Genomic DNA, 996,884 nt, shown 5'->3' on the forward strand with positions numbered 1-996,884 from the left:
CCCTAGCCTGTTGGCTCAGTGGCAGAACATCAGCCTGGCGTGTGGATGTCCAGGATTCGATTCCTAGTCAGGGCCCACAGAAGAAGCAACAATCTGCTTCTCCATCCCTGCCCCTAACCTTCTCTCTTTCTTCCCCTTCTGTAGCCTTGTCTCAGTTGGTTAGAGCAAATAGGTCTTGGGCACTGAAGATGGCTCTATGGCCTGCATCTCAGGCACTAAAAAGGAAAAAAAAAAAAAAGCTGAGCAAAGGAATAGTAGCCTTAGTGGGCTTGCCGGGTAAATCCCGGTCATGGTGCATCCCTCCTTCCCTCCTCTCACAAAAAAAGAAAAAGAAAAATAACACTGGGGAAGTTTTTTTTTTTCATTTTCTGTTTCATGAGGTTTTAGAACTGTTTTTATATATTTCTGCATCACTGATTCCAAACCTGAAATCCATTTTTTGGTGCATGCTATAGTTTTTATGCAACTTTAATTTCTTTTTGTTACAGTTAATGGCATACATTGGTTTTTAAATTGGAGTTAAAGGGCAATGACTCTTGGATTGAGCATAACAAGGCAATTAATGTTTTACAAACATCACTTTTACATAATTGTAGTTTTTTGTTTTTGTTTTTTCAATAAAGCCCCTGCCCAAGATCATGCAGCCAGGTGTGTCTGACTCTAAAGCTTCTGTTCTTTTTTTTTTTTTTGTATTTTTCTGAAGCTGGAAACGGGGAGGCAGTCAGACAGACTCCCACATGCACCCAACTGGGATCCACCCAGCATGCCCACCAGGGGGCGATGCTCTGCCCATCTAGGGGCGTTGCTCTGCGGCAATCAGAGCCATTCTAGCGCCTGAGGCAGAGGCCACAGAGCCATCCTCAGCGCCCGGGCAAACTTTGCTCCAGTGGAGCCTTGGCTGCGGGAGGGGGCGAGAGAGACAGAGAGGAAGGAGAGGGGGAGGGGTGGAGAAGCAGATAGGCGTTTCTCCTGTGTTCCCTGGCCGGGAATCGAACCCGGGACTCTTGCACGCCAAGCCGATGCTATACCACTGAGCCAACTGGCCAGGGCCTGTAGTTGTTTTTAAATGTAAAAAATTACTATCTGATAAAAACACCCTCTTGTTTTAAGATTGAATCATGGCTTCTTTGAATAGGCATAAATGTAAGAATAGTCCTGACATCTTCTGTTATATATGTGGCTGTTACACACTTCACCATCAAAGGCGCAATATTTCATCATTTGTGACGTGCATATATTGCCTATTTTCAAGTTCCTCTTGGCAATCAAGACAAGAATTGGGCACCTCATATTATGTGTCATAATTGTGAGGAAATGCTTTGTGACTGGACAAAAGGAAAACGCAAAGGAATGCCTTTTGGTATTCCCATGGTTTGGCGTGAACCTAAGGACCACAGCAGCAACTGTTATTTTTGTCTGATCCATACAAAGGGCATCAGCAAGAAAAACGACATATGATCGCATATCCTAATATTCCTTCAGCAATACAACCTATCCCACACTCTTGAGACACTCCCGGTTCCAGTTTTCAATGGTTTTATTTCTTCTAAGGACGAAGAAAGTGAACATGGTGATCAAGTGTATTTTGATCAGATGCATGAGGAAATGGTTGTAGAATCTGAAGGGTCTTCTTCTGATGCCAAGAAATCATTAACCCCTCAGCAGTTTAGCCAACCCGAATTGAATGACTTAGTAAGAGATTTGGGCCTACCAAAGAAAGCAGCTGAGTTATTAGCCTCCAGGCTTCAATAAAAGAATGTACTTCACTGGTCAGCTAAAGTATCCCATTTCAGGAAGCGTGAACAAATTTTTGTGGACTTTTTTTCCAAAGACAAACACTTTGTTTACTGTCATGATATCAGTAGTCTTCTCAGCCAGCTAGGTGTTACTATATACTTACAGTCCAACAGAATGGCGGCTATTTCTTGACAGCTCTAAACGATGGCAGACTACTACCGGAGCATCAAATGAGATTGTCCTCAATACGTACACAAATGCAAGAGCTACAAACGCAAATTTTTGCCCGAATAGAATTTAAATAAGTTTTGTGCAAATTTTATGATTAAAATAAGTGTTTTAATATGTTCTATTTTGAAACTGTAGACAAATTCTGATGCAATCATATCTTTTAGTGTATTAGTGTATTTACTGCATTATATAAATTATTATATTTTCACAAAGATGATGCCCAAGAAGACATTCTACTTCATTATGTTAGACTACATGTTGAGAATTTTACAATAGGATGAAAACATAAAATCTTGAATTGCAAAAAAACTGTAGCTTACAGAGAAAAAATAATGTCAGATTTGAGATCAGCACACTTGAATTAGGCAAGAACAAGTGTTACTGTGGATGCAACAGAAATTTTGTTCCCCAGTGTATTGGGAGAATGAATGGATAAAGCTACAGATGATTAAACTGCTGATGCAGGAATAGCCAAAGAAATGACTTACTTTATAAGACCTTTATATGGATACTTAGAACACTCAGCTTGCACTTGAAGAGCTAATTCTCGAGTGGGTGTAAGGACTAACATGCCAGGTCCATTTCTTCCCTCTCTAGCTGTGACTCAGATATGTGGTACATTAATTTAGTGTTTTCAAAAGTTTGGCAGGGAGCGTCAGAGTCACATACATTCACCATAAAAGGTGGGAAACAGAAGGACAGCCAAACAAAAAAAATCATTTAACATGGCCAATGCTTTCCTGTGTCAAACATTCCCTCATACAACTGTACTGGACACAATAACTTAAACTGTTTCCATTGTTTTACTATTAAGACTTTTGACAGAGTCTGACTAGTGGTGATGCAGTGGATAGACCGTCCACCTGGGACGCTGAGGTCCCAGGTTCGAAACCTCAAGTTTGCCGGTTTGAGCGCAGGTTCATCCAGCTGGAGCGCAATCTTGCCGGCTTGACTGTGGGATCATCAACATGATCCCATGGTTGCTGGCTTGGCCCAGGGTCGCTGGCTGAAGCAAGGGGTCACTGGCTAGAATGGAGCAACCGCCACCGTCAAGCCATGTATGAAAAGCAATCAGTGAACAACTAAAGTGCCACAACTATGAGTTGATGTTTCTCATCTCTGTCCTTTCCTGTCTTCCTGTCTGTCCCTATCTCTCTCAAAATAAATAAATAAATAAGTCTCAAGACTTTTAGTAGATACTACCTATTGCTTCCCCAAAATGATTGTCAACTTATACTTTCACCAGCACAGTACAAGTGGATTTTCCCCGAGACTAGGCATTACCTTTGACCTGTGCAATATATCCAAGAAACTTGAAGTACAGCTTTGGTATCCATACCTATTAAACCCCTACAGACAACCCAGCTCTACAATTCTTACACTGGTTGAGAGTCAAGGTGAATAAATCCAGGCATTAAGTAGGACAGTGTCTTCCCTGTTCCAGTCTGGGCTACTCCTATAAGATCTGTTCCTTGTAGAATTATTGGCCATGCCTGGGACTGAAACAGAATGATAAATAATAAAATAACAAGTGCATTTCTTTGTGTTCAGTGGAAACACTTCCTTCCTCTCCCAGCCCCAAACTTCTTTCAACAAATACTTTCTGAGTGCCAAGAACTGGGGGTGCAGGAGGTACTGCTGAGGCTCAGAAGAGACAGTGGCTTCCTGGTGATCTACCTTCTAACAGATACTGTTTAGGGGGAAAACGGTCAGTGAAATATTAGATTAAAACAATTATTCAACGTACCTGAATGGGTGTTGGCTTTTGAAAGCCTGCCTTTTTAAGGTTTTCCATAACTTCGGGATAACATTTGAAGGCATCCTCAAATTGACAAGCAGGGTTGGGGATAGGCCGTTTCTCACCATCTCTCAAGTCATCGCACACGATATTATAATTTTCCTTCCTTTAAGGAAAAATGAAGCAAATACATTGTACTCACTAGCAAGAAATTTACTGGCGTTAGTTCAGGTCATATCTAGGAATTCAACTGCAACTGATTAAAACCAGACTGTTAGTAAAGTCACACTAAAATGTAATAACTAAAAAACAGAAGTGAGCATCTTTTTCTTATCAAACTAGTCGCAGAAAGAAGAAAAAAAAAGTACACTGGGCCCTGGCCGGTTGGCTCAGTGGTAGAGCGTTGGCCTGGCGTGCATAAGTCCCGGGTTCGATTCCCGGCCAGGGCACACAGGAGAGGTGCTCATCTGCTTCTCCACCCCTCCCCCTCTCCTTCCTCTCTGTCTCTCTCTTCCCCTCCCGCAGCGAGGCTCCATTGGAGCAAAGATGGCCCGGGCGCTGGGGATGGCTCCTTGGCCTCTGCCCCAGGCGCTGGAGTGGCTCTGGTCGTGACAGAGCGACGCCCCAGAGGGGCAGAGCGTCGCCCCCTGGTGGGCATGCCGGGTGGATCCCGGTCGGGCACATGCGGGAGTCTGTCCGACTGTCTATCCCCATTTCCAGCTTCAGGAAAAAAAAAAAAATTACACTGTGTGTGTGAATAGGCCAATGAAAGTTTCATGGAACGGTTATAAGAATAGAGTCTGAAAATTACCAGCTTTATGATTCAAATCAGATTTAGCAATCACTTGAGGGCTACAATGCTCCACACATAATTTCTTATTTTCAACTTCAACAATCCTGTGAAGTGGGAATTATTCTCATGTGGCAGGAGGGTAAGTTATCTGGGTCTGAGCCCTACCGCAATTCTAGAATAACTGTTCCTTCTGCCATACTACCTTAGTTTCATATCAGCCTGAATAGGAAAAAACTGTTGCCTTTAGGATCTTTAATTCCAGATAAGGTTTGAAGAGTAAGGAATTATTTTAATATTCAGACATAGACAAATTGCTTGTTTTCCATAATTTCAGAAATCTCTAAAACTATTTCATACAGCAGGCATTAACCACGTACCTATTAAAATTTTTAAATTAAATATCAGTTCCTCAGTTATACGAGTCATATTTTAAGTGTTCAATAGCTATATATGGAAAATGACTATTCTATCACTATCTATTTCCATCCTTCCAGAACATTTCATTGGGTAGCAATGCTCTAAAATATATCAACTAGGATGTATCTAAGTTTTCATTTGAATATTAAAGGTATAGACTTTAAATGCAATAATTTCAAATCTCTGCTTAATCACTTGATTTAAGAGTATAACGATATAAATACTAATTTAAAGAAGCAATTAAACAACCCACCTCCAAATGCCTATTTGTGCTTGTGATATTGAACTTCTTGTTCTTTTACTCAATGTAAATGTTTTTCTTAATTGAAGGTAAATCTGTGACAAAGATAAATATTCAAACTTTGATAAAGAACGAGATCTTGCATTTCACTGACACTTATTCAAAGTAACAGAAATCAACCAAAACATATGTGAAGTTCACTTGCATCCATACAGTTTTAGGCCGTCACACTTTGTCAGTCAGGCTTATGCCAGAATTTAGGACATCTCCCTTTTTGATTTGTCTTTCAATTACATTTTAAGTATAAAATTAAGTATAAAAGAAAGAAAACCATGCTTTATAACAGTGGTCCCCAACCTTTTTTGAGCCACAGACTGGTTTAATGTCAGAAAATATTTTCACAGACTGGCCTTTAGGGTGGGACGGATAAATGCACAAAATAAAATTATGAGACTGGTGTAAAAACTGTAGTATTTTTAAATATTTATATAATTGTCGAACTTACGAGACAAGCATCAAGAGTGAGTCTTAGATGGAACAAAAGGAATTTGGTCATTTTTAAAAAATAAAACATCGTTCAGACTTAAATATAAATAAAACGGAAATAATGTAAGTTATTTATTCTTTCTCTGCAGACCGGTACCAAATGGTCCATGGACCGGTACTGGTCTGTGGCTCGGGGGTTGGGGACCACTGCTTTACAAGACACAATTATCACAGTGGATGAATCTTCTCTCAAACATAGTAAACTAATTTTATCTTCTCTTTGAAGGTCTAACCCAGGGATAGTCAACCTTTTTATACCTACCGCCCACTTTTGTATCTGTTAGTAGTAAAATTTTCTAACCACCCACTGGTTCCATAGTAATGTTGATTTATAAAATAGGGAAGTAATTTTATAAAATTTATAAAGCAGTTACAACAAGTTATAATAATAATTACTTACCAAGTACTTTATGTCGGATTTTCGCTAAGTTTGGCAGAATAAATCTTTATAAAACAAAACTTACTATAGTTAAATCTTTTTATTTATACTTTGGTTGCTCCACTACCGCCCACCATGAAAGCTGGAACACCCACTAGTGGATGGTAGGGACCAGGTTGACTACCACTGGTCTACCCCATTACTGTATAGGAATAAAATATTTATCCTTATTCTACCCACAGAAGATACCTCATCTTTTTTTATAAGTGCCTATCATACTTCTTCAAACTTAAAGTCCTCTCTCTGCAAATCCATCGCAAGTCTCCGCAACATGTATATTGTCAAAATGGCACTGGAAACTGAATGTGCAAGCAGACTGACTGCCATTGTGGAATTATTGTTAATATTTGTTACACATTAATGCATTAGCTTTTTAATTTTATTTATTTTTATTTATTTATTTTTTGTATTTTTCTGAAGTTGGAAACGGGAGGCAGTCAGACAGACTCCCGCATGCGCCCAATCGGGATCCACCCGGCATGCCCACCAGGGGGCGATGCTCTGCCCATCTGGGGCGTTGCTCTGTTACAACAAGAGCCCTTCTAGCGCCTGAGGCAGAGGCCACAGAGCCATCCCAGCGCCTGGGCCAACTTTGCTCCAATGGAGCCCCGGCTGCGGGAGGGGAAGAGAGAGACAGAGAGGAAGGAGAGGGGGAGGAGGTGGAAAAGCAGATGGGCGCTTCTCCTGTGTGCCCTGGCTGGGAATCGAACCCGGGACTCCCGCACGCCAGGCCAATGCTCTACCACTGAGCCAACCGGCCAGGGCACTATTTTGTTTTTAATACCAGAGAATAATGCTTGCAATATAAAATTAAGGGTTTTAGTACTATAGTTTCATGACTATTTTGTTCATGGTTTTTTGTTTGCTTGTTGATTTTAAATTTTTATTTATTCATTCAATGAGAGAGGAATAGAGAGAGAGACAGGAACACTGAACTGTTCCTGTGCCCTGAAAATAAGGATCGAAACGGCAACCTCTGCATTTCGGGATGATGCTCTAACCAACTAAGCCATCCAGCCTAGTCTGGTTGTGATTTTGTCATCAGTTATCTACTTCAGATTTACGAAATGAAAAAAAAGAAAGAAAACTTATTGGAAAAGAGAAGGTAAAGTGCAGGAGAACCTAGGTTCTACTAATAAATCACACATATCATCTAATCTTTATAATAATTCTGTGAGACAGGTGTTACGCTAGGTTAACAGATGAAGAACCTGATTCTTTTTTTTTTTTTTTTTTTAATTTTTATTTTTTTTTTGTATTTTTCTGAAGCTGGAAATGGGGAGAGACAGTCAGACAGACTCCCGCATGCGCCCGACCGGGATCCACCCGGCACGCCCACCAGGGGGCGATGCTCTGCCCCTCCGGGGTGTCGCTCTGCCGCGACCAGAGCCACTCTAGCGCCTGGGGCAGAGGCCAAGGAGCCATCCCCAGCGCCCAGGCCATCTTTGCTCTAATGCGAGCCTTGGCTGCGGGAGGGGAAGAGAGAGACAGAGAGGAAGGAGGGGGTGGGGGTGGAGAAGCAAATGGGCGCTTCTCCTATGTGCCCTGGCCGGGAATCGAACCCGGGTCCCCCGCACGCCAGGCCGACGCTCTACCGCTGAGCCAACCGGCCAGGGCAAGAACCTGATTCTTAAAGGCTGATGACGGGTTCCCTCCCAAGAAACAGTAAAAGGCGATGCTGCCATGTGAACCCAAGGCTCTGTATTCTTTACTTTTTTGTTGCTTCTGGAAATAGTTCAATAATGGCATTTTCTCTCATCCAAGCAGATCTGAGATTTTTAAAATATCAAACAGCCAGTCATGTTCCAGGAAAGAGACCATAGAGACAGGAGGCCAAGATTAATTCTTGCTCTATCATTAATAAAAAGTATATTAAAAAGATCAGTTTAGTTTTGGGGTTTTTTTTCACTCATCTGTAGCTAAAAGTAAAACTGCTATGCTTAAACCAGGATATTTAAGCATTTTCATTTGGGATAAGGTATCCTGGAATTGCATAGAAAAAAAGTCTGGGCCCTGGCCTGTTGGCTCAGTGGTAGAGCAGTGGCCCAGTGTGTGGATGTCCTGGGTTTGATACCCAGTCAGGGCACACAGGAGAAGCAACCACCTGCTTCTGCACCATTCTTCCTCCCCTTTCTCTTTTTCTCTTTCTCTTTTCCTCCAGGCCATGGCTCGACTGATTTGAGTGAGTTGCCCTGGTTGCTGAGGATAATTCCATGGAGCCTTTTCCTCAGGCCCTGAAAATAGCTTGGTAACAAGCATCAGACCCAAATGGAGGTTGCTGGGTATATCTGAGTCAAAGGCATATGTGGAGTCTCTCTATCACCCCCTTCTTTCACTTGGGAAAGAAGAAAAAAAAGAAATACAATTCTATAACAAACAGATGTTATGATAGCAACCTCAAGCTTTATTATCAGGTAAAGCATGCTATATATCACAGCCTATAAATTTAAAAATTTCACTGAATTTTAATAAAATTTACAGTGCTTTAGTGGGCAAAAATAACTTACCAACTCTGAGTCGTGAACTGTAATTTTGTTGTTTTGTAACAAGATTATCACTGCTTTAGCTTTTGTCTGCATTGCCTTGCTACCAAAAATTTTGATTTCTGCTTCAGGACACCCTTTTATTATCTAGATACAAGGGAGGAAATTGGGATGATTGAAATCCCCTTGCCACTCACTCCTCCAACCATCATTCAACCTCAAGTGATATGAAACTATAAGTATAATATTGCTAATAACCAGGGAGATACGAATGGTTATATGTTTGAAAACGTCATGAAAACATATAATTTATGTTCTATTTTTCTTTTTTTTTGTGATGGAGAGAGAGACAGAGAGGGGCAGATAGGGATAGATAGATAAGAAGGGAAAGAAAAGCATCAATTCTTCGTCACGGCACCTTACTTGTTCATTGATTGCTTTCTCATATGTGCTCTGACCAGAGGTGAGGGGGCTACAACACAACAAGTGACTCCTGCTCAAGCCACTGACCTTTGGCTCAGGCCAGTGACCTTGGGCTTCAAGCCAGCGAGCTTTGGGCTCACACCAGCAATTATGTGTTATGGCTATGATCCAACGCTCAAGCCAGTGACCCTGCGCTCAAGCTGGTGAACCGCGCATAGTCCTGATGAGCCTGTGTTCAAGCCAGTGACGTTGGGCTTTCGATCCTGGATCCTCCGCGTCCCATTCCAACACCGTATCCACTGCACCACCACCTGGTCAGGCTGCGTTCTGTATTTTAAATTGGATTTATTGAGGTGACATTAGTCAAATTATATAGATTACATGTGTGCAATTCTATATCATCAGTACATTGCACTGTGTTCTCCACCCCAAATCATAATTTGTGTTTTAGAAAGACTGCTCTGGCCACAGTGGAGACTGGTTAGAGGATGACCACTGGAAGTAGGATGCTTCATTAGGGGAGAATACTTGAAATGATGTGATGTCCTTGAGAAATACAGGAATAGAAAGAACTCAACAACGATGGACAGGCAGTAGAATAATGAGAAGATAGTATTCTAAATTTCTAGCTTGCGAACTAGGTAAATAATGCAGCTGCATAGTAAGACTGGGAAACAGAAACAGCTCAAGGTCTGAGGAACAGTCAGGAAGGACATGACAGTCCCCAAAGATCTCTTTCATTTTTTCTTTTTGTATTTTTCTTAAGTGAGAAGTGGGGAGGCATAGAGACAGACTCCCACATGCACCTGAGCAGGACCAGCCCAGCAAGCCCAGTAGGGGGCAACACTTTGCCCATCTATTGGGCTGTTGCTCCATTGCACCCAGAGCCATTTTAGAACCTGAGGCGAGGCCATGGTGCCATCCTCAGCACCCCGGGCACCTTGCTCCAGTGGAGCCTTGGCTGCAGGAGGGGAAGAGAGAGATAGAAAGGAGAGGGGGAGGGGTGGAGAACATGGTCACTTCTCCTGTGTGCCCTGATTGAATATCGAACCTTGAACATCCACATGATGGGCCAACGATCTACCAACCAACCCAACCTCCCAGGGCCTGAGATCTCATTCTTCATGAATGTTATTTCTAAAGATTTTTACCTTCATAAGACAAAAAACCGAGACCTGAAATGGGCCAAAGGTTAGGTGAGTTCTTGAAAAGAATGGCAGTATGAAGAGCTTTGACATCTTATCTAAGTTACCACAGTTGGTTAATAACTGAGTAGAAATTTCAGTCAGGAATGAACTATGTGCTCTTTCAGGATTTATAAACACAGAACAATTACCTGTATTTTGGTGTTTGTTGTATTTTGGATGTCCTTTATTTTTGACCCACCATGACCTGTTTTTAAAAAGAAAGGATTTTCTTTTTTGTTATAGCAAGTTGAAACCAGTGAGGGAGGGGGATTTACATACTTTCCCCAGAGGAAAAAACCTTTTCTAGTTCTTTCTCAGCTCATCCAAACAAAGGCTCCTACTGTCCAATAATAACTTTCAGTTTGGAAAAAGCAAAGCAAGCATTTTCTACTCCTTGTAGAAAGAGGCTCCTTTTCTGGCGATAGATACTAAAGAGTCATTAGCAGCCCAAGCAAACTAATCAGATCCAAAGGGTTGGCAAGGATGTAGTGACACTGGAACGGTGGCACACAACTCAACCAAACAATCCAATTAGAAATAGTCAAAGGTCTTGAGTAGACATTTCCCTAAAGAAGATGTCTGTCCAACAGGCATATCTCATAAGATGCTGAAATCATCAAGGAAATACAAATCAAAACCACAATGAGAAATTACCTTGGCCTGACCTGTGGCGGCGCAGTGGATAAAGCATCGGCCTGGAACGCTGTGGTCGCTGGTTTGAAGCCCTGGGCTTGCCTGGTCAAGGCACATATGGGAGTTGATGCTTCCTGTTCCTCCTCCCCTTCTCTCTCTCTCCCCTCTCTAAAATGAAAAAATAAAATCTTTATAAAGAAGAAAAAAAGAAATTACCTTGTAACTGTTATGATGGACATTATCAGAAAGACAAGAGAGGCCTGACCTGTGGTGGCGCAGTGGGATAAAGCGTCGACCTGGAACACTGAGGTCGCTGGTTCAAAACCTTGGGCTTGCCTGGTCAAGGCACATATGGGAGTTGATGCTTCCTGCTCCTCACCCTTCTCTCTCTGTCTCTCTCTCTCACTCCTCTCTCTCTAAAAAAAAAATCAATAAATAAAATATTTAAAAAAAAAAAAAAAAAAGAAAGACAAGAGATAAACATTTGGGAGGATGTAGAGAAAATGGAACCCCTGTGCACTGTCAATGAGAATGTAAGTTGGTGTGGCCACAATGGAAAATAGTACAAAGATTCCTCAAAAATTAAAACCAGCCTGAACAGGCGGTGGCGCAGTGGAAAGAACGTCGGACTGAGATGTGGAAGACCCAGGTTTGAGACTCCGAGGTCACCACCTTGAGTGCGGGCTCATCGAGCTTCAGAAAAAACTCACCAGCTTGGACCCAAGGTCACTGGCTCGAGCAAGGGGTTACTCAGTCTGCTGAAGGCCCACGGTCAAGGCACATATGAGAAAGCAATCAATGAACAACTAAGGTGTAGCAACGAAAAACTGATAATTGATGCTTCTCATCTCTCTGTTCCTGTCTGTCTGTCCCTATCTATCCCTCTCTCTGACTCTCTTTCTGTCCCTGTAAAAAAAATAAAATAAAACTGGAATTATAGTATGATCCAGCAATACCACTTTCAGGTATTTATGCTAAAGAATTGAGTCAAGATCTCAAAATGCTATCTGCATTCCCATGGTCATTTCAGCATTATTCACAATAGCTAAGAGGTGAAAATAACCTAAATGTCCACAGATGACTGGATGAAGAAAATGTGGTATGTACATACAAAAGTTTCCAGCATAAAAAAAAAGAAAAAAGAAAAAGAAATCCTCCCATATATGACAACAGGAATTAACCTTGAGGATATAATGGATAGGTTCAGACATGCAAGATGAAAACATTCTAGAAATCTATTATACAATATCATCTTCATAATACTGTACCATACACTGTACACTTAAAATTGTTATGTGTAAATTAAAGTTGTATTTATTTAAAATATTGGATCCAGAATCGCCATAGAGTGCATGCTCTCTAGGATACTGCTGTGTTTCACAGGTGCTCAACAAGTGTTGAGAGCTGAAGTGATTTTTACTGCAAATCTAGTGGCTTTCGCTTATGGAGCATCTGTCTTCAGATCATTGAGCCTGAGCCATCTGAAGGATTTAAGGAGTCAATTAATCTCTATTTGGTCACACATTCACCCTCATGTTGCTGCATTTAATAGCAGCCTATAGAATTATTCAAATTTTTCTAAAAACAGGTTTAAAAAAGCGTAAAACACAGTATTAGCTCCCATAACTCATAGTCAAGTTTTAGAAGTCATCCTCATACTTAGGGCAACAGATGGGGCAAATCTAAATTCCAATCCTTTCTAAATGTTTTTCAAAAATGAATTTGAAACACTTAAGATGTACTAAGAAAAAAAGATCCTGTTTTTCAGCAGATAAGTCGCAGTTAAGTTAAACTACGTTCAAGATATGGCTAATGTTTTGAGCAGCCTACAGTAATATCTTCCACCTTCTAACCTTTGACTAAATAGCTCTACGATGCTCAGAGTGATTTCAGCACTGCTTTGTTATTTTGGGGCAAGCTGTCAAAGGCCTTTCTGCCCAAAGATTTCCTGTCTTCTAACAGCACTTTGCTCTTCCAAAACACAGTCTAAATAAATAGCAAAGGCGGGTTAAATGATATCATTCTAGTAGATACTAAAGATCCTAGTTGTATCACCGGCAGAGACCTGACTCTCATTAAGAGGCAGCCGAAGGGGGGCGTGGGAGGCGTGGCGACCGTGGCTGGGACGCCCTTGCCCAGGCTCAGCCCCCCGTCCACTGCGTCTCCTCTCTCGGTCCGGCAGCAGCGCACACCCGTCCTCTCGCGCTCACCGATCACCATGCCGACCCAATCATTCTTCAATCCAAAGCAGAGCGGCGGTTCCCGAGGACCATCGTCCACAGGCTGCTGGACGCCGGAAGGGTCCCTCCAGTGGCCGCCACTGCCGCCCCTACGGCCGCCCGGACCTCCACGATTCGTCTCCTCCTTCGGCCTCCGTTCCGAAGCCTGGGCCATTCCGAGTTTCGCCGGGAAGCAAAGACACAGGAGAAGGCGTTGCCGCCTGCCTCCTACCCAGACATAGTCCCGTAAAGAAGATCCGGCGCGGCCGACGTCGTTAACGTCCGGCTCTGCACCAACCGACCGCGCCGTCGTGCGACTAAACTGAAAGAGCATCCACGCAGCCGTTACTTCAGACTCCCGCGCGAGGCTTGCGCCGAACCTCGTGGCCTCACATCCATTGGTGGAAGAGACGTTGTGGGCGGGACCTCTACGGTTTGACCAATCCTCTTAGTAGGTAATCTTGATTCTGGGCGAATGACTGTGCCCAAAAGTATTCCTTCATGTGCCTGGACTGCGCTCAAGATCATTGCCTGCTTTCCCTACTGAGTTCCATCAACGTTTTTAACTGTCACTGAAACAGCCGTCGTTTTTACAAGGTAACCCAGTATATACATAAAATATTTGAAACGAAAGGTTGAGAAAACAGCTTTTTCCATTGCTGTGTGGACAGCACTGATATATTTAAGTCTGTATTCATTTTTAAAAAATAGGTGGTAATCCACAAATTTAATGACCCGCAGTTTAAAAATCCGGAGTCTAAGCAATATGGTTTCAACATGTGGCCTGAATGTCTGATGGTATGGTTTTAGAGCTAAAAAATGTTGATACAGTGTCTGACTATTCAACATTGCTTATTTAAGTAATATAAACTTAGAATAGTTATTTATGCTTATTGTTATAGACACAACAGCCAGCATTGCTAGAAACAGAGTCAATGATGTTTTTTGAAGTCTTAGTCTTAATTAAAACATTTTTTGCCTCCTGGGTAAGTTTATTTAATTGTCAAATTTCCCTTTTTTTTTTTAAATTTCCAACTTATGCCGAGGCTTCAATTTTCTGGAAGGTATCTACTAGTTCCGTATCTGTGGAAATAAGAGCAAATCCTCGCCCTACATTTTGTCTACATTGCTGCTGTAAATGAGAAAACTCTCTATTTAAAAAGTTCATCTTGTGTAATATTAATAAGAGGGTTAGTATTAGCATTTTGATTAGCTTGAATACAAACTTGATTTTCCTGTTATAAATTGTAACTCTCGGTTTTGAAAGAACAGTCCAAGCTAACATTTCTAAATTTTTTGAAATAAAACATTCAGAGTCTATGAAGGAGGATAGCAGTTCCTGCATATAAAGACAGTTAGTTTTGGCCCTGGCCGATTGGCTCAGTGGTAGAGCGACGGCCTGGCACGCGGGGGACCCGGGTTCGATTCCCGGCCAGGGCACATAGGAGAAGCGCCCATTTGCTTCTCCACCCTCCCCTCCTTCCTCTGTCTCTCTCTTCCCCTCCCGCAGCCAAGGCTCCATTGGAGCAAAGATGGCCCGGGCGCTGGGGATGGCTCCTTGGCCTCTGCCCCAGGCGCTAGAGTGGCTCTGGTTGTGGCAGAGCGATGCCTGGGAGGGGCAGAGCATCGCCCCTGGTGGGCGTGCCGGGTGGATCCCACTCGGGCACATGCGGGAGTCTGTCTGACTCTCCCCCCCCCCCCCCCCCCCCCCCCCGTTTCCAGCTTCAGAAAAAAAATAATAAATAAATAAAGACAGTTAGTTTTATACTGGGAGCAAGCCGATTTTAACTCTTTAAGAGCTTTGACAGAAATTTGGTCATAGTGAGTATAAAAAACACCTTGTCAGAAAGTTTAGACTGTAATTTAAAAAGTTGCTCTTTTAATTATTTATAAGATAAATGTTTTTCTTTATCAGAGGCCAAATGACTCTTGTTATTTTCCTATTGTAAAAGAAATTTTAGAGCTTTGTTAGGGACTTTTCCTAAGCCATGCAGCTTAGTGACTACTGCCTAAGTGGGCTAAAAAGAAAACTAATGTTGCTTAGTAATAAGAGATATATTAGCTTGTATATCTAAAAGTCTTTTGTATTGTTAAGTCTATTATAGGGCATCAGAGCAACTAAATTCCTGCTTTCCTCAGTGCCTCCTTTTTCAGGATGTGGCCTTACAAGCAGCCAACTGTCTGAAGCAGCTTGAGATAAATTCTTAAAATGACTTAATTTTGTTTAATTCCTTAGTTTTACAAATTTGAGCATATTTGACACACAAGACAATTTTCAACACAGAAACACAAGTATAACATATAACTTTAATTCTATCTAATACTTGAATTCTTATTTGATTTCAAACTTTGAATATGCCTTACAATGTATTAACCAAATTAGCAAGTCTTAAGGATCCATATTCCATTCAATTTAAATTTAAATGAACGCTCCTTATAATTTCTCATTTTAAAGCAAAAAATATATGGATGAAACTATTTTTTCAATATAAAAGCCGGCATTTTAAAATTTTGTATGTAAACAATTCAGGCCTTAAAAGTCACATTTTAGACAACATCAAACAAAAACTAAACAGAAATTAGAATCAGACAAACCAGACTAGACAAACCAAAGACAACCCGGGATTTCAGAGCACAGGCAGATTAGAAAGATGCCTGCCTGATTTTAATCAGGGCATTTTTTGACAGAGGGACTGACGATGGATGAGACTAAACAAAATTTCCCCAAGAAAATTCTCTTGGCAGCTGCTGGGATATTTTCTATAGTCAGATCCAACACATGTCCCCTGCCTCAGTTTCCAGGCAAAGAATAAGAAAGAAACAAAATGATAGCTCAGAGGATTGTAGCTAAAACACCAAAGAAAATTAGTATTTATTTATTTTATTATTACAAAGACTAGAGAATTCTAAGGATTTCATGATTCTTCTATATGTCCTAATTCTAATTGAATTTGTACCAACTGATATAAAGCTTTAAGCTTTTCTTCCTTGTCTGCAACTCCATGAATTTGCATCCAGGCTTTAAGACAAGCAATCTAATCTGAGCCATAACAGCATCGGTATAATCAGTTTGTTGTCCCACAGCTGCATAAGCACCAATGCCTATGAGCATTTCAAAAGTAACTCCGGGGGGGATTATTTCTGGCGTTCATGTGAGATATTCGAAAAGCCTCCTCTCTCCACCAAGATTTTAATTGTAAATATTGTCCTGGTTTCAAAACCGTACTAGCAAGATTCTAAATCATTATGACATATAAGCACCTGTTGCATTTCAGAGATTTCAGGGAATTGAAAAATCCTTCCCCTGCCAGTACCAGTTAATTTTTGACCTTGAATTGGAGGAGCCGTAGGCTCACATATATCTTGCTTTTGAACAGGATAAGCAGTATACGATTTCCATTCTCCTGTTGTTCCAGTGTAAATTGTAGTTTACTTAATAAATGTTTTAGACAGGCAACATCATCCATAGGGGCTCCCTCATTTTTTAACAAAGAGGGATGAAAGCCTGTGGATGGCTGAATTTCATTAACATTATCAGTAACTTCAGAAGCAGAGACAGTATTGTCCAAGTCATTATTCTGTTCATTCTGTGCTGAATCAAATTCTTCAGGCTCATTAAAAATAAGCTCACTCAAGTCTTTAACAGAATCTCCATCTGATTGCAAAGGTCCAAGGGCTATAGCAATAAGATTATAAGCAGCCCACATTTCAGCATCAAGTGGATCTCCATGCTGATGAACACAGCTTAAAGATTTTCCTACTTGTTGCCAAACATTCAAATTCAATTGATTACAGTGTTCAGGAGTATAACAATAACAATATTTCTGAATAGCACTTAAAAGACGTAACAAAACCTTGTCTTTTATTTGAATCCCAGACCCTTTTAAAAGGGATTTTAAAACTTGTACATAATTGTCCCATAATGAATGGGAATTTCCCATGACTTTGCTAGTTACCTGAAAGTATTGTGTACACAGCGCGTCCAACTTACCCTTTCGGGGTTCCATCTGTTCCCAATCTCTTCTTAAGGCCCCACGGTAGGTGCCAAATGTTGTTGTGAGTTGGGGGCGCGGAGAGAGAGATCAGCAGACGAAATCATCAAGGACTAGAAAAGGACCACCGCTGGCTCAGGCAAATGGCCCTGAGTTCACGCTGTGTCCTAATTTTATTCACAAGACTTCAAAAAGCTTGTTTACTGAGAAATTGGCATAACATCAAGAGTAACTTTTAAGCCCAGGCCGGTTGGCTCAGTGGTAGAGTGTCGGCCTGGCGTGCGGAAGTCCCAGATTCGATTTCCGGCCAGGGCACACAGGAGAAGCGCCCATCTGCTTCTCCACCCCTCCCCCTCTCCTTCCTCTCTGTCTCTCTCTTCCCCTCCTGCAGCCAAGGCTCCATTGGAGCAAAGATGGCCCGGCGCTGGGGATGGCTCCTTGGCCTCTGCCCCAGGCACTAGAGTGGCTCTGGTTGCAACAGAGTGATGCCCCGGATGGGCAGAGCATCGCCCCCTGGTGGGTGTGTCAGGTGGATCCCGTTCGGGCGCATATGGGAGTCTGTCTGACTGCCTCCCCGTTTCCAGCTTCAGAAAAATACAAAAAAGAAAAAAGAAAAAAAAAAAGAAAAGAGTAACTTTTACTTAAAGATACATGGAGTGCACCTGCAAGATAGCTTAGTAACAACATAATATCAGAAGGCATTAATTGCTATTGCTTCTATGGATCCCACAACATTCCTCTCCTTATCTTAAGGGATAACCTTGGAAAGTACAGAAATCTTATGAGAATGTTTTACTGAGAAAAGCCCAGCAACTGCCTTCAGTCACATAGACCTGTTTCAGTGACCCACCTTGAAGTCACAAAACAATTCTCTTAGCAAAACATTCTTTTCTTGTTGGCTGTGTTCCCATCCAAGGCCATGCAATGGATTATTCCACTACAAAAAAATAAACTGAATAAACGCCTGAGGCACTCCCATCATTTCAGCCTGGCTCTGTAGCTGGACATACTGTTCCAAGCAAGCAGGCCAGCTGGGAAGTGCCCCTGCTTTAAATTAGGATCTCCAAATTATCTGAACAAATCTCATGTCAATCACCCATCAAACATGTTAGACATCCATGGTGATACTAGGAATCGTGGTCTGTGCCTAGAATTGTAGGGGGTGGGGAAAGCACTACCCTGGTCCATCCCAGGTTGAATGGATTAACTGACACGGAATTAGTGATAGCTCTTCATGTGATCGTATCTGGACAAATAGGGTTACAAATAGGGCTATTGGAGCGCCCAGAAAATATATAAAAAGATATGTGTGTTATGCATTGAATCTCTATTTCTCTAATCTTTAATCTGAAATGGATATTATTCATGATATTTAGAAAGGAATGTTTTTGGATTAAATTTGCATCTGTGTTCACGAGACATAGTTTGTGTTATTTTTGTAATGGCTTCATCTGGTTTGGTATTAGGGCAACACTGGAATGTTAGAATGAATTAGAAAGTTTTCCCTCTGTTTCTGCTGCCTGGAAGATATTGTAGAAAATTGGTATAATTTTTTTCAGTGTTTAAATTTGCATTCCTGAAGCCTATGTTAAATGCTTTCAGTCTTTAAAAAGGGGAGGAAATGAACACAGCCCTTAGGAAAAGAATAACCCTCACCTCCAGGACAAGCGAAATAGGATATAAATAAATGTTAGTATTCAGCAGTGAACACATCTGGGCCTGGTTCCTTTTTTTTTTTTTTTTTGTTTTGTTTTGTTTTGTTTGGTTTGGTTTTTTTTTGTTTTTGTTTTTTTTCTTTTTGCATTTTTCTGAAGCTTGGAAACAGGGAGAGACAGTCAGACAGACTCCCGCATGCGCCCGACCGGGATCCACCCGGCACGCCCACCATGGGGCGATGCTCTGCCCACCAGGGGGCGATGCTCTGCCCATCCTGGGCGTCGCCATGTTGCGACCAGAGCCACTCTAGCACCTGAGGCAGAGGCCACAGAGCCATCCCCAGCGCCCGGGCCATCTTTGCTCCAATGGAGCCTTGGCTGCGGGAGGGGAAGAGAGAGACAGAGAGGAAAGCGCGGCGGAGGGGTGGAGAAGCAAATGGGTGCTTCTCCTGTGTGCCCTGGCCGGGAATCGAACCCGGGTCCTCTGCACGCTAGGCCGACGCTCTACCGCTGAGCCAACCGGCCAGGGCCCCTGGGCCTGGTTCTTTTTGAAGTGCTGTTATTAGCTTAACTTCTTTAACAGATCTAGGCATATTCAGTTTGTCTATTTGTTTTGGTGTTTGTTTTGGCAGATTATCTCTTTCAAGTAATTGGTGCATTTCACTTAAATTATCGAACTATAGCCATAGACTTTGGGCATAGTAGTTCTTTCTTATCAATTTTTTTTCTCTTTCTGTTGAATTTATTGCAGTGACAGTGCTTAACAAAATGATGCAAGTTTCAAGTGCACAGTTCCACAACACATCATCTTGTTTTTCTTTTTTGTTTCCCGTTTTGCTCAATCTCCCAACCTCATCCCAGCCCCCTAAGCCCCTCCACCAACATCACTCAGCCTGCTCTCCGAGTTTGTCTCTATTTTGCTTGTTAATTCATTTTGTTCATTAGTTCCACATATGAGTGAAATCATATGGTACTTGTCTTTCTCTGACTGGCTTATTACACTTAGCCTAATATTCTCCCAAGACCAGACATGCTGCTACAAAAGGTAAGATTTTCTTCTTTTTTACAGCTGAGTAGTATTCAAATGTGTAAATGTACCACAGCTTTATTATCCACTCAGCTACTAATAGACACTTGGGCTGCTTCCTAATCTTGGCTATTGCAAATAATGCGGCCATGGACACAAGGGTGCATATATTCTTTTAGATTACTGTTTCAGATTTGTTTGGATAAATTCCCAGAAGTAAAGTCACTGGGTCATAAGGTAGTTCCATTTTTAATTTTTAGGACTAACTCCGTACTTCTTTCCATAATAGCTGCTACAATCCGCATTCCCACCAATAGTGCACAAGGGTTCCCTTTTCTCCACACCCTCATCAACAGCTGATTTATTGATGATAGCCATTCTGACAGCTGTAAAGTACCTTTGTTATGATTTTTACCAGTATTTTATTTTAAGTGAAGCTGATACATTGTCCATTTCAAACCCATATCCCAAGCCAAAATGTACAAAGAAAATTAAAAAGTAACAGTGTACTGTTGTACAGAATTCTACACAAATAAGTTTATTAATTCTAATGAAAATTAGAAACTTTCTGTGATCTTGCTCTGGTGGTTGATAGGTGGTCTCGAAAATGCATTTTTGAAAAATTGTACAAGATCTTCTGTGTGGTTTTCACGTGGCAGGAGCACTGCCAGGTGAAGGTGTGCACCTGTGGGACTTTGACAAGGCCTGCACTTCGTTGTCCCAGAGAAGGGGACTTTCACCATCCTCTCTGGGCATCTGCTGGGACCTCTGCATTCCCCTGTTGTCCTCAGAGCTGTTTGCCACCAAACCAGACGCCTGCCAGTCTGATGGCGACAGGGCACTCTCGCCAGTGTCCACAGTGCGTGTTTCCCCACTGGGAGGTCGGCCATCACCTGAAACACACTGGCTGTGCAGCGCCTCTTATTGGAAGCACGTGTGCTTGCTCTCTGTCCCTTTAGAAAACACCGACTTCCAGGTTTCTGCACCGCAGGGATGTTAAACCTCTCTCTGGCCTTGGGTTGTGGCCTGAGGAATGCTTTCTAACTTGGGGTGTGTCTTTCCAGATTTTTGCATTTTTCTCGTGTTTGTTTTAGGCCCAGGAAGGGTCAGCAGTTGCCTGACTGACATCGGGCCCTGCAGTCACACTTAACACAGTGGTCTCTAGCCGTAGATGATACTCACACTTACTAAAAGAGCCTCCCTTCCCCCAACTGGCCTGTATTTCACCTACTATTTCCCTTTCAAATGACAAAAATGGATTTTCAGTTAAAAAAGAAAGTATGGGAGGCCCTGGCCGGTTGGCTCAGTGGTAGAGCGTCGGCCTGGCGTGCAGGAGTCCCGGGTTCGATTCCCGGCCAGAGCACACAGGAGAAGCACCCATCTGCTTCTCCACCCCTCCCCCTCTCCTTCCTCTCTGTCTCTCTCTTCCCCTCCCGCAGCCAAGGCTCCATTGGAGCAAAGATGGCTCGGGCGCTGAGGATGGCTCTGTGGCCTCTGCCTCAGGTGCTAGGATGGCTCTAGATGCCACAGAGCGATGCCCCAGAGGAGCAGAGCATCGGCCCCAGGTGGGCATGCCGGGTGGATCCCGGTCGGGAGCATGCGGGAGTCTGTCTGACTGCCTCCCCGTTTCCAGCTTCGGAAAAATGCAAAAAAACCCCAAAAAAACAAAAAACAAATAAAATTAAATTAATACCATGGGAAAAAAATAATATAACATTAAAAGAAAATAGAAGAAAACTATCAAAGAGAGGTGGTAAAACAAAGTCTTCTGGTTGAAGGGCAAGCAGCTCTCGAGCTGGCCCTGATGCGCTGTCCACAGGCAGCTCCCCTAGTCTGGCCACAACCAGGGCAGTCTGGGCAGAGGGTTCTTGAGGCAGCGCTGGTGGGGCCTCAGTGTGGTCAGGGGACGCTGCTCAGGCCGGGATCAGCTCCAGAGCTGCAGCTGGAGTGGCTGCTGGAGGAGGCACGGTGCTGGGGTCGGGCACCCCTCCAGGTCTGGCTGGACCTCCAGGTCTGCCCGTGCAGCCGGCTCCTCCAGATGTCCCACAGGCGCCGCAGGAGCCGGCTCTGCTCCGGGTCCCCTACCCCAAGCATCGCCTCAGACAAGAGCAGTGACATCACTACGTGGCAGCAGCAATGACCTCACCACACAGTGACCTCACTGCCTGCTGAGAGAGCCCACCAGAACTCGGAATCCTGGTTGCGAGGCAACCACAATCTAAAACAGCCACTTCCAGCTCACTCGGTCAGAGGCTTCGGCACAGTCGACATGTTCTCGTGTTGCTGCCCCTGTCCGGAGGGTGTGACAGTGAGAGAGAGCCGTGATGGTTTTTTCCATCACGGCCACTGCAGGGACCGGTCTCAGCCCAGATGTCTGTGGCTTTTTCTCAGCGCAACCCAGAAGTAACCCATGGAGGCTCAGAGGTGGTGCTTCCAGGCCAGGCCACCACTGTGATCTCACCTGAGCAGGTCTATGTCCCCTACGTGAGAGTGTGAGAGTGTGTGTACCTGTATGTGTAAGGGGTTTCACGGGGAAGAGCCTGCCCTCAGGAGGAACAGGCTGAGCAGGTGGGTGAGAAGCCTTGTGAACCAGGCACGTTCACACCCCAGGTAAAGGCTGGCTGGTTGGGGGGAAGTGTGGGCGGCACCCTCTGCCCCAGGTTTATCCTGAGCCCTGGAGGTGACACTCATGTCCCCTGGGAGGAGGTGCTGCAGACACATCTCGGGTCTGATTCGGGAGCAGAAGGTGCAGTGGGCAAAAGCAGCAGCGACCAGGGCCAGGCTGGGCTTGAGTCCACCCAGCCCCTGCGGGTCATGTCATTGCAGAGCTCAGTCAGAAACACGGAGGAGCAGCAGCACTGGATGGAAGGGGACCCCACACCGTCTCCACAACTGTGGGCCAGGTGCACCAGGCTACTCATATTCAATGCAGGACCGCAGTGAGTGAGGCCACCTGGGCGACTGGAAACTCAGGCCCCTTGGATGGCCTGAGTAGGATTCCTCCTGTGTCTCCACTCATGATCCAGATGTCTCCTTCCTGGGAGCCACCCAGGGTCCAGCAGCTGCTCCACCAAAGCCGCCCGGGCTCCTCGCACCCTGGCTCACAATGTCTGACCCCAGCCTGCAGCAGCAGAGGCCCCTGTGAATGGAACTGAGCCAAACAATCTGGAGCCCGAGGAGGCAGATCCGGAGGTGAGAAGGCAGTGGAGGAGGAGGTGGGGTGGGGGAGGGTTGGAAGAGCATGTGAGATTATTGGGAGAGATCAGTGTCAGACACACAGGGAGCACCCCTAGAGGCTGACCAGGAGCAAACACCGGCCTCAGACCACCCATGTGTGGACAGCAGGCAGGGAGGCATCCTGCGGGGGGCCTGCGGCTGTGGCTGTGCTCTGTGTTAGGAGTAAACACGGAAATGCAGGCACATGGGGGATCTTTTCTCCTCTAGCAACTCCAGCACCAGCCCAGGAGGCAGAGTCGGCTCCTGCTCCACCTGAGGGACCTCCCGAGGAGCCGGCAGCAAGGCCAGGCCTGGAGGTCATCCCAGACCTGGAGGGGTGTCCGACTCTAGCAGCTATTTAACCTTCTGAAGCCCCTCCAGATGCCGCTACGGAGCCAGGCCCGGCCCCCACAGCGCCTCCTAACCACCCAGATTCCGGAAAACCACTTCCTCAGAAAGCTTCCGAGGATCCCGCCCTGGCTCTGCCCAGACAGGAGGAGCTGCCCCTGCACAACACTCGGGGCCACTTGTCCAATCAGCTGTCCCTAGGACACCTGAAAAATTTACTTTCATACACCTTCGACCATTTTCTTTTATTTTCAATTATCACTATATTTGTATGTATGCCTTGGCTGTCATACACTGTTCTATTTCATTAATTTTATGTGGGATGGGGACACATGCACTGTTAACAGTGGCGAGAGAGCCCTGTCCCCAACAGACTGGAAGGCTTCTGGTGGTGGCAAGCACTCCCGGGGACAAAGTAAGGATGGAAAGACCCCAGCAGCTTCCTGGAGGGAAGTGGGACAGGCCCCTTGCCTGGGAAGACAGTCTGCAGGACCCATCATAGTTGCACAGGTGCTCAAAGATCTCTTTCGACACTACTTATGATAGCACTGATGAAATATCCAGGAATTGAGACAAATAATACGGCCCACAGACAGGGATGGGACCCCCCCCCAGTGCTGGTCCTCATGGACAAGGGAAGCTGATCAGCAGCGGCGGTGGATGCAGGGGTCTCCGCGTGTTGACAGAGAAAGAGTTCAGCGGTCCTCTCAAGTGAGACACATGGCCCAACCTCAGAATCCAGGATCCCACCTCGTAGATCCCAAGAGAACACACCTGGAAAGTTAATGAATATTCTATCGGGATCCTCCAGAGACCTCCAGATAAATACCCTCAAGACATAGGACCCAGGGTGGCTCTCTACATCAGTGGAAGTCAACCTGGTCCCTACTGCCCACTAGTGGGCGTTCCAGCTTTCATGGTGGGCGGTAGCGGAGCAACCAAAGTATAAATAAAAAGATAAATTTAACTATAGTAAGTTCTTTTATAAAGATTTATTCTGCCAAACTTAGCGAAAATCCGACATAAAGTACTTGGTAAGTAATTATTATATGCTTTAACTTGCTGTAACTCTGCTTTATAAATTTTACAAAGTAAAGTTACTTCCCTACTTTATAAATCACCATTACTGTGGAACTGGTGGGTCGTTAGAAAGTTTTACTAACAGAGATACAAAAGTGAGCGGTAGGTATAAAAAGATTGACTACCCCTGGTTTAAAATGAGTGTCTATGCTTGACCAGAGAAGTTCCTACAAGGAATTGGAGACCTGGTCTCTCAGCATTACAGAGAACTACCCCTGGTTTCTTGTGGGAGACTGCAAGTTGGCAAAGCCCTTGCAGTTTGAGGCTGAGCCAAAGGCTAAATTCTCCACCCCACCACCTCCATATTGGCTATGAAGCTGAGTATTTGCACTCATCCCATCCCCCCACTTCACTTGCTCGCTTAAGTTGTTAGAAGCAGTTTACATGCCCTTCCTTTCACCTTTTGTTTGTTCTGATGTTGGTTGATTTCAATTATGCAGGGTGGAGGGTTTCTGCACTTGGGAGACTTCTTGGATTGCCTTGGAGACTTCCTTATTTGCATATGGCTATATTGCAGAGGCCTCCAGATCCCATCCTATTTCTCTTTAGGCTTATTTTTTAAATGCCACGGACATTCCCACTCAGGACCTGGAATTACTAGCCACGTTGATCTACCACACTTTCCATTTTCTTTTTCAATTGCCCTTTAATTAGGGAGAAACGTGAAGTGTAACTAATAGAACAATCTGACTTCCTTTCCCTTCTGTCTTTTCTCCTGTACTTTGCATACTGAAGCAATCTACTCAACTCAAAAGGAGATACCAAAAAACTAACTCAACAGAAATAATTTAAATAAATCATACTTCATTTCCTCCAGCCATAGGAAAAAAGTTACCTAGGCAATAAACTGGTTCAGAGAGCCATATATTAATTCAGAATCTATCCCAATGCTTTTGCTGATTAGTCTAGGTTCTTCTCTGGTGAGAAGAGACTACTGTATATTGAATCTCAACACTGCATTATATAAACAGTACAGGAAGCGCAACACACAGCCTGGGCTTTGGGGTACACTGCTGGTGTTTTGTCCTGCACTGATTTCATTCAGAAAAGCAACTGCAAGCTTGATGAAGCACTCGCATCCCACAGTGACTACACTTACACTTAGCAGTAAAAAAAATGCCTTTTCCAAGCATTTACCTTTTCATTTCACTTTTTTTTTTTTTGTATTTTTCTGAAGCTGGAAACGGAGAGAGACAGTCAGACAGACTCCCGCATGCGCCCGACCGGGATCCACCCGGCACGCCCACCAGGGGCGATGCTCTGCCCCTCGGGGGCGTCGCTCTGCCGAGACCAGAGCCACTCTAGTGCCTGGGGCAGAGGCCAAGGAGCCATCCCCAGCGCCCAGGCCATCTTTGCTCCAATGGAGCCTTGGCTGCAGGAGGGGAAGAGAGAGACAGAGAGGAAGGAGGGGGGGGGGGTGGAGAAGCAAATGGGCGCTTCTCCTGTGTGCCCTGGCCGGGAATCGAACCCGGGTCCCCTGCACGCCAGGCTGACGCTCTACCGCTGAGCCAACCGGCCAGGGCCTCATTTCACATTTTTAAAGAATTGATTTGAAAGCAACACATACAAGAAATTCAGTAGGCGCTAAGTATTTTTGCAATCCATTAAGACAATATAATTTTTAAAATTTTCCTAACACTGAAATACAAGTCTTAACTGCAGAACACACTTGAGTGGAAACCCTCGTTTTAAACCAGTACTTAACCTTCACAGTCTAAAAAGGAAAAAGGTAAATACAACTGTCCCTTTTTTGTTAGTAATAATTATCTCCATTAAAACAACTATCTCCCACCATTATGAAAAGATTAAAACAGCTTAATCACTAGGCTCATTTCCAATGTTTTCACCAAAGTAATGACTTTGAGAGCCCTTCCAGTAACTATAACCTGGAGGTATTTTGGTTTTACAAAGAATTGAAAAGTTCATGTTGTGGTAGACATTCTGCAAGAAGGGACATATTCAAAATAGAATTATAAAAATGTTTATGACCCACACACAGAAGCTAGATGAGGGAATATGAAGAAGAAAATGATGAGTGATCTTTCAAATCCTGTATTGCTTTCAACCTGACTCTCTTAATCTGATTTAATGTTCTCTCCAGAGGTCTGGAAGTATACTTAGCACTTAACCCAACACATTAGGTGTAAACATATCATAACTTTTGAAATTACCAAAAAGAGTCGGGTGTAAAGCAGTATATGTACATTTCTGGTTTTCATTGAGACTCTTGCTTAAAAACCTCAAAATGGAACCGTACTAGTGATGATCGTTTGAAAGTATGAATATAGGAACCAACGCTGGATAAGACCGGATGTTTAATTAGGCATTTCCTATTTACTTGGGAGACGAGAGTAAGCTCCTTACACTGAATTACTGTCATCCAATTTGTACAAATAAATAAGCCTGGCTGCGAACTGCGAACGTTTGCAGGGTCGAGGGTGCAAGGAGAATGTGGGATCCGCAGGGAACAGCCCCATCCTGGAGACAGAAACTTTCTAACTAAGCAGCTGGCTTTTTTTTTTTTTTTTTTTCTTTTCTAAATAGAAGTAAAAATAATGCCTGCCAGCAGAGAGAAACTGACCGAAGAGTTACCCCAAACCCCTACTCCCGCGAGGCCCGGCGGCCAGCCGCTCCCGGCCGTTCCCTGAGACAGCCCCGCGGCCCGAAAATGAACTGACGCAAAAACTCCCGAAGTAAGGTCGAGAGGAGAAACCAGCCCTGGAGTCCACGCTCCCCAGAAATACTGGGCCCCATAGTGTTTTCTCGGGACCCCCGCATCACGCACTGCAGGTAGCGGACCTTCCCGGACCCTGTCCCGGGAGGGCACAGATCTGAAGGCCCGGCCGGCGAGCGACTCGAGTCCCGCAGACTTGGGCTGCGAAGTAGGGGGTGAGGGGAGAAGAGGTCACCCCGAGGTGCCACTTCCTTCTCTAACGACAGAAAGCTTTTACCACTGTGCTCTGGGAAGTGCGGGCTGCTGCCTGGACCGTCCACCACCGGGGTCCCTCTCGTCCACCGGCCTCTCCGACGGGCGCCCGCCCCGGACGGCGCCAGCGCCGCGGGAGAGCGCGCCGGCTGCGGCTCCGTCCGGCTGTTGGGTCGCTGGCGTGCAGGCTGAGCCGGAGAATCTCCATGCGCTGCGGGCCGTACAGGTCCCCGCCCGCCGTCCCCGCCGCCGCCGCTGCCCCTGGCGGGTCCCGGGCCCGAGGCGGAGCCGAGGCTCAGCTCCTGGGAGCGCAGCGGCTCCGCGGGGGCGGCGGCGGCGGCCAGAGGCGTGAACACCGGCAGCTGCGCCACGGGCAGGGCCGAGAGACCCGCCAGCGCGGCGGCGGCGGCGCGGGAGGAGGCGGAGGAGGAACAGGTGGAGGAGGAAGCCCGGGTGGAAGAGGAGGAGGCGGAGGAGAGCGAGGCGGGCCGCGGGCGCAGGCTGTCCGGCGGCGGCTGGAGAGGCTGAGACGCGCCCCGGGGCCTCGCGGCACCGCCGCCCTTGAGCGGGCCGCCGCCGCCGCCGTGCGGGAGGAGTGGCTGCCAGTGCTGCAGATAGGCTGTGTCCCCTGTGAGGAAGGACGAGCCGCCGGGGTCTCCGGGCTTCAGCATGGCCGACGCCTCACGCTGGGGGCAGAGGGCACAGAGGAGGTGCGCGTGAGCCGGGCCCGGTGCGAGAGGGGCCGGCAGGACGGCGGACGAAGCCCTGGAGCGGGAGCTAGAGCCCTGGGCTTTGCCGGCGGCAGCCCGGTTCAGCGGCTCCTTCCTCCCACTCCGCTGAGGCACAAACTTGACTCTGAAGCCGCCGCACAGCGCGGTTGGAGCTGTGTAAACGCTGCCTGTCCTCGCAGCCTGGGGCGCGCAGCTCCGGCCCTGCGAGGTGGAAGCTGGAGCGAAGGCGCTTCCGGCAGAATCGGCTGCAGGACGCAGCCCCGCCCTCGGCGGCGCCGGAGCCCACCCCAGCCGGAGGGGCGCCGCGCCCGAGTCGGGTGGGCCTCCGGCGCTGGGAGGCGGGTCAGACTCGCCCCCACTCCACCACCCGCTCCAAGCCCGGACCTCCCGGCTCCTATTCCTGGGGCTCAAGACACTCAGCCCCAGAGGAGCCTCGCTTTACCTAAAAACTAGGAGCCGCTGCCGGCGGGTGCGTGCGTGCGTGCATCTCGGGGAGCGTGCGGGAGCGGGTGCACTTCGAGTGTGCTACGTGCCCCTGGCAGCGCGGGAGGGAGACCTAGAGGTCCCGCGGCGGGCGCGAGAGCAGCGCTGCCGAGAGCGCAGGAGCGCGGGCAGACCCGGGCGCGGGACCGGGTCGCTGTGGGTTGTTGCTCTGGGCCGCCGCCGCGTCCCGGCTCTTCGGATCCACGCTCTGGCAGCCTCCCGGCTGGACATGTGGGTTTTACGACAGCACAAAATACGAGTGGAGTGTATGTGTGTGAGAGAGAGAGGGGGAGAGATAGATTTGTAGGGGGGAGAAGGGAAGTGGGAGGCCGGCCAGAAGGACGAAGGGGAGGTAAGAGGAAAGAAGGAAGTTCTAACTCCGCGGGATCCGCAAACTGCCCGTGCGCCTCTCCCGCACAAGCACCTCCTCAACCGCCCCACCCTCCAACTTTTGGGGGGACGTGACGCCTCCCGCGTGCCTGTTGTCTCTTTCTGCCGTGCTGTGTCTTTCCTAGGTGCCAGCGCACTGCCCTGATCCTGAAAGCAGTGGAAGCGCGGAGAGCGGAATGCATTTCCACACACGCTCGGCGGCCCGCCTCCGGGCTGGCGCGTGCGGCCCGGCGAGTGGGCCAAGTCCCGGGACCGGGTTTGAGCTTTTTCCATTATTGCTGGGTGCCAGAGCCGACTAGCCTGCCATGCAGCTTCTAGCAAAAATGGGGGGCGGGGGGATGAGAGAGAGGAGTTGGGGGCGGGGCGGATGCACGCTGAAATAAAACCATCAGTCCGCAGAGGAGAGGCAGACTTGGTTAAAATGGGAGACGTGAGATCGAGGATCTCTAAAGGGCGATAGGTCCTGGCAGGGCTAGAGCCTGGCCCTTTGGCTGGAAGGTGGTTGCCATGGAGGCCCACACCGCCTAGCGCTCAGCCCGCTTACTCTCGAGTTGTGTTCCTGGGGAACTCGCTCCTTCTTGTTGGCATCGGAGGCCAAGTATCTAGAGCTACGTCTAGTAGTACAACTGCTGCTGGACACGGGCGAGGCATGTTTGCCTCTGGCTGCCTGGGACCGCCCTGGGTGGTCACGTACAGGTTTCCTGCCCAAAACCTAGCATTCAAGGAGCAGGTGGGAGCGCAGCCCCACCCACCACCTTGCCCACTCCTGCGCCTTGAGCCACACTCACCCTTCCCTGTGCTGTCTCATCAGGCACTCGGTGGGGGAGAGCAGGAACAGAGTGTGTGTGAAACGGACCCACTTAGGCTCATTGACCTAGTTGGGAGTTCTGTCCACACCTCAAAGAAATAGCATTTGTCTTTGCCCAAACCAACTTATTAGCACACGCCACTCTGAACAATTACTAGCCACACTTTCCTGATTTTTGTTTGTTTCTGTTTGTGACAAAGTCATCAGTCATTCCTGGATAGATTGATAGTACCCAAGTGTAAGGCAGACACCAGGAGGGAAAATACACGGTACTGTGGACACTGACCGTAGCGAACCAGGCAAGCTCCTCGGGCTTGGAATAACTTCATCGGAAGTACAGGATGAAGTTCCAGGCCCGTTTCAGTTCATCTGCTCGCAGAACTGCCAGATAGTGGCTGTCGGGGTCACTACTCTCTCTCTCACACTCTCCAGGTTCAATGCTGAGCAGCGAAGAGACTTTTCTGTTCCAGAGAAAGATCTGAAGCACCGGATGGGAGCCCAGACGCTGTGGCAGTGGCCCCTGGCCTTGTTGTTTCTCTCCAACCCGACTGCTTACAAGTGCTGGGTCCACAGGACTGGCCGTCCCCAAAACACACTTGAAAATCTCGGAAATGTGAGACACTAGTGACAGCAACTACTGACGCCTCATGCTTCCCACGTGCTGGGAAGCCCTGGGGTCCTTCGTAATAAGATTAGCTGATCAGTTTGTGAGCGCTTTCCACATGCCAGGTGCGGGTAGGTGCTTCAAGTACATTTTGTATGCCCAGCAAATATGCGGAGAAGGCATTATTAACCCCAATACTACAGATGGGGCTACTGAAACTCAGAAAGCTTAGGGAGGTTACTTAAAGTCACGCCACTAATGAGTGATGGAGGCAAATTCAAACCCGGGCCAGTTCCTGACCAGGCGGTGGCGCAGTGGATACCGCGTCGGACTGGGATGTGGAGGACCCAGGTTCAAGTACCCGAGGTCGCCAGCTTGAGCGCGGGCTCATCTGGTTTGAGCAAAGCTCACCAGCTTGGACCCAAGGTCGCTGGCTCAAGCAAGGGGTTACTCGGTCTGCTGAAGGCCCGCGGTCAAGGCACATATGAGAAAGCAATTAATGAACAACTAAGGTGTCGCAACAGAAAAACTGATGATTGATGCTTCTCATCTCTCTCCATTCCTGTCTGGCTGTCCCTATCTATCCCTTTCTCTGACTCTCTCTCTGTCTGTTTTAAAAAAAAAGAAAGAAAAAAGACTTTTCAAACCCGGGCCAGTGAAGCCCCAAGTGCATTGTCCTGCTCACTTTAGCCAAACCTCTACTCATCGTCTGGACAGGCGCCAGAGAGATGTGGGGGCACCCTGAGGGAGGCTTGGCTCCCCTTGCTGCTGGGGCCAGAAGGAGAAACAGAAGCTAGTGGAGCCTCCTTTTCCCACTGCATGAAAGTGTGGTGTCCCGTGTCCCAGACCCGCCAGATTCGAGGACTCCCCAGAGGCCTCTGGCATAAGCGGGTCTCTAAGCGACCAGACCCTAGAGCCCAGAAGCCTTAGGGAACTTACGTGTAGGAGGCGGGGGAAAGTTCTGTGGGGAGCTCAGAAGGCTCAGGAGTCCAGGAGCACCCGAATAAGGTCTCGAGGGGAGTGTGTGTGTGTGTGTGTGTGGGGGGGGGGTGTCTGAGCTTCCCCAGCGCCTCTCCATTCCCCAGGTATGGGGGTCGCTGCTCCGACCATGACCTCCAAGAGGCCAGCCAGGCTTGGCGGGGACAGAGGTTGGTGCGGTCCACCTCCAACCCACCCCGCACTGCAGCGATCTGCAGCTTCCCACTCACCTAGCTGATCCTGGGCCCGCTTGGTCACCGCAGCCCTGGCATATCTCATTAATGTTCAACTGTTGGATTCCCCTAATTAGGCATCATGAATCTTTCACCAACTCCTTTCAAATCTATTCCTGTTCAGATTCTAATCACTATAAGCAAACAGAAGGTGAGGCGATAGTGTGCCAGAAAAATTCACAGAATCTGATAAAGTCAAGTGGTCAAAACCATTAGTTGTTGGTGCCCTCTGGGCAATCAGGGCTGCAACTGGCTGGAAAGGATAAAAAATAAAAATAAATGGTCTAGTGGGAAGCCTCCTCACTCCAGAGCCACAGGTATTCAGATGACATGCACAGACCATCATTCTTTTTTTAAACGTGTTTTTTTTTTTTTATTCATTTTAGAGAGGAGAGAAAGAGAGGGAGAGAGAAACAGAGAGAGAGAGAGAGACGGGGGAGGAGCTGGAAGCATCAACTCCCATGTGTGCCTTGACCAGGCAAGCCCAGGGTTTCGAACCGGCGACCTCAGCATTTCCAGGTCAATGCTTTTACCCACTGCACCACCACAGATCAGGCCACTGACCACCATTCTGACCCGCACCTCCAGGACCACCAGCGCCGCTGCGGGGTCACGCCAAACCGCCAATCAGCGGCGACGCTGGACGGAGACGTGCTACGCCGTGACATCTGAGCAAGGTGGCTGCGCCCTGACGGCTTACTCTCCGGCCCTAAGTTTGTGCGCCTCGCACGTGTCACGGTTACCGACAGATTGCCTCTCTCCATCCACGTTCTCCCTCCGAGGTTGCAGTCGCTCTATTGCGACTTCCCTCACCAAACAGCACCTTCCGTTGTCCCGGTTCAGCGGTGACAGCGCTGCGCCCCGGACCCCGCACTTCGACGTGGTAGTCATCGGCGGAGGACACGCCGGGACGGAGGCCGCCGCCGCTGCCGCGCGGTGCGGCTCTAGGACTCTGCTATTTACGCACCGTGTGGACACGATCGGTGAAAAGCACGAGTGGTGTGGAGCTCGGCGTAGGACGCAAGCCTCGAATAATCCCCTTCTCCCTCTCCCAGTGCCTGTTGTGCGCAACCTATTCTCTCTCCCAAGCCTAGTGAGAACCCTAGTGCCTGCGGTTTCAGTCTCATTTGTGTCCGAGTCACGCGGGCCGGGTCAGCACTCTGGATTAGCCCGCTCTGTGGACCACGGAGTTTGCTGCTGCTGCTGCTGCTGCTGCTGCTGCTGGCAAGAGTAGTTGCTGGTGGGATGAGCGGGCGGTGCCTTGAGAAAGGGAAAACTAAGAATACTATACTTGCTGATCGCTTATTTCGTCGTTGCCATTTAACCTTGACTAGCTTGTGACTTTGGATAAAGAGCGAATTAACATTATTAGCGATCGTTTATTCAACGACCGTTGTGTTTTTCTCGAGATTTTGAGAAGCCTTTTTGAAGAACGGTGCTACCTTATGTTGTATTTTATATTTCTGCTGGATATTTGTTCCCCAGTTTTGTGCTTAGGACTCGACAGTGCTTCTTTTGCCCTTCATGAGCAAAGGTTAGGACGGTTGTATTGTATTTGGCAGTAAGACCACGCTCTTGCATCATGGTAGATAATACCTAAACCAGTATCTTGTAAATTACGCATGCCCATGGATATCCTTCTGCATTTTGCTCAAGAGTGAACAGTAATTAAAATATTAACTGTTTTGTACTTTAAAAAATCGTGAATAAATCACGTCTTTGTGTACTGAAGTACTTTTAAAAAGTTGCCATCCAGATCATAAATGTGGAGAAATATACACTGTTAATTGTGATTCTTTTGGAGAGAGACTGTATGATTATCCAAAAGATTACACTTCGCTTATTATATAATACAATGTAGCTTTTTGTACTACCTTTCAATAACAAAAATCACTGATTGGCACTGACCTATGGTGGTGCAGTGGATCAAGTGTTGACCTGTTGACCTGGAATGCTGAGTTTGCTGGTTCAAAACCCTGGGCTTGCCTGGTGAAGGCACATACCTGCTCCTACCCCACTGTCTCTCTCTCTCTCTCTCTCTACAATTAATAAATAAAATCTTTAAGAAAACAAAAAATAAAAAAATGAAACACTGATTGGAAGAGTAGTGGGTACACAGTTAATTGCATTGCTTGGCTGGCTCTACTCTGGTGATTGGGGATTGAACTGGTTTTTGTTGAGGAACTCTCAAATGTCCATGTCTGTTATTTCTTAAGACTCAGTCTTCTGCCTTGAGGACCAATAGAGCTGCCGCCAGCATTCTAGGAAAAACAATGGTTAGAGGAGCTGTGCTGGAGAATCTTATTTAAAATACAGATCTGGACTTAACTTCCTTGTTGTAGAGTTAATTTTTATTATAGGTTTATTAACTTTTATGAATGAGAAATAAATATACAAGGTAAACAAATAAAGGAGACAAATAAAAGGTAGTCTCTCTCTCATCTTGTCCCCCAGACAATCAGTTTTCTTCTTTAGGAGCAGTTCTAGATTCTTGTATAGTCTTTCTATCTGTACATGTATATGTATCTTCATGCGTGTGTGTGTGTGTGTGTGTGTGTGTGTGTTTCACATGGCAGCATATTATGCACACTGTTTTGTACTTTCTTTTAACCACTTAGTGTTTGCTTTGCATTGGGAACTATGTGTTTTTTATTTGTTTGCTTTAAAAAAGCTTGTGTTTTTGTTCTGGTGATTACCTAACTAAGTATGATTTTATATAATGTGTTTCATCTTTCTTCTGCCAATGTTTACTGACTTCCTTCTACAAACAGTTACTACATTAGTTTTATTTTCATTTCCTTTTGTCCTGCCTCATCTCCTCTTCAGGTTTAATGATTTCACTGTTTTTATTAGCGTAGACCTTTATACCTTTAAATTATTTATCCTTTTGTTACTTAATTTCATATATTTAAATGCAATTTTTTTACCCTGTCCATATTTAATAGGCTCAATAATACAACTTCTTTGTATTAATATATACATAACATAGAATTTGCTATTTTAGCCATTTTATTTTTTTAATTGAGAGGAAGGGGAATAGTAAGACCGACTCCCACATGTAGCCCCATCAGAATCCACCCAGCAACCCCTGTCTGGGGTCGATGCTCGAACCAACTAAGCCATCATCAGTGCCTGGGGATGAAGCTTGGAACAACCAAACCACTGGCTGCAGGAGTTAAAGAGGGAGAGAAGGGGGAGAGGGAGAGGAAGAGAAGCAGATAGTTACTTCTCATGAGTGCACTGACTGGGGATCGAATCTAGGACATCTATCTGCACACTGGGCCAATGCTCTAACCACTGAGTCAACCAGCCAGGGCCCATATTTGCCATTTTTAAGTGTATAATTCAATTTTATTTAGTATATTCACAATATTGTACAACTGCCACCACTATCTATTTATAGAATTTTCTCATCATCCTCAATTGAAACTCTGTATCTACTTAACAGTAACTCTCCATTACTTGAAGAAGACTTCATCCAAGAAGCTCTTTCATGCCTTTGTTGGGAAACACAGCCAGCTTCCTTATACCCTAGAAGAGTGCAGGAGAGAATATCATGAGAGGTCTGACAAAGAGCAAACCTGGTCGGTAGACTCTGTGAAAAGTTACCTTGGAATGTGAGGCGGCTGTCAGCATTTTCAGGGCGCAGTGACAAACGGAACTCCGCTCGGCTGGTGAACATTTGCTATGGTTCATTGGTGCCCACTGTGGTGAGGTCATCAATCAAGATTCCTATGTAGCCTGACTAGGCGGTGGTGCAGTGGATAGAGCGTCAGACTGGGATGCAGAGGACCCAAGTTCGAGACCCTGAGGTCGCCAGCTTGAGCGTGGGCTCATCTGGTTTGAGCAGAGCTCACCAGCTTGGACCCAAGGTCGCTGGCTAAAGCAAGGGGTTACTCGGTCTGCTGAAGGCCCATGGTCAAGGCACATATGAGAAAGCAATCAATGAACAAGTAAGGTGTTGCAATGAAAAACTGACGATTGATGCTTCTCATCTTTCTCCATTCCTGTCTGTCTGTCCCTATCCCTCTCTCTGTCTCTGTGAAAAAAAGAAAAGACTCCTATGTAGCCTTCTGTTCGGCTGACGATGAAAGGAGGCTTGCGGCCCTGGCCGGTTGGCTCAGTGGTAGAGCGTCGGCCTGGCGTGCAGAAGTCCTGGGTTCAATTCCCGGCCAGGGCACACAGGAGAAGCGCCCATCTGCTTCTCCACCCCTCCCCCTCTCCTTCCTCTCTGTCTCTCTCTTCCCCTCCAGCAGCTGAGGCTCCATTGGAGCAAAGATGGCCCGGGCGCTGGGGATGGCTCCTTGGCCTCTGCCCCAGGCGCTAGAGTGGCTCTGGTCACGGCAGAGCGACGCCCCGGAGGGGCAGAGCATCGCCCCCTGGTGGGCGTGCCGGGTGGATCCCGGTTGGGTGCATGCGGGAGTCTGTCTGACTGTCTTTCCCGGTTTCCAGCTTCAGAAAAAAAAAAAAAAAAAAAAAAAAAAAAGAGGCTTGCATCGACCCGAAGACTTGCGTTGATTCCAGCTATCACACCCTACAAGAGGACTAAAATGTTTAAAAGGCCATCATGAAGTGAACAAAGAGCTCTGCTATTCAGAGCACTACCCGGAAAACTCATCATGAGGCAGGAAGAAAGCAGGCACTACCTGGAAAGAATAGAATAGAGGTATGCTCTAGCGTGCGGAGGACCCGGGTTCGATTCCCGGCCAGGGCATACAGGAGAAGCACCCATTTGCTTCTCCACCCCTCTGCCGCGCTTTCCTCTCTGTCTCTCTCTTCCCCTCCCGCAGCCAAGGCTCCATTGGAGCAAAGATGGCCCAGGCGCTGGGCATGGCTCTGTGGCCTCTGCCTCAGGCGCTAGAGTGCCTCTGGTCGCAACATGGCGACGCCCAGGATGGGCAGAGCATCGCCCCTTGGTGGGCAGAGCGTCGCCCCTGGTGGGCGTGCCGGGTGGATCCCGGTCGGGCGCATGCGGGAGTCTGTCTGACTGTCTCTCCCTGTTTCCAGCTTCCGAAAAATTAAAAAAAAAAAAAAAAAAAAAAAGAATAGAGGTATGCTATAATTCATTGTTTTTCAAATACAGTAAGTTCTTGAAAGGCCTAGAGAGAATCTTTTCTTAAACATCCACCTGTAAAACTTTTCTAGTTTTTCCCCCACTTACAAATACAAATAATATAACTTCCCACTTAAAAGGAATAATACATGATCATTTTTTCTTTCTTTCTTTCTTTCCTGCCCTCGTTCCTTCCTTCCTTTTTTTTTTTTAAGCTAGAAGGAGACAGAGACAGGGACATACAGGGACAGATACACAGGAAGGGAGAGAGATGAGAAGCATCAGCCCTTAATTACCTCATTTTAGTTGTTCATTGGTTGCTTTCTCATAGGTGCAAATCCAAGCCCACAGCCTACTGAGGGATGCTCCACCAAAGTTTGCACTGAGGCTCTGGCAGGTTGCTCAGTGGATAGAGCATCACCTCAGCACGCAAACGTCCCACGTTCGATCCCCAGGCAGGGCACACATGAGAAGTGACCATCTGCTTCTCTACCCCTCCGTCACCCTCTTCTCTCTCTCTCTTTTCTCTCAGTCAGTGGCTCAATTGGTTTGAGCATCGGATTCAGTTGCTCAGGACAGCTTGGTTGGTCCAAGTGTTGGCCTCAGGTGCTGAGAATAGCTTAGTTGATTTGAGCATCAGCCCTAGACAGGGGTTTCCTGGTGGATCCCGGTTGGGTCACATGTGGGAGTCTGTCTCTCATTTAAAAAAAGAAAATAAAATTACACCGAGAAAGAACACAATTTCCTTTTAATTTGCCAAAATTTTCAAATGAAAAGAACATGCAGTAAACTACCAGACAAAATGTTGTAGTTAATTTTAAGATACTCCCTGTTTTTATTTTGGCCTCAGTTTCCTCATCTGGGAAAGGGAACACTATCCCACCTAGCTCATGCTGTTGAGATAAGTGTTGAGTGAGATAATGTAGAAAAAGCTCTTTCTAAATTGTAAAAAGCTATCCAAATGTAAGTTGTTAAATATAACCTGAGTATCATAATTTTGTTCACCATCCACTTATGAATCAGCATTATTCTATCAACAAGAAGAAATAAAGAACATTCAGTGAGATGAAGCTCTCCAGCTGCCAAAAGACCTGGATTATTTGACTCTCAGGGATATGTCTTTGTCCTCTGAAGTTCGAGAGAAGCTACATTTCAGTCACCTGCAGACAGTAAGAAAATAGACAGTGCAGTGGATAGAAACAGGGTATAAATTAAGAGCCAGTGGTTTAATTTTTTAAACCTGGAATAAGCTTGGCCACATAACTAATATTTTATTTCATCATGAAGAACTTAACCTGTTCTTTTTAATATCTCTTTCTATGACAGGCATCAATATATTTTTATGAGATTAAAAAACTTAATCTAGCCTGACCAGGCAGTGGCACAGTGGATAGAGCATCAGACTGGGATGAGGAAGACCCAAGTTCGAGACCCCGAGGTTGCCAGTTTGAGCGTGGGCTCATCTGGCTTGAGCAAAAAAAAAAAAAGCTCACCAGCTTGGACCCAAGGTTGCTGGCTCGAGCAACCGTGCTGAAGGCCCACGGTCAAGGCACATATGAGAAAGCAATCAATGAACAACTAAGGTGTCGCAATGCACAACGAAAAACTAATAATTGATGCTTCTCATCTCTCCATTCCTGTCTGTCTGTCCCTGTCTATCCCTCACTCTGACTCTCTCTCTGTCTCTGTAAAAAACAAAAACAAAAACAAAACAAAACAAAACTTAATCTAAATAAATAACCAAAAGTCAAGAATTGGGTTGGTTATAATTCAGTGGTTTTCAAATTACTACTCAGATCCCTCTCTAAGGGCTTCATAGTGTGACCTTGGGAGCTACTGGGAGAAAGAGGGGAGCTGAAGAGGTCCCCTGCCCCATGCTTTAGCCTGAGTGTGTGTGTGTGCATGCACATTGTGTGTGTGCACCTGTAATGCGCACACACTCGCATACAATTGTAAATGACTCTATAAAACTTTATATTGTATAGTATTGAACTTCTACTAAATAGTTAAAGACTGACTGGCTGTATTGATTGATTCTAATATGTACATTTTCACATCTCTGAAACTGGGTGGTACCTTTAAAGTTGGTGATGTCTCATAGTTTAATGAGTAGGCGGGCTTTTTTTTTGTGGCTGTGGTTCATAAAATAAAGGAATATTTAACAAAATCTGTTCTGTACAAATTTTTAAATAATTTCAACTTTTTAATATTTAAGTAGAGGAGCGATTTCTTCAGTGTATATAACTTGTTGTTCTTAGCAGTGGTCATCATGGAAAATAGGCAAACAAGCCTTAAACTTTATAGCCCTATGTATACTATTTGTTTTCGGTTGTATTTTTTTTGTTTGTTTTTGGTTTTTTTTTTCATTTTTCCGAAGCTGAAAAGGGGGAGACAGTCAGACAGACTCCCGCATGCGCCCGACCGGGATCCACCCGGCAGGCCCACCAGGGGGCGATGCTTTGCCCCTCTGGGGCATCGCTCTGTTGCGTCCAGAGCCATTCTAGTGCCTGAGGCAGAGGCCAAGGAGCCATCCCCAGCGCCCGGGGCCATCTTTGCTCCAATGGAGCCTCGCTGCGGGAGGAGAAGAGAGAGACAGAGAGGAAGGACAGGGGGAGGGGTGGAGAAGCAAATGGGCGCCTCTCCTGTGTGCCCTGGCCGGGAATCGAAACCGGGACTCCTACACGCCAGGCCTACGCTCTACCGCTGAGCCAACCGGCCAGGGACTTTCGGTTGTATTTTTATGCATAGTTATAAACTGCACTGCCCGAAATATGGCCACTAGCCAAGTAGACGATTTGCATTAATTAAAATTAAATAAAATTTAAAATGAAATCCTTCAGTCATATTAACCACCTTTCAGGTGCTCATAGTCACATATGGCTAGTGGCTAACATGTTGGACAGTGCGTTGTTGCAGTGCAAACGTGACAGAAAATTTCTGGTATCACAGAAAGTTCAGTTGGACAGCACTGGTCATCAAATTCTCAACCTTTTATCCACAGTTCTCAGATACAAAAAGGTCCAGTGTTTGCTGTAGACTCATTTGATGTCAAAATTTACCTGAACTGGCATAAGATTCTTTAGTCCTTACACCACTTAGAGTTAATATTCATATATTTCACTGTAAAAAATACAATACAGAAATATTAAGATTAATTATAGGGTGCTGCCCAACACATCTAGGAATGCCGCATTAGTTTAATGAAAAGAAAAAGTAAGCACCCTAACATCTGTTAGTTATGTGATCTTGGATAAATCATTTTTTTTTTTTTTTTTACTTTATTTATTTATTTTTTAGAGAGGAGAGAGAGAAGCGGGGAGGAGCTGGAAGCATCAACTCCCATATGTGCCTTGACCAGACAAGCCCAGGGTTTCGAACCAGCGACCTCAGCATTTCCAGGTCGACGCTTTATCCACTGCGCCACCACAGGTCAGGCGGATAAATCATTTTTAATACACTTTATTTTTATTGATTTTAAAGAGAGAGGAAGGAGGGGAGAGAGAGAAAGAGAAACATCAATTTGTTGTCCCCTTTATTTATGCATTTATTGGTTGACTCTTGTATGTGCCCTTACCAGGGATCAAACCTGCAGTCTTGGCATATCAGGACAGAACTCTAACTAATTGAGCTACCCAGCCAGGGCTACATTGTATTTTCTAAAGGAAGGTATTTTGTGGTAACTGTTTAGTGCTAGAAAGGAAACCACCATTTTCAAACTTTTCTTAATTAAGTGCAACAGTAACTCAGTGAATGGAGTGCTTATTGAATAGAATATAACAAAATTTATTTTGAGGAAATAGAAAGTTCCTAAATGCTTTGAAATGTTCTTGACAGCTGTAATTTAGAGCTGGTAACACTAGACATATAAAGAAATGTAAGTTTTATAATTGAATTACATTATAATAGTAACCCTCACTGAAAAATGTTCAATGAAAAACATCTGTTTAGGATGTGCCATTTAGTTTAGGATGTGAATCTTCTTTAAATCTACAATTTAAAATAATGTGTTAACTTATACAGAATTACCTGACTTAAAAGACTTATTTTTAAAACAGCCTTCCTTCTGGTACTGCTAGCCAGAAGTGCTATAGACCAGGAGGCCCCAGGAAAACATCAGCTAAGACTGTAACCTTACTCAGTCCAGTTACTTCATAGAAACCCCCAATGATGACAATAGTCAGCCTCAACAGACATTGGCTGCACTTGTGATTTCCTCTACCGACCACAGACCGCATTGCTGAGTAGTTATAAAGGCTCGGTACTAAAGTTCATTTCAACAGAAATACCAAAATAAAAAGAGGAAACAGCTAGCAGGCACTCATCATTTTTCAAATTATTGGGGGAGGGAGGGAGGATGAAGATAGGGACCTATGCTAAATGCAACCATCATGGCCCTGAATTACAAAGTTACCTTAGAGCCAAGAGTTTGGATTTTATTACTAATTGTTTTTAAATATTTTGTCATTTTTGAGTTTCAGCCAAGATGAGAATAGCCATGACTTTTCCACTTCAGAAATAGCAACTCCAAGAAGAATGCCCCGTCAAAGAGAAGTGGTCTGAAATACCAGGAAAAGAGACTAGAGGCTCATTCAGAATTCAGAGCTGGCAGATCTGCTGATGCTGAAAGACACAGGTGAAGATGAACTGGTCCTTTTAGGCTCCTCGTCACAATACTTCTAGTGTTGCACTTAGTTCATTCCACCTAATGTGGGACTATGCCTAGTTGTTCAAACAAATGTGGCTGGAGCTTGTGAGATGTGTCAGTTTTCAGTTTATTGCTTCCTAGCTGCAGAAACACCTTTCAATATGTGTTTTCTTTTCTTTCTTTTCTTTTCTTTTTTCAAGAGAGAGAGATAGACAGCCAGGAAGGGAGAGTGATGAGAAGCATGAGTTCTTCGTTGAAGCAATTTAATTGTTCATTGATTGCTTTCTGATATGTGCCTTGAGTGAGGGGACTCCAGCTGAGCCAGTGACCCATTGCTCAAGCCAGCAACCTTTGGCTTCAAGCCAGTGACCTTTGGGCTCAAGCCAGCAACCAGGGGGTCATGTGTATGATGCCATGCTTAAGCTAGTGACCCCTCACTCAAGCTGGTGAGCCTGCGTTCAAGCCACTGACCTCAGGGTTTCAAACCTGGGTCCTCAGCACCCCAGGCTGATGCTCTACACTGCGCTACCGCCTCGTCAAGCATTATATGCTTTCTGATAAACTACAAAATTCTTTTAAACTTTTCTTTCTTTAAGTGCCTATTATGTTAAGCTTTCTCAGTAGGGGTTGCTGAAGGGACATTGCAGGAGGAAGAAGATGCCTGCAGTTTCCAGCATAGTGGAAGGAAAAGAAGGGAGTTGAGTGGCGGGAAGTATGTTCCTTTGGGTGTGAGAACATCTGAGCTTATCCCTAGATAAGTGATTCGCTGGGATCTTGCAACCTTAGCCTGGTCACAACCTGTCTACAGCTTGCACCTGAGGTTTGAAACTCTTCCAAGTTTATTCTTACTTGGGTACTCTCCCTCAGCACTGGAGTGCTACACAGAGATTCTTAGAGTTATTGTTCATTATAATTAATTATTCTTATATTAAATATCTCCTATTTAATCTGTCATTTCAATCACCTGACTGGACCCAGAATGCCAGAGAATTTGTGTTAGAAGTAGTCCCAGGAGATAGACCCCCTAACGATAGAATTGGGGGATTGGTTTGGTTGTGCTTTTGGGCTTGAGTGCAGTGCTAAGTAGGAGAAACATACAAAACAGATTGAGAAAGGGTATCCAGAAAAATAGGAGGAAAACTAGAATGGTGATGTCTTGGGAGGCAAAATATATCAAGAAATAGTTGTGAGGCTCTCGCCAGTTGGCTCAGCAGTAGAGCATCAGTTCAGCGTATGGACATCCCAGATTTTGTTTTTGTTTTTGTAGCAGAGACAGAGAGAGGGACAGATAAGGACAGACAGACAGGAAGGGAGAGAGATGAGAAACATCAATTCTTTGTTGCGGTTCCTTAGTTGTTCATTGATTGATTTCTCATATGTGCCTTGACTAGGTGGCTACAGCAGACTGAGTGACCCCTTGCTTGAGCCAGCAACCTTGGGCTCAAGCTGGTGAGCCTTGCTCAAACCAGATGAGTCTGCGCTCAAGCTGGCGACCTCAGGGTCTTGAACCTGGGTCCTCCATGTCCCAGTTCGATGCTCTGTCCACTGCGCCACTGCCTGGTCAGGCACATCCCAGGTTTGATTACTGGTCAGGGCACACAGGAGAAGAACCCATCTGCTTCTCCACCCTGCTTCCTTCTCTCTCTCTCTTTCTCACTTTCTCCTCTCTCTCTCTTCTCCTCCCATAGCCATGGCTCATACACTTTGAGCAAGTTGGCCCCAGGTACTGAAGAAGGCTCCATCACCTTGCCTCAGGCTCTAAAATACCATATTTCTCCGTGTAAGATGCTCCCATGTATAAGACGCACCTTGATTTTGGGGCCTGAAATTTGAAAAAAAAGTATTACATAAACTTACTGAACTAATGTTTTATTCATCATAAAATTCATACAACTCTTCCTCACTGTCAAAAGTCCCATCATTTAGATTGTCCTCATTTGTGTCTGATGATAAATCACTGTCTTCAACAGTGAGCTCAAAAGCAAATGCGAAAAAGAGGGAAATGCAAATTAAAAAATTTACAACCAGTGTATAATACACATCCAGTTTTTAGACCCCAAATCTTTTAGAAAAAGGTGCGTCTTATACATGGGGAAATATGGTAGGTAGCTCAGTTGCTGACCAAAGGAACAAAGGCCTGGCTTGTTTCATTTAGCCTAATATTCTCCAAGACTATCCATCCTGTCACAAAGCTTAAGATTATCTTCTTTTTTACGGATGAATAATATTCCACTGTGTAAATGTACCACAGGTTTATTATCCACTCATCTACTGAAGGACACCCGGGCTGCTTCCTAATCTTGGCTATTGTAAATAGTGCGGCCATGGACATAGGGTGCATATATTCTTTTGAATTAGTGTTTCAGTTTCTTTGGATAAATTCTCAGAAGTGAAGTCTCTGGCTCATAAGGCAGTTCCATTTTTAATTTTTAGGGATAATTCTATAATTCCTTCCACAGTGGATGCTCCAATCTGCATTCCCACCAACAGTGCACGAGGGTTCCCTTTTCTCCACATCCTCACCAACAACTGATACAGTGATGATAGCCATTCTGACAGGTGTAAAGTATCGTATTTCCCCATGTGTAAGAGGCTCCCATGAATAAGACATACCTTAATTTTGGGACCCAAAATTTAAAAAACAATGTATGACATAAAGTTATTGAATTCAACTTTTGTTCATTATAAAATTCATACAACTCCTCATCATTATCAAAATTCTCATTTATTAGCTTTCCTCATCTGTGTCTGATGACGAATCACTGTCTTCATATATTGCCTCGTCCTCAGTTTTAACCATTGCATTTGAAATGCCACACTTCTACAACCACTGTATAGGATGCAGCTAGTGCTTAGACCCCAAGTATTTCAAAAATAGGTGCGTCTTATACATAGGGAAATATCATACCTTTGTTAGATTTTTACTGAGATTTTGTTTATTATACTGAAGCTGATACAATGTCCATTTAAAACCCATATTCCAGGCCCTGGCCGGTTGGCTCAGCGGTAGAGCGTTGGCCTGGCGTGCGGGGGACCCGGGTTCGATTCCTGGCCAGGGCACATAGGAGAAGCGCCTATTTGCTTCTCCACCCCCCCCTTCCTCTCTGTCTCTCTCTTCCCCTCCCGCAGCCAAGGCTCCATTGGAACAGGGATGGCCTGGGCGCTGAGGATGGCTCCTTGGCCTCTGCCCCAGGCGCTGGAGTGGCTCTGGTCTCGGCGGAGCGACGCCCCGGAGGGGCAGAGCATCGCCCCCTGATGGGCAGAGCGTCGCCCCCTGGTGGGCATGCCAGGTGGATCCCGGTCGGGCGCATGCGGGAGTCTGTCTGACTGTCTCTCCCCGTTTCCAGCTTCAGAAAAATACAAAAATAAAAAATAAAAAAAAATTAAAACCCATATTCCAGGCCAAAATGTACAAAGATAATTTAAAAAGAATAGTGTTCTGTTATACACAATTCTGCACAAGTAAGCTAATTAACTCAGATGAAAATTAGAAACATTTTGGGATCTTGCCCTGGTGGTTGATAGGTGGTCTCGAAAATGCATCTTTGAAAAACTGTACAAGGACTTCTATGGGTCCCCTCCTGGCACGAGCACTGCCAGGTGAAGGTGTGCACCTGTGGGACTTCAACAGGGCCTGCACACTGTCCCAGAGAAGGGGACTTTCACCATCCTCTCCGGGGATCTGCTGGGACCTCTGCATTCCCCTATTGTCCGCAGGGCTGTTTGCCGCCAAACCAGAAGCCTGCCAGTCTGATGGCGACAGTGTATTCTCTCCAGTGTCCACAGTGCTTGTTTCCCACTGGGAGGTCGGCCATCACCTGAAACACACTGGCTGTGCAGCGCCTCTTATTGGAAGCACGTGTGTTTGCTCTCTGTCCCTTTAGAAAACACCGACTTTCAGGATGTTTCTGCACCGCAGGGATGTTAACCCTCTCTCTGGGCTTGGGTTGTGAGGAATGCTTTCTAACTTGGGGTGTGTCTTTCCAGATTTTTGCATTTTCCTCGTGTTTGTTTTAGGCCCAGGAAGGGCCAGCAGTTGCCTGACTGGCATCAGGCCCTGCACTCACTTAACACAGTGGTCTCTAGCCCTAGATGATGCTCACACTTAATAAAAGGGCTTCTTTCTTTCTTCTTCTTCTTTTTAATGTTGTCTCTATTTCATCTGTGATTTCCCTTTCAAATGAAAAAAATGGATTTTTAGAAAATGCATGGAACCACACCCAAAATATACCTTTTATAATATTTCATTGATTGGAAAAGTTCCGAATAAGTAAAAAAGCAGAGACAGAGAGCAGGTGAGGACTGGCCAGGGACGGAGGAGTGGGGAATATCGTTTTGGTGCAGGGTTTCCATTCGAGGTGATGGAACATTCTTCGAAGAGTTAGTGGTGGTGCTTGCACAGGATCGTGAAGGGACTTCACGTTCAGGAATGGCACTACTTAAAAAATAAAGAGTCACTTTTGTTTGTTACTTATAATGAATCATGCTATATAAAAAAAAACCAGAACAAGAACAAATAAAGTAAAAATAAAGAACAATTCCAAATAAAATTAAATTAGTAAAGATATGAATCACACCATGGGGCAATAAAACATAACATTAAAAGAAAAAAAAAAGGAAACTGTTAAAAGAGAGGTGGTAAAACAAGGTCTTCTGGTTGAAGGACAAGCAGCTCTTGAGCTGGCCCTGATGCGCTGTCCACAGGTTGTCTGGCCACAACCAGGGCAGTCTGGGCAGAGGGTTCTTGAGGCAGCGCTGGTGGGGCCTCAGTGTGGTCAGGGGACGCTGCTCAGGCCGGGATCAGCTCCAGAGCTGCAGCTGGAGCGGCTGCTGGAGGAGGCACGGCGCTGGGGTCGGGCGCCCCTCCAGGTCTGGCTGGACCTCCGGTTCTGCCCGTGCAGCCGGCTCCTCCAGATGTCCCACAGGTACTGCAGAGCCGGCTCTGCCTCCGGGTCCCCTACCCCAAGCATCGCCTCAGACAAGAGCAGTGACATCACTACGTGGCAGCAGCAATGACCTCACCACACAGTGACCTCACTGCCTGCTGAGAGAGCCCACCAGAACTCGGAACCCTGGTTGCAAGGCAACCACATTCTAAAACAGCCACTTCCAGCTCACTTGGTCAGAGGCTTCGGCAGAGGCTACATGTTCTCGTGTTGCTGCTCCTGTCCGGAGGATGTGACAGCGAGAGAGAGCCGTGATGGTTTTTTCTATTATGGCCTCTGCAGGGACCAGTCTCAGCCCAGACATCTGTGGCCTTTTATCGGCGCAACCCAGAAGTAACCCATGGAGGCTCAGAGGTGGTGCTTCCAGGCCAGGCCTGTGATCTCACCTGAGCAGGTCTATGTCCCCTACGTGAGAGTGTGACAGTGTAAGTGTGTGTACCTGTATGTGTAAGGGGTTTCACGGGGAAGAGCCTGCCCTCAGGAGGAACAGGCTGAGCAGGTGGGTGAGAAGCCTTGTGAACCAGGCATGTTCACACCCCAGGTAAAGGCTGGCTGGTTGGGCGGGAAGTGTGGGCGGTACCCTCTGCCCCAGGTTTATCCTGAGCCCTGGAGGTGACGCTCATGTCCCCTGGGAGGAGGTGCTGCAGACACATCTCGGGTCTGATTCGGGAGCAGAAGGTGCAGTGGGCAAAAGCAGCAGCGACCAGGGCCAGGCTGGGCTTGAGTCCACCCGACCCCTGTGGGTCATGTCATTGCAGAGCTCAGTCAGAAACACGGAGGAGCAGCACTGGATGGAAGGGGACCCCACACCGTCTCCATAACTGTGGGCCAGGTGCACCAGGCTACTCATATTCAATGCAGGACCGCAGTGAGTGAGGCCACCTGGGCGACTGGAAACTCAGGCCCCATCAATGGCCTAAGTAGGATTCATGATCCAGATGTCTCCTTCCTGGGAGCCACCTAGGGTCTGGCAGCTGCTCCACCAAAGCCGCCCAGGCTCCACACACCCTGGCTCACAATGTCTGACTCCAGCCTGCAGCAGCAGAGGGCCCTGTTAATGGAACTGAGCCAAACAACCTGGAGCCCGAGGAGGCAGATCCGAAGGTGAGAAGGTGGCGGAGGAGGAGGTGGGGTGGGGGAGGGTTGGAAGAGCATGTGAGATTATTGGGAGAGATCATTGTCAGACACACAGGGAGCACCCCTAGAGGCTGACCAGGAGCAAACACCGGCCTCAGACCACCCATCTGCTGGACAGCAGGCAGGGAGGCATCCTGTGGGGGGCCTGCGGCTGTGGCTGTGCTCTGTGTTAGGAGTAAACATGGAAATGCAAGCACATGGAGGATGTTTTCTCCTCTAGCAACTCCAGCACCAGCCCAGGAGGCAGAGTCGGCTCCTGCTCCACCTGAGGGACCTCCTGAGGAGCCGGCAGCACGGCCAGACCTGGAGGTCATCCCAGACCTGGAGGTCATCCCAGACCTGGAGGTCATCCCAGACCTGGAGGGGTGTCCGACTCTAGCAGCCATTTCACCTTCTGAAGCCCCTCCATGCAGCTATGGAGTCAGGCCCGGCCCCCACAGCGCCTCCTGACCACCCAGAGTCTGGAAAACCATTTCCTCAGGAAGCCTCCCAGGATCCCGCCCTGGCTCTGCCCAGACAGGAGGAGCTACCCCTGCACAACACTCGGGGCCACTTGTCCAATCAGCTGTGTCTAGCATATCAGAAAAATTTAGTTTTACACATCTTTACAATGGTTTTATTTTCTATGATCGTTATATTTTTATTTACGCCTTGGTGTCCTACAATGTTCTATTTCATTACTTTTATGTGGAATTGTTCTGTTTTCTTTTCTTTTGTTATTTTTCTTTTTCTAGTTGTATCTATTTCCTCATAGTGTGATTCGGTGTAGCTAAGAAATAAGTAATTGTTTAGGTTTTAAGTTGTGCCATTCATTCCTGAGCATTCAGTCCCTGCACGATGCTGTGCAAGCACCCGGCTATCTCCTTGAACATCTTCCATCACCTGGAATGGAAACCCTGCACTAAAAAGACTCACTCCCCACTCTTCCCGCCTCTGGTAGCCCTCCCGGCTTTGTGTCTCTGCTCCTTGACCCATTCTGGATGTTTCCTATCAATGCAACATTACCATATGTGCCTTTACCGGTGTGCTCACATACTTGTTTTGTTTTTATCTGCAATACTGTATTTGTCATTTGAAAGGGAAATCCCAGGTGGAATAGAGACCAGATTTAAAAAAATAAAAATAAAATCTGTTTTAGTAATTGTGTGTATCACCTAGGTGTAGAGACTGCTGTGCTAAGTGAGACACAGTGCCAGAAGCTAGTCTGGTGACAGCTGGCCCTTCCTGGGCTTTAAAGAAGAATAATGCAGGCATCTGGAAAGACAAACCACAAGCTGCACGGTGTTCCTTACATCCGAGGCCAGAGAGAGGTTTCACATCCCTGCAGTGTAGAAACCTTCTGGAAGTTGTTCTCTAAAGGGTCAGAGGACAAACACATGAGCTTCCAACCAGAGGCAGTGCACCCGCCCGTGCAAGTCAGATGTTGGCCGACCTCTCTGATGGGGACACATGCACTGTTAACTCTGGCAAGAGAGCCCTGTCCCCACCAGACTGGAAAGTTTCTGGTGGTGGCAACCAGCGCCAGGGGCAATGTGAGAATGGAGAGGCCCCAGCAGCTCCCTGGAGGGAAGTGGGACAGGCCCCTCTTCTGGAGGAACAGTGGGCAGGGCCCAACTAAGTTACACAGGTGCTCACCTCTACCTGGCAGTGCTCACCTTTACCTGGCAGTGCTCACCCAAGGGGTCACCCCACAGAAGTTCTTGCCCAACTTTTCAAAGACCTCTTTTCAGCAGTACCACATTTTCAAAACTAACAAATTCTTTTGATGAGAGGAGAGCAGGTTCCACAGCAGACGGCTCTAGAGCTGCCCTGATGTGCTGTCCAGAGGCAGGTGCTCTGTGGCAGGAACCGGGGCCGGTTGGGCAGCGGGTTTTTCAGGCAGCGATGGCGGGGCCTCAGGTAACTCAGTAAATGCTGCACAGACCAGCCCCGGCTCCAGAGCTGCCGCTGGAGTGACTGCTGGAGGTGGACACCCCTCCAGGTCTGGAGCGGCCTACAGGCCCGCCCCTGTGTCTGGCCCCTCGGGGGAAGAGGTGGGAGCAGCCGGCTCTGCCTCCTGGCGGCTCTGCCTCCTGGGCTGGTGCTGGAGCTGTGAGAAGAGAAAGACCACCCTTGTGCCTGCATTCCCACGTGCCCCCTAAAGACAGAGCACAGCCAGAGCCTTGCAGGGAAGCCACAGCCCAGGACCCACGACAGGATGTCCTACCGGCCCACAGCCCAGCAGATAGGTGGTGTGAGGCCCGACCTTGCTCCTGGCCAGCCTCTGGGGGTGCTCCCTGTGTGTCTGGCACCGAGCAGAACCCTTTGTATAAGTTCACATGCACCTCAACCTCCTTCCCACCCTCACTTCCCCATCTTTTCACCCATGGGTTCTGCATCCTTGGCCTCCACGTCTTCCTGGCCAGTTCCTTTATCTTGGGTAGGATGCTCCCAAAAACATGTCTGAATTTATGTGCTGAGTTGGGAGCCTGTGCGGCTTCTGGGGAGAAGTCCTTCTCTGGCCACCCAGGGGCCCTCGGTCCCCGGACCTCCAGGTGGCCACACTCACTTTGAGCCTTCTCTGGACCGTGGTGGTGTGGTCCACGTGCCCCTAACTGGTGGACCGGGTCAGGGTCTCTGCCAGCAGACTGCTGCTCTCCCATGATGTGGCTTGAGCTCTGCAATGATTGGCAGTCAGTCTGGAGACGTTAAGCCCTGCCCTGTTCTAGTCACTGCTGCGTCTGCCCACTGGACCTTCGGCTCCTGGATCAGGCCCAGGCCTGTGTCTGCACAGACCTCCCCCCAGGGGAAATGAGATTCCCCTCCAGGACTCAGGATGAACTTCAGGCAGAGGGTGTCAACCTGGCCAGTCCTGAACCTGGGTGTGAACATGAGAGACCCACCTTCTGATCCCTCCTCAGCCTGTTTCTGATCAGGGCCGACCCTCCTCACATGAACCTCTTACACACACTCACACAGACACACAGACAGACACACACACACAGAGGGGACATAGGGCTGCTCAGATGGGTACAGAGTGGTGGCCTCGCCTGAACAAAACCACCCTGGGCCCTTGTATTGCCTGTGGGTCCCACCCTGAAAAGGCCCACAGGTGTCTGGCCTGAGCCCGGTCCCATCAGTGGCCTCGGCAGAACATACTACGTCTTCTGTCTCTTTTAAGGCTGCGGCCTCTGGATGCTGACACACAGCAAGCAAACATCTCGTCTCTGCCTATCTCTCTGGCGAAGTGAGCTGGGCAGGGTCTGTTTCACTATGTGGCTGCCTGCTTCCTGGGCTCCAAGTTCTATTGGGCTCTATTGTCAGAAAATGAGGTCACTCCCTGGGTCCCCTACCCAGAGGATCCCCTCAGACAAGAGCAGTGAATTCACTTTCTGGCAAAAGCAGTGACCTCACTGCACCGAGAAGCGAAAGATATGTCAGAAAAAAAAATATTACTGATACAAATGTCCGACATTTTATTACCTATGTTCTCTTCTAGGAATTCATGGTTTTAAGCCTTCCATTCTGAGTTGATTCCTGTGTATGGTGTGACGAGGTGGCCTAGATTCCTTCTTTTGCATGTATCTTTCCAGTTTACTCAACACCATTTATTGAATACAAGGGCTTTAACCCTGTGTGTGTCCGAACCACCTTTGACAAATATTGTATTAATTGACCATAGAGACAGAAGAAGGTTTATTTCCGGGCTCTCTATTTTTTTTTTGGGGGGGGGCTGTCTATTTTGATCCATTGATATATATGTCTGTTTTTAGGTTATACCATGTCATTTTGATCACTACAGCCTTGTAATTTACTTTGATATCAGGTAGTGTTATACATTCAACTTTGTTTTTCTTGAGATTGCTCAGGCTATTTGGGGTCTTTGGTGATTCTTTACAAATTTGTGGTAAATTTGTTCTAGTTTGTTAAATACGCCATTCCTGTTTTGATAGAAATTGTATTGAATCTGTCTTTGGGGAGTATGAACAATTTAATAATGTTAATTATTTTTGTCCAGAAAATAGTATATTCTTTCCTTATTTCTACCTTTTCTAATTTCTTTTTCAGTATCTTACAATTTTTTAAATAACCTTCACATTGCTAGCCATCACAGTGGCAGAATATTCAAATGCACTGGTAGCTCCAAGTACACGATGAGCCAGGGTGTCCCAGAGGTCACAGGACAGACCAAATCAACAAGTTATTGAATCAATTTAAAACACTCAGTGAGAAAGAAATAAAACAAGAGATGGGGTAGGTTACCACACAGGTTAGGCTGCAAGCTGGATCAAAGGATCACACCCTATGAATCCTGTGTTATAGAATGTTCATATGTCCTGTCTCTGCTGCATCAGCCTTTGAAGTTTGAGGGAGGACAGGAGGGAACACATGCAGCTCAATTGGCGAGACCCAAAAGCAAGTACAAGGGGCGCTCCGGTTACAACAGTCCTAACATACCATGCTTCAAGTTTATGACGCTCACTCCCATAAAAGCTTAAAAAAGGTTGAGATGTGTTTGGGCTTATGCTGTTAGTGTTGTACTTACGGACTATGTGGGTTAACTAGTTTACTTGCAGATTACATGGGTTAACTAGTTTGGTTGCACATGGCAGAATATACCGTATTCTTTTCCTGTAGCTTAGTTACATTTTTATGTTCTAGATTATGATTTTACAACTGTGTTAAGATAGGTAAGTGACTTAGGCCGGGGAGCAGGGTGTGTTTTGACTTACACCACAATTCGGGTTATGTCAGTGTCGTAGGAACTGAACTGTGTCATACCTGAGGACACTATGTATAGCTAGCCACAGCCATCCCTTGTTAATGTGCTGAGCAGCTGTGAGTTTATCTTATGTCTCTGGGCAGAGGACACATCAGGCTAAGATGGGTATTACCAAAGATTAAAGGCATGAACATTTGGTGCCTCATGAATGTTGGGTGCTATTTATTTTCCTATAGCAAAACTGAATCTTAAGTAATACAACAAACATATGTTAGTTATATTCCATTTACTTCAATAAAAGCAAATTATTCCCTTCTGACCCTCATCTAGACAGAAGAAAATTTTGTTGCATTCAGTTGAGCCAAGCCACTGCCCCTTTCTATAGTAGATAGTAATTCAGTACAGGACTATGTTGAGGCTCAGAGGAGGAAACAGGTGAGAAATTGGGAGCCTAAATCAAAACAGGGATTAGAGAAAGGAGAATGAAATACTACATCACTCCTGATATTAAGGAAGACTAAAGTGAAAGACTAGGAAATTATATGCTATAAAAAGAAAAAAGGAGTGGGAAAAAGATTTTAAAAGATCAAAGTGAGCCTTCCCAGTGGTGGCAGAGTGGATAGAGCATCAACCTGGGAAGTTGGCGTCCCACCTGCAAAACCTCAATGTCACTAGCTTGAGCGTAGGCTCATCAAAATGATCCCATAGTTGCTGGCTTGAAGCCCAACGTTGCTGGCTTGAGCAAGGTGTCACTGGCTGGACTGGAGCCCCCACCTCCATCAAGGCATATATGAGAAGCAATCAAAATAAAAAAAGTGACACAACTATGAGTTGATGCTTGTCTCTCTCCCTTCTTGTCTCTCTCTCTCTCAAAAACAAAAACAAAACTCAAAAATGACCAAACTGAGCAAAAAACAATAAGACAATGTCTAAGTTATAGCTTAATAGTCTGGAAAAAAAATAAAGGGACATGATCAATACAAGTAAAAGATGTATTGTAAGCATGAATCAAAAGTAAGTGACACGAGGCCCTGGCTGGTTGGCACAGTGGATACACCGTCAGCCTGGTGTGTAGCTGTCCCAGGTTCAATCCTCAGTCAGGGCACACATGAGAAGTGACCATTTGCTTCTCTTCAGCTACCTCTTCCCCTTCTCTCTTTCTTCTGTCACAGCCAGTGGCTCAACTGGTTCCAGCGTCAGCCTCAGGCGCTGAGGAGCCCGCCTGGTCTGAGCATCAGCCCCAGAAAGGTGTTGCTGGGTGGACCCTGGATGCGCATGCAAGAGTCTGTCTCTCTATCTCCCCTTCTCTCACTAAAAAAAAAAAAAAAAAAAAAGAGAGAAAAGAGAAAAAAATAAGCAAGTGACATGAAATTCCAACCCAAAATATATCAAAGGTTTCCTGGAAAGAGAAGTTAATTAACTAAAAACAATCTATGAGGAAATTCCCACACCCTCACAACACAGAATGTAGAGACTGTCAGATAAAATGTCAAATTGGAAGATGAAAGCAAGATCCTATCATATTTCCTCTGATGTGGCAAAAGGATTTAGCTTCTCAAAATCCAAAATGGCTTCTTGCATCCTTAACTTGGAAAGATGGGAGGAAGAACTATGATACAGGAGAATCCACAATAGCCAATTTCCACTCCCAAAAGGCAGTGGAAGTGTGTTGAAGAATTACACCACTGTTTTCTCTTCCCAGGTCTAAAGGACTCTCAAGAGCCCCACTTCCAGCTAAATAAGAAACCTCATGAATCCTGTCCAAAGGCGGAGTTAGAAAAAGATGTAATTTCAAGGTGTGGAATAATAATTCTTGCTCTTTAAAGAGATGCGAGACTTTAGGAAAGTACCTTCAGTTCTCTCAACATCCTCTTTTCTGAAACACGTTAACCATTAGGTGCGTTCCACCCTCTGGTGCTTAGATTCTCCGTGTTGCTCAGGAATGTACAGGACATGTTTTGCAGGAAGCTTGATGAATTTTATGTGTTTCAATCTGCCATTTTGGAGGTCTTCCATGTTTAATATTTTTTATTTTCCCTCATATTTGAAGAATAGTTTGGGCATAGAATTAAAAGTTTAAATAATATTTGTTTTATTTTATATGTAAAGTGTAAACATAAGAATGTTTAAATGTATAAAGAATGTGAATTTAGCCTGACCTGTGGTGGCGCAGTGGATAAAGCGTCGACCTGGAAATGCTGAGGTCGCCGGTTCGAAACCCTGGGCTTGCCTGGTCAAGGCACATATGGGAGTTGATGCTTCCAGCTCCTCCCCCCCTTCTCCTTCTCTGTCTCTCCTCTCTCTCTCTCTCTGTCTCTCTCTCATCTCTAAAAAATGAATTAAAAAATTAAAAAAAAATGTGAATTTACTTGAGCCAAACTGACGACTGTTGCCAAGAAACAAAATTTCAATTGATTGAGAAAGGGCTCCAGAGAATAGATCAGGGAGCTGGGAGAAAGCAAAGTGAGGAAATCTTTGGGATTAGATAAAAAGTAAAAGAAATAGATACATAACTTCTAAGGTTTTGTGGGTATAGGATAGGTAGCAGTTTACAATTAGCATGATAACAATAACAATGAGGAGTTGCCTGACCAGGTGGTGGCGCAGTGGATAGAGCTTCGGACTGGGATGTGGAGAACCCAAGTTCGAGACCTTGAGGTCGCCAGCTTGAGCGCGGGCTCATCTGGCTTGAGCAAAAAGCTCACCAGCTTGTACCCAAGGTCGCTGGCTCGAGCAAGGGGTTACCGGTCTGCTGAAGGCCTGCGGTCAAGGCACATATGAGAAAGCAATCAATGAACAACTAAGGTGTCACAATGGCAACGAAAAACTGATGATTGATGCTTCTCATCTCTCTCCGTTCCTGTCTGTCTGTCCCTGTCTATCCCTCTCTCTGACTCTCTCTCTGTCCCTGTAAAAAAAAAACAAACAAAACAAAAAAAACTCAACAAAACAAATAAAAAAACAATGAGGAGTTTTGAGGGGTCTGGAAAAAAGGAAATTACCCTGATATTCCAAAGGTATGTTATGGTAGATGCATAAAAGACAATAAACAGGCTCAGTTAAAGATTGACCTTTGCCAGGAAAGATACCTGGCCAGGATACCACTGCCTGCCATGACTCGCCTTTAGCTAGAAAGTTCTTTTGTTTGTTTATTTTTAAGTGAGAAGAGGGGAGATCGAGACTCCAGCATGAGCCCCCACTGGGATCCACCCAGCAGCCCCATCTGGGGTTAATGCTTGGTGCAGGAATCAACTAAGCTATCCTCAGTGCTTGAGGCCTACGCTAGAACCAACCTAGGGCTGAAGCTTAAACCAATCCAGCCACTGGCTGAAGAGAAAGAGAAGTGGGAAAGGGAGGGGAGAGAAGCAGATGGTCTCTTCTCATGTGTGCCCTGACTGGTAATGGTACCGGGACATCCGAACGCTGGGCCTATGCTCTACCCACTGAAGCAACTGGCCAGGGCCCCACAAGAATTTTTAAAATATGTAGTATCTATTTAGTCAGGGATACAAGAGAGAAAAATGTAGATTTAACAAGCTTATCCTCAGCCTGATTTACTTACCTACCTACTTCTGGAAGGTAACATAGAAACTTTAATCCGCGCAGTGAAAGTGAATCCATTCAACAAAGTTGTCAATTCAAATCACACTGTGAGTCAGGTCTGGGTAGGAGCAGGAGCCTTATTTGGTGGAGATGACCAGGGGGCACCTCTGAGACCCAGCTGGAGCCAAATATATACTCATTCAAGGTCAACAGGGAAGTCCTGGCGATAGATGCAGAGCAGGGAGCGCCCACGCCTCCTCGGCCCGTGGCCCCGTGTTAGTTGCCGGAAGGGGCGGGGCTGGCGGGAAACCACAAAGGGGACACGGGCTGCTGAGTCTTATTGGACTTGAGCAGGAGCCATGCGGTCTCGCTCCTGGTCTGCTGGTCCTGGCATGGCCGACCAGCCAGGTGCCGGGGCCCAGGAATCTCAATGGCCGTCTGCCCCGTCCCCAGACCCGCAGCTGAGGATACCCCCACCCGCACCCCCGCGGCTCCGCACCCGGCCCTGGTGGTTTCCGGTGCAGGAACTGAGAGACCCGTGGGTGTTCACCCTGGAGGCGTGGCTGGCTGACTCCATCTTCGGTGAGCGGGCCGGGTGTGCGGGAGGCCCGGTGCCTCCCGCGTGAGGCCGGGCAGGGCAGCTCTCTGCAGCCTTTCCCAAATTCAGGGGCTGCATTTGATCCCATGATGTCAGCTTCCAGCTCTTCCCTTCCCGGGACCACGTTCCCTGCAAATCCAGCTCCTCCTGACCTTCGACCATGTGGCCCCTCTGAGTCTCTCTTTCCCTGTGTAGGCTCCGACCGAGCCACGATTCCGGACATAGAGTGGATGAACCAGGTCCTGCTGACGGTGGATATAATAAACTCTGGGAACTTAGTTGAAGTCACCGTCTTCGGACAGCCCCGTGTACAAAATCGGGTGAAGGGCGGGCTCCTGAGCCTGGCAGCGCGGCACCGGGAACAACGTGCTCGAGGTGGGGGTCTCTGAAATCTGCATGTGGAGGGAGCCACAGGTGAAGCACCTGGCTGTACCTGGCTTTCTTACAGCCTCGCTTACCTTCCCAGTTCTTTCTGCAGTTTTCCAACTCCAATATGCTGCATGCAGCCCTTGAGTATCCCTCAATGAGGAGTCCAAGTAGATGGGGGGTGTTAAGCTGAGATCTGACACATTCAGGCCCATCACTGCCCATGCCAACCTCACCACTCTTTCCACATCTGAAGTTCAGAACCTTCACCCTGAGAAATGATGTTGCCAGCACCGCCGCCCCCCCCCCCCCCCCACTATGTCAGAGTAATTAGAAACTGAGCATTTTTGCTTATCCAGATGAGAAGATGAAACAACTTGAGGAGTTCTTGAAGGCCCGTGCATCAGGTCTCCAGACTCTCCAGCCTCCTGTTGCGTGAATATTTTCAGGAGCGTTATGAGAACAGACCTTCTTCTGCTACTAAAGTTCAAAAGAAGCAAGTATCCTTAAGTTGCAGCATTCTTACTTCCTTTTCCTTGATGGATAGTGATTTGTTTTGATGTAAATGTGAGTGCTGTCATAGTAAAGAAATTAATTTCCTTTTTCTTCAATGGCATAAAGATCTTTGCTCACTTAAAATTAAACAGATTTACAAAATATTGACTGTTCATGCGTATCCTGATGTGCGGTGTAGGTAAAAGCCTGATAGGGGCCCTGGCCGGTTGGCTCAGTGGTAGAGCGTCGGCCTGGCGTGCAGAAGGCCCGGGTTCGATTTCCGGCCAGGGCACATAGGAGAAGCGCCCATCTGCTTCTCCACCCCTCCCCCTCTCCTTCCTCTCTGTCTCTTTCTTCCCCTCCCGCAGCCAAGGCTCCCTTAGAGCAAAGATGGCCCGGGCGCTGGGGATGGCTCTGTGGCCTCTGCCTCAGGCGCTAGAGTGGCTCTGGTCGCAACATAGCGACGCCCCGGATGGGCAGAGCATCGCCCCCTGGTGGGCAGAGCGTCGCCCCCTGGTGGGCGTGCCGGGTGGATCCCGGTCGGGTGCATGCGGGAGTCTGTCTATCTCTCCCCGTTTCCAGCTTCAGAAAAATACAAAAAAAAAAAAGCCTGATAGGTAGTAGTTTCTACCATTTTAAAACTACTAACCCTTTTATAATTTTTAAAAGATTTTTAAAAATTTATTCATTTTGGAAAGGGAAAAAAGAAAGAGAGAAGGGGGGAGGAACAGGAAGCATCAACTCCCATATGTGCCTTGACCAGGCAAGCCCCGGGCTTTGAACTGGTAACCTCAGTGTTCCAGGTCAATGTTTTATCTACTGCACCACCATAGGTTAGGCACTTTTTAATTTTATGGTCACAGTCAAGCACTCAGGCATAGGAAGCAAAGATGGGGTTTTGTTTTGCATCATTTGTTCTCAAGCTTCACGTGTGTAACAATCACTCTAAGAGCTTGCTAAAACAGTTTGACTCCTCAAGTGAATCTGATTCGGTACATTGGGTCCATTTGCATTTCTAAGAAGCTCTTAAGTAATGCCAATGATTCTTCTGTAAGGATCTCACTTTGAAACTGCTGTTTTGGACCAAGTAGCACAGAGTAGCCCCAATGTATGGTTTCTTCTTGGAGTGGAGCCTCCTTCTGTGCACATGTGCAGGTGTTCCAACAGGAAAGCTGAGGCCATCAGTATGCATTCTACTGGCACTGCGATTCACCAGAGAATAGCTGGGGTCCTGGGCAGCTTGGCTGACAGATGATGTTCTGTTCCCAGGATGCCTGTTTCCTTTTCCTCTGATTCCCCAGACATTTGTGCACTGGCTGCTTTGTCTTCCCATTACCGGTTACAATTCTATGAATAGTTTATGTAAATAGCCCCAAACACTTGCCATCTCCACTTTCAGAAAGCAGAATTCTTGTGGGGAGAGGTTGCTAAGAGCTCTGTGGTTTCAAACACAGTTTGAGTTGATTTAATTCATGAGATTTCTTTACCCCTTATCGGTAAAGGATTTTAGCTGTTTGGAAGGGTTTTTATGTGCCCAGGCATGAAACAGCTCTGGCCACCAACACGGGCATCAAGCTAGGATGAATTAAGGTTGTTTGCTAAAAACTAAGGGTTTTGAAACACACACGTCTTTTATTTATTTATTTATTTATGTACAAAGACAGGGATAGATAGAAACAGACAGACAGGAACGGAGAGAGATGAGAAGCATCAATCAGTTTTTTGTTGTGGTTCCTTAGTTCATTGATTGCCTTCTAATATGTGCCCTGACCAGGGGCCACAGCAGACCGAGTAACCCCTTGCTCGGGCCAGCAACCTTGGGTCCAAGCTGGTGAGCTTTGCTCTAACCAGATGAGTTCGCGCTTAAGCTGGCGAACTCAGGGTCTTGAACCTGGGTCCTCCGCATCCCAGTCGGACGCTCTATCCACTGCGCCACTGCCTGGTCAGGCCACACGCACACGTCTTTAAAAATATTTGCTTCTTTGATTATAAGTGATAATGCTCTTGTCCCTTGTAATGCTGGTGGTTGAGCCCAGGCAGGTTCACATTGAATTCAAGCAGACGGTAGAGGAACTGTGGAGTGGAAAAGCGTTGGGCCATTCCCATTTATTGGAGGCGAGCAAATAAACAACGAAAGGGAAAGAACTAATAAGCAAAGGGAAATCTGCTATTCACAGTAAGGGCAGGGGAGCAGGGAAAACCGCACCTCACGGTGGCAGGAGAGCGATCTGGGAGAATCGCTGCCCAGGGAAAGCACCAGCAGGCAGCCTTACGTAGACCACACACACACCTGGCGCTGCCGCGCACCCACGCACCCATCAGGAAAGTGCTTGCAGCCCGTAAACCGGTGAGCAAGCCCAACAGCCATTTTCCCCACATTCCTACTTTGCTTCACATTTATATAAAATGCTTTTACATTTTTCTTCATTTCTATCATCCTTTGAAATCTGAATATAAGTATTTTTATTACCTGTATAAGATTTTTTAACAAATAATGGTCCATTATTTCTACCTCTTCATTTATGAAAAATTGTTATTGTCTGTAGTTAATGCAATTATTATTTTCTCTGTGATTCCCCCCTCATCCTTATGCCTTATGTTTAGGCTTAGGACCTCCTGCTTTCTCTCATTCTTTAGTAATTTGATAAACATTTCTACAGGTTTTTCCTAGTGGGATTTCTACAAAACCATTGAACATTTTGGACTGTTATTTGGAGAAAGAGGGTTATGCTTAAAATTCATCCCACTTTCCCCCAATTATTCAAAATTAAATTGCTAAATGATCCTGCACTCCTTACCCCCATTATCTCAGAATATGAGTACATTTGGATATAGGACCTTTAAAGAGGTAATTAAGGTAACATGAGGTTGTGTGGGTGGGCCTTTACCAAGTGACTCGGTGTGTTTATAAGAAGAGGAAACATGGACACAGATAGGTGGAGCACAGAGGAAAGACCTTGTGAGGACACAGCGAGAAGGCAGCCATCTGCAAGCTGGCGAGAGAGGCCTGGGAAGAAACCAAACCTGTTAACATCCTGATCTTGAACTTGTAACCTCCAGAATTTTGAGAAAATATCTGTTTTCTAAGCCACCCAGTTTGTTATTTTGTTATGGCAGCTTTAGCAAACTAATACAACATCTGATATGGCATTTCTGTGTTCCCTTTCATCCATGTGATAATACAGTATTTTTACTACTTTCATAACCTTTTAATATTTAAAAAGTATAGTTGCTCTGTCATTCTACCTTTCTGAAATCAGGGTATGTTAGCTCTATGTTTATTTACTAGCACTTTTATCACATACCAGGCCCTCTGCCAAGTGCCTAAGCAGGATGTTTGGTGCTTAAATAAACTTGGTAACATCACAGAGCTAATATGTAGGGAGGCGTGAAATTTGGGCCAAAATATTGATTCTAGGATCCAAATTATTATTATTATTATTATTATTATTTTGTATTTTTCTGAAGTTGGAAACAGGCAGGCAGTCAGACAGACTCCCGCATGTGCCCGACCGGGATCCACCCGGCATGCCCACCAGAGGGCGATGCTCTGCCCATCTGGGATGTTGCTCTGTTGCAACCAGAGCCATTCTAGTGCCTGAGGCAGAGGCCACAGAGCCATCCTCAGCGCCCAGGCCAACTTTGCTCCAATGGAGCCTTGGCTGCGGGAGGGGAAGAGAGAGACAGAGGAAGGAGAGGGGGAGGGGTGGAAAAGCAGATGGGCACTTCTCCTGTATGCCCTGGCTGGGAATCAAACCCAGGACTCCTGCATGCCAGGCTAACGCTCTACCACTGAGCCAACCGGCCAGGGCTAAGATCCAAATTCTTACCTTTACACTATACTTTCCCACTTGCTTTTATTGTTCTGTGAAGCAAAATTTAGACTCATTTCTTATTTTGATTTCTTTTAAAGAGGAATTAGAATAAACCTTTTAATTTGTGAAGAATTCACAGTAATTTGAGGGACAATTACTTTAATCACGTTACTAAAATAAAATAATCTTTAGCACCACATTCAAAATAAAAGCATTATTGATTTTTCTGAAGATAAACATACATGTTAATTTTTTTTTTTCTGAAGTGAGAAGCAGGGAGGCAGAGACACAGACTTCCACATGTGCCCCACTGAGATCCACCTGGCATGCCCATCAGGAGGCGATGCTCTACCCATCTGGACCATTGCTCCGTTGCAACCAGAGCCATTCTAGCACCTGAGGCAGAGGCCAGGGAGCCATCCTGAACGCCTGGGCCAACTTTGCTCCAATGGAGCCTTGGCTGTGGGAAGAGGAGAGAGAGACGGAGAGAAAGGAGAGGGGGAAGGGTGGGGAAGCAGGTTCTCCTGTGTGCCCTGGCTGGGAATCGAACCCAGGATTTTCACATGCTGGGCCAATGCTCTACCACTGAGCCAACCTGCCAGGGCCATGTTAAACATTTTTAAAAATAAGGCAGAGCCCTGGCAGGGTCGTTCAGTTGATTAGAACATTATTCCAATATGCCATGGTTGTGGTGCCATTCCTAGGCAGGAAACATACAAGAACCAACTAACAAATGCCCAAGTAAGTGGAACAACAAATTGATGTTTCTCTCTCTAAAATCAATTTTAGAAAAGTTTTAGATAAAGCAATGTAAGTTCAGCCAATGAGTCTGCTTACCTGAATGTGGTTCTGTAGAAATTTACAGGAAGTTGGCAATAGTAAAGCTATATTACAGACCTTAAAGACATTGAAGTCAATAATGTACCTCAGAATGGCAATAAGAAAAAAAATAAAAAGCAGGTTGGGATACAGGTGCACGCACAGAGACATGACCATGTGAACACAGTGAAAAGGCAGCTGTCTGCAAGCCAAGGGGAGACCTCAGGAAAAACCGTACTTGTCAACACTTCGATCTTGGGCTTCCAGCCATTAGAACTGTAAGAAAATATATTTTTCGCCTGACTGGGCGGTGGCGCAGTGGATAGAGCATTGGACTGGGATGCGGAAGACCCAGGTTCGAGACCCCGAGGTCACCAGCTTGAGCGCAGGCTCATCTGGTTTGAGCAAAAGCCCACCAGCTTGAACCCAAGGTCGCTGGCTCCAGTGGGGGGTTGCTTGGTCTGCTGAAGGCCCATGGTCGAGGCACATATGAGAAAGCAACCAATGAACAACTAAGGTGTTGCAACATGCAACGAAAAACTAATGATTGATGCTTCTCATCTCTCTCGGTTCCTGTCTGTCTGTCCCTGTCTATCCCTCTCTCTGACTCACTCTCTGTCTCCGTAAAAAAAAAAAAAAAATTGGCCCTGGCTGGTTGGTAGAGCATCGGCCTGGCGTGCAGGAGTCCCAGGTTCGATTCCCGGCCAGGGCACACAGGAGAGGCGCCCATCTGCTTCTTCACTGCCCCCCTCCTTCCTCTCTGTCTCTCTCTTCCCCTCCCGCAGCCGAGGCTCCATTGGAGCAAAAAGATGGCCGGGGCTCTGGGGATGGCTCCTTGGCCTCTGCCCCAGGCGCTAGAGTGGCTCTGGTCACGACAGAGCGACGCCCCGGATGGGCAGAGCATCCCGGTTGGGTGCATGCAGGAGTCTGTCTGACTGCCTCCCGGTTTCCAGTTTCGGAAAAGTAAAAAATAATAATAATAATAAAAAAAATTTAAATTAAAAAAGGAAAAAAGAAAAAAAGAGAAACTAATGATTGATGCTTCTCATCTCTCCGTTCCTGTCTGTCTGTCCCTGTCTATCCCTCTCTCTGACTCTCTCTCTGTCTCTGTAAAAAAAAAAAAGAAAATATATTTTTCATTAAAAAAAAAAAGAGAATAAGGCAGCCTGACCTATGGTAGCACAGTGGATAAAGCATTGACCTGGAATGCTGAGGTTACTGGTTCAAAGTCCTGGGCTTGCCTGGTCAAGGTACATATGGGAGTTGATGCTTCCTGCTCCTCCCCCTTCTTTCCATCTCTTTCTCTCTCTCTCCTCTCTGTAAAAATGAATAAATAAAATCTAAAAAAAATTAAGGCAATGTATAAAGTATTAAAATAATTACCCAAAACGTCACTGCCTATATGTGCCTTTAAATACCTTACCACAACTTCAGATATTTTTTTCTATTTTAATGAGTGGTTTGTTGATGCATAGCATTCATACAAAAACAGGCACCTCCAAAGTGTGAAGATTCATCCAACAATAGAAAGGGAACACATTCACTTAGCCAACACCCAGAGAAGAGAAAACATTACCAGCACTCCAGAATCCCCCATTTGCACCTTCCCAAAGGGTAACTGCTATTCTGACTGAAATACAAACGGAATGGTAAGATTTAGTGTAGTTATAGTTCATTGTATGAATAAACTATACTTTAGTTTCCTATTCTGTTCATGTACATTTTGGTTGTTTCCTTTTGGGGCTTATAATGAATAGTGCTGCTATAAAAATTCCTGTACATGACTTGGTGCATACATATTGCATATGCATTTCTATTGAATATGTATGAAAGATCGGAATTGCTGTGTTATAGCATGTGCATAAATTCAAATTGCCAAGGTGATTGAACCAATTTACATTCTTTCTGGCAGTGTATCAGACTTCTAATTGTTCTATGTCCACAGTCAGAATTTTTTTTAAATTTTTTTATTTATTGACTTTCCTTTAGAGAGAAGAAGGGAAAGAGAAACATCAATTTGTTGTTACACTTGTTTATGCATTCATTATATGTGGTTGAATTATACACTTACTATGTGTGGTTGATTCTTTTTTTTTCTTTTTTCTTTTTTTCTTTATTCATTTTTAGAGAGGAGAGAGAGAGACAGAGAGAGAGAAGGGGGGAGGAGCTGGAAGCATCAACTCCCATATGTGCCTTGACCAGGCAAGCTCAGGGTTTCGAACCAGCGACCTCAGCATTTCCAGGTCGATGCATTATCCACTGCGCCACCACAGGTCAGGCCAAGGTTGATTCTTCTATGTGCCCTTTCCAGGGATCAAACTGAAAACCTCAGTGTACTGGGACAATACTAACCAACTGAGCTACCTGACCAGGGCCCAGAATTTTCATTTTAGAAACTTTGGGTATTAATGCTATTTCACTGCAATTTTAAACAATTTAATTGCTTAATTGGTTAAAATTTACATACTATAAAATTGTGCCACCACCACAAACCAGTTTTAGAATATATCCATCACTCTCAGAAGTTTTCTTTGTCTGTTGTAGTCAATCATCATTACTATCTTCAGCCTAGGCAATCTGTTTACTGTCTCTACAAAGTTAACTTTTTTGAATGTTTAATATAAATAGAATAATATAAAAGGTAGTCTTTGAAACTGTTTTAAACAATCTAATTGGGCCCTGGCCGGTTGGCTCGGTGGTGGAGCGTCGGCCTGGCGTGCAGGGGGTCCCGGGTTCGATTCCCGGCCAGGGCACACAGGAGAAGCGCCCATCTGCTTCTCCACCCCTCCACCTCTCCTTCCTCTCTGTCTCTCTCTTCCCCTCCTGCAGCAAGGCTCCATTGGAGCAAAGATGGCCCGGGCGCTGGGGATGGCTCCTCGGTCTCTGCCCCAGGCGCTGGAGTGGCTCTGGTCGCTACGGAGCGACGCCCCCTGGTGAGCAGAGCGTCGCCCCGTGGTGGGCGTGCCGGGTGGATCCCGGTGGGGCGCATGCGGGAGTCTGTCTGGCTGTCTCTCCCTGTTTCCAGCTTCAGAGAAATACAAAAAAAAAAAAAAAAAAAAGAAAAGAAAAGAAAAAAAAAGGAAAAAAAATCTAATTGGAATATCTCTGCTTTTTAATTTCTTTTTTTTTTTTTTATTAAGTGAGAGGTGAGGAGGCAGAGACAGACTCCTGCATGGCCTGACTGGGATCCACCCAGCAAACCCCTGCCAGGTGATATTCTGTGGCTGGGCCACAGCTCCATTGCTTGGCAACTGAGCTATTTTAGTGCCTGAGGCTGAGGGCATGGAGCCATCCTCAGCCCCAGGGCCCACTTTGCTCAACCATTTGAGCCATGGCTGTGGGAGGGGAAGAAAGAAAGAGTAATGGGAGGTGGGGAAGGATGGAGAAGCAGCCGTTTCTCCTCTGTGCTCTGATGGGGAATTGAACCCAAGACTTCCACAGATGGGCCAATGTTCTACAACTGAGCCAACCAGCCAGGGCCAGAACATCTCTGCTTTAAAAAATAATAATAATTTATTAATTTTAGAGAAAGAAGAAGGGGAGAGAGAGAGAAACATCAATCTATTTATGTGCCCTGACCAGGGATGGAACCCACAATCTGCATATAGGGATGACTCTAACCAACCTAGTACCCAGCCAGGACAGGAATATTTCTGCTTTTTGATTGGAAGATTTAGTCCATTCAAATTGTAATGTAATTGTCAATATAATTGGATTTGTGCCTGCCATTTGCTATTTCTTTCCTATCATCTTATTTTATTCTTTTCCTCCATGATTTTGTGTTAAATTTTCATGTACATTTTAATTACTGTTTAAGTGATTTTTTTTTATTTGCCTTAGGGATTATAAAAATCTTAACTCACTACATTCTATTTCATATTAATAAAATTTTATTTATGGTAAAATATAGAAACTTTATTTTTTTAATTGAAATATCGATGAATAAACATGAAAAGGACAAAAGAGGGAAGGAGAGAGGAAGGTAAAACAACTGAATAAATGGAGACACTACGTTCTTGGACAGCAAAGTTGAGAGTTGCCAGATGTGGTCAATTCTTCCCAGGTTAATCTAAAAACTCAATACAATTTCTATTATAATCACAACCACTTTTTACAGGGAGTGGTGATGCCCTGGCCAGATAGCCTGTTTGGTAAGCATCATCCTGACTTGCAGAGGTTGCTGGTTTGATCCCTGGTCAGGGCACAGAGAGGAGCAGATCAATGTTCCTGTCTCTTTTTCTCTCTACAATCAAACATTTTATAAAAGTACAAATAAAGGGGGGTGATGCTGTAGGGTCAATGTCCTTAAGACCAATTATACAGGTGCTTCAGAAGGACTCAGAAGGCTGTAAATAAAGTTTTCCTAGGTGTCTAGTGGAAAATTCTGATGAAGGTAAACAGTGCAGATGTCTGTTAACTAAATCTGTAGTATGAATAAAAGTACAGAGGCAGACATAACAGAGATAGCCTGTCACATGCTCCATAGCTATATTGAGATTTTCCAGACTCCATAAACAACTGAAATTGTATTCTTTAGTAAGCACAAAGACAGCATGCCCACACTAAACTGTGTTCTGTCAACCAGTTTACCCTGCCCTCAAAATGTATAAGCAGTACTCACTGTTCCCAGACTGTCTGCAGTTTTCTCTTTCTCTCATTTACAATCCTGCTTTTGTTTTTGATGTTTCCATATGGTTAGATCTAGGAGAGAGATATAGTTGCAAAAATACCAGATAAATCATATTGTGTCCTCGGTGAGGAGTCACATGATTTCTTCTGTTTTGTCCCACTCTGAGTCATATTTAAGAAGGCCTTGTTTTTGCCTGAGCAGGCGCTAGTGCAGTGGATAGAGCATCAGACCGGGATGCAGAGGATCCAGGTTCGAGACCCTGAGGTTGCCAGCTTGAGCGCGGGCTCACCTGGTTTGAGCAAAGCTCACCAGCTTGGACCCAAGGTCACTGGCTTGAGTAAGGGGTTACTCAGTCTGCTGATGGCCTGCGGTCAAGGCACATATGAGAAAGCAATCAATGAACAACTAAGATGTCGCAAGGAAAAACTGATGATTGATGCTTCTCATCTCTCTCCGTTCCTGTCTGTCTGTCCCTATCTACCCTATCTATCTCTCTGTCTCTGTAAAAAAATAAATACAAAGGCCTTGTTTTGATCAAAAGTGTGGAGTTGAGAAATTCCGATGAGGGGAAATAGTGTCAAGGTGGCTTAAAGTGGAGCTGGAGGAAAACCTTGAGACAGGCTGTCATGTGTGCTCCACAGCTAAACTCAGAAATTTTCTACAAATTCAGCCAACAATGAACTTTTTTCTTTGCTGCCTCTAGTCAGCCTCACCAAATACTTCAGACTAACTTCTTTACTAGTCATCAATCTTTTACCTGCAAATATGTACCAAAAAAAATATTACTGTTTCTAGACTCCTGTAGGTTTTTTTATTTTTTACAGGGACACAGAGAGAGTGATAGACAGGAACAGACAGACAGGAATGGAGAGAGATGAGAAGCATCAATCATCAGTTTTTTGTTGTGAAACCTTAGTTGTTCATTGATTGCTTTCTCATATGTGCAGGCCTTCAGCAGACCGAGTAACCCCTTGCTCGAGCCAGTGACCTTGGGTCCAAGCCGGTGAGCTTTTGCTCAAACCAGGTGAACCCGTGCTCAAGCTGGCGACTTTGGGGTCTCAAACCTGGGTCCTCTGCATCCCAGTTGACGCTCTATCCACTGTGCCACTGCCTGGTCAGGCGAGACTCCTGTAGGTTTTGCCCTTGTTCTTTGATGACCTTTCATTGACTGTCTTGGGCCTCAGTTACTGGAGTCTTCCCATCTAACTATCTTTTAACTGGTAAAACACACGCTTCTGTGCATATATAATGTACATGTTGTTTAAAGAATAAAATGAGCACTCTAGTGTACCTTACTAAAACCAATATTTTTGGAAGCCATCTATATATATTTTCCTCAATCATTTTTCTATGTTTTAACAAAGATCAAACTGCCAATTTGAACTGTGACAGGAGGCTTGTCCTTCTATAAATCTACATGGTTAAAATAGTGGGGTAAATATTGGGAAAAAAATTAACTGACATGTATGGACAAAACAGATTGGTAACATTGAGTTTGGGTGAGTATAGCAAAAATAGCTTTCATACCATGTAGTGGGAAATGGCCATTTTGGCAGCATAACAATTTTATTTTTAATTTTTTTTCTTTTTCAATAGAAAAAAGGAGTGGTAGAGAGACTCCCGTATGTGCCCCAGCTGCCAGGATCCACCTGGGTCTGGTCTGGGGCCAATGCTCTGTCCATCTGGGGCTATGCTTGTAGTCGAGCTATTTTTAGTGCTGGAGGCGAGGCTCCAGGGAGCCATCCTCAGTGCCTGGGACCAATGCACTGGAATTAATTGAGCCATGGCTGCTGGAGGGGAAGAAAGAAAGAAGCAGGGAGAGGGGAAGAAGCAGATGGTCGCTTCTCCTGTGTGTCCTGACTGGAATTGAACACGAGACATCCACATGCCAGGTGGATATTCTACCACTCAGTCAACCAGCCAGCGATGGCAGTATAATAATTTTAAAGGTGCTCGTTCTTTAACTCAGCAATTCCACTTCTAGGAAACACTCCCATAGAAACAGCATGGGGGCACCTGACCTGTGGTGGCGCAGTGGATAAAGCATTGACCTGGAACACTGAGGTCACAGGTTCGAAACCTCAGGCTTGCCTGGTCAAGGCACATATGGGAGTTGATGCTTCCAGCTCCTTTCCCTGTTTCTCTCTCTCTCTCTCTTTCTCTCTAATAAAAATGAATAAAATCTAAAAAAAAATTAAAAAAAGAAACAGCATGGAGGCAAAAGGAGGTTTACAGTTGTTTGTATGGAAAATAATACAAGGATGAACTGTTTTGTGTACTCACAACTGTAAAGCTACTTTTGCCCCATCCCATATTCCAACATGGACACAAAGATGTGAGTAGAAATTCAATGCAGTAAGTAGTTTGTAACTGAGAAATCTGGGAAACTAATCAACTAGCAGTACGGAAACGTTAAAGTGTACTTGTACTCCCACACTGAAGAAAATCAACTGCTGGAAGAAAAGCTATGAACAATTATGTAAAAGTAAAAGTTAAAATGTTAAAATTAATTTTGTGTAAGAGTACATTTGAGAGGGCAGATAGGTCTATAAGACAGGGACTTAAATCTGGGTGGAAACTCAGGTGGCACTGGTTTATGCCCTGCTTCAAGAAGACTAATAATACCTTTAAAATATATATATACATGCATAAAGAATTTTGTGTCATCACAACAAAATCTTTTAAAACTTTTAGTGATTTTAGAGAAACATTGACTTCTTGTTCCACTTATTTGTGCATTCTTTGGCTGATTCTTGTATGTGCCTTGAACAGGGATTGAACCCGCAACGTTGGTATACGGGGACCATGCTTTAGCTGAGCTACCCCACTAGGGCAGCACAACTAAATGCTTTTAGTTAAAGTTCAACCTCCCTTTTCTTGGCTCTTTCCAACGAAGGATGTTTAATGTACATTACCATTTTTTCTCCCACAAAATTATCTCAGACATGTCTGTCTGTTGTGTGTAAAGTATTTTTGTGAAAGTTTTGGAATAGTCACAGACTCCTGAATGTTCCCTGCCATTCTGCTCATGTGGGTACTACTTGAGGGCTAGAAAACAACACTGAGTCTTGTTACATACTCTGTAGCCTCAGTTGAAACTTTGAGTCTCCAAAAGGACCCAGGTTCGAGACCCTGAGGTCACCAGCTTGAGCGCAGGCTCATCTGGTTTGAGCAAGGCTTGAGCCCAAGGTCGCTGGCTTGAGCAAGGGGTTACTCAGTCTGCTGTAACACCCCCCCCCCCCCCCCCCCCCCCCCCCCCCCCCGTCAAGGCACCTATGAGAAGTCAATCAATGAACAACTAAGGAGCTGCAACAAAGAATTGATGTTTCTCATCTTTTCCCCTTCCTGTCTATCTGTCTCTGCCACACACACACACACACACACACACACACAAATTCCTTAAAAAAGAAACTTTGAGTCTCCATTGATTTTGAGTCTTGAATAAAAGTACTGAGGCTTTTCTTGTCTTTTCTAAAAATAATAACCTATTTATTATAAATTCAGCTTTGTATGTTTATTTTATAATAACAATGCTTATTTAAAATTGGAACGATCATCTCTCAGTGGTAACCGGAGGGTCTGTGATAGGCATACCCCTCCCCCGGTATTTAAAATTGGAACGATCATCTCTCAGTGGTAACCGGAGGGTCTGTGATAGGCATACCCCTCCCCCGGTATTTAAAATTGGAACGATCATCTATCGGTGGTAACCGGAGGGTCTGTGATAGGCATACCCCTCCCCCGGTATTTAAAATTGGAACGATCATCTATCGGTGGTAACCGGAGGGTCTGTGATAGGCATACCCCTCCCCCGGTATTTAAAATTGGAACGATCATCTATCGGTGGTAACCGGAGGGTCTGTGATAGGCATACCCCTCCCCCGGTATTTAAAATTGGAACGATCATCTATCGGTGGTAACCGGAGGGTCTGTGATAGGCATACCCCTCCCCCGGTATTTAAAATTGGAACGATCATCTCTCAGTGGTAACCGGAGGGTCTGTGATAGGCATACCCCTCCCCCGGTCTTGAAGGTTAGGAACACTTTCATTTTAAAAAGGTCAAGGGAACCTAACACTAAGATTGGGGCTTGCTATTGTTCTATCATCTCATCACCCAGCTGTTAACAGTTTGCCTCCTCCTAGCAAACACTGGTGTCCAAGCTGCCAGAATCCTGAAGCCAAATCCAATAGATAGGGGTGTTAATTATCGCTACAGTAGCATTCATATCATAATATATAAATGTATCAAATTAACATGTTAAATACCTTAAATGTACACTACATGTCAAACATCAATTTTTATTTATTTATTTATTTTGGTGAGAGGGGATAGTGAGATGGACTCTCCCACATGCACTTCTATGAGGATCCACCCATCAACTCCAGCTGGGGCAGATGCTGGGAGTACTGAGCTATTTTTAGCACCTGAAGCTAATGGCTCCAACTGAGTTATCCTCAACACCAGAGCCACTGGCTGTCGTGGGTGGGGAAGAATGAAGAGAAGAGGGGAGAGAAGCAGATGGTGGCTTCTTCTGTGTGCCCTGACCAGGAATCCAACAGGGAGTCCATATGTGGGGCCAACGTTCTATACACTGAACCACAGGCCAGGGCCCATATTTCAATTTTTAAAAAGTGAGCCTGACTTGTGGTGACACAGTGGATAGAGCTTCTACTTGGAATGCTGAGGTCGGGGGTTCGAAACCCTAGGCTTGCGGGGTTAAGGCACATATGAGAAGCATCTACAAAGTGATGCTTTCCGCCTCCTCCCCACACCTTTCTCAAATCAATAAAATCTTAAGGAAAAAAAGTGAGAAAGAGTGCCCTACCACATCTGGTTGCTTTGGTTACTATGACTCACCAGCACTGCTTGTCTCAGTCAAACCCCATTGAAGTCAGATGATCCAGGCTAGACTTGAGGACAACATCGGAGCAGCACTGGCTTTCTCCCAGTTTCCCCTCCCCTTACCCACGGGAGCAAGGAGTTTGTCTCGCGGTAGGACACACCCTGCTGCAGCCAGGACTGGGACCCAGTTTTTCTCATCCCATGTCACTTGGTAGAAACACCGAAAGTTTGGAGAGGTTTCTCGGTGAGGATTCTTACTCGGCCAAACCAGGTGTGTGCGGTTAGGGAACACGAGGGATGCACCCGTCAGTGCAGACTGCGGCTTCTGTCGGCTGGAAACCCAGCAGGTCTCACCTGCTCACAGTAAAAAGCACAGAGCAGATCCTGGCTGCTGGAGGAAGGTGCTCACCCCTGCCCTTCTACCTGCCAATTAACAGGCCATAGGGAACTTTGATTCTTTATTAGGGAAATTTGATTCTTTGTTACAACTTTTAGATTCGTGTCTGCAAACATTTAACGTGGGGGACGGGGATAAGGTGGGGGTGGGGAGCAGGGAAACCAAGAACAGCCCACACCATCTCTCTCCAGTTCTGCTGCAGAAGCGGGGCCTGGAAGGATAAGGCTACACAGATAGGAGTTTCCACTTGAGCCCGGCCGGGGTCTCGCTTCCGCAAGGTTTTCAGAATTTGGGAACCGACCCCTGAGTAGCGTCGGGGGACCGCCGGGTCGCCCCCTCCCGGGCTGCGTCGGGGGACCGCCGGGTCGCCGCCTCCCGGGCTGCGTCGGGGGACCGCCGGGTCGCCGCCTCCCGGGCTGCGTCGGGGGACCGCCGGGTCGCCGCCTCCGGGGCTGCGTCGGGGGACCGCTGGGTCGACGCCTCCCGAACTCCAGCCGGGGACCGCTGGGTCGCTGCCTCCCGAACTCCAGCCGGGGACCGCTGGGTCGCCGCCTCCCGGACGGCAGCGGGGGACCTCTGGATCGCGGTCTCCTGGGCAGCGCTCTTCTCTGAGCCTGGAAGAAGACCAGCGTAAGGAGGCCGCACCTGTGTCCCAATACCTTCTCCACGGCCGCGGGGGCGGGCCCGGGAATCTGAGAGCACGGGTTCAGTCTGGTGTTCCAGATCCCTTGCAAAGAGAAACCCCGCTCCTGGCGGACTCCCGGCTCCCGGGGCACACCCAGAGCGCACACCAGGAGCCCTCCCAAGGAGCCCGCCCAGACTCTCCCTCTCCATTCCGCCCGCGTACTTTGCGCTCGGAGTTGGCGGTGATAGTTAGCCAAGTTCATGATCAGCTTGGACACATCTTTTTGGTAAGAAGGTCGACCAAATATCAAAATCTCGGCCTCGCCTTCAGGTTCCCTCTGGGTAACGCGCAGCAGGGTTTGGGACACACACTCGACGTGCGGGATGTGCTCTCCGCCCGGGCCTGCGCAGGAGGGAAAGAGGCGGTGAAAAGAGGAGCGAGGGAAAGAGAGGCCACCCGAGGAAAAGGCAGCGGGGGTCGTGGATTGCGGCCGAGGCTACAGAAGAGGCTCGCTCTGAGGGACGGTCGGCCTGGGAGACGCGGCGGGTAGGAGCTGGGGAAGAGGGTCGCGTTGGCTTCCCCTGCGCGGCCGCTCACCAAAGATCGCTTCCACCAGCCACGCCTCGAGGTAAACTGCCTTCGGACTCTTCAGGTGCTCGGACTGGCACCAGTAGGGCTGCTTGGTGTTACTACCGAGCGCCTGGAACAGTGTCCCTTCCCGCTGCTCCAGCTGCACGAGCGTGGGAAAGCGCTTGGGGGCGGCCATACCGCGGCGGACCTCCCACGGGGCGGCGCTATAGCTGCCCGACGCCAGGGCGCAGCTGGGCCTTATATCGAGGGCTTGTTGCAAGCTCCTCCCAATCCCCGCCCTTCTCATTGGATTCCGGGCTTGCCTCCCAAACTCCGCAGCCCGGCTTCTTCCCGAGACCGCGCAGGTGCAGAGGCGCGCTCCTGGGCGGGCGGGTTCCGTCTGGACCCGCCTCTTTCCTCGCACTCTGGGAAGGAGAGCGGAGCTCCAGAGCCGTAGGGAAGCTCCAACAGCAGGACGATATCCTCGGAGAAGCAAACAGATCGTTTCGGTGACCGGGGTACTTTTCAGACCGTTCTAATGGGGCTATTTTAGCATTCCCGAGATGTTGGAATAACTTTTTAAATGGAAAACCTAATTAAACACCCACACACGGAGCAAAACTCAAGGAGTAAAAAAAGCACTCAAGGGCTAAGCCCCTTCCTTTCCCTCCTGAACCTTGACCAGTGAGTTCCCTCCCAAGAGGCCAACACATTTCCAACTTCTTCCTTAACCTGTCAAAGACAGCTGAGCACAAACAACAGCCTGTGGTCTGTGTGGTTTGCACATCAGAGGGGATAGTTCCTTAAATTTTTTGATGCCTTAATTCTCTAACACAATTATACTTCTATTTCTTGAGTTCTCTGTCCAACTTAAAGCATTGTTTATCAATGCTACTCAGAGAGATGAAGCTATATACTTTCCCATCAGTAGTTGGGATATCATGACCAGACCCCGCAGGCTGAGATCCCCAGAATTCAGTCAGGCTCATCCTTGTGCTCACGGGAGTTCTGTTGGCCAAAGAAGTGCATGAGAGCCTGCCCAGGCGGTCGCACAGTGGATATAGTGTCAGACTGGGACGCACAGGGCCCAGGTTCGAAACTCTGAGGTCTCCGGCTTGAGCATGGGCTCATAGACATAACCCCGTGGTCACTGGCTTGAACAAGCCCAATGTCACTGGCTTGAGCAAGGGGTCACTCACTCTGCTGTAGCCTAGAATGCTGAGGTCACTGATTCAAAACCCTGGGCTTGCCTGGTCAAGGCACATATGGAAGTTGATGCTTCCTGCTCCTCCCCACTTCTCTCTCTCTCTCTCTCTCTCTCTCTCTCTCTTTCTCTCAGTCTATCACCCTTCCTTCTCTAAAATGAATAAATAAAATCTAAAAAAAAAAAAGGAAGTGCATGAGAAGTTTGCAGGTCTCTGACAGGGTCTGCCATCTTGAGACCTAAACAGAATATGAATTAAAAGCCTAAGAAGGGCCTGACCAGGCGGTGGCGCAGTAGATAGAGCATCGGACTGGGATACAGAGGACCCAGGTTCGAGACCCCGAGGTTGCCAGCTTGAGCGCGGGCTCATCTGGCTTGAGCAAAAAAAAAAAAGCTCACCAGCTTGGACCCAAGGTTGCTGGCTCCAGCAAGGGGTTACTCAGTCTGCTGAAGGTCCGTGGTCAAGGCACATATGAAAAAGCAATCAATGAACAACTAAGGTGTCACAACGAAAAACTGATGATATATAACTGAAACCTAAGGATCTGGACTCTATAACTGTTTACCCAGGAATTTATGGGGTCACTAACGTAGCAAGTATAAATTGAAATTTGAGGTCCTGTCAGTGTTGCCAAGAACCCAATTTGAGAAGCACTTCCATAAAAATCTCTGTCTGAATCTGTTTCTCAAACTAAAATGACATAGAATGATATCATTGTTCTTTAGTTGATATAAGAAGATACTTGTAACTATGCATGTTATTGTCATGTGTGTGTGAGTGTGTGGAGATCTTTTACTTCCTTGAAGTTTCAGAATGGGGTATATAACTATTTAAGCTCTGGTAGAAAAGTTTGGTTGGTTAGAGCATGGTCCAGAAGCACAGAGGTTGCCAGTACCATCCTCTGTCAGGGCACATACAGGAACAGCTTAATGTTTCTCTTTCTTTCTCTCTCTCTCTTTCTATCCTGCAGAAATCTAAATTTAAAAATATATTTATTTAAGCAATCAATAGTTCAAATGCTATAGAAATGTTCACCTGAAATCTGTGTACTCTTATTGATCCCTGTCACCGCATTAAATTTAATTTCTAAATATGAAAATTAAAAAGAAATATTTAAGCCTGACCAGGTGGTGGCGCAGTGGATAGAGCGTCGGACTGGGATGCGGAAGGACCCAGGTTCGAGACCCCGAGGTCGCCAGCTTGAGCGTGGGCTCATCTGGCTTGAGCAAAGAGCTCACCAGCTTGGACCCAAGGTCGCTGGCTCCAGCAGGGGGTTACTCGGTCTGCTGAAGGCCCGCGGTCAAGGCACATGTGAGAAAACAATCAATGAACAACTAGGAAGTCGCAACGCGCAACGAGAAACTGATTATTGATGCTTCTCACCTCTCTCCGTTCCTGTCTGTCCCTGTCTATCTCTGCCTCTGTTAAAAAAAAAAGAAAGAAAAGAAAAATAAAACTTATAAAACAAAAAACAGGTCCTGGCCGGTTGGCTCAGCGGTAGAGCGTCGGCCTGGCGTATGGGGGACCCGGGTTCAATTCCCGGCCAGGGCACATAGGAGAAGCGCCCATTTGCTTCTCCACCCCCCCTCCTTCCTCTCTGTCTCTCTCTTCCCCTCCCGCAGCCAAGGCTCCATTGGAGCAAAGATGGCCCGGGCGCTGAGGATGGCTCTGTGGCCTCTGCCTCAGGCACTAGAATGGCTCTGGATACAACAGAGCGACGCCCTGGAGGGGCAGAGCATCGCCCCCTGGAGGGCAGAGCGTCGCCCCTGGTGGGCGTGCAGGGTGGATCCCGGTCGGGCGCATGCAAGAGTCTGTCTGACTGTCTCTCCCCGTTTCCAGCTTCAGAAAAATACAAAAAAAAAAAAATAAATAAATAAAAGAAATATTTTAAGAGAATTAAAACCATAATATTAGTAATTATGTTAATCTGTATACAATAAAGTCCTAGAATATGATTAGTATCTATAGTGATAGAAAAGTGAGAATGATTGTCTGGGGAAGGGATTGGAAAGAGATGCTAGGAAACACATAGGGATGATGGAAATGTGCATTATTTTCATTACAGTGAAGGTTCCTCTGGGTATGTCTATATGTTAAAGCTGGTCAAATTGTACCCTGTATTCTTTAGAGTGGTTGGAAAACAAGGAATCCAGATACATGGTACAGGTATTTTATTTTCCTGTAATATTTTAGATAATTTAACATATTAGAGAAAGGTTTTATAACTCCAATTTAAAATATATAATTAAGTAATGGATTTAGATATTGGGTTAAGATGAAATCTTAGTTTATGTGTAGTATTGGATTCCTGAAGAATAATTCAGGTTCAACACATTAGTAAGTTTCATTTATTTGATTTATAGGGATTATTTAGTAACTTGAAAGGTTTTATTTGAGACCTAAAGTAACTGGCAATGCCTTTGACATGTAGAGAATGTTTAGTTAATTAAATTTTTTAGTGGGACATTGTGTCATTCAGAGGCCATAAATGTAATTGTTAAAACTTTCTAGGCTGAGGGTTAAATGGTGATGAACAAAGGTTTGACTTGGGAGGTAAACACACAATATGGTCTACAAGGATGTGTTGTAGAATTGGGCACCTGAAACTTGTATAATTATGTTAACCAGTGTCACCCCAATAAAATCAATTTAAAAAACTTTCTAGGCTTTTGAATAGGATAATAAGGTTTGAAAGTGAAACTTGAAAGCTTAAGAAAAGACTAATGTTTGGTTTTTGTAATTATAAGAAATGAAATCTTAATTTCTCATAAACACAAGAATGAAAAAATTTAACACATTTGTGCCGAGACCTGCTGAATTTACTAAATCTTACTGTGAATGTATCTATATATATAAAAAGATAACTTTTTTTGTCATTTTAAAATTTTTTAACCTCTCTTTTTTACAAATTCTAAAAAGCATAACAAAAAATGTAACATAAAAAAAATTTTTTTTTTTTGTATTTTTTCTGAAGTTGGAAACAGGGAGGCAGTAAGACAGACTCCTGCATGCGCCCGACCGGGATCCACCTGGCATGCCCACCAGGGAGCGATGCTCTGCCCATCTGGGGCGTCGCTGTGTTGCAACCAGAGCCATTCTAGCGCCTGAGGCAGAGGCCATGGAGCCATCCTCAGGGCCCGGGCCAACTTTGCTCCAATGGAGCCTTGGCTGCAGGAGGGGAAGAGAGAGACAGAGAGGAAGGAGAGGGGGAGGGGTGGAGAAGCAGATGGGCACTTCTCCTGTGTGCCCTGGCCGGGAATCAAACCCAGGACTCCCACACGCCAGGCCGACGCTCTACCACTGAGCCAACTGGCCAGGGCTTTGTTCGTTTTTTTTACAGAGACAGAGAGAGAGTCAGATAGAGGGATAGATAGGGACAGACAGACAGGAACTGGAGAGATGAGAAGCATCAATTATTAGTTTTTTGTTGCGTGTTGCAACACCTTAGTTGTTCATTGATTGCTTTCTCATATGTGCCTTGACCGTGGGCCTTCAGCAGACTGAGTAACCCCTTGCTGGAGCCAGCGACCTTGAGTCCAAGCTGATGAGCTTTGCTCAAACCAGATGAGCCTGCGCTCAAGCTGGCAACCTCGAGGTCTTGAACCTGGGTCTTCTGCATCTCAGTCCGACTCTTATCCACTGCGCCACTGCCTGGCCAGGCTAAAAATGTTTTTTAATGTCAGAATAAATTTAATTTTGCCATATTTATTTCACTTAATTATCATAAAAGCACACTTGGACTTTATATTTTTTTCTTTAATATTTGACTTAATTATTATAACATATTTCTCAGAAATTTGTATATAGTACACCTACAATTATTTGTAGTATTTTAAATGCACCCCGACTTCAAAGAGTTTGAGAACCACTGACTTAAGGTATAGTCATGAAAGAGAAGAAGGACATAGAATGGGAGACCAAGAAAAGCATCAAGTTAGAGGAGTAAAGAAGGAGCAGAAGAAAATAAATCTAAGTGTCTGGCCTGTGGTGGAGCAGTGGATAGAGCATCAACATAGAATGCTGAGGTTGCCAGTTCCAACCCTGGGCTTGCTCAGTCAAGGCACAAGCAAGCAATGAACAACTAAAGTGAAGCAACTATGAGTCAATACTTCTTGCTCCACCTCTCTCCTCTCTCTGTAAGATCAATAGATAAAATCTTAAGAAAGAAAGAAAGGGGAAAAAGGAAAGGAAGAAAGAAAAAAGTCCAAGTGTACAAGCAGTATAAGCACATCTTAGTTCAGATAAGCTACATTTCAAGTCCTTAATAGCCACATGTGTCTAGTGGCTACTATATTGTACAGTGCAGGTCTTCAGAGTAAATTCTGTTGAAATGCAGAGGTAGGTGCCATAGAACAAAGTGTTTAGGAATAAGTGAGGTGTACAGGAGTAGGAGTAGGAGTTGCTTTTTCAAGCAGTTTGGATGACAGGAAAGATGGAGATTAGGCTGTAGCTGGACTGGGAGATGGATGTTGAAAGCTGACTGTTTTAGAATGAAACATGTTTCCAGGCAGAAGTAAGAAGTCAGGAGAAAAAGAAGGACTGTTAAAGTTGGTTCTGAAGAAGGAGCAGAAGACAAAAAGCAACTCTGGTAAGTGCCATAACTCACATTCCCCCAAAGGTAACATCTTGCAGAGCTACAATATATAGTGCCATGTCACAACCAGGTTATCAACATTGACGTGGTCAAGACACAGAATGTTTCCATCACCACAAGGATCCTTCATCTTGCCCTTTTATAGCCACACTCATTTTTTTCAGGTCCCCGTCACCTTTTTACTGTATGACTACCACTAATCTGTTCTGTTCTTCATTTCTGTAATTTTGTTATTTCAAGAAGGTTACATAAATGGAAACATATAGTGTGTAACTTTTAGCATTGCATGGTTTTTCCGCTCAGCATAATTCTCTGGAGATTTATCCAGTTGTTGCTTCTATCAATAGTTTGTTTACTTTCAATGCTAAGTAACATTCCATGGGATAAATGTATCACAGTTTAACCACTGAATTGCTTAAAGACATAGGTGTTCTTGCCACCTTTTGGCTAGTATAGGTATAGCTCCTATAAACATTCACATGCAGGTTTTTGTGTGGACATAAGGTTTTTAGTTTTTTGGATATATACTTAGGAGAGAAATTGCTGGGTCATATGGCAACTCTGTGTTTAATTATAGAACTGTCACATTGTCTCCAGATTTGCTGTACCATTTTACTTACCCACCAGCAACGTGTGAGTGATCTAATTTCTCTGAAGCCTCACCAGCTTTGAGATTGTCCCTATTTTTTATTTTAGTCATTCTGATAGTTGTGTAGTGATATCTCATTATGGTTTTAATTTATATTTCCTATATAAATTATTTTAATTTATATGGCAATGATGATGAATCTCTTCCTGTCCTTATTAACTATCTGTATATCCTTCTCAGTGAGATGTCTATTGCTTATTTTCTAATTGTATTGTTTGGTTTTTATTCTTGAGTTTTGAGAGTCATGTGTGTGTGTGTGTGTGTGTGTGTGTGTGTGTGTGTGTGTGTGTGTTGTGTGTGTGTGTAATTTTTCTTTTAGGCAAGAGGAAGGGAGATAACGAGGCAGACTCCCACATGTGCCCCGACCAGGATCCACCTGGCAACCCCATCTGGGGCAGATGCTGGGGAGTACAGAGCTATTTTTTGCACCTCATGCTGATGTGCTCCAAAGGAGCTATCCTCAGGACCTGGGGCCATGCTTGAACCAATCAAGCTACTGGCTGCAGGAGGGGAAGGGGAAGAGAAGGGGCAGAAGGAAGGGGGGGAGAAACAGATGGTCGTTTCTCCTGTGTGCCCTGACTGGGTATCGAACCTGGGACATCCGTATACCAGGTCCACACTCTATCCACTGAGCCACCAACCAGGGCTGAGAATTCTTTATATATTCTTGATTGTAGTCCTCTTTTGGATATGTGGTTTGAAAATATTTTCTCCCAGTGTGTAGTTTGCCTTTTCATCTATTTAACAGGGTGTTTCGCAAAACAAAAGTTTTTACTCTAGATGAGGTCCAATTAATCCATTTTTTTTCTGTTATCAATCAAGCTTTTGGTGGCAAGTCTAAGGGCTCTTAGCTTAGCCCTAGTTCCCAAAGATTTACTTCTGTGTTTTCCCCCAAAGTCTTTCTACCTATACATTTTACATCTAATCTGAAAATACCACACAGTCTTGATTACTATGATAGTAACTAAATTTAAGCAGACTGATCTTTTTCTTTTCAAAGTTGTTTTAGCTATTCTTTTTTCTTATCCTTTTCATATATAGTTTAAAATAATCTAGTCTATATCTATAAAAACATCTTGCTGGCATTTTGATAGTAATTGCATTAAGCCTGTATATCAACTTGGAGAGAACTGGTAGAGGACAAGATGGAGGCAAAGGGGGTAATGCACCTCTGAAGATAGAAAAGCAGCTGAGATGGAGAGAAAGTGGTGCAGGATTCAATTCGAGGCTTCACAACGCCCTTGGAAGCAGACTGTTTCCTGGAGGCTCAGCCAGTTCTTTGGAGCCTACTAACTGGTTCCTACAGGCCTAGTGATGCCCACAGGTGTGCATTGCTGTACCCATGCCATTTTTTCATCAACTTTTTGAATCAGGTGTCAATATTTTAAAAATGGGAGATTGCATATAAAAATCAGGATGTCTGGCAGTTCTGGGGCCCACATTCCTGCAAGGCAGTTGATCAGTGGTAATGAATAGTCCCCCTTTTATTTGGGGCCTGGGAAGAGGGACCTGTTAGGGTTAGGGGTAGGGCAGGCTGATTGAAGTATTTCCTCATATTGAAAACATACAGAGCCCGGGACGTTAGAACAGCACATGTTGTTACACAGATCTTGAGCGAGCACTCATTAGAAAACTTGCTAATTATCTCACATTTTTCTATGTTCTCAGTTTTCTGTGTATTGAGTTTTATCTTCTAGATGTGGTGTTAGGTAGGTAGTTGAGGTATCTATAACTTTGCTATTCAAAATTTGATCTATTAACTAGCAGCATCAGCATTGCCTGGGAAATTATAAAAAAAATCTTAGGCCTGTTGCAGACCTATTGAACTTGCATTTAATAAGATCCCAAGGGTGTAAAGTACAGCATACGAAATATAGTCAGTAATATTGTAGTAACTATGTGTGGTGCCAGATGGGTACTGGAAATGTCAGGGGAAACATTTTTTAAAAGTATGTGATTGCCCTGGCCGGTTGGCTCAGTGGTAGAGCGTTGGCCTGGCGTGCAGAAGTCCCGGGTTCGATTCCCGGCCAGGGCACACAGGAGAAGCACCCATCTGCTTCCTTACCCCTCCCCCTCTCCTTCCTCCCTGTCTCTCTCTTCCCCTCCTGCAGCCGAGGCTCCATTGGAGCAAAGATGGCCCGGGCGCTGAGGATGGCCCTGTGGCCTCTGCCTCAGGCGCTAGAATGGCTCTGGATACAACAGAGCGACGCCCCAGATGGGCAGAGCATCGCCCCCTGGTGGGCATGCCGGGTGGATCCCGGTTGGGCGCATGCGGGAGTCTGTCTGACTGCCTCCCCGTTTCCAGCTTCAGAAAAATGAAAAAAAAAAAAAAAAGTATGTGATTATCTAACCACTGTGGTGTACACCTGAAACAAATACAAAATAATATTGAACATAAACTGTGATTAAAAGATATTTTTTAAAATAAGAAAATTAAAAACAAAACCAACATCACCTTACCCGGGGTGGTGCAGTGATAGTGCATCGAACTGGAATGCTGAGGTCACCTGTTCCAAACCCTGGGCGTGCCTGGTCTAGGCAGATAGAGAAAACAGCTACTGCGAGTTAATGCTTCCCACTCCTCCCCCCTCTCTAAAAATCAATAAATAAAATATTTTTTAAAATAAAATTACTGCCTGACCAGGCGGTGGCACAGTGGATAGAGCGTCGGACTGGGATGCGGAGGACCCAGGTTCAAGACCCCGAGGTCACCAGCTTGAGTGCGGGCTCATCTGGTTTGAGCAAAGCTCATCAGCTTGGACCCAAAGTCGCTGGCTCGAGCAAGGGGTTACTTGGTCTGCTGAAGGCCCGTGGTCAAGGCACATATGAGAAAGCAATCAATGAACAACTAAGGTGTCTCAACGAAAAACTAATGATTGATGCTTCTCATCTCTCTCTGTTCCTGTCTGTCTATCCCTCTCTCTGACTCTCTCTGTCCCTGTAAAAATAAATAAATAAATAAATAAATAAAATAAAATTACTTATTAAAAGTGAATAAAACCAAGATCTCTAAGTGACTTTTGTACATTCAGGCTTGAGGAGCTCATGTCTTTAATGCTTCATGGCGTGTTATGTAAAAATCCATGAAACAAACAAACAAACAAAAATCCATGAAACAATGATTCTAGTTGGTTGGAGTATAAACTAAAACCAATTTATTTACTTATTTATTATTTATTTTTAAAGATTTTATTTATTCATTTTTTAGAGAGGAGAGAGAGAGAGAGAGAGAGAGAAGAGAGGAGGAGCAGAAGTATCAACTCCCACATGTGCCTTGATCTTGATTGACCCGGCAGGCCCGGGGTTTCAAACCAGCAAGCTCAGCATTTTAGGTCGACGCTTTATCCACTGCACCACCACAGGTAAGGCACCAATTTATTTTTAAATATAATGTTTTACAATAAAGTAACAACTGAAATCTAGGACAAAAATTGTTCCCAATTCTAGTATCCAATCAAGTGACCATCTTGCCCCCCGCCCCATGTTCAAGGGACATTGATGAAAAGCAACAGGTCAATAAATAGCTAGAATATTAAAAATTCGCCTGCCCTTTCATCTATAATTCTTAATTCTTTCTGTGGGCATCCATCTTATATAAATGAAATACTCCCAAATATGGCGAATGAGCCACATGGCCTTCTCATTTATGCAAGGCAGTGAGTGTATACACGGAAGCCAATAAAATCGATAGTAAACTTGGATTGAATCAGCAGTGGGATTCAGCCGGTTCACAGGGGTTTGGCATAGCTGATACCTAATTTTTTGTTAAGTCGGGAAGCCAGCTGTTAAAATGGCACTTGTAATCAGGGTTCTCTCTAAGGTGGGCACCTGGGCAGCCACCAAATGAAGAAATCACAAATTTACATTCTTTACTCTTAATGTTCATCTGTGCAACAGTGTATTCTAAGTGCCCGTAGTCATGTTCATTCCATCCATAGGTGAAAAACATTGCAAGTGAGGACACCATCCAAGAAGCAATGTGGAAATATCTTAAATAAGTTTTATTGTTTTTTGTCAGGTATTACTGTATTTAATATTTTTTGTTAATATTTTAAAACTTATAAACAATCTAGTTTTGTGTGCCTCTTTTATTCTTATTTAAGTATTAAATGCATGAAATAATAAACTACCTTTCAGTATATCGTTTGTTTATACTTAAAACGGTCATTAGGGCAGAGAACCGGTTGTTAAATTATTTGAATCCCACCACTGTATTGAATATGATAAAGCCTTAGTAGAAGCATTTTAAATAAGATGTAAATCGGCAGAGTACAATCTATTCTATTGGAAAAATCTCACTCTCTTGTTCTAACCAGGTCGTCCTTCCCCTCTCTCCCCAAGTTTCAAGTAGTAGACACACAGAGCCCCCTCCCCCAAGGGTTACAGTGGGTAAAAATCAGGATGTCCCTGACAGTCTTGTAAGGGCTAGAGAAGCAAAGGCAGGTCTGCAGTAGGGGTCCGTGAGTGATTGACTTTGCCCCGGGTCTTAAACTAGCCTTGAGGTTGGGCGTCTGGATAGGCGAGGTCTGCAGGAAGGGGCAGAGACCCACCAAAAATCTCGTCCTTTCTCTGAACACGGCCTGGGCATCGCCGAAACCCAGGCAGAACAAACTGAAATAGCAGCGGACTTAGAATGAAGGTGAGATGGTCCTCCCGGGTTCCTGCCGCCAAGGAACCTCCGCCAGAGCGGGCAGCGCACCGCCAGGTGTCGCTGCGGGGCCCGTCTTCCGAGAGAGTCCGTCCGCGTCCCGGGCGCTCCTCTGCAGGGGACCTCGCGTCTGCGCCCCTCGGCGCGGTCCTCCCTGCAGTCTCAGGCTGTGCGTAAAGCCGACTCTGCGGGCTCCATTCCGTCCGCTCGGACTCTGACATAACCTGAGGGCTACGGCCCCGCGCCCCCTGGTCTGCCCGCGGCTCTCCTTGGTTCTTCCCGAGGGGGCACGAGGTGCTTCTGGACTTGAAAGGGGCATGCCCACTCCGCGACGCGCAGATCACCGCCACCCGCGCCTGGGGCGCAGGAAGCGAGCCGAGGGCTGCTGCGGGTCACGGCCAGCCGGCACCTGGACAGCCGCTCCTAGCGGTCAGGGCATCTGGGCGCGGGCCATGGCCTGGCACCGTCCTCACGAGCCGAGGGCAGCTGCGGGTCACGGCCAGCCGGCACCTGGACAGCCGCTCCCAGCGGTCAGGGAACCCGGGCGCGGGCGATGGCCTTGGCACCGTCCTCACGAGCCAAGGACCTAGAGCCCGTAAGCGGGTCCAGACGCAGCAGCCTGGAGGGGTCGCGGGACCCTGCCTTGTGTCGGGTCCCCGTTCGCCACCCAGCGGGTGCGGGTTCCCTGCGGGTGACGGAGCCTGCGCGCGCTCCGGGGCTCTAGGCGACGAGGTGCCGGCTCCTGAGCCAGTCCTGAGAGCGCTGGGTGTGCGCCGGCCCCAGGAGAAGACTTCCTGCTGAACAAAGAGGCTGAGATGGACAGGCGGTGGGCTCTGCGTGGGCTGGAGACCGTGGGTCTTTCTAGCCGCCAGCGTGAACCTCACGCGGGTTGCATCCCGCTTCCGTGGCGCAACCCATGGAAAGACCCAAGATAACGGCTAGAACCTCGCACAGGGGACCGAGGGAGGAGGAGGGTGGACTGGTCAGGGATATCTAGGCTGCGGACATCACGCTGCTCTGGGCGTGTGGAACCATTTCCTCGAAAGTCCCCTAAAGTCCCGTGCCCCGGAGCCCGCGGAGGATGCCTGGCCCAGCCTTCGACAGCAGCCTGTTCCCGAGAAAGGCCAGGGGTGGGGGGATGAGTGCGAGCACCGCCCTTCCTGAGGCAGCGTCCCCATGTTCTGGAGCCTTGTCGCAGTTCGGGTCCTGAGGATCTTTCTGGATGTGGTTCAGTTCAGATGAAAGGCCGCTGTGTGTCCTCAGGTGAAAAGGAGTGACCCCCTTGCCTGACCAGGCGGTGGCGCAGTGGATGGAGCGTTGGACTGGGATGCGGAGGACCCAGGTTCGAGACCCCGAGGTCGCCAGCTTGAGCGCGGGCTCATCTGGTTTGAGCAAAGCTCATCAGCTTGGACCCAAGGTCACTGGCTCCAGCAGAGGGTCATACCGTCTGCTGCAGCCCCACAGTCAAGGCACATATGAGAAAGCAATCAATGAACAGCTAGGGTGTTGCAAGGAAAAACTAATGACTGATGCTTCTCATCTCTCTCCATTCCTGTCTGTCTGTCCCTCTCTCTGACTCTCTCTCTCTGTCTCTGTAAAAAAGTAAATAAATAAAAATTAAAAAAAGAAAAAAGAAAGGAGTGACCCTAGGGGACCCGGCCCAGCCATCTGTTCTGGAGTCTCCTCCAGCCGCACTGCCATGCCTGGAACAAAGCCGGATCGTGGTCCAGGTGTAGCTGACTAGGACGTGCCTTCAGTTTTCAGAAGTCAGGGGCGAGCCCTGGGTGCCTCCAACACCTCAGGTGTGTTGCACCTGGCACTTTTCCTTCTTCACCTCTGAGGCGGGTGGAGGAGGATATCCATGAGCTTCCGTGAACCTCCCGCTTAGGCTGCTGGGCGAGTCCAGTACTGGACTCGCCCAGCAGTCTCAGTAAAAAGGAAGGCTATGGCGGGTGTGATTGCGCCAGGGCCTCTGGATGGATTTCCTACCTACTTCAAGTGAAAAGCTGCAGGCAGGTAGTATTTGGGGTTGAAAGTGAATTTTCTGTGGCTTCATCTCCTATGAACTTACAACTATTGCTCACGGCCAGTGTTTGTCTGGAGATACAAACAATTTCTTTCTGGGAAATAACAAAATTAAGATAAGTATCCCCTGCCTGACCAGGCGGTGGCGCAGTGGATAGAGCGTCAGACTGGGATGCGAAAGACCCAGGTTTGAGATTCCGAGGTCGCCAGCTTGAGCAAAGGCTCATCTGGTTTGAGCAAAGCTCACCAGCTTGGACCCAAGGTCGCTGGCTTGAGCAAGGGGTTACTCGGTCTGCTGAAGGCCCACGGTCAAGGCACATATGAGAAAGCAATCAATGAACAACTAAGGTGATGCAACGAAAAACTGATGATTGATGCTTCTCATCTCTCTCCATTCCTGTCTGTCTATCCCTCTCTCTGACTCTCTCTCTGCCCTGGAAAAAAGAAAGAAAGAAGATAGTTATCCCCCAAGCAGGAAGGAGTTGATGGTGGCACCTTTTTGAAAAAAGGCTAGGGAGGAGGATCTAACTCCCCTTGTTAAATCTCAACACTCTCCAACCAGTCCCCCAAATAGCAATTTGTGAATCTGAGATTCTAGCTCAAAATGTGTAAATGAAAAAGCAAGAAGAGCCTGACCTGTGGTGGCGCAGTGGACAAAAGCGTCGACCTGGAACACTGAGGTCGCCGGTTCAAAACCCTAGGCTTGCCCGGTCAAGGCACATATGGGAGTTGAAGCTTCCTGCTCCTCCCCCCTTCTCTGTCTTTCTCTCTCTCTCCCTCTCCCCTCTAAAATAAATAAATAAAAATAATTAAAAAAAAAAAAAAAGCAAAAAGACATCCATAGGCACTTATCCCAGTGTCAAGGCAAACAATTGAAAAGCATTGCAGTGGGGAAATGGGCTCTTAAAATCTGATGATGTGATATACTGGTACCTGTGTTGTTGTCATTATAAATGAGCTCTTTAGAAGGGACATTAATTGTTACTATTGGAAAATTATTTTGATGGTCATACATTTTGAGCTCGCAACATGTCTACAGTTTTATAAGTTTAAAATAGTTTTGTGTAGTTTTGCAGGCTTGTCTCTAATACCCTTAAGATGGACACAATTACTGTACACTTTTATCTGCTTCCTTAAGAACTATATTAAATTTTCAGCCAAAAAAATGTGTGTGTGTGTGTGTGTGTGTGTGTGTGTGTGTGTGTATGATTTAGAAAGCCTAGTAAGGAGCATCCTCACTGGAGAGATGGGTTGCACTTTTTCTCCCATGAAAAGTTACTTTTTATTGGCTACCTGACACAATAGTATTTCATCTCTGTTTCATTAAAATTCAAAACTACAAAAAAGTAGAAAATTCTGTCTGTCCTTTATTAAGAACCAACTGTTGACATTTGTCACATTGGCTGTTTCTATATATACAGAAAATGATGGGGTTTCATTTTTTTAAGGGACTGAACTATTTGTAAGTAAATTGTAGATATCAACAATTCACATATTTCAGCATGTTTGTGAGAACAAGAATCTTCTCTTACATAGTAAAACATTTATTACACTCTAGTTCTGTGTTATAGAACATACAACCAAATACTACTGTCTTTGAGTCAGGATTTTATTCATGCATAGCACTTATTTATCTCTTTATGAATAAAAGTCTTCTGCTTTTGTTTTTATGACATTGACAACCCAGGAGTCCACTTGTCTCATTGGTGATGTTAATTTTGGTCTTTGGTTAAGGTGGCATCTGTCTTTCATTTATTATTATTTTTTTTTGTATTTTTCTGAAGCTAGAAACGGGGAGGCAGTCAGACAGACTCCCGCATGCGCCCGACCGGGATCAACCCGGCAGGCATCTGTCTTCCAAATCTCTACTGTAGAGGAACATTTTTCTCTTTTGTAATTAACAATTTGTGGGCTAGGACTTCTAGACCTTCTGAATATCCAGTTCCTTAATAACCTTTCATTTGAGAGTTTTAGCCATTTATCATGAATTGATTACACCAGTGGTTGCAAAAGAACCGATAGTTATTCATTGAATGTGATGAAATCTGCCCTAAAAAGTGGTCATAAAAAAAAATAAAAATAAAAAAAAAGTGGTCATAATAGCCAGCCGAGGGGGTATTAGATGTTACCAGAACACAACGTTGGGAAATGCCAGCTTCATCTCCATCCATGAAGTCCTAAAACATTGAAATCATACTAGTACACTGCTTCAAGCAATGTTGTTTGTTTTTTTGTGTTTTTAAATAAATAAACTAGTTTATTTGGAGCCAGAAATCCGGACCACACGGTTTGGTTCCAGGGGCCAGACAGGGCATAGGTGAGCTTCAAAATCGGAGTAGATTCAAAAGTTCCAGACCCCGAGGCTTCGGGGAACTCGAACCATTGCAGTCGTCTAGACTCCCCATCCTGTTCCTCGAAGATAATGAATTTTCGAATCTCATTTTCCTCTTTGTTAAATGGCAGGAATTACTCCCCAATTTCCCAGAAGTTGCAGGGGTCACCCGCGATGTGAAGCCTCGGGGTCCGACCCCGTTAGGCCGAGGGGAAATGGACCCTCCTTTGGTACTTGGGAGGCTGGAAATCGGTTTGGCAACTCCCGGGTGATCCTCGCGCCTTCAAATACGGACTTTTCCTTCCTGGGGTTCAGGCCCAACCACTTTTCCAGGGGAAAAGAGTCGCGGCTCCGTCCCAAGCATTCCCAAGGCCCAGGGGTTCTGGTGCGGAAGAAACGAGTCAACATAGGTGAAAGGAAGCCCTGGTAACTTCAGCGACACCTGGACCCACCAGGGCTGGGAAAGGGTAAAGGTCACCACTAGGCTGTAGCGCGGGCCAGCGGGCCAGCGGGCGGGCGAGCGGAGAGCTGAGAGTCCCGGATTGGCTGCCACGCCGAGGGCGGGGCCTTCCGGGGCGGGGCCTGGCCGTGGGCGGGGCTTGCCCAGGTGTTCAACTTTCGCGCGCGCTGCCGCCTCAGACGGCGACTCTGTCAGGCCTACCCTCAGTCTGAGTGTGCTTTTCGGTTCAAGGTCCTCGAGATGGGAACGCTGCCCAAACGGAAAGATATCCCGCCGTGGGTGAAAGTTCCTGAAGACCTGCGAGACCCCGAGGTGTTCCAGGTGCAGACGGGGCTGCTGGAAGCCATGTTTGGTGAGTGAGCCCAGTCCCGACCCGGTGCCTCGACCCGGGCGTCCTGGCCTCCAGGGGTCGTAGCTTTCATCTTCTTCCCCGAACAGGCCCAGGCGGATCTCGAATCCCATACATCGAGCAAGTGAGCAAAGCCATGCTCGAGCTGAAGGTTCTGGAATCCTCGAACCTCACCGAGGTCGTGGTTTACGGCAATTACCTGTACAAGCTCCGAACCAAGTGGATGCTGCAGTCCATGGCCGAGAGGCAGCGCCTGAGGCAGGAGCGAGGTGAGGGGCCCTGAGCGAGGTGCCGGGGCGGGGGAGGGGCTCGGCGTCGGCCCCTCTCCTTCGGCCTCCCCCACCCTCCCCTCCACCCTGGTACCCACCGCGCCCCGGGCATCGCCAGCGGGCCTGGCGTCCGGCCCGGACCCGAGGACCCGGCCCGGGGACCCTGTAGTAAGACTGTGATGCGCGGTGCCTCGGGGCTGGCCTCCTAGCGTGGTGTTATTGGAGATCTCGTCCCAGCCCTGCCCCTGCCCCTGCCCTGCCCCTGCCCCTGCCCCTGCCAGCTTCTTGAAGGGTGTCGGAATGGGCCCGGCGAGCCCACCTCCTCAGGTTCCGGAGAACCCCAGGCTCGGAGTGCCTGGCCAGGACTTGGAAAGAGGCCGAGGGTTGGCCGGGCCCTGGCCCTCGCCTCACTCACACCTCCTCTTGCTTCCTGCTGCAGGGATGCTCAGACTGGAGGAGGCCATGAACGCTCTCGAGCTGGACCCTTTGATGAAGTGAAGCCAGTTTGCGACCAACGCACCTGGAACCAGAACGGAACCAGAACGTGGACAGTAGGCTGCTGCCGGAGCTGGGATGGGTCTGGCCTGGTTTAAGTTCTGCCCCAGCTTGACAAGAAGAAACAGGTTGTTGTGGGTTTCTGCCTTTGCCTCATAAGTCCTGCTGTGACCTTTTCCGAAGGTTACTAATTAAATAATAAAATATTAAATAAATAGTTTCTTCGTATGTGCTTGAAGTATTGGAGATAACATCACAGCCAAGGTGGACCTTATACTTAACCCTTCATTGAAACCCGCAAAGCTAGGTGTAGCGATCTAAGAGCACACTTGGCTAAGGTAAAAAGTGGGGGGAGGGCCTGACCTGTGGTGGTGCCGTGGAAAAAGCATCGACCTGAAATGCTAAGGTCACCAGATCAAACTCCTGGGCTTGCCTGGTCAAGGCACATACAAGAAGCAAGTTGATGCTTCCTGCCCCCCACCATCCTCTCTCTCTCTCTCTCTCTCTCTCTCTCTTTCTCTCTTTCTCTCTGTCTTCTATGTATACATATTTTTAAAAAATCTTAAAAAAAAAAGTGGGGGGAGGGTCCAACCAAAAATTGGTCAATCTAGGGGAGATGTGATATTTTCTGGAATTGACCTATGTTTAAAAATAATAACTATAGCCTGACCAGGCGGTGGCGCAGTGGATAGAGCATCGGACTGGGATGCAGAAGACCCAGGTTCAAGACCCCGAGGTCACCAGCTTGAGCGCGGGCTCATCTGGTTTGAGCAAAAAAAGCCCACCAGCTTGAACCCAAGGTCACTGGCTCCAGCAAGGGGTTACTCGGTCTGCGAAAGGCCCGCGGTCAAGGCACATATGAGAAAGCAATCAATGAACAACTAAGGTGTTGCAGCGCGCAATGAAAAACTAATGATTGATGCTTCTCATCTCTCTCCATTCCTGTCTGTCTGTCCCTGTCTATCCCTCTCTCTGACTCACTCTCTGTCTCTGTAAAAAAAAAAAAACTATAATAGTTTAACATAACAGGTATAAAATGAAAAGCAAATATTTTTCAAAACGAATTCAGAACACCAGTATCTTCTCAGTGTAATAGTTTTATATCCTTGTAAACTTAATAGAAGACTGCTAGTCAAATTCTTATCTGTGTTCGGTCTCTTGCAGAGTGTTATTTAGGTTGGAGTTTGAAGAAAATCCAGTCTTACAGATAGGTGTGTGGGAAAGGAGAACTTAACAGACCCCTTGAAAAGGTTCTGGGGTTCTCCACCACACTTAACAATTGCTGTACTAGGCTCCCAAAGGGTATGTGAAATTGGGTGTAGATTAAGGCATTACTATAAGTGGGGCTCACCCTTGATTTGTTGAGGGGTCATCAGAATGGGGACTACAGTTTTCCTTAGAGACTAGGGTAGAGGGTAGAGCTTGGTAGTTCAAAATCAGAATGAGCCCTCACCTAAGGAACTTTCTAGCCTTATGACCTTAGCCAAGTTGTATCCTTTCAGTCCAAATTGAAGATAATAGGATCTGACCCCACATGAAGTTGTGAGGTTAAGCTATTACATATATAGGATACTTAAAACCGGCATCACACATACTAAGTATTGACTATTAATAGAGCTTGACTAATAATTGGAGAGAAAACTAACAATGAACTGTCTTCTGCAAGGGACAAATGTGACATGTCCATCAAGTGACTGTAGGCTAAATTCCCAGAGGGAGAATGCTGGTCCAAGGGGAAGAGCATGTATAATTTTGCAGGTATTACTAACTTGCCTTACAAAGGGGTTGAAATATTTTCATACCCAGCCAGCAATATGTATAAGATTGCCAGTTTTCCCACAACCTCACCTAAGACAATTGGCTAACATTTTTCTTGCTGATCTGTTAGGCGAAGAGTCTCCCTGTCTTCAGTACTTCTTGATGGAGTCTGCTTTATGGACCAACAATTGTGGAACCCTCCAATTACTCTCAGCTAATGCACCCTTTGAAGAGTCTGGGCAATGAGTGATTGTGTGTGGGACTATAAATGGGAGTGTTGTGAACTCTAATTTTGCAGAGTGAATGAAGCACATAAAAACTGCCCTTGCCTTTTAAAGTCTAGAAATTCTGTTTTAAGCACAGGGCTTCTAAATGAAAAGAGCTTTTGGTTAATCTGTGTCAAAGAAGCCAAATTTGGAAATGCCATAAATTGCATGCATGCCCTGGAGTGAAATCCAGAACAAAAAGGGTTTTTTGTTTGTTTTAATTTGAGAGTAAGTTTATTAAAGCTGGGGACAGTGAAACAAGGAAGGGTCCCCAACCCCCGGGGCCGCGGACCGGTACTGGTCCGCAGAGAAAGAATAAATAACTTACATTATTTCCGTTTTATTTATATTTAAGTCTGAACGATGTTTTATTTTTTAAAAATGACCAGATTCCCTGTTACATCCGTCTAAGACTCTTGCCGCTTGTCTCGGTCACGTGATACATTTATCCGTCCCACCCTAAAGGCCGGTCTGTGAAAATATTTTCTGACATTAAACCGGTCTGTGGCCCAAAAAAGGTTGGGGACCACTGGTTTGGGATGAAGGAAGCAACAGGAAAGCCTATGTGAGGCTGTTTTGGCTCTCTGGAAATGTGATAGGAAAGAAACGTGCCTAGGAGGGCCGCTCTGGCTGACTGGAGAGTTGGAGAAAAGGGGTCGTTGAGACGGTTCCGGTTCCCGGATTAGCCCAGGGTGAGCTGCCGCTGCCCGTTTAACCCTTGTTTGCAAGTCTTGCGAGGACCCTTAGAGTCTAGGAGATGCAGGCCTGGGGGTGGGGAGAAGAGGAGATAGGGGAACCCATACGGGCTTGCTCTCAGGAGAGACCACAACCAAAGCTTGAAGAAAATTCACAGGGAAATTTTTGTTTTTTTTAAAGACTTTATTCAATTTTCAGAGAGGAGAGAGAGGGAAAGGGAGAGAGAACAGGGAGGAGCAGGAAGCATCAACTAAAGATTATGGGAAGTAAAACAAGCTTTCATTGTCCTTAATCTCTGCAGCAATATTGAAAGTGCCAGGTTCTGCTAACCTGATTGCAGCCATCAGAATTTCAGCTGGACCTGATTTCATGGGCTTTTGCTTTGCTTTTTGTTTTTTCTCTTCATTTTCAATTCATTTTTTTTCTTTTTAACTTTAATAAAAAGCATGGCTGTTGTTGTACAGGGGATATATAAGATTTAACATTTATTAAACTTCCGAATTAAATAATATCCAGTTGTACTGCTAAAAAAGAAAGACAAGAAAATGTCCACCCCTCAAGGACTCAGCCTGAGCTTCTGTCACAGGCATGGGTCTTATAAGTTTTAGAGAGGGGAAAGAGAGAGAGGCAGGAGGAGCAGGAAGCATCAACTCCCATATGCGCCTTGACCAGGCAAGCCCAGGGTTTCAAACCAGCAACCTCAGCATTCCGGGCTGACACTTTACCCACTGTGCCACCACAGGTCAGGCCAGCATGGGACTTTAATGGGGGGTGAGTAGGGCAAAGAAATGGGAGCTAGAGTGGAGTGAACCAGGACTTTGGGTCTATGGAAAGGGAGGGAACTGAAAGGGTGAATAGATGGACCATTCCTCTTTTAGAGGTTTTGGTAAAGTTTGAGAAGGTTATAGTAAAGTTGGAGAGGATAATCAGTGCTGGGGTCAAGGGCCATCCCTGTGTCCAGGCTGGTTGTTTGGGGGTGGGACGGGCCAGCAGAGCAGGTGGGCATATGGGGAGAGAGGTGTGAGTTGCTTAGGAAGGCACTCCCCACCAGCCTCAGGATGGCTCCTCAGCCCCATAACCTGACTTTCCAAAAAGAGTGTTTACTTTGGATTACTTGACTTTTCCCTAGGTTCCTGTTTTAGAATACAAACAGTGATGCTTTTCCACACTGGGTGATATATTTTATAACACTGGAGCAAAGTTCTCTAGATAGATTTAATAAATCATTTTACTTCTATTCAGTAGGATTATACCACCATATAACACGAAAGATGAAAATTACATGTCAAAAATTATGTGTTGATATGAAAAGAAGTCCAGGATATTTTGAGGGAAGTTCAGTTGCAGAACACTAGAGAATGACCACATTTTCACATATAGTAAGAAGAAATATACACCATTACAAGTAAATTATGAAAAGGTTTCTAATAAGTGACTCACCATGTATTAAAAAGAAAAGGTAATTAATTCTCTACCTTCTATCTTGAAGCAAAATGAATATAGATTAATTAGAGGATAAAAATTGAAAAGGTTTTTTTCTTTAGATAAGTGAAAAATGGCTGGGGACCTGAAACCTGTATAATTATGTTAACCTGTGTCACGCCAATGAAATCAATTTAAAAAATGGCTGGGATAAGGGGGATATCAAGAATATCAGGACCAACAAGTGGCTAATAGGCAAATAGTTAAATAGTTCTCATAAATAATTCTCAGAGAACAAGCCACAAAGAACATTATATACAAATGAAGAAATACAAATAACCCACATCCTTATGAGAAAGTATTCAACTTCACTTTTACTTATAAATCCAAGTGGCATAATTAAATATGTTTCACCTGTGAAGTTGGCAAGCATAATTTTAAAAGATAATGCCATTTTAGGAAATGTTTTTCTGACATATCATGTGAACACTATTACTCAGGGTAACTTCTGGGAACTATCCAACAGAATTATTAACATATGCTATACAAGGATATTCTTTGCAGTATTATTTGGAATGGCTTTCGTACTTTGGTTTTGAACCTTTTTCCTGGAACTATGGCTAGGACTATATACATATGGCCAGATGGTTCTGCGGGGCCCCTTTCTGATTTGCTTGCATTTACTGTCCAGGTATTGGAATAGGATATGTCTTTAACACTGAGCCAGAGGAATAGTCAAACTTTGGGTAGCTGAAGGGAAGTCTCACCTACTAATCTTTATTTATAATAGTTATATACAGTGCAACTCCAGTGTATATGTATATGAAATGAAACCTTAATTTTGGCAGGACCCATAAGAAAGCTTATTATACTTGCAGATTGGAAGGGGGTCTAGAATAGGAAGGTATTCTCCCTTCTCTTCATTCCATTTGATATTGTGTGAGTCCCTTGTCATGCCCATGTATTTGAGTATGAACTACTATGGAAGATCAAAGAGTCAAACTACAACACTTGCTTTTTAAAAAACTGTTTTTTTTATTTTTATTATCATCAACATTTTCCATATAGCATTAGCATTCACTCTTTTTTTTTTAAATTTATTTTTTACAGAGACAGAGAGTGAGTCAGAGAGAGGGATAGACAGGTACAGACAGACAGGAACAGAGAGAGATGAGAAGCATCAATCATTAGTTTTTCATTGCACCTTGCAACACCTTAGTTGTTCATTGATTGCTTTATCATACATGCCTTGACTGTGGGCCTTCAGCAGACTGAGTAACCCCTTGCTGGAGCCAGCGACCTTGGGTTCAAGCTGGTGGGCTCTTGCTCAAACCAGATGAGCCCACGCTCAAGCTGGTGACCTCAGGGTCTCGAACCTGGGTCCTCTGCATCCCAGTCCAATGCTCTATCCACTGCACCATCGCCTGGTCAGGCACATTCACTCTTGAAGCCAAATGTGTAATAATAGTAATTGCTACCAATTTTTCCTTAATGCTAGACAATTTACAAAGCCCTTCCTCATCCTTCACTAATCCAAAGATTACTATTGTTATGCCCACTTTACCAATGAGGAAATCCAAGTTGAGGGAGATTAAAAGAATTCTAATACAGTCATTCTTAGAGTGGTACCTGGTCAGCATCACTTGATAATTTGTCAGAAATTTGAACTTGCAGATCCACCAGACCTAGTCAATCACAAATTACGTTGTGGGCCCAGCAACCTGTGGTTTAACAGGCCATCCACTAAAGCTTGAGAGCCTTTGGCTTAAATTAATTTGGTTAATTTGACTCTTAATTTTTAGTTCAGAAGTTGAGAGGAAACAAGTGATCTCAGTTCTTATCTATTTCAGGTCCTGGACCCTTGCGCACGTGTGTGTGTGTGTGTGTGTGTGTGTGTGTGTGTGTGTGGCTTCCCCACAAAACAAGCAGTTCTTAGCTACCAGAGTATATTTGAGAATTCACCTCAGTTCTGACACTATCTACCCAGAGATGGCATCAGATTCCACAGATTAAGGGTTTAGTTTTATAGAACTGCCCCACCAGAAACCATTTCAGATGCTAGTCATAAACGCAGGTATTTTGACTGAAGGGATACAGATTTTAGGTTTCATTGACCTTGGACTTCAGATGTCATTTGCAAGTCCACGTTGTTACCTGTGCTTCTGACTGCCTTTATTATTATTAGTTCTTATGACCCTCTACTCGAGTTTCTTTCATTTGCTAGAATCGCTCACAGAACTCAGGAAACCTGTTTACTCATTAGATCACAGGTTTATTATAAAAGGATTTAACTCAGCCAGATGGAAGAGATGCATAAGACAAGGTACTGGGAAAGTGCACAGAGCTTCCCTGCACCGCCTAGCACTCCACTCTCCTCAACTCTCCACCTGTTGCCCACCCCAGAAGCTCTCTTAACTGTCCTTTTGGATTTTTATGGAGGCTTTATTTCATAGGCATGATTGATTAGTTCATTGGCTGTAATTCATTCCGTCTCTAGCTCCTCCTTGAAGATCCAGGGTAGGACTAAGTCCAACCCTCTAGTTACATGGTTTGTTCCCTGGCAATCAGTCCCCACCCATAGGTGTGATCAAAAGTCCCCTTGTTAACATAACAAAAGACATTTAATCTCTAATTACAAGAAATCCCAAGGGTTTTGGGAGCAGTAAGCCAGGAACTTCAAATGTACCATATATGAGAACTGTATTTTGATTATCTAAATGAGCAAATACATATTTTTTAAAATAAATCACAGTATCACATTACCTTTCATCAGTATAGGTCTTATTTAAATGATTCAAGTAGCCTTAAAAATGAAAAGAATTGCCCTAAGTTTTTGTTGATGAGGCGGGAGAGATTTTTTTGCTCATTCTACCTACAAGGAAATGGTTGAATAGTATGAAGCAGTAGTACCTGCATGACCTTGGTTAAGTTATATATACTCTGCTATTAAAAAAAATTCAACTGAGTAAAATTTGGAGATACTAATTGGCTTTAAGCATTTCACAAGGGGTTGTGCAAAATGGAAGATTTTTGTAGGAAGAAGGGTGGGTCAAGAGACCTAATGACAAAAGAGAATATTATTTTGGGGCAGTGTTGGTCAAATAAGTTTGTAAATATGATATACATGTTTGCTCGCTTATAGTTTGCATTGGGTGTGTGAGACGGCTGTAAACCAGCAAAGTCATTATAGCCTAAGGCTTAATTTTAAGACTGAGCAGTTCCCACCCTTTTAATCCCCAAATCTTCTTAACACTAAATTTTTCCCCACACCCTTGGCTGTTGCATGATGTAGGGTGGTGCACTCTTATGAGGAATCCCATTTATGCCTCAGATAAGTAACTTTGTATCAGAGATTTCCTTATTTGTATATTGGTTTAAAGGTTTTGATTTCTACACTATAAAATGGGGCAGACCAGGAAGCTCTCTCACTCTGTTCCTGAAATTAGCATTGGAAAGAAAAGGTAGCCAAGATGGTGGAGTGCTGAAGGTGAAGCCAGTTTGTGCAGCAAGAAGGAGATGGGGAATAGAGGTGAATAAAGTTGATGAGGTAGAAACCTTTGATTCTAGGAAACTCGGATGAGTCAGTGGCTTTGGGAGCCCTGAATGGAAAGGGAAGTATTTTCCCACTGTGTGTATTTCTCACCCGCCAGATGCGAGCAAGGATTAAATATAATGGCCCACCAGTTCTTGGCTCCATTGTTTCATTGCTGTCTTGTCTGAATCAAATGCGAACCTGCACGGGCCAGGCGACTGTGATGGTGGCCATGGCTACTGGCTTTACAGGCAGGGACTTGTTTCAGGGAAGTAGAAGGGAAGATTTTTATTATGCAGATTGTCTCTTTTTTCTATAGGGATGGGAGAAGGCCCATGTGATATATTGCTTCACCGGTGCTTGACCAGAAAATTTCAAACTGCTTGACTAAGGTTATATTTCTAGAAGAGACTGAAATTGGAATTAGATTGCATATTAAATCTAGGTTAGGTATTATTAAGGTGAGTAACCTTTTTACAATGAAAAGGAGGACAAAAATAAATTGAAGAAAACAATATTGTAAATAAAAGAAACATTTTATTCATTGCAACAATACACTATAATATGATAAATGCATAATAAAAACATTTGTAACATTTTATATTGTAGTTATGCTTACAGGCCTATTAATTTTTAATAATAATTGTAAGAAAAAAGTACTCATTTAGATACAAATACATCACATGCAATGGACAACTCTGCAATGGATCGACTCTGCATCGATTGAATACGGACATTTACAGATTACTCTTCCAATATCAAAAAGGAGGACATGTAGGAGGACACTTTTTGAGGAAGGATGGAACTTACAAAAGAAGGACTGTTGTAAGGCCAGTAGCCACGGCCACCATCACAGCTGCCTGGCCTGTGCAGGTTCGCATTTGATTCAGACAGACGGTAATGAAACAACGGAGCCAAGAACTGGTGGGCCATTATATTTAATCATAGCTTGTACCTGGCGAGCGAGAAACACACACAGTAGGAAAACACTTCCCTTTCCATTCAGGGCTCCCAAAGCCACTGACTCATCCGAGTTTCCTAGAATCAAAGGTTTCTACCTCATCAACTTTATTCACCTCTGTTCCCCATCTCCTTCTCTCTGCACAAACTGGCTTCACCTTCAGCACTCCCTCATCTTGGCTACCTTTTCTTTCCAATGCTAATTTCCAGAACCGAATGAGAGAGCTCCTGGTCCGCCCCATTTTATAGTGTAGAAATCAAAACCTTTAAACCAATATACAAATAAGGAAATCTCTGATACAAAGTTACTTATCTGAGGCATAAATGGGATTCCTCATGAGAGTGTACCACCTCACATCATGCAACAGTCAAGGGTGTGGGGAAAGCTCAGTTTTGAAAAGATTCTAGTATTAAAAGCGAGGGAAAGTCTTAGTTTTAAAACTAAGCCTTAAGCTATAAGGATCCTGCCTGCTTACAGCCTGTCCCCCACACCCAATGCAAACTATAAGCAAGCAAACATATACATTATATTTGCTAACTTATTTGACTCACAACTGTCCTCCCTAAAAGAGGATGATTGGTCACCTTAGTATTATGGGTTTTTAGCACAAGTGTCAGGCACCATTTTGATTTTTTCTTTAATAGTGCTTAGGTTTCTCTATCTGAAAATGAGGGTAATAATTATAGTGTCTCATGAAGTTATGAGAATTAAATGAGTTATAGTTAAAGGCTTGGAAAAGTATAAGTAGGCCCTGGCCAGTTAGCTCAATGGTGAGCATAAACCATGTATGTGAAAGTCCCTGGTTTGATCCCTATCGGGGCACACAGGAGAAACGACCATATGTTCCTCCACCCATCCCCCTCCCCCTTCTCTTTCTCTCTCTTTTTTTTTTATTTTTATTTTTCTGAAGTTGGAAATGGGGAGGCAGCCAGACAGACTCCCGCATGCGCCCGACTGAGATCCACTTGGCATGCCCACCAGGGGTGACGCCCTGCCCATCTGGGGTGTAGCTCTGTTGCAACCAGAGCCATTCTAGTGCCTGAGGCAGAGGCCACAGAGCCATCCTCAGTGCCCAGGCCAACCCCGCTTCAATGGAGCCCCGGCTGCAGGAGGGGAAGAGAGAGACAGAGAGGAAGGAGAGGGCGAGGGGTAGAGAAGCAGACGGGCGCCTCTCCTGTGTGCCCGGCTGGGAATTGAACCCGGGACTCACGCACACCAGGCCGATGCTCCACCACTGAACCAACCGGCCAGGGCCTCTTTCTCTTTCTCTCTTCCCTTTCTGTTTTTTTTTTTTAATTTATTTTTTACAGAGACAGAGAGTGAGTCAGAGAGGGATAGACAGGGACAGACAGACAGGAACGGAGAGAGATGAGAAGCATCAATCATTAGTTTTTCATTGCGCATTGCAACAGCTTAGTTGTTCATTGATTGCTTTCTCATATGTGCCTTGACCGCGGGCTTTCAGCAGACCGAGTAACCCCTTGCTGGGGCCAGCGACCTTGGGTTCAAGCTGGTGGGCTTTTGCTCAGACCAGATGAGCTCAAGCTGGCGACCTCGGGGTCTTGAACTCTGGTCCTCTGCATCCCAGTCCGACGCTCTATCCACTGCGCCACTGCCTGGTCAGGCTCTCTTCCCTTTCTGCAGCCTTGGCTCAATTGGTTCGAACCCTAGGCACTGAGAATGGTTCTGTGGAGCTTTTGCCTCAGGTGATCAAAATAGCTTGATTGTAAGCACGGCCTCAGACAGGGATTGCCAGGTGGATCCCTGTCTGAATGCATACGAGAGTTTGTCTCTTTATCTCCCTTACTCTCATTTAATTTTCTTTTTTTAATTTAGTGAGATGAGGGAAGGCAGAGACAGATTCTGGCATGTGCCTTGACCAGGATCCACTGGGGAAGCCCACTAGAGGGCAATGCTCTGCCCGTCTGGGGTCCTTGCTCTGTTGCAACCCAAGCCTTTCTATTTTTTTAGTGCCTGAAGTGGAGGCCATGGAGCCATCCTGAGCGCTGGGAGCCAACTCACTCCATGGAGCCATGGATGCAGGAAAGGAGGAAAAGAGAGAGAGAGAGAGAGAGAGAGAGAGAGAGAGAGAGAGAAGCAAGAGAGGGAGGGGTGGAGAAGCAGATGGGCGCTTCTCCTGTGTGCCCTGGCCGGGAATCCAATCCGGGACTTCCACACGCTGGGCCAATCAATGCTCTACCACTGAGCCAACTGGCCACGGCCACTCTCATTTAAATTAAAAAAATACACAAAAAAGAAAAGTATAAGTGGAACAACAAATCAATGTTTCTTTCCTTCTCTAAAAGCAATCAATAAATACAAATTACAAAAAAAGTATCAAGCAGATTTAGTAAGCACTCAATAAATACTAGCTATATTTGTTGCTCTTATCCTTTTTCTCTATCTGCTTATTAAACATCCTTTTTTTTGTATCCAGTAGGTATGTGTAACCAGTATTTTACTGAGTTGCATTTGGCCCAATGAAAGCAAGAAGTAACTTTATTCTCTCTCACCAGTCCCCATTGTATTTACTCAAATTGCTCTTTCACACACCTTGAGTAATATCTCAAGCAGATTCCATAGCCTTTTCCCCCCTTTTTTGGTCTCTTTCAGATACTAAAATGTCCAGTCAAGTCTTATATCAGCCAGGGGCTAGAGGCAGTCATAAATGGCAAGTCAGAGAAGATTCATTGCAGATTGGCACATGCAGTTAAAAGGCCTCAATCTGAGGTGTGACATAAAAATTCCAAACCAGTAGCAATTTTTTTTTTTAACAGGGACAGAGAGAGAGAGAGAGTCAGAGAGAGGGATAGACAGGGACAGACAGACAGGAACAGAGAGAGATGAGAAGCATCAATCATTAGTTTTTCGTTGCGACACCTTAGTTGTTCATTGATTGCTTTCTCATATGTGCCTTGACCGTGGGCCTTCAGTAGACTGAGTAACCCCTTGCTGGAGCCAGCAACCTTGGGTCCAAGCTGGTGAGCTTTTGCTCAAACCAGATGAGCCCATGCTCAAGCTGGTGACCTCGGGGTCTTGAACCTGGGTCCTCCACATCCCAGTCCGATGCTCATCCACTGCGCCACTGCCTGGTCAGGCAGCAATTTCTTTTAAATCAGAAAAATGTTTTTTTCCCTTGATTTTAGAGAGAGGGTGGGGGGGGGGGGGAGAGGGAGAAAGAAGTATCAACTTGTTCTATTTAGTTGTGTATTCATTTTTTGCTTCTTGTATGTGCTGTGACTGGGAATTAAACCTGCGACCTGTATGCACTGGAGGACGCTCTAGCCACTGAGCTACCTGGGTAGGACAAGCAATTTTCAATAAAAAATTATTTGAACCAAACAAAGGAGATACCTGGAAAAAGATCTCAACAGACTGAGATAAATGCTTGTGGGAATAACAGTTTCTATTTATGCATTTGAGACTAAGGAGGGCATGTAAGGAAGATTACAAGGTAGTGGGAGAAAGCAAGACAGATTGGATTACAGGACAGTTAAGATTCTGTGCTCTGGGAGGGTGTTTAATACAGATGCATAAAAACAATGGACAGAACTTGCTTAAGGCAAAGATAAAATCTTTTTTATCTTTGTGTGACTACTCACCGTGACCTCCCCAGTTAGGAATTTATAATAGGATCACCTGGTAAGGTTACTTTCCATAGGAACCTCCCCTCCCTTTTTTTATCCACAGAGCTATGAGGAACCCACAAGTGGACTACGACAGTCTGGAAAGGACCCTCACCCTCCAGGGAGTTCTCTGGGGGTGCATATTTTTTTCCCCCCAGAATGATTCAAGGTGGCTTTTTTCTTTTAGGTCCACAGGAAATGTTCATGTCTGCCCTGCTGGAAGGGGAGCTGTAAGGCCAGGAGCCGCCATCGTGGCCATTCACATGCAGGTTCCCATTGGATTCAGGCAGACGATAAAGAAATGGCGGAGTCAGAGGACGGGGGGCCATCCTATTTATTGGTGTCTCACCAAGACAGGCAAACCACAAAAGAAGACAAGGGAAAAGCAGAAAACCAGCTCTTCCCATGAAGGGCAAGGGATCAGGGAAGCCCCTGCAATTGTGATAGCAGGAACTGTGTGCCAAGCTCCTGGTCTGCCCCACTTTATAGTGTAGAAAACCAAAATCCCTTAATCCAATATACAAACAAGGAAGTCTCTGATACAAAGTCACCCATCCAAGGCATAATTGGATTCCTCATGAGAGTGCACCACCCAGATAATACAATCATTCAAGGGTGTGGGGAAAAGCTTAGTCCCAAAACCAAACCCCAGGCTACAACGACCTGGCCTGCCTATAGCCTGTCCCCCACACCCAATATAAGTCACAAGCGAGCAAACATATATATCACATTTACAAACTTATTTGACCAACATTCCACCCCTTTTGCTCGCTTTACAATCTAAACCACAGGCATCTTCCATGATGGTCACTGTGCAAGGAGTAGGATACATTGCATAAACAGAAATAGTACCAACTACAGCAATAGGATTAACAGATCAAAAACTATGGGCGAAATGAGAGAGCTGTCAGTGGCACCAAGAGAGGCAAATCTTTTCCCTCTGGCAGAATACAGGCCAGAGTTTTGTCTGCAGACAGCACCGTAGCTGGCACCAGAGGCCGCCCTGAGCGGGCATACCAAACCTTATTGGCCAATACACCAGTATCTGCTGGTTCTATGTGTAGTAAAATAGGGGAACTCATTATTGGCCATAAAGAAATTACAAAGGTGCCCTTCAAAATGCTGTCCCCTTGAGCACTCAAGGGATAATACACTTCTACCTTAGGTGGCCAGGTGCTGGTTGCCCAAGGAGTTAACTGGAGGTCCACCTCTAACCCCTTTCCCCATGGTGCCAACAAGGCCACCCATCTCAGATGGGGGGCCTGTACAGTCCAGGGCCAAGTCCATTGAAGCCGTTGTCCTTTAAGAAGGGCTGTTGGAGCAGGCAAGAGCACGTTGCCCTGCTGTCCGAAACCTGGCTTGAGTAAAATGTCCTTGGTGCGTATCTGCAACTGAATAGGGGCAGCTGTCCGATGCAGGAGGGCCTCTACTGGAGCTGGGCTTCCCCGTCGAGGTCGCTCATTCAAAATCCGAAGTACTGTCCATAAGCGGCGTGTCCATCCAGTAAGAGAGCCGGTGCCCCCCTCCTGTCGCAGTCCCTGCTTTAAGAGTCCATTATAACGCTCAATGATACCAGCAGCCTGGGGGTGGTAGGGAACATGGTACTTCCAGTCCACCCCCAGCTTTTGAGCCCATTGCCTCACCGTTGAACCAGTGAAGTGGGTACCATTGTCACTTTCAAGGACCAGCGGTCGCCCGTATGCAGCACTCAGGCGGTCCAGAGCCTGTATGACTGCCCTCTGGTCAGGGTTACGAGCGGGGTAAGCAGCAAGCAGCCCGGTGGCAGTATCTACACAAGTAACTGCATACTGGTACCCTTCTGACTTTGGTAAGGGTCCAATGATGTCTATCTGCCATCGTGTCAGTGGGACATGACCCCTCTGGATCTGTCCAGGTGACACCAGTGGTCTCCGAGGGTGTTCCTTGGAACATACTGCACATTGCTCACAGGCTGCAAGTACCTCTGCATAGGACACAGGCAAGTTCCAAGCCTTAACCGTAGCCCACATAGTTTTCTGTCCTGCATGGAGCAGGCGCCGGTGGAGCCACTGTGCCACATCACCTGCAGGTGCAGTCTCCAACCATCGCACCCTTGCCAACGTATCTGCCTCATCATTCCCAGGATGGGCTAGAGGGGCATGCCCTGTCACATGATATACTGTCACCTGCTTCTGGTGTCCTATTTCCCATAAGTCCTGCCACATGGCCTGACCCCATAATGGACGGTGCATTACCATCCACTGGTTAATGTGCCAAGTAGCAATCCAAAGGGTCAGTCCACGATAGACAGCCCAACTGTCAGTACAGATCACCAGAGGTGAAGGTTCATTATGGGCAACTAGCCAAACAGCTCTTAATTCTGCCCATTGGCTGCTTTGGCCTGTACCCGTGTCCATCCAAATAGTCTCAGTGGCCGGATGGAAGGCGATAGCCGTCCATTTGGCAGGTTGGCCCCTGCTGGAACCATCAGTATACCAGGCATCTTCGGGGATGGGCACCCGCCCCTCCTGGTAGGGACTGATCTCAGGTTCTGCCTCCTGAGCCCCAGTTGCACCTGACTCTAAAGTCGCATAGGTGACTGGACCCAAGACTTCCTGCAGTTCTGCCCTCAATGGGCTGGTGCTAAGAGCACAGCGTTGTTGCAGATAGGCACCCCACTTGGCCAGGGTAGACATTTGGGCCATACCACTACGTGGTTTAGTTGCCCAATCTCTCACCCATCCAGCTATAGGGTATGTTGTTTTGACTGTAACTGGTGTTGTGGTTGTAATACTCTCAGTTGCCAGGAGGGCAGCATACACAGCTGCCAGCTGCTTCTCTACTAATGAGTAACGAACTTCAGCACCTTTCCACAATTGGGACCAAAATCCAATAGGTTGCCGTAGGCGCTCTGTCCGCTGCCACAAGCCCCACCCAAACCCCTCCGAGGTTACATGAACATCCAGCTCACAGGGCCTGGCAGGATCAAACACATTCAAGGCCTGTGCCACCTTGACAGCTCTCTTAGCAGCTGCAAATGAACCTTGCGCCTGCTCAGTCCAGTCCCAGCGAACCCCCTTTCGAATAAGGTTGTACAAGGGGCGTAGTAACTGAGCCAAATGCGGTATAAATGCTCGCCAATACCCCAACAAACCTAAGAATTCCTGTAACTGTTTTACCGTAGTGGGCACGGGGTAGGCTTGAATCTTATCTATAACTGCGTCAGGGATAACTTTTGTCTTACCCGACCAGACAACTCCCAAGAATTTAACAGATAACCCAGGTCCTTGTAATTTGTTCTCGTTAACTGCCCAGCCACATGCTTTCAAATGGGATAGCAGGGTAGGGACTGCTTGCTCCAATTCTGAAAGAGAATCACTAGTTAGCATAATATCATCAATATAATGGTACATGCGGACTACCTCTGGCTGTTTCCATTTAGCCAGGTCAGCAGCCACCAGCCCATGGCACAAGGTGGGGCTATGCAAATAGCCCTGGGGTAACACTGTAAAGGTCCATTGTCTCCCTTCCCAACTGAAGGCAAATTGGTCTTGACTCTCTGCGGCTATATCAATAGAGAAAAAAGCATTGGCCAAGTCTGCCACAAAGTGGTATGTCCCCAACTCATGGCTTAGCCGATCCATCATGTTAGCTATCGAAGGAACAGCAGCGTGCAAAGGGGGAACAACTTTATTAAGTTCCCTGTAATCTACTGTCATTCTCCAGGTTCCATCTGCTTTGCGCACAGGCCATACTGGGGAGTTGTAAGGACTGTGTGCTGGCCGGATGATCCCCACCTTTTCTAGTTCAAGGATTGTCCCTGTGACTTCTTCATAACCACCTGGCAGGCGGTACTGCTTGGTGTTAGTCACACGCCGAGGGACGGGTAATTGCAAAGGGGAATGTGATGCATGTCCCCGCAATAATGCCTTCACAACCCTGATCCGCAGCCGGAACTCCCCAGCTGTAGTTTCCAACCACAGTCCTTGCAAGACATCTACCCCCAAAATATATTCAGGAATAGGAGATACATACACCTTATATGGCTTAGGAGGCAGTCTCCCTATCCCCAATGGAATAGTTATTGGCTTCACTTGAACAGTTTGGCCCCCATAACCGTCAATGGCCACTGGGGTCCCAGCAAACCGCTCTGGGTTTCCATAGAGAAGGGAACATTCTGCACCTGTATCCACCAAGGCCAACACCTGTTGTACATTGGAAGGGGACCAGTGGATAGCCAGTTCCACATGTGGCCTCCGGTCCCCGCCCATCCCCGTTAGACGGGTCCCTCGGCCTTTTTCCTATTCAAACTGGTACAGTGGGTCTTGGGAGTTCCCCTCTCCCTCGGCCGTCTCTATCATATAATCTTGTAACCGAGCTGTGCGCGCACCAAACGTTTTATTGGTAGCTGCTGGGGCCTTTCGTCTCAGTGGCTGGAACTTCTGTTCTGGTTTAAGCTGCCGCCAAAGCTCCAAAAGAATTTTATTAGACTGGCCATCCAATTTCCCCTTATCTGCTCCAGCCGCAATCAAGTCTACCCACATCTGTGTTCGGGTAACCTTTACAGGCCCGTTTCCCTTGTTAGTTGGGGGGGAAACATAGGCAGCAGCCCTCACTGCTTTATGATCCCGAGCGGCCTCCAGCTCTCCCAAATCTGCTACCATCTGTGTAACTGCATTGATGGGCTGCCCCACATAGGGGCCCAAGATGGCCACCAGTGACCCAAAAAGGGCTGACGGGGCGCTAGCAAGGACAAATTCCCTCATTTTGGCCGTAAACACTTCCTCGTCTGGCCCACGAGACCCAGGGTTGAAAACAGCATTCTTCATACCTAGTTCTCGAAGGACCTTTACTAACTCACTGTAGCACTGCCACCGACTTGTTGCCCCCGGCAGTTCTCCAGCATTCTGCCAGACCATACGAATGGCAGCCAGCACCCATTCTAATAGGGTATGGTCTCCTGGGTTGCCATGGCAGTTCTGAAGACGCTGCCTCAAGGAAGAGTGTGTGGTAATGGTGGCCAATTTCTCCATCTCTGTTCCGGAGAGCATGATGCCATCCACCCCTATATCCCATAATCGTAGTAACCAGGCTACCAGGGATTCAGTAGGTTTCTGCCTAAATTGTGCCCCCAACTCCATCAGCTCTGCCTGGGTATAGGGCCGGACCACAGAGTGTTCCATTACCTGGGCTGGAGGCTGTGGCTGCCCCTGAGGGACTCTTTGTTGCTGGGTTTTTACCTTCTTGGCGACAACTGGTCGGGCTCTCAGTGTGCGTATGGCAGCTTCAGCCTGAGCCTTCTCATCCTCAGAAGAGGAGTCGCAAGCGCCTGCTCCCGCTGACTCAAAGCCAATCCACCGGCACGGATGCTGCTGCTCCTTTGGTGACCATTTAGGCTCCTGTGGCTGCTGGCTTTTGGCCAGAAGCTGAGACTCGAGCTCTTGAATCCGCAGTTGTTTCTCCAACAACTGCCGGTGAACACGTTCAACTTCCAGGGTAAACTGCAACTCGCGAACCCGTAATTCCTTCTCCAGTGCTCGCTCCAATTCCAGCCTTTTCTGCCGTTCTATTTTCAATTCATACTGAAGCTTTTGACCTCGGGCAGTTTCCTCTTGAGTAAAAAACATGTAGCCCATGGCCCCTAAAAGGACAGCCATGGGGAGCCAGAGCAGCAACCAGTACTCTATCCCACCCATCAAGGATGGTGGCTCCATACCAATCTCTGAATCCTGCCGACTACGCCAGTTGTAAGGCCAGGAGCCGCCATCGTGGCCATTCACATGCAGGTTCCCATTGGATTCAGGCAGACGATAAAGAAATGGCGGAGTCAGAGGACGGGGGGCCATCCTATTTATTGGTGTCTCACCAAGACAGGCAAACCACAAAAGAAGACAAGGGAAAAGCAGAAAACCAGCTCTTCCCATGAAGGGCAAGGGATCAGGGAAGCCCCTGCAATTGTGATAGCAGGAACTGTGTGCCAAGCTCCTGGTCTGCCCCACTTTATAGTGTAGAAAACCAAAATCCCTTAATCCAATATACAAACAAGGAAGTCTCTGATACAAAGTCACCCATCCAAGGCATAATTGGATTCCTCATGAGAGTGCACCACCCAGATAATACAATCATTCAAGGGTGTGGGGAAAAGCTTAGTCCCAAAACCAAACCCCAGGCTACAACGACCTGGCCTGCCTATAGCCTGTCCCCCACACCCAATATAAGTCACAAGCGAGCAAACATATATATCACATTTACAAACTTATTTGACCAACAGGAGCCCTCAGTGTTTCATTGGTTGTCCTCTCCTTGTTTTGCCTTCTGAGCAGCTGGCTGGCCCTTTGCCTTTAAACTTTTTCAGGTTTAAAGACTCATCTACCAGTCTCTGTGTTCCATCAGTTTCAGAGAACACTGAACAAAATCTCCTGGTGGTTCTCGAAGACACCTCTCTTGGTCTGGGAGGGGTTTGGGGAAGTAGCACTAGCCCTATCCCATAGGAATGAGCACAAGTTTTTCTAAAGAAACACTTTCTCAGAAATTTTAGCTTTCTTGACTGGCCTGTGGTGTTGCAGTGGATAGAGCGTGGACCTGGAACACTGAGGTCACCAGTTCAAAACCATGGGCTTGACTGGTCAAGGCACATATGACAATCAACTAATGAACAGCTAGAGTAAAGCATCTCACCCCCCCACACACACACACACCCTGCTCTCTGTAAAATCAATAAATAAAATCTTTTAAAAGGAAACTTTAGCTTTCTTTATATAGCCTAGAGTTGGGTGATGAGCCAATGCTGGTAGAGCTGGGTATTTGTGAGATCACCTACTTTGCCAGCCTTCTATAGACGCTCTAGCTCTCTCTTGTTCAATGTGGGAGTACTTAACACCTATTTTTCTCAGCTTTGGGGTCTCTGACTAAACTACTCAGATTAAGAGTTCAAAAAAACGAAGTGCCTGAGCTGTGGTGGTGCAGTGGTTAAAGGGTCAATCAAGCTGGAGTGCTAAGGTCACTGGTTCAAAGCTCTGGGCTTCCTGGCAATGAACTCAAGTGAAGCAGCTATGAATGAATACTTCTCACTCCCCCGCCCCTCTCTCTTTTTTCTCTGTAAAATCAATAAATAAAATCTTTAAATAAAAAAAGGAGGCCTGACCTGTGGTGGCGCAGTGGATAAAGCGTCGACCTGGTCGCCAGTTCGAAACCCTGGGCTTGACTGGTCAAGGCACATATGGGAGTTGATGCTTCCTGCTCCTCCCTTCTTCTCTCTCTCTCTCTCTCTCTCTCTCCTTTCTAAAATGAATAAAAAAAAAAAAAAGAGTTCATAAATACCCTGTTCTCCCTCTCCTCTCACCTTCCATCCCTTATCAGAGCCTCCCGTAGACTGAACCTAAACCAAAGGGAGAGCAAGAAGGCCACTGATGCATGCATGCAAGTCAGCCCTCCGTCACAGAGCAGGGTGAAGGGAGGAGAGGATACAAAGTGGCAAGATGATGACATCCAGCACAGAGCCAGAAGCTGAAAGGAGAGGCTTGAGGAACGAAATGGACTCAATACATATTGTTACCATTGTAGACAATTTGGTTTTGTAAGGAAGTAGCAGAGTAGCCTTAAAGGAAATGAAGCCCTGCTACACTGCCAAAGACTAACATTTGATCGTGCTTTTTTCACCTAGTGCCCTTTTAACTTAACATATGGACCCCAAGTCCCTTCTATTAAGAATGCTCACTCACATCTTCGCGAATTTGGCAAATTTTTTGTTTCAGGAGTTGGCCACTAGATAGAGCTAAAATCTTATTTATGCCCATTCTAATACTCCCCGTTTCTGGGTGTCTCAGTTAAGAGGTAAGTAAAGTGGCTTTTGTCTTGGAATTTTTAAGTACCTTTTCCAATGCACTCTTCATCTTAAAATTCCCCATAGATCATTAAGGGTTTAAAAGGTAAAACTTCCGCCTGACCAGGCGGTGGCGCAGTGGATAGAGCGTCAGACTAGGATGCAGAGGGCCCAGGTTAGAGACCCCGTGGTCACCAGCTTGAGTGCGGGCTTATCTGGTTTGAGCAAAAGCCCACCAGCTTGAACCCAAGGTCGCTGGCTCGAGCAAGGGGTTACTCAGTCTGCTGAAGGCCCGCGGTCAAGGCACATATGAGAAAGCAATCAATGAACAACTAAGGTGTTGCAACGCGCAATGAAAAACTAATGATTGATGCTTCTCATCTCTCTCCGTTCATGTCTGTCTGTCCCTGTCTATTCCTCTCTCTCACTCTCTGTCTCTGTAAAAAAAAAAAAAAAAGTAAAACTTCCAGGTTTTACTTACCTACCCATCACATTTCAGCATAGTAACTATCATTTACTTGAGGACAAGTCTCACAACTGTGCTCAGTCTCTGGGAGTTCTGTAGCCTCTTCCTGTAGTAAGTCTAAGATGGTTTAGGGGACTTTGTAGCCAGTGACCCTGAGCTCAAGCTGGTGAGCCTGCACTCAAGCTGGCTACCTTGGGGTTTTGAAGCTGGGTTCTCAGCATCCTATGCCAACTCTCTATCCACTGCACCACTGCCTGGTCAGGCTCTTTATGTTTTTGTTTTTTTTTTTTTTCTTTACAGAGACAGAGAGAGGGATAGACAGGGACAGACAGACAGGAACGGAGAGATGAGAAGCATCAATAATTAGGTTTTCATTGCGTGTTGCAACACCTTAGTTGTTCATTGATTGCTTTCTCATATGTGCCTTGACCGCGGGTCTTCAGCAGACCGAGTAACCCCTTGCTTGAGCCAGCGACCTTGGGCTCAAGCTGGTGAGCTTTTGCTCAGACCAGATGAGCCCGCACTCAAGCTGGCGACCTCAGGGTCTTGAACCTGGGTCTTCCGCATCCCAGTCTGACGTTTTATTTACTGTGCCACCGCCTGGTCAGGCTCTTTATGCTTTTATAGGAACATTATAAAGTGGTCAGTTGAATTGTGATATAGAGCAGGATAAAGATTATGAAGACCATTTGATTTTTTCATTTCCTCTGCCCTTTGTGTTGTAGGTTGTAAGTTATGTAAATTCTATTTTGGGAGAGAGGCTCCAGATTTGAGTGCCATGCTCTCTTAGTTGCTACTTATCAAATCATTTTTCTCACTTATAGGAAGGTTGGCCATGAGTCTCAGCCTGCTGTGTTTGACTATTTCAAGGGCTCTCTGGTACAGTAGCTGCTAGATCCTCGGCTCTGCAGAAGGGGAGCAGTTACCAGACAGTCTCTGCTATAGTTTCAGACAGAAGGAAACCAAGAAGCACAGTATCAGTTACCACCACCAACAAACAACACCCAAACTACCTGGCACTTTTATTATCCAGAGCAGCTCCGTTCTCTGTAAATGTACCTCTGTTGGGCTTTTCCAGTTATTAAAATTACTTCCAAGATTTTATTGCCACCTTTATGGATCCTAATTTATGAAACAATAAGCAAGGCTGGCAGATAGGAAGATTTATTTTCTCTTTGCATCTAAAACTGATGTACTTTATTTAAAACAAACATCTTCTGAGACAATATGTGATTGGGTTTATTTTAATTCAGTGCCTGAGTGTTCACACTGTTTTAGGTGCATGCTGGGTAAACCAGCTGCACTGCTAAAACACAAGGCAGGGAACCTGTGGGACTCCTGTCTGCTCATTACGAGGAAAGCTGTTTATTTTGTGTAAGGGGTTTAAAAAGACACCTTGAGTTTGGAGAAACAACTAAAATGTAGTCATTTGAATAGCCCTTTGAATAGACTTCTTTTTCTTTGTAGGAAGTATGCCAAGTTATCCAATTAATTAATGTATTTTTAAAATGTACATATAAATACATGAATTGGCAAAAGTAGGTTTATAGTTGCTCACGTGGAAAAAGATACACAGGTGATGATTGTTACAATAGCTTTTTTTTCTAGAGAGAGACAGAAAGGGAGAAAGATGAGAAGCATCAACTCGTAGTTGTAACACTTTAGTTGTTCATTGATTGCTTCTCATATGTGCCTTGATAGCGGTGGGGAACACTCCAGCCAAGCCAGTGACCCCCTTGTTCAAGTCAGTGATCTTGGGGTCAAGCCAGAGACCTTGGGCTTCAAGCCAGAGAACATGGGGTCATGTTGATGATCCCATGCTCAAGCCGGTGACCCCACATTAAAGCCAGTGAGCCTATGATCAAGCTGGATAAGCCCACGCTCAAGCTGGCAACCTCAGGGTTTGAACCTGGGATCTCAATGTCAATGCTCCATCCACTGTACCACCACCAGTCAGGCTACAATAGCTTTATTAACTCAAAACAATAAACTCTGTGTTTTATGTATTCACAACTAAATTTTCTTTTGCTCACCCCTGTATAAATAAACAGAAGGATATAAGAGGATAAGTATAATTTCCCTTTCTAATCCACTCTTCTTCATAATTTACTCTTAGACTTTTTCCCCCTCCCCTATCTGAGCATATAGATGTAACTCATCCTTTTTTCTTTTCTTTTAAATGTTTATTGTATTGATTTTAGAGAGAGAGGAAGGGAGAGGAGAGAGAGAGACAGGAACATTGATCTGCTCCTGTATGTGCCCTGACTGGGGATCGAACTGACAATCTCTGCACTTTGGGACAATGCTCTAACCAACTAAGCTATACAGCCAGGGCTCATCCTTTTTTCTTAATCCTTCTATTATAAAAAATGTCAAATATCAACAGAGAAAGAGAAAATAGTCTAATGAACCCAAGCTTTCTATTATTCACCTTCAACAATTACCAAAAATCTTGTTTTATCACATTCCCTATATCTAGATTGTTTTGAGACAAGTTCTAGATATATCATTTCATTTAGAAATATTTTCTATTTAATTTTATTAATAGATTTTTTTTAGAAATTTTAGATTTATAGAAAAATTGAGTAGTCAAGTTCTATATTATATGCCCCTAGTTTCTCCTATTAACATCTCCTACTATTAAGTGAATTACATACATTGTTAACAAATGTATATGTGTTACAATTAATGAACCAATTATTAAAGTTCATACTTTATTCAGATTTTCTTAATTTTTACTTACAGTCTTTTTTCTGTTCCAGGATTATATTACATTTAATTATCACTGTCTGCTTAGGCTCCTTTCGTCTGTGACATCTTTGTAGACTTTTAATGGTTTTGATGACTGTAACAGTTTTGAGAAATACTGGCCAGATGTAGTGTAGGCTGCCCCTCTACTGGAATTTGTGCGATGTTTTCCTCATGATTAAACAGGGGTTAGATCCTTTTTTGGTTCATAAGTGTGATGATTGGGCCTCCCTCAAAACTTGTTACGACGTTGGCACAGTACCCTTCTGACGTGAAAAAACAAACAAAAAAACAACAACAGGGGTTATGAGTTTTTGGGAGAAATATCACAGAGGTCAAGTGTCATTTTCTTCATATCATATCAAGGATGTATCCTATCAATAATACAATGACTGTTGGTGTTGACTTTGATCACCTGGCGAGAGTTGTGTTTTTCAGGATTGTCCACTGTACAGTTATTTTTCCTTATCTGTCCCCCTTCCCCTTTCCAGGCTGTTCTCTTTGGAACGAAGTGACTAGGCATAGCCTATACTTAAGGAGTGGGGAGTTATGCTTAAAGTTGAGTATCTACATAATTTATTTAAAATCCTTCTGTATAGGACATTTGTTTCTTCTTTATTAGTTTATGTAATCATTTATTTATATCAGTATGGACTCATGAGTATTTTTTTTATACTTTGGGTTATAATCCAAAACTTTATTTTTATTTTAATTATTATTAATTGTTTTGAGAGATAGAGGTCAGAGACAGGGACAGATAGGGACAGACAGGAAGGGAGAGAGATGAGAAGCATCAATTCTTTGTTGTGGTTCTTTAGTTGTTCATTGATTGCTTTCTCATATGTGCCTTGACCGGGGATCACAGCAAAGTGAGTGATCCCTTGTTCAAGCCAGTGATTTTAGCCTCAAGTCAGTGACCTTGGGCTTCAAGCCAGCAACCTTTGGGCTCAATCCAGTGACCATGGGGTCATGTCTAGGATCCCACGCTCAAGCTGGCAACCCTGCGCTCAAGCTGGTTAGCCTATGCTCAAGCCAGCAACCTCAGGGTTTTGAATGTGGGGCCTCAGAGTCCCAGGCCGACGCTCTATCCACTGCACCACTGCCTTGTCAGGCAGTATCAGAAATTCTTACCCATACCTCCATGGGAAATGACAGCTAAAGTATAGTACATATGTGCAGTTTCTTTTGCTTTCAGTTTTACAGATGCCATTCGTCTCCAAAGTTACTTCGGTCTGCACCTTCCCCCCTCACTCTCTTCCTGCTTTAGTAAGTTGTCTTATACATTTGTATTACAGTTAGATTCTCTTGTCACAGTCTGATTTCTTTTGTGAAATTCCCTTAACTTTCTAAATGCTTTGTTAAATAATAGTTTTTGAGCCAAATTGATGGCATATGCCAGGGAATAGGATCTTAAATGCTTCCTGGTTTTTAAATTTTTATACATTAAGATCAACTCTTTGTGTTGTGAAGTTCTATGGCTTGATAATTGCAAAATATAATGTAGCCGCCATTATTATATCATATAGAATAGTTTCACGACCCTACTAATACCCTGTTTTTCATCTATTCACCTCTTCCCCAAAACCTTTGCTACCACTGATCTTTTTACTTGTATAGTTTTGCCTTTTCCAAACTATCATGCATTTGGAATCATATGTATGTAGCCTCTTTAGACAGGCTTCTTTCACTTAGTAATATGCATTTAAGTTTCTTCCATAGCTTTTTGTGGTTTTTTTTTCTTTCTTTTTTTTTACAGTGACAGAGAGAGAGTCAGAGAGAGGGATAAATAGGGACAGACAGACAGGAACGGAGAGATGAGAAGCATCAATCATTAGTTTTTCGTTGCGACATCTTAGTTGTTCATTGATTGCTTTCTCATATGTGCCTTGACCGTGGGCCTTCAGCAGACCGAGTAACCCCTTGCTCGAGCCAGTGACCTTGGGTCCAAGCTGGTGAGCGTTGCTGAAACCAGATGAGCCCATGCTCAAGCTGGCAACCTCGGGGTCTCGAACCTGGGTCCTCTGCATCCCAGTCCGACACTCTATCCACTGTGCCACTGCCCAATCAGGTGCTTTTTGTGGTTTCATAGCTTATTTCTTTTTAAAATTATTTTATTTTGAGAGTACATTTATTAAAGCTGGGGACAATAAAACAAGAAAGGTCTTAGGGACAAGATGGCAATGGAGTAGACAGACGTACCAACTTCTACCTCCCAGAACCAAAGTGGATTAGAACTTAATTTTAAGAACCATCATCTGGAAAAACCAGCTTTGGACTAAACTAAGAGGACACTTCAACCAAGGAACACTGAAGAAGTCACACTAAGACTGGCAGGAAAAGCAGAAATGCAAAAGGGGCTGTCCAGCTCCCTGGAGTGACTGGCAGCTGGGAGTGACTCCTATGGCGGGAAGTGAGTTTAGCAGAGAGGGGAGGGTCCTGAGCCCCAGGAACAAAGCCCCAGCCTGCAGCCCCAGAACCTAGAAGAGGCATATGGACAGTTTAGCTACGAAACAAGTCAGGATGCTGTTTGTGAGAAAGACTGATTTCTCAGAACCCAAGATTCTTCTTTTTTTTTTTAATTCATTTTAGAGAGGAGAGAGAGAGGGAGAGAGAGAGAGAGGGAGAGAGAGAGAGAGAGAGAGAGAGAGAGAGACCGGGGCAGGGGGAGGAGCTGGAAGCATCAACTCCCATATGTGCCTTGACCAGGCAAGCCCAGAGTTTCGAACCGGCGACCTCAGCATTTCCAGGTCGACGCTTTATCCACTGCACCACCACAGGTCAGGTCCAAGATTCTTCTTAAAGTGACCGTGCAGAAAATCTCTCGCAACCACTCACCCAGGGCTATGGGGGATGGGGAGAGAGGAGAGGACCTGAGCAGTGGGAAGGGAGTGTAATCTAGGAGGCACAGGGAGAAACACTTTGAGGGTCAGCCACCCTAACCCTGGGACGAGACACTCCTAAAATCTGAAGTGAATACTTCCCCTGGAAACAGCAATACCGGCAAAGGGAAGCAGGACACCAGCCAAACAAGCTCTCCCATAGCACTCAGAGCAGAGTCGCTTAGAAGGGGGAGCCTTTAGGACTACAGTAGTGAGTGTTAGGGTCTGAGCTGCAGCGCCCCCACCCACACGGCTGAGGGCTCCCCGGAGTGCGGGGGCAGCGGGATGCGGAAGCGCGGTTCCATTGGCAAGGGCGGAAGAAGGGCGGAAGCCGGCTGGCCACCACTGAGGCCCAGGTGTGAGCTCAGTCTTGCCGGGCTGGGTGGAGCAGACGCGCAAAAGTGGTCAAGCCCAGCTGCCGGGGCCTGCAATCCAGCCAGTGGTGAAAGGCCAGGAGCCCCGGAAGGGGCGGAGACCCGCCCTTGAGCTGCGGCGCGGAGCACAGCCTCGGGAGGCATGCGGAACTGAGGCTTGTGGCCTGACAGGGAGCCAGCTCCTCCCTTGGGGGTGGAGCGAAAGCCCAGAACAGGCGGAGTCCCGGGACTGAGAGTGGGCACGCAGCCCCGCATGGTCCATTGAGCCAAGGCTAGCAGCCGCCCACGAGCCTGCTCCTCCTGCTGGAATGGAGTGAAAGCCCAGAATCAGGCGGAGACGGGCAGGTGAGCAAAGATGCTCACCCCTGCCCTCAGGGCCGAGGCTTGTGGCCCCCTGCACAGCACATATCCCACCCGCGAGGGCGGGGCGAAGGCTGAGGCCACCAAGGCTAGTACATCCAAGCATGTAATCACAGCCCCTCCCGTGAAGGAGAGGCTGAAACCCAGGCAACAGCCCCAGTGTGCTGGTACCAGCAACACCCATAACTGAACGCCCTAGGCAGCAGCAGCAGAAGGGGTGGCGGGCCTGCAGACAGACCACACCTAGGAAACACAGAGGCCACACCCAGTACATCCCAGTGGCAAAACCTTCTTTTACAAAGACAAAATGAAAAGACAAAGAAGAGCCCTGGCCGGTTGGCTCAGTGGTAGAGCGTCGGCCTGGCGTGCAGTAGTCTCAGGTTCGATTCCCAGCCAGGGCACACAGGAGAAGCGCCTATCTGCTTCTCCACCCCTCCCCCTCTCCTTCCTCTCTGTCTCTCTCTTCCCCTCCCGCAGCCGAGGCTCCATTGGAACAAAGATGGCCTCTGCCTCAGGCACTAGAATGGCTCTGGTTGCAACAGAGCAATGCCACAGATGGGCAGACATTGCCCCCTGGTGGGCAGAGCGTTGCCCCCTGGTGGGCATGCCGGGTGGATCCCAGTCCGGCGCATGCGGGAGTCTGTCTGCTCCCCGTTTACAACTTCAGAAAAATACAAAAAAAAAAAAAAAAAGAAAGAAAAGGCAAAAAAATGCAACACAAATGAATCAAGAGAAATCCCCAGAAAAGGACCTGAGTCAGATATAACCAAATTACACAATGCAGAGTTTAAAATAATAATTGTTAGGATGCTCAAAGATCTTGGAACAACAACAGATGGTCATTACGAACACCTAAGTAAAGAGATAGCAAATATAAAAAAGGGACATTGCAATAATTTAGAATCAGTCAGAAATGACAAATACAATATCAGAAATGAAGAACACAATGGAAGGAATTAAAAGCAGGACGGATGAAGCTGAGAATAGAATCAGCCAGTTAGAGGACAAGATAAATGAAGGCACAGAAGCAGAGCAGAAAAAAGAAAAGAGACTCAAAAAGTCTGAGGAAACTCTAACAGAGCTCTGTGAAAACATGAAGAGAATTAACATTCACATCATAGGGGTTCCTGAAGAAGAAGAGAAAGGACAAGGGATAGAGACTTTGTTCAATCATATCATAGCTGAAAACTTCCCTAAATTAAGGCAGAAAAACATCTCACAAGTTCAAGAAGCACAGAGAACTTCATTAAAGAGAAACCCAAAGAAATCTACACCAAGACACATCATAATTAAAATACCAAAGCTAAGTGATAAAGAGAAAATATTAAAAGCTACTAGAGGACAAAAAGGCTATCACCTACAAAGGAGACCCCATAAGGATGACTTCCGACTTCTCAACAGAAACACTTGAGGCCAGAAGGGAATGCAAAGAAATATTCAAAGAGCAGAACAAGAGCCTACAACTAAGCCTACTTTATCCAGCAAGGCTATCATTTAAAATTGAAGGAGAAATAAAAAGCTTTCCAGACAAAAAACAAAAAAACAAAAAAACTCAAGGAATTCACTACAACCAAACCAATGCTGCAAGAAATGCTAAGGGGCCTGTTGTAAACAGATCAAAGGGGAAAAAGAATATAGCAAAAAAGGAATACAGATTTAAAGAATAAAATGGCAATAAACATTACATATCAATAATAACCTTAAATGTAAATGAATTAAATCATCCAATCAAAAGACATAGGGTTGCTGCATGGATAAGGAATCAGGACCCTACATATGCTGTCTACAAGAGACACACCTTAAAACAAAAGACTGAAGGTAAAAGGATGGAAAAAAATATTTCATGTAAATGGAAATGAAAAAAAAAAGCTGGGGTAGCAATACTTATATCAGACAAAATGGACTTTAAAACAAAGGCTATAGTAAGAGATAAAGAAGGTCACTACATGTTGATAAAGGGAGCAATCCAACAGGAAGATATAACCGTTATAAATATCTATGTACTTAATATAGGAGCACCTAAATATATAAAGCAGACTTTGATGGATTTAAAGGGCGAGATCAACAGCAATACTATAATGGTAGGGGATTTTAATACCCCACTAACATCATTAGATAAATTCTCAAAAAAAAAATTAAGAAAGAAACAGCAGACTTAAAGGACACACTAGATCAACTCGATTTAACAGATATCTTCAGAACCTTTCACCCTAAAGCAGCAGAATATACATTCTTTTCAAGTGCCCATGGTACATTTTCTAGGATAGACCACATGTTAGGGCACAAAAGCGGTCTCAACAAATTTAAGAAGATTGAAATCATATCAAGCACTTTCTCTGATCATAATGGCATGAAACTAGGTATCAACCACAACAGAAAAACTAAAAAAACTCAAACACTTGGAAACTAAATAACGAATTAATAAGGAATGGGTTAACAATGAGATCAAAGAAGAAATTAAAAAATTCCTAGAAACAAACAATAATGACCATACATCAACTCAAAATTTATGGGACACAGCAAAAGCAGTCCCGAGAGGGAAGTTCATAGCATTACAGGGATACCTTAAGAAGCTACAAAAAGCTCAAATAAACAACTTGACCCTGCATCTAAAAGAACTAGAAAAAGAACAGCAAGTAAAGCCCAGAGCTAGTAGAAGGAAGGAAATAATAAAGATCAGAGCAGAAATAAATGACACAGAGGCTAAAGAAACAATACAGAGGATCAATGATACCAGGAGCTGGTTCTTTGAAAAGGTAAAAAAGATAGATGAACCTTTAAAAAAGACTCACCAAGAAAAAAAGAGAGAGGTCTCAAATAAATAAAATTAGAAATGAGAGTGGAGAAATAACAACTGACACAACAGAAATACAAAATAGTGTAAGAAAATACTATGAAGAACTGTATGCCATAAACTAGACAACCTAGATGAAATGGACAAATTCCTTGAAACATAATCTTCCAAAAATCAATCTGGAAGAATCAGAAAACCTAAACAGACCGATTATAACTAATGAGATCGAAACAGTTATCAAAAAACTCCCAACAAAGAAAAGTCCTGGGCCTGATGGCTTAACAAGTGAATTCTACCAAATATTCAAAGAAGAATTAACTCCTATCCTTCTCAAGCTATTTCAAAAACTTCAAGAGGAAGGAAGACTTTCAAGCTCCTTTTATGAGGTGAGCATAATTCTGATTCCAAAACCAGGCAAAGACAACACAAAGAAAAAAAATTATAGGCCAATATCCCTGATGAATTTAGATGCTAAAATCCTCAACAAAATATTAGCAAACCAGATCCAGCAATATATGAAAAAAATCATACACCATGATCAAGTGGGATATATTCTGGGGAGGCAAGGCTGGTACAATATTCACAAATCAATCAATGTGACTCATCACATAAACAAAAGGAAGGAGAAAAACCATATGATAATTTCAATAGATGCAGAAAAAGCATTTGATAACATCCAGCACCCATTCATGATCAAAATCTCAGCAAAGTGGGAATACTGGGAACATACCTCAACATGATAAAGGCTATCTATGACAGACTCACAGCCAACATCATACTCAATGGGCAAAAATTAAAAGCAATCCCCTTAAGATCAGGAACAAGGCAGGGGTGCCCCCTTTCACCACTTTTTTTTTTAATTTAATTTTATTTTTTACAGAGACAGGGAGTGAGTCAGAGAGAGGGCTAGACAGGGACAGACAGACAGGAACGGAGAGAGATGAGAAGCATCAATCATTAGTTTCCATTGTGCATTACAACACCTTAGTTGTTCATTGATTGCTTTCTCATATGTCCCTTGACCGCGGGCCTTCAGCAGACCGAGTAACCCCTTGCTGGAGCCAGTGACATTGGGTTCAAGCTGGTGGGCTTTTGCTCAAACCAGATGAGCCGCCTGACCTGTGGTGGCTCAGTGGATAAGGTGTCAACCTGGAAACACTGAGGTTGCCAGTTCAAAACCTTGGGCTTACCTGGTCAAGGCACAAATGGGAGTTGATGCTTCCAGCTCCTCCCCCCTTCTCTCTCTCTCTTCCTCTCTCTCCTCTCTAAAAATGAATAAAAAAAAAAACAAAAAAAACCCAGATGAGCCTGCGCTCAAGCTGGCGACCGCAGGGTCTCGAACCTGGGTCCTCTGCATCCCAGTCCAATGCTCTATCCACTGTGCCACCACCTGGTCAGGCTCACCACTTTTATTCAACATAGCTCTGGATGTCCTAGCCACAGCAATCAGACAAGAAGAAGAAATAAAAGGCATCCAAATTGGAAAAGAAGAAGTAAAACTATCATTATTTGCAGATGATATGATATTGTATATAGAAAACCCTAAAGTCTCAGTTAAAAAACTACTGGACCTGGGCCCTGGCCAGTTGGCTCAGTGGTAGAGCGTCAGCCTGGCGTGCAGAAGTCCCGGGTTCGATTCCCGGCCAGGACACACAGGAGAAGCGCCCATCTGCTTCTCCACCCCTCCCCCTCTCCTTCCTCTCTGTCTCTCTCTTCCCCTCCCGCAGCCGAGGCTCCATTGGAGCAAAGATGGCCCGGGCGCTGGGGATGGCTCCTTGGCCTCTGCCCCAGGCACTAGAGTGGCTCTGGTCGGAGCAGAGTGAAGCCCCGGAGGGGCAGAGCATCGCCCCCTGGTGGGCGTGCCGGGTGGATCCCGGTCGGGCGCATGCGGGAGTCTGTCTGACTGTCTCTCCCTGTTTCCAGCTTCAGAAAAATACAAACAAACAAACAAAAAACTACTGGTCCTGATAAATGAATTCAGCAAGGTGGCAGGATATAAAATTAATACTCAGAAATCAGAGGCATTTTTATATACTAACAATGAACTGTCAGAAAGAGATATTAAGGAAGCAATCCTCTTCACCATTGCAACCAAAATAATAAAGTACCTAGGAATAAATTTAACCAGGGAGATTAAAGACTTTTACTCGGAAAATTTTAAAAGATTGATAAAAGAAATCAGAGAAGATATAAACAAGTGGAAGCATATACCGTGCTCATGGTTAGGAAGGATAAACATCATTAAAATGTCTATATTACTCAAAGCAATTTATAAATTCAATGCAGTACCAATTAAAATACCAATGACATACCAAAGATATAGGACACATATTCCAAAAATTTATATGGAACCAAAAGAGAACACGAATAGACTCAGCAACGAGTTGATGCTTTCTATTCCTCCCACCACCTTTCTCTCTCTCTCTCCTCTCCCTAAAAGCAATATATAAGTTAAAAAAAGACAAGTAGAAAAGTGAAACTTCATGCACTGTTGGTGGGAATATGAATTGATGCAGCCATTATGCAAAAACAGTGTGGAGTTTCCTCAAAAAAATTTTTTTTAAATGCAATTTTTCACCTGACTAGGCAGTGGTACAGTTAATAAAGCATGGACCTGGGATGCTAAAGACCCAGGTTTGAAACCCCAAGGTCGCTAGCTTGAGCGCAACCTCATCCAGCTTGAGCGCAGGCTCACTAGCTTAAGCACGGGGTCACTGTCTTGAGGGTGGGATCATAGACATGACCCCATGGTCACTGGCGTAAAGCCCAAGGTCTCTGGGTTAAGCCAGGGGTCACTGGCTCAGCTGGAGCCTCCAGGTCAAGGCACATATGAGAAAGAAATCAATGAACAACTGAAGTGCTACAACTATGAGTTGATGCTTCTCATTTCTCTCCCTTCCTGTCTGTCTGTCTGTGTGAGTTTCTCTTTCTCTCACTAGGAAAAAAAATCAATTTCTCATCGCACTAGCCATATTTCAAGTGCTCAATAGCCACATTTGGCTAGTGGCTACCATAATGGACAACATAAATATATATTTCTATTATTGCAAAAAAGTGTATTGCAGCAGTTCTCAACCTGTGGGTTGCGACCCCAGCGGGGTTGCCTAAAGCCATCGGAAAATACATAATGCATATCAGGTATTTACATTCCGAATCATAACTGTAGCAAAATTACAGTTATGAAGTAGCCACCAAAATTATTTTTTGGTTTGGGGTCACCGCAACATGAGGAACTGTATTGCAGGGTCACGGCATTAGAAAGGTTGAGAACCACTGGGGTATTGGATAGTGCTGCCTCAGAGTATTTGTTCTGAGCTATTTATGCAAATTTGACAGACTTGTATAAAGTCCATTGATCTCAGGGTAAATCTCTTCCTGTAGTTAATATGCCCTACTTTATTTTGGAGTTAATGTCTGACCATGAAATAACTGAAAAGCATCATGAGTCCATAAAATTCTATGATTGTCCTGTATCTTGACCTTGGGTCCTAAACCCTCAGTCTATGTGATGTCAAGCAGCAATGGCAGAAGCACTAGTCTTTTAAAATACAATTCAGTGCTTTGGCTCTGGAGTGCTTTATCTTAAAAGCAGTCATTGTAAAAGCAAGGCATGAAGGCAGCTACATCAAGAGGACAGGATGCTTCTCTTCTCTCTCATTCACCAGTGGAGAAATGGATTGTGGAGGGAGGGGCCCTTTTTCCATGATACACTGACATATAAAAATAATACCGGCAATAGTTTATGCCTAGTAGGCCTTAAATACTTAAACTTTTTTTCTCTACTTCTTGCAAGGAAAAGATTATAGTAAGTCCTAACTTAGCATCTTCAATAAGTTCTTGGAAACTGTAACTTTAAGAAAAATGTCTGGCCCTGGCTGGTTGGCTCAGTGGTAGAGCGTTGACCTGGCGTGTGGAAGTCCCGGGTTCAATTCCCAGCCAGGGCACACAGGAAAAGCACCTATCTGCTTCTCCACCCTTTCCCCTCTCCTTCCTCTCTCTCTCTTCCCCTCCCGCAGCCAAGGCTCCATTGGAGCAAAGTTGGCCTGGGTGCTGAGGAAGGCTCCATGGCCTCCGCCTCAGGCTCTAGAATGGCTCTGCCTACAATGGAGCATTGCCCCAGACGGGCAGAGCATCATCCCCTGGTGGGATGCCAGTTGGATCCCAGTCAGGAGCATGCAGGAGTCTGTCTGAATGCCTTCCCACTTCTAACTTTGGAAAAATACAAACAAAACAAAACAAAAAAATGTCAATAAGAAGACCAATTTTTCCATAGGCTAATTGATACAAAAATGAGTTCCTTTGGCATATTTCTGGTTACAAAAACATCACTGAACTTCTAAATAAAGACCCAAAAATTTCTAATATTAAACATGAAATTAATGTGAGCTATACATACATTTAAGAAAAATTAGCCTGACCAGGCAGTGGCGCAGTGGCTAGAGATCAGCTTGGGATGCTGAGGATCTGGGTTCAAAACCCCAAGGTAGCAGGGTCACTGGCTTGAGTGTCGGATCATAGACATAACCCCATGGTCGCTGGCTTGAGCCCAAGGTCACTGGCTTGGCTGGAGCACCCCTATCAAGGCACATGTGAGAAAGCAATCAATGAACAACTAAGATGCCACAACTATGAGTTGATGCTTCTCATCTCTTTCCCTTCCTCTCTCTCTGAAAAAAAAAATTAATAAAAACAAGTAAGGTAATGATATTTTAACTCATTTATTTCTGGGTCTCAAGTGGTGGGACTCCCATCTTGGCTGCTCAGGGTAAAAGGCAGGACCTAATATTGGACAGTATGCCACTTCATTGCAGGGCACACTCTTGCACACCCACACTCACTGTGGGACAATTTAGATGCACCAAAAACATGCATATTGCCTGATCAGGCGGTGGCGCAGCGGATAGAGGGTTGGACTGGGATGTGGAGGGTCCAGGTTTGAGACCCTGAGGTCGCCTGTTTAAACGTGGACTCATCTGGTTTGAGCAAAGCTCATCAGCTTGGACCCAAGGTCGCTGGCTTGAGCAAGGGGTTACTCGGTCTGCTGAAGGCCCGTGGTCAAGGCATGTATGAGAAAGCAATCAATGAACAACTAAAGTGTCACAACGAAAAACTGATGATTGATTCTTCTCATCTCTCTCTATTTCTGTCTGTCTGTCCCTGTCTATCCCTCTCTGACTCTCTCTGTCTCTATAAAAACAAAAAAAAAACCTAAAAAAAAAATAAAAAACATGCATATCTTTGGGATGTGAGCGGAACCTGGAGTGCCTTCTGAAAACCAGTGCAGACATGGGGAAAATGTACAAACCACACAGACAGTGGTCCTGGCTGGGAACTGATTTTTTTTTCTTCACAACAACATTATAATAAAACTACATTGATTGAAATGAGTTATTCAAGGTCCTGTATTTCCTTTTCAGTTCAGAAAAGCCAAGCTTATATTAGTAAATTGTCTAAGATCACACAACCTGTAAATGACCAAATCAGGACTTTAAGATCAGTCGAGGACTATCCCTTATATAGACTATCTCCCCAATTTGTTCCCACTTCCTGCTCCTACCGGCTCTGGTGAACTGTGAAGGTTGTTTGGGCATGTCCAAGTAGGCCTCTTCTACACGTGTGTCTGGAGCTATCCAAATCCAGAGTTGCAGGTCAGGATCTGCAGTGTTGACCACTAAACGTAGCTCAGACATCTGGGCCACAACACTAATGGTCAAAGATAGTCCTGAAAATTATTGCAAGATAGCACATTAGAGACAAGGTAAGATGTTTCACCTGTGGTGACTGAGTGGATAAAGCATCAACCTGGACTGCGGTTGACAGTTTGAAATCCAGGGCTTGCCTGATCAAGGCACATTTGAGAAGCAACTACTATAAGTTGATGGCCCACCCTCGTCTCTCTTCTCTCTCTCTCTCTCAAATCAATTTAAAGAGAGAAAGAGCCTGACCAGGAGATGGCGCACTGGATAGAGCGTTGGACTGGGATGCGGAGGACCCAGGTTCGAGACCCCGAGGTCACCAGCTTGAGCATGAGCTCAACGAGTTTGAGCAAAGTTCACCAGCTTAGACCCAAGGTCATTGGCTCGAGCAAGGGGTTACTCGGTCTGCTGAAGGCCCATGGTCAAGGCACATATAGAAAGCAATCAATGGCCCTGGCCGGTTGGCTCAGCGGTAGAGCATCGGCCTGGCATGTGGGGGACCCGGGTTCGATTCCCGGCCAGGGCACATAGGAGAAGTGCCCATTTGCTTCTCCACCCCCACCCCCCTCCTTCCTCTCTGTCTCTCTCTTCCCCTCCCGCAGCAAAGGCTCCATTGGAGCAAAGATCGCCCCGGGCGCTGGGGATGGCTCCTTGGCCTCTGCCCCGGGCGCTGGAGTGGCTCTGGTCGCAACCGAGCGACACCCCGGAGGGGCAGAGCATCGCCCCCTGGTGGGCAGAGCTTTGCCCCTGGTGGGTGTGCTGGGTGGACCCCGGTCGGGCGCATGCAGGAGTCTGTCTGACTGTCTCTCCCCATTTCCAGCTTCAGAAAAATATACAAAAAAGATAGAGATAGAGAGAGAGAGAGAGAGAGAGAGAGAGAGAAAGTAAGGTGAAGACTCAAACAAAGGACTGAAGAAGTCTGCCAGTGACTTTAGAAGAGGCGCTTTGTCTAAAAGAGATCTTTTGCCTTGCAAAGCAGAGGAGAAAACCCAGCAATACTTATATTTATTTAAATGTTATAATGAAAATAATCTATGTTAAAAAGAGTACAACAGGTGTGAAAAGTCAAGGTCCAGGAAATTAGTACAGATCCTGAAAAAAATTTCAACACTTAGCCCCCCTCACCTAAATGGCGTCACTTAAGTGCGAATTCTATCGATTGTACCACCAAAGTACAAATGCCGCATACAAACGTTTCACAATTGAGAAAGTTTACTTAAACAGGCAAGGCTGGTGCAACAAAGAATTAAAACACTCTGGGCTGCGCACCAACCCCTTCGCCGCCCACTCCATCCTGCTGCGAGTCCCTCTGGTCCGATGGTGGCAGCAATCACCAGGGGTTACCCGACGCCCCGGGGATCGAGGAAGGGGGGGAGGTCGCACCTTGTTGGGTATCGGAGGTTGGGAGCGGCTGATGCCAGAACAGAGGCGGGGCTCATGGGGGTGCTGGGCGGGGAAAGCAGCGCTCCGCGAAGCCCATCGGCCTCGCCTGTTCCAGGGGACCGGCTGAGTCCTGCCATCTGCCCTCGGTTCACGCCACTAAGCGCGCAAGTTCGAGTCTGTAAACTAGAATGCCGTAAGGGGGATCTGCTCTCTGGGACCGCTCAGACCTTGGAGCCACAGAGCCTTGGATCCAACGACAAGCTGGCCTCTCTCCAAACAAGCTGTTTCACATCCCCAGAGCCCGTTTTCTTGCGGGAGGTTGCCATGAAGCCGACAGCCCGCCGAGGGCATTCAGCCCCCACTGCGTGGGGCGCCACGGCCAGGCTCACGTTCGGCTGCAGGGTCACCCAGGGAGGTCAGGTGCGGTTTCCGCGCTGCGGGAGACTGCGGGCCCGGAGGGAAGAGCCTTCTAGAAGGTGTGGAGGCTTCGAGGACGGTGGGATCCCCGGAGGCGGTGTAGGTTCCGTTCGGCCGCCACTCTTCACCCTCAACCCCTTTCCAGGTTCCCCGCTGGGCATCAAGGAGCCTGTCCCTCTGCTCACCCGCGCGGGCGGCCGGCGTGGGGCGCCTCCGGGGCCTTAGAGAGCAGAGAGGGACACAGAGGCAGAGGCGGCGACAGAGCCTCCCTGGGCCGGAAGCGCGTGCGCTCGCAGGACAGAAGACGAGGGGCCCACGCGCGCCGGCGGGCGGCTGCAGCGTCGCGGGGCCCCCGAGCGGCCGCGGCAGGGGCGGGGGGCGGGGCGCGGCGCGCGGAGCGCGGGCGCCCGGCCACCCCGCGCCCCCTAGCGGGTGCCGCTCCCTGCTCCCCGCCAGCGCAGAGGGCTTCGTCGCGTCCAAGTTCCGAGATCGCTTGTGGATGACCCCCTCCCTCAGTGGCCGTTTACCTCGAGCTGTGGATGCCGCCGCCGCTGTTGGGTGAGTGAGTCCGGAGCTCAGGCCCTCGGGGGCGCTGCCACTGGCACCCTGTCCCGGGCCTGCCGAAGGCACTCCTCTCGGGGGGTGGGGTCCTCAATCTAGTGCCCCCGAAAGTTTCTAGAGTCCTAAGGTCTAGATGGGCCCAGTCTAGGTGGACTCTGCCCCTTTCCTTGGTGACCGCAGCCAGGCCCATCCCGTCCTAGCTGCCCCTCCCTGCCGGCTGGCTCCGCGGAACGCGCGCGGCCCCTGCGCGTGGCGGAGCGGCCCTTTCCTTCCCAGCGGACAGTGGCGAAAGGGTGACGCAATACTGGAGATGGTTGGGGTTTTGCTCACGCGAATAGGATCTCACGGTGCGGAGTCCTGGTCTTCATGACCGGAGAGCCCTTTTGCCAGTACCTTGCGATGTCCCCAGTTATGACCATGACTTTCCAACTTCTCTAGGTGAGTGGCTTCAGGGGCCCTGGTAGTGCGCGTTGTTTGCTCAGGGGTCCGGAAAGGTGCGTTTCACTTCCTGCACCTTCCTGGCTCACTCTAGGTCTTTGGCCAGAGGGCCTGGGACCGTTCGGAAAACAACCACTGAGTCAAATCCCTGTGTGTGGGTCCTGGTTCGAGAGTGGGAAGAGCGAGATGCGGTGAGGGAGGCTGTGGCTAGACCCAAATGTGGAAAATGTAGTATATCTGGGCACTTCGGGGTGAGATGTCCTACGGGAGTCTTCAGGGAAGAAGTTTAGGACATTGTCTTCAGCAAAATCTCTTTTGTGGGCCCACACTGTTGCTTACATATACTAGAACTTCGGAATTCAAAGTGTAGTCCCCCAGCCAGCAAAATCAGCATCACCTGGGAATTTGCCTGACCAGGTGATGGCGCAGTGGATAGAGCGTCCGACTGGGATGTGGAAGGAACCAGGTTCGAGACTCCGAGGTTGCCAGCTTGAGCACAGACTCATCTGGCTTGAGCAAAGCTCCCCAGCTTGGACCCAAGGTCGCTGGCTCGAACAAGGGGTTACTGGGTCTGCTGAAGGCCCGCGGTCAAGGCACATATGAGAAAGCAATCAATGAACAACTAAGGTGTTGCAACGAAAAACTGATGATTGATGCTTCTCATCTCTCTCCATTCCTGTTTGTCTGTCCCTATCTATCCCTCTCTCTAACTCTCTCTCTGTCCCTGTAAAATAAATAAAAAAATAAAATTAAAATAAAACAACAACAACAACAAAAAAACCCAATCTTTCCAGGTGATTCTGATGCATGCCAATATTTTAAAACCACCATTCCAGAGCATTCTCCAGAAAGCATACACCCGACCAGCTGATATTTTTAGCCCGAGATCAGGCTTCAGAGTTCTGCATGGGCCTCGGGGAGCTCTGATTAAGGCTGAGGTCTTTCCTGAATCCCTTATTCAGACAGTGTGCTTGTGGCTGATTTCAGGACAGGATGGCATTACTTACGGAAGGAATGATGGCTTGGAGATCAGGAGGCTAAGGGCTCCATCAAAGTTTTGGGTTTGTGTCCTGAAAAGGGGGTTCAGGAAGGGTATGGGGCAACGGTTCTTAATTCTGTCCTGTTCACGTTATTAAGGGAAGTTTCACTAGTTTTATAATAAATGATTTTTATTGATTTTGCGTAAATCAGTGATCCTTCCAGGTTATGATGAGGAAAAGAAAAAATAATTTTCACAAAGTGTTTTCAGCTGTTCACAGTTTTGGGGGCCTGTATAAAATCAACCTTTTGCTGCTTTAGCCTCAAGCTCCCCATTTTTGCCTGGGTTCCTACCAGTAAGAGTAGAGAGTTTCAAAGAGAAAGTTGTGAAAAAGGCTGCCCAGCCTGACCTGTGGTGGCGCACTGGATAAAGTGTCGACCTGGAATGCTGAGGTCACCGGTTCAAAACCCTGGGCTTGCCTGGTCAAGGCACATATGGGAGTTGATGCTTCCTGCTCCTTCCCCCTTCTCTCTCTTCTCTCTCTCTAAAAATGATTAAAAAAAAAAAAAAAAAAAAAGGCTGCCCAGCAATCCTGTCAGGTGAGAGCAAAGACTTGCCCCTTGGTTTGTGTACCTACGACTCTGCTCATTTTTGCAGGAACAGTTCAGTTGTAGCTGTGAGGTTTGTTTTGTTTTTTGTTTTTTGTTTTTTGCTTTGTTTTTTAAATTATCGATTTTAGATAGGCTGGGAGAGAGAAACACACACATACAGAAACATCGATCTGTTCCTGTATGTGCCCTGACCTGGGGATTGAACCTACAACCTTTGCCTATTAGATAAAAATATCTGCCCTCCTGCTAAAAGCCACCTGGTCTGGGCCTTGGCTGCTCTTTTTTTGATTGAGTCCTGAACCTCAGGTGTTTCTGTTCTCCTATGGCAGTGGATGAAAACATTTTGAATCCCAACGAGGCCTCTGGCTTTCACATTTGACTTTCAGTTATGATAATTGCACTCAACCTTTCTTTCTCTCTCTCCCTCTCCCCTTCTCCTCCTCTTCCCCTCACCCCTCTCCCTCTCCCTCCCTCCCTTCCTTCCTTCCTTCCTTCCTTCCTTCCTTCCTTCCTTCCTTCCTTCCTTCCGTCCTTCCTTCCTTCCTTCCTTCCTTCCTTCCTTTTTTTTTATGAGAGAGAAAGAGAGAGAGATACAGATTGGGATGGACAGACAGGAAGAGAGAGAGATAAGAAGCAGCAACTTGCCTGACTAGGCTGTGGTGTAGTAAATAGAGTGTTGGACTGGGACACAGAGGACCCAGGTTCAAAACTCTAAGGTCCCTGGCTTGAGTGTGGGCTCATATGGTTTGAGCAAGGCTCACCAGCTTGAGACCAAGGTTGCTGGCTTGAGCAAGGGGTCACTTGGTCTGCTGTAGCCCCCCCCCCCCTCAAGGCACATATGAGAAAGCAGTCAGTGAACAACTAAGGTGCCGCAATGAAGAATTGATGCTTCTCATTTCTTTTCCTTTCTGTCTTTATTTGTCCCTCTCTTAGTTGTTCATTGATTGCTTTCTCACTCATGCCTTCACCAGGGGACTCCAGCTGAGCCAGTGACCCCTTGCTCAAGCTAGTGACCTTGGACTCAAGATAGTGACCTTAGGCTTCAAGCCAGCAACCATAGGGTCATGTCTATGATCCCATGCTCAAGCCAGTGACCCCACACTCAAGCTGGATGAGGCAGCACTCAAACTGGTGACCTTGGGGTTTTGAACCTTCGTCCTCAGCATCCCAGGTCAAGGTGCTATTCACTGTACTGTTGCCTGGTTCAGGCTGCACTCAACCTTTCACTGAAGTTTTCTAGAACAGTGTCTCTCAAAGTGTGTGCTGTAATAAACAGCATCAGCATCAGCTTCACCTGGAAACTTATTAGAAAAGCAAATTCTCAGAATCCACCACTGAATTAGAAACTCTGTTGGTAGGGTGCATCAATCTGTTTTAACAAGCACTCTAAGTGATTCAGATGCATTTTTTTTTTTTTTTTTTGTATTTTTCTGAAGGTGGAAATGGGGAGAGACAGTCAGACTCCTGCATGCGCCTGACCGGGATCCACCCGGCACGCCCACCAGGGGGCGACGCTCTGCCCCTCCGGGGCGTCGCTGTTGCTACCAGAGCCACTCTAGCGCCTGGGGCAGAGGCCAAGGAGCCATCCCCAGCGCCCAGGCCATCTTTGCTCCAATGGAGCCTCAGCTGCTGGAGGGGAAGAGAGAGACAGAGAGGAAGGAGAGGGAGAGGGGTGGAGAAGCAGATGGGCGCTTCTCCTGTGTGCCCTGGCCGGGAATCGAACCCGGGACTCCCGCACGCCAGGCCGACGCTCTACCACTGAGCCAACCAGCCAGGGCTCAGATGCATTTTTTATTTTAGATTTTTATTTATTGAGTTTTAGAGAGGCAGGAGAGACAGAGAGAAAAGGGGGAGAAGAGGGAAGCATCAACTCATAGTAGTTGCTTCCTGTGTGTGACCTGACAAGCCCAGGGTTTCAAACCAGTGATCTCAGCGTTCCAGGTCGATGTTTTATCTACTGTGCCACCACAGGTCAGGCCCAGATGCATTCTAAATTTTAGAATTGCTGTTATAGATTAGAGCATCAGTCAAGCTTAGGGTTAGTCACCTAATTTTATTTTTATTAGGTTTTTTTTTTTAGATGCTCATCTTTTTTTTATTTTTTATTTTTATTTATTCATTTTAGAGAGGAGAGAGAGAGGGGGGAGAGAGAGAGAGAGAGAGAGAGAGAGAGAGAGAGAGAGACGGGGGGAGGAGCAGGAAGCATCAACTCCCATATGTGCCTTGACCAGGCAAGCCCAGGGTTTCGAACCGGCGACCTCAGCATTTCCAGGTCGACGCTTTATCCACTGCACCACCACAGGTCAGGCCTAGTAGGTTTTGTTATATTGAGAAAACGGCTGTGTTAGGCATGCTCGCCTCTACTTTACTTGATTTGTGTGTGAGCGTGTGCCAGCACCACGTGTGCATAGTCTCTGTGAGGCTGTGGGTGCTTGCCCTCAGGGTGGGTTGCGAATTGCCTGCCCACCACTGTGAGGGGCTGTTTTGCTGTTCATTTCACCTACTGCCATGAGAAGCGGTTTTCCCTGCCTGTTTGCTTGTCTGCTGTTGCAAGAATCTGTTAAACAGGAACAACCCAATGCTTTCTGGCTCCACAGTTCCTCTGTCTGCCTGAATCCAATATGTACCTTCATGGCCTCCGGCATTACACCTTGATATTGTTCACTATCCAAATTGAGTAGTGATGAAAATTTAACAACTGGCTCATGACCTTGTGTCAGAAGCTGGCTGTGCTCCACCAACCAGCAGTGATAGCTGGTCTTTACTAGCAGTAGTGGTTCAGCTCCCAATCCCCATCTTATTGCCTCTTTTGGGGGACCACTCCTGACATAATTATCACAGGTTAAGTTTCCTGGGAAGCAGATTTTGAGATGGTAGTAGTGTGCAAGGATGTTCATCAGGGAGTGGTCTTGGGATCAAGATTTGTGGAGAGGAGAAGGAAGCAAGACTGGGCAGGGGGAAAAGTGGAGCTTAGATGCAGGCCAAGGAGTGGTATTACCTTTCTTGAACAAGGAGGATGCTTTGTAGTTATCCTGAGTTGTGTTGAAGATTCAGGGCCTTATCCCTCCACCTGGATCAGGCACTGCATTGGGTGCCTTGGGAAGGGGGCATGCCCTCCCTAAGGCAGCTTTCCTCAGTGGAGGCCAAGCTTTCTGCCTCAAGTTCTCCCTTAAGATGAGGTTGATGGATGTGAGGGCGATCTGGCTGCGACATCTGTCACCCCATTGATCGCCAGGGTTGACTTGGCTGATCTGGCTGGCTAGACGGGTGTCCCCTTCCTCCCTCGCCTTATCAAGAAACAAAGAGAGAAGATACAGATACAGTCTCGAACAAAGAGGGGTGAATAACAGGTACCACAGGGATTAAAAAACAATTACAGGCTTGACTTGTGGTGACACAGTGAATAAAGCGTCGACCTGGAAATACTGAAGTCGCCAGTTTGAAACCCTGGGCTTGCCTGGTCAAGGCACATATGGGAGTTGATGCTTCCAGCTCCTCCCACCCTTCTCTCTCTGTCTCTCCTCTCTCTCTCTCTCTTTCTCTGTCTCTCCCTCTCCTCTCTAAAAAAATAAATAAAAAAATTAAAAAACAAACAAACAAAAAACCAATTGCATCCCCTTCCACTGCAGCATGGGACCCTATGACAGCTGTGAGTCTCTACAAGGACCACAAAGTGACCAGGACAGTGGCACATCTGCTGGTGTTTCTCTTCAAGTTCCTGTGGGACATAATCTGGGAGGTGTGTGGCTGGTATGAACAGTGTGACATGGAAGGAACTGCTCAAGGTCTCCAAGGGCAGATGGGCTCTCAGCCGAACAATAGAAGGGTAGGGACACCCCTGTGTGCCAAGAGTAAGGGGGGGGCACAGTGCTGGCCACAGGAGGGAAGCAGCTGCCAGGGACTGAGTCTGCTACCCACCCTGTGCATAAAAGAACTTCTTTAGTAAAACAAACAAGCAATTAGACCATACAGAAATCTTAACAGCGATGACAGCCAGACCTCACTGTATAAGACTTTTCTTTTGGGTCTAGTACCCATATCGAAATTCCTTTAGCCCTGGCCAGGTGGCTCAGTTGGTTAGAGCGTTGTCCCAAAGCACTGAGGTTGCTGGTTCGATCCCTAGTCAGAGCACATGCAGGAACAGTCATTTTTACCTCTCCTTTCTTCTCTAAAAATCAATGAAATAAACACTAGAAAATTTTTAAATAATTTTCTTAAAGCAGTTAAGGGAGAGGTAAACAAACACTCTTTCTGAGTCTTCCGGCCCCTGATTATCTTCAGCTCAAAATAATCCACATGCCAAAGTGGTGTGTTTTGGGGTGGCATCTGATCCCTGGTCAGCACTAAGAAGCTGATCGGAAGCTCCGAGCTCTACCACAGAGTGGTCCCCTGTGGAGGAACTCTGACGTCAGTGTTCCGAACTGGTCAGATTCTCTGGAGAAGAATCCTGAAGCTTCTTGCCTGGATAGTAAAAGCTTGGCTCCAAAATTCTGGGACCAGTTAGGGGAAGAGCCTAGATACCTCAACTTTTAACAAACGGTAGGCATTTGATCACCCAACACTTCAGTTTATAAAATAGTATGTACCCATCCTAATTCTTCCTTTATTTTATTCTCCCCAGAGAATAAACCTAGTTTCCTGTCAGCAACTGCCCAGTGAAGTAGATAGTAGATTTGGGAGTAGAGATCCAGAGATTCTTTTTTTTTATTATTATTTATTTATTTATTTTTTGTATTTTTCTGAAGCTGGAAACGGGGAGAGACAGACAGACTCCCGCATGCGCCCGACCGGGATCCACCCGGCACGCTCACCATGGGGCAACGCTCTGCCCACCAGGGGGCGATGCTCTGCCCCTCTGGGGCATCGCTCTGTTGCGACCAGAGCCACTCTAGTGCCTGGGGCAGAGGCCGAGGAGCCATCCCCAGCGCCCGGGCCATCTTTGCTCCAATGGAGCCTCGGCTGCGGGAGGGGAAGAGAGAGACGGAGAGGAAGGAGAGGAGGAGGGGTGGAGAAGCAGATGGGCGCTTCTCCTGTGTGCCCTGGCTGGGAATCGAACCCGGGACCCCTGCACGCCAGGCCGATGCTCTACCACTGAGCCAACCAGCCAGGGCTTAATTTTTATTTTTTAAAGACTTTATTTATTCAATTTTCAGAGAGGAGAGAGAGAGAGAGAGAGAGAGAGAGAGAGAGGAGGAACAGGAAGCATCAACTTCCCATATATGCCTTGAACAGGCAAGCCCAGGGTTTCAAACCGGTGACCTCAGTGTTCCATATTGAGGCTTTATCTCACTGCGCCACCACAGGTCAGGCGAGATCCAGAGATTCTTATTTGGGAGTAGAGATCCAAAGATTCTCAAACATCTTTTCCCCAACCCTCTCTATCCTAAATATCCACATCCCCCAGCCACCAGTAACCTCCATGTCCTGAGTTACATTTGGGGAGTTCTGCAACATAAATTGTATTGGCTTAGCTACTGATCGAAAGATTAGGAGGAAAATTAACCCCAGGGACATGGGTATATAGATTCCCAAAAATTGATGATAAACTTGCCCATTAAGGCAAACTGCCTTCTAGGTCCCAGTTTAGAAAACATTCTTGGGATGTATGTAATAGGACACCATATAACAAATAGGGATGTAACAGTTCTAAAACTAATTTGTCTATAGCAAAATGACTGTAATGAGCCCTGGCCGGTTGGCTTGGTGGCAGAGCGTCGTCGGCCTGGTGTGCAGAGGTCCTGGGTTCGATTCCTGGCCAGGGCACACAGGAGAGGCACCCATCTGCTTCTCTGCCCCTCCCCCTCTCCTCCTTCTCTGTCTCTCTCTTCCCCTCCCTCAGCCGAGGCTCCATTGGAGCAAGGATGGCCCCGGGCGCAGGGGATGGCTCCTTGGCCTCTGCCCTAGGCACTAGAGTGGCTCTGGTCTCGGCAGAGCGATGCCCCGGAGGGGCAGAGCATCGCCCCCTGGTGGGCAGAGCATCGCCCCTGGTGGGCGTGCCGGGTGGATCCCGGTAGGGCGCATGCGGGAGTTTGTTTGACTGTCTCTCCCCGTTTCTAGCTTCAGAAAAATACAAAAAGAAAAAAAAAGTTAAAAAGAAAAAGGACTGTAATGAAATTGCCTGTTCTATCTAAAATAACAAATACACTTCAATACATCTTAAGGAAGGACATACTCAAATTAAGGGAAAAATTCAGGAACTCCAAAGAGAACAAATTATTGTGCCTACTGTTTTACAGTCTAATAACCCAATCTGGTCTGTTAAAAAGCCAGATGGATCATATAGATTTACAGTAGATTAGCCTGACCTGTGGTGGTGCAGTGGATAAAGTGTCAACCTGGAACACTGATGTCGCCGGTTTGAAACCCCAGGCTTGCCTGGTCTAGGCACATATGGGAAGCAACTACTATGAGTTGATGCTTCCTGCTCCCTCCCTCCTCTCCTCTCTCTACAATAATTGATAAATAAAATTTTAAAAAGAAAAAATTTTTACAGTGGATTATAGGAATTTAAATACTCTCCCCAAAGAGGGAGTACTTCCAGATACAGGCACTACCATAAACAATATCGCCACTGGATTGAAACTTTTACAGTGGTAGGCTTCTCCGACATGTCCTTTGCCATACCTGTTGATGAAGACAGCCAACCTGTGACTGCATCCACATGGGAAGGTAGGCAATATCAGTTACTAGGTTAAAAGGAGGATACTTTAATAACCCAGTGATAGTTCATAACCTAACACAAGACATTCAGGTCTTTTAGGAACACTCAACACACACACAAACCATTATTCCCTTTACCGATGACATCCTTATTTATGGTGATAGCTTATAAGAACAGAAGAGGGTCAAGATAATCTTAATTAAATTCCTTACACTCAGAAGATAGACAAGCAATCCAGCTAAAGTCTAAGTACCTCAAACTCAGTAACATTTCTTGGCATAATTTGGTTCTCTCAAGGTAGGAAAATACCAGACCCAGTGAAACAAAGTAGATTGCATACCAACTCCTACCACAAAGGTATTGTTTGAAACCAGTGCGTACTCCATACAGAGATAATATTAAAATTCATCTATGAAATAACAAGAAGAGTTAATTTAGATGGACAGAAACACACAGAGCATAATGTGGACTATTTTTTTTTTCTTTTTAAGTTTTTTTTCTTTTTTTAATTGAGAAAGGGAAACAGAAAGACAGATAGGGATAGACAGAAAGGGAGAGAGATGAAAAGCATCAATTCTTTGTTTTGGCAACTTAGTTGTTCATTGATTGCTTTTTCATATGTGCCTTGACTGGAGGGCTCCAGTGAGCCAGTGAGCCTTTGTTCAAGCCAGTGACCTTTGGGCTAAAGCCAGAGACCATAGGGTCATGTCTATGATCCTGTGCTCAAGCCAGCAACCTCAGAGTTTCGAACCTGATCCTCTGTGTCCTCAGTTGATGCTCTGTCTACTGCGCCACTGCTTGTTCAGGCTGTTTTTAAGTTTTTATTTATTGATTTTAGTGAGAGAGGAAGGGAGAGAGAGAGAGAGAAACAGGAAAATCAGTCTGTTTCTGTATGTGCCCTGACTGGGATCAAACCAGCAACCTCTGCACTTTGGGACTATGGTCTAACCAACTGAGCTATCTCACTAGGGCTGGACTCTTAAATACAAACTAGAGTGCCTATAAAACACCACAAAACCTCACATCTTACCCAATTGGATTTTGGACCCAATTGGATTTTGGTTTGAGACTAGATACCAAACAACTGAAAAGCTCATCTGAGCATTTTTTGAGGCTCTTCAAAATACAGTCACAAACAGAAAATAAGCCAGTTATACTTAAACTCCAACACCAAGTTTTGGAGTGGGAAAACGAACTCATGACAAACAAAGGCGAAGTACCCCTGACCATGAAGTTCTAACATGGAAGTGGTATGGCCACTGTTGGTCAAATAAGTTTGTGAATATAATGTATATGTTTGCTCGCTTATAGTTTGCATTGGATGTGGGGGACAGGCTGTAAACTGGCAAAGTCCTTATAGCCTAAGGCTTAGTTTTAAGACTAAGCCTTTCCCACCCTTCTAATACTAAGATTTTCTCAAAAATAGCTTTTCCCCAAACCCTTGACTGTTGCATGATGGCAGGAACCCCATTTATGCCTCAGATAAGTGGCTTTGTATTAGAGACTTTCTAATTTGTATATTGGCTTAAAGACTTTAATTTTCTATACTATAAAATAAAGCAGACCAGGGGCTTTTTTGCTCTGTTGATGCCATCAGCATTGCAGAGGAGAGGCAGCCAAGATGGCAGAGTGCGGAAGGAGAAGACAATTTGTGCAGAATTTGTGTAGAGAGAAGGAGAAGGGGAACAGAGGTGAATAAGGCTGATTAGGTACAAACCTTTGATTCTAGGAATACTTGGATGAGTCAGGGGCTTTGGGAGCCCTGAATGGAAAGGGAAGTGTTTTTCCACTGTGTGTATTTCTCACCTGCTGGGTGCAAGCTAGGATTCAAGGTAATGGCCCACCAGTTCTTGGCTCTGTTGTTTCATTACTGTCTGTCTAAATCATGCGAACCTGCGTGGGCCAGGTGGCTCTGATGGTGGCTGTGACTACTGGCCCTACAGCCATCCTGAAGGTGCGAGTATCTGCATTTCATAGCCTGCCACATATGCTGAGGACTGGACAGCTGTATCCTGTTGGGCTTGTACACAGGAATTTACCTGGGACTTGCAACTGATATCTCTCTGTATTTATGTCCCACTGTGCCAGCTCTCAAAGAAATTTGTCATGAGTTGTTACAGTTCATAAGGGGCCTTTGCCATCTCACTCTTATTGCCTCCCTGCCTGTACCGACAAAGGGCTTTTACTATCTTAGATCACTGTGCAGATGAACTTTTTAGAGCTTGTGAGAGCTATATCTTTTGCATTCTTTTGTCAATGCCTCTTGCTTCCTTGGTTATGCCATAAAATGCTTATGCTAAAAGCCCAGAATTCCAAACTCAGACTTAATATCTAACCTACTTGCAATTTCAGCTTCTTAGGAGTGGAATTTAAAACCAATCAGTCTGGAATTTCCTGATCCAGTCTAGTGAGGTAATCTGCCTTCCCCTAAGGGAAAGTGTCCTTGCTTGAAATAATCCACTATTAACTTTCTTTATTTTTTTTAATACAGTTTTTAAAAAATGTTTTTGCCTGACCAGGCCATGGTGTAGTGGATACAGCATCAGACTGGAATGCAGAGGACCCAAGTTCAAATCCCCAAGGTTGCTGGCTTGAGCGTGGGCTCATCTGGTTTGAAGCAAAGTTTACCAACTTGAGCCCAAGTTCGATGGCTTGAGCAAGGGGTCACTCGCTCTGCTGTAGCCCCCACCCCCTGGGTCAAGGCACATATATGAAAGCAATCAATGAAAATCTAAGGTGCAGCAACGAAGAATTGATGCTTCTCATCTCTCTCCCTTTCTGTCTGTCTATCCCTATCTATCCCTCTCTCTGTTTCTGTCACACACACACACACACACACACACACACACACACACTATGTTTATGACCTGGCTGGATGGCTTAGTTGGTTAGAGCAGTGGTTCCCAACCTTTTTTGGGCCATGGACCGGTTTAATGTCAGAAAATATTTTCACAGGGGTGGGACGGATAAATGTATCATGTGACCGAGACAAGTGTCAAGAGTGAGTCTTAGATAGATGTAACAGAGGGAATCTGGTCATTAAAAAAAAATAAAACAGCCTGACCAGGCGGTGGTGCAGTGGATAGAGCGTTGGACTGGTATGCGGAAGACCCAGGTTCAAGACCCCGAGGACACCAGCTTGAACCCAAGGTCGCTGGCTCCAGCAAGGGGTTACTTGGTCTGCTGAAGGCCTGCGGTCAAGGCACATATGAGAAAGCAATCAATGAACAACTAAGGTGTTGCAACGTGCAATGAAAAACTAATGATTGATGCTTCTCATCTCTCTGTTCCTGTCTGTCTGTCCCTGTCTATCCCTCTCTCTGACTCTCTGTCTCTGTAAAAAAAATAAAAAATTAAAAATAAAATAAAATAAAAAAAATAAAACAGCATTCAGACTTATATATAAATAAAACGGAAATAATGTAAGTTATTTATTCTTTCTCTGTGGACCGGTCCCAAATGGCCCATGGACCGGTACTGGTCCGCGGCCCCGGGGTTGGGGACCACTGGGTTAGAACATCGTCCTGAAGTGCAGAGGTTGTTGGTTTGATCCCTGGTCAGGGCTCATATAGGAATAGGTGATGTTCCTGTCTCTCTCTCTCTCTTCCCTGTTGTTGTGAGTCAGGGGCGCAGAGAGAGAGATCAGTAGATGAAATCATCGTGGACTAGCAAAGGACCACCGCTCGCTCAGGCAAATGGTGCCGAGTTTGCACTGTGTCCTATTTTTTTATTTTTTTAAATTATTTTTATTTATTCATTTTAAAGAAGAGAGAAACAGAGAGAGATAAGAGAGAGAGAGAGAGAAGGGGGGAGGAGCAGGAAGCATCAACTCCCATATGTGCCTTGACCAGGCAAGCCCAGGGTTTTGAACCAGTGACCTCAGCATTCCAGGTCAACACTTTATCCACTGTGCCACCACAGGTCAGGCTGTGTCCTATTTTTATTTACAAGATTTCAAAAAGCTTGTTTACTTAGAGATTGGCATAGCATCAAGCATAACCTTTACTTAAAGATACATAGAATACATCTGCATGATAGCTTAATAACAATACAATATCAAAAAGCATTAACTGTTATTGCTTCTATGGTTCCCATAACATTCCTCTCTTTATCTCAAGGAATAGCCTTGAAAGGAACAGAAATCTTATGAGAATGTTTTACTGAGAAGAAAGCCCAGCAACCGCTTTCACTCACATAGACTTGTTTCAGTGACCCACCTTCAAATCACAAAACAGTTCTCTTGGCAAACATTCTTTTCTTGTTGGCTGTGTTCCCATCCAAGGCCATGCAATGAATTATTCCACTACAGTTCCCCTTTTTTGTTTATGCTGAATGTTATGAAGCACCACAGAAAACACAGCCTTCTGTCGTTCATCCCTTATTTCTCTTGCTTTGATTCATGGACAGACTATATATAAAAGAAAACATAGAATTAATACTATTATAAAAAGTCCCACAGTGGATCCTAAAAATCCTTTAATATGTTCAGTAGGATTTAATTGCGATAAATTATCTATTAATCCCTTCAATATAGGTTGACCTGTTAGAATTTCTAATTTTCTTTGAAAAGCTTCATGAATATGTCTTTGTAATTTAATGATTTCTTTAGTTACATTATCATAATTTAACAAATGCCTTTTAACATTTTCCTAAGGGAAACAAGTATAATTTTAAGGGATAGGAGTAACACAAAAAGTAGTTACATTCTAATCACATTTTAGCTTAATTTGTCTTTGCAGGCTAACAATTCAATCTCTTAACATAATCATAGTTTGTTCTAAATCATTCACTTTAGTATTGTTACTATCTATATGTTATTGAGAAGTCCACAGTTGTTCAGAATCTTTTTTAAAATTAATTAATTAATTAATTAATTAGTTTTTTACAGGGATAGAGAGAGATTCAGATAGAGGGATAGATTGGGACAGACAGATAGGAATGGAGAGAGATGAGAAGCATCAATCATCAGTTTTTCGTTGCAACACCTTAGTTGTTCATTGATTGCTTTCTCATATGTGCCATGACTGCGGGCCTTCAGCAGACTGAGTAACCCCTTGCTCGAGCCAGTGACCTTGGGTCCAAGCTGGTGAGCTTTTTGCTCAAGCCAGCTGAACCCATACTCAAGCTGGCAACCTTGGGGTCTCGAACCTGGGTCCTTCCACATCCCAGTCCGACGCTCTATCCACTGTGCTACCACCTGGTCAGGCAGTTGTTCAGAATCTTCATGCTATTTTTTACAAAGTCCACAGTCTGTATACTTTGATGTAATGCAACTCCAGATACAGCAGCCACGGTGGTTACAGCTATTAGTCCTATAATGATGGCGATAATCAGTCTAACCAGTCTCTTGGTTCGCTTCAAGGACTTAATAAGATGTTGTAACAGCATCATGGAAGGGGAACCCTGCCACATCTGATGCATCTGTACTGGAATCCAGACTCCCATTCAGGTTCTTAAAATGTAAAGACTTTGACTATTTTCATTAAAAAGAATAGAAGAGTTAATACATGTATAAAAAGCATACTTATTGCAAGTTATTGAATAATTTTCAGCTGTTCACTTGGTTTCACCTATAATAAACATATAGGGCAATCTAACACAAGCAGATATGAAATGTGTTTCATTTTTCTTAAAGATTAACATAATATGATTAGAAGGATAATTTCTCCAGATTTTTCCTTTCTATGCTGACATATGTTTAAGTGCCATGGCTACTTTCCACAAATGATATTGTATAGGACCCAATTTTATATGAGGAGCTCAATCTCTCCTCCGTGTCATGATAGTATGATTACCTTGACCACCAGCTGTAATTAAACCATTGTTCTTATGCCACCTTAAACCAGTACCCTGCCCTTTAACTCAGCAGAACTATGAGGGCTTTAATCAATGATGTTTCATGTACAGATATATTACTTTTAAATCCATATCCTTGTAACAAATGTTTTTTTCTTTCTTCTTTACTGTTATTTTTGACAATAGAGAGCCAAGCTTGAGCTTCTATTTTTAAACAATGTGGCTCATGTCCTATACATATAGGTAATCCCTCATCTCCTATTGTATAATTTTCTAATTTCATGCCTTCTTCTGAAGGTGCTAAAGGACCTGTATCATTACAAGGTCCTGGAAAAGGCACTATTTTCCTAATGAATAGCTCTACTTAATGGAAGATTAGGGACATATGCCTAGTAACTAAAATTTTCAGCTCTACTTACTGGAATTGTTACCAAAGCAATCATTGCTAAAAACAGGTTAGTAGCATTTTCCTCTTTTCTAGTAGCTTGTAGCATCATTTTACTATTAAAGGTCAGCTTTTTAAGTTGACCTTAACTTGGTATTTTAGCCTTTTCAACATCAAGCAACAGCACCTTTAATGTTCTTCTTTCGAAATTCATTTCTTCTATCTCAGCAATGGGCAGATATGGAAAGAATCTATTGTTCTCATTCATGTTGTTAGTTTAATTCTGCGAGCAGGACTCCAAAGGACTTCACCGGATTCTGCAATGACACAAGCAAACCCTCTTCCCCAATGTTGCACTACACTACGTGCCTATTGATCCAACTCACTTTTATAATGCACAGGTTGATTAATCTTAGAACTGTTATTTTTTGTCCAATGTCTGTCTGCAGTAGTCAAATTATCTTCTCCTGTATTTAAGAAATTTAAAACAGTGGTAGAGCGTCGGCCTGGCGTGCAGGAGTCCTGGGTTCAATTCCCGGCCAGGGCACACAGGAGAAGTGCCCATCTGCTTCTCCACCCCTCCCCCTCTCTTTTCTCTCTCTCTCTTCCCCTCCCGCAGCCAAGGCTCTATTGGAGCAAAGTTGGCCCGGGCGCTGAGGATGGCTCCTTGGCCTCTGCCTCAGGCACTAGAATGGCTCTAGTTGCAACAGAGCGACGCCCCAGATGGGCAGAGCATCGCCCCCTGGTGGGCATGCCGGGTGGATCCCAGTTGGGCGCATGCGGGAGTCTGTCTGACTGCCTCCCTGTTTCCAACTTCAGAAAAATACAAAAAAAAAAAAAAGAAATTTAAAGTAAATAAAGCTTTATATAACATAATTCTAGGGGATAATCTTTCTTCTCTCTCCTTTTTGTTTAAGTAACATTTTTCAGAGTGCAATTATTGTGTTCAATAATCGCTTGTCCTTGTGGATTATATGGAATTCTAGTAGTATGTATAATATTCCAAAATGCTAAGAATTGTTGAAATTTAGCAGAAGTACAGGCCAGATTATTGTCAGTTTTAATTGCTTTAGGAATGCCTATAACATTAAAAACTTCAATAAGATGTTGAATGACACAATCAGCCTTTTCTCTAGGCAAAGGTGTAGCCTATCGAAAGGAAAAATACAGTGTTGTCCTCTAGGATTCATTCCTCTTGGTAATGGAGGACCATTTATAATACTATACTGAGGATAGTTTCTAACAATATTTCGAGCTTCTTGCCTGGTCATTTTAAATTTTTGTACTAAACCTTTTCTATTTGTATGAGTCTTTGTATGAAAATTAGTAGCTATTTCTATTGATCCAATGAGTAATTGATTAACTTTATTATTTGTAGTAGACATAGGTCCTGGTAAAGCTGTATAAGAACAAATGTGAGTTATATAGACAGGCGAATTTCGTTCCTACAATAAAAGTTGTAACTCTTGAAACAATTTATGGAATCTAGAACTATCATTTGAAATATAATCAGTTTTTATAAGTTTAACTGTATGTTCTACATATTGTGAATCAGTAACAATGTTAATAGGACAGGATGTTTGAATTTTGTCTTCAGCTATAATTAAATTATACTGATTTAAGGTTTCAGAAGCATTTTTAAGGATGACTGAAAGTTCAGCATTATTTTCACAAGCTATTAATATGTCATCTATATAATGGATTATTAAAGATTGAGGATATTTCTGACAAATTTTTTCTAAAGGTTGATTTATATAATGTTGATTCAGTGTCGGGCTATTCAACATTGCTTGTGGAAGTAATATAAACTTAGTAAGAATAGTTCTGCTTATTGCTATAGACATAATAGCTAGCATTGTTAGAAACAGAGTCAAAGATGCTTTTGAAGTTTTAGTCTTAATTAAAACATTTTTTACCTCTTGGGTAAGTTTATTTAATTGTCAAATCTCCCTTTCTTCTATTTCCAACTTAATGCTGAGGCTTCAATCTTCTGGAAGGTATCTACTAGTCTCCCGTATTTGTGGAGATAAGAGCTGTAGGTAGAGCGCAGAGTGCATTCCTAGCAGCTGTGGCTGATGCCATGCTGTGAGAACACTCCAGCACCTGAAACCCTCCTAGGCACACCCAGGAGGGAGCTTGCCCGCTATAAGGAAGTGACTCAGCACTAACCAGGCAGCTCCCTGACCTTTTTGGCCATTGGGTTTGAAGAACATGCTGTAACACCCTACAGGCTGAACCCATGTATATAAGCTGGCTTACTTCCTGGATAAAGTGGATCTGCGTCACTGAACCTGGTCCCAGAGTCAGATCTCTGCATCTCCATTGTCCTCACCCCTGGTGGGCCTTGTCCACAAAGAGCAAATCCTCACCCCTACATTTTGCCTACATTGCTGTTGTAAAAAGTTTATCTTGTGTAATATTAATGAGGGTTAGTATTAGCATTCCGATTAGCTTGAATACAAGCCTGATTTTCCTACTAAGTCATAAATTGTAACTCTTTTGCTTTTGAAAGAACAGTCTGAGCTAACATTTCTAAATTTTTGAGATAAAACATTCAGAGTCTATGAAGGAGGATAGCAGTTCCTGCATATGAGGACAGTTAGTTCTATACTGGGAGCAAGCCGTTTTTAACTCTTTAAGAGCTTTGACAGAAATTTGGCCATAGTGAGTATAAAAAACTCCTTGTCAGAAAATTTAGACTATAATTTAAAAAGTTGCTCTTTTAAATTATTTATAAGATAAATGTTTTTCTTTATCAGAGGCCAAATGACCCTTGTTATTTTCCTATTGTAAAAGAGATCTTAGAGATTTGTTAGGGACTTTTCCTAAGCCTTGCAGCTTAGTTACTACTGCCTAAGTGGGCTAAAAAGAAAACTAATGTTGCTTAGTAATAAGAGATGCATCAGCTTCTATATCTAAAAGTCTTTTGTATTGTTAAGTCTATTATAGGGCAGCAGAGCAACTAAATTCCCGCTTTCCTCAGTGCCTCCTTTTTCAGGATGTGGCCTTACAAGCAGCCAACTGCCTGAAGCAGCTTGAGATAAATTCTTAAAATGATGTAATTTTACTTAATTCCTTAGTTTTACAGATTTGAGCATATTTTTACACAATTTTCAACACAGAAACACAAGTATAACATATAACTTTAATAAGAATTCAAGTATTTAATCCTAATACTTGAATTCTTATTTGATTTCAAACTTTGAATACACCTTACAATGTATTAGCTAAATTAGCAAGTCTTAAGGATCCATATTCCATTCAATTTAAATTTAAATGAGCGCTCCTTATAATTTATAATTTTAAAGCAAAAATTGTATGGATGAAACTATTTTTTCAATATAAAAGCTGGCATTTTTTGGCCTGACCTGTGGTGGCGCAGTGGATAAAGCATCATCCTGGAAACGCTGAGGTTGCTGGTTCAAAACCCTGGGCTTGCCTGGTCAAGGCACATATGGGAGTTGATGCTTCCTGCTCCTCCCCCCTTCTCCCCTCTCTATAATGAATAAATAAAATCTTAAAAATAAAATAAAATAAAAGCTGGCATTTTTAATCTTTGCATGTAAACACTTAATTCAGGCCTTAAAAAATCACATTTCAGACAACATCAAACCAAAGAGAAACCCAGGATTTCAGAGCACAGTCAGACTAGAAAGATGCCTGCCTGATTCTATTTATTTATTTATTTATATTTATTGATTTTTAGAGAGGGGAGAGAGAGAGAGAGAGAGAGAGAGAGAGAGAGAAAGGGGAGGAGCAGGAAGCATCAACTTCCATATGTGCCTTGACCAGGCAAGCCCAAGGTTTCAAACCAGCAACCTCAGTGTTCCAGGTCGACGGTTTATCCCACTGCGCCACCACAGGTCAGGCGCCTGCCTGATTTTAATCAGGGCATTTTCTGACAAAGAGACTGACGATGGATGAGAATAAACAAAACTTCCCCAAGAAAATTCTCTTGGCAGCTGCTGGGATATTTTCTATAGTCAGATCCAACACCTTTCCCCCACCTCAGTTTCCAGACAAAGAATAAGAAAGAAACAAAATGATAGCTCAGAGGATTGTAGCTAAAACATGAAAGAAAATTAGTACTTATTTTTTTAATTATTTTACAAAGACTAGAGAATTCTAAGGACTTCATGATTCCTCTATATGTCCTAATTCTAATTAAATTTGTACCGATGTAAAGCTGCAAACTTTTCTTTTTCTTTTTTAAAAATTTTATTTATTTATTTATTCATTTTAGAGAGGAGAGGGAGAGACACAGAGAGAGAGAGGACAGACAGAGAGAGAGAGAAGGGGGGAGGAGCTGGAAGCATCAATTCCCATATGTGCCTTGACCAGGCAAGCTCAGGGTTTTGAACCGGCTTGTCTCCAACTCTAGTAATTTGTATCTAGGCTTTAAGACAAGTAGATCTAATCTGAGCCATAACAGCATCAGTATAACCAGTTTGTTGTCCCACAGCTGCATAAGCACCGATGCCAATGAGCATTTCAAAAGTAGCTGCTGGGGGATTATTCCTGGCGTTTATGCGGGATATTCAAAGAGCCTCCTCTCTCCACCAAGATTTGAATTGTAAATATTGCCCCATTCCAAAACCGTGCTAGCAAGTAATTCCCAATCCAAAGGAATCATTAAATGATCATTACAATAGGAAGAGATAAGGCCTTGAACATATGGGGACTGAGTTCCATACGTAGCAACAGATTGTTTGACTAGCTTTAAGAAAGTAAATTCAATTTGGTTGAATTGGACATTATGCCCTCCCCCAGGATGTTGAGCATTAGGAGGGAAATGCTGTCGAATAATTGAAAAAATAGATGCAGAAAAATTACTAGAATTAGATTCTAAATCATCATGACGCATAAGCACCTGTTGCATTTCAGAGATTTCAGGGAATTGAAAAATCCTTCCCCTGCCAGTACCAATTAATTCTTGACCTTGAATTGGAGGAGCTGTAGGCTCACATGTATTTTTTTTGTTTGTTTGTTTTGTTTTTTCTTTTTTTGAATTTTTCTGAAGCTGGAAACAGGGAGAGACAGTCAGACAGACTCCCGCATGCGCCCGACCGGGATCCACCCGGCACGCCCACCAGGGGTGACGCTCTTCCCACCAGGGGGCGATGCTCTGCCCCTCCGGGGCGTCGCTCTGCCACGACCAGAGCCACTCTAGCGCCTGGGGCAGAGGCCAAGGAGCCATCCCCAGCGCCTGGGCCATCTTTGCTCCAATGGAGCCTTGGCTGCGGGAGGGGAAGAGAGAGACAGAGAGGAAGGAGGGGGGGGGGTGGAGAAGAAAATGGGCGCTTCTCCTATGTGCCCTGGCCGGGAATCGAACCCGGGTCCCCCGCATGCCAGGCCGACCCTCTACCGCTGAGCCAACAGGCCAGGGCCTGTATCTTGTTTTTGAATAGAATAAGCAGAATACTGATTTCCAATCTCCTGTTGTTTTGGTGTAAGTTGTAATTTATTTAATAAATGTTTTAGACAGGCAACATCATCTATTGAGGCTTCCTCATTTTTTGGCAAAGAGGAATAAAATCCTGTGGACAGCTGAATTTCATTAACATTATCAGTAACTTCAGGAGCAGAGAGACAGTATTGTCCAAATCATTATTCTGTTCATTCTGTGCTGAATCAAATCCTTCAGGCTCATTATAAATAACCTCACTCAAGTCTTTAACAGAATCCCCATCTGATTGCAAAGTGCCAAGGGCTGTAGCAATAAGATTATAAGCAGCCCACATTTCAGCATCAAGCAGATCTGCATGCTGATGAGCATGGCATAAAGATTTCCCTACTTGTTGCCAAACGTTCAAATTCAATTGATTACAATGTTCAGAAGTATACCAATAACAGTGTTTCTGAATCCCATTTAAAAGATGTAACAAAATCTTGTCTTTTATTTATTTATTTATTTATTTATTTATTTATTTATTTATTTATTTATTACAGAGACAGAGAGAGAGTCAGAGAGAGGGATAGACAGGGACAGACAGAAAGGGAGAGAGATGAGAAACATCAATCATTAGTTTTTCGTTGCACCTTGCAACACCTTAGTTGTTCATTGATTGCTTTCTCATATGTGACTTGATCGTGGGCCTTCAGCAGACTGAGTAACCCCTTGCTTGAGCCAGTGACCTTGGGTCCAAGCTGGTGAGCTTTTGCTCAAGCCAGATGAGCTCATGCTCAAGCTGGTGACCTCAGGATCTCGAACCTGGGTCCTTCTGCATCCCAGTTCGATGCTCTATCCACTGCACCACCACCTGGTCAAGCAAAAATCTTGTCTTTTATCTGCATCCCTGATCCTCTTGAGAGGGATTTTAAAACTTGTACATAGTCATTTAATAATAAATGGGAATTCCCCATGACTTTGCTAGTTTTCCTGAAAGTGTCACGTACATAGTGTGTCCAACTTATCTTTTTGGGATTCCCCCCATTCCTAATCTCTTCTTAAGGCCCCACATTGGGCGCCAAATATTGTTGTGAGTCAGGGGTGCAGAGAGAGAGAGATCAGCAGATGAAATCATCATGGACTAGCAAAGGACCACCGCTCGCTCAGGCAAATGGCGCCAAGTTTGCACTGTGTCCTATTTTTATTCACAAGATTTCAAAAAGCTTGTTTACTTAGAAATTGGTATAGCATCAAGCATATCCTTTACTTAAAGATACATAGAATACATCTGCATGATAGCTTAATAACAATACAATATCAAAAAGCATTAACTGTTATTGCTTCTATGGTTCCCATAACATTCCTCTCTTTATCTCAAGGAATAGTCTTGAAAGGAACAGAAATCTTATGAGAATGTTTTACTGAGAAGAAAGCCCAGCAACTGCCTTCAGTCACATAGACCTGTTTCAGTGACCTGCCTTCAAGTCACAAAACAATTCTCTTGGCAAAACATTCTTTTCTTGTTGGCTGTGTTCTCATCCAAGGCCATGCAATGAATTATTCCACTACACTTCCCCTTACTCTCTCACTAAAATCTATTAAAAAAGGAAAAAAGTAAAAGTTTTATTTATTGATTTTAGAGAGAGAAACAGAAACATCAATCTGTTTCTGTATGTGCCCTGACCAGGAATCAAACCAGCAAACCTCTGTGCATTGGGTGGATGCTGTAACTTACCAAGCTATCCAGCCAGGGCCACTCAAAGTCTTAGTCCCACCTTCTTTCTGCCTTTAAAATCTCCATTTTCTACCACCCCTACAAATTAGAGGGCCCTTCTAGTTGCTAGATGAGATATTGCCCAATTCATGAATCACTGAATAAAGCCAATTAGATCTTCCAATTTACTTGGTTGAATTTTACTTTTTAACACTAAAAGGTATGATTTACCACAGTGCTCTAAGTCATAGGTAGCTTAAGAGAAAAAAAAAATCTTAAATCTGAAAGACAACCATTAAAAAACCAGCAATGTTCCAAATAATTCATAAAAATTATAGTCCTCATCAGTTTATTCTGTCCTATATAATTACTCTTGTTTATATATTTTTTGTGTTTGTGTTTATGTGTGTGTGACAGAGACAGAGTCAGAGAGAGGGACAGACAGACAGAAAGGGAGAGAGATGAGAAGCAGATAAAATATATTATGCTCACTGTTTGGCTAGTAGTATCCACGGCCATCATCACAGCCAACTGGCCCATGCAGGCTTGCATTAGATTCGAACAGATGGTAATGAAACAATGGAGCCAAGAACTGATGGGCCATTAACTTTAATCCTAGCTTACACCCGACGGGCAAGTAAAAACACACACTAGGCTCCAAAACCCACTCATTCAGTGCTCACAAAGCTACTGACTTATCCGAGTTTCCTAGAATCAAAGGTTTCTAGCTCACCAGCCTTATTCATCTCTGTTCCCCATCTCCTTCTTTCTCCCTGCACAAACTCTGAACAAACTGGCTTCTCCTTCAACACTCCACCATCTTGGCTGCTTCTCCTGGCCTCCTCCACGTGGCCTCTCTCTGTTCTCCTCTCTGCTCTCTCCTCTAATGCTAATCTCAGGAACCAAGAGAGCAAGCTCCCGGTCTGCCCCACTTTATAGTGCAGAAATCAAAACCTTTTAATCCAATATACAAAATAGGGAAGTCAGCCTGACCAGGTGGTGGCGCAGTGAATAGAGCGTCGTACTGGGATGCTGAAGGACCCAGGTTCGAGACCCCGAGGTCGCCAGCTTGAGCGCGGGCTCATCTGGCTTGAGCAAAGAGCTCACCAACTTGGACCCAAGGTCGCTGACTCCAGCAGGGGGTTACTCGGTCGGCTGAGGGCCTGCGGTCAAGGCACATGTGAGAAAGCAATCAATGAACAACTAAGAAGTCGCAACGCACAACGAGAAACTGATGATTGATGCTTCTCATCTCTCTCCGTTCCTGTCTGTCTGTCCCTGTCTATCTCTGCCTCTTTAAAAAAACAAAAAACAAAAAACAAAAAACAAATAAAATGAACTGATAAAAGAAAAAATAGGGAAGTCTCTAATACAAAGTCACTTATCTGAGGCATGATAGGATTGTACCACCCCACATCAAAAAGAGTGGGAAAGTCTTAGTACTAACACCAAGCCCCAGGCTACAAGGATCCTGCCTGCCCACAGCCAGCCCCCAACACACATTAATATCACCTGGGTGATGGCTTCCACATGGGCAGCACCATCTTTAACAAAGTGAGCAAAATATATTTTATCTGCCCAACACTGACAAAGTCATTATAGCCTAAGGCAGAGGTTGGGAACCTATGGCTCATGAGGCAGATGTGGCTCTTATTTTATTATTATTATTTTTTAATTTTAATTTTTTTTTACAGGGACAGAGAGAGAGAGTCAGAGAGAGGGATTGATAGACAGACAGGAACAAAGAGAGATGAAAAGCATCAATCATCAGGTTTTCATTGCGACACCTTAGTTGTTCATTGATTGCTTTCTCATATGTGCCTTGACCATGGGCCTTCAACAGACTGAGTAAACCCTTGCTCGAGCCAGCGACCTTGGGTCCAAGCTGGCGAGCTCAGGGTCCTGAACCTGGGTCCTTCAGCATCCCAGTCCAACGCTCCTTCCATTGTGCCACCGCCTGGTCAGGCCAGATGTGGCTCTTTTGACGGCTGCATCTGGCTCGCAGACAAATCTTTAATAAAAAAAAATTGTTAAAAATATAAAACATTCTCATGTATTACAATCTATTCATTTCCTACTGCTCATGTTCATGGTTGCGGGTGGCTGGAGCCAATCACGGCTGTCTTCCGGGACAAAACCAAATTTTTATTGGATAATTTTATAACGTACATGGGTTGTTGTAAGGTCAGGAAGTAAACTTCCTTCCTTTTAATCAAGTAGTCAGCTAGCTAATTGCAGAAAGCTTTTTTTTTTTTTTTTACAGAGGCAGAGATAGGGACAGACAGACAGGAATGGAGAGAGATGAGAAGCATCAATCATTAGTTTTTCATTGCATGTTGCAACTTCTTAGTTGTTCATTGATTGCTTTCTCATATGTGCCTTGACCGCGGGCCTTCAGCAGACTGAGTAACCCCTTGCTGGAGCCAGCGACCTTGGGTCCAAGCTGGTGAGCTTTTTTTTTTTGCTCAAGCCAGATGAGCCCGTGCTCAAGCTGGCGACCTTGGGGTCTCGAACCTGGGTCCTTCCGCATCCCAGTCCAACGCTCTATCCACTGCGCCACCACCTGGTCAGGCAGAAAGCCTTTTGACAAAGAAGATGGCTAAAAAGAAAAAAAGATGAGGAGTATTGTACTTTTCAGCAGGAATGGACAGAGGATTTCGCCTTTGTGGAGAGAGCAGGTTCTGAAGTGTGTCTAATATGCAATGATAAAATTGCATAAATGAAACGGTCAAATATAAAGCAGCACTTTGGCATACACCTTACTACATTTGCATCGAAATATCCACCGGGGACAGCAGGAAGAAAGCATGTCAAGAGCTACTGTGCAGAGTGCAAGCTAGTAAGCAGCAACTCTGTGTTTGGACCCAACAAAGTGACTGGAATTTGGCTAGCTTTGCTGGTGCTTTAGCAATTGTGAGAAATGGAAAGCCATTCACAGATGGGGAGTATGCCAAAACATTCATGCTTGATGTTGCCAATGAACTTTTCGACGACTTTTTGGATAAAGAGAAGAGAATCAAATAAATAAAAGACATGCCTCTGTCAGCAAGAACTGTTCATGATTGTATCATCATGATGGCAAATCAAACTGAGGCAACACAAGTGAAGGACATAAATGCAGCACCGTTCTTTGGATGAGTCAACAGATGTAAGCCATTTATCCCAGTTCAGCATGATTGCAAGGTATGCTGTTGGTGACAAACTATGTGAGGAAAGTCTTGCTGTTTTGCCTATGAAAGAGACAACAAGAGGGGAGGATTTATTCAAGTCTTTCACTGAGTTTGCTAAAGAAAAAAATTACCAATGGATAAACTTATTTTGGTGTGTACTGACGGTGCTCCGTGCATGGTGGGGAAAAACAGAGGTTTCGTAGCGCTTCTTCATGAACATGAATAGAGACCCATCCTAAGTTTTCTTTCTTTTTTTTACAGAGACAGAGAGAGTCAGAGAAAGGGATAGATAGGGACAGACAGACAGGAACGGAAAGAGATGAGAAGCATCAATCATCAGTTTTTCGTTGCGATACCTTAGTTGTTCATTGATTGCCTTCTCATATGTGACTTGACCATGGGCCTTCAGCAGACCGAGTAACCCCTTGCTTGAGCCAGTGACTTTGGGTCCACGCTAGTGAGCTTTTTCTCAAACAAGATGAGCCTGCGCTCAAACTGGCGACCTTGGGGTCTCGAACCTGTGTCTTTCCGCTTCCCCGTCTGACACTCTATCCACTGCGCCACCACCTGGTCAGGCCCCATCCTAAGTTTTCACTGCATCCTACATCAGGAGGTGCTTGGTGCTCAGATGTGTGGTGAGCAGATTGGTGAGGTGATGTTGGTGGTCATTTGGGTGGTCAACTTTATTGTTGCCCAAGCTTTAAATGGTTGCGAGTTTAAAACACTGCAGGATGAAGTTGGGAATAATTATCCTGGTCTGCTTCTGCACAGCAATGTGCGATGGTTGTCAAGAGGGAAGGTGCTTAGCCGTTTCACAGCTTGTCTGAGTGAAATTCGGACTTTTCTTGAAATGAAAAACATTGAGCATCCTGAGTTAGCTAACACTGAGTGGCTCCTGAAGTTCTACTATCTCGTGGACATGACTGAACATCTGAACCAGCTCAATGTGAAAATGCAAGGCATTGGAAATACAGTCTTATCCCTCAACAAGCAGTGTTTGCATTTGAAAACAAGCTGGAACTCTTCATTGCTGACATTGAAACAGGTTGTTTACTACACTTTGAAAAACTGGGAGAGTTTAAAGATGCATGCACAGCAAGTGACCCTGCTCAACATCTTGATCTCCAGCAGCTAGCGGGCTTCACATCTAATCTTCTGCAGTCATTCAAAGTGCGCTTTAAAGAATTTCATGAGCACACTCCTCTTTTTAAGTTCATCACCCATCCACACGAGTGTGCAGTGGACTGTGCCGACCTGAGTTACATCCCTGGTGTCTCCATCAGAGATTTTGAGCTACAAGCTGCTGACCTGAAGGCCTCAGACATGTGGATGAATAAGTTCAAGTTACTGAATGAAGATTTGGAAAGACTTGCATAACAGCAAGCAGAGTTGGCAAGCAAACACAAGTGGGGAAAAATGAACAAACTTCAGTCCACGGACCAGCTGATTGTCAAAACTTGGAACGCGCTTCCTGGCACATACCACACACTGCAGCGTGTGAGTATTGCTGTACTGACAATGTTTGGCTCTACATATGCATGTGAGCAGTCTTTCTCACATCTAAAGAATGTTAAGACCAACCTACGATCACGTTTAACGGATGGAAGTCTCAACGCCTGCATGCAGCTTAATCTTACCACATATCAACCAGACTACAAAGCCATCAGAAAAACCATGCAGCACCAGAAGTCACGTTAATGGTAAGAAGTACTTTATTCATCATTGGTTAGCAACAGCATAACAATGTTATTAAAAAGAATTCAGAGACTTATTGTACTTTAATAGTGTTGGTCTTACATAAAATGCACACATTTACTTGTATTTAGTGTTAAACATATTGTATGGCTCTCATGGAATTACATTTTAAAATGTGTGGCATTCATGGCTCTCTCAGCCAAAAAGGTTCCCGACCCCTGGCCTAAGGCTTAGTTTTAAGACTAAGCCTTTCTCACCCTTTTAATACTAAGATCTTTTCAACATCTTTCTAATACTAAGGTCTTCTCAAAACTAAGTGTTGGGCAGATAAAATGTATTATGCTCACTTTGTTAAAGAGGCCGTTGCCCAGGTGATATTAATGTGTGTTGGGGTGGGCTAAAGGCAGGCAGAATCCTTGTAGCCTGGGGCTTGGTTTTGGGATTAAGCCTTTCCTACCCTTTTTGGTGTAAGGTGGTACAATCCTATCATGCCTCAGAGAAGTGACTTTGTATTAAGAGACTTCCCTATTATGTATATTGGATTAAGGGTTTGGATTTCTACACTATAAAATGGGGGCAGAACGGGACTTGGCTCTTGGTTCCTGAGGTTAGCATGAGAGAGCAGAGAGAATAGAGCCAGCAGCGGGAGGAGGCCACGTGGAGAAGGCCAAGAAAAGCAGCCAAGATGGCGGAGTGCTGAGTGAGATGCCAGTTTGTACAGAGTTTGTATCTGGGATAAGGAAGGAGATGGGGAACTGAGGAGAAGAAGGCTGGTGAGCTAGAAACCTTTGATTCTAGGAAACTTGGATAAGTCAGTGGCTTTGTGAGCACTGAGTGTGACTGGGTTTTGGAGCCCAGTGTGTATTTTTACTTGCCCGCCGGGTGCAAGGTAGGATTAAAGGCTATGGCCCATCAGTTTTTGGCTCCGCTGTTTCTTTACCGACTGTCCGAATCCAATGCGAACCTGCATAGGCCAGAAGGCTGCTGTGATAGTGGCCCTGGCCCTGGCTGCTGGCTTTACACTAAGCTTTTCCCCACACCCTTGACTGTTGCATGATGTGGGGTGGTGCACTCTTATGAGGAATCCCAATTATGCCTCAGATAAGTGGCTTTGTATCAGAGACTTTGTTATTTGTATATTGGCTTAAAGGTTTTAATTTCTACACTATAAGGTAAGGCAGGCCAAGGGCTCTCTCTTGCTCAGATCCTGCCATCAGCATTGTAGAAAAGAGGCAGCCAAGAAGGTGGAGTGCTAAAGGAGAAGCCGATTTGTAGAGTTTGTGCAGAGAGAAGGAGATGGAGAACAGAGGTGAATAAGGCTGGTGAGGTAGAAACCTTTGATTCTAGGAATACTCGGATGAGTCAGTGGCTTTGGGAGCTCTGAATAGAAAGGGAAGTGTTTTTCCACTGTGGGTATTTTCTTGCCTGCTGGGTGCGAGCTAGGATTAAAGCTAATGGCCCACCAGTTCTTGGCTCCATTGTTTCATTACTGTCTGTCCAAATCAAATGTGAACCTGCATGGGCCAGGAGGCTGTGATGGTGGCCGTGGCTACTGGCTTTATATCTTGTTTGAGAGAAGGAAGTCAGTCAAGAGGCAAAGTATAGCAAGCAAAGCAAGGGTTTATTGGCTGTGCAGGAATACACTCAGGAAGGCCTGAGCAGGCAGCTCACTGTTCTTCTCATTTATCTGTCTTCATTGTATTGCTGTGTGGCTGATTCCATATCAGGGAACTGGAGGCCATCAGTCTGGGTGTGGTGAGGCAGATCCTGCATACCAGGAATGCATGGGGGGCACTTCATCCCTCCTCCTCCTTTGCCTGTCCCGGCTCATGTCTAACTAACTACCTAACCTAACAGAGTCAGAAGGATTGAGCATTTCACTCTGTTACAGTAGTGCTACATGAGGAGCCACTGAGCCATTTCACCCGCAGGTGTTGTAAAGTACCAAAGGCTACAGAATTAATATTAATATTTTAGGAGGTTTGGAGAACATTGTATTAATTTGGGTTAAGGTGTGCAGAGAAATTGTGAGAAATAGTCTCTGTGCTGTGTGATTGGCATAACCAGGATGGCCCTTGGCATTGTATTGTAAATGCAAGGGGAGGAAAACATGAATTTCAGACATTCCACCACACCCATGGGGAAAAGGGTGAGTGGCTAGCCAGGTACAGGGAGAGAAAAGCCAAAATAAACCTTTTCTTATAGCAATGAGTCATTTGAGGGCATTTGTCCCCACGGAAACTACCTCTCCTATGTAAATGTGTGTGTGACTCTGGACAGAGAGATAGCAGATAAACACTAGATAATATAGGAATGTCTTTAATATGTAAAGAGACATCTTTCTACCATTGTGTTGGCTTGTAAACTTTGTTTTCCCCGAAATGATGTATAGCTTGCAAATTGAACGTGGTCCTATCATGTTAAAGGACATATGAGTATAACCAATAGTGGTAAGGGGCTCCTAATTGCAATTTTTGCTTCTGTACTTCCCACTTACAAAACTATAAAAACTAAGTAGAACAAAGGGCCGGCGCGCTCTCCCTCAGATTTCTGTTGGAGCTGCCGCTGCTTGGCCAAGCTAAACAATAGAGCTTTGGTGTGTAAACTACGGACCTTATTTCTGTCTTTCATGTTTTGGGTCCCTCCGAATTTGGATTAACACTACACAAGTTTGTGCCCAATGGAGCTTTATAAAAACAGCTTTTACACGGAAGCCCATTGTCAAGGACACTTAACTGAGTGGTTTAAGAAACTTAATTTTTGGTCTTTTGGTGATTGCATATGGTATTTTGTTAAAGAGTTCTTTATAATCTTAGGTATATGGTTACCTAAACTGGTCATTAAACTATAAAATGACTGTGTCAAATGACTGTATGAAAGACTGTGTCAAAAGAAAATACTGCCCTGGCCAGGTAGCTCAGTTGGTTAGAACGTTGTCCTGATATGCCAAGATTGCAGGTTTGATTCCTGGCCAGGGCAAATATAAGAATCAACCAATAAGTAGAACAAGTTGATGTGTTCCTCTCCACCACCTTAGGCAGTGTATTAAGCTCTTAAACTAATCTAAACTTCCCCACAACTCTGAGAAGTGGATATACTAGTCATTCCTGTTTTACAAAGAGGGTAAGTGAGGTCTGGAGAGGTTAAGCATCTGGTGGAAGGTTACACAGTAAGTGTCTAAGAGTTTTGTTCCAACATTAGCAATCTGCCCTTAGAGTCTCTGCTTCTAACTAACAAACTCTATTTCCTCTGAAAGAGACAGTAAGACTTGAATCAATTGGATTTGAAATTTCTGATTGGGAATAAACAAGAGATTTTTAAAATGTCTTAATTCCATTTCTAGGCAGAGGATGGAGGGCTTGGGCTACGAGGTTTCAGAGGACACAAATACCATGAATAGCCTGACCAGGCGGTGGCGCAGTGGATAGAGCGTTGGACTGGGATGTGGAAGACCTAGGTTCGAGACTCTGAGGTCACCAGCTTGAGTGTGGGTTCATCTGGTCTGAGCAAAAGCTCACTAGCTTGGACCCAAGGTCGCTGGCTTGATCAAGGGGTTACTCGGTCTGCTGAAGGCCCGCGGTCAAGGCACATATGAGAAAGCAATCAATGAACAACTAAGGTGTCACAACGAAAAACTGATGATTGATACTTCTTATCTCTCTTTGTTCCTTTCTGTCTGTTCCTATCTATCCCTCTCTCTGACTCTCTCTTTGTCTCTGTAAAAAAAAAAGAAAAAGAAAAAAAGACTAAGCCTTTCCCACCCTTTTTGATGTAGGTGGTGCACTCTCATGAGGAATCCCAGTATGCCTCAGATAAGTGACTTTGTATCAGAGACTTTCTTGTTTGTATGTTGGATTAAGGGTTTTGATATCTATACTATAAAGTGAGGTGGACCAGGAGCTTTCTCTCTCTCAGTTCCTGAGATTAGCATTAGAGAGGAGAGCAGAGAAAGGCCATGTAGAGGAGGCCAGGAGATGCAGCCAAGATGGTGGAGTGCTGAGGGAGAAGCCAGTTTGTGCAGAATTTGTGCAGGGAGAAGGAAATGGGAAACAGGTGAATAAGGCTGGTGAGCTAGAAACCTTTGATTCTAGGAAACTCAGATAAGTCAGTGGCTTTGGCAGCTCTTAATGGAAAGGGAAGTGTTTTTCCACTGTGTGTATTTCTTTCCTGCCAGGTGCAAGCTAGGATTAAAGATGATGGCCCACCAGTTCTTGGCTCCATTGTTTCATTACCGTCTGTCTGAATCTAAGGCAAACCTGCATGGGCCAAGCTGCTGTGATGGTGGCTGCAGTTACTGGCTTTACACGACTAAATACAAAGATGCTTGACTGTAGTAGCTACTGCTGGCATGCAGGAGAAAACTACAGAGAGATGTCATTTCTCTCCCACTCTTTGGCCAAAATTAAAGATTGAAAATATCAACTTTAAGGTCAAGTGTATATTCCTTGAAGGACTATAAATCAGTATAGCTACTTGGGATATTTTGGCAGTATTAATTAAAATAAAAATACTAAAATTAGAGTAAAATTTTTTTAATTATAAAAAGTCTTTAAAATTATTGATTACACTTCAAAAGCATTGCTTTAGACATTCTAACTTCACTTTTTTTATATCACAGATAAACAGGTGTTCAAAAGGAGATATGCACAGTATTTAACTGGCAACTCTTTTGGATAATAGTTTAAAATTAAATTTTAACAGGGAACTAGATAAACTATGGTAATAATTTACTCATTCACTTTGGGGGAGAGAAAAAATTTCCCTCTTTTTCTCTTAGTTCTGTTGGCTAGTCTAATCAAATTGACATGAGATAGATTAATAAGAAATCACATTGGTCTCCCATATAATCACTACAGAAACAAAAACTTTATGTATATAGTTAGGTATGCTGCAATTTGAAGGTATAAAAGCACAACAGAGAGCTCTAAAACGGAAGAGGAAAGCTATAAAGGAGGGTTCCATGCCTACACTGACCATCAAGAAAAGCCCAAAGCAGATGCCCCCACTGCTTGTATGATTCACTTTCCACTGAATTGCAAAGAAACTAGCTTCTTAAATATGCTCCCAAAGATTTGTGCCCTACTCCCTGAACAGCTGTTTCTTTTAAAGGTTTCTTTTTCTTTTTTTATTTTAGAGAGAGGAAGGGAGACAGGAACAAAAACATTCCTAGGGAAGAATTTCATGATTGACAAAGTCTAAAGCATTTCCAACTCTATTCAAACTTTTTTTTTTACAGGGATAGAGAGAGAGTCAGAGAGAGGGATAGATAGGGACAGACAGACAGGAACAAAGAGAGATGAGAAGCATCAATCATTTGTTTTTTGTTGCGACAACTTAGTTGTTCATTGATTGCTTTCTCATATATGCTTTGACCACAGGCCTTCAGCAGACTGAGTAATCCCTTGCTCGAGCCAGCGACCTTGGGTCCAAGCTGGTGAGCTTTTTGTTCAAACCGGATGAGCTGGCACTCAAGCTGGCGATCTCGGAGTCTCGAACCTGGGTCCTCGGCATCCCAGTCCGATGCTCTATCCACTGCGCAACCACCTGGTCAGTTTCTATTCAAACTTCTGGCCAACTTTTCTAACTCTGTGCTAGCTGGCTAGCTTTTTTTTTTTTTTTTTAGATTTTTATTTATTTATTTTTAATTTTAATTTTTTAATTTTTATTTTTTTACAGAGACAGAGTTAGAGGGATAGACAGGGACAGACAGGAACGGAGAGATGAGAAGCATCAATCATTAGTTTTTCGTTGCATGTTGTGACACCTTAGTTGTTCATTGATTGCTTTCTCATATGTACCTTGACCATGGGGCTACAGCAGACCAAGTAACCCCTTGCTTGAACCAGCGACCTTGGGTCCAAGCTTGTGAGCTTGCTCAAACCAGATGAGCCCGTGCTCAAGCTGGTGACCTCGGGGTCTCGAACCTGGGTCCTCTGCATCCCAGTCCGACGCTCTATCCACTGCGCCACTGCCTGGTCAGGCTTTATTTATTGATCTAGAGAGAGGGTACAGAGAGAGAGAGAGAGACAGAGAGAGACAGAGAGAGAAAGGTGAGAAACATCAACTCATTGTGTCATATGTGCCTTGACTGAAAAAGCCCAAGGTTTTGAACCAGTGACCTCAGCATTCTAGGTTGACACCCTATCCACTGCGCCACCACAGCTCAGGCTGTGCTAGTGGTTTTATTTCCACAAATTAACAGAAAACACTTTTTCTCATTGAGTCTATATGTATGTAATTCTGATGGGGTTCTAAGAAGGTTACCCTCTAATGTGCCATTTTGTATTATTGACTATTTTGAATTGAAGTTACTTAAGAAGTGCTGATACCAGAGGTACACTTGGCCCTCTTCTATCCTCCCCCAAACGAGCACTGAACCTCCTGTGTGAAAGGTACACTTCCTATACTAGGAAGCAGAGACATACCCTTGTCATCAGAAATAGGGAAGACATGTCCAATAAGACTTCATAAACAAATGTGTTTTTTTTGTTTTTTTTTTCCTTTTACAGAGACAGAGAGAGAGAGAGTCAGAGAGAGGGATAGACAGGGACAGACAGACAGGAACGGAGAGAGATGAGAAGCATCAATCATTAGTTTTTCGTTGCGCGTTGCAACACCTTAGTTGTTCATTGATTGCTTTCTCATATGTGCCTTGACTGCAGGCCTTCAGCAGACTGAGTAACCCCTTGCTTGAGCCAAGGATTTTGGGCTCAAGCTGGTGAGCTTTTTGCTCAAACCAGATGAGCCCGCACTCAAGCTGGCGACCTCGGGGTCTTGAACCTGGGTCTTCCGCATCCCAGTCCAACACTTTACCCACTGCGCCACTGCCTGGTCAGGCCATAAACAAATGTTTTTACTTTACTAATTTGCTACTCCAAGCCCAAACCCCTTTGTCATGTATAAAAGCTGCCTATTTTAGTCACTTCATGGAATCTCATATTTATATGAGCTCCCCTATGTATAAATTAAAACATTTTATTTCCTATTGTTAATTTGTCTATGTCAATTTAATTATTAGACTAGCCAAAGAATCTAGGAAGGAAGAAGGAAAAAGTTTTTCAACTCTCTACCTTCCTGAAGTTTAAGGAATCTGCACTGTTATGACTTGCAACTAGAGTAAGTCCTCCCTTAATGTCAACTGATAGGTTCTAGGAACTGTGGTAAATGACATATAACAAAACCAAAAGTTTCACCATGGGTTAATTGATGTAAACAAGAATTAAGTTTCTACAGCAATTTTTTTTTCCCTTAAAGAAAATGTCTACTGAAAACTTGATATATTTTTCACCTGGAACTACTTTTTACTTAATTGATAATTTAATATTAGAGAGGTCATTATAATTTAAATTTAAAATTTTGGTATTGAATAGTTAATATTTTCATAGGGCTCAAATTTCAAAAAGTACTTTTAGTGAAAAAAAAATACCTTCTGAACTCTGTTCTTAACTCATAGTTTGATTTCCTGTAGAAAATCTAATTGCTTGTATAATTTTAGTTCCTAGGTAACTATGCATATATACACAATTTCTTCTTTTTTATACAAATAGCATTATGCAACACACTCTTGAGCACTTTGCTTCCCCCTTTTACTTAATAATATACTTGCAGGTGGTTTTATTTTATTTTTAATTTTTAAAATTTTTATTTATTAATTTTGAGAGATAGAGGAAGGGGGAGAGAGGGAGATAGACATATCAATTTGTTGTACTTATGCTATCATTGGTTATTTTTTATTATTATTATTATTTTTTTTTTTTTATTTTTATTTTTTTTAATTTTTCTGAAGCTGGAAACAGGGAGAGACAGTCAGACAGACTCCTGCATGCGCCCGACCGGGATCCACCCGGCACGCCCACCATGGGGCGAAGCTCTGCCCACCAGGGGGCGATGCTCTGCCCATCCTGGGCGTCGCCATTTTGCGACCAGAGCCACTCTAGTGCCTGAGGCAGAGGCCACAGAGCCATCCCCAGCGCCCGGGCCATTTTGCTCCAATGGAGCCTTGGCTGCGGGAGGGGAAGAGAGAGACAGAGAGGAAAGCGCGGCGGAGGGGTGGAGAAGCAAATGGGCGCTTCTCCTGTGTGCCCTGGCCAGGAATCGAACCCGGGTCCTCAGCATGCTAGGCCGACGCTCTACCGCTGAGCCAACCGGCCAGGGCTATTATTTTTTATTTTTTTTAAATTTTTATTTTATTTATTCATTTTTAAAGAGGAGAGAGAGAGGAGAGAGAGACAGAGAGAGAAAAGGGGGGAGGAACTGGAAGCATCAACTCCCGTATGTGCCTTGACCAGGCAAGCCCAGGGTTTCGAACCAGCAACCTCAGCATTTCCAGGTCGACACTTTATCCACTGCGCCACCACAGGTCAGGCAGGTTATTTTTTTTTAATAAATAAATTTTTATTAATTTTAATGGGGTGACATCAATAAATCAGGGTACATATATTCAAAGAAAACATGTCCAGGTTATCTTGTCATTCAATTATGTTCCATACCCATCACCCAAAGTCAGATTGTCCTCCGTCACCTTCTATCTAGTTTTCTTTGTGCCCCTCCCCCTCCTCCTCCCCCTCTCCCTCCTTCCCTCCCCCTGCCCCCCCGTAACCACCACACTCTTGTCCATGTCTCTTAGTCTCGTTTTTATGTCCCACCAATATGTGGAATCCTGCAGTTCTTGTTTTTTTCTGATTTATGTATTTCACTCCATATAATGTTATCAAGATCCCACCATTTTGTTGTAAGTGATCCGATGTCATCATTTCTTATGGCTGAATAGTATACCATGGTGTATATGTGCCACATCTTCTTTATCCAGTCTTCTATTTTTTTTTTATTACAATGATTAAAGCCTTTAAGCAAACTCTTGGCCAATACACCAAGAATCCATAAAAGAGTAGTGTCCTTAACAAGTTCACCAAGTCCAAGTTGGCCCCAACACCATGCCAAGTCCCTGATAAATGCAACCCAAGCCCAGTTCAGTCTGTTAGGAGCTGTCCCAAGGAGTAGAAGTCCAGGAGAAGTCTGCATGGCACTGGAATTGTTGTCACAATTCTATACTTGGTTAATTTTTTTTTAAACTTATTTTTAATTTATTGGGTTGACACGGTTTGCCAAACTATATTTGTTGATTCTTCTTTTTTTTTTTTTTCCTGAAGCTGGAAACGGGGAGAGACAGTCAGACAGACTCCCGCATGCGCCCCACCGGGATCCACCCGGCACGCCCACCAGGGGCGATGCTCTGCTCACCAGGGGGCGATGCTCTGCCCCTCCGGGGGTCGCTCTGCAGTGACCAGAGGCACTCTAGTACCTGGGGCAGAGGCCAAGGAGCCATCCCCAGCGCCCGGGCCATCCTCGCTCCAATGGAGCCTCGGCTGCAGGAGGGTAAGAGAGAGACAGAGAGGAAGGAGGGGGTGGGGGTGGAGAAGCAAATAGGCGCCTTTCCTATGTGCCCTGGCCGGGAATCGAACCCGGGTTCCCCGCACACCAGGCCGACGCTCTACCGCTGAGCCAACCGGCCAGGGCTTGTTGATTCTTCTTATATGTGCCCTGACTAGGTGTAAAGCCAGTAGCCATGGCCACCATCACAGCCGCCTGGCCTGTGCAGATTTGCATTTGATTCGGACAGATGATAATGAAACAATGGAGCCAGGAACTGGTGGGCCATTAGCTTTAATCCTAGCTTGCATCCGGCAGGCAAGAAATACACATGTGGAAAAACACTTCCCTTTCCATTCGGGGCTTCCAAAGCCACTGACTTATCCGAGTTTCCTAGAATCAAAAGTTTCTACCTCACTAGCCTTATTCATCTCTGTTCCCCATCTCCTTCTCTCTGCACAAACTCTGCACAAACTGGCTTCTCTTTCAGCACTTCACCATCTTGGCTGCTTCTCCTCTCCTCCACATGGCCTTTTTCTGGTCTCCTCTCTAATGCTCATCTTAGAAACTGAGAGAGAGCAAGCTCCCAGTCTGCCCCATTTTTTTTTTTTTTTTTTTTTGTATTTTTCTGAAGCTGGAAACGGGGAGGCAGTCAGACAGACTCCCGCATGCGCCCAACCGGGATCCACCTGGCACGCCCACCAGGGGGCGATGCTCTGCCCATCCAGGGCATTGCTTCTGTTGCGACCAGAGCCAGTCTAGCGCCTGAGGCAGAGGCCACGGAGCCACCCCCAGTGCCTGGGCCATCTTTGCTCCAATGGAGCCTTGGCTGCGGGAGGGGAAGAGAGAGACATAGAGGAAGGAGAGGAGGAGGGGTGGAGAAGCAGATGGGCGCTTCTCCTGTGTGCCCTGGCCGGGAATCGAACCCGGGACTTCTGCAAGCCAGCCCGACGCTTTACCACTGAGCAAACCGGCCAGGGCCCAGTCTGCCACCTTTTATAGTGCAGAAATCAAAACCTTTAAGCCAATCTACAAATAAGAAAGTCTCTGATACAAAGCCACTTATTTAAGGCATAAATGGGATTCCTCATAAGAGTGCACCACCCCTATCATGCAACAGTCAAGGGTGTGGGGAAAGGCTTAATGTTGAGAAGATCTTAGTATTAAAAGGATGGGAAAGGCTTAGTCTTAAAACTAAGCCTTAGGCTATAACGACCCTGCCTACTTACAGCCTGTCCCCCACACCCAATGCAAACTGTAAGTGAGCAAACATATACATCATATTTGCAAACTTATTTGACCCACACTAGGGGTCAAATCTGCAACCTTGGCATGTGTGGATGACACTTTAACCAGCTGAGCTACCTGGCCAGGGAAAAACTATATTTCTTTTCAATGCACATTTGTAGCATCTTTTCTTGCTTTTAAACAGCTTTGCAGGCCCTGGCTGGTTGGCTCAGTGGTAGAGCGTCGACTTGGCGTGTGGGATTCCCGGGTTCGATTCCAGGCCAGGGCACACAGGAGAAGCGCCCATCTGCTTCTCCACCCCTCCCCCTCTCCCTCCTCTCTCTCTCTCTCTCTTCCCCTCTCGCAGCCAAGGCTTCATTGGAGCAAAGTTTGCCCGAGCACTGAGGATGGCTCTGTGGCCTCTGCCTCAGGCGCTAGAATGGCTCTGGTTGTGACAGAGCAATGCCCCGATGGGCAGAGCATCGCCCCCTGGTGGGCGTGCCGGGTGGATCCTGGTCGGGCGCATGCGGGAGTCTGTCTGACTGCCTCCCCATTTCCAGCTTCAAAAGAATACAATACAATAAAATAAAATAAAATAAAAGTAAAAAGCTTTGCAATCATAAAATTATTGACACTTCTGGTTTCAGAAGTGGCTGTCACTCTGAGTCCACATCTATCAGGAGACAGGTTAAGGATCCTGTTCTTGGTATTCACACTCACAGGACTATTATTAAATAAAAGTGATTACTTAGTCCATAGATTATACTTGCAACTTTGACTTTTTATTGCTCTAAATTATAAGGTAATAAAGATTATGCATTACTGGCATTCGATAATCCATAGCACACTATATCTGATTGTTTCTGGTACCATTGTGGTAGTTTGAAATTATATTTATTTGTGTAATTTTGCATGAATAAATTGATTAATGTTTTTTTTTTCAAAGATAGTTTTTCTACTTTAAATCTGATTTTTTTTTAAAGCTTTACCTCCAAAGTTAATAGTTGCTTTTTATTACCAAAAGGAGACAAGAACTGGTGGGCCATTACCTTTAATCCTAGCTCGCACCTGGTGGGTGAGAAATACACACAGTAGGAAAACACTTCCCTTTCCATTCAGGGCTCCCAAAGCCACTAACTCATCCGAGTTTCCTAGTATCAAAGGTTTTATCTCACCAGCCTTATTCACCTCTGTTTCCCATCTCCTTTCTGCACAAACCGCATAAACTGGCTTCTTCTTCAACACTCCGCCATCTTGGCTGCCTCTTCTCTGCAATGCTAATGGCAGGAACTGAGCGAGCCTCCCCTCTGTTGCTTCATTTTATAGTGTAGGAGTAAAAACCTGTAAGCCAATATACAAACAAAGAAGTCTCTGATACAAAGCTACTTATCTGAGGCATAAGTGAGATTCCTCATAAAAGTGCACCATCACATATCATGGAACAGTCAAGGGTGTGGGAAAAAGTTTAGTTTTGAGAAGATCTTAGTTTTAGAAGGATGTTGAAAAGATCTTAGTATTAAAAGGGTGGGACACTCTTATGAGGAATCCCATTTATGCCTCATATAAGTGGCTTTGTATCAGAGAGTTTCTTATTTGTATATTGGCTTAAAGGCTTTTTAATTTCTACTCTATAAGATAAGGCAGACAAGGGAGGGGGGCAGCTCTCTCAGATCCTGTCATCAGCATTGCAGAGTAGAGGTTTACAGCCTGTCTTTCACACTGAATGCAAACTATAAGCGAGCAAACATATACATCATATTTACAAACTTATTTGACTAGCCGTGTGGGTCTATGGGAGGTTACAGGGCTGCCACCTGCTCCCAACTGGCCGTCCTCACCTACACTCATCTCTTTGAAGCATTGATCTCCTCTTTTACCTGAGCACCATCAGGGGACATACTCAAACTGCAGTTGTTAACTGCCACTGCTGCAGGACCACTGTAAGGCCAGGAGCCGCCATCGTGGCCATTCACATGCAGGTTCCCATTGGATTTGGGCAGACGATAAAGAAATGGCGGAGTCAGAGGATGGGGGACCATCCTATTTATTGGTGTCTCACCAAGACAGGCAAACCACAAAAGAAGACAAGGGAAAAGCAGAAAACCAGCTTTTCCCATGAAGGGCCAGGGATCAGGGAAGCCCCTGCAATCGTGATAGCAGGAGCTGAGTGAGCCAGCTCCTGGTCTGTCCCACTTTATAGTGTAGAAAACCAAAATCCCTTAATCCAATATACAAACAAGGAAGTCTCCGACACAAAGTCACTTATCCAAGGCATAATTGGATTCCTCATGAGAGTGCACCACCCAGATCATACAATCAGTCAAGGGTGTGGGGAAAAGCTTAGTCCTAAAACCAAACCTTAGGCTACAACGACCTGGCCTGCTTATAGCCTGTCCCCCACACCCAATATAAGTCACAAGCGAGCAAACATATATATCATATATACAAACTTATTTGACCAACATTCCACCCCTTTTGCTAGCTTTACAATCTAAACCACAGGCATCTTCCATGATGGTCACTGTGCAAGGAGTGGGATACATTGCATAAACAGAAATAGTACCAACTACAGCAATAGGGTTAACAGATCAAAAACTATGGGCAAAATGAGAGAGCTGTCAGTGGCACCAAGAGAGGCAAATCCTTTCCCTCTGGCAGAATACAGGCCAGAGTTTTGTCTGCAGACAGCACTGTAGCTGGCACCAGAGGCCACCCTGAGCGGGCATACCAAACCTTATTGGCCAATACACCAGCATCTGCTGGTTCTATGTGTAGTACAATAGGAGAACTCATTATTGGCCATAAAGAAATTACAAAGGTGCCCTTCAAAATGCTGTCCCCTTGAGCGCTCAAGGGATAATACACTTCTACCCTAGGTGGCCAGGTGCTGGTAGCCCAAGGAGTTAACTGGAGGTCCACCTCTAGCCCCTTTCCCCATGGTGCCAACAAGATCACCCATCTCAGATGGGGGGCCTGTACAGTCCAGGGCCAAGTCCATTGAAGCCATTGTCCTTTAAGAAGGGCTGTTGGAGCAGGTAAGAGCACGTTGCCCTGCTGTCCGAAACCTGGCTTGAGTAAAATGTCCTTGGTGCGTATCTGCAACTGAATGGGGGCAGCTGCCCGATGCAGGAGGGCCTCTACTGGAGCTGGCCTCCCCCGTTGAGGTCGCTCATTCAAAATCCGGAGTACTGTCCATAAGCGGCGTGTCCATCCAGTAAGAGAGCCGGTGCCCCCTCCTGTCGCAGTCCCTGTTTTAAGAGTCCATTATACCGCTCAATGATACCAGCAGCCTGGGGGTGGTAGGGAACATGGTACTTCCAGTCCACCCCCAGCTTTTGAGCCCATTGCCTCACCATTGAACCAGTGAAGTGGGTACCATTGTCACTTTCAAGGACCAGTGGTCGCCCGTATGCAGCACTCAGGCGGTCCAGAGCCTGTCTCTGGTCAGGGTTACGAGCGGGGTAAGCAGCAAGAAGCCCGGTGGCAGTATCTACACAAGTGACTGCATACTGGTACCCTTCTGACTTTGGTAAGGGTCCAATGATGTCTATCTGCCATCGTGTCAGTGGGACATGACCCCTCTGGATCTGTCCAGGTGACACCAGTGGTCTCCGAGGGTGTTCCTTGGAACATACTGCACATTGCTCACAGGCTGCAAGTACCTCTGCATAGGACACAGGCAAGTTCCACGCCTTAACCATAGCCCACATAGTTTTCTGTCCTGCATGGAGCAGGCGCCGGTGGAGCCACTGTGCCACATCACCTGCAGGTGCAGTCTCCAACCATCGCACCCTTGCCAACGTATCTGCCTCATCATTCCCAGGATGGGCTAGAGGGGCATGCCCTGTGACATGATATACTGTCACCTGCTTCTGGTGTCCTATTTCCCATAAGTCCTGCCACATAGCCTGACCCCATAGTGGACGGTGCATTACCATCCACTGGTTAATGTGCCAAGTAGCAATCCAAAGGGTAAGTCCATGATAGACGGCCCAGCTGTCAGTACAGATTACCAGAGGTGAAGGTTCATTATGGGCAACTAGCCAAACAGCTCTTAATTCTGCCCATTGGCTGCTTTGGCCTGTACCCGTGTCCATCCAAATAGTCTCAGTGGCCGGATGGAAGGCGATAGCCGTCCATTTGGCAGGTTGGCCCCTGCTGGAACCATCAGTATACCAGGCATCCTCGGGGATGGGCACCCGCCCCTCCTGGTAGGGACTGACCTCAGGTTCTGCCTCCTGAGCCCCAGTTGCACCTGACTCTAAGGTCGCATAGGTGACTGGACCCAAGACTTCCTGCAGTTCTGCCCTCAATGGGCTGGTGCTAAGAGCACAGCGTTGCTGCAGAGAGGCACCCCACTTGGCCAGGGTGGACATTTGGGCCACACCACTGCGTGGTTTAGTTGCCCAATCTCTCACCCATCCAGCAATAGGGTATGTTGTCTTGACTGTAACTGGTGTTGTGGTTGTAATACTCTCAGTTGCCAGGAGGGCAGCATACACAGCTGCCAGCTGCTTCTCTACTAATGAGTAATGAACTTCAGCACCTTTCCACAATTGGGACCAAAACCCAATAGGTTGCCGTAGGCGCTCTGTCCGCTGCCACAAGCCCCATCCAAACCCCTCCGAGGTTACATGAACATCCAGCTCACAGGGCCTGGCAGGATCAAACACATTCAAGGCCTGTGCCACCTTGACAGCTCTCTTAGCAGTTTCAAATGAACCTTGTGCCTGCTCAGTCCAATCCCAGCGAACCCCCTTTCGAATAAGGTTGTACAAGGGGCGTAGTAACTGAGCCAAATGCCGTATAAATGCTCGCCAATACCCCAACAAACCTAAGAATTCCTGTAACTGTTTTACCGTAGTGGGCACGGGGTATGCTTGAATCTTATCTATAACTGCGTCAGGGATAACTTTTGTCTTACCCAACCAGACAACTCCCAAGAATTTAACAGATAACCCAGGTCCTTGTAATTTGTTCTCGTTAACTGCCCAGCCACATGCTTTCAAATGGGATAGCAGGGTAGGGACTGCTTGCTCCAATTCCAGCCTTTTCTGCCATTTTATTTGCAATTCATACTGAAGCTTTTGACCTCGGGCAGCTTCTCGCACAGAACTCTTGGTTTCCTCTTGAGTAAAAAACATGTAGCCCATGGCCCCTAAAAGGACAGCCATGGGGAGCCAGAGCAGCAACCAGTACTCTATCCCACCCATCAAGGGTGGTGGCTCCATACCAATCTCTGAATCCTGCCGCAAACTACGCCAGTTGTAAGGCCAGGAGCCGCCATCGTGGCCATTCACATGCAGGTTCCCATTGGATTCGGGCAGACGATAAAGAAATGGCGGAGTCAGAGGATGGGGGTTGTTGGGCAGATAAAATGTATTATGCTCACTTTGTTAAAGATTACGCTGCCCACGAGGAGGCCATCGCCCAGGTGATATTAATGTGTGTCTCTGTGGGCAGATAGAATCGTTGTAGCCTGGGGCTTGGTTTTGGGATTAAGCCTTTCCCACCCTTTTTGATGTGGGGCGGCACAATCCAATCATGCCTCAGAGAAGTGACTGTATTAGAGACTTCCCTACTTTGTATATTGGATTAGAGGTTGTGAAGCTACAGTATAAAGTGGGGCAAAACGGGAGTTTGTGCTCTTGGTTCCTGAGGTTAGCATGAGGGAGCGGAGAGAGTAGAGCCAGCAGCGGAAGGAGGCCACGTGGAGGAGGCCAGGAAAAGCAGCCAAGATGGCGGAGTGCTGAGTGAGATGCCAGTTTGTACAGAGTTTGTATCTGGGATAAGGAAGGAGATGGGGAACTGAGGAGAATAAGGCTGGTGAGCTAGAAACCTTTGATTCTAGAAAACTCGGATAAGTCAGTGGCTTTGTGAGCACTGAATGTGATTGGGTTTTGGAGCCCAGTGTATGTTTTTACTTGCCCGCCGGGTACAAGCTAGGATTAAAGACTATGGCCCATCAGTTCTTGGCTCCGTTGTTTCTTTACCGACTGTCCGAATCCAATGCGAACCTGCATGGGCTGGGCTGCTCTGATGGTAGCCCTGGTCATGGCTCCTGGCTTTACAGGGGGCCATCCTATTTATTGGTGTCTCACCAAGACAGGCAAACCACAAAAGAAGACAAGGGAAAAGCAGAAAACCAGCTTTTCCCATGAAGGGCAAGGGATCAGGGAAGCCCCTGCAATCGTGATAGCAGGAGCTGAGTGAGCCAGCTCCTGGTCTGTCCCACTTTATAGTGTAGAAAACCAAAATCCCTTAATCCAATATACAAACAAGGAAGTCTCCGACACAAAGTCACTTATCCAAGGCATAATTGGATTCCTCATGAGAGTGCACCACCCAGATCATACAATCAGTCAAGGGTGTGGGGAAAAGCTTAGTCCTAAAACCAAACCTTAGGCTACAATGACCTGGCCTGCTTATAGCCTGTCCCCCACACCCAATATAAGTCACAAGCGAGCAAACATATATATCGTATTTACAAACTTATTTGACCAACAACCACAGAGAGGCTTGAGGGCACTATTCAATGTCAAATCTGATTTTTATTTAAAATTTTTTTTTTTATTTATTTTTTACAGAGACAGAGAGAGAGTCAGTGAGAGGGATAGACAGGGACAGACAGACAGGAACGGAGAGATGAGAAGCATCAATGTAAAGCCAGTAATCAGGGCCAGGGCCACTATCACAGCAGCCCGGCCCTTGCAGGTTCGCATTGGATTTGGACAGTCGGTAAAGAAACAGCGGAGCCAAAAGCTGATGGGCCATAGCCTTTAATCCTACCTTGCACCCGGCGGGCAAGTAAAAATACACACTGGGCTCCAAAACCCAGTCACACTCAGTGCTCACAAAGCTACTGATTTATCCGAGTTTCCTAGAATCAAAGGTTTCTAGCTCACCAGACTTATTCTCCTCAGTTCCCCATCTCCTTCCTTCTCCCAGATACAAACTCTACACAAACTGGCATCTCACTCAGCACTCCGCCATCTTGGCTGCTTTTCCTGGCCTACTCCACGTGGCCTCCTTTAGCTGCTGGCTCTACTCTCTCCGCTCTCTCATGCTAACCTCAGGAACCAAGGGTCAAGTCCCGTTCTGCCCCCATTTTATAGTGTAGCTTCACAACCTTTAATCCAATATACAAAATAGGGTAGTCTCTAATACAAAGTCACTTCTCTGAGGCATGATTGGATTGTACTGCCCTACAGCAAAAAGGGTGGGAAAGGCTTAATCCCAAAACCAAGCCCCAGGTTACAACGATCTCCAACACACATTAATATCACCTGGGCGATGGCCTCTTTAACAAAGTGAGCATAATACATTTTATCTGCCCAACATCAATCATTTGTTTTTTGTGCATTGCAACACCTTAATTGTTCATTGATTACCTTCTCATACGTGCCTTGACCGAGAGCCTTCAGCAGACCAAGTAGTAACCCCTTTCTTGAGCTAGCGACCTTGGGCTCAAGCTGGTGAGCTTTGGCTCAAACCAGATGAGCCCTCGCTCAAGCTGGTGACCTCGGGGTCTCGAACCTGGGTCCTCCGCATCCCAATCCGATGCTCTATGCACTGCACCACTGCCTGGTCAGGCTGTCAAATCTGATTTTAAAAACTTTCAGAGTCACTTGCCCAACATCTTGAAGTCATAAGTTCCTGCTGGTCCTATCTTCGAACTACACCCTCAATTAATAAGTTTTCTACTTTTTTTTTGTGTGTGTGGCAGAGACAGAGAGAGAGTCAGAGAGAGGGACAGATAGGGACAGACAGACAGGAAGGGAGGGAGATGAGAAACATCAGTTCTTTGTTGGGGTTTCTTAGTTGTTCATTGATTGATTTTTCATGTGTGCCTTGATGGGGGGAGGGTGGGTTTACAGCAGAGCGAGTTGATAGATACATGAATTTACCAGTAATTCTAACTGCCCTTTTGATGTTCTGCTTATCTGTCAGACCTCACCTTTTTTTTTTTTTTTTTTTTTCAGACCTCACCCTTACTCACTGGACTATTGCCCCTGAGACAGAGGAATTCCAAGAAGCCGCCAAGCCACCCCAAGGAGGAGCATTCTGGACATACCAGGACTTTTGATTCAACACCCACTTGCTTGAGACTCTCCTTTTATTCTATAAATTCTTCCCCCTAGCTTGTACCAGTGCCTTTCTCCCCAGGAGAAGTGCCCGGCAGGGTTCCTTTCTTCCTTTCAATAAAGCCTGTTTCTCTGGTCTTTTTGGACTCCCATGGATTCCAACATTTGGTGCTGAAACCCAGGACAGGGTACTAAGTGCCTGGAAGATCCCTCTTTGCTGTCCAAACGAAGCCTGGACAAGCAATTGTAGGTTGATTGGCCAAAGTCTAACCCTGTCCTGAACCCCTGTGGATCAGGAGGTAAGGAGTTTCTCCCTCCCCTTCCCTGGTTGGCCTCCAAATTTTTCTCTAAAAACACCCCTTCTTGGTCAGACGGTTTTGACTTTGGACCCCATATCTATGAGTGGTCTGCCTCTACTCCTTTATGGACTTCTATGAAAGTCTAGGCGTGCCTGGCCAGGCCCCTCTCCTACGTCCCGGGATTTCAGCCTTGGGGTGACGACCTCCTGTCTGAGACTCTCTCTCTATGGAGATTTTCTCCTGTAGAAACTATGGCTGAAGGCGGGGACGCCCCCTTCTCTCACCAGTCTCCTCTACTGTGGGTTCCTCTCAGTCCAAACCATCCAGCAAGACTCCCCTTGAAACATGAGCTCCTCTCAATCTCAGGTCTCAGAGACTACTCCTCCACTCCTTCGGGACTCACTCTACTCTCTGAGGTTCACAGTTTGGGAGGTTTCTACTCCGAGCAGCCTACTTCTACGGACTTCCTCAAAAGTCTAGGCGCCTAGCCAGGTTGCTTTCTACTACTATTACAATATCCTAAGAGATCTTGACAATTTCTGCCATGGATGGGGAGGGCATCAGAAATTCCTCACGTGCAGGCTTCCTTTTACTTTTGCTCCTGTCCTTAATTTCTGTGCCACTTGTTCTACACGCAGGCTGTTTTTTGGCCAAAGAAACTTCACCTAAAATCTCCTCTCCTAATCTTTCCTTCTCCGCTAACTCACAACTTTCTTCCCCTCCTGCCTGACCCCTGGGGCACCCCTCTCTCGAGACCCCTCTCTGGTTCCTCTGCAAATCTCTTTCACTTGAGTCTCTTCCCTCCAAGAGCCCCCTCCCTTTTTAGAATCCTCTTTCTCATTCACCTGCAAATACCAGTCTCTCTTTCTCCTCCCCTGCTGGCCAGGGGCCCCTCCCTTCTCCACTGTGTTCTTGAACCCTTCCTCCCTCCTTACAGACTGTCAGCTCTGTCTCTTTTTCTTCTTCGACCTATCCTTCCCCCTCCTCAGAGACTGACTGTGCCTTCCACTACCCCTCGTCCTCTCCCCTGTCCTCAGAGCTCTAAACCTTTTTGACTCCTCTGACTATGTGGCCACACCACCAGTAACTTAATCTCCTCCTCCTCCGCCTCCTGCAGATTCTGACCCTCCTTTCCATCCAGCTGTTCCTGCTGTCCATCCGTCTGCTTTCTCTCTTACTCCCCTCTATGCTAACAACTCCCTGCTATCTCGAAAAACTTGAAAAAGCAGAATTGTCTATTAAACTGTGTAAGTAATCCGTCTTGTCTCTGTTTGTCAGAAAATATCTCTAGTTTAATTTTAATTAAAACAAGTAAAGCACACTCATTTAAATTTATTAATTCATAATTTTTATGTAAAATCTTTGTTTAATGTGTAACTGTGTTTGTTTCTAAGGCCTTAAACCAATAATTACCCACCTCTTAAATCAAGGCTTACTCATCCCCATGGACTCTCCCTGCAATACCTTCATCCTTCCTGTTTGAAAACCTTCAGGGGCTTATCGCCTCTTACAAGCCTTACACCTAATCAATGAGGCAATAATTCCCCTCCATCCCATAGTTTCTAATCTCTACCAGTTACTGTCACACATTCCCTCAAACACCACTCAATTCATGGTCCTAGACCTCAAGAATGCCTTCTTTACCATTCCTCTTACTTTCTATTTGCCTTTACCCAGATACTAATGCAGCCCAGCGATTTATGTGGATTGTCTTACCCAGGGGTTCAAAAAAAGCCCACACCTGTTTGGGCAGGCACTAGCTCAGGATTTAGTAGCATGCAATCTCAAAACTAGTACTCTCTTACAATATGTAGATAACCTACTCCTCTGCAGCCCCTCCCTGCCTGCCTCAGGGAGACACAACACCACCCTTCTTAACTTCCTTGCCATGAAGGGATATCATGTCTTCTCTGCTAAGGCTCAACTTCACTCTTAGTCTGTAGTCTATCTAGGCATCACCTTAACCCCTATACCTGAGGTCTCACCCTAGATCGAACTCAGACCCTCTGCAATCTCCAACCACCTACCACTGTAAATCAAATTCTTTCTTTCCTAAGTCTAATAGGCTTCTTTAGACACTGGATTCTCAATTTTGTTCTTTTAGTCAAGCCCCTCAGTGAGATCTTCTGAGCATGGCTTTTAAGGTCTATAATGGTCAAGGAAGTAACAGAAAAGGCAAATAAGGCCCAAAAGAAGTCAGAAAACACCAGCTTTTGGCATACACTTTTTTTTTTTTTTTTTGTATTTTTCTGAAGCTGGAAACAGGGAGAGACAGTCAGACAGACTCCCACATGCGCCCGACCAGGATCCACCCGGCATGCCCACCAGGGGTGATGCTCTGCCCACCAGGGGGCGATGCTCTGCCCCTCCGGGCATCGCTCTGTTGCGACCAGAGCCACTCTAGCGCCTGGGGCAGAGGCCAAGAAGCCATCCCCAGCGCCCGGGCCATCTTTGCTCCAATGGAGCCTCAGCTGCGGGAGGGGAAGAGAGAGACGGAGAGGAAGGAGATGGGGAGGGGTGGAGAAGCAGATGGGCGCTTCTGTGTGCCCTGGCCGGGAATCGAACCCGGGACCCCTGCACGCCAGGCCGACGCTCTACCACTGAGCCAACCGGTCAGGGCTGGCATACACTCTTAAAGGCTCCAGTGCCCTAAAGCAGTGGTCCCCAACCCCTGGGCCGTGGACCAGTGCCGGTCCATGGGCCATTTGGTAGAGAAAGAATAAATAACTTACATTATTTCCGTTTTATTTATATTTAAGTCTGAATGATGTTTTATTTTTAAAAAATGACCAGATTCCCTCTGTTACATCCATCTAAGACTCACTCTTGATATTTGTCTCGGTTATGTGATACATTTATCTGTCCCACCCTAAAGGCTGGTCCATGAAAATATTTTCTGACATTAAACCAGTCCGTGGCCCAAAAAAGGTTGGGAACCACTGCCCTAAAGGGCTTCATAGGATTCCATCAGGGCCCTGCTCCAGAGAGGAAAGAAAGGTCACTGAACTGAAGCCTGCCAGGCTTCCCGGCCCCATCAAAGGACACATCATTGCTGTGGAAAGAGGGACATGAGAAGTTAATCTGCCCCCTTGCTCCATGGAGGGAGGGTTTAGTCTCTTTTAGCCCTGCTCTAGCTACCTGTGACCTGACCTTGCCCAGCATGCTGGGAATTGCCACTGAAGTCCCAAGGACATCATTCACGAACCTAAGGTATTTCTTCCTAGTAGCAGATAAACTGATCTCATTTCTTAGAAACACAAGGGTCATCTACTATGCCTTGCCTGAATATTTGAGTTTTATTTATCCCTCAAAGATCTCTACTGTAGGTATTGACAGTCTGATTTTATTGCTTTATTTAATGTATAGTGTCTCCTTTATTCCTCTTGTCTCAATGCCCCATGCCTATTGTAGTTTGGGAACTGCTGCTAATTCCATCTAGAAGCAGTGGTCACTAGGACTTAAACTCTAGCTGCAAAGTAAAAGAAATATAACCACCCTTTCCCTAAGTACTTGCAAGATTTACAGATTACTCAGCAAACTGTTCAAAGATTGTCCAAGAGGTGCTTCCAGCAGTACCTCACCCAAGGACTGACTTTCACATGGACAGGTCCACACACCGTGATCCTGACAATTCCCACTGCAGCTAAAGTAGAAAAACGGCATGCCTTACTCCAACCACAAACTGGAAGCTGGTTGGACTACATACAGCAAATATATGAAGAAACTAAGGACTCTTTTAATCAGACTTTGGGAAAAGGAAAACTAGGGTAAAAAGAAAGTCAATTGTCACTAAAAGTTAAAGATTTTTTTTTAAAATAAGTTTTATTTATTTATTTATTTTTTACAAAGACAGAGAGTGAGTCAGAGAGAGGGATAGACAGGGACAGACAGACAGGAATGGAGAGAGATGAGAAGCATCAATCATTAGTTTTTCATTGAGCGTTGCAACACCTTAGTTGTTCATTGATTGCTTTCTCATATGTGCCTTGACCGCGGGCCTTCAGCAGACTGAGTAACCCCTTGCTGGAGCCAGCGACCTTGGGTTCAAGCTGGTGGGCTTTTCCTCAAACCAGATGAGCCCGCACTCAAGCTGGTGACCTCGAGGTCTCGAACCCGGGTCCTCTGCATCCCAGTCTATCCACTGCGCCACTGCCTGGTCAGGCTAAAAGTTAAAGATTTTTAAATCAAGAATTCTGACTAGAAAGGAATTGTATGGTTTTGATAATGGAAAGTAAGGTATGGAAATAGATTTTTTTTTTTTTTTTTGTATTTTTCTGAAGCTGGAAACGGGGAGAGACAGTCAGACAGACTCCCGCATGTGCCCGACGGGGATCCACCTGGCACGCCCACCAGGGGGCGACGCTCTGCCCACCAGGGGGCGATGCTCTGCCCATCTGGGGCCTCGCTATGTTGCAACCAGAGCCACTCTAGCGCCTGAGGCAGAGGCCACAGCCATCCCCAGTGCCCGGGCCATCTTTGCTCCAATGGGGCCTTGGCTGCAGGAGGGGAAGAGAGAGACAGAGAGGAAGGAGAGGGGGAGGGGTGGAGAAGCAGATGGGCGCTTCTCCTGTGTGCCCTGGTCGGGAATCGAACCCGGGACTTCTGCACGCGAGGCCGACGCTCTACCACTGAGCCAACGGGCCAGGGCCTGGAAATACTTTTGAAAGAAAATAAAAGCAAGTTGTTATGAAGGCCAGTTAATTCTGGATAAGAAAGTTTATGAAAGCTGAGGGTTTATATAAGTTGTAGAAGGTTTGTGCAGGTTGTAGGAGGTTTGTATAGAGAAAAATAAATTTGAACAGTCAGAAAACTGGTTTTCAAAGAATGTTTAATTAGTCACCCTAGCTAACAATCCTCTACTCTCCCCACTTATTGGGATGACTCTTTCCTCCACCCTGACCATCTGGAACTCAGAAACAGGAAACAAAACCGACCCCTTGTCCTTCTATTCTCTATTCACCTCTCAACCTACCTCATCCAATCAAAGGCTTTCTACTCGTGTGGGACTAACACCTATATGTGTCTCCCTACTAATTAGACAGAAACCTGTACCCTAAACTATCTCACCCCAAATAATCAACCTATTCCCACCCAATGAGCCTCTTCCAGTTCCTAGTACATTACCGGTCAATTTAAGGGCCAAACGACCTGTACAGGTAATTCCTTTTCTTGTTGATTTAGGAATCTCTACAGAAGTAGGTCTAGGGACAGGGGGACTGGCCACTTCCCTGTCTTTTTTTTTTTTAAAGATTTTATTTATTCATTATAGAGAGGGGAGAGAGAGAGAGAGAAGAGGGGAGGAGCAGAAAGCATCAACTCCCATATGTGCCCTGACCAGGCAAGCCCAGGGTTCTGAACCAGCAACCTCAGCATTTCCAGGTTGACGCTTTATCCACTGCGCCACCACAGGTCAGGCCACTTCCCTGTCTTATTCTTACTCTCTCTTCCTCTGAAGCCCAGCAAATTCGTAAACATGGAATCAGTGGTTTCGCACAAACTGGGTGTCTTGACTATTGCCTTTCATTGGTCCACTCACTCTCCTATTTAGTTTTCTAACTTTTGGACCCTGCCTTTTATGTTTGTTCACTAGTTTCTTACATAACTGCATGCAGACCTTTGCCAATTAGAAAATTGGAAAAATCTACCTAACCCTACACACCAACCCTCAAACCTGCCCTCGAGAAACAGAAAAATCTGGAACCTTATAAATACACTCCTACTCCAACTGCCCCAGGGAGAGGTTCATGAAGGAGGCCCCCAATAGGGATAACAGCAGGAAATAGCTCCAAAAGATAGCCGGTCCGAGACAAACCTCCTTCCTGAACCCCATACCCTTTCTTTTCCCCCACCTCTTTCCCTTTTTATCGTACCACAGAGTTGAGAAATGATAGATACATGAATTTACCAGTAATTCCAACTGCCCTTTTGATGTCCCACTTACCTGTGAGACCTCACCCTTACTCACTGGACTATCATCCCTGAGACAGAGGAATTCCAAGAAGCTGGAAGCTGCCCCAAGAAGGAGCATTTTGGACATACCAAGACTTTTGATTCAACACCCACTTGCTCGAGACTCTCCCTTTACCCTATAAAATTTGTCCCCCCAGCTTGTACTGGTGGCCTTCTCCCTGGAGAAGTGCCTGGCAGGGTTCCTTTCTTCCTTTCAATAAAGCCTGTTACTCTGGTCTTTTCTGACTCCCATGGATTCCAACACGAGTGACCCCTTGCTTGAGTCAGCAACCTTGGCCTCAAGCTGGTGAGCCTTGCTCAAACCAGATGAGCCCATGCTCAAGCTGGCAAGCTCAGGGTCTTGAACCTGGGTCCTCCACATCCCAGTCTGAGGAGCCACTGAGCCACTTCACCCACAGGTGTTGTAAAGTACCAAAAGCTACAGAATTAATATTTTAAGAGGCTTGAAGAACATTTTATTAATTTGGGTTGAGGTGTGCAGAGAAATTGTGAGAATAGTCTCTGTACTGTGTGATTGGCATCGTATTGTAAATGCAAAGGGGAGGAAAACATGGATCCCCAGACATTTCACCACACCTGTGAGGAAAGGGGTGAATGGCTAGCCAGGTGCAGGGAGAGAAAAGCCAAAAATAAACCTTTTCTTATAGCAATGAACCATTTGTGGGCATTTGTTCCCAAAGAAACTACCTCTCCTATGTAAATGCATGTGGTTAACACATGTGACTCTGGACAAAGAGATGGCAGATAAACACTAGAAAATATAGAAATGCCTTATAATATGTAAAGAGACATCTTTCTACCATTGTGTTGACTTGTAAATTTTGTTTTCTCCAAAATAATGTATGGCTTGCAAATTGAACCTGGTCCTATCATGTTAAAGGACATATGACTATAACCAATAGTGGTAAGGGGCTCCTAATTACAATTTTTGCTTCTGTACTTCCCACTTACAAAACTATGAAAACTAAGTAGAACAAAGGGCCGGCGCGCTCTCCTTCAGATTCCTGTTGGAGTTCCTGCCGCTTGGCCAAGCTAGACAATAAAGCTTTGATGTGTATAATCGACGGACCTTGTTCGTGTCTTCAATGTTTTGGGTCCCTCCGGATTAGGATTAACAAGTCCAATGTCTATCCACTGCGCCACCGCCTGGTACGGCAAGTTTTCTACTATTTCAACCACTAGACATACCTTCCTATTTTCCAGCCTAAAATTTAGGTTCAAATCCAAAATAAGAATATCCAACTTTGAATTTGCTTGACAATCTCCAAATTTTGAGTAACTCAAATGCATTATGAAGATTATTTTGATTACTGTAAGAATGAGATGGCACTCGATCACCAGGTGTGCAGGCTTTATTAGAGGAGAAAGACCTGCCGGGGCACTCCTCCGGGAGAAGTGCACCAGTACAAGCTAGGGGAACAAATTATATGGGGTCAAGAAGAATTTCAAGCATGTGGGTGTTGAATCAAAAGTCCTGGTATGTCCGGAGCCCCTCCTTGGGGCGGCTTGTCAGCTTCTTGGAATTTTTCTGTCTCAGGGATGATAGTCCAGTAAGGGTGAGGTCTGACAGATAAGGGGAACTTCAAGAGGGCAGTTTGGAATACACATATCTATCAGTTACCTAATTAGAATTATATACAAAGCCTAACAAAATACAAGTTGAGTTTTTCTTGCTTAATTATTTAAAGTAAAATATATACTTCTAAAGTTAAAATAAAAACCTCTTGTTCATTATATAGGTTGATACAATAACTGTCACCTATTGATTTTAAAAGAGAAAATTCTTTGCCAACTGGTAACATTCAGAGACACTTTATAGAGTAAGTTAAAGTCCCTGGGTGTTTGTTAATGCCCTTGCTTTTTTTTTTTCTTCAAACTACAAGAGTTTATTTAAACACAAAGGCAAAAGAAGGGTCTGTCAACGTAAGAAACTATTTGAACCACACTGTCAACAATTGCTGGGAAGCAGTCTTAACTGATTGAGAAAATACTCCGGAAAATGGCAGTTTCACCACGTATCTCATACATTGGAATCAAAGGGGAAGATGTAAGGGGGTGACATGAAATTGGGGATAGATTAAGGAGGCTGGAGAAAGTAAAGCTGCCTGGTGGGGGTGGGGAGCTCTGGGATTGGATAAAAAGTAAACACATAGGTGTATGCTAAAACTCCTTTCACAGGCAGGAATAAGAGAGTTAACATAAATTAACATGATAATAACAACAATGAGGGGGTTGTTGGTGCCTGCCCCATGGGGTGCCTGCCCGCCCTGAGGGGGACGGGGGAAGATGGTCTGCATGTTATCAGTACACTATTGCAGATGCAAAGACAACAGACAGGCTAGATTAAGGTAAACACTGATGTTTGCTAGAGAAAATATCTCCTTAGGACATGACTACCCACCACAAACTGCTTTTGGTTAGAAAGTTTCCATTTCAGACCATCCCGTGTGGTTACTTCGGGTCCCAGAGTCTGCAGGGAAACCATGCAGGCTTTCCCTGAGCTTGTCTGGTTCAGCATGTGGCTCCTTTTTGGTCACAGGTCCTTGGAGTTTAGAAGAAAGGGAGAAAGAAGCAGGGAGAGAAAGGGAAAGGACAAAGAGAGGGGAAGGGAGAGGGGGAGGAGAGCTAGGCGCCAGCGAGCTCCCGGGAGGGAGAGTCCTGTTTATGACCTTGTTAACTTGTCTGTCAGTCACTGTGGTTATTACTAAAAACAAACAAACAAACAAACAAAAAACCCAGCTCCAAAATGACCTTTCTTTAAAAAACAAAAAACAAAAACTTCACTGGTCCAAATCAATGTTGAGAAAAACCAGAAAGAAAAAACAAATTCTAAAACTAAATTTGAGAATAAATACTTTCCAAAACTCTTGAACTTCCATGACCTGAGAATTGCTATTAACCTTGATAACAATGAGATCAACCCCTGAGATCCATAGAGGATTCATTTAGAAATTCACTTCTGAACCTGTACCCTGCCATATTGCAAGCTTACAATTAATTCCAAGTATTATAAAGGACTCTTCGCTGCATCCAGCTTTATCATCTGTAGGTATATGCATCAGTCCCTAAGTATTCACCTAATCAGAATGATTGGAAGTCTTTTGAAAGAGACTGAAACATCCCCCAAATTGATAAATCCTAGCCTTGGCTTCCGTGGAAAAGATTTTATTGGGAGTACTTAAACTGAAGATTCATAAGTGTCTTCCAGAAGTAAATGAACTTTGGAAGAAGATTAACAAATTAAGACCTTCAGTTCAAGCTAATGATGATATGAAGTAGAGAGCTTTCACTCAGGACAATAAAGTAAGATTGATAATTTTTATATCTCTTCCCTTTGTTCATTTTGCTCTGCTTATCCTTGTACTTTGATGCCCCCTAGAGGTCAACCGGAAGCTTCATTGTTCTTTCACATATCTACACGTTTTATCCTGACCCTCTGCCACCTAAGTAAACACAGAAGTCTCCTGTGTGCTTTTCTCGGGCTGCAGCTACTGTTCTAAATCTAATTGACTAACAAAAATTTAATAATTATTCCTTTCAATACTTTAAAAAGTAGATTTTCTTCTAAAGATCTCTTTTGGAATTTGAATTTTCTCACAGTATTAATCTTAACCTTCAGTTCTATTAAAACTGGACATTGACACCAAATAATAAAATACTTATGCCCACTTATGAAGCAAGCTTACAGTAATAGAAACAAATATTGAGGCTATCCTTGTCTAGTAATCTGTTCCCTTCAGTGACTCCCCAGCTTTTGCTCAAGTCTCATGTTAAGGGACTAATCATTGTCCCACTTTCATTGTGATTAATGATACTTGCCTTCCAATTCCATTTGTGCAGCACTAAGGTACTACTCTCTATGCTGACATCAGTCTTTCCCCTGATTATTATACCAACCTATCTTGTGTAGATGGAGTAACTATTATAGACTTTTTAATATTAGAAACACCTACGTGTGCCTGTCTAGGTGGTGGCGCAGTGGATAGAGCATCGGACTGGGATGCAGAGGACCCAGGTTTGAGACCCCGAGGTCACCAACTTGAGCACAGGCTCATCTGGTTTGAGCAAAGCTCACCAGCTTGGACCCAAGGTCGCGGGCTTGAGCAAGGGGTTACTCGGTCTGCTGAATGCCCACGGTCAAGGCACATATGAGAAAGCAATCAATGAACAACTAAGGTGTCTCAACGAAAAACTGATGATTGATGCTTCTCATTTCTCTCCATTCCTGTCTGTCTGTTCCTATCTATCCCTCTCTCTGACTCTCTCTGTCTCTGGAAAAAAAAAAAAAAAAAAAGAAACACCTATTTGTACAGCTTGGCCTATGGGGGCTCAGTGGATAGAGCGTCAACCTGTAATGCTGAGGTTGCTGGTTCGAAACCCTGGGCTTGCCTGCTCAAGGGACATATGACAAGCAACCAGTGAACAACTAAAGGGAAGCAACTATATCCTATCCCCCTCCCTTGCCTCTGTAAAATCAATAAGTAAATTTTGCCTGAGCAAGCGGTGGCACAGTGAATGAATAGAGCATTGGCCTGGGATACTGAGGACCCAGGTTCAAAACCCCAAGGTTGCTGGCTTGAGCGTGGGCTCACCAGCTTGTGCGTGGGTTTGCCAACTTGAGTGTGGGATCATGGACATGACTTCATGGTCGCTGGCTTGAGCCCAAGGTCACTCACTGGCTTGAGCAAGAAGTCACTGGCTTGGCTGAGGCCCCCCTCCCCCCAGGTCAAGGCACATATGAGAAAGCAATTAATGAACAACTAAGGTGCTGCAACAAAGAATTGATGCTTCTCATTTTCTTCCTTCCTGTCTATCCCTCTCTCTCTGGCACAAAAAAAAAAAAAAAAAAAAAAAAAAAAAAAGGCTAAGATAACTACCAAATTGCCTCATTTTTACAAACTGGCCTCCCCTTTTTTTTTTTTAAATTTATTTTTCTGAAGTTGGAAACGGGGAGAGACAGTCAGACAGACTCCCGCATGCGCCCGACCGGGATCCACCCGGCACGCCCACAAGGGGGCGATGCTCTGCCTCTCCGGGGCGTCGCTCTGTTGCGACCAGAGCCACTCTAGCACCTGGGGCAGAGGCCAAGGAGCCATCCCCAGCGCCCGGGCCATCTTTGCTCCAATGGAGCCTCGGCTGCGGGAGGGGAAGAGAGAGACAGAGAGGAAGGAGAGGGGGAGGGGTAGAGAAGCAGATGGGTGCTTCTCCTGTGTGCCCTGGCTGGGAATTGAACCCAGGACTTCTGCACGCCAGGCCGACGCTCTACCACTGAGCCAACCGGCCAGAGCCTGGCCTCCACTTTTCTAAGCATTCCTCAGAATCATGCAGCCAAATCCTAAATAAACTCCTCATGACTCCCTCCTAGGAAGAGGCTCTGTACTCCTGTGTTGGCTGCCGCTCTCTTGATGCAGATACTAAACACTCTCATCTCCATTAGACTACACATATGGAGTCATTGGTTGGCTGGCAGTAACTGTTATGGTCTGAATGTTTGTGTGCCCTCAAATTTACATGTTGGTGATGGTATTAGGTGAGCCCATTGAAAGGGCCCCTACTCATGAATGCAATTAGTATCCTTATAACTGAAGCCCAGAGAGCTTACTTTTCCCTAGGACACATTGAAAAGAAGGCTGTTGGCCCTGGCCGGTTGGCTCAGCGGTAGAGCATCGGCCTAGCGTGCGGAGGACCCGGGTTTGATTCCCGGCCAGGGCACACAGGAGAAGCGCCCATTTGCTTCTCCACCCCTCCGCCGTGCTTTCCTCTCTGTCTCTCTCTTCCCCTCCCGCAGCCGAGGCTCCATTGGAGCAAATATGGCCCGGGCGCTGGGGTTGGCTCTGTGGCCTCTGCCCCAGGCGCTAGAGTGGCTCTGGTCGCATCATGGTGTCACCCAGGATGGGCAGAGCATCGCCCCCTGGTGGGCAGAGCGTCGCCCCACGGTGGGCGTGCCGGGTGGATCCCGGTCGGGTGCATGCGGGAGTCTGTCTGACTGTCTCTCCCTGTTTCCAGCTTCAGAAAAATGAAAAAAAAAAAAAAAAAAAAAAAAAAGAAAAGAAGGCTGTTGCCTGACTAGGCGGTGGCACAGTGGATAGAGCGTTGGCCTGGGATGCAGAGGACCCAGCTTCAAAATCCCAAAGTTGCTAGCTTGAGTGCACTCTCACCAGCTTCAATGAGGGGGTTGCTGCCTTGAGCGTGGGATCATAGGCATGACTCGATGGTGGGTAGCTTGAGCCCAAAGGTCTCTGGCTTGAGTCCCAGGTCACTGGCTTGGCTGTAGCTCTCTCTCCTATCCCCCCAGTCAAGGCACATATGAGAAAGCAATCAATGAACTAAGCTTCCGCAACTACAAGTTGATGCTTTTCATCTCTCTCTCTTCCTGTCTGTGTGTTCCTTTCTCTCTCATTAAAAAACAAAACAAAAAAGGCCTGACCTGTGGTGACGCAGTGGATAAAGCGTTGACCTGGAAATACTGAGGTTGTCAGTTCGAAACCCTGGGCTTGCCTGGTCAAGGCACATATGGGAGTTGATGCTTCCAGCTCCTCCCCCCTTCTCTCTCTGTTTCTCTCTCTCCCTCTCTCTCTCTCCTCTCTAAAAATGAATAAATAAAATTTAAAAAAAAAGTAAAAAAAAGAAAGAAAAAAGGAAAGAAAAGAAAGGAAAAAAGGCTGTCTATGAACCAGGAAGCTCTCATTAGACACCAGATCTGCAGGTGCTACAGTCTTAGACTTACCAGCCTCCCCTTGTTAATAGGGCACCCAGACTGTGATATTTGTTCTAGCAGTGCACACAGACTAAAAGAGTGCCTGTCCAAATCCAGAGAGGTCAATCTGGAACCTTCTAGATCTAGTACCTTCTGTCCCTCAACCCCTGCTTGGTGGATCCTCTCCAAAATAATCAGATAATCCAGTTTCACATGAAAGGATTAGGATTGGAATGGATCTTGTTTTCTTTTCTTTTTTTTTTTTTTTTATCAAATGAGAGGCAGGGAGGTGGAGAGACAGACTCCTGCATGTGCCCTGATCTGTATTCACCCAGCAACAACCACCGTCTGGGGCTTCTGTTCCATTGCTTGGCAACCAAGCTATGTTAGTGCCTGAGGTAAGGCCATGGAAACATTCTCACTGCCTGCAGCCAACTTGCTCATTTCAGCCATGGCAGTGGGAGGGCAAGGGGTGGGGGATGGGGTAGAGAAGCAGATGGTCACTTCTCCTGTGTGTCCTGACCAAGAATCAAATCCAGGACAGCCACATCCCTGACCAACACTCTACCACTCAGCTCTATGTACCCCATGGCCCTGACTTTGCCAGTCAGGATGGGCAAGACTGTCCATCCTTGGCTTTTTATGGCTTCCCTTTACTAACTGGGAGTCATGATGTCAGGGGAAGTCTCGCTTAGCCTTTGGTTGAGGAAGGAGGGGCAGGCCCCTCTTCCCTGAGAGGGAAGAAATGAAAAGGAGCCAGCAGAGGTAACCGAGTCAGCCAGTGATAAATTAACTACATCCCATAGTTCTCTAAATGGGTGCTTAGAGCTGCTTGTAATACAAAGCAAGAATAGCAGGATCTGTATGTAACTATGACCAGTGATCTGGAAACCCCTTCCCCCTTGCTGACCCCACCGAAACTCCCCCTCCCCTCTTCTTGAGTCCTGGGAAACCTTAAACAAAGGAATCATGAGCCCATTGCTTAGATATTGTAAAGGTATACAATTTGTAAGAAAATCAACTTTGGAGAGCATGTGTCTTTGGAGCTACCAACTCCGTGTGCTCCGTCGGCTTTTAATAAATTCTCTTTTCCTCTAATAATGTTATCTGAGTGTCTAGCCTCCGTCGGACTGCTTCCTGCTACAGGTAAGAAAGAAGTGAAGGGTGTTGATGGAAGTTTGAATTTGTAGCTTAATCCTGTCTCTGGCCCTCTAGGCATACATCTGAGACATGTCTCCTAAATGTAAGAAAGTGTTCTATGGGCAAAGCTATCTAATAAAATAAGTGACTCAATGTGCGAAGCCTTTGATGTGCTGTCCTCTTTCCTCTGGATAAGCTATGTGCCCAGCAGGGGCTCCTGGGCAGGCCCAGTGCTGAGTTCTGGGGCACCACGACGGGCCACCGTGCAGCCCCCTGGAGATGGCCCAGTGAAGGAGTGCAAAACAGAAAAGACAGCTTTTTCACAAAGTGCTTCTGTCAGACCTGAAGCCTGGTCTGTTTTCTGAGTTGAAAATAGGGGTGTCTAAGAAAGAAGGGACTGTCCTAGGAGCCCCAGGAGACCCCTGTACCTTAAAAGAGAGAGAAGTGAGAGGAGGTGTGTGGAGGGTTGTGTCTAGACGGAGACAGAGAGCGGTTCCGCCCCAGCTGTCTGGTGAGCTAGGCAGGTAGGCAGCCCGCTGAACACGGGTGCCCGGGCATTGTCCCTGGCAGCCGGAAGTTTGGGGGGAGGTTTGGGAAAGGGGGGTTTCTGAAGAAAAGGATCCTGAGGTTCCCACAAGCCATGAATAAACGGATTAGTAAGGCTCGCTAAATGTCCCTTCTAGAACTTTCCTAAATGCCAAATCCACATTTGTATCTCTCTACCCAAGATTATGATGAGCTACATGTGTCCTCACTTGGACTCCTCCTCTCCCGCCCTCTCCAGCAGCCTGTCCACAGTGAGGCCACCGCGGGACTCTGGGTTAGAGAAGGGGGCGCCCCGGACAGCAGTGGAGAGGCGTGGTGGAAGTGCTACAGAATATTTGAATTTGAAGTAGGTTTTTGAAGCCAGCAAGATTTGCTCATTTCATGGGTTTTGGCCAGTTATTAAACAAAAGTTCAATGAGGTTCATGGTAGAAAAACACTCATGAATCTGTCTGGAAGAAAACCAAACCATTCTATTCTTATAGGATGAGCATGTGACCTGTATTGGTCTAATCAAGTGTCAGAAAAGGATTTACCTGTCATTGTTGGGTAGAGGCCCCCCCCCCCCCCCCCCCCCCCCCCCCCGCTCTGCTGTTAGACGGGATCAAGGAGATATGTAACACCAATTACCACTGGCATCCACTTGTGGACAGTGAGGAACCACTGGCGATACAGGCTGACAGGGGAAAGCAGAGAAAGCCTGGAACCTTGGTGATGAAGTTGAGCAAACTGCTCTGCCTGGAGCCAGTTATGTTAGATCACAGACTGTCCTCACGTTTAAGGTCGTTGCAGCCAGGATTTTCATATACCTGTAGCCAAATGCATCCTAACTGATACATTACCGGTGATACTTTGAGGATTAAATGAGATAATACCTGGGAAGCATTTATTGGCACAGTACTGCGCAGTCACTAAGCATGGTTGCTATTCTAAAGTCCAGGACCCAAAGACTGCGGACTGTCTCTGGCTACTGGGCTGCCACTGGTGGGCTATAGAGTAAAGATGAGTGGGGAGTGGCCATGTGGTGTCACAGGACTCAGAATTGAGAAGGGAGACTAGACCACCTTTTTTTTCTTTGTGGCCTACAGTGGAGTTGAGAGAAGTCAGTCTTCTCAGTGAATGGGCAAAGTCTAGGCGTGGATGTCATCTATGGTCTGAGCCGGTTGTGTTTGGGGGGTGGAGCAGGATGGAGGCCACAGACGCTGAGGGGGTGGGGGTGGGGGAGGGGCTGCTCTTTAAAGTCCTGTAGAAACATCATTACTCATTATTTCACATTAATTTCCTCCCAAGCTCCTTTAGAAAAGTACAAAGAGCTTTGGAAAAATAACCGATTAAATCTGGGACCGCATAAATGAAGCTTGAAGATCACTCTTCTCTCGACTGAAAAGCTTCTGAAGTTGCAGGCTGGAAGTTGCTGAGAGCTGAGTGAAAGACCCAGGGAGACCAAGACGCTCGCAGGCACTCAACATTATCAAATGCCGACTGCACGGCACGGGTACGACGCCCAAGTTAGAACGCTGGTGAGATGTCCCTGCTCTCAAGTGGTTTCAACCTGGGGCGTCTACAGTGACTTTGGGCCCAACTGAAGACATTTAGAGGTGATGCTCAGGAGAAATATCTGGGCAGGAGATATGGAATTAAGCGAGCTCATCGGGCATTATTAGTTGAGATCAGAGATAAGACCACCTGGGGGACAGCACGAAGGGTCAGGAGAAAACGGAAGAGGGTGGTGATGGGACCTATGCGGACACTGACAGGGAAGTGATGGAAAACAATAAGGAGGTTGGAAAAATGAATAAAGATAATTGAGCCAGAAAGGTAGGAAACAAATTGAGAAGCAGTTTTAAAAGATTTTTTTCATACCAGGACTTTTGCCTCAGTATCCCCTCAGGCTCTCCCAAACACTAGATAACTCGCCCCTAGTCTGTAACCGGTGCTCTTCTCCCCCAGGAGAAGTGCCTGGCAGGGTTCCTTTCTTCCTTTCAATAAATCCTGTTACTCTGGTCTTTTGGAAAAAAAAAAGATTTTTAAAAAAGATTTTTATTTATTTATTTATTTATTCATTATGGAGAGGGGAGAGAGAGAGTGAGAGAGAGAAAGGGGCAGGAGCAGAAAGCATCAACTCCCATATGTGCCCTGACCAGGCAAGCCTAGGGTTTTGAACTGGGAACCCCAGCGTTTCCAGGTTGACACTTTATCCACTGCGCCACCACAGGTCAGGCGAGAAGCAGTTTTAAAAGAGTGGTCACACGCCGGGTGCTAGCTAGGATTAAAGGTAATGACCCACAAAAAAAAAAAAAAAAAAAAAAAAAAAAAAAAAAAAAGAGTGGTCACAGTGTCAACTACCTCAGAAAGGCCAAAAAGTCCTGACCAGTGGTGGCGCAGTGAATAGAGCATCAACCTGGGACACGGAGAATCTAGGTTTGAAACCCCGAGGTCACCGGCTTGAGCGTGGGCTCATCAGCTTGAGTGTGGGTCGCTGGCTTGAGCGTTGGATCATAGACATGATCTCAAGGTTGGTGGCTTGAGCCCAGGGTCACTGACTTGAGCAAGGGGCCACTGGCTCAGCTGGAGCCCCCCACCCCCGTCAAGGCACGTATGAGAAGCAATCAAGGAACAGCTAAAGTGACACAATTATGAGTCGATGCTTTTCATCTCTCTCCCTTCCTGTCTGCCTATCTCTCTTTCTGGGAAAAAAAAAAAAAGCCAAAAGGGATGGTGATTGTGTGATTGTGTTCACTGAATCAGTTTCTAGAAGCACGGATGAACTCACAGCAGTTTTTCTGTGGTGTTGGGTAGGAATGGGTCTGATGGTCATGTGCTGGTTATTGGATGGATAGTGTAGAGATGGAAAAATCTTATGTAATTTATCTTATATGTAGTTTGGTTCTGAAGGTGAGATGTAGAGTAAAATAAAGAGGAAGGTGAGTTTTCAGGCACCGCTGGTAACAAGGGAAAAGCTTACTTTATGAGGAAAAAGAGTGAGAATGAGATGTGGATATGAGGAAGGAGGGGGGGGGGGGAACAGGGACAACCCAACAGGGGATCCAGAGCAGAACAGTCTTCCTTTAAAGGCAAGGAGTTCCCGTCCTGGAGTGGCAGAGGCCTCCCCGCCAACAGGCTCCGCCCTGGGAGCCCTGGTAACGGGAGGTGGAGCTGCAGCATTGCCCAGAAGCCTCGGGGGAGGAGCTTCAGAGATCCTCTAAGGCACTGTACTCTAGGACGTGTGTGCTGTGACGTTCTCATCACTCACACGGTGGCAAGTGGCACCTGGCGCTGTAGCAACGGAAAGGAGTAAATACCGAGTTACTTGGGGTCACAGGCATGGACGGTGGTTGACAATCCAGGACGGTAGTCACAGCACTACAGGCAAAGGGAAAGGAGGGAAGAGGCAGCAATTAGTGGAGAGATGAGCATTACTAACGTTAGGAAAAAAAGTGTATGTATCAGTGAAAAGGTGACAAAGTAGGTGTAGGTGTTGTGAGAGTCTGTGGGAACATGAGGACCATCAAGTTTGTCCTTGAGCATGCTATTTTTTTTTTAAGTGAGTGGAGGAGAGATAGAGGGATAGACTCCTGCATGTGCCCCAACCGGGAGCTACCTGACAGCCCCCATCTGGGGCTAATGCTGAATCAACCAAGCCATCCCCAGTGCCTGGGGCCGATGCTTGAACCAATCGAGCTGCTGGCTATGGGAGAAGAGAGAGACTGGGGGAGAGAGGGGAAGAGAAGCAGATAGTTGCCTTTTATGTGTGCCCTGACCGGGGATCGAACCTGGGATGTCTGCACGCAGGGTCTATGCTCTATCCACTGAGCCAACTGGCTAGGGCTTCTTTTTGTTTTAAAGTATATTTATTTATTGATTTGAGAAAGAGAGGAGAGAAACATCTATTTGCTGTTGATATTGATTTGATTTTTTAAATTTGATATGTCAAAACTCAGACACCAGTTCATGTGAGCTTTGTGTTAACTGTATTAAAAAGTCTGGCCTGACCAGGCAGTGGCGCAGTGGATAGAGTGTCGGACTGGGATGCTGAGGTCCCAGCTATAAGACCCTGAGGTCACCAGCTTGAGCGCGGGCTCATCTGGTTTGAGCAAAAGCTCACCAGCTTGGACCCAAGGTCGCTGGCTCGGGCAAGGGGTTACTCAGTCTGCTGAAGGCCCACGGTCAAGGCACATATGAGAAAGCAATCAATGAACAACTAAGGTGTCGCAATGCGCAACGAAAAACTAATGATTGATGCTTCTTATCTCTCCGTTCCTGTCTGTCTGTCCCTATCTATCCCTCTCTCTGACTCTCTCTCTGTCTCTGTTAAAAAAAAAAAGTCTGTTAAACAAGTGATAAAAAGTGGTGACCAGGCAGTGCCCAAAGGCTGCAGCCCTGACCACTTACAATTACCATTTTTAAAAATTTTTAATTTTAATTTTTAATTTTTTTACAGGGACAGAGAGAGAGAGAGTCAGATAGAGGGATAGATAGGGACAGACAGACAGGAACGGAGAGAGATGAGAAGCATCAATCATCAGTTTTTTGTTGCGACACCTTAGTTGTTCATTGATTGCTTTCTTATATGTGCCATGACCGCGGGCCTTCAGCAGACTGAGTAACCCCCTGTTCGAGCCAGTGACCTTAGGTCCAAGCTAGTGAGCTTTTTGCTCAAGCCAGATGAGCCCGCACTCAAGCTGGCAACCCCCGGGGTCTCGTATCTGGGTCCTTCCGCATCCCAGTCCGACGCTCTATCCACTGCGCCACCACCGGGTCAGGCACAATTACCATTTTTGAGACCTGCCCAACCCTGCCTTAACAAGAGAGGTAGGGCTTTTGCTCCAAAAAGGATCTTTTCCTTCTTTCCTAAAAAATCCTCATTCTTTCTGTCCCCCTAGTAATTTTGCATTAAGTGTCCATGATTAATTCCAGGAGAACTAATAACAGAGGCGTTTTAGATAGTAGGAAAAAAATGAGGAGAACATGAGAGAACTTCCCATCTTGGCTCTCGTGAGATAAAAAAGGTTATGGGCCTATTGTACCACCTTCCAGAGAGAGCCGTGAAAATAAACCAGCGTATGAAACGTGCTTGCTTGACCAACTTAAAAGTGTATCAGATTATTATTATTATTTTACTGAGAGAAAGTGAGAGAGTCAGAAGAGAGATAGATGAGAAACATCAACTCGTAGTTGTGTTACTTTACTTGTTCATTGATTGCTTTTTATACGTGCCTTGACCAGGGGGCTCAAGCTGAGCCAGTGACCCCTTGCTCAAGCCAGCAACCTAGGGCTTAAGCCAGTAACCATGGGATCATGTCTATGATCCTGCACTCAAGCTGATGACCTCGGGGTTTCAAACCTAGGACCTCAGCATCCCAGGTCGATGCTCTATCCACTGTGCCACCACCTGTCAGGCAAGTTATTTTTTTAGAAGACCCTCAAAAACATTTACAACCTCTTCTTTTCCCAAATTACCAATTATTTCTACAGCAAAAAGATAATTTTTATATTGTAGCTCCAAATTTGTAGACAGTCAGTTTAGTTGACTGGGACCAGTCAGTTCAGAATCCACCAGTTAGTTCCAGATGAAAACAGTTCCATTAGTTGTTCTTAGATATTTTTTTTAATGTTTTACTTGAAAACAAATAATCTCAGTAAAAGAGAGCAAAGGAAATTACATTTTAATGGTAGCTTGAAATGGATATGGTATTCCTGATTTATTTGTGTTCAGGAAACAGACAATTGCATTGTCATACATGACTTTGAGAACTGCTCACTTAAATGCACGTAATTATTTTAAATTAAGTTTCTCTTACAAGAACACAACCAATTCATTTTAAGGCAAAAAAAAAAAAAATCAGCTTCTGGGGAGATAAAGTCATACTTACAATATTTTCTTAAGTGATCCATTAATTTAGTTACTTATGTGTCATTATGTCTTACAGTTTTGCTTTGCAAATTGGCGTGAGAATTAGTCACTTAGTGCCTGGTTTCCTCCTCTCTATTAGACTTGTTTTAGCTGCGAATTAAGAACTTTCAGAATCACTGAGTCAACAGGAGGCGAGAAAGGCACCTTTGAACAGGAGATGAGTACGTATAAAAAGCCAATAAAGTCTTATTTAAACAAAACTTGCAATCTACAGATATTAATTTAGTTGAACACAATGCAAACATTTAGATCAGACACAGAACATTTTTTTTAGTTAACTTCCCATAAGGGATGTTTACAATTAAATATTAGCTCGATCAACTCTGCGTGTTAAAGAAGGCAGACAGACCTGAGCCGAGAGAGCATGTGATTCTCAGTGCTCAACTAAACTGTGCTTCAGGACACCATTTGGGATTGACCAATGGCACTTTGCTAGGTGTAAATGGGAAACCCCTCTGAACTCCACAGAGAGAAGCACAACAGACAGAACCCTATTTTATTCACACAATACAACTATCTTTGAACATCTAGGAAGTTTTTTGTGCTCGCCTAAGACAGACACACTATGGTCATGGCGTCTATCTATAAAAATTTCTCACACCGTGGTTTATCGCATTTTTCTATGATTAAGACCTCAAGTGATGCTTATAAATTTTGTTTCTGACTCTTCTGTCTTCAGCAATGCTGGATGAACTGTACTGTGTTTGAGGCCTAAAGAGGCCCAAGGCGGGGTCCCCAATACATTCAGAATTCCTGCTGCCAGTGGGGTTTGACCCAAGACATAGTATGTCCAAGAATCAGCGCTTCCGAAAGTTGCTGCCGCCTTCCTCTCGCTCTGAGTGCATGGCAGGTATCTGGCTTTAGGTCAGCGGAGGCGTGTGCGTGTGTGTGTCACCTCCAGAGGGAGTATCACAACTTCAGGCTGAGTGGAGGCATGGGTAGATGAAAAATTGAATTTCACAATTTACTAGGATTCTATGCTTCACAAATGAAAATAATTGCTTTAAGAGCTTGATAGCTCTTTTGAACTGGAGTGTAAAATTAGATTCAACCTTCCGTGTGTCTCCAGCAGCCAAGAAGATTTATAATGATATAATCCAAGGGTTGTGCTAGAACTCAGGGGCGGGCGAGAAGAGAAACCATTCAAAATTTCAGTGTCTATCAAAAGGGACATGGATTTTAAAGGGTTGGGGGACATATTTTCGGTGGAGTGGAGAAGTGGTTTACTTGGGGATGGAGGCTGGTGAAGTTCAGAAGCAAGACTGTGGCAGGGAATTGACACACAGTGAATGGAGAAGAAAGGGAAGGAGAAAGTCAGGGGCGGAGGAGGCCAGTTGTGCGAGATAACTGGGAAGGACTGGAGGCTTTCAGGGCCTCCTACTGCCTCTGGGTGCCCAGGTGATATCCCTGCCTTTCTCCTGGCTGCTGGAGTTGTTAGTGTTTCTGGAGGCAGCTCTATCTGCCCAGAGAGTGGGAGGGGGGCTTTTTAAAAGTTTTTTTGTGGCTCGAGTTGAACTGAATTAAAGTGTTATCTTGCTTTCCCTTGCCTTTTTGAAGGTCATGACTTTGAAGTTCTGTGGGTCTGACATCACTAGGTTGGTTTCTAACAAGCAGTCAGCATTGCTTGCTTTCTGGTGATTACACTTTTTATTTTGTTTCCTTTGGGCTTTTTGCCATGTTGTAGGATGAAGTATTTTGATCTGCAGACCCAGCCAGAGTTAACCTGACTTCTAACTGCCAGTGCTTAAACCAGGAAACGAAACCAATAATTTCAGATTTGGGGCAACATTCTTGGGGAGAATAGAAAACGTTTACTGTGATATAAAAAGTAAAGGAGGTTTAGTTTTAGCCTTTCATCTGCAAAATATTCTACCTAATAGCAAAAACATTCAGGGCATATTAAAAAATAAATACCTTGCAAAATCCTCTGTTTATATATAAGAATAAGATGTTTAGGTAGTTGAATTCCTTAGCAGTATTCATTTTCTATAAAGATCGAGTTCTTTTATTTTGGTTTCTCTCCCTCTCATTGCCCTTTGAGGGGAAGTCATTTTCTTGAACTTGACTTACTTCCTGGAGTTGTGTCTGGGTTCTTCTCAAGCTTTTCCCTCCTTAGTCTCACTCACATGTCTCCCTCCCCGGGATCCTGCCTGTGTGTGTCAGCTCAGTAGGGACGGCCCCTCACTCTTCCCCTTTCTGTGGGCAGGGCTGACCGGCCTGGGCTGGTGCCATAGCAGACAGGTCAGCCCAATCACACTGGCCATTCCACTGATCACTATTTCATTTGTTTATGGAGAAGTTAACCACTTATAAAGTTGATTCAACCATTAGGGAATATATTTCCACAAAGTCAAATGTGTCAGTAGTCTTTCTGCTCCGTCGGCCCTGAATTTCATGATTTGCACATTTTCTAATTGAAGAACATTTTTGTCATAAAGAACAACATGAAAATGATGTGCAAAATTGCTTGCCACAGCATTAAGTCACCGAAAGCACATATTGACATTCAAATTACATTAATAATAACATGACTAATTAGGAATGGGCTGGCAAATATATCTTGAAATAAACAGTCATTTCTACTATTCCCAAATTCTGCTTTACTTGGTACCTTATTAGCAGTTGTTGATGAGAGCCATTGAGTTTAAATATACATAATGGCCTAATTTTGAAAATGTATTTTGCACCTAATCGCAAAGCAGAAATGGCTGAAATTTGAAGGTGTTTACTCCCACAATTTCAAAATACAGAGTCAAATCTTCTAAATGACCTAATTTTCATACACCCCACAGCGTTAGCAGAGTTTGGTTTCTCAGGGTTTTTAACTTAAGGTACGTTACTAAATGAGTGGCTTAATGTTGATGTACCTCGGAATTTCAGCCATCCCTAAACATGCATTTTCATGCAATTAACACATAATGGGCTTATAAACTGCCTTTCATGTTCTTCCTGATTCTTGCAAATTCAACTTTAGAGGGGCTTTCAAAATAGTTCATGCAATGATATGTATGGCTAAAGGAACTGTTATGTCTAGAAAGAAAACAGAGAACTTATTTCAGTTTGACATGAGGCAAGCTAAGGGCATCTGTACTTTCTCCCGCCTTACAAATGCTCTGAGATGATCGAGATCTTCCAGTCCTTAGAGAGTCTGATGCAAAAGCAGTTTCCCTGGTGGGCTGCAGGGAGGCATCGAAAGTGTCTGTCTCCATCTCTTCCGAGCCCACTTCTTCATCAGTTATAAACAATTTGGATTCCTTCCATTTAGGGTAAAAATCTTGGCTGCCTCTGGAGCCACTGGACTCACTCCCTGAAAGCTGTATATTTAGTTCCTCTGTTGACCTGATCAGGTTTTGTACAGACAAAGATTTGCCCAAGTCCTTGGGCACCACTGGGTGGACAGACAACAGAGTTTCTCCTCCCAGGTCAAAGCTCTTCCTCACGGAACGGTCCTTGGTCAGATTTGACTGTGCAACCTGAACGTTTTCCTTGGAGGCAGCAAGGCAGGTAGTGGCATCAGAAATGCTTTCCTGGAAGCCTGTGGGGTTTGGGTGTAGGGTGTCTGGCCTGGGCAGATGCTTGATGGCTGGGAGAGGAGGCGGGATCTGTAAAGTTGTTGGGGCTGCTGGCTTAGGTGCTGCATTTATTTGGTTTGCAATGTTGTTGGTGGCTGCCACCGAAGAGCCATCACTTTGACTCAATGGCACCTGTGTTGCTTGACTGTGCATAGTAGGGCTAAGCGCATAGAAAGTCTGAGCGCTGAACTCATTGGGCGTCAGGATGAACTGCAGGCCTCGGGAGATGTTGGCACTAGCTGATCTGGTTAGGCAGCCACTGTTCTGGGCGGAACTGGACAGGTCTTTGCTGTCCACAGGGCTCTGATAGTCAGATGTCTGTTCACATTCAAACGGTGGGATTTGGAATGAGGCCAAAGTGAGGGCTGAGGTGGAGCCTTTCCGGAGGACCTGTTGATATATGTCCAGTAGGCAGTCCAGCTTGGACTCAATGGACTGTACCTAACAATGGGGAAAAATGGTTACATGTGAGTCTAACCTGTTAGTAAGAATGAGCTTCACTTCTAGAATTAAAGAAAAATAAAATCAGGGTATGCTAATACAGTAAAATATTCAGTGTAAGTAGAATTCAGAACTGGCATTTAGTACCATTAATTAATTTTTTATTTTTCATTTAGTACTTTTGTAGAATATATTATCTAGCAGTGAGGGGGGGGGCAAGGGAGGACTTAAGAGGAGAGGGATGCTTTGGCCGCTATGTAATCACCAGCACCTCTGTCCCACAGCTCTTTAAAACGGACAGTTGACATTCTCAGAAACCATGTAATCACTGTACAAAGGTACCGTCCGTACTCTCAGCCCAATCGGCTGCCTGTCCTAAGTCTCTTCTGTGAAGACATGCTGGAACTCCATTGCTGTAGAGTAAGAGACTTATTCTATAATAAAGTCAAGACCTTAAATATCAATCTAGGTGGTTCTGAATGTAAAAATAAAGGCACAGAATGCTTCAGAATTAATGCCTGATATACTCATAATTAAATTGGGGAGCAATTTGATTTCTGGAAAGTGATTTTTGAATGAGATACAGCCCGAGAGTTAACAAACATTTGATGTACTATAATAGTGATAATGAGCATTTTTAAAAAAAGTGACCTAAGAAAGACAATGAAAATAACCAAAATACAAATAAAAAATATTTAAAAATTCTACTTTTGAAAATTTACAGTTGCTTCCTGTTTGATGAGATGAAATTTTCTATTCCTTATGTGGAAGTCCAAGTGTTTAGAGAATACTGTCTACACACAAGGAAAACCTAATTTCATTTGCTGTTTCTTGATTTTATTTTTTGTTTCCATTTTTTAAAATATATTAATCACTAAAATACACCCAATTGCCTATAATCAATTTTGATTTAAAAAAATTCTGGCTAAAATTTTAACCAGGATCGTGGAGTTGTACCTGTTTTTCAACCTTTACCACCCGGCCAAGCATACTGAGGTCATCTGTGGTCTCATGTTCTGCCGTTATTTTCTCTCGGCTCTTCTTATCTGATGTGATCTGCCCTTTTCCAAGAATTTGATCAACACTATCAGAGAGAGAGGACATCTGATTATGAGTGCTGAAGATGGAGGTTGCCCTAGGCCAGAATGAAGTGTTTTGAAAAAGAAAATTAAATACAATTATTTTTAATTTAGGTAAGATGAAATAAAAATGAATTATTCTAGTTGATGTGCTTATCTTCTTTTTTATGTGCTTATTTCTTTTTCTTTTTCTTTTTTTTTTCAGAGACAGAGAGTGAGTCAGAGAGAGGGATAGACAGGGACAGACAGACAGGAACGGAGAGAGATGAGAAGCATCAATCATTAGTTTTTCATTGCACGTTGCAACACCTTAGTTGTTCATTGATTGCTTTCTCATATGTGCCTTGACCGTGGGCCTTCAGCAGACCGAGTAACCCCTTGCTGGAGCCAGCGACCTTGGGTTCAAGCTGGTGAGCTTTTTGCTCAAACCAGAGGAGCCCGCGCTCAAGCTGGCGACCTCGGGGTCTTGAACCTGGGTCGTCTGCATCCCAGTCCGATGCTCTACCCACTGCGCCACCACCTGGTCAGGCTATGTGCTTATTTCTTAACATGAGAATTACATATAGGATTAATTTTCTCATTGTTTTGGTCCACAATGGGTGATCTTCTGGGGACAAAACTGCCTTAAACTACAAAGCAATTTGTTTCCATCTTTGACCAAGTGTTTCCTGAATTCAACTACTTAAAATATAACAAAGCCATAATTATGATTATTTCATATTAATAGATTATTCAATGAACATTTATTGTATATCTGATAGGCAAGAGATAAGCAGATAAGAAAGCTATTCTAGTTGGAAAATATACTTTACATGAGCTAGACATTCTAGATTAGCTCTGGAAATTTTGTAGCAGTTCTATTTTATAAAAACCTTAGGAGCCACTGATAGTTCTATTAAATGAATTGGAAGACCGCTACCACCTAGGCAAAGATTGTAACATGACCACAAGATGAATTAAAATGATTTCCAAGGAGACTTGATCAGTCTAAGTGGGAATTACAGTACTTTCTTCTTTTTTTGTGTGCTTTAGAACTGAATTACCAGGAAACTGACTCAGTTTCCCAGTTCACTTTGTGTAGAAATACACATAGTGCCTATCTTCTGTCACGACATCTAATCTATTAAACTGCAAACTCAAAAGGATGGGGTCATTCTTTTATTAATATCTAGAGGTCCACAGTATGTGGCACACATTACAGGCTCAATAGTCATCTGTTGAAAGAATGAATGAACAAATTATATACATATATTTGTAACTAACTGATCAACAGGTATTTTACTAAGGGTTTAGTATATCCCTCACCTTGGGCTAAGTGTGCTGCGGACATATAAACAAATGTTTCAGACTAAGCCTGTGTATTTTAAGAACTGTTTAATTATAGCCTGACCAGGCAGTGGCACAGTGGATGGAGCATCAACCTGGGGCACTGAGGACCCAGGTTTGAAACTTGGAGGTCGCCAGCTTGAGTGTACGCTCATCAGGCTTGAGTTCAGGCTCATCAGCTTGAGTGTGGGGTCGCCAGCTTGAATGTGGGATCACAGACATGACCCATGGTCACTGGCTTGAGCCCAAAGGTCACTGGATAGAGCCCAAGGTCACTGGCTTGAGCAAGGGGTCACTGGCTCAGCAGGAGTCCTCTGGTCAAGGCACATATGAGAAAGCAATTAATGAACAACTAAGGTGCTGCAACTACAAGTGGCACCTCATCTCTCTCCTTTCCTGTCTGTCTGTCTTGCAAGCAAACATTCTTCCCCCTGCAAGCAAACATTCTCCCCCCTCAAAAAACACAAACGGTTTAATCACAAATGCTAGTAATACGTGCCTGATAGTGAAGCAAGATCCTTTAAATATGATTTGACTAAATATTTTGCCTTCAAGATAACACAATCAAACACAAATAGTTGGAGTAACATGTTAAACTCACTTTTAGTCAGTCCCTAAGATGCTCACTGGTGACAGTGTGTGGATAACATTTACAGAACACGAAGGGAGGGAAAGGTCCAGTCTTAGTCACAAGCAAGGAAACAATGTAAGAGCCAACCAGTCATTTTTCAGTCTTGACTCTGGCACGGTATACCAAGATTTGAGTGCCTCCATCTCCATTGCACACTTTAAATGCTCTGGGAGATCAGATAAGGGAAAGGTTTGTCTTTGTGGGCTGGCTAGTCAGGTCAAGTTTAATGAAAGAGGAAGACTAGCTTATTCCTAAATACTGGTTAGGATTTAGATAATAAAACAACAGCGGCAGCAGTGATAATTCAGATGACATCAGAACAGCCATTAGCACTTACTGAGCACTCATTTAATGTGTGTTAACTTACTCAATCCTCGTGACACTCTTATGAGGCAAGCACTAACATTATCCCCATCTTCACAGACGAGGAAACTGTAGTTGGAGGCTTTTAATACCTGAGTTACATCTTTAAATAAAATCTATGTTAAAAACGAGGTCCAGTTGTCCACTAAAAACAAATTAGGACTATGGAATTGAAGAGTTTTCTCTACTGCAGAGTTCCTTCTAGATCAGGGGTCCCCAAACTACGGCCTGCGGGCCGCATGTGGCCCCCTGAGGCCATTTATCCGGCCCCCGCCACACTTCTGGAAGAAGCACCTCTTTCATTGGTGGTCATTGAGAGGAGCACATTGACCATCTCATTAGCCAAAAGCAGGCCCATAGTTCCCATTGAAATACTGGTCAGTTTGTTGATTTAAATTTATTTGTTCTTTATTTTAAATATTGTATTTGTTCCCATTTTGTTTTTTTACTTTAAAATAAGATATGTGCAGTGTGCATAGGGATTTGTTCATAGTTTTTTTTTATAGTCCGGCCCTCCAACAGTCTGAGGGACAGTGAACTGGCCCCCTGTGTAAAAAGTTTGGGGACCCCTGTGATGGTCCCCTTCCTCCAACCTTATTTGTTGCTTTTAGGGAGAGGTGGGAAAGAGAGAAGGGGGGTTAGGAGTGGGAGGCATCAACTCATCGTGATTGCTTTCCATATGTGCCTTGACTGGACAAATCTGGGGTTTTGAACTGGTGACCACAGCATTCCAGGTCAACACTTTCTTCATTGTGCCACCACAGGTCAGGCCCAAATAGTTTCGATGCCTTTCTTTACAACAAATAACATTTCCATTGCTTACCGTGTTTGAAGGCTCTTGATTCTACACAGCATGTCCAGGTGACCAGCAGAATATTGTTCGATGACATCTTTTACATCGTATGGTCGTAATGTTTCCTTGAACTTTCGTTTTGCAACATGAAATTTCATAATTCTGTAAGAGCAACATATTATACATTAATCTTCATAACTTCATAAAAGAAGTTAAAAAAATAGCTTACTAGCGAATATAAGAAACGCTGGGAGGGGGAGAGTCATACATTAAGTTATTTCAGGCTCCTACGATAATGCGATATAAAGCCTGAGATTACATTACAGTGGACATTTTAAGAAAATCTCATTTGTGGCACATTTTGAAAATAAAAAACACGTTAAAAAAATAGACTGTTTAGGAAATGTTGCACCTTTTAAATGTTCATTGAAGCCTGATTGAATTTTTTTTTTTATTCAGTGAGAGGAGGGGAGGCAAAGACAGACTCCCACATGTGCCCCCACTGGGATCCACCCGGCAAGCCCACTAGGGGGATGCTCTGCCATCTGAGGCGTTGCTCCATTGCTCAGCAACTGAGTTCTTCCTAGCACCTGAGGTGGAGGCCATGGAACCATCCTCAGTGCCCAGGGCCAACTTGCTCCAATCAAGCCATGGCTGCAGGAGGAGAAGAGAGAGAGAGAGAAAGAGAGAGAAAAAGAGAGAGAGAGAGAGAGAGAGAGAGAGAGAGAGATGAGAGGAGGAGGGGTTGAGAAGCAGATGGGCACTTCTCTTGTGTGCCCTGACTGGGAATCAAACCCGGGACATCCACACACCAGGCCGACGCACTACTACTGAGCCAACCAGCCAGGACCTTGATTGAAAATTAAAGTCAAAATACAATTCTGTCTTTTCTGTGTGACCCCCAGAAATCCAAGTTACAACACCTGGTGATTGCATCCTTTATAAAGTATAAAAGGTGTTAAATGGTCTTTTATATAACCGTATACATTTAAAAAAAAATTTTTTTTAACTTTTTTTTTTTACAGAGAGAGAGAAAGAGAGAGAGAGAGAGAGAGAGAGAGAGAGACAGGGACAGACAGACAGGAATGAAGAGATGAGAAGCATCAATCAATTTTTTGTTGCACGTTGCAACACCTTAATTGTTCATTGATTGCTTTCTCACATGTGCCTTGACCTCGGCCTTCAGACCGAGTAACCCCTTGCTTGAACCAGCAACCTTGGGCTTAAGCTGGAGAGATTTTGCTCAAACCAGATGAGCTGGGCTCCAGCTGGCGACCTCAGGGTCTCGAACCTGGGTCTTCCGCAGTTTGACGTTCTATCCACTGCGCTACCACCGGTCAGGCCATATACATTTTTGAGATGCAGATGTACTGTATCTGGAAACCTCTTATTCTCTGTAGAAAAAACTGTACATTTGTATAAAAATTAATGAAAATTTTGCTTTATAAATTATTTCTGCAGACTACTACTTGATTAGCTAGCCAAGTTTCTTTTTTTTCAAACATAACACTCTCATTAATTAAGTTTGGATATCTAAGCTTTTCAGCTTTTTATTACTATGCTTCCCCCAACATAGACACCATTTTGGTTTTTTTTTAAAGCAAGAGAGAGAGACACAGACAGGAAGGGAGAGAGATGAGAAGCATCAACTCACAGTTGAAGCACATTAATTGTTCACTGACTGCTTCTCATATGTGCTTTGACTGGGGGGGGGTTCCAACTGAGTCAGTGACCCCTTGTTCAAGCCAGTGACCTTGGGCTCAAGCCAGTCATCTTTTGGCTCAAGCCAGTGACCATAGGGTCATGTCTATGATCCTATGCTCAAGCTGGTGAACCCACGCTCAAGTGGGTGACTTTGGGGTTCAAACCTGGGTTTTCAGTGTTTCAAGTCAATGCTTTTTTTTTTATTTAAAGATTTTATTTATTCATCATAGAGAGGAGAGAGAGAGAGAGAGAGAGAGAGAGAGAGAAGGGGGGAGGAGCAGGAAGCATCAGCTCCCATATGCACCTTGACTAGGCAAGCCCAGGGTTTTGAACTGGCAACCTCAGCGTTTCCAGGTTGACGCTTTATCCACTGTGCCATCACAGGTCAGGCTCAGGTCAATGCTTTATTCACTGTGCCACCACCTGGTCAGGCTGGAAACCATGGTTTCTAATTTTATTTTATTTTTTTTATTTATTTTAGAGAGAAGAGAGCATGAGAGAGAGAGAGAGAGAGAGAGAGAGAGAGAGAGAGAGAGAGAAGAGGGGGAGGAGCAGGAAGTATCAACTCCCATATGTGTCTTGACCAGGTAAGTCCGGGGTTTTGAAAAGTGACCTCAGTGTTCGAGGTTGACACTTGATCCACTGCACCACCACATGTCAGGCTGGACACCATATTTTTTTTTGGTTTTGTTTTGTTTTGTTTTTACAGAGACAGAGAGAGAGATAGGGACAAAGAGATGAGAAGCATCAATCATTAGTTTTTTGTTGCGCATTGCGACATCTTAGTTGTTAATTGATTGCTTTCTCATATGTGCCTTGACCGCGGGCCTTCAGCAGACTAAGTAAACCCTTGCTTGAGCCAGCGACCTTGGGTCCAAGCTGGTGAGCTTTTGCTCAAACCAGATGAGACCACGCTCAAGCTGGCGACCTTGAGGTCTCGAACCTGGGTCCTCGACATCCCAGTCTGATGCTCTATCCACTGCGCCACCGCCTGGTCAGGCTGGACACCATGTTTTAAAACAATATTTTGTCAATAAGTCCCATGATGCCATAAATAGCTCAGTTGCCTAAGAACCAGTGACTGCAATAACTTGATGTAATTCCTGAAGAAAGCAAGGAAGCATAACATTTTAATGAGTCTGTGCAGGCTTATTCCAGGTAAATGCTGTCTTGGTGGTTTTTCAACTGTTAAATGGCTCATAGACTCCCATTATCACATTCATAGATCCCAGGCTGGGAATCAGTCAATGAGGCTCTGTGAACCAAAATTTATTGGCCCTTGGTGGAAAGTGGGAAGATTAGAAACAAATGTAGAATTTAAACAGAAAATCCTCATTACCTATCCTAAGTTTATAGCTGGTTGCAAGGAATCTCAATTGCTTTATTGGTTAAAAAGCCCCAAACTCTATCTTGTAATTGTATTAATTTCAAATTAATTATCTTAATTATTCCCAAATTATTTATCCATAATAAATGTTGTTTTATTTAAACTGAGGTATAATTGATATACAGTGTGTCCGTAAAGTCATGGTGCACTTTTGACTGGTCACAGGAAAGCAACAGAAGACGATAGAAATGTGAAATCTGCACCAAAATAAAAGGAAAACTCTCCCAGTTTCATACCTATTCAGTGCAGTTCGATGTGGGCTCATGCACAGATTTTTTAGGGCTCCTTAGGTAGCTATCCCGTATAGCCTCTACAGACTCTTCACTGACTGATGGCTACCAGAATGGGGTTTCTCCACCAAACTGCCGGTTTCCTTCAACTGTTTAGTAATGTTATTCCTATGTGGTGGTGCTTTGTTATAAATGCTCCGATATTAACGTTGCACTTTGGTCATGGATTTGAATTTAGCGAACCACAGAACACACTGAACTTTCCTCTGTACCGCCCACATCTCGACTGGCATGGCCGTGGGCTGCTCCACTGTATACATGGTGTTATGTCATCACCTGCGCATGCACACATGCTGCCACATCATCCTATAGAAACTGGGAGGGTTTTCCTTTTATTTGGTGCAGATTTCACATTTCTATCGTCTTTTGTTGCTTTCCTGTGACCGGTCAAAAGTGCACCATGACTTTACGGACACACTGTATTATATTAGTTTTAGGCGTGCAATAGAATGATTTAATATTTGTATATATTACAAAATTATCACCACAATAAGTCTAGTTAATATCCACCCCCATATAGAGTATCCATAAGAATATGGATATACAGCCCTGGCCAGTTGGCTCAGTGGCTAGAGTGTCGGCCTTTCATATGGACATCCCAAGTTTAATTCCTGGTCAGGGCACACATCTGCTTCTCTCTCCCTCCCTCTCCCCCTTATCTCCCTCTTCCCATTCCACAGCTAGTGGCCTGATTGGTTCAAACATCAGCTGGGTGCTGAGGATAGCTCTGTTGGTCCGAGTGCCAGCCTCAAGCACTAAAAATAGCCTGGTTGATTCCAGTGTCGGCCCAAGACAGGGGTTGCTTAGTGGATCCTGGTTGGGGCACATGTGGGAGTCTGTCTATCTCCTCTCCTTTCACTTAAAAAAAAAAATGGAGCCTGACTAAGCAAGTGGTGGCACAATGGATAGAGCATCAGCCTGAAATGCTGAGGACTCAGGTTTGAAACGCCGGGGTCACTAGCTTAAGTGTGGGCTCATCCGGCTTGAGTGTGGGATCATAGACATGACCCCATGGTTGCTGGCTTGAGCCCAAAGGTCACTGGCGTGAAGCCCAAGGTCACTGGCTTGAGCCCAAGGTTGCAGGCTTGAGCAAGGGGTCACTGGCTCGGCTGGAGCTCCCCCAGTAAAGGCAAATATGAGAAAGCAATCAATGAACACAAGGTGCTACAATTATGAGGTGATGCTTCTTATCTCTCTCCATTCCTGTCTGTCTCTGACTGTCCTCTCTCTCTCTTGTTCATAAAAGAAAAATCCTATATTTTGATATCCAAGAACATCTATAATAATCTTACTCTCTCTACCATATTTTCTACACCAAACTCTTTATTCAGGACAGGTTGTGATTTTTTTTGTTTGTTTCTTTGTTTGCAAAGACATTTAAGCAAAGTTATTAGCAGAGAGTAAATAAAATCTGTTTTAATGTAATGTCTTAGAATTTATTTTTCGTTCCAAATTTGTTTATCAGCATTAAGGTTTGATTGGGACTCAATCTCCTATATTGAAAAGCTGGAAAGAAAATAGTGCAATATGTATCCTGTGAATAATTTGGCCCTGAGTGACCATTTAAAAAATATATCCCTCTCTAAAATATTTCCCCATACTAGATTGTCAGCTGCATGAAGACAGGAATGGGCTCTTAGCTATTGTCACTATGTAACTACTATGATTGTTACTACTCTCATGCTTCAAGATTGTGTACTCAGAGTTTAGCACAGTTCCTGATACACAATGGAAAGATACGCCTGACCAGGCAGTGGCGCAGTGGATAGAACATCAGACTGGGATGCAGAGGACCCAGGTTCGAGACCCCGAGGTCGCCAGCTTGAGTACGGGCTCATCTGGTTTGAGCAGAAAGATACATTTATTGAATAAGAAGAGGAAGGATAGGAAAAAACAGAAAAGATCTTCTACTTTGTGTAATATTAAGGAAAACCAGAAGAAAAGATAATTTAGCAGCCCAGAAACCTTTGCTTATCTTCAAGGTAGCTAGTGGTCCCTGGGTGGCAGGAAAGAGGGAAAGCATCCTTATACACTCCTAAGTGTATAAGGAGTTTTTGGTTGCCACTAGTTTTTGTGTTTTTAATATTATTACCACTTGTTATGTGAAGTACTTTATATGTCGTATGTTCAACAGCACTTAATAAGATATTCTTATCTCTCTTTTATATTTAGGGAAACTGAGGTTCAGAGAACTTAATTGATTTGGCCCCAGACTAGCAACCAGTGACTAGGCAAAGCCAGGATCCCACCCAGATGTGTCTGTCTGGTTCTCACTCCCACATTACCCCCCAGTTACCATGGCGTCAGTTCTGGAGATGGTGAGGTTGACTGTGATCTTTGCCAGGATTTTCTTGCCCACGGTGGTATAAGCCATGCTACATGTGCAGGGACAAGCTTTGGCACAAGGCTGTGTGTTTGCATTGGTTGTAGCTCAGGCACTGGGCGCCAGTGGTGTGTCTGCACGTACCTTCAAACTGAATTCCCTCTTTTCCCCTTGTTTCTTGGTAGAGAGTTGTATAAGTTTGATATGATAACTTGTCTCAAAGTTGCACATTGCTTTTTCTTTCCTTTTACAAGTATTTTAACAGAAGGAACAATCTGAAGGTATTCCAGGCAGTTACACTCTAGCCCTCAGTCATATTTTAAGCAGACCTTAAATAATTTCATTGTTATTTACATCATTCACTAAATGAACGAGCCAAAATATTTTTTTCTTAGAGAGAGACATAGACAGAGAGAGAGAGGGAGAGATGGAACAAGGGACAGATAGGAACAGACAGACTGGAAGGGAGAATGATGAGAAGCATCAATTCTTCATTGAGGCACCTTTGTTGTTCATTGATTGCTTTCTCATATGTGCCTTGACCGAGAGGCTACAGCAGAGCAAGTAATCCATTGCTCACGCCAGTGACCTTGAACTCAAGCCAGCGACCTTGGGGTTTCAAACCTGGGTTTTCAGTGTCCCAGGTTGATACTCCATCTACGGTGCCACCACCTGGTCAGGCACCGTGCATTTCTGAATGTATAAAACTATCTCACCTATTAAGAATTAAGTTTTCTAAGATGAAAATCGAATAGATTTTCTTAACTGGTTTTGTTGTGTGTTGAAAAGAAAAACATTATAAAAAGTCTGAGGTGCCCTGGCCGGTTGGCTCAGCGGTAGAGCGTCGGCCTAGCGTGCGGAGGACCCGGGTTCGATTCCCGGCCAGGGCACATAGGAGAAGCGCCCATTTGCTTCTCCACCCCTCCGCCGCGCTTTCCTCTCTGTCTCTCTCTTCCCCTCCCGCAGCCAAGGCTCCATTGGAGCAAAGATGGCCCAGGCGCTGGGCATGGCTCTGTGGCCTCTGCCTCAGGCGCTAGAGTGGCTCTGGTCGCAATATGGCGACGCCCAGGATGGGCAGAGCATCGCCCCCTGGGGGGGCAGAGCACCGCCCCTGGTGGGCGTGCCGGGTGGATCCCGGTTGGGCGCATGCGGGAGTCTGTCTGACTGTCTCTCCCTGTTTCCAGCTTCAGAAAAATGAAAAAAAAAAAAAAAAAAAAAAAAAAAAAAGTCTGAGGTGAGATATGAGAATTCTAAATCAGGTAATATGTTCTATAAATGTGCAGGGGATGTTTAAAAGCATCAATATTTTTTAAATCAATAATTTATTTAAAGGATCATGACAATCATTTTGCCTTTTCTAAGGGCAGAGCAAATAAGTACTAATTGCTCTCAAAGCTGTTCCCTCCTTTCCATCTGTACTACCACAGCTTTAGAAAGAATAAACCTTTCAAAATGCAAAGATGATCATATTATCCCACTTCCCTCCCCTCCCCAAAGCCTGCATTGGTTTTCCATGGCCTACTGGGTGAACATCAAATTCCTTAGTACATCCTATAAGGCTGTTAACAGACTGATCTCTGTCTGTCTCTCTCACCTCATCTGCTCCCACTTCCTCCTTGGAACCTGAGGTTCCAGCAACAATAAAATATTTATAGATTCAGCCTGACCAGGCGGTGGCGCAGTGGATAGTGTGTTGGACTGGGATGCGGGGGACCCAGGTTCGAGACACCGAAGTCACCAGCTTGAGCGCAGGCTCATCTGGCATGAGCAAAAAAGCCACCAGCTTGAACTCAAGGTCTCTGGCTCAAGCAAAGGGTTACTTGGTCTGCTGAAGGCCCGCGGTCAAGGCACATATGAGAAAGCAATCAATGAACAACTAAGGTGTCGCAACAAAAAACTGATGATTGATGCTTCTCATCTCTCTCCGTTCCTGTCTGTCTGTCCCTATCTATCCCTCTCTCTGACTCTCTCTGTCCCTGTAAAAAAGAAATAAATTTATAGATTCACAAAAACACCCTTCAATCAAATATACACATCAATTATTTGCATATGCTATTTCTTCTTTCGGAAATCCTATGATATCTTTAAGACTCTGCTCTAAAATCACTTCTTAATGGAAATTTCTGTAATCCCTCCAAAGTACTTAATCACTTACCTATCAACCTCTATTTTAGCATGTAACACACCACACTGTAATCATTTGCTTATGCATCAGTCGCCTTCACCAGACAGTATGAGGTCCTGAATGCAGGGTTGTGTCTCTTCCCCTTTATAATCCAATACTTGGAGCAGAGTTTAACGGGCAAGAGAGGTTTGTTTGTCTAGAAGCTCTTTAAGGAGACCCAGTGGGCAACTTGAGAGGGAAGAGGGTGACGGATGGAGACAGCTCCCTCCTTTTCACTCCAGATGCTCATTTCTATTCATTCCTCTGCACGAAGCTGTACCCAGCCCTTCTGGGTTTTCTTGTCACCAGAGCACTCATTTCTCAGCATTCTGTCTTGGCACTGTACCTGAAATGCTCACTGTTCCAGATTCAACTCAAGCATTGATTTCTCTAGGGATTCTTTCCTGGCCACCCCATGGGGGGTAGATGGTCTTGCTCTGTGCTCTCAAATGTGCTGCCATGGAGCTGAACCAGTGGCATATCTCACCCACTGGAGTTACCGATATCAGAGACCAGGTTTTTTTTTTTTCTTTTCATTTTTCTGAAGCTGGAAACGGGGAGGCAGTCAGACAGACTCCCGCATGCGCCCAACAGGGATCCACCCGGCATGCCCACCAGGGGGCGATGCTCTGCCCCTTCTGGGGCGTTGCTCTGTTGCATCCAGAGCCATTCTAGTGCCTGAGGCAGAGGGAGGCCACAGAGCCATCCTCAGCGTCTGGGCCATCTTTGCTCCAATGGAGCCTTGGCTGCAGGAGGGGAAGAGAGAGACAGAGAGGAAGGAGAGGGGGAGGGGTGGAGAAGCAGATGGGCGCTTCTCCTGTGTGCCCTGGCCGGGAATCGAACCTGGGACTCCTGCACGCCAGGCCGACGCTCTACCTCTGAGCCAACCGGCCAGGGCCAAGACCAGGTTTTTGATGCTAGCATCTCACACACTCCCTGGCCAGTAGTAGAGATGCAATAAATGATTGCTGAAGAAATGACTGAGGATCAGCTACCCTCTAGGTGTTCAAAGTTGTTTGTGTTCTTTGACAAGGCAGACTCTTGTTGAGATCTTCTAAAAAGAATGCCACAGAACAGATCCAAAGTCTTCAGGCACATTTCAAGAAGAGCATAAGCCACTGACTCTATTTCATGAATATGAAAATACTTTCTAAAGTAAAAGAAATATTCATTCATTAATAGTCAGGATTCTGCCTGGTTTAGAAAAAAGTTATTTAAATAAAAATTCTTCTGAAAATCATACAAATATATTTATAATATTCTTTCCCCTTAGATAACTAATATTATTAGCATTTCACAAAGCAATTAAATCACAACAATAAGCTGTCATTATGTTAGAAGAGAAAGACAAAAACATTGAAAGTTAAGGAGTAAATCATAATGTAACTCAGTAAGTACCAAATGTGAACAGAGAGCTGATAGCAGAATGAAACTGTCCAGGGTGAGGAGGGGAAAGAGCCTGATGGGATAGTAATGAGGTTGGCTGAATGAACTTTTAGTGTCATAGGATCATCAAGAAACAGAGATGAAATGTGTGGTTAAAATCTACAAAGAGTAAAACCTTAGTTTTTTTTGTTTCTAAGAAAACTAAGTGCTTCCAAAAATCATGTCACTCCAAGGGAGAGTAAATGTGAGGTACACTCTCTGGGTTCCTGACCATTTAAGCCTTTTTGAGTAAGGACTCCTTGCCATCAGGGTTAGGTGATTTGAGATGTTTGTGTCATTTAATTACTTCAGCCTCCTCCCTTCCACCTGCTCCTCTCTTACTTCTCCAGGGACTGGACATGATTTTCTTTTCTTTTCTTTCTTTCTTTTTTTTTTTTTTTTAAAGATTTTACTTATTGATTTCACAGAGAGAGGAGAGAGAGGGTGAGGGAGCAAGAAGTATCAACTCATAGTTGCTTCACTTTAATTGTTCATTGCTTGCTTTGCTTGTCATATGTGCCCTGACTGGGCTAGCCCAGCGTTTTGAACCAGCGACCTCAGCATTCCAGATCAGCACTCTATCCACTGCACCACCGAAGGCCAGGCTGGACATGATTTTCATGGTCAAAAGCAGAGTGGAAAACTTGAGGGACTAAGCTAAACCTGAGAAAGCGTCTCTGACTAGTCAGTCTTGTCATTCTTGGTCCCTGCAGCATTTCCTCACTTCTCTGGTCATCAGCTGGGATGCCTAAAACTGATTCTGTCTCTAGCATACAATAAACTTGACCTGAGTGCCCAGCTCCCATCTACTTGACACGGAGCTGGATAGTGGAGATATGAAGATGAAAAAGACATAGATCTTGCTTACCTCAACTTAATGTTGAGGGGTCTCCAATAGTGAGGCCCTTGCTGGATGGCTGGTGCTACACGAGTGCTTTACCTGCATTGTCAACTTAAAGCTCTAAGAATCCCCTACCTTTGATATTTGGGTTAAATGAAAGCTCAGGAGGTTGAGTAACCTGTCCAAGGTCACACAACTAGTCAGAGGAAGGTTATTGCTGATTACACGGCCGGTGTTTTTATCAGTCCACTAAGCTAGCATCACAGGGTGGATCATGGCAGGCAACCTTGTAAAGATTAAGGAAAATGTATAGACTATTTTATCTATGGGTCTGACCTGTTTTCTGTACTCTCTGATACTCTCATACAAGTAAATCCAAGGCCGTGTTAGTCTATTCAACCCAACTCCATCTTCATCTTCCCAAAGGGGATCTCATGCTTGAAATGCACTCTGCCCTTCAAATTTACCAACTTCATTCTTTCAAAGGGTCCTCTCCGGGATCCAGTCCATGGCTAAGGTGGGTTCCCCACCTCCAAAAATTGTAATGTTTTCCATTTTATCACAAATTCTAGGGGCGCTCTGCTTACTATACCCTAGATGTAGGATATACTCATCAGTCTTACTGTAGTCAGTTTTGCTTGACAGTATTTCCCAGCTACTAGCTACTAGTACACAACAAGCTTTTGCGAACAGAAAGAGTGAGTAGCCCATTTTCTGGTTAGTTGGCAAGAAGAAATGAAGGCCAGTGTTCAATGATTCTCAGTTTTAGGAAAGATATGAAGATACTGAAAATTGATGAAAATGTTTAAAAGTAGGTGTTGAACTATGAACTGAAAAAGCTTATGGATTTTTTATTTTTTCTCCTCTTCAAGACCACCGCAGTCTGACCAGGCGGTGGCGCAGTGGATAGAGCATCAGGCTGGGACACAGAGGAGCCAGTTTCAAAACCCCAAGGTTGCTAGCTTGAGTGCAGGCTCACCTGGCTTGAGCATGGGCTCATCACCTTGAGTGCAGGGCTGCTGGCTTGAACATGGGATCATAGACATGACCCCATGGTTGCTGGCTTGAACTCAAAGGTCACCGGCTTGAGCCCAAGGTCTCTGGCTTGAGCAAGGGGTCACTCACTCTGCTGTACCCCCCTCCCCATGAAGGCACATATGAGAAAGCAATCAATGAACAGCTAAGGAGACTAAGGAGTTGCAACAAAGAATTAATGCTTCTCATCTCTCTTCCTTTCTGTCTGTCTCTTCCTTTCTTTCTGTCCCTATCTGTCCCTCTCTGTTTCTCTGTCTCTGTCACATACACAAAAAAAGACCATTGCAGTTCGGATACTAAGACTGTTATCAGGAAGCGAGGCAGAGGCAGGAGTGCTGGGGCTAGGGCTGTCTGGGGCTGGCGGGGGAAGTGGGAAAGCTGACTCCCATCTCAGTTCTCGTGTGGACTAGCCTGAGGATTACGGGTCTCGACTCTCTAAACGCAAATGGGCTTAAACCCAGAACAACTCGTCGTATAGGCAGAGGGCCAGATAGTAAATATTTTACACTTCACGGCTCATATGGTCTCTGCTGAAATCACTCCACTGGGCACTGTAGCATGGGAGCAACCAGAGGCCATACATACACAAATGAGTGTAGATGTGTTCCAATAAAACTTTATGTACAAAAACAAGCACTGGGTTGGCTTCTGGTCCCCACTCTAGTTTGATGACCCCTGGTCTGGATAAAAAGAGGCGTGAGACCTGGCTTGTGGTGGCACAGTGGCTAAAGCATCCACCTGGAATACTGAAGTTGCCTGTTTGAGACCCTGGGCTTGCCTGGACACGGCACATACAACAAGCAAAAAGCAAGCAGTGCCCAGCTGAAGTGAAGCCACTGTGAGTTGATACTTCTTCTTTTTTTTTTTTTTTTAAATTTAATTTTATTTTTTTACAGAGACAGAGAGTCAGAGAGAGGGATAGACAGGGACAGACAGACAGGAACGAAGAGAGATGAGAAGCATCAATCATCAGTTTTTCGTTGTGCATTGCGACACCTTAGTTGTTCATTGATTGCTTTCTCATATGTGCCTTGACCGTTGGCCTTCAGCAGACCAAGTAATCCCTTGCTGGAGCCAGCGAGTTTGGGTCCAAGCTGGTGAGCTTTTGCTCAAACCAGATGAGCCCGCGCTCAAGCTGGTGACCTCGGGGTCTCGAACCTGGGTCCTTCCGCATCCCAGTTCGATGCTCTATCCACTGAGCCACCACCTGGTCAGGCGAGTTGATACTTCTTGCTCCCCTCCCTCCCTCTCTCTGTAAAATCATAAATAAAATCTAAAAATAAATAAATAAATAAATAAATAAATAAATGAACTGGGAGGAAATGCTTTGAGGCTAGGAGTCAACAAAATCCTGTGCACTGGCCTGGAAGAAAGAGGCAGAAGAGCTTTGTGGCCTCTGACATGCTCATTAAAGAAGTTGACTATAATCTAGGCATTGCTTGGCAGAAAGGAATGTTGGAGCAGATCACTGTAGGGCAGGGGTCCCCAAATTTTTTACACAGGGGCCAGTTCACTGTCCCTCAGACCGTTGGAGGGCCGGACTATAAAAAAAACTATGAACAAATCCCTATGCACACTGCACATATCTTATTTTAAAGTAAAAAAACAAAACAGAAACAAATACAATATTTAAAATAAAGAACAAGTAAATTTAAATCAACAAACTGACCAGTATTTCAATGGGAACTGTGGGTTTGCTTTTGGCTAATGAGATGGTCAATGTGCTCCTCTCACTGACCACCAATGAAAGAGGTGCTTCTTCCAGAAGTGCGGCGGGGGCCGGATAAATGGCCTCAGGGGGCCGCATGCGGCCCGTGGGCCGTAGTTTGGGGACCCCTGCTGTAGGGTAAGATTAGGAACTTTAGAATACATTTAATGATTAAGATGATAACAATGTCAGGCAGTACTTTCAGGTATAGCTCTATGAGAAGGCGATGATTGTCATCTTCATTTTTTCAGATAAGAAAACTGAAGCACAAAGAGGTTAAGTCACTTGCTTGGGGTTAAACATAATGCTCTACTATTGTCCTAATATTAAGATATTAATATTTTAACATAGAGTAACAACAGAAAAGATCCTCTAACGTGAAATGGGTCTTTTTACTCACATGTGCCTGATGCACAATTGGTGCTCAATAAAATTTAGCTAAGTGAACAGCTTGCTGTTACAGGTGATGCTGGAAGGTCCTTTGGAGGACTGACAGAAGGCTGAGTGCATTACTCTCATTGGCTTTTTATTTTATAAATAAATGTATTTTAAAAATATTTTATTTATTGATTCTATGGGGGGGGTGAGAAGTATCAATTCATAGTTGCTTCACTTTAGTTGTTCATTCATTGCGTCATATGTGCCTTGACCAGGCAAGCCCCGGGTTTTGAACTGGCTTCAGCATTCCAGGTTGATGCTTTATCCACTACACCATCACAGGTCAGGCACTCTCATTGGCCTTTTCTCTTCGTGAGGGTAAATTGTACCACTAGAGCTAAACAGGGGCAGAGAGCAAAAGGTCCTAACGCGGTCTTCTCTGATGCTGCTGGGAACTAGGAGGTGAGGAGTCTGAGAAATGGAAACCTGTTGCTCAAAGCTGACATGCCCCAGTACTGCCACTAGAGGGGGAAAGAGATTCATCACAAATCTAAACTGGCACCTGGTCTTGAAACTGAAGTAAGTCAATCCGTTTACACAATTTTCTGAGCATAAAGAAATAACTACAGCAAAGTTAAACTCTGGGTAGATTATATCTATATATACACCCCCAACACGTGTGCACTTATGAGGAAATGGAGGTGCATTTGTTGTGCAGCCACAAGTTAGAAAATCTTGCAAAATCTTGTTCCTGAGTCTGCAGAGATAAGAATGATTAGAAAACAGAAGTGACGGTGACAGTTGCTGCCCCCAAACAGATTGAAGGGCCGGGCCAGCAGCCAAGCCTTGCGCGGGGTGGAGAGGGCTCAGCGGACTGAGACTGAAGAGGCAGATTGACTGACTGTGAAGACAGCCGTCCTTCCCAAGCTTGGCTGCTCAACAGAATCAGCCGGGGAGTTTTAAAAAATGCCACAGCTGGTTCCACCTTCAGAAATTCTGTTTTAATTAATCCAGGGCGCAGTCCAGAGATTTTACAAGACTCTTCAGGTGATACTGACGTGCATTCAGGTTGGGAACTACTGAAATGGTTGTGGGATTGCCTCCAAGACATGGAAACAACCAAAAAGCCCTTCAATAGAAGACTGGATAGAAAAGATGTGGCACATCTACACTATGGAATACTACTCAGCCATAAGAAATGATGACATCGGATCATTTACAACAACATGGATGAACCTTGATAACATTATACTGAGTGAAATAAGTAAATCAGAAAAAACCAAGAACTATATGATTCCATACATTGGTGGGACATAAAAACGAGACTAAGAGACATGGACAAGAGTGTGGTGGTTACTGGGGGTGGGGGGAGGGGGGCGCGGGAGGGAAGGAGGGAGAGGGGACGGGGAGGGGGAGGGGCACAAAGAAAACTAGATAGAGGGTGACGGAGGACAATCTGACTTTGGGTGATGGGTATGCAACATAATTGAATGACAAGATAACCTGGACATGTTTTCTTTGAATATATGTACCCTGATTTATTGATGTCACCTCATTAACATTAATAAAAATTTATTTATAAAATAAAAAAAAAAGAAGTGAGGCTGGGTTTTGCATACATCTTCTAAGTCACTTAAATCATACCCCTTAGGCAGCATGTCATTGTGAGGTGATGTCTGGCCTCCACTCACAATGCAAGTGCTTCCTGGCCCCTCTCCCCTGAATTACGCCTGAAGTTTTTATGCAAGAAGTTCAATTCTAACAGAGGTTCTTACCGCAGGGAAGCAGGTGTCTCACTCGGCTGACCTAGGGATCAGGAAAGGGCTGTGGCCACACTGCTTCCACTGCTGGCGGTGGGAGTTTTCTTCTAATGCTTTTTATTATTGCGCTGTATTTTCAGGATCTAGTAGGCTAACTTGTACCTTTTGTTGAGTTTTCTTTATAAATTAAAGCAAAAATTTTTTTGTTCGGTTTTTGTTGGGCTTTCTCCTAAAGAGATAAGAGTAGTATGACCCAAGAAAGAACTTCTGGATCCAAGGTAGTCTGCAAATGGTTAACTTTCTTCCTAGGATTTTGTAAACACTGATACAGTAACTAAATGTGGAAATTTTATTTTCCTAGGAGTATGAAATCTTAGTAATAAGTAAATAAACACAGTGCTCATACATGTTGATAGCTCTTGAATATTTTCATTCATGGCAATGAATAGGAGATTCAGTTTAAATTACAGCCAAGTAGCGTGTTCTCCCTCTCGGGAGCACACCCCCGCCTTTCTGTCCCCTCCTTCCCCCAGGGGCGTTACCTTTGCTTTTCTCTCTCGGAAGCCCCAAGAGCCCTTTTTTCACTTTTCATTTTTTATTTATTTATTCATTTTAGAGAGGAGAGGGAGAGACAGAGAGAGAGAGAGAGAGGAGAGACAGAGAGAGAGAAGGGGAGAGGAGCTGGAAGCATCAACTCCCATATGTACCTTGACCGGGCAAGCTCAGGGTTTTGAACCGGCAACCTCAGCATTTCCAGGTCGACGCTTTATCCACTGCACCACCACAGGTCAGGCCGCAAGAGCCCTTCTTTTGCCTCTGTAACATGTTCCCTAAGCCTGTTTCTTTTATGGCTCACTTCCTCCGCCACTGTGACTTTCTAAGTAAACTTTTTCTTATAAAAAATTATAACCAGCCTGACCAGGTGGTGGCGCAGTGGCTAAAGCATCGGACTGGGATGTGGAGGACCCAGGTTCAAGACTCCGAGGTCGCCAGCTTGAGCAAGGGGTTACTCGGTCTGCTGAAGGCCCATGGTCAAGTCACATAGGAGAAAGCAGTCAGTGAACAATTAAGGTGGTGCAACAAAAAACTGATGATTGATGTTTCTCATCTCTCTCCGTTCCTGTCTGTCCCTATCTGACTCTCTCTCTGTCTCTGTAAAAAAAAAAAAAAAAAAAAAAAAATATATATAACCAAATAAATGGTTAAAATTTAGATGCTGCAAAGTAAGTGCATCTTCAGCAAAAACACCAGTTTAATGTGGCCTCAGAGCAAAGTGGCCACAATTAGCTTCAAAACAGAGACAAAAAGAATATTCCAGGGAATATATTAGCTGATTTAAAAAATATGTGTTAAATGATCCATAAAATGTTCCAGCAGTAATTTTTACTGTAACATGTCGTCGACTTGGCTGTCAAGAATATCTTACTAGTGACTTGCAAAGACTCCTCACCTCTGCTAAAATAGCAGAGATGCCATAGCACAGTTAAGAACTGGTGATGATTAAATACCTTGCGGATTTAACAAAAACCCATAATGGCAAACAGGTACCTGTCTCTTCTTTTCTATTTGTGGAATATTCTTGTCTGAAGTATGAGGTGAGATTTAAGAAAAATTAAGAGTTGAGAATGCAGTTGAGGGTAGCAGGGGTCCCCAAACTTTTTACACAGGGGGCCAGTTCACTGTCCCTTTTTACACAGGAGGGCCGCCACATACAGTGCTCCTCTCACTGACCACCAATGAAAGAGGTGCCCCTTCCGGAAGTGCGGTAGGGGGCTTGATAAATGGCCTCAGGGGTTCGCATGTGGCCCACAGGCCGTAGTTTGGGGACGCCAGGAAGAGAATGGTCTCATCCATGCCTTTCAGAAGAGGAAGAACACAAGGGCAAGAAAACTGAGAAGTCTCATCTCTGAACCCAGGGTCACAGTGAGAACTGATTTGCATAACCTGCCTTCAAAACACTGATGCGTCAGCTCTGGTTCTTCTCTTTGATGATCAGATATGAGCAATTTTAGAAGAGTTGATGAGTCTTTGCTAGTTATGAAAAAATTTGCTTTTTTTTTTTTTTTTTTTTTTTTAGAGAGAGAGACAGAAAAGGAGAGAATGAGAAGCATCAACTCATAGTTTTGTCACTTTAGTTGTTCATTGATTACTGCTCATATGTGCCTTGAGCGGGAAGCTAGCCAGTGACTCCAGGCTCAAGCCAGCGACCTTGGACTCAAGCCAGCAACCATGGGATCATGTTTATAATCCCATGCTCAAGCCAGCGACCTAGTGCTTAAGCTGGTGAGTCTGCGCTCAAGCCCGTGACCTTTGAGTTTTGAACCTGGAATCTTAGCATTCCAGGTAGTGGTGGGATTCAGCCAGTTTGCACTGGTTCAGCACAACCAGTATCTAATTTTTTGTTGAGTTCAGCAAACTAGTTGTTAAAATGTCACTTGTAAACAGGGTTCTCTCTAAGGTGGGCACCTGGGCAGCCGCCCAATGTGGAAATAACAAATTTATATTCCGTACTCTTTTTTAATGTTCAATGTGCAACAGTGTATTCTAAGCGCCTGTGATAATGTTCATTCCATGCGTAGGTGAAAAAAATTTGATGGAACTATGTTTGTAATATTTATTTGTTCATTTCATAAAACTCATTATACCTTTAATGAAATACTTCATTTTAATTCCCTGACATTTATTACTTCAGTAAACAAACGTAACATAAAGAGACAAAGTGCCAAACAACCAGGGAGTGACAAGCTGTCATTTGTTTCAGCTTTGTGTTATGCTCAAAACTCCCCCAAAATATTATGAGCGCAGTGGTGTTCCCTGAACAGTGAAACCAATAGGATGCTAAGACACACAATGAACCAATAGAAATATAGATTTCAAGGGTTATCTTATCACCCATTTCAGAAGCGTGGAAGAATGCTCACAACTTTCCTGTGACAAAAAGGTTTGTCATACACATTATTCAATTGCACTTAATCTGCATAGACTGTGCCATTTGCCATTTATTAATTCAGCCTAGAAATTTTTGTTTAGTATTGATAAAATGAAGAAAAGGTATGTTACATTAATATTTTAAAACTTTTTAAAATAACATAATCTACTTTAGTGCACCTCTTTTATTGTTGTTATTTAAGTATTAAATGCATGAAATAATAAACTACTTTTTGGCATACTGCTTTTTTATACTTAAAATGGGTAGGACAGAGAACCGGTTGTTAAATTATCTAAATCCTACCCCTGGTCCCAGGTGGATGCTTTATCCACTGCAGCACTACCGCTCAGGTTGAAGAAATTCTTTATACCTCATCTGTGTTTCTATTAGAGTGAAAGAGTCTGGTAGATAATTTTTAGAAAAGTGTCCTCTTTACACGGTGGCTTCAAACTTTTCTGCCTCTATTGAATTTTGTCTCCAAAGCCACGGGTGACCTTCTTGTTGCCACTTTTAAAGGGCCTTCTCGCTTTTTATCTTCTTGACTGCTTCCTACTCGAAACGCACCTCTGGCCCCTGTTCCGCGTGCCCTCCTGGTGCCGCTCTGTCTGGCGGTGCTGAGCCCCTGTCCGTCAGAGCCTTCTCCTCTTCTGCTCCTTACAGTCTTGTAGCTGTAGATTCTGTGTTAGCCATCTTCCCTCTTCACTCCCGCACTCTCCCTGGGTGACACTTCTGTAAATTATCTACTTCCACCAAGTCTGTCCTCATTCCAGATTTGTCTCCCAGGCCTCAGATACAGGGATTCAGTGCCTACTGGGTCCCCCAGACCCCAAACTCTACACTCGCAACAATACACCATCTTCCCCCAGACCAGCCTCTGTCTGACCAGGCACCTCGCGGTATCAGCCTTCATTCCTCCTGCTCTTCTCTCCAAGCAGTAAATATTCAAACCCTATTATTTTTTTCATCTGTGGAGCTCTGAAACTTATCCTTCACTACTCTTCACCCTGACTGCCTGGCTCAGACACTCAGCAGATCCAGTTTTGAAACAATAGTCTCCTCCCTCCAATTCGTTCTTCACACAGCAGTCACAGTCATCTTTCTAGGTGTTAGAAGAGAGCACCAGTCTGATAAGTCCATTTTCGTACCTTAAAGCCTCCATGTCTTCCTGCTTGATACAAGGGTCCTTGTGCCTCCTTTCAGCCTAACCTCTCCTCCTCACGTCCTCTGTCCCCCACCAGCTCACATGCTTCCTAATGCCACCCTCACCTCTGGGTTTTGGCAACTGCAGTTCCCTCTGCCTAAATGTACACCCCTTCAATGACTTGCCTGGAACATATACATCTAGCAGATTGCTGCTTGATTAGCCCTTCCAGAATGTCACCTATTCAGTGCTGACATTATGTCTGCCCGAGCATCTCGGACTTTGATGATTTCAGGGATATGTGTCTTTGTGTCCTCATTGACTCTACTTTATTGGCAGCCCCTTGGGACTATAAGCAGGGCCCCTCCTTTCTTGTTATGTTCATCCCTGTGCCTGGTGCAGAGTAGAGAAGCTCAATATATATTTTTTGAGTGCATGGACTGACCCTCTTGGAGGAACTTTAAAATGTTGTAATGAAGCCTCTCTGTGGGCGGGGGAGGGAGAGGACAGGTGACTTCTACTTCTCACTGTCCTCTTTCTTCCGGGGGGGGGGGGGGACAGCAAGGGCAGCAGGCTTACTCAGAAGATGAAGAGGAAGATCTTCTTGGAACATTGTTTCACAGCTGGGTGATTTGTTGTTCCACTTATTCATGTATTCATCGGTCGATTCTTGCATCTGCCCTGACCAGGGATCAAATTCGCAATCTTGGTGTATCGAGACGATGCCCTAACCAACTGAGCAACCCAGCCAGAGCTAGTTTTCAAATAGTAATACTAAAACAGGTGTCCTGCCATGAACTGTGGACTGAATTGTATATCTCCCAATCTGTACATTAAAGCCCCAATTTTCAGTACCGCAGAATGTGACTGAATTTGGAGATTGGACCTTTAAAGAGAAAATTAAGTTAAGTTAAAGCTGTTAGGCTTGGCCCTAATCCAATCTGACTGATATCATTATAAGAAGCAGGAAGACTGGACACAGATAAGTGGGGGTAGGGATTTGGGAATGAAGAGGGCCACCTCGGAAAGCGAGGCCTCAGAAGAAAGAAACCCTGCTCTCCCCTGGGTCTGGGACTTGGAGCCTCTAGAACAGTGAGAAAGTTAGTTCCTGTGGGTTAGGCTGCCCAATCTGTGGTATTTTGTTATGGCAGCCCGAGCAAATAAATACCTGTAAATATAGTGAAAAGTGAGTGTATAGAATGTTCAAGAATTTATCGATTTACTTGTCAGTCTGTTTGCTTCCCTGCTAATTTTATTTTTTTCTATTTATAAATTTTTGAGTAGGAAAAAAACCCTACTGAACATTTGAATGAAACCATTCATGAAATACAGAACTTTCATTAAAAATAAGTCTTCACTCCCAAAAATGAGTTTGAAAACAATTTCCAGTAAGTTTATGCATTCCTACTAATATTTTGAGAATAATTTGTGATAATCTTGGAGAAACTACTAAACTAAGCATTCTTTTGTCTTTTAAGAAGACATATTTTGGAAATGTGTAAGAGTTGCCTTTGCTTAGTACTAGAGAAGTGTGATGCCATTCTTTAAAATATTGTCTCAAAATGCATTCAAATAAAATCAAGACAAGGTGAGAGTGGCCTTAATCATTTTATAATCTGATAAACTTTACTCTCAAAAATAACAAGAGCTTGATCAGGTGGTAGCACAGCGGATAGAGCATCAAACTGGGACACAGAAGACACAGGTTCGAAACCCTGAGGTTGCCAGCTTGAGTGTGGGCTCATCTGGTTTGAGCCTGGGGTCGTTGGCTTGAGCATAGAATCATACACATGACCCCATGGTCGCAGGCTTGAACCCAAGGTTGCTGGATTGAACCCAAGATTACTGGCTTGAGCAAGGGTCACTTACTTTGCTGCTGTAGCCCCCCAGTCAAGGCACATATGAGAAAGCAATCAATGAACAACTAAGGAGACTAAGGAGCTGCAACAAAGAATTGATACTTCTTATCTCTCTCCCTTCCTGCCTGTCTGTCCCTCTTTCTGTCTGTCACAAAAAAACAAAAATAAAAAAAAATAAAAGAAAAAACAAACAAACTAGGAAATGATAGATGCTTAATAAATATTTTTAAAGAATTCCTGCTTTGCTCTTTGTGAGGGTAATGAGGTTATTTTCCCTGCTCTCACCCTTGCAGGGGAATGCATATTTCCTGTTAACACATTTTAATTTTAATTTGACTTTAAGCAAAACTATTACGGTAAGAGCTACTGGAAGACAAACGAAACAACATCAATACTCAAACAATCAAAAATAACAAGGAGAATGCCAAGACCAAGCTGCTGTTTTAGAGATGAGTAATTGAGGCGCACACTTGTAATCAGTAGTGTGTATATATAAAATACTATTTCAGGTACGCTGTAGGGGATGAGCACATTCTGGCAGAAAGCACTCCAGGCAACAGATGTTCAATTTATTTATGTAATTAAACTCATGTAAAGGACACTCTTGAATGTGACTGAGGGACATATACCTCAAATTCCTTTTCAGAATTGCTCATTGTATTGGTCTTTTAGTCATGTAGTTTTAGAAATTAAATATGATCATGAGTCAAAGATTTCCAATTAGGTATAAACTCATCAGTGTAGCTATAATGTTTTCATATAGAACCCCACAATTTAAAACGGAACTTAGAAAATAAAAGAAAAACACTACGTGCACCAGAGTCAGGAGATGGGAGAGAAACATCTCCCTCCAGTGATACGAAGTAGCAACTAGAAAGCTTCCAAAATCCACATGTAAATAATAAAGCTCTGTTAAAAATAAAACCAAGAAAGAAGTCTGAAAAGAAGGAAATTCTGCAAAGGACTACAAAATCAGTCATTTCAAGAGGATATAAGAAAGTAAACCTTAAGCTGCTGCTAAACTGCTTAGCTAGCAGAATAAACCTATTTCATTTTCTTTCTTGCAGCTCACAATTCTTTTTATAGGTTATGAGGCAAAAGTAGAAGGCTTCTGAAGGTCTTGGGAAACTACACAGACTGGATTAAGTATGACTTTTAGGAAGACTAATCTGCTCCCATTCGATAAGATTTTACCGTATTTGTTCAAGTTAGACTCCTCTGTGGCTGAACTGTACTCCTTTGACTTTAGGATAGCGATTGTCTGATGGCACACAAACTAATTACTAAAACTGTGCAGCGCACCAAAAATGTATTTTTTGCTGATCTGACAAAAAAAAATAGGTATATTACCCAACCGGGGATGCTTTGAGAAAGACAGGGAGTGTTGCTAACAATGATGGTGAGACAAGAGGCATAATCTGGGTGGTCCCTAGACTCTGGGGCACATAAGAAAGTTGGTCTCCCTGCACATAGGGATCGCTGCTTAAAGAATCTATTGGAAAGTAACTAGACTTCACTCCTTTTTTTTTGTAGGTTGCTGTTACAGATAATCTTTCAGTATCTTTTGGGGTACACATTTCACCACACATGATTTTTTTTTGCCCCCCACAAACATTGCTGCCAAAATCATTTCTGCTTTTCCAGTGACTTCCAGTCATAAAGTAAAACAATGAATAAGGTGATGCTAAATGACCAATTCAAGATAGAAGTAAAAAAATCGATCATACTGATCTGATTTTAGACCAAGATTCTTAATAGCTAAATTAGGTTAATTGTTAAGCTTTCCTGACTTTTGGGTAAGAGATCAAAAGAGCCAAAAGGATCAGAAGTATTTACTTTTTTTTTTTTTTAAATGATTTTATGTATTCATTGTAGAGAGGTGGGAGAGAGAGAGAAAGAGAGAGAGAGAGAGAGAGAGAGAGAGAGAGAAGGGGGGAGGAGCAGGAAGCATCAATTCCCATATGTGCCTTGACCAGGCAAACCTGGGGTTTCAAACTGGCGACCTCAGTGTTCCAGGCCAATGCTTTATCCACTGCACCACCACAGACCAGTCTAGAATCAGAGTTATTTCTTTGAGGTATAGTCACTCATCATTCCCTGACTGACACAGATTCTCCCAAAGGGATTAAAGTAGGCAGGCTGAGCATGTGGCAGTTCATTTAGTCTACATTCTGACGTTTTTTGTGAGGAGTGGGTCCTGGAAACAAGTTGCTTTGATACTTGCTTACCTTTCTGCCATCAGCAGAGGAAGCATGTTAAGGTCTGCTGTGACAGGCACATCGCAGCAGGATCTGAGCAACCGCACAGTACGTTAGGGTCCCCATTTTTGGGACTCAACCGGTTTTGCAATAATCTAGAGGGGTTTCTCCTCTGATACAAAGTACAAGACATGGATTGGAACATCAAGTAGGAAAATACTTTTAAAAATTCCACTGCATCTATACACTAGATGTCTTTAAAAGCAAACAATTCACATGACAAGCCAATTCTCATGTAATCTCGCTGACATGGCATGACTTTTCAAATCCCACCCACCTTTTGTAACAGACTTTGTGTTGAACACGGTAGAGTTTTATATTAAGAAAAAATATTTCAGAATTTAATAGGCATGTGGATGAATAGGAAAAGAGAAGGCAATTGTTCCAGGAGATTTACCTTCAGGAAAAAGAAGTTAGCAACATAGTAATTCAAATAATAAAAAGTGGGTCTCTGAATCATTTTGTCAAAGGTTTTCCACCAACCTGATAGCTCGGATGACAGTTTTAAGTGGTGGGGTGAGGTCTTCTACTGATACATCACACTGGCATCCTTTTTCATCATAGACATCATCAGTGCCAAGAGCGGTGTCAGCTGCAAGAGAAAATTGCCAGTTAAGTACCACCACCAGCCATTTAAAGCATGCTGCTGAACTTGTGTCACAGAGCAATAGGGGAGAAGTCACAGACTAAGCTTAGAAAATCAAGATAAGTATTAGGTCAGCCAATTGCTTTTTCCAATGTTATTCCTTCTCCTTTTTCTGCAATGTCACCAATCCTATGTCATTTGACACTAATACTTTCCTAAGCTGTTTTCCACGGGAAAGATGATGTTGACACACTGTCTTTCCTTTAGGGTGATGGATTTGTGTTGATCCATCTGTACTTTCTGGCCACTTCTTTGAAACTAATAGCCAGCATTTAAAAAACAGTTGTTTCGAGTTAAGACAACAGTCTACGGATACTTAACTAACTGGCCTGTATATGTAGATGTTGACCCCGTTAGCCCCACTCTGGAAACAAGTAAGTAAGCAGTCAGACCCAAGAACACTGACTACTTAGCAGTCCCTGGACCAGGCAGCACAGGAGAGAGATTGCTTAAGATAACACAACCAATGCTGAGAGATTTACAGGTGGAAGAATAAAATCAGTTCCTCATAAACTGAGCAAATTAACTTTTGGGTTAATTGTAAAGGTTGGAAAAGGGGGTAGGATTACAATAAACTAAATTAGTAAAATTTTATAAAATTAATAAGGAATAAACTCATATCATTACAGCGTTGCTTTTAGCAACAAAATACTGAAAATAAATTAAGATTTCTGAAATGGAGAATGAGGTAAATATTGGTAAGTTTATATAATGGAATATTTAGGAAGCTGTTAAAAATGATGTTGACTAATGACTGGAAAAAATGTCACAATATATGATTAAAGAAAAATTTTATATATCTATCTGGGATTAAGAATTGGCTATACTTAAAAAATTTTTACAATGAACATGCATTACTTTGCTAGTAAAGTAAAATTTCAGAAGAGAGATGAGTTATATAGCCTCCAAATACTATTTAAATTTCTGTATTTAAAAATTTTTTTAAATGATCATTTTAAATTTTCAATTACAGTTGATATACATTATTATATTAATTTCAGGTGTACACCCCAGTGATTAGATATTCAATAGCTTATTAAGTGATCATCTCAGTAATTCTCGCATCCATCCGACACCATACATAAATGTTAGAATATTATTGACCGTATTTCCTGTGGCTTCACCTTCCAAGACTCTTCTGTAACACCAATTCGTCCTTCTTTTTTTTTTTTTCTCCTGTGTGCCCTGACTGAGGACCAAACTTGGGTCATCTACACACTGGGCAGACACTCTACCACTGAGCCAACCGGCCAGGGCCTACCAATTTGTACTTCTCAATCCCTTCACCTTTTTAACCCCCAGCCTCTTTATGTGCTGACATACGCTCAAGGACTGACACTGCTCTCTGTTGCTGTCACTGCCCAGTGTTCATGTGCTGTGCTTTGCCATGGGCCGCCCAGGCTGGGTTGAAATTCTTGAAAGGCTGTTGGACATCTATTTATTAAAGCAGTGTTCATAAGAAAAGGCAGTTGCTACGTCATTTAACTCAACTATTTACTGTATGTTTACTCAGTTTCTAGTGTGCTGAGAGTGGAGGTGGTGGTGGGGGAAGAGAGGCCGATGGGTGTTCACAGCTCTTTGTCATGGTCCCTCTGGCCTTACTGCATAGTCATATTAGCAGACACCCGCTGCAATTTAGGCCAGGCACTTAGGTGAAGCTTCTGCATACATTAGTTTTCTTACAGCAGCTCTACCTGTTAGTGGTTATGTTTTGTTTTTGTTTTTTTAAAATATTTTATTTATTGATTTTTAAAGAGGAGAGATAGAGAGAGAGAGAGAGAAAGAGGGAGAGAGAGAGAAGGGGAAGGAGCTGGAAGCATCAACTCCCATATGTGCCTTGACCAGGCAAGCCCAAGGTTTCGAACCGGCGACCTCAGTGTTCCAGGTCGACGTTTTATCCCACTGCGCCACCACAGGTCAGGCCTGTTAGTGGTTATGTTATGCCTGGTTTTTAGATGTCAAAACTGAGGCTCGGAGAAGGTAAGTACCTTATCTGAAACCACAAAGGTGGAAAGTGGAGCTAGTAAGTTGCAGAGCAGCTATTAACATCCAGTTCCATGAGGCTCCAAAGCTCTTGCCCCTGCCATTGCATTGCCCGATGTGAAAACGTGTTCCTGGTTCGACAGTGGGTTCAGTAGTGGCATGCGACATCTCAGGCTTGAGATGCTGGGTATATACTGCCTGCTGGGTACATTCAACTTCTCTCCAGACAGGTCTGCCACAGTTTGAACACGAGTGTACTGATTTATTCTGCCAGTTGGGTCTGGCTCAGTGATGGCCTTGACGGTAGCCTGCCATTTTGCTTGACTGACCACCATGCAACACAACGCTTCTAGTTTGTAAATGCCATGCCCAAGGTTCGGTGCCCCTCTTCCAGGAACTCGTCACGGTTTCTTCCTCTGATCTGATCCCCACCTGCTCTCGGTGAAGTAGGTTGAAGAGTGTGGCCCCTAAATTCATGTCCACTTGGAACATCAGAATAGGATCTTATTTGGAATAATGTCTTTGCAGATGTAATTCAGTAAGGTTTCAGATGAGATTATCCTAGACTAAGGTGAGCCCTAAATCCATTGAAAGTGTCCTTGTAACACAGAAAGGGAGAGGACACAGAAACACAGAGGAAATGGAAGCAGAAGTGGGAGTGATGCGTCTACAAGCCAAGAACACTGGGCATGGCTGTTCACCACCAGAAGCAGAGGGAGGCACGTGACGGTTTCTCCCTCAGAGGTTTTGGGCATCCCGATTTCTTGAACTGCACGTGAGAATATTTCTGTTGTTTCAAGCCAATCAGTTGGTGGCAATTTGTTATGTCATTCCTAGAAAACTAATATAACTGGGAAAACTTTCCTTCGTGGTTTCCAATTCTTCTTCACTCAAGAACACTAATTATGATGATAATAACAGTAATAAGTGCTTTTTAGGGAAATCAGATTATGTAACAAGAACTTTAATTAATTGCTTCAAACCCATGAAGTCTGTATCAGTATTAGCTCCTATTTTAAAGATTATAAAAGTGAGGCACAGAGAGTTAAGAAACTTGCCCAAGGACACGTGGAGAGTGAGTGACAGGCGCAGCACTGAACTCGCAGCAGCTGGGTTCCAAAGCCGCACTGTTAAGCACTGCCTGACTCCGAGTCTCACTTCCGACAGCTTCCATATTTGCCCCTCTTGTTGCCTCTGGATTTCCTTCTCTTGCTTTACATTTTTCTTCCCATGGCTGTGTGCACCTGGCTACTGTGGTCTCAGGTGAAATGACCCCACACCATTGAAAAGGGATCGGGTCTGGAGCAATGTGGGTACCATAAGTATGTGCTGTCCACACCCCAAGGGAGACCTGGAAACACTCAGACCCTGGAACAGCGAGGGGACTGGCTGTGGTGTGTGTGGGGCTCACAGAGAGGCCAGGCGGCTGTTAGAACCAAAGTCACCAGGCACCTTTATGGGGTCCTGTGAGAAACTCAGATGTTAGCTGACCAAAGAAATATAGAATAATGCATTTTATCAGGATTCCCAGTAACAGAATTCATGAGAGTATTTTCCTCTGCCCTTCAAAATAGAGGCGTGTGACTGCTTCCCCTCATCTGAAATCTAGCGAGAACCACACTTCTAACATGGTCCTATCTTACACCTCAGGAAGCGGGGGGACATGTGGCAGGTTACAGGGAGGGAAGATCCTGCCATGCCTGTATCAACGGCTTACCTACTTAAAAATAAAATACACCAACCATAACACAGTGCCGCAGTTCTGAACAGTGAAATAGCACAAAATAGGGGGTCCTTCTATTTTGAAGTTAGTGGAAAACTTTTTCAGCAGGGATGTGCTGTCACAATAAGCACAAAAGTAAAGATAGTGAAATTATACTATTTGCACTGACTGTAAGTGGAAGCGGAAACATCCTAAATGAGGATGAGTTTCCTCCCAGCCTAATGCTGTGCCCCTCGCCGCGGCCCGGTACCTCAGCAGAGCTCAAGTCTATCCGTCTTGTTAGACACAGGCCTGGGCAGAAGGTGGGAGTCAGTCACCAACTGCATCACGTCCAAATGCATCTTATTGTGGAATTTCATCATACCACCTAAACTTGATCGTTCACAGCATAAATTAAACTCGTAGTCTAATTTTTTTTCTTTGTAGGTTTGGTCTGAGCAAATACTTATCTTTGCTGACATCTACTGAAGCAAGGGTTGAATTGGAAAACTTTTTTTCTTATTTTAAAGCCGCAAAAATGGGGATAATGCCATCTTTCTGCCTCATAAGTATCTTGAGATGTCAATTTTCTTTCCAGTGAGGTTAACACCACATTAAATGTCTTTTTTTTTTTTTTTTCATGATTCCTAGAGGCTTAAAACCCTCTGTGAACTCAGCAGCACCTGGGCGGGGCCCAGCGTTCGGCCAAGGCTGGTTCTCTGCTCGCCAGCCACACGTCTGGCTCCCCGCCCTGGCACTTCCGGATATGTGGGGATGGGAACACGAGCCGGCTTGAGCACTGATCAGCGTAAGACCGAGTCGGGAACGGCAAAATGCCAATGGAGCTAAGTGCTCCCTGTGGGCAATCTTCCCAGGGACGGATAACCTACCTCAGTGCAAATCCGTGCGTGCAGAAAATGAATATAAAATGCAGCCCTTTATCTCTCCCAACCCTCTTCTGTTTCCTATTAATTAGCAGTGTAAAAGATTTGCTTTCCAGTACCTTGTTCACCTGTATTTTGGAAAATCTATTTTATAGTGTTTGGAAGGGATATAGACGAAGAGGGAGGAGAAACATTCTGGAAACTTCTGCTATGTCCGAAGACAATTTTTCTGTCCCCCGCTATGAAATTTTGCTATCCAGAGTAGATATTTATGAAGAAAGGGTAGGTTGGTTTTAGTTCTTCCTCTTGATCACCTCCTCTTACAGGTTAGATTTCTTCTTTACATTTCTTATATGATTACAGTGGTTTTCAACCTTGTCTACTCCACGTGAGAATCACCTGGGGAGGTTTTCTTAAAAAAAACCTCAATATCCATAATGCCCTCAAGACCAACAGCATTAGGAAACTGCGGGTTGGAACCCAAGCATCAGAGGTTTTTTTTAAAACTTCCCATAAGGAATTCAATTTGCAGCCAAGAGCCAGAAACACTATTATTGTAAGTGAAAAAACGACGTCCACTGGTTTCTCTCAGCCAGTGCTAAGGAGTGTGTTTGACAAATTTGCCACTGGATTTGTACTAATGCTTCATGTTTCCCCTGGTGCCACCAGTATATTTTCCTCAGGAACAATTTGAGACAATATAGATGCTTCACAAGACAACAGTAAATGATTGAATCATAAAAAACAGAAAAAAAAATCCCTTGAGAAATTGATGATACAGGAACGAGGTTTTGTCATCTTCTTACGCAGCTTATAGCCCTCAGCTTTTTTTTTTGTATTTTTCTTAAGTTGGAAATGGGGAGGCAGTCAGACAGACTCCCGCATGCGCCTGACCGGGATCCACCCAGCACACCCACCAGGGGGCGACGCTCTGCCCATCTGGGGCATTGCTCTGTTGTATCCAGAGCCATTCTAGCGCCTGAAGCAGAGGCCATAGAGCCGTCCTCAGCGCCCGGGCCAACTTTGCTCCAATGGAGCCTTGGCTGCAGGAGGGGAAGAGAGAGACAGAGAGGAAGGAGAGGGGGAGGGGTGGAGAAGCAGATGGGCGCTGTCCGGGAATCTAACCCGGGACTCCTGCATGCCAGGCCGATGCTCTACCACTGAGCCAACCGGCCAGGGCTGGCCTCAGCTTTTTGAATTCCAGTTATTGTCCTCTGTCCCTCCACCATCTGAAACCTCCTTCTTTCCAGGCCTTGGTGCTGTTCTCTTTGAAAAAAGTCACTATTGTTTTTACATATAAGAAGCTTCCATGTTCACAGACCAAAATAATACCCAATTGTCAAACCTTAGCAGAAAACACTTGTTTTGTCAGTGGAGAAATTGATAATGTCTTCACGAAATCATATAGAAGAAACTATAAAGGAGACAGGTGACAACTGTGGTCTTGGAAGACAGACAATGTTACTACCTGGAATAACTAAATTAGAATGCAAAGAAAAATCCTTGATTATGGAAAAAAGCAAAATATAAAAAAAGACAATATTTATAATGGATAAGGAGCTTATTTGATAGATCAGAATCCAAAACATAAACCTACAAGTAAGTCAGTCAGCAGAAACCATTAGTAGTGAAAAGTGACTGAAAACGATTCAAGCTTACTGGAAATAAAAGAGATATTAAGATTATGTGAAAGTATGGGCACACCTATTAATTAGCAAAAGAATAATGACTAATACTAACAAAATTGAGGTGAATCTGGTACATTTTTACATTGCTAGTGATTATATAAATTGGAACAAATTTTTATGCCAATAGAAAAAGAGAAAAGGGCCCTGGCCGGTTGGCTCAGAGGTAGAGCGTCGGCCTGGTGTGCAGGAGTCCCAGGTTCGATTCCCAGCCAGGGCACACAGGAGAAGCACCCATCTGCTTCTCCACCCCTCCCCCTCTCCTTCCTCTCTGTCTCTCTCTTCCCCTCCCGCAGCCGAGGCTCCATTGGAGCAAAGATGGCCCAGGCGCTGGGGATGGCTCTGTGGCCTCTGCCTCAGGCGCTAGAATGGCTCTGGATGCAACACAGTGACGCCCCAGATGGGCAGACCATCACCCCCTGGTGGGCGTGCCGGGTGGATTCCGGTCGGGCGCATGCGGGAGTCTGTCTGACTGCCTCCCTGTTTCCAGCTTCGGAAAAATGAAAAAAAAAAAAAAAAAAAAAAAAAAAAGAGAGGGAAAAGCTTATAATTTTAAACCAGAGAAATTTTCTTTGGAAAATAATTTCAAAAAAAAAAAAAAAAAAAAGCAAAGCTAATAAAATAATATTGAATGTAAACTATAATTAAAAAATAAAGATTAAAAAAATAAATATAGCTTAATGCAATATAAGTGTTTTTATTGCATTATCACCTATTGTAGGATAGTTACATAAATTTCAATGTTTCAAAGTAGAAAACTGTGAATTATAGTATTTGACCATGATGATGCAGTACACAGCAACAGAAAAGATAATTGTGAATGGTATATAATAATATGAAAGTATTTTCAAATGAACAATTAAAATTAAATGATGAAAGTAGATACTTATGTTTATTATTACTATGTGCATTGATATATGAAAAGAAACCAACTAGAAGAGCATACGTAGAAGTGAAATCAGTTGACTAGAGTATGAGATTATAAATAATCTGCATTTCTTTTAAAATTTCTTAAGAAATTTAATATTTTTTTTGTGGCAGAGACAGAGAGTCAGAGGGAGGGACAGATAGGGACAGACAGACAGGAAGGGAGAGAGATGAGAAACATCAATTCTTCGTTGCGGTTCCTTAATTATTCATTGATTGCTTTCTCATATGTGCCTTAACTGGGGGGCTACAGCAGACTGAGTGACCCCTTGCTTGAGCCAGTGACCCTGGGTCCAAGCTGGTGAGCTTTGCTCAAACCAGATGAGCCCGCGCTCAAGCTGGTGACTTCAGAGTCTTGAACCTGGGTCCTAGGTATCCCAGTCCGATGCTCTATCCACTGCACCACTGCCTGGTCAGGCTAAATTTTTTTTGTAATTGATTGACTTTAGAGAGACAGAGAGAGGCAGGGAGAGAGAGAGAGAGAATCATTCATCTGTTGTTCCACTTAGTTGTGCATTTGTTGGTTGCTTCCCATATGTACCCTCACTGGGAATAAAACCTGCAACCTTGTCATTTGAGATGGCACTTCAACCTACTGAACTAACGAGCTAGGACCCAAAGATGTTTTCTGTCACAAAAATAATACAGTGTATATGCTTTTCAAGATAGAGTATTTTAAAAATAGAAAAAACTATTAAAGCCTGACCTGTGGTGGTGCAATGGATAAAGCGTCAACTTGGAACTCTGAGGTCACCACTTAGAATCACTGGACTTGCCTGGTCAAGGCACATACAGGAATTAACTACTATGCGTTGATACTTCCCACTTCTCTCTCCTCTTCCTCCCCCCCTGTCTTTCTCTCTCTCCTCTCTCTCTAATAATCAATAAAAAGAAAAGAAAAACTATTGGAATGAAGAAAAAAACTCTTCCTAAGTTTTAGAACATAAAGGGCAACCATTATTGTAATATATTTCTTCAAGTAAAAGTGTGAAAGCTAGAAGTTCATCACAAATTGTTATTTTAGAATTTTAAAAGGCGAAAGATTCATACGATCTGAAGAGAAACTAGAGTATTTATTATTTAAGGATTTTAAATGAAGCATGTGATGATTCTGTTCCATTATCCTACAGGGAATGCACATTAAAATGGCCAGTATTAATGATGGTGATAACTAATTAATTATATCCTGTTGTGAATTATTTCTTTTTCCAGGGTTTTTTCCTTCTGCTGCTGGTTGTATTTCAATTACCTTTTCCCCACTATCATTTCTAAACAATTAAAAAAAATTTTTTTTATTTATTCATTTTAGAGAAGGGAGAGGGGGGGAGAAAGAGAGAGAGAGAGAGAGAAGAGAGGAGCAGAAAGCATCAACTCCCATATGTGCCTTGACCAGGCAAGCCCAGGGTTTTGAACCGGCAACCTCAGTGTTTTCAGGTTGACACTTTATCCACTGCGCCACCACAGGTCAGGCTCTAAACACTTTTAATATCATAGATTTACAGGTTCCAGTTTAGTCATGTGCTAGTCCAAAGGCAATTCCTTTAAACCAGCTAGAGTTTAGAACAACTGCTTGGGCCCTGAAGTAGTAGCACAATTTCATTTTATTATGTCCTTTGCTCAGGATTTTTTTTTTTCCTTTTTCGTTTTCTGCTTTATGCTAGATGCTGCAAAGTCATCAAGAGACAGACATATTGGGCCCTCAAGGCACTAATAAGGAGCCCAGAAAAATACTCCAGGTAATATATTTTCTGTTCTAGACATTTTTTCTTTCCAAATACTTTTTATTTTAACTTTTCTTTCTCTCATTATAATTGGGATACTTGCTCTCTGTAAAGACTTGGAACATTTGAATTTTAAATGAAATCATAAAGACTGAGAAAAAAATTTACAAAGCTTTGAGGCAAATCCTATTAAATTTTGGCAGATAACTTCCAATCTCTTCTCCTCTGCATCAACTGATGTTTATTGTCTAAGTCAACAGAGATTGAAAGTGGAACATCCCTGGTGGCCATGTGATTGCTCAGAAGCCCCACTCAGGCACTCTTATTATTGCCTTTCCGCTCCGGCCCCAGCTGCCGCAGACGACCAGTTTCTGGAGGTGCTGTTCACGCCTCTGCACTTTTGGACACTCTCCTAAGTGGCACTGTCCACACACCTCTGTTCACTCTCTCCTTTCCTCTGCTGACTTTTGGCTGGTAATCCCTGGGTGCTGAATTTGCAGTCAACAGATTATAATATGCTAGCAGTCTCACAAAACCAAGGGGGACCCAGAAATGGGGAGACCATCAGAATGTTTAGAACAAACCATTCAAATTTCAGCACGCATCTAACTTTTGTGTCATTTTGGAAACAAGAATTTTATTTTGCAGTTTAGCAATTAATTCTGAGGTATCCAAAGTGAAGAGGCCGAGGCGTGGAGGGCAGCGTGACAGGTTTTAGTGCCTCAGATTCAGCTCTGCAGTCACAGCCCTGCAAGAATCTACCATCTCCATGAAACAGCCTGATGCCTAAGACCATCCAATGCTGCCTTCCTGTACTGTGGACACCTGTCTCCTATGGTCCTTATTACATAGTATTATAGTGGCTTGTCTCCAAGCTCCTTTCCTTGCTAAACAGAAAGCTCTGTTAGGGCGGAAACCCCGTCTTCTTATCCATGTATCTATTTACTCCCTTCTCATTCCCCCACTGTCTGCTCCTAGAACACTGTGTGGGGCACAGAGAACACTCCATGCTCCTTTGCCTCTTGAGTGATAAAGCATTTCCCCTCAGCACTGTCGCAGCAGTTTCTGTGACTTCACTAATGTCTGCATTTCAGATTTTAAAAATACTCTGCAGTTGGGTAGATAATCCTTCACTGTGTTCTTGTTCACTTGCTGAATCATCTCCTGGAAGTCGAAGGATGAGTGTCTTCTGAGAGATCATCATGGCCCCTGTTTCTCAGCTTTGTGTTTTGGAGTGGCCGGCTCCAGGATCTCTGCCTTGAGCACTTTGTGACATGGAGGCATGGGCCTTTTAAAAAATTTTTTATTAATGACAGCTGTAATTTATTCAGTCATAGCAGTTGTCGGCAAACCGCGGCTCGTGAGCCACGTGCGGCTCTTTACTTCTTGAGTGTGTCTCTTCCATAAAATACTACGTGCGGGCGTGCAGGTTATAATAACAATGTACCTACCTATATAGTTTGAGTTTAAAAAATTTGGCTCTCAAAAGAAATTTCAATCATTGTACTGTTGATATTTGGCTCTGTTGATTAATGAGTTTGCCGACCACTGAGTCATAGCATATGATGAGGTGGCTTATAAATATGGACAGTAATTTAAATATAATACTATCAGACTGGAAATATTCTGTTCATTTTACAGGGAAGAAACTGCAGCTCAGTGAGCTTAGATGGCTTGCCCAAGATATAGGGTATTGAGGGCAGAGCAATCTTTTAAAATTGAGATCATGTCTCTCTGCTCACAATTCTCCAAAAATGCCCTGTTTTTTTTTCCAGAGTAGAAGCTCAAGTTTTTACAAGGCCCAAGTCCTTGCATGTCTGTGCCCTCCTCACTTCCTGGCTGACCTTACTTCCCATCGCTCTCCTGCCGGCTCGTTTCCTTACAGGGCCCTTCTCTGCCCCCAGCCCTCCTAGGTGGTCCTGGAAGGAGCCAGGCCCTCACCCTGTAGGCTCCCTGTGGGGAGTGTTCCTCTGCAGACAACCTCCGGGCTCCTTAGCTGCTGGTCCTGGAAGGGGCCAGGCCCTCACCCTGTAGGCTCCCTGTGGGGAGTGTTCCTCTGCAGACAACCTCCGGGTTCCTTAGCTGCTGGTCCTGGAAGGAGCCAGGCCCTCACCCTGTAGGCTCCCTGTGGGGAGTGTTCCTCTGCAGATAACCTCCGGGCTCCTCAGCCGCTGGTCCTGGAAGGAGCCAGGCCCTCACCCTGCAGGCTCCCTGTGGAGAGTGTTCCTCTGCAGATAACCTCCGGGCTCCTTAGCTGCTGGTCCTGGAAGGGGCCAGGCCCTCACCCTGTAGGCTCCCTGTGGGGAGTGTTCCTCTGCAGACAACCTCCGGGCTCCTTAGCTGCTGGTCCTGGAAGGAGCCAGGCCCTCACCCTGCAGGCTCCCTGTGGGGAGTGTTCCTCTGCAGACAACCTCCGGGCTCCTTAGCTGCTGGTCCTGGAAGGGGCCAGGCCCTCACCCTGTAGGCTCCCTGTGGGGAGTGTTCCTCTGCAGACAACCTCCGGGCTCCTCAGCTGCTGGTCCTGGAAGGGGCCAGGCCCTCACCCTGTAGGCTCCCTGTGGGGGATGTTCCTCTGCAGATAACCTCCGGGCTCCTCAGCTGCTGGTCCTGGAAGGAGCCAGGCCCTCACCCTGTAGGCTCCCTGTGGGGAGTGTTCCTCTGCAGATAACCTCCGGGCTCCTTAGCTGCTCAGGGTCTCGGTTCCATGTCAGTTGTCCAGGGTCACCACCTCACCACCCTATTCAAGGTTATTGCCTACTCCCTGCACCAGTCGGAATCCCCATACCCTGCTGTCCTTTTCCTTTTATTTCACAGCACTTGTCACCTTCTAACAGACTAAGCAATTTACTTGCAGGTGTTCGTTATTTATCTCCCCTGTTAGAATGTCAGCTCCACAAAGACCAGGATCTTGTTCTCTGATGTATCTCAAGCGCCCAGAACAATGTTGATATTTATTGAGGAGACCATTCTGGGTGAGAGTGATACTCCTTCACTCTATCCTATTGATTACAAAGTATAACTCACTAGCTAACCTAAATTTTGGCTTTATAGTGTTCTCTTGTGGCCTTTTTTTGGTGATTTTTTATGATTAAGTATACTTTAAGATCCTACTGTGAAAAATATCCCAATTTTCCTCACAGTACTTAATTTTTATAGGATTTAAAAATAGAACCCCCCAGGCTCCATAAAACTATTTAGGAGGTAAAATGAATTTTAAGTAAAAAAAAAAAAATAACTTCTATAGTAGAACAGAGAAAATATTCTGGAATATAATTTTTAGGTTGAAATGCAACCTGTAGACCCACTTTAAAATCTTGGGCCTATAAGTTTATATTTATCTATAGCATCCATATTAATATAACAACAAAGGCAATTTAGACTTATTTTTCTCTTCAGAAACAGTGCAACATTAATGGAAATGGAAATATACTACATTGAGATAGGGTAACTTCCTGTGTCACTTTTGAATATTCACACCCATTTGTTTTTACAAATGTCAACTTTATCCTAGTAACTTATACTGCTGGTACTGTAGAGACAAATTGTGAAATTTTGGTCATGTGATCAATATTGACTTAATTCTAAATCTTAGGAGACTTAAAGTAATGTTTCAAAAGTAGGCTCATATTGCCCTGGCCGGTGGTTCAGTAGATAAAATGTTGACCTGGCGTGCCAGGAATTGTGGGTTTGATCCTCAGTCAGGGCATGTGTGAGAAGCAATCAATGAGTACACAACTAAATGGTACAATTAAGTGAAACAAGTTGATGCTTCTTCTCTCTCCCTTCTCCCCTCCCTTCCTCTCTCTCTCTCACTCAAATTAATGGAAAAATTTTTTAAAAAGTAAGTTCCTATTAAGTACTGGGAAGTAATTTATTGAATTCCCATAGAAATAAAAGATAAAATAGTCCCATTAATTTTTCTAGGCTGTAGCATTAATATGCTATAGTATTTGAAAAAGAATTTGATAAGCAAAGAATTTGTTTTTATTGAAAAAAAGTCCAAGTATTCATATCTGCAACATATATCGGTTTCACAGTAAGTTATCCTCTTGAGTTTTTAAACCAGTATTCTAGTGAAAGAAATAATTTTAACATTTTGAATAGGTAACTGCATTTTCTTGTATATTTTTACCAAAGTAGGTGAAATTTATATAGGAAATGTTAATACAATTGAAGATTACAGATTGATAGATTGTATAACGTAGCCGTGCTTGCTGTTTATGTTACTTTTTGCTGTTATGACATTCTTAACATGGAACATAACATTTGGGAACCAGATTAATCCTAGTGCTCAGTTTAGAAATAAAGAGGCATATTCAAATACTTTATCAGAGAAAGTATAGTTTACCTTTTTTTTTTCTGAAAAAGAGTTAGATCTAAAGTTTTCTGTGAATACCACACTCTGAAAAAGATGGCCCCATACACCTTTAAAACTCCTTGGAAGACTTACACAGTAAAGAGAAGTCACAATTAGGCTGAACAGGCAGTGGTACAGTGGAAAAAGTTTCAACCTGGTAACCTGGTTCGAAACCCTGAGGTTGCTGGCTTGAACGTGGGCTCATTCAGCTTGAGCGAGGGCTCACCAGCTTGAGCACAGGGTCATCAGCTTGAGCGTGGGATTATAAACATGACCCCTGGACTCTGGCTTGAAGCCCAAGGTCTCTGGCTTGAGCAAGGGGTCACTGGCTCAGCTGCAGTCCCCTGGTCAAGGCACATATGAGAAAGCAATCAATGAACAACTAAGGTGCCGCAATGAAGAATTGATGCTTCTCATCTCTCTCCCTTCCCGTCTGTCTGTCCCTATCAGTCCCCCTCTCTGTCTCTCTTGCTAAAAAAAAAAAAAAAAAAAAAAAAAAGTCACAATTAGTTTTGTATGGATTTGACTCTTTTGTTGGTATGGCCTAGCAGTGGTTTTCAAATATTTTAATCTTTTTAGAATAAGAAATGTACTTACTATTAAAATTGTGACCCAATACATACACACACACACACACACACAATTCTCTGCTGGATTAAGATGGTAACTTGAACACACACATATAATTTTGATCCCTCTGAAAAACTCACTGAAACTACAGTGATGAAAAACTTTTTTAAAAGATATAAACTCAAAAAAGGATAGACGAGGAGAGGCGGCAGCGACAGCATAATTTTGGAAGTGGGAAAGCAGATGGACAAGTTACTTAACTGACTAGCTGACACCAGAGAGAAATCCCTACGCCAACACTGGGAAAAGCTGCGAAACAACAACATTTGCACTTTAGAAAACTGAAAAGCCTCAGGAATTGGCAGTACTTGGTTCCACCAAGAAAAGGAAGGTTGTGTGCACTCTGCCCCACACTCGTGTCTCTCCCATTCCAGCAGGGGGCAGACTGGGAGCCTTAGGAAGAACGGTCATCAGGCACCGCTAAAAATGGGTATTATACCAAAAATTAGGATACCAAGTGACCATGAACACTGAGAACCTATTGGCATCCCGTCACCATATAACAATGGCAGCAGAACCTTTACCCTTCAGCGAGGAGTTTGGATAAGAATTCTCTGTGGTGCTTGAGCAGCCCAAGAAAAAAGAGCTAAACATAGCCTGATGCAGTGGATAAAGTGTTGACCTGAAGTGCTGAGGTTGCCAGTTTGAAACCCTGGGCTTGCCCAGTGAAGGCACATATGAGAAGCAACAATGACTTGATGCTTCCTGCTCCTCTCCTCTGTCTCTCTTTCCTCTCTCTAAAAATCAATAAATAAAATCTTTTAAAAAAGAGCTAAATAGCCTGACCAGGCGGTGGCGCAGTGGATAGAGCGTCGGACTGGGATGCAGAGGACCCAGGTTCGAGACCCCGAGGTCGCCAGCTTGAGCGCAGGCTCATCTGGTTTGAGCAAAAGCCCACCAGCTTGAACCCAAGGTCGCTGGCTCCAGCAAGGGGTTACTCGGTCTGCTGAAGGCCCACGGTCAAGGCACATATGAGAAAGCAATCAATGAACAACTAAGGGTCAAGGCACATATGAGAAAGCAATCAATGAACAACTAAGGTGTCGCAATGAAAAACTAATGATTGATGCTTCTCATCTCTCTCCGTTCCTGTCTGTCTGTCCCTGTCTATCCCTCTCCCTGACTCACTCTCTGTCTCTGTAAAAAATAAATAAATAAAATTAAAAAAAAAAAAAAAAAGAGCTAAATATATTGACAACAGAAATTTTCCAAGAAACAGCTGACACTGATCAACCTATGGTGAAGATCAAAGTTGAGTGGCCACAGCCATATGCTCAAAAAGTTTTAGTCACCTTTGTCATCTCTCCCACTTCGTTATGAAGAGGCAGCCAAGGTTTACTGAGTATTAGAGGAAATGTTCCCACACAAAGACAGATCAAAATGAACTGGAAGGAAACAGAAATGAAGGAAAAGAAAAAACACTGTCATTAATATCTTCACAGAGATAAGGCAAGATGCTATACCTATGAAACAAAAAGTTGGAAGCTGAAAGCTGAAACAGAGGGACACTTAGTAAATAACAATAAATAACCTTAGAAACGACAGCAGAAATAAAAATCTCAATTAGAGGTTTGGTTGATAAAGTTGGTCAAAACTCTAAAAAGTAGATCTGAAAGATAACGAGGTGGAAAATAAGAGAAAAAAGATAAGTCCACAAGTCTAATCTACAAATAATGGATTTCCATAAGAGACATTGGAGAAAAAGAAGGGAGGAGATCATTAAAAAAAGAAAAGCAATAAAATATTCCAGAAGAGAAGGTCATGAACTACCAGTTTGAAATGACCCCTTGAGTATATATTAGAAAGGATAAAAATATACCCATACCAAGAAATATCATTATGAAAATTCAGAATACTGGGGACAAAAGTGAATTCTACAAGCTTCTAAAGATAAACAAGCAAATGAACACCCTCCCTGTTCACATACAAAAATCTGAATGGCTATGGACTTAACAAGAATACTAAACACAAGCATATGGAGTGCAATGCTTTCTCAGGTTTGAAGGGACATTATTTCCAGCCTAAATTCCACAAGTCAAACTGTGAAGTAGCACAAGGATGAAAAATTTTGTTTCCAGATATGGAAGGTCTCAAAAACTTTGCTTTCCTTTCAGTCTCTCTCTCAGGAATGTACCAGCCCCTTCATCAAAGTAGAAAAGTAAGCTAACAGAGAGGAAGACGCAGGCACAGGTGAAACAACAGGATCACAGGATGACAGCGAAGGAGAAGCCCTGTGAGATCCTAGTACAGCAGAGAGAGGGTGACGGGTCTGGATAGGGCCAGTGGGACCCGGGGACAGGCACACTGAGCTCTGTCAGTGTCACACCCCTGTCATCATGACCTCTTTCAGCTTGAAAATTATTGGAGTTTTTTTATTCTGAAATAAGAATAAATCAAGAAAGATAAGAACATGGACCCCATAAACTGGGAGTTTAATTTAGGAGAAAATAAAAAGAATCTGACCAGGCGGTGGTGCAGTGAATAGAGAATCAGTCTGGGACGCTGAGGACCCAGGTTCAAAATCCCAAGGTTGCTGGCTTGAGCAAAGGCTCATCTGGTTTGAGTGTGGGCTCACCAGCTTGAGCGCAGGGTCACTGGCTTGAGCATGGGATTAAAGACATGACCCATGGTTGCTGACTTGAGTCCAAAATCACTGGCTTGAGCAAGGGGTCAGTGGCTCGCTGTAGCCCCTCCAAGCTTCCCCATCAAGGCACATATGATAAAGCAATTAATGAACAACTAGCGTGATGCAACTATGAATCGATGCTTCTCATCTCTCTGCCTTCCTGTCTGTCTCTCTTGCTAAAAAAGAAAGAAAGAAAGAAAGAAAGAAAGAAAGAAAGAAAGAAAGAGATGAAAATCAAAAGACATTCAAAAGATAATGGCTGTGCAGTAGGCTTAGAGGGCAGTCAGCGGAGCCAAGAGGAGGACAGAGGTTTTTGAGATGAATTCTCTAAGAACAATCACAATGAGACCAATTGGCTACCTAATGCAGTTGACTGTGTGGAAAATTTTACTGAGATATTTTTGGAAAATGTGGGAAGAATTATAAAAGTGACAATAACACAACAAGCAGGGCATTTATATACTACAGGAAAAGCAAAAATAAAAAATAAAAAAAAAGGAAAGAAACAATCATAATATAACACATATGCATAATATAGACAATGAATTTTAACTTATCAAAAAATTGCAAAATCTAGATTAGAAGGATGGGAGGGTCTGTAGAAGGGAAATAGTGAAAAAGAAAACACAAATTCACTTAGAACTGGACTTAAACAGATAATGTTCAAAATTGATTGACAGAAGTTAGCAATACACACATATTATTGAAAAAATGTGGAAAATTGTAAATATCCAGAAGAAATAGACAAAAACAGAAATGGTTGCTCCTGGAAAGGAAATCTATGTGTAGAGTGGCAGGGAACCATCATATTCTGTTATAAAGGGCTTATGTTATATGATTTTTAATTTATTTTTATTATTTTAAATTAAACTTTTAATTTTGTAAATTGTAATCACAGATTTAAATTTGTAATTGTAGATTCCCATGCACTTGTTAGAAATAACAGAGATTTGTGTAGCCTTAGTCAGTTTTCCCCAATGCTACTATCTTGCAAAGCACTATCACAACTGGATTGCTAACATTGTCACAGTTCAGATGGGAAACATTTCCGTCGCCACAAGGAGTCCTCCCAGTGCCCTTCTGCAGCCTCACTCCGTCCCTCCCATCTCACAGCCACGACTTTTGGCAACCACTAATCTGATCTCCATTTCTATAATTTTGTCATTTCAGGAATGTTATATAAATAGAATCACATAGTATGTGACCTTTTGGGATTGGCTTTTTTTTTTTCTATTCAGCAGAATTCCTTCAAGATTTATCCAAGTTGTTATGCACACGAATAGTTTGTTCACCTTTATTTCTGAATTAGTATTCCAGTCTGTTGAAGGACATCCAGGTTGTTTCCAGTTTTTGGTTAAAATGAATAAAGCTTCTATAAACATTTATGTACAGTTTTTTTTTTATGTGAGCACAAGTTTCATTTCTCTGGATAAATGCCCAAGAATACCACTGCTGGGTAATATAGTAATTGTGTCTTCAGCTGTATAAGAAACAACCAAACTTTTCCAGAGTGATTGTCCTGTTCTGCGTTCCTGCCAGCAATGTGGGAGGAAGCAGGTTCTCTGAGTTCTCCCAGCTTTATCGTGTGTTGTTACTCTTTTTTATTTCAGTCATTCTGATAGGTGGCAGTGATATTGTCTATAGTTTTTGTTGTTGTTTTTTTTTGTGGGAGAGACAGAGAGAGTCAGAGGGAAGGACAGATAGGGACAGACAGACAGGAACGGAGAGAGATGAGAAACATAAATTCTTTGTTGCTGCACCTTAGTTGTTCATTGATTGCTTTCTCATATGTGCCTTGACCAGGGGGCTACAGCAGACTGAGTGACCCCTTGCTCGAGCCAGCGACCTTGGGCTCAAGCTGGTGAGCTTTGCTCAAACCAGATGAGCCTGCGCTCAAGCTTGCGACCTGGGGGTCTTGAACCTGAGTCCTCTGCATCCCAGTCCGACGCTCTATCCACTGCGCCACCGCCTGGTCAGGCGATATTGTCTATAGCTTTAATTGCCATTTCCTTAATGACTAATAGCATTAAACATCTTTTCATGAGCTTATTTGCTATCTGTATATCCTCTCCAGTGAAATGTCTCATCAATCTTTTGCCTGATTTCTAATTCATCTTCCCATCAAATGTTTTGTTTTTTATTTTTGAGTTTGGAGAGTTCTTTATATTGTATATCCTAGATACTAGTCTTTTGTCAGATATGTGGTTTGAAAATATTTTCTCCCATTCTGCAGCTTGTCTTTCATCCTCTTAACAGAGTACTTTGCAGGGCAAAAGTTTTTTAATTTTGATAAAGTCCACTTTATCAATTTTCCTTTTATGAATCATACTTTTGGTACCAAGTCTAAGAACTTTATCCTTGGTTCTTTATCCTAATGACTTCTCTTATGTTTTTAAAAAAAGTTTATAGCTTTATGTTTTACAATCAAACCTATGATTCATTTTGTGTTAATTTTTATTATTTGATTTTAAAAACTAGGCATATGTGTTACTTTGGTAAAATAAAACTACTTTGAAAAAACCTAAAAAGCTCTTGAAACAATACTGGCTCATCATTTGTGACACATTCTACTTCCTGTTCTATCCTACCCCATCCCTTCTCACTCATCTCATAACTTCCTACCTCACTGTGCTTCATTTCATTGAAGAAAATGCTAATCATAACTTCTTAATCTAATTTCATAGTTCCTACCATAGATTGAAAAGCATCGTAGACAAGTCTTTCCTGCCTAGTGCACTTCTCTCATTTTTACTTCTCAATATTTCTTTCTTTACTTCATCAATCCCATCTTATTATCAAGTGTATCTAAGATATTTAAAAAAAATCAACCACTTCTCTTTGATATGAAGGATAAAATCTCTCCTTTTCTTGTCCTGAGGTTTTTCTTTTTTTCTTTCTCTTCTTCCCTCCCTCCCTCCCTTCCTTCCTTTCTTTTTGAGAGAGAGAAAGAAAGAGTCATAGTGGGATTCAAGTGGTTCACACCAGTTCAGCAGAACCAATACCTAATTTTTTGCTGAGTTTGGCCAACCAGTTGTTAAAATGGCACTTATAGGGTTCTCTCTAAGGTGGGCATCTGGACAGCCGCCCAATATGGAAACCACAAATTTACATTCCTTACTCTTTTTTAATGTTCATCTGCACAAGAGCATATTCCAAGCACCTGTAATAATGTTCATTCTGTCCATAGGTGAAAAAAATTGCAGGTGAGGACACCCATCAAAAAGCAATATGGAGCCTGACCAGTCAGTGGTGCAGTGGATAGAGCATTGGACTGGGATGCGGAGGACCCAGGTTCGAGACCCCAAGGTCACCAGTTTGAGTGCAGGCTCATATGGTTTGAGCAAAGCTCACCAGCTTGGACCCAAGGTCACTGGCTCGAGCAAGGGTTACTCGGTCTGCTAAAGGCTTGTGGTCAAGGCACATATGAGAAAGCAATCAATGAACAACTAAGGTGTCACTACAAATAACAGATAATTGATGCTTCTCATCTCTCTTCGTTCTTGTCTGTCCCTATCTATCTCTCTGTCTCTGTTAAAAAAAAAAATAAATATATATATATATATATATATATATATATATATATATATATATATATAAAATAAAAAGCAATATGGATTTTTTTTTTTTTTTTTTGTATTTTTCTGAAGTTGGAAACGGGGAGGCAGTCGCATGCGCCTGATCGGGATCCACCCGGCATGCCCACCAGGGGGCGATGCTCTGCCCATCTGGGGCATCGCTCTGCTGCAACCAGAGCCATTCTAGCACCTGAGGCAGAGGCCACAGAGCCATCCTCAGCGCCTGGGCCAACTTTGCTCCAATGGAGCCTCAGCTGTGGGAATCGAACCCGGGACTCCTGCATGCCAGGCCAACGCTCTACCATTGAGCCAACCAGCCAGGGCCGGAAATATTTTAAACAGTTTTATTGTTTTTTGTCAGATATTATTTAATATTTTTCATTAATATTTTAAAACTCTTAAGACAATCTAGTTTTGTGTACCTCTTTTATTCTTCTTATTTAAGTATTAAATACATGGGATAATAAACTACTTATTGGTCTATCTTTTTTTATACTTAAAATGGTCATTAGGGCAGAGAACTGGTTGTTAAATTATTTGAATCCCACCACTGGGAATGGAGAGAGATGAGAAGCATCAGCTTGTAGTTGCGGTATTTTAGTTGTTCTTTGATTGCTTCTCATATATTCCTTGATGAGGGCAGGTGGGGGGGGGGGAGGGACAGACTCTAGCCGAGCCAGTGACCCCTTGCATAAGCCAGCAACCTTGGGCTTCTGTCAGTGACTTTTGGGCTCAAGCCAGTGACCATGGGATCATGTCGATGATCCCACATTCAAGAAAGTGACCCCACACTCAAGTTGGTAAGTCTGCGCTCAAGCCAGATGAGCCTGTGCTCAAGAAGGTGACCTCGGCCCTGGCCGGTGGGCTCAGCGGTAGAGCGTCGGCCTGGCGTGCGGGGGACCCGGGTTCGATTCCCGGCCAGGGCACATAGGAGAAGCGCTCATTTGCTTCTCCACCCCCTTCCCCCCTTCCTCTCTGTCTCTCTCTTCCCCTCCCGCAGCCAAGGCTCCATTGGAGCGGAGATGGCCCGGGCGCTGGGGATGGCTCCTTGGCCTCTGCCCCAGGCGCTAGAGTGGCTCTGGTCGTGGCAGAACGATGCCCCGGAGGGGCAGAGCATCGCCCCCTGGTGGGCAGAGCATCGCCCCTGGTGGGCGTGCCGGGTGAATCCCGGTTGGGCGCATGCGGAAGTCTGTCTGACTGTCTCTCCCCGTTTCCAGCTTCAGAAAAGAAAGAAAAAAAAAAAAGAAAAAAAAAAGAAAAGAAGGTGACCTCAGGGTTTCCAATCTGGGTCCTTAGCATCCTAGGTGGATGCTTTATCCACTGCACCATCACCAATCAGGCAGTCCTGAGGTTTCTTATTGTTCCCTTTTCACATACTTACCTAGCAGATGATACCCAGAAATTCACACTAGCTGCAACTCATTTAACTTAAAGTCCTAAAGATGAGTCGTCCCTCCACTCCCACACTCATCTGAGGGCAGGATACATTCCAAGACCCCAGTGAATGCCTGAAACCCTGGATAGTACCAAAACCTATATATACTATGTTTTCCTCCATATGTACTTACACTTAATGTTTTCTCTTTGCCATGTCTGAATTGCCAGCATCCTTCCCCTTGATCATTATTAAGTAAAACAAGGGTTACGTGAACAGAAGCACTGCGATACCACTACAGTTGATCTCATAACCAAGATAGGTGCTAAGTGAATAACAGGCTGCCAACCATAAGAAACTTGGTTATTATGAGATTCAATCAAAATAGTAATCTAATCATGATTACCAAATACACTAACCAGCACTCTTGATTTGGCAAACTTAATTTTTTATTGTGTTTGTTCTCTGGCTTACTAATTAGAAATATTGATGCACTCTAATAAGGGATACTACTAATAAGACACTTTTGCACTTTCTCTGTAAGATCAAAGATCTCACTAACACTGATTGAGTAGATAATTTATACAATACAGCATCTTAAATTACATTAATTATGATACAAATTTCTCTAAGATTCTTTATTAAGGATTGTTAAATAACCTTACTTACTGGTTAATAGAAATGCTGGCAAAATTTCACGGAATAGATCCTAGAACTTAATTAAGGAGTCTTTCTGTTTTGAGGGTTGATATGAAGCACTAGAGAGTTTTCAAAATAATTAATGTCATCTATAGTGCTAAAATTGTGATCACATCACAATAGTGGCTTAGTAACTGCCCATGAGTTAAAAAACAAATAGTATTTAAAAAAAAATTTTCATATGTTACTATATTGACTATCTTTATTCAAATTGGAGCACTGAAATATGCTTTCATGTGTTCTTTTAAAATTATTGCAACTATAGCCTGACCAGGCAGTGGCACAGTGGATAGAGCATTGAACTGGGATGCAGAAGACCCAAGTTCAAAACCCTGAGGTCCTCAGCTTTAGTGCAGGCTCACCAGCTTGAGCGCAGGGTCACTGGCTTGAGCATGGGATCATAGACATGACCCCATGGTCGCTCACTTGAGCCCAAGGTTGCTGGCTCTGCTGTAGCCCCTGGGTCAAATCACATAAGAGAAAGCAATCAATGAACAACCAAGAAGCTGCAACAAAGAATTGATGCTTCTCATCTCTTTTCCTTCTTTTTTGTCTATTCCTATCTGTCCCTCTCTCTGTCTCTGTCATAAAAAAATAATTATTGCAACTTATTATTATAAATAATAAGAATGTATAAAACAATATAACAATGCAGAATTTTATTGCCTTCTTAAAAACTCACTCAAATACCCACTTTGTTAAATACCTCAGTATTTTGTGATTCAGCAACAAACACTTTTAATAATATCACACACTATTTTTCAGTAACACATCTTATTTGTGTGTGGACTTTCACAATTCCAAAGCAATTTTTATCAGTAAGGTTTAATGACTTGAGGTATGAATAACTAAACAGTAGGTTATTTGTTTTTTCATTAACTCTTCATCATTCATTCATTCACAATAAATAAATGCAGAATTTTATTGTGCATGTAAGAAGTAAAAGGATGATGTTTGCATGAACCTAACTTTTAAACTTTCATTTACCATAGGTAGGAGTTATCAGGTATCAGAAAAAGGGAAGATGAAAACATGCAAATTCATCAAGCCCAGCACTCATAAAAATTGAGGCATAAATTAGCATTAATAAATTAATAAATAATAAGATATTTCCAATTTATTGATTATCTGTTCTCAATAAGATATTATGTTGGGCATTTTATAGGGTTTTTACACACACTATATCTTATTATTTCACACACAACCATATAAGTAGGTATTATTCCTTCTACTTTAAAGATAGAGAGAGGGAGAGATAGCACAGTAAGGTTGTCACTTGCCTCATCTCACTTGACCTACTGGGGAAAGAGAATTTGAAACAAGTTCCATTATATTGAGACTGTTTTTCTCATCCCTATGTTGAATTAATTCAATTTTCATAAAAAATATTCATTGAGAACTTACCATACTCAAGGCACTGAGTCTTCTCAATAGAAAAAAATAAAACAAACAAACCATAAAACTCTGAACTTTGTGAAAACACAAATTGGCTCTTGTTGTTCTACTAGTAAATCATATGAGTGTTTGTAAGGTAAATTCGTAGTCTAGCAGGGCTGCCTTTATTAGAACAAATGTTCGGGTAATCCTAACAAAACCAAGAGATTATAACAAAGCAAAGTCTAACCACACACAAATAATTGGGACAGTCATTGGTCCACGCTGGACAGCATCTCAGACACCCTCCTTGATCAGCAAAATAATGAACTAGGGAGATCAATGGACTGCTCTTGCCATTCTAGACCAAGACAGACACTACCTCACCTTAGGAAGAAATATGCTAAATTAATGATAAAGTGACTTAAAAAAACTTAATCTTATCTTCAAAAGAATGAGATTTGTCTTCCTTGAATCATATTCAGAGACATCTGACCTCAATCAAAGCAGCCACGGTTTTCAATGTCTGACAAGCTGCAGAATCACAAATCTGCATTATTCATTAATCAAATCTTTTGGGAAATTTGAAATAAATCTGATATTTTTTTCTATCAATTTTCAATTCTTATTAGCTTAGCAGGAATTCTGCCAGGAAATGCCATTGTATAAACCATTTAGATTAGGCAGGTCAGAGATGGCAATGTTTTGTTGCTTTAAAAAAAATAATGAGCCTGACCTGTGGCAGCACAGTGGATAAAGCGTTGACCTGGAACTGTGAGGTTGCCGGTTCAAAACCCTGCACTTGTCTGGTCAAGGCACATATGGGAGTTGATACTCCCTCTTTCTCCCCTTCTTCTCTCTCTCTCTCTCTCTCTCTTTTCTAAAATGAATAAAGTCTTAAAAAAATAAAGTTGTTGTCTGACCAGGTAGTGGCACAGTAGATAGAGAGTCGAACTGGGATGCAGAGGACCTGAGTTCAAAACCCCGAGGTCACCGGCTTGAGTATGGGCTCACCAGCTTGAGCACGAGGTCATGAGCTTGAGTGTGGGATCATAGATAAGACCTTATGGTTGCTGGCTTGAGCCCAAATGTCACTGGCTTGAAGTCTAAGGTCGCTGACTTGAGCCCAAAGTCACTGGCTTGAGCAAGGGGTCACTCCCTCTGCTGTAGCTCCCTGCTCAAGACACATATGAGAAAGCAATCAATGGACAACTAAGGTGCTGCAATAAAGAATTGATGTTTCTCATCTCTCCCCTTCCTGTCTTTCTGTTCCTATCTGTCCCTCTCTCTGTGTCTCTCTCTGTCTCTCAAGCAGAAAAAAAAAAGTTGTTAAAAAATAATAAGAATTGCTGGTGCATTACCTTAATTGCCACTTGAAGGGATAGGGAGAGAATATTTGTAGTGTATATATAATGACAAAGAGCCATGCCTTTGCCATATTAATAGAAAAAGAAGATACATATGGCTAACACTAAACTTATAGCTGATTTATACCAAGTTTCATTCATTCATTTATTAGTGATGTGACTTTTATCAAAGAAAACATGCTGAGGAGCTTGGTAGAATATAAAGGACTTCGAAATTTATTTACATGCAATTTCTAACCTCAGACCCCGGCATTTGGACTGAGCTATTGGAAAAGTTATTTACATTTTCTGAGTCTTGATTTTCTTATCTGCAAAATGGCTATGTGGGTATTGAATGAACCAATAAAAAAATGCCTAGTCAGTGACTGTCATATAGTAGGTGTTAACAATGCTGTTTTCCTTCCCTTTCCTTCTTAGAGTCCAGAAGTGAAGGAAACTCTAGGGAGGAATAAAAAGTAAATCAGATACTAACACATTGGTTCATAAGACCAATATAGTATTGCAAAGAATAAAAGCAAGTAAGCTACAAACAACATGAGTGGTGGATTGTAATACTGGCTGCAATCCTTACAGCTCTTCACCTTAAGAGGTGGAGCCTCTTTCCCCACTCCTGGCATTTGGGCTGCCCTTGTGATTTGCTTTGACCAGTAAGATGCAATGGACATTACTCTGTGAGAGTTTAAGCCTAAGCCTCAGTAGGCCTTGCAGTTTGTGCTCTTACAACTCTTAGGAACCCACCATCACCAACGTGAACCAGCCTAACTTGCTGGACTGAGGGACATCATGGAGCAGTGAAGAGTCACCCCAGTGGAGGCCTCTTTAGGCCAGTCAGCTCCCAGGCAACCCAGCAGCTGATCACAGATGTATGAGTGAGTCCAGACAAGACCAGAAGTACTGCCCAACAGAACTGCAGGCTAAGTAATTAGTTGCTGTTTTAAGCCACTAAATATGGGGGGGGGGGACAGTTTTGCCAGAACAGAGAACTGATAAAAATATAAGAAGACATGAGATCACGACATTTTTCAACCAAAACGGCATCACGGGAATACAGGTTCAAACAATTTTGGGAAAGATTAGTCACCAACTCCAACAGAATGATGTGGTATGGCAGTTGCTACCGCATTAGATGAGTGAAAGATGTAAATTTCTCATCAGTGGGAGTTAAGGATTTCATGTGCAAATGAATCTTTGTAACTAGGGGTACAGAGATTAATTTATCCCAGTTAATATTCTTCTGAGGTTTTCTATATTTTTGGAACTGTTGTTATGCATTGTACATGGCAACAGAAGAAAAAGATGGCAAGAGAGGAAATGCTGGGAAAAATTAAACACTGAAAAAAAAAATAAAAGGAATTTGGGACAATGTGAGCTTCATAGTGCAGAGAGCAGAAAGCAAAGTTTGGGGCAATGCGTCTTTCTCTTGTGTCAGTCATCCACGGCAGAAAAAAGATCCTGGCCTTTCCCTAACCTTTTTTTCTTCTTTACCAAGTAGAGCACACCATGAAAGCGATTAAATATAATTTTAAAATTGTGTCATATTGGTTTCTCTTTGTGAGGCAGACAACTGAGTGTGCCTTTGAAAGAAAAGAAATAATTTGAGATATATGAACAAAAAAATCACCATGTAGCTGCAAAATGCTTCTCTTAAATATGGGCCAAACTTGTGTAATGGGTAACTTTGTTATTATTTTGTGCAAATTTCAGAGGTCACCCACAGGTTGTTTCTGAAAAGTGTGAAGACTGAAGAGTGAGGAAGATGCTTTTTGTTCCCCTTTAGTTTCAATCAATACCGGATAGTAAAACTTACAGATAAATGGCAAGTCCTTTTTTTTTTTTTTTTAAATTTTGAAAGGTTTTATTAAAGGAGGAGATTTATTAAATATGCCGGCTGCAAATGGCTGACACGGGGCATTTCCAGACCCAAATCGTGCCAAATGGCAAGTTCTTTGAGGTGGCAGTCATCACATACACTCAGTTTCCCCTCTTTAGTGCCCAAGAAAATGCTGGCTCTGAGGGCAGCCCCCAAATACTTGTTGACTTGAAACCTGCCAGTTGAAGACTTATCCAAATTCTTTGAATGTCTCATTATGGAGCTGACACATACATCTCGTAATAATAGGTGGGCACATGACACGCTTTGCAGGAAATTATGGGCTGCAGCTGACAGTGGAAAGGGAAGAGAAAGACAGGGATTCCTGAGAGGTAAAAAGCAACGGGAAGCACTCTTCTCTGTGTCAAAGAGAGATGAGACCAGGGTCAGGACAGAAATCATATTCCAGGCATTCCTCAGCTAACCCTACCTTCCCTCTCCCACATTTCAGCTTGAAATTTCCAGAAAGAATAAGAGGTAACAGTAAAGGAAGAGCCAGAAGAGTAGTCCCAGAAACTGGGTTTAGAGGAAAATTTCTCAGGGGTCGTCTGGCTTGATCTCTTTAAGGGCTCAGAAATCACTGAATTTTGACCATCCAAGTTTGGTTTGAAGGCTCCCAATGGTAGACTCCATTCCATTGGCATGGGCTCTCTAATTGCTATACTGTCAGGATATTGAGCTAAAAATTGGCATTGCTCTGTTGGTCCTAGTTCTGCCCTTTGAAGTGACCAAGAACATCTCTTTGACCTCTTGAAGCAGCTGAAGATGGATTGTATGTGGTATGAAAACAGAGCGCTGGGGTAGAGGTTAGAACACTTTGGTTTTTCTACTGACTAGTTGGTTTCCTGCTTTCTCATTTTCTTTTATTTTGTCACACTAATCAAATGTCAATTTTTTTAGTATTATTTTTATTGATTTTTTTTTTTTCAGAGAGGTGAGAGACAGAAAGAGAGAAAGAGAGAGAAAAGAGGGGCAAGGAACTGGAAGCATCAACTCGTAGTAGTTGCTTTTCATACGTGCTTTGACCAGGCAAGCCGGGGTTTCCAATTGGCAACCTCCATGCTCCAGGTCGAGGCTCTATATATTGAGTCACTATAGGTCAGGCTAGTATTGATTTTAAAAGACAGCACTAAGAATGTAATATGATAGTCTAGTTCTAATGTAATCCAGGTTGAGGGTGTGTCTGACCAGGCGGTGATGCAGGATAGAGCATTGGCCTGGGACTCTGAGGACCCGGGTTCAAAGCCCTGAGGTTGCTGGCTTGAGTGAGAGCTCATAAGGCTGGAGTGCAGGCTCACCAGCTTGAGAATGGGATCATAGACATGACCCCATGGTCACTGGTTTGAGCCCAGAGATCATTGGTTTAAAGCTCAAGGTCACTGGCTTGAGCAAGAGGTTACTGGCTTGGCTAGAGCCCTCAGGTCAAAGCACATATGAGAGAGAAGTCAATGAACAACTAAGGAGTTGCAACTATGAGTTGATGCTTCTCTCTCCCTTCTTGTCTGTCTGTCTGTCTCTCTCTCTCTGAAAAAAAAAAAGTTGAGGATGTGAACTATATATAATAGGATCTGGACATAACATGGTTAGACCAGAGGTCACAAACCCAAATGCCTAGGGGCAGGCGAGTAAAGGAAAGATTTGAAAGAAATGGAGAGCTGGTGGTTGGGGTTCTGCTAAAGACTACAGAAAATGGTGGGAATATGCCTCTTGAAAGACTTACCTAACTTAAAAGCAGTGTGACCACTAAGGTTGTCCCCAGTGACACCCATCTTCTGGTGTTCACCTTTTGTAGAGTCCCCTTCTACATTGCAGCAGCGTTGGTCTGTGTGTCCCCAAGCACGTGGAGGAAGTGATGGTGTGTCACTCCTGAGGTCAGGCTATAAAAGACCGCAGCTTCTGTGTTGGGTACTCCCTCTCAGGTGCGGACTCCCTCTCTTTGTCAGCTGCATGTCATGAGGATATCCAGACAACCTATAGAGGGACTGCTGTAGCAGGGAAATCGGGCCCGCCAGCAAATGCTCGGTAAGCTTGGGTATGGATCCTCCCCCAGGTGAGCCTTGAGATCACTTTGTACCCGGCGAGAGCCTGACTGTACCCCCTTGAGAGACCGGGCCAGAACCACCCAGCCCAGCTGCTGCTGGCTTCCTGACCACAGAGACTGTGAGATTATGATTGTTTGTTGTTTTAAACTGCCAAGTTTGAGGCAAATTGATATGTAATAGTAGATAACTAATATGGCACTCTAATTCATAATAAAGCACCAAAGTATATACATATGCACACGCACACTTTCCTGTGCTGGTGAAACAACCTTCAGAGTTCCAGTTTACAACCTTGGGTTTCTCAACAAATCCTAGATCTGTGCAAATCAGAAAGGTACGGTTTAAGGCTGTACTCAGGTCATCTGGTGGCTTAGATTCTGCTGGAAGGGAGGAGATGGGATCCAATTACAGCTTATACATTAAATAGAAAGCCATTCTTACCACCAACAGAAACAAAATATAATTTTTCCTATCACTGTAGGGTGACAACAAATATTGGTGCAGAACTTAGAAAAATCTGGTCAGAAATACAAAGTACTTGGATTAGAATAGAAAGCCAGGAGAACTCTCATCCAATCAAAAGAGAAATAAATTTCTCTAGTAATTAAAAAGTAGGAACAGGCATTTCATAAAAAGTATTGGGAAAAGCGATCCTTACCAGAAATACAATAAATACTTAGTCACTTAGAATCTATAACCAGAGTTTGACAGGTCTCCTCTCTCCCCCTCCCATCCACACCAATAACAAGAACCTTGGAACACAGCACAGACCTTAGAAACAGCACAGCATAGGACACACAGAAGAGAACTAAGGTATGTCTTTGAATGCAGTAATGACTGACTGAATGAGTGGGGAACCTGGATAACTAAAGGAAAAAGGAACCTTTGGATCAGAATTCAGAGAATCTCTTCTACAGGTAATGGTTTTCACCAATTCTTTAGTGAAGAACTGAAAGTGTGTTTTAGAATCTTACTGATTACTTTCTGTGGGCTTTGGCATAGAATTATGTTAACAATTAAGTGGTATAGAGTGAGCTGTGGAGTGTTAATTTCCAGAGTTTAGAGTCCAGTCATTCTAAGAAATCCTTTTGTTTTATGGTGAAAGAAAACCCTCAGGGTTTTTACAGGGAGAGCTCTCAGGAGTATGGGCACGCTCCCGCATCAGGGATCTCTTGTCAGGGATGTGTACAGACAGGTTAAACAAAAACCCTAATGGAATACTGCTTTGATAAAAATTATTTCTGTCAGGGGCTTACCATGCAACCTAGCAACGCCTCTTATGGGTATCTACCTGAAAAATTTGAAAACATTTATTTGTAAAAGCACACGTGCCCTTATGGTCATTGCAGCATTATTCACGGTGGCTAAGACATGGAAACAACGGAAATGTCCTTTGATGGCTGGCTGGATGAGGAAGATGTGGTACACAAATATAATGGATTATACTCAGCCATAAGGAAAGATGAAACAGTCATTTGTAACAACATGGATGGATCTTGAGAGTATCATGCTGAGTGAAATAAGGCAGAAAAAGTTAAGAAACATGATTTCACTCATATGTGGGAATTAAAACTGAAAGCAATAAACAAAAATTCATAGAGGCAGACAACAGGGTAGTGGTTACTCGAAGGAAAGGGGGCTTGGAGGAGGTAGTAAAGTGTGAAGGAGGTAACATACAGGGTGACAAAGGGAGATTTGTCTTTGGGTAGTAAACACAATGAAATAGACAATGTATTATAGAGTTGTACACTGCAAACCTATACAATTTTATTAACCAATATCACCTCAATTTAATTTAAAAAGTGGCGAATGGGTTAAAAAAATTAATTCTGTCAACACAATGCAGAGTCATTATTATGAAATTTCTGAAAGTGCCAGTAAGCATCATACATTGTGGAAAATGATAATTAAGTCTAGCTGAAGCTGAGCCATCTGTATAGAAAATTAGGAAAAACGTTAAGTGCCATGCAGGGCTTGGGCATTTTGGGTAAAAACCAAAACAAAAATGTCAAGTGGGGAGACAAAGGAAAACATGGGAAAAGTGAATGCCATTGGAGAATCAGTGTGAAAGAGGACTAGTATAAGAGGAGAGGCCCGGGGGACAGAGTAGTCACACATAAAATGTTAATAGCTTGTGATTTATGTTGCATTGGACGGAAATGTCCCATTGTTGGTAAAGGGGTGTGTCAGTTCAAGATACCTGTTGAAACCACTGTGCTGAAATGCTTCTTTTTTGTCAGTATTCTTATTGCTTTTGTAGTAATCTCAAACAAGAGTTTTAGGAGACTGGTGGACGCAGAAGACAGAAGTTAGAGGCAGGAGAAGAGTCTAGGGTGATTCCAGCAGCTCACACTATGCATTTCTACTCTTGTTATTTATTTATTTTTTAATTTGAGAGGAGGGGAGATAGACAGATTTCTGCATGTGCTCCGACAGGGACCCACCTAGTAACCCTCATCTAAGGCCAATGCTCTGCCCATCTGGGGCCATGCTTGCAACTGAGCTATTTTTAGCACCTGAGGTGCAAGCTCCACAGAGCCATCCTCAGTGCTGGGGCCGCTGTGCCAGACCAATTGAGCCATGGCTGTGGGAGAAAGAGAGAGAGAAAGAGAGAGAGAGAGAGAGAGAGAGAGAGAGAGAAAGAAGGAAGGTGGAGGGGGAGAGGTGGAGAAGCAGATGATTGCTTCTTCTATGTGCCCTGACTGGGAATCAAACCCAGGATATCCACACACTGGGCTAATGCTCTACCACTGAACCAACTGGCCAGGGCAGTTATATATTTTTAAAGATTTTATTTACTGATTTTAAAGAGAGAAAAGAGAAAGGTAGGGTGGGGAGAAGGAGCAGGTATGTTCCTTAATCAGGCAAGCCCAGGGTTTGAACCAGCAGCCTTAGCATTTCAAGTCAATACTTTATCTACTGCGCCACCACAGGTCAGGTAGAGCCTGACTCTTGTTATTTTTAGTTAGTTATCAGCCTGGAAGGAGAGAAGGAGTCCCCACGGCAAGCAGCTTGAGAAGTGAGGCATATTGGGACTGGTGAGGTGAGGAAGGCAGCTGCACCCATTTCCCCTCAGTGGGAGTGCACGGGCTGACTGTGTGTGGGGCGGAATTATATTATCTAAATGTACATTCATTGACTCCCCCCCCCCCTAGATTTTCTTCACCTACTTTTTCCTTTTGAAATTCAAAGAGTTAGGCCAGTCTGTGCTCATTGTCTCATAAATAGTATGGGGCTAAAGAAAGCAGAAAAAAAAGAAAGAATTCTAAATCTGGCTCTTATGTTTAAAAAGCAGAGTCACTTAGAGGAACAGAAATGACATATAGACAGAATATTTGGGAGAAAACCTGTTTAAGGGCATTCTTTCTCCTTACTTTCACTAGAATATATTTCTTGGCTGTATCAGACATATTAGAGGTTGCTTTCCCAATGTCCAATCTCTGGACATGAATCCTCAGATCTATCCAGTTATAGCCCCTCCCCCACCCCATATGCTTCAGGGGAGTCTGGCTCCTGATTCAGTCGCTGGATCCTGACTGGTGATGGTCAATGCCCATTTTCCTTGCCAGTGATCATTTTAGGCACAAGACTCAATTCTGCAAACGAAGATGTGAACGAACAGTTTCCCTCACTTTAAGAAGAAACACCGACCTAAGTGGGTCTCCTTTCTGCCTCTCAAAGTGCTGTGTCTGGATAAGATGCTTGAAGCTGCTCCAGCATTTTGCTCCCATCCTGAGGAAGGGGTGGACACAGAGACGGGCAGAGTGAAACAAGACTAGAGAATCACAGAGAAGGGAAGCCAGGGCCCTGACGGTCCTTGCCAGGAGCTGTTCTACCCCTGGGCTTCTTTTTATGTGGTTTTCCACATTTCATTATTGTGTGAGGTATTTGAATTTGCTTCTCTAGTGCCCTGCAACTGACTGAGGAGTGAAAGGAATATAGTAGAGAGAAGAGATATTAGCAGGGTCTGAGCGAGGGAACTGGCCTCTAGGGACCCCCGAGATTGGAAGGTATTTTGCATCGTCAGCCCACCCAGCCTCTGCTCTGGTGAACCCCACCCATCTCCTGCACTCAGGGTCTGCCTAATCTTTCTCACAAACATCAAGTGAGGACGTACCTCCCATAGCAGCCAGCAGGAGCCCTGAGAATTGCCCAGCAAAATTGATGTTCCCCTTAAGTAGAAACATTAAAACATGCAGGTTATACATGTTGTGGGACAGATTTTTAGGCACTGCAAAGTGGAGCTACCTCATACTACCTTCTTATCCTTCTCTATAAAGATAATTGTACTCTGAGTGTAAAGCCAGCATTCACGGCCACCATCATAGCCGCCTGGCCCATGCAGGTTCGCATTGGATTCAGACAGTTGGTAAAGAAACAACGGAGCCAAAAACTGGTGGGCCATCATCTTTAATCCTAGCTTGCACTTGGCGGGCAAGTAAAAACATACACTGGGCTTCAAAACCCACTCATTCAGTGCTCACAAAGCTACTGACTTATCCGAGTTTCCTAGAATCAAAGGTTTCTAGCTCACCAGATTTATTCACCTCTGTAAAGCCAGTATCTAAGGCCACAGCCAGGGCCACTATCACAGCAGCCCAGCCCATGCAGGTTCGCATTGGATTTGGACAGTCGGTAAAGAAACAATGGAGCCACAAACTGGTGGGCCATAGTCTTTAATCCTAGCTTGCAACCGGCGGGCAAGTAAAAACACACACTGGGCTCCGAAACCGACTCACATTCAGTGTTCACAAAGCCACTGACTTATCCGAGTTTCCTAGAATCAAAGGTTTCTAGCTCACCAGCCTTATTCTCCTCAGTTCCCCATTTCCTTCCTTCTCCAGCATCAAACTGCACAAACTGGCCTCTCACTCAATACTCTGCCATCTTGGCTGCTTCTCCTGGCCTACTCCACGTGGCCTTTCTCTGCTCTCTGCTCTGCTCTCTCCTCTAATCATCCAGGAACCAAGAGCGCAAGCTCCCGCTCCGTCCCCATTTTATACTGTAGCTTCACAACCTCTAATCCAATATACAAAGTAGGGAAGTCCCTAATACAAAGTCACTCCTCGGAGGCATGACTGGATTGCACCACCCCACATCAAAAAGGGTGGGAAAGGCTCAATCCCAAAACCAAGCCCCAGGCTACAAGGATTCTGCCTGCCTTTAGCCCACCCCAACACACATCAATATCACCTGGGCGACGGCCTCCCCGTGGGCAGCGTAATCTTTAACAAAGTGAGCATAATACATTTTATCTACCCAACAACCTCTGTTCCTCATCTCCTTCCTTCTTCCTGCACAAACTCTGCACAAACTGGCTTCTCACTCAGCACTCCACCATATTGGCTGCTTCTCCTGGTCTCCTCCACGTGGCCTTTCTCTGCTCTCTCCTCTAATGCTAATCTCAGGAACTGAGAGAGCAAACTCCCGGTCTGCCCCACTTTATTGTGCAAAAAATCAAAACCTTTAATCCAATATACAAAATAGGGATAGTGCAAAAATCAAAACCTTTAATCCAATATACAAAATAGGGAAGTCTCTAATACAAAGTCACTTATCTGAGGCATGATGGGATTGCACCACCCCACATCAAAAAGGGTGGGGAAGGCTTAGTCCTAAAACCAAGCCCCAGGCTACAAGGATCCTGCCTGCCCACAGCCCGCCCCCAACACATTATATCACCTGGGCGATGGGCTTCTATGTGGCCATCTTTAACAAAGTGAGCATAATATATTTTATCTGCCCCACAATGAGTGTAATTCTGAAAGGCTTTCCCAAGTGCAACTGGAAATTTGGACTTCCTCCAGCCCTACTTTAGTTTCATTTTTGTGTATTTGGCTGCTTGGTATTCCTTTTACTTGCAGTTTGCCACTTTCCATTTGCTTGTCTGTTGTTGTCAGCTGTCCATCTTTTTTATTTTATTTTATTTTATTTTTGTAACAGAGACAGAGAGAGGAACAGATAAGGATAGGCAGGCAGGGAGGGAGAGAGATGAGAAGCATCAATTCTTCATTGCAGCACCTTAGTTGTTCATTTTTTTTTCCTCTCTTTTTTACAGCGACAGAGAGTGAGTCAGAGAGAGGGATAGACAGGGACAGACAGACAAGAATGGAAAGAGATGAGAAGCATCAATCATTAGTTTTTCATTGCGTGTTGCAACACCTTAGTTGTTCATTGATTGCTTTCTCATATGTGCCTTGACCGTGGGCCTTCAGTAGACCGAGTAACCCCTTGATCAAGCCAGCGACCTTGGGTCCAAGCTGGTGGGCTTTTGCTCAAAGCAGATGAGCCCTCGCTCAAGATGGTGACCTCAGGGTCTCGAACCTGGGTCCTCTGCATCCCAGTCTGACGCTCTATCCACTGTCCATCTTTTGATGCTACATTTTGTGTCTTGAAACAGGCCTCTGATGACCTCACCATCTGCCTCCCTCCCTGAGTAAACAGACATAGCCCAGCACTGCTGCTATTAAGTCTTATCGTATAAGAGACCATATGAGTCTCTTCCCAGATACTTGATCAAAACAGAGAAGGGTTTATCTAAAGGTCATTTCCCCAATTTGCCTAATCTTTTAGCTCTGGCAGTCTTTGAAGGTGATATAGTTCAGGGTTTGGCAGTTGAGACTGGGAGAAAAACGGGATGGGATAATGGCAAGGTCAAAAGGTTTATTTGGGAAGAGGATCTGATCAATTGAAAATGGAAGAGTGAAGGCGGGTGGCGGGTGGTGGTGTGGGATAAAAAAGAAGATATTAAAGATGCTTAAAGGGAGATTGGTAAGACATCTGGGAGCACAGCTGAGAATGTGACCTCCAGGAGGACCGTGAAATAAGACTGCCTAAGTGTGAACTGTGACTCTCTTATATCTGTTAGATTTCCGGCAAGTTACTTACTTAGCTTTGAGTCTCAGGTTCCTCAACCATAAAATGGGGATAATAATGTATTCATTTTATAGAGATATTGAAGTAATTAAATGAAATAATAGAATTAAAGCATTTAGAACTTTAATTTATAATTTTATATTTATATATAATATATATTTATTATATTATATATAATATATATTATATACTTATATAAAATTATATAATTTAAAATATAAATATTCATTCTTAAAAAATAAGACATCCTGTCATTTGCAACAACATGGTTGAAACTGGAGGACATTATGCTAAGTAAAATAAGCTGGACACAAAAAGAAAAAGGCTGCATGATTGCACTTACCTGTGGCATCTTAAAAGAGTCATATCTGACCTAATTTAAAAAATTATATATATTGATTTACTAATGAAATATTTATATCTATTATTCGATTGATAAACTAAAAATACTGTTCATATCATACTGATCAAAATAAATTTGCTATGACAATGTCACACAAGTCTTTTATAGTCTACATCTCCTTTTTTTGCCATTTGTAAATTTCTGACTTAACATCTGCCTATTGTTTTCCACTTCCCTGGTTCACGTGTTGAGAAAACAGCTGTGTTAAGCTTGCTCGCTTGCACTTTGCCTGATTAGCCCATGAGCTCGAGCAGTGCCACGTGTGTATAATCTAGGTAAGGATACAGATGCTTGCCCTCAGAGCGGATCGCTGATGGCAGATTGTTTGCCTGCGACTGTGGGGGGCCGTTTTTGCTGTTTGTTCTCTTGCTGCCAGGAACAGAGGTTTTCTACTGCTGGTATGCTCACTACCATGGCAAGACTCTATCAAACGGTAATAGCCCAACACTTTCCAGCTCTGCAGTTCCTCTACTGTCTGCCCGAATCCAGTGTGAACTATCCTGGCCTCAGTCACCGGCATGACAATATGAATGTGGAATATTAGGAGACAGTTGTGCCCCTTTTAAGTGTAATATGTAAATTTCATCAAAATTTATAGCAAAGTAAAACATCATGGGATATTTAATAAACTTTTGTAAGAATTATTACATTTTACAAATAATACCATCCACATAAAGGGTATCAAATTTCACAGGAATTATTAAAATTTATAGATTATCCCTAAAATTTTTTTCTATTATCTTTCAGTTAGAGGCCTATTATTTTCCAAATGTACTTAGTCTTAAAGGTCAACCTGAATTACCGTTATTCTTTCTGCTATGTATTCACTCTCCCTGAGCTGTTAATAGGCAATGAAATGTCTGAAAGATGTATAGAAGCAAGAGAAGTCCAAGAGAAGAACCCTAGAGGTGAATGAACAAATAGATCTGGAATCAAGGTGCAACTAAATGCGGTTTGCAGTTGTGAATATGTGAAACAGTGTTCACTCTTGTATTATTATTTATTGACTGTTATTGTCCAGATGAACAACTGTAAATCTCCTTCTGTCCCACCCTGTATTTGGGATGGCTGTAGTGTTATTTTCTATGAGTAGTAAGTGGATTTTGGAAATTCTTAAAACCAAGGGAGGCCCTATAAATAAGGATGTATAATTCAGGAGTAAAGTTTACTTCAATTGAAGTTACTTCAGTTTTTTTTTTTTTTTAAATAAAAAGAGAAGTTTTGTTTTCCTAACATAACGTTGGGTTAAATCAGAGGTAAAGATTCTTGACTATTAAATTAAAATGAGGAGTCAGGAATCATGATCTCTTCCAGGTGGGCAGCCAACAAAGCTACTTTAATAGAACAGCAATCAGGCCTCCTGTCACTTGGGGAATTCAGAACCAATCGAGACGGACATGAACCGGAGCAAAGCAATTCCTTTCTAATGAAACAGAGCTGCACTTGTGTGGAATGATGTAGAAAATGGATGGCAGGAGACCTTTCCAATTTGTGATCTGGTTCATAATAGTACCTCTGTTTCTATCTATCTAACCTCTGAGACATCTTTACAGTAACTGAAAATACTGTGATAGATAGTATAAACTCTAGGAGTCTTGGAACAATGCTCTTCCTTTGGTCAAACATACAAGTGGAATTCATTTTTCTTATTCGGAATCTGGATTCCATGAATTTTATATTTAGCTGTGCTCAGCTAACCATGAGGATCTCATAGCACAGAGTTGAATGCTTCTTGAAGCCCATGTTGGAAGAGTATATGGACTCACTGTGGGTAATTTATGCTTCTAGCGCAGTGTGAACCCAGCGCCAGGCTTGAAGACACAGGCACACCCCAGCTTGCCCGGGGATGCTGCGAGGCAGTGAGCTGGGGCTCTGCTAGAGGCTGAACTACATATATCCCTCCAAAAATCCTATGCTGAAGTCCTGATCACCAGTACCTCAGAATGTCACTGTATTTGGAGACAGGGTCTTTAAATAGATAATTAGGTTAAAACGAGGCCATTTGCATGAGCCCTAATACAATGACCGGTGTCCTTACGAAAGGAGGAAACCCGGATACAAACATGCACAGAGAGGGAAGATAAAGGGAAGACACAGGGAGAAGGCGGCCCACTCTAAGCCCGGGAGATCTCAGACCTCTAGCCTGCAGAACCTTGATAACAATTTCTTTAGTTTAAGCCATCCAGTCTGCGGTACTTTGTTAGGGCAGCTGTAACGCCTAACCCAGCAGCTCGGTAGTAGGAACTGTTAAACCTCATTAGACAATCCAGGTCCACATTTAGGAGGGCGGATCTCCAGCACGAAGACCTGGTGCTCTTTCCACTTGGGAGGAAATCAACGTAAGGAGAGGGGTTTGGTGGAAATACAGGTGAATAAAATCAAGAAACAAAATGTAACTGATTTCACCACTTGGAGGTGACTGTTTATACACTGTAAATCTTTTCAGACTTTTTTTTTTTACTAAAAATACATACATTCACAGGTGGGCACCTGCGTGTGTGCGGTCATGCACACACACACAGACACACACACACAAACACAGAGCAAAATGGAATAATTTTCTTTTTGTGATCATTTTTCCATGTCAATAATTTTTAATTTATAACATCATTTCTAATGTCTGATATTATTTTGTTGTATCAATTATATCCTAGAAGTGGAATTGGTAAGTGGGAGTGTCCAAACTTAGGCATATGTAAAGGCTGTTGATACATGTTGCCAAATTGCCTTCCAGAAACGAGGCATTCATTTATATTCAGAAAGTCTATTTTGAGAGCAACATAAAGCCTTGTAACTGGTAAGTCTTGACTCAGCTGTTCATGGGCTTTCAGCCAAATTCCTAGGGAGGAGAGTGTGAAAACCAGAGGACACTGAAAATCTGTGTTGCCAGGGACTCAGGACACTCAGGGCTTGGTGGAGGAGTGTCCAGGGCTGGTGGAAGGAGCATTTCCTACCTTAGCAAAGTGACAGGTGATGGGAAGCCTGGCAGGACCGGCATGTCCCGCAGCCGAATTGGGAGCAGCAGGCCTGACCAGGAGGGGCCACATCAGGTCAGCTGCTAGGAGTCTAGTTGGACAGCATGGCATCCATGGGAGTGTGGAGAATGAAGAAGTGCGAAGGACAGACTCATGCTGCTTACTTGAGAGTTCCCCGAGGGTCTCTGAATGAGCTGTGAGGGACCCATATGCTGAGATCTCAGGGAATTCACTGCAGGGAGCCTGACATCACTGTGATTTTGACCCCTGGTTGTTAATTTTATCCTTCATGCTTTCAGGGCCTGGGAAAATACAGGTTCTGCTAGGGAATGAGAACAGAAGGACTGATAGCCTTCACAATTTCCATGTATTAATGGGAGATGCTATTTGATTTTGGTTCTTTGCCCAGTATAAGAAATCCCAGGGGTTACACTTAAAAGGAAAGTCATGCAAATCTTAAAAACGAAAATGTTTTTAGTCCATAAACATGAAAATTATGTGGCACTCAATAAATCACATTGGCAAGTAAACTTGTGCTACATGGTATGATAAAAAGAAAAAAAAAAGGTTCATTCCGCTTGGGAGAAGGATTTGAATTCCACTTATTAGATAAGAACTTTCAACAGGAATATTTCTAAGGAAGATAAGCAGTGAGCAGAGCACAGGAGAAGCGAGAACAGCATCTTCACTGTTGTCCCGAAAGGTGCTGTGACCCTTCTTAGTGTCCTTCAGGACGGGGTGTTGGGCCTCTGCTTGTCAGATATGATCTATACATCAAAAGGACAGTCACGTTGATTTTGATATGGAACTTGTCTGATAAATAATCATGTGTTGTAGATATGAGTGCAATATTAACAACATATTGTTTGGTTTCTTTGAAATTTAGATTTAGTTGCCAAATTTGCTTTGAAAAGTTAACATATGTTTTATACATTTGTCCAAAGCAATGAATAAATTTCCAATAAAACCAAAGAGCGATTCCTTCCCCGAGGGTGTCTCCTTCTATCTTGAAGTGTACCACGGAAAATCAACTACTGCACAATTTCACTCACTATAGCCTATCACATTAAGAATGGTTATGGAAAAACAGGGCTTACCGTCTATCATGGGTTTTGGCTGAGAACTTTTGAGGCGCAGCGAGGGCCGGAAGCGGGTTCGGTCATTGAAGCTCCAGCTCTTCTGCACTTTGGTGGGGCTGCCCTCGGCCGTGATGTCGGTGCTCGGGGACCTCCTGTCACCTACTGAGGCTTGTCTGCTCTTAATACTCTGGCCTCTTGGGCTAGCCATGCGCACTCGCTCCTTAAAACTTAGCTTCTGACTGTGGACAACAGAGGCACGATTACTCCATTTCAAGCAATTTCTTCCATTTCACGTGGGTAAATAATTTGAGGAAATGGCATATGGTCATGTATTTCAATAAATAAGATGTTTTCAGTTAAGTAGGAGCATAGAAAAATATTTTTCTCATTTTGGAAATTTGAGCTTTATCTAATCTCTCTGTTTGTACTCCTTTGAAGTCTATCTTACGTTATAGGTATACACACCATCCTGGATTCATAATAGAAAGGTCTGAGATCAAGTACAGTTATCTATACGCAAATTACACTGGAAATAACCATGGACTGGTTTGGTATTCACTTTTAACACATATTTTAGCTTTAACTTCAACTTTTTGAGATTTTTTTTTAAAAAGTTACTTTTTTATTTGGGAGCATATCTTACTGTAATTTCTAAACATTTCTACAGGAAAACAGGAACACTATTACATATACACATATATCTACATTTTGCATGCATTTTATATTCCAGGCAAGATTATGAAATCCATAAATTCATGCAATCTCATAGCCGTTGGTAGCACTGCATACATAAGAGTAAACATACAACACTCAGCACCACACTTCTATTATGCTAACATTCATTCTTGTGAGACAAACCACGCAAAGAACAGCCCCAATGTATAGTGAAGGCGATGACTGATTAACAGAATGAGATGCTATGTTCACTAACACGGTTTCCTGCTATTACACAGGTTTAGTGATTTGCTGTGGCAGCTACTGGTAAATTATACTTGTTCAGATATTCAGTTTTCAGATGCCAGCTAGGCTTGAACTGTTGTGGGTTGATAAAGGAAGTGTTAACAACAACAAAATCCAAAGTGCATCTCCATGTTTTTCTAATCAAGAGATGTGGCATGAGGCAGTGGAAGGGTAGATTGGAATCCAAGAGACTTGGTTGTGAGAGTCCTCATCTCTCACACGGAGACAAAAATAACAACAGGGCTGAAGGATTTTTTTGTGGGAGTCAAATGAATTGTAGAAGCTTTGTGTACCCATGTTGTTTGTGCTCTTGTTTCACTTATAAACTACTGTGTTATTTATTAGACAGCGACAGTGTTATCGAGTGAGAGGCCCAGGACTCTTCAGGGCCTGAAGACATGAAGTGAGATGGGTTAGAGGGAAGTCACCGGGAGCAGCTACTCTGAGATGCTGAGACCTGCAGGCGTGCTGCAGCCTTTGTGGGCATGAAGGCAGTGTTCTCATGGAGACGGAGTATCTGAGACGAAGTGGAGGGCTTATCTTTCCCACTTACCGCAATGTCCACTGTCCCCAACTGCAGCATGCCAACAGCAAATGTGTTTAGTGGATATGTGTTTTGAAACTAACAAGAAATAGTAACATTTATTTTTCCATGCCTAGTTGCTTAACAAATGATATTCTAAAAAGACACCACATTTTATGTGTTTACATGAAAACAAATCAAATAATGAACTATGATGATCAGAAAGTCCTAGGAACAATAAACAAGTTGACCATGCAACTGACAGCTCCCCTTGGAAACGCAGACGTAGCTAAATCCAGCACGAGTAGCTGAAGGCACATGCAAGGAGCAGGCGGGGCAGTTTGTGATGGGGTGAGGTTGATTCAAGAGTCCTTTAAAACAATCTCATCAGAAAAAAAATGAAACGATCCCATTCGTAAGGCTCCTTTTGTAGTTGACAAGTATATGATTCAATGGTAGATTACATTCAACAACAGCAACAATAACATCATAAAACCGCATCTTTTTATTCTCAGGCTAGGTTTTCTGTGTCATCCAAAGCCTTCACATTATTTAAACAAATCCTTCAGGGGACAGTGCTCAGAATGTCTACTCAAGCTTCTTCTTCTTCTTCTTCTTTTTTTTTTTTTTTTGTAGTATAAACTTCAAATCTCTTTTCAGTGTTAGCGCATCTGTTCCATCATTGAAATTTATGATGATCTGGTTCCGGAACATATGCTTACCTCTACACCTTTATTTAGATTAATGAATGACTTAAAGTTGGCATAGCTATCATTACAAGTGTTCTCACTATACTTTATCTAATTGATTACCTTTTCTGAAACTAACTGTTCTAATTACTATAGAAAGTTGCATTTTAGTTAACATAAAATTATTTTCTCAAATTTTCAAGATATGTCACTATCCTAGGTCAATTAAATAAATAGGAAACTGACAAATATATCATAGAACCATTTAATGTAGAGTTTAATTTTTTCTTTAAAAAATTCAATTACTAAAAGAAGTGAAAATAAATAAGTATCAGCATCAAATCCACCATGGCTTACTGACAATAGCAAAATATTTAAAAACAATTGTTTCCATGGAAATATTTTTAAAAATTGTCCCTTTGAAATATTTTGATATTATCTCTAAGTATTAATGGAAAGTAAAAGTGATATTAGTCCCTTAATTTCAGCACCATTCAAAGCATTTAAAGTTGATATAAATGAGTTTTAGATACCATTTCCCCTTCTGTCCTTCTAAATTACATAAATGTTTGCTAAGGTTTATTATTAAAAAAATTCTCAAGAACTATTTTAAAGTGAAATCAACATATTAGTAACATTAAGTTAGAAGAAATATGTAATATTTTCACTCTCTCTTTTGACATAATTGTCTGAAAATTAAGAATAAGATTCTAATCCCAGAACTTTTTAAGCAGGCAACATTTTCTTTTTAAGAATAGGCAAAGATCTGTTTTGTGTCCTCTTACAAAAAGCTCACTTTTATTAATTTTTCTACTTCATTTCCTCTTTGGAAATCAACAGACCATCTTGATTAGATGGCTATTAAACTAATTAGGTGGCTGTTATTGAAAACACACATTGATTAAAAAATATAGATTCTTCTCTAGCCCATTCAAGTATTTTCATTGTATGTGTGTGTATGTGACATCAATAAACATAATATTTGAGAGGATTTATGTAACATTGCTTTTAGGAAGAATGCCAAGGATTATCCCCAGGAGAATAACAAGGAGGTCTCTCTTTGGAGAAAGTAACTAACGGGTCTCTGTTGTCATTGATTGAAGTATTTTTCTTAAGGTGCAGTCCCACATTCTGAGCTGAGCACTACGCTCAGGGGAGCCTGCACAACTGCTCTGCAGGGGAATTCTTCCCTCTCTAGGAACGAGATGTACAAGTTAACTCAAATGGCCCAGCATGCAGTCTACTATTGGGTGTTGCCTGCCAGGGAACTGTGTGACATCATTGTAAACCTGCAGTAATCCTCTTAGATTTAGAATGCTGTAGTTATCGTTGTACTTAATTAGGGTTTTAGCCTTTCACGGGATAAGCATTCTACAAATTCTCGCCTCAGGCACAATATGGCAAGTGAGTTGTAACAATGCAGTGCGTGCAGCAGCTCAGAAGTTGTTCCACCACAAGGAGGCGCCAAGGGGCTGACTGCCGGTACTGCGCGGGACCCTGCCGGACAAAGGTGTCCTAGGGGTAGAGAGTATCAAAGCAGGCAACAGGCAACAAGGAGAACTACAAGCGGGTTGAAAACCTCATTCGAGAGAGAAGTCCTTAGGAAGAGTGAGTCTCTGAACAGGGCTCAAGTAGGGTGGCGCTGTACCCTGGCCATGCACCTGAGGTTAGTTGGCATTCTCAAGTTTCATGTCAATAGCTGGGATGCTGGGTACCTCTGCTTCCGTGTGGTGTACATTCTGAAGAGCTTCTGCTTATTACTACAGAACTTACTAGGAGTGAGGGAGATAGAGTAGCACATTACTAAGCATTTCAACACCAAGAAAGTGCTGAGGGATTTTATTTTCCATCTTGAAAAACAAAGTCAGTTGGTTATATTTTTTTCTGATATAAGTATACAGTCTATTTAAGCAGTATTAACTATGTAGTTTAATTGTGCCACTCAAACTATACCTGGTACTCTTAATAGGATGAAATAATTGGATTTGAAATAGGCATCACAAATGATGGTAGTCTGAGTGTTAGCATCTGATTCATAAGAAAATAAGAATATAAATATTTTAGAATATAGCAACCTTGGTAATTAATAGCAATGCAACATAGTATAAGTGATTGAGGAATAAAATTTTTAAAAATTAAGTATTTACAGAAATCAATGAAGTTGATAACATTGATTGCTTTGAAATAAAAATATTGATTTGTTCAGAACACTTGCAGTAATAGTTAACATAGGCAACCAATTGTCAGATAGAATACATGTTCCAAATGACAGAAGAAACGATTCTAGTTGCTAGTGGGTTAGAAAAAAGTTTCTTACTTTAAGTCTTATGATGTGTTTACTTTCTCTTAATGATAAATGTAAACAGAAGAGACTATTTTGAAAAAAAATTAGAAGCAATCTAACATTTTACTAATCAGGGCACAAGTTGAATACTGAAAAAAAAAAAAGCCTAGTTTTACTGCATTTAACATGCATCTCATTCATTTCAGACAAAAGAAAGAAAATTTAAATAATGGCAAATAAATGCAGAAGAAAGAGAAGAAGACAGTCTTGATTGTCAGTGTTCTAGAGTTCTCTCCTAAGAGCCACACATCTCCTCAAACCTAATAAAGCCAACCATGGAGGAGCAATTTGGACAAAGCACTCAGCAGACCACAGCACAGTATTGTAATAAAAGAATAGCATTTCTGCTTTAACTTTTAAGACATGCATCTTTATAATAGTCTCATAAGTACCTGTTAAAGCAACTTTTGAAAGTCTACCAAGTTTGACAGTTTTGTTAATTCTTTATAAATTGCAAGCTAGGCAGCTTAACTGCAGAGCATACATCCAACAATGGTTGACTAGGAGACAGGGTAAGCAGAAGCAGTGAGTTTTACAGATAATCCCTGAACCCCTCAACACTTCACTAGTGTGATCTATTCTCATCACAATAAAAACTTAACAGGTAGGAATAAGTAAAAGCCTTTTGGTACCAGTGTGATGACTAATTCACAAACTATTTGCTGGCTAACTGATTTCCTTGTCAAGGAGAAGGGATGAGGACAAAGGACCTCAAGGACATAATACTGGCTTAATGTCCTGATGGGTTTATAGGCTAATTCTCTTTGAAAGTGACTATTTATAGAGAAACAAAGAAAACCTATCCAGTTTAAAAAGTGAGTTGTAAAAATTACTTAATAGAATGATTAATTAGAATAAGATTCATCAACACATTCACCACCACACATGAGATTAGAACTGTTTTAGTGGGAAGACAGAGGAAAACAAACGAGTAATTAACTGATGTTAGAGAAGCTGTATTTATGGCCTTAGTGGAGGAAGAACAGAGCAGGCTCAGTTGAGACTAACAGTAATTTATACCTGACCTTCTACCAAAGAGAGTCAAAGAAACATTATTTTCACTGTTGTTCAGTTGAACTCTTCTTGAGACTGTCGGCTTGTATGTTTAAAGAAAATTTTGGATCTGTCACAAACAGTGCTAAGCCATGTCAGAACTGGGTGTTTTTCTTAGTGGCCTAAGACATCGCAGATGAATTTTGTTTAAACATAGCCTAATCTCAGTGTGGAAAGACAAAATCTCTTTAACAAGAATATTCTGGAGCAGGGAATCAAGTTAACTAAGAGTGTGATGCCTCAATCCATTCTGCAGAGAGAAAACCTCTTTATGTATACCCCTGTCTATAACTGCGGCCTTCTCATTCAGAGGAGTGACTGCTGGGCACCAGGAGAGGGGTACTGGCTGTTGTATTCAACTCATCTACACTTGGTTTACTCCCAGTTCTTAACACAATGAAAAAGCAAAGGAAGGATTTAGGGCGTTACAGGCTCTGAAATACTCAGTGAGTTGGCTAAAGCGTATCTATTCTGCTTATCTGAATCATCATCAATAACTCAATATCCCCAAACTGTAAAGGGCTCTCTGCACTTGACTGGTACTTATTCCAATTGAAATTGGGCCAGGCATTAGCCATCAATATTCTGGACTCAGATCTGCTTTCTGCTAAGGGAGGATTCTCATTATAAGTGCATTTTCCTTTGTGCATATTCTAGTTGAGTAAAGGCCAATTTGTTATTTTCTAAGATGGCACCGTTGCAATTATTATTACAATAGTCTTTCTGTATTTATTATGCATTATTATAAATCTCATTGCCTATGGTACACAACAAGGTGAAAGCTAAGGTAATATTAAAATGGGAGCTTCAGCTTATTTCCTTCAAATTATTGAAATGTTCATTTTCCCCCTCTTTTTATAGTTCTTCTCTTTCCCATTTTTGTTGATGTTTTATCTCCTTTTGCATAAACTACTTGGGGTCAGAGACATTTTATTACACTATCCAAGAATTATTTACTGAGCACAATCTCTGTCAGAGTTTCACATAGGAGAGTGTGATGTATATTTGGGGGTAGAAAATGTAAGTGTTTGAAGTATACACGCACAATGTGTTTCAAGGTTTGTTTGTTTTTTTGCCAATTGTCCAATGACCACAGAGAAGCAAGAACTCTTTGTGTGAGATTCTCTAAGTCAATTACTTGGCTCAGTTGTTCTGTATATATTCAAACCCTCAGGTGAGTTATCTTTGAGAACCTCAGTCAAAAGTATGCGGAATAAATTTTAATGTTTCAGGTGTATTTGAGCATCATGAAATTTAAAGAACTCGGCTGGTCAACTTTCTGAATTTTGACAGCTGACTGGGAGGTTCATTTTGGACCGAGGGACTGAAGTTTGATAACTGCCTTTTAACCCTGTCATTGCTCTCTGTCTTGCTAAGATTTGGAAAAAGTGCAATATCATTGTGTCAACTCATGGTGACCCCTCACTCAGGATGGCCATGGAGGTTGCACTTTAGCAAGGCCACGTGATGTAAAAACTTACTCTTTCCGTGTCAACAGCTCTGGTTTGGGGGGGTGAAACCAAGATAGATGACCTTACTCTCAGGTAGCTAGTAGGCTTGTGCCAAAGGTGGCCTCTGACCTCAGCATTTGGAGACCCATCACTCTTTAAGATAAGTCATATGTGGGTAAGTCCTGAGAAAGCTTTTCAAACATCGCCAAAGACACTAAAACAGCTTATAATGGCTTTGACTTATCTTGTGTCACTTTTTTCAAGTAACGTTGTCACAATGGAAGGTGGAAGGATGGCAGGGTCTGGCCTAACTCTACCTCTACCAAGTAAGAGAAGGGGCTTTAATAGCGTACGCTGTGTAGGCTTACCTACCCTGGAGAGACGCTTGATGTCGAACATCCTACCACATCTATCACTCATCACAAATAAATGCATTTATGATTTGGTTTGTGAATCTTTTTAAGTGTTCATACAAGGCAGAAAAGAGTGACCTAGAACCTCATCACCCCAAGTGAACTTTCAAAACTAGTTTCAGTATTGTATAAATATGTTATGATTAATGCTATTAGTATAACAAAGCTAAAGGAACAATCCCTGGATCCATATGTACCCCTATCAGGGCTAACTATAGGCAGGGGTCACTTTTGTTGATTCATTACTGAAGCAAGTGGCAATAACAGAGAAATGACTGTGCCCTTCTTCCCTTCCAGGCCCCTGGGATTCTCCTGCTGGTTCTGCCTCTGCTACTTCTCACACTATCACCTGGTTCTGTCCTCCAGGGCTCTGCTCCCAAACCCAGACCCTGGGGTCCTTACTGGTGCTCACTAATACAGATTAAAATGACAGCCTTCGCTTCTTAGTCTCTCCAGGTGTAAATCTCTGCTCTTCACTCTGATAAAGCTTTTTCTTCTAATGCAGAAAGAATGACCCTAAATTATTATTATGATTATTTAGTTCAAAACTTTAAATTATTTGGTGAATAAGAGGAAGATTATCTTCTTATTAAAGAATAAGGTTTGGGGAGAGACTCTTCTTTTGAATCAGGTCACCTGCGTAAACCTCAGGGCTTGGTGAGCTGGAGATGGCACAGTGAGACTGTTCTCACCTCCTGCACACAATGTTCCTTTGCCAAAAAAAAAAAAAAAAAAAAGACACCAAAACAAAAAAAGAACCCAGCCAGAACCAGTTTCTCACTCTAAAAGAAGCATGTTGCCTGACTAGGCGGTGGCGCAGTGGATAGAGCATTGGACTGGGATGCGGAGGACCCAGGTTCAAGACCCCGAGGTCGCTAGCTTGAGCTCGGGCTCACCTGGCTTCAGCAAAAAGCTCACTAGTTTGGACCCAAGGTTGCTGGCTTGAGCAAGGGTTACTCGGTCTGCTGAAGGCACTGTGGTCAAGGCACATATGAGAAAGCAATCAATGAACAGCTAAGGTGTCATGGCAAAAAACTGATGATTGATGCTTCTCATCTCTTTCTGTTCCTGCCTGTCTGTCCCTGTCTATCCCTCTCTCTGACTCTCTCTCTGTCCTTGTAAAAATAAATAAATAAAAATAAAATAAAATAAAATAAAAGAAGCACCTTGATGAAGCGATTATATCTTGTCCTGCTTCTCGGGGTTTAAATATTTGGGTGAGAGTTCTGTCTGGGAAAGTGGTAGCAAGGAGGAACCAAAGACACTTGAGTGCCCCGGGGGAGCGGGAGGGGGAAATCAATAACACAGCAACCTCTTCAGGCAATCTTGTGAAAGGTCACTTTTAATCATCTTGTATTTGTTGTTCGATTTTACTCACATGAGACACATTTAAAACATCTGTTAGGCACAGATATATAAACACACATGTAGCAGAAAAGATCACAAACCTGCTTGATGTTTCCCCTTGCTCTTTCCTTCAGGTGCGTGCAGACAGAAGAGAAATGATGATAAAAGAGTGAATACATTTATAGCACTTGATAGTGGCCAAACTGGAGATTGGGAACTCAAGTACCTTAAGTAATTCTTTTCAAGCAAGATCCATGGAAGCAAATTTAAAAAAAAATAATAAACATACCCAACTTTTAAACGTATATTCTTTGTGGCACAGACCAGAGATAGCATAACATTTACTTAGAAAAACTGCTGCCTACATGTAACTAAAACTATGGGCTCTTCAACAGCCAGAGTTGCCCGTGGTTAAGAAAATGTGGTTCTGATTTAACCAGCACCAGCCGAGAAGCTTAGAATGGGGCTGGTTACAATGTAGCTGTAGCCCCTGCACTTTAGACAGACTTTTGGGTTCTTCATGTGGATTCATTCATGTGGGACTTGTACCTCAATCACTTGTTGGGGAAGATGTTGTTTTTCTATTGTATAAGGTATGAATTCTCTTGGAAAATATTAGGCACATAGAAAATCTCTTAGAATTATTCCAGCCTAGTGTTAGGGTGTTTTTAATTACCCACTTTAGCAAGTTCAGGTCTATGGGACATGGTGCACATGATCTGTGTGCCCCTTTGGCAGACACTTCACTTTCTTGTGGGTCTTGATTTTTTTTTTTTTTTTGTATTTTTCTGAAGCTGGAAACGGGGAGAGACAGTCAGACAGACTCCCGCATGCGCCCGACTGGGATCCACCCGGCTCTGCCCACCAGGGGGCGATGCTCTGCCCCTCCGGGGCGTCGCTCTGTCGCAACCAGAGCCATTCTAGCACCTGGGGCAGAGGCCAAGGAGCCATCCCCAGCGCCCGGGCCATCTTTGCTCCAATGGAGCCCTGGCTGCGGGAGGGGAAGAGAGAGACAGAGAGGAAGGAGGGGGGGGGGGCGGGGGTGGAGAAGCAAATAGGCGCTACTCCTATGTGCCCTGGCCGGGAATCAAACCCGGGGTCCCCGCACGCCAGGCTGACACTCTACCGCTGAGCCAACGGGCCAGGGCCGGTCTTGATTTTTTTATGAATAAATCGAAGGCATTGTATTGGATAACATCTAAATTCTGACTTCTTAGGACACCCTTAGGCATCCTTGTTGCTTGACAATTCCCTATAGTTTCATAAAACATTTGACTCATTCCCTAAAATAGCATGTGTACCTGTGTTTCACCCTTTGCATAGCCTTCATTCTCTTTGAGAAGAAAATCAAGAAAAATATGTTCCCTCTATAAAACCTCTTGTTATTACAACAAAATTTGAAACAGCAACTGCGGAGACCTCAAGTAAAATGTAAGAGACAAGTCAGACCTGAGGGTAAGAAACTTCTGGGTGTATCCCTGCAGGTTTGAGTGGGTGTGGCATGCCCTATTACCGTGGCCGCCTCTCCCCCATCTACTCACACAGTTCTCACACCTCTTTCCTGTCTTTCTCCCTGGGATGGGGTTGTGGAGTTCAAAGCATCCTATCCTATGTCTAACACTGTGGGGAACAAGAGCACGGCTGGTATTCTTTCACGGTGTGATAATGATAATGATGATGACGCTATTCGTAATATGACCCGCTTTGCTGACCATCGACACTGCTCACAAAAATTAGGGGATCAGGGAACGTACAGATACTCCAGTACTTTCAGCCTTTTGTACAGTGCATTTTCACCAATGAAATAAAAGTTGGTTTTACATCTCATTTGCATAATAAAACAACTTTCTTTGACTTGTTTGCTTTTCTGATGTTTTTGTTTAATAAAAAAATAAAATGCTTTTTTTTATTGCTTCATATTCATTTTGAAATATCTCCTAATTTTTGTGAGCAATATATTTAAAACTGCAGCCACAACTGCTTCTTAATTCCTTCCTTAATTTTACTTTTTTCTTTAGTATTCATCACTATCTAATCTATTATATATCTTATTTTTATTATTTATTTTTGTTTTGTTTTGTTTTTTTTGTATTTTTCTGAAGCTGGAAACGGGGAGAGACAGTCAGACAGACTCCCGCATGCGCCCGACCGGGATCCACCCGGCACGCCCACCAGGGGGCGATGCTCTGCCCACCAGGGGGCGATGCTCTGCCCCTCCAGGGCATCGCTCTGTTGCGACCAGAGCCACTCTAGCACCTGGGGCAGAGGCCAAGGGGCCATCCCCAGCGCCTGGGCCATCTTTGCTCCAATGGAGCCTCGATGCGGGAGGGGAAGAGAGAGACAGAGAGTAAGGAGAGGGGGAGGGGTGGAGAGGCAGATGGGCGCCTCTCCTGTGTGCCCTGGCCGGGAATCGAACCCGAGACTTCTGCACGCCAGGCCGACGCTCTACCACTGAGCCAACCGGCCAGGGCCTATTATATATCTTATTTATTTTTACTGTTTTTTTTAGCATCCTTTGAATATATATATATATATATTCCATGAGGCCTATGATTCTAATCTTGTTTTTCTCTTTCACTGCTGTGTTCCGAGTACCTGGAATAGTACTTTGTACATAATAGGTACTCAATGAATCCTTGTTGAATGAATGCATTAATGAGTGAATGATCTCTTCCTTCAAAAGGTTTTAGACCCTGAATGTTATAGGGAAAAATACACTATGCAAATAGAAAAAAAGTTTTAGTCTGTTTCTCACTACATATCACTTTCTGCTCATAAGCCACTTAGCTTGATAAATGTAAAAATATTCCTCTAAGTCACTGTAAATTATTTTCCTCACAAACCTACACACTTGATTAAAGCAGATTTGCTTTCTAAAACAAAGGTTCTAAACTTGGCTTCAGGGAGTTTATGACGACATTAAAATTGTAGGCAAAGTTTTAATATTTTATGCAGTAAGCATTTTCTTGGAAAAGAGTCCATAATTACCATCCCATTCTCAGTGGTTTAACAAAAAACAAAAACAACAACAAAGATTAAGAACCACTACAGTTTATAACAATGAAGCACAGCTGATGGGAGAGATGTTAGGACATCCAGGAATCCCAGAGCTTTGCCGGTTGAGGGTTGACTGCTGTGGAGTTCTGGACAAATAGCTGTTATTAGTGAATGGGGCCAAGTCTCAGGGGCTAAGGAGAGTGGAGGAGGGAGAGGGAGGGGCAGGCTTGATGACCACAGTGGAACAGGGGGCATGCAGGTGTTGGCATTAGTTTTCCTTCCTCTACTCCCACTGAAAATAGGGAAAATATCAAAGGAAAAGAGAGAAATTATGTGAGTAAAATAATAGTTTGTGTCCTGGAAGAATCTCATTCAATATATAGTTTTTCCAGGCTTCAGAATGAGTTTTAATTCAAAAACTGAGGGAATGGGAAGCCAAATAACCACTTATGGTGACAGACCACTCTCTTCTGTCACTTAAGAACCATCTTTTGGTTTTTCTGCCAGCCTTCTATTGTGAACTTGCTATATACTGCTCACAAAAATTAGGGGATATTTCAAAATGAATATGAAGTGATTAAAAAAAAAGCATTTGATTTTCTTTTTATTAACCAAGAACATCAGAAAAGCAAACAAGTCAAAGAAAGTTGATTATGCAAATGAGATGCAAAACCAACTTTTATTTCATTGGTGAAAATACACCATACAAAAGGCTGAAAGTACTGGAGTATCTGCACGTTCCCTGATCCCCTAATTTTTGAGAGCAGTACATTTACCTGGGAACCTTTATGACAAAAACAAATACAATTTTTATGTAATTCCATTTTTGGCTCATACCCTCAAGGAGCAGATAGCACAAGAGTTATATTTCTTTTTTTTCATACTAAAACTTTGAAAGAGTCCAGTACTCAATAAAGGGAATTTAACTGAATTTTAAGATTTAAATGAAAAGAGAATTCTCATCCATATATTCAGTAAACAACAATCGTGTTTCTGTCCTTGCTAAGGTTCCACCCCTATAAAATCCTGGTGTTCTATGTCTGTCACAGGTGCTGTCAAAATTCTGACACCAATTTTTATTTTTTTGAATTTTTTCTGGAGAAGCAGGAGGCAGAGAGACAGACTCCCACATATGCCTGACCAGGATCCACCTGGCATGCCCACCAGGGGGTGATGCTCTGTGCATCTGGGACGTTGCTCTGTTGCAACCGGAGCCATTCTAGTGCCTGAGGCAAAGGCCATGGGGCCATCCTCAGCACCCGGGGCCAACTTTTCTCCAATGGAGCCCTGGCTATGGGAGGGGAAGTGTGAGATAGAGAGGAAGGAGAGGGGGAAGGGTGGAGAAGCAGATGGGTGCTTCTCCTGTGTGCCCTGGCTGGGAATCAAACCCGGGACTTCCACATGCCAGGCCGATGCTCTACCACTGAACCAGCTGGCCAGGGCTAATACCAACTTTTAAGAGACATATTCCATTAGAGCTTAGAAGTTATCTTGCCCAACGCTTGTCCTTCACTTTGCGGATGGGAGAGCTGAAGCCCCCCCACAGGCCAGGGCAATCCAGCAGGTCCCATCAGTTACAGATGGATCTGCCACCCGCAACAGCCTGTGTTCTGCTGCGTCCCACACCTTTGACGCTGCAGTTCCAGGGAACGCATCGTGAAGGTTTCCCCAGCCAGTTTCTCTTCCACATCAGTAAGGAAGAAATTCCTCTCACTGAGCCATAGTAGTTAGGTACTCGAATCCTAGGAAGCCACTAGGATTAAGGTTCTATGGGACTATAAAGGAAAACAACTAGTGCTCTAAAATCTTAAGTCCTATAAGTGATTTGATCATGTTTGACCAATTCGGGTAACTGACCATTATAATCAAGCTGGGTGACTCACAGGAAGACTTGACCTCGACTGACTTATTTTGGTTGTTTCAATGAAGATTTCTTTAATTAGATGGTATTTATGATTTAATATGTGCTCTGCTAGTTGAAATGGAGTCCAGAATTCCAGGACTAAGGAAATTTCTGGAAAATTAAAGTTCATGTGGCAAGCATCAGGACTGTTCACATTTCCTCTGGCTCTCTTGTCCTCCCAGGCACGTGGCAGCACTGCACTTCCCTGTCCTCTTGGAGTTTCGGCATGGCCAGGTGACACGCTTTGGCCAATGAAATGTGAATGTAAGTGATGTAACTTTTAATTTTGAACGCTAATTCCAAATTTTAATCTGTTTAGTTTCATTTGCTTCGTTGTAAACCATAATCCTTCTAGGACTCCAACTCTTCTCTTATTTTGTTACTGATATTAGTTTGATTTACAAGTGAAAACCTAAGGGCCCTCCTATAAGGGGACATGTCCGAGAAACGGCCCCGAGGGACTTCATGGAGCAAAGATACATTGCTCTCAACGCTCTCCCCGCTTGGGATCAGGTGAGTGATGGAGATTAAACAATCATTATTTTTAAGAAGCAGTAGTGCTTACCTTTAGAATTCTGGTGGGTGGTATGGAATGAGATATGAGAGAGTAAACATTAAATAGTAGAAACAACTCTCTACAAAAAAGTTTAAGTGCCTTTCATCTCTAAGCCCCTCACATCTATGGATGGTGAGGAGTGACGCTGAGTCCACTGAATTTTGTGCCTGAGCTGCTGCTAAACGGGTTGGAATCTCTCGAAGAGAAAGAGAAAGACAAGCCCCAAATCAACGCTCTGGGTATGTGTATGGTTTGCTTTTCAAGTTTGAAGACACTGCTACCGCGCCAGCTGTCACACTGATACCTACTTGGTAGGGCTGCAGGTGTGCAAGGCCTTCAAGTGCGGCTTCCAGGTTGCAATGGAGACAGATTTCTCATCAGCTGCATAACTACGCCAAACACACTGCAGGTGATATATGTAGGGACATAAAAAATAAAAACAAAAAAGAGGGAAAGATAGAGTGAAATAAAGGGCAATTATTATGTTCATACACATTAAGAATCTTTTTCTTGTCATACTCAGCCCTGACAAATGTCCAGAGACTGATGACCACTTTGGCATTTGCAGCTGGCTGTGAAACATATACTGCCACATCTGTAGAACTGCTTTTCAAAACAACTCACACCAAAAAACAAAAGTCCTAAGAAGTGTAACATGAAGCAATTTTGAATTGGTTAGGCAGAGATATGACAGTATCTGAGGTAAGCTACCTGAGCATGAACATGCACTCCAGGACCCAACTGCTCATCTTTAGTCACTATTTGAGAAGACGGAGGTAAATGACTACTGAAAACCCATGGTGCCACTAGGAAGCTAACTAGTAACTGGCTAGTAAACTGATGACCACCAGGGTATGTTAATGATTTAGTGAAATTTCATGAAGTTGAACTATGTGACAATTCTAATGCTAAAAATAAAGACAGTGATAACAAAAAGCAGGGCTAGCCTACCAATGGTGAGGCAGTGGATTCAGCAGGGATGTTGAGGCCCCTGTCAGAACACCAAGGGCCCTGGTTTGAAATCCTGAGGCCGCTGGTTAGAGCATGGGGTCGCCAGCTTGAGTGTGGGGTTGCCAACTTGAGTGCGGGATTGCTGGCTTGAGCATGGGATCATTGATATGATCCCAAGGTTGCTGGCTTGAGCAAGGGGTCACTGGCTTGGCTTGAGTCCCACCCCTTCAAGGCATGTATGTGAAGGAATCAATAAACACCTAAAGTGAAGCAACTACAAGTTGATGCTTTTAATCTCCTTCCTCCCCCCCCTTCCTGTCTCTATCTCTCTCTCTAAAAAACAAAAACAAACAAACAAAAACAGGGCTAAACAAGATAGAGGAAAATGTATTTTCTAGGAATATAACTGGAAAGCACTTAAGGATTTAATGTCATGATCTAAGAATATGTTTGTACCTCCCTGTAAAACATATGCTCTGTCTACTTCATATAATTACACTTGACATATATAATGTGAAGCATTTCCCTGTAATCCTCACAGAGTGTGAAGTAAGACCTTCTATTTTATAGATGAAAAAAAGAAAGGTCCAGATAAAATAAGAGGTTTACAGAAGGTTAAGAGGGTTGCCTAGCCTTGGTTTTAGAATCTCTCCACTGTCCTGAGCTGATTGCTCCATGACTGTTGGCAAAGCTTCCCTCTGAACTGTTCACTGTCTGAACTCACTTTCAATATAGATTTTGGCAAATTTCTTTCCTATGTAATAAGTCTGAAAACATTTCTAATGACCAAGGGTTTACTCCAAAATTCTGAGAGAAAAAATTTTATTCTAACTCATCAACCAAAGCATTATATTTTATGTGGCAAATTCATTTAAATAAGTCACATTCCTGCTATGTAACTATCATTCACAATTGTCAAACCTACAATGAAGAAAACAGTGATCTAATAATGGTCCTTTTCCTGAGAATATTGGATAAAGGTGTGCTGAACAAAAAGTTAAAAATTAACACAACTGCTTTGGAAAACTGCCTGGCAGTATCTATTAAAGCTGAACACATACAGATTCTATGACAATGCTACACATTCCTACATATATGCTCTGCAGATACGTTTATACGTGCTCATTGAAATAGATGGACCATTAGGTGGAAAACAACACTATTCTTCATAAACCAGAGTTGGAAATGCTCAAACACCTATCAACAGTAAAATAAATAGACACAATGTTGTAGAGGATCTGAATAGGAACATAGAACAGGAACAGAGCTCAGGGCCCTGAGGCAAAAGCCACAATAGTTCCACTGACAAAAGTACTGAAGGCAGTACAATAGGGATAGAATTAGCAATTCTGATTAATAAATAGGTGGGGACATTTGAGCTACTCCCTTGCCCTTTTGTCTGCTCTAAAGAAGTTCCCTTTCCTGACTTATTCATTCTTGTCTCTGCTTTGATTTGTGTGTATCTATAAATACCCATGAGGACTAGGGGTTGGGCCTTCTCATGAAACCTGTGTAGGAGATTGTGAGGCGGGCTCCTCTAGGTCCCTTGGTGCACGCCATGTGGTCTCCAAGTAGCCATTGTGACATGTTGTGAATATTAACATAATGAAATAGTACAGTGAGAGCACACTGTAACTACACTCAAGAATATGGATGAACTCATGCATATTGATGAGTGAGAGAAACAAGACACAACAGAGTGCATGCTGTGTGATTCCATTTCCATAAAGTACAAACTAATAAATACCTCAAGGGAAACAGGTTTTTTTTTTTTTTTTGTTGTTGTTTTTAAGGGAAATAGGTTTTTAAAAGGTGGCACAGTGGTTGCCCTGGGGGGACAGTGACTGAGAGGGCACAGAAAAATCACACTCTTTTCTGTGCTGGTTGCACATATAGGAGCGCTCAGTTCTCTTAGGATACGTGGTCTTTTCTGTATGCACATTACACTTCAATAAAATGTTCAAGAAGTGATATTAAAAACTAAACTAAAAAAATATAGTAGGACCTGAGGGTTTTTTAATGTTATTAAGGAAAGTTTAAATAATTGAAGCAGAATGCCTTGCCTAGAGCCTTACTCTAACGGCTCATGTTAATCTATCCTACAAATCTGTGAAAACTTAGCTGAGCCTCTTGGCATCTTATAGAAAATAAAGCAATTATTGTTGTATCAGTGTCAGATTTTGCAAATATTGTACAAACACAATTTAGACAGTGGTCTAGCGTAACGAAAACACTTGGAATTATCGTGGCAGCTTCTTCCATAGAGAGGCCCAGAGACCCTCCAATGCCATGAAGACGTAGGAGCTGTTCTAACTAAACACTTCTCATAGAAAGCACCATATATACATAACTCAGGTACTCTGGAAACAAGACTCACTAGAATGAGAAGCACACAGCAGGTCTGTGCATTATTAGATACCCGTGAAAAAAAATCCATAACAAGACAACAAAAATGAGACCAAGACATCACCTGCCAATGTTATATAATTGAGGGTAGAAGAGGTCACTCTTAGAAAATTGAAGATTTTCTTAACAATGAGACCTGGCTTCCTGCTCTTTTTTCATCAGATTGATCTCCATGGCTAAGCTCTTATGCTTTTCACTACTCTTTCCCTAAATATGTCTTGTAAATGGGAGGGACAGAAGGAGCACGTGGTATCCACCTTGGGGCTGATATTGTTAACAAAGTGGAAGTGGGAAGTAGAACTTTATTATTCTTAGACTCTAATAATGTTGTCCTGTCCTTAGTTCTCTCTCTGTTCTAGTAGCGGAACCTCAAAACCACAGTCATGAGATCAAGTAGCTGATGTTCCCATATTTCAAGCCAAAAATCACATAGTGGTTGGCAAGAAAAAAATAATGCCCCAGAGGGATTTAATTTACACGGCATATATACTCCAAAGGATGAGTCAACAAGGAGCAAAATGAAAGCCAAATTTACCATTTACCAGGCGACTCCAGAGTTCTAGGCAGCCAAATAAATTCAAAATTTGGTCTATAATTATAACTACAATGTCAGTATAATTAAAATTTTAGGGAGTATTTAGTTTGTACTGTCTGGAGTATTACACATTTGACCCTTTCTAAAAATTTTAATTTCAGCTGACCATCCAAAAGTATAATTAACATAGAACTGATTATTTTCAGGGTACATAATTTAATAAGTTAGAGATATAAAAGATTCAGGGTGAAAAACAGTAATTCCTTTTTCCACCTTGCTTCTCACTGATTTTTGTTCCTTATACGTAACTGCCTTCACTTCTTAGAGTTGTTGCTTCTATTTATATATATATATATATATATATATATATTTTTTTTTTTTTTTTTTTTTTTTTTTTTTTAAATTTATTTTTTACAGAGACAAAGTGAGCCAGAGAGTGGGATAGACAGGGACAGACAGACAGGAACGGAGAGAGATAAGAAGCATCAATCATTAGTTTTTCATTGCGCGTTGCAACACCTTAGCTGTTCATTGACTGCTTTCTCAAATATGCCTTGACCGCGGGCCTTCAGCAGACCGAGTAAACCCTTGCTGGAGCCAGCGACCTTGGGTTCAAGCTGGTGGGCTTTTCCTCAAACCAGATGAGCCCGCACTCAAGCTGGCGAGCTCGGGGTCTCGAACCGGTATCCTCTGCATCCCAGTCCGACGCTCTATCCACTGCGCCACCGCCTGGTCAGGCAGTTGCTTCTATTTTTAAGAGTCCTAATTTTTTTTAAGTGAGAGGAAGGGAGCTGATGAGGCAGACTCCCACATGTGCCCAGACTGGGATCCACCCAGCAACCCCATCTGAGGCTGATGCTTGCGGACAAAGCTATTTTTAGTGCCTGAGGCTGATCCTTGGACCAACCGAGCTACCCTCAGGGCCCGGGATTGATGCTTGAACCAATCCAGCCACTGGCTGTGGGAGAGGAAGAGGAAGAAAATGAAAATGGAAGGAGAAAGAAGCAAATGATCACTTTTCCTATGTGCCCTGACTAGGAATAAAACCTGGGACGTCCATATGCTGGGCCGATGCTCTACCACTGAACCACTGGTCAGGGCCAAGAATCCTAATTCTAAGGACTGTTATCATACTTATATTTCTTAATTTTTCAATTTTAGGCACTATCAATCAATCAATCAATTAATTAATTCTTTTTTTTAGAGAGAGAGAGAGAGAGAGAGAGAGAGAGAGAGGGATAGGGACAGACAGACAGGGAGAGAGATGAGAAGCATCAATTCATAGTTGCGGCACTTTAGTTGTTCATTGACTTCTTTTTCATGTGGGCCTTAATGGAGAGGGGCTCCAGCCAAGCCAGTTACCCCTTGCTCAAGCTGGCTACCTTGGGCTTCAAGCCAGCTACCATGGGGTCATGTTTATGCTCTCACACTCAAGATGGTGACCCCATGTTCAAGACAGTAACCCCATGCTGAAGACGGTGACCCCAAGCTCAAGCTGGTGAGCCCATACTCAAGCTGGTGACTTTGGGGTTTCAAACCTGGGACCTCAGCACCCCAGGCCAATGCTCTATCCACTGTGCTACTGACTGGTTAAGCTCAATTAACTTCTTACCATGAAAAATAATGACATCTCTCTTACACATTCTCTTTCTTTTCTCTCATTCTACCAACAATTTTTAGTTGTTACTATTTCGTGTTAGCTTTATCATGATCCTGTAACTATTGTTCTTAGTTCAGCAATGTGATGTATCATGACATTTTCTTTTCTGCATAATTTTTTTTCTACTTTAATTTATTGATTTGCCTTTATGTACCTATTATGAATACATTCCTGAGTTCTCTAAAAGAACTCTAAACTTCCACTAGTTGAATACATCACAAAGCCCGTCAGTTCCGGTTTGCATTTCCCTGAGGTTCCTCTGGCTCTCTCTAGCCACCTGCTCACTCTGCTCTCCAGGCCTGTTGTGGCTTTGGTCTTGGGATTTCCCTTCACTATCATCCCAGAAATTCCCTTTGCTTTTTCCTGTGTGGGAACTCTTGTTTCCTGGATCCCAAAGCTCTTTTTCTTAGTTTATCTCTTTGTTTTGAAAGAACAATTCTATTCAAATAACTTCTTAAAACATTTTTTTAAAATCGTTATTGAGATATAATTGACTTACCAAATGGTAAGATATTTGAAGTACACATCGTGGTAAATATATATAGTTATATATGTATTTAACTTTAATATTTTGATTTGCCTTTATGTACCTACTATTCCCCCCATCTAGGTAATTAACATATCCATCACTTCACATATTTATTTTTTCTTGTGTCTTAAAACATTTACGTTCTACTCTCTTAGCAAAATTCAATGATAACATAGTGTTATTGACTAGAGTCACCATGTTTTACATTAGATCTCAGATCTTATTATATTAGTTTGTATATTTAATTTTATTTTTAGACCTTATTCATCTTATATCCCACTATGGAAAATAATATGGAGGTTCTTCAAAAAATTAAAAATAGAACTACCATACAATTCAGCAATCCCACTTCTGGGAATATATCCAAAGGAAATGAAAACAGGATATTGATGAGATATCCATGCTCTCATGTTCATTGAGGCATTATTCACAGTAGCCAAGACATGGAAACAACCTAAGGGTCCATCAATAGATGAATGGGGAAAAAATGTGGTGTGTGTGTATATATATATACATATATATATATGTATATGTATATATATGTATATGTATATATATATATAGATCAAGTAGATTCTTGAGTAAGAGTAAATGGAAGGTAAAGTTTTGAGATCTTGCATATCTAAAAATGTCTTTATGTTACTCTCATACTCAATGACTAGTTTTAAATATTATGTTGAAAATAATTTTTCTTATTTTGGAAACAGTTTTTCTTGTTTATCTTTAAAAAACGTTTTTATTTATTGCATTTTTAAAATTAAATTTATTGGGGTAACATTGGTTAATAATATATAGGTTTCAGGTGCACAGTTCTACAATATATAATATCATCTGTATATTGCATATTGCATTGTGTGTTCACCACCCCAAGTCAAGCCTCTCTCTCCAACACCATCTGTTTCCCTCTACCCTTCTCTACTCCTCTTATTCCCTTCCCCTCTTGTAATCCCCACACTGTTGTCTGTGTCTATAAGGATTTTTTTCTTTGCTTAACCCCTTCATTTTTTTAAAGAGTATTTTATTTTTTTTTATTTTTATTTTTTTACAGAGACAGAGTGAGAGTCAGAGAGAGGGATAGATAGGGACAGACAGACAGGAATGCAGAGAGATGAGAAGCATCAATTATCAGTTTTTTGTTGTGGCACTTTAGTTGTTCATTGATTGCTTTCTCGTATGTGCCTTGACCGTGGGGCTACAGCAGACTGAGTAACCCCTTGCTCGAGCCAGTGACCTTGGGTCCAGCTGGTGAGCTTTGCTCAAACCAGATGAGCCCGCGCTCAAGCTGGTGACCTCAGGGTCTTGAACCTGGGTCCTCTAAATCCCAGTTCGACGTTCTATCCACTGCACCACCGCCTGGTCAGGCAACCCCTTCATTTTAATATTATTAGTGACTATACAGTACTGATTCTTGAACTTTTGGAAATGTGCTGTCCAGAAGGCATTTAGGATGCTCCTGCTTTGCAAGTGTTCTGATATTTCACTATGATATCCTCAGTGTGAAATATTCTTTTTATCACAGGCTGGGCATTTGGTGGGTCCTCTTACTGTGGCCACTCAGTTTCAGAAAATTATAATGTAACATTTCATTGATAAAAATCCTCCCTTTAGTTTCCCTGTTCTCTTTCTGAGGTACTCATGTTACTTGGATATTTGATCTCCTGGAAGGGTCATCTGATAGTTCTCTTTTTTGTCTTATTTTCCATCCCTGTGTTTTTCTTTTACATTCTAAGAGATTTTCACAACTTTATTTTTGTTTTCTTTTATTCTGATGCCATATTTTTCATACCTAGGAACTTTTTTTTTTTTCTAAAACTGTTCTTATTTATGACTGAAGCACAAAAATATGTAGAATTTCTGTATAAGTGGTTTGAGTTTATTAACTGGTGGCCTCACTTTAAGGCAATGGGGTGAAAACACGTATATTTTACTAGTTAAAGCCAAAGTTAATAGACAGATAGAAAAATAGATAGATAGGTAGATAATTTTTTTTTGGGAGGGGGACCAGCTAACTTCCCCATATCAGCATCTTCTAATCTCTTCCTTTCAAAAAAGTAAGTCTATCTGTCAACATTTATTTCACAAAATTTCACTTAATTCTCCTGTTTCTGTTTCTAGTAAAGCATCTTGGCTCTACCCTGAATTGTCCCAATCTCTCCAGAAATAAACCTATAGCATGGAACTTTGAAGTACCTTTAAATACTAATCCTAAGGATTCAGTAATATATACATGAGGATGCAACTCCTGCTCTTTGAAAGGAGTGATGGATTCAAATTCAGACACTAGGGATTTGAGTCTTAGCTCTTTCTAAGCTTGTCCTTAGGATCAAGTGACATAATGTATCAGAAAACTTCTGCAAACTAAAATGCACTTCATGAGTCTTAGGTATTAATACTAAAAGTTGTGACACTTGGACAGGTATTCAAAACATTGGAGAGAGCTGCTTTCTTTTCCCAGACTGCTCCACTTAAAATGAAAACTTAAGTTAAATAAATCATGCAAAGATATAGACACAGCTAAATTTGCTGCAAGCTGCTGTGATGGGTTTGAAACTTTCCCCTCAAACCCTGCAATGCTGGTTAATTTAGTTGTTTCACCAACCACATGACAAAGCAGTTTGGGCATTTTGGTGCCCTTTCAGAAAGATAGTGGCTCTGGTGAGATTGGTCTTGGTCTTGATGCATTGTGTGTTCAGCAAACCAAGGCAGGCTTATTGGGTAAGAAAATAAGGCCCTGGACGGTTGGCTCAGCGGTAGAGCGTCGGCCTAGCGTGCGGAGGACCCGGGTTCGATTCCCGGCCAGGGCACACAGGAGAAGGGCCCATTTGCTTCTCCACCCCCCCCTTCCTCTCTATCTCTCTCTTCCCCTCCCGCAGCCAAGGCTCCATTGGAGCAAAGATGGCCCGGGCGCTGGGGGTGGCTCCTCGGCCTCTGCCCCAGGCGCTAGAGTGGCTCTGGTCGCAACATGGCGACGCCCAGGATGGGCAGAGCATCGCCCCCTGGTGGGCAGAGCGTCGCCCCATGGTGGGCGTGCCAGGTGGATCCCGGTCGGGCGCATGTGGGAGTCTGTCTGACTGTCTCTCCCCGTTTCCAGCTTCAGAAAAATGAAAAAAAAATAAAAAAAAAATAGCCTGACCAGGTGGTGGTGCAATAGAAAGAGCATTGAACTAGGACACAGAGGACCCAGGTTTGAAACCCTGAGGTCGCTGGCTTGAGCGCATGCTCATCTGGCTTGAGCATGGGCTCACCAGCTTGAGCGTGGAATTGTTGGCTTAAGCATGGGATCATAGACATGACCCCATGGTCGCTGGTTGAGTGCAAAGGTCGCTGGTTTGAAGCCCAAGGTTGCTGGCTTGAGCAAGGGGTCACTCACTCTGCTTTAGCCCCCTGGTCAAGGCACATATGAGAAAGCAGTCAATGAACAACTAAGTCAATGAACAACTAAGGTGCTGCAGTGAAGAACTGATGCTTCTCATCTCTCTCCCTTCCTGTCTGTCTATCCCTATCTGTCCCTCTCTCTTTGTTTCTGTCAAAAAAAAAAAAAACAAAAAAGAAAAGAAAATAAATAGATCAGCAAAAGAGGCTCGCTGTCTAGTGCATCCATAATAAAAATAAATTTCTATAACATAGAATCAAGGTTTAAAGCATAACATAGAATCAAGGTTTAAAGCCCTGAATTCTGGCTGAGGGCTAGCCAGGAAGAACAGTGAATACATTTAATAATTATATAATTTCTATAACAAATAACTAAATTAATTGCATTTGAATGAGGGAAAATCGTTTTTTAAATTAGGAGCTTCTAATTTAATTACTGAAACTACAGTTAGATGTTAAAAGTCCCCTTGAGCCTTTCAAGCCTTTCATTTTACCGTCTTTTTGTTCAGAACAACACGTGAACTAAAGTTTTAAGAAAAAGATCTGGAAGCTAAGTTAAGTAAAAGAAAAATTAATAATTTCATTCCACTGTTACCTATGTTTGTAGAAGTTCACTTATTGATCACAATATGTTACACAACCAAGTTCCATAAAATAAAATTCCAGATCTCCAGGAAAAACTGCTCCATCGGCCTCTTCTCCATCTTTTATAGGTTACCTAAGAGGAAGGCCCTGACTTGCTATGGCTGTAGACATATAATGTCTCTGGCAGTGATTTGTAGCAGGAGTAGTATCTATTTTCAAGTTCAGTTGAAAGTTGTTTTTGCACAATTTAGTATTTGGTAATGATAAGTTAGATTAAGAAAGTTCCTCCCATCAATCTCTATATCTGCCTTGTGAAATAGGATAGCCAACAGCTACATGTGGCTGTCAAACACTTGAAAAGTGGCTAGTGCACTGTGAACTGACTTTCTAAATTTAAACAGCTAGCAGCCACTGCACTGGGCAGCACAACTTGATGTCATCACAAGAGACACATGCTCAGACCTTCCTCAGAGGGCTCACTTTCTAACAGAATAGCTAATATTCTCAGATGTCTGTGGTAGAGAGTCCCGTTTTCATAGCTAGAAATATCAAACTTCTAGAGACAGAAGTGGTCGTAGTTTGAGTATGTGTTGAGAAAATATACAATAAAAAGCTAATAAATAACGTAGAAAGGGTTTCAAATAAATTTGAACTTTACTCATGAGCAAGTAGTCTAGGCATGTGTAAGGTACTGTCATTGGGCCTGTGGCCAGCCAGGGCTTGCTGCCTGGATGGACACAAGAGACCTAGGATACAACTTCTCCATGCACAGGTTGGAAAACATTGTTCCGGAATCAAAAGATTAATAAATGAAAGGGTAATTAAAAGATAAAAATAGTAAGAATAAAAGTTCTTTAGAAGTATGAAACACCTCACAATCAGTGAAGAAAAATCAAAGAATGAAAGGCTATCAGTTCTGGGCCTCAGGGTAGCTGTGTACACACTAGCATGTGTGACACCTCTTTCTTCACTTGGCTTCAGATCTAAAACTCCTACCACTTAGGAATATTTTCCTTCAAGAAAACAAAGCTTGCTTTATATTTAGTGTTCTTTTAAAGCCTGGAAGTTAAAAAAAAATAGAGACTATCAGTGGTTTGTATTAGAAGTCATGCCTAGTAGTCCATTTCTTTGTCAAGAGTTGCAGAATAGCTTGATTTAAAATTTAATATCCTCATTTAGTCATTAGATACAAAACAGATCTCTTCCATAATATAACTGGACCATGCTCATCCACTCCTTTGCCTTGCTTCCTTTCTGTTGAAGGTATTTCATACCACAGCCTGCGTGGAGGCTAAGGGTAAGGTCGTGTAGTGGTTCCCCAACCCCTCAACCCACCCACTTAAACCTACCATCCAAGTTAAAACAACGTGCTTGTTCCTACATCATAAAGACAGGTCTCCTAGCACCTCAGATCACCACCCCAAACCTCTTCTGTTAGGAGTTCTGGATCTCGCATTGGCTAGCAGGAAGGGAGGAAATGAGAATGCATAACCATTGTGCCTGTAATTGAATATCAACTCTATCTTGTGGCTCTATAGACAAATATATGTATATTTTGTGATTCTTAAGCAACTTGGTTCTAAGATAGTGTTACTCCCGAAAGATACATGGATTGCAAAAGGAGGAGCGTTCCCTTTTGTACTGAAGCAAATCCTGAGTTATAGACAATAAAGTAAAATGTTAACCTATATGTTATGAGTTAGCTTTCAAATAATATGCCTATGATTTCATATTCTCAAACACTGAAGTCGTCCATAATCCCCCAGCTCTTAAAATAAGATAACTATTTCAAATTATTGCTCTAGATGGCATTAAAAGAGATTTCACAGGAAGTAAACTTTGACATTCTAAACAAATATGTGTTCTGCCGATCAGTGGCATCCATCTGGCAGGAGAAAGTAATTGTAATGCAGGAAACAATGCCATGTTCTGCTCCATGGCTTAATGATCAATTATATTTCACTGAGTAATTCAGAAGACATATTAGGTTTTTCCAGGAGCAACACAGCTGCTAACCTCTGCATGGCCTTGCTGGCAGGACTAATTAACCTAAACAACACATGGACCATTTACTGAAAATATGTATTATTATTCTGTTTGGGATGGGGGACACTTGCTCAAATCCAAGACTGTAGATCAAATTCCAACTTCATAAAAACCCCCACAAAAAACCAAACTAAACCAAACAGTAGCTCTACAAAGCAATGAAGCACAGAGATTTGGAAGGGACCCAGCAAGCACTTACGGAGACAGATGTTGCCATCTACCTATTACACTGACATTTACCTGAATGAGGTTGGCAGCTGGGTTTCTTCTTTTTTCAAAGTGTTTCTGGCGGTGCTGTTCTTGTACTTTTAATGCAAAACCTGAGCCAAGAATGCCCTGGAAAGAAATGCAAAAATAGTACATAAGTTTTTTCAAAAACACTGTTAAAAAATACAAAAATTAAAAAAAAAACCCTCTAAAATGAGTCTAAGAAAAGACAAACATATGCAAGCTGTCCATAAATATACTACTTATTAAAAAAACACTGCTTACCTCTATTATATGATACCAGTGGCCATGGCAAGTGTTGGGCAAGACTGCCAAGAAATATAGCAACCTTGTTCTTTAGTGAATCCACTAGGCATTGCCATTTATTATCTTATGATATAGTAGAGGCACCATAATTACAAATAAAAATAAGCATTTTAAAAATGACTTGCCTTTGCGGGGCAGCTTAGTTGGTTAGAACATCATTGTTATAGGCTAGGATTGCGGGTTCGAGCCCTGCTCAGGGCCCATACATGAATTAACCGATGAATGCATAAATAAATAGAACAAAGAGTTGCTTCTCTCTCTCTCTATCTCTTTCTTCCCCACTCTTTAAATATCAATCAATAAAAAATATAAAAATGTCCTTTTCATGACTTTCTCTGTAACATTTCCTTATGTTATGCTTAGGTTAGAGCAAATGGTCCCACCCAGTAATGAAATAGAGTGACATGAATTCTGGTTTTGGACAGAGGTGGATTTTAAGTTTGGAACAGTGAAAGCCTTCCTGCTGTGGATATAGGAGTCTTTTTTAGCACTTTGACGGAACAAGTGAATTTAATATTTGCCGTGTGTAAATGTGATGGGGGGTTGAGAGGGAGTGTTTCGAGTCTGTCCCAGCTGAGCCCCCCTGATGCTGTGATACTCCACCCACCACGGAAAGTGAAAGCACGGAAAGCGCAGGTTCCCAGATGAGACCAACAGTCCTGAAGACATAGAGGGTTTTCCATTTTCTTGTTTGTACAATCAGGACAAGAGCATGGGTTATTATTGCAAAGCACACTCCTATTTCCCTGAGTTTTCATCTCAATCTTTTGACATTCCCTACCTTTTTGGTTTTGGCTCACCCATTCAGATTTTGGGATTAGTAAGATTAATAGTATATCCCTCTTATGTTGGTGTTATTTTTTTTTTTTTGCAGGTTTGCTTTCTTCTGCGTATCATCTTGATCTGCCAAAATTCTGGCTGTTTAAAACGCTCCCTTCTTTTCAGTTTGCTTCAATCTAACATTGAGGAATCAAGATGCTGTGTGTCAGCCTTGGGTTGACTTTTGGAGCTTACCAAATCCAGTCTCTGGGCTTTGTAAACCCCCACGTTATTGGCATGAGATGTGGAGCTTCCCGGATTTTACTTGCTAGCTATAAATTATTAGCTTTTTATTAAACTTCAGGGAGTCTAACCCTTAGATGAGGGACGAGTGTCTGATAAACACTAAGTCAATATTTGCCACAGATAAGGAACGGTTGTTTTTCTTTTCTTTATATCTTTAAAGCAGCTGGAGGATGGTATAGGCTGCCTGGGAGGTGGTGGGTTTCTCTTCTTCAGGACTTGGTAAGTCTCAGCTGGGTGAAAACTTGGCTAAAATATTTTTGGGCTCTAGATAACCTTTGACCTTCCTTTTTATCTTGAGAAACCACAGTATTGTACATCTGTGACTCACAATACCCAGATAATAAGTAATGTGATTACGATAGTCCCCTGGTTATTCACAGGGAGGCATTCCAAGACCCTCAGTGAATGTCTGAAACCACAGACAATGTCGAACCCTATATAGCCGATGTTTTTTTCCTGTGCATACACACCTATGATAAAGTTTAATTTATGCATTAGGCATGCTAAGAGAGTAACAACAATAGTAACAAAATAAAACAATTATGACAATATACTGTATTATAAGTTATGTGAATGTGGTCTTCCTCTGTCTGATAACTGATTTGTTAATAGAGATGGCTATCCAGTGACTAACGAGAGGGTAGGGTATACAGCGTGGATATGCTGGACAAAGTGCCAGGCAAGATGAAGCATGAGAGCAGAGATTCCATCATGCCACACAGAATGCCATGCAATCTAAAACTTAAGAACTGCTTATTTCTGGAATTTTCCATTTAATATTTTCCAGTCAAGATTGACCATTGGTAACAAACCACAGAAAGTGAGACTGCAGATAAGTGGGGTCTATTGTATACTTAAAATAGTTATATGACAATACTTTTTGCTATTAATTAGCCGTAATCAACTCCATTATTAGGATAAATGACTATATCATAAAATTAGTATTATGTTATAGGTTCTTTTTCCATCTCTTTCTCAGAGACTGTCTCTTGCTAAGATCTTCATCTCATACAGGTTGTGACTGCACAAACTAAACTTTGTAAAAGCCTGGACTGTATAATCTTGTTTTTAGATGTAAACATCTCCCTTCATTTAGAGGTTATAAAAATGGCTTTTAATTTCCAAATCCAGATCAATTATAGTAATTTCTTTTTTTTCTTTCTTTTTTTTTTTTCTGTATTTTTCTGAAGCTGGAAACGGGGAGGCAGTCAGACAGACTCCCGCATGCGCCCGACTGGGATCTACCCGGCATGCCCACCAGGGGGCGATGCTCTGCCCATCTGGGGCGTCGCTCTGTCGCGACCAGAGCCACTCTAGCACCTGGGGCAGAGGCCAAGGAGCCATCCCCAGTGCCCGGGCCATCTTTTGCTCCAATGGAGCCTCGGCTGCGGGAGGGGAAGAGAGAGAAAGAGAGGAAGGAGAGGGGGAGGGGTGGAGAAGCAGATGGGCGCCTCTCCTGTGTGCCCTGGCCGGGAATCGAACCCGGGACTTCCGCACGCCAGGCCGATGCTCTACCACTGAGCCAACCGGCCAGGGCCATAGTAATTTCTAACTCCTAAATTTTATTCTGCTATTTAGATCATTTAGGAAAGATTTAGTCATTTTCCTTTTAATGTCATTTTTCATGAAGTATAAATATGTAAGAGAATATGAAACATTAAAATTTACAACATATATTTATACTATGTATTATGGGTAAACCACTCGTACGAAGCATCGTTCAGATTTTGTAGATATTGAATTAACAATAATAGCTACCACGTTGGAGCAACTATGTGGATATGAGGTGCAGAGTTAAATTCCTTTTGAAAAGTGAAGACAGACCCTACATATCACAGACCTAGCATCGGCCAAACAAACTAAAATGTGCTAAAAATCATACTGCATTGCTTAGAAACATGTATTAGTTGATGGCAAATATTTGCTACATATCGCTTGCTGCAGACTGCACATTAAAACAGTTATTAAACCAGGACTGCTCATTATTTCATATGGCTCCATTCCAATTTTCTTCCAGTTCTCTTAGTATTCTGAATCTAATTGGAAGTCTGTTAAAATCAAATCTCTTATGTATATATTAATGTAAGTATATATATATATCCACATACAACTTACGTATATATAAAGTTTGTGTGCCATCCCTTCAAGTGTTGACACCAACAAATACAAATTATTAGAAATTGTGTTTTGATTTAATCCATTTTCTAAGATCATAGAAGTTAAAGTTTTAGGTTTTAATTTTTAGTATTATGCCGAGAGGGGCTGCATAAATACCAAGTGGAAAGAAAACATATTTTGGTAAACATTTAAAATAGTTATCCTTGTTATCTTCCACATTAAATGAGCCTAATTTGTACCCCACACATGGCAAACAGGCAAGACTGAAAGGTTCTCCTCTCAGAAGGGAGGGAAGCGTCCGGAGGAGGAGAAAGCCCTGTCCCTTAGGATGGAGCCAAAGAGCTAGGCAGTGGTGGGATTCAAATAATTCAACAACTGGTCCTCTGCCCTAATGTCCGTTTTAAATATTAAAAAATGATATACTGAAAGGTAGTTTATTATTTCATGCATTTAATACTTAAATAAGAACAATAAAAGAGGTATATAAAACTAGATTATGTTACGAGTCTTAAAATATTAATGAAAAAATATTAAATAATACCTGACAAAAAACAATAAAACTGTTACTTAAGATATTTTCATATTGCTTTTTGATTGGTGTCCTCACTTATGATTTTTTTCACCTATGGAAGGAATGAACATCACTACGGGCACTTAAAATACACTGTTGCGCAGATGAATGTTAAAAAAGAGTAAGGAATGTAAATTTGTGATTTCCACATTGGGTGGCTGCCCATTTGCCCACCTTAGAGAGAACCCTGATTACAAGTGGCCATTTTAACAACCAGTTTGCCAAACTCAAAAAATTAGGTGCCGGTTCTGCCGAACCTGTGCGAATCGCCTGAACCCCTCCCTAGAGCTGGGGCTCCCTCTACAAGCTCATTAGCCCTGGGTGCCAAGAGCCTTAGGAAAGGAACCTCCCAGTGGAGCCTGGGAAGGGAGACCTGTAGGACTTTGTGATACGCAGGAGTCTTCTGCTTTGAGGGAAAGATGGGCAAAGGCTCTTCTCTCTCTTGGTCCTTAGGTTTCCTGGGCAGTAGAAACCCTTAACAATGGTGGCCCATAATCCACCTCCAACTTTCTTAGCAAAAGGCTGATGAGCTGTCCTAAATTTCAGTCAGGCGTGTCAGCTGGCAGGTGCACAGGACACTGTGACATTTCCAGCCACCTTTTTTCTCTTTTTTTTTAAAGGTATACATGAACAGTTTAGTATTACACTAAGCATTCCGCACCTAATGTGAGGTTGCAGTAGAAGGATTCACAGTCAAGTTTACTTTTCTTGGCACGGTTAGGGAATATTCTGTTCTGTGCAAGCAAGTTTTTAGATTTCCAACATATATTAATTTAATCAGCATACACAAAACTTATTACCACTTTATTGGGAGACATTTCCAGGAATGATTATGTAGTCCTTGATCTTGAACTTAACAGAGTGACACAGTTGACTCTCCCTGTGGTGGTCTGGAGCTCCGTGCTGGGGACCAGGCACTGCCTTGTGCTGGCGCAGCGGCACCAGGCACTGTGCTGACCCTCACATTAATTGGCCTTAGGTCTTCACACATTTGGAACACTTGCTTCTTACGAGTTTTCTGTTCTTTCCCTTGTTAGTCTTTCACCATCTCTTCCTGTTGTAGTGTTTGTTCTATCAGCCTACCGTTAGCATTGCTGTTTATAATTGCCAAACTATCAAAATTTTCTCTAAATTAAGAAAAGGTTAGCATAGGTCTCACGGGGTTCACCTATGAGGGCAGCACACACACTGTTGTCGATTTCAACAGCCCAGAGGTCACCTACTTCCCTGTCGTTTCACTTGAACAGAGCTGTTACATGTGTAGCCTCAGGTGAAGTATAAACACAAAAGCAGCAGGTATTTTGTGCTGTTATTTTGGGGAAAAAGCCCAGGACAGCATTGTATTGCTTCCAAAGATATTTTTCTGGAGGGAATCTGAATATTGAGGTGGTTGCTGCTCTGTTCTACCTTGCTGAGGTTGCCAGGTAAGAGGAGTCTGGATGAGTGAGATGTTGTTTTGACTCTCTTTAATTTTGTCATTTCACAAAAGGAAATGCATATAGCTAGATTCATTTAGGATGATGCTTTTATTTGTGGCAAGCACTGGACTGGCATTATCATATAGGTCTTCACAAAATTTCTCAGGGGGTAATCATTCTCCCTCTATTATACTGATGAATAAATGTACCCAAGGTTATTGTTATAGGCTGAATTGTTTCCCCCCAAAATTCATATGTTGGAGTCCCAATCCCTAGGGTCTCAGAAGGTGACCCTACTTGGAAAGAAGTTCTTTACAGAAGTAATCAGATTAGAATAAGGCCATCGGGGTGGACTCCCATTCACTACGACTGGTGTTTCAAAAGAGAAAATTTGGACACAGACACGTCCTGTGGGAAGACAATGTAGACTCGAGGAGAAGACGACCATCTGCAAACCCAGGAAAGAGGCCAGGACACACCCTTTTCTCACGGTCCTCACAAAAAGCCAATGCTGCCCCTTCTTGGTTTTGAACTTCTAGCTTCCAGAACTATGTAGGACCATGCGTTTCTGTTGGTTAAACCACCAGTTTATGATACCTTGTGACAGCAGCCTTACCAAACTGAAATAGTCATCTAGGTAGTTTGTGACAAAAATAGAATTTGAAATAAGGTTTAATGCTCAAGCTTTGATGTGGTCTTTACAGTCTCTTTTCTGTGATTCTGTGTGGTCTGGGGCAGGGCCAGCTGGTCAGTCTGGAGTTGGGCAGCGGCTACGGGGAGACAGCTCCCTCTGCACTGGTGCCCAGGCAGAGAAGGAGACCGGCAGCTCCAGGCTGTGGTGCAGAAAGCCCCCACTCCCCGGGCTTCCCCTGGAGGGGTGCGCGGGGCCTCTGCTGGGCAGAGACTGTGATACCAGTCAGCTCGTGTCTGGAGCAAGACCAGGGCTCTTTTTTCCTTAAGCATGACTTCTGCCACTGTTTTAAGAACTCCTTTTGGTTGGCTTTGTTCCTTTCACGAGGGGATGGCATGAAAAAAGTGAGAACTTGCGGATGGAGGCACATTGCAATATTTTAACCAATTTCATTTAAAGAAATAAGAGGAGACACAACGATCAGGACAAGCTTCATCCATTAAGGAGAAAATAATCTGAAGCTTGGGGGAAGATAAATGTGCTCTTCATTCTGATAAGATGCAGAAACTGCTCGTTAAGAAAAATCAATGACGATGACAAAGAATAAATCATCTGGTATATTGAAAACCTTTTAAGGTCAGATGATTTTCACTCAGATGAATCTGAAGAGGTAAATACTCCGCTTGTGCACATCCACCTCTTCAGTAGCACGCATTATAAACCAAATCTGAGCCATCAGTTTAAAAAGAAATCTTTAAATTCTTACAAATATTCTAAATGTATTAGCAGCATGTTGACTGAAAGGTGATGCCATCGGAATTATCATTCAGTCATAAAGCCCAGCTGATATAAAATTCCCAAGGTACCCATCTCCAAGAGAAGACTATATTTTATAAATTATCCACATAGATAAATGTAGAAAAGTCAACATGATAGCAAAACAATTATATTTGTAAACAATATAGCTATGTTGCGGGCACGTCAGTTTGTGAAAGCTCACACTAATCAGCCTCTAAGATCCAATTTAAACTGCTTTATTTTTGCAAAGATACTCACGGCAGGAAGTGCAAAGAAAGAAATGCCAAGGAGTGCAAAGCCTGCAGAAAGCAGTCTTCCCAGCCAAGTTAGGGGAGTTTTGTCTCCATAGCCAATCGTTGTCAGTGTGATCTAAAAACAAAATAAATAGAACGTGCAGCTGAAGTACGTGCGAGAAAAGTTAGGACCTATGAATAGGAGGCAAAGCAACGTTTCCACTAAATCATTGTCCAACAAGTCTTGTTGGCGCGTTTTATTACTGTGCTTTAATTTTCCATGACGCATAACAGAACTTGTCTTTGTTTAAGATAGGGAATAACCAACATACTTGTTCCTCCTTTATAACTCAATTTTCCATCTTTTCTAAGTGTATTCAAAGGAAGGTCATTTAAGTCAGTGGATAACCATCAGTGATACAGAAATGATAGCACCATGGATTTAGGAATTGGATCAGTGCACAAACCAATAATTTATGTTAATGATGGCTGTTCATTTATTACCTTGGCAGGCATTTCCTGAAGGTCTGGTGCATGCAAGGTACGTGTTATGATTTGTAGTGGAACAAAAACAAGAGGTACATAGTTCTTGTCCTGAGGTATTTACAGCAGAAGAGGTGAGACGTCACACGCAAATCATTAAAACACAAAAAGGCAAGACAGGTATTATAATGGATGCACAATTAATCTGCCACGGGAATTCAAAGAACAGATTATCACCAGCATTGGGGGTTGAGGAGACTTTACTGGGAGATGTCATTATGCCTCGGCTTTGAAGAACGAGTAACGTTTTGAGAAATGATTAAGACAGTGATCTGGGTGGGCAATCAGGTGACCGGCTGTGCAGTAGTGAGAACAAATAGGGTAGGTTCTGGAAAGTTTTCAGTGGGTTAGAGCGTGATGAGTCTGAAGAGGATTAGTGAAAGGGAAAGTTAACCAGATCAGGTTGCCTTTGAAAAATGGTAATTAGGTCATGTCTCTCCCACAGTCAAACTGCTCCGGGGGCTTCCCATGTCCCTTAGAATAGTCCCAGCTCCTCTCCAGGGCCTATGAGGTTCTGCAAGGTGGGGCACAAGGAAGGGCAACTGAACTGGAGCAGTGGCAGGGGGATTGTATGGGAGTGGAGGGTAAAGAGATGTCCTTAGGAGTTCAATAGGAATACATTGACTGACTGTCTGGAACGAAGGGGAAGATGGTTGCACCATAAATAAAAATACGATAATGAAGAAGAGAAAGTTCTGGAGGAAAGGTGAAGGGCTTGGTTTTGCAAAGAAGGGTTTTTAAAATGTCACTATGACTCTGATCTAGAAATGTTGAACAGGAAATTGAGACTGAAAGCTTGAGTCTTGGAACAGAGAGAAATTGGATTTAGTGTGAGATCTGGGTTTTGAATTCAAGCACAGGGTGATTGTTGAAGTTCTGTGAAGAAATGAAATTGCAAAGCATTCAAAGAAAGGGCCCAAAGACACTGCAGGGAAAACAGATGGAAGGGAAAGTAAAATAAAAAAAGAATAAATTTTTAAAAAGTAAGAGAACTAGGAATGAGCGATACAAATGGAAACTTAGTGGAGAAAAGAGAGTTTCACAAAGAACCCGGTCATCCCTGGTATCATAGGCTCATCGATAACACGGAGAATGAGGACTGAGGAAAGATTGATGCAGGGAGAGATGATTTCGATCTGGTGATTTCTAGTAAGTGCTTTGGTCATGTCATCTTACCTGGGCTTTGAAGGGGGGTAACATTTTGAGAGGCTGAAATGATAGAGGGAGAAAAACCCCATGACGTCAGACCTTTCAGAAGCGTTCCACTCAGCTGACCGCCCTTCCTAGAACCTCCCCTCTCCTCACTTCCGTGGTTTTCCCTTTACCTCTTTGGTGGCTCCTTTTGCATGGCTTCTCCTACTCTGATCGACCTTTGAATATTGGATTTTTGAGGTTTATTTCTGGGTCTTTTTCTTTACCTTTTTTTTTTGTTGTTGTATTTTTCGGAAGTGAGAAGCTGGGGGTGAGGCGAAGGCAGACAGACTCCCGCATGTGCCCGACCAGGATGCACTCGGCATGCCCACCAGGGGGCGATGCTCTGCCCATCTGGGGTGTTGCTCTGCTGCAACCAGAGCCATTCTAGCGCCTGAGGTGGCGGCCACCGAGCCATCCTCAGTGCCTAGGCCAACTTTACTCCCATGGAGCCTTGGCTGTGGGAGGGGAAGAGAGAGAGAGAGAGAAAGAAGAGAAGGAAGGATGGAGAAGCAGATGGGCGCTTCTCCTGAGTGCCCTGGCTGAAAATCAAACCTGGGACTTCCATACGCCAGGCCGATGCTCTACCGCAGAGACAACTGGCCAGGGCCTGAGTCTTTTTCTGTTTAAAAAAATTATGTTTTCCTCTAACCTTTCTTTCTCTTCTATTTCCTCTTTCCTCACCCTCTTCCCAGGTGATTATAGATGTTCTCATGGATTTAAATACTATTTTAATGCTGAACACACCAAATTTATACTTCTAGGCCAGACCACTCTTCTGAGCTCTGCATTCACATATCTGCACTTATTTTTCGATGTGCATGTTGCACAGTCATTTAAACTTAGCATGTTTAAAAGAACTCTTGTTTCTTTCCAACTTGTTATTCCTTCAATGTATCCCCTCCAATCCTAATTCAGAGCACCACCATTTATACAGTTGCTTATGTCAGAAGCCTCAAACTCATCCTAACTGCTCCTTTCCCCACACTCTCACTAAATCTGCTGGCACGTTCCATTGATTCTATTTCCCAAAGTTACTGCAAACTCATCCCCTTTGCTCTGTCTTCGCTGCCACCACAGTAGACCAGGCTGCTGCAGCAGTCTCTTCATTGCTTTGTCAGTTTTTGCTTGTGCCTCCCTCCAGTTCCTTCTCCACAGGGGTTGTCATTTTCTTATTGCCCTCTAAAAATCCTTCAATAGCTACTCATTGAATTCAGAGCAAATTCTAAGCTCCTGACTATGACCTATATGATTTGGTCTTCTTCTACTTCCCATGAGCATCCTGATTTCACTCTTGCTCATTACACTTTCACCACAGTGTCCTTTCAGCCCCTCAAACAGCCCAGGCTATTTCTGCCCCAGGGCCTTGACACATCCTATTCTCTCAGCCAGAATTGCTCTTCTCTTCACTCCTCCCAGGATTCTTTCTCATCCTTCAGGTCTTCTTTAAAAAGTCTCACCATTAGTGAGGTCTTCCTTTCCCACTTTGTCTGTAATAGGATCTTTGTTTATCTCAATTTCAGACCTTTGTTTCTTAATAGCTCTTGTCATAAGTGGTTGTTTGCTGTATTTTGCCTTAGTGGAAGGGTCCTTATTTCCTTAACTGGAATGAGGAACCATGTCTTTACTCTTTGTTATTTCCCTGACATCTAACATAATGCTTGCACAAAGTAGAAGGAGCTCAATAAATATTTAGTAAATCAATGAAGAATCCTCTCAAGAACACTGGTGACAAACAAAGTGAGAAATACAGGGCAAGAACGCCCTGAAATCTCTGACTTGGAGGGAGGCTTTCTAGGATGTATTTGTGCATGTTTGCAGAGAGGATAAGACTGAAAGGGGAAGACGTGGTGGTTTTATGATGGGGGAAAGTGCTCAAGGAGGCAGAGGTAATAGAATCGAGGGTATAGTCGGAGGGGATAGCCTTGGTGGTGTGAAAAGACATCTTTTACACCATGGGGAATATGTGGACACAGTGTGAGTGGAGGGCGGGACTGCGAACGCTTTAGCCAATTACCTTCAATTCTAGCGAAGGAGAGGATGGGATTATCTGCAGGGAGGCAGGAAAAGGCCTGGGCTGTGAGGGTATGAGAAGGTGTCGAGAACAAATAAATAAGAGCTGGAGGAAGGTCATCTGAGTGTGAAGTGAGGGACTTTGTAATAGAGCAGGGGTCCCCAAACTTTTTACACAGGGGGCCAGTTCACTGTCCCTCAGACCACTGGAGGGCCGGACTATAAAAAAACTATGAACAAATCCCTATGCACACTGCACATATTTTATTTTCAAGTAAGAAAACAAAACAGGAACAAATACAATATTTAAAATAAAGAACAAGTAAATTTAAATCAACAAACTGACCAGTATTTCAATGGGAACTATGCTCCTCTCACTGACCACCAATGAAAGAGGTACCCCTTCCGGAAGTGCGGTGGGGGCCGGATAAATGGCCTCAGGGGGCCGCATGTGGCCCGCGGGCCGTAGTTTGGGGACCCCTGTAATAGAGCCTAGTAACCAAGTTGATCAGATGTCACCAACAATATCAGGAGGGGACTCTCAGAGGAATTCATTGCGATGGCAGAAAAATATATTCTGGTTCCATTTTATTACATGTTCCTAATCTTAAATATGTGGGAAAATTTTAATCTGTACATTTTCTACAAACCAGCTTAATTTTTTACAGCTGTTTATTATTTTTTAATCATTTTTAATTTTTCAATTACAGTTGACATACAGTATTATATTAGTTTCAGGTGTATAACCCAGTGATTAGACATTATATAACTCGCTAAGTGATTGTTCTGATAAATCTTTTACCCATCTGACACCATACATGGTACAATAGCCTATTAATAATAATAAACTGAAGGAGAAATTTCTTGGTTTGGTCACAGCAATAATGCTACATTTCATGGTTTACTTTACATCCTAATAATATATTTGAGTACTTCTCCTGGGTCTAGTGCTCAGAGAGTGGGTTTTAAACTACGGCCTCTAACTCAGAAGAATGAGACATGGCAAAGTGACATGTGCCTCAGGGCCTTTGCACATCCACTGAGCAAGACGTGTACTCTGTGTTTTATTCTGAATAGGGAGGCATGCCTGTTCTCTCTCATTTGCAGAGGGTTGCCCTCTGTCTTATAAGAGTGGTTTGTAGGGAAGAAGAGAGTGTTATAAACTCTGAGAACAGCACCCTAGAGTCCCTTTGGGGGCAACAAAGACTTTGTCCTCCTTTTCTGTACTCTGGTTCAGACTTCTGAATGATCATATCTCATCACATGCAGGGGACTGGAAATGGCTTGGCTGGCCACAGCAACTTCTTTAACTCCAATTTCAAAGTTGCTCGGGGTGTTGCTTGCTTGAAAGCATGGGGGCCTTTTGTTACCAGGCTAGATTTGAGAAAGATCTGCCAACAGAATGGCAGCTTTGTCTCTCTCTGTGCCAGGGAGGAGATCAGTGGGGGTTTCCTGGGTGCATTATTTTATTTCTTGTGGCTGGAAGGGGACCACTGGGCTTTCTGATGAGGTAGCATCAGACATGAAATTAAGATGTTTCTAAGATAAACTTACAATAAAAAGATGTGAACCTCCTCACTGAATTCACATCGGCCCATCTGCTTGATCTAGCTGCTGACTTTCCAAGGTGAGGGCTGGCTGCATCCAATAAAACCATCCTCAGATGAGGCTTGAAGAGATGTTCACTGATTTTTTTGACTTTCAGGTCAAGCTGTCCTTGAAGTACCAGTGCATTTCCTTGGAACAGTACAACTACATTATGTATCTTTTCCTAGCACTTGGAAGGCTCTGCTAGTGGTTATCGGCAGGTCCTTCACGCAGGAACTGGGTAGCAAAGCCCTTTTGGTGCTTATTCTCCCACCTTTACACTAAACAATAGAGCTGCTTCTGCCTTCCAGAGATCTTGTGACTCTTCCAGTGGCAGACTCCAGGGATGACTCCTCTCCTTTGGGTCTAAAGCTAGAGAAAGGTAGGCTCACATGGGACCCCAAGGACACCGGCTCTTCAGGGAGCTCCTGGGACAGCAGCTTGCTTTAGGGAGCCTGGAGAGGTGGCATATGCGGTCTTCAGGGGACAGGAGGAAATCACACCTGGAGGAAATCCACTGTATTGGGCATAATTCCATTTTGTGACCTACTTCCGGAGCTTATAAGAGATATGCGAGTTAACATATGCTGGCTGGATTAGATTTTAAAAATTCATTTATGCACTTATTTACTATTGATTCCTACTCATTGATTGTTCTTTTTTCTTTGCCATCCATTTACATAGCATAGCTTTACTGTGGGAATTAAAATAAGTTCACTAGTCAATACCTTACAGGATAATATCTCTTTTTTTTTTTTTTTTTTTTTTTTTTTAGATTTTTTATTTATTTATTCATTTTTATTAGAGAGAGAGGGGAGAGAGAGAGGCAGAGATAGAGAGAGAACAGGGGGAGGAGCAGGAAGCATCAACTCCCATACGTGCCTTGACCAGGCAAGCCCAGGGTTTTGAACCGGCGACCTCAGCATTCCAGGTCGACGCTTTATCCACTGCGCCACCACAGGTCAGGCAGGATAATATCTCTTAATAAGCAAAATAAAGGAAGAACAAGCTCCAAACAAATGACAGATTAATCACACTATTGTTCCAGGCAAGAGGAGATGAGAGGAATAAAGTCCATGTTTTAAGAGTGGTCTATCTTTTTATACACTGTTGTTGACTTTTGACCATGGTGTTTACAACATCATTGGAAGGTTCATGCAAATGTGAATTTACTTTTTTAAAAATTAAAAGATACATTTAAGACATTTCCAGTATCTCTTTCAGTGCCGTTTTAGGCAGGGGAATACCTTCATTAGCTTAGCCTTAGAGGGTGCCATTTAGCAACCACACTTTATGGCCAGAGGTGGCAGCTGGCGGGTCTGTTCTCAGGCTGTGGCCTGCAGGGCAGATCGGAGCCACTTGCTCCGCCCCCATCTCCTCAGGAAGGCTGGTGGTTGGGCCGCTTCTGGACCATTTACTTGAAGGTGACTTGGCAGGTGGGAACAGCTCAGATAAGTGTTTGTCCTCATATTCCATATGCTTCAGTGCAGCCACCCAGGTGAGAAAAGATATTTTCTAAAAAAATCTGTGGGTTGCAAATATTAGCATAGAGATGTATTTAAGTAGCAAAGTCTGAGGTGCATTGGAGGAACTTAGTGTGTTTAGTAATCAAGATTCTTCCTCAGAAATAACACTGCAAAACAAATGCAAATTCTGGTGTTTTTTTTTTTTTATTTTTATGGGATGGCAGCTGCTTGGTCAGATTATAATTTAGACATCAGTTAGGCTACAGATTGTTGTTGTTGTTTTTTTTTAAATAGCAGAATTAATTCCTGACCAAAAGATATAAATCTTTCCTTCTTTTTTTTAAGCTACAAATCAACATAAATTTATTGGTCTGATTGGGCAGATTCAGTTATGAATACTAGTTTATAGCTAATGCAGTCATGTGAACAAGTTAAGAATATATATACTAATTGCAGATTTTCACAGCTCTGTATCATTTCTGCATAGAAGAGTTCTCTAAGGGAGGATGATGACTGGTGGCAGTTGGTAAACCTCCCTTCCCCTCCGAACCCTCTTCCCCTCTTCTCGTCTTCCCCTTGAGCCACTTCCTGAACACCTGGTTTCAGGTAGTGGGTAGTCATAGAAACTGTGCAGTTAATTTTGAAATTTGGTTACCTTGAGCTAGTAGATTGGAAAGGTTTTTGATCTGTAAACATCAGAAACTCCTGTGGTGGTGGCATCACATAATTTGGGTTCTTCTGTGCCAAGTGGCTCAGGGCATTGGCATTTTATATTGTTCTTCCAGGCTTGTGGTGAAATATGTAATAATAGAAGTAACTAATGTTTGTCTAGTGCTTGATAAAGCACATTTACTTGTCCAATATTATTTAAGACACATAGCAACTTTATGTTTGGGTAATATTATCACCATTTTATAGAGATAATAAATGATTGCTTAATTCACACCTTCATTAAATCATAATGTTGGGGCTGAAACCCAGGTCTCCTGATGATTATTTTGTTATTTTCCATACAGCATGCACTCAATGTTTATGGAATAATACTGAGCAAAAGTGTCCAGAGCCATGAACCATATGTGAGATGACATTATAAAATGAACAGACTTCTTATTTTTTTAATTTTTATTTATTTTTTGTGACAGAGAGACACAGAGAGAGGTACAGATAGCGACAGACAGACAGGAAGGGAGAGGATGAGAAGCATCAATTCTTTGTTGTGGCACCTTAGTTGTTCATTGATTGTTTTTTCATATGTGCCTTGATTGGGGGGCTACAGCAGAGTGAGTGACCCCTTGCTCAAGCCAGCGACCTTGGGTTTCCAGCCATTGACCATGGGTTCATATCTATGATCCCACGCTCAAGCCAGCGACCTTGGGATTTCAAACCTGGGTCCTCTGTGTACCAGTTTCAAAGCTCTATCCACTGCTCCACGGCCTGGTCATGCAGAAACAGACTTCTCAGGAAAGACTTCTCCAAAGAGGCTTATGACCCATGCACTTCTTAAATGCATGCCATTAAGGTAGGTATGGGACTTGTCAATGCTCCTAACAGCTAGGATGTTTTGGTGGGTAGCGGCTGTGGTATGTGTACCTCAGTATTTGCTTGGTAGTTTACAATGTTTTTGAATAGTTAGAAACCAGTGTGTTGATTATCTTATGGCCAAGTAAAACTTTGATACCATCAGGTAATGCATTGGTGGTAAGAAACTTTTGTTAACTTTTAATGTACCTGTACTACGTCAGAAAACAACAGCTTATAAGCAGTTGCACAAAACATTTTGTCCTGATGAGCCCAAGTAAGAAGGGTTGATTTTCAGAATTATAACTGGTATTATCAAGGGCCAAGATATTTTTGTTCATTACATACATTTATACCATTTCTTATTCTTAGATTTTGAAGACTAGTTGAGTGCACAGTATATTATATTATACATAGAGCCTTCCATATGGTTTACTTTGCAAAAGGTTGTTAAGATACTCAGTCTGAATTCTAGAACTAACTTGGCTGATACTGAATTCTTCTTCATTCCTGAAGTAATTGTTTCAAATATATGGTCTCAGGTGGAGGGTGTATTCAGATGCTACTCAAGAGTATATTTATACTATCTGCTGCTGTAGTCCCCTTTTGTTAAAAAAAAAAAAAAAAAAAAAGAAGAACCCAATCACTATCTTCACTATAGGAATAGCAGTAAACAGAAAGAGGACCAGCTGGTCTTCACCCAGTCATTACCAGAAAAAATTACTTCAGGAAAGGGACCTGATCTTAAGTGCTTTCAGAAAAAATCTAAAGCAAATCAAAGGAGAAAACTAATAACAGGAAATAAGATAATAATAAAAAATAACTCCAGTAAAACCTGTTATAAATTTATTTCAGAATAAATCTAAAGCAGCTAAAAAGGAAGAGACTAGCAACAGGAAACAACACTGACTGGAGCTCTGCCCAGCGATCAGAAGATCCTCTCTGCCAGTGTCTTAGCCACTGGCGTTCCCTCCACTCGCCCCTCCACTTCCTTTGTCATCAGTGCCCCTGTAGTTGCCACTTCAGAACCCAGAACACTTTTTCCTGGCAATCCCCAATTCCCAGGCTGCTTCTGTGCTTAAGCTCTGGGTCTGTCATGAAACAGATAGCTTTTTTGGTTCCTTTTGTTATAAAGGTGCTTCCATGTAACACCCACAGCAATGTCTACACCAACCGAGCCACCATCTTCGACTGGGCACTTGCTGTGGTCTTAGCACCAGGCCCTTTATGTTGGTTATTCCATCTACTCAGTGAGCTAGGTACTGTTATTCACTAGTCAGAATTGTTTTCTGAGATCAAACTTCTTTGAATTGTTATTGACTTTAAGCAGTGCTGAGCACATCACTCTATTCCTCCAAAAGTTGGTCTTGGAAACAGCCCTCAGCATCTTCTTAATGAAAGAAATTTAGTAGTTAGTATTTAGAATTCACGGGAAATCTGTATCGCTGGAACACAAATTGCATTTTCCTACTTATGTTGATATTTGGGCTTCTTTAAAAAAAAAAGAGACATTTCTTTTTCTTCACCAAAGCCTAACACTTAGTAACACTCAATTCAGGGTACTTTCATTTCCCTATTCATTTTGGATACTTCCACAGTTAGTAAGGTGTCTGTTATGTGCAATAGAGACAATTTTAACTAAAACATATCCAGTCATATATTCCTTAAGGTCTAGATTAATGCAAAATAGAAGGTATAGTATTCTAAACTTGTTTGTTTCACAGTGGAGGCACAGAATATGTCCTTCTAATGAGTGTAAATAACAAGCCTTCTGTTTGCTTTTGCTATATTTTCAGGCTTTAGACAATTTCATTAATGAGTCTGTTAGTATCAACAAACCCACTGTGAACCAAAAAGGTCATTTTATTCCTTGAAACTTAACATCTTAGAAGATTTTTACTTTGATATTCAAGACTAAATTTTTTTCTTAAAAAAAAGTGCAGCCATAATTATTAGACCATTCAAGGAGCCTATTCGGTACAATAGGTTAAACTTCAGTCAAAATAGAACTACTGAAATGGAAATTGATGAAAATACGTTGCTCCCCGTTCCTGCCCCTCTTCCCCCAAAGTCACAGATATGATCTTTGAAAATCTGCTACTTGGGTATTCTGGCAAAAGAAACAAGTTGGTGACTAAGTGAGAGAGATTGAGTTTCCCACACACCGTTTAACACACAATGTAATGATTCTTATTAGTAATAAGAGGAAAAGAAAGACAAATGGATAAAAAGATAGAGCTACTAGTCTGATCTCACCAACAACTGCATTTCAATGGGAAGAGGTGCAACTGAGTGCCTCAGGAGTTTACATAGTTAGAAGTGTCAAAGAGAAGCAAAAACTAAACTTAAACTCCAACTGTTGCTATGGCAGTTGAGATTATGAATTCTTTTTCCTTCACTGGCTGAAAAAGCCTCCTGTTTTCTCAGTTTGCACAGTTTATTCCACCATTAGTCATATATTTATATTTTCATTTGTTCTCTACACTTAAAAAGTGTTTTAAGAATGTCAGATGAATGCTTTCTTTTGGGGTTTCCACTTTCCTCTTTTTTAAAAGTTTTTTTAATTGCTAGTGGTAATAGGGGAGTTCAAAAGTGAGAAATTTGGCTTAAGTAACAGTAGCTCTTAGTTGTAATGAATAGGAGATATTAAGGTTAAGAAATAGTTAATTTGCTTGCTATTCTGTTTTAATGGCTCCTTGGCCTTTACTTTGAAATGTAGCAAAAAGTTTACCTTTGTAGGAATGTTGGGGAAAGCTTACACTGGAGAGGGACCTGACAATTAGGAGAGTGTAAATCACAATAGTTGTTTATAAAAGCCTAGCCACAGGATTTACTGTGAAAAGTCAAGGTCTATAAATTAATTAGAAACTTAGTTCACAGTTAATCTTTACTTTGTATCCTAAGAAAACAGGGAGTCTTTTCACAGACAATTCAAAGGCACCAGGTCCCAGCTGTTCCTGGGAGACACCTGCTCCCCCTGCCTTGAAGATTTACCAAGGACACCAGATAGGATCATGCTGATTAGACCTGTGCTACATCAGAAGAACTTGCAGAGGAGACATTTCTGTAATCGAACCCCACCTCGTGAACATTGTTACCTGACTAACTGCCCAGACTTTTACTTTTCTTTCTTTTCCCCTAAACCCTATAAAAGCCTCCACCATCAGGAAAATGTTAAGGCAGCTTTGTGGACAGAATTCTCTTGCCTTCTCAGGGATACCGGTTTCTCTGATAAAAACACACCTTGTACCTACTTGGTCCTTGTCTCTCTTTAAATGAGCAAAAAGGGTGACAGGTAAGCCCGCGTCCAACTTTGTTTACAGTTACAGTGGGGGTGGGGGAAAGGAATTGGAAACCAAATTATTATACCAACGAAATGCTTTGTTATCTATGGCATGGTCTTGTGGACATTTACTCTGATAATTTAAGAAAAAAAATCTTAATTTTAGATGAATATGGTTTTGATTCTTATTCATTTTATTGGTGCTATACAACCAACAAATATGCCAAAATCTGCTTAAGAAAAGCTCAGAAAAATTTCCTTGGTCCTTGACAAACGTTCTGGTTCCTGCTGATGAGGTTTTGAGGAGTAGAGGAGCAACAACAGGTAACTTAAACCTACACTCCACAAAGTTAAGACAAACAACTTATCACTGTTTCATTGCAGTTTAAGAAAATTATGTATTTTTATTTTGGCAACAATCTAGTACTCAAGAAATATTACTGATGATTTATAAGAACTTAACTTTGTTGGATCAAAGAGATGGAGAAACTCTTTAAACAATTATAAATGCTGTATATTTTCACATAACACTCTTTTAGAATGTCTTAAGGAATAAAATTTAAAAAATATATAGCTTATGCATTGTATAAAGCACTTCTTTATCCGGTAACATTCTTATTAGGGTACATGTTTCAATGACTGTTTTTTATTGTATTCAATTAATTAATTATTCCTTTTAGGCAGTACATTTATTTAATGCATATCAATATCAGCATATTTGCAAACATTGTATTTGATAATATTTTTTTTTATTCAAATCTAGTTAATATCAATAGTTTCATAGAAAGAGGACCTTGGGAGTTAGTTTTGCCCTGGCCATTACCAGTTATAAGATATAAAATCATAAATCACTTTGGCTTACATTCCTCAATAGTTCGTCAGAATATGTGACCTCTTGAGGCCTCCTTCATTCAATGAATGGCTTTTTAAGTTCTTTACAATGTAGGAAAATTTTTTGCTTCAGTGGAAAACTATGCATTGTACACCATTTCAGGTTATTGAATTCTGATTGTATGGGGCTCTATACTGTTCATGGCCTTTGAGCTATTTTAAACTATAAGTTGTAGATAACTAGTAGCAATGCAGAATAATTCTTGTCTAGAGTCATGGAAATAAATTCTGTCTAGTGGTGGTTTGACTGATTTCCCTTTCACACTGTGGAAGAGCCAGTTTGCCTCTATTTGCACATTCTGTTTTTTAAAATTAAAAATTAAAAAATTTTATTGAATATATTGGGTTGACATTGGTTAATAAAATTATATAGGTTTCAGGTGAATATATTTTTATATGACATAATTTTATAATATATAATCTGTATATTGTATTGTGTGTTCACCACCCCAACTGAAGACTTCTTTCATCACCATTTATGCCCCTTTACCCTCTTCTACCTCCCCCCACCACCTTTCTTTCTTATATTCATCATGCTGTTTTCTGTGTCAATGAGATTTTTTCTTAATCCTTTCACCTTTTTCACCCAGCCCCCTAACCCTTTTTCCCTCTGAAAGTTGTATCTATGAATTTGTTTCTATTTTGCTTGTTAGTTAATTTTGTGCATTAGATTCCATATATGAGTGAAATCATATGGTACTTGTCTTTCTCTGACTGGCTTATTTCACTTAGCATAATGCTCTCTAGGTTCATCCATCCTATTGCAAAAGGTAAGGTTTCCTCTTTTATGGCCAAGTAGTATTCCACTGTATAAATGTACCTCAGCTTTTTGCACATTCATTTCAATATTCCTGATCTTGTTATATTATTGTTTTTTGGATAGTCCTTTGAATTGCTTATAATATCTTACTGGTTGCCTTTTTAATATTTACTTAAATAATAAAAAAATGAGTTAAAATCTTTAGCATGTGTTTATTTTCTTTCTGTATGAGAGTCATGCTTAATTTTATTTGCTTGGAAAACTATCCTTTAATAAAAATATAAGAGAATATTTCTGAATGGAAAAATTTGAAATTAAGAGTCTATAATTTCTGATCTCACGATGGTTACCAGTCTTCTCTTTTACTTTTTTGCACCATAATTTTACTTTTCTAACTTTTGTTCATCTACAATTCTTTTATTTATTTTTTACATCAGATAAATGTTTGGTTTTTTTTTTTTTTTTGTATTTTTCTGAAGCTGGAAATGGGGAGAGACAGTCAGACAGACTCCTGCATGCGCCCAACCGGGATCCACCCGGCACGCCCACCAGGGGCAACGCTCTGCCGCAACCAGAGCCACTCTAGCGCCTGGGGCAGAGGCCAAGGAGCCATCCCCAGCGCCCAGACCATCTTTGCTCCAATGGAGCCTTGGCTGCGGGAGGGGAAGAGAGAGACAGAGAGGAAGGAGGGGGGGGGGTGGAGAAGCAAATGGATGCTTCTCCTATGTGCCCTGGCCGGGAATCGAACCTGGGTCCCCCGCACGCCAGGCCGACGCTCTACTGCTGAGCCAACCGGCCAGGGCCCAGATAAATGTTTTGATGAATGCAAAACCAATGGATCACTTGGTAATTTAAATCTGTGCTCCATGAAGCTAAAAAAACAAAAGCAGAACAAATAAGCCTATTCACATTTTAATCACAGTTAAAAAATAATATATTTTTATTTTGGCAACAGTCTAGTACTCAAGAATTACAACTAATGATTTATAAGAGAACTTAACTTTGCTGAGCCAAAGTGAGGGAAATGCTGTAGACAATTATCAGTGCTGTATATTTTTATGTAATTCCCTTTTGGGAGTTAATGTTCTTATTGAGGTCATTCATAGGAATCATTACACTGCATTCAAAGGAAAAAACTTCACAACATCTAATAAATAAACACAGATTTTTATACTTACTGTGCCCCACCACAGAGCATCTGCATATGTAGAAAACTCTTTATTGGCATCTTTTTCCACCAGATAGACAAGGAAAGACGAAAAAATAAGAACCAAAAATCCTATGTACCAAGCTGTGATTAATTCCTAGATAAAAAAAGAATGAAAGATTTTTAGAGGAGAAGAAGCTTTGAAAAAGGAAAACAAATCTATGCTTGATTCCATTCATTTTGACTATTTGGATATGTATGATGACTTTTAAATAATACATTATATGCTGTGTCTCCAAATTTGATCAATTTCTGAAATGACTAAGTTTGCTTGTGATAGGTTTACCAAATATTACAGCAACCAATGAAAAGGTTTAAAAAAATCTTGTTCTATAAATCAGAAAGTAAACCTTACCTTGCTGTGAGCATAAACCACTGAACCTAGTAATTTCCAAGTGCCTCCCCTTCTGTCCATGCGCACCATTCGCAAGATCTGCAGGAAACGGAGACTTCTGAGTGCAGACGTGGCAAAAATATTACCCTGAGTTTTTGCAGAAACAACTGCTATGGAAGCGATAAGAACAATGGTATCTGAAAGAAACAGGGTGAAACAGCCATCAGAAGTATGACAAAGCACTTTTATTTCTCAAAACGATATTTCAGACAGGTTCACTTGAACCTAGTTGAGGTACAAATAATCAGATCTTGAGCCCCAGCTTGGCGTAGTGCTACCTGGGCTATGTGATGACTGAACAGTGAGAAGGCTGACAGCAGGATCTATCTATTGTTCAGTGGTGACCCATAACTAGTCTATGCTTTACCTACGCAATTTTGAAACGCTTACTATTGAACCCTCAACAAACTGGATAATGGATTCCAGTAAGTTTGGTCTTCCAGGGAGCATTGAAGCTTCAAGATAACCTTCCCCATCTCTGGTTTCCTTAGCATTGCTGTGTGGAAGAGAGAGTTTCTGCCTCAGCTTCCTGGTCGATGCCTCAGAGGCATCGGAGCCTGTCCAGCCATGAACGTGCCACTTGGTATAATCGTGGTTTTTGTTTTCTTGGCAAAGAAGCTTGTAGCTCTGAAATTTCCTTATGTTGTGGCGTCTGCAGCTTTATATACTATTAATAAAGACCTCAACTAAGCTGAATGCACTAAGGCTAAGCTTTCTGCATAGAGTACTCTTTATACCTTGTCAGTCAGTTGTGTAAGTTTAGTACACAAATTAAATAACATTACATTTGTTACAATGGAGTATGTAATTATGCATACTGTGCATGGCATGGGAATGAATATTTGATGTTTGACATATTGGCATTTGGCTTAAGGAATTTGCCCTTTTGTAAGCTAAAAAGAGAAAAGATAAAAGAGGACTTAACCGCTCTGAGTGTAAATATCTGAATGATGGAAAGCAGGCTTTGAAGTGGAAGATGTGAAGTGGGGATGAATGGCCTGCTATGACAATTTTAAGATAAGTTAGCTTGACCTTAACATCCTCAAATAAAATTTCCTCCTTGCTTCAAGTGGACAGTGCACGACTGGGCATCCACAATCCAAAGAAGAGTTTCACTTCAAGGGCGTTGCATTTATAATGTTTCTGTGATCCTGAGGATTAACTGCTGGATGAATGTGCACTCATCTTTCAGCTCTGTCCTTCTCCCTGCACTCAGAAAGCTCTGCTCTTCTGGGGTGGACTGAGGTCTGAGTCACTCTCCAGGTGCCCGTTTGGGCTCAGGACTTTGAGAGGGAGAAAAGATGAGTAGATGGCAGTACAAAGGTCAACAGAAAGGCTTTTCCCAGTCAGATCTGAATGCTCTGTGGCAGGTATACAGAAAGCCACAAGTGCATCTGTGAGTTACTGCTCTCTGCAGCTGTTGAAAATGAGAAGGAATTAACACGAACATCAGAGACACTACATAGGCGAATAAAAGCCAGCTGCAGAACAGTATGTACAATGTGATCTATTTTAATAAATATATATTCTATAACTAGGAAAATCATGTGAGAACAAATACAGATTATTACCATTAATTGTCTCTAGGGATAGAATCCATGTTCAGAAAAATAGTTTCTTTGCTTTCTAAGTTAATTTCTCTATTGTTGGTATTTCATTTAGTAATTAAAAAATAAATTCATTGTTATTTATTTTAATGTAGGGGTTTTATAACAATGATTATCTCTTTTGAAATCAGAAAAAAAACTTCAAAAAAGTTAAGTGTGAAAACATCTTGGTTTTCATTATTTTTTTTTTTTTTCTTTTTTCATTTTTCTGAAGCTGGAAACAGGGAGAGACAGTCAGACAGACTCCCGCATGCGCCCGACCGGGATCCACCCGGCACGCCCACCAGGGGCGGTGCTCTGCCCCCCAGGGAGCCGATGCTCTGCCCATCCTGGGCGTCGCCATATTGCGACCAGAGCCACTCTAGCGCCTGAGGCAGAGGCCACAGAGCCATCCCCAGCGCCCGGGCCATCTTTGCTCCAATGGAGCCTTGGCTGCGGGAGGGGAAGAGAGAGACAGAGAGGAAAGCGCGGCGGAGGGGTGGAGAAGCAAATGGGCGCTTCTCCTATGTGCCCTGGCCGGGAATCGAACCCGGGTCCTCCGCACGCTAGGCCGACGCTCTACCGCTGAGCCAACTGGCCAGGGCTCTTGGTTTTCATTATTTGAAGAGATTTATTCCTGACACAAGCAGATTATAGACAGAGATATTCCTTATCTGGCTCTGATGGATGTTTCTTTTTTAAAAATTTTATTACTTTTTAATTAAAAATTGAAATTTATTGTGTTAACATGGATTCAGGTGTCCTACTCAATCCAACACCCTCATCCCCCAACAATGTACCCCCATTACACCCTTTTTGCTCCCCTCCCCCTACCTCCCTTTCCCCTTTCCTCTGGGATTTGTTGTCCTGTTATCTGTATCTATGTGTTATGTGTATATAATTTCACTAATCCCTTCAACTTCTCTGATTCTGTCCCCTCATCCCCCTTCCCTCTGACAGCTGTCCCTCTGCTCCCTGTAATCCGCCTCTGCCTCTGTTCCGTTCATTAGTTCACCATGTTCATTAGGTTTCACATACAAGTGAGATCATATATTTGTCTTTCTCTGCCTGGCTTATTTCACTTAGCATAATAGTTTCCAGGTCCACCCATGCCCTCATAAAAAGTAAGTTTTGCTTCTTTTTCACAGCTGTGTAGTATTTTATTGTGTTTATGTACCACTGCTTTTTTATCCACTTGTCCACCGATGGACACTTGGGCTGTTTTCAGATTGTGACTATTGTAAACAATGCTGCAATAAACATGGGGGTGCATATCTTATTTTGAATCAGTGTTGGTATTCTTAGGATATATTCCTAAAAGTGGGGTAGCTGGGTCAAAAGGCAGTTCCAATTTTAATTTTTTGAGGAAACACCATACTGTTTTCCACAGTGGCTGCACAAGTCTGCATTCCCACCAGCAGCGCAGGAGGGTTCCCTTTTCTCCATACCCTCACCAGCACTTATTCTGTGTTGATTTGTTAATGGGAGCCATTCTGACTGGTGTGAGGTGGTATCTCATTGTGGTTTTAATTTGCATCTCTCTAATGATTAGTGATGTTGAACATTTTTTCATATGCCTATTGGCCATCTGTATGTCCTCCTTGGAGAAGTGTCTATTCAGTTCCTTCACCCATTTTTTGATTGGATTGTTTGTCTTCCTGGTGTTGAGTTTTACAAGTTCTTTATAAATTTTGGTTATTAACCCCTTACCAGATGTATCAGCAAATATGTTATCCCATTGTGAGGGTTGTCTTTTTATTTTGTTTATATTGTCTTTAGCTGTGTAAAGCTTTTTAGTTTGATATAATCCCATTTGCTTAGTTTGTCCTTTATTTCTCAGCCTGTGGAGATATATTGGCAAAAATATTGCTATGAGAGATATCAGAGAGTTTACTGCCTATGTTTACTTCCAAGTTTTTGTGGTTTTGTGACTTACATTTAAGTCTTTTATCCATTTTGAATTTATTTTTGTGAATGGTGAAAGTTGGTGGTCTAGTTTCATTTTTTGGCATATCCTTGTCCAATTTTACCAACATCATTTATTAAAGAGATTGTTTTTACTCTATTGTATACTCCTGCCTTCTTTGTCAAATATCAATTAACCATAAAGGTGTGGGTTTATTTCTGAGTTCTCTGTTCTGTTCCATTGATCTGTATTCCTGTTCTTATGCCAATATCAAGCTGTTTTGATTATAATGGCCATGTAGTATAACTTGATATCAGGAAGTATGATATCTCCCACTTTGTTCTTCATTTTCAAAATTGCTGAGGCTATTTGGTTTCTTTTTTGTTCCATATAAAATTTTGGAATATTTGTTTTAGATCTGTGAAGTATTCCATTGGTATTTTAATAGGAATTAAATTAAATTTATAGATTTCTTTGGGTAGTATAGATATTTTAATGAAGTTTATTCTTCCTACCCATAAATATGGTATATGCTTCCATTTATTTGTATCATCCTTGATTTCTTTTTTCAATGACTTTTAATTTTCCAAGTACAAGTCTTTTACCTCCTTGGTTAAATTTACTCCTAGGTACTTTATTTTTTTGTTGCTATAGTGGAGGGGATTGTTTTCTTAATTTCTCTTTCTGACAGTTTATTGTTGATGTATAGAAATGCCACTGATTTCTGAATATTAATTTTATATCTTGACACCTTGCCGAATTCATTTATCAGGTCTAGTAATTTTTTGACTAGGACTTTAGGGTTTTCTATGTACAGTATCATGTTGTAAGCATATAATGACAGTTTTCTTTCTTCTATTCCAATTTGGATGCCTTTTTTTTTTTTTTTACAGAGACAGAGAGAGAGTCAGAGAGAGGGATAGATAGGGACAGACAGACAGGAACAGAGAGAGATGAGAAGCATTAATTATCAGTTTTTCATTGCGACACCTTAGTTATTCATTGATTGCTTTCTCATATGTGCCTTGACTGGGGGGGCTACAGCAGAGTGACCCCTTGCTTGAGCCAGCAACCTTGAATTCAAGCTGGTGAGCTTTGCTCAAACCAGATGAGCCTGCGCTCAAGCTGGCAACCTCGTGGTCTTGAACCTGGGTCTTCTGCATCCCAATCCGATGCTCTATCCACTGTGCCACCACCTGGTCAGGCTGGATGCCTTTTATCCCTTCTTCTTGTTTGATTCCTGTGGCTAGGACTTCCAGAACTATGTTGGATAAGAGTGGTGAAAGGAGGCACCCCTATCTTGTTCCTGATCTTAAAGGGATTTGTTTTAATTTTTTGCCTATCGAGTATGATGTTGGCTGTGGGTTTCTCATAGATGGCCTTTATTAGGTTGAAGTATGTTCTCTGTTTTCCCACTTTGCTGAGAGTTTTGATCATAAATAGGTGCTGGATTTTATCAGTTGCTTTTTCTGCATTTGTTGATATAATCATATGATTTTTATCCTTCACTTTGTTTATGTGATGAATCACATTTATTGATTTGTAAATATTGTACCGGTCTTGCCTCTTCAGAATCAATACCATTTGATCATGATGTATGATCTTTTTAATGTACTGCTAGATTTGGTTTGCTAAGAATTTGCTAAGAATTTTAGCATCTATGTTCATCAGAAATATTGGCCTATAGTTTTTTTTTTCTTTGTAGTATCTTTACCTGGTTTGCCTCTTAAAATGAGTTTGGAAGTTCTCCCATCTCTTGAATTTTCTGGAATAGCTTGAGAAGGATAGGTGTTCTTCTTTGGTAAAATTCATCTGTGAATCTATCTGGTCTAGGACTTTTGTTTGCAGTGAGTTTTTTGGGTAATTGTTTCAATTTCATTTGTTGTAACTGGTCTGTTTAGGTTTTCTGATTCTTCCAGATTGAGTTTTGGAAGATTGTATGCTTCTAGGAATTCATCCATTTCACCTAGGTTGTCCAATTTTTTGGCATATAGATCTTCATAGTATTTTCTTACAATCTATTGTATTTCTGTGGTGGTGTTACTTTTCTGCTTTCACTTCTAATTTTATTTATTTAGGTCCTCTCTCTTTTTTTCTTGATGAGTCTGGTTAATGGTTTGTCAGTCTTGGTTACCTTTTCAAAGAACCAGCTCTTGGTTTCATTGATATTTTGTGGGTTTTTTTTTTAGCCTCGATGTCATTTATTTCCGCTTTGATCTTTATTACTTCCTTTCTTCTACTTCCTCTAGGCTTTATTTGCTGTTCTTTTAGGTGCAGGGTTAGGTTGTTTATTTCAGCTTTTTCTTGCTTCTTAAGGTATGCCCGTAATGTTATGAATTTACCTCTCACAACTGCTTTTACTGTGTCACAAAAATTTTGGGGCCCTGGCCAGTTAGCTCAGTGGTAGAGCGTTGGCCTGATGTGCGGGAGTCCTGGGTTCAATTCCTGGCCAGGGCACACAGGAGAAGCGCCCATCTGCTTCTCCACCCCTCCCCCCCTCCTTCCTCTCTGTCTCTCTCTTCCCCTCCCACAGCCAAGGCTCCATTGGAGCAAAGATGGCCCGGGCGCTGGGGATGGCTCCTTGGCCTCTGCCCCAGGCGCTAGAATGGCTCTGATTGTGGCAGAGCGACCCCCCAGATGGGCAGAGCATTGCCCCCTGGTGGGCACATCAGGTGGATCCCAGTTGGGCGCATGCGGGAGTCTGTCTGCCTCCCTGTTTCCAACTTCAGAAAAATACAAAAAAATCCAAAAAAAGCCCAACAACAACAACAAAAATTTTGGGTTGTTTTATGTTCATTTTAATTTGTTTTAAGGAAAATCTTAATTTCTTCCTTGATCTCATTGTTAACTCATTCATTATTATTTTTTTTTTGTATTTTTTTTTTCTGAAGTGAGAAGTGGAGAGGCAGAGAGACAGACTCCCGCATGTGCCCAATTGGGATCCACTCGGCATGCCCACCAGGGGGCGATGCTCTACCATCTGGGCCGTTGCTCCATTGCAACTGGAGCCATTCTAGCACCTGAAGCAGAGGTCATGCATGGTGCCATCCTCAGCGCCCAGGCCAACTTTGCTCCAATGGAGCCTTGGCTGTGGGAAGGGAAGAGAGAGATAAAGAGAAAGGAGAGGGGGAAGAGTGGAGAAGCAGATGGGCACTTCTCTTGTGTGCCCTGGCTGGGAATCAACCCAGGACTTCCACACACTGGGCCAATGCTCTACTGCTCTACTGCCAAACCACTGGGCAGGGCCAACTCATTTATTATTTAATAACTTTCTATTTAGCCTCCAAGTGTTTGAATGTTTTTCAGTTTTTCTATTGTAGTTGTTTTCTTATTTCATGCTATTGTGATCAGAGAAGATGCTTGATATGATATCAATTTTCTTAAATTTATTGAGACTTGTTTTGTGTCCTAACATGTGGTCTATCCTAGAAAATGTACCATGAGCACTTGAAAAGAATGTATATTCTGCTGCTTTGTGGTGAAAGGTTCTGAAGATATCAATTAAATCCTGTTGATCTACTGTGTCATTTAAGGCTGCTATTTCTTTGTTAATTTTCTGTCTGGAGGTTATATCCATTGATGTTACTGGGGTATTAAAATCCTTTATTATTATGGTATTGCTGTTGATCTTGCCCTTTATGTCCATCAAAATCTGCTTTATATATTCAGGTATTTCAATATTAGGTGCATAAATATTTACAATGGCTGTATCTTCCTGTTGAATTATTCCCTGTATCATTATGTAGTGACCTTCTTTATCCTTTACCATATCCTTTGTTTTAAAAGCTATTTCGTCAGATATAAGTATTGCTATCCCAGCTTCTTTTTCATTTCCATTTGCATGAAATACTTTTTTCCATCCCTTCACTTTCATTCTATGTGTATCTTTTGTTCTGAGGTGGGTCTCTTGTAGACAGCATATATATGGGTCCTAACTTTATCCCTTTAACATTTCTTGCAGTACTGGTTTGGTTATAATTAATTCCTTGAGTCTTTTTTTTTTTTTTTTGTCTGGGAAGCTTTTTATTTCTCCTTCAATTTTAAATGATAGCCTTGCTGGATAAAGTAGTCTTGGTTGTAGGTTCTTGTTTTGCATCACTTTGAATATTTCTTGCTAATTTTCTTCTGGCCTCAAGTGTTTCTGTTGAGAAGTCAGATGTCATCCTTATGGGGGCTCCTCTGTAGGTAATTAACTGCTTTTCTCTTGAGCTTCTAGTATTGTTTCTTTCTCTCTTTTTTTTTTTTCTGTATTTTTCTGAAGCCAGAAACGGGGAGAGACAGTCAGACAGACTCCCACATGCGCCTGACCGGGATCCACCTGGCATGCCCACCAGGGGGCGACGCTCTGCCCACCAGGGGGTGATGCTCTGCCCCTCCGGGGTGTTGCTCTGCTGCGACCAGAGCCACTCTAGCGCCTGGGGCAGAGGCCGAGGAGCCATCCCCAGTGCCCGGGCCATCTTTGCTCCAATGGAGCCTCGGTTGCGGGAGGGGAAGAGAGAGACAGAGAGGAAGGAGAGGGGGAGGGGTAGAGAAGCAGATGGGCGCCTCTCCTGTGTGCCCTGGCCGGAAATCGAACCCGGGACTTCTGCACGCCAGGCTGACGCTCTACCACTGAGCAAACTGGCCAGGGCTCTTTCTCTTTTAACTTAAGCATTTTTATTATGATGCATCTTGGTGTAGGCCTCCTTGGGTTCCTCCTTATGGGAGTCTCTGTACTTCTTAAACTTCTGTAACTTTTTTCTTTATCAATTTAGGGAAATTTTCAGCTATGATTTCTTCAAACAAGTTCTCTATCCCTTGTTTGTTCCCTTTTCCTTCAGGAACCCTTATGATGTAGTTGTTCTTTAATTTTATGTTGTTGCAGAGTTCTCTTAGAGTTTCCTCAGTCTGTTTTGAACCTTTCTTTTTGCTGCTCTGCTTCTGTGCTTATATTTATCTTGTCCTTTAAATTGCTGTTTGATCCTCTGCTTCACTGAACCTGCTGTTGATTCCTTCTAGTGCAGTCTTCATTTCTGATATTGAATTTGTTATTTCTGACGGGTTCCTTTTTATATAATTTCAATGCTTTTGATGCTTGCTATTTTTGTGTTTAAGTTTTCATTGTGATCATCCATTGTTGCTCTAAGATCCTTGAGCATCCTAATAACCATTATTTTAAACTCTGCCTCTGGTAGTTTGGTTACTTCCATTTCATTTAATTCTTTTTCTGGGGGTTTCTCTTGCTGATTTGTTTGGGTCATATTTCTTTGTCTTCCCATTTTGTCTGTGTATTAGGTAGCTCTGCTCTGACTTTAAAATTTGTTGTGCTATCTTTATGAAGAAGATGGGCTCAGTGGTACTGGCCTCCAGGCCACCTAAGTTCCTTGCTCTAGGAATGTTTCTTGAGGGTAGTATTTGCCCTCCTGTTGTATGTGCATATTGAATGCAGTTGGTCTTTTCATGGATGTGGTTATCTCTTCAGGCTGGCTGGCTCTAAGGGTTAATATTGATCATGTGTATTAGACACTGTGCAGTGTCTGTCCTGTTTGGTGTACTTATTCTCTGCAGTGTCTAGTGCCTCCTGGACTCCTTCTTTGGGCATGCTGCTTGTGTATCTAGCTGAGTCTAGCATTGGCGCTGCTTGCTACCCACTAATGGTTGCGTTGGTTCTGGGTCTTCTTGGGTTGGCATCAGCTGTTGTTTGTAACCTGCTGTGGGCTATCTGTCTGGAGCTATAGCTCTGTTTGCTGCTTTTGTCTGCACTTTCTGTTCCTGGGTAGTGTGGGAGGGCCAACCTGCTTAGAGATGACAGTAGCTCCATAAAAGCCCCAAGCTCCATAAGATTTGCCTCTATTTTTTAGCTGTTCCATCTTATCTTGCAGCTGCTTGGTCTCCCCACAGAGACTTCTGTAGAAAGATTGTTGTGTGGGCTCAGACTGGCCTCACCCTACCAACCCTTCTTCAGGTTGAAAGCTTGGTGGCTTAGGACAGCTGAGGTTGGGAATACAACATTAGTGGGACCCCCTACTTCAGGGGTCTTTTGAGCAGGAGCTAAGTACAAAGAAAGTGGCCCTTACCCTAGAGCCTAATTCTTCAGAAACTGTTATATACTTCAATTATATTTCTCCCCAAAGAGGTGAGCAACAAGTTCAGATTGCATGTGGCCAACCATCCCCTCTGCAGAAGTTTTTTCAGCTGGTGAGCCCCTTATCTCAGGAAGGAAGACAGAGAGTGTTCACCTTGGGCCAAATAATAGGCTCAAGGGTGACCCACACCTTGAATGTCTGTGCTCCAAGCTTTTCTCCCTTTCCCCCTGTGGAACCTAGCACAGCAGGGCAGGATATTCAGGACCTGGGATGGCTGACAGTGAAGCTTCACCTTGTCCAAAATGTGCATGACACTGTGCTGCTGATGCTTACCACAGAAAGTGGAGCTTGCTTTAGCTGGGCCCAGTGTTCGATGAGCCTGCCCTTTGGTTATGCTACTGCTAGGGTTGTTAGGCCCTGAACTAATGGTCTCTGCAGCTGGCCACTGGATGTGCCATGCCTGGGCCTCCATGAGGGAACCTGGTGCATACCTGTTGGGGACAATGCCTAAAACTGGCCCTCAGCAACCTTCTTGGAGCTATAAGCAATCCAGAGTTTGTGGCTGCCTCTGTTGGGCCCAGGTGTACATAGAAATACCAAGCTGCACACTTACGCTGGCTTTTACCTACACTGACCCTGAGGGAAGGTTGGAAAAATGCCAAAGTTCCCTGAGAACTGCCTCTTGTAGCCTCTGCCTACTGTAGCTGCTTGCAAGGCTCAGCTACTGAAATAAAATCTCTGGTAGAGTCTAGAGCCTGGGGCAATCCAGGGATTAGGAAGGATGGTGGGTGTGGCTCCTGCCTTTTGGCCCCAGGTGTCTGTCTGTTCAGACTTTTTTCACAGACCTTAGTAGGGTGTAGCCCCCAAGAGTCCTATGGGTGTGGCCTCTGAGACCCAGAGATGTGGTCTGTCTTTAGTCCAGATAGTTTCTACTGAGTCTCCCATGAGGCCAAAGCACCAGTCATAGACTTGGGAGAGTGCAAGAGAAAGCTCCATCTTCAATGCCAGAAAACTGAGTCACTGGTGCACCCCCTGCTTCCTGGCTTCTCAGTATAGTCCCTATAGGGAGGGGCAGGAGAGTCTCTATAGGGAGGGGTAGGAGAGTCCCAAGGGTGAAGCAGTTGCTTTTCCTCAGACTGATGCCACAGGGAGGGTACTGCTCCACCCAAGAAAGATGGTGTCTGCAGGATTGGAGAATGACTCAGCACAGGTGTTCCTGTGGCTGTCCCCTATGTTGATCTCCCTGACTGCCAACTTCACACTCCCCTCACGCAGTTCTAGTCCTCTCAGCCCTTCCTCCACTGGAGCCCCAGGTAAGTGGCTGTGAACAAGATTTTCTGCACTGGCTTTTTAAGATGGAGCCTGCATTTCCGAGAGCTCTGTCTCTTTCTCACAGACCCTGCCTCTTTTCACCACCAAATGCTGTGTGGGCGCCTCTTCTAGGCTCTAGGCTCTAAGCTGGGGCACCAGCCCGAGGCTGAGGACCTACACCTCTCAGGGTGACTCTCCCTGCAGTGAGAGTCCCTCTGGATGGACCCTCAGCCACCACGCGCTCCTGGGAGCGGGGCAGTGCTTTACGCCTCTCCACCCTTCCTACCAGTCTTGGTGTAGCTTCTTCTGTGACCCTTGGTTATAGATTCCTCTTCATTTAGTCCTAAGTTGGTTTTTCAAGATGATTGTTCTTAAATTAAGTTGTAATCCAATTTGGTTCTGGGAAATGGCAGAACATCTGCCTACTCTGTCATCATCTTGGAATCTGTTTTTATTTTTCATTGCAATCCTACTTCCTCCCAAGTGTACAAAGGAAAAACAATGCACAGTATTTATTTATTTATTTTATTTATTTATTTATTTATTTTTTGAAGGTGACAGCAATATATTTTATTTTTTTATTTATTTATTTTTTTTAAATAAATTTTTATTAATGGTAATGGGATGACATTAATAAATCAGGGTACATATATTCAAAGAAAACATGTCTAGGTTATTTTGTCATTAAATTATGTTGCATACCCCTCGCCCAAAGTCAGATTGTCCTTCGCCACCCTCTATCTAGTTCTCTGTGCCCCTCCCCCTCCCCCTAACTCTCCCCCTGTCCTCCCTCCCCCCACCCCTGGTAACCACCACACTCTTGTCCATGTCTCTTAGTCTCATTTTTATGTTCCACCAATGTATGGAATCATGTAGTTCTTGTTTTTTTCTGATTTACTTATTTCACTCCTTATAATGTTATCAAGATCCCACCATTTTGCTGTAAATGATCTGATGTCATCGTTTCTTATGGCTGAGTAGTATTCCATAGTGTATATGTGCCACATCTTCTTTATCCAGTCTTCTATTGAAGGGCTTTTTGGTTGTTTCCATGTCTTGGCCACTGTGAACAGTGCTGCAATGAACATGGGGCTACATGTGTCTTCACGTATCAATGTTTCTGAGGTTTTGGGGTATATACCCAGTAGAGGGATTGCTGGGTCATAAGGTAGTTCTATTTTCAGTTTTTTGAGGAACCACCATACTTTCCTCCATAATGGTTGTACTACTTTACAGTCCCACCAACAGTGAATGAGGGTTCCTTTTTCTCCACAGCCTCTCCAACATTTGCTATTACCCGTCTTGTTGATCATAGCTAATCTAACAGGGGTGAGGTGGTATCTCATTGTAGTTTTGATTTGCATTTCCCTAATAACTAATGAAGCTGAGCATTTTTTCATATATCTGTTGGCCATTTGTATCTCTTCCTGGGAGAAGTGTCTATTCATGTCCTCTTCCCATTTTTTTATTGGATAAACAATGCACAGTATTTAATCTACTGTGTTAAAATATTAGAAATAACTAAATGACTAATAAGGGTACATAATATACAGCACTTAAAACTTATTATATGCCTATGCTTTCTTTAGTTCTAAGTGTTTTACAAATGCTATATTACTTAATCCTTATAACAACCATGTTGGTGAAGTATTCTACAGATCCCATTTTTCAGATGAAATAGGTGAGTTATATACTTATTAGTTAAAAACCCCCAACTATAGAGCTGTTAGAATATAGCACAAAAAGTATGCCATGAAGTCAGTTCATTAGAGAACCTAGAAATAGTGAAAAGAACACAGCTGCTTTGAGACCATTCAAAAAACAATGCACACAGTGAATCATAATTTAAATATTTGAAGTCACAAAATATGCAAAGGCAACCACAAATTTAATTTAATACCCTCATTGTAATTCATATCAGAAGAGAAAGTCAGAGTTTAGTAACACAAAATCATAAATGAGCAACAGAATGACAAATAATGAATGTAGCCACAGAAATGTTTCTGTTGGGGTTACAATCATCTGTTGGAATTTTTCTGTCAGTACCACCTAGAATATTTCCCAGGCTAATATTTTAGAGTTATAACTAATGATTACTCTTATTTATGTATTTATTATTTTTGTAGACATTACTTTATAGAATGGAGGTTCGACAAAGTTGGATACTTTTTTCCCAATTGCTTAGAACAGTGCCTGAAACATGGTAGGCATTAAACAGAATTTATAGAATAAATTTAGATTAATAAACACTTGAAGGTAGCTTGACTTTGTAATCTTACCACATCAGGGTATAATTATTAATGGAAATATCAATCTAAAATACTCTTAATTAGTTGAAAATCACTTTAATATTCAGCACTCAATTCAAATGCAGCATAATAGTTCATAGTTATTATCCACTAAAGTTTAAAAACAGCCTGTCCAGGCGGTGGCACAGTGGGTAGAGTGTCAAACTGGGACATGAAGAACCCAGGTTTGAGACCCTGTGGTTGCCAGCTTGAGCATGGGCTCATCTGGTTTGAGCAAAGCTCACCAGCTTGACCCAAGGTCTCTGGCTTGAGCAAGGGGTCACTCAGTCTGCTGTAGCCGCGCCCCCCTCAAGGCACATATGAGAAAGCAACCAATGAACAACTAAGGTGCCACAACGAAGAATTGATGCTTCTCATCTCTCTCCCTTCCTGTTTGTACCTATCTGTCCCTCTTTCTGTCACAAAACAAAACAAAAGTTTAAAAACAAATCAGGGCACTTTAGCTGGATAGCTCAGTTTGTTAGAGTGTCCTCTGGAAGCACAGAGGTTGCTGGTTCAATCATGGATCAGAGCACATACAGGAACAAACAATGTTCCTATCTCTCTCTCACCCTTCCTCTCTCATTAAAATCAGCACATAAAAAATTAAAAACAAATATATCAAAACTAATTGCCTGACCAGGTGGTGGCGCAGTGGATAGAGCATTGGACTGGGATGCGGAAGGACCCAGGTTCGAGACCCCGAGGTCACCAGCTTGAGCGCGGGCTCATCTGGCTTGAGTAAAAAGCTCGCCAACCTGGACCCAAGGTCGCTGGCTCCAGCAAGGGGTTACTCGGTCTGCTGAAGGCCCGCGGTCAAGGCACATATGAGAAAGCAATCAATGAACAACTAAGAAGTCGCAACGCGCAACGAAAAACTAATGATTGATGCTTCTCATCTCTCTCTCTCCGTTCCTGTCTGTCTGTCCCTGTCTATCTCTGCCTATGTAAAAAACAAAACAAAACAAAACAAAAAAAAACTAATTTAGCCCTGGCTGGAAAGCTCAGTTGGCTAGAGCATTGTCCTGAAGTGCTCACAGGTTGTGGGTTTGATCCCTGGTCAGAGCACATATAGATGTTTCTGTCTCTTGCCTGCTCTCTCTCTTTTTCTCTCTAAAGTCAATAAGATAGATGTTAAAAAAAATCCCTAATCTTGCTTAGATTTATTTTTCATAAAATTGGATACGGGTGGTCTTTAAAGATGGCATCCCCTCATCCTTTTCCATGAGACTATACAACTAGGCCTAGCACTGCAGGAGCAGGTGAAATCTTCACCTCTCCGTTTCTTCCAGCAAGGGGCCTAACATCATGTTTTCCTAGCAACAGCCTGAGGGTCCAGCCTTGGCACATACTCAACTATTAGGAGCCACTAAGAACTAAGAAAGTGGCAAGATGCTAACAAAGGCTTGAGAGATAACCAGAAGCACAGGCTAGGCTGATCGATGAGCATGATTTTCTAAATAAGACATTCTGTTAAGACTGGGAGAGGCAGCTCTTCTATCTAGTGTTCAGAAACTAACACAGAGAATCAAGGAAAGTGAAGAAACAGAAATATATTCCAAACAAAAGAACAAAATAATCCTTTAGAAATAAATCTGGATGAAACAGACAATTTAGAAGAAATGGATACATTTATAGAAACATACAAGCTACCAAGACTGTATCATGAAGAAAGAATGTCTGAAATGACCAATTACTAGTAAAAAGATTGAGTCAGTACTGCATTCAAAAAACTCTCAACAAACAACCAGGACCACATGTGTTCACTGGTGAATTCCACCAAACACTTAAAGAAGAATTAGGCTCTGGCTGGTTAGCTTAGTTGGTTAAGAGCATTGTCTTGGACCTCACCAGGCAGTAATGCAGTGGATAAAGTATTGGCCTGTGATGTTGAGGAACCAGGTTCAAAACACTGAGGTCATCAGCTTAAGCACAGGCTCGCTGACTTGAGTGTGCAATCATAGACATGACCCCATTGTTGCTTCATTGAGCCCAAAGGTCACTTCTTTGAAGCCCAAGGTCACTGGCTTGATTCAGGGGTTACTGGCTTGGCTGGAGCCCCTTGGTCAAGGCACATATGAGAAAGCAATCAATGAACAACTAAAGTGCTGTGATGAAGAATTGATGCTTATCATCTCTCTCCCTTCCCGTCTCTCTGTCCATGTCTGTTCCTCTCTCTCTCTCTCTCCTTTTCTCTCAAAATAAATAAATAAAGTAAGTAAGTAAGTAAGTAAGTCCTGGCCTAATTGCTCGGTTGGTTGGAGTGCAGAGGTTGCCAATTTGATTCTGGTCAGGGCACATAGAGGAGCAGCTAGATGTTCCTATCTCTTTCTCCCTGTCTCTTTCTCTCTCTCAAAAAAAGAACTAATACCAATTCTCCTCCATTAGTTTTTTAAAAAATGTTTATTGTATTGATTTGAGAGAGAGAGAGGAAGGGAGAGAGAGATAGGAACATCTAGCTGCTTCTCTATGTGCCCTGACCGGGAATGAACAAGCAACCTCTGTGCTTTGAGACAATGCTCTAACCAACTGAGCATCCAGCCAGTGCTACAATCTTTCTCAAACTCTTCCCTAATAGGAAAGGGCAGAACACTTCCACACTCATTTTACAAGGCTAGCACTGCCACCAAAGAAGACCCGAGCCCCTAGGGTTTCTCCCTCCTTGTCACTCTGGTGAAAAAGAATTCAGGCGAGAGACGGCGTGCAGCATTCAAGCAAAGCAAGCAGTTTATTAAGAAAGCTATATACTTGGCAAGCACAAGTGGGCAAACTCAGCTAGTCTGAGACTCTGCCTGTTGATGTGTTAGGAGTTACATACTCTTAGCTTCAAGGCTTTGTTTTCCTGTTATTGAGACTAATTTGTAGGGTTTCAAGGCTCCTCTTCCATGGTGTTGGGGTAAACATACAGAGTTTCAAGGTTGTTTGAACATCTGATAATTTTGTTTTGGCAGATCTTAAGACTGCCGACTCCCTCATTCAGTGGGTGAGATCAACCATTTTTCCCCCTCCCTCTTTTCCTGCCCTGATAATTGCCTATCCTGCCTAACAGTACCAAAACCAGATAAAGATACCATAAGAAAATAAAAGTATATAACCCTGGTGAACATATGTATAAAACTTCTCAATAAAATCTTAGCTAACTAAATTCAACAGTGTATTAAAAGGGTCATACACAGTAATTAAATGGGATTTATTCCAAGGACGTAATGATGATCCAACACATGCAAATCAACAATGTGATATACCACATTAACAAAATAAAGAATAAAAATCATATCTGAAAAGATGCAAAAAGATCACATTTGACAAAATTCAACATATTTATATGATGAAAACTCTCAACAAAGTGGCTAGAGAGGAAATGCACCTCAATATATGACATGCCCATATATAACATCATACTTAATGGTGAAAACTTGAAAGCTTTCCCTTTAAGATAGGAACAAGATAAGAATGCCTACCATTATCTGCCAGAGCAATTAGGCAAGAAAAAGAAATAAAAGCCATCCAAAAAATAAATAAATAAAAGCCATCCAAATCAGAAAAGTAAAATTGTCACCATTTGCAGATGACATGGTACCGTATATACATAGAAAACCCTAAAGACTCCACCAAAAAACTGTTGGAACTAATAAATGATTAAGTAAAACTACAGTACAAAAATACCAATATTCAAAAATCAGTTGCATTTCTATATACTGATAATAATCTACCAAAAGAGAAATTAAGAAAAAACCCATTTACAATAATATCAAAGAGAACAAAATACTTAGTAATAACTTTAACCAAGGTGGTAAAAGATCTGTTCAGTAAAAACTATAAGACATTGAGCTTGACCAGGTGGTGCCACAGTGGATAGAGCATTGGCCTAGGACACAGAGAACCCAACTTCAAAACCCTGAGGTCACTGGCTTGAGCGTGGGCTTACCAGCTTGAGAGTAGGGTTGCTGACTTGAGCGTGAGATCATAGACATGACCCCATGGTCGTTTGCTTGAGCCCAAAGATTGCTGACTTGAAGCCCATAGTCATTGGCTTGATCCCATGGTTGCTGGCTCGAGCAAGGGGTCACTGGCTTAGCTGGCACTCCCCAATCAAGGCACATATGAGAAAGCAATCAATGAACAACTAAGGTGCTGCAATAAAGAATTGATGCTTCTCATCTCTTTCTCTTCCTATCTGTCCCTCTCTCTCTCTCTCTTGCAAAAATAAAATAAAATAAATAAAACTATAAGATTTTGATAAAAAAAATAAAAAAAACAAACAAATGGGAAGATATTTCATGCTCATAAATGGGAAGAATTAATATGGTTAATATGTCCATAACACCTAAAGTAATCAATAGATTCAACACAATCTCTACCAATATTCCAATGGCATTTTTTTATGAAAATACAACAATCATAAATTTACATGGAACACAGAAGACTTCAAATAGTCAAAACAATCTTGAGGGTAAAAAACAAAACAATACTAGGAGCATCACACTTTCTAGCTTCAAATTATATTTCAAAGTTATAGTAATCAAAACAGTATTGACATAAAAACAGACACATAGATCAATGAAATAGAATAGATAGCCCAGAAATGAAACCATATACATGTGGTTAATTAATTAATGACAAATGAGCCAAAATATTTATAATGAGGGAAAAGGTAGTCTCTTCAATAAATGGTGTTGGGGAAACTGAATAGCCACATAACAAAAGAACAAAACTAGACCACTATCTTAAACCATACATAATAATTCAACTCAAAATAGACTAAACACTTAAATGTAACATCTGAAACCTTAAAACTCTTAAAAGAAAACACAAGTGGTGAGCTCCTAAACATGGGTTGTGGCAATCTTTTCTTGGATTTGACAGCATAATAAAGACAAAATAAGCAAAATAAATAAGTGGAACTATATCAAACTAAAATCCTCTATAGCAAAGAAAACCATCAACAAAAGGAAAACCTACAAAATGTGAGAAAATATTTGCAAATTACATATCTGATAAAGTATTAATATCCAAAATATATAAATAACTCATATAACTTAATAATAAAAAACAAGATGTCTGATTAAAAGTTGGGCAAAGAAGTTGAGTAGACATTTTTCCAAGAAAGGCATAAAAATTGCCAACAGGTATATTAAAAGGTGCTCAAAAATGCAAATTAAAACCACAATGAACTATTACCTCACATCTGTTAGAATGGCTATTATAAGAAAAATATGAGATAAGCAATGTTGATGAGGATGTGGAGAAAAGGGAACCCTACCCTAGTGCACCATTGGTGGGACTGTAGGCTGGTGCAACCATTATGAAAAAGGTATAGAGGTTCTTAAAAAAATTAAAAATAAAAATATCACATGATCTAGCAATCCCATTTATGGGTAGCTATTCAAAGATAATTAAAACATCTTAAAGAGATATCTGCATATCCATGTTTATTGAAGCATTATTCTTAATAGATATGAAAACAACTTAAGTGTTTATATATTTAATGGATAAAGAAAATATATATATTATATGTAATGGAATATATATATATTATATGTATTGAAATATTGTTCAGCCATTAGAAAAAAGGAAATCTTAACATTTGCAAAAACATGGATGGAACTTGAGTACATTATGCTAAGTGAAATAAACCAGACAGAAAAAGACAAATACTATATATCACTATATGTTGAATCTAAAAAAGTTGAACTCATATAAACAGAGACTAGAATTATAGTTACCAGGGGTGGGTGTGTAGATGGGGGAGAAATGGGGAAATGTTGGTCAAAGATAACAAACTTTTAGTTATAAGATGAATAAGTTCCTGGAGATTTAATATATATCACAGTGTGTGGACAAGTCCTGCCGGGGGTGAGGACGACGGAGACGCAAAGACCCGACTCCGGGGACCAGGTTCAGGGACGCAGATCCACTTTATTCAGGAAGTAAGCTAGCTTATATACACAGGTTCAGCCAATAGGATGTTACAGTGTGTCCTTCATAGCCAATGGCTGAAAAGATCAGGGAGCTGCGTGGTTGGCGCTAAGTCACTTCCTTATAGTGGGCAAGCTTCCTTCCTGGGTGTGCCCAGGCGGCTTCTGGGAGCTGGAGTGTTCTCACAGCATTGCATCAGCCACAGCTGCTAGGAATGTGCTCTGCGCTCCACCCACAACAGTGATTATATTTAATAACATTTTGTTAAGTACTTGAAAGTTTATAAGAGATCTTAAATGTTTTCACCTCAAAAAATGGTAATTATGTGATGTAATAAAGGTATTAGTAATAATCAATTTATAATATATAATTTTATCAAATCAATAAACTTTAAACTTATACAGTGTTATATGCCAATTATATTTCAATAAAGCTGGGGGGAAATTGAATGAGATAGCTCAAGTTGTATAATTAGTTAATTATCTAATTTTTTTTTTTTTTTTTGTGAAAGGAAGGCAGACAGTGAGGCAGACTTCTGTATGCACCCCAACCCAGAATCCACCCAACTCCATTATGGGCCGATGCTTGGGTACTGAGCTATTTTTAGCACCTGACACTAGTGCACTCCAAGGGAACTATTCTTAGTTCCTGGGGCCATACTCAAACCAATCCAGACACTGGCTGTGGGAGAGGAAGAGGAAGAGAAGGGTGAGAGGGATGGGGGGAGAAACAGATTGTTGCTTCTCTTGTGTGCCCTGACCAGGAATTGAACCTTGGATGTCTATACACTGAGCAGATGCTCTATCCACTGAGCCACTGGCTAGGGCCTGAAAATTTTTTTGAAGCAGAGGAGCCTTGTTTTAAGTGAAGCTACCACATTGTAGTATAAAGAAGAAACTATAGACAGCCCTTGAAGCTCATTGGCTTTAGAGTCATTTGTTTAACCATTCACTGTTAGTCAAGTGATCAAGTGTCAAGTATTATATTAGACACTTGCATTAAAAATGAATATTCATTAATCCATCTAATCATTAACCTATCACAAATATTTATTAAATCGCTATTATGTATTATACTAAATGCTTGTTTAGCATAAATAATTGTCCCCATATGATTGTTAATGGGGACAATTTTGCTTTCCAAAGAACATTTGGCAATGTCTGGAGACATACTTTTTGGTTGTCCTAACTGTGAAGGCGTTGCTACTGTCTCTAGTAGTAGAGGCCAGGGCTGCTGTGAAACATCTTATAGTGCCCAGAACAGCCCCCAGGGAAATGAATTACCCAGCCCCAAATGTCAGTAGTGCCAATATTGAGAAGGCCTGATGTACATGTTTAAATTTAGTCCAAACAACGCTATGAAGTAGATAGAGAATTATTACCATCTCCTTGTTACAAATGAGGAATTAAGGCTGGCGGTAGTCAATCAGCCAAGGTTCAAATCTATAAGAGGCTGAAGCTGGCCCTTACTTGACATCAAAGTTGTGCCTTTAAGAAGTATGGTACACTATTCCTTCATAAAGATAATTCAGGGTGATCATAGGTCGGGGTGGAGTATGAGGGAGAGGAGAAAGGGATAGTTTGCAAAAGCAGGTGGATAATAACTACAAGAATTAAATTGTTACTGCATAATGCATTCAGAGAAAAGAGAGGTGCAAGGAGAATAAAGCAGACATAAAATGATACTAAGAACAGATGGTATTTTTATGGATACATCAAGAGAAATTGGGGTTAGAGAAAGAAATAGAACTGCTAGTAAATAAGGAGGGGCTCCAAATTGCATGAAAAAAAACCCCCAAACAAACCAAAAAGGCATATAATCCTGAGCTCTCAAAATCTGCCTTTCCTAAAAGAAGCAGATGTAAATAAGTTGGGAAGTAGTGAAGAAACAGATATTGATTACAAACAGCCCATTAGAGATGTGAAATATAGGCTTATAAAGTATTAGGAAGTAGGCTCACAGACTTACTGAGTCACTTAGAATGATTTATGGATGAATTCTTGAGAGTTGAGGAGACTACAGATTTGAACAAAGTAAAAACTGTAATGATATTTAAGACAAAGACACAGAGGGACTGTAAAAGAGCTTATTATGAGACTCCAGAGGAACTTTGCTCCCGTATTATTTACAAAACCCATCCATATCAATTGACCATCCTGGACTCTGTTTGAGAGGGATTAGTCACTGAAATACTGAAAAGCCCTCATTATAAGGTGGATTCACATTCAAGGTTACCTGATTATGCACCCAAAGATTGGGGTAAAGCAAGGTCAATTGCACATCTGAACTTGATGGGCTGTATTTTTTTTTTTTTTTTGTATTTTTCTGAAGCTGGAAACGGGGAGAGACAGTCAGACAGACTCCAGCATGCGCCCGACCGGGATCCACCGGGCACGCCCACCAGGGGCGACGCTCTGCCCACCAGGGGGCGATGCTCTGCCCCTCCGGGGCGTCGCTCTGCAGCAACCAGAGCCACTCTAGCGCCTGGGGCAGAGGCCAAGGAGCCATCCCCAGTGCCCGGGCCATCCTTGCTCCAATGGAGCCTTGGCCGCGGGAGGGGAAGAGAGAGATAGAGAGGAAGGAGGGGGTGGGGGTGGAGAAGCAAATGGGCGCTTCTCCTATGTGCCCTGGCCGGGAATCGAACCCAGGTCCCCCGCATGCCAGGCCGACGCTCTACCGCTGAGCCAACCGGCCAGGGCTATGGGCTGTATTTTGTTGCTATAGTTACATGACACAATAAACCCATTAGAGAGTGTACAGTTGTCCTTTGGTGTCTGTGCGGGATTGGTTCTAGGATCTCCCATGGATAAAATCTAAAACCCATGGATGCTCAAGTCACTTATATGATATAAAATGATGTAGTATGTGCATATGACCTATACATATCTTCCTGTATAATCTCTAGGTTACTTATATTACCTAATACAATGTGAATGCTATGTAAATAGCTGTTGTTTAGCATATGATATGTATTGTTTGGGGTATAAAAGCCTGAACATGTTTAGTACAGATATAACCATCATAAGCCTAACTATGTAATACATATCAGCAATAATGTAAATTTTTTTCTGATTATTTTGATCTGAGGCTGGTTGAATTGGCAGATGTAGAACTCATGTATATGGACAGCATATTGTATTTTACTACACTTGAATTAATTTATAACCATACTGGAAAGAACTAAATCATATACAATAGATTAAATAAAGCACTTTTAAACTAGTAACTGTAAGGACAGATAACTTCTCTAGAGGTAACCACAAAGATGGTGCATCTAGATTTCTAGAAACCAAAGTCTCAGAAAGTTTTCCCTAATAACTAACATACATTTCCCTTTTGTCCTTTATTTATTTATTTTTGTATTTTTCTGAAGCTGGAAATGGGGAGAGACAGTCAGACAGACTCCCGCATGCGCCTGACCGGGATCCACTCGGCACGCCCACCAGGGGCGATGCTCTGCCCACCAGGGGGAGTTGCTCTGCCCCTCCGGGGCGTCGCTCTGCCGCGACCAGAGCCACTCTAGTGCCTGGGGCAGAGGCCAAGGAGCCATCCCCAGTGCCCAGGCCATCTTTGCTCCAATGGAGCCTTGGCTGCGGGAGGGGAAGAGAGAGACAGAGAGGAAGGGGGGGGGAGGGTGGAGAAGCAAATGGGCGCTTCTCCTGTGTGCCCTGGCCGGGAATCGAACCCAGGTCCCCTGCACGCCAGGCCAACGCTCTACCGCTGAGCCAACCGGCCAGGGCCTCCATTTTGTACTTTAAACTCACTTCATCTTGTTATATTTGGGAAAAACTGAAATGCAATAAATACAATATTCCTGCTGATTGTAACCACCTCACCCACCACCACTTTTGCTCCAACATTTTTAAGGTCTTTTTAGTGACTTCACTATAAGTTAAACTTTCGATAGTTTTGATGAAATGTATGTGTTAACAGTATAAGAGTAATAACTGCTGTAAACTATCAAAACATTGGACATGTGTGTAAGATAGAAAATAAATGTAATGATTTTATTTACTTAGCCAACAACTTGCTAATGATCTTTAGGCTACTTGATTTTTGCTATTAAAATAATGCTGAAGCAAACAGCTCAGTTATATACATTTTTGTAGGTATTCTTTTATAAGGATAAATTCCTAGAGATTGAATCATTGGTCTGAATATTGGTGTATTTTGAGTTTTTATGTCAGAATGCCCTCCTAATGTTGGTATCAGTTATCACTAACAATGTATGAAAGGACTAATTTCTCTTTCTTTTTGGTAATAAAAAGCAATGCTAATAAAAATAACAATAGAAATAGTAACAGATAAAATTTACTGTCTATAGTATAATAGGTATTATTCTAGGCATTTTCATGTACTGCATGGATTATTATAAATTTGTAATCTTTGCCAAAATAATAGGCAAAAAAAGTCACTTAAAAAACCCAGATTCTGGATTTCATGTTATTTAGAAGTCACAGAAGTCAAGTCATTTAGAAAGATTTTGCCCAAGATTATAAAAATATTTTCTTAGATTTTATTTTGACATATTGAGATGCTAATTTAGTTAACGTGTTTATTTTTACTGTGAGAGTGGTCTTCATGGCATAGGTAGCCAGTCATTCAACATAAATAAAAACATTTTTTTTTCAATACATCAGTATTGAAGAACTGATTATATAGCAGGATAAATAGGATGATTCCAATTTTGCCCCTCCTCAAGGTTTGTTTTCTTATTGTACATATAAAAATTAAAGTTTTATAAAAGTATCTATACTTGCATTCCAACAGTGATTATCTTTGAGTGGTGAGATTGTGTGTAAAGTTTAGTTTATTTATATAATACATATCTCTTTTGTCCAAATGACCTACAATAAGTACGAATTGGGTTTGTAATGAGAAAAAGAAGTATTATTTATTTAAAATAAGAAGTTATGTCCAAAGAAGACTAGCACATTGGCCAAGGTAATTCATCAAGACAGTGGAAGGTGGCGGGGGGGGGGGGGGTGGAAGAGAAGGGAAAAGGTCAACAGTTTTTTAGTATCTCTGATGTACAGTGGGCTATGTGGGGTTCTAAGTACACACTCTCAGTTCCGCTCCTTCTCCATAATGGTCCTCCAAGGAGACACAGTGGTTGTGAGTGGACTTCGTGTGTGAGAAATCCCAGGAATTCCTCATTCTGCTTACCTAGCTGTATAACCCTGGGCCTATTGATCTTACAAAGTCTTGGTGCCTTCTTCTGTAAATAGAGATTAGAAGCAATTTTCTCACTAGGCTGTGTGAGAATTAAATGTGATAATACATATAAGGCCCTTAGTCTGCTATAGCACATCTGGCCTCATGTTAACTTTTCAACTTAAAAATAATTATTTTAAATATAGGGACACACACTTTTATAGATCAGTAAATTAATACTAAGAAGGTTCAAAAATCTTATCCAAGATCATTTAGCTAGTAAACAGAGCAAGAATCTAATCAATGTCTGTCTGATCTGAAGTGTTTATATTTTATTCCATGCTTCTCTTTTGATAACTCTTCTCTAGTAAAAAGACCAGCAAACAGAAATGTAGGCAGTCAAGCAAGGCTTAAATGTCAAACTCCAAGAAGTAAAGTATCTGGTATTGGCATAAGAACAGGCATACAGATGAATGGAACAGAACAGAGAACCCAGAAATAAATCTATGCCTTTATGGTCAATTGATATTTGACAAAGGAGGTAAGAGTATACAGTGGAGTAAAGACAGTCTCTTTAATAAATGGTGTTGGGAAAATTGGACTGGTACATGCAAAAAAATGAAACTAGACCACCAACTTACATCATTCACAAAAATAAACTCACAATGGATAGAAGACTTAAATGTAAGTTGTGAAACCATAAACATCTTGGAAGAATACATAGGCAGTAAACTCTCCAATATCTCTCGCAGCAATATTTTTGCTGATTTATCTCCACGGGCAAGTGAATAAAGGACAGGAGGAACAAATGGGACTATATCAAACTAAAAAGCTTTTGCACCGTGAACAAAATAAAAAGACAACCCACACAATGGGAGAATATATTCGCCAATACGTCTGATAAAGGGTTAATAACCAAAATTTATAAAGAACTTCTAAAACTCAATACCAGGAAGGTAAACAATCCAACTAAAAATGGGCAAAAGAACTTGTATGTCCTTCTCCAAAAAGGACATACAAATGGCCAATAGGCGTATGAAAAAATGTTCAATGTCACTTATCATCAGAGATGTGCAAATTAAAACCACAATGAGATACCACCTCACACCTGTCAGAATGGCTCTCATTAACAAAACAACATACAATAAGTGCTGGTGAGGATGTGGAGAAAAGAGAACCCTCCTGCACTACCGGTGAGAATGCAGACTGGTGCAGCCACTGTGGAGAACTGTATGGGGTTTCCTCAAAAAATAAAAAATGGAACTGCCTTTTGACCCAGATAATCCCACTTTTAGGAATATATCCTAAGAATACTAAATCACTGATTTAAAAGAAGTTATGTACTCCCATGTTTATTGCAGCATTGTTTACAATAGCCAAGATCTGGAAGCAGCCCAAGTGTCCGTCAGTGGACAAGTGGATTAAAAAGCAGTGGTAGGACTGACCTGTGGTGGTGCACTGGATAAAGCGTTGACCTGGAATGCTGAGGTTGCTGGTTTGAAACCCTGGGCTTGCCTGGTCAAGGCACATATGGGAGTTGATGCTTCCAGCCCCCCCCCCTCTCCCATTCTCTCTCTCTCTAAAAATGAATAAATAAAATCTAAAAAAAAAAAAAAAAAGCAGTGGTACATATACACAATGAAATACGTGGCTGTGAAAAAGAAGGAAATTTTACCTTCTGTGATGGCATGGATGGACCTGGAGATTATTATGTTAAGTGAAATAAGCCTGGGAGAGAAGAAAAAATATCCTATGATCTCACATATATGTGGAATTTAATGAACAAAGTGAACTGAGGAACGGAATAGAGGCAGAGGTGAGGTCACAGGGACCAGAGGGACAGCAGTCAGAGGGAAGGGGAATGAGGGAATGAGGTCAGAGAAAGTAAAAGGATTAGTGAAACTATATATACATAACACAGAGATATAGATAACAGGACAGCAAATCCTAGAGCAGGGGTCAGGAAACTTTTTGGCTGAGAGAGTCATGAACATTACATATTTTAAAATATAATTCTGTGAGAGCCATACAATGACTTGTGTACTTTACGCATTATCCAATAAAAATTTGGTGTTGTCCCAGAGGACAGCTGTGATTGGCTCCAGCCACCCGCAACCATGAACATGAGCGGTAGGAAATGAATGGATTGTAATACATGAGAATGTTTTATATTTTTAACATTATTTTTTTATTAAAGATTTGTCTGTGAGCCAGATGCAGCCATCAAAAGAGCCACATCTGGCTCGTGAGCCATAGGTTCCTGACCCCTGTCCTAGAGGGAAAGGGTGACAGAGTTAGGGGGAGGGGGGCTGAAGGGGTATAAAAAGGGACACAGGGGTGGGGCGTGAGAGAATTATATTCAGTGGGACACTTGAATCCATGTAAACACAATAAATACAAAATTAATAAAAATTTTAAAAAAGTAAAATATTATTAAGAATAAGAAATATGACTACTTGCAAATGGTTGGGATTTAGATAATTTTAGGAAAAATCATATAATTTTAAATTTTTATATTTTACTTTGTTCTGATGGGACAAGAGAATATAAGAGAGTGGTTAGCCTGTCCTATGTGGGATCATTTCTTCATGAATTTGTAATTTTTTAGTGTCCATATATCTCATGTGCTAGATGCTTTATTGCCAACAGAGCGGCAAGGAGGAATTAAAAATTTGTGGTTCCATTATATTTGCTTATGTATATAAAATTCTAACTTGTCAAAAGGAACAGAGATATGAAGTATGGAAGCATAAAGACCATTGAGCTATGCCTGGTTTAATTACCAGTTCTGCCTTTAACAAGCTCATTACCACTAATTACTCAGGGCTAGTTTCCATATCTTTACAACAAGGTAGATTGAACTGGAAGGTTCAATCCTAACCCTAAGTTTTAAAATTCTAACACTAAGTTTTAAAATTCTAAGTGATACTTCTGTTTGCTTGAACACTAAGTGATTGAATGAGGCATTAGCAGGACTGTTTGGAAATAATCTTTCTCAAATTAAGTATACAGGCAATTCATTCATGCACACAATAGTTTATTCAGCAAATATATATTCAGCAAATATATATTCACTCAGTAAATATATTCATTCAGCAAATATATATTCAGCAAATACAGTGTGTCTGTAAAGTCATGGTGCACTTTGACCGGTCACAGGAAAGCAACAAAAGACGATAGAAATGTGAAATCTGCACCAAATAAAAGGAAAACTCTTCCAGTTTCATACCTATTCAGTGCAGTTTGATGTGGGCTCACGCACAGATTTTTTAGGGCTCCTTAGGTAGCTATCCCATATAGCCTCTACAGACTCATCACTGACTGATGGCCTACCAGAATGGGGTTTCTCCACCAAACTGCCGGTTTCCTTCAACTGCTTATCCCACCGAGTAATGTTATTTCTTCGTTATAAACGCGCCAATATTCACGTGGCACTTTGGTCATGGATTCGAATTTAGCGAGCCACAGAACACACTGAACTTTCCTCTGTACTGTCCACATCTCAACTGGCATGGCCGTAGGCTGCTCCGCTGTATATACGGTGTTATGTCATCATCTGTGCACATGCTGCCACATCATCCTACAGAAACTGGGAGGGTTTTCCTTTTATTTGGTGCAGATTTCACATTTCTATTGTCTTTTGTTGCTTTCCTGTGACTGGTCAAGTGTGCACCATGACTTTATGGACACACTGTATATTTCAAATATATATATATATGTATATATATATATATAATATTTTTTAAAGATTTTATTTATTCAATTTTCAGAGAGGAGAGAGAGAGAGAAAGAGAAAGAGAGAAAGGGGAGGAGGGGAGGAGCAGGAAGCATCAACTCCCATATGTGCCTTGACCAGGCAAGCCCAGGGTATCGAACAGGCGACCTCAGTGTTCCAGGTCGACGCTTTATCCCACTGCGCCACCACAGGTCAGGCTATATATATATATTTTATAAATAAATAAATAAATAAATAAATAAATAAATAAATATTTATCAAGTGAGAGGCAGGGAGACATAGAGACAGACTCCTGCATGTGCCCCAACTGGGATCCACTCAGCCATCCTTTTATGGGGCTGATGTTCTACCATCTGGGGCTGCTGCTCTGTTGCTCAGCAACCAAGTCATTTTAGTGCCTGAGGAAGAGGCCATGAAGCCCTCCTCAGCACCTGGGGCCAACTTGCTCATTCAAGCCATGGCTGTGGGAGGGGAAAAGAGAGAGTGAGAAGGGGGAATGGAGGTGTGAGGAAGCAGATGGTCACCTCTCCTGTGTGCCCTGACCAGGAATTGAACCTGGGACTTCCACATGCCAGGCCAATGCTCTACTGTTGAGTCAACCAGCTAGGGCAGCAAATATTTTTTATTACATGTCTGCTATTTGCCACCTATAAAACCTTGAATAAAAGAAAATATTTTCTGATCTCAAGGAGTTTACATTCTACTGTGGTAGGCTGACCCGTTAAGCAAATATGGATCACTACAATGTTAGGTAGTGACAGGGCTCTTGAGAAATAAAAGGCAGGGAGACAGGTGGGATCACAGAAGTGTGAAGTGCTATCTGAGATGAGATGGTCAGGGAAGACATCTCTGAGGAGATGACATTTGAGTGCAGATCTAATGAAGAGAAAGGGTGGCCTTGATCATATCTGAGGGAATGTGTTCCAGGCAGAAAGTGTGAGGACCGTGAGGCAGAAGCATGGCCAGTGTGTTCAAGGGGAGTAGAGGAGGTCAACTTAGCTTGAATGGAGTGAGGAAGGAGGAGAGTGGGTGGGCTCTGGTCAGATGTGGTGGCTTTGGTAAGAGTGATAGACGTCCTAAGTATGATGGGATTTGAGCAGCAGGTGCAGTACCAAATCTATATTTTACAAGATCATCTTTGCTAGATCAGGAGGGGCTGGATGGCAAGTGTGGAAGTCAAAGGCCAGTTAAGAAGCCACGGCCGTGGTCTGGACAAAGGGTGAGAGCAGCTTTAGAAGAGCCAGCGAAGGAGTTGGGTTGGAGACATGTTGTGAAGGCAGAGATCTCAGGACTTGCTGACGGATCTGCTGAGCATGTGAAACAAAGAAAGAAAGCTAAGGGTATGTTGGGGTTTTTGGCTGAGTAATTGGGCGAATAAAGTGCTATTTACTGAGATGGGGAAATACTGCAGTGGGGGAAGAGGGAGCAAAAAGGAGAGCTATTTGAGGGTTTTGACCATGTTAATATTGGATGCCCTCTAGACCAGTAGTCCCCAACCTTTTTTGGGCCACGGACCAGTTTAATGTCAGAAAATATTTTCATGGACCGGCCTTTAGGGTGGGATGGATAAATGTATTACGTGACTGAGACAAGCCTCAAGAGTGAGTCTTAGACAAATGTAACAGAGGGAATCTGGTCATTTTTTAAAAATAAAACATCGTTCACACTTAAATGTAAATAAAATGAAAATAATGTAAGTTATTTATTCTTTCTCTGCGGACCGGTACCAAATGGCCCACGGACTGGTACCGGTCCGCGGCCCGGGGTTTGGGGACCACTGCTCTAGACCTCTGGTAGACAGTGGGTAAGGCTGTAGTTCTGGAGAGAGGTCAAGGCTGCAGGCTTAGGCAATAGGTATTTTTGTTTATTTATTATTTTATGCTACAGGACTAATTAATCTCTTCCAATATCAGTAATCTAATAAAACTATTGCTTCACAAGGTGATCATAAATGTTTAGTGTCAGATGTGAGTGAGTTACAGATTGGAGGGTGTAAGAAAGCTGTGTTTCTCTATTTATAAAACAGAAAAGAAGCATTTATCCTCTGGGAATCGTTGTGAATGAGTAGGAGGCAAACTCATTCTATTTAAGGCACCTATCGTGTCTTGAGTAAATTACCTAGGTGTAATCTCATCAGCCCTCAATAAATCAAAAAGAATGAAAAGTCATGCGTATTTTTGGGTGATTCAGGACACGTTTTAGACCAATGACAGGGTGGCTGTATATTATGTTCCTTTATATAGAAAGTACAAGAAAGGCTTTTAGAAGCAGCAATTTTGCACGTTGCTGTCTTCAGACGTTATTTTCTTCCAGTACTTATTTTCACACATACCAAATGGCAAACCTGCAGCCAGTTTCAATTCAGCAGTCACACACCCATATTTGACTACAGCTCTAAAAATAATCTGATTCCAACCAACGAATGATCAAAGTTGTAACTTCTGGAAATCCCCCAACATCCTATGATGAAATCCACTGCTTAGCTATCTTATTCAGTGTCATAACCTGAGTGTTTATACATTAACAGTCAAACAATGTCATTACAGGTTTAAATTCATAGATTGAAAGCAAAATACCTAACTTTCAATACTCTCTTTTTGTGCTAAGCAATGAAATGAGACTGATGCTGAATGTTGGCAGCTGGTTTTAGTTAGTAGTGTTGGGATCTGTAATTTTTCTTTGAGAAACTTAATCCTTAATTTCAGACGTCAGGTTATGATTAATCATCACCTACCACTAAAAGTTTTTGAAAGGATAGCTTCAGGAAGTGCTTTGAATAGACTATTTGGATTTTGCAGATGGATATGCTACTTCAGCTAAAATGTCACTAAGCAAAGGACATACACCCATGGATGGGAATTCATTCTAAGTTTTATCGGGGGAAATTGAGAATTACCTGGTACACCTGGCTTTTTTAATCTTTTTTCAGTGCACAACTTCTTATATTTAGAAATAAGTAATAGACACAGTTTAGGCTCCTGAATAATCCTTAGGGATAAACACTGGAGTGTGAAAATGGACTTTTCCTTCTGTAAAGAATGAAAAGATAGTGCTTTACATGAGTGAATGTGAGTAAACACAAGCCACATATAAATACCTACCACTCATTAAAATTTTGGAAATCCTACATGTTGCCATGTGCAGATCCATCATGCTATCTATCTGTATTTTTAGGGGGGGGTTATTAACTAAATAGATTGTGTTTAATTACACATCTAAGTTCCATCTTTAGTTATAAAATCCTTTGCCTTCATTGGCACTAGATACAGGGAAGTTTTTAGAATTTGCTAATTTCACATTTGCTTTTAGCTGTGACCGTTTATAAACCATACGGAGTATATTGTTGTTCTTATCTGTGCTTGAAAGGAAAGAAACAGTGTTCCAGAGAGGCTTGTAGAAGATAATACAAGCCAGGACAGAATTAGAATTCAGGGTAACCTGCAAAACATACTACTGTCTCATAACAAATCCTAAGCTATGAGGAAAAATCCTGCTTTGGACTCACTTTCTTTTCATTATCAATTTCTTTCATACTTTCATGAACTTTTTGAATAAGACATGCTCTGTTTAAAGGAGAACAAAAAACAAGGTTTATTGAAAACATGTGATGATTTAACCTAGGCATCTTTAATGAGGCTGGAGATGTCCTAACAGAGCTCAGTACCATTGGCGAGCAGGACATTTTCCCACATGCTCAATGTGGAAAAGTATCAAGAAAACATAATGCAAAAATAGTTTCAGATGTGTGCATTCAGACATTACGACCAGTAAATACTTCAGAAAACCACAGAACCCTGATAAAAGATGGATTCTTAAGGCACACAATGGTAACTATCCTGAGGATTAGCTACAGTACTTTGATCTCCAAATTCCAAACACAGATTTGGAGTCTGTGGTAGGGGCTAAAAACCAAATATTTAAAACACTTTGTAAAATGCAGAAGTAAAAAAAAACAAACAAACAATCGACAGAAAGGCAGCATGGGGGTAGAAGAGACTCCTGTAAAGGAGTCTATAATTATAAGCATGCAAAGTAAGCACTTTATTTAAAAATATCACACTCACATGACCAAACTGAAGTAGGAAACTGAAGCGATTAGACCAAAAAATGCAGTAAAAAATTATTCCTCTGAGAACTCTTGATAACTGAGGTAAAGGTGCTACTTTTTGTCTTACGTTGAATGGATAACCGTCACAAAATTTTTCTTTACTTTCTCATACTGGCTTTACATTGTGTATTTGGAGGGTACAATGGGAAGGGGGTAAACTTCTGCATGTGATTGTCTATTAGCTTGCATTTTTTTGAATCTTGTATTTACTCAATACAAATTTATTGAGGCCAGAAGCTGCTAGGACCTGGATACACAATAGTAAAGGGCATGGATGGGAGCTGGATGGATGGACAAGACAGATGACACCCTGCTACATGGGGGTGAGAGGACAGTTGACATAGAAGATGCTGAATGGAATCACTAGAATCACAGGTGATGAATGCTATGATCTGAGAAATACAAGGAGCACAGTATATGGTCAGTTAACCTAGTTAAGGGGCAAGGAAAACCCAGGAGAAACATAGGGTAAGCCATAATGGACAACCATAATGAACAAGCAGTCAAATACAAAGCTTCAAAAAACCCCTTCTATTAACTCAACATCCTATAGGTACCATACACAACCATGTCTGAAATGATCACATCTAAATAGCTCTAGACTCAAGAACAACCTGGAACAATTCCTTCCCCGTCCACTGTCTTTGAAAATAAAATGCATTATAATTTAAGATACATAGACTCTCTAATTCTAGGATGTAAATATTGATTGAGGAAAAACAACCAACAAAAACCTGCAAAGAAGTTTTATCAAGTTGATAATTTTTCTTCTGATTGTATTTATCGATTCTAGGATTGATCAGAGATCAGACTGAACCCATTACTTTTACGGATTCAGCTTATTATCACTAAGAGTTATGGTGGAATACTCATTACATGCCAGGCACTAAGCTAAGTATTTCATATGTGTTATCTTTTTGAATCTTCCTGGGCAATCTTTTGAGAAGGTACAACTAAAATTCCAAGTTTAAAATTAAAGAAATATAGGGAGGGCAAATTAAGGCAAATCACAGAAAATCTTTCAAGAAAAGCCTTGTTAAGAGAGTTAAAAATGCTGTTTTGTGTTACTTCAGTGTAAGACTGAGGACATTTATTTACATGAAGATCCTATGGTAAGTTACCTTTATCATTATCCTTTTTTTTTATAAATAAATTTTTATTAATGTAATGGGGTGACATCAATAAATCAGGGTACATATATTCAAAGAAAACAGAAAACATGTCCAGGTTATCTTGTCATTCAATTATGTTGCATACCCATCACCCAAAGTCAGATTGTCCTCTGTCACCTTCTATCTAGTTTTCTTTGTGCCCCCCCTCCTCCTTTCTCCCTCCCCCTCTTCCCCCCCCCAACCACCACACTCTTGTCCATGTCTCTTAGTCTCGTTTTTATGTCCCACCAATGTATGGAATCATGTAGTTCTTAGTTTTTTTCTGATTTACTTATTTCACTTCGTATAATGTTATCAAGATCCCACCATTTTGTTGTAAATGATTCGATGTCATCATTTCTTATGGCTGAGTAGTATTCCATAGTATATATGTGCCACATCTTCTTTATCCAGTCTTCTACTGAAGGGCTTTTTGGTTGTTTCCATGTCTTGGCCACTGTGAACAATGCTGCAATGAACTTGGGGCTACATGTGTCTTTACATATCAATGTTTCTGAGTTTTTGGGGTATATACCCAGTAGAGGGATTGCTGGGTCATAAGGTAGTTCTATTTTCAGTTTTTTGAGGAACCACCATACTTTCTTCCATAATGGTTATACTACTTTACATACCCACCAACAGTGAATGAGGGTTCCTTTTTCTCCACAGCCTCTCCAACATTTGCTATTACCTGTCTTGTTGATAATGGCTAATCTAACAGGTGTGAGGTGGTATCTCATTGCAGTTTTGATTTGCATTTCTCTAATAACTAATGAAGATGAGCATCTTTTCATATATCTGTTGGCCATTTGTATTTCTTCCTGGGAGAAGTGTCTGTTCATGTCCTCTTCCCATTTTTTTATTGGATTGTTTGTTTGTTTGTTGTTGAGTTTTATGAGTTCTTTGTATATTTTGGATATTAGGCCCTTATCTGAGCTATTGTTTGAAAATATCATTTCCCATTTAGCTGTCTGTCTGTTTATTTTGTTGCCAGTTTCTCTTGCTGAACAAAAACTTCTTAGTCTGATGTAGTCCCATTCATTTATCTTTGCCTTCACTTCTCTTGCCTTTGGAGTCAAATTCATATAATGCTTTTTAAAACCAAGGTCCATGAGTTTAGTACCTATATCTTCTTCTATGTACTTTATTGTTTCAGGTCTTATATACATATTTCGGTCTTTGATACATTTTGAATTAATTTCAGTACAAGAGGACAAGCTGTAGTCGAGTTTCATTCTTTTGCATGTGGCTTTCCAGTTTTCCCAGCACCATTTATTGAAGAGGCTTTCTTTTCTCCATTGTGTGTTGTTGGCCCCTTTATCGAAAATTATTTGACCATATATATGTGGTTTTATTTCTGGACTTTCTATTCTGTTCCATTGTTCTGAGTGTCTATTTTTCTGCCAATACCATGCTGTTTTGATTGTCGTGGCCCTATAATATAGTTTGAAGTCAGGTATTGTAATGCCCCCAGCTTCATTCTTTTTCCTTAGGATTGCTTTGGTTATTTGGGGTTTTTTATAGTTCCATATAAATCTGATGATTTTTTGTTCCATTTCTTTAAAAAATGTCATTATCCTTTGCAATGACAAAAATGCCTTGAGTGTGAGATTCTGTACAACTGTACTTTATAGGAACTGGTCACCCCATCCCAATATTGCGAGGCAACAATTATAATAGTCAGCATTTACACTGTGCTTACTATGTGCAGGCAACATTCTTTTTACTTAGTTTGAATCATTAATACATTTGCATGATTTTAATATTAAAATGATATGAAGAGAAAATAATGAATAATCTTGCTTCCACACCTATCCCTATTTACTTAGTCCCTACTTATTATCTTTAAGGGAACATTTGTATTCTTTTTTAAAAAACCTGTTCAATGCTTCTTTATACAAATAAAAAGCAATATGACTATATACTGTTTTTCTCATTTCTTACACAAAAATGTAGCACATTACATATGCAGTATCACAACATTTTTCCTCTTATTTAATATATCCTGGGATCTTTCCATAGTGAAACAGAGAGATTGTCTTCATTACATTCTATTTATTGTATTCTTAGTTTATTCACCTACACTGAACACTTATTATAAAATAAAGAAACTATTAAGAAATAAATTTCTTAGTTGAAGACTAAATGCCAAGTAATTTTAGGAGATATTGACATTTTTCCATAAAGGTGATACCACTTTGCACTGTATGGAGTATAAATGCCAGTTTCCTCACAGTCTCACTAAAAGTATGTGGTCATATTTTGCATTTTTTGTCAGTCTGATAGGTGAGAAAATACTATCCTTTGCATTTACTTCTTTATGAGTGAGCTCGAGTATGTCGAAGACAAATACATGTACCTCTTTTTCTGTGAACTATTTGTATCCATTCGACATTTTTTATTTCCTACTGGGTTGCTGTTTTTCTTCTGGATTTTCAGAGTTCCTTACATTTTAAAATGATTACCTCTTTGTCTCTGATAAGAGCTGTAAATACTTTCCTACATTTATCTTTTGACTTTGCTTGTTTGTTTTGCTTTATGCAGCACTCTTTGATTTTATGTAGCTTAATTTGATCAATTTTTTAATTTTTATGTAGCCCAAATTTATCAGTATTTTTTTCTGTATTGTTTATATTTTTGGTTGAAGTTAGAAAGGCTTTCTGGTTCTGTGATTACAAAAAAAATTTACACATCTGCCATCCAATATTTATGGTTTTATTTAATTTAAATCTTTAATTTATTTGGAGTTTGTCTTGGAATATATGAGATATATACGGACTAACTTGTTCTTTTGCCAAATGAGTAATTTGTCGTTCCAGCATCACTTATACCCACAGTGAGGATGAAGTTGAAATTCATGAAGTTGACTACATGTGGTAGTTATTAACTTTTGAGAACATGGCTTTTCCATTGATGGTGATGAAGAATTCATTGGGAAACATTAAAGAAAATTACGGAGGAAAAGCAATCTGAGAGGACAGTGTTAAGAATAGAGGGATTTCTGAAAGGTGTGGGATTAGGGAGAAAAAGTGTCCAGCTTTTAGATCATATTAGCACCATGAATATTGGGCTTACTTTGCTATAAAGCTCCATTGGGCCTTGGTGATTAATTTTAAACTTTTTATCCTGTAAGAGTTGTGCTTTAAGGCTATAACCAATGTGTGTATAGTTGGCCTTTCATATCCATGGGTTTCTTATCCATGGATTCAACCGATTTTGGATTAAAAATATTTAAAAGAAAAAAAATGGTATGTGCTGACATGTGCTATGTAGTTAAGCCTATGATGGTTGTGTCTGCACTGAATGTGTACAGAATTTTTTTTGTCATTATTCCTTAAATAATACAGTATAACATCTATTTGCATGTCGTTTACATTATACTAGGTATTATAACTAATCTGCAGATGATTCAAAGTATACGGGGGGGAGGATGTATGTAGGTCATAATGCAAATACTAGACCATTTTATATAAGGGACTTGAGTTTCTGGGGAGTTTGGTATCTGCAGGGGTCTTGGAAGCAAACCCTGCAGATATCAGGGAATGAGTGTATACATATCCTTTATCAGGCAAGCAGAATAGCACTAATTAGTGTTGGTCGCATTAAAGTTTGCTTGAAAAATGATTTTCTACGAAGTTAGCTTTAAGTAATGGTCCTTCAGGAATTTGTACAGTATTGACTTTTTACATTAATTGGTCTCTCAACACCTCATCTACACGAACATCAAAGTTACATTCATTTACTAGGGCATGAACAACTGCTCTTTAATGGACTATATATTCATTTGTTTTATTAATCTAAGTGGTTAAGCATTAATTTTAGAAACTTCTGCTTATGAAAATAACTTTCATAAGCAAAATAGATAAAGTAGAATTATACATTTTCTATGAATCAGCATAGATGTAATTTATTGCCATGAAATATTCTAGGCATTTTTATATTGTGAAAGGAGTGGCCACATTCTGGAAAACCATTTGGCAGTTTCTGATAAAGTTAAACAAACACTTAGTGTATGACCCAGTAATCTCACTCCTAGGTATTTACCTTACAGACATAAAAACTTTTGTTCATGCAAAAACCTATATATGAATATTCATAGCACCCTTATTTTCAATAGCCAAAGTTGAGAAACAACGATTGAACTTTAACAAGTAAATAGATAAGTATACTATGGTACATTCATATTACTGACTACTATTTAACAGTAAACAAGAATGAACTATTGATACATGCAGTGACTTGGATGGATCTTAAGAGCATATGCTGAGTGGAAAAGCCAGTTTCAAAAGGTTGCTACTGTATGATTCTATTTCCAAAACATTTGAACAATGATAAAATTACAGTGATAGAGAATAGATTGATAATTCCCAGGGGTTAGAATTGGGAGTGGGGAGTGACTCTAAAGGGACAATGCAAGGGATAGCACTCCGAGATACTTTAGGGTGATAGGAAAGTTTTGTATCTTGGTTGTGATGGTTAAATTGATCTATACGTGTGATGAAATTTCAATGTGGTATCTATAGAAAAAATTGAGTGCATGCAAAAATTGGTTAAATTTGAATGTGTGCAGTTTAGTCATGTGGGTCCATATCAACTTTCTGATTTTGATAATTGCGCTAAACTTATGTCAGATGTCACTGGGGGAAGCTGGATGAAAGCGCATGGGTACAGGGAAACTCTTTGTACTATATTTGTAACTTTTAAGTGTGTCTAAAGTTATTTCAAAATGAAAGGTTAAAAAAAGAAGGCCTGCTCTTAGGAAGATGACTGATGGGAAAAAGAACTATTTTATAACACTGACATCTGTTTTCTTTTAGACTTCACATCAGCTAAAACATAAGGAGAGGGGCAGTTTGGGGATGGGGGTCGGACCTCAGCATGTGCTTTATGAACCTGTTTCTGTGCCACAGTGGGAGGTACAGGGAGATGTGGTGTCATGGAAAGACCTTGGGACTTGACATGAGCAAAGCTCTCTGTTTTTTTGTGTTCTGACTTTTTTTGCTTACACACAATGTGACTCTTGATAAGACCTTCAATCTTTAAGTGTATAAAGTGGGTATCATATAGGGGAAGGTGGAGGAGATTGAGATGGGAGAAATGGTGATGAAGAGAGACTGGACTAGGGGTGGTGAACATAAAATACAGGGTACAGATGATTTGTGGAACTGTGCACCGGAAACCTGTAAAATTTTGTTACCCAGTGTCACCCCAATAAATTAAATGAAAAGGAAATCAATAAAATGGGTTTCATAATCTCTTGTAACTTAATAAAAGTTTTATGATAGTCCATAAATATGATTTATAATTTAAACTATGAATTTTTATTCTTGTTTATGTAACAGCAGATAGCTCAACTCCCAACTTTCTGTTATATTCAGCTCCAAAGGAAGTTTTTATTTTTTATTTTTTTTATTTTTTAATTTAATTTAATTTTTTTGTGTGTGTGAGAGAGAGAGGGACAGACAGGAAGGGAGAGAGATGAGAAACATTCAATTTGTAGTTGCAGCACCTTAGTTGTTCATTAATTGCTTTCTCATATGTGCCTTGACCAGGGAACGCCAAAGCTGGTGACCTCTTGCTCAAGTCAGTGATCTTGGACTCAAGCCAGTGACGTTGGGCTTCAAGCCAGCGACCTTTGAGCTCAAGCCAGAGACCATGGGGTCATGCCTATATCCCATGCCCAAGCTGGCAACCCCGTGCTCAAGCTGGTGAACCAATATTCAAGCTGGTGAGCTCACCCTCAAGCCGGTGAGACCTCACTCAAGCTGTTGACCTCAGGGCTTTGAACCTGGGTCCTCAACATCCCAGGCCGAGCTCTAGCCTCTGTGCCACTGCTTGGTCAGGCAAGATTTCTTTTCTAAATATAGCTCTTAAACTACTGTCCCTTTTTAAATATGCATGCAGGAAATAGGCAATGGATTGATTAGCATGTCCACAACCACAGTGAATTAGTAGACAAGTAATCAAAAGTAAAAAATGGAGCAAAGGCTCACTTATCTTTTGTTTCAAGGAAGTCTGTAAGTTGAGCATTTAACTCAGTGTGGTTCTTTCTTTTAAACCAGAAGGGGTTCAGAGAGAAATTAATGCACTGTTTTCTTTCATAATTTTTCTTTAAATCAGCAAGTTCATCCCTTCCTTCCTCCCTTCCAACCTTCTTCCTCCCTTCCCTCCCTCCCTTCCTTCCTCCCTCCCTCCCTCCCTCCCTCCCTTCCCTCCCTCCCTCCCTCCCTTCCCTCCCTCCCTCCCTCCCTCCCTCCCTCCTTCCTTCCTTCCTTCCTTCCTTCCTTCCTTCCTTCCTTCCTTCCTTCCTTCCTTCCTTCCTTCCTTCCTTCCTTCCTTCCTTCCTTTTTCTCTCTCTCTCTTTCCTTCCCTCATCCCTCCCTCCCTCCCTCCCTCCCTCCCTTTCTCCCTTCCTCCCTCCTTCTATTTTTCTCTCTTTCCCTCCCTCCCTCCCTCCCTCCCTCCCTCCCTCCCTCCCTCCCTCCCTCTCTCCCTCCCTCCCTCCCTCTCTCCCTCCCTCCTTTCTCTCTCTCTCTTTCTTTCTTTCTTTCTTTCTTTCTTTCTTTCTTTCTTTCTTTCTTTCTTTCTTTCTTTCTTTCTTTCTTTCTTTCTTTCTTTCTTTCTTTCTTTCTTTCTTTCTTTCTTTCTGTGAGAGGAGAGGAGATGGTGAGACAGAATTCTGCATGCTTCTGACCTGGATCCACCCAGCAACACCCGTCTGGGGCCAACTCTTGAACCAACCAAGTCACTAGCTACGGGGAGGAAGAGAAAGAGAAGAGGAAGAGGGAGGGGAAAGAAGCAGATGGTCACTTGTCCTGTGTGCTCTGACTGGGGATGGAGCTCAGATGTCCCCATGCCAGGCCGACACTTGACCCACTAAGACAACTGGCCAGGGCCTCAGTAAGTTATTTCTAACAAAAGAGGTAGTTCTGCACCATTTTTCAGATGGAACTTTTACTTACGTTTGAAAGTGGGAAAAATAAAAGTTTTTTTGTCAACTGTAGCCACTGGAATTAGGATCATCACTTTCATGGTATCAGATAACATGTGAAAATCTGTATTCTGAAAAGAAAGCTCTAATTTATGTAATACCGTCTCTCACCAACCTGTTAATAAATTCATTTTCCATGCATCCTCATTATTCTTCCCTGTGTAGATTAAATGGATTATGCTGTAATTAAATTGGACTCTCTCAAGAGGCCATGCTTTAGAACAACAGGCTGTAGGGAGGCCAGCATTCTATAACTGGCTTCACCGCTGACATAAGGGTCAGAACAAAGCACCTCTGCTTTACGGCACCTCAGTTTTTCTGTACATAGAGTGAGACAAACAATGTCTCAGAGGGACATGATGCTGTTTAATGAGCTCTAGCTTTAAATTGAGCTCCAAATTCCTTGAGATCAGGGTGCTTTTTGAAGAATTAAAGATATATTTATATTATTGTTGTAACTCAGAACAGGAATAAAGCTTGAAAAATCTGCTTTTAAAAGCCTCCGACTGCACAGTACATTATCCACATTCTTAAATACTGCAATCAGCTGTGCACCGAGTCGTGCTGTGATGTTTATTAAGTTTTTTAAAAAAGTACTGCAGAGCAGGCGGCTGAACCTCTTCAAAGCCATGTGCAGGGGCGTGGCTGCGGGACTTCCACGGAAGTTAATGGGACTCACACTGGCACGTTCCGGGCACCACTCTAAACACTCACCCCATAGTGACAGTGTATTGATCATAAGTCTTCAGATAACATCTTGAAGCAATAAGGGACAATTCGTCAAAGGAAATGACCTTTAATGAGATAACACTGCAGCCACTGTAGGTAAGAGGATATAGCAGAGTTCTTTGGTAAGCAGGGGCTCGGGGATTGTTTTTTGGTGACAGTTACCACTGGCACTGAGAAAAAGTTTCCATTATGTTCTCTTAATTCCAGTGGCTCATAGAAAATAACACATTTTCTTTTTAGTTTTGAAATTTTATGTTTCTAAGGCTAGATATGTAGCTATGTGGAAAAGTAAGACAGAACAGGTTTATATTCTTTTGAATGGGTAAAATTTGTATATTGCTGACATGAAATTTAAACAGGTATAGATGACTAAACATCCCAGAGCCTTATATATCCATACTTTCTGTTGCCTGATCAAAAAAAATTTTTTTAAGCCCAAATAATCAACATTATACTTGCCACCAATCTATTGGACCTTTACCTGGTGGCTTGTCTCTAGAATCTGCCTTATCTCAGGTAACTATTTATATGCCCTCGTTCAGCCTCCATGGCCATTACATGACCTCTGTGCTACCTCTGCCTGTCTCCCCACCAGCTGCTACTACTCTCTCCACTATTCACTGAGCTCAAGCCAAAATGACCTTATGTGTCTTCCTTGGCCAAGCCAAGCTCATTGATTCTTAAGAATGCTTGCAATTACTATTTTCTGGCCTGGAAAGACCTGTGCCTAAATCTTCTCATGAGTGGTTCCTTTTTAATGTTCAGATCAACTTGAGGATCCATTCCTTAGAAAGACTTTCTTGAGCCACTCAATCTAATGAAGCCCTAATAGCTCTGTTTTCTTTTCTTTTTTTTTTAGTGTAAGAGAGGGACAGATAGGGACAGACAGGAAGGGAGAGAGATAAGAAGCATTGATTCTTTGTTGTGGCACCTTAGTTGTTCATTGATTGCTGGGGGGCTACAGCCAAGCCAGTGACCACTTGTTCAAGCCAGCGACCTTGGGCTTCAAGCCAGTGATCTTTGGGCTCAAGTCAGCGACTATGAGGTCATGTCTATGATCCCACGCTCAAGTCAGTGACCCTGCACTCAAGCTGGGGACTTTGGGGGTTTCAAACCTAGGTCTTCTGTGTCCCAGGCCGATGCTCTATTCACTGTGCCACCACCTGGTCAGGCCTGTTTTGTTTTCTTTATTGTATTTATCTTTAGTTGATATTATTTTGTTTTACAAATATATATTTGTGTTGTTTTTTTCTGTCCACTGAGATATTAATTCTATGAGCAGGACCTTTCTTATTTGGTGTAACACATTCCCCCTAGCATCTGGAATCATTCTTAGATATGGTGGACACTGTAAGCTGGGGTTCCTTTTGCTCCTGTGACTCATACAATTAGTCATGAGATTCCGTATTCTCTTCCCATGACTACTGTAAGGCCAGTGGCTGTGGCCTTGCAGGTTCGCACTGAATTGGGGTGGATGGTAAAGCAACTGTGGAGCCAGAGGATAGTGGGCCATTCCAACTTATTGGTGGCTCACAACGACAGGTAAGCCAAAAGAAGGAAGAAAAGGGGAAAATACAAAGGGAAAGGAAACCCTGCTTTTAGCAGTGGAGGGCAAGGGATAAGGGAACCAACTGCACCTCTCTGTGGAGAGGTGCCATCTGATTTCATCACCCCTGAGGGGAAGCACTTATATCCTACAATAGTGCTGTCACGTGCCTCTGCACTAATTGCACAAAGAGCTTGCAGCCAGTAAACCTGTGAGCAAGCCTAACACAGCTGTTTTCCCCACAACTATTTCCATCTCTGTCACCTTTACTTGGTATCACCCTAATTAGTCTCCTTCCTTTTAGTTTTGCCCATCTTTAAGGGCACAGGAGACTGTATTCTTATAGCAGGGACCATGTTTTATCCATCTTTGCATTTTCTACACCTAAGATCATGTTTGGCATATAGTAAATGCCCTGACTGTGAGTGAATTTTTTTGCATAACATTTGATAATACAGAATATTAGTACAATATATCACTGTGCTCTGAAGTTGATAGAAGGAGTGGGAAATAATCTTTCATTATTCATTCCCCTCTAAGGGCATTTTCTATATGGTTAAGTCATATGAGATAATCAAACTACTTTGTAAATTCAAATTTGTGCAGGTTAATAATGATCTAAACAGGTTTCTCAATAGTCTATTTTTGTTAGGAAACATTCAAGGCTTTTCTGGGAGTACATCACTTATCCTGGAGATGTCTCCAATTAGGTAATACATGGAGACCCTCATGATAATATTGCTTCAGAGCATATACAATCTGATACAAGAGTAGTAAGTCTATTTTAGAGCCCAATTTTCCTTTTAGGTTAGAAAACAGCAAGAGGTAACCTGATAATAAACTTACTATAATTAAAGCTGATACTGCAATGAAAGTCATTTAGTAAACTCTGCTTTCTCATTCAAAAGTCTTGGATTACTAAAGATGAATGTAAAATATCAGGTTCTTTGTGAGTTGATGACAATGAGCAAAGTCTAACTCAATTTAATTTTAAAATACTGATAAACAATAAGGGCAATTTTTTCATAGTTGGGTAGTGTGGTACAATGGGAAATAGATATTTGCTTGGTCATTGTCCTGAGTTCCTGGGACACTGCTTCTAAAACTCTTGGAATCTCTGGAGTGATGTGTCTTTTGAATGCTAACGAGATGACCAGAAGCTGGGAGCTCCTAGATAGCTTTAAGATTGGGACTAGTTGCCTGAAAGACCAAAGCATGATTAGAGAGTTGGAACTTACAGCCCAACCTGGACCTCTGGGAAGTGAAGAGGATCTAGAGATGAGTTCAATCACCAATGACCAAAGATTTAATCAATTGTGTATATGTAATAAAAGCTCCATAAAAATCTCTAAACCACGGGGTTCTGAGAACTCCCAGGTCGGTGAACACACTGAGGTGCTGGGAGGGTAGCACGACTGGAGAGGGCATGGAGCCTCACATTAGTCATTCCCCCGCCCCAAATACCTATGCTTCTTCTCCACTTTGCTGTTCTGGACTGGTATTTTTTATAATAAATTGATAGTAAGTAAAGTGCTTTCCTGAGTTCTGTGAGTCATTCTAGTGAATTATCAAACCTGAGATGGGAAGGGGGTGGGTTGTGGAAATCCCCAAATCTGAAGTCAGCTGGGCAGAAGTTTATGTAGTCCAGGCACCTCATTGTGGCTGGCATCTGAAGTCAAGGCTGAGGCGGGGAGGAGGAGTCTTGTGGGACCAAGTCCTTAACCTGTGCCATTTGCACATAACCCTGGGTAGTTAGTATCAGAATTAATTGAGTTGTTGAATACCTAGTTGATGTCTGGACATTTGGAAAGTTTGTTGTTATGAGGAAAAAAGAAAACCTCTCAGATTTTGTGTCAGCAGTGTTGTGAGTAAAAGTAGCTCATTAGGTAGGCGCATTTTTCTAGAGTGAAATCACAAGCATGAATCCTGTTTCTTTCATCTACCATCTTTCTAACTGTAACAAGTCACTTAAGCCCTGTTGTATTTCCTCATCTAAAATATGGGGTATAATATTTATAGAGTGCTTAGAACAGTACCGAACATGTAACAGGTCTTAATAAATATCAGCTATTAATAACTAAAGGGATTGAAATGGCTTTAATGTTTTGTGATCAATCAATGCAATAGAGCTTAATGGTCTTCCGATGGCCCAATAAATCATACGGAAGGAGTCAATATGTGCCAAAATAGTTTGAAGATGTAAAGAGAAGCAGAAGAAGATAGGAAATAATTGAGAGAATATAATTTCTACCAAAGGAGAGAAGAGATTAGAAGGCATAGAAAATGATGCAATTCAAAGGCTTAGGACAAAACTCAATGTCTCTTAGAACAAAGATGGAGAAGACAGGAAGACAGAGAGGCAATAAATAAATAAATAAATAAATAAATAAATAAATAAAATGCTGTCTCAAATCTTCAGTTGAGAGGCCAGTGGCAGTTCTGGGAATCTTTAGTTTAACTTTTGAACATATTAGCAGCTGAAGTCGCCTTTTAATGAGATGAACTCAGATATATTATAGTCGTCTTGGGTTGTGGTTGATTTTAATAAAGGCTTCGATTTTGTTTTAGCTAAGAAGCTGGTTATTTTTTTTCTCATTAAAAAAATATACACTTGTTGGCACCTTCCTGAGAGACTGTTATCTCATGTCAAAGGCATATGTGCTCAGCTCATGGGGGAAACATCTGTTCTGTGGTTTGTCTCTTTTGTCCTCTAGTGGAAATATTACACTGAAAGAAAACTGTTAAAATAACATTAAGGAATATAGGTCCAACATTAATAACAGGCTGGTATTTTCTGCTTCCTTGAGATGCATTGCAAGACTAAAAAATATGGCCCTGTTATATGTCTTTAGAGTCACCAGGGAATGCACCAAAGCCACCGTTGAAAGTAATTTGTTGGCTTCCCTGACACATCAGGCTCATTATCCTGATCTAAGTGCCAGCCTTTGACACTATTTGAAATTTTCAGGTAGGTCATTAATGAAAGCTTGGAAAAAGAATGACTATGAAATCAGTCTTTGAGGTTATTTCACACATTCTCAATCCTGAGGTCATTGAGTGAATGATTTGTACTTGAATGTAGAGAAATTATACAGCAGTCAGCCCAGGTAAATGAGGGGCAACCTGGATAGTCATTCTCAAATATATGTGACTTTCCAAATTGGCAGTGATTATTGCCTATAGCTGTAGAAATGTTATTTCAACAGTTTTAGGGGAGAGATGTAAACTGAACATATAGGCATAAGGAATCATTTTGTAATTCAAAAAAGATTTTACCAGTTTTCAAAGCAAATTACCCAAACCAAGCAGAGATAAATATAGTAATGAAAGAAAGCACCTAATTAAGAAAAAAAAAAAAAGATTATTTTTCTTTCCTTGGGGTCAGAAACTGTTGTTTAAAATGGTTTCCCAGCCTGACCAGGCAGTGGCGCAGTGGATAGAGCATCGGACTGGGATGCGGAAGACCCAGGTTCAAGACCCCGAGGTCGCCAGCTTGAGCACGGGCTCATCTGGTTTGAGCAAAAATCACCACCTTGGACCTAAGGTCGCTGGCTCAAGCAAGGGGTTACTTGGTCTGCTGTAGCCCCACGGTCAAGGGACATATGAGAAAGCAATCAATGAACAACTAAGGTGTTGCAACAAAAAACTAATGATTGATACTTCTTATCTCTCCGTTCCTGTCTGTCTGTCCCTGTCTATCCCTTTCTCTGCTCTCTCTCTGTAAATAAATAAAAATAAAATGGTTTTCCAATGCATGCAAGTATATAATAATTTTGTGATTTTTAAAATCAATAAGATTTTGAAATGCCCCTGGTTCTGTCTAGAATGCAGGGGTAGAGGGTATGTAAGGCGGTTCAGGAGGGGGAAGTTCTAAAGTCTCTGGGAATTAGCCTGTGGACCCGCAATCAAATTGCATCCAAATACTATCAGTTGGTTATAGGGCTCAGTATTATAAGAGGCTTACTGGCTGATGACTGAGGTAGATTCCATCTGTTTCCAGTTGGAAAGCACAACATTGGTGTGCTTACAGAAAGCATTTTTTGCATAGGAGGCACAACCAGCTTATCACAATCTTTTCTATATCTTATTCTCGAATACTCAAGGCTTCTAAAACCATTTGGATGTGTATGTGGCATGTTCAGAGTAATCAAATATTACCAATACATAGAATCTCGAGAAATCTTAGCTACGTTTCTAAACTCAGAACAGTTACCATGGACAGAGAAGGGATGTTAACCCTATTTCCATTTCTTCAGATTAGATTCTGTTGAACAAGGGTACTACAGGTGCACTTTACATTGACCTTGATTATTTTACCAGTAACATCAGTCATTTCTATGGACCTATTAAATAGGCCCAGAAAGGGCTTCGTCATCTGGTACAGCCTGCTGCCTTCAGACAGGTGACATTTGGTTCCTGTGTACAAGTTAAATTTTATTGACCTCATACTGAAGAGCCACATTTGAACGTTTCACTATTACCAATTCAGCTGAACCATGGATCAAACTGTCATATGTACTTTAAATAAAAGACTAAAAAAAATGCATAGTTATCCTAAATGTAAGTATACACATTGTCTTTGTTTTCATAGGGATTCATTTTCTTGTAAAGTGATTAACTTACTAGAGAGCAAATATCCAAATGAAGAAAAGGCCCTGGCCGGTTGGCTCAGTGGTAGAGCATCAGCCTGGCGTGCAGGAGTCCCGGGTTCGATTCCCGGCCAGGGCACACAGGAGAAGCGCCCATTTGCTTCTCCACCCCTCTCCCTCTCCTTCCTCTCTGTCTCTCTCTTCCCCTCCCACAGCCAAGGCTCCATTGGAGCAAAGTTGGCCCAGGCGCTGGGGATGGCTCCATGGCCTCTGCCTCAGGCATTAGAATGGCCCTGGTTGTGACAGAGCAACACCCCAGATAGGCGGAGCATCGCCCCCTGGTGGGCATGCCGGACGGATCCCGGTCGGGCGCATGTGGGAGTCTGTCTGACTGCCTCCCGGTTTACAACTTCAGAAAAATACAAAAAAAAAAATTTAAAGAACAAATGAAGAAAAGGCCTAAACTAAAACTACACCTAAACTATGTTATACTAAATTTGTAAGGTCACTACTGTTAAGTCCAGAAGTTTCTAAAATTACAGATAACATAACATCACTTTTAGAATTATGTGTTACATCAGACCCGCAAGGACCTGAGACAGGAAGAGAAAGATTAAAGGACTAAGACGTACTGATGTATCCCTAGTTATAGCTATCAAAAGGCAGCAGGCATCTGGGAAAGAACTTTTTTTTCAGCTTGGGGGCCAGAAATACATGGGCACTGCCTCTGGAACTGGAGCAAAATTGATTTTTAATTGGTATTAAAATCTGGAATGGAACATTCCTGCAGTCATCCATGAGCCAACCTCATTCTGTAGAAGCTGAGTGAGTCTTGGCCAACCATTGGCCTTGTGAATTGTTCCGTTTGGGCCCTTATTGGACAGAAAGTACTTGTGCAGTAGTTTTACATGAAATTATAGTTTTTGTTTGTTTGTGTTTTTTTTTTGTATTTTTCTGAAGCTGGAAACGGGGAGAGACAGTCAGACAGACTCTCGCATGCGCCTGACCGGGATCCACCCGGCACACCCACCAGGGGCGATGCTCTGCCCACCAGGGGGCGATGCTCTGCCCACCAGGGAGCGATGCTCTGCCTCACCGGGGCGTCGCTCTGCCACGACCAGAGCCACTCTAGCGCCTGGGGCAGAGGCCAAGGAGCCATCCCCAGCGCCCGGGCTATCTTTGCTCCACTGGAGCCTTGGCTGCGGGAGGGGAAGAGAGAGACAGAGAGGAAGGGGGGGGGGTGTGAAATTATAGTTCTTTATGATGTTGTTTAACCAGAGAATGCAAAAAGAGAAAAAAGTCCCCAGGGAGAAGAATCAAGTTTTTTCACTAATATGCCTTAGGGTTAGATGGGCCTGTAAGGTTGGGACTTGCTGCCTACTTTTCTGCATACCTGAGTGATGGTTTCCAAAAAGGAGAAAAGCCTTTTGCAGAACAGAGGCAGCTGTACAAATACAATTCATCAGCAGAGGCCAAACAAGACATTTGAAGACTGAGTTAATTTAGAATTTCATTATTGTCACTCCAGTGCTTCTCACACAACCAAATTTCTACAAAGCTTGATTGACCAAATGGTGATTCTTTTGAAATGTGTATACTATGAAATCACCTCCATGGCAGAGTGTTTGGGGAGCACACCCATTCTTCTAACCCCAGGGTGGGCTCTTCCTTCACAACTAGGATGGAATTAGAGACTCTTAACAGTGCCAATGGAAGGGAGACCCTTTCTCCAATTTTTCCTTACATTCACTCTGCCCCCGCCACAGGGACCAGGGGTAAGGGACGAAATTAGGAAGATTACTCAACAATTCCTGACTTCTAAAACAAAGTGGAAAACCTGTTGTGGATGAAGAAGATAGTCTAGACTACTTTGTGGATTAAAAACCTACTTTCTGAGATTAGAGGGAACTGGGTGAAAGAAGGTAATGGGATTAGACAAAAAAAATACATATATATATGTATGTATATATCAAGTAAACAAAGACAACAATGTGGCAATGGTCAGGGATAAGGGCTAGGTGGAGGTGGGCAGAGGCAGGGAAAGAGGGACTGAAAGAGTCACGTCTGGGAACAGAGGGCACATGATGTAGAGGGCAGATAGAAGGTGGTATGTTGAGTTGTGTGCTTAAAACCTGTATGGTTTTGTGAACCAATGTCATCCCAATAAATTCAATAAAAAAATCAATCCACTTTCTGAGATTGAAAATAGTTGAAATAAGTAAGCCTCACCAAGAACTTTCAGTATTTGGATTTGAAAGGCTACCAAAGAAATAAGAAAGCAAAACGAACAAGAAAACCAAATTTAGCTGTTAAATAACAATAACCATTACAGCAATAACAATAATAGCTTTTATATAAAAGGTTTTTTTTTTCAAAAAGAAGAACATTCTATTTTTTTTTAAAAGGGGGAATATGAGGCTATATTGTCCTAAAATGTCAATGTCATGAGGAAAAGGAAGTCTGAGAAATTGTTCTAGATTAAAAGAGACTAAAGAGACAACAACTAAACGCAATATGTGATCTTAGACCGGCTCATGTACTGAAAAGAAGAAAATGTGGTAAAGGACATTATTGGGTCAATTGACACAACTGGAACATACTCGGCATATTAGATAGAAACAATATTCAATTTACTGAAGGTTCTATGAAAGAATATGGTTATTTTTAGGAAAGCTACATTGAAATATTTAGGGATTGAGGGTTGTGGTATAGGCAACTTATTATTTTTTAAAATGAATTTTTATTGAGATATAATTAACTAGGATGTTCAGTTATATGATATACTTTTACATATATTGCTGAAAGATATTAGATCTTAACTCCAGAATGCTATCTGGTGTCTTCATTAAGAAGTATAATTGGAGGCTGGTGCCTAGATGAACAGAATCCCTCTGAGAGAACGGTGTCGAGGGAGGTGCAGAGATGTGATTCTTAGGGACTGCAGCGTGGGGGACTCATATTTCAGAGTGTAAAACACTTGATCCGGTCTGAAGTTACCAGAGCCTAAAGTAAAACGTACTTGAAATCAGCCTTGAAGTATACTAATTGATATGCATTCCCAGGTCTAATACACTTGTATCTATTCCAGTTAATCAGAAGCATAGAAGGGATATTTCTCCTATTGTAGAGAAAAAAGGGTTTTTTATATTTACTGAAATTAATGCTCCCTTAATTCAGGGAAACACTGGAGAACCACATAGTTCCGTGTAATTTAACTGATACAAGTGGGTGTTCTAAAACCAGACCTCCTGGCTCCAATCCTAGCTCCACCACTGACTGCTTATACGACTTTTAGTAAATTATTTCACTTCTCTTTGCCTCAGTTTTTTCATCTGTAAAACGGAGCTAATAAAAATACCTCCCTCACAGTGTTGTGGTGAGGATTAAATAAGCCAACAAGTCAACACTTTTAAAACACAAAAGCTCCTGACATGATAAATACTACATGAATATTAACTTTTAATCTTAATTAACAGTTGCAATGCAAGAGACAGAAGAAATGGATAGAGGAATCCAGGTTTCTGGACTTTGATATTCACCTATAACACAGAAGGGCTTTCGGGCAAACCGCAGTCTTCCTTGCCATCCTCTGTATCGACAACAGCAACCCGCAGACCAGATTCGGATGATGAACTCCAAACCAAAGACGACAATCATCACGAACTCCTACAATATCAGATAAGACGTGTTAGAGGCATGGTGGAGCAAAGCATAGCAAGAAGCTCTGAGAGTATTTCTGGACATTTAGGTACTTCATCTAAAACGTTTATTGGTTAAATGTGTAAAGTTAAGAACATCTCCTCTTTTCCAAATCAAACTAAACCTGGAGGACATGGAGACCTTTTCCTTTTCAAGTCTCCAACCCTTTGCAAATTTAAAGATTTTATTTATTGATTTTGCAGAGCGGGGGTTGGGAGGAGTGAGAAGTATAGTTGCTTCACTTCAGTTGTTCATTGCTTGCTTGTTGTATGTACCTTGATCAGGCAAGCCCAGGGTTTTGAACCAGTGACTTCAGTGTTCCAGGTTGACACTCTATCCACTGAGCCACCACAGGCCAGGCAATACTTTGCAAATTTAAGAGCCAGTCTCAATACTAAATTTTCAGGCTCAATTACTAATCTGCCTTGTCTGGAATACATAGTGTAACTACCTGGTAACATGTGGAGTATCTGAAATGAAAGAGAAGCTCCTGAAAAAATGGCTTCACAGTTTTGCAGAAAACAAGAGCTTCATATTGCTGTAAGGAGTGACAATCTCTAAGCCCTTAGAGTTGTTCTTTGAGAAAAAGAACTGGATATTGAGAAATATGCCACATTCTTTTATTACAGTGTCCAAATCTTATAAAACAGCACTTTTAAAAACCATTGCTGCGTGTGTGGCACATGTTTCTTTGCCAGACGTGAGACCCTAAGTTCTTCAGATTTGAAGTTAATCGTTATGCTGCCCTTCAGTGAGAGCTATCAGAGAACACCTGCTCCAGCAACATGACTTAGAGAGTCTTCAGGAAGAGCTGTGAGTGAACCTCGGGGAAAGGCCGGCTACAGTGGCCCATGAAGCAGTGGGTCATGGAATGAGAAGCCACATGGAATTTTAGGAAGAGAGCATCTCTGGAGCAAGCTTTCCATAGTCATCTTGTCCCCACAGGGGACAGGCACTGAGGTTATTGAAACTGGTTTGCCTTTAAAAGGTAATTAATTCCCTCTCTTAGCATTATGCTAAGTAAAATAAACCAGTCAGGGAAAGACAAGCACCGTATGATTTCCCTCCTATGTGGAATCCAGTGAACAAAATGAACTAACAAGTAAAACAGAGACAGAGTCATAGATAGAGAGCAGGCTGACAGCTGTGGGGTGGAGGTTGGAGGCCTGGAAGGGAGTGGAGGGATTGTGAAAAAAGAAAGGAGAAAAACTCATGGACATGAACAGAGTGGACATTGCCTGGGAGAAGGGGGTAGGAGAAGTTGAAGAAGGGTGTAGGGGGAGAAATGGCGAGAGACCAATACTTGACATGGGGTGTTGAACCCACAGTACAGTGTACAGATGACGTGTTGTAGAATTGTGCATAAAGAGATACCAGCATGATTTTGTGAACCAGTGTTACCCCAATAAAATCAGTAAAAAGGAAAAAAGTTAAACAAGTGGTTTCCTCTCTTGTGTTTAAACAAGGGTTGACTCAGCATGTATAATGTAGAGCAATATGTATTTTAAAAATATTTATTGAATTTATTTTATTAATTGATTTTCATTATAATTGCTTAATTATAAAAGCGATACATGATCTTTATTAGAACATTCAAACACCACAGGAATATAGAGTCTGGAAAGTAAAGATCCTAATCTACCCCGCATTCTCTCACCCCAGGTACCAAGATAAAAATCATTATCTTTTTAAAAAAATTTTATTTAGAAAATTGAATTTAACAGGGTGACATTGATCAATAAGAGTACAGAGGCCCTGGCCAGTTGGCTCAGCGGTAAAGCGTCGGCCTAGCGTGCGGAGGACCCGGGTTTGATTCCCGGCCAGGGCACATAGGAGAAGCGCCCATTTGCTTCTCCACCCCTCCGCCGCACCTTCCTCTCTGTCTCTCTCTTCCCCTCCCGCAGCCAAGGCTCCATTGGAGCAAAGATGGCCCGGGCGCTGGGGATGGCTCTGTGGCCTCTGCCCCAGGTGCTAGAGTGGCTCTGGTCGCAACATGGCGACGCCCAGGATGGTCGCAACATGGCGACGCCCAGGATGGGCAGAGCATCGCCCCCTGGTGGGCAGAGCGTCGCCCCATGGTGGGCGTGCTGGTGGATCCCGGTCGGGCGCATGCGGGAGTCTGTCTGACTGTCTCTCCCTGTTTCCAGCTTCAGAAAAGAAAATGAAAAACAAACAAACAAACAAACAAACAAACAAAAAATAAGAGTACAGAGGTTTCAGGTAAATGTTTCTATTGCATTTGAACTGTTGATTATGTTGTGTACCCATCACCCAAAGTCAAATCATTTTCTGTCACCTTATATTTGTCCCTTTTTACGCCCCTCCCCCACACCCGCCCCAATGTCCCCATATCACTCTCCTTCTGCTAACCACTTCACTTTTATCTATATTCATGAGTCTCAGTTTTATATCCCACCTATGTGTGAAATTATACAGTTCTTATCTTTCTCTGCTTTACTTATTTCACTCAGTATAGTGTTCTCAAGGTCCATCCATGGCTGAGTTTTATTTCATTGTATGTATGTTTCACATTTTCTTTATCCAGTCCTTTATTGAGGGACACTTTGGTTGTTTCCATGTCTTGGCCATTGTTAATAATACTGATATGAACATGGGGGTGCCCATGTATTTATTTATTTATTTATTTTTGTGACAGACAGAAGAGGAGAGAGATGAGAAGCATCGATTCTTTGTTGTGATACCTTAGTTGCTCATTGATTGCTTTCTCATATGTGCCTTGACTAGGGGGATACAGCAGATCAAGTGAACCCTTGCTCAAGCCAGCGACCTTGGGCTCAAGCTGGTAAACCTTGCTCAAACCAGATGAGCCCGTGCTCAAGCTGGTGACCTTGAGGTCTCGAACCTGGGTACTCTGCATCCCAGTTTGAAGCTATATCCATGGCACCACCACCTGGTCAGGCGCATTTGTTTTTACATTCCAATGTTTTCAAGTTTTTTAGGTACATTAGATACCTAGTAGAGGGATTGCTGGGTCATATGGTAGTTCAATTCTTAATTTTTTGAGGAACCTCCATTCTTTCTTCCATAAAACAGGTACCAATTTATATTCCCATGAGCAGTGAATGAGGTTACCTTCTCCACAGCCTCTCCATCTCTTATTACCTGTTTTATTGATAATAGCCAATCTAACAGGAGTGAGGTGATATCTCAATGTAGGTTTTTTTTTGGAAGTGAGAAGTGGGGAGGCAGAGAGACAGACTCCTGCATGTACCCTACCAGGATCCACCTGGCATACCCACCAGGGGGCAATGCTCGGCCCATCTGGGGCATTGCTCCACTGCAACTGGAGCTATTCTAGTGCCTGCAGCAGAGGCCATGGAGCCATCCTCAGCTCCTGGGCCAACTTTGCTCCCATGGAGCCTTGGCTGTGAGAGGGGAAGAGAGAGATAGAAAAAAGAGGGGGAAGGGTGGAGAAGCAGATGGGCACTTCTTCTGTGTGCCTTGGCTGGGAATTGAGCCTGGGACTTCCACACACCGGGCTGATGCTCTATCGCTGAGCCAAGTGGCCAGGGCCTTAATGTAGATTTGATTTGCATTTCTTGAATAACTAGTGAAGATAGCATCTTCTCATATATCTGTTAGCCCAGTGGTCCCCAAGCCCCGGGCCGCGGACTATTACCGGTCCGTGGGCCATTTGGTACCAGTCCACAGAGAAAGAATAAATAACTTACATTATTTCTGTTTTATTTATATTTAAGTCTGAATGATGTTTTATTTTTAAAAAATGATCAGATTCCCTCTGTTACATCCATCTAAGACTCACTCTTGACGCTTGTCTCGGTCATGTGATACATTTATCCATCCCACCCTAAAGGCCGGTCCGTGAAAATATTTTCTGACATTAAATTGGTCCGTGGCCCAAAAAAGGTTGGGGACCACTGTGTTAGCCATTTATATGTCCTCTTGGGAGGAGTATCTGTTTAGATCCTCTCCCTATTTTTTAATTGGATTGTTTGCTTGTTTGTTGCTGAGCTTTGTGAGTTCTTTATAGATTTTAGATATTAACACCTTATTGGAGCTGTTGTTTGCAAATACCATTTCCCATTTAGTTGACTGCCTATTTGTTTTGCTGTCAGTTTCTTTTGCTGTGCAGAAGTTTTTTAGTTTGATATAATATCATTCATTTATTTTTGCCTTTACTTCCCTTGCCTTTGGGGTCAAAGTTATAAATTGTTCTCTACAGCCAAAGTCCATACACTTAGTACAAATGTTTTCTACTGTGTAATTTATTGTTTCAGATCTTATATTTAGGTCTTTGACCCATTTTGAATTAATATTTGTGCAGGGGGACAAATTGTTGTCAAGTTTCATTTTTTTACAGGTGGCTTTCTAATGTTCCCAGCACCATTTATTGAAGAGGCTTTCTTTTCTCCATTGTGTGCTTTTGACTCCTTTTTGCAGATTATTTGTCCATATATATATGGTTTTATTTCTGGGCTCTCGATTGTATTCCATTGGTCTTACATCTGTTTTTCTTCCAATACCATGCTGTTTTGATGATCGTGGCTCTATAGTGTAATTTGAAGTCAGGTAGTGTGATACTTCCAGCTTCATTTCTTTTCCTTAGGATTGCTTTGGCTATTTGAGGTTTTTATGGTTCTATACAAACCTGGTGATTTTTTGTTCTACTTCTTTAAAAAATGACTGGGATTTTGATGGGGATTGCATTAAATTTGTATATTGCTTTGGGTAATATGGCCATTTTAACTATGGTGGTTCTGCTAGTCCATGAACATGAAATATTTTTCCACTTAATTGTGTCTTTTAAAATTTTTTTAAATAATGTTGTGGAGTTTTCAGTATATAAGTCCTTCATATCTTTTGGCAAGTTTATTTCTAGGTATTATATTTTTTGTTGCTATTGTAAAAGGAATTTTTTTTTTTTTTAGTTTATTTTCTGAAGTTTTATTGTTGGTGTATAGGTAAGCAACAGACTTTGGTTATTGATTTTGTATACTGAGACTACTATATTGGTTTATTGTTTCTAATAGTTTTTTGGTGGAGTCTTTGGGGTTTTCCATCTACAGCAGCGGTTCTCAACGCGCAGGCGACCCCTGTGTTTTGGTCGTTCGACCCCCGCCGGGGTCACGACCCACAGGTTGAGAACTGCTGATCTACAGGATCATGTCACTGCAAAAAGTAATACCTTTACTTCCTCTTTCCTGATATGGATGCCTTTTAACTCATTTTCTTGCCTGATTGCTCTGTCTAGAACTTCTAGAACTATGATGAATAAGAGTGGAGAGAATGCGCAACCTTATCTTATTCCTGACTTTAGAGGAAAAGCCTTCATTTTTTCACCATTTAGTATGATATCAGCTGATGATTTATAATATATGGACTTTATCAAAGGTACTTTCCTTCTTTTCTGATTTTATTGAGTGTTTTAAACATAAAAGGATGTTATATCTTATCTAATGCCTTTTCTGCATCTATTGATAAGATCATATGATATTTGTTCATTGTTTTGTTGATGTGGTGTATTACATTGATCAATTTTCATACTTTAAACCATCCTTGTACTCCTGGAATAAGTCCCACTTGATCGTGATATATTATTTTTTCAACGTGTTGTTGTAAGACCAGTGGCCAAGGTGATGCAAATTCCCATTGAATTTGGGAAGACAGTAAAGGAACTGTGGAGCAAGAAAATGGTGGGCCATTCCATTTATTAGAGTCTCACAACAAAGGCCAAGCAAGCAGGCAGGACAAAACTGCTTCTCCCTCACAAGACTCTCCAGCCAAATAGGCCGGGGGAGGGGGGCTTTTCCTTAGGAAAAAGCAAACAACGGCCCCTCCCAAGCAAGCAGGCAATTCATAATTTGCAATCTGCCACCCTGACGGCCAGCACCTACAGCCTTACATAGACTATACACACATGACACTACTCTGTGCTCAAGCACTAATCAGGCAAAATACAAGCGAGCAAGCCTAACATACTTGTTATACACTTATTTGCCCAACAGTTGATGTATTTAGTTTGCTAGTATTTTGTTTAGGATTTTTGCATCTGTATTCATTAGAGATATTGGTCTTTAGTTTTCTTTTTTTGTATTGTCCTTGCCAGGTTTTTGTATGAGGGTTATGTTAGCCTCATAAAATGTATTAGAGAGAACTGCTTCTTTTTCTATTTTTTGGAAGACTTCAAGAAGGATAGGTAACAAATCTTCTTTGAATGTTTGGTAGAATTCACTAGTGTAGCCATCTGGTCCTGGGCTTTTGTTTTTTGGGAGTTGTTTTTTTTGTGTGTGTGTGTTGTGACAGAGACAGAGAGACAGAGAGAGGGACAGATAGGGACAGACAGGAAGGAAGAGAGATGAGAAGCATCAATTCTTTGTATAGCTCCTTAGTCTCTTTAGTTGTTCATTGATTGCTTTCTCATATGTGCCTTGACCAAGGGTCTATAGCAGAGTAAGTGACCCCTTTCTCAAGCCAGTGAACTTGAGTTCAAGCCAGCAACCTGTGGGCTCAAGCCAGTGACCATAGGTCATGTCTATGATCCCATCCCAGTCTGACACTCTATCCACTATGCCACCGCATAGGCAGGCTTTTGGGAGATTTTTATAGTTGTTTCTATTTCCTCTCTGCTTATAGGTCTATTTAGGTTTTCTACTTCTTTAAGACTCAGTCTAGGAAGACTGTATAGTTCTAGGAATTCACCCATTTCCTCTAGGTCAGGGGTCGGGAAACTTTTTGGCTGAGAGAGCCATGAACACCACATATTTTAAAATGTAATTCCATGAGAGCCATACAACAACCAGTGTACATTACGCATTAGCCAATAAAAATTTGGTGTTGTCTCAGAGGACGGCTGTGATTGGCTGCAGCCACCTGCAACCATGAATATGAGCAGTAGGAAATGAATGGATTGTAATACATGAGAATGTTTTATATTTTTAACATTATTTTTTTTATTAAGGATTTGTCTGTGAGCCAGATGCAGCCATCAAAAGAGCCACATCTGGCTCACGAGCCATAGGTTCCCGACCCCTGCTCTAGGTTTTTGAATTTGGTGGCATATACTCTTTTATAGTATTCTACTATGATCTTTTGTATATCTATGATGTCTGTGCTAATTTCTCCTCTTTCATTTGGATATTATTTACTTGGAGAATTGTTTTCCAACCTTTCACTTTGAGTCCACATTTGTTCTTGTAGTTTAGATGTGTCTCTTTAAGGAAGAATATGGTTGGGTTTGCTTTTTGATATAATCTGCTACTCTGTATCTCTTTGTTGGTGTGTTCAGTCCATTTACATTTAAGGTAATAATTGATGCTTGAGAATTTCCTACAGCCATTTTATGTTTTATTTTTTAGTAGGTCTGTGTCTTTCATGTCACTGGTTCTTTCTTCTGTCTGGCTTGTTCTATTACCTAAACTTGCTACCTCAGTTTTCAATTTATGTATTGAGTTCTTTGTCTCTGTTTTTAAATTTCAACCTCCTTGGTGAGCTCCTTATGTTGCTTGTTGGTGTTTTCTCGAATCTCAGTGAGTATTTTCAGAGAATTTTGAATTCTCTATCATTTAAATCCAAGGTTTCCATGTGAATGAGATTTTTTAATGGAGATTTTTCATTTTCTTTTTAAACTATGTTTCTCTCTTGCCATGGTATTTGATTTTTTTCTTCCTTCATGGCATTTGAGGATGGTATTGTTAAGAACCATAACAAAAAAGCAACTAAAAAAATGAAAATAAAAATAATCCAATAAAATTAGAAAAGTTTAAAAAATTATGACAAGAGAAAAGCCATAGAAAACAAAGATTGAAAACCAAAAAATTGAAAAAGAAACAAGACACCCACAAAAAAATAAAAATAGAAAAATTAAAGAAAATCAAATTCAAAGGAGAAAAGGAGAAAAAAATAAGAAGAAAAAAGGGAAAAAGGAAAAAAGAAAAAATGGAAAAAAAAAGGAAAAGCAATTTTTGATTTTGAGAGGTTTCTTTCATTAAGTGTTGCTGTATTACAAGTTTAACTCTGTGAAGTTGCTGGGCAGTCCTCTGTTGAGATGTTGCTGTTGCAATGATGTAAGTGGAGCCACAGTCACATTGGTGGGTAGGGTGTGTTGTGAGCGCTTTACAGTTTTACGGCTCTAGCAATGGCAATCTCAGGCTTCTGGGTGATCCTCCTTACATCTCAACAGATCCAGGGACCAGATGTGTAGCACCTCTGTTCTTCAGGAGAGAGAGTAGCTCAGGAAAGCTAGTTGTGGGTTTTGTCTCTGCCACCCATACCTGAGAGGTGAGGGAGGCAGGATCTGGAAGACTGGGCCACAATTTAGTTTTCTTTGTCTCTACTGAGTGCAGGCTATAGGATGACCATGGGAACAGTGGCTGTGACCCTGTGTTCTGGTCATTTTGGTCTATCTCCCCCTCTGCTCCTTTATCGCACCACTTCTTCTTGAAAGAAGGAGATCCAGTCACTCTGGGTTTCCCTCTCAGCACCTCAGATAAAACCCAAATAGCCTGAGTTTCCCTCCTCCCTGTAGTACATCAGAGAAAAAAAAATCCAGTCACTACACATTTGTCTCCTTTTCAGAGCCCACCATGGAAGCATTTTATCTTCTGCTGCCCCTTTTCAACCCGTCCCATCTTTAGTCCATTTGGTGCATGGATCTTTCAGTGTGCCCGTGAGCCCATCTAGAGTTCCTTTTCCGTGTTATAGTTGTTCAATCTGTTGAAATTTCAAGGAGAGAAATTAGGAGTATCACTCACATTGTCATTACTCTGACATCATCTGTGAGTGGCCCCATTATCAAATTTAGAACAATGGTATTTTTTTTGCAAGTTTTAGGAAAATGTCTGCTTCTCAGAGCATGTGATGATGTGTTGTACTTTTGAGATGCCTAGTAGAGATGTATTCTTCTATTCTTCTGTTGCTTTGCACTAAGTAATTTACAAATATTTTTTATGATGAGAAATTATCCTCCAATATCATTGCTGTTTACATATAGTGACTTGAAATTACCTATGGGATAAATTTCCAAAGATGACTTTATGTACAGACAACCCACACTGTGCAAGATGCTGTAGAAAAACGGCTGAGAGATTAAACTGCAGCCTTGAGACAAGTCTTTGGTGTGGACTTTGAAATGCCAAGTCCTGTGGGGGCAGAACTCTGCTCCAACAAGCCTACTCTGATTGTTTATAGGAAGTGGTTGATTCCTATAGCCATTTTCCTACATACTTGGGGGGCATCGGTTGGTCCTTTTTCTCTGCACGTGAATCCATTGTTGACTAATTTGACCCTGGCTCTGCTAATTTGCTTGATGAGTGAAGACACAAATAAATACAATGAGGCTGCAGAGATCTGGGCTCTCAGTCCTAGAGGCTGGAGTGCCCTGTACCTATCTTTATGTTGTGTCTTGTGTGTTTTTTCTTAAGTCCTGCAGCACCTTCCTTTCATGCACACTCATTGCTGAGCTGGTTGTGGCAAGTGGCACCTGAACAGGGACCGAAACAGAACAGAAACTTGATTGGAACAGTGACCCAATTGGAAGAAGGATTGCCAGAGTGATTAAGAAAATAACTGCTGGACCCAGAGGGGAAATGGAGGCCTCAGTTCAGTTTATCACAGGAAAGTGGTAAGGACAACCTCAGGAAAATACAGCGTAGCAATGGGGAGCGGAGATGGTGTTATGAAATGCCATCCCTATATCTGTCTCTTAAAACAATTGTTAAAGATTGGCGGGGCTAAACCTAGCGAAGTGAAACATTTATTTATTTATTTATTTATTATTATTATTATTATTATAATTAATTTTAATGGGGTGGCATTGATAAATCAGGGTACATATGTTCAGAGAAAACATCTCTAGGTTATTTTGACATTTGATCATGTTGCCTACCCATAACCCAAAGTCAGATTGTCTTTCATCACCTCCTATCTGGTTTTCTTTGTGCCCCTCCCCTACCCCCAACCCCTCTCTCTCATTTCTCCCTCTTCTCCCCCCCACCCCCCAGTAATCACCATACTCTTCTCCATGTCTCTGAGTCTCATTTTTATGTCACATCTATGTATGGAATCATACAGTTCTTAGTTTTTTCTGATTTACTTATTTCACTCAGTATAATGTTATCAAGGTTCATCCATGTTGTTGTAAATGATCCAATGTCACAATTTCTTATGGCTGAGTAGTATTCCATAGTATATATGTACCAAAGCTTTTTAATCCACTTGTCCACTGACAGACACTTGGGCTGTTTCCAGATCTTCGCTACTGTGAACAATGCTGCCATAAACATGGGGGTGCATTTCTCCTTTTGGAACAGTGCTATGGTGTTCTTGGGTATATTCCTAAAAGTGGGATAGCTGGGTCAAAAGGCAGTTCCATTTTTAATTTTTTGAGGAATCTCCATACTGTTTTCCACAGTGGCTGCACCAGCCTGCATTCCCACCAGCAGTGCAGGTGGGTTCCCTTTTCTCCACATCCTCGCCAGCACTTATTCTGTGTTGTTTTGTTGATGAGCGCCATTCTGACTGGTGTGAGGTGATATTTCATTGTGGTTTTAATTTGCATTTCTCTAATGATTAGTGATGTGAGCATTTTTTCATATGCCTATTGGCCATCTGTATGTCCTCTTTGGAGAAGTGTCTATTCATTTCTTTTGCCCATATTTTGATTGGATTGTTTGTCTTCCTGGTGTTGAGATTTATAAGTTCTTTATAAATTTTGGTTATTAACCCTTTATCAGATGTATTGTCAAATATATTCTCCCATTTTGTAGTTCAAGGGTAGTCAACCTTTTTATACCTACTGCCTACTTTTGTATCTCTGTTAGTAGTAAAATTTTCTAACCACCCACTGGTTCCACAGTAATGGTGATTCATAAATTAGGGAAGTAACTTTATAAAATTTATAAAACAAAGTTACAGCTAGTTAAAGCATATAATAATTACTTACCAAGTACTTTATGTCAGATATTTGCTGTTTGACAGATTAAATTTTTATAAAACAATTTACTATAGTTAAATCTATTTCTTTTTTTATACTTTGGTTGCTCCACTACCACCCACCATGAAAGCTGGAACGCCCACTAGTGGGCGGTAGGGACGAGGTTGACTACCACCAGTGTAGTTTGCTTTTTTATTCTGTTCTTATTGTCTTTAGCTGTGCAAAAGCTTTTTAGTTTGATATAGTCCCATTTGATTATCCTGTCTTTTATTTCACTTGCCTGTGGAGATAAATCAGCAAATATATTGCTGCAAAAGATGTTGGAAAGCTTACTGCCTATGTTTTCTTCTAAGATGCTTATGGTTTTATGGCTTACATTTAAGTATTTTATCTATATTGAGTTTATTTTTGTGAATGGTGTAAGTTGGTGGTTTAGTTTCATTTTTTTTCAGGTAGATGTCCAATTTTCCCAACACCATTTGTTAAAGAGGCTGTCTTTTACTCCATTGTATGCTCTTACCTCTTTTGTCAAATATTGTTGTCCATAAAGATGTGGGTTTATTTCTGGGTTATCTTTTCTGTTCCATTGATCTATATGCCTGTTCTTATGCCAGTACCAGGCTGTTTTGAGTACAGTGGTCTTGTAGTATAACTTGATATCCGGAAGTGTGATACCTCCAGCTTTATTCTTCTTTTCCAAGATTGCTAAGGCTATTCATGTTTTTTTGGTTCCATATAAATTTTTGGAATATGTTTCTATAGTTCTATATCTTTGAAGTATGTCATTGATATTTTAATTGGTATTGCATTGAATTTATAAATTGCTTTGGGTAATATAGACATTTTAATGATGTTTATTCTTCCTAACCATGAGCACAGTATATGCTTCCACTTGTTTGTATCTTCCTTGATTTCTTTTATCAATGTTTTATAATTTTCCAAGTACAAGTCTTTAGTCTCCGTGGTTAAATTTACTCCTAGGTACTTTATTTATTTATTTTTTTGCAATAGTGAAGGGGATTGTTTCCTTAATTTCTCTTTTTGACAGTTCATTGTTGGTGTATAAAAATGCCTCTGATTTCTGAGTATTAATTTTATATCCTGCCACCTTGCTGAATTCATTGATCAGATCCAGTAGTTTTTTGACTGAGACTTTAGGGTTTTCTATATACAATATCATATCATCTGCAAATAATGATGGTTTTACTTCTTCTTTTCCAATTTGGATGCCTTTTGTTTCTTCTTCTTGTCTGATTGCTGTGGCTAGGACTTCCAGAATTATGTTGAATAAAAATGGTGAAAGGGGGCACCCCTGCCTTGTTCCTGATCTTAAGGGGATTGCTTTTAATTTTTGCCCATTGAGTGTGAAGTTGGTTGTGGGTTTGTCATAGATGGCCTTTTTCATGTTGAGGTATGTTCCCTATATTCCCACTGAGAGTTTTGATCATGAATGGGTGCTGAATTTTATCAAATGCTTTTTCTGCATCTATTGAAATATCATATGGTTTTTCTCCTTCCTTTTGTGATGAATCACATTAATTGATTTGCAAATATTGTACTAGCCTTGCCTCCCCAGAATAAATCCCACTTGATCATGATGTATGATTTTTTTCATATACTGCTGGATCTGGTTTGCTAATATTTTGTTGAGGATTTTAGCATCTATATTCATCAGAAATATTGGCCTATAATTTTCTTTCTTTGTGTTGTCTTTGCCTGTTTTTATTTTTATTTTATTTTTTACAGGGACAGAGAGAGAGTCAGAGAGAGGGATAGACAAGGACAGACAGACAGGAACTAATAGATGAGAAGCATCAATCATTAGTTTTTTGTTGCGCATTGTGACACCTTAGTTGTTCATTGATTGCTTTCTCATATGTGCCTCGTCCGTGGGCCTTCAAGAGACTGAGTAACCCCTTGCTCGAGCCAGCGACCTGGGGTCTAAGCTGGTGAGCTTTTGCTCAAACCAGATGAGCCCGCACTCAGGCTGGCAACCTCGGGGTTTGAACCTGGGTCCTCAGAATCCCAGTCTGACGCTCTATCCACTGCGCTACTGCCTGGTTAGGCTTTGCCTGGTTTTGGAATCAGAATTATGCTCGCCTCATAAAAGGAGCTTGGAAGTCTTCCTTCCTCTTGAATTTTTGGAAATAGCTTGAGAAGAATAGGAGTTAGTTCTTCTTTGAATATTTGGTAGAATTCACTTGTGAAGCCATCAGACGCAGGACTTTTCTTTGTCAGGAGTTTTTTGATAACTGTTTCGATCTCATTTGTTATAATCAGTCTGTTTAGGTTTTCTGATTCTTCCAGATTGATTTTTGGAAGATTGTATGTTTCAAGGAATTTGTCCATTTCATCTAGGTTGTCTAGTTTTTTGGCATACAGTTCTTCATAGTATTTTCTTACAATATTTTGTATTTCTGTTGTGTCAGTTGTTATTTCTCCACTCTCATTTCTAACTTTATTTATTTGAGTCCTCTCTCTATTTTTCTTGGTGAGTCTGGTTAAAGGTTCATCAATCTTGTTTACCTTTTCAAAGAACCAGCTCCTGGTTTCATTGATTCTCTGTATTGTTTCTTTAGCCTCTATGTCATTTATTTCTTCTCTGATCTTTTTTATTTCCTTCCTTCTACTAATCCTGGGCTTTAGTTGCTGTTCTTTCTCTAGTTCTTTTAGGTGCAGTGTCAAGTTGTTTGAGCATTTTCTAGCTTCTTAAGGTATGCCTGTAATGCTATAAACTTCCCTCTCAGGATTGCTTTTGCTGTGTTCCATAAATTTTGAGTTGATGTATACTCATTATCATTCACTTCTAGGAATTTTTAAATTTCTTCTTTGATCTCATTGTTAACCCATTTGTTATTTAATAACATGCTATTTAGTTTCCAAGTGTTTGAGTATTTTTTAGTTTTTCTGTTGTGGTTGATATCTAGTTTCATGCCATTGTGATCAGAGAAAATGCTTGATACAATTTCAATCTTCTTAAATTTGTTGAGCCTGATTTGGCGGTGGCACAGTCAATAGAGTGTTGGACTGGAATGTGGAGGACCCAGGTTTGAGACTCTGAGGTCACCAGCTTGAGCATGGGCTCATCTGGTTTGAGCAAAGCTCACCAGCTTGAACCCAAGGTCGCTGGCTCAAGCAAGGGGTTATTCGGTCTGCTGTAGACCCACAGTAAAGGCACACATGAGAAAACAATCAATGAACAACTAAGGTGTTGCAACAAAAAACTAATGATTGATGCTTCTCATCTCTCTTTGTTCCTGTCTGTCCCTATCTATCCCTCTCTCTGACTCTCTCTCTGTCTCTAAAAAAAAAATGTTGAGACTGCTTTTATGCCTTAACATGTGTGCTATCCTAGAGAATGTACCATGAGCACTTGAAAAGAATGTATATTCTGCTGCTTTAGGGTAAAAGGTTCTGAAGATATCTATTAAATCGAGTTGATCTAGTGTGTCCTTTAAGTCTGCTGTTTCTTTGTTAATTTTTTTTTTTGAGGATCTATCTAGTGATGTTTGGGGTATTGAAATCACCTACTATTATAGTATTGCTGTTGATCTCACCTTTTATATTCATCAAAGTCTGCTTTATATATTTAGGTGCTCCTATATTAGGTGCGTAGTTATTTATAATGCTTATATCTTCCTGTTGGATTGCTCCCTTTATCATTATGTAGTTTCCTTCTTTATCTCTTACTATAGCCTTTGTTTTAAAGTCTATTTTGTCCAAGTATTGCTACCCTAGCTTTTTTTTCATTTCCATTTGCATGAAATATTTTTTCCATCCTTTTACCTTCAGTTTATGTGCATCTTTTGTTTTAAGGTGTGACTTTTGTAGACAGCATATGTAAGGGTCCTGTTTTCTTATCCATGCAGCTACCCTATGTTTTTTGATTGGATCTTTTAACCCGTTTACATTTAAGGTTATTATTGATATGTAGTGTTTATTGCCATTTTATTCTTTAAAGCTGTATTCCTCTTTTGCTATATTCTTTTCCCCCTTTGATCAGTTTACAACAGGCCCCTTAGCATTTCTTGCAGCATTGGTTTGGTTGTAGTGAATTCCTTGAGTGTTTTTTTTGTCTGGAAAGCTTTTTATTTCTCCTTCATTTTATACAATAGCTTTGCTGAATAAAGTAGTCTTGGTTGTAGGTTCTTTTTTTTATTATTTTTTAATGTTTATCTTATTGATTTTTTTAATAAATAAATTTTTATTAATTTTAATGGGGTGACATCAATAAATCAGGGTACATATATTCAAAGAAAACATGTCCAGGTTATCTTGTCATTCAATTATGTTGCATACCCATCACCCAAAATCAGATTGTCCTCCATCACCTTCTATCTAGTTTTCCTTGTACCCTTCTCTCTCTCCCTTCTTCCCTCCTTCCCTCTCCCTACCCCCTGTAACCACCACCCTCTTGTCCATGTCTCTTAGTCTCGTTTTTATGTCCCACCAATGTGTGGAATCCTGCAGTTCTTGTTTTTTTCTGATTTACTTATTTCACTTCGTAGGTTGTAGGTTCTTGTTCTGCATTACTTTGAATATTTCTTGCCATTTCCTTCTGGTCTGAAGTGTTTCTGTTGAGAAGTCAGATGCCATCCTTATGGGGCTCCTTTGTAGGTGATAGCCTTTTTTTCTCTAGCAGCTTTTAATATTTTCTCTTTATCACTTAGCTTTGGTATTTTAATTATGTTGTATCTTGGTGTAGAATTCTTTGTGTTTCTCTTTAATGGAGTTCTCTGTGCTTCTTGAACATGTGCGACTTTTTCTGCCTCAATTTAGGGAAGTTTTCAGCTATGATTTTTATTGAACAAAGTTTCTATCCCTTGTTCTTTCTCTTCGTCTTTAGGAACCCCTATGATGTGGATGTTATTTCTCTTTATGTGGTCACAGAGCTCTCTTAGAATTTCCTCAGACTTTTTGAGTCTCTTTACTTTTTTCTGCTCTGCTTCCATGCCTTCATTTATCTTGTCTTCTAACTTGCTGATTCAATCCTCAGCTTCATCCATTCTGCTTTTAATTTCTTCCATTCTGGTCTTTAATTTTGATATTGTATTTGTCATTTCTGACTGATTCTTTTTTATTATTTCAATTTTCTTTTTTATATTTGCTATATGTTTATTTAGGTATTCGTAATGACCATCTATTGTTATTCTAAGCCATCGGTTCTCAACCTGTGGGTCGTGACCCCAGCGGGGTCGCCTAAAGCCATCGGAAAATACATAATGCATATCAGGTATTTACATTCCGAATCATAACTGTAGCAAAATTACAGTTATGAAGTAGCACCAAAATTATTTTTTGGTTTGGGGTCACTGCAACATGAGGAACTGTATTGCGGGGTCACAGCATTATAAAGGTTGAGAACCACTGTTCTAAGCTCTTTGAACATCCTAACAATCATTATTTTAAACTCTGCATCCTATAATTTGGTTATATCTGACTCATTCAGGTCCTTTTCTAGGGATTTCTCTTGATTCATTTGGGTTGCATTTTTCTGCCTGCCCATTTTTCTGTGTATAAGAAGGGTTTGGCCACTGGAGTTCAATGGGTGTTGCCTCTGTGTTCCCTAAGTGTGATCTGTCTACAGCCCTGCCACCCTCTCTACTGCTGCCTAGAGTGTTTGGGTATGGTCATTGCCGACTGGCCTGTTGCAGCTGTCACTGCAGTTTTCGCCTCTCCTCCACGGGAGAGGCTGTGTTCACTTGCCGGGCTCTACAAGCCTCAGCTAGTCTTGGCCTTCGCCCTGCCCCCACGGGTGAGGTTGCACTGCAAGCATGGGCCACAAGACTCTGCACCAAAGCAGGAGTGAGCACCTTTGCACTGCTGCGGATCTCCGCCTTTTCCCAGGCTTTTACCTCACCCCCACAGGTGGAGCTGGTTCGCGCATAGGGCTGCAAGCTTCGGCTCCAGAGGTCAGGTGAGGTTGCGCATTGGAGTGTCCTTGCTCAGCGGCGGATCTCTGCCTGTTCCTGGGCTCCTGCCCTTCCACTGCAGCCAGCCAGACTGCTTTTGCACATCCCCTCCACCCCCACTGGGCTAGACTGAGCTCATGCCGGGCCTCAGGCATGGCCAGCCCAGTTTCTGCCCCACCGAGGGAACCACGCTTTTGCTTCTGGCTGCCTCCCGCCCTCCAGCAAGCCCTCAGCAGTGTGGGTGGGGGCGCTGCAGGTCAGACCCTAACACTCCATACTGTAGTCCTGAAAGCTCCCTCCTTCTAAATGGCTCTGCTCTGACTGCCGTGGGAGAGCTTGTTCGTCTGGTGTCCTGCTTCCCTTTGCTCTGGTATTGCTGGTTTCAGGGGAAATATTCTCTTCAGATTTGGGGAGTGACTCAGCCCAGGGGTTAAGGGTGGCTGTCCCTGAAAGTGTTTCTCTCTGTGCCTCCTAGATTACACTCTTTTCCTGCTACTCCAGTCCTCTCTTCTCTTCCTGACCCCTGGAACCCCGGGTGGGTGGTTGTGAAAAAGGTTTTCTGTGCGGTCCCTCTAAGAAGAATCCTGGGTCTGAGAAAACTGTCTCTTTCTCACAAACAGTATCCTGACTTGTTTCCAGCTAAATACTGTCCATACGCCTCTTCTAGGCTCTGGGGCTGCAGGCTGGGGCTTTTTCCTGGGGCCCAGGTTCCTCCCCTCTCTGCTAAACCCTTTTCTCACCATGCGAGTCTCTCAGGGCTGCCCTTCGCTGCCGGGAGTTGGGCAGCCCTCTCCGCATTTCTGCTTTTCCTACCAGTCTCAATGTGGCCTCTTCAGTGTTTCTTGGTTGAAGAGTCCTCATAGTTTAGTTCAAAGTTGGTTTTTCCAGATGATGGTTCTTAAAATTAAGTTGTAACCCACTTTGGTTCTGGGAGTTGGAAGTTGGTACGACCGCCTACTCCATTGCCATCTTGCTGCTCCCCCCCCCCCCCCAGCAAAGTGAAACTTTTAGACAGCCTAAAATAAGAGGCCATAGACAAGGAATAGAGTATCCATCACATTTTTTTCTTGTGGCTACTGTTCACAAAATCCTCCTCTCTAAACCCCGAGCAGTATCTTTAAAATGGATAACAGATAAGCCTGTTTGGATTGAACAGTGACCATTAACTAAAGAAGAATTGGAGACTCTTCAAGAATTAGTATTAGAGCAATTAGAAAAAGGACATATAGAGGAATCATTTATCCCATGGAATTCTCCAGTGTTTGTGTTTAAGAAGAAATTGGGAAAGTGGAGATTTTTGACAGATTTACACACAGTAAATCCAGTAATTCAACCTATGGGAGCTTTACAATTAGGGTTACCAAACCCATCTTTAATACCTAAGGAATGGCCATTAATAGTGATTGATTTAAAAGATTGTTTTTTCACTATACCTTTGGCACAAGAAGATCAAGAAAAATTTGCCTTTTCTGTACCTTCCCTTAATGCTAAAGAGCCAATGAAAAGATTTCAGTGGAAGGTGTTGCCACAAGGCATGCTTAACAGCCCTACTATTTGTCAAAACCTTGTAGCTAATGCCCTGGAACCTGTTTGGTCACAATTCCCTCAGTGCTACATCATCCATTATATGGATGATATTCTTGTAGCAGCAAGAAACCAAGAAGAATTAACTAAAGTCTATGCTGCTTTAGAGAAACAGGTGCAAATTGTTGGCTTAAAAATAGCATCTGAATAGATTTAAGACTGTCCCGGTCTCACTATCATAGGCTGCACTACAATACGACCCCAAAAAGTACAAATACGATACGCAAATAGCATTAAGACCTTAAATGATTTACAAAAATTATTAGGAGATATTAATTGGCTTCGCCCAAAAGTGAGAATTATGACACATGAGCTCTCTTCTTTCTCTTTTGCATGGAGACCCTTGTATGATTGAAACAGCTTTGTTAAAACCTTCTTTACCACAACCTCTTATTAATCATTTTACTCAATTACAGCACACTGTCCAACAATGCTGCTTCCTTTTCTATATCACTCATTCGTTCACTTACTAATCTTCCAGGACTCTTAGCTGCATGCAATGCTATAGCTGCCCATCCCTACACTTTGGACTTCATCCACTGAAAAAATGCATTGGGAAGATTGTCGCAGGCCTAATAGTATCTTGGTACTTACTGGTTCCTGTGGAATTGTGATTAACTGGGCACCTAAGGGGTATGTGGTTTGAGACTGTAGCAAGGAGAGTAAGACCTGCAATTCCCGTGAAGCTTTACAATGGAGTGTGTCTAATTACAACCGTACTACTATTCTGATGGTCTGCAATCCTTTAGTCCTATTTCTTGGATAAAACAATGGGGTTCTGGATTATTGGGAGGTCTCATTGGGATATGTATTATTTTAATATATTTTTCTTTAGTCCTCAGATGTTCGTAACAAACCCTCTGACAATTGGTGCAGAAGGAGGCTTCTAAAAACTGCTTACGTGGCTATACAAAAACAAAAAGGGGGATATGTAGGAAAATGCTGAGAGATTAAACTGAAGCCTTGAGACAAGTCTTTGGTGTGGATTTTGGAATGCCAAATCCTGTGGGGGCAGAATGCTGCTCCAGGAAGCACTACTATGATTGTTTATAGGAAGCAGCTGATCCCAATAGCCATTATCTTACATGCCTGGGGGGCATCGGTTGGTCCTTTTTTTTTCTTTGCACCTGAATCCATTGTAAACTAACTTGACCCAGTCTCTGCTAATTTGCTTGATGAGCAAAGACATGAATAAATACAATGAGAGATCTCGTATTTATTCTGCAGAGATCTGGGTTCTCAGTCCCAGAGGCGGGGAGTCCCCTGTACCCATCTTTATGTTGTATCTTGTGTGTTTTTTCTTAAGTCCTGCAGCACCTTCCTTTTGTGAACACCCATTGCTGAGCTGGTCTCTGCACGATGTGTTCATTAATGATATCAGAAATTGTTTTGTTTTGGCTTTATTATACATCTATAATATATTATAGTTGGGTGGTTATAATACCAGACCCTCTGTTTTTAATCCAGCACATTTTCTCACATATAGAAAGCATGCCAAGCCCTATGATGCCCATAACTATGCCTGTATCCTGTCAAGATCTAATGGCAGGTACTCTTTTCTACCCCTGCCCCTAACTCCTATTGTGCCAGAAAGTATTCCATATGAGGGCTTCATTTCAGACTGTGTGAAAAAACCCTCAAAAATCTTCAGTCACTGAGCAAGCAGCAATAAGAGACGAGAGCTCAGCCAAGTGGAAAGTTGTCTTTAGGCCTAGATCTGCAGGCTGTGGGAAGTTCTTGCTCTAAGACTTGTGCTTATGTGATAGGACACAGAGTATGAAAACCACTTTGTACAGATTCTGTCTCCTGTTTTCTGAAATTTTCATCTTATTTCAATAAAAAAGAATAAAGTTCTATTGAACCAGAGAAGGTTCATCCTAATCTGACAGATTTAGAATGAGTGGAGAATAGCAAGTGTGAGAAAACTATTTTCTCTCTTTTTTTTCTTTACCCAGATTTTTTGCAGTATAATTGACAAATAAAAATTGTATATATTTGAGGTGTACAACATAATGTTTTTATATATATATATACATTGTGAAATGATGATTATAATCAAGCTAATTAACATATCCATCACCTCACAGTTAACATTTTTTTGTGTGTGAGTGATGAGAACACTTAAAATCTACGTTCTTAGCAAATTTTAGTATACAGTACATTATTAATTATAATCACCATGTTGTACATTAGAAATCTAGAACTTATTCATCTTGTAAAACTGAAATCTACATAACTGAAATAGTAATATTTTCCCATTTCCTCCAATACTAACCCTTGGTAAGTACCACTTTCCCTTGTTTTTATGAATTTAGATATTTTAGATTCTATATAATTGAGATCATGTTGTAGTTGTCTTTCTCTGTCTGGCATATTTCACTTAGTATAATCCATGTTATTGCAAATGGGAAGATTTCTTTCTCTCTTTTTATTGATTTTAATTTGTTTACATAGATTCTAGTGTTGCCCCAAATGCATCCCCCTCCCCCGTATTCCCCTCAACATCTCCCTTAACCCCCTCCCTATAGTGCCCTCCCCCCTTCCCTTCAGGTTTACCCCATCCTATCATCCCCTTTCCCTCTGTCCTCTTTTCCTCTGGTCCCTTTGATCTCTCCTCTGTCTCAATTCCATTCCGCAGTTCACATTGTTCATTGGATTCCTCAAATGAGTGAGGTCATATGATATTTTTCTTCTTCTGCCTGGCTTATTTTACTTAACATAATAGTTTCCAGGTCCATCCATGTTGTCGTAAAAGGTAAAGTTTCCTTCTTTTTCATGCCCATTGTATATATATACCACTGCTTTTTAATCTACTTGTCCACTGACGGACACTGGGTTGTTTGATTTCTTTCTCTTTTAAGGTTGAAAAATGATCTGCTGTACTCATATACCACATTTTTTAACCCATTCATCCTTTGATGGATGCTTAGGTTGTTTTTATATCTTGGATATTGTGAATAGTGCTGCAGTAGACAGGAGAATGCAGATATCTTTTCAAGATCTTGACTTCATTTTCTTTGGATATATGCCCAGAAGTGGTATTGCTGGGTATTATGGTAGTTCTATTTTTAATTTTTTGAGGAACCTCCAAACTATTTTCCATAGTAGTTGCACTAGTTTACATTCCTACCAAAAATGTATAAGGCTTCCCTTTTCTCCACACCCTCAACAGAACTTATCTTTTGTCTTTGATAATAGACATTTTAACATGTGAGAGATGATGTATTATTGTGGTTTTGATTTTCATTTCTTTGATGATTAGTGATGTTGAGCATCTTTTCATATTTCTGTTGGCTGTCTGTATGTCTTCTTTTGAGACATATCTATCCAGGTTCTTTGCCCATTTTTAAATAAAGTTATTTCTTTTTTTTTGAGTTATAAAAGTTTCTTATACATATTGAATATTATCTCTTTATCAGGTGTTTTCTTCTATTCTGGAGGTTGTCTTTTCATTCTGTTGATAATATCCTTTGCTGTGCATAGGCTTTTTAGTTTGATATGTCCCATTTGTCTATTTTTATTTTTGTTGCCTGTGCTTTTGGGATCTTATTCAAAAAATCATTGCCCAGACCAATGTTAAGAAGCTCTTTCCTTATGTTTTCTTCTACAGTTTAAGGCCTTATATTTAAGCCTTTAATCCATTTTGAGTTGATTTTTTTATGTGGTATTGGATAAGTGTCTAATTTCATTCTTCTGTATGTTGATATCAAGTTTTTAAATTTATGGTGAGAACTTTCAGCAAGTTAGAAATATAGGTTTATTATCTCAAATTCATAAATAACATATACAAAAATAACTAATGTCATTACTAATGGCAAAAGTCTAAAAGCTTTTCTTTAAAATCAAACAAAACAAGGTGTTACCATCATCACTCATATTCAACAGAATTGAATAATATAGTCACTACAATAAGGCAAGTAAAAGACATAAAAGGCATACACATTGCAAAGACAGACATAAAACAGTCTCTATTTGCAAGTGACATGATTTTCTACAGAGAAAATACAAATACAAGAAATTGCAAAAAACAAAACCAAACCACAAAACCTCTTAGAACTAATAATTAAGTCCAGAACAGTTATAAGATACAAGATTAACATACAAAAATTAATTGAATTTCTGTATATTGATAGCAAGGGTGTGGAAATGAAAATTAAAAGCATGTCATTATTTATAGTTATTTAAAAGAAAACTAACCATTTAGCTATGCACTTAAAACATGGACAAGATATGCATATTGAAAAGAATAAAATGTTGATAAAAGAAGTCATACAAGCCCTAAATGAGTGGAAATACCATGTATATAAATTAGAAGACTCAACATAATAAAGATGTCAACTCTTTCCCAATTAATCTATAGGTTTAAAATATATTTATCAAAATCTCAGCAAGCTTTTTTTTTCTCTGTAGAAATAAACAACCTTATTCTGAAATTAATATAAAAAAATCCCAGGTCATAGAATAGGTAAAATAATCCAAACAAAGAAGAATAAAGTTAAAGAAGTTCAATAAAGAAGAATATAGTAAAAGAAAGTTACTCAATGTTATATTATAGTAAGACTATTATATAGCTCCACTATTTAAGACTGTGGGGTACTGGTGGATGGACAGACACACAGAGAAAAATAGAACAGAACAGAGAATTTGAAAAGAGACACAGGCAAATATGCCCAATTGATTTTTTGATAAAAGTACCAAAGAAATTCAATGAAGGAAGAAATAGCCTTTCAACAAATGATGCTGGGGCAATTGACATCAATAGGCAAAAAATGAACTTCAACCAATACCTAATGCCTTATACAAATATCAATTCAAATGTGTCATGAACTTAAAATTTTGGAGATTTGGAGTAAGACTTGATTTGTTAGACTTGACACCAAAAGCACAAGTATTAAAAGGAAAAATTGATGAATTGGACTTCATCAAAAGCAAAGAGAATGAAAATATACACTATAGTTTGGGAGATAACATTTACAAACAACATATTTGACAAAGGACTAGAATCTAGAATATATAAAAACTCTCAAGGCTCAAGAGAATAACAACCAAACAAATTCAATTAGAAAATGGGCAAAAGACATGAACAACATTTCACTGAAGAGGATATATGGATAGCAAATGAGCACATGAAAAGATATTCAACATCACTGTCCACACAGAAAATGCAAATGAAAATCACAATGAGATAACACTACACATGCATCAAAATGGCTAAAATAAAGAATAGTGACAACATAAAATGCTGGAGAGAATGAAAAGAAACTATCATTCACACAATGCTGGTAGGAATGTAAAATGGTACTGCTCATCTGAAAAACAGGGTTTTTTTTTATAAATAAATTTTTATTAATTTTAATGGGGTGACATCAATAAATCAGGGTACATATATTCAAATAAAACATGTCCAAGTTATCTTGTCATTCAATTGTGTTGCATACCCATCTCCCAAAGTCAGATTGTCCTCCGTCACCTTCTATCTAGTTTTCTTTGTGCCCCTCCCCTTCCCCTTCCCCTCTCCTTCCTTCCCTCCCCCCGTAACCACTACACTCTTATCCATGTCTCTTAGTCTCATTTTTATGTCCCACCAATGTATGGAATTCTGCAGTTCTTGTTTTTTTCTGATTTACTTATTTCACTCCATATAATGTTATCAAGATCCCACCATTTTGTTGTAAATGATCTGATGTCATCATTTCTTATGGCTGAATAGTATACCATGGTGTATATGTGCCACATCTTCTTTATCCAGTCTTCTGGTTTTTTTTGTTGTTGTTTTTTTTTTTTTTTTTTTTTACAGTGATTAAAGCCTTTAAGCAAACTCTTGGCCAATACAGCAAGAATCCATAAAAGAGTAATGTTCTTAACATGTTCACCAAGTCCAAGTTGGCACTATCACCATTCCAAATCCCTGCAAATGCAACCCAATCCCAGTTCAGTCTTTTATCTGAAAAACAGTTTTATAGTTTCTTATAAATATGCAGTTATTATATGATTCAGCAATTTTATTCTTGGGCACCCATACCAGAGAAATAAAACACTTACTGCTTATATAAAATCCTATACATAACTGTTTATAGTGGATTTATTTGTAATGACCAAAAACTGAAAACAGCCCAGGTGTCCTGGCCATGTGAATAAACAAGCTGTGGTGTAGTCCAACCATGGTATACTACTCAACAATAAAAACTTGGATAGATCTTTAGAGAATTATGCTGATTAAAAAAAGCCAATCTTAAAAGGTTATATATCATATTATTCCATTTATATAATATATATATAAATATATATTTTTTGTATTTTTCTGAAGTGAGAAGTGGGGAGGCAGAGAGACAGACTCCCACATGCACCCAACCAGGATCCACTCAGCAATACTCTAAAGCAGCGGCCCCCTGAGGTCATTTATCCGGCCCCCACCGCACTTCCGGAAGGGGCACCTCTTTCACTGGTGGTCAGTGAGAGGAGCACATTGACCATCTCATTAGCCAAAAGCAGGCCCGTAGTTCCCATTGAAATACTGGTCAGTTGGTTGATTTAAATTTACTTGTTCTTTATTGTAAATATTGTATTTGTTCCCGTTTTGTTTTTTTACTTTAAAATAAGATATGTGCAGTATGCATAGGGATTTGTTCATAGTTTTTTTTATAGTCTGGCCCTCCAACGGTCTGAGGGACAGTGAACTGGCCCCCTGTGTAAAAAGTTTGGGGACCCCTGCTCTAAAGGGCAATGCTCTGTCCCTCTGGGGCATTGCTCTGGTGTAATTGGAGCCATTCTAGTGCCTGAGGTGGAGGCCATGGAGCCATCCTCAGTGCCAGGGCCAACTTTGATCCAATGGAGCCTTGGCTGCTGGAGGGAAAGAGAGAGATAGAGAGAAAGGAGAAGGGGAAGGATGGAGAAGCAGATGGGCATTTCTCCTGTGTGCCCTGGCTGGGGAATTGAACCTAGGACTTCCACATGCCAGTCCGATACTCTACCACTGAGCCAACTGGCTAGGGCCTATATTATATTTTTAAAATAAAAAAAAATTAGAAATTCAGAATAGATTAATTGTTCTAGAAGTTGGGGATTGTAGGGTGAGTGGTGGGTTTGTGGGAAAGAGAGGTGGGTGCGGCTTATACAGGGTGATTTGAGAGCTCCTTGTGGTGGTGGAACTATTTTGATTTTTGTGATAGATACATAAGCCTCTACATATAATAAAACTGTAAAATCTAAAACTATACATACAAATGTGTAAAACCAAAACTGGATAAATCTAAAAAGATTTGTAGATGAAGCAATATCAATATTCTTGTTGTGATATTATGTTATAGATATGCAAAATGCTACTGTTTGAAGAAATGGTTAAAGTGTACACAGGATACCTCGTATTACATTGGTACCTTGAGATACGAATTTAATTTGTTCTGTAACTGAGCTCATAAGTGAATCAACTCGTATATCAAACTGCCGATACTGGACCCATGCACCAACGCGCCAACTAGCGGCAGCTTTCTGAATCATGACTCGTATCTCGGAATTTCACTTGGATCTCGAACAAAAATATGGACCAAGTCGCAGCTTGTATCTTAAAAATTCATATGTTGGTCTGTTTGTGTCTCAAGGTACCACTCTACTTCTTACAATGGCATGTGAATCTACAATTATCTCAAAATTTTAATTTAAAAAAGGTATTGCCTATCATCTAACCCAGTGGTCCCCAACCTTTTTTGGGCCATGGACAGGTTTAATGTCAGAAAATATTTTCATGGACTGGCCTTTAGGGGGACGGATAAATGTATCACGTGACTGAGACAAGCGTCAAGAGTGAGTCTTAGACGGATGTAACAGAGGGAATCTGGTCATTTTTTAAAAATAAAACATTGTTCAGACTTAAATATAAATAAAACAGAAATAATGTAAGTTATTTATTCTTTCTTTGCAGACCGGTACCAAATGGCCCATGGACCGGTACTGGTCCACGGTCCGGTGGTTGGGAACCACTGATCTAACCAATAGAGTAGACTCATAGGAGGAATGCGATCCTTTCTAAGTCCAGATGCTAGATCCCTATCAGAGTACTTGATGTACTTGGAGGAATGCTGTAATATAAAGCTGGTGTCACTAACAGTGGTTCTGTCCTCTCTTATGGAAGCTCCAAGAAGCTTGGCTTTGCCAGTCTTCTACAACTAAAAGCGATATTTATTATTATCACTTATTTTATAGGAGTTTTATTATTTCCTCACTTGTCCTCATAGAAATTTGATTAAAGAAAGACAATACTTCCTATTATCTTAAAGACAAAGGAAACACATATAGAAATTTAGAAGCTCAAGAGACAGGGGTAGAGCCCGTCTATGAGAATACTAACTTAGCATTAATCCTCTTTTCTAGATATTAAAGAAGAATATATGTCACACCAGAAAACTGTCACACTATTTCATTGATATGTATCACTGTGACACTGGTGGTTGAGCCAGGTAGGTCCACATTGGATTCTAGCAGACGGTAGAGAAACTGTGGAGCCAGAAAGTGTTGGGCCATTCCTTTTTAATAGAGTCTCATAACAGCGGACGAGAAAACAGGCAGGGGAAAACTGCTTCTCAGGAAAACAAACAGCAAAATCACCCTTCACAGTGGTGGGCAGACAATCCACAATCTGCTATTTGCCCTGAGGGAAAGCACTGGTAGCCTTACGTAGACTACACACACATGGCGCTGACATGTGCTCACGCACTAATCAGACAAAGTGCTAGCGAGCAAAACTAACACACCCATTTTCCCAACAATCACTTTGCTGTATAATTTGAGATTTAAATTCTATTCTTGCAGTTATTTTGTTCTTGAGTTACTCAAAGTGGTTTCAAATGAAGACTGATTTTGGGGGCACAAATTCACAATGCCTAATAGCTCATGTTCTAGTTTTCTCATTAATTAAGAGCATCGCTCATTAAAACACAGTGACCTTTGTCTAATCTACAAGCTGTCTGCTGTGACTTAATTTTTTTCTGGTTTATCCCATCAAATAGCATTTTTGTGAAGATGAATTGCCGGCATTATAAACCCTGTGACATTTGCACCAATTTTTGAAGAGCTGTGGCTAATTAGACATACAAAATTGGAACTATTGCCTTTCTTCAGAATATCAACATAATCAATTTCCAGCTATTTTTGCTCCTTCTTTCTTGTGTGTGTATACTTAAAGTAACATAGGACAGCAGGACAGCCTGCCTCCCCACATAATCCTTGCAGGGGAAGGATGTATGACGTAAACTGAGTCGCAAATTGCTAAGAAAGGCATCAGTCAGAAGGGTTGCTGTTATAATTCTTTGTAATTTGGAAAGTGTTGCTAGTATAATACATGTTAAGGAAATGAAATTAAGATCTACGATGGCTCTGCAGTTAAATCAGAAAATGGAAATAAATATATAAAAGTTAATCATCTTTTGATTTTTGTTTCTTTAAAGAGCAAAAAGGGCCCTAAACACATGCTTACTAACCATTATCAATTTAGCTTACTATCACATTTATTCTTATTTTTTTAAGATGGTATCTTAAATATTAGTATATTGGAAGAGAATTTGAAAGAATAAGTGTTTTTGTCAAAGAAAATGATTGGACCTGGAGTTGACATATCAATACCCCCAGAATCATTTCTGCAGGGGAGCTGGTGGTGAGAGTATGAGGGAACTTTACTAAGTTGGGGTGCGTAGGGAGGGGTAACATGGAAGAGGGGAGCGGGGAGAGGAAGAGGAGACCAGAGCAAGGTGTGAAGGGTAAGAGTGATTGAGATGATTTGGAAAGCTGGTGTATCTGGCACCGGCCTTGTTGGCTGGAAGGCTTAGGGTGACACCAAAAAATGAATTCAGGAAATCCAGTACTTCCTGAGTGAGGCGATTCCTAAAAGTTTTCTACAAATTATATATGCTGTCAAGTTTTTCACACCTGCTAAAATGTAAATCGCCCTCTGTAAAATGTAAAATGAATTCATGTAACCACACTTACATGACTGTGCTCATTATCCCAAAAGTCCCTCAGAGGGAAAGGAATAGATTGAAACTATCCTATTTCAAATGACTGATTTACAATTTGCAATTTGTCACCAAAGAAAGATTATGTTTTGTTTTGTTTTTTAAAGTGAGAGAGAGACAGGAAAGGAGAGAGATGAAAAGCATCAACTCGAGGTGGTATCACTTTCAGGTGTTCATTGATTGTTTCTCATATGTGCCTTAACCGAGGGGCCCCAGCTGATCCAGAGACCCCTTTCTCAAGTCAGTGAGCTTGGGTGCAAACCAGTGACCATGGTATCAGTTCAATGATCCCATGCTCAATCTTGCAACCTTGCACTCAACCTGGTGAACGTGCACTCAAGCCGGATGAGTCCAAGCTCAAGCCAGCAACCTTGGGGTTTTGAACTTGGGAACACAGCATCCCAGGTCGATGCTCTATCCACTGTGTCACCACTGGTCAGGCCAGAAACAGGTTTTTATTACGTGTTGGGGCCACAGGTTGAGAGAATATGGTTTAGGGGAGAGAAATGTGTGCTTCTTGTTGGGGAGAAGAGCAGCACTGTAAAGTTGCGAAGAGAGGACATTCCAGGTCCCCCCACCGTTCAGTTTAGTAGTGGTCCTGTGCATCCTAGTTGCTAGGTGGAATGCTATGATGAGGACTTCTGTCCTCTGTAGTGATTTTTAGACACTTTCATTTAGGTTGGCTGCTATTATGGTCTGTAATGTCCATCTGATATGAGGGAGACACTCAAGTGACCCCTTCTGTGTTGATGTTTTATGTTCTTAAAGTCAGATCCTATATCAGGGTAACAGATAGCTCCGCCTGTCACAGAGGTGTCTCTCCATGGGACAGAACCATATGGAGCTCTCTCCCAAGGTCCTCAGGTTGGCAGTGCATGCAGGGGGGCTTCACTCACATTCTCTTCTTTCTTCCATTAGGAACAGAAAACAGGCTTGCTGGGTTCTTTATGGTTGTCTAACCTCCCTCACCCCGAGTCAAATTATACCTTAATTTGTTTGAGGTTTATATATGTGTGTGTCTGCATGCAGCCACGTGTTTATATAGCAGGGATTAGAACAAAACCTATGAATCATAAATTCAAGCTGGAAAAATTGGAAACAGTTTGCAGCACCTTGAACAGAACCCAGATATTCATTCTGCTATAATTTCACCAAATAATCACCAATGAACCAGTTCAACTTGGAATTGAAGCTGAAATCCTTGAAATCAGATAAAAATGGGAACACCAAAGAAGTCTCCAAAAGGTTGTACAAATAAATAAATAAATAAAACTGCCTTATGACCTAGCAATTCCTCTTCTGGGTATATATATCCAAAGGAACCAAAAACACTAAATTGAAAGAGTACAGCCACCCCTATCTTAAATGCAGCACTATTTAATACAATAGCCAAGCTATGGGAGCAACTCAAGTGCCCATCAGTAGAAGAGTGGATAGAAAAGCTGTGAGATCTATCTATCTATCTATCTATCTATCTATCTATCTATCTATCTATCTATCTATCTATAGATATATATATAGTCTACCAGAAAGTTCTGTCCGTTTCTATCACAACAAGTTTTGACACGTAAGCACATGTTTATTTGGCGCATGTGTGCCTCTCTATTTTTATCACTTAATGTATACATACTGACATAGCAAATTAACTAAAACAAAGTTGATTCACATTAGTCTTATGTGTGAAGCGATACTGTACCCATGGCTACTGATAACGTTCATTTACACCACTGTAATTTTTACAAATTTCAACAAGGAAGAAATGCTGCAGAAGCATGTCTGTCACATCCACCATATTCCCCGGACTTAGCACCCTCCGACTATCACTTGTTTTTGTCCTTACAAAATTTTTTGAAGGGCAAAAAATTCAAAAATGAAGAAGATATCAAACAAGCACTGGTTCAATTTTTTGCATCAAATGATAAAACATTTTTCAAAAATGGGATATACAAATTGCCCTCACACTGGCAAGAAATCATTAATAATAATGGCAATTATATTATTTAATAAAGTTTATTGACAGTAAGAAAAATTTGTATTTTGTTTTATTCCAAAAACGGAAAGAACTTTCTGGTAGACCAATATGTATGTGTATATATATATATATATATATATTTATTACTTGGCCATAAAAAAGAATGAAATCTTACCTTTTGTGACTACATGGATGGACCTAGAGAGTGTTTTTCTAAGTTAAATAGTCAGAGAAAGACAAATATCATATGTGGAATCCAAAAATAAAATAAATGAACACATAAAACAGTAATAGATTCATAAATTCAGAACAAACTGATGGTTGCCAGAGGGGAAGGGAATTGAGGGACTGGGTGAAAAAGGTAAAGGGATTGAGAAGTACAAATTTGTAGTTAAAAAATAGTAATGAGGATGTAAAATACAGCATAAGGAATATAGTCAATAATACTGTAACAACTATCTATAATGTGAGGTGGGAATTGAAAATATCAGGAGAACACTTTGTTGTAAAATATGATTGTCTAACCACTGTACTGTACCCCTGAAACTAAAGAAATAATATTAAATGTAAACTGTAATTAAAAAATAAAAAATAACTAAGATGTTATTAATACCTAAATAAATATATAAATAGTAAATACAAAAAATAAAATTAACACTGCTACCAGAAATAAAATTAGGCCATTCTAATGGTTTTATAGTAAGAGAATTGCAAGGTTAATGGGTTTTCATATTTATAAAAATTTATTTTTAAAAAATTATTTAAAAACATTTAAATAGCCCTAGTTGGTTAGCTCAATTAGAACATCGTCCGGAAATACCAAGGTTGCAGGTTCAATCCCTGGTCAGGGAGCATATAGGAAGTGACCAATGAATATACAACTAAGAGAAACAATAAATGAATGGTTCCCTTTCTCTCTCTCTCTTTTCCTTTCTTTGTCTCTCTAAAATTAATCAAAAAAATAAAAAAAATAGAGAACTAAGCTCACTTATTGTTAAAAATTTAAATAAAATTTCTTAAAGCAAACAAATAATATATTTCAATCAAGAGACATCCCTGGGCCTTAATAAATTGGTACAAGGTCCTGGCTGTTTAGGTCAATGGCAGAGCATTGGCCCGGTGTGTGAAAGTCCTGCATTCGATTCCCAGCCAAGGCACACAGGAGAAGCGCCCATCTGCTTCTCCACCCTTCCCCTTCTCCTTTCTCTCTATCTCTCTCTTCCCCTCCTGCAGCCAAGGCTCCATGGGACAAAGTTGGCCCAGGTGCTGGGGATGGCTCCATGGCCTCTGCATTAGGTGCTGGAATGGCTCCGGTTGCAGTGGAGCAATGCCTTTTGGTGGGCATGCTGGGTGGATCTTGTCCTGGTCGAGTGCATGCAGGAGTCTGTCCGTGTGTCCTGTCACCCCCTGCGCCCCTCTCCACACTTTTCACTTCAAGAAAAAAAAGAAGAAATTTGGTACACATCAACCAAGTTGACTATAAAGCAAATTTTCTGTCAAGGCTATTTCTGGTATGGGTTGAGATGGACACCTGTGACAAGACAAGGGTTAAGATAGTGTAATGGACTGAATGTTTGCTTCCTTCCAAAATCCATGTTGAAACTGTAATCCCTAATGCTATGGTGTTTGGAGGCGGAGCCTTTGGGAAGTAATCAGGTTTAGATGAGGTCACGAGGATGGGGCGCCATAATGAAGTTAGTGCCTATATAAGAAAAGGAAGAGAATCTATCATGTGCACACACACTCTCTCTCCACCATGTGGGAGCACAGTGGGAATACAGTCATCTTCAAGCTACGAAAAGGGCCCTCACTGGAGAACCAATCATCTGGCACATTTACCCTGAACTTCTTACCTCCAGGACTGTGAGAAATAAACATCTGTTGTTTAAACCACCCAGTCTGCAGTATTTTGTTATGACAGCCTAAGCTGACAAAGACGGATGGCGTCTGTGCTGCTGAGAGGCTGACAGTCAAGTCAGGACGGGGTGTGCTGTTGGAGAACTTTCAGAACTTTTTACTTTTCTCATTTGCGAGTTATGTCTCTACCCTTACAGCTGCTCTTGTTTGGACCAAAGAAATAGCTCCCATATTGAGAGAAACCTTGGCTTTAAGAAAATCTGTCTCTTTCTGCTTTCTTTGGGGTATTTACATTTTTTAGTAACACTAACTTCTCTGCAACACTTACTTCATTTGTAGGTGTTCTGCTTCTCATGAATTCACCTTACAAATGATTACTGAATACGATAACCATATAGAATATAAAGGTCAGCAAAGTGTCTACCGTCCATGAAGAGTTGATCGTGTATTTGGGGATGATAAGACACACACCTGGAAAATGATGTGAGATAAGTGCTGTCTGAGTAGTGTGTCCTTGAGAAACTCCTCTCCCATTGTTCTAAGTCCTCTACTCAAGCAAACCCTCAAGAAATATTAATGTTTACTTCACTTTAAAACCTCAGGTTCAAGCCCTGGCAGGTTGGCTCAGTGGTAGAACATCAGCTTTATCCGTGGAAGTCCCAGGTTTCATTTCTGGTCAAGGCACACAGGAGAAGCGACCATCTGCTTTTCTACTCCTCCACCTCCCTTTTTCTCTCTCTTTCTCTCCTGCGGCCATGGCTCGATTTGTTCAAGCACTTTGGCTCTGGGCTCTGAGGATGGCTCCATGGAGCCTTGCTTCAGGTGTTCAGTTGTAAGCATAGCTCCAGATGGGTAGAGCATTGGCCCCAGATGGGGTTTCTGGGTAGATCCTGGTTGGGATGCATGCAGGAGTCTATCTTTCTACCTCCCCTCCTCTCACTTGGAAAAAGAAGAAAAAAAAAAACCCACTTCAGGTTCAGCAAAACCAATTAGCATATTGCTTTACCATCCCATTAAGATCAAAATACTGAAAAAGAACTACTACTGGTAGAGAAATTGGAATGTTAATTTGCTTATGACTTTTTTTCTAACTGCCTATTCAGCATTATTGACACTAATTGCAATGAAGAGTGAATGGCTTCTCACTGCAAGCTGTCTTGGTGTCAGTGTGTGCTGATTTGGATAAACTGAGCTCTAGGACAGTACAGCAATTATGCAATTTTAGTCCCAAGATTCATAGCATTGGACAATTTTATTTTCATTTGGGGTCATCTGATAATATCTCTTCTCTTTTTACTATCTTCCTAGAATCAAAGGACTTCACCATTGCTTAAGAAAGTTTCTTAACACAGGCTGGCAAAGGAAAAAAACCAGTTTATTCCTTTTGTTTGAGCATGCTTTAAGCAGAATCTTCCATGTTTTGGTTTTAGGAGAAAACTTCAGGGTGAAGCCTATATGGCTTCTGAAGGCCAAGCAGAAGCAGAGAGCAGCTAGTGTTTTACTTGTTCAATAATGGGGGAGGCAGAGGTTATGTTGATGGAGCGGTGGAACCTTGAGAACTTCAACTGTTGAGCTGTCCTGTGGGTAAGGCTCTCCCCTTGTTGGTATAATATGAAAACATTGGGCATAACTTGAAAGAAATAAAAACCTTTGGAACCATGGCTTTCAGATGAAGAAAGACTATGGGCTTGGTTGTAATGGAGTCCAACAGAAATTAGATACTATTTTGCTTTCTTTCTATGCCCATAAACTATAGACCAGGGGTCCCCAAACTTTTTACACAGGGGGCCAGTTCACTGTCCCTCAGACCGTTGGAGGGCCAGACTATAAAAAAAACAACTATGAACAAATCCTTATGCACAGTGCACATATCTTATTTTAAAGTAAAAAAACAAAAACAAAAACAAAACGGGAACAAATACAATATTTAAAATAAAGAACAAGTAAATTCAAATCAACAAACTGACCAGTATTTCAATGGGAACTATGGGCCTGCTTTTGGCTAATGAGATAGTCAATGTCCGGTTCCATATTTGTCACTGCTAGCTGTAACAAGTGATATGATGTGCTTCCTGAGCTGTGATGCGTGTGTCCCACATCACCAGAAGTAGTACTGTACGTGAGTGATGCCGCGCTTTGCATCGCTGACCACCAATGAAAGAGGTGCCCCTTCCGGAAGTGCAGCGGGGGCTGGATAAGTGGCCTCAGCGGGCTGCATGCGGCTCGGCTCGTGGGCCGTAGTTTGGGGACCCCTGCTATAGACTGTCTTACAGTCTATAGGCATAGGCCTCCATAGGGAGATTTCCCATGCTTTCTTGGGTTATCCAACACACTTTCCTTCTAGACCTCCTGGCAGAACGGGGCCATTCTGATTAAAACACGTTGGCTTCCTCCTCTCCTAACTGTTCTCCCTTATAAGAATCAAAATGCATTTTTTAAAACCTAAGGTTGTACATTTTACCCATTGCTATAATATGTGTTATTGGCACTAATGAACTCTGTGGCCACAAGAGTGATATCCTTGTGTGAGCTCTGGAAGGTAGGAAAACACACACAACTCTGTGCATATTGAACACACACTAGCACACCTATTTGCATGTGCACTTGTGCACATACCTGTTTGTGAACTTGCACAAAAGTTTCCAGACCTGATGCTGGGACTCAGTCATCTAGTCTCAACAGAAAACATGGAGAGACAAAACTCTAAGAATGAAAATCTATAGGAGACCCTACTAACTGAATATGTTGCCACAGGTAGGAAGTGCAAATCAGCGCTCAGTGCAATCTCAGATAAACAGAAAATGTTAGCTATCTCCAAAGTGTGTAAAAACAATGACACTGTAACAATATTTCGTTAATAACACTTTCTAAATTGAAGGAAAATTTGAAGATTTTTACCTTCTTAAACATTTGGATCACAAAGAAAAATCAAATATATGCAAGATCATTTATTTTAATAGTTTCAATTTTATTAGCCAAGTGAATCTTCACATTGGATCTTTTATGAAATCTGTCAAGATTCTGGAATATATATTTATGTCTAATTGTTTCTAGTTATTCATTAAAATTATTCACAACTAGTCATGCATACTCTTAAATTGAGTAATATAAAATAAATCAAGCATACTCTTAAATTGAGTAAGACGAAGGGCCTGTTTATAGATAGCCTTGAACTAATTTAATGAGATTCTCTGCCTGTTGTTCATTTGAACCATTAAAAAAAAGATTAAGAAGGAATATATCTTCTATGCCCACTGGCTTAAGAAAAACTGAGATGAGGAAAAACAAGAAAACTTTGGGAAATTTTCAAGTGTTTTAGAACACCAATTTTAATGATCCTTAAGCATAAGACATAGCACATGGCAAATATTTATTGATTTGATTTAATGGTGAACTATTCTGATAGCTGAATCCAAAGAGTGCTTGGAACACCCCTTGTTTCTACCACAATCAAGTTCTCTGTTGTTTTATTCACCAAACCATCTTCTTATCCCAATTAGTTTCCCTGAAGTCTGTTGGAGAGAAAATGCCTTTAATTCAGACAGAGATGGCTCCTCTTGTACATAAGCCATCATTGTTATTTGCCCATAAAAAGTACTTGGAATGTTATATCTGCCAAACACCTGTGCTCACATCATCAGCATATCTTAATTAATACACTACTGCCTGCTTGTCACCCATTACGCACACCTGCCAAACAACTTCTGATCCATGAAAACCACTTAATGTTGGAGGGAACCGATCTGTTTCAGTAAGTCAAAACCCAGCTTTGTTCTCCTGCTCTTTTTTTGGTCGTGAAATTATTCCTACCTGGCAACACGAAACTTGATTCGGAGACCATGGCAGTAATATAATGACACATGAGAGGACAGATTCACTATTTTAACTAATAAAGCATCCTGTGCAGACTTAGTGCCAAAGCTATGGAAATGCAGATGTATACATGGACTCTACAGGACATTAACAAATGTAGGCTCTAAGTAAAAACAACTGTCCATTTAGAAGTAAGGCTCTGCCCCAAAAAACAATGCATAAGAGAAAGTACACTCCTTACTATTTCTGAGGCCACGTGGAATGACTCAATAGATGTGAAGTGATATAGCTGTGTCAAGTCGACCTGTTGCAGAATCCAAACAAATGAGTCCTGGGCAGAATTGCACTTCAGCCATCTCTCCAGCTCTCAGTCAGATGGGCCCGGAGATATTCCTGGAAGTAAGGTCGCCATGGCTGCCCAATGAGAACCCCAACTTTAGTTCAAACTTGGTTGGTGATGGTGGAACTGGGAAAACTACATTCGTGAAATGTCATCTGACTGGGGAATCTGAGTAAACGTCCGTAGCTGAGGACCCTGGGTGCTGAGGTCCACCACCTTGTGTTCCTTGTGTTCCACACCATCAGAGGGCCTAGGAAGTTCAGTGTGTGGGACGCAGCAGGCCAGGGAGGTTCAGTGGACTGAGAGACGGCTATTCTGTTCTAGCCTCAGTGCCATTCTACTGTTTGCTGTCACTTCGAGAGTTACTTACAAGAATGTGCCTAAGGGGCATAGAGATCTGATACAATTGTGTGAAAACATCCCCATTGTGTTTTGTGGTGACCAAGTGGATATTATGGACAGGAAGCTTAAGACCAAATCAATTGTCTTCTACCAGAAGAAGACTCTTCAGTACTACAACATTTCTGCCAAAAGTAAGCACAACTTTGAAAAGCCCTTCCCCTGACTTGCTAGAAAACTAATTGGAGACCCCACCTTAGAGTTTGTCACCACGCTCGCTCTCGCCCCACCTGAGGTTGTCATGGCCCCGGCTTTGGCAGCACAACATGAGCAGGACCTGGAGGTTGTTCAGACCACTGCTCTCCCAGATGAGGATGACGACCTGTGAGCAGGAGAAGCTGGGGCCCAGCATCAGGAGTCTCGTTTTAGAGGCAACTGTCCTGTGATGTCCGGGTCAGTGCGTCTGCCACTTTATTATCTAGCCAAGCAGAACCTGCGCTCCATCTTTGGGACATTTGAGGAGATGAATGAGCTTTGGAAGTTAAAGACTTCAGTTTTTGGATCTGCCTATTTAGCTGTTTTGGAATGCAGTGGTTTCCTAGTTGAGTTTCCAAATATAAGAGGGTTGAAGTTGCATCACAATATCCAGTGGTGCAACCTTGTTTGTTACTGTATTCTTTTTCTTTTTTCTTTTTTTGGTTTAGAATGAAGTTGCATTTCAAATATCTAAAAAAAAAAAAAAAAAGCCCCGGAGCAAGGTGTGCTGCAGGTAAGCTTACTCGGACTAAGTGGTGGTGGGAGGTGTTAAGCTGGAGGAAAAAGGAACGAGGAACCCATAGAAGTGAGTTCTCCTGATGAGGCAAGGAGGGCCCTGGGAAAGTTCCTTGGCTGAAAGGGAAACAGCTTTCTCCTCTTTTGTCTGCTCTGCCCGTTTTCATTCTTGGTTTTCATTCTAGGCCAGATCACGAAGCTTCTAAGGAAGAAACGCTGTCAGGTTCACCTCGAGGTGGCCTGACCGCACAGCTCCATCCATCACAGCCTCTCATCAGTGTGCCTGTGGGGCACTTCCCTGCTGTCCCCCACCTCCCAGACTCCCAGCCCCTCATCCTGACAAGCAAGGAAGAGAATTGTGTTAAGGCAAGCATTTTACAGCCCTGCCCCTCCCCATAATAAAGAGCAGGGGTCCCCAAACTTTTTATACAGGGGGCCAGTTCACTGTCCCTCAGACCGTTGGAGGGCCAGACTATAAAAAAACTATGAACAAATCCCTATGCACACTGCACATATCTTATTTTAAAGTAAAAAAACAAAATGAGAACAAATACAATATTTAAAATAAAGAACAAGTAAATTTAAATCAACAAACTGACCAGTATTTCAATGGGAACTATGCTCCTCTCACTGACCACCAATGAAAGAGGTGCCCCTTCTGGAAGTGCGGTGGGGGCCGGATAAATGGCCTCAGGGGGCTGCATGCGGCCCGCGGGCTGTAGTTTGGGGACCCCTGATAAAGAGTATCACTGAGGGTATAGTTTCAAAGACTAACTTTGTTATTAATTAATTTTTCCATTGACTTGAGAGAGAGAGAGAGAGAAAGAAGAAGGGGGAGGGAGGGAGGGGGAGAGAGGATCATTCACTTGTTTCATTTAGTTGTTCTGTGTAGTTGTGCACTGGTTGGGGATTGAACCCATAAACTAGACATGCTGGGGACGATGTTCTATCTACTTGGCCACCTGATCGAGGCCAAAGACTAGCTTTGTACATCCAAAATTGATACCTTATTACAGAGTATAAATTATTTATACTGCTGAAAGTTCCCATATTTACAACTTCTTCCATTATGTTTACTCTGCTTCTTTGCACAGTAAATGCAGGCTCAGTGACTTCTTCATGAGCACAAATACAATTCATTACTTCCATTCAGACTCCATTAATTCAGAATTCGGAATAATTTCACTAGAGTTTAGTAAGACTTATTTTGGTACCATTGATTAAAAGAAGATTTACTAGGTGAATTAAGAACAGAAATGAGAGGACAAGGGGGAAAGTTTAACCTATTTAAGATGAAAGAATTTTCAAGGTTTTTAATAGCACTTATTTGTATTTAAACAATTAATAGAATGATTATGACCAAGCCGTCTCATTGATTAAAGAAAACCCAGCAAGATCTTTATTTGGCAACAGTTTGTTATTAGAAATTCCCTAAGTATTGACTCAATGCAAAACTGGTAAGAAATATGCCTCCTCCCAAATTCTAATTACCCCCTTTCAATCATTCTAACTGTTTTCTAAACACTGAGATTATCATCCCAGAAAGCTATAGCTGGCTGCATAAATTAGTATGTAAATATGTGGCAGTCTGTCCCTAGGTAGCTCTAGGCCCCTGTGATGGCTAGAAGCAGCTCTCAGCCTAATAGAAGCATAAAAAGTAGATCCATAAAAAGGCTCTCTAGATCCAGTTTCCACAGTCCTGTCTCCTCCAGTATCTTGCTCTAAATTTGCATGTTCTGTTCTAATCTTTTTAGTCTCTATCTGGTGAACTGTCCCAGTAGATAGGCCTACTTGCCTCTCTCTCCCTGAAACCAGCCCCTGGAGACCTAAAAAACTGCAAATTTTTCTTCAAGGGAAGCAGAGGGCCAGCACAGTGACTTGATTAGGTCACTGGGGCCATTAATTTGGTTATACTAGAAAGTTTAAGACAAGTGACAAAAATGGAGACTCCACTATGTTTATTTTTTGTTTTGTGACAGAGACAGAGAGAGAAACAGAGAGAGAGAGACAGACAGGAAAGGAGAGAGATGAGAAGCATCAATTTTTCATTGTGGCACCTTAGTTGTTCATTGATTGCTTTCTCATATGTGCCTTGACCGGGGGCTACAGCACACCAAGTGACGCCTTGCTCAAACCAGCAACCTTGGGCTCAAACTAGATGAGCCCACACTCAAGCTCGTGACTTCGGGGTTTTGAACCTGGGTCCTCCATGTCTCAGTCCAACGCTCTATCCACTGCACCACCGCCTGGTTAGGCTCATTCATTCATTTAGCAAAGAGCAGGTTAGGAGCATGGAGGAACACTGCCATTTACTAGTTGTATGACTTTGGGCAATTTAACTTAATCTCACTGCACCTTAGTTTTCTTTTCTATAAAATGGGGATAACAACTCCTTTATAAGATTGGTACCACAGTTTAAATGATTTAATAATTATGGAGTGCTTAGAACAGTGCTTGATATATAGAAATCACTTCCCTATTTGCTACAAAGTAAATCCACTCATTCAATGTTTATTGAGTGCTTACTATGGGCCAGGTACTCCTGTAGGTGCTGGAGATACATCTCTGCCCTCTTGATGCTCCTAGTGAGGGAAACATATAATATATCTAATAGATAAGTACATTTTATGTAACAAAAGATAAGTGCTATATAGAGTGGTAAAGGAGGGTAAATATGCTGGAGACAGTTGGCAGGCCTCCAGCCTTAAACAGGAGAGTCAGGGTAGGCCTTTCTGAGGAGAATGGAAGCTATTAAGGGAGTGAGCCAAGCAGCTTCCTAATGAAAGAGGCTCTGAGGCAGAATTTGGTGCAAAAGCCCTGAGGTATGAAGGAAGAACATGGGGGTGGGCTGGCTAGCGTAGGTCAGGCAAGTGAAGAAGAGTAAGAGGCAAAGACAGACAGGAATGGAGAGTCTTTTAGAACACTGTAAGAACTTTGGCTTTTCTTTTTTTTTTTTTAAATTTTTATTTATTTATTTATTCATTTTAGAGACGAGAGAGAGAGACAGAGAGAGAGACAGAGAGGAGAGACAGAGAGAGAGAAGGGGGGGAGGAGCTGGAAGCATCAACTCCCATATGTGCCTTGACCAGGCAAGCCCAGGGTTTTTAACCGGCGACCTCAGCATTTCCAGGTCGACGCTTTATCCACTGCGCCACCACAGGTCAGGAACTTTGGCTTTTCTGCTGAGAAAAATGGGGAGTGGGCTTGAGTAAGACCAAGGCCTCAGGAAGAACCAGCTTCCATTCTCTGTTTCCTTATCATAGATGCTCTGGTCTCTCACCAGGTTTCGGTAAAGGTGGAGGATCTGTCTGAGCAGAACTGGGCACACACAGATGGTCCAGGAAGCAGGGCATGGGATGTATGTCTATGCTAGGCAAGAGAATGAGAATGAAAATCTAAGCTGAGAATAAGACTTTTTCTGACTTGGGCTGAAAGCAGAAGCTTGAAGATGTAAATATATTGCAACATATCCTAGTTTGATGCTTTTTTTTCACTAATTATTAAAACTTTCAGGTGGATTTTATTCTGCTCACTGCCATGTGCCAACCCACAGGTCCTCCCTCTTAGCTTTCAGTGTGGCCCGACCTGACAGGCTTCCAACCGCAGCTCTGAGGAGGTGAGAAACAGTGTTAGATTTGTGATCATTTGTTAGCAGTAAAGGAAAGAAAGATAGCAGCTACACAAAGAATGACCTTATATTTGGTTTTTATATCCTATTCAAGATAAATTTAAACAAAAAATTAAAAACAGTTAAAATGCTTTTATTTATAAGTTTGTAGAAATAAAACTAGACAAAGCTTGGCTTATCCTATTTTCTGCTTAAATTCTTGTTGGTGATCTAAAGCATTGATTGTGTTGCAACAGTTTTGGCAAAATTGCCATCTATTTCTCCAAATTTGGTAACTATCTGGGTCGGAAGTCTTTGGGATTGTGGGAAGACAGTGAGTCTCAGCTCACTCTTCACTTTTCTGACAGCTAAGCCAAAACTGGGGAGAAAGGACTTCAAATTTCTCTTATTTTCTGACTTTAGGCCTGCTTGTAAAGAAGTGACCATAAAGTGAGACTATTTAGGAGAGATTAGGGACAAAATAGTACTATCTTCCTCAGTCTCTCAATCAAATGTTGAGTGTTCAAGATGTTAAGGAAAATACACAGCTGACCCAGTTATTTCACTTCTGGGTATATGTCCAAAGAAATCTGAAACACTAATTCGAAAAGATATGTGCATTCCTGCAGCATTAATTACAATAGCCAAGATACGGAAGCCACCTACGTGCCCACTGATGGGCAAATGGAATATTACTCATAGAAAGAATGAAATCTTGTCATTCGCTACAATGTGGACAGACGTTGAGGGTATTACGCTAAGTGAACTAAGTCACACGGAGAAAGACAAATATCATATGATTTCATTTATATGTGGAATCTAAAGAACAAAATAAACACACAAGCAAAATAGAAACAAACTTATAGATACAAGGAACAAATTGATGATTGCCAGATGGGAAGGGGATTGAGGGAATAGGCAAAACAAGTGAAAGGGTTTAAGTAATACCCACTGCTAGCTAGACAAACAGCCATGGGGAAGTAAAGAACAGCATCAGGAATATAGTCAGAGATATTGTAATTACTATGTCTGGTGTCAGATGGATAGTAGACTTATCAGCGGGCTCACTTTGTAAGTTACATAAATGTCTAATCACTATGTTGTCCACTTAGAACTAATATTGTATGTCAACTGCAATCGAAAAAAATTAAAGTAGAAAAATAAAAGCATATGGCTTATATTTAGCACTAGGACATAAATGGTAAAATGTTTGACTTTTCAGCAATGCTGAGCTGTGCCAACGAGGTTAGTTGATGACCACTGGGTAAGCGGCATGCTTGCTCTACGCATGGTAGCTTCCTCAGGCAGGGACCTGATTCATAAAAGCTCAGTGTCATTATTTGCTTTGGTGATTTTTATTTTTGTCTATTTTAAAAATAACCTACTTAAATAATGTTTTTGTTCATCTGAAATGTCAGTCTTATAAAAAGTGGCTAGTCACTACAGTGGTTAGAAATTTCCATCTTATAATTTAAAAAAAGTTGTCATCGACAGAAACATCAGAATGAATTTTGGTTCTGGCTACAGTCAAATCATGTTGAGATTTTATTTCATCCCTCTGTATATCTGAATATTACTGAGACAAGAGAAAGAGTAATCAATTTTTCTTGGAGTTTTTCCCAAGCAATTAATTCTTCTCTTTAGTTTTCTTACTCTCATCTCCTGAAAATCTCAAACTGATTATTTAAAAATTTCCAGCTATCATTTGATAATATATCAAGGGACCTGCACATGTAGATTACCTAAATATTCTTTAAAAAAATTCTTTTCCTTTGATTTTCTTTGCCAGTGATTAAACTCTTACATTGATATTTGGTGTTTAGGTATTTTGCCAGGTTTATTTATGTCAGAGGCTTAAGGCTAAGGGCTGACTTTTTACTGTTCACAACAGCTTAGGTGAGTGATTCTCAAGGGTGCAGGAAATTACTTACCATGTGTGAGGAGGTGATTTTGATTTATCCAGTGATTGTTGGAAGGAGAACTGATATTTGGGGAAGATGCTAGATTCCTGCAAAAACACTGATCCCATATAACCTTAGACATTTAAGTAGGTGAAAAGGAACCAACCTTTTAAGGTGCTCCACTGCTTGGGGAAAGGAATTACATTCCTCTATCATGTGGGAAAATGGGCCACAGGCAGGGGATTGCAGTCTCCCTAAAGCTTAATGGATTTTTATCAGAGACTTAGGATAATTTAGAACAGCTCTCAGTGATGCTTTTTTAAAAATTTTTTTTTATTTTTTTATTTATTTTTTTGTATTTTTCTGAAGTTGGAAATGGGGAGGCAGTCAGACAGACTCCTGCATGTGCCCAACTGGGATCCACCCGGCATGCCCACCAGGGGGCGATGCTCTGCCCCTCTGGGGTATTGCTCTGTTGCAACCAGAGCCATTCTAGTGCCTGAGGCAGAGGCCATGGAGCCATCCTCAGCACCCAGACCAACTTTGCTCCAATGGAGCCCTGGCTGCGGGAGGGGAAGAGAGAGACAGAGAGGAAGGAGAGGGGGAGGGGTGGAGAAGCAGATGGGTGCTTCTCCTGTGTGCCCTGGCCGGGAATCGAACCTAGGACTTCCGCACGCCAGGCCGACACTCCACCACTGAGCCAACTGGCCAGGGCCTCTCAGTGATGCTTTTAAAAGAATCTTGCACCTGACCAGTGGTGGTGCAGTGGATAGAGTGTTAATTTGGGACATTGAGGTCCCAGGTTTGAAACCCTGAGGTTGCTGGCTTGAGTGTGGGGTTGCTGGCTCCACTTGAGCTCCCCACCCCCTTTCAAGGCACGTAAGAGAAGCAATCAGTGAACAACCAAAGTGACGCAACAACGAGTTGATGCTTCTCATCTCGTTCTGTCTCTCTCTCTCTCTCTCGCTAAAAAAAAAAAAAAAAAAAAAAAAAAAAAAAAAAAATCTTGCTTTAAAAAAATTAATTAGATTCACTGAATCCTCAGTTTAATGCTGATCCATAGCTACTTCAGGGAAGAAGGCTTCATTCACAATTTTGCATCCATCTTCCGGGAGCCACAAGACTGTGGATGAAGACTGCTGTAAGCTTATATTCTAACCCTTTAAATTTCAGTGCTGAAGCCAACACAGGTGGTAAGCCATGTCTGGGAAATTACCTAACAAAATACCTCAAGTTTAAATTTTAACAGAAGAGATCCTTAGCATTAGTTTTCTAGGGGCATGACATAAAGAATAAGAGTATTAATTAAGACAAAGAGTATTAAAAAAGAAGAGTATTTTTTTGTTGTTGTATTTTTCTGAAGTGAGAAGTGAGGAGGCAGAGAGACAGATTCCCGCATGTGCCCCACTGGGATCCACCCAGCATGCCCACTAGAGGGTATGCCCATCTGGACCGTTGCTCTGTTGCAACAGGAGCCATTCTAGTGCCTGAGGTGGAGGCTATGGAGCCATCCTCAGCACCGTGGCCAACTTTGCTCCAATAGAGCCTTGGTGGTGGGAGGGGGAGAGAGAGACAGAGAAAAAGGGAAGGTGGAAGGGTGGAGAAGCAGATGGGCGCTTCTCCTATGTGCCCTGACTGGGAATTGAACCCTGGGACTTCCACATGCCGGGCTGATGCTCTACCACTGAGCCAACCCTCTACCACTGAGCCAGCCAGCCAGGGCTAGAAGAAGAGTGTTAAGCATACGTAAGTCTGATCGCATAGTGACTTGTTCACCATAATGGTAGCTACTGTTTCCTTGTACAATTTTCTTGATCTCTACCTCTCAGAGTTTCTTTATTTCCCCTACATACCCTGATTTAGAATTCCCTGGACTATAGAGAAAATATTTCTAATACTTTCTGATGGTCCCAAATGAATAAAATGTAATATTTTAAAAACGAGCCTATTTTTCCTCTGAATCTATTTCGTGTTCTCAGTCTTGGGTTAATGGTGTCACTATCTGACCATGGCCCAAAGTCAGACCCGCAGGCATCTTCACCCCAGTCGCTCACTTCAAACACCTTCTCTAGTTGGCTCAGCCTCAGAAATGCCCCCTGAATCCAGCCTTTTGCCTTCTTTCCCTGTTTCTGTTTTAGTCCTACATTAGTTGTGTGGCCCAGGGCAATGCAGTGGCCTCTATTCTTTCTTGTACCTTCTCCATTTCAGCTACCCTCAAAGGGGTACTCAGAATTATCTTTCTCAAAACCACATTTGATAGGGTCATCACATTAAAGAACTCCTTTTGACTTTTACCACTCACAGCATAAAATCCAAATGAGTTTATTTGGAAAACTAGGTTCTTCCCAGTGTGATTTCAACCTTCCTCTGAGCTTCCATTTGTCTACCTGACCCCCCTAAAATCTAGTCAGACTGATCCAGACTTTTGTGATTTTAGACACATCTTAAATGTCACCACCTCTGGAAACCTTCCTTCACTCACAGTGGGGGAATTAATCACTCCCTCTGGTGTAGCTGTTTGTTCTTGTTAAACATTTCTATTAAACCATCATATTTTTGAATTACATAGTCTCTGATTCTGCTTATTTTTTCATTCTCTTACTTTTGCTTTTCTCTCTCTCTTCTGATTCTGAAAGTTTTTGAAATTTTATTTTATGTAAAAAACAGGAAAAAATAGAATAATCCAAATAAGATTAAAGAGGAGGCTAGGGTAGAACCTATAGCATAATAGGTACTAGCAAAATGCTTATTTATGCAAGGTTTAATGCAAAATATATGTTAAAAGTGAACTATAGATAATGTATTGTGTGCAGTCTGAAGAGGGAGTGATAACTGTGTCTTAGTTTGATTAAGTTCAGTTGTTTTAAAATGCTATCATAGAAAGCTGTTTAGAGACTTTAGTCCCTACTTCTTTTGTCTCTAGAGATCATTAGTGAATGACTCAGGCATTCCTAAATGACTTTTTAATTAAAATATGATAGTGTTGAATAACTGGCTAAGTCATTGCAGTAATTCTCTCTTGTTACATGATCTTATTAATTTTTAATGTTGGCTACTGACTCATGTTATACTATTATTTTTTAATGTTAACAATCAGCCTGCTTTGATATTAGGTCAAAGTATTTAATAACATAAATACTTAATTATCCCAGATTCAGAAGAGTAAGTGAAAATCAACAGGAAATGAAGATGAATGAAAAAAAAAGAGCAAAAGTTAGCAAATAATCATTTTAAGGTTTTGGAAGTTGTGCTCTGCAGTACTTATACTTGCCTTTATTGGGGTTCTATATGAGTGAAAAATTGGTTTTGGAATTTCATACTGCTAAAATTAAGTGATTAATTAAAGTCTGAGTGTTTTAGTGTCACCCTGGAAGCACTGAACTTATATACGAACTTATTAAGAGCTTGCTGTTAGTACAGGAGAGAAAAATCTGGGTCTACCCATTCATTTCACACACTTGATAGTTTCATTTTGGTCATCTTCTGTTCTGGGCACTGAGCATGTGTTTTGTTTAGGCATTGAGATGAAAGTGAACACAATAACAAAAGTCTACTTGTATTCTAGTGACAGAAACCAATAATGAAAAAGAGCCACAAACAAGCAAGAAAATATCAAATAGTGATAGATGCTATAGAGCCAACAAAACAAGGTTACATGTGGAGAATTCTTGCTGGCATCTTTAGATTGGTGAGTCACTCAATTTTCAAATATTTATGGAGTATCTCCTACATGCTAGGCACTGTGGCACATACATATTAGGACATACAAAGACTACTGACAGTTAATCTCTATTTTTATGTAGTTTTCAGCCTAACAGAAATAAACTATATGTTTGGAAAACCAACAATCATACCAGAGTGTGAACGTTGCTGTCAACCATTTCCCCTGAGCCACGCTGGACCCCAGAGAACAGAGGAAGGGAATATCAAATCTCCTGGACAGTCAGGGAAAACTTCCAGGAAGAGAGGAAATGAGCTGAGACTTAAAAAATGAATAGGAATTACCAAGGTGGTAGAAAGAAGTGGTAGAATTGTGCTTTTTAAATAGAAAGAATAAAATTAATAAAGACATAGAGGCAGTGTGCATGAAAAATATGAATGACTTAGTATTGCTGGAGTGTCGAGTGTGACTGTAAGTGTGTGTGTGTATGTGTGTGTGTGTGTGTGTGTGTGTGTGCATTGTACATAGTTGATTACAGGTACACATACATAGAGCAATGCCTGTGTGGGCAATTTTAAGGGAAACTTGTGTCAAAATAAGCTTCGAGATAAAGGAAAGACCAGAGATATGTATGGCAAGCTAAGGAACTAGATCTTTTAATTATAAAATTTATTTAGAATTTTACTTTTGGTTAAAAATTGGAAAAGATAGAATAATCCAAATATTACAGGTTCTATTTACATATTGAGAAGATATCAAAAGACTTAAGGGTTAAATAAAGTGAAACATGAAGTTTACATTTATTAAATCAAATTATCTTTTATCTTAAATAAAATTTTCTCCACTTGGTTAATTGTAACAGTCTTAAAATTTGATTTTACCTGCAGCACCACATAACACTATTTTTCTATCTAAACTGTATAAAAGTTTCTTTAATTAAAATTGAGGCTAAATTTTAAAATTTAAACTTTTTTTTTTTTTGTATTTTTCTGAAGCTGGAAATGGGGAGAGACAGTCAGACAGACTCCCGCATGCGCCCGACCGGGATCCACTCGGCACGCCCACCAGGGGCGACGCTCTGCCCACCAGGGGGCGATGCTCTGCCCCTCCAGGACATCGCTCTGCCGCGACCAGAGCCACTCTAGCGCCTGGGGCAGAGGCCAAGGAGCCATCCCCAGTGCCCGGGGCCATCTTTGCTCCAATGGAGCCTTGGCTGTGGGAGGGGAAGAGAGAGAGGAAGGAGGGGGGGGGGGTGGAGAAGCAAATGGGCGCTTCTCCTATGTGCCCTGGCCGGGAATCCAACCTGGGTTCCCCGCATGCCAGGCCGACGCTCTACCGCTGAGCCAACCGGCCAGGGCAAAATTTAAACTTTTGATGAATAGTCTGTAAAGCTTGAAGATTTATTTAACATAGCTGATAAAGGGGAGAGTAGAAAAGTTTGGGTAAAGAATATTCTGAACTACCATCTGATATAGAGATTTTTATCCTTTGGATTTATTTGACCAAAGAAGGACACACCACCCCCAACTTCGTGCCGCTGGTGCCTTTCACTTGAAAAGACCATGTTATCAAGCAGAATACAGGTATGCTTCTGAGCAGGCAGAAAGAATAAGATTGTGCTCACTTCCCTACTGGCTTTCCAGCAGCAGTGCAATGGAGGCATTGCTGGTTTTAAAGCAAACCCAGTTTTAGGGCAAGACTGCTCACTAAAAGAAGGGCTTACAATGAAAATAAAGCTAACGCAAATCACTCTAAACCTATGGAAGCAGAGATCTTACAAAAACAACAATGCTAATATTTTTTAATAGAGGTAAAAAGATATGTCAACATTAGAGATACAGAGAGCAGCCTGTAGCGGGCTCAGAGGGCTGGCTGAAAAGGTGAAGGGATTAAGAAGTACAGATTGGTAGTCACAAAACAGTCTCAAGGATGTAAAGTACGGCATAGGGAATATAGTCAACAACAATATTGTCATAATTATGTATGGTGTCACATATCTATTAGGCTTCTTAGAGGAATCACTTCGTACATTATATAAATGTCTAATCACTATGTTGTATACCTGAAACTAATAAAAAATAACGTTAAATGTCAACTGTAATTGAAAAATAAAAAAATATAAAAGATATATCAACAAAATAAAGGCTTTATTTATATAATCTAAAAAACACGATGTCAGATTCTAACGAGGAAATGCTGCAGTAAGCCCGGCCATCACCACACAGACGTGAAGACAGCTTGATGGAAGGGGCTGTCGGGAAGGGTGCAGGCGGGTGAGTTACAGGGACGAGGGCCCCACGTCATGTCGCTGGTAGAGAGAGTAGCAGGCTTTGCAACAGTGTGGTGATGTTAAAGATGGATCTCTTCCGTTTATCACCTTATGTTTGTGTCTTTTACATAAAGACCGGGAGAACTGCCTAAAAGCACTTCTAAGGCAGAGCAAGTGTCCAAAATAAAGAAGGCAGGCACGGTCAGTTTGCACTCTTTCAGGCTTGCCACGTCCAGCCAGGCTGATAGGCTTTAAGTTCAGCGGCTGCTATTTGGGAAAATCATCTTCAACTTCCATGTTCCATTGACATCATTACTGCATTTACAAAAGCAGATGAGGTAATTTGCATTATGGAAACATAAGGTAAAAGAGGAACTGCACTTGCATAAGACTCAAAATTCTCCACCTGATCTAGTTAGAAAAAGAATTTTAGAGAACCAGTACAGACAGGGATGAGGACCATATGAGTATTTCAGTGTACAGCTGGTGTGTCGTGCGTGCGTGCGGTGCCTCTGGCTCCCAGCCTACCTGGTAGGTGCTTAGTGAATATATGATGAGTTAAAGCAATGGATCAATGTGCAGCTCAAAGTAAAAAAAAACCAATTCTTTAGTTAGCAGAGGCAACACAAGGAAACGCTTGTCCTCACAGCGTTGGACTCCTGAGCTACCCAGCTGGGGTTTACCATTTCAGTCCTCCAGCCTAGAGCTCTGCATTGCTCCTGTTTGGACTCCACTCACAGACAAGCTTCCCAGCCTGGTCACACAGCTCACTCGCTTCAGCTAGTCAAGTGCCTCTGTCTGCCTGGCAACAGTGACCCTGACTGTGCAATTTCTCACGACTGTGAACCACAGGTCCAACCCAGAAAATGATCCAGGAAGGAGCTTGCAGGAGAGAAGCAAATGGGTTAGCTAAGTAGAAAACCCTCCAGCTTTGTAGTAATCAACTCCCAAGTTCTCCAGTCTTTATTATCATGACAGCAAAGAGGCAGGGATCCTCACCAACCCCCTTCACCTCTGCATAACACATTCCTGTTATGTTAGGGGTTCTCTTTCTTTTAAGGTTGCATTTTATATCGATTTGTACTTGATTTCATCTGACTAAAGAACAGTCAGTAGAGTGGGGGGAGGGGAAATGAGAGTGAATCCTCCCTCCTGCCCTCCCTCTCCAGGGTGCTCCCTTCATTCACCCCCTGCCGTACTCCCAGCCTCACCCAAGGGTGGTTGAGGCCTGGGGTTCACATTTCTTTGTTAAGGCTGTTCTGCAGAGGGTTTTCCAAGTTTGCCCATGATGCTGGGATCTTGCAACATTGAATCTCCTTCAATTAGCCTTCAGGGAGCTAAGGTTGGGGGCTTGTCACACGCGCGGTCATTTTCCTGTTCTGCATTTGCCAGTAATGTTCTGTGGATTCACTGTGATTTATAGTCTCTGGGGGAGCCAGGTCTGTAGCATTTTCATTGAATTCAGCCTGTAATGTTGTTTGTCAGACTGCCATTTACAGTTTGGAAGTTTTTTCTTTAATCTATTATAAAGAAGCATGCTGTGTCCTGTGACCCCTCATGCATAGCTGCATGGGTACTGGGGGACACACCCACTGCTTCCAGTCTTTGGCCTTGTGTAATATTCAATATTCAAGGTATGGGCATGATTAGTAGTAATCTATATTTGAAGATAGTTTTTGATAATCTTATTTGTAATTTTCATGAGAAACAGATGACAAGAGAGTCTATTCTCTCATGTGCATATGTCTTAAAGTGGGAATAAAAAAAAACAACAGGCCCTGGCCGGTTGGCTCAGTGGTAGAGCGTCGGCCTGGCGTGCAGGAGTCCCAGGTTCGATTCCCGGCCAGGGCACACAGGAGAAGCGCCCATCTGCTTCCCCTCCCCCTCTCCTTCCTCTCTGTTCCTCTCCTCCCCTCCCGCAGCCAAGGCTCCACTGGAGCAAAGTTGGCCCGGGCGCTGAGGATGGCTCTGTGGCCTCTGCCTCAGGTGCTAGAATGGCTCTGGTTGCAACAGAGCAACGCCCCAAATGGGCAGAGCATCGCCCCCTGGTGGGCATACCGGGTGGATCCCGGTCAGGCGCATGCAGGAGTCTGTCTGACTGCCTCCCCATTTCCAACTTCAGAAAAATACAAATAAATAAATAAATAAATAAACCCCAAAAAACAACAACAACAACAACAACAGATTAACCCATTTCTCTTTCATCTCTTAATTTCACCGTTTATTTTCTATAGACCCATGATTTCATTTTTAATTGTTCTAGAGTATGTCAGAGGCTGTAAACAAAGCTGTGTTTTAGGTATGCTTCCAGGGCAGGGTAGTGTCTTACTCATATTTGGGACTCCAGTCCCCAGAACAGAGACTGGAATGTAGAAAGCACTTAATATATATTTTAGTTTAAACCTGCAGTAAATTAACTGACTGGACCTGGAGAAATTAAGACAGCATAGACAGGATCTGGGGAAACATCTGGAAACCTATGGAAATCTGCAAGATCAGACACTGGCTGGGAAATCCAGCCTGGGATACATAGGTCAGAGCCAGATGCAGATCTAAACCAGAGAGGCAGCGAGAAGACGGAGGGTGGCAGGCAACCACAGATAGTGCAAAAGGCACCCGGAATGCGGCAGGAGGCAGGCATTTTGGAGCCGTGCAGTATGCAAAGGGCAGACTATCTCAGTTCTGAGAAGGAAAGCCTGCCCCAGACTTTCTGTGAGGCATTGACCCACTATGCAGGACGTGCTGCTTTGTTGTAACCGTGGAACCACACTTACTGCTCCAGTCCACCCCTCCCTCTGCTCACCCTGCCTCTGTTTTGTCTAGGCTCCCATCAGGTTCTACATGAATGACTGCGATTGCTTCCTGAGTGGCTTCAGTCCTATGGCTGCCCTACTCCAGTCCATTCTAGAGTCAGGTACAGTATCTCGTTGTAATTTTGGTGCCATATTCATGACACTGTGAAAACTTCAATATTACGCCGTATAATTAAACATTTGGTCATCTTCTTTCACTAAATATTTATTGATCATTTGCCACCAGATACCACTGTATTAAATGCTATCACTGAATCAGCTTTAGATCCTATTCTCAAGAAATTTCTATTTTAACTGGTGCCTCATTTTTCTCCACTCTGCCCCTGGCTTACTCTCCTTCAGTTGCTCTGGTTTTTCTGCCTTCCCTTCACTCAGTAGCGTTTGCTCCTGCCCAGGACTTTTATCCTTGAAGCTCCCCCTGCCTAGAATGCTCTTTCCCAGAATCCCTGCACGGCTTGTTGCCTCACTTCACTGAAGTCTCTACTAGAAAGCTACCCTCTTCTGTGCAGTTCTCTAAACATATTATCAAAACACCCCTTCACTATCTATTCTTTTCTCCTGCTTTTCTTTTATTTATATCACTTAATATGTTGATTTGTTAATTTGTTTACTATATGTTTTACCCACCAAAATGTGATTTCCATGAGGATAGAAATTTTGCCTGTTTTGTTCATTGCTGCATAAATATTCTTGAATAAATTAATAAGGGAGGACATACAATGCTTAGTAACCAATGCTGAGGGTGAAGTCAGTGGGAAGAGACAGTTTATTCAGGAGAATGGAAGTGTTTGACCCAGGTTTCAAACGGTGGAAATTATTCCAGCCTGGAAAGATCATAAGAGAAGAGTGTTCTCCCTGTATTGCCAACCGTCTTGGACTCTGTTATTTCCTAACAACCCTCAAACGTTTGTCTAACCACCTGTTTCTCTCTTTGTCTCTCAGTTGAACATACTTTTGTGGAGCTCAAAAGGACATAGGAGATCAGTGTGGACCTAGTTGAGTGTGGCTTATTGATAGCTCTAACGGTGTCTGTTGAGCTGCTCATCAAGTCTCAAAACAAAGTTGAACAGAGTAATTCTATACTATAGACTGGACCACTTGGTTAGATGCCAAGCTTGCATCAGAAATATGAAAAGTTCTTTCCTTCTTTAATTGTAAATAGAGACCTGGTGTTTTTCAGACACTTTCATTTTTTTTAACTTGCACAACTATTTGCTCTAATATCTGAAATACTTTTCATAAGGCAACCTACTGTATTATTATCCCTCAGTTAAGAGTCAGTGTAGGTGTTAAGCTTCTATTTTTTCTTTTCAGTCGTCAGCAGATTGATGAGGGTCATTAGTCTCCATAAATCATTTTAAAGTTTATTTGCATTTTCTTTGATGAAAGACATGCAGAGGAAAATAATTGCAGTTTTCAATGTTCATTGGGATATTCTGAGAGCTCTCTGCAGTAAATTACAGGGATGGGATGAACAACAAGAAGCATCACTCATTTCTCATATCTGATTGCTTAATATCTGAGGCTCTGTCACTTTCATTACAGATATAAGATTTAATATCTTTAAATGGATTCTTATCCCTAGACTCTGTTATACTGTCTTAGCAATGTTTAATGCTAGAACTTTAAATGTGAAGACTTAATGTAATTTCATTTCACATCAAATCCATTCAATTTTATGAGCAAATGTTTTTACTTTGCAAGGACAGGAAACTGTGTTTGTGACTGATTTTCCCCTCTCTACTAAGACTGACTGATGGGAAGTGGCAACAACCTCTCTAATTCTTCAACACTGTGTTATAGCATGGATAGCTATATAGCAATTATAAAACCCTACAGGCACCCAAGAGGAAAAAAGCAAATATGCAACAGATTAATTATTTAGTTCTTAGTAGCTTTTTCAAGAGGACTCTTCACTTTACAAAAGGATTCACTGCAGATTTTCTTTAAATAGTAAGCTCCACTAGTGCATTTAAGATATTAATTAGATCTGCCTAAGTTGGATTTGTACACATTTTAGGAACTGATTCATTGTGCAAAGAAATAGCAAACCCGTATTTGCTTTGCCACATGAAGCAAAAACAGCAAATATGCATATGCTCTATCTGGAAGGTGCCAAACACCCAGATGTTTGACCAAACCTGGATATCTGGCCATGTGTTCAATAAAGTCCTTGTCCAAATGCTTAGTATATTTGTGGTTTGGAGTTTTTCTAACCCAGTAGGAGAATAGAGGTACAAATTTGCTGAGCTTCTCTATCTTGCAAAAATGATAAGGGCATTACTTTTACTGTTTGTGGCTGGGACTTTTAGAAATGACCACCTTCAGTGAAAATTTTACAAACGATATTCATCACTTTCACTAAATGGAGAGGTAGTCTATTTTCAATGTGTTCAATGATCTGTATTAAATTCCTAAAAGGAATATTTAAAAATTATTTTGGAAGTAAAAAATATACCCATTCAAGAGGAAATATACTATAAACAGCATTGTTCTTCAGAATGTAGAATATGAAATGCTAAAATATACAATCTCAGGTAATAAAATCTAAAGAAGTCAAAACAAAACTTTCTACAATTGTTTAATCTGGAAATCGGAGCACTCTGCTCAATAGCATAACGCTCATCTGAAAGTAGGCGGGGCCAGTTTTACACTTAACTATGTACCCCACGGGTCAGGCTGTTGACTGTTTGCAAATAGTATTTAGAGTTCTTGATACAAAGATCTTATAGTGATCTGAATTGATATACCCATTTGTGATAACTTTGTAAGTGGGCCCTTTATGAAAAAAGAAACTAACATCCCTAGTAAAAGGGTGTAAGAATCACTTGGCATAATTAAAACCAAAAAGAAGCCTGAGACATCAGTGCTTCATTGACTGGTGAAAAATGCACTTCATAGACTTTCCAGTCTTGATGAAGAAGCAAGAGAATGAGGTTGCTGGATGCTTTGAAGACAGTCCAGGTTTTCAGTCAGCAGGCCATGGACTCCTGGCTCTGTCTTGTACTGGGTATCTGATCTTGCAACTTAGGCATTCAGTAAAATGGAAGGAGTTATATTTGAATTGAAAGTTTTTTTTTTTTAATAAAAATCAATAAGACATAAATAAAAGATACTTATAAAATGCTAGCTTTATTTCAGTTTTAAAGAATTTATAAAACATAAGAAATTAACACCAGCCTTTATTTGTCCTTGGTATTTGGACCCACAGCTTTGTGTCATGACCTGGAGTTCATAAGCGTTATCTCCATAGTGAGGGCAGAGCAAGCACCCCAGTCAGACTGCAGTTATCCCCAACCCATGCTCCCCTCAGAAGAAGGGCTTATATTGCCATGATGTTGCCAGCAGATAAACTTATCAAAAACTACAATAATAAAAATCGGTTTCATTAGTCATCAAAAAATAAGTAGTTGTTGAAAATACATACCTGCACGCTGAACGTATACCATTGAGTCCATTTTAGTTAAATGAACATAATTGTGCAGAAAGTTACCCTAATTATCTGTATTCCTGATAAGAAACTCTTGCAAAAATACTTGTTTTCTCTTAGAAGAGTATATTTCCTCTCTATAGCAGTTTCAAATATTCCACAGTTTACCTGTACTCATGTGCTTATTATGCCACGGTTATATGTATGCAAGAGCCAGTGATTATATTTGCTAGTTTTCTCTATGCTCAGCTCAGTTCTAAGCATTAGAATTCAACTTATCATCACAACATTTTTATAAATAGGGTATCTTATTATTAGCTTTTTTTGTGAGAGGAGGGTCGATACAGAGACAGACTCTTGCATGTACCTCAACTAGGATCCACTGAGCAACCCCAGTCTGGGGTCAGTGCTCTGCCCATCTGGGACCACTCTCAACTGAATAATTTTTTAGCATCTGAGGCGGAGGCTCCACAGAGCCATCCTCAGTGCCCGGAACCCATGCACTTGAACCAATTGAGCCATGGCTGTGGGAGAAGAAGAGAGAAAGAGAAGCAGAAGGAGGGGTGGAGAAAAAGATGGGTAGTTCCCCTGTGTGCCTTGACTAGGAGTCAAACCCGGGACTTCCACACACGGGGTTGATGCTCTACTGCTGAGCAAACTGGCCAGGGCCATTATTCACTTCTAACTGATGAGAAAACAAAGACACAGGAACTAATTTCCCAAAATCCCATAGCTAAAAACTGGTAGAAGTGAATTTGAACTCAATAGTATCAATCACATTCTTCAGTTTATGCTCCACTACTTCTGTGGAGAGAAATAAGGGAACCTCATATATATCATGAAACCCCAATTCATACAACTGAAAAGAATAAAAGAGAAAATTAACATGGGTATTTGTTTGGTTTGTAACTGAGGCAAGTAAGTTAGAAGTTTGCAAAATAGCATTGGAATTGCCATTCTGAATGAGAATGATGAAAGCCTCCCCTTGGGGTCTGTGGGTGGAGAGCTGAAGATTCTATGGCAGCCCCAGGACGTGAGCAAGACCAAGTCCAAAGTAATGGCCTGTAACCCTATGTGGATGTCCTCAATGAAACAGGTGGAAAGCGTGAGTGTCAAAGAGGGCCCTGGGCAGTTTGTCAGGGACTAGTTTGCCTGGAGTGTGCTCCCTGCACGGAAACAGAATCAGTTAGAATATAGGAACATCTCTTAATATGTTTAAAAAAACCCAAATGGGACAGAGTTATGAAAAATATAAATTATGATGTATAATTTTTATATAAGTCTTCTAAATTTACTCTTCTAATTCTATTATGACCAAAAGTTTACAAAAGTGACTTTATTGTAAATTTCTGTGAACACTTTTAAAGCCATTCCTATTGCCATTTGGATGGCAATTCTTCAGATATAGTCCACGTTGGGACCTAAAAACACTCTTAGTTAGAACTGTGTCCTATGAATCATATCCTGTTGTTCAGAGGATAAACAGATTTTGAAATCAGATTAATTATCTCAAACATGCATGGTAAAAGAATAAATAAGAGATTCTCTAAATCATTAATATTTCTCTTGTTTTTTTCCCCCCGATATTCTACAACTGATTAAACTTTATGATATATTGTTAACTAATTTATTAATATCTGAAGAATAAAAAGGTTGTACTTGATTTTTTTGATCCAAATAAAACATAGTTTGGGGAGATAGCATTAATGAAGAAGAATAACATCAGTATAATCTTAGACCTGCCACACAGTGTGCATATTTCTAGGTTGGTTTCAAGAATACACTTTGGGTTCAAACACATCCTGACAATTTATTACTTAGCTCAAAAACAGTAGGAGAAACATACCCTCTCCTTATGGAAAGCTGTGTAGCAACGGCTTTCTGGGAATATCTAGATATTTGCAGCATTTACCACCATGCTCAAAACAAAGGCCTCATTTACATAAAAGGACTAAATCCAAAGGCATTCAAGATGGAAAAGAGATGTACAAATGGCAAACAGGTCCATTAAAAGGTGCTCAATAGCCCTAATCATCAGGAAAAGGCAAATCAAAAGCACAATGAGATATATCACCTCACACCTGTCAGAATGGGCATTATAAAAAAGACAAGAGATACCATATGCTGGCCAGGATATGGAGAAAAGTGAACTCTCCCTCATGTACTGTTGATGGGAATGCAGACTGGCACAACTATAGAAAACAGTATGCATATTCCTCCTGAAATTAAAAATAGAGCTGCCATATCACCCAGCAATCCCATCTCTGGATGTATACATGAAGGAAATGAAATCAAGACCTCAAAGTGGTATCGGCATCTCCATCTTCATTGCAGCATTTTTACAACAGCCAAGACATGAAACAACCTAAGCGTCCATCAACGAATGCATAAAGAAACTCTGTTTTATACAGTGAAATAGTTATAAAAAGAAGAATATCTTGCCATTTGTGACAACATGAATGGACCATAAGGGCTATATGCTAAGTGAAATAAGTCAGAGAAAGGCAAATGTTGTATGATCTCATTTACATGTAGAATCTAAAAAACAACAAAAACATCCCCAAACTAAACTCACAAGAACAGAGAGAAGATTGGTGGTGGCGGGGGTTGGGGGCCGGGGGCCGGAGAGAATGCGAGAAGGTGGTCAAAGAGTGCAAACTTCCAGTTATAAAACAAGTTCTGAGGATCTGATGTACAGCATGGTATATGTAATAGACAATTCTGTATTGTATACTTGAAAATGACTAAGAGTATAGATCTTAAAGGTTCCCAACAAACACACACACACACACACACACACACACACACACACACACACGGTAACTATGTGGTGCTGAAGGGTTAATTAACTTTATTGTGGTAATCATTTTGCAATATATTCATATATAAAGTCATCACATTATACATCTTACTTACACAATGTTATATGTCAATTACATCTTAATAAAGCTGAAAAAAAAAGGTCAAGGGATGTGCGACAGCATCTACATTTTATCTTCTCAAATGTACTCTAGTTACTAAACTCTGATCAATTGTTTGGAAGTTTTAAAATCAAGATACTAATCAGCTCTGGGCTTTTTAATAACATGGGTTTCTGTGGACTATTTATAAACTCATTTAGCAATGAGGGAGTTTATTTTCCAAAGATTTGGAGGAAGTGAACAACATTTTCGATTCTTGACCTGGTCATACGAGAAACTTTTCTGTGCCATTCCTATGTTTGATTTATGTATACTACACTCACTGCTTACAAAAATTAGGGGATATTTTATCACTTCATATTCACTTTGAAATATCCCCTAATTTTTGTGAGCAGTATTGATACCATCAGTGATGCATGGGAATCAGTTTTTCATGTTCCCAAGTCTAACAATCAGATTTATATTTTCACTCTAAAATTCCTCGTTGCAGTTATGTATATGACCCTAAAGGCTAGCTGTGTCTTACACCTTGAGCACAGATATTTGTTGTTATCAAAGGGGTACATGAGGCTAAGAGGCCATTCGTGACCCACATGGAAACCTTATACATGGAACAAATCCCCAATGTGCTCTCTGGTCTGTCTATCTGCTCTCTATCTTGAGTTTTAAAAGAGTAACCTTAACATTATTAATATATAGCTGAGCACAATTTGTATGGAAACAAATTGGAATAGATTTGTTCCAGGCTCAAAAATGATTTCTCCCTGATGTAGGACTGAGACTTGATGAAGTCTTGGTAACATCAGGCACAAATGAGTCATCTGCAAACACAGGGAAGAAGAGCAGCTGCTCTCGGCTTAGGTTATCTGGCTGCCATCTTTCAGTTTCCACCTAGGTAAGAATAATTTTCTTATACTAAGTGCTATTGTTGTACATACCCAAGCTCTGTTTATTAGGGCACACAGCCGTCTTACCCCACCCCTCTTTCTCTCTCTTCCTTTGTAGTCCACCAGGTTTTACAGCAGAAGTAGGTTCCGGTTTAGAGTTCATTCAGATTGTTCTGAGACTGTCCATCTGATATTTTTGGACTAAGTGAGAGGGTCAAAATAGATATAAATGAACCAAACTTGCAATTGGAAGAGATTTGAGTACATAGTGCTGTAGTTTAGTTGTAATAGAAAATATAAGAGCTCAAAAATCCCAGAATAGTTCAGAATAAAATATCTTGCAGTCTTTTCCCATTTTAAAATGAATTGAGCAATTTTGTGTGGTTAAAAATTGACAGCAAAATGTAGAATTTCTCTCCAGTTAACTGTATTAGCAGTAAAACTCACAATGCATTCTGTTGGTTGAAAAGAGCATGAAGAAGTATTCTTTTTTTTTTTTTTAAATGAGGTGCTATATTCTCATCTTTCTTGGTCAATTATACCTAGCTCCTACCAAATTGTGGTTATTAGAAATGCTCTCTTTCTTGTAACTTGTAGCAATGTAATGGAGACCTCATGGACATTTATTCTCCTTATAATTTGTTTGCTACCATAGACGGACATTATTCAAACTGCTTCTAAGTATTTACTTCTATTTGTGATGTAAATGTAACACAAGATATTGCTATGCAATAGTAATCCTGAATATTTCTATAGATTCCTGAGGATTGACTAAAGTTTATAAGGGTAAGCAAATGTTTCAGTGATATTTGAAACTTTTATACTTCAAAGTAACTCTTTTTTTTATATAGAACTTTTTGCTATATGAAATGCATTTCATAAATATTGTAGGCAGTTCTTATGATATACAAACTTTATGAACATTTTGTCCATAGCTTTCACTTACCAGAATCAAGAGGCAACTCGAGGCCAGTTTTGTGTGCTCGGGGATGGTGGAAAACACTGACAAAATCAAGCAACCGAAGACAAGGAGAAAGCTGTAAAACAATGAAAAAGAGAAATCTGATGAGAACCTTGCCGTATCATAACAGGCTTAATTTCTTCCTTCTAATGAATAAAGCACCATATTCATATTCATTTGAATCGGCATTGATTCAGGCAACCCCAAACTACATCCTGCGGCCCGCATGTAGCCCCCTGAGGCCATTTATCTACACCCCCACCCCACCCCACCCCCGCCGCACTTCCGGAATGGGCACCACTTTTATTGGTGGTCAGTGAGAGGAGCACTGTATGTGGCGGCCCTCCAATGGTCTGAAAAACAGTGAACTGACCCTCTGTGTAAAAAGTTTGGGGATCCCCGGCAAAGACCTGGAAGGGACTAGCCATTCTGAATAGCAACATACGATATGATGCAGGGTGCAAATGGGGTCCTTTGCAACTGGATTAGTGGAGAGAAGGTGGTATGTGTGTTGCAGACTGTATTTAACTGTCCACATCTTAGAATCTGTGAATTTCCCATCAATGTCTTTTCCCAAGCAGGGTCCCGAGAAATGCCCTGAGAATGTGTACGTGCTCTCCCGTCCTGGGAGCATGTGCTGTCGCCGTTCTTCTTTCAAAGGAGCAGACTCTGCTCACGGTTTGTAGTTTGGGTGAACCTCCTACTGTTCTAAATGGTTGTCACTAAGTCCCAGCCTCATTTTCAGAGTCTAATATTGAGAATCTCAGAGATTCTCATTTGTTACTTCTTTACAATCATCATCATCATCATCATCATCTCATCATCTCATCATAAACATCATCATAAAGGAAGGAGATGTTTCCCTCTGTTACCATGTGTTTTCCATTTCCTTAGAGTCAAACTACTAGAGATGGGGCCCCTTCACTCTGTCTGCTCATGCACAGTGGTAGGGAGCGGAAGTCAGGGCAGACTTTTCTACCAATCAATCGACAGAGATTTTTATTCCTAGAAACCTGAAAAGTCTGAGGTCCAGAAGGGAAGCTGAGTTCCCAAGGAAATGTCTACTAAAAACAGAAGGCTTTGTTTTAAAGCTGAAGTTATTTATCCTGAACTGAAAGATTAAAAAACAAACAAACAAAACAAACAAAAACCCAAACAACAATACCTAAGCTACTTGTTCTAGACCATATTTCTTACTTTTACTCAATTCTGGGAAGTTCATATAATAATCTCCCTGAAAACGTCAGTTTCCCTGTTCTTTAGAGTGGCAGCGGGCTTAGTCCCCACCCCTTCTTGGCTTGCCTTGACATGTCTTACAAGTCTTTCTACTGCACCTGACTGGGAGCTCCCAAGGGGCGATAGCCAGTGATTGGTGAATTATGGTCTTGGGAACAAACCTGGTCTCTAATGACTGTTTTTATAAATAAAGTTTTATTGGCACATAGCCACACCCACTCATTTACGTGTTGCTATGGCTACTTTCATGCTACAGCTGCAGAACTGAGAAGTGTGACAGAGATAGTATGGTGCACACAACGAAAATATTTACTCTCTGGCCCTTCAGAGAAAAAGTTTCCAACTCCTAACTGATACTATGTATTCCTTATCTCTTAATAATTATCCCAACATAGAACTGGAGTGAAAGTTCATAACTGCTTATCTTCTATGCTGAAAATAATTACCAACATCCATAGAGGGTTTTCTACAAGCTGGACATAGAGCGAAGCCCCTTTCACATGCATTGTCCACATCACCCTTACAAATTTAGAAAATAAAAATATTGTTATTACCATTTTGCAGATATGGAAACTGAGATCAAGATATCACATTTTATCACTCATCCAAGGTTGTGTAGTAGAGAGAGTGTTCCAACACTGTCTGTCCTGGCTGTCTGTCATGTCAGTGTTGTGGAATAAGCATGCATAGGTGAGTATGGCAATAACGCTGCTGGCTCAGCAAGACTTTTGGGGTTACTTCTCTATCTCTCCAAACTAAGAGGGAAGTAGTTATCATTCCAGATAGAAGTCTCTAAGGGAAAGGAGTTTGCTAGTGCAAAACATCTTGTACACTGTTAATAACTACTCATACTTTTCACTCATGCAGATTAATGATTCAAGATGCTTTACATTATTAAATTGGCCCTAATGGATTGGGAATTAAAAACTAGAAATCAAATTCCATTGTACCTATATGATCCGCTAACTCCTAATAAGATGAAAATCAGAGATCACTAAGGTGGTTTGGAGGATGATGTGGCATCAAATAAAGACCATGACACATGTTTTTCCTCTGGTGAGCACCTGTTATCTAGATATGCTCTAGATATGCTTGGTGGCCCCGTGAGCCCAGGCTTACCACAAAACATTAGTTGGAAAAACAAGCAGAAGTTATTATTATTGTTTTTTTTTGATTAATTCACACCAGATTTATTGATTTTATATAGAGAGGAAGGGGACAGAAAGAGGGAAAGAGAGAGAGAGAGAGAGAGAGAGAGAGAGAGAGACAGGAACAATGAGCTGTTCCTGTATGTGCCCTGACCTGGAATCAAACTGGCAACATTTATGCACGGCCAACACTCTTTTTTTTTTTTAACAAACAAACGATTTTATTTATTTATTTATTTTTAGATTTTATTTATTCATTTTAGAGAGAGGAGACAGAGAGAGAGAGACAGACAGACAGACAGACAGAGAGAGAAGGGAGGGAGGAGCAGAAAGCATCAACTCCTATATGTGCCTTGACCAGGCGAGCCCAGGGTTTCAAAGTGGCGACCTCAGTGTTCCAGGTCGATGCTTTTACCCACTGCGCCACTGCAGGTCAGGCCTGGCCAACACTCTTAACTGAGTTATCCAGCCAGGGCAGGAAGCAGGGTTTTTATTTAAACACTAAGACACCTTATTCCTCTAAAAGCATCCTAATGGTAGCTATGTTTGTATTAAAAACAGATCTATTTCATAATTCATTTTGGTGATTCCTTCTTCATTAATCTTTTTTGCTTAATACCTTTACTTCATGTCACTACTTTGCTCATTTTCTTCCTTGAGCTGATCTTACCCTCCGTTCTAACAAGAGTAGTTCCTGCACTTGACTTCTGTTATTGCCATAGGGGTCCCTCTGAAGACTCCAAGTCAAAAACCTCCAGTGCTCCGGCTACCCAAGAAGCTATGGACGGACAAATGCATTCATAAATTCCTTCCCTTCCCCTTCTCTTGGCTACTCATCCATTTGTCCAGTCAGCGAATATTGATTATGTGTATAACTCTAGGCTCAGCCTTGGGGATTCTTTTTTTTCCCTTTTTTCAGATTTAGGGTCTACTGAGACACAGAGTACTTAAACAGATGTAAAATTAAAATTCTGAATGATGATTGTAAAGATAGGGGAACTACAGGGGAAGACAGAAGCACACAGGTGAGGAGGGGCTAGGCAGGATTGGTTACACTTACGTGTCAAGTGCAAAGTGAAAAGGCAGTGACCTTCGTTAACAATTACTAAGAATTTCAAGATGGTGATAGCAGAACATGCCAGGAAGTCTGGCGCCTTTTAAGTGCTGGGCTCCATGGGACTACACAGATTGCATGCTCATGAAGCCAGACGTGAGGTTAGGGAAGACTTTCTAAAAAATGTACTGACCAAACTTAGCCCTAAATATCCAGCGGGAGTTAGTTAGCACAATGGTTGGAAAGACTAGTCCATGAGACTGCATGGGTTAAAGCCAGGTGCAAGCACAGTGTCACCAAAATTCAATAATTAATCAATAAAGTAGAGCTAGTGAACACTTGCTAGCTAGCTTATTCTTAGGTGGTACATAGAAGGCGTAAGGTAGGTCATTCCTGCAAATTCTTTTTTTTTTTTTTTTAACATATTGCACCAAATCTTAAGACAAAAGATACTGGACATTAAGAAAGAGGTCCACTTCAGTCTTGACAATCTAGTGCATTTACTTTTCTTCTTGTGTGTACTCTGCTAGCATTGTTACAAAAACCAAGATGTGATCCCAGTTTCTGCAATTTTAGCACAGTGCTTATACAAGAAGGCTGCAAATTCTTTTCCTGTATAGAAATCATTTCAGCTCATTTGAAAACAAGTACTGAGTACTCATTGTAAAACACATTGTACCAAGCACTACCGAGGTACAAGGATGAATTTAAGCATTCCCCACTCTTAAGGGATTAAAAAACTAGGGTAGTGGGTGAGGTGAACATAATGGATTACAGTGAATGGTTGAGGCAGCTCAGTCCTAAGAAAAATGCTATAAAGGTTGAACCAGGGAAGGTTCTATTCCATCGTATTAGGATGGTGGAAGCACATCAAAAAAGTCTTCAAAAATGAGTGGTGCTTGAGATGGCCTTTGAAAGAAGGGTAGGATTCTAACCAGAGAAGCTTCTGGAGAAACATTCCAGAAGAAGCATACAATATGGGAAAGGAAGCAAGCCAAAAAAAAATGAGATAAATATTTGCTCATTTGGTCCTGGCTAGGTAGCTCAGTTGATTAGAGCATGGTCCCAATATGCCCAGGTTACATGTTCGATACCCAGTCAGGGCACAAACAGGAATCAACCAATGAATACATTAAAATAGTGGAACAATAAATCAATGTTTCTCTCTCTTTTTCTCTAAAATAAATCAAGAAAAAATATATTGGCTTGTTGTTTTGTGAAACAAAAAGTTATTGCAGCACAGGGCCAGACAGGTGGCTGAACTGGGAGTCTGGGGACATGATTGGGGGAGATGCTCATATGGCAGGGCCTGTGTCTCATTCAGTGGACTTTCCCTCTGGTAAAATCAAGTTGGCAGCAGTGTGTGTTAGGAGATATTTGGATAGTTGAGTAGCAGGGCAATAGTACTATGATCTAGGTTAGGTTGTAAAGTAAGTGGTAGACATGAGAAGGGAATACAAGAGAGATACTGTAAGTACAGGAGCTTCTACTTATTAGACTGGGGAGTAAAGATTGGGAAGGAGGTGTGGTTGGAAAGTCTGAAGTTATCATATGTAGTTATTGGTGATGCTCCTAACAAGTCAGGAGGAGAAAAGTCAGGAAAATCAGGTTGAAAAACTAATTTTGAGAAGAAGGTAAGTCCAGTTTCAGGCGTCCACACAGATTGTGGATCTAAATTTGGGCATAAAATCTGGTTGGCGATATGGAAGTACTTTTTTACTAGAGGAAGTGAATATGGGAACGTGTGATCATAAGGAATTGCAGACCTAGCATGTAAGGTTTATGTAAATAAGCATAAAGGATATTTGGGGAACAATCCCTGATTTAGGAGAATGGCATCGTGGAGAACAAAGAACACATTTTGCTATGAATTGGCTATTGGCAGCACTGTCAGAAGCCGACTGCCTGGCTGGGGAAGCACTGAACTGACACAGAATGACCCATCTGAGGTGTCAGTGTTCAGACATCAGGCTTCTGGTGCAGTGCTGGGGTTCGAGTGTGGCTCTGCTGACGTCATTGCTTCTGAAGGTCCTACACACATGTATGCATGCTGACAACTGACCACCCCCACTTCACCTCTCTACTGGTTGAATAAAAGTAGATGCAGGAGAAAAAGTCAGGGGCCACCAGCATGTCTTAATCTAGGGTCCATGGGCCTCCAGGGGGCCTGTGGATAGAATTTAGGGGGCTGTAAATGTAGATGGGAAAAAATTTGCATTTTTGTCACTAACCACAGCAACAAACTATGATGGTATTACCAGTACTTCCAATTTGGCCATTCATAGAAGTCAAAGATATTTTCTTTCTTTTTTTTTTTTTTTTTTTTGATTTTGCAAAACTGCGATGTTAATTTTAGTTTATTATTTTTATTTAAAAAATTTAATTATTAAATAATTTGTTGACGTACTTTTAAGTGTCCTATTCCATATAACACCCTCTACACCCCACATTGTGCCTCCCATGCCCCATGTGAAGTCTCTTTCCACCCCATTTCTACCCCCTTAACCCGCTCCCCTACCTCCAACCCCTTTCCCTGTGGCTATAGCTATCCTGTTTTCTGTATATAAGTGTTATGTATACATGTTTTTGTCTAATCCCTTCACCATCTTTGACTCAGTCCCGTATTTCTCTTTCTCCCTGACAGCTGTTCATTTGTTCCCTGTCACTCTGCCTTTGTTTTCATTTTGTTCCTCAGATTATTGTGTTCATTAGATTCCACATATGAGTGAGATCATATAATATTTGTCTTTCTCTGCCTGGCTTATTTAAAATAATCTCCAGGTACATTTATGCTTGCAAAACATTTCCTTCTTTTTTTTTTTTTTTTTGTATTTTTCTGAAGCTGGAAACGGGGAGGCAGTCAGACAGACTCCCGCATGTGCCTGACCGGGATCCACCCAGCATGCCCACCAGGGGGCGATGCTCTGCCCATCGGGGTGTCGCTCTGTTGCGACCAGAGCCACTCTAGTGCCTGAGGCAGAGGCCATGAAGCCATCCTCAGTGCCCGGGCCATCTTTGCTCCAATGGAGCCTTGGCTGCGGGAGGGGAAGAGAGAGACCGAGAGGAAGGAGAGGGGGAGGGGTGGAGAAGCAGATGGGCGCTTCTCCTGTGCCCTGACTGGGAATCGAACCCGGGACTTCCACACGCCAGGCTGATGCTCTACCACTGAGCCAACTGGCCAGGGCCTAAAACATTTCCTTCTTTTGCACAGCCATGTAGTACTTCACTGTATAAATGTACCACAGTTTTTTAATCCACTTATACATTGATGAACACATGGCTGTTTTCAGATATTGGTTGTTGTAAATAATGCTGCAATGAACACGGGGGTGCGCATCTTCTTTTGAGATTCTTAGCATATATTCCTAGAAGTGGGATAGCTGGATCATAAAGCATTCCATTTTTAATTTTTTGAGAAAATGCCATACTGTTTTCCACAGTGGCTGCACCAGTCTTCATTCCCACCAGCCGGGCAGGAGGGTTCCCTTTTCTCCACACCTTCACTAGCAGTTGTTTGTTGATTTGTTAATGAAAACCATTTGGGCAGGTGTGAGATGATATCTTATCACAATTTTAATTTGCATTTCTCTGATGATTAGTGACCGTGAGCATTTTTTCATGACTACTGGCCATCTGTATATCCTCTTTGGAGAAGTGTCTATTCAGGTCCTTTGCTCACTTTTAATTGGATTGTTTGTCTCTCTGGTATTGAGTTTTATAAATTTTGGTTATTAATCCCTTATCAGATGTATCGGCAACTGTATTCTCCCATACAGTGGGTTGATTTTTTATTTTGTTAATGGTGTCATTTGCTGTGCAAAAATCTCTTTATTTTGGAATAGTCTCATTTATTTGTCCTTTATTTCACTTGCCTGAGGAGGTATATTGGCAAAAATATTGTTATGAGACATGTCTGAGAGTCTACTGCTTATGTTTTCTTCTAGGATTTTTATAGTTTTGTAAGAAGTCACAGGTATTTTCATATCCCATTTTAGAATTGTAGATGAAACCATAATTGTTTCATCTTGATATTGATATTGCTCATCAATATTTCAGGATTATGGTAGTTATTAGGTGCACTGCCAGGGTTGTTTTTTTAATGCATTTATAAAGAAGTATGTGTATTACTATATCAGAAACTTATTTAATATTTTAACAGTAGAATTTCAACATAACTCTTTTCTTTTGTAATCACATGTATTTTATGCATTTAAAAACATTATTCTGAGGAAAGGTTTATATGCTTCAACAAAGTCCTGAAAGTTGTGTGGCACATAAAAAATTGTAGCTAACTGTGCTGGGAGATTAAAAAGTGGGAGCTGAGAGCCGGGAAACAGATCATGTTGGCATAGGTCAGCCATGTACTCAGGTAAGTTCTAAGATAAGTTTTAAAAGCATAGATTTTTTTTCAACAAAACAAAAATCACATGATCCTATCAATAGAAGCAGAAAAGGCATTCTATAAGATACAACATGCTTTTATGTTTAAAACACTCAATAAAACAGGTATAGAAGGAAAGTACCTCAACATATTAAAGGCCATATATGAGAAACCATCGGCTAATATCATACTAAATGGTGAAAAAATGAAGACTTTTCCTCTAAAGTCAGGAACGAGACAAGGCTGCCCATTCTCTCCACTCTTAAACAACATAGTTCAGGAAGTTCTAGCCAGAGCAATCAGGCAAGAGAAAGAAATAAAAGGCATCCTTATCTGGAAAGAAGTAAAGATATCACTTTTTGCAGTGACATGATCCTGTATATAGAAAGCCCGAAAGACCCCACCAAAGAACTATTAGAAATATAAACCAATGTAATGAAGTCGCAGGATACAAAATTAATAATCAGAAGTCTTCTGCTTTTCTATATGCTCATGATGAAACTTCAGAAAATGAACTAAAAAAGCCAATTGCTTTTACAATTGCAACAGCAACAACAAAAAAAATAAAATACCTAGTAATAAACTTAACAAAGGATGTGAAAGACTACAAAGCATTATTAAGACTGAAAACTACAAAGCATTATTAAAAGAAATTGGAAAAGACACAATAAAATGGAAAAATATTTCATGTTCATGGACTAGAAGAATCAACATAGTTAAAATGGCCATATTACCCACAGCAATATACAAATTTAATGCAATCCTCATCAAAATCCCAATGTCATTTTTTAAAGAAATAGAACAACAAATCACTAAGTTTGTATGGGACTTTAAAAAACCCAAATAGCCAAAGAAATCCTGAGGAAAAAGAATGAAGCTGGAGATATCAGACTACCTGACTTCAAATTATATAACAGAGGAATGATAATCAAAACAGCATGGTACTGGCAGAAAAACAGACATACAGAACAATGGAACAAAATCAAGAACTCAGAAATAAAACCACACATATATGGACAAATAATCTTTGACAAAGGAGCCAAAAACACACAATAGAGAAAAGAAAGCTTCTCCAATAATGGTGCTGGGGAAATTGGAAAGCCACATGCAAAAGAATGAAACTTGACTACAGTGTGTCCCCCTACACAAAAATTTATTCAAAATAGATCAAAAACCTAAATATAAGATCTGAAACAATAAATCACATAGAAGAAAACATAGATACTAAACTCATGGACCTTGGCCACAGAGAACAACTTAAGAATTTGACCCCAAGGGCAAGGGAACTAAAGGCAAAAACAAATGAATAAGACTGTATCAAACTAAAAAGCTTCTGCACGGCAAAGGAAACTGACAACAAAACAAATAGTCAATCAAATGAGGGATGATATTTGCAAACAATGGCTTCGATAAGGGGTTAATATCTAAAAATATATAAAGAACTCAGAAAGCTTAGCAACAAACAAGCAAACAATCCAATTAAAAAATGGGGAGAGGACCTGAACAGACACTTCTCCCAAGAAGACATACAAATGGTCAATAGATGTATGAAAAGATGTTTATCTTCACTAGCTATTCAAGAAATGCAAATGAAAACTACAATGAGATACCACCTCACCTCTGTTAGATTGGATATTATCAACAAGACAGGTAAATCAGAAAAAGCTAAGAGCTGTATGATATCTCATATAAGTGGGATATAAAACTGAGACTCATCAGCATAGATAAAAGAGGATGTGGTTACCAGAGGGAGGAGGATGTGGCAGAGGGGATGGAGAAGGGTGTAAAGAGGGACATATATAAGGTGATAGAAAATGATTTGACTTTGGTGATGGGAATACAATATAATAAAATTTCAGATGCTATAGAAACATTTACCTGAAACCTATGTATTCTTATTGATCAGTTTTACCGTTTAATTTCCTAAATAAAATTTAAAAATATGAATTTTCTTTTATACATTAATCATTAGATATCATAAGAAGCATTTTCTTCAAAATTATTCTGTAACAGCCATTGCCCTTTATTTTGCTTGAAGCAATCATTTCTATTTTGTTTCTGAAGAAATGCTCTTTGATGCAGACCTTTTATTCAAAACTTGTCCTGCGGAGGCTCTGATTATTGTAAGAGGAAAAGAATGGCATTTATGATTAAAAAATATTATTAGTTCAAAGGCTTTTTAAGTGTACTCAAGAAAACCACCATCAACTTTTCTTGTGGATTAGTTAAGAATCAAATTGTCAGATTTAATTTGATAAAAAAAATTTGCGCCTGTGGAACAGATAATGTCCATCCAGCTTGAAAGTATGTGCTTGAAGTGTGGGTTCATTTAGCAAGAATTAGGGTGATATGAAAACAAAGCATTCAGGAGAGTTCAACTGATGTTTTGTCAAATGAACCATGGAAAGTTGCACAATGTCATGCACACAAACAAAACCCCCGGGCACTCACAGGCAATTATGAATAACTCAGTGAAGAGAGAAGCGGAGCTGGTGTTTAAAGTAGACATCTCAGTGAGTTTAGCTCAGAGAAGCAGGCAAATTAACACCTCGGGATTTGTGGACTGAAAGAATTGTACATTTCCACTTAGAAGGTGATTTCTCCATGTATTGTGATGGATTATTAGTTTTTCATGGCAAACTATTCATGTGAGTGAATCATTAAGAAAGCTTTGGGAGAGGAGAGATTTTAAATGTCTTATATGGAATGGAATCTTGGGATTAAAGTAAAAAATGCTAATAAGTAGATTTAGAGGTTTTTGTTTTTTTTTTAAAGAAAACAATTCTTCAGCAATAACTTCCAAAAGAAATTCAACACTGTCTCTGACTTTTTATATATTTTCAAATGTTGCTTTGATAAAGTGTGTATTTCTGTACATTTGACGGAAGTCTGCGAGTACATCATGAATTATGATGGTTGGAGTATACAGGTCAGCATTAGGGACTATAGATGACCCAGTGGCTGCTATGACACTTTCCTAGAGATCATGCTGCCTAATGAAATGAAAACGTTATCATCAGAGGAATGGCCGAAACTCATCTATTATTTCCAGTGTCTCAAATTTACCTTTCTTTCTAAACTTGGCACTTTTCAAAACTGTCTTTCTGCATAATTTTTCAATAAAAGAAGGGCATTTTGCACACGAAGTCTATCTACAGCATGCCCCAGCTTCCCCTAACAATAATTACATTAATTAAATATGACATTTTTACTGTCTGTAAAGGTGATTTAGAATATTTGTTTAAAAATACTACACAATTCTGGTCCTGGCCGGTTGGCTCAGTGATAGAGCGTCGGCCTGGCGTGCAAGGGGTCCCGGGTTCGATTCCCGGCCAGGGCACACAGGAGAAGTGCCCATCTGCTTCTCCACCCCTCCCCCTCTCCTTCCTCTCTGTCTCTCTCTTCCCCTCCCGCAGCCAAGGCTCCATTGGAGCAAAGATGGCCCGGGCGCTGGGGATGGCTCCTTGGCCTCTGCCCCAGGCGCTAGAGTGGCTCTGGTCGCAACAGAGCGACGCCCCGGAAGGGCAGAGCATCGCCCCCTGGTGGGCAGAGCGTCGCCCCCTGGTGGGCGTGCCGGGTGGATCCCGGTCGTGCGCATGCGGGAGTCTGTCTGACTGTCTCTCCCCGTTTTCAGCTTCGGAAAAATACAGAAAAAAAAAATACTACACAATTCTGCTTTTCAAGTGTTAACACCCTAAATGTTATCAAAGACTAAAATCAATAAATACTATCTCTGTGAAGCTGTATTATCAGCTACCAGTTTTAAAAAATGCAAAGTAATTTACATGTATGTGGTGTTAAGAAGACAGAGGAAATGGGAAAGGGGGTTTCTGCTCACACAGTGTGTTTCTGTAGAGGACATGGCTGATGCAGATGAGCCGGAGCCAGGCGAGGGGATGCACAGCAGTTCGGGATCCTCCCCTCACAGCAGTCCCTGGACTCGAAACACAGGCGGGGCACACACAGGCTCTCACCCCAGGAAATGGGAAAGGGGGTTTCTGCTCACACAGTGTGTTTCTGTAGAGGACATGGCTGATGCAGATGAGCCGGAGCCAGGCGAGGGGATGCACAGCAGTTCGGGACCCTCCCCTCACAGCAGTCCCTGCACTCTAAACGCAGGCGGGGCACACACAGGCTCTCACCCCAGGAAATGGGAAAGGGGGTTTCTGCTCACACAGTGTGTTTCTGTAGAGGACATGGCTGATGCAGATGAGCCGGAGCCAGGCGAGGGGATGCACAGCAGTTCGGGATCCTCCCCTCACAGCAGTCCCTGGACTCCAAACGCAGGCGGGGCACACACAGACTCTCACCCCAGAATCAGAGAATCTTTGTGGCTAGAAAGAGTTCTGACTAAGCTCCTCTCAAGACAGGGTTCATTTTTATTTATTTTATTAAATTTATTAAGGTGACATTGATTAATAAAATTAAATAGGTTTCACGTGTACAATTTTATAATCCTCTGCATACTGCACTGTGTGTCCACCACCCCGAGCCAAGCCTCCTTCCATCACCATTCATCCCCCTTCAGCCTGTCCTACCTCTTACCCCGTCTTTTCCTCTTGTAATCACCATTCATTTTTTAAAAAAATTTTATTTAGAAAATTAAATTTAACAGGGTGACATTGATCTACCAGAGTACATAGGTTTCAGGTAAATGTTTCTATAGCATTTGAACTGGTGATTATGTTGTATACCCATCACCCAAAGTCAAATTGTTTTTCGCAACTGTATGCTTGTCCCTCCCTCTTTACACCCTTCCCCTATCCCTTCCCCACATCCTTTCCCTCTGGTAACCACTTCAACTTTTATCTATGTCCATGAGTCTTAGTTTTATATCCCACTTATGTGTAAAATCATACAGCTTTTAGCTTTTTCTGATTTATATATTTCACTCAGTATAATGTCCTCTTTTTTTTCTTTTTTTATCATCAAGTGAGAGGCGGGAAGGCACAGAGACAGATTCCTGCATGCGCCCCAATCAGGATCTACCTGGCAAGCACCCTAGGGGTGATATTCTGCTTAACTGGGGCTGTTGCTCTGTTGCTCGGCAAACAAGCTACTTCAGTGCCTGAGGTAAGGCCATGGTACCATCCTCAGTGCCTGATGCCAACTTGCTGGAATGAGCCATGGCTACAGGAAAGGAGAAAGTGGGAGAGAGAGAGAGAGAGAGAGAGAGAGAGGGAGATTAGAGAGGGGTGGAGAAACAGATAGTCACTTCTCTTGTGTGCTCTGATTGGGAATCAAACCCAGACTTCCAGACTTCCACATGCCAGACTAATACTTTACTGATAAACCAACTGGCTGGGGCTGTATAATATTCTCAAGGTCCATTCATGTTGTTGTAAATGGCAGTATGTCATCATTTCTTATGGCTGAGTAGTATTCTATTATATATATGTACCACAACTTCTTTATCCAATCCTCTATCAAGATATACTTTGGTTGTTTCCATGTCTTGGCCACTATAAATAATGCTACAATGAACATGGAGGTGCATATGTCTTTACATACCAATGTTTTTGAGTTTTTAGGGTGGATACCCAGTAGAGCAGTGGTCCCCAACCCCCGGGCCATGGACCAGTACTGGTCCGTGGGCCATGTGGTACCGGTCCACAGAGAAAGAATAAATAACTTACATTATTTCCATTTTATTTATATTTAAGTCTGAACGATGTTTTATTTTTAAAAAATGACCAGATTCCCTCTGTTACATCCGTCTAAGACTCACATGATACATTTATCCGTCCCACCCTAAAGGACCGTCTGTGAAAATATTTTCTGACATTAAACCGGTCCGTGGCCCAAAAAAGGTTGGGGACCCCTGCAGTAGAGGGATAGCTGGGTCATATAATAGTTCTATTCTAATTTTTTGAGGAACCAACATACTTTCTTCCATAACAGTTGTACTAATTTGCATTTCCATCAGCAGTGAATGAGGGTTCTTTTTGCTCCACAGCCGACACTTGTTATTAACTGTCTTGTTTATAACAGATGTGAGGTGGTATCTCACTGTAGTTTTGATTTGCATTTCTTGAATAGCTAGTGAAGATGAGCATTTTTTCATACATATGTCTTCTTGGGAGAAGTGTCTGTTCAGGTCCTCTACCCATTTTTTAATTGGATTGTTTGCTTGTTTGTTGCTAAGCTTTCTGAATTCTTTTTTTGATATTTTAGACATTTAAATAAGGATATCAGAGCCATTGTTTGAAAATATCATCTCCCATTTGATTGGCTGTCTATTGGTTTTGTTATCAGTTTCTTTGGCTGTGTAGAAGCTTTTTAGTTTGATATAATCCCATTTATTTATTTATTTTTGCCTTTACTTCCCTTGCCTTTGGGGTCAAATTCATAAATTGTTCTCTGCGGCCAAAGTCCATGAGTTTAGTATCTATGTTTTCTTCTATGTGATTTATTGTTTCAAATCTTATATTTAGGTCTTTGATTCATTTTGAATTAATTCCTATGCAGGGGGACACACTGTAGTCAAGTTTCATTCTTTTGCATGTGGCTTTCCAATTTTCCCAGAACCATTTATTGAAGAGGTTTTTTTTTTCTCCATTGTGTGTTTTTGGTTCCTTTGTCAAAGATTATTTGTCCATATATATGTTGTTTTATTTCTAGGCTCTCAATTTTGTTCTATTGGTTTGTATGTCTGTTTTTCTGCCAATACCATGCTGTTTTGATTACCGTGGTTCTGTTGTATAATTTTAAGTCAGGTACTGAGATACCTGTGGCTTCATTCTTTTTTTTAATTTATTTAGTGAGAGGAGGGGAGACAGAGAAAGACCCCCACATGTGCCCTAACCGGGATCCACCCAGCAAGCCCACAAGGGGGTAATGTTTTTTCCATCTGGGGTGCTTGCTTCATTGCAACCAGAGCCATTTTTTAGTGCCTGAGGCAGATGCAATGGAGCCATCATCCTCAGTGCTCAGGGACAACTCACTCCAATGAGCCATGGCTGCAGGAAGGGAAGAGAGAGAGAAGGGGGGGGGAGGGGTGGAGAAGCAGATGGGTGCTTCTCCTGTGTGCCCTGGCTGGGAATCAAATCTGGGGCAGCCATAGGCTGGGCTGATGCTCTACCACTGAGCTAATCGACCAGGGCCCTAGCTTCATTCTTCATCCTCAGAATTGCTTTGGCTATTTGGGTTTTTTATGGTTCCATACAAACTTGGTGATTTTTTGTTCTATTTTTTTAAGAAAATGATATTGAAATATTGATGGGGATTATATTAAAGTTGTTTATTGCTTTGGGAAATATGACCATTTTAACTATGTTGATCCTTCTAATCCATGAACACAAAATATTTTTCCATTTCATTGTGTCTTTTCCAATATCTTTTAATAATGCTTTGTATTTTTCAGTATATAGATAGGTTGCAATTGTTGTTGCAATTGTAAAATGAATTGGGTTTTTTTTAGTTCATTTTCTGAAGTTTCATCATTAGCATATAGGGAAGCAGTAGATTTCTGTATATTGATTTTTTATCCTTCAACTTCACTGTATTGGTTTATTGTTTCTAACAGTTTTTTTGGTGGGGTCTTTGAGGCTTTCTATGGATTATGTCAACTGCAAACAGTTATACCTTTACAATTCTTCTTTCTTGCTACGAGTCAGATATGAGTATGTCTACACCTGCTTTTCTTTGGATATTATTTGCTTGGAGAATCATTTTCCAACCTTTCACTTTGAATCTACTTTTGTCTTTGTAGCTTAGATGTGTCTCTTGAAAGCAGCATACAGTTGGGTGTTGCTTTTTGATCTAGTCTGCTACTCTGTGCCTCTTTACTGGTGAGTCCAGTTCATTTACATCTAGGGTACTTATTGACACTTGAAGATTTCCTATAGCCATTTTGTTTTGTTTTCTAGTAGCTCTGTGTCTTGTTTGGTTCTTCTCTTTTGTGTTTCTATTAGTTGTTTTTGTGTGGTAATGTTCCATACTTCTTTCTCTTGTTTCTTTTTTTCTTTAAAGCTGTGTATTTTAGTAGTGGCTTTTTTTGTGGGTGTTTACCATTAAGTTATTAAAAGAAAAATGTTCATATGTATGAGAGTCCTTTTTCTTATTAGTGCTTCTGCACTTTATATCCTTTGCTACTGCACATCTTTATACTCTCCTATTTTATGTTATTGTTGTCACAGATTATCTTTGTTTTTATTTTGACCTTGTTGGAGGTTTTATTTGTAGTTTTGAATTGTTCTCTTCTTTGTGTCTGGTTGAATAAGCCCCTTGAATATTTCCTTTCCTTTCGGTGATAAACTGTCTCAGCTTTTGTATGTCTGCAAAAGTTTTTACTTATTCTTCATATTTGAAGGATAACTTTGATGGACATCATATTCTTGGCTGGTAATTCTTTTTTTCAGAACTTTGAATGTTTGGGTCTACTTCCTCTGGCTTATAGAGTTTCTGCTGAGAAGTCTGATGATAACCTAAAAGGATTTCCTTTATAGGTTATGTATTCTTTTCCCTTGCTTCCTTGAGGATTCTTCCTTTGTTATTGATTTTTGACAATTTTATTACAATATGCCTTGGAGTAGATCTGTTTCGGTTGAGGTAACTCAGTGTTTTGTTTGCTTCTTGGATTCAAGGCTTTAACTCTTTCCATAGGTTTGGAAAATTCTCATCCATTATTTGTTGAGTAGGTTCTCCATTCCCTTCTCCATCTTTTCTTTTTCTGATATACCCATTATTTTTATATTGCTCTTTCTGATGGAGTCAGACAATTTTTGTAGAGCTCTCTAAGTTTTTTTTTTATTTGTGAGTTTCTCTCCTCTTCTCTCTGTAGCATCTTTACTTGTCTGTCTTTGATATCACTGATTATTTCCTCTATCTGGTTTGTTCTCTTAGCTAAATTTGCTTTCTCAGTTTGTAATTCATTGAGTTCTTCATCTCTGTTTTTAAAATTTCAACCTCCTTGGTGAGCTCATTAAGTTGCTTATTGGTGTTTTTTCATATCTTGTTGAGTATTTTTAGAACTTCAATTTTGAATTCTCTATTATTTAATACCAAGGTTTCCATATGATTGAGTTTTTTTCTGTATATTTTTTATTTTCTTTCTGAACTATGTCTCTATCTTAAGTAATGATGGTATTTGATTTCTTCATTCTTAATAGCATTTGAGAGTAGTATTGTTAAGAACTCTAACAAAATTACAACTAAAAATTTAAATTAAAAATACAATAAAATATAAAAATTTAAAGAATAATGACAAGTAAAACAACAACAACAGAAAACAAAGATAGAAAACAAAAAAAATACAGTTGGACAAATATAAAGTGACTGAAAATGATTTGACTTTGGATGATGGGTATACAACATAATCAACAGTTCAAATGCTATAGAAATGTTTACCTGAAACATGTGTACTTTTAGTGATCAATGTCACCCTGTTAAAGTTAATTTTCTATATTTAAATAATAAATAAAATAAACAAAAATAAAAAACTACAACAAAAAACCCTCCAAAAAACAAATGGGGTCAGCATATGGCTTCCCAGAGTGTTTACTTTGAAGGAAATTGAGTATACAATTTTTTCTATGTTTATCTTAACAAATCAACTTCTGATTACATGTTGTGTTGTATAGTCTGAAGTCTGGCAGTCTTTCAGAGGCAGAATGTCAAGTTAGTTACCCAGGTTTTTTGTGGGAATATTGGGGCTGAAGTGGGAAAAAAAACTGAAGGTTTAATTATACAACTTATAACCTACTTTCTTTTGAAAGTAAAAGGAAAGAGTTGTTTATAGAGTTTTCAAGCAACCTATATGTATTTTTATAATACCTTAAAAGTAACAATTAAAAGTTCAAAAGTGGAAATAAAAGAACACCAAAAATAAGTAAAAAACAAAGAAAATACCCACAAAAAGTAAGAATAAAAAATATAAAAATAAAAATAATAAAATTCAAAAGAGAAAAAGAGAAAAAAAAGAATAAGGAAAAAAAGAAAATAAATTTTGGTTATTGAGAGGTTACTGTTTCCTTCCAGTAGGTGTTGCTATATTACAGTTTTAGCTCTGTGAAATTCCTGGAGTGTCCTCTGCTGAGATGTTACTGTCCCAATGATGTAGGTGGGGCAGCAGTCACACTGGTGGGTGGGGCATGTTGTGAGGGCTTTACTTCTTCGGCTTTATGGCTTTGGTTTTACAGCTTCTGATTTCTGGCTTTACTGCTCTAGCAATGGTTATCTCAGGCCTCTGGGTGCTCCTCCACATGTCTCAACAGATCTGGGGACAGGATGTGGAGCACCTCTGTTTTTCAGGAGAGAGAGTGGTTTGGGAAAGCTAGCTGTGGGGTTTGTCTCTGCCACTCTCCACATCATGAGGTGAGGGAGGCAGGATCTGGGAGGCTGGGGGCTGCACTTTAGTTTTCTCGGTCTCTGTACCAGGTGTGGGCTACCAGGAGACCACAGGAACATTGGCCATGACCCCGTGTTCTGTCCACTTTGGTTTATTACCCCCTCTGCCCCTCTATCTTATTGCTCCTCCTGACAGAAGGAAACCCAGTCACTCTGAGTTTTCCTCTTCATACTCCTCAGACAAAACCTAGAGAGCTCGAGCTTCCCTCCCCCACATATTTAGTCCAGCAGAGAAAAAACCCAGTCACTCCAGGTTTGTCTTCTCTCTAGTGTTTACCATGAGTGTGTTTAATCTTCTGCCCCTTTTTAACCCTGTTCCATCTTTAGTCCATTTGGTGTGCAGATTTTTCAGGTGTTCTGCAAGCCCAGCTGGGGTTACTTTGCTGCATTATAGTTGTTCAATTTGTTGAAATTTCAAGGGGAGAGATCAGGAGTATCTCTCACACCCCCATTACTCTGACATCATCTGAGTTTTTTTATTCCATAATCACCATTGTGTTGTCTGTGTGTATTAGGTTTTATTTTCTTTACTTAATCTCTTCACCTTTAAGACAGGGATGTTGTAAAACATCACTGATAGACCATTGTGTAGATGGTTCTCCTTGAGTTCTTCTAGCATCCAGAACAGTCCAGGAGTTAAGGCAGCACAATCCTGTTACAGGTGGCTTAACTGTTACAAGAACTATTTTCCCCTCTGAGTCGTTTCCTTATCCCAGCCCTTGACTCACTGGTCTTCATTCAGGCTCTGCACTACTGAGACATGTGCTCTCTCCTCTGTATGTTCTTCAGATGCTTGTTTGGTTTATTTTTTGTTTTTGGGGTTTTTTTTTTGTGTATGACAGAGACAGAGAGACAGAGAGAGGGACAGATAGGGACAGAGACAGGAAGGGAGAGAGATGAGAAGCATCAATTCTTCATTGCAGCTTCTTAGTCTCCTTAGTTGTTAATTGATTGTTTTCTCATATGTGCCTTAACCAGAAGCTACAGCAGAGTGTGTGACACCTTGCTCAAGCAAGAGACCTTGGGCTCAAGCTAGCAACCTTGGGCTTCAAGCCAGAAACTTCTAGGCTCAAGCCAGCGACCATGAAGTCACATCTATAATCCCACACTAAAGCAGCGACCTCGTGCTCAAGCTTGATGAGCCCATGCTCAAGCCAGTGACCTCAGGGTTTCAAACCTGGGTCCTCTGCATTCCAGTCTAATGCTCTATCCACTGTGCCACCACCTGGTCAGGCCAGATGTTTGATTTTATCATGACTTTCTCATCAATCTTCAGATTAAATCTACCAAGTCCTGTTCTTTGTCTACTTTTCATATGGAACAATGTCTTACAGATTTGCCACTTTCCTTGTCACTGTTATAAGTTTGTTCCTGTATCCCCTGAGGTTTGACTTAGGCCCATTATTGTTCTCCAGTCTGAGCAAAATATTTAGCATTGAATCACAAACAAAATATCTGCACTGTAAATTTTTGCCAGGGAATTCAAATTCAAACCTTCCACTGCCTAGCTATTAGCAAAAGTTTATTTCAAAGAGAATTGTCTTGAAGATTTTCATTTGCTTATTTTCCTGTACCTTTTCTTTTTTTAAATTTATTTTTATTTTATTTATTCATTTTTTAGAAAGGAGAGAGAGAGGGAGAGAGAGAGAGAGAAGGGGGGAGGAGCTGGAAGCATCAACTCCCATATGTGCCTTGACCAGGCAAGCCCAGGGTTTCGAACTGGCGACCTCAGCATTTCCAGGTCAACGCTTTATCCACTGCGCCACCACAGGTCAGGCTCCTGTACCTTTTCTATTATGCTACAGAGTCTGCAGCAAACCTGACCATTGATAAACTATGGACTTAGACCTCATTACCTTGATAACTCATGGGATGCTTTCACTAAAATGTGTTTGATTTCTTGCTCTTTTCCTGAAGAATGGAAAGCATCCAGTCAATTTATGATATTTTAAGAGTTTCTCTGTACTTCACATTGTAGTTGCTCAATGAGGTATCATGTTAGAGATTTCTCTCAGGATTTTATTACAAGAAACAACTTTTTGCAATACGATGGGCAAATTGTTGGCCAATTTTAATAAGCATGTTGCTGGGTCTAGATTTATCTTATATGGTATCAAAGTATTGGAAAATAAAACTAAAGAACTCTATTAATAAACCTTAATGAATTTTGAAAAAATGGTAACAGGTGTCAAATACCAGAGAGAAAAATATTCTGAGTGTCAAAGAAAGAATGAAGTAGGGGACTCTAGATCTTGTATATTGATAAACTCAATCTCAATTACAACTCTTAGGAATATTCCAGATATAATATTAAGCAAATGATTTATAGTAAATTCAAAAGAACAACTATGATTTCTGGAAAGAAATAATGGTTCACCAAGATCAAGAAACACAAAACTATGCTTGTTTTCTATTTTGATAGGTTTTACCAGCTTGTTATATTAGGAGAATAGAATTAATTAAATGTTTGATTTCAGCAAAGCACTGGAAAGTGTTTTATAATATCTTGAGGAAATTGATAAGTTCAGGCAGGATGATATGACTTGGAGGATTTGTACTTGGTAACAAATCTCCAAATGTGAGTCAGAGTTATTTTGTAAAAAATATCTAAAGACAAGTGTCTTGAAGCAAGTGCAATTCCATAATCCATCAAACCAAAACGTCATCTATTGCTTCTGGAAAAAATGACATGGTTTGCTTTATGGAGACAGTGACCTCTTAACATCCTTACCTCCTTGCTTTGGCTGCTAGGGAGCTTGGAGGTGAACTTGCGACCCATGTTAATAATGGTGCAGAGTCTCCTGCTATACATGTTTATGGATCAACTTCAATCCCGACCTCTTTATATCATTCTATCATTACCTTCTCTTTACTATATTATTTCAGTCACAAATAATGATATTTACAAGTATTGGGAACTGAATCATGGTCTGTACCTAACAGGGCTTTCTGTTTAGTGGGAAGACAAATTTTTATTTGTTTTTATTCACATATATGTTATTAGTAGACTCAAGTCCTTTCTGGATGATACAAGGTATTTGGGGTATGACTGACTAAATATGAAAATGATAAAGATATGGTTTTAGCCTCACTACTCTTTACATGGAAATGGAGTATTAGTGCAGCTTAAAGTCACATTCTTTTTAAAGAACCAAGTGATACCATTGGCCTAAATTCAACCTGATATAAACTAAACCTAATAGATATCTCTCATTTGGATTTCTAAAATGTTTACATTTGTTATTTTTACTTTGTATTATGTTAATTTTGATTAATTTATTCCTAACATGAACTACCAACTCCCTACTCTGAGAATCTCTAAATGTCCTACATTTGTCTTCAGAGATATTTTACAAACCCTGTGGCTCTTCTCAAGAGACTTGTCACCTGGCACCCCCGCCCCCAAGAGCCATGTCATCCTGCCTGCATTTCTCCTCCGTTTCCTCAAAAATATTGTAAAACACTTTCCTGTGCTTTGCTAAAATGAAAATATTTTATCTACTCTATTCCCCTGATATAGCAAACTGATGAACCTATTGAAATAGGAAACAAATTTACCAATATACAAAGTCCAGAGACCCTTTTCTTACAGATTTTAACCTCAGAATATTTTCTTCTCTCTGGTGATTTGGTATCAATTGCATTTTTCAAGATTTATTAAAGCTTATTAAAAGTTCTTCAATTTTATCCACAATTATTTTAATGCTTTATAACAGTGATTTTCAACATTTTTGATCTTATAGCACACATAAACTAATTACTAAAATTCTGCTGCACACATAAAAATATATTTTTTTGCCAATCTGACAAAAAATAGGTATAATTTTGATTCATTCACACTGGATGGCTATTGTGTTGGCAGTTGTCATTTTTTTATTTGACAATTTAAGGGAAAAGAGGCCAGTGCCCTTGATTAAATAGTCAGGTACTGCTTGTTTTAAAAATTCTTGTGACACACTGGTTGAAAATTGCTGCTTTAAAACATAATAAATCTGGACCCAGCCACCCTAACTCATTAAAAATGGCCAACAATTTGCTCATTATATAATTTCATTTTCTCTGAACCGCATTTAACAATATTCATTTTAGTTTGAAATCATGCTTTTTGATGGGGAAAAAAAGCAATAGGTTAGGATTTGAATAGCTCTGCTTTCTCTGTGTGATTGTAACAATACTGGTCTCCACAAGCAGGGCTGTATTTTCTCTAATCCTGTTTTTTGTTTTCAAGGGAAAAAAAGGCCTTTTTCTTATGTGGTATGTTCTGGCTTATCTGGATTTTAAACCATCTGAAATTATTCTTAAAGTGTGTGGTTCTTAAAAAAAATTTTGTTCTTAGTTACATGCTTTCTATTTTCTCTACATTTAAAATATCCATAGTGCATATTTAAGTTCTTTGGAGGATTTCTGGGTGGAATGTCTGGGTTGACAAAACTGGTTTCCTTCAATGTTCTTCTTTCTAGCTCTCCAAATAGGTGTTTGCCTGTGGTTTCAAATATTTTGTTTTTACTCTTATTAAAATAGTTTTCCTGAAGCAAACTAACAGATACAGAGAACATATTGATGGTTGGAGGATGGGTGAAAAGAGGAAGGGATTAAGAAGTAGAAATTCCCAGTTATAAAAACAGTCAAGGGGATGTTAAATACTACATAGAGAATATAGTCAACAATATTGTAATTACTATGTGTGGTGTCAGATGGGCACTAGATTTACTGGAGTGATCACTTTGTAAGTTATATAAATATCTAATCACCATGTTGTACACCTGAAATTAATATATATATATATATATATATATATATATATATTATATGTCTACTGTAATTAAAAATAATTTTTTTTTGTTTTACTTTTATGTCCTTTGTCTGCTTCAGTCTGTTTTCATTAAAAGGATCATACTTTCTTAGGAAGTGGTGGTCTCAAGAAGGGAAAGTTCAGACTTTTTAATTTTTGCCTCATATCCGGGCACCTATCCCAAGTCTGTGTTCCATGAAGACACTCACTTAGTCTAAAGTGAATTGAATGAATCTTGGCCTATCAAAATTAAATCAAAACCCTCTTTTCCCAAGAGTAGTCAAAAAGCATGCTTTTCATCCTGGTAGATGGTGTAGCCAGTCAATAGTTGCATGGAGTGATTGGGATGGTTTTGCTGAATTGAACAAGGCAACTTGAACATTATTTCTCAAAGGACCTGAGGTCTGCAACTTAGAAATCATCAGTCAGGTTCTTACCTCTGGGAGCTCTGTTCCAATTTCCTTTCCAGAAAACATGACTGAGATTGAAAACCGGTATATATTGTTTAGTGACAGTGAATTTAAAACAAAAAAAGCCCTGGTGGGTTAGCACAGTTGGTTAAGAGCATCGTCCAGAAACAACAAGGTTGTGGGTTTGATGCCCTGTCAGGACACATATGGGAAGCAGTCAATGAATACACAACTGAACAGAACAACAAATGAATGCTTCTTCCCCCTCTTCCTCCTCTCCTCTCTCTCCCTTTCTCTATCTCTAAAAAAAAAATTAAGCCCTAGTTAGATGGTTGGAACGTGTCCTAGAGCGTGGATGTTGCCGGTTCGATCCCTGGTCAGGGCACATACAGGAGCAGCTCAATGCTCCTGTCTCTTTTTCCTTGCCTCTCTCTCACACAAACAAACAAATAAACAAACAAACAAACAAACACAGAATAAAAGGGTCTTTCCTATTGTCATATATTCAATGCATGCAACAGGAAAGCATTCTATTTTTATATTTTATATTCTTGTTACACAATATATTTTATGTTTTTGTTACCTTGTTATATTTTTCTTTGAGCAAACAGCACCTTATTTATTCTGGTTTTCCTATGCTTATTTGTTTTGGTCTTTTCTGCTAGAATAAAAACTTCATAAGGACAGGAACTTCCTTGCTCTTATTTGCCACTTTATTACTAGTAACTAGAATCAGACCTGGTACAGTTACTAATAAATTCAATTATTCATGCAACATGTATTACTCAGGGCCTTCTGTATACAACACAGTGTTTCAGACGCTGAAGGTGCATATGGTAGTGAATAAAATAGACAAAAATCTCTGCTCTTATAGAATTTACATTCTAGTAGGAGACTGGGTCATAAACAATGTCGATAAATAAAGTGTATACAGTATTCGTGATCATTGCTAAGGAGGGGAAAAGTACAAGTCCACACACCACAGAGAAGGAGGACAGGATGCAGGCTTTGGGTGATTTGAAAGTTTGGACAGAGTACCAGGGAAGGTCTTTACTAAAAAGGTGACATTTATTGAATTTCAGAAGTGAAATTCCACGATCCATCACACCAAAGAAATAGTGCATTTGGAATTCAGCCTGCAAGGGCTTTCCAGTCCTGCTCTCTAAAGAACTGCTTTTATCATGCCAATTCCTTACTTTAAAACTTAGGGTTCTTTTCTCTTGCCATCATATCCAAACTCCTTTGTCTGGTGTTTAAGATCCCCACCAGAACATGAATTATTCCATTCTCCCAGAGAGGCCCTCTGGACAAGCTTGTCTCCATTCTATTTTCTGCACAATGTCATGCTGTAATATAATAATGTGATACAATAACGAACGTCACCCTTCTGTGTGCTGCTTCTCCTGCCTGCAGCCAGTCAGTGAGTTACATGTCAGTGGTCTCAGAGCTCTAGCTTTCTGTCCATTTAGCCTCACAAACCTTATTGCCTCTCCCCTACCGCTGTCTTAACAATAAAACGAGAGCATCAAATTCAAAATTTGTTTTTTAACATAACAAATACACACAAAAATATACAAATGAGTTTAAAATGCTCACTGAGCATCACATTGACAAATAATTGCTACCTAAATCTGTCAGGCTTTGATGAACACGGATACTGATAATGACCAAGAATTAAAGTGACTGATCATTTAAAATCTCTGCTAATAAAGCACAACGTTTGAAAATGTAAAACATGAAACAATGCTCAGTAAAGTCGAAGGTGCTGAAATAATTTGACTGTGTGTCTAAGCAAACCCTTGAGAATGATAATGTTCTAGTTGGGTTTGCACCTGTTCCATGGCGTTCTCTGGGTTGGCTAGTCATGGTGTCTTCCTGCCACAGAGCAGCTTTGGTGAGCTAATCTCAGCATGCTGTCCATCAAGAGTTTCTGGGAGATAACTTAAGGTCACCCTAAACATGTGGGAATCAGCCTTGTGAAGCTGCTGGGCGGCAGGCAGAGTGTGGGCATGAGTGACATCGACTAGGCGGAGTGTCACCATTGAAATGACCAAACATGACTGCTGACCCAGGCTGCCATACTAATGAACAGGCACTCTGCTCCACATGACAGAGAAAAGGGGCCCCCATCAGAAGAACGGGCTAATTATAGCCATGAATGAAATAAAACTTATTCGTAAAGGGTGAGGATGAGACAATGTATGTGAAATCTAAGTGAATGTTCCTTTTAAAGCCATTTTTCAAGAGATAACTTTGGTGCTGACACCATGGAAAGTAATCTAGCCTGACCTGTGGTGGCGCAGTGGATAAAGCGTCGACCTGGAAATGCTGAGGTCACCGGTTTGAAACCCTGGGCTTGCCTGGTCAAGGCACATATGGGAGTTGATGCTTCCAGCTCCTCCCCCCTTCTCTCTCTCTGTCTCTCTCTCTCCCTCTCTCTCTCCTCTCTAAAAATGAATAAATAAAAAAAAAAAGAAAGTAATCTAGTCTGATAGTTTTGATAATATGAACCCACGTGGATTAAATTTCCCATGCTTTGTTTTAAAGGGTCTGTCTGTTTATGCAAGAAAGTGAGTTATGGCAAAGGTTAAAAAGACATGTTAAAAGATGTTTGACAACGGTTGCCTGGCCTGAATCATCTTTCCATAAAGATGGTTGTAAATATATTGGGCAAATAATAACTTAATCCTTGCAATTTTCTATAAATACATGATAAAACTATTATATTATCTGAAAATGAAAAACAAATTTCAAAGTAGATTTCTTTAAATATTATTATTGGGAACAAAAGGAAAAGGGCTAAATATAGGCTTAAAGGTATTTTTCCCTGCAAACAAAACCTATTATAAAGTATTATATTTTATAATGAAAATTCAGTTATGAATTTGGTTCCTTCAACTGATTAAACCCCATATGACCTAATTGCTTTTCGAATCGGTTTTTCCTGAAAGGTTTTCTGAGAGCATTCACTCTACAGGGAAAATGTCTGTGCAGCTCCTGGTCACATACGTACAAGAGGACCCATCACTTTTCATGCCACGAGAATTTTAAAGCTTTCACGGAATCAAAATTTGTAACCAAACGACGCCAGGGTATGCCATGAGGGCTATGGCTTTGTTCGGAGTAGGGCATTGCTACTGATTTTCTCTACTCTATTTGGCTTAGAGAAATAAAGTAGTAAAGTGACTAAAACATCAGAAAACAAAATCTTCCTGAGTAGTTAAAGGACTTTTGGCAGTAGATTTTATGATGTGGTACAACACCAGGAAAAAATAAACCTAGCAGACAGATGTCTCCAGAGAGTAATAACCATAAACTCTGCAACTACTGCACATGTAAGTACCTGCCCAGGGGATCAGGAAGATGCATGTTTCTTCTGGATTGGCCTACAATGGCACTTGTTGCCGTGGCTGATCTGAGTTGAGAGAAACCCTCAAAGCCAGCATCACACTGTGTGGAATCACTGAACTATTTTATGGACCAGCAAAGTTGGCAAACCATAGACAGACACTAGGCAGCATGTACTTTCAGCCTTCAAAAATATACGTGCAGTCAGCTTAAAAAACTGTACACACACCTGACCTGTGGTGGCGCAGTGGGATAAAGCATAGACTCGGAACACTGAGGTTGCTGGTTCGAAACCCCAGGCTTACCTGGTCAAGGCACATATGGGAGTTGATGCTTCCTGCTCCTCCCCCTTCTCTCTCTCTCCTTCTTTCCCTCTCTCTCCTCTCTGAAAATTGAATAAAGTCTTTAAAAAAAATGTACACACACTTTCAGGGTCTGCTTTCTCTTGCTGCTGCTATATAGAGAGACATAAACTTGTGTGTGTGTGTGTGTGTGTGTGTGTGTGTGTGTGTGTGTGTGCACGCACAACATTGAGGTTGGCAATTTCATGTAGCTATAAACACAACTGAAACAAACAAGGGGGAGACAACATGGAGCTGTATCTAATCTAATATTATACCTTTCACTGATAATTTTAGAGTGATTTACTCAAATTTTGTTATTGTTTCAGGTGCAGAGTTGGAAACTAAAGCACATTAAGTGGTGATGGATGTTGTAAAAGCTGAAAGTGATCATTGTATGAATGTTTGCTCTCAATCCTCATTTGTCATAGGCACTCATCCTTGTAGTTTAAAATGGAAGCACATCTCAGTTTTCTCATCAGTAAGGTGACAGGAATGCGCTGAATGAACCCTGACATCCCTGTCAGTTTGCAATTCACTTGTTTCTGGAGACTCTGATGTTTTGCTTCTGTTCAGAGAGCAGTGGCTGGAAGGCCATGTGACTGAAGGGTCAGAAATGGCTTCTGAATCTTGGATCTTTGAGTACAGGAGGCTGGCAGGGACCCAGAAGTGTCACCTGCACAATCCAAAAATAAAATAAAATAAATCAAAATACTATGTTCCATTCTTGCCGTAAGACATTCTTAGGCTGCCTTTGCCCTCTAAGTCTTGCCATCTGCAGGAAAGGAAGGGAAGGAAACAGATTTACAGCAGGGGTTGTTAAACTTCCTGTGATGGACTAGATAGTAAGTATTTTAGACTTTTGAGCCATATGATCTCTCTTGCAGTGAGTTATCACTGTAGCAGTTGCGCACAAGCAGCCACAGATAATATGTAAATGAATAGATGTGGCTGTGTTCTAATGAAACTTTATTACAAAAAACAGGCTGTGAGCCAGATTCGGGACAGGGGCTATAGATTGCCAACCCTTGATTTAAAGTTGAGGGGTAACAATGTGATTTCTAGTCTCAGCTGGGAAGACGATTGTACTGCTCCTGTTTTGTAGTTCATCCCAAGAAAGGTTTTCAGTGTACCTCCTTCTACTCAAGTCTTTGTGATAAAGGCCCATCATGAGTGTACTCTTTTTTTTTTTTTTTTTTGTATTTTTCTGAAGCTGGAAACGGGGAGAGACAGTCAGACAGACTCCTGCGTGCGCCCGACCGGGATCCACCCGGCACGCCCACCAGGGGCAACGCTCTGCCCACCAGGGGTCGATGCTCTGCCCCTCCGGGGCTTCGCTCTGTTGCGACCAGGGCCACTCTAGCGCCTGGGGCAGAGGCCAAGGAGCCATGAGTGTACTCTTTTAAAAATGGAATTTATTGGGGTGACACTGGTTAACATAATTATACATGTTTCAGGTGCCCAATTCTACAAGACAGCTCTATCTACAGTATTGTGTGTTCACCTCCGGGTCAAGTATTCATCCATCACCACTTACTATACTCTCTTCCCCGCTCCTGAAATACTTTTATTCCAGAATCTGTCTCAGATTTAAAGGTTCTCATTCAAAATAAATTTAAATCATGGGAAAATATTTGTCTGTAGAACTGAATGCTTTTCGTCTCTTTAATATAAAAATAACCAAAGGACAAATAGATGCAGGCAATGTGATGTCACACATTTTAAAGTTTTTTTGGCAGAACTAAATTTAATACTACTTTGCCATTGACAGAATTAGGAAAAAAAAATTTTCTTTTTTTTTTAATTTTTCCCTCTTGGTGATTTGATTTAGATAAATAAAATAAGCACCAGCCAAGTATTCGATTTCTGTCTTCTCTGCCTAATGCTGTTTGGTGGATAATGTTAACAGAGAGAAGAACAATAGTAAATTAACTAAGTACCATGATCTGCAATGGGTGTCAGGCAACTTTTCCATCACTGTAAAATTGGAAGAGCTTGACAAGTTTCCCAGAGCATTTTTCTTTGCCATGAAGCTTCGGGAAACAGAAAGTAATTTAGTGTTCTCAAATTTCAAAATGATTTTCCACAATAATTCAGTCTTTCAGGATTTCTACAAAATTCTTTCTTACCCTCCAATAAAAAAGCAAAAAAATGCATAATCCTATCATATGATATAACTGTGATAACCAGGAATCTAAAGCCCAAAAAACCCCAAAAACAAACAAACAAAAAACAAACACAAAAAAACACAACACTATTAATTGAGGGCCACATGCTATTGAAAATAGAAAAACTTTTTCTACTCATTTGGGGCATCAGTGAATGAATGAGTGGATATTGTTTTCTTCTTTCGTATCTTGGCTACTGTAAATAGTGTTATAATGAACATAGGGGAAATGTCTTTTCAAATTGGGGGAAATATTTCTTAACCGTGCTTGTCCCAGACAGGTTTATTTTTTAGTCTGATTCAGTGAGTTAGGGACATTTGGTGGGACTCATGTTGGATTAGGCATTAGAAGGCCTGGATTTTAGTTTAGCTCCACTATTTCCTACCTGGTATCCCGTGCTGGTTAATTTTATGTGTTCACTTGACTGGCCACAGGGTGCCCAGATTAAACATTATATCTGATTGTGTCTGTGAGGTTGTTTCCAGATCATATTAGCCTTTGAATTGGTGCACTCAGTAAGATTGATTGCCCGCTCCAGTGTGGGTGGGCATTGTCCAATCTCTTAAGGACCCACATAGAACAAAAAGTAGAGAAAGGAAAAATTCACCCCTCTCCCTTGCCTTACTGCTTGAACTGGGACATCTTCTCTCATCTTCTTCTGCCCCTGGTCTGAGAGTTAGCCCATCAGCTCCCCTGGCTCTCAGGCTTTAGGACTAAATTATATCACCAGCTCTCCTGGATCTATAGCTTGCAGGTGGCAGACTGTGGGACATCCAGCGTCCAAAAATCACATGAGTTGATTCCTTATAATAAATATCTTGTATGTACATCTCCTGTTGGTTCTATTTCTCTGGAGAACCCTAATACAGAATTCTTGACCAAATTTATCTCCTCTGAGCTTTGGTTTCCTCATTTGTAAAATGAGAAGGTTAATAGGTACCATGGGTAGGTAAGATTTGGTTATGTATGTGATGAAATAAAAACATTGTACAAACACACGGTGCTCTTGTGAGAGGATTATAAAGTCCCAGAGGGCAGGCCTTTGTCTTACCTCTTTGATTTTGATTTAAGAAAAATTCATTAAACATGTATTAGGCACCAGTATTACCCACCAGAGCTTTATACAAAGAAGCAGCTCAAGAATTGTTCCTTAACTTGTATTATACTTGAATGCTATATTTAATACTCATCTGTACTAGTAAGAAAAAAATACTCACTCTTTTAAAACACTATTTCTACATTCAATTTCTGAAAAGAAGAATTTGAAACCAGCTTTCTGGCATGGCAGCTCGCATTTGGACTGAGGTGGTTTGCAGAGATAGAGGTTGTGCCAGATGCCGTTATGGTTTGCGTTTCTTCACCAGTAGTTAAGAAGGCAGTGCAACTTTGACACCATGTCAAAGCTGTAACAAACAATTATTCCTGTTTCTACTAACAAATGTCTGTCACCAAACTCATTAGGACATATTTAGCACCTCCTGTAAAGTCTAATTCCCCTCAACTGGGTAATTAGATTTGGTATTACTGAAACTCCATGTGGAAAAAACCCATTGCAATTTCTATTTTCAGATCATTGTGTGGATATTGTACAAATACACATACTTCATGTATAGTGAGGATAATCAAACTATTGAACAGTCACATCAAGGTTTAGATACTTAATCTGTAGTGGGAGGCTGTGGAGAATGAAATATAGGGGACAAACATAGCATGTTTGAGTTTGGGGGAATATTCTTTTTTAAAATAATTTTTTATTTTTCAATTACAGTTGACATACAATATTATATTAGTTTCAGGCGTACAACATACTTATAAACTTACGAAGTGATCACCCCAATAAGTCTAGCACTCATTTGACACCATACATAGTATAATAGTATTGACTATATTCCATATGCTGTACTTTACTTCCCTGTGACTATATTGTAACTACCAATTAGTAATTCTTTTTTTTTTTTTTTTTTTTTTTGTATTTTTCTGAAGCTGGAAACGGGGAGAGACAGTCAGACAGACTCCCGCATGCGCCCGACCGGGATCCACCGGCAGGCCCACCAGGGGGCAACGCTCTGCCCACCAGGGGCGATGCTCTGCCCCTCCGGGGCGTCGCTCTGCCGTGACCAGAGCCACTCTAGCGCCTGGGGCAGAGGCCAAGGAGCCATCCCCAGCGCCCGGGCCATCTTTGCTCCAATGGAGCCTTGGCTGCGGGAGGGGAAGAGAGAGACAGAGAGGAAGGAGAGGGGGAGGGGTGGAGTAGCAGATGGGTGCTTCTCCTGTGTGCCCTGGCCGGGAATCGAACCCGGGACAACTGCACACCAGGTCGACGCTCTACCACTGAGCCAACTGGCCAGGGCCTAGTAATTCTTTTTTAAAAATTCTTTCTTTGTTGATTTTAGAGAGAGAGGAAAGGAGAGAGAAGAGACACATTGATAGAAACAATCTGTTTCTGTGTGTGCCCTGACTGGGGAGAGAACCGGCAACCTCTGCATATCTGGACTAACTAACTCAGCTATCCAGCCAGGGCTTCCAATTTGTACTTCTTCATTTTTTTTGTTTTGCTTTTAGTATATGTGCTGCGAAGTGAGCTCCCAATTTGTACTTCTTAATCTCTCCACTTTGTTCACCCAGCCCCCCTCAACCCCTAGCCACCTAGCAATCATTAGTCTGTTCTCTCTATGAGTCTGTTTCTGTTTTGTTTGTTGGTTTATTTTTTATTTAGATTTCACATACAAGTGAAATCATGTGGTATTTATCTGTTCTAACTGACTTATTTCATTTAAGATACAGTACCCTTTAGGTCCATCCATATTGTCACAATGGCAAGTTTTTATTCTCTTTTATGGATGAGTAATATTCTATTGTTTACATGTACCAACTCTTTTTTTATCCATTTGCCTATTGATGGGCACTTAGGTTTCTTTCATATCTTGGCTATTGTAAATAGTACAATGAATATACGGGAGCATATGTCTTTTCTAATTGGGGGAAAGATTTGACAGTGTTTGTCCCAAAGCCAGTCTTCTATGCAGGCCTTTAGAACTCTTCTCAGGCAATTCACAGTGACATCAGACAACCAGAGGTTGACATCCTACAGCATTGCCTCAGGTACCTAAATTTCTAAGATCCTCTATATGCTCTTAGATAGCATCAAGAATAATAGAAATAGGAACAGATACTAGAGAAAGCAACATTAGTTGACTAATTCTGTGTCAATGATACTGAATTCAAAATGGAGACTTCCTCTAACCTTTAAGGTCTGAGGTCTGACAATTTGCCAACCAAGAAATGAATCAGCATATAAGAACTACTGTAAGTAACCAGCCTATCCAGTAATCTTTAGGCGATACAAGAGACAGAATAGAATGACATAAAAGTGAAGGAAGCCAGAAAAGAGGAATTCTGCTTGTAAAGCCAGTAGCCACGGTCAGGGCCACCACAGCAGCCCGGCCCATGCAGGTTTGCATTGGATTCAGACAGTCGGTAAAGAAACAATGGAGCCAAGAACTGGTGGGCCATTAGCTTTAATTCTAGCTTGCACCCGGCAGGCAAGTAAAAACACACACTGGGCTCCAAAACCCACTCACATTCAATGCTCACAAAGCTACTGACTTATCCGAGTTTTCTAGAATCAAAGGTTTCTAGCTCACCAGACTTATTCACCTCTGTTCCCCATCTCCTTCCTTCTCTCTGCATTAACTCTGCACTAACTGGCTTCTCACTCAACACTCCACCATCTTGGCTGCTTCTGGCCTCCTCCACGTGGCCTCTCTCCGCTCTCTGCTGTGATCTCTCTGCTCTCTCATGCCAATCCCAGGAACCAAGAGCACAAGCTCCTGTTCTGCCCCTATTTTATAGTGTAGAAATCCAAACCTTTAATCCAATATACAAAATAGGGAAGTCGCTCATACAAAGTCACTTATCAGAGACATGATGGGATTGTACCACCCCACATCAAAAAGGGTGGGAAAAGCTTAATCCCCAAACCAAGTCCCAGGCTACAAGGATTCTGCCTGCCCACAGCCCACAGAGACACACATTAATATCACCTGGGCAATGGCCTCCACGTGAGCAGTGCCATCTTTAACAAAGTGAGCATAATACATTTTATCTGCCCAACACTTCCCCAAATTGGGAATGTAATAAGAGTGCACATACCACCTCATCATAATTGGCCAACTGTCTACTCTTAAGTGAGGAAAGACTACTAAGGAGTGAGCTAAATTATTAGGGAAATGACCTTTATTGTATGTCAGAAACAATAAAATCTCAGCAATTTTACATGGTCCAATTATACATGTGATACCTGTATACTTTGCTAACTATACCTGTATACATTTATTTACACTCAACACAAAGTTCATATGTATCTCTTACCCAGATTATGATAATTCCCTTAAGAATAATATCTCAGGGAGATCAAGGAAACAATGCCTTTCTAAACTGACAACAATATTTACAAAATATTTCTTTTTTCTAGAGAGTTTTTTAGTTCAGTAACTTTCAAACTTGGTTATATTTTCAGATAAAAACCTGTGTTTTAGGCAGAAGTAGCTTATTAAGTATTAAGAAATACCTGAATTTGCTATTTTTAAAATAAAATGTACTTTTAAATATGAATCCACTGAAACTGAGGAGCAACCAAAAGGTTCTTTCTTACAGAAGCTGAACTATAGTTAGGAATTGCAAGTTGGCTGTTTTTCAGCTCACTCTTCAGCTCATTAGTTTCAAGTAGAAATCTATCACATACCAATTGAATGACTAGACAAAAAAGACACTCAGTAAGAGCCCACTTTTTGTAAATCTCACCCCTGAAGTCAGCCATACTTGAGGAATGAATAAACAACAGGTGAGAGCTTGTTTGGAGGTTCTAGCAGGGGAGTGCAGCTACTCGTATACCCTTGACCAAAGAATAGTCCTCTCCTCTATCGGGGAAGGTCATTGTCTTTGACTGAGCGTGCAGCTTGGGGGGGGACGCACATGGAGCGGTGAAGAAGGAAGGGGATACCCACTTAGCTAGCCAGATCTGCCAAATCAATCCTGGCAATCAATGGGGTGACAGATGTCACAACAACAGGTGCTGTCCAAGGTTACAACACAGGTTGACCTTGGTGCTTCAACTGGTTTTTGACCAAGATATTGTATTTGCACACCTGTTTGTGAATGCTGTATGCATATGTGTATATATACATATTATATGTATATATAGATTATAGAAATACACATCTATATACACCTTAGTTAATCTGATAGGTAATTTTAGAAAAATATCATCTGATTATAAGAACAAGCCATTATATTATAGAATAAGAATTGTAAAAACAAGCATGAAAATAATACAGAAACATATAACTTAGAACGTCAAAGTGCCAAGTAATCGTTGTTACACCTTTGCTGTCCTACCCCCTGAAATGCTCAATGTGAACACCTTGGGAAATGATGTGGGTGGAGTGCAGAGCACATTCCTAGCAGCTGCGGCTGATGCAATGCTGTGAGAATACTCCAGCTCCCAGAAGCCTCCTGGGCATACCCAGGAAGGGAGCTTGCCCACTATAAAGAAGTGACTTAGCGCCAACCACATAACTCCCTGATCTTTTTAGCCATTGGCTTTGAGGAACATGCTATAACACCCTATAGGCTGAGCCTATATATATAAGCTAGCTTACTTCCTAGATAAAGTGGATCTGCGTCACTGAACCTGGTCCCCAGGGTCGGGTCTTTGTGTCTCCATCGTCCTCACCCCCGGCAGGACTTGGCCACAACATCCCAGTGAGTTTCCCTTTCCTCATCCCAGTGTTCTGCCTTTTTCTCAAGTATACTTCTATTTCTTTTAAAGTCCAACCTCTTCTTAGATTCTTTTCTTTACCAGCTTACTTACACCATAATGATCTTTCTCTTCTCTATGCTTTCACTGCTTGGCATTTACACTCAAATGTTAATAATAAAATGTCCTATGTGGCTCTCTAATTCAGAATTTCCTATACCGTTTTCCATAAAACACCAGTATCTCAAGAATTTTCATTGGTCTGACTCAACAAAAACAATTTCTCTGTCAAATACATTTAGGGAAAGCTTGAATAACAGTAACTGGGTATATCGCAGGACTTATGAGACACCTTTAACATCTACTGTGAATGATGAAGTTCTAGGGTAGGTTTAGTATACTGTGTTTCTAAAACTTGGATCGGGGAATACCATTCTTACCTACTACTTTTTGATATCTTAAGTGACACTTGTGTTTCTTAGAACCTGGTATGGCAAACATTCATTCTTCAAAGCTGATAACATGTTCTTTATTCCTATTGAAACCCTTGTAGAACATAGTATACAAGGGTTTAGTTCTGAAAGATCTAAGTACCTTATAAATATTTGTTGATTGCTTTGATTAAAGAAGAAAAGAATGAAAAATAGATTGAAAAATAATTATGTGCCAAGGATTTCACTACACATTTTTTCATCAACTCATTTATTTTTAATTAAATAGAGGAATGTCTTTTTAAAGAATTATATCTTAAAATTACATAATGCCATTTTATTTCACTATACTGATCAAAAGTCATTGCAGAAGAAGGGGACAGGGACTAATTATCAAATCATGGAGAGGGATTTGAAAAATTGACTGACTAAAATTTTTATAGGGCAAAAAATGTGTTTCTATTCTAAAGAGGGTAATAAAAAGGGGGGAATAAAACCCTAAAATTAATATTATTAAGTTTATGGCATTTCATTTCATTTCTTTCTTTCTTTTTTTTTTTTTTTTTTTTTTTACAGAGACAGAGAGAGTCAGAGAGAGGGATAGATAGGGACAGACAGGAACGGAGAGAGATGAGAAGCATCAATCATCATTTTTCATTGCAACACCTTAGTTGTTCATTGATTGCTTTCTCACATGTGCCTTGACCGTGGGGCCACAGCAGACCGAGTAACCCCTTGCTTGAGCCAGCGACCTTGAGTCCAAGCTGGTGAGCTTTGCTCAAACCAGATTAGCACGTGCTCAAGCTGGCGACCTCGGGGTCAAAAACCTCGGTCTTCCACATCCCAATCCGATGCTCTATCCACTGCGCCACTGCCTGGTCAGACTATGGCAGTTCATTTCTGATATATGAATGAAATCTAGTGGAAAACTTCTTAACTGTGGATCATAGTTCTTGTCCCTGCTGAAAAGAACTGGTGCTGAAATTTTACTCCACAGTGTATTGTACAGTAGAAGAAAATAGTCTACTGTAACTATATCTCTGCACTCTACTATAAAGGTAGGGCTTCAACTGACTGCTAGAAGATGTAAAACAAATCAGTTTTCATTACTTAATTTCTCCAGCTCCCTCCAAAGACAAGTCTTCAAGGCACAATTGAGTGGGTTTTATTGAAATCAGCTGTTGGTGGACCCTGCCAAACACCTGTGCCAGTTTGTGAGTCACAGAGGAAGTGCTGGATTCTCACATACAGTCTGTATGGAGATTTTCCGAAGCATTTCCTTTGCAATGTTACCTTGTCCCACAGAGTCTTTCACCTTGATCGGCTCAAGATTCAGCCATGGGTTTCAAACTGAACACTGTTGAGTTTCTGTTTCCCTAATTTTTGTTGGAATATATTGGGGTGACACTGGTTAACAAAATTATACAGGTTTCTGACGTTATTCAACAACATATCATCAATACACTGTATTGTGTTCACCACCCAAAATCAGGTCTCCTTCCATTACCATTTATCCCCCTGTACCCACCTCCACTTCCCCAATGCCCCTCTCCCCCAGCAAGCACCACACTGTTGTCTATGTCCATGAGTTTTTTCTCTTTTTAGCTCCACCTCTCCACCCCTCAGCTGCTCTCTATTTATGTCTCATCTCTATTTTGCTTGTTAGTTCATTTTTATTCATTAGATTTCATATATGCATGAACTCATATGGTATGTGTCTTTCTCTAACTGGTTTATTTCACATAGCATAATGCTTTCCAGGTCCATCCATGCTGTCACAAAAGGTAAGATTTTCTTCCTTTTTTATTGCCAAGTAGTATTCCATTGTGTATGTACCACAGATTTTTTTATCCACTTATCTATTGATGGGCACTTGGTCTGCTTCCAAATCTTGGCTATTGTAAATAAGACTGCAATGAACATAGGGTGCATATATTTTGAATTAGTGTTTTGGGTTTCTACAGATAAATTCCCACAAGTGGAGTCACTGGGTTATACAGCAGATCCATTTTTAATTTCCTGAGGTAACTCCATACTGCTTTCCACAGTGCCTGCACTAATCTGCATTCCCAATAGTACACGAGGGTTTCTTTTTCTGCATATCTTCTACAACACTTTTTTTTTCTGAAGTGAGAAGTAGGGAGGCAGTGAGACAGACTCCCGCATATGCCCAACCGGGATCCACCCAGCATGCCCACCAGGGGGTGATGCTTGACCCCTCTGGAGCATTGCTCTGCTGCAACCAGAGCCATTCTAGTGCCTGAGGCAGAGTCCATGGAGCTATCCTCAGCGCCCGGGCCAACTTCACTCCAATGGAGCCTTGGCTGCGGGAGGGGAAGAGAGAGACAGAGAGGAAGGAGAGGGGGAGGGGTGGAGAAGCAGATGGGCGCTTCTCCTGTGTGCCCTGGCCGGGAATCGAACCTGGGACTTTCACACACCAAGCCAATGATGTACCGCTGAGCCAGCCAGCCAGGGCTTCTCTACAACACTTTTTTGTTGATTTATTGATGATAGCCATAATAGTCCAGTGTTATTACAAATTAATAGAAAGCTACCTTTCAAAATATTACTTTTCCTTTTATTTTTTTAGTTTATTATTTATTATGTTCATGAAGATGTTTGAATGAGCTTTTTATTTATTTATTTTTTTAAATTTTAGTTATTGATTTTAAAGAGAGAGGAAGGGGGAGAGAGAAAGAAAGAGTCAGGAACATCAATCTGTTCCTGGATGTGCCCTGACTGGGGATCAAAACTAGATACCTGCACATTGGTTCGATGCTCTAATCACTTTTAAAATGGAAAAGTAAAATAAAATTCTGGTATTAAGTTAATGGAAACTATTTGACTTCTATTTATAAATGTGCTTAAACTAATGAGGAAGAAAAGTAATATGTTTATGTAATAACAAGACATTTCTGTTAGGCTTGGGATGACGTCTAATTGTAAAAATGTATTCTGTCTTCTGTGGTTGGCTTCAGGCCTTCCTATAGGGTTGGTCGGATGGAAGGAAGCATGCTCATAGGACTGGGAGGCAGCATCTCCCCAGCTCTGCCCTATCATTTGGGCTTGGGCAGCACTTTCACCTCCCTGAGCCTGGTAATTCTGTTCTGTAAAACCAGGAGGTTGATCTGCATAAACTCAAGCATCTCTTTCAGCTACACTGTAATCCATGATGCTCTTATTCCATGTAAAAGCATTACTCTCTCAGACATAGACAAAGTACGCTACCCTCTATTTACACAAAACACTTTGTTAGGGGTAGCTAGTGCTAAAGCAGTAGGACTCTGTTCTACTTACCCCAGTTATGAGCCTTTCCTAAGCATTTAAGGGATAATGTCTATACCTAATAAGTTAAACTTTAGTAGGTGCCTGATGGCTGAAGTTTAAGAATACATTAACACTCAATGATTAGCAACTCTGGAAACTACTGGGTTAGTTTTCTCCTGCAAATTGTTTAATGCTGTGGGTCAAGGGACAGTGATAGTAATAATGGGCATAAGATCATCTGCCCAAATGGCATATTTCACATTCACAACCAGGTTATAATGTTCATGATAAAATGTTGGGAAAATGGTTTCTAGGAAAGAAAAAAAACAGAAGACAGTCTATTTTTTATTATTTGTGGTAGTTACATGTTCTGTAACATCGCAGGGAACACTGTATTAGTGAACATCAAGCTACTGCTCTTAGGGAAGATACATGGTTGGGTTCCTATAATAAGTTTCTGGTCACAACAGTTTTTGCAACCATTGAATACATAAACTTATTTCATGCGCATTTCTGTTTGAAGACATTGTGTTAACTTACGCTGTTGATTCATTAGCATTGAACTTGTGGCCAGTGGCACTATAACTGATGCCTGACAGACGCTGATCTGACACACATATTCCCTTCACAGTCCAATGCAGCTTTCTTGAGTTTGGGACTGCTGGGCAGCGCAGCAGCAGTATTCTTGGGGACCATTTAAAATAGTGAGGTCATCAACAAAAAGCACAAAAATGTGAAAAACGTGGCAGTACATAGAACAAGGGCACCTGTTTCCAGTATTGGAGCTAAAACAAGAAAACGGAGTGTAGCTTTGTCCAACCTTAACTGAAAACACGTGTGTCAGGAGATTGACCATTTTTTTGTTGCTTTGCCAATGACCATAAAATGCCATGATTATTGATTTTCATCTCAAAAATATATTTTAGTGAGTTAGCAAATTTGTAAGTATGGAATTCATGAATAATAAGGATTGACTATATATAAACTGTATATAAATTTCCAAATATGTAAATATCTAAATATAACTTCCTTTATGTAACAAGAGTGGTATTACTATGATCAATTTATGTAAAGTATGAGCTTAAAAATATTTTGTTATAAATATAGTATATATATGAAATCAGTAAAACATGTGTGGTTCACATAAAAATAAAATCTTTCTGTACCCTAATACAGATTGTCACTGTGGATGAAGGTTTTAGAATCAACAAATACGCAGGAATTACAACATGGAAAACTATGGCAGCTGCAAACACTCTAAGAAACTTGAGTAATGCGGCTTTTTCCTACTATTGATTAACACGAGTCATTTGGCCACATCCTTACAATAATCCCCATAAAACATTGTAAGGGCCACAGAGAGGAGTAAAATGAGCAACTTAGAGGGTGCCATCCTTCTTAATGTTTCACGGCTTACACTTAAACATCTATCAGGGTACAATTACAATTGCTGAGTCTATTGATTGAATAAGTACAAAGCTGCCAAGGCACTCTATGACTTGAGAGCTAACGTTGTGAAAGTCGCCAAGACAACATCATTGTAACTTATTTCAGTAGATTCCACTCTTTTTAACTTTCCCAAACAATGGATAATTGTGGGAACTCAAGTGAGACACTAAAACTCATCATGACTGACTTGACAAGAAATATAAGCCTGCCATCTTAAAAATAAGAACTGTGATTAGTAGGTATAGCACTCTAATAGAAGGTTTCAAAGTCAGTCTTTAACAAGAATGTTTCCTACCCTCATTTAAGTAATGTATATTTGCTAAACAATACTCCTCTCAGATTTTAGGTATTTTCCTGCTACTAGAAATGCAGATGTCACCTGGTTTTCTATGGCATTTATAGGAAAGTATAGTCATATATTAACATCAATTATAAATTGAATTCCAGTAAGGCTAAGGTTTTTTCTGTGAAAAACCAAAGTTAAAAATGTATTAGTTAAATTGTATTTTCACTCAAGCTTTAAATAGATCATTCACAAATATGAATTCCATATATGCAGCTCCCATATTGCACTGTGGTTGAGCAAAGGGGTATATTTTTCTCCCATTCCATTATAACTTACTGTTTTTTAATTAATAAAAGTAAGGAGCCATCCTAAAATGTTTTCCTTTAGACCTATGGTTTAAACCAGTATCACTGCCTCTAAGGACAACTGACTCCATTGTCTAACATTACCTCCAGTCACTTAAACTCAACCAGCTACAGACTGTGTTTACTTTTGTAAATGCGTTATCTTTTGTTGAGTAATATGTATAATGTTTGAGCTTGTCAACATTAGAATTTTAATAAAACTCTGTTTTTTCCTCAGAAAAGAGTAAGATAGAAATATCATCACTTTAGAGGAAAAATAATTCATAATATCTTTAAAATGAATCTAAATCCTTAGGTTACAAAATTTGTAAATGCAAGATAGCTGTTGACTGCAGTTGGGCATTACGTAATAAATAAGCTTAACATCTTCTGCAGAGGGGACAGTGTGTGGTCCCAAGAAGCAATAAAACTGGCTCTGTTAAGCACAAACTCCAAAAGCCTTACAACTTTTGGATGCTTCTGTCGGCTTCTTTTTTTTGTATTTTTCTGAAGCTGGAAATGGGGAGGCAGTCAGACAGACTCCCGCATGTGTCCGACCGGGATCCACCCGGCATGCCCACCAGGGGGCGATGCTCTGCCCATCCGGGGCGTCACTCTGTCATGACCAGAGCCATTCTAGCGCCTGGGGCAGAGGCCAAGGAGCCATCCCCAGCGCCCGGGCCATCTTTTGCTCCAATGGAGCCTTGGCTGCGGGAGGGGAAGAGAGAGACAGAGAGGAAGGAGAGGGGGAGGGGTGGAGAAGCAGATTGGCACTTCTCCTGTGTGCCCTGGCCGGGAATCAAACCTGGGACTTCCGCACGCCAGGCCGACGCTCTACCACTGAGGCAACCGGCCAGGGCCTCCATCAGCTTCTTAGTAGTCTCGCTGGCTCCCCCTTTTTGCCCCCTGCTGCCATATAATCTATGAACTGCCCCTAAATCCTCTTATCCATCCATGTTCCCCTTCCAACAGCTTTCAGTAGCTCCCTATGACCTTCTGCACTTAACGAAATTTTGCCTGCCATCCAAGGCCATCACTCATGGCCAGACCTTGTGTTTCTCATCTCCTCTGTCAACCACTGTTCTTCAAATGCACAGTTCTTGGGAGGGGAGCAGATCTCTCCATTTTAATGCTTATTTGGCATCTCTAGTCAAGTTCATACCTGAAATACTTTATCCTGTCAGTTCAGCCTATCCAAAATTCCACCAGTCTCACCTTGACAAGGCCACTCCACTCCACTGTATGTGCTATCACTTCCTATCATGGCTATAGTCTTGAGCAATTTGACACATGTCCACATACTGTTGTGTGTTTTAGTCTAATTTTCATTTATATTAGTCTTGGCCACAAGCAAATGAGGGTCAGCCTCATATTTTATACTTTCTTCCCAGCTAACTAAATTACATCAGCTTTTCAAAGTAAATTAAGTTGATAATTTAATTAATAAGGATAGTCACTTTTTTGTTTTATATGATAATTCTTATAAAACAACTTGTCTGGGGCATTGAAATAGAATGGGAAACATATTTATTAAAAAGTAAGAAAATAAAGGGACTAGAGAAGTCTGAAAATATTTGTGTGAATTGATGTCATATGTAGTTCAAAGGTTTTCTTAATGGCTTACAGATAGATTATGATCGTTTGTGCTAGTGATACTGTGGTCAATATTTGTGGGTTCATTTGAGCACCTCATTGCACCCTCCCTCAAGTTCTCAGTCTTATGCTGGTAATTGTCATTCTGTGGCAGGCCCGGGTGTCACAGTGCCTGCAGAAGGACTGCACTGTCATATGCTTCTTTCATTGTAATCTGAGTCAATCTCAGGTGAAAACTCAGCACACACAGAATATTGTGCATCAAATAATTCTTTTTCATTCTGGTTAATGGCTGGGCAGGTTTTCAAAAATTTTTAGCAGTGCAAAATCACTCTATATTATATTTATATGTTTTACAGTGTTAGATGAAATGAGTTGTCAATTTTGTTAAAACATTAAACATACTAGAGATAATTCTCATACTTTTGTGCTCCAGAATGGCATTTTTGTAATTAGATTTGAATTGTATTGTGAATCATCTAGATCCTCAAGTTTATAAATAAACTTTTATTCATCAATAATTTCAGTCTGAGTTTCTCTAAAACTATGAAAAAATAATAAGACTATCATTTTATATTATAAGCTCTACAATGAGAAAATTTGATTTATTTATTCTCCCCATTAGGGGCCAAGAATTCTTGTTTTCCATAATGTTTCTGAAACTTAAGGATGCCCAGCACATTATAGAACCAAAGTAACATTGTTTGCTACCTTTTAGATTCAGATATGCTCTGCTAAACTGTGTCTCCTAAAATATTTTCATGGTATCCTTAATTAGTAGTGCAATTCTGGAATAAGGGTGGGTGTTGAACGTCTTTATAGATAGTCCATATACATGAATGTTTCCTAAAAACATGAAAACCTGCATTTTAATTGGGAGCTATGTTCCTTGGAGAGTTCCATGGAGTTCCTTAACTTCAGCAACTTGTGAACATTTTCCTTTTTGCCCAAATAAGAAAGTTAATATTAATTTAATGCATATAAATGAAATAGCAAATATGAAACAGCAAAAATGAGAGCCAAAAAGGCCCCGGGCAAGATGCCCAGTCAGAGCATCTAGTATTCCAGCTCTGATTTGCAGGATCGTTATTGGCCAGTCCCAGCCTGAAAGCTAAATGCATTTCATTCTGCTTGTTGATGCAGGCACTGTCTCATAACAACACCAGAAATTACTAAACTCATTTTCTCCTGCAAAAAATCTGATTTAAAGTTCACATTTTGAAAAGAGAAAGCAAAAAGTACTGACTGGTTGGTAACATTCTAAGTATTAAAATATAATTCAGAAGCAGAGAGGAAAAAAGAGGGGAATAAACAGCTTCCAAACCCTCCTTTTCATTTTTACTGCAGTAAACAGGTAGCACATATATTCGCTTCCATGAAGCTTGGTATTTGCTGTTGTTATTAGTAAAATGGGTCTCAGTTGGGATATAGGAACATTAACATCTCTACATAATGTGATACTAATGGATGGTCACCATATGGTTTCCTGTTTTCAGATAATGTATAGCACTTTGAAAGTGTAAGAAATCATGTTCTTATAGTGCCAATTAGGGGAATTCTCCCATTAATGTCAACAAAATTATTACTTGATTCTTGACCGCACGCAGCATAAGGCTCATTCAGCACCAACTGAACATATATTTACTGTGTGTCTCATGCCTGAGGCCTCAAATGATTTTTGTATTTTCTTGTACCTTAATATATCGGTATAAAAAAATCTAAATTCCCTACCATATTGTTCAATACAGAGACAATGTTTGACTTTATTAGCTTATAGAAAAAAAACACTTCATTTAAAGTGAGAACCTAGAAAGTAAGCATGTTTTTGATAGAAGGGTGTTTTGTTTGTGCTCATGCGTATGTTAGGGAGGAGTGTAGAATGGAATTCCGGAGCTAGACTGACAGAATATTATACCTCACATATAAACCAACTGCGAGACAGTGTTCATAAATTGAACACAACAGCAGTTTTGTACTTCTATTAACTATATGCTGTGAATAGGTTATTTGAAATAATCTTTATCCTTGATACTATAAATCCATAAAATCAACCACTTATATTCCTAACTGGGGAACTTGGGAGGAGTGTGAGGAGGCTATAACACTGGAAGCCTAACGGCTTATTTATATTAGTTTCAAATTGTTCTCCTGTTACTGGTAATTTGAAGCTTCATGAGGGAACCATATCCATATAACATTATTGTGCTTTCAAGAATCCATTGGCTAAATTGGATGCCTTTCATTGATTAAGAAAAAAAAATGGAGTACCTATTATGTCCCAGTAACTCACTGTATTAGGGACTGGGTGGGTGCACATCAATTCCTAAGGCACAGAAGGCCCCAAGGAATCTGATCAAATCGTGTAATAATTCTCCGAGAAGGCTCAGTGTTTTTCCTTTTTCACAATTTGTGAGACTTAGCATTCAACAATGACTGATAGAAAACACTGTAATGACCTGGAAAAGGAAAATGTGGACAAGAATGAAATCTTTTCGCCCTGGCCGGTTGGCTCAGCGGTAGAGCGTCAGCCTGGCGTGTGGGGGACCCGGGTTGGATTCCCGGCCAGAGCACATAGGAGAAGCGCCCATTTGCTTCTCCACCCCCACCCCCTCCTTCCTCTCTGTCTCTCTTACCCTCCCGCAGCCAAGGCTCCATTGGAGAGCAAAGATGGCCCGGGCGCTGGGGATGGCTCCTTGGCCTCTGCCCCAGGCGCTAGAGTGGCTCTGGTCGGGGCAGAGCGACGCCCTGGAAGGGCAGAGCATCACCCCCTGGTGGGCAGAGCATCGCCCCTGGTGGGCGTGCCGGGTGGATCCCGGTCGGGCGCATGCAGGAGTCTGTCTGACTGTCTCTCCCCGTTTCCAGCTTCAGAAAAATACAAAAAAAAAAAAAAAAAAAAAAGAATGAAATCTTTTCCTGGGACCCCTTTAAGTTTCTCTCAGGTTTTCTGTGGCCAGTCATGTGACTGGACCCAGTCCACAAACAGTATGGACGCCAGGGGAGTGAAATTTGTAAAATGAACCTTCCTTAAGTACCTGATGTTATGGAGCAGGATGGCTGAGGCATTTAAGAATGTCCTCATTAGCATTTCAATAAGACATCAGTCAGTTAGAAATAGACACAGGGAGATCCCGACCAGCAGTTCTCCATTCTGGCTGCACACTAGAATCATCTGGGGAGCATTTAAAAAATATTCATTTCAGCTTTCCTCCAAAGATAAAAAAGTAAATTAAAATCCGTGTGGGTGGGACTTAGATATAGGAATTTTAAAAGATTTTTTATACATGTACAGGCAGAGTCGAGATCTACTGTTCTAGGTCAATCCTCATTCATCTCAAAGCTCAGAAATCCCAGGTCCACAGGCTAAGGGATGCATTCAAGACCACATTGTAGGGGAGGAGCTGAGCTGAGCTGAGCTGAGCCTGCAAGCTAGTTTCTGTACCGTGCAATACAATGGGCCTGAACACTAAGTGCTCCAAACATCTGCTTGAGTCCATGCTGACTGTTGAGGAAACTGTCAGTAGTCTACTAACTGTAACTCTCAACATTCAGAACCTCTGACATCACATGATTTTGAAATGTCAGAAGCTCATCTTGATGGGAGAGGGACGGAAGCCAGAGTTTTAGGAGTTCAACCTTTCCTGCCTCTCTCCTCCTGCAATCAGACAGGATCAGAGCTTATCTGTTTAATACACAGGTTTTCCCTGTAAGATTTCATCCCAAGAAAAATTTTTTTTTTTTTTGTATTTTTCTGAAGTGAGAAGCAGGGGGGAGGGCAGAGCAGACAGACAGACTCCCCTGTGTGCCTGACCGAGATACACCCGGCATGCCCACCAGGGAATGATGCTTGGCCCCTCTGGGGTGTTGCTCTGCTGCAATTGGAGCCATTTCTAGCACCTGAGGCAGAGGCCATGGAGCCATCCTCAGCGCCCGGGCCAACTTTGCTCCAATGGAGCCTTGGCTGTGGGAGGGGAAGAGAGAGACAGAGAGAAAGGAGAGGGGGAGGGGTGGAGAAGCAGATGGGCGCTTCTCCTGTGTGCCCTGGCTGGGAATCGAACCCGGGACTTCCACACACTGGGCCGACGCTCTACCGCTGAGCCAACTGGCCAGGGCCTACGAAAAACCTATTTTTAAAAAAGCAATTAATGTCTCCTCACCTTCAAGAAATATAATGACTAGAGTTCTTATTTAGATATTGTTTAAATTATGCCTCCTGTCCTTGAAAGAGTATTTCTGCATGAAGGAGGGTTAGATGTTGAAGGCAATATAATTGAGGTTGCTAAATGACTCAGGCCTGGTTTGGATCATTTCTCTGATAACTGACTTGCTGTGCGGCTTTGAGCAATCTCTGAGCTCTGGTTTTTTGTTTTGTTTTGTTTTTTATAAGTAAAATAAAGATATCAACACTGGTTGTTCCTGAGTATTACATAAAATGATGAATGCAGTAAAGAATTGAGCACAAACACACATACACACAAAACTGTAAAGCTCCGAGTACGGCATCAACATAAAGCATGTGTTCTAAATTTATTAGGTTCATTCCCTTCTCTTTTAGTTGACAGCAAAAGAAAAGTTTCTATTAAATGCTGACATAGAATTATAGGCTAAAGAACTTAGCACTTAAAAAATTTTAAGTTTGGCCTTATTTTGAGAACTAATGGTTTTACATAGTAGCTTTAAAAATAGAACCTTAGAAGGCCTATTTTTTTTTTTCATGTTACTTTGAAGCATCCCAGTGCTTTCAAAGTACAAAATGCAAAATGGCTCATTTCAAGATTATTAATTTCTGAGATACTCTTCAAGAAGCAAGTCCTGGGAGGTAGGAGAGAGTAGAAGGGGGATAAATGGTGATGGAGAAAGACTTGATTTGGGGTGGTGAACACACAGTACAATATACAGATAATATATTATATACATTTGAAACCTACATTATTTTTATTAACCAATGTTGCCCCAATAAGTTAAAAGAAAACGGTTCTTAGTCACAGAGGCGGAATAAAAAAGAACCAAATCCTAATTCCTTCTATATCAACCTGCACCATCCCCCAAGTAACCCAAACAATATAAGGTGGATTAAATCACCTACAATAAACATCTTCTTCTTTTATTAGAAGCACAAAGTTCCTCCTTGTAGTTATAATAGATTAGAGTGAGTATGCATTTTGGCAACACACAAAGCAATTAAAAATGATTTAAAGGGCAAAAGGACAAAATTATCAGAGATGCAATATGTTAAAGTAATCTAGTTGTTCCATTTTAATTTAGTCAAAGGCCTCAATTTGACTTTTTGTATTAAGTTTAAAGAAAGTGTAACCAAACAATTTAGAAGGCTTCTGGATGATTTATTCATGTTCTGCCATAATGTTTATGCATCCAATTTAAATATAAATTTCATGATTACTCAGGCTACACAATGATAAGACTGGACAAGTGGATTCATTTTAGAAGTAATGGTTGTGAGTGATTATGTTAAGTGTTAAATAAAAGGAGGGGGATGAAAAATCATGAAACAATTGCCTGTGAAAACAACCTAATGTTTAGATCTGCCCTAGTTTCAACTCGCTGCCAAATTTCCATGATGCTACCGATTTAACTGCCTTTGAAGAAATATGCCAAGAGTCTTCTATCTATCCGTAGGGAGAAAACAAAAGGAGACATTTTCCATGAGCTAAGAACAAATTTCGAGTTAACAGGATCCAGATTAAAAGGTAGCAACAGCTGACAAGACTGTTACAAAATTATAAACTTGCAGTGTCGTTGCCCTTAGAGTCCCTGGTGCCCAATACCGAGGTTTGCCCCCCTTTCAAGCATCACGTGGTCATTAAACAGATGTCAGACAATTTAACCACACATGTGAAACCAACCATTTAAACCGGTTTACTGTGCTACGTTTGTCTGGGGGAGGGCTACATATCTAGGGAAGCACATTTGTCACCACATCATGCTTTCAACTTAAATCTCTGCTACCCTTTACTGTAGAGTGACATTTTCCGTAACTGATGAGAGGTGAATAAGAAATAGCTTATTCTAAGTTTATTGGAAGTGAGAGTTTTATTCACATACACTCACACAACAAACACACACACACACATGCCTTGAAAAATCTTCAGAGAATACAATTACTGTATACCCTAAGTTAATTTCTTGTTCACCAAAGTATAACTGTATTAATAACCAGTGGTGGGATTCAAGTAATGTAACAATCAATTCTCTGCCCTAATGACCATTTTAAGTGTAAAAAAATGATATACTGAAAGGTGGTTTATTATTTAATGCATTTAATACTTAAATAAGAACAATAAAAGAGATATACAAAAATAATGTTATAAGAATGAGTTTTAAAATATTAGTGAGAAAATATTAAATAGTAACTGACAAAAAGCAATAAAGCTGTTATTTAAGATATTTCCATATTGCTTCTTGGTTGGCGTCCTCACTTGCAATGTTTTTTCACCTATGAACGGAATGACCATTACTACGGGCACTTAGAATACGCTATTGGTGCAGATGAACTTTAAAAAAAGGTAAGGTGCCCTGGCCGGTTGGCTCAGCGGTAGAGCGTCGGCCTAGCGTGCGGAGGACCCGGGTTCGATTCCCGGCCAGGGCACATAGGAGAAGCGCCCATTTGCTTCTCCACCCCTCCGCCGCGCTTTCCTCTCTGTCTCTCTCTTCCCCTCCCGCAGCCAAGGCTCCACTGGAGCAAAGATGGCCCGGGCGCTGGGGATGGCTCTGTGGCCTCTGCCTCAGGCGCTAGAGTGGCTCTGGTCGCAATATGGCGACGCCCAGGATGGGCAGAGCATCGGCCCCCTGGGGGGCAGAGCACCGCCCCATGGTGGGCGTGCCGGGTGGATCCCGGTCGGGCGCATGCGGGAGTCTGTCTGACTGTCTCTCCCTGTTTCCAGCTTCAGAAAAATTAAAAAAAAAAAAAAAAAAAAAAAAAGGTAAGGTATGTAAATTTGTGATTTCCACATTTGGTGGCTGCCCAGACGCCCACCTTAGAGAGAACCCTGATTACAAGTGCCATTTTAACAACCAGTTCACCGAACTCAACCAAAAATTAGGTATCAGTTCTACTGAACTGGTGCCAGTGGGCTGAATCCCACCCACCATTGTCAATAACCCTTTCTGAAGTGGATACCGGAACTCTACTTTAGTTATCCCAAACTGCTTCCTGCAGCATTATTTTGTACTTATTTGTACTCATTCTTCACCAAATACCTCCACTCCCCCAAGTCTCCTGCTGGTGTCCTTTCTCAAGCCCCCCTCTACCACACTAAGCTCTTTGACACAGCACTGAAGTCAGGCAGATCTGGATGTGAAACACTTGATATTTTCAGGTGAGCCTCTCAAACAAAGGCCTATGGTTGGAAACAGAAGCTTGGCATGGTCTTGTTGACTCTTTTACTGTGTCACCAATAAGGAAGTTGCATAAAGTATCTGAAGATTAACCCAGAGACAATGTATTCTTATTTGATTGCATTGAGCTCTGCCGAAAACATAACCTTGAATGATTGCCAAGGAATCTGAACTTCAGTGGCCAGTCTTTTGTCAAATCAGTTTAGCTACTGTTCTTTGTTGCTAGATGTTCATTATGATTGAAGTCTCACAAATTTACTCCAGGGAAACATTTAAGGTCCAGAATGATGAGATAAAAAATGATGACTGTGGTGAAATACTGGCTAGGCTCTTTTCTCCAGCCACTTGCTATTTTTACCATATTGCCTTTCTTTACTTTTTACCTTTCAATTTTCATTTGCTTTTGTTTTAAATAAATAATGCACTCTCATGCCTTAAAAGTCAAAACTCTTTAACATGTCTACATTGAGGAAGTCTATTTCACTCCTGAGTCTGTCTACCCTATTTCTGCCTCCACAGGAAACTGCAAAAATTTGAGTATTTTTATTTTTTACTCAACTCTTGTATAATTACAAATCACCTCCAAAAGAATAACACGATAACAGACTAAGTAATATATAACTCTTTGTGTGCTTTTCCTGATAGGGAAGAGCATTACAAAACTAGACACCCAGGTGTTAAGGCTGCTAAATCAGGGAGTGGGGCTACGGAGAAAGAGGGAAATGTAAAGTGGAGGGAAATGTGAAGTGGAGGGAAATGTGAAGTACTGATCCCTTGACACCTCATACAGGAAGCTTCTCTTCTTTCTGTTTCACACTTGACTCTCTAACATTAGAAGACATGGAAAATAAAAGTCCTCAAGACATGAAAACATTAATTACCAAATGTTATCACTTATGAAATTGGTTGCCACCAAGCCTCCTTTCCTGCTTGCAAGATATTTGGAATTCTGTGAAGCTTATAAAAGAGGTGTCAGGGAGCTGATGAAATAACACTCCAAACTATTGCCAAGAGGAACATGGGGGCAAAGTTGGACCAGTTAGCACCTGAATCAGAGGGAAATAAAGATGGTGCTGGGATGAGTACTTCCAAAAAGAAGAGTTTTAATATCAAATGTTTGAAGAAGGATCTTGGAGAAAGTATGGAAGTCCTCAGGCATTTTTGCAAAAATAATTCATTTTTTTGAAATTCAAAAAAAGTAACTATGAAATAAAGGATGCCATATCATGGTATTGTATGATGTTGACAGAAAAAATATTCCAGACATTAATACTTTTCTGTGACTAAAGACAACAATAGAATGTCCTTTCTCAAGATTCTGTGGGTTCATTGAGTTCGGCTAGCTGCTTCTCATTTGGGGTCTCCTACAGTTGAAGTCAGATGTTGACTGGTGGAAGGTTGTACTTAGCAGGGCACCAAGGTGGTGCACTCACCTGGCTGGTCTATGGTGTGGGCTCAGCTAGGGAAGTCATCCAGAGTTCCCCCATATGACCTCTTGTTATGGCTAGGTTTTTTTTTTTTTACAACATGGCACCTGTGTTCTGAAAGGAACCCTTCTGTGAATAAGCTTTTCCAAAATGCCAAAATAATCAATTATTGATTTCTCTTTTGAAAAAATTAACATGTAGTTGAAGTTGTATAAATTATGATAAAAACAAACTAAAATTTAAAAAAATAATGAAAATTTAATTTTTTAAGATCATGTCCTAAGCTTTTGAAATTTTCTTTCTTCCAGAGTTTACTATGAAAATTTGGTCCTCATTTTAACAAGGTTCCCTATTAATACTTTTACTAAAACTAGTTGTCCTTGGACAAGGAGATTATCTTGTTACCAGTGGTGCTGGAGGCAAAATTAGACCTCGGTTCTTGAGTTTGGCAAAAAGATATTTCAGAGCCAAGAACTCAAATTGTAAGAGAAAGTTTATTTAAAAAGTTACAAAAGTAGTAGAAACAAGTTACAGGAGCAAAAGAAAGGCCCTTGGAGCTTAGGACAGGGAAAGGCAATGGTAACATGCCTGAGGGGAGGAAGGGAAAAGAAGAGGAGACAGGAAAGGCACAGGTGTGCTCCTGAGAGGCAGAACACCCAGGGTCCTTCCTTGAAATCGGTACAAACAGACCAAGCTTTCTTAGTGACGAAGGGATAGTCACAAAAAAACCTGAAGGGAGTAAAGCAAACCAGAATATGTCACTCTGAAATGTGGCATTTTGGCATAAGGATTATTTTGAGCTGATGATGTTGAGAAAGAGCAGACCCAAGAGAGGCTCTAAAAGCAGAGAAGTTACACTTTTATAAAGGCCATTTATACTTATAAAGGAAATTTCCATTTATAAGGTGTCCCTCTCTGTACTAGGAAGAGAAGGGTGACTCTAAATCATAAGAGAATCTTATTAATGGAGAAGGCACTCCCTCAAATCTGTATGACAAACCTTACTTTTGTTTGCAATACTTTTTTTTCTGGTCACCTTTCTGTAACTTCCCTTCCTCACACCCATCATCTTTCATTTTGCTAGAGATGCTATTCCAGCCCAAATTCTAAGCTACATCTTTAAGTTTATTCATCCCTAAATTTCTCCCATGTATATATTAGATACACATGTTAACAAACTTTTCTTTTCCTCTTGTTAATCTGTCCTTTGTTACCAGGGTTCCAGCTGAGAATTTAGAAATGTAGAAGGAAGAGGATTTTTTCCTCTTTACAAGGGGCAACAGAGCTAGCACCAGGAAGTGAAGGAGCTGTCCTAAGAAAAAAACTTACTCTGTGGGGAGGAACTGGGAACAGAGCTGACAGGTGAGTCTGATTCACTGGATTTGAAAGTAAATTTAAGTGTAATTGTTGTTTCAGTAATATAAACATTTTACAATTTGCTGATGTAATTTTCTATAATATGAGAGAGATACTCTACAACTAAAACACACTGTAGTCAGCTAAACAGAAACAAACCCAAATGGAGTCGCTTGTGCTAAGCCCCCCCAATAATTAATATTTAGCCTGACTACGGCTTCAGTTTCTCCCAAGAGGGAAATTTTAAACCAATCAGCTTGGAATTTTCTGGTTGGCACTAGTGAGGTAATCTGCTAATAAGACTCCCTGCCTTCCCCTAAGAGAATAATCCATCCTTTTAACGTCTTTGTTCTATTCTCCTTCTGCTTATAAAAATGTTCCATTTTGTACAACTCTCCAGTGCACACCATTCTATTTACTAAACAGGATGCTATCTGATTTATGAGTCATTTAATAAAGCCAAGTAGATCCTTAAACTTACTCTTTGAATTTTTATTCGCTAAGAGGTCCAATAATACCAAAGGCCTTGCTAACATTTAGTTAGTAAATTCCCCTTCCTGAACCAAAGGATTAATTAGCAGCGCCTATTCTGAAGGCTAGTAAGTTCTTGCAATTCACAGTTTACCAATTGAAAGTCTTATTCATAAGAAGAAATTCTTGGTTATAACCAGTAGGCTGCAAGTTAGGTTGGAGTCCAGTTGAGAAAATGTTAATTAATCAAAGTTTAGGGACAGATATATGTATCTTTGCTGAATAAACTATGTGTCAAGAGAAGTTCTCATTTTGTAAGTTTTGTCATTGGACTGTGAGATCTGGGAGGACAGGGATCAAGTCTGTTTCACTCACCTGGTGTATCTAGATCCTAGTACTATGCCTGGCACACACAAAGGATTCAACAAATAATCACTGAATAGCTAAATATTATAATCATATGAAACCCGCCTGCTGGAAAGCTGTTAGCAAGCATTTGCTATATTTAAGAGCACATTATAGGATCCTCAGATGAAACCGAAAAAGCAGGAAAGATAATAGATTCTTATTTCTGGTATTTACACTCTAGATGTAGCACGAAAGTCTATAACTTCTGACCTAAAACAACAAAAATACATTATTTAAAGAAAAAAGTCTTTAGTTGAGGAATAATTTTGGCAGGATATAAAAGAGAGGATGAATGGTACAGAATATTCCTGAGAAAGGTCTTCAAGAGCTCTGTTAATTAAAAAACTACTGAGGAAGAAAGGTGTTATTATCAAAGTGGAAAAAGGAATTTTAAGGAAGGTGGAATTTGATAATTTGGTTTTGAGACTCTCAATGTCTAAATTTAGTTCGAGCTGGAAAATAATTTATACAATGGACTTAGGTTGAAAGTTCAACATTTGTGTAGGAGGCTGAAGAGGAGCAGAATTTGTCACCTTAAAATGCGCCTGTTTAGCATAAGGATTATGTTAGGCTAATTATTTTTAAGGAATATCAGACATAGGAAAAACTCTGAAAATTGAGTAGAAGTTACCCTTTTTAAAAAGACCTTTACATTTATAAGGGAAATCTCCAATTGTCTTCATCACTGTGCCAGGAAGAGAAGAATGACCAAATCTTTAGGAACTTTTATCAATGGAAAAAGCAAGGACTTAAATTTGCATAACATCCATGCTCTTGTTTACTATGCTGTTCCAGGTAACCTTCCATAACTGGCCTCCCCTCCACCCCAATATCTTCTTTCGTCTTTAGTGAGAATTCCTATTTAAAGTGATGGATCGGGCCATTTAGGGGAATTATCACTGGGGAACAATTTTTTTTTATCATTTTCTGTTGTATGAGGTTTTAGAACTGTTTCTATATATTTCTGCATTGCTGATTCCAAATCCGAAATCCATTTTTTTGGTGCATGCTTTAGTTTTTATGCAATTTTAATTTCTTTTTGTTACAGGTAATGGCATGCATTGGTTTTTAAATTGGAGTTAAAGGGCAACAACTCTTGGATTGAACATAACCACAGGGCAATTAATGTTTTACAAACATCACTTTTACATAGTTGTAGTTGTTTTTAAATGTAAAAAATTATCTGATAAAAACATCCTCTTATGTTGTTTTAAGATTGAATCATGGCTTCTTCGAGTAGGTGTAAATGTATGAATCATCTTGACACATTCTGTTATATATGTGGCTGTTACACACTTCAACGTCAAAGGCGTAATATTTCATTATTTGTGACACATGCATATATTGCTTATTTTCAAGTTCCCCTTGGCAATCAAGACAAGAATTGGGCTCCTCATATTGTGTGTCATTGTTGTGAGGAAATGCTTCATGACTGGACAAAAGGAAAATGAAAAGGAATGCCTTTTGGTATTCCCATGGTTTGGCGTGAACCTAAGGACCACAGCAATGACTGTTATTTCTGTCTGATCCATACAAAGGGCACTGGCAAGAAAAAATGGCATATGATCGCATATCCTAATATTACTTCAGCAATATGACCTATCCCACATTCTGAGACACTCCTGTTTCCAGTTTTCAATGGTTTTATTTCTTCTAAGGACAAAGAAAGTGAACATGGTGATCAAGAGTATTTTGATAAGATGCATGAGGAAATGGTTGTAGAATCTGAGGGGTCTTCTTCTGATGCCAAGCAGTCATTAACCTCTCAGCAGTTTAGCCAACCCGAATTAAATGACTTTGTAAGAGATTTGGGCCTATCAAAGAAAGCAACTGAGTTATTAGCCTCCAGGCTTCACTGGTCAGCTAAAGTATTCCATTTCAGGAAGCATGAACAAATTTTTGTGGACTTTTTTTCCGAAGACAAACACTTTGTTTACTGTCATGACATCAGTAGTCTTCTCAGCCAGCTAGGTGTTACCACTTACAGTCCAACAAAATGGCGGCTATTTCTTTCTTTTTTTTTTCTGAAGCTGGAAACGGGGAGAGACAGTCAGACAGACTCCCACATGTGCCCGACTGGGATCCACCCGGCACGCCCACCAGGGGGCGACGCTCTGCCAACCAGGGGGCGATGCTCTGCCCCTCCGGGGCGTCGCTCTGTCGCGACCAGAGCCACTCTAGCACCTGGGGCAGAGGCCAAGGAGCCATCCCCAGCGCCCAGGCCATCTTTGCTCCAATGGGGCCTTGCTGCGGGAGGGGAAGAAAGAGACAGAGAGGAAAGAGGGGGGTGGGGTGGAGAAACAGATGGGCGCTTCTCCTGTGTGCCCTGGCCGGGAATCGAACCCTGACTTCTGCATGCCAGGCCGACGCTCTACCACTGAGCCAACTGGCCAGGGAGGCCGCTATTTCTTGACAGCTCTAAATGAAGGCAGACTATTACCAGAGCATCAAACGAGATTGTCCTCAATAAGTACATAAACGCAAGACCTACAAATGCAAATTTTTGCCTGAATGAAATTTAAATAAGTTTTGTGCAAATTTTATGATTAAAATAAGTGTTTTAATATGTTCTATTTCGAAATTGTAGACAAATTCTGATGCAATCATATCTTTTAGTGTATTAGTGTATTCACTGCATTATACAATTATGTTTTCACAAAGATGATGCCAAGAAGACAGTCTACTTCATTATATTAAACTAAGTGTTGAAAATTTTACAGTAAGATGAAAACCTAAAATCTTGAATTGCAAAAAAAAACCTGTAGCTTACAGAGAAAAACTAATGTTAGATTTAAGATCAGCACACTCAAATTAGGTAAGAACAAGTGTTTTTGTGAATGCAACAAAAATTTTGTTCCCCAGTGTTCTTTAGTTTTTCTGGGTATCTTCCAGGTACACCTGTTATTAAACTTCCATTTGTTTTTCTCCTGTTTATCTGTCTTTTATTTTAAGGGGCGTCTCAGTTGAGAACCTAAAAAAGTAGAGTGAAGTTTATTTTCCTCCTTGACTATGTTAAAATATTTTTGTCACATTTCCAATTTTAAGGTGAGTTCACATCAGCATAAAAATGTATTTTTTTCAAAAACGTGTTGCGTTTACTGAAACACTGGCAAGATACAGATTCTAGAGTACCGAGGTTTAGGAGGAGCTGTTCTGAGATTTGTGTAAGAGATGTACAATGCTAGATTCTAAACTGGATTTAAAATCTTGTCCAATGAAATTTCTGTTCAATGATGCAAATGATGAGGCATCTCAGAAAGAAAATCTCTTCCACTAACTAAATAGTCAAGTTGCTGGCCCGAGTAAGAGAGTACTGGGTGTTTGTTGGCTTTGTGTGACTATGCATATGTGCGCATGTGTGTTTTCTTGGAACATTGTCTATAAAGCTGAACTTTGAAGTTGATTTCTTTATGTGACAGCACTATCCTCATTTATAATATACTTTATTAATCTCAGTCAATCCGTCCTCTATGCTGTCATTTCACCACCTATCCTTCTGATTTACTTCAATTTAGCAAGCTCACACGGCCATTTTTTTCCAGATGGACAAATTGTTCTTAAGTAATGACCTCAGCTGTCAGGCACAAAGACTCTCCTTTCATATCTAACCACAGTTACACAAGCCTAATGATTTAATTTCAGAGATATGACACTCATTTTATTTGGTGAAATGTTAATACTTTTCCACCAAGTTCTTTTAATTTAATGGATTTGGATAGAATGTGAAATTCAAAGTACCGTACATTTCTTCTATGCTCTTCACGAATGAGATCATCTTTGTCATGTATTAAGAATAAAATTTTGCTCTTTGTTCTAGGTACATAATCCTCATCCCTAAAAGGCACTTGTTCTCTGATGTGTTTTATGGAAAATGGTTATGAATTAGGGCAAAATAAAACTCTTTCACCAAATAGAAAATAAGCAAAGGTATATATGGTATTTTCATGATTACTGCCAGGTTACACATCTTAGAAGAGGGCATATGTTTCTTTACTAGCATTCGTTTAAACCAAGAAAAAATAACTTCTGGGAACAGAGGTTCTAGGGAAAAGGAGAGTTAAAAATTTAAATCATAAGGAAATTATACCCAATATATCCACTCTTGCTTCATTTCAAATACTTCCCCTGCATGTGACAATACTCAAATTTTCATTGTTTTTAGCGTTATGTGATTTTACATTATTTTTTACTTTTAAATATTTTTAAGACTGTATTCATTTTAGACAAAGGATAGAGAGAGAGGGAAGGGAGGGAGGAGCAGGAAGCATCAACTTCCGTATGTACCTTGACCTGGCAAGCCCAGGGTTTCGAACAAACCACCTCAGTGTTCCAGGTACTCAAATTTTCAATATATTTCTTTTACAGGATTTGGAGAGCAACAGAAGGAACTGAAAATTAAGCTCCAAAATTTGCAAGGAAACAATCAAAGTTTTCAGATCCATGAAGCAGCAGTGAAAACGACTAAAGAATTCTCTCAAGGTCTTAGGACTAGATATCTAATCTAATCTAATTATTAATAGGAGCTTTATTTCACATGATCTTTTGTAGAGTACAGAAAGTTACACTTGGAAGATTAGTTTTTATGACATCCTGATAGGCAAAAAGAGTTGCTATTCAAATTTTCCTTTCCCTGGTATGGTCTTCCTCCAAGTTATGAAAGCATATTCGTTGGAGTCAAGATGGGCCATGCCAGATAGTGATTGTGCTACTGCTCCAGCCCTTGGAATTCACCCCTCCCCCAAATCCATCTGCCACATGCACACAGCTGCAGCCTGACTGCCCACATGAATGTGGGCACCACTGTGGTCATCATTGCAGCAGGCACGAGCATCTTAGTCATCACTGTGACCAGGTGAACACAGGGCACAGCAGCTGTCTCACCCACACAGATGAAGCAATGAGACAGCCGAGAGAGGTTCTTTGGTTCCTGTGACTCATGAACGGAGATCATACAGTTAGACTATTGCCTATCAGTTGGGTTTTTCTTTCATGCATCATACAAGTTGGCAATAACCATGAGGATTTTCTGCTTGAATTTTGGACAATTTTAGTTTTCTTTCTTGTGAGTGATAGCCTCATCAACTCCATTCAGCAACACTAAACTGCATCCTGATTCCAAGTAAGTGAATCAGTATAAAGGATAATAAAATTCTGGATGATAGATACTCTTTTAATCAGTTTGTTTACTAAAACTTGCCACTAGTGGCATGCCATAAAAAAGTGATATTGGATACTCTACCAGTTTTTAATACAAACCACTATCAAGACAGATTTTAAAACAAGCAACAGGAGATTCAAATTTCTAGTGGTGCTTCCGAGAACAATTTTAAGTTTTTCTTAGCTATTCTTGATTTTTAGTGATCTGGCTTACCAAGATTGTTGTTGAAAAAAACATTCAAAAGAAATTTTTGTGATATTCTTATACTAATTCTGATCCTGAAAGAACAAAAGCAAATTTCTTAAAAGGAGCTTAAAAAAGGTAGAAAGTTTTGAATAAAAAGATTGTTTAGCATAGTTTTGAATAAAATACCATTTGAAAGGGTAGAGTGTTTAAAAAAAAAAAAGAACTCTTGTTCTTTCCACATGATTGAATGTGTCATTAAGTTGATAATCACTTTTCAAAATAAACTTAGTTTACTGGGGGAGGGAGAAGGGTGAAGCAAATATTACTTTTGCTTTCCAGTGTAACTTTTCTGAGAGTAGCAGCTAGACTTATTCCTATTATAAGTTACAAAAAAGAATGGCAAGAAAAATTGACTAATCATTGCAGAAATGTTCAATGTATAATCCATTGAGCATAAACACTAAACTGACTATAATAAAATACTAACTTGAAGTATATGTAAACATGAGTGCAATATGAGTATTTTAAAAGTTATACCAATGAAATTAATTTCTTTCTGTACGGTTTGTAATACTAACACTATACTATGCATATAGCATATAAACTCAAGAAAATCTCACATTGACTAATGTTGATGTTTCATAATCAGTTAAGAAAACAGACAAACAGGAGAGACATAGAAGTCCAGGGTGTTTACAGCTGTCCCTGCCCGTCACTCCACCCAGCCAGGAGGCTCTGTTCCAACATGGTGGATCTGAGTGTCCTGCTCCCCTTTATGGGCCTGGCAATGCTATCTGCCACATGTAATTCTATTCTACACTCTTGAATTCCAGACCATGAAAAACAAGTGCCCCAATTGCTCCAGGAGAGGAAACAACACTTCCATTATTCCTATTCCCTATGAGATAGCACAAGCAGATGACTTGTAAAGTATGGTAGAGAATTAATACTAAATGCAAGTCAGGGCTCAAATTTCCCACCTGGAATGCTCATTTAAGAGGACCAAGAACTTGTGTCAGTGTTTTAATTGGAATGAGTTAAAAATAAGTGTTCCTGTCTGCTTTTCCTAAGTCAATATAAGAAAACATGAATACTGCCAATCAAGAGCAATTTAGATCTAATAACAACCTAACCAGAAGAAAAGTGAAAAAAAAAATAGTAAAAAAAAAAAAAAAATTTAAGGGGAGTAGAGATTTTAATGAGATTTTTAAAGTGCACTTGTTTGCTGTTTAAAACTTCCTCTCCTGTGGAATTTTAAGAAGATAATGCTGCTAACATTGAGTTATTAAAATAAACATATAAAATCTTGATCTTCTCTTGAAAAAACTCAAGCTCTTTCAGCCCTTCATTTATGAATCTACTTAAAGAAAACCAAAATGAACTGTAGTCAGGTGTTAATCTCCTAGTATGACAAGTAACCTAAATATAAAAATACAGACAATAACTTAAGGGAATATATTTTTGTAAATATAAAAATATATCTTGCTTTACTTGGAGGTAGACTTAACTTAAAGACAACTGGCAACCTTAGTAACTTAGCAAGGGTAAAAGATAGTCAATATCCACTTTCTCTTTTTTCATAATACATACCTTGAGAGGAAAAATTGGTATTGACCATAAATCCATGAAGAAGAAAAAAGAATGATCCATTTCATGGGAGAAAGGAAGCCAAAACCTAATAAAACACAGTTTATATGTCACAGAAGATACTTGCTCACTCGGCAAGGGGAGTCAGCCAGAAGATTCAGAACAAGTTCTTCTCATGATTCTTAACTGTGAATTGTGGTTATGACAGGTCAGTTGAATTTATAAGCCAGCTGGTTTTAGAAAGGTCTTGGCCATTTATGAAGTCAATCTCTCTCTTTTTTAACTTGTAAGAATGACCTTAAAGAATGTTAATGAATTTCCTTTAAATTTGTGGTATTGTTCATCAAAGTTCAGTCCAGTAATTATTTTAAAATGAAGTATTTGACCACCATGATCAGTTGAACCTGAGATAATGGGGAAATAGAATTGCTTTTTAAACTGATGGGGTGACACATTAATTGATATTTTGGTGTCCTGGGAAAACCCCAGTATGTTAGTACTTCTTAATAACATTTTATTATTGGACCCCTAGGACTTCCCTGAAGACTTTTAATATTTTTAAAAAATATTTTTACACTATCGAAATTGTACAGAAGAAGCTAAGGGTCTAGGTAAAGCATCATCGTATGTTGTAAAACAAAATTAACTATAAGCTATCTCCATGTAACTTATTTGTATAACTTTTCAAGTAGATCTGTCCTCTCTGGTGGTAATCATACATCTCATTATTTAATATTTGACAAAATAAATGTGGTCAGTATAGATAGATAGACAGACTAATAGATAGTGACATATACTAAGGGACCTCTAAAGATAAATCATTTTTTTTGTTTGTTCTTTGAAGTATAGAAAGATAAACAGATAATGTTTCTGGATGTGTTACAATGATATCTATTAGATTTCACACTCAGCATGAGAAACCTTTAATGCTTTCATTGGTGTTTTATTAGAGATACTCCATGGACCTTTAGGTATCCCAAATCAGTACGTGATAGACTCATGACCTATTAAGTATGCAAAAAGTTTTTTATCTCAGTTACATTTACCAATCCAAACACCTTCCTCTTCTTCTGTATAATAAATATTATTTAATTGATGCTAATGGTGTTAGATTCTCCAAGCTGTCCCTCCTTACTTAGGGTCACAAGAGTAAATTAAAAATGGCCTGACCTCAGACTTGCAGTGTGAAACAACACCTATTTCAAGTTCAAAGCTCAGGAAAAACAGCATGGTCAGTGGAGCATATTTATTAGTTTCTAGTTTCAGACAAAACTTGACTGTTTTTCTCTGAACATCATTATTATTCATCGTGACCCGCGAGACCTGATGTACAAGGCCGGGGCGGCTCACTAATAACAGTTGCAGTTAACACCGAGGTCCAAAGGCTATTGTGGATCTTAGTCATCTAGGGTTAGAGTAATCACTGGTGGAAAACTAAAAGTGCATAACCTGTGAGTGTGAAGAGCTGTGAAACTGACCAGCTGGAGAGCCAGGTTCAAAGTCCAGAAACTGGGACTGGGCCTGGTGCTACCTCTCGTCCTGGCTTTCTGCCTACATCAGCTCGCCATGCTTCGTTTTTGTGTGGAGAAAATGAGAAAGACCCCCCCCCCCATGTTGTAAATGAGACAGATGTATTTTGTATTATATTTTTCTCATATCTAATTTTTTTTTTTGTATTTTTCTGAAGTTGGAAATGGGGAGGCAGTCAGACAGACTCCCGCATGCACCCGGCCGGGATCCACCCGGCACGCCCACCAGGGGGCGATGCTCTGCCCATCTGGGGCATTGCTCTATTGCAGCCAGGGCCATTCTAGCATCTGAGGCAGCGGCCTTGGAGCCATCCTCAGCGCCCAGGTCAACTTTGCTCCAATGGAGCCTCGGCTGCGGGAGGGGAAGAGAGAGACAGAGAGGAAGGAGAGGGGGAGGGGTGGAGAAGCAGATGGGCGCTTCTCCTGTGTGCCCTGGCCGGGAATCAAACCCGGGACTCCTGCACGCCAGGCCAACGCACTACCACTGAGCCAACCGGCCAGGGTTTCTCATATCTAATTTTTATTCTGGAATGTAAAGCTCTTTTTAATTAAATTATAGTTGACATACAATATGATATTAGTTTCAGGTGTATAACATAGTGAGATTTCACATTTATATACCTTACAAAGTGGCCGCCACAAAAAATCCACTGTCCATCTGTCACTGTACCAAGTTATTGTATTAGTGACTATATTCCTTATGCTGTACTTTATATTCTTATGACTTATTTTAAATATATGTTTGTACCTCTTAATCCTCTTCACCTTTTTGCCATCCTCCAACCTCTCAAACCTCTGGCACTATCAGTTTTTCTGTACCTGTGAGTCTATTTGTTCATTTATTTAGTTTTTTTAATTCCCCACATAAGTGAAATGGTACAATATTTGTCTTTCTCTGACTTACCTCATTTAGCATAATACCCTCTAAATCTATCCATGTTGTCACAAATGGCAAGATTTCATTCTGTTTCATGGCTGAGTAATACACACACACACACACACACACACACACACACACACTTCTTTACCCATTAATCTATTGATGAACACCTAGGTTGCTTCCATATCTTGGTTATCGAAAATAATGCTTCAGTGAACATAGTGGCCTTCCTTTTTGTTTTCTTTAGATAAGAACCCAACATGGAAATGCTGGGCCTTTCTTTGTGTCTATGATTGCCTTTGTTTTAAAGTCTATTTTGTCTGATATAAGTATTGTTATTCTAGCTTTTTTTTTAAAGTTTCCATTTTCATGAAATATCTTTTCCACCCCTTAACTTTAAGCCTGTGTATCTCTTTTAATCTGGAGTCTCATTTGGGCAGCATATGTAAGGGTCTTGGGTTTTTTTGTTTTTGTTTTTTAACCTGTTCAGTTACTCTATGCTTTTTCAGTGGAGCATTTCATCAATTTACATTTAGAGTAATTATTAATAGGTATGTATTTATTGCCATTTTAATTATTTTCATACTAAATTTATAAGCGGTAGGTCTACTATCTTTACTATATGTTTGCTTTTACTAGTGAGAGTTTTTTCTGTCATACATTTTCTTATTTCCAGTTTTGGCCTTTTCTACTCAAATAATTCCCTTTAACATTTCTGGGAAAAATATATTTTAAAAAAGATTTTATTGATTTTTGAGAAAAGAGAAAAAGGATGAGAGAGTGAGAGAGAAGGGAGGGGAAGTGTGAGAAGCATCAACTTACAGTAGTTGCTTCTCATATATATCTTTATTGGGCAAGCCCAGGGTTTCAAACCAGCTACCTCAGCATTCCAGATTCCAGATCGATGCTTTATCCACTGCGCCATCACAAGTCAGGCAAGAGACAAATATGTTTTATACTTTAAGATTTTTGTATACAAGTTGTTTTATAGCTAAAATATAACTAACAGCAAGATCAAGCACTTTACCAATCAGCAAATTTGTATTTATTTCATTTCTCTTAGCTTTCTCAATTTTTTTTAAGTGAGAGGAGGGGAGATAGACAGACTCCATATGCACTCCGACCAGAATCCACCCAGCAACCCCCTATGTGGGGCCGATACTTGAATCAACTGAGCTATTTTTAGTGTTTCAGGCTGACTCCTCCCTCCCCCAAGGAGCTATCCTCAGCACCCAGGGTCAACACTTGAACCAGTTGAGCCACTGGATGTGTGAGGGAAAGAGAGAAAAAGAAAGAGAGAAGCAAGAGAGGGAAGGACTGGAGAAGCAGATGGGTGCTTCTTCTTGCCCGGGAATTGAACCTGGGACATTCACACGCTGGGCTGATGCTCTACCACTGAGCCAACTGGCCAGGGCCAAATATTGATAACAACATATATTTGAAACATATAATTCTATAAATGCAAAAGAAACTTATTTAGAAATAAGTCACAAGATACTGATTGGCTGCCTGTTAGGCAAAGCAAACTTTTGCTAGCTATTGTAATATTTCCCCCAAATCTCTAGTTACTTTTTTGCCTTATTACCATTACTGCAGCTTTCTCTGAATTCCAGTTTCACTCTTAAAATGGCCGTCCTGGCCACAAGTATCTGCATAAATGTTTGTTTCCACAGGGAATGTCATCCTTTCCTTTGGGTCTGGTAAACTCCATCATAGCCTTCAAATTTAGCGAATACTCCTTTCACTCTCTCACAGGTCAGGGACTTCTGATGCAGTCTATGAAATAGTGCACTGTTAGTTCAGGACACTTACATAAAGTTGTGATTATGCCTTCATTAGAGAGGGAATTTGATGAGTAGCTTTCTCTTTCATTATAGTATGAGAGTAAGAGCCATGTTGGCTTGTTCCTCAATTTTATCCCCAGAGTCTCCAGAGTACCCATTTGGAGGAGCTAACTAGTGATCATTAGTTGAAAGAGGAAAGAAAGAAAGAGAGACACATACACACAGAGAAATAGAGATAGATATCTAGAAAGAAGAAGAAGATGGAGAAGCAGGAAGATGATGAAGAGTTGGAGAAAATAAAAGAGAGCAGGAAGGAAAGAAAAACGAAGGCAAGGAGGAAGATCAAGAAAAGAAAGGAAAGGAAATAAAATTAAAGCTATTGAGTAGAAGAAGGGAACTAATTGCTGATTCAGACCCAGGCGGTCCAGATTCAGCGTTTGTGTGCTTGATCCAGCACTGCCTGGTATTGCCTCTTCATGCAGGGCCAACAGATCTGTCTGCGTGGCCTTTGTTTTTCTGATCACAGTGGTTCACCTGGACACAAACACTGATGGCATCTTGCCACTCTCGGAAGTGTGACTGAAAGCTTGCAGCATCAGAGTCACACACAGGCCTGGTTGCACCTGGCCTGTTTTCCCAGTGGCCCAAGGACCACACCAGCAGTGATTAGACATAAGCACCCAGCCCCAGTGGTGTGAGGAGGGATGGGGACACACTGTCCAGTCAAACAAAGATTAGACTGGGTTAGTGACACCCCTTCTATTCATGAAACAAACAGAGCTGGGCAGAAGGTTTTTCCTGATGAAATTTTAATAATTTGGCTGAAGTGATAGCCATTTCAATAATAATGCATAAATAATTCAGCTTGATAGACTGTGTTCTCTGGTAGATGTAGTCAAATCACTGAGCCTTGCTTTGGGAATTAGTCAGCCCCATTTGGTTCTCCTTCAAAACTCTTCTTGCTGTAGAGCTAAGGGCTAAATTTTGGGTATTATTCAAAATATCAAAGACTATTAAAGTTTAAAGAGGACTTGGAGGTCATAAATCCACCCCCGTTATTCTATAATAGAGGACACTCAGGTCCAGAGAGACAGTTTAAGAAGAATGAATATTTCTTTTAAATATTAAAATGAGTCAGAGAGAAAGACACTATGGAATAGATATTTTTCATGGCTGCCTCTTATTTAGTTACAAAATTGAGAAATCCAGTAAGTAAGTGACTGTTGCTATTGATCTTTTTAATCATTTTCACATTGTATTCAACTTCCACAAGATGAATAAAAAGAAATGCAGACCATTCTCTGTTACGAGAACACAAGCTTACAGTGTCGTCAGGAGCCAAATACAAGGGTCTCTGTTGGGAGATGTGCACGTAGGTTTATGTGCCAGAGACACTATATATTTTACAGGCTTGGATCAACTTTGAATAAGTAATACATCTAAATAAATATTTGTTGAGCGAACGAAAGGGTACATGGCTTAATCAGTGAGCACATGGGGTTCTCCTCTCATCTGCGGTAAACAGGTCAAGCTGGAAGAAAATAATATTCAGTGTATTTCTAGGGAGACAGACACTTTGTAGAGAGACATCTCTCCAAGGAGGACTTGTCTGTAAGTTGAAAAGGAGTTCAGGGGTTTAGGATTTAAACTGGGACAATTTCTGGATAAACAGGAGGACTTGGAAGATTTGGGATCCAACTTCCAACCTAGAGCAAAGAAGTCCTTCATATTGTCTTGAAACAGAGAAATGTCTCTGGAGATAGAAAGAAGTATGGATAGAAATAGCAGAGTCATTTCTTCTGGGTGGAAGCAGAGCTCCAAGCTATGGCGGGTTTGAGGTCTCTCATCCCTTTCATTTTGCTCATTCTGTGATCTGGGATCCCTTCCATACAGCGTTGCCTGGAGGCCGCTGGTTTAAGCAAAGGAGTGTGCCAGGGCTTGGCCGGTCCTCCCCAGCCTGGCTTCCACCTGCTCCACAAATAGCACTAAGGATTCTGCTATGCTCAATTAAGTCAAACTTACAATATTGGCAACATTTCCAGATGTGGCAAGGCCATAGTTCTTAAACTAAAGTCTCATGCATGTCAAGTTCAGCTCAAGGGTTAACGAGCTTTTTCAGATTTTAGATGCTGTATATGTCTCTCAATAGACCTAGGTGTGAGACAGTTTTGCTACTAAGATTAAAGTAGGTTCATGTGTTGTTGTTTTTTAAATGCTTAGATCATTTGAAGTTATGACAATATACAACCGTAGGTCAATAACATCCACATTTCTCCAGCATATTGTAGCACTTTCTTTTCTTTACATGTCAGTTTTTCCCATTAGATTATAAGCTTCTTGAGGGGAGAGACTGTACATTATTTATTAGAAAAATGTCTTCTTGAGGTGTAATATATGAATCTTAAAATTCACCTGTTTTAATTGTACAATTCTATTATTATTAGTTAATTTAAAGAATTGTGGACCCATCACTGCAGTCTTATTTTAGATCATTTCTATCACTTCAAATGGAAACTTCATGATCATTTGCCTTCACTCTCATTCCCACCCCCAGTCCTAGGCAGCCACTAATCTACTTTTTTTGCCCTATTCATAAAATCCAGTGCCTTGGGAAGTGTTGGACAACTAAGTAGGCACTCAATAAAAGTATGTTCAATGTCTTAATTAATTAAACAAATTAGTTAATTGGATACCAAGGGCAAGCACTTTCTCCTAACAAAATTCAACTTTTTGTTTGTATACAAAATACTTTAATATGGACTCACAGTTCATCAGAACAACTTGTGAGGTGGTCAGGGGAAGATGACAAAAAAACAGACCTAGAGAGGATGAATGATGTGTTCAAATCACCCAACTGCAGGTGACAAACCTATGCCTTTTGACTCTATAGCCAGTATTCACTCCATTGTGGTCAAATAAAGGTGACAGAATTTTGAGAAAACTATGGTCTACATAAACATAGTTGGAATTTTACATAGAGTTGACAGACCAGGCGGTGGCTCAGGGGATAGAGTGTCAGATTGGGATGTGGAGGACTCAGATTCAAACCCAGAAGTGTCCTGCTTGGGCGTGGGCCCATCTGGTTTGAACAAGACTTACTAGCTTGAGCTCAAGATCACTGGCTTGAGCAAAGGGTCACTTGCTCTGCTGTAGCCCCCTGGTCACATATGAGAAAGCAATCAATGAACAACCAAGGTGCCGCAACAAAGAATTGATGCTTCTCATCTCTCTCCCTTCTTGTCTGTCCCTCCCTCTGTCTCTCTTTGTCTGTGTCACACACACACACAAAATTTACATAGAGTTTAAAATAAAAATAAAAACTCCCACTATTTTTAACCCTAAATTTATTTGATATAGTATAATGAAAATATTTTTACTTTAATATAAAGTCTAAAAATGCAAAATGACATGAACTAAAGAATTTATTTAGGGTTTATAAATGTATACATTTATCCTGTAATTTGGCTAATTCAAAAGCTTGCAGCCTCCCTGAGGTCGCCTTTTGATGGTTGGTAGTTCAACTTTGCTCTTCATTTTAGGAGTTATGACTTTAGGAGGTATGTGATGGGAAAGAATTATTAAAAAGTGTATAAAAGGAAAGGAAATTACTTCTGATTAAAATATGCTTTAACTTGATCAAAGTTATATTAATTTTCATGTGTGCTATACTTTACAGATGTATGATTCTGTGGCAGAAACAAGCACAGCTTTTCCTTGAAGGTGGTTCTGGTTGGTGCATACCTGTGAGGGTGTATTATCCTGTTCCTTGGTATAGATTCTTGCTGGTTCAAGCAAACAATGACACAGTTCCTTGTTCAAAGTGACTCGGGCTTCAGTTGGCAGCTGGATTTGACCTGGGTTTACAGAGTACCACACAGAACCTTAAAATCTTTTTTGTCCTTTAATATCCAAAAAATGAGGGAATGGTAAGTTTTTCTGGGCACCTAAATCTATAATTGCTTTTTATGGATCATTATTTTAAATTACTGAAATAAAATTTTACTTTACTCCTTTACAATCCCAGCCTACATGTATAATTTATCAATATAAATAGTTTTTTTTTATGCATTAGCTTATTTTGTGGGTATGCTCAGCCCCCCGGGGCTCTTACAGCCCCAGTCACAGCTATAGCTATAGCTCTATCCTAATTATGCAATATGCATAATTGAAAATCTGGGACAATTACAGAGACAAGCAAACACAGGAGCATATTTGTAGGATGGTAATGTTAAGATGGAGTCAGCGTATTTAAGGCCTAAAGAGAGTAAACAAACAAGTGGGGGAGTTTCAATCGAGGAAGAGAGGTGAGGGGAGGTTTTGACAAAAGCCAAGAATTTGCTATATTATTTATATTTTAATGAGCGAAGTAGATTATTGATTTTAAAGGAAAAATTATATATATATGACTTATCTATAAACTAGATAATATTTATATATTTTATAAAAAATAATTAAAATATAATATTTGCCATGGTTGAAATCAGTTGTAGGAGGATGAAAAAATAATAAATTTATCAGTCTGAAATTTTGCATGTGACTCAATTTAATGCAACATCTAATTTTATGCCACTTTTTTTTCTTTTAGAAAATGACCACGTGTAATTTTTTAAGTTAAATTTAAGTTTAAAGTTGAAATGTCTAATTTTCCATCCATTCATTAAATTTTACAATAACTATGTACTCAATGTCAGCTACGAACCAGGCTTTGTTCTGTTCTCTGGGACTAAAGTCAGAATAAGTCAGATGAGGTCCTTGCCCTCATGGAGCTTATATTCTAGTTGAGAGGCAAATCATTAACAAGAAAATGAATAAATGAGTGAGAATTTCTGATAGTAACATGTGTAATGAGGAAAATACCAAAAGGAAATGGGAGAGAGAGTGACAGGGGGGTTGCTATTTTAGATAAGATGGTCAGGGAGATCTTTGGTATGGAAGGGACATCTGAATTGATATCTGGAGAAGACAGTTCTAAGAAAAGCAAGACCTGAAGAATGCTCCATGTGGAGTGATTGATCAGCAAGTATAAAGACCCGAAGACAGAGACAAGCTTAATGTATTTGAGAAATGGAAAGGTCAGGTAGCTGGAAATGAGTGAAGGAAAGAGACTCTTATAGAGAAATGTGAAGAAAAAGGTCAGGGACCAGATCATGCATTTTCTTGCAAGCCATGATAAAAAGTTGGGATTTTATTTATTTTATTTTTATTTATTTATTTTTTAGAGAGAGAGACAGGAAGGGAGAGAGATAAGAAGCATCAACTCGTAGTTGCATCACTTTTAGGTGTTCATTGATTGCTTCTCACATATGCCTTGAAGTGGGGGCTCCAACTGAGCCAGCGACCTTGGGCTTCAAGTCAGCGACCATGAGATTATGTTTATTCCATGCTCAAATGGGTGATCCTATGTTCAAGCCAGGCGACCTCAGGGTTTCAAGTCCTAGGCTGATGCTCTGTCTACTGCACCACCACCTGTCAGGCAAGTTGGGATTTTGTTTTAAAGGCAAGAGAAAGTCAAGAGGATTTTAAGGAAAGCAGACTCATAATCTGATTTAAACTTTTATGGGTTATTTTGGGTGCTGTTTGGATATTGGATTATAGGGAGCAATGGTGGATACCGGGGAAGTAGGAAACTATTGCAGTAACCCCGGCAAAAATGATGGGAGCTTATGATGGTGACAGAGGGAGGGGCCAAGTAACAGAGTTGAAGACATGGACAGATATGGAATATTTAGAAGCAGGATGGACAGGATTTGCTGATCAACCATATGTTGAGCAAGAAAAAGTAAAAAGTTAATATAAAATCAATATAGTCAATATAAACAACTGAGTGGAAGGTGCCAGTTACTGAGACAGCTAAGTAGAAATGCAAAGAAGCCTTCTAGTTATGTGAGCCTGGAGTTCAGGGGAGAGTTCAGGGGAGCATATAAATGAGGGGCATTGTCAGCATAGGGATGAGATTTGAAGACATGTTATCAAGAAAAAAATTGAAAATAAGGAATGCCCAGTGCCAAGTCCTGGGTCAATGCCAACTGGTAGGAGTAGGTTAGAGAAAGAAGCTGTTAAAGAGGCTGGGAAGGGTTTCTCCAGAAGAGAGGAAAACACCAGGAAAGTAGAGTCTCAGAATGGAGAAAAAGATTTTTAGAAGGAGGCTGATCATCTGCGTGGAATACTGCTGTAAGGGGGAGCGAGAGGAGGGCAGAGGCGACACCACGGAATTGGGCAAAGCAGAGATAGAAGCTCAGTGGGTATGTCAGAGTGAACAGGAGGCTCAGGAAGTGGAGACAGCAAGTGCAGACCATTCCTTTGAGAAGTTTTGAATTCCTGTGGAAGGAATGAGAATGATTAAAAAATAAAAAAAGAGGAACAGAGAAGTAGGCAAAAGCTGGATGGGGATCTGAAATCTAAGGTTTTTTTTGTTGTTGTTGTTTTTGGTTTTTTTTTTAACAAGAGACAGTAATCATCTTAGATACTGGTGCAAACCATGCAAAGCAAGAAATAAAACCTCATAGACACAAACAACAGTACAGCGATTACAGAGGGAAATGGGGAGGAGGTAGAAGAGGGTAAAGGAAGGACAAATGGTGATCAAAGGAGACTTGCCTTGGGCTGGTAGACACACAATACCATATACAGATGATGTGTTATAGAATTGTACACCTAAAATCTATATAATTTTATTAACCAATGTCAACTTCAGTAAATTCAATAAAAATAAAAAACACAAATAAATACATTTATAAAATCAGAGAAAGAAAGGAAACAACTAATCATGCAGAAGAAAGAAGGTTTGATGCAGCTGTCCCTGAGTGGTGAGAAATGCACTTAATAGGGGTGTGAGAAAGATTTGAGACAAACAGTTATGGATTTAAGGGACCAGTGAGCATGGTGTGTGACTTTCTCAAATACCATTTTGTTTTTTATGCACAGGATAGGAGAATGCCAATAAGTGGGTTTAGTCAAGCTTGGGGTTTTGTTGAGAGGGGAGATTTCAAAGTAGTGTCGTAGTGAAGATCCATGGAATTTTCACTAGTTAATAGAAGGAAGTGAGCATAGAAAGGAGTGATGGGTAGCATAAAGTGTTAGGGTCACTGGACTGAAGGTTCTAATGGGCTGAAGATTTAGTGGCATTGGGGGATGCCAAAATAAGGATTGTAGGGGTGGACAGTGAGATGCTTAAAACATTTTCAGAGTTGGTGATGCTGTCAATTTATGGAGTGAAATAGTATAGCTGTTCTGTAGATGATGAAAACCCAAACCAAAGAAGAGCAGCTTGTTATTATTAAGCTGGAGTCTATGGTCCTTCAGGATAGGATAAGGTCTTGTAGATCAGACAGTGCTTAGGAGCCTTGAAGTTAGGGGATTCCTGTGAAGCTATGCCAACTCTCTAAGAGCACCTCTAATGTAACAGCAAAAGGTGAAAGTTCAGGTCACCTTTTAAATCTCATTGTCACTAAATATTTTGGTTTCAGGGTGTATCATTTACAATTGTGTGACCTTGAGCTTTGTATTTAGTTTTTGAGCTTTATTTGTAAAAGCACTGTATTACCACTCCCACCATTATCATCACCATCATCACCAGTATCACCATTCGAATCACCACCATCATCATCATCATCATTACTGCTATGTACTGGGTGGAGCAAAAGGGGGTTTAGAGTTGTTTGTATGGAAAATAATATAATAATTAATAAATGATACAAGAATAAAATATGTGTTTTGCAAATTCATAATTGTAAACCTACTTTGCCACAGCCTGTATAGGTTGTTATAATTTATTTAGAGCTTTTCTACCGGCTGGCTCTGCATGGAATATGCTGTCCCCAGATCTTGGCTTAGTGGGTTATTCAATCTCCATTTCAAACATTACCTCCTCAGAGAAGCCCACTTATGCACACTAAAGGAGGACTCCCTATATCCTGACATCCTAATCCTAAAACACCCAGATTTATCCTTTATTGCACTATGGCTATCTGGAATTATCCTTTTAATGGGAGATGTTATACATTTATTTGTTTACTTATTTAATTATATTTATTTATTTCCTTGTCTATTGCTTGCATTGTCTCTTTCAAGAAAAACATTCTATGAGTTCAAGGACCTTGTTTAAAAATTAGAACAATGAATTGCTTCTATTAACGATGAAAAAAAAATTAACTGTAAAATCCTCTACAGTTACTGTTATTAGTAGGAGAAGATGCATGACCTCAATACAAATCAGTTTAAAGAAAGAAAGTACTCGTTTATAATATAAAGGGAGAGAAGGCAATTGATTTTTACATTGCATTTTTGATGCATAATTGTTATATTATTTTAAAACTCTTAAGACTTAGGTTTATGGACTAAAAGACAAGTAGTGGTCAATTCATTAGATTCAATTTGAAATAATCAAGTACAATTAATTACTGATGACAGATGGCAGAGATCATTAACTGGTACTTACAGCAGAGACTGAGCTAACACAATGTGGTCAGAGGCAGAGGGCAAATCTCCAGAAGGAGAAGTTGAAGTTGCTTGCCACCCACCTTAACCCCAGACCGGATGCTCATCCTGTAAGAATCACGGACTAGAAGCAAAACTAGTCCTTTAACAGATGACAGAAACTAACCTGATGTAGAGATGAAACAGGAAAGGTTAATCTCATAGCTCCCTTTGACATTCATTAACACTTTTCATAATACCTCTCAAGGTAAATCCTAATCTAAGACTTTTAATTTAAATTCTTAAAAACTATTAACAGCATAAATTCTGTTCAGAATTCTTTTTAATCCGAGTATCTGAAGGCAATTTTCATTTAACAGACTCCAAAATATATTATCTTGTAAAAATTCAGGTACATTCTGTTCAGAATTCTTTTTTTTTTAATTCATTTTAGAGAGGAGAGGGAGAGAGAGAGAGAGAGAGAGAGAGAGAGAGAGAGAGAGAGGAGAGACAGAGAGAGAGAAAGAGAGAGGAGAGACAGAGAGAGAGAAGGGGGAGGAGCTGGAAGCATCAACTCCCATATGTGCCTTGACCAGGCAAGCCCAGGGTTTTGAACCGGCGACCTCAGCATTTCCAGGTCGACGCTTTATCCACTGCGCCACCACAGGTCAGGCCCAGAATTCTTTTTAATCCGAGTATCTGAAGGCAATTTTCATTTAACAGACTCCAAAATATATTATCTTGTAAAAATTCAGGTATTTCCCCTTTTCTTGCCACTTTATTGAGGGAGAACTGTTACTTAAGAGTGGCACTGCATTTGTTTTTTATGCTCAAACTGGTTTTAAAGCAATATAATTAATTTGCATTTTATATAAACCATAGTCAGTTGATAGACTTATATTCTTAATTAAGAAAAATGTCATACATTAATTCATGAGAATTTTCAAGAAACATTTTCCGGGCACTTTAAAAAGCAGTTTTAGTATACAGTAATGTACAGAAAAGCTGATAAAGCTAACAAATAAAATCATAAGAGAAATGAATTCCTTAAAGCAATAATACTTTAAGAAGCAAAATTATAAAAATATTTTTAAATTTTATTCCACATATAATTTATATGTGATGCAGGATATAGATGTATTTTAAGCTATTTCGTATCATGTAGGATGGGGCATCCAAAAACAGTAATTAGTAGGGCTATGTACAGGTCTTAAGATGACTGACCATTGTAAGGATATACATAAAATTAAGCTATAAAAGACAAACTGGGAAAACTGGTAAAGAAAGAATTGCAGCTTTCTCTTGGACTCAGTAAAGTTTGTTTTTTTAAATGAGAACTATGTAAGTATCTATTATAATTTTAAATTTGGGGTTTTTTAAATCAAAGTGATTCATGCATATATTGTAATTGAGAGTCATATAGTTTCTTATTCCCTAGCTAACTGCTTTCAAGTGTAACTGATTTTTTAAAAAGCATAAAACTCTTGGCATTTAAATACCATGTATTTTGTGCTTTTACTTTTAGTTCTTTAGTAATTTTATAATAGTTTTTCAAATATGCAGATCTAATTTGGGCCACATGCGATAAACTTTTGCCACTGACCGTGTTGACTGAAGACCTAACTTCACTGAAGATCTAAGGTTCACCTTTAAGGAATCTTTGTATCATTATAAAAATATTTAATAATCTATTGAGCCTCACAAAGGTAGCTATTGAGAATGGTCATTCTCTACTCACTATTTGACACTAATTTAAAAATAATCTCAATAAGATGTGTCTTTGCAGCTTCTTGGTTATACAGGCATTATCTGCTGACTTCTTTTAGAAAGATGACGATATAGCTCTCTTTCTCCTCATTTTACACACACACACACACACACACACACACACACACACACACACACATTTTTTATGCCCCAGCACTCACTCTTCTAATAGAATTGAGTCATATTTTGTGTCAGATCCATGTTTAATGTTTCTATTTTATTTCCGGGTATATATCTGAAGAAACCCAAAATACTAATTCAAAAGAACATATTCACCCCTATGTTCACTGCAGCATTATTTACAATAACCAAGCTTTGGAAGCAATTCAAGTGCCCATCAGTAGAAAAGTGGATAAAAATGCTGTGGTACATATATACAATGGAATATCACATATGAGAACAGAAAGGATGAAATCTTACCATTTGAGATGGTATGAATGGACCTATAGGGTATTATGCTAAGTGATATCAGTCAGTCAGAGAAAGACAAATACCATCTTATTTGACTTATATATGAATCAAAAGAACAAAATAAACTAACAAACAAAATTGAAAGACAACAGATGAAGGGATTAAGTAGTATAAACTGGTAGTTGTAAAATAGTCAAGGGGTTATAAAGTACAGCATAGGGAATATAGTCAGTAATATTTTAATAACTATGCATATATGGTGCAAGGTGGATACTAGAAATATCAGGGGAAACACTTTGTAAAGTATATGAATATCTAAGCTCTATGCTGTATACCTGAAACTAATACAAAATAATATTGAATGTGATCTGTAGTTAAAAAATAATATAATAGTAATAAAAAGACCACACGATCCCTAACCTCAGCTGAGATTCTCAGTGGAAACTAAAAGCTGACCGGGAGCTGGGAGCTGGGTGAGCTTTAGCACCGGGAGATCTGGCTGGGCTTTCTCCTGGGGACCTGCTTCACTACCCCCTCTTCTACAGAGTCAAGTCTTTGTTCTTAGGCTGTGAAAATTCCCCAGAGAAGGCTCTTCCAGTGCCCGAGGGAGGTGATCCTCTTCGTCTATGTTTTGGGAGTCAGGTGGGGGACAGCATACCCATATGTTAACTTCCATTTACGTGCCTGTGTCCAGTACAATATTCTTCCCTCAACCGTGCGAGTGAATCGCAGTCTGAAAGCTCTCTCTTGCAGTCTCGCCCATTTTTGCCAGGGTGTGGGAGGGTCAATTATGAGGTTGTGTGTAGTTGGGAAGGGGTTTTGGGGTACAACTAACTCTTTTTTTTTTTTTTTAATTTTTTTTTAAATTTTTTTATTCATTTTAGAGAAGAGAGAGAGATGGAGAGAGACAAAGAGAGAGAGAGAGACAGACAGAGAGAGAGGAGAGAGAGACAGGGGGAGGAGCTGGAAGCATCAACTCCCATATGTGCCTTGACCAGGCAAGCCCAGGGTTTTTTGAACCAGGGACCTCAGTATTTCCAGGTCGATGCTTTATCCACTGCGCCACCACAGGTCAGGCCATAACTCTTTAACAAGTTTACAAGAAACCTTTTGTCTCAGCCCCCTTCACTTCCACTTCCAGAGGTGCCCAGCGTCACAGTTCTGAGCCTTTTGGTCACAACATAAATGAGGGTGCTCCTTGGCTTTCCCAGCTGCTGCTAAGTTAATTACCATTTGTCCATATGCATTGTAGGGTTGTTGTTTGTGTTTTTCTTTTGTTTCCTGTGTTCTAGTGAATTAGAATTTTTTTTAAAAATTCTTTATACTCATTTTATTGGGGTTTCAGAAAGGGATCAGAGACAAATGCATGCATTCAATCCACCATCTCTAACCAGACATCCTGAACTTGGATTTTTAACAAAAGTGCTTTCAATAGTATTTAAGGAAAATATAGGGTGTTTTTTTTTGTTTGTTTGTTTGTATTTTTCTGAAGTTGGAAACGGGGAAGCAGTCAGACAGACTCCCGCATGCGCCCGACCAGGATCCACCAAGCACACCCACCAGGGGGGCGATGCTCTGCCCATCTGGGGCGTCGCTCTGCCGCAACCAGAGCCATTCTAGTGACTGAGGCAGAGGCCACAGAGCCATCCTCAGCGCCCGGGCCAACTTTGCTCCAATGGAGCCTTGGCTGCTGGAGAGGAAGAGAGAGGCAGAGAGGAAGGAGAGGGGGAGGGGTGGATAAGCAGACGGGCGCTTCTCCTGTGTGCCCTGGTCGGGAATCAAACCCAGGACTCCCACACGCCAGGCCGATGTTTTACCACTGAGCCAACAGGCCAGGGCTAGGGATTTTTTTTATGTGAAATATTTTACTAGTAATGTATTATCATATATTGGCCAACATGCACAGATTTAGGGAAACAAACAGATGTACCAAAAAAGGAAAGATTTTGTTTTAATAAAAGATGAGTTCTATTATTTTAAAAAATAATCATTTGTCTATAAGAATCATTTCTCTAAATACAAACTTTAGTATCCAGATAAAAGTGGCTATAAAGTAACATCGGGCATGACATAGTCTGTATATTTATATGTAAGGACCAGGTGTATGTCTGATTGTATAAAAGTACAGATCAATTCTGTCACAATAAAAGTAAATCACAGTCAGTGATGACTCAATTAACTACAGAGAACAGAAGATGGAAACAAATGCAAAGGTTCATGACTTTATTACCTAACTAAGTATGACTAAACAGTGATTAAAATTGGAATTACACGATCATCACTTCCCAAGTGTCTTTTCTAATGTATTAAGACTTAGGACAGCTTGAGATAGCAGATTTAATTTAAATAAGTAAACCAATGGTTTATTCATTTATTGTCTTCAATCACTTCCACAGCTGGTGTGAACATTTGTTAAGTTTCAAAATAAACTGAAGCCAATGTGAGTTGCACTAATTAACTTATGAAGGCAATTAATGTAAGCAACATATGCAAGAACATTATCACGTAGTAGTACATATGGTTAATTAAAGTTAACATAAATTAGATGTATTTAACCTTATTCAAGGACCATTGGCACAGGCTTTTTTTTTTTTTTTTGTAAAATGCCCATATGCCTTAACTAAGGTGATTAACTGCATTATATTCATGACCTCGAAAAATTAGCCATAGCCTTGTGGTTTATTACTTAGTCAACAGCAAATATGGCTCAAATACTCTCTTTTCAAGATGATTTAGAAAGCCAAGACTGACTACCACACACAAACCCCAAATCAAGAATCAAATCTTTCTGGAAATAACTGATATATTATATATTAAAAAAAAATTCCCTTTGTTAATTTTAAGGTTATAAAATATACTATAGTTGATCCTTTCAGATAAACTTGAATTGCTTTTAATAAATTATTTGATGTCTTTTTCTCTTAGTTTACTTTATAATTAAAGACTTCACCAATAAATTAATACTTAACATGGCAAATGTGTGTTAAGCAGCACATTTTTGTGCTGCTACCAAAAAAACTGTGCAACTGTCATACAAAGGTGCGTATATTTTTTATTATATACCATTTTTTTGCAAAGATGATTTAAAATAGCGATAAAAATGGTCATCTAGCAAGATCAACATAGAATAAGAAAATTAAGTGTTAAGAACATGAGGCTCAGTGGTAGAGCGTCAGCCCAGCGTATGGACGTCCTGGGTTCAATCCCTGGAAAAGGGTATACATGAGAAGCAACCATCTGCTTCTCTTCCCCTCCCTCTCCTTCTTCTCTCTCTTTTCCCCTCTCGCAGTCATTGACTCAGTTGGTTCAAGTGTTGGGCCCAGGTACTGAGGATAGCTCAGTTGATTCAAGCATCGGCCACAAATGGGGGTTGCTGGGTGGTAGATCCAGGTCCAGACGCATGCAAGAGTCTGTCTCTCTATCTCCCCTCCTCTCACTTCCAAAAAAATAATAAGAATAAAGAACAGGAGGAGAGCACACATAATAATTATTATTTACTATGACTACACATCAAATCTTACACTGAACATTCTATCATTCATGGCAAAGAAACTAACTTAAAATCACATAAATAAAAAATGAATAGAATACAATCTGTGTTCTTAGAATTCCCCTTTACAAGGTTGTGTTCAATATTAACAACTACCAAATGGGTTTCTTGCCATTGTTTTTTTAATTTTGTCAACAATTATATTTAACAAATTGTACACAGTTTAAATTATCTTGGATAAAGTGAATGGTTTTAATGTTCTGGATTTTGCATATTCTTACCCTGAGCTATTTTCCTCTACCTTATTAAATTTCTTTTTCAGTCTAATGTATTCTATATATTCCATTTGGAACAACAAAGGTTTGTATATAGACAACTTTGCAGTTTATAGAAAACACATGCAATTGGTTTTATAATTCCAAAAGATAAGATGCTTAATTAATGTATTTTAAATGTTAATAAATATGAGACTATGCTGGATATTTCCTAGTGAAAGCACATTTCCCGGCAGTCATGTCACGTGCCTGCTGGAGGCTGCTGAGGGGTAAACCGTCCATTGGTCTTGTTCTACGGAACTTTATTTTCTCTTTCCTGTAACTGACACAAGCTTTTAGCCCTCTACTCCTCACCCACGTTAACAAAACTTTTGATCAATAATCACTCTCAGCTCTATCTTATAAATATAGAAGAGATCTTAGTTTCAGCACTGCATTTTACTATTCAAACTTCTCAGTTCATTGGAGAGTTAAGGGACTTGGTCATGGTTTTTGAACTAGTTAAGTAGCTTCACTTATTAGTCAATGTTTATGAGGCTAGAGTTTTAAAATATCACTTACATAAGTGATTAATTATAGAATCATAATTACCTCCTAAACTCATATACATGTGATCCTCTTGTAGTCAGTCTTAACCTTGGGATGCTTAGTGAGTCTTTGAATGTGTGGCCAAGTCTTATTCATCTCTGTGTCTACAACACTTAAAGAAGTGCCTGACACAATGCTTAATAAATGTTGGTTGACAGAATGAAGAAATTCAAGAATGAGTCTGACCTGTGGTGGCACTGTGGATAAAATGCCAACCTTGAATGCTGAGATTGCCAGTTTGAAACCCTGGGCTTACCTGTTCAAGACACATAAGAAAGTTGATGCTTCCTGCTCCTCCCCCCATCTCTTTCTCTTTCCTCTCTAAAATAAATAAATAAAATTAAAAAGAAAAAGAAATTCAAGAATGAAAAATCAAAAGTTTATTGGCACCTGCAGAGTAGGGAACTGTATCGGGGGTATTAAGAGTTCATTGTAATGTCTAATATAAACAGCAATTAGATTAAGGGTTATTTTCTCCATAGATAGACATAATTTAGACTATATTCTATATCTATGTTATCTATCTAGGGATTTCTGTTATTTAAAATAAAGTGAAGATTTCTCATGCCACCACAGATCTGAAAAAATATGGGTACCTGTTTACTTTCTCTCATATTAAATCTAATTTAAGTGAATTTTTCTCCCAAAATTTTATGGAATGAGGTGGCTGAAAGCTAAAAGAAAATTATTTAATGCAAAGATTCTTCCTGTGTAGAAAAGATCTTAATATAAATGTTACCTACTGAGCAATTATGAAACACTCTGCATGGAATTACCAAGATTTCTCAGGGTGTTTTTCTTCTTCTTTTTGAATGGTTTCTTTCAGTTGCATATGCAGTAGTTCTCGTACCATTGGATGTTGGGGCATATTTTGGGATATCTTCCTTAAATTCAGTAAAGCATCTAATAAAATATTTGCCCAATATAACTGGCTAAAAGCATCGCTGTGTTTCATATTTAGCCAATTAGAATCTCACAAACTAAGAGTTTTGCAATCTGTTGTTTACCTGAGGACTTGACACATTACAGGGGTTAACACAAAGGCTTTGTTTTCTTCTCAAGGTAAACATACCTATCTGCTTTAATAGAAGCAATAATTTTGTTGGTTAAAGAGTTCTAAGCAATGCACATTTTTTTTATTTTTTTTATTTTTTTTTATTTTTTTTTCATTTTTCTGAAGCTGGAAACGGGGAGAGACAGTCAGACAGACTCCCGCATGCGCCCGACCGGGATCCACCTGGCACGCCCACCATGGGGCGACGCTCTGCCCACCAGGGGGCGATGCTCTGCCCATCCTGGGCGTGGCCATATTGCGACCAGAGCCACTCTAGCGCCTGGGGCAGAGGCCACAGAGCCATCCCCAGCGCCCGGGCCACCTTTGCTCCAATGGAGCCTTGGCTGCGGGAGGGGAAGAGAGAGACAGAGAGGAAAGTGCGGCGGAGGGGTGGAGAAGCAAATGGGCGCTTCTCCTGTGTGCCCTGGCCGGGAATCGAACCCGGGTCCTCCGCACGCTAGGCCGACGCTCTACCGCTGAGCCAACCGGCCAGGGCCGCAATGCACATTTTTGAACATGTAATTTTTCTATTCTTCTTCCTTTTCATATATTTATTCCCTGGACTAAGTTTTTCAAGGGTCATACTTTTTCTTCTTCTAGTGTTTTAAAGGTTTCAGGTACAGGAATGAGAACCAATGTTTGTTGAATGCCTGTTATGACCAGTAATGTGCCCAGAGATCTGTGAGTCCAGAATTACTATTTGCAAAAATAAAGATTACCATTGATAATTCTGGTTGGTTGGCTCAGTGGTAGAGTGTTGGCCCAGTGTGTAGATGTCCCAAGTTCAATTCCAGGTCAGGGCACACAAGTGAAGCAACCGTCTGTTTCTCCATCCCTTTCTCTCTCCCTTTTCTCTCTCTCTCTCTCTCTTCCCTTCCCACAGCCATGGCTCAATTTGGTTCCAGCAAGTTGGCCCTGGCAGCTGAGAATGGCTCCCTGGAACCTTAGGCCTCAGACACTAAAAATAGCTTGGTTGCCAAGCAATAGCCCTAGATGGGCAGAGTATCACTGGTAGGGAGCTTGCCCCCTGGATCCCTGTAGGAACACATGCGAGGAGTCTGTATCTCTCTTTCTCCACCACTCATTTAAAAAGGAAAAGAAAGAATTACCATTGGTTACCTATAAATTAATATCAGCCTGACCAGGCGATGGCGCAGTGGATAGAGCATCGGACTGGTATGTGGAGGTCCCAGGTTCAAAATCCCAAGATTGTCAGCTTAAGTGTGGGTTCATCTGGTTTGAGCAAGGCTCACCAGCTTGAACCCAAGGTCACTGGCTTATACAAGGTGTCACTCTGTCTATTGTAGCTCACGGTCAAGGCACATATGAGAAAGTAACCAATAAACAACTAAGGTGCCACAACGAAGAATTGATTCTTCTCATCCCTCTTGCTTCCTATCTGTTTGGCCCTATCTGTCCCCCTCTGTCAAAATAAATAAATAAATAAATAAATAAATAAAATTAATTAAATCAATATGAATTTATAATTCAAAGAAATCTTAGAAAATTTAATTAATGAAAACAATAAAGTATATATTATTAAAGAAAAGTACAGAAGATGGTTGAGCTGTCTGTCATTCATACTATTTACATCATGGTCATTATTTTTTTAAATTGAAACAATTTTTTGAACAGTGTATTTTTTTTATTAAATTTATTGGGGTGACACTGGTTAAACAATTATAGAGGCTTCACATGCACAATTCCACAACACATCTGTACACTGTAGTGTGTGCTCACCACATAAAGTCAAGGCTCCTTCCATCACCATCTATCCCCCCAAACTCTCCTCCATTTCCCCTGCCAACCTCCCCCCGGCAATCGCTACACTGTGGTTCATGTTACAACATGGTTTTTAAATGTTTTCTTTTCTGATAATAATAAATTAGCCAGATTCTACTCTCTCTCTCCTTATCTCATTTTCTCATTTCTATAGATGGAAATAATTGTATGTTTTAAGAAACTAAATTTATTTAAAATTCATATTGTGTTAGTCCTTATCTACATGAGATAAAAAGCCTTTGTTGGTAGAAAAAGCCTTTCTTTGACTCGAGGCTCCTCAGAGTTTTAAGAAAACACATGATAAAACAAGTCATCATAAAATAAGAGATGGCTTGTTTCTTTGATTTGTAATATGAGCAAATTAAACAGTTTTCTACATTGAGATATGAACCAGTCATATTTCCTAAAAAAAATTAAGCTTGTAATAGTTGACATATTTGATTAGCTCAGTGGAACTCAATCCAGGAATATTTGCTACATATTAAAATTATAGAATTCTTGGTTGTGTAAGTTTTAGCATTTCCATATGGCTAATAAAGAACTACTAAATACTATTGAAACTACTGTACATGTTCCTGCTGTGAGACCTAAGGTAGCCAGTTTTGTAGAATTTAATTCCCTGTGTCAATGTTTTGTAAGGTTTTCATTTTATTTTTTAACTAAATCCTCTAAGTCAGGAGTCGGGAACCTATGGCTCACAAGCCAGATGTGGCTCTTTTGATGGCTGCATCTGGTTCACAGACAAATCTTTAATAAAAAGATTAACATTAAAAATATAAAACATTCTCATGTATTACAATCCATTCATTTCCTACCGCTCATGTTCATGGTTGCTGGTGGCTGGAGCCAATCACAGCTGTCCTCTGGGACATCACCAAATTTTTATTGGATAATGTGTAATGTACACGGGTCATTGTATGGCTCTCTTGGAATTACATTTTAAAATATGCAGCGTTCATGGCTCTCTCAGCCAAAAAGGTTCCTGACCCCTGCTCTAAGTCTTTATCTAAACATGTATCAAGTAGTAAAAATGATTTGTTGAACTTAAAAGATAAGAAGTTGCTATGGTAATGAGAAATTTGTTGGAGTGCATCATTTGTCCCCATATATATATATATATATATTGTATTTTTCCGAAGCCAGCAATGGGGAGGCAGTCAGACAGACTCCCGCATGCGCCTGACTGGGATCCACCCGGCACGCCCACCTGGGGCAATGCTCTGTCCATTCGGGGCATCACTCTGTTGCAACCAGAGCCACTCTAGCACCTGGGGCAGAGGCCACAGAGCCATCCTCAGCGCCTGGGCCATCTTTGCTCCAATGGAGCCTTGGCTGCGGGAGGGGAAGAGAGAGACAGAGAGGAAGGAGGGGGGAGGGGTGGAGAAGCAGATGGGTGCTTCTCCTGTGTGCCCTGGCTGGGAATCAAACCCAAGACTCCTGCACCTCAGGCCGATGCTCTACCACTGAGCCAACCGGCCAGGGCCTCCCACATATTTTTAATAAACTACTTGTCTTATATTTCCCTTAAACATGTTAGAGGAAGAAGATTTTGGATTTTCACAATTAGAGGTGTCCCCCCATTTCCAAAAAATTAGAGTGGATGTTCAAAGTAACATTATGGCTGTTGGTACCCCTTAGATATTGCTCATTGTCTTTTAATATAATTTGAGGTTTAGGGAGCCATGAGGTAGCATTGCTTACATAAATAACTATGTAATTAGACGCAATAAGTAGAGTTAAAATATACTGACTTCCAGAAACCAGACGATAATGCCAGAGAAAAAGGAAAGTAGTGGAAAGAAATGATACCTCAGTAGACACAGTGGACAGATGTTTTCCATGAACAAAGTGAGCATGTTAGTTTTTAATACAGTGTCATGGGCTGATAATTTCTTGCAGCAGTAATATAAGTTAATCTTTTTCTACCAAGTTCTGTGTCCCCAACCAGTAAAATTTGGTGAGGCAGAGCAGTTTATTACCTTCCCTGGCAGTTAATGGAACAAATGAAGGTTGGATCCCTGAAGGCAAAATAGCGAGCAAACAGATGCTCTCTGCTCTCAGCCTCCATGTCCCGCGGGCCGAGGAACCTTCCTGGGTACACCATATTGCCCACATGCAGCCTTGTTTGGCTTCCTGCTATTTCTCTGGCATTTCCATGTCTGTTCACCATGGTAGGTGGGGTAGTCTTCATACAACATCAACAGGACCACGCATCTAAACATCTAAGTGTAGAACCCTTAGATGGCTCATCATGGAACTCATAAAAAAGGCAAAGGCTTTGCCTTAACTCACGCAGCTCTATGCAATCATCTCTTTTAAACCCAACAAATCATTTTTACTACTTGGTAAACAGTTTCAGCAGGACATTCCCTTTGCCGGCAAGTCTCCAGTTACAGCATCTCCCTCGGGTTCCTGGAACTGCTACACGGGCTCCTCCCTGACACAAACTGTTCTCTCTACCCAGGATCTCTCTTCATCCCTACCTGGATGATGCTGACCTTCAGATTTCAACAAAGCCACTTCTTCTCCCTGCTGTTGTACCCATTTATTTTCCTCCAGATCCCATATTGTGAGTTCTAATTATATATATATATATATATATATATATATATATATATATGGTATTCCTTTACTTTTTATATCCTCAGTGTATTATAAACTTCAAGCAGCCAGGCACTGAGATATGACTAGAACATGCCTGGAGCATGACTAAAGAAAATTAGTACATAGTAGCTGCTCAATTAAAAAAAGGTTGGGTGCTTAAGCGAATGATAATTTGTTCATCTATTTTGATGATGTTGGTCTATTAGGGGGATGTAACGACAAGACAAAAAAGAACTAGCTGTGTTATAAAGCATTTAATTAATTAATTCAGATGCTGGACAGCATACTTATTATATACCTTTCTAAAAATATGTTAAAATAATTTCTTTTATTAAGAGTTTTTAATGTTTTAATGAAAGATAATTTTCAATGGTAGCTTTTGCTTCTGCTACGTATTTCAAATAAAAACAAACATTTTCATCATTTATAAAATGTACTCAAATTATGCCCTAAAATGACAAATTATAGAGGAAAACTATTGAACAGTAAAACACTCTTTCTTCCATTTTCACACATTTCAGGGAACAAAAAGAATTGAAATTTGCACAGCTCCAGGAAGAAAAAGAGGGATCTGCCTCCTGAGGGAAGGCTTTGAACTTGAAAAGCAGATTTCAAAAGAACAGACAGAGCTCATCACAGTGCTGGAAACGTGCTGTGCGTGACAAGGAGACTGTGGTGTATGCAAGGACCGGGCAATGCCCATAACCATGGAGGGGATTAGGACTGATGCGGTTCAGAACATGCTACCCTGAAAGATGGCACCTTGGCATATTTAAGCTGAAGGAATTGGAGAAAATGGCAGAAGAAAGAAGGTCCTTCTGCCTGCCTCCCCCCGCCCCTTACTGCTTCCTCTTTGAGACAGGTTATATAAACCTGATGTGAGAGGTGTCCTCTTTATTCCAGGAGGAAAGGGTTTTTATCTCGGAAGACAAAGGAATGACAAGAAGACTCCAAATAGGCCATGCTGTTCCCCCAGTTTACTGCACTTCCTCCATATCCTTAATGTCTCATATTCTTCCATGAATTTCCACTCTTTATCAAACCTAGAATAAAAATACACAGGTCTGTTTCTTTGGTTTTTATTTCCTTATGTCATGTAAAACTTCTATTAAATAAATTTGTATGCCTTTTTATTATTATTATAAATCTGTCTTTGTTACTTTACTTTTCAGATCCAACCAGGGTCCCTTAGACTAGGCTGAGAAAAATATTTTCCTCCCCTGCAGGACCCACCCAAGAAGGCACTTTTGCTTTATGTTGAGGGTCTCTAAATGGGATTTTAGTGATTTCTAGTTTGGACTTTTATTTAAAATTACTGAGTTGAGAGTCCCAATACTAATTTCTGTATATAAAAAAATTATTATTTCTGATTTATAGTTTCAAAAAAATGTTATCATGGCCATAGAGAACATTTTATGAATTTCACCTCAAAAGTAAGGGAAGTAAAGGTAACAATAAATGAATGGGAGTATATCAAACTAAAAAGCTTCTGCACAGCAAAAGAAACAGACAACAAAACAAACAGGCAAGCAATCAAATGGGAGTTTATATTCACAAAAAGCAGCTCTGATAAGGGGTTAATATCTAAAATATATGAAGTACTCACAATGATCAATAACATATAAAAAAAACCCAGTCTAATTAAAAAACAGGGAGAGTGGCCCTGGCTGGTTAGCTCAGCGATAGAGTGTTGGCCTGGTGTGTGGATGTCCCAGGTTTGATTCCCAGCCAGGACACACAGGAGAAGCGACCATCTGCTTCTCCACCTTTCCCCCTCTCCTTTCTTTCTGTATCTCTCTTCCCCTCCCACAGCCAAGGCTCCATTGGAGCAAAGTTGGCCAAGGAGCTGAGGACGGTTCCATGGCCTCTGCCTCAGGCACTAGAATGGCTCCGATTGCAACAGAGCAAAGGCCCCTATGGGTAGAGTATCACCCCCTAGTGGGCATGCCGGGTGGATCCTCATCAGGCGCATGCAGGAGTCTGTCTCTCTGCCTCCCCACTTCTCACTCCAGAAAAATTAAAAAAAAATTGAGGAGAGGACCTGAACAGACACTTCTTCCAAGAAGACATACAAATGGCCAACAGATGTATGAAAAGATGCTTATCTTCACTAGCCATTAGAGAAATGCAAATCAAAACTACAATGAGATACCACCTCAAAGCCTGTTAGATTGGCTGTTATCAACGATACAGGTAATCACAAGTGTTAGAGAGGTTGCAAAGAAAAAGGCACCCTCCTTCACTGTTGGTAGGAATGTAAACTGGTATAACCATTTGGAAGACAGTATGGCAGTACCTCAAAAAATTAAGAATAGAATTACCATATGACCCAGTAATCTCTTTACTGGGTATTTACCTCCAAACCACAAAAACTTTGTTACATAAAGGCACATGCTTTCCCATGTTCATCACATCATTATTCATGGTGGCCAAGACATGGAAACAGCCATCGTGTCCCCTAGTAGAGGATTGGATAAAGAAGATGTGGTACATACTACTCAGCCATGAGTGATGGTGACATATTGCCATTTACAACATGAATGGACCTTGAGAACGTTATACTAAGTGAAATAAGTAAATCAGAAAAAGCTAAGAACTATATGATTTCACACATTAGGTGGGATATAAAACTGAGACTCATGGACATAGATAAAAGTGTAGTGGTTACCCAGGGGAAAGAATGTGGGGGAGGGGAGAAAAGAGGGACAAATATATGGTGATGAAAAGTGATTTCACTCTGGGTGACAGAGACACTGCGCGATCAACAGTTCAATTACTATAAGGATGTTCACTGGAAATCTAGGTACCTGCATTGATCAATGTCATCCTATTAAATTTAATTAAAAAAAAAGAATTTAAAAAAATCTGTTATATGTTCATCCTTCAGCTACACTGCAAATTGTTTTGAAATGGCTGGAAAGTCATTGGTGAGCATGTTATGGTGTGTAATGATTAGCAATGAAGTCTAAGAAAAGCTCTTTTTATTTAAAAACATTTTAGAAAAAGGAACTAAAATGGAAGATAGTATAAATGTTTCTCAAGTTGACTGTTACTGATGTTACACACAAAATACCTGTATCAGAAAATGTTCTAACTTAGTAAACTGTGATTGAATTATTTAGTACCTTTTCCCAAACTCATCTTGATCTGACAAGGGAACCACTGTGTTTAGAACTATTCCCAAAGTTAAGAGCTGTGATTATAGCTCTCTTTTAAAGGTTGTATAAAGAATCAGTGTAGTGTATATTAGGTAACTAAAGCGAAAGTAGAAAAATTTTATACTCTTCTATTAAAAAATTTAGTAGAATTGACTGGGCATTTGTTATATGTTTAGATTTATTAGGAAATTTACATAAAATATGGTTTCATATATGAAGCCAGTCTTAACACAGAACTGGAGCTAGTCCCTCTGATTTCTTTTGAGTGAATTACTATGACTTACTAAGCTGTGAATAGATGCATTTTTCTGTCATTGTTCTATGCAAACTTCTGGAGAAACATCCTTTGACAGTTTCAAAAGTTTCAAGCAAAGGGAACCATATATTTTAACTTTTTCTTTATATTTTTAAATGACAAAGTTATTATATTAGGGTCACAAAGCCAATTTAGGTTTTAGGTAGAGTTATTCAGTGAGTTATGAAATGTTGATACACTGTTTTGACTTAGTCCATTGGAAAATTTATTGTCAAAATGTTCAAGGCTCTCTAGCATAAACGATTAGCTAACAAAACTTGAGTACTTAGTAAGAAGTACTTATTGCATACTTATTAAGACTTTACCACGGTTTAGCTTATGTAAGTCTTACCACAACCTATTGTGATAAATTCTCATATTTTTCTCATTGTAGAGAGAAATTGAGCTCAAAGCGTTTCTCACATGAAAGTGAGGCTGTGCAGTTAGCAGCAATGCCAGGATTCAAACTGCAATATTTCTGGTTCCGCTGTCTTGCTCTTTATAATTCACTACACACTTGTGTTTTCCAGAAATGCCCCTGATTAATTATTTTTGGCTCATCTCCCACTCTTCTCTCACACTTAACATGATGTTGAGCTTAATAAACCTTTACACCGTTCTCTCAACTTGCTATGTATGTTTCTATTTCCGTGTCTTTGCTCATATATTTGACCATTGATTACAAAAGATGGCTGATTTACTCAAATTTTAGTGAGTAGCAGAACCACTATATTTTTAAAAATCAGACTAAAATATAAATATAAAAAGGATTGGCTAAGGTTTAGTAAGAAAAATATTTCTAGAAGAAAGCCTGGAATTGGGCAAGGAATCAGAATCATTAACATATTCTGAGCGAAAATGTAGAACATAGAAAAAAAAAAAGAACATTGGTCTTTTTCTTCACTGCAATAACTGTGGGGAAAATGTTAACAGTTAGTGTTTCCTGATTCTGAACTCACGCTTGAGAGGCAGATGACTTCAGGAAGTAGCTCTAATGGGCACCCTATTAATGAGAGAACGAGTTAGGGAGAGTACACGCGATCTGCGCAAGGTCTCAGATGGTCATAGGTGTGGATTTCCACACTCTGATTCAGAATGCTGTGTTATATTCAAAGGGATCAAGCTATTCTTTTGATTGACTAATGAAAAGGAGAGACACAGATCATGGCAGGGCCAGACAGGCAGACTGGAGGGAGAGAAGGAAGGCAGGGTCCCTGTTCTGGAGGTGGAGGTGGCCTTGCAGGACAGCTTCGTGAGCCCCTGGGATGTGGTCGAGATTGAGCTGAACAAGCCCTAGGCTATAAGCTTTTGGGCTCCAAGCAATAGGCACAACTCTAAGTGCTGGAAATTACTAGTGAGCTCACCTAGAACACATTCATCATGGGCATGAAAACTGTGACACAGCGACATGATTGATCTATAACCACAGGCAGGTTTCCTTTAATATTGGCTAATGCTTTTTCTGAAATACCAGCTGACCCAGCATAGTTTGTTAAAATCTAAGCATCTAACAGCTTGAAGCTATATTTTAACTTTCTGATCTTTTTTTTTTCTTCACAGAGGGATGTCAGCAGAGTAAGAGCATAGACTGAGTCCGATGCCTAGGTTTGAATCCTGGTTTGTTCAGTGATCGGTTGCTGGATTTGGGGAACTTTCATTTTTTTGCTTCTCATTTCCTCAGTTGTAAAATGGGGAAAAATCATATCTCTCTTGTAGGTTTATTATGAGAATAAAATAAGTGAATAACCAAAAAGTATTTAAGAAAGTAGCTGATTTACATACATGTAGCACTCAACCACTCAACAAATACTAGTTATTATCATTATGGTTTGTGTCAGAACCATTGTTGTAAACTGAACACCAAAGTGAATTGTAACATTTATGTTTTGGGGCTTTTGTTTCACCCATAACCTCTTTCTTTAAGAGCTGCCTTGGCCCTTACAGGCTGCTGAATGAGCAGGTGTTGGCTACCCTATAAATATTTTGTGCCTGTCTATTCTTTTCTTGGCTGCAGATTACTAGACCAGAAGTCAACACCTGATCCAGGGCTGACCAAGTAGTCCATTGAATGGCCATAAATACTCAAGTCATTTGGTAAAAGTCATATAAAACCAGGGGCCAAAACAGGCCCAGATCAGAACAGCGTCACATGCCCAGTGAAGTTATGAGAACTGAAATGGTGAGGAAGCAGAAGCCTGCTCATGGAGTGGAGGATGGAGCAGCCATCTTGGGAAGTGAAGAGATGAGAAGCTGTGAGGGGTGAGAAGGGAAGATGAGATGAGATAAGATGAGGAGCCCTTCAGCTCTTGAAGCTTTCCTGGTTCCTAGCTCTGGTCTCTACATCCTTTCTGCTCTTCACGCAACTTTTCAATCCTTACACTTGTTTGCATGAATTTTTGTTCTTTCATTGTAACATATACAAGACCATAGAAGTATATATGGCATAGGAGTCCCCAATTAGATAGATAAGACCCCAAAGTTCTACTTAGATCAGGTATTGCCACGTCTCTCTCTCTCGTTGTATTAATTTGTTTGGTTTGATTTGATATTCTGGAGGGGAAAGGAATGTAGGGTAGCCACCGTTCAATCCCCTTGAGCTTCTGATCGGGAACTTGACTGAGGGTCAGCTTCATCTCATTCTCTGTTGCTCTGGCTCCCTCTTGAATTCTTAAGATTCTGGGAAGAATAAAATTTGCCTCTTCTCACAAACCTCTTTCTCATGACCTTGAAATATATTCACAAAAATGATGACCTCCATGTTCAGAAACTTTTGACCACAGGAACCATTAAAATAATAACATGAAGTGTTTACTGTACTAGGCTCCATCAGTCAGAGCTCATCCAAAATGTGTTTCAAGAACAAAAGAGTCTCACAAAATACTGATAGATGCTAGTGGAAAACAAAAGTATACTACCTTTAAATTTGGCTTGGGTTTAAATAAAGTCAAGCAGGTCTTCTGAGAGATTTTACAATGCTAGTGTGCAGTAGGAGTCTTTACGAAGGGGGAGAGAGAGCAGGCACCAGTCCCCAAGGTGCCACTTCTTCTTGGGGCATAGTGACATCGATAACCCAGTTTGAAAAGTGAAAACTAGATCAGTGGTTCTCAGTAGAAGACAATTCTGTCTACCCCTATCCTCCCACCGGCCCTGGGGACATTTGGCCATGACTGGAGACATTCATCAGGACTTGGGAGGGTAAGGGATTGCTACTCCTCTAAGTGACAGAAACCAGAAATGCTGCTAAACAATGCACAGGTCATCCCTCTATAACAAAAATTATTTGGCCCCATATACCAATATACTGAGGTTGAGATATCCTGATCTATATTATAAGAACTTGATCCAGTCATATGAACAGCTACTTAAGCGGTAGAAGGAGAAGGGGGTAGGCAGCAGACTTCTTGGGCACAGTCTTCATTCTTAGGGCCAAATTCCTTATGAAATGCTCTTAAATCTCTCAGAATCTTTACCAGGAGAAGTTCTCTGCAGGTTGCCCATGTTCCCAGTTCAAAAGAAAGCTTTTTTTTTTTTTAAATGGCTCTCAGTCTCATTATATTCATTTAAAAAAAATTCACATTTACAACATAAAAGCAAAGCAAAGTTGGAATAATATTGGTACTTTTTTCCTCCAGCCTCACTCTTCCTCAAGATTTACTCAGTCTAATTTATTTCTCCCACATGCTGTGGGAGAGAAGCAGCAGCGGGTGTCCCTGGTTACCACTACCAGGTGACTGTGAGTACCGGCTCCTTCAGGCTGGCTCTCTGCACAGCCCTCCCTTCAGTGCCCTGCACTCCTCTGAGTTGCCCTGCCTGTCTTTCCAGATGGAGAACTCCTTCTGGTGAATGTACAAGAACTAGACTACTGCCTTGTTCCTCCACGGCTAGAAAACATGTTCATGGTGCAGAAAGAGTACAAAAAAAAATGACAGTCTGCATGAAAGTATTAGGCATCTGTATTTCAGTGCAGGGTCTGCCTGGCACCTCTCAAATCTGTTTTGCAGGTGACTGAAGAAGTCAAAACTTCTCACATCTGAGGATGCCTTTCAGAGGCGTTCTTCATCCTCAGGAAGCATCATTGCCAGAGGAAGAGCTAGCCCAGGAAGGGCAGGGTTTGGATTCTATTCTAATCCCCTGGGCCATGGTAGGGCACTATGCTTCCCCCTCGTCTAGCTCATGTGTCTCCCCAACTCTGTGGAGGTCCCCCAGTTTGTCCTGGAGTGCTGACACTCTGAGGTGCCTGGGAAAGGTGTCCTCATCAGGGTGCAGTGAGTGACCCTTGCCCAAAATAACGCAGCTGCCCATTTCTCCTGGCCCTTGGCAGCCACTGCTTGACAACTAGAGCTGGCCAACTGTAAACAGAAAGCTACGTTCCCACAGATCAGACAACTCTTGGGAGGTATTGAGAAGTTAGTTAGCTATGTGAGGTATTAAGAGGTTAAAGATTTCTCCCTTTTTTTTTTTTTTTGTATTTTTCTGAAGCTGGAAACGGGGAGAGACAGTCAGACAGACTCCCGCATGTGCCCGACTGGGATCCACCCGGCACTCCCACCAGGGGCTACGCTCTGCCCACCAGGGGGCGACGCTCTGCCCACCAGGGGGTGATGCTCTGCCCCTCCAGGGCATCGCTCTGCCGCGACCAGAGCCACTCTTGCGCCTGGGGCAGAGGCCAAGAAGCCATCCCCAGCGCCCGGGCCATCTTAGCTCCAATGGAGCCTCGGCTGCGGGAGGGGAAGAGAGAGACAGAGAGGAAGGAGGGGGGGAGGTGGAGAAGCAAATGGGCACTTCTCTTATGTGCCCTGGCCGGGAATCGAACCCAAGTCCCCCGCACGCCAGGCCGACGCTCTACCGCTGAGCCAACCGGCCAGGGCCAGATTTCTCCCATTTTTAAAACAAAGCTAGAACATTTTTCAACCTGCTTTTTAATATATCATTGTTAATATAATTAGTATAAAGGTCAATCATTTTTCTTCAATAAATAAAGACAAAATTATTAAATTATATTTTGTAGATGACTATTTAGGAAAACTTTTTAGATTAACTTAAGGGTTTGGTGTGAAAGGGAAGAACTGACTTCCCCCTCAGGGGAACTAACAACAGGAAAGTGTTTTCTCTTTCAGACTTGAGAAGGTTCACTGCCAGGGTCTCCAGCTGGGATAATGGAGCTGAATACAGCATGCTCTTGTCCCCTCACGCTTAGGAAGCAGTGGTGTCCGTGCAACTGTTAGTAAGGAAGAACAAGCTGACCACAGGCATTGGCTTCTCACTACAGCAATCCTGCCTTTTCTTGCCATCAACGCCTTCCCTATTTTTTATTCCCCTCTGGCTCACTTAGATTCTTCTCCTGATCTATTGCCCTGGAAGGCCTAAGAGAGCATGTGCTAATATTTCTTTTATCTGAAATATTTCCAGACAGGCACACTATCTGGAAGTTACTGGGTGATGGTCACAGAAAGCTCAGGGTAAAACCTGAATTGTTTTCACATTGTATTAGGAATTAATAGCTGTTACTAATCCTGTGTAAATAATAAAGTGGCTGGGGGAAGACATAACATGAGGAATTGCTGCCATAGAAACTGCCAACGAGTCTGCTCTGCCACTGTAATTTTGGGAGTTGTACAAAAGAGCTCAGTTTTAATAATTGAACAATAAAAAAATGAATTACTTTGCTTCAAAAGATTGATTCTATAACACTGCCTCAATTCTCCACGATTATCAATCAGGGATAAAACTAAAGCCAAAGCCACTTAATAGCCACAGTAGAAGGAAGGACTCAATTAACAAATTCAAGTGTTGTGCTCAGTTTGCACAAGAATTTCTGTGCAAATTCTAGTTTAGATGAGAATCTTGGTATTATGAGGTTTTTTTTTTTTTTAATTTTTAGAAAGAGACAGAGATAGAAAGGGTGAGAAATGAGAAGCATCAACTGGAGTTATGTCACTTTAGTTGTTCATTGATTGCTTCTCATATGTGCCTGGACCCAGGGCTCCAGCCAAGTCAGTGACCCCTTGCTCAAGCCAGAGACCTTGGGTTTCAAGTCAGCAACCTTTGGGCTTTAAGCCAGTGATCCTGGGAGCATATGGCTAATCCCACATTAAAGCCGGTGAGCCTGCACTCAAACTGGTAAGCCTGCACTCAAGCCGGTGGGTGACCTTGGGATTTTGAACCTGGGACCTCAGCATCCCAGGTTGATGCTCTATCCACTGCACCACCACTGGTCAGGTGGTACTACGAGTTTTAGAAGTGTCTATGCATTTCACAGATTTTATGTCTCAAGTCAGATTTACTTGCATGTGTTAATATTCAAAAAGGATTTTACATAAATAACTATACAAGGTTATATGTGAAAACAGAATTACAATGAATGAATGTCATTTTTTTAATGGCTGAAGGTTTTTGATAACACTTTAAATTTTGTCAGTGTGCCTGTGTGTGACAGTGAGTGAGTGTGTGTGTGTTCTCAAGGTGAAACATCACACAGAATAAGATGTGCCACCCTTTAAATCTTCAATCCCTTAACATAGACACATTTATTTTTAAAATATGCTTTCCAAAATTTAAGTACTTAAGATAGAATCTGCCTTTTTCAGAGAGATTTAATAAATGTTTATTTCGGATGAATTTATAAAAATTGCCAAATATGGAAGCCATTTGATTAATCTATATGAATTTTTGTCGTCATTTTTTTTTTTAGACAAGTAAAAGGGAAAAATGTGGACCTTTTTATTTGGGAGCAAAGAACCAATAGTTACTTAATCTTTTTAAAATAAGAAACTACAGATTTTATCAGAAGCAGCTAAGCTATGTATACATCCCTTTGAATCGAAATAAACATCCCAGAAGTCTAGAAGTTCTTCCTAATGTCTAACCTGAACATATCTTGCTGACACCTCTGGCTACTTCTTATTGTCTCAATGCTAAAAAAAAAAATAGATTTGCATTTTTTGCTGCACACATTTTTTACTAAAAGCCATTATTAAGTTGTTCCTTGGCATTTGTTCTCTTGACTAAATAACCCCAACTCTTTTACCTTTTTTAAATTAATAGGTTCTATTTTCTGGTGGTTGTATTATTTTTGTAACTTCCCCCTCCCCCACATCTTTTTGTAAAAATGCAGAACCATAGAAAAAGCAAATTCTCTGTTCCGTGGGGAGAGCCAGCCAGAGGCAGCCAAGAGTGTTTACTGGGTCTGGGTTTTGCATGTTTCCTTCTACCAGGGGGCCTGCTGAGTTTGCCTGCTTCCTAAGCCTCCCCCCTCCCCCGCTCTTCGCAGGTACCTGAAGACAGAACTGCCCAAGTCCTGGCTCGAGGCCTAAATGTGAGGATTCAGCCAATTGTCCTTCCAAGACCACCACTGTCTTGAAAGCCCCTTACCCGTTCTCCCCTCTCACCTCTCCACATAATCTATCTTCATAGAACCCCCTCCTTGGTAAACAAACCAAGATTTATTCTTCAGCTGTTTAGGGTGTTGATGCACTTTTTTTTTTTTTTTTGCTATTTTCTGAAGCTGGAAACAGGGAGAGACAGTCAGACAGACTCCCGCATGCGCCCGACCGGGATCCACCCAGCACGTCCACCAGGGGCGATGCTCTGCCCACCATGGGGCGATGCTCTGCCCATCCTGGGCGTCGCCATGTTGCGACCAGAGCCACTCTAGCGCTTGGGGCAGAGGCCAAGGAGCCATCCCCAGCGCCCGGGCCATCTTTGCTCCAATGGAGCCTTGGCTGCGGGAGGGGAAGAGACAGACAGAGAGGAAGGTGCGGCAGAGGGGTGGAGAAGCAAATGGGCGCTTCTCCCGTGTGCCATGGCCGGGAATCGAACCCAGGTCCTCCGCACGCTAGGCCGACGCTCTACCGCTGAGCCAACCAGCCAGGGCGGGTGTTGATGCACTTTTTTAAAAAAAATGTAGCGATGGGAGTTTTCCTGTTTTATTTTACTTAAAAAAAAGCCCCAAACCCTGTTCTTACTGTGCTTTATATTTATATTTTCACACTTCAGCTGGAGAAAAGAGAGCGCTGTGGCATGGCAGCTGTGTCAGTGGGAATCTGGGGCCTCACGACGTGGGACCAGCACTCTCTCCCCCAGCTCGCCTCTCACCAGCGCTGAAGAGGCTGAGTTCATAGGGCAACCTGGTCCTGAAGAAACCCCTTTGCTGAGCATTGACAATCCCACCCCTGAAATACCTACTTCTAGGTAATAAAACAAACTAATACATTTGCAGGTTGGAAATGAACTTATTTCCCTTTTTCTCACCAATAAAACAAACCTACATATCCTTCCTAGCTTTTCTCTATTATTTGATTAGTATGTTTTATAAGTTCCTCATTGCATTCTTCGCCAGACTGGACTGAGTTAGTAACCTCTCCCAATGCCATCTAGACATGCCATAGTTTGTGTCCAAAGTTGTTGTAGTCCAAGTCCTTGATCTTCAAGTTTAAGGACCCTGTTTAAAATGTCCATAGATTCTACATGAGTGCAGTTCTACTTTATGTAGCTGTTAGCCAAGAACACACATAATAAAACACTATTCAAAATTAATAATGCTTTTAAATAATCTTTTAAAAATCACAATAACATCTGTACACCTTTGAAAAACAGTTATATGTATGTGGCATACTTAATTCTGATTTTTTATAGACAATATTTAGTGGACCCCTGAACTTGCACCCCCCTGACCATGGCTCAGTCTCCCAGTGGTTCACAGGATATACAATGGGAACAGCTGCTCCAAGGAATAGTTAGGGGGACACAGCATCTTTTATTACTCTACATGGTCACATGTGGCTTTGAAGATCAATTTTAGATCCGAATTTCTATAATTTTATTGCAAGACATACCCTGAGAGTTTCCCAACCTTGTTTGTCATTAATAATACCACTGACTAAAATCTAACTGAAATCTATTGGTGGTGAGAAAAAGAGTGGAAACCACACCTGGAATTTTAGATTGCAGCTAATATCCCAAACATTTCAATTAAGACTTTTTCTAAATTATATTAAGCATAATATATATATATTATGAACAAAAAGCACAAAGGTATATGTCAGACTCAGAAAAGTTTGACAACCTGTGCACGGTTGCCAAGCTAAAGTGTCCCACAACTTGAATTTAAGCCCAAATCAGTGTGATGACGAAGCCTGAGCATTTTGTGTTACATGAGGCTACAAAATTCTCTGATAAATTCTGCATAAAGAAAAACAGTTGTTCCTAGTTCTGGGAAATCACAAACAGCTTTGAAAGTAAGCAAGAGGGACCCTGGATTAACAGGGAGGTGGAAAGCTATATTGTTTAGTGGCAGTATCTATGAATTTAGTAAACATATCTAATCCATTAACGGTCATTATACAAAAGTTATGGATTAATAAACCCATTCTTTATTTCATCAACCTTCATGTGCATAGCCCTGTGTGACAGCAACACATAATTCCCTCTAGTAATTAACTGTTTTCAGTGATGCTGAGTATTTTGAATCCTATCCTGATCTGTCTCCATTTGGTTTCATAATGATATCATTACTAGAAATACTCTGCAATAACTCGCCAAGTGTGGATTTGCTTACTCTCTCCTGTTTTCTCTCTAATCTCTTCTTCTCCTAGATGTTAATGATTAGAAAACTTATATGTGTTTGAACCTTGCTGTGAAAAACGAGGAAAAAAATGTGCACTGCCAAGTAGGGAAGAAGAAAATGTATGGGCAAGCCGTCCAAAGCTCAGAAGCCATCAGCAAAACTGCCAGCTCAGAAATAATGCGATTTCTGTAGTAAAAGAATACAACATCTTTAAGGAAAGGAAACTGTTAAGAGGGAAATGCTCTCTTGTTAAACAAATAAAAAAAACCCCATTCCTTTGCTCTGGATTGAGTATACAACAGAAATAAATAGGGGGTTCTTAGCTTTGCAGGCTTATATTTGATACTTAATCCTAATGCACACTTGATGACAAGCGACAGCGCTGGCCTGGTGAGCCCTTCCCATGCCTGGATTTCTGCAACAGCATCGTAACTGGGCTCTCCACTACCATACTCCCTCAGCAATCATTTATCAGTCGCCTCTTATTTTCCACGCACCATTCTAGGCATCTGTATTACTCTTCACTCACCCTTCTGAGCACTTTTTTTCTCTTTATCACATTAGAGTCAGAATTTTTTTAAACCATAAATCCCATCATGTGATTTTTTTTCCTGCTATACACTCTTGATGAGCTTTCTATTGCTCTTGGGATAAAGTTAAAGCTCTTTAGTTAGTCTAGCTAACAAAGTTTTTCACAATCTGACCTTGGCCTCGTCTAGAGTCATGAGTGCAGACTCTATGTCTGAGTTCCCCTTCTCAGACCTCTTACCCACTCCCCTTTGATAATGTCTAAAACAACGTGTGTCTTTCATCCACAGCTTTTTGAGGTAATCAGTTGATGTGAGGTGATGTACCTGCTTCAGTGTTGCCCATACAGTGAAAACTAAGTCATGTCTATGTTCCACTTCATATACACTGCCACTCATGTTAATTTTAACCTCTTTCAGCTTCTCATTTAGGAAGTTGTCCAGAAACTCAGAGCAACCAAATTTAAAGTTCAAGGATATTTCAGGAAGAGGAGTAGGAGGGTTAGGCAAGAGATAAAACATGCATAAGAGAACAGTGCACAGGGACAATAATTTATCAGCCTCAAACATGTAAAAATCCTTTTCATTCTGCAAGAGTTTAAATTTATAAATAAAAGGGTTAAAATTGTGCCTGACCTGTGGTGGTGCAGTGGATAAAGCATCGACCTGGAAATGTTGAGGTCGCCAGTTCGAAACCCTGGGCTTGCCTGGTCAAGGCACATATGGGAGTTGATGCTTACAGCTCCTCCCTCCCTTCTCTCTCTCTGTCTCTCCTCTCTCTCTCTCTCTCTGTCTCTCCCTCTCCTCTCTAAAAATTGAATAAATAAAAAATAAAAAATAAAAAAAAAATAAAAAAAGGGTTAAAATTTATGAGTGTGCACACATTAATCAGCTAATAAGATGAAGAATGATAGAGGATCTGTAATTCTGATAATATTCAATACAAGCATTAAATGCACTGACAGGTGGTTCCTTTTCTAACTCTGTCACTAACTTTATACCGCCAAGCAGATTTACCTTTCTGGTTTTGTTTCCTCAATTGTAGGATTAGAAGGTTAAAATAAATTACCTTTAGTGTCTTGTCTAGCTCCAGACTTAACAATTTTATTAGCATGTTTTTATATAGAAATGTGAAAAGTATAAGGGTAATTAATCCTAGGGCTTAATGTCATAAATAGTAATCAGATTAGCTGTATGATTAAATACTATTTTTACAATTTAGGAGTATCACCATCAAGTGGCAGTAATGTGTTTGAATCATGAAATTCAAGTAAAAAAAATGATTTACATTTGAAAAAGGGATTAATATATTTTCTTATATTTTATTTTCAAAAATATAACTGTGCATTAAATTAATTCAGTAACATTTAACTGTAAGGATACAATCTGGGATTATTCTTATTGATGATTATGTTTACTTTAATCACTAAATATGAGCTTGATGCCTGAACTTCTTCTGATGGGATGTCCTAAATCTTTGATCTTACTTAATGTAAATTCCTTATAGTTATTAATTTGAAACTTTTCTATTTTGCATTAGTCATAGTTTATTTGGAATGTCCCAGATATTGCTTTCAATATGTCTGCTTTAAATGATTTATGTTTTATTTTGAGGAAGCTAAGAAACCTCCAAATAGGGGCATGGCAACCTCCAAATATTGGAGTATTGGCTCTTATCACAGTTTCTCAAGCTCTAATCCTGGACTAGAGTCACAATACAGGCTGGTTGTTTACCTACTTAAGTTGCCACAACTCTCAGCTTTCCTCAGTTCCCATCCATGGAAACAACCTGATAATGGGCAAAGATCATCATTCTCACTTCAGAAAAATTTACTCTTGGTGCTTTAGTGTTCTATCAGATTGATTAAGAAAAAAGATTTGGGATCCCTTGTATTCTATTTTCTGATTTAATCTTCTCTTTAGTTCTTGCTCTTTCTCTGCTTTTACTGTTTCTATTTTCTTTACTTCTAAAACTTCACTTAGTATCACACCTCATTTCTCTCTGTCTACCCAAAAGCTATTTTCTTTAGAGAACACTATCAGTTTTTGTCTGATACTTCTCACAACAATTAATTTTATTACCTGTAACTTTTTCCCTTATACTTACATTTTTCTTTCAAGTGATTTAAGATCTGACTATGCCTCTATAGCATTACCTTTTGTTTGAAAAATTCCCATTGAAAGGTTATTTCATTTTTAAAATATCTGAGGATTGAGAATATCACAAGGATGCTCATCTAGAAGGTCAGTTAGGATTTTCTACTTTATGTGTTCAGTTTTATAAGAATATTAAGTTATATGTATATATTTTTAATAGCAGAGAATGAGGAATATTTGGAAAATTAAATGCATTTTTCTCAATTTATATAAAGAAACGGGTATTACAGTAAGGCACAGGTGCTTGATTCAAATTAGCAGATCTCTTCAATTTTAAAAAAGAAAATAGATTTATAAGAATTTAATTCATTTGATTCTCTTTCATGCCACTAAATTAAATGATCCTGAATATCATCACATATTAATTTACAGAGCTTTGTTTCTATAGTACAAAATTGTTGCCTTCACTCTTTTGATCTCCTGTTTTGAATAATTCACTACGGCCTGCTCCATCTAGCATTATTCAAAAGTCTCTTCAAGTTCTAAAAAGGTTTTCTTAATTATAGAATGTCCATATGCTTAGCTTCTGTTGATAAATGCTTTCTGGAGGCATAAATGGATATGGAAAATCTGTCTGTGAATAAAGTATATTCTTTCACATACTTTCAAATGTTTAGGGGAAAATAAAGATCGAAGTTCCAAATTCTTGATGAGAGAATTGTTGAGCAAATGTACATAGTAGGAAAGGCACCGTGGAAGAAAATGCCTTTGCTTGTCAACACATTTCTATTAATACTACTGGTTCAGACTTGCTATATGGTACTTTTGTTTTCCAATACAAGAAAATACACATGTCTATCCTGACTGAGGATAAACTACTATTACTCTGTTTCAGTGAAATAACAAAATAATAGCATGGGAAGATATGAAAGTGCTAAAGGAGGGTTGAGAGAGTAATGAAACGGTATTTAGAGGACATAGACTGAAGCCTTGGCTAGCCACTAACAGTTTTGTAATTGAGCTTGCCTCTGACTAGGATTCTTCATCTGTACAGAGAAAGATGGTGGAGCAGAGAACCTCTTCCTCCAGTGGTAAAACACAGTGCTGGCACTCAGGCAGGCTTAGAACTAATTTGAAGGCTAAGAATTTCAAATATATGTTATTGAAAAGATTAAGTAAGAAAGAAATTCAGCAGACTGACTTAATAATAACACTGTGGTAATGTTCATATATATTAAAATTTCAAGGGTCATGATAATTACTTGTCACGGTTCACTGTATGGGCTAATCACTTAAGAAAAGAAAAGCCTGCATTCCCATTGGTGTCAAAGCAGGAAAGGTGGTTAGAGATATTAATGGAGAAAGGCACCACTAAACTTTAATTCTCTTAATGATGTGGGTTTGGGAAACTACATCTTTTAAGTGACCTCCTTCTCTTAAAAAAATAAAAGTAGCTAAAACTATTTTTTTTATGGAAAGAACTTGATTGCATAGAATTCTGAACTCACGTATTTTGCACATGAAGATTGAAGCTCAGAATGTCTACTTCAAGTAACTAAAAAATTTCTCTTGATTTGTCATTGTTTAAAAAATTTATTTTTAAAAGTCAAAATATAAAGTATAATATATAGTTAGGATGGTATAAAGCCTAAACATTCTAAATGAAAACAAAATGATAAATTATAGAAAATCAAGTACAAAATACACAGTAAAGGTAACCATTTAAAATTTCTATGTGGCCCAATAGGATATCCTGAAATTTAAAAGAAAGATCACAATCTGGTGAGAAAATATATACAGTGTGTCCATAAAGTCATGGTGCATTTTTGACCGGTCACAGGAAAGCAACAAAAGATGATAGAAATATGAAATCTGCACCAAATAGAAGGAAAACCCTCCCAGTTTCATACCTATTCAGTGCAGTTCGATGTGGGGTCACACACAGATTTTTTAGGGCTCCTTAGGTAGCTATCCCATATAGCCTCTACAGACTCATCACTGACTGATGGCCTACCAGAACGGGGTTTCTCCACCAAACTGCCGGTTTCCTTCAACTGCTTATCCCACCGAGTAATGTTATTCCTATGTGGTGGCACTTTGTTATAAATGCGCCAATATTCACGTTGTACTTTGGTCACAGATTCGAATTTAGAGAGCCACAGAACACACTGAATTTTCCACTGTACCGTCCACATCTCGACTGGCATGGCCATGGGCTGTTCCACTGTATACACGGTGTTACATCATCATCTGCGCATGTGCACATGCTGTCACATCGTCCTACAGAAACTGGGAAGGTTTTCCTTTTATTTGGTGCAGATTTCACATTTCTATCATCTTTTGTTGCTTTCTTGTGACCGGTCAAAAGAGCACCATGACATTACAGACACACTGTAGTATGGTCAACAATATGATGACAACCATAGACTGGAGAACTCTTCCACATTTTCAAGAAAAATACTCTGATCCCAATAGGCAGTAACACAAATAGAAAACTTGCAAAGAAGGAAAAATTATAAGTAATTGGTTTGACTTCACTGGTAATCAAAGTAATTTAAATTAGGAAAAATAAACATAATAGTCTATGATTAAAATAATAAAACAGCCCTGGCCGGTTGGCTCAGCGGTAGAGCGTCGGCCTAGCGTGCGGAGGACCCGGGTTTGATTCCCGGCCAGGGCACACAGGAGAAGCGCCCATTTGCTTCTCCACCCCTCCGCCGCGCTTTCCTCTCTGTCTCTCTCTTCCCCTCCCGCAGCCAAGGCTCCACTGGAGCAAAGATGGCCCGGGTGCTGGGGATGGCTCTGTGGCCTCTGCCTCAGGAGCTAGAGTGGCTCTGGTCGCAACATGGCGACGCCCAGGATGGGCAGAGCATCGCCCCCTGGTGGGCAGAGCGTTGCCCCATGGTGGGCATGCCGGGTGGATCCCGGTCGGGCGCATGCAGGAGTCTGTCTGACTGTCTCTCCCTGTTTCCAGCTTCAGAAAAATGAAAAAAAAAATAAAAAAATAAAAAAATAAAACATAAGAAACAATTTTACACACTAAAGAATATATGTAAAGAGTACAAATGTATTTTCAAAGTAATTAGTGCATCAAATATAGATATACTATTTGACCCAGTAATTTTATCATTAAAAATTTGTTCTCATTAAATAATTTAGGATAAGAAAAATCTTTAAAAAACTTTTTTATTGATTGACTTTAGAAAGAGGAAGTGGGGGAGAGAGAGAGAAAGAGAGAGAAAGGAACACTGATCTGTTTCTGTATGTGCCCAGAATGGGGACTGAATAGGCGAATTCTGCGTTTCTGGGATGAAGCTCTAACCAAACGAGCTATCTGACCAGGGCAGAAAAAAGCCTTTGCATTACAATATTCATTTCAATATTATGGGTAAGAAAAAAACAATTTTAAATGTATCAAGAAAAGATGATGATGAGAAATTTTGATACATGTACAAGTTGAAATAGTATATGGTTATTAAAAATGACTTCTGAGAAGTAACAGGTAATAACAGTAGAAAATGCTTTTGTTGAAATATAAGTAAAAAATTAGAACATGAAGTTATATGCTCAACAATATCTCAGTATATAGGTAAACAGACATTTCTCCTTGTGTGTCAGTTCTCATTAATAAAGAAAAACACACTTTCCCCTGCACATTGAATAGCAAATTGTTGGTACTTGAACTTTTTAACTTTTCATTGAAGATAAACAAAATATCCAAAGAAAATATTCCTAGCTTGCTTTACATCGGTAGTATGAGCAGGAGAGACAGGACTTTTGTAGTGTAGACAGAGCATACACAACCTCATTTTTTTTTTAAAAAAGTAAAGGCATTACATTATCAATTATAAGGTAAAACTATTTCTTAGGAACTAATTTAATCTTAAAATTGGTCTTAGAAAAGTTTCTCCTCCATTCCTGACCAACTCACTGACAGACCCAGGAACTCATCAGACTGCGGTCCTCTCCCTCCTCACAGTCCAGGGTCTGTCCTCATGTACCCACTTACTCTCAAACTTCTTGTACTTCTTCTCTTCCTTTTTAGTTTAGTTCTATTTTTGTTAAACCCTCAGTAACTGTGATAATGGTTCATAATGAAAAAAGAAACCAATAGCCTCAGCTCTGGCCGTTTCTCATTTTCTTTTTCTTTTCTTTTCTTTTTTTTTTTTTGTGTGGCAGAGACAGAGAAAGTCACAGAGAAGGACAGATAGGGACAGGCAGACAGGAAGGGAGAGAGATGAAAAACATCAATTCTTCATTGTGGTTCCTTAGTTGTTCATTGATTGATTTCTCATATGTGCCTTGATCGGAGGAGTGGGGGGTAACAGCAGACAGAGTAACCCCTTGCTAAAGCCAGCAACCTTGGGCTCAAGCTGGTGAGCCTTGTTCAAACCAGATGAGCCCGCGATCAAGCTGGCAACCTCGGGGTCTCGAAACTGGGTCCTCCACATCCCAGTCCAATGCTCTATCCACTGTGCCACCGCCTGGTCAGTCAATTCCTCATTTTCTTATAAAGAAAAATCTTCTATAACTCTCATTACAGGTACAGTGAAAATTCCAATTGTTTTCCTTATTATCCTGAGCCCCAAAGAGAGCCAATCTTACACTTCCCCCTCCCATGCTTGGACTACTTTGCTCTTTCAGCATTACCCAAACACATTCTGTTTTCTACATTGAAACTCTTATTCTTGCTTTCCATTCTGCTTGGAATGACCTCCTGAGATGACTGTAATACCAGAATATGAGAATTAAGAACTTACTGGAAAAAAAGAAAAGGGACTCTGAGAACTCCTCAGCAAGAGAATACCAAAGAACACTTCCTTTGGTGTGATTTCTATAGTACTTCAGTTTTCTATAAACTTTTGAGAGATGGCTCAGTGACTACCATGCAGCGGAAGGTTCCAGTGACCATGAGGTTGGAGGTGTCTAAGACTCTAGGGGCACCATTTTTACCACTTTGTAAAATGGGGAATTTGAAGAGCTTTAAACTTCAGCTGGTCATGATTTATCATTCACACTCGTACACTGAGAGTAGACATGAGTTTTGCTAAAAATTATACCAGAACAGCAAGTAGAAAGCAGAGCAGTCAAGAACAAATTTTTACTGCCTCTAACTGTGTAGGTATTAAAAATATGAACTTCTAGATTTCTGACCTTCTGAGTATGAATCTTTGCAATTACAACCTAGAACCTGCATTTTAAACATGGTCCTCAGTTGCTTACTGAGGTTTGAGATCCACTACTCTAAAAGGTTTTTAAAATACTTAGCTATTTCTTTCTTATTCTCTTCAAATAATTTTCCTCTAATGCATAATGGAGATCATCATCAATACATTTTATTGAGTAAATAATCTATACAGGATGTCTTTAGGGCACAATACACATATAAGTTTAAAATAATTTCTGTCTGTCATTTCCAAAAATGCAATTTAAAGACTTGATTTAACTACTATAGTTATAGAAGTACTGTTTTATACTATTCTTCAAGATAATCATATGACATTTAGATTATAATGTGACCTCCTTTACAAACTCTTACTGGGCACTTCCTTGTAATTTACACATAATCTTATTATAATTTAATAGAATTGTTAAGAAATAAACTTTCAGTACTAAACACATGTCTATATTGAGACTATTAAGTTTTGTGACTCAAGCACATTCTTTTAAAAAAAGTGTTTCTGTAATGTTCAAATCTCTAAAGTTTAGAACTTGTACAGCTCATTTTGTAAGGATCTCACTGCAATTTCCGGCAAATAAGTAGATTTCTGGAGTAGCTACAAAAATTTTCTAGTTATAAAATATAAATCCTTTGACAATTAATATAGATTCTATTGGATGTATAAAAAAAAAGGTTTTCTAAAGTCCTTGCTTTATTCTTTAAAAAGACTAACAGTTTCGCCTGACCAGGTGGTGGCGCAGTGGATAGAGCATCAGACTGGGATGCGAAGGACCTAGGTTCGAGACCCCGAGGTCGCCAGCTTGAGCGCAGGTTTATCTGGCTTGAGCAAAAAGCTCACCAGCTTGGACCCAAGGTTGCTGGCTTGAGCAAGGAGTTACTCGGTCTGCTGAAGGCCTACAGTCAAGGCACATATGAGAAAGCAATCAATGAATAGCTAAGGTGTCGCAACAAAAAAGTGATGATTGATGCTTCTCATCTCTCTCTGTTCCTGTCTGTCCCTATCTATCCCTCTCTCCTCCCCTCTCTCTGTTCCTGTAAAAAAAGACTAACAGTTTCAATATATATAGTTAAACATAAAGTAAGTGTATTAGGTCTATTACAGATAGGTTATAAATATATCATCAGTGGTTGAATAACCTTGTAAACTGAGTACATTATAGCATATCCGCTAATAAATAATTCAAAGTATTAGTTAATATTCTTCCTAATCCTGATAATCCTTGGTTTTGTAGTTCCCAAAAGAATCCTTGATAAGTGTACAATGTCTTTTTCCTCTTCACAGGGGTCCTGCTCTGCACCTCACTCCTCACCCCCAAAACCTCATGGTCTCAATGGCATGCTTCTAAACTGTTCATCAGCTGAACGGCCAATATTCCTGTCATTCCACAGCCCAGCTGAAGTTAAAGTAATATATTTGGTGCTACTTAACCAGGAATAGGCATCCAATTGCTGTGGAGCTTTTTAAAAATACAGGCTTCCAGGCCTCACCTTTCATCTGTTGTATCAGAATGTGTAGTCGAGGCCTGTGTGGCCTTAATCACACCTCCAGGCGAAGCCACTGTATGTCCTTCATTAAGAAAGAAACCACTGATAGCTAAGAGTGCAGGTCTGATTGCTTTAGAGTTGGAGCTTTAGTTTCCACGGGCATCTAATTCCCCTGTCTGACCACTGGCAGTCGTGTGACCGTGTTCTTTCATCTTTCTGAGATTAATTGCCACTCTGAAGTTATAATATTGAATTCAAAATACAATTTTTGATCATCAAAATAAGAGGACCAACATAAAGTACATGAATTTTCCTCTATGTAAAACAAATTTTCTTCTTTAGGCTTTAATAAGAATGATTTTATATGAATAATATTCTTTATATAATCCTCTTACGCTAGTTTTCACTTAACCAGATGGATCTGACAGCCTCAATGAGGAATCATAAAAATAACCTTACCCCAGGAGAATTGTCAAGCAAGACAAAGCTGAAGAGAAATTTATTTTCACCATCTCTCAGTATTTGATTTACAAAGAAATCCTTTTTTTTTTTGGCCTTTCTCACATTTAGAATGAAAACTTAGGACATAATCTCTTGGAAAAATTTGCATATCATTTCTAAGAAGCATGTTATGACCATCTATCAAAACTCTATGCCACTCAAATTGCTGGATAAGAGCTAAGTTACTATGGAGGTAGCAGTGAGAGCTGCTGGGTTGAATGGCAGTAGAGAAATAGGAAAACATTAAGGCACTGGGTAACTGTACTCATAGCTGTTTTCTAAATCACTCCCTTTTTAAATGCAACATGTTGACACCCATGGGAGTGGTAAAAATGTGTATAAGATATGTTTCCTAGGAAGCATCAAAGGTCAAATTTCAAGTGTCAGAATAATTTTGACACATTTGAGCCAACAGAGATGCTTTTCTCCTCGTTTACTTGGGACACTGTGACCAAGCCCCAGGCTTCTTCTCTCCCCTGTGTGTGAGATCTAGGCTCTAGGCCATGAACCATTGGCAGAAGCATATGGCAGACTGCCTTCTCTCTGGATTCATGATTTCTCCCTAATTTTACCTATGAGGAGCTCCCTTATTTTCCTACAAGCTTATGCATTTTTTTAGGTGATGTTTTAAGAGGAATTTCAGGGTACCTATTCCATCACACGGTTAAAGTTAAGTCCTTTTTTCGTATTCTGAATTACTCATTTGATAGCATTTAGTACATTTTTTTGTAGGTTTCAATCACATTTTCTTTTTTTCTATTTTATTCAGTGAGAGGAGGAGGGGAAATAGACTCCCACATACACCCTAAGTGGGATCCACCCAGCAAGCCCAGGGGATCCACTCAGCAAGCCCACTAGGGGTTGATGCTCCGCCCATCTGTGGCATTGCTCTGTTGCTCAGCAACTGAGCTCTTCTTTGAGCCTGAGGGGGAGGCCATGCAGCTATCCTCAGCGCCGGAGGCCAACTCTCTCCAATTGAGCCATGGCTGCAGGAGGTAAAGAGAGAGAGAAAGAGAGAGAGAGAGAGAGAGAGAGAGAAAGAGAAACTAGAGGGGAAGGGGTGGAGAAGCAGGTGGGTGCTTCTCCTGTGTGCCCTGACTGGAATAGAACCTGGGACATCCACACACTGAGCTGATTCTACCACTGAGCCAACTGACCAGTGCCTCAATTACATTTTCTATCTCTTTTGGTTGATTATGTTCATTCTGAGGGCAGAAACTGTTTGTTTGTTTTTGTTTGTTTTTACCATGTACTACTTTATTCAGTAAATAAATACTATTTTGTTTTTGTTATTTACTAAGTATTAATTCACTGACTTAGTTGTTATATATATGAAGGTGGTCTAAATGGAAAGGCTCCATAACTTATAAAAACGACACTTTAAAAATAATAGAAGCTAACAACACACAACAAGTGCTGCTGAGGGTATGGAGAAAAGGGAACCCTCCTGCATTGCTGGTGGGAATGCAGACTGGTGCAGCCACTGTGGAAAACAGTATGGAGATTCCTCAAGAAATTAAAAATGGAACTGCCTTTTGACCCAGCTATCCCACTTTTAGGAATATATTCTAAGAATAGCGAATTCAAAAGGAGAAATGCACCTCCATGTTTATTGCAGCATTGTTTACAATAGCCAAGATCTGGAAACGGCCCAAGTGTTCATTAGTGGACAAGTGGATTAAAAAGCTGCGGTACATATTGGTATATACAATGGAATACTATACAGCTATGAAAAAGAAGAAAACCTTACCTTTTGTGACAGCATGGATGTACCTGGAGATTATTATGCTAAATGAAATAAGCCAAACAGAGAAAGAAAAATATCATATGATCTCACATATATGTGGAATCTGAACAAAGTGAACAAGGGAACTGAGGAATGGAATAGAGGCAGAGGCAGGGGTCACAGGGACCAAGAGAGACAACAGTCAGAGGGAAGGGGGATGAGGGGATAGAATCAGAGAAGGTAAAGGGTTAGTGAAGCTATATATACATAACACAGAGATATAGATAACAGGATAATATAGATAATCCTAGAGGGATGGGGAGGAGGGAGTTAGGGGGAGGGGGAGAAAGGGGGCATAAAAAGGGACACAGGGGTGGGGGTGGGGGAGTTATATTCAGTGGGACACTTGAATCCATGTAAACACAATAAATTAAAAATTAATAAAAGTTAAAAAAATAAAATAAATAAGTCCTGTACAATATGTAAAAAAAATAATAGAAGCTAACTTTTGTTGAATCATTTCTAGTTCAAAAAATGGTCAGGTATTCTGATAAATACTTAATACTTATTGTCTCATTCCTCAGTTACCCTATGAGCTTGCCATGTTAATTTCATTTTCAAGATGAGAAGACAGAGAAGTATGCTAATTATTAGGAGAAGTTAGCCATGCCCTAATTTAAAAAATTAAAGAATCTTTTCATTAAATTCTCTTCATGCCTGCCTGCTGCTAGAGACTCAGTGTTATACAGAGATTTAGCTCTTCACTTGCACATCTGTTAAGGAAAGCGGGCAGTATCCCTAAGGATGGACTCAGTCACGAGGCCCAGGTTATATCCAGGATCAAAGAGTGATCTTCATTAAAGAACACACTGTTCTTATCACAGCATGAAGCCTTTGGCTAAAAGAATAAAATCTGCATTACTTTACATGTGAAAAATTTTCATGGAGTCCTATCTTTGAACACCTAGGTGATGTGGGAGAGCTTTATCTCATCATAAATTCTGAGAAAATGAAGACATAGTGTATGGACCTTTAGTGGTATGGATTCTTAGTATGTGTGAAGCAATGATAAAAGTGTTCTTACTCTATATCATACAGCTGCATTTAATTTTCTTAATGACATCCCTTCAGCAGCAATCTGTACTTTATTCAACCTCACATTTGACATTTTAAATCCCCCTTCCCACTTCTCTTAATCTGCCTTAGTTTAGATTCTAGCCTCCTGTGTTCTTTGTTCTCTTCACTTCCTTATCTTGAAGGCAGCTCAGGAGGCCCTCTGGTCTCTTATTCTCAGTCATTGCCTGCAGTGTGATGAGTTGCAGCCTGAGATTTTCCTGTAGGTAGCAATGGAAACTTTTCTGCTCGGTCTGGCACCCCTGGCCTCTCTGCATACACAATGCTCTCTTTCTGACTTTATCTCTCCTCGTTGCTTGCAAATGCTGTTCTGATGACTTTGTTCTTTCTGAGTCACCTCCATCCTAAGCATATTGGTTTCATATTGGATTCTTTCCTCTTTTTTTTCTTTTTCTTTCTCTTCCTAAACCCATTCAAAAGTTTTGGCTCTGAATTTTTAATAGGAGTCTATAAAATCCAACCGTGGATCCTTCAGGGATTTTTAATAGAACATGAGCCTAGCAGGAAAAGTAGTCTTATTAGGATTTTTCACATTATAATTTCTCACTTTTTTTTAACCAAAGACAGTACACTAGAAAAAAAAAAGACATTGGGAGGCATCAATTGTTCTAGAAGGAAATGATAGTATAAGTAAATAGACAAAAACAGCATAAGAGAAAAAATCATTTTGTTTAATTTTTTTTTTTTTTTTTTTTTTGTATTTTTCTGAAGCTGGAAACGGGGAGAGACAGTCAGACAGACCCCCGCATGCGCCCAACCGGGATCCACCCTGCACGCCCACCAGGGGCGACGCTCTGCCCACCAGGGGGCGATGCTCTGCCCCACGGGGGGGGGGGGGGGGTCGCTCTGCCGCGACCAGAGCCACTCTAGCGCCTGGGGCAGAGGCCAAGGAGCCATCCCCAGCGCCCGAGCCATCTTTGCTCCAATGGAGCCTTGGCTGCAGGAGGGGAAGAGAGAGACAGAGAGGAAGGAGGGGGGGGTGGAGAAGCAAATGGGTGCTTCTCCTGTGTGCCCTGGCCGGGAATCGAACCTGAGTCCCCCGCACGCCAGGCCGACGCTCTACCGCTGAGCCAACCGGCCAGGGCTTGTTTAATATTTTGAGAAGTGCAGATAGCATAATTTTTAGCAGCTCTCATCAGACAATGATGACCTGGTATGCCTTCAGGATTGAGAAGGACGACTGGTGAGTCTGAGTCTCACAACTGCTGGAAATCTCACAGAAGAGTGGGCTTTTGATAGGTCTTAGGCCTGTGATTAATTACAGACCCAAAACTGCATGAGTCATAACTTGTTACTCACATGAAAACCATCAAAATCAAGTTGAAAAATAAAATGGGATATACCGATAAGTCTATTTTTCCCATATGAAAAAATAAAAGAAGCTTCCAGTATTAAAGACCATAAAGCTCCTACAATGATGTATGCAGTGTTGTCAAACTTCTCTCAGTTTTCCAGGAGAATATCTCACAATCAACACAAACCCAACAGAATGCAGAGAAATAAGTTAAACCGTCCCTAGAATGTGTGTGATATATGCCAATGAGAAAAAATAATAATTCTAATATTCATAGTTACTCCAAAACTCTCAATGATAAATTCAAAATGACTTATTTTTGGAAAAACGATGCTTAAAGGTAAAGATAAGCCAAGTCTAAGTAGCAACACTTCTGAACATTTAAATCTTATTCCTTATTAAGATACTTTGACTTTGGGTGGTGGGTACACAGTGCAGTGTATAAATCATGTCTTAGAGATGCACATTTGAAGCCTATATGATCCTATTAACCAATATCACCCCAATAATTTAATTGAAAAAATAAATGGCTACACAGTAAAAAAATAATAATTCTCTCAACAACTTTATACAGTGTTGATGCCTTGTGCTTTTCCTGAAGACATTAACTACCGATAGATTCTTTCATTTCTCTTTATTTTCATGACATCTTATGTATTTAGAAGTTCACCCAAGATTTGTTTGTGCAGAATCAGGCCTTTTAAAAGGAATATTTCCTTTGATGACTGTACCCTGCTCTGTATTACTAACAATTATGCAAATGAATCTTAGGACCACCCACGTCCACTTGTAACATGAAGCTTTCTCTGCACAGCAGAACTAAAATTCAGAGATTATATTTATAATAGCCCTGGACTTTCAAATTTTAAATTGGGGCATTTTGGTTTTTGAATTGCAATAATATACTTTATAAAATTATTACTTAGTGAAACAGTATACTTTTTTTTTTTTTTTTATCCTGTTCATTAAAAAAATCAAGTGCATGGGCAAGCTTTCATAGAAATTAACCTATCTCTATCTTTCACTTTTTTTTAAATCAGAAAGTACACAACCAAAAAGCTGAAAAGTAAACAATGAATTGCAGAAGCACCAGCTGGAAAAAGTCTCAAAGAGTAATCTAATCTGTCCTCTGGCTTTCACCCAAGTAGCATTTTGCTTATGTTTTCACTTGTAGTACTTTTATTCTGCCTGTGATTATAGTTGGTCATGTCCTCAATTGTATGCTTCAGAAATTTCTGAGGAAATTGTGTTTTTAGCTATTTTTTAATGTCTCATGCTTAGCACATAATTGATGCTCAATAATTAAGTAAGAAACATGTTTCTATCCTATTTTTAAAACCTTCAGAGAAAATAATCAGGGATATACTTGAGAAAGAAGTAAAAATGAGTTTAAAATGATTTGTGCTAGAATTGTTCATTACTTCCATTCTGTCTTTCAAAAAACTAAAGAAATTAGCTGATAGTTTAATGTTGAGAATTCTAAGAGAGAGAGCCTGAATTTTGCATCTCCTATCCATTAGTCTCTAGCTCTATGGCCATGAGCAAGAAACTAAACTTCCTAAGATCTTTTCATCCCTAAGATGGGCATACTAACTGTTATCTTCCTCATATGGTTGTCCTAAAAATTTTATATATGAAATAAATATAAAGTATTTAGTGCAGTTTCTGATATGTGGTAACACTCAGTCATTAAATATTGGCTACCATTATTACCACCACCACCATTATCGCCACCAGCTAGCTGGATAATCACAATCAATAATTTCAAATATAAACTTTAATTTCTTAATTCCTTTCTGTTCCATTAACCTTGCATCAATTCAACTGCCCATTTCTTTTTTCTCTTGCCATTTGCCCTTTGAAAGCTATCAATTCTGCCACTTAACATTATACTGGAGTAGAACCTGAAATTGAGTTCAAAAAGTAGAGAAAAAAGTTGACATAATTGATGGAAAATATAAAATCCAAGATAATATAAAACCATTTGTTAAAACTAATTAAGCAATTCAGCAAGGTGATGGGATATAAGACCGATCTATAAAAACCAGTAGTGTCTCTGTATAGCAGCAATAGGCAAATAGAAATAAAATAGAAAAAAGACACTATTCACAATAGCAACAAAATGTTAAAGGTTCTCAGGCATAAATATAATAACAATGTGCATGTGTCCATGTGATTGTTATTCACAGAAACCCAGAATGAATGGCAAGCTAGGATGAATTCATAGACAGGAAGACATAATATTATTCAAATACAGTTCTTTCAAAATTTTCTATAAATTCTTTCAATTTTCAAGCAGCAATCATAGTGGTTTTTTTGTTTTTGTTTTTATTTTGTTTTGATGAGGAAATACTAACAAAGTATTTTACTTAATTAAAATATGGAAAAGTAAAGGTCCAAAATTAGACAACCAGAAAAAAGAAAATAGAAAAGGAGAGAGTTACCTTACCAGATGTTTTAAATATATAGTAGTTAAGAATATTGGTGGAGTCTGGCCTATGGTGGCACAGTGGCTAGAGTGTCAACCTGGAATGCTGATGATTTCCAGTTTGAAATCCTGGGCTTGCTCAGTCAAGGTACATACAATAAGCAAGCAATGAACAGTGAATGTGAAGCAACTATGAGATGATACTCCTCACTGACCACCCCCATCTATGTAAAGTCAAAAAATAAAATCTTAAAAAATATATTGATGGACACAGAGATAGACAAGAAGTATATCTGTGTAAAAGAATAGAGAGCCAGGAAGCTTACTCAAGTACCCATGGCTATTGTATGTCATAGAGAGGAATTACAAATCTGCTGAGACAATAGGAAAGTAGACCAATGGTGATACTGGGACAATTATCTTTGGAAGTGAAAACAAAAGAAATTAGACTTGCATTTTTATACCATTTACAAAATCGACTCTAAATGATTTAGAGAAATAAATACAAAAATAAAAAAAGAACTTGAAAAATGTTGAAAATAGGAGAATAACCTTATTATATCGAGGCAAGAAAAGATTTCTTACATAAGACACAAAACACAAGATGATAAAAATGGATAAATTCACTATAACAAGATACAAAATTTCTCTACAATAAACAACACCGCACACTAAAAGTGAAGTACCTGAAAAAATATATGCTAACATTTATAACAAATGATATATATTTAGGATATATATCATCATTAAGAAAAAGACATAAAAGAGAAATAGGCAAGTATATGAAATCAGAACATTCACTAAATAAGAACACTGAACAGCAAATAAACAAATGAAAAGATGCTCAATCTCACTTATAATAAAGACAGTGAAAAGCAGAAGAATGAAGAAGAGACATTTCACATTGTTAGGTGTGGCGAAAACTAAAATGTCTAACAATACCGAGTATTGGTGAGGAGGAGGAGAAACTGAAAATCTTTTGTGCTCCTGGTGGAAGTGAAAATTGTCAGCCCAGTTTAAATTTAAATTAATGTCTAGCAGAGTTAAAAGTGAACAGCACCCTTAACCCAGTAATTACACTTGTAGATACAGGTTCCATCAGAACTCTCACACTTGGGAACAGAGACATATTTAAAGATATTTATTTCTAGCATTGTTTTTAATAGCCAAAAAGTTAGGCATACTCTAAATCTGATGGATAAATCATAGTATGGTCATATGAAGGACTGACATACAAATATAGATCTTAAAAACATAATATTGATCTTAAAATGAATGTAAAATAATTTACATAAAAAGAAGACTCAGTTACAACTGAGGCAGATCCTGGATTTAAGCAAATCACATCTCATTTTACTAAGGTTAGACATTCTCATAATTTAGTTATATAATTTGATATTATTACATGGCATATTTGGACTAGAGAAAGAATGATAGTCTTACAGGGAATAAATGTGATAAAACATTTTATATCAGAACAAAAGTTTTCAACAGACCTTAATAAAATTGAATGTAAAGGTAAGTCCTGGCTGGTTGACTCAGTAATAGAGCATTGGCCGAGTGTATGGAAGTCCTGGGTTCAATTCCCAGTCAGGGCCCAGAGGAGAAGTGATTAACTGCTTCTCCACGCCCCCTCCCCCCGTTGCTTCTGTCTTATTATCTATCTATCTATCTATCTATCTATCTATCTATCTATCTATCTATCTCTCTTTCTTCTCCTCCTGCAGCCATGGCTCAAATGGAGCAAAGTTGGCCCTGGGTGCTGAGGGTGGCTTCATGGCCTCACCTCAGGTGCTAAAATAGCTCAGTTGCTGAGTAACAAAGCAGCAGCTCAAACTGGTGGAGCATCATCTGGTAGGGGGCTTGCCAAGTGGATCCCGTTCAGGGCACATGTGGGAGTCTGTCTCTGTCTCTCTGCCTCTCACTTAATAAAAAAATATGTAAAGGTAGAATGAACTTCATAAAGTTCATATAAACTTCAAAGACTCTCCCCTTGCTCTGTTATTAAGTCTCCTGGGAAAATGTCACAGTGTCTGTCTCTTGTGCTCCTGAATCACAATCTGGTGCTCACATTTTGGCCTCTGTTTCATAAAAAGTACCAAGATTACTTGATGAGTAATTAATTCCCTGTCATGGAGTAGGGAAAATAAAGTTGTGCTTGAAATGTGTGGTTGTTACCAGAAAGTGAAACCGCTTTCAAAGATGTCTGTGACAGTAATAAGTACTATAGGAGAAAAATGTCTCCAGGGGTTGGAATAATCAGAGCACAAAAAGCAAAGAAAATCCTATTACAAGCCATGAGTTTATAATCTTACTCAAATTAGGTAAATCATATGAGTAAATAGAAGCAAAGGCATTATGAGTTTCTAATAATGTCTAAAGAAAACAAATATTTCAACTGAAACTATGTAAGTATATTGCATTAGGAAAAAGCAGATAGTAAAATGTCTATGAGATGTGAACAAAAAAATGGGTAAGGGTGACAATAAAGGGATGAGTGAGGCAAGTTGTGAGAAACCATGTCTCAGCAATAAACCAATAGACACTTAGCAGCTGATGGTATTGTAACTGGCTCTGTGGGACCATATGAAAAAGCACACCAGGTTCTTGTGTCTGAACTCTGGCTAATAATCTAAATTTATAAAACGTATCAAGTTTCTAATTCCATAATCTGTAAACTTAATTTTTTACCAAACAGCCAGCTGGAGGTGGTCATTTTGTTTTTGACATGGGATGGTATGAAAAATGATGAAGATGATAAACAAACCAAATTCTTAGTATTAGTAAATTTTGCATTAAGTTCAAGTGTAGTAATGACTTGTCATTATGTACTTGGATAACTTGTATTTGTACTATCTTTTTTTTTGTGCTATCTGCCTTTTTTTTTTAACAAGACAGGGAGAGAGAGACAGAGAGACATACAGATAGGGACAGACAGGAAAGGAGAGAGTTGAGAAGCATCAATTCTTCGTTGCAGCACCTTAGTTGTTCACTGATTGCTTTCTCATATGTACCTTGACCAAGGGACTCTAGCTGAGCCCTTAATCAAGCCAGCGACTTTGGGCTCAAGCCAGCAACCCCGTGCTCAAGCTGGTGACCTTGGGGTTTCTAACCTGGGTCCTCTGCATCTCAGGCGGATGCTCTAGCCCAGGGGTCCCCAAACTTTTTACACAGGGGGCCAGTTCACTGTCCCTCAGACCGTTGGAGGGCCGGACTATAAAAAAACTATGAACAAATCCCTATGCACACTGCACATATCTTATTTTAAAGTAAAAAAACAAAATGGGAACAAATACAATATTTAAAATAAAGAACAAGTAAATTTAAATCAACAAACTGACCAGTATTTCAATGGGAACTATGGGTTTGCTTTTGGCTACTGAGATGGTCAATGTGCTCCTCTCAATGACCACCAATGAAAGAGGTGTTTCTTCCAGAAGTGCAGCGGGGGCCGGATAAATGGCCTCAGGGGACCGCATGCGGCCCGCAGGCCGTAGTTTGGGGACCCCTGCTCTAGCCACTGTACCACTGCCATATCAGGCTGTACTATCTGCTTGATAAAGAGAGGCTTTTAAAGGATTGCAACATAGAAAACTTGAGATTTTTAATTGAAATACTCAGAGAGATTCAAATTTTTTGGCTAATGTTTAGATGCTCAAGGCAATCTGATTTATTATATTAGAACCACCCACTTAGATATATTGTATGGGTAAGCAGTGTTTGAGTGTTCAGGAAGATTTTTTGTTCTTGTTTTTAATGTGGGTATTTGAAAGCCTGCTTTCCTGGATGTTTGAGTGCTAGAAAAAAAATCAGATATATCCAATTTGTGGTTTTATTTAAAAATGTTTGACAATTTGCTTAAAATTTTTAAAAATATGTTTAAGTATTTAGGGAATTTGTATTTACCAAATGCCTAAATAAGTTTAATATTAATTCAGGAACAAATACAAATTAGTGTTTAATTTATTCACAAAGTTGATGTTTTTTTTTAAAAAAAATATAAGATTTATGTTTACTTTGAAATCTTATGAAAGTTAGGCTTAAAATTAAAACTCTATTAAACAGGATATTAATTTAAAGACAAATACCAGCCCTGGCTGGTTGACTCAGTGGTAGAGCGTTGGCCCGGTGTGTGGAAGTCTCAGGTTCAATTTCTAGTCAGGGCACACAGGAGAAGCGCTCATCTGCTTCTCCACCCCTCCCCCTCTCCTTTCTCTCTGTCTCTCTCTTCCCCTTCCGCAGCCAAGGCTTCATTGGAGCAAAATTGGTCCTGGTGCTGAGGATGGCTCCATGGCCTCCGCCTCAGGTGCTAGAATGGCTGCAATTGCAGTAGAGCACCTGCCCCTGGTGGGCATGCCAGGTGGATCCTGGTGGGGTGCATGCAGGAGTCTGTTTGTCTGACTCCTCACCACCCACCCCTACCACTGCTTCTAACTTTGGAAAAATACAAAAAAAAAAATAAGACAAATACCTAACTATTTATATATTCCTTTTTGTATACAAAAGCCACCTTCCCATGACATTAAAAAGGTAAGAAGGTAATTAACTAGGTTCAGTGAGAAAAAAGCAAGTTATAGAAAATAATATACTCTATGGTATAATTTTTATAACAACAAGTTACAGAAGCAACTCCACATATTGTATGTGGACTATCATATACATAATAAAAATATTTAAATGTGAACTGAGGAGGGAAATATGAGCAGACATCAATTTTATCTGAAATATTTATTTGTCAAAAATCTAAAATAATTATAACAAAATGTTAATTTTTAGGGGGAGTACCTTGTCAATTATTACATTATTCATTGTATTTTTAATTTTCTGTTAAGATGTTTCACACGTTACAATTGACAAACAAATACAGTGACAAACTGAGTTTGTTGTGTCTTTTTCATGTAAAGTGGACAAAATAATGTGTTTTTGAGAAAATTAGTAACTGGTGATGAAATATATTCTTTCCAATAAAATCTGGAAATAAATCATAATAGTCTATAGTGAAGACAGCAACACAGAGAAAAGTTTACTTGCCAAAATCTAAGTGAGATGAATGATGATTTATTTGTGTGATATCAATGACATTATTCACAGAAAATTCATATTGGGTAAAATACTCAAATTTATTGTGATGGAGAAATCATATGCTTTTGAGAAATTCTTTATAAAACAAAGCCAAAGGATTGATGGGCTGTGTCTGACTTCACTATGACGATGATGTCACAGTAAACTTGCTGTAAAAATTTTTGAGCAAATATTGTATTAACTGCTTTATCACCCATCTTACCCTCAAGACACGGTTCTAAATGCTGTCAGGCTGCTTTTAAATAAAACCCATCTCTAATGGACAAAGATTTTCTGTTGGTGAAGATAGTCAAAGAAAATGTGCTGAAGGATTTACAGGCAATTTCAGAACCAAATTCCCAAAGTATTTTCTTCATTAATGACAACATTATTGAAAGAATTGTATATAGCATTAAAAAAAATAACATTTGACTATAAGCCCTGCTATCATTTTTTTTTGAGAATTTGTCTTTCTGTGTTGCAAAAATATGATTTCGTGTTTTCTGTGAACTTTTAAAAATAAATATTACAGGGGAATATACAACATAATAAAGTACATGGGCTATGGATTCAGCTAGGGATTAAATTCATGTTTTTCCCTTTAAGTAGTGTATGTGACTCAGTTTCTTCATCTGCAAAATGGGCATAATGGCTCCAGTGGACTGTGAGGTATGACAATGAGTTAAATTCCTATAATAGTGCCTGGTTTGTGGCAGCTAATAAGAGGTAGTTACTGTGATTAGGATTGTTACTTTTTATGATATTATTTGACAAAAGGCCTGTCAACTTTTTCTTCTTATTAAATTACTCCTATCAGAGTTGAGAAATGCTACGCTTTTCTGTTTTGGTTTTATTACTCCATTGATTGAAATGAAAATAAATTTCCATGAAAAATTTCATTGAATGATTATTTAATTATTTGCAATAAAGAATTATGTTGCTAGACCAGTTAGGTCCCATAATTATATTCCCACCATTTCTACAACTTTTACTAATATATTCAGAATAATGATAATATTTATTTCTGCAAGTAAGTGGATGTGTTCACTTTCAATTTTTTTTCTAATACAACAACAACCAAACCTATATTTAACTTTGGTAAAAATATTGGTAGTATGTTTTCCAGAAAAGTGAAACTATGATATTCCTTTATTGGACTGCTCTCAATATAGCAAAGATGAATTATATTTTATATTATTAAAATATTTGCCCTTTCAGGTTGGGAGAAGTAGTCTCATTTGGATTAAGTAATTATGATTTTTAATGTCTAAAGATACCATAATTAAGATATCACAATTAAATATAATATCAGCTGAATTTAGTTTTACTCAAATTTAAAATGAAGAGCTTTAATTCAAAAGTACATTTTTTAGTCTATATTTTACTTGGTGTCATGCTTTATACAGTTCTTTCTCAACCCACATTATCAATATACTTGCTGGTTGTCATTAAAATTTTGAAAAGATATATATGTATATATAATATATTAAGGAAACACATCAAAATATATGCATGCACCTATTAAAATGACTCCTTAGGGTTTTCTGGTTGATGAATCTTAGCTCATTTAATTATCTAGTGAGCAAAAAAGGAATCTTTCTAGATTATTTTTAATGTACTACAAACACTACTCTTACTGAAATATCTTGGAAATCTAATTAAATTTTAAGATGGTTACTAATACAATTAAAGAAAAAGTACGGTTAGGCTTTTCTAAGTCAGTTAAAACCATTGTGCCGGCTGCCTTACTTAATAATAAATCACATCTAATATCTGGAAGCAGAAATACCATGTAAGCATTTCTGTTCTTTCCCCCTCCATAAAAGTTTGTAGGGTTGTTTTAGAATAAGATTTCTGACAGGAGCAAATGAAGTATCACCCAGATTTTGCAGGTACCTGCAGAGGCACTTTATTTAGTGGGGTTTGAGGTTATTTTGCAAAATCGACAGGGTACTTCAGGAAGGGTATATCATGTTTATGGTAGATATGACAGAGACCCATAAACTACAAAAATTGTAGCTGAAAGGCATAACTTACAAGTACCAATGCATAGTCACAACAAAAGTACCCCATTGAACTTGAATATCACTTTCAATTGGTTCATTTTATTTTAGCTTTAATAGCATTAATGCCAAAGAGTAAAGATGAATAGGAATATCATCTGAATATAAAACAATGAAAATCTGGACTCATTGGTTGAAAATAAATTGAAAGCTGTATTAATTTTAGGAGAGTTTAAATGAAAATGAAAGGGGATTCCCCCTCTGAGTGTGTAAGGGTCTCTAAGAAAAATGTAAGCACTATCATTCAGGAGACTTTTAGAGCAGAAAAATCATACATATCTTTCTCATTTTGTTTTAGTAGAGGAGCTACTTCTTTTTTTTTTTTTTTTTTTTTTTTTTTTACAGAGACAGAGAGTCAGAGAGAGGGATAGATAGGGACAGACAGACAGGAACAGAGAGAGATGAGAAGCATCAATCATTAGTTTTTCGTTGTGACACCTTAGTTGTTCACTGATTGCTTTCTCATATGTGCCTTGACTGTGGGGCTACAGCAGACCGAGTAACCCCTTGCTCAAGCCAGCGACCTTGGCTCCAAGCTGGTGAGCTTTTTGCTCAAACCAGATGAGCCCGCGCTCAAGCTGGCAACCTCGAGATCTCGAACCTGGGTCCTCTACATCCCAGTCCGACGCTCTATCCATTGTGCCACCGCCTGGTCAGGCGAAGAGCTACTTCTTAAGTCAACAGGGATTATATAGTTTCTCCATTATCTGTATAAATGAGTGATTGATTCCATATAAAAAGTGATTTAAGGTAAAATATAAAAACCAATTAAAAACTTTTTTATTTTGGTCACAGAATACATAATTTAAATATTCACCAGAGATAGCAGTAATTAAGAATATTCCTTTAAGGTAGCTTTGAATGCAGATGCCCTTATTTTTGCACAAATCAGAAAATGAAAAAAAGTCCCTCTTTGTAAAGCAGCAAACAAAGGCTCTGGTGCTAGATGGCCTGGATTCAAATCCTTCCTCTACCAATTACTAATTGTGTAATCTTCATCCAGTTACTTAACCGCACTGGGCTATAAAATAAGGATCACAATACCTGCCTGAGTTCTTGAGAGTGTTAAATGAAATAATACAAGTGAAGCTTTTGCAAAAATGTCTGCACATAGAAATTATTCAATAAACATTAGCTATTATTACTATTTCAAAGCAGTAGTCCCCCTAACTTGTTTTTGCTGAGTCTTACATGACAATGGCTGCTGTGCCCCATGCCCTGCCGGCCTGTCTTGTACAGAGCAATCTTTTCCATACTCACTTATGACAAATATATTGCACATAAGTGAGAGTGTCACTATTATGGAGATCATTCTGAATCTGTTCTAACAAAATAAAAAATAACTTAAGGAACCTCAGCACCTTTTATTTTATTATTTTATTCTATTTATTTTTATTTATTCAGTGAGAGGCAGGGAGGCAGAGAGACAAACTCTCACATACGCCCCCCCACTGGGATCCAACTCACAAGCCCCTTACTGGGGGTTGGGGGCTGCTCTGCCCATGTGGGGCCATTGCTCTGTTGCTTGGCAATTGAGCTATTTTAGTGCCTAAAGCAAGGCCATGGAACCATCCTCAGTGGCAGGTGCCAACTTGCTCAAATCAATTTAGACATGGCTGTGGGAGAAAAAGAGAGAGAGAAAGAGATAGAAAGGGGAAAGGGAGGGATGGTGAAGCAGATGGTTACTTTTCCTGTGTGCTTTGACTGGGAATCAAACCTGGGACATTCACATGCGGTGCTGTTGCTCTACCACTGAGCCAACTGGCCAGGGCCAGAACCTAATTTTAGTAGCAGGTTAATAGCAAAACATGTTACAGTCGATTATGGACACAGTTGTGCAGACAACACTTTTAAGAAGTAAAGTGGAGAGAAGTACATGGTGAAACAGAGGCTCCAGTGTTGGATAACGCTATGAAATTAAAATCAGTTCCTTTTCCATTTGTCCATCTATCCATCTGTCCATTCATCATCTATCTTTCTATTGATCAAATATTTATTAAAACTTTATAGAGAATTGAAAAGACTGAAGAAACCCTGCCAAATGTTTATATGCGTCCCTGGAATTCTAGGTTGGTTTGTTTTGCTGCAGTTACCTGTTTTTGTTTTTATTTTTTACTCTTTTGGGGGAACTTCTCATCTTAACAGGATGGAAGAAAGAGAGCAAAATTTCTCTTATACTCTTAAAATCAGCACTTATCTGTTCAATGGTATGGTTGAAAAAAATTGTGGTTATAGATAAATGCTTGCCCAACCTCACATTCTGCTGGATGGAAAGTTTCCTATTTAAAAGAGTGGGAGAATGAGGGAGCATTATCTTTACTCACAAAGTCAGAGTATATACATGGAAGTTGGGTCAGTTTCTTTGAGTTTTCCCTGCTTTGTATTTATTTATTTATTTTTCTTCTTTTCCCAGTGAGAGGAGGGGAGATGGAGATACAGACTCCCACATGCGCCCCGACTAGGATTCACCCGGCATCTCCCTTCTAGGGCCGATGTTCTGCCCTTCTGGGGCCTTGCTTACAACAACGAAGATATTTTTAACACCTGAGGCGTGGGCTCCATGGAGCCATCCTCAACATCCTGCCCGACGTGCTCAACCCAATCAAGCCATAACTGAGGGAGGGGAAGAGAGAAAGAAAGAGAGAAGAGAGAGGAGGAGGGGTGATGAAGCAGATGGTGCTTCTTCTGTGTGCCTTTACTGGGAATCAAACCTGGGACATCCACATGCCGAGTTGATGCTCTACCACTGAGCCAACTGCCAGAGCCCCTAGTTTTTATTATATTGTATTGTATTTAGCAAACCTACAAAGTGGCTTTTAGATTACATTTAGGTTAAATGTTGTTCTTTTTGGATTAACAAGGTAAGTATCACTTAAAATATTTTTAATACTGCTTGCGACTACCAGAAGGGAGTTAATATACTCAAAGTAAAATAAATCTTTAATGTAGTGAGTAGCTACTTCTTTAATGATTAATTCCAGCATACTTTTTTTATTTAACAGATTAATGTCAAAGAAGTTGGCAGCCATATCATCACAACATTTACTATAAAAATATGTAAATATATCACAGAGGGATATAACAGAAAGAAGAAAAGCTGGCAGTCTACTTGAATTTGCTTCCCAGAATTCCCTGCCGGGTTTTGCATAATCAGTAACAGTGCATTACATGGTCAAATAAAAAATTATAAGTCAAACTATAGAAATGATACATATTTAAATAACCTCTTGTTCAAAATTAAAAATAATTTAAGAAGTCCTCCTCCTGGGTAAAAATGGTGAAAAGATTAAGCAATACAAATTGGTAGATATAGAATAGTCACAGAAATGTGAATTATAGCATTGGGAATATAGTCAATAATTTCATAATAACTATGTATGGGATCAGGTGGGTACTTGAATCATCGAGGGTACCACTTTGTAAAGTACTTGGTTTTCTAACCACTTTACTATACCTCTGAAATTAATAAAGAATTATATTGTCTGATCCTTGGCCAGCTGACTCAATGATAGAGCATCGGTCCAGCATCTGGATGTCCTGGGTTTGATTCCTGGTCAGGACACACAGGAGAAGCACTCGTTTTTTTCTCTACCTCTTCCCTTCTCACTTTTCTCTCTCTCTCTCTTCCCTTCTTGTAGCCATGACTCACTTGAAGTGAGTTGGCCCTGGGAGCTGAGGATGGCTCCATGCCTCTGCCTCAGGTGCTAAGAAGAGCTCAGTTGCTGAGCAATGAAGCAACACTCCAGATGGGCAGAGCATTGACCCCTAGTGGGCTTGCCGGGTGGATCCCAGTTCGGGTGCATGTGGGATGCATGTGGGAGTCTGTTTTTGCATCCCTTTTTTCACTGAATAAAAAAAAGCTAATTATATTGTCTGTAAAGTGTAATTGAAATGAGAAGCCCCACTCTTGGTGCTGCAGGTTTCTCTTACATGGGGGTGTTAGTTCTTTCCTGGAAAATGTGAGGTGGTGATTAGGAGGATGGTTGGTGGAGTACTTAGGACTCTGCACTCAGTACAGCAGACACGTACTGATAGTGACTAATACTGATGTGACATATCAGTCAGACCAACCCTGAGCCGATGTGTGCTAACTCATTTGTATTTACTTGAAAGCTAGACAGCCTGTTCTTTTTAATAATACTGCTTTCAAATGGTTAAAACATAAGAGGAAAAATTAACACAATGGAAAACTGAAGCAGCAGGGAAATAACCATCATCTTTGGTTGAGTATTTGACTTTTAAAAATTCTATGCATTATATATAGAATTTAAGGCATTTAATGATAACCACAAGAAACCTGCATTACTGGATTACTTGTATCTTGTAGAATATTTTCACCGGGTATAAAATAGCCACTGATTACATGTTAGATAAAAGGGTATTAAAAATACTATTTTCAGGACAGTATAATTATGATAAATTGGTCTAAAAAATGAGTGGCTTTAAAAGTTTGGATGCATTTTAACAAATATAAGAAATTTATTATATTTTTGGCTAAGTTTATAGAGCATATCAGCATGGATATGTTAAGTCATAAAATAAGCCACTGGAGTAGCAAGATGGTTCTGTTGTCATTGTAGTCACAACAATAATCCAGTTACCTGATTACACAATGTAATAATTATAGCATGACTCCAAATTTTAATGTTTTTCAAAAAGTATTCAAATTATAATAAAAATGTCAGGAATTCAGAAATAGTTGTGTTTTGCAGTCTGAGCATGTGCAGGTGAAATCAATGTGGTCAATTTGATGCTGTGGACCTTTCAATGCAACAGTTTTGGGGAAGAAACATTTTGATATCCCCTAAAGAGCAGACCATTAAATTCTTGACTTCTTAAAATGTCAAATTCTTTGCACAAAAGTCATCTCATTCTATTCCTGACACTCACCACACCCCGGGGACCCGAACTGTCTGGAAGTTGCGCTGGAACGAATGTCCACCTTAACCGACTGTTGGGTCTCCCTCACCCAGTGGAGAATATTACGAAGGATGGTACAGTAGGGGCACTATCTCTTATGCCCACTACTTAAAAATACCACCTTCCTCAATTTTTTTTTCCCAAATTTTACATCTTGAAGTGACTGAATGTTAAAAAGGCTGTGTCAAAATGTTCTGTCTTTACAAAGGCTATACTTGTAAAAGATAAGCAAGGAAACCTAAGGGAAGAAAAGGCATTTATTTAAAGTACATGTAAAAATGGAAAATCTAAGTGCAAAATGTTCATATAATAGTTCAGAATTAAAGTACTGAAGGATTGCAAAACACCGACAAGAACTTCTAGTCCAAGCACTGACCCAATGAATGAATTATTCGTGTGTTTTCTGGTTCCCTGCTCTCACAGGCTGCTCTCTCTTCAGGTAACGGTCCTTGACCCTCACCTGCAATGTCAGTATGCCCCAAGCTCAGGCCCCCACATGGTGAGGACAAAAGGAATTCTGGTTCAACACTCATGAAGACTCAACCTCATTACATATGCTGTCTTTAGGTGAGCACTAATTCTGAGTGTTTTGCTTATAGTTGAGAATAAGTCCTGGCCAGAAACTGGCTCTTAACATTTTTTCTTGTGCTTGAATCTCCATTTTCATTATCTCCTTTGGAAATGAAGTTTGCCTCACTCTCATCAGTCCTGCAGAACACCATTTTTTTTTTATTTTAAATTTATTTTTATATTTATTTTGTTAGTTACATCCTTTACCTTACACGATTATCTTTTGTTGTTATTGTTGTTTTTGTGAGACTATTTAAAATTTACTCTTTCGGCAACTTTCAAGTGCTGTACATTAGATTCTAGATTTTGTTCCTTTCATATATAGTTGCAACTTTGTACCATTTGATCAGCGTTGCCCCAGTTCCCCTCCAACCTAGTCCCTAGCAATCACCCTTCAATTGTTTTGTCCATGGGTTCAGCTTTTTCAGATGCCATTTAAGTGATATCACACAGTACTTGTCTTTCTCTGTCTGACATTTTTCACTTAGTATAATACTCTCAAGTTTCATTCATGTTGTCCAAAATGGCAGGATTTTCTTCTTTTTTTTCTGACTAATATTCCTTTGTATACATATACCATATCTTCTTCATCCATTCAGCTGTTAGTGGACATTTAGGTTGTTTCCATGTCTTGACTATTGTAAATAATCTTGCAATGAACATGCAGATGTCTCTTCAAGATCCTGATTTCATTTCCTTTGGATATGTACCCATAAGTGGTACTTCTAGATCATATGGTAGTATTCTTTTAATTTATTGAGGAGCCTTCATACTGTTTTCCATATTGGCTGTACCAATTTACATTCCAACCAACAATATGCAAGGTTTCCCTTTTCTCCACATTAGACCACCACTTTTTTATGGGAGTTTTCTTACCTCCAGACAGTATTTTTCTGATATAGACTGCCATCTGCTTGGCTGTATCTCTAGAGCTTGTTGTTTCCTGTCTTTCCTGTGGCTGTGCTCTACTTATCTGTTACCTTTGCCTGGTTCTTCTTGATGCTAGCTGCAGCTGCAGGTACCTGCTGCCTGTCACATGCTTCCTGAATGAAATGTGGCACCTGCTGAATCCATTTGCTCCCATTCCATCTAGGCCTACTCTCTCAGCAACCTTAGCCAGAATTAAAATTTTCAGATTCTATCCTTCCTAGATTACCTCTCATTATTGTGCCCTCTGTACCATAAATGTCTAGGAAGTAGTCACCTAATTACTTGAGCTTTAGAGGGCCAAGGACCCACTAGTTTTTGAGGAAGTCTATTTTCTTATGAAGACTCATGACTCATAGAAATGTTTTTATTACATAAACTTAAAATCAGGGCCTATATAACACACAGAGCTTTCATGAAAATTAAAAAAAGGTACCCCCTGTAGACAGACCCATTTCCAGAAAGGGCCTTTACCATTTTACAGCTTAATTCAGGTCACGGGGATAGGCCAAAGAAGCCTGGACAGAGTTTCAGTCCTCACTTAACCCCTTGGCATAGTGTCTGTGTGCAAGATACAGCCTAGGCAACTCTATGTGGTGCTCTGTTGATTGGTTCTGGTTCTGTTCCTTTAAGTCGAAAATAACAGGTCTAAATGGCTTTTTCATATAAGGATTCTTCAATTATTTGATAATAGATTCTCTACTCTCTTTGCAATTTTCTCTTCTTTGGGTTAACTATTTCAAGTTCCTTCAATTATTCCTCTTCACAAACGTTTTCAAATTCCCTTCATCACCCTCTTAGCTCTGTTTGGGACATGCTTCCATTTTCTATTTTTTTTTTTTCAGGTACACTCTAAACCAAACACAGCAGTACTCCAGGTTGGTTTCACCAAAGTGGAGTGGATTGGGCTCTAATTCTTCTTGTTCTACAACATTCTGTGCTTCTTTTAAATTAGCTATGACTGCAAAGTGTTAGAACAGGCTGGCAAGAGAGTCTGAGCTTTAAATAGCAAGTATTCTAAGTTAAATAACTATCCAACAGAACAAAACCAAAATTATATTTTCTTAAGATCATTTTTTAAAAATAAGTATAAAAACGTTGTGAGTTACTCTGAGAAAGCAAAAGTCAAGCCAATTTTGTGTGAGAAATTTAATTAGATTAACATTTAGAAATTTATTTCCCTCCATAAGACAGATGCTAATTTAAATACATATTTTAATACTATCTTCCTTCAAGTCTGTGTACACACATATATTTATCATTTAATTGGTAAAATGATATGCAATCTGTGCCATATATTAGCAGTGTCAGAGCTTAATGGGTGAGAGTAATTTCATAAAGGCTAGACAGAAAAAATTTAAATATAATTTGAGGGCAAATAATTTGAGATAATGTAAACAAAGGAAAGATGGTAAGAACAAAGAGATTTAGTAGTTTTTCATATTGAGGAAGGATGTTCTAATATGTTTGGAGTGATATTGAGAATGTTGATGATATAGAGCATGAAGTTCAAAAACCTTAGGCACTGCAGTTAGATCATGGTACAATCTTAGTTCACTGCAACTGTTTCCATGCTTTTAAATTAATTGACTGAAGATTTGCAAGCATGATGATGACTGAACTGAATTAAAGGATAAGACTAAAGTGTGGTTTGAAGTCAGGCCTATATGTCTATTAACACACGTTGATATAATACTTGTTTTGGCTTTTTTAGTAGATCAAACTACGATTATCAAAGATGAGGACCAAGAGAGAAGTGGGTGAAATGAAGGGGATGGAGGGAGTGAGAATCAGCATGATGATTATGGGATGACCTAATAGAGTTATAACCATTGACACAAGCACTATGTTACCAGGAAGTGATTGAAGGAGTAGAGAGCTAGGTTCAGATCTTTAATTTGTGATTTTTGTTTGGTTCCAATGCTGGTTAGAAACACCAGCTTTTACTTTTTCACTTTAAATGAATGTGCTTTGTATAGGTCACTTGACCTATACAGAGGAGCTGTGTACAGTAGTCCTTTCCCAGAGAAAAACAGTATCTCTCTTCCAATTGCCCCATATTAAAAATTCTGGGACTTAAAAGATCCCCACAGTCAGACAGTTAAATGACTGCTACACTCTGATATGATGACTTGAAATCTTCCTGGATGAGGGTACACATGAGAAGATGACATTATTAGTAATCTGTCGTCGTCAGTTGTAAAGTATGTAGACAGGAACTAAGTAAATGATATGTCCTAATTTCAACACACTGTTGGCTTTGGAACGGGGGCCAAGTTTTCATGACATGTCTCCAGCTGGCATCCCAATAGGGCTGGTTTTCAGATGGCAAAACATCCTGTTCAGGATCCCTTCTGATCAAAAGAACTCTGCATGGGGGTTAGCCTTTCATAGAGATAATGCACTGACTCTTACAGAGAATAAGATTGTGACAAGACCATTCTATAACTGAGACAGGTTTAATATTTTGTAGTGAATCCATTAATTCCACTTAATTTCTTTAATTATGGTGAATAAGGGAGATTATATCTATGAGATAGCTTGCCTATGAATTTTCTGTAGTTTGCTCAAGTCTGTCTCTCAATATACATTTTCCTGATGACTTTTAGGTATATATACACACTTGAATGACAACAGAGTCTATAAATAGACCGTCAAAAAGGAGAGTGACAATACAATGGCAGGAAAAGATACTGAGATTCAGGTACAGAGGATTTGGGACCCAGGTCCAAGTTTTCACACACATTTAAGTATCATGGTAAAGTCACGTCACTCCTTAAGACTCCAGGTTCCTGTCTACAAAGTAAGAATTCTGAGCTCTATCTCCAAAGATGCTGTCAGGATTGAATGGAAAACTATAAGCTATGTACTATAGGTCCTAAAGGTAAAAGGTAGTCAACAAATGCTTCCTGGATCAAAGACATGAACTATTTCTCATGGGGTTCATTCTCCAAAATAGCAGAAACAAACATCACTCATTAAAACAATGTTCAGACATTGACTCAGATGGGAAAAGCTTTGTGTGAATGTCAGAGCTCTAGGTGTTCCATTTCCATGGGTGCCTATCAGCCCCTCTGACTGAAGGTGGTCGTCACTGAAACAACAGAAAATATCACAACGGCAATTTAATTTTTCAAAGTTCACAAAAATAAATAATGAAAAATTTTAAATTAACATTCAATGATGTTTTCTCTAAGTATGTAGTATTGTAGCATTTATACATATTTCTAAATTAGTTAAGTCTAAAATCTCACTAAGACTTTTGGGACCGTGTGTGTGTGTGTGTGTGTGTGTGTGTGTGTGTGTGTGTGTGAGAGAGAGAGAGAGAGAGAGAGAGAGAGAAACAAAATTACTTAATTACTAGCATTTTCAAATAATTATGCATGGCGTCATAAAGTCAAATGAATTCAAGCTCTGGCTACTGCTAACATTTTAATGTTTAATAAATGTGAACTTGTGAGACTATTAGGTTGTTTTACAAATAACTGGGGCTAAAACCACAGGAAAGAACCCGAGAGAAAGAAAAGACCAGTGGCTTAACTGAGGTCAGGTACTGACCCAGATTTTCAGACACTGCTTCTGAGGAAGGAGTATGGTATCTTGGCATTGGCATTGTGAGTAAGGCTACTAGGATAGGGCTTAGTAATTTCTTTTATATGTGTACTAAGTAGCTTTGTGTCCTGAATAGTACTGAGGGAACATTAATACTTTCTCAAATATAAAAAGAAAAGTAGCAACACAGAGAACCTGATAGTACTGGAAGTAGTTTTCACATGATACAGATTGAGCCAACGTGCGTGCAGATACAACGTACACGGGAAAGGCCATAGTAACAAGGAAGGTGTAAAGCATATAGAGGATGCTATGTTGAGATACAAGAATTAGAACATGAGCGGAAGGGGCTGGGCACAGTTTGATATGTGGGATTGAGCTGCTTGCACAGGAAGGCTGCAAGCCCTCTGCAGTGGCATTAAGAAGATGAACATGGATGGAGACAACCTCCAAAGTGGAAGAAGTGATGGTTGAAGGAAACTTCATACTGTTACTGTTTACTTACAATACACAATACTAATTATTTGTGCAATATAAATGTCAATACTTGATATTTTCAGCTGTGATTTCTTATGTAACACGTATTTACCAATAGTTTTAAAGAAATTTATTTTTTGAGTTTAAAAACACCTTAATAAAATAAAAAAAAAACATTTTAAAGAAATATTTTCTACAAAAATACCTATATCTGGAGGAAACTAATGAGTTACTTTGTTGTCCAGGTAGATACTGCCCAGCCTTCTTTCCGTCTACTTATTATTCTCCATTACCTAACTTTGAGCTCTTTAAGAAATACATATATTTTTAATTATTTCTCAGAATGGCTGTCTTGCTGGCCCTGTTAGTAGCTAAATTTGCCTTTCCCTAACCTTTTTAGAATTTTCTCAATAAAATGCATTAGGTTTAATGAGAAAAATACTTTGCAATCATATCTAAAACAGGCATCTAAAAATGTAGATTTTGCCTGACCTGTGGTGGTGCAGTGGATAAAGCGTCGACCTGGAAATGCTGAGGTCGCCGGTTCAAAACTCTGGGCTTGCCTGGTCAAGGCACATATGGGAGTTGATGCTTCCTGCTCCTCCCCCTTCTCTCTCTCTGTCTCTCTCTCTCTCTTCTTTCTCTCTCCCTCCCTCTCTCTCTCCTTTCTAAAAAATAAATAAATAAAATTAAAAATGTAGATTTTAAGGAATGCATTATTGAGAAAAAACAATGTGTCAAAGAAATTTGTACTTCTAAAGTGGGTATGATTTATGGTGTTAGGATGACACATTTGCCTACTAAAAACACATTTGCCCCCGTTGGTGTTGAACTATCTGGTAACTTGCTCATAAGGACTAATATGTAAGAGAAGGTCTGGAAAAGCTGTAGTCTGTCTGTGGCTACACAGCATGGGTGTACAAACGAGGTTTATTGTTCTAGAAGTCTGGAATCATGCCTTTCCTACGCTCCCATTTTACACATTTTAGATATACCTGCTTGCTAAGAAATATACCCTCTGTATATTATAAAGTAAATTTATATATACAAAATCGATTGAGACTAGCTGACAACCATAAGGTGCTACCAATTTTCAGCTGATGTTCTCTAGAAAATTATACCATTTCTCTTTTTTGGCTATATTTCTATGAGTAACAGTGCAAAAGTATTTAGCTTAGAGAAAAGCAAACACATGTTACTGTCTTTAGATATAAAGAAGACACTGGTTAGGTTATCCGCCCTTAGCTAACAGAGGGACTGGAAGGCTACGGGAGTACTAGAATGAGCTTGTGAGATATTCTGCTAATTAGTAAAAATGTTTTGAAAGTAAAAAAGCATTTTGCTGAGAAGCTTGAAAATCATCAAAATATGAAAAAGAATTCAAGAAAACCAAGGTCTCTGAGCACTATGTGAATCACAGAGAGAAAGCAAGCCGTTTGCCAACCATTGCTCTTCCCTGTCTTTCCTGTTCAGTTATTAGTATATCTTAAGTAGACTAAAACCACCGAGTCAACTTCCTTTTTAAATATGGTAGACATAACATTCATGCCCACCCACTCACACTACTCATTCTCCCTAGAGAATCTGCTTTCCCATTCCCCAAGAAATAGTTTTCTTAGCCCATGACAAGACTTTCTCCAGTGAGCCCGGTCACAGCGAATGGGATAGAGCTGAAAGCTGGACAGTCAGGTCCCTCTCTGAGGAATTTAGAATTGGACCATAGGGATTGGGGTCAGTTACTTGCCTGTGGGGATTTGGTTTGAAAGTTCATGTAGATTTGGAGCCAAACTTAGTGCTAGTGCTAGCCAAAACTATGTGTAAACTCAGGGACCTAGTAAGGCCAGGAGCCCACTGCAGGCAGGAAAACTGTTATTCAGAGGGTGGGGAATAGAATGGACACAGTGAGAGTAGAAACCAGAAATAAAGACCTCATAAAAAATGGGTTACTTGAATGGGTTTAAATGAGTTTCTATACTTGAAAATTGGAGGTGGATCTATGCTTTAAAGTCTAAAACATATACCATTTAAGAAACCTTCTTCCAGAAGATTTAACAATTACATCAGAAAATTTGGTACAGGGGCCAAAGCTTAAGTGAGGGGCCCTGAAGGTTAACCTCAATTACTTAACATTCACCTGTGCTTACAGAATCAGTCAAGTGATTTCTGATGAAGAAGACATCCAAAACCACACCATAGTATGCCAGAGGCAATCAGGACTGATTTTTAAAGAAATCTTTTTAGAGATCCTTAATAAGGGACTTTCTGGTAAGTCCTTTCTTTTGGCCGTTCCATCTTTGGAAGGTTTATATGCTCCTAGGATTCTGGGGACAACACTCGCTAATTCATTCTCTAACTCCTCACCCACCATACTGGTCTGCCCACTACTTCAATTTTGCTGTTGGCACTTTTGGAATTTATTTCTGCTAAAATTATGGGGATCCCTAATATTTATTTTCTGTATTTAAAATTTTGCTATTGGTTGAATAGGTAAAACCATCTGCTTTCTTCTTGAGTCATTAACAATAAAAAAGAAAGTTCACAAGGCAAATGCTGTTTCCCTGTTTGTCTGAACTTCTCCATTCTGGTCACATCTTAAAAAGATTTCAAATGGCTTCATTGTCACTCTTCTAAGCCCATGAGCCCTGGAATATTTTAGGAAACTAGCAATACTTATGTTACTATCTGAAAAGGGAATTAAGTGAAAGAAACATAGGAACATCTGATCTCACTGTTGAAATGCAAAAGAATTTCTGAAATAAATTTCTATGGACATAGGATGCAGATGTTAGAAAAAATGTTATACATAAGAACATTACATAAATCAAAACAAATACGTGATACAGACTATAATAGGGATTTTAAAAAAAGCCTCATGGAATTATACATTTTCATAGATAATAAAAATGTTTATGCCAACCTGCCGTCATTTTTCCATGCTTTCTTTTTGTTTTCAACAGAGCCTACCTCCTGCCACAGAAACTGAGCTTGCCTTCCCAATCCCCTCTGCAGCTGGAACTCGGATATACAATCCAATTTTAGCCGACAGAAGTTGGAAGAAAGCATGCTAGAGAGCATTCCAGGAAATAATGTCTTCATGAAGTAAAAACAGAGAATGAGAAAGAGACTGAGAAAGAGGACAGAGATATGAAACCCCCCTCTCCCTTATGAGGACAAGAGTCACAGAGCAGCTGAACCACAGTTCTGTCCACTGAATGAATTCTGAACTATATCTTGTCTCTGGACTTCTTGTTATGTGATCAAATAAAGCCCTATTGTTTTAGTCAAGTATGACCAGACTCTGTGATTTGAGGCCACAGCACTCTGACTGATTTAGTCAGTTAAGAATCATGCAGTAACGTAATAGTCACTGACTAAATACCTACCATGCGCAAAGTGTTACATTATTTCCTTCAGTTCACCATCTCTTCCAACAAATTATCTATAAATACATGGAATAGAAATAACCAAAAGCCAAAAAAGGGCACAAAATGACAGTTTTATTTTAGAAATAGAAAAGAATCCATAAGGAAATTTTTTTTTGTTTTTATTTTTGTTTTATTTTACATCAGGGAATTTATGATTTGGGGAGTGTTGAAGGCAGGTGTGAAAAGGAAACTGGAGTAATAAAAACGAAAAATGTGAATGTGTGTGTAAAGACTACTCCTTGGTAAATATATTCAACAGCTAAACGTATTTCTCAGCTTTGGAAACTGGAAATCTTAGAGATTAGTTCTTTTGACAAGAGAAAAGGCCTTTTTCTGGCTTTATGATTATGAATAATTCAGACGGTCTGCGATATTTATAAGTTTGCATGAAAGAATAGTTCTTTCTAGGAATGCATTATCTCACTTTGACCAAAATTTTGCCCTCGTCTGAAGAAAGAAGTTGAGTGCTCATATTAAGAAAGGACAGTTTAAGGCCATTAACCTTAGATTATACCTATTGAAGGGGAAGAATTTAGCTGGTAAAATTGACTTTGTTCAATAGCTGTCATGCAGTTAATAAGCAGAGAGAGAACTTCAGGATGGCTGCCTCCTTTGCAATGCTGCTATATGGATATTTTAGTAGAAATATAATAACAATTGTAAAGCCTAGATTAGCATCTAAATACTTTTTAGCTATACTTATAAATAGATTTTTAAAGCAAATGGGCATTTGAAAGTTAAATGCTGTGGGAATAGTTACTAGCTATGATTTAGTTCAAATTCTATGTTCTCCAGTGATTTCCTGCAACCTCTCAAGCTCTTACTATTTGTCTCCTTTTTGATTCACATCATTTTTCACTTAACTATACTTTTCTTTCTTGTTGTGGAATACAAGTTCTATGAGGCAGCATTCTTCGTGAATTTCATCCTTTTATGTATCCTGAGTGTTTGCCTGATAACTGGCGCCTATTAGGTATTCAGATGCTTATTGATTATTCTAATTAAATTTCAAATTTCTTGAAAGTGGGGTTCATGCCATGTCATTCTGTATTTTCTCCTGTATACGTAGTGGGCTATTAGTAAATAATAGTTAATTAATAGGTTGCATGATGTAATGCACATTAAGAGCATTCCCATTACTTCAACTCAAAGGTCTGTTCTGGACCAACGAAGCCACCACTGTTTTTTTCCTCTGAATTTGTAAAATATGCAACAAACTCAAATAATTGCACTGGGAAAATGTCCATTTATACTCTAAAGTCACTTAGTTTTATGCCTAATCCAAAAGGCAGAACATCAAGGTCAATATTGAGACAATTATGAAAGTTTTATCTTGTAAACTAGCTTGGTATTTAAAACAATTCTTCCTGCAGACAATGCCAGCATTAGTAGTATAGAGACAGTCTTTCTTTGCACAGTAGTGTGTGACTGTGAAAATGATTGCAGACTGAAATCGTGCAAAGTGATTTAATAATCACTGGAAAAACTATGATTGACAAATGATCTTTAAAAATTTTTGTCAAAACATTAAAAACTCTCGCATTGTCAGTTATAAAGGTATAGGGAAATGAAAAAGGGGTAAAACACATATATTTTAAGTGTACTATGACTTAAACTTTAGGAACAATAGGGAATTAAAGTGTTTTTGTAAAAACACATCCGTAGTGTGAATAGTTGTCTACTCGCGTTGCCACGTAACTTCCGCTGAGAGAGGCGGTCGTGCACATCTTGTTCCTTGCACAGCACAGGAGTGGCCTTGGCCAGGAACACATCTATCACCTCACACATCAATATAGATAAGTTATTATTATTATTATCGGTATAATTATTTTGTTGAGGATGCTTAAAATCTATTTAGTAAAGTTTAAAAGGTCATTAATAAAAAGAGTGGTCTTGGGCCTCAAACATCTTCTCACTGGGAGATAAAGAGCCCTCCAGCCAGTGCTGAGCTTATCAGCAGGAGTATCTTTCTCTAATTAGAGCAGGATGCAGACACCTTTGTTGTGCTTATGCCTGTGCAGCAAGGCCTGCTTTCTGTATTTCCGAGCCTAAGGGGATGGTTAGGGTCCTTCTTCTCCAGCTCAACCCTGGGTGTGTGCAGCTACATTGCTCAAGTGAGCCGTGGAATGAATCTGCTGGTTACTGCGCACTGATGTATTGCATGGGGCTAGGTCTGGTGCACGTTCCCACCTCTTACTGCGAGTAAATGCTGTACCACTTGTGCCTGGTGTGTGTGTTGTCAATTCTCTGTGACGTTGAACCACACACTGGTCTGTTCCTTAGATGACACTTATCTGCCTTTCAACGTTGGCTAAGCAGCCTGGCCACCCAGTTAAGGGTAAGACACTTGCTATGGGAAAAGCATGATTCTATGGCTTGGAAAATTGTCATACCCCTTTCTAGGTTTAGATTAGCTTCCAACATTTTTTCCTTTCTCCTTCATGTCATGCAGTATCTCTGAGAGTCCCTTCAATGTGAATTTTTCTTTTGCGGGCATCGCTGTCTATGGGACATCATCCTTTCCGTCACTACCACTTTCCTCATGCATGCCAATAGCTTTGCCTTCACAGCCTTTCTCTGACTACACATCGAGAGTGTGCTGAACGGGGATGCTAACTCCATTTATTACGTTTGATTTGAATTTCCAGCATTATTATTTTTTCTCTGTTGCATTTTCATTTTTGTGGTCATTTTTTTCATTGTTCATAGACCCCCACACACAAACACATTTATAAATACATACACACACATGCATATAGCTATCATGGATTTTGTATAATTACAATTGGCCTACTTTTATTTTTAAAATCTATTTAAATTATACATTCTCCAACTATATAAAAACCTTTACCTAAGACACTAAAATTCACATAGGGAAACTTTGACCCCTTTAAGGGAAGAGACACCCCTAACTGATGTCACTGTCAACCACACCCATTACTACAATAAAAAATTCAGCAAGTAAATACATGCCCAGCAAGCTCTGAGCTAAACCTGTTTTATGTATATTGACTACTCAAAAGACCTCTTTTTAAAATGCTTGAAAAAGTTGAGGGAAAAAGTCAATGATGGAAATGATAGAATCTTTCACAAAGAAGAGCCAAAATAGAAACACCATTTGTATGTAGTTGTATCTAATGAACATATTTTAAAATTCTCATTCAAAATTTAAACATTAAGACTGTCTACTGGCCCTGGCCAGACTTAGTGGTAAAGCATCAACTGGCATGTGGAAGTCCTGGGTTCAATTCCTGGTCAGGACACACAGGACATGTGACCATGCTTCTCTACCTTTCTTTCTCTCCTTTCTCTCTCTCTCTGTCTCTCTTCCCATCCTGCAGCCATGGCTTTATTTATCCAAGCATGTTGGCTCATACACTGACGATGGCTCTGTAGCGCCTCAGCTTCAGGTGCTAAAAATAGCTCAGTTGTGAGCATGCCCCCAGATGAGGGTTGCTGGGTGGATCCCAGTTGGGGTGCATGCAAGAGCATGTCTCACTATCTCTCCTCTCACTTAAAAAAAAAAGAGTGTATACTTTCCTCAATTTATAAGGAGTAAAACCCCTTATTTTAGCTTTTTCTGTGATGTATGGATATGATTACATACAGGATTCCATATTCAACAGCTGGGTTATTAAATCTCAAGGTAAGCTCAGATAAAATGACAAACTTGAAGCAAAATTTTTAGTTAACTTTTTCAGAAGTTAGGCTGTTCACTAAAATTTAATTTAAAAACCTCATCTATCTCAGAGGGTGAAATCTGCATATTGAATTTTATATCTCAGCTGGTAGCACTCATTATTTCTACAGCTTAATATGCTCCTGACTCATAAACCATTTACTTCCAAGCCCTTGCTTTCCACAATAGTGCTTCCCCTCCCCCACTTCTAACATTAGCTGAAATCATACCTGAGTGCCTTTCCAAACTATAGTAAGCCATAGGATGATCATTTCTTTGGTGTCTTGTCAGAAAAACTAAAAATACTGAACCAAACTAAATAAAATATTTGTATTCTAACCTGTTTACCAATGTAATGGATGATGGTATACAAAATTAAGACCTACATTCTTTTGCTTAAATGATTTTTTGTGCATATATGTGTGCATACTTACATAGTCAGAGAAAAAAGCTTACTTTTCTTTGTTTAAATTGCTATTTGTTTTAATAATTTATCTTTTAAAAACCTAGCATTTTTTTTCTTCTTTTCCAAGTAAGAGAAGGAGAGATAAACAGATAGACTTCTGCATGAGCCCTGACCAGGATCCACCCGACAACCCCTGTTTGGGATCGATGCTCTGCTTATCTTGGGCCATGTTTGCAACTGAGCTATTTTTAGTGCCTGAGGTGGAGGTTCCTCAGAGCCATCCTCAGTGCCTAGCCAACTTACTTGAATCAATAGAGCCATGGCAGCTGGAAGGGAAGAGAGAAAAAGAGAGAAGGAAGGGGGAGGGGAGGGATGGAGAAGCAGATGGTCACTTCTCCTGTGTGCCCTGACCAGGAATAAGACCCAGAACATCCACACAATTTGCCATTGCTTTACCACTGAGCTAACTGGCCAGGGCCAGAAAAACCTAACATTTTAGAAAAATAGTCATTTTAATGTAACTAAGACATGCATTATCCTAGTTTCTAGTTACATTTTATTAGCAATTTTATGTTTCTTAAAAATAAACTTTAAATTTTTAAATAGTTTTAATTTAGAATGTTTAAAATGCCATATCTGATAAAAAATATTTTGGTCTATCATGGCATAATTTCTTATATTCTTATCAAAAACATGAATTTAATTTGAATGTTTAATTTTGATCAAGCATAGTGAGAACATAATAATTTGCAGTGGGTTAGGCTTGGTGCTGTTTCTTTTCAAATGTGTGATAATTGAAGATAAAACAATGGCCATTGATGAGTGAATGCTCATATAGCACTTCTTGTTCCTCTGAATGAAGGAAGAATGTCATTATCCATGGTACAAAATGTCAATATCAAGAGCCATTTGCTCAATGAGGCCAGGAACACTGAAAATGATAATTATGTCTTTTCTTCCACAAGGCCATGTAATTATAATAGGAAAATTGTGAATCCATAAATGATACTTCTCATCTGGCATGATAAAATTTAATGTACTTTCTCTGATCACTCATATAATATGGTTTTGTGTGTGTATGTAGGTTTACATTTGTTTATGTGGAAAATAATAAAATAATACAAGAATAAACTATAAATGTTCCACACCATATGCATATGAGTATATATATATATATGTGTGTGTGTGTGTATGTATGTGTATATATATATATATATATATATATCTGTTACCAACTTCCTAGAAAGTAATGTAAATATAATTTTTTCATGCTTTGACACTCTAAAGAAGTTGAATAGGAAATACAACTATTCAAAGGACTAAAATATGATGAAGGAATGCTTTAACTTGTATTTAATGATTATTCTCTTTTAAAAATTAATGACAGACATTGTTAACTTTTCTGAATTACTGAAAAAAATGACAGACTTTTAGAGTAACATTGAATGTCTTACATACACAAACATAAATTAATAGTAACATTTTGTGTATGTAACAATTGAAGGAAACATTTCCATCAATTAAAGCTATATAATCTCTTAACACTTTTACCACCATGAATAATATTCTTTTTATTTTCTCTTTTTTTTCTTTTTCCAAGTGAAAGGAGGGGAGATAGTACCCCTGCATGTACCCTGACCAGGATCCACCCAGCAACCTCTATCTGGGGCTGATGCTCTGCCCATTTTGGGCTATGCTTGCAACTGAACTATTTTTAGAGCCTGAGGTGGAGGCTCTCTGGAGCCATCCTTGGCACCAGGACCAATGCATTCAAACCAAATTGAGCCATAGCTGTGGGAGGGAAAGTGAGAAAAAGAGTGGGGGGGGTGAGAAGGGGGAAGTTTGGAGAAACAGATGGTTGCTCCTCCTGTATGCCTTGACCGGGAATTGAACCTGGGACATCCACACACTGGGCTGACACTCTACCACTAAGCCAGTTGGCCAGGACCCATGATACTATTCTGATCATCTCATATTTAGTGTTGTCTCAGTAAAGTGTTATTATAAGTATTCTGTATATAACATTAATTAGTTAATTTGAAATTTTAATACAACCAGATTATAAAGAGATAATTCATTGACATTCATATACCTTTTCTTCCTCTTGTTCTAACTTTACTAGTTGGGACAAGCATGTTTTTTCTACTGAGTTGTAAAGATCTGTATCATATTTTAGGAAGTAAGCCTACTTAAGAATCCAATTTAAACTCTGAATGATCGGGCCAGGCAGTGACACAGTGGATAGAGCATTGGCCTGGGATGCTGAGGTCCCCAGTTTCTGCTCAAGCCGGAGGTCACCGGCTTGAGCAGAAACTCACCAACTTGAGCGTGGGGTACCTGGCTTGAGCATGGAATCATAGACATGACTCCATGATTGGTGGTTTGAGCCCAAAGGTGGCTGGCTTGAAGCCCAAAGTCACTGGCTTGAGCCAGGGGTCACTGCCGTGGCTAGAGCCCCCAGGGTTAAGGCACATATGAGAAAGCAATCAATGAACAACTAAGGTGCTGCAAAGAAGAAATGATGCTTCTCATCTCTCTTCCTTCTTGTCTGTCTGTCCTTCTTTCTCTCTTGTTAAACTAATAAAAAACTTTTTTTTGAATGGAATGCTGCTGAATGCTGCATGTAGATTAAAAAAAAAACATTTTTTAGGACTGACCTGTGGTGGCGCAGTGGATAAAGTGTCGACCTGGAACGCTAAAGTTGCCCGTAGAAACCCTGCACTTGTCTGGTCAAGGCACATGTGGGAGTTGATGCTTCTTCCTCCTCCCCCCTTTCTCTCTCTCTCTCTCCTCTCTAAAATGAATGAATGAATGAATGAATGAATGAATGAATAAATAAATAAATAAATAAAAATAAAATTTAAAGGAAAATGTTCTCTTAAAAACATTCTCTTTGGGCCCTGGTTGGTTGGCTCAGCAGTAGAGTGTCGGCCCAGTGTATAGAAGTCCCAGGTTCAATTTCCAGTCAGGGCACACAGGAGAAGTGATCATCTGCTTCTCTACTCCCCCTTCTCCTCCCACAGCCATGGCTTGAATAGTTTGAGCATGTTGACCCTGGGCACTGAGGATGGTTCCATGGCCTTGCCTCGGGCACTAAAATAGCCTAGTTGCTGAGCCATGGAACAATGGCTCCAGATAGGCAGAGCATTGCCCTATAGGGCGTTTGCTGAGTGGATCTGGTCGAGGAGCATGTGGGGGTCTGTCTCTGCCTCTCACTTGATAAAAAAAATTCTCTTTGCATTTTCACTTGTTAAGTCATTATACGGACACTTCACTACAAAGTAGGCATCGGCATATCTAGTCTGGTATGTTCCCTGTTGGGAAAAGTCTACACAAAGAAGACAAACTGATTCCATCCAAAAAGGGTACAGTAAGTCATAAATATAGTTTTACTTTAAAATTTCACTGTACATATTAATAATGCAACTCTCTCTAAACATTTACAAGAAACATAATAATATACTATAAAACAAAAGTGAATGAAAAATGAATAGTGAGAGTTTGGGGTGTTGTTGGAAAGGGTACTACACTATATTGAGTTATATGTATATAAACCGAGAGACCTTAGCCTTGTCCAAAGTTGTTCTTTTTAGTGAATGTAACTCAGCCTCACTGCTACTAGACACAAGAGCAAGCTATGCAACCACGCTGCACATCAGCCAGGGCTGTCCTAGAGAAGGGTGCAAAATTATGTGTCAAACTACACTGGCATTCAATTTATCTATGTTGTCTAAGATCCCACCTGACTTTCAAGTTTAGGAAGAGGACTTAAAAACAAAGTTTCAAAAAACTTCTGGTATATTGAAATATATAAATTGTCCTTTCCTCATTTTCACTAAAATCTATGAAGAATCATTAGAATTAGAGGTTAACCCAATAATTTAGTTAGGATAAATCAGTGGTGTGCCAGTATATGTTGTAACAACCAACTCTTAGGGGAAAAGGCTCCCTAGTCTGTAGGATTTGCTGATTTCCAAGGTATAAAAGACTCTCTCAATGGCCATTTTTAATGTGACATCACTAAATGTAAAGTTGGAAAAAGAGCTTCAGTAGCTCACAATCATATACAACTCCTTTAAATATATATATATATATATATATATATATATATATATATATATATATATATATTTAAATAGATAACCTCGAGTATAGATAAGAAAATTAGGAATATCTGATTTTTGAGTATTCATTAATTTTGTCTTAAAGGTATTTTATTTTATAATACATGGTTATAGTAACCAAAAGAGCACAGTACTGTCATAAAAACAGACACACAGATCAAAGGAAAGGAATAGAGCACCCAGAAATAAACCCCTGACTTTTTGATCAATTAATCTATGATGAAAGATGCAAGAATATACAATGGGGTAAAGACAGTCTTTTCGATAAACGGTGTTGAGAAAAGTGAACAGATACATGCAAAAGTATAAAATTAAATCACTTTCTTACACTATATATACGATTAAACTCCAATAAAGACTTAAATGTAAGACTCCAAACCATAGAACTCCTTGGTCAACACAGGCAGCAAACTCTTTGGTATTACTCTTAGCAATACATTTTTGGATATGTATCCTTGGGAAAATGGGACAAAAGAAAAAATAAACAAATGAGACTACATCAAACTAAAAAAGTTTTGCACAGAGAAGAAAACCATCAACCAAATCAAAAGACAACCTACTGAATGGGAGAGATACTCACCATCAATATATCTGATAAGGGGTTAATGTTCAAAATATATAAGAAACTCATACAACTTAACACCAAATAAATAAATAAATAAATAAATAAAACCCCACCAAAAAACCAAATAACTTAAAAAATAGGCTGAGGATCTGAATAGACATTTTTCCAAAGAGGACATATGGATGGCCAACAGGCATATGAAAAGATACTCAACATCACTAATCATCAGAAAAACGCGAGTTAAAGCCACAATGAGATGTCACCTCATACATGTCAGTATGGCTGTCCTCAGTAAATCAACAAAAAAACAAGTGTTGGCGAGGATGTGGAGAAAAGAGGAAACCTTCATGTACTGTTGGTAGGATTGTAAATTGGGGCAGTTGTTATGAAAAACTGTAAAAGTTCCTCAAGAAATTACAAGTGGAACTACCATATGACGTAGCAATTCCACTTCTGGGTATTTAACTGAAAAAAATCTAAAATACTAATTCAAAAAGGTATATATACCCTTATGTTCATTGTAGTATTATTTACAACGGTCAAGATATGGAAGGAACCCAAATGCCCACCAATAGAAAAATGGATAAAGAAGATGTAGCATATACAGTGGAATATTTCTCAGCCATAAAAAGTAATGAAATCTGGCCATTGTGATGAAATGGGTGGACCTAGAGGGTATAATGCTAGGTGAAGTAAGTCATACAGGAAAAGAAAACTATAGTATGATTTTACCTATATATAGAATCTAGAAAACAAAAATGAAGAAACAAAACAGAAAAAAGCCCTCCTAGATACAGGGAATGAATTGATGGTTGCTAGATAGGAAGGGGTTGGGAAGATGGGTGAACTGGTGAAGAGATGAAGAAGTGCACATTGCCAGATTAAAGCACTCATGGGGATTTAAAGTACAGCAGAGGGAAAACTGGAAAGCCACATGCAAAAGAATGAAACTGGACTACAGTCTATCCCCCTGTACTAAAATTAACTCAAAATGGATCAAAGATCTAAACATAAGACCTGAAACAATTAAGTACATAGAAGAAGACATAGGTACTAAACTCATGGACCTGGGTTTTAAAGAGCATTTTATGAATTTGACTCCAATGGCAAGAGAAGTGAAGGCAAAAATTAATGAATGACTACATCAGACTAAGAAGTTTTTGCTCAGCAAGAGAAACTGATAACAAAATAAACAGACAGCCAACTAAACGGGAAATGATATTTTCAAACAACAGCTCAGATAAGGGCCTAATATCCAAAATATACAAAGAACTCATAAAACTCAACAACAAACAAACAAACAAACAATCCAATTAAAAAAATGGGAAGAGGACATGAACAGACACTTCTCTCAAGAAGAAATACAAATGGCCAACAGATATATGAAAAGATGCTCATCTTCGTTAGTTATTAGAGAAATGCAAATCAAAACTGCAATGAGATACCACCTCACACCTGTTAGATTAGCTATTATTAACAAGACAGGTAATAGCAAATGTTGGAGAGGCTGTGGAGAAAAAGGAACCCTCATACACTGTTGGTGGGAATGTAAAGTAGTACAACCATTATCGAAGAAAGTATGGTGGTTCCTCAAAAAACTGAAAATAGAATTACCTTATGACCCAGCAATCCCTCTACTGGGTATATACCCCCAAAACTCAGAAACATTGATACATAAAGACACATGCAGCCCCATGTTCATTGCAGCATTGTTCACAGTGGCCAGGACATGGAAACAACCAAAAAGCCCATCAATAGATGACTGGATAAAGAAGATGTGGCACATATACACTATGGAATACTACTCAGCCATAAGAAATGATGACATTGGATCATTTACAGCAAAATGGTGGGATCTTGATAACATTATACGAAGTGAAATAAGTAAATCAGAAAAAACCAGGAACTGCATTATTCCCATACGTAGGTGGGACTTAAAAGTGAAACTAAGAGACATTGATAAGAGTGTGGTGGTTACGGAGGGAGGGGGGAGAGGGAGAGGGAAAGGGGGAGGGGGAGGGGCACAAAGAAAACTAGATAGAAGGTGACAGAGGACAATCTGACTTTGGGTGATGGGTATGCAACATAAGTGAACGACAAGATAACCTGGAGTTGTTATCTTTGAATATATGTATCCTGATTTATTGATGTCGCCCCATTAAAAATAAAATTATTTAAAAAAAATAATAAATAAATAAAGTTAAAACTGAAAAAAAAAATAAAGTACAGCAGAGAGAATATAGTTAATAATATTGTAATAACTATCTATGGTGTCAAATGGATACTAGACTTAGGAGGTGAGCACTTTGTTAGTTATATAAATATTTAATTACTAAGTTGTACACCTGAAACTAATATAATATCGAGTGCCAACTCTAATAGAAAAATAAAAATAAAGGTAACTTATTTGTTGATAAATTTATATAATTGAAAATTTAATAATGTGTGTGTTTAAAAACTGACTAAAAATTCCTGAAAATTTAACATTCAGCTCTCACAAGCTGGTGTGAATCACTTCTAACACACTGCTGGGTTAGGTAGACTTTTGTTTCTATAAATAGGATAGTGCAATATGTCTTATTTATGCTTAAATTATTGTTTGTGTTCTGTTTCATATTGTTACAGAGTTCATTTTAAATATTTGAAAAGCCACAGAGAAACTTGTTGTTTAATAAATATTTTTTTTCTGGAAGAAAAATTAAAACGGTAGTTTATTATTTGTTCATACTGTGTACAGTTGACCCTTGAACAACATGGATTTTTTTCAATAAATACTGTACTAGAAATATATTTTCTCTTTTGATTTCCTTAATAACATTTTCTTTTCTATAGCTTACTTACTGTAAGAATATAGAACATAATTCATGCAACATATAAAAATATATATTAATTGACTTTAATTAATATATATATAATTAAGTGACCTTAATCCCTGTATTGTTCAAGGGTCCACTGTGTCTATGCAATGAATTGTTTCCATCTCTCTGTTTCTTTATTTACAGTCTATAATCTACTATCTATCTAGATATATAAATTAATATGGTCAGACCTATCTATATTGATCTACATGTAAACATAAAACTATGTTCTAGAAAAAGTATCTCAATCATTATCTACAAAATATAATTTTACAATATATTCTTAACTATTAACTTTTATAGGTAATTTTCAAAATTATCAGTTTTCCCCTACAGTGCTTATGGAATAATTTAGATTTTACGAGAACAATTGGGGTGAGCCAAGAGAAGCTAGTGTGACTCAATTTAATTGAATATATAACAAAAACCTAAATAATGTGTAACCTACTTTAGATAATATTTTTATATTTTGTCATTTCTGTGTTGATTTCTTTAGAAAGTGACCTTTTCAATGAATTGCAAGCAGTGGTAATAATAATGTAGGTACTAAAAAAAACTGAACATGTTCTATCCAGAAAAGTATGACACATGAATTGAAGGACCAGTAGTAGCCATACTTGTTTAGATCACAGGAGCCTTTGTTGAGTTAGTCCCAGATTAACAGCTGGAAATGAGCTCAGCTCCTGCCTGCTGAGTGCTAATTAATGTTGCTAACTGTTGACACACATTACAAGAAGCACAAAATTGTATTTTTCAAAAAGGGTCATTGAACTAATAATTTCAGATATGTTGACAACTTTAAATAGTGGAGTTTTTGGCAACTTACGGAATAAATTTGTAAGATGTTCAGCAAGTCTATTAAAAAGCTGCATATAAATTGCTCTCTAACATTTGAACTAGTTGCAAAAGTGATAACAATGATCTTTAATCTCACCATACCTCACATTTTTTATTAATTTTAATGGGGTGACATTGATAAATCAGGGTACATATGTTCAGAGAAAACATCTCCAGGTTATTTTGACACTTGATTATGTTGCATACCCATCACCCAAAGTCAAATTGTCTTCCATACATCATTTTAATGTGATAACTTCTTAAATTGTTTTGGAAACCAATAGGACTTTAAAATGTATTAACTTCAATTATAGGTAAATCAACTAACTACTAAGCAATCAGCTACTTCTGGGTTTTGAACACCTTTGCCAGAATCTCATTGAACATAAGGAATATATTTGTTCATCAAGAAGCAAGTTTATCATTATTTTTTAATGTGTAATGAGTAACAATATTTGAGGCACTCTACTGAAAAGGAATGAAAAAGATTAGGAGACATTTAATCTATGTAAAAATAATTTGGTCATCATAACTTTATCTTCTATTGGGTCATAAATCATGGGCATATATTAATAAAAGGCACATCTGCTATCTCAGAATCACAGCCCCAGGCAAGTAACATCCGACCAGAAAAACCTGGCTTGTTAGCCACACTCTGGTGGCCTGGAAAGGCAGCATTCTTCCATGTTTATATGACACATTCACCTGAGGATTTCACATATTTCACAAATATTTACTTGTCAATTTTCACAGCATCTCCAGGAACTAAATAGTGTGAAAGATTATTATTCTTACAGGAGAGTTGGGTGCAGGAGTCACACAGAAGATGTGTTTGCCAGGAGTCACAGTGAAATTAATAGAGTGCTTCTGCTGTGCATATACAATAGGCTCTCAATTAGTACCATTTAACAGAGTGAGTTACAACCTGAGCTGAGTAGCCACAGCTCTGCTTCTCCTTCCTTCCTCCTGCTCTCCCAACCCTCCTCCCTGCCTCCTTTTCTCCTTTCCCCCTTCTTCTTCCTCCCCCCTTCTTTTCCTCCCTCCCTCCCTCCTTCCTCCCTCTCTCCCTCCTTTCCTCTCTCTCCCTCCCTCCCTTCCTTCCTTCTTCTTTTCTTTCTTCCTTCCTTTTCTTTCTTCCTTCTTTCCTTCCATCCTTTTTCTTATTTTTACAACATAATAGTTAATTTTATTTCCTTAAGGGCTTGTACTGCACGTGTCAAACCAAGAATTGGCTTTGATTTTTGTGAGCTCAGACTCACATATTTAGAAAAATAAAAACAAACTGTGATCTATGTGCATGGATGAAAACTAAAGGCTCATGATTAATCATATTGTAGTTTTTAAATTTATACAGCTTATAACTCAAAAGTCACAGGACATCTTAAGTTATACACAATCTTATCATCCTTTAGCTTCTGGTTGATAACTCCTTTACATGGAAATACGACTTTGAGCAATTCTGAAATAAATATTATTGTAGATCATTCCAACTGTGAAAATTACTTCAGATAAATAAACTTTTTTTCTTTATATTTTTCTGAAGCTGGAAACGGGGAGAGACAGTCAGACAGACTCCCGCATGCCCCCGACCGGATCCACCCAGCACGCCCACCAGGGGCAACGCTCTGCCCACCAGGGGGCGATGCTCTGCCCCTCCGGGGAGTTGCTCTGCCGTGACCAGAGCCACTCTAGCGCCTGGGGCAGAGGCCAAGGAGCCATCCCCAGCGCCCGGGCCATCTTTGCTCCAATGGAGCCTTGGCTGCGGGAGGGGAAGAGAGAGACAGAGAGGAAGGAGGGGGGGGGGTGGAGAAGCAAATGGGCGCTTCTCCTATGTGCCCTGGCCGGGAACCGAACCCGGGTCCCCCGCACGCCAGGCAGACGCTCTACCGCTGAGCCAACTGGCCAGGGCCTAAATAAACTTTTAAATCCAATGAAAAGCCACACATTGAATCATCTTCCATTGGACTAAAGAGCAATTCTATTCCCCAGGAATGGTTGATACAAAATTGAGCCAGTTTTATATCTCTTACCTGACAGTAAACCTCCCTGGAAATCATAACTGCTTCTAGATAAATACTTACTTCCTTGAGAAAAAAAAACCCTTGCTTTAAAATTTCTTGTCTTTTAAAATATTATAAATTTTAAGTTTACAAGAAGAAAATCAGCAAAAGTTTGTATCTTCAAAAATTATAGCAGACCAATATTTTTAGATAAGAAACATGTTTGATGTTGCAAAATGTTTTAACACAACAAACAGTTCAGATACTATGGAGATGTATATTTGACACCTATGTAATCCTATGAACCAATGTCACCTCATTGAATTTATTTTCTAAATAATAAAAAATATAAAAAAATAAATTATATAAAAACTTCTCATAAAAATTACAGTGTTTAAGATTTACTTCTAAATGATTATTGTAAATTCCAGGATGTTGGAGAATCTGAAGTGGTTTGTTAATTACTAGAAATAAGTTGGCCATGCAGTAGAGATGGGGAACGTTTATGAGTGGGGACTAAAGACATGATAGGATCAATGTTTCATTGACTCTTTCATTGATGCAACACTCTGGAAGGGGATCTATCTCTCTATAATTATGAAAGGCTAAATAAAAAGAAGCCTGGCTTCTTTTTCATCAAGTTAGTTCATTCGAATTTATTCTTAGTTTTAAATTGCTGGAATCTTTCAGCCCTCCCTTTTTGTGTCCCTTCCTTAGAGCCAGGTAGGCATTCAGTGGTAGCTCCTGCCTCACCATTGCTTTGTCACATGCCAACATGGAGCCTCATGGCAGTCGCTTGTGACTCAGCCATCTTGCTCGCAGCCCTGCCAAAGAACAGTGCTTCTGAAGGGATTCAGAAGAATCTGCCACATCTCCTTATATATTTTAACAGCACTGGTCCTGGATCATTGTTCTGGTCCTCCTCCATTTACTTTTATATCTAATGCTTGCTTTGGGAACACTTAAATTTTATACTTCCCACTGCATATTCTGTTCAGTATCTATCTAGCTAGTTAAACTTGTCTCCTCCTCTTTTATTTTTATTTTTTCAATCAGTGCATACTTGGCTGTCTTATAGTAGAGCTAATTCAAATAGATATGTTTAGCCTCATCTGTCAGATATCTGAAAGCTAGAATGATGTTTCCATAAGTTGCCTGCTAGTCATTTTCTTTTTTGAGTTAGATTTTGGGGGATGGGTAAGAGTTATGTGATTTACAAAGGCAGGTCAGAACACCCCTTTTTCAATTCAAATTGCACAATAAAACTTTAATTTTAATCTTGTTAGTTAAATACATTTGTTATTAATGATTAGCATTGATCAATATTAATGTTTATCATTACAATCTTCCCAATAGTAAACCTTATCAATATTAAAAAGCTATCCTGAGAGTTTTGCATGAAGTTAAGATGTTTTTCCTTCTTTAATAGTTTCTTTGCATAATACAAATATTACTTGTTGGTCACATAGCAAATTATTATTAGCTAGTACCTTCCTAACATCTAGCATAGAACAAGCTTGAGATGCTAAGGAGAGGGAAGGAGAATTGGAGGTGTGATCTCATTAGGAGAGGAAGTAGCAAATGAAGAAGACTAATAGGAGTTAAAAAAAGTTTCTACTTTTAAGTTTTGCCTTAGACCAATTCACAATTGTTACTCAAAATCTTTCACTTTTCCACTTGTAGTAAATCATTGTTGATAACCTTTCTATCATCACCATTACCATTAAAATACTCAATTGGAAGGCAAGTAATTTTTCCCACGGACTTAAACCTTATAATATTCTGGGGAAAATCAGTAGTTAGCCTTCTTAATCTCTACCCCACTCCTTATTTTCTAATACAAAACAGACATAGAGTAAGGCAGAGGTCTTCACACTTGGATTTTAAAAGACTGCGTCTGATCTGGGGCCTTCTGAATAACTTATTTATTCAAATGAATAAGATCCTCATCAGAGTTTCCAATTTAGTAGACTATACCTTTGTAACAATGTCTTTATTATTTACAACAGTGTTGTGATTAAAATAAACTGTGACAGATCCCTTTGAATACTTTGGCAGTCTGCACATTTTCACCCTTTGAGGGTAGACTTGACTCGTTAAATAGCCAATTGTCATTCAGAGCCAACTCTGGTAGAAAGATGCATACTCATGCAGGATAATATTCTTGGGTAAAAAAAATAGTGAGACTATCAAGCCATTAGGCTAAACTGTATACATGTCTGGCTTATAAATTGGCTCTAAAGTCAATTCCCAAGGATAGCTTCACAATTGTTTTGGGAATTGGTGATGCCATTAGTATAAGATGGAAGTGTCCCAACGGGGCTAATTCTGCAACTATATACATCTGAAACCAACGTGATGTATTTTTTTTGAAAACAAGCCTCATTATTCTAATGTCATATTCTGTTGCAGTTTATGTCTTCCTCTAAACTGAGTCATCTTCATTTACTCATTTGCTCACTTAAGAATTGGCCCATCAACATAGTGTCAATGTTAAGAGAAGAATTCGAGTCAGAGTGGCTGGATCCAAATCAGACCTGGACATTTGTATGCTGTCAACCTGGACAAAGTTCCCTAATCTCTCTGACTCTGACTCAGTCTCTTCATCTGGGTAGAATGGGTATGTTGGGAGATTCAGTGAGTAAATCCATGAGCTGCCTGATGCCACAGTAAATACTTCACAAATTTCAGCTGTTACCAAAGTTTTACTGACAGCCCATTTTGTGCCACTCACTCTTGTTGCTAAACTTCTCGGTTTGGGATTAAAAATAAATCATAATAAAAATGAATAACAAATTCAAATAAAAATAACAATGAAATAAGCAACATCATATTCACAGGATTATTTCTTTAAAATTATAAGGATATAAAATCTTCTAAAAATATCCATGGAAGATTTATTTAGTAATTGCACCAGTGACCAAACCATGGCTTGTTATGACAACAGTAGCTAGATAACAGTTATTTCAAATTCATACATGCTAATGGCCCTGAAAATTCCTCATTAAAAGCTATTGCTGTTTTAATCTGAAAGCTTTAGCATTTAAACTATAGAAAGCATATTGCCTTCATATAATAATATTTGAAGTATGAGCTGCGTGTGTGTGTGTATATATATATTCTGCATAAAATTCCATTACTATTCTTTTACACACTTATGAAGATTAAATAGGTTTTGGATCAAGTTAGAGGTGAAAGGGTGGTCTATTAAGACTTCTTCCAGTGATTCTGACAGATGAATTCCCATGGCCAGAATCCATATCTGACCACAGGTCCGTGATGCACTGCTTTAGGGTTCAATATGATAAAAATGGAAGTTCTCTTTTTCTAGTCACAAAGAACTGATATTTACAGTCATTCTTTTCACCTGTATGTTCTAACATATTTAATGTATATACTCTCTGCATATAAACAATGCATCTGAATTTCTCATAAAGTAGGCAGTGTAAGTATCCTTCTGTTTAAGAGGATGTTGAATAATAAAGCCTTTACATAAGGTTTTCCCAACAATGGAGTTAAACAATTTAGTTTAAGATTGATCCCACCAAAGGTATGCTTTCCCAGTTATTTTGGCAGTTGCAATTATAGTTTCTTGGGCTTAAATGCTTAATTAGGAGCCTTTGGAAAGTTTCATGTCAAGCTAAAAATATTTCTAATGTACACTCTCTGCTTACTCAAAGCTGCCTGGAGCTGTAATTTACAGAGGAAATTTGTTTCCTTAATTGTTGTGTCAGTAAAAGCACAGAGAGCAGGCACAGAATAATCTGTTTATATTTAGCTGTGCTAGCGGCCATGAATGTCACAACCTTCATGTAATTTAAGGAAAGGTTAGGGAAGCTAGTTCTATAGACCTGATTGCTTTAAAATTTATTTAACTTTTTGTTTTTGTTTTTAATATTTTATTTATTGATTTTACAGAGGGGGTGGGATGAACAAGAAGTATCAACTCCTAGTTGCTTCACTTTAGTTGTTCATTGATTGCTTGTTGTATGTGCCTTGACCAGAAAAGCCCAGGGTCTTGAACCAGCAACCTCAGCATTCCAGGTCGGCACTCTATCCACTGTGCCACCACAGGTCAGGCTGTTTTACTTTTTAAAATTATGTACTTAACAGGATTTTTATAAGGAACTTTTGCTTCTATCTTTGTAAGTTTGCTTTCTTACAATAATTGAAAGTGAAGACTTGAGTAAGGTTTATTAGCTGATTCCTTTGTTTTTGTATTACAGTTAGTAATTACACGAAGACAGATTAATAGAAAATATAAGATTGAGCAAAAGAAAAAAAAAGAAAAGAAAATGAGAAAAACCTCGTGGATATGAACAACAGTGTAGTGATTCCCAGGGGTGGGTGGGGGAGGTGAAGGAGGGTGAGGGGAGATAAATGGTGATGGAGGGAGACTTGACTTGGGGTGGTGAGCACACAATACAGTGTACAGATGATCTATTATATAACTCTAAACCTGAAACCTGCATAATTTTGTTAACCAATGTCACCCTAATAAATTCAATAAAAAGGAAAAAATAGACTAATATGCAGAGCTTGAATTAAAAGGTTTACTTTATTTAAATTGACTATTTTTTATATTGTCTTCAGTTTTTGAAAAGTGCTTCATTATGAAATCAATTTAGAGGTGAATAAACTGAAGAGAAGCACCCATTTCCAGGATGACTCATCTATTTACCAAGCATGATGAGAAAAAAGGTGGAAAATGAAGAAAAATAAGCAAACAAAAAGGAACAATGCCTTGCATCTCCATAGCACTCTTTGGCTTTTGAAGCATTTTCACATCTCTGGCTACAGCCTTTCCAGAGAATTTACAAGGTATGGTCTTACTAGATCAGCTCATCACCCCAAACAAGGGCCTGTGTTAGGTCACGGTTACAAGTGCAAACTCGAGAGTTAGCTGGATGTGGGTTCTAATCCCAGCTCTGCCACTTCCATCAGTGTGATCTTGGATTAACTCCACAATGTACTTGAGTGTCAGGTTTCTCCTCTGAAAAATGGGGATTATGATAATTGCTTTATAGCTTGTTTGGCCACACAAATGGCATGGTGTATGCATACAGTACCCAGTCAATGAATCATAGTTGTTAATTCTTGTTATCATTGCTGTTGCTACCTAGCCCAATAAGCAGAGTAAATACTTACCAGCTATTGTGTAAAGACAAGGCCAAAGCTAAATGGACATTGGAGACTTGTCAATGGGCTTAATCAGAGTTTCACTCTCTTGCTGGAAATCATTTCAACAGATGATGTCAACATACTGGCTCACTCATTTCCACATCCTATTAACTTCCAAAAGTTATTTCTTTGAGTTGACCCTCTCCCACTGGAAACTTTCTGTCCGGAAGGCAGTCAGACAGACTCCCGCATGCATCCAACCCAAATCCACCTGGCAAGCCCACCAGGGGGCTATGCTCTGCCCATCTGGGGCATTTCTCCATTGCTGCTGGAGCCATTCTAGCATCTGAGGTGGAGGCCATGGAGCTGTCCTCAGCACCTGGGCCAACTTTGCTCCAATGAAGCTTTAGCTGCACTCTACCGCTGAGCCAACCAGCCAGGGCCTGGCCTGGTCTCTTAATGAATCTTTGCTTTATGATGTGTGGGAATCTCCAATGAATGGAATCCTTTGATAGATCTCATTTTATTTTCTCTGAGTTAGTTTTGATTAAAGTTATTTTAGCACTTGATGTGCATTAATCAATAGATAATAAGATAACAATTAGGGACCCCTTGACAACCAAGGTTCAAAAACAATCTTCTAAAAGTTATATAACTTCATTAACATTTTGGTACATTTATTTTACGCTGTATTTGATTTGAATATCAATGTTTTATAATAATTGGAGTAATGTATAGAGGTAATCTATTATTGATACAAGTGAACACATGAACTCTACATCTTTTGAGAGACAAGTGCTGGGATTCAGTGTTCAATTAGCATTATGTATCTAAATGAAAGAAGGGTTATTTACATGCATATATGGTTTTTAAGGAATAATCAGGTGTAATATGGGCAGAGAAAGAACTAGGGGTTTCTGGTGAATCAAAAGAGCATGTAAGAAATATGGCACTGCAATCTTTAACAATTACAGTTCTGGAAGAAACAAAAGTAATAAAAAAAGTAAAAATCTAGACACTTATTTTGATATCTGAAGCATTTTACAACAAAGTATGTTTAAAGAATGACAGGGTATATCTATGGCAAAGTAAGGATGAAGGTATTTTCATAACGTAGTAGTAAAAAAGTCGGTATTCAGTTTAAGAAGGTCTTTTCAAGCTAGATAGAAAATTTGACTCAATTTAAGTAACAAATACCTGGCTTTATCATCAGAAATTCATAATCAAAATAGTATTTTTACAAAACTAATGTGAATTATGGTAGTTTTATTCAAAGTAATCAATGATCAATATGTAATGTGACTGAAAAGTGAGAAGGTCAAGAAGTGTGGACTCTAGTTTGCAAGTTATAACAGTGACAGTCAGTAGGCTAGATTTAAATTTGATTTTCTTATCAATCCTATATGAAGTATTGTATGAATTACTCAGAAAGTGATGAAAACATTCTCTGTAGTTACTTAATAATAATCTGTAGGATTAATATTCTGCAGTCTGGATGTTGCAGGTGAGTATTTCAGAGATGGTGAGCACTGGGGACAAAAGTAAAACATTGCCTTACTTTGTGTAAAACAGTCTCCCACAAGTGTAGTGGTAAGTGGTATGATGGCATCAAAGTAACTGTATGTGCTTGTGACAATATGCATGCATGATCAGGGCAGTGCATATAGAAGCAGTGAACTGCCTACCTCCAAGGGAGCCATTGGAATCAGAGGCTTCATAAATTTGTATGTTATTGTAATGTGTTTCTGGCAAATGTAAAAAAAAAATGTTTTGTTCTATAAAAGCAATACAGGAGTTTCCACTTCCGGAGAGGAAGAACAAGCTCCTAACTGAACTGCTTGCAAATAATTGTAAATTCTGTTCAAAAAAACAGAAACAAAACAAGACAGAAAACCAAAAAACCCTATGTAAAGACTCTGGAGAGTGAACAACAGTAAGAAAATTTTGGAGGGGAGTAAACACTTGGAGGAACAACTAGTATGGGTTGAGTTTCAGATTTCTGCAGTTTTACCCTGAGGGTCGCTGGGTCTTCCAGAGAAAGACGCCACTGAAAATGAAGAGGAAGATTTCAGAAAGGAAAGAGTCTGGTCTGAGAAGGGGAATTCTAAGGTTTGTGTGTAAATTCTGCCCAAGTCCCTTAGTAACCCCTGAAGCAGGATGTACTCAACACAATCTGAACCAGGATCTGAGCTGCTAACTACTGTAGGTAAGACGGTTGGCAGTTTGAGTCTAACCAATTGCCTGCTAAAACGAAAACATCAACTAATAGCCTAAAATCCAGGGTTTCCACACATGAACATTCACAGAATTCAGGATATAATTAAAAATTATTTGACAAAAAACAAGAAAAACATGCCCCAGTTTTAAGGGAAAAACAACCAATAGATGTCAACCCCAAGATGACTTAGATGTTAGAATGAAAAGATAAGGATTTTAAAGCATCTATCATATATAATAATATATTCAAGGTAACAAAACAAAATATGTTTATAAAGAAAAAAATTATATGAAATCTCAGTAGAGAAAAATTAGAAAACAAAACCAGTATATTACAATTTCTAAACAAATGGAAAAAGTATCTGGTGAAAAAGGTGTCTTTTATTGATTTGCACAAAGGCATTGTGTGAACTATCAGCCAAATACATATTCCTGGAAAATGCCTAAAGCCCATTACTCTTGAAAGGTCATAAAATAGTTAAAATTAACCCTGGAAAACTACTTTTAAGTACAGTACTTGGAATCCATCCCATATGAAAACTAAACTAAACATAATTTAGTAATGCTAGAACCAAACTAAAATATGCAAATTTCCACTAAGTTTCATATTTTAACAGACTTCCAGGAAATATAATATATAGAGTGTGGCAAATATAGGTTTACAGTTGTTCATATGAAAAATAATACAATAATTAATAAATGATAATACAAAAATAAACTGTTTTGCATACTCACAATAATAAACCTACTTTTGTCCCATTTATAAAGAGGATACCAGGTACTTAAAGTGGTATAAAGTTAATTTCTCAAATATATTTTTTTATTTTTATTTATTTTTTTATTCATTTTAGAGAGGAGAGAGAAAGGGAGAGAGAGGGAGATAGGGAGAGAGAGGAGAGAGAGACAGAGAGAGAGGGTGGGGAGGAGCAGGAAGCATCAACTCCCAAATGTGCCTTGACCAGGCAAGCCCAGGGTTTCGAACTGGCGACCTCAGCATTTCCAGGTCGACACTTTATCCACTGCGCCACCACAGGTCAGGCCAATTTCTCAAATATTTTTGACCTGTAACTGTTCTTTTTTAAATGCTGGTGTTTTGTCTAAGTTGTATAGTACAAAATATATAAAAAGCGTAATTCCTGAATAATGAAAGATATAATTTGTGGCAATGTTATAGCTATGTTATTAAGTTGTGGTTTGTATATATTAGTTACAGCAAAGATAGTAGAGAATATTGGTGAATGATTGCTGGAATTTTTTTGTAAAGATTTTATTTGATTTTAGTGAGAGAGAAGGTAGGGAGAGAAGGAGAGAGAGAGAGAAAGAATAGTTGATTCACTTTAGTTGTTCATTGATCGCTTCTCATATGTACCTTGACAGGGCAAGCTAGGGGTTACGAATCAGCGATCTTAGTATTCCAGAATGACGTTCAATCCACTGCTCCACCACAGGTCAAGCAATGATTGCTGAATTTTATTTACTGACTTCTGTTTATAAAGTACTATTTTGTTTATTTCTTGAGGGAATACAGAAGTCTATTTAGTAAATTATTTCTATGAGAACCTCCTAGCATACTATATACATAAGGAACATAAAAGCAAAGCAGCTACTCAGTCGACAGTTTTGTGCATAATGAGTTCCTGACGGATTAGATGGTGATTTTTTTCCTTTTCAGAGAGTTGGTGTCTAAAGGAACTGCAAGAGCTATCAAAGTATTGAATACTTGGTGTTCATATTATATATTATCAGGTTTCTATTTAGTTACATTAATTCAATATGTAATGTATTCTATGAATGTTATGAGTAACAACACATACATATGATGACTTCTTAAACTGATTAATATGAATGTCTTAGACTGGCAAAAGGGAACTGTATAGTAAAGAAAACTCAGTATTACATACTAAGAAGCAAATTCTTTTTTTTTTTTGATTGAAAGAGACTTTTTTTAATAGGCTGAAAATGCTATAATATGCTAACCTCGTAAATTCAGATAAAAACAAGTGTTTTGGGGTTGAGTAGATTTCTTTGGTTTTCTCCCTTTGTCCTTAACGTCCATATTAACCAGATGCTGAAACAAAGGTTTTGGGATTATTCTTATCTGCTGCTTTGTAGGAGCAGAAGCCAGTTGCTTAAGTAGTCATCTCTCCTGGATTGGCTACATCGTATCAAGAATGGTCGAGTTTATCTGAACATCTTGCCCCCTATGCCTTTGTGCAGACCTTAGGGCTTCTTTCCTGAAGCCCGCTGGGTAATTAGAGCACTGCTTTCACAGTGGCTTGCTATTTCTGACCTTCCTTGACTTTCAGTAAGAGAAACTGGGGAATGATTATCTCCGAAAATGTTTTTAAAGGACATTAGGACACTCTCCTGGCAGCGTTCATTTGACCATTCCCAGATTCATTCTTCTATTTATTTATTTATTTATTTATATTTTTCTGAAGCTAGGAACAGGGGAGAGACAGTCAGACAGACTCCCGCATACCCACCAGGGGGCGATGCTCTGCGGCTCCCGGGCCATCTTTGCTCCAATGGAGCCTTGGCTGTGGGAGGGGAAGAGAGAGACAGAGAGGAAGGAGAGGGGGAGGGGTGGAGAAGCAGATGGGCGCTTCTCCTATGTGCCCTGGCCGGGAATCGAACCCGGGACCTCTGCACGCCAGGCCGACGCTCTACCACTGAGCCAACCGGCCAGGGCCCATTCTTCTATTTAATAGAAGTAGATTCTAAGAAAGAATTTTAGGTCTCTGTAATCTGTATCCATCAAGAGCCCACACGAGCTACAGCTACCTTCGTGGAGCATGCCTGCAGGCTGCTTGCTCACCGCTAAGGAGTTTTTGATGGTTTCAAAGACGCTCCAGTTTCAAAGGCAGTTTTCATTTGTGTTGCTAATAAGAAGCAAATTCTTGATTCTGCCTTTTGAAAACTTTTTTTGTGTGCGACTGATTAGATATATCGTCATCTTTTTTAGGTAATAATCTCTTCATGTTTTTTCTCCAATGACATTGAAAGTTGTTCAACATTCATAACTATGTTACATGTTTCTCTGACATTCATATAACACCCAACACAGGTGTTAAATGCAGAGGTTCAGAAATAAGTAACACTTATCTAAGATTATATCTGAACAAGCAACTGGAACTCCCCAAACAATAGTTTCCTTATCTTTTAAATAGGAATAATAATAGCTACCTCATAGAGTTGTTGCCTGTTTTATGTAAGATAGAGCAAGCAAAGTGCATATAGTAGAACCTGAAACATAGTAAATACTAAAAAAGTAATTCTTAGGCTTATATTATATTGTAGTTGGCAAAATTTATTGAATGAATGAACAAATAAATGAATAATGCCATAATTTTATGAACTTGAAAATTTTATCTAATGTTGATCTCCAGGAGGTGCTAAATTGTTCCTTTGAATCCTCATATAAAAAGTGAATGAAAACATTGCTTGTCAATACCAGGTGAGAACAGAAAGATGCTCATTTTTCAGTTCCATAGTCTAACAAACTTCCAGAAATACAATATGTAACATTTATAAAGAGAGTACTTGCTATGAATCTTATGACCAGATGAATGTCACAATTATTTATCAACACCTACAAACTATAATACATTATATAAAGACAAAGAGTAGAATGAAGAATAGAAACATAACAATAGCCTGACCAGGCAGTGGCACAGTGGATAGAGAGTCGGACTGGGATACCGAGGACCCAGGTTCGAGACCCCGAGGTTGCCAGTTTGAGCGTGGGCTCATCAGGTTTGAGCAAAAGCTCACCAGCTTGGACTCAAGGTCACTGGCTCGAGCAAGGGGTTACTTGGTCTGCTGAAGGCCCACGGTCAAGGCACATATGAGAAAGTAATCAATGAACAACTAAGGTATTGCAACAAAAAACTGATGATTGATGCTTCTCATCTCTCTCTGTTCCTGTCTGTCTGTCCCTATCTATCCCTCTCTCTGACTCTCTCTGTCTCTGTAAAAACAAAAAACAAACAAAAAAAAAACCCCAAAACCCCATAAAAATAAAAGGACATGGCCTTATTTTAAAAATAGCTCACAACTTCTGCTTAGAAATTGAAACAATAAATTATCTGATATTGACATTGGTCCTAGACACTACAGCTATAGGATGATTATAAGATAAATCTTCATGCTTACATATATATGCATTATAAAATGTGCCAATCTCCTCTAGTTTTGCTCTAATAAATACAATTAAATTTCAGATACTTACCCGAGGGACACATAATCATCAATTTATACTCAGATGCCTCACTTTCTACTCATTTATCATCTAATAAATAGTTCTCTTCTTAAAATTCAAGCCTGGTTTGTTAGTAACTAACAGCTTGACTAGACAATGCAATGAGGCTCATCTTTCCATTCATTTTATGAATAGATGCATCCACCAAAATCTCAGCTCACTCCAGATATGTAGCAGAGAGGAATCCATGGCAAAAACAACTACAAAAATAACCAACACTGACAAGACCACCACCACCACCATCAACATAGTCATTGCTATGCTGGTAAATGTTTAACAACCGGCTCTCAACAAAAGAAAGCAAAACCCTGATTTATGGCATATGCCAATTTCTGTTGCATAAATTCTCCATCTGTGGCTGATTTCAGCTACTAATATGATGTCATTGAATGCAGAGTTGGGAAGAAAATTACAGTAATTAACTGTAATATTTTACTATAAAGACACAAAAGATATAACTTCAAGAGTCAGAACAGTAAAGTATAATAAATAATTGAGGAATGATGAATTTAGTTTATTTTTAGCCCTTGATGTTAATGTAATTATCCACTTTTAAGTTTATATAATTTAATTTTTAATAATGGCCATGTTTAACAACCAGATTGCAAAATTCCTGAAGATTCTATTGTTGGCTCTTGTGAATCATTAAAAGCAGGCTCCAGCACAACATTGAATGCAGACCAATGGTTAAAGGGCCTGGCTCACGGATAGGACACTGAATACAGCCACTTTCAGGTATCACTGGTTGTTATCTGATCTTTCTATACCTCAGTGTTCTCATCTGTGTAATTATAGTACCTACTTTATAGAGTTACTAAAAAGATAAAATGAGGAAATATGTGTATGACACAGTACAGTGCCTAAAAAATAAAATTCATTCAAAGTATTATTATAAATTGTTACTATCACAATACATTGATATAATTTGTTTGCTCATGTTGGAAAAAAATGAAATTTTATTGATGAGATAATGTATCTTATTTTGCGATCTAAATGGAGACAGTCAATTTTGCTTCTTACATGGTAGATGGTAATCTACTACTAGATACCCAAAGGGGAAAAATGGTCTCAATCAATATGATTGAAGCAGTGTATTACTAGCTCAATCGTAATGCAGAAAGGGATGGCATACATTCTGTAATACATCAGCATTAAGAGGCTTCACCTCAGATATTAATTCTAATCACTAAGTATCAGACTTAAGTTGAATGGTGACAAGGATTCTAAGGTTGCTACTAGGCTTGGCAAGAAAGAGAATTTGAATACATAAGCAATAATCACTATGATTAATGATGGGGAGGAAAGAAACCATGATATGCATTTAAAATCCTTGATCTAGGTCTAAGCTTCCAATGTTTGGAGAAAATTTATGTTGTATCCTTCTCACAAAAAGTATATATATATTTCTCAGTTTGGAAAGATATCACACATTTGAAATGGAGACTGACTAAAATATGGTGATGAATTTATAAGAAATTCATCTAAGTTATTATGGTCAAAGTTTGAGAAAGAAAACAACTGGCTAGTTCAGCAATTCTTTGGGAGAGGGGCAACTGGAAAATAATATAAAGCAAATGGGACTTGGAATCAAAGGAAAAATCAATATTCCTGGCTGTCTTTTTACATTCCACTTGAGAACTATACAACAAAAATAGCGATGCTGGAATATTATTTGGGATATGTGTTAATGGAAGTTACACATGCCTTTTTAAGAAAAGATTATAAACCTTGCTTTGGCTTTCTAAGCAGTACAATAATCCCATTTCCACATAAAAGGAGCAAGGCCAGCAGAGTCTTGCAGCAGATGGCCAATTTTAGAGTTTCTTTTATTGAATAGGGTAGAATTTAATTGTGTCTTGACCATTTTGCTAAGAGGCAACTTATGATCTGTGGGATGATTTTGTGTAAAACCTTTGACAAGTATCATACTTTCTAGAATCAGGTTTTTCACATTATAAAACTTAATTCCTATATTCTTCAAGGATCTTCAGGGTTTTCTTTTTAGAGTATCTACTCAAAAACAAAAAATTATTTATTCTATTTAGGTACATACTTCAGAGTCAAATGAATACTCATAATATTCAATACAGAACCTTACAGGAATGGAAATAGGTATTATTTCTTTTGAGTGGTACAGATCTTGGCAAATTATCCTAATTTAAGGTAGTTACTTTGCAGTCAATTCAATTTTTTTCCTACACTCAAGCCCCATTTAGTGAAATACATTTTTTCTTTCTTCTTTAAAGCTTAAAAAATACAGAAAAGTGCAGAGAACAATATAATATACATTCATATTTTGACTTCTAGTTTCACAAACATTCATATTTTTGTCATTTTGCTTCTTATATATTCATTTGGTTTTATAAAAGAACTGCAAAGCTGCTTGCTGTAGCATGGATGTAGTTTGGGGATGCTGTGCTGGGTGAGATGGGCCAGTCACAGGACAGGTGTTGTGTGATTCCAATTGCATGAGAGATCTGGGGCAGTCAAACTCTTAAAAAGAATCGCAGTTATTGGGGACGGAGGGAAGGGGAAATGGGAGGGTTTTGGAAATCTGTTGCATAGCAAGATGAGAGTACTTAACATTACCAAACTGTATACTTAAAATGGTTAAGATAATTTTTGGGTTATGTGGGTTTTTTAAATGACAACTAAAAATAAAAAAGATAGTTACACAAATTTATAACTTAACATTTGTTTCTTTTTTTCTGAAAGTCATGAACTCCCTAAAATGCTCTTAACTAATGCTTCATTCATTCACTTGGCAATTTTCCACCACCATCTTTTTTGACAAATATAGTGAGGCATTATGGGTAAAGTGATGAGGTAATTGTTCATAAAAACTGTAAGTCAAGTTGGGGAAAATAAATAAGCATAAACAAATTTAAAAACCCTACAAAACTTTTGATAAAGTTGAGTTTCTTCTTTTCTCCCTTTGTATCTCCCTATTCCCTTACTAGATATAATTACTGTAATTACTGTACTATCACAAATTAGGCACATATCTTTCTGGTCTACACTTTTAAACCTTTACTACCTACATAATCCATTATATATTTACAGTATTATTTAATGTTTTTTAATCAAATTTACACAAGTAATAACTTTACATATTATTTTGTAACTTGCTCCTTTCATTTATTCCATTTTATCTTTTTGAAATCTACTGATATTGACAAATACAGATATAGGTCATCTTTTAAAACTGCTGTATAGTTATCATATTAATATTCCAAAATTTATTTTGTATTTTTTATGAGTGGGCACTTAGGTATTTTAAAAAGTAATCCTGAAAAAAAATACGTGAAATTTTGTCATTTAAAAAATATGCTATTTTACAATTTCTAACTTAAAATATTTATTCCAGTTTAGAAACCAACTAAGCAAAAAACAAAATTTCTTTTAGCCTATCATCCAGAAAGTTAAATGAATGCTCTATTAATATTTTGGATATTGAGTTCCTTAAAGACATACACACACATTTACAAAAATGACTTCACAGTATACAGGTAACTTGTCCAAGGGTTTGTGAATATTTTCACTGTTTCATATTTACTTATTGTTTTAATTTTCACAATGAATTAAGAAGGTATCTCTTGAGGAAAATTACAAAAATAGAATCTTATTACCAAGTGCAGAAACACTAGGAACCTGAACAAGGCAGAGGGTCATAGCACAGGCCTTGTGGGTCACTGCTGCCATTGGCAGGCAGGCGAGGAAGGTCAAGGGCAGGCTGGGGTTTCTCGAGCACATGAACACATTTTCTACTGATCATGTGCATCTGTGAACACCCTGGAAAATATAACCAAGTATGCACTCATTTCTCATCTTCCCAGCAGTGGTTTTACCATATATGTGTTAGGTTGAAATTACTTAAAAAAAACATGAGTGTTTACTTGCTTTTGTGCAAATATGATAATTTGGTACAGAACTGGCATTTTTATTTAAGTAGTTAGTTTTTATTTTATGGGGAAATGTGATGGAAGAGTTGGAGACTCTTGTGGAGAGCTTATTTGCTTCTGAAAGGATTTCTATTTTTTAATTCTTGTAGGAGGTGAGAGCATTTGGGAGATAATGTTTGATGAAACAAGATGTTGAAGGGATTTTCTCTTGGCAAACACAGAGCCGGGTTTCTCAACCTCCGCACCATTAACATATTGCACCAAATAACTGTTGCGGGGGCTGTCCTGTGCACGGTGCGCTGCTTTCAGGCTTCCTTGGTCTCTACCCATTGCCTGCTAGGAGCACCACACCCTCCCCTCCCACACTTTTAATAACTCCATTCCCAACCCCCTGTTGAGAATTGCAGGCGTAGAGGGTCACCTAAAAGAGGGAGGATGGTAAAAGCTATAAGCTGGTCACTAAAATTTGGCTAAAAAAAATACCCTATTCTTATTCTCTTTGCTCTCATTCTTTTAAATATCCCAGCCATTGCCAATCTCATCAGTTCTCATCTTTATAGGAACGACTCCCTAATATGCACCTTCAGTATACTCTCTCAAATCCCAATTCCCCTTTATCCTATTGTCTGCTGGATATTTCTCTACAGACAACCTATCATTGCTATAGGAAGTTGAGAATGCCCTCTTCCTGAGTTTCCAGTTTCATTAAGGATTCTACTATCATACCAGACAGCTGGGATCAACACCTTGGTTTTCTTTGGACACCTCTCTCTCTGTTATCCCACATTCCTTCATCATAATTGCTTGGGCTTTGCCTGCCTTAAAAGTCACCCTGAAATCAGGCCCACATTACCCAATCTTCTCCACAGCCCAGTGTAACTCTACTAAAGAAGCCCTCTAATTATGTCACTCCTTAGACATATCCTTAATGGCTCTCCTTATCTATCAATGCACAAATCTAAAGCCCCTAGCCCACATTTGAGATTATCCACAACCTGTTCACCACAAAACTTTCTAGTCTTCTGTTTCATGTAAACTTGAAAACTTGTGTTTTCTGAAACATCTATTCACTCTCTCTCTTATATGCTGTTTATCCTATCTTCCCTTACTCTAGAATTCCTATGCGTTCTCCTTTACTTACACACCTACTTGTATTTAACAGCTTCATTGCTATTTCAGATACCACTTCTTCTCCGAATGCTCCCCTGCTTTGGCCCAGAGCATTCTTTTTCCTGGAACCTTTATGGCATCTGCAGAATGGTCTCTAAACTATTTATGTGGCAAGTTCATACTGTAGATTTTTAGTTATGTGCCTTATGAGTCTAAAATCTCTCCCACAGTTCCTACCACTGTACCTAGAATATATTCAGTTAGTATGTGCTAAATAAATACATAAAGGAGTTGGGGGGGGGAGAACCCTTTAATACTACTGTACAAGTCACTTGCAAACAGAACCAAGAAGATTTCTTTACATGGAATGTGCTACAAAAATGCCTTGAACCAAAAATATCTCTCATCTATATAATAGTTGCATAAAATGCCACTTTAAAAAATAATTTTTTTTATTGTTTTGAGGTTTTTCAGATTTTAAGAATATACTGAAATAAGCAGCAGCTAGTTGATAAAGGTTTCTCTGTAAGAAGTCCTGCTGCAGAATGGAATATATGTTGGGGCCCTGGGAGGAGAATATGCAGGATATCTCTGGAGAACCTGGTTAGGCCAGGAAAAGAAATGAACAGGTAGATGGGGCCACTTCACAGCCGAGTGATTTACCATGAGTGTATCATATATATGTATGCATGTAAATTTACATACACATATATATACACATAGATAAGTATACATAATGTGTGTATATGTGTGTCTGTCTTTTCATCTATTATCTATCTATCTAATCTTTATTTTGTGGGTTTTAATAGAACCGGCAGTACATTTTAAAAAGTTTAAGATCATAGAACACTTAGGAGATAATATTAAACATAAATATGCTTATATTTAAGCAGATAGGCATCCAAAGAATCTGAAATAAAAGCCCCCTTATTTTTTCAATTAGAAGCATGACATATGTCTTTCTATTCATTATTACTTATTATGTTCTTCAAGCTTCTGAGGTGCAAAATCTGATAAGAAACACTGACTTTTACTATTTCTAATTCTCCCCAAATGACTATTGTTTCAAATTTAGCTCATTATAGTTATCTGCTTTTTTTCAAAGCATTAACAAGGTTAATCAGGGGGTCTAATGACTAATCTCTGAGGAAGAATGACTGGTAACTCAAGTATTTCTAATGTCACATATGAATATATGTATCTTCTGATGATTAGAGCAAATTAAACTGGTATCTCTATCTTGCAAATTTGTAGTTTTTCACTTACACCAGGAATTGGCATGTGTAAATGACAGTTTCCAGGGCTGAAGCTCCTTGCCATGGCTCTATGAAGGGCAGTGGTGGGTAAAGGGCCCCAGAGTCAGCGTGGCTCTTCATCTAGACACATGCCATTGCTTCCTGGCACAGCACCTAAGGCTGAACCCATAAAAGCAGATGTGATGGGACAAATGGGTTGACCTTCCAGAACCCAAGTATCTCTCCTTAATTTGCCAGCTTTTGCTTGATTGAGGCTTTCTCTCTACAATTAAGAATAAAGCATTCCACAACATTGATTTACTTTTACTTACAAATGAGTGGTTTCACCAGTTTATTCACTCACGCATTCATTCATTTGAAAAATGCAGTATCTCCCATGTGCCAGTGTGGGTAGACAAACAGGAATGATGCTAACAACGACTTCCGGGTTTCCCGGAAATGACGTACTTGGACTGAGGGACTCGCCTCCCCTAGGCAGGAGAGCCTGCTCCTAAACTCAGATTATCCTGGTCCCTCAAAGTTTCACATGTTAGACGGTGGGGATTCTGTAAGCTTCTATAAAGGGCTGATACCTAACCAGACTGTTTGTTCTCTAATTTAAGCTGTATTTTTCTTGCTTATAAGACTACTGTCATCTTTGGTCCTGAAAAGGAGAGAACTCCCCCAGTGGAGCAGCCGCTGACGGTTTGTTTGGAGCCCTGAGGCCCAGTGACTCATGCTGGCAATGAACGAGCCCTTTGCCAGCAGTATTCCAGTTGCTGGGGATTGATGTACAAAATAGACAAAAATCCTTACCCTCGAGGATCTTACATTCCAATGGGAAGCCAGACTACAAGTACATTCTGTCAACAAGTGAAATAGGTATGAGTACATCTGAAGTATAAGTGATGACAAAACAAAGCAGGAATGGGGAACACAGGGTGCTAGGAGTGGGGGTGGGTGTCACTCACATTCTCTTTTCAGAGCAGATACAGGGGTGATGTGGAAAAAGACAGCTGAAGGTATTGCACATCTGAAGGTAATGGTGAACATAACACCAGGGAAAGAGGAAAAGGGCCTCAGAAAATGCTAGGGGTGCCCCAGACCAAGTGGTTTTTGCTTTTTGTTTCTTCCTAGGCTGCTCTTACAGCAAAGTTCGTCAGTCAATTACAGATGAAAATGTTTCCCAGCGGCCCTCAAAGACCACTGAAGCTTGAGGAGGTCTCTTCATGTGTCAAAATGGGAATATTACTGCCTTTTCTGCTCACCTCTCACGGTGGTTGGGAGGATCAGTGGAGAGAATGGCTATAAAGGTGCTTTGAAAACAATGAAAGCTTTGCACACTGGCAAGGCATTATTATTGCAGAATTGTGCTAGATATAAGTGAGGTGGTGACTCCTGTGTCAAACATTATGAAGTGTAGTATAAAGATGAAAAGAGAGAGAGAAACAGATTAAATATAGGTCTGGCTCATAAACATATAGATCAAGCTGATAGCTGACTATTCAGGTGAAGTGATTTTCTCACCTGCAAATCACTGCTGTTGGCCTTCACAGCTTTGTTCTTCGGAGGTAATTTTGCTCTTTACTTTAGACTGCAAAGCACATGCCAAATTATAGAGTAGAAATATTGACTTTACCCTAATAAGTAAATGTGTAAATTGAAAGGCACGTTAATTACTCAGGCAATAGAAAATAACAATTCCAAAGTGGAAAAAGAAAAATACTGATGAAAAAGATATGTTTTTTAAAAACATATAATAAATATAAAAATTAATGAATGTTTTGATATAATAGATAAAATAAAATTTCCTAATTTAGTGAATACTTTTGTTCTCATTTTAAAAAATAAAATTTTTTTTCTTTATTATGTCATAGAATCCCCTTCTAGGATTACTAGAGATCGAGAACTGATAAAGATCATTTCTCTTGTTCAGCAACTTCTAAAACAGTAGATAGAGAGCTTGCAATGAGTTAATGATAATAATCTTCAAATATTAGTCCTTATTTAAAGGGAAACATTTTCTGAAACAATATGAGAACCAAACCTCTAATGTTTAATTTTTGTCTCATTGGAATACAATGCTCCTCTTTTAAATAAGAATTACAGGGGAAAAAAAAACCCTTCAAAATGTTACTTATTATTAAATAATTTGGAAGAGTTAAAAATGACTCTAACTAAAATACACAGATGTATTCTACATAGTTTGTGCAATGAAGGAAAATTAATCATAGACAAATGTGGTGGATGAAATAGGGCAAACTCATTCATTTCAAGTTGGCTGGACGTCTCCATATGAAATGTATTTGAATGTGTTACCCTGACAATCCACAACCTACCCATATGTTTTTGTTTTCCAAAGTTAATTAAGATTTTTTTCATTCCAGTGTTTTCTATTTTTGAGTTCTTGAGCTGGCATAAGGTTTGGCCCGCAGAGCGCACCTTTAGCCGTGTGGCAGGAGCAGGACATGCCGGGAGCTGTGAAGCATCTGGCAGACTCAGAAGGCTTGGGTCAGAGACTGGAGGAGCCCTAGCGCCTGCCAACAACATGCCAGGTCCCCCTCTGCAGGTGTCATTGGCTCGTGGGGTGTTACAGAGAAAAGCGTTTGTGTCCAAATACAAATGCTGAAGAAAACCGCAGGCAGAGTGAGAAAAAGTGTCACTGGGAGAATTCTTCAGAAATTTGGCATATTCTTACATTGGAAAATTCTAAGAGAGTCCTATAAGTATTTGTATGGAGTGGACTTTGGCATTTTATAGGTCTTGTTCATTTTTAATGCTACACACTACACCGATGTATGTATTGTATGTAGATACCAACAATAATTTGATATGTAGCCACCATAGTATATTAGGAATATATTTTTCCATAAATAAAGCAGAACACAATGCTCTATGGATCATTAAACACCTGCTAGCTGGGATCTTAATAAACAACTTTTCTCTCTTCATTTGACTATTAATGTTTATTTTCAATTCAGTGTGTATAGAGTATTGTATACAGGTTCATATTGACAACTAAGTGGAGTAGAGCAGACAGAAGAATGCTCCCTCAAAGATGCCCATGTCTCAATCTCTGGAATATGTTATCTAACGTGCAAAAGGACTTTGGAGATGTGATTAAGTCAAGGATCTTGAGATGGGAGATTATCTTAAATCGTTAGCGTGGTCTCAATATGATCACAAAGGTCCTTATATGAGGGAGGCAGGAAGGTCAGAGCCAGAGAAGGAAAAGTGATAATGGCAGCAGAGCTCTGAGTGATGTGGGGTCATGAGCCAAGGAGTGCAGGCGGCCCCTGGAATCTGGGAAAGAGAATGACATGGATTCTCTCCTAGAGCAGCTAGAAGAGCGTGCAGCTCTGCCAACACCTTGATTTTGGCCCAAACCCATTTTGAACACTTGACCCCCCCAGAACTGTAAATTATGTAATAAATTTATGTTGTTTCAAGCCACTAACTTTGTCATTATTTGTTTCTGTAGCAATAGGAAACAAATGCATAGAGTTTATAAGTTGATTTTTTTTTTCATTCTCTAATTAACAAATACATAGGAAACAAAACTTATTTAAGAAAATAACCCCAAAGAAACAGAAGGGCCTGCAAGTTCCCAGATGTATAGCTTAGGAAGCACGCTTTTCGGAAGCACTTGGGGATGTCTCCCTATTGCCATACTTTGTGATCTAACCCCAAGTTATTGTGGTGCAGACCATCCTTATGACCAGGGCTCAGCAGATGCCACCAAAGAAAGGTGAATGGCAAAAGTTCTAAGGAAAATATGGCATGCCACTCTCTGACTCTATTAAGTGGTAAATTTCTAAGTGTTTATTATAAACATTACTGGTGGCTAGTAAAGAGTTTGCAGAAATGCAGTCATGCAAATGACCACACACACACAAGCAGAAGCTGACTGAATGTCATGGATTGAATGTTTGTGTCCCTTCACATATATATGTTGAATCCTTAACCCCAATGTGATAGCATTTGGAAATGGGGCCCATGGGAGTTAATTAGGTTTAGATGAGTTCATGAGGGTAGTGCTGGCCCCATAATGGGGCTGGTGTTCTTATAAGGAGATAAAGAAGGACCAAGGCTTTCTCTCTCTGTGCCATGTGAACATAAATGTAAAGCATATAATAGTACAAAATAATATTGAATGTAAACTGTAATTGAAAAAAAAAAAAAAGACAGCAAAAAGGCAGCAGTGTGCAAGCCAGAAAGATCTTTCTAGAAACCAAATCTGCCAGTACCTTGATCTTGAACTTTCCAGCCCCCAGAACTGTGAAGTAGAAATGGCTGTTGTTTAAGCCACACAGTCTGTGGTGTCTTGTTATAACAATCTGAGCTGACTAAGACACTGGGCACTAATAATGTTTCAGAGGAGGAATGTTCAAATTGGCATTGTAGGAAAGGGAGGCCCAGAAGGCTGCATCGTTTGTCAGTCTTTCCAGGAGTTTGATCATTTTCCCAAGTTGGTCAGGAAAGCGTGTATATGGAAGATAGACTTTCCAAGATTCTGGAGAGAAAGGGGGGTAGTGTGGAGTATGTTATGAACCTAGGTCCTTGGGAATAAGACTGAACAGGAAATGACTAGAGGCAGGAGGCATCTGGGATGCAGAGGGCCCAGGGGGTGTGATGAGCACCTGAATGCAGAGTCTGGTCCTGGTTTCTGAGGCAGTAAGAGCTATGGCAAGAAGCGTGGAGAGAAAAACTAGAAATCATTAAACAGAGTTCTGTGAGTGCAGTTGTGGCGGCAGCACCCAGGCACGCTAGTAAGATGGTCCCAGGGGCCCACTCTCCCAGAAGTGCACTGAGAAAAAAGGATAACAGGCCAAGTAGAAAATAACCGATTTTAGAAAAAGTAGAAGCAAAAAAAATGGAGAGATGATTTGAGAGAAGAGTAATGTCAGAAATTGCCAGCTGACTGGAGCTATGGAGAAGACAGTGATATGTATATATATTTAAATCCCTTGAAACTTTATGAGTGGCCACTCTGAAAAAAAAAATCTCAAAAAGAGAGATAAATGGCTGTGGCATTTCAGTTGTGATGGAATATTTAGCTCCAAATGTCTTCCACAACGACAAGACATAATATATGAAATTCAATGAAAGGCAATTTGGGAGGAAGACCAGTAAATTTGTCTTTCATGGATATGCATGCTGCATTTGAGCTCAAGAAAAAGAGTAATGTCTTTAAGTGTTCAAATGGTAGAGAGAAGAGAGCTAGAACCCAGGACTGATCTCTGGTGTTCTTTCCTTAGAGAGGTCTTTGCTGGAAGGTGTGGGGAACAGAGATTTTAGTAGTAGAGAGCACCTTTTGTGTACACGTTTCAAATGGCTTAGAATACTAACATTAGCTAACTATGGAAATATTTCATCACCACTTAAAAAATACAGTGCAACCCTGTCACATCTCTAAAATCTGACCCACACAGTTACTTGGAAGTCTTTTCGGTCTATCTCAACATCCCCACATTATCTTCACTGTTATGTGCATCTTTAAAGCCACACGATCCTTGGTGGTACTTGTCACTTTTCTTTCTTTTTCCTTCCATTCTTGTCGCAACATGCCTATTCATTTTCTGTATATCAGCTTCTCTTCCCCAGAAGATCAGCTAAAAGCCCAGTGGGATCACTTTATGCAGTTCCTCCACAGTTATAGATATGCTCATAAAATATTCCAACAATCACACGAGAAATACAGAAGATACTATTTGGAAAATGATAGTTCTTATAATACTTGATAAAACTCAAAGTTCATACAAGTAGAACTCTAAGGTCCCTCTGGTGCTCAGAGCAAGATCCTCATTTCAGAGGGAAATGATACATTTCACTGATATCTCCAGGGTTGCCTATGTCTTTTTGTGAGTCTGTCTTTGATTTGATGGCAGAGAGAGAGAGAGAAAAAAAAGTTGCCACTTTTTCCCTGAACTTTTCCCCAGGCATATTCTATCTTCTTGTTTAATGCTTTTTATTCTCCCTACTGTAGAAAAATGAGATTTTTAAATATACTTCTTATTAAATATTATACCAATTTTTGAACTTTATATATAAACTCATAACCTATTAAATGTATTCACAAAGAAGAATGATAATAAGGGTCTGCTGACCTGTAATGGGTTAGTAGTTTAGCAGTCTCTTCAATATTCCCTTCATCCTACTTACCCTCATGTTGTCAAGGTGGGTGTTTAAGAAAACACACACACACACACACACACACACACACACACGGGCATTCTGACTCACTGGGTTGGAATCCCAGCTCTGATTCTCATCAGCTAAGTGAGAATTATCCAGTTGACAATAACATTTTGACCCTCAAAGGGAAACCATGAGGTCTTCTATTTGGTCAACCTAAACTTCCACGCACTATGACAAGAAGAGTTGATAGCTGTCTCCAAAGAAAAATATAGACTGAACCACAATTACTTTGGTAGAGAGTGGAAATATCAGAGCCTAAGGGTCTATATTTGTATAAGAAAGATGAGGTCTAAGGCCCTAGACGTGGAAGGGAGGAAAGTGGAGAGGCACTGCAATGCCTAGCTGGAGGAGCCTTTATTATAGGGATCTAAAAAGCACTGGGGAGAGGGAGGCATGAGAGTAGAGGGAGACCTGAGAGGAAGCAGAGGAAGGGTCCAGGTTTGGGGTTCTTAAGTCAAGAGACTGACCAGCAAGTGGAAATCAGGTGCTACTGCAACAGGCAAACAAACAGGAAGCTTAGGTTATCTTTGGAGATGCTCAACAGACAATGGCCAAAGCTGAACTGGCAAAACATGATAGATGGGAATTTACGCAGCTGAGACATGTCAAACAGAGATGATGGCTCATCTCAGCTGATTCACTATGAAGTCCCGGCAGCATTGGACTAGAAAGTGGGTGATGAGGAAGGAAGAGTAGTCTTTCCTGGAACAAGGTGACCAATCTGCAGGGTCCTAAAAATTTTACTGAATATTTAACTTAGATATTTCTCATTTGGATTAATTTTGGAATTGTAGAGAATTCTTATTTTGAATATTCTTAGAAGAAACACCAAACAGCTTTGATTAAAAAAAAAAGAGCTTCAATTGTGAAGAAATATGAAACAAGTTGTATGATGTCATAATTTTATTTTACATTCTTGGTAAATAGTTCAATAGATTTACTATTGATTTAGTAGCTTTATTGCTAGATAAATATTAATCCTTTTTTCACTTTTGTTGTTTTTTTATTTATTTTAATTTATTGTGCTTACATAGATTCAAGTAAATATTAATTCTTATTATACATGTTACTAACCTCAAGTTTTCAAATCATGAAATACTGGATATCAATAGTAGTACAGCTTTTTACTCCATGATCAATGAATATATAAACATTAACTCTTTTCAGATAATGTATTGTGTCTAACAAAGCATATGCCTGTATCTAACTGGAACATTACTATAAAACAGGAAACTATGAAAGTCAACTAATTCTGCTATTAAAAATTCCAAAATATCTTTAAAATAATTCTTAAAACTTCTGACATAAAGATCAAGAGATTCACTTATACGGGGTAATATTTATACTGCTTGAAAACACAAGTCAAATATCAAACGTCCATTTTTTAACAACAAAGAGCTTATGTTTATATTTATATTATACTGAAACAAAATAAATGGTAAATATGACATATTTCTATAAATAGTTAACACATAATAAAAGTTTCAATTCATCATGAAGATTTAAGTCCAAATTTGTATAACACATCCATTTTAAGTAATGATTAGATGTTAGTTAAATAGTAATGGTAGGCCCTAGCCAGTCGCTCAGTGGATAGAGTGTTGTCCCGATGTATGGATGTCCCAGGTTCAATTCCCAGTCAGGGTACGCAGGAGAAGTGACCACCTGCTTCTCCTCTCCCTCTCCCCCTTCTCTCCCTCTTTCCCTCCCACAGCCAGTGACTCAATTGATTCGAGCATCATCCTCAGTGCTGAGGACAGCTCGGTTGATCTGAGCCCATCAGTCTCAGGTGTTAAAAATAGCTTGGTTGCAAGCATCAGTCCCAGATGGGGTTGCTGAGTGGATCTTGGTTATGGTGCATAGGGGAGTCTGTCTCACTATCTCCCCTCTTCTCACCTAGAAAAAAAAAGTAAAAGTAATGGCAGTGTTTATATAAATTTCAAAGGAGCTGATCTTATCTTTCATAAAACCAATAATCAAAATAGTCACATATGCAGTATTTTTTTTTTATTAAGTGAGAGGTAGGGAGGCAGACAGATAGGCTCCTTCATATGCTCCGACCAGGATCCACTCAGCAACCTCATTTGGGGCTGCTGCTCCATTGCTCAGCAATTGAGCTATTTTAATGCCTGAGGTGAGGCCATAGAGCCATCCTCAGTGTCTGAGGCCAACTTGCTAGAACCATTCGAGCCATGGCTGCAAAAGGAGAGGGGGGGTAGAGAAGGGAGGTGGAAAAGCAGATGGTCACTTCTCCTGTGTGCCCTGACTGGGAATCAAATCTGACACTTCCATATACTGGGCCAATGCTCTACTGCTGAGCCAACTAGCCAAGGCTCACATATGCAGTGTTAATATTACAAAAATATATAACACTCAGAAAAATACCTTTCTCGCAATATGTTTACTTTGTGTAATAAACAAAAACAGATTTTTAAATTATATAAAAATGCAGTCTGTATTATTAGTGTCAATAAAATTTATTGAATTTGGAACTTATGGTTTTAATAAATGAAAAGAAAGTTGATTTTAAAAACCATGTTGAAATTAACATGTGACTTCTCAATGGATTTTTTAAATAGAGTTTTAATCAGCATTTCTTCAAAGTCAATACAAGTTTAAATAACTGTGTTTGAATGCTTATTCACAAATTTTTCTTACTCGTGTGATGTAACAGGGCTAATTCTATTGCTTAGTTAAGCCACATTCAAAATGAGCTCAGATATATACATATATTTTTTTCTTTTTTTTTTTCTTTCTTTTTTTTTTTTTTTACAGAGCCAGAGAGAGGGATAGACAGGGACAGACAGACAGGAACAGAGAGATGAGAAGCATCAATCATCAGTTTTCGTTGCACATTGCGACACCTTAGTTGTTCATTGATTGCTTTCTCATATGTGCCTTGACCGCGGGCCTTCAGCAGACTGAGTAACCCCTTGCTTGAGCCAGAGACCTTAGGTCCAAGCTGGTGAGCTTTTTGCTCAAACCAGATGAGCCCGCGCTCAAGCTGGCAACCTCAGAGTCTCGAACCTGGGTCCTTCTGCATCCCAGTCCGACGCTCTATCCACTGCGCTACCGCCTGGTCAGGCGAGCTCAGATATTTTTTAAAAACTCAACTGATAAATGTACAAATATAAAATCTGTCACAGTTTAATGTACCCTATTGTTTTATTAAAGGGAATTTGCTTAATTTATCTGTATTACTTAATGGGGTTTGAGGACACCTGGGCCCTCAGTTTCCTCAATTCTAAGACCAGAAGGCTGTCAGAGGAACCTCCCAGGCCCCACCCAACTTTAATTCTGATTCCATGACTGTACTGAGTGGTGTTTTCTTAATCTGGTGCTCAATTCTATGCATTTTTTCTGAAATATTCTCCCTACTTTTGTACTGTTTTTAGCTGCCTTTGTACTTGTGCTGTAGCAACACCTTTGTTTCATATTTTTAGAATCTAATTTTGAGTCATGTACACTCAAATAAATATCTGAATTTTTTTGTTTTACACATTTAACATGAACACACTATGATCCTTTTTATTTCCATATAATTGACTCATTGGATCATTGGTAAACTAAGATAAGTTGCATCTTGTTCCCACCATTTCTCATTAGATATATTACAACAAGTAGGAAGAATATGTTTTTACCATTTCTATTATGCTGATAATAATATTAATGATACCAGTCACATTGATTGTAATCTTTGAATGTGACCTTGTTTTTAAGATGGGGTCATCTACATATCCTTTCTCAATTGGGAAGAAGGAAACTCTTCATTATGTCTTCCTCAGTATTTTACTTTGAAGCAATCCTACTCAGCATTGGCAATGAACGCACTCTAACAGCTGCTGGATAAATACCCCATGTATTTCTGCATCTCTTAAGGCAAAGAAAGACTTGTACTGACTCCTATCTTACATCTATCTGCAAGGCAGGTTTTAGAACTTTTTCCCTACTCATTGCTGAATGTACTACTTAGTCTGGCTTTTTTTTCCATCTTGAGGGGATTATTCAGCCTATTTCTCTAATGTTAATAAGACAATGGTAATGGAAGGACAATAATAATAGAGAGTTAAGGTAGTTCATCTACAGGAAGACAGGCTGCAGTCATGGGCAACCACGTGGCTGAACATAGCATGGCTCATCCACCATGGGGTTTTCTCCTCCAGGCCAGCTCCAAGGTGCTTGTTACAATGATCTACATATGCAAATTCCAAGATCTTTTCTTTTACCACCAAATGTTGTGAAAACAATCTTCTCTGTGCTTTGATTCTACTTGTGCATCTCACATTTCCTCCTTAACCAGCCTGGCTGTAGCCCTCACTGCCCTTCTGCTCCCACAGGTCACCAATTTCTTCTTAGTCACCAAAATCCAGCATCTCTTCTCAGGTTTTTTGTTTATTTGCCACAATAAAATTCACATCTGCCCTTTTATTTCTGATACTTTCTCTCTCTGTGACTTCCTGGACACTCTGAAGTATTCATTCATTTCATTTTTTTTTTTTTTTTTGCCTTTCCCTCCTGTGTGTTCTTGCTCTGTAAATGGGGGTATTCCTTAAGGATTTGTCCTTAGTCTACTTTTCTTAGGCCTTTCTCACTTGGTAATTAACTCCAAGGTTTCAATTATCTTCTGCATGTGAATGATCTCTTCACTGAAAATCTCTGTCATGAGTTCTGGTGTTGAATGTCCTGCCAGCACCTTCAACTTAATATGACCTTCGTAAAACGCGTCATCCAGTCAAGCCAGCTCTTCCTTTTGAGCTGCCTGGGTCTACTAATGATACCACCGTCTGTCACTAAGAGGCTCAGAATGAGTCATATCAATTTTTAATTTCTAACTGCCTCTGACACTGGTGTTGTCCTTTTTATGCTCATTGCCAGACAGCTTGACTCTCATCCCCAATGTATTCATCACTGGAAATTTACTAATCCATTTTAAAGATTCTTCCTCCTGAAGCTCAATCCTGACCATATTCTAATGTCTTCCATGGGTCCTCGCTGCTTACAGAATCAAGTCCAAGTTTCTCAGCCTAAATTTCAAGGTGCTGATAGATCTGAGGCTGATCTATTTTTTCAACCTCATTTCTATCCACTTCCTTCTAGTCAAACTAAACTACTCACAATTACTCCTGTTTCCTAAATCTTCTAACCTCACACCTTTGCTCATGTCCTCTCTGTCCATAAAGTTATATATCCTGCACATCAGTGAAGATTTGGCTCCAATACTTGCCTGTCCATGTCTTTCCCTCATCTCTCCACAGAATTTTACATATCAATTAGGGCACTTATAAAAAAACTTGATTTTAGTCTTTTTTTTTTTTTTCTGTATTTTTCTGAAGCCGGAAAGGGCGAGAGACAGTCAGACAGACTCCCGCATGCGCCGGACCGGGATCCACCCGGCACACCCACCAGGGGGCGATGCTCTGCCCCTCCAGGGTGTCGCTCTGTTGCGACCGACCAGAGCCACTCTAGCGCCTGGGGCAGAGGCCTAGGAGCCATTCCCAGCGCGCGGGGCCATCTTTGCTCCAGTGGAGCCTCGGCTGCGGGAGGGGAAGAGAGAGACAGAGAGGAAGGAGAGGGGGAGGGGTGGAGAAGCAGATGGGTGCTTCTCCTGTGTGCCCTGGCCGGGAATCGAACCCGGGACTTCTGCACACCATGCCGACGCTCTACCGCTGAGCCAACCGGCCAGGGCCTTGATTTTAGTCTTTTGCTACATTTTGATTTTAGTCATTTTGCTGTGTTCTGGGGATAAGAGGTGAGCAATTTTAACTCTTATCCACCAGTTTCCATGTACACATCACTAGGCCTTGCTCTACAAGCTTAGTCTCAAGGGAGTGAAAAGCACATTGGATTCTTTTCCTCTGTCTTTTCAAACACCAAGCACTGGAACTCCATACATACATAATTTAAAAACAGATGACCAAAAACTGAATCCCAAACTTCCCCAACAAGGTCCACTCTTTAACCCCCTCCATGCAGTCTTCTGCTTGAAATTTGCTCTTCATGGTTGGAATTCAGCTGGCAAGATGCTATGTGAAAATTTGTACAAAATTATAAATATTATACTAAATTTTTTCCAACCTCGAACTCTAAACAAGGGTTCTTTTTTGCCAAATTGTTTTCTATTTAATACTCTAAACAAGGGTTCTATTTTGCTTTAGAAGAAATGCATACAAGAATAGCCAAGGGAGAGTGCTTCTTCTTATGGCCACTGTGACCTGGGTTAGTAGTATTCCCAATTTTTCAATTAACAAGATAAAAAAAAAAAAAGAAAAGAAAAGACAGGGACTCTATACTGCCATGCTTAGGTGTTCCACATGAGTAAACCTTTAGATTTAAATTCTAAAGTTAATTTACTTCAAAGGAAACAAAGACTATTGCAAATACGATTGGTGGAAGAAAGCCATACAGAAATAAAAGAGTTTAATTAGCAAGCGTTTGGAGTTGCAACAGATGATACAACGCAAACATACTTAACTCCCAGTGCCAGCTGTTGCTCTTTACAGGAGCAACTCAGACTGTTATATATTAGATAAGGAATCTTCACAGGGATCTATGAGGTGGGTGATGATTTTATAACCTCTACTTTGCAGATGAAGAAGCAGGGGCAAGGAGATCTTGAGTCATCTCACGAAGGAGGCACAATTAATGACTAGCAGAGTGAAGCCAGGCTGGTTGAGTGGAGGCTTGGGAGTGAACTGCTACAGAGGGCTTCAGTGAACACAGCGAACTCACCCTAATCACCGAGGGTCTGCGTTCCCCACAGGTGCGCTCTTGCTAGGAGGCATGACGGTTCTGCCGTCCTCTACTGGGCACCTGGCCCTTTTCTGTGCGTTTTGCTGTACCTATTTTTGTCCTCCACCTCTGCGTGTTCCTTCCATTGTGTTTCATGCCCTGAAGTGTGGTGTCTCAGCGGCCTTGGGGCTGGCACTGCGCTGCCCTGTGTTTTTGTTCAGCTGGTAACCTTGCCTGCTCTCTTTCCTGCTCTTGTCCCACTTGGCTCTGGGCGATGAACGTATGACCAGGGCTCAACAGAGTCAGCAAGCTCACTTTGATAACCACACCTGAGTCTAGGGGAACAACAATAAGGTAATTTACATGAAAGCCTTTACTCTAAAAGGTGGGACATGAGGTGGGTATGAGATAAAGTAATGTTTATTTATTGCAGGAAGTTGGGGCAGAAACTCATTTGGATAGTAATTTTTCTGTCTTCATATGTGCCTCATGCTAATCAATCACTGAAAAATCTTGTCAACTCATATTACTGTTACCCAGCAATAAGCTGGACCTAAGTAGGCTTCAAAAATAGCTTTCCCCAGTTAGCTAGCATATTCTCAGGGAGAGACCTCCATGCTGGGAGAATCCTGGAAACAAGCCCCTACAAAGAAGGCTATTTTAAGTTTTGTTTGGTTTAAATATATTTCTCAGATTGTTCACTTTAGTCATAGGTAGCTGGTAAAATCCAAATACAATGAAGAGCAAAAATCAAGTAGATGAAACAGCACAGTTTCTCCCTGGCAGATAAATAGCATCTCTAAGTAAGAAAACAAACAAACAAACAAACAAACCAAACAAACCCAGAACAAAACAATGTTTAATTTCACCCAGAAAGCAATCACACTGAGAATGTTTCTTAACAATACACATTATCTTATACCACTGTCTTATAAATAAATTCTCAACAGATTATAAATTACCTAAGGAATTGTCCGTTTTAGTCCATTTAAATAATAAAAAATAGTTTCAAATGAATGATGCCCCTCCTTGGACTCAGTAATTCTCATGACAGTAGGTATTGCAGTCAACCCTGGATTGCCGTTTATTTTATAATTTGTACTCACTTGTTCCTAAAACCTTTGCAATGTTTCCATACAGTCAGAAATAAAGCTTTGTCTACTTATTGTGCTGCTCACTGTAGCTTCTCAATAGATCTTGCTTTTTGTTTTTTCTTAAACTCATTTATTGATTTAGAGAGAGGAAGGAAGTGAGAGAGCACACATGTGAGAGAGAAAGAAACATTGCTCTATTCCTGTATGTGCCGTGACTGAGTATCGAACCAACACCCTTTCAGTTTCAGGTTGACACTCTAACCAACTGGGTATCCAGTCAGGGCAGATCTCGCTTTTGAAGTCAATCCAGTCAGCTTAGCTCCATTCAATACAGCACTAATAAGCCTCCCTGCCTCAATTCCTGACCAGCAATGATATCATTTATATATAGAGGCTCTTTAGCTCTTTCTCACCAATTTTTATCCTGACAGTTCCAAGTTACTCTGTGTACACAGTTTTAGCAGTCTGTCCATGACAGAGTACATAAAGGTTTTGCCATTAAATGGATTTTGACACCCAATGTCTTCAGCATAGTATAAATGCTATTCCCTGTGGGCTCCCTGTTCAGTATGATTTCATTCAATCAGTGAGATTTCAGTACCTGTTCTGGGTAAAACGCTGGCCTCTGCATTGTAGAAATAGTGGGCCCCCAGGTCTTAGGAGTGGGTTCCAAGGATGAGTGGGCCTTAGAACTTAACACCCACAAGCTCCTAATTCAGTAGGGCTTAAAGAATCATCCTTGAATAATATGTTGCCGACCGTGAGACATGCTATTCCTGCTACAAAGCCGTGGGAATACAGGAGATTAATTTTGAGAGGCACCTGTCTTAAAGCAAACTGCTGGTGGGATAGAATATTCTTTTTCAGTGGGCAAGAGATGCTTGTACATATCCTTTAGAGTATACTTATCCACAAACAGGAAAAATAAAGTATGATCTTTTCCTAAGAGAGGATGCATAGAACCTGACTAGCTAATGACATTTAAATGAGCCTTCATGCCGTTCTCTGTAATTCGGAATGTATTAGGCTTCCTTGAATTTAGGAAGCATACATAAAGGAAGATTTCTCTAGAAAGAGGAGGAAAGAAACGAGTCTCCCTCTTCGATTCTTCCTTTATACCAAAAATATCTCTTCGGAACTGTCAACAGAAATTTCTCTTGCTTCAAGCTTAGCACAGAGAATTACTATGGAAGTTCAATGCCAACTGTAACTGCTTATTCTGCACACAGGCTCTGACCCTGGCAACTCCTGGCTTCCCTTGCATTTTCAAGACACCTGGCAGAGTCTGTGCTTGAGCAATTCCAGGTGTGGTGATGCCATCCTGAGCTTCCGGCAAGAAGATATTTTCCCGAGTAAACATATAGAAACGAGCCCCATCAGTTTAGAAAAGTGGATGCTCTCTATCAAGGAGAACCAGACACAGGGATTCTTAGCACTTCCTGGTTAGACAGCATAGAAATGCTGTTTTAGGAAATGAATGAAAAGTTGCTACAGTAACTCCCATAGTTGTAGCTGGGGAAAATAATGTTAAGTCTATACGTCAGAATGAAAAACAAATGTTTATGTTTCAGCTATTTCTTCCCCTGTCTTCATCTTGAACCCCAAAGTAATGACTAAGTATGCCCGAAGAGGCACTTTGTATTTATAGCCACGCTTAGAGAAAGCCAAAATGGCACCTGAATGACTTTTCCCCTCTAATTGCTTACGGTCATAATTTTTAGCACTAACATTATAGTCGTTGGAGCTGTTTTCAATAGCAAGCACTTCCTTTTTTATTTTCAAACAGCAGGAGAAACAGAAAGGTTCCCTGCAGAGCTGAAGAGTGAGAAAGTTTGATACTCACACCATTCCTGCGATGGGAACGGAAAATAGATTTCTGCTCCTGTCAGATAGCAGAAATCCTTGTTCTCGGATCCCTGGAGGAAAGTTACTCCCAGCATACCAGTCTATCAAAGTACATCTATTCTGCGCAATAAAATGTCACGTCAGCTCTAGTGTTTAGATCCATACTATGTGTTTTTCACTCCCTACTTCTTCTTTTAAAAGGATTCTTCTACTCAACAGGTCAAAGAATATTATTGGAAACAGGGATAGTCTCCTAGAGCCAGTGGTCCCCAACCCTTGGGGCCGCGGACTGGTACCGGTGCGTGGGTCATTTGGTACCGGTCCGCAGAGAAAGAATAAATAACTTACATTATTTCCGTTTTATTTATATTTAAGTCTGAACGATGTTTTATTTTTAAAAAATGACCAGATTCCCTCTGTTACATCCGTCTACGACTCACTCTTGATGCTTGTCTCGGTCACGTGATACATTTATCCATCCCACCCTAAAGGCCGGTCCGTGAAAATATTTTCTGACATTAAACCGGTCCGTGGCCCAAAAAAAGGTTGGGGACCACTGTCCTAGAGTGAGTGGCAGAGTTCACCAAAGACTTTGGAAAGCTAGCTAAAATACGTCACTGAGGAAACTCATACAAATGATATGGCATCATTATTAAGGGGCCTTTAGCTGTGGGAACCAAAAAGAAATGATTTGCTATTTCAGACACAGGGAAATGGCAAACATGTTCCAGAGAGTAACAGTTATGCACTGGGAACTTATTTAACTGGAACACCGTTTAATGACATGGTAGCTTGAGCCTGAAGTGTAGTAAACATTTACTGCCCAAAGTATATAATAAAGCAGTGGAGTAATGCCTTTTATCAGAGACTGTTCCTTAATCATTCAGGGCCCATTAACAGTCACAGCAGAGGCAAACAGAAACTGTGACATGTGCCTCTAAAAATACTGCTTATTGGCAACTGCTCTCTGGAAGAGGTATTTTGTGTTCGTTGGAACCATTAGTGTGTGAGTGAAATTTTCCAGCTGTTCACAAAAATACCCGAACCACATCAAGGGCACATCTGTGAACTTTAGAAAAAAAGTGAAAGTACGCGGAAGCATTAGAAAGCAGCATATCTCTGTTATTGGGACAGATTAATTGTTATTAAATGTTCCTCTGTCTTGACATTATTAAGATTAAATAATAAGGAAGTACTCTCTGTGCAAATTTCCATCAAATGTGCTCAGTGTCCAGCCCACATGGATTATTATTTTTACATGTGTTCTGTGTGTAAAGTTGTCTAGTCAACATGGATGTGACTCAAAAAATGTGGTGTCACTTTTGTTACAGTCATTTTCACTCGCCACCTGTCTTGGGAAAGGGTCCTTGTCAGTTCCAAGGCACAAGACATAAAAAAAATAAAATAAAAATGGCCTTTTGTTTTTCTAGCTTTAAATTAATTTATTTTAAATAGATACAGTAGATCATCAGGATGACTAATACAAGAAATAGAAGTAGAGTTATAGCTAATCAAAAGGTAACATGACTTTGATGATGGTTACACCTCACACACTGAAATAGAGACTTAACAGATATGTTTTTTATTTGGTTGATGTAGGTGTCCTCACTGAATATTCCAGATCAACGAGAAAGAAATTAACTTAGTTGTGGCTTTTTTCTGTTGCATCACTTTTCCCACTCCAGTACTAGATGCTCTTCCTGTTTCCTGTCTTATCTGTGCAGTCAGTCATTTGAAGTAGAAAATTTTAAATCATACTCAACAACTTCTTCCTTAGATATTCCTGAGAATCTCTCATATCAGCCTACTTCTATTTCCTTTGCCACTAGCCTGGATAAGGCCACGCTTGACTCTCTCCTCCAATTTCTGTCCCCAGTCAACTGTTCATATTGCTGCCAGAAGGATTGTTGTAAAACAAGCATTTGATCACATCTAGCTCCTGCTGACTCGTCCTTGGCAGCTTATTACTCTCAGGATAAAATCCAAGTTATTAACACTACTTACTTCCTATTTCCTTTGCTACTTCACTTTCTACACACTGCCCTACTGAATGTCTTCCAGTTACCCCCAAAGATCACGTCTTCTTCTATTGTAGGCTTGCAGCTTCCTCTGCCTGGAACACCTTCCTACATCCTGTCTCAACCTCCTGCAGAGAGCCACGCCTTCTTAGTCTTCAAGTCTTATCTCAGATGTCACTTCTAAGAGGCTGGTTTTGGTGGGGGCCAAAGAACAAGTATGTTAAACACAGACCCTGTTAAACTACATAGGAGTGCTAAACAATCATGCTTTTACCTTAGTGGTGTAAGCTCTAGTGAACTTCATGACTGCCTGAACCTTGCTATTCAATAGATTTGGGGTGCATCCTGGACACCTATTTGACAAGCTCTTTTAGGTGCCAGTGATGCACTCTAAACTTTGAGACCCAGTACTTCAGCTCAAAATTAATCAGGTTAGAAGATACTAAATAAAGTAGAGAAATAATTTCAAAATAGAAAAGATGTTCATTGTAGATAATAATTTTTTTTTTTGTATTTTTTTCTGAAGCTGGAAATGGGGAGAGACAGTCAGACAGACTCCCGCATGCGCCCGACCGGGATCCACCCGGCACGCCCACCAGGGGTGACGCTCTGCCCACCAGGGGGCGATGCTCTGCCCCTTCGGGGCATCGCTCTGCCGCGACCAGAGCCACTCTAGCGCCTGGGGCAGAGGCCAAGGAGCCCTCCCCAGCGCCCAGGCCATCTTTGCTCCAATGGAGCCTTGGCTGCGGGAGGGGAAGAGAGAGACAGAGAGGAAGGAGGGGGCGGTGGAGAAGCAAATGGGCGCTTCTCTTATGTGCCCTGGCCGGGAATCGAACCCGGGTCCCCCGCACGCCAGGCCGACGCTCTACCGCTGAGCCAACCGGCCAGGGCCTGTAGATAATAATTTAAATCATAACTTAATAGATTTTCCTTGAGAAAATATATGACTATTGCATAAATCAATTATACCTTAGAAACATCTATTCTATTGCTATGCATATAGTAAATACTAAATAAACATGATGAGGTAAAAATAAATATTTATTGAGAACTTATGAACCAAGTTCTATGGCATGAATATTGTATGTATAAGCAACAGGCAGTTGGTATTTGAACCCAGATATTCCAATATCAAAACCTGCATGCACTGTTTTAACACTGCTCTGCAGACTGATTGAAATAATCCACCTGTAGGATATTTTGACATCAAAAATAAACACACATGGCAATGATGGAAAGAAAAGGGGACCCCTGTGTACTCTCAGTGGGAATGCAGATTGGTGCAGCCGCTGTGGAAAATAGTATGGAGGGTCTCAAAAAATTAAAAATGAAACCATTTTATGACCCAGCAATTCTACTTCTAGGTATATATCTGAAGAAACCCAAAACAGTAACTCGAAGAATATATGCACCCCTGTGTTACTGCAGCCTTATTTGTAACAGCCAAGGCATGGAAGCAACCCCTGTGCCCACCCACAGATGAGTGAATACAGAAGCCATGGCACATTGACACAACGGAATACTACTTGGCCATAAAAAGGAATGAAATCTGAAAATTCGCAACAACACAAATCAGCTGAGAGGGTATTATCTAAGTGAAATAAGTCAGCTAGGGAAAGACAAATACCATTTGATTTCAACTACATGTGGAATCTAAAAGACAAAGTAAATGAATAAACAAAATAGAAACAGACTCACAGATATAGAGATCGGACTGATGGCCGCCAGAGGAACGGGGTTGGGGACCTGGGTGAAAAGTTGAAGGGATTGAGAAGTACTGATTGATAATTACAAAACAGTCACAAGAATGTCAAGTACAGCATAGAGAATAATGTTGTAATAGCTATGTGTGGTGCTAGGTGAATACAGTAAATATTGGGGGAGCACTTTGTGAAGTGAATGATTGTCTGACCACTATGTTATACACTTAAAACTAATACAAAATATTAAATAAAATCTGTAATAGAAAAGAAACACTCATTGAAAAATCTTCATGACAAATGAGATATACTTATAATAAATAATGAGAGGGACAAAGGCTGTTTATAGCACGGAATGCTTATTATGTAAATAAAAGAGATTTTTCAAGCCATAAAGCCTTCTACAGATTTTATTTTCAATATCATGGAAAAATAAAAGTAAAAATTAACAAATAAAATTAAAAGAAGAAAATGATTAATCCTCAAAAAGATAAGGTAAGGAGTTAGAGTCAGTTTAGCAAAAGCCCTAAGGACCAGAACTGGCAAGAAAAAAAGCAGCAACAGATAAAGTAAAGCAATAAGCGTAGTTAATAAAGTTTAGGCAACTATGAAATGGCCCATATGAAAAATAAAATTTAGTTTGAAAATTTCAAGACTTCAAGATGTTTAGCCAATATATCTATAACTAGGAATTAAGTGTCATACTGGGACATAAATCCCATACTGTTGGAAAATAAATTTTTGTTCGTTAATTAATTAATTAATTACCAACTGTATAGGAAATAAATCCCCTACTGTTGATTGGGTCTGTAAGTTTATTACTGACTTCCCAATCTTATTTCCTTAAGCCAGGCTGTTTTCACCACAAACCACTGAACTGAAGCTCACAGTCCTCCTCCAAATCCATCTGAGGAATTTAAGGGACAAGAGGAGCATGTGAAAAACAATGTACATCTAAGGATGAACATAAAAGGGAAAAAGACACATACTTTATCCTGCTATTTAAGACTTATAAAAAAGCCATATATCCATTAACAGGAAATAAAAAAAACAACAAATAGCACAAAAGAGAGCTATTTTTTATTAGTCTGTACTGAATTCTTTTAAGTTCTGAGTTCTTAGCCCTGTGTACACAATGATGTAATTCACTGATGATAATCATTTGTACCTGGCAATTAAGGGTTCTTTTAATATTAACATTTCCATGTTTAATATTATGTCGCCCAGAAAGGGCACACCAGGTAAGTTTCACATTTCCAAAGAGCTCTTATGTAAATTCTCTTTTTCTCTAAATTTACATTTATGTTAATAATTGGAAGCCTATCCCTAGCCTTCTGCACAGACAGATTTACTAATTAAAACTTTAATGAAAAGGAGTGGTGGGTCCTGGCCAGTTGGCTCAGTGGTAGAGTGTTGGCCTGACGTGTGGATGTCCCAGGTTCAATTACTGGTCAGGGTACACAGGAGAAGCGCCTGTTTGCTTCTCTACCCTTCCCTCTCTCATTTCTCTTTCTTGCTCTCTCACACTCTTCCCCTCCTGCAGCCACGGCTTGATTAGAGCAAGTTGGCCCTGGGTGCTGAGGATGGCTCCATGGCCTCTGCCTTAGGTGCTAAGAAGAGCCTGGTTGATCACTGAGCAACTCTCCAGATGAGCAGAACATCGCCCTCTAGGGGGCTTGCTGGGTGGATTGGGGTGGGGGCGCATGTGGGAGTCTGTCTCTCTGCCTCTCCTCCTCTCACTAATTAAAAAAATAATAATAAAATAAAAAGGAGTGGTGAAAGTGTAAATTATAAATTGCTGCAACCCTTTGAGAAATTAATTTTATTATATGTGTGAACCAGTAATTTCACTTCTAGAAACCTATTCCAGGGAAATAATATCTCACACACACACACAGCAGTTTTAGTACAAAGATGTTCCCCATTGTAGGCTTTGCAATAGTAAAAAATTGGAAATAAGAAAATATTAATCAATAGAGAAATTCCACATAATGGATTATTACCAAACCATTAAAATAAGTTTTGTGAAGAATTTCCAAGAAAACTGATAAATGGTTATGTTACAAACTTACATAAATATAAATAGAATATAGATTATGACCAAAACTGCTCAAAACACATGCATTCTAAAAAGTTGAGAAGGAAATACAGCAGCATATTAGAAGTAGTGGTACTCAATTAGTAGAATTATTAGAAAAATTTGTTCTATTTTTCTTATTTTAATACTAATAATATACTAATAAATGTATATTACTTTACAACCAGTAAGATAACATAAAGGAGCAAACGTATTTTTAAAGGCACTGCTTTGATGCTGACTAACCCTTTCCATATGGAGGGCAGGTTTTGCCAACTTCTGCATTTTTGCCTGTCTTGTTACTTATGACAACTGGCTCTGTCAATACTGTTGGAAATGATGCCTCCATTCTTTTTGATGATTATTAATGTAGCTAAGAAATTACCACTATTTGGCAAGGATCCTCTTGCAAGTTTCAGTTTTTGTTTAGCTACATAGAACTTATTCAGCATCATGAAAGTAAAAAAATGAGAACTGTAGTGGACCAAAAATGAAAGAGAAGTCAAAGTCCAAGATCTTTCTGGGATCCACTTCCATCCTGCCTCCTTCTTCAGCTTTCTATAGCCGGTTGCCTTTCAGTTGATTTAGGCACCGAGAAGTAACGTATACTATGAAGCATCTCAAAAATCCAGAGCAGCGAAATGTAAGGTCACAGAATCGTGACTTATAAATGCTTTTGCTTATATTCAAGAGTCTAAGTTTTAAAATATGCTATACTTTACTCGTCTCCTAACATGCATCTATTTATAGCTACTAAAGTTATCAAGGAAAGATGATTGGGTTTATATTTCTCTAAGAATAAAAAAGAATCTTTCTTAAGAGATATCTGAAAAGAAAACCACTTTGGGAAAATAAAGAAGACGAGAAAGATTGTAGAATTAAGCATGTAGTCAAATAATCAATTAAATAAAAAATATCTGATAACAGCAAGTAGGATCAATATGTCCCAGCGACTATAGTTTGTGAACATATTAAGAATAAGTTTTCTTTTTTAGCAAGCATATGAAGCACTCAAAGCATTAACACAATTCTGTCAAAGGTCCAGAATTTTAAGAGGCAACCAGATATGAAACTAATGTATAGGACAGATCCAATGCCTGTGGAGATATTCAGATATGGACCCACTGAACAGACCTTGCTGGTATAGATAACAAGCTCTACATTTGGAAACTGAAACCATAAGCTCTTGGAAAAGTCATAGTTAAGATCCTTAGAGAAATGCCTATGCTTGTCAATTCTCAGCTAAACTGAGGGGAGCGTGGCTTTTAGGACTCAGCAGGTAGGCAGTGCAGTGGCTTTCCCCCCATAAAGTGTCTGTCCTAGCTCAGATTTTATCTTGAGTCCATTACCTAGATTTGTATTTTCAAAAATTAAAATGTGAGAATGAATCATACATGAGGATATTTCACATTCCCACCCTCACCACACCCAAGATGGAGTTTCTTTTGAAACCAGGATGATCAATGAGAGTATAACAATAGGAACAAAGATTATATCCAAGACAAATATTGACTGTGTCTGGCCTAAGACTGAGCTCTCTTATTTTGGTGGCCTCAAAAATAAGGTCAGGTACTGCTGTCAGACACCAGAAAAAATGTCCTGGTGCAATCTGTTAAAATAGCTCCTTCATCGTCACTGGGAACTTGAACACTGGTGCAGCCTAGGCATTGACAGTCCTGTGGAAGGATCATAAGAGCATAAGAGCATAGGGTCATTCACTATAGTACAGTGATTGTGTTGTAATTCCTTCCATTCAACACAGAGGCGCATGTTTATATGAAGAAAGAGTTGACAGGGAGAAATGAGTTCTATTAGACTGAGCTCTAATAAGACCAGGATGCAATGTTGTTGACTGAGCCACAGTTGAAACAGGGGATGGGGTCTGATTTCTGACCTTTGCTCTATTCTTTTTTTTTTTTTTTTTCTTTTTCTTTGTTCTATTCTTAACTGGCCATAGCAGATGAGTTCTTGGACCTTTAAGAGTGTTACTTCATAGGGACACCAAGGCTGTTTCTAAACCAAATGCTTTGACTCAAAAGTATACAAAAAAGCCCATCTTTAGAAATATGCTTTATATTGATCTTTGTTACTGAAACGAGATGGGAGCTAACACAAATAGAATCCTTTCTAAGTTAAAACAATGATATGAAGTCAAGTTCTGCTTAGCCTGCATGAGGGACCAGAACTGAGTCAGCAGTTAATTTTATCAGCAGATTAAGTACAAAAAGAATTGTTTATTTTGTTGTATAAAATGCTTGAGTCATTTAAAATTGCTACTACTATTTTGCTGCATAGAGGACAAGAGGTTAAATAAGACTTTATTAACAAGTGTGTAGTTTTTTACTCCTTGAAACTCAGACTGCAACTTGGGGGGTGTGGCGTAAAGGTGGAAATGAGGTTAGCTTCCTCTCAAGATTATTCATTAGTCTGCTTATTCAGATTTGTGATCTAAAGTGCTCAGTGATAAGATGCTGATAATCAAAATATACTGTTCCCCCCCCCCCCCGTGTCAATCAAAACTATTCTAAATGTAGTAATTAGGATATTTTGACATAATGAGAATAATTAAATAAAATTGGAAATAGGCTTTTTTCCAAGTAGACTTGATACCTCTTTAGCATCACTGGGGAGGCCACAAATCTAAGTCTCTGTTGCACTATTTGGAAGAGTTTGATGAGGTTGCTGTGAGAAGTGAATGAAAGGCATGAACAGCTCTTGGCCCATGCTCTGGCACCTGGGGCACGCTCAGTGAAGGTTAGTTATCATTCTCATTCAAGAACAGGACTCAGGAGCTGTCCCAGAGTTAAGGACTATTAGGCTAATAACCAGTTGCAGTGCCTTCCTCTTATTCATTTCACATTCCAGTTCTGGAGCTTATGTGTGATTTCAAAGAAAATATTACTAGACTGGGCTGTAGAGAATACAGACTCTGTTTTCTTCATGAATCAAAACAGGGTAGACAACTTAGTTAAATTCACAAGTATATTTGCCTGTTGAAGCTATGCATATATTTTAAGTTAATAAAGTTATGGGGCAAGGCACATCTTAAGCAGAATATGATAGCAGAAGTCATGTGTGATGGCCAGTTTTATGTATCAACTTTGTTATGCATAGTTCTCAGTTGTCAAATACTAACTGAGGTGTTGCTGAGAAGGTACTTTGTAGATGTGCTTTAACCTTTATAACCAGTTGGTTCGAAGTAAAGGAGATTATCTTCCTAATGTGGGTGGGTCTCAATTAAACAGTTGAAAGCCAAAAGAGGGAAACTGAAGTTTCCTTAGAAAGAAGAAATTCTGCCTCAAGACTGCAGCATTGGATCCTGTCTGTTTCCAGCCTACTAGGCTACTCGACAGATTTTAGGCTCCCTAGTCCCCACTCTGTGTGAACCAGTTTCTTGAAACTAATTTCTCTCTCTCAGTAAATATCATCATATCCTATTCATTCCGTTTCTCTGGAGTAACCTAATATGCCATGTTTGTCCATTTATGTAAATAACTATTTGTAAACCTAAAAACACATTCCACACAATATGTACTGAAAACAAAAGATGAAGTGGATGAATACAGCTTTAAAAATTAAATATGTATTATACAAAAAGAAAGGCAGTCTTTTTCTCTTCCCCCACCTGAGAATTTTTATATTTATAAATCATATTATGTATTATAATGTATCTTAATGAAACTTCATGCCTGAAGCTAAAATATCAGCTTAAAAAATATTTTAAAGACTGTAGACTGATTACATCTCATATATACTGAGATAAGATGTATCTGAAAACTTTCAACACATTCCACTAATATGAATTATATTCATATCTCAAGCTAGTTCAGTTCCCATAATAGTATTACTGTTTTTGAATTATTAGAGCATTAGCTTTCCAAATCACACATTGAGTAGCACAGAATGCTTCATACAGTTATTTGCTATTTTAATATTTTATGTCTTGCATCCCTACTAGCTATAAATTCCTTAAAAAGAGCTATGATTAGCCTGACCTGTGGTGGCGCAGTGGATAAAACATCGACCTGGAATGCTGAGGTCGCCAGTTTAAAACCCTGGGCTTGCCTGGTCAGGGCACATTTGGGAGTTGATGCTTTCTGTTCTCCCCCCTTCTCTCTCTCTCTCTCCTCTAAAATGAATAAATAAATTAAAAAAAAAAGAGCTATGATTTTTACATTTATTTGTTTCCCTGCAGTGACTATTTTAATGTCTTACACATGGTGACTTTCTTATTTTAGGCACTCAAAAATTGATTAATGGTAATCAATAATGAAGATAGAAGATATAATTCTAATTAAAAATTAATTAAGTTAATAAGATCTAATAACTTAATATGTTGATTTTTTTCTGCCAAAAAGAATAACCAGAATTTGATTTTTATTATTTATTCACACCATAGTCTGTTGTAGGTAAGTCACTATTCTATAAAAGTCTAATAAAATGTATCCTATTTACACAATTAAAATCTCAATTGAACTACATAGTATCACTGTAATAATTTATTAAATATATAATTAATTTAACTGGCTGAACTCTGATAGCATATTGGGGTTCTTGCTGATGTAACTATAACAAACAGTATTTATGCTTAAAATTTTAATTAAAAATTGATACGTTAAAGTCACTGTGAGTTTTTCTTTGATATGCTGTTCTGACTAGCTAGAATAGGTAATAAATAGTTGATACAGGTAAATTTAGGATTAAATACAAATTTAGTTACTTTCATGAAGCTTTGTTAAGATTCTATGATAAAATGTTTCTGTTTCCCCCAAAGAAATCAGGTAGAAGGTACATTAACAGCTTATAGAAAGACAGTAAGTTCATGGAAAATGCAATTTTACATGTTTGCTTTGTATAGCTCATTTTCTTGTTCAAGCGAGGAACTCTGCCTGAGAATAATCTCATTATAGTCAATGAACAGATTCACCATTAGCTCTTCTTGCCCTTTAATCTCATTACAGCATCTATATTTGTATTTCAATTTTTGACCTTTAGAAATTTTTAAATCAGTATTTCCTGCAAAATTTAATATTACCGTATTTAAAATGACAAAGACATCTAATTGTGTTGAAACCTTAAATAAACTTTCATGGGTCAGCAAAAATCAGTTTGATCACTTTCTCTTGTTTTATAATTCCCATTTAGGATCTAAACGCCTCCAGAATGAAGAGTCTGGCTACCAGCACAAGACAACGTGCTCTGCAGATGTGCTTATAGGGCTGGAGACTGTTTTGCTTTACTCTATCCATATCCTTAAAGTCAGGTCCCTCTAATGACAGGGACAGCGCTATGGTCTGTGGTCTCAGAGCAGGATGTTGCAGGCACTTCCAGAGATCAGACTCTGACCTTGGCTCCCTTATGATCAACTCTAATGAACTGAGATAAGCAATTGCAGGCTCAAAGGAGTTCTTCTGACTTTTTGTGATCCTGGCTCACTCTGAAATGATACCTGTTTCACATCACGGTCAGGTTTAGGAGAACTCGTCCATTTGGGTTACATTTTGCATTTCTTTTAAAGGTGTAGATTATCTAAAGTGAACAATATCATTTATGAAATAATTTCTGCTAGCAAAGAAGGCATACTAATTGTGCTTGTTTGCAATAATTAGAGAAATAGTGATCAGAGGAACTAAAATATAAAGAATAAAAAAAATCAGAATTATTTTTCCAGTGTACATTTTGAGTAACAGGTTACTATAATAATAAAAACTTAAGAAATGATAACATAGCTGGGAAGAGAAAAAGATGGAATTTGGTTTTTAAATTTTTATGTAAAATTTTGAAATAACCCTTATATTCTACCTTAGGGAGCCATTTCTAAAATATCTTTAAGTTATACTCTGAATGCTTTAAATAAGTTCTGATTCATATTTTATATTATTCCACTCAAATAGTTTTCCCTGCTATAAGATAATCTGCTCTTGCAATTAGCAAGACTCAAAGATGAACAAATTCTCAAAATTATTTAAATTGATGCTTTTCAACTACATAATTTACAGTCTCTTTCAGTTCTAAAATTCTGTCATTTCCTACTATGCGTTCTTACATCTCAAGAGGAAGATGAATAAAATTAAAATTTATGTAACTGGAATCTATGTAAAACAGAATTTCTTAATATCTGGCTGTTCCCCCTGGGCTGGACCACCAGCCTGCAGTATTTACTTCATGGACATGTGACCTGAATTGGCTTAATAAGACACATGTCAGCACTTATTTCTTTAGTCAGATTTTGGGACGAAAGAAGTTTCACTCTGCTTGGATAAGGATAACTTAAGCATTGTTCCTCTGTCGACCAAAATATCAAAAGAGTTTACTCTAGAGTGAAGCACAGCACAGTCAAGAAATGGCAAAAGAGACTCCAATCCAATAACTCCAATAACAAAACTTGAGTCCTAGCCTGAAACAAAAGTAATACCCCTGGGACTTTCAGTTAAGTGGCTAGCACATTCTTGTTTTTGCTTAAAACAGTTCTATTTGGGTTTCTACAACCTGCAACAAAAGAAACATAAGAAAGAGTGGTTTAAAAACATTGATTCTTAGAGAAGAAAGATGGCAACAGAGTAGGCAGACGTTCCAACTGCCACCTCCTCCCAGGACAAAATTGGATTACCACTTAATTTAAGAATAATCATCTTGAAAAACCAACTTTAGACTAAACTAAGAGGAATCCGTAACCAACGACCACTGAAGAAGCCACACGGAGACTGGTAGAAAGGGCAGAGACGCAGAAAGGGCTGTCCCGATCCCAGGAGTGAGCAGCAGCTGAGGGTTCGGAGGGACTCTCATGGCTGGAGGAGGGGGAGTTTCCCTGAGAGGTGTGAGTCCTCAGCCCCAGGACCACATCCCCAGCCTAGAGCCCCAGAGCCTAGAAGAGGCACTCAGACAGCATCTAGCTAAGACAAGAGCCGGGTTTCTGTCCACAAGAAAGAGACAGAGCTCTCGGACACAGACTCCGTTTTAAAGGGCCAGCACAGAAAACCTCGTTCACAGCCACTTATCCAGGGCTCTGACAGTAGAGAGCTGAGAGGACTGGAGTTTCAGGAGGAGAGTGTAAAGTTGGAGGCTCAGGGAGAGACACTGTGGGGGACAGCCACCAGAACACTTGTGCTGAATCATTCTCCAGTACCGCAGTCACCATCATTCTTGGGTGAAGCAAACCCCTCTGAGTGGCATCAGCCTGGGGAAAAGCAACTGCTCTGCCCTTGGGAGTCTCTCATACCCCAGTCATGGTGACAGGTTGTTCTGAGAAGGCAGGAAGCAGGGGGCACGTCAGTGACTCAGTCTTCTGGTGTTGAGACCAGAGCTCCCCCGAACACTCTCCCAAGTCTATGACTGATGCTTCCACCTCACAAGAAACTCAACTGAAACTGTGGGCCACAGACCACACCTCTGGGTCTCAGAGGCCACAGCCAATGGATGCCTGGGGCCACACCCTACTGAGGTCTGTGAAAAAAGTCTGGACAGATTGACACTTGGGGCCAAGGGACAGAGCCAAAACCATTACCCTCCCTAATCACTGAATTGCCGCAGGCTCTAGACTCTAGCAGAGGTTTTCTTAGTGGCTGAGCCCAATAAGCAGCCAGCAGACAGGCTGCAGAAAGGGAGACTCAGGGAAACTTGGCAATTTGAGTGGACATTCTCTCAGGACCAGAGTGGGTAAAAGTCAGCCTAGGAGTGCAGCTTGGTATTTCCATGTACACCTGGGCCCAACAGAGGCAGCCACAAACTCTGAATTTCTTGTAGCTCCAAAAAGGTTGCTGAGGGCCAGTCATGGGCCCTGGTCTGTGCTAGGTTTCTGCTTGGGAGGCCCACAGATGGCACATCCAGGGGCCAGCTGCAGAAAGCATTGGTTCAGGGCCTAACAACCCTTGCTAGAGTGGTACCCTAAGGAAAAGCTACTCACACCTGGCCCAGCTGAGGCAAGTTCCACTCTCAGTGATCAGCACCAGCACAGCGGCTCATGTGCATTATATAGGGTAGAGCTTCACAGTCAGCCACCCTGGGCACTGAATATCCATCCCTGCTGAGCTAGATTCCACAGGAGGAAAGGAGAGAGACTTAGAGCATGGACATTTAACATGTGGGTCCCTGTGACTCTACTGTTGGATCTGGTCGAGGGGCTTAGCTACCTTTGAGAGGGGCACAGTCAGCCCCAGGAAAAGACTCTCTCAGTCTTCCTCCCTGGGACAGAGGTCACAACAGCTGAAAGAACTTCTGCAGAGGGGAATGTTTGGTGCACTTGGTCTGAACTTGCTGCTCACCTTGTTGGGAGAAATAAAATTTGAGTATCCAACAGTGGCTGAGAGATCAAGCTCTGGAGTAGGGGCCACATTCCCTGTACTGAGCTCCTGACAAAAGACTTTTGAAGTAGGGGGTCCCTCAAACATTGTATTCACAACCTCAGCTGCCCTAACCTACCAAGTGTACAACCTGTAGAGAGGTTGGTTGGGTGAGGCCAATCTGAGCCCACACGACAGTCTTACTACAGAAGACTCTGTGGGGAGACCAGGTAGCTGCAAGAGGAAGAGAAGCAGCTGAAAAGTGGAGACAAATCTTACAGAACTTGGGGCTTTTACAGAGTTGTTGTCATCTCTAAGCAGGAGGAAGCTGATCTTTATACAAAGGTTGGCCCCTCCCATAGTACCCAGACATAAAAAATGCAGACACAAACAGCAAAAAGTACAGTAGCAGCAGACTGGTAACCCACAGTGGGTTACAAACAACAGCTAATGCCAACCCAAGAAGAACTAGAGCCAATACTACTGGTAGTGGGTGGCAGACAGCACCAACTCTAGACTCAACAACCTACATAAGCAGCACACCCAAAGGTGAAGTCTAGCAGGCACCAGACACTGTGGAGAATAAATATGCCCAATAGGACAGACATTGCACAGTGTGTAATACACATGATCAAGGTTGACTCTTATAGCCAGCCAGTCTGAAGGCATAACTGTACCCATGAAAGGACCAACTACATCTAATACATACAACAAGAAGGAAAAGAGTACCCTCAAGAAGCATTCCTATAACAAAGAAAACAACTGGCCTGGAGGACAGTACCACCAAGCCCATCTTCTTCCTAAGACCACACAAAAATTTCAAAGTCAGACAGCGCTACCTAATACACAGACAAAATGGGCAGACAGAGAAATGTGACCCAAGTGAGTCAACAAGAGAAACCCCCAGAAAAAGAACTGAATAAGATGAAAGTAACCAAAATGCCAGATGCAGAGTTTAAAACAATGATTTTTAGGATGCTCAAGGATCTTAGAGAAATAATGGATGGACATAATGATCACCTAAATAAAGAGATAGCAAGAATCAAAAAGGGCATTAAAATCATAAAAAAGAATCAGTTAAAAATGACATAAATACAATATCATAAATGAAGACTGCATTAGAAGGAATTAACAGCAGGCTGGATGAAGCAGAGGATCAAATCAGTCCTTTAGGACAAGATAAATTAAAGCATGGAAGCAGAGCAGCAGAAGGAAAAGAGGCTGAAAAAGTCTGAGAAAACTCTAAGAGAGCTCTGTGACAACATGAAAAGAAAAAAATATCCACATCATAGGGGTTCCTGAAGGAGAAAAGAACAAAGAATAGAGAACCTTTTGAAGAAATTATAGTTGAAAATTTCCCTAAATTGATGAAGGAAAAAGTCACACATGTTCAAGAAGCAAAGAGAGTTCCATTAAAGATAAACCCAAGGAGGCCTACAGCAAGACATATTAAAATTAAAGTGTCAAAGTTAAGAGATAAAGAAAGAATACTAAAAGCTGCAACAGAAAAGCAGTTAATTACCTACAGAGGAGCCCCCATAAGGATGACACCTGACTTCTCAACAGAAACACTTGAGGCCAGAAGGGATTGGCAAGAAATATTCAAAGTAATGCAAAGCAAGAACCTACAACTAAGACTTCTTTATCCAGCAAAACTATTGTTTAAAATTGAAGGAGAAATAAAAGGCTTCCCAGACAAACAAACAAAAAAATTTAAGGAATTCATTACAACCAAACCAGTACTGCAAGAAATGTTAAGGGCTCTGCTGTAAAAAGAGCAAAGGAAAAAAAATGGAGAAAAAGAAGATTGTAGATTTAAAGAATAAAATGTCAATTAACAACTACATATCAACAATAATCTTAAATGTAAATGGATTAAATTCTCCAATCAGAAGACATAGGGTAGCTGCATGGATAAGAAAACAGGACCTGTACATATGCTGTCTACAAGAGAACCACCTCAGAACAAAAGATATACATAGACTAAAAGTGAAGGGATGGAAAAAAGTATTTCATGCAAATGGAAATGAAAAAAAAAGCTGCAATCATAATATTTATATCTGACCAAATAGACTTTAAAGCAAAGGATATAGTAAGGGATAAAGAAGGTCACTACATAATGATAAAGGAAGCAATCCAACAAGAGGATATAACCATTGTAAATATCTATGTGCCTAATATAGGAGCACCTAAATATATAAAGTAGACTTTGATGGACATAAAGAGTGAGATCAACAGCAATACTATAATAGTAGGGAATTTTAATACCCCATTAATATCAATGGATAGATCCTCCAGAGAGAAAATTAACAAATAAACAGTGGCCTTAAATGACACTGATCAACTGGATTTAATAGATATCTTCAGAACCTTTCAGCTCAAACAGCAAAATATAATTCTTTTCAAGTGCTCATGGTATATTCTCTAGGATAGACCACATGTTAGGACACAAAACGAGTCTCAATAAATTTAAGAAGATTGAAATCTTATCAAGCATCTTCTCTGATCACAATAGCATGAAACTACAAATAAACTACAATAGAAACACAAAAACATTCAAACACTTGGAAGCTAAATAGCATGTTATTAAATAACAAATCGGTTTACAACAAGATCAAGGAAGAAATAAAAAATAAAATGTTTTCTTGAAACAAATGAAAATAAACATACAACACAAAATTTATGGGACACAGCAAAAGCAATCCTGAGAGGGAAATTCATTCCATTACAGGCAAACCTTAAGAAGCAAGAAAAAGCTCAAATAAACAACTTAACCCTGCATATAAAAGAACTAGAAAAAGAACTAAAAATAAAGCCCAGAGGAAGTAGAAGAAAGGAAATAATAAAGATCAGAGCAGAAATAAATGACATAGCGGCTAAAAGAAACAATACAGAAGATCAATGAAACCAAGAGCTGTTTTTTTGAAAAGGTAAACAAGATTAATGTACCTTTAACCAGACTCATCAAGAAAAGAGAGAGGACTCAAGTAAATAAAATTAGAAGTGAGAGTGGAGAAGTAACAACTGATACCACAGAAATACAAAGGATTGTAAGTAAATACTATGAAGATATGTATACAAAAAAATTGGATGACCTAGGCAAAATAGACAAATTCCTAGAAATATATAATCTTTCAAAACTCAATCTGGAATAATCAGAAAACCTAAACAGACTGATTACAACAAATGAAATTGAAACAGTTATCAAAAAACTCCCAGCAAACAAAAGTCCTGAACCAGATGGTTTCACAGGGAATTTTTACCAAATATTCAAAGAAGAACTAACACCTATCCTTCTCAAGGTATTTCAAAAAATTCAAGAGGAGGGAAGACTTCCAAGCTTCTTTTATGAAGTAAGCATAATCCTCATTCTAAAACAAGGTAAAGACACTATAAAAAAAGAGAAAATTATAGGCCAATATCCCTGATTAACTTAGATGCTAAAATTCTCAACAAAATATTAGCAAACTGGATCCAGCAATATATGAAAAAAATCATACATCATGATCAAGTGGGATTTATTCTGGGGAGGCAAGACTGGAACAATATTAGGAAATCAATCAATGTGATTCATCACATGAACAAAAAGAAGGATAAAAATCACATGATAATATCAATAGATGCAGAAAAAACATATGATAAAACCCAGCACCCATGTATGATCAAAACTCTCAGCAAAGTGGTAATACAGGAAACATACCTCAACATGATAAAGGTCATCTATGACAAACCCACAGCCAACACCATACTCAATGGGCAAAAATTAAAAACAATCCCCTTAAGATTAGGAATAAGGCAGGGGTGCCCTCTTTCATCACTCTTATTCAGCATAGTTCTGGAAGTCTTAGCCACAGCTATCAGACAAGGAGAAGAAATAAAAGGCATCCAAATTGGAAAAGAAGAAATAAGACTATCATTATTTGCAAATGACATGATACTGTACATAGAAAACCCTAAAGTCTCAGTCAAAAAACCACTAGACATAATAAGTGAATTCGGCAAGGTGGCAGGATATAAAATTAATATTCAGAAATCAGTGTCATTTTTATATACCAACAATAAACTGCCTGAAAGGGTAATTAAAGAAACAATCCCCTTTATTATTGCAACAAAAAATGAAGTACCTAGGAGTAAATATAACCAAGGAGGTAAAGAAGTTGTACTCAGAAAATTATAAAACATTGATAAAAGAAATCAAGGAAGATATAAACAAGTAGAAGCATATACCATGTTCATGGATAGAAAGAATAAACATCATTAAAATGTCTATATTACCCAAAGCAATCTATAAATTCAATGCAATTTCTATTAAAATACCAATGGCATTCTTCAAAGATATAAAACAAATATTCCAAAAATTTATATGGAACCAAAAAAGAATATGAATAGCCTCAGCAATATTGAAAATGAAGAACAAAGTTGGATATATCACATTTCCTGATATCAAGTTATACTACAAGGCCATTGCACTCAAAACAGCTTGGTACTGGCATAAGAACAGGCATACAGATCAATGGAACAGAACAGAGAACCCAGAAATAAACCCATGTTTTCATTGTCAATTGATATTTGACAAAGGAGGTATGAGCATACAATGGAGTAAAGACTGTCTCTTTAATAAATGGTGTTGGGAAAATTGGACAAATATATGCAAAAAAAATGAAACTTGACCACCAACATACACCACTCACAAAAATAAACTCAAAATGGATAAAAGACGTAAATATAAGCCGTGAAACCATAAGCATCTTAGAAGAAAACATAGGCAGCAAGCTCTTCAACATCTCTTGCAGCAATATATTTGCTGATTTTTTCCACAGACAAGGGAAATAAAAGACAGGATAAACAAATGGGACTATATCAAACTAAAAAGATTTTGCACAGCTAAAGACAATAATGACAGAATAAAAAGACAAACTACACAATGGAAGAACATACTTGACAATACGTCTGATAAGGGGTTAATAACCAGAATTTATAAAGAACTTGTAAAACTCAACACCAGAAAGATAAACAATCCAATCAAAAAATGGGAAAAAGAAATGAATAGACAGTTCTCCAAAGAGGACATACTGATGGCTCATAAGCATATGAAAAAATGCTCAACATCACTAATCATTAGAGAAATGCAAATTAAAACCACAATGAGATATCACCTCACACCAGTCAGAATGACGCTCATCAACAAAACAACACAGAATAAGTGCTGGAAAGGATGTGAAGAAAAGGGAACCCTCCTGCACTGCTGGTGGGAATGCAGACTGTGTGGAAAACAGTATGGAGATTCCTCAAAAAATTAAAAATGGAAGTGGCCTTTGACCCAGCCATCCCACTTTTAGGAATATATCCTAAGAATACCAAATCACTGATTCAAAAGAAGATATGTACTCCCATGTTTATTGCAGCATTGTTTACAATAGCCAAGATCTGGAAGCAGCCCAAGTGTCTGTCAGTGGACGAGTGGATTAAAAAGCTGTGGTACATATACACCATGGAATACTATACAGCTGTGAGAAAGAAAGAAATCTTACCTTTTGAGACAGCATGGATGGACCTGGAGATTATTATGCTAAGTGAAATAAGCCAGGCAGAGAAAGAAAAACATCATATGATCTCACTTATATGTGGAATCTAATGAACAAAGTGAACTGAGGAACGGAATAGAGGCAGAGGTGGGGTCACAGGGACCAGAGGTACAGCTGTCAGAGGGAAGGGGGATGAGGGGATGGGATCAGAGAAGGTAAAGGGATTAGTGAAGCTATTGAGATAGAGATAACAGGACAGCAAATCCTAGAGGGAAAGGGGGAGAGAGTGAGGAGGAGGGGGGCAAAGGGTGTATAAAAAGGGACCCAGAGGTGGAGGGTGAGGGAGTTATATTCAGTGGGACACTTGAATCCATGTAAACACAATAAGTTAAAATTAATAAAAATGCAAAGAAAACATACCAAAATAATAGAAAAGGATTATGCTCAGAAGGCAGAAAGCCAGAAATACTTAGAGAAAGCTCTAATGACCATTACACTTAAGTGTATTGAGTATACTTGTCTAGCCTACTATGCGGGATGGCTGAGAGGATAAAATCCTGTGGATGGAAGTTCTTCCTAAGAGTAACGGGCTGTGGAAGTGAATGCTGTGCTACTGAGGTTCTGCACCTCGTGCACTGCTTTCTCCTCAGCTTTGCACCATGTCTGGTTTGCAGTAGAGGGTCAAAAAATGTTTGCTGAATGATTTACATGGAAAAAGAAAAAAAAGATTGATTCTTGTTATCTTCAAATTTACTGCAGTGCCTGCAATATGCTTCCTCTCTGCCAAAGCTGGCCCATCCTGCATTATCTTTATTCCTTTCTAAGGCATATTCTGGTCAAACACCAAGATCTGCTAGCACACAATGCCATCCATGTTCAGATGATCTTTTATTGAGTTTCGCACCTGAAACTGTACCCTAATACATTCAATTAAAAAAAATTGAAAAGCAAATGAAAAAAGACATGCACCAATCACTGTCCTTATTAAATACCTTAGCTTTTCCTAAGCATTTAAGAAAGAAGGCAATCTGTCACTTATTCAAAATTTTAATATATTTAAATGGACCTGTCTGAGATGCAGTACTTAACAATGCTTAGCCAATATCTGTGTATCAGATATTTTGTCAGTCTTTAAAAACTAATCAACCAACAAAGAAAGATTAGTACTGAATTCTGATGAGGTTTATTTTTCATATAGTACTTTTCAAAAATAATTTTGTGTTAGATTTATGATGGTCACATCTCTCATGCTTTGGTTTTCTTTTTTTTTTTTTTTTGCTGCATTTTAGAAATTTAATTTTTTTTTTGTACTTTCTAAATGCCTTGGATTTGGTTTAATGGAGATACTACTTTTGAAACAACAGCATAACTAGGAGTGAAAATAAACATCTGTGTAGCATTTCAGAGTTCATTTATCACGTACAGACGTGTCCCGGAAGCCGTAAATAGAAAGTAGGAGCACCCGACGTGCACTGACGTTCCTATGCATACGAATGCGTTTGTGCGTCTGCTGTGAATTTTGTTCAAATTTCATGATAATACTTCTTTGTGAAAAATTCATTAGCTACTCTAAATCAGACTTTGAGATTGTCAGTTATTTAATAGAACTTTAAAATAATTTTAACATTCCAGCAATGTCAAGAATATTTATCTACTGATTCCCGCTCAGTCTCCGCTCTCCAAATGTCAAGCAGACAGCTCCAAATGTGGCACTCGGGGTCCCAGAGGTTCAAAGCACAACGTGGCATCTCTCAGCGCTTTGCACGCAAATGAGATCATACATTTGAAGGGCTGGGCACAGGGCCTGACACACAGTAGGAGCTAAAATCAAAGCCAATTTTTCATGCCCTTTTCTTTCTTTGCACTAAAATGCACACGTGTACACACATATTGCATCCTTATACCCCTTGAGGAGTGATGTATTTTAAAAGACTTATTCTTAACCTTAACTCGCTTAACTCTCCTTTAAAAATATAATTGTTTTATAAGCGCTCTAATATCCTGAAATGAAATTCATGAGTAAAATAATTTGCCTAAACACAATTCTTCAAAGACCTTCAGTATAAAAGAAACATAAAGAAAGTAATTCACAATAAAAATGTACTTTAATAAGTAAGTGTTCGGGCATGATACACTTGATTAGAAGATATAATTAAGTTGTTGGATGATGGCATCTAAATACAGAATCCTTGAGATTGCAACTGCTGCAAATTTATAATAATACAGACATGTTTTATTGGCAGCTCAAATACCACAAGCTGGGCCTGCCGTCAATGGCATAATTTTTTCTAGTGGCGACCAACAAAGTTCCAAATAAAACTAACTACAGTTGTCTCTTGATTTATAAAATAGTTGTATTTCTACAGAATTCAGTGAGTATTAAAATCATGCAAAAGTACTTGTGTTTATTTGTTAAATGGAGTTAAGCATAAGTTCAGACAATGTTAACAGGTGTTTTACCTACATAAATGTCCAGCAGGATTTGAAAAGGCAACAGCCCCATGCATTGCAGACAGACATTCAGCATTTCCGACCTCTGCACAGACATTATGACAACTTGAAAACATCGCACCTATTTTAAAAACTCTCCCCTGAGAGGGGGCATTGATTCTACCCCCCTGTGACTTTTTAGAGTTATAGGTTATATATCACACCACCTTTAGTTATAATAAAATATTTACAACACACGATACAGTATTCCATATTGTTTCCCCAATTCCTCTGGTGTTGCTGTTCATGCCAATGAAGACATCACCAGTGTTCCTGTGAATCCTTAAACATGGATAGAGAGTCTCTGGGTTTTGAATTTGCTGAAATGGCCTTGAAATAGAGACATTAATTACATGCCTAGTTGGAGACAATGTAATAAATTCCCTTTGCCAGAGTAATTGAGACCCTGCTGTTACACTTTTCTAGTTGTTATACGGTTGCTACAGTTTTAAGGCATATAAAACGTGAGAGGTAGGTTGAATTATAATAGCAGCTCAAAGTCCATTGAAAACAAATTCTAAATTAAAATAAAAAAACACAGAATCTGTCACTGAAATGCTCTGATTCATAACTTTGTGATGACCAGAATATAGACATTTCAGGAGCTGTGCTTGTTTAAAGCTCTATTTCATTGAAGAGCTGATTTACTTGTAAGACACCCCAAAAAAGGATTGATTTAAAAATACTGGTTCAAGAGGATATTTCTAGTTTATTTGATTGTGCTTCAAAAGTCAAAGGAGTGACACAGCAAGATCTTCCCCTACCAAAGAAGAAACAACAGCAGCAAGAAACTTGAATTACAAAGATTTTGCAAAAGTTTTATGAACATTGATTTTGAGAAATAAATGGACGTGCTAAAAGGGAAAGGCTATAAAAATGAAACACTGAATAAAGAACAAAAGAAACAAATATTTAAACATATTTGGAATATAAAACACTAGCTTTCTCTATAGAGACACAAATGTATTCAACAGTTTGACTTGCCACCATAACTAAGAAATGAAAGTCAAAACAGTGTTTTATATTCATGGTATCAAAGTTTATTTTCTAGGAGTCTCAATTTAGACAGTGAATTATATTAGTTTTATTTCCATAAAATATAAGAGCCTTCTTTGCTAATAGTTTCCATATACTTGACATTACAAAAACCACCCACTAAACAAGCATTGAGAAAAATTAATTTCTATGACATTCCGAACTAGAGATCAAGATGCACCATATGGAAATCAGTATTTTAAATCTGTCCCAAGTTATGTGTGTTTGAGATGGGGAAAGATATGAAGGTGGGAGAGAAGGAAGTTAGAGCACCTCAAAATACGACGTCAAGAAAATTTTTCCATCCTCATTTCTGGATACTAGACTAGCTTATGCTGCACTTTGTCATCATTCAGAGTGTGAGTGCGTGTGTGTGTGTGTGTGTGTGCGCGCTCATGCTCACGTGTGCGCGCACACACACACACAGAACTATGCACTCTGGTCTCCTTTTTTGTTCTTCTCTTATGTAAAGCTGCTGTTTCAGCTATTTACATAAACCGAATCCTTATTTCAGCTATTTACATAAACTGAACCCTCTTCCTCACCTGTTCTTCCCTTAACTCATCCTGCGGCTGGCTCTTAGCCTTCAGATCGCATTGCAAGTGCCACCTCTTCAGAGAAGCCCTCCCTGCCTGACTCTCTATGGAAGGTGCCCCTCTCACCCACCACCAATCGCTTCCTAAAGCCACACCTGTTCATTTCCTTCAGAGCACATAAAAAGCTTCAATGATCTTGTTTATTGACTTTTTTACTGTTTACTAGCAATTTCCTTTCACTAGAATGCAAGGACCTAAAAATTGTTTTTTAGCTTTATATATAATATGTTGTGCTTTATTCTTTTAATTTCCTTAACTTTCAAGACCACTTTAGTTTTTCTAAATAGATTTTAATCTCTATAGAAAGAAATATCTATGTTATTTTTTCATATTTAATCTGTAGCTCAAGTTGATGCTAAATTGCATTAGTCACTGAACTCACCTTCCCTGCATTCCAGTTCATACCATGCTGGCTGTGGCTTCCTGGCCTTCATCTACACATAGGCCTGTCCTGGCATTGGGAGCCTATTTTGTGATTACTTTCAGTTTATAGAGCCAAATGTCTAGATTTCAAGAGACAATAAAGAAAAACTTGTTAGTATGAATTTTTTTCTTTTTTTTTTATTCAATGAGAGGAGGGGAGGCAGAGACAGACTCCTGCATGTGCTCTAACTGGGATCCACCTAGCAAGCCCACTAGGGGGCGATGCTCTGCCCATCTGGGGCATTGCTCTGTTGCTCAGCAACTGAGCTCTCCATAAAGTCTGAGGCAGAGGTCATGGAGCCATCCTCATTACCTGGGATCAATTATCTCCAATCAAGCCATGGCTGCAGGAGGGAAAGAGAAAGAGAGAGAGACAGAGAGAGATACAGAGAGAAGCAAGAGGTGGAGGGGTGTAGAAGCAGATGGTTACCTCTTCTGTGTGCCCTGACTGGGAATTGAACCCAGGACATCCACATGCTGGGCCAATGCTCTATCACTGAGCCAACCGGCCAGGGCCATAGTATAACTTTTAAAGACTAAAAGTATTACTACAAGAAACTGTTAATGTTTAAATCAACATTTCAGTGCATTCTGGAGAGAAGTTAGGTCAAATGTTTATCTTGGCAAGGTGAGTCTAGTTCTGATTCTGTTTGGAAACTATTGAATACATGGTCCCCTCATCTCAATACTGTTCTTCTATTCTCTTGCACTTGGACCCATCCAAGTTCATCATAAAATGCCCCTTTGTGAAACGTCAAGTACCCTCCACTCACAACTCCCATCTTATGAGTCCTTTCTACCCAGCCCTCCTAAAACAGACTGACTATCCCACACTAAATTTATCAGAGAAATAGCCTTATAAAGTCTTGCTGAGGTGCTTTTAGATAATTTTTAACTATTGGGTACAGTCAGTAAAATTTATAAGTTCATATTTTTATGCCTTTTTTCTCTAGTTTTCCAAATAAAGAGAATTTTGTCATAGAGTGAATTGAATTGTTACCAAATCAATTGAGATAATAAGGTCTGCAGGAAAATAAAATCAAATAAGATAAAGACTCTTACAAATAGAAGATTCTGTTTTCTGGGAGGTAAAAGAAAGACAAAACTACATACTATGATTTGGGTTCATTTCTTGACGTTGCTACTCACTAGCTGTGTGATTTCTTTCCGTATCCATTTCCTCATTTTTAAAGTGGAAATGATTATATCCGTCTCACAAAAGCGATCTAAATATGAAAGAGTCACCATATCTAATAAACAAAATGTGCTTCACTAAATTTTAAAGAATACATTGAAAATTTATTAACAAATACCTTATCCTTCTATCACTGATATTCTCCTTAGACCCGTACACTTAAATTAACTTCAGCAATATTTCATATAACAAAGTTTTTGTGTGCATCAAGAAAACTGCACCTCTAAAATTCTGGGCTTTGGATTAGTTTGGAACATTGGTTTGAAGGTGGAAAAATTGGGTTTCAGTTCCAGTTCAGCTAAGGGGCGCTGGGCAAATCCTTTAACCTCGTAGGTTAGACATGGAGAGTGGGGTAGATTAGTGGCTGACAGCTCGGGCTGCACGCTGGTGTCATCCGGGAGACTGAGAGCAGAGGGTTCCCCCTGCCTCCAGCCTCAGAGCCTCTGACCTGGCGTGGGGCTGGGCACTGGAATTTTAAGTTATCTGAGGTGATTATTACATAAAGCCTGGGTTAAAGCCTTCTGATTCTTTATCGTGTTATGACTATTCTGGAACCAAAAATTGGAAGGCACTATACTTTTAAGTACAGACATGTTTTCCCTAAGTATGTAAAATATGAGATATGAGTTTAAATGAAGTAATGTCCCATCTCAAAACTTCAGAAACTTTTGAAAAAAGTGTTATGTAGAAAGGGAAAGGCCTTACAAAGTGAATAGGTTTATGTGATGCTTATATTATGGGGAAAAAAACCTATTATTAGAGCCATAGTATTGAATTATAAGGGCAAGTATAAAATTTTGTGATCTAGAATTATTTGAAAACTTTTATTATAAAATATATGTTTAAATAAATGATTATTTTTACCAAGTTACCTTTAATAATATTTCTATCAGCTGCATAATTGAATAAGTAAGACTACAAACTATAATTATAAACAATTCATGTGCAAATAGATGCCTTAGCTATGCAGAAGCAAGAAAGAGAAAACTTTCTATTGAGAAACTATTGTGGGTCAGGCATTATTCTAGGTATTACTATATTGGATAAGTCAGCTGCACAAAATTCTGTGAAGTGTTACTCTCCCAGTCTTACACATCTCTAAAATCTTTGTCTCAAAGGGATGAAGTGATCTTCCCATGGTGCCTTGCAAGGAAAGTAGCTGAGCCAGGATTTGGATCTAATTTTGAATTAGATTTTAAACTCATTCTCCTCACAACACATAGTCTGCACATTTCATATATAGTTTTTCTAACTTTTCTTCCATTCTGATATTTCATTTATTCATTCATTTATTCATTTATTCATTTATTCACTCACTCATTCAACTACTGTAATGCTAGTGGATGTGGCCAGGTAGGTTTACACTGGATTCGGGCAGATGGTAGAGGAACTGCGGGGCTGGACAGTATTGGGTAATTCCTGTTTATTAGATTCTCGTAATGGCAGGCAAGCAAATAAGCAGGGAAAACTGCTTCACACGGGAGCGGGTGAGCAAAGAGGAAAATCACCCTTCCTGGGGGCAGGCGAGCGAACAGGAAAAGGGTCCGTGCAGTGATGGGCAGGCGACCCACACCAAGGGAGAGTACCCGAAGCCTAATGTAGGCTACACACACACGGCTCTGCCACCTGCTCACACACTAATCATGCAAAGTGCAAGTGAGCTAGCCTAACACAGCTGTTTTCCCCTACTACCAATGAACCTATGCACCAAACATTTAAGTGACAAGTCAGGCTGGAGACTCACAGATGCCCAAGGAAAGCAGAAACTGGAATGTAAACTGTCTAAGGAAGAGGCACTGGGGCAACCAAAACATATTTTGAAAAAAAACAAAAAAACAAAAAAGAAAAAAAAATAATTAGATTGGTGTTGAGAAAGCTATAAAAACAGCACACACATATGAATGAATCAGAAAAGACAAACAAAATCGTTGTAGAGACAGAATGGCCCCCAGGCTGATAAGGGCAGATTAACTGGTGAGTGCACAGGAAGAATGTGTCAATCAGCAGGAACGGGTTCAGCTTGGAAGTGGAGGATGGTCACAGTCACAGAGGTGATGAGGTGAACACTGGCAAGTCTCGATGAGCTCTGAGTTAGAAGAATGTGCCTCGGCATGCTGACTCAAGTGGCCTGACGAGCCAGCCCTGGTGCCTGAAGATGGATGCTCACGCTGCCTTTCTGACCTGAATCTAGGTCTCCACAAAGCCTTCTGGGTATTTTGGCTCTTATGTAGATTGCTATAGTATTAGAATCAAACATGATTTCTTTAATATTGATGACAAACTGAAGAGGGTAGGGCAGCTAGAATCCTAGTCCTTAATAACATTCTAGAGGATTGACTTTTTCCAGATTTCTTATTGTGTGAGAAAAATAAATCCTGAACTTGTTAAGCCACGGTTAGTCCAATTTTCTGTTACCTGCAGTGAATATAATCTTAACTAATATTGTAGCTATTATTTATAACAATATCACAAAGTGTTTTTTTTTCCCCCTCTTCCTGAAAATCTCTGAGACTGTACCTCTCATCCAACTTCCATTCAGTTGTCTTATTCCTTTTCTCTCTCCCCTCTTCCCAACCTATCGGGTCTTGCTCATCAGATTCAGAATTTTCAGGAAACAATGCGTAAAGGAGAAACGTAGCCCCCTGAACAGCACTGATGATTTAGAATCATGGTTGGTAGCACGTGATCACTCCCCTCACCCCCCACTTCTTCTCCTGCCATTTTGGTCATGCTCTCCCTAAGCAAAAGAGTTATATCAGAGCACTTTCCTGAATGTGTGCTCCGGGCTGTGGGCATAAAAAGCCAGGTTTGCAGGGAGGGAGAAATCGCCACCTGAGGTATAGAGGCAGGACAGGCGGGGGGTGGCAGCCCTCCAGCCCTCCATATTGGTATTTCCCCATCTGGTGAGCCTTCAAGCACAATAGGACATATTTCCGTTGATTATATGCGACACAGGATTTTGTGTTCTGTGGCACACCCACGCAAGCCTTGTCATTACAGCAATGTCATCAGGCTATAGTAGAAAAGCATTCCTCCCTACAGATAAGAAAGCAAAGAAGCCTCCAATCCCAGAACAGCCAAATCAACAAAGAAAAATTGAAAAGACGCCCAGACAACAGCACAGAGACATATTAACTTGGAAAAAGAAAATGTCTTTTTCCCCTCGAGCTATTTATTCAAAACTTTATCACGTAACTAGGTGACATTGGGTAATGTTGAGATAGCTACCGTTCTCCACTTTTCTTTAAACAGAGTCACATACTCTGCTTTTATTCTATAATGTCTTCATCTGGAAATACAGATGTAGGGTATTTTGGGTGAAACAAGCCTCTCTTGTTTCCTATATAAAAACCACATGGGATCAGATGTAGAAAGAACAGGCGAAGGCACATCCCAGAGCCAGGTAATTTTACCTGAATTTTTGCTTGAATGGGTTTTGCGTATTTTAACTTAGGCATTTTATTTCAAAAGCTAAAAATTCCCCCCCAACAATGTTATTGCACTGCACGCCACTGCTATATTATCACACCATTCTCCATGGAGTATATACATAAACATAGGATTTCAAAATGCATGTTTCTGTTTTAAAGCCCCTGGAAATGGTACTTAGGAATTCAGCAACTTCCTTTTTGAGAGTCTAAATAATCTGTCACATTTTATAGGCAAGTTTTAGAAACGTTCAGCTGCCATACCCCCCACCACCCTCTATACACCTGCCCAAGGGACATAACTTTAAGAATAGCCCTTTTATCTCTGATCCATCACTGCTTTATGCCCAGTCTCCAGATGCCTCCCTCTTTTGTCTCTGCAAATTTTTTTTATTTTTATTTATTTATTTATTTTTTTTTTACAGAGACAGAGAGTGGGTCAGTGAGAGGGATAGACAGGGACAGACAGACAAGAATGGAGAGAGATGAGAAGCATCAATCATTAGTTTTTCATTGCGCGTTGCAACACCTTAGTTGTTCATTGATTGCTTTCTCATATGTGCCTTGACCGCGGGCCTTCAGCAGACCGAGTAAACCCTTGCTGGAGCCAGCGACCTTGGGTTCAAGCTGGTGGGCTTTTGCTCAAACCAGATGAGTTCGCACTCAAGCTGGCGACCTCGGGGTCCTGAACCCAGGTCCTCTGCATCCCAGTCTGACGCTCTATCCACTGCGCCACCGCCTGGTCAAGCTGTCTCTGCAGATTATTAAGGTAATCCTGTCCTAACATTACCTAATATTTTGCCCAGGTCTCTAATAAAGTTCCTGCTTCTATTCCTCGGCTAAAGCTCTGTCTTCAATTACTTCTAGCTTCTTTAATGGCTCTTCTCTCTCAATCCTCACTCCTGTGATTACTGAGGTAACACCTCTGAATGCATTGATTCATTTACAGAACAAACATGTGATGAGAAACAGGCACAGCTCTAGGCTTTGTGGGTCATGTGGTGAGTAAGGGAGGGAAGAATCTGCTAGTCTGGACAGATAGAAAAATCAATCAATCAATAACTTAATAAATAAAACTCAGCTAATTGTTATGATAAAATACAATGAAGATCACATGACACAGAGGGTCGAGGGACTTCTTGAAAAGGAGATACTGTCTGGAATCTCCTCATCACTAACCCTAAGATCTGCATCTTGTCTCCTGATATGATTAACTCATTACAGCAACAACCATAAAAATCTTGCATGAGTGAATTTTAAGAGGAAAATGGTGCCGTCTTTGTTACAGTATATTTGAGTTTCTGGAGAATAAGGTAGTAGTCATTTATCTCCTTAAACGCACCCAATTTACAATAGTTCTGCTCAGTGGAAAGCATGGAATGAAAACACTGTTTAGAATCAGGTCGCAAACATGGACAAGATGCTCTGAGCAGAACCACTTGAGTCACCGTTTTTCTCTTAATCATCAGGCTGCACCTCGAGCTTTTGTGAGATGTGTGTGTGTGTGTGTGTGTGTGTGTGTGTGTGTGTCTACGTGTGTAGGTGTCTCTGTGATTGATGAGTCTGAGTAGGCAGCCCCAGAAAATCTCAAATATATTTGTGTCCAACTTTTCTTTTGAAAAAATTAATGGTAAACAAAACCAACCCCACAGCAATTGTGAAGCAGGTAACAAATATATATAAGGGATATGTCAACAAGAAAACAGTTGCCGAGACAAGAATAAATGATGTAGGGTTAAAGTTAAATCAATGTCACTGTACTGGGAGAAATTGAAATGATTTTAACTCCTTTTTGTTACGTAGGCGTTAACGTGTCAATTCCACCAAGATGGCTTTAAAATTCTACAATTCTGTGTTGTGAATACTCGGGGTTTCAAGTAAGATGTGAAGCACTCCCTTTGGGTTTGATTGCGTATGTTACTATCATGTGCTTTGCAAACAACTCCTAATATTTCTGGTCTTGAATGAGAACAGACTCTGTCAACTCCTGGGTCAATGCAAAAGTCAAGCCTGAAGCAGGCTTGAGCAACTATATTAATACCTTTTTCAAGCATAGAGGTAGAGGTTTGGGTTATAAAGTAAGTTACTGCCAAGCTAGGGTAAAAAAAAGAGACTTCTTTTTTTGGAACCTGAAATATAATATTTGAAGTGTGGGTAACAATATGAAGGTGAAGGCAAGATTTGCCCCCCGGGGAATTCAAATGAGGTTAGTCTATTGGGCAAATGGCCATGCAATGCAATAAAGATGGCAGCCTCATGAGATCATCAATTGTGAAGAATATTTCCTTCAAAAACCATGCACTTCTTGGTGTGCAATTATAAATTAGTGAGAATATAACCCCGAGGAGAAATTTAACTTGAGTAAAGAAAAATGTAGTAGTTTCTTAAAACCGATGTAACAAATTATCACAATTTTTTTGCCTTAAAACAACAGAAATTTAATCTCTCATGGTCTGGAAGCAAGACGTCTGCAATAAAGGTGTCAGCAGGGCTATGCTCACGTTGAAGGGTTGAGGGGCAAATTCTTCCTTGCTTCTTTCTAGCTTTAGCTGGATCCTTGTAATCCTTGGCCTTTCCTGGTCTGCAGCTGCATCATTCCCATCTCTCCCTGTTTTCACATTCTTCTCTCTGTATCTTCTCCTCTTCTTACAAGGACACCAGTCATTGGATTTAGGGCCCACTCTAATTCAGTACGATCTCATCTTAAAAACTAATTACATCTACGAAGATCCTATTTCCAAATGAGATTACAGTCTGAGGTTTTGGTTCAATGTGAATTTTGGGAGAACACTATTCAACCCACTACAGATATTATGAGATCTATGTTCGGATATAATAGCAAAACTACAAACATAACAAAACAAAAACTAATGTCAGAAACACTGGGTTCAAATCTAGGAATCTGGAACTGATTCTTCCCTATCTCCATTGCTATTGCTTTTCACCCACTCATTAACTTTCACGTGAGGCCATTGCAATAAGCTTCCAACCAAGATCCCTGCCTTAGCCAGTCTGCCTGTATTTGAATTCTGCCTCTGACACTTTTTGGCTTTGAGAACGTGGGGAAGTTACTTAAACTATCAGTGTCTTGGTTTCCTCATCTGTGACATGGGAATAATGACAGTTCCCTCAAAGGAATTCTATCATATAATGGTTAAATCATTAAATCTGAGTAAGTCATTTACATAATGCCAGGACCAGATGGAGTAAGTGACAATTTATAATTTTACTAATTATTGGTCTTCCTACTGTATAATCCATCCTACTTGTTACTGTCAGGGTTATGTTTCTAAAACTCAAATCTGATGTCATTCACTTCTTTAAAACTTTACATGTCATTCAGCTGATTACCAGATAAAATTCACAAAAGATACAATATCCTTAATACTTGATCCCATTCCAGTCTAACCCTCGCACCCCTCACTCAGGTACATTAAGCAAAAATGTGATTCCTTCACATGCCTCCTTGATTTTTCACACACAGTCCCTGAGTCTGGAATGCTTGTGACCCCTTGTTCACCTAGTGAATACTGAATTTACCTCTTCTAAGCGCTCGGGTGCCCGCACCCTAAGAAGGCTTTTGTAAAACTCAGTCAAAGGGATAGGTTCCTCTTTTTTGCTCTCTGAACATGTCAACTCCTCACATTTGCTTGTAATTATTTATTGACATATCTTCTTTTGTGTATTAGAAATTTGCTAAGGCTAATCAAAATGTCATAACAATTATTAAAGCTCTAACTCCTTGAAAGAAAGAACAGGCAGTCCCTGGCTTATGAATGAGATAGGTTCTGTAGGTTTGAAAATGTTTAACTATTTATATACACAGAAAGGTAAAAATAGATACTATGTTAAGACAAACATTGGTCTAAGTTGCACTTAATAGGTAAATGTACCTGTTCCAACTTACATACGAATTCAACTTACCAGACATACAGAACTTACCCTGTTCATAACCTGGGGACTGCCTGGATAGCATATAGGCTAACAACCTATGGTTTAGAGTTGGACAGAGCGTGCCCTGCCTTTTCATCAGCTGTGCAACCTTGGAGTAGTTACTTACCTGATAAATTGGGTAATATACATAGCTATTGAAATTGAGGTAACGTTTGCAATGCAGAATGCCAAGAATATATTAAGGGATACTTAATAAATATCATTCTGTTAGTTGAGCACGACTGAAAAAATCGTACAGGCTTGCAGATTGTTGCTGTCAAACATTAAGTCTCCCACTCTTAACAGCTTCAGTTTAATCTTCTTATTTTTATCCTCAGTAATTCCCTTGCCTACACTCCTTAGTTTTCATCCAAACCCTCGCTGCTCTCTTAAGGCTCTACTTAACTTCCTCATTCTCAGCAGATGACTCTACCTCCTACTAGAAAAACAAATGTGAATAAATAAGCAAATAACAGTCAAAATCTTTAAGCATGATCTTCATCCTTCTACTGCCTTACCACCTTCTCTAGGACACACACACACACACACACACACACACACACACACACACACACACACTATGCCCCCCCCCCTACAAACTTGTATATATATTTATTTATGCTGGTTTTCTTTCTGTCTTCATCTGAAAAGAAAACATTCCTTCTTCAACTGTTGAGTGCTAACCCCTTCTCTGTGAGTCCTTAAGCCTGGCCTCTCCTGTCTCTCCAGAACTCTGCCTTGTCATGCCTCTCTCATCAACACCTGCCTTTGAGGTTGGCATCTGTCCTTGCAGCCAGCCTGTGAATATACTGAACATCTCATCTCAGATACAACAGACAACAACAAGAGTTTCCCTTGGCTCTGCCTCAAGACTTTTCTTTCAATTTCATTCAAATTGTTGAAAAGTAGTCTAGGAAAACAGTCTCCACTTCTTCATCACCTATATTCTCATCAACTCACTTCACTGTAATTAAGGACAATCACTCTAGGAGCATCATTCTCACTAAAGTCACCTATGACCTCCTCTGTGCCAAACTAATGGATGTTTTGAGGCACTGCTATTAGTGGTTCTTCTTCTATATTCTATGCCATTGAACAAACTCTCCTGAAAACCACCTAAATTTCTATGCTCTGGGATACAAATCTTTTCATTTTCTTGGTTGATTTCTGACTATCTTGAACTTGTTACTAAAGACTTTTCTTCTACTCCAAATGCTGGTGATTTAATAACTGGCATCTTTGGCCTGCAATTCTTTCTACTTCTCTTCTTGTATTCCAGAGGCAGTCCTAGAGAAATGGCAATCGCTTGCATGATTCCTTATTACCACAACCCATGACTCTCAAATTGGTAAATCTTCTTCAAGTTGATTATCCTACTGCCTTTTGAATGTTTCCAACAATATTCTACAGTCATTTTAACTTTAGCTTGTTTAAAGCTGAACTCAATATCTTTGCTCCTTCTTTCTTTTTGGCAGTACAGCCATTCACTGTCACCACAGCCAAATATGGCAGGGATTCAAGGTGGCGCCCCTTTTGGGGTAGGTGTAAAATTTAGGGCAGGCCCTATGTAGCCTACGAGTTAAGATGAACACCTTGGATGCAGATCTTCTTGGCTCTGCAAAGAATCGCCTCCATGATCGCTCGTGATTATGGGAATATAGGGCAAGAAGGTACCTTTTATCCTTGGAAAACAGTTTTGTTTTTGTTGCTGTTTGTTTTCTTTTGAATTCTTATCAGAAAACACTTCGCTTGCTGGTATTCAGAACTGTTTCTGGGTGTGGAAGTAGACAAATGAGTAAATGGAGCCCAGGGCATATATGTGCTTTTGGAGATCTCAAGTTGCAAAGACCTGAGAGACAGACTAGGTGCCCCGCTGAAGACTTGTCGGCCAGCATTGTCACCTATCCACACCACTCACCCCCGTCCCCTCGAATTTTCACCAATCACTTTTCTTAAACACTTACACCTCTTCTCTCCATATTGACCATCATTTTCTTTTTTTTTTTAAAGTTTTTTTTTTTAATTTTATTTATTCATTTTGCCCATCCATTTCTTGAGTATTGCAGGGATCTGTTTGACAGAGTTCCCAGTAATTGGTCTTGCTCTTCTCAGATCTACCCTCCATAAAGCATCTGAGTGTCCTAGCTGCAATTCACAACCTTGCGATGGCTTTCCATTTCTTATAGTATAACAACTCAGCTCATTAATGGCACAGAACTTTCTCCTTGATCTAGCATTGTCAGTTTAATTCTCTCTGCTGCTTGCCTGCACTATTCTACAGACTACTTACTTTCCTGTACAAGACATTATTTCACCTCTGTTTCTTGCCTTTGGCTCATGGGATCAGCTTTGCTCAGATTTTTTTATTCCCAGTCTCCTCACCTGTATAAATTCTTCCCACATCACAAAGGCTCAGGTGACATCTCACCATGCTAGATGATCCACTGCTTTATTTTCACGGCACCCTGTACTCATGTCCACTGGCTTTCTTTCACATTGCACCTTACAGTCATTCATTGGCCTGTCTCTCTCCAGCCCTGCCTCCCTCTCCTGAAGGATAAAATCTCACTTATTTTCATATCTCTAGCAGCTATCACAGTGTTTGAAACATAATAAATACTCAGTAAATGCTTGCCTAAATGAACAAATGAATTCCAGCTCTCCCACCAATTTATTATGACCCTGGGCAAGTCCCAAACTCTCTGGCACTCAGTTATTCCATATAAAGTTACGGAACTGAACTAATCTTTTAAATGCCCCGTTCAGTTCCAACATTCTATGATGCTTCTATTATATTTGTTGAAAGAGTGTAATGGAGTGAAAATTTATTTTTAATGATCTGTAATTACTAACAGAAACATTTCCTATTTCATCACTCAGCTCTTCTGCATGATGTTTCATATATAAAGAGTTTAACTTAAAATATCTCTGAATAAGTTATAGTGCATAAAGTTCCTACCTTAATGTGTCAAAGTAAACAAAAATAATTCACATTCACAAAGTGATCACTAGAAATGCACTTAAACCTGTAGAGAAAGAAAAGAAAAAGTATGTCATTATAATTAGCTCTTGGGTTAAGAAACTAGTCTTTGTTATTGTTTTTCTTTTGTATTTTTTAAAAAAGCATTTATTAATTTTAGCAAAAGAAGAATGGAGAGAGAGAGAGAGAAACAGGAACATTGATCTCTTTCTATATGTGCCTTGACCAGAGATCGAACCTACAACCTCTGTGCTTTGGGACAATTTTCTTTTTTCTTTTTTTTTTTTTATATAATTTTATTTTTTTAATGGGGTGACATCAATAAATCAGGATACATATATTCAAAGATAACAAGTCCAGGTTATCTTGTCGTTCAATTATGTTGCATACCCACCACCCAAAGTCAGATTGTCCTCTGTCACCTTCTATCTTGTTTTCTTTGTGCCCCTCCCCACCCCCTATCCCTCTCCCATTCCCCCCTCCTCCCCGTAACCACCACACTCTTATAAATGTCTCTTAGTTTCACTATTATGTGGGACAATTTTCTAACCAACTGAGCCACCCAGCCAAGGGCTAGTCTTTGTTTTGTATTTTTCTATTTTCTTATTGTTAATAACATTGTTTTTTTGTTTGTTTGTTTTTGGTTTTTTTTGTTTTTGTTTTTTGTTTTTTTTTTTAGCAAGAGAGAAAGAGGGACAGGGGCAGACAGACAGAAAGGGAGAGAGATGAGAAGCATCAATTCTTTCTTTGTAGCACCTTAGTTGTTTATTGATTGTTTTCTCATATGTGCCTTGATGAGGGAGCTCCAGCTGAGCCAGTGACCCCTTGCTCAAGCCAGCAACATTGGGCCCAAGCCAGTGACCATGGGGCCACGTCTGTGATTCCACAGTTAAGCCAGTGACCCTGTGCTCAAGCTGGTGAGTCTACACTTAAGTCGGATGAGCTTTCGCCCAAACTGGCAACCTTGGGGTTTCAAACCTGAGTCCTCAGTGTCCCAGGCTAATGTTCTATCCATGGTGCCATCGCCTGATCAGGCCTTATTGTTAATAATTTGATTCTGTAAATTATATTTCCTGGTTTAAGCTTATTATGTGGGTTATTTTCAAAAGAAACTTTTTATTTTGGAATAGTTTTAGATTTACACTAAAGTTGCAAAACTAGTACAGAGAGTTGAAGTACATTCTATTATTGTTAATACCTTACGTTACTAGAGCATACATATCATAATAAAGCATATTTACCATACTTTATTCAGATTTTTTAAGTTTTTACCTAGTATCCTTTATTTGTTGTTCCAGGATCTCATCAAAAATATTCTATTTCATTTAGATATTACATATCCTTAAACTCTTTCTTAGCTCTGACATGCTCAGGCTCTCCTTTGGTTTTGGTGATCTTCATAGTTTTTAGGACTCTTTTGTAAGCTAGTTTGTGAAACGTCCCTCCATTTGGACTTGTCTGAATTTTTCCCCCTTGATTAGAGAGGAATTATAAGTTTTGGAAAAAGACCATGGAGGCCAAGATCATTTTTGTCACATCATATAAAGGGTACATACGATCAATATCTTAGCAGTGGAAATGTTGACCTTGAACACCTGGTTGAGGCAGTGTTGTCAGGCTTTGCACTGTAAAGTTTCTCTTGCCTTTTTTTACATACTGTATTCTTTGGAAGGAAGCTACTATGTTTAGCTTACCCTTAAGGGGAAGGTATATTCTACCCTCTTGAGGACAGAGTATCTACATAAATTATTTGAATTATTCTGTATGGGAGATTTGTCTTCTTGCTCCTTTTTTTACCTTATTCAATCATTTATTTTTATCAGTTTATATTTTTGTCAGTATATTCACATCAGCATATGAATTGTGGGTTATTTTTGAAACATCAATTTACAAATTTAGAAGTAAAAGAAGAACAATATAAAAATAAAGCAGAAAAGGGGACAGGCAACCAAGAAGCATTATTCCCATTTATCCTGATGCAAATCTAATTCTATTTATTTATTAATATTAATTTATTTTTTAAAATTGAATTCATTGGCATACAGGTCTGGGTGTGAAGCTCAATAGAGCATCATCTGCAGCTGTATCATGGGCCCATTGCTCCAAGTAAAGTCTTTTTCGTTCCCATTCCCTCCCTTTGACCACCTCCACCTTCCCCCACCCTCCTTTCCCTCTGGCTATCATCACACTGTTGTCTGTGTCTACATATTAAATCTATGTATACTGTTTAACCCATTCACCTTCTATTATCCAGAGCCCCAACTCCCCTCTTCTCTAACAGCTGTCAGTCTCTTCCATGTATCCATGTCTCTTTTAATTTTGTTCATCAGTTTAATGTGTTCATAGGTTCTACATATGAGAGAGATGGTATGGTACTTGTCTTTCTCTACCTGGCTTGTTTCAGTTAGCCTAATAATCTCCAGGTCCATCCATGCTGTCACAAAAGGTAAGATTTCCTTCTTTTTTATGGCCGTTTCATATTCCACTGTGTAAATATACCACAGCTTTTTTTATCCACTTATCTACTGATGGACATTTAGGCTGTTTCCAGAGTTTGGCTATTATTGTAAATAATGCTGGAATGACCATTGGGGTTCATATATTCTTTCGAATTAGTGTTTCAGGATTACTAAAATATATTCCCAGAAGGCAGTTCCATTTTTAATTTTTTTGAGGAAGTGCCATACTGCTTTCCACAGTGGCTGCACCAGGCTGCATTCCCACCAGGGTTTTCTTTTCTCTACATCTTCACCAGCACTTGTTGTTTGTTGATTTATTGATAAAAACCATGCTGACAAGTGTGAGGTGATATCTCATTTTAGTTTTAATTTGCATCTCTCTGATGATTGGTGACTTTGAGCATTTTTTCATGCCTATTAGCCATCTGCATGTCCTCGCTGAAGAAGAATCTATTCAGGTTCTTTGCTCACTTTTAATTGGATTGTTTGTCTTCCTGGTGTTGAGTTTTATAAGCTAATCTAGTTATTTTCAACTGATTTAAGCCCCTTGTACAGTAAACTATAGCAAAATACAGCGTATACAGAACAGTGCACTTAAATGTACATCTCAATTAATTTTCACAAACAAAACTAGGAAACCAGAAACCAGTATCTAGTTTGGGAAACAGAATATTACTGACAAGCCCTCCCCCAACCCCCTTCCCTGGGAACCTTCCATATGCTTGTTTCCTTCCAGTTACTATTTCCTTCCAGTCATTATTTCCTTCCATGTAAGTATAATCATTATCCTAAATTCTAACAGCAAGCATACGTTTTATTTGTTTTTGAAATTCATAAAAATAACATCATATATTTATTTATTTGCATCTGGATTCTTTCTTTCTCTAATATTTTTTGGATGTTCTATCTAGGAAGTCATCCATGTTATTGCATGTAGTTGTAGATAATTTTTATTGTTATGTGGTGTGAATATATATTATATGAATATACCATAATGTATTTCCTTGTGTGCAGTTGTAGATATTTCTAAATGTTTTATGTATTTATATTAGTATGAATATACCACATGTTATTTATGTTCTTCTTTTGATCTGAGTTGTGACAATTATGGAGAATGCCACTATGGATATTTAAAAGTACGTCTTTTAGTAAACATGTGTACATGCTTATGTTGATTTTACACCAAAGGACAGAATTGTTGGATTATAAGATATACTTGTAATCACCTCAAGTAGTTAATATAATTTTCCAAAAGCATTATACCTATTACATTCTCACTAACAGAATGTGAGAATTCCATGTGTTCTACATCTCGACGATACTTAGAACTGTTTCTCTTCCCCCCTTTTCATTTGTGTATACATAGCAGCATGCTATAGAAGCTTTATTTTTTATTTTCTGGATAATTAACAAAGGTGAGAAACTTTCATAAGTTTACTGGCCATTCAGATATTAACTTTTGTGGAGTTCCTTCTGGTAAAACTTTCACTCAAGAATTTTCTTTCCTTTTTTTCTTTTGGGTTGCCTTTTTTTAAAGAAATCTATCTGTAGGATGTGTGTAGTGTGTGTGTGTATTCTGAATGTGAATCCAGAAGGTTTCTGGGGAGGCAGCAATATTCTGTTTCTTGAACTGAGTACTGGCTTCCTAGTGTCCGGTTCGTGAAGATTAATTGAGATGTATGTAAGTATTTTGAATATTTTCTTCTACTTTCTGAGTTGCCTTTTTATAATTTTAATAGTCTTTTAATGAATACATTTTAAAGTTGTTTTTTTTTTTAAAGTTTTAATGTAACTTAATTTATCAAATTTTGAAATTTGGTTACCACCTTTTTATCCAGTTTAAGAAATTTTTGCACACTCCAAGGTCAAAAAGATGTTTTAGAACAAGGATTAAAAAACTTTGGCCCACAGGCAAAATCCAGCCTGTCATCTGTTTTTGTAAATAAAGTTTTATTGAAGCACAGACAGGTTCATTTACTTATATCTCCTTTATGATTGCTTTAGCTACAGTGGCAGAGAATCAAATAGTTGCAACAGAGATTATATGATCTACAAAGCCTAAAATATCTACCATCCAGTCCTTTAAGAAAAGTTTGCAAACCATATTTTAGAAGCTTTTTTCCCTTTTAACCTTTACACTTACTTAGATTTGCAATTCATCTAGAATTGATTTTTGTGTATGTTGTAAAAAAAGGTCAAGATTAATTTTTTTCTCCCATAATGATATCCACTTGACCTTGCAGCTCTTATTGAGAAAACAAAATCTTTTTTCCATTCCACCACAGTGCTGTCTTTGTCATAAATCAGGGGATCTATATGTGTGGGTCTGCTTCTGGTCTATCTGTTGTTTCCCTGATTTATTGCTGTCCTTCCCTGAACCAACTCTGCACTATCTTAAGTGCTATTGTTCTATAATAGGTGTTGTATTTTGTAATGCAAATCCACCATAAGACCTCAGCTATTTTTGGTTCTTTGTATTTCCATATGCATTTTACAAAGTTTGATGTTAATTTTTGCCAAATATTTTTATTGTTAGATAAGTAGAAAAGTGTTTCTCTTTTAAAAAGCTATCATTTTCAAATATAAATGTAAACATAGTAAGACTAACAAATAGTTTATATATGTTATTACTTTTGTCTACTGATATATTCAATATTGTGCATATTTTAAAGTACAGATTCGTAAGCTAAAATCTAAGGTTATCTATGACTTGCCATTTTGTTCAGTTTTTAACCTTTCTGTTTGATACTCTTAAAATAACTATTACAATTCAGGGGTGGTGGGTGGATATAGCTTCAGAATTCCTAGGAAAACACTCTCCCCAAATTTCTCAGGGTTTTTGAATCAGGGGGAAAGAACTGTTATTTTTTTTTTTTCTAAATGTCTCAGTTCAATGAAGTCTGTTTTAAAAGAAATAATGTCTTTTTACACAATAAGCAAAAATTAATAGGTTATAGGTTTTCACTTTTATGAAGCATATTATTTTACTAAAATAAAAAGAAATTTTACTACTTAATATATAACACTACTTAACGATATACAATGACCTATGCACAAATGTTATAAAAGGCTATCCAGTTTCTAAAATTTGTCGATTATTGGAACAACTAAGGGGAATGAGTTGATGCTTCTCTCTCTCCCTTTCCCTTTCTTCCCCATTTCTTTGTTTCTCTCTCTTAAATCAATAGAAAAATTAAAATTTGTTAATGGTTGTAAAGCCAGCAGCCACGGCCAGGACTGCCACTATCAAAGCAGCCTTCTGGCCCAGGCAGGTTCGCATTGGATTCGGACAGTCGGTAAAGAAACAACGGAGCCAAAAACTGATGGGCCATAGTCTTTAATTCTAGCTTGCACCCAGCAGGCAAGTAAAAACACACACTGGGCTCCAAAACCCACTCACATTCAGTGCTCACAAAGCCACTGACTTATCCGAGTTTCCTAGAATCAAAGGTTTCTAGCTCACCAGCCTTATTCTCCTCAGTTCCCCATCTCCTTCCTTATCCCAGATACAAACTCTACACAAACTGGCATCTCACTAAGCACTCCGCCATCTTGGCTGCTTCTCCTGGCCTACTCCACGTGGCCTCCTTCTGCTCTCTGCTCTGCTCCCTCTGCTCTCTCATGCTAATCATCCCAGGAACCAAGAGCGCAAACTCTCGTTCTGCCCCCATTTTATACTGTAGATTCACAACCCTTAATCCAATATACAAAACAGGGAAGTCTCTAATACAAAGTCACTTCTCTGAGGCATGATTGTATTGTACCACCCCTCATCAAAAAGGGTGGAAAAGACTTAATCCCAAAACCAAGCCCCAGGCTACAAGGATTCTCAACACACATTAATATCACCTGGGTGACGGCCTCACGTGGGCAGCACCATCTTTAACAAAGTGAGCATAATATATTTTATCTGCCCAACAATGGTTATCCTTTTAAAAAATCAACCTTGAGACTCTTCTCATTGCACTTTGTAACAAGTGTGCTATTGATAAGGCTGATTACAAATTCCAGACCACACTATGATTTTGTGTGTGACCTTTTACAACATTGTATATTCTGCAGTGACTACTCTCATATATATATATATAAGACTTTTAAAAATGTAATTGTTTCAGAGATAAAATATCTCAAAAACTAAATTAGGGTCAAATTTCACAGTGTAAGGTTTTTCATAAATTCAGAATAATAAGGATACTGAATTACAGAAAAGTCTATCATAAGACATGTAAAATAAATTTGTATTTTAAAGCAAAAAACTTTAATCTTTTTGGAGTTATAAATCATTAGAGAATTTGTTGAACACTATAGACCACCTCCCCAGAAAACACACACACACACTTTTTTGCATATAATAGTTCAGGGATTTTCAAAGTCCTTGCTCGCTATCTCTAAATTCCCTCTCTATAAATCCCACCCTTTACTCCCATAAACCTGTCTTCCCAGCTTCTTAGCTCTCAGGAACTATTAAATAAATCTGTTATCAAAATCACAGAAATCCCATTGTAATGAAGTCTGAAAAGATAGTCCCTATTTATTAGTAGCATTCCCATCAACAACCATTTTTAAATTACTGGAAAATAATTTGGTTTCTTAATGGATTAAACATCCCATTCTTTGATCTTTTTATTTAAAGAAAGTAAGTGTAATTCCATTGAAAGGATATAAATTATTATTTGGTTGAGTTAGAATAAATGAATACATTTCCATCTTGCCTGAGCCTTGAATGCCTTGTCACTGTCCCCCTCACCCCAGTGACTTCTTCCTGGTCCCACATAAACCTGCATGCATGCAGAAAATCTTCATCTCTCCCATTTGCTCACCCCTCCAGGAAGGTCACCAGCCTTTTATCTGCTTTTCCTCTAGGTATGCAAGAACCCCTTTCAGCAAATTTGATGTATTGCCTTTCTTTGAGTATAATTCCTCTACTAGCTCTTTTTCTAGACTGAGGGTTCCTTGAAAACAAATAGCATTCCAAATATATAAATATATGAATTTCTGGTACAGTGTATTAATAATGTATCAATAACACATTAGTAAACAACAAAATTTGTGAATTAATGAATGAAGACATATTTTCTGTAGTTGTACATTTATTTAAAAATGTTTTTAGTGTGATGATAACATAAACATGAAATCTACTTTCTCAAGCTTTTACATCAAAATATAATATTGACAACTCTAGGCCCAAAGTTCCTTTAGAAGATGAATATTACTAATTTATGATGGTATGCAAAAAAGTCCTAAAGTACGTACTTTCAGTTGTTCAATTTTTTCTCTGACATTCACATGGAAGTACTAAATGAGTCTCCGGAACAGACAAGAATCTAAGTTCATATGCAATAGAGTGCGCCAAATGTGTGGAATATGAAATTGACCCACATTTATAAATAAAGGTTTCTTTCTCCTAGAAATAATTATTCATTTCATACTTAATATTCTTGATTTTTAAATAATTTAGGTCATCTTACATTTTTAAAAACACAACTGAATATTCCGCAGAATATATTTTGTGTCATTATATTTTATTTCTTTCAAAGATTATCATACTTAGTTTCATCATATTTCATTCCTTTCACACTCCTGAAGGAAATCTACTTGTCATTCTTCTTCCTCAGACATCAAGTCATCATGAAAATTTCCCACAATCATCTACTGACAACATTTTAGTGTCTTTAGCACAAAAGCAAAAAAGTAGATGAGGAGTCTCTTAATGTCTTTGGAGGTAATACCTGCTAATCACCTCAAGAACTAGACCTATCTGTCCTTCTAGCTCTTTCCTTTCTTTCCATTGCTTCTATATTTGGACTATTGATGATAGAATGATTTCACCTAATAAAACTACCAACATTTTTTTTTTAATTTATTTACTCTGAAAATATATTTCAGTCAAATGAGCTATTAAAATCCATTTTAGGCCCTGGCCGGTTGGCTCAGTGGTAGAGCGTCAGCCTGACGTGCAGGAGACCTGGGTTTGATTCCCGGCCAGGGCACACAGGAGAAGCGCCCATCTGCTTCTCCACCCCTCCCCCTCTCTTTCCTCTCTGTCTCTCTGTTCCCCTGTGGCCAAGGCTCCATTGGAGCAAAGTTAGCCCGGGCGCTGGGGATGGCTCCATGGCCTCTGCCTCAGGCGCTAGAATGGCTCTGATTTCAACAGAGCAACGTTGCAGATGGGCAGAGCATCGCCCCCTGGTGGGCATGCCGGGTGGATCCCGGTTTGGCGCATGCGGGAGTCTGTCTACCTCCCCGTTTCCAACTTCAGAAAAATACAAAATAATAATAATAATAATAAATCCATTTTATAACCATATCTTCCACTTAGCCTTTTTCAGCCTGTGGCTTAAGATGGTATTGAGAGGGCTTCCTTGCTGTTGCCTCTGTGTACAATTGTACAAGATTCTATTTCTTCTATTGAATGTGGTTTTAAAAGTCAAATATACTCCAGGAGGGTGTGATACAGGTATCACCTGTCAGCACCATGCCTAAAAACAGTTCTTAAACAGTACAGCTACCTTCCCACTTCAACTGAATTAACAACAGTTGAGTCTTTTGCATTTTCTTAAGTCTGTTGAACTTTGTATTCTAATTCTCCATCTTGAAATAAAGATAAAGCCCATCAAAGCTATGAAATTGACATTTCTGAAGGTGCAGAATTGCATGTTAGTGGTTTTTTTCCTTTCAAATTCAATAGGAAGTAGCTAGCAATTATCAGAATACTAGTTCGTGGGATAATTCTGTGCATTTTCACAAAACATTCTCAATGATCAGCCCAAAGAGTTTCAACTTGGGCTGTGTATGAAACCACCTAGAGAACTTTTTAAAATCGATGCCAAATCTCCCTCCTGAAATTCTGATTTAGCTGGCCTCAGGTAAAATTTAGATGTTGGTATTTTCTTTCAAAAGCTCCCCAAATGAGTCTAAGGATTAAAAAAACAAACAGATAGCACCCAGTTTGTGGTGGCATAGTGGATAGAGTGTCAACCTGTAACTCTGAGGTCACAGGTTGGAAACCCCGGGCTTGCCCAGTCAAGGCACATATGACAAACAATCAATGACCAACTAAAGTGAAGAAACTATGAGTTGATACTGATTGTTTCACACACCCCTACCCTGTAAAGCCAATAAATAAAATCTTTAAAAAAATACAGATAGCTTTTTACATAATGTGATGTATCCATGATTTTGCATTTGATTATGCTTAGGTTTATTTAGAACTTTATAATTTTATGAAACAACTGAGAACACTACATTTACCTTACAGGCTATATATATTTTTTCACATGTACATGATTTATTTTGCAAGAACTCCTAAAAACAAAAAGTTACTCATTTAACTTATTGCTACAGAGGACTGGAAGGGATGCTCACATACATCTTTATTGATTTATTTTTTATTTTCAACATTTCTTTTTTATTTTAATTTATTGGGTGTACATAAATTCTAGTGGCCCCCCATACCTCCCCCCTCCCCCTTGTTCCCCACCACATCCCCCTTGCCCTCCTCCCCGCAACGCCCTCTCCCCAGTTTTGCTTTTCTGCTCTCATCCCATCCTATCTTCCCCTTTCCCTCTGTCTGCTCAGGCTATATATTTATTATGTACATAACATTAATTATAATATAATTGATTGTATTTTATTTTCAAAATCTCAAAGTCAGTTATTCCCCCCCCCCCATTTTATTTAGAGAGAGAGAAAGGGCAGGGGACAAACATGGACAGACAGATAAGAAGGGAGAGAGATGAGAAGCATCAATTCTTCACTGTAGCACCTTAGTTGTGCATTGATTGCTTACTCATATGTGCCTTGACCGGGGAACTCCAGCCGAGCCAGTGAAGACTTGCTCAAGCCAGTGACCAGGGGGTCACGTCTATGATCCCACACTCAGGTTGGTGATGCTGCGCTTAAGCTGGTGAGCCAATGCTCAAGCCGGTAACCTTGGGGTTTTGAACCTGGGTCTTTAGCATCCCAGCTCTATCCACTGAGCTACTGCCTGGTTAGCCCCAAAATCAGTTTTAAAGAGATGAACAAAATTGAAAATATATACATTTGTGATCTACCCATGTGTTGGCATGCTATAATATTTGTTTTACTTTTAAATTGTGTTACTTTGTTCTGCTCTTTTACTGGTAGCTCATTCTTTTCTGATTCCTGCATGAGTAGAAATAGGAAAAGTATTTGGGGAAGAGGAGTGTTTGGGGAGTTCCTGGCTAGGGCCAGGGATAGGGAGACTGGCTATTTGGGGAGTGATTTTTTTCCAGATGATGAAATGCTTTCCCCTCCTCCTCCACTACAAGAGTTGTTGGCCAAAGCCCCATATATAGCTCCAATAGTGAACCAGACTGTGAAATATGTGTAAATATAAACCATGTGGGATAGTCTCAGAATGGGACATGAAGAAAAGGAACCAAAGTTAAGTTTTACAACTGAAAGAAATTTCCCAAACACACACACACACACACACACACTATTTTTCCAAGTACTATAAGACAGCTATAAAGAAGTCCACAAGCCTCATGAACTGGACTGCTATAATACCCAGGATCACTCCTTTGTACCCGTTCTGTCTTCCTTCCAGTTATGTTGGGTAAAGGGACTCAACTCCCATTCCGGGTTTATCCTTTTTCCAGTAGGCTACCGACTCCATCTTCTCTCAGAGGCTTTGCTCTGGTAATTATTCACTATCTCCCTCTTTAGTATCAGTTTCTCCTTTTGTAATAGAAAAATCACATCAAAGAACAAAGCTGCTCTAAAACAAAGAAAATTAAAAAATAAATGAAAACAACAAAAGTCACCCTACCTTAACCCAGTTCCTGTCCAATTTCTTTATTCACTTTCTAAGCAAAATTCCTTGAAGAAGCTATAAGTTATTTTCCCTCCCTCACCTCCTTTTCTTTTCCCCATCCGTTCTAGTTGACCATCTCCTCTCCTTAGAAACCCACTCTTCCCAGCTCTGCGAACATGTATTTCACTAACTCCTCTTTAGGCTCACTGCCCACTGCTTTGCTGGTCTGCCTTCTTTTGTTTTGCATGTGGCTATTAAGTTGTCCTAGCATTATTGGCTGATGGCATCTCTTCCTGGTTTTAAAATCTACCACATATTAACAACTTCTGCATGTCTAACAAGCATTTCAGATGTAATATGCTAGAATACAACTCTTTGTTCCTTCCTTACCAATGTATTGCTGCTCTTTCTCTAGTCTTTCCCAATTCATTGAATGATACCATTATACGCTCAATTTTTCAAGCCAATAATTTACCCTTGTTTGCTTCCTTGAATTTGTCAGCAAATTCTCTTATCTGTCTTCAAAACACATATTAAACTCATTCTCTCTTCTCTTTTCTATCTACCTTCACTTTTTTTAGGTGTTTCTACTTAGTTCTATGGCTTAAATACTATCTTCATGATGTATGTTATGATAACACAAATTTTTATCTCTAGTTTCATATCTTACTTGGAAATTATACATAGAACTATTTGCTCGACAATTCGATACTAATAGGCATCTCAAACTTAACATGTCTTAAAGCAAACACATGGTCCCCAACTCTTCTCCAACACTGTCTCCCTCTCCCATCTCCAGAAAATTATATCACTATTCACCTAATTGTTCATGATAGAAACCTGGCATTTTCTTGGCTTTATACTCTCATCCTCAATGTCCAATAATTTAGCAATTCTTGCAGACTTGGCCTCAAATTTTATTCAGAAAATAAGCACTTCTTACTACATATACCCTAACTAACCTAGTCTAAGCTACCATTATTTCTTGCTCGGATTATTACAACGGTCTCCAATTATACTGCTCACAACCATCAGGGAATATTTTATCACTTCATATTCATTTTGAAATATCCCCTAATGTTTGTGAGCGGTATGGGTCTTTCTGCTTCCTTTCTACCTCTCCACACCCATTGTCATTTTTTTCATATAGCAGCCAGAGTAATTCTTTCTCCTTTCTTTTTTTTTTTTACTCATATTGCTCATTTTATTTTGTATTATTTTATACACTTTTATGTTGTCCAATAGTTTTTTCTCCCATAAATCTGACATATCTCTCATCCAGCTTTTTCTTGGATGTTTTATATGGTTGGTGCTACTGCAGAGCACAGCTTTTTTTAAAAAAGCATAAATTTTTTGGGGAACAGACTTAGGCTTACAGAACAATTTGGCAGAAACCATGGAGAGCTTCAATATGCCCCCAATGCCTTCTAGAGGAATTCTTTTAAAATATAAAATCTTTCTCCAAAAACTTTCATGGCTATTCATAAAACTTAGAACAAAATACAAATTCCTTATCATGGTCTACCTGCCCTTGATGATCTTGCCCTAGTTAGCGTCCAAACCTCAATTCCTTCTACTGGCCTCCCACTTAATTGTGCTCTAGTCGGATCGCTGTGGTTGCAACTGTCCAAGCACATTTACAGTCTAGGTTTTCTTGCTCTTTCTTCTTGAGTGCCCCCTTTTCCAGACAACTGCAGTGCTTGCTTCCTCACTTTGTTTATGTCTAGTCAGATATTTTCCCTGACTAGCTTATCTAAAATAGTCCAACCACTCAGCATTCCCATTGATTTGCCATTAAATATAAACTATATGAAGGCAGGTTCTGTGCTTTTGACCCTTGCTGCATGCCTAATGCTTAGAACAGGATTTGGCACATAATAGGCCATCAACAACTATTGTTGCATAGATAAATGAGTGAGTAAATGCCTTTACTACTACTATCTTGGTTTTAGCCACTATGGTCTCTTGTTTAAAAATGCAGTAATCTCCTAATGAGTCTTTCAGCTTCCACTTTTGCCTCTTATAGTCTAATTTCCATAGAGCAGATAGCATTATGTTTTATATATGCTGATCAGATCAAGACATTGTCTGCTTAAACTTCCCAGTGGTGACCCTCATACAATCTAATCTAAATACAACACAATACACACAATACAAACTCCTTACTTGTGGTATAGGAAGGTAGATATGTGTATTTTAGCCCACATTTCCACTTTGACCATTACACTCCAGTGATATTAACCCTCAATCATCTCAAGCTTACCCTCATTTCAGAGACTGTTTTAGTACTTATTGGTCCTTCATGAAACACTATACCTCCAGTTTTAACAGGGTTGGTTTATTTTTGGTCCCTGAGACTTCAGCTTAAATATCACCTCATCATAAGAAACTTTCTTGACCACTTAATATAAAGTAGACACCAATCAGTCTGACTCGTCAGTTTTATTTTTCTGCATAACTATTATCTTGACCTGATATTCTTCTTATTTATTGATGATTAATTGTCTGCTTCCTCCTCTCTTTCTCAACTAGAATATAAACTTCAACAGATGAGGAATATGCCTACTTTGTTTAACACAGTATTCTCAGCACCTAGCATAGTAGTTGGCACATACTGCACATACTACGTACTTAATATATTTTATAGGTTTCTATTTTTCTTTCTTATTTGATACCAAACACCAATTTCTAGTTAGAGAAATATGTTCTGTAAAGTCTCAGAGTATTTTTTCCTTTTGTTATTTAAAATGAGTGCAATTTTTAATTGGGATAATTTTTCCAATTAAGCCAGTAGTATTCATATTAGCAGTTACATACTCATAACATTTGCTTAGTGTTCTGAGCGTGACCTCTGCAAATACAGCCTTTCTAGTGACATGGCTTGCTTAGATTATCTTTTCCTCCTCTAGGTAGTTATGATTAAAACAATGATCATAAGATCTTTTAGTTGTACAGTAAGTAACTCAGAGTTTACAAAGTCATTTTACAAAAGCAAGCTCTTGATATGCACTCTTGTATTCATTAATGTTGTATATTGAGATGGACACTAAAGTACAAAGAGATAAATGAATTTTCCAAGGATATAAGACAAGGAGATGATAGAGCTAGGACTCAACTCAGGTTTTATTTCTCCCCAATGTTTTGTTCTTTCCACAACAGCCCATGATTACTCAAGGGGCTGCTTGGAAACATGAAACATTGAAAATGTTCCTCCAGTCATCTTCCTCTCTAGGCTTTGTCTCTCCTTACTTTGCCAAATTTTAACTATGATTCAGAGAGTATACTAGCTGCAGCCATCCTTCTGTCATAGACATTATAATAGAAGTCTCAGAATTGAAATGAGCACCTCTTCTCTGATAACATAATTTGTTTTGCTACTAAAGTATTAGGAATATAAGCATTTATATATTTTTAAGCATTCAGATATGAAGATCTTGACTCAAGACAATAAAGGGCATCAAGTGTGACTTGTAATTGACACTTGTGTATATTTATTTAAAGAAAGAATTTATTCTGAAACACTGGAATTTGAAAACTTTTGAGAAAGAATATGACAGGAGATGAGGGGAAAAGAAGAAAAATAGGTTCCTGTAATTTAAACTCCCACATTGCTTTTTGCAAATGTCTACATAAATAGTGTTAATGATAAATAACTCATCCCTCTAAGGCCAACACATCCTGTATATTTGGCTATTAGGTCTGTTAAAAAATAATTAATTTAAAGTTTGTTAATATTGGTTAATGTATTATAATAGTGACACATTAAGGCCCAGAGCACTAAGGCTTTTTTCATAAAAATAAATAAAAATATTTTTATTTGAAGGGAACTCTTATGTTTATAATAAATAACTGATATAGGCTCTGGCCAGTTGGCTCGGTGCTATAGCATCAGCCTGGTGTGTGGAAGTCCTCGATCTGATTTCTGGCCAGGGCACACAGGAGAAGCGCTCATCTGATTATCCACCCTTCCCCCTCTCCTTTTACTTTGTCTCTCTCTTCCACTCCCCCACCCAAGGCTCCATTGGAGCAAAGTTGGCCCGGGTACTGAGGATGGCTCTATGGCCTCTGCCTCAGGTGCTAGAATGGCTCTGGTTGCAACGGAGCAATGCCCAGATGGCAGAGAATCACTCCCTAGTGGGCATGCTGGAGTCTGTCTCTCTGCCTCCCCACTTCTCACTTTAGAAAAATTAAAAATAATAATAATAATAAATAAGTGATATTTTGCATAAGTAAATGAAATCTACCATCTATGAGACCAATTTACTATCATTATATAAAAACAGACCTGATTCTGCATAATAGCTTATCAATATAATTGCATAACATATTGTGTGCATTTGTGTGTGTGTGTGTGTGTGTGTGTGTGTGTGTGTGTGTATACACATGACTATTATGAGGATTACTAAAATGGTTCAGTGTTAACCAATGAGTTTTAAATCTTGGGAAGAAGATGTTTAAATCAGATTCGAATGATGGTAATAGGTCAATTTAGCAGAAAGTATAAAAAGAAAATGTAACTAAAATGGATGAATGTTATATACTTAAGTGATTCTTGAGGCAGAGCAGTATATGTAACTTATTCATACAGCAACAAACAAGCACAGTGTTAGTTATTCATTTAATCACAAACAGTAACATTATCCTGTTATTTACATAATAGATCATGTTTTTCTAGAGCCTAAGAAAAATGCCCCAAATTTGGATGTCAATCTAAATTATCTTTTCCATGGATTCCAATAATATTGTGCTTTTGGCCACACAACAGTGCTTTTGCTCCTGATGTTTTCAAAGTCCTACAATGTCAAGCATTGCCTGACCACTTGTGAAAGCTAATGTATGAATAAAGTTATAAATGATAAATACAGGGTGGGGCAAACATAAGTTTATAGTTGTTTGTATGAAACTTAATGCAATAATTAGTAAACAATAATACAAAAATAAACTGTTTTGCATACTCACAACTGTAAGCTTACCTTTGTCCTACCCTATACTGTATCATTAAATATGTTGTCTTTAGTCAAAAGATGGGGAGGGTCCATGTCAAAGACATATTAAAAAAATAACATCCCGCTCTGGCTGGTTGGCTCAGTGGTAGAGTATTGGCCCGTTGTGTCAATGTCTTGGGTTACGATTTTCAGTCAGGGCACACAAGAGAAGCACTCATCTGCCCCTTCTCCCTCTCACTTCTCTCTCTCTCTCTTCCCTTCCTGCTGCCAAGGCTCAACTGGAGCCAGCTGGCTCCAGGTGCTGAGGATGGTTCCATGGCCTCAGGTGCTATGAAGAGCTTGGTTGCTGAGCAACAGAGCAACACCCCAGATGGGCAGAGCATCACCTCCTAGTGGGCTTACCAGGTGGATCCCAGTCAGGATGCATGTGGGAGTCTGTCTCTGACTCCTCTCCTCTCACTAAATTAAAATATAAATAAATAAAAAACCATAACATCCTAAGGTCACCCAGCAGGTTAATGGCAAAGCTATGTTACAAACATAGGCCTGTTTTTTACATTGTATTTCTCCTTCTCACCTTTCTGTTTTCTTACAGAATTAAAGCCATACACTAATACTTTTAAATCTGTAAAGTTACCAAAATGAACCTTAGCATTCTTTACAGATTGTGATGTTTTATTCTTTATTTTCTCCTACCCCAAACATTTAATGTGATTTTATGAATTTGTTATATGTAGAATGCCAGCTGATAGCTTTGATTGGCTGGGCCTCTCTAGGAGATTATCTATGTCTAATAGTGAATGTCTTCTGTAGGTAAGGCTAGGAAGAAGGACAATGTTCCCTGGATATGCCCATAGCCCTGCTCTAGTGATGAAAAGGGGTATGCATGAGACCCACAAATTCTTCTGCATGGGCCTCTTGGCACCTCTGATAGGGGAAGAAAACCAGACCTTTCAGCAGCCTTGGACCCTTCCAAATACTGTCTAGGATGCTTGGTGATTTCTGCTTATTAAATGTGTATTGCCAACGGCAACTACTGCTTTTGGGGATAAGAATACCTTAACTGTAACTTCTCCATGTATTTGGGGAAAGTGAGCTAAAATATTTTCAGTTATTGTATCTCCTCCCTAATCCTTATCTAAAGCTATAAATACTAAACAAGGAAATACGCATGTTGCAGTAACTGCAAAGACATCTTTTAGAACAGATAAGGAAATAAAATGACATGTAAAGAATATGTATATTGTTTAATAATACTGAAAGAATTATGATAAATTATGGCTTTTATAACCTTTTATGTTTATATTTGCGATAAATTGAATCTGATATATATGGACATGTTTTGGTAGGTTATTAAGAATCATGTAAATATTTTAATCATTATTTATAATGTGGCTTAGAAAAATACATTATTAGAAAGAAAAGTCAAGGAAAAAGAACAAAAGCAAAGAATAAAGCTATAGAATTTTTAAAATAAATATTAATTAGTCATTAAATTAGTAAGTTGTTATCGATTGAAACTTCTGTGGAAAATATCTTTTTGTGTGTGTGTGACAGGGACAGAGAGAGAGACAGAGAAAGAGACAGATAAAAACAGATAGACAGGAAGGGAGAGAGATGAGAAGCATCAATTCTCTATTGCGGATCCTTATTTGTTAATGGAAGGCTTTCTCATATGTTTCTTGACCAGGGGGCTACACCAGACTGAGTGACCCCTTGCTCAAGCCAGCAACTTTGGGCTCAAGCTGGCGAGCTTTGCTCAAACCAGATGAGCCGCACTCACGCTGGCCACCTCGGGGTTTCGAACTTGGGTCCTCCATGTCCCAGTCTGACACTCTATCCACTGCACCACTGCCTGGTCAGGCTTTAAAATATCTTTATAATTTTATCGTCTCTTTGCTTTATGTAATCTTTAAAATATTTGTTTCTTTTATCTGGAATTTATAAAATGATCATCTGCAGCTATTTACTTTGTCAAAATTCTTTTCCCAAAGATGTTATAATTCCAAGAGAAAAGAGACCAATAAGTTGATTATTCTTGGCTCTTAGTATTTTTTGATATTTATATCTTCCATCTTAAAGTGACAAAAATGAGGCTACCCAGGGCTAACTTCACAATGTCAAAGTCTAGTGTACCTTATGTCCTTTAATTCTTAGTTCCTCAGAATTGACAAATACATTAAAAAAGGCACCAGCTAAAATTAAAAAAAAAATGCATGGGAAAATGACTATGATCACAAGTAAATATATGGGGGAAATAATATAATAAAATCTGATCATGACCATGGACTCAAACTAGGAATTAGATACTAGTTAAAAAAAAAACTAAAAGTATAACAACAGCATGTGAAACAAGGTGGCTCATGTTTCTTCTTTTTCTGTTAAGCTTCCTTGTAAAATTTTTCTGTTAAGTACAGTCATTGCTATACTTCTTTCCCCTGTAGATAAGTATTTCAGATAAGCAGGTCCCTTTAGGGCTTTGTTCTTCAGTTTTGACCATAGATACAGTCCTACAGTACGAAGAATGATGTGTTAATGAGCAACGGTTATTCAACCAATAACTGCTGAAAAATAATACCCGCCCCTTCTAGCCCAGAGGGTTTCCATGGGAATCCTGTCTATATTAGCTTTGGCAGAGATGTGTAGCTAATTTTAGATAATTTGAAATCAACTAAGAATGCCTTTCACTTTTATTCCAAAGCTGATCTGGTATGTATGATTATAAACCTTTTCACCCCATACACATGCCCATCCCCCACCCCACTCCTGAAAAAAACAATTGTATTCAGCTTTAACTTGGGTGCAGCTCAAAAGCAAAAGCCAAGTCACAGGTTCTCTTTTCCCCAGTTGTTCAAGTGCTGACAAGCCTGTCTTTTTAATTAGCTCTAATTGCTCTTAAAACTTTACCCAAGAGACCTTGCTACATTGTCTATTAGACCCAAAGCTGGAGGTTGATGCTGCTCTTCCAACAAGAGCCCTTCTTAGTGCAGCAGGATTTACTGGACTTGGTGTATTAACTAAAGTTACCAAGTATAGACAGAGTTCAGGAGGAGCACACTCTCATTGCAAAGATAATTTCTGTCATCTGGAAAAAGGTTCCTTTCTCTTTCTCAGGGGAGTACTTGCTCAGCAGAGCTCCGTGTCATTCTGGGACAGGAATGGGGAGTGTTTCACTCTGCTCCGGGCCAATGACAGCAGAGCTCCGTGTCCTCTCACCCTTAGTAAGGGCGTCTCATTTGCATGTCTTATCTTCTTTCCTCTCTTTGCTTCTACCCCACCTCTCAGTCTCACAGGCACTTCAATTTGAAAAAAAATATAAAGTGTATATAAATCTTTATCCTTTTACTTCTATTGTTTTTCTATTACTTTAGTTCTTTTAATGTGACCATACAATGTATGAAGTTTACTTTTCAGCAGTAGTTAGTACTCTCCATGGGTAGAGTTAGCTAGCAGTTTCCCCGCTGGGGAAGAGCTATCTTGAGAGGAATGGTTCATTAACAAGATTATCTGTTTTTCTTCATTTTTGTTTAAGTTTTAATGATGTTTATTATGCTGAAATTATTGAAATAAAATCATCTGTAAATAAGATATTTTCATAGAAAAGAAGATTTTTTTAAATTCTTGTTAAATAGAAAAATTCATTTCTCCCCCCCCCCTAATACCTGATTTTTTTAAATTTAACTTTTTTTGGTGACATTGGTTAATGAAATTATATAGGTTTCAGGTGTACAGTTCTATAATACGTCATCTATATATTGTACTCATCACCCCAAGCCAAGTTTCCTTCCATCACCATTTATCCCTCCTTATCTTCTTCTCTACATCCCCCTTTTCAATCACCTGTTGTTTTATGTTTTCACCAAAACCATATTTTGAGAATAAGAGAGGGCACAAGCTGGGATTGTACCAGGTAAGCAGGGAGGCATGGTTATCGACCCTTAAAGAAACAGGACTCCATTCATGTACAGGTGGGACCTACGTGATACCTCTACTAGAAATAATTATTCCAAAATGTTCAACTGCATGATCATTATTCTATTGGGGAGCAAGATAAAAATGGAAAAAAGTAGACTATAATTATATAAACTTAACTTGATATGCTTCTCCTTTAACCTTAGCCAAGATTAGCTTGGACTAATCATTCTTTCTTCTACAATAATAATAATAATAATAATAATAATAATAATAATTTTTTCTTAAAACTGAAAAGGGAAGAAACTGAAAACTTGAAAAAATGAAAATTTGGTTAGATTTATGTGTTTTGATTTCAGACTTACAGCTCCAAAATTTATAGACCAATTTTTGGATTTAGACCCATCTCTTTACTTTTCCAGAAAGGAATCTTAATGAGGTAGAGGATCATTTACCCCCCAAAGTTTTGGATTCTACACAATTCTGATAGCTGCTCAGCAGTACTTACTTCTGTTCTGGAAAGCCAGGTTCATCTGAAATAGGAATCATCACATAATGCCTCTTTCATTTGGCTTTAGGTCTTCAGTCCAATAGGAAGTCCTTAAAAGGCCCTGACTTGTTGGCTCAGTGATAGAACATAGGCCCCAGTGTGTGGATGTCTCAGATTCAATTCCAGGTCAGGGCACACAGAAGAAGTGCCCATCTGCTTCTCTCTCTTTCTCTTTAAATTAAGTGAGAGGCGGGGAGGCAGGGCGGCAGAGAGACAGACTCTTGCATGTGACAGGACTAGGATTCATCCAGCAACCTACTAGGGGGTGATGCTCTGCCCATCTGGGGTTGCTGCTCCATTGCTCTGAACAGAACTATTTTAGCACTTGAGGCAAGGCCATGGAGCCATCCTCAGTGCCTGGGGCCAAATTGCTTAAACCATTTGAGCGATGGCTGTGGAAGGGAAAGAGAGAGAGAGGAAGAGAGGGAGAGAAAGAGAGAAGGGGGAGGGGTGGAGTAGCAGATGATCACTTCTGTGTGCCCTGACTGGGAATTGAACTCAGGAATACCATATATGGGGCCGGCACTTAGCACTGAGCCAATTGGCCAAGGCTTCCCACTGTTTTTACACCCCTCCCCCTCTCACTACTCTCTCTCTCTCTCTCTCTCTCTCTCTCTTTTCCCCTCCTGCAGCCATGGCTTAATTGGAGCAAGTTGGCCCCAAGTGCCTCTGCCTCAGGTGCTAAGAAGAGCTCAGTTGCTGAGCAATAAAGCAATGTCCCAGATAGCCAGAGCATTGCCCACTAGTAGGCTTGTCAGTAGAATCCTGGTCTGGGTGCATGCGGGAGTCTGTCTCTGCTTACCCTCCTCTCACTGAAAAGAAAAAAAAGAGTCCTTAAAAGCCAAAGATACCTTTTCTCTCTTTACAAATGCCTGTTTTCACAAATTCAGTCTGATCATAATTATTCATGCTGAAATTTCTGGCCATTCTGGGTGGAGTTAGTAACCTTTTCCTAGCATGTTTTCTGGCCTTTGGTTGTATCTTTAGGTCAAGATTGTATTTGTACACACTCTGGACAAGGCCTTGCTCTGACATATCGACTAATTAGAGATGCATAACTTACTGTTTACACACACAGAAACACACACAATGGTAGACTAATGGAAATATTTTTAAAAATTTTAAAAAGCAACACATAGTGCACAATCTAAGTGAGCACATTCAAACATGGTTATAAGCCTTGACCAAATATATTACAATTATCCTAAATCTCACTGCTATTCCTTCACTCATTTGTATACTTCTTACACTTTTCCTATTTGGAAGCAGGTAGTGTTAAAGGCCTCTGGCTCTACCCTGGCTCTCAGTTCAGGCCTCAGCTTGCTACTTCACATTGAATTCTGGTTTGACCAGAGTGCTGTATCGTTAGGTGACTCTTGAAGACATAGAAAAAAATGTACACCTGTTCCCCTGAACCTTCTCCTGGGTTAACTGTGGCTTCAGATTTGGTCAAGTTATGCCTTTTCACACAAAGTACTAAAATCTTCTCATAAAAAATGTCTTGAAATTCTGAAAAAAAAATACTATAAAGCAAAGACACAAAAAGAAAACAGTTCTAAAGTAGCACAGTTATCAAGTGCATTCATGTGAACAACAAACTAGAAAGGTAATTACTCATGGGAAATGAGGGCTGAGGAGATGTGAGCGAATGGCACATGGAGTTCTATGGTCTTAAAGGAAAGAGGACGAGCTCAGTTGTGAGGCCATCATCTTAGGGACAGCATCATGGAGCTGCACAAAGGGGATTCTTCTCTGTCTTCCTCCTTCCACACTGCTCGCTGCAATGGCCTGCATCCTCCTGTTCCCTTAGCCCTGGCTGCATGGGAGATCTCTGGGCCTTCTGAATCCTGTGTGTGCCTCTTGGAGCTCTTACACTAGAGGCCATTTTCTTGCTTTGTGCTGAGTTTTCCTGACCCCCTTCCCAGACTAGAAAGTGCTTGGGAACAGGGATGATGCTGTCGCAGCACTGAAGTACCCTGGCTGTGACCCTGTGTCCTGTGCTATAGCTAAACCATTCTTGAATTACTTTATTTCAAATGCTAAACTCCTTCAACTCCAAAAAGAGCCAATAGATACAACTTGTAACTTCATAATTAAATTTGTTAATTTTTTTTCTGTTCTTAGAAATGGATTTAAATCAAGTGTTACCGTATTTCCCCATGTAGAGGACGCTCCCATATATAAGACCCATCTTAATTTTGGGGCCTAAAATTTGAAAAGAAAATGTATTACATAAAGTTACTGAACTCAAGTTTTATTCATCATCAAATTCATACTACTCCTCATTACTGTCCAAACTCCCATCCATTAGCTTGTCCGCATCTGTGCCTGATGACGAATCACTGTCTTCAACAATGAGCGCAAAAACAAGCAGGAAAAGGCAGGAAATGCAAGTAAAAAAAAAAAATCTAGGCCCTGGCCGGTTGGCTCAGCGGTAGAGCGTCGGCCTGGCGTGCGGGGGACCCGGGTTTGATTCCCGGCCAGGGCACATAGGAGAAGCACCCATTTGCTTCTCCACCCCCACCCCCTCCTTCCTCTCTGTCTCTCTATTCCCCTCCTGCAGCCAAGGCTCCATTGGAGCAAAGATGGCCCGGGCGCTGGGGATGGCTCCTTGGCCTCTGCCCCAGGCGCTAGAGTGGCTCTGGTTGTGGCAGAGCGACCTCCCGGAGGGGCAGAGCATCGCCCCCTGGTGGGCAGAGCGTTGCCCCTGGTGGGCGTGCCGGGTGGACCCCGGTTGGGCGCATGCGGGAGTCTGTCTGACTGTCTCTCCCCGTTTCCAGCTTCAGAAAAATACAAAACAAAAACAAAACAAAACAAAACAAAAAATCTATAACCACTGTATAAGACACACCAAGTTTTTAGACCCCAAATTTTTCGGAATAAGTTACGTTTTATACATGGGGAAATACGAGGACAATTGTAAAAAGTAAAATAACAAAGATGCCAACACAAATGTTGTGTATATTTTCTTGTAAGATGCCTTAAATGCACACTGGGACTTACAGCGCCTTCACAGTTACTGCTTTTTGTAAAAATGATTTAATGCCTATGTAGAAACGGACCCTTTGAAGTCATGATAAATAAATCTCTAAAATCAGGAACTACACAAGGAATTAGTAGGTGACCCATATCCTCTGGATAATTAACTATTAAGATAAGATATTATACAGAGCAATATAAGCTTCACTCTAAAATGCACGTAAAATGGAGTTCTAAAATGCTTTGAACCATTTCAGATCCAAAATTGGCTAGCACCTTTGTTTGTTCAAGAGAGGAAAGGAGAGATTCACTTCAACACACAGGCAGAGGATATAGAAAACCACAAAAGAGTCTTGTTCCCTCTATCAATGAACATGGGCTAGATGGTGTACAAAATTATAACTTTCCTTGAGCCCATTAGAGATCAGAGGTACAAAGTGACTAAGTAAACTAACTCCAGAGAGTGAGAAGCCCCTTCAAGAAGTGCATCAACAGAGTTTTATCTTGACCAGCTATGGAAGAAAAAGAGGACTCTCTACAAAGGGATAAAATATTAATGAATTTATAGAAGACAGCATGAGTTAATATGTCATTTTGAAATAGCTAGGAATTCCAGACACAGAGGAGCCCACACTTGTCATAAACTCTTGTCCATGGGTCTCTAGCTCTAGGTGTTCATGAGAAAGCTTGGGAGCAGGAAACTACAGAGGTCCCTGCTATAGACATGCAGGAGTTGACTAGCTGACTCTGGGGAACAGGCATGAAGCCAACAAAACTGTGGTACAAGAAAATTTAAAGGAAGTTCTTCAGACGAAATGCGTATGATACCAGATGGAAATTTGGAGCAATATAAAAAAATAGTGTTGGGCTTGACCAGGAGGTGGCGCAGTGGATAGAGCTTTGGACTGGGATGCGGAGGATCCAGGTTCGAGACCCTGAGGTCGCCAGCTTGAGCGCGGGCTCATCTGGTTTGAGCAAAAGCTCACCAGCTTGGACCCAAGGTCGCTGGCTCGAGCAAGGAGTTACTCGGTCTGCTGAAGGCCCGCAGTCAAGGCACATATGAGAGAGCAATCAATGAATTACTAAGGTGTCGCAACGAAAAACTAATGATTGATGCGTCTCATCTCTCTCCGTTTCTGTCTGTCCCTATCTATCCCTCTCTCTGACTCTCTCTCTGTCTCTGTAAAAATAAATAAATAAACAAACAAATAAATAAATAAATAAAATAGTGTTGGAAGTGGTAAAAATAGAGGTTCAAATAAAATAATTTTTCCTCACTTGTAATCACTTTTAAGAATAATTGACTGTCTAAAGCAAAAATAGTAACATTGAATTATAAGGTTTATAATATATATAGACATGAAATAAATAATACAGAGCACAAAGGATAGCAAAGAGTAAATGAAACAAGTGCTGTAAGGTTCTTACACTATAGGTAAAAAGGTATAAAATTACATGACCATAGATTGTGATAAGTGAAAGATCTATATTGTAAACTTTAAAAAAATTACTAAAAATTTTGAAAATAGGAACAACTAACAGGCCAACAGAAATAAAATACAATCATAAAATATTTAATTAACCCAAAGTTAGGAAGAAACCCAAAGAAGAAAAAAGAACAAAGAACATATGCGATTGATAAAAAAAGGTAACTAGCAATGTGGTAGATTTAAATCTACCATATTGATAATCACATTATATGTAAATGTTTTAAACACATTAATAAAGAGGCAGAAATTTGAATTGTAGAAAGTCCCAACAACATATTGTGTACAAAATTACACTTTAAATATAGAGACATATATAGGTTAAAAAGTATAGGATGAAAAAATATACCATACAAACACTAATCAAAAGAAAGCTGGAGTGGCTTTATTATTATAAAATAAGTAGGCTTTAGAGCCAGAAATATTACTGAGAATAAGAAGTGCATTACATAATGATAAAAAGGTCAATTCTTGAAGAACTTATAAAAACCTGAATGTACCTAACAACATAGCTTTATAATATGTGAAATAAAAACTGATAGAACTAAAAGAAGAGACAAATTCACAATTATTGTTGGAGATTGCAACAATCTTTTAGCAGTTGTCTATAAAACAAGTAGAAAGAAAATTCAATAAGAATATAGAAGACTCAAACAACATTATCAATCAAGTTGACCTAATTGACATTTATACAAATTTCTCCCATACAAGAAGAGAATGAACATTTTTTTTTCATGTGTACTTTTAACATTCACCGAGATAGTCATATTCTGGGTTATAAAACAAAACTGAAGAAATTTTAAAGATTTGCAACATACTGCAGAATTTCTTAAACATAGCACTATTGACATTCTGGGTAGATTATGTTTTGTTGGGGGGCACTGTCCTGCACAATTGAGGATGTGTAGCAGCAGTTTTATTCACAATCACCAAACCAAAATAGTACTCAAACAGTCATCAATTGAAAGGATAAACAATTTGTGGTACATCTATGCAATTAAATACAACTCAAAGATAGAAATCAACTCTTTTACATGCAACAAAATGGATTCATTTCAAAAGCATTATGCAAAATGAAAAGTGTTTATGTGAAATTCTAAAAAAGTCAAAACTACAGGGCCAGAAAACAGATAGTTGATTTCCAGGAAGTAAAATGAGAGAACAGCAATGGAGGAACTTGAGGGTTGATGAAAATATTCTACAGCTTAATACATGACTACACAGTTTTCCCAAAATGGACCAAATTATGTGTATGTCTGAAAATGGTGAATTTACTGTGTAAATTGGACCTCAATAAACATGAGTTAAAATAAAAATGATATTTAAAAAATATCTTTAGAAATATCATAGTATCTGACAGAGTGTTCTGTGGAACATTCAGAAGGACAAGACCCCTAAATGAAGCCTGTTGCATATAGAGAAGCTACAATATGAATTCTGCTCTATTCAATAATTCAAAACCAGAAAAATAATTGAAAAATAACCAAAAATCAGGTCTCTTCTTTCAAACCTTAGAGTTTTTGTCCTGTTATCCTATATATTTTAATTAATATTATATATTCTTGGTTATAATAACAAAGAAATTAAAATAGTCTTTATATAAAAGCAATTCTCTTTTTCTTAGTAAGCAAGAAATGGAATTATTTAGTTTGAAATAATTATTTAATTATTAATTTATAAATAATATTCAAACATTCATAATGGGTACACAGTTTTCTTTTCTTTTTTTTAATTTTAATTTAATTTAATTTTTTATTTTTTTGGTATTTTTCCGAAGTTGGAAACAGGGAGGCAGCGCCTGGGACAGAGGCCAAGGAGCCATCCCCAGCGCCCGGGCCATCTTTGCTCCAATGGAGCCTTGGCTGCAGGAGGGGAAGAGAGAGACAGAGAGGAAGGAGAGGGGGAGGGGTGGAGAAGCAGATGGGCGCTTCTTCTGTGTACCCTGGCTGAGAATCGAACCCGGGACTTCCACATGCCAGGCCGACGCTCTACCACTGAGCCAACAAGGCCAGGGGGCTCTATGTACACAGTTTTCCTGTCTCTTCAGGAAGTATCCTCTTAGAATTCAGAAGAATCTAGATCAATTGATTTTCATTCTCTGCACATATTCTTTACACCCTGTTTCTTAAAAAATCACTTATTCAGTTCAGAGTAATATCAGTACATGTAAAAATCCAGAAGCACAATATTATAGATTATTAAGACAGAACTAGAGCCTCAAATAACTTAGTGTAATTCCTTATTTACACATACTGGCTGTCCCAATTTTGTCACTTTAAACTGTGTGCACATTTGGATGTAGGGAATTCAGGATTTTATTCTTGATTGTGGTAGTGAACGTTTGAAATACAATCTGGACACTGAAGAAGAAACTGGTGTTGATTTTGAAGACAACTGCCCAAGTCAATGGGTGGGGCAGAGCCAGAGTAAAAGCATATTCTTTAACACCCTGGTTTTTACTTCCAATCTTATTTGTCCTGAGCTATAGTTATTATCTAAAGAAAACAAAAATCTTTGCCTATATTATTTTTTTTTTTTGCCCTAAAATCCTTTTGTCTCCTTTACCTGCTAACTCCTACTCACCATAGGCCTTGGCTTAATGTTATTCTTCCAGCATGTGAAGACTGAGTTCCTTCTTTTACCCAGTCTCCTGAAACACATAGCTTGATTTTAGTGAAGCAATTAATTGTGATTAGTGTTTTTAAAATCTATCTTCCAATATATGCTCCATAAATATTAATATATGCTCCATAAAAAAAAAAGGGCAATATATTTCTTAGTGATCGCTATTCACCCTGAGCCTGGTTCTTTGTCCTATTCAGAATAAGTGCTAAACAAATATTTGATTTTCCGCTAGGGAATTGCTGGTCATGCTGCAGAAATAGCTTAATCTGAATGTGCAGCAAAAACCTAAACCCAAAATAAGAAGCAACACTATCATTTACCTGCTAATGATTTGGGAAAATTTATATAAACATTCTGGTCATTATTTGTCATTAAAATGCATCTAGTAATAACTATTGAATAGAGGTATGTAACGTGCTTGATAGTTTATTTAGTACATAGTGGGTAGTCAAAATATAACAGAATTGATCCATTGTTTTTTGCACTAAATGAAAGTGATACTTTCTCAGTCTTAATTACATTAAATTTTTTTTTCATAAAACAAATCATTGGTAAAACATTTATAATTCAAAGATGACTTTATTAAGATAAACTCTATGAAAATGGTGGTATTTGACTGCTGGCTGACATTCAAAAATGTCAGTTTGAAGAGGTTCAAACTATTTGATAATCTTGCATTCTAAATATGTATATTTTCATTTGTTTTTTCTTATAACCAATGTGAATGTGATGTGATGACAAAAAAGCTCAGCTAACATTGTTCGTCAGTCCCCTATTATGTAAAGAATATTCTTAACTCCATAGCATGTTATTCAAGCCTTTTGGAATCTGGCTTTAACCTACACATTAATCCATATTTTCTAATCCCTTTTATCCCTCAGAGCTCAGTCATACCAAATGATTCATTACCTAAATACACCCTGCACTTTCGTGAGTCCCTGCCTTGGCTCACACCATACCCTCCTTCTTGGAATGACCTTTCTACATTTCTATCAAAATATTGTCTATCCCTTAGGATCCAGTTCAGTTGCTATTTTCTACTCTCTGTGCCTCTCCCTCCCAACCACTACTCTGGATAAACCTTCTTCTATTACAGTTCATTTTGGACAGACTTTTCTATTCAGTCAGATTGCTGGCTTCTGAATGGTAGACCCCCTACATTAGCCAGTTTTTTCATTCCCCTATCAGCTCTATCCAAGCAAGCATCTAAAGCAATATCTATGCTCAACTGGAATAAATTGATAAAACTCACTAAATACACATGCAAGGGATAAAAGTGGAAGGCTTGAAGGGTAAAACTCCTTTAGGAAACTATAATGAGGTAAAAGGATTTACCTTGGACAGGTTACACTCTTTTAGCATCACTACAGCTTTGTTTATCAGATACCTAATCAGTGTAAGTGTGACCAACAGACTAGGCATTTTTGTTACATATCTATTTCTTTCCTTTTCCTTTCCTTTTCTTTTCCTTTTCTTTTTCCTTTTCTGTTCTTTTTCCTTTTCTTTTCTTTTTCCTTTTCCTTTCTTTTCTTCTTTCTCTTTCTTTCTTTCTTTCTTTCTTTCTTTCTTTTTTTTCTTTCTTTCCTTTTTATTCAGGGAGAGGCAGGGAAAGAGACAGAGGGACAGGAACACTGAGCTGTTCTTGCATGAGCCCTGTCCAGGGATCAAACCAGCAAACTCTGAGCTTTAGGAATATGCCCCAACCAACTGAGCTATCTGACAGGGCTTAATGTTTTTTATTGACTGATTGATTTTTAGAGAGACAGGGAGAGGATGGGAAGGAGAGGGGAGAGAGAAGGGAAGCATTCATTTGTTGTTTGACTCAGTTGTATATCCACTGGTTGCTTCCCGTGTGTGCCCTGACCAGGGATTGCACTCACAACCTTGTCATTTTGGGATGATGCTCTTAATCAATTGAGCTAACCAGCCAGGGCTTCTTACATATCTATTGAATTCAAAGCATTTTATCTTCAAATTCAGAGATTTTAATATCAAATAGAACAATATTTGATCCTATAGGGTAACTTTACATTCTGAAATGATAGTGTTGTGATGTTTCAAATCAAATAGACATGTGACCAGGCATGGGGGATCTTATTAGACTCTTATTAGAGTGATGGAAATGTTCTAAAACTGTATGTTCATTATGAACAACTTTTGTTAATTTACTAAAAGTAACTGAATAGTATACTTATGACAGGTGAATTTTCTGCTATGTAAATTATACTCAAGAAACTATTTAAAATATAAAAAGTAACTGAAAAAAAAGGTGAAAGGATTAAGCAAAAAAACACCCATATGTGTGTGAAACATGTAGTCACAGAAAACAGTGTGGTGACAGCCAGAGGGGAAGGGGGATGGGAGGACACGAAGGTGGGCAAAGGGCGGTTACGGGGACAAAAGAGACTGTGCTTGGGACAATGGGCACACAATGCAGTGTGCAGATGACGTTCTATTGATTTTAACACCTGAACTTGTACTCTAATAAATTCAATTAAAAAATTAAAAGTAAAATAAAAGTTCAACACAGCTGTGTTTCACAGAGATAAAAAATAAAAATAAAAAGCATTACTTTATACAGTTTCATCTATGACTAAACTTTAATATCATCTGGTTTTATTATTAATGACATTAATAAATTCCAAAGTACATGGATAATTTAGTGAAGGTTATCTGGCCTGAGTAAACTTTGAATAGTGCTGTGTTTCCAAACCTACTATGTTCAAACAGAAAATTTTCTTTTCTGAACACTAAATCTCAAAATAACATTGAAGTTGGTTTCTAATAAATTTTTATTACTAAATAATTAATATTTAATCTTATCAGGCTTCATGGAGTATTTCTTCTCACAGCGTTCTTTTACTCTGGATAGAGGTAGTGCATTTGAACTCACAACACACTAATTTAAGAAATGCATTTGGAAGTTCCTTTTTAAGGTTTGGGAATTAGTCATACTGTGGCCAGGTTATTTATTTCTTTGTAGCTTAAGTGTCCCCATTTATAAAAATTATGCAAAATTTGCCACATGCTATTTTAGATAGTATTTTGATACCAAGATATGTGGATCAAGGTGTTATGGAATTTAAATTCTATGTTATTTGTATTTCAATTAAAAATTATAAACAATGATGCAATGATGTGTTTTAAAAAAGGTTTTACTTTTTGGGATAATGTCATTGTAATCTGACCCATGAATGGTGAATACTTCCTTAAAAGGCAACATTAATTTATATGTTTGTTTTTAATTAGATAATACTTTTGGAAGAAACAATAAAAAATGTTCTTAAAAAAAAAAACCCAGCTTCAATGGTATGTTAAAAACAGCCCTAAGTTGATTACATAAATGGAAATATAAATATCTTAAAAAATACTGTCACTGACTGTTCGAGTCATGACTATTCCCTGTGTGGGCTATTTGTGCCCTGTATTTTTCCATCCACCTACCTATGTTTGGACCATTTCCCTGCCCGTTTCTGTGGAATGGAAAGCAGAGCATGGCAGCAGAAATAAAATGTAATGAAGTTCAAGTCCTTACTTCTGACTTTTGGCTACTTGTGAGCAATTGGAGGAAGTGGTTCAGAGTGAATTTTTATAGCAGGTACTAAGGTTTGTGAACTATAAATGGTTTTAATTTGTCTACATTGTTCCATGAATGGGGTAGCGGAGGATTAAGTGACTGACCAATGGCATCTAAAGCATATTTCTGAGTGAGAATTCCTACTCCAACTACAAAATAAACACTAAGTCCAAACACCTCATAACCAGGTGGCTTTAATTTATAAACCAAAATCACTCTTTCTAATTGGCTGGAAAAGTTGGTATTCTGTTTGAACTTTTAACAGAATCACAATCTAAGTACCAGGGCAAGGACTTGCTTTTAAACGAAAATGCTTTGGTGTGTTGAGAACTCCTTTTGTAGTTTATTCAAACTGGTCTGAATTGTAAGGTCTGTCATTGCAATGAGCAGGGAAGAAAAATATGAGGAGGAAGAAAATAAATATGTAATTTAAAATCTGTCCAAGATCCAAGAGTTAACTCCCTTTATTCAAGAAAGTTGAGTCATGGGCAAACCACAGGTGGTCAGGGAGTGGGTGAACCATGACACATCTGTTTCTCGTAAAACCAGCCTTTACTTTTTCTGAATGAAATACATTCATGTGTGAACATGTCAGAGCGGGTGCAGGAAAAACATTAGTTTCCACAGGCACACTGTGCACTTATGATTTACCTTCTTGTTCCCTCTAAACATTTACTACTTACATTCACTGAGCATTCCTGACAAGTCTGTGGTGTCAAACAGGGGCTGGCTTTTCTAATAAATTGTGCTCTACATTATGAAAATTTTTTTATAATTTCTTTAGAAACATTTGCCTGATTTAATGAAATTTTCAACCAAAACAATTAATGTATTTTAATTAGTATGGGCGTCATATCTTTTGATGAAGGTACAACCAATAGCAAAACCCTCAAACTGTTGAAAAGTGTAGAAATTTAGATATCTCTCAGTTCTGATGGATGAACTTAAAGTGAACAGTGCTTCTCAAACTTTAGTGTTCATTCACATCACTTGAAGACCTTGTTAAAATTTGGATTCTGATTCAGTAAGGGTAAGGCTCAAAATTCTCATTTATAACAGGCTGCCAAGTAATGCTCTGATGAAACACCTTCTGAATAATAACAATAAAAAATCCAGGAACAGTTCCTTAACAGGAAGGTTACAACCAACCAGAATATATTGAAGCCAGGTTGATTTATTTCAGCTTGAGTCATCTCTTCTCTTAGCCTTTGTGAGTGCTTGCATGCAGGGTAAGATTGGGATGGAAAACGATCACGCATCAACGGTATCAAAGTTCATGAACAATAACTACTTTCCCAATCCCGACTTTAATCTCTTTCTTTTTCTTCTTTTCAGGTCCTCCAACCCATTTTACTCCTAACAAGCCATTTTATAATTTAAGAAATGAATGAATTGGATACTGCAAAAGACTGGGGATTTTCTAATGCAGGCGTTTTATAAGGAAACAGTGATGTGAAATGAAAAGTCTTACTGAACTACAATTTTGAAGAGCTGACCTTATTTCTAACTCCATCTTTTTCTCTGCCACTTCTTTACTTAGAAATTGGTATAATCTTGCTCTACCAATTTAACAACATGGCTGATGATGTCCAATGAGTTTTTATGTAGGACAGCATTTGGAAAACATTTTTAAAAAAACATTATACAAATTAAGTCGTTATTTTAAGATATATGAACAATGGCAATTCATATGCTTTGTAACTAACTAGACTGTAATGTAATTGAGGACTGGAATTATATGATATACTTCTGTTTTGATGACCCTATATCTTCAAACATTTAGTCCAACATTAGGTATCATAGTATTCTACAAATAATAATTCAGAGGGTAAATAAATTCATTGACTGAAAAAGAAATGAACTTGTAGTATGTAATGCTGACATTTGAGTCTAACCATTAGCCTGTCACTGTGAAACAGAAGCTACTAAAACTAACACAGAGGTTCTTAGCCTCTTTTGTGTCATGGGCCACTTTGGCTGTCCCATGAAGCCTATGGAATCATTTTATTAAAAGCATAACATGAACACATTACAATGAAAACAATTACATAAAAAGTATTATAAAAATATTAAAAGACTTCTTTGTTAATTCATTAAATAACAGGGTCTAGCAGCAGGTCCAGTAGTTAACATAATTTTGAAGTGGTGATGAGTATAAATTACATTTCATGTATTTTTAGTAACTGTGCTGTGATTTTAAAAAGATCTATGATTTCTATTGGTACCAATACTACTTTGGTTTGTTGCTTACATTCATAACTGAAGGAGGTGTCAAATATTAAAGTTAATGAAAATAAAGATTCTATCCAAGTTCGAGGACTCAAGTTATGAACCACTGAACTAGAGACAGGTAAATATTGGAGTCATAAAATAATATAATCTCAAAATCCATATCCTTATTTCCTTCGAGGCAAGGTTTATGCTATAACATATCAACCTTTGTAACTATAATTATAAAGGTTTGCATTTCTGCTGACTAGAATTCAACTAGTTTCATTTCTTTGAGCACCTATTATACTACTATATATAATGTATGGTTTATAGTATTTTAACATAATCATGCAATCTAAAAGGATGTAATTGCATCTCAATTTATTATGTGGCACTATTGGGTCTCAATTTATTGTCCTAAAGGAATTTCCTAACTTTGTTTTATTGTTAGTATACTCAAAATTATATTAGTGTTACTTTGAAAGGAAAAATGCTGCTCCAAAATTTTTCTTAGATTAAAATAAAAAAGGCATTTAACTAAATGTATCTAAGGTAGTTATTAAAGAGTTAGAGGGAAAAACAATTCTAAGTATCTTCATTAAAAGCAGTGTCAATCTTGTTTTCTTTTACCTTTGCTTCAGATTCAGTTCAATGACAGCTACTATTAGTATCTGTCAGCAGATCCTTGACAGAGGGGGGGTGATGATGACTCAGCCTTGATCACTGACATGTCTACTCCGGTTCATCTGAACTGTCTCCCTATGCTTTCAGAAAGAAAGTTTGACAAGTCCCACTGAGAAAATCATGGGAAAGAAAATTGCTAGTATCAAGGAACCAGGTCTGGGGGTCAAGTAAATAATGATGTAGAATTTTAAATAAAGTAGTAATCAGAAGCAAGGGGAAATTATTATCTGGCAATCAGAATCTTGATGAAATTAGTATGTCACATATATTTAGGCTGGGAGGGAAGGTATTTCACAGGATTCTATAGACAGAACGCCAGAGAATTACAGACAGTCTTCAATAATGCCATTGTTATGGGTTGAATTGTCTTCTCCCAAAAGATACATGAAGTCATAACCTCTGATACCTTCGACTATGACCTGACTTGGAAAGAGTGTCTTTGCAGATGTAATATGTCATAATTAAGATTAAGTCACACTGGATTAGGTTAGATCCTAAATCCAATGACTGGTCCTCATAAGGAGAGAAAATTTTGCGCAGATACACAGGGAGACAGAAGGAAAACAGCCAGTGATGACAGAGACAGAGATTAGAGTGATGCAACAACAAGCCAAGGAATGCTGATGGTTGCTGGAAACCACCAGAAGCTAGGAAAAGGCAAGAAAGAATTCTTCTCTGGAGCCAAAACAAGAAATATGACCTTCTGATAGCCTGATTTTTAGACTTCTGGTCTCTGGAACTTTGAAAGAATAAATTTCTGTTTTAAGTTACCCAGTTTATGGTAATTTGTTATGGCAGCCCTCCAAAAACTAATATAACCATCGTCTTTAAAAGAAGTTGAAAATTCATTATGGGCCCTGGCCGGTTGGCTCAGTGGTAGAGCGTCAGCCTGGCATGCGGAAGTCCCGGGTTCGATTCCCGGCCAGGGCACACAGGAGAGGCACCCATCTGCTTCTTCACCCCTCCCCCTCTCCTTCCTCTCTGTCTCTCTCATCCCCTCCCGCAGCCAAGGCTCCATTAGAGCAGGGATGGCCCGGGCGCTGGGGATGGCTCTGTGGCCTCTGCCCCAGGCGCTAGAGTGGCTCTGGTGGCAACACAGTGAAGCCCCCATGGGCAGAGCATCGCCCCCTGGTGGGCATGCCAGGTGGATCCCGGCTGGGCGCATGCGGGAGTCTGTCTGATTGTCTCCCCGTTTCCAGCTTCAGAAAAATACAAAAAAAGAAAATTCATTATGACTACCATCAAGTTAGTACCTTAATTTCTGTCGCAAAAATTGTTTTAATTTTTAAACCAAAATATAACTCAGTTTAAAAACAGCATGAATGCAACATTCTTGTAAATATGAGCTAAAATTTAGGGAAAAGAATGAGAAATTGCATGTATCATAACTGATCTTAGCCTTGATTACTGCCATTATAGAAGACAATGCTGAATGATTTGTGGTGGCTCCTAGAAATTGCAAAAAGTGTGAAAGTAATACACACTCACTTATATAAACATTTCATCTTTTGTTGATCTGATACTATAACGGATTGCTAAGTCTGGAGAGCACAATTCAAGCAATTAAATGATTAGAGGTGACAAAAGAAGTATAAAGAAGTCAATGATTTCCTAATTGATCTTTTGAGTTTTAAGGGGCAATTGCACACAAAGAAATGAATATAGCTTCTAAAATTTATTTCATGGCTGGATTTTTAAATGGCAAAGCAATAAGACAAAGAGCAAAAGAAATAGGCACAGAAAAGCCAAATCATTAGATTAAAAGGTCCTGATATTTTAGCAAAAACAATGTAAATGTGCTCATTAAGAACAGGCAAAAAAATCAGAATTTCTGTGTAGAATTTTTTCCTCTTCATACTTTAGTTCATCCTTTCCTCTTTATAAATCCACATTTCTCCCATTTTTCAATATTCAGTTCTTAGCTCATGTTTCAAAAAAAAACCTTCCCCAGTCTAGCTGTAGGATTCTTTGGCAAGCTTGGTGTCCTGCCTTTCTGACTATTAATATTTTCTCATATATATAGGGGTGGGAAAAAGTAGGTTTACAGTTGTGAGTAGTGAAACACCTTATTCTTGTATTATTATTTGTTAATTATTGTATCATTTTCCGTATGAACAACTGTAAACCTACTTTTGCCAACTCCAGTACATAGACAAATCTGTATTATTATATATATGTACATATTAATATATATACTATATATACAATATATGTAAATTGTTTCTAATTATCATGCATATGCCTTGGTTTTTATTTCATAACTTCTACCTTTCTCAAATCTTGGCTGCACACTTCCATAGTTCATAGTAGAAAGTTACATAATACTGTTCCCTATCATTGTAAGGCAAATACAGGGTGGGTCAAAAGTAGTTATTCATATGAAAAATAATACAATATTTAATATATAATAATACAAGAATAAAAAATCTGTTTGACATACTCCCAACTGTAAACCCACTTTTGACTCATTTTGTATAATTTCTTCTTTAAATTAGCATTAGGATAAATAAACTACAATTTCACATTTAAATACCTGTGATACCATTGGAACTCATCACACATATACCTGTTCCCTTCATTTTCCTTTGCAGTAGGTTCTGCATTTTTTCATTCCCTTGGAGGTGGGATGTCGTCACGTGACTCAGTTTGGCCAATAAAATATGAGCATGTGAGCTGACTTGGTCTGCATTTTTGGGTGGTAAGTGCCAGTGCATAGGTTGCCAGCATTTTCCTCTCACCTGGTGATTGTGAAGCAGAAGTTAGCATGGAGTGCTAGGCCTGAGCTCACAGGGTCCCATGGTGATTACTATGAGCTGAGCTCCCATAGATGTGAAGCAGGACAGTGAAATAAACTTCCATTTTTCAAGCCCTGGATATTTGGGGCTTTATTATTTATTTGTTTTTTGCTATTACAGAAAAACCTAGCTTATCCTGAGAAATAACAAAAATTTATAATGCATTCAATATTTTACTTTCACCTACTTAGTACTTCTCCATAAGATAGAGTTTACATTACAATGGCCAAGTCACTAAAGAGACAGCTAAGGTTTGATATTATCGACTTGGTAAGAATACAAACAAAAAAGTTGAAACTAGGCCTAGCATTGTTTCCTTTATAAATTGCTCATATAATAGCTACAAAGTGAATACAGACATAGTCCTAATAGCAAAGACTGGGTCTGGATTTCAAAAGGGCATGTGCTTATTGCAGCATAATATTGGTCTGGTCACTACTAGAGATTAAAAAATTAAATTGGTAAAGTTACCATTATGTTCTGTTTGCATCTATTATATTGCATAATGAATGATGAAAATAAAAATGGAGTTTTTATTTACTACAAGTTTATTTTAAAATTCAAATTATGAAGCTGCATGGCAATGTTAGATTAAATTCCATTAAAATTCTATTAACATAATTAAATTACATTGTAATGACTAAAGTAAAAAATACTTAATAAAATGAATTATTTATATTATGAAAGATTTCATTAACTAGACTTAATATTTAGACTCATTACCAGTAGAGAAGAACTATAGCTTACTCATTTATTATTGTTTTTATGTATATAGTTACACTTCTATTTTAATTTCATATTTTAATCTTTAAATCTTTTAAGTATTTAATGATTGCTGCTCTATTACCTTAAGTCGAGTACATTTTAGGTTAAGATGCATCTAAAATGGTCAAAATATCACAATATCTTTGAAGAATTTTGTGCAGAAGCTAGATAGAGTTGCCTTTAACAAGAACAATTTCAAGATTAAAATGCTATTGGTTAGTTTCACCCTTAAAAAAATTTTATATTACAGTTTTTGTTAACTAATGTTTTTAAAAGAAGCAATAATACTTCAGATTTCTTTTGTTTACAGAATAAAAGGCATAAAAATAAGCAGAGGCCCACACTCCCTAGGTCTAACAGATATCAAGGCAGCCCTGTGGTAACTCAGATAAATGCACTCCTTTGAGTACATTATGTTCATTTCTGCATCTGGACTTCCCCGAAGTCTCACAGAAATTCCAACTTAAGGTCATGGCCTGAAAAGTCTACCACTTTTGCTTGTTTGTCTCTACAGTAGCCAAACTTGACTTACCTGCTGATTAAGAATAGTAACATTTTTAATAAAACCATTGAGGCCAGGTGTAATAATTATTACATTTTTATATAAAAGAATTTATATTAGTAACAAAAGCATATCACTGCCAAATCATGAATATAAATAACCGTAGATCAGTCTTTGAACTACCTGTAAACCTTGAGCAGAACTGTGGTTATTTATATCAGATACTGTGAAGAAAGCTGATCTCTTGTAGGACAGCTGATATAAATAGCAGTAGAAAAAGGAGCAGGGAAGTCACATTTGTATATGTGAGCAGATCAAGTAGAGCTTTTGCAACCTTTATGAACTTTGAAAACGATTTCAAAGATTATATATAACAGTATCTATTATACAAGGGAAGTTTTACCCTGATTGGGTAGTTCAGTTGGTTAGAGCATTGTCTCAATATGCCAAGTTTGTGGGTTTGATGCCCAGTCAGGGCACATATAAGAATCAACCAATGAGTGCATAAATAAGTGGAACAACAAATTGATGTTTCTCTTTCTCTCTTTGTTTCTCTCTTCCTCTCTCTCTCTCTCTCTCTCTCAAATCAATTAAGTAAAAACGTTTTAAAAAGAGGAGGTTTTACTACTTTACATTCCCACCAACAGTGTATGAGGGTTCCTTTTTCTGCACAGCCTCTCCAACATTTGCTGTTACCTGACTTGCTAATAACAGCTAATCGAACAGGTGTGAGGTGGTATCTCATTGCCGTTTTGATTTGCATTTCTCTAATAGCTAAAGAAGATGAGCATCTTTTCATATATCTGTTGGCCATTTGTATTTCTTCCTGGGAGAAGTGTCATTATGGAAGAAAGTATGGTGGTTCCTCAAAAAACTGAAAATAGAACTACCTTATGACCCAGCAATCCCTCTACTGGGTATATATCCCAAAAACTCAGAAACATTGATACGTAAAGACACATGCAGCCCCATGTTTATTGCAGCATTGTTCACAGTGGCCAGGACATGGAAACAACCAAAAAGCCCATCAATAGATGACTGGATAAAGAAGATGTGGCACATATACACTATGGAATACTACTCAGCCATAAGAAATGATGACATCGCAACATTTACAGCAAAATGGTGGGATCTTGATAACATGATACGAAGCGAAATAAGTAAATCAGAAAAAAACAGGAACTGTATTATTCCATACGTAGGTGGGACATAATAGTGAAACTAAGAGACATTTATAAGAGTGTGGTGGTTACGGGGGGGAGGGGGGAATGGGAGAGGGATAGGGGGTGGGGAGGGGCACAAAGAAAACAAGATAGAAGGTGACAGAGGGCAATCTGACTTTGGGTGGTGGGTATGCAACATAATTGAACGACAAGATAACCTGGACTTGTTATCTTTGAATATATGTATCCTGATTTATTGATGTCACCCCATTAAAAAAATAAAATTATATAAAAAAATAAAAAAAATAAAAAAAATAAAAAAAAGAGGAGGTTTTATGACATTAAGTTTTAAGAAAAATAAAAATTCTTTGCTGATCTTTGAATTGTGTTGCATTCAATAGTCAAATGACTGATTACAATAAAGGACACTGAAGCTATCTTCTATCCAGCCTTCCTCCATTGCCCCAACCCTAGGAAGATTTCATGCACTGCCTCAACCCTTAGTCCCCGCCCCCTCACTATCAATCTAGAATATTTGACAGTCAGGTCCTCTACAAACCAGGAACCTTCAGTTGCTTCCTGATTTGTATGAAAGCAGTTGAGAGCTAGTGGAGGTATGGGACGAAAGGCATGGGTGGTGGTGGGGGCGGGGGGCGGGGAGAGTTCTTTAACCAGCTGGTATTAAATGGCTCCTAAAACTTAAAACAGATGATCATATCCTTCAGAGTTAGGGGTTAATGGAGTTAGTTTTGTTTGATTCTCTAGCAGCTTCGGGATTTCCTGTTCCCCCCTGGCATGTTCTTTAGCAATTTGCTTTAGTATATATATGTTTGGGTTTTGGTTTTTCCTTGAGATCTCTAAGTCTTCCTGAAGAGTTCTTTAATTCCTACTTTAGTTGCATGAGAGAAGCCAAGATTCTTCTTATTTTTGGCTTCATAGTGTATGAAGACCATAATCATATCTTCTAAGTATGTTTTCTCTTTCCTGATGCTTCATAGTATTGCTACTTAAAGTGAGGCCTGTATATCAGAAGAATCAGTATCACTTTAGAACTTGTTAGAACTGCAGATTCTTACCAACTCCTACTACATCAGAATCTACATTTTAATAAGATTTCAAGTGATTCACATGATGATATAAGTTTGAGAGACAGTTCCCTAAGAGACATTTATATTCTTTCCTCTCTAATCATTTACCCTTCGGAGCTCCTTTTTTCATAAGTTGTTCCCTAAGCAGGTAAAAAGTTGAGTGGCACCAACTTTTCAATGAAATCAAAGTCTTCTTGATTATCTATTACTATTAGAAAAACTAACATTGTATGATTTCAGGGGATACTTGAGACCTTAACCTTTAACTTGGCAATCTTATATCTAAGCTCAAGCCAGCTAAGGTTCATCTCATTAACAATTCAACTATCCTGAACATCCTGACCCTTATCTCACGTTCTCAGAGAAAGGACAGGCACACCAATGGCTCCACCCAAACTCTCATCAGAGACACTCCTCCCTAACTTATATTTGACTGTCATCCTCACATTTTGAAGCCCTTCCTGTAGAGAGAGCCCTCTAGTGGTATTACTTCAGCTACAAAGTTTATTATACTGCAAGTCTTGGAACATAACCTCCAAATCACCAAAAATCGTAGAACAATTCCTAGGTCTCCCTCCCAAAAGAAGCTCAATTCCAACATTAATAAAGTCATACTCAGAGGAAAAGGGAAGTGACTGGACAAGGACACAGGCTTGACAGGACTTAGCAGCTAAAATCCCTAGAGTTTGACCAAGAGTTCAAGTTATAAGATGGTACCAGCAGCTCGTTAAAACTTTCAACAGATGATTCTACTTCCTAGGATCCTTTCTTTCATTTGTGTAACTATGTTTGGGAAAGTCTTTATCCACCCTTTGATTTTGTACTCAGAACTTCATCCTCCTTATGTGCTAGGTAAACATGACTCTATCTTCTTACTACAAACATAGTCATAAAACTGCCTCCTGAGCTTGGTCTGTCACTGAGTATTCCATTTTAGCGATTCAGTCTTGTAACCGTCCTAGCTAACTCAAAATGACAGCTGCCGTTTGTTTTATAGTGTCCCAATACAACAGCCCCCCTTTGTAAAGCTATTATTTGCAGAAACTTTCTAGTTACTCAATAGTAGGGAAGTTTTTCTCAAGACAAATTGCCCCTGACAGCTACTCTGAGTTTCTTTTCTCCTTTTAAAATGATTCAGGCATGCAGCCTCGTCCACAGAGGTGCCACGCCAACCTGTGGGATCAAATTTTCATATAACTCTTCTCTGGGTAGTTCCAGGCCTTCTACAGAGTAAAGAGGGACTGTGGCTGAATTGGTCCATTTCTGGGATAAAAAAAGATTTTAAAAAATGATTTAAGCATGGTCTCCCTTAACATCCTTTTCCAATCTGCTTTACCACTGCATTATTCACCCCCTGCCACCAGGTCCTCTTACTCATCTAGCGCTTCCACTGTTTTAAACTGGCAAATAAGAGGCACTCAATAAATATTTTTGGACTAGAGATCATTGGAATAGGACAACTAGAGCAGCTCTCTGCAGCTGTTACTATATCCAGGGAAGACATCAAAACTGCCAAGGCTAAGAGATTACTGTAAAAAAAAAATTTGTAAATAAAATTTTTATGGTAAGTACTTTGGATATTTTGTTGTTGTGGTTGGTGGCTGACACCTTGATTTCAATCTGGTGAGATCCTGAGCGGATCTCAAATAAGCTGTGTCTAGACACCGGACCCACAGAAACTGTGAGACAATAAACTTAATTGTTTTTGAGCTGCTAAGTTTGTGGTAATTTGTTATGTTGCAATAGATAACTAATACAATAGCCTAAGGTTACAATGCTGTAAATATTCTTAAAAACAAGAGTAACATTTTATTTTCTCATTTTATAGATTTATAGTGTATGAAGCAGACTCTGACTGACATCAATTTTGGGGACCATAAAACAGTAGAAGAACTGCTGTGAGAATTAATAGCTTCTCAGCCGTAAGTTCTCAGCTCACTGAACATACCATCTGTAGCTCTGTTGCCTTCTCAGATAGAGAAACAAATTATTTAAGGGACTATGACTTTCTTTAAATGTTGTATTTGTAAAAGTAGTATCTATTCATCATTTCTAAGAAAGAATAGCTTTTAAAATGAAATTTAGTGAAGCAATAAAAGCTTAGAGTTTCGGCTATGAAATGAAAGATGTTTCAGAAGTCATAAAGACTAAGCAGAGAAAAACTAGAATGAGAAGTTAGTGGAAAGGCCACTGATAGAATAGGATGTGGTAAAATCAAAATTTTCTTTCTTGTATCTTCTCTATTGGTCCTCTATAATTACAGCACACACGGTGGCTCCAGTTCTTGAGATGTAACTCTACTTGCCAGGCTTTTTTGGCAATTACTTCATGGAATTACCCAATGGAGAACTGATGTCTCTATTTTCCTACAACTATACCCTTTTCATAATTCTTATATTAATCTCTAATTTATTTTAAAATGGTTTAATACTTTTCTTTTTAGAGCAGTTTTAGGTTTACTGCAGAATTGAGCGGAAAGTAGAGATATCCTATGTAGGCTGTGCTCTCATTCATGAACAACCTCCCACATTATCGGTATCCCTCACCAGAGTAGTACATTTATTAAAACTGTTGAACCTATATTGACATCTCATTATCACTCAAAGTCCATAGTTTATGTTAGAGTTCACTCCTGGGGCTCTAAATTCTTTGAGTTTTAATACATGTATAATGTTGCATTTCCATCATTACAGTATCATCCAAAATAATTTCACTGCCCTAAACATGCTTTGTGCTCTGTCTGTTCATCCCTTCCACATCCAAACCCTGGCCACCTTTGATCTTTTTACTGTCTCTATAGTTTTGCCTTTTGCAAAATGTCATATAGTCGGAGTCATTCAGTATGTAGCCTTTTCAGATTTAGTCTTCTTTCACTTAATAACATGCATTTTAGTTTCTTCCATGACTTTTTATGGCTTGATATCTCATTTCTTTTTAGTACAGAATACTATTCCATTGTTTAGATGTACTTCAGTTTATTTATTCATTCCCTACTGAAGTAAGTCTTGGTTTAAATTCCTCTTTCAAAATACTTTTCTATGCTACCATCCAAATCTTATAACTTGCCATAAAAAGTAATATAGTCAATCCAATAGAGTAGAAAGGAAAAAATCAAGAAAAATAAGATATTGCAATAAATATGTAAATTGAAAATCTTACCAGTTTATTTGCACACAGTTTTGAATATATTGAAAAATATTAGGCCCTGGCCGGTTGGCTCAGCGGTAGAGCGTCAGCCTAGCGTGCGGAGGACCCGGGTTCGATTCCCGGCCAGGGCACATAGGAGAAGCGCCCATTTGCTTCTCCACCCCTCCGCCGCGCTTTCCTCTCTGTCTCTCTCTTCCCCTCCCACAGCCAAGGCTCCATTGGAGCAAAGATGGCCCGGGCGCTGGGGATGGCTCCTTGGCCTCTGCCCCAGGCACTAGAGTGGCTCTGGTCGCAATATGGCGATGCCCAGGATGGGCAGAGCATCGCCCCCTGGTGGGCAGAGCGTCGCCCCTGGTGGGTGTGCCGGGTGGATCCCGGTCGGGCGCATGCGGGAGTCTGTCTGACTGTCTCTCCCTGTTTCCAGCTTCAGAAAAAAAAAAAAATATATTAGATGGCTTTAGTTGTGAACCTAAATGTGATGTAATATTTTGATATACTTATAGTAATTTGAGAAATAATGAGGCCTCAGGGTCTGAGGCTGTTTTGAATCTGAAGGACTTGGAGGGTCAATGTCTTCAGTCCTCTCTTATCAATAGATTACTTTTGCACTCTAAGGTAAAATTTTTAAAACTTTTTTCACACAAATTATAAGTAATATATTTTATATTCTCCATCTCCCTCCCCCCTGAGACACATGTAAACACACATACGCACACAAAACTAAGACTTTCATCAAACAATACTTATATATAAGTATTGTGATAAATACAAATAGCTCTTAAATACATAAAATAAGTTCTTCATTCATAATAGAAGAACTTCAACTAAAATTTGCACTTAGATAATTGGCCAAATTCAAAAGCTTGCTAACACACTGTTGACAAGGTTGTGCATAAAGAAGCCCTTTTTATATTATTGGTGGGAATAACATTATTAAACATTACATCAAAGACATTTTGGTAGTTTCTTTCAAAATTATATACTCATAAACCTTTAGCTTAACATTTCTACTTTTGTTTTTTTGTTCTTATTTTTCCTACAAATATATTCATCAATATGTGAAAAGATATAAGTACAAGATTATTCATTGCAATATTATCTATAATAACAAAACGTGAAACACCCTGTCTTTTAATAGCTATACCATAAATAAATTATGGTATAACTATTAAATGAATAATAAATATCTTTAAGAAATAATGAGAGAGAGCTTTCTGTACTGAAATAGAAAAAATATATATGTTAAGTAAAAAAAACACTGCATAATACTTACAATGTATTACTACTCTGTAAAAAAGGAGATTGTTCACTTTAAAACTTTGTATACTTTCTTATGTTTGAGCTTTTAAAATATATTACCCAGTCAAAAAACTCAATAATACTTTTAATAAAATGAAAGAACATGTATGTATACACATTACCAAGAACTTTACAAATCTAGAGACCTGTGTAATTATGTTCTAGGAGATGTCATATTAAAGAAGCACATAAAATGTCTAGAATAAATGGAAATGCTTATCTTGAAAATTCTGATGGTTTCTAAATACATTCACTAAGACAAAAGTTGATACGACACCCTTTTCTTTCTAGCTAATTCCAAGGGAGAAGAATGTGTACCTAATCCAGGGTAGAGAAATCTGACAACATTCTTCCAGAAGGATTTCAGAACTGCTATGGACCAGTGATTGCTTTGTGCCTCTCAGTGTCCCCCATTTTGAATGGAGTGTTCAGTGTAACCATTCTGTCCTTTTTTACAATTATATTTTAGGAGAGTATGTTGTGGGGGAGATTAGACACTTTATCTTCTAAATATACAAGTATCCAGATCAAGAAGAGCTGCATCTAGAACTAATATAAATAATAAAATCCAGAACTTTGAACCCGATTCCATAAATAATTTATAGAATATTTGGGGAAATGGTATTATTAAGTATAGGCATTCTGTATGTGGAAGGCATTTAAATAATTCTGATCTAGGAGATGGAGCACAACAGACTGCATTATTGATTCTAACCATCAGCTTTTCCTTAGCTATGCTAAATGCCATGCCATTTTGCAGAATTTCCCAGTAGAATCAAAGCATGTTTTCTTTCCTCAATGATTATAGGCTTGGCCAAGTGACTAACTTCGGCGAGTGAAATGTGAGCAGAAGTACTTGAGCAGGGGATTAAAATGTTGTACTTTGGTTGTACTCTGCTTTTTGCCATGAGGAAACTATGTCTCACATATTTCTGGTTCAAGGAAGATGTAAGAAAAATTTGGCAAACATAGACCAAAATTTCAAATTAAAATCAAGCCCAGCTGAGGGCAGCCTAAATACAGCAAACATCAACTAATCCCAACTGACGGTAAAGAAGAGATAAATGCTACCTGAATGGCCTGAGGTTCAAGTAACTTATTATCCACTAATATTGTGGTAATAGTTAACTGGTATACTAATCAAAGAATATAAAAAATTATTAAAGAAAACCCAGTTGGTAAATACTGAGTCTAAATTACTTTGGAAACAATTTTTTAGAAATTATTATTTGGTTCATGTCTATAAAAATTCAGAAAGATCCATAAGAGTTGTAAAATTATATGGCTTCCCCTTAAAAAATTATGGGAATAAACTATGAGAATGAGAAACATTGAGTACATAAATAGAATTGAATTTTAGTATGGAAACATTTTTATTTAGTATTAAGAATAATGGTAGGATATTATGAAGTGAAAACCTTAAACAAACTGAAAATCATTGCCTCAGATACAGGGTTGACATTTTCTGCACTTGTTACTTCCCCATAAATCTTGATCAAAATGAAAAGTCGGAATTTACAGCCCATGATCTAAAAGTTTCTCTGTGTGAGATGTTAATTCTCAGAACCCTGTGGCAGGTCACACTGAGACCCTGTTGTGCTACATAGGGAACACAGTCTATCACAGTTAAGTTGATTGGTACATTTGCCCCATTTTGAGAAAAATTTTCCATGTGTAAGGAATGAATTGTTATAGCAGTTAACCAAATGATTAATAGTTGAAAAGAAGTTACTTTTTTGAGCACCATGACTAAGTGTGATCTGAACAGCTTACTTTTCATCAACATGCCACAGAGCTTAAAAGCCTTCATTCTGTCTTTCCTGCCTCTTTTTATATTTTCTCTTTCTCTATCTTAGCTTAGGCTGCTATAATGAATTATCATAGACTGAGTGGCTTAAACAACATACATTCATTTCTCACACTGATGGAGGCTGGAGGTTTAAGATCAAGGTGCTGGCAAATCTGGTGTGCAATGAGATCCTGCTTCCTGGTTCATAGACAGCTGTCTTCTCATTGTAGCTCCACACAGCAGAGAGCAGAGTCAGAGCAGTCTTGTCTCTCTTCTTATAAGGCACTAATTCCAATCATCAGGGCACCACCATTCAACTTGATTACCTAATACCATCATTTGGAGGGGCAGATTTTCAGCATATGTATTTGGGGAAGCTATAAATATTCAGTCTATTGCATTCTCTTAATTTTATTCCTCATTGATCTTTGATTTTTTTTCCTTTAACCCCAAAACAGATTTAAAGAGTATTATATATATATTTTTTTATATTTATTCAATAACATTTTATAATATTTTTTCCATTTAATATTACTTTTTAATAACCCAAATCTCACCTTTGACAAGAATTTTAAAAGTGCTTCGTTTATCCTGAACACTGAAATTTATGAAATGAAATCATTTGGTGTAAGAAAGTGATAATATTAAAAAACATGTTATAGTTTTAACATATCTGGTTTTCTCTGACAAATTTGAAGAATTATGCTTTTATTATTAAGTAAAAATTATTTTTTTACCAAATTTTAATTTTTTTCTTAGATCATGTGAGATAAGAATTTTTATATACTTTGAGAGCAAGACATTTTAGGAAACTGTATTAAGATAGAAATGACACTGATGCATCCATTATTGTTATACAATGACAAAATGTATATAAAAACTATCTGATACACTATGGCTAATTTTATAAATTATTTTCACTGTAAAATCAAATATTCTAATCCAAAATGAGGTTTTTGTGAAAAAATTTTTAAAAAGAAATAAAAGGAGACTGATTAAAAAAATCTAGAAAATAAAAAATGTTCTTGCCAAGAATAAAAAAAAACTGGATTATTTTATCTTTGGTGATTAAAAATAATTTTTATAGAAATTATTTTTTCTTCTACATTTATTAAAGAAAAGTTATGCCCTACCATATATACTACTTTTAAATTAATCAATAAAATCTTCCATAAAAAATAGCAATCAATATGATAAAATAGTTTGGGGAGCTTGTGTTAGCACAGGAAAAATAATTACTACTTGAACTTCATTAAATATATTAAAAGTTTATGGATTTTTGGAGTATATGTTTATATCTTAAGACTTGAATATAACTCAGTGTTATTTTGTTATTAATTAAATTATAATATAATTTGATACTACATTAAAAAAGACTATTTTAAAAGATAGAATGATTCTTCTATTAGCTGATATTTTAAATGAATCATACTTAGTGGAAAGCCGGGAAAATTCTAAGAAAAAACATAGCTTTTATTTCAGTATATAAACCAATTTTTAACATATTTGAAATAGTTTGTTAATTTAATCATAGGTGAACTAATATGTTATTAGAGTGCTGAGTTGTTTAAATGTGTTGTTTCTCTTTCCTGATGCAACTATGTCACAGACTATGTCACTTAACTTATATTTCTGCTCTGAAGCCTATGGTAAGTTAAACAATATATTTTCTATTTGACTTTAAATGCCTCTTTTAAACTGAAAGAGACCCAGACTTAGAGGGCACACAGACTGACATTTTTCACAAACATGAGCTATTGCTTATTTATGTTATTTACGAATAAAACCACATGTTACGAAGTCTATGATAGCACAGACTTCCTTCAGCACTGCCTCTCACTTCTCAGCCATGGCACTCGTGAACGGTGACTAAGGAGGAACACAGAGGCATAAATCTCTCAACAGAGCAACCTTTCTCTACTTTGTCAAATGACTTCTCCCTTTCTCATTTTAAATTTACTAGTGGGGTTTGTATGTATGTGTGTGAGTCCAGAGTCAGTGTCTCCTTAGAGCAGAACAGACCATTTTCCAAGGCACTGGGCCCCTAAGCAAAGTTTCCAGGGTAAGCCTACAACCCTTGGGATGGCCCTTGTTATAGTCTAGCAAAAATACAGAAATGATAGACTGTCCCACAGGTCACAGGGCAAATTCCCAGTTACCCTATAGGTAAATTTAATCCCCCAAATTATCCACAAAACTAAGCCTTTCTTTGAATAAAAGTGCTTCATAGAAAAAGAAAAAGAAGCCATCTTCCCTTGCTCTAAACATAATAAATGACAAGGGCCAAGTTCTGAGGAATCTATTGAGTAAATTTAAGTATACTTAATCTTTTTCTTTATAGAATTAGTTTCATTTTTCCTTCTTGCTTCAACCAACAAAACAGTCATTACTACAACTTTTCCTAGTAGTCTTGTATCATATTTCCTTGGTGATATAGATTTATTTCATATTGCTTAAATAAAAATGAGTAATTCCAAGTCTCTCTAAAATAGAGGGCAACAAGGGAGAAAATATCTTTATAAAATACATAAGTAATTATACAGTTAAAAGGCTTGAAATAAGCTTGAGTTTCTAAAGAAGAAATCATGTCAAAAGAAACTAAGTTCTTTAAAAATCATATTATGACATCAGCAGACAAAGGAAGATGAAGAAGATGTAATAGGCCTTAATTTTAGCATAGTAGCTCATGAAATCTCATTTGAAGAAGAAATTCTAATTAGCTAGGATAGGAGAGCTTATCGGCACAAAAATAGCATGAAGTGTTGTAGAATTGTGCATCTAAAACCTGTATAATTCTGTAAACCAGTATCACCCCAATAAATTCAATTTAAAAAATAGCATGAAGGCTTGTAAAAGGAAGGTAATGAATAGCAATGTACTGAATCTCAGATTTTATTTTTTTGCTGTTTTTTTTGCAAAAATGATTTCAAAATCTAATGTATTACAAGTACTTAAAATACCAAACTATTCATACATCACCTGAGATACAAAAAGAGAGGGAAAGGAAGGAAGGAAGGAAAGAAGGAAGGAAGGAAGGAAGGAAGGAAGGAAGGAAGGAAGGAAGGAAGGAAGGAAGGAAGGAAGGGAGGGAGGGAGGGAGGGAGGGAGGAAAGGAAGGAGGGAGGGAGGGAGGGAGGAAGGATGGGAGGTAGGAAGGAAGGAAGGAAAAATGGAAGTAAAAAATGGAGGGAATAAGAGAGAGAGAGAGGCAGGCTTTAGGAGTTTCCTTTACACTCTTGTAGCTCCAGCACTGCTCCCACAGCAAGTCCTAAAAGCCTTTGAGACGTGTGTTCTATAATGTATGTGATAGCAAAGCATGACATTAGATATTAGATACTCAATTTTCTTCCTTTTATTTCTTTTGTTATTGCCATGTATAAAGTATAGGGATATCAAGATTTATGTAATAGAAAAAGAACAAGTAAAGAGAAAATTAAATACTGATTACAATTAGCAATGGTGAACGTGTACTGAGCTCTTACTATGGTACAGGTGCTGTGCTAAGACTTTAAATTTATCATCTGAATCCTAAAAAGAAAAATTCTTAAGAGGTAGATATTATCATTATTCCCATTTTACAGATGAAGAAACTTAATTTCTTTTCTTTTCAGATAGCCAGTAAATTTGAAGGTAGAACTGAAACAAAGTCTTCCAAAGACCATTATATCACTTTGCTATAATTGTTCTTAATATTATTATTATTGCTGTTGTTACAATTATTATCATGCTTATGTTCATTGAATTAACAGATAGGGAAACAAAAACAAAAATACATGAAAAATTAAGCATGGATGCATAACTGTTTAAGACAATAAGCAGAGATATGCTGAAAGATATTTCATGTGATCGCTAACACATGTGGAGTCCTTGGTCTGGGTCCAGGTCAAATTATTTTCATGTGGAACATCTCTGAACTTCACATTCCTTGATACAAATGAAGACTCTGAGACGTAGAGAATTTTAGAAACTTCTCCAAGGTAGTAGTAGAATAAGGATTTAGACCCAGGCATTCTGATTGGAGAGATTTTGCACTTAATTTCTCCGGGATGGAGATTTTCATAACTGCACAGTAAATCGCACAGATCCTGATTGCCTGAGAACCTCAGGGAAAGAAAACACTCTTGGCTAGGAAGGTCAAGGAAGGCTTTTATACAGATAGGAGAAAGGATTTCTTTACAGCTTTCCAAAATGACTCGGACTAACAGAAGGAGAAGAAGAAGAGTACAACTCAGAGATGAGAAAGGACGAGGCTAGTTCCAGGAAAGGTGCAAGATCCTTTCACTAGAGAAGAGCCAAGGGTCTGAAAAGCTGAGTACTTGCAGAAAATAAAGGTATAAGTTTTATATTGCTGCTGGAACAAATGACCACAGACATATTGGCTTAAAACAGCATACATTTAGTATCTTAGCATTCTGAAATCAGAAGTCCAAAATCAGTGTCACGGTCAAAGTGTCAGCAGGGCTGGCTTCTTCCGGAGGCTGAGAGGAGAGAAGGTTTCCTTCCCTTTTTCAGTTAATAGAGCTGCCTGCCATCACTCCAATCGCTTGTTTCTATCTTCATGTACTAACTCCGACCCTTGCTCTCTGTTATAAAGAAGACCCTGTGAGTGCACAGGTACCCAGACAACAGGGATAGTCTCCCCGCCACAAGATCCCTCATTTAAGCGTATCTGCAAAGTCTCTTTGCCATTCAAGGCAACTCAATTCCCAATTCTGGGCAATAGAAACCTTTGGGGAACATTTTTCAGCCTATCACAAGACTAGACAAACAGGTTTACACAACCTGATAGTTATAACCCTCCTAACAAACTGGAGATTCGTAAGAATTACTGAAGTTTATTTAAACAAAGAAATAGCATGATGAAAGTAATCATTTAGGCTGAGGACTCTGGTGTTTAGGATGATTCTTCTATAGCAGTGGTTCTGAAAAATAAGATTGTGTAAAAATCATATTTTGAGTTATGAAATAGAGATTTCTATACTCTTCATTGCTAGAGATTCTTATTCATTAAATCTGTGTTGGAGCTCAAAAATCTTAATTTTTAAGCAATTTCCAAAGGTGATTTTGATGTAGGTAATTTAAGATCATACTTGAGAAATACTAGTGTATGACATGTAAATGCCTTCATAAATCTATATTCATTCCATTCCCACTTTATTCAGGGAATCAGATCAGGATTTAAAAAAACATGAAAATCAAATATACATTTGTAACTTACAAACTAATTTGTTTGTTAGATTTATAAAAAATCTAAAGTAATTGTAATATAACAAAAACTCGCTTCACTATTCTAAGCATAAAGAAAAAAAGTTACCTCTTTTTGATAGAGGAAAAAGACATCTGAGAATTGTTGTTGTCTCACTTGGACATTTACTATGGGCCAGGGACTATTCTAAGCACTCTATAGCAGGGGTTGGGAACCTTTTTGGCTGAGAGAGCCATGAACGCCACATATTTTCAAATGTAATTCTGTGAGAGCCATACAACAACCCGTGTATGTTACACATTATCCAATAAAAATTTGGTGTTGTCCCAGAGGACAGCTGTGATTGGCTCCAGCCCCCCGCAACTGTGAACATGAGCGGTTGAAAATGAATGGATTGTAATACATGAGAATGTTTTATATTTTTAATGTTATTTTTTTATTAAAGATTTGTCTGTGAGCCAGATGCAGCCATCAAAAGAGCCACATCTGGCTTGTGAGCCATAGGTTCCCGACCCCTGCTCTATAGTATTAATTAATTTAATCCCCACAGTCACAACAACCTTCCATGGTTAGTAATATAATCTCCACTTTATGGATGAGAAAACCAAAGTTTAGAGGGATTAAATAGCTTGTCCAACACCATACAACTAGAAAATGACAGAACTAGCATTTGGTCATCGTCTGACTTCTAAATGTGTCTTATTATTCTCCTGCTTTGTCTTATTCAGAATGCTAACCTACAGAACATTAATTATATTTAAAAAGAAAATTTACAACTACTTAATGGACATACTTTATTCTTTTTAAGAAGCAAAAGAAATAGATTAAGAGAGGGAGAGGTTAGGGACTAAGAAGAGGTTGGAATTTGATCCTGGCTCTGGGCCGCTATCTCCGAGACCTTGAACAAATCCCTTCATCTCCATGATCTACATTTTTTCCATTTGAAAATAAGAAGACAAGACAAAATATTCTCTAAGATTCTGTCTTGTTTTACATTTCTGGGAGTTTAATTTTTTTTAATTTATTTTATTTGTGACAGAGAGAAGAAGAGACAGAGAGAGTGACAGATAATGGCAGGCAGACATGAAGGGAGAGAGATAAGAAGCATCAATTCTTTGTTGCGGCACCTTGGTTGCTCATTGATTGCTTTCTTATATGTGCCTTAACCAGGGGGTACAGCAGACCAAGTGACCCCTTGTTCACGCCAGCAACTTTGGGCTCAAGCTGCTGAACCTTGATCAAACTAGATGAACCCGCGCTCAAGCCACCAACCTTGGGGTTTTGAACCTGGGTTGTGGCCATCCCAGTCTGACACTCTATCCACTGCACCACTGTCTTGTCAAGCTGGGAGTTTTATGATTATAGCAATTATGGATCACATCAAATACCACGTATCATTCCACACGGATTTGATCATGGTTTACCCCAAGTATTTCTATGCATTAGCAGATACCTCTTTGGCTGAAAAAAAGCTAAATATGAAAGAAATTGAAGAAAATGATATGGTCAAACTTTCCTAGAAACTATAAGAACAGGGAACAGGCAAAAACTGCCTCTGGAAAGGCAATAATTAATTTAGTAGATTCAGAAACTTAAGCAAATACATAGAGTCCTTCTCTGGGAGTCTTGTCATCTCTCATTTTAGATCCAATGTGAAACAGCATCTATTCCATGGAAGACTAAAAACAGTAAAGCTGCCAGAAAGTTAAGTGAGCTGTGTTCTTACAGCAGTAAAAAAGCAATGGAGAAGATAGTAAAACTATTACAAGCTGACATAATGATACAAAAGCAAAGGTCTAAAGCTCCTTAGTGTGGGACAAAGGACACTCCAGAGGCCAAATGGCAGAATGACAATAACTACTGTCTTGAGTGTCAGACAGATATGGCTTTGGATCATGTCTCTCATATTGTTTCAGCATTTACTGAGTGACCACCAGAGTTTCGTTTACATATCAGGCACAAGAAGGATGGAATGAAGAGGAATGTGAGTCTCTTGCTAGATCTTTAACTAGTCTGGGACAATGGTGAAAATTCTGATTCCAAGGTACTGTGCCAGGCGGGCCTAAATCAAGGGTTTCGGTCCCAGGAACACACCTTGAGAGAGATGTAGAGAAATGCTGTTACCACAAGAAGGTTCTGGAGATGGTGCTTAAAACAACACTACTGTCTAATCTCTGAGGAGTTTTTTGAGGAAGCAAGGTAGTTACAGACAGGCTAGAGAAGAACTTCGAGCACCACCCATAAGGGGCCCACTAGGCCACTACTGTCTAGAAAAGATGCCACCGTCATGGAGAAAGACATCTAAGCAGGACACTACAAAGTTATGACTTTAAAAATGCATTTGGCTTGGAATCCCATAGACTTGGCTTTGAACCTACCTTGGCTTGGGCGCTCAGGATCCAGGTTTTTCATAGGTAAAATATCTGCCTCATCCCCTTGGTGTGAGAATTGAATAAAATTTTGCTAGTAGTTGGCTGAATTTCAGTGACTTAATTTTTTTCTTGTTTTATTATTACTTAAGAAGTTTGGAATGCACTCAGAGGAGGGAGGCCGTGAGAAGAGGGGCTTCCGAGTGGTTACTTCTGGAGGCAGGGGGTAGAATGGAGCAAGGGCCGCCTCTGGTCTGGAGAAATCTCAGCCTCTGTATTCCACCTCAATGCGCCTCATCTTTGGGGAAGGGAGACTGCATTAGTCTTTCAAAGTACTTCCCAAAGCAAAACAAAAACAAAAACAAAAAACCCAAAAATCAGGTTCTCCATCAGAAAATCTAGCTTAGTAGGGGGGTCTAAAAATCTGAGTGGGAGTTCGGACTCTTGCTGGTTCAGTACAAGATAATGTTTTTTCCATCTAGACTGCATGTTTTAAGGCAATACAATTATTTTTTGTTAATCTTTGTACGCTCCACAAATCCCGACAAACAGTAGAAGCTCAATAGATAGATATTGAATGAATGAATACATAAAATACTGAACAAATACCCTCTCATCTGATCCTAGCAGTATCTTTTTTTCCTATTGACTACTTTTTCCATCCATGTTTGCATTATTTCTTAAAAGCTATTTTTAGAAAACAAAGCTAGAATATTTTTACATTTCAATACCAAAAGAACAACTGATAAAATATAAGCACACACAAAGGCAGGCCTAAAATGGAACTCATATTGAAGAGTTGGGAGAGAATGTCTTTTTTTTTTTCTTTTGTCTTCCTTTATCTGGGCATCCCAAATATGTAAACTGATTTCAAATGAGACCATAAGAAGAAGCAGAAGGGAAGAGTCTCAAGACCTGGCTTAGCTCCCGAATCTCCAAGTGAAAAGCAAGATAAAGAAAAAGCAGCTGTTGCTTAATGCCACCAACTGTTGATGGAACACTGGCAAGCAGAGTGGGCAGACCAGTGAAAGATGAGGCCTACACTTGTAACATTACTAACTATTCAAACCCTCTTAAAGATCAGCTCAGAGGAACTCTTTTATAAGATCATACCTAAAGAAAAAAGTAAAACGCTGGCTGGTAGAGCAACCTCAGTTTTTCTGAAAAGTCACTTAAGGGAAATTTATAGTAATTCAAAGCAATGAAGAGAGAGCTCTCCACAGCTCTTTGCCAAAACCAATTTGTAAAATATTACGTTGCTCCGTGCGGGAGGCTTTCCATGGGGTGGCTGTGGAGAGACACAGTCTTGCATGAAGCACAGTCTTCGGCCTCAAGAGATTTAGAGTTAGTGATTGGCAGTGTGATGTTTGATTGGGAGAAGGAGTGGGATGTGGTCATGCTGGTAGTACTGTACTGTCAAAGCTCAGTGAATGTCTACGACACAAATGGGCTTTAAAAAGATAAAGGAATCTTTCTAACATCTTAGTGCTAAGAATATTTTTCATGTTTTGAGGGAAATTTATTCATGAATACATAAACCAAGGTATTCACCCAGTTTTGTTTTTTTTTCTGGCTTAGATAAGTGTTAGGAGTAGCCTAATGGAAAGAGATTCTAAATTAATGACTAGGTGATGCTGTGCCTAGCACCCCTTAAATACGTGCCTAATGCTAAGGTAAAGAGTCGCTGTAGACTTTTTTAAAGACTGTACCAAAAATTAGTCTTCCTACACTGACACTTCACATGTGCTATTTTCTGAAAGCATATGTCATCCAAGAACATTGTTCCATAATACTTTATTTTGGAACTCCTGGGAAATTCAAGGGGGTCAGCCATACCTCTTAAGCAGGCCACTGAGAACATCGGTGAAAGAATGCTAGGTGTCAGGTATCGAAATGTCTAGATTTGCTCCCTTCGGTGATACAGAAGGGATTGATGAGATTTGTGAATTTCATCAAATTATGTCATGGTGATCCCACTACACTGGGATTATTACATTTTGTCAACAATTCAAAACAATCTTCACAAATGACAATTTCTTCAAGAATCATCATTCTCCCCACTAGAATGCAAACTCCTTGAAATCTCTGGTTTGTTGATAGCTATTATCCCATTCCTTACAATGCTCTTTAGCAAATAGTAGGTGTTTAATAAACTTTGTGTTGATTGAATGCATAAATGAATTTAAATTGCTACTTTAAGATGGCTTTGGGGAAATAGTGGATAAAGTGGAACAAGAAGTTGTATATCACTTTACAAATTAGTCTCCTTAAAATCTCTTCTCTAAAAATTGCTTTTGTAAAATCACAATTTTCACTCTTGTCTTACTTAAGTTCTCTCAAATATTAGAAAACCTAAACATGACAAAGCATGTGTCTGACACCCAACATCCACTCAACAGATGGTAATTGAAGACCTACTATATGCTGGGAACTATGACAGTCATACATCAGTGAACCAAAGATATGGTCTTAGTCATGTCATAAAAACATGAAAATAAATTTAATCTTGTGGCTATATACCCAGCCTTACAAAATGTGGTGCCCAGGATTCATTTGTAGAAAGTAAAGTTTCTGCTGAAATGAACAATGAAAGACTCTGAACAAGCCTGAAATGAACAATTAAAGACCTGTCACCTACTGCTTTTGGTAATGCCAAAGCCAAGTAAATATTCAACTAAGCAAAAAACTTTAAAACAAAAAGAGAAAAATTTTAAATGCTTCCTTGAGGTCAATAGTTTTTCATGCTATTATGTTAATTCATTCATAAGTAAAAAAAAATGTAAAAACATAACTGCATATATTATAGCTAATACATCCAAATAATTGCTTTCTTTTATAAAACAGTCCTTTGTAAGGTTATACATTTATAATTATAAACAGCCAGTTAAGTATTTCAAGTTCACTTTTTAACTTCCTTCAGAACTGTGTTTTATTCTTTTAAAGAAACTCAAAGAATGAATTGTAGTTGGGAGGCTGTAAAAGGTCACTTGGGGTCCCTTATGATAAACAATAAATGTGGGCAATGACATTAGCATTAAGAATAAGATGCAACTATAGCATATTAGAACATATGTAGTTTGTTGTCTATTTGTTATATCAAATCCCAGATACAAAGGCTTCTTGATGTTTTAATATCATTCAGAAGTTCTTTAGAATAAATGTTTCATTTATTAGATGGTATTCATAAAATTATTGTTATAAGTTATAAATATGGAAACATATTTTCTTTTAATATATATACAAATGTTAAAATGTTTACATTAAAAAAAAGATCAGAAAGGATATGAGAAGTTTAAGACCATAAAAGTTTTAAGTTTGAGAACTAATTTTGAGAGAATAACAATGATCTCCTCGGGTGTCTTTTAATCTATTATAACTCAAATGAATTAACAATGCTCTATGTGAAAATACTTTTCAAAGTTAGGAATTAAAAAAATCAACTGCATTATATTGTCTATGCTATAAATAAATATCATATTTCTGGATGTGGACTCTAATATTATGAGGCAATATTCTCTCATTGCATTTCATTTTTTAAAAAAGATTTTATTTATTGATTTTACAGAAAGAGGAAGGGGGAGGAGCGAGAAGTATCAACTCATAGTGGCTTCACTTCAGTTGTGCACTGCTTGCTCATTGCTTGTCATATGTGCCTTGACGGGGCTAGCCCAGGGCTTCGGAGCTGGGACCTCAGCGTTCCAGGCTGTCGCTCTATCCACTGCACCACCACACGCCAGGCTCATTGCACTTCATTCTTAACAAACTGAACAAAAATTCTTATTTCTTTAAAATAGGAGTTCAATTACAATCTTAACTATATTTTTATTATTTTGCATATAACAATTTAAAAGTAATTATATGAAAACATTAATCACAAATTTTTAAGGAGAGATGTTTGGTTCTCTCTTCCCACACACACAGAAAGCTAACTATGTGAGGAGATAAAAATGTAAATTATCTTCACTTTAGTATTAATTTTACCATGTATATATATCTATATCAAAGCATCATGTTGCATACCTTAAATATATACAATTTAAAAAAACACAACGAGGTAAATTGCATGTTTTTAAATTGGTGCAGAGCCTCAACCAGCAAGAGGGTTCATCCTCTTTACACGGGATGAGAGGGGGGACCAAGAAGGCTCATTGTTACATGAGGACAACAGCTGATTTCAGTAAAGGTAAGAATTAGCTTCTTCTGCTCCTTCCTCTGCTCATTCTATGCTTCAGAATCTTGTCTGAACCTCTATACCAGTGATTTCCAACCTTTTCCATCTTGTGGCACACATAAATTAATTACTAAAATTCTGTGGCACATCACAAAATATATTTTTTGCCGATCTGACCCTAAAAAAAAGGTATAATTTTGATTCATTCACACCAGATAACTATTGTTGTATTGGTTGTTGTCATTTTTAATTTGACAATTTAAGAGAAAAGAGGTTTGGGCCCCTGACTAAATAGGTGATTATAGAGGGCGTGGGGGGAGGTGGATGAGGACACAGGGGGATAAATGCTGATGGACAGTGACTTGACCTGGGGGGTGAGCACACAATACAGTGTACAGCTGATAGGCTGTAGAATTAAGCACCTGAAACCTGTATAATTATGTTAAGCAGTTTCAACCCAATAAATTAAATTAATAAAAAGTCTTGCGACACACCGGTATACCTGCTGTGGCACATCAGTTGAAAATTGCTGCTCTATACAAAAAAAAAAAAAAAGCCTGTGTAAAAATCAAAGGGCTAACATTTATTGAGGGCCTACAGCCTGTGCAAAACTGGAGCTATAATTAATAGCTTAAGTTTGCAAGAGAAAGCTAGAGCCCCAAGGGATTTGGCCTGGGGATTTGGGACAGGCTAGGGGGACTTGGTTGTACTGTGAACACACCCAGATACTGGTCACTCTGTGTGCAACAAACACCAGTGTGTTCCTCAGTGACCTCACCAGGACGTACCGGGACAGAGTGAATCCTCCACATCCACCCTGCCATGCCTGTCGGAATTTTGCCACTTTATGGATGAATCACATTCTGACTTACCTCAGTCCTATTAAAGAAATATTCACTAGTAATAATTTGGCAAGCACTTCTTCGTCATAAAACATATTTTATCATCAATTTTGGCCCCTATAGAAGAACAACTATTTAATGATAGAAACAAATAGTATGTTATTTAGCCAAACTGTATAATTTTAAAACTCCTGCCTACATTTGAAAAGTTCCATTTATTTTACAAAAGCAATTCATCTGCTCACAGGGACTTCATTTTTCCTCTTGGTAACATTTATTTTTGTTTGCCCATTTCCTTTATTATCTCCTGTTAGAAAATTGTTTCCAGCATGGATATGTTTATTTTAAATATGATGGCAAAAGTCTATCAGATTTATTGCCCAGACTCCCTGGTGCCCATGAATATGATCCTCAGGATATTAAAAGGAAATCAAGGTTGTACTATTTTGGAACTGCCTAGACATTAGCAGTTATCATTTAGAAACCCACGGACATTAGCCAGTATATGAAGGACTTCTCACATATATCAGCTGACAATTAAGCTCTGAATTCGATGATCATTAGTGAAAGCACAGTAGCTATCCAACAATACCTGAGAATACCACTATTTGTAATTACCATAAAGGAGATTTTTAAATCCTTCTGTAGCCACACAATATTAAGCACGAAAGACGTAACTAACTGCTCCTGTGCCCCATCAGAGAAAGAAGGGAAGCATTTAGCCACATTACATAGGATACTCTATGAAGGCTCTATTTCAGTTTAGTGGAGAATTTATTTCTATTCTGAATTCTGAACACAGTGTGAGGTTTCCTACCAAATAGGCTATAACCTCATTCATTACTATAGCTTAGAGTCAAGGAAATTCAGAGAAAAAGGGCACAAAGCATTGCACTGCACAATGTGCTTAGCACTTTACAGAGCATATAGGAAGGAATCTAGAAACTCCTTAGAAAGATAGTATTTGATATACACTTAAAATCTTAAATAGGTAATTAGGTAGAAATTAAGACTTAGTCAAATGAGGCCTCAAGCAAAAAATTGGACTCAAAAAGAGCGTGTGTCTTTAAGGAGCTCAGAATCTATTCCCCAGCACACACAAGTGCCTTTACAGAGGGATAAATAAAGTCTGTGAGCAAACAGAAAGTCTTAATCCTGCTTGGGGTAGTGGTGGCTGATATTTGAGTTGGGCTTTTAAGAATGAGAGTTTATCACGTGTGTAAGGGGAAAGACTGAACTCTTTCCAGTCAAGCGAATGAGATTAAACAAATGACACAACCCAGGGTACTCCTTCCGGAAATGATGCAGGAGTTCTGTAGAGTGTTTGTGCTTAGGGTCTTGGGATAAGTCTGGAATGAAGCTAGAAAGGCAAGGGAATTTGGAGATATCATTTTAAGAAATTAAGCTTTATTCTACCAGAAATGAGAAGTTGCACATTTTTGAGAATGGTGTTGTGAGTCTCTATGTCTCTTTTGTAAGACAAAAAGCCCCTTGAGGGCTTGGACTATTCCTTGAGCCTAGAATGGACACATAAAAGTAATGTAACTGATGTTTATTTATTGATTTCTAGTCGCATCAGTTCATTGTTATCTTATTTTAATATTTATAGATCTCAGCTGACAATATGGAATATTTCCTGCACAAGAGAGATAGTAGAGGCAACAGAAGACGTTAAGGCAGGGGTCCCCAAACTAGGCCCGTGGGCCCGCATGCGGCCCCCTGAGGCCATTTATCCGACCCCCGCTGTACTTCTTTCATTGGTGGTCAGTGAGAGGAGCATAGTTCCCATTGAAATACTGGTCAGTTTGTTGATTTAAAAATTTACTTGTTCTTTATTTTAAATATTGTATTTGTTCCCGTTTTGTTTTTTTACTTTAAAATAAGATATGTGCAGTGTGCATAGAGATTTGTTCATAGTTTTTTTTATAGTCCGGCCCTCCAACGGTCTGAGGGACAGTGAACTGGCCCCCTGTGTAAAAAGTTTGGGGACCCCTACCTTAAGGGGTTACGAGTGCAGTCAGGCTAAAGGGGATTTATTTCATGAACCGGAACAGAGACCACGTGGTTTGAAAGGTGTATGTAAAAGACATTGCAAATGCAGAATTAATAAAAGTGGTGATTGTTTGGAATACTTGAAGGAAAGAGAGGAGTTTTATAACTCAAATGAGCAAGTAGATGGTGAAGAAGAGGAAGAGTGAAGGTTGGGTGGGGGTCAGAAAAAAAAAAAGAATAATGTTTGGGATACCTTGAAGTCAAAGTGCCTGTTGGCTTTTTTTTTTTTTTTTTAAACATTCAATGTGGGGCTGGAGCTTAAGAGAAGTCAGCTAGAGATATTAACAAGCCATAATATTTGTCTGTATTTCAAAGGTGTGACTTGATCTCAGGAATTGTATTTCATACTAAATTGCAAAATCCACCAGCGTTTTTATATCCACTTCCAGTCATCAGGTTTTAAGCACCTATTCATTTATTCATTTATAGTATTACTAAGCATGAATAGTATGACAGGCATAGTTTTGGGGAGTGGAGATGCAGCAAACATGAGAGACAAGGTTCTTTTCTCTTACACAGATTACCTTTGAAGGGAAGAGTGACCAAGATCAAATAAGTAATAAACATATAATAAAATTTCAAATAGCAGAAGTGTGCTGAAAAAAATAAAATAAAACAAGGAGGGAGAAGTATTCCTTAAACTAAATATTTACAATCTACAGTTAAGATGTAAATCAAGAACTAATTAATGACTTTTCTCCTTATTATTTCCATTACAGATAATAACACATAAAAGTCAAGTGAATTATTTACTTCAAGAAAGAGGCTATTCAGAGGAGCTGGAGAGGCAGGATTTTCTGATGAATATACTTGATCTCTAAGTTGAGAGCTGTGCTTCTAATTTAGCTATAAGAAAACCATGCTCATGAGTGAAGAGTGGTCCCCAGAGGGTCCAACAACTCTGCTGCAAGGCAGAGAATCTCTATGAGAAGAACTATAATTAGACAAATTATACTCACAACCTTAGAAATTAATTACAATCTGTACCAAAATATCATTGTCCCTTTTAAAATCAGTCTATTTTTTTCTTTTTTAGAAGGTATACAGCTGGCAAAATAAAATTATTTTTTACTGTTTAACAAAATCTTAATTATGACTCATCATGTGGTTATGCACGAAGCTAATGAAGTCTGTTTCCTGCAGAGGGTAGGGAAGTACAGAGTGAAAGAAGAGGAGGGAGGGGAGAGGTAGAAAGGCAAAAAGTGGTGGAGCTTTCTTATTCAGAGAGGAGACTCCACGTGAACTTGTCAAGAAAAGCTATTGGTGTTTTATTATTTGAATACATTTTTACAACTGTCATTATGATCATAATTTGGGGCAAAGAATGATGATGTAATTATATATACGCCCATGCTGTAAATGTGTCAGAGATGTGCTTTCAAACGTGGTTCCAGAGAATATTATCTGAGGTAAATCTTACACAGAAGAAATAAAATCTTTGATTCCAAGATTGACAACAGTGACAAATAAATTCAAGTATTTTCAAGACTGTCTGACTGTTAGGATTTAGAAGTGTTCTAAATGTCCTAGGCTTGCTACCGCGTGTCACTCACTCCAGCGAATGGGTTTACCTTTTCTTAAAATGCTTTCTTCCTGTGGCTCCCTGAACCCCAGACTGTACTTACTGTTTTTCTTCCTTTCTCTGACTATTGTTTAGTTGTTTCTCTATATGTTCATTTTCTTCTACCCAGCCTGTAAATGTTAGTATTCCTCAACGTTTCATTCTAGACCTTTCCTTTTTTCATGTTAAACTCTCTTCCTGGGTAATCCATTCATCCATTCATTCATTCATTAAAAAATATGAATTAAGTGGCTCTCATATGTCAACACTATTCCATGCACCTAAGATACATCAGTGGACAAAACAAATAACATTCTTGCCTACAGAAAACTTATACTGTAGCAGGTTTCCTCTACTATATGTACTCTGGTGAGCTCCAAGTTTGTATCTACAGCTTCCATCTGTTTTCTGAGCTCCAGATTCATGTACTTACCAATTTGCCACTTGCATATTTTAGAAGTACCTCAAATTCAACATGCCCAAAATGAAACTGATCAGGTATGGAAATAAAATTATAAATTCAGTGTCCCTTCCTAAGAATGGCATCAACTTCTTTCCATCTGCAGAACCCAGAAGTGTGGGCAAAATCTCTGTCCCATCAACTTCATCTTCAATATCAATCCACTTCATTGCCACCATTTGGATTAGGGTCACACCTTTCCGATCTGTTTAACCTTGATTACCTTGTTTAAGCCCCTTTCTCCAAACACAGTCACATGGGTTTTAAGACTTCAACATAAGAATCTGAAGACCATAATTCAGACCCTAACAGAAGCCTCCCCTAATTCTTTAAGTTAAGTTAGACTCACAGTTATCTGTTGTTGTTTTTTTAACACCTTGTATTTGTTACAAAGAACTTTCCACAGTTTATAATAACTAAAGTTGTTTGTCATGTTCAAGATCTGGCCCCTTCCTGTCTCTCTAAACTCATCTCCTGCCACTCTCCCTCCCTCACTCCAGTCCCGTTGCTTTTCCAGGCACTTCCAGATGTGGAACTAATTCTATTCTCATGGCTCATTTTCTTTCTTCATTTAGGTCTCTATTTAAATATCCTTAGAGAGGCCACCCATTACCACTGTGTCTCTAAACATATTACTCTAACCCTCTAAACATTCTATGCTTTACATAGCTTTATTTCTTTCATAATACCACAAATCATGAGAGTATCTATTTATTTATGTACTTACTTGCTTACTATCTCTGTTGCTTGCCAGAATGTAATCTTCTGAGGTTTTAGCACTCTGTCTCACAAGGCCACTCAACACATATTTTTTGAATGAATAAATAAGCACATTTATTTGTATAGCTATTGAATTCTTATCTGTTTGACCTATCAGACTGTATTCTCTGTCATACAGGAAGAATGTCTGTTTTGCTCACCAGTAACCGGACACTTAAGACTAGTAGTTAGTACATGATATGTTCTTAGTAAATATTTGTTAAATAAATGAAGACAAATTTTTAAAAAACAAAAGTAGGGAGAGTTTATAGAAAACATCTTGAAATAATTTGCAGAACACAAAGAGAAGTTATGGCATTTCTAGCTATTTCACAATTCATTTTGATTTAGCAGGGGTACACCCCAGTTTAAACATGCTTTTTCTGGGCCAAATCTTTGGCCATAAAACTGCCATCAGAGTGCTATGAAAACTGCAGCAGAAAGAGAATAACAATATTTTTATTTCTAGATATATTTCCTTTCCAAAGACCAAGCATAATCCCAGATTATTATTTATTTGGATGGTCTTTTAGTTCACCAATGAATAGAATTCTAGGACCAAATTATTTAGATGATGCGTATGGATTGATATATCTTAAAAACAAGGCAATAAAAGCACACATTTAGAATGACTCTTACTCCAAACCAAGTAATTTTGAAAAAGTAAATATGTTTTCTATGCTTGTTTTATTTTTAGAAAATCTTAAAAAGAAGAAAAGCTAATCAATACAATATTTTGATCATACATTTCTTTAGAATTTATAAAAAATAACTGTAACATAACAAAAAAATCTACACATATATTTTCAATTTCTTAGAGAATTGTGTTATTTCTTCTCTAAAATATCTTAGTAGGAACCTGATTATTTGTTGAAAAGTACATGAGCAGAAAGAACTATATATATTGCCATTTTGATTTGTTTCCCTATCCACAGAAGAGTTTTAAAAAGTATTTGCTTAATAAACTCAAATATAACTTTTTTCTCTTTTTGTTCTAGGATAAAGTTGTAAATAATTTTAAAATAATTTCTTTTTTGTACTTTAAATTTTTTTCTAAATTTTTTTTTCTACCCTGGCTTTTCTCAGTTTTGTATCTTTATAAATATAAAACATGCGTTAATATGAACAATAATTTTAAAAAGTTATGAATACTTTGCCACTTAACTGCAATTAAAATTTAAATATCAAAAATAATTGACAGAGAAAAACCTTATTGCAAGAGGTAATATAAATAAGAAATGGTAAAAACTGCTGGATAGCACAGATCACAGAGTAAATTTGGGAAGAAATCCTGTTATCAAATGATTAAAGTGTATATTTTGATAAATACAATGCAGACTCAGTTTGTCTTTCATTTTATTGTGTGGTAGCCCTACGAGAGTTTAAAGAACTAAGCTTTCAAATTACTTCTGGTTCTCTGAGTATTTCTTTCTTTTTTTCCATAAGTAGTGAGAGGAAAGAAGGGAATTGCTCATAATGTTGTCCCTCGGTTGAATTCCCGAGGTTATTATAGGAATATGACAAGATGTCAATAGAAGGAAAATAAAGGTTTGGCTAAGCAAGAGGTAGGTTTCTTAAAAACTTTCAAAGATTTGATGTGGATATCCTCAAAACTGGTCTAAAGTCCTGGATGATCAGTTTAACAGTAAGTGATGGGCATGATCAAGGGGGCAGGGGTGCGGGCAGGAAGAAACTACAGCTTTAGGATGAATAGAAGAGAAATGGATGCAATGGTCTGAATCTTAAACAAGAAAGAACTATAGTTTTGGAGCTAATTTTGGGTTAAAGGACAGGTCAGAGTCGACTCTTGACATCCGGCTGATGAGGTAAATGCCTGAATGTCAGCTGTTGACCCTGAGCACTGGTCCATTTGCTCTGGGTAGCTACTGTGGGGAAAACCCTTTTTTAAAATTTTCTTCAGGTTGTGGAAGTTTTTTACTAAAAACCCACATAGAGATGAAAAAAAATCTTTTTGATTCAGATTTTATTAAGAAGCTCTGTGGCTGCTGAATAATTAGCATGTACATTTAAAAATTATTGGTATCTAGTTTTTCTTTTGTCCTAAATTAACTATTGTCAGGTTAATATATAACTTAAATTCCAGGAGATTCAAAGATCATGAAATAAATTGAACATTCTTAATAATTTTATCTTAACTATAATTTATTTCATGGGCTATTTTTGAATGTTTGTAAATATTATTCATTTCAATTGACAAATATGAACTTTATTTTATTTCCTACTAATCCAAATACACAGTATAACATCATTAAAATTATTTTAAAATAAACACACACATGCATGAATAAAAGCTGAATAATGCCTGCAGGTGAAGGAAGGATAATCACATATAAAAATAAAACACTTTGATTACTGAAAAAATTGATATTGATATTATTAATTTAATAAGGGTTTTCTGCTTCGATATTTAAAAGAGTAGTCAACAATTCTCTCATGGGATAGGCAAAATTTGTGAGATTCAAAATTTCACATTCAGTAATAAAGATGATCAATACTTTAAAAAAAAAACAGGTAACTTTGTGAATATACATATAAACCTAAAAACCATTTATGAAGTAGCTAATTGCCATTCTCAATTGGAAACCCTGGTTGTTACACATGTCTAAATGGGTATATGCACATACAAACACACCCTACATTTGTATGACATGGTAGCTATACATTTCTGACCCTCATATGAAAACCAAGAAACAATTAAGTTAATAATTATCCCTAGAATTACCTTAAAACAGGTAAAATGATTACATTGGTGTGGATGAATTCATGTTTATGAATACAAATGAACATAGAATATTATTACATGTGGTCCTAAGTATAGTTCTTTTGACAAAAAGGGACAGATAAAGATGACACTTTATAATCATTATGGCTTCCTATAGAAAAACTATTCTGTACTTTGTTTTTATGAATATTTAAGGTAGCTACATTCTGCATTTTGGTTAATGCCTTAATTTTAATTTAGATGTTTTAGGAAGGCACTTTGAAGTTTGCAAGGCCACATGACACCAATTTAGTGTGCCATATTAGAAGTTGACAAAAATAAGCTACTACTTAATAGAGTTGATGTGTTTTCTCATTTGCATAATCTAATATCAAGATATAATTTGGCATTGGAAGAATATAAAACAAATGGATTAAAAACAGGAATAGGTATATATATGCACACATGACATATTCTTAGATTTTGCAATAATAAAGATTTGCATATATATGAATATATTATAGCATATTTAGAACCCAACTCTTCTGTTTTCGATTTATACTCTTCATATTGCAAATCTCTGAGGAATGGTAGTTATAATTTATCTTTCTATCCTGAGTGTTTATCTGTATCTTGAAAAGAGAAAGCAGGAATGAATGTCTAATGGGTGAATATATATAGTTATACTCTTACCTTAAAACAGACATCTTTTAAATGTCAATTATAACAAGTTCTTCTTCTGTTCTTTGTTTGTTTATTGTTGTTTTTTTGGGGGGGAGATAGAGAGAAACAAGGAGAAGAGAGAGATGAAAAACATCAACTTGTAGTTGGTTCACTTTAGTTGTTCACTGATTACTTCTCATATGTGCCTTGCCTGGAAGCTCAAACCCCTGGATCAAGACAGTGACCTTGGGATTATGTTGATGATTACCCATGCTCAAGTCAATGACACTGCACTCAATCTGGCAAGCCCATGCTCATGCCAGTAACATCAGGGTTTTGAATCGGGGACTTCAGATCCTGGGTTGACGTTCCATCCATTGTGTGTCATTCTTAATTTTAAGAAAAATTGAGTTTTACAAATTTTCATTTATCTTATCTAAAATAAGATAAATTTATCTAAAAATAATGACAGTAAAACCAAACAAAACAGTAATAATCTCACAAATGCAGAGAACAAATCGATGGGAGGATGAGTTAAAAAGGTGAAAGAATTAAAAATTATAAATTTCCAGTTATAAAAACAGTCACAGGATGTAAAGAAAGTACAGCATAGAAAATATAGTCAATAATATTGCAATAACTATTTAGGGCGTCAGATGGGTACCAGACTTATTGGAATATCAGTATTTTATATAAATGTCAATGACTATGTTGTACACCTGAAACCATTATAATACTGTATGTCAGCTGTAATTAAAAACACAAAAATTAAAAAGGGGAATAAAAATCTCTCTAGGCATATTTTTAAGAGTGGTTACACAATTAAAATCACTTCAACACCTAACCTCTTTTACTCTTAAGAAAACACAATATCCACAGAGAAGCAACTAGTATTTTTTTACTGTATTGAAGCAATTCTACTATCTTTGTCTCGGCAAAATGTCTGTCCTATTCATACTTATCAAACACTGATAAGTAGTAAATGGATTCAATATGAAGACATATTCTAGTTTAGCTTCATTGTTTAATCTTAGTGATGATTGATAGACAGGCAGCAAAATCTAATGCTCGAGGGTATCTGTCTTCACAGTTTAACCATCTAAATTGAAATGAATGAGTATTTAGGATACTCCAGGATGCCAGTACTGTATTAAGAACGTCACCACATCACTACCTACAGATATAAGGAAACTTGTTGATGGGATTTGAACTCCAAAACAGAGGAAAGCACATCAGGTGGAAGAGACAGATTAACAAAGGCAAAGAGACTGAAAAGAACAGAAATTCCTAGAGGAACACTGACTAATTCAGTTTATTTGGAGCAGAGATACCAAGGAAAAGACAAATAGGGAAATAACTTGAAAGAAGGCTCAGCTGTTGGCCAAGCAGTGCAGTGCCTCTCTTTCTTTCTGAACTGAGTCATCAGAGTAAAATTTACAACTCTAACATCTCTGTAAAAACTTCTATATTTAATACAACAGCATTGTAATCATCTTTTAAATGCAATAAATTTAATGGAGTAGAGAAAGAAAAAGAGAAAGAAATAGCATTCTTTACATAGTACCACCAAATCAAGAGATTTATAATAAAATAGAATCAGAAGTCCGAGATATATAAAGATCAAATAATAGTGTTCCATGTTTAAAAAGCCTTCCAGTTATAAAAATGGTAATTCTAAACAAAAGGAAACCTTTACATTTTATAATAGAAATAATTTTTTCATCTCTTACAACAATTATTTTTCCAGAAAAACCATGATTATCTTTTTTTAAAGTAGCAACCAAACGTATAGAAAATTCAAACTCAGCCCTAGCCAGTTGGCTCAGTGTTAGAGCATCTGCCCAGCATGTGGAAGTCCTGGGTTCGATTCCCAGCCAGGGCACACAGGAGAAGTGCCCATCTGCTTCTCCACCCCTCCCCCTCTCCTTCCTCTCTATCACTCTCTTCCTCTCCCGCAGCCAAGGCTCCACTGGAGCAAAGTTGGCTGGGGCACTGAGGATGGCTCCTTGGCCTTTGCCTCAGGTACTAAAAAATGGCTCCAGTTGCAATCGAGCAATGCCCCAGATGGGCAGAGCATTAACCTCCTGGTGGGCTTGCCGGGGGGGGGGGGGGGGGGGGGGGGGGGGGGGGGATCCCAGTCAGCACCTCAGGAGTCTGTCTTTTGGCCTCTTAGCTTCTGACTTCAGAAAAACACAAAAACCATAAAAAATTTCAAACTCATATTTATTTTCCTTTCTTATTAGGAAATAATCCCTCAAATTATAAAGTTGTTATTGGCATATATTATTCTATATGTGATTTTTTGAAAAATACTAAACATTTTATTCTAAGCAAAGAAAGTCATTATTACCATTTGCTGAAAAGAATTTATTGAACATCTTTTACAGACATTGCTCAGGGGTGTCACTGGGTAATCGTTAAGAAAGGAGAAATAGGGCAATTATTATAGGCATGAAGAGAGCATGTATGTTGTCAATGTATTATTTAAAGATTTCAATAATGAACTTGTAAATATTTCAATATGATCTTTATGGTTATTGGAAAGTAATCTTTTTATAAATTTAATGTGATTCTGCTATTATTCCATAAATAAAGGAAAAATATTTTGTCTAAAGATTTTGTTACATATATAAAAACAGAAAAACACAGGAAATGATCTTCCCCAAAACTTAATTATGACAATGAAAGCATATCTAAAACTCTGAAGCTCAACTTTAGAATAGAAATTATTGATGACATTTAAAAAATATAATCAACACTTGATGTTATGTGCAGTTAGCAGTATTCAGAAAGAACTCAGTTAAGATTCACTTTTAAAAACATTTTTATTAAAAATTATGGATTGGCTATATTTTTTAAGGCATGCAGAAATGTAGTACTAAATATCGGTATTTCAAAACAACCACAAGTAACCATTTATTGAATTTGCCTTATTTAAAACCTTATTTAAAGAGAAAAAAACTCTCAGAATGAGTAGTTTTACAAGTTTCACAGGAACAGCAAATATATCAGATGTCCTCATCCTGGGTAATTACTTCCTTTGCAGGGCCATGCACATTCCTGCAATCTAGCTGAAAATTAAAGCACACATTACAAACAGAACAGGATAAATGAAAAAACGCAAAAAAAAAATTTTTTTTTGACCAAGTGAAGGACTACTTAAAAATGCTGACATACATCTCAAGCACCTGAATTTGTTAGTCTATAGACCACATTGGCTCCATTGCAAATGCTTCTTTGTAAAAATTTAAGTCTGTGTACCTTGGTTTTGGCCAAATAAAATATTTCTTAAGAAATGGTTTAGCTAGATATTTTCAGCACTTCTGGTTTTGTTGGATTGGTATTACATTATTCTTATCCTTCCAGAGTTAATTGACTGAAGGGAGGCAGGAACAACAAATAATTATAAAACGATGTGGAGACAGGACAGGAACTTGGGCCTGGAAATAGAAAATAGCTGGTGTCCAGGAAGCCAAGTTGGGACCAGTTGGTCAGAAGGAACTTAGACAAAAATGTCACCACCCCACCACCCCCTACGCCAAAAACACAGAGGTCGTTGATTTTATCTCCCCTTTCACTTCCCATGATGAAACTACTGACTCACATGCACAGTTGACGAAGGTTTGACTGCTCTACAACCTTCCTGGGGTGGTGACAATGAGAAGTCCCCATTTTGGCCTCCCCAGCTCATGCATGAAGATAGCGACTAAGCAACCTGACAAAAAAAAAAAAAAAGAGGAAGTAGCTCCAACCTGACTCTCCAAAGATGCGTTTCCTAAAGCCCACTTTGTCCCCGGTTTACAAAAAAATTTTTTAATTGATTTTAGAATAAAAGAGACAAAGGGAGAGAAAGAAACAATGATTTGTTGTTTCTCCAATTTATGCAGTGGCTCCATCTTATAAAAGCAGCCAATCTGAGCCAGGCTGCCTCCTTCTCCCCAGCATAAGGTTAATAAAATCTGTCTGGAAATTTCCTTGGGGTTTTTCTTTGATTTTTATCTTGGAAAACCAAAGAACCCCAACACGAGTAACAACAGGGCCACCCAATCCACATCTGAAGTGACTTAAGGGAGGAATCTAAAAGGAGAAATTACAGCAAGAGAAGGGCACTGTGGGACACATGGGAAAATACAGAGGATGGGAAGGGCCAGACACTCTAAGAAGTTCAGGGTTTCTGGGGTGTAGTCATGGGTCTTAGGGGCGAGTAGACAGAGAGAAGGCAGCTCCTGCACACAGAGAGTGTAGTCCGTCCAGTCAAAGCTTGTCCTCTGTCTGCAGGGCTTGGCAGTGAGGAGGTGATGTCAACAAAAACGCACCCTAAATAGATCACTTTTGCTGAGCAGAGGATAAGGGAAGGAGGAACAATCCATTTAGGAGACTGTTTAAATGGGAGAATTGAATAGAGTCTGAAGCAGGTCAGTGGTGACAGAGATGGAAAGAAGGAGAAAGATTAGTAAAAAATATATATTTTTTTAAATTCTAGACTGATATTAAGGAGATGAAAACGCTGAACACTTGAAACAATAACTATGAATGATTTCTTTTCACTTGGATCTGCCAAAAGTATAGCTTTATGAAATAAAATCCGACTGTAAAGTCACGATTTGTTTTTCAATTGCAAAAAAGTCTAGAATAATGTACACTCCTTAACAATAAAAATCTATGTCATCTGTCAATGTTCTGTGTGAATGGGTCACGTGCTGAGGACATGGAAGAACAACAGCCAAACTTATCTGATGCTACACACAGTCCTGGGGCTCAGTCTGAACATATTTCCATGCAGAGTGCAATAAAACAAAAGGGGCTCTTGTTCCCTGAAATTTGAAAACACATCTTTCTCTGTTTGGCCATAGCTATTTATTGCAACATTCCAAGAACTTAATACTTTTTATCACTTGCAAAAAATTACCTGTTTCCTAAGTCTTTTCATATATTCTCTTTTAAAAAATCTGTATTTCCTTCAGCTTGGCCAGTAACTCAGGAATGCCCACCTTTATTTCCCTTGAGCCGTCTCTGACCCTCATAGTATATCCTCATTGAAAAAGCATTACTTTGTGACTACTGGCTTTTCTCTAAAAGAATATTCTAAGACAATATGTACAAATTCAGAAGAGTAGCCAAAAAAAAAAAAAAAACCCAACAAAAAACCCAAAACAAAACCAAAACCAATATTATATTTGTTTTGAATTATTCTATAATTTTAATGTTCAAATTCTTCTGTAATTTCTAATGTGGAAAGAATTTAACAGCTCATTTGAACATTCTTTTAACAGTGATGTATAGTGATGTAATACAGTTTATTAACTACATCAAAAACCAGTCCACAATACTCTTTTTATTTCTTCCATATGCATGAAACACAAAGTAATTCTTTTTTTAAAAAAAAATATTTTATTTGCTGATTTTTTTTAGTGTTGAAACTACTAACTAGAGAGAGGACAGAGATGGGAGGTAAGGGGGGAGCAGAAAGCATCAGTTCGTAGAAGTTGCTTATCGTATGTGCCTTGACTGGGCAAGCCCGGTGTCTTGAACCAATGACCTCAGCATTTCAGGTCAACACTCTATCTGCTGTGCCACCACAGGTCAAGCACAAAATAATTCTTAACTATAAAATTTATAATACTGCCAATTATAAAATTGCAAAATTTGTTCTTGATTATTTGAAAGTATTTTATTTGCAAAACTTTATCATAATATTTGCTACTTGCTTTTTGGAAGTTAAAAAATGATCTAAAACAATTTTTTGATCTTTCTTGGAGGGTCTGAAGTCAGGGTAAAAAGCTTTCACATGATGTTAGTTTTGATTAACCTCACAACTACATAGATATAAAAATTGTGGCTGATTTTCTAGATTGCTTGTTAAACTTTCATGAATACAAAGCTTTAATTAAACATCCCTTTACCTTGAGTTGGTATGAATAACCTCCAACAAGTGCACCAAGTTGCGATTTTTCCATCATCTCAGAAAGGTATTTTAGTAACTCAGCTAACTACTAAATTTCACCCCATGTTTTTGGTATTAAACTCCCACCTACAACTTGTTGTTGCTCTGGGCTTTCTAAAAGGAGCTGGAACAGGAATAAACTTATATATATATACTTTTTTCTTACCGGGTCAGTTAAGTTAGAAGGACAACCTTTGTAAAGATTTAGCTAAAGGATGTGTTTGCTCAGCTATTCTCTATCTTTCAACCCAGAGATCTTGGTGGATGTCATAGAGACTGTCTCCTGAACATGTGCAGATTGTAGGTCTATAATCTTACCTATTGTAGGTAAGATTTCCAGAGGATCATTTGTGACTCTTTTGCTTTTCCTCTTAAGAAAGCAAATATTTGGCCCTGGCCGGTTGGCTCAGTGGTAGAGCGTCGGCCTGGAATGCAGGAGTCCTGGGTTCAATTCCCGGCCAGGGCACACAGGAGAAGCGCCCATATGCTTCTCTACCCCTTTCCCTCTCCTTCCTCTCTGTCTCTCTCTTCCCCTCCCACAGCCAAGGCTCCATTGGAGCAAAGTTGGCCCTGGCACTGAGGATGGCTGTGTGTGCCTCAGGTGCTAGAATGGCTCTGGTTGCAACAGAGCAACGCTCCAGATGGGCTCCAGTATTGCCCCCTGGTGGGTGTGCCGGGTGGATCCTGGTTGGGCGCATGTGGGAGTCTGTCTGGCTGCCTCCCCCTTTCCAAATTCAGAAAAATACAAAACAAAACAGAACAAAAAAACAACAACAAAAAAGAAAGCAAATATTTGTAACAGAGTGAACAGGGCATTGTTTTAGGGTTAATCTTGTATCTTCAATAATTTATATTTAAAAAGTCATCTGTGGGCTTTGGCCGGGTAGCTTAGTTGGTTATATCATCATCCTGATATGCTAAGGTTATGGGTTTGATCCCCGCTCAACACACATACAAGAATCAACCAATGAATGTATAAATAAATGAATAAAAAATTGATGTTTCTCTTTCTCCCTCCTTTCCTCTCTTGAAAATTAATAAATAAATTTAAATAATCATTTGTAAACTTTAGTTCTTTATTGTACTATTTTACTGTTAAGAGTGAAATTACCTTTGACAAATGTAACAAGTGGCACTGTGGTTAAGAATCTCAGAATTCGGCACTTGTAACTATGTAAACACAACAAATTAAAATCAATTAAAAAAAGAATCTTAGAATTTGGTATTGTGTTATAAATGTAGAAACTCTCCTAATCTGATAAATGTTCTTTAAAAAGGAAAAACTAAATGGAAAAGAGATGAATGGGCCTGAGCAGAACTAGCTCAGTGATGCTAGAATTGGTATTCACGGCAGGGTTTATTTGAAGAATTCCAAATATGTTAAACAAACAAACAAACAAAAATTAATAGCTCTTTGAATGTAGCTAAGGGACTGAACTCTGAAACCAAACAACTAGGTTTGCATCTCAGCTTTGCCAGGTAGGTGAGCTACCTGTACATTTAAAAATTGGAATAAATAGGGCAAGGCCATGACTGGTTAGCTCAGTCTGTTAGAGCATTGTCCCAAAAGGACAATATTGTGGGCTCGATTCCTGATAAGGGCACACACAGGAAGCAACCAATGAATTTACAACTAAGTGTAACAACAAATGAATGCTTCCCTTCCCCCTCCCCTCTCTCTTCCTTCCTTTCTCTGTCTCTTTAAAAATCAATTAAAAAATAAAAAATAAGTCCTGGCCGGATAGCTCAGTTGGTTTGAGCATCATCCCGAAGCACAGAGTTTGCCAGTTTGATCCTTGGTCAGGGTACATACAGGAACAGCTCAACATCTCAGCATAAACCAAACTAAGTGTCTAAGAAGGAAAATTGTGACTAGAGATTCTTAGTGTTAAATAAACTTCAACTCATCCAATTATGAATTTTTGAGATTATTTTATTTTATTTTATTATTTATTTTTTACAGAGACAGAGAGTGAGTCAGAGAGAGGGATAGACAGGGACAGACAGACAGGAACAGAGAGAGATGAGAAGCATCAATCATTAGTTTTTCATTGCACATTATTACACCTTAGTTGTTCATTGATTGCTTTCTCATATGTGCCTTGACTGTGGGCCTTCAGCAGACCGAGTAACCCCTTGCTAGAACAAGCGACCTTGGGTTCAAGCTGGTGGGCTTTTGCTCAAACTAGATGAGCCTGCGCTCAAGCTGGCGACCTCGGGGTCTCAAACCTGGGTCCTCTATATCCCAGTCCGACGCTCTATCCACTGCGCCATGGCCTGATCAGGCGAATTTTTGAGATTAAAAGAGCCATCATTTGTTTTACAGTTGAAATATTTTTACAGCTCACAATAAACTCAGAGGTGTGGCAGTCTTCTAACACACTTGGTGATTTAAGTAGCCAAGTAGGATAATTTAACTCTCATAATAAAAAAGATTTTGACCTAAATTATTAATTTTAGAGGTCAGGAGTCAAGTTAAGCAAGGTCTTCCTCAGCTGTCATGAATAAAGGTATTGTTTAAATCCCTTTATGGCCATTGAAGCAAATCTCTAATGGCAGTTTGTCAGCATTTAGCCACTGATCTCATCTTCAGAAATCATTAGTTTGAACCTGACACAGTCATCTGATAAATAATATTTCATACCACAAGGAAGATTAGAGCAAAACTTTCTTGCTTCCTAATTTCTTCTAAATTTTCCAACTCAGAAATTCATCTTGGATTCTAGTTTGTTTTACTGCCCTCACCTGCTCTCTTTGCATTACAGTTTCGAAAAAATGTTCCAGGAATGAACGTAGAATTTGTATTTCAAATTTCAGCAGAAGACGCCACTGAAATAAACACAGCTGTGAGTTACTCAATTCTATAACTATTCTGTGTGGCCCTTCCTTCTTCCCCCTTGCATCCCACTTGCTCTTTTCTCATTTCAAATGTTGCCCAGAAATGCATAATTGATAGGATCTTATTCTAGGGTATAAGTGAGCATTCTGAATGACCAGTAAAAAAAAAAAAAAAAAAAGACACCCTAATACAGTTTTAGAATCAATACTCTTTGAAATACTATTTCATGGAGAAAGGGCACTCAATGATTGATTCTTAAGTAGAATGAAATCACAAAACTAAACCCTACTTTAATGACCACCTGATTTATAATGTAGCAGTCTTACAGTATGAGTTAAAAGACTATATCATCCACTTCATAGCGATAAACATGGCAGGATATGGAAATGAGGAATGATACCATGATTGACTGACACTATGAAGTTTGGAAGGGTACACAATAGTAACCTGTTTATCCTCATCTGTAGCAATACTTATCACTACAGTTATTAATATCTGCTATTGAATTGCTTATCATTCTTTAATGCTAAAACTGTTACTTTTCAAAATATGGATGTACCTTTCCTCCTTATGCAATAAACTTGTTCCAGAGCACTGAAATAATAAATTTGGTTAATTAAATCATATTTAAGATGTGGACAAAAAAGAGGCCACATGCTGAACCTGACAAGCTCAGGGAAAGCCTGCATGGTGTCTTCACAGACTCTGGGACCTAAAGTAACCACATGGGATGGTCTGAAATGGAAACTTTTTACTAAAAGTGGTTTATGGTGGGTATTCATGTCCTAGGGAGTTATTCTCTATCTGAAGGAAGGTCAACATTTGCTTTGAAGCCTATCTGTTGCCTTCGGCATCTGCAAGAATATACCATATTTCCCATGTATAAGATGCTTCCATGTATAAAATGCACCTTTATTTTGGGGCCCAAAATTTGAAAAAATATGTATTACATGAAGTTATTGAACTCAAGTTTTATTTACCACAAAATTCATACAACTCCTCATCACTGTTAAAAAAGCGGGAAATGCAAGGAAAAAAATCTACAACTACTGTATGTATAAGACGCACCCAGTTTTTAAACCCCAAATTTTTCAAAAAAAGGTGCATCTTACACATGGGGAAATATGGTACCTGATAACAGGCCTTTGAGGTGTGGGAGTAATCTTCTCTTTCTGCCCCCTCAGGGCAGGCATCCTACCTGAGCAGGAACTAACAAACCCTTTCATTGTTACCATTATTATGTTAATGAACTTAACCTGTCCAGTGCCTCTCTGTGTAAGAGAGGCCTTAGTGTATACACTTTCACTTTTAGCCAATCCCAGAGACTTCCAGGCTTTGCTTTCTCCCGCCTCCCTAATCTATCACCAATCAATTTCATTAACCTTCTTACTTCTTTCCCTTTGATTCTAATGTACAATATTAAAGTAAGTGGTGAAACCGCCAGTTTTTGGAGCATTTTCTCAATCCATTGAGACTTTGTTTCCCAGTAATTGTCGAAAGTTTGGTTTAAATTAACTCATAAGAAATTCTTACAGGTTTGGAAGGTTTTGTTGTTGTTGTTGACAAAGATATTGTGAGTGTCCCTATGCAAAGCTGTTTATAATTGTAAATTTTAGTATTTTATTTTAGGAAATCCCAAATTTACTATATATTTTAATATGTTGTGTTTTAATATGCCAGATTTTTTTAAGGCACAGAAACCCTAAATAACACTAATTTATAGGACTTCTTTGATTGTGACCCTCTAAGAAATAGTGTAGTATAGAGGGTTGTCACCCAGCATTACATTAAAATATTGTATTAAAATTGCAAAGTAGATCTTGCTTATCTATTGTAAAGCCAGAAGGCACGGCCAGGGCCACTATCACAGCCGCCTGGCCCATGCAGGTTCGCATTGGATTCGGACAGTCGGTAAAGAAACAGCGGAGCCAAAAGCTGGTGGGCCATAGCCTTTAATCCTACCTTGCACCCAGCGGGCAAGTAAAAATACACACTGGGCTCCAAAACCCAGTCACACTCAGTGCTCACAAAGCCACTGACTTATCCGAGTTTCCTAGAATCAAAGGTTTATAGCTCACCAGACTTATTCTCCTCAGTTCCCCATCTCCTTCCTTATCCCAGATACAAACTCTACACAAACTGGCATCTCACTCAGCACTCCGCCATCTTGGCTGCTTCTCCTGGCCTCCTCCACGTGGCCTCCTCCTGCTGCTGGCTCTACTCTCTCCGCTCTCTCATGCTAACCTCAGGAACCAAGAGCCCAAGCTCCCACTTCATCCCCATTTTATAGTGTAGCAATCCAAACTCTTAATCCAATATACAAAACAGGGTAGTCTCTAATACAAAGTCACTTCTCTGAGGCATGATTGGATTGTACCGCCCTACAGCAAAAAGGGTAGGAAAGGCTTAATCCCAAAACCAAGCCCCAGGCTACAACAATTCTGCCTGCCTTTAGCCCACCCCAACACACATTAATATCACCTGGGCGACGGCATCTTTAACAAAGTGAGCATAATACATTTTATCTGCCCAACATCTATTAACCTACATCTCTTTATGGAGACATATTATTTTTCTCCTGTAGTTATCTCATGCAAGCTCAATACATTAGTTTAAAATCCAAATAGATTATATAAAAATCATGGTGAGTAAGGTATAAGAGAATATTCCTAACTTTATAAAGTGTTTAATATTTAAAAATAAAAATATTTTCATATTTAGATTTCTCAAGTATTGTTTGTACACGTGTTGGTCAAATAAGTTTGTAAATATGATATATATGTTTGCTCGCTTATAGTTTGCATTGGGTGTGGGGGACAGGCTGTAAGCAGGAAGGGTCCTTATAGCCTAAGGCTTAGTTTTAAGACTAAGCCTTTCTCACCCTAAGTGACTTTGTATCAGAGACTTCTTTGTTTGTATATTGGATTAAAGGTTTTGATTTCTACATTGTAAAATGGGGCAGACCCAGAGCTTGCATTAGAAAGGAGAGCATTAGCATTCTGAGATTAGCATTAGAAAGGAGAGCAGAGAAAGGCCACTGTGGAGGAGGCCAGGAGAAGCAGCCAAGATTGTGGAGTGCTGAGTGAGAGGCCAGTTTGTGAAGAGTTGTGCAAAGAGAAGGAGATGGGGAACAGAGGTGAATAAGACTGGTGAGGTACAAACCTTTGATTCTAGGAAACTCGGATAAGTCAGTGGCTTTGGGAGCCCTGAATGGAAAGGGAAGTGCTTTCCCACTGTGTGTATTTCTTGCCTGCCAGGTGCAAGCTAGGATTAAAGCTAATGGCCCATGTTGGTCAAATAAGTTTGTAAATGTGATATATATGTTTGCTCGCTTGTGACTTATATTGGGTGTGGGGGACAGGCTATAAACAGGCCAGGTCGTTGTAGCCTGGGGTTTGGTTTTGGGACTAAGCTTTTCCCCACACCCTTGAATGATTGTATTATCTGGGTGGTGCACTCTCATGAGGAATCCAATTATGCCTTGGATGGGTGACTTTGTATCGGGGACTTCCTTGTTTGTATATTGGATTAAGGGATTTTGGTTTTCTACACTATAAAGTGGGACAGACCAGGAGCTTGGACACACAGTTCCTGCTATCACAATTGCAGGGGCTTCCCTGATCCCTTGCCCTTCATGGGAAGAGCTGGTTTTCTGCTTTTCCCTTGTCTTCTTTTGTGGTTTGCCTGTCTTGGCGAGACACCAATAAATAGGATGGCCCCCCGTCCTCTGACTCCGCCATTTCTTTATCGTCTGCCCGAATCCAATGGGAACCTGCATGTGAATGGCCACGATGGCGGCTCCTGGCCTTACAATGGTCCATTAGTTCTTGGCTCCATTGTTTCATTACTGTGTCTGAATCTAATGCGAACCTGCATGGGCCAGGCAGCTGTGATGGTGGCCGTGGCTACTGGCTTTACAACATGTTTTAATAGTAATTTTTTCTAAGATTACCATAATTTGTTTTATTAAAATGCTAATTTAGCTGCTGTATAGTTTTTCACTATTTGTGCATTTCATTAATTAGGGACTGTAAGGCCAGAAGCCACAGCCAGAGCCACCATCACAGCAGCCCGGCCCTTGCAGGTTCGCATTGGATTCGGACAGTCGGTAAAGAAACAAAGGAGCCCAAAACTGGTGGGCCATTACCTTTAATCCTAGCTTGCACCCGGTGGGCAAGTAAAAATACACACTGGGCTCCAAAACCCAGTCACATTCAGTGCTCACAAAGCCACTGACTTATCCGAGTTTCCTAGAATCAAAGGTTTCTAGCTCACCAGCCTTATTTCCCTCAGTTCCCCATCTTCTTCCTTATCCCAGATACAAACTCTGTACAAACTGGCATCTCACTCAGCACTCCGCCACCTTGGCTGCTTCTCCTGGCCTCCTCCACGTGGCCTCCTTTAGCTGCTGGCTCTACTCTCTCTGCTCTCTCATGCTAATCTCAGGAACCAAGGGACCAAACTCTCATTCTGTCCCCATTTTATAGTGTAGAAATCCAAACCCTTAATCCAATATACAAAACAGGGAAGTCTCTAATACAAAGTCACCCTCTGAGGCATGATTGGATTGTACCGCCCTACAGCAAAAAGGGTGGGAAAGGCTTAATCCCAAAACCAAGCCCCAGGTTACAACGATCTCCAACACACATTAATATCACCTGGGCGATGGCCTCTGCAACAAAGTGAGCATAATACATTTTATCTGCCCAACAGGGACACTTAGATTACTTCTATGTTTCATTATTATAAATCACTGCTATGAAAAATTTTGCATCTTTTTGCATATGTGTAGAGTTTCTCAGGATCAGTGGTAGTCAACCTGGTCCCTACCGCCCACTAGTGGGCATTCTAGCTCTCATGGTGGGTGGTAGCAGAGCAACCGAAGTATAAATAAAAGATAGTTTTAACTATAGTAAGTTATTTTATAAAGATTTATTCTGCCAAATTTAGCGAAAATCCGACATAAAGTATTTGGTAAGTAATTATCGGTAATTATTATTATATGCTTTAACTTGCTGTAATTCTGCCTATAAATTTTACAAAGTAAAGTTACTTCCCTACTTTATAAATCACCATTACTGTGGAACCGGTGGGCAGTTAGAAAATTTTACTACTAACAGAAATACAAAAGTGGGTGGTAGGTATAAAAAGGTTGACTACTGCTCAAGATTATATATAAATAGAAGTAAAATTTCATCGGATATACATTTTCTCTAATTTATGCAGTATTTCCAAACTGCTCTACTAAATATCTGTGCAGATTTACCCTCATACCAGCAATATAAGAACCTGCATTCTCTTTTCAAGTTAAAATGAATGAAAACCATATGTGTAATGTGGGAAATTGGTAAATATCCCAGAACATGACTTTTAATAAAACAAGTTATGTACAAGTTTAAATCCTCCAAAAATAACAGTGTGTGTATGTGTACATGTAAGTGACACATGTACACAAATACATATATATGTAAAATATATATGTGTGTATATAAACAAATAGATATATACATTATGGAAAAATTCACGTGTAGTAAAAGCACAAAAATATGCATGGGACTGATAGACACCAACTTAATGATAATGGTAACTAATATTTAGAAAGGAAAAGAGGTGACTGGTATGTGAAGAAGGGGCTTCAGTAGTATCTGTAAACTTCATTTGTTTGTAATAAAATCCGAAGGAAATGAGGAAGGTACAAGGACATCTATCTGATTTTTGTATAAGGTCTACTGGAAAGTTCTGTCCATTTTTGGAATTCAAACAAAATACAAATTTTTCTTACCATCAATATACTTTATTAAATAATATAATTGCCATTATTATTAATGATTTCTTGCCAGCGTGAGGGCAATTTGTATATCCTATTTTTGAAAAATATTTTATCTTTTGATGCAAAAAATTGAACCAGTGCTTGTTTGGTATTTTCTTCATTTTTGAATTTTTTGCCCTTCAAAAAATTTTGTAAGGACAAAAACAAGTGATAGTTGGCGGGTGCTAAGTCCGGGGAATATGGTGGATGCAACAGACATGCTTCTGTAGCATTTCTTCCTTGTTGAAATTCATAAAAATTACAATGGCGTAAATGAACTTTATCAGTAGCCATGGGTACACTATCGCTTCACACATAAGACTAATGTGAATCAACTTTGTTTTAGTTAATTTGCTACATCAGTATGTATACATTAAGTGATAAAAATAGGCACACATGCGCCAAACAAACATGTGCTTACGTGTTGAAACTTGTCATAGAAACGGACAGAACTTTCCAGTAGACCTTATATTTTTCTGTGAGCTTGAACATTCATAATAAAAATTAGAATGAACAGATTTTTGAGTTTAAGTAGAAATTAGTATCCTTTTGAAGTGACACTGAGTCATAAAATACAGACATAATTTACAACAATGATCATTTATTTGTACAAATAGCTAGATAGTGCTTTTCCTAAAATAGAGAATGGTGTAGTTCCAAGAGAACAGCGATACACCTCTTCAGGTTGTTGGTCCAAGTGTCCTCTCCTTGGATGGTCATAGCCATTCTGTGAGGTTGTCAGGGTGGTATTATTGCCTTTATTTTATAAATGGATAAATTAAGACTTGGCAAACTTCCTTGACTTGCTCACGGTCAAGTACAGAGTTAAATGGACCCAAGCCAGAACTGGAGTCTGACTCCTTCTTTCCTCTCCAGTGCCTGTTCTCCTAACTCTGTCACAGGACCTCTCTCAATCCATGAGGACAAATGACAGATGCAAAGAAATGATGTATCTGTTTCCGTGTCAGACATTCACACCATATGAATAGAAACCCTCAGTCATCCAGCTTTGTCTGAGTCATCTGCAGACCAAGTCCTCTTCCCAGTGACAGAGGTACATCCCATGCATGGCCTCTCTGAGGCCACAGTGTGGGTGTCCCATTTAAGGGACACAAATGTTGCATATTTACTGTGCATTATTTCTCATGGAAATGATACCTTGCAAAATATCGATGACAGCAGTTACCAGAGAAAAGATTGTCCATATTTTGCACAATCAAAAATGTATAATTTCTCACTCTACTCTCAGTGATTTTGCTGCTTAACACGAGGTGAGCTGGAATAAACTACTTAGTTTTTGCTGGGTAGAAGGTAGCTGGCATTCACACATAAGGGTGCAAAGAAGAAATTAAATCTGAAAGTTTAAGCTAATCGGTGTTTTGTTCTTGCTTTTTTAAACAGTGAAAAGGAAAAAAAAGGTGGAATTCTGAGGCCTTGAGAAACTAAAACATCTGAAGCTATATTTATTTCTTTACTACAGCACTTCTTTCAAAATTGGAAACCAATTGCCAAACTATGGTTTTGAGAAAGGTTGAAAGAAACATCTTAGAAACAGCTAATATAAATGCCTCTCTCCAAATTAAATCAGTAGGGTGCTCGTTTTAATACCTCTGCTTATTAGCTTATAATTTGGATTCAATATAAGCAATTAAAATATTCACCTCTCTGAAATAGTTTAAGTGGAGTCTTGGCCTACGGTGATATAATTTAAAAACCAGCAATAGTCAGTCCTATAATTCTCTGATTAAGGCTTCTTTTACTGCTGTGAAATTAGTTTCATTTTCCTGTAACCCTTCTTTTTTGTCCTCTAAATGAAAACTTTTCCTCTGTTAGGTTCTCTCTCTTGCCCCCAGAAAATCCTTTACCCCATTAACTAAGTTTTTTTTCTAACAAACAAGACTTTATGAAGTGAACTCAAATAGCACCAATGTTCAAATGACCTTAAACTTGTCAAATCCACTGGTATGTTTTCCATTTTCATCCTACTGGACTCTTGGCAACATTTGGCACCCCTCACTCTTCTATCTTCAAATGCTCTCCTCAGTTGGCTCCTAAACACACTTTCCTAGTTCTCTTCTTTCTAATCACTTTCTCACAGTCTTGTTTGCTTATTCCTCTTCCTTTGATCTCCACAGATACTTCTAAACATTCTTTCCATTTTTTCCTGATTGTCCTCTTATTTTACCTGCTTTCTCTGGATCCTGCTATCCAGTTTTAGTTATTAGCTGTAAGTTAAAAATTCATACATTTCTACCATTTCTAATTTCAATCTTTTTTTCTGAAAACCCCAATCTAACATATTTTCCATTTTGCTACAAGAATTAATTCTCTTTTAAAATAATGATCATACCTCTTCTCTTGTTGAAAAATGTGATGGCTCCTCTGTCTGGAGGACAAAGTCCATGTTTCTCAGTATCACATACAAACCCTTCAACGGTGTGCCCTTATACTCCTTCCTACTCTCAGTTCTTATCATAGACCTTCCACGACACCACAGCAGTGCCTCGCAAGTCTTCCTTCATTCCTATGTGTCTTTGCTACAACGACCATATTTCCAGGATCAAGGGCATCGGACATTAAGTCTGATTAGGAGGTTCTTACCACAGTAAAAGGATTCATTTGAAGTTAAGACCGTTTTGATTAAGACGTCTAAGTTAAGACTGTCTAAGTTAAGAGGTTATTCCAAGATAAATCTACAGAACTCTTTCTCTCTTCATTCCCCATCTTAGACTATGTTAAAACCATTCGTGCTCACACAGAATATATTTGCAGAAACTTAGGTAGAGAAACCCATATTCCAGAATCCCTACTCTGGGAAGAAGAATCTTCCCTAGTTGAGTTATATTCTTTAACTAACAAATTAGATTTAGAAATGGAGAGGGTGGGCCTGATCATTGGTGGCACAGTGGATAGAGTGTAGACCTGGGATGCTGAGCGTTGAACTCCAAGGTTGTCAGCTTGAATGTGAAGTCACCTGATTGAGCACGAGATCCTTGACATGATCCAAAGGTTTCTGGCTTGAGCCCAAGGTCACTGGCTTGAAGCTCAAGGCTGCTGGCTTGAGCAAGGGGTCACTGGTTCTGCTTAAGCTCCCAGCCAAGGCACGTATGAGAAGCAATCAATGAACAACTAAAGTGATACAACTACGAGTTGATACTTCCCTCTCTCCTCTCCTGTCTCTCTCTGTCTCCCTCCCCCTCACTAAAAAAGATAAAAAATAAAAAATAGGATAGAAAGAGACCTACCTGCAAAGAAACAAACAGATCAGTTTGATGAATCTTGATAATCAAGGAAGTGACCCTGCTTCAGGCAGATGTTTCTCATACACTTCCACAAGCTAAATCTGACTTACTCAGTGAATACAGTGCCTTCTCTGTGTTCCTATAACATATATTTTGTGTCTTGATTATAGCTAAAAGTATATTAATCTGTAATTACTTGATTTTTTTGTCCACATTCTAGTCTGTGACTCTGGCACAAAACAGATGCCAATAAAGGATAATAAAGTCAATCTTCAAAAACAGCAACGCTAACGATCCCATGAAGGAGACATCTCTTCAGGACTTTGGCAATCATAGCAATGGCTACATTAAAATAGCACTATTAGTCAAAAATTATGAGTGTTGCTAAAACACATCATGTGGACTATGAAATTTCTCTAATTAAACCAACATGTTTGTGAGACAATCTAATACTCAATTTTAGTTATAGATAACTTATCTACAACAAAATTTTCAAATTGCATAAAGCATTCGTGATGGCACAAGCTATTAGTGCTTAAAGATGCAAAATAATAAAGTTGACAAATACTTCTCTGTGTAACTCACCAGAATCTCACTTGCATTTTTAAAAAATCCACTAGGAACTAAGGACATACATTTGTGTTACAAAAGGTCAGAGGCTATTCTTCTAGCTGTGATGTGTCAAAACGCAGAGTGCTCAGAAAATTAGAATATTGGTCCAAAATGCCAGGCAATTACCAAGAAAGTGCTGATGGTAATTCTCTTTCTGATTTTCACATCTCTAAAGAATCATTCCTATTTTTTTTTCTTTTCCTGACATTTCACCTTTAATATGACTTCTTTCTCTGCAGTTTAGCTCTTTATTTAGCTCACAAAGTAGGCATTATACTAAGTAGGTAGAGTATTCATCTTTTGGCGTCAGTATCAGTTGCCCTTAGCAACCACCACTCGAAGGGAAACCTTATTTTCATCTGGTAACTCAAAATAGGACTAAAGGGTCAACTGCAGAGCGATTGTAAAAGGCAGGTCTCAAACTGTCAAACTGCTCAATATAAGACCCCTTTCTTTTGGACCATTCCAAAGACATTGGAAGTTTTGTTCACAAATATTTCATATATCATAGGGTTTATAAATTGATTTCTAAATAATACTTTAAAAAATAGAACAGTACATTCCAACTTGGAATCTCTTTGTTATTGAGGTTATGAAGCAGAACCATAAAATTGACACAAGTCTAATGCAAACAGAGAGACAAAAGAAAGGAATAAATATCCATTTCAAATATATGATGTCAAGCGCTCTATAACTAAAACACCTTTTGAATTTACTGATCTTTCATTTGAGTTCAAGCTTTCAAGAGCCTACGCTAAGAAGTGAAGCCAATTTGCTGTCTGTTAGTGGAGGTTAAAAAGGCAATTATTAAACAGCCAATTATTCTGGATATTTTTGAGACATTATCTGATATATAACAATTGTCAATCTATTATTAAAGAAAAATAAGAAAGAAAAGTCATTTTCATTCTTTTCATGCTCTTTGAAACCCATTTAAGTATACCTTATGTGTAGTACACTAAATTATATGTAATATGTACGTTAACATCTTTCTTATAAATCAAAGGATGAAAAGAACTGCAAAAAAATATACTTGCACTATTGTGACTTAAGAAATCTAAAAAATAGGCCTGGTAGGGTTTTATTGGCAGCAGATTCCAGAAGTCATGTGCCACCTCATTTTAGAGTTCTGTGTTTGCTTGGGGAATGGACATTGTCATCAGACTGGGCAGTAACATTATTTATGTTGACACACAAAGGCTTTCCCTCTTGTAGTGTAAGTCTTCTGTAGAAAGATACATAGTCATTGCTAACATTAATGTTTTACATTGTTTAAGTCAATTCAATTCAACAACGTATGGCAAGATATTTTACCAGTGCTCTGTCCACAGCCCTAAGTAGGACATAAGCCTTGTTTCATGAAACACAATTTATTGAGGGAAATAAGGAAAGAGAAGACTGGCAACTGAAGAGCAGAGCACTGGAAGCAGGTCAAAAATTTAGGGAGAGTAACTTGCAAATATGATGACGTTGAAATTATATTAATAGGCACGGGAGTGTGACTATGCACAACTGTATAGCCAAAGGATTCTGTTCATGCTTTTGCAAACTACTCCAGCTAAGTTTTAAAAATTCACATGTTAAAATTTTTAAATTTTATACTCTTTTAACTCTTAAATAACTCTGAAATAAATCAGTTATTGAATTAGATACTGTCAACTGACTATGGGATTTGGTTTTGTTCATTTTTCCTTTGTCATTGAGGTTGCATCAAAATTATTTTTCACAAAAAAATGAAATATGATTAAACTACTTTAAAAATTCACATAATGCCATTGAATTGTGGTGCGTTTCAGTATGTAAATTTTAGCTCACCAGTCAAGACAGAAAACAATATACTGAACAGAGATAAACTATAGTTTGCTTAGTACTTTGCAAACACGAGTGTATATATGACAGTGTGCCAGCTCTGAAATTTAGCTTTCCAAGGGGACCGAACTCTTTTGGTGTGGCTCTATCACAAATGCGCTCGACTTTGTAAACAAGGATGCTGCTCCAGACCTGTCCACTGGGTGTTTCTTGTCCTAATGAGTTGACACTCAGTGCTCTCTCACCCAGTGTCCCTTGTAACAAATGGTTATGTTTGTGAGAGGCCCAGATGAGCTTGAGATGATGCTTGAGACTACAGAACATTATTTTTTCTTTGTTAGAGATTTTCTGCACTGCTTTTTCTGTGTGAAAGCCAACTCCATCCACAGGGGAATTAGACTGTGACTCGAGGTCCACTAGTCGCTGTCTCCCTATCACAGCCTTCACTCATTCTCTCCCACATGCTGCTGCTGTCAGTGCCGCACCTTTGGAGAGTGAGAGGAGTGGCTGCCCAGGGGCTGTGGTCTAACCAGCCGGCTCCAGAGGGCTGTCTTTGCGAAGTTTACTTTAAACCTCAGCATTAATTATAGATAGACCATAGTAAATTAAGTTACCAGCCAGCAGAACAAAATGAGTAAAAATGTTCAATGACTTAATGTGACATTTTTAATAGTAAAAACTCCAATTATTTTTATAGCTATGATGCTTCTCTCTAAAGAGTTGTTTTTACTTTAATTGTGCTCTAATTTGACATGAAATATTTCTGGAGGCAGTAAGTATTTACTGAGATTATATATAAATATTTTGGCAACTTGGGCACAATGAGAAAAAACATGCCAAAAGACCGAACTTTTAAAAAGTTCCTGTTTGACAACCATAGAGATTTTACATTATTATATACAACTGAAACAGGTTAGATGGATAAATATCACAAAAAGTACATATTTTCTATAGATAAATAGGGTACAATTTTAATAAAGGGTATAAAGAATGATTTTAACTGTTTTCTAGAACACATTTTGTATGTCCATATCTCATCTATTCCCCAGACAACCAATTTAAAACCTCAACTGTATTTAACCTTGGTGAAAAAGGAATAATAATTTTAAAAGATTTGAGGATGGTCACGATTGATTGCACATGTTCTGGAACTGTAAAACTGATGTATTTATTTATAAGAAGAACCTTATGTTGTCACAGGGATCCTGTAACTTCTTTTAGGTGGAATTCTGACCAGTCTCTTCATCTGGTTTCCCAAACCATGCACGATCAGCAGAGCCAATGAAGAAGGGGAGAGAAAAAGAAGTGTGGGAAGTAAACACTCGGATGCCACTCCGAACAGTGCATAATATTTCTGAAGTCTCCTTTTAATTGCGCTTTGTTCCCCTCTTCCTTCTGTACATTTCTTTGTGCTTATTTGTATTTGGCCTGTTGTGTAGACAAACAGAATAGAGGAGAGACAATGCTGTATGCCAAGAAATGCAGCCCAAAGGGAAGCGTTTTAAAGCATCACCCGGAGGAGGAATAGAGCAGTGCCCGGGTGGCAGAGGCAGGTCTGCCCCAAAAGACGTTGATGAAAGTTTTTTGGAAGCTTGTACCGTCTGTCAGAGTAGACAGAGTTTTCCAGGCAAAACAGTTAAGTAATAGCTTGGGAAGAAGCCCAAATATTTTGTCAGTGCAGGCTCTCACTCCACTTTGTGGATGAGCCTTAAAATGAAGAAGTGGCCAGGGTCTTGCTTGTCAGAACCTCTGGGAGCTGGGAGAGTGTGGGATGCTGTCTCTGCTGAGCAAAACAAGAGCCCCTGGAGCTGACTAAGGAGCTACCTTGAATGAATAAAGTGGGATTATGTTCATCCAGAACCACAGTGGAACTACTTTATCTACCTATCATCTATATATCTATCTGTTTATTGCTTTGTAGAGGCCAGGTAATCATACCATGTGCATAACAGATGACGAGACTATACATATAACATAGGTGGCCAAGACCTATGTGTGTGGAGACACTGAATCTTCAGGCACTGAAGGGAAAGGAAGTGAAGTGGGTAGAGGAAAACAAGAAAGGTCGCGTGTGGGGTCAAAGAAAAAAGTGCAAACCCTATTGTGTAAATCGAAAATGATCAGAGAATCGGAGAACAGTATAGCTAGAATTTTAGAAGATTACTATTTCCGGAGGCTTAAGAAACAATTTTTTTTCCCCCTCAGGGACCAGGAAGAGGATATCAAGCAGGGAAGTGGGATGAATGTGATATAACAGATAGCAAAGGGAACTGAAAACTTGAGTGTATCATTCCTGCAATTGATAATAATAATATTACTGCGCTGGCCAAAAGAACTTGACTGCAAGAGAAATTCATCCAGTTCCTTCAGTGTTAATAAATGAGATTGCTAGCATTAAAATATATAAGAAAATATTTTATGATGTGAACTTCTACAGAAATAGCTCAGGCTCTTTTCTCCAAACACTTGAGAGATGGGTCAGAGTTGAAGATCTCACAGCAGTGAATCGGCGCTGACACTCCAGGAAATCCTCCCGTCCTGGAGAACTCCAGGTGTTCCCCAGTTCCCCCTCAGGTAAAAACTCCTTTCATCCTCCAAGGCAACCCAGGAAGGAGTTCACGGTACATCTAAAGACTTCTCAAAGTAAAATTAAGATATTTTAAGGTGATTCTAAATTCTGTAAGTCAGAAACAAGCACTGAAGGTATTGAAAGGGGGTGGCTCACCAGCTGATTCCCTTAAAACTCTATCAGGTCTTGTCCTGAATAGCTTAAGATCACAGCATGAGAGATGGCGCAGTGGCAAGCTATGGGATAAGCTTACAGGAGCAGCTATGAAGGTGCAAGATTCAACAGAAACAGGAGAAACAGGTTTATTTGGGGCACGCATGCAGCGTCTGCATCTTTTGGGCTAATTAAACCATTTTTATCAACAGTAGTAGGGGTGCACAACATCTGTAGTTTTGATGTCAAACATGAAATACCCATCTTTGTCTACTTCAAAGAAAGGGACTTTGGATTTGGTCAAGACTGTGATTGTATCCCAGCTCCATTACTCATTAGCTCCGTGACACAGGGAAAATTACTTCATGCTTCAGTGCCAAACTTTCTCATCCAAAGTGGTGACGATAAAGACTGTATAAAAAAGATGTGGTGCATACATATAATAGAAGACTACTCAGCCATAAGAAAAGATGAAATATTGTCATTTGCAATAACATGTATGGAGCTTGAGAATATCATGATAAGTAAAATAAGTCAGACAGAAAAAAGTTAAGAACCATATGATTTCACTCATATGTGGGATATAAAACTAAAAGCAACAAAGTAACAAACAAACAAACAAAAACTAATAAATCCAACAGTGTGGTGGTTGCTGGGGGAGGGTAGGGTAGTAAAGGGTGAAGGGGGTGAAATATATGATGATGGAAGAGGATTAACTTTGGGTGGTGGGCACACAATGCAGTGTACAAATGTGTTACAGAATTATACACTTGAAACCTATATAATCTTCCTATTGTCACCCCAATAAATTTAATTTAAGAAACGGTGATAATAAAACCTACGAAGGATTGCGAAGAGGTAAAATATAAATGCAATGTGCCTAGCAGGCAGTAAGTATTCAATGAATAATAGCTGCTGCTATTGTTTCTTATCTTTGTTTCTGTCACTGTGGTAGTTATAGATAAACACCATCACACAGTGAGCCTTTCCGTCTGCTCCTCGCCCACTCCTACTGTGATTTCCCAGTGTTCCCTCAGAGACCTATGATGACCACACAGGTCATGGTGCACTGTGGTTACAGAAGCAAGTACACACCGTCTTGAGCAGAGCTCCATTGCCAGTCCACATATTTTTACTCAAGCTCTTCGGTACATAATTAGCAAGCGGTATTTCTAGCAGCATGTGACTTGCAGTAAGTAATTGCAGTCTAGTGCTCTTTCTTCTATTGCCGCCGCTTGCTAAACACCCACTTAATGTATCAGATCATAAAATTCACTATAAATTGAAATTTATGTTTCCTTTTGGATTATCTGGGAATAATCCAACAAAGACAATGAGGAAAACATAATGCTATTATTTACTCTTGGATTTATAATACTATACTGATTATTTTCAGACTTCATTTGGTGCAAAAATAATTAGATGAAATATTTCCTCCTATACTTTGGTTGATATATTTCTTTGTTCCAGCCAATAAATTTATACTATCAAGTGTCAGGCAAAGTAAGAAAAAGCAATATTAACTTGCTGAGACATTTTAGTAAGAAAAAAAAATTCTCATGGTCCTCTTTTGCCTGAATAAATAGAAATCAGGGTTTTGGTTTTTTTTTAAAGGCATCTTCTCTTTATAAACTGTGATTTTTGTTAATATGAGATAAAATAAAAAAGGCAAGAGTGTTACTTATTGTCCTCTAGTTAGAAACTAGCACGGCTTGTATTCTGACTACCATTTTTTGGATTTTTAGCATGAAAGTAATATATGACCCAAACATCTATCAAATGATTAATAGATAAATAAAATGTTATTTATCCGTGCAGTGGAATATTATTTGGCAACAAAAAGAAATGAAGCACTGATAACATACTATATCATCGATGAATCTTGAAAATAATCTAGGCCTAATTTGTGGTGGATCAAGCGTTGACCTCGAACTCTGGGGTTGCCGGTTCAAAATCCTGGGCTTGCTCGGTCAAGGCACATATGGGAGTTGATGCTTCCTGCTCCTCCCCCCCCTCTTTATCTCTCTCTCTGTCTTTCTTCTCTAAAATAAATAAATAAATAAAAAGAATTAAAAAAGAAAATAATCTAGCAAGTAAAATATCCAGGCACAAAAGGCCACATGTTGTATAAATCCATTTACATTAAATGTCCAGAATAGACAAATCCGCAGAAACATAAAGTGGATTGAAAGTGCTTATGGCTGGCGTGGTGTTGGTAGTGGTGGGGAGCAACTGTTACTATGTATGAGTATGAAATTTCTTTCTGGAATGATAAAAACGTTTTGGAATTACATAGTGATGATTATACAACTCTGAATATACTAGAAACCACTGAATTTTATACTTTAAAAGGTTGAATTGTATGGTATGTGAGTTGCATCTCAAAATTCTACATAAAAAATTCTTGCCTGTCTTCATCATCATATTCCAAAACAAACATTCCCTGCAAGCTTACCTTGAAAGGTTAGGGGATTATTGAGTGACACTGCATTAGCAAAACAAGTTTTGAAATTCTTGTATGTGAATCGCAAGTTGGTTTCCATAGTTTTATAAACAAAATTTCCTGCCAATTTTAAAATTTTGAAAAAAAATTGCCTTGGGTAATTCTTTCCTTTTATTGGATTTTCTCATAGGTAAAATAAATGCTTTCCACTTTTTAAATTTATTTTTGTTTTTGGAATGAGATAGAGTCAAATGGAATTAAGAATTATATTGTGTGGCTTCCTGAAAACAGAAGATCAAATATGGAACAAACCCAAAGTGCAAAAGAAATAATTACTTAATTGAGCCCATTAATAAAAAAGGATCTCACAAATGAAATGTTGTTCCAAAGACTTCTTAAACACTTACTTGGGCATCATGCACGTATGTTGGAGAAATGCCACGTTTTATATTTTGGTCTTCTAGCAACTTACTACAATGAAAATCCCCAGAAAAACAAAAAGAATAATGTGATTTTTATTTTTAAAATGTACACATACAACAATATAACCAGTGTTATTTTTCTTTTATTTTTTAATGTAATGCATTTGGAAGTGACGTTAGTGCCAAGTTTTATCCAATAACGTACAGCCCTGTGGTGGCTAAGAGCACAAGTCCTGGACTCACGCTGATTTGAATCCTGAATCCCCCTTATTTCTGCCCTCAAGAAAGTTTCTAAATCTTTCAAGGCCTCAACATCTCCGTCGGCAAAATAAGGATTATCACATAGGATTGTGAGAATTCAGAGAGCTAACACATTTAAAGTGCTTAAGATGACGCTGGGCACAGAGTGAGTGGATAGTATTGTTATCACCATCATCATTGATCATCATCATTTTTTTAAAGCATTGTTTAATGCCCTTTAAATAGAATCATTCTTATCCCAGAGACACTTCTGAGAGAACTGGCAGATTTCAGCGAGAGAAGCAACAACAGCACAGACCAATTTAGCCCAACAGCGAGACATTTTCCTGTTTTTCTCAAAAATTCAAATTAGAATTCCAAGAAACCACTCATCCTTTTTGCTAACAAGCCTCTAACCACAATTTCATAAAACATCTTTTTTTCCCCCATAAGCAAAGCCAAACATAATATCTTGTTCATCTGATTATAAGCAGAGGAGCTGCTCTCTGAGCTCTGCCATATCACAGACAATAATGGCAGTAATCACTAACCACCGGGAAAAACACCACCGAAGAAAGACATGTGGTATCCATCCATCAATGAAATGAGAAATGAAAAGAAGCAAACACGGCTGCTCATTCCACTCTGTGTGTTGATAGGTGAGGTCAGGAGCATCGCATCTAGTCTATAAGGGATTCTTAGGTCATCACTGTGTTTTGATTATGGTAGTTGCCCAGAATAAATTTCTCATCAGTTGAATTCCCTAGTATGGCTAGGAATCATAGATACAAACTACTAAGGTTAAACCATACTCTCTTACCTAATCTCACTTTGAAACACGTTTTATTTACAACACAATATAGGCAAGTTCTTCAATTACAAGGAAAGGTTTAAAAAAGGCAAGACAAGCATCAGTAAAATGTTCATGCTGGATACATTTATCCCGAGACATTAGAGTTGGATCACATTTCAAGATAAATTCAAAGTAGTTTAAAAAGTTCATAGTATAGCAAACAGTGATGGTAATCTTTACCACAAGATTCCTCTCTTCTTAAAAAAGTTATTTTCTGTCTTCTTAATTTAAGCACTCCTATTCCTGAATTTCCAAATTATCTGAGAACTCTCGAACCTGCACCATTCCTGGAGCGATTCTTAGAGCCAAAGGCTAGTCATGCTAATGTTTCTGGAGGGCAGCTCTGCCAGGCCCGGAGTGTTCGCCATTTACGGAAGGGTCTGGTGTGACTAACCCCAGGCTGGCTTGTCTCCGTCATAGACAAGGAGCAGGGCAATGAAGCCTTCAGAGAGCAGAGGAGTATGGTGTGCATTTGATCCTACAAACGAGGTTGTGGCTGACTCATTGTCAGGGAGACAAAACAAACTGAGAACACAATTACAAAACTAATTTGATTTGGTAGCCCAAGAAGATAAGCCTTAAAAATTTCAAAACGTGGAGCCCTGGTCGGTGTCACAATGGATAGAGCATCCTCCCTGAACACCAGGATCCCTGGTTAGATCCCGGAGTTGCTGGCTGGATCTTGGGTGCACCAACTAGATCCCAAGGTTACAGGATCTATCTTGAGGTCCCAGGTTCCAGCCGTGGTCAGGGCACATATAAGAAGCAATCAATGGGTACACAACTTACTGAAACAATGAGTTGATGCTTTTCTTTCTCTCTTCCTCTCCCTCTCCCCCCACACACTTCCTTCCTCTCTCTCTCTCTCACACACACACTCCTACTCCCCAAGTCAAAAATGAAGCTGAGAAGAAAGGTACTAACCAAAAAGGTAATTGTACCCAAGACCTAAACAGTACCTGTTATCCAAAATCACTGTCCACTGCTTTGACATCAGGCTTTCGAATGACAACAAAGTGATCTAGACACATCAATTTCATCTTTACATAGAGAGGTTGTTACAAAATGAGAATTTTTATAAGGAGTCAGGAAAAAATTAAGATAACAAATATTTCACACAGGTTTTTAAAGAAAATGCCAAATTTATGAAAAGGTATAAAAATAAGATACTAACAAAAGGATAACTCATAGAATTTTTAAAAAGGCTGGTCAATTAATGTCACAATTTCATTATAAAGAAATAAATAGTAATTTTTTTCCTAATTACCAAAGTCTTGTTTTCTATCATTTCCATATAGAAATCTTTATTTTCTTTTTTAATCTAAGAAAGTTTGAAGCCTTGGCCAGTTGGTTCAATGGATAGAACGTTCGCTTGGCATATGAACATCCCAGGTTTAATTCCCAGTCAAGGCACACATGAGAAATGACCCTCTGCTTCTGTTCCCCTCCTTCTGCCCCTTGTCTCTCTTCCCGTCTCATAGCCAGTGGGTAGATTGGTTCAAGCATCAACCCCGGGCCCTGCGAATTACTCAGGCGGTCTGAGAATTGGCCTCAGGTGTTGAGGATAACTTGGTTGATTTGAGCATCTGCCCCAGACAGGGGTTGTCAGGTGGATCCTGGTTGGGGTGCCTGTGGGAGTCTATCTCTCTATCTCCCTTCTTCTCACTTAAAAATAAGTAAATAAATCAATTTTGAGATACTTAACTCCAGAAATTCATTTTGAAAACTAGGGACATGGCTACTAACCTGCTTCTTAGACTTATTATACAACAGAAATATGCTGTCCCTCCTGTGTCATCCCTGAGCATGCTCTGACTCAGCATAACTGAATTAATAATTAAGTGAAATACTTTGTAATAGGGGTTTTAGTCTAGCAGTTCATGAAAAAGAAAAAGAGTAGTTAAACACTCTAAAAACAGATAGAGAAATTTCTCCATTCTTTTTAAATGTATTGCATTCCCACACACACTTCTCTAATTCTTAGTTCACATGCTAAGAGCTGTCATTGTGTTTAAGAAAAGAGTAGAGAATCCCGGCTGGGTGGCCGGGTGGCTGGGTGGCTGAAGCATCAACCCAGTGTGCCAGATGTTACGGGTCTGACCACTGGTTACTACGAGAAATAACCAATGAGTATACAACTAAATCGAACAACTAAGTGAAACGAGTTCCTGCTTCTCTCTCTCTCTCTCTCAAAGCAATGGAAAAAAAGAGAAGAAAAGTGTAGAGAGGACCTAGCCCTTTAAGTGGAGTGCTATATAAGATGCAGGTTAGTCACTCCCCATTAGTAACCTCAAAAATCAGTAGGTCTTTGCAAGAGTTAATGAAATCAGATCCTATAATAGCTACAAACAACAACAACAAAAATTTATTTAAACAGTTACAAAAAGAGCAATACAAAGTTTCAAAATCAATAAGAAGCTCAGACTGGATATATATTAAAAACAAAGGAAAGACTGTCCTTGTAAACTAGGTTAAAATGTCCAGCGATTTATTCTCTCAATTCTGAAATGGATCGATTCTTCTAAGCCACTGCTCCCAACACATAAAATCACCACTCTAAAAATTAATAGTATAAGACTACAAGAATATAAAACCCTAAGGCTTACTTTTAAAGAACTTACCACTGATTTTGTGTTCTACATTTTTATTTCATAAAATAATTGGGTAAGAATAAAATTCTCAGTTCTGATTTTAAAAAAGGGTCTCTAACAAGGTTGACATAGTGTTTAGTTTCTTGATTGGGCAAGGGGGGCATTTTTATATAGTGTAAAGTGTCATTGAAATATTGCTGTATTTTTCCAAAGCTAGACAAGTATGCTTATGACTAAATTTTGACCAGGAGATTGATTACATAGTGCATTTTTACAAGAATCCTATAATTCTATCTGACTGGTGTCCTTATAAGAAGAAATTTGGACACACAAAGAGACGAGACTCTAAGGTTGTGTGTGCATGGAGAAGGGACCATGTGGGGACACAGTGGGAGGGCAGCCATGTGTGGGCCCAGGAGAGAGGCCTCAGAAGAAACCAACCTGTTGATACTTTAATCTTGGACTTCCAACCTCCAGAACTGTGAGAAAATAAATTTCTGTTTAAGCCCCGCCCCCCCCAAAGGAATCTATAGTGAAATAAGGGAGATAATTCCAGAGAGGCAAAGTTTCACTGGGATCACTGTGGAAAATTGTGACACATTTTCCAAAGCATGCCAGGAAATTTTACAGACATGATCTCGCTGGCAGTTCTTACTGTTGACCAGTCACTCAGTCTTAACCTTGTTGGTCAGTCTCAGAAGGCTGTTTGTCTGTGTAGGAAGCAGCCCTGCGAGGCAAGGGGGAGCAGCGCCAGTTCTTACTGTTGACCAGTCACTCAGTCTTAACCTTGTTGGTCAGTCTCAGAAGGCTGTTTGTCTGTGTAGGAAGCAGCCCTGCGAGGCAAGGGGGAGCAGTGCCAGGGTCGGAAGCAGACATGGAAACTGGAGGCCCACAGACAAAGACTGGCTTTCCACAACAGAATTTCTAATCACCATGTTTTAACTTAGATATTGCTTCAATCACAAGATAGATTAATACAATTTAGATCTCTTTCTCTAATTTCCAGGGATTAAACTTTTATATTTTTATTTGAACAGGTGACAATTTTATCATTTTGGGGGGGCGCCTTTGATTAGAAAAATATAACTAATTTTGATACTTTCACATGGATGCCTAAGCCTTATATACACTTACAAGTATTTTGGATATTTAATTTTAAAAATCAAGTGATCCCCACATACTAATACGTAATGTCTTCCGGGGAATATACGCACAGAAGTAGGTTGGCTTATTTGTTTTTGTTTTTGTCTCAAAAGACCTAAGCGAAGCAAAAATTTACTACTGGATATTTTCAAGACCAAACTACGGTGCTTTACATAATGAAAAGTGTAAAGTGCAACTTAGCAAAGGACTTTCTACAAAGCAGTCTTTATGTAAGAATTCGGTTTCTTAAAGTAAGAGATCCAGCAGTGTCCATGCAGTTGTGCTCACACACATATTTACTCACTGGGCAATAAAATAAGAGTTATTCTATAAAAGAAGGGAGTAAAAGGTATTCTTAACAAAGCCTTACTTAGATTGCTAAAAGACAATTTGCCATACCTATGCCCAAACTTTTTAAGGACTCCCATCTGTTTAGCATCTCTTGAATCCATCCTCCAACCCGACTAATAAGGAAACTTAACTCTATTATCAAGTCTTTGAGGAAGTGAAAAATAGTTTTTCCTAAAAAACAAAACACTAGAGGGACATGGGACATGATAGGTAGATGGATAGGTAGGTAGATTGATAGATAGATGGGTAGATAGATGATAGATAGATAGATAGATAGATAGATAGATAGATAGATAGATGATAGATGATTAGATAGATAGATAGATAGATAGATAGATAGATAGATAGATAGATAGATAGATGATAGATAGGTGATAGATTGATAGATGATAGATAGATAGATAGATAGATAGATAGATAGATAGATAGATAGATAGATAGATAATTTTCCTTTTTTGTTGCTAAAACAGTTCAGGAGTGATACTTATTCATTGCATAGTTGCAATCTTGAAATCTTCAAAGCTAACTTATAAGACAAAGTGTCAGTAGAATAAAATAAAGAATTTGTTAATGCCTGTAGTGTAATATTGTACTTAGTCGTTGAAATTCTAGAAATAAAAAGCGGATTCATGTTCTTCATATAGGTCTGCGAACATCTGGTTTGATTTCAACCAGATGAAACTGCTTTGTCACTGCCACTGTAGTCCAGAACACTTCCAGTGTCCACTCTGGTGGCCTCTCAAATTATTGCACCAAAGTAAAGGAATCAGAGGGTTCAAAATCTGGACTAAACGAGTTAACTAGCTAGCCAACTTTCAAAAGCAGACGACAAAGGATATAACTGCTGATTTCCACAGTCAAACGAACAGTAGGGTGTGCCCTTCACTAAGTCTAGGACACCCTCACTCCACATCCTCTCCTCCTCTCCCCATCTCCACCGCTCCTCCTCAGTGCACGTCCCTCGTTGTCTGAATCTCCTTTCTTTTCTCCCCTCTCTTCCACTTCTACCCCTTTTTATTTGTCTTCTACTTCAACTAAATCACTTTAAATGAATATAACCTTGGAAAGAAGTTTGTTTTAATATTTACCATATTCAGTAAGTAAACTTTGTTCTGATATTTTAAAATAAAAATGGAACATTTTAGTTTCCAAGAAAAGAAAAACACTTGTATTAGGTGTGTGACTTTCTGATGTTTATTTTTCTGTGCGTAAACAATCACCACCAGTAAAACAAGAAGTTTCTGTACCCACTAGCACAGCACCCTAGATTGACATGGGAGCACAGAACACAAAACTCACAGGGAGCCCTGGGTTTCTGGAGTCTGTGACCCTCACTCCGAGGCAAGGCTGGAGTTCAAATGTCCCCAGCCAATGGGTCAGTTGCCACAAAATGAGATTCTACAAGCTCCCCAGAAGCCAGTTCTACTTTGTAGTGACTCTCACTATTGCCAAGTTATTTTGTTTAATTAGCCTAAATAACTCATGCTGAACTTTCCCATTCTGCTCTTTGGAATATGAACTCTTTGGAATAGTTTTTCTGGGTGAGAAGGCATTTATTGGATTACCTATTGGCCTTCTCTTTCTTATACATCATTCCTACAATCATTTAACCTTTTAAAAACATAACTGCTTTTCCTTCTATCATTTTTTGTTGTAATAATATCTTTAGACTTTAAAAAAATTTTAATGTTTGTTTTGATTGATTTAAGAAAGAGAGATTCAAGAACATTGATCTGTTCCTGTATGTGCCTTGACTGAGCTGGCAACCTCCAGGACGATGCTAACCAATCAAGCTATCCAGCCAGGGCTAGACTTTTACTATCACCTTAATTATAGAATGTGAAAACAAAAAATATAAGAAAATAATCACTATAATAGTGATAAAATGAGTTAAAAATCATGTGATACTTTTTAAAATCAATTTTGGGATATGATGTCTTTTGATTTCGACAGTCTGACAAGTAGGCTTGGCAGGGAATGTGGCTCCTATTTTCCTCAGATGAGGATGCTGAAACCCCAGGAGATTGTCACTTTCCAAAGAATGTACAGCCATGGAGTGCCAAGGACTAAACTAGAACATGGGATTTCTGACACCAAAATGTTTATACTTTTTATTTTTAAAAATACTAGGCTGCCTGTTCATGCCAAAGCCTATGATATACTCTTAGTGGATCTTTTTGTCTTTCTTGTGTTAAATTTTTGTTTTAGAAATAATGTATATGTCTAGATATCTATACAGATATATCACCACAAACAAATATATCTTGCTAAAAATCAGTCTGCCCATGTGCTCTGCCACCATGGACTGACTGGGTGGTAAGAAAGCTTGTTGTCATGGTTACTTTGATAACTCGAGTATTCTCACTCTATTGTGTACAAAGGTAAAATTACTAAATATTATATAAAATTGATCCTATTTCTTGAATAAATATTACAAAACTTAAACCCAAAAGGCAGCACATTTTTAAAGTGATGAATAAATATATATATATTTATGTCACTATCTTGTCTTTCTAGAAAACAAAACCCAAGAACTCAAAGGTATGTGGTACGGAGATAAGGTTTAAGACAACTTGAGTAAACTATGATGAGAAAGCCTTCTGGCTATTCTGACAATAAACAAAACTAAGCCTTCAGCACAGCCCTGCAAACCCTCACTGTAGACTCTCTGAATCTCAACAGCCTCCCTTCCCTTTTCACTCTCAGATTGTCCACAGTTATAGAGTTAATGTGGTGTTTCTCTCAGATTCATACTTTGAAGTCTCAATCCAAATGTGACTATTTAGAGATAGGCTCTTTATGGAGGGAATAAAAGTTAAGACAGATTTTGGGACCCAGAAGTAAAATGCTAATGTAACAAATACCTACAAAGGTGGAATGGCTTTGTAACTGGGTGAATGGGTAGAGGCTTGAAGAGTTTTGGGGTGCATGCCAGAGAAAGTCGATATTGACATGAGTGGACTGTTAGTAAAACAACTGTGAACATAAGAGACAATTCCAGTGAGAGCTCAGGAAGAAAAGGGAGAGCTGGAAAGAAAGCTCCATCCTCTTAGAGAATACATAAATTATCATTAGCAGAACATCAGTAGAAATATGGATGGATGTTAAACACCATTTTGATGAAGTCTCAGACAGAAATGAGGAGCAAATTATTAGAACATGGAGAAAGGCAATCCTTGTTAATAGTGGCAGAGGTCATGACTAAATGTGCCCTACTATTTTGTAGAAGGTAGAACTTGTGATTGATGAAATTTACACAGCAGAAGAGATTTCTAAGCAAAGTATTTAAGGTGTAGTTTGCTATTATAGCACAATGTGAGATATGAATTGAGGAAGGAATTGTTAAGCAAAAAGGAAGCAAATTGGAGATTTGGAAAATTCTCCGAGTATCCAACAACAGCAACAACAACAAAGAACAACAACAATGAAGAAGAAGGAGAAAAAAAGAAGAAAGAAGAAAAAAGAAGAGGGAGGAGGAAGGGAGAAGCAAAGGAGAAGGAGATGGAGAAGAAGAAGAAGAAGAAGAAGAAGAAGAAGAAGAAGAAGAAGAAGGAGGAGGAGGAGGAGGAGGAGGAGGAGGAGGAGGAGGAGGAGGAGGAGGAGGAGGAGGAGGAGGAGGAGGGCAAGAAGAAGGAGAAGAAGAAGAAGAAGAAGAAGAAGAAGAAGAAGAAGAAGAAGAAGAAGAAGAAGAAGAAGAAGAACTACAACAACAACAACAACAACAACAACAACAACAAGAAGAACAAGAAGGGGAAGGGGAAAAAAAAGGCGGCAAGTTTGTGCTGAAAAAAACACTAAAGGTGGGACTGGACAATCATTTGATAAAGAGATCACTAATTCCACTCAAGGGTTTTATCAGCCATCTCAGCAGAAGCCAGGAATAGAGATGGAATTATAACAACAGAGACATTTTGAAAACTAGAGACACAGATACCAACCTGCTTCTTTTAAGACAACAATGATTTTTTCCATGTTTATCTAATAATAAGTTTCAATTTTTCATACTCTTTTAAATGGTCAACTTTCAAAACAAACTGATCAACTGCAGTCCTCTGTAGAGAAACAAAAGGAAAAGGCCTTGAGTTGCCTGCACATCGAGGTAAAGGGTGACATCCAAATAAAAATCTAAGGGATCAATACAACTACAATAAGATTATGGGCATCTACATACAGAGTAGGGACAGATATCAAGTATGAGTAGCTTTGGTGGCTGCCTGAATTTGATAGATCAAACTCATCATGCTCCTTTTCTCTTCCCTTTATGGTGGGATACAATTTTTTAGCTGAGCTAGCTTGAAGACTTGTTGTAAAGGCAACTGAAAATAGGTGTATAGGCAGAGAGGAGGGGAGACAATAGACATTTGACGTATTTCTTATCAGCATCTGTTTCTTACATCTTAAAAAAAAAAACTATACTTTAATGTCTTAATGAGTATTTGGTGGTGTTATAGTAACATAGATCTTTTAAAATTTTTATTAATTGATTTATTGGATAATGGGTCTTGGCTAATATTTTAGAAATATTTATTGTAGTACATGTATATCTATAAACAATAAAACATATACAATTGTGAAAGATGAAAACAATAAACTAAAAAATAGTTGAAACACCAGCAGTTAATTTAGTATTATTTTATGACTACACATAATAATTTTCTTACTGGAGTTTCTTCTATACTTTAATATGAATTTTACAGTAATATGCTTTATAAAGTTTTTAAGTATAAATGTTCACGATAAAATATAATAATTATAAGGAAGTCATTATAATTACTAAAATATTTCTTATATTTTCATACTGACATTTAGTAAATCTATACTTCAGATCACCTTCTAGTATATTCTATATTTTGAATCATTTTCTATATACATGTATAATTTCAATATTTTAAGTTATTTAAAAAGAGGTTATAGAATTTTTAAAAGCATAAATAAGATTCAAATTTATAGATATAAATCAATTAAAAGTAAGTATAAATCATTTATCAACTTATTTGATGAAAAATATTAAATCAGCTTTATTTTTAAATGATAGGGTTTTATGATATTGATACTGATGATTTGATAATATTAAGAGGTTGAAATAAAGCTTGGCTTTCCCACAAATCAAAATGTGAATTTATTTCATTTGTTATATTCTTTTTATAGACTGCTAAAAAAACCCACAAGTATAATGTTGGAATTTTTTTATACTTATTTTCAAGGCCCTTAGAATATCACTATATATGGCTCCATTTTTTTCTTTATTGTAATTGACTTCTCAAAAATAAATATTTAATTTTATTTTTTTAAATGTGGAAATAACCTCATCAAATTCTTGAAGATTCAAGTCTTCAACACTCACAGATAAAGAAAAATCACTTGAAAAATCCGTAAAATTGTTCCTATGGTACTCCCACAGCGGAACCCACCTGTGGAGCTCCTAGTATAGAATTCTTTTGTTTTTGATTATGGAAATAAAGAAAAGTCATTAAGAGCCAAGAGTAGTGAGGAAGGTGGGTAATGGGTTTGGGGTTTCTTTCATGGCTAGAAGCCAAAAAGGAACTGAAAATCTTATGTGAGTCATTAAGTGACTAAAGAAAATTTCAACCAGGCTGAAAAACAGCTGCCCCGGCTCTGTGCCCTAGAATATGTATCAGTGGTAGGTGTGGCCTCTGAGTATATTTCCTCAAGGACAACAGGGTGCAGGGTACATAACCTCTAGCACACTATTACCACCTTCACACAGGTCGCTCTTGATCATTTGCACCAATGAGGTAAACAAGTGGAAATTAAATTTGAAAAGATTGACAATCCATGAAAAATATAGTTACATAGAAAGGAAGTAGCTTGATTTCTTGGGGAAGAGTTACCATGCTTCTAATGACCTCATACAAGTCCTGATTCTGAAAGTGGTATTTTCTGTAATGGCCAATCTACAGTGTGAATAATCCACACTGAGCTAATTAAAGTCGGACAAAATGTTACTGATTCTCCTTCCAGAAATTCACGGTTATTCTCGGATGACAGTAAATGATGACAATAGAGCTTTTAGATGCAGGAAAATTTTAAACATCATATCACATAAATGGATTTTGTCCATAAATTAGTCTTAAAATTGAAAATTTTAAGTGCTGCAATGGTAATATATAAATATTATCATGTGAAATGGAACATTTTTATTTACAAACAAGACTTAGTTGCATATTTTTAAAAACTTTGTTTTATTCTCAAAAACAATGCTTTTATCCTAAAATATATTTGCACATAGTAAACCAGTCTGTCTGCCTATCTAATAAAATATCTATGTAGCTAACTGCTTCCTGTTTTTAACAATTTAAGAGAGATTTATAAGACTAATGACAAGCAGATTTAGTAGCAATAGTGACAGTAAAAGTTTTAAATAATAAATCTTGTTACTTTTTATTATTTAATTCAAATTATTCCAAAAATGTTCCTGACCTTAAATCGAGCATTTGGTTGTATTATTTTCTCAGCCTGTGATTTAATGAGTTCAGACTACTCTCCCTGCCTCTCATATAGCTTTCCAAATATTTACTAAAATTGTATTTCATTATTATGAACTGTACTTTTATAGGACGCATTTTGTATTTAATCCCACAAAATATGAAAAAAATGTGCCTTTGAAAGAAAATATTACTTTAGAACTGAACTGTACATTTAAAAGGACCAAACTTAAAATAAATTCCATAGCTTTGAGAGAGAAAGAGAGGAAGGAAGGGAGTAAGAGAAAAGCATCAACTCATTGTTTCACTTTGTTGTGTATTCACTGATTGCTTCTCTTATGTGCCATGACTGAGGGGTAACCTGCATGCTGGGTAGACCCTTTATTCCCTGAACAATCTGACCAGGGCCTAAAAGCACCAAACTTTATTGGGGAAATCCTAGACTTAAGTCACTTTTCAACACCTTATTTTTTTTTTTCTTTTAGAAATTTATATTTGAGATCATTTGGATCTGGTACGCCAATTTCAGTTTTACTTGTGGCTTGCATTCTCTAACTAAAATCTAAACATTCCTTTAAGAAAATTCCATTTAATTTTAGAAAAGTATGACAGGCTAAGAACTTAACGTTGGGCAGCATCTTTGGGGGGAGGGTGTGTATTTTCATAGCGCTTACTCTTAGGCACCCTAGTTAGTCTTAGTCAACATAGTAAGTGGCCACGGGCACTGGAGCAGGGAGTCAGAGAGCTCAATCTACTAGGAAGTAACCCTAAAGAAACACTAGTCTAGGTATCCCCAGGCTTGATCAAATTTCAGTACTATCATTATGAGTGTTGTAGATAAAATTACACTGTTCAGCAAAGCAGAGAGCTTATTTCTTAGAGTTCCTTCAGATTGGACTAGGGTTACATTAAAACTAGGTAGAATTTCTCACAGAACCGTAAGTGGATCTCTCTTTGAGGAAAACAAAGCAAGGTTACAAATATAAAATTGGAAAATTAAAATAAGAGCCTTGAAGAGGATGTGCAAGTGAGAAATGGTGAAACTTAAGGTTTAGTTACTTTGTGGTAAAATTTGCCTCTACTATACACTCTCAGAAAATGCAGACATTTTGTTATTTTTTTTTCCTACCTCAGAAATGGTCTTCCATGAATCCTGGAGTATCAGGTACCAGAACAAAATATGATTGGTTCTCTTATGCCAACTATCAGCAGTATAATGTGAAGACAAGTTTAAAAGTAATTGCCATGCGCTTTATAAAGCTTCCTCTCCTAGGCCTCCTCTGCACCTTCAAGGAGCACTGCTCCCTGAATAGCAGGTATTACTGCTCCCTGAAACCACAACATTTCCCACAGGTCCTTTCTTGACTTGGTCAGTCCCTTACTTGTCTTTCTTACACCTTGTTAGGGACGGTGATAACTCATGAAGCTTTCTTCTTATTCTACTTTTAGGGTGTGACAAAAATAATGTAAGGCAGATGTCAGATGAAGCTGCTCTCATTTCTTATGAAACCAGAGAAGTATCCAAAGAGTGAATTCCAGATGAGCTGTGAGATTCTTTAGAGAAGCTACACAAGTTTCTGATGGTATTATGATGGTATTGAGGCACCCTCAAGGACATCAGTGGAGGATACTCCTGGAGGAGGCCAGGGCATTGCTAAGGAGAAGGATGTGGAGCAAGTGCAGCTTGAACTAAAGACGGCACAGTTGTCTGGTCCTGAAGGTGCCATGGGCTTGCTATCTTAAAACTGTCCTCACTTCTCTGTCCTCTACTTTGAATGTCAAGGTCAAAGTCACCTCCATGCTTGAAGTAGTCCCTGCTGAAGAGGGGGCAGCCACAGGAAGATAGATTAAAAAAACCACAGAATGGATGGTAGGAGTGAGAATAGAGGAATAAGATGATGGCTCAGAGAAATAAACCTCAGTACAGTTCAGTGACCTCACTGACATGTAGAAGATACAATGTTTGGAAACAACTGACCCGAAGGGTATCCCTCAGAAGTGAATTACACTTAACACCAGCATGATTACAATCACAGTGTATGATCCTCACATACTTGACAAATCTTAAAGTGAGACTTTAAGTCTCTTTGAAAACATGACTATTTTAATGATCAGACAACTGTTGTTGTACCATGCATGAGTTCTCTGGAAGACCTCAAAAAATTTCCTCTTGTCAGATATTTAGAAAAAGCAACATAAAACTCAACAATATGACTTTCTATGCCTTTGTAAGTTCAGATAAATCTTGGCAATTATTCCATATCATCATATTTATAGGTTTTAGCTGTCAAAGTTGTCTTCTTTATTTTTCTTTTACCAATAATTAGAAAAATTTAAACAAAACAATACCAACAAAAATGCAATCTCCTGAAAAGATAAAGATCAGTTCTTAAGTTTCCTAGAACATTGTATTTGCTTAATGACACCACGAGCACTTTTAGAAGAATAAGCAAAATATATCTTCAAGTATATAAAAAATGTGTTGTTTTTTTTTCCCCAGGAGATAACCCAAGATTTTGATCACTTACTTATTTCAGTTTGGTTATTGGTAGATATAACTTAATTTTTAATTTCTGTCTCTCCTAGGCATCATGTAATGTTACCTATTTAGTACCTTCACACCTGTTTTTCAATAAGTATAAAACATTCTGGACAATACTTATTTATGTCATTACATTACCACCATATTTCTTTTTAAAATTTTCTCAAGTGATTAAAAAGAATAAATAAAAACTAATTGCAGATATAATACTATACAGGGAAAAACTTTTTTATTTTTTCTCTTATTTCTAGGATATAAAGATATATTCTTCCTGTATAATACTTTTATTATTAAAAAATATGAAACAGTAATTGTGACTAAAGCAAATGTGCTTATATGGTGATAGAATTCTCAGTTGTACCATATGGTTCAAGATGTAAATGTATGAGAAGAAACAAAGTAAGCTAAACATTGCTTTCAAAATAGGTGAACAATTATGCATCAGATGAGGAGAGAAACAGGAAGAAAGATCATGCCAAATAGAGGCTTAACAAAGGGTAGAAAATAGTAAACAAACATCAAATGGAAAATGATTGATTATGTGGGTGATCACGAGCATGGTGCCTCTGCATTACCTGTGTACATTTTGAATGTGACTCTCTCTACTATTTTAGGTGCTATAATTAATAAAAATAAGTAAATAATTTAGAAGCAATCCAGGCTTTCATCTGGTGAAGTTTATCTGGCCCATGATGAGATCCTGTAAATCCAGAAAAATAGTTTATTATGTGCCAAATAGTATGCTAAATGCTTTACATGTAAAGAAACAAACTCTTTTGGAAAAACATAATCTATGTGCTTTTAACTCTATTAAAGTAACTTGATAATATTATAGATGGTGGGTTAATTTGTATTTTTGAAGAGTAACTCTCAATTTAAGAATAATACCTCAAGGAAGGCATTCACTTTTTATTATTTTTATTATATGACCATGCAACAGTGATCATAATGAATAAATTCGTAAGCCTTCATGGTAAAAAAACAACAACAAAAATAACCAAGTTTTAGAAGTACATGAGGATAAAGGGATTCACCAGAAAACATATATTTCTATAACACACAGACACAGACAACAAGGTGGCAATAGCTGGAGAGAAGAAAGGGGTGGGGCAGGAGGAGGTAGCAAAGGGTTAGAAATAAGGGCAGAAAGAAACTTTGCTTGGGGTGGAGGGTGCATGATGTGGTATGAAGATGGTGTTATACTGTGGGGTACACTGGAGACCTGTATGGTTTTGTGAACCAATGTCATCTCAATCAATTCAATTAAAAAAAAAAACAACTAGGAGCAATAGAAATATTTTGTATCCGTGCTACTTATATGGTCACCACTAGTCACATGTGGCTATTAAGTGCTTAAAATGTGACTAGTGAGGTCATGAAATTAAATTTTTAATTTTATATAATTTTAATTAATTGAAATTAAATAGCTACATGTGGCTAGTGGCTGCTATATTGAAGGGCACAGAGAATGGAAAAAATAAGTAAAAAGATGAATACAAAAATTAGTTCATGAATGTCAACTTCCTGGTTTTGATACTGCCCTACAGCTATATAAGATGTCACCAGCAGGGGAGGCTGGAGGAAGTATACTCAGACTCTTTGTATTATGTTTGTAACTTCCTTTGAGTCTATAATTATTTTGAAATAAAAAGTTTTTGAAAGCAAACTAAAAAATAAATAGAGAAAAGTATATTAAGCTATAAAATGATGTCAACTTAAAGTTGTCCTCATTCAATAAATTTACAATGTGTGATTCGTAAAATTTAACTAGAAAGAATAATAACATATAGAATTTACAGTTCTAAAACAATAAGAACTGAAGAATATATTAGTGCCTTATTTCTTGGCAAGGGGGCTACATCTCACTATATATAGCAAGTTTCCTTTGGACAGTTATTTAGATGTGGCTATCAATAAGTATTGGAAAAGAAAAAATATATTATGACATTTATGTTTGCTTACACTTCATTAAAAAGTTCAGATGTGATTTAAAAATGTCTGTCATCCGTAAAAATGAGGCTTCTGTACATTCTTATCAATGCTTTTTAAATCATTATTAGTTTCATACAATACAGTAAACTTATTAACATTCCCAATTGAACTAAAATTCTTCTTTATGTACGATGACATTCCTTTTAGTTCCTTTTAGTTGTCATAAAGAATAGAATCTATTAATGCGTTACTTATACTCATTTGACACCTCAGTGAACATTAATTTAAAAAGTATAGTGACAGTGAAACACTCAAAATAAGTCATCGATAGCAGATTTTCAACAAGGATTAAAGTGAAAGATAGACATTACAACTTAGCAGTGGTAGCTCTAGCCAGACACACTACAGGGATCATCAATGTCAAGAGAATTATTTGGTGGTTACTCACTGTACTGCTGCTACTACTTCTTATATAAATGGGATACTAAATAACTTCATCACAAAGCTACCTTCTCAATATATTACTTCTTATTGTTGGCTCTTTTCTTTGATTAAAAATGAATGATCAGATACATCTTGTTGAAAACCATACACAATACAAAGAGGTTAAACAGTTACAAAGGAAGAAGAGAAAACCGAGTTTAGCATTTTAGTGTCCGTGCTCTGGAATCTGGATGCCTCAGCTTAAAGCATAGCTGTGCCACGTTTACTGATTTTCACAAAGCGGTTTAGTCTTGCTTCAGCTCAATTTTCTCATGTGAAAGATAGCAATGATAAAAAGAAACTGCGGTGAGGATAAAATGAGAACAGGCAGGTACACTTTTAGCATAAGCTCTGCTACAGGATAAGTGAGCAACACAAATTAACTGAAGTTATTATTGATAATGTTAGGAACATTTCAATGATATCAGTAGAGGGTTTCCAACAGAAGAAATACATGATCTAACTTAAGTTTTAAAAGGTTCACTCAAGCTTCAAGGTTGAAAACAGATCAGAGGGGACAAGAACAGAGTGAGAAAAATTATTTAAGCAGCCAATGAAGTAACTCCACACTTGAGAGCAGAGGAAGTGGTGAGAAGTGGGGAAGGTTACAGAGATATCACAAAAGGATTATCTAATTGACTGAACACAGGGTTTGAGAGAAAGAAGAGTCAAGATCATTTTAAAATTGTTGTTTTTTTGTGGAGGGGTGTTGTTTGTTTTTTTGAGGGTTTTATTTGTTTTTATCTGAGTGATGAGAAGGATGGAGTTTGAAGTGGCAAAATATGGGAATTATTAGGAATGATGGGAATAATTATGCTGATGTAGGTTTGGGATGAGGAGATGAGAATGACCAGAAATTTGTTTTTGTACATGTTCAGGTAAAGATGACTATCAGACATCCATGTGGAGATGTTAAGGAAGCATTTTGATAAACAAGAGAAGTTTGCACTAAAGATTTAAAACTGGAGTCAGCATTGGTTAAATTCTATCATACAAGGTGAGACTGAAATGTGAGATGGTAAACTGGCATATTCTGCAACTAGGAGTAAATGTATTAAGGTCTTCCTAGGATCTTCTGTGAGTTAACAAGACCGTTTCTTCCTTTAAGCTTTAATAGTCCATGAGGCAAACTTCAAAAGCTTCAAAAGTAAAATCATCTCTTCCGCTCTGAGATTATAGTACTTAAATCTATTTCATTGAAAAAGGTCCTAGTTATCAATTAGATGAGTTAATGAGGAGATATACTTTGAAAAGGAATGATAAAAAATTATGTGATACTTTTAAATACTAAAAATCACTTCACATTTGTAAGCTCTCTTTCAGTTAAAACATATGGCCTGATTAGTTGCTGCATTTGAGTAAAGAATTAAAAAAAATTGTGAAGTGGATTTTTAAAAGATGAGTCTCTTACCCTTGCCTCCCTATCATTTCCTTAGGCTTTAGGCTTTAAACTGTACCTTGATTCATAAGATTTGGGTTAAAAAATAATTTGTTTTATGATGCTGTATCTTAATGTCTTAAAGCACCCAGTGACAAAGCCAAATGCACCCCAGGTGCACTGGCCAATGGGAGTGATTAGGTCAAAACCAAATGTGTTAGAGCCGGAAATAGGGAGCTCACAGAATAATTTATTTTTATCTTCATTGTCGATCATTTAAACTTATAAAAATGATCTTAAATTCTAAAAAAACATATTCAGTGTCTAGAAATGTAATTTTCCTGAACATGTGTAATTTTTCAAGCTCTTCTTTCGCCTAACATGGCACTCTTTTGATATGACTTCAGCCTCTTATGTTGACTCCTTAGTGATTTTTTCCTTCTTTCCTTCTCTGCTTTTTATAATTATTGACCAACCCTTCATGCATAGCACATTGTTCATCAATCTTTTTTTCCTTAGAAAACTGACTCATAAATTTACATATTTCCTAGGTTTCTCTCTAAGAACCATAACCAGTACATAGTTGGCCCACAATAGATATCTCTTGAAAAAATAACATAACATTCTAGTTTAATAGTATATTGTCACTGCAATGACCTTCTATCATCCTAAATTCAATGTATTCCAAATATGTCTCAGTATTTTCTCTTCTTCTTCCAATGCCCAAACACTTTCAACTCCCTACCCCAGACCACAATCCAATTTCCCTCTATTCTTATGTAACATGGTCTCAAAACATGGAAGTCATTTGTGTATTTCCTTTCTGTATTCCCCTAACTAAAATATTGGTGATTTCTATTATTATGTCCCTAAGGTCTTATTCTGTTATATGTTTATGACATAAACTTAATCATAACAGCTAGCATTTATTAAATTCTTATCATATACTAGGCACTGGCTTAATTAAGTTCTGTAGGTATTAATTTTCAAAGTAACTCAATGAGAACATACTACTATTATTATTTCTACTTTACAGATGAGAAACACAGTATTTCAAATACTTATCAAGTATAAGAATAAGTAATTGAATATGAAACTGTCTATATACAGGGGTTTGTATAAGTTTCTATCACATAATCAAATATGTAATACCTATAATTTATTTTTTCTATAACATTTTATCTAATAAATATTTGCAAATAGTTGTTTTAAAAATATTAAGATGCCTGACCAGACAGTGGCACAGTAAATAGAGTGTCGGACTGAGATGCCAAGGAACCAGGTTCGAGACCTTTAGGTCACCAGCTTGAGTGTGGGCTCATCTGGTTTGAGCAAAGCTCACCAGCTTGAACCAAAGGTCGCTGGCTTGAGCAAGGGGTCACTCGGTCCGCTGAAGGCCCGCGGTCAAGGCATATATGAGAAAGCAATCAATGAACAACTAAGATAGCGCAACAAAAAACTAATGATTGGTGCTTCTCATCTCTCTTCATTCCTGTCTGTCTGTCCCTATCTATCCCTCTCTCTGACTCTCTATCTCTAAAAATAAATAAATAAATAAATAAATAAATAAAAATAAATAAATAAATAAATAAAATATTAAGATAATGTCACTTAACTTTGATAAATAATTATCCCTAGTAAGAGGATGAACTATTTTTGTCTCCACACTCAGCAACAGGTATATATTTGCACTAACAAGAGAAAATGGTACATTTTTAAATATATTATTCAGAGGTTGACATTAATGGGTTTTCCAAATAACTATTTAATAAGCAGTATAATGACCACCACTACAAAATAATGCAGCTGATAAAAATTTCCAAAATGCAGTAAAAATGCAAATGCGTTATTTTTAGGGTTTTCTTCTCTTTGAATAGTACTGAAAGAAAATTAACACCTATGAAACAAATTTCACAATTAGAGATGGAGATAAAGTTACATAATCAGACCGACAAAAATATACTGAAACCAAAGCGGATCCTTAAAGCAAAACTGAAGGAGAGATTCACTCAGTGTGCCTGAGGCACGCAGCAAAAGGCTTGCTCTCCTTATTCTGATAACCTGCAGGCTGTAACCACCACAAAGGCTTCAAGACATGGGAGATTCAAAAAATATAGCAGCTAAAACATATTGTAATAAACCCAAGGGAGAGGGCCCTCTCCTTTAGAATAAATTAAAACTACTCTTGCAGAATAAACACACTACAATAAGCAATTGCCACTATGATTCCAACAATCTGCGATTGTGAGCAAACGGTGCCACCTGCAACAGGGCACACGTCCTGGGTATTGTCAACAGCGGCACACAGGGAAGGAAAGATGCACTCGGCACCAGTTGGGTGCCTGACTTCTTATTGATACCATTTCGCATAATCCTCAGGACACCTCTGTGAGGAAGGTGCAAGCATTCTCGATTTACAGATGTGGAAACAGAGACCTGGAGGTTTCCTTGTTTAAGATCAGACTCAGAAGAACTTGTGAAGCTGAACTGAACCTTGTTTTCCAGCTAGGATGGAGTGTTCTTTGTTCACTAGTCTAGAGCCTCTCTCCTGGTTTAAAATGGAATACAGTCATTTAGATATTAATAAGTGTGCCTTCTATCTTTCCAAAAACCCCTAAGCAATTCCCGTGACCAGGGTGAGGGAGGGGTTTGCTGTGATATGGATCAGAAAACGCCTAAAGGATACAAGGATATTCAGGTCCTATTCACAGCCCTAACCAGCTTCGGGACAGGTAGGGAATAGAAGGAAGTGAGAATTCCTCCTGATTCTGTTGGCGCAGTGGATAAAGCATCGACCTGGAAATGCTGAGGTCGCCGGTTCGAAACCCCGGGCTTGCCTGGTCAAGGCACATATGGGAGTTGATGCTTCCAGCTCCTCCCCCTTTCTCTCTCTCCCTCTCTCTCTCCTCTCTAAAAATTAATAAATAAAATTAAAAAAAAAAAACCCTTTAAAAAAAAAAAAAAAAAAAGAGAGAATCACCACCAACCTCTTTGAGGTTTCTGTGGGAAGAAGAGGTAGGGGAGAAATGAAGGAAAAGAAAAGGAAGGGAGAAGAGGGGAATGCTGCTGGAAAAGATGAGGGAGAGAAAAATGAGAGTGGGACTCCAAGTCAAAGAGAATGATTCAGAAGAGTTAATATCCCACGACGGTAAGAAAGCAATAATGAAAACTCCTTCATCTTCTGAAAAAAGACACAAGACTGGAAAGCCTCTCTCTGTCTCTTTGCTTCTATCTCAAGCACTTTTAAAGTTGCCTAAATGTTTTATTTCCTTTTAATGTCTTAGTGACTATTTCCAGTGTTTTTAAATTTATATATGGTGTGGGGTTGTTTGCACATTGGTCTCATGAAAAATAAAAAATAGAAGAATAGGAAGAAAATTCAGGTGTGGGTGTGTGCTTTTTTTTTTTTTTTTTTATTATTTTTTTTTTTTTTACAGGGACAGACAGACAGGAATGAAGAGAGATGAAAAGCATCAATCATTAGTTTTTCATTGTGAGACCTTAGTTGTTCATTGATTGCTTTCTCATCTGTGCCTTGACCGAGGGCCTTCAGCAGACCGAGTAACCCCTTGCTTGAGCCAATGACCTTGGGTCCAAGCTGGTGAGCTTTTGCTCAAACCAGATGAGCCTGTGCTCAAGCTGATGACCTCGGGGTCTCAAACCTGGGTCCTCTGCATCCCAGTCCAATGCTCTATCCACTGTGCCACTGCCTAGTCAGGCAAGTGTGTGCATTTTGAGAAACAAGGAAGACCTAATTAGAGGAGATGGAAGGAGCTTATGAAACCATGTTTCTTACCTTATCCACCCCCATCAAAAAACAAACAATAACTCATAAATACAACATAATGTGAGTTTTACATCATTATAAAGATTCTTACAAGTATAAGGTTTTAAAAGTGTTAATAGGCTATAAAGTTTAATGGAAAATTTTTCTTTCCCTTAAAAATAAACACAAGTACCACAGATATTTTACAAAAATTCCAGCTGTCTGAGTGCTCTCCTGTGTCTCCGGAGCTATTTTATTTTTTCTCCATTGGTAGTTAAAAGGTGTACTTTTTGACATTTAATACCATTTTAAAGAGTTTAACAGAATTAAGATTTTTTTTTTGCCAGTGTAGTAAGCTGTTTATGTTCACCAAAGGTACATGTTGCACAATTTGAATGTTTAATTGGAAAATTTTTTTACAAGTTAAAAACTGTGATCTCAATGAAAGAATATACTTCTAAATCAAAGGAGAATTTAGTCCACTAGCCTAACAAGTGCACTGGTGTATGCATAAGTGTGATATTTTGGAAGGACCAAAAATATGGGGAAATGATTTCTAATTTGTAATAAAGTTCAAAAGTATTTCTAATAAAAGTATTTTTACATTTTACATACTCACTCAACATATTGCATTTTTCTTATGTTGTTCTTCCTACTAAAGCAATCATAGCCCAAGTACATTTCTTTATAGAGTATCAATCCATCCACCCATCCACCCATTCATTTATCAATTCATCCATTCATCCATCCATCCATCCATCCATCCATCCATCCATCCATCCACTCATCCATCCATCTACCCATCCTATCATTCATTCAATTCATCCAAAAGAACATTCATTTCATATGTACCAGGTGCCTGGTCCTATGTTAAGCACTAGAGAACAGAGATGAATTAAGTAATCTTCCTATTCTTGAGAACTTTACAGAGCTGACTAAACTATAATTAGGTAATTATAGTACATTAAATATATGGACAGAAGGCTTGAGAACAAGCTCTAAGAAGAAAGAAATATTACCTCTTACTTCACCTCCAAACACAAGGTAACCTACAGTTTACAACAAGAGTTCACAAAATATTTTCTTCTACATTTGGCCTCTGTTCCTCATCCATCCTGCCTGTCGCCTCGAAGAAGCTGACCCTTGGCGTCCTTCACTTAAACATCACTTCCCCTGACTCTTCTCCTCTGTGCCCACAGGAGTGGTTACTGCTGAATTCATCTTCCGCGCACACACACTGTGCTGTTTCCTGATAACTGGGACTACTTCAAGACAGGGAACATTTCTTTGCTCTTCATCTCTCCGATGCTCATCTTGTATATGTGTGACAAAAAAAGGAATAGTTACAAATAAACAAGACCCGAGGTGAATACATTTCACTGTGCCTCCCACACACATATATCTCATCCCCTTCCACTACTAAGAACTACTCTTTTATTTTTCTTATGTCAAAGTAAGAATTTAAAATATTTTCTCTTTTAAATGGATTTTTTCCCCCAGAGGGCAAACTATTCACTTACTCTCTTGGCAGAGAAAAATAGTAAAGTGTCAAAATGTCTAAGCCAGTTTGGAAATATTCTGGAATTTCTGGTTGGTTTTACATGGCTTGTATAAATGTGGACCTGTTCTGAAAGTCAGCTTGAAACACACATTTCAAGGTATTTGTAGTCCTTTTTTTTTTTTTTTTCTTTTCACATTTCATTTGGCTCAACAGTTGTTTAAAATGTGGTCTAACCAGACTGCACCGATTTATATTGGTTATTTCAAAATAGATGCCCATGAGTCACAGTTTTTATATATTTTAGCTCGTCAGCCAGTTCAGAGAAAAAAAATGGTGAGGGGAAATTATAAGAACAACAATCACTAGATAAATGATCTAAGACAGATTAAATTATAAGAAAGAAGAAAGAAAGAAGTTTAGTTTCTATCTCACATAAGTGCATTTTAATTGAGTGAGCACACCAATAATGATATAAATATTATTTCAGAAGAATGAAAATGTTTAATATTATAAAAGAGTCACTAAGTATTTAAATCATGAATAAAAATGTGTAACAGTCAGAAAAACATAACACTAGTAATCAGAGACTGCCTGTATTAAATATATTTAGATATGTCAGTCACTGCAATATTTATTCAATGAACCAAGCTTCTGGGATTTCATTTCTATCTACCACCTAGTGAATAAAAATGTGTTAAGTTCATGTTGTCTTGACCTTTTAACAAATTTTCATTCCTTAGTCATATTCTCTGTTGGTGGCCGGAGTTGGCTGCCAAGATGTTGCTTGTCATCTGAATTCCCTTTTCCCCGTGCAATCCCTCAGCTGCATTACCCCACCCCCAGTGACTGCTCACAGGGAGACAGAGCGGCTCAACAATTTCCTATGCTCAGTGGCTTCATTTTTAAAAGAACCATTCTAAAACAATTAGAGCAAGAAAAGATTCTATATATTTTGGTCATTTATGTGCCAAGATTGATATTGGCTACCGGCAAATCTAAATCAATGCACCTCTCTTTCCGAAGTCTGCAAGTCCCCATCTAGACAGAAACCACATCATTAGCTGCCTGCACTGGACGATTTGACCAATTGTACCTAAGACAATGCATCTACCCATTTGGCCCTTAACCAAGGTTCTCGGATCCCATGGTCGATGAACTTTAGGAAATGTATACAATCGTTTGTGTACATACACACACGTGTGCATAGTTGTTTAAGGAAATGGTTCGTATTTTTCACATATTCTGAAAGGAGCCCCAAAATATTTGGAACTTTAGTCTTTGCAGCAGAAGCATTGGATTCCTAACATTTTTGCCCCTCAGTTCTCAGAACCTCGCTGCTGCTGTCCATATATGCACTGCTGAACACCTGCCCTCAGGACAAAGCCAGGGCTCAAATACAACAGTCTCCAGGCTTCGTTTACTGGTTTGACCACATGAAATAGAATGTTGACTCCCTCACAGAATGAATTTCTTATGGTTGCCTAATACAATTAAGCACACAATAACACCGAGGAGCTCACAGCTCAAACAGGATTCTAATCCGTTTCAGCTGGCCGCGGAGATGAACTGAGCGTAACCGGCCACATCTCCTTTCTTTGGAATGTCTCCATACAAATACACTTAGGTTTGTTTTTTTTTTTTCTCTTCTGAGATATTTCAAACAGGAAAGGACTGAGAATAATAAAATGAATGCCCATGTAGCCAATACTCATTTTGCTGTATTTCTTTTAGGGTTAGGCTTTTTTTAAAAAAAAAAGAATGAAATATCCAGGTACTGTTGAAACCTGCCCCCTCAATCCCACTACCCTCATTCTTTCTTCAGATTAAAAGCTATCCTTATATGATAAAAAGCTATCAATTCTAAGCACTAAAAAGAAATTTATACCACATATGTATGCTAGTCAAAGCAATATAGAAATATTGGTTTCTGTGTTTTAAAATAATATATAGTTGGTCTCATACAATCAGAATGTTTTTGCACTTTATTTTTGGCTTAACATTAGGTTTGAGATTTATCAATATTGATTCATGTAGCTCTGATTCATTCCTTTCAACTAGTGGATGGTATTTTACTGTATGATGATACTGCCAGTTATTTACTCATTATTCTCTTTATAGATATGTAATTTTGCTATTACCAATGATGCTGCAATGGACAATTATATCTCAGGTGCTCAACCGCATGACACTCCACGATGCATCCCATGTCTCTGGGGCAGAAAGGAATCCTTCCTTCTCCTCATGCACACACAGCACTACTGTTCTTCTAAGGTCAAAGTGTCAGCCTCATCCGTGTTGGTATCCAGGTGCCTGGCATTATGCTTCAGTACATAATGTGTCCAACTATAGATATTTACTACATTTAATTACCACTAGTTTCTCTGTGTGGTAGTTGTTGGGGTACTTGGCCCAACTTTCTTAGAAGATTGCTTTCGTTCCCTGGGAGTGGGTCTTGTTTTGCACATGTTCTCATCCATCAAGCTGTCATGTATACATTCTTTATACCTAATAGTTCTCCAATATTTACTGAATGACTGAACAAACAAAAGAATAAACATTAAATTCATTAACTATGACATATCTATCAATGTGGCCCTTTCCTACTACATCAAATGACTTTTCTGTCCAATAGTTGGTACCTATTGGCAATACTGAGCTCCAAAGGGGGAATTATTCCCACAGGAACTTAAAAATAAGATGTTGGGCAAATGAGTTTGTAAAATTTGTATTTTTTGAGTTTGCTCACTTTTAGTGTTCAAAAAGGGTGCTGGGCAGCGCCAGGTACGTGATCTGTGAAATTGCAAATTACCTTCCTGCTTGGGAAGGGCCATTGTCTTGCTAATGTTTGTTGGAGGAGAGGTTTTCACTGGCAGAAAGTATTGAAAAGAGAAGGGAGGAAGCCATGTTTTCGCAGAGTTGGGCAGAGGGGGAAGATATGCAGATGGGGAACCAGAGGTGAGGGGCTTTGTGAGCTCTGCTGAGACTGATGAGGCCTTTGATTCTAGAAGGAACCAACCAGAGAAGATTCTCCCGATTGTGGAACCAGAGAATGTGTCAGTGGCTTTGAGAACCCTGTGTGTTTGCTCCTCGGCCTGTGTGAGACTTTAAAATAAAGGAATGGCCCACTATTTTTTGGCTCCACTGTTTCTTTACCACCTGTCTGGATCTAATGGGAACCTGCATGTGCCTGCCACGACGGCCACGGCTGCTGGTCATACATAAGGGAATTAAATTTGCCCTTTGTTGACCAAATACATAATAGTCTCTTTTAGTCCCTCTTTAATTGCACAAAAAAGAGCTCCCAATTTATGCAGACACAGGAGATTTATGTATCTACACCTGTGGACTGGGCAGCTCACACACCTGGAACTTGAGGAACAAGTGAACCCATGTCTCAGGGCAATATAATCCTTCTCTTTCTCGTCTTATGGCATCTCTGCTTTTCTCTGGCTCTGATCTACTGCCCTCTGTCTCCTGATTAGGATTCTCTGCTAATTCATGTTTCTGCTCCCTCATAGTTCCACAGTGTACTCTCCCTCACTGACCATGAGCTGAACTCCAACTAAGGGCATCCTATCCATTTCAACTCTACTAACAATTGACTTATCATGTTTATATTTCATGCCATGTCTCTCTTAGTCACTTGCCAACAGGTTAAAGACACATGATAGGAAATAGATTTTTCAAGCTTGGGCAGTATAGTAAACATTTTCTTGACCAGATAGTAAACATTTCAGCTTTGTGGGCCATAAGGTCATGTTGTGATTACTTAACTCTGCTTTTATAGAATGAAAACAGTCATGGACAGTTCACACATGAGTCTATATGATGGTATTACAGTAAAACTTTATTTAAAGAAACAGGTTGCAGGCTGCCTATTGTCTGTGACCTAGGCAGTAGTGGTTTTAGCAGGGGCTGTGAACGGGAGTCATCTGAATCGGAATAGGCAATAGACCCAGATCTATGAGACCTGATAAGAATCTGATTGTTCTATGCTTATGTTTGCTAAGGCATTTTCTGGCTTTACCTACAAGAAGAGAATTAAATAGTTATGTACATTTGAAGATTCTGAATCATTAAAGAGTTTTATATGGTTAATAAGCAGGAAGAGCCCCTTTGAATGTGACTAATTGTGTACAAGGTAAAGGTGACTCATATTTCAGGGCTCACAGACCTGGCTAAAAAGTGATATATAAATGGGGCAATACATCTGGGTTGTGCACTTGTCAATGGGCATCAGTATCATTTTACAATGTACACTCTGGACCAAATGACACTACACCAATCGTGGAAACTTGATCCCAGGTACTTACCAGCCAAAAGTCATCCTCAATAACTCAAGAAAACCTTGACCAGTGCAGGACACTCATTACACATACTCCCAAAAGTTCCCTTTAGTTTATCAAAAGCCTTTGAATTTACTGACATGTACAGATATAACTGTAAAGTATGCAATAGATATCTATGTGTTTCTTCCTAAAACCTTGTGGTTTTGCAGACATAGGATCATTAATAACTACAATCTGTTCCACTTATGAGTAACTGTCATATTTGGTAAGAAAAATAAATGTTTGAGAAATCTTTCTATTTTTATTTTTAGAGGTCCATACATTTACAAAGTTCATCCTTAAAATAAACTCAGCATTTGTTGCTTCAGTTATTCTTTATAAGTCTGTTTTTTCCCCCTCAAATGAAGGAGTGTTTTCACAGGTTTTGATTATGTGTGTTTGTATGCATACAAACATATTTAAAAGACAATATTCTCAGTGTTTGAGATGAGATGCAGTTATGGGTGGCAGAAATCCAATTATAAAGAGATTTGAATTATTTTTAGATTATAAACTAACAATGGTATAGGGTGGCATGGGAGACTAATGAACCTCAGCTATAATTAGGTATGGAAATGCCTTATACATCTTTTTCTTTACCCATTGTCAGCTTAGCTTCAGCTTACTTTTAACCAGGGTTACAGTATATCACAGAAGTACCTGGGAGAAGTAGAAATTTCTAGGTCAATTAGGGAGACAGCCTTTATAGGGAGGTTACTTTTCATTCAGGCTTTTTGTGGGCAGTAAAAGAAAAGAACAATATGGCAAATGCAAAGAAGGAAACATCAGACAAAAGTAAAACTTTCTTTTTTTCCTAAAGTTACAAGTTACGAATGGCAAGATTTCAAAATAATCAAAGAAACCAGGCATACGAACCGAGGACAAGCCAGAAATGGATGTTCTCAAGTTCCGGGTGTCCTGGGGAAGGTGGGACTCAAGGACTCTGACGGAGCCCAGCATGAAACCAGTGGAGACCAGACCTGGGTACTTACTACCTCTTCTGCTACCAAGCGGAAAGTAAGGGGGACAGAACCTGGGATTCTACCGGAAGGGGATGTCTATATGTGGACCATCTTCCGATTTGATAGTTGTCATTATATCATTAATATTATTTACTTCCTACTTATGAAGCTTCCGTTCTATAACCTGTGGTAGGAATTTAAACAAGAGTATTTGGCAGACTTAACGTGCCCTGAAGTCCAGGCCTTCCTAGGGTGTAGGTTGTATTCTTAACGCATGTTACCCAGAGAACTCATGTCCTGAGTATCATTCTCAGCATTTGTAAAACCCTCTTCATTTGCAAAACTATATTGTCCAAAATGTTACAAGAGCCAGATTCAGTAGGTATCCACTATGATAAATTTGGCTCAAATAAAATCTTGTCCTAGAGCTCCTCAGAAAACGCACAGGCTTGTTGAGAGAATGGAGATAGATGGTAGAAGAGGCGGAGAGAGGACAGAGGAGAAGGTAAATCTTAAGTCCACAGTGAGAAAAGAAAAGTCACGTGGAACAGAGAGAGTTACAATAAAAGGTACATCTTATCTCACTCCTGCTCTACAGTCCTGTTCACCGGAGGTCACTTCCACCAAGCAGTTTTAGTCCTTTCAGAAACTTTCCATTTCTATACATATACACAGGGGGCGGTGGTGGTGCATTTACAGATATCTCTGATTTTCATTATTTACAGATTTCATATTTGCAAGTTTGTTTACTCCTACAATGTATTTGTAATCCTGAAGTCGATGGTTGCTGGACATTCATGGTCATTTGCGGATATGCAAAGTGTGGCCAAAAATCTGAGTTTCCTGGTGTTCAAATTCCCTGTGAACATGGTCATTCTCTGCCTGCTTGTTTTAGCTCTCATGATGAAAACTAGTGTCCTTTTCAAGGTCTCTCTTATGCCAGGTTTTTTAACATTTTTTGCCATTTTGAGGGTGATTTTGCTATTTAAAATGGCCCCCAATATAGTGCTGAGGACTTGCTAATGTTCACAAGAAGGATATGCTGTGCCTTCTAGAGGAAACACATCAGAAGCAAGCTTCATTCAGACATGAGTGCCATGAATAACGAGAATCTACTGGGTGTATTATTTTTTATTTACGAAAGCAGATACTTGTATATACTATACACACTGTTTTACACCTTGATTTTTTTCACCTGATAATTCATTTTAGAAACCATGTCATGCATTTTTACTTTTCTATTTTCAAAGAATGCATTTTCCCTTGGACAATGTTACATCATTGATTTAACTAGTTGCTAACGATAGATTTAATGTTGTTTCTGTATTTTTTTAATGGCAAAACAATGCTTCGGGGAACACTCTTACACTTACATCTTTGCAAACAACACAGATCTTAATGAAAAAAAGAAAACAAAACAAAACTCCGGCCTCTGTGACAAATATATACCAGCTAAGTCTGTCTTTAGAAGCCATCAGAAAAATTTAATAGAGAGACATTAATACATGGGGTGTGGATTTGACGTGTGGGTTGATGTGACTGAGCAGTGGCTACTGCACTGATGATGTTTAACAAATGCCACATACTCAGACATTTTTGGATAGGGAAGGTCAGAGTTCAGTGACTTAAGGGACCCTTTATTTATGGGCCAAAGTCAGTGCTCTGCTTTTGGGTACAAATCTGCTCCATGACAAAGGGAGACCTTTGTAAAGTGCTCTTTATCTTGTGACACCAAACCAACCGTCTTCTCTAAGGAAAAAAGGCAATATCCATGTGCCAAAGAGAAACAAGCATCTCCTTTACCTGTTCTCCACCCTCATCACCCTTGCTGGCTGTGGTTGGGTAGTGCATGAAGTAGCTCTGAATCAGACCATCAGCAAGGGGCTTATGATGACCGAGAAAGAACACTGTAGATATTCAAAACTCATGGGAATAACTTACGGCATAATGAATTGTTCGTAAGAGTAAATGAGAGTCTTTCGTTTTCTTCAAGTCACTTCTTTGCCTCAAAATTTTCCTAGTAAAAAAGAAGATGCTTGAAGAAGCACGTAAAGTGCACCCCAACTTTTCGATGTGTGCTTGACTTATGCAAAAAATGGCCATGAACAGGGCAACAATTTTAAATCACCACCAAAATTCCTTTCTCCTCATAATACATTGATGAAACTATGGGTTTTCTAATGATAATATTAACTGTGAAAAGCTTGTTAGGTACAAAGAAATATGAGAAAGGTAAAAAAAAAAGTTTAAGTAAATCTTAACCATTCACATTTAAGAAAAAAAATGATACTAGGCTTTCAAAGCTAGAGATGTGCCACACCTCTTGGGAAGCCAGGCAGGGGTTTTCAGAAGTGAGGTTCGTCTCATCCTGCTGCTCCTGCTCTGTGTGACTGTCCCGGTCCAGGCTCTCTTGCACGTATAAGCTAGGTGCTGATATAACATGCTTATACCATGCACATTTAAACACAGATGTTTGAGCTCATTTGAATTTCTGGATGAACATTTCGGTTTTCCCTAGTGAAGCTTTTCCCTCTTGAAGCAAGTATAAAAGTATAATGACAGAGACAGAGAGTGACAGAGAAAAATGCTTTTGGAATACTCATATGCCATTAATATACTCTCCCACTCTTAGGTGCTTGAATTCTGGAAATATTTCTCACAAAATTTTCGTATCTGTAGAGAAATCACAGGGCTGTGACTAAAGGTGTAAATATTAATTAGTTTTTTACTTGATTTATCCACTTATTGGAAACTTTAAAGGGAAAGCCAATATATTTTTAACCCCCTGGGGAGACCTTTTCTTCAGGATTTCACTTCTATAGAAATTAATATCCATTAATTTCATAGAAACTAATTTTTTACTGAATTTTAGGAATTTGTTAAAGAGAAATATTGTCAGTATACACACTGAAAAGGTACTATCTAAAATGCCTTTTTTTTTTTTTTTTGTATTTTTCTGAAGTTAGAAGCGGGGAGGCAGTCAGACAGACTCCCACATGTGCCCGACCGGGATCCACCTGGCATGCCCACCAGGGGGCGATGCTCTGCCCATCTGGGCTGTTGCTCCATTGCAGCAGAGCCATCCTCAGAGCCCGGGCCAACTTGGCTCCAATGGAGCCTTGGTTGCAGGAGAGGCAGAAAGACATAGAGAGGAAGGAGAGGGGGGAGGGTGGAGAAGCAGATGGGCACTTCTCCTGTGTGCCTTGACCAGGAATCAAACCCAGGACTTCTACATGCCAGGCCGATGCTCTACCACTGAGCCAACTGGCCAGGGCCTTAAAATGCTTTTAAATACAATATTCTTTTTATAACTGTTGAAGCAGCATAACATCCCTGTTCGTGTTTTCTGAAACCATGAAAACTTCACAAGAGGGCGGGTAGGGCAGATCAGGCGACTTGAAGCTGAAGTGACTTCTGTAAGGACAGTGGGCAGACTTCTGTAAGGACAGTGGGCAGACTTCTGTAAGGACAGTGGGCAGGCCCACCAGTACTGCTGCCGACTGAAAGTGATTTGATTTCCACCAAGTTACTTAACATTCTTCCAGTCTCAGTTTTCCCATCTAAAAAAGGGCAGTGTGAGAGAAGGTGACCAAAGGTCCTTTCAGTTCTATAATTCTATTACTTCAATGTGCCAAAGCAGTACCCTCCAGAAATATTTTTAAATTTAATCTTCATCTATGTATTTTTTTTTAAAAGGAAGAGATTATAAAATATTTCTTGGTTTCTGAGAAAAATCTTTTTGTTTAAGCTCAGAGAGCTTGTATAGACAACAGGAACTTTGTGACCATATAATCTTGCCACCAAATACAATGTAAATAATATACTATATTAATTTATTTACTCAATCATTTACTCACCAAGCACATGTTTTTATGTGAGTTTATATTATTGCAGTATTTCCTCCTCTGAAGAGGCTAAAAGACTGTATTAAAGACTATTTGGTTAGGGAATATAAAAACTGTGTGTGTGTGTGTGTGTGTGTGTGTGTGTGTGTATGTGTGTGTGTGTGTGTGTGTGTGTGTACGCGCGCGCGCCAGTATTTGTATAAGAAGGCTTCACACTTGCACATTTCCACATTGATCAAACGGTTGTTGCTTTGAAATATTAGTGATCTGCTCAAGGTCACACATGTTCAAGGTGGGGCTTCTAGAGAATTTCTCATTCCCTTTGCCATGGTCACACAGTCACCAGCTCTGAGCTTTGGCTCTATCTGCTTTTTTAAATGTCCCCTGCACATCGCTGTTAGAGAGATGCTTAGAGTCACACACTGAGGTGCCCCCGCCCCATGCCAAACTCCATCAGGGCCTTTGCTGCTGTTACTCACCTCCTCCTGCTGCATTATCCCACCCCAAAGCCTTCATCCCAAACTTGAATTTACCACAAATCCTTCTCTCTCTTCTTCTAGAATCTTCTCTCAATTGCTTTAATCTTTCCCCTTCTAGGAGGGCCGTTTTCCTAAGCTTCTGTATTTGTACAGACCTCCAGCAGCTTAGAGAAATAAAGAAAGGTTTAGCTTGACTCTGTTGCTTCCTAATCAGCCATTCTTCCTCACTCTTCAACCATTGAACTGTCAGTTATGCAGCCTAATCTGCCCCTCCTTTTCCCCTCCAAGCACTGTTTGCTGCCTTATCTCAAACTCTTTAGAACTGCTTGGCACTTATCAGCATCTCTCTCAGGGACTGTAAGATTGCTTTCAAAGCAGATTCCCCTGCTTTGTGGGAGGCTCCCTAAATACCACTCTCTCTCCTGGAGTCCTCATTCCAGATAGACCTTCCCAGACACCCGTCGCCCTGTGGGGTGCCTTCTGAGATGCTGATTGCTGAGACAGACCACTGCCTAGTCTTGGCCCTTTTTCCTGGACATTATTTTCCCCTCTGTGATACTGGATGTCCTCGTAACACATGGATCTGCCATAGTTGCCCATTCCCAGAATATCCAGTTTTCTTCCATGTCCCTCCCCCTTTACGCTGGCTTTCTATATTATTGCTTCTTTTTATACTTATATTTTCATTTCTCTTCTTTATAATCCTCTTATTCTTTTGCAAACCTTCTTTGAGATTTGGTCCTCCAGTGGATGCTGTATTGCCACCCTTGTCTTTCTCTTTTCTGTCTCTGTCACAACCCTTTCCTCCTCTCTTCTCCCCAAATGTTGGTATTCCTCAAACCTCTCTCCCTACATTCTTCTCCCAACACCTTTACTATTTCTTCATCCATTACCTCATTGGTAACTAATGACCCTCTGTCTTTCCTCGCCAAAGACCAAACAGGTTATCTGTCCAGCTGTACACCTGGTCTCTCCCTAAAAGAGAATTAAGCAACTTCTGCTTGGCCACAGGCATGTGTGCTTATGTATGGCCTGCAGTTGTGGCCATCACAGCCAGGCACGTGCAGGTTCCCATTAGATTCGGGCAGACGGTAAAGAAACTACAGAGCCAAAAACTGGTGGGCCATTCCATTATTCTAGCCATTCCATTATTCTAGCCTCACACCCGGCAGGCGAGTAAAAACACACAGGTCTCCAAACCCACTCATTTGGTGTTCACAAAGCTACTGACACATCCTGGTTTTCCTAGAATCAACCAGTCTAAGTCACCTCCGATTCCCCATTTGTCAACATGGCTTCTTACTCTGCAAAACTGGTTCCTCTCTCCTTCCCTTCCGTCTTGGCTTCTTCCTTCTTCTAAAAAAACTACCTGGGCCCACAAAGACCCCTCCTCCAGCACACATTAGGATAACAATGGCCCTTCCCAAGCAGGAATGCAATTTCACAGATCACATACCTGGACAGCGGCCATTTTTAACAATAAAAGTGAGCAAACTTAAATAACACAAATTTTAAAAACTCATTTGCCCAACAGCTTAAAACCTTGAAAACTTTGATATTTTCATCTCTTTTGACTGCCAGACTCCAGTCAAAGACTAAGAATCCCTGTTCTCCCCCTTGGACTGTCTCTTATTCTCTCCTCTATTGTATTTCCAGAACTAACTCTCCAGACCAAACCTTGTCTATGTTACTGCACCGCTTCCCCCCTCAACCCAGACTTATTCTGGAGTAGCCACTAGCTTCATGTCTGGCTCTTGAAGCACGTATAAATATATAATATAAAGCAGATTTATTGTCTATACATCTTTTAAAAGTATTATCGAGGGTTTTGGAAATCTATACTGACTGCAATGGGGAAAGGGACTTTGGACCAACAACTAATCAAAACAACAACAACAAAAGATTCAGGTAATTGCCATTAACTTTTTTTGGAGGAAAAATGTATGATCTCTCATTGATGACAGTGTGAATTATGGTATCTACCTCTGGATTAGAGAAATATTCTGTTTTCTCTAGCACAATGTCACAGTTTCTTGACTATTCTTGTTAAAGGTTGTCTAGGTGATCTCATTTTAGTGCCATCTGCAAACTTATTTTTATTATTCACTTTCTGCCCCGAAGCCTGGAATAAAAACTCCATACCCACTAGCTCTGGAAGATGGCTTTCGGCTGCATGACCCAACTAGTTTGGGAATAGTAATTTGTGAAATAACAAATCAAGTCCAACACTGGAAGTGAAAGCTCTGGAACCATGTAAGGGAATCTCTCCTGCTTCCACTTTCAGTAGAATGACTTCTATTCCCTTCAACTGACAGAGGGGAATATAGGTCATTCAAGTATGGTCAAATCAAACTGGTGGTTTGAATGACTCTCCAGAATTCAATATGATTGGCATAAATGTGATGACTGAATACTTTTTCTTTTCTTTGTCCTAGTTTGGAAGATCTGCAAGACCACCCCAGTGCAATCTGAAGTAAGTCTGTATGGCTGGGGTAGTTGCCTCCTTTGGGCTAATTCTAAACCATCCCATTGTGTTTTTTCCTCAGTGGATCTAAATATAAAGAAACTTATCTGGGTTTTTTTCTAGAAAAAAATAATTGGATGTTAATTTGAATGTTTAAGCTTGGTAAAAATGTTGCCTGAAAAGAAAAATCATTGTCATTTTTTCTTTTCTTTCTTTTTTTTATTAAGTGAGAGGTGGGGTGGTACAGAGACAGACTCTTACATACACCCCAACTGGGATCCACCTGAAAAGCCCTCTATCGAGGAATGCTCTGCTCATCTGGGGCTGTTGTTCCGCTGCTTGATAGCTGAGCTATTTTAGTGCCTAAGGCAAGGCCATGGTGCCATCTTTAGTGCCCGGGGCCAAATTGCTTGAACCATTTAAGCCATGGCTGTGTGAAGAGAAGAGATGGGGTGAAGAAGCAGATAGTTATTTCTTCTGTGTGCCCTGACTGGGTATTGAACCCGGGACTTCCACATGGCATGCCAGTGCTCTACAACTGAGCCAAATAGCCAGGGAAGAATGCCATTTTTTTTCTAGTTGTCAATGACAGCATAAGTAAAAAAAGATGCCCTTGGGTTCAAGATCATACTTGAAGGTTACAAGTGGGTTCCACCACTCTTTTGTATTGCCATTCAACTTCTCTGCCTTTTCTATTTGATGAAGCAAAATAAAACTACTATAGGATTTTATCATATGAAATGGTAAATTTAAAAACTAATTTAATCTTACCTTTTAATTTCTTAACCTGACTGCCTATCAACTTCAGAAATATATCTGAAGAATTAGGTTATAATTATAAAGAGCTGGATTATGAGTACCTTAGCAATCACAAGAAATAAACATTCTTACACTTACTGACCTTACATAAACTCTGAAGTGCCATTTGTTATTTGAAGAAAAGCTATTTTTCACAAGCCCAAAGAAAGTAAATCAAAATCAAATGGGAAGGAGTATTTCTACAATGTTCCAAGGACATGGTATGTGGTGAACATTCAAATATTGTATAAATGAAAGAAAGAATAAATGAGTGGTTGAATAAATTCTAGACTCCATGAAAGGCTGGAATAATATTTTCCTTCCATGTATTATAATTAAAAAGTTAATAATATTAGAAACTTAACAGAGTATATACTGAAAATAAACAGGCATTTCATTTGACTAAAAAATGCTTTTAGATTACATTATATTTTTAAAGTTATTTTGGAGAGGAGAGAAATAACATTCCCAAAGTATTATAAAGAAACATTAGTTTCTTTTCTATTTTAAAAAATACATTGGAGCAATGAAGCATTCTCAGAATGTTTTATTAACTAGAACATTTAGTTTAACTAGTTTAATTACTACTTTTTGAAAATTACTATGATCAGTGGGAACTCCTGTATTTGGTCTCTGTGTGGAATGCCCTGAGCAAAATGCCCACCTGCACAGGCAGCTGGACACCCAGCTCCAACTTTCCCAAGGGGTCAAAAGAACTGGCAATCAGCAGTTCTTTATATGGTGATCCTGGTGTTTACCTTGTAAATCCCTTCAATAGAAGCAATAGCTAAATGCCACTGGAGAAGAGCCAACCTTTGCTATTATCTTAAGTCAATTCAGAGAGATGGCTTTTGTAGTTTAGTAAATAATAAATTAATATCTTCCTGGAGTAAAAACTCATTGAGAGATCAGGCTGCGTTTTATTTCTGTTCAGCCCTGTACTTCCTACTGATGGCCTTACACATAGCATGAGATCAGGTTACTTGAACAAACAATGATGAACTCTCAGTTTTGCAAAGTGGAAAGTTGAAAAATGTATCCAATGACTAAAAATATAGGGGAAAGGATCTAAATTCTCAATTCCATCCAGTCCTCGATTCAATCAAGTGTGAAAGAAAACAGGTTTAGAAAAATGGATTCCCTAAACTTAGTTCCCATTTTGTAAAAGGCGATGGGAATAGTTATTGCAATGGGATGTGTAGATGTGGTGCCCGGTCTATGTATGCAGTGCAATCTCCGAACTGGTCAGCAATTACAGGGTCAATGCAGCTCTTGATTAAGAGTAGATAGTTTTAAGAGGAAGAGAAATCAAATTATATATTATACAACATGGTAAAAAGAAATGAAGAGAAACACCATTTCAGAAAGACAGATGCAAAGAGAAAAGGGAGAGGGAGAAGGAGGAGGAGGAGGAAGAGGAAGGAGAAGAGAAAGAGGAAAAAGGAGGAGGAGAAGAAGGAGAAGAAGAGGAAATAATCTAGAAGTCATTTAATTGGGAGGAGGCAGAATGACAGGACAAATAGGAGAGAAAAAGGACAAAATGTCCAGAAAAAAATGTATATGTGGGAGGGGAGACAAAGGAGCATGAAGAATAAGTGGAATGTATTTATATTAGTGTGAAGAAAATAAGAGCATTTTACTTATTCATTTAAAGAAAGAAAATCCTGTAAAATCAGTTCAGAGCAGATAGTTCTATATTCAGCCATTAGGAAACTTAAATGAGGCAACTGCTGCTATTTTTTATTTTATTTTAATGAATTGTAGGTATTCTAGAATGAGAGTATAAATTAGGAATTTAACGTTCACAGGAAATGGTATTAAGAAGTTATTATAACAATTTGGCTTCTCAACACAAGTTGCTCCACAATTTAAATGAGAAGAACTTAAGGAAATTCTTGTTTGGAAAACAGTTGTAACATTCAAACAATCCCCCTGTTAGCAATAAGTTATGTGAACTTTGATTAGAAATAAAGAATGAAAACCTTGGCTTAATGCCAAAAGAAGAAAGTATTTTGGTTTCTTTAGACACAATTTTTTTTTTATTGGTACAGAATGAGATCAATGATTCAATTAGAAGACTATAAAAAATGTAATTAAGGACTAAAACACATGGTCCAAATAATAAAAGCTATGGGAGGTAAATAAAGGTAAGGAAATAGCCAGAGCCACCAGGAAAAACTTTATAGAAAAATTAGAACATGAGCTGGTTAGAATTTGAAGACAAAAAATCAAACATTCTTAATACTACCAAGTTATACGTAATTCTCTGATACTTGGTTATAAGGGATTTTAACTTATTTTTTCAACAAATATTTACTGTGCATAACCAATAAGTCTTTGAACAAAGTATTTTAACTCAACGTCTTTTTGTTAGAATATTGTTGAGAAAAATATATTCATTTCCAGCCGGGGCCACTGCCTGTGGAGTTTGCACTTTCTCCCCATGTTCCTGTGGATTTTCTCCAGGCACCCCACTCTCCTCCCACATCCCAAAGACAGGCACCTGAGGGACACTGGCGGCAAGCCTACACGGTCCCAATCTGGGTGAGTTGGGGTGTGTGTGTGCGTACGCCTTGTGAGAGAAAGGTGTCCTGTGCGGGGTGAGAGCCCACTTGCGCCCTGAGCTGCCAGGATGAGATGTGTCACCCAAGATCCTGAACTAGAGTAAGTGTGTTGGAAAATAATTATCTTACTTGTTTTCATTAATCTTTCTTGAATGCATGTATAGCTCACATTTATTTCAATGGCTAATATTAGACGTAATTGGCTCTTTAGAAGTTTAGTGATGCTTTTGGGGTCAGAAATATGCAATAGGAGCTTAACTCCTGTTTATATAAATTAGATTATAATAAAGTTGATTTTGTTAACCATTATTTTTCTTGAAGTTGAAATTTCCAAGAATCTATCAACTACATCAACAGAGGATTTAACTGTACTTATTATATTGCTAAGTGCTATACAAGACCCAAAATTAGTTTTTGTCATTATGTTATCCAAATGATAGGAGAGCCTGGGACTGCAGGTACCATCCACAAAAAAGATATAATGGCTAAGAACATGGACCAACCTGCCTCGGTTCAAAGCCCTATTCGCCATTAACTCAGTTGTCAACATTAGAAAGGTTATCGAACATTGTCTTATCTCAGTATTCTGGTCTGCTCAAGGTTTTCATCCTTGAGCTACTGTCCTCTCTCCTTACATGCTATCGTTGTGGTTTTATTTCTTTCTGAATTTTTACATGTTTTAGATCTTCATCCACAACTCCTGGACATATATAGCTGGAAGTCCCACAGTCACTGAAAGCTCAGCATCTTCAAAGTTAAACTCATTTTATCATCCCCAACATTCCCCTCAACCTGTGGTTCTACTCTTATTCCACTGTTAACTATTCTCAGTTAATGGTCCCATCATCTAGCCAACCACCCAAACTGGGAATTGGGAAGTAGCAAATCTGTCCCTTTTCCTCATCTTCCACATTCACTTAATTATTTGTATGTATAGTCTTTTCTGGATCTGTATTACCAGTGCCTCAGTCTAAGTCTTAATTAGACTTTGGCTAAGTTGGAACAACAGTTTCAAAATAGATCTACCACCTCCAGTTTGTCCCCTTCAGGCCATCACATAAATGCTTGAGTGATCCATCTAAAATGTAAATTCAGTGGCATTATTACCTGCCTAAACCCCACCTACCTCAAAGACTTCCTATCCTTTACAGGCTAAAATCTGGACTTTTAACATAGCAATACAGCTTTCTACTACATTAACTGTATTTTTCTTTCCAATTTTAATAACAACCATCATGCTAAGTGTAATTACACACACACATACATATATATATTTATATATATTTGTATATATAAATATATTTATTTATATATATTTGTATATATAAATATATTTATTTATATATTTGTATATATATATATTTATATATACACACACAGTAATACCTTGATGTAATACTGTTGATCCTGTTTTACATATTAATTTAATGTTTCTGTTTTACAGATTAATTTACAAGTATTAGAAGCAACTTGCTGGCCTGCCTGGTGGTGGTGCAGTGGATAGAGCATCAACCTGGACACTGAGGTCCCCAGTTCAAAGACAGGAGGTTGCCAGCTCGAGCATGGGATCATAGACATGATTCCATAGTCACTGGCTTGAGCCCAAGGTCACCGGCTTGAGCAAGGGGGTCACTGGCTCAGCTCGAGCTCCACACCCTCGTGTCAAGGCACGGATGAGAAGGAATCAATAAACACCTAAAAGTGATGCAACTACAAGTTGATGCTTTTCATCTCTCTCCCTGCTGTCTGTCTCTTCTCTTTCTTTCTCTCTCTCTCTTTCAAAAAAAAAAAAAGTGATGGAACTTGCTCATAGTCATCAAAAAGGTAAAGTTAGTAATTAAATCCAATTCTAATCATATTCCCCAGTGGTATTTCTTTGAAGTCAAGTCTACATCCTTCCCTTTTTTGAACCCTCAGCATCTAGCACATTAACTGGTACACATATGGTTGTTAATTAAATATTAAACTAAATTGACTGTTTAAAAAGGGAGAAATTATAACACAATCATTATAAAAGGTCATCCTGCCACTGGCTGAAGAAGAAATAATGATTTTAGAATTACCTCCTGGGTACTATAAATGGGAATGGCAAACACTATGACTACTTTTGTAAAAATTGTGTCTCTTCATATATACTTAAATTTAAAGATCTTTTAAATTGTAGTACAATATTCATATTATCAAGAGTAACCTTAAGATTCTTTTTATTTTTAAATTGCATCGTATTAAACTGTCTTACTATTCGAGGAGCAAAAATAAAGTAAATGTAAATATTTTTACTAATAAGTTCTCTTCTAAAGGATACAGTGTGTGTATGATGTGTATTTGTATGTCTATGAATATATATACACATAAATAGGATACATAATATACATATAAAATGGAAAAAGTTCAAACTATTTTTAAGTTTAGAAATAGATAACATCAGTAACATTTAGAAAACTCTGTCTTTAGATGAACTGATAAGAAAGGATCAAAGGATCACTTGAAACTCTGAGACCCATCAAAGAATTTCAGTAATTATAACAAAATGCAGTTGTGTGGCCAATCTGTCTCCCAGGTTGCAAACAAATAAAACTACAAATAAAATACTTACAAGTGGTAGAAGAAAAAGAAAATTAAAATGGAAACATTGACAAATCATTAAACATGACTATGAGCTAAGGCTGTTCAACAATTGGGCTTTAAGTAGTTTCACACCACTGAGCTAGGATAAAACATGCTCTCCTGGCATTTTCATCTGCCAAAATAGCCATTTGCAATTAAAAATTAAAACTGGCACCAGGTCTTCAGAAGCAATAATCAAAAGGTTGCTGGCTATCTTCCTTGTTTACAGTGTTTCTTGTATCAAGACTTCATCCCATTTTGAAATATTCTTTTCTTATGTTTCATTTCTTTTAGGTCACTAGAGTCCCAATACAAATATTTTAACACTTTTCGACATTTAAATTATGATCCTCAAATATCATAACATTGTTTAAATTTCTGGAAACAGACAGATTGGATGGGTACATGGAGCGTTTTGTTAGCGGGGTATAAAGCGATATAACTTGTATGCGGCCTTTCCACATTAAAGAAAATCAGTGATTTTTAAGGAATGCAAAAGCAGAAATAAAAAAGCAAACAATTTCTATAAACTTAATTCAGAATAGAAAGTACATGTAAGTGATAAAGTCATTCATCAGGTCTAATCGAGTCCTGACACAGGGAGTGGTCAATAGAATAAACTTCTACCTTCCACCAGGAAACCAGTAGTATCTTTGGGAGATCTGAAGTATCAGTAAGTGAATCAATCCATACACGTGGGGCATCTTCTCTGTGGCAGCTGCTGATGATATCGCAGAGAACACGATGGAGAGAGCCCCTGGCTTTAAGGAATTTGCTAGAGATAGGCAATCATAAACAGATTCTTCCTCCAAGCAGATGAATTATATGTTCTATTTATCTCTTTAGAAAAATCATTTTGGCTATTATGTAGCATAGACCTCCTCAGAAGTTGGAAGTAAAGTTAAACTGACCAATTAGGAGGAGACCCTGAAGTCAGAGATTAAGGAAGAGAAATGATAAAAATATCAGATCACTTCTTATTACAAATACTCCTCTTCTGATAGTATTTAGACAGTTCACAGTGTTTTCTATCATCTTGGCTGGATCACCAACACTACTGTGTTCATTTCACAGATAAAGAGTTAGAGACTCAAAAGGGTGAAATCACTTATTGCAAGTCACACAGCTGATTGGCAGAGAAGTTGGGAATAAAAATAAATTGGTCTCCTACATCTAGCCCCATACCTTTTTCCTCTTAAATGAATTATCGATATTTTCCAAGAAAATAAAAAAGACTTGGTAGTTCCTTCAGCTTTGATTCATTCTGAAATTCCTCTATGAAAAACTTCCAAGGACAATTATTTACTAATTAAGTAAGCATTTACTGAAGATCTACTAGATACAAGGCACCATGCTAGGTGCTTGGGATTCAGAGATAAGTATATTTTTCAGTGTCAGGGCTAACCTTCCTATGGGAGAGACAGACCAAGTAGCACACAATGACAACACAGTGGAGCAAGCACCATAATAATGACATTCCTAGGGTGACATGGAACCCAAGACAAGGGATAAATAAGTCATTCTGGCAGGTGGGGAGGGGTGCCTAAGAGGAAGTGATCCTTCGATTGTGTTTGAAGAAACAGCAGGATCTGGACAGCCGGAGTGCACGCAGTGGGAAGAGTCCATGAGAACAGCATGAGTACAGTCCTGGCAGGGAGGCAGAGATGCTAAGTCTGGGGTTCAGGGTGTGAATTAGGGACGAGGCAGGAATGGGCAGAGGCTATGTCATGAAGGGTCTTGTGAACTGTTTGTTCCAGGAAATCTGGAGTTTAACTTACACTACTGTCTCCATTTTCCCAACTCTTAACATCCTCAATCCATTTACATCACATGTATGACCCCCAGCATTAACTGAAGTTGCTGTAACAAAGGCCAGCAGTGCCCTCCTTCATGACCAATCCGGTGAAATCTTAATGTCTCTTCCAGGCTCTCTACAACACTGAAACTGGAGACTACAACTCCTTCTTTTTTGTTTGTGAAAATAAGGTCTTCTGGCTTTTCGTCAGCCTTTCGGTTGCTCTGTCATGTTTTCCTGCGGACTCTTAGTTTTCCATGTACTGCTTCATGTGCCAGATTTATGTTCTCTGCCATGTCTACATCTTACTCTGCTCATCTGGGCTATCTCACTTAGTCTACCACGCCTCGCTTTAACTATTACAGAATTGCTAGAGGCTTCCAAATATGAATATCTAATCTAGACATCTAGATTAAGCTCTAGATTTGTTAAAACATTTTTTTAGATTTTATTTATTGATTTTTGGAGAGGGGGAAGAAAGAGAGAGAGAGAAAGAGAGGGAGATTGAATAGAGAGGAAAGAAGCAGGAAGCATCTACTTGTAGTAGTTGCTTCCTATATGTGCCTTGACCAGGCAAGCCCAGGGATTTGAACTGGCAACTTCAGCATTCCAAGTTGGTGCTTTATCCACTGTACCACCACAGGTCAGGCAAAGCCCTAGGTTTATAAATGCATTCATTCATTTAAAAACATTTTATTGAATGCTCTTTATTTGCCAAAATGATTCTAGTTGAAAGAGTATGTTTGGTTCACAATTATGTTTTTACCACTTACAATCTCTACCTAAATGTCTTACAAACATCTGAAATTCAACAAGTTCAAGTCTAAACTTACTATATTATCCTGAAAAGGTACCCCTCAGCCTTTGTCCCATATAGCACTGGTTTGGGGCACTTTCATTCTCCATTTAACCCAAGTCACAATCATCCTGCTCACACTACACATCAGACTGGAGCAGACAATCTGCCAGTGCTACTTACTTAACATTTCTCTATTTAAACTCTTCTTGTCTCCACAGTTACTGCTTACGTTCCTTAGGTAATCATCTCTTACCTTTTCAGAACACTATAAAATATAATGGATAGTCAACGGACATTTGTAAATGAGTTTATGGATAAAATAATATAAGAATAAATGGAAAACTTGGACAAACACTGTTATCTTTTTCCAGCCATACTGACACCATTTGCACTCTTCAATCCATTTACTGAGCCAATGAAAGACAGATATTTCCAAACTTTGTATCTGTTTACATCGTTCCTTTGATTATCACCATTCAATGACCACTACTGCTTACAGGATAAAGACCAGATTCCATGGCCTGAATCTGAGGGCATTCAAGTTCAGGTATGTGTGCCTTTTCTCTACTCTGTTTTCTTACAGCTGTCTTCATCCTGAAAAGAATTCACAGTATCTAGAATCACTGTGTTGATTCACAATGCCACAGCCCAAACTGTTTCTCTATTAGGATTGCTTATTTGCCCTTGTTTTTCCCACCTAAAAATTAACTACTCATTTGTCCGAACAGTTAACTGCTTACTCCCTCTTTGAAGCCTATGCTTACCTTTCTGCTTTCACCTCTACTTCCCTGTTTCCTTATGAGACTGTACTTACCTCTATAATAACACAGATAACAATGTTTCATACTGTTCCCACTTGTAGTAATTCCATTGTGTGGTTTTTTCCTCCTTGAAAACCAAGGTCTTTGCCTTATTAACATAGTAGACCCTCACATGTTTGCATATGGATAAATGAATGAATGAATAAATGAGTAGATGATGTAGTGTCATGAAAAGATTTTAATCAAAAGAAAGGCGTGATGAGATTTGAGTTTTAGGGAGAACAGTAAGTTGTTAAAACAGAGCTGGAGGGCTGAAAACAGAAGCTAGATGATTAAATAGGAGAATATTACACACAGTGCAATGGAGAGACATTGAGAAACAGAAAGAGCTAGTGGCAGTTACGAAGGAGAAAAAGGAATAGATTTGAAAAATATTTAGAAAGTGAAAACACAGAATTTAATGATCACTTGAATGGCCATTAGGAGCAAATATGAGAAAAATGAAGGTGTCAAGGATGACTTCCAGGTTCCAGCTTGAGTGACTAAACTATTTCTTCTAGTTTAACATATCTATAAATTCCAGTCCATGGCATTATGCCAGACAAAGATACACTGTACAAAGTGATGAATTAAATGGATCTGCCACACTGTTTCCCATGCTACTTCTCAGAACCATATTTGTTGCATCAAAACAAATTTATATAGAGAGCCCCATCATGTGTTCCCCAACTACCACTATTATTCTAAACTTTTCCTAAAAAGAGGAGGAATTAAAAACAGACAAACAACACCCAAAGAAATATGTCACCTTGTATTAGCATAGCTTGTCTATTAAATGGAACAACTGAAGACAGGACACAGGACAGGAAACATAGCTGTCTGGTAAATCCTAAAGAACAGCAAGGGAATGTGCGCTTTACTCCCCCACTTTATAAAGACAGGAAAGATGTATTTGAAGTAAGTAATCTCTTGCTCTTGCCAGCCATATAATCAGTAAGCTAGAATATATACACTTGATACCATATTTTATACCATTAAAAATGCTATTATAATAACAACTTTTGCATATTGAACAAAAAAAAAATTATTTACCTGAAACAGAACTTCAAACACACTTCTCTTGCTTTTTGGCAGTGAAAACTTGGGCCTACCAAGTAAATCCATCCCTGAAATATCTCAATCACAGTGTACTTGTTCTTGGCAAGAACTTTTTTTTTTTTTTTAATTTTTTTTTATTTATTTATTCATTTTAGAGAGGAGAGAGAAAGGGAGAGAGAGAGACAGAGAGGGAGAGAGAGAGAGACAGAGAGAGAAGGTGGGGAGGAGCTGGAAGCATCAACTCCCATATGTGCCTTGACCAGGCAGGCTCAGGGTTTCGAACCGGCAACCTCAGCATTTCCAGGTCGACGCTTTATCCACTGCGCCACCACAGGTCAGGCGTTGGCAAGAACTTTAATGTGCTACAAAAACTGTTATTAAAGTAAGATTTGGGGATTCCCAGACTGGCAGAAAATTAGTTAGTTACATCCTTCTACAACTAGTTTTTTAAAATATAATTTTCTTTATTATTAACAGTACTGTTAGACTCAGAACTCCAAGTAACTTTCCTTTATTAATTTGATGTGCAAAGTCCAGCTATTCTAAAGCTCACTTAAAATCATTAACAGCAATTGCCAAAAATGGCCTGTCCCATAGGGTCAGCTCTTGTTGGATTATCATAGGAGAAAATACTATTCATTCCCTCTTTGGGTTAATGTGGACCCTAGCACCCATATCTAATTGCTCAAACATTACAGTTTCAGACTGGAGAAATGTATGTATAATACAAAGCTTCACATTAGCACATCATTCTGAAAACTACAAAATTTATTTCACATCTACCACTAAAGACATTGATAGACTGAATAAGCCTAGTGAATAAAGAATTATTCAAATTTGAAACTCTTGCAGAATCATTTGTCAAAATTTAGAAATTCTAAGGCCATAAAAACCCATTAAACATGAACATATTGGGGAAAATGTTGCATTACAAGAAACACTCATTCAGGTTCAAGAGCAGCACACAGGACATCAAATATAGCACCACCAAAATTTGTCTCTAACACTCTCCAAATATACAATACATAATTTACAGGCCATAAATGGCATTATAATATAAATTTGAAGCTACAAATATTTTGAGCACACACCTTTTTAAGAAGTCATTATCTATACAGTATATATTTTGTAGCCAGAATATAGCACAAATTATTATTGTGCTAAATTGCCAGAATATAGCTCTAATCAAAATTGAGCACAGATCATTATTGATAAATATTTTAGATCCTGACAGGTCAAAATAATTTATCAGGCTTGCTCATTAGGTAATAGAATTAATTATATATAAACTCAGAGGGGTTGAATGTGAAACATATCAGCAGTGTTTCTCTATAGCTATCATTTATTTCAGAAACCACATCTAAATCAATGTGAATCTTACATAAGTGAATAATAAAAGTTATACCTTTTGATGTAATAATAATGCAACACAACATTCTCCTTGTGTACATTGTAAGATGGAAAGCTGGCTGGAATATTCTACCTAATGCTACATGTTCACATCAATCTGGGACTGTAAAATTTTCCAGACACCAGAGCCCCACAGATTGTAGACTCCGCCAATTTCCTGACTCTTAACATGGTCAAATTCCAGGTTCACCTAATTTACAAAACAAGCCCCTTCTTCCACGTTATTTCAAAAAGATATTTTGTTGATGCCAGTCCTCAATCCCAGGTGAGAGCTATGTTTGGATGGCATGCCTCATTTCTAAAAAAAATTTAAGTTCATGTGTTCAAAACCGATTTACTAGGAAACAAGGAAGTATCAGTGACCTACCGTAATTTTCTCTACTGGTCTCCTAAAGCTTAGATCTTTATATTTTACTTTATTTTAACATTAAAAAAGGGGTAAAGAAAGAACTAAAAAAAAAGAAGAAGAAGAAAAACAAAAAATAAAGAATTAAAAGGGCGTAATGGCATAAAAACTACTTTATAATGTCCAGATAAACCTAACTCTAACAGGAGACTGAATGAATGGACGTTGTGGGAAAACAGTAGTAAACTTTAAAGCCACTGAAAGGTTTTAAATGCCTAAGGGAAAAATAAACATTTGCTTCCAATCATTTTCTCATTAAGCATTCTCTGCTAGATGGAGAAGGGTTACTTAACACACACACACTTTGACTCAGCGCCACAAATGCCTACTTAACCCACTGTCTGATCCCTGTCCTGGGCGGCACACTTGCACGTCTGCTAGCGCACTTTGGCACGAGCTCCTGAACCCCAGACTCCCCGCTGGCCTCTATCTCTTCTTAGGAGCATCACCTCGCCCGGCCCTGCTCTCCTCTTGTAGACCTTGGCCACCTCTGTGGCAGGAAGGGCTACATGCACTGACAGATTTTCCGTTGGTGGCGGGTGAGGTGGTGGCGAGGCGTGTTTCCGGGCGCGTTTGAAACCGTGCTGCTTTCCCCACCAAGCAGCAGCTTCCCCAGCTCCGCCCCCAAGACTCTCTCCACCCGACGTACCCCGCCATCACCTCCTAACCTCGCCAGTAAACTCTCCCAAGCCTCACACGGGCACAAGTCCTCCCTTTGCATTTCCTAGCTCCCAGGCGCCCCGCTCGGTTGAAGTTTACATATCTCGCAACCTAATCGCTCCCAATTATCCGCGCAGCCTCTGTCCCAAGTCAGCCTGGCTCCCGCCTTGGGTGCCTAAAGCTCCAGGACAGCTTGTTGGGTGTGTTTGGAGAGAAGGTTCAGTCTGTAGAGGTGGGAGAGGTGGAGCTGCGGGAGGTGGAAGACCATACACACACGTGCAAAGAAATAAAAGCCACCACGTGCGCGCGCGAGTGTGTGTGTGTGTGTGCGCGCGAGTGTGTGTGTGTGTGTGCGCGCGTGTGTGCCTGCACGCGCGCGCGCCGGGCCAGGGCGTGGGCACGGAGCGCGTCCCAAGGGGGCAGGCACCCTGGCCCCCCAAGCGGGCGTGGCAGGGGCGCGCGTGGGGCGCGGGTACTCACACGAACGCGTGGTAGATGAACGCCCAGCCGCGGGGTCTCTCCAGCACGTTGTACAGGTAGTTCTGCACCCGCCGGTACTTGACGTTGCGCCGGCAGCTCTGGCTACTGTTGTACGAGAGCGGTTTCCCCAGCAGGCTCATCCGGGCCCCCTGCTTGCCCCGGCGGCTCTCCCTCAGGCCGCCGCCGCCGCCGCCGAGCGCGGCCGCGCGGGTGCCCAGCAGCAGCAGGCCGTCGCCCCTGGCGGCCGCGGAGTTCAGCAGCACCCTGCCATGGCCGGACTCCACATCCTTCATGCCGCTGCCCAGGCGCCCCCCGCCCGCCGCCGCCGCCGCCGCAGCCGCGCCGCTCTTCACCCGGAGCCCGGCGGCGCCGCCCTCCTCTCCTCCCGCGAGGTGGCGGGGCATGGCATCACCACGGGCACCGCGAGGGGGGCGCCAGTGCCTGCGGCGGGGGCAGCGGCCTCATGCGCGCGGGCGGGCTGCAAAGAGGAAACCCGGGGCGGACCCGGGGCCCGCCGACCCTCGACCTCCGAGTCCCTGTCGGGGAAGCAAGCGGCTAGAAAACCGCTGGGGCTTCGGACCTGGGGCGGAGGGGGGTGTGCGGAGGAGGAAGAGGAGTCCCAATTTCTAGCAGCCTTTGGCTTCGAATTCGCAATCCGGACCTGTTTGGGGCGTCACTTTGAGAGGGTTTCTCTGGCTCTCTCTGATTCCCGAGGCTACCACTCCCTCCTTCTGAAATGTCACCGGGGCTGGAAGGGGTAGTGCCGGGCGCTCGAGGCGCGCTCCCACGCGCGCACACCCAGCCCCAGGCACCCCCTTTCTTCCCCCTCTCCACTTTCCACGCCCAGGCTGCGTTGTTCCCCTCCCACGGAGGGGACGGGGCTCGGAAGCCCCTCTTCTAGACGCGCGTTGGGCTTGGTTCTCGCCGGGGCTTTGGAGCTGTCCGGGAGGTGAAGTGTGCCTGGTGCCCAGAGGAGACGCTGCAGATGCAGGTCGCCGCTCTCCCCGTCCCTATGCTGCCGCGCCAGGTCCTGTCATCCTTCAGGGCGTGTGAGTGGGAACGGCCCTGCCCTGCCCTGCAGGTACCAGCCAGTCCCCGAGCGGGTGCGCACAGTGGCGCTCGGGGCAGCGAGTGGCGCAGAGCTCTCGAGCCCAGCTAGTTCAACGTGCAACAACTCCACGAGATACGACGGCGGAGACGGCTAGGCTGGGACCGGGCATCTCCTCGCGGCTCACTCCGGCTTGCAGGCTGTGACTTTCCATCCCAGCATTAGACAGCGAGCCCGCGAGTAACTGGCCGTGTTTCCCGCCCGGCTGTGGAGTAAGGAGAAAGCATAACAACTCCAAAGCGGTCCCTCGCCGGTTAACGGTTTCCCTGGGGGCTCCGCCTGATAGTGGCGCGAAGCATGGGGCAACGAACCCGGTTCCCTCCGTCAAGATATTTCCTTTAAGTCCGAGAGAGTCATGAAACTGCGAAGTTTCGGCAGTGGCGGCGGCAGCCCAGTGTCTAGGAGAAAAACCCTGGAGGGTGGAGAGCCCTGGACACGGGTTTCTCTAAGCCACCCCACCCCTGTATGCTGTAACTTACACGGGGAGAGATGTGTGGCGAGTTAAGACTGGCTGGGTCTCCCACCACCTCTAGGGCAGCCGAGGAGGGAGGCCACAGTGCCACTGACTACGGCCTCTGGCCTTCAGCAACACTGTATTATTATCAAGTATGCTCAGTTAAGCATCACAGTCAGCGTGAGAATATTGAAAGGAAGCCAGGCTCGGGAACTTCTAACAGAACAGCCTTCGCCTTCCCATCCCCGCCCGCCCGTCCCCCTCCCCCCACCCCCATGAAGGAAAATGTCCCCAAGTTAAACCGAAGGAAGAACTAAGCTTCCTCGCACATCTTCGCAAGGCAGTGATTCTGTGTTCCTTATTCGCTCCAGAAGCCTAAAACCTAGGCAAGGTTAAGGCAAAAGCCATTCCAGCGGTCTGCCCCTCGGAGATAGCTCCTCTCCCAACTGTCTTCTGCGCAACACCCATGCCTGCCACAGCCCCTTTCTGCCTCTGGATTAGTTTTATTTAAATGCTATACTTTCACTTTTATTGGTATTGGTATTATTTTCGTGAAGCCCTCTTGCCGGCCCCGGGCCATTGGCAGGACCCTGCTCTTCCCCACACCTTTTCCCCAAGCCGTCCAGGGCAGGCACGAGCTTCAGAGCCGCTCCATGCAGCTGGCAAGGGTGCCACGTGACTGACTGCTCCAACTACCAATACCCAGAGTCACTCTCGCTTTCCCCTGATGCACTTCACACCCACGCACTGTGAGGTGCAAGAGAGACTGCACCGTGCCCTGCTATTCGAGGCAGCTGCGGAGAGCGCCCTGGAGCAAGCTCTGCAATCCTAGGGCAGCCGGAGGGCCAGGGCTGTGGGCTGGGGGGAGTTTGCTGTTACTATATTTAGACTCCCCGTGGAGTTTCTCTGTACAGAAACTTTCAGGGTGAAAGATCTTGAGACTTAAAATGACTCGCGTGCACTATTTAAACTTGAACATCTTGGCTTTTCTGCAGGCAGGAAAGTGAAAACCATTTCCTCTTAACCAAGTGGTTTTTCTTCTTGCAAACTGTCCATCGCCGCTGCCCAAGCCAGGCCGCTTCCATCTCACTGGTGCGGTAGGGCTGGCATGCAGGCAGGAAGTTTCTGGAAGGCAGGACATAGATATTATACCGGAGGAGAGCCAGCTGCCTAATTACCCAGTGAGGCTTTCCCGGGCGTGCAGATATATTAGTGAAACCGAGATGTTGATTAAGCAAATGCCATTAAACTTTTTAAAAATCAGATCTGGTGATGAGTATCGATTTAGAACTGGAAAGGACCTTTGGGATCATCTCTTCCAGAGTCATCTCTAGTTAGAAAGGGAGTCAGTCTAGAGAAGGAGACCCGCCCCAGCATGCACAGGTGGTTAGTATGAGGGTCTGTAGGAGCCCAGCCATCTTGCCTCTCAGTTCACTATGCCTTCTGCCGACTGGTCCACGTCTCCAATAGGGTACGGATGAAAAAGCACATAGCTTTATTTCTGTATCTCTGCCTACTTCCATTCGGAGAGCGGCTAACCATCCTGCCCTTGCATGTTCCGGAAGGGAGGCCGAGTGAGGCTGCACAGGCACTTTAACCAGATTCTTTGTGTGTGCCCTACTTCCTTTACTACCTGCTAATTTCTCTCCAAGGGCGGGAATTAATTGTTGGGGAAACAAAAGTATTTGTGATTAAGTTTTTTATGTCGTGTCTTTGAATACAGATGTTGTTAGGAAACTGCTTTTCATTCTTTTTGCTGAAATATTAAAACCCAAATATCAGAAGACAGGATGGGCATATTTGGCAAAGAGTAAAACAATCTTGTGTGTATTCTGTGCATAAATAATTACATTAGAGTATTATGAAGAAGCATAAAAGTTAAAAGGCAACCACTTTTTTCAAACGCAAATGTTTATTGCCAGTGTAGAGCATGTGAGTTGATTGGCTCTCTCCGTCTTTTGGAGGTGGATTTGCTTTTAACCATTCATTCTCTACATAATGTAGGAAGCCAGCCAGAAATTTGATCATGGACACTTCTATTCTCTGAAGTCTATATAGAGATGGTTTCAATTGAAAAATAGTTACTAAAAATATTTTCTTTCAGTGCTTTTTATTCCATTAGATTTTTATTTTTAAGGTAGTCTAAAATAGTAATATTGAAAAGTCTATACAAGAGCCAAGAGGCAGAGTTGTCCAGGAAAGACTTTTAAGGCAGAATAACTAGACCCTACTGGTTTCAGAAAATTTTGTCCCCTTTCCTTTTTCTCTACGCCTCCCCATCTTGCCATTAGCCCCAGCCTTATCACCTCAACATACCCTCCCACCAAGTCCCATTTATTCACGGCTCTGGTCAACTAGGAACAACGTAAGTGCCACTTTTTAATAATGTAGGTGTACTTTGATCCATTGTGAAATTCCTAGGTCAACCAGAGTGCTAGTGATAAATAGATTTCTCAAACCTGAGAGCAAAAAAAGGAATTTACTGATGAAGAACTAAAAATCCATTGTTGGCTGCTGTTCAATGACTTGCCTGAGGCTCAGCCGTTTGCCTCGTAGGCCCAGAGGTAGGATGGGAGTTTTCTTGCTGCTGAAGAGAAAGCCCTTTAGACTATGACACCATTTCCCTCAGCTTTTATTGCCCTTTTGTAGAGTTATAACCAAAGCAATAAGCATAGCAACTTTAATTGTCTTTTTAAGGTATCTTATTATAATCATTTGTTTATTAAACTTATTTACTTCCTCTTATTATTTAAAACATAGCTGCTCTGGCTGGATAGCTCGATTGGTTAGAGCATCTTCCCAACACACAAAGGTTGTGAATTTGTTCCTTGGTCAGAGAGCATTGACAGAGACAGATTGATGTCTCGATCTGTCTCTCCCTTCCTCTCTAAAATCAATAAATAATAAATTAAAAAAGTAAAATGTATCAGCATTGTGTACCACAGTACCATTTTTAATGACTCAAGAATTCTTTTTTTATTTTATTTTATTTATTTATTTTTATTATTATTTTTTTTTGTATTTTTCTGAAGCTGGAAACGGGGAGAGACAGACTCCCGCATGCGCCCGACCGGGATCCACCCGGCACGCCCACCAGGGGCGATGCTCTGCCCACCAGGGAGTGATGCTCTGCCCCTCCGGGGCGTCGCTCTGTCGCGACCAGAGCCACTCTAAGCGCCGCCTGGAGCAGAGGCCAAGGAGCCATCCCCAGCGCCCAGGCCATCTTCGCTCCAATGGAGCCTCGGCTGCGGGAGGGGAAGAGAGAGACAGAGAGGAAGGAGAGGGGGAGGGATGGAGAAGCAGATGGGTGCTTCTCCTGTGTGCCCTGGCCGGGAATCAAACCCGGGACTTCTGCACGCCAGGCCGACGCTCTACCACTGAGCCAACCGGCCAGGGCTCAAGAATTCTTATTTGTAAAAGATATGATGTTAAGTTTCTCAAGATGTTCCTCTAACAAGCAGAAATTAATCAGAGAACCCAGGGCAGCTTCTGAGATCATTTGAGCCTGACCAGACCACAGGCAGGTTCTAACACATCAGGGATCGTAGCTCAGCCCCACACAGTTTAAAAGCGTGGCCTTTTCAGAATAGCTTTTGCCCCAGTAATGCAGAAAGGGTGTAGGTGTGAGTATACATAGATGTGAAGAGAGACTGGTAGGAGAGCAAACAAATAGTACGGAAAGGCCCAAATGGTCTTACTATTTTTATTCCAAGAACTATCAAAATTGATTTTTATAAGAATTAATAATATTCTTATTATCATTGTCAAAGCAAAATAATAGCTAATTTTAGCATATGTTACTATGTTTTAGGACTGTGATTTATAAGAATTATTTCCCTTGGTTCTGACAGTAGCCGCATAAATAGATACTGTATTCATATTCAATTTACAGAAGAAGAAACTGAGCTGTGAACAAGTTAACAAAGTTTCCAACTAAGACTTACTTGAGTCAGGACTCAAACTCAAGTTATTTAGTGCAAAAAAACCCCCAAAACCCACAAAAACAAACAAAAATATTTTAACTACTAAATTATATTAACTTTTGAAATAAAAAAACTTGCCTATTATTGCGTGTTAGAAATCTTGATAGTTTCTCTTCCTGAAAGAGAAGTATTGGAAAGATTTTATTGTTTTATTTTAAATACAGAAATAGCCTCAATATTTCTTTTTATTTTTCCTGCAGCAATACTACAAATCTTGTAGTATCCATTTATTGACATTACATTTTGATTTTCTTCCTAACACTATCTTCAGTTTTATTTATAAAACCCTGTTTATTGTATTTGGCTGTACCCGATATAGCACTTTTCCCGACATGTTAGTGTAACAGCACTGCTCTCCTTATTTCAGCCATCTACTCAAACACGTCTATCTGGAATGGAAGTACTTTGAATGCAGTTATTTGATATTTTTATGGTCCATATATTTAAAAACTGTGAGCAGAGGTCGATATGGAAAGAAAACAACTCCTTTCAGCTAGTGTCCTGGAAAATTCTGTTATAATTCTGTGCCCTCTAGTGGTACTGACATTTTACCTTTCTCCCCCCCCCCCCCCAAAGGAATTAAGGAAGCATCTTTTATGAATCTCTTCAACAGCAATCATTAATCATCAGGTGCTTTGCTAGCTGGAGTGGGTGTAGAGATGAAAAAAAAAGTTCTAATTTTTATCACGTTCATAGACTAGTAAGGGGATAGATAAATGGGCAAGTAATTATAATGTGACAAGTTCACAGAGGTTCACACAGGACGCATGGGAAGCCATAGAAGTTTTCCTGAAGACTGCAATAACTGAGCTAAGTCTTGAGAAATAACTAGACTTCGGTGAAAACCTGAGGGAGGATATTCAAAGAGAAAACATTTGAGAAAATGTGAAGCCTTGAGAGGTGATCATTCTTTGAGAATGATGAGTAGTTGGATTCTACGTGAGCCCAGGGAGCTTTTGGAGGTGGGACTAGAAGGAGGAGGGAGGAGAAGTAAGTCTAGGGCTCCCTGGTTAAGGGTCTCAGCAAGGACTTTGGATTTTATCATCAATTGAGTAGGGAGACATTGAAGAATATTAAGAAAGATATTACATGTTTCTACTTCCATTTTCAGAAAAGCACTTGATATTAGTTCAGTTTAATAATTAAAAAAAGGGGAGGGGACTGGTTGATTGGTTTGTTGGTAGAATGTCGGCCCGGGGTATGGACATCTCGGGTTTGATTCTGGTCAGGGCACACAGGAGAGGCGCCCATCTGCTTCTCCCCCCTACCCCCTCTCTGTTCTCTCTCTCTCTTTCTCTCTCTCGCTCTCTCCTCCTACTGAAGCCTTGCATTAGTCTGAGCAAGTTGGCCCCGGGCACTGAGGATAGACAGCTCCATGGCCTTGCCTCAGGCACTGGAATAGCTCGGTTGCTGAGCAATGGAACCATGGCCCCAAATGCGCAGTGTTCCTGTGGTAGGGGACTCACTGGGTAGATCCAGATTGGGGCACATGCGGGAGTCTGTCACTCTGCATCCCTGCTTCTCACTTAAAAAATTAAAATAATAATAATAATAATAATAATTTAAAAAGTATGAATTGAGCACCTGTGTGTGGAACACACTACTCCAAGCTGGGGATTCAAAGATGAAGTATCTTTGTTGGACATTAAGTGAGAGCTACCAATCCACAAACAGATGTTAAGCCCAATCTTTAGTTTTCAAATACAAGTATCTGGGTGAACTGTGCTATCATTCACTAAACTGGGAATGACCATCTGGAGAGGCCACCTGGGGAAGGGGAGGATGTTGAGTTCTATTTTAATTTGAGTTTGGCATGCCTGTTAGCCTGGTGGAAATGTCCATTGGATATATGGATTTGCAACTCAAGGGGGAGCTAGGAATCAAAATTTGAGAATCAAATTCATGGAATGGGAGAAAGAAAAAAAGGGAAGGAGGTTGAGACAGTGAGAGCTGAGTAACGACTCAGGGCCATTGCCACAGGAGCTGAAAAAGAAGCTTCACACAGGCAATGCTGGAAAGAGATCAAATGAGAAGACTTTTTGATTTGGCAGCAGAGGCCATATAAATAAGTTATTGTTTCTGTGTTTTGTTTTCTTGCAGACTTATAGAAATAGAAATCAGGTGAGGGAGTGGGGATAATGATTCTGAAGGGTAGGAGAGAGAAAGCAGCAAGTAGAGGATTTGGGTATGAGGAGGGTTCTAAACAGAACACAACATGGACTCAGGAGAGACCCCAGTGGCTGCTCCAGCTCCCCTTGCAGGCCCTGTGGCTGAGCAGGCGTTGGGACATCTGAGCACAACATTGACTCAGGAGAGACCCCAGTGGCTGCTCCAGCTCCCCTTGCAGGCCCTGTGGCTGAGCAGGCGTTGGGACATCTGAGCACAACATTGACTCAGGAGAGACCCCAGTGGCTGCTCCCCTTGCAGGCTCTGTGGCTGAGCAGGCGTTGGGACATCTGAGCACAACATTGACTCAGGAGAGACCCCAGTGGCTGCTCCCCTTGCAGGCTCTGTGGCTGAGCAGGCGTTGGGACATCTGAGCTGCAATTTCCACTGATAATATTTCACTGTCAGTTGTGAAGTCTGAAACAGCGTGGACAACTTTTACTAATTTTACTCAGTGCTTTTATAGTATTTTAAATAAAACCGATCATTTTTATATCTGGAATTTCCAAAAGAGGTCAATTTAATAAATATGCACTTCTCGTGTTTAGTTCTTCCTAGAAGGAAGGAAGAGACATGGTGGGTAAACAGTGCATTTTTGTTTGATTTGATTTATAATAAAGGCTGAGGTACTTACCATATCATCCAGGAAAAAGAAAAGAGTTCATTTGTCTGGGAGGCAAGTGTCCTGAAAAACAGACAGAAGGAAAGCAGGATTGCAAGCAAATTGGGTTTTTATTTTTTAATTTTTTGCTACTATGAGGTAAAATTTTGATAAGGTCAATAAAATAGAAGGAGTATTACTTGGCAAGTTTTCAAAGGTTTTGTTGGTTTTGTTTGTTATTTTCTATGTGAGACTGCAGCATACTGAGGAATAGAGGGACAAGGTTGAAATCGATTTAAGAAAGAAGATATTTTTTTATGTGAACAGGAAAATTCAAAATGAAGAAGAAACTGGGGGCCACCAGACCAAATATGGTTTTGGGTGATGAGAAATGAAAGTGGAACAATAAATACCAATAGATTGCTTTTACATTGCTCAGGATTTGGAGTCAGAAAAACATCATCTGTGGGATCCTGGCTCCTGGCTGAATTGGTGAATTTTCCTAAGTCTTCATTTTTTTCATGTTTAAAGTAGGGATGATAATATTCTTATCACAGGGCTTTTGTGAGGATTAGATAAAATATTTCATGCAAAAGCCTTAACATAGCTCTGACACACAGTGCTCACTGCTACTGATAATATTCATGCATATCAAGATTTCCCTTGGGTTCAGTTTGTGATTTAGCTTGCAATTTGGAAATGATAGCTGACTAATTTTCTGAAGCATTAACTTCTGTACTTGTTAACATTTAACTGAAATTTAGCAGACCCATAAAAATTATAGAAATATGAACTTGTAAAAAAATATAGTTTTTATGAATAAACCTTGAGATAATCCAGAAGTGAAACTTTAAATTTTGCAGATGATAACTTTCAGGTGAAGTTTATGAAGTTTAAAAGCAAATAAAAGCAACCATATCTGAAATATATTAAGTCATATATTCATTTATTAATTAATAATATTTTATTAAAGGCTACTATATACAAGTAAACAAGGTAAACCTAAAGATATATAACTTTGAATATCATTATACTTCTAACAGCAATATTCAAATGGTAATAGGTGTTTAATTCTTTCACTCTAAAATATATGCAGTATTTTAGATGCCTGGTGATATGTTGAATTCATCACTCTAGAATATCTTTGAATGTATAATTCTGTAGGGTTTTTTTGGATGACAGAGGTTTGAGAATTTGGTGAAAGCCTTAGAAAATGTCTTAAAACCATACCTATAATTTGGCATACAATTTCTAGGGTTCACAGACACTCTGAAGCAATTCATAAAACCTGGAGTTTATGGATCTCAGATTATGAGTTCTTGGAATGTACACCTAAAGGAGTGAATTTTATAAGGAATCTCCAGAGGCTACATTCAGGATGCCTTGTATTGGACATATGAGAATATTTGTAGTAGTAGGAAGTTCCTTGACCTCCTAGGAATAGCCCGTGCTATTGCTTGAGCAGCAGTTAGCTGTACCCTAATGCTGTTTACATATGCGTCATTTGGATACTCCCAAATTAGGGAAATTTCTAGTGACCATAAGCCCTTGAATTGGCAGAATTGAGATTTTGGATCTCTGTGATGGCCCTTTCTGTTAGAAGGGTCTAAATAAATTCTTGAACTCTCATTCATTTCATCATATGGTATGCCATAGCAGCACATTTTCTCAGAATAATGATATATCTATTCCAAATTAATTTTTCAGAATTTGGATATTTTAAATATAAAACTATGATTGTATGTGTGTATGTGCAAGTGTATAGCTTAGTGCATGTATACATAAACAGATATAAATCTGTATTAATATAGCTGCAATTCAATGCTTTGAAATGTTGCCCACCAACATACAAACCACTGAGAATCATCTATACATGCAATAAAAGGGAAGATTATGGCCCACTCAAGGCTTCAATTCAGGTAAATGAATCACAATCATTTTGATGCTTAAGTTCCTTTCACTGTTGTCTAATAACCTGGCATGAGAAATTCTCAGCTTTGTTATTATCAGTTACCTTCAGGAATTAAAGACTTAACTTTGTGTCTGAGAATGGTTCCTGGAGTACCATTACTGGTTTACCAACTACCAAACTGTCAGCTGCCAACCTGATCACCCGCTTGAACCTCTGGTGTCATCTTGGTTGCTGTATTCTAGGGCACTGTGTTATATGTATTGGATAACTTCCAACTGCATGGTTCTACAGCATGAACCTTCAATGAAGGAATTGCTGCCTAGAAGACAATTTCTTACCCACACCTGAAATTTGTGCTGTTTTTCACAGTCTTTGCCTGGGTTCTTAAGTGAACTCGGCCCTGTTCAGTTGTACAGCGGTTAGCTGGGTCATGTCTAATCTTTTTTTTATTTTATTTTTTTTAATAATTTTATTTTTTTAATGGGGTGACATCAATAAATCAGGATACATATATTCAAAAATAACAAGTCCAGGTTACCTTGTCTTTTAATTATGTTGCATACCCACCACCCAAAGTCAGATTGTCCTCTGTCACCTTCTATCTTGTTTTCTTTGTGCCCCTCCCCACCCTCTTTCCCTCTCCCATTCCCCCCCCCCCCCCCCCCGTAACCACCACACTCTTATCAATGTATCTTAGTTTCACTTTTATGTCCCACCTACGTATGGAATAATGCAGTTTCTGGTTTTTTCTGATTTACTTATTTCACTCCTTATAATGTTATCAAGATCCCACCATTTTGCTGTAAATGTTCCGATGTCATCATTTCTTATGGCTGAGTAGTATTCCATAGTGTATATGTGCCACATCTTCTTTATCCAGTCATCTATTGATGGGCTTTTTGGTTTCCATGTCCTGGCCACTGTGAACAATGCTGCAATAAACATGGGGATGCATGTGTCTTTACGTATCAATGTTTCTGAGTTTTTGGGATATATACCCAGTAGAGGGATTGCTGGGTCATAAGGTAGTTCTATTTTCAGTTTTTTGAGGAACCACCATACTTTCTTCCATAATGGTTGTACTACTTTACATTCCCACCAACAGTGTATGAGGGTTCCTTTTTCTCCACAGCCTCTCCAACATTTGCTATTACCTGACTTGCTAATGACAGCTAATCGAACAGGTGTGAGGTGGTATCTCATTGCCGTTTTGATTTGCATTTCTCTAATAGCTAAAGAAGATGAGCATCTTTTCATATATCTGTTGGCCATTTGTATTTCTTCCTGGGAGAAGTGTCTATTCATATCCTCTTCCCATTTTTTTATTGGATTGTTTGTTTGTTTGTTGTTGAGTTTTATGAGTTCTTTGTATATTTTGGATATTAGGCCCTTATCTGAGCTGTTGTTTGAAAATATCATTTCCCATTTAGTTGGCTTTCTGTTTATTTTGTTATCAGTTTCTCTTGCTGAGCAAAAACTTCTTAGTCTGATGTAGTCCCATTCATTAATTTTTGCCTTCACTTCTCTTGCCTGTGGAGTCAAATTCATAAAATGCTCTTTAAAACCCAGGTCCATGAGTTGAGTACCTATGTCTTCTTCTATGTACTTAATTGTTTCAGGTCTTATGTTTAGATATTTGATCCATTTTGAGTTAATTTTTGTACAGGGGGAGAGACTGTAGTCTACTTTCATTCTTTTGCATGTGGCTTTCCAGTTTTCCCAGCACCATTTATTGAAGAGGCTTTCTTTTCTCCATTGTGTGTTGTTGGCCCCTTTATCAAAAATTATTTGACTATATATATGTGGTTTTATTTCTGGACTTTCTATTCTGTTCCATTGGTCTGAGTGTCTATTTTTCTGCCAATACCATGCTGTTTTGATTGTCGTGGCCCTATAATATAGTTTGAAGTCAGGTATTGTAATGCCCCCAGCTTCATTCTTTTTCTTTAGGATTGCTTTGGCTATTTGGGGTTTTTTATAGTTCCATATAAATCTGATGATTTTTTGCTCTATTTCTTTAAAAAAGTCATTGGAAGTTTAATGGGAATTGCATTAAATTTGTATATTGCTTTGGGTAATATAGCCATCTTGATTATATTTATTCTTCCTAGCCAAGAACAAGGTATATTTTTCCATCTCATTATATCTTTTTCGATTTCCCTTAACAATGGTTTATAGTTTTCATTATATAAGTCCTTTACATTCTTTGTTATGTTTATTCCTAAGTATTTTATTTTTTTTTTGTTGCAATCGTGAAGGGGATTATTCTTTTGAGTTCCTTCTCAGTTGTTTCATTGTTGGCATATAGAAAGGCTATTGACTTCTGTATGTTAATTTTGTATCCTGCGACCTTACTGTATTGGCTTATTGTTTCTAGTAGTCTTTTAGTGGATTCTTTGGGGTTTTCGATGTATACGATCATATCGTCTGCAAAAAGTGATACTTTTACTTCTTCTTTTCCGATATGGATGCCTTTTATTTCTTTGTCTTGTCTGATTGCTCTGGCTAGAACCTCTAGTACAACATTAAATAAGAGTGGAGAGAGTGGACAACCCTGTCTTGTTCCTGATTTAAGGGGGAAAGCCTTCAGTTTAGTGCCATTTAATATGATGTTAGCTGATGGTTTATCATATATGGCCTTTATCATGTTGAGATATTTTCCTTCTATACCCATTTTGTTGAGAGTCTTAAACATAAAATTGTGTTGTATTTTATCGAAAGCCTTTTCTGCGTCTATTGATAAGATCATGTGGTTTTTGTTCTTTGTTTTGTTGATATGGTGTATTACGTTAACCGTTTTACATATGTTGAACCATCCTTGAGATTCTGGAATGAATCCCACTTGATCATGATGTATTATTTTTTTAATATGTTGTTGTATTCGATTTGCTAGTATTTTGTTTAGTATTTTAGCATCTGTATTCATTAGAGATATTGGTCTGTAGTTTTCTTTTTTTTGTGCCATCCTTGCCTGGTTTTGGTATAAGGGTTATGTTGGCCTCATAAAATGTGTTTGGAAGTATTGCTTCTTCTTCAATTTTTTGGAAGACTTTGAGTAGAATAGGAACCAAGTCTTCTTTGAATGTTTGATAAAATTCGCTGGTATAGCCGTCAGGGCCTGGACTTTCATTTTTGGGGAGGTTTTTAATGGTTTTTTCTATTTCTTCTCTACTGATAGGTCTGTTTAGGCTTTCTGCTTCTTCTTGACTCAGTCTAGGAAGGTTGTATTGTTCTAGGAATTTATCCATTTCTTCTAGGTTGTTGAATTTAGTGGCATAAAGTTTTTCATAGTATTCTACAATAATTCTTTGTATATCTACAGTGTCCGTGGTGATTTCTCCTCTTTCATTTTGGATTTTGTTTATATGAGTTCTTTCTCTTTTTTCCATGGTAAGTCTTGCCAAGGGTTTGTCAATTTTGCTGATCTTTTCAAAGAACCAGCTCCTTGTTCTATCAATTTTTTCTATAGTTTTTCTGTTCTCTAATTCATTTATTTCTGCTCTGATTTTTATTATCTCCTTTCTTCGGCTGGTTTTGGGTTGTCTTTGTTCTTCTTTTTCTAGTTCCTTAAGGTGGGAAGTTAAGTGGTTCACTTGGGCTCTCTCTTGTTTGTTCATATATGCCTGAAGTGATATGAACTTCCCTCTTATCACTGCTTTTGCTGCATCCCATAGATTCTGATATGTCGTATTGTCATTTTCATTAGTCTGTATATATCTTTTGATCTCTGCACTTATTTCTTCTTTGACCCATTCATTTTTTAAAAGTATGTTGTTTAGTTTCCACATTTTTGTGGGATTTTTTTCCTCTTTTTTGCAGTTGAATTCTAGTTTCAAGGCTTTATGATCAGAAAATATGCTTGGTACAACTTCAGTTTTTCTGAATTTGCTGATGTTGTTTTTGTGGCCCAACATATGGTCAATTCTTGAGAATGATCCATGTACACTGGAGAAAAATGTATACTCAGTCACTTTGGGATGAAATGTCCTGTAGATGTCTATCATATCCAGGTGCTCTAGTGTTTTGTTTAAGGCCACTATGTCTTTGTTGATTCTCTGTTTGGATGACTGATCTAGAGCCGTCAGCGGTGTATTGAGGTCTCCAAGTATGATTGTGTTTTTGTCAGTTTTTGTTTTAAGATCAATAAGTAGCTTTCTTATATATTTTGGTGCTCCTTGGTTTGGTGCATATATATTAAGAATTGTTATGTCTTCTTGATTCAGTGCCCCTTAGTCATTATGATATGGCCATTTTTGTCTCTGAGTACTTTTCCTGTTTTGTAGTCAGCATTATCCGATATGAGTATTGCTATGCCTGCTTTTTTTTGGATGTTATTTGCTTGGAGTATTGTTTTCCAGCCTTTCACTTTGAATTTGTTTTTATCCTTGTTACTTAGATGAGTTTCCTGTAGGCAGCATACAGTTGGATTTTCTTTTTTAATCCATTCTGCTACTCTGTGCCTTTTTATTGGTGAGTTTAATCCGTTTACATTTAGTGTAATTATTGATACTTGTGAGTTCCCTATTGCCATTTTATATCTTGCTTTCTGTTAGTTTTGTGTCTTGTTTGATCTTTCTCTTTCGTTTTTCTATCTTTTGTTTTTATTTGGTTGTATTCCATACATCTTTCCTCTGTTGCTATCTTTTTTATCTCATGTGCTTCTGTGGTGGTTTTTTCAATGGTGGTTACCTTTGAGTAATGAAAAGGGTCCCTACCCTGTTCATTGAGGCGAACTATTTTGTGAGTACTTTTGCACTCCATCGTCCTTTGCTACTCTTAATCTCCATCTTCTCCCCCTCTTTCTTTTTGTTGTTGTCACAGTTTAAATTTGGTTTTATTGTGTTCTTCTTGGAGCTTTTACTTGTGGCTCTGTTTTTTTTTTTGTTCTTTGTATCTGATTGGAGAACCCCCTTTAGTAATTCCTGGAGTGGGGGTTTTCTGATGATAAATTCCCTCATCTTTTCTGTATCTGTGAATGTTTTTATTTCTCCTTCATATTTGAAGGATAGCTTTGATGGGTATAGTATTCGTGGCTGAAAGTTCCTCTCTTTCAGGACTTTAAATATTGGGGTCCATTCTCTTCTAGCTTGTAGAGTTTCTGCTGAGAAATCTGATGATAATCTAATGGGCCTTCCTTTATATGTTGTATTCTTCTTTTCCCTGGCTGCCTTGAGAATTTTTTCTTTGCTGTTGGTTTGTGTCAATTTCATTATGATATGCCTTGGAGTAGGTTTGTTGGGGTTAAGAAAACTCGGAGTTCTGTTTGCTTCTTGAACTTGAGGCTTTAGTTCTTTCCACAGGCTTGGGGAGTTCTCATCTATTATTTGTTTGAGTATGTTCTCCATTCCATTTTCTCTCTCTTCTCCCTCTGATATACCTATTATTCTTATGTTATTCTTTTTGATGGAGTCAGATCATTCTTGTAGGGCTATCTCATTTTTTTTAATTTTTGAGTCTCTTTCTTCTTCTCTCTGTTGTGCCTCAAGTTGCTTGTCTTCTATTTCACTAATCCTCTCTTCTATCTGACCTGTTCTATTAGCTAAGCTTGTTACTTCGTTTTTCAGCTTGTGAATTGAGTTTTTCATCTCTGTTTGATTTGTTTTTATAGTTTCAATTTCCTTGGACATATATTCTTTGTGTTCATTGAGTTGTTTTCTGAGCTCCCTAAATTGTCTTTCTGTGTTTTCTTGTATATCTCGGAGGATTTTTAGGATTTCTATCTTGAATTCTCTGTCATTTAGCTCCAAGGTTTTCAATATATTAAATTTTTTCTCCATAGATTTTTCCTCATCTAGCTGTGTTACCTCTCTTTCTTTTGTATCCATGATATTCGATTTTCTCTTCCTTAATGGCATCTGAGGGTGGTTTTGTTGATAGTATTAATGAGATTTAATAAAGAATAAAAAGTTAAAAAAATAAAAATAATAAAAAATCGAAAAGAGTTTTTTTTAAAAAAAAATTAATAATGAAATGAAAAATAAAATAAAATAAAAATTTTAAAAAAAGGAAATTATTCCCCCCCTCCTTTTTTCCTCTCCTCTCCTCTCCCCTCTTCCTTGAGAAAATCTTGTGGTGAACTGTGAATTATAACAAACAATGCCTGTGATGGAGGGCCTGAATTGGGGAAAAGTAATAAAGGGGCAAAAAAAAAAAAAGAAAAAAAAAGAAAAAAAAAAGAGCGTATGGACCCACAAAAAGCAAATAAGGAAAAAATTTGGGTCAAGAATAAAATGATTTGCTTTTAGGTGTTGGTTGTCTAAGAGTTATGATGAGAGGAATAAGAGAAAAATGGAAAAATGGGGGGACAAATTAAAAAATTATTATTGTATTTAGTGGAACAAGAACTAGATAAAATGGAGAGCCAGGGATGGGAGCACTGCTAGTGAGTTAAAAAGGTGAAGTAAAAACCCCCCAAAATGCCACAAACATAAATTTGAGTCCCAGATAAGATAATTTGTTTGTTATTGAGGTTTGAATGAGAGGAGATGTAAAGGAGAAAGGAAGAAACTAATATAGAGGGAGAAAAGAAAGAGAGAGAGAGAAAAAAAGAGGGAACCACTAAAAGAAGAAAAAAGAAAGGAGAGAGAGAGAGAGAGAGAGAGTTAAGGGTTTTGGAGTGCAACCCTCATAGAGAGAAAGGAAGAGAAGAGAAAAGATAATGGGAGATGTAACATTTATGGGTAGTGTAGTTCAAGGAGAGGAGAGAGTAAGACCGGCAGAGAGTTAATTGGCCAAATTGGAGGAGGAAAAAAAGTATCAAGAATGAAGATAAGAGAAACAAACGAACAAATATAATAAAATGGGATAGGTTATAAAGTGTGCAGATTATTCTTGATTTTGAGAGGTTATCTTCTTCCTTTTTCTTTTCTCTCCCTCTTCCTGGTCAGTGACTCTGTACCCCAGGTTCTGCCCCTTTGGCACGCTCAGGTAGAGGTTTGCAGTTGATAAGTCTCTATGGCAATGTCATGTATTGTGCTTTAGTCTCATTGGCAGTCGAGGCTCATTAGCATTTATAGGCTCTGACAGTGAGAGAGTCCGTGTTCCTGGAGTCTTTCTCCTAGTCTTTCCTTCCTCAATTAGTAGCCTGATAATCCAGTTATGGGGTTGCTGCTGCCTCTGCCTGGATAGTAAGAGGCTCAAAGAGCTGGCAACTCCCCACTCTATTTCCACTCAGCACAGGGCTCTGGGTAAGGCTCAGTCAGTCAGAGCTGCTAGCATAATCAGGCGGGCTTTCCGCTCACTCAAAGACCTCTGGCTCTGCCACTCTGTCCGGTAACACAGGTGGGCGCCCACTTCCGGGGCACTTGGAGGAAACTCTCACTCACTGTCTGCGCGCGCAGACCAGGATATCCGGCCAGCAGTCTCACGCTCTGAGTGAAACCCCCAACCGCAGGGAAAAGTTGCAGCGTTGGAATTGAGTCTCGCTTCATCCCCGTGCGCCTCTTTTGCAAGGCGCTGGGGCGGCCCGAGATTCCGCTTTGGCCCACACAAAGGCCCCTGACTCTGCCCCTCTGTGCGATAACATGGGCGCGCACTGCCGAGGCACTCGGAGGAATCTCTCATTCACTATCTGCATGCGCAAACCAGGATATGAGGCCGGCCGCGTTTCCCTCTGAGTAAAACCCCCTCCAGCACGGAAAATCTCCACCGTTGGAATTAGTTCTCACTCCCTCCTGTGCGTGGCTTTCCCAGGGCGCTGGGGCTGCCCAGAGACTCTGCCCTCAGCCCACAGAAAGGCCTCTGACCCTGCCTCTCCATGGGGCAACACGGGCACCCACTCTCAGGGCCTAGGAAGAAATCTCTCGCCCACTAACTGCGCGCACGCCGACCAGGAGACTGGGTAAAATGGCCGCCCCGCTTGTCTTTCTTTGTTTGGGTTTGGTGCGAGTGTTAGCTTGTATTGCCCGGGTTGCCACAGGATCAGTTTTTCCTCGGCTTGGATCTCCGTGCCACAGCCTGGTTTGGCCGTTTGTGCTGCGGCCTGGATCTATTCACCCCCTTTGCCCGCCTCAGTTTCTATATTCACAGTTACCAGAGAAAGCCGCCCTGTTTAGGTTAGTTGAGGAAGGCGGAGCATTTCTTACTCCCTATTTCCTTCGGGGTTTGGTTATATATTTAGCCAATTTTTCACTCGACCATACCTTTGGGTGTATTGCGAAGCATCTGGAGGCTCCAAGTATAGGTTTTTCTGTTTCTGGTTGAAGATCTTGTTGAGTTTTGGGGGAGATTTATCGGTATCGCTTCCTACCCCGCCATTACTCTGACGTCATCTCTGGGTCATGTCTAATCTTACCCAAGTTTACGCAAGACTGCTATCTCATTCTCTTAATGAGAATGTATTCATTCAGCCATTCATCAATTCATTCACAATTGTTAATTGAGTGCTTACCATGTGTTAACCCTCTAGATCTAGTATTATCTCTACCTAATGCTGCCTATAATTTACTATAATTTTTCAAAAGCTTTAAAACTTTTTTTTAACAGACTTAAGTACATAAGATGGTAGAAATATTATCTAAAACTTGGCAATCCAATACCAACTAAGATTGTTTCTAATTATGCATTCATCCAGAGCAAATTCTTTACACTGGGCAGTGATCTTGCCCATGAAGGAATATTTCAACGCCTAGAGACATTTTTGGTATAGATACAGTGTAAAGGGTATTAGGAGGAATTGCTATTGGTGTCCAGGAAGTAGGGCCTAGGGGTGCTGCTAAATAAACATCCTACAATTGTGGGACAGCTCCCACAACAAACATTTATCCTGCCTGAAGTGTCAATAGTGCTGAGGTGGAGAAACCCTGCTTTAGACAAACTCTTTAAAGCAACCTTTGAAGATATTGAGGTAGAGTTTGCTTGCTGTTATTTGGTAGTATGTGTTGGTTTATATATCATTTGTTACTATATTTATAACTTTATTTTTTAGTATGTACATCAGAAAATGATGTTAGAGAGAGAGGGAGACAGGCAGGGAGACAGGTGAGAAGCATCAACTCATAGTTAACATCACTTTAGTTGTTCATTGATTGCTTCTCATTCATGCCTTAGCTGGGGAGCTCCAACCTAGCTAGTGATCCCTTGATTAAACCAACAACTTTGGGTTCATGTAGAGGCCCTGAATAGGAACATAGAGCAAGGACAGAGTTCAGTGCCCTGAGGCAAAACTCACAGTGGCTTTACTGGCAAAAGTACTGAATGCGGTACTGTGCTGAACGCAGCACTATAGGGATAGAATTAGCAATTATGATTAATCAATAGATGGGGACATCTGAGTTACTCCCTTGCCTTTTTATCTGCTCTAAAGAAGTTCCCCTAGCTGACTTCCTCATTCTCTTCTGTGCTTCCTGACTTCTTCATTCTTATCTCTACTTCTATTTGTGTGTAGTAATAAATACCCATAAAGACTGGGGGGGGGCATCTCATGAAACCTGTATAAGGGATTGTGAGGTGGTCTCCCCTAGGTTCCTTGGTGTACTCTATGGTCTCTAGGTAGCCACTGTCTGCAACAAGTGGTGCCCTGTGTGAGGAACAGGAACCAAATGACAAGCTCAACCCAGTGACAATGAGATCATTTCAATGATCCCGTGCATAAGCCAACAAGCCTGTGCTCAAGCTGGTGACCTTGGGGTTTTGAATTTGGACCTCAGTGTCCAAGGTCTATGCTCTACCACTGCACCACCACCGGTCAGGCAATGCTAGATAGCTATATAAAAATATTTTACCATTTAAAAGAAAAAATTTTAATATATACAATACCAGGGAGGATCAACAGTTTTAGTAAGCACATATCTATCTCAGTACTATTCTAGAAGGTGAATCACTATCAATATTACTCATACATAACAATAAACATTTCTTTCTGCCTGTACCATAAGACAGAGATGCAAGAGGCAGAGAATAAATAAATGGCCAGTAGGTTCAGAGTTTGGGGAAGTCTTTGAGACATTTTTTATTGTATTAGAATAGAGCTCCTTCAAATAACACTATAGGTTTATTCAAGCTTTATCTAATTCCATTTAAATCTATACAAGAGCTCTTTAAGTTAGGATGACAATAAAATGCCAGTCAGCAAAGTAAATTAAGTATGGCTTTTAGCTGTCTGTTTACCACTTCACTAGAGTTATTTTATTGAGAGATTCAAGCATGAACATTTGGTCTGAGTATCATTTTAATGTGATTATTTCTATTGTGGAGTATTGCATCTTTTTTTGAGAAATTGAATACAAACACATATTGTTATCATACCTTTAGAAGAGCTATATCAACTGACAATAGTTTTTATAATAATAGTTCTTACTTTAATTAATAATACATGAATGTACTTTAGTGACTAATACTTTTCCTTTATAACAATGGTCCCTGAGTTAAAAGGAAATATATTAAAATGGAAAAACATCAAAAAAGCAAAGTGACATAATACATTTTTTACTATTATGTTATCCAGTAATAAATTTACCCACTTTTCTAATGGCAAAGCTTCTTTTAAAGCTTTCTTTTCTTAATCAAAGACATGTTTTCTACAAGTATTATTTATTTTTTACATATACACAAGTTGGTATAGTCACATGGGCACATAGAATCTCTAAAACCTTAGCTGTATTTCTGCTTTCACTAGTCTACTAAGATTTTTAAACTTCCTTGTTCTGGAAAAGAAAATTAAAACTGCTCTTCAAATTTGAATTATGAAAGTAATCCTATTTTCTTAATGCTTCTTGAACAATATTCCAACTTTTGTTTTAAATAAAAATGATTACATTTTTGTCAGATTTCTTTTCCTGCTATGAATTATACTAGATAGATCAGAGATGCTACCTATATCAGTTGAAATCCCAGTATCTTTGTTTAACAATGAGTAAACTTACATACATTATTTAGTTTTATTATCCTTCTATTTCCTAATTTTTAAAATAGAAGACAAAGGGTTCCTGGGAGATGAATTAAATTATATATAATGCATGCAAAGTGCCTTGCACCTGATAGGTGCTCTGTAAATGTTAAATAACAATGATAAACACCTTATCATTTTGTTATGGAAAAATAAATACTTTAGAGGAAAATACTGAGTCATGACATGTTGGAATATTTTTCTATTTATTAAAACATTTGTTTGTAAAGAAACATGGTTAACTGGCAAATTCAACACTGATCAGTCATACAGATTTAAGATGTTTTAGTTGCTCTAAAACTAAATGTACAAAAACACTTTTATACATAAACCTAAATAGGCTTATTCTCTCTCTTTTATTTCTTTAAAAACATTTTTTTTTTATTCTAAGTTCCTAGGCTTTGTCTCCACTGCCAGAATGAGCTAACAGTTCAAGATGGCAGATATTCAGACTTCCTTAATTATCTTTCCTAAAGCAGAAATTGTAGACTAATAGTGACATTCAAACACAAACTTCTTACTTTTGGGACAGAAATCCTTGAAAAAATTAATGGAAAACATGCTAGCCACTATCAAGGGATACTTGCAGCTGACGTTTCAAAGAATGGAATCTCATTGTCAAAAATCAAAAAAACACAAAATAACAGGACAACATGAATGAGCAACATTAGAGTAAACAAACAACTGAATTAAACAAGCAAGACTTTTAGATGTGGCTTTATCAGACAATAAAATGGCAGTGTTTAGCATTTTAAAAATGAGGGATTGACCAAAAAAGAAAAAAAAAAAAGAAAAAATCATAGACATGGAAAGTAGTGGGGTGAGGCAGGTGGGAAGAAGCGGAGGAGGGAACAGGGAGATAATGGTGATGGCAGAAGACTTGGGGTGGTGAACACAGTACAATGTACAGATCATGTGCTCTGGAGTTATGTACCGGAAACCTATAGAATTTTTTTAACCAGTGTCACTCAATAAATGCAATAAAAATGAAAAGAGAGAATCAAAATATAGTGTTATAAAGATAAACTAGCAGAATTGAGAAAGAATAAAAGAGAACTTTCAGAAATAAAAAAATTAAAATTGAAACAGTGGTTAGGTTTCATGGACAATTAGATATCATGAGAAGATTAGTGAACTAGATGATGAATCTGAAGAATTTACCCAGAATGTAGTAGCACAGTGAGTAAAACAAAAAGTGTAGCAGAAAAGAGACAGAAAGAGCAGAGTGAAAAAACTCTAATATAATTTAAATAATTGCAGTTCTAGAATTAGAGAAAGAATGATGTAGAAACAACATCTAAAGAGAAAAATATTGAGAAATTTGCCAATTTGATGAAATATATCAACCTATAGATTCATGAATTCAAGGTAGAATGAATAAAAAATAGTCAAATACGAAGCTTATCTAGTTTAAAGTACAGAATGCCATAGACTAACGAAAAATTCTTTAAAGGCACTACCAGAGAGAAAGGAAGTGTAACTAGGCTAGCAATTGATTTCTTAACTACAACAATAGAAACCAGAAAATTGTGGAATATTTCAGCATGATGAGAAAAAGTAACTGTAGTCTAGAATTATAGAATTAGCAAAATACTTTGAAGAAAAGAAAAAATATATATTGTCAGATGAGAAAAAATGAGAGTGTTTGTAACAAATGATACTCTTTAAAAAAATTCAGAAATGTACTTCAGGCAAAAAGAAACCAATTCTGCATAGGAGATGCAAAAAGGATTGAAAGGAAAGTAATAAATATAGGCAAATATAAACAACATTAAATGCTTAAAACAATAGTTCTTTGGGTTTAAAACAAGGTAGAACTGTGATATCCAATAATAATTATATATAAGTCAGGGAGGCACAATCAGATTTAAAGTTTTAATAAAGTCATTGCTTTAAAGATGTGAAAATTGTAATTTGGGCTTTTAATAGTAAGCAGTAAGTGTGCACTCTGAAAATGCTAAGATAACAAAAGAATAGATATAGAAAGTATAACTTTCAAATCTGTAGAGAAGTAAAAGAGGGGGGAAATCTAACAAATATTTTTAAAAGGTAAAACAAATAGACAAAAAGGCAGAGTCAAATAAGGTAGGAGAAGTAGAAAGCAAACACATAAGATAGTAGAAATAATTTCAAACAGAGCTATCTCTCACTTTTGAGTTCTCAGTGTCTAGATATCTGCAATAATGACTTGTATATGTTTTATCAAAATTTTAATATCTGAAATAAAAGCAGCTATGATAGATCCACATATGCACCAGTAATAGTTCAGTTCTGTGTATGTTCAGAAAGAGGCTTTACAACTTTTGCAGAAGTCCTCAGCTATTTTCCTGAATGTCTTATCTCTTGTTAATGTTGTTTTCCAGAGAGTTTAACTTTTATGTTTGCTTCTGACAATTATCTTGAGGCACTAACATCAGATCCAATTTAGGTAGAATTTCCACATATTTAACACATAACGTCTTTGTTTAGTTATATAACAGTGCATGTTTATTATTAAGTGTAGAAAATCAAGGTAATTAGCATTCAATACTCCACAGAATAACTATACAACAAACTCAATAACATCCATTTAACATTAATTAATTTGGTAAATTGGGTTTAAAATGTTCTACATAGTGTAGAAATCTTTGGTGCTTTGTTATATTAGTTTTTGAGCGTTTTAGTGATGTTTGGAAAAATTGATTTTAGTTTTAATATTATTATTGTTGTTACCTAACTTTATTTGCAAGAGAAAAACTATTAAAATATAATTAAAGATTTTGTTAGAAGACAAGTATTTTTAGTCTTGATTAAAAAATAAATAACTCATCTAAAATCTCAGGATATAGTTTGAAAAGGAAAAAGTGAAACAAAGATACATTGCACAAAGGATAGTCAAAAGAAGAACTCTATAATTACATAAATTTTGGATAAATTATATTTTAAGACAAAACATTAGTAAAGGTAAAAGAATAATTACAGAGTGGTAAAAATTTTTAATTTACCATCAAGAATTAAGAATTTTAATATGTATGTATCTACTTAATAATATATTCTTTTTAAAGGTCTACCGGAAAGTTCTGTCCATTTCTATCACAACAAGTTTTGACATGTAAGCACGTTTATTTGGCTCATGTGTGCCTCTCTATTTTTATTACTTAATGTATACATACTGACGTAGCAAATTAACTAAAACAAAGTTAATTCACATTAGTCTTATATGTGAAGCGATAGTGTACCCATGGAATACTACTCAGTCATAATAAAAGATGAAATACTGGCATTTGGAACAACATGGATTGATCTTGAGAATATTATGATGATAAGAGAAATAAGTCAAACAGAAAAAAATCAAGAACCATATGATTTCTCTCATCTGTGGGATATAAAACTGAAAGTAACAAATGAACAAAGAAAAATCATAGATACAGATAATAGTATGGTAATAACCAGAGGGAAAGGAGGTTGTGGGTGTAGTAAGAGTAAAGGGGGTCGAATATATGGTAATGGAAGATTATTTGATTTGGGGTGGTGGGAACACAATACAATATACAGATTGTGTATTAAAAAGTACACTTGAAACCTATGCAATTTTATTAACCAATGTCACCCCAATAAATTTCATTAAAAAAGAAAAAATAGTGAAATAATATTAGCAATGAAAAAAAGCATAAGGAGGTACTCTGTATAGTTTAAATGAGAGGTAATAGTTAAATATTATGTTAATAAAAAGTGTTATATAAAATGAACTTAGTGAGAACCTCAATAGCACAAAAAAGAACCAGTCAGAAACAAAGGATACACTAACTGAAATGAAGAATAATTTATAAGGAATCAACAGTAGAGTAGATAAAGCCAAGAATTAAATCAGCAAGTTGGAATATAAGGAAGCAAAAAGCACCCAATCAGAAGAGAAAAAAAAAAAAAGAATAAAAAAATGAGGATAGTGTAAAGAGCCTCTGAGACAACTTCAAGTGTACCAACATTCACTTCATGGGGATGCTGGAAGGATAAGAGAGTGAATAAGAAATTGAAAAAATATTTGAAAAAAATTACAAAACTTTCCTAACCTGGTGAAGAAAATAGACATACAAGTCTAGGAAGCAGAGAGTCCCAAGCAAGATGAACCCAAAGAGACCCCACATCAACACAACAGAATTAAATAGCAAAATGTTAAAGACAAGGAGAGAATCTTAAAAGCAGCAAGAAAAAAGCAGTTAGTTACCTCCAATGGAGCTCCCATAGGACTGTCAGCTGATTTCTCAACAGAAACTTTGCAGGCCAGAAGGGATTGGCAAGAAATATTCAAGGTGAGGTAAAGCAAGAACCTACAACCCAAATTACTCTACCCAGCAGAGCTGTTACTTAGAATCAAAGGACAGATTCCCAGACAAGAAAAAGCTAAGGAGTTTATTGCCACCAAATCAGTATTAAATGATATGTTAAAGGGTCTTCTTTAGGAAGAAGGAAAAAAAAATATGAACAATGATATGGCAATAAATGCATATCTATTGACAATGGAATCTAATAATCAAAATAAACAAAGAAGCAGAACAGAAACAAACTCATAGATACAGAGCACATTCTGGCCTGGGCAGGGGGTTTGGGGGAATGGGTGCAAAAGGTGAAGGGATAAAGAAGTACAAATTGGTTGTTACAGAATAATCACGGGGATGTAAATTACAGCATAGGGAATATAGTCAATAATACTAATAACTATGTATGGTGTCGAAGGGGTTTGAAATTTATCAGGATAATCACTTAGTAAGTTATGTAATGTTTAATCATTGGAGTGTGCACCTGAAACTAATATACTAATGTATGTTAACCATAATTGAAAATAAAAAATGATATCCAAAAATATTTGACATTTTCTAATTGAGTTGTAGATACATCGATTCTATTACCCATAAATTTAATCATGTCTATATTCTCAAAAACCACATACACATGGATACCAGGAAATAATGTATACAAGGATATTAGAAGCACTGTTTGTTAACAGCAAAAAAACAAAACAAAACTGGAAACAGCCCAAGAGTAGACTGAATAAATAAGCTGTGGAATATTCATACAAGGGAATAGTGAACAACTGGTAAATGAGTGAATTACAACCCATACAATGTGTGTGAATTTCTAAGGAGAACACAAGCCAAAAAACAAATTCAAGAAGACACTTGATAATTCCATTTATCTAAAGTACTAAACCATGTGAAAAGCAAACACTATAGTTTTTGCATATATAAATGTACTTGGTAACAATTTTAAAAAGCAAAGGGGTAATACAGATAATAAAGCTGATTATGGTTCCTTGTCATAAGGAGAGGAAGGTCTGAGAAAAAGAATGTAATTGGAGAACAGCATTTAGGAGGTTTAGAAAGTGATACTAATGCTGGGTTTCTTAAACTGGGTTGTAGGTTAGCATGTGTTTGTTGAAGTGTTATATTGATATTTTTTACTGTATACATTTTATTTATATTTTTGAATCTATACAATATTTAATAAAAAAATTGAAAAAACTATCTTCAAAAAGTGCTCTGGGGCAAACTCAAAATCATAAATGTAATAACTGCAGAAACATTGTTTAATAGTTCATTTCCCACGAGATATTAATGTCAACAGAGAACATCCCAGGGGCTATCAGATTAGATTTGATTCTTACTGAGTCAACCCTCTTGCAACTTCTTAAATGTCTTTTTTTTCAATGTAAACCCCCTCTGACATTACTAAACCATTTTTGGTAGGGGAAAAAAAGATAAACAACGGGATATTGATAGCTCACAAATCTTTATTATTCTTTACTTTCTTAGCCCCGAGTGCTCAGTTGGTCCAAGCATCAGCCCCAGATGGGGGTTACTGGGTGGATCCTGGTTGGGGCACATGTGGGAGTCTGTCCCTATTTCCCCTCCTCTCACTTAAAAAAAAGGATCGCTGCAAGTGGAGGAATACAATACTTTGAGGGTAAAGCACAGCTTGATCTGAGTGCATTTGTTGTTTAGGGATACTTTAAGGTTAAGTAGAATGCACTTACATAAAGTGTTAAATGGAATGTAGTTATAGGTATTCCACATTATCTTTTGTCTTAATTTAAAATTTGATTTTTAATGCAAATATATCTTACCATTTTTCAGTCAACATTATAAGCTGCCAACCCTTGTTGCTTTATTTGACAGGATATTCAACAGAAACATTTTTGTCAAGCCTATACTCCTGAGGTTTTCTTCCTCTCAGTTGTATGTGAGACCTTATGTCTTTATTAGTGTTATTTTAATTGTTCTTCTCTTTGCTTAAAGCATCATTGCTATTCAAGGAGCCCCATTGAAGAGAAATTTAGTAATTGTGTTTTAAGTTGCTGCTGCCTTGCAGAGATGTGTCTGATTAATTGTAGGTCAAGACCTGAGTTTTACTGCTCAGGATATACCCTCTTAGTCTCTTATCTTCCTAGACTCCATTTAGTGACTTTTCCAGGCTCAACAGGCTACTCAAGACAAAATGAATGTAACAGTAATAGTTATCATCTTTGCTTTTAGCTAATTGGCAATCTGTATGTCTTTTTTTTTTAATTATTAAAAATTTATGGAATGCTTCATGAATTTGCATGTCATCTCTGCACAGGGACCATGCTAGTCTCTGTATCATTCCAATTTTAGTATATGTGTTGCCGAAGCTAGCGCTGACTGTACATCTTTTTTTTAAAAACCTCAAAAATAAATAACAAAATGCAGACTCCATCATTGTGTGGTTGATTTTACAGAGTATTATGGCATGAATAGCTGTGATAAAATTTTCACAAATATTCCTACTCCCACAAGTGTATCTCTGGAATCCTTCTATTGTATGTGTGTGTAATTTCTAAATTGGTATTACATTTACATGATTCAAACTTTAAAAAAAAATTAGTGTTTTCTCAGCATCCTGAATGATAGCTAAAAAAAAGCTAAATAAAATGTTTTAAAAATTTCTAAAAGCATGGATGAGCTAACAAGATAACGAAGAACTACCTAGCCAAAATCTAAGATAAGTTGAAAATTCAGAGAGTTAGGTTCAAAACGAAAAGCATGCCCAAAGGATGTTCATCTAATGAAAGAAAGAACGTGGAATTGAGCTGTTTTGGCAGACTCCTGGGGCGAAAGGACCAACTTCAAAATCAATTCCTACCTACCTACAGGGCTTGAAAAGAGCTATACCCTCTGAGGAAGGGCAAAGTGGAAGGAGAGAAACCCGTACTTGAACTTGCAGCTCACTGGGTGACATTGTTGTAGTGCCCCCGAACCCCTGACAAAAGCAAATGAGAATTCTCTTTTGAGTCTTCACATTATTTTTGCAATTAATATAAGACAACTCCTGTTTATAAGTTAAAAATATAAAAATGAATGGGCTTAAGAAACAAAATTATTTTGAAAATACAATGATTTTTAATGATCTAATCAATCTTATTTTAAAACTATAAATTTAAGAGCTTAGTGAAAAGATTTAACAAGTACCTAGAAATAGCTGAAAGAAAAATTAGTGAGTCAAAAAAATCGATTAGAATAAATTTTCCAGACTGCAGCATAAAAGGACAAAACGATAAAAATGCAAATGACAAACATTTTCATGACATAGAGTGAGAAGATATAAAACAATAAGGTAGAAATTGAATTTTATGGTTTGTTCCTCTAGACTTAGGAGGCATCAAGGATATGGGTGTGGTAGAAAAAAGGCAACAGGAGAGATCCTTGTGGTTTTGAAACTATTCTTTATCTTGACTGGATAAGGGACACACAGACCTACCTATGTGACAAAATTATATAATACTAAACACATACAAATAAGTACAAAGTGAAACTGAAGAGATCTGAATCAGATCAGAGGATTGTATAAATGTTAATTTTTTGGTTGTGATATACGATAGCTTTACAAAATTTTAACACTGGGAAGAAAAGTGTACATGTGATCTCCCTGTATTATTTCTTCTGCATGTGACTCTACAACTATCTCCATAAAATATGAGTTAAAATAGAAGCATACATCTTGACATATAATAATGAAAATGCAGAATACCTAAGGCAAAGAGAAAATCTGAAACACAGCAGGAGTAAGGAAGGATAGAATACCTCCAAAGTAACCGCAGTTTGACAGATAGCTTACTCCTTTATAGCAGCCAAGGATGCTAGGAGTCCGTAAAATAGGATCTTCAATGTCTTAAAGTTAGGTTATCCTCTAAAATGAACGTAAAAATCTTCAGATAAAAAAAATGCGAGTGTATTACACTCACAAAACTGTATTACAAATGAATTTTAAAGGATGTATTTAATAAGAATAAAAATTACCCCAGGTAAAAAATTTGAGAAGCATAAATGAATAAAAAATGAATATTTAAATCTTTGTTTAAAGATATAAATATATTAGTCTGTGAGAACTAACAAGTTATCAATATCTCAACCAGATTCAAAACTTAGTCACATTGAGGTAGTATCGAATAATTAAGACCATCCAGTGGTGAGAGTCAAATAGTTTAGCAACTAGTTCTCTGCCTAATGACCGTTTTAAGTATAAAAAATCAACATACCAAAAGGAGTTTATTATTTCATGCATTCAATGCTTAAATAAGAACAATAAAAGAGGTCCACAATACTAGATTATGTTATAAGAGTTTTAAAATATTAATAAAAATATTAAATAATACCTGACAAAAACAATAAAACTGTTAAGATATTTCCAGTGATAGCTTGTCACCCCCTGGTTGTTTGCCACTTTTTCTCTTCATGGTATATGTTTGTTTACTGAAGTTACAAACGCGAGGGAATTAAAATGCAGTATTTCATTAAAGGTATAGGAGTTTTATGAAATGAATAAGTAAATATTACAAGCATAGTTCTGTCAAATTTTTTTCACCTATGGACAGAATGAACATCACTACGGGTACTTAGAATACACTGTTGCGCAGATGAACGTTAAAAAGGAGTAAGGAATGTATAAGTTTGTGATTTCCACACTGGGTGGGTGCCTAGGTGCCCACCTTAGAGAGAACCCTGATTACAAGTGCCATTTTTAACAACCAGTTCCCCGAACTCAACAAAAAGTTAGGTTTTGGTTCTGCTGAACCAGTGCAAACTGACTAAATTCCACCACTGAGACCATCCAAGGAGACAAAAGAGAGAACCCATCAACAGAGTCATTCATGTACGGACATTGGATTAAGCAGTGGAGAGCAGTGAAAAATGATACCCTTGAAATAAACAGTCGGTAACAGTTAAGTATACATGTGAAGAAGTAAATGTGGATTCCTATCTTACGCCATTCACAGGTGAGCAACGGGCCACCTGAAGGGCTAGGCACAGGAATAGAGCTATTAGAAATAAGTTTTTATAAAATATTCTTGATATCTAGGAAGAGAAATATTTCTCAAATAAGACACAAAATGCACAAACCATAAAGGTTTTATTTATTATGCATACCCATAAATATGACTATGTTTGAATTGCTAATGTTTATCAAAAGATACTGTAAAATGAGTGCCAAGCCAGAGCGGGAAAAGACATTTTCTAACAGGTAAAGGGTCATATCTATAACATACAATGAGTTTAAACAAATCAATAAAAAGTGAGAGAATCCAATGGAAAGAAATAGGCAAAACACATGAATAGGCAATTCCCTTGAAAAAGAGTCCAAAGGGACAATAAACCCTAAATTACTTGACTTCATTTATAATCAGGGAAATCTCAGTTAAAAAAAAATTGGCAGAATCTTTTAACAGACATATCACCAAAGATATTCAGATGAAAAATAAGCACATGAAAACGTTCTCCACATCACTGGTCAGTAGGTAAATACAAATTAAGGTCACAAGATAAAACAACTACACAGCTACTGGAATGCCTACAATGAAAAACACTGACCATATCAAGCGCTGGTGAGGATGTGGAGGAAATAGAACTTCCTCCATTCATGACTGCAATGTATAAAAAAAAAAAAAAGGTTTTTTTATTTTTTTTTTCAGCATTACATGTATTTTGAATCGGGAATATAGCTGTCTCCTAGTTTCACTAATAATGTAGATTTCAGATTGCTGTGGCTTTTCTATGTTTTGTAGTACAAGAGAGCCATGTTCATCAGGAAGCATTCCTTATAATTTTTAGGCACTTCAGCAGAATAGAGTTCATATTGCAATCAGAAAAATGAAGGGTGAAGGAAATCAAAGCAATTATACCATCTTAAATGAATATTTAGTATAACAAATAGATGAGGAAAATAAGCAGACATTCTCACTCAAGGCCTGTGCACGTTTTAAGTCCCTTCAGTGGGCAGGGAATGTTGACTCTACTTGCAGACTCACAAAGGAATTTGAGATTACTCACCTGTCTCCTGAGAGCTCAGTCTCCTTTCTGCAAATTTTCAGTGGGGAGTGGAGTGTGTGTTCCTGTTAGGGGATAGAGCTGCAGTTTAAGCTTTAGGCTTGAACAAAGATGAATCCAAGAGGGCCTTGGGAGTGCCTTTTCACATGTCTCCTGATAGATATTGGGCATTTTATGCTTGATGAAACACTAAAAAGGGCTCTCTCAGAAGCAATTTGTTTTTGTACACTGGTGTGTTGGTTTTTAAGAGACTTTTTGTTTTGTCCCTGTTACCCAGAAGTGCCCAACACCATCTTCTCATCATAGCAAATTCTGAATTTCTTTTTTGATTTTATTACCCCAACCAGTTCCTGAAAATTATATCTTATATTCATTCACCAAACTTATTCTACTGAATTTATTCCTAGACACTTTCTGTCTTTTCTGAAATATTTTAAGAAGTCTCTTTTCTGAAAGGTAGGAAATAAATATGAGAGAGGAATTGATGTAGTGGGGATTTGGGTTAGTCCAAAAAGAATAACAAATGGAGAAGTAGCAGGAAAAACGGAACTAAGTGTTAACGTGGGATAACAGAAAATATTTTTAAATAACATGTACCGTGATTTAGACTCACTGCTAAATATGTCAGCATACAAGGCAGGTGCCTGAGTTTAGGGAAAAATAATCTAAGTGTTGATTTTTTTTATTCTTAACTAAGTTTGAACAGAATAGGCTAAGATTATTGGCAGAAATCTATAAAATAAATGTCTTTGGTCTAATCCTGATTTTTATGTAGCTCTCTTGATATATGTAGGTGTACTCTCTAAGAAAAGAATATATTGTGGAACCAAATGGACTTGGACTAAAACAGCAGTTTCAGAAGTTATAGGTTAAATAATGTCAAGTAAAAAAATTAAATGAAGAGTGTACGCAGCACACATTTTCCAACTATATTCAATGAGCAAGTCTGGCCCAGCACAGCTATGGTCAGGTTGACTGCACAGGAAGGTGTTTTTTAAAGGTACTATTCTGCCCATGTGGTTGTTTCTTGGAATGTAAAATCTCACATGGAAGGAAACACATGAAGGTGCTGTAGTATAGAGAGAATGGGTTTGTCAGATTACTTGGATCTAAGAGAAGAGGCATTAAAAGAGGGCAAAAACTTGGATACTGGATGGGTCACGGCAAAAGGATACTTAGGGCAGACAGAGTACAGTTGCTGTCTCATGGTTTTATTTACCAATCCTACATAAAGGGATCTTATAAATAAATAGGCATTCTAGAAGAAGGGGTGCTTTTTTTTTATAATCAATGTAGGGTTTAAGTGACCAGACTTCTCAGGAAGGAGTACAAATGGGCTTGCATCTAACATGGTGAAATTCTGTCTCTATTGTACACAGAAAAACTATTATTCTTAGTTAATAAAAAATATAAATATTACTTAATTTTCATAGTGCTTAGGAAAGATTAGTATCCACTTTAGTAAATGGGCTTTTAGAAGTAATCACTGACACTTTCTTTCAAGAGACCTGACAATTTCAGTATCTTTACAATATATTTGTTATTTGCTTGTACAATGTTTGATCATATTTGCCCTTGCAGTCTTTTACTCTAATACTTCTAATTTCTTTATCACTCTGCAACTATGATTTGTTTTTATAAATAATTAAACACCTTTTGTATCATCACACCGTCTGATTCATTTCCCATGTTGAGGAAGTGGGTTGTGTACTTTTAGGAGGCTGTGATCTTAAAACACTACAGGGAATAGGATTCTTGAATTAATTATCTGCCAGATGAGGCCTGGTCTGTACACAGTTTGAAAGAAAGGTATAATTCTCTGGAACAAAAAAGAAAACTGGCACGAGGGATTATTACAGTGTAACCATTGCTAATAGATAGTTTAAGAGATAAAGACTGACAGTCTTCTTTGGCTATTTTAAATCCATATTTTTAGGTAGTGAACATGACTGTTAAAGATTAAATTATGTAATTATCTCAACAGAGCATATTTCATTATGCTTGCTAAAGCAAATGTGAAAATATAGTTGAAATTTAGTACTTACTGAGCCATTTGCAAGTGATCCAATTAATGACCCACCAGGTGAGCTGAGAGCTGGAAGTACATCCATTAAACAATAGAGCAACTCTAGGCAGTGTGCTTGCTTGAACTTGAAGAACTTTCAAGGCTTTCAGAATTGTAACAAGGGAGCAAACTAGAACCAATATAGACACAAGAACTTGGTAGCCACTCTAAGACACACTAGAACTTATAGTAATGAATTATATATAAGAAACAGACAACCTACGTAAAGAATTAAAGTATCAAAGAGATATAGTTATATGAGGCACACCAGTCCTCTAAAGAATTACAGACCCTGTTTCTATATGGTGTTGGTTAAGGAGTCACAGGGTTGAAAACTTGGATAAGGCCCCCCCCCTTTTGTTCAGTAAGAGGAGGGGAGGCAGAAACAGACTCCTGCATGCACCCAGACTGAGATCCATCCGGCAAGACCACTAGGGAGAGATGTTTTGCCCATCTGGGGCCTTGCTCTGTTATTCAGCAACTGAGCTCTTCTTAACACCTGAAGCAGAGGTCATGGAGCCATCTTCAGTGCCCAGGGCCAACTTGCTCCAACCAAGCCATGGCTGCAGGAGAGTAAGAGAAAGAAAGAGAGAGAAGCAAGAGGTTGAGGGGTGGAGAAGCAGATGTGTGCTTCTCCTGTGTGCCCTGACTGGGAATTGAACCTGGGACATTCACACCCTGGGCCGATGCTCTACCACTGAGCCAACTAGCCAGGACCTGGATGTAACTTTTTCTGTCCCACAAAATAATATAATCACAAGCAGATTTTTCTCTCCACTTAGGTGGTAATTTAGCTACCAACATGTATCTTTAGAAATATTTTTCAGAATAATGGGTTTATCTAATTTTTAATGTCTTCTTATTTATTTTTTTAGCTCAAAAACACACTCTTTAATTAAAAATATGAATATCCCCCAATAAACATTATTATTATTAGCAGCATTAAGTTATTTTTGCTATTTCCAAATATAATAAGTAGGCTTGTTGCTTTTCTAAGGATCAATCAGGAAGGTAGTAATAGCTTCATTTTAGAAGAGCTGAAGCTGATGCTACTGATAAGTATCAGATGGAATTATTACACAGAGACTTTAAATAAAGGAAATAGAGTACATTAAGAAAATACTTTAGTGTAAGAATCACAAAGCTAATGATTATTGTTAACTATTTCTAGGATAGTTTCCAAAGCATTTTCTATGTGAAAATGCTATTTTAGTGTGTTTTCCTTTCACACAGAGATTGCAAACTGATAAATAATGATGCCAGCTCTTTCTAGATTCATAAACTTGGATTAACTAGAGTAGTTCCCTTTACAGTAGCCGGAAGCATGCAGCAGATGGCACTAAGAACATTTAGCAAAGCAGCCAGAAAGAGGTTTTCCCTAATTGCTTCTTCAGGGTCAGAAAATTTTCAAAATGGTTTGAAAAGAAAGATATACAAACTAACTGAATACAGCCTTCTCAAGACAAGCTGCATAATAGAAATTGTAAGTTCAATACACTGTCTTCTTAATTTAGAAGAATTTGTAATAGTCAAAATAAACAAAGAGATAGTACCATGTAAAGCCTCTTCAAGAATGAGAATGTTGTGATAGTTTCTGAAATTTGACCCATCACAGATGTTACTTTAAAATTTTCAGGTTAAACCCATTCATTTGCTTTAACATTAGAAACATGAGATACAATGTTTTTAATTTTTATACTCCAAGAAAAAAAAAGATGATTTGTACAATAGATGGTAAAACAAATACCTGAGTTTCCACAGTATGTTGTCTTTGCTTTGACTTTACGCCTTCCTTCTCTGTAGTTCCAGTGAGGTAGCATTGAAGAATGGTTTTGTCATAGTGATACTCTTAGTTAAATCATTATATCTTTAAATATCCAATAATATATGGCTAAACCATAGATAAAAACTGAGCTAGGTTAATCTCTATAATGGAAAATAAAATTCAATCAAATTTCTGAGACAGCATTTTGCTTTTTAAAATAACTTCTATTATAGTTTTTTTTTTTTTTTTGTATCCACATTGCAAATTACATCAAAAAAATTTTTTTGGTCTACAAGCAACATTTGTATAAATATTTTTTGCATCAGTTGGCATATATAATATTTATATCAGAACCAGAAGGTGCAATGAATTTTAAAATGCATTTATTATACAATAGGAAAACAGCTCTTTAGTCTATCTCTTTCAGTAATTGAACCTTTATTTAAAGAAAATGAATTCGCTAGGTGATATGGATATACAAAGCCTAGATCATTCTGGTGAACCTGCATCACACCATGATATTTTGTCTTTGTAAGTGATTTGTGGCCATAATACTCTTTGTTATTCCACTTGGCCTCTGTCATCCATACATTCTAATACGAACAGTTATGAAATCTTTTTTTTTTTTTATTTCTTTTTGCTGGTATTATTGAGGCTTCTAATTAAATCAATTTTACATACAATACAGATGAAAAGAAACACTATGACACCTGCCGTAGAGATATGAAGTAGAGATATCAAGTATTATTTTTGTCTCATTTCTTTATGTGGAAAATATTCCCTCCAGAATAATTATGTAGAGGGAGGGAGGAAATCACAGGTTGATGAAGTTAGAGATCTTTAGAGCCCCATATATCAAACTACAACACAGAGGACTGACTAATGAATTTAATATGCATCAATTTCTTGAAGGTTTTCCATCTTCAAGAACAGGTTTTAATAGTTTCTGCCAGCCCTAACATGCTCAGCATACACATGTATGTTAGGAGACCAAAAACTTTGGAAGGAATATGTACTATTTCCAGCAGTGTCTCTTAAGAGTAGAAATGACACTATAGTTTAGCAAACTTCTGTGAACATCCTCTCAATGTTTGCAGGCATGAAAGATGATACTGTTTTTGTTTTTTGTTTTTTACTTAGGGTCTTGCCATAGAATATTCCATCTTTATTCTGAAAGGGCATAATCACCTGGTGCAGAATTTTCCAAATCCTGTTCTATAGAATACTAGTGTTTTTAGAGATGTTAATAAGTGTTCTATGAAAACATACTAACAACACCTTTTCTTTTAGATATATTTTTTTAAATATAAGAAAAAGTTTAAGATATTTTTATATTTGTTTTTATTATTATGCTAGAGTTTAACTTTTAAGAAAGTCCCAAGACTATTAGAAAATCAACAAGAAAGTCACTGACACAGGCTGTTGGATGACTGTGCTAAAGTAGAGGCAGCCACACTGATACTTGGGTGCTGGGGGACTGACAGTGACCATCTGCTTCATCTTCTGGTTATATGTCTTTAGCACACAATGGTGACGTTTTCAATGTTTACAGTATGGGAAATATTCATAGAATAAAGAGTTCCTGTTGTGGTTCTGTCAATACATTATAATTTAAAAATTATTTTGGGATCAAAAAAGTTTGAGGTATGTAACTCCAGAGAGAAATTTTAGTTGTCAGTAGTCCATGAATAATAACAAAGTCTGTTCATTATTTAAAAGAAGAGGAACTTGAGAAAAGCTTTCCAATCTTATATGATACGTTCCAATTCTTAAGTATTAGTCTATAAAGAATAAATGGCATTGTTACTTCTAGACTAATTTTAGAGTATAGCAAAATGAGCACAAAGTACAGAGAATTCCCACATGCCTTCTGCCCCCCCACACACACCAACACAACACCCCCACCATTGACATTCTGAACCACACTGCTACATTTGTTCCAATCTGTGAACCTACATTAACACCTCATTGTCACCAAATTCCATAGTATAGGTTAAGTTCACAACTGGTGTTGTGCATTTTGAGTTTTAACAAGAGTATAATGGTCTATATCTCGAATGTAGTATCATACAGAATTGCTTCACTGCCTTAAACTTCTTATGGGTTTTACCTATTCACTCATCCCTCCAGGAAATCACTAATCTTTTTATTTTATTTAGAAATTAAATGTAATGGGGTGACATTCATCAATAAGAGTACATAGGTTTCAGGTGAACATCTCTATAGCATTTGAATTGTTGATTGTGTTGTGTGCCCATCATCCAAAGTCAAATCATTTTCCATCACCATAAATTTGTCCCTCTGTATTTCACTCCCAGTGGTAACCACTTCACTTTTATCTGTGTCCATGACTAGTCTTTTTACTGTCTCTATAGTTTGGCCTTTTCCAGAATGTCATGTAGTTACAATCATACAGTATGCATTTTTTCAGGTTGATTCTTCCCTTAATAATATGCACTTAAGTTTCCTCCCTGTATGCATCTGTTCATATGTAATATTCTTTAGCTTGTTGATAATAGGATATATTAATTGATTTTTTTTCATTTTTAGAATAAATGTTTATTCCAGTGAAGCCAAATTGCTATCTTGTTTGTGACAAAAGGGATCAAATATAATCAACCTGATACTAGGTGATAGCTGATTCATCAAAGGAAAGACACCATGTTGGAACTGAATATTAATTTCTGCTGTATAGTAAATGTACTAAATAATATGTATCTATGTCAAATATGTGTGGTGCCAGATGGGTACTAGACTTATTGAGTTGATCCATTTGTAAATTATATAAATGTCTAATCACTATATTGTATTGTATACCTGAATATAATATAATATTGTATGTCCATGGTAATAAAAATTATTTTTTAATTTTTTTAATTAATTTTAATAGGATGACATTAATAAGTCAGGGTACATATGTTCAAAGAAAACATCTCCAGGTTATCTTGTCATTCAATTATGTTGCATACCTGTCACTCAAAGTCAAATTGTCCTCTGTCACCTTCTATCTGGTTTTCTCTGTGCCCCTCCCCCGCCTCTGTAACCACCACACTCTCTTAGTCTTGTTTTTATGTCCAACCTATGAATGGAGTCATGTAGTCCTTAGTTTTTTCAGATTTACTTATTTCACTCCGTATAATGTTATCAAGATCCATCCATTATGTTGTAAATGATCCGATGTCATCATTTCTTATGGCTGAGTAGTATTCCATAGTATTAATATATATGTACCACATCTTCTTTATCCAGTCATCTATTGAAGGGCTTTTTGGTTGTTTCCATATCTTGGTCACTGTGAACAATGCTGCAATGAACATGGGGCTGCATGTATCTTTACGTACCAATGTTTTTGAGTTTTGGGGGTATATACCCAGTAGAGGGATTGCTGGGTCATATGGTAGTTCTATTTTTAGTTTTTTGAGGAACAACCATACTTTCTTCCATAATGGTTGTATTACTTTACATTCCCACCAACAGTGGATGAGGGTTCCTTTTTCTCCACAGCCTCTCCAACACTTGCTAATTACCTGTCTTGTTAATAATAGCTAATCTAGGAGGTGTGAGATGGTATCTCATTATAGTTTTGATTTGCATTTCTCTAATAACTAATGAAGCTGAACATCTTTTCATATATCTGTTGGTCATTTGTATTTCTTCCTGGGAGAAGTGTCTGTTCATGTCCTCTTCCCATTTTTTTATTGGATTATTTGTTTGTTTGTTGTTGAGTTTTATGAGTTCTTTGTATATTTTGGATATTAGGCCCTTATCTGAGCTGTTGTTTGAAAATATTATCTCCCATTTAGTTGGCTGTCTGTTTATTTTGTTGTCAGTTTCTCTTGCTGAGCAAAAACTTCTTAGTCTGATGTGGTCCCATTCATTTATCTTTACCTTCACTTCCTTTGCCTTTCTAGTCAAATTCATAAAATGCTTTTTAAAACCAAGGTCCATGAATTTAGTACCTATGTTTTCTTCTATGTACTTTATTGTTTCAGGTCTTATATTTAGGTCTTTGATCCATTTTGAATTAATTTTAGTATGAGGGGACAAACTGTAGTTGAGTTTCATTCTTTTGCATGTGGCCTTCCAGTTTTCCCAGCACCATTTATTGAAGAGGCTTTCTTTTCTCCATTGTGTGTTGTTGGCCCCTTTATCAAAAATTATTTGACTATATATATGTGGTTTTATTTCTGGACTTTCTATTCTGTTCCATTGGTCTGAGTGTCTATTTTTCTGCCAATACCATACTGTTTTGATTGTCGTGGCTCTATAATATAATTTGAAGTCAGGTATTGTAATGACCCCAGCTTTGTTCTTTTTCCTTAGGATTGCTTTGGCTATTTGGGGTATTTTATAGTTCTATATAAATCTAATGATTTTTTGTTCTATTTCTTTAAAAAATGTCATTGGAATTTTGATGTGAATTGCATTAAATTTGTATATTGCTTTGGGTAATATGGTCATTTTAATTATGTTTATTCTTCCTATCCAAGAACAAGAAATATTTTTCCATTTCATTGTATCTTTTTTGATTTCCCATAACAATGCTTTGTAGTTTTCATTATATAGGTCCTTTACATTTTTTGTTATGTTTATTCCTAGGTACTTTATTTTTTTGTTGCAACTGTGAAGGGGATTTTTTTTTTGAGTTTATTTTCTAATGTTTTGTTGTTGGCGTATAGAAAGGCTATGGACTTTTGAATATTAATTTTGTATCCTGAGACCTTACTGTATTGGTTTATTTTTCTAGTAATCTTTTTGTGGAGTCTTTGGGGTTTTCTATGTATAAGATCATATCATCTGCAAAAAGTGAAACCTTTACTTCTTCTTTTCCGATATGAATATCTTTTATTTATTTATCTTGTCTGATTGCTCTGGCTAGAACTTCTAGCACCACGTTATATAAGAGTGGAGAGAGTGGACAACCCTGTCTTGTTCCTGATTTAAGGTTGAAAGCCTTCAGTTTTGTGCCATTTAATATGATGTTAGCTGATGGTTTATCATATTCGACCATTATAATGTTGAGATATTTTCCTTCTATGCCCATTTTGTTGAGAGTCTTAAACATAAAATTGTGTTGTATTTTATCGAATGCCTTTTCTGCATCTGTTGATAAGATCATGTGGGTTTTACGTATGTTGAACCATCCTTGAGATTCTGGGATGAATCCCACTTGATCATGATGTATTATTTTTTTAATATGTTGTTGTATTTGATTTGCCAGTATTTTGTTTAGTATTTTAGCATCTGTATTCATTAGAGATATTGGTCTGTAGTTTTCTTTTTTTGTGCTGTCCTTGCCGGGTTTTGGTATGAAGGTTATGTTGGCCTCATAAAATGTGTTTGGAAGTATTGCTTCTTCTTCAATTTTTTGGAAGACTTTGAGTAGAATAGGAACTGAGTCTTTGAATATTTGATAGAATTCACTGGTATAACCATCTGAGTATGGACTTTTATTTTTGGGGAGATTTTTAATAGTTTTTCTATTTCCTCCCTGCTTATGGGTCTGTTTAGGCTTTCTGCTTCTTCATGACTCAGTCTAGGAGGATTGTATTGTTCTAGGAATTTATCCATTTCTTCTAGATTGTTGAATTTGGTGGCATATAGTTTTTTATAGTATTCTATAATAATTCATTGTATATCTATAATATCTGTGGTGATTTTTCCTCTTTCATTTTGGATTTTGTTTATATGAGTCTTTTCTCTTTTTTCCTTGGTGAGTCTTGCTAATGGTTTGTCAATTTTGTTGATCTTTTCAAAGAAACAGCTCCTTGTTTTATTAATTTTTTTAATAGTTTTTCTGTTCTTTATTTCATTTATTTCTGCTCTGATTTTTATTATTTCCTTTCTTTGGCTAGTTTTGGGTTGTCTTTGTTCTTTTTTTTCTAGTTCCTTAAGGTGTGAAGTTAAGTGGTTTACTTGGGCTCTCTCTTATTTGTTCATATAGGCCTTAAGTGATATGAATTTTCCTCCTATTACTGCTTTTGCTGCATCCCAGAGATTCTGATATGTCATATTGTCATTTCATTTTCAATATATATCTTTTGATCTCTGTGATTATTTCTTCTTTGACCCACTCATTTTATAAAGTATGTTTTTAATTTCCACATTTTTGTGGGGTTTTTTTTACCTCTTTTTTGCAGTTGAATTCTAGTTTCAAGGCTTTATGATCAGAAAATATGCTTGGTACAATTTCAATTTTTCTGAATTTGCTGATGTTATTTTTGTGGCCCAACATATGGTCAATTCTTGAGAATGTTTCATGTACACTAGAGAAAAATGTGTACTCTGTCACTTTGGGATGAAATGTCCTGTAGATGTCTATCATATCCAGGTACTCTAGTGTTTCGTTTAAGGCCAATATTTCTTATTTATTTATTTTTAGATTTTATTAATTTTAAAGAGAGGAGACAGAGAGAGAGAGAGAAAGAAAGGAGGGAGGAGCAGAAAGCATCAACTCCCATATGTGCCTTGACCAGAGAAGCCTGGGGTTTTGAACCGGCGTCCTCAGTGTTCCAAGTTGATGCTTTTACCCACTGAGCCACCGCAGGTCAGGCAAGGCCAATATTTCTTTATTGATTTTCTGTTTGGATGAATGATCTAGAGCCATCAGTGGCATATTGAGGTCTCCAAGTATGATTCTGTTTTGTCAGTTTTTGTTTTTAGGTCAGTCAGTAGATGTCTTATATATTTTGGTGCTCCTTGGTTTGGTGCATATATATTAAGAAGTGTTATGTCTTTTTGATACAGTGTTCCCTTAATCATTATGAAATGATGATTTTTGTCTCTGATTACTTTTGCTGTCTTGTAGTCAGCATTGTTAGATATGAGTATTGCTACACCTGCTTATTTTTGGATGTTATTTGCTTGAGTATTGTTTTCCAGCCTTTCACTTTGAATTTGTTTTTATCCTTTTTGCTTAGATGTGTTTCTTGTAGGCAGCATACAGTTGGATTTTCTTTTTTAATCCATTGTGCTATTCTGTGTCTTTTTATTGGTGAGTTCAATCGATTTACACTTAGTGTAATTATTGATACTTGAGGGTTTCCTATTGCTATTTTATATATTGCTTTCTGTTAGTTTTGTAGTATATCTTGTTTGATTCTTCTCTTTTGTTTTTCTATCATTTGTTTTTGTTTGGTTGTAATCCATACTTTTTTTTTTATTACTTCCTTTTTCAAGTCATGTGCTTCAGTGGTGGTTTTTTCAGGGGTGGTTACCATTAAGTAATGAAAAGGGTATCTACCTTGTTCATTGTAGTACACTATCTTATGAGTGCTTCTGCACTCCATTGTCCTTTGCTACTGTTAATCTTCGTCCTCTCTCCTTTTTTGTTTTTGTTGTCACAGTTTAAATTTGGTTTTATTGTGTTCTTGGTGGAGCTTTTACTTGTGGTTTTGTTTTGTTTTGTTCTTTGTTGGAAAACCCCCTTTAGTATTTCTTGAATTGGGAGTTTCTGATGATAAATTCTCTCATCTTTTCTGTATCTGTGAATGTTTTTATTTCTCTTTGTATTTGAAGGATAGCTTTGATGGGTATAGTATTCTTGGCTGGAAATTTCTCCCTTTCAAAACTTTAAATATTGGGCTTCACTCTCTTCTAGATTGCAGAGTTTCTGCTGAGAAATACAATGATAATCTAATAGGCCTTCCTTTATATGTTGTATTCTTTTTTTCCCTGGCTGCCTTGAGAATTTTTTCTTTGTCATTGGTTTGTGCCAATTTCATTATGATGTGCCCTGGAGTAGGTTTGTTGGGGTTAAGATAACTCAATGTTCTGTTTGCTTCTTGAATTCAAGGCTTTAGTTCTTTCTACAGGCTTGGGAAGTTCTCGATTATTATTTGTTTGAGTATGTTCTCCATTCCATTTTCTCTCTTCTCCTTCTGATATACCTATTATTCTTAAGTTATTCTTTTTGATGGAGTCAGACAATTCCTGTAGGGTTTCTCATTTTTTAAAATTCTTGAGTCTCTCTCTTCTTCTTTCTGTTGTGCCTCAAGTTGCTTGTCTTCTATGTCATTAATCCTCTCTTCTATCTGGCCTGTTCTATTACCTAAGCTTGTTACCTTGTTTTTCAGTTCATGAATTGAGTTTTTCATCTCTGTTTGATTTGTTTTCATAGTTTCGATTTCCTTGGTAATATATTCTTTGTGTTCATTGAGTTGATTTTTGAGCTCCCTAAATTGCCTTTCTGTGTTTTCTTGTATATCTCTGAGTATTTTTAGGATTTCTATTTTAAATTCTCTGTCATTTAACTCCAAAGTTTCCAATCTATTAAAATTTTTTTCTATAGATTTTTCCTCATCTATCTGTGCTATATCTCTGTCTTTTGTATCCATGATATTCTATTTCCTTTTCCTTAATGGCATCTGAGGGTGGTTTTGTTAATAACACTAATGAGAATTAAAATAGAAGAAAAAATTAAAAAAAGACATAAAAAATTTTTTTAAATTATTATTTTTTTTCTTTGAGAAAATACCGTGAAAAACAGAATTATATTGTGCTAAGTGGAACAAAAACTACCTATAACAGAGGGCCTGAGTTGGGGAGAATTGACAAAGGGGCAAAAAAGGATATAGGGACCCACAAAATGCAAAAAAGGAAAAATTTGGATCAAGAATAAAGTAATTTGCTTGTAAATGATGGTCAAATGAGAGGTATAGTGTAAGAGATAAGAAGGAGACAAGAAAAAGAAAGAAAAAGAAAAATAATACTATTGTATTAAGTGGAATAAAAATTACATACAATGGAGAGTCGAGGTTGGGAAGAATGCTAATAAGTTAAAAAGCAAAATAAAAAGCACACAAAATGCCACAAAGAAAAAATTTGAAACCAAAATAAAATAATTTGTTTGTGAGGATTGAATGAGAGGAAAAGTAAAAGAGAAAAGAAGAAACTAAGAGGGAAAGAGAAGAAAAAAGGGGGAAAAAAGAAGAGAGTGAAAAAAGAGAGAGTTAGGGGTTTTGGAGTGTAACCCTCATAGAGAGAAAGAAAAAAGAAAAGAAGAAAATGGGAAATGTAACACTTATGGGTATGTAGTTCATGATGAAGAGAAAAGAATAAGACAAGCAGAGGATAAATGGACCAACGTGGAAGAAGAAAAAAAATAAAGATAAGAAACTGAAAGAAACAAAAAAAAAAGTGGAAAAAGTTATGAAGACTGTGGATTATTCTTGATTTTGAGAGGTTATCTTCTTCCTTTTTCTTTGTTCTCCCTCTTCCTGGTCAGTGGTACTGTATCCCAGGCTCTATCCATGTGTCATGCTTAGGTAGAGATTTGCAGTTGATCTGTCACTATGGCGATGTCAAATACTAGGCCTCAGTCTCGTTGTTAGTTGGGGATTGTTAGCATTTCTAGGCCTCAGTCTCGTTGTTAGTTGGGGATTGTTAGCATTTCTAGGCCTCAACAATGGGAGAGTCCGTTTTCCTGGAGCCTCTCTCCTAGTCTCTCCTTCCTGAATTAGAAGCCTGATGATCCAGCTATGAGGTTTCCCCTGCCACTGCCTGGAGAATAAGAAGCTCAAAGAGCTAGCAAATCTATACTCTATCCCCACTCAGGACAGGGATTTGGGTAAGGCTCTGTCAGAGCTGCCAGCGTAACTAGGCAGGGCTAGGAGCCAATTGCTCTCAAGGTGTCTTTCTATGAGCCTCCAGGCATGTCCAGTATGCCTCAGCACTCTGTGTGACCACTCTCCCCAGGCTTTTGCACTTTGTAGCCTGTATTGGCTGGGAAGAAGATGCCCTAGTTGCTTCCTGCAGAACAGGAGGTCTTAAAAGCTGCCAAGTCCCTCTTTCTTAGCGCACAGCCCTGAGTATAAAAGCTCTGCCAATCAAAGCCACCAGCTTAAGCAGGTAGGGGGGCATGTTGACTTCTGTTCAGGCTCCTTTCTAAGTTTTCCCAGGTATATCTAATTAAATTTGCCTTAGGGTTCCATGGGATTGTTCTCTGCAGGCTTCTTCCTTGTTAAAAAGCCTACAGCCTAGCCTGTCCAATTTCTGCAGTGTTCTCTGAGGTCTGTTCTGTAGGAATGTGTTCTTCACTCTGTATCAGCTGACAGGAAGTTGCCCCCGCCACTACGTGCAGAGCAAGAGGCACTAAGAAATATTATATCTCAGCCCTGGCTAGTTGGCTCAGTGGTGGAGCGTTGGCCTGGCGTGCAGGAGTCCCGGGTTCAATTCCCAGCAAGGACACACAGGAGAGGCACCATCTGCTTTTCCAACCCTCCCCCTCTCCTTCCTCTCTGTCTCTCTCTTCCCATCCCGCATCCAAGGCTCCACTGGAGCAAAGTTTGCCCGAGTGCTGAGGATGGCTCTGTGGCCTCTGCCTCAGGTGCTAGAATGGCTCTGACTGTGGCAGAGCGATGCCCAAAGATGGGCAGAGCATCACCCCCTGGTGGGCATGCTGGGTGGATCCCGGTCGGGCGCATGCAGGAGTCTGTCTGACTGCCTCCCCGTTTCCAGCTTTGGAAAAATACAAAAAATATATATATTATGTCTCTTGTCTTAGATTGCTGAGTTGAGAGAGAAGACCTTGTCAGCCAGTGCCGCATAAGCCAGTTGGGCAGTGAGCAGACTGTGGGTTAAGCTAATTTCAGCGATTGGATCTACGGATCTGCACCAGAGACAGTCTGCAAAGCTGCCTACACGTCCCTCCCCCTAACACTTCCGTATTTTTTCTTCCCTGAGATGTTAGCCTGAATGGCTGGCAGAGGTACCCCGCCCGCCTGAAGAGGTATGGACGTACAGAAGCTTGCCCTCATGCACTCCTCCCATGGGTATTGTTGGGGGAGCAGGGATTACACCGAGACTCTGGTTGCAGCCCATGCAGAAGTCTCTGACCCTGCCCCTCTGTCAGGGAACATGGGCGCTCACACCAGGGGCACTAGGAGGAGCCTCTCGCACACTATTCAGGCTCGCCAACCAGGATATTGGGGGTAATGGAGGCTGCCACTCAGGGGTAATAAAGGATGCCACTCACCTGCCTTTGCTGGGGTTCAGTGCCGGCATTAGTTCGCATGGGCTGGGCCACCACGAGCACACTTTCTCCTCAGCTTGAATGTCTGTGTCCCAGTCCAGCTCTCTCCATGCCCCAAGCCCTCACTTTCTCTCAGTTCCAAGTGAAAGCAGCCCTTGCTCAGGTTAGTGAGGAAGGTGGAGTGTTCTATTCTCTGTCTTATTTCCTTCAGGGTTGATAATATATTTAGCCACCTTTTCACCCAATCCTACCTTCAGTGTGTGGGACTTAACGATGCTCCAGGGATCATTTTTTCTGTCTCAAGTTGTAGAACTTGTTGAAATTTTGGGGAGAGGTATCGGGAGCACTCCTCTTGGCACCATTTCTCTGACATCTATTAATTGATTTTTGATTGTTGAATGAACCTTGGATGCCTGGGATAAATACCACTTAGTTGTGGTGTATAATTCTTTTTCTATATTGTTGGATTTTATTTTCTAATATGTAGTTGAAGATTTTTACAGTGGTCATAAAAGAGTCTCATCTGATCTATAGTTTTTTTGTTGTTGTTGTTTGTTTTTTATTTTTTGCAATGCCTTTCCGGTTCTGGTATTAGGGTAATACTGGCCTTATGGAATGAATTAAGCAGTAATCCTTCTACTTCTATCTTCTAGAAGAGAGTGTAGAAAATTGGTATAATTTCTTCCTTAAATGTTTGGTGAAATTTAATAATGGAATTCAATCCATCTTGGTCTGGTGCTTTCTGTTTTGGAAGGTTATTATCAATTTAAATTCTTTAATAAGTATAAGCATATTCAGGTTGTCTATTTCTACTTGAATGGTTTAGAAGACTGTGCTATTTAAGGACTTGGTCCAATAACTTCTACTTTTTCTACTTTATTAACCTGCTCAATTAGTCTGTTTTTTCTGTTTACGTATTGATAAGAAGCTATATTTGAGAGTAGAATAATCTTTTCCTTCTAAATCTGAAGGGATGAGATAGATATACCTTTTTTGTAATAGTTATTTGATTTGTTTTATTGGATCTTATTTTCTCAACATTGCTACCCAAAAATTCCATCTATGTAAACAAACTGTTTAAGAGGCAAGATCACCAATAATTTTTATTTATTTTTATTATGATTTTTTTCTTGAGAGAGAAGCAGAAAGAGAGACAGACTTTCACACATGTCATGATTGGGATCCACTGGAAAGCCCCCTATCGGGCACTGTTCTGCCCATCTGGGACTGTTGCTTCACTGCTTGGCAACTGACCTATTTTACTGCCAGAAGTGAGGCTCTGGAGCCATCCTCAGCGCCCAGGGCCAACTTGCTCCAACTGAGCCATGGCTGCGGGAGGGGAAGAGAGAGAAAGAAAAGGGAGGGGTGAGGAAGAAGAAGCAGATAGTCACTTCTCTTGTGTGGCTTGACTGGGAATTGAACCCAGGGTGTTCATATGCTAGGCCAGTGCTCTAGCACTAAGCCAACCAGCCAGAGCTTACCAATAATTTTTAAATCACAAATTTTATAAAAGATAAAGTTTGTGATATTTTTATATACTCAGTAAATGTGAATTAATGCTCAGATTGCTATCACTAATGGCATTGACCTCACAAGACTACTACTACCATGAATTATTCAGTTTTCATCTTTCTTAAAATTTAGAGATATTTTGAATTAACATATCTGTATCTTGAGAATTTTAGAAGTGGAACAAAACCTCATTATTATCATTGTTGAAGTCTTGAGTAGTTAATCATCTTTAAAGCCTAAATATATATTCTCTTATTTTTTAGGAGAAAAAAAGGAAGTGCAAAGAATTAAAAGCTCATTTACTGATATTTAATATTTTGCTATGCATAGTCTTTGAACAAAAAAACATCAAGGGTGGATATGGGTCCTAAAACAGCATCAGAAGTTTCTGTTTCAAAATGTGACACTCTAAGGGGGCTCTCAAATGCCTAGTCACTTTTCATCGTGGCATTTAGTACAGAAAATCGAACAGAATGTCTGGTTGTACTTTTCCATCCTTAGTGTCTTTCCAAATGCCAAATGACGTTGTTGGCCAGATGATTCTCAGTATTTGTTTTTCCCAAGCATGTATTTTAAAGCTGTTTTCATACCATTAAGTTCAATAAGGACAAGTAAGCATCATCTCTGCTTTCAAGGAGCTTACATGTTATCAAGGGAGAGGTATATAGAAAACTAACCAAAAATACTCAGGGAAATACTATGCTCTTTGTGGCATCACAGGGGAGGAAGCTAGTAATTCTTCTGAAAGGATTAGAAAAACTTACACATGAGGTGAGATTCGAGTTTGCTCATGACCACCAATTTATTCCACAGAAAACATGTCTGAGGAAAATGGGGAGAAATTAAAGAAGCACAGTCACACAATCTTTTGAACATATAAGATTGTATAATGGTTATTAAAAATAACTTTTAAGCCTGACCTGGGGTGGTGCAGTGGATAAAGCGTCGACCTGGAACACTGAGGTCACTGGTTTGAAACCCTGCACTTGTCTGGTCAAGGCACATAAGGGAGTTGATGCTTCCTGCTCCTCCCCTCTTCTTTCTCTCTCTGTCGTGCTCTCTCTCTCTCGCTCTCTCTCCTATCTAAAATGAATAAATTAAAAAATAACCTTTAATATGGTTATTAGAAAATCGAGAGAGATGCTTAGCACTGGAATATACAGAGTTTTAACTTAAGACATTAAGGAAAAAAGACTCATTTCTTCTTCTAAACTTGATCACTTTCTAATGAGTATAAATATGAAAGAATATAAAAATATTTGCACTCCAGTTACCATTTGAGCATTAATTATAAGGAAAGCATAGTGCTAAGTTCTTTGCATAGGATATCTGAACTGGTTCTGTCAATAATTCTCACAGTTAAGTATTATTATTCCCACTTTATAGCTGGAAAAGATAGAAATGTTAGTAAAGGTTAAATAAACTTCCTGAAGTCACTTGACTAGTAGGTGGTCTATAAAGGATTCAAGTCCATACTAACTCCAAAGTTTATACATGCTCTTAGCTACCACACTATACTATCTCCAGTGAGCAAGAGATGTGCTGGAAAGAACATCATCAAACCCAGACATACCTAGTCCCTAACTTATAGAAAGAAGCACTCAGGGTGAAGGCTTAGTCTGGAAGGAATCTTCAGAGACTGAGTTTAGAGCACTCACCCTGTCAGTTTTTTAAATTGACAGATGACTTTAGCAATCCCAGGGTTTTGTTTCATAATTCGGGAGTAGATCACTTCTTACATCTTATGGTAAGAGCTAGATGTTAGTCTGTTGATGTTTTATCTCCTTGACACATGACTGCCAAATCCTGCTGGTCTCTATCCTTAAAATTACATGATTTACAGGTAGTTTTTATTTTTTTTCCTGTTTTTAATGCTAAGGCTCTATATCAAACTAGAAATTCTCCACTGTTAATAAATTCAGATTGCACTGCTGGGGAAGTGTGAGATGGGGGATGGAGATGGGAAGCTGTTAATTTTGGCTGAGTATTCCTAGATAGATACCCAAAGAGAGAACTGGTGTTGGCAGCATTTCTGTCTCAGTCTGCATTTCTGTGGCCCACAGGCTGCAGGGAAAAAAGTGTCTGGCTGACTCCCTAGTACTTGATGGAAATATATGTGGGTCATGGGAGGCCAGGTAGGTGTTGGTCAAATGCCTGGCTCCTGAGATTGAAAAAAACTAGTCTCTAATAGGCAATTCTTCCTAAAGTTATTTAGGAATAAATCAATCAGTCACATTTCTCATCAACTTTTTGTTTTATAAATTAGATAGTACTTCCACGTTGGAAGGACAAGTAAAATGTAACTTTAATTCACCTATTCCATGCCGAATTGAATACTATAAAGAACATTCTTGATGGAGAGTTACCTATGAAAACTGCTTGAGTATTTCTATTATCTATGAAACATTTTGTATTGAAAAAGGCAATAGATTCATTCCTTGATTCAAATTTCTCTATCACAAATTAGACTATAAGCCATCTTACTTAAACTTTTCAGTTTAAAGGTATATTTGAAGTGGGAACTAAAAAATTAAAATATCTTGGAGAATTTTTGTGTTCACAGGCAAGTTTCAGCAAGCCTTAGAGCACAGAGAACATGATGGGTTTTTTAAAAAAAATATTAAACCCATGAAATAAAATCTAGTATGCACAGCATGAATATTAACTAGTAAGCAAATGAAAATTATCATAGAAATTGATACAAGGATTTAACACTGAAGAGATTATTTTAATATGACAAAGTTAATATATTCAGTAATGGAATTACTACATTTGCAAACCTCCTAATTAGATTTTTGTCTTTATATAAATCTCGAGGCACTTGTACCTTATAATAAATGAAATGGCACATCCATCTAGATAATTATCATTTAATATTGAGCAAGCACTTCTGAGCTTGCAACTCATAAATTTGAACTTCAATTATTGAAACAGGTGCTTAATTTTTATCTTACTGTTTACTCATTTGAGAATCTAGTAAAATAAAGAATGGGATGCTATAGTATTTTCCCATTCTGATATATTAGAGATGAAATTTAAGATGAAAATTTTAATAATAGGCATTATAAATTATAAATAAATAATTAAAGAAAATAACTTACTTGTTATTGAAACTAATATTGCTAATATTATTACTGTTAAGACTAATGTTATAAAATTTTAAAATAAATAATAAATTAATTTTCTTCAGAATATTATTACTTTACAGGGTAAAATGAATGAATATTACTTTATCAAAAACAGACATATAATTAACATTTCATCTGCATGAGGGCAGTTTTAACATATTGATCTCAGAAAAAGTACATCAACTATATATAATTAAAAAACTGGGATGTAGATCACTTTTTGTTTTGTTTTTTTTATTTTCTTTTTTACTTAAATATTAGAAGTGAAAAAGAGGGTGCTGACAGTTGCTCAGTTCTTAGGGCGTTGGCCCAGCGTATAGACATCCTGGGTTTAATTCCCGGTCAGGACACACAAAACAAGCGACCATCTGCTTCTCTCTCCCATCCTCTCCCCCTTCTCTCTCTCTTCCCCTCCTGCATCCAGTGGCTCGATTGATTGGAGCCAGCCTCAGGCACTAAAAATAGCTCAGTTGATTCCAACATCAGCCCAAGACAGGGTTGCCTGGTGGATCTCAGTTAGGGCGCATGTGGGAGTCTGTCTCTCTAGCTCCTCTCCTTTCACTTAAAAAAGAAGTGAAAAAGAGGATGAGCTTGACCAGTGGTGGCACAATGGATAAGGCCTGGGATGCTGAGGTCTCAGGTTTGAAACCCTAAGGTAGTCAGCTTGAGCACAGGCTTATCCAGCTTGAGTACAGGTTTACCAGCTAGAGTGTGGGGTTTCTAGCATGAGAGTTGGATCATTGAACTGAGCCCAAGATCACTGGCTTGAGCAAGGGGTCATTGGCTTGGTTTGAGCCTCCAGCCACCAAGGCACATATGAAAAGCAATCAGTGGACAACTAGGAGACGCATCTATGAGTTGATGCTTCTCCTCTTCCTCCCTCCCTTCTTGTCTCTCTTTCTTGTAAAAAAAAAATGAGGGAGAGAGAGAGAACCCCAATATTTTCTAGCTACAAGAGAGTGGTACAAATAGTCAGAATAAGAAAAATTAAGAAATAACAAATCAAGCATGTTTGTGTCCAGGTAGAATAACTGTATAAGAGAAACTGGAGAGAGAGAAAGGACCTAACACAATATACTTCTCCTGACTTTGGTTTCCTGAACAGAAGTTATTTATATTAAAATAATGTTCTTAGTAAATTTTTCTTGCCATTGCTACTACAATGTCTTCTGAGACTAAAGAGGTGGGCTTGGAAGCATGATGGGTTACTTCACCTTCAGAAACTGAGGAGTAGGTGACCACCCTACTCCTACGTAGTGTGTAAAATGACAAGCTCTACATAAGTTGATAGATTCCAGGCTCCTAAGCTGGAACTCTCCCAAGGTCCGGCACACTTGGTCTGCAAAGAAGCATATAGAAACATTTGGGGTACACAACTGAATGGGTTGAACTGAGAGGGGAGAGAGACTGGGTGAGAGGCAGAGAGAGTCTGGTTTTCTTAAGGGGTAGTTAATAATGTGGGAGTGGGTGATATAACTGCAGGAATGCAAATGTGCTCAGTGAGAAAGGTAGAAAGTGAAGAGGGAACCCTAGGAAATGAGGAAGTTATAAAGATAAGCCATTGAAGAAACTCTATAGGGACCTACAGGACAGTTAGATAGCATAGTTTACAAAATGAGGGCAAGGCATAGTTTCAAACATGATGCCCTAAGCGTAGTGTCAAATGTAGGAAGATAAAGTATTTATATTTAAAGGACTGCAGATTTATCAGGAAGAAGTTAATTGGTAGCATTAGCACATGTAGTCCAAGTGGATAGTGAGTGTGGAAGCCAGACTTCTACTCTCTGAGGTGAATTAGAGGTGAGGATGCGATGGAAAGTCAGCCTTGTCTCTGTGGGCATTGATTTATGCTATTATTTCTACCATCAAAATAGTCAAAAGAGAAACGGAATAGCATAGTGCCATAGTTCACAAACTTATAGTCACCTTGAGGAGAGTTTATTTAATTATTTTTTTATACGAATGTCTGGGCCTCACCCCAAAGCAATTAAATCTGAATCTCTGGGGATGGCACCCAGATACTGATATTTTAAAATAACACTCTAAGTAATTCTAATGTTTAACTAGAGTTGAGGATCGCTGGGTTAACTAAATTAGAACATAGTACCAGAATCAGCTTTAATTTCAATGTCAGCCTCATAACCTGCTGGCTGCATGACTTCTCTGAGCCACAGTGTCTTGACGGAAGAGGTAATAATAACAATGCCTTCCTCATTGGAAGAAGGAGTGAATGACATAAAGCATATCAAACACTTGGCATGGCACTATTTATTATCGGTGTGTGTGTGTGTGTGTGTGTGTGTGTGTGTGTGTGTGTGTGTGTCTGGAGAGAGAGAGAGAGAGAGAGAGAGAGAGAGAGAGAGAGAGAGAGAAAGTCAACCTACCCCCTTGATGACCATGTGCTAATCAAGAGATGAGAAGAGGCAGCTTTGCAATTCTTCCCACCACTTATACTTTATGTCACGCTCTCAGCATCTCTGCTTCTACTATGCCTTAGTAATAAAACTGACAAAGGTTGTTAGTTCTATTCTTGTTGTTGCTATACTTCTACACTTGCATCTTGGGCTTTTCTTTCTTAACACCAGCCATATAAATTTGACTCAAAATTTTGTAGGATTCCTCAAGCCATTGTTTTTCAATTCTGCATTAGAATTATTTGTGACTCTTCCTTATTGGGCTGGTAATCTGCAAATACTATATTCCTTTCTACTACAGAGGACTGATGGGCATTTGAAAATGTTTGCCAGATGGTGGTCCCTGCATAGTTCCAGGTCTCTTGTCTGACTTTGTATCTTTGTATCTTGTGTTGGATGCTATTATTAAAATAAAAGGTTAAATTGGAAAAAGTTAAATGGGCAAAGGAAATTTCATTCAAGGCTGATGCAATATGGAAGACAGACCTCAGTCTGAACTAAGTTCTGCTGAAACAAAAGGCAGGAGAGTATTTAAGTGCTGGGGTAAGCTAGAGAAAAATAGTAAAGGAGTTATGGGAGAGGTTGAACAATGGGATATAAAATAACTTCAAGGTATTCTTGAGTTTGCAAATGTTCTTCTCTGTGATTAGGTGTCTGTATTTGCTAACTGGTGCCCATCAAGTTCGGCTCCTCCTTTCCCATAGAGACTGAGTGACAGAGGCATTACCTCCCTTAATTTCATTTCAAAGGGTTGGTCCCTGATTCTTGAGAAAAACATTCCTAATTTGTAAAACTTGCAAGAATCCAGGGAAAGTTTATATCTGAAAGGGACACTGACAGTTTTGCTCTATGGAAAGGGAAGTCGGGGGTTAGAATCAGGAAAAGGTTGTCTGAAGTTTAGTCAGGTGGAGGAGAAAGATATGACTGTCTTAGTCACTATATTTGAATTTTCTTTGGTTTTATCTCTTTATTTTTTAACAGCAGCTCTCTTGATTCTGATGTTTGCTGTGTCTTTACATTGTGGTTTAATTCAGAAGCTGAGCTAGAACATTTTTAAAACATTTTTAAAAAATAGTACTAATTTAGAAAAAGACAGAAATTTAAAAATCATGCGCGCGTGCGCGCGCGCACGCGCACACACACACACACACACACACACACGTGCGTGCGCGCGCGCACTTTAGATTTGGAAGTAATCTTTAAAATAGTTTAACATTACCCACTGTCAAATATTTGACTTTCTTCTACTTCAGTTTAATTATCTTCAGAGAAAAGGTGTTAGATAGTCTGTCTTTCTTTGACCATATCCTCACCCTCAAAAACAGAAATGAGCAAATCAATTTATTCACACACAAGAGTGTTCCTAAAATAATTGTAGATAGTGTTGACCTTTAACATTTCTTTCCTTGTTATGTCTTTCTCTTCTTTGGTTTAGATGTCCACTATTGCATATATGTCTATTGACGGCAACTTATCCTGATTGTTTTTTTTTTAACATTTCTTTCAAGTTGAGGTGCTCAGAAATAAATGCAAAACTTGTTGAGTGGAAATCAAGCATTTCAAAGTAGAGAATGATCACCTGACCTCTTCTGTACAGTCTACTTCTATTTATGATTGAATTCACTTGTAGTAACTTTTCTTTTCACATATTCTCTGTTACTATATTTTTCAAAACTAAATGTCAGACTACATATACTCTTATTAAATATATTTTGTTATTTGATCCACTATTCTTGTGAAGGACATTGGAATTTTGGTTATAGCCTACATTTTATTAGCTAATTTTCTCATTTTCATGTAATCTTCAAATAAAAATTGATTCTACTTCACCACCTGAGGATTAGAGTCCTGTTGCCCACCACTCACCAAAGTCAGCACTTTTAGGGTATAGACATTGAACAAATTATAAATTTACCTCATTGTGTCCAATCTCCATTTATCTTATCTACTTTCTAAGGGACTTATATGCATTTGTAAAGCTTCTTTTCAACAAGTCTCTATTATTTACTGATTGTTCTCATGAACTTAGTTTTTAAAATCAAAAGATTTTTAAAAATTATAGTAAATTCTCTGATTCTTTTGTGGTATTTTCAGACATTTATTCAAACAAAAATATGATTACTCAGGGCGCACAAAAAAAGTCACCATCTGCTTCTCTTCTTCTCCCTTTCCCCTTTCTCTCTTTTCCCCTCTGATAACCAGTGGCTCAATGGGTTCAGGCATTGGGCTTGGGTGCTCAGAATGGCTCAGTTGGTCTCAACATTGGTCTCAGGTACTAAAAATATCTCGGTTGATTCAATCATCAGCCTGAGATGAGGGTTGCTGTGTGGATTCTGGCCAGGGTATATGCAGGAGTTTGCCTCCCTCTCTCCCCTCCTCTCACTTGGAAAAAAGAAAAATAAAAAAATAAGAAAAGAAAAATATTTTATTATAAAACCCATCTGGCCTACCTTGAAAACTTACAGTTTCTCTATAAAACATTGGTTGAAAAATTTTTTTTTTTTTGGAAATAAGCAAAAATTGTCATTCTTACATTCATGAACAACCAAGAAACAGAAGGTCCAGGTATCCTTTGCTTGATTTCTCCAGCAGAGTGATGTATTCTTTGTTTTAAACTTTTTAGAAAAATATTTCAAGGAGTAAACCTTGTTTGATCCCCACCTAATTAGTCTTCAAACATTAATTTTCATTAATGTTTTTTCCTAAATTGGCATTCTGTGGCTTTGGCAGCTTAGTAAAAAAAATTAGGTAATTTGTTTAAATATTTATTATATAATATTTTATGCATATAAAATATGTAACAAATAAAGTATGACAGTCAGTAATAAAATAAACATTCATTCCTCAACTTAAAAACTAGGAAAAAGGAACTATACCATCACCAAACCATTGTGCTTTTTCTTGCTGCATTCCTACTGCCTCCCTCTGGAAGGTATGTTTTATCCTGAATTTTACATTTAACATCCCTTTCCTTTAAAAAGCATTATCACATATATAAGTATATCTAAACAATATATTTAGTTATATTTGCTGTATATTTTATCTTTAAAATAGGAGGTAAACATCAATATGTTTACATCATAAAGACCAAAATGGAGGTTTGCATGACAAGTTTTTATGAGCAGATCAAATGGCTACACTCTTGACAATCTGCTGCTGTTGACCCCACCCTTGGACTGGGAGATGGTTTTGAAAACTATATCATAGACTGTGTATCCTACATTGCTCACTTTTCAAAGTACTTATTGACATTTACTTTTTGAAAAGTTACATGCAGTACAGGCAATAATTTTGATGATGTTAATAGACTATTAGAAAATAAAAACATATCAAAACATATTTAACTCAAATTTTGATATAACAATGACTTTGCCCACTTCACCTGCAGGAATAGTCAAGTACATTCACATTTAAAGAATAATTGTGCTACTTAATTAATTAACTAATTAATTTAAAAAAATTTTTACAGAGACAGAGAGAGAGTCAGAGAGAGGGATAAACAGGGACAGACAGACAGAAATGGAGAGATGAGAAGCATCAATCATTAGCTTTTCGTTGCGCATTGCAACACCTTAAGTGTTCATTGATTGCCTTCTCATACGTGTCTTGACCGCAGGCCTTCAGCAAACCAAGTAACCCCTTGCTCGAGCCAGCGACCTTGAGCTCAAGCTGGTGAGCTTTTGCTCAAACCAGATGAGCCTGAGCTCAAACTGGTGACCTCGGGGTCTCGAACCTGGGTCTTCCGCATCCCAGTCTGACGCTCAATCCACTGCGCCACCACCCGGTCAGGCTGTGCTACTTAATTTATAAAATGTTTAAGTGGGCTGTACATATTAGTACTAAATTTCAGATACCGAGCCAGTGATTAATCAAGGGTCTTTTGTTTAGATTGTGTGAAATCCTGTGGTCCTCTTTTATATGTTTTTATTTTTCTAGACCAGCTATCTAGCTGTATTTATTGTATTGTATTTGTTGATTCATCTCTCTATTACCTGAATTTTGTCCCCCTCCACCTTTGACTTTTCTTAGCACTTCATTGTTTGGTATTTGCCTTCATGTCCTATCTGTCTCTACAAACCTCTCATTCCTGCTTTGTCCACAATGCAGAAGGAATTTAAATTCTGGGTTAAGAGTCCAGATTGAAACCTTTTGAAGAAACTGTCCAGATCTAAAATAAGTTGTGTGATCACAAGGAATGCTATGCAGACACTTCACGGGTAGGGTAACAGATACAGAGACAGACAAGGAGGAAGTGAGATGTGGAGACAGGTGGGGGGGGGATTTTAGTGCAGAAGGAAATATAGAAAGAAAACTAATTTTAAAGTTAAAGGAAATCTACCCAAACCCCTTTTGAAAAACAGAGATTTTTTTTTTTCACTGCTTGATTTGTTTGCAATCCACACTGAAGACCCCATGTTCTAGATGATTGAAATGCCAGTTTAGTTTTCTTATTTTTTTCATGGGTTGTTTGCTGGGGCTTGCTCATAAATAAGGCAACCAGATTCTGTTTTAATAGAACTTCCATCCAGACTGTAATAGAAATAACTGGTGATTTTGCTTGCGACTTCTTGTTGTGTTTGTATTATTCTTTCTATAACTTATACACCCATGGCATTCCTTCAAATAGACTAGAAACCTTTGTTTGGAAGGACGAGACTCTGGCACTAGATTCTTAATCGGAATTAATCTCTCAAATATTAAATAAACATTTAGAGAAAGGTGATTGCTGAGGCAGCCAAGAATAGAGGGAAGGAACAGGAGGCAGGAGTGGCGTTTCTCTCACACAGATCTGTCACTGAACTTTCATTGTCCACTGCCGTCATTTGCAGTCTTAGATTGAATTGAATTCTATGCGGTTTTCAGGCTCAGCTCTGACTGCTTTTAAGCAGTGAAGCACTCCAAAGCCAAGGAGTAACTGAGAGATATGACAAGTCTCACTCCACTGTGAAGCTTTTGCGTCACTGGCTTCACTGGGAATTTGAGGAGCAGTAGGACTCCATGAAGAGCCTACAATTTACATTCTATGAACAAAAGACATTTTCAAGTGTGGCTACAACTGTCACTACTATCTCCACCCAGGTAAATCTCCAGGCTGCTGAAAAGGGCTGCCCTGGGACCTGAGCTCCTAAAGTCTTCTCTGATACACAGCCACGAATATTCTAAATGCGAAGAAAAGTGATAGCTGGCGGAGGTCCCCTAAATTGATTTTTCTCTAACTTTAATGTGCGTAACAGCTCACCTGGGGACCTTAATAGAATGCAGATTCCAAAGATACTGAGATAGTCTTCCCAGAGTAGCGCCTGCGAAGCTCTTTTGTGGAAAGCTCCCTAGTGCTTCTGCTCTGCTGTTGGGAGAACCATACTTTGACAAGAACTGCCCTCAGCAGTCACTGCACTATGATTAATTCCATCAGGAATTTGGAAAAACCTCTGTGAATATCCACAACCCAGGAATGGGCGTCTGGAGGGCTTCCCACAGACAAGGGGGGGAGGGGGGAGGGCACATCGGTCTAGCCAGTCAGGCCGGCAGAATGAACTGTGGAAGTCAGTGTGGTGATAACATGACAGGGTTGGATCACCTCGGCCAATAAGCAGTAGCACATTAAGGAGATGAGCCATGGTTGCGACCCAGAACGGTGAACCTCTTCCATAAAATCTGGGTACAACCAACACTAATTAATGAAGCCCAGGTTGGCTGCTGCCTGCTGGGGTGTGAGACCATTCGTCTGGGCATGCAGAAAAACCTGTTTTATAGAGGAGTGATCAAGACCCGGGCTCTTGGGGGGGACAGACTGCTGTCGAAGACCTGCACTGTAACTTAGCTGTGTTCCTCAGAAAGTTCTTGACCTCATTTTTTCCATATATGGAGATGTCTAAAATGCCTTCATCCCACAGTTGTTATAAGACATACAGAAGCACTTAACCACCGTGCCTGATACTTTAAAAGTGCTCAATAAAGATTAGTTATTATGCTTCCAGCAAAACACATTTTGTCTTTGATGTTATCTAGTGATGTCATCAGAATAAAGACTTTCTTATATTTTATAATGTAACAAATATAAAATATTGACACAAAGCTGAAATTAATTTTAAAAGGTTAATTTGATCAGAGTACACAAATTCTCCTTTTAAGATTAGTTGCTGTTTTTGTGACAATAACTATTCCTGGCTAAAGGGTTCCTGAGCCATTTCCTTTAAATTTGAATTCTAAATTGAGGAAAATTTTATCTCAGAAATTGCAGATTCTAACAAAGTTAAGATTTCGGTCATTTCTGATGTCATGACAACGAGTGTTTTTCTGGCACACTCTCTTAATCATCAGCTTAATTCTGAGTTATCACATAATGTGTATTGTGTTTATTCATTATTCATTCATTTGTTTTCACTCCTTGTTGCACACAATCTATTCCTATTGCCATGGGAATAGCTATTTAACGACAATAATATTTTTTTTACTTCATTTCAGTCATTTCCACAGTTACAGTTGTATGTGGTTGATTCTGGCTTTGGTGCTAATGAAAAGGAAGAAAGAAACTTATCTAATAAAGTGATTTTTTCCCCCACTTACTTGCTTTTGCATCTCTTTATCTGTGCCTCAAATTTAGCAAGTGAAACATTTGCTCAAAGGGATCTTTTGAAATACACTATTGGCTGTCACATGCATGATTGATTTTAAATGTATGCTTCAATCCTTCCTACCAGACTAAACCCCTAGGACAGCAATCACACTATAAAAAAGGCTTTCCTGTCATTGTCAGGTGTACCCGTCATCTTTGACTTAACCCACGTATTATATAAACAAGTAGTTGCTGGCAAGAGATAATAAATAAAACCTATCTCTGTGTCTGTATTTTCCACATGCCTTGCCAGGAAGGGTATCTCTCTAAGACATCACCCCACTCCATCCTCTCTTGGTCCTTGACTCTCTTTGTCCCTCTTCTTGCATGCCATATTCACTTTCCCTGTATCCATTTGTACTCAGTCTGCACTTCTCTGGTTTCTGTGGCTCAGCAATGACTCATGGAAACTACCCAAGGCTCATCTCTCTCGATTTATCCTACCAGCCATATCATGTTATTTGTCTGCCTTTCAGCTGCCCTTGTGTAACAAGATGCTTTTTCACTTGCTTTCTTCAGTATTATTTCTCGTTTAAATTCCTAATCTTCTTCAAATTGCCAGCCTTATTCTCATTTATAATTATAAATATTGCTATTAATTTTTTTTAAAAATGTGGTCTTTCGTCTTTTTTTTTTTCCTTTTTATTGAATTTATTGAGGTGGCACTGGTTAACAAAATTATACAGGTTTCAGGTCCAAATTCCAAAGCATATCATCCTTATACTGTACAGGCAGTCGCAGGGGTATGAACGGGACAAGTTCTTTTTGTTTGTTCTTAAGTTGAATTTGTATGTAAGTTGGAATGGGTACATTTACCTATTAAACGCAACTTATAGACAGATGTTTGTCTTAACATAGTATTTACTTTTACCTTTATGTGCATATAAATACTTAAACATTTTCAAACCTGCAAGACCTCTCTTGTTTATAACCAGGGGACTGCCTGTATTGTGTGTTCACCCCCCCCCCCCAAGTCAAGTTTCCTTCCATCCGCATTTATCCCCCCCTCCACCTCCCCTGCCCCCCACCCAGCAATCCAATCACCACACTGGTGTCTGTGTACATGAAGTTTTTCTTTTTTTCTTTTTTGCTCAGTTCTTCCACCCCACCCACCCAGCCACCCAATCCACATTTCTGATATTTATCGGCCTGCTCTCTATGAGTCTGTCTCTATATTGCTTGTTAGTTCATTTTGTTTGTTAGATTCTTCATATGAGTAATATCATATAGTACTTGTCTTTGTCTGACTGGCTTATTTCACTTACTATAATGCTCTCCAGGTTTACCCATGCTGTTGCAATGGGTAAGATTTCCTTCTTTTTTATGGCCAAGTCATATTCCATTGTGTAAATGCACCACAGCTTTTTTATCCACTCATCTGCTGATGGACACTTGAGCTGCTTCCAAATCTTGGTTATTGTAAATAACACTGCAATGAACATAAGGGTGTATATATTCTTTCAAATTAGTGTTTTGGGTTTCTTTGGATAAATATCCAGACACGGAATTGCTGGTTCATAAGGCAGCTCCATTTTTAATATTTGAGGTAACTCTGTATTGTTTCCCACAGTGACTGCTCCAGTCTGCATTCCCACCAACAGTGCACGAGGGTACTCTTTTCTCCACATCATTGCAAACACGTGTTTGTTGATTTATTGATGATAGCCATTTTGATAAATGTGAAGTGATCTCTTATTGTGATTTTGATTTGCCTTTCTCTGATATTAGTGACCTGAGCATCTTTTCATATGTCTATTGGCCATCTGTATGTCCTCTTTGGAGAAGTGCCTATTCAGGTCCTCAGCCTCTTTTTAAAATTAGGTTAGATTTATTTTTTGGCATTGAGTTTTATAAGTTATTTAAAAATTTTGGGTAGTGATCCCTTTAAGATGTATCATTGGTGAATATGTTCTCCCATTGAGTTCTCTTTTTATTTTGCTGATAGTTTCCTTTGCTGTGTAAAATCTTTTTAGTTTGATGTAGTCTCATTTGTTTATTTTTTTTCTTTTGTTTCCTACCCAAGGAGATATATCAGAAAAAAATATTGCTACAAGAACTGTCCGAGATTTTACAGCCCGTTTTTTCTTCTAGTATTTTTATGGAGTAGATTCGAACATTTAAGTTTTTACTCTATTTTGAGTTTATTCTTGTGGATGATGTCAGAAGGTGGTCTAGTTTAATTTCTTTGCATTTATCTGTTCACTTTTCCCAACACCATTTATTGAATAGACTATCTTTACCCAATTATATGTTTTTCAAATATTAATTGACTCTAAAGAAATGGGATTATTTCTGGGCTCTTTATTCTGGGCTGATTTATGTCTGTTTTTATGCCAGTACCATGCTGTTTGGATTGTTGGCCTTGTAGTATATTTTGATATCAGGTAGCACAATTCCTTTAACTTCGTTCTTCTTTCTTAAGACTGCTGTGACTATTTGGGGACTTTTCTGGTTCCATATAAATTATTGGAATATTTGTTCTAGTTCTGTGAAATATACCACTGAAAAGTGGTAATTTGGCTAAATGACAGTATCTCTCCTTATTATGAACTAAGTGATAGTATAATGTACTAAATTTAATCAGTTTTAATTAGTGTTTCAAACTTAAGTAATCATATGATCATTCTCATCTGCTATCAATAGTTGAGGGATAGGATACAAATATTCAGAGTATATGTGCAAAGGCTTGATTTCTATTTCTTTCAAAACCTTGCTATGTTTTACTTATTTTTTTAATTTTATTTATTTTTTACAGAGACAGAGAGAGAGTCAGAGAGAGGGATAAGTAGAGACAGACAGACAGGAAGGGAGAGAAATGAGAAGCATCAATCATTAGTTTTTTGTTACGACACCTTAGTCGTTCATTTATTGCTTTCTCATATGTGCCTTGACCACGGGTCTTCAGCAGACTGAGTAACCCCTTGCTCAAGCCAGCGACCTTGGGCTCAAGCTGGTGAGCCTTGCTCAAACCAGATGAGCCCACGCTCAAACTGGCGACCTCAGGGTCTCGAACCTGAGTCCTCCACATCCCAGTCCGACCCTCTATCCACTGCGCCACCACCTGGACAGGCTTATTTTTATTTTTGAGAGTACAGCTGTATCCAATTTTTATGATGTCTGAGACTCCAGTTATATTCAATTGAACTGATTCTCCAATAAGTTAAATTTAATGTCACTAGACTATTGACTAAGTGCTAGTTCAATTGTAACATGAATTTGAAAACTACAGCCCATGGGTCAAATCAGGCCTGACACCTTGCAAAACAATTTTTGTTGGAATACACCCACACTTATTTATTTATTTGATATTTATGACTGTTCTCACACTACCAAGAGAAAGTTGCAACAGAGATTTGTATAACCTGCAAAGCCTAAAATATTTGCTACCCAGCCGTTTAAGGAACTGTTTGCCCACTTGTGAACTATTTACTACACCAAGTCTGGCAAATTTCTTTGGTTAGAACTTGAGGCAAATTTTATGAGATATTCAATCATTGTATAGCTCTTTTCCCCAAATTTGTGAAAATGGTATATTAACTCAGAGGAAAGACCAGATTATCTTCAGAGATACATACAAAGGTATTTGTATGCAAATAGGATTGCTAGATACAATATACAAAACAGTTCAATTTGAATTTCAGATGAACTACAAATAAGTTTTTGGTATAAGTCTGTTCCAAATATATCACAGGATATACTTATACTAAAAATCTATCTGCTGTTTATCTGAAATTCAGATTTAATTGGACATATTGGGCTTTTATTTGCTAAATATTGCAGCCTTGTACAGAAGAGGATACAAAGAAGAGTTGAAGAGAAGTTAAAATAACATTTACAGGGCACTGTGTGAAGTTTTTAGTTTATTAGCACCTTTTGGTATATTGTATGGTAACATCCCAGAGTTCTCCAGTTTGTGTCCATGGTTTGAATCAGTAATAAGAGGCTTCATTCTTTATGCCCCAGTGTTTGGCACACAGATGTTCTGTTTTCTAACCTAGAAATCCATGCTGTTTTTTAGCAGTTTGAACATTTCAGTTATCCATCAGATTGCAGGAGGAAGAGCACTTTTCAATACAAGATAAAGGGGAATCACACAGCAGGACTTTATAGGTTTGATTTAATCACAAGAGAAGAGCCCCCAAAAAGAAAGTTTACACAACAAGTGATTGGGAAGTGGCAAGTGTCCACTTGTTCTCAAACTGCTCTCTTTGTGAGGAACAGTGTTAGGGATTTAATTGTAATTAGGAAGCACTTGGTGATGAAAGATACTGAGAGAAAGCAAGGTTTTGTTAAATAGGAAAATAACATATTTTCAAAATTCTTATTAGAGGCAAGCTCTTGCTAAGGCATACTTTAGAATATTAAATATACTGTTATGATGACTTTCTTTCTCACACCCCTATTACTTTTCTAAGTTGATTACACATAAAAAACACATTTCTATATATTGATCAGCATGGTTGTCCTAACTTACATCATTACTAACTTTCTGGGAGATTTTAAATTTAAGTCAATAATTCCAACTTTTGGCTCTTGATATCTCATTTGAAAAAGCTGAATTAGAGATTTTGAAGGCTCTTACCAGGTCTAAAGCTCTACTTCTATTATATGCTTCATATGCACATTATATTAGAATGTGATGCTAACAATATGTGCAAAATAGCAAAATTATCAAAATCTCAATGTGAATATTAGCCCCATATTTTGTAAATACAACAGCATCAGAAGCTAGCCTTATAGATTACACTGATCCCCATCAAATGATAATAATTCTGTTTAAATTAGATAAAGCAATGATTTAATATCTTAGGTTTCTCTATTTCTAGCATGGTTTCATGAAATATTTTTATGTCTGAAATTCTCCTCCTCTTTTCTATAAACATTTGATTAGCTGGTAATTTGTAAAATTTTTAGACCAAATTTTAATTTATAGTAACTTCCATTATATGGTGCCTAGTTTGGTAGTAGGTACTATAGAAAGTCTGTCTTTTATAGGGATTGTAATGCAATAATCTATCAATTAAATAGGCAAAGCCCATATAAAGTTATAGTAAAAATTTAAGGTGACAGAGCCAACCCTTGATTATGCTTATTCAGAAATATTAATAGTTATTTGAGGAAATATAACTACAATTGGGAAGATGACATTAGATATTCTCTGTCTTAAGCATTTTAAAAAATATGAATCTGACAAAACAAAAGAGAATGTAAATATGCTACGATTAACATAAATCTACTATAATACTTTTTAAAATTAATTTCTTATTTATACAAATAGCATATGAAGGCATTCTCTTTGCCAGAAATTAAAACATTATAGATGTGGCTGAATTGCCTTTGACCATCACTCTAACTCTTCTTCTTCACCTGCTCCTTTAAGATAAGTTCTGTTGCTGGTTTTGTGTGTGTCCTTTTAGATCATTTCATTGCATTTTCTCACAGAGATTTGACCCTTTGCTGTGTTACATATATGCTAATAATAATTCTCTCATCACACTAAACTTGGTGGGCAGTGCTGTTAAGTCATGTGTGATATTCTGCAAACTTATTTCAGAGCTGTAAATTCAGCTTTGCTTTTATACCCCTTCTCTGCCTTACTTTCTCTTTTTCAAAATCACTGCTACCCATACTAAAGCAACACAAAGTAGTTTTTTGGGTTTTTTTTTGTATTTTTCTGAAGTTGGAAATGGGGAGGCAGTCAGACAGACTCCCGCATGCGCCCAACTGGGATCCACCTGGCATGCCCACCAGGGGGGCGATGCTCTGCCCATCTGGGGTGTTGCTCTGTTGCAACCAGAGCCATTCTAGCACCTGAGGCAGAGGCCATGGAGCCATCCTCAGCACCCAGGCCAACTTTGCTCCAATGGAGCTTTGGCTGCAGGAGGGGAAGAAAGAGACAGAGAGGAAGGAGAGGGGGAGGGGTGGAGAAGCAGATGGGTGCTTTTCCTGTGTGCCCTGGCCGGGAATCGAACCCAGGACTCCTGTACGCCAGGCCGATGCTCTACCACTGAGCCAACCAACCAGGGCCCAAAGTAGTTTTTTTTATTACTTTTAAGTTTGTGAGTTCTATACAAATGTGAAAGTGATTTTTAATCAGCTAATTTTCCCTCTCTATCAAATAGATCAGTGGTCCCCAACCCCCAGGCTGTGCACCGGTACCAGTCCATGGGCCATTTGGTACTGGTTCGCAGAGAAAGAATAAATAACTTACATTATTTCCGTTTTATTTATATTTAAGTCTGAACGATGTTGTATTTTTTAAAAATGACCAGATTCCCTCTGTTACATCCATCTAAGACTCACTCTTGACGCTTCTCTCGGTTACGTGATACATTTATCCATCCCACCCTAAAGGCTGGTCCATGAAAATATTTTCTGACATTAAACCCATCTGTGGCCCAAAAGGTTGAGGACCACTGAAATAAATGATTATGACTTGACCTGGGTGCCACTGTTTATTTATAAGCTCTCCATCCTGGCCCTGCATCTATGGAATCAGGATTTTGTTGTTAGAATGTTTTCTAACATTATTTACATCTCCCTCATCAGCCAGATCCCTCATTACTCTCCACAGCAAGTGCAGCTTCTTAAGTGAGCAGTCAAGTGGAATGAGGCAAAGGATTTGGGCACAGAGCTGATCACAGGAGACAATGAGTTAAGAACTCCTTGTTTTTAAAGCTATAGAACAAATGCAAGTCAAACAAAAATAACCTTCAAGAAACAATACACATTTATAACTTCAGAGTCTATTGGAAAATACCTTATACAAATTTGTAACCAATTGTGTCTTTATGAACAATCTTGAGTAGTTTAATTGCTATTTTATCTTAGGTCTTCAAAATAGGCCCAACTAATATCCCACCATAAAAATAACATTCTCATAGTGTCATGGAGACAATAACTACTCAGAGACCAGATGGAGTGCACAGAGGGACCTAGGGGAGACTGCCTCACAATCCCCTATACAGGTTTCATGATACAGCCCTGACCCCCAGTCCTTATGGGCATTTATTGCTACACACAAATAGATGCAGAGAGGAGAATAAGGAAGTCAGAAAGGGAAACTTCTTTAAAGAAGACAAAGGATATGGGAAGTAGCTCACTTTGGGATATCTATCCAGCCTAGTGATTACCAAAAATTAATAATTCTATCCCTATTGTAAGGCCAGGGCTTGCCGCCATCATGGCCATTCACATGCAGGTTCTCATTGAATTCAGACAGTCAGTAGAGATACTGCAGAGCCAAAAACTGGTGGGCCATGCCTTTATTCTAGCCTCACAACTGGCCGGAGAGTAAAAACAAAGAAAGGGCACCAAAACCCTCTCACCTGTTCTCCGGTTCCACAACCAGGAGAATCTTTTCCGGTTTTTCCTAGAATCAAAGGCCCCCACTAGTCTAAGTCACTTCTGGTTCCCCATCTGCACATCTTCTCCCTCCTCATCCCTGCACAAACTGGCTTCTCCTTTAGCAACCTGCCATCTTGGCTGCTTCTTTCTTCTTCGATAGCACTCTGCCTTCTCTCTGCATAAACTCTGCAAAACCATGGCTTCCTTCCTCTTCTTTCTCCTTCTTCTTAAAACTTTTTAGTGCAAAAACCCCTCCTCCAGCACACATTAGCATAACAAAAGCCATTCCCAAGCAGGAAGGTAATTAGCAGTTTCACCTGGATAGCATCATTCACGTAGGCAGCACCATTTTTAACAAAGTGAGCATAAAAATCACATTTTACAAACTTATTTGCCCAACACCTACTGTGCTGTGTTCAGCACAGTACTGAATTCACTACTTTTCATAAGCAACTCCACTGTGGCTTTTGTTTTAGGGCACTGAACACTGTCCCTGTTCTATGATCTTATTCAGGGCCTCTATAACATGGATCCACTGACAGTTGTCACTTGGTTATAGTATCTTTTTTCTAATTTTACAGGTGTTGGTATCTGACTTGCTGCAGCCCATTTCTTTGCCAGTCTTATCACGTGTAATTTCCAGTTAGAACTTTATCACATGTAAGTGATTGAAAAGCAGTGTAGACATGTGAAGAAGAGATTCAACTTTCCAACTGAGACATAAACATTCTTTAATATTTACAGTCATCCCTCATTTTATGGTACTTTGTCTTATTGTACTTTATAGATACTGTGTTTTACAAATGAAGTTTTATGGCAAACCTGTGTCATGCAAGTCTATTAGTGACATTTTCCCAATAGCACTTGCTCACTTTATGTTTCCTTGTCACATTTTGGTAATTACTGTAATGTTTCAAGAGTTTTTATTATGATAGTTATTATGATGATTTGCAATTAGTGAGCTTTGATGTTAGTAGTATGATCATAATGGGTTGCCAAGAATTATGCCCATATAAGACAATGAATTCAGTAAATGTTGTATGTGTTCGGACTGCTCCACTGACCAGCCTTTATCATTAATAGAAGTTTGGGCCTGACTAGGCAGTAGCGCAATGAATGGAGTATTGGACTGGGATACAGAAGACTCAGGTTCAAAACCCGAGTTCACTGGCTTGAGCACAGGCTCATCCAGCTGGAGTGCGGGCTCACCAGCTTGAGTGCGGGATTGCTGGCTTGAGTGTGGGATTACTGGCTTGAGTGTGGGATTACAAACATGAACCCATGGTCACTGGCTTGAGCAAGGAGTCATTTGCTCTACTTTAGCCTCCCACTCCACCAGTCAAGGCACATATGAAAAAGTAATCAATGAACAACTAAGGAGCTACAACAAGGAACTGATGCTTCTCATCTCTCTTACTTCTTGGCTGTCTGTCCTGATCTGTTTCTCTCTTTGACTCTCTTGCTGTCTTTGTCAAAAAGAAAAAGTTTGGAAGAAGCTGATTTTAACCTTCATGAATGTCTTTGAGGGGTCCAGACTTCACTGGAGAAAGTAACTGAAGGTGAAAATAGCCGGAGAACTAGAATCAGAAGTCAGGCATATAGATGTGACTAAATTACTGCAATATTATGATAAATCTTTAATGAACAAGAAGTTGGTTCTTATGGAAGAGCTACGGAAGTAATTTTTTCAGATGGAAACTACTCCTGGTGATACAGAATTTAAAATATTATGTAAATTTAGTTGATAAAACAGCAGCAGGGTTTGACTTCAATTTTGAAAAAAGTTCTAATGTAGGTAAAATGTTATCGAACAACATCACAAGTTGCAGAGATATTGTTTATGGAATGGAAGAGTCGATTGAAATTTCCACAGCCACCCTAGCTTTCAACAACCACCCCCCTGATCAGTCAGCAGCCATCAACATTGAGACCTGTTTACAAAGGCTATATGTAGACACAGTTAATTAGAAAGTAGATTTGTCAATATTTTCCTCATGGCATTTCTCTTTTGTATTAAGAAAAATTTTTTTCACATTGAGATTAAATAAGTATCCTTTAACTATTTGTTCTTCTTTTTCTACAAATGTGAAATAGCATGTAATCAAAACATGTATACAGACTTAGATAATATAAGAGTTCTATTTTATATTCTTTTTCAAATTCAGTCTTAATTCTTTAGTACAGGGGTCTACCAATGTTTTCTGTAAAGGTCAGGTATTAAATATTTTCAGCTTTGTTGGAACTACTCAATTCTGCTGTAGTACCACAAAAACAGTCACAAAAAATACGTAAAAAAATAGGGTGGCTGTATTTCAATAAATCTTACAAAAGCAGGTGCTACATCACGGATTGTAGTAGTTAACCTTATAGCTTTGGTATCTTAAATGTTCTCACATAGCTTCTGAGAGAAGGGTTTAAACTTTCTTGTTTATGATTTTAGCTTCCTTTTAAGGGTGATTTTTATCATGTAGTTTGTACCCAATAAAAATCTATTGAGTGAAAAGATTGTTTTCTGTCCTATGTTCAGTCAGATATATTTTATATGTATAATAAAAAGTTATAAGTTTATGACAGGATAACATCAACAAAAACAAGGCAGAGAACTCTACCGGGATATCTCACTACAGAAACACTGGAAAACCTGGCAAAAACTGTCAGAATCAACTTTCTTAGATCTATGTAAAATAGTCAAAGGTTTAGAGCAATCAACTGAACAATTAATGCAGAAAAAGGCAACTGAATACTTGCAGGATTTGTAACAATTAGCTAACCCTTAACCTATCTCCAGTTCCTGTCACTCAGTGGTAGTATTGAAGATGGAAGCACACATTCTCAGTGTGGGTTCCTGGGGTTGGAAAGAGCAGAGCAAATCTGTTCTCAAAGAAAAGTGGTTGTTTGTATTTGTCTGGGAGCTTCTTTAACCCTAATGCAAAAGGCTTATTTTATTTCTTTAACTCAGAACTCTTTCAGAGTGGCTTGTCAGTGACATAGCTGTACAGAAGGCAGTGGTGAGAAATATTCAATGACAAATGAGCATCTTGGTGACAACCAAAGCAAATAATATCACTTGAATGAAACAATAGACACATCAAAATGTTGGGAGCAAATGCTGAAATTTGAGATATTTTGAGGAATAAGGGCTTTTGATAAGCTCCCATGTTAATCAGGAAATCTACAAGGTTATGTTCATACACAGGGGTTGGAAGTATGTTCAGAAAAAAACCTTAACAATACCCTGAGCGCTTACTTGGGCATACTAGCTCATGAAAGTAAAAAAACAAGGCCAGGGAAGAATTGTAAACAGTATGACTAAGCATTGAAGACATGTTCTAACACAGAGAACACAGATGCAAAGGCTGAGAGACATTTTTTTTTTTGGCTTTAAACATCTAGAGACTTTAGTGACCACATGCGATAAAGTCGCATTTAGTTTCTCTGAAAATAGTTTAGAAAAGTCACTACACAAATAGCTGTAACTTACAAACAACAAGCAGCAAAAACAAACATTGGAGAGTAAGGAGAATCTGAATTCCAGACTTATGACATTATAATATTTAAAATTTCAAGTTGTTAACAAAACTTATGAAGCACTCAATGAAAGTACGGTCTATTTACACACACATACAAAGAAATGAATAGACACTGTACCTAAAGAAGACCACATATTGAACTTACTACACAAAGATTTTAAATCAACAGCTTTAAATGTGCTCACAGGGCTAAATGTAGCAATGGACAAAAACATTAAAATAAAAAAAACATAGGAATTATGTACTATCAAATTTAAAATGTCAATATGAAATATTATGAAATAAACCAAATATAAATTCTAAAGTTGAAAATATAATAGCTAAATAAAAAGATTCACTGGAATATGTCAATATCAGCTTTGAGTAGGCAGAAGAAAGAATCAGTGAACTTGAGGATAGGATAATTGAAATTATTCAAATTGAGGAGAAAATGAAATAAAAATAAAGAAATATTTAACAAAATATAGAAAAAGAGAGAATACTTCTTAACACATTCTATGAGAATACTTCTTAACACATTATATTGAAACCAAACCAGATAGAGACATTAAAAGAACAACCAAGTATAGGCCAATATCTGTAATGAATATAGATGCAAAAATCCTCAACAAAATTCTAACAATGCAAATTCAGAAGCATATTAAATGGATTATACACCATAGTCATGTGAGATTTGTCCTAGGAATGCAAGATAGTTGAACTTATGAAAACTAGTTGAGATGATATACCATATTAATTTAATGAAGAAAAATAATCCATTTGATCATGTCAATTATTGCAAAGTAACATACGACAAATCCAATAATATTCAATGAGTAAAACATTCTCAAACTTGGCATAAAAAGTAACAATTCAGAATAATAAAGAACATTATTGGGGAAAAAAAGCAGCTAGTATCATCCTTAATAAAGACTGATGACATTCCCCATAAGATCAGAAAGAAGACAAGATTGCCTGCTTTTATTACTTCTATTTAACATTTTTATTGGAAGTTCTAGCCAAAACAATTAGGCAATAAAAAAATAAATAAAAGGCACCCAGATTGAAAAGGAAGAAGTAAAACCATCTCTTTTCATAAATGACACAGTCTTACACAGAGATAATCCTAAATATTTAACAAATAAAATGTATCAGAGCTAATAAATCACCCAAAGTTGTGGAATAGAAGATCAATACATAGACATGTTATATATTTTTAGCACCCTAATGATAAACAATTTAAAAAAATTTAAAAATTTTTTTTACAAAATAATTAAAGAATAAAATATATAGTAATAAAGTTAGCCAATGAGTGCAAAGTTTATACTGTGAAAACTATGAAAACAATGCTCACAGAAATTTAAAAAGAAATAAAAGACATTTCTTATTTGTAGATTAGAAATTTTAATATTGTTAAATTGGCAATATTCTCTAAGGTGATCTACAAATTTGGTGTAAACCTTTTGAAAAATCTCAGTTTTTTTTTTTTTTTTTTTTTTTTTTTTTTTACATAAATGAAAAAATACTAAAATTCATGACATTGAAAACTACTCCCAGTAGTAAAAATAATCTTGAAAAATAAGAGCAAGGTTGGGGGATACACACTTTCCAATTTTAAAATTTACTGCAAACTACAGTAATCAAAAACAGTTTGATACTGGTGTAAGACTAGACATATGGATCAATAAAATAGAAGTCAAAGTTCAGAACTCAACCTTTGCATATTTGGTCAATTGATTTTTGACAAGAATGCCGAGATCTTTCACAAGGGAAAAGAGCAGTATCTTTAATAAATGATTTTGTAAAAACGGAATATCCACATGCAAAAGAATGAAGTTGAATTCCTACCACACATAACAAAAAAACAAAACAAAACAAAACTCAAAATGATGCCAGAATATGTGTGTAAGGCCAGGGGCCGCTGCCGCCATCTTGGCGGTTCACATGCAGGTTCTCACTGAATTTGGGCAGACGGTAAAGAAACAGCAGAGTCAGAGGATGGTGAGCCATTCTGTGTATTGGTGTCTCACCAAAACAGGCAAGCCACAAAAAAAGCCAAGAGAAAAGCAGAAAACCTGCCTTTTTTATGGAGGGCAAGGGATCAGGGAGAAGAGAAAAAGAAATCCTTCTGCACCTCTCAGTTAGGGGGGCAAAATCTCTCTTCCAGTAAACATTAGCATAACAAAGGCCCTTTCCAAGCAGGAAGGTAATTAGCCGTTTCACCTGGGCAGTAGCCATTTTTAACAATAAAATTGAGCAAAATCAAATAATACAAATTTTATAAACTTATTTTCCCAATAGTGTGTAAGACTAAAAACTTAAAAACATTAGAATAAAAAATAGGAGTAAATCATGACAACATTAAGAAACATTATAAATGTATAAGTGAGCTTAGAATTAAAAGGTCTAACAACATTAATCTATATTCACTGAATGTTTCCATTCCAGGGCTGTGTATGATGACTCACTTTGAGATGCATATGAGGATCATAGTTTTAAAGAGATTACAGAGAAAAGCCACTGACATTATTAAAGAATAAGAAAATTACATTTGTGAGAAGAAATAAAAAGAATAGGGATTAACTTGTTTAGCAGAATAAATCCAAGACTAATTTAATAGCTGGCATCAAGTGCTGTATTAAGCAATTTAGGGAAATAAAAAAAATACTGTAGTGTTTAAAGGCTAAAAAAAAATGTTGGATTTTTGTGATTGTCTTATTTTCTTTCTCAGAGACATTTTAGTAAGCTACTTAAAAAATGTGGAAGGCCAGTTGGCTCAGTGGTAGAGTGTCGGCCTGGTGTGCAGAAGTCCCGGGTTCAATTCCCAGCCAGGGCACACAGGAGAAGCACCCAACTGCTTCTCCACCCCTCCCCCTCTCCTTTCTCTCTGTCTCTCTCTTCCTCTCCCGCAGCCGAGGCTCCATTGGAGCAAAGATGGTCCGGGCGCTGGGAATGGCTCCTTGGCCTCTGCCCCAGGCGCTAGAGTGGCTCTGGTCGCGACAGAGCAATGCCCCAGATGGGCAGAGCATCGCCCCCTGGTGGGCGTGCCGGGTGGATCCTGGTCGGGTGCATGCGGGAGTCTGTCTGACTGTCTCTCCCTGTTTCCAACTTCAGAAAAATACAAAAAAAAAAAAAGATAAAAAATGTGGAGGGCCTGGTGAAGCAGGCATGGTGAACTTGCCTCTCATTGTCGCCGCTATGAGAGTGGCAGAGAGCAAGAGGCACGTGCCTTATCTTGTAAAGTCACGATGATTTTGATTATGGTCAAAGATAGAAAAAGGGAATTAATCTCTCTTTTTCCTGAATATTTACTCATATTTTTTACATTTGTCTTTAGGTAGATCCGAAGAAGACTTTGGAAATAAAGAGGTAATTAGATAGGGTAGGAAAGACAGGATTGAGGCTATGATTATAGAAGAAAGGAGCTTATTTAGAGGCAGAGATAATAAATACTACAACCACATTTTTAAAAGTGTGGGACATTTTTGGGAAAAAAATAAATGAATTACATTCTACTATACAAAAAGATATATCATTATCATTTCGCTTGAGAGGAATGAATGGACCACTCAAAGTTTATTAAGTGAAGTAGAAAAATCATGGGTTTTTTGCATCGTAACTCTAAATTCATCAGTTCTTAGAAACAAAAGTGCTTTTGAGATGTAATTAAATCTTTTAACAATATTCCTTAATTTTATACATTTTTGTAGGTAGGTAGTATCAATAAGATAGCATCAACAAAGTTAGTAGCATGATTATGGTGAAAAACAAATTTTATCACTTCTGATAGAAACATAAAATCCAGCATCAGCCTGGGAAATTATGAAAATGTATTATCAATAGTGCAAAATTTCTGCTTTATGCACTGTACAAGCCATTGGGCTAAAAAAAGTCTCCAAAGAACCTTCCTGCTGAGCAGAATAAATTATTCTCCCACAGCATTGTGATCATTTGAGCTAAATATTAAAAGTAAGAGTGATGTTGTTATGGAGTTTTTCCCTTGTCTCTTTAAGTCACAACCAGTGGGATACCCATAGTTTGAGAAAGTATCCTCTGCAGAGCACACCAGGGTGCCTGAGAGATCCATACATATTTGTATGTCTGAAGGTGGGTAGATTGAACTTCTTAGAGGTGGGGAAATGGAGGAGCAGCACAGCCAATGACCAGAGGCTCCAAGAATTGCATTAACACCAGAAACTGGACGATACAGGAACTGCAGCAGTGCCTGAAACCCAGTCTCCCACTCATCCCACTTTCTCCAGCAGTGGTGGCAGCATTTATGACCTAAAGCTCCAGAAGCTGTGGCAGCAACCAAGACCAAAGACTCCAGGAACTGTGGTGGTTTCTGGGACTTTGGCCTGCCACCAGTGACAGTGCTGTCTACTAACCCAGTGCCTGTACCCTGAGAGAACATGATAGCAGCAACAGAGGTGGCACAGGTGGCTCTGGCATCCTGGATATAGCAGTGCCGGAGGCCAAAGGGAACCAAGGAGCAGTGACAGGTGTTCCTGTCACCCAAGTCACCCCAGCAGAGGTGTCAGTACCGGCAAAGCCAACAACACCAAATGAGGCACTCATGACCCTGGCTCTCACCTCACCCTTCCCTGGAGTGGGTGGTGCCAAAGACTTAGGTGAACAAAGATGCAACAGAGGCACCTGCCATCTTGGTTACCATGGTAGTGAAATCCCATGATTGCAGCCACATCAACATTAGCAAGGGACCAGTGAGTTTGAAATTACAAGCAGATTTCCAAGATGGCAACGGAGTAGGCAGATGTTCGAACTGCCACCTCCTAGGATCAAATTGGATTATAGCTCAATTTAAGAACAATCACCACGAAAAACCAACCTTGGACTAAATGAAGAGGAGTCTATAACCAAGGATCACAGAAGAAGCTACAAGGATCACAGAAGAAGCTACAAGGATCCTGGTAGGAAGAGCGAAGACCCGGAAAGGGCTGCCCTGCTCCCGGGAGCAAACTGCAGTGGAGGTCTGGAGGGACTCTCAGAGCAGGAAGGTTCACCTGAGAGGGGAGGGTCCACAGCCCCAGGCCAGGAGCCCAGCCTATAGCCCAGAACCTAGAATAGGTGCCCACACGGCATTTGGTGGTGAAAAGAGCCGAGGTTTCTGCCTGTGAGAAAGAGCCGGGAGCTCTCAGTGATGCAAGTTCCATCTTAAAGGACCCACACAGAAAGTCTCATTTACTGTCACTTATCCAGGGTTCTGGTTGGGGAGGGCTGAGAGGACTAGAATTACATGAGGAGAGTGTGAAGTTGGTGACCCCAGGAGAGACACTGTTGGGGACAGCCACCAGAACCCCTGTGCTGAATAATTCTCCAAAACCACAGTCACCATCTTTCTTGGGTGGAGTAGTCCCCTTTCTTGGAGGCATCAGCCTGGGGGAAAGCAAATGCCCCACCCTTAGGATTCTCTCTTGCCCCACCCTATGGAGACTGAGCCATCCTGAGAAGTCAGCTAGGAAGCAGGGGGTGCGTCAGTGACTCAATTTTCTGGCGTTGAGACTGGAGCTCCTCCCTTCATCCTAGCACACTCCCGAGACTGGTGCTTCCACCTCACAGGAGATTAAATAGAAACTTGTCCAAACTGTGGGCAAACCACATCTCTGAATCTCAGAGGCCACACCTACTGCACTCCTGGGGTCACACCTTACTGAGGTCAGTGAAAAAAGTATGGATAGACTGACACTTGGGACAGAGGAGTGGGAGCCATCCATACCCACCACCCTTCCTAATTCCTGATTTTCCCCAGGCTCTAGACCAGGGGTCCCCAAAATACGGCCCGCGGGCCACATGCAGCCCCCTGAGGCCATTTATCCGGCCCCCACCGCACTTCCGGAAGGGGCACCTCTTTCATTGGTGGTCAGTGAGAGGAGCATAGTTCCCACTGAAATACTGGTCAGTTTGTTGATTTAAATTTACTTGTTCTTTATTTTAAATGTTATATTTGTTCCCGTTTTGTTTTTTTACTTTAAAATAAGATATGTGCAGTGTGCATAGGGATTTGTTCATAGTTTTTTTTATAGTCCAGCCCTCCAATGGTCTGAGGGACAGTGAACTGGCCCCCTGTGTAAAAAGTTTGGGGACCCCTGCTCTAGACTCTACCAGAGGTTTTATTTCAGTGGCTGAGCTAAAAAAGCAGCCAGCAAACAGAGGCTGCAAGAGGCAGGTCTCAGGGACCCTTGGCCTTTTGTTGATTTCCCTCAGGTCCAGTGTAGGTAAAAGCCAGCCTAGGTGTGTGGCTTGGTATTTCCATGTGCACCCAGACCCAGCAGAGGCAGCCACAAACTTTAGATTACTTGTAGATCAAAGAAAGTTGTTGAGGGCCAGTCACAGGCAGTGTCCCCCACTGGTCTGTGCTGGCTTTCATCCAGGGAGGTCCATGGCAGCATATCTAGAGGACAGCTACAGAGAGCATTGGTTCTAAACCTAACAAGCCTTGCTGGCAGTGTGTTCTAAAGAAGGGCTTATTAGACACTGGGCCCAGCTGAGGTGAGTTCTGCTTTTTGTGATTAGCACCAGCGCAGCAGTTTGTGTGTATTGGACAGGGTAGAGCTAAACACTCAGTCAGCCCAGGTTCTGGATACTCTATCCCACTGGGCTAGGTTCCACAGGGGCAAGGAGAGAGGCTTGGAGCATGGACATTCAAAGTGTGGGTCCCTGTGAGCCTATTTTTGGGTCTGGTTGAGGGGCTTAGCAACTTTCTGGGGAGAAGCAGAGTCAGCCCCAGGGGAGGACTCTCAGTCTTCCTCTCTGAGACCAGGGGTCCACCAGCTGGAAGAAGTTTTACAGAGGGGACTGTCAGCCCTACCCAATCCAAACCAGCTGCTCATCTCACTGGAGAGAAAGAGAAGTGGAGTATCCAGCAGTGTCTGAGGGATTAGGCTCTGGAGTAGGGGCCACTTTCTTCATACTGAGCGCCTGACTGAAAGACCGCTGAAGTAGAGTGTCCCACTAATGTTGAATTACTAACCTCACCTTCCCTAACCCACCAAGCATGTAACCTGCAGAGGGGTTAGTGGCGTGAGACCAATCTGAGCCCACACTACAGTCTTTCTACAGAAGACTCTATGGGAAGACCACACAGCTGCAAGAGGAGATAGAGAAGCTGAAAAGTATTTAGAGGCAAATCTTACAAAGCTTGGGGCTTTTATAGAGCTGCTTTCATCTCTAAGCAGAAAGCTAATCCTCATACAAAAGTTGGCTGCTCCCATACTACCCAGGTACATAAACACAAATAAAAACAGCAAACAAAGCAGTAGCTCCAGACAGGTAACCCACAGCAGGTTACAAATAACAGCTGACACTAACCCAAGAAGACCCAGAACTGACACAACCAGCAGTGGGTGGCAGACAGCATCAACAGTGGATTCATCTAGCTACACAAGCAGCATACCCAAAGGAGGAGTCCAGCAGGTACCTGAAACTACAGAGAATAAATATACCCAACAGGACAGATACTGCCCAGTGTCTCATACACAGGATCAAGGTTGATCCTTAGAGCCAGCCAGCCTGAAGAGATAACCACACCCACAAAACAACCAACTGTATTCAATACTCACATACAACAGGAGGATAAATACTACCCTCAAGAAATATTCCTAGAGCAAGAAACTCAGGTGGATTGGAGGTCAATACCACTGAGCCCATCTTCCTCATAAAGACACTACCACAAATTTTAATGTCAGAGCAGAGCTACCTAATACACAGATAAAAAGGACTGAAAGAAATATGACCCAAATGAATCAACAAGATAAATCCCCATAAAAAGAAATAAATAAAATGGAAGTAACCAAACTGCTAGACATAGAGTTCAAAATAATTATTATTAGGATGCTCAAGGATCTTAGAGAAAAAGTGGAGAGTCACAGTGGGAACCTAAATAAAGAGATATCTAGCATTACAAAAGACATGAAAATCATAAAAAAGAACCAGTCAGAAATGACAAATACAATATCAGAAAAGAAGACTGCACTAGAAGGAATCAACAGCAGGCTTGATGAAGCAGAGGATCAATCAGCGATTTAAAGGACAAGATAAATGTAAGCACAGAAGCAAAGCAGCAAAAAGAAAAAAAGCTCAAAAAGACTGAGGAGATCTCTGTGACAACATGAAGAGAAACAAGATCCACATCACAGGGATTCCTGAAGGAGAAGAGAAAAAACAAAGGCTAGAGAACTTGTTTGAAGAACTCATAGCTGAAAATATTCTCAAATTGATGAAAAAAAACAGTCACACAAATACAAGAAGCACAGAGAGTTCCATTAAAGATGAACCCAAGGAGGTTTACACCAAAACACATCACAACTATAATGCCAAAGTTAAGAGACAAAGAAAGAATACCAAAAGCTGCAAGAGAAAAGCAATTATTTACTTAAGAGAAGAGTCCCCATACGAATGACATCTGACTTCTCAACAGAAACTCAACTTCAGCCCAGATGGAGTTGGCAAGAAATATTCAAAGTGATGCAAAACAAGAACCCACAACTGAGACTAGTTCATTCAGCAAAGCTATAACTTAAAATGGAAGGAGAAAGAAAAAGCTTGCTAGACAAAAAAAGACTCAAAAAGTTCATTAAACCAAACCAGTACTTTAAGAAATGTTAAGGGGGCTGGTATAAAAAGAGCAAAAGAAAAAAGAAATAAAGAGAAATAAGACTGTAGGATTAAAGAATAAAATGGCAATAAATAAATACATATCAACAATAATGTTAAATGTAGATGGATTAAATGCACCAATCAAAAATCATAGGGTAACTGCATGGATAAGAAAACAGGACTCATATGGCTGTCCACAAGACATCTCACTTCAGAACAAAAGATACATATAGACTAAACATGAAGGGGCAGATAAAAGTATTTTATGCAAATGAAATGAAAAAAAAAGCTGGGACAGCAATACTTATATCTAATAAAATAACCTTTAAAACAAAGGTTATGTAGGGACAAAGAAAGTCATTACATAATGAAAAAGAAAACAATCCAACAGGAGGATATAGTCATTGTAAATATTTATGGTCCTAATATAGAAGCACCTAAATATTCTTCTCACAAAAATGAGGGGATATTTACAAAATGAATATGAAGCGATAAAATATTCCATCGTTTTTGTAAAGCAAATTTTGATAGACATAAAGAACAAAGTGACAGCAATACTATAATAGTTGGAAATTTTAATACCCCACTAACATCAATGGATAGACCCTCTAGATAGAAAATTAACAAATTAAATGACACACTAGATTAACTGGATTTAATTGATATCGTCAGAACATTTCACCCCAAAGCAGCAGAATATACATTCTTTTTAAGTGCGCATGGTACATTTTCTAAGATATACCACATGTTAGGACCTAAAACAAGTCTCATTAATTTTAAGAAGTTTAAAATTATATCAAGCATCTTCTCAGATCACAACAGCCTGAAACTAAAAATCAACTACAATAAAAAACCTGAAAATTAGCCCTGGCCAGTTGGCTCAGTGGTAGAGCGTCAGCCTGGCATGCAGGAGTTCCAGGTTCAATTCCTGGCCAGGGCACACAGGAGAAGTGCCCATCTGCTTCTCCACCCTTCCCCCTCTCCTTCCTCTCTGTCTCTCTCTTCCCCTCCACAGCCGAGGCTCCATTGGAGCAAAGTTGGCCCGGGCGCTGAGGATGGCTCTGTGGCCTCTGCCTCAGGCACTAGAATGGCTCTGGTTGCAACAGAGTGATGCCCCAGATGGGCAGAGCATCGCCCCCTGGCGGGCAGAGCATCGCCCCCTGGTGGGCGTGCCGGGTGGATCCCGGTTGGGCTCATGCGAGAGTCTGTCTCTTTCCCTCCCCGCTTATCACATCAGAAAAAAAAATTTTTTTTTAAATCTGAAAAATATTTAAACACTTGGAAGCTAAAAAGCATGCTATTAAATAATGAATGAATTAACAGTAAGATCAAGGATGAAATAAAAAATTTTCTTGAAACAACTGCAAATGAACACACAATACTAACCCAAAATCTATGGACACAGTGAAAGTAGTCTTGAGAGGGAAGTTCATAGCATTACAGACATTCCATAAGAAGCAAGAAAAAGCTCAAATAAGAAACTTAACCCTGCATCTAACAGAACTAGAAAAAAGAACAATAGATAAAGCCCAGAAGAAGTAGAAGATCCGAAATAATAATGATAAGAGTGGAAATAAACGACATAAAGGTTAAAAAAAAAATACAAAAGATCAATGAAATCAAGAGCTGGTTCTTTGATAGGGTAAGCAAGATTGACAAACCTTTAACCAGATTCATCAAGGAAAAAAAGAGAGAGGATCCAAATAAATAAAATTAGAAATTAAACTGGAGAAGTAACAACTGACACCTCAAAAATACAAGAAATTGTAAGAAAACACTATGAAGATATATATGCCAAAAAATTGGACAACCTATGCAAAATGGATAGATTTCTAAAAACATACAATCTTTCAAAACTCAATCTGGAAGAATCAGAAAACTCAAACAGACCTATTAAAACAAATGAAACTGAAACAATTACCAAAAAATTCCCAGCAAACCAAAGTCCTGAACCAGATGGCTTCACGGACAAATTTTACCAAACATTCAAAGAAGAAATAACTTCTGTAGTTCTCTAGCTATTCCAAAATATTCAAGAGGAGGGAAGACTTCCAAGTTCATTTTATGAGTCAAGCATTATCCTCATTCCAAAACCAGACAAAGATACTACAAAGAAAGAAAACTATAGGCTATTATCTCTGATAAATGTAGATGCTTAAATTCTCAGCAAAATATTAGCAAACCAGATCCAGCCATACAGTAAATAGATCATACATCATGATCAAGTGGGATTTATTCCAGGGAGGTAAGGCTGGTACAATATTCACAAATCAATAAATATGATTCACTACATAAACAAAATGAAGGATAAAAATCACATGATTATATCAATAAATGCAGAAAAAACACTTAATAACATCCAGCACTCATTTATGATAAAAACTCTCAGCAAAGTGGGAAAATAGGGAACATAGCTTAACATAAGAAAGGCCATTAAAACCATAAAAATCTTGGAAGAAAACATAGACAGTAAACTCTCTCATATCTCTTGTCGCAATATTTTTGCCAATATATTTTCATGGGCAACTGAAATAAAGGACAAAATAAACAAATGGGGTTATGTCAAACTAAAAAGCTTTTGCCCAGCAAAGGACACCATTAACAAAATAAAGAGACAACCTACACAAAGGGAGAACATATTCACCAATACATCCAATAAGGGGTTAGTAACAAAACTTTATAAAAACTTCTAAAACTCAATACCAGGAAGTTAAGCAATCTAATTAAAATATGGGCAAAAGAACTGAATAGACACTTCTCCAAAGAGGACATACAATTGGCCAATAGATATATGGGAAAATGTTCAACATCACTAACCATCAGAGAAGTGCAAATTAAAACCACAGTGAGATATCACCTCACACCTGTAAGAACAGCTCCCATTAACAAATCAACACACAAGTGCTCCTGAGGGTGTGGGGGAAAGGGAACCCTTCTGCTTTGCTGGTGGGACTGCAGACTTGTGCAATCACTCTGGAAAACAGGATGTCATTTCCTCAAAAAATTAAAAATGTAATTTCCTTTTGACCCAGCTATCCCACTTTTAGGAAAATGTCCTAAGAATCCCAAAACACTAATTCAAAAGAAGATATGCACCCTCATGTTTATTGCAGCATTGTTTACAATAGCCAAGATTTGGACACAGCCCAAGTGTTCATCAGTGGATGAGTGGATAAAAAAACAGTGGTAAATATATACGATGGAATACTAAAAAGCCATGAAAAAGAAGGAAATCTCACCTTTTGTGACAGCATGGATGAACCCAGAGATTATTATGCTAAGTTAAATAGGCCAGGTGGAGAAGGACAAATATAATATGATCTCACTTGTATGTGGAATCTAATGAACAAAGTGAACTGAGGAACAGAATAGAGGCATAGGTAGGGTCATGGGAGCAGAGGGACAGCTGTCAGAGGGAAGGGGACTGGGTCAGAAAAGGTGATGGGATTAGCAAAATTATATATATATTATACATAACACATAGATACAGATAAGAGGACAGCAAGTCTCAGAGGAAAAGGGGGGGAATCATGCAGAGGAGGGCAAAGTTGGTGTAATAGGGGGCACCCTATTGGAGGTGAGAGTGTTATATTGAGTGGGACACTTAAATCTATGTTAACACAATAAATTAAAAAAATTATTAAAAAATAAAATAAATTTGAACAGACTGTTGTGAATGGAGTGTTCTGTAAATATAATATAATATAATTAATATATATGTAAATAGATTATTTGAAGCATCTTCAAATCTTCAGATTCCTTAGTTTTTGCCTAATGTAATTTTTTTTGTATGACAGAGACAGAGAGAGGGATAGATAGGGACAGACAGGAAGGGGGAGCGATGAGAAGCATCAATTCTTCATTGCAGCACTTTTGTTGTTCATTGATTGCTTTCTCATATGTGCCTTGATGAGGTGGGGGGGCTACAGCAGTGCGAGTGACCTTGGGCTCAAGCTGGTGATCCTTGCTCAAACCGATGAGCCTGCACTCAAGCTGGTGAATTCGGGGTTTTGAACCTGGGTTCTCTGTGAGCCAGTGTGATGCTCTATCCACTGTGCCACTGCCTGGTCAGGCTTGCCTAATGTAATTTTTGTTTTCAGATCTCATCCATAATAACACATTAGTTTTAGTCATTGTATCTTCTTAGGCTCATCTTGGCTATGACAGTTTCTTAGACTTCCCTTGTTTTGGATAACTTTGTAAGTTGTGAGGAATACTGACTAGGTATTTTGTAGAATGTTCCTCAACTAGGCTTTTATCTGGTGTTTTTTTCATCATTAGTCTTGATTTGTGTTCTTGGGAAGAAGACCACAGAAGTAAAATACTATTGTCATCACATGCTATCAAGAGTACATACTATCCATGTGACTTATTATTGTTGCTGTACTTGATTGCTTCATTGAAAAAATCTGTATCAAGACCTAAATATAAGACCTGAAACAATAAAGTACATAGAAGAAGACTTAGGTTCTAAACTCATAGACCTTGGTTTTAAAGAGCATTTTATGAATTTGACTCAAAAGGCAAGGGAAGTGAAGGCAAAAATAAATGAATGGGACTACATTAGACTAAGAAGTTTTTGCTCAGCAAGAGAAACTGACAACAAAATAAACAGACAGCCAACTAAATGGGAAATGATATTTTCAAACAACAGCTCAGATAAGGGCCTAATATCCAAAATATACAAAGAACTCATAAAACTCAACAACCAACAAACAAACAATCCAACAAAAAAATGGGAAGAGGACATGAACAGACACTTCTCCCAGGAAGTAATACAAATGGCCAACAGATATATGAAAAGATGCTCATCTTCATTAGTTATTAGAGAAATGCAAATCAAAACTGCAATGAGATACCACCTCACACCTGTTAGATTAGCTATTATTAACAAGACAGGTAATAGCAAATGTTGGAGAGGCTGTGGAGAAAAAGGAACCCTCATCCACTGTTGGTGGGAATGTAAAGTAGTACAACCATTATGGAAGAAGTATGGTGGTTCCTCAAAAAACTGAAAATAGAACTACCTTATGACCCAGCAATCCCTCTACTGGGTATATACCCCAAAACCTCAGAAACATTGATACGTAAAGACACATGCAGCCCCATGTTCATTGCAGCATTGTTCACAGTGGCCAAGACATGGAAACAACCAAAAAGCCCTTCAATAGAAGACTGGATAAAGAAGAAGTAGCACATATACACTATGGAATACTACTCAGCCATAAGAAATGATGACATCGGATCATTTACAACAAAATGGTGGGATCTCACATTATACGAAGTAAAATAAGTAAATCAGAAAAAACCAAGAACTGTATTATTCTATACGTAGGTGGGAGATAAAAACAATACTAAGAGACATTGATAAGAGTGTGGTGGTTACGGGGGGAGGGGAGAGGAAAAGGGGGAGAGGGAGGGGCACAAAGAAAACTAGATAGAAGGTGACGGAGGACAATCTGACTTTGGGTGATGAGTGTGCAACGTAATTGATTGACAAGATAACCTGAACATGTTTTCTTTGAACATATGTACCCTGATTTATTGATGTCACCCTAGTAAAATTAATAAAAAAAAAAAGAAAAGAAAAAATCTGTATCAAGTTATCTTTCCTTTTCTATATTGTACTCTTTTAAATGTTTCATTTAAAAATTGGAAATTATGCATGCTCCAGCTCTTTGAAAGTAAAGCGCATTATTTGGAATTCTTCTGCATGAGATATTTTTCTCTTTTCTCCATGTATTCATTTATTCAGGCATTTATTTGTATCAGTATAAATTTTGGATATTTATTTTATATTTTGAGTTATAACTTAATGTAACTTTGTTTTGTTGTTTAAATTCTCTCTACTTTGGCCATTGAGACCTCTTTCAGATGTCTGTGCTTTTTTTGGATATACCTCCTGTGTTAGTTCCCTAGAGCTTCTACAACAAAACACCACGAGCCTGGCAGCTGGAAACACCAGACCTGTATTCTTTCACAATCTGGAAGCCAAAGTTCGAAATTAACGTGTTAGCGTGGGCATCCTCCCTCAGAAGGTTTTTGGAAGAATTTTCTTAGTCTCTTTCAGCTTTTGATGGTTGCTGGCAATTACTGGTTTGCCTTAGCTTGTAGACACATCAGTTCTGTCTTTGTTTCTTCACATTGCATTCTCCTCTCTGAGTCTCTGTGTGACTTGTCTTCTAATAAAGACACCAATCATGGGACTTAGGGCCAACCTATTGCAGTATGACCTCATCTTAATTATTTTCAGATCTGAAAACCCTATTTCAAAATAAAGTCACATAAATTTTGTGTAAACATAAATTTTTATCTCTTGTTAATAAACATGCCAGGAGTGTAGTGATAAAATATTGAATCATGAAGAAATTTTCAGCAATGTTTGGAAAACCTAATAAAATTTTCAGTAGAGAGAATGGTTTTATAGTATATGCATAGACTTATATTTAACATTAAAATGACAAACAGGTGTCAAAGTATTTAAGTCTTCCATACTGAAGAGCAACACAAGTCTAGTTATAGATGACTAAAGTGCAAATGTATTGGTCTCAAAGGAGAAATGTTTAAAAGTGTTCTATGATCCTCAAAAACTCTTGAGGCAGAAGTTTACAAGTCTTTTATGCTGATTAAGCTCTTTAAACAAATTCACAGACACATATACACAATACACAATCAACAGTATAGGTAATTGTGTCACCATGCAGATTCAAGTCAGGGAGAAAATAGAGGGAAAAGTATCAAGATCATGCACTAGTCTACACTCTAATAAAAAAATGAAAACAGTGAAAATCCAATGTTGGATTCAGGGTGTCTACAAATAGCTTACATAATGATGTTGAAAACCATACCAAGAAAATCTGTTCATGTAGCCACAGTGAGAAAAATGTAATGGTTACTAAAGAAAGTATATAAGCTCATACTTTCCAAAGCAAAGGAACTGTGATGGGTTCCAATAGTTCTTAGTTCAGGGACCCAGAGCCAAGGAATCAGTGTCCTTCTTATTTATACTTCCAGGTGGATGGTGGAGAGCAATGGGCCACACCTAGATCATTTATTAGCATCATCCACTCAGTTGCATTAGCCACCTGAGTAATCTTCAGTTTGTGCATCTCTCTTATTACCTTTTTCCATTCTGCACTATCTAATCTTGAAGAGACTTAAGGCAGGAAGATTGGTTGGCTTGTTAGGACAAAAATATGTTGAGGCCCTTGGCCAGTTGGCTCAGTCCAGTGTGTGGATGCCCCAGGTTCAATTCCTGGTTAGGGTACATAGGAGAAGTGACCATCTGCTTCTCCACTCCTATCTCTCACCCTTTTCTATCTATATATCTCTTCCCCTCCTGCAGCCATGTTGAATGGTTTCAGTGCATCGGCTGGTCTGGAGGATGACTCTGTGGAGCCTTGGCCTCAGGTGCTAAAAATAGCTCAGTTGCAAGCATTGCCCTCAATGAGCAGAGCATGGACCCCAGACAGGGATTGCTGAGTGGATCCCAGTTGATGCACATGCAGGAGTCTGTCTCTCTATATTTCCTCCTCTCCTTGGAAAAAGAAGAAAAATAAATATAGAATCAATCTTTCTTTTTCAATTTATTTACAAAGGTCTTGGCTATGCATATCAATGATTCTCCTTCTTCCAGTATCTGAGACATATCTGAAAGCCCAACGAGCTTTCTGGAATCATGTGATTAAAAAATAAAAGATAACAAGAAGAGGAAGATAGAGATGAAGCAAGTAGAGGGTTACAAAGGCCAAGAGGTAGGCCAGGGCTAGGAAAAGAGGGGGGAACGAAAGTGGTTTGGGGAATTTGGGGAGACATGCAGCAGAGCAGCAAGATGTGTGGGAAGGGGACAGGAGACATATGGGATCTAAATATGCAATTTTAACTCTATATAGCTGGATCCTTTTCATGGTTTTAGAAAAATGCCAGTAAAAACTTTGAATAAAAAATTAAAATTAAAGAAATTTTGTTGGTTGTTTTGACTTTCCTTTGATCAAAACATTGCTCTGAGACTGAACCATACAGATCTTCAGGTTCATCAGCCGGTACTGGAGACAGATAACAAAGACCTGAATTTAGTTAGTGGTCTGTGAAAGTGATTTAGTCCCATATTCAGATGTCTCATCAATGTTTCTCCATTTCCATAGCCTCAGCGCTTGTTTTCATCCTGCTTCACTTAGCATATTGCAGAATCTTCCTTCATTTTATCTTCTTGTCAATCCATTTTCTTTCTTATTCTATAACATGGTCTTACTGAAGACTCTGCGCTTTAATGTCCAGCTTTCCTTACTTACTGCCTCAGCGGACCTCAAGATGCGATGGCAACACTATTTCAGCGGATCTCCTCAGTTATCTTTGTATCTGACCTTACTATCTCTTTTGGGAGACACTTCAGACTACGGTTTGGCTGAGTTGTGAATAGCAGGGTTTTTAGGGCTTCAGGCATGGGGAATGAATGTCAGCCTTTTGCCAAGAATGCTCTTTAGGGACATCTGAGGACTCTAACCAAATAGGCAAAATAAAAAGTTGATAACATAGTAGACAAAAATCTATTAAAGTTGGCAAAAAAAATAAACCAGCTCTTTTGAAGTACGTACTGCTTTTTTAAGTTTGCCAGAGTGTACGAAGTTGCTTTCTCCAGAACAAATACAGCAAAAAGTAGGGACAAATTACTCTGAGAAAGGGAGCCACCTTCTCCAGGTCTGGTCCTAAGACCAGCTTCTTGGCAACGGTGCAGGCTGTCATTAAGGAAGTGGTTTCTTTGTTCTATTTCTCACTTGACAGAACCTCACCTCTCAGAGATCAGAAGATGAGGAGTTTCCCCTGGAGACAACCCATCCTCTGGAAAGCACAAGTTCAGGTCCGCGGCACAGGCCAGTTCTCTCTGCTCTCCCTCCCCTCTCCACACACAAGCGCACACGCTCAACTTCATTGCTCATTGTCTTAGAGAGGCTATAAACAATGTCAAGCTACTAGAAAGATCGACCTTTTACCTCAGATATTTTTGTTTGCATGTAATTTGACCGATAACTCTTCTTATAAAGGTCAAGAAAATAAAATGGGAGGTAAAACTTTGAAAGACTTGAGTCAATCAAGCATCCATTTAGACACTTAACAAATATTAATTGAGAGCCCACTTGGTGCTAGCGAATCAGGCATTTTGCGGGGTGCTACAGATACAACTCAGGTAAGGATACACTGTCCTCACATAGGATACATGCTCGTGAAGTATTTAGGTAAGGTAATAGGCAAAATGGTAAATATCTTTACTAGCCTTAAAAACAGGGTGCTGAGAGAGCACAAATAAGAGACATCTAACTGAGCCAGGATTGGGAAACATGATGACATTCAGGGACTGACCATATCTCAGGAATGAAATACAACTCAGGAATGTATTGGTGCTTGGGTAAGCATGACAATTTGAGGTGTATTTTACTATGTAACCAGATCTTAGTACAGTTCATTTTCAAAGTGTGTTTTAATATATTTTTACATATCTTTCTCCACCTATACATTTTTTTTCAAATAAAAGTTTGTATTCGTTCAATATTTACTGTCTCTTATGTGCCAGGCACTGTGCTAACATACTAGTGATTCTGCCGTGAAAAAGGCAATTGAAATTTTTATAGGACATTGTCCATAGGGGCCTAAAACTCAGATTGTGCAAAGAAGTGAAGCCAGCAGAGTATATTGCAATAGGGAATAGTGAAGGCTTAGTAAACCTGACAAACGTTCTGTCTCTTGGTATTAAAATTCAGATTATTAAGTAACACTGAGGCATTCACAGGGTGCCAGTTGAAGACTTCTGAAAGATCAAGAGAAAGAGTTGCTTCCCAGTTAAAATACAGAGAGGGATGTTCTGTTATACAGCTCCTGGAAGACATCTGAGTCATACAGTAGAACACTGGCATAGAGGGAAGAGAGACAGGGGATCTGGGGACCAAACAGACAGGAGCCAGCACTTCTGTGCTTAGCTGTAGAGTCTTAGTTGTCAACTCTAAAGAAAGCATCCCTGCACCACCTCCTTCTCATTTCTCACTCCTTTCTGCTTCTTTGCTAATGTCACATACCTAGAGGGCTGAGCCAGTCTCACTTTTCTTTAACTCTATAATTTAGGGTAACAATCAAATAAATAAGTGCATAAGAAAAATACAAAGAATAATTGAGATTATGATACTGTTCAGGTGCAGGGAAAAATCCTAGGATAATGGAAAATAGTGTCCTGATAGGAGCAAAAGAACCAGCCACTTCTAATTTTAAGGGTGATTTGGAGGAGGATTCCTCCCAGCTCCTGTGAATAGAGCGTAGGCACAAGCCCTAACACATCAGGGAAGGAATGATGTGTGAATCTCAGAAGGGCCTAAATTCACTCTGGAGCAATACCAAAGAGAGGCGGACTCTCAGATAGGCAGCCTCAGAGCAAAGCTCATGCTCAACCCAAACACGGTGACAGTTACCTGAGGAAGACAGCTTGGCAGCTATGTAGCCAGGTGTCATTAGAGAGACATGTGGAGATGAGGGAGCCACAAGGGAGTGGCCAAGCCCTGGGCTGAAGGCATAGGATGGCTCGCCCAGCGCCACCCATCCTGACCACTGTGAGAATCAGAAACAGTGTGGCTAGAGAGGGCAGAACCCTGGGAGCAGGTGCAGGAGGCTTCCTAGTTAATGACTGTGGCAAGGGAAGCTTACAGGGCCAGCAGCAAGGTAGGGTACCACTGTGGGACCCCATAGTGTACTCTCCACTAGTGAGGGAAGGATGGCACGACAATGGTGCGTGCTGCTGGTGTGGCGTGACTGTCACCCCTTGTGTAGTGGCAGTAATCTGAGAAATATTGCTTCCACACGCTGTCCTCTATTAGATCAAAAAGACAAAACAAGTAGAGTGAGCACTTTTTTCCCACTTTCAGAGAGTTTTCTGGAAACTTTTCTATCCCCGATGCCAGTGTTACCGAGCCTGAGCATATACTTCCCGCTCCATCTGGCAGTGGTATACTTCCAACTGCCTCCCACTTCTGCAGCAGAAAGAGCCAACAGAGGTTTTAATGAGTAATTAGTTTAATAGAGCATCTTGAAATATAGCCACACATTCTATTAGAATAATTACAATACATTTGCACAAGAGCAACATTTTGGGCAAATACGGAAAGCCTAAGAGCAACTAAGTAATCACTGTATAAAGTGTTGGCACAAGATGCCATTTTTCCCCCCTAAAAATATCTAGGCATAAAATGAAACTTTATATAGTCGTGCTTTGGGAAAATGGGGTTTGTTGCTGGTTTATGCTCATGTATGTATTTGAGGACAGAACTTTTGGGTAGCTTTATAGTTCAAATTCAGACTTTCAAAGGAGGCACATTCCTCATGCCAGTTATACCAGCACTCTGTTGAGTAATATTGAAATTAAGTAAACACATCTACATTTCCTCCCCCTCAGAAGCCTAAATGTCTCTTTAATTTGCTTCTTGTTCATCCTGCTTCTAATACACTTACATTTTTCCCTTTCTTTGAAATAGCGATCACAGTGTCTAGAATATTTGGAGACTAGCATCAAATTTCATCAGGAAGTGTTTTTCATCAGAAATAAAAATATTATTCCTCCCTTACGCCCCGGTTGCAAATTCTTAAATATTGACTAAAACGATTATATCCATGATTTCTTCTATGATGGAACAAGGGTAACTATACACTGAGTTAAGAACATTTTTCTCTATACATTTTAATAGTTTCTATTATTGGTACTAACTTATTCTGTTTTACTGTACTTCTTCTCTTAGCAGATCCCTCAGATTTAACACTTACAAGTTGAGTAATTACCCAGCATATATATTGACAGACCAACAGTCTCAAGCAAGCAGTGAATAAACTTGCTACATATGTTCATCTCACCACAGATGCTTTCCTCTTTAACTCTGGGTTTTTTTTTTAAGTGAATCAAATATTAATAAATGCACTTGTGAATGTTCTTACATATGATTCCAAAATAATATGACTTTGTACTAAAATCCGTTTTTATTAGGCTTACAATATTTTTATACAGGCGCATTTTTTTGAAGTCAAAAATTCCTGAGTGTGGCATAGTTCTGTAAACACAGGTTGCAGAAGGCAGAGAAGCAAAAATATTAATCAGTGCAGTTTAGACTCAGCTAACTATACTGAAAGGCATATAGCTAGAATTACTATTTAGGAAATTCAGTCAGAGCCAAGACTACTAGTATGGATGCTGACTAAATCAATGCTGGGGCTGCATATCTGGTAAATAATTAGCCTAATCCATTGTGATCAACAGTAAGGGCAATGTTAATAGAGTCAAATTAGGACTTGTTAAAAAACTCATAGTAGCAGCAAATCAAAAGCCTCTCTTTCATTTAGAATAGGAAAATGATGTTCACCCAATAATGTTCTATATGAATACTGGCTTTCTTTGTGAAACATAATGAACCCATCTTATGAAATGGTCAACCCACTCACTGTGTGCACAGTAATAAAAGTAATGTGAGGCTTCAAGTAAATAATTTAGGGTAAGAAATGAGGGTAATAGCCGTTGTAGAAGTTCCAAGCTTGGAAGCCCAAGATTTGACTTTGGGTCCCAGTTTCATTTTTAGTGGCCCAGTGATCTGAGCAAACATTGATCTTCTTAGAACCTGTGCACAGCAGCAGTGTTACCAGCCTGGTCTGATGGACAGGTTGTTATGAAGGTCAGATGTGAAATCACATTATTGGAAATTTAAGGTTCTCCATCTATGTAATTGATGAAATGATGATTTAGCAACATTTATACTAGAATCAACGTAACAAGAACATGCTGGTTCATGATAAGCAGTCCTTTTCATTTACTGGTTCCTCAGTAATGCTTGATCTATTTCACCTTAGTCCTTTGCTTATGTAAGTTCAAGGTTATATGCAGTAGAGACAGCATGGTATATGGAAAACCTGGTGTTTAGAGTCAGATAGTTTATGACCCAAAGTAAGTTGCTTGATAAAATTATGAAGATGCTGCTGATGATGATGAATAAACCAAACCTTCTGAGGTGCTTACACATTCTCAGGATGATCTCCTTCATCTTGCTACTAATCCCACACATGAACCTTATTATCATCCTCATTTTATGAAAGAGGAAACAGAAACTAAAAACGTTTAAATGACTTGCTCAATTAACCAGTATTATAAACAGTTAATAATCTGAACCCACATAATTCAATTCTATAATCCTGCTATTACCTGCCACCTTCCCACCAAGTGGGGCTAGCAACCAACTTACAGTGACTGTGAAAGTAAAAGTCACCACTATCACTGCAAACCACATTCAGTGCTTAATACGAGACATACTGAGCCTCCACAAATAAACCGTTTTGGGAGATGAAAGTTGTAAAAATTTCTTCTCTTGCTTTCTCTGGGATCCCTACTGAATTTGAGCTTGAGAAAAAGACAGCTCATAAACCCAGAAGAGCTACATTATGCATTAAGATGGAGTTATTCTTTTTCCATGGTAGGAGATTAGGGCAGTCACACACAAAAAAGTTTCAGAAAATAAGGGTCTTTATAATCTTGGTCAGTGACTAGAATGTTATTTAAAAAAAACAGAAATGATGACACACTCTAGATGCTCTTGGCTGTAAAGCTTTTTTTGTAAGTCTCCATAACAACAACAACACAACAACAACAAAGCAGCTATTCATCTCTCTGACTTTAGCTTTGGCTTAAACCTATAGACTTTAAAGTTTTAGATGACTTTTCAAAATCCCTTCTAAATCCTTATGAAACTGTGATTTGTACATCTTAGTGACATAAATCTTTTAACAAACCACTTCATACAAACATTTGAAAACAAGTCATTTTATTGGTAAACTTGCTAAGATCACCAGAGATAAGAGACTGATAAAGTTTTGACTGAAATCTCTTTAAACAATCCAAAAATGTGCATTTATGTTTTCATACATATGAACTAGTTCATTTCAGTTAAATCGGGTGAAAACTAGAAAACACTCAAGATCTGGTAAATTGTGTTTTGGGGAAGAGATGTTGCTATGACAGTTTAAACATTTTGATTCCACTTTAATGTGAAGGTGGGACGCAATCTCAGGGGCAGTGGCAGAGGTCTTTTATAACAAAAGCAGGTATTCTGGGATGGGAGATACAATGCCATGGTGATATTTGTATTAATACTCTTGTTTCTGTGGATAATTGCCTTTTGAAATCTCTCTGAAATTTTATTCTCATTGAGGATATTTTAAATATAAAGAAAACAAACTTTTGGAGCAAAAGCTCTTGATTAACCAGGCAAGTTTTGAAATAAAAATCATCTATGTAATTCTAACTAGAGAAGGTTAACAGAGCTAGTTATTAATACATAAAAAAAAATAAAGATATTAATCAATTCTGGAGAGTACCTGCACAGAGGATAGTGATGGTTTCAGGGCTGGTTTATATGTCAGGGAGGAATACAGTTGCTTTCTTGACATGATATCAAGAACCCAAAATATATACAATGGAAACTTCTTTGATTTAGGGCATTGTCAGCTTTTATTATAATGCAAATATTAATTAGTATATCGATATTTTCATTATTGTCAGTATTAACACCTTAACTCAAATGAACATATAAGGTTAACTCAGGAATATACTCATCTTTCAAGAGAGCTTCCAATATGGGATGTATGTTCTCAGTTTGGCTGTGAATGATATAAAGAAAGGTCTGGGGTATGAGGAAGTTCTTGGTGTTGAAGGAGTTAAGCTAGACACCATGGCTGAAGGATGGTGGTTAGGGTTAGAACCCTGGCTCAGTTTCTTGGACATGGGCAGATACTGGGAGTGATACAATACAGAGAGATAACTCGGTGAGACTAAACCTTGTCTCTTTCCCCTGGAAAACCTCAGTACAGGGGGTCCTCAGGTTATGACAGTCTCGACATGTGACTTTTCGAGTTTACAATGCTCATTCTCATAAAAATTTAAAAAATTGAGATATGAGTGTTTTGATTTAGGCCATTAGCATCGTACTTATGGACTACCTGGGTGCACTAGTTTGGTAAGGAATAAAGGTAAGGATTTTTTTTGTTGTTGTTATTACAGTATAGTGTACAGCACAGTATATTTATATCTTTTTCCTTTTTCTGTGGCTAACTTGTGTTTTTATGTTCTAGATTAGGATTTTACAACTGTAAGTGATTTATGCTAGGTTATATTTCTACTTACACCAAAATTTGGATTACGTCACTGTCGTAGGAACCAAACTATACTGTAACCCAAGGACCCTTGTACTTTTATGTGTGAACACTTTAGATAACCACTGCTCCACCCCAGAAAATGACTCCCACATCATCTATACTCATTCCTCACAGTAAACCAATATCTTTTGTCCTGAAACTTGAAGTCACTGATTTATTTTGCCCTCTTAGACCACATAAAATTTAGTGTAAGGTCAAACACTATTTTTTTTTTTTTTTTAGTATACTACAAGACAGCTGGGGTGATATATGTACAGGATATGCTATGCAAAGTATCCTGGGACAAGAAAGAATCCCATATGTGTTCACTTTGCTGCTCATAATTAGTAACAATCCCAGTTGTATTTGCCATTGTGTTTGGCTTTGAGTTCCTGGAAGAAATGATTATGCGCTTGTAAAAAATTGGTAGTATTTATAAACTTTTTTATTGTTTTCAATGTTTAAAGTAAACAGTAGAGAGGGGTGATTATTTCTGAAAGTCCAGCTGGAATAGTTGGGCCAGTGTGTCTATTCCCAAAAGAGAATGGGAAAAGTTATTAGATTGATGTCAATCTGGGTGTATTTCTGTTGGGGCTATAACAAAAGACTCTGTTGAATCATGTTCTATTCAACAGTTTAAATGAATAGACTTAGAAAAAATATATTGATGGTTTATTAATAAAATTCAGAGATTAAAAAATTAGGAAGAATAATTAATATGTTGAATAAAGAAGCAGGAATCAGATATAACTATAAAGGGCTAGAATATTCAGGTAAATGTAATAAAGATATGTCAGAGGTCTAGATACAAAATTATATGTTTAGGTTTAGAAATCAAACTGTACAATTTTAAGATAAAGGATATTTGGTTTAGCCAAATGTCAACTCAAGGAGCGGATGTGTTCCTTAAGAAAGCTCCTGTGGTATAGTCTAGGTTTATAGAAAGTGTGTAAGTGGTCATGCTGGATTGTGTGTTGATTAGACCACATCAGGAATCATCTATTCAAGGATAAAGATTCCTGAAGGGTATCTAGAAGGAGGTGTCTGGAGTAGCCAGGGAGCTAAAAACCATAACCCATGGCTGTAAGAGAATGAAATGTTTAATTTATAGGAATAAAGAAGGAAGGCATATGTTGGGTGGTCTTTGAATATAGTGTTTTTACAAAGAAGGTGGGTTAGATTTCTTCTGTGTAATATGAGACAGCAAAGCTAAAACCAGTGAGTCCAAATTTTAGGGATAAACATATTGGCTAACTAAGAGGAATGAATATAGATGACAAGGAAGCAGTTTTCTGGGTGGAGGCAGTACTTATTTGATGCACCTATACTTAAAAGCACTGAGTTATTCCAGCAAAGCCAGAAATCCAAGGAAAAAGGCAGCCTTTAAAAGTGGTGATTTCCATTGCTAGTGGTGCTTAGGACTACGCCCCAAGATCACTCCTCAGGAATTGTTGTATCTGGGAACCATTTAAGTCCTCAATCTTGATGTCTGTGAGATTCTTCAAAGAGAGAATCTAAAAAAAAGTATTGCTAAACCTCAAAGAGAAAATGTGAATGTCCCTTTCAAGTAATTTGTTCATATGATTATTCTTTCAATTTTGATCTAGTTAGTAACCATGACCCTTCTCTATAAACTTTCTTTGACATTTGCAATGTACACTTATATTTCTCTAAATACTTATAGATGTTTTAACATTTGAAAGACTCTTGCAGTTTTCTGTGCCAGTGTTGAGCCCTCCCCCTACCATTCAAACATGATTTGCCTCTCTGTAGCTATGCACAAATTGAAACACTTTTGAAAAGGTACATCATAAAAATAAAATTAACTTTACAAATAAGAAATTGTAAACTATGTGTTTTGTTACAATGGCTTAAGTTCTGGCAAGAGCATACCTTACCACCTGACACAATGAAATAATTTTAGAATTCTCTCCTCTCACAGAAAAGAAAAGAAAAACTGTAGGAATGATGTTTCTTTTTGAGAAGGGAAGAAAAACCAAAGAAGGAAGAAAGGATAAAATGCTTGTTGGAAATTAACAGAACTGAGTAAGTGAGACGTACTCAGTGAGGCACAAAATGAAATAATAGGAAATCATTCCAGGATCTGAAAAGCACTTACACCCGGAGACGAAGCTTTCTCAGCATAGCCTGTCAGGGCTCCCTTCCAAGAGGGATATATTTTGAGTCCAAAGTTTGTCTGGCTTTTGTGCAGTATGACTGTTTAGATGAATAAAGTGATCATGAGCTCTTATATGTATATTTATATATATATAAATAAAGTAGAAGAGAAGCTTTCGTTTTAGGAATCTTATCTGAAATGCACTGAACTTAAAGGCTATTAGCAATCAATTCCTCTGAGAAGTCATATTTCAGAATGTTCTTCTCTAAAATATCCTGGTTACTAATAGCTTCCTCTTCATAATTGACTTTATAAGTTTTTCAAGAAGCTAAAGAGCACAGAGCAAAGTATGTGGGAACCCTTGATTCTGCTTCTAAGAAGGCTCTTTTCTGGTTGCTATTAATCATAGTCACATCTTTCAATTACGTAGCGCCTTGTTCAGTTCTCAGCATGCGTGAACACTTACAGAATGGCTTTGTTGACCAATTCCTAGCCAGACAAAAGCCAATTACCAAGACAACTTGTCTACATTCAGAGTTTTACCTCAAAATAAAGACTTTGATTAAATTCAGTAGGGAAAAAAATATGTGTAACATACAGTCTAGTCAAGATAAAAGTAACTCAACTGCTATAGATTGAACATAGATTTTATTTTTCACTGGAAGAAGAACCAGAGTTTGCCATTTTAGAAATTGATTTTAAGTTGATTATTAAGAAACAAAAGACTAAGAAAGAACCTATGACATTCATTCCACCTTACTTGCCTAAAGGAATTCAGATAGAAACACCTAGTTCAAGAAACAGAGTTATTCACTTTAGCTATTCATCTTAGCATATAAGAATTAAGTGTGACAGGCAGGGTGAAATCTAGTCAGCCCTATTTATTGGACTCCTCTCTGTGTCCTTTAGTTTCTGGAGGCCCAGCAAAAATGTGTTTACCACATTTGCTCTTTCTCATCCACCTGTGAATTCCCTACTTCCCCATTGAAACCCCAGACCCTTGCTTCTTTCTCCTTGGTCCACAGTTATATAAACTTTAACTTGAGCATTTAAAAACTTATGTTCACACAAAAACTTAGGGAAAATATTTATAACAGCTTTATGTCTAGTAGTCAAAAACTTAAAGCAACTCGTATTTTCAACTAAATGTTAAAATATCTGTGTCACCACCATATCATGGAATACTAGTCAGCAATAAAAAGGAACAAACTATTGATATATTGTACATAATGATGTATCTCAAGGGAATTGTGTTAAATATAAAAAGCCTATCTTAAAAGGTTACATACTGTGTGATTCCATTTATACAACATTCTTGAAATATTAAAAGCATAGAAATAAGAGTGCAGTTTATTTGCTTGGCAGAGGTTATGCATGGCAAGTGAGGAGAATGAGTGAGATTAGGCAAGATAGCACAATGGAGTGTGGTGGTGAAACAGTCTATATCTTGATTGCTATGAGATTTGTATCTACATATATGATAAATTCTATAAAACTACATAAACAAATATGCACACATAAGATACTGCTCAGAAAAAGTTACGGGATATTTCAAAATGAATATGAAGCAATCAAATATTGCCTAATTTTTGTGAGCAGTAAATATAAGTGCAAGTACATGCACATAAACTTAGTGAAAACTGAATAAACTATAGATATCAATTTTTTAGATTGTATATAATATTATAGTTATGAAAGATAGTACCATTGAGGAGATCTGGTTAATGGATACTCAAGACCACTAAGAGTTAGAGTATAGAATCTCTGCCTCTGATTTTAAAAGATCAGCTAGACATCATCTGTTTGGGAATAAGGTGGCAGTTATCAAGCACTCACTACATGTCACATATTCTGCTATAATCAGTCTATGCAGTTTCTCATATAATCCTCAATTTTTTGAGAAAGGTAGCATATGGCTAGTAGTCATGGCCATCACAGCCATTCACATGCAAGTTCTTATTGGATTCGGACAAATGGTAAAGAAACAGTGGAGCCAAAAAATGGTGGGCCATTCCTTTATTCAAGTCTTGTACTGGCAGATGAGCAAACACACAGGGAAAACACTTCCCTTTTGCTCAAGGCTCACAAAGCTACTAAAATATTCTCTGATTCCACAACCAGGAGAATCTTCCTCAGTTTTTCCTAGAATCAAAGGCCCCCATCAGTCTCAGCATAACTCACAGAAGCCCTCACCTCTGTTCCCCATCTCCTTCTTACTGCATAAACTCTGAAAAAACATGGCTTCCCCTCCTCCAGCACACATTAGTAAGACAATGGCCCTTCCTAGGCAGGAAGGTAATTTGCAATTTCACTGACCACATACCTGCCACCAGTGTCATTTTTAACACTAAAAGTGAGCAAACTCAAAAATACAAATTTTACAAACTCATTTGCCCAACAGGTAGTATTTTAATTCATTTTTGGATAACAAAATAGAAGCTCAGAGAGATTAAATTAATTCCATGTTTTTACAATTAATATAGTACCTTACTCCACAGAGCAAGAACCTAAAAAGCTTTCAGGGGTAGCATGAAAGCCTACCTATCTCTATTATCTCTTGTTCTTGCCATTGAAGCCTACACTTCTTATGTCAGAAGAAAGACCTTTCAATTTCTGATTAGAAACGCATCTGATCCCATAAGGGAAGAAAAAGAGACATAGTGTAGAGAGGAAATATAGAAGACACAGATGGAGATCTACCTAGGACATGTTGAATCCACTTTGTGATTTTGATCAAGAAATGTTTTAGTCTCTCCCAAAGGTTAGAAATTTCCTGAAGACAAACTTTGCACACTGGAGGATTGCTTTCAAAATTGCCCTTGATCTTAATTCTTGAAACTAAAGTGCAGTAAATTTGATCAAAATCAGTCAACTCAGTTGACAGTTAGTAGGAAATAAACACACAGTTGTAAAACTCTAAAAAGTCCAACTGATTTCATTATGTCCAATCAATATTATTTTCATTTCCAATTTAACAGGTATCCTTCTTTTAAATGTCTATGTTAGCCAAGAATGTTTGAAAATGTGTTTGATTTTTACCACATACTGTTAACTAAAAATTAACCACGAGGAAACAGAAGACAGAATATTCAATAACCGATCTCTTTCTTCCACATGAAAAATGTCCATGGAAATCACCATTATGGAAAAAAAATCCTGTAATTCAAATATTAAGAACTTTTAAGCATGTTCCTTATTGCAATTAATGATTCCTTTCTTGGGTTAGAGAGATTTTGTGATAGACTTTAAAATAATAGTATAGTGGGAATCATTAATTTAAGATACTTGGCTGATTTAAATGACGACAGTTCAGTTTCTGATTTTAAAATACTAAATATTTGATCTTATTCTATAACAATGAAGTCTTTATTGTTTTATTCCTAAATTGTGCAGATAAATCTCAAATTCAGATGTCAAGAATAATTCCTCCTCAGCAAATATGAGCAAAACATTCATTCTTTCAACAAAATACTATTTAATATTCATTAAGTGCTAGGTATTATGGTAAATGTTGGAATATATCAAATTAAACTACATGAAGTTGCTAATATACATCCTAGAGAATGTATGACCTAAAGACAACAATTTTATACTGTTTAAAATAATAAAAGAATATATAGTTTCTTCCATGAACATTTTACTAGTAAAAGGAACTTACAAATATAAATTATAAGTTGGGGAATTCTGGAATACTTCTTTGAGGAAGTGCTCAACTGATTCTAGAAGGGAGAGTATGACAATCCAGATCAAGAGAGCATGTGGAAAAGGTCTTTTCTGAGAGAGAGGAGAAGTGTTCATAGAGAGCTACAGACTCTATGATGCAATGGGAAAGAGTTACGAGTCTACTGGAGAGAAGATCAAACCAAAAAAACTTCTTATGTGATAAGATTTTTACTGAAGGTAATTAGGAAATTTACAATAATTATGAGTGAAAGAATGGAAGGGCTATTTTGCATTTTAGGAAGATTACTCTAGCAAAAGAGTATGTGTTGTAGGGGGAGGTGTAGAAAACATTGGATAGGACTGGGGGCCCAGAGATCACTTAGAAGTTACTGCATCACAGTAGGGGAGATTTTAGAAATGAAAGGATCTATACCAGGGGTCCCCAAACTTTTTACACAGGGGACCAGTTCACTGTCTCTCAGACCGTTGGAGGGCCGGACTATAAAAAAAACTATGAACAAATTCCTATGCACACTGCACATATCTTATTTTAAAGTAAAAAAACAAAACGGGAGCAAATACAATATTTAAAATAAAGAACAAGTAAATTTAAATCAACAAACTGACCAATATTTCAGTGGGAACTATACTCCTCTAACTGACCACCAATGAAAGAGGTACCCTTCCAGAAGTGCCGCGGGGGCCGGATAAATGGCCTTAGGGGGCCGCATGTGGCCCGCGGGCCGTAGTTTGGGGACCCCTGATCTATACAATGGTAATGGTAGCAGAAATAGTGAGGAAGTGCCAAACCAAAGAAACCAAAGAAAATAAGGTGTCCTTGATTCAATTCATTTAGAATGAATCAGATGAAGAAATCAAGATTGTAATTTCTGGTTCATAAAAATGGTATGTAAAAACTGAGATAGAAAAGTCAGAAGAATCAGGTTTACATGGAATCAAGGAGAAAGCTAATAAGCTCACTCTTGCACATTGAAGTAGACTTATTTCACTAGGTTTTGAGACTCCAAGAGAAATCTGGACTGGAAATAGAAGAGATGGCAGAGTCAACAGCATGGAGCTAGTAGTTGAACTCATAGAACTTCATCAGGCTGTCTAGGCAAAGAATGGAGAGAACAACCAAAGGCCCAAGGAAGAGTGCTGGCAACACACACACGGACAGGGTGTGCAGAGGGGGAAGACCCAGGGAGGAGACAAGGAAGATTATTGAGCCATAAGTAGGAAGCTAGGAGTATGTAGAGTTAAGAATTTAAAGTGAATAATTAACAATATTCAAAACCATGGGAAGATAGAATAATAACAACAAAGGCATCCACAGACCTTTGTTATGAGAAAGCCCTTTGTTATCTTGGTAACAAATAACTTTATGAAGACTTGGGAATTGAAGCTAAATGGCGTATGGTTTAGAAGTAAATGAAAAAGATGAGGAAATAGAGACAGCATAAATTTTTACTTTAAAACAAACGTAACAATGACCAAATGTTTCTTTATATTTTTATCATAAAAATAATATTCTTTTTTGGGTGGGGTGGAATTTAGATGTTAAAAAAAGCACCTATAACTCCAAAGAAAAACACTATTAAAAATAATTTCTGTCATATATATACATACATGGGTGGGCAAATATAAGTTTTACAGTTGTGAATACACAAAACACCAAATTTATTCTTATATTATTTGTTTATTATTGTATTATTTTCCAGACTAATAACTGTAAACCTACTTTTGCCTATACCTACATATAAATATATGTTTGCCTTTTGATGTGTGTGTGTGTGTGTGTGTGTGTGTGTATTTATACTGCTCACAAAAATTAGGGGATACTTTATTGCTTCATTTTCATTTTAAAATATCCCTTAATTTTTTAAGCAGTATATATATTCTTGGCAAACTGCTGTCTAATGATCTATTTTTACTACTTTACATATAATTAAAATGTCAACAAATAGTCTTGTGTGGCATTTACTTGATTAGACTGTATGGATGGACCACAATTATTTAACTGTTTCATACGGTTGGACATTTTTATTCTCATTCATAGCTACCTGCTTGTCCTCCATTCTGCCCCTATTTGTACTTGTTCTCTTCTAAACCTGAGCACAGCTAGGATCTCGATACCTCTGTTCACCTGTCTGTTTGGGAAGGTAAGTTTTCTGATTCTTCACATGTCTGAAACTTTTTAAATTTTATTTATTGATTTTAGAGAGCGAGAGAGAAAGGGGAAGGGAAAAAGAGAGAGAAACATCTATTTTCTTTCCCATTTATTTATGCACTCATAGGTTGTTTCTTGATTGTGCCCTGCCCTGGATCTAACCTGCAACCTTGGTGTATGGCTACAATGCTCTAACCAACGGAGCTATCCAGCCAGGGCTGAAACTTTTTAAAAAAAATTCCATTGACTCATTTGATAACGACTCTATGCTGAAAATATAAATAATTCTCTCCAGAAGTCTCAAGACATTGTTTCATTATCTTCCAGCATCCACTATGGCTGATAAAAACAAAAAACAAAAAAACAAAAGAAACATGCTCACACTTACTATTCTCTCTTCTTTGTACACGCCCTGACTTTTGCTCTCTGAAAGGTTTTAAAACCTTGCCAACATATTTGCTGCTCCAAAATTTCAGAATTGAAGAATCCAGCTCGGTCTATTAGAATTCATTGTTTTAGTTATTCCATGGCCTCTTTCAATTTGGAGGTTTTAAACCTTTGAACTCTGAAGAAATATCCTTAACTGTTTATTTGATGATTTCTTCTATTTTTATCGACTCTTTATCTCTAGAGATTCTACTTTATTAATCAGATGTTTGAACCTTCTGAAATGTTTCTCCATGCTTCTATTTTCTTGCCTCTTCAGTCTTCCTTTTTCTTTGTCTTTTTTTGAGGTTTTTATTTATTTATTTATGCATTTGCTATATATTCAGGGAGAATACCTCATCTTTATTTTTTATGCCACCTTTCTGTAACACTTTGGCAGCAATATGTATCACATGCAAGAGCTTTTTTTGATTCACTGGTTGTTTTGTTTGTAACTTCTTATTCTTGTTTTATGGATGCAATTTCTTCATGAGCATCTGAGAAAAACAATTAGAAGTATGTTGTTATTATTTATTTGTAATTTGGTTTTTATGTTAGTTTATTTTGGTAACTCTTTCATATTGAAAGATTTCTTCAGGTTTCTGATGCATCATCGGTCTTTAAAAAAAAAAATTGGCCCTGGCTGGTTGCTCAATGGATAAAAAGTTAGCCTGGCATACAGACATCCTGGATCCGATTCCCAGTCAGAGCACACAGAAGTGACCATCTGCTTCGCCCTCCCCACTCTTCCCCTTCTCTTCCTCTTTACTCCCACAGCCAGTGCGTGAGTAGATGCAAGCATGGCCCTGGGCACTGAGGATAGATAGCTCAGTTGGTCCAAGAACATCAGTATCAAGAGCTAAAAATAGCTCAGTATTCAAGCATCAGACCCAGATGTGGTTGTTGAGTGGATACAGGTCAGGTACATGCAGATGTCTGTCTCACTATCTCTCCTTCTCTTACCTCAAAAAAAAATTTAACATCTAAACTGGTAAAAAAAAAAGCAGCTGATTGATAACTCTATATATGTGTACAGTGTTAACTGACAGATCAGCACTCTCTAGAGTAATGATGGTGAGGACCATGGCTGGGGGATCCTTACATTTAAATTTCCTATGCTGGTAACATTTTAAATAGATTATTTTCCTTAGAACTGCTCCATTTCTCTAGAGAAGTACCCTCTTGCTTGGTAACTAGAGGGTGCTTCACTTGGAAGTTGGGAAGATAAATATTTGGGTGGGGTAGTCAAAAGTTCCACATACACACATTGTATTATTGCTCCTGCTCTTAGCCTCATGCCTAACCTTGCCCTCAATTGAATGCAGCATTTTTCTGACTCAAGCATTGCCTAGATCAGGGGTCCCCAAACTTTTTACACAGGGGGCCAGTTCACTGTCCTTCAGACCATTGGAGGGCCAGACTATAAAAAAACTATGAACAAATCCTTATGCGCACTGCACACATCTTATTTTAAAGTAAGAAAACAAAATGGGAACAAATACAATATTTAAAATAAAGAACAAGTAAATTTAAATCAACAAGCTGACCAGTATTTCCATGGGAACTATGCTCCTCTCACTGACCACCAATGAAAGAGGTGCCCCTTCCAGAAGTGCAGCGGGGGCCGGATAAATGGCCTCAGGGGGCCGCATGTGGCCCGCGGGCCGTAGTTTGGGGACCCCTGGCCTAGATTCTGCATTAAAGATGAGTTCAGTCTATAAGCCTCTCTGTGTATTAAAGTTTGGAGATTTCCCCTGACCTAATTTACTAGTTACCACTTCTCTATCTTTTTCATGTATTCTATAATTTTTTTAAAAATTTCATCTATTTATGACTTCTTTTTCTAATTAGTGAGTTCTTAAATTTTTAATAGGGGTGCTTGGTTGGAGATGAGATAAACAAATCTTTACCCAAATGTTTCCTTAAGTACAGGTTAATTCTGTTGGTTCCTCTAGTTAATAAACTCTGTGAAGGTAGGGATTATGAATGTTTTCACTGCTGTATTCCTAGTGCTTCTTGTAATGTTTGATACCTTAAAATATAGTTTCTAAAAGAGCAAATAAGACCTGTGAAAACATTATAAAAATGTGCAGACACAGATAAAACCATTCAATTTTAATCCAGTTTTAAATGGGAAGGAGGGATGCAATCTGTATTATATAGAGTTAGCATCATAAATTATCTTATATTCATTAAGAATATCTACCTTAGCTATTTGTTTCTGAACAATGAAAAGGGTGATAAGGGAGCTAGCAAGCACAGCAAAGAACTGGGCTAGTTCTGGGACTGGCTGCCCTTTGGAGTTTATATCTCCTTATGTATGCACCTATGTGTACGTGCCTGATACTGTTTTTATTATTCTTCTCAGAATCCCTTTTATTTACTAGGCTTTGAACTTGTAAATTATAATTTTGCAACTTGAGTGCTTAAGAAAAGCAATGTGTATAGTTGGTGAGGAGTCGCTGTATTGAAGACACCCAGACACCACAGCTGGCTCTCAAGTATTCATACCCTGTAAGGAAGATTAGCAACTCAGTTAATTTAATAATGGCTTCTGGAGTGTTGGACACTTACTTCCTACTGTTTTTTCTCATTTGTTCATTCATCATTTATCACATAACTATTAAGTACTGAATATTTAAAAGGTAAAAGAGTTAGGATTTGGGTGTATTCGATCAGGTTGACAGAGCACAGGCAAAGGGCCACACATAATTTTGAAGCTGGGTACGAACCTCCACAAGCACTCAGCAGTGCTGGTGTAAACAGCAAAGGGCACGCAGAAAATGGAAGGAAGAAATACTATGGCTTATAGCTACATGAGCAGTTCAGGGACCAAGATTTGGACAGATAGTAGCAATACAGACTTTCAGGAAAAGTGGCAGGTCTAGACAGAGCAAGTTAGTTGAATGAGTCAATACAGGGGTGCTAAGAAGATCCCAACACACCTTCTAACTAAGCCAGAGTTAATTTTGAACTTGGCTTTCCTGAAATTGATGGTATTGGTGGACCAACTGCAAAGAAATAGAAAAAAAAAATGAAAAAAGAATGCAGTGGTTGGTCCATCCATGCCATCACAAAAGGTAAGATTTCCTTCTTTTTCACAGCTGTGTAGTATTCCATTGTGTATATGTACCACTGCTTTTTAATCCACTCATCCACTGATGGACACTTGGGCTGTTTCCAGATCTTAGCTATTGTAAACAATGCTGCAACAAACATGGGGTGCATTTCTCCTTTTGAATCAGTGTTTTGGTATTCTTAGGATATATTCCTAAAAGTGGGATAGCTGGGTCAAAAGACATTTCCATTTTTAATTTTTTGAGGAAACACCACACCGCACTGTTTCCCACAGTGTCTGCACAGTCTCCATTCCCACCAGCAGTGCAGGAGGGTTGCCTTTTCTCCACACCCTCACCAGCACTTTTTGTGTGTTGATTTGTTAGTGAGTGCCATTCTGACAGGTGTTGGATGGGGCCTTGAGATTGTTATTTAAGTAAAATAAGCCAGGTAGAGAAAGAAAAATATCATATGATCTCACTTTTACATGGAATCTAATGAACACGTTGAACTGAGGAACAGAAGAGAGGCAGAGGTGAGGTCATAGGGAGCAGAGGGATAGCTGCTAAAGGGAAGAGGGATGAGGGGATGGGATCAGAGAAAGTGAAGGGATTAGTGAAATTATATACACATAATGCAGAGATACAGATAACAGGACAGCAATCCTAGAGGGAGAGGGGGAGATAAGCAGGTGGAGGGGGGCAAAGGGAGTGTAATGGGGGCACGTGGTTGGGGTGTGACGGTGTCATATTGTGTGGGACACTTGAACCCATGTTAACACAATGAATTAAAGTTAATAAAAATAGAAAAAAAAAATTAGTGGCCGGCGTAGAAGGTTGCAAGATGTATTGAATTTAAAAATTGGCCTTTTTGGTCTAGGTTCTTAATAAAAAGGCTGTTTAAGCCTATTTTTCATTTTTTTCTGAGACCTGATACTTCTCCTCAGCAACACTGGCTCTTGAGTCTCTAGAGTAATGAACTGAAAACAAATTTAAGCATGGCTTGAGGATTGCTGGCATTACTAACTGTGGGTTCCAGCTAGCAATGGTAATGAGACAGCTCAAGCTTAGGCATAAGGACTGAATTCGCACAAAGACACAATCTATAAGTTAAATGTTCCTCCTCATTATGGCACCTTGACTAGAATGACAAATGGGAAACCTATGTGCAAAATTTAAGGAAGTACTCACTCCCAAAGTCCCAAAGTCATACAAGTGCTATCCTGCTCTTGTAAGACCCTGAGAATAAGTGCCTTCTTAAATTTTCTGTCTTTGGCCTCTCATTTGCCATAGACTAGCCATGGACCTACCACATTAAAATACATTTTAAGGCACCACCCATTAGAAACCTCATTTCCTCACCAGAGCAACCCATACCTCTAAATAAGTAGTGAAGGGATTATCAAGAGAAATGGGCCATGTGTGCCTGAACATGAGACCTTCACTCCCAGTCTAAAGATATTTGTTTTTAGATGTTTCATTTGGTGATTTTTTTAAAAGTGAGATTGAGAGAGACAAGAAAGGAGAAAGAAAGGGAGGAACATCGACTCATAGTTGCTTTACTTTAGTTGTTGATTGATTGCTTTCTATATGGGCCTTGACTGGGAGGCTTAAGCCAAGCCAGTGACCCCTTGCTCAATTTAGTGACCTTGGTTGGGCTCAAGCCAGCAACCTTGGGCTTCAAGCTAGTGACCTTGGGCTCAAGCCAGTGACCTTTGGGTTCCAGCCAGCAACCTTGGGAACATATAAGTAATTCTGCACTCAAACGGGCAACCCGATGTTCAAGTTGGCAAGCCTGCACTCAAGCCTGGGACCTTGAGGTTTGAAACCGGGGGACCTCAGCATCTGAGGTGGACATTCAACCCACTGCACCACCACTGGTCACGCTCATTTGCTGATTTATGTCTTCTTTTTGGTTCTTGGAAACCTGTAACAAAACAGCACATGCCTATTAGCTATTTCTGATGGCTTATGTGAAGATAGACACCTGTAAGCAAGTTACATTTGACATGAAGCTGGCAGGGATCATGTATATGTTGCATTCCAGAACTAAGATGCTAAAAGATCTTGACAGGTTGAAATGATGGGCCAAATATAATAAGATGACATTTAAAAGGGATTCAAGTCTATATTTTTACTCTGCTCAAATAGAGTCACTGCTCCATCGAAGGGAGTGAACAACTCCTTTAAGAAAACCTATTAGTGGTCCCCTTGCAAATGTAATATGTGAATTAATTGAGGAGAGAAAGTGTGAGACAGGGGAATCTACACTTTCTGGGTAACAAGTAATGGATTTTTCTGGGAGAAAGATTTCTGTGGGTAGAGGTAGAGTCTAGCAATACAGTGGTAGATTGGAGACTAAGGGGAATAAAGACTAGTGAGAACTTTCTTGTTTGGGAAAAGTTCATGTGGTTTTGGAACTGCTATTTAATAGTAGTAGGTTATTTTCTGTTTTGAATTATAATTTCCTCCTAAATCCCCAAATCTTCATTACATCTGTCAGTTACATACAATAGGTTTGCATTTTGTGGAATGAAAGAGGGACATTCGTTTGTGGGGTAATAATGGACAATAGCCATAGGAATAAGACAGTAATGAAGACATCAAGGATGGGATTTAGGGAATAAATTTTTAGCAAGAGGCGACAAATGGCTTCTAAAACTAATCAAACCCCATTCCCTAATGAATTCTTAGCAGTATAAACAAGGGTATGAGATTTCACTTGGGAGAGTTTTTAATTATTTTATATTATGTGATTAAAATAAAGGATGATTCTGGATGTTTGAAAAACTTGGGAAATTAAGTTACATTTTCATACTTGGAGTCTTTTCTGGTGGATTGTGGATTTTTGCCACTGACCTGTGTTTTTCTCACTTGGCTCCATCTCCCAGTGTCTTGGATATAGAAATAACAAATATCTGTTGAGTATAACAGCGAGATGAATGCCTTTGATATGGCAAGAATAATGCCACATAATTAGAGATTATTAAGATAGAGTCTATTCTCAAGAAGTTTGTAGTCTTGTGGATGAATCATTTAGTCAACTAATTATTTACTGAAGTGTTTTTATGGACATTGGAATTATATAAGAAAAAAAGAGACAAGGTCTGTGTTCTCATAGAGTTCACCTTCTGGCCACAGATGAAAAATAAACAAATTAATAATTAAGAAAAATATTTAGTAGTGATGAGTGCTATGCAGAGAAGTGAAATGGTATAAAGCAACAGAGATAAAGTTTTTGAAGACTTTGACACTTGATTGTGGTTATGAGAGTGAAGACAAAGTAGTAATACATGATAAATGCTCTGATAGAAATAAGAGATAATGACAAAATTGTGTTCTGAAGGGGAAATCTAGTTGCTGAGGGCCTGTCAGGGTAAGCTCCTTGGAAGACATGTTGCCTCTTAATTATGCTCAAAAGTTAACCACTTGAAAGAAGAGAAAAGAAATGGGGCATGAAGGGTGTTTTCAGTTTGTAAGTTGGATAAAATATGACTTTGTCATAGAACCATAAGGAGCACAAGACTAATGAAAGAGAATGAGAAAAGATGAAGCTGGAGAAGTGAGGGGTGGTAGATTGAAAAGAATCATGCACATCCTGCTAAGGAGTTTGCATCTGTTTCTAAAGGCAATGAAAAAACAACACAGAATTTCCATCAGAGGATGTTTATGGCCAGATCTGTGCTTTAGCATGTATGCCCTGCCTTCATCATGAAAACAGATTAGGGAGGAGCAAAGCTTCTGTCCAGGACACCAACTCTAAGGACATAATCCAGAGGAACGAGAACTGTGACCTGAATAAGACAGTGGAAGGGGAAAATAAAATAATGTATGAATCTGATAAGTAATAAAGACATTAAATAATAACTTGTCGGCTGATTGGCCACGACATAGATGGTGATGTGATTCACTATGGGAGGAATAGAAAAGAGCACCCAGCTTGGTGGAGGGGATGCAAGGGAGAATGGGATACAGTGATAAATTCAGTTTGCTCTCATTGACTTTGAGATACTCAGAGGATAGAAATGCTTGTGTATTTAGTAGGCAGTGGACTATTTAGGTTTGTGGTTGGGAGTAATATCAGGTTGCCACATGGGTGGCAATGAAGACCTTGAAGAAATGACTATGGAAGAGTGTGCATTAAGGGATGAAATGAAACATAAGAACAGAACCTAGGGGAGAATCAATCTTTTAGGGTCTGTGGGAGGGAAATGAGTTTATGAATAACACTATGAAGGAATTTCTGGGAAGGCAGGGGAAGTGTGAGGAGACTTTGTCATAGAGACAATTACTTGAAAGTTTCAAAAAGAAAGAGCCCAAGAGTATCAAATGTTTCAGAGACATCAGGAAAGACAAGTTTCTCAGTGTTTAATAATGGAAAAAGAGATAGGTGATAACAGTTGTTAAAACAGATTCACTGAAGTGGCAAGGACACTTTATCATATTGAGAAAGTCTCTTATAAAAAGTTGTGTCCAAGAAGAAATTATGAGAATGTCCACACTATGACTAAGTTATCCAAGCACCATTACTTCATAAGGTTTTGTTCATAATGAAAATTCAATCCCAAGAATTTGTTTAAGATTTTAAAAATCATAATTAGTAATTTATAAGATGATGACTATGGTAACTACTGCTTTTTCACACCCAAATACTGGCATAATAGTTAAAGGAATATAGAAAAACAGCTGTATTCCAAAGAAAACAAGTGACAGTCTAGATTTCCTGAGTCTCAGGCTTGCCAACTGCAGATCTTGAAACTTGTCAGTCCCGCCTGACCTGTGCTGGCGCAGTGGATAAATCGTTGACCTGGAACACTGAGGTCGCTGGTTGAAAACCCTGCACTTGTCTGGTCAAGGCACATATGGGAGTTAATGCTTCCTGCTCCTCCCCCCTTTCTCTCTCTCTCTCATTCTCTCACTCTCTCTTCTCTCTAAAATGAATAAATAAAAAAAAAGAAACTTGTCAGTCCACATAATCATGTGAACCAGTTCCTTATTATAAATCACACACACACACACACACACACACACACACACATTCTATTGGTTTATTTCTCTGAACAACTCTAACACACACATTTACCTCTACATCTAATTTACCTCTACGTCTAACTCTATGTTGTCTAAGTGCATTTAAAAAATTTGTTTATACTGATATCTCTAATTCTGATGCCGTACCACAACATTCATCCTAGTTTTCTCCCTTTTCATAATTTGTATCTCCTTTCTCTGACCATGAGAAACCTGACTCCTATCATCCTTTATGTTTTCTTATTGATCAAACTCCTTGTATGCAACCACTTATCGGTCACAGTTGCCACACCGTGTCTCCATGTGCTGATCCCATCCCTTTACTCTCTCTGGGCTCACGCACTACTACTATGATTCTGTCCTCTGAACAATCTCTTACATATTCCACTGTAGCTGTAACACACCATGTCACTGTCATTTCAGATGTGTTCCTCACTCTACTCAGGCACTGACACCTGCTTCTACAGATTCCTGCCTCCTCTTCCTTGCTCTATGGTCACCATGCTCACCTGATTGCTCTCTCACACCTTGTGTAGGGCTATCCTTCTATGCATAAATATACTGTCACCTGGGTTTTTTTTTTTGGTTTTTTTTTTGTCCACCAAAATATATAGAAAATTTTCAACAAATAGTGTAAACATTTTTGGGTGTAAATAATTCTTTAATTGACCAAATACTTTAGAAAACTGCATATATGAATATAGATATGATATAGCTTCCCTCTTCTATATGTTACTCTCGAACCTTCAATGTTAGTATCACTACGAAGTGTGGTTAGAAAACGCATGTTCCTGAAACATATCTAGAGGACCCCAAATTATATTTGAGAAATAGCATTCTATAGCCCACTTATAAAAGTTGTGTACTCAAATTTAGGATTTATGGCGGCTGTGCTACCATACTTAGAAGGAAAATAAGAATAGAAATTTAATTCTGACAAATTTCGCAACACTGCTTAAATCTTGCTTTGAAATTCAGATTATTTAAGAATAAAACCTTTACTTCTTCTTTTCCAATATGGATGCCTTTTATTTCTTTGTCTTGTCTGATTGCTCTGGCCAGAACTTCTAGCACCACGTTAAATAAGAGTGGAGAGAGTGGACAACCCTGTCTTGTTCCTGATTTAAGGGGGAAAGCCTTCAGTTTAGTGCCATTTAATATGATGTTAGCTGATGGTTTATCATATATGGCCTTTATCATGTTGAGATATTTTCCTTCTATACCCATTTTGTTGAGAGTCTTAAACATAAAATTGTGTTGTATTTTATCAAAAGCCTTTTCTGCATCTATTGATAAGATCATGTGGTTTTTGTTCTTTGTTTTGTTGATATGGTGTATTACGTTAACCGTTTTGCGTATGTTGAACCATCCTTGAGATTCTGGGATGAATCCCACTTGATCATGATGTATTATTTTTTTAATATGTTGTTGTATTCGGTTTGCCAGTATTTTGTTTAGAATTTTAGCATCTGTATTCATTAGAGATATTGGTCTGTAGTTTTCTTTCTTTGTGCCATCCTTGCCAGGTTTTGGTATGAGGGTTATGTTGGCCTCATAAAATGTGTTTGGAAGTATTGCTTCTTCTTCAATTTTTTGGAAGACTTTGAGTAGAATAGGAACCAAGTCTTCTTTGAATGTTTGATAGAATTCACTAGTATAACCGTCTGGGCCTGGACTTTTATTTTTGGGGAGGTTTTTAATAGTTTTTTCTATTTCCTCCCTGCTGATTGGTCTGTTTAGGCTTTCTGCTTCTTCATGACTCAGTCTAGGAAGGTTGTATTGTTCTAGGAATTTATCCATTTCTTCTAGATTGTTGTATTTGGTGGCATATAATTTTTCATAGTATTCTACAATAATTCTTTGTATATCTATGATGCTTCTCCCAGGAAGAGATACAAATGGCCAACAGATATATGAAAAAATGCTCAGCTTCATTAGTTATTAGGGAAATGCAAATCAAAACTACAATGAGATACCACCTCACACCTGTTAGATTAGCTATGATCAACAAGACGGGTAATAGCAAATGTTGGAGAGGCTGTGGAGAAAAAGGAACCCTCATTCACTGTTGGTGGGACTGTAAGGTAGTACAACCATTATGGAGGAAAGTATGGTGGTTCCTCAAAAAACTGCAAATAGAACTACCTTATGACCCAGCAATCCCTCTACTGGGTATATACCCCCAAAACTCAGAAACATTGATACGTGAAGACACATGTAGCCCCATGTTCATTGCAGCACTGTTCACAGTGGCCAAGACATGGAAACAACCAAAAAGCCCTTCAATAGAAGACTGGATAAAGAAGATGTGGCACATATACACTATGGAATACTACTCAGCCATAAGAAACGATGACATCAGATCATTTACAGCAAAATGGTGGGATCTTGATAACATTATAAGGAGTGAAATAAGTAAATCAGAAAAAAACAAGAACTACATGATTCCATACATTGGTGGAACATAAAAATGAGACTAAGAGACATGGACAAGAGTGTGGTGGGTACCAGGGGTGGGGGGAGGGAGGACAAGGGGAGAGTTAGGGGGAGGGGGAGGGGCACAGAGAACTAGATAGAGGGTGGCGAAGGACAATCTGACTTTGGGCGAGGGGTATGCAACATAATTTAATGACAAAATAACCTAGACATGTTTTCTTTGAATATATGTACCCTGATTTATTAATGTCATCCCATTACCATTAATAAAAATTTATTTAAAAAAAAAAAAAAAAAAAAAAAAACAAAAAAAAAAAAACAAAAAAAAAAAGAATAAAACACATTTATATGTGAGCTTTTCAATGTCTCAACTTAAAATATCACAGCTTTAGTCATGAAAGCATATACTGCATAATAAATAATCCCATTTTTGGTACAGTTCCTGTAACAGATTTTTTTTTTAGGAAATGAAATACTGACAAAATCTTTACCTTTCAGAATTTTTTGCTCTTTCATTTAGAAAAAAACAATGAATGTTCTCTCCTTTATTGGGCACTGAAATGCTGACAGATGAAGTATAATATTTATTACTTTTCACAAGGCAACATAAAGTTGGCGATACGTTCTTTTAAGATTAAAGATGAAATATTGCAAATTTTCTTGCCGAACACCATGGTAATAGGAGAACTCATACATGATGTAGTCACAGTAACAGAATTGTCTAGAAATAAGAAAAATATATATTCTGTAATGATTCTTTGTATATATGATGAATTGATTCCTAGCAATATTTCTATCACTAGCTTTATTTCAAGAAAGTTATCCCATAATTGTATTTTATACTAAAATATTTTTTTAAATTAAATGAAAGGCAGTGGGGAGGCAGAGACAGACTCCTGCATGTGCCCTGACTGGGATCCACCCGGCAAGCCTCTACCAACGTGATGCTCTGCCCTGCTCTGCCGTAGCTCTGTTGCTCGGCAACCTAGCTATATTTACCACCTGAGGCAAGGCTATGGAGCCATTCTCAGTGCCCACAGACCAACTTTGCTGGAACCATTTGAGCCATGGCTGCAGTAGGGGAGGGGGGGGGAGCAGATGATTACTTTCCCTGTGTGCCCTGACCAAGAATCAAATCTAAGACTTCCACACGGCTGGCCAGGGCCTATGCTAAAATATTTTATTAAGAAAAAAAGAAAAGAAGCCCTGGCGGGCTGGCTCAATGGTAGAGCGTCGGCCTGGTGTGCAGAAGTCCCGGGTTCAATTCCCGGCCAGGGCACACAGGAGAAGCGCCCATCTGCTTCTCCACCCCCCCCCCTCCTTCCTCTCTGTCTCTCTCTTCCCCTCCCGCAGCGAGGCTCCATTGGAGCAAAGATGGCCCGGGCGCTGGGGATGGCTCCTTGGCCTCTGCCTCAGGCACTAGAGTGGCTCTGGTCGCTGCAGAGCGACGCCCCGGAGAGGCAGAGCGTCGCCCCCTGGTGGGCGTGCCGGGTAGATCCCGGTTGGGCGCATGCGGGAGTCTGTCTGACTGTCTCTCCCTGTTTCCAGCTTCAGAAAAATACACAAAAAAAAAAAGTAATAAAAAAATAAAAAAGAAAAGAAAGAAAGCACAACTAATAGAAATGGAGCACCATCAGAGAGTTTTAACTCTGTCACATTAGGAAATTGAATTCCACGTTTACACTCAACCTAGAAGACTAAAAATAGTAAATCCTGCTTCCAGTGACTTCAGTGTGTATGAGATGAAATATGTACAAAAAATTCTCATAAGCTGTTTGTTGTCATTAAAAAATAGTGGTGGCATTGGCAGTGAGGACATGTTTAGTAAATTGATGACTTTTGAGTAACTAAAAATAAGAGAAATGTAAATTGCTTATTTTATAGTATATTATATATAAAGCCTAAATAATTTATAAAAATTGTGTGAAAGCAAACCTGAAAAAACCAAGTATGATAAAAATACTAATGCAGTATTTTCCAAAATAAGTCATAAAATAAATTTAGTGGTTTATAGGTAACAATTTAAAAAGTAAAATAGTAGAAAAAACATCACATGTAGTAAAGGGAAATATAGTTTCTGTAAAAATTTTATTTTTTTTTTATATTATTGGGTGGTGGAGGGTTTGTAAAATGTACTTTTACTGTTGGTTGTATGAAGAAAACCTTGGAAGTCAGTCTGTTTTGCATTTACTTATTCTCTCACTCAAGCTTTAATTTTCTTTTCTTAATGTGTGTGTGGTGTGTGTGTATTTCTACCAAACTTCCCAAAACATTTGATACATACTAAGCACTTAATCACTTTTTATGTGTTATTATAATTATCAGTACTAGTTATCAGCAAATGCTTGTTGGTCCCTTGTTACATTTCATGTACTGTGGTAGATCTTATCTAAAGAGATAACCTGAACGCTGGAAGGTTGGCTGGAATGCAAAGGAGTGAGATGTGAACAAATGATTAGAATGAGCTGTGATCTGAGTGTCCCAATAAATAGATGGACAAAGTAGAATGACAGAGGCACATGTGGTCCTGATGCTGAAAATCCTGTGCAGAGACGTATGATTAGAACTGAATCTTGAAGGAGAAGAGTAAAAGTAGAGGAAGACAGAAGAGCAAATACATAGATATGTATTAAACTACAGAACAAGAAGTAATTTGTGACTAGTGTCTGCTGGGGGCAAGGGCTTGTTAGGATATAGCTAAAAGGATGAAAGAGCGCATTCCTAAATGTTATTTCTATTTGCTGTACTACTGAGATGCTAGTATTTTGTCCTAAAGGCAACGAGGAAACTTAAACCTTGAAATTTTCAGGCACAGAAGTGATGTGAAAGCAGTCTTTGTAATATTGAATAGATGGCTTGGATCGAAAAGATTGTCAAGAAAGCCCTATTTGGATGAAGAAAAATTCAGTGTGAATTTACTATACTAGACCTGACAAGGGTACAAACTGAAGCCCTGGAAGTTTGCAGAAAAAGGATGAATTTGGAAGAGGTTTAAGAGGAAGAGTCGTGGATTGCAAGAGCAGGGAGACAGAGTAGAATTGATTAAAGCTAATCAAGTGGGTTACAGTAGCATTCACTGAAACCATAAATATAAGTAAAGGGTGGATTTAGGGAGGTCTATGGTTAATTTAATTTCAGATTTAGGTTAGAGTTGTTGGAGAACCACTTCACTGTGATTCTTAATAGGAGCTGGATAGAATAAACTCTCAAAATTTTGTTAACTAAATAACACACATGCAGTTGGATATGAAGGTTGAAGCCTCAGGAATAGCATCAGTGATTTGGGAATCTCTGGTTTGGAATAAGAAAAAATGACCTACATTGAAATTCAGGGGTACACAAACTACTGTAGGAGGCGGAGAAGGAAAGGGGAAATAGATGTAAAATGGAAGGTTTGCAAAGCATGTAATTATGCCAACATCATTTTGGTCTAAATGTGAATTTTTGATTTCAGGGCCCTGCATCTGTTTTAGGGGGAAAAAATCCTTCTAATGTATATGTTATGTTCCTTAATTTTTACTGACTTATAGCCTGACCTGTGGTGGCGCAGTGGATAAAGCGTCAACCTGGAAACGCTGAGGTTGCCGGTTCAAAACACTGGGCTTGCCTGGTCAAGGCACATATGGGAGTTGATGCTTCCTGCTCCTCTCCCCTTCTCTCTCTCTCTCTTATCTCTCTCTCTCTCTCCTCTCTATAATGAATAAATAAAATCTTAAAAAAAAAAAAAGAAAGAAAGCTTTAAAAAAAATTTTTTTTTACTGACTTATAAAGGTCTCCAGATCATGTTTGTGTAAGGAATTAAGAAGTGGATATCTATAAACTCTGGTATGACTCAGAAAATTTCCAGACACACAGTCACCCTTTATTATCATATGTTTTTACATTTCCAAGGTGTCTATGAGTTAGTTCAGCCAGGAGTGAAGAGATTTGAATTGAGGTTGGAAATTCAGGCGACTTTTGAAAGGCATTTATACTGACCAGAAAGCTACAGGGTGTGGGCATCATTGTTCCTAGAGGTATTTACATATCATGGTAGACTAAAGAAATGTGGCTGTCATGGAATGAGAGTCTTGATTGAATCTCACTAGAAAAACTGAGACTGGTTATCGGACCTCTCAGAAAGTACACTGAGGAAAAAACTTGCTATCATTCAATGACTCATGACTTGGTGATAACCAAAGGGTGGTTGTTGTTATTATTATTATTATTATTTTACTCTCAAAATGTCTCTCAAAGCTGTCAGATCATTCCTCTCCAGTAGTGTCACTCTGACAAGTCACCATTGCCTCACGCTATCTCACGTGGACTACTTTATAGCTTCCTAACAGTTCTCACATCATTTTACACCAACCTCCACATTTATTGTCCACACATTAGCCAGAACATTTTTTTTTTTAAATGTGAGCCTGATTTTGTCACCATTTGCTGAAAACTTTAAAATAAAGACTGAGAGCCTTACAGTTGACACGTTGCTGTATGACCTGGCCCTAAAGTAACTTCATCATCGTATACTCTGTGTTCCAGACAGGTGGGCACTGTCAGCAGCTTCAGCCTGTGATACAGCCCAGACTTCCGTCTGTCTCTTATTTCAGTTCAAAGGCAACTTCTTAAGTCTCCAGATTGGGCCAGATGAACTCTGAGACCATATAACAGATACTAAAATTTGCCTTTGTGAAACTAATTAAATTTTTCACTGATGGATATGTTCGTGTAATAACCTGATTGATTGTTGCCCTCAATAAGCTAGAAGCACTATGTAGTCAGGGACCGCATTTATCTTACTCATCATTGTATCTCAGCACTTAGCGCAGTGCTGGGAACATGGGGAGGCTCAAGACTTTTGGAATGAATGAAGCCCTGGGAAGGAATCAGCTGAGTTGGGGTACAGTTGTGTTTACTTGGACTAGCAGAGGGTTTGTTTGGAAGCCAACCCTAAATTAATTGATTTTACAGCGATATGCTACTGTGAATATGTTTTCCTAATTGTCCTGTCTGATGTAAAATATAATGACAAGTAACTTACCAGGAAAATATCTTTATTAGAAAGTTTTAGAGCAAATGAGCTCTATGGTCCTTTTTAATATAATAAATGAGTATTTAATATAATAATGAATGTGATAGTATATTTATACTCTACCTGGAGTGTTTGTATTTATAGTGTTTGCAATGAATCCTTACTCTTTCTATTATAAATTCATTTTTAATTAATAAAATAAATTAAATGCAGTATCATATAAAGCTTTCCTGGCTTGGAGGGAAGAGTTTATTGACCTTGTTTACATTTACACAATTACAAATTATCTTAATATTATCCTTTGCCTCAAAATGACTAAAACAAAATTTGAATTCTACATTCTGGATTAGAATTACAAATATTAGTGCATGTTTATATAAAGAACCCACTTAAGGAATAGCTAACACTGGGTACAATACAGTTAATAATTTCATCAAATATTTAAATATTAGAGAATACATGTTACTAAGTCTTTACAATTCTACCCCTATGAATTTTTAAACATCCTTGACAAAAAAAAACATTAACATACTAGATCAGATTGTGTCTGATGAGCTGATGGAAAAGGCTTCCAAAAGGGAGAAGCAGTGAACATTCTAGTTTCTGACCCCAGAAGTCATCTTTCTTTGGGCAAAAGGCTCCGGTTTTAATTTAAGGTTCTGTTCCTCACTCTCTTTCCCAAGTCCAGACGGACCTCCATCCTCAGCTCTCGGAGTGGAACATGTGTCGAAGGCCCAAGTTGAACAACTCTCTGTTTCTTTTATTCTCCTGGTCACAATAATTTATTGAGAAATGGACATGCAACTTAATCAGAATGAATAAGACATAATACTTTCAATTAGGAATATTGAGACAGAGGCATTGTACAAAATACTGTATGTGTACAACCTCATTTAATTCTTATATACACCCAGGGCAATAAGAGCTATCTTCATAGATTTGTATTTTATGATGTTGAAAGGTTAAGTAATTAAATTTGAACAAGTTGATGATATTTTTTTTAAAGTATAAGTAAAATTTAAACATGTACAGTCCTTGGCCAGATAGCTCGGTTGATTAGAGCATCATCCCAATACATAAAGGTTGCCAGTTTGATCCCTGATCAGGGCACATACAAAAACAGACTGATATTTCTGTCTTTCTCTGTCTCCCTTCCTCTCTGAAATCAATAAATAAAAAATATTTTCAAAAATATGTTAAAAAAATCACCTACATGCTTTGGGGAAGGAAATGAATTTAATCTAGTAGATGAAAGACTATAAATTTACCAGTAGGTAGGTATCCGGTGACAAAGGGGATCTTGCAGCAATGTGGAAGTGTTAGGAGGGAAAGATGAGATCATTGTCCTCTCATGATATTCGGGGACTGCCTAATCTTTCTGGGTAGATGAACTCCTCTGTAGTGGTTACTACTAAGATTCAGGTCCAGCCTTTTACAAGGAATCTGACTTCGTAGATGTCCACTGTTTTTTTAGCAGACAAGGCTTGCCAGAACCCTCCAAACGCCTCCACAAGGGCCACCTTCATACGCCGAAGAGGGAGTGTCAAGCACTAGCTATCATTAGCCAGGTCTCTGCACGGCTATGTTTTATTTCCACATGGGAAGAGAAAAGTGTCTACTGAAGGGCAAAAGCAAGCATCTTCATTGTGTTAAAAAGAGTAACAGATATAAATGTGTTTAAATGGCTCTTCGTCTGTATGTCTGCTACACTATCTGTATTATCACATCTCTAAACATGGCAGATACAAAGGACAAACTGTCTTACACGTAATCTCTTGTGCATCAACTCACAGCAAAGAAATGTTCAGTTGAGCAAGGCTGCCAGGGTTTATTACAAGAGTTCTAATCTTACCTTTCCCTGGAGCCAAGACACTGTTTACATAAACTCTCTGAAGTGTGTTATTTATTGACCTACCCATGGGGGAAAAATAACAAACAAGAGTAGAGACTTCATGGGTGATCTGATTAAGGATTTTTCTTAAGTCTTATCATTTTCTTTAGTATATTTCCTATTTCCTTCAATTTTTTTTCACTTTAACTCTCTTCTTAAGGGTTACTAGGAGAGAAGATGTAATCTATTAGATACTGATTGCTTTATAAATTTAAAAAATCTGTTTTAGTGTTCCACACATGTTTTATTCAAACAAGCTCTCAACTCATATTTCTTCTGAGTATAAACATTTAGACATCAATATTTTCATTATTAGCAGTAAAGAAAAAACTGTCATTTATATTTTGTTTGATAAATAAAAACACTGTCAGGAGCCAGTTTAGTGATTTTTCAATAACAGTTCTCTGAGGAGCATTAGCAAAGAAATCCTTATGCCAAGTCTTGACCATGAGAGGAGTAATTCTTGTTACTTTTATTTTCTTTGAAGAGTTCAGTTATAAAATTCAGTTGTAAAGAAGGGGTGTAATTTATGCTATTTTAAAAATATCAGTCTTTTCCACTCAAGGAAATTTTGTTCAAATGAAGAGAAAATAATGCACCCACATATATATTTAGGACTGCAAAATATCATTTTCTTGTCTGTAAGAGATTTTGTGCTTTTGAGACAAAACTGAATTGGAAAAATAAAAAACTTAACTTTTTATAAAAATTTTTTTTTAAAGATTTTATTTATTGATTTTACAGAGGGGGGGCAGGGAGCTAGAAATATCAACTCATAACTGCTTCACTTTAATTGCAAATTGCTTGCTTGTCATATGTGCCTTGATGAGGCAAGTCCAGGGCTTCAAACCAGCAACCTCAGCATTCAGGTCAAGGATTTATTCGCCATGCCACCACAAGTCAGGTGAAACTTAACTTTTCAAAACCTGGACAATAAATAAGATAGTTACCACTTTTTAACTTTTGCTTTCTCTTATTTTCTGATTCATATTTAATTAACTTGCCTTTTGGTCCTGTCCCTATTAAATATTTAGTGATTTATAAATAATGTTTACAAAGATATAATTAAGAGACTCTATGTTCTTTACATAACGTGAGAAATCTTGTTGAATTATGGTGTTGTCTAATTTACATTTACAAATAAGATGTTCAAGTACAAATGTTATGTAGTCTGTTTAATAATTTTAAATGCTGTCTCAGAGACCTAAAGGAGGGTACATTTCATTTTCTTATGTTTTTGTATTTTTCCAAAGTGAGAAACAGGGGTTGGGGGTGGGGGAGGCAGACAGACAGCCTCACACATGCCCCAGACTGGGACAGGGATCCACCCAGCATCCTGGCATGCCCACCAGGGGGCAATGCTCAGCCCATTTGGGGCATTTCTCTGCTGCAATGGGAGCCATTCTATCACCTGAGGCAGAGGCCATGGAGCCATCTTCAGTGCCTGGGCCAACTTTGTTCTAATGGAGCCTTGACTGCAGGAGGGGAAGAGAGAGATAGAGAGAAAGGAGAGGGGGAGGGGTGGAGAAGCAGATGGGCACTTCTCCTGTGTGCCCTGGCCAGGAATCAAACCTGGGACTTTCACATGCCAGGCTGATGCTCTACCACTGAGCCAACCGGCCAGGGTCTAGCAGGGGTCCCCAAACTTTTTACACAGGGGGCCAGTTCACTGTCCCTCAGACCATTGGAGGGCCTCCACATACAGTGCTCCTCTCACTGACCACCAATAAAAGAGGTGCCCCTTCCGGAAGTGCGACGGGGTAGGGGGTGGATAAATGGCCTCAGGGGGCCACATGTGGCCCGAGGGCCAAAGTTTAGGGATGCCTGGCCTAGGGGTGCATTTCTACAGAAATGTTTTTTTTAACATTCTCCCATTCTTCTGGTGGTATGAATTTTTATAAAATATATCTAGAGATATGTATATGTACCTCTCTCCCTCCTTCTCTCTCTCTCTTTTTACACACACACACACATATATGTATGTATATATAAAATGCTAGAGGTATATGCTTTAATTATACAGAAGTTGTTCTCAAACTTTTAGATAACCAAAACATATTTAATATCACAATATTATTTTCACTTTCATGACAAAGCTGAAATCTGTTGAGTAGAAAGGTAAAAATACTACATACATTTGAATGGCCACCACCCACAGGTATGTGAGATGCATCATACCCCTTACTTAGCTCACTGACAATGTTATCTGCACACATCGAGTCACTGTCCACTTGGAATAGTCCCCAGTACACACTGAGATCCATGGTGTGTAGGTTGAAAATTAACTACTGAAGAGGGATGCTCAGGCAATTCTTTTTGAGAGCCACTTAGAATGGCTCATTTAGAATGGCTCCCAAGAGATTTCATAATGGAAAAAAGTATGAACTCATAAAACAAATGTAACCTCTGTATTGTCTTTTATATTCCTAAGAACATATTCCTTAAAATGTCAATTATCTAAAGAATTCTGATTCATTTTCCCACTACACTGTGACTGCCATGGAGTCTCAACAAGAGCATGAGAAGAGAGTTATTCTAGAAATGGTGGGGACTGAACTGGAATGGATGGAAATGGCGAGGGCGGAGTGGGAAGGAGGAACGATGATGTATGGGTGGGAAGGATAGAGGAGGAAAATTCACCATAGATTTCTTTACTTGGTGTTCCTTGATTGTAAACTTATATTCATTGAGACAGAATTCACAGGAAACTGGTCATCTTCAGGGGACTGAAATAACATCTAATTATTATTAATTAATCTAATATTGTCTAATTATTAATAAAAACAAAAACCTACCTGTTTTTCTAAATTATTTTTCTAGGAATAGTATGGTCTTCTGTATTCTTCATTTATTCATGCCTATGCTGATTTCCTTATAGTGCTTATTGTAAGGTATTTTTCCCCGCCGAGAAGGAAGGAAGAGGGCTAGAGCCACCAAGTGTGGAATAGTAAAAGGCTTTACTGAGTACAGTGCATCCCGCCCAGCAAGGTTCCCTGGCCCTGAAGAAAGAAAAATGGAGAAGATGGAGGCCAGGGAAGTCGCAAGGATTAAACCACGTGGGAGATATTTAAAGGGGTCCCTCTAGGGAAGTCGAGCTAATATGATGTGGTGAAATCTCACTGGCTGGCAGACTGTCGCTTTTTTCCAAACGGTTCCTGTGAAGCCTCTTTTGGTGCGCTTGGTTGGGGGCAGTCCTAGCCAAAGTTCACGGGTCTGAGTTCCCCACGTGACCATCTCCCATTATCTACTGACCTTACACTTATGACCTGACAATTTCTCCTTATTTCAGAAGCTAACTCAGGGTAATGCGCTGCTTGTTTTAGTAGGCTTTACCAATATCTTGGTTATAGCCATTTAAGAATAACTACACAGAGTATTCTTTTATTGTGCTTAATGTATAGCCAGAAAGTCAGATTTTACAATTCAATGGGAATATGACTTCTTTCTTGCTCCAAACTGTTAAATATTTGTAACAGATTCATTCATTTTCAAAAACTATCCATTATATCATAGTAGCATATTGGAGCTGAAATGTGCATTCCAAAGTGCCTCTCCCATATGTAAATGTTAAAGAAACTGTTGCATGTATATACCAGAAAAAGAGATAAACTGATGTTTATAGTTTATAATAGCAAAACAAAAACAAAACAAAAAGAAAAAAACTCTACAGATCTATCACCAGTAGAATGGTAAATATATTGTGGTGTATTTAACACCAGCAAATACTGCTAATTAGTGACAAAGAAAAAACTAGCAGCTACATACTCTATGCAGATGAAACTTAAAGAAAAAGTAGGCATTGGAAACAGCAAGTCAAAAAAGAAGGCATATGCACGCAGTATGATTATTATCATATCATAGTTAGTATCAAGCGAAACTAAACATTACATTGCTGATATATGGACAAGTGGAAAAATTATAAAGAGAAGAAAATGATGATTAACACAAAATTCAGGTTGGAAGTGTCTCAAGAGGACAGTTAGAGAATGTAACCTGAGAGGGGCACACAGGAATTCTAAGGTGCTGCTACTATTCAATTATAGTTCTGAAGATGGAATATGTATACACATTGCACTTATATGTACAATACCTTTTGTATCTATGTCACAATTTTTATAAAGTGAATGTGGGAACGTGTGGAAGTACAGCTTATAATTTATACTGCCAACCACCAACCTTGATGATTAACATAGATGAAGACTTCTCTCCTTATGCAAATTTTTATATATGAAGAGAAAGTTTTATGGGTTTGGTGTAGGTTCTGCTGTTTTTACTCTGCTTTTTAAGAGGTACTAATTTTAACAGATCTTCTAGAAATTATGATACTGTTTTATACTAATTTTTAAATGTGCTCAGGAGAACAACTGAATAGAATGAGTCAGGAATTCTATCTGTATTTATTTCACAGGCAATATAAAGTCAATGGTACTGTACTTCCCAAATCAAAACTTGACATGGGACTCAAATTCACAGATTACAGGTCAAATCTTTCCTATTTCTTTCCTTCTTTCCTTCTTTCCTTCTTTTCTTCCTTCCTTCCTTCCTTCCTTCCTTCCTTCCTTCCTTCCTTCCTTCCTTCCTTCCTTCCTTCCTTCCTTCCTCTCCCTCTTTAGTGAAAAATAAAGTGAAGTGGAAGAATTCTGGAGAGCTTGATTCTTATACATTTGAGAATTCCCTCAGGCCGTGGAAACTCATATTGAAAAAAGAAAGACATCTTTAAAATGTTCTCATTCCACCTCCTAATTTTATAGAGGAGACCAACAAGGCCAAGGGAAGTTAAATTAGATACAAAAGTTGCTCAATGTATTAACAGAAGGCCAGTATAGAACCCAGCTTTCTTTTTAATCTAATTCCTGGCATTATAGTATCAATCTTGGGTCTTTGAGTTAGGGAGACCTGGGTTCAGATTCTACCTCTTCCACTTACTAACTATCCACCTTGGGCAAATTAAATTACATAATCTTTCAAAAATCCCAAAATGTAAATCTATGAAGTGGCAGTAATTATAGCTCTTATTGCACAGGATTTGTATAAGGATTAAATGAGGATATATATATATATATATATATATATATAGTAAATATATATATATAGTAAAATATTTGGCTCTCATTATGTGCTTAGCAGCTACTTACTACTATATTACTGAATAAAACAATTTATTTGTCATCAATTTTGAAACTGATATTGGTTCTTAAATATTATTTGAAACAAATAACAAATAATTTACACTTCTCCAATTACAAGAAAAGGCCCTTTTAAAATTTTCTTCTAAAATTTTATATGTCACACAGAGTAAAGTTTAACACACTTACTGTTCAATTATTGCTCCACCATTTAATAGCTTGTCCTCTTCTCTGAGCTTCAGTTTTATTATATAATAATATGTATGGAAAGGTTGTGTAAAAATTACATGAGATGATTAACAAGAGAATGTCTAAGACATTACACATGCACAGATATTTTCTTTTTTTTTATGTATTTCTTTATAAATCATTATTTAATTATAGTCAAAAAAAGAGAAAAATTATATTCTGATTCCAGAGATGAAAGGAACTCCCAGGTGTAATATTAATAGTAAAGAGAGAAACTTGAAATCTACAAAGCACAGTAAAATATTCACAATATTATGAGTTCTAATGTGATGTGTGGCTATTTTAACCTATTATATGTGAAAATATTCTTTTCAATGTACTGGGTAACATTTTGTTTGAGACTAAATTCTTTATATTAAAATGGAGGCCTATAGGGAAAGGAGATTTCTTTTCTAATATATGTTGCTTTGCACAATAATTACTTTTATCTATTCAAACAATAATTTTAATTTCACTCCAAAAATTAAAGTTAGACCACAATAGACTATTTGACTTACATATAGATATATATCTTTATATCTAGAAATGTATTTTAATAACGATATTTAAGATACACAAATGACAATCCTTTTGAGGTACAATTGGACAAAGTATATGCTCTGTGTTTTAAGATCAAATATCAATACTAGGCCACATTTGCAAACACAAGTAATACTGTAGTCCTAACCCTAACCCTAACCCTAACACTAACTCTAACCCTATTTTTTTAAGCCAGACTACCAGAAACCTGACACCCAGCCCCGTTGGCTTCTAATAGCCTCAGAGGCCTATGGCAGCACCTGTGCCATGAAAAATCATACCAGAGGTTTCTCTCTACACCAGAGCATTCTTTATCTTTTCAAATTTTGAGCAAAGAATGGACAAAAGAAGAATAGGATAGATATCAAACATCAAATAGGTGGCAAATTTTTATCTAACCCTATATATATGATTTATATTTCCTAATTTAATATCAGTTCTTGGTATGCTTGTGGATTTGGTAGAACTTCCATATTGGGCCCCAATTCCATCCATGACTCCAACTATTTGTCGTTTAAGAAGATAGAGTAAAATGAATGAAATGGATCAATTGTTAAGTAATAGAACTTTGAAGTAAGAAAATATATTTAATTATAAGAAAAAGCTGTAAAATTAACCATACCTATTGTATTAGCAAACACCTATTGAGTATCTGTTATGTGTAAGCCCAGCACTACACTAAGTGCTTATAATAGAAAAGTGAATAAAAAGTACTGTATTTAACTATCACAATACTACATTCAACTAAAGGAATTTAATAGCTCCTGTGACATAAGGAAAGAGGGATAGCTGGCTTTAGGTATTACTCTCTTTCTCTGGGAACTTAGATGACACTTTTAGGAAGCTTTCTCTTTTTCCTCTATTTCTCTGCTCAATTTTTTATGGTAAGCTCGCCTTGTTATCTCAGGATTTTCTATACACAGGAACCAACTAAGTCATATGCTATAATATATGACCCAGAGAGGGAGTAAAGTATTTTTTTTCTCACCAGACTCAAATATAAAACTCTCAGCAAAGTGTTCTGATTGGTTCTGATTGGGTCACATAGCCAGTTTGAACCAGTGACATAAGCCAAGAGAAAAGGTTATTATGATCTATCATAACTAACATGAGTGGACAGAAAACACCAAAACACAGAGTGGGGAAAGTAGTTTCATAAAGGAACTGAAGGATAGCATATTTTAATGTGAGAGTGGATGCTGAGAATGTAAAGACACAAAATGAACCAATTGTCCCTACATTTTGAGTTCATATTCAAAGAACTCACCACTAAGTAAAGACAAACACTGGTGCAGCACAATATTACAGGTGTCATGGTAGCAGTGCATAAGAAGTTCCTTATGTGCAAGGATAAGACAGCCATTAATTTTTTCAGTAATAGAGGAAATGTTAGCAAGATGTAATATGTAGCTTAAAAGATGAGTATGATTTTGTCCCCACCTCCCCAAAAAAAGAAAGGGGAAAATATTACAGGTGAAGGCAGAAGGCAATGATGAACTTATCTTGCCTTAACAAAAATTGTTTAATAGGCAAATCCATGAAGACAAAAATGAGATCAGCGGTTGCCAAAGTAAGTGACTGCTAATGGGTGGAGAGTTTCTTTTGGGGGTACTGAAAATACTGTGATATTATATAGTAATGGTGGTTGCACAATTTGTGATTATACTAAAGATCTGATTTATATTTTTAAGGGTGAATTTTATGCCATATTAATTATATCTCAATAAAAAGTTATAAAAATATAACTGTTCAGCTTCAGTGGAATTTTCAAAGGTTAACAAAGAGCCACAAAAGGGAAATAGGAAAGGTAAATTAGCACAAGATTTGATAGGCTTAGTGACTTATGTCAGAGAGTTTGGATTTTATCCTTTCGGCTAGGTCTAGAATTAAGGTGGTGCAAAATAAATTTAAGAGGCAACAAAAAAGTTTACTAATCAAGATAAGTAATATTTCCACACATTTTTTTAAAAAATTGATATTAATATAAAAATCCATGTTAAATAAAATATCTAGCTCCATAATGAGCTCCTGACCAAAAGACCCCTGAAGTAGGGGGTCTCACTAACATTGTATTCCTTACTTCACCTGCCCTAACCCATCAAGCTTGCAACCTGCAGAGAGGTTGGGGGGAGAGGTCAGTCTGAGCCCACACTACATTCTTTCTAAAGAAAACTCTGTGGGAAGACATTACAATCTTTCTACAGAAGACCGTGGGAAGACCAGAGAGCTGCAAGAAAAGGTGGAGCAGCTGAAAAGTGGAGGCAAATCTTACAGAGCTTGGGATGTTTTTGGAGCTGCTGTCATCTCTAAGCATGGGGAAGTTGATCCTTATACAGAGGTTGGCCCCTCCCACACTACCCAGGCACAGGAAATGCAGACACAAACAGCAAACAAAGCAGTAGCTCCAGACAGATAACCCATGACAAGTTACAAACAATGACTGAGCTAACCCAAGAAGACCCAGAACCAAAAACACCAGTAGTGGGTGGCAGACAGCACCAATGCTAGACTCAGCTAGCTATGCAAGCAGTTCACCCAAAGGAGGAGTCCAACAGGCACCAGAGCCTGCAGAGAATACATCCAACAGGACAGACATTGCACAGTATCTAATACACATGATCAAGGTTACCCATAGAGCCAGCCTGCCTGAAGGGATAACTGCATCCACCAAATGACCAGCTTCTTTCAGTTCTCACATATAACAGGAGGGTAAATACCACCCTTAAGAAATATTATTAGAGCAAGAAACACAGGGGCCTGGATGTCAATACCATTGAGCCCATCTTCCTCATAAAGACATCACAACAAATTTCAAAGTCATAGCAGAGGTACTGAATACACAGACAAAATGGGCAAAGAAATATGACCCAAGTGAATCAACAAGAAAAATACCCAGAAAAAGAAGTAAATGAAATGGAAGTAACCAAACTACCAAATGTAGAGTTTAAAATAATGGTTATGAGGATGCCCAAGGACCTTAGAGGAACAATGGTTGATCACAATGAGAACTTAAACAAAGAGATAGCAAGTATCAATAAAGATATTGAAATTATTAAAAAAAGAACCAGTCAGCAATGACAAATACAATATCAGAAACAAGACTGCACTAGAAGGAATCAACAGCAGGCTTGATGAAGCAGATGATTAAATCAACAATTTAGAGGACTAGATAAATGTAAGCACAGAAGCAAAGCAGAAAAAATAAAAAAGGCTCAAAAGGACTGAGGAACTCTAAGAGACCTCTGTGACAACATGAAGAGAAACAGCATCTGCATCATAGGGAGAAGAGAACAATTAAGTGATAGAAAACCTGTTTGAAGAAATAATAGCTGATAATTTCCCTGAGTTGATGAAAAACAATGTCATACAAGTTCAAGAAGCACATAGAATCCCATTAAAAATGAACACAAGGAGGCCTACATCAAGACACATCATCATTAAAATGCCAAAATTAAGAGAGAAAGAAAGAATATACTAAAAGCTGCAAGAGAAAAGCAGTTAATTACCTACAGAAGAGCCCCCATAAGGATGACATCTGACATTTCAACAAAAACACTTCAGGCCAGAAGGGATTGGCAAGAAATATTCAAAGTGATGCAAAACAAGAACCTACAACTGAGACTACTTTATTCAGCAAGGCTATCATTTAAAATTGAATGAGAAATAAAGAGCTGCCCAGACAAACAAAGACTCAAGGAATTTATTACAACCAAACTAGTACTGCAAGAAATGTTATAGGGCTTGCTATAAAAAGAACAAAGGAAAAAAGAAACAGAGAGAAAGAGGATTGTAGGTTTAAAGAAAGAAATGACTAGCCTGACCAAGAGGTGGCGCAGTGGATAGAGTGTTGGACTGGGATGCCAAAGACCCAGGTTCGAGACCCGAGGTCGCCAGCTTGAGCGCAGGCTCATCTGGTTTGAGCAAAAGCTCACCAGCTTGGACCCAAGGTTGCTGGCTCTAGCAAGGGGTTATTTGGTCTGCTGAAGGCCCATGGTCAAGGCACATATGAAAAAGCAATCAATGAACAACTAAGGTGTCTGCAATGCGCAACAAAAAAATGATGATTGATGCTTCTCATCTTCCCGTTCCTGTCTATCTGTCCCTGTCTATCCCTCTCTCTGACTCTCTCTCTCTCTGTCTGAAAAAAAAAGAAACGATTAAATAAGTACATATCAATAATAACCTTAAATATAAAAAGGTTAAATGCTCCAAACAAAAGATACAGAGTGTCTGCAGGGATAAGAAAACAGGACCCGTATCTGTGTTCTCTACAACAGACCCACCTCAGAACAAAAGATACATATAGACTGGCCATAAATGGATGGAAAAAAGTATTTTATGCAAATGAAAATAAAAAAAGAAAAGCTAGGGTAGCAATACTTATGTCTGACATAATATCATTTTAAAAAAAGTTTATAGTAAGGGACAAAAAAGGTCATACATAATGATAAAGGAGCAATCCAACAGGAGGATATAACTATTATAAATATTTATGCACCTAATATAGGAGCACCTAAATATATAAAGCAGATTTTGATGGACATAAAGGACGAGATCAACAGTAATAATATAATAGTAAGGAATTTTATTACCCTACTAACATCAACAGATAGATCCTCCAGACAAAATTAACAAAGAAAGAGCAACCTTAAATAACAAACTAGATCAACTGGATTTAATTAATAACCTCAGAATAGTCCAACCCAAAGCAGCAGAATATATATATTTTTTCAAGTCCTCATGGTATATTTTCTAGAATAGATCATATGTTAGGACACAAAGCAAGTCTGGATAAATTTAAGAAGATTGAAATAATATCAAGCACTTGAATCAGGAACAAGACAGGGGTGTCCCCTTTCACCACTCTTATTCAACATAGTGTTGGAAGTCCTAGCCACAACAATCAGGTAAGAAGAAGAAATAAAAGGCATCCAAATTGGAAAAGAAGATGTAACACTGTCATTTGCTGATGGCATGATGCTGTATATAGAAAACCTTAAGGTGTCAGTCAAAAAATTACTAGACCTGCCTGACCGGGCAGTGGCACAGTGGATAGAGCATCCGACTGGGATGCAGAGGACCCAGGTTCGAGACCCCGAGGTCGCCAGCTTGAGCACAGTCTCATCTGGTTTGAGAAAAGCTCACCAGCTTCTACCCAAGGTCGCTGGCTTGAGCAAGGGGTTACTTGGTCCGCTGAAGGCCCACAGTCAAGGCACATATGAGAAAGCAATCAATGAACAACTAAGGTGTCTGCAATGCGCAACGAAAAACTGATAATTGATGCTTCTCGTCTCTTCGTTCCTGTCTATCCCTCTCTCTGACTCTCTCTCTGTCCTTGTAAAAAAAAAATTACTAGACCTAATAAATGAATTTGACAAGGTGGCAGGATATAAAATTTAAGAAAAATTCAGAAATCAGTGACATTTTTATACACCAACAATAAATTGTCAGAAAGAGAAGTTAAGGAAACAATCTCTTTACTATTACAACAACAACAACAAAAAATAAAGAACTTAAGAATAAATTTAACCAAGGAAGTGAAAGACTTGTACTCAGAAAATTATATGATATTGAAAAGAGAAATCAAGGAAGATACAAACAAGTGGAAGCATATACTGTGTTCATGGATAGGAAGAATTAACATCATTAAAATGTTTATACTACCCAAAGCAATCTACAGAGTTCATGCAATTCCTATTAAAATACCAATGGCATACTTCACAGATATAGAATATTTATTCCAAAAATTTATATGGAATAAAAAAGAACCCAAATTGTTTCAGCAATCTTGAAAATAAAGAACAAGTGGGAGATATCAAACTTCCTAATACCAAGTTATACTACAAGGCCATTGTAATCAAAAGTTTGGTATTGGCATTAGAACAGGCATACAGATCAATGGAAGAGAACAGAGAACCCAGAAATAAACCTATGCCTTCATGGTCAATTGATATTTGACAAAGGAGGCAAGAGTATACAATGGAGAAAGGACAGTCTCTTTAACAAATGGTGTTGGAAAAATTGAACTGGTACATGCAAAAAAAAATGAAACTAGACCACCAACTTATACCATTCACAAAAAACAAACTCAAAATGGGAAAAGACTTAAATATAAATCGCAAAACTGTAAAAATCTATGGAGAAAACATAGCCAGTAAACTCTTCGATATTTCTCACAGCAATATTTTTGCCAATATATTTCCATGAGCAAGTGAAATAAAACACAAAAATAAACAAATGGGACTACATCAAATTAAAAAGCCTTTGCACAGCAAAAGACACCATTAACAAAATAAAAAGACAACCCACTCAATGGGAGAACATTTTTGCTGATATGTCTGATAAGAACTTAATAAGCAAAATTTATAAAGAGCTTCTAAAACTCAACACCAGGAAGGTAAACAATCCAGTTAAAAAATGGTCAAAAGAATCGAAAGACACTTCTCCAAAGAGGATATTCAATTGGCCAATAGGCATATGAAAAAAATGTTCAACATCACTAATTATTAGAGAAATGCAAATTAAAACCACAATAAGATACCATCTCACATGTGTCAGAATGGCTCTCATTAACAAATCAACACACAACAAATGATCATGAGGGTGTGGAGAAAAAGGAACCCTCCTGCATTGCTAGTGGGTATGTGGACTTGTGTAGCCACTATAGAAAATAGTATGGTGTTTCCTCAAAAATTTAAAAATAGAACTGCCTTTTGATCCAGCTATCCCACTTTTAGGAATATATCCTAAGAATACCAAAACACTGATTCAAAAGAAGATATGCACCCCTATGTTTAGTGCAGCATTGTTTACGATAGCCAAGATCTAGAAACAGCCCAAGTGTCTGCCAGTGGATGAGTGGATTAAGAAGCAGTGGAACTTATTATACACAATGGAATACTACATGGTCATGAAAAAGAAGGAAATATTACCTTTTTTGATGGCATGGATGGACCTGGAGATTATTATGCTGCAATGAGCAAAGCAGAGAAGGACATATATCATATGCACTTGTATTTGGAAACTAATAAACTGAGGAATGGAACAGAGGCAGAGGCAGGGTCACAGGGAGCAGAGGGACAGCTGTCAGAGGGAAGGGGTATTAGGGGATGGGGTCAGAGAAGGTAAATTGATTAGCAATATTATATATACATAATACGTCATAGATACAAATAACAGGACAGCAAATCCCAAAAAGAAGGGGTAGGGAATCATGGGGAGGTGTACAAAAGGGGTGTAAAGGGGGCACGTTGTTGGAGGTGAGGGAGTTATATTGAGTGGGACACTTGAATCCATGTTAATACAATAAATCTAAAAATTTAATGAAAAATAAAAATAAAATAAAATATCTAAATTTGAACAAAAGACAGGATGATTGAAAATAGACAATCAAAGCTTTTGGTAGGGTGATCACTAATCATATTAAGCCTTTAGATAGACAACTTTTGGTGACAATGGAAACTGGATTTAGAGGAAAAAGCTGAGGCAAAGTCTTTCTCACCAGACTATTAAAATATCCCAGGAAATAAAAAGATTCTTGCTAGCATGGCTATGTAAAGAGAAAGAATTGATTCAAATGCTCTGAGCTACTCTGGGCCCATTTCCTGCCATGACTGAGGACAGGCCTGCAGGTCATCTCTGCTGTCATTGCCTGCTCGTTTGTTCACTGCAGGGTTTGTGTTCATCTTGAAAAAGGCATCATGTCTCTATTTCTTATTTCTTTGTCAGGGAAATTTGTACTCATTCAACAAATTTTTGTTGAATGAATTAATAAAAAATTGATTACCAGTTTAACTGTGTGTGGAAGGGTGGGGGTAGGTGATTCTTGGCTATGATGAGTAACTAACTGAACATGACAATCAGGTGTATAGCTACATAAAATAGATGGTTGACAATACCATGATGATGGCATTACAAAAGAGAAAATTTGGGTTGGCATTTGATGAATTTGCTGTCATAGTAAATGGCTGAATACAATGGTACAAAGAACACAGACTCTTGATGGAAAAGACTGTGCCTCAAGAACTTGTAAATAGTAAGTTATCACTTGCCCGAACAGGCAGTGGCACAGTGAATAAAGCATCGGCCCAGGATACTGAGGTTTGAAACTTTGAGGTCACAGGCTTCAGCACAAGCTTATCTGGCTTAAGTGTGGGTTCACCAGTTTAAACGTGGGGTCATGGTCTTGAACGTGGGATCATAGACATGATACCATGGTCTCTGGCTTGAAGCCCAAGGTCACTGGCTTGAACTCAAGGTCACTGGCTTGAGTAAGAGGTCATTGGCTTGTCTAGAGCTCTCCCCCCGCCCCCAGTCAAGGCACATAAGAGAAAGTAAACAAAGAACAACTAAGGTGCTGCAACTATGAGTTGATGCTTTTCATCTCTCTCCCTTCCTATCTGTCCCTGTCTGTCTGTCTCTCTCTCTCACTAAAACAAAAAGAAAAAACAAACAAAAGTTATCACTGGTGCATGTATGGGTCTGAACAGCATATTCAGATATACTAGGGACCAAAAAAAGGGCTGGTGATATTTCCTCAACAAAAATATATAAGGTCTACCGGAAAGTGCTGTCCGCTTTTGGAATAAAACAAAATACAAATTTTTCTTACCATCAATAAACTTTATTAAATAATATAATTGCCATTATTATAAATGATTTCTTGCCAGCATGAGGGCAATTTGTATATCCCATTTTTGAAAACTGTTTTATCTTTTGATGAGAAAAATTGAACTAGTGCTTGTTTGATATCTTCTTCATTTTTGAATTTTTTGCCCTTCAAAATATTTTGTAAGGACAAAAACAAATGATAGTCGGAGGGTGCTAAGTCCGGGGAATATGGTGGATGTGACAGACATGCTTCTGTAGCATTTCTTCCTTGTTGAAATTTGTAAAAATTACAGTGGTGTAAATGAACTTTATCAGTAGCCATGGGTACACTATCGCTTCACACATAAGACTAACGTGAATCAACTTTGTTTTAGTTAATTTGCTACGTCAGTATGTATACATTAAGTGATAAAAATAGAGAGGCACACATGCGCCAAATAAACGTGCTTACATGTCAAAACTTGTTGTGATAGAAACGGACAGAACTTTCTGGTAGACCTTATATATGTTTGAAGATGTACTCCAACCAACCAAGACCTGATACTAAATGTAAGCGCAACAGTGGGAAATTCATATCACAGATAATGCAAATAAGCTTGGAAATATTCTCCTTCCCCAACCAAACCTGTAAAAATACAGAAATAAGAGGGAAACAAATCTGTTAAAAAATAAAGGTAAAAATGAAAGAGAACTGATTAATGTAAAAATAGTAGTAATGAAAGTAATAATATTTTGTATTTGAAATAATTGTATTAATAAAGACTAAAAAGTCAAGGTGTAGGAAGGAGAAATAAAAATATTTTAAACATATTTGTTTCAAGTATTCAAAAGATATATTATTTTGTGACTAGTAGTTAGGAAAAAAGAGGTTAAAGCTACTTCCCATAATAAAAGATTAAATGCCAGCAAAATAAAAAATGAAATATAAAGTTTCAAAATCGTATGATAGACCAGAACAAAAAAATATATACAAAAAAGAATTGACCATTTACCAAAAGAACAAAGATAAAGAATTCTCTGGAAGCAAAGCAAAAACAAAACAAAACACAAAAAAATTTAATCTAGATAGTTTGGAACCAAATTAAAGGATAAAGTTTTAATATTTGTTTTAAGAAAAACATAAATGGGTTATTTCTAATTTACAAAGAAAATAAAAGAACCACTCAATGAGTTCAAAACAATATTTACTCATAGGCTAGACATATGAAATATATAAAAAGTGATATCAAAAATAGAATATAAGGATAGTAGGTAAATAAAAAGAAAGCAAAATTTAGACCCTGGCCAGTTGGCTCAGTGGTGGAGCATCAGCCTGTGTATGGATGTCCCAGGTTCGATTTCCAATCAGGTCAGGGTACACAAGAGAAGTGACCATCTGCTTCTCCACTCCCCTCCCTTTTCTCTCTCTCTCTCTCTCTCTCTCTCTCTCCTCCACTTCCACAGCCATGGCTCAGTTGGAGCAAGTTGGCCTTGGATGCTGAGGATAATTCCATGGCCTAGCCTCAGGCACTAAAATAGCTCAGTTGCTAAGCAACAGAGCAGCAGTCCAAAATGTGCAGAGCATCCTGGGTAGGGGGCTTCCCAGGTGAATCCTGGTCAAGTGCATGCGAGAGTCTTGTCTCTCTGTGTCCTTGCTTCTCACTTAAGAAGAAAAAAGTAAAGAACGAAGGAAGGAAAGAAGGAAGGAAGGAAGGAAGGAAGGAAGGAAGGAAGGAAGGAAGGAAGGAAGGAAGGAAGGAAGGAAGGAAGGAAAGAAAGAAGGAAGGGTAAATATCAGACAAAAATGCAAGATAATAAATGTTAACTGTAAGATTAAAGTGATTATGTTATTTTGACAGAATCCAAATCATTATGTAGATGTATATTAATGAATATTAATGAAATAAATACATCTTATTGAGATACATAAAGAAAAAAAACACTAAATATTTAAAGAAAACATTTCTAAAAATACAGAACTGGAGAGATTTATAACACATTTCCCTTAATCTTTGATGAATTAATGTGGGGAAAAACAAGCAGTTAAGATATATAGCATCTAAATAGTACAATTAATCAAACAGATTTAAAAGTTCTGTATTGAATTTATACAGAGAACACATTTTTTTTTTTTGGTGTCTTCAAAATTTAAAAAATTTTTAGTACAGAAAGAAAGCTTAGTAAATTTCAAAACAGAATATGTTTAGATTGTACAGTGTATCTATAAAGTCATGGTACACTTTTGACCGGTCACAGGAAAGCAACAAAAGATGATAGAAATGTGAAATCTGCACCAAATAAAAGAAAAACCCTCCCAGTTTCATACCTATTCAGTGCAGTTCGATGTGGGCTCACACACAGATTTTTTAGGGCTCCTTAGGTAGCTATCCCATATAGCCTCTACAGACTCGTCACTGACTGATGGCCTACCAGAACAGGGTTTCTCCACCAAACTGCCGGTTTCCTTAAACTGCTTATCCCACCGAGTAATGTTATTCCTATGTGGTGGCGCTCCGTTATAAATGCTCCGATATTCACATTGCACTTTGGTCATGGATTCGAATTTAGCAAGCCACAGAACACACTGAACTTTCCTCTGTACCGTCCACATCTCGACTGGCATGGCCGTGGGCTGCTCCGCTGAATACATGGAGTTACGTCATCATCTGCACATGCACACATGCTGCCACATCATCCTACAGAAACTGGGAGGGTTTTCCTTTTATTTGGTGTCAATTTCACATATCTTTTGTCTTTTGTTGCTTTCCTGTGACTGGTCAAAAGTGCACCATGACTTTATGGACACATTGTATTTTTAGCATGATAATATGAAAATAAGTTTTTAGACTTAGCTATGACAAAAGCAGTATGATTTGAAAAAACAGCTTGATTTTAAAAAGAGATTATTCTCATTAATAATTAAAAAAAATCATCATTTATAAAGTAAATTTTTTCAAGCTGTGGCTGCTTTACTCAGTGGTAGAGCGTCGACCTGGTGTGTGGATGTCCCAGGTTCAGTTTCTGGTCAGGGCGCACAGGAGAGGCACCCATCTGCTTCTCCACCCTTCCCTCTCTCTTTTCTCTCTATCTCTCTCTTCCCCTCCCACAGTCAAGGGTTCATTGGAGCAAAGTTGGCCCGGGCGCTGAGGATGGCTCCATGGCCTCTGCTTCAGGTGCTAGAATGGCTCTGGTTGCAATAGAGCAACGCCTCAGATGAGCAGAGCATCGCCTCCTAGTGGGCATGCCGGGTGGATACTGGTCGGGTACAAGTGCTTCTCACTTTAGAAAAATACCAAAAAAAGAAAAAGTAAATTATTTCAGGACTTACCCATAATGTATAGCAGCACAGTACCTTGTGCCCACCATATTTTTAGGAGTACATGAATTTGTTTCCAATTCTTTTAAAATCAGAAGGAAAAATAAAATTTTAGATTAAATAAAATGTTTGAGTATATAATAATATATTCATCTTTATACTAACAGAGTTATAAAATATAATTTATATATATTCTTTACTGAGGAAGGTTCCTGCAGAGGAAAAGTAGCTGTGGACCATGAGTGTCACTATGAGCCCTGCTTACTTAAATAGTGGCTCGACAATAGTTGCAAGAATTTCTAGGCTTAGCAGAACTATGGCAAAAATTTTCCTGGAACTTACTAGTGTGAGAACAAGAGTGCTGTTCTGGAATTGATTTTCTCAACAAACTTAATTTTCCTCATATATTTCATCATTTCTCCTTGAAGACTAACAATTGATTATTCTTTGGGGGGGAAAACTCACACAGAATTTAAGCTAAAGCACAACATGCTCTGCTGGGTCCCCTACCAGAGCCTGGAGCATGAGGTGGGGGCTCGGGTGGGCACCCTGGGCCAGTATGAGATCCCGGCACGTGAGCCCAGCCAGGAATGCGGCTGTGTGCTCCGCTCCTCTCTGGCAACACAACAGCAGACCTGTCGCTACCTCCCCTTCATTCCCCTCTCTCCCACCACTGTCATTCATTAAGATGCTTCTTTCACCTAAAAAAACTAGAATTAAGTCTGCAAAGCATCCAGGGGAAGCACTTGCTCTCATAATTCTAAAAAAAAAAAAAACAATGAAAGAGATAAATATTAAAGAAAGTTTTTTTCTCTCTTTAACAAACAGCATCATTAATATTTTTCAGTCCCAGACCCACAATTCTAATCTTATCTTTGATTACTTTCTTCCAAATTATTATTTTAATATCATATACGTAAAATCGGAAGATGTCCTTTTTCTCCCGCCAGCTCCAGAAGTCATTATGTCATATTGTTTACCTGTGATATTGTCTAAATGCCCACAGAAGGTTAAAATTGTCACCAAAGCAGCAAAGAGAGTCCTAGGTCCAGCATGCAGGGCAGCGTGGGACTGAAGCCAGTTTCTAAAAGATGAGAAGAGATAGCTCAGTGTTAAGGCTTTTATCTACAATACCACAGGTACAGAAACTATTCATGTATAACTAATAGAAACAAAGTTATTAGAAAATGTGTCCTATACTCAGAGCAGTAACAACACCTAACTTTTCAGGTTGTCATAAGAATTAGAGGAGGTGTATGTACTATGAGCCCCTACCAAAGGGCCTATTATATAGCAGGTGCTCAAGAAATAAAAATTACTCCCAGGATCTGTAACGTTGGCATCAGAGGGGTCTGTCAAACCCAAACAACTTCCATGTAGTTGCTCGCCAATGTACGACTTGACCTTATGTAGGTAGGTACCTTGCATGTATGTATCTCAGTTCTGCAAACACTGTGACTGTGGAGGGGCCAGCATTTCTAATTCTGCTTTTAAAGCTAAGAAAATAAGATTTGGAAAATTTAAGTGACTTATGCAAAATCATATAGGCCTTTTTATTCTAAATTCAGTATGTGTTTTTGTTTTTCTTTTTCTTTAAATTTTATTTGTATTGGTTTCAGCTTAGTGATTAGACAGTCATTTACATGCTGTTCTCCTCAATAGTTCCAGTACCCAACTGGCACCATACGTAGTTATAGCAATATTATTGACTCTATTCCCTATGCTTTACTTACATCTCCATGACTATTTTATTACTACGAATTTTTACTTCTTAATTTTTCACCTCTTTGACCATCCCCAACTTTCCTTCCCTCAGGCAACTAGCAGTCCTCTCTCTGCGTCTATGTGTGTTTCAATTCTGTTTGTTTTGTTCTTTGGATTCCACATGTAAGCGAAATCTTGTTCTTGCTTATAACAAGTTGGTTTGTCATTTTAAAGATCTACTTAATATTTGTTGGAACAACTACCCATTCACACTGTCTGCCACTTTCAATTGATTAAAGAGATTTGTTAATGTCTTTTTGGATATCTTGTGTTTCCTGTATCCACAAAAAGGTAATTGAATTCTTAGCCATCAGCACAGTATTGAACATTTTGCTAAAATGGTAGAGTCTTGATAATTTGGGAGTTTACAATGCAATAGGACCGGGAGTGGTTTTTAAATCTCTATAGGTTGTGTTTCTAAAATAAAATCAATACACTTTCTAAAATTTCTACACTTTTACATTTGACATAATGCTCCCAATAGATACAGAATCTTCCTCTCCATTCACAGGACTTACACTTCTGCAAGTGTTAGATACAAGTGGAACTCTCGGTACTGTCCATTGATTGCCAACCACTAGCACTTATTTCATCTCCCGTTATTGCTTTCTTTCTCATCTTAATTGCATTTTAAATAGTAATTGCCAATTTTCTAACATTGTTAAAAATATTACTGGCTCACACAATAAAATTCTGTCTTTAAGTGAAGGCTCTAACTAAGCGTATGAGTGAGAAATGAAGACTTTGAGGGATTACACTTGGAGGCAAGTTAACCCACAGCTAAAAGCCAATTGCTAAATTACAGTCTGTTGCTTGTTCAATTACTGGGAATGGCCACAAGAACTAGAGCCAAACCTCAGAAAAATGGTCGAATCAACCCAGGGAAAGTGTAGATGTGAAAATCAGATCTATCATATTAAACCCACCCAGTTAGTTAGGAACAATTTACTTGTTTTAGCAAAAGGAAAACACTTCTTTTTCCAATATTTGGGAGCTGGATGCAAGGATGGATGATAGGAAGAAAAGACTGAGAGAATCTTGATGCAACTGCTCAAATCCAGTGAACTGAAGAAATAAATTAGGGCAATCAAATCAAAACCAGATAAAGCCACAAAGCTAAGGTAATGACACAGCCCATAGCGATGCCAAGGAAGCAATAATGTAATGCTGGCCCCAAAGCAGCAGTTGTCCCTGAAACTGGTGTGTTCTGATATCTAATGCCCTCCCTGCTGCACTGAGGCATTGTTTAGACATCTGGGGGCCCAAGTCCTGATGCATAGAACTGGGCCTTTGACTCAAAAAGAGAAGGTCAGTCATAGTGACATATATTTAAATATGCTCAAATTGGTACATCCTCAGGGCTTTAGAAGCCCAAGCGGAGACTCTGTTATACGAGGACTGCACATGGCTCACTCTCAGCTTAGTGTCTCTTTTCACAACAGTAGCAGTTTGATTTGCTCATTTGATTTGTACTGTGATGCCAATAAATACCATAAGCTGCCATGGAAACCTGAAACCATTTAGACTGGTTCTGTTTTCTTGATCTGTGTGTGTGTGGGGGGGAGGTGTAACAAATAAAGACAGCTACGTCACAAGGTTGTTTCTTTCTCCTCTTCTGTTTTATGTTGGAGAGGGACTGTAGATGGAGCTATGGCTGTTAATTGACGGTTCGGATGGAGCGATCCCAGTCTGTGAAAGAGCCCAGAACAGGGCACTGGAAACACTAGTTGTGTGTGCTGGAATGGATTCAGAGCGCCCGCTTAGGGGACTGACCCTGGAAATATCCTGCAGCTGTGCCAGAGGCCCTCTAGAGACCCAGTGAACTCCTCAGAGTTTGTTCAAAGCAGACTTTTCAAGTCACTTTTAGCCATGCCCTATTATGTTATCAAAGATGTATCATCACATTCTTCTTTTTCTTTGATTTTTCTGTATTCTGGTTTATTTAAGGTAGCTTGTCTTCCTTCTCCCCTCCCCCCAAGCACCGTTGCTGTTACTTTGGAAGGTAGTGCTTTAGCTAACGTGCCTTTAGCCGTTGCTAGACTCACTATAAATAGTCCAGTTTTCAGTGCCTGCCAGAGAGAAATGCAAACAGGCACGCGTTCTGTGACTTTGTTTTCTCAAGCCCAGCAGGGTTGCAGACCTACACTATGTCCTTTCATGTATTATTTTACTGGCTCACCCACGTTTTCCCCAGAGTTTAAAATCACATACTTTCAGCTAATCGAGCAAGAATTCTGGCGTTGCTGTCACACAAACCAAAACCTTGTAAAGAAAACTTTTGCTGTCTTGTTAGATGGCTATTTAAAAAAAAATTAAAATTTTAAAAAACAAATTAAAAAAAAGAAAGAAAGAAAAGAAAGAATAAACTCTTCAGCTTAAAAAGGTGACTCTTGATTTCTTGTTCTAAGAACTAGTTTGGCTAACATTTTCTGTAAAGGGACAGGTAGTAAATATTTTCTCCATTGGTCTCTGTTCCAACTTTTCAGCCATTGTAACTTAAAAGCAGTCACATAAATGAACGGGCATGATTATATTCCAATAATACTTCATTTATGGATACTGAAATTTGAATTTCATATTGTTTTTACATGCCATGAAATATTAGTCTTCTTTTAATTTTTTTACCAATCATTTAAAAACATAAAATCCATTCTTAGCTTGTAGGCCCAATTTGGTCCACGGACTATAGTTTGCTGATTTCTGCTATAAAGTTGTTTTTCTTCAATGAGAGAAAAAGCCTGTGCTATACAAAAGCATTAATGACATAACATTGTAGCTGTATATGAATTCACTTATAGGTGTAATCTAAAAAAGCAAAATAAATGAACAAACGAAACAGAATTGACTCATAAATAAAGAGAACAGAGTGATGGTTGCTAGACGGAAGGGGATGGGGGAATGAGTGAGAAAGGTAACGGGATTAAAAAGTACAAATCTCCAGGTATAAGAACAGTTGTGGGGATATAAAGTACAGCATAGCTAGCTCTATTGTGAGGCAATCGGGAGAACAAGTGGCTCAACATAAGATTGATAGCTTAAATACACCATCACTCATCTAATTGTTCCTGCAAATAATAATATGCATTTTCCTTGCAATTTTTTTTCAGTTAGTCTCATAATTCATGAACAACAGGCATATTTCTAGATTCTAGAAATATGAAAACACTTCCAGACTGCCACAATAGACTTCAAATTAATGGTATCAAAAGATAAGCCCATACTGAATCATGCAAGCACAATTTATATTTACCAGTACTATATAAACAATAAGATAATTCAGAGAAAACAGACTCCTTGAAACAAGGCAGTTTGATTTTTTTTTTTTTTTTGTATTTTTCTGAAGTTGGAAACAGGGAGGCAGTCAGACAGACTCCCACATGCGCCCTACCAGGATCCACCTAGCATGCCCACCAGGGGGCGATGCTCCGCCCATCTGGGGCATTGCTCTGTTGCAACCAGAGCCATTCTAGTGCCTGAGGCAAAGGCCATGGAGCCATCCTCAGAGCCCGGGCCAACTTTGCTCCAGTGGAGCCTCAGCTGCGGGAGGGGAAGAGAGAGACAGAGAAGAAGGAGAGGGGGAGGGATGGAGAAGCAGATGGCTGCTTCTCCTGTGTGCCCTGGCCAGGAATCAAACCCGGGACTCCTTCACACCAGACCGACACTCTACCACTGAGCCAACTGGCCAGGGCCAAGGCAGTTTGATTTTTGATGGGGTTTATTTAACCTTATATGTTCACACAACATTCATTTTTGCTTTCTTCCTAAGAAGAAAAGAAACTGATATTTGACCTTGAACCAAACAGGGAGCAGTACACATATCCTAGTAATAATCATTATTGTTGGCTGCCAGGTGACAATCCCAGTAGGCTGTCTTTGGTATGTGTCACTTGCTTTTAACATTGGAATTAATGGTTATAAATTTCTCCTCTTCCATTGTCACTACTTTGTCAGTTACTTTTTAAGCTTATGAGCTTTATATTTTTCTTAAAACTCAAATCTGATTATAATATTCCGCTTAAAAAATTCAACATCCAATCACTTAAGTGAGAATAAAGTTCAAACATTTTAGCAGTTGCTCAAGTGTCTCAATAATTGAGTTACCCCATTTAACCACCTTTAATCTTCACTATGTTTCTTTCTCACCATCATTTCACACTTTACTGTGTCCATGCCTTTGTCTACATAGCTGCCTCAGGGTGACCTGCAATACCATTCCCCTTCATAACCACCTGTTAATGCATCATTCACCTCTCAATATCTAAGTTAAAACTTGAATTTTCTAAGAATTCTTCTTAAAAACTCAAAGATATGTTCTTCTTCCCTTAGATAATCATGGTTATTCACACATTACCTTGAAATTGAATTCCCTACCATCTATCTATCATCTATCTATCTATCTATCTATCTATCTATCTATCTATCCATCATGTCTCCATCATCTCTCTTCCTTTTCTTCCAGGCTATAAGTCCATGGAGAATAGCTATCTTTGAATATTCCAAAACATCTGGTACTATGCTTTGCATACATAAGGGCCATGATTTCTAGAGTATGCCTTCGAAAGGATCTATTGCTTGAGAATCCACTATCATCATTGCAGAATTTAGGTCTTCATTTAAGACCATGTATTATCAGAGACTTCTGGGAAGTGCAACAGTACTTTGTGAATTGCTTTAATTAAACCAAGAATCTTATTAGGTCTGGGGGAGGGTGGATACAAAGTGAAAAAACAAAAACAAAATTCCAGAAACCCCCAAATCTTGTCATTTCAAAACTTTCAGTTTTTTTCTATGTATAAGAACTAGACAACTGGAAATCTCTGCTTCAGACATTTTATTTTAAGTAAAATACTACAATTTAATTTTTTTTTGTTTTGGAGGAGGTCATGATGCTATGTTTTGCTTAGGCACAGGCATGTAAAGCTTGGAGCCGAAATGGAGAGTGCAGTGACTTTGTGGCTCTGGGAAGAAAAACTTTTTTTTTTTTTTAATGAGAGAAAGAATGGCATCAGGGAGAGATTGTTTTGTAGGGGGCTGCGTCTGACCATGATGGGAGAGACAGACAATGGAAGAGCTCATCATTCTCCACACTCTTCACAGAACCCAGATTACTCCTACAACCCAAAGATGGGCAGCTTAGGAAACTTTGAAAGACACAACTTTAATAATGATTCTTTTAACCGTGTTCTTACAAAGACACAGTCAATGTCTTTGGGTTTCCATGGAGATTTATGGCCAAAGATAATGGACAAGTGGGATCTGGAGATAATGAACAAGATGGGGGAACACTTGGTCGAGTATATGATTGTCTATCAACTATGCTATGTATCTGAAACTAATCCAAAATAATACTGAATGTAAACTGTAATTGAAAAAGGAAACTTAAATTAAAAATAAGAACAAAATAAAGACATTGAACATAAGCTGCAGCTGACAAAGTATTGGAGACATTTTAAAAGTAAATATTATACCTTACTTAATCACTAACCCTTAAAGTTTGCACAAAGTGTTCTTCATACTAGAAAGAGAAGTGCTCTAGTGACTACTTATGACTTGTGAATGAATATTATGCCGTTACACCAACCACAAGCACAGCTGGTTTGTGTGTGCTCAAGTCTGTGAGTGAGTGTATGTTTGGCCATGAGCACAGCTGCCTCTCAGCTGCTACCTCAAAGCCAGACCAGCAGTTCTGAAGAACAAAGCATCCATTTAGTTCACAAAATAGGTTCGACTGGGTGGGCAGTACAGTGTACTGTTCTACCTCCGAAAGCCCCCAGAGTCGCCAAGGAGGTGATGTCAAAAGCCTAGCTCTCCTCCTTCAGCACCATATTTGTTTTTTGATATTTTGGTCACATTAGATATGTTAGAATGTAATTTGCTTTCAATTATTTTAAAATTCCACATGTATACTTACATGTACACCCATGTCCCCTAAGGCAGGCACGTTGGTAATATAGTGTTTCATTTTATATGAGAAAAAAACAATTAAGAAATATAGTTAGCCTTGGCCAGGTAGCTCAGTTGGTTAGATCATCATTTCAATATGCCAAGGTTGTGTGTTCGATCCCTGGTCAGGTCATATACAAAAATCAAGTAATGACAGCACAAATAAGTGGAACAACAAATCGATGTTTCTATCTCTCTCTCTCTCTCCCTTCTTCTATCTCTCTAAAATAAATAAATAAATAAAAACAGAAATGCAGCTAATTCCCAAGGCTCCTAAATGCTTTTTATTTCCTTGCTATTCAGCATCTAAAGATTAGGGGGAAAAAATATCTCAGTTAGGCCTATCAGTCTATTCCAATATGCTTTAATTTTAATTTTAATTAGAGTCACTGTATATACTTTTTCTTGAAATTTTTATTTTGTTTTTATTTTAACCATGCTTCTTAGGGAAATCATATATTTTTTGTTTCTTTCTTGAAAGAATGTTTTCACACTGCAAATATTCTCTTCACATTTTAAGAACACATGTTCAATCTAGTTACATCGGTGTATTCTTATTGGCCATTAAAAGAAAAGACTGGTTTGGGGAATGGCAGAAAAGAAGCATAAAAACTATGCTGATTTTTATGAATCTTCAGACTTTTTTCTATATGTTAAAAATAGCATTTTTGCTTTAAGGTATAGGTAAGAAGAGAGGAAACTCTGAATTTTTCCTGTTAGGCTGCTGAATAAGTATTTTCTTCCAGCAAAGAAAAAGTACCTTTAGGGCTGTGGTGGTGGATTTGGGTACGGAAATCACGTTCCACAGAAGGACTCAGTCGGGCTGGACTGCCTCCCTTCACAGCGCATAGCCCATCGCTAGCATTAGAGCGGCCACATTTCTCTTTCCCATGGACAGACATTTCTGCATGAGATCAATAAGTAAACAGAACTCATTGATTTGATGTTGGGGCCAAACTTTCCAAATGTTAATTGGATGACAAGCTGTGCTGAGCACAATGTCACTTTCAGTGTGGGTTACTTTTGTCCCCTAAGTCCCAAACTGCCTTTAGAAACATTGTGCTTCCATGGAGTGCTGACACAGGAGGATGGAGAGACATGCCAGCGAATACTTGGACTGCTTCTCTCAGGAGCGTGAGCTATGGTGGCTCAAGGGAGGAAAGACTTCAGTCTGCATTCTCATCGTCTTCTCTTGGCACGGCTGCAGTGCGCTTGGCCCTGACCAGCAGCTTCCAGGGACCCACGCAGGAGAGCTCCACAGCCATTCTCGGAGTGGCTCCCACAAGTCAGTTTGAAGGCACAGTTAAGACTGATACTAGAACTAGCAAAAAAAAAAGAAAGAAAGAAAGAAAAGAAAAGAATAAACATAAGAAAGATAGCAAGATTTCCCTGATGGCTAGTTATGTGTTAGTACATGAGCTTGTGAATAGAGCTATGCATATAAGGGGAAGCATTCACAGAAGATTTGATCTATGATTGCAATTTGCATGTAGACATAGGAGTAAACAAAAAAATCTGTTAGAGGGGAGAATTTATTGTATAAATGGTGGCAGAAGATCATATTGATTTTAAGGTCAAAATGGGAGAGAAAATGGCAGGGGTGGAGAAAAGTCACCTTGTTAACAACAACATGGAGTAATTCACTTGGTTGGGAGTATATAGAGATGTGTCCTAAGGTGATGCAGGAAAGTGTGAATTAAACTCTGGAAGTTGTAATTGTTAAGGAAAGAGAAGGTCTTTATTTACCCAAATATTTCAGAATGATTATATCAAGTAATGAAACATTACTGATGAGTGACATTAAAGCCCACTGTTAACCACTGCTTTGAGCATTGGTTTACATAGTTCTCGTGGCTGTTTTGGAGATTTAGGTTTCATGCTTGTTTGTAAATCCACAGGGTCACCGCTGTGTTGTAAAAGTCCCATAGACAAATAACTAGTCGCCAAGTGAGTTCCATGTTTCTGACAGAATCCAGATTTTTATTTCATCATGTTACTACAGATTCATGTTTGCTAAAGAAAGATGTTATCAGCAAGCTTAGTGAGGACACGTTGTCTGAACAATGTTATTTTTTCATGGGAAAACTTGTGAGCCTTGAAAGACTATTCTAGGATAAAAGGGAGAAGAAAAAAAATATGTGTAATTTAGATAAATTCTACTCCAAGTGGAAACATAATTCTTTTATTTTATTTTTGAAAGAGCATGGGATAGGAATTGATTTTATGGTTTTCCATTGCGTTCAAAATAGACAAATAAACATGTACCTTCATTAGGATAATTATCTGTTGATAGTGGTAATGATGTTTATTTTGCAGATGAAAATAGACTTTCAGAACTGCAAATGTAAGAGTTAGAATTCTAGAACATTAGAGTTAAAGAAGAACTTGTGGACAATTTAACCACACTGAAACCCAGGGAAGTCTACTGGCAATCAAGGTCACACAGCAAGTAGAAAAATAGCTCAGACTCATTGAAGATATGATTAGAGCCAATTGTTCGAAAATAAGGTATACATATTATGAATTAACAAGACCTCTTCCTCTTCTTTTTCACTGACTTTATCTAACATAAAGGGGGTTGTCAGGAAACATTCAGATAAAATAAGTAAAGTGAAGAGCTGTGTACATTGCTAGATCTATTAGTGACACCGATGTATGATTTAGTGTAGAAACTAGTAGCTAAACTGAAATCTTTAATTTTCTATCCATTTTCAAAGAATTCATAGTTGATTATATACCTACTTATGGAAAATCATATTTTCCAAAGATGGCGGTAACCATATTCATTCCACATTCCTGCCACTCTCCTTATCCAGAGGTGAGTCCGTTTCTTTGCCTGCTCTACTCCTCACCCTCAACTCACCTTCCCCACTTCTCCTGACACTTGTGGGTTCCTCTGTGACTGTTGGGTAAAATGATGCTGTGTAACTTCAGAGGCTAGGTCATTTGGGCAGTTCTATATCTATGTGAGAGTACTTGGCTTGGCATCAAACCAGAGTACTGTGAGGAAAGCCCAGGCTATCTAGAAAGGGCACCCACAGGTGTTCTGTCTGGAAATCCCAGCTAGGGTTCTAGCCGATAACCACATGTGGGAGAAAGCCTTCAACATGTGTCCAGCTGCCGTAACCATCTGACGACTGCAGCTATGTAAAGGATCCTGAACAAGAATTGTCTAGCTGAGAACTGTTTCCCTGCCAAACAGTGAGAAATAAAAACAAATGATTGTTCTTCTTTTAAATGACTAAGGTTTTTAGAGATGGTTTGTTTCAATAGATAAAAAATTTCTACTCCTAAAACATAGGGGGTAGGAGGAGAGTTAAAGAAGTATTATTATCCTTTAAAAGGAAACTGAATTTAAAATCAGACTTATGTTTTACCACAAAATACAAATTAATTTTAAGAAAAATGTGAACTAATAATAAAGCTCATACAGTTCTAGCAAAACTTATAATTAAGAAAGTATGTAATGAAAGGGGGGGTCAACATTTTCTAAGCTTAAAATGCTTAGAAATATATAAAAGTTATATAGAGTCAAATATTATTGCGCATACATCTTTGAATTTGCTAAAAAACCAACAATTAGGCAAGGTGACCTCATACATTTTTTCCACCTCTAACTTCTGTCATTCTATCTTTTATCGTGTGGGTGTTCAGTCTGCTGAAAGAGCAAGATTTCAGAACAACTTTCTTTCAGAAATGATGCTTTTAAAGTTAAGGAACAAAGCTTGCCACGTTCTAGAAGTGGCAGCTATATAAATAGATATAAAAATCAGTTGAAAATTCATAACAATTGTGCTACAAACTGAACCAAATTACAAAGAAGAAACAAAGTGGGCTTTTGATTAAACGAGTCAGGCAAGCGACTTACAATATGGTAGTGTGTTGGGCACAGCCAGAGATATTGTGCAGTAAGTGAAAACACTCTGTGTACAGTGCTAGGATTGAGCTAGCATAACATAAGAATTTTAGAAAGTATGACCTTACAGTGAAAGGCAGGGATCAGAGAGCTGGCTTAATTCCTAGCTCGAACAGAAACAACACTTCAAATTGTGGTGGAAACTACAGTATTTCAAAATAAAGTTTTGTGTTGGTAGAAAGATACTCAGGTAGAAAAACCAAGAGATTTGGCCCAGGTTGGGTAAGAAGAAAGTACATTCCTTTTCTCTCCTCTCTTCCCACCCCTGTTGTCCTCAGACACACATCAACACCACACGTTTTTAAAGAGCAGAGGTATTATTATTTACATCTGCGTATATGGCAACAATATTTCATCAGTTTCCTAACAATTCATCCCACTGTAAGCAAAAGTGGAGACCTTCATTGGAGTGAAGTTCTAATAAGGCCAAGGGTTTCATTGAAGTTCCTCTATGAGTGAGTATTTTTTGCTCACTTTGCATCAACTCAGCATGATGTTCAGCCTTTGGAAGGACACAGAGGTCTAAAGTTTATGAGCAGCTAGCTACCTGTTACTTAACTGAAGGAACAGAATTAAATTAAAGAAAAATAATGAGTTCTGAAAAAGTTCAAGCATGTTAATGGGAAGAATAGAATAAATGGTGTTTGAAATCATTTCTTTTTCTTTCTTTTTTTTTTTTTTTTTGTATTTTTCTGAAGTGAGAAGCAGGGAGGCAGAGAGACATACTCCTGCATGCCCCAGACCAGGATCCACCGGCATGCCCACTAAGGGGTGATGCTCTGCCCATCTGAGGTGTTGCTCCATTGCAACTGGAGCCATTTTAGCAACTGAGGTGGAGGCCATGGAGTCATCCTCAGTGCCTGGGCCAACTTTGCTCCACTGGAGTCTTGGCTGAAGGAGGGGAAGAGAGAGATAGAAAGAAAGGAGAGGGGAAAGGGTGGAGAAGCAGATGGGTGCTTCTCCTGTGTGCCCTGGCCAAAAATTGAACCTGGGATTTCCACATGCTGGGCCGACACACTACCATTGAGCCAATCAGCCATGACCTGAAGAAATTATTTTTCTTTTCTTTTCTTTGTTTTTTTTTGTTTGTTTGTTTTTTGTTTTTTGTTTTTTACAGACAGAGAGAGAGACAGAGAGAGGGACTGATAAGGACTGACAGACAGGAAGAGAGAGAGAGATGAAAAGCATCAATTCTTTGTTGTGACACTTTAGTTGTTCATTGATTGCTTTCTCATATGTGCCTTGACCAGGGAGGCTCCAGCTGAGTGAGTGACCCCTTGCTCAAGCCAGCGACCTTGGGCTCAAGCTGGTGAGCCTTGCTCAAATCAGATGATCCCGTCCTCAAGCCAGTGACCTTGAGGTTTCAAACCTGGGTCCTCTGTGTCCCAGTCTGACACCCTATCCACTGTACCACTGCCTAGTCAGGCAGAAGAAATCATTTCTAACAAGTGCCATGTTCTATATCTGTGGCCTAGTAGGTGCTCAAGAAATATTTATTGAAAAAAAATATACAGAGATTAAGATATACAAATTGCCAGCTATAATAATAGTCATGGGTACATAAAGTACAGCAAAGGGAATATAGTTGATAATATTGTAATAACTATATATGGTGACAGATGGGCACTAGACTTAATGGGGTAATCACCTTGAAAATTATATAAATGACTAATCACTGTGTTGTGCACTTAAAGCTAATATAATAATTGTATGGTCAACGGTAATCAAAAAAATTTTTTAAAGAATACAAAATATTAAAAAAATAAAACAAACAAGCCAAAACACCTGGAAAGGGGGCCTAAAACTGTTAGGCAATTCTATCACGACTACAGATATGAGGGCTAGGTTGGATGTGTCAGGGCACGACATGATCAAGGCAGCCCAGGAAAGAAGGTGATATATTCATTTTCTGAGGTAAAGAAATGGAAATCAGTAAAGCTGCCTGATACTCAAGAGAGATTACTCTGACAACAGAATGTGAGCAAGAACAGAGAAACTCAAGTAAGGTAGTGTCAATTTCAGCTCTTCCCCTTCTGGGCAGGCTTGTTTGTGCTATGGCTCAGCTGAAGTCAAACAACCTCAAGCAAGATGTGTGTGCTGTGGGAGCGGAGGTTGCTGCAAGAATATTATGAAGCACAGCAGCAACTAGCTTTGTGGAGATCTGAGGTATGTGGATGGGGAACACTGAGATGAGGGTAAGTTGGTGTGAACTTCCAGAGAAAGAAAGTTTATGAGAAAGTATGAGGAATTAAGCCTTAGGACTCAAAGGATGGACCACATACTAAAGTTATTGTTGAATAATCGTAAGAATTGTATGATCTGTATGTCACAATGATTATAAAGAACTAGCTTTTCTTATTCAAAAAGTAATTCATACATGTGAGGATTTTAGCTAAGACATGAGAAGCATATGTTACTTAAAACAGACAAACTTTAGTAGAGTAATTCTAACACTGAAAATTTTGCATCTTTACTGATGCACTAATGGTTAGTATTGGGGATGAGAGCTTATAGCTGTCATTTCACTGGAAAATTAGGAAGATTCTGTAATTATAGGCAAATTATTTATCTTCTCTGGGCCTCCATTTTGTCATCTGAAAATTGTGATAGTATTAGTAGCTTCTATATAGGGTTATTAGGGTTATAATGAAGATTGAATATTATCAGTTTCATGTGAAGTGCTTACAATAGTCCTTGGCTCATGGATAGTGATGAATAAATATCAGCTACCATTTTCTCTGTCTGTATTGTCTTTTTGCCTCTTTTTGTCTAACGGAGAAACAAATTATCACTACCCATTTTTTTCATGGAAAAATGTCACAGAGTGACAACTTGATGACTTATTTGTAGTAACACAATAAATTATTTGATGGCGTTCAGCAAGAACTCCCTTCTCAAACCCTTCTGGTAAAAAGAACTATATTTTTATTTTTCTGGAACAAAGCTCAAAAAAAAAGTACACTTACTGAGTTGAACAAAAAGGAACCATAAATAAATTAGTTGCATTTTGCTTTTACTGTTTGAGAAAAGCCAAAAAATTATTTTCCTTTTTACCTGAAAGGACATCGAAAAGGAACCAGACCACACAATGATACCGAGATGTCGGTGCCTGAAGTGAAATAAATCACAATGGAAAACGGTGATGTCTGACAGGGGGCTTTGGATATTGTTTTCATTATCCAGTTATTTTCTATGTAAAAGCCACTTGTGTCTTGGATGGACTTGTCATCTGAAAAGCACTTCATCTTGCTGTATTGCCAGAGCTCTAAATGGAAATTGCTGCTTTTGGGAAACAGCCATAAAGAAAGACTTGGCTGCACATAAAAGCCATGATCTTTTTGCCTCCTAATACCAGTAAGTCTCTCCTCCCTGTGTTACAGGTTTGGCTTTCTCCAGACGCTAATACCAATTTAATAATCATAGAAATAATAAAATCTCCAAAGCATCGTAGATACGCGACAGGTATATATATTCTGTAGTCACACATAAGACTACGCACATGGGACTCTCAACAGCAACCTTATTTGTGTGATTTTTAAAATTTCCTGATGAGAAAACTGAGGCTACAAGGGTTGAGTCCCTTGTTCAAGGTCACAGAGCCACCAAGAAGGGGATAGGCATAGACATTTCCACTCAACTTCTTTGTTTTCACCTCTTGAATATTATTACTACCATTCTCAGTGGTTATTGTTCAAGTCCCTTCATTCAAAATAATAGAAAAGTTAATAAAAAATAGAACCACATACTTCAGAGACTCCAACCTGAACATGGACAACTTAAAACAAGATTCAAAAGGAGATTTGTTCTATCTCTATGCTTCGTGCTATCTGAACATCAATCACTGTCATGCGAACTGGCCTTATGCATTTCTAGTTACATAAATTCACTACAAATTCAGTATTGGGGGTTGGTGTCTCATTTTCTTTAATCTTGCACCCTCTATCGTTTTGACACTTTGACACCACCACATTCCAGGTATGTTATTAACACAAATAATATTACTTTTCTTATAAAAGGTTCTTTAGAATGTTTGGTGGAATAGGTGGAAAGTAAAACTGACTCTAGTTGCAATGGTGTTAAGCTTAAAATGAGTGCCCAGGTTTAACAAGTATGGTAAAATCAAATATTACCATTTGAGATTCCTTTCTAAGAAACAGTGCTGAATTGATAATAGTTATTTATTATAGATTAGTGGATGTATGTTGCTTACAGTAAAGTTTTCTTTCCCAGATGCATTATTTATTTACTGACATTTGAAATTCTAAAAATATGCTGTCTCTTGGCTTATGAGAAAAATATAAAACAAAAATTGGACATAACCATACTGCTATGGGCCACTCAGCTGAGCAAAGTTGAAAAACCCATATGCAGACACAACTGACCTTTTTTTTTTCTATCTCAGGAACAGCTGCTAAAAACAAAACAGAACAAAACAACCTCTAGAAACATAGAAAGCATAGGAATAAGAGAGATTGCTAATTCTGTTTAAGTAACTCAATTTTTTTTGCTTTGATAGTATTACATGGCATCAGGAAATATTTGTTCTTTCATATTTTTGAATTCATGTAGTTAATAGCAGAACTCAGTATTTTCAGACAAATACTGATATTTAGAAAATTGATCATATATTGCCCATAAAGCATAAATCAGCACAGTTAAAAGGTAGAAAATATTACAGTCTTTATTTTCTGATTATAAGGCAATTATGTTAGAAATGTAAAATAATCGCAAAACTAGGAAAATCCATATATTTGGAAATTTAACAAATAATTATGTAAATAATGTAGGTATCAAAGAAGAAATCATAATGTATTAGATACTATTTCACATTCTATGATAATTAAATTATAAAATTTCATAATTTGTAAGATGTTGCTAAATCATTACCTAGAAGATATTTCTATTTAAAATACATTTATCAGGCTGTGGCTAGTTGGCTCATCAGTAGAGCATCCAGCTGGCATGTGAAGTCCCAGATTTGATTCCCAGTCAGGACACACAGGAGAAGCACCCATCTGCTTCTCCACCCCTTCCTGCCCTCTTCTCTCTGTCTCTCTTCCACTCCTGCAGTTATGGCTAGAATGGTTCAAGCAAGTTGGTATGGGTGTTGAGGATGGTTCCATGGCCAACCGCAGGTGCTAAAATAGCTTGATTGCCGAGCAATGGAGCAGCGGCCCCAGATGGGAAGAGCATTAGCCCCAGATAAGTATTGCCAGGTAGATCCCGATCAGGGGTGCATATGAAAATCTGTCTCACTATCTCTCCTCCTCTCATTTAAAAAAAATAAAAATAAATTTAAAAAATACATTTATCAGAAAAGAAGAAATAATAATAGGTGAAGTAAGCATCTCAAGAATTTATAGGCCCTGGCCGGTTGGCTCAGTGGTAGAGCATTGGCCTAGCATGTGGAAGTCCTGATCTGATGCCTGTCTAGGGCACACAGAGAAGCGCCCATCTGCTTTTCCATCCTTCCCCATCTCCTTTCTCTATATCTCTCTCTTCTATTCCCACAGCCAAAGGCTTTATTGGAGCAAAGTTGGCCTGGGTACTGAGGATGGCTCCATGGCCTCCACCTCAGGCACTGGAATGGCTTCAGTTGCAACAGAGCAATGCCCCAGATGGATGAAGCATTGCATCTTAGTGGGCATGCCAGGTGGATACAGATCTGGGGCATGTGGGAGTCTGTCTCTCTGTCTCCTTGCTTCTCACTTCAGAAAAATATCAAAAAAAGAAGAATTTATAGAAAGAAGAGGAAATTAAGCCAAGGAATGCAAAAAGAAGAAAATATAAATAAAGATCACTGCAGAACTTCTTGAAATAAAAAAGAAACCCATAGAATAGAGAATATCAAAAGATCTAAAAGTTGGTCCTGTTAAAAGGTAATTAAATTAATACAAGTTCATAACTAAATAAGAATAAAAAATTTTAGCATAAAGAAAATCCAAGTTCAAATGACTCTAATATTATCAAATATCTTCCAAGTAATAGAACAACAGGGTAGACTTTCAAGTCACTTAATGAGGATAACATAACATTAAAACTGAAACTAGAGAAGAAAAATTATATAAGCCAATTTCACTAATAAACATGGATGCAAGAATCTTTGGAAAGCTAATAAAGAAATATAGCAACTTATAAGAGAAGTAATATATATGACTAACTTGAATTAATCTCAAAAATTCAAGATTGCTTTGATATCCAAAAATCATTTAATATAATTTTCCATATTAAGAAATTAGAGGATGAAAATTATGGTCTCATTTCAATAGTTCCAAAAATAGTTGAAATAATTTAACGTCTCTTCATGGTTAAAAACGTTAAAAACTAAACAAAAAAAATAATAATAATAGTTCCTCAAGTTGGAAAGAGTATCTAAAAAACATCTACAGGAAGCTCTGGCCAGTTAGCTCAGCTGGTTAAGAGTGTCCTCCTGAAAGGACAAGGTTGTGGGTTTGATCCCCATCAGGGCATGCACAGGAAGCAACCAATGAATGCACAGTTGAGTGGAACAACAAATGAATGCTTCCTTCTCCCTTCTCCTCTCCCTTAAAAAAAAAATAACCCTGGCCAATGCTCTGTGGGTTGAAGCATCATCTTGGAGCATAGAGGTTGCTGGTTCGATTCCCTGGTCAAGGCACATACAGAAGCAGCTCAATGTTCTTGTCTCTCACCCTATCTTTCTCTCAAAAAAAAAAAAAAAATTCATAGGAAACACTACTTGCAAGTATACTTTGAGATAGAAAGAAAAGATGCCACAATCACTAAAGATACCACAAGACCTTCGGAATACTGAAGGTCTTGGCAACTGCAACAAGGCAAAGAAAATAATACAGCTTTAAGAATTGATAAGAAAATAATATATTTTTTTTAAGAAAGAAAGAGAGAGAGACAGGAAGGGAGATGAAAAGCATCAACTTGTGCAGCACTTTAGTTGTTCATTGATTGCTTCTTTTATGTGCCTTGACTGGGGACTCCAGCCAAGCCAGTGACCCCTTGCTCAAACCAGTGACCTTGGGCTAAAGCCAGCAACCATGGGATCATGTCTATGATGCCACACTCAAGCCAACAACCCTATGATCAAGCTGGTGAACCCATTTGAGGTTTTGAACCTGAGTCTTCAGCGTCCCAGGTTAATGGTCTATCTACTGCGCCACCACCTCGTCAGGCTGAAAATGATATTTTTATAAGTTATATAAATTTGAAAAAGAAAATTCAAATGAATCAACAAATAAGATTTTAGATTTAAGAAAATTTAGCAAAGGTACTAAATACACATTATTGCTTATTTTTATACCAGTCACAAATACTAGAAAGTAAGGTGTATAGTCAAAGCAGATTTACTATGAAGCGAACATGTCCCTTTTCAGGACCCTTGGAAATGCCCTAATACTGTATTTAGATGATTATATATATTTTTGTTTGTTTGTTTGTTTTTAATAGATAGCTGGAAACGGGGAGAGACAGTCAGACAGACTCCTGCATGCGCCCAACCGGGATCCACCCGGCACGCCCACCAGGGGCGACGCTCTGCCCACCAGGGGGCGATGCTCTGCCCCTCCGGGGCATCGCTCTGTCGCGACCAGAGCCACTCTAGGCCTGGGGCAGAGGCCAAGGAGCCATCCCCAGCACCCGGGCCATCTTTGCTCCAATGGAGCCTTGGCTGCGGGAGGGGAAGAGAGAGACAGAGAGGAAGGAGGGGGGGTGGAGAAGCAAATGGGCGCTTCTCCTATGTGCCCTGGCCGGGAATCAAACCCAGGTCCCCCGCACGCCAGGCCGACGCTCTACCTCTGAGCCAACTGGCCAGGGCCTGACTATGTGTTTTAGTAAAATGTGTTGAATATGATAATTTAAACATGGCCAGTTGAGACTGCTATGTTTTTCCTCCCTGAATTTATATTTATATATCTATATCTGTGGCTGGCTTTGTAATGCCTATGGGCATTTGTGAAATTTAATGAGAAGATTTGAGTTGGGGATATATTTAATATTAGTTTTAATATTAATTTGTAGAAACAGATTTATATGAATCTAAGTCACTGCCATATTTAGTAACTTTATTGTTAGCTTTCAATTGTGAAAATGGCTTCCAAGAATGTCTAAGTCCCACACATTAACTCTTCCAGTGTTGTGACCTTTAGATATGAGGCCAGAGGCTACAACAATACATGAATTTGTCTTATGATACCTTGGTGCCAGAAGCATGTAGGTGGTAAAAGAGAAAATGGATGTGAAAAGTGGTGTCAGAAGCTACTCTTTGGAGAAGTTTTCAGTCAGCAGTCCTGTAAAATATTAAGTGAAGACTTCATTTCTTATTTATACTTAAATCAGAAGCTCTTGTTTTAGACGTGTAGGGGAAGAAAAATAATTTCTCTTCTACTTTTCTAAGATGTTCTGGGTAATAATCAAATTAATATGAGACCAATTAATAGGAGAAAACAATCAAATTTATTACATATGTACATATGAGAGTTCCTTAAGAATTTGAGACCTTGGAACACATAGGTCAGTTGAGGTTTATACGCCTATCTGGGCTAAAAAGAGGAGGCAGGAGACTAGGACTTCAAAGGGAAAGTCATAAATTTACAGGTAAATGAGAAAGAGCAAACATTTGGTAAACAAATTTTTTCTGGCCCACCAAAACAATGGGACACATAGGGAGTCCAATGAACAGACTTTGCTTGGTTTCACTCTGTCTGCTGTACCACATTTGTATTATGATACTGAGGTGATAGGCTCCTTCTTTTAAGTACGTTTTTCTATCTATCTGAATTCCTTTAGGCAGGTGTAAAGCCAGTACCACGGCCACCATCACAGCCTCCTGGCCCGTGCAGGTTCGCATTTGATTTGAACAGATGATAATAAAACAATGGAGCCAAGAACTGGTGGGCCATTAGCTTTAATCCTAGGTTGCACCCGGAGGACAAGAAATACACACAGTGGGAAAACACTTCCCTTTCCATTCAGGGCTCTCAAAGCCACTTACTTATCCGAGTTTCTAAGAATCAAAGGTTTCCACCTTACCAACCTTATTCACCTCTGTTCCCCATCTCCTTCTCTCTGCACAAACTGGCTTCTCCTTCAGTACTCTGCCATCTTGGCTGCTTCTCCTCTTGTCCATGTGGCCTTTCTTTGCTCTCCTCCAGCATGGGCTCTTCTGCCCCATTTTATAGTGTAGAAATTAAAGCATTTAATCCAATATACAAATAAGGAAGTCTCTGATACAAAGTCACTTATCTGAGGCATAATGAGATTCCTCATGAGAGTGCACCACCTCACATCATGCAACAGTCAAGGGTGTGGGGAAAAGCTTAGTCTTAAAACTAAGCCTTAGGCTATAACGACCCTGCCTGCTTACAGCCTGTCCCCATATCCAATGCAAACTATAAGTGAGCAAACATATATATCATATTTATAAACTTATTTGACCAACATCAGGTAAGGAGGAGGATCAAAGACTATTTCTGAGTTTCTTATTTCTTAAAAAAAAAACAAAAACAACTTAAAACTATCAATATCCAAGAGACATATATTTGGGGTGGCAACCTCTGCTTTTCTTCAGACATATACTGGACAACATAAAGTACACAATCACAAGTTTACAATACATTCTTTATGGAAGTCATACAAAATAAAAATGATCAGAATCTCTCTATTTGTAAGGCACCAACTTATAGCAGCATAAAAATAATGAGTATATCTATAACTGTGATATAAACAATATTGGTGGTTGTTTTTCTAAGTTTGACAAAAATTGTAAAATACATCTTTAAACAACAATTTAAAAGGTGAACCAAATTCTTCTAAAGTCTCAAAAATAAGATGTAAATTTTGATTAGCTGTGCTAGAGTGAAGGCTGAAATTTTTTCTATTTTAAATTTTAAAAATGGTACCACAAAATCATCATTCTATGAAAAGAATGATATGATATAAAGAACATTTAGCCAAAAAATATTGAGAAAAAACTGAGTAGTATTTTGAGTAATTATTAAATATGTTATTTTTCTGGATTTCAAAATGTTTATGACCAATGTTGAGTATTTGTAAAATTTGTATTTTTTGAGTTTTGCTCACTTTTATTGTTAAAAAATGGCGCTGGGCAGCCAAGTGTGTGCTTGCCCTCAGAGCAGGGCAGTTGATTGCAACTTGTGGATTGCATTTCTGCTTGGGAGGAGCCATTGTTTTGCTAATGTTTGCTGGAGGCGGGGTCTTTGTGGGCCCAGGCTGTTTTGCAGGGAGAGAGAAGAGAATGCAGAGTGTTGAAAAAGTCAGTTTTGCAGATAAGAGAAGGAGTGCAGTAGAGGGATTGCTGGGTCATAAGGTAGTTCTATTTTCAGTTGGTATATACCCCAAAAACTCAGAAACATTGACTTGTAAAGACACATGCAGCCCCATGTTCATTGCAGCATTGTTCACAGTGGCCAGGACATGGAAACAACCAAAAAGCCCATCAATAGATGACTGGATAAAGAAGATGTGGCACATATACACCATGGAATACTACTCAGCCATAAGAAATGATGACATCAGATCATTTATAGCAAAATGGTGGGATCTTGACAACATTATACGGAGTGAAATAAGTAAATCAGAAAAAACCAGGAACTGCATTTTTCCATACGTAGATGGGACATAAAAGTGAGACCAAGAGACATTGATAAGAGTGTGGTGGTTACGGGGGGAGGGAGGAGAGGGAGAGGGAAGGGGGAGGGGGAGGGGCACAAAGAGAACTAGATAGAAGGTGATAGGACAATCTGACTTTGGGTGATGGGTATGCAACATAATTGAACTTTAAGATAACCTGGACATGTTATCTTTGAATATATGTATCTTGATTTACTGATGTCACCCCATTAAAAATAAATACAATAAAAAAAAAAAAAAGAGAAGGAGTGCAGATGGGGAACCAGAGCTGAGGGGTTTTGCAAACTCTGTTGAGGCTTGTAGGGGCCTTTGATTATAGGTCAGGAGGAACTGGAGAAGATTTTCCAGGTTGTGGAACCAGATAATGCGTCAGGGCTTTGGGAGCCACTGAATGAGAGAGAAGAGGTCTTTCCTGTGTGTTTGCTCATCGGCTGGTGCAAGACTTTAATAAAGGAATGGCCCATCATTTTTTTGCTCCACTGTTTCTTTACCATCTGTCTGAATTCAATGAGAACCTGCATGTGCCATGACGGTGGCGGCCACTGGCCTTACAACCAGACTTTAAAATGTTTAATTTGTTGTGGTTTATTCATTCACTTTTGTATCTTATTTTAAATTCATAATACAAAATAGTATAAGCTCCAGGCTCCTTAATGCTTAGTTTTTTTCCCATTTAAGGTAATTAAAACTAAGTAACTTATAACAAGAAAGTATTGGCATAAGGAAAGTTAAAAGAGCAATACAATATATGTGACATCCTGATTTACGATAAAAATAGCACTTAAGAGGAGTTGGAAATGAAAACATTTTCAATAAATAATGTTGGAACAATTGGTTTATATGGTAAAGAATTGGAATCTCAACCTCACATCATTTATGAAAATAAATTATAGATATGTCATAGCCAGGAGTGTGAAAATAATTTAGAACAATATTGTTATGACTTTAGAGAATAGTTTCTTAAATATTTGTCAACAAAAGAGCATCCAGCTTAAGAAAAAGAAGTATAAGAGTTTATTTGAGCCAAACTGATAATAATTTTCAGGAAGCAAAAATTTCAATGGATTGAAAAAATGCTCCAGATTTTCCAGTTTATTTTATACATTACAAAGGAGGAAGCATAAGGAAGGTTAAATGAAATTTATTGGTGGTAGATAGGGAGGCAGGAGAAAGCAAAGTGGGGGCATCTCAGAGACTGGATAAAAAATAACATGAAAAGTCAAATACCTACTTTACTTTGGTGGGTATAGGGTAGTTATGTTAGGCTACCAGTAGGTAGTTAGACATGAACCAGGACAGGCAAAGAAGGGGGAGGGATGAACTGCCCCCATGCATTCCTGGTATACGGGCTCTACCTCACCACACCCAGACTGATGATCTCCAGTTCCCTGATATGGTATCAGCAACATAATAATACATTGAAGACAGATAAATGAGAAGAAGAAGCTAGAAAGAAAAAATTAAAAAAGGGGAATGTGAAAGTCCAGGAAGTAAAGCCCACAAATACCTACATTCTGTAACTAATCAGGGCACTCTTTCTTGCAGCTGAGTTGCCCACTCATGCTTTCCTGAGTGCATTTCTGCATGGTCACTAAACCCTTGCTTTTTTTGCTTGCTATATTTTGTTTCTTGATTGAATTCTTTCTCTTAAGAAAGATAAGAATCGATGTCTTGTGGCTTCACCTGTAACAGTTACGGAGATGGTATTTGGTCAACAAGACAATAAAGAGGGATTCCTCGTCTCATGCCCTGGTGGAAGATTGTGCTCTGAGGTGTCTGGAAAGAAAGGAGATTAGTTTGGCAGTTCAAAGGTATAAGACAATAGACAGTCTCAGTTAAAATGAAGATTGACCTTTGTAATGGAAGAGATCAGCCTAGGACCTGATTCACTTTTAGTTAAGAAGTTTTGATTTCATAGCATCCTGTGTAGTTACTTAAAGACTGAGTTTGTAAAACCTGCCATACAAGCCTTCCCTAAAAAAAAAACAACATAAATTTAACCTTAAATAGGAGCAGAGACATCAGAGAAATGGCACTGTAAGGAGTGATACCAATAAATCTCCCCCAAAATTCAACAAGATCTTCAACCAGAGACAGAAAAATCTATCCTTGGAGCCTCCAGAAGGTCCACACTAAATGTGAAGGTATGATCAAGTGAAAAATTGACTAAATATATAATCAACCCCGAAGGAAATAAGGAGGAAGAAACACTCCACCTTCCTCACTAACCTAAAAAAGGGATGCTTTCACTGGGAACTGAGAGTATAGGAATTAAGGCGGGCATAGGGTGTGAATAGAACCAGACTGCGGCACAAACGTTTGAACCAGGCTATGGAACGGACATCCAAGCTGAGGAAAAACTTGCTTGTGGCAACCCAGTCAACACAAGCTAACGCTTGGGCCAAATGCAGACAAAGAAAGGCACTTGGGACAGCCATCCGCCCTGATCTCCTGGTCAGCACACACAGATAGTGGGCGAGAGATTCCTCCTAGAGCCCCGGGAGTGGGTGCCTGAGTTACCGGACAGAGGGGCAGGGTCAGAGGCCTTTGTGTGGGCCGAAACCAGAGTCTTGGGGTCGCCCCTGCGCCCTGAAAAGCAGCGCGTGGGGAGGGAGTGTGAGTGAAATTCTCTATGCTCGAACTTTTCTGTGCGGACAGGGTGCCTCACCAGGAGTGAGAGATGGCTGGCCGGATATCCTGGTTGGCGAGCGCAGATAGTGGGTGAGAGATTCCCCGGGAGTGGGCACCCATGTTCCCAGACAAAGGGGCAGAGTCAGAGGTCTTTCTGTGGGCCGAAGCCCCGCCTGATTATGCTAGGAGCTCTAACTGATTGAGCCTTACCCAGAGCCCTGTGCTGAGTGGCAATAGAGTGGGGATTTGCCAGCTCTTTGAGCCTCTTACTCTTCAGGCAGAGGCAGCAACAACCCCATATTCAGGAAGGAAAGACTAGGAGAGAGGCTCCGGGAATACGAACTCTCTCTTTGGAGGAGCCATGCTAATGAGCCTCAACTGCCAGTGAGACTGAAGCCCAATATATGACATCGCCATAGAGACTTATCAACTGCACACATCTACCTAAGCATGCCACAGGGGCAAAACCCGGGGTACAGAGTCACCAACCAGGAAGAGGGAGAGAAAAGAAAAAGCAAGAAGATAACCTCTCAAAATCAAAAATAATCCACACACTTTATAACCTATCCCATATTATTATATTTGTTCATTTGTTTCTCTTATCTAATTGTCTTGATTATTTTCTTCCTCTTCCAATTTGGTTATTTAATTCTCTGCCGGTCTTACTCTCTTCTCTTCTTGAACTACACTACCCATAAGTGTTACATCTCCCATTATCTTTTCTTTCTTCTTCCTTTCTCTCTATGAGGGTTGCACTCCAAAACCCTTAACTCTCTCTCGCTCTCATTTTATTATTTCTTCTTCTTTTTGTGTTTTCCTCTTTTTTTTTCCTCCCTCTATATTAGTTTCTTCTTTTCTCCTTTACTTTTCTGCTCATTCAGTCCTCAATCACAAACAAATTATTTTATCTGGGACTCAAATTTTTTTTTATGGCGCTTTGGGGGTTTTTTACTTTGCTTTTTTAACTCACTAGCAGTGCTCCCAACCCTGGCTCTCCATTTTATCTATCTAGTTCTTGCTCCATAAATACAACAGTAATTTTTTAATTTTTTCCCCTTTTTCCTGTTTCCCTCTTATTCCTCTCATCATATCTCTTAGTCAACCATCACCTAAAAGCAAATCATTTTATTCTTGACCCAAATTTTTTCCTTTTTTGCATTTTGTGGGTCCATACCTCCTTTTTTGCCCCTTTATCACTTCTCCCCAACTCAGGCCCTCCATTATAGATAGTTTTTGTTCTATTTAGCACAATATAATTCACAGTCCACCACAAGATTTTCTCAAGAAGGAGGAGAGAGAAGAGGAGAAGGGAAAAAAAGGGAAAGAAATAATAATTTTTTTATTTTTTATTTTTATTTTTTTAACTTTTTATTTATTAATTCTCATTAACACAATCAACAAAACCACCCTCAGAAGCCATTAAGGAAAAGGAAATCAAATATCATGGATACAAAAGACAGAGAGGTAGCACAGATAGATGAGAAAAAAATCTATGGAGAAAAAATTTAATATATTGGAAACCTTAGAGCTAAATGACAGAGAATTTAAACAGAAATCAAAAAAATATACAAGAAAACACAGAAAGGCAATTTAAGGAGCTCAGAAAACAACTCAATGAACACAAAGAATATATTACCAAGAAAATTAAAACTATAAAAACAAATCAGAGATGAAAAACTCAATTCACAAGCTGAAAAACAAGGTAACAAGCTTAGCTAATAGAACAGGCCAGATAGAAGGTAAGATTAGTGAAATAGAAGACAAGCAACTAGAGGCACAACAGAGAGAAGAAGAAAGAGACTCAAAAATTAAAAAAAATGAGAAAGCCCTACAGGAATTGTCTGACTTCATCAAAAAGAATAACATAAGAATAATAGGTATATCAGAGGGAAAAGAGAGAGAAAATGGAATGGAGAACATAGTCAAACAAATAATAGATGAGAACTTTTCAAACCTATGGAGAGAACTAAAGCCTCAAATTCAAGATCAAACAGAACTCCGAGTTTTCTTAACCCCAACAAACCTACTTCAAGGCATATCATAATGAAATTGGCACAAACCAACGACAAAGAAAAAATTCTAAAGACAGCCAGGGAAAAGAAGAATACAACATATAAAGGAAGGTTCATTAGATTATCATCAGATTTCTCAACAGAAACTCTACAAACTAGAAGAGAGTGGACCCCAATATATATATATTTTTTTGTATTTTTCTGAAGCTGGAAACGGGGAGAGACAGTCAGACAGACTCACGCATGCACCCGACCGGGATCCACCCGGCACGCCCACCAGGGGCGATGCTCTGCCCACCAGGGGGCGATGCTCTGCCCCTCCGGGGTGTCGCTCTGCCGCGACCAGAGCCACTCTAGCGCCTGGGGCAGAGGCCAAGGAGCCATCCCCAGAGACCGGGCCATCTTTGCTCCAATGGAGCCTTGGCTGCAGGAGGGGAAGAGAGAGACAGAGAGGAAGGAGGTGGGGGGTGGAGAAGCAAATGGGCGCTTCTCCTATGTGCCCTGGCTGGGAATCGAACCCAGGTCCCCCGCAGAGCCAGGCTGACGCTCTACCGCTGAGCCAACCGGCCAAGGCTCAACATGACTTTTTACTGTCGATGCTGACCTTGATCACAGAGTACCAGAATGGATTAAAAAAGAAAATCCAACTGTATACTGCCTACAAGAAACACATCTAAGCAACAAGGATATAAACAAATTCAAAGTGAAAGGCTGGAAAACAATACTCCAAGCAAATAACATCCAAAAAAAAAAAGCAGGTGTAGCAATACTCATATCTGATAATGCTGACTATAAGACAGCAAAAGTACTCAAAGACAAAATGGTCATTTCTTAATGATTAAGGGGATGCTGAATCAAGAAGACATAACAATTCTTAATATATATGCACCAAACCAAGGAGCACCAAAATATATAAGACAGCTACTTATTGACCTTAAAACAAAAAGCGACAAAAATACAATCATACTTGGAGACCGCTGTCGGTTCTAGATCGGTCATCCAAATAGAGAATCAATAAAGATATATTGGCCTTAAACAAAACACTAGAGCAACTGGATATGATAGACACCTACAGGATGTTTCATCCCAAAGTGACAGAGTATACATTTTTCTCCAGTGCACATAGATCATTCTCAAGAACTGACCATATGTTGGGCCACAGAAACAACATGAGCAAATTCAAAAAAATCGAAGTTGTACTAAGCATATTTTCTGATCATAAAGCCTTGAAACTAGAATTCAACTGCAAAAAAGAGGAAAAAAAACCCACAAAAATGTGGAAACTATACAACATACTTTTAAAAAAATGAATGGGTCAAAGAAGAAATAAGCACAGAGATCAAAAGATATATACAGACAAATGAAAATGACAATACTACATATCAGAATCTATGGGATGCAGCAAAAGTAGTGATAAGAAGGAAGTTCATATCCCTTCAGGCCTATATGAACAAACAAGAGAGAGCCCAAGTGAACCACTTAACTTCACACCTTAAGGAACTGGAAAAAGAAGAACAAAGAAAACCCAAAACCAGCTGAAGAAAGGAGATAATAAAAATCAGAGCAGAAATAAATGAAATAGAGAACAGAAAACTATAGAAAAAATTAATAGAACAAAGAGCTGGTTCTTTGAAAAGTTCAACAAAATTGATAAACCCTTGGCAAATTTACCAAGAAATAAAGAGAAAGAACTCATATAAACAAAATCCAAAATGAAAGAGGAGAAATCACCATGGACAACAGAGATATATAAAGAATTATTTAGAATACTATGAAAAACTTTATGTCACTAAATTCAACAACCTAGAAGAAATGGATAAATTCCTAGAACAATACAACCTTTCTAGACTGCGTCAAGAAGAAGCAGAAAGCCTAAACAGACCAATTAGTAGGGAAAAAATAGAAAAAACTATTAAAAACCTCCCAAAAATATAAATCCAGGCCCAGACAGTTATACTAGTGAATTCTATCAAACATTCAAAGACTTGGTTCCTATTCTACTCAAAGTCTTCCAAAAAATTGAAGAAGAAGCAATACTTCCAAACATATTTTATGAGGCCAACATAACCCTCATACTGAAACCCAGCAAGGACAGCACAAAAAAAGAAAACTACAGACCAATATCTCTAATGAATCAGATGCTAAAATACTAAACAAAATACTAGCAAATCTAATACAACAACATATTTAAAAAAATAATACATTTTGATCAAGTGGGATTCATCCCAGAATCTCAAGGATGGTTCAACATATGTAAAACGGTTAACGTAATACACCATATCAACAAAACAAAGAACAAAAACCACATGATCTTATCAATAGATGCAGAAAAGGCATTCGATAAAATACAACACAATTTTATGTTTAAGACTCTCAACAAAATGGGTATAAAAGGAAAATATCTCAACATGATAAAGGCCATATATGATAAACCATCAGCTAACATCATATTAAATGGCACAAAACTAAAGGCTTTCCCCCTTAAATCAGGAACAAGACAGGGTTGTCCACTCTCTCCACTCTTATTTAATGTGGTGCTAGAGGTTCTAGCCAGAGCAGTCAGACAAGACAATGAAATAAAATGCATCCATATCGGAAAATAAGAAGTATAGGTATCACTTTTTGCAGATGATATGATCCTATACATCGAAAACCCCATAGAATCTACAAAAAGACTACTAGAAACAATAAGCCAGTACAGTAAGGTCGCAGGATACAAAATTAACATACAGAAGTCCATAGCCTTTCTATATGCCAACAATGAAACATTTGAGAATGAACTTAAAGAAATAATCCCCTTCACCATTGTAACAACAACAACAAAAATAAAATACCTAGAAATAAACATAACAAAGAATGTAAAGGACTTATATAATGAAAACTATGAACTATTGTTAAGGGAAATCGAAAAAGATACAATGAGATGGAAGAATATTCCTTGCTCTTGGATAGGAAGAATAAATATAATCAAGATGAACATATTACCCAAAGCAATATACAAATTTAATGCAATTCCCATCAAAATTCCAATGACATTTTTTAAGGAAATGGAACAAAAAATCATCAGATTTATATGGAACTATAAAAACCCTGAATAGCCATAGCAATCCTAAAGAAAAAGAATGAAGCTGGGGGCATTACAATACCTGACTTCAAATTATATTATAGAGCCACAACAATCAAAACAGCATTATATTTGGCAGAAAAATAGACTTTCAGACCAATGGAATAGAATAGAAAGTCCAGAAATAAAACCACATATATATGGTCAAATAATTTTTGATAAAGGGGCCAACAACACACAATGGAGAAAAGAAAGCCTCTTCAACAAATGGTGCTGGGAAAACTGGAAAACCACATGCAAAAGAATGAAACTGGACTACAGTTTGTCCCCTTGTACTAAAATTAATTCAATATGGATCAAAGACCTAAATATAAGACCTGAAACAATAAAGTACATAGAAGAAGACATAGGTTCTAAACTCATGGACCTTGGTTTTAAAGAGCATTTTATGAATTTTACTCGAAAGGCAAGGGAAGTGAAGGCAAAAATAAATGAATGGGACTACATCAGACTAAAAAGTTTTTGCTCAGTAAGAGAAACTGACAACAAAATAAACAGACAGCCAACTAAATGAGAAATGATATTTTCAAACAACAGCTCAGATAAGGGCCTAATATCCAAAATATACAAAGAACTCATAAAACTCAACAACAAACAAACAAACAATTCAATAAAAAAATGGGAAGAGGACATGAACAGACACTTCTCCCAGGAAGAAATACAAATGGCCAACAGATATATGAAAAGATGCTCATCTTCATTAGTTATTAAAGGAACCCTCATTCACTGTTGGTGGGAATGTAAAGTAGTACAACCATTATGGAAGAAAGTATGGTTGCTCCTCAAAAAACTGAAAATAGAACTACCTTATGACCCAGCAATCCCTCTACTGGGTATATACCCCCAAAACTCAGAAACATTGATACATAAAGACACATGCAGCTCCATGTTCATTGTAGCATTGTTCACAGTGGCCAAGACATGGAAACAACCAAAAAGCCCTTCAATAGAAGACTGGATAAAGAAGATGTGGCACATATACACTATGGAATACTACTCAGCCATAAGAAATGATGACATCAGATCATTTACAACAAAATGGTGGGATCTTGATAACATTATACGGAGTGAAATAAGTAAATCAGAAAAAAACCAAGAACTACATGATTCCATACATTGGTGGGACATAAAAACGAGACTAAGAGACATTGATAAGAGTGTGGTGGTTAGGGAGGGAGGGAGAAGGAAAGGGGGAGGGGGAGGGGCACAAAGAAAACTAGATAGAAGGTGATGGAGGACAATTTGACTTTGGGTGACAGGTATGCAACATAATTGATTGACAAGATAACCTGGACATATTTTTTTGAACATATGTACTGTGATTTATTGATGTCACCCTAGTAAAATTAATTAAAAAAAATAATAATTATTTAAAAAAATAGGAGCAGAATTTGTCATCCCAAAATGTGCCCCTTTGGCATAAGCATTATTTTAGACTGGCTACTTTTTAAAAAACTGCAGACACAGGGGAAGCTCTGAATACTGAGGAAAATTTACCATTTTGTAAAAGACATTTACATTTATAATGGAAATTTCCATTTGTAAGGGTGTCTTTCTTTTTGTACCAGAAAGAGAAAGATTTCTCTAAATCTCTAAAAAGGTTATCAATGAAAAAAAAAAGACTTGAATCTGTTTAACAACCTTACTATTGTTTGCTTCCTCTTTTTTTGTCCTTAGCTGGAAATGTTGTTTAAGGTGTTGGCTTGGACCACTTGAAAGAATTACTCAGTTTTTCTAAGTATCCCCCATGTATACAAGAGGTATCCTTCTATTAAATTTCTTTGTTTTTCTTCTGTTAATCTGTCTTTTATTATTTCAGCCAAGAACCTAGAAGGGCAGACAGAAATTTATTTTTTCTCCCTTAAAACTTTATTAAAATTAAAAATGTCGGTTCCTTTTTCTCCACAGCCTCTCCAACATTGTTGGTGGGAATGTAAAGTAGTACAACCATTATGGAAGAAAGTATGGTGGTTCCTCAAAAAACTGAAAATAGAACTACCTTATGACCCAGCAATCCCTCTTCTGGGTATATACCCCCAAAACTCAGAAACATTGATACGCAAAGACACATGCAGCCCCATGTTCATTGCAGCATTGTTCACAGTGGCCAGGACATGGAAACAACCAAAAAGCCCATCAATAGATGACTGGATAAAGAAGATGTGGCACATATACACTATGGAATACTACTCAGCCATAAGAAATGATGCCATCGGATCATTTATAGCAAAATGGTGGGATCTTGATAACATTATACAAAGTGAAATAAGTAAATCGGAAAAAACAGGAACTGCATTATTCCATACGTAGGTGGGACATAAAAGTGAAACTAAGAGACATTGATAAGAGTGTGGTGGTTACGGGGGAAGGGGGGAAAGGGGGAGGGGGAGGGGCACAAAGAAAACTAGATAGAAGGTGACAGAGGACAATCTGACTTTGGATGATGGGTATGCAACATAATTGAACGACAAGATAACCTGGACATGTTATCTTTGAATATATGTATCCTGATTTATTGATGTCACTCAATTAAAAAAATAAAATTATAATTAAAAATAAAAATAAAATTTTAAAAAATTAAAAATGTCTTATAAAGGAAGCTGTAATAAACATTGGGTACATATATTCTTATAATTAGTGTTTTAGGTTTCTTTGGATAAATTACCAAAATGGAATCACTGGGTCATAAGACAGTTCCATTTTTAATTTCTTGAGGTAACCCCATACTGTTTTCCACACTGGTTGCACCAACACTTGTCTGTGGATTTATCGATGATAGCCATTCTGATAGGTGTAGGAGTTATCACATTGTGGTTTTAATTTGCATTTCTTTGATAATTAGTGATGTTGAGCATCTTTTTATATGTCTATAGGCTATCAGTATGTTCTCTTTAGAAAAGTGTATATTCAAGTCCTTTGCCTATTTTTAAAATAGATTGCTTATTGTTTTTTGTGTTACTGTGTGTATTGAGTTTTATAAGTTCTTTCTAAATTTTGAATATTAACTTCTTATCAGATGTACAATAGCCAAGATTTTGAAACAACCCAAGTGTCCATCAGTAGATGAATCTCTAAAAAACTGTGGTATATATTACACAATGAACTACTACTCAGTAGTAAAGAAGAGAGAAACCTTATCCTTTGTGACAGCAGTAATGAACCTGGAGAACATTATGCTAAGTGAAATAAGCTAGAGAATGACAAGTACCATATAATTTTATATATATATGGGATCTCATGAACAAAATGAACCAACAAGCAAAATAGAGACACACTCATACATAGAGAGCAGGCTGATAACTGTTGGGGGTGCCTGAAAAAGTGGAGCAACTGATCAAAAACATAAAGGAAGAGAAAAACTCGTGGACAAGGACAACAATGTGGTGGTTGCAGGTGGGTTGAGTGTGGGGATCTGTAGGAAGATATGGGGGGACAAATGGTGATAGACAGAAACTTGACTTGGGATGTTGAACATACAATACAGTGTGCAGATGATGTGTTGTAAAATTGTGCCCCTTAAACCTGTATAATTCTGTTAACCAGTGTCATTTCAATAAATTCAATAAGAAGAAAAAAAATAGAATTATAAAAAAAGAAGTGCCTTTTTATCAAAAGATCCATTGAAAGGCAACCTGGAGAAGGGACCTTTATATGCAGGACATACAATTTTCTACACATGCACACTTAAACTATATTGACCCCAATATATTTAACACAAAAAAAGTAAAATGGGGAAAAGTCACTTTGTTAGCACAGGTAATTAGTATTAATAAAGGAAGAGAGCAAGTAGAATCAGATATTAAGCTTAATAAACTGTGAAGCTGAGTCAGATATTGAGCCTGCTTCTTTAGGAAGTTACAGCATTTTATTAAGCTTGACTAGGAAGCTGTAGCATTCACAGACTCATTCACACACTCCAGGAGAGCAGGCCTCCTTCACCAAGGGATCCTAATCCTCAAAACAGGCCAGAAACATCTTCCTGGGGAACTGTTGGCCTGCTACCAAATTATTAGGAAAGGGGAGTCTTCTGCTGGGCACATGCACTGTGGAAAACAGATGATACGTCAGAACTTTTGAACAGAAGTCATGATGGCGCAGGAGAAAGTGCTTCTACTTTGAGGCTTGTGTAGTAGAAGCCAAAATGGCAATGTGAAGAAGTGCAATCTAGCCTGGGAAAATAATTAAATTGGATAGGGAGTGCTAGACCCACTATGCCCAAGAAAGGGATTGGTTAGTGGGAAGGCCTAACCCAAGTTCAGGAAGAATCAGGAAGTGGGTTGGATGGTTTGAATGGCAGCTTGCTCATTACCAAGAACAAGAAAATATATGGAGAATTATAAGAAGCTTTGTGTCAGTTGCTGTTAGAGCCTGCCCACCCTCTACATCCCAAGGGTGTATTTCTCCTCACCCTATAAAATCTTACCACTACATTTCAACTTCTTTCACATATGTTCCCTTTGAAATTCTTTTCTCATAACAGTGCAAAGAACACATTTTCACCAGCAACTTCACAAAAGAGGAATTCCAAATGTCCAATAAACATATGTAAAGGTTCTCAACCTCTGTAGACTAAGACACATCCAAACCTATTGAGATGTTTATGAGTTTATTTGTCGAAGGATACACCTGGAAGCAAGACCACAACAAACTGAGAAAAGTGCTTCTAAGAAATGACAGTTTGCAGCTTCTTTTATGTATTTGGAATTAAAGAAAGAGCATAAGGAAGTTTACATGAGAGAAAGAGGATCAATCGATTAAAGAATAGTTAATGAGCCCTGGCCGGTTGGCTCAGTGGTAGAGTGTCAGCCTGGCGTGCGGAAGTCCGGGTTCGATTCCCGGCCAGGGCACACAGGAGAAGCGCCCATCTGCTTCTCCACCCCTCCCCCTCTCCTTCCTCTCTGTCTCTCTCTTCCCCTCCCGCAGCCAAGGCTCCATTGGAACAAAAGATGGCCCGGGCACTGGGGATGGCTCCTTGGCCTCTGCCCCAGGCGCTAGAGTGGCTCTGGTTGTGACAGAGTGACGCCCCAGATGGGCAGAGCATCGCCCCCTGGTGGGCATGCTGGGTGGATCCCGGTCAGGCGCATGCGGGAGTCTGTCTGACTGCCTCCCTGTTTCCAGCTTCAGAAAAATACAAAAATACAAAAAAAAAAAAAAGAATAGTTAATGAGATCACGTACTCTCTTGAGGGTGGTTGTTATCCTGTAGAAGGAGGGCTCTGGAAAACATTAAAGGAGGCATTAACCTAGATGGACAGAAACAATAAACAGGGCTTGCTTACAGCAAAGATAAACATTTTACTAAAGAAGTTATATGTCTGGGGCATGTCTACCCACCAAGACCTGCCCATTTAGGAAATTTTGATTAAATCATTCTGTGAAGTTACTTTCCATAGAGCTCCTTTTTTCATCCATAGCCTTTAGCCATCAGGGAAATGCAAATAAAAACCACAATGAGATGTCACTACACACCTAGGATAATGGCAAAATTTAAGAAGTCTCTAATCCTGTAGAACAAATGAGAATGTTTTTCCACAGCTAGTAGAAGTATAATTGGTACAATTTTGGACAAATATTTAAGGGTATTCCACTACCAGATATACACCTGAGAGAAATGCATGCTTATGTAAACTATGATACCTATTCAAGAATATCCAGTGCAACACATTTGGGTATAGACCAAAACTGAAAACAATTCAAATATTCATCAACAGTAGAATGCTGTATATTTTCCTTTGTATAAATTACAGATTCAATTATGTACCCACACAAGACTATTAATAAATCTTAAGGGCATAACATTAAGCAAAGAGTATAAAAGAATACATACAGCATCATTCCATTTATGAATGTTTAAAAACAGGCAAATTAAACTACATTGTTTAGGGATATGCAATTTGGTAGTAAAACTTTAACAAAAAAAAAAATACAACAAAGTGATTTTAATAAAATTCAGGCTTGCTTCCCACTGAGGAGAGAAGGATAGAGAAGAGACTGAAAGGACTTCCTGTGCCAGTTATATATATTTTTTTACTTGAGTGGAGTTTTCAGATATTTACTTGCTTTATTTTTCAATAAGCTGCTAATTTATGTATTATGTACTCTTATGTTTATACTGTTTCACTATAGTGACCTACAACAAATAGACAGCCAGATATTATTATATCACTCCAGTCAAATGGATTTATTGGGGAACATAAAAAATGCGATTTTAGACAGCTGGACTAAGAGTGAAATATGTGAAAGTCCAGGGAACAAAAGAGAGGAACAGTTCTTTCCCAGAGGGAAGAGGGAGTTCAGAGGGACTGTTCTCATTAGAGTCCAATGGAAAGGTCTGAAACTTCTGATGGTCAGTGGCTTTTTTATTAGCTGAGTTACAACAAGGACTTTTATTGGATGAGTGGTTGCCTGCTGGTGAGAAGCTCTTCTTTCTCCCTGCTGGAATAGTAGAGTAGAAAAACATCTTCCTGTTGGAGATGGAAACTGTATCTCTTGCTGCTTGGGGTAATTGATAATGAGTAGTAGGGCATGAGAGCAACCCCCACAGGCCCTGCAAAATCCATTTTAAAAGAGGTTTGGTGTGTTAATCTTTACAACTCTAAACTCATTTTAAAAATAGAATGCCTGCTGAACAAAGTTGAATAAAATTAAACTTGATCCTAAATAAATATTGATTAAGGGAAGGATGTTGGTTACATCTGTCAAAATGAGAATCAGAGGTTCTATCTGGTTCATTTTTAACAGAATTTTGCATTTTACAAAAAATGTTGTTTAGTGTCTTGTGGAAGACAATTTTCTTGAACAGTCACAAGCTAGCTTTGCTGAATGTCTCCTTTATGCTGCTAGACTGTCTATGCTAAACGTCTGAGGGAAATAAAACATTTCATTTAGATGAACTTATGGTTTGGTATTAAAGGTTCATATCTCTTAATCAGTGCCAAAGCAAAGTTAAGAAAAGATCAAGCAAAAGCAAAGAACTATCAAACACTTAAGAAAACAGAAGATATTTTTTATTCTAAAAATAACTTTCAAGTGTTCACCGGCATTTATTTAATAACTTAAGAATGCCATAAAATCGTTTCTTTAGCTAGCATTCTGATTCTTCCTAGGCATATAATAAAGACAAATAAAAGACAATTCAGTAGTGAAGTTTGCCAAACTTTATTTATTAATTTATTCAGAATGTATTTATTGAGTAACTTCTATGTACCCTGTACTATCATATATTCTAAGTTCTCAAAGTTATAGCAATGGACAAAACAGACAAAAATCCACGCTTTCTTAGAATTTGCATTCTTAATTGAAAGACATGTAATAAGCAAATATATAGTTAACACCCTGGCTGGGTGGTTCAGTTGGTTAAAGTATAGTTCCCATATGCCAGGGTTGTGGGTTCGATCCCCAGTTAGGGCACATACAATAATCAACTAATGAATGCATAAATAAGTGGAACAACAAATAGATGTTGTTCTCTCCCTTCGTCTGTCTCTATAATTAGGAAATAATTTTTCTAATAGTTAAAATCATGCCAACAAGACAGATAAAGCAAGGTGGCTGGGCAGAAAGTGAAGCTGCAAACTCAGCCGGGGTGAAATGTGTGTTGGTTTCTGTGGAGTCAGTTTGCTGTGTTGGGGGGTGGATGCATTCACAATGCTGGGAATGTCTCTAGGAGTATAAAAGACTGGGTGTTCCTTTAGTTGTGAAGTAGCTACAAGATCTGCATGTGGAGAAACATCTATGAAATTCTCAGACGAACCTCAAGAAATAATTGACAATAAAAACTTTGAGATGTTCTAAATTAAAACTACAGAGGCTAAAGAGTAAAACAGACAAAACAGCCTGTTAATAGCTATTGTACCAGCTCTGACAAAACACTGCTCACATTCCTGTATAACTGCTGGAATTTAGAATTAATTTCCAGGTGGCTGTTTCTGAACTTATCCAAAGGAGAGAATAGCCAGGTACCATAGAACCTCAGGACCCTCTGATTATTATTTATACATGAACCTGCTGCCCACAGTAATCTATAGGAATGGGCATTTCTTCCTTGAAAACTGCTGTCCCTTACCCAGAACTAACCCCACTTCTCTTTCCCCGTCCCCTTTATCTATAACTAATGTAAATCCTTTCAGGATGGCTTACATCCTTCTCTTTATACTTGATGTGTAAAAATGCTTGCAGAACTCTGGAATGATGGACATGTCTTTTCCACCTGGTATGCTGCTGGTAGTTAAGACGCCATATCCCAAGACTGGTTTTTTTTTCTTTTTTCATTTCCTTTTCCTTTTTTATTTCCTTTTCCTTTTCCTTTTCCTCTTCCTCTTCCCTCCTCTCCTCTCTTCTCTTCTGTTTTCTTTTTGCTAGCAATGGCCTAACAAATCCTTTATTTTAAAAAGGTTTTCAGTCAAGGATGTTAATTTTTTTTCTTTAATATGATCTAATAGTTCTTCCACCTTTTCCAGTTCAGACTTTTCATAAACTGATTTCAAATCCGAAGTTGTGGGCCTCATTTCTATATTCACATAATATCATAAGATTTTAATTTTTTTTATTTTTTCCTTTTTCTATTTTTCTTCCTTTTCAAGTGAAGAGGGGAGGTAGATTCCCACATATGTGGGAATCTGGGATCCACTTGGCCATGCCCAACGGGGCCAAAGCTCTGCCTATCTTGTGCCATGTTTGCAACTGAGCTATTTTTAGTGGTAGAGGTTCCAGGGAGCCATTTTCAGCACCTGGGGTGCTGTGCTAAAACCAATCAAGCCATGGCTGCAGGAGGGGAAGAGAGATAAAGAGAAAGTAGGGGGAGGGAGAGAGGTGAAGAGGAAGATAGTCATTTCTTCTATGTACCCTGACTGGGAATCGAACCTGGGACATCCAGAAGCCAGGCTGACGCTCTACCATAGATCCAACCAGCTTGGATGAGGTTTTCATTTTTTAAAGAAAGTGACATGGAAGTTATAACTCATGAGTCAACTAAAATTTTCTTTTCTTTTACTATTGAGATTTGTTCCAAATTATGTACTTTTACTATTTCTGCTTGAAAAAAAAAATGTTGATTAAATGGAAACAATTAAATGGTGTGTAGATATTTGAGACCCTCATCTGCTGTAACATCATTCTTTTCAACTGCATTCAATCATCTCTATTTTTTTATGTGACAGGGAAATAAACTGAATGTGTATCAGCCCCTGAACCTCCTCTGAAATGTGTCAATATGATCTCTATGCTATTGTGTCCCTTTCTCCTAAAACTAGGGTATAGCAAAGATAGATAGATGATAGATAGATAGATGATAGATAGATAGATAGATAGATAGATAGATAGATAGATGATAGATAGATAGATGATAGATGATAGAGGATAGTGTTTTTGAGATCTGATTGAGCAAAGATTTTATTTTAGCCCAAGAGTTTAGCCATTTATGTGATATCTGAAGATAATGTACATAAAAGTTTAAAGACTGCTTACATGTCATTTGCTTTTTAAGGAAGAGTTAGCCTGATATCTCTATATCTTTCTTGTAGATGTTTTCACAGCTTCATTGAAAGTTAAAGGCTATTTAAATTTCACTAGATGCAATTAAAACCAGAATGAATTTAGACAACTATTTTGAAAATAATATTAGTAACTGAATCCACTCTTGAGTTTATGTAAGCTGATTCATCTTTCTTTTCTTAATTGTTTCTCAGAAATTACAACCACTATTTTTTATGTCCTTCTTATCTGCTAAATTCATACTAGACACAGTAGAGTGCTAGTTCAAAAAAAAAGTGGTAAGTCTTTTCAGTGAATAGTATCTGTTGTGTGATCTTAAAAGACAGCAGGTGTTTCCTTAGCAACAGATTTCTGCACACTTATTAGAGTCTGAGGATTGCTGGACTAATCAAAGCTACAAGTGAGAACCAAAAAGAGTTCTGAACCAATTATGAGAAGCACACCATAAGGCAGCTGTTTACAGTTTTGAAGGTTATGTACTGCACATCCTGCTTTGATTTGAGAGAACCCATAGTTCTGCTCCCAGAAAGAAGACCTTTGCGTTAGAAAGGAACCAAGTAGTTACAGTTCTCAACATGAGGACCTAGACACTTATGCTGCACTGGCTATGTTCTCTGGGGTATAAAAGATTGGAAACTGCAGGCTTGGGGAACCTATAGGATCTGAGTATGCGAAGAAGTTCCATTAGAGCACAAGGGAGCGGGTGATTCTTGCATAATCTGCTACAGTCTCTGGAGAGCTTGTCCACTTTAGCTTCCTATGAATGCCTCTTTGGCACCATTTTCTCCCACTCTGATCTATCAAAACAGTTCCTTAATCCTCTGACAGAGATGCCTACAGGGGAGAATAAATCATTACTTATGGCTCCTGCCAACAGAAGTGAGTGGATTTATTTGTAACCAAGAACCTAAAAATGTATCAGCATGGAATTGGAGATTGTACTGTGAATTGAATTTAAGTCTTGCATGCTGCTTACACCTACAAATTAAAACTCTCCAAGCAAAGCATTTGAGGATAATAGAGAACAAAATCCATTTGAAATGAAATAAAAGCTTTCCTAGTTACAGCATTTGGCGTATTATAATATTTGGACAATGAATTTGGCTCCAAATTCTCTTATAGCCAGGAAACGCACTAGAGTTCTGGAGTTTTGGGTTTCTGACAATAGGAAACATATAAATTTATATGTAGTAAAAAAAACACCTAAATTAAAATGGCAGCCAGGATCTTTCGCATGTATAACAGCATCAAAGGTCTTAAAAGGGTCTAAAAAGTCTCATTCTACCTACATAATAACTGGTATTTAAAGAAAGTAGTCGATAATGAATCATAATCTTAGCACATATTGTTGGTCATTTCTCTGTGGGGAAATTCTAAAGATATTTGTAACAAACAATATAAATGATCCCTGAAAGTAGAATTGTACACTTGAAACCTATATAATTTTATCAACCAAATCATCCCAATAAATTTAATAAAAAATTAAAAAACAATATTGTTACCAATAATAAATATTCTAAATAAAGTTAAAAATATATTTGTAACAAGGAAAAACTATTGATTTATTAACAAAGTTGTAAAAATTTTGGAATTTAACAAAAAGGACATTATGAATGACATAGTCAAAGTCCTTGATTTCCCAGATTAAGAAACTGAGACTCAGAGAAGTTAAAAAACAAAACACAATAGAAAACAAATGAACATAAACAATAAAAAAACAAAACAACAGTTAACAGGAGAGGTAATAAGAGTAATAGGATTGTGAAAAAGAATTTCTCCTTTAGCACAGAATGTTGAGAAAGTAAATTTTAAATCCAAATTTCTCTGATATCTACCCCCAAATACTCTAAAACTACACAACAACAAAAATGGCTAGGATTTATTTGAATGTATATAAGAAAAATATTAATTATTAAGCATATAACCACCACATTTAAGAGGTCAATAAGAGATTTGGTATAAGATCTAAAGCTATCCAAGCAGGTCATTTTGCAGAGTAATAACATAGAAAGGATGAGACATCTGGGAAGATCACACTGTACAGGAGGAAAAAGAAGTCCAGAATCTGTGTCACTTAGCATGAGACTGACAGTAAATGAGTCTCCAATTCAAGATTTCATTAGAATGAACAAGTTTGATTCGCACATACTCTTCACCGTGGCTGCAGGTCTGCAGATATGAGTATCTGACTGAGAAGGAAGAGATAATTGCATAAATTGGTTTAAGATCAAGCAGAGGAGCAGGAGAGGGGAGAAAAGGACAGCAGGAGAAGCAAGAGATGGGAACCACAGAAACAGGTTAGATTTTATGGATTCATATAAATTCCCACAGTGAATAAGAATCCCTTCCTCCTTGTTTGATGAGTATTTCCTGCTACTTAAAAAGAAAATGTCACTTAGGGTAAGAACGCCGAACAACCATGTTCTTGTTATATCATAAAAATGAATGAGCTATTGGCGACAGTAGATGGATTTTTCTGGAGGTCTACTTATCCAGAGGCCACTGTTTTCCTGTAATTTTTAGTGGAGTTCTCTTGCAAAAAACATTTAAGCATCATTCTTTTTCTGATTGGGAAGAAATGGAAAAATCTGGGGAGAGCTAGCATGAAGTGAGCTCATCTTTTTATAATGCTGATTAAAAACTCTTTTTCTGATGAACTTTCTTCCTAAACTCGCATGTTGACACCTTGTTCTCAGACTAGAAACCAGCAGCGAGGCCAGTCAGACATCCTGATGGGGCTCTTTCTTCAGACTTATCTGAAGTATAGACCTCAGACTGTCCCCACAGCTCACAGGTCTTTTATCAGGGTCCCCAGGGCCACAGGACAGCCTGTTGGAAATTCAGGGTAAGACAGGATCAACAGGCTCAGCTGAATGAAATACAGAAGAAATAGTTTTCACAGAGGGACTCTTTCTATACTATAAAGTCATGAGCCTGATGTTCTTTTTGATCAATGGATACATCTTTAGAGTAAATATAAATGCATTTCCTGTAAAACCACTTAAAAGGACAGTACTTATTTGGATAAGCAAGTAGATTAAAGAAAAATATTCTCAGTGCTTTAACATTGCATTAAAAATTGGTCTTGGACAATAACTGAATTAAAATTATTGTTCTTTACACAATTGTGTTTCTTTGTAAATGTGGGCCCCAGAAGGAATGATGTTGGTGTTATGGCTTCAGGATCAAAACCCGCAACTTGAGCTTGCCACCATTCAAGCAAATGCTTTGAGAACTTGTGCCTTCTCCTTGTGAGTACCCCTTCCTAATACGACACTCAGCTTCTGCTCAGGTCTCTCACTCCAGGGAACCTCATCTGGCTACAAAGAGATCTCTCTTAAAGGTACTTCAGCTCATATTTATATAATTTTTCTTGCTTAAAAGCATCTGAAGATTCATCTCCATATTGATCCACAAGTCAAAAATCCTCAGCATGAGCCTTTATGGAGTGGCTCCTGCTCACCTGCTGTTACTTCCCACACTTCTTATGTCCTCACACTGCAGCCAAACCAGTAATGAGGGATCCCAGGCCACGCGAGGCTCTCTCATCCCACTTGGTCTTTTCACATTCTGATTCATTCCTTAGCTCTGTGTGGTGCACTCCGCTCTGCCCTCTCTAGTCGGTTCAGGTGTAACATGCTCTGAGAAGCACACCTGCTCCTCCTTGCCCCAATCACGTCTGCCTCTGTCACAGCTGGCTTCTTCCTACTCCTCCTGGCACCCAGACACCAAGTGCTTATACCTCTGCCTCCTCCCGAGCCCTGTCCTGCAACTCTGCACCTCAGAGCAGAGATTCTGTGTCTCAGAACTAGAAAATTGCAACTTCCCCACAATAAACATTCAATAAGTGTTTCTAGAGTGAATGAACAGACAGGTTTTTAATACAAAGAGCAGGACATTCCGTTTAGTAATTGGAGGACTGGGAGAGAAGAGGGGTGTGCCTGTTGCTCATTGTGTAAGATTCTGCTCTCCTGTTTGGTAATATTACTAAAATCAATAACCTAAAGCCAACAACAAAAAGGCTCACTCTGTTTAAAAGGGAGGAGAGTCATTTCCTCAAGTTAATTGCCTTCAACAATATTTTATGACAAACATTGTGTTTCCTTTCTAGTACTTGTAGGTGTCCCATGGGGTTGAAACGACGGTGTCCCTACTTCTACTTCCCAATAAGAAAACAAGGAAGAGATGTTGACGTTCTAATTGAGTGGAAATCAGTGCCCAACTATTCAGGATCACCTAAAGGCTAGCAGGCTTTACTGCAAACTCTGAAGGTAACAGGCCAAGAGGAAGGCTGTCGGCTAGGGCAGTATTGGTTAGAATCTTATGGAAGCACAGACAAATACAAAGCAAATACAAAGTTGACCAATATTTTATAGGCATCTGCGATGCTTGTTAAAAATGCTGGTGTCCAAGCTCCATCTCAGTCCTACTGAATCAGAATCTCTGGGAGAGAAGCCCATGAATCTGAATTTTAGCTCTTTTTTTTTTTTTTTGTATTTTTCTGAAGCTGGAAAAGGGGAGAGACAGTCAGACAGACTCCTGCATACACCCGCTGGGATCCACCCAGCACGCCCACCAGGGGGCGATGCTCTGTCCCTCCGGGGCATCGCTCTTGCCGCGACCAGAGCCACTCTAGCGCCTGGGGCAGAGGCCAAGGAGCCATCCCCAGCGCCCGGGCCATCTTTGCTCCAATAGAGCCTTGGCTGCGGGAGGGGAAGAGAGAGACAGAGAGGAAGGAGGGGGGGGGGGGTGGAGAAGCAAATGGGCGCTTCTCCTATGTGCCCTGGCCGGGAATCGAACCGGGGTCCCCCACACGCCAGGCTGACGCTCTACCGCTGAGCCAACCGGCCAGGGCCTTAGCTCTTTTTTTTATTTTATGTTTCATTGGCCTATTAACCTGTGAGAGCACAACTCAGACAGGACTCTGCCCAGAGCTGCACAGGACAGAGAAAAGGCTCCCCATATGGAGATGGGCCTATCAGGCTAAGCAAACCCTTGATAGTGGCAGATCACAAGTCTCTTTCTCTTGTTTTGAATTCCATATTCACCAAACATCTTCCTGCAATTGTTTCCATGTAGCTAGCCTATCCAGGAGACTGTAGATACAACCAATATGGATTTCAGTTCTTTTTGTACCGGTGTTTCTCATTGCAAATTTACAAATAGTCTTGGTTGTTCTATTAAATAATTTCTTGGGAGCTCTGTTCTTGTGAATTGAAACCCTGGATCTGATCAATTCTTTAATATTTCTTTAAAGTATATTAAGCATCTGATTACTAAGGCTGGAGAAAGACTCTGGGTTACCACTGTGTGCAAAGTTTCTCTTCAGGAAAATCTTTGCCCCCTCCCCACCATCCCTTCTTTCTCATCCTGACTGTCTTATCTTTCCCAAATATTTATAATGTGTTTGTAGTGATTTTACCTGAAGAGATTAAATAGTTGTAGGACATCTAGCCAGGTTTCTCTGTTTAAGTCAAGCAGAGTTCACATAATGCCTCTTAAGAGACTTGAAGACAGAATCTAGCTTCTATTTTTTTTTCTGTAGGCCAAACTCTGAAATAATTTTCAACCAAAGATGAATTTGTCCATCAGGAGATATTTGACAATGTCTAGTGACATTTTTGCTTGTTGTGGATGTGGGGCGCTACTAGCATCTACAGTTTAGAGGCCACGGATGCTGTTAAACATTTTACAGTACACAAAACTGTTCCATACAAAAAAGAATTATGGCACACCAGGGGTATATGGGAGCTGTCTGTACTTTCTACTCAGTTTTGCTGTAAACCTAAAACTACTCAAAAGAATAAAGTCTGTTTTTTTTAAAAAAGGAAAATTTTCTAGCTCCAATTGTCAATAACACCAAGTTTGAGAAACCTTGTCCTGAATGAAACCAGAAAAGTTCTTTCCAACTTCTGAACATACACCCAACTTTTGTGACAAGGCAGTTCAAATGTACATCTCTACCTCTTCTTTTGTTTGAGTCAGAAGATGTTATAATTAAGTAATATAAGCTCCACAACACCACCCTTAAGATGAAGCCACAAAAGTATACCATAAATATGAATCATGCTGAGGTGACAGTTGGATTCACTCTTAAAAAATACACTTGTGTCAATATAAGTAAGCTAATTTATAAGTACACGATGTTAATGCAACAGAAATTTGGTCTTGGAATCTGGCTATGAAGGATGACCTACTTTGGGAGGGTTCTTCATTTTTGATTTTCAGAAACTATGTGAGTGTTGCTCAGCTCAGGAACCTTCTGCACCCACACACCTTGTGGGCCATATGGTGATCTTTTGAGATGACTCTCAATTAAAAGTCTCCCTTCCTTAGAAATAGTTCTTTTAACTCTCCAGGAAGTGCTGAGGTCCGTGAGGAAGAGTCTTTTGTTCAAAGGTTCTTTTTTTGTGTGTTTGTGACAGAGACAGAGAGAGGGACAGATAAGGATAGACAGACAGGAAGGAAGAGAGATGAAAAGCATCAATTCTTCATTGCGGCACCTTAGTTGTTCATTGATTACTTTCTCATATGTGCCTTGATGAGGGGGTGGGGCTACAGAAGATCAAGTGACCTCTTGCTCAACCCAGAGATCTTTGGCTCAAGCTGGTGAGCCTTGTTCAAACCAGATGAGCCCGTGCTCAAGCTGGCAACCTCAGGATCTCAAACCTGGGTCCTCTGTGTCCCAATCCAATGCTCTATCCACTGCACCACTGCGCCACTGCCTGGTCATGCTCAAATATTCTTCTTGAGAGTAGTGACCTTTGATAATTTCACTAGGACTTTTTAAAAAAAATTTAATTTATTGACAATTTTAGAGAAAAGAAGGAAGAGAGAGAGAGAAAGAGAGAAACATCAACTTGTTCCATTTATTTTTTGCATCCATTGGTTGTTTCTTGTATGTGTCCTGACCTGGGATTGAATGTATAACCTTGGTGTATTAGTACACTTTCAAACCAACTGAGCTACCTAACCAGGCTCACTAGGATCTTACAGAACAATATATCTTCTGGAAAAAACCAGAAGTGTAACTCTGTTGGCAAAGTTTGAAAAAGCACTTATACATAACTTATTATTTGGGTATAGAGAAATAAAAGAATCCACTCTTCATTTGGGGTCAGGACATCAATAGTATTTTGAGGTGAAAAATTTAGATTTCTTTTACATGGTGGGGACAATGGATGAGGGCTAAATCAGCAGTTAGGGGTGAGGGGACTGTAAGTGTCACTTGCTGGGAAGTTAGTGACTGCCCTTCCTGAAGTCATGACTTCAGGGTCATAGAGGAAGGGCATTTGACAATGTCAACTGGGACTTGAGTGGCTCATTAGTAAAGATGAGAGAAAATGGATAACTACTTTTTATAAGGACAAAGTCAAATGAATGACGGAAATTAACTCTCTGTTAGCATTAAAAGATGCCAACAAGACAGGGGGAGAATCAAGATGAATTAAACACAATTAAGGAGTGGAACTCACTGTACCAAAACAGAACTTGGTAACTTCCCAGAAAGCCTGCACCTCCCCCTGTTTTCCATCCATCAGTCTCCTCCTTCAGATGTAGTTGTTCAGCATCAGTGTAACACTCAGTTGCCAATGAGGCGAGCAGAAGTACTCGGCTCTGTTTCCTTCTGGTAGGATGTCTCCACCTCTGTGTCATCTGCTATATTTGCTTGGAACATTTTCACCATTACATCTGTTCCAGAAATCTACACTTGGTAAAATTCCTAGTTGGGAAATTGCTTCTCAGTAGAGGTGTAGCCAGAGCCATTATCTGTAAAGTGATACCTTCACTGTGTTTAGTATTTCACATTAGTGGAAGACTTTTCCAGTAGATGGATCGGTATCACCTGTTCAAAGCCAGGCAGCCTTCAATCCAGTTTCAACATGCTGGTTCAGCCAAAGGAACACAAATCTCAAATCTGGAATAATTGAAAGGCAATTTAAATCTCTACTACAATGGTTCAACCCAGAGTCAAAACAAGTCTATATTCATATCACACAGAAAATAAGTTCAAAGACTTTTTCCCCATCTCTCTCCAATGATCTCATTAAGCATACAAGCTGATGGAAAATTTCTCTTCTCTCTCCCCAACATTGTCTCAAATTCAAGTCACATTAGGCTGAGATGCTTTCCTTTCTTTTTTTTTTTAACTCTCCGTTAAATGCTCTTCTTCATTATAATCTAGATTAATCTAGACTTTCAGAGTGTTTTTCAATTATATTTTCTATCTGTTACACAGGTCAATGAAACCAAATGCCAAGAACCTGCCAAACAATGAGGGTATGCTACTTTTGAAAATTATTTTACTGACAATAGCTTAATAAATCTACGGTTTGCTTTTAAAAAACATACATACATACAGTAACAAGGCACTCTGTTCTTCCTGAAGGAAAAAACACTATCAATTCTTATGTCAAATTGTTAAAAAGGAGAACTATGTTGGTGGCTCAGAGCAAGGAAACGAATTTTAGCAAATCCCTTAGAACAATGATTCCATCTTATCAATTGGCTACCCTCCAAGCAATTTCTTGAAAAGTGCTGATGGGTGCTGACTGGTAAAGCCAGAGTTTTTTCTTTTTTAATGTCTTCATGGCACTAGGCAGACAAAGTGATATGTCTTCAGGATTTCCTTAAAAAGGATCCTCTTTATGATTGTTCAGTGAGTTAAACTTGCAGTCGGTTGGCTCCTGGGAGGATGTTGGTGATGGTCTTCAGTCAAGTCTTTGAAGAGACACAGGCTGCAGGCTCTTTTCAACTCGAAGAGAGTCCTAAACTGATTAGGGTTCTGAAGATTAAGAGGCTGTATTGTCAATTAGCAAGAACAGGGCCTTGTTTCTCTGTGCGCACCTGTGTGGATATTTTTCCATTCACGAGAGAGAGAGAGAGAGAGAGAGAGAGAGAGAGAGAGAAAGGAAGGGAGAGAGAGACAGAAGAGAAGGGAGGGAGAGAGAGAGGGAAAAGAAAAGAGAGAGAAGCGTCAACTCATTGTTCCACTTAGTTGTTCCATTCAGTTGTGCACTCAGTGATTTCCTCTCATAGGTGCCCTGACCTGGGATTGAACCTGCAACCCCGGTGCACTGGGACGATACTTGATTCACTGAGTCACCCAACCAGTGCCTGTCTGTGTATTTTTAAAGGCAAGTATAGCTTTGTTAACACTTTACCTTTAAAACTCATAAAATTATTAAGTGCTAAATTAGGTAATAGATCCAGTACGGCAGGCATTCTGGTAGCTGAGATTTGAGAGCAAGTTAGTCTTGGAAGGAGGAGTGACAAGCTGGGCCTTGAATAATGAGTCAGGGGAAGGCTAAAGGCCTAACCATAAGCTCTTTCTTACAAACGTTTTTTTCTAATTTGAAGAAAAACCCAAATATTACAATTTTTTGGCTTTTCCACATTTTTCCCAACTTTTTACCTATCAACCCCAGGAATACTTTTTTTTATATAGAATTCATCTTTAATCCTTATTTATTTTAGTATTCTTTACTGATTTATATTAATTACAAAATAAATGTTGAACATGTAGCATCAGTGGTTGTCAGTAATCAAAGAAGTTAAGGAACGGCTTCCGTGAACCGTTGACAGAGGTGCATTCCAGAGAATCTGGGAGCTAAAGCAAAGAGTGCCTGGAATCCCACCACTTAGCGATACTCTCTGTTAACACTGTGGTGTTATTTTCTGATTTTAAATGGTTTTTGTTTGCTTGTTTTGTGGGTTTTTATTTTAACAGACTCAATATGTTAGTTTATCAAGAGGTTCTCTAATATTTTGAACATTTTATTATGAAATTTAACCAACCTTAAATATAGCCATTAGTTCATTGCTGTCTGCTTGAAACATATGACAGAAAAGCTCTTTTTTAAGTTCTGGGCATTCGGGGTGGCCCTTCCTAGCCTGGCATTTTATTCTTTCCCGCAACCCCAGCTGTGTCTCCTAAACTCTCCAAAGGGAGTAACAAGTGACTGGCGAATGGTTGGAACTAAAAAACCACCTGTTCTTATGAATAGTTTCTGGTAGTCATTTCATTCCTCCTCCCCCCCTCCTTTTTCTTAACAACCTCTTTCTCCAGACCATTTGGAAAAACACAGTATTCTTAGGTGGCAACCTTCCCAGAGTTGTAAGGATATCATTCTACTGCTAACATAAAATGCTAACAATAAATGAACAGATGCCTTTTCCGTTGACAAATAGGATGACTTCCTGTTTTAGCACCAAATAGGTCTGTTTCCTCCCAAGATATATAGTAAGCCTTCCCTTCGCCTCATATGTTAAATTCAAGAATTTGTTTTATTTATTATTTTGTTCTCCACATGTTGAATGTACAAATGTACATTAAAAAATGAAACATTTTACTTTTTTTTTGAGAGAGAGAGGCAAGGAGACAGACAGGAACCCCGAGCTGCTCCTGTATGTGCCCTGACCAGGGAAACCAGCAACCTCTATGCTTTGGAAGAATGCTCGAACTGACTGAGCTATTTGGCTATAGAAAAAAAATGAAACATCTGAATGATAAAAACTAGCATATTTGAAAATGTTATATTTATGAATAGGCCACTTTAATTTAGCAACTTTTTTTTTGTCTTACTCCTAAATAATTTAACGTATTTTGAACACATTTATGCTATTCTCCATTGCCACTTTAGAATCCTTGTTTTCTTACATTTTTCTAAAAATCAAAGAATTATTTCTAGACTGGTATTATGCAGCTCTACCACTCTCTGGTCATAAACATCGTTGCTCTGTGCTGTTCTTCATGTTACTGCTACACACACTTGAAGGATTTTAATATCTAGTTCTGTCATCACCTACTCCCCAACTCCTGCCATAACCATGGAAGAATCCAATTACATTGAATATCTTTCTGCGGGTGTGTCACATAAGCATCTCCAATTTAAAAGGTTTAGGATGAAAACAGTAATCCACTCCTTCAAGTCTTCTCTTTCTTCTTTGTTTTCTATATCAATGACCAGTACTGCTATTATTCCACTCCTAAACTAGAAGAGCCATTGTAATTTAATCTTTTTGTTTCCCATATGGAATTATTTGCCAAATTTGTGTATTTTTCTCCCAAACAAATATATGTAAAATACATTCTATAGCTTTTTCTTCTAATCTCAACTAGCTCATCTGAGTATAGAACAATTGCTTTTAGGCCTCTTTAGTACTCAGTTTGGAGCAAGTCACCCACTGCTCCAACAGATGAGACTCAGTAGCCCTATCTCTGTTAGTTAACTCCATCTCCTGAACATGAATGAATGGTCCAACTTGGGCTAATCAGATTCTTTCCTCTAGAAATACGAACGATCTGTTCTTGAATAGAGGGACAGCATGACTAAGTGTTAGCGGAGCTGACGCACATTCATAATGCCCCCTTAGGTACACTGCCTGTGACTCCTGTGGCTCCCCTGGTTCTGTCCACAGTCTTAGTTCTTAAAGAATTTCTTCAATGAGGTGAGATAATGCAACACTTTGCAATAAATTTTATTATTATTATTATTAATTTTGGCTCATTTGTTCATGTTGCTTGAAACCACAGCTTCCTTACACTGTTCCCTGAAGTTTCTGGCACTCTGATTAGAGTTCTTTTTTTGAAATGCAAGATTGATCTCTTCTTAAATTATTTTAGAGATATTCCATTGCCAAGCATATAAAACTCAAATTTCTTAACTAGGCCTGAAAGTCTCTTAAAAATCTGGGTTCTTTTTTCTTCCTTGTGTCACTTTCTTATACTTTTCTATCTATAGAAAGAATTCCAGCTCTACCAGCTGCGGTTCTGGGATCGCCTGTGTTCTGCCGGCTGACAAGCTCTGCCCTCATCTCCCACCCTGCTTAGCAGAGCATAGTGTGTGCCTCCTCGCCCCTGCGATGAATCCCTCACTCACCTCTCTGACACCTTTGGGTACAGTCAGTGCCTGCTTCTCCACTTCCAGAGCACATTCACTTCACTCCTGTTAGTGCTTTCACTGCTGCAGTGTACGTATTGGTTTATGTCCTATTATCTGGTTAGACTGGAAGTTCCTGGATGACAGACATCTGACCAAGAAGCCCACGTGTCTCTGGAAGCAACATTGTGGGAGGGTGGACAAAACATCAGAGACCCTTAAAAAGACTTGAGAACCATGGTAACTTCATAAGCCTCGCAAGCAGCTTCCAGGGTGAGACGCTCCCCAACAGAAAGGTGTATCATGATATCAGGAACTAAAGTAGAATAGAAGGAAGGAGTTATAACAACACTTGAAGATATCAGCAACCAGTAGTAGTGCTTCTCTAATGTGAAGCTACAGGGTTCACAACTGGGATGGAAGAAACCCTTTGCTTACGTCAGTGTGGAGCTGGGAAGAATGAAAGAACCTGTGACATGACCCTGGGGGAAGTGAGGAGGACATATTATAGATGTACTAGTGACGGCTGAATTAAAGTGGGAGGGCTTTGGACATTATTTAGTTTCTAGACACCAGAACATATTTATTGTTACTGGTCCTACATCACCTCTGCCTTGTTTGTAACCATCACTGAGGTGACTAAAGAGGAGACCCAAATATCCCACAGATGATTTCTAAAACCAGTGAGAACAGCTGTGTAGACTTGAGACCTCTGTCCTTTAAGATATATGAGAGGTTGGGCAAGGATCTTGAACAGATGAATGAATGTCATTCTGAGTACGAATGAGTGTGAGCGAGTGACTAAGAAGACAAGGAGTAAAGTAAGTTGAACGGAGGTTAATTGAAATGTAAATCTGGCAAGCACTAAAACTTTGGATGGCCTTAAAACTTCTAAAGTGTTGCCGTTTCAATATGCCCTTAGGTTTTTTACTTATTTCTTTAATTACCATCTGTTATGTGAACTGTGATGATGAAGTAAAATCAAGTTTTTCCAAAGCTTTGGTATTAAATCTGTCATAAAAACTCAATCATCTGCAAAAAGTTATTTTATTTTTTGGCTATTGTCTGTTCTGCCCAGGACCACCGCCCTTCGGTTTCGACTTAGACCAGAACAGTATTCTCAACTATATTATGGTCACTATGACAGCCATTTTAATGTTCCCTGTGATGTTGCAAATGAAAGCCCGAGCCACTCTTACCTGTGAAAAAGCATGTGCTAGATTTGATGATGAAAAGGAAAAGTGCTTTAAGAACCCCGTACAGATGTACTCCTGCATTTTACCATTTTAATATCTACCAACTGCGGATTCGGTTTTGGCAGAACAGCGGTGTTTATGGATATTTCAGTAGTGGCTGGTGGTTATGTAATTTGACATTATTTTTTTTCTTATGTTACATTTATTAAAAATAAGTACATTAAAATAAACCAATCATAATATTTACCATCACTGTGTTATAGAAAAGGTAAAAAGAGATACCTGATTACTTGTTTTTCCATCATCTGGGTAGTAAACAGAGTCATATGGGTGCATTTGGAAAGAGCGGATGTCCAGTACTTCTTTTGCCCATGCCTGGCAGAAATAAAAAGGATTTACATCCCATATGACCAGATCGCATTAAGTGCATGGAAGTCTCAAGCAAAACAAATTTGAGGTGCCAATATAAAGTGAACGAGATCAGCCCGCTGCTGAGGAAATGTGATACTAACCCCAACAAGACATGAAACTATTCTTTGAAATACTGTCTGCCCTAAGGACTGGATTTAGATCAATTAGCTTGTTCTGAGTGCCTCCCACCCATCATGCTCCTTCATTCACACTGGGGCACTGTTTTTGCCCCAACTCCCAGTCTTCCACGTGCCCTGAATATCCAAATGCCACCTGCTCCTGATGGTCCATTTCAATTCTGTCTCAACTGTGATGACCTTGGGTCTCAACTTCTCTCCCGTCTGAATTAGCGGTAGTTCACTAATTGGTGAATCATGTGTCCCTATCCTTTAAGTACAATACCGCCTAGTATGTGTCCTGAGTCTACATCTTCATTCCCTGTGTAGATCATAAACTTCAGTGAGTGTGCCCCAGGCTTCAGGCATTGGCAGTGTCCACCCCAAGAAAACCCTGAGCATATGTCCAGCACACAATTATTGCTTGAGCTACAGTTTCCCACAGGCCTGCTAAAGAGAAGGGAAGACTTTGGTAAGGAGACACCCGGATTAACTAAATGACGTTTCCCTGCAGAATGGGTTGTTAACTTTTCATACAATTCATCTGCTGACACTTGAATTTGTACCAATTTTCAGGGGATGGAGAAGGAACTAAGGGGAAGTGGTGGTGGTGGGGGGGAGATACCAACAGTGCAGAGATTTGTATACGCCCCATTAATTCTGGTTACTTTTCCTTATGAAAGTTCTTGCTGTCATAAATATGATTTATAAGCTGCTATATACTCACTGTTATGTGAAAGCACAGCTTCTCCTGACAGCTGACTACCGGTGCACTGTATTGGCAGTTTATTTCTGTTTCTCCTCTTTTTAGCCAAAGCAAAGAATTGCTATCATCTCTATTTCCTGTAACAGTTATTACTACCATTAATCTCAGCAATAAATTTTATAGACGCATCAATCTACCCCCAATACCAGATATGGCAGACACTCAAAGAAATATAGAGATATTTAAGTTAAAAATGATACAATTTTAAGCTGACTTGCTTGTCTTATTTTAAAAAATTGTATCTCAATTTACTTGACCACCCATGAGTCCATTTACACACTCCTATATATTAATTTAAGAAATAATAAATGATCTGCTCCATAAGGTAAGTGAATAAAATTTAGGACTTTCTGTTTTGAAACAAATTTCAGTTTCAAAAGATAAGGGCTGCCAAAATTTAAAAGTAATCAAAATAGCCTTCAATAAGTAATGGATAAATAATCTGGTACATTTATACACTGAAATATTTTTTACCTGTTTTAAAGAGAGAAAGAGAGAGAGAGGGCATAATCAAGTCACAGAAGACATGGAAGAAACTTAAGTGCACATTGCTAAGTGAAAGAAGCCAGTCTGAGAAAGCTACCTACTGTGTGATTCCAACTATCTGACATTCTGGAAAAAAGGCAAACTGTGGAGACAGTAAAATGTCACTGAGTGCCAGGAGTTCTCAGGGAAGAGGCAGGAGGGATGAGGAGATGAAGCACAGGACATTTTTAGGGCAGTGAAACTGTTCTGCACGGTACTGTCATGGTGGGTACATGGCACTATACGTTTGTCAAAACCCATGGAACATAAAAAGTATGCCCACACGTAAACTATGGGCTTCACTTACAAATAATGTATGAATATTGCCTCATCAATTGTAACAAACGTACCAGGCAAGGTGATACTAATAGATGAGACTGAAAGGAGGGGTGGGAGGGAACATATAAGAACGTTCTGTACTTTCTGCTCAACTTTTTTGTGAACACAAAACTGCTCAAAAAATTAGTCTTATAAAAATAGGAGTATTTTTTTATATGCAATGAGTCATTCTTAAGTTAAAACTTTTTTTACTTTTTAAAAAATCTCTAAGATAACTAACCATTATAAGACATGAAGTCATTAGTGATTTGATCAGATAATTTTAATATTTAAATATTAAAAATAAATATAATGAATATATTCAAAGGTCATGTTGTCAAAATAGATAAAGCAGTTGTCAGTGGCTTATTGATAAATATGATATCTTTTATAATATTTGAGAATATGCTATGGCACACCCTGAATCTGCATGCTGTCTTGTGTTTGTGCACCATCCTTAATCCAGTCTCTCCTCCTTCATCTTGTCTTAGCAGTGAATGGACTTTGTTGAGGAGAAATAAATATTTATTGTTTCATCTGAGGGTGACTAAACAAATTTTAAAGAATGGGTCCTGACATAATAGTTTGCGAGACTGGTGAGTATATAGAAAGGGTTAAGAAAATGAATGAATTAATAATGAGGGTAATTCTAGGTTATTGACATTAATTTTATATTAATTAGACATTTATTAAGCATTTGGCTTATGCCATACATTGACAAAATGCTTTTATAAGCATTTATTTATTTATTTATTTATTTATTTATTTATTTATTTATTGAGGAGAGGAGATAGTGAGGCAGACTCCTGCATGTGTTCTGACCAGAATGCACTGGGCAACCCTGTCTAGGACCAATGCTTGAGTACTAAGCTAATTATAGCACCTGAGGCTGATGCACTCCAATGGAGCTATTATCAGCACCCTGGGACCACACTCGAACCAACTGAGCCACTGGCTGCAGGAAGGGAAGAGAAAAAGAAGAGGGAGAAGGAGGAGGGAAAAAGCACATGGTTGTTTTTCCTGTGTGTCTTGACTGGGAATCCAACCCAGAATGTTCATAACCCAGGCCAACGCTCTATCCACTGAACCACTGGCCAGAGCCACAACATTTAATTAACAAATCTCTAATGGGAGCCCACCATATGCCAGGCATCGTCTTATTTGTTACTCACTATAATCCGTAAAATAAGCTTATTATCTATATTTTTCTGATGAGGAAACAACTGAGATTTTCCAGCTTAACAAAGTTTCCCGGGTCAGACAAATGGAATGTGGCAGAATCCTGACTTCAGAGCCCAAGCTCTTGAATCAGATGCCATATTGCCCCATATAATGCATCAAGCCTAGCATTATGAAGCTACATCACAATGCATAGTATTGTTCTTGTATGTGGAACAAACAAGGTGATCAGTCACGTGAGAGCTAAGGAAACAGATGAGAATCAAGTCATTCCACTTAAAAGTTATACATTTTTGCCACATTTTGGTAAAATCTTCAAAGTTTTACATATTTTCCCTTCTCCCAGTTCTACCTTATCTGGCTATATGAAAAGAAATGTTTAATAACTGGCTGATTAAAAAAAAATAAAGTCCTGATTTATACCATTTGCCAATTCCTGTGCTGTAAATCTCTCACAGGGCTGATTTTAACCTACTGAAGTGACATCACAGAACACAGAGTTGGGAAGAGATATGCACCATTGTTTCTAATAATCTCGCTCCAGCTGTTTATGTTCCGTTTATACCCCATCAAAATGGGCACTGGTAGATGAAAAGTAATCAATTCCAGGAGGCAACTGCTTTGAAGGTTAAGAGATTTAGGGCCTATGATATTTTTGGTAAATTGGACTTATTTCTGATCAAATCTAGACAAAAGACGCAACTTTCCCCAGTAGATATTATGGTATTCCATTCAAAACTTAGAAAGACCTTGAGTAGTTTCTCAGATGATGAGCTGATCCTAAAGTTCTGGAATTGAAAACAAGGAGTATATCCAGCTACAGAAACCAGAGGTAGACCTTTGAGGTCGTTGCTGGATGATTTGCTCAGTTAATCCTCCTGTGGGCCATTTTGGGCTTCTAGCATCTGTTGGTAGGGTACAAGTAATGGAAATAGGAAATAAGAGTATGGCTTTACTTATATGTGAAAGCTAAGAAAAGAAAATGAACAAACAGAACAGAACAAAACAAGGACATACTCATAGGAACAGAGATAAAACTGATAGCTACAAGGGGGTGCGGTGGGGAGATGGGTGAAAAAAGTGAAGGAAGAATAGAAGAAATATAGTCAATAATATTGTGAGTAAGTTTACAGGGAAAGAGAGGGTTACTAGACTTAGTGCGGTGATCACGTTGTAATAAATGTCGTCACTATATTGTACCCCTGAAATGAATATAATATTGTATACCATCTATACTTAAAAATTATTCCTTGAAATTCATCTATGAAGAGCTCTAACTTATGCTGGACATTCAGCGTTCCCAGGGAAAGCTGGTGCTGGGACAAGTGCCACGCCAGCGCTGGCCTCCACGGGCTGGCACAGCACCGTTCTCCTGGAAGGAACGGCTGTCCTTGGCAGCTTCTGTCTCTCGGCCCAGGCACTGCCTCAGGACGCAGCCAGCCAGCGGGCTCCAGCACGAGCACAGGAAGCATGGGCATCCGGAGGTGATGCCTGGGGAGGGGGTGCTCTATGAGCCGAGGAAATTCAACCACGCCCTTCCCCCTCATGACAATGAAAACCCAGAGCACTCATTCCTCACTTGGCTCATCCATTCCAGAACAGCTTGGTTGCTTGCCATGCTTTCCCCAGAAGGCCTCATTAGATGGGTAATAAATTTCTTCATATCCTCCAGGTGTGTGTGTAAACATCAGTCTTGATACCCAAACCAATATTGAACGCGGGATTGATCCCTGCTTTAATGAGGCAACCACAGAACACTGAAACTAAGACTTAATACCTAAAAGACAGGAAGATCTGTGGAATCTGTATCATCATATGTTTGTGTGGTTTGGGTCAAGGGAAGGAGCATCTCAGGCTTTCTTGCCTAACTCTAAATGGGGCACAGAGAGGTTATGAGGGGAATAGGGCCTGCAAGCTGCCAGTGGTCAAACATCAAAACAGAGTAATTGCACTCAGCTACTAAATAGTCAAGTACAATTTTACCCCAGCTTAATATGCAGAAGAGTGTGGATAGGGTATAAATTGATGTAGCCACATGTGATAGGTGATGAATCCATGGAAGTTCATTATACTATTTTTTATTTTTTTATGCTTTAAATTTTCCATAATTAAAAAAATAGTGTGGTCTAGTCCCACATTAAAAGTTTAATCTCTCATATAATTTAAGCTTCTCACATTTTAATGGTGTGGCCTAACTCAGGCTCAGAAATGTGAGGTGAGAGTGGGTAGTGATCAGTTCCTTTTCCATTTCCCATTTCTCTGCTCTTCTCTCTGGGTGGCCCTGGGCTGCTCCAGGGCCACACTGAGGGCTGGGAAGAGGAGGAGGGACTGGCAAGGTTATGGTCTAGCACTGGTGCCCTCCAGAGTGTGGAGATGCCCAAGTGTTGAGTTTCAGGTCAGATGCTTTTCTGATTCACACAGACTCTTTGAATCCCTGCACTCGGGCCACCCTGCAGCCCTAATTTCTGAGTAATCCAGTCTCTGTTTGGCCACTTACAACACCCCATGCCCACCTCCGACCCCTCTAACTATATGCATCTGGTCTCTTCCTGCCCTGACGCCTCACCCTGGGATGGAAGCCCTTCGGAGAAGGGTCTTTACCAACATGATTCAAGATGAGTTAATTTTTTAAAGCATCCATCACGCTCAAGAGAGAGCCATGACAGGCATGCTGCCTATATTATTAAGTGCTCTGATCTCTCTGCTTTGAGAACATCTGAAGACTGCCTTCATCCCTCACTTGCACAGGTAAGAGGCAAATTTAAGTCCTGATGCCCACACACTCCGGGTACTCAAGACAGTGTCTGTAAGAACTGGGAGGCTGGGGGTGGGGGCTAAGAGGTGGCAGGTTTCCACAGTTTACAAGGATCCCTGGGGAGCGAGTCATCAGCCTCCCCTTCTTGGTCTTGGGCAGGCTCTTGTCCAGCCCTCTCTGAGAGTGGTTCTCTGGAAGTGTTCTTTACCTAGCTCATGATGGAGCAAAACCAGCCTCTTGCCTTACCCACAAAGGGAAATAATACTCTGTGTCTGTTGACTCTCCCCAGAGAAAATCTTCACTCATAACCTTCTCAAAAACTCTCTCTCTCTCTCTCTCTCTCTGTAAATGTTCTAGAAGGACAATGTTGGGTTAAAGTTGCCCAAACTGTGTTTTGGATTACCACTTAGCAGATTTCCCTAAATGCACTGGTAGCCCGTCTTGAACGTGCAGACAATGCCCTTTCTCATCAGCCTTGCAGGCTCAGCCAAAATTCTAACACAACTGGGAGTTCACACTTAGTCCTCCCTCTTGCATTTTAAGGAGATGCTATTAAGACATTTCAGGGGCCCTGGCCAGTTGGCTCAGTGGTAGAGCGTCGGCCTGGCGTGCAGAAGTCCCGGGTTTGATTCCCGGCCAGGGCACACAGGAGAAGCGCCCATCTGCTTCTCCACCCCCCCCCCTTCCACTCTGTCTCTCTCTTCCCCTCCAGCAGCCAAGGCTCCATTGGAGCAAAGATGGCCCGGGCGCTGGGGATGGCTCCTTGGCCTCTGCCCCAGGCGCTAGAGTGGCTCTGGTCCCGACAGAGCGATGCCCCGGAGGGGCAGAGCATCGCCCCCTGGTGGGCAGAGCGTCGCCCCTGGTGGGCGTGCCGGGTGGATCCCGGTTGGGCGCATGCGGGAGTCTGACTGTCTCTCCCCATTTCCAGCTTCGGAAAAATACAAAAAAAAAAGACATTTCAGGAAAATAAACAGATATATTACAAAGTGCTTTGGTTGTTGTTTTGTAAAACCTCTTAGGAATTAGTAAAAATCATGTTTTGGGTGATAAACATTACAGGTGCATGGCGCTGGCAGAAGGATGTGGCACTGAGGGAGAAATCTCACAATCTGCATCCATGAATTACTGGCCTCGGTGGCAGCGGGGAAGTCTGCCTGCTACTGGCCTGCTGGTTATGACTTAGGGAGAAGATCTTTGTTGCATTAAATCATGACATAGAACCTCACTTTTTCCACACCAGATACAGAAAATGAGGACAAAAATAAAAGGACTGGAGGGGACAGTGCCAGCGCCCAGCGCCTGCCAATGTCCCTGTCCACACTGACAGTGCAGAACCCAGTGAAAGCCCAGGTACTCTTCACAGGAGCTGAAGCTGAGAAGGGCTCCTGCCTGCATCACTCTTCTTTAGAAAGAGTCTATCATGTCAGTTTGCGTGTAGCTCCTATATCGTATTCACTAAGAGAAACAGCTATTTATCAAATGATTGTTTAGAAATTTTGACAAATTTTATACATAATGAAAAAAACAACAACACTCTTCTGCAGTTATACCTTTCAGCCATAAGACTCAAACCTTTCAGTGGTAGGGTTGAATGGTGGCAGGGGTTCTGTCCAGGGCCACCTGTGTGGCCCTGTTCGCTTTGACTTTGAGGGTCAGAGCACGAGATGAGCATCCGCTCCCGCCACCCTCCTGGAGACCCGAGATGGTACCTGGGGCAGAGGGCAGATTCACAAGGAAGCAAAACTAATAAGGTGAGAAACGAGAGAGCCTTAGAAAGCAGCCCTTTGCTGTCAGACTCTGCTCCACGAAGTGTGCAGGGGCTGCTCCAGGGACCTGGGCAGCGGAGGACTTGCAGGGGGAATGTTTGCACTCACCCCACCAGCAGTGCCATTCCATTGAAAAGGTCATTTTTACAGATAAGGCCTTTGCTTTCCTCCGAAGAACACCTGCTGCTGCTGCAAATTGTAATGATAATAATAAGTTTAAAAAGCACTGACGCACTTCAACTCGTACATGTTCTAGGGAAGGGTTCAAAGGGGGTGAATGGCTTGCCCAAAGCGTGTGGCATCGTTCGGCAAGAATCCAAACCTCATGACCACCCCCCCCCCAACACACACATACACACACGCAAGGCGCAGACCCACAGGAACTGCACCCTCTGAGGTGAGCAGGCTTCTGGCTTAGTCACTTCCTTTATTCTGTCTTAATCCCTCTGAATGTCAGCAAAAGCTAGGAATGAGCATCAGAATGAGCAATTTCCAAAACAAATCTCTGTCATGGGGCTGCCTTTTGTGTCTTTGTTTCCTTGGTATGTCTATCACTGAATAATTTTTTTCCGAGCCTGCTCGGATCACTCGAAGTCCCTGAGCCTGTATCGAGGGAAAACAGGAGGGCAAAGCTGTCTCTGTGCACAGGGGGTTGGGCGGGGGGTGACTTCTGGCATTTCGGCATTTCTGGAATGGATTTAAATAGAGAGCTTTCCAGTTGAGAAGTAAACTCAAGAAGCAGAGGAGAGGAAGGAGGATCGGTTCTGGAAGCTTTGATCTTGGTTATAGATATCAATACAACATGCATGACAATCAAATAAGATGAGGTCTGTGAATAGTTTGAAATATTAGAAAAAAAACCCCACTCTGTTGTACAAACAAAAACAAGAGCCTGTGCGGGAGCCGAAGCGGTCCTGGCTCAATGACAACTGGTCCTAGTCCTACTCTGCCACCAACGAGGAGTGAGAGAAGATCACTTCACCCCAGCCCTAGTGACTCTCTCTAGAAAACGTGTCATTCCTGCCAGCTTTCACAAGTTAAGATTCCATCACATTTAGGGAGTTAAATGGGGTCTCTGGCACTGCTGCTCTGTAAAGCTGACTTTGACCTAAGCATATGCAACGCCACATATAACACTTCAACTGCATGTCGGGCTCCATTATGGCTTCTTTTACTGAGCCAAGCTGAGCCCGTGGGCTTCAAAGCTGGACGACCAGGATGTTGAGCACGTTCAAACTGAACTGAACGTAACCGCAGCCTCTCTGGAAGTATCTAAGGGAAGTCAGCAAGCACCTCACGCAGGGCTCCAGTCTTAACTTAATAAACTGCAGAGACAAAGCTTGTTATTAAGTGAGTGAAATGTATGGATATTTGGGCTCAAACATTTTTACTGACGTGGGTGCTATCAACTGAACAGCAGGAACACTAAACATCCTGTCCCTTGGCAAGGCCACTCAGGAAAGGGAGGGCTCTCTCTGTCTCCTCTGTGCACTCAGAAAGGACTACCACAGGCAGACGCCAGGGTGGGCCTGGGAAGGCAAGACAGGGTCTCTTCCACAGTTTCCTAAAACCCCTCTGATTATGTGGTTGCTCAGCAGTAACCGCCAGCACAACTGCACGTCCCCCATCCTCTGTGAACCCACACAGCTCCTCACTAACAGCGCAGGATCTGGGAGTGCGTGCCCACCCACTGGTCTCAGCACTGCGAGACACTGGTGGCCATCATGACCAAGGGACGCAGGGGAGAGCTCTCTAGCTTTTGGTAGTTTTATTCTTAATTGCAGGTCAAAAAGCTGACCTTTTATGACTTGCTCAAAAACATTTCAGGAGATCATGGGCCACTGATAGTGGAGAAATGATGGAGATTTATTTGGAGACTTAAATGCAGGTTGAGGGAATGCAGGGACTGACTTTGATATAGGCAATTCAGTGGATTATAAGTGGAGAATTAAAATGTAGAGTTCTCAAAAAGTGGAGAATTCTTGGTCATACATCTGTTTGTAAAGAAAGCCATATCTTTAAACCACTGTTCTGTAAATAGATTGCCATCTTGCAGTGTTAAAAAACAAAAACAAAGCACTTAGGAGGCAAGCAGCCCCAACTGCATTCGCACTACAGGATGTAAGTGGCGACACTGGAACCCAGGCTGCCGGGAGCTCCCAGGAGGCCGCCAGGACTGGAGAAGGTGAGTCGCATTCTGTGGATGTCACACTGTGCCCAATCAAAGGGAGCATTGACTGCGGCACCCCTGGCAGAACTGTGGATCAGCCATGTACATTTGGTCACTACTAAGGACCAAGGCAGCTCATCTGATGAGGAGGCGGAGCCTGAGTAAGCAAACAGATGAGTGGGCCATTGGGAGGCCCAGCTGCAGACTGACAGCTCCCGGCAGTGGAGTAACCAGCAAGGAGTGCTTTGGAGTTATGGAGTACTGGTCGATGGCTTCTCTAGGCCACAAAATCATCTATCTACAGTGTGTGTGTGTGTGTGTGTGTGTGTGTGTGTGTGTGTGTGTGTGTGTGTGTGTGTGTGCGCGCGCGCGCGCGCGCGCGCTAGGGAGAGTGAATGGATTAGTGTGTGACAACAAATTTATAGAAGTTGAAAAGCCACCCAAAATTATAAAGCAAAGAGCACATCCTTTTTAAAAGCCATTATTTAATGTGCTTTATGGAAAGAAGACATATTTTTCTCCTCTCCTGGGTTCTGACAAACTGGGGGGTGGGGCAGAAAGGTGAAGTGACCCAAGCTTTTCCAACTTGAAAATGAAAATGTTTCTGTGCCTTTTAGTTGGGGAACAGGGAACAGGGAACAGGGGATTCTGGGTGGTACTTTGCAGATTTTAGAGCACTACCACTAACCACTCTTTGCTTTCAGCCACCTTTCACAAATGTGGCAAGACATCAAATGACTTATGCAAATCCCCCAAGGATTTGTTGGCAGGTTGTGACGAGAATGTCACTGACCAATCAGAATCGTTTCTCTTCTCTTGGGTAGCACCTTTCAGGCTTTCTTAAACTTTTAAAATAGAGAGGTGATTTTGAAATAATACTCAAGTGATGCTCAAATTTGAGTAGCTCCTTAATTCTTCTATTAAAAACTCACTTTTTATAATAAAAATAATATCAATACTTAGTATGATGTATTGATTACAAATATGATAATAATAACTTTTTGGGTATTGCACTAGGCAAATTTGCATATACCATCTGATGTAATTCTCACAGTCACACTTTAGGAAAGAAACGCTGTTTGCTCCAATTTGGAGATGAGGGATTCGAAGCACAGAGTCTTTAGGTTACTTTCAAAAGGCTACAAAGCTAGTGACTACTGCAGCTTAGACTTGCCCCCCAATGTGCCTTATCTGTAATTGTGCTGGCATTATTAAGCACACATCTCTTGTTGCCCGCTGAATGCCACCCAGTGTGATATCTTACTTCATGCCCTGTCAACAAGAATGTTTCTCCCTCAACAAGAGCTCTGTACCCTGCACTCTGGAGAAGGCCATCTGAGCGGCTCTAGGTGATCCATTACGAGGTCCTGAACAGTCTGGCGTAATGGCTGAGAACATTGCATCAGACAGACCTGGTACAAACACTAGCTCAGAAATCGATCAGTTGTAACCCATGTTTATATCACTTATTTAACCTTTCTTAGGTTCAATTTTCTTTTCTATAAGTGCAGACAACCCACCTACTTTATAGGATTAGTGGAAATAGGAACATAAATGCAATAACTACATAAAGTGCTGGCAATTAGTAAGTCTTCAATGTGATGGTGATGTCACCCCTGTTTCACTGAGGTTTCTGAAAAACTCATGTTTGTTTGGCTGTGTCTGCTTACTGTCTCCCAGCCTTCATGAAGGGAGGGTAATTCATTCAAATAATCATTGAGGACCAGCTACATCAGGCACTGTGCCAGGCACTTGCAATAGAGCAATAAACATCATCCCGGATCTTTAATGACTTGACTGGTTCTAGTAGAATGCGGTAATGAAGGCTTAGCCATCACACTCGGGAGACACAGCTAATTCTGCCTGGGGCAGTCAGGAAGTGTTCAGAGATGTGCTGTGAGCTCGATAAACCCAGGGCAGATTCACATCCTATGTCCCCTCTAAGAGGAGAAGATGGCAAAATGGCATTTCTCTGTGGTCTTTAAGGTGCTTTGTGCCAGGACAAGGCAAAGTAGTTTTCCTGCTAGTACGACAGGGAAAGATTTGGTGCCTGAGGCCTGCGCTGTCATTGCGTTCCCAAGTTGGCCTGCAAAAGGTACGGTAACCGGTGAGACAACGGTTCCCCACAGTGCACATCCGTCCAGATTTAAGGTTTCTTCTTCCTGTCTATTTCTCTTGAAAAGGCTGCTTCCATCATCCTTCGGAGTTCCCATCCGAATGAGCTCCCCTGGAAGAGAAGACGGGCAGGATCCCCTTCACTGGCCATCATTTGTTTTTGCCCTGGCCACTCAAAATACACGTCTTTCAGGAAAAGTCAGCTCTCAGCTCCAGGGATCAACCGAGAACCTCGGCTGCCCAATCTTCCCTGCAGCAGTTTCCTTGGCAACCAGGACCAGCCAGAGAACTCACCAAGCCACAGCAGAGGGTGGGGGGGCCTGGAAGGAGTGTCAGAGCACTCTGCTTTGTAAAAGTAAAAGACCACACCGGGAGACTCTCTCCTGCACAAACGCAGACCCAGCAGCCATCCCTTTGTGTTTGGAGAGCACCTTTTATCCCAGCAACCTCAAAGCAGAATGCTTTCACCGCGTGCATCTTACCCTACTGAGATGAACGTTATCATGATTCACATTGTTCCTATAAGGAACTGGGACTGAGAAAATCAAAGGGTTCTCTCAGTGCACTCCTTTGTTCTCCTTATTTAAAAATTTTTTTTCGAGTAATGTCTTTGGCATTCTTTCATAGTTACTTTTTCAGTTATCTGTGAAAATGCTACACTAAAATGCTGGGGTGAAGATCACAGATTTGTATGGTTCCCCAATGAGTACAGCCCCATTGATCTTCCACAGTAAACAAAGCTGAACCCAAGTAAGGTCTGGCTGGGTAGCTCAGTTGGTTAGAGCGTCGTCCAGCTATGCCAAGGTTGCAGGTTCAATCTTCAATCAGGGTACATATAAGAATCAACCAACGAATGTAAAACTAGGTGGAACAACAAATCGCTGTTTCTTTCTCTCTAAAATCAATCAATAAACTAAAAATATATCTTTTAAGCTGAACCCAGCTGATGTCTAAGCCAGATGTCGTGATTGTGGTTTCATAATCTGGCTGGGTATTGTCAGTGAAGAGGGTGCACATTGGGGTAAGAGGGGCTTCTCTCCTCCTGCCAATCACTGGTCATACCTGGGGTGTTCCCAGAGAGCTCCTAATACTGAGAAAAGTATCAAGGGTCCCCATTTCAGTATATGAGACTTACCAAACAAGGCTTCTCACCCCCTCGTGTCTAGATGAATCACCTGGCCAGCCTGTGAAACAGCTGGTTCTGTTTCCATCAGCCTCGGGTGGAGCCCGGGGTCTGCACTCCTGGCGGGTTCGCCCGAGGGTGCGCGTGCTGCTGATCGCAGGGCCGGACCTGTCGTGGGCAGAGCGCAAGCTCCGCGTCTGCGTTCATGTGAGCGCACGTGTGCCTGTGCACGCTGTGGAAGTGGGAGGCAAGGACCAGCGTGCAGCCCCGGGCCCACTCTCAGCGCTCCGGTGCCCGGCAGGCCACCCTGCTGACTGGGGGTGCCTGCGGGGGCACTAGCCCCAGAGCACAGGGCAATTTACTATTCCAACCATGGAAACGAGAGTCTCTCTCTGCCCGGACACATCTGTGGGCTGCAAGTGTCACACTTCAGAATTCATTCAGTAAAATAAGACTTCTTGATGGAGGTAAAGTTAGAAAAGTTTTGTGCATGTTTATAATTACAAAATTTTTATATTCTTAGATATTTTTACACTTTGAGAAAGGCTCTTTCCCCACAAGTTTTGTCCTTAACCTTGAGGGTTAGTCAGTCCTAGACTAAATCTTCTGCAGTCACACTTCCACAGCGGCATTGCCCCCTCAGAAGGGCCTTGGGCTTCTGGCGGCTCCCGGAGCCGCATGAGACTCTCCTGCCATCGTGTGGTAGAGACGCGCCACTACACCCATTTGTTTGATAAAGGTCCCGTTCTTTCTTCCCCAAGAGGGCGGGGATTGAAGGCCCTACTGAGACCCATACCCTTGTTTAGAATTTTGAGTGTTTTTTTAGCTAGTATGGCAGGGAAAGATTTGAAACTGAATATTGAGAACCATATAATACAACTTCTGTTTGTCTGTTATTAAAGCAGTGGAAATTCACAGACACTGCACAGCCTTCCTGGAGGTGGACAGACTATTTTGAATTTCTAACTCTTCACTTAATTCCCACTCAGCCTATGCCGAAGGGCAGCCAACAGGCAGGCACCTGGGGTGGGAGGAAGAGGACGGTTAGAATTTCAGGGGGTCAGCTAGTCCCCAGTCTGCTACTGGGCTTCCTGTTAAATTTGGAACCGACCGGCCATTCATCCCTCTACTGGTGGAACTTTGTTAAATTGCTTTGTTTGTTTAACTTTCTAACAACTAAGGTTTTCATGACCTACTTTCTTAGGAAATAAGATCTACATAGCTTAGAGTCATATTTGGTGTGTGGCTGTTGTTATATGAAAAAAAATCATTCTTCTTTTCCTCCATCTAACTTTTCACGACGATGGGACTTTCCGGACTGCCCTGGGCCACATTCCTCTTTCCCAACCTGCAGTCACATTGCCAAGCAGGTTTAAGTTCATGGCTCTGGCTGGAGCGAGAGTCAAGGTTCTGGGACCTTCTACCTTTTCCACCAATATCTCAAGACAATCTCAAAGACTGCTCCTTGATTCTCTAGAACAGGGGTCCCCAAACTACGGCCCACGGGCCGCATGCGGCCCCCTGAGGCCATTTATCCGGCCCCCACCGCACTTCTGGAAGGGGCACCTCTTTCATTGGTGGTCAGTGAGAGGAGCATAGTTCCCATTGAAATACTGGTCAGTTTGTTGATTTAAATTTACTCGTTCTTTATTTTAAATATTGTATTTGTTCCCGTTTTGTTTTTTTACTTTAAAATAAGATATGTGCAGTGTGCACAGGGATTTGTTCATATTTTTTTTATAGTCTGGCCCTCCAACAGTCTGAGGGACAGTGAACTGGCCCCCTGTGTAAAAAGTTTGGGGACCCCTGCTCTAGAGCATCATTTGAAAAGGTCTTGTCAAGAGGAAGTGTTTTAAAGAGAAAAAAAAATTCCTAGAACATTGCTCCAGAGGTACAACTTAGCGATTTTTATCAAATGCATCAAAGACCGAAGTGGCTGCAAAGCCATGACCAGTTTCACGGGGGCGTTGCTCCCAGTAGAGAGAAAACCTCTGGGAACAGTGGCCGATGACACAGTTCTGCTTCTAGGCCTGGGCGCTCGCACCTCTCTGCTGCAAGTAAGACCCAGGAACTTGAGCATCACAGGAAAGCAGGGCCTGTTTCACAGACTTAAGGCTTGTGTGGTCACATGGCGGCCTTGTGCTCAGAAGGGCCTAGACTTTGATTTAATGTTCCATTGTTGCCATCTTGAAATTCTTAATTTTAAAACAAGAGGCCCCTGCATTTTTCTCCCCCACTGGGTTTTTTTAAGTTCTTTAGCAGGCCCTGCTGGGGAATTTGCTAGAAATCTATAATTTGAGCACTGCCCTCAGACTTTTAAAACTGAATCTAAATTTTAACAAGATCTTGAGTGAATTGTTGCAACATTAAAGTTTGAGAATCACTGGTCTAGGCCACCTTCGAGGTAGGGAGGGCTCAGATGAGTGAGCCTGGTTGCATGCCTGGCAGGGACACAGGGGAAGAGCTGCATTCTCCTCTTCGGAGCAGAAGACTCAAAAGACATTTAGACCAGAGGGCCTGTGGGTGGGGGAAGTTGGGAGAAGATTAAATTTGAGGAGAGAAGAGAATAAGAGACATTATTTTACAATACAGGGAATAATAGTCGCTTCTTCAAAACCATTTCTCTTAAATCTTAGTGATCTTTTACAAAGTTTTGAAAAACCCAATTCTCACTTTAGAGTACAAGAGGAAATTTGAACAATGACTGACCACAGGTTTCTGACTTTGGCATATAATCTAAGCTATTGTTGTTGTGGAATGAGGCAAGAACTCCATTATCAGGGGCCAATTGTTCTTCATTGTTTTTTATGAATTTCCAATTCTATTTCCCCCACTCATACACACTTCGCTTTATATTATCAAGGGGTTTGAACATTTACAAAAAGAACAGATTGAAAGAGTCTTTGACTTTAGGCTATAGTTGCTTTCAGAAGAACAAGAAATCTCCAAGGAAAATACTCCAGTATGCCAACTGCTAGAAATAGTGGTAGTAGACTTACAGGTTTAAATACATTATAATTTAGAATTATACTGTTGCAATAACTGTGAAAAAATTTAAATAGGAATTTTTTGGAGCTTGGTGTCATAGAGCAAGCATTTCATATGGGTTATACTTGCAATTTTAATGGACTACCTTTCCAGTATAGAAATCCCCATATGGTATGCATAGGTTGAGATAGCAAAACACCATTTTTGACATGATAATACATTTAGATAAAAAAAGCAAATCAAAACAAACAAAAACAGTATTCTTTTTGGAATACAAGCTGGAGAATTTTATGCAAAAAAATCTTAGCTAAAGGCTACCAAAAAGGATAGGATTTAACTTTGTCTCTCAACTGAAGGAAGAGCTATAGACCCCATGAGCATTATAACTACAGCCATGTTGGGAGTAGAAAGTAAATTTGTGTTTATCAAAAGGAGGTCAATTTTTAATAGACTGAGCAACAGCAATCTAGGAGAACATGGAGTCCTCAATTTCCTTGCCATTCATCTGTTCTTCCGTCTTGTTTTTTGCATACATTCTATGTGCCAGGCACGGAAGTTCTAGTTCATGAAATTGTTTTGCCCTTGACTCATTTCAAGAGGATTTACAAAGAGTTTCATCAGGCCATTTTATTACAACATTATTGGAAAAAGCATAAAAAAATACATTAACCATGAGCTCTACTCTGGTTGATACTAGAGGACAGTTGTTACAGTGCTCTGGATAGCCAAAGAAAGTTGAGACCGTGCAATGGGTTATTCTATTCCTATAGTGGTTCCAGCAAGACATTTAGGAGGTCCTAAAAGTATAGAAATGTCCTCTTACTTTTTTTTCTTACCTCTAATTGAAAATTGGGCATTTTTTCCCACTGTCCCTATAGGCAGAAAACCACAATAGCACAGGAGTACCTGTGATGTTGTTGTCAAAAAAATTATAGGTATTTTTTTTTTTTTGTATTTTTCTGAAGCTGGAAACGAGGAGAGACAGTCAGACAGACTCCCACATGCGCCCGACCGGGATCCACCCGGCACGCCCACCAGGGGCCATGCTCTGCCCACCAGGGGGCGATGCTCTGCCCCTCCCGGCGGGGGGGGGGGGGGTCGCTCTGCCGTGACCAGAGCCACTCTAGCGCCTGGGGCAGAGGCCAAGGAGCCATCCCCAGCGCCCGGGCCATCTTTGCTCCAATGGAGCCTTGGCTGCGGGAGGGGAAGAGAGAGACAGAGAGGAAGGAGAGGGTGGAGAAGCAAATGGGCGCTTCTCCTATGTGCCCTGGCCGGGAATCGAACCCGGGTCCCCCGCACTCCAGGCCGACGCTCTACCGCTGAGCCAACCGGCCAGGGCCTATAGGTATTTTTATATCACATTAGAGTTGCTCATCTCAAAAATACAGTAGTTATTGGATTGTTCACTATGTCATTTCATACTTCAGTAAATAAGTTATATATATTACTACATCACAAATTTGTTCTTAAATTTTTAAAAAATTCTTTTAACATGATTGTTTTCTAAAATTTTACATACCTTTTAAATGAGTTTGATATTATTCTGAGGAGTCCAAGCGCTTTACCAGGCACCATAAGGGTACAAAGTTTATAAAATATTAAGAACCTTGTGATGTATGAAAAAAGCTATAGAAGAAAACACTTTCCCAGATATTAACTAATAAATTGCTGAACACAGAAACAAAAGCATTATGGACATCTGTTTGAAAAATGAAATATATTGAGTGATGTATTAAAAGACAAAAATATATAGCCAATGTAAGAAGAAGTTTTAATTAACATTCAATAAAAACCAAAAGCAAAACATTAGAGAGAAACTTGGTGAGTTTATAGTGGAGTGAACAGGATGGTAGGAGTAAGTTAGTGTGGCTGGGTGTGTGCTTTCTGATGATTTCGCTTTATGAGTTGGCAGAACTTGGAAAATCTAGAGAAATGAAGAGATAACAGAACGCATACTAGTCTAAAAAATCAGGACAAATATCCTGCTCTTATAGTGCTGACATTCTAGGGTGTGTGTATAAGAAAGGCAGTGGTCCTGTCTACTCATCTGGGTGGACTCATTTTCCCACCGAAGGCACAGGAACTTTCTACATTCCTCCTTTCCAGTCTTTGTCTTGCTCACTTGAATGTGCGCATATACCAAAGGCAAGAGCCTCATTTATGGCCATTCTGAATGTTGTTGAATTTTGGTATATATGTATATATATACACTAACTATATATGCTGTGCCTCCTTCTTAACTGTGGATCATTTATGAAGCCACTCTGGTACAGCAACGTGTCATTCACTCACATGTATTGACTAGGTCCCATTTGAGGGATAGAAGCAAGTCTTAAAGGTATATGACCAATGTGAGTCAAGTAAAATTGTGACAAATATTTACAAAGTAGGATAAGGCAATAAAGCCAGAGTGGGATATCACATTCTTTGAGCATCATGGTTAGAAAAATGTGGGCTAACTTTAAATCTAAATGAGGAGGTGATGCTGGAGACTGGAGGAGAAAGAGTGAGGAGGACCAGCAGGAAGGAGATTCTATGTGTTTGCTCATTCAGTGTTTTCCTTATGCAAGTACTATGTCGGGTGTAGGAACTGTGAAAGGGACTGATGATTTCTGAGCTCCTCTGAGACTGTACACATATATGCAGAGTCATGGAATCTCTTTTGTAAGCAAATAACTTAAGAGGGCTTATGGACTGACTCTGCGAGGACAGAAGTGTTCCATGGGGCTGGGAGTCAAGGCATTAGCAGTTCGAGCCCAAGATTCAGGTTCTGTGACTGCTGCAGAACTAAGGGACACTGTTCCCCCGAGACTGGGCATAAGGAGGAGGGTAGGGGGACTCAAATGATAATTTTACCTTGGAACCAAAGGGTAAGTCTGGGCTTGGCTGGAGACAACGTTGTTCTAGCTCCTTTATTCATACTCTTCCTGAGAGCGGCATAAGATGTACTCAAGAGGTTTGATAGTACAAATGGCAGCTTCAGTCAGAGGACACAGGAGAGAGTTAGTAGAGAAAAACCTTAGAGGTTTCAGCGGATGAAAAAGAGGTCACCCACTTCTATCCCTATTCCTGCAACTACCCTGGCGTCAGAGACCAGCAGCTGCCTTAGGGCAGAGAACGGTGTAGGTGAGACTTCTTTCCCATAGGCAGACTCTTCATTCTTGAGGATCTAGGTCATCTGTAATCATCTATTGGAAGGTGCACAGTACTGCGCAGGGCAGGTTCTGGAGCCACAGACCTTGGTTTATATCCCAACTCCATCACTAACTGCATTGTGACCTTTGACCTCCTGCTTAGCTTCTCCAAGCTGAAGACCCTTTGTAAGAAATAGGAGTCATAAAAGTACTTAACACACAGGACTGTTATGAGAATTAAATGTAATCCTGTAGCCCTTTTTCATACTAATTCATATATATATATTATTATAATTTTTAAAAATGTAATGATCTCTCTTAATAGATAGAATGTTCCTTTAACACAGGGTAAGGTTTTCTTTTTCTTTTTCTTTTTTATATCCAAACTACTTAATATCAGTACCCATCAAAGCCCTTAATAATGTTGGGTAAGTCTAACCAGATCATACATCTCAGCCTGGGATT

At 39.7% G+C, this 996,884-nt stretch overlaps 5 protein-coding genes, 5 non-coding genes and 2 pseudogenes across 13 annotated transcripts; 6 read left to right on the forward strand and 6 right to left on the reverse strand.

The window, feature by feature from the left end:
- Positions 1–55,903: 55,903 nt before the first annotated feature.
- On the forward strand, positions 55,904–58,690 carry OOEP (oocyte expressed protein). The gene is made up of 3 exons (XM_066359032.1): positions 55,904–56,166; positions 56,378–56,557; positions 56,908–58,690. The coding sequence occupies exons 1-3, from the start codon at positions 55,944–55,946 to the stop codon at positions 56,985–56,987; spliced, it is 483 nt and encodes a 160-aa protein (XP_066215129.1). The 5' UTR covers positions 55,904–55,943; the 3' UTR covers positions 56,988–58,690.
- Positions 58,691–61,675: 2,985 nt separating this feature from the next.
- On the forward strand, positions 61,676–61,801 carry LOC136389904 (small nucleolar RNA SNORA33). The gene has a single exon (XR_010748457.1). It is a non-coding gene; the product is annotated as a small nucleolar RNA SNORA33 (small nucleolar RNA).
- A 9,882-nt stretch (positions 61,802–71,683) lies between these two features.
- On the reverse strand, positions 71,684–72,939 carry KHDC3L (KH domain containing 3 like, subcortical maternal complex member). Its single transcript, XM_066361363.1, has 3 exons — positions 72,771–72,939; positions 72,396–72,575; positions 71,684–72,162 (listed from the first exon to the last, which is right to left on the reverse strand). The coding sequence occupies exons 1-3, from the start codon at positions 72,937–72,939 to the stop codon at positions 71,831–71,833; spliced, it is 681 nt and encodes a 226-aa protein (XP_066217460.1). The 3' UTR covers positions 71,684–71,830.
- Positions 72,940–88,896: 15,957 nt separating this feature from the next.
- DPPA5 (developmental pluripotency associated 5) lies at positions 88,897–89,790 on the forward strand. The gene is made up of 3 exons (XM_066361364.1): positions 88,897–89,008; positions 89,095–89,274; positions 89,714–89,790. The coding sequence occupies exons 1-3, from the start codon at positions 88,897–88,899 to the stop codon at positions 89,770–89,772; spliced, it is 351 nt and encodes a 116-aa protein (XP_066217461.1). The 3' UTR covers positions 89,773–89,790.
- Positions 89,791–113,238: 23,448 nt separating this feature from the next.
- On the forward strand, positions 113,239–113,317 carry LOC136389979 (small nucleolar RNA U13; annotated as a pseudogene).
- A 13,144-nt stretch (positions 113,318–126,461) lies between these two features.
- On the forward strand, positions 126,462–173,352 carry LOC136389528 (uncharacterized). 2 transcript variants are annotated; one of them, XM_066361365.1, is made up of 3 exons: positions 126,462–126,951; positions 127,094–127,506; positions 172,926–173,352. In XM_066361365.1, the coding sequence occupies exons 1-3, from the start codon at positions 126,466–126,468 to the stop codon at positions 172,957–172,959; spliced, it is 933 nt and encodes a 310-aa protein (XP_066217462.1). In that variant the 5' UTR covers positions 126,462–126,465; the 3' UTR covers positions 172,960–173,352. The 2 variants fall into 2 exon arrangements, with proteins under 2 accessions (XP_066217462.1, XP_066217463.1); XM_066361366.1 differs by having other exon boundaries at positions 126,462–126,933.
- Positions 173,353–177,898: 4,546 nt separating this feature from the next.
- TRNAA-CGC (transfer RNA alanine (anticodon CGC)) lies at positions 177,899–177,974 on the reverse strand. Its single transcript has one exon. It is a non-coding gene; the product is annotated as a tRNA-Ala (tRNA).
- A 17,323-nt stretch (positions 177,975–195,297) lies between these two features.
- On the reverse strand, positions 195,298–787,416 carry KCNQ5 (potassium voltage-gated channel subfamily Q member 5). Of its 3 annotated transcripts, XM_066359020.1 has the most exons (15): positions 786,279–787,416; positions 425,053–425,143; positions 364,954–365,080; positions 314,297–314,472; positions 313,913–314,038; positions 299,508–299,618; positions 292,355–292,450; positions 280,339–280,433; positions 274,676–274,702; positions 269,682–269,738; positions 265,813–266,033; positions 225,482–225,590; positions 201,827–201,958; positions 198,562–198,688; positions 195,298–197,604 (listed from the first exon to the last, which is right to left on the reverse strand). In XM_066359020.1, exons 1-15 carry the CDS (start codon positions 786,680–786,682, stop codon positions 196,642–196,644), a joined length of 2,862 nt encoding a protein of 953 aa, XP_066215117.1. In that variant the 5' UTR covers positions 786,683–787,416; the 3' UTR covers positions 195,298–196,641. The 3 variants fall into 3 exon arrangements, with proteins under 3 accessions (XP_066215117.1, XP_066215118.1, XP_066215119.1); XM_066359021.1 differs by lacking the exon at positions 269,682–269,738 and having other exon boundaries at positions 786,279–787,415; XM_066359022.1 differs by lacking the exons at positions 269,682–269,738; positions 274,676–274,702 and having other exon boundaries at positions 786,279–787,415.
- Positions 401,578–402,234, forward strand: LOC136389529 (GTP-binding nuclear protein Ran-like; annotated as a pseudogene).
- On the reverse strand, positions 428,926–429,103 carry LOC136389980 (small nucleolar RNA SNORA81). The gene has a single exon (XR_010748513.1). It is a non-coding gene; the product is annotated as a small nucleolar RNA SNORA81 (small nucleolar RNA).
- Positions 508,749–508,824, reverse strand: TRNAL-GAG (transfer RNA leucine (anticodon GAG)). Its single transcript has one exon. It is a non-coding gene; the product is annotated as a tRNA-Leu (tRNA).
- A 26,520-nt stretch (positions 787,417–813,936) lies between the features above and the next one.
- On the reverse strand, positions 813,937–814,040 carry LOC136390297 (U6 spliceosomal RNA). The gene has a single exon (XR_010748715.1). It is a non-coding gene; the product is annotated as a U6 spliceosomal RNA (small nuclear RNA).
- Between the last annotated feature and the right edge of the window lie 182,844 nt (positions 814,041–996,884).

This window comes from Saccopteryx leptura, chromosome 1 (genome assembly GCF_036850995.1).
Source record: "Saccopteryx leptura isolate mSacLep1 chromosome 1, mSacLep1_pri_phased_curated, whole genome shotgun sequence".
Lineage (NCBI taxonomy): Eukaryota > Metazoa > Chordata > Mammalia > Chiroptera > Emballonuridae > Saccopteryx > Saccopteryx leptura.

Bases quoted from the DNA above. Each gene is read 5' to 3' on its own strand.
- KHDC3L (XM_066361363.1), bottom strand. From the start codon at position 72,939: ATGGCCGCCCCCAAGCGCTTTCCCACGCTCGTGCAGCTGGAGCAGCGG. The intron at 72,576-72,770 runs GTGAGCGGCCGC...CCTCCTGCGCAG, and splicing joins GCTGGTGGAAGCGATCTTTG to GCCCGGGCGGAGAGCACATC. The intron at 72,163-72,395 runs GTACGCGGGCGG...GTCTTCTTCCAG, and splicing joins CCGCCAACTCCGAGCGCAAA to GCTCAGAGAAGAGCGCTGCC.
- LOC136389528 (XM_066361365.1), top strand. From the start codon at position 126,466: ATGGTGGCAGCAATCACCAGGGGTTACCCGACGCCCCGGGGATCGAGG. The intron at 126,952-127,093 runs GTGCGGTTTCCG...ACCCCTTTCCAG, and splicing joins GGGTCACCCAGGGAGGTCAG to GTTCCCCGCTGGGCATCAAG. The intron at 127,507-172,925 runs GTGAGTGAGTCC...TTTTTTTTTCAG, and splicing joins GATGCCGCCGCCGCTGTTGG to ACCTCACCCTTACTCACTGG.
- DPPA5 (XM_066361364.1), top strand. From the start codon at position 88,897: ATGGGAACGCTGCCCAAACGGAAAGATATCCCGCCGTGGGTGAAAGTT. The intron at 89,009-89,094 runs GTGAGTGAGCCC...TTCCCCGAACAG, and splicing joins GCTGCTGGAAGCCATGTTTG to GCCCAGGCGGATCTCGAATC. The intron at 89,275-89,713 runs GTGAGGGGCCCT...TTCCTGCTGCAG, and splicing joins GCGCCTGAGGCAGGAGCGAG to GGATGCTCAGACTGGAGGAG.
- OOEP (XM_066359032.1), top strand. From the start codon at position 55,944: ATGCGGTCTCGCTCCTGGTCTGCTGGTCCTGGCATGGCCGACCAGCCA. The intron at 56,167-56,377 runs GTGAGCGGGCCG...TTCCCTGTGTAG, and splicing joins GCTGGCTGACTCCATCTTCG to GCTCCGACCGAGCCACGATT. The intron at 56,558-56,907 runs GTGGGGGTCTCT...TTGCTTATCCAG, and splicing joins CCGGGAACAACGTGCTCGAG to ATGAGAAGATGAAACAACTT.
- KCNQ5 (XM_066359020.1), bottom strand. From the start codon at position 786,682: ATGCCCCGCCACCTCGCGGGAGGAGAGGAGGGCGGCGCCGCCGGGCTC. The intron at 425,144-786,278 runs GTGAGTACCCGC...ATTGTTTTACAG, and splicing joins TTCATCTACCACGCGTTCGT to CTTTCTCCTTGTCTTCGGTT. The intron at 299,619-313,912 runs GTAAGTATAAAA...TTTTGTTTTTAG, and splicing joins ATGCTCTGTGGTGGGGCACA to ATCACACTGACAACGATTGG.